Source organism: Pelodiscus sinensis, chromosome Z, assembly GCF_052426305.1.
Source record: "Pelodiscus sinensis isolate ZL-2025 chromosome Z, ASM5242630v1, whole genome shotgun sequence".
NCBI classification, from domain to species: Eukaryota; Metazoa; Chordata; order Testudines; family Trionychidae; genus Pelodiscus; species Pelodiscus sinensis.
This window is the reverse complement of record NC_143085.1, coordinates 26,141,790-27,295,222: the sequence shown is the minus strand read 5'-3', so window position 1 is coordinate 27,295,222 and position 1,153,433 is coordinate 26,141,790. Positions and strand designations below refer to the sequence as shown.

Genomic DNA, 1,153,433 nt, shown 5'->3' with positions numbered 1-1,153,433 from the left:
GAGCAGGGAGGAGGGTGGGACTTGGAGCACCCCCGGGGACACATCTTGAAGAAACATTATTAATGCACAAAGGTGAGTAACTTTTTCTTCTTCTTCAAGTGGTCCCCAGGGGTGCTCCACTGTGGGTGACTATACAGCAGTACTCAGAATGTGCTCCAGAGTTAAGGTTTATCCATAATCGAAAGTACTGCTGAGGCAACAATGGAATCAGCGGCCAACCATTGTACGATTGCATAATGGTCTCTGAATGTAGCGTTTGATGATCAGATAGCCACTCAACAAATATCACTCAATGGGACTCCTCGCATGAAGGCTGTAGAAGTAGCTACTGCTCTGGTAGAGTGGGCTTTTGGTTGTAATTGGAGAGGTTTATTGCGAATGGCATAGCAGGTGGTAATTCATGTCACTATAACCTTGCAATACGTTGGTTGGATAAGGCGTTTCCTTTGGATTGTTCTACAATTGATACTACCAGCCAATCTGTTCTACACCATTCTTGGGTTCTGTCAGTATAAAAGGAAAGTGCTCGACGTACGTCGAGTGTATGGAGCAGAGCTTCTTTTGGAGAAGAGTGAGGTTTCGGATAAAAAGAAGGTATCAGTATGGGTTCACTGATATGAAAATTAGAACAAACTTTGGGAATAAAAGCAGGGTGTAGACATACTATGACTGAATCTTTGGTAAATGATGTGAATGGTGGTATTGACTTTACAGCGGCCAACTCGCTGACTCTGCATGCAGATGTGATTGTCAACAGCAAAACCAACTTCATTGTAAGCATTTGGAGAAATGTCATGGCTAACGGTTCAAACGGAGGATACATTAGAGTATCCAATACTAAGTCTAGGTTCCAGGAGGGTGGTGGTGGTCTACATGGGGGGTTAAGGTACATCAGACCTTTTATGAATCTTTTAGTGATTGGGTGAGCAAATACCAATACCCCTTCTATGGGATGATGAAAAGCACTGATAGCTGCCAAATGTACTTTCAGGGATGAGCTAAAAAGCCCTGTTCATTGAAGGTGAAGGACGTAATTGAGGATCTGGTGGAGGAGCAACATATCGGGGTTGATCTGATTGTCGGAGCACCAGAGCGCAAATCTTTGCCATTTCACAAGGTAAGTTCGAATAGACTTCTTTCTGCTATGCATTAAGACAGCTTTTACTTGCTCTGAGCAGAGCTGCTCAGCTGCCTTGAACCAGTCAGGAGCCAGGCTATTAAATGCAGAGTCTGGCGTGGAATGGAGGAGAGAGCCACGATTCTGAGAAAGAAGGTCTGGCATGGGAGGAAGAGGGTAAGATTGCTGCACCGACATTAGGCAGAGGAACGAGTACCACAGTTGTCTCACCCATGCCGGAGCTATGAGTATTACTCGTGCCAAATCCATGTTGATTTTCTCTAGTATTCCTTTCCAGTGCCCACCCTGGAGCAAAAGTGCTGGCATTTTGTGTTGTTGGCAGTGGCAAATAAATCTATTCGAGGAGTTCCCCACAAGCAGAAAATGCATCAAAGGATGTCTGCACATATTTCCCATGCGTGATCGTGAGGAAAATGTCTGCTCAGAGAGTCTGCAATACCATTGTTGGTGCCAGGTAAGTAGGATGCTATTAAGGTGATGCATACAGGGACCGTGAACGTGCTCCTCCCTGCCGAGTGATGTAATACATCATGGCAATGTTGTCGGTCAATATTCTGATGATTGTTCCAGATATATGAACATTGAAATGTCTGCATGCATGAAAGACAGCTCTGAGCTCTAGAAAATTTATGTGAAGAGCCCCTTTGGAAGCTGACCACCTGTCCTGGACCTTCATGCCATTCATATGTTCACCCCAGCCAGTAAGGGAGGTGTCTGTAGTTAGCTGGTTGGTAGGTTGAGGGCGATGGAACGGGATACCTGCCATGAGGTTGTGCAGGTTCATCCACCATGACCGGGAGCTGTGGACGTAGGTTGGAGGAGCTACTGACTTTTGAATGCTGTGCTTTGTGGGAACATATACCAAAGCCAGCCAATGCTGAAGGCAACAGAAGTGTAGTCGCACATGATGTACTACAAATGTGGTAGTGTCCCATTTGCAGGAAAGTGAATACCAATATCGTAGGGGTGTGTACGAGGATGGTTACTAGATCTTCGAATCGGTCTACCAGTAAATACTCCCATGCCGAGAAAGAAGCGAGACTGGCGCCTATGAAGTTCATGGTCTGTGTCAGCTCCACCGTGGACTTCATTGATTATGAGGCCCAGGAAGTCGAAGGTCTGTCTGACTAACATGACCATGTGGGACGTCTCCTGTCGTGATCTGCCCTTTATGAGACAGTCCCCCAGGTAAGGGAATATAATGATGTCTCTGTGGTGCAGATATGCTGCCACCATGGAAAGCGTTTTCAAGAAAACCCTGAGAGCAGATGCCAGAGCAAATGATTGTATGTGATGTTGAAAATGATCGTCGCTGATTACAAAACGAAGGAATTGCCTGTGTGCTGGATGAATGGCAATGTGGAAATAAGCATCCTGGTCCGTTGTTCAGTGATGGTATTATGGTAGTAAGAGTCACCATTTTGAACCGTTGCTTCTGGAGGTGGCAATTCAACTTCTGCAGATCGAGAATGGGCCTCCATCCTCCCATTTTCTTCTGAGTAAGGAAATAATGACAGTATAAGCCTCTTCCTCTGAAGGGAGTTGGGATCTTCTCTTTAGTCCTGATGGAGAGAAGGCGATGAACCTCTTGTATTAAGAGATCCTAATGAGATGGGACAGGATTGGTAGGATGGTGGGAGGAATGGAGGTAACCAGGATTGTGAATCTGGATGCCACAAGTTCTAGATGTTATACTGGCCCAATGATGGTAAAATGGCCATAAGCAGTGGTGAAACAAGAGAGGGATCTGATGTTGATTCTCAACAACGTAAGCTGTCTGCACGCCCTTCCCCTCGACACAGGAGTCAAACCTGCTGCTTTGTGGCTGGCTGATTGGTCGCGTGGACTGCTTAAGTGCATCTGCACTGAGGACGCTGTTTCAGGCAAGACTGGTTGTATGGGCGATGTTGATGCCTTTGATACTGATAATTGTATTTCCTCTGGTACGGGTAATATCTTTTGCATCTAAAGGGAGAGGTATACATCCCTACAGTACACAAGGTTGTGCATGAATTCTTCCCCAAGTGAAGGACCTCATCAGTCTTATCTGCAAACAGTTTCTATTTATCAAACAGAAGATCTTCTTCTTTGCTCTGCAGTTCTTTGGGGACTCCAGCTGTGGCCAACCAGAATGATCTCTTCATAGATATGGTTGTAGCCATAGAACGTGCTGCTGTATCCCCCACATCCAGGGCAATTTGTAGCCCTGCCCTGGACGATGTGTAGCTCTCCTGTACAATGGATTTGAAGAATGGTTTCTTGGAATCCGGAAGGTATTGGGCGAGCTCCGTCAATTTTGAATAATTATTGAAATTATGATTAGAAAGTAGGGCGGCATAGTTTGCAATGCGCAGAAGTAGAGTGGCTGATGAATATACCTTCCTGCCAAAGATGTCTAATTTTTTTGTGTCTTTGTCTGCCCCGGTGTTTCTATACTGTGGCATTTTGGACCTGTGCTGGGCCGTATCCACCACCAGAGAATTCGGCTATAGGTGAGTGAATAAAAACTCCTTAGAGAGGACAAAATACTTTTTGTCAGCCCATTTGCTTGTTGGTGCTGTAAAGGCTGGAATCTTCCAAATTTCCTCTGAAGCCTCCATAATCTCTTTGTCGATCGAAAAAGCAATTTTCAAGCACTGTTGAGGGTGGAGATTTTTGAGCAGACGGTATTGTTTGGTGTGCACCTCTGCAAACTATACATCCTGAGACTTGGCAGCTTGCTTAAAAAGTTCCTGAAATTGTTTCAGGTCGAGAGGGGACATGTCCCCTGGAAAAACAGCCTCATCAGGGGAGGATGAAGACTGGTCAGTTGACGGAGTATCAAGTGATTGATCCTCACTCTCGGATAATTGACCTTCCTCTAGCTCGGACTGCTGAGGTTGTGTTGGAGGATTGAGTGACGGTGGGGCTGGAAGGTACTCCTTCTGCTGTGTACGTGTCACTCCTGGGACATGGTGATAGTCAGGAGAGTGACAGCAGCATGTAGATTGGCCATAGGAACGAGACCTGTAATAATGTTGTGGTCTATAGTAGAAGTCATAGTAGCGCTTGGAGCGGGTTGGTAATAATCGCCTGGATGATGTTACACTGCCATGTTTTCTGTAATAGATTGAGTACGGAGAGTGCGCCAGCGAGCGAGGTAAACGAGGCGAGCACCTGGCGGATGGTGGAGGAGAAAGTGGGCTGTGCCTATGAAAGTGTGTCACATGCTCTCATGGTGGCTCTCAATATGGTGATCTAGGGCTGTATTGAGGCGAGTAAGAGAGGCGGCTATCCTGGTACCAAGGATCACTCTGTATGGGGAATGACACATAGGAGGTGAGAGAGATGGTGCCAGTGAGAAGACTGAAGATGGGGAAATAGAGCTCCAACGAGTGCCTGTCTTATGAGTGGCTTTTCTTGGTGCCGATGCGGTGTCGCTGTCGGAAGCTATCCCTTCACCTCCATTGTCCACCAACATCGGTGCCAGTGCTTGCTGCGGTTCCTCCATTTGCAATGCTGGAAAGTATGGCAACAGTGCTGATGCTGAGTGCCCCGGTGCTAACAGCGCAGGAGATGCAGATGGCACGGAAAATGCCAACAGTGCCGATGGTCATGTCGACACCAGTGCTGAGGAAGGTTTCTGAGTGGTTCTCGGTGCCAGTATTGCCTTTGGTGCTGGCGGTGCGCTGCCACTTAGTGCCGGGGTTGACAGCTTTTTGGATTTGGCAGCCAAAGATGTCTTTGAGGCCCCAGGGGCAGTTCTGGATGTACCAGGTTTATCCCCTCTGCTGACTCTGATGCTCGATTCAGCAGGTAAAGAGTGTGTGAGGGACATTCTAACTTTCTTTTCTGCGTTCACCCCTGGGGATGAAGCTCTTCACTTCTGCTCCACACCCACCTCTGAAGTCAGCGGTGGGGTGTTGGCTGAAGGCTGTAGGACCTTATCAAACAAGATCATCTTCAGGCACATCTCTCTATCCCTGCACGCCCTGGCCATTAAGTTGGAGCACTACCCACACTTCTGTGGGATATGTGCCTCCCCCAGGCAACAGATACAGGCCAAATGGCCGTCTGACATTGGCATGGCTTCCCGGCAAAGGGAGCACTTTTTGAAACCTGATGAACCAGGCATTATGAGGTTCGACCAAGGTATTATGCTGAACCTAAAGCAAAAGTATTTTTCTTTTTTTTTTCTTTTTTTTTTCTTTTTTTTCTTTTTTTGAGGTAATGCCACTAACAGTTGAACAAAGGTTTTTTTTTTTGTAACTAACAACTACTCTAACAAGATACAACTATTAAACTAACTACTATATAATTAACTATTGACGGGAAACTCTGACTAGACAAAGAGAAGAGGGGAGCTCCATCTGCAACCGAGGATGGTTGAGAGGCACTGGCAGGAGCCGGATCACGCGCAACAATCAAAGAACACGAATGGCGCGAGACACTGACCATGCATGTGCGGTCCGGCTGACTACAGCTACTGAAAATCTCCGACTTGCAGCACCGGGACGAGCCTGACACCTACAGTGGAGTATCCACGGGAACTACTAGGAGAAGAGGCAAAGGTTTATGCCATTGGATGCTGTTACACTACACTCACTTTTCGCAACGTTTCAACCTTTGCCTGTTTAAGAGTTAAAGCCAAATCCTTAGTAAAAGAAACACAAAATATCTGGAGTGGAGGAGGGAAAAGAAATGGAGATGCCGGGGATTGAACCCGGGGCCTCATACATGCAAAGCATGCGCTCTACCACTGAGCTACATCCCCCTCTTGTTCCTTTCTTCTTCAATGAATTAAATATACTTTCTCCTGGCAGTGGCAAGAGCAATAAGAAGGGGCAGACAAAGGTGAAAAGTAATGCAGGAAGAAAGACACTGGGAAGTGCAATACTAAGCTGACTACGCCTAGCTGTGACACAGAGGGAAGCATAACCCCATGCAAAGGCATGTCCGATTGATGGATTTTGTAGCCATGTTTGCAGGGGAGTTTCTGACTTTGCACGGCTCTGTGCCATGCTGGTTTTGGTGGACACAGAATAAAGTTGCATACAGCTTGATAAGACCCCCCCCAATGGAGGGCACTCAACTCATGTGGGATCACTGTGGGGGGGATTGGGTTGCCTTTGCCTTTTTTTTCTGCCTAAACATTTCTCAAAGTACTAGCATGTGTTAAAAGTTAAGTAGCCTCCCCGTCGGGGAATCGAACCCCGGTCTCCCGCGTGACAGGCGGGGATACTTACCACTATACTAACGAGGATGAGCTATATGTTTTGTTCCTAGGAAGGCTTTTTGAAAGTTGCCAGACCTGCTAGCCTCAGCAGGGTGTAGTTGTTTCTGTGTGTACATTGGCAACAGCCTACATGGAGACCCTTATGGCTGCCCAGCTGCGCAATGCAAACGGGCACGCTCCAGGCTTCAGTGATGAGCTTTGGGGGGAATGCAAGGGAGCCAAAAGCCCTGATGTCTTGTGTGCACTGCCCGTGGCAGCCCATAAACAAACACCAGTTTTGTTAGGCAACATGATTACAAAGCTCCAGCAATGCCAGTGCAAGGAGCTCTCTTCCCTGGCCAACCCAGAAGCTAAACGTCACAAAATATAATAGCCCATAAAACTGAATCAGAGGTGGGCAGCTGCCCTTTTCTGCACAACCAGGGCATGCTATAAGGGGCACTCTCACCATGCCACTTAACAAACTAAACAGAAGACCTTCACCTGCTTCTGAAAAAGAGAACCTAATTTGCCGAAACCCGGGATTGAACCAGGGACCTTTAGATCTTCAGTCTAACGCTCTCCCAACTGAGCTATTTCGGCAGGTGTAGAAAAGGCTGGCTGCTTGTGAACAGCACCCTGCTGAATAATGTATTCACATGTTTTTGGTTCATTTTTCTGTCCTTTTTCTTCCACCTTACTCCAACTCTAACTACAATCTTCTTTGAACACACTTTGAAATGCTCTTTTCCCTTGTACAATAAAAGAGTTTGAAGGATGCCAGCTGTAAAGGATATGGATGATTTATTATTATGATGATTTATGAATTACTTCAGCATGATGATTTGTTATATTAAGCACATTATGTTCTGTTGCAGTCTTATTCTTTTGTTGTGGGTTGTTTCATTGTGTTCCCTCATGGCTACATCCCAGAAAAGAGAAGTTCCTTAGTTCTGTGGTCTCCGGTCCTAACAGGAGTAGAGGTAGAGAGCAGCTGCATCTAGGGCAGTGGTCACCAACCAGTAGATCTTGGAGCCTCTGACAGGTGATCCTGACTGGTTTGCCCAGAAGCTATCAAGTGCTGGCACTTCATCTGCCCCTCCACCCACTATCATGCTGCTTCTGCCTCTGCCTTAGAGCTGCCCCCCTGCTTGGTGTGGGAGGGAAGAGGGGGGCACTGATGTCAGGCTGTCTGCCCTGCCCCCACCTCCAAACAGAGAGAAGGGGATGGAGGAAGCTTGGCAGTGCAAATCTCCAGCACTCTCACACAATCTGTCTGTCTGGCATTCTCACAAACACACACTGTCCTTCCTTTTCATCTCCAGACCCAACATGTACATGGGTCAGAGAGACCTTTATCCTGCTTTCCTAATGCAGGAGCCAGATCCATCCCTGGGGAAACTGGTGTTGGTTGCCAGGCTGCTGCCTGAACAGGTGGAGTGGGAGCTGGCAGGGTCTCGAGTCACCACCCCATGCTCCAGACACTGATGTCCTATCTGCTAGGCCACTCCAGAACCCACACCACCACCATCTCTTCAGCAGGTCCCTTATCCTGCTTTCCTAATGTGGGAGCCACCTCCATCCCTCCCTGGGGCAGCCTATGTTGCCTGTCCAGCCACTCCCAAGGCTGGTGGAGTGTGGGGAGGGACTCAAGCCTCCAACCCGGTGCTCCCCAAGCAAATGCCCTAGGCCTCTCCAGAACTCACCCCAGCTCCCTACCTTCAAGGTGTCACCTCTCACACTCTGAACCCCTTGGCCAGTAGTAGAGGGTCACCCTTCTCCTCACTAGTGGCAACAGGAAGTCAAGAGACCTGGCCCCAGCCCACTGTATCACCCCAACTACCAGCCACGTTGCTGGGGGAAAGGTGTTTGGGGAAGAGATGGGGCTGCTTCCCACACTTACTGAAGCAATGTGTCTGGGTGCCAGGGGAGTCGAGTGGGCTGGGTTGCTCTGCTCTCCCACCCACCCCCAATCACTGGTGAGTTACATGGGGGATACCCTGATCCTTGCTGCCAGTGCCTGGTGCCCCCCAGCACTAATGACCGACCTTGCCAGCATTATTCAGGGGGAAGAGCCTTGGGGGAAGAGGTGAAGGCAGAGCAGGGCAGGAAGAGGCAGGGCCCTCTTCTAGGCTAGAGTGGTGCAAAGGAGGAGTCATGTATCAGGTGGCCAGTGGCCTCCTTGTGTCCCTCCCTCGCAGTCACCACTGCCCACCAATGTTACTGTCCAGAGATACTGACTTAACTCCACTTCCACAATGTCTACTGGTACTAGCCCACAATGTCCTATTGACAGTACAATTGATACAAGTGCACTGGGGGAGGATGTACACCACTGTCACAATGAGCAAAGTGTAGATATGCACAAGCAATGTAATTACTGCCATACCTATATGCCGACATACATTAGGTTGACTAATTCTGTAGTGTAGACAAGCCCCTTTGTTTTTGTAGAATTAGTGTTTAACATTGCAGACCTTATTTAACATTAATTTTTTTTTTCCTAGGGAACTTTGTTCAAAGAAGCTAGCACTTTATTTTCAAAAATATCAAACTGATCATATAACTTCAGAGTAATATTTAATAGTCAGCAGAGTTTGGCATTTCAGTGACTAACCCAGTGTTCCATGCTCTAGTTGTTCTAATAATTCCCACTAATGAGACAGTTACACAAGGCCTAGGTAATCAGATAACAAACAATACATTCACTGATGAAATATTGCAGCATGCCCTGTGCCAGTAATTATAAATGTATAGATGATGAGGGACTTTTATGACATACCCCTGCTTTGATATGTTCATACGTTTTCTAGATAACTTTGTAATGGTTGGAATTCTTGCTCTTTGTCCAAAGGAGCATTTTGTGTATGTGCAGAGCAATAATTGTTTAAAGTTATTATTATTATTATTATTATTATTATTATTATTATTATTATTATTATTATTAATAATAATAATAATAATAATAATAATAAAGCAGCTTGACATGATCAGGTACAGATCTACTGTGTTTAGCTATGCCATTCAAGAAACCCACCCTCATAAAGATTGCAGTCTAAAAACTTGATAATTTATGATACTTCTGCAATAGAAACCAAATAAAAGACCTGATACTGTAAATTCTCTATGCAAAGAGAGCCTATGATTTTAATGGATGCTCCTAATGCATATACCTTGCAGAATTGAATATTGATATAATATAGAATAGAACAGCGTTTCCCAAAAAATACCGGGCCTCAGCATGCCTGGTGGCTGCCAGCAGGGCCGATTCGGGCCCACACCCCTGAACCCGGAAGTGCCGGCAAGTTACAGAGCCGGGGGCCCTGCTCCACCAATACGTAGAGCTGGGTCTCTCCCCCAGCTCTGCCTGGAGCGGGCTGGCCCCACCATGTGTCCTCCCCGTGCGCGGCTCCTCCGCACCGCCTGCTGCTGCCCATGCGCGGCGTTGCACATGGGCAGGGAGGACGCCCGGGCGTGACGTGATGTCACAGCCCGGGATTTTAAAACTCTTCGGAGGCACGTGGCGGGGCCACGCTGGCTCTGGGTTCGGCCTCCGGGGCCTGAGCGCGGCCTCCGGCCCCGCAATGTGGAAGGCAGAAGGTAGGGAACAGGCTTGGGTGGCGAGGCGAAGGCGGGCTTGGGCTTGGGTGGAAGGAGAAGGGGCGCCGGAGGGGGAGGGGGAAGGCACCAAGGGACATGGTGCAGGAGGGAGAGACAAATTCTAGGGGGCCAAGTGCAGACAATGAGGGAAAGGGCAGGAGGGGAGGTGTCAGTGGGAGGGGGGACAGGGTGATGCTGGGAGAGGAGAGGAAAGGGGAAGGGCATTGGTGGCTGGAGGGGGAGGTGCTGGGAGAAGGCTTGAAAGAAGGGGTGGGCATGAAGAATGCCAGGATGGAGCAAGTCATGTGTGAGGGCACAGAGGGGCAGGAGGGGAATGGGGAAGAGAGTGGTGAGGGGGTGGGTATCAGGGAAAAAGAGGGCAAAGGGGCCAGAGGCAGTAAGGGAAGGGGGAGGCAGCAGGAGGGTGCAGGGCTAAGGGAAGGTGCAGGTGCCAGGGGATTCTGGGGTGAGGAGGAGGGGAGAGCTGGCCACCGGAAGCAGCACTGGATGGGGGAATCAGGGCAGGCTGGGGAGATTGGGGGGCCGGTGGAAGCAGGGCTGCCAGGGGATGTGAGGTTGGGGGCAGGGAGCTGGCCGGGGAAGATGTGGAGGGGGTGGGAGAAGCGGGCGCTGGAAGGAGGGCTGGACAAAGGAGATTGGGAGGAGAAGCGGGGGAGAACTGGCAGCCCGGGAGGGGGTTGGAAGTGGGGCTGGCTGGAGGCACAGCGGGGGGAGCAGGGGGAGGAATGAATCAGCCTGCGGGGAGTGGGACTGACCCGGCCATATGTAGATCTTGGGGCCTGCCCCCATTCCCTCCCTCCTCCCCACAAAGCACAAAGGATGAGTTAGTCCGGCCCGGGGATTCTATTGTTCCCCCCCACACACACACACACCCTCGAGTAGTTGTGAACTGTCTGGCTGGGAGACACACTCATGCAACCTGAGCACATTTACCAGCCAGACCGTTCGAAACTACAAACTGATACATCTAGTAATAATACAACTTATCTACTGAGAAAATACCAGACATGTTATATGTCTGGTATTTTCTCAGTTTGTTTTTTATGTGTTTATATTTTTGGGCTGCAAAAAGCTGTACTGAAAAAAAAGGGTTCCAATTAAAGTAAAACGTTTGGGAAACCCTGGTCTAACCAGCTTTCTGTCTTACAGCCCATTTATCCAATCCATATTCCTTAACTTGCTGGCAAGAATATTGTGGGTGACCATATCAGAAGCTTTGCTAAAGCTGGCACTGGGGGTTTTGGGAGGACCAGAAACAACGTATTTGAATATTCATCATTTGATTAATGAATATGCAAATATGCAAATGAACATTACAGGTCCTCCAAAAGTTTGTGAATGGATTTGCTGGTCCCCGTGTCAAAAAGTTTGGGAACCCCAGGAATAGAACATATCTCAGTGTACAGTAGCTGAAATATGGTAGTGTTCAGAAGTTTTTGAAGGGCAGGAGAAAGCTTATTGCCTTTTAAAGAGTTTGGTGATGTTCAACTTGTCGGAGCTTAACAACAGTGGGTTTTTTATGTGTGTGTTTAAGTAACTGAAAAAATGCTTTCAGTTTAACACTTTAAGCACTGCATAGCATATGCATAAACTTCAGTGAGGACTGCAACTCTGTTAAAGCAAACATGATTAAGAAATCAAGAAGCTGTGAACAAGAGGAAACGGAGCTTCTCACCATACAGTTTTTCTTAGGCTATATCTACACTGGGAAGGTTTGTCAAGGAAAGTACTGTTGACATGCAAAAGTTGTTAAAAGTGAACACTTGTTAAACCATTTTTTCTGCTCCCCATTGTTGACATTTCATGGCCACATTGCTAGCACCCTGTTAACAGAAAAAACAACGCAAGTGGGTAAGTGTCCCAGAGTGCCTGGTGTTACCTTCAGTCACTAAGCACTATTGCAGCGGTTCTCAAACTTTTTGGTCCATGGACCATCTGGCTCAATATAAACCTTTCTGTGGACCACCAGTTGCTAATAGAAACACACCATTAATTACATAATTATGCCTGAGCCATTTGCTAGTGCTGCAGCTAGGGAGACTGGTTTAATTTAAATTATTAACCAGATTAAGCACTTTACCTTTCTCATGTTAGTTTATCAAACTTAATTTTAAATAAAGTAAAATATTAATTTATGTCCAACATGAAAGGTTTCAATGTTTTCTTTATTGATAGCAGGGGTGGCTTTTTATGGCCCCCAACGGAGGCACCTCACTCCTCTGGCACACCAGGGGAAGGGAACGGACAGGGAGGACTGAGGTTCAGGGCTTCCCATAGACCAGATTTACTTTTCTGGGGTTCCGGAGTTTGTGAATTTTAGGCTCTGGGGTGGGGGCAAAAATGAGGAGTTCAGTGTGCAGGACAGGGCTGCCAGCGAATGGGATAGGGATGGGGTGCCGGATCTGGCAGGGAGGTGGGGTGCAGAAGGGGGTAAGGGTACAAGGTCCGGGTGGGGGTAAGGTGCAGAAGCAGGCTGGGAACAGGGTGTCTGGCCAGGAGAGAGGGTACAGGGTCTGGCCAGAAGGGAGGGTGCAGAAGCTGACTGGGCATAGGGTGTCTGGCCAGGGGCAGGATATGAGGGAGGGAGTCCCTGAGGCTAAAACTGGGGGGATCAGAGTGGCTGAGGGGGGTTTGGGAAGATGGGGGGCAGGGCGCTCCTGGGAATAGGGCTGGGGTCAAAGTGGTTTGGGAGTATTCAGGAAAATAGGGGCAGGGAGGCTGGAGGGCAGGGCGTGGAGCAGCAAGGTGGGGGTGGGCAGGTAAGTGACCTTGGGGTGTCCAGCCCTGCAGGGGGTGGAGACCCGCAGGGCTCCAGTCTATGGTGCCCTCTTCCCAGATTGAGTCCCTGTGGGTGCAAAGCCCCAAAGGGCCTCGAGTCCCCACCTGCCTCCTGCAAATGCAGGGACCTCAGCTGCAGCGTCACCTCCCCCCACCATCACCAGACCCTGAGCAGCCAAACTTGCCATTGGGGAGTGGGGCACTGGCTGCTTTCACACCATGAGAGCCCAGCTGAGCCCTGTGCAGCCTAACCTGCTGCCAGGAAAGGGGAGGTGCCAGCCACTTGCGCACCATGAGAGCCCACCGCACCAGGCTGAGCTCTACGCAGCTAATCTGCTGCCTGCACCATGGGACTAACCGAGGGATGTGCTGCTCTTCCCATGGCGGCAGCACTCCTCCATGTGTAGCTCCATGGCTTGCATAGGAGAGGGAAGGGGGAGTTTGCTTTCTTCACTTCCCTGCCTGCCAGCTAGAGCTGGTGCTGCAGCTTCCCAGCTGCGTGCCGACCACGAAGTTGCAGCAGCAGTGCGGGCAGGGGCGGCAGGTTTGTATAATTTTTGGTTGTGCCCCATTAGCCACACCCTCTGACCCCTGTTAACCCCGCCCTCTGATCCCCATTAACCACGTCCCCTGACTCCCATTAACCAGGCCTCTGGAGGTAACACACTTGCGGCAAGATGGACACATGACCAGAAGTAAAAGGTGTCATGTCACCCCTCTCAAAGGGCTTTTCCCACCATCCTCCTACCAACAGGGATTAGTTTGGCCCCCACCAAACCCCCTTCATGCAACTATCCTGCAATTGCATTAACCCAATGTGTGTGACATTAACTCTGGGGCAGAGAGGCTGGGGCAAGTGTTCCCTCTAACGCTATGTCTACACTCGTGGCTTCTTGCGCAAGTACAGCCGTTCTTCTGCAAGAACCCGCAGAGCATCCACACTGTCCTCCTGCTCTTGTGCAAGGAACTTTACAGTACGGCATGGTAAGAGAGGGTGTCTTGCACAAGAGCTATGCTCTTTTCTAACAGGTGTAAGCTCTCTTGCGCAAGAGGGCAGTTTTGATGCTCGGCAGGAATTTCTTGCACAAGAGACCCATATGCTAAAATGGCCATTGGAGCTTACTTGCGCAAGAGAGCGTCCACACTGCCATGGATGTTCTTGCGCAAAAGCACAGCTTGCACATGGCAGTGTGGACGTGTTCTTGAGCAAGACTTCTTGCACAAGAACCCTTGTGCAAGATGTTCTTGCACAAGAAGCCGCCAGTGTAGACATAGCCTAAGAGTTTCCTCCCATGCATGAGCAGAATGGATTTTGTGTTGTGCACCAGTACTGAGTTCATGTGGCTTGTTTGGATGTGCCACTGTGGCACCCAAGTTATTAATAAATATTTTATAAACCTTTACCTTTTCTCTCTGTTGCCCTGTCTCCTCCCCTTGCTCCATCAGCTCCCCTGGTGCCTGCTGCCCCCCAACTCCTCACTCTCCTCTGCTGTCCTGACTCCTGCCCTTCTCACTGCCGTCAGCCCTCCTGCGACCTGCCCCCTTCCACCAGCCCTTCTCTGCCCCATGCCTGCTCCTCCAGTAGCCCCACTCTGATCATGTGAGCTACCCCTCCTCATCCCCTCTTCTAACACCTCTCTCTACACACCTGCCCTGCCTCTCTCCTCTGGTGCTGGTCTCTCCCCTGCAGGTGTCTGCCCTTCTGTTTCACCCCCAGAGTCACCTGGCACCTGCACCTTTCCTTACCCTTGCATCCTCCTGGTGCCCCACATTTCCTTACTACTCCTGCCCCCTTTGCCCTCTTTTTCCCTGTTGCCCACCCCCTTCACCACTCTCTGCCCCCATTCTCCTCATGGCCCTCTCTGCCCTCACACATGACTTGCTCCATCCCCACCTTTCTCATGTCCACCCCTTCTTTCAAGCCTTCTCCCAGCACCTCCACCTTGTCCCTCTAGCCCCCAATGCCCTTCCCCTCTCCTCTCCTCTCCCAGCATCACCCTGTCCCCCCTCCCACTGACACCTCCCCTCCTGCCCTTTTCCTCATTATCTGCACTTGGCCCCCTGACATTTGTCTCTCCTCCACACTGTCCCTTGGTGCCTTCCCCTTTCTTCCCCTTCCCCCTCCCCCTCCACACAAGCCCCTTCCTCTCCTACTCCTTCCCCTATTTTCCCCCTCCTCCTCCGCACAAGCCCTTTCCTCCCCCTCTCCTTACCTTTCCCCTTACCTTACTTTACCTTCTGCCTTCCACTTTGCAGGGCTGGAGTCTGCACTCAGGCCCCAGAAGTCCCCGGACTCTGAATCCGGAGCTAGGCCACGTGGTGCAATGCCGCACCAAGCAGTTTTAAAGTCCCGGGCCTTGACGTCACATCACGCCCAGCCATTTCCCTGCTTACCTGTAAACGCTGCACATGGCAACAGCAGCCAGCAGCGTGTGCGGGCAAGGGTGAGCTGGACTGAAAGTTGCGCACAGCAGGGATGGTATGGGATGGGGGGGACACTCTGGGGCCAGGGTGAGAGGATGCACGGGGGGGCCAGCAGGTGGGGGCTGGGGCCTGCTCCAGGCAGGACCAGGGGAGAGACCCAGCTCCAAATATTGGTGGAGCAGGCTCTGAATATTGCTGGAGCATGGGCACCATGAACCCATATAACTCACCACCCATGAGTGCGGGCTCCCCACGCATAGGAGGCAGGGGGAAGGGGGAGCTCTCGCTGTGGACCACCTGGAAAGCAGCTGTGGATCGCACCTTGAGAACCACTGCACTATGGGAACGCACAATGTAGCACTATGCATTTTGGGAATGTGAGAAAATGTCCTATCAGCCATCTCATTGCTTTGCAGCCGTACTAAAGCTTTTGGCCTACTTTCACACCAATTGAACGACTGCGCTTGCTGCACATGCCAGTATCTGCTGTGAGAATCATGGATTCCACAATTCTCTCCTATGCTGTGGTCAGTGTGCTTAGGACATTACGCCATGAGTAGAACTACTTCTGGTTTTGAAAGCTGACAACAATTTGAATGAAGGCAACAATGCTAGGAGAGACACTGATGAATTGGTAGTGTATTGGACTGCCACAGATCACTTGTTTCTATTGATCACTGTTTTTGAGCAAGGGAAATCAGTACTGAGTGGTGGGATTGCATTGTTACGCAGGTGTGGCATGAAGACCAATGTCTACACACATGTTGGATGTATAAAGCAACCTTTCTGGAACTGTGTAATGAGCTGTTCCTTGAACTGAGTCGCAAGGACATCCCAATGAGAGCTGCTCACTCAGTAGAGAAGCATGTTGAAATTGCCTTGGGGAAGCTGGCGACTCAGGGTTGGTACCGTCCAATTGCAAATCAGTTTGGAGTGGGAAGTCTACCATCAGTGGGTCCAGCGGAGCTATAACAATGCTTATCTTACATCCCTAGTTATTAAGTTTCTAAATGGTACCTCACAAAGCACATTTTGTACAAAGATTATTACAACAGCCTAGGAGGTGTGACTCCACCCTGTCACATCCCCTCCAGTTTATTACTCCATTAATTTTAAAGCTGTTGCAGGCCTTATATAGTTTCTATTTCTCTAATGTGTCATCCAGGACTTATATAGATATTTCAGTTATCTCTACATCAAAGCAGAATTATGGTTTTAATGGAGTTGCATCTCTATCACTGCAGCAATGTGGCTTGCAATAAATGACACAAGGAATCCATTTCTGGCTTGATCCGACTAAGAGGATATAATTTTTAGCTATATTTCATTAAAACAACATAATTTCAGAGCAACACTTAAACATGTTATTGGCCCAAGATGTTTCTGTGCTGAGAGTGCCTGGCATGTTGCAATGCCAACATGTTTCAGGAAGAGTTTGATTTTAACTCCCCAGTATCAAAGCAAAATGCCCCCCTTGGAAAGATTAAATTAAGAAAAAAAATTATGTTATCTCCCCGTCGGGGAATCGAACCCCGGTCTCCCGCGTGACAGGCGGGGATACTTACCACTATACTAACGAGGAACTACCTGTGAAAAAGCTTTTCCACAATTGGTGCTATACCTGCGCTAGCAGTGATATGGGCTGTATTTTTGGCGCTTTTCCTGAACACACTGTGGAACCATCAGCGGGCTTGCGCCTGTTTCACTTCTTAGACTCTCGATCACTTCCTTCTATTGCATGCACCGAGCAGCCGCTCCCACTCTTGGGGCGCACAGTCCGGAAGCCCCCCCATAAACACCAGCTGCAAAGCCCAACGCGCCCCGGGGCCAGCCAGTGCTGGAGGGAAGGTTCGGACAGCCTGGGCAGCGCTGCTGGCGCTCAGGTGGCACCGGCGCTGGCCTCTTTGCAGCGCTGATCTGCGAAGGGCGGCTCAGGAAAGGTGAGGCGGGAGCCACGAGGCTGTGTAGGGAAAGCTACGGGCTGGTGGGGTGCTGAGCGTACTTGCTAGACCCTGCGCAATGCGGGGGCGCCGCTAAGTTGTGCATGTGCACAGGGAGCAGGAAGCACAGAGCCTTGGGCGAGAAAGCTGCTAGGTGCAGTCTGGCTAAGAGCGGAGGGAGCTAGCGCCCTGCTGCACAGAAAGCAGGGCAGAGCTGCTGCCTGGGGAAGGCGTTGAATGAAAACCAGCAGAGCAGCAGGAGCACCACCTTCCTAACAAGACTTAGTGCTTTGGAGAACAGGCGTCTCCTGCATCGCTGAATTTGCTGTGTGCGGAAACGCTCCTAAATGGGGGGCGGTAAGCTCAGTGGTAGAGCGCATGTTTTCCATGTATGAGGCCCCGGGTTCAATCCCCGGTATGTCCACTTTTAGGACCACCAAAAAACAAGTAAAATCTGACTCACTCTGTCGGGTTTGGCCGTAAGTAAGCCGCTCGGGGTAGGAGAGCTGATGCAACGCGATTGCAACAAGGTCTGACTCCTATTCCCCGCGAGGGAGCGGTGCCACTCTGGCCCCCACTGACTGGACTCAGTATAACAACCAGTGTAGAAAACCAATTAGGGGTTCCCTTAGGACACTTCTTTTTAGTTTCAGTCTCACCATGAAGTCATGTCAGTTAAATCCTACAAGCCAAGTGTGACCAGAGATGATGGCTTTTGTTTTTGGTGTCTCCCATCTCAGTCAACCTTAGTCACCTTCTTGCATAGCATATTGTGCAAATGTTAATTGCCCAGGGATCTGCAGGTGAGCCTACATCACACAGACATGAACACATTTTGGTCACTGACTGCTTTCTTTGCTCATGCTTCCCTTTGGCCTTGTTCTGAAACTTTAAGTGGCTTTAGAGCAGCAGCCATTCTGACCTGTGGCCATAGCATGCCATTACATGGTTTTCATTGACCTCCCACCATCTGCACTTCCATTTTGAACTGTACACATCCTATGGTTTGGGGAAATATTGTGGAGCTTCCAGGGACTGGGTGCTAATCATGCAGCAATGGTCAGGACTTCTAAGTTTTTACAGATGAGATAGCATGTGAAAATTATAGAATTGCTTCAAGTGCCCAATGGCAATATATCACAGGCAAACTAGGCAGTGATGATGTCAAGACTGTGCAGGCAGGGGTGCCAGCCTCAGGCCACTCCTGATCACAGGCATTAGGGAAAAGTGTGCATGACTGCACAGAAGACACCAATATTAGTGTGAAGTCAAATGTCTTAGGCAGAACTAGACTTAGAAATGCACATTGTGATTGTGGCATTATTCAAGTGCTGCTAAGCTAGCACTGTTTTTTAACTGCATTTATACCAGCTTTTGTAGATTCAGACTAAAACAGCTACCTCCTTTGATACTATTTATCAGTATGTCATCAATTGCAATTTCAGGGGCAGAATACCCTTTTTCATGGAGCAGGCTAGGAAACCACATTCATTTTCGTGAGGCTTAGGGTGTGTCTAGATTATAGGGATTTTTCAAAAAAAAGTAGTGATTTTTTGAAAAAACTTCACTGCATCTAGACTGCAGCCACATTCTTTCAAAAGTAACTCAAAGAACGCACAGTTTTTTCGATCGCGGTAAACCTCATTTTACGAAGAATAATACCTTTTTAGAAAGTATTCTTTCAAAAAAGGTGCTATTGAATGCAAACTGCTTTTTTGAAAAAGAGCGTCTAGACTTTTGAAAAAGCGGCTCGCTTTTTTGAAAAATCTGTTTGTAGTCTAGATGCTCTCTTTCGAAAGAGGCTTTTTTTGAAAGATTTTTTCGAAAAAGGCTTGTAATCTAGACGTGCCTAAGAGTCTAAATCACTTTGCCTGTCCAAAAAAGTAATTGATTAGATGTTGCATGCATTGGATGGTATATGCTAGGAATGAACAGCCGGGCTTTTAGCTGAAGTTGACCTATCTTATTTGTATATTTTGATATGACATTGAAAATTTGTGTTAACTTACAACATTTTAGCTTTTTAAATTTAAACATTTGCTGTCAATCACTGGCAACCATGATTTCTCACAATTGAGAATTTAAATTGATAAATAAAATGTTTAGAACCAATGATTTTGCAAAACTTCAAAAATTTAAATTCTGAGGGACCATTTAATTTGTCATTGGCAATAATAAAGAAGGGACTCTTTGGAATTAGCCAAATTTGTATCCTGCTTTGCCAGTGTGTGTAATAATGGCGTGCAAACCCTGTTACAAAGAATTTGAAAAATTAGCCAGCAAATATTAAAGACAACAGTTTAATTCATATAATCCCCTTCCAAAATATAAACATTTTTTATAATGTATAAACAATTTCTAATAGCTAATATAGTCATATTCAATAACTGAAGGTCCACAGTCTTTAAGGATAAAAGCATCTATTTTATATACAATAGCTAGCCACATTTCTAGAAATGCATACTAAACAGTCAGAGCCCAAACAAACATCAGCTTTTCCCACACTTAAATATAACTCTGGTTTAGTGTGGGATGCTGACTTGTCTATGCAAGGAAATCAAAATGCCCTTTTATGATGTTTTAATCAAGTTTACTTTCTATATTAAATATTAGATTATTTTACAGAAATAAGGCACCTCTTGCATATTCTTCCCTCCCTTGCCGTACTATTATTCAAAAGGAGTTTTGCACTATATAAATTGACAATGCAAATAATCCTACAACATTTGTCGACCAAATGAAATATGACCAGCAACTGGATTTTTGGCAAGACACGGTGTGTTGGTTAGCAGTAGACAGTCGTCTCGGAACTTCTTCTCCACTGGGGCTAAATGCGGGCGGGGTGCAGAGGCTCATTGCAGAAAAAAAAAACAAAAAACAAAAAAAAAACCCCACTGTTGAACAATGGGACAGGAAGGGAATTTCAAAAAAGAAAGAAGTGGCTTGAAGGTGTGCAGTTTATGGCTATCCTGGTTCTGTGGTGAACTGTCTTGTATTCAGGTGTGCATACAAATTGTCCATTCTGGATGGCAAGAACACTAGAGAGATTTTTTCTTTTTTTTAAGCTGCCACATATAGGCCCCTTATTTGCCCAAGACATGTACTCTATTTATCTGCTGTAGTCTGATTGACTAATATAGTCGAAAAAGAAACTAAAAACAAATTAAGTACAACAAATAAAGTTACCCAAAAGATAATAAATACTGCAAAACATTCTAACAAAACAGATGTAAAACAGTCTCTTCTCTCCAAAATATGTACTTTCCTTTTTATTCCGAGTCTTTCTAGAAAAAATGAAATTTTAAGCGATGTCTTCTACATATATATGTAAAACAGAAATCTTAATTCATGTTGTCACTGGTGGCCAACGTTTGGCTACGTCATCATGCATAACTTCAGGAAGCCACTGACAATATGCAGAGAGCAAGTCTGAAACAAAGATATGTATCATCAGAAGGCGACACAAGTCAAAAACAGCTAACAGTGGAAGAAGGTGTCCTAGTGCTTCCAGAGAATATGTATAAGAAGCAGACTGCTTACATCCAGTGAAATAAAAATACAGTTAATGGAAACCTAGATTTCAATTTTACTCTTGCACTGTGTCTTCCCATGGAAGACTAAAGAAGAAACTCCTTTGCAAATATTCATTCCAAAATAAACCTAAGTGTTCAGGGCCATAAATTTGAGAGAGAATTTTTCTCCTTGGGAAAGTTGGAGTTTTGGGGCATCTCTATTTTTTGTGTGCTAAAGAAAATTATCTTTTAATAATCAATGAGTCCAATGTAAGGCCCTGATCCAATAGAATTCTTATACGTGGGCGTAAGGGTGGGGTTTAAAAGTGAACATGAGTACAGTACATACAAGAGGTACAGGATTGGAAACCAAAAACTACTGCTCTCTCTAAGACCTTAGAGAGGCCCATTAACCTCTGCCTCAGCTTTCCCACCAGTAAAAATAGGAAAATATTTGTCTGACAATTAACACTTGTAAAGTGTTTTAATGATCTAAAAGTATGAAAAAGAATGAAAGAATTATTGCTCAAGTTAGTACTGGGAATCCTATAAAAAACGATGTGTTACTCCTTGCAGCATCTGGTATAAAGGTCAGATTATTTGATATGCTTACAACTGTCAAAATAAAATTTAATTGGTACAGGATTCTTTTTACAACACAGCCACCTTGTGACAGAGCTGCTGTAAATCTGCTTTTCATCCATCAATCCAGACAAATGTACTTTGGAGAGAATTACAAGAAAAAAATCTTTCAAATATTAATTTTTCTAAAATGACAATTTTAGAAATTCTCTCAATAATCTTGCTGAAAGACTGAAATCACAATACAAACTACCCCAATGGGAAGACGCTGAAAATGATTGTTGCTTTATCTGGTATAGTATTGTCTATTCCTTTATTAAAGTTTGAAAGACCAGGTCTGCTTGAAATCAGATAAGAACTCCATGCTGTAATGGTTAATAACCACCACCCAGCAAATGGAACACTTACACTTGGGATTTTTTTTCCACGCGGACAGCAAAGCATCATGACTATCCACACTTTCTGAAACAAGAGCCTTCAGCAGGATTTCCGTTCGGGGTTGAAGCCTGAGTGAATTCCAAAATGAAAGGGGATCAAATATATATGTGGGCTTAGTTCCTTTATCTAACTGTATCATGGATACATCTCTACTTTAGTGCTTACAGTCTAGCATTCTGCTTTTGTTTTATAACAATATTGATTAGATGTAGACATAAAACATCTAACCCCTGAATAAAGGACAGTTAACTTGAAAATCTACCACTGGTATATGCAGGACTGCTGTAGCCATGTTGCTCCTAGGACGGGGTGGGAAAAAGGGCCTCCTTGGCCCAGATCCAGACCACCAAGTGAGTTGATCCAGCCCACAGAGGCCCTGCCACTCCCCCCATCCCCCCGCCAATCAGGGCCTGGGGGTGGGAGGAAGCACACATGGTCTCCTCCCACCCTGCAAGGAGTGCATGGCACTTAGAAACACCATGTACTCCTGGAAGGGCGGGAGGAAACTTTGCATGCTCTACCTACCCACAAGACCTGACTGGCTTGGGAGTGGGGGTGAGCGCACACAGTCTCCTCCTGCCCTGCGAGAGATGTGGCGCTTCTAAGCACCGCACGCTCCTTGCAGGAGGGGGGCAGGGTGTTAAGAGATTTCAAGTGCTCCTTGTGCCCCCAGGCCAATCAGGACTTGGGGAGTGTGTGAAGTCTCCTCTTACCCTGCAAGGGGCAAGCACTAAAAATCAACTGCCAGCTGCTGCTCAGCTGGTGGTTGACTCTAAGCACAGAACTCCCTTGAAGGGCAGAGGTAGGGAGCAAGAGACTTCATGTGCTCCCCCTCCCCGAGCCCTGATTGACCTGGGGACAGCAGTGGGAATCATGCAAAGTCTCTTCCCACCACCAGAATCATGGGCACCTAGAGGGAACCACCAGCTGTTCAGAACATCTGGCAGTACTCTCTGGGGGGAAGACTTCGCATACTCCTCCACCCCCAGACCAATCAGGGTCTGTGGGTGGAGAAGCATGGAAGTATCCTGGCCCTGCCCCTTACACCTGAGGCCTTGCCCCTTCTGGGGCAGCCCAGGGCCACTTCAGACCCCGATCAAAAATTATTGCCCATCCGGGTCCTAAGATATTAGAGAAATAAGCTGGAGAGGGAATATCTTTTATTGGACCAATTTCTGATGGGGTGACAATTTTTTCAAGCTACAGAGCTCTTCTTTCAGTCTAGGAAAGGAACTCAGAGTATCACAGATAAATACAAGATTGAACAGGGAGTTTAGCATAAAGCAGTTAGCAAATATTCTTAAGGGATATAAGGTGAAATAGGCAGTTAACATCCCCGTTGTCATCACATAAAAGGGGACTTGTTCCAGATTCTTGTAATAAGCCATACATCTGGTGTTTTTATAGTTTTTAAATGTCTTGCAAAGTTATGAACTGAAATTGCCATACTTTCAACAGATGAACCTGGGAGTCTCCTTTGGAATGAGGTCTGATAGGTCAGTTACAGAGCGATTGCTCTGTGAAGTGTTTGTCCACAGGTACTAAGGTGTTTCTGTCTTTTATCAGTCTCCTGTGTGAGTTCATTCTTGAGTGCAGAAATAGTTACCCACATAGTGCACTGGAGGATATACACAATCTTGAAAAACTTAAACAACAAATAGTCTAGTACATGGGTTCCCAAACTGGGGTGTGTGAAGAAATTCCAGGGGGGCATGAGGCAACCCAGCCTCTCCCCCCCCCTCAAGTTTTGATGCCCTGTTCAGTTCCTTTTTTCTTGGTTCAACAAGTTTTGCTGCTATTTTGGGGGGGCCATGAGTATTTTTCAAAAATCAAAAAGGGGGGGGCGTGATGCCAAAAAGTTTGGGAGCCACTGGAAGTAGCATGTTAAAGACTAACAAAACATATATATGGTATCATGTGCTTTTGTGGGCACAACCCACTTCTTTAGATGACCGGAGTATTAAGAGCCCAGATTCAAGAATAAATAAGGGAGAAGGGGAAAAGAAAAGTAGAAAAAAGACAATGAAGAGTTTGTTCAAGTTACAAGAGACTGATAAGAACAATTAGCACCTCCGTTGTTTGGTTGGTTGGTAAAGTCATTATGACAATGGACACCAACCAGTAGATCTTGGAGCCTCTGACAGGTGATCCTGACCGGTTTGGCCAGGAAGCTATAAAGTGCTGGCACTTCAGTTGCCCCTCTACCCATTGTCATGCTTCTCCTGCCCTCTGCCTTGGAGCTGTCCCCCTGGAAGCCTCCTGCTTGCTGTACAGGGTATGTAAGGGAGAAGGGGAAGGGGCGCTAATGTCAGGGTGTCCCTCCTCCCCCCACTTCTGTACCCCATCTCCACACAAAGAGAAGGGGATGAACAGAGCTTCAGAAGAAGTTGTGAGTGAGGACAAAGTCGCAGAGCTCTGTAACCAGGCATGCAGTGCTGTCATCAGGGATGGTGTTCTTGACAGCCTGTAATCATTCTTCATATGGAATGTTGGTGTAAAGAGCTTCTATGTCCAGTTGTTTTCAAGAAGATTATTGATGTTTTGTAGTTTCCTCAGGAACTCGGTGGTGTCTCAAAGATAGCTAGGAATGCTGGTAGCATAGGGTTTGAGGAGAGAGTCAATATAGCTAGATAATCCTGTTGTAAGTGTGCCAATGCTTGAGATGATGGGTCGTCCAGGATTTCCAGGTTTGTGTATCTTGGGTACCAGATAGAAAATTCCTGGTCGGGGACTAACAGGGGTGTTGGTGTAAATTTGGTCCTGAGCAGCATCAGGGAGCTTCATGAGCAGTTGTTTTAGGGTTTTTCTGTAGTCTTTAGTGGGATCAGAGAGAAGCTTGTAGAATCTGGTGTTGGTGAACTGTCTGGTTGATTCCTGTTCATAATCTGTTCTGTTCATGATGACTACAGGCCCCCTTGCTGTTAGGTGGGGAAGTGATCATGGATCATTGTACTTCTACAATGTCATTGCCTCAACAGGCAAAACCAGGTGAAAGAAGGTACAAAGAAGTTTGTCTATTTCATTATATGACCAAAAATGGTTTAGTTGGCTAAGCTGTGAAGGCTATTAAATGGGAAAGTCTGATTCTGCAAAAAGTTATGCACAAGTAATTTTACTGATACAAATAATCCCAGGGAAACCAGTGTAACTACTCAGATAACCAAGTGTTTACAGGAGCCTTACAATTCAACAGCTTGATAAAGGCTATTGACCTTAGATTTGGTGAGATAATTTTTCTTCTCTTACCCCTTAACAATTGAGGGTAAATACTTGCATAATATTTCCAGTTAGGAAGTTCCTCTCTTTTCAGAAGGCTCAAGTGATTGGCACCACTGTTGGGCGGCATGGCATCTGTTTAATCAGTGTTTTAACAACTTACTTGGACCATGTCTTCAGCATTGTGAGTGGACTGGACAGCAAACATCGCTTGTAAAAGCCCAGCTGTTTGATGATCTAAAATAAATAATAGCCTTCATTAGATACTTGCCATAAAGTAAATGGATGCTCTAAAATGTATGTGGAAACCATGCAAGTTGTAATATGCTTACCTTTCCTTCCAGTAAAAATTTGGCAAAGTATTTGTAACGATCAATACCTTCAGGGTAATCTACCTCCACTGCAGGAAGCTGCCAGCCTACTCGATCTGAAAATACAGGTTATATTATGTCTTCTATTTAATCCTCAAAGTGGACTTTGTCAGTTTGCGTTCTGCAAACTTATACAGACATTGCTGGCATTTAGAGAAACACACAGCTTGTAACAGTAACATCAGAAATCCTCCAGCATAGGATAGGATGCAACAAACATCACAGCAATAGTGGGACCAAGAGGTTGGCAGCCCAGCAGCTCTATACTAACTCTAGAGAACCCAATGGAGCTATATAAGCCATGACAAGGTATGCACGATATTAAAAGTTATAGGGTTCAGTCCTTTTGGACATACAAAGTTTTTATTCCATGACCTTATAGATGATGAATCAATGCAAAGCAGTTTTCAGGTGAATGTGATATTCATCAGAGTTACACTACAACATACAATGCTTCAAGAAACTTACAGAAGACACTTGGTCTGTGGCATCTTATTCTGCCTGTTTCAGGGCAATAAAATGGAGGAGGAATTGCCAAAGGTTTCTCAAAGTGACAGTAGGGCGGCAGCAGGATTGGGATCCATTCAGATTCAACAGCTGAAACACCTTCAGAATGGAAACACATAATACAAAATGAAATATGTTTGATCTGAGAACAATTAGTTCAGTACTATTTATGTACATGTAATGTTCAGTAAAACTCACACCCCTTGGAAGTGAGCTCCTCAAATGGATCGCCTCAGGCTCCCCATAGATTCCAGAGTTTTGACTGACCTACAGCAGTGGTGGGTAACCTGGGGCCCATGGGCATTCTATGTGTGGCCTTCCAGACATTTTGTTTACCGTTGCTCATGCTCAGGGATGCCAGTTACCACTGATGTCTGCCCATGCTGTTTTTTCTTATCAGTATTACTAGCGTACATGTAAAGCAAGGACATGGATAGTGAGGTGCATGCTGATTGCATACATTAACTATGAGAGCCATGCATTCCCTCTGCACCCAATCAAAGTGCTGCAATGGCTCATTAGGCACACCCTGCAATTCTAGGTACACAAGCACAGTTAGTCTTAGTTATGACAGTTTTGTGCCCCACTGGAATGAAGGAGGGCTACACATGTGGCCCACTCACTAACCTAGGTTGCCCATCACTGCCCTAGAATCAAAAAGTCAACGCAGCAAGGAAAGCGAAGGGGAACTCTAAGCCCTTGTTTCAGAGTCCAAGCCTCACTCTCTTTCCCCATACCATTTTGCAAGATCTAAGGGCACAATTGGAGTTGGCCAGGGCCCATTTCTCATAGCCTGGTCCCTGGAAAGCAGCTGCTAGTGTTGGGGCTTCAAGCTCCTCTGTTGGTCACATGGCTTCTTTGAGAGTCTTTTTTTGACAGTCAATTGGGAATGGGAAGAGAATGACCCAAGCAGTAGGAGAGGACACAATGTATATCAGGATGTCATTTCCAAAGCCAATCCAGCTCTGCATTTAGGAAGGGAAAGACTACAAGGAGCCTGGGAGGATGGTCTGGAATATAGCTGCACAAGAAGGAAATCATCAGTAATTTCTATGGCTGCCTCAGGAGGCCCAAAGCCACTAAGGCAGTGGTCATCAACCAGTAGATCAGGATCTTCTGGTAGATTCTAGAGCCTCTGACAGGTGATCCTGACTGGTTTGGCCAGAAAGCTACCTAGTGCTGGTACCACAGCTGCGCCTCCCTCCACTGCTCTGCTTCTTCTGCCCTCTGCCTCGGACCTGCTTTCTGGGGCCTCCTGCTTGATGGGCAGGGTGGGGGAGACAGAGGAGGGGGATGCTGAGATGTTAGAGCAAGGGTGCGCAAAAGGGTCTGGGGGCTAAAGAGCACATGAAGGGTCCTCCTGCCCTACCAGGAGCACATGGAGCTTTGAAGCACCGTGAGCTGCTCATGGGGCGGGAGACTTCATGCGCTCCCCTGCCCCTAGGCCCTGATTGGCCTTATGCTCACGCAGGGCAGGGGCAGGGCGAAGCCTCCTTCCGCCCTGCAAGGTGAGCAGAAGTGCTACATGCTCCTGGCGGCAAGGAAATGGAGGGGAAGTACAGCGGGAGGAGGCTTCGTGCACTCCCCCGCCCACAAGCCATGATTGGACTGGGGGTGGAGGAGCATGTGAAGCCTCTTTCCATCCTGCCTGGGGTATGGGTGCCTAGTGGGAAGGGGGAGCAAAAGGGCTCCCCCATCCCCCAGACCAATCATGGTCTGGGGAAGCCCAGAATCATCCTGGCCCCGCCCCTTCCAGTTTAGGCCCCATCCCTTCCAGGACGGCTCAGGGCCACTTCAAAAATGTTTGAAGTAGCCCCTGGCCAAAAATTATTGCTCACTCCTATGTTAGAGTGTCCCCTTTCCCCCACCCCTGCACCCCACTGCCACAAAATGAGCAGAGTGGGACCTCAGAGAAGGGGTGTGACAGGGACAGGACCTCAGGGAAGGAGGTGGGGCAAGGCTGTTGGGGTTTGAAGTAGATCCTGGATTGACTTAAATTCAAAAAGTGATCTTGGGCTTAAAAGGGTTGGAGACCACTGCATTAAGGGCTGGCAGCTCCTGAGATTGTTTCCAAATGGGCACAGCTCAGTGCTAGGGATAAATGCCAAGTCAATGAGAAATGAGACGTTGCTCTCTATGGATCCCCATCCCTGGCCAGCACCAAAAGGACTTGTGCTGTGAGCAAGTGAAATACTCTTCTGATTCCATAGTGAACTGCTGAACAGATGTGAAGAGGGAGCAGAAGATGAGCAAGCTTACCTTTCATGTACATTTTAGTAGTTTCAATAATTTCTTGATACACCACAAACTCTGGGAATTGTTTGAACAGGGCAGAATTTGGGTGGATAAAGACTGGGTCATCCAGCAAAGGAGTCTTAAAAAAAGCACAAAGGGCTTGCAGTGAATAACAGCATGGAAGGAGACAGTGATTATTAGCAATTAGGTCTTTGCGAGTACCTAGTTTAAATTCTTCTACAATTTACCATCTATATTCTCTGGAGACTGAGATTCCCTTGTTTTCTGCATCCCCTTCCTTCTACGGACCTCACTGCACTCTGTTAATAGCCATTCATTCAGTTTCTCAACATCTTTATGAGATACGACAGAAAATAATCATCCTACACTGAGTGGGGGTTACTCTAGCATAGAAGAGTTAACTTCTTATAGTGATACTGATGCAGGCCTGAGAACAAAGCCTTAGTCCTGTATTTGGGCCATCAGACCAAGCTCCGCATACAGCTCTATTTCTAGGTCAGTGTTACAGAACGACAGTGATAATCAAATTGACCCATGTCACTAATCTTTACCTTGTAGGCATTTTTCCATTTCTCATCCAGAAGTTCCTCTGCTTGGATCCTTCGAGCAATATGATCACCTAGTCCTGCCAACACTATCTGTCTCAAATAGATCACCTGGGTCTCCGATGGGGGCTTCATTTTTGGATCAACGAAGAGGCCAGCATCAGGACAAATTGAATTCACTGAAGAAAAGAGTAGTTAAGATTCTCACCAAGTTGGAAAGAAATGGGCATGACTAGAGGATTCCTGTCAATTTACACAGTATGTGAAGATAGGTAAATATTAGCGCTCTCTTTCTCTAAAGCCATGGCCATTTGCCATGGAGACTTAATCTTTAGTTAAAATGACTTATCAAAAATACCACTTATGACACACAGAATACAGGCTACATTGATGGCAATCTAAAAGGCTGTATGTGCTGAGCAGAGAAAACTGAGTAATATCTACTGCTAAAATTTTACCTGCTGTTGTCAGCTGCCCTCGTAAGCGCCTGATTTCCAACATAGCTTTGTATCGCAACCCATTCACTTCACAGAATTTAGGAGTACACCCTGCATACTCACAAGCCCCAACGGCTCCTGGAAGAGAATATTTATTCAGCAGAGAAAGAACAGAGAGCCTTAAAAAAAGCCCATTATCTTCCCAGAGGTGAAATTCATTAGGCTGCAGAGCATTTTCCTCGAGGGGGTAGCGAATCTCAGTTTTATCTATTCAGGTTTGCTTATCGGCTGGAAGGATGCACTGGTAAATATATTAGAGAACATTTTCTTCTGGTGGACAAGAGTTAGACTATATGATCTGACTTCTATGAAAAGAAAGTAATCCTGGTTATATTGCACTGACAGAAATAAACCACCTCCCCACAATAAGCAGCATGTTCAAGTTTTTGGCAGTAAATACCTAACATCACCATGAGGTCTCCTAGCTTTTGAGAAGCTCCTTGTCCAGCCCAGATCCTTTGCATCTGTATAACTCTTGCTTTCTTTCCCTTGAGCTTTTCTGTCTCTTCTTCGCTTACAGCTGGTCTAAACCAAAAGCACAATCAATATAATTTATAGCTTTCTAATAACCACAATAAGCCATGTCATCAAAGTAGCTCTGTATATTCCCATCTAGTAATACTAAACAGCAAACTGATATCAAATTGGTACCAAAAGCCTGTATAAAATCGGAAGATAAAAAGAAAACCCAGGGATCGGTCAGTTCATCTTCTGAGGCTAATCCAAAATAGATAAAATTAGGTGACTAGGAGAAGAAAGTTCTGTCCCCACACTCCAGTGGCTGTCCTACGACATGGAGGAACGAAATGTGAATTCACGTCTGGTACTCCATCCCTAGTGGGTATTAAGAGGCTATAATACAGTGGTCCCCAACCTTTTGGGGTTGCCGGGCGCCAGGGGGCGTGGCCGTTCGCCCGCCGGGCGCCGGGGGGGGGGAGAAGGGGAGGTGGGGGCGGGCCCCCCCATAGCCAGGGGCGGGGCCCCCCCCATAGCCGCATTCCGGGGGCCGGCGCCCTCCCATCAAGCGCCGCGCACCCGGGGCCGGCGCTCTCTCACCCCCTCCCCCAAGCGCCGTGCGCCGGCGCTCTTTACCCCCTCCCTCCTCCCAAGCGCCGCGCACCCGGGCCAGCGCTCTTTCCCCCCTCCCTCCCCCAAGCTCCGCGCGCCCGGACCGGCGCTCTTTCCCCCCTCCCTCCCCCAAGCGCCGCGCGCCCGGAGCCGGTGCTAGCGTTTCCTCCCCCCGCAAGCGCCGCGCGCCCGGGGCCGGCGCTCTCTCCCCCCCATGCGCCGCGGGGGGTGAATCCGCGGCGCCCCCGGGGCCGGCGCTCACTGTGCGCCACGCGCCCGGGGCAGCGCCGGCACCGCACATGCGCCATGTGCCCGGGGCCAGGCCAGCCCTGAGCACTTGGCGGGCGCAGAGAAATGCCCCCGCGGGCTCCATGGCGCCCGCGGGTACCGTGTTGGGGACCACGGCTATAATATAAGAGCAGGGACACTGTGACTGGTGGAGCCAGTACTGCATCCTATCAGAGAGGTATATGTCTGAACAGAGTGTTGAAGAAATCCTGGCACTAGAGACTCAGGGTACGTCTACACTAGCCCCCTAGTTTGAACTAGGGAGGATAATGAGGGTGACCAAAATTGCAAATGAAGCACGGGATTTAAATATCCCGTGCTTCATTACCATGTTCCCGGGTGGTCGCCATTTTGGAAACTGACTAGCCCGGAATAAGGTGTAACAGCTAATTCAAGTTAGGGGTTTACTTAGAACTCCCGTTTCACTGCCACGTGTAGACGCGGGCAGTTATTCTGGGCTAGTTAGTTTCCAAAATGGCAATTGCTCAGGAACATGCTAATGATATTTAAATCCCGCGCTTCATTTGCAATTTCGGTCGCCCTCATTAGCCTCCCTAGTTCAAAGTAGGGGGCTAGTGTAGACATACCCTCAGAATTCACTAGATATGAACTTGATTCCTGGTCCAGCAAGTGGGACTGGACAACAAAACACAAACATGCTAATTATATTTAAATCCCGTGCTTCATTTGCAATTTCGGTCACCCTCATTATCCTCCCCAGTTCAAACTAGGGGACTAGTGTAGATGTACCCTGAGTCTCTAGTGCCTGAGAGACCCTGAGAGTTTTTATAAAGGTAAACTGTTGGTGGCAAACAGACAGACAGACGTGCATCATGCTGGTCATATTTAACAGTATCTTGCCTTGCACTCATTTCATGGGGTTACCATTAGAGATGTGGTACGTTTTGGCTGATATTTCAGAAAGCAATACCCAGGCCCTCTTTTAATAGTATCTGGTGCTAAGGGAACCTATTTTTGCTCCAGATTAAGCCACTCACCTCTCAAACTCTTCAAAGAGTTCTCGAACGGTCATTGCAGACACTATGGTAATGGCATATGGCAGGCAGCCGTGCTGTTTACTTAGAGCAAGCATCTTTGCGTAGCGTGGGGCCACAGGAAAGGATGCCATGGTTATTCCCAAGGAACTAATTGGACAGCTCAGCTTTGCTACCTGAAGCTCTTTCAGTCTGGAAGAAGGGAAATCCATCATGCAATAACAGCATTTTGCACCTTTATCACAAGATTGTTCTGTAAATTTTGACTAAGCCATCTCTTTGTTGCACATTTGTACTTTTCTCTAATTGCACATGTGACTTTCATAGTGATGAAAGACTCCAAATTCAGTACAAATTCCTCTCTTCCCGACATTGCATCCATTCATCCCTGAAGGAACCAATTCCAACTATCGGGAAGATTCATTCTGATTGATGAGGCTCTCAAGGTGTAAGCAAGGATACCTGCTGTGAGGGTGGTTTCTCTCCCACTGGCAGCAGGAGTCAGTCCGGCTGAAACACCAATTCATTTCACAGAACAAGAATCACATGGTGACAGTTTCTGATCCTTAGCAACCTGACCTGCATTTGAAATGGTCATTATGGGCTGATTTATCCAAATTCACAGCAAAGGAAACTGTATTGGCTTTAATTCATCCTTTTAGCTATTTCACTGCCAGTCTGCATGCAAACACTCATTTCAGAATAAAATTTTGATGTAGCTTAAAATATGTTGGGTGATTTAAGCGAATATGAAAAAGGGCACTAATTCCAGGATGGTCATGTAGAGACTTGTGACAAACAACAAAAGGGGTGAATTAAAACTGATCATGCAGCAAATTGGTGGGTTAGCTAAGGCTTCAGAAATTAAAAACGTCATATTCCATTATCATTACACTAAGGGCAAGTCTACACAACAGGACTAAAGCTGAAATAATCTGCACAATTTGAGCTATGTGAATTGTGTAGCTGAAGATGAAATAGCTTATATTGGCTTTTGGAGCTGTCTACACAGCAAGAAGTCCGAGTTAGAGCACTCTCCTTCCAGCTTCCCTTATTCCTCACAGAAAGAGGGTTACAGAAATCGGAGTAAGACGTTCTCCAGCATTATTTCAACATTATTTCAAAATAAATGCCTGCTGTGTACGAGGACTATGTTATTTCGGAACAAATGACATTATTCCAAAATAATGCATCTATGTAGACATACGCTAAGTTATTGGGCTCTCTGTTTCACCTTTATAGTTATCGGCACAAACATTACAAAGCTTGGAAAGGCCCTCTGAACATTAACAACCAATATTTCAGAGGCACATGAAATGTTCCTCACCTGTAGGGTTTATACAGTGCTTCAAAAACTGTCTGGATTCAAGGTGAAATGGAAATACAACGGAGTAGGAAGAAAAAATAAGCCAGTGAAGTCTCAGTCAGTCTCAACTTGGTTGATTTAAAACACCAGTTTGATGACAGACTATGAAGTGCAACGGATTCTGGGAAGCGGGCCAGCTGACAAATCTGATATAGCATCGATACCAAGGGAACGGTCAAAAAACCAGCATAGTAGGGAGACTGGCAAAACTCTGCCTCCCTATCATATAAGAGATGATATAGGGGAAAAAAACCACTTATTGCTGCCTATAGCCATTGCTCTAATTCTCAAGTCATCACTGTGTAGAAACTTGTGAGAGTCCTGAAATACTCTACCTTCCTGTCTTTGGTGGTTTCTGTAGGGCTCCGAGTGCTATGAGCAGCTCTTCAGCAGCTGCAAGTGCCTCTGTTGGAGGTGGGGTTGGAAAAGGGAAGTTGATTACCTAAGAACACATGAAGAAATGAACATATAACTGACACTGCAATTGCTGAACAGGAGAGTTTAGATGTAGTTCATCAATAACAAGTCCTTTTTGGTTCCAGAAGCCAACAGAACTCCCTAGCACAAAAAGAAACAGGCACATGGAAGGGAGTGGCTAGAGCACACAATTAGGAATTGGGAAATAGGGAATTTAATCCCATTACTGAATGAAAGCATTGCCTTTGACAAACTTCTTGAAAGCCTTTTCAGAAGTGCTAAGCACCCAGAACTCTCCATATAAGGCAATGGGAGTCTGCGAGTACTCAATGCCTCTAAAAAAAGTATTCTGTGTGGCTCAGAAGGCTCCTCTGTAAAATGGAGATATTGCCCCTCACCGGGGAGGCAAGAGACTTAGAGGACACTAGTAAAGCTAACATACACAAAAATGTAAATGTAGGCTTTACTGGTCCTTATTTATGGACATAACCTCAATTCTTTTAAGGAACAAAAGATTTCATTATTTTCCTCCCTCCATTTTTTAAATCTTAGGTCTGTGCTTTGCTAGCTGTATTAATGAAAATGATGATGAAAATATCACAGTTCATGCAGAAGTGGAGATGAGGCTTTAAAGCCCATTGAGGAGGCCTGATGCAATGCACTGCAAGACCAGAGCCGAATGTAAACCAAGCCCCGCTAGCAACATAGCATTCAGCTCCCTCTCTCAAATGTTTCCTCAAACAGGCAATGGTCGGGCAATTTATGCTTATTTCTGGCTACCATCAGACATTTAAAGAGTGCTATAATGCAAAGCTGGATTTTTGGTTCACCTTTTCAATGTTTAAAGCTTTCATCTGCAGAACCAAATCTTCTACAGGTCGCCTTGTAATTTCTGGTGGAGAAAATTTCTCAAAGTCACTGAAAACTGCAGATGAATAGAGCCTAAAGAAAGAAGTGCTATTTAGAGACTTACATGAATCCACAATATACACTTCAAAGATGAAAACGAAAGCAAATAATTTTTTTGTTATTGTTTTCTGCTTCAGATTTAAAAAAAGTGAATTTTTAAACTTTTAATATTCAGATTTTAAAGCATCTTAACCACATTTGTATCTAAAACACAGACACAAAGACGAATCTATTGTGGGCTGCATCAACCACCAACAAAGTTGGAGCTGCATGGGTGAACAAAAATTCAACCCCTTCAGTAGTAACATAATATTTTCTGTCAGCTCTTTTTGACACTGAAGAGATGGAAACTGGCATTAGCCACAAGATTTCTGCAGGGTCCAATATGGTCTCATTAACTGGCAGGGCTATTTTCTAGGAAGGTGAGGCATGCAGGATGTTAGTAAGTTTGTGCTGAATCTCAGGCAGCTTAACTAAAAAGATGTCCAAAGTATTGGCCACTCGCTTGCATAAGTCTTGAAAATACCTGAAGTCATCCCAGTCATTGGTGGGGTGTGTGTGAGGGCATTATCAACTCATCCAGAGAAGATGATAATATGTGCGAAGGAGGCACTGCATCTTCCTCCTGTGAGTCATCCAGATCTTATAGACACAGGTGGCCTGGGGACCATTGTCTGAGACAAAGGTGGGCAATAATTTTGATGGGGAGGGGGCACTTCACAGATTTTGGAAGTGGCCGTGGGCTGACCCAGAAGGGGTGGGGCCTCAGGCGGAAGGCATAGGGTTGAGAGCTACCTTGCTGGGAGCTTTGCTTGGTCCGGGGTCCCTACCTCCTGGCCAATGGAAGGGACCTGGAGCAGAGGGGAGCGTGCTGGGGACTAGACTCCTCCCAGAGTTGTCTGGAGTGAAGGCTTAGAATTCACATAACATGGCTGACAGCTCCTGGCCCTGCTGCTAACCTGTTGCCTGGCAGCCGCCCAGCAGGCACAAGCCTCACTCAGAGGCTTTTGCCCACCCCTGGTCTGGGGTCTAGGTGGTGCCAGTAACTGTGGTGTTGGTGCTTGATCTTTTGTTGAACTCCATGGATCCCATCCCTGCTAGAGTTGTAGGAGTGGAATGGGGGAAAGCCAAGGAAAAGGCTGCCACATCAGGGTTGAGTCATCTGTTGTTGTAGCTACGTGTCTGGTTTTGGAGAAGAGGGTTGTGGGGTGGGGAGAAGGTGATCTCCTTGTCCTCTTTACTGTCACTTGAGAAGGGAGGGGCTATGCATGATGGCGTTGCAAGCCTGCTTGGTCCCTCTAATGTTGGTGTGGCATTGGTACCAAACAACAGTGTGAGATCCTGATGAGTAGTCAGCGGCCTTGGTGGAGTGAAGATCAGTACCGCCAGTGTGGAGGGCTGTCTTCGCTGTGCTACCGTGTCCCTCCATACACTCGATGCAGTAGGTACAGGGGAAACTTTGGTACTTGGAGTCGGTACTGACTTTGTCAGTGACTGTACCATTGGCTTCAATCAGCTGTTGACAGCACTGTGATGCGGTCATTTGGGCACTAGTTTCATCGATGCTGATGAGGTTGGTACTGATGGCACAGTAGCAGTTTTCTTTGGTTTGGGTTCCGAGACCATAAGTCATGTGTCTTTAGCATACAAGGTCCCTCAGGTTTGTCTGTACCAGACTTCCCCGGTACCTGTGCATCCCCTGAAACTGGTACCTTGGGTGAGGAAGGCTTTCACTGAAGGGATATTCTCTTTGATAGTCTTTCCACCAAGGGTGAGGTATGCTTTTTCTTGGCCGTCATTCTGGCTGAAGCTTCCTTTGGTGGGGATGGCCCTTGGTTGGAAGCCATTGTTAGTGAGTTCTGGGTTGGAGAGGTGTGCAGTGCCAGTTCCTAAGCTGGCCTCTATCTTCTTTATAGTAAGGAGCTTTAACTGTAGCTCCCTTGTCTTCAAGGCTCTCAATGAGAGCTTCTTGCAATGGTGGCAAGTCTTCGGCACGTGGACCTGGCCCAGATAAGAAATACATTGGGCATGCCCACTGACGATGGGGACAGACATTCTGCATGTCAGGCACCATTTGAATCCGGGTGAGCCTGGCATGCCTACTCTATACTAACAGCTATGAACAGAGAGAAGGGTTTTTTTTTTTTTTTCAAACTAATAAACAAATAACCACGAGGAAACCTTGAACAGGAATAAGATATAAACTATGAATACTAAATACTACTATAAATATATTGTCTAAGATCTATTACAGAGTGCTGTTGTGTTCTGACCAAAACAGGAGCGGTAGAGAAGGAACTGAGGGACAGCTGACAGCGCACACGCGCTGGCACATTTGTCCTGGCATGGGCAGTGCTGCACGTGTGCACTGGCACCCACGGGGATACCGCAGCTAAAAAGTTCCAATTTCAAGCACAGGTGTGCCAAGACAGCTACAGAGGAGTGCCCGCAGGAACACTCCTCTAATAATACCTAGTTACAGCACTGCTTGAATACCTTGAGAGAGGAGCATTCTAAATAAGTTAGCTGCATGAAATGAGAACCAGGGGAACTGTCCAATACACAGCAACAAGTTTTGGTATTTTCCTTTCATTTGGCTGATCAACAAACAGAAAATGATTTTCAGACACTGAAGTCTCCTTAACACAACGTCAATAGAGAAGAAAATGGCTAACCTGTAACAATGCCCTGGCTCTGTGCGGCCAGCTCGTCCTGCCCGCTGGTTTGCAGATGCTTGAGATGTCCAGGTGACTCTGAAAGATGAAACCCCGGTAACTTTATCATAGAAGCGTTTCTTGACTTTCCCGCAGTCAACCACGTATTTAATGTTGGGGATAGTCAGAGACGTCTCAGCCACATTGGTTGCTACCACACACAGTCTTGTTCCAAGAGGAGGAGGTCGGAACACCTGCAGCAAACAGAGTTTGGAAGATAAAAATGTATTGCCTGCAAAATATATTAGTAAGGTCACTCAGATGAGCTAGAAAGACAGAAGCGATCACAATAAGTGTGGCTTCACATCATGTCTCCTGGGATGTGAACTGAACACACAAGAAGCAACACAGGTCAACAGAGGCCTGCTTTCTCTCCTACCTGAATCTCCCATTGGAGATTTACCCCTTCACACCTGCCCACTGCAGGTTATTTTGAGATGCTAATTAAGCACACACACAAAGAGCTGCTGCATATATTCTAAAGTCAGGTATTCAGAACAATCACTTATTCCTGTGCAAATAAACCTTTACCTTGGCTTGCTTTTCTGATGCTAGTAAAGAGTAGAGTGGGAGCACATAGAGTGGAAGGGAAGAGTCAGACTTCTCACCTGTCAACAAACAACATTTCTTAAAAATATGGCAAGCAAACACTAGGTGTTTCATTCCCAACAACATTCTTGCAAAATAAACCTTTATTCACATTTCAACATAAAAAAGTCAACATTTTGTAAATCTCTTCTTTTAAAATTGCCATCAGAAAACTGCTATAAGAAACCTGTCCTTTATAAATAACTGTTTACACTATACACTCCAAAATACTAACACACATTTAGAAACAAAGCAAACAGGACAGGTATCCAGTAACAATTTAATGTGTTGGTAAGTGAGATTGAAATGAAAATCACATATGTAAAACCAAAGTGTCAAACCTTCTTCTAGTCCATCATCCCCCAAATCTAGGTCAAGGTCAGAGCCCACAGCATCCTCCTCATCATCCATTTCAGCTTCTCTGTCCTCATCACCTTCATCCACTGGCAAAACGGAGTAATTGTTCAGATCGATTTTGGGTAGTGGCTAAGGCCAAGAAAAAGGGGAACTATTAAACCTTTCTAGATTTAATATTAACAACTGTGCAAATGGTCAGTAAAAGCAAGTAATAAATACCACTGTAGGGTTCCAATCCTGAACTTTTATTGGCCTCAAGATACATAGGTCTTGGGCCCTAAATGTTTTTATTTGTACTACATAGTAGGAGCATTAAATCAGTAATTGATAACCAATGGGATCAGGAAAGACACACCAACTAATTTTTTTAAGTACATTCTGTACAGAAATTAGAGATGACAACATGCAGTCAAGTACACGATTAACTGATAAGCCTGGGTTTATTGGCTACTCTTACTGACTACATGCATTACCACTTTGCTGTCTGTGTATCTATGGTAGCAAGAATGGGGGAGTGGGAGCTAGTGCTGTGGGGAAGGGTGAAGAAAGGGATGCAGGGTCTGGGAGAGAGATGTGGCCTGGAGGAAGAGGGGTGCAGAGAGTTTGGGTTGTGGCTTGGGGCAGCAGGAGGTAGTGGCTTGGGGCAGGGAGTTATAGAGAGGGAGGGGTTAGGGTGCAGAAGAGGCTCTGAATGGAAAACGCTTACCTAGGAGGCTCCTGCCTAGCAGCTCTGCAGGACCCCAAGGCAGGCTCCCTGCTTGCCACAGCCCCAAGCTGCTCAAAGTGGCTAGGAAATGGGAGCCGAGAGATTTTGCTAAGAGGCAGAGACAGCACGCAATGCCACCTCCTTTCCCCTGAGCACTGAGCCACAGGAAAAGTGGCTGGTTGCTCTGTGCCTGAGGTCCTGGCAGGGCGACCCAGATCTGGTAGTGTGGGCAGGCCATATCTTGCCTGCCCCTGATTTATACACTAAGCAGTGAAACACCAGCTTTCCTCACAAAGGAGTCCTGGAGCTACCAAGTCCAGTGCTCCTATTCTTAAAGTGCTAATTTATTAGTGGTTATTAGCAGATATTCATCTCCTTTCCTCTTAGTGCCCATGGATGCAATCAAGGCCCTCTCTCTTAAACACTCATTTAATGCAGCAGCTAACAAATACAGATCCAAGTGGGATGGAATTCGTCAGTAAAGGGACAGCCAGACAACTACAAGTTTCTTATAAATCAGACTAAAGTTTAAAAAAAAAAAATCTGAAATCTAGATCCCTGCTCTTTTGCAAAAATTATCCACTGACCCAAGAGCCAGTTCTATTCAAGTTTAAAAGATATTACCATAGTTTTCTTCTGTTTAGATTTCTTAAATTTCTTTGTTTCTTCAACAGACTCTTCATTCTCTTCGCCTCCTACGAAGAAGCATATGGGATTATCAGAGCTGAAAGCTGTCTCAGCTGAGCAGAGTATAACATTGCCCCTGTCCTAAAGGAAAAAACAGCAAGTGACCAAGTTGGTGAGGGGGCCTCAGGAGCATTTTTGTTTTGTTAAGGAATCACAGCATACCAGTGCCTGAGAACTGGCAGAATGCTGCAAAGTGGTGCATTTTAAGGAGGACTCTGAAGCAGAGGCTTAGCCAGCTGCACCTGGAAAGGATATGAAAGTGATCTTCCATTTTGGGAAAGTGCACCATTCCTTCCAAGAGCCAAATATCCTCTTGTGGCTTCTGTCACCCACTCCTATAACCAATGCAAGGCTGAAACAGTGGTGAAATGCAGTGGAGCTGACGGGAATTGGGGGGGGGGGAGAAATCACACGCAAAGATCTGTTTTCTCAAAAGTTATTTAGCTGAAGCTGAGTTCTCAGCATGTCTCAATAGGACTTTTCCCAAGTTTATTTCTGGAACACTCATTGCTTAAATCATTAAAGGTAAACTCATGTCTCCATATGATGGAACAGTTCAAAGCTAGCATTCCCTTGAGTCTTTCTGGAGTTACCTTCAGTTTTATTTTTATGGAATGGAAAGGCTTTTCTGAGTCTTCTACAGAGTGAGTGAACTTCTGCTTGACCTGTTAAGAACACCAAAATCCCTCCTGCAAAAGAACAGATCACTGTAAATCAGAAGATCGCTTGTTTCAAAAGGGGAATCACAGAACTAGTGCTCACTCTTCAAAAGGGATGTCAAATATACCACAACTGTGGAGCATGCAGTGTGACTCATTGCATAACTTCTTAGTAACACACGTGAAAAGGCATGCAGAATACCACAGCATATTTAGGTAAAGGCTAATTCCCCCAACAAAATCTCTTGCAGGAAATAAAGTACAAGAGACAGGACTGCTGGCTTGTATGGCTTTTTTTTTCCCTATTAAAATATTTTTTAGTTCCTGAAAGCAGTTAGATGCTTCTGGCAAACATTTTAAGTGTAAAGAATTTGAGATGCTGAAGAGTTCTCACCTGCTGGTAGCATTCGATGGATTTTACAGACCTTTCTGAAACACTCCCCACTGTAGTCATCTACTGGAGTTTTCTTATTAAAATGAACAGTCACAGGGAACTGCCTTGCATCTACCTAAAATAAAACAGGAAACAAGCCCCTTTTTATGATTACAGCAGAAGTGAGTTTTATGTATTGTAATTCAGGGAGAATCAGAAAGCTCATTAAAGCCTTGATAAGGTATCCTCTCACACAGCTAAACAAACATTTTATCACGCTTCACAAAGTAAGTATTCTATCTGAAGCCCCAGAGTCGAGTGTATATCTAGGTTGAGACCCTGAGGACTGGAAGCTCACTACAGTCAATTTGTGTGGCTTTTCTCTAAGGACATAATAGTATTTTTCATACTACAAAGACATTTCCAATTATTCTTTACTTTCAATTAACCAGAATTACCTCTTTGAATGGAGATCTCTCTTTCCGGTATAACTTTCTAAACACTCTGGGGTTTAAGATTTCTTATATCTAGCTTGCTGTCCACAAAAATGCAGCTGTACTATTTAGTGCAGCAAACAGACTCATCCCTAACAACTTGCTCTTCTACTAAAGGTTAAACCTTTAAACTGGGACTCTCTGGTCTGGCAACACACCACGGATGCTGCATGGCCAAAAAGTCCCAGTGGAGGGCTGCCTGATGGTGTTGGGAGTCCAGCATGGCGGCAGCAAGGCTGGTGGCAGGCTCCGGCTGGCAGCCAGGCCAGGACTGGGCGGTAGCAGAGGGGCCAGAGATGACTTTCCCTAATCTGGCAAAATGCCTCATCCGGGACGTGGGGTTGCCAGACCTGGGAGGCCCAACCTGTAAACACAAACAGCACTTCTGGCACTAAATAAACGTAAGTGACTTCAGACTTCAAAGTAAGAAGGAAGGCTGCTTATGTGCCTTCTCAATGCCTTTCACCTTCTGTGCATTGACAATGTCTTCACAGCTCTGAATACAGGCAGTCCCCAGGTTACGTACAAGATAGGGACTGTAGGTTTGTTCTTAAGTTGAATTTGTATGTAAGTCGGAACTGGCGTCCAGATTCAGCCGCTGTTGAAACTGACCAGCGGCTGACTACAGGAAGCCCGAGGCAGAGCTGCTCTGCCCCGGGCCTCCTGGAATCAGCCACTGATCAGTTTCAATAGCGGCTGAATCTGGACGCCTGAGACAAAGCAGCTGGGGTGCTGCCGGGTAGGTCCCCGCAGCGCCGCACCTTGGCGCTGCAGGGACCAACCCAGCAGCATCCCAGCTGCTCTACCCCAGGCGTTCCCAAGTCAGCTGCTGCTGAAACTGACCAGCGGCTGACTACAGGAAGCCTGAGCAGCTCTGCCTCTGGCTTCCTGTAGTCAGCCGCTGGTCAGTTTCAGCAGCGGCTGACTTGGGGATGCCTGGGGCATAGCAGCTGGCGTGCTGCCGGGTTGGTCCAGTAGCGCCGTCCCTGGTCGGATCCACGTAACTTGGGGACTGCCTGTACTATGTTAACTGCTATAGCAGAGCCAGAATGTTGTACATTACCAAAAAATAGCTGGCATTTCTCCAGCCCTTACCACACAAATTAATGACAAGTCAGTAAACTCAGAGCCCAAAGAGAGCTACTTAGAATCCAAAAGGATTTTTAAAAGTATTATTTAGTGTCAAAATGTGAGGGATTCCACTCTATGAAAAGTAAAACTCCACTTGAATCATTTTCTAAACAGTACAACCTTCAGTGTTTGACACCACTTTCTTCAGTAGGTGCTGGAATTCTTAAAATAGAAACCTTAATATACATAGCTCAAAACAAATTACAAGCAGGATAACTGTTTGCAGAACCATCACAGAGATTACTGCAATGCTGGCTAATAGGACATAACAGACAGCAAAAGGAAAACACCTCTACAGGCAGCCAGCTTTATAAAGGAAACCCAATCTGGACCCCATTCATTAAACCATTGGCAGCAGACCCCCACCAGCATGAACCATTACCTGTATAGCAGGAGGAACAGTAGGGAACAGTTTCTTGTTATCAGTGAAGTCTTCAACACGAAGGGTGGCAGACATAATGATTAGCTTCATAGGCTGCCCTTTCTGTGGAAGTGCAAATGTACAGTGTTACACTGCAGTCTGACCACTTGTAATCATTGATATAGCACTAGACATGTGCAAATGCATTGTTGTAATAGATACCAATGAACAAAACAGGTAATCATCAAGTGATCCCTCCACTGTCACCCATTCCCAGCTTCTGTCACCCATTCCCAGCTTCTGGCAAACAGAGGCTAGGGACACCATCCCTGTTCCAACCTGGCTAGTAGACATTGATGGATCTATCCTCCTTGAACTTACCAAACTCTTTTTTGAGTCCTGTTGCAGTATTTGCCTTCACAACATCTTTTGGCAAGGAATTCCACAGGTTATCTGTGTATTGTGTGAAAAAATACTGCCTTTTGTTTGTCTTAAACCTACTGCCTATTAATTTCATTTGGTGATCCCTAGTTCTTGTGTCATTTCCTAATTTACATTTGCCACCCCAGTTATGATTTTAGACCTCTATCATATTCCCCCTTAATCATCTCTTTTTCAAACTGAAAAATCTCAGTTTTATTAATCTCTCCTCATGGCAGCTGTTCCACACCCCTAATCAATCTGTATCATCTGCAAATTTTACCACCTCATTGTTTAATCTTTTTTCCATACTATTTATGAATATGTTAAGTAGGAGTGGTTCTTATGCAGACTACTGAGATCACTATTATTTATCTCTCTCCACTCTGAAAAATGACCATTTAGTCTTACTCTCTGTACTATATTTTAACTAGTTACCAGTCCCCGAGAGGACCTTCCCTCTTATTCCATGATAGTTAAAATTGCTTAAGAGCCTGAGGTAAGGGACTTTGTAAAAGACTTTCTGAAAAATCTAAGTCATAAGACAGATGTGCTCTAACAGGATGTGAGTGTTGGGAAGAAAGCCCACACCTCTGATTGTCCTTGTTAAGGATGTATTAGTCTAGGCGAGTAACCGATAAGCAAAAGTTTATAGGTTAATGCTATAGACTACACGGATTTCCCCACCAAAAAATTTTTTCCCAGCAGCCTGTCTCAGTCCCAGCTGGTGCCAGGTCCAGGAACTTGGATCTGTGGATAGGAGCTGCTGCCACTCCTTGTTACTGCCTCTGTATCAGAGGTAGCAGCATGGGGTGGCAAGCAGCCGGTCCACATTGGGAGCTGGTTTTTAAACTGACTCCCCTTGTTGACAAACTCCCGCCTGGTACCACGCACTTCTGCTTCTGATAGAGAGGCAGCAGCATGGAGTGGCAGGGGGCTCCCCAGGAGTGGGGCTGGAGCACATTGGTTGCCAGCCCCACCTCTGGGGACTATAGAATAGTCAACTAACCAATAAGAATTCAGGAGGTTAATCAACTATTCAATTAACTGATATTTAACATCCCTAGTTCTCACAGCAGCTATAAATGGTGGTCAAAGAGAACTCCTTATTGATAGAGAAGAGCAAGAACAATGCCCCAGGGGAGAGAGGCATGTGGGCGTCTGAGCTGCAATGCTGTACTCAGTGACAAGTTGTGGTAATCATGAGAACACACAGCAGAACAGTGGTGGCCAGAGGAAACTCCATGAGATCTTGAGGAGCTTAGTGTCAATGGAGGGGTCATCAATACTGGTGGATAGATTTGTGGTTGCAGGCTTGGTGAACAAGGAAATGGCTCAACAGATTTTGACTTCACTTTTGCTAGCACCACAGTCTTATCTGCCATTGGTATCTCTGGCGCTGCTGGTGTTGAGGACCTATTCAGTTCCTTGCCACTTGCCTTTTTTGGTGCGGGTGGTGGTGGTACAGTTTTCTGGATGGTGCACAGCTTCCGGTCCATTACCATCACAGCACGGGGTGTCCAGTACCGGAGATGCCCAGCTGATATCCCATACTCACTCTCAAAGGTAGGGAGCGGACTGGCGAAACCCTTTTCTTTGTGGACTTGGGTCTGAGAAGCAGGAGCGGCTCAAGGAGAGCTGCCGGCAACTGGCACCCTAGGCGGAATGTGCGATTGGTGCCCCTGCCGTCATAGCCCTCAATGGTGTGACGTCATCATTGGGTGCCGCGTTATACGAGGCACCCTAGGCAACTGCAGAGGTTGCCTACATCCATGGGCCGCCCCTGGTGAGGAGCCAAGTCTTTAGCCTGCCTACTAGTCCTGTCAGCCTGGCTGCATTTGTCTCCACTGGTTTGGGGCTCTAGAGCCTTATCGAAAAGCAGCATATGCAGCCTCAGCTCCTTGGGCTCTGGTGGTGAGGCTGCAGCAGTGAACACATTTCTGGGGAACATTGGCTTCAACCAGACAACGTATGCAAGACCCACGGCCATCTGAGGAAAACACTGGGTCATGGCATTTTTCACATTTTCTTGAAGCCTGGGGACCCGGATATGACATCTGCAAGCCTTTGTCTTCTGCCTTCTTTTCTTTTTCGTACTGCTCTGTGAGAGATGGGGTTTTTTTTAAATTCGGTATGAATCAAAGTTGGTTCAGAGGGTTTTAATTTTGACTTCTTATTTACTATTCTCTACTTATCCTTCTACTCTATTTTTATTTTATTTTTTTAAACAAAGGTCTGAGGGGGCCACTGGCCAGAGACTAATGGGCAGCCATCTGAGAAATGTTGAGGCAACAATTTACAGGAAATTTTTTTTTTTTTGGGGGGGGGGGGGGGGAAATAACTAAACTAAGTAGTAATAACAATTGGAAACCATTTTAAAAACTAGCTCTAACTAAACTCTTGTCTCTAGGAATCACAAGAGTGGAGAGGACTCAAGCTCAATCTGTGACTGAGGTTGGTAATGAAGAAACTGAAGACATGTGGATTGTGTGCATGAACTCCAAAGGCATAAACGGCATGCAACCTATGCCTAGCCACGCATGCACGGCCCAGCCAGACATGGCTAGAAAAGTCTCTGATCTGCAGTGCCAGGACGAGCTAGACACCAACAATGGAGCACCCACAGGGACATCACTCAAAGAACCACTAGTGGATCCCCCTTGTTTACATGCTTGTTGGTGCCTCAAAGAATTCTAGTAGATTGGTGAAGCATGGTTTCCCTTTACAAAAACCATGGTATGAAGTAGGTGCAAGATTCCCATAGGCCTAGGGGAAGTTTCTTCCTAATTGTTGGCTTCTACCTTGAAAGATGAGGCTTTAAATCCGAATGTAATAGTGAAAGTCCTCACTTTCTCTATAAATGTTGAATTTTAAATCCCACTCAGTTCTTGGACTTGATGTCTTGTGGTAGAGTTTACACAAGTTAAATGGGTATTGTGTAAAAATGTTGTATCATTTTTATCAGTGTTTAAGTATATTACCTGTCAGTTTCACAGCACATCCTCCAGTTCTTGCAATATAAGAAAAGACAAAAGGGCTCTTTACCTCACTTTATTTGCTATGAACTATTTAATCTAAATGAATTTCTCTCTCATTTCTGAGCAAAAGACTTAATTTTTCCACTCTCTCCTCACAAAGAAGCCTTTCTATGCATTTCCCCATTTCTGTCCCCCATTTTTTAACACATATGCGTTCCAGATAAAAAGCACAACCACCTCTGCTTTTCTTACCTTTCCACGAAGAGGGACGATGCGAGATAGGAGGCCAATCAGGATATCTGTGTACACACTTCTTTCATGGGCTTCATCAATAATGATCACTTTGTACTTCAAAAGCAAGAAGTCCTGGAAATAAAAGAGGGAAGCTGAGAAATCTCTTCACATCAAGCCAAGCCCTAAGCAGATCTGTCTCTATCTTAATGTTGGGTCAGTAATCTCAGTCTTCATTTAGTAGCTATGTAGCTTTATATGATTCTCCCCATTACTGTGGTATCTGAGAACATCACAGTCTTTAGTGTACTGCAGTGAATTGTCTTGAAACTGGTTGTGCCTCATGGGGGTAAGAGGCAAGGTTGGTGGCACAAATTAGGGATCATATGTCCTCCTAACAAGACTGTGAAGTAAGGAAGTGCTATTATCCCCATTTTACAGGTGAGAAGCAGATGTACATCCATAGCCTAGCCATAGTTCATAGTCTAAATGACTTGCCTAAGGTTATACAGGAAGCCAGTGACAACGGGTTTTCCAAGATGCAGGTCGGTGCCTTAATCCTTGGACCAGCCTGAGGGCTTGTCTAAACTAGTGGTTGCCAACTTTTTTTATACTGTGTCCTGGCAAGCCCATTCACATTTTTTTGGCAGACTGGTAACATTTTATTTTGCATATTTATTATACCAGTTGCGACCTCCAGAGCCGCCGCAAAAAGCTGGTTTCAGCTCTAGCTCCTGGTCACTATACAGCAGCTCAGAGGGCTCGGGTATACTCTGTCCCCAGCCCCCAGAGACGCCACAGCCAGCTGGCTTCAACTGCAGCAGTAGCTGTGGCCTGGCAGTCAGCGGTTTGTGGCCCAGCACCAGTCTGCTGATTGGCAGTTAGGAACTATTGGTCTAAACTATGGGCTGAATAGACAGTGCAGTGGATCAATCCAGCGGGGTTTGATTATCACATCTGGTATAAACACAATAAATCAACTACCCATCCATCTCCCATTGGGAGTACTCCACTTCAACGAGAAGTACAAGGGGAATTTATGGAAGAGTGTCTCCAATCAACACACCGCTGCAAAGACACTGGGTACATAGATCAGGTATGTTGACTTCAACTATGCTGTTCAGCTATGCTATTCACTTAGCTGAAGTTGCTTAACTTAAACTGGTCTCCCACCTATACTGTAGACGATGTGATAAAGAAATCCCCATACCTATCATGGTCAATGCAGCAGCTGAAACAGGAAGTATACCTCCAACAAGCATAAAAAGAATGATCATAATCATCTAGTCCTCAAAAATACAACTACTGAAAGGGGTTTTGTTTTAGAAAGAAATGCTTGTTCTCATGGCAAGTCCTACCAAGAATGTGTGGAATTTCTCTCTAAAGACATTAAATCCCTTCTGTTTTTTCATTGCAGAAAGCAATTTACCTTCTGAATTTCTTTGAGCAGCACACCATCCGTCATGAACTTAATTTTGGTTTCATCTGTAACATTTCCTTCATAACGTATTTGATATGAAACAGTCCTGTAGAGAAAAATGCATCTGTATTACACAAAGCAACACTCTAATTAAAAAAAAAAAAGCATTATAGACCAAAGGTTAAAAACTGGGAAAGGAAGGAAAGTCAGAGTTCAGGTTAGAACTAGGGATGCCAATGCTAAAAATCTTACTAGTTACATACACTGTGAGATCTGCAATATAAAGCTTAAAAAAGTTGTAAACTGCATAGTCCACAGCAAAGCCTCCCTGGGAGTGGGGCAGACAAGGGCTACCAGGCTCCACTCCTGGTAAGGAGGCTTTCCTGCTGCATCAAAGCTACCTCTCCAGGAGTGGGTCCAGCTGGCCCCCCTGCCCTACTCCCAGGAAGGCTTTGCTGCAGGCTCCATAGCTGGCTGCCTAGGAGCAAGGTCAGCTGTCCCTGTTGGCCCCACTCCTGGGAAGCTAGCGTGTAACCTACAGGGGAATCAGGTGGGCCCACTATGGACAGGGACTGGGCCAGAGCAGTCCCTGCCTGCCACAGGCCCCACGGGGCTGAAGAGTCCCCTTCATAAGAAGCTGCTCCAATCACCACCAGGCTTAGCCATTAATCATTTACTTCCCTCGTTAGAACGTTGTCTTCAACATAATTCAGCTATGTCTTGATACCACAGCATAAAGTACATGGCAGATCACAGACTGCCTGAGTCCCAACTCCCCAGGCTCTAGCACAGAGCTGGGCAAAATATTGCCCGGGAGCTGGATCTGGCCCACAATGCCACTGGATCTCATCCACGGACCACGCAGCTGCTTTAGTATAAAACACAGTCCATGTGGCTCTCTACTCTGTATGGAGTGGGAGGCTTTGTGCTATCTCCCCTCTCCCAGTCCAATCCTCAGCTCCGAATGGCCAGAAACAACTGGCCAATAAGAACAACCTCAGCCAATCTCTCAGCTCATATTGGCTGGAAACAGCCAACCAATCAGAGCGGAGATATTGGCCTGAGAAACTGGGTCAGCACAAGCCTCTTTCCGCACCCAGAGTTGAGAGCCAGGTGGAGAAAGCAGCCTGTATTTTCAGCGCTGTGGGGCTGCACCAGGCACAGAAAGTCTAACCTGCTTTGGGGATGCTGCAGTCTGCTGGCCAGGAAACACTTAGGTAAACTCCTCCCAGCCCGCACCTGCCTCTGGCTCCCCAAACCTGCTGCACCCCAATTCCCTCCCCCAGGTCACCATCCAAACCCTCTGCACCCCATATCCCAGGTGACAACTCCCTCCCAGATTCTGTAGCCCTTTCTCCACCTCTCCCCCATGCCAGTATCCTTTCCTGTACCCAAAACCTCCCTCCCTATACCCCAATTCCCTGACCCAGATCTCAACACCTTCTCCACCCAAACACCCTTTCAGACCCCACACCATCTCTTGCACCCCCAGTCCCTTACCTCCTTGTGCCTTTCTGCACCCAACCTCCAACCTAGACCCTCCACAGAAAAGTGTGGCCCTTGACGACTTACCAAAATCTTGGTGTGGCTCTCCCAACAAAAATTATTACACACCCCTGCTCTAGCACATGCAGGATGCTACTGTCCTATATAATATCTTTTCCCTTTAAGGAATCAGGATACAGAAAAGCTTCTTTTAAACTAGCCCAATGTTATGGCACACTTGCTTTCACCCATACACAGCATAGCTACATCTCCTTCCCCATCTCCTCAACAATTCACTGATGCCCCTATAAGGGCTCATGAACTTCAAAACCACTACAGGATTTTCTAGGCAGCAGCAGAGCTGAGTTCACAAAAACTACCTATGATTCCTCTGTGGAAAGGCTAGCAAAACAGGCTGCAGCTAATCTGACACCAAGATAACATCTCTCTAACTTCTCCCACTCAGCAGAAGATTTATACTAACAATAGGCTGCATTTTATTGGTTGTGACTTTCCTAGTTAGCTAATGATCTTTCAGCCCTTACCTGTGTGATAAATTCATTTCCTTAGCAACCCGATGAGACATAGATACTGCGGCCACACGCCGTGGTTCTGTGATTCCGATGATGCCATTGGAACTAAACCAGAAGAAAAAAAGCTTTTACAAACAAATGTAGGCAAGAGGATAGGAGGATTTCCTCTGGGTGGATTTTGAATAGGGATGTCAATGTAGTCAATACATAATTAACCAATTAGTCTGCGCTTATTGGTTAATCCTATCGACTACACTCACTCCCCCACACCCTCACCATGCTGTCTCTGATACAGAGGCAGCAAAGAGGAAGCAGGAGGCGGTGCCTGTGGGGAGTTAGCTTTTAAATCAGCTCCCCACGAGCACTGGACCCTATGGAGCTGCCTGCCTCCATCCACCCCTGTGCTACTGCCTCAAAGAGAGGCAGCAGCGCAGAGGGCAAGGAGGACAGACAGGAGCCAGTACACATGGAAAGTGGCTATCAAGCTGGCTACCCACACATTTTGGCTTGCCCTCACACAGTGGCAGTGGCGTGGGGGTGACACAGGGAAGACTGCTGCAGAGCAGCCTTTGTCTGTAGTGGACCCAGGCTTGCTGTGGACAGAAGCTGTTTCATGGGATGCTGGCACAGCCTCTGTCTGCGGGGAGCTTTAGCTTCCCCCTGGATATGGGCTGCTGCTACTCTGCGCTGCTGCCTCTGGGGGCATGGTTTATCAGGTTTTCCTTGGTGGTTGGGAGGACCAGGCGATCCCTATCAATCTGGCTTCTCTGGGGAAGATACTAGTGCTGGAGAGGCAATACTGCAGAAGTGGTATGTTTACTGGAACTAAATGGGACTGAGCTGCAGCATCTTGGCTGCACTATCTAAAACTGTAAAAGGGGCCAACGCACACGGCAAGCTTTTGATGGTTTTTCACTATGTATTATGGAGTTTATTTCAATTTTGCAGTAAACCTAGGTAGAGTGTCTTGGAGACAGCTTTCCCCCTTTCCTACTTTCATGCTTAATGGCAATTACGACAGCCTTACTGTGACAAATAAACCAGTCATGTTTAAAACAAGGCAATAGTTTAAAAGCTCAAAAATAAATTATCTGGAGAGATTTTTGTGCAAATTAAGGCCTGCCCATATGGTTGTTTCCTAGATTTTTCTCCTTCAAGTTCATTTCAGCACCATCTAATGTAGGTACTACTATTGCTCTTAGCAGATACGGCATGAACAAAGAAGTCTGAAGCAGAAACAAAATTCTAAAACCAGAAAGGGATGGAACTTAAGTAAAAACAACACATCAATTTTTAGTATAAAAGAGCAGAATCCTACCTGGCATAGCCTGCTTCATACAGAAACTGAGGTACTTGAGTGGTTTTACCACTCCCAGTTTCTCCGCATATGATCACAACAGGATTCTCATTAATGGCTTCCATGATAACTTGTTCTTCAGCAAGGATAGGAAGTTTTAATCTTGCTTCCTATTGAAAACAAAACAGAAACTTTATTTCAGTTTGTGTCTCTTGATCCCTCTTTCTGCTTGGCCTTTTTAATGGGTCAAGTTCAGTTTTAAAAAAAGCTTTATGAAAAGTCAAAGAGTAAACGATTTTCCACCCAAAGTCATGAATGATATTTACTCATACAGTCCAATAATGTAGAAACAGAAGCAGCTGTACACCACTTTGTGATAATTCTTTCCCAATGCTTTATGAAAACTGGCTTATGACTATCAATATGCGTAACTCAGATATGCTTTTCAGAAAATACTTCATGTAATATGTCAATTTTAATGTAACAATCGGCTGGATCTGTATATCCTATTTTAGTGCAGGTATCATGTATGAGAGGTTAGAAATATGAGCATGAGACTGTTTATAGTTTTAAATATGCTAGTGAGTGCCATTAATGGTGCTCCCTTTTCCCCCAAAAAGCTTTAATGTGGCCAACTTAACTTGTAAACAGCTTTGTTTGTCCTGTAAGACAAAAGGTGATTGGACTAGTAAAACATGTGACTATACCATATGGTACTGGGATTACACTTTGACCATATTATTTTTCTGTGGAAGGGGTATGTAAACGAAAAGATTTCCACCTTCGGGGAAAGTCCATTTAAGCAATGCAAAGCTACCAGGCCTTTGTCTTGGGCTGGCTTGACACACTTCAAGGGAATACAAAGAGGGCTGGAGACCCAAGATGGAGTAAAAGTTTGTCTCTGACTTGAAGACTATGCCTGAAATAAGAACTTCTCTTTAGAATAAGAAACTGCTTGCCATAAGTATCTTAATGAATTAGAACTATCTATGAGTTTTCTTTTCATTTTAATATAGTAACTTACTTGAGCTGACTGATTTTACTTGCAACCACTTAAATCTTACAGTTTGTACTCAATAAAAAACACTTTTGTTTACTATGAAGCCCAGTGTAAATAATTGTCTCTCTCTTTTATTGATAAAGAGGGTGAACATCCTCATGAACTTTCCCCGTGTAGAACTTTTACACAAAGAAATGTGGATTTATTTGGGAAATTTTGGTCCCATATGGGGGTTGGTTTCCTGGGCACTATGCCCTAGAATTGCATCCTCCCAGAGCTGAAGTGGTTCAGTGTCTGCACTGATCTGTAGGAGGATGGTAATCCCAACACTGTGCCTTATCTGGGGGAGATCAGAGGATCTGGCCCAGCACACCAGGATGGAGGGGAGCCTCAGTGACCAATGCGGCAGGTGTTAATGGCAAGATCAACATATTGGGGAACAATCCCATGGGGACTTTCATGTCCGCACCCCAACACACCCTTATATCTAGCATATTCTGGTAATATTCTATCCTCTTCAAAACCTGAAAGGTTTTACAATGAACGGTAAAACACTGCCAGACCAACCAAGAACTAGGGTCAGCAAAATATTCCATCCTGACTTCTCAAAAGGTAGCTTGCAAGCATGCAACTAAACCAATGCTCTTATTAATGCCATGTAGTTATCTAAGATTCAATTGAGTTTAACATTTCAGACATCCAGTATTTCACATGAAAACGTGTTCCATAAGCCACTGTTATATACCTGCTCAATGATAAGTGGACCCTTTCAAAGTTCTGCAGAATGAAATCTATCCAATACTACAGTTAGCATAATGGAGAATGAAACCCAGTTTAAGAAGGAAGATTTTCAATTCATTACATCAGAAGGTTTAAGATTCAGATCATTAACAGATTACATATTCAGAATTAGTAACAAATAGGTATGTTTTAAAACAAAATTTAAAGTCCTTTCCTTCTTTACTCGCTTGCCAAGTTCAAAGACCAATGTTACATACATGTCTAACCAGCAACAGCTAGTATCAATAACACTTAAAGCACTGCTAGAAATGCACTCTGCACTGTTGACTAATGCAGATGAATCCCAAAAGTCTGCTGTCAAGTATTTGCCTGCATTAGTCTGATGGCAAATACTCTGATTTTTCCTCCTTGAAGAATGTTTATTGTGATGAATCACTAACAAACACTGACCTGTATCTCAGGAGACCTGTCCACTGGGATGAAAACTGCAGGCTTGGAAGATGGCTTATGAGCAGCTTTTTGATGAGCTGGCATGTTAGGAAAAGCCTGATCACTATTCAATGGTTTCTTAATGCATTCTTCCACCTTTCCAAAGTTATAGCTGTGTGTGGCTATCTTTTCAATTGCTTCTTTAATCTCTTCCTCCTCATCAGAACTATCAGAAGATTCAGACTTTTTCTCAGCCACCAGTTCCAGATCTAGTCTGCGCCTTTTTTTATTTGCACCACTGACACTATTAATCTTCTCTGGACATGTGGCACTTGCTTCTTGTATTGTCCTAAAACAGAATGTTTACACAACATGGGTTTTTGCCAATATAGTCAGTGTTTTCACACTTCAGATCAGATACACCCTACTCCTCCAAAAGTACATTAGGTTGTAATAAGTCTAATTTTCCTTCTCTCACCACAACTGCCCAACTATTTTAACTTTAAATAACTTACAATCAAGCAAAAGGAAGGGAATGAGGGAGGAAGGAAAGAAGGAAGGACCTATGTGCAAAACCAGAGACTGAGAAAGCAGTAATATGCCTCAGTCACAACAGCAGCAACAGATCGAAGTTTACCGTTTGGTCTGGTATATGCGCTCTCCAATACCCAACTTGGAAGTGGTATATAGAAGTTTCATTTCAGCCTCAGAAGCCTGGACCTCATTTAACTTACTAAGCAATTCGGCACGCTACAGAAAAAAAAATATAATCACTGTTAGAACTGTTGTACTGACAAAAAAAGATTTAAGTTCTATCTTTTTCAGCTACCAAATCAACTGGAGTTTAGCTGAAGTAAACACAAGAGGGCCAGAACATACTATATTTGCAGGCTGGGAAAAACCACAATAAGTTAAAAAGGGTGCTATGGAGGTGTCAGCAGTGAAATCACGAGCAAGGTTGGTCAAGAATCACCATCCTACTTATTTCTCTACATTTTAATTAATGGAATTTTATCTCATATTTTGGTACAATAGGGGTATTGGAGCTTTTCACTCCACTACTCATCTTGAAAAGGCAATGTATGCCCAATTTTCTCTCTTTCTCTATTTAAAAAAAAATTTCTCTGTGGGATGACAGAGTGACATCACCACATTAGTCTATGTCCCACCTGCCTCCACCTTCCCCAGTGCTTGCCTGCTGCTTGGGGAGGTCCCAGAGCAGCCCCCTTGCATGGTGCTCCGGGGTGGACAGAGCCATGCAGTTCCTCTCCCATTCTCCCTGGTGCTCAGGGGGGCCCCAAGCCAGGAGCTGTATGGCCTTTCCTCTCCCCTCTCCTCCAATGCTCTGGGAGGGGGGGCTGAAGCCATGCAGCCCAGGAGCCACACGGCTTTTGCCCTCCCCGATGCTCCCAAGCTCATGCTCAAGGTGAAGTAAGCCACAAGTCATGAGGCCCTGGGAGCCACATGGCTTCTCTCCTCCTCCTGCCCCACTGTTGGATGGGCGGAAGCTGCAAGCTATGAAGCTTCACTCCACCCCCACCTCTGTACTCCTGGGCCTCCCCCTTCCCCACTCTGGTGATCTGGGGGGAGGGAGCCGCACACCTTTCCTGCTCACCAGCCCCCCCTAACACACACACCCAACGTTGGGGGGAGGCAGAAGAGAACCAGACCAACCTTGCCCCAAGGGCCCTCCCTGGCAGCTGAAGGGAGGAAAGAGCCAAGGCTTGAGGGTGGAGGGAAGCAGCTGGGCAGGGGCAGAGGATGTGTGGAGAGCAGAGGCAGCCTCAGATCTAGGGGGCAAAGAGCCAGGCCTGGGGTGGGCTTGGTCTCTCCCTGAGGGGAAGAGTCTTGGTCCGGCCCAACCCCCAATGGCCAGAGGGAGAAAGCCAGGACACCTTTGGCCTGGTCCAACCCACTAGCAGCCCGAGGGAGAGAGCCAGGCTTGGCCCAACCCTGCCAGTGGTCGGGAGTGGGGAGAGAGACGCAACTGGACTGGCCTGGCCTCAGGGGAGCCCACCAGCCAGGGAGGAAGAGCCGAGACAGGCTGCAGTGGCAATGTGGGCTCCCTACTGCATGGGGAGGAGGGTGAACTCCCACCACGAGGAGCCACCTGGGAAGCGGCTGTAGACAGCACTTGGAGAACCACTGGTCAAGAGACACTTCTCTGCTCACTCAAGCTGGTGATAGGCAATGCTATAAAGGAGAAAATACTTGCTTATATTCCCAGAGAAGCTACTCTGGAATCCTATTGACAACAATCCTACTCAAACACTTGTTTTCTTTATCACTTCCTCAACCATTACTGAGCAAAGCCAAAATGCAACATACCTGGGTTTTCTTTTCTTTCTGCTCTAAAACTTTTTGTAAGATTTTCCTCTGCCTTTTGCTCAAAGGCTTCTTCTCTTGTTTTGTATCACAAGCTACTTTTTTCGTCTTTGTCTTTTTAGATGGCAGGACCAGGGCATTACTTTCATCCACTCCTTTTAACTTCACATCATCTGAAAGTATCAGTTTTTGTCAGTCACAAGGCCTAAACAGCTTATTCTTAACAGAATTCTTGCAAAGCTTGCTGATTTTAAATAAAAGAGCAATAACAACAATTATATTACTGATTAAGCCATTATGATGGCTGCACAGGGAAACAATGCTCCTCCTTTCCTTATGCATGCTTTCATGATAAAATCTGTTTCATTTTTTAAAGGAATATCACCATGAAAAAGGCTGAGTTTTCATAATCAAAACATTGGACTAAATAATCCTTCCATGGGAAGTGAATACTACATTGATTTCCATAATTAAGAGATGGTACAAACTAGGGCTATTAGCATGTAGTTGTTAACATGATTGACCGATAAGCCCTGGCTTATCAGTTAATACTAACAACTACACACAGCTACTCCCTTGCTGCCTCTATATCGGAAGCAGCAAGGGCAGGGGAGGCAGGGGCACCCGTTCTTCACATGTGCCGGCTCCCACAGAGCAGCCTGCCCTTCCTACCACTTTCCACAGAGGCAGCAGGGGGGTAGGAGGTGGAAGTCAGTGCTTGGGGGAAGCCAGCTTAAAAGTATCAGCTCCGGTGCAGTTGTCTGTCCCCCCCCCCCCCCCCCACCCCCACCATCAGAGGCAGCAGCATTGGCAGGTGCAGGGGGAGAGTGCAGGTAGAAGCCAATACACCTTGGAAGTGGCTTTCAAGCGGGCTCCCTGAAAGTATCAACTCCTGTGGAGCTGCCTGCCCCCACATTGCTGCTTCTTTATCAAAGGTTTAAGCACCCTGCCTGCCCCTCCACCCACATGCAAACGTTTAACAGCTAAAATTTCCAGCAGTTACAAGTTTGCACAATACCTGTTAATTAACCTCACTAATACAAACTAGAGATGTTAAAAATAGTTTAATAGGGTAAAAGCTGACCATGGTTACCTAGGTTGTGGGCTCTGCAGTATAAACATTAGCTTTATACTGAAGAGCTCATGGTGAAGCCTTCCTGGGAGTAGGGCCAATAGTCCCTGCTGACCCAGCTTCCAGGGAGGAGGCTCTGCTGCCGCAAAACACATTTTGAATACAACCTCTAAAATAAAAGGGAGATAGGATAAACTGACATGGGACCACATAGCTGTTATCAGCCAAGATGTCAGTACAAGCTGCAATTATCCAATCACTGAGAGTTTTACTGTTTCACCCCGAAAACAAGGCAAGGGAGACCAGGTCTGTTCTCCTGATGGAACTTGTTGCTGCAATTCGGGGCCCCCAACAAGAGAGACAGGTGTGGGGGAAGAGAGAGGAAAGTAGAGATGTTAGATAGCATGTAATGGAATAACTGAATTCAATTAAAAATTTCAGCATCACATTTTAGCAGTCACATGACTATTTGATAGTCCCTGGGGGCGAATCCAACAGCCCCATTCCCAAGGAGCCTCGTGCAACCCCGCACTACTGCCTCTCTATCAGAGGTAGTGGCACAGAGTGGCAGGCAGGAGTCAGTGCGCAGACCAGCTCACCTGCTGCCCCCACATTGCTGCCTCTGTCCCAGGGTACCTGATCTTCCTTGCAGACAGAGGCTGCCTTGTGGCAGCAGCCCCAGCCTGTGGTAGGCCCAGGCCCAGAGGCAGCAGCATGAAGGGTGAGGGGAGGAGGCAGAAGCCAATACATGCAGGGAGCTGGCTTTTAAGCTGACTCTCCATGTGTGCTGGCTCTCTCGACCTGTCTGCCCACTCCCCTTACTGCCTCCTACAGAGGTAGGGGTGAAGGGCCACCTTCCCTCCCCTGCCTCCATGCTACTGCCTCTTTTAGAGGCATTGGGAAGGGGTGGGGGGTGGAGAAATGCAGGCTGCAGTGAAGCAGCATCTGTCAGCAGGGGCTCTGAGGTCCCACAGACAGGGGCTGCTTCCCAGCAGCAGCACGAAGATGGGTAAGCCAGCAGATGTGGTGCTCATGGGGAGTGTGCTTAAAGCACTGGCTCCCTCCTCTGCATGGGAATGCGAGCAGTCAACAGGATTAACTGATAAACCTAGGCTTATCGTTAATTGTATAGTTGTCTACATACTGGCATCCCTAGAGGAAAGAGGCAACAATTCATTCCCAACCCAATGGTAAAGGCAATTCAACCTCTCAACAAGGTCATTCTTTTCCAAAAAGGAGACATTAGGGTCCAGCTTGAGTGTCTTAGTGTACAAAGCGTTCACCCATTCGGGAAGGAGTGAACGTGCATGGGGCGCCTACTAAGGAGAGAGTGCCCGGAGATGAGGATACAAGCCTGCGCTCAATCTGGTGTGCACGGCGGGAAGTGGTGCGCATTCCAGCCCCTCTTTCCCGTCGCGGTCAACGGCGCCGGACTCACCTCCGAGCTCTAGCTGCACAGGCTCAGTAGTGGGCGGCGGCTGTAGCTGCCCACCGCTACCCGCCGGCAGCCGCGCTTTCCAGTTGTGCCTCTTGCGAGCTTTGACCATGGCGGAGGTGGACAAGCAGCGCCAACAGGAAGGTACCTGTCCGAAGCTGGGACAGGGCTGCCAGCCTGGCCGCTACCCACGTGCGCTACGAGGAGCAAACACTTCCGGGGTCGCAGAGCCAGATTACGTCACGCGACAGCGACAGGGTCAGATTATCAGGGGGCGGGGGGAAAGGAAAGAGTAGGGTGGCATGGTGCGTGGGAAGGGGGAGGAATGATCCAGAGGGGTATGAGAGGAGAATGGATGGACGGAGTGACAACGAGCAGGAGGAAGAGGGAAGGATTTAGGGAGAGTGTAGGAATGGAGGCAGGCGGGCAATGGGCAGAGGTAGGGCTGCAATAACTGTTCCTGGGTTTCCTTTCCTCTCGGTTGTATATACCTATTTCCCCTATATTCTTGAAAAAAAAACTGGCTTTTTCATCTCTTGGAGAAAATACAGCTACAGGGAAATACCCTCCACATAAATGTGTGTTTATTGCCAACAGAACTGTAGTGTTCCCTTTAATCTTTTCCTTCCGTGTGTGGAATAAATTTTGTCATGTGTACCAAGGCATGTGCAGTTGTGCACCACCAGTAGAAACACATATTTCTGGTTCTGGGCACAGTGGGCACTCTGCTAAACAGCTAGATGGCATTTAATCTTTCCTGGGGGCCAGCACAAGCACTCAGCTTACAGAGAACACTGGTTTTATTATGGCATCTTGGAGTAGGATGTGAATGAGTAGTTAACTAGAAGATTAACTGATATGCCTAGGCTTATTGGTTAATCTAGTCAACTACTCGCATTCCCCACCTTGCTGCTGCTGTATCGTAGGCAGCAAACGGGGAAGCAGGAGCCAGTGCTGGGGGGAGCGAGCTTAAAAGCCAGTTCCTCCCAACACCGACTACATGGTGCCACCTGCCCTCCCTCCCTGTGCTGCTGCCTCTGCCAGAGGCAGCAGCACAGTGGGTGGGGAGGGAAGGCTACTGTGAAGCAGCCCCTGTCTGCGCGGGCCCAAGCTCTCTGTGGACAGGGGCTGCTGCTGGAAAAGCCTCAGTCTGCAAGGAGCTCGGATCTCCCCTGCAGACAGAGGCTGCTGCTATCCCATGCTGTTGCCTCTGTATCAGAGGCAGCAGTGTGGGGTGGCAGGCAGCTGGTCTGCGTGGGGAGCTGGTTTTTAAACTGGCTCCCCTCATGGACCAGCTCCATATGGCTCCCTACACTGCTGCCTCTTATACAGAGGCAGCAGCTCAGCGCGGCAGGGGCCAGAGTGCCCTGGCTGCCATCCCATCCCTGGGGACTATGCAATAGTCAACTAACCACTAAGAATCCATGCGTTTAGTTGACTATTCTATTACCCACTAACATCCCTACCTTAGAGACTAACATATATATTAGAAGGATCGTGAGCTTTAGTGGATAAAGCACACTTCATGAGATGAATTGCAGTGGAAATTACAGAATTCAGGATATATATAACAGCAAAATCAGTTACTTATCAATTGTAGTACCAGTACTTATGAAGCTAATTAAGTCAGGCTGGATATGTCCCATAAATACCATTTGATGTGGAAATGCAAATATCAAATGCAGAGGAAATTTCCTTTTTAGTGATAAGCTGGAAGGGTTTCAGCCAGTGGCTGTAGGTGAAGACTGGCGGTGTTCTCTTATTTTCCTTGTTGGCCTGTCTTGAAGTAGGTGAAATAGGTGGCTACTTGTTTGGATCTGTTTCTTCACTTCCTCTGGTAGATATGTAAGTTTTAAGAATGTTTTGTAAAGATCTTGTAAGTGTGAGGAAACAGACTGAAAAGGCCACAAATCAGACATCAGGAATGGTAACACATAAACCTGTAGGGCAGTGGTCTTCAACCTTTTTACACCCAAGATCACTTTTAAATCCTTCCCCAAGAACCCACCCCTTCCTTGAGGCCCCACCCTCTCTGTTCCTCTCCATCATTTGCTGTCCCCAGCCCTTACTCACTCTCACTGGGTTGAGACAGGAGGTGCGGGCTCTGGAGTGGGAATGAGAGATTTGGGTGTGGAAAGGAGTGAGAGGTGCAAGCTCTGGGAGGGAATTTAGGTGCAGCAGAAGGTGGAGAAGGGGATGCTGGCTCAGGGAGGGGGCTCTAGAATGGAAAGTGTTGGGGTCAGGTGGAGGGTTGGGGTGCTGAGCCAGCTACAGGCTTGTGGATGTGAGGGTGCAGGAGTATGGGTTGGGATAGATGAGGGGCTCAGGGCACAGGTTTGCGGTGTGTGGATGGTACAGAAGTGTTGTGGCACAAGACTGGGGATGTGGGGGTGCAGGAGTTTGGGGATGTGAGAGGCTATGGACAGGAGGTTCCAGTATATGATAGGCTCAGATTTGGGGTTTATGGGGGGTGCAGGACTAATTGGGGACAAGCCCCATCTGGCTGCAGCATCATAACACTTGTGGAAGAATTATGATGCTGCAGCCAGATGGGGCTTGTCCCCAAATGGGGGCCTGTTGGCCAGGCTTCATTTTTAAATAAAATATTATGTCAAACACAAAATGTTTCAGCATTGTCTTTATTTATCAGAGGGGCGGGGAACCTGTTTTGAGTCACAGATTACTGACCCACAGAAAAGTCAGTTGGGGCCACACAAGTAAGATTCAACCCGTCCAAAAAAACCCAAGACTCACTAATGTAGCCCCAACTGAGACACTTCACTCCCGTGGCATTCCAGCCTCAGGCCAGATTAATTCTTCTGGGGTTCCAGGCTTAGTGGAATTTTTGAGCCTCTTTACACTCTGAAGTGGGGCCAAAAATGAGAGCTGTAGTGTGTAGGACAGGGCTGCCAGTGAGTGGGATAGTAATGGGGGTGCAGAATCTGGGTGGAAAATAGGGTACAGGAACAAGCTGGGGGTAGGTGTCTGGCCAGGAGGGAGGAGACAGGAGCAGGGTGCTGATGGGTGTCTGGCCAGGAGACAGGTGGTGGTGGAAGTCTGGCCAGAGGGCAGGGGCAAGATGCTGGTGGGTGTCTGGCCAGGAGGCTGGAGCAGGGTGTTGGTACAGGTCTGGCCAGGGTGCTGGTAGGGGCCTGGGCAGGGGGCAGGTGGGAGTTTGGCCAGTGAGCAGGGTGCTGGTGGAGGTTTGGTCAGGGGGCAGGGTGTTGGTGAGAGTTGGGGCAGGAGGCAAGATTCTGTTGCGGGCTGGGGCAGTGTTTCCGGGTTCTGGAGCTGGAGACAGGGTGCTGAGGCAGGAGGCAGGGTGCTGGTGGGTGCTGGGGCAGGATGCTGGGGGCATGGTGTTGGGGCAAGATGCTGGGGCTAGAGGCAGGGTGCTGGTGGGGGTTTGGCCTGAGGGAATGGACAAGGATAGCTTGGTCGGTACCTGGGGATCCCGCAGCTGCACACCAGGTCCGGTGTCTCAGGAAGAAATGCAGGCTGCTCTTCCTTCTCCCAAACAGCCAGGTCTGTTGTGCCACTGGGAACTTCCTTCCCCCTGCTGTGTTCCTGTGCGTGGGTGGGAGTAGGAGTCCCGGGACTTTGCACCAGCTCCAACTTCTCAGGAAGTTGGCTGTTGTGGGGAGCGGAGGAAGACAGCACGCTTCCTGAGAAGTTGGAGCTGACGTGCAGTCCCGGACTCCTACTACCTCCCCTCTTCCCTGCGCATGCAGGAAGGCAGCAGGGGGAAGGAAGTTCCTGGCTGCATGACAGACCAGGCATTTCAGGAAGCATACCATCTGTTTGGGGGAGGGGAAGAGCAGCCCACGTGCTTCCTGAGACCTGGACCTGGTGCGCAGTTGTGGGACTTCCCCCCCATGCCGCAGGAAGCCAGTGCTACTTCCATTTTTGCAGGAGGTAGAGTCAGCACGGGCTCCTTCTTGGGGTGGGAGGGAATGGGGGGCCAGAACGCCTCATGATCAACTGGTCATTCCACCACAATCGACCAGTTGATCATGATCGATGGTTTGGTGATCACGGTTCATGGGGAACATTTTAACCTCCTGGCATTTAATAATAATGGACTTAAAAGTAGCCATTCTTCTACTAAGTTATTTTATCACCCTATTATGGGAGACAATTGAACTGGAGTTCATTTACAACAGGGGTGGTGAGCCTTTCTTGGATGGACGCAGCTGACTCATGGAAAAATCAGTCAGGGGCCGCACACAAGTGAGAAAAAAACTTCACTGATGTGGCGACTAGTTGACTATCTTGTCGACTCTCTGATAAGCATTTGCTTATTGGATAGTTGGCTAGTCAACTAGTCCTTTACATCCCTACACCTCATATGGATTTTTTTTAACTAGCAGCATCTGTTGGGGTTTTTACCAACAGAAGTTGATCCAATAAAAGATATTACCATACCCACCTTATCTCTCTGATATCCTGGGAGCCATGCGGCCATAACCGCATAGCAAACTAAAAATTGTATGTGTGAACTCAAATGCAATCATGTCTAGCATGGAAACAAACTGGCATACTACTGTGCAAGAGGTAAAGACTGCCCTTACTTGAATGATCTAAGTATAACACAAGAAACCATGGATATAAATGGGGACAGTAAAAACCCAATAAGACAAAACAGTTCATTCTAGAAAGTAAGCAGAAAGTAAGTCTTTGTCCTCACATATCTATGTCTCACTGCCAACACCAAGTGTTAAAAAATCACAAGTCAGACACCTTCAATAAGCATGAGAATTTATTTAAAAATAAATTTGGGGTTCATTTTATTTGGCTTCTGTTTTTTTGAAGCTTTATAGTGCATGAAGGTCACATTTTTAAGCTTTTCTCCACAACCATGAGTACTAGAAACCTACTGAAGGTGTTAGCTAAGAACTGACAATCTCAGATCTGGGGACCAGGTTAGGGTCACATATACTGTATGTTTGTTTTGCTTAAAATAGGTATTTGTGTTATAAAAAAGCATATAGTGTTTTGACTCTGTGACATGCTTGTAAATTGCTACAAGCCTCAATCTCATTTGTGTATCTGTATTCTATGCAATAAGAACATATGTAAATGTTGCTTCATAGCTTTACAAATGTGTGCTCTAAACTTGTGAATTTAGGAACGGGAATCATCCCTCTTCAGAGGGCCAGGCCAGGGGATGCTATCAGAAAGTGTGGACCTGCAGGGCGCCCCTCAGCAGCCTGGCCTCCCTGGGCAACTCTTACTATTGTCTGGCTCAGGCTTCCAGCCTTAGAAGAAAAGGATAAAGAAGGAGCAGGGCCTCAGCAGAAGGGCAGAGTGGAGCTCCTGCATGTTTGCTTACTTTAATCTGTAAATAAACTCGTTTATTTTTCTTAGTTAATAAAACTTTAGATATTATTACCAGATTGGCTATGGATGTTGTCTTTAGTGGAAGATCTATAAACCAAAGGAACTCCAAAATACAGCTTTTATAGCCTAAGGGTATTGGTACCACTGGTTGAGAAACACTCATATAGGGTACCAAATGATCTGGAAGAAAGTGACTGGCTTCTTTGGGCCTGGGAACAACCTGATTATGATGTGATTTTTTTATGTCAGTGACCATTTGTCATTCAGTCCAGTTTGTTTGGTTGGCAGACAAAGGCAGTTGTGACTCCATGTAGGAGTGTTTGAATGACACAGGAGTTCACATTTTTATTGGCTTGATGAAAACTAGTGATATGACACCCCACCCGTTTGGCATGTTTGCTCTATTTTTGACTGTCCTGAGCCTGACAGTGTGATGGGGTGGGGGCTTTAATATAACCAACATTGAGAGATAGTAAAAGAATTAGCAACACTGCTGTTCCTAGGTGTTGCTTCATTGGGAAGGCTCTGTTGCAATGTTTCCTCTAATTTTTTCCAGCCATGTGCAGAATACTTTCTTCTTTGTGCCTTGAGGCATGTGGGAATGTGCGTTGCCCATAGAAACACAGAACCTAGCAGAAGGACTCTGTCAATGTGTTGCTAGCATTGTAATCTCTCCTGAGAGGGCTGCACAAGCCCCCAGCTTACAGGGATGGCTGCTTTGGATGGAGCAGCTTTCCCTCTTTCCTGGGGCACGCTGCTCTAAAACAGCAGAAGGCTTCCCTAAGCCCCATTTCAATCACTTCACCCCGCAGTCCTCCCGTCCACACAGCAAGCCCGAAGGATTCGCATTGGCTTCCCTCCCCGCTTCAGACGTTAATCCCCCGGGGGGCGGGGGGGAGGGAGGGGGCAGCTCGCGGGGAAACGGTTTGAAACTCGCGCTCGCAGCCGCGACAGTTGGAGGCTCGCGCGCCGCGCCTTCTACCTGCGCGGGAAGCGGCTGCTATCGGCCCGGACTTTGGCACCAGGTCGGCTCTGGAGCGGGCAGCAGCGGCGCTGGGTGCGGCGGAGTACTTGGGCCTGGCGGGGGATGGGAGGGAGCCGCAGCGAGTCTCCGGCCCTGGAGTCCCCGTTTGCGGCGCTGTTGACGGGGAGCCACGAGGCCGCGTCCCCTGTTCTTCCAACGCCCGGCAGCTGCTCTCCGCCCCGCGGCCGTTTAGCCGGGCAGCCCGCGTAACCCACCGACCGCGGGCCAATGCCACCCCTCCCCCCCACAGGGAGCCAAGTGTCAGCCAGGGCCCGTCTAGCCCAGCCCGCGCTCACTGCTGTAAGCCTGGCGGTGGCAGAGTGAACCAGAGGCGGCCAGCCCGACACTACTCGGGCGTGGGGAACATCGCTCTCTCCACAGAGACGCAACGTGCACGGGATTGGTGCTATTGCATGGACACGAGCAAGCACCTGGTGGCATGGAATCGTGCTTAGAAAGGAACAGGCGCTGAAGAAAGCGTTAGTACTGCAACATGGGTATAGGAGGCAGCGATCCAGTTTCAGTTTTATGTGGCCAGTCCACAGACTATGTACTAATCCTATGTACACAGTCTGGTCACTTAGTCTATGCACTGTAGGGGTGGGGAACCTAAGGTTTAGGTGCCAGTTGCATCACACAAAATCTGCTAGTCTGGGCTCCCTTAGATTCTGGTGTGGGAGGGAAATGTGGGGAGGGTCTTTCACCTTTTCAGTCAGGGGCTAGTGAGGATTTTTTGTTTGCCAGTTGCCCCTAATCCAAGAAAGGTTCCCTATGCTGTTTTACAGACCCTGTGGCTACATCTAGACTGGCATGATTTTCCGCAAATGCTTTTAACGCACTTTATGCGGAAAAGCGTCCGTGCCAATCTAGACGTGGTTTTGCACAAGAAAGCCCCGATTGCCATTTTCGCCATCATGGCTTTTTTTGTGCAAAAGTTTTTAGCTGTCTACACTGACCCTCTTGCACAAAAACATTTCCTGAAAAGGGCTTTTGCCCAAACAGGAATGTCAAAGCATTTGCACAAGAAGCACTGATTTCGGACAGTAGAACGTCAGTGCTTTTGCGCAAAATCAAGCGGCCAGTGTAGACAGCTGGCAAGTTTTTGCACAAAAGCGTCCACTTTTGCGGGAAAAACTTGCCAGTCTAGACGCAACCTGTGGGTATAGCTGATTGTCAACAAAGCTATATGCAATTACCAAAGGACAGAAGTTCCCAACAACTTTTATTGCTAAACAAGTGTCTGCTTCCTTTAAATGATTTTAAGGTGGAGGGTTATCATTACATGATGTGTGATGCATATTTTCTCTAATTTAGACAAAAAGGCAGGTGCATTATACCTTTCTCAAATACAGACTGGCCCTCCCTGATTCAGCAGAATGAGGGAATTTGCTGATCCAGAGGAAGTCCCCCTACCACCAGCCCCTCAGCCCACCAACCCTCCCCACTGCTGGCTCCACTTCTAGCTAGGGATGTTAAATATCGCTTAACTGAATAGTTGAATAACCTCATGAATTCTTATTGGTTAATTGACTATTCTATAGTCTGCAGGGCCAAGCCCAGCAGCTAGTGCACTCCAGCCTTATTCCTGAGGAGTCCCTTGCCACTCTGCACTGCTGTCTCTGTATCAGAGGCAGCAGGACAGGGTGGCAGGTGGGAGCTGGTCCACAAAGGGAGCTAGTTTAAAAACCACCTCCCCTCTTCAACAGGCCACCTGTCACCCTGTGCTGCTACCCCTGATAGACAGCAAGCCCTTGTCAGGCGTATGTGTGTTTGAGCTCCCGGACCCTGTGTGAGCTGCAACTGAGACAAATTCTTTGCCCACCAGGATCCTAATATACTTTAAATGCAGAGCTGCAGTGGGGGTAGGTCCTGGACCCAGTGTGAGTCAGGACTGAGCCAAGGTCCTGGCCAGCCTGCTAAAAAAATTACTGGCTGCGGAGGGAGGCAGGGATGTGTGTAGTGTATAGATTAACCTATAAGCTTTTGCTTATCATTTAATTGACTACACTATTACATCCCTACTTCTGGTCCAGCTGGCCTACGTGCCTCTGACCCAGTTTGGTGGCTAGCCTCAGTCCTGTAGCCCGCTGCCACTGAACTCCTGGTGTGTGTTTCTCTGCCACACCAGAGTCCCAGTTTAGGGAGGTATAAGTGGTAGTACAACCAGAGTTCCAGGCAGTTACTTTCCTCCAACAGATGATTTGCAACAAATTAGTCGTAAGTGTAGTTCAAGTCTCAGTGCAAAGTTTCAGTAAACATTTATTTTTACCATACTATAATTCATTTGTGAAATCACTACAAATATTTAACTATATAATATACTGATCAGGTGGTCACAAAAGTAATAAATAAAGACATGTAATAGCTCTGTAAAAATAAGTTTGATACTCATAACGACCTAAAATATCAGCAAATCTAGTATTTCCTTAAAGGTCACATGTAAAAAGAATACATACACCATTTTCTTCAGAACAAATCATTTTACATAACACAATTTGCACAAACTTATAATGTGATTTAAACTTTAAATCTCATATACAAAACAGGATGTGAAATTAAATGATTGACATCAGTGCTGATAACTAGTGCTATAATAGCAAATATAATTACTTCCTTGTTAAAAAGATCAATTTTTAATGTGCTAATTGTAATCACAGTTCAATGGAATTATTCAAAAGTTTAAAATACATGCAGATACAATAAAATCTTTAGTCTCAAAACAGACAATTAGAACTTATGATCAATAACATCATTAGCTGCCCAATATGGATTATCAGTATGTGAGGCAAATCACATTAAAAACATTTTACATAATCAAAAAGCTAAAGTTGGTACTGAGTCTATTATCCACACTAACTATGCAACAAGTCTTTAAAAGCAAATGTAGAACGCACTATTAAGTACCAAGCTACACTAGATTTTGTACATTATACTCTGACATTCAATACCACTTTTGAAAGCATTACATTCTGAATACAAAACAGTTAACTATAGGTGAGATGTGTACTTGTAGAGAAATTGCTACTAATGTAAAGCTATGCAGAATGCTAATGTATTGAAATACACACAGTAGTTTCAGACATTAGATCCTAAGCATGACAAACACTTAAGACCTTAGTGGAATGTCTTGTAAAGCTAGACAGCTTTAGGTCCATCATAAACTATAGTCAATTGATAAAGTAAGATGACATTTTTCTAAATAACTGCTGAAGACAGGACAATAAAAAGGCACAGTTCAATATTACTAGCCTCTAGAACCGATTACAGGGTTTGTTAAACTATGCCAAAGAATGCAAAGATACTACTGCCCATCTCAGAATGAACCATTTAGTGATTAGAACAAAGTACTGGAAGTCATGAGATCTCAAGTTTTATTCTGATCTCTGATAGGAGTTGCAGTTCAATCTTGGGCAAATCACTCAAACTCTGTGCTTCAGTTTGTCCATTTATAAAATGGGGCAATTATACATCTTTGTAAAGTTACCTGAAGCCCTCAGATAACTGGCAACATTAACACACTCACTGCCTATGGAATGAACTATGAAAAATGGAGTAGAAGAATTTAGTAGGAAAATGGCATATAATTTTGTATGGAAAAATATTTGTAAAATGTGTTTACAAAAGTAACTTGAGACAACTTAAATACATCATCAGATAAGCCTCCTGCCTACTACTGTGCACCTTAAATTCAGAGCATTTTCAAGTACAATCATTGAATTTTTGTTTGTGCTCTTTCAAAATAGCTTTTAAAGTTAGCAGACTATACACTGAGATATAACTGAGTACTGAGAAACAATACTGATTAAAATAGCCAATTTTAAATAAATGCCTAAGCATATATGTCTTGTTTGCTTATAATATTGTAAATTTTTCTACTGTGCTTAAAATAAAATATTGAATTGTACATGGGATGTAAGTAAATACAAAAATATATTTTCCTGGATACAGAAGGTTGGGCAAGTTTGGGAGAAGAGTGTTGATACAAAAGGGCTGGTTTTACCTGAAACTAAAAAAGTGACAAAGACATGGGAACAATATGAATATAATCCAAAATTAAATTTTATGGCGGTATTTTAATGTAAATTGATAATATGCAACTCTTTATTCTTATATTAATCTTTGTGTTTTTATCTTCAATAGTAAATATGATTTATATTTTGCATAATGTTTGTATTTTAGGTAATCTATAATAATAGGAAAGAAAACAGACATGAATGTACAGACATCGGGTGACAGTACATTCCTTATTTAGAACACGATTATATAGAACTGACCCATGAGGATCAACTCCTCTATGAATTGTCCCATTGAAAACAATGAAACTCTACGCTCTTGTAAGGTTTGCAGGCTTCAGTCCTTAGATCCCAAATTCACAAAGCATTTTGCTAAATTGGGGCTTTAATATCTAAGTTGAGTCTACTTTGTACTCAGATCTTAAGCACTACTGAGGGAAGTGAGTTTTACTATGAATAGCTCCACTGATGTTAACAGCACTACATCTATTAGAATTCACAGGGCTAACCTGTCCTTTAAGTCTTAAGAAAGAAGAAATGAGTTACACAAAATAGTATCTTACAGTTTAAATATGGCATTATTAAACTGGAAGCCTCGCACATACATTTATTTTTTATAGGCATGTGTATTTAATTTTGTTGTTAAATCAGATACTTGTGCAATTTTCAACAAATATTTCGTAAGGATTCAGGATGCTTGCATTTGCATAGGTGGCCACTCATAGCATGAAAGATGAAAATGGCTCACACAATATACTGTCTATTGCACGTTATACCAATTAACTAAGTTTTAAGTGATCACTTGACACGAAGTTAGTGCCAAAGGTCAAAACCCATACATTTTAAAATGTCCATAAACATGGATTTAAAAATAAATCATAGTGCGATAAGTTTAATATGGCAGACCAAAAGAGATTAGGCAAGTAACATGCATTTTTAAAATAATCTTGTATGCTTCAGCGTTAAAAATTAAAAGAAAATTTGCAAAAATATTTATTAAATGAAATTAAAATCCTATTTAAACCCAAACCCAGAAAGTTGAAGACAGAATGTCAAATTATGCTCAGGTGGATATATGCAACTCCTCTGAAGAAAACAGGGATACTCACGTGAAATAGATTTTGGCTCAGCACCAAATTTTACTTTAATACAGTTTTTTAAAAATATTAGGAATAGATTCTTCTGTAATGAGGGTGCTTTTATCTATTTTGGTATTTATATTGTGTCATCACTATGACATAAAGGCTTTCCAATCACACATCCCCATAACTTGCTTGAAAGCACTGCATTACAAAAGTTAAATGATTTCTCAGACTTTCTTCCCTGAGGTTACTTTGTCTCAACACACTTCAACAAATCTTACAGTCAGTGTCATCATTATCTATCTTGTTAGCATGATGAGGGTACAAATATATACACCCACCAAAATATAGTTGCTTCAAAGCACTCTAACATCACTTTTAAATAATCCCCTAGTTTATATACTCCTCATAATATGACTGACCTCCCCAAAGATCCACTGGGGACAAGAACTTCAAGCAAAAAGCACCTGTAAGACTATTAAAATTTTAGAAAAAATCCAGATCTTCCTCAAAATAGATTATTGCTGCTTATTGGTCCTGAGAAAGCTTTAAGCAGCAATATATTTGCAAGTATTTTATCTGCTGCATGTTTTGATCTGAGGAAGCATGTGGGTCCTGAGATTTTTTTAAAAAAAATCATATTTCTTCCTACGCACTCCCTTGTGGAAAGTATTTTACTACGAAGATCAAATATAAACTTCTCTGCCACTGAAAATTTGCCAGCACACTGCATTTCTTATCCTCAGGCCAATTTTTGTTTTTTAAAATGCACTTAAAGAAAAACAGTGAGGCAAAGTCCGTAATATGAAAAACTAAGAAAAAAACCCCACATACCTGTAGAGAGTTACGGGTTCTTCAATTTGGAATAGCTTTAAAGGGCTTCTGATTTATGAAGTAGCCCCTTTCTTGCCAATAAAAGAATGATATTTTTGGCCTGAATGTGAGAAAATTCTTCATTCTATATGTAAAGGCAATTTAAGGCAATGAACTAAGTCAACAGTAAATTAGGATGATCACAGCTTTGCAAAAAATAAAACTTGGACCCACAATCACTACTTCTCAAGAAAATCATTTGGTAAGTTTTTTTTATGTCAAATTTGCATAATGCTCACCTTAGCTTCAGTATTTTAAATAGATTACTCAATTTGCTTCTATAAAAACTACAAAAAGATGTGTTTAAATGCCTGTAAAAGTAAGCGCTTATTCACTGATAAAATTCTAGTCATGGACAAAATTCTCTAAATATATGGAAGTGGGTTGTGCCCACAAAAACTCATGATATCATCTACATTTTTTGTTAGTCTCTAAGGTGCTGCATGACTGTTCGCTATTTTTTAAGTTTTTTCAGTTACAGACTAACATGGATACCCCTCTAAAAAAACCTTGTATCTTATTTTACAAATGTAAAGATTCTGAGTATATAGTCTAGATAAATTACTCTTATTCTTAACACATGATCTAAAGTTTTAAAATTGCACATTTTTACCATTTGATGTTTTGTTGCTTATTAACTTTCAATAAGATAGTGCTTAGTAACCTTCTAGTGAGCTGGTATAAAGTGATCTATAGGTTTTATTTCATTGGTCATTGGCTCTGTCCATGTTTTCAATTACCCTAGTAAGACGTATGTTCAGAAGTCTAACTTGACTGTCAATATGGTCAATCTTCTCTTCCAAGCTGTTGCTGCTATTTCTCCTCCAGTAAAATCCAACTGGTCCTGTCATGAAGTAAACGGCTACAACAAAGCACAGCGGCAAGACTGCATGCTCTGGTTCTCCTTCATACTTCTGGAGAATGTACACACATGAGAGGGCAAAAAGAGCAACTCTTACAATCCAGAAGAAGCGACCAAACAGCATATGTAAAAGACAGAAGAAGAATCCAAGGAAGACAGACAAAAACCAATAGGCAAGTAAAACAGCACCAATAAGCAGAAGAACACGGGTAGGATTGTTGGCAACTGCTGCAGGGCTGAAATAATGAGTCAGGTTGGAAGCTGAAAAATAAAAACAAATTTATGAGAAATTAAAAGATAGTTGAATTCTGTAAGGCAAAGACAGTAAGTGATAAACTGTGAGCCTAGCTAGTGAAGGGCCATATATCTGCAGAAGTTTCAATGCTATGCTTATTAAAAAGGGAAGGGGGAATGACTAAGGATAGTGAACCAATGGCTCAGGGGCCAGATCCGGCCCTCAGGCTGCCTGGATCTGGCCCCTGAGGTTCAGCCTTCCTCCTCCCCTGTGGAGTTGCTCCAGTCCTGTGGTCCCCCTTCTGCCTAGACCCTGCCTAGACCCCTCAGTCTGATCCTACACTCTACCTCCTGTCCAGCCCTGCCACCCTCAACCCATTCCAGCACCTTTCCTCCCAGCGATTCCACATCCCAAACCAGCTTTCCTGCAACCCCCTCCCACATACTGAACTCCAGAGACCGTAGAGGGGCCCACAAAATCTACTAGTCTGGACAACCTTAGGCTCTGCTGTGCAAGGGGAATGTGGAGAGTGTCTTTCTGCTTCTCAGACAGTTTTTTTTTCTTTTTGCTTCTCACTTTTGAGAGACTGATTTTTCTGTGGATCAGTGGTCCCCAGAACCCAACCCAAAAAAGGTTTCCCACTATGGTTCCCCGTAAGGTGTGCACCTGTGCTGGCACACACCAAAAATTTCGGTCCCACCCAACCCCCTCAGCAGAGCCACAGTGCTCCTGTGGGTGAGGCTGCATGACCAGTGACTGCCCTGCTTGGAGCAGCTGGGCAGCCACTGCCAGAGCTGGAGCCTGGGCCACAGTACTAAAAATAGCACAGCAGCCCTGGCTCCAGGCTCAGTACACAGAGCAGCCACCTGCCATGCAGTCCCACCCTGGTGAGCAGCGGCTGCTGGGACCATAGTACTAACAATAGCACCACAGCCCTAGCTTGCATCCTGGCACACAGGATGTGCTGTTTCTGAAACTGCCCCATTTCTGAAGGTCTTCTCCCAGCTCTGCAGTGACCATCTGCGCCTGCTTTGCAGCAGGGCCAGCTGAGGGCTGAGCTGTTGTCAGGACAAGCTAGTTTCCCTTTGGATTACGACTGGTGGTATGTAAAGAGCTGCTCCACATCAGATGGTGCTTGACCCTACATCGCGTCTTCCCCAGCTAGTGCTTGTGCCAGGCTCCATGAGGATCAAACCGCTCGAGCAAGGAATGGGGAGCTGGCACTGATTGGTTAGCACTGTAGTGACAACATAACCATGTCGCCTCACAGGAGGGAGAAGCATGTGGTGTGAGCAGGTTGGACACACAGCAGTGCTTTGGACATGTTTCAGGCAGCCCATCAGTCAGCAATCTGGGGCCTGGCTGTCTCAGAAGCACTCTGAGAGATTTGCTTGGCTCTGCATTGCAAGGGAGCACTGAGCCTTTCCTCTCAAGGTTCCCTGTTCCAACCTGGCCAGAGATCCTGTCTAACAGCCATCTACAGACCTATCCTCTATGAATTTATCTAGTTCTTTTTTGAACCCCGTTTAAGTCCTGGTCTTCACAATGTCCTCTGGCAAAGATTCCCACAGGTTGACTGTACATTGCATAAATAGTTCCCTTATTTGATAAGAGCCCTTATAGACTAATCAAATAGTAGATGCAAACTGCACTGATTATTCAATTAGTGAAATAATAGAAATTTTACATCCCTGCTTCTTACTCTCCTTGATTGTTCCTTTAGCATATTGACCATTTGTGATACCACTGGTTGTTTAATAGGCTTCCTGCTTAATTTTTTTCATATAATTTTTTGAATATTTGTTGGTCAGCTTTCTTCAAATTCCTTTTTAGCCTTCCTGATTATATTTATACATCTTATTTGACAGAGTTTATGCTCTTTTTTATTTTCCTCACTAGGATTTAATTTCCACTTTTAAACAATGCCTTTTTATCTGTCACTGCTTCTTTTATTTGGTTGTTAAGCTATGGTGGCATTTTTTTGGTTCTCTTACTATATTTTTTATTTTGGAGTATATGTTTAAGGTGAGCCTCTATTATGGTGTATTTGAAAAGTTTCCATGCAACTTGCAAGGATTTTACTTTTGGCACTGTACTTTTTAATTTCTATTTAACTAACCTTCTCATTTTTGTATAGTTCCCCATTTTGAAATTAAGTGTTGGGCTGCTTTAATGTTTCTCTCACCACAAAGATGTTAAATTTAAATATATTATGGTCACTATTTCCAAGTGGCCCAGCTGTAGTAACCTCTTGGACCAAATCCTGCAGTCCATTTAGGACTAAATCAAGAATTGTCTCTTCTCTTATGGATTCCACAAGTGATTAAGCTACACAAACCCTTTGAAAGTTTTATTACCCAGACTCCTGTCCAGAGAATTTAAGCATTCAGTCCTGTTTACAGAAGAGATATAGCAGCAGTGCAAAGCTTTTCTCATACTGCTTTACCAATATACTTCACCCATTTGTTGTGAGGAGAATTAGGATAGATGGAATTTGGGAGATAATATTATAAGAAAAGGAGAAACAAACTAGAGGTAGGAAATAGTCCCCATCAATGTACTGGAAGGGTTAGCTGCCTAAACAAGTCTTCCCAGTTGCATACTAGGTACTCTGGAAACTGTCCTCTCCATTTTTTTTTAGTGGATGACATCAAATCACAAGTCTCAAAACACTTGCTGAAGAACAAAGATTAACCTCTCCAGATTTAGAAAGATGTGCATGACATCTCTGTGCCCAGATTTTCAACTCAGGGGATTTTTAAATCAGATCTCTTTCCATTCTCTGCTTTAAAGCTACAGAATGCATATTTGCAGGATTGTATTACTTCTTTTGTTTGGAAGTATTAATGGCAAAATGTAAACTGTAGGAAGTGCTCCCAGAAACTGCAGTAATGGATGATTTGTAATGAATATAATAAACAGGTATGAAAGGTAATACAAAAGCAAAGATAATACATAATTTATTAATATTCTCCACCCTCAACATACATGTAAACACATCCATATAGATTAACTACATAATTCTGGGTTTAATAAGATTCATGCTTACCATCAATTCCAAGAACATCCAGCACATCAGTCCATATTCTCCAGAATGTGTCTACTAATACATCTACACTGTAAACAAATCTTTCTGTCAGCCTAGAGAAAAACTGTAAAATAAAATAAAATGCTGCTGTAAAGAATGACCATTGGAAACCAAGTTTGAGGAGTTTATACAGTTTACTAAATTTTCAGTCTATCAGAAAATATTCCTCAGTGATCAATCAAGATACATATATATTTTCTATTACCATAGTATCTGGGGGCCTCCAAAGATTTAAAAATAAATGTAGCAACGCTCTCTTCCCTTTCAGATCACAGGAAAATCTGACTTACAGTTTTTTGTTCACCTGCTTGTTCATATTTGGATGTTATTTGCAAAAAGTTCTTAACTGGTTGTGAAAAACACTCTTTCAATGCAATTCTCAGATATTTACTGAAAACCTGACATGTCTAAAATCAGTATCTACACAAAACTTTACTGACAGTGCAAATTATACTCATTCAATTCAGTAAATTAACATACCATTATGTTACTATGATACAGAGGGAGTTAAGGTTGGGAATTGTGAATTTAGAAGACTGAATGAGAAAATGAATTCACATAAAGGCTGGTTTGGTTTCCTTTGGGAACAACCTAATCTAAATTTGTTTTCAAGATTACAATACTTGATAGTCTTATTTCAGTTCTTGCTTGTACCCCTACAGAATAGCAGTTCTTGAGGCATGAATCTCTGAGAAGGGTCACACAACACTGTGGAAAAAACACCTGCACCATCTCAATGCTATTGCCTTCACTGTACAAGGTATACTGTGGCTGTCTACACTATGAGTTTTCTTGACAAAAAATATGCTAATGAGGGACTCATTTGCATGAGTTGCAATCTCATTTGAATATTTTCTGTGGACCCGTTTTTGCACAAAAACAAGCAGCATGGACATTTTCTTTTTGTGCAAAAACCCCTTTTTCTGCATAATCCTTATGCCCCCAAAAAGGAGGTACACTGATCTTGCGGGAATAGGGGTTTTTGCTCATAAAGAAAATGTCCACACTGCTTGTGTTTGCACAAAAACCCTAGCACAAAAACAGATCAGAAAATATGCAAATGAGATTGATGCATGCAAATGAGTCCCTCATTAGCATATTTTTTGGCCCAGAAAACTAGTAGTATAGACCATAGGATTTCAAAGGTCCAAATTTTGCCAACATACTAACAACCTCCAGAAGACTGCCACTATAAACTTCCGAACAAAAAGCTATCAAGGTTATAGTTGAGAAATACAGATATTAGCCTGTTTTGTTCCTGTAATCTAGCAACTGTATATTCCATGCTGCTTCCTAACATAACTGTCAGCTATTATGCAAGAAACTTCTTCTGGCCTGCTAATAACATCCCACTCTCTCCTCCCTCCCTCACTATTTCAATAATCTTATCTGAACATATTTTATTCTCTTCCATCCTGATGTGTCTTGATTCTTTCCCTCTGATACAGAAATGCATTCAATACAATAAAGTAACTGTATTTGAAAAAGCACTGTGACAAAACTGAAATATATTCTCTATAAAAACTGTCTACTATTACTTCTAATTTACTCTTTCAGCACCAGTTTAATAATTCATCCACACTTCTATTTGGGATAGAAAGAACGAGGAAGCAAAAGAGTTTTCATTCATTTGTTGATTGAGATGGAAGTTTTCCTTTGCTTTAGAATACTAGAGGTCAGAGGGACCTCTGCATTACTACCATTAAAATAGCTGACTTCTGTGAAAACATTAAAAACACTTGCTCTAAACTAATCACATGCTCTAAAATGGCCACATTTAATCAAACTGCAGCTGGAAAGTAAACAAGACACAGATGCGGCCCACTGACTTTGACCACTGCTTCAATAAGCAGTACGATCCTGGTGGATGAGAGATGCAGTGTGGCCACCCTCAGCGGGAGCCAGGCAGCTCATCGCTCGCAATGCCCTGCCCGTCCAACCCCGCGGTGGTATTTCTGAAAGCTTTTTTCTTGTGTTTAATCCTTACGACCGGGTTCAGATTAAGGTTTTTATTCGGGGAAGGTGAGAAATGAGCGGACGGGAGGGGGAGCTTTCTTTGCTCATAAAGCACATGGAAAAGTGCACGCGCCAGACCTCCCTCTTTCCAGCCTTGACACATGCAACCAACCCAGAGACGCTTCGGGGTATGCAAGCCACGAAGTGGAAGCTGCCCCCGCTGCCCCCGGACAGCTTTAGGCGCGGCCGGTGGTCTACACACACCGGCTCCGAGCAGCGCAAGGACGGCGAGGAGCGCCCGAAGGCGGGAACAGGGCGGGCGCCGACCGGAAGGGTCATTGGGCGGGGCTGGGATGTCCCGCAAGGCCCGCGAGCTTTCTGCGGTCCGCTAGCGGGTGCTCCTACGGCAGGGGAGGGGGCTCGCTGGAGGGGGGGGGGTTCTTACCTTCTGCAGGGCCCGCACGTTCTCCTCTCCGAACAGGCTGCTCACCCCCTGGTAGACGCCGCTGGCCGCCCGGCGCAGGCTGTTCTGCTTGTCACCGCCGCGGCTCCGGGCCGCCCAGGTGCCGGGTCCCAGCAGCAGCAGCAGCAGCAGGAGCCGCCCCCTGCCTCCCAGCGCCATGTCGCTCAGCCCAGCCAGGAGCACCTAACGCCGCCCGCCGCCGCCGAACCGCGCGGAGTCTGGAATCGCCGTTCCCAGCATCCTCCTGCCAAGCGGCGGCTGCAGCGCCCCCTGCGGGAGGGAGGCGGCGTGCGTGAGACACCCTCCCTCCCAGGCGCAGTGGGGAGCCCGGCCCCCGGCAGTCCCCATCACGGGGCGCCTCGCCTGGCCGAGTGACGGGTCCTTCAGCGCAACACACACACTGAGCGCACCCCCTCACCTCACAACACACACACACGCACTGCGCACCTCAGCATATATACACTGTGCACCCCGCACTAGACTTACACGTTGTTCAACCCTCACCACACCAACATTGCACAGCCCACGCTATACACATGCTGTGCATCCCTCGCCTCACCACATACTGCACATGTCTCTACTGCAGTGTTTCTCAACTTTTTTTAATAAAGTACCCCTTTTAAATATATATATATATATATATATATATATATATATATATAATCTCCCCAGTACCTCTAGTTTTCAGACACATTTTTTTCTACCATTGCAACACATTTGTTTAAACAACTTAATCATAGCTGGGCTGGGGGGATGACATTTTGGATGTAAAAAGTACAAAAATAATAAAGCGCTGTAAAACCTAAAACAAAAATTCAGTTTTCTCTAAATTTCAGTGGTGTTTATGTGCACCCCCAACCCCAACTTCTCTCAAGTACCTCTATAGAGGTACTTGTACCACTAGTTGATAAACTCAGCTCTAGTATATGTTATGCTTATGTTTGTGCATCTGTCTGTGAGTATGTTTCTTCAGAAACTCCTCCTAAATGGTAAGAGCTACAACCACCAAATTTGGTATGCAGTTTCCTGTTATCCTAACTTAAAGCAAGGCCAGAGGTTAGTTGTGGTAGGAAAATGGGGTGTGTCTGGAATTCAATTGTTTTCCATAACATAAAAAGGGAGGAGGCTGAGCAGAGAAATGCTATACTCAGACTCCCTGCCCTTAGTGGTGATTAACAGTTATATTGCTGTGATCACTGGGACAGCTGCACCACCAAAGGAGTGGCCAACTGAGGATGGGGTTTGCCATCTTGTCTGTCACCAGCCCAGGTAAATGGCCACCCTGCTCCAAACCTCTGCTCCCCGGCCTTTGGCCAGAGTGCTGGACTGGGGGAGGGGAGAAGCCCCACCAATCCCATCGTGTAGTCCCCCCTGGGAGTACTACCAGGGCTAAGTAGTGCAGCCCTGGCCCCTGCCATAGCAGCTTCAGCCCGCTCTCCCCCAGCACTGCTAGGCCACTCAGGCCACTCAGCACAGTGTCTGGCCAGTCTGAGCAACCCCTTCTGTCTTGCCCTGGGCCAGGTCAATGGCGCATCAATGTGAGGCCTACATGGACCTCTTGCCTCCCTGTGTGCTGCCCTCCAACCCTGGGCCAGACCTCCGGAGTCAGGCCCACATTACCTACCTCTGAGCTGGGCTTGGGTAACGCCAATGGGAGGCCTTCATGGAATCACCCTCCTTCCCCGCTCCCAGACTAGACTCAGGCAACACTGGATAAGTCTTCTAGTTTATTCATATGAAAAAGATAATTTCCCCTTATTTATGGTATAAAAAATCCTTTCTTGTTTTCCTGTGACAACATAAAGCTTTCGTGTTTGTATATTCAATGTCCTTTACAAATAATAAACTTTTTTTATTTACTGTATGGAGCCTCTTATTCTACTCTAGACATAGTTTAGGGCCTTAGAATGTCATAATTCAGCATTGTTGCACATCCTCCCCTCACAGCACAACACTATACTCAACAACACTATACACAACAACAAGGGTGCTATGTTTTGAGAAGAATATAGTGGTTATACTCTTTTCAAAGCACACCACGCTTGTTGTTACCACTCTTTCCAGAGCAATACACACCCATGTCACCTCATCCCTCACAGCACAATTTACATCTATCCTTTTCAAGAACAAACACACCTCAGAGAGAGACAAGCATCTGGACAGTTGGAGCAGACTGATACATAACACACATTTCCACTCTTGTATGCTTCTCCTCTGACCCCAGCACTAAGCAGCCATGGCTAGGGGAGAAGTACGCTCCTCCACCACCAGGAGGGAGCTGCCATTGCTGAGCGAGAGGGGCCCTCTGGCAGCTCTGTGTACAGTAGCTCCGTGCCTCTGTGTGGGGCTTATTAAGCAGCTGCACAGACATGTGGCTGTACAGTTTAGAAGGAATCCTGCTGGGAAACTCACTTTTCTCTCTATATAAGTGACATAATAGAGGATACAGACAGTTTGAGACTAAGGCTACGTCTAGACTGGCATGATTTTCCACAAATGCTTTTAACGGAAAAGTTTTCCGTTAAAAGCATTTGCGGAAAAGAGCATCTAGTTTGGCACAGACGCTTTTCCACAAAAGCACTTTTTGCAGAAAAGTGTCCGTGCCAATCTAGACACGCTTTTCCACAAAAAAGCCCTGATCACCATTTTCGTGATCGGGGCGTTTTTGTGCAAAACAAATCTGAGCTGTCTACACTGGCCCTTTTGCGCAAAAACTTTGCACAAAAGAACTTTTGCCCAAACAGGAGCAGCATAATATTTCTACAAGAAGCACTGATTTCAGACAGTAGGAAGTCAGTGTTCTTGGGGAAATTCAAGCAGCCAGTATAGACAGCTGGCAAGTTTTTCCGCAAAAGCACTTGCTTTTGCGGAAAAACTTGCCAGTCTAGACACAGCCTAAGGGTATATCTAGACTAGGTTTTTTTCAAAAGGAGATATGAAAATTAATGCCAAATTTGCATATCTTCTTCTGATCACATTTTCAAAAATGGGTCTTTCGAAAGTGAAAGTAGTCTGGATGTGGTTTTTTTGGGGGAAAAAACCCTTTTTCGAATAAAACCCGCTCTTCCTAAAAAAAGGAGGTTTACACGGTTTTTCAAAAAAGGTTTTTTTCCCAAAAAACCATGTCCAGACTACTTTCACTTTCAAAAGACCTGCTTTTGAAAATGCAATCAGAAAAAGATATGCAAATTAGCACCAAATTTGCATAGCTCCTTTCAAAAAACAAAAACAAAATTAATCTAGATGTACCCTTACTGTAAAACAGCTTAAATACTGTGAAATAGGCAGACCATTTACTGTACTTCTCTGGCTCAGAAAAATTGATTATCTTTCCCACCTGCATATAATCTTAACTTGTAAATACCGATAATATTGTATGCAATGTTTTCATAGCCATGTTGGACTCAGGATACTAGAGAGACAAAGTCAGGTAATAATTTTTATTGAGCAACCTTCTGTTGGCAAGAGAGACAAGCTTTTGAGCTACACTGCTCTTTTTCATATCTTTGCCTCTCTCACCACCAGCAATGAGTTCAATAAAAGATATTACCTCCACCAACCTAATTAATAATCTTCACTTATGGATGATAATTCACTGACAAAAATACTCTACAGCTTTTTTTATAGAGAAACAAGCTGATTATATGTTTATGATGAAAACATTTAAGTGTTTGCCATATATCTGAACCACTGAAGAGCTTCTACTTAAGAGATACTGCTGCAGGCCTGCATGAAATCTCCAGGTATGCAGAGAGTAAATATTAGTTTTCAAAAATTAATATACAGGCCTGGAAAATTTCTGCTCAGTGTTCTTGGGGTATCACAGACTTTTGGTATTCCAATTATATGAATGTTGTTTGCACTCTGATTTACAAAATTATATTAAAAAAATAAAAAAAAAGCTAAGTTTACAAAGTCAAGCATTCAGATATTAAGAAATACCTGAATTAAGGTTGTTACGGAGATCAAATTAAGATTACCCGGTGCATATGTATTATGATGCAATCTTAATTACATGATCATAATTATTTTTCCATAGGACCCCTGCTTCATTCAGTGCCCTGAAGAAGAGTCAGAATAGTTATCATTAGGGATCTTTAGGTCCATCACACAGTCTTTTGTCACTTGAACTAAGAATAACTGGTAGTTGCAGATGATTATTATCGGGGGGGGGGGGGGGGTTTGGGACCTTCCATTAGAGATAGTGAAGATACACATTTTGCCATAGCTATTTTCTAGAGAGCAAAGGAATGTTGAGACTTCTGAATAAAAGTCAATTCCAGCAATGTTTCCAACAAAATTGTGCTGGTACAGTCATAAGCCTCCCACAGCCACAAGCAGGTACAGTATTTTTCAGTGCAAGTGGCTATGCTATCACTGGTGGAGTTCCAATAGGGAGTAAGGATATTAAAATGTGTTTATTTAGGTAAACATGTAACGGCTGAAAATTTCAGCCGTTACATGTTTACATGTGGAGTGAGGGGGTGAGGCAGCTCCAAGGGAGCTGGTATGCATGGGCATTGTGAACATGGCCTTCTGCCTGACACCTGTATCAGAAAAAACAATAAATGGTCTGGTAGCACTTTATAGACTAACAAAACATGTAGATGATATCATGGACTTTCATGGGCACAGCCCACTTCTTCAGATGACTGGAGTTTTGAGTTTAGGATGTGCAGACCCAAAATAAATAGGAGAGAAGGGGCGGGGGGAGGGGATAGGGATAGGTGAGAGACAGGAAGATAGAGGGAATCAGTAAGTATCTGAATAGTGATAGAAATGTAGCCGTGTTAGTCTGGTGTAGCTGAAACAAAATACAGGACTATGTAGCACTTTAAAGACTAACAAGATGGTTTATTAGATGATGAGCTTTCGTGGGCCAGACCCACTTCCTCAGATCAAATAGTGGAAGAAAATAGTCACAACCATATATACCAAAGGATACAGTTAAAAAATGAACACATATGAAAAGGACAAATCACATTTCAGAACAGAAGGGGGATGCAGGGCGGGGTGGGGAGGGGGAGGGAGGAAGGTAAATGCCTGTGAGTTAATGATATTAGAGGTGGGGAAGGGGAGATGTCTGTGAGTCAATGGTATTAGAGGTGATAATTGGGGAAGCTTGGGATACTTGGGGTAGAGGAAAGAAAAGATATAAGCAGGGCTGGAATTACTGTAAATGTTGAAAATATGTGTCAAGATTGCATTAGAACATATGATCAAATTCAAAAACTGCTCCCTTCTCTTTGATCATCGTGTGTAAACGGGATCACTTTCTTTTCAATTAAAATCCTCTGCAACTCAATAAAAATTACACTGTTTGTTCCTTAGTCATTTTGTACTGGTATTATTCAAGTATGGGCTGCTTTCCGGTGGAGAAAGGGAGATACAGTTTCTTTTTTGTTATTTGTAATGGTGTATAGATTTAATGATCCGCTGGTATGGCTAGACTACAGCGTAGGCTAGAAATTCTCTTTAGGTCACTGTCTTGCTGAACTCAGATAAAGATGCTGTCTGCACGAGCACCAAGCTAAGAGCTTTCCTCTCTGATTGGGCACACCTCCATCCCATTCTTCTGCTCATTGGTTCACAGAACATTAGTTTTTTTAAAAGCTATTAGGCAATTAGTCTGTCCTTGTGTCAGTTTCTTCATTGTCTGGCTAGCCTCACATGAGGTGGGTTCTGGGCTGATGCGAGACCAGCCAATCATAGTTAAATCTGATTGTGGTGCGCTGCCGCAGGGAATCAGTCCGCGGTACACAGCTCCGATACTTGGAACACATGGGACAGGTGCTATTTAAAGAAAAATCAGCTGTTTTAAAAGGGAATTACAGGATTTTAAAAAAAATATATATTTCCTCTTCTACGCACAAAGCATGTCTGGGGTACTTTTTTTCTTGCCGGATGAATAATAGAAAGTAAAGAGACTATTGATCATTCTGCAAAACACAATTATTCTAATTAATCAAACACATACAATGCAAGAAAGCTTCACTTGAAGAGAAAGAGAAAAGTACTTTCAAAATTGACTAAAAAATCTTTCAAAGTGAGAGTGATATATGGCAGCTCTGATTAGAAGCATGCTAAGATATATGCAGTAAACTATTTGCCAGACATTTACAACAGTTTAGTTATATGACAAGCAGCATGTCTTAGAAGTAGGAAATAGCATAAATAAATAAATTAAATAACAAAAAAAATGTTTGCAAAATACTTACAACCTGATCTGGACACTGGAGAGAAAAATAGTGTGACCTGTTGGAAAAAGGTAAAATTCTCATTTAATGAGAGATTAAAATTATGATTTCCTTAGAATACTGCTAAAACTGATTTGCTTTGTTGCTTAACTACTCCTGTACCAGCAGCAGCAGAGAGGGAAATTATCTATGAGCTTCCACTAACTGAAGCTGGAAGCTAAGGTTTTGTTGTTCTGCCTGATTTTATTTAGGAAGTACTGTATTGGGGTTTCATACACTTATTTATGGATTAAAGAAAATTAAAGAGGTAATAACGCCCCCATCTTAAACTTATATATATATTTTCATGTGCATTATGAAAGTCATAAAATAGATAGTGCAGACCCTGTTCAGAGATACTGTTTCTGTGCCAAATGTAGCTATCTTTACATTTGGTCAGATTTTTAAAATTATCTTCACACTAGAAGGCCAAGAGACTCAGAGCCAGATTATCTGCTTTCTACTTTGAAAAGCGGTGGGAAGAGATTTATAGGGAATCTCCAAAAAAAGACTACCCCTACTACAAGCCCTGGACCCCAAATCTAACAGAACCCACAGGCCTTATAGGAGGCCAAGAACATCCAAATGGACGCCATGTAACTGCACTACTTTGTCCCTGTCCCCTGGGATCCCAATATGGTTTATCTGGAACTGAGTCACCAGTAGCCCTCTTGGTCCGTAGTGTTCCCAGGACAGGAAGGGATCTGCAGAAAAGGTAATATAGCCTTTCATTGCACCCTTTCTTTGTCCCATTGTGCCCTCCCCTCCTAGTGTGATCCAGTCCATGGAAAGGATCTTTTTGGTTTGTATTTTAAAAGCAGGATTTCAAAAATATTGGTAGGGGCAAAAGGAGAATTACAACATTATTCCAAATGTTTTCTACCAACCTTCAAACTTTCTAAAAAATGGGTATATTCTAGTCTCAAAATATCTTCTAGAGTTGATATCAAAGTTATATTCTGTGATTTCTATTCTACTCTTCATTAGGAGACAAAGTGGGTGAGGTAATATAGTATCTTTTACTCTTTCTGTTTGTGAGAGAGACAAGCTTTCAAATTATACAAAGCTAGGAAATGTACTCAAAGGTATATCTATACTGCAGACACCCTGGCTGATCAGTGCCAGCTGACTCAGGCTCTTTGAGACTGGGGTTAAGAGGCTATTTAATTTTGGGGGAGGCATAGGGCAGTGGCAGCCCATCAGCGTGGCGGTGGCCCTCTAGACATTTTGTTTACCATTGCTCATGTGCAGGGTTGCCAATTACCACTGGTTTCTGTCCATGTTATTTTTTCCTACTGATATTAGTAAAGTGACATGCATGTAAAACAAAAACATGTGAAGTGAGGTGCATGCTTTTTGCTCACAACATTGACTGTGAAAGCCATGTGCTCCTTCTGCATCCAATCAAAGTCCTCCTATGATTCAGTCAGCACACCCCACAAATTCTAGGTACACAAGCAGTTAGTAAAACCATCTATCCTGGGAGACTGTCTTGGTTATGACAGTTCTGTGGCCCTCTGAGATGAAGGAGAGCTACTCATGAAGCCCCACTCACTAGGCTAGATTGCCCTTTGCTGGTATAGGGTCTGTTTAGGCTGCAGCCTGAGTTCTGGGATCCTCCTAATAGTGCAGGGTCCTAGAGTCTGGGCTGTAGCTGTAGCCAGACCAGCTACTCTGTAATCAAATGTCATATGTTTGAGGTCAGCTGGTGCCGGCTAGCATTAATTGCAGATACCCAGGTGTTTTCAGTAAAGCCAATTGCATAGCCCAGGGGTTTTCTACCCTTTTCACTTATTTGCAGATCCCTAAAAAATTGTTAATAGTAGTACTGATGCCTGTGGAAATTTTAGCCAGAGTCGGCAGATCCCCCAAGTTCCATGGACCACTGATTTAGCATAAGCGGTTAACACATACTTCAAAGAACCATTCATGGTTCAGTGCCCCAGGACACCTTTCTAGTCAGGGGTAGTGTTCCCTCTAAGCCCGTGGTCACCAACCGGTTGATTGCAAGGCATTCGGGTCCCCCACCCTCCGTTTTCCCCCACCCCCGAGAAGCCCCACTACCTACCTCCAGTATAGTGCCGACTTCCCAAGGGATGGACAGAAGTCCTGCCTGCAGCTTCACGCCACTTCCAGGGGTTCTGGAAGTGCACTGGCTGCTCCCCTCCCACAGCTCTGTGGTGTGCTGGGTGCACTGTGGGAGGGGGCGTTGGCCCCGGAGGAGGAACACGGCAGCTTCCCTGCACCACAGGAGGGGTGAGTTGAGCACAGGGGTTTCCCTGCACCGCGGGAGAAGGGGTTGGCCCCGGGGTTTGGCCCTGAGGCAGCGCGAGTGGGGGTTTGGCTGTGCCATGGGAGGGGGGTTTGGTCCCAGGGCAGGTGCGTGTGGGGGTTTGGCCCCAGGGCAGGCAAGCGCAGGGATTTGGCTGTGCTGTGGGAGGGGGGTTTGGCCCTGGGACAGGCAAGTGCGGGGGTTTGACCTCAGGGCAAGCGCGCATGGGGGTTTGGCTGTGCTGTAGGACAGGGGTTTGGCTTCAGGGCAGGCATGCACAGGGGTTTGGTCCTGGGGCAGGCACGTGCGGGAGTGTGGCTGCACCATGGGAGGTGAGTTGGGCCCTGGGGCAGAAAAAGACCTCCTCTCCAAATGCATCAAGTTACAATGCTGTAAAACACTGCTGTGAAGCAGGTCTCAGGACTGTTAGCTACTCCCATTGCAAAGGAGGTTTAAATAGAGCATGTGGAAAGCTCTCAGTGCTCATGCCATGACCACACTGTTCAGTTTAAGGCACTGCTGTGGCTGCGCTTTACATTTTTAAGTGTACCAGAGCATTTACGTCCACCCATCTACCTCCTCCTCTCCCTGTTCTGTGGCTGCTGTGCATGGTGAGTCTTCTTCTGGAGATGAGCTAATTAACTTAAAAGTGAAACACCCTTCTAACAGGTTGACTAGCAGAACATTGAAACTGAAAAAGTCATTCAAGTAGAGCCCTGTGCAGATACACAATTTTGTATCTGAATCCACATCCATGGATGCGGATACCCATGGATATAAAGCAGATTCCGCAAATTTGCAGGGTTTTAGATACAAAATTTGTATTCACATCTGCATCCATATCTGCATAAATGAGCTGTAGGTGTCCGCATTGACATTTATGGATGTGGATACCTATGTATATAAAGTAGATATTTGCGCATCTGCCAGACTCTACATGCAAGTAGTAACAAAGCCGATTAAAAGGTATGTATTTTCAGTTTCTGAATTTACTGTGTTAGAGGACCTTAGATTAAAATTTGCTTTAGAAATACTAAGGAGCAGTGCCCCCTGCTTATTATACTCACCAACCCTTCCCCCATCTTTGGGGATAGGCAAGGCCTGTTTTCCCCCTGGCAGCCAGGGGCTGTGCCAGATCTGACCCTACTGACAGCTGCGTGCATGCTTCTCTGCAAGCTGCCTCTGGCACAGAGCCTCTGGGTTTTTTCCTTCCCTCACTCCTCTGCAGGAAGCTGGCACTGGCAGGCTAATCTTGCGGGTGTAGGGGCAGGGTTCCAGGTGGAAGCAGTAGGTATGCAGCAGTTCCAAAGGACCTGAACTGAGCATCTGGAGGTGGCTGTACCCTGCTGGGTCCTGGAGGGTCAGGGCCCTCAGCGCAGTGAGGAGTGAGTTCAGATGCCCCCTGACCCTCCTTCAGGGGAGACAGGTGCCAGCGGGGAGCCCAATGTGCCCATCCAAAGGAGGGGTAAGAGAACTCTGAGCCATGACCACCTCTTCCCCTTCTGGGGACTCTGCTGTTGAGGCTGTGGGACAGGGTGATGTAGAGTGATGTGATGTTGTCATTCTGTTGCCCCTCAGGAAAAACTTTCTTTAATACATTCATAGAGATTAGTGTGTTGCTGAAGATTTAAAAATCATGACATCTCCTCGTAGACTGCCATTTGGCATACAGTTGCCAGTTAAATAGTATTGCATAGGGTCCCCATAAATACTTCAGATGGCCCTGTTTGGAGCAAAGGCTTAGGGTGGTATTGCTTCCTATTGTGACTACATCACTGATGATGATTATTGGTGGCAATAGTAGATGCCTGTTCTCCATTAAATTATCACTGATTGCTTCTCTCCATTAACTATGTTCAGTGCTTTCTTTGCCTATGTATAGAATATGCAGCTGCATAGGACACCTGAACATTTGGCTCACCATTAGGTCTTAATGTCCACATGCCCTCCTTTTCTTATCTCTGTTCTGTGGCCCTGCTTCCCCCTTTAAAACTGTGAAAACCCACCAGAGCTATTAGCAGAACACTGACCCTGTGCAAGAACTACTCAAGTGGCAAAGAAAGCCATTAACAGGCATTTGCCAACCCCAGGGACACGGGCAGTTTCTGAATTTACTGTGTGAGCTGATAGGATCTGAATTTAAATATTTTTAAAGCATATTTTAATTTTGTGTTGTTGAAGCTTAAACAATCACAGCTCTAAAAAAATCATCCCCCCCCCCCCCCCCGCAGTGGAGGCATATCTAGGTTTGCCAGATGGTTTCAACAAAAATACCAGACACACTTGGCATGACATCACAATAGACATTACATTTTATTTAGAAAACACCTGACATATATATGTTCTCAATTTATTTCCTGAACAGAAAGCTCAAATACTGGACTGTCCAGTTCGAAACCGGACACCTGGCAAGCCTAGGCATATCCGCTCCAATGGAATGGTACTGGTGTTAAATAGCACCCTACTGTACTGTTTCTCATTCGATGCTGAGCGCTCAGGCTGCTGCGGACCCTGCTCTGCATCTGCCCCAGCTTTCTGCTTGCTTGGTGGTGCTGCGGCTGCGCGAGAGCCGCTGGACGCAAACCTGCCGCGAACCCCGCAAGGCAGGCGGGTGGGGCGCGCTGCTCTCTCAGTCCCTGGCGGCTGGGGGCCGGGCCCGCCGCACTCCTTTTTCCTGCCTGCCCGGCGGAAGGTTACATCAGGGGAGCAGCGACTCTAAAGGCCGGGCCGCGAGGCGGGGCCTTGCAGTGCCGGCTGAGCCGCCGCCGAGCGTGGAGCGGGAGCCCTGCCGCCGCCACCGCCATGTCCCGCGAGCCGGAGATCCTGGAGTCCCGCGTGATGTGGGAGCCCGACTCCAAGCGCAACACGCAGATGGACCGGTTCCGGGCCGCGCTGGCCGGCGCCTGCGGGCTCCGCCTGGGTGAGCGGGGCGCGCCTCGAGGGCAAGGTGGTCCCGGTGGGAGGGGGCGCCGGGCGGGGGCGGGGCCCTGCTTGGGCCCACGCCCGTGGGGGGGCGGCGGGACGCGTCAGGGCTGCAGCACATCAGGAGGGGGCTGGGCTGGGGTTGCCCATCTGGGCACAGTCCGGTCAGTGGGGGTGGGCAACCTGTTGGGTACCACCCCATGAGTGGGGGTGGGGACGGGGCTGGGGTAACCCATCTGGGCACAGTCCGGTCAGTGGGGGTGGGCAACCTGTTGGGTACCACCCCATGAGTGGGGGTGGGGACGGGGCTGGGGTAACCCATCTGGGCACAGTCCGGTCAGTGGGGGTGGGCAACCTGTTGGGTACCACCCCATGAGTGGGGGTGGGGACGGGGCTGGGGTAACCCATCTGGGCACAGTCCGGTCAGTGGGGGTGGGCAACCTGTTGGGTACCACCCCATGAGTGGGGGTGGGGACAGGGCTGGGGTAACCCATCTGGGCACAGTCCTGACAGTGGGAGTGGGACAGGCGCTGGACTGGCCTGTTGGGGTATGGTCTAGGGATGTAAGGGACTAGTCCACTATCTGATAAGCTGACAGAAAAGTCTGCTAGTCACTTTCCACCTCTCCTTGCTGCCTCAGTCCGACAGAAGCAGCAAGGGGGAGTGAGAAGACCAGGGGTACTTAAAATCAGCAGTGCTGCACAGAGCCTGGGTTCCATGGCGCTGCCCCTTGGAAATGCCGCTGCGGTGTTTAAAAGGAGCAGCGCTGCTCTATCGAAGAGTTGATGCAAAAATGCATCAACTATTCGATTAAGTAGCATGTAATTGACAAATGGTCCTGTCAATGGTGAGTGGGAGCAATGGCTGGGTCGGGGCAACCCATTGTATGGCTTCGTGTGGGGGGCATGGCAGGGTGTGAGAAATCAGTTGGGGTATGTCCCTGTCATCGGGGTGGGAGTAGTGGCTGGGGGCCATCTGCTGGGCTGGGACAACTTGCTAGGGCTGCAGCATATCAGTGAAGGGTGGCAGTGGCTGGCGGGGGAGGGCTGTGGGAGGTGGTAAGAACCAGGAAGTGTCACTGAAGTGAGCATACTAAGGAGCTTCCAAGGAATAGCAGGCTGCCCTTCCCCGCCCCTGCTCTGCCCCACCCCTACACGTGTGCTGCTGCTCCGCTTGCCCCAGTTCCACCAGCATGAAGGGAAATTGGGGGAAGGAAGCAATGAGGTGGGGAAGTCCTACCCCGCACAGAGCTGTGGGACTGAGGTCCTGCCCCTGCATGTGTGCTGCTCCTGCTCTGCTTGCCCCAGCCCTGCTCCTGGGGCCTGGTTGGGACGGTCCCTGAGCAGCTGCCACCATGAAAGATAGGTAGGGGGATCAGGAGTGTTGAGGGTTGGGGTGTGATGAGGCAGTGGAGGTACTAGGGGAGAAGAAAGCATTGGGGTCTGCCCCCTTGTGCCCTCAATATCCAACTCTGCTCCCCGCCTGTGCCACCACGAGTGGAACAGGGAACCCGTGCAGAACTGTAACCCCCACCCCTGAGGGAGGGGTGAAGGGCTGGGGAAGCGGGGCCTGGATGAGCAGGCAATGGGGAAATTGGGGACTTGACTGTCATGAGGTTATGCCCAGAGACTATAGGACCTGGGGGCACATGGTAAAGTGTGACCCCCTCCTCACAGGCAAGGCTGTGCAAAGAGCAGACCCCAGGGACTGCTCACAGCTTGACCCAAGCCAGGGAGCAGGGTGCAGACAGAGCGATAGAGTACATCGATGCACGGGGAGAGCAGCCCTGGCCTGCTTTCAGGAAGGACAAGGATGCCCAGGTCAGTCCGTTGCTCTGAAATCAACCCCGACTCAACTGGGGACAGAACATCGATCCTTTTAGCATCACATCAGGGAACTGAGGCCAGCATCAACCAGCAACAGTACTTCCTGAAACCCTCTGAACAGCTATGCAGTGATGCTTTTACACAGCTTCCCCCCAGAGGTGTCTGCATTGCAGCACTGAGCATCCCTACTTGTTTAGGATCCCTGCCTAAACAATTCCCCTAACAACAACTCCTGTATCAGCCCTAGTGTCAATGGTGCATAGTCTCTGGCTGTCTTGTAGCCTGTGATGTGAGAGTCTGTTGCTATGGGGGGATACTGGGAGCCAACATCTCTGGCACGATAAATGAACTGGAAAGTCATGAGTGTATGGGAGCCCAGGAGCTACTCACTCTCCAGGAGGGAGCTGAGCTTTCTCCCTTTCCTCAACTTGCTGGGGAAAGGGCAGGGCAGCGATGTGCTGTCCAGAGGCTTTCCCCGCTGCAATGGAGCATAAAGCCAGGTAAGCATCTCCCTTCTTGCCCAGATCCCCATGCCCCCCTCTCCGCCCGCCTGCCAAAACCCCACACCACCAGCTTGCTCCTGCACCCTCCCTCCTGGCCATACACTGCACCCTCCCTTTCTCTTGTACCCTCCCACTTGGCCAGACACCCTATTCCCACCTGCTTCTGTACCCTGCTTTCCACCCAAACCTCGCACCCTCACCCCCTCCGGTATCCCACCTCCCACCCAGATCCTGCACCCCATCCCTATTCCACTCACTGATAGTCCTGTCATGCACACAGAACCCTTCATTTTTGTTCCCACCCGCAGAGCCGGAGGGGGGGAGGGTCCACAAAATCCTCTAACTCTGGTACCCCTGAAAAATAAATCTGGCCTATGGGAAACCCTGAACCACAGTCATTTCTGTCCCTTCCCCTTGCCTTGTGAGGCTGGAGCACCAGAGGAGTCTCAGCTGGGGGGGCTTATCAGTGAGGATGTGGGGTTTTTGGAGGAGTCTTTTTGTGGTTCGCAACTGATTTTTTTTTCCGGTGGGTCAATGGCCTTTGCCCCAAAAAAAGTTCCCCATCTCTGCCATAGAGAAAGAAAACATTGAAACCTTTTGTGTTGGACATAAATTAATATTTTACTTTATTTAAAATGAAGTTTGATAAGCATTTTAGTTTTCTCATGTTAGTTTAAATCTGTTTAATTTCGTAAATTAAACCAGTTTCCCTAGCTGCAACTCTAGCAAAATGACTCAGGTATAATTATGTAATTAATGGTGAGATTCCACTAGCAATTGGTGGCCTGTGGAAATGATTGAATTCAGCCAGGTGGTCTACAGACCAAAAAGTTTATGAACCACTGGTCTAGAGAGTCACCCAGCCTGAGAACAGTCTCTGGTGCCTTAACAGTGCCTAATACATGTGGAGGCTTCAAAATACAGCATTTTGTTCTCTTAGTGTGTGTCTAAATTACACCCCTCTGCCGACAGAGGGATGTAGATTAGGCACTTTGAAAGTGTAAATGAGCCTGGGATTTAACTATCCTGGGCTTCATTTGCATACTCACGTTTGGGCGCTGTGCCGATCACACACCTTTTCGAAAGTGCAAGTAAAGTCTAGCCGCGGCTCTGCCCACAGAGGGGAGCTTTTTTGGCAGAACCTGTACTCAAAAAATGAGTATTCATTGGATCAACTGGAGGAATAAAAGATGAGAAGAAAGGTATAGATCAGAGAGGTGTAGGCTGGAATGATGTAAGATGTCTTGAGTCAGCTCTTTTCAGTTCCAATGTTCAATTTTGTATAGAGCTCTTTAGAGCCCTACAAATTCATGGTTACCAGCTTTATATGTAGATGTGGATATCCACAGCTAAATTTTGTGGATATAAAATGTTGTATCCTCGCTAAGGATGTGAACATGTACCCATATACAGTTAACTGATGTGCCTGGGCTCATCAGTTAACCTTCACGGTGGAGATGTTAGATTCTATGTAATTGAATAATCAGTGCAACTGCATTGAATTTTAGTGGTTATGCAACTATTTGATAGTTCCCTGGGGCAGAGACTCAATGGGATCCAGTGCTTGTGGGGAGCCTGCTTAAAAGTTCCTCAAATGTTGGGTGCCAAGCTTGAAATAACTGGGACCTGACTTTCAGGGGTGCTAAGGATTCTGCTCCATTTGAAGCCATCAAGGGCTGAATGTTCTCTGTTGTGGAGGAAAGTAGAACTAGCTCATTAACAAGCAGAACATGTTGTTCTTTAAAGTCTGTTGATGCATCCTATTCAAGTGGCTTGACAAAGGAGGGGGCTTAAAATCTGTTCTGAATAAACAAATACATATTTTACAGTACATTAGTTAATAGCTTGTAGAGCACTCAGGTGAGCTGAAAACATCTGTTACTAATGTTCTTCCTTCACTAGAAGCACTACAGTGGCGCATGTTCAATGGTACGGATGTGGGACTGTAGCACTTCTTGTGCAGATACTCGACAGCTTATGGGAGAGAGCTCTCCTATCAACTTTAATTACTCCAGCTCCTGCAAGTGGTGGTAGCTGGTGTTGGTGGGAGATACTCTTCTAGTGAGTATCTCTAGTGAGAGAGTGCTGTCCCCCCTGGTGTTCAGGTTCGATGATTTATTAATACCAAGTTACATAAGTTATACTAAAGTAGACATTTAGTCTATTGTCCATATGGGTCAATCGTGTTGAAGTCATGTACTCAGGTGATACCATTATGCATCCAAAATAAACAGCCATTACTCTATTAGGGGTACAACTTACTATGCAGAAACTTGCCAGTGTAAGATACAGTAGTGCTTGGAGAGCACTGAAGGAAAACTGCTGTTGTGTATTCTATCAGCTGCTTGAGTAATAATGTGTTCACGCTTGCATCTGCATTTGACGTGGTGCACTTTGGACACCTATCTCGCAAAGAATCTCTTCCTCTTCTGCTGCTAAGTGTTGTGGGAAGATGATGGGAGGCCTGGGCGTCCTGGGTCCTGTCCCAGTGTCCCATGATGCTTAGGGTTTCCAACCCAGCAATTCCTGTGTTTGTCTGCATGTGATGGGGGTGTGTGCACTGTGCCTCAGATCAGTGAGCAGGAATGGGTCCTATATTGCTGGCCGATACAATGCTTGAACTCACTGGCATGTCAGGAGTGGCAGTGGAATTATTTCGTAAACTACAAAGGCAAGAGGTATCAGACATTGATCTTGCCATATGCAGTATGTAAGACGTGAGTGATTGTGGCACTCATGGAGGTGCTGACCACAGTGGAACACTGCTTTTGGAGATAAGTATGGAGTATTGGGATCACATCATTCTGCATGTGTGGATAATCAACCATAACTACAGAGCTTTCAGATGAGGAAAGCCGCTTTTATGGAACTGCGTGGTGAGCTCACCCCCAGCCCTGCTGCGCAAGGACACTAGAATGAGAGCTGCACATGATGATTGCACTGTGGAAGCTGGCTACTCCTGACTGCTGTCGGTCATTTGCGGAGTGGGAAAGTTGACTATTGGACTTCTGTTAACAGAGTGCATCCTGCTGCAAAAGACCATAACTCTAAGCGATGTGAATGAAGTTGTAAGTGGCTTGGCACAAATGCCCTTCCCTAACTACAAACAGGTGATAGTAGGGGTGTGAATGATAACCACTTTCTGGTTACAATGGAGTCTGCTCCTGCCAGGCAGGGGGGCAGCTCCAGCATGGTAGGAGCAATGTGTGGTGGCAGAGGCCACTCCAGTCTTCAGGGTGTCCTTTATTCCGTCTTTCCCCTTGCTGGAGCGGGCTCCAGTTCTGTCCGTCCAGAACGCACCATCCTGCGCACCCTAGGCCAATGCCATATCCGCTAAGCCCCCTTTTATCTGCTCCTGTTAAATGGTTAACAAGTTAAATGTAATGTTTAACCTGTTAACTGATTAAATGTGATTTTACATCTCTAGGTGATAGATGATGCATATATTCCAATTCTGGAACCAGACCATCTAGACACCCAGGACATGAATTGGAAGGGGTGCTTCTCCAATTTGTGGATCTCTGTAGGTCTTTCACAGACATTAACATAGGTTGGTCTGGAAAGGTGAATGATGCACACATCTTTAGGAACATTGGCCTGTCTAGGACGTTCCCAAACCAAAAGATCGCTGTAGGGGACGTTAAAATGCCCATTTTGATCCTGGGAGACCTCACCTACCCCTTAATGCAATGGTCCCTCAGTGACTGGATGCAGTCTGCCCCCTCTTCTGTCCCCCACCTGATCCACCCTGCGCCCTTTCTTCCCTCCCAGCCAAAACCGATCCCCCTCCCCACTGGCCCCAGTCTGCTCTCCTCTCCCTCACCCCCTCCTCCGCTGACCGAACTCCGTCTCCTTTCCCTCTCCCTGCCAAACCCTCGGGTCCCCTCCCTGCAGCACGCACGGAAATGTCGGAGCGCCCTGGGGGAGGGGTGAAAGTGGCACAGGTCCCCCTGGGGATGCGTGCAGACACAGCTGGGAAACATAAAGGGCAAGGCCAGGGACACCTCTCTCCCTTCTTCCCTCCCACCCCCCAAATCTCTGAGCTGGGGCAGGTGAGGCCTCCTCCAGCGGCTCCTTGCTGCCAGACCAACCAGATTGGGCTGCAAAGTACTTCTCCCCTCCCCCTAGTCTAGGCACCTCTGCTTGAATCATCCTGGCCCAGGCAGGGCCTTCCTTCTGCCCGGCACCGCCAAGGCTGCAGCTCTCTTCTCCCTCCGCGACCAGCACTGAGGCAGAGAAAAGGGGGAGAGAGTTGCTCCCCATTTGCCAATGTGCGCTAACCCCTCCTCCCTCACACACTCCTGCAAACTTCTTGGCCAAGGGTGCCCGCTCCAGCTGGAGGGGTCACTAGTAAGCGCAAGGCAGCCGGAGAGATGACCAAAGGCACCTGGCTTACAGCGTGGTTCCTGGCTGCAGTGACCCGGGCTGCCCCTTGCCCGTCCCTGGATTGCTCTGTGCAGCCTGCCCCGCACAGCCCAGGGAGAGCTGCTTGCCCACCAGGGCTGTAGCAGTCCGGCGCCGCTGCTGTTCTCAAAGCCCATGGTGCGCCTCCCTGCACGTTGGGCCACACTGGCTGGCAGACTATTCCCGGGCGCTGGAGTCTGCTTCATGGATAGGAGGCTCCCTCAGGCATTTCCCGCTCCGCGGCCGCTGGGTGCTGGGCAGCAGCAGCTGTGCCAGAAAGGCGACTAGAGTGGCGTGTGGCCAGTGCCCCTGCTGGAGCTGCCCCACCGCGATGCCCTCTCATGCTAACCAGAGGAAGCACTTTTCTCCCTGGTGCCGAGGGAAGGCAGCGAGGCAGCTCCAGAACCATGATGTCATGGCACCTCAGCCAGTCAGGGTGGGGCTGCTAGCGTGACTTGCCCCACGCACCCCTCCTGGCGAGGGTGGCTTGCTGCTGGCCCATCACACGCTCCGCTGCTCCTCTTATTGCTTTGGGCGGCCACACGGAGGCCTACATCGGGTGGTAGGATTAGGAGTTCAGGAGTTCTCTGGCCAGTGTCTCACTAGTGGCCGGAATGCCACCCCTGGCAATGTGCCACCTCAAGCACGTGCTTGGTTGGCTGGTGCCTAGAGCCGGCACTTGGCGGGCGCACATAAGTTCCCCGGCAGGTGCCATGGCACCCACGGGCACCGCGTTGGGGACCAATGCCTTAATGCATTTGGCTTATGAAGCCATATACGAGGCACCTAAACAGCAGCAAGGTGTGTTGTCTGCCTCTGTGTCCTCCTCCCTCTTCCTCCTCATTGAGTCAGGAGGAGGAAATCCTATACAGTCCACTCTTGACTGGCTCCTAGATCTCCAAAATATCCATGGTGGTCTTTGCAGTGAAGATGGGGTTGCCACTGAGTATTGCATCCAGTTCTTTGTAGAAACAGAAGTTCATGAGTGGTGGTTTACCTCCTGAGCTTTGTGGTAGGTGTTCTGCATCTTTCACTTGGACCCTGCACTGCATTGTGTCATGATCATGACTCCTTTCCACCATGAAGTGTGATACCTGTCCATAGATATCATAATTCCCATGGCTCGAGAGAAGCTGAGAGTGGACAGCTACCTTTTATCAAATATTGATGAGGTCCCACAATTTGGAATTTTTCCAAGAGAGCAGAATTACTTGATGCATGGAGCAGCCAAGTCACCTGGAAAGATGCATTGAGATCATTGCTGAGCAAACCAGAATGGCACTTCACATTCTTAGCCAATTTTGAAAGGGTGGCAAGTGGGGGTGGTGATCAGCTGAGGCTAGGGCAGTAGAATTCAAACAGATTAGAGAGATGAGAACAGGCATTGTGTGATACTTTGGAGGGACAGTTGCAATACTGTAATAGACCAGGGTGCCTACACTGGCACTGCAGCACTGTAACCATGGCACAGAAACCTGTATGCTCCCTCTTCCTCCTCATTGAGTCATTTCAAGAAAGATGTGGAGAAATTGGAAAGGGTACAGAGAAGAGCGACAAGAATGATTAAAGGTTTAGAGAGCATGACCTATGAAACCAGGCTTCATGAACTGGGCTTGTTTAGTTTGGAAAAAAGAAGATTAAGGGGGGACATGATAGCGGTTTTCAAATATCTAAAAGGGTGTCACAAGGAGGAAGGAGAAAATTTGTTCCTCTTGGTCTCTGAGGACAGGACAAGGAGTAATGGGCTTAAAGTGCAGCAGGGGAGGTTTAGATTGGACATTAGGAAAAAATTCCTAACTGTCAGGGTGGTCAAATATTGGAATAAATTGCCAAGGGAGGTGGTGGAATCTCCCTCTCTGGAGATATTTAAGAACAGGTTAGATAGACATCTGTCAGGGATGGTGCAGACGGAGCTTGGTCCTGCCTTGAGGGCGGAGGGCTGGACTCGATGACCTCTTGAGGTCCCTTCCAGTCCTATGATTTTATGATTCTCATCTGGGTGGCTTTTTTTACAGTGCTGCAGGTATGCAGTTGCTGCACTAAGTTCTTGGCAGCATGTAACCTCTGCAGTTGGAGCCCAAAAGCGTTGCTTTACTGTGCTGATACTTACCTGTGTAGACATACCCACTTCAGATTGTAACTTGTTAAACTTATTTATGTATATTCATAATCAATCTTCTCTTTCCATTTATTCCACTTAAAAAGTCAATGGATATTGGTTGATAATACTACTGAGGGTATGTTTTAAAAATATTTACTTTTTTGTAATTCTAGATAAGTTCACTAATATCAATTTTTACTTTTAGTTAACTACAACGAGTTGTATCAGTGGTCTGTGGAGTCCTACTCAGATTTCTGGGCAGAATTTTGGAAGTTCAGTGGAATTGTGTACTCTCGTCTATATGATGAGGTAAGTCAGTGCTTAGTTAATTTTTGATGGCATTTAACTTGGATTTAATAACCATTATAGGTTTTGTAAAAGTAGATAGATGTAAAGTAGATATTTATGAAGGTATTTTACTACCGAATTAGTTTAGGAAGTGATCCTTTCTTTAGATGAAAATTGTAAATTAACAGGAAAATAACTTGGTTCCATTAGTGACAAAATAATAGGGGACTGAATCCAAATTGAAATAACTCTGGTTAGTTCTTTTAGTATAAACAGAATATGAGCGTGTAGTCAGAGAACTGTTTAAAACCAGGAGTCCATCCTAGTGAATGGTCTACTCCTAGTGCCAGGTGATGAAATACTTACTACAACATCTCCTTTCTCCATGGGATAGGACCAGGGGGCATAAATTGAAGATATGATAGTTAATTAAGAAATGTATATCCAGCGGCTGGACCCCCCCCAGCAGACCAGGGGGACAGGAGCAAAGCCGCCCAGGCGGCGGGGGTCCCGCTGCCTGGGCGGCTTTGCTCCCGGGCAAACGAGTAAAGCCGCCCAGGCGGCGGCTTTGCTCAGGTGTCCCTGGTCTGCTGGGGGGGGTCCAGTGGCTTTGCTGGACCCCCCCCAGCAGACCAGGGAGACCGGGAGAAGCTTTTCTCACCCCGGAGGACATGGGCGGCGACCCGCCGCCTGTGAGCTCCAGGGCGAGAAAAGCCCCGTTCGTAAGTGCGGATCCGACATAAGTCGGATCCGTGTAAGTCGGGGACTGCCTGTAGCTTAGTATCATCTGCAAATTTTGCCACCTCACTGTTTACCACTTTCTCTAGATTTATAAAGAAGTTGAATAGGATAGATCCCATGACAGACCTTGGACACCTCTCTCCATTCTGAAAACTTGCCACTTATTAGACAATCTTTCTATTAAGTAATCGCCATTCTTGTCTGTCTTTCATGGGATTTTTAACTTGCCCTTCCTGCTCATGTATCGGCTGCATCCGTCAGCTCTTGCAGCAGCTCCTGCAGGCATGCACATGTGTGCTCCACCATCTGGCTCCCCTGACGAGGCAGGCCGCCCCTACAAGATTCGACTCCTGGCACCTCCTCCGCAGCAGGCCCTGCAGCTTCTGAAGGCAGCCCTATCTGCCTCCGTGCCAGCAGCTCAAGGTCCCAGCCCCCCCAGCAGGCCGCTGAGAAGGCAGGCAGCCCCTGCGAGCTCCAATCCTAAGCCGCATGTGTGTGTGATCACTGAGGCACACTACATTTAAGACCAAAAAGACAATGTAGGAGATGGCTAACAGATAGCAAGTACCTTAATTCATACTTAACCATCCAATCTTTCTCCTACGTTGCTAGCTGCAAACTTTATTTTTAGTCTTTTGCTGCGCTTTTAGAGTTTTTTTAACATTTTTTATGCATTTTTTTCTTACATTTGCTTCCTGTCTTTTAACCAGTTATCGATCCATGAAAGTGCCTTCATTCTTATCCTATGACAACTTACTTAAGAGCCTTTGGTGAGGAACCTTGTCAAAGACTTTCTGGAACTCTAAGTACATTATATTCGCTGGATCCCCCTTGTCCACATGTTTGTTGATCCTCTCCAAGAATTCTAGTAGACTAGTAAGGCATGACCTCACATTACATAAATCATGTTGACTTTCCCTATTTGATTAGTCACTAGGGTGCCTCTGTCTTTGAAGTGTAGCAACACTTCAGGCTGTTGCTACACTTCAATGGGAAAGTGCTGTGTGGAGCCAGGGGTCAGTTGGGAACTCCCCCGCTGATCCTGGTCTTGCAGTGCTGCCTCTTTGAAATGCTCCATGCAGCCTGACGCTCGGCTCGTCATGGCATTTTAAAGCGGCAGTACTGCATGGAGCCTGGGGTCAACTGGGGAGTCCCCAGCTGATCCTGGGCTTCACATGATGCTGCCACTTTGAAGTGCCGTGTGCAGCCTGGGGATACCCAGCTGACTCGGGTGCATTTGGCTTTTCAAAGTGTGGAGCCCGGGCTTTGGCCCCAGACTTCAAGGGGCACTGCTGCTTTGAAGTACCCTCTTTTTCCCCCCTCTCCCTTGCTGCCTCTGTCTGATATAGACGTGGGGTGGGGGTGGAGGTTGCGGAGAGAGCGACTAGTTGACTATCTGATAAGCAAATCCTTACTGGATAATTGAGTAGTGGATAATTGACATCCCTAGTGTAGGACTGGAAGCATTTCAGAAAATACTACCATAGAGGGTCTGGATTTCAGTCTCTTTCCTAGAAGCCTAAATTTGGCCTCCAGAACTTCTCTCCTACTCTTCCCTATGTCATTGGTACCTACATGTACAACAACCACTGGCTCCTCCCTAGCACTACTCAAGTTTATCTAGATATCTCAAGAGAGCTGCAACCTTGGCATCAAGCAAAGTCACCATACAGTTTTCCTGGTCATCCCAAACCCAGCTATTTTAAGTTTCTAATGATTGAATCCCTCATTACTAATGCCTGCCTTTTCCTAACTACTGGAGTGCCCTCCGCCGGAGAAGCGAGAGGATATGATAAAGTCATTGGAAGGAGGGTCCCAACTATGGGATGGTTTCTTTCTGCTCGTGTTGAATGTTTTACTTCCCTGAGCCTTTCATTCTCCTTAACAGCACAGGGGCTGTCTGACTAGAGGTGGGACAGACATACAGTGTTCCAGAAGACCTCATCTATGTACCTCTCTGCCTCCTTAAGCTACTCCTATTCGCCATCCTGGCCTCCAAAACCCGTATGTGTTCTGAGGGCCAGGAGCTCCTTGCATCGAGTGCACACCTGCGCAACCTGTCCATTGGGCAGGTAATTATGCATGCTATTTTGGGTGCAATGACAGGATAGCCCCCATTCTGCTGCTAGTCTTCTGCCTGCATTCTCCCTTTCAGACAATTTGATTATCAATAGGGTTTTTATTTAAATCAGGTAGTTTTGGTTTTTGTTTAGTTTAAAAGTTTTAAAGAATGCCAATTGTACCTAACTCCCTTCCAACACCCCCTCTAAATTCCCTCTCAAAACTTAGAGTTAGCTGCCCCTGTATGCAAAGCTACTGTTGGGGCTTTTGTTGCTTCAGGAGAGGAATTGTGCCTCTTGAAACACAGCTGGTCACCACCTCATTCTTAATTTATGTAGTACAATCCATTATATGCAAATGAAATACCTACTTTTTTTCCCTGCAAATTAGCTGGTCAGTTGTCTAAATGCTAGCATATTGCTTGCTGCTAATTACAAGCACAGAAACTTGGGCACAGGTGAGGCTTCTTTCAAACCTGTGGCCCCAAATACAGAGAAAAAATTGGATGCCAAGTTTGTAGCTGGCTTGTAACATACACATGCTTAGTAGTTACAACTATAGTCGTCTTTTGAAAAAAGCCCCATAGCTGAAATCTTATCTAGCCTTTCTTTTTCTTCTTACTGCAGTACCTGTACTGTCCATGTGATAGGACTTGGGGGCATAAATTGAAGCTCTTAAAAAGAGAACATTATAGAGTCATGAGAACATTTTAACTTGGAAAAATAACTAATATGTACCCTACATGCAGCTTGAATCAAAACGATGGAACCATTGAGAAACCTTGAAGTAAAACTAAGCATCTCTCTTCCTCTTCCTCTTCCTCTTCCTAGGAATTAGAGAGATTCCTAAAGTGTGTCCTTATTGTAAAATAGTCAGGGGAAAAATTGTGAGATGGGAGTTTGAATAATTCTTTGAACTGAGAATTAGTTCAGCATGTTGCATGGGATAAGTGTTTCTGTAGCACTTTTTTTTGAGGATGACTTCTTTCTATTGGAAAAGCACAATTTCATAGGGGGTCTTACATACGTTGGTGAATAGTCTTTGGTGTGGAGTTGCTTAATGAAAACTCCCTTTGCAGATGCATGAGCAAATGATAGATGATGCAAGTATTTACTTATATACATAGGGCCCTATTGTGCCTTAATAATTGAAGCCAAGAGAGAAAATTACCTTTGCAACCTCACCTTAACAGTGCCCCTACTTGAAAATTTTATTTGATGGCCAGTAAGACCTTCTCAAAATAATTATTTAGTTAAAACTGATGCAACTTAAACAATTTAAAATACCCTACTGTGTGTGTGTGTGTGTGTGTGTGTGGGGTGGGGGGGGGGGCAAGCCCTAAATTTAACATCTGTACTTGGATTTATCCCTGAAGTGCAGTTAATACCTACTTCTTGTCAAGCGGCTTGAGATCTACAAATATCTAGTGCTTCTTCTGGATTTCATAAGCAGAGCTAGGGGTGTTAGACATCACTTTGCTTCAGCCCTTTGCTTTGGTGGCACTTGAGCTTTGCCTTCTGGCGGGTAGGACAGCATCCCATCACTTGGGTAGTAGGCTAGATTACTCCTGTGAAAGAAACACTGCACTCAGTTCGGGTGCATCTACACTGCATCTTTACCTCAAAATAAGCTACACAATTTGCATAATGCAAGTTGCGTCGCTTATTTCAAGGTAATTTTGAAATAAGCTATCCAAAACTTCTCTTAACCCTTGTGGAATGAGGCTTACGGGGAAGTTGGAATAGCAGGCCCGTTATTTCAGAATAATGGGCACACTCAACTGATGTGGAATCACAATTTCGGGATACTTTTGGTATCCCAAAATAACTCCGCAGTATAGCTGTAGCCGTAAGGTTAGAGGTAAATCTTTGTTGAATTCAGTGGGGGAGGGGAAACCCAGGGCACAAAATGTAAATACAAGTTTGCTTTGCTATGTGTTTCCACCTTTTTTTAAAATTTGAAGAGTAAAAAGCATGCTTTTTAGAAAGACTTTAGTTGTATACGGTCCAAGAAGTCTCACAAACTAGTCATAACTCATACTAAACCAATTAGCCATATGAACCTCAATCAATCTAGAACTCCAGACTGGCAGACAAACATTTTGAGTTCTGACCTTGGCTTGAACCCTGATTCTAGACTATGGCAGTGGGCAGGTGACTAAACTTCTGTGGCTGATGTAGCCTGTTTGCTCCTCTGGAGATTAGAGATGTAAGGGACTTGTCGAAGTCGACTATCTGATAAGCAAGCCTAGGCTTGAGTAGAGTCACTACTGAACTAGATGCTTCCCCCGCCCCCTTTGCTGCCTCTGTATCAGGGGAGTAGGGGCCGGTGCTGGGTGGGGTGCTGGCTTAAAAGCCCACTCCCCCAGCGCTGTCTCCACGGCAGGGTGGAGAGGCAGAGGTGCAGTAGGGGACCCAGGGGTTGTGCCGGGTCCCAGAGCAGATCCACAGCAAACCCCATTATTAACTAATAGGTTAGCGTACTACCTGCTATTGAACATCCCCTATTGGAGACTGGGAGTAATGATGCTTGACTGTTGCAAAGAGGTATTAGAATGATTTCACTAGCTAATGCCTGTAAAGTCCTCTGAAGATGAGGAGCTGCATGTTTTCCTAGTTTCCAAAGATGTCTGCTATTATTACTGCAGGTAGTTGATCCATCTAAGGGAATTGCCGATGTTCCAGAGTGGTTTAAAGGCAGTCGACTCAACTATGCAGAGAACCTTCTGAAGCATAAGGAAAAAGAAAAAATTGCTCTCTATGCAGCAAGTAAGTATTTAATTGTGATTTTATCTATTCTTCATTTGTGATAAAGTGAATTTGGCCAACTAAAATGAGCTTGCTGCTTTTTTTTTTTTTTTTTTTTTAAACTTGTGCTCCGCTGTGTCTCGATTAAACCTTGGGGTAAAGTTGACTTTGATAAAGGGGCAGGCAGAGAGAAATTCAGCCAGCATCTGCCCATATTTCCTACCGTGGACGAAGGTGAGATGTCTCAGAGGGGTAGCCGTGTTCATCTGTAACTTTAAAAACAAGTAGTTCTGTGGCACCTTAGAAATTAACAAAAATAGATATCAGGCATTTCCTGGGTAAAACCCACTTCATCAGATGATGAATCAGCTGTTTGTGGCATTCCAGCTCAGGTACTTGTAGTGCATGGGGCACAGACAGGTGGTTAATAGGGCTGAAGGTGGAACCCCAGTGGGCCACGGGCTACTGCGGATCATTGAGGTGAAGGAGGGCTACTTATTTGGCCCATTCCTGATGGCTCCTCCCTGCCCTAGGGACTGCTCAAGCTTTGCTGAACCAGGAATATGGTGGTGTTTTACTGTTTTTGGTTAGCACCATCAACCCTTTCATTTAATTGTCTCCTTCCAGCATGGTTGGGATTGCTATTATAAGTACTAGGATCTTTCTGATACCCTGATCTACTACCTTAGATATGGTCAGATTTGGGGAGTTTAAAATAATTTTTTGGTATTACAGAAAGAAAGGATTGGGGGGGAGGAGAACTCCAAACTTCAATGTGCAGGAACATTAAAGCTCAGTACTGATAAATCTTCCCCATTGTAACAGGGTACATTTTCAAGAAAATCAAAGTTTCAGGATAATGGATGGAATCCTTTATTAAGGGATGTTTATTTCTCTATTCATAAAATTGAGGTTTAGTTGTGATTTTTACAAAAATGCTGAACCAATGCTTGCTGCTTTTTAAGTCTTTAAATCACTAATAAACATCAAAGTGAATTATATGAACTGAGCTAGGGCAGGGAGAGTCCACCAGGAATGGGCCACAAGTAGCCCTCTTTCACCTCAGTGGGCCGCAGCAGCCCATAGGCCAGTGGGGTTCCACCTGCAGCCCTATTAACCACCTGTCTGTGCCTCATGCACTGCACTTACCTGTTCCTCCCCCCACCTGCCCAGAGCTGGAATGCCAGAAACAGCTGGAATGCAGCAGCTCCTATACATTTGAATGGGAACCGGCACTAGTGGAGTGCAAAGCAGTCCCCACTAGCATGAGTTCCCCTCTGGGAACTCCAGCTGATCCTGGGCTCCTGTGGTGTTGCCCCTTTGAAACACACAATTAATCGCGATTAATTTTTTAATCGCTTGATAGCCTTAATATATACAAAACAAACTGAATAGTGCAGTTCACTTTTTTCCTTTAAAAAGATCTAACCCCTTCTAGTCCCTCATGTATATCAGGTTTGTATCTTATTTTATCTCCTTCCCTCGCAATTTTTCGTACACATAACTGATAAGGAGATAATCTAATTCAGTGGCTCTTAACCTGGGGTGCACACATGCCCTTTCTGGGGGTGCGAGACATGGCAGATTTTTATCTTAGGTTTAAAACTGACCTACTTCAATGATTTTTAATAAGGGGTGAGAACATATTTTGAAAACCAAAGGGGGGTGTAGGCTGCAGTAAGGTTAAGAACCACTGATCTAATTTTAGGTGTGTGGTAGCTCCTTACTGAATTGTATTCTCAACTCTCTGTGTAGCGTTAGTCAGACCTAATCCTTCTACTGAGGACTGGCTGAGACACATGCGCCTTTAATTGCTTAATAATAATCAAAGACCCTGAACGCTTCAGTTATACAAAATACAATTTAAATTGTAGACTTGTTATTGGAATTGTAGAGTCTGGGTGGCATTCTTCTATTTTTGAATATGAACAATTATTTTTTTCCCCTTTAGATATATTGCTGATTACAATAAGTTAAAGCACAGACGAACCATCTGCAGTATGTATGCTAATTCAAAAGGACTAGTATTAGCAGCTGCCTTTAGTTTCTTCATTTAATTAAAACAAATATCTATAAAATCTATGCTGAGCTGAGAGAGTGGCAACATCTATAACCTGGTTAAGCTGCAACAAGAAGCTGTCTGGTAAAGTGTGATTAAAAATGAGACTTTTGTGTAGTTGAATATTCAGAAATCAACTCATCACTTAGATTTTTGCTTAAGAGCTTTAGAAATATTTTCCATGTATTAAAAAAAATGCAGTTGTTTTCAAACTCTCTGCAATGGCTGCAAGGCAAACAGCAGTAGGTAAATCTGTGAAATCGACGTGACTCTCGTCTCAGTGAAAAAGTTAAGCAAAATGGTGTAATTAGTGAAAGGAAAATAACTTCTAAAATTCTTTCAGCTCTAACAATATAAGCAATTACTAGTTGGTTAACATATGATGTCACTTATGTAGTGATTAGCTTTGTTTGTTCTGTTAGGTGTATCACTTTGCTTAGCTTAACTCCATGAAACGTCAGCAGAGAAAATATTTCCTGGATGTCAGGATAGTTTTCTAAAACATCGTTATAAATCTACACTATTATTGATTTTCATCATGGACAAGTACTGTGTGAATGCCATGAGTATCAGTACTGGGAGTATTGAGTTGCATCTGCATCTCTATTCCAGACCATTTTCTGTGTATAATCCTTTTAAGTAGTCTTAAATCAGTATATTTGAACTTCTCACTGCTGTGTCAGAATGGAGCTTTGGGAATGTGGTGGTTTTTAGCAGTCACTGGTGGTAATCTTGTAGAATGACAGATTATTAAATGCAACTTTTATTAATGTCTGCCCTTCTACACAGACCTTTAATTTGGATTGTATCTTGGCTCTGGTAAGATTTCACACATTTGGCTGTGTGCTTTTCTTCCTCTTGCAAGGTTAGCTGCTGATGGACTCTACTTCAGTAGTCTATGGGCAGCTAAACTTGCCAAAAAAAAAAAAAAAAAAGCAAATATACTCTACTATAGCAGTTACACTGAGTAAAGCCAGTTTTCTAGTATACACACTATAAGACTCAACATCATTAGTGCAATTTAATTGCCCCAATCCTGGCCTTGTTTATATTTGTTAAGAATTCTAGGCCTTTGATACAGACGGGGGAGCCAAGAGAAGACAATTACAATTCATAACTCTTAGACATTTAGTTATATTATTTAGCCAATTTATTAAGGCCTTTTGTAACACCTGGCCTTGAATATAAAAAAATTAAAACTCCTGACAGTTTCTCTTGTGAGATTAAACCTGGTCCAGATTAACATAATTGCATTGGAGATGTGCCAAGAAGAAAATTCTGCTGTATTTTTGGGGATCCTAAAATGCTAGGTGTCCCAAAGTAGATCCTAACTGAAACATAAATAACAGTATCAGACATTTCTTTAATCACACAATGACAGGAAAATTTAAATAAAATTTAACTTTAACAAACACCTGATTTTTTTTTTGTTTTGTTTTTTGTTGTTTGTTAGCTTTAAGAAAATCGGACAGCAGACTTTTCTAGGTCAGAATGGCACGGGAAAGTTTATGCTAGAAATTTTAAACAAATGCTCTCTGACTCTTGCCTAGCTACAATCAACAATTTACAGTTATACAATCCTGCCCTGTAGGGAGTGAATCCTATCCATTAATACAGAGGCCTTATTACAACAGGCTTTGCCCAGGATAAGAATATTGTTCAAGGCTAGTGTTAACAATAGTCAGAGCTTTTTCCTCAAAATAGCATTTTAATCTCTGTTTCCCTCAGGATGAATACTTTGCAGTGTACCGCAGTGATTCTTAGATTGCAGTGTACCGTTTCTAATTGATTTCTGTTGTAAACCTTGTTTCTTCAGAGGAAGGCAAAGAAGAAATCTTGAAAGTCACTTTTGAAGAACTAAGACAGGACGTTGCTTTGTATGCTTCAGCCATGAGGAAAATGGGAGTGAAAATAGGAGACAGAGTTGTTGGTAAGTAAACTTTTGGACAGGGCTGGTGAGGAAATATCCCTGAAGTAAAAGAAGTGAGTTGTTGGACATACAAATATAGGAGAAGCACACCAAAGAAAAGACCCTTGTGCTGGTTCATTTATATTGCTATGAATTATGGTTCTGGAGGGATGGAAACTGGTTCAGCCTCATGTTTTTGGTCTCAAGAGGAAAAAGTAAATGATTTTATTCATAACTTTATACTGAGGGCTGTTTCACAACTTAATAAGCCCTCTGTTGAAGTCAAAAGTGAGCAAGATGTAAACAGCCAACTGGTGATTCTGTTAGCAATTGGAGCATGTTAATATTCTCATTGAACTCTCTGCTATTATGTCTTTATTTTGTACCTTTTTTTGTCTCATGAACAAAATTTTGGCAAGTGTTATGCAAGCTTCTCTTGTTCCACTGTCAGCATACCTCATTGGTGATTTTTTTTTTTTTTTTTTTTTTTTTTTTTTGCATTCAGTTTTCTGATCTGTATAGTATGTCTGAAATATGAGTTTGATCTTTGAATTGTGGAACCCTACCTCTGTTAACACATTGCATGTCATGCTAACTATACAGGCAGTCCCCGAGTTACATAAGTCGGATCCGCGGTTACGAACGGGGCCCTCCCTCTCCCTGGTCTCCAGCAGACCAGGGAGAGGAAGCAAAGCGGCGGAACACGCGGGCAGCGGACAGCCCAGACGCGTCTGTGCTGTCCGCGTGTTTCACCGCTTTGCTCCCTGTCCCCCTGGTCTGCAGACCAGGGGGACGGGGAGCAAAGCAGAGCAAAGCCGCGGAGCCTGGGGTTCTTAAGTTGAATCTGTATGTAAGTCAGAACTGGCGTCCAGATTCAGCCACTGTTGAAACTGATCAGTTTCAGCAGCGGCTGAATCTGGACGCCAGTTCCGACTTACATACAGATTCAACTTAAGAACAAACATACAGTCCCTATCTTGTACGTAACCCAGGGACTGCCTGTACTTGCAAAAATGATGCACAGTTCTTTCATCTTAGAAGATCTGGGTTCAAATTCTTGCATGTGCTCCACTGCCCATCACCAGGCACATCTTAACATTCAATGTACTGTTATGCCACCGCTGCCATCACTCCCAATTCTGAGATGTCTCTTGAGCAGTACTGGAGAACTATGATAAACTTGCATGTTGGTCTTGGGGAGAGGAGTCATAAGTGAGAGTGAGTTTAATTAGTTAAGTGAGCATCAAACCCAGATCTTCAGATAATATTTATCATTATTTACATTGCACTAATGGTAATTCCAAAATCTATAAATGGAAGTAGAGATGAGATCCATGCCTCAAACCTTTTAACTCTAAATGGAACATATACTGTAATATAGGTCAGATAACTGGACCTTCAACTGATGTATCAGCCTCTCCCGTAGTGAGAGGGAAGGGCCCTTATTTAATAATACAAGAAAAAATACTAAGGCCTTAGTTGTATGAAAAGCCTGTCAAATTCATTGGAACTTTTGCATGATTAAGATTTTACATTTACATTTTACATGATTTACATTTTATCCTGGTGGTGTCAGGTGCACTTGCATCTGTATGGTTACCATTCCACCATTTATTTGGGGCATAGAATATCTAACAAGCACAGGCCACGTATGAACTCAGTTCAGGCTTTCCTCTTGCTACTGATTATCACTCCTGCAACTAGTCAAGTCAGTAAAAGTAACAGGAACCTAAACTAATAAAACATGGTTAACTCCAAGCATTAGTGTCCCAATCCTGCAGTCCTAGCATGAGACTCTTCTCATTGGCTTCATCTGGAGGCTTGAATCTTAAGAACTATGACAGGAGGCATATATTGGAATTTCTTTTCTTGTGTTTCGAAAGTAGTAAAAATAGCAAATAAAATTGAAAATTTTAGGAAGAAATACTTGAGTAATCGTGGAAAGAGCAAAATGTTTAATTTCAAGACAGTTTTATTTTTGATACAGATGAATTAATAATTTATCTTCACCTTACTGGGGTCATTCTGTTTACATGTTTTATTCCTTTCTCTTCATAAACCCACTTTTTAATAGCCGTTCAAATTATCTCTCAAGCTATTTCTGCCAACTTAAATTGATCTTCAAAATCAGCGCAAAGGGAGTGTCTCTTCCATTATACTGGCTACATTTTTGATGTAAAGATCTTAGATGCACCAAAAAACCCAATTTTTTTCCTCAAGACTATGCAAAACACTAACAGAGGTTCCTATATGAAGAACAGGTATTTCAAGGGAAACTACATAGGAATCAGTGTCATACATGCTTCCTTATTGCAACCCTAAGAAAAATGGTCCTTTTAGTGATTTATGGCCTGACTTCAAATCCTGAGCATCTAGGAGTTCGTGTCTGACCTTTAATTTTGGGCATCTTATTACATGTGTTTTTTTCAAAATGCCTTTTCCAAATAATAAGGTCAGTTGGATTCAGATTCCAGAACAACAACAAAATAGGAATGGGCTGGGTCAGAACTCTTATGGGAGACCTTCAAAGAGAATCCTAATGTACTGAAGGAAGTGGTGGTGATGCAACTGAATGCAGTCTACTAAGTTAGTACAGAGCCAGTGACCTGTTGCAGTGTTAGGGTGCATTGGTGAAATGAGAGCCTGATATGTACTTTCCAAAGATGAGCTGAGTTTTCACAGAAATAGGGAAGTTAAATAACTACATGGCCTTGGTCAAATTCCAGTTGGTATCTAAGTCTTGGAAAGCATCTTCCTTTTTGATAGATGTGTGGAGGGGAGAATGAGATGTCAGTTAATATTTAAAACTACATGTACTCTACTACTACCTTTATAATCAGCTTGGACCTTTGATTGCCTAGCTTCATGTGTTACCCCAGCAATTTATAAAGTGTTACAATTCCTGTCGTAAAATGATATTAGATAGTGGTCTGTTAAACAGCAGTGCACTTCATTGGCATGGTGAGTGATGTGTATGTGTGAATTAGTTAGATGAAAGCTCATCCAGAAAGCTGAGCTCTTAAACCAGAGAACACGATCTATTATCCTATAAAGATGTGCTATGAAGCAAATAATTAATTGCTCTCCATGATGTACAAAAGCAACTTCAAAATAACTCAAAGTATTATATTTTTAATTTTTATATTAGAAAAGGAAGTCTGGTCTTGGCCCTTTCCCTCCCTCCCCTCAAGAATTTTGGCAATCTGTGGAGGGACTGAATTATGACATGAGTGCTGGAGGCTGAAATGAAGGTGGCAGCTGTCCAAATTCTCACTAGAAGATGAGGAGGTATTGAGTATGAATCTGGGAAAGCTGCAGCTCAGATGTTCACACCCACGTGCAATATCCTGTCCACGTCCTCCCAAAGATTGCCACAGTCCACCAAGACCTAACCTGTTTCAAATATTAAAAATAGCATGTAGAAAACCTTTAGTTTGGCCAACCAGCTTTCTATGTTTAAGAACAGCAGTAATGGGCATATTTTTTTCCCCTCTTAGCTATTGTTTCAGATGGGAAGAAGTGCTTTCTGAATGAATGTTAATTAATGCTTTCAATCACCCTCCTGTGATTTGGATGTCATTCTGTGATTTGGATGTCATTCTGGCTCCAGACTCCCTCTTGATCTGCAACCACAGTAGCACAGTTTTGGAGTGTTAGAATTGTAATTGCTTGGAAGCCTAATCTATGAGAGAGTAACCAGCCCATCCAGTTGACATGTTTTTGTAAATGTTTTATTTTTGCCTAGTTGTATCTTGGACTTCAAGCTCTTCAGCATAGGTAAAATGCTCTAAGTACAATGAACACTTGCATCACTACAATAATAAACATGAAGATGGGTGAAAAAAGGCAGCACTCTCAGGGCTTTCTCCTTCAGTTTCTGATCATTATTGATCAATAAGGATGTGAAGTCCTGTTCAGTTGGTTAACTGATTAAACAAGGGTGGGCAGGGTTGGAGTGGCCCCACCTCCCCGGCCGCAGGCTGCTCAGGGTCACCTGGAGTGGCCCCAACAGATTAGCTGTAACCAGTAAGAATGCTTATTGGTTAACTATATACATCTCTATTGCTGGATGTACTTAAAAGCTTAGTTGTGAGGAAAAGACACTTGCAAGCAAGCATTGCTTACCACTGGCTGTGGTAACATCTACCTTTTTTGTCTGGGGATGTTTTGCAGGCCTACTGGGATCTTAAAGGAGGTCATGGAAGCTACCATTAGTACATACAGCATGAAAATAAACTGAGGGTCCCACCTGACTAATTCTGATTATACTGATCTTGTGTTAACCCATGGTCCTTCTGCCACTTGAGTACCACTATTAATGTAGAGCAGGAAATAGCTCTAGCTGGCAAATAATTATGATATCAGGAATAAAATAATGTCCAATTTATTTTTATTTCTTAACTCTGAGTAAATTACTTTTACTGTGCTCCTGTAGAAGGTCTTATCAACCAACAAACTCTCAACTGTATTCAACAAAAGAGCGTTGCATTATATTGTTTAAAGCTAGTACAAGTTGCTAGGGCTAATACAATGTTTAATAGTCTTCACAACAGTAATTGGTGAAGTACTACATTTTGCAGCATTTGCACTGAATGAATTTTACAGGTCAACTTAAGTCCATTTCAAGGCAAAATGAATTTTACAAGCTAATTGTAAACTTCACTGTATCCTTGAAATTGACTAAGATTGCTTTTTGTATTTAAAGACTTTAGAGACTTTAAGTAAATTAAAATCCATTGTGTGGGGCATTTTCACTCTCTCCCCACAGTCATGGGTCCTCAGCTACAGATGGAGACTGAATGACAGGGACAGACTTTCCTCTTGCTTCTAGCAGCAAGGGTAGTTTCCTCCTTGCCTACTGACTTCAGCTGTGTGGTAGGAGAAGGCAGGAAATGTGGTAGGAGCATGCAAGCTGGCTCACTAAACATGCTGGACATTTCATGGTAGTAGAAGAGTGACCTGGTTAGTTTAACCAATATCTCTCTCATCTGGGTTCTACCATGTAAGAAGTGTTACCTTCCCAGGCATAGCAGAGTTTCAGTTCTCCTGCCAACTGAATCTCTGTGGCAAGACCCCCAAAGCTTGTAGCATGTGGGCCAGCTCCTACGTCCTCTCTACCCAGAGTACCTGGGGTAGCTTGCTTGGGATGAACTTATGGAAAGGATTAAGTAATACAGTTGCCTGAGATAGCAGGGGATTGGATTTGATCCAGGCTGTCCTTGACAGTTGTGTATTCTTTAGCTTCTTAGGTTTTTCCAACCTACATAGGTTATAAATATGGTATTAAACCATGAGACATGAGAAAATAATACTGTTGCTCATGCTGAGTTTTGTTTTCCATCACTATCAAGTGAGTTCACCAGAACCTGATTTCACATAGTTCTTTGTGTAGTGCAGTTACAGGAAAAAGGGACATTAGTCTGAAATTTCCTCTTGGCTGCTCAGGATTTGTTTAGATGGATCTGCACTCTTTTCCTAATGTCATCTTCAGTGCTTACTCTCCTCAAAATCAAATGGAGTGAAGTGACTACCTTTTTGTGAATCTGGCCCTACTTAGGTGATTGTAAAAATGCTACTTTCTCTCTCAACAGATTGGCCCTTTTTTTTAAACTTAGCCTTGCAGATCCAGTACAGCTGATTCTGTTCTTTTCTGGGTATCAGTAAAAACTGTCTGACCAGGTATCAGTCACTTACAACTGTGCAAACCTTCTAAAAAAGCATGAGGGAATTCAAAGGACATTAAGGAGCTCATGATTTGAAAGCAGTAAGTTGCACAGATGTGGCCCTGCAGGATCTTTTACTGATGGTGATTTGAAAGCCAGGGTGTTTCTACTAAAACCCCCGCAACTCAAGGTGAACCTGTTTATACAAGCCTTTTTCCAAGCACTTGATTTTGAAACTGCGACATAGCTAACATAAGGCTAGATGGTACTGTGTTTGGAGAGTGATGTATCAATGTGGAGCCGCACTTTAAATTCAGAGCCATTCTGCAATATAGGAGGGGTGGGGAAAGCCCAACAAGTTGATCAGACTTTACTCCTCTGATACAAGGAGGGGAGCCACACAGATTGGGCTGCATAATTTGTGTTAAACGTATTGGCAATTTAGTCTGGCATCCAATCAAAAGAACAGTCTAAGATGAAAGGTTTGATTGCAGCCTCCCTGCCAATTTACAGCTGCAAATAAAAAAAATTAAGTATTTAAGAAAAGCCTTATATGTAGGTCCTGTTGAGACACTTTCACTGAAAACAATGGGAGGAGAAAGTGTATGTTGTATAATAGACTTTCAAGCTATATTGTATGGTGGGCCCTTGAGTGTGTTGAGGTGTTCTCTGGAGCAGCATCTGGTGCTGCAGAAATATCTGTGTTTTCAGACATGTCTAGTTTGCTGTGATGGTATCTAATGTGCATTTGTGTAGCTGTGTAACTGCTGGATTTATTTTAGTGATTACATGTTGGGGAGGTCAGGTAGAAGTTGGTGCTTGTGGAGAGTCAGCTTCCCCCTGAGCATGAGGTCCCTTCTCTCGCCCCCACCCTTGGTCTGTGGGGAGAGAGGGGCAGGAAGCCAGCACATGCATAGCAGCTCCCTTTGCCCCCCCGCACTGCTCCCTCCTATGGGAAGCAGTAGTGCAGAGTAAAGGCAGGTGGTTCGATGGGGGCAGATACACGCAGAGTGCTGGCTTGAAAGCTGGCTTCCCACATGTACAGTCTCCCGCCTGCACCCCTCCGTGCGCTGTTGCCTCTCTATCATGCTGCAGCGCACAGGGGCAGGTGGCTCTATGGGGAGCTGGAGTTTAAGACCCCTTTCCTCCTTTCCACATGAGCACCGGTTCCCACCTGCTCCCCTCCCCCCTGCTTCTACTTTTGATACAGAGGCAGCAAGAGGTGGGATATGTGTAGTCATTAAAATTAACTGATAAGGCCAGGCTTATCAGTTAATTATGTAAATGCTAACATCCCTAGTGTCTTAAAACTCTTTGGGATTGTGGAGCACAATTTGTTACTGATAAACATAAAAATATACCATACAGAATGAGTGGGCAGGCATGAGAATCAATGTTTACTCTGTTTTCTATCCATTTGTAGAATAAAACTTGCTTTGTGCAGAGATGTGAGGATGTGTCTCACCAGTAGAAACACATCTTCCTGGCTGTTGGTGTTCTGGGTGCTCTGCTAATCAGCTAGGTGGCCTCTGAATCTCTCATCAGTGGCTGCCCAAGCTTATAGGGAACCCTGTGGGAAAGAGCAGACAGGTGTTAGCTCCTTATACTGAGAATTTTGGGCAGTCTTCTTAATTCTCTGGCATGTAACCAAATGGTGGCATTGCTGTAAGGATGATTTGGGCTTGGGAAGGAGAGAGCCAAGTAGATTTCTAACTTTTAAAAAGTAGTTCTGCTATATGAGCACCTTTTGAAAGTATGGTAAGACTCAGTGTTCCTTAGCCCTGATCCCAAGGGCAAGAGCATGAGTCTATTAAATGAGCCTTTATGCCTTTGAGCATGTGACTTGTAATATGAATAATCAAAGTCAAACATGGTAGAAACCAATGAAAACTTTATGTAGGCCAGTGTGAAGAGATTCAGTTTTGATGTATTCTCTGAGACTTGTAGCAACAGTCCAGAACTCCCTGTGTCAAGGCGCATAATCTCTGATCAAGCAGTAAACGTGATGTTCCTTAACTAATGGCAAAAAGCACAATTATCCATAAATTACTGGTCAAGTCTGTTTAACATGGCACACTGCTGTGATATGAAGGGTGATGCAGAAACATCTGTCTGCATCAGACACTTCATGCTTTCCCTTCCAAGCAAATTTAAATCACACAAGCTAGAAACAGACAATAAAACAAACAACTTCATCCTAGTGTATGCCTAAAATTACCAATACCAATAAGTATTAGTTAAAGTTTAAAAACACACACATTTTTGGGGCTGTGTTTTCAGAAATCCCACAGAGCAAGGATTGCTCTCCTCTCTTTTGTAAAGTGGTTCATTTCACTTGTTAAGAAATGGTAGTTTACTGCATTGTAAATTGAACCCATCAAAATGAATGGAAGCTGCAGGTACTTGGCATCTTTGAAAACCTGATCCTCTAAAGAGCATTTTTGTAATTATATGTAGAGTTGTACCAAATTCATGATCCATTTTTGTAAATTTCAGTTGTAGCATTTAAAAAAAAATGTCATGGAGTTGTACCAAAGCGTGAATATATTTTGCCATTATTCAATAAACATGGAAAGCCCTTAAATCAGCATTTATCAAACTGGGATTCCTGACCCAAATGGACTGGAAAACTATTGGGGTAGCAATACTGAGAACTGGGTAGCTGGGGCTGGGCAGCTGCTGGACTAATACTAAACCAGGGATGGGCAAAAGGACCTCTGTGGGCTGGATCCATGGAGGCCCTGTTGCTCCTCTGCCCCCAGGCCCTGATTGATCTGGGGGTGGAGAAGTGTGCCAAGCCTCTTCCAGGGCATGGATGCCTAGTGGGAAGGAGGGGCAAAGGGGCTCCCCCATCCTTTCACCAATCATGGTCTGGAGGTGGGGTAACCTTGCCCCTCCTGTTTAGGGATGACCCCTTCTGGGGTGGCCTGGGGCTATTTCAAAAATGTTTCAAGTGGCCCCCGGGCAAAAATTATTGCCCTCTCCGTACTAAACTCTGAAGGTAGCACTGCTACCAAGAGCAGTGCAGCCTTCACAGCTGGATTCCTGGACATCAGCTGCTGCTCTCCGACCACCCAGCTTTGTCAGAAGCACAGAAGTAAGGGGGGCAATACTCCAATCCCTTTACTAGAGGCTTGAAGGCCTCCTTTTGGGTCAGGACTTTCAGTTCGAGAAACGCTTTATACATACTTTAACCCTATAATATAAAAGTACACAAGACTATATTTCTATGAGTTTTTCATAGCTGTGCATTTGTTAGGGCCCTAGATGTATACATATGCTGTATTTTAAACTTTAGGGTACCTAATAACATGCCCATTCTGCATTTGAGCATTGTTGCTTACTTGAATGTCATTTAGCTCTTTAAAACAGACAAATGTACAAAGCCAGGTTTGGTACCCTAATTTAGATTTCAGGTAGAAATCTGTGCTTTTAGTCTCTGGGCTCAAAACTGATAATTCAAGAATAAAGCTCAACCTTCCAATTGACTTTGGTGGTGGCAGGGTCAGCCTTTTGAAAATCTACCTCTTCTGGCTCTTCGTCTTGTCAGAATATATGACAAAGGGTATCTGTGTTTTTAAATCTCAGTTGTGTTGCAAGCTGATGCTTGTATTTCAGGTTTTGAAAGCTAATGTATTTTGAATGACAAGTGGAAAAAATGCATACTTTTCAAGCAGGAATGCAGCATGTATGTACACAGAATATATCACCTTAGGATCTGTTGTATACTTTCTCATATAGGAGGGATTTGGCTTTAAGGTATTGCGATATGCTGTGCCTTTAAGGACACAGTCCTGGGAAATAGGAACAAAAATCCTGCAAAAAGATCTGCCCCAAACAGGGCTGGATTGACATCTTTGGGCCCAGTGCCAAACATTTTTATGAGTCCCCATGTAGTCATTATCAGTAGAGCCCTGTGCGGATACAAAATTTGTATCCACATCTGAATTTGCAAAAATGACCTGGAAATATCTGTATCCACATTTGTGGATGTAGATATCCACGGATTTGCAGAGCTCTACTTAACAGCCACTTCTGAGTGTGGGCCTGGTGTGGCAGTGCTGTAGTATACCCTGTACTAAGTCTCAAACATTTATTCATTTTGATCATACGCTGCTCCGATATTGTATGCACTGCTATGCACATTCCTCAACCCCTCTGTTTTTCTCAAATTGAGCCGTATACCCATGTGAACAGAAATATCCACAGTGAACAGAAATTTCCTAGTGATCAAAGGAAGCATCCCATAGATTTCTCTTCCTCAACCAAGTGTTCTGTGGCCACATCTCCAGGATCATTCTGTTTCCTCGGTGATTGTATGTAGTCCTGATCTCAGGTTAATAAAGTTCCAGAGCAATCAGTTGTGACAGATCCCTTCCCCAGCACCAAGTAAAGTGGAACAATTTTCAGTTTGTGTGTTGGAGCGTGTCTGGATCCCTAGTGTAAGACTCTCCCATGTAATGAGGAAAAGTTGAGGTGCCCATTTCTGCTTTCATGGCTGTAGAAATAGTAAATTCTTTATGTGTGTCTGATATTGTACCTAAAGTTGCATAGGCCCTCTAGTAGAACCTTCCTCCCGCCTTTTACTAACTTTAATCTCTGCTGGTGGAGTCCGCATACCTCCCTTATAGACCAAGCACTGTCTATATCATCCCTGATAGGTGTCTGTTTAACCTGCTCCTAAATATCTCCAGTGATGGAGATTCCACAACCTCCCTGGGCAATTTATTCCAGTGTTTAACCACCCTGACAGTTAGGAAGTTTTTCCTAATGTCCACCCTAAACCTCCCTTGCTGCAATTTAAGCCCATTGCTTCTTGTCCTATCACCAGAGGCGAAGGAGAACAATTTCCCCCTCCTCCCTGTGACACTCTTTTAGATACTTGAATACTGTTACCATGCTCCCTTCTCAGGTACGTCTACACTGTAGCTTGCAATAAGCTGTGTAATTTGAGCTACACAAGTTATTTTTGAAATAGCTTAGTTTGAAATTTGGCACTGTCTATATACAGCACTTATTTTGAAATAAATTACTATTCCGAAATGTCCCTTACTCCTCTGGAATGAGGTTTACAGGGACGTTGGAATAGTGAGCCTGTGGTATTTTGAAATAACTGGTGCGCTTTAAAGACATGGAATAGCTATTTTGGGATATCTCTGGTATCCCAAAATAATGTTGCAGTGTAGATGTAGCCTTAGTCGTCTCTTTTCTAAACTAAATAAGCTCAGTTCTTTCAGTCTTCCCTCATAGGTCATGTTTTTTAGATGTTTAACTATTTTTGTTTCTCTTCTCTGGACCCTCTCGAATTTCTCCACATCTTTCTTGAAATGTGGTGCCCAGAACTGGACACAATACTCCAACTAAGGCCTAATCAGTGCAGAGTAGAGCAGAAGAATGACTTCTCGTGTCTTGCTTACAACACTCTAGTTAATGCATCCCAGAATCACATTTGCGTGCTTTTTTTTTTTTTTTTTTTTTTTTTGCCAAGTGTCACACTGACTCATATTAGGCTTGCTAGGATTCAGACAGAGGTGCATTGTCCGTTCAGTTCACACCAATTCCTTCTTTGGGGGCAATGAACCAAGGCCACTGGCATCCCCTAATCCAGTCTAGGGAAGGCTTTGTAGGATGAGATTTAAGCCAAAGCTGCCTACTTCTCATGGGTGGTAGGTGAAGGTAGGGCTGAGGGAAGCAAGCCCCCAGCTCCACCCCTTCTGCCCAGGCCCTCCCCATGATGGGAGCCAAGCCCCACCCTCAGGACTATAGGGAGGATAGGTAGTGCATGGCCCTAGCCTCCCTGGCCCTGGAACATGGGGGGGCGGAGAAGCTCTCGGTGGGAGGGCGGGGGCGGCAACACTCTTCCCCCAGTGTGCCTGCAGTAGGCATTCTGGGGCGGAGGGGAGTATGGGTGGGCGCAGGCTGGAGGTTTGGGAAGGTATACTCACCAGTCTCTTCTAGTAACCAGCTCTCCATTCCCAACATGGGTCACTGCTTCCCCCACTTCTTCCTCCTCTCTTTCCTGTTGCTACTGGCCAAGGGAATGCTGGAAAATGTAGTCCCTTCCCTGTTCCAGGCTAGCTTTCAAGGCAGGGAGCTGGCCAATGAACTACAGCTCCCAGAGTACCTTGGCTTCCCATCGTTAAATGGTGGCCCTTCTGGGCTTTGGCCTGGGGCCAGGGAACAGTTTGCCCAATGGGAAATCCGCTGCTAGCTGCACACCTTACTTTTGCAAAAACTGCAGTAGGCTTAACGCCTCTGGGCTGACTCTTATCACTTCTGCCCCTCTCTAAGACATGGTGAGGGGGATCCAGGAATAAAGGGCCTGTATCCGATTCTTAACCTCATTTCCTATGCCCAGGTCCTAATTTTGCCTCTGGGTCCCTTTCCTTCACGTGCCTCTAGCTGTTGGACACTCCTGTGCATTCAATTTGATTTCTGCTCATCCTTCACTTCTCATTTGCCCCTTTTTGCCTCTAAAGGAATAGCTAGGAGCTCTTTGTCAATCCAAACAGGTGCCATGTGAAGGAAGGGGCGATATTGTCAGATCTTAATGAGCATCCTCTCTTCACACCAGCAAGGGCAGTGGATAGTAACATTATGCTGACTCCTATATATTACCACCCATATCATGTCACACTCTCTTTCTTCAGCACTTCCTGGTAACAACGGGAGCAGGTCGCCAGCATTCTTGGGCAGAGGGCAGGAAGTCACAGCTAGCTCAGCTGGGAGCAGCCTAGGGCAAATCCATCTTCCTGCAGCCAGGGTGTAACCAAGCGGCTCTGTGAGCTGTGGTATGGGAACATACATAAGTATGGAGGTGCTGACATCCCTCGCCCTACCCCAGCTGAGGCTGGGATCAAAGCTCTGACATGTGGGACAGTGGCTGGCAGTATAGCTCCTAGTGTGCAGGGCTGAAGTAGATCCTGTGTCATGCAGGACTGGCACCTGGCACACCAGGCCTAGAGCCCATGCAGCACAGAGTGGTAGCTGGGTCCCCCCAGATACAGGGCTAGCAGCAGATTCTGTGGCATATGGGAAGTCAGCTTGGACCGTAAGTGCTAGACTGGTAGCCCTGGGTTACTGTAGCACCATCCTGTACCTCTAGTTCTTGTATCTGTCTGTGAGGTGGGAATGGGAAGGTCTCTTAACTTCCCTCCAAGGAGTGCACTGCTTGGAGCAGAGGACTGGGTCCCAGGAAGGGGTGTCCTGGGCAGGGTGGGCTCTCTATACTGGGAGAGTATCCTGGGGAGTAACAGGACTGTTGCTCTTTAATATTAACCTCTTTTGGCTGCAGCAACACTCTGGGGACCCCAGCAGCAACCGTGAGGTTTGGGGATCTTGCAAGGGACAAGTGCAATTGATTTCCTGCTTCCACTGGGACTCTGCATGCTAGGTTCCTGGAGGGGCTTGGATGTAACTCTGGGAGTGATCACTGGGTCTCAGTTGCGTGATCTATAGCCAGCTTGTGCTACACTGTGCCTTTTGGGGGTTCCACATTCTCTGGATACAGGGATGATTTACAGCTGAAGCCCCTTATTGCAGGTGTTGGGGCTCAGACTCCCATGGTCTCACTTTCAGAGCTGGATGGGCGGGGGGGTGGGGGAGGAGGCTCCTGCTGTCAGCCTTAATGTTGACTGAAAGTGAGAGTCCTCCAGCGATTTGTAATTTAACTTAATGCAGACTCATGCCCTGACATGAGAGTTCTTTTGTGAGATCATGAGTCAGGCTTAATTTCACTTACAAATTATCACTCGAGTTACATTAGTGAGAGTTGGCATGTCTGACCCTGACTCACTTATTGATTAATATTAGGAGACTGGAGCCAGAAAGAAGTCTGCTAACTGATGGGAGATGAGTCTTGTCAGTTCTGCGTATGTATGTAGTGTAATATTGCTTCTGGCCTGGTAACTGGCTTTTGCGCAGAAGTTAAGTTAGCAAGGGTGGGTTGGGAGACGTGATCCGCATAGAGACCATTTCTTCTTTCTTCCACATGCCCTGACATGCATGTGTGGAGAGGGATGCTGGTAACTGAATTTGCCTTACAATGGAATACAGGGCATTTTGTAATCCCACCCTCTAGACAGGTTTGTTTTCCAGTACTACTTCTATGTGTTGGGTAGCCTTTGGTTCTGGCTAATCCTATGCTTTCAGTAGAACACATTTATGTTGGCTATTAAATTACTCTTCCTGTCCTCCTACAAATCAGAGCTCTCTCTCCCCCCTCGCTCTTCAGGTTTTGTTTAATAAAGATCTGGATCTTTGTGATTGCAGTGTAATTTGGAAGGCACTCTATGGATATCAACTTTGGAGTAATTTTTGTTAGTGCAGTTACAGCCAACTTTCCCCAATGTCTATGGTCACTGTGATCAATGTCTATGGAGGGGAGGCATTTGGAGGTGTAGTAACGTTTCTGAAAAGACATTTTGTTTGTTTTGCTTGCACATCTATATAAACTGACTACAGTTTTAAGATGTGCAGATTTTAGGTCTCTTCCATCTTTAAATATTTAAATCCTGTTTGTAGGTTATCTACCTAATAGTATTCATGCAGTGGAAGCAATGCTGGCTGCTGCGAGTATTGGTGCTATTTGGAGTTCAACTTCACCTGATTTTGGAATTAACGTAAGTAGTCTCTGTATTACCTATTGCAGGGAAGTTATGAGCCTGCCTAGTGTAGATGGTGATTAGGTCTGGGAGCTACATGTTTAACGTTGTTGACATATGTTTGTTTTACTTCTACTGCCATCTTGTGGCAAACCTCCTGAAAAGCTAGGTTTCCTTCCAAAATTTAGAGGAAACTGTTTAGTGGAGACTTTTGTACCTGCCTTAGGACCTGGAAGCCCAATTATCTTTAATTTAATAAAACTAGGTGTCCAAGTCCATGAGAAGGCTTTGAAAGTCTCAGCCTTAAATTGTTTATTTCCAAATAAAGCCTGGTTTAGTAGTCAATAGCTAGCAACAGCTATTACACACTTCTTCCTTCTTGTATTAAAAGAATCAGTGCATAATTCACTCTATAAAGGACAGCTCTCACACAAAATCGGTTAATACTGAAGGCACTCATGTTGACAGGCCAAGGATTGAATAGGTCATGGAAACTGACAGTCTTTGTGGTGTCAGGATGGCCTCTCCAGAATATGGCTCCAGCTTTTCAACACTGAAAGAATGGACTATAGATGGTATGAGACTCCTTCCTTTCCTCCTCTCACAATCCTTTCATGGCCCAAAACATTCAGATCAATAACCCTTATTCTAGCTAGGGTAACTTAGAACTAAGGATGTAAAATCCCATTTTAATCAGTTAATAGCTTAAACATTATCCACTTAACTAGGACAGACAGGGGGGCTGCTTCTGCCTGGCTGGGCCACCAGGTAATTGGTAAGCATCACCTGATAAGGGTGATATTTACTGATTAACCATTTGCATCCCTACTTACAACTGTGGAAGCTATTTCTAGTCATAGGTTTAATCCTCTTGAATTATACTGAGGTGTTTACCTGCAATATGCACTACCACAGGATGGTTTTGAAGGTGTTATACATATGACACAAGAAAAAAACCTTCTTCTTCTGATAGTTGGGATCAGTGCTGCAGAGACTGATGCATTGGAGGTTGATTTTTAGCAGATCTAGTGGAGACCTGCAAAATTGACTGTAGATTGCTGTGCAGTTGATTCCAGAAATATACCCCAAAATGAGAAAAGTAAGGTAAGTCTCGTTGATCCAGCACAGTGTAGACTTAAGCAAAGTTGACTTCAGTTACATTGTTCACTTTGTTGGAGTTGCGTACCTTAGATCGATTGAATGATTTAGTGTAGATGTAGCCCTGAATATAAATCACAATGGTAATTTTGAATTATCATTGAATACTGAATCCTTGTTCATTCTTACAAGATATTTAGTTTGTGTTTTGGGGTAAGGATTGTTATGTTTGTATTGTAGAAATCATAAATCAATATAAATATTTAGTAATAATGAGGCACTGCAGATTGTAAAAGTATCAAAGTGCTATGCACAAGGAGGATTAGAGAGCATCATAATTCCATTTCCTTGCACAAAAGTATTTTTTTCAACAGTACAGTGATTTTTTTGAAGGGCTCTGTGCTTTGTAATGACAGAGTTTCCTTTGCAGTATGATTTAATCCTTCATCGGGGAAGATTGATTATTTTATTTGTATTACAGCTTATTTCTCTCCATCCCAATGGGCTATATTCAGTGCCCAGTTTTAATTGTTTGAGCTTTTAAACCATGCTTAACTTTGGGGTCTCTTTAGACATCAGTATCACATATATGCCTTCTATTGGTTTAAAGGCTGGTTTGGCTTAAATTCAAATCAGTCTGAAGCCTTGTGATGTGTAGGGAAGTGGCAATATCCATTTCCATCCTAAGGGTCGATCTTGCCCCTTCCATGCATTCATATAACTCCCACCAACACAATTAAAGTTTGCATACCTGCATTTTGGGGTGCAAATATGCAAATATGCCTAAATGGATTAGGGACCTAATGATCATTGTTTGTAAAGGAAATAGGTGCATATCTAGCACGAGGCATCTAGCTTCTTTATAAGCAATGATTATTAGGTCCCTAATCCACTTAGGCATATTTGCACTTAGTTGCATTGTTGGCACCTGAATACCTTTTGTAAATCTGGTCCTATATCTAGTAGTGTTGCTATATTCTGGATAATTAGTCTAAGACACAGTAGTGCTTTTTGAGATATGCATTGGGATTATTGGCTCATGCATACTATGTGTTCCTTTAAAATGTTGGGGGTAGATGGAGAAAACTGAAGTAGCTTGGTCTCTTAACATTATACCTGTGTGCTGCCATAATTGTTCTCTTTCTTACATGGCTTGGACCAATCAACCAGTGGCTTTTTCATCTTTGCAGTGTTGATGGTTGTATTGCTTGTTCTTTTTCTTTTCTACCCAGGGTGTGCTGGACAGGTTTTCCCAAATTCAGCCCAAGCTGATCTTCTCTGTGGAAGCTGTCATATACAATGGCAAAGAGCATAATCACATGGAAAAACTGCATAATGTAGTAAAAGGTACTTAACATCATACCATATTACCTCACATGGAACACTTGGGACATGGAACATGTGGGACACTTCAAAACAGTTTATAAATGAGGAGGAAATCAAATCTTATTTAGGCAAAACTATTTATCCTACTTTTTAATTTTTTTAAATGGAAAATCAGCAACTAAGAATCCTTCTCTCTTGTTGAGAATATTTCTGTAGGGTTGGAGGGAAAGAGCATATTGCTGATCTGACTTCTTCCTCCCACTACTTGTTCCTTACTCAATCGCATGGGATTTGGGCGTTTCTTTACTCTAACAAGTAGACAGAGCATGGAACACTTAAATACTTGTGAGGAAAAACATATACTTGTGCTGAACAGATGAAGCAGTGTTTGCTAGTGAATAGAGCACTGGACTCAAACCTGTATTACTGCAGTCCCTGCTGGTTGACCTTGGGCAAATCACTTCACCTCTCTGTGCCTCAGGTTTCTATCTGTAAAATGGGTAGGGGGCGATGCTTTGAGGCGGAGGCACAAGGGAACTTGCCCCTTAAATGCCATGGGCAAGAGAGGCAAGGGTCCAGCCAGCAGCTACAGGTCCAGAGCTTCTGGTGTACTACAGAGCTAAAGGGGGCCTGTGGCAAGACTCCTGTTGCAGTGGTGGGGGAAGCAGTGCAATGCAGTCCCAGTTTGTTCTGCTCTGCTCTCCTGTGGTGTTGCTTGGAGTGGAGATAGGACCTCTCTCTCACTTTCTGGCAGGAAATGGAACAGTGTGTGTAAGGGGGCCATGTTGCTCCACTTACCCTGCTGCTGAGTGCAGGGTGGGGGGCTGGAGCCCCCATAGCTGGTGCTGGACTCCTGGCTCTTGTAGTTCCTCAGGCTTCGTTGCTTAGGGGAGAGGGGTGCAGGGGAAGAGGCTGGTTCTGGGTGTTATCCTGGCCTTTCCCTGAGGTGGGGGAGGGTCATGTGTCTCCCCTCCCCCATGCCGTCACCCAGCCATGCCTGAATGGATATAATGATACTGAATTTTTGTTAAAGTATTTTGAGCTCTCCTTATGACCAGCAGTCTATAACATCTGGGTATTGCTATATATTTTCATATGACCAAACTGGGCTCTCATGTAAGGTCATGAAACCTGTGACTCACTGGTGTTGTGTGGATTTTTCTAATGAAAAACTTGGTCTGGGGGACCAGTTCTGTTCTTCCCTGTGTTGATATTACACTGTATTTACATCCACGTTTCAAACTCTTATTGCTGGTACTGTTTCTGTGACCTAACAGAAAGATGGAAGTTGCAAAAAGATTGAATTGTTTCCATTACTCAGTATGTACACTACACAAACTAACCAAACCGAAGAGGCCTTTTATTTATGTAACTTCAAATAAATAGAAAAAAATTGTTCCTTTTTCCTCTCTTTTTCTTCTCCTCCTCCCCCCAGGACTTCCAGACTTAAGAAAAGTGGTGGTGATTCCATATGTGTCATCGAGAGAAACAATAGATATTTCTAAAATACCAAACAGGTAATGGGACAATTCATGATTTGGGCACATGTTGTTGTCTATCAACTAGAGATGGGACAGATCCAGAATTCCCCGTGGATTTTTTTTCCTCATCGGTGCATTCCTGAATGTTGGGAAATTTTAGTATTTGATTGTTAGCTTAGTTACAAGCTTTATATTCTCATCTGGGAATAACCTGTGAGGATCAGGTTCCTTTTATGTATATGGATCCTTAGGCATGCAGCAATACAAATCTCCTGGAGAAGAGAATGGACACCGGATATAACACACACAGCTCTTGTCTTAAATTTGTGGGATAATGTTGACAAGATACTGTAAAACCATATTTTTATAGGTTATTTTCTTAATCGATTAGATTTTAAATTTCTTTTCATTTTAGCTTGTTTCACTTGATTGTCTGTTAAGGATATTAAGAGGTGGGTAACTTGCTAATTGTGTAGTTGATAGAAGTTTTGACTGTATAATTAGTTGCTAAGGGAAGAAGCACTCAGTCCCATTTTGCATCAAGTCCAGGACCTACCTCTGCTGTGGCTCTGCAGTTTAAATTTAGTGAAAGACAGGCGGGCAGCCTGGCTCCTACTATATTTGAATTGCAGTGGGGGTAGGTCCCAAACCCGGTGTGAACCAGGACTAGGCTGGGCTGCCTGGCTGTGGGCAGAGGCTGCTTCATGGCAGCCTCTCCCCTCCCCGCTGCTGCCTCTGATTACCGGCAGCAGTGCAGAGGTGGGAGATGGGGAACTGGCTTTTAAGGCAGTGGGAAGAAGGGGGGAAATGCGAATAGTCGACTACTCAGTTACACCCCTATTTTCTATATTTAGCACATTTGCAAGCAGTTTTCTGAAACCAGAGTTTTTCTTTCTTACACTTTGGTACGTCAGAATGCAGGACAAATTGTATTTTGTTCCTAATGCATTTGTAAATCCAGAGAGTTTAGCCCATTGACTTTATTGGAATAATTCTTATTTCTGGGCTTTAGGCTCATGCTGTTAACTTGGAAGTTCAATTAGACAATTATGTTTTTAAACTTTTTTGTTAATTTCACTTTGTGTTGCATGCTGTAGTATAGTGATAGCATGTTTAGGTTTCAAGCCCTGCTTGAGAATGCTGTATGTAGTACTTTAAAAGAGAATGTTTTGTTTTTAAACCCTTATTTTATAAACTGTCCATTCAGCAGATTTTTTTCACAGACTTGTGATAGAAGAATGGATGGGAGCTGATGCAGAGAGGGCTTTTGTCAGACTTGTAAAACTACTACAGTACATTTTCTAGTGGGAGTTGGCTAATATAAGCAGTGCTGATAAGAATGAAGCTAAATGAGCAACTGATTTGCTTTCTTTCATTACAGCACTTTTTTCCCCCCAGTTAGTATTGACACAGCAAGAAATCGCTCCATAAAGAGATGGAATTAGTTTGCTTATAAAATGTATCTGTTTTCAGCTTGTCTGCTATATTTATAACTGCTGTATCCCTCTCATTCTTTCCTCACATACATTTGCAATATCTTCTTCTCAGTCATATTTCACGGTGTCTTAGTAATTGCTATAAATAGGAGCATCCAGTAAAATACTACCCACTTTATTTAGCTTTATACAAAGCAGCAAGCTATCCTTGTTAGACCTGAATTTTATTTTCATTGCTGTTGACTTCTTGACATCTTGATTGCTGGATACTACAGATCAACTTGAACATGAAAAGTGCCAAGAAACTTTAAGTCAAACTCAATAATTATCACTGTTTTGCTTTTATAAATCATCTAAAGAAAATGTTTGCTCTGTGTAATAGCTTATTAACACTTTTTATATAAATGAAAGCTGGTATAATGGGGAGAGGAAAGCATACTAAAGAATTGCCATTTAAATTGTTCTTGCTCACACAAAGGGGTCATTTGTTTATTTACTGTTCAGGGATAGGCTGCCCAGGTATCTTTTTGAAATTGCTAACATTACAAACTATGTGAAAAAGGCTAGATTCTTTGTCACTCCAGAACAATTTCATTGAAATTGATAGTAGAAGCCAAAGATATGTTCACAGCTGATTCAAGGGAGCTGGGTACAGCATAGCTCCCTTCTGATTTTCATAATAATGTACTAGTTGGTAGTGCAGCCATTCTGTCTTCACTCCACAGTGAACCCATATTACAAATTATGTTTAATATTTCCCTTGAGGGCTTCATCCTTGTTCCAAGCCATACACCAAAGATCTTTCTTAGGCCTGTGTATCTTAAGGCCCGTATACATGGTGAGTTCCTGCCTTGCTGCACAGTGTGTTATTTTACAATGCATCAGCTTGATGCCCAGTAATGTTTCACCTGGACTTAGCTACAATACAGAGAGTTCATAGTGCATGGCTTAGTATAGTTGGCTAACTTGTACTCTGGGACTTCCAGTATGCCTGTAGCAGAAGCTGCACAGAATGGTTAACTGTATTGCAAGTTTGTGCACTGTAGATTGCCACCTGGGCTTTCTGTATGATGATTTACTGCATAGATAGGGTCTGTACAAGCACTGATCTGCTACCTCTACTGCTATAGGGCTTTCAAGGCGATCTGCTGTTTATATGTATAGATTTGTAGGCATGTTAGGACATCGAGATAATATTTTATTCTTAAACAATTTGTTGACTCTTTTATTTGGGGGAAAAAAAACAAGCTAAGAAATTTAAACAAAGGTCTGAACAGCAAAAAAGAATAAAAATAGGGCTATAGACCTATTATAGTATTGTAAGAGTGCTGGTGGCTTTGAAAATGATCTCAGTTGTCTGTGGTTGAGTAGCATTTAATTTTTGTTTTTAAAGTTAAAAGTAGTTAAGTAGTTGCTCTTCCCTCTTTTCCTTGCACAGTGTTTTTCTAGAGGATTTCCTTGCTACTGGGAAAGGAGAGCAGGCCCCACAGCTGGAGTTGGAACAGCTTCCCTTTAGTCATCCTCTCTTCATCATGTATTCATCTGGCACAACAGGAGCACCAAAATGCATGGTTCATTCAGCAGGGGTAGGTTTTCCCTTTTGGGGCTGCAGTCTCACAATGTCTGTCTCTAAACCTCTGAGCTCCATTCCCCTTTTTTCAAGTGCATATGATAATTTAAGATACTGATAGCCAACCTTTGCAACTAAGTGGATTTTGATAACTGACTGTACACAATCTTTCAACTTTAGGTTAGTAGTCGAAAGTTGAAAAAGTCAATAGGGACCAGAAGTCTTACTTTCTAGGGCTTGTTTTGGTTGTTCACAAAAAGCCTTGATGCACTTCCTAGTGGACAAATATCCATCACACAATGGATACTCTTGTTAGTAGAGATGAAATACTGAATGAGCCTTAAAGACTGCAAGCAAACGGTCTGGTAGCACTTTATAGACTAACAAAACATGTAGGTGGTATCATGAGCTTTCATGGACACAGCCCATTTCTTCAGATCACTGGTCAGTCATGAGTCTCCTTTTCAGAGATGACATGGGGAAGTTTGTGGTTCCACTGCTGGGCTTTTGTTGTTAGAAGATTTCAGCCTCCTGTGCTGTCAATCCAAAGCTCAATTGCTATTAGTAAATTCACTTAGTGTTTTAAATGTAGACAAGCCCTATAGCTGAATGAGTCTGCTGATCTAGTTCTGTTTCGTATTGGGGTTAGGTTGGGGACTTGTCAGACTCCTCCTGAGTGATGTAGTTAAACCAGCCTATTTTAGTTTTTTGTTTTGTTTTTTGTTTTAAGATTTTTTTTTTTTTTTATAAAAGAGTCACAAGTTTCCTCCTTAGAGTATGTTTTGCTTTGGGAACTTTGCTTTGTGGAGTGTCTACTGAAGTGAAGATTGCAAGGGATTTTCAGCCAAAACCACCCATTCTTGCTAATATTTCATTAATGCTGAAATGTTCCTATGTTTAATCTCTATCAGTTAAGTTTGATTAGAGTTTGAGCAAGAGCCCACTAGCCATGTTCGAATTTGGTCAGTGAAAATATTCTTCCTACATAATATATATATATATAACAATCATTCCAACTAAACTTGCCTACATCCGGCTATCACAAAAAGTCAGATATTCAAGACTTGAAATCTGGCATGGTTCTAGTCCTTGCCAAGGTTAAATTTTCTGCCTTTTGCTGAGTGTTGATTTAGGAAAGTGAGAATTGTTTGAAAATCAGTTACTGAGCATGTCAAGTGACACATGATTATAGTCAAACACTACAATGTGAATGAGAGCACATCTGGTTAAGAGTAAACCACTCTTGTTTGCCCCATGTCCTTTTTTTTTTTACTTTTTGAAACTCTAGGAAGAAGGTGGCATGACTGTGTATGTAGTGCAGATGGCCTATATAGCCCAGGCAACCTTATGAAGGCTGTATCTTTTGACTTCAGAAAGCTTTGGATCTGTCCCTAAGTGTCCCTGTACACTTCCTCTCCCCCCCTCCCCCCATTTCCCCTTGATGGGAAGGACTGGAGGGTTTGTAGAGAGGTGAATCCGTTGGGCCTGCCTTTGCCCCAAATGTTCATTGTTTGCAAGTACCTGGGATAGGGATAGGCAATAATTTTTTGCTGGGGGCCAGTTCAAATATTTTTGAAGTGGCCCTGGGCTGGCCTGCAAGGGAAGGGTCCTAATTGGGAAAAGGTGGGGCCAGAATGCTTCTGGGCTTCCCCATCCCCAGACCATAATTGGTCTGGGGGCAGGGGCACACCTCCCCCACCCACCCACTAGGTACCCATGCCCCTGGCAGGGCGGGAAGAGGCTTTACGCACTCCCCTGCCCCCAGGCCCTGATTGGCCCGGGGGTACGGCAGCACATGAAGCCTTCTCCCACCCTACCCCTGCTCTGTGAGGAGTATGTAGCACTTCAAAGTGCCATGCGCTGCTTGCAGGGCGGGAGGAGACCTGATGTGATCCCCACCCCCATGCCCTAATTTGCCTGGGGCGGGGTAGTGGCAGGGCCTTGGCGGGCTGGATCAACCCACTTGATGGGCTGGATCTGGCCAGTGGAGGCCCTTTTGCTCACTCCTAAGCTGGGGGATCTGCAGAAACCTCATTGTGCACAGGACAAAGTAATTTTGGAGGCACATCGCATGTTTGTGAGAGAATGAAATAAATATTTTTGTGACAAGTTGAGCAACTGTTGGTAGCTGCTGAGAGTTCAGACTGTTACAATAAGCACGTGTGAAAACAGGTTAATGAGCAGAAGAAGTGCCAATGGGTCATGACAAATACAGTTGACCAGTAGGGTTGCCCGATGGTTTCAACAAAAAAACCAGACACACTTGACATTATATCATAATCGACATTACATCTTATTTAGAAAATACCGGACATTTATATTTTCTCATTTGTCCTTTCTCAATTTGTTTCCCCAAACAGAAACTCAAATACTGGATTGTCCGGTTCAAAACCGAACACCTGGTAACCCTATTGACCAGATGGATAGATTTGAAAGGAATTTTCCCTCTTTAAGGTTCTTTTAATCTCTATATTATTTACAGACGTGGTCACCAACCTGTTGATCGTGATTGACTGACTGGCCAATTGTTAGGGCTCGATCAGTTGATCGCGAGGGGTTCGGGGCCCTCCCATTTCCCACCGCCCCCAAAAAACCACACTACCTACCTCCAGCGATAATGGAGGTAGCGCCGGCTTCCTGTGGGGTGGATGGAAGTCCCACAGATGCGTGCCACTTCTGGGGTTTCAGGAAGTGCTCTGTCTGCTCCCCCTTCCCCAGACAGCTGGCGCGGTACCAGCACCCAGGTCTGTGCCGGGGACTTGCTGAGAAGGGTGAGGTAGGAGCCTCCCGAGGAGGTGCATGCTGGGACATCCTTCCCCTGTGGGGGGAGAGAGGCGTGAGGAGTGGAGGGGGATAGGAGTCCTGGGAGGAGGTGTGTGCCGAGCACTCCCTGTTACCTGCCCCAGCATCCACTGACAGCCTGTCCCCTGCCCCCACTGGCACCCTGTCCCCACTCCAGCACCCACTAGCACCCTGCCCCAGTCCCCTGTCCCCTGCTCCCACCAGCACAGTTGGGGGCCACATTAGTGAGGTGCGGGGGATTTTGTAGGAGGGTGGGGTTTTTGTTTTTTGTTTTTGTTTGTTTTAATTCCATCTTTCTTGTGTGGCTCCAACTAACTTTTTTCTGTGGATCAGTGACCCCTGACTCAAAACAGGTTCCCCTCCTCATAAATAAAGACAATGCTGAAACTTTTTGTGTTTGACATAATATTTTATTTCAAAATGAAGCCTGGCCAACAAACCCCAGTTGAGGCCAAGCCCCTATCTGGCCGCAGCATCATAACACTCCTGCACCCCTTCCCCCCGACTCAGATCTAGGGTCCTTCATACACTGGAACCCCCTGTCCTGAGCCCCTCTTATCCCCCAAACTCCTGCAGCTCCACATCCTCAGTCTTCTGCCATAACACTCCTGCACTATCACAAATCTGTGTCCTGAGACCATCATACTCACAAGCTCCCTGCCCTGAGTCCCCCTCACATCCCAACCCAAACTCCTACACCCTCACATCCGCAAGCCTGTGGCTTGTTCAGCACCCCAACCCTTCACCTGACTCCAAAACTCCCCAGCTTGGAGCCCCTTCTCCCAACCAGCGTCCCCTTCTCCACATCCTCCTGCATCCAAATTCCCGCCCAGAGCTTGCACCTCTCACCCTCATTCCCACCCCAGAGCCCATACATCCTGTCTCAACCCAGTGAGGGTACGAGTAGACTACAAGAGTTTTTCTGGGACATCAGGAGTATCCCAGAAAAACACTTCTGTGTCCAGGGATGCATTCGTTCTACCACCTTGCTTAGCAGAAGAGCAAACATGCTCTTTTTAACAACCCCTGTATTCCTCGTTCCACGAGAAATAAGGGGGCTTCTGAAAGAAGGGGTTTTTCTGACATTTGGCCCAGTCTAGACAGGCCAAATGTTGGAAAAACCTCTTCCTACAGAAGACTTGGGGAAAGAAGGGGGGAAGCAGTAGTGTAGCCATACCCTGAGAGTGTATAAGGGCTGGGGATGGCAAGTGATGGAGAGGAGGAGAACAGAGAGGGCAGGGCTTCAAGGAAGGGATGGTGTCTTGAGGGAAGGATGGGGCGGTAGATCTTGGCTTGTTCTGACATTTAAAAAGTGATCTTGGGCATAAAAAGATTGGAGACCACTAATTTACAGAGTTGCTTAGCTTGCCCCAATTCCTCCTCCTCCTTCATCTCCCTCATCCTCCCGGCTTGGCTGGAACCCCACAGTAGTGCTGATATAGCTGAAGTGTACAGTAGTCAAAAATACATGAGATGAAATGACAGCAAAAGTGTATGAAATAATGCTGATTGCCATGGACTTAATACAACTTGACTATATACCCAATCTTTATAGGAAATGATTTTCTTTAACTAAATTTACTCTATTGCAGGGGTTCCCAACCTTTTTTGGTCCCCATATCCTCTTGGCTTTTAGTAAATCTTCCCGTACCCCCTATTCAATATGAAAGGAAAGAAATTCTAGATTCTAGAATCCACAACTTTTTTCACTAACGCTACTACTTTTGGAATATTTCAATTAGGATAATCTAGTTATTTACCAAATATTCCCCATACCCCCTTGACAAGCTTCTCGTACCCCCTGAGGGTATGCGGACGCCAGGTTGGGACCCCCTGCTCTATTGTATGTGCTAAGCTCATGTGCTAAGCAATGTGCTGAGCTCATGTTTTTTTTCCTGTGTAGCTGTTGTGGGGTATATTTAAATTATAGCCATAATTAATATAATGGAAGCCAGACATTTGAAATGATTTAAAATTCATTTATATTGCTGGCAGAGGTAAGTATGTATGTAAATATAAAGTTTTTGTTTTGGAAGCAAAGATCTAGTGTGTTAACAGCTTTAAGAGAAATGTTTTAGGATTTTCGTTTTACTGGATAATTTATTAGATATTTAGTTTTTTAAAATAATTTCTAAATCCTAGAAACATAGTCCAGAATGCTAATTTCCCTTGCACTGGTTTCACACACAAGGAGAATTGGGCTCTTCAGCTAGAAGCCGAGACAGATATTTTTTTTAAGAGTTCCGCAGTCTTCTACCAATCTGCCTTGGTTTATGTTCCATTTTTTCTATAATAGTGGTTATAGTTTGTGGGTGGATTCATTTTTATTATTTCAGAGCCTGGGAATCACAATGAAAATTTTAAACTATAAATTGGCAATAATAAGGGCAACAAAACATTCAACTGAATTTTATCCAATGGGTGTATAGTCTCAATACTTCTACAGTACTGCAACGGTAAGGCTCCCATTAAAAATCCTGTTTCTTGTGAATACCTAAGCCTGCACTGTGCGCTGTCCCAATAAACTTAAACATAAATGTTTGTGCAAGATTGCATCTAAATTACTGGTTGTGATATGGTAAAGCTCTGAATTCAACTTTCAGAATGTAAGTAAATAGTCCATAGCTAGATGGCAGCATCATGACATGTCTGTGCACAGGAACATTAGCAGGTAAAATCCAGACATGGATGTCTGAGATGCTAAGGGAAAATTGGATTTTGAATATTTTCCTTTCCATCTGCAAAAGCATGTGCCATTGTACGTTTGTTTCTTTGTTTTACATTTTTATCTATAATGGATTTTCTTTCAACATACATATTTTGCTTGATTTATATGAAGTTCTTAATAGCACAACCACGAGCACTTGCAAAAATGCAAAGCATAGCTTCTGTATTTAAATCAACCACGTTAATGTGTCACTGTAGTAAAGTGACACAAGAAAGCAGTTTATAAATTCATTGATCCTGGAAAGTCACTCTTGAATGATGATCCAAAAAGTACTCTACCTACATTTCCAGCAAATGAAATAAGTGAGTAATAGCATAGTTCAGTGTATTGTCATTTGCCAGCACTAGTTAGAGCAGGGGAATTTTCCACCATGCCAGCTGTACAAATGCTTAGTTAGTCTATGCAGTTCTGTCTGTAATCTCCAAAGAGTTAAATTTTGGGACATTTTGAGCTGTTATGGCCTCGTATGAGATGAGAATGCTTTGTGCTTTGACACTTAAGTCAAGAACATCTTTGTGTCTGTCTCTTTCCAGTCATCTGGGAGTACTATGAGCATGAAACCTTGTCAAAGGACTTGTTCACTTGGGGAAATGGACCTGCAGCACTACAGTGGTATATAAACAGATATAGATGTAGAAATGTATTGCAGTACAGGTTGAACCTCTCCAGTCCAGCACCTTCGACACCTGACTGATTCCTGAGGAGAGAATTTTCTGGACCATGGAAGGACAATATTGTCCAGCAGCATTGCCAACATTTCCACTGCTTATTGGGCTGTTAGAGGTCATTTAGGAGTAAATTAGAGCTAAATAACAGGACAGAACACTTAGGACCGGTGGCTATACACAAACTTTTTGGGACCCTGGGGAACTTGGCCACACCCATGATAAGTGGACATCTGGCTAACTGAAATAATTCTGGATGACTGAGGTTTCTGGACCTGAGAGTTCTGGACTAGAAAGTGTCAACCTTCAGTTCTTTTGGTTCATTTCCCTGTGTAAACACATCCTTATGGGCTGCGCTATTCTGGTTGCTGGCTATAGAGGGATGCTGCAGTCCTGTTGGAAACTACCTGCTCCCTCTGTTGTAGTTTGAGTGTAGACACTGCTGAAATTCTGATGGAGGTTGGAAAGTTAATGAAGGGGGGAGGTGAAGAATGCTATCTGTGATGATATGGACAAGTGTGGGAGTTGTTGCCTGTTTGGTTTTTTGCTTTGAAAGGGATACAATTCAGTAACTGATTGTAACCCTAAAATATTTCCTGGTGAGGGCTGTACAGCATTAGAATACTGAAAAATATATTTTACCACCAGTTCTTTGCTTTATATTTACATAAATATAATTTCATATATTTTTCTCTTCACTTGTATTTTTCAGGGCACACTAATTCAGCATCTGAAGGAGCATATTCTTCATGGCAACATGACCAGCAACGACATTATTATGTACTATACAACGGCAAGTGGGGCTTAAGACATGTGTATAACACTGTTTATAAAGAGGGAGGTACTTTCCACAGTACTATCGATACAATCCTACCTATTTCTAGTGGTGCTCTCTGTAAGAATAGCAGTTCTCAACTTGAATAGTAATAGAGAGGTAGCAGTGTTAGTCTGATCTTCCTAAAACAAAAGGAAGAACTATGTAGCACTTTAAAGACTAACAAGATGGTGATGAAAGCTCATCACCTGTTAAACCATCTCGTTAGTCTTTAAAGTGCTACATAGTTCTTCCTTTTTTTTAAAACCCAATTTGAGAATCAGGTGTATTAATAAAATGCAATTGGACATGTATTAAATGTTCCTGCTAATTAGCAACCAAAATGGATTGTAGGATTTTTTTGGACTCTACAAAAAGTTTATTACAATAATGACATCCTCAGTTTGATCTTCAAAAAATGCTCTCCACTCCTGATCATGTGGGGATCCAGCACATGGAAGTGACAGTTAATTTTACCTGTTCATCTTGGTGGAGTGGCAAGAATCTGTGCATTTCTGGAGGGTGGGAGAGGGAATCTCTAGAAGGCTATGAACCTTCATGGTTTGAGGCATGAGCCAATCTCTGACTCTCAGCTTCATTTGGGAACTTCATAAGTGCACTGGGACACTTTTCCTGTTTGCATCTCCCTTTGGGGTCACTGTCAGAGATGTGAGAGTGGCCATCTGGCCCACTTTTCTTACCCATTGTTGAAATGCCTATGTTCTATATTAGTGATTCCTTTTATATTATTAGTATGAGAAGAAAATGGAGTGGCTGTTCTGTGACTTCTTGGAGTGTAACAGTCCTTGGTACTAGTGTAAACAACGTAGTGCAGTTTAGTAACTCCTTTTAAAGGGGGAGGGGGGAAGCCTAAAATGGGGATACATGTAAAATCCATTTTATATTAGTACAGGGGGGTAAAGAGGAGAGGAAGGCACATGATCTCCTCACATTACTCTCACATGACCCATGTGACTCCTCACTGCCCCCCCCACCCTCCCCTCCAGCCGAAGGCCTCCCCACATCCATCTCATATTACCAGGGTAGGAGAGGGAAGGCCCTTTGACTACTTCTGCCATGCTGAGACTTCAGTCTGGGCTTTCCTGGGAACTGCAGCAGGGATAGGAGCAGAAGCCTCAGCCCCTGTCATTCCACATAGCTGAGGTCTCTGTCCTCCCTTTGTCTATGGTAATAGCAGCCTTGCCAGAGGACAGGACTGTGAATGATGCAGATTTCTGCTCCTTTCCCTGCTGCTGCCCCCAGCAGGATGGCTGCCAGTATGCCATACTGGTTATAAATAGCTTGCTGGTACGGCATACTGGACTACTTGTACTTAATGTTGTACTAAACCATGATACTTTGTGTTTTCAACAGTCATGCATATGCTGTTGAAGGTTTAAATTGCTCTCTGCTGGTGTTTTTCCCACCATTTTGGGACCATAACAGAGAGAATATCTGCAGTACTGTGCAGGTATCAAAGGAATTTTTGGTTGGCTAGCCTGTCTGTGTTTTGAGAGCTCCTGTATTAACTTGTGGCAGTAACAGCTAACCTATGGTGCCTCCAGTGAGGAGTCTGGTTATTTTCCCCATCATTTGTTAGGCTTGCACCTTAATGACAAACAAGATGATGATTGATACAAGTAGAGGAGATCATCAAAGTTGTATATAAACTAAGATCTTCATTGTAAACTCTTAAGCTGTAGCAGTTTGAGGCAGGGAAAATGAGAGATGTGGAAAAATTACTCTGCTTATTTGGTAAGAGTCCTACTGAAGGGCCAGCATAAGAACTGCTGTGGCCCTTGAAATAAATTAAAGCAACCCCTGCCTTTTCCTGGCTACATTTAAAAAAAAACTTATCTCCAGTGCTCCTAGCAGGACTTGTGTGCTGGGGTTTGCAGTGGAGTTCGGCAGATAGGGTCATTTACACATGTCCTACTCAGTGCTTGGGCCATGGAGATTCTTTCCTAGACAGCAGAAGGCCCTGGATGCCAACAAAGTGGCATGCCTGGTTGGAGAGGGAAGAATCCTTTTCTCAGGTGTGTGTTTAGCATAGGCGCTGTGCAGGTGTTCTGCAAGGAGTTGTGTACATACTGTTAATCAGAAATGCTGACATTTCTAGCATTCAAAGTTTTTAAAAAGTCAGAACATATTGCATTGGCATATGAAGGGGTTCAGTGTAAAGCAGTTATGGAGTGTCAAAATACACACTAACTACTATAAACCATGTCCGATTTGTTTTTTTTATTGTCAAACACCTGATGTCACTTCTATTCTGTGAAGTATTTGGGTATTTGTGAAAATTACAATACAGTTTTATTTTGTGTAGCATTTTTGGTCTGTAATTAGCAGATAAGTTATATTCCAAATTAGTTATTATAGGGTAGAAGTTCATGGGATTCTGATGTTCAATGTGACATCATCTCTTAATGTCTTTGGAGCAAGACTGGATGCTGCTCTGGTTGATGTGCTTTGATTGCATGCAAGTTACTGGCATAAGTACAGGAATAACTGGATAAAACTCTGTATGGTGTATACAGGCATCAGGGCTGCATGATCTAATGGTCTCTTCTGGCCTTAAACCTATGAATATATTATTGGGGTAATTTAAAATGACACCCACGTTTCAGGCCCCACATTAGTTGTGTGTCTTTTCTCCCCTAATTATTGTGAAGACCCAAAATAAGGTTACTAAAGCAGAAGCCAGGTTCTAGTTTAGCTACAACCATTGTAAATCCTTAGTAGCATCATTGACATTACCCAGAACTTAGTGATGATAACAGTTGGAACTGTTCCGTGGATTCTGTTGAATTGACTCTCTCAGTAAACAAATTCATGTAGTGGTAATCTTAAGTAACATTGAGATACTGAATACACAAGTCAGCAATGGGGAGGGATGTCTCCCTCATAATGAGCTCACAAATATAGAAACTACAGGTTGCACCTCTATAATCTGGGATTCTCTGGTCTGAGCAGAGTCCTGGCACACTGCAGGGAGTTCGCATGCTTCATGGTGTTGGGGTCCTGGGAACTGGTGCACGGCACAGCTGGTGCACGGTCCAGCTGGGCTGTGGGGAGGAGCCAGAGTGTGGCTCATCTGGGCTGTGAGGGGAGGATGGGCCTGGGCTGCAGAAGCAGGAGCTGGTGTGCAGCTCAGATGTTGATGTGCAGCTAGGCTGTGGGAACTGGTATGTGGCTCAGTTGGGCTGCAGGGGGAGCAAGGAAGTTGAGGGAACTGGCATCGGGGCCTGAAATGATCTCTCCTGGTCCAGAAAAATCCCTCATCTGGGACCTACGGTGCTGGACCAATAACGTTAAGAGTCTTGTCTATTCTAGACTGGCTGGATGATGTGGAATTGGCTAGTGTCTGCACTTTCTACAGGAGCTTCAGTTGTCTTATATGATGGATCTCCTCTTGTTCCATCGCCGAATGTGCTCTGGGATTTGGTTGACCGACTAGGGTAAGTAAACAAGATGTTAAAGTGAACTATAGAACTCCTCATTTTAAGCCCTAGAAATAGCTGTCTTGACTCATTAGTCTGTTACTAATCCTGCATAAAACCAGCTTCATTAGAGACTATTTACTTGATCTGAAGCCAACCCATAGGATGGCACAGTTTAAACTTTGTCTTAATTTAGGATAAATTATTGAAATCTTAGACTGAAATGGTCCTTTTTTTGTTTGAGGGAGTGAAAGAGACACAGGGTTCAATGATGTGTTTTAAAATTCATTGTCATTTAGATTCCTAGTAAACAAAGAATGTCAGTTCAATAGTCAGTTTAAGAGCCCAGCCTTTTGAAAAGGCAGTAATTGGTAGCAGTCTGAAGAGTAATTTCTTAGTGCACTCAATTTGTGAAATAATAATCCTTTATTTCAGATAACTCAGGATAAACCTGAATATGGTGCTTTATAGAATTTGAGAGTGGAACTGCCTGTTTTCATATTTTGTTTTCTAATCTGTTTCATTCTTTGTCCAGCAATTTCTTAATTGTCCCATATCCCTGTGAGAACATAATGAGCTTTTGAGTGCCCTCTACTGTTACAGAAAGAAATAGAAAAATTCAAATGAATTGTTTTAAGACCCTTCATAATTTACCTTTTGTGTATGCTAGACAGAACATTGTTTTTAATTATTCCATCTTACAAACCAGAGTTAAACAGGAGGGGTGTGTGTGTGTGTGTGTGTGTGTGTGTGTGTGTGTGTGTGTGTGTGTGTGTGTGTGTGTGTGTGTGTGTGTGTGTTACTAGCTTTTAAGTTAGTGTTCTGTTTTAGTGCATTTGTGATTGAAGCGTGCTGCACTTCATTTCCCTTTTTATTGCCGCTTAATAATTAAAATGCAGCTTTGCCTTTTATGCTACATAATACTTAATGATTGACATCAGCATTGTCTACTATAATAAAAAGTTACATCCTAGTGAAATTCTGGTGGAAGGCTAATATCTGTTGAAACTTAGAGGGATTCAAGAGCAGAAGTAGTGGGGCAAAAAGTTAGTTTAAAAATAAAACAGATTATTTTTGAGCATCATCTGGATATATGGAAATCTATTGCTAAAAGTGTTAGCCAACTCTAATAACCTTCTAATGTAGTTTGTTCCAAAATTGCCTTTAATAGCTAACATGAGTTACTTCCTGTTACGAAGGTGCAGTATACTACATATAACTGATATGACATCTTTATTACAATATCTCCCAGAGAATAGTTTCCCCTGTTGGCACTGAAAAACAATAACAACTTGATTGGGATGGTTTTAATAAAGATTCTGCCCAGTATGGTTGGATTTAGCCAGTACCAAAAGGTTAAATAGAGATAAACGTTGAATGTAGATGCGGGGTAAGGGGGGAGGGAGTGCTGGGAAGGAAGGAAGGAAAGAGAGGGGAACTACTGCATAGGTTTCTAAAAGAGTATACCAAATAGTGTAAGAAACCAAGATAAGCACAGAGTATCCTTGCTATATAATAAATTACTCAGAGGATGGCAGTAAGTAAATATTGCATAAGGATAAAAATACTTCATATGATTGTAGTATACCACAGCTGAAGGACAAGATTTTACCGAAAGTCTGCTTGGCTACCTTGCCTCAGGAAACCATTCCTGTGAGTTCATAACATTTTATTGGAGTGCAGTATATGTGCAAATAAGGCTGTCACTATTTAACAATGGCAGTTCCTGAGGTTCCCTTGATCATCTGAAAGTAAATGGATAGGAAAAGCAAGGAACTCCCTCATAAAATAGTACCCTTTAGTTGTGGAAAAACTGACATTTGCCTCTAGCTTTTGATACTCTACCAGAGGGGAGGCCGAGCAGTTAGAGACGAAGAACCAAAATAGTGGTGGATAGAGTGAGAAGAGCCATGTATTTTTATTTATCTATAAAAAGATATAGTACATAAAATGTAGTGATTAAAAATGTTACAGGACATTTTTGATAAAAATCAATGAAGTCTCTAGTCACTTCAAAAATTCATGACCACTGATAGATCTTCAGAAAGCTTGACAAGGAACAAATATCAAATTAAAAAAAAAAAAACCTTTAAAATGCAGTAATATTTTCACACTAAACAGAAAGCATCTCCACCATGTATTTTAAATTTAACACTACTGCACTATTCTATCCCATGAGCTTTTTTTAAAAAATTAAATAGAACTGAGAAGTAAATTAGCATAATTTGAAGTGCCTGTCCCAGACTACAAATATGAAAGGTTAAAAAACAATAAGGGAAAGACTCACATCTCAAATAATTGCATCAGCCTGCCAAACAATAGTCTTTGAATTTTTTTTTAAAGAAACACAGTGTAAACCAGGTACATTCTGATTCTTTTTTTGCTCTAAAACTTAAATATGAAATTTGTGTTGGCTGCTTTATTCTGCATCCATGAAGACTTTTGAGTTTAATGTGCTTCCGCCCTCCCCTTCCTTCCCCCAGAACCAAGCATTCTCAGCCCCACCCACTCTAACCCAATGCCCTTTTTCTCCCCCAGAGCCAGACACTCCCCTGCTCTAACACAATGCCCCTCCTACCTTGAGCCAGGCACTCCCAGCGCCTCTCTCTTCCCGCCCCTCCCCCCCCAGCTCTAACCCAGAGCCAGACCTCTCTCTCACACACACGGCTCTACCTAATGCTCTAACCTAATGCCTGGGTTCCAGAGCTGCTGCCGCCACATGCTTCTCCCTCTAGGTGCTGGGATGCCATGCGCAGAGCGGCTGGCGGTGAGCAGTCCAGGCATGTGGCTCAGAAGCGGCAGGAGCCGCATTTTTTTTTTAATCAAAGAGCTGCATGTGGCTTGGCCACTTTGCTCTACTGTTTTAGGAACTATTCTCTCTTCTACCCTTGGGAATATCTTCATGCAGTGTTGCCTGTTGAGCCAATCACCATTTGTAATAGGGAAGAGAGTGTGATACGGTCTTTATGATAATGTCCCCATCCTATGCTCTGGGCATTTGAATGTCTAAACAAGCACCATGCATAAGTAATTTTCATACCCTTCAGCTTCTCAAGGGAGTTTATTGCTACCATGTAAAATGCTTCTATGATGAACTAACTGGCTCTGTGGACATGGGAAAGTCAGTGGATGTGATATACCTTGACTTTAGCAAAGCTTTTGATACGGTCTCCCACAATATTCTTGCCAGCAAGTTAAGGAAGTATGGCTTGGATAAATTAAACTGTAAGATGGATAGAAAGCTGGCTAGACTATCAGGCCCAATGGGTAGTGATTAACGGCTCGATGTCAGGTTGGCGGTTGGTTTCTAGTGGAGTGCCTGAAGAATCGGTTCTAGGGCAGGATTTATTCAACATCTTTATTAAGGACCTGGATGAGGGGATGGATTGCACCCTCAGAAAATTTGCAGATGACACTAAGCTAGGGGAAGGGGTAGATACGCTGGAGGGCAGGGATAGGATCCACAGTGACCTAGATTAGAGGAATGGTCCAAAAGAAATCTGATGAAGTTCAACAGTGACAAGTGTAGAGTCCTGCTCTTGGAATGGAAGAATCCTAGGTGTTGTTACAGGCTGGGGATTGAATGGTTGAGTAGCAGTTGGCAGGAAAGGACCTGGGGATTACAGTGGATGAGAAGCTGGATTTGTCTCAACAGTGTGCCCTTGTAGCTAAGAAAGCAAATGGAATATTAGATGGCATTAGGAGCAGCATTTCCTGCAGATCTGGAGAAGTGATTATTCCCCTTTATTCTGTTCTGGTGAGGCCACATCTGGAGTATTGTGTCACTTTCTGTAGTGGGGGTCCCAGAACTGATGTGGACGCATTGGAGAGGGTCCACTGGAGGGCAATCAAAATGATTAGGGGGCTGGAGCACATGACCTAAGAGGAGAGGCGGAGGAATTGGGGCTGGCTTAGTCTGCAGAAGAGAAGAGTGAGGCAGGATGTGAGTTTCCAGAGAGGATGGATAAAGGCTGTTCTCTGTAATGATGGATGGCAGAACGAGGAGTAATGGTCTCAAGTTGCAGTGGGGGAGGTGTAGGGTTGGATATTAGGAAAAACTATTTCACTGGAATGGGTTTCCTAGGGAGGTGGTGGAATCTCCATCCCTAGAGATTTTTAAGTCTTGGCTTGATAAAGCCCTGACTGGGTTGATTTAGTTGGGATTGGTCCTGCTTTGGGCAAGAGGCTGGACTCTATGACCTGAGGTCTCCTCCAGCCCTATGATTCCATGAAAATGAATAGTGCCAGCATTAATCACTTAAGCATTACTTTATATGGGAGCAGGGTTTCTTGGAGAAAGTTAATGTACTAACTAATATTTATACTAATACTTCCAACAATAGATGGACTTTGGGGGAGGCTTCACTTTAACTTTTTAATTGGTGTGTGGGAACACACCTTCTCAACTTCTTTGTGATAAGAGAACTGAAAATGAATTTTATGCAGTCATTTAAAAATCTGTTTCCTGGTTAGATTATTAGCACCATAGAATTCCTATATTAAAGCAGTAAGTAGGCAAATAAAGCTCTTGCGATTCTATATCAGTCCCAGTTATGTTTTAACTTATGTAGACAGATTATCACACCCCGTGTTCTGTCTCCAAAGTTTGAGGGAGATTTCCTTTTACTTGGTTTGCTGTTTGCTATGTTAAGCTTCTAAAGTCCATTGAATAGATCAGGGTGATGGAGCCAGGATTCCTGTGGTGTGTTTTTTTGTTTTTTGTTTTTTTCCCTTCTTCCTGGTGCAGGCCTTGAGTGTGTCACTTTTGCCTCTCAATATCTGATCAAATGGGCATTGCAAGAATTTTTAACTTGTAGGGATGTTGTGAAGCTTGATTGTGGAGTGAGGGAGAGGAGTAGCATGCAAGGAAAATGTTTATGCTTGTGGTTAAAATGTTTTGTTTGTTTCTTGCATTGGACAACATTCTCCAGCTATATATCTTACTTATTGCATAAATGGAAATATTTATTTCACACTGTGCCTTCAATTTTGGCATGAATGCCTTATGTATTGCGAATAGTTATGCTGCAGAGCTGATTCTGTTGTCCTAAAAAGCCATAATTTGCAACCGAGAGATTGAAGAGGCAGCTTAAACTTACATACTAAAAACAGTGACTCAGCCTTTTAACTCAAATGTAGGAAACCATTTCAGTTGTTCACAAAAGGCAAGCTGCTGAACCAGCGTTTTCTCCTTATGAGAGCTCTCTATTCTAGAATTCAGTATGTACCAATATATAGAATATACTGTGAAGTTAACTTTTCCAGAATGTAATGGCTCTTGAAGGTCATGTTCCATTCTCAGATATGCAACTCTCATTGACTTAAGTTGGAATTGAGTGTGTACCTGAGAGCACACCTTGGATTACTATCTTTTAGATGAGGTATTTTTCACTACATTGCACTGGAATAACATTAAAATATGAGAGACTGTAACAAGGCAATAGTTTTCTGTTAAACAGGGCAATGGCAATTATGGCAAATTAATGACTTAAATGTTAGGCAATGTTCTGTAGCTGTGGATTCTTGTAACCTGTAAGTGAATGCTTACAGGTTACAATATTAAAAGCTTAATATTTAAAGCCAGAATAAAAAATTTCAAAGCTATAGAAGTGACTCCAATGACTTGCCTACTTTTAATTGCTGGGAATCTTTAAAGCTTTAAGCAACCACAATAATTGATCCTGTAAGATACACAATGTGCAAAACCATTGAAAATGTTTCTCCTTTCTAGGATCACCATCCTTGGAACAGGTGCAAAGTGGCTGGCTGTGCTAGAAGAGAAAAATTTAAAACCATGTAAGCTTCAAACGCCTATCGATTTCTTTAGCCTTGTAGTCTAGCCACAGGGTTGTATTTGGCAACTTGCATTTATCTATTGGTGAATAGATAAGATGTTTAAATGTTTGTAATGCTTGGTTTTCTTCTTTTTGTAATGCTTGGTTTTCTTCTTTTTAAGGTGATACCCACAACCTTCATACACTTCACACTATACTGTCTACAGGGTCACCTCTTAAATCTCAAAGCTACGAGTATGTCTACAAACATATAAAGAGCAGCGTCCTCCTGGGGTCCATTTCAGGTAAATGTTTACTCCAAAAGCTTTTTACATTTGTATTCCTTCTGTAACCAGTTCATGTCTTTGTTGCCTCTTTGCAATTTTTGTATATGGGGGAAATGAAGCTGCGGATCAGTCAGCCTCAGTGATACTTATATGGCAACTAGCTTTGACATGTGCAGGGTTTTTCTGCATAATTCAGCATGCCCTTGCATTAGTATAATGAATTTGATGCACTCACTTTTAGATGGAATTATTTTGACAGAGTAGATCTAAGGAAGAAGGATTCTTTATTTTGATTGGTTATCCGGGGGAAGGGCAGGGGACAGGCAGAATGAGAGGGAGGATGAGTGTCTGTTCAACCTACAGCAATTACTGTTCTTTGCATAGCTAATTTAATCAGGAAACGCCTTCTGAGGAGGCTTTTGCCAGAATCCTACTTCAGTTTAATGGACACGGTAAACAGGTCAGATTGCAGATTATGTAATTAACACTGGAGATGTGTTAAGCCTCATCCAGCTTAGTGTGATATCAGGAAGGCTCAATTGGGCAGTTTGCACTCCTACAGGACCTCATGTTCAGGGCACCAAGGATCAGGACTTCAGAGGAATCTAGTATAGGCCCCAGATCCAGAGCCCAATCTTTCCTACATTAAAGTCAATGGAAGTTCTTTCTCTGACTTTATTGGGAGTAGGTCTAAACTTTAAGATAACAGTTGTTAATACAGGCAGTCCCTGGGTTACATACAAGATAGGGACTGTAGGTTTGAATTTGTATGTAAGTTGGAACTGACCAGCAGCGGCTGAATCGGACACGCCTGGGGCAGAGCAGCTGTGGGACCAACCCAGCAGCCCCCCAGCTGCTCTACCCCAGGCGTCGGCGAGAAAAGCCTGGTCTGCTGGGGGGGGGGGGGGGGCGCACTAGCTGCGCACCCCCTCCCCCCCAGCAGACCAGGGAGATGTGGAGCGGCTTTTCTCACCGCGGAGGACACGGGCAGCAGGACCGCTCCGCGTCTCGGTGGTCCTGCCGCCCGCGTCCTCCACAGCGAGAAAAGCCGCTCTGTGTCTCCCTGGTCTGCTGGGGGAGAAGCGCCCCTCGTGCCGCCGGAGGCGGTGACAGTGGGGGAGGCACCCCGCAGTAGCGGGGGGGCCCCCCCGGTTCGTAACTAGGGGTCCGACTTAAGTCGGACCCACGTAACCCGGGGACTGCCTGTAGTCTCTGATGCCAAAGAATAGTCATATGTGTGAAACTTGCAGGTTTGGGCCTTTTGTTGCAGCTGTGCCTTTTATTTAAATATGACTAGAAATATCCCAATCACTTGCATGAAAACTGACTTTTTGGTAAATTAAGGCTTAAATATTCTCCATTAGTGCAAAGATCTCAAACACAACTGCAGTTGTATTAATGCACAAGAACAAGCAATAGAAACTGACCCATAGCAACTATCTAGTCCAGCTATACTTGATTGCAAGAAGCCACAAGGAACCAGGTGGCATTGTGTCATTTCCTAATTTTCAACATCTCTAAATCTCTGACCTAGCTGTAGACTAGGAGTCTGAAAGGCCACTCCCAGTCTGTGTAATGTAGGAGTTACTCCCGTGAAGTTAATGAAGTTGTGTAACTTGAGTAGGAGACACAAATTCAGCCTATACAAAGGGCATGCATGTTGTAAGAAAAGCCTCTCTAACTTCATTTATTGTTAATTGCATAAAAATGTAAACAATCTTACAGCGGTATTATAAATTTCATTACTTAAATTGGGTAGTTTATTTCACTATTGTGTGAAAATAAAATCTTCATGTGGCCTTTTTACATTTTTTAAAGCATGTGACCTCTAAGTGTCTCTCCTTTGCTATATATAGGTGGAACAGATATAATTTCTTGTTTTATGGGTCAGAATGTTACAATTCCAGTTTACAAAGGAGAGATTCAGGCAAGGAACCTGGGTATGGCAGTTGAAGCATGGAATGATGAAGGTAACTATATTTTCCAGTCAATTCCATACGAACTTCTAACTAAAATGTATGACTATAGGAACTTTACGATTTATGGGACTGATCTATCCTCTCTTGATCAGCTGATATTCCAATCCAATGTCCAGAAATGGCTATCATCTTATGGAGATCTCAATACAGTTTCATGTTTACAGTTAGCCATCAACTCCATGCCCTTAGTGGGGGGTAGTCTATGTTGTGGAAGCTTTTCCCACTAAAAACTGGACTGAGCCAGTCTGATGGCTGTTCGGAACCCTGTATTATGAGACTATATCCCAACTTCTTGTATTTGAATTTACTAGTTACATTCCTGTCTAATTAAAGAGTGTCTCTACCAGACAATGGACTAAATTCTCTACTGATGTAAGTTCATTAAAGTTTAATGAAGGAAAAAAATTCTCTGCAACTTGGATAATGATTTGCCTACTGTGATAATTAGGTAATGTACACCCAGATTGGGTTTCTTGCCATTCTAGAGACCTTGGGCGCTTGGCAGCACTTTGGTCTTTCCTGTTCTGTCCCTGTGTCTCAATGCTTCATCTCCTGAGGGTTGAAATACATTGGTCTAACTGAAGTTTTTGGTTTAATATAGAGGTACCTGGGAGAGGCTTGTGATAAATGAGGCTAAATAAGAAGGGAACATTAGACCATATAATCTTACACTCGGAAGTTAAATCAAAATTGAGTTTAGTCCATTGCCATGAACTCTTTAGATCTGCCACTAATGCCTGGAATGACAGGGCCTCTGGGTGTTACCATTATGCAAATATTAATCCTGGGTGTTTTGCTTTGGTACGTAGCAGTAGGCCAAAGGGAAGTACAAAAAATCTGTGTTTTTTTTAATTTTTTTTATTTGTAAACAGGCAAACCAGTCTGGGGAGAAAGCGGTGAGCTGGTTTGTACCAAGCCTATGCCTTGTCAACCGACACACTTCTGGAATGATGAGAATGGAAACAAATACAGGAAAGCTTATTTTTCAAAATTCCCAGGTAGGTGGCGAAATGCTTAGCTCATTATTAGAACTGGCTAGGCATATAGAAAAGGTGATTGTTTTAATAAATAATAAGCCTGCTCTTGCCCATGGATGTATCTAGATTTACAAGGGTAACATGTTTGATAAATACCTTGCTATCTATTTCCTGAGGCCTTGTTCTGAATTTCAGTCTGGATTAGTTGAATTTGAATTCCTGGAAAACTTTTTCTGATACTGTTGTCATTAGATAAATAGGGCTGTTACTGCAGCGCGATCTGACGCAGGTCAGGTGTACACTATTGGGAGTATAAGTATGAGAAGGAAGTGAAAGGAGCAATCATCCATTGAGTTTCTACTGTACCGTTGCCAGACTGCTCCTGTCTAGTGTCAGAAATAAGTCTTAAGAGGCAAGCCATGGCCTACTACAGTGGTCACCAAGCAGTAGATTGGGATCTACTGGTAGATCTTGGAGCCTCTGACAGGTGATCCTGACTTGTTCGGCCGAGAGGCTATCAGGTGCCACCACTTCATCTGCCTCAGAGCTGTCCCCTCAGGAGCCTCTTGTTTACTGGGCAGGGGAGGGTGCTGATGTCAGGGTGTCCCCCCACACTCTGTATCCCATCTCAACAGAGCAGAGAGGAGACACAACAGGGCTTGGGATGGGAGGGAGTTTGCCGGCTGCTTTTGAGAATGGTGCGGGGCCAGGGCAGGGGTGAGCCTGCCTTAGCCCCACTGCATCATCACCTAGGAGCCACCAGACGTCAGCAAGGCCTAGCTGGAGCCCACATCCCAAAACTCTACCCCAGTCATGAACCCCTCCTACACCCTAAGCCCTAGCTCCAAGCACCTCTGCATCCCAACATCCTCCCAGAGCCTGCACCTAGCATCCCTCCTGCACCTCCACTGCCTGCCCCAAGCTCAGAGCCCCTCTCTCACTCAAGATTGCTTCATCCAAGACCACAGTCTGCACCCTAACCCTCAGCCCCAGCCTGGTGAAAGTGAGGGAGGATGGGGGAGGAAGGGAGGATGGAGTGAGCAGGAACAGGTCCTCAGAGAAGAGACACACAGAAGGTGGGGCAAGGGTATTAGGGTGTGAGGTAGATCGTTGATGGCATTTAAATTCAAAAAGTGATCTCATGCTTTAAAAGGTTGGAGACCAGTGGCTTAGTACTACTTTAATGTGAGGGGAGCCAGTATCTTGTTTGTCATGCTCTTTTTCCACTCGCACACCAGCCTTGTGCTAATAAGAATAAAGGAACAGATTTGAAGTGGGTTACATGCTTGCTTGTCCTTATCCTGGAGGATGGACTGGGTCTCCACATAGTCTTTTCTCAACTTCCACTGAAGCATAGCAACTTGCCCAGCATGGAGTGCAAGGCCTTGTGGGATCAAAGCCTTGAGTCCTTCTCCCTCCCCCTCCCCCCCCCAGAGCTAGAGGGAAGCCTTGCTAAGGTGTCAAATGAGTCTAAGGAAGAGTGCCTTTAATTGTGAGAAGTCATAGTAAGAGTGTCAGAAGGGTAGCCAAGTTAGTCTATAACTGGAAAAATTTAAAACAACAAATAGTCTAGCAGCACTTTAAACACTAACAAAACATGTAGATGGTATCATGAATTTTCGTGGGCACAATGTACTTCAGCTGAAGAAGTAAGTGGGTTGTGCCCACAAAAGCTCATGATACCATCTGCATACATGTTTTGTTAGTCTTAAAGGTGCTGCTAGACTATTTAAGTTTTTTTCCAGTTATAGACTAACTTGGCTACCCCTCTGACACTCTCTTACTATGACTTCTCACAATTAAAGGCACTCTTCCTTGTACTCACTTGATACCTTAATAAGGTTTTAAGTTTTTCCAGTAAGAGAGTGCTCATTTGTGAAGTGGTAACTTGCACTTAACCACCGGGATCAGTTGACTGTTCCAGTCCTTGTCCCTTTTCTTATTTTATAAGCTGTATTAAGCAGTTTTTGCTATGTTTATAATTTATAGCAATCTTTTCTGTCCCATTGTTTATATGGAGTGACAAGTTTCCTTCCTTGGGGGTAGAAAAGAGGGACAACTTGAAAATACAATGTTTGGTAAGACCCCACACATTAAAACTTCGAACACAGACACTTGTGATTCTACTATAAATCTTTCTTCCTGGGAAATAATCTGTTTCATTGTGTGTGAGCCTTGCTAACTCCAAGTACACTTAAAACAGGTCTCTGACAGTTTTCTACACACACTGTTCTACAGTCACAAATCAAAATAGTCTTTTTATTCTTCCGTTGCTGTCTCACTACAATTTAAAAGACTGCATAGAGAAACAGAGCACAAACTGTGCCTAACAGTGGCAGTAGTTACCAATACACAGACATAGCCTCTGTCCTTTGTTTGTAAGCTTTCTGCTGGAAAGAGGTGTGCATTTATTTTTAACAATAGATTATTTCTTTCTTGGGCTTTCCAGTACTATGTTCTCTGTCTTGATGCTTTGGCAGTTATAGTACATTTCACTTAACTAGCCAAGAACAAAAGAGACCACTGAATCCATGTAAAAGCACATGTGCATGCACCCATAGCAACCACAACTCTAAAAGGCTAGATCACTGTGAATGACAGCAGTCATCCCTGAGAAGCCAGTAGCAATAGTGATTTCAGTGAATTGCTGGAAACATCATTTGTGTTCTGTAGAAATGTTTTACTCTGAAGCTTTGTCTAAAACTTGTCAGTTGAGGAATGGAATGGTGCTTGCGCATGTGTGGTTGATGTTTTGTCCTTAGGCAAAATTTGGGGGAAAAAATGGGTCACATTTCTGTTACTAGCACTGGAGTTTCTCCATGTTCAGCCCCACTGTAGCTAAGAAACATCTGGCCCAATGTGTTTGGCCCTGCTTTTATAGTAGGGTGTCTCAAACTCCTGGCCTGCAGCTCATCCCCAGTGGAGGGCAGCTTCTCTCCATTACCACCCCCAAGCTTTGCCCCCTCTCAACACTGCCCTGCCTCCCATGGCACTCTCTTCCCAAAGACATGGCTTTAGGGATCACTGGGGGGTGGGGGTCTGGCACTGTGTTCGCAGCATTTTGCTCTCCCCACCCCTTCCTCCCCCCGCTTGGAATTCACCATGGTGGCAGGAATCATCAGAGAAGTGGAAAGAGAGGGTGGGATGATGACGGGAAGGGGCAAAGCTTGAGGGCTGGTAACAGAGCCCCCGGGCTACTAGGAGTTTCGGGCCAGATAGTGCAATGACTTTGGCTGGGATTAGCTTGCAGGCTGAGAGTTTGAGGCTCCTGTTCTGTGGGTCCAATTCTGTGTGTTTTTGCCCAGTGTAAATGCAGAGTATAACTCATCAAGCAAAATGGGAGTCCACTGTAAACTCTAAGGCCTGCCACAGAAAGCCCATGCCCCAGAATTACTCATAGGGCAGAGGAAGACCCCTTTAGGGGTGTTATCTAAACTGGAGGGGTCTCATACCTCACTATGGTTGGTATTCAAAACATTGACTCATTGAGGGTCCTGCATCACACTCTCAGTGAAGCTTTTAAAACAAGACTCCAGCACCTCTGTGTGTAGTGAGGAGTTGACTGAGCATGCTCATGCCAATCAATTCTTCTCCCCCACTCTCTGAAGGGGGAAGGGCAACATCCCAGCTCTGGGTCCCATACAAGTACATGTTGTGCAGCCTGCTAGAACAAGCCTCTGTTTCAGTTAGTGGAGTTAAATTACTGTATTGGAGGATCAGAATTGTGCCCAGAATCTTTAGGGTTAAATAGTGCTTCTTGGGGTAAGTAAGGGCTATACATGTTCACAATAGTCCTTTGATTCTTCTTGGCAAAGTGTCCATATGGGTGCTCCACTATAGGTGCCTTGGCACTCCTGTGCTTCAAATCAGAACTTTTTAGCTGCAGCACCCCCTTAGGAACCGTCCCTGAGTTCCTTCTCAACTGCTTCTGGCTTTGGTCGGAACCCTAAAGCACTTGGTGTTTGGTTTAGATGGTGTTAGTTGTTAGTAGTATATTCTTAGTGTTATGGGTTCAGCCCCTCTTCTTAATTATTTTTCTCAAAAAAAAAATCTTTTTTAGTAGTTTATTAGGAATAGAGTAGTGATCCCAGGCTCCCCAGGATTTAAGTGGTGCCTGACATTCAGCATTCATTGCCTGGGCCAGGATCATTCTCCCAAGGGTTGCTACCACTATAAGAAGCTCTCTTCTTGATCTTTGAAAGCGAGAGAGCTTCAGCTAAAACTCCTCACAATGGAGAAGACAGAGACCAGTCTTGGAAGCAGTATCTCAACCCTTTCCACCTCCTACCTCTTGGAGAATCTTCTTTCCTTAAATAAACAAAATCTTTCAAATTCTTCAGTAAAGGTCCACCTAGCAACTATTTCTAGTGAGCATAATATAGACGGTCACACCATTTTTTTTGCATCCGACCACTAGAAATTATTAAAGGCTCTTCTCAGTAATATGTTCCCCCAATAAAGGCCATAGTGCCATCTTGGGATCTTAATCTGCTCTCCATTTGAACTGATAGCAGCATGTGTCTTATCGCACCTTTCCACGAAAGTTGCATTCTTGCCATCACAACAGCCAAAAAGGTCAGTGAGTTGGCAGCGCTCGTGGCAGATCCGCCATTTATGACCTTTCACAAAGACAAAGTGGTGCTGAGACTATATCTGAAATTTCTTCTTAAGATAGTTTTACAGTTCCACCTCAATCAACCTATATATTTCCGTTTGCCACCAACAGCCTCATTCTGGCGCTAATGCATCTTGACTCCACTCTTTGGATGTTCAATGGGCGGTTGCTTTTTACCTAGATAGAGCAATTGAGATGCTCTTCTGGATTGCTCCAAAAGGCCAGGCAATTTTGAAATGGAGCTCTCAAAATGGATAATAAATTGTATTAAAACTTGCTCTGATATGAATACGGTGTCATTAATGATTCAGTTGCAGATGCACCACCAGGGCAATAACCACTTCCACAGCTTTCATCCATAATGTGCCCATTACAGATATTTTTAAAGCTGCAACATGGCCTTTACAAAACATTATGCAATAGATACTTACACTGAACAAATTGTTAGGTTTGGGAGGGCAGTCCTGTCTGCCATTGACAGGTCAGGTCTGAATCCCCTCCTTCCAGATGCTCAGGGCACAGCTTCATAGTCACCGACAGTGGAACGGCAACAGGGACACTCCTTGAAGAAGGAGAGGTTACTCCCTTTATGCAGTAACTGGTGTTCTTCAAAATGTGTCCCCCTGTGGGCGTTCCATGACCTTCCATCCTCCCCTCTGCTTTAGGGTTGTAACATCTCTCCACGGTAGAGAACGAACTGAGGGACAGTTGATGGCACTCATGCCTGTTGGCACACTTTTTGCAGCATGTGCGTTGATACCCAAGGGATACTTCTGCTAAAAAGTTCCAATTATAAGCACAGGAGCACCAAGGCACCAACAGTGGAGCATCCCCAGGGACCCCCATCTCGAAGAACATCAGATACTGCACAAGGTGAATAACCTCTGTTTTCTGTCAGCAGGACTACTCATCTGTCCTTTGCCTTACACCAGGGGTGGGGAACCTTTATAGGTCAAGGGGCTGCCAACTTACAGAAAAATTAGTCAGGGGAGCGGCACAAGTGGAAAGCACAAACACCTCCTGAATAAACAAACCATCCCACCAAAACCAAATCCTCACTGATGTGGCCCCCAGCTGAGAAGCAGAAAGACATGTCCCACATTCCCCTTGCATACTAGAGTCTAGGGGGCCCCAAATGAGCTCGTTAACACTTTTTCACCTTCTGACAGGTGTTTGGGCTCATGGTGACTACTGCAAAATAAATCCTGAGACTGGAGGAATAGTCATGCTTGGCCGCAGGTAAAGTATATTTTGGTAAAGCTGTTCTGCGGGAATATGCAAAAAGTTGGCTGGTTCTGTTTGGCTGCAGGAGAACATGTGACTATTTCAGATGACTTCCCACTCTGGCTCAGTTTCCTGATCTGATGAGGAAATCTACTAGGATCCTGTTACTTTCAGCAATGTAAATTTAATTGTTTACAATAATAGTCAGTAGGGATGTGAAAGTGTAACCATGAACATTGCTACATCCATAATAGCAATGTTATAATAGGCAGCAGGTTTAAAAAAAACAAAAGGAAGTATTTCTTTACAGAAGGCATAGTCAATCTGTGGAACTCCTTGTCAGAGGAAGTTGTAAAGGCAAAGAATATAACAGCATTAAAAAAATAACTGGATAAGGTTAGGTCCATCAATGGCTTTTGGCAGGATGGGCAGGGATGGTATCCCTAGCCTGTGTCAGGACCTGGGAATGAGTGATAGGGGATCACGTGTTGATTACTTGTTCTGTTCATTCCCTCTGGAACAACTGGCACTGATCCAGTATGATTGTTCTTGTGAGCAACTGAAAAGTTATATGGCAGTTCACAAGCTAATGTAAGGTATTTGTGCAGGATTGCAAGCCTCTAATCTCTTGAGCTTTGAGAGGGCATGCTGCTGAGAAACTGGGATTTCACAGGATGCAGGCTAGAGATTTGGACACTAGATAGTCAAAACTGGGCTGTATTCGGATCAGAATTGTTACATAATTTTGAGGAAGTCACTGGCTTGTAATTGTAAAAGTATTGTGGGGGGTTTTTGTGGTCAGGTGTCCAGCTTGAGGTGCCATGGGCCTGATTTTCAACAGTGCTGAGTAAAACTCCAGTGAGCCTCATGCCTCTGAAAATTAGGCCTTACAATGTCTCTAGTTGGACTCTCTGAAGTGGGTTGTGCCGACGAAAGCTCATGATACCATCTACATGTTTTGTTAGTCTATAAAGTGCTACCAGACCATTTGTTGTTTTTTTCTGACAGTGAAAGGACTGGCAATGTCTCCCTTAACTAGGAATGTAAAAGGTTAAATGGTTACCCAGTAAGCATTAGTCTTACTGGAATGCTTATCCAGTGACTGGCTAACTAGAGGATTGCCTGGCCAGAGCAGACCGGGCAATGGGGCCCCTGTCTGGAGCAGCCCCCACCATAGGACTCGAATTGTCCCTGGCTAATTGCTTAAATGATTAAAATTTTATTGTTTAACTTTTTAATTGGTATTTACGTCCCTAACTTCAATTTCTTTTTGCCACAGGTTCCTTTTGGTAGTGTGAGAATGGCACTTCCCCTCCCTCCTTTTTTTTTTTTTTTTTGGTTAAACCACTGTGAAAGCTAGGGATCGGAAGTGTGAGGGAGTGTTTTATTCTGAGTTGCTGTGCTCATTTTGAAGAGTTAATAGAACTTCAGGCTCTGGAGCATTGTTATCTTCTATGGCAGTATTTACAAATCTGCTGTCAGTTTTAATGGTGAGTTAGTGGTACAGGACTGGGCATGAAAAGCAGGGCAACAGGCCTGGTTCAACTTTTAGGACCAGCTCATGGAGTCCTTTATCCTCAGAGTGAGAGATGCTGGGGAAATGGAGCTAACCCACTCCAAGGAAAGATACCATCGCAGTGCGAAGGAGTGCTACAAGGCACCTGACTCTTACTTTGTGGCTGGATATTGGTGGCTACTTTGTGAAGGCCTGTTTTTTTTCCTAATCAGGAAAGAGATCTTGGAGTCGTCATGGATAGTTCTCTGAAGACATCCACACAGTGTGCAGTGGCGGTCAAAAAAGCAAATAGGATGTTAGGAATTGTCAAAAAAGGGATAGAGAATAAGATGGAGAATATCTTATTGCCCTTGTATAAGTCCATGGTACACCCACATCTTGAATACTGCATACAGATGTGGTCTCCTCATCTCGAAAAAGATATACTGGCATTAGAAAAAGTTCATAGAAGGGGTTTGGAACGGGTCCCATATGAGGAGAGATTAAAGAGACTAGGACTTTTCAGGTTGGAAAAGAGGTGACTAAGGGGGGATATGATAGAGGTCTATAAAATCATAAGTGGAGTGGAGAAAGTGAATAAGGAAAAGTTATTTGCTTGTTCCCATAATACAAGAACTAGGGGCCACCAAATGAAACTAATGGGCAGCAGGTTTAAAACAATAAAAGGAAGTCCTTCACACAGCGCACAGTCAACCTGTGGAACTCCTTGCCTGAGGAGTTTGTGAAGGCTATGACTATAACACGGTTTAAAAGAGAACTTGATACATTCATGGAGGTTAAGTCCATTAATGGCTATTAGCCAGTATGGGTAAGGAATGGTGTCCCTAGCCTCTGTTTGTCAGAGGTGGAGATGGATGGCAGGAGATCCCTTGAGCAGTACCTGTTCAGTTCTCTCCCTCTGGGACACTTGGCATTGGCCACTGTCAGCAGACAGGGTACTGGACTGGATGTACCTTTGGTTTGACTCAGTATGGCTATTCTTATGTTCGTAGCTCTAAATGAGAAAAAATCAGTATTGTCTTTTGGGGCACCGAGGAAACAAATGAGGAGAAGAATGTGGTTTGTTTAGGTCAGGGGCCTCATACTCCCGGCCTGCGGGCCATCTACAGCTGGAGCGACTGAGCAATCTGGCCTGGGACTCCCAGCAAACTGGGGGAAGGGGAGTTGTCCATTACCAGGCTTTAAGCCAGGGGTGGGCAATAATTTTTTTTTGGGGGGGGGGAGTGGGACTCCAAGATTTTGGAAAGTGGCCAAGGGCTGCACACTTCCAGGATGTTAATGGAGGGATTGCGGAGTCTGGGATGAAGGTTGAGTGCAGAAGGAAGCTTGGGGCAAGGGACTGAGGTGCATGAAGGAGACTGGAGTCTGGGAGGGAGTTGGGAAAAAGCAGGCGGTTGTGACCTTGGGCAGGGGACTGGAGTGCAGGGGTTTGGGATGTGACCTAGTGTAGGAGGGGATTGATGTGGGGCAGGAGATTGGGGTGCCAGATCTGGGAGGAGGTAAGGGTGCAAGACTGGGAACAGAGGGTTTGAGTATGTTGAGTGTGTGTGGGGAGCAGGGGGGAGCAGAGAGTTGGGGCAGGAAAAGGCTGGGATGTCAGAAGCAGGTTGTGGCCAAGAGACTTACTTGTCATTTGCCAAACTAACCTGCCTGCAGAACTTAGTGTTTCCCAGTCTGCCTGCTTGCCTGGCCATGTGCTTCATGAATAACTGAACTGAGGAGAGGGGGCGTGATTCTTCTTCGGTTACTCCAACAAGCAGCTCCCAGTGGGAATGTGCTAGGAGCTGAGTGGCTCCTAAAACTTCCCCCATCTCCTCCAGTTTTAAAACAAACTGAGCCCTGCATCAGTGTTTCTGCACAGTGCGTGAGGTTGAGGGGCAAGCAGCTGAGTCTGCCTGGGGCTCCCCGCTGCTTCCACAGGCTGGATCTGGTGGCTTTGTAGGCTGTATTAGGCCCGCAGGCCAAATTTTCCCAGGCCTGCCCTAAGCCCTGCATCTTCACACCATTACGTATCTATTCTCCCCCTTGGCAGCCTGTCCCCTGGGGATATGGTGATGGGGATCACCGGTGGAGAGGGGCGTGGCACAGCAGGGAAAGCTGAGTGCAGAGAATGCAGGGGAGTAACTGCTGCTGTTGCACCCCATCAGGCCCCCACTTCCTAGTTATCCCCTAAGCTGCATCCTTGGGACACGGGGTGCCATGTGGGAGAGAAAGCAGGGCAACGATGAGAAGGGGCAAGGCTGGATTGTGCCGTCATTCTGTTTGGGGATGGTCTATGGTATGGGAGTTGAGACCCCGGTTTAAGTTCTGTGCAAACATTACTTTTAATGAGGGCAGAGCTTCTTTTATACAAATCTTATCCCATTTCTGATACAACTTCCTGCATATTTCAGCACATCAGATATTGAGAAACTTTGTAAATTGCATAATGTTTTCACTTTATCAGACTCTAATTGCATTTTAATACTCCTCTGTTTGTGTTTACCTTTCAGTGATGGTACGCTAAATCCAAATGGAGTGAGATTTGGAAGTTCTGAAATCTATAACATAGGTAGGAAAAACTTTCATCTACTTTTTTGCAATTGTGACGTGTAGCATCAAATCTGAAATGTGAGCATTTAAAGAACAGAGTTTTATTAATTCTTTCAACATGTTATATTTCATTGGATAGGTTCTAAACAAGAGCATATTATCATTAACAGTGAAATACTGCTTTGCTGGCCATGAAATTACTTACCTTTCAAAAGAATTTACTACACTAAGGGAGGTTGCCATCTGAAATGGGCTGCATTTTTATTAAGATGTTACATGTTTGTATTAAAGCTTATAAGAATTGTGAACTCTTTTATGTTACTTTAGAAGAGAATCCCATATTTCTGAGGTTTGTTTTCTCCATACAAATTAAGACAGTGCTTGGTTGTTTTTATCAAGTCATTGTCAGTAGCTGGAATAAATTCTTGGGGCTTTTAAAAAAAAAAAATTCTTTTCTGCCATAAGTGAATCTGTGCACAAAGGCAGTATATGACCCTATGAAATCAGCAGAAAGTTAACTGTAACGAGAGAGGGCGGAGACCTGCAATGGTGTCACATTCCTCTGCAACAGAACAATACTTTGATTCACTGTTGCAGAAGACCACTGTTCTTGTACAGTGTGAAATCTGAATGGTCTGCTTCCCTTTGTGGCCGGTGTGGCAGATTTCCGAAGATTTATGGCTATTGCCTTAGGTTACATTTCGCTTAGTTACTCCCTTACGGTATGTAACTTTAATAGCGTCTATACATGCAAACCTCTATTTCGAAATAGCAGGGTGCTTAATTCGAATTTGGTAAACCTCATTCTACGAGGAGTAACGCCAAATTTGAAATAGCTATTTCGAATTAAGTGCTGTGTTGACACTTAATTCAAAATAGGGGGCCTCCAGCCCTTTCCAGGGAGGCCTGGTGGCCTCTCTGGGCACAATCAGGAAAACTTACTCTCCTCTCCCCTAGCCTCAGAGACATTAAAGGGGTAGACCCTGGCCACAGTGCCTGTGCCATCTCCAAGCCTGCCAGCCCAGAGCCAGCAGTGACCACCGGGGCTCCTGACCCAGTGGTCCCAAAACATGAGCCAGCAAGCCACTGGCAGCCAGCCCTCCACCACTCCCCAGGAGCAGTTTGCCAGCTCCCAGGAGCCTGACGGACTGGAGAAGTTGTGCTCCTTCCTGGTCCAGGGTGGAGATCACGGACCTCATTCAGGTTTGGGGGGGATGCCCCCAACATCCATGATCTCCGCACTAGACGGAGGAATGCAGCCATCTGTGGCAGGATAGCTGCCAGCCTGGCCACCAAAGGCTACATGCGAACCCAGGAGCAGGTTTGCATGAAAATCAAGTTGGTCCGGCAAGACCCCCAACCCTGGGCCCTGCTTTTTCCCCTTGCTTCCCCTTTTTCCCCTTGCTTACCCCTTTTTCCCCTTGCTTCCCCCTTCCAGCTCCCCCCTCCCTTTTCCCACCCTCTCTTCCCTCTCCCATCTCCTTTTCCCAGTCTCCCCAGAGGTTCATCCCTCCCCCAGTTTTGTTCAATAAACCCAGTTTCTATTTTTGAACATATGTGTCTTTTATTTGACATTAGGAAGGGGGCTAGGGAGGGATAAGTGGAAGGACATGAGGGAAGAATGGGGCACAAGCCCCTGGTGGGGAGGACCAGGGTGGCTCTCAGGGCTCCTCGGGGTGGACGTTCTCCTGCAGGGCCTCCTGGATCCTGACAGCCCCCCGATGGGCCTCCCAGATGGCAGCCTGCAGCAAATGCAGCCGGGCTGTTGGCAATGACCCCACGAGAAGCACCGGCATGCCCAGGCGCAGCTTTGGCTCTATGTAGCCGAGTGCTGTGGTGTCCTGAGTGTGGGCACTCAGGGCACTCCAAGACAGGACTGCTTTGCTGTCCCTCATCGAGGTAGACAAGCAAGTGGGGAACCCTGAGAACTGTTTGTCTGGGGTGGGGGTAGGGTCCCTTTAAGCACAGAGCTCAGTTAGCCTCAGGCAGCAGCCCCACACACTAAGTCCTAACCTGATGCCCTGCCGGCACTGGTTCCAGCCAGCCTTAACTTCGGTTCAGGGTCCACTCAGTGTGGAAGCGCTATTTTGAAATAGCAAAACGTTATTTTAAAATAGATTTTGTGTGTAGATGCATTAATTCAAATTAGCTTATTTCAAATTAAGATAATTTGAAATAGTGCTGTAATATAGACATATCCTTACTTAAACTCTGGAATATCCTCTCCCTTTTGTCAGTTCTGGAACATACAAGCCAGATTTTGATCCAAGTTAAATTGGTGGAAATTATTCTGGCTCCCTGGGTTCAAGGACTTTACTATATAACTATCAGTACATTCACCTCCCCCCTTCTGTTCTGAAATTTGATTTGTCCTTTTCACATGTGTTCATTTTTTTAAATTGTATCCTTTGGTATATATGGTTGTGACTATTTTCTACCACTACTTGATCTGAGGAAGTGGGTCTGGCCCACGAAAGCTCATCACCTAATAAACCATCTTGTTAGTCTTTAAAGTGCTACATAGTCCTGTATTTTGCTTCAGCTACACCAGACTAACACGGCTACATTTCTATTACTATAGTAAATACAGTTTGTTTCAGTTGGGGTTGTAGATGAACATTGGAGCAGTTAGTGATCCACTTGTATTTGATAATGCCCCATCGCTATTTTTTAAATCAAGGCAATACACTCTGTACTGGATTATCCAGATGGGGAGGTGCCAGAATTGCTGGGCCCCTCGGCAATATGTGGGGGGCAGCTCTGTGCTCTTGGAAGGGCCGAGAATAGGAGCCATCTTCTCCCAGTCAGCCCTTCTGCCCTACACAGAGCCCTCCGGCAGAGAGTTAGAGTCTGGGGCTCTGGTGGCTGCTGCTATAGTAGCAGCAGCAGTGGCTAGAAGCCTTGGGCCCGGGTGTTAGGGTGGTTGTCCCCTTTGCTCTCACATCTCAGCCCACCACGTCAACAGTGGACCTGCCTGATGCTTACAGAGACATGTGCTTCAGACATCATGCCTCGTGACTAGTTGAAAAGCAGTCATGTAAAGAGAGAGGAAGGCTGGTTAGGGCTAGGGCTTGAAAGCTTAGATTCTGTTCCCCTGCTCTAGCACAGGCTTCCCATGTGACCTTGAGACAGCCATTTACACTCTCTGGACCTCCATTCCCTATCTGTAAAACGGAGATAATAGCACTGTCCTACTTGACTTGCTCTTGAGGCTAAATACATTAACACCTGTGAAATGCTCACTCTGTAGTAATAGAAGATAGACTGATAAATCTTTTTTCTCAACACAGAGAAATCAGCAAACATGTAGCCTATCAACTATAGCAAAACTATAGCAAAGTCAGTATTTATTGGGCCTATACATTTTTATATTCACTTGAAATCAATCAATGACTGGGATTAAATAAAAAAAAACTTAAGGGAATTAGACATCAAGTGCACTGACTTTCAGTGTCAGTTACTTATCTGATTTCCTTAAACAATTTTGTAAGTCTTACTAGCTACGCCACTCCCACCAACAGTGTTGTTTTTTGGTTCCTGATTCCCTTAGGCATTCTCTTTAAGAATGCCAGTCAATATCTGCTTGTTTGCTTCCTCGGTGAAGGAACATATGATGGGAGATGTTTCTTACTGTAAAATTAAAAAATACATCTGATGGAAAAGACCAGTGCATGCCCTAAAGAAGCACTCTATTTCTCTTTCAGTGGAAGCCTTTGAAGAGGTTTCTGACAGTCTCTGTGTCCCTCAGTACAACAAAGAGGGGGAGGAAAGGGTGATCCTCTTCCTGAAGATGGCGTCGGACCAGGTGTTCACTCAACATCTGGTGAAAAGGATTAGGGATGCGATACGTATAGCACTTTCTGCCAGACATGTTCCGAGCATCATTCTGGAAACCAAAGGCATTCCGGTATGTCATGAAAACACTGCCTAACTTTTTTTTCTCTTTGTTACCTTGAGGAGTAATTAAGGAGCAGTTGTCATCACTCTTCAAACCCACGCTCCTGGAAATTTTTAGCATCTTAAAAAGCATTTTCAAGTTTTATAAATAGTTTGTCTATGTTGCTTAGTAACTACTTTTTTTTGCTTTTTTTTTTTTTTTCTTCCTCAGCTAAGATAGTTTAAAAACAATCTCTATCCATCCTTGGCTTATAAATACACATGTGCCCTGCTGAGCTTAAGGTTGGGTTCTATTTTCTTACAAAACACTTGGGGTGCTTTCTCAATAAGCATTATAAAGCTAATTTTAGCTTTTTAGGTGTGCCAAAAAGCTTTTGCTAACTTTTCAGGGCTTTTCCCACTTTAGCTAGTATAGTTTTTGAAAGCTGAGAGCTTTAAGCAAATATATTAAATGCTAACTGATGTAGAAGCAATTTCAGTGTTAGGTCCATACATATTTTAAACAGTAGCAATAACTACATAAGGGCCTTTTCTCTGCATGTGCCTAACAAATATCTAATTACAGTCACACTCTATCATTTTAGTGTCAGACACAATCTTTCTCTGCCTGTCATGGGCCCAGTGGAAATGAGTCGTCCCTCTTCAGCTATTATAAATCTGATCTTAATGTAGTGTATCTAACAGGGCCAGGGAGAAAGACAGAGTTCCTGGTGTCCCTATTGATGACCTCTAACCTGATTAGTATTCTATTTTGAGAGCACAGGTGTGACTGACTGGTACTTTAATGGGTGTATTTGCATGCTATTTAGAGATACAGCCATCTTGCCACTGTTCTCAAGTGTGAGGAAACATTTTCTTCTGATGAAGCAAAGCTGGACATCAGCCAATACTTTCCCTGGTTTAACTTTTATCTGAATTCAGAAAAATATAAGCCAGTAGGAAGATCTTTCAGTAAGTCAGTACCGACATAGAAGACTAGAGCAGGAGTCCCCTGAGAAGAGTACACTGATAATAAATGATTAGCAATAAATGACTGACTCTGTCATTGCTAAATCATAGGTTCTCTCTGCAAGGTAGAACAAGTTATTCCTTCACAAGGAAAACCTAGCTGCTTTCAGAGTGGTGAGTGCTTTTATATGTTTGTTGGCGAGAGATCTTCCATTTTCAAACCTGGTGAAAATGCAGGGGCTGATTCTACTTCACTGTGTAGTGCAGTACCTTATCTGTCTTCAGGGGAGTTACTGACTCACCTTGTTGTAAGTGAGCTTACACTTTGGCTCACAGAGACAGCTTGGTGCTCCTGTCCTTCTCCCAACTCTGCGACGGAGCCTCTCCATTTTAAAAGCCCTGCCTGAGCAGCTTGCTTGTTGGCAAGGTGGGAAGGTAGTTCCTGGCAGGCCATTTGCATATAGGCTTAAGTGTTCAAGCATTTCCTCTAAAGTAGTGTGGGCTTTGCAAACCATAATGCCTACTAAATCCAAATACAGGTTCTTAACTGAGTGGCTTGCCTTTCAGAGGTGCTGAGCACCTGCTGCTTCCATTGGGTTTGTACTTCAGACAAGGGCCTGATTCTGGTGACTCATGGCTTCAGTGGCATTCTGCCTGGTTTGCACTGCTATAAATAAGTAGAATTGGGCTCCATTTGACTTGTTTGCATGGGGGGGGAGGAGGAGAGTGGAAAAACTTTCATGACTTTACCTCCTGAGGTGGTGATATAGGCTTTTATAGATGCAATTTCAGCTTCTACATAAAATGTTGAATTTGTGAGTTATACAAATCACTTGAATGTAGAGAATGAAGTTGATGGCAATGAGGTGCTTGACAGTCAGCCCCTTAGGAATGCCTGCTTAGATCATTAATGAGTTCACACTGTGATTGAATTTACAATTGAATGAATTTTAATTGTATTTCAGGTAAAGTGTACCAGCAGTAATGTGATCACAGCTGACTCCTTGCTTTCTTTGAAGGTTTTACTTGAGGAAACAAAGTCTTTCTATATACTGCTGTTTCTAGATACAAATTTTCATTAAACTCCCCCCCCCCCCATCTGTCCCCATCCAAACTATAATTTTAGGAGCTTGATGTCATTCCCAGTTTGGACCAGTGCAAAATAATTCTGTCTTTTGTGGTGTAAAGGTGAAATCAGGATCAGGCCTATATTTTAGAAACTATAAAAAAATAGACATGCTAAAAACTCTGGAAATTATTTCATGCTTATAATTAAAAGTTTAAATAATGCTTTTGCCCATGCGCAGGTAATCTATGGTGATAAAGGGCTGAGTGCAAAAGCATAAATTTATTGTAAAATTTTGCATTTGATCTGATTGGAATCCCTGTTCCACTTGGAAATACTAATACAAAACTGTGTAGAAATCCCATATCAGGGGCAATGTGTGAGGTGAGTCTGAGGGCATGCATGACTCTACCTCCTCACTCCTCCCTGCCCCCCTCCCCCCCCCCCCCCCCCCCCCCCCCCGCAGACACTATGGATGGGAGGTATAAACTACCAGAGCCTTTCAGCAGCCTGGGGCACTAGTGGGGGGAGGGTGCATTGGGACCTGCAGCAGCAGTCCCTCCCTCACTTGCTGGCAGTGACAAGGCTGGGGAAAGCAGAGCAACACGGCTTCACTCCCCGGATTCCAGCTGTGTCACTGGAAGCAGAAGTGGGACTGCCTCATCCACACTCACTGGCGGGAAGCAGAGTGACATGGCTGGGAGCTGGGAAAGTAGAGCAAGCTAAGGCTGCATTGCACTATTCCACTTCCCGTGCCAACTGGTGTGTGGGGGTGTTGGGCTGGTGGGGGGGAGGGGCGGGGAGGCGGGAGTGCCCAATCCTTGCTGCTGGCAACAGGCCTGTACTAGTTCTCTGGGCTATATTTCTTGGGGGAAGAGATGAAGTGGGGACAGGCCTGGAGTGGGAGGGAGCATTGTCCCAGCCTATCCCCAGGCTGGTGTGGAGGGGAGTCACATAGCCAATGTCCTCCCTGTCCCCCAGTGTCCTTCCTCACCAGTTGCCCTGCCTATACCATTCTGCCTGATGGCTGTTTTGTGTGGATGATCTGTTCAGGGTTAATATTTAGGCAATTAGAACTGGAAAAGGTTTGTCAATATCTTGCCTGAATGAACACTGTGGCCCTGACTTGGCAAAACACCAAAGGATATGCTTAATTAAATCCTCGCTGCCAACTTTTTTGTAATGCGGTATGACTAGTTCCTCCCCCCAGAGAAGTGAACTTTCAGCAGCTACCACTGGCTTCACTGGGAGTTGTTTTTAGAATCTTGCTCATGTCCATGTCACAATGGGTGTGCATGCTCACCATGTGTGCTGTTGCCAGAAGTTTTTCTCCTAGCAGTACCCATAGGGAAATGCCTCTGGTAACTTTCCCATCTCCAGGTGCCACTCTGAAATATAAGGGGCACTGCATTCCCCTCCCCCCCACACCATCTGTTCCTTCTTGCTGCCAGTGAATGTGCATCAGAACAGCTCTGCTCTGGCCTTGGCTTTTGCTTCTCCCCATTGCTAATTTTCTGCGTAGTGTAGTTTAGTTTGTTTCCTTCGGGACTTTGCCCCGACATGGACGTGCCCCGTTCTTTGAGGTTTAAACCTTGCAAATCATGCTACTATTCCATGCCCATCAGTGACCTGCCTAGAAGCTGCCTGCGCTGTCTCAGTGAAGCTCTTATCAGTGACAGGTGGAAAATCTGTCCATTAAGCACAGGACTAAGGAGTGGAACATTCAACTTAGACCGACCCTTTTATGGAGTCAGCTCTAACTTCAGCACTGGCACACCGCTTGGAGTCTGCAGGGCACTGAACAATCAATGTGTGATGCTCAGTTGGTGCTGTTGACTAGTCGGCACCACTCCCCCTTCCAACCATTAGTCAAGAAGCCAGGGAGATGGCAAAGGGACGTTCCCCGAGTTCTGTAAAAAAGGAGACAAGACATCAGAGCACACACCTATGTTGAATGGCTGTTGGTCTCCATGAGTCTCATGGGGCCTCATTCAGGCAGAATACCCCAGCTCATTCTATTTCTCCTTTGCCAAACAGTGAAACTTTGAGTCACATTCAGACACTCTCCATGCTGGAGGCAGGAGCAACCACCTCGAGTGGGTCCCTTGGCAGCACTGCCACTGTACCCAGCAACATGGTCCCTGGTTAGCCCTGTAATACCAATAGCCCTCTTGGAGTCTGGCCTGCCCATGTCACATGATCCAATCGATTGCTGGGGTCTCAGGCATGCAGCTCCCTCTCCACAACCCTGTGTGGTGCCCTAAATGATGGGTTCACCATGAGCACTGGTGCCAAGCAGGGATGTAAGTGACTAATCAATTATCTGATAAGAAAGAGCTTATTGGATAGTTGACAAACTAGTTGACTAGTCCCTCCCCCGCCCTTGCTGCCTCTGATAGAGGCAGCAAAGGGTGGGGAAGAAGGGTGTGCTTGGGGGCAGCTGGCTTAAAGCCGGTTCTCCTCAGCTTCAGCTTTGTGGAGGGGGCAGGGGTGCAGCAGCGGTGTGCCACATTTGAAATGTACAAGAGTCCCCACTGGGCTCCACGCAGTATTTCAGTTTTTGAAATGCACAAGAAATCCTTCTGGGGCTCTTGTACATTTCAAAGGCAGAACGCTACTTAGCGTTTGCACCTTTGAAATGTAGCAGCAGCTGGGCAAGCTCTTGCTACATTTCAAAGCAGAAGCACCCTTATCAACTAATCAAATAGTTGATGGAAATTCCATTGACTAGTTGATTACAGGCAGTCCCCGGGTTACGTACAAGATAGGGACTGTAGGTTTGTTCTTAAGTTGAATCTGTATGTAAGTCGGAACTGGCATCCAGATTCAGCCACTGCTGAAACTGATCAGTTTCAACAGCGGCTGAATCTGGACGCCAGTTCTGACTTACATACAGATTCAACTTAAGAACCCCAGGCATCCCCAAGTCAGCTGCTGCTGAAACTGATCAGCGGCTGATTCCAGGAAGCCCGGGGCAGGGGCTTCCTGTAGTCAGCCACTGGTCAGTTTCAGCAGCGGCTGACTTGGGGACGCCTGGGGCAGAGCAGCTGGGGTGCTGCTGGGTTGGTCCAGTAGCGCCGCCGCTCCTCGGCGCTACTGGACCAACCCAGCAGCACCCCAGCTGCTCTGCCCCAGGCGTCTTGATTCAGCCGCTGCTGAAACTGACCAGCAGTGGCTGAATCAGGACGCCTGGGACAGAACAGCTGGGGTGCTGCCCGGTTGGTCCAGTAGCGCCCAGAGCGGCGCTACGGGACCAACTGGCAGCGCCCCAGCTGCTGTACCACAGGTGTCCGGAGCAAAGCCATGGAGCATGGGGGCAGCGGGACAGCCCAGACGCGCAGTGGCTGTCCTGCTGCCCTCGGGCTCCGTGGCTTTGCTCTGCTTTGTTCCCCGTCCCCCTGGTCTGCAGACCAGGGGGACGGGGAGCAAAGCGGCGGAACACGCTGGCAGCGGACAGCCCAGACGCGTCTGGGCTGTCCGCTTGTCAGCCGACGGTCAGGGCAGTGTGTGTGTGTGTATGCTTCCGAGAAAAGGTTTAACGTCCGTGTCTTTACTGCTAGGACCGGGGTCCCGTCGCAGAGGGTGGCCAGCAGGCCAACAGACGCCCCGTTATATAGAAAGAGCTTATTACACCTTAGATTTTAACTGCTAGAACACAGGGGTTCCTTCACAGCGGGCAGCCTGGGAAAGGCTGGAAAGGTGCCCCAACGGATCTTGTCACCTAGGAGTGACACAGATCCAAACGCCCAAGCTCTCCCTATGTCTGTCCCTTTATGACCGGCTGAAGTTCTTTTAAATTGTGCTTGATTCTGTTACAGCAACTGAAGGAGTCAGGTTAAAGCTTAAACAGTTACAGGTTTATTAAAAGACTTATAAAAGCATATGGTTACAATGGCTATTGCTCTATTTCTTAAATGCTAACAAATACAGATTTTAAAAATGGTTACAAAGAAAATAAAGATAGAAAATAAAAATAATGGTACCAAGTGACAGCTTAATCTTTAAAGAGCTCTAAGTCTATGTATATATATACTTAAACAAAGGACCACATCCAGGTACAATTTTTACCCCTTTCTGTGCCTCTCGACTCCAGCGTGTCAGGCCAGGGCCGGTCTCTCAATTCCTAGGAAAGACGAATACGAGGTGGGCGTCCCCTTGGAACCTCGGGAGATCAAACACCAAACCCGACCAGCAGATAGATGGTAGATTGACACTCAAAGAGAATGCGCTGTTGGACCTATTTTTATACCCCTGGGGGCCCGTATTCTCTTTCTTATCTAAGATGCCGAATTCTACTGGTCCGTTTTGTGGCGCCAGTTCTTACAAGCAAGTTTCAAGTTAATTTACACTTGCAAGAGAGATAACTAAATTGTGAGCACTAGACATTTTTTTTACTGGGCGAGAGATTCCTCCCCCCGCGGATGGATGTGTGTTCGTATCAATATGGGTTAAGTCAAGGGCACTCCTTGGCAGCCTCTTGGTCAGCAATTGGCATATCTCTGTTTATAGCCATTCATGGTCACACAGCCTGGGCCTTCTGCTCTGTGTGCCCTGTATGCTCCAGGCAAGCAAAAATGGATGTTACAAGGGGGTTCCTGTCTGGCTACACCGCTGCCCGCGTGCTCCGCGGGTTGGCTCTGCTTTGCCCCCCCCATTCCCCTGGTCTGCAGACCAGGGGGATGGGGGGGGGATGGACAAAGCAGAGCCAAGCCGCGGAGGACGCGGCCAGCTGACAGCTGTCAGCTGACCGCGCGCTCCGCTTTGCCCCCTCCCCCGTCCCCCTGGTCTGCAGACCAGGGGAACAGGGGGAGGGGGGGCAAAGCGGAGCCAAGCAGAGCCAAGCCGCGGAGCTCGCGATCAGCTGACAGCCCAGACGTGTCTGGGCTGTCAGCTGGCCGGGCGCTCCGCGGCTTGGCTCTGCTTTGCCCCTCCCCCCCCCCGGTCTGCAGACCAGGGGGACGGGGGGGGCAAAGCAGAGCCAAGCCTCGGAGCGCGTGGGCAGCGGACAGCCCTGTCCGCTGCCCACGTGTTCCGCCGCTTTGCTTCCTCTCCCTGGTCTGCTGGAGACCAGGGAGAGGAACGGCCCTGTTCGTAACTGCGGATCCGATATAAGTCGGATCCGCGTAACTCGGGGACTTCCTGTATATGATTAATCAAATTTTCACATTCATAGTATCAAGTTGGCACTGGAAGCAAAGACATCTTCCTCCTCCTCATCTGATGAAGAGATCATGGGAGCCCCCTCCATCTGCCCTTCCATATCCCAGGAAGACTCCAAAGCACACCAGGAACTGCTGAAAATGGTATCCTCCAATCTGGACTTGGGGGCAAGGGAACTGAAGGAACTTTCTGATACCCTGTTTAATATACTCTTGGCTGTGTCGCTGACCCCCCATGACTGAGTGGCCCACATATCTCAAGCCCCGTGGCAAACTCCATTCTCCCTAATCCCTATCGCCTAAGCAGGCAGAACACACATAGTTTGTCCCATCGAAAAGTCAGGAATATCTTTACCCCTACCAGCCCCCAACTCATTGGTAGTGGAGACAGTGAATTCCAAAGAGCGACAAGGGGAGGCTGCTGCCTCATCCAAGAATAAAGACTCCAGGAGACTGGATTTATTTGGGAGAGGTTTATTTGTCCTCTAGTTTTCAGCTGAGAGTTGCAAACCATCTGGTACTGGTGCAGTATGATTTTTAACTTGTGTCCAAAGCATGTCCAAGTTTGAATCCTCCTTCCTGGAGCTGGAGAGGAAGGACTTTATGGCAGTCCTGGAGGAGGGCACAGCCTTCCAAGCAGCCTCTGAAATGGTTGCCCAAACCACAGCCTCCATGATATCAAAGTGCAGAGCATAGAGGTCTATCATTTGAGACTCCACTTGCTGCAGGATCTACCCTTTGATAGCAAGGCCCTGTTTGGGGAGCAGATGGATATTAAGCTCCACAGCCTGAAGGCTTCTACATGCTGTTCCCCTTCTGCACCAAGTTCAATACTCCAGAATGCCGAGGGGTTATCAGGAAGGTGAAAGCGCAACTGGAATTGCGACTGGCAAAGGATGTGAAGGATAACGAGAGGTTTCTACAGGCATGTTAACAAGAAGGTGATCAGACGGTATGGGGCCCCTACTGGATGAAGGAGATAACCTAATGACAGATGATGTAGGGAAAGCTGACGTACTCAATGCTTTCTTTGCCTCTGTATTCACGGACGAGGTTGGCTCCTGGACTAATGTGCTAAGTGACACAAGATGGGATGAAGATGGACAGCTCTTGGTGGGTAAAGAACAAGTTAGGAACTATTTAGAAAAGCTAAACGTACTCAAATCCATGGGTCCGGACTTAATGCATCCAAGGGTACTGAGGGAGTTGGCAAATGTCATTGAGGAGCCTTTGGCCATTATCTTTGAAAAGTGGAGATCGGGAGAGATCCCGGATGATTGGAAAAAGGCAAATGTAGTGCCCATCTTCAAAAAAGGGAAGAAGGACAACCCAGGGAACTATAGGCCAGTCAGTCTTACCTTGGTTCCTGGAAAAATCATGGAAGGGATCCTTAAGGAATCGGTTTTGAGGCATTTGGAAGAGAGGAAAGTGATCAGGAATAGTCAACATGGCTTCACAAAGGGCAAGTCGTGCCTGACCAATCTGATTTGCTTCTATGATGAGGTAACTGGCTCTGTGGACATGGGAAAGTCAGTGGATGTGATATACCTTGACTTTAGCAATGCTTTTGATATGGTCTCCCACAATATTCTTGCCAGCAAGTTAAGGAAGTATGGATTGGATAAATTAAACTGTAAGATGGATAGAAAACTGGCTAGACTATCAGGCCCAATGGGTAGTGATTAATGGCTCGATGTTAGGTTGGCAGTTGGTTTCCTAGTGGAGTGCCCCAAGAATTGGTTATAAGGCAGGATTTGTTCACTATCTTTATTAATGACCTGGATGAGGGGATGGATTGCACCCTCAGCAAATTTGCAGATGACACTAAGCTAGGGGGAGAGGTAGATACTCTTGAGGGCAGAGATAGGGTCCAGAATGACTTAGACAAATTGGAGGACTGGGCCACAAGAAATCTAATGAGGTTCAACAAGGACAAGTGCAGAGTCCTGCACTTGGGACGGAAGAATCCCAAGCATTGTTACAGGCTGGGGACCAACCAGCTAAGTAATAGTTCTACAGAAAAGGACCTGGGATGAGAAGTGGATGAGAAGCTGGATGAGAGTCACCAGTGTGCCCATGTAGCCAAGAAGGCTAATGGCATATTAGGTTGCATTAGGAGGAGCATTGTCAGCAGATCCAGAGATGTGATTATTCCCCTTTATTCGGCTCTGAAGCCACATCTGGAGTATTGTGTCCAGTTCTGGGCCCCCTACTACAATGTGGATGCATTGGAGAGGGTCCAGCGGAGGGCAACCAAAATGATTAGGGGGCTGGAGCACATGACCTATGAGGAGAGGCTGAGGGAGTTAGGTCTGTTTAGTCTGCAGAAGCAAAGAGTGAGGGGGGATTTGATAGCAGCCTTCAACTTCCTGAAGGGAGGTTCCAAAGAGGATGGAGAGAGGCTGTTCTCAGTAGTGACAGATGGCAGAACAAGGAGCAATGGTCTCAAGTTGTGGTGGGAGAAGTGCTGTCTGGATATTAGGAAAAACTATTTCACTAGGAGAGTGGTGAAGTACTGGAATGGGTTTCCTAGGGAGGTGGTGGAATCTACATTCCTAGAGGTTTTTAAGTCTTGGCTTGATAAAGCCCTGACTGGGTTGACTTAGTTGGGATTGGTCCTGCTTTGGGTAAGGTGCTGGACTCTGTGACCTCCCGAGGTCTCTTCCAGCTTTTTGGTTCTATGATTCTCAGAAAACCTTGATCCTAGGAAGCCAATCCCACCAGAAGTCTTTGCAAAGATAGTTTAAGCTGTAAAAGAAACTTCTCCCAGCACACTCAATCTCTCCAGCACCCAGTCTCATCCAAGACCAAACTGGCCAGTAAGCATTCATTTTGATGGACCAGGCTGTTCACCAGATCCAGGCTCTCACCTTCTCCAACTGTCTTGTCTGTTTCTATCTGGCATGGACGTCTGTCATCTTGGACTACTGGGTCTTCCACTGTCATTGCCAAGGGGTTACACTCATCAACTGCTCTCTACCCCTTCTACTCATCCCTCCCTCCCATTTCGCTTCAGGAACCCTTGAACAAGAGGCGCGGCAGCTCTTTTGCTCAGCAATGGTGGAGGTGGCCCAAACAGAATTCAAGTATATGAGTTTCTACTCCGGGTACTTCCTGATTCCCAAGGCAAAAGTGGGGCTTAGGCCCATTCTTGACCTATGAGGCCTCGTCTGGCACCTAGCATGTCGTTTGCTTGTTCAGATGTGTGCCTCTGTGGCACCCACCAGTTACTCTGTGTGTGTGTGTGTGTGTGTGTGTGTGTGTGTGTGTGTGTGTGTGTGTGTGTGTGCGCGCGCGCGCGCGCCCTGTTACAAAGCTAGTACCTGTCTCCTCCTCCATCTCCCCCTACTATCCAAGGGCTCCAACTCCTTGTGGCAGTAGCCACATGCCAGCCCTATGGCCCCAATCCCAGGTGGCAGCAGCCACCTCCAAGCATGGCTTCGGCTCCAGCAGCAGCCAGAGCAGCTGCCTCTTGCCATGGTTGTGGCCAAGGCCTTGTCTCTTCAGCCATGAGAATAGCCATGCCACTCGCCTTCCATGTCTAGGTGGGCGGGCTCAGAATTTTTGTGCGCAGTCATGCAGTTATGGGCCTTGAAGGGAACATTGTTTGGCATTTTCTTTGCTTAAAGTGCATCTGGTAGCCATTTCATTATTCCATTCCCCAGTGCAAGAGCTCACGATTTTCTCCCATGACATGACGAGCAGGTTCCTCAAGGGGCTGGCATGTCTTTTCTTCTCAGGTCAGACCCCTGATTCCACCAAGGAATTTGAACTGTGTGTTATCTGGACTCTCAGGCCCCCCATTTGAACTGCTGGCCATGTGCTTCTGGTCACACGTGTGCTGGAAGATAGCCTTCCTTGTGGTGATAATATCAGCCAGATGCATTTCAGAGCTTCAAGCCCTGATCTCGGAGCTGCTATATACAGTCTTTCACAAGGACAAGGTCCAGCTCCACCCACATCCAGAACATTTTCCTTCCATTTCTCCGTCCCAAACGTCACTCCTCTCATGAGGAGAGGCATCTTCACTCATTGGATGTGCATTGGGCTCTGACTTTCTACCTGAACAGAACTAGACCATTCTGGAAATCTGCCCATGGCTGAAATCATAAGGGGCCATCTTGTCTCTACCCTGCAGATTTCTAACCAGATCACTTAGGTCATAGCAAGCACAGATACATGAACTGGCATTCCCCTGCTGAAAATTGTGTGGGCTCACTTGATGAAGGTAGAGGGCTCATCAGTGGTGTTCCTGTTCAGGACAATCTGTAGGGTGGCTATCTGGTCATTTGTGCAACATGTTCACTGCTCCCTCGTGTCTCCATCACTAGAGATGACATTTAGTTGGGTAAGGTGATCCTGCAGCCTTCTTGTTCTTGACGCCTACCTCCTACTGCTGGTCGTCACCAGTTTTGGAATGGTTGCTCATGTCCATTCCACCATTTCTGGAGAGAAGGAACTGAAGGTAGAGGGAGCACAGTGCACCTTATACCTCACCAGAGTTGGGCTAGGGTGGGTCTCTGGAGGCACCCCCCCCTACAGGTACTGCTGGGGGAAAATTTCCAGCACTGGTACACATGTGGCAAGCATGCACACATTGTGGAATGGACATTAAGCAACACCTCTCGAATACCAGTTAGGGAGCAGGTAACTGTTTTTTTTTTTTTTTTTTAGGGTCCTTATTGCTTCTCAAAATCAGGTTAGTGATCACTGAGGAAAAAGAGTGGCTTTTTAGGTTAGATAAGATGGGAAAAGAGTTATGTAGTATTTAAACAAGGAAAAATTAGACCAAATAAATGAATAACTTTCTAACTATAAAGTATTGTTAAAGACCATTTGGCCTGCTCAGAAAGACTTCTAATGAAAAGTTGTCCCAGGAATTAGTCTGAGAAGGGCTATCTCAGGGAGATTTGCTTACCTCTGGGCAATTAGCTGCTTTGCTAGATGTGCGGTTTTGTCTGCTCAGTTTGTTTGCTGTAGTCTTGACTTACCTTTAACCAAGATGAAATTCGATTAGAGAAGATGGTCATTGGCCTGATTTTCAGGATCAGTTGATAGTTATTTGTGAAGCTCTTGTTCTTTGGTGTCCTTAGTGGAGAGATGCACTTTGTTCCCTAAGATGAGCATTGGCCATCCCTGCCAACAGAGACAGGTCTTCCCTACTGGCCTTTACCAGCCATGAATTACGTTGTTCTGCAGCACAGATTGGGAATTATTCACCAGACAATAGCTGTAGTGCTTCTGAATAACATTGACTTAAACCCAAGCACAGAAAACCTACCTCCTCCCCCTTCTATTTCTTGTTTCAACAAAAGCAGAAAGTTCTGTCTGAATCTTGCAGAATTGAAACTGTCACACACGTGTGTGTGTGTGTGTGTGTGTGTGTGTGTGCGCGCGCACGTGCACACAAACGTTGTGAAAGGTTGAATCACAGAAAGCCCCTTGGGGTTGGCCTCCCAGTGTGCTAATCATGCCACTGATGCCAACCTTCCTGCACTCTGGAGTTCCCCACCACTCTGTATTGCTTAGCCAGATCCTTTGGTCTCTCCCAGCCAAGTCTCAGAGTTAGGATAGCCACCCTGTGCAGAGCAGCAGACACAGAACCAGATCAGCTTTGGGAGGGCTCAGCTATAAGGGCTCAGCACCCAGGAAACCAGCCCTAAACCCCAAACAAATCAGTGTTAACTCTATGTAAAAGTTTTATACAGAGAGCTTATAAGAGCCACCCACTTTATCAGAGAGATACACAGTGGTTACTCATCCTTGCCCCAGTTAACAATTGTTTACACTGGATTTGATAATAAAAGGTTTTTTTAAGTATAAAAACTAGGATTTAAGTAGTTGCAAGTGAAAACAGTTAGATCAAAGAAAGATAACTTAAAATGAACAAAAATGCTTAGCTACTTCTGATCCACTAACGAACTTGTTATATGCAAATTCTTATCCTCAACAGCTGTTCTTTTCTCAGGTAAAAAGCTATAAGTCAGAGTTATCTTTATTGTCTCCTGGGTCTATGGCTTCTTCAAAGTTCTTTGTCTTCAGCTGGCCTTTGAAACTGCCTGGTCCACTCAAAGGCTACGTCTACACTGCAGCCTTTTGTACAAAAAGGACCGTTTTTGCATAAAAACTTGTGGAGCATCCACAGTACAAGCATGTTCTTGCACAAGGAAAAGTACAGTTAATAGTAAGAACACAGGGCTTTTTGCGGTGTATGTATTCCTCTTTCTACGAGGAATAAGCCTTTTTGTGTAAGAGCTCTTTGTGTGGATAGGCAATGGCTTTCTTGTGCAAGAAACCCCTATGGCTAAAACGGCCATCAGAGCTTTCTTGCACAAGAGAGTGTCCACGCTGCCATGGACACTCTTGCGCAAAAGCACATGGTTGTGGGGATGCACTGTTGCTCAAGAACTTTTTGTGCAAGAACTGCGCAAGAAGCCTGCAGTGTACATGTGTAGCCCAAGAGGCTACAAAGGCTGATTGCTTCCCATGCTTAAATAGACTGTACACCCAGTGTGGGAACCTTTTGTTTGGCATACCAAGTTCAAGATGCATTCCAGTACCAAGTATTTTTTCACATGTCTTTCTAGGACCCACCACTGGTTGGCTTGTAGGATAAACACAACCAGTCACATGTTGTTGGTACAGGGTACCAGTAATGGCCCTCATTAGCATATTTTAAACTATACACAGATCTACACCTCATATTTCTGACTTCACCTACAAGAATGATACATGCATAAAAATAGGATATACACATTCAGCAGATTGTAACATTAAAATTGATGTGAGGTATTTTGTTTAAAATAATCGTCACCAACCAATAGATCCTGATCTTGGAGCCTCTGACAGGTGATCCTGAGTGATTTGGCTGGGAAGCTATCAAGCGCTGGCACTTCACTTGCCCCTCCACCCACTGTCATGCTACTCCTGCCCTCTGCCTTGGAGATACTCCCCTGGGAGCCTCATTCTTGCTGGGCAGGTTGTGGGAGGAAAAGGGGGAGGGAGGTGCTGATGTCAGGGTGTCCCTCCTTTCCCCACTTCTGTACCCCAACTCCACACAGAGAAGGGAATGGAGGGAGCTTCACAATGCAAATCTGTCACTCTCACACACTGTGTGTCTGTCATTCTCACAAACACACACAATCCTTCTCTCTCATCTCCTGACCCAGGTTGTTACTCCTTTCACTGCTTGCAAGGTGGGTTATTTTGGGGTTTTGATTGGTCTGTGCATTTTGTAATTTTCATTTCTCTCTTATTCTTAAATTTAATTCTTTGAATAGTGAGTTCTCAAATGCCTAACCTGTCATGACTGGAGTCCTTATCCCTGTGGTAATTGCTGCTCCTGGAAGTGGCTGGCATGTCCCTGCAGCCCCTGAGAAAGGCAGAGCAGGAAGTCTCCACTTGCTGTCCTTGTGTGCAGACACCACACCTGCAGCTTCCATTGATCATTATTGGGGAACCGTGGCCAGGAGAAGCTATAGGCTCCATGCCTGTAGATGAGGGGCAGCATATAATGCCATGGAGCCATTGCTATACATGCCAGCTGCTTTGAGGAGTGGTACAGGGCAGGAGTAAGCCTGCCTTAACCCCATTGCTCTACCACTTGGAAGCTTTCTCTGTTAAACAATGTCCAGCCAGAGCCTGTTTCCTGAACCCATGTCCTAGTGCTGAATCCCCTCCTGCACCCAACCTGGTGCCCAGGTGTGAGACCTTTTGCACCCAAACTCCTTGGAGCCTCTGACAGGTGATCCTGAGTGATTTGGCTGGGAAGCTATCAAGCACTGGCACTTCACTTGCCCCTCCACCCACTGTCTTGCACCTCAGTGCTTCTCCTGGACCTCAAACCTGCACCATGGACTAAGCTCAGAGCCCTTACCACACTCCAAACCCCTTGGCCCAAGACCAGAGCCTGCACCCGAACCTCCTAACTTAGGCTGGTGAAAGTGAGGGAGGATGGAGGAGAAAGGGATATGGAATGAGCAGGGTGAGGCCTCGGAGAAAGGATGGAGCAGGGGCAGGGCCTCAAGGATATGGGGCAAGTGTATTGGGTTTGAAATAGATCTTACTAAAGTTGGAAAAGTGACCTTAAAAAGGTTGGAGACAACTGGTATAAAGCATGTTTGAGTTATGCATATTCATAAGTCAGTTTTCATAAAGCATGTAGGGTACCCTGTGACATGTGTATCCAGACTTTCATGGATTTTGATTTGGCCCTTCATAGAAGTAAATGGGAGCTGAATGAATGGTATTGTCTACTAAAAACAAAACTAAAACCTATAATCAAATTCAGTTTGCTTTTCAAGCTATTTAAGAAACTGTTTGGTGTCAGGTGTAGCAGTGGAAGGAGGATTTCAGTAACCGGCTACTGATACTGTTCCTATCTTGGTGGCAGCTTTTACATTAGATCAGAGGTTCTCAAACTTTTTGGGCTCTGGAGCCCTTTACATGAGTAAAATTTATGTGGAGCCCCAGCGGTCCACTGAGTGTATGTGTTGTACCCATTGATGTTTCTAGTTTGTCAACCTCGCGGAGCCCCTGGAGATGTCTTGCGGAGCCCTGGGGCTCCGCGGAGCGCAGTTTGAGAGAGACTGCATTTGAGAAACCCTGCATTAGATTATCCATAAAGTCATCAGAATACAGCTTCATTGTTGCCTTTGTTTAATTTTGCAGTACACGATAAATGGGAAGAAAGTTGAAGTGGCTGTGAAGCAGATCATTGCAGGGAAGGAAGTTGATCAGCAGGGATCCTTCTCAAATCCAGAGACATTGGACCTGTACCAAAATATTCCTGAACTTCAGAACTTCTGAATCTTTTTTGCATCTCTGTATTCTGTGTGTGTTTGTTATTGTATATATGAATACTGTATGTAAAGAAGAAACTATTTAAATACTAATAGTTCTTTTAAAGGAAAAATATTTCGTTAAGTGCATTATGAATGGCTTGGGTAAAATTTAGCTACTTTTTACTAGTTGAATATGCCCTATATTTTGGATTCTGTCTTTAAGCTTGGAAGAAGAAGCTGCCTATTGGGTTTTTTATACATATAACACATGGATCTTTTCTGATTAGACTTGTATCTAGAACATGAGAAGCAAATTGTTTCCAGTTGATTGAATACTTGTGTTCATAAAGCTTTCACTTTCCATTTTTAAATGGATTTTAAGCTAGTTAGTTAAAAACTGTTAGAGCCATGTATAAAGATTGTGGCTTATTTAAACACTTGATGTTTGTGTTGTGAAGGAGGGTAAAGGCAGGTCAGCATGGCCACGAAATACAAAAGTATGGAATAGTTTTTAATATGTTCCAGTAAAGCCACATCTAAATTCATTGTATCTTACTTGACTGTGTGTGGTCTTGAAGAATAACATTACACTTGGAGGGAATTGCTGCTTCATGTTGTGATGTTACCTTTACATTGTTTTAAGCTTTTTAGCTGATATGTTTTTGTAGATGGGTGGGAGCAAATGCTGTCACTCTTCCATTGGATGTCTAATTTTCAGTAGAATTGTTCTGGGTTTGTCAGTGTAACTGAGGCTAGAATTTGACTTATTACTCCAAAGTCCATTATTGGGAATCTATAAGCAAAAATCCAGTTCTGTATTAACAGAACAGTTCCAGATTATTAATGTAATAAACACTAGTGGTTTTTGTAGCCTTTTTTACTAAATGTGATGAAAGTGGAAAAAACTAAAGCATCTTTTCAATTCTTTATCCTTCCACTTACTAAAGGGACCCCTCTTCCCCCATGTATGTTGTCACTACAAAATGGAAACAGTAATACAGTTGTTCACAGAAAGATACAATGGCAGTAGCTCTACCTAATCCATGACATTTAGTATCCTGTGCACTATTTGACTGTTGAGTGAAGTATTTACTACATTAAAATAATGAGCATCATTAATTGTGTTCAGTGTGTTCAACGCTTTATGTTAAACTTAATAAAAATAGAACCTTAAGTATTGATTTTAATTTTTACTCAATTGTCTTTGACCTACTTCTCCCCTCACCCTCCTCTTCTGGTGTAATCCGATTCTTACCTCAGTTTCCTTCACCCTTCCATTCTTTACTCTACTCACTTCCCTCAAAAATCCTACATTGGAAGTACTTCAAGGCAGGGGTTCTCATCTTTGTGTTATGTGCAGCACTAAGCATGTCTTACATTACTGATTTGCATGTTCATGCATGGGGTTTGGGGCATATGACTAGACAGAAAAGTAAACCTGCTAAAATGTCTGTCATTTACCTCCTCCATTACTGTAATAAAATAGTATGTCAAGCTGTAACTTCATAACAAAAAGTGTGTATTTTTGTACCGTGTTCACACATCTATACTAGTGCCATCATCACAGGACCTAACCTTATAAACCACCACATTAGAGGCTGATATAACTGCACATCCACCAATATGCTCTGTGCCATCAAGTACCAACAGTGCCCCCTTGCAATGGATATTGGTCAAACTGGACAGTCTCCACAACAAAGGACTAATGGACACTCATCAGATATTCAAAAAGGTAACACACAGAAACCTGTTGGAACATTTTAACTTGCCTGGGAACTTATAAATGCAGCTCAAAGTTACCATATTATTACAAGCCAATTTTCAAAAACCAGCTTGAAAGGGAAGCTGCAGAACTTAATTTCATTTACAAGTTTGATACCTGCAATACAGGTTTAAACAAACACTGTAACTGAATTACCTGCTAAATTCCACAACCTAATGACATAAAAAGCCAAGCACCAGGTACTTAAGAGTACTTACAACCCACTCTAATTGACCATTCTTTTCTCATTTTTTTCCCCTCCCCATCCCCTCTGTTTCTCTGCTATTTATTGCAACCTGGATGAACTCCATTCATCTGAAGCAGTGGGTCGTACCCACGAAAGCTCATGATACCATCTACATTTTTTGTTAGTCTCTAGGGGTATGTCTGCACTACAGCGCTAATTTGAACTAAGTTAGTTCGAATTAGTTAATTCGAACTAAGCTAATTTGAACTAACACGTCTAGAACTAAAAACTAGTTTGAATTAGCGTTTTGCTAATTCAAACTAACATGTCCACATTAAGTGGACCCTGAACCGGGCTTAAGGATGGCCGGAAGCAGTGCTGGCAGGGCATCAGAGGAGGACTTAGAGCGTGGAGCTGCTGTCTCAGGCTAGCCGAGGGCTGCGCTTAAAGGGTCCCGACCCCCACCCTGGACAGACAGTTCTCAGGGGTGCCCCGCTTGCAAACCAGTCCTGGCTTGGAGTGCCCGGAGTACCCACACTGGGCACATCACACCACTCGGCCATCAGCCTGGCTGCACTTGCCGCAGGCTGCCATCTGGGCAGAGGGGGCAATTGGGGGGCTGCAGGAGAGCTTCCACCCCCAGAAGCCCGCAGAGCCAGCCCAGTCCTCCCCATCGGGGGCTCGTGCCCCATTCCTCCCTCACCTCCTTCCACTTACCCTTCCCTAGCCCCTCTTCTTGATGTACAAAATAAAGGACAATTGTGTTCAAAAATGGAATCTCTCTTTATTGAACAAAACTGGGAGAGACTGGGAAAAGGAGGTGGGAGAGGGGAAGAGACAGGCTGGGAGAGGGGAGGGCAACTAAAATGATCAGGGGTTGGGAACAGATCCCATATGAAGAGAGGCTAAAGAAACTGGGACTTTTCAGCTTAGAGAAGAGGAGACGGAGGGGGGACAGGATAGAGGTCTCTAAAAGCAGGAGTTGGGTGGAGAGGGTGCATACAGAAAAGTTCTTCATTAGTTACCATAAAGAAGGACTAGAGGACACCAAAGGAATGGAATGGGTAGCAGGCTTCAAACTAGTAACAAAGTTCTTCTTCACAAAGCAAATAGTCAACCTGTGGAACTCCTTGCTGCAGGAGGCTGTGAAGGCTACAACTAGAACAGAGTTTAAAGGGAAGTGAGATCAAGTCATGGAGGTTGGGTCCATGGAGTGGTATTATCCAGGGGATAGGAGTGGTGTCCCTGCCCAAGGTTTGTGGAAGGCTGGAGAGGGATGGCACGAGACAAATGGCTTGGTCACTGTCTTTGGTCCATCCCCTCCAGGGTCCCTAGGGTTGGCCGCTGTTGGCAGACAGGCTACTGGGCTAGATGGACCTTTGGTCTGACCCAGGATGGCCATTGTAAGCTCAGGTCTCAGGGTCGGGGGTCTCAGTGGACCACCTTGATTTTCATGCACACCTGCTCCTGGGTGGCCAGGCTGGCAGCTCTCCTGCCCTAGCTGGCCACTTTCCTGTGCCTAGTGCGGAGATCGTGGACGAGGTCCACGATGTTTGCACTAGCCCAGGCAGGTGCCCGCCTCTTGCGGTCCCGGGCAAGCTCCCGGGAGCCACCAGCCTGGTCCCGGGAAGAGGGGGATGGCTGGGGGGCATCGGGTGGGTGGCTCGAGCCGTGCCAGGTGCAGGGTCTGCTGGCTGGGTGCTGGCAGGCTTGCACCTGGCACGGGCACCGTAGCCAGCCCGTGCCCCTTTAAGGGGTCCAGGGCCGGGAGGAGGGCAGTAGAGTTTCCCTGGTGTTGGCCAGAGTGGCCACCAGGGAAACCTGGGGAGGGCTAGCCTCCCACTAGTTCGAATTAAGGGTCTACACTGCCTTTAATTCGAACTAGTAAGTTCGAACTAGGCTTAATCCTCATGGAATGAGGTTTACCTAGTTCGAACTAAGCGCTCCATTAGTTCGAATTAAATTCGAACTAACGGAGCGCTAGTGTAGCGCCTATGAAAGTTAGTTCGAACTAACGGATGTTAGTTCGAACTAACTTTGTAGTGTAGAAATACCCTAAGATACTACAGGGCTATTAGTTGATTTTCAAACAGACTAACACAGCTGCTCCTCTGAAACTTTTAATGTTAGGGATATGAAAGGTTCACTGGTAATCATCACCTTAATGAGTGATGTGTTTTGGTTAACTGTGGGGCACTTGCTGTGGACATGGGGGTGGTCCAGTCCTGGTGTGGGCAACTGCGGACAGAGGCTGGTCTGGACATCCAGAGCAGCTCCTTCCTGCAGCACACCCAGGCCTGCTGTGGAGAGGGCCAGGCTGGAGCAGAACCTGCCTGTAGCGGGGGAGAGGGGACCACTCCAGGCTGGTCATGAGGGAGCGTTCTAGTCCAGTGGGGCTGGAGTACCCTTTGCCCCCACCCCTTTTAATCTGTTAACTGGTTAAACATCACATTTAACCTGTTAACCAATTAAATGGGATTTTACACGGCTAGTTAATGTGGTATCAAAGTTAGCCAAAGCTTTCTAAAAGGTTCTCCTTCACATGAGAAGGCTAAGGGGAAACTTGGAAAAGTGACTAGAGGAGGTCTCATAATGGGCAAACATCAAGAGTTTGTTTATTTCTTTAAATCTTTCAAGCCACGTGTATGTCCAAAACTGAGCTGTGAATTTTGGAAGAACAGGTGCTCTCTTGAGCACTGACCTTCTTGCACATGCACATGAACTCTTTGACTTGTGGATTTTGATCACTTGTGCTGGTGGAGCCACAAGGTGAAGAGATGGAGGAGGATATACTTTTTAAATTAAAAAGATTTTTTTTTCATGATAGCTTCTGTTTCACTTCAAATTTTTGACTTATACTCTCTGTTACACCTTGGTTCGGTGATGTGGTGGAAGCCTCAAGGGTTAAAGCTGATTACCCAGTGAAAACTACTGGATGATGATGTAAAACAAATGATTTTTATTAAGTGGAATGATTCTTTTATCAAGACTAACAATTAGAAAATGGTCTTTTTAACTAACAATTGCCTAATGCTTTTACAGGGTAGAAAACTTGAACACAACTATACCTAACTGATTACAATTCTTAGATTACAATTTACTTATATTAAATCACTGTCTCTAATTCGCTTAACAAAAATACAAAAACAAAGACAATATAATGATAATGAAAACTCCGTCTAAAGCCAGCCTCTCAATGGTTATTTCAGGGCAGCTGGTGGAGTTAGTCATAAATCTACTTTTACAACTTAACTCCTGGGCTTCTATTTCCAACACTTATACTTAACCTAAATACAACACTACTACACAACACAAAATTATACGATTTACACAGTGTGGTTAACAGAACTTAGATACACTTTACAGAAATACACAGTGAAATTAACACAATTTAACTATTAATTAAACCAATAACTAATACATTTAAGCAATACTTACAAATCCAGCAACGATAACAACACAAAGATACGTTAGAACTCGGAGCATGTTCAGGACTCGTGCACCCCTATATTTGACTCGAAGGGTGGGAAGGCAGCCTCAGGGTGATCAATCCTTTAGCCGGGCAAAAAAAAAGATACGTGCCCTCAATACACGGAACCTTCGTCGAACAAAGGGGTTGAGGGTCTTTTATAACATAACCTGATATCTGGTACCTTATTAGGGTTAGTTTCTTGGCCGGGCCTGATAGGCTGGTAATGAGGTAACGTGAAATACTGCCCTATAGGATTTTTCATGATGCCCGCCTGATGGCCCCGTGGACAGTGCTGGGTGTGGGCATGGTTAGTGTGCATGGCAGTTGCGTCTTATCTCCCTATGCCTACCTCCCTGCCTTCAAGGACTGGTCAAGAGAGTCTTATTTATCTCTTGCAGCTTGTGTTCTATTTTTTCATGCTCACCTCCCTGTTCTATGATGCCTACAAGGCCAAATCCCGTTTTACAGAAAGCTGCATTGTGCTTCCCATGCTTCTCTGAATATCTCACAGTCTGGGTTTTCTGTGAGGGGCCTTGTGTGGCAGGATGGGCTATACGCGAAGGCCATGGACAGAAAAAGCCTGCTTTCCAACACTCTGTGGGCTAATCATCCCTATTTAAGATTATAAATTAGGAAACATTGCCCGCATGGGGAGTTGCAACAAAGATGCAATTTGCCTCTCAGGCTGTGTTTGAGCCTAGTAATTTTCAGCAGCTGCGTTGCTGGGTTAGAATTGACAGCAGGGTTTCCTTTCTGTGTCAATGTCTACATTACGAAGAAAAGCCGGAAAAAGATACGCAAATTGCAAACCTCAATTTGTGTATCTTTTTCCACTTTTCTTCTCAAAGAGGCTTTTCTGACATTTGGCCAGTCTACATGGAAATAAATGTCAGGAGAAAACCCTCTTTTGGAACATCCCTTCTTCCTTGTAGAACAAGGCTTACAGGGATGCCGAAAAAATGCATCTACTTTTCTGAATTTTGTTTGGAAAAGCAGACGTGTTCCTTGGATGCAGCAGAGCTTTTCCGGGATACCTTTGGTATCCCGGAAAAGCTCTGAAATCTAGACCTACTCTGAGAAGTAGAGGGATAAGAGTGTGTACCTCCTTTAAAGAAATACATACCATCTTCACAAGGCCTCCTAAGTTGCTGTCATGATTGAGGTGGATGATGATGAACTGATTCCCTAGACTAGAGAATGTTTCATGGGACTAGTGTAACAGATAGATCAGTAGTCTGACAACCAAACTACCACAAGCCTTAACAGTGCAGAGGTATTTTTAACTAAAAGTGGATGAATGAAAGGCAGGTGTCTGGGGACTTTTATAACCAGATTGTTCCAGGCACATTGGATTTGCTACCATGGTAGGCAGCCCACCTAGGAGAAGAGACTCCCATTTTAAAACAAGAATGTCTTGGCCAGGTTGTTTGTAAAATGTTAGTGGCAGTCACACATGATCTACAGGTCTTAGTCTTTAGGGAGTCTATTAATACAACGTGAGAGCATCCTCACGAAGTGATAGTAGGGAGAAACAGCTATGGCTACAATGAGCCATTCACTGGGTGGGTAGGTCTATATGAAAGATTGGCCTTAAGCTGTCCTATTTGTGGTTGCAGTGGGCATCTTAGTGCAGGAGACTAGAGGACTGACTGTATGGAATATGCTTTTGAACAATATATTGTTATGAAGATAAATCTGAACTGGAAAGGGAACTACAGCTATGGAGTGCATCTACACTGCCCCCATAGGTTGAAATAAAATACACAATTTGAGCTATACAAATTGTGTATCTTATTTTGATCTAATTTTATTTTGAAATTTGGCACTGTCTATGCAGCACCAAATTTTGAAATAAACTGCTATTCTGAAACATCCCATTGAACCTCATGGAACGAGGATTACTGTGACATTGGAATAGTGATCCCATTATTTCAAAATAGATTTTGAAATAATGAGCTGGTTCAAAAGATACAGAATAGCTATTTTGGGACACCTGGTATCCTGAAATAGTGCTATGGGTTAGATGTACCCATGGAGTGTAACATTAGAAGAAACTGGCTATTGAATCAGCTGACAAAAGATAGAATACGTGTGATGCTTCATTAGGCGGGACAACAAGAATCCTATAAAACTAGATAGTATAGAATCAAAATTTGTTGAATAATTCGAATGGCTCAGCATTGAACCATGATGGAAATGTGGGTGGAAATGTTAGGTGGAAATGTTAGGAGCTGCATGAAAAAAATATAGGCTTAGTAAACTAAAAAGCAGCATGTATACGATCTAGTTGTGACGTGCAGGTGAAAATGCCAGGCACTGAACAAGTGAGAACAACTACTACTACATACTGCCAAAATGACACTGTTCAGGTGGTTGCTCAGTAAGCTGATAAACTATGCAATGAAACAGTAGCTGTCATAGAAAAGCTGAAAGTTTGTCAGCTGAGATGGCTGGGTTGTGTGAGAAGATAAAAGTTTGTAGTTGTGGGCAATGTTCCCCCTAATCTTTTCCATCCATGTGCAGATTTTTTCCAGCCAGATGCAGAATAATTTTGAGCACACTGAAGCATGTGCTAATGTGCACCACCAGTAGAAATGAAAACTTAGCTATGTGTTCTTTACTAATCAGCCAGGTGCCATTGGAATCTCTTGGGTGACTGCACAAGTGCATAGATTACAGGGAACACTGAATGTGGGACAAAGATTGTAAGAAAGACCTAGAAAAAAGTACTTGGAGAGGCTGAAGGGAAAATACTTTGGAAGATGTGCTTGAGAAGAATGTTTCAAGATGAAGAGCAAGGACAGCTGCTTCATGTGAATAGAATAGAACATTGGAACTAGAAGGGACCTTGAACGATCATCAAGTCCAGTTCCTTTCCCTCATGGCAGGACAAAGCACCGTCTAGAGATCATACCTGATAGAAGTCTGTCTAACCTGCTCTTAAATATTTTCAGTGATAGAAATTCCACAATCTCCTTGGGCAATTTATTCCAGTGGTTAACAACCCTGACAATTAGGAAGTTTTTCCTAATGTCCAACCTAAACCTCCCTTGCTGCAGTTTAAGCCCATTGCTTCTTGTCCTATTCTCAGAGGTCATGGAGAACAATTCCCCCCCCTCCTCCCTGTGATACCCTTTTAGATACCTAAAAACCACTATCATGTCCCCTCTCAGTCATCTCCTTTCCAAACTAAACAAACTCAGCTCCTTCAGCTTATGTTTTCTAGACCTGTAATCTTTTTTGTTGCTCTTCTCTGGACCTTCTCCAATTTCTCCATGTCTTTCTTGAAATGTGGCACCCAGAACTGTACACAATACTCCAATTGTAGCCTAATCAATGCAGAGTAGAGCAGAATAATGACTTCTTGTGTCTTGCTCACAACACTCCTGTTAATGCATCCCAGACTCATATTTGCTTTTTTTGCAACAGTCTCATACTGTTGACTCATATTTAGTTTGTGGTCCACTATGTGACCATGACTCCTAAATTCCTTTTTTCAGTGCTCCTTCCTAGACAGTCACTTCCCATTCTGTATATGTGAAACAGATTGTTCGTTCCTAAGTGGAGCACTTTGCATTTGTTCTTATTTAACATAATCTTATTTACCTCAGGCCATTTCTCCAGTTTGTCCAGATCATTTTGTAACTCCTACCACCTTGGTATCATCTGCAAACTTAATAACTGTAGTCTTTATGCCATCCTCTAAATCATTGATGAAGAAATTGAAAAGAACCGGTCCCAAAAAAGATCCTTGAAGAACCCTACTCGTTATGCCCTTCCAGCATGACTGTGAACTATTAATAACTACTCTCTGAGAATGGTTATCTAGCCAGTTATGCCCTCACCTTACAGGATGTGGCAAAAAAGAAGAAAACTCTTCCCAAAGGAGAGAATAAAATTAAGAGAAACATTGTAGATTATAGATACAGTCATTTTTTTTGGAAGAGAGCCTAGTAGTCTATAGGAATGTTTTAACACTGGGTTGGGTAGAAGGCTTGCTTCAGGGACTTGCTCAAAGTATCTACACCCCTAGAACATGTCTACACTAGGACATTTATTTTGAAATAAATAACTCCTGAAATAACTATTTTGAAATAAGTTTATTCCCTTAGGAAAGCAGGAGTTATTACTTTAAAATAACGAGCCCCTTATTTGAAAATAATGGTCTTGGTAGTGTGGACGCTCTGTTTATTATCTTGAAATAACTGCCTAGTGTAGACGAGGGTGTAGAATTCTAGAAGGTTTGTGGGCAGGAGCAGGGAGGGTGCAGGATCATGGCCATCTTGACTATATCCCAGTGTTCACCCTTTTACAAGTCTATAATATATTTTGCAAAAAAGTATGCCATATGAGATATCATTTGAAAACTCACAATGTGCTGATCATTATTGTCAACATTGTAGGTAAAATGTTAACATTAATGAGATTAGAAAAACAGGCACAAACTGTTTTCTCAAAGACAAAAGGCAAACTGATGCCTCTGCCAGGTGCCAACAAAATCAAATGGACTATCACCTGGTTTAAGTGGCCATTTTTTGTTAGGAAAAAGGGTGTGAGTGGGAAATGCATGTGTTGGAAAAGAAACAGTTGGACATTCCCATCCCGCAAACTTGTGGGAACAAAAAGATTTATAAAAAATGGGGAAGAGATGCTCCAAACGATTTCTCCCTTAATCTCTACCCATGGCATCAACAACATCTGAAGGACAATTAACACAGAACTTAATTGTGTTAATTAAGGATTAACACAATTAATCCTTAGTTGTGTTGGCTGAAAAGATTCCAGTCCACAAGATTGCTAAAGTATAGGGCAAGAGAAACCTTTGCTTTGAATTCACTTAGCTTGTTAAATTAGGTATTTGTGTTCTACCTTTTATTTCTTGGTAACCTATTCTGACATTTATGCTTCATTACTTGTTACCACTTAACATCTCTTTTTGCAGTTAATAAAACTGTTTTTACTGGTTTTTATCTAAACCACTGTGTGTTTGGGGTTTTCACTTGAGATAATGGAATTTTTGCACATTTTCTATTAATGTCAGATTTTATCTGAGCTTGTGTTGCCCATGACAGGTAGTGGGCAGTATAAGATGCACATTTCCAGGGGAAATTCTGAATAACTAATGGGTGTTGCTCTGTATATAACTAATGAGTTGGTGGGAGCCTGGCTTCCTAGATTTGAACAGTGGAAGTAGAGACTATTTAAATGCGGGAGGCTGTGTGGGCAGGTCAGGAGTGGTTGATTCACAGCAAAGTAGTGTAAAAGACACCCCAGTGAAAGGAGAATTGAGGACACAGCTGTCCATCAGTTCACATTGTAGCCTGGTGAGTAATGTCATACTGTCCCATCACACAACCCTTGTGGAACTCTTCCATCACTGCTAATCTAGCACTCTTCATCTGGGGAAGATGCAGGCTGGGAAACACATTCCTGGCTTTGGGATGGCCTGTGGAGCACAATCACTGAGACAAACCTCTTATTTCAGTGGAGTTTTTCTTGACTGGTTTTGAAACTTAAAAGTGTAGCAAAAGTAGAACCCTCAAAATCTTAGCCTTCTTCTTTAAGAGATGTCCCCAGGGGTGCTCCACATTAGGTCGGTACACTGCCGCCGAGCCATTGATTGGAGATTTCAGAGCAGCATCTCTGGGGTTGCACATGGGTGCATCTGCAAACTTCAGCCACTCTCTTAAGTGGCAGGTATCACGCCCCCAACTCCCTCTCCTCAGCTCTCTCTCTACTACCTTCAACCAGAGCTGGAAATCAATAGTGCTCTCTATCTTCTTTGTGTTTTTAGATACTAATCCCTTTTAAAATCAAGGTTTTTTTTCTCCCTATTAGATTAGTGGTTGATAGCTTACTTTAGTCTTTAAAAAAAAAAAAAAAAAAACCCCAAACCCTATAATACCATAGTTTTTATCCCAGTTTACCCCTCCCACTAGTTAGTTGTTTAGCACCATGCCTCGCTCACTGCTTTTCAACCACTGCTCTACTTGCAGAGATCCTATCCCCGTCTTGGACAGGCATGCACAATGCGTCCACTGCCTTGGAGAAGTGCATATTTCTCAAAAATGCCTTTGTACTGCAAAACTGAAGTCGCAGGGATGATAAGACAGAGATCTGTATCTCTGCTGCTCAAAAAATCCCTCAGACCTGCCTCAGACCCAGGTCAACACCCTGAGGAGCAGAGACAAGGAGGAGGCAAAAAGCCTGCCAAAAGGAGAGCCTCATCCCTTCCTGAGGAGATGCCAGCACCTCGGGGCAGTCTCCTGCTCAGATGGTGCTGAGAGTGGCGGCAGCACCACACCTTAGCACTTATGACGCTCTGGGCATCTCCGGAGCTGCTAGCAAAGCCAGACGTTCAAAATCCTGCTCTGAGGCGACAGGCTTTAAGTTGCCTGCCTCATCAGCTGTGACAACATCCAGCACTGAATCAACCTTGTTGATGCAGCATAGGAGCACAGCGCTGGCCATATTACCTGGCACCAATGAGAACACCACAAAACTATCAAGTGCATCTCTAGCCTGCTCAGCACTGAGGCATAATCCAAAGCTTCAAATAGCACCAGAGCTTCCTACTATGGCACCACCAACACCCAGTTCAACATTTTACGCAACAAAGAAACCTATTAGTCTCTTCTATGTTCAGTTCACCATTTATCAGTTCTGATCATTCTCCTACTATATCAACATCACAAACAACAGTATCTCAAGAAAGATTTTCATCTGAATCTGAAAATGACCTTTACGGTGGGTTCTCTCCAGAAAATTCCTCGCACACAGATCAGTCTATTTACAATTCCAGGTCATGCTCTAATTATGGGAATATGTCTCCATGGTATGGCAATGTGTGGGTACCTCCATTTATGCCACACCCACAGAGGCAATACTGGAACAATTGGCAACCTTGCCAGAAACAGCACCAGAGCCGGAAACAACATCTAGTGTAATATTGATCGTATTCCCCACCTATGAAGCAAACACAGCCAGAGGACCCACTCAACCAAATTGCAGACGTAATCTTTGAGTCAAATGAACCCACCCTGGTAGAGAGAACGGCTGTGCCTCCAACTTCAACAACCTCAAATAATCTTGCACATTTCCAAGATCTTTTAAAATGTGTGGCTGCTGAATTAAACATCCCCCTCCAGGAGGTCATCGAAACCCAACATGAACTAACAGATATACTGCAGAAAAAAACAACAAATGGTCTGGTAGCACTTTCTAGATTAACAAAACATATAGATGGTATCATGAGCTTTCATAGGCATAGCCCACTTCTTCAGATGACTGGAATTATGAGTTTAGGATGTGCACACCCAAAATAAATAGGAGAGGGGAAGGAGAAGGGAGAAGGGAAAAAAGGAAGGGCGATGGGAGACAGCTTAGAGGGAATCAGTAAGTATCTGAAGATTGATTCTTATCTGCTTCGTTTTAACTACCCAAAGTCAATAGATAGTATCCTTCCTGACATAAGAGTCTACACAAAGAGCTGTTTGCACTTTCAGTGGCTGTTAAGTTGGTAGTGTCCCAACCAACTTTCATCATGATTGAGTCCATTAGCATATGAATTGAATTTGCACTCAGTAACACCCTCTAAAATTACCAATTAATCTAGCAATAATGGAACCTGTAAAGATGGTGTGGCAAACCCTGGCATCAACCACTTTTATCTCCAAAAGAGCAGACAAGTACTACTTTCTGCCCAAGTGCTCTGAGTTTCTTTTCACCCCACACAGTATCCAATTCTCCCGTAGTGGAAGCTGCACAACAGAAATCCAGGCAGGAACAATTCCGGTCCAGCCCATCGGACCATGATAGCAAGAGACTTGATACATTCAGACGTGATAGCAAGAGACTTGATATATTGGATTATAGGGGACTGGGCTGGCTGCAGCAGGGGTCATCCCCACTCCTGCACTCACCACATGGGTGATGGGAGCTGGAGAGACCCAGCAGCCTGGTCTGCCCCACCGAGCTGCTGCCTTTGGGAAGTCTGTACCCTGCTTCTCTGCAGCAGCAGGAGAACTCCAGGGTGCTGGGCACTCCACTTTTCACTGCTACAGAGAAGCCAAGCACAGCAGGCTGGGAGAGGGTGGTGGGGTAGAGAGGAGCAGTCTGCTGGGCCGCTGCAGTCACCACAGTGAGTCCAGGGGTCACCTCTGCTGCTGCTGCACCAGGCCCCTCGCCCCATGTAATCTTGTGGGACCCATCCACAGAATGATTGGGGCAGCCGCTATGGAGCCCCCCAAAGTTCAGGCTCTGGGTTGGCTGCCCTGAACCATTCCATGGGTGGGATGGCTCTGATTAGAGATACTTGTGCTTAAGGTTACATACCTGCTTGCTTGTGCCTTACATGTCAGCTACCCTAGAGCAAGACATACTCCCTTTGTCCATTATGAACGAGCAAAAGGCTGTAGCAAAATTAGTGTGTTGAATTGGCAATTAAAATGCTGTTGCTATGAATGCACTAATTAGCAAGGCAGCCATGTCTTCATGATATGAACTGAACCCTTGCTCCAACTGAGAGGTAGCCCTTTTCTCAAATAGGCTGAGCTGGGTTATGAATAATACAGTCATTGTCCACAACAGCTTCAGATCCACTGAGGAATGCAGAGATGTCTCATTGCTAAAGGAGATTCTGAAGCAAACCAGCTTCCACGTGACTTTCTGAGCTGTGGCAGGGGAGATAGATCACTGTGCCAGTATAATGTATACTTCCATATAAAGGGCACGCACCCTCTAGAAATGTAGAAAAGTGAATTGCTTAGCTGCCAGTAGCCTCTGATTAAAAGTCCCTCCCAAGTATGCCTAATTCCCTGCTCCTCCAGCATGCTAAATATAAATTTTATATTAACTGTGTATGTAGTCATTAAAACTTCATTACACTGTTCTTTAATTCATGCAAAATGTCTGGAGTTTATAGAGCACACAGATCCTTATTAATAAGTAATTTTGGAATATTTCATTTATAAAAACCAGACGGTTTTGAAACACGGATCTGTTGATGACACATACAATGCCTAGAGGTTGAGTGTGTACATGTGTGTTTTCCACCATGTCTCATATCAAATGCACTGTAGAAAGTTTTTGACTGTTAACAAATGGAATCTGATTTCTTACAAATTTCAGATTTAAAAAAAAGTTTGGAAATGGCTTTAATAGTTCGAAAATGGCTTTTAAAACTTTTTGTTGGTTGGGGTTTTGCATTTGGGTAGTAATCCTGATCCAAGGAATGGAAAGAACTTTTAATCACGAAATTACACTCTGGCAGGTAGGCAAATATACCTGTTTTACAAATCATCTCTTTAAGTTGATTAAGGGTCTGATTTTCAAAAGCAGTGAGCATCCGCAACTCCACTAGAAGTCAATGAGATTTGTGAGTGCTTAACAGCCCTGAAAATCAGGTGTTAAAATGACCTATGGTCATTTCGGAGAGGCTGTGGCTGTGGCAACCACTTTTTATGAAAGTTGCCACCACTGAAGCTAAGCAAAGGCAAATGCAAGTAACTTGTTAATTTAGTTACATCTATACATCTGGGTGTACCAGTTATGTTCCACCCTATGGGGGAAAGTACAGTACCAGGATGTAGTTGGTATGTGGTGTAGGGACAGACTGACTGCCCCTTGCATGGGAATCCAGAGGGAGTAGAGGGCTCAAAGAGCTTCTTCCCTTCAGCTTTCCACTCCTCCCCTGTGCTCCCTTCTTAGGATCTGGGCAATTTGGGAGTTTCTGCCTTACAGAGTTCCTATTGGCAATAGCCACTTCCAGTAGCACTGTGGCCTAGAAGGAAGAATTGACTGGACCAAGGTGAGTGGATGCTGCAGTCTTCAGGAGTTCACAGAATTGTTCCTGTGGGATGCTGCAATTCTGAGTGGCTGTCTGGTAAAGGCAGTGTTTGAGCAGCATAACTGAGAATAATGATTTAACATTTCCATCTTTGCTCCATTATTAATAATTCTACTATTTTCATCTAGTAATGGTGCAATGCCGGTGTCACCTTGTTCCTAAAAATATATATGGAAATCTTCTGATTGTTCATAGTTGTTAGATATAATTTCTCTGAGGTCTTTAGCTTCCCTTATTAACTTTCTACAGTTCCTAGCTTCTGACTTACACTCATTAACTTCTCCTTTCATCTGTTAAATATGAGACTTCACTTCATTCTAAGCCAGGTTATTTATGTAGTCAGTATAGTCTACTTTCTCAGATGTGGGATTGTGGCTTTTTGGCACATTGTAAAATGTTCATCCACCATTCTCAATTACCATTCACATTTTTCTGTTTAAATTCTTTCTTCCAACAGATTTAGCTCATAATTAATGCAGAAGTCATCCAGTTGTGCACTTTGTTTTACTGTGCCCCAGCTTTTGAATCCTTCTGCTTTTTGTCATTTAGTTTAAAACATATACTTCCCATGATGCTTTCTTTTAAAAAATTAATTTCCTTTCAATGGTAGTTCTCTAAAAGGAAATAAAGAAGTAGGAACACAACAGCTCATACAGGCTACTACAGGTAATATTATATGTGCAAGTGAAATAGATTGCATGAGAATCCTAGTCAGTGATTTTAAAACACAGATAGGTGCCTGATGGATAAAGCCTTGCTCAGATACAAAAATGTAGATCCAGATCCACCAGTCTCAACTCTTCATTGATTTGCAATCCATGATCTGGATTTTACTTGTATCCTCACAACAATCTGGAGGGGAGAGGGAGCACAGATGAGTAAAAAGGGGGCAGAGTCCTTCAGAGAAGCGGCAGGCTGGAACCTCACAGGTCAGTGCTCCCTAGGTGGGAGTGGGTTGGGCAGAGCCTGCACTTGGTCCTGCCTGCAGGGAGATTTAGGACACAGTGTCCTTTCCCTGCTGACAGTTCAGAAGCCTGCCCTGGTGTCCCATCCCTCCTTCTGGCAGTGAAAAAGCCCTGCACATGTAACCCACACACCTAGGCTATGTCTACACTCATGGCTTCTTGCGCAAGTATGACCGTTCTTGTGCAAGAATCCACAGAACGTCTGCACTGCCCGCCCACTCTTGCTCAAGGAAATTTACAGTACGGCGTGGTAAGAATGGGCTTCTTGCACAAGAGCTACGCTCTTTTTTAACAGGTGTTAGCCCTCTTGCGCAGGAGCTCTTGCGGAAGAGGGCAGTGTGGACGCTCGGCAGGGATTTCTTGCGCAAGAAAGCCCTATGGCTAAAATGGCCATCGGAGCTTTCTTGCGCAAGAGAGCGTCCACATTGCCATTGGAGCTCTTGCGCAAAAGCACAGCATGCACATGGCAGTGTGGACGTTTTCTTGCACAAGACTTCTTGCACAAGAACCCTTGCGCAAGATATTTTTGTGCAAGAAGCCACGAGTGTAGACAAAACTCTAGTGTGGTTACTGAGTACTGCAAGTGGCACCTAGACCACAGCAACAGTTAAGATCAAGAGACCTCTACAGCGTGGGCTGGGAGCCAGCTGGCTTTTAGCTCAGAGGGTAGAGGCTCCTATAGTCAGCTGCTGAGGCCCCAGGTTCAAATCCGCTTTGGTGGTGGTTTCACAGGTATCCACTCCACAGTCCCTGAATATCTGCAGGAGTAAAGCAGATATACACAAATATGTAGGGTTCTACTGATGGAGAGGACTTTACCTGAAGCCATTATTGTCTTTCAGGTTAATACAAACAGTTTCTTAAGAACGTTATTTACAAGACTGCACTGTTAGGCCCCAATAGGTAAATTAGTGCTAAAATAAAATTGAGAATGCATTAGAGAATAATATCAACACTTTAGATATGGAGAGCTATCTCGCGTTATGGACAGAAAGAATTCCAAGGGACAGTCTGGACAGCATCTTTCTGTCAAGAGTAAGCTAAGCAATTTGCTTTACACAAAGGCTACGTCTAGACTGGCATGATTTTCCGTAAATGCTTTTAACGGAAAAGTTTTCCGTTAAAAGCATTTGCGGAAAAGAGTGTCTAGATTGGCACGGACGCTTTTCCGCAAAAGCACTTTTTGCGGAAAAGCGCCCGTGCCAATCTAGATGTGCTTTTGCACAAAAAAGCCCCGATCGCCATTTTCGAGATCGGGGCTTTTTGCGCAAAACAAATCTGAGCTGTCTACACTGGCCCTTTTGCGCAAAAACTTTTGCACAAAAGGACTTTTGCCCGAACGGGAGCAGCATAGTATTTCTGCAAGAAGCACTGATTTCTTACATTAATTCGTCAGTGTTCTTGCGGAAATTCAAGCGGCCAGTGTAGACAGCTGGCAAGTTTTTCCGCAAAAGCAACTGCTTTTGCGGAAAAACTTGCCAGTCTAGACACAGCCAAATTGCGTAGCTTATTCTGAGTCTAGGTCGAAAGATCTTATTTTGAAATTTGGCGCTATGTAGGCAATGCCAAATTTCAAAATAAGGCACTATTCCGACAAATCTCTTAACCCTTGTGGAACAAGGGTTACAGAGCTGCCCAAATAGCGTGCCTGCTATTTCAGGAAATAGCGGGTGTTTTTGAAGACACGGTGTTGCTATTTTTGGATACTTCCGATACCCTGAAATAGTATTACAATTTAGATGTACCTTAAGACACAAGTACAGTTTTAAGTTTCTTTAAGATTTATGGATGGCTCCAAGAGAGAAATGAGATCCAGCCAAGTCCTTGCTAAAAGTCTACAGATGTATCTTCATCACAGCCATCATTATCTGTCATACATGTTTCTCAGTCCTGGGCCTGATCTCTCTTGATAGCGTTGTCACCCTAACAAGCCAAGAAAGTGGCAGATTGGAGTGACGCTCAGATTCTTTAGTCTCATCAGATACTGAGGTTATGTTGCTAGATAGCTCCATTGTTCTGGACAGTTCAAGTGTGATGAATGCCAATCAGGAGTTGAAGTGGTGGTTCAGAACATAAGAACAGCCATACTGGGTCAGAGCAAAGGTCCATCTAGACCAGTATCCTGTTTTTGCTGACTGTGGCCAAGGCCAGATGAGTGAATGAGCACAGCAGAGTAATTGTTAATGAGTGGTCTTTCCCTTGTAGTCCAGTCTCAGCTTCTGGCAGTTGGAGGTTTAGGGACACCTAGAATATGTGGATGCATCTGTGACTCTCTTGGCTAATAGCCATTGATAGACCTATTCTCCATTATTTATCTAATTCATTTTTCAATCCAGTTTTACTTTCGGCCTTGAAAACATCTCCTGGTAATGAGTTCATAGCCTGTGTGTTGTGTAAAGAAATACTTCTCCATGTTTGTTTTAAAACTGCTGTCTATTTCATTGAATGACCCTTGGTTCTTCTGTTATGCAAATGTTAAATAATTTGGATAACTTTCTCCAAACTTACCATTCATAAGTAAGATGAGCAGCATAAGACACAGAAGCTTCCTCCCTGAAGACCATTGTGTCTTTCCTATTCATTTAGAAGACAAACTTGTCACACAGCACTAATGAACCCTAATAAATTTGTTGTAATCCAGCACTTGGCTTCAGTGATCTCCACTGCTAAGAAAGTGGCTTATCACAGAAAGGTGAGGAGAGACACTGACCCTGGCACTTACGTTGCACTAGGAATGATGATTTTATTTGAAAGTACTTTCTCCATCTGCTTTGACTTAGTTTAAATGTAGATTCATCATTGGGATTGTGAGGAATTTAAGTATTATTCAAAGTAGTATTCCTCTTGGCATCAACAACGTCTCTTCTCCCAATAAGGCCATATCTTCACTATGGCGAAGATCAACGCTGCCGCGATTGAACTTCTGGAGTTCAATTTAGCGGGTCTAGGAAAGAGCCACTAAATAGAACTCAGAGGGTGCCCCGTCAGTGACCCATACTCCTGCTCCAGGGAGGAGTAAAGGAAGCCAACAGGATCATTTGCTTCTGTCGGTCTCCTGCTATGGGGACAGTGGGGAAATTTGATTTAAGGTATGTTTACTCCAGCTGCATAATTAAGGAAGCTGGAGTTGTGTATTTTAATTTGACCTTCCCCTGTAGTGTAGACCTGGCCTAAGACTGCTCTTTATTGAGCTTTTAAACCACAGTGCCCTCTATGACTCCACACACAAAGTTTTTTGTCTGCCGGAAAAGATCTAGTCTGCAGTCTCTGTGCACCTGGACTTTGTCACTCTTTTCATTTTTTGGTCTGTGGCAAGCAGTTTGTTCAGTTAAACCTCTCATCCTCTCATGACTAACAAAAACAATTTTTCCTTGAATATCTAAGTCACCATCCACTTTTCAGCTTTGTCATTCTGAAAGCAGGGGTGGGGAACTGAAGGCTCTCTGGTTTACCTGGATCCGGCCCCTGAGGCTTGGGGATCCCCCCAGTATTTGGGAGCCTGTGCTGGTGCCCCAGTTTCCCCTGCTGTCCTCCCTTGGCACTGGAGCACACAAAATCCACTAGCATGGGCCCTCTTAGACTCTGGTGTACAAGGGGGATGTACGGAGCATCTTGCTCCTCCTCAGTTGGGGGAAGGGAGACATCAGCGAGAGTGTTTTATTTGTTTGTTTGTTTTGTTTTGTTTGGGTTTTTTTGCTTCTCAGTTGTGTGTGGCCTCTGGGTTATTTTTCTGTGGATCAGTGGCCCCCATCCCAAAAAAGATTCCTCATTCCCGCTTTGAAGGACCAGGGTATAAGACGTAAAGGTTTAATTTCCTTCCCTCCAGATTGTATGTTTTTCTTATTTTTTTAAGTGAAAACAATTTCCGGTTAATTGTAATTTACTGAGAAAATATCAGTGCCTGTCTGTAAATCCTCATGGTGCTACAATCTCATAGAGAACAATATGGCAGCCGTCAATATTTGGAGAGTGTACATATTTTTTCTTGCTAGAAATTAGTGGCCTTTTTAGATTCAGATCATATGATCATCAACATCAGTTCAAGCATTTTTCTCTACATGATCAGTGTACAAAGTGGAAGTGAAAATTGTTATGCAAAACAGAAGGCGACAGTCTCTGAAATGCCACAAGAGAGTCCAAGAGTGGCTTGAATAGGACAATTTTAGTCCCAAAGTGTTGCTGTAGCTGACAGCCATTGTCTGCACAAACTCTCATCATTACTTCCGAGGGTCATTGGGACTTTTCCAAGCAACCCAACTGAGATGCATTTCACAGCTGTACAGGTGTTGGTGTGGGGGTGAGGAATCCCTGGCTGCCATTTATAACGGGATTATGTGGCACCTTAGTGAATGTTTAATTGTATCTAGTACTCGCCAATGAGAAGATTTTACATAAGTTATGTCTCTCTTACTACTTTAGACTGGCGTTTTTCAAAGTTCAAGAGCATTATCATTGCTCAGCATGTGGTGAAGCTGAAATGATTAAGTCCCTTGGAAGAATCTTCATTTTTAGTATTGTTAGTTAATTACTGTGTGATAGCAAATGTAACAGAACATGTAGTCGATTCATGTCACTTCTAGGGAGCTTGCTTAAATTCTCTATCTTGCAGTTCTTTCTGCTGGTGCTATTTACTGAGGTGGGAGGAGTTTCACTTGTGAAAAGTGCATTCCAGCATGGTTTCTGTTTTACAAAGAGGTCATTTATAGCAGTACAAGGCTATGAAGATTCAGGCTACAAATTATACAGAGGTGTGAAAACATGCCTTTCTTTCAGCATAAATCCACATGTACAACAACAAGAATTATTTGATTATATTATTTGATGCTCTCCAAGTTGGTACTCAGTACCCTTTGGAGGCAGCAGTGTGGATGGAGTGAATCAGAAGGGATCGGTTCATAGCAGGCACATGCATTGTGGTAGTCATGAATGTATAGCAACCACTAGGCAGAAGAAGGTAAGGAGAGGTATCTGGGTCTGTGTAAACAGGAAACAAAGATCATGCTGGGTCTTTATAATCTCTGCTGCACAATGAAATCCATATGTAGCACATGGTGTTTGCAAATTCTCAGCTCAGCAGGAGAACCAGCTGAGGAAGGAACTCAGGTTGGTAATGCTGCTGAGATCCATGAATCTCATGATAATTATATTTTTTTACAGAAAGCCTGATCTCCTGGAGTCAAGTGGTCATGTGCTGATTTCAGCCTTCATTCTTAAAGAAAAAGTAAGTTTCTAACCCTTGTGGTTAGGGAAAAGCTGCAAAATGTGACCCACCGTGAACCCTAAAGGCTCAAAAAGCAGAAGGCAAATAAAAAGATAACCAAATCTATTCTTTTTACATGATTTCGTGGTTTTAAAGTCATTTTCTTGAGTTTTGGTGAGCCTGACCCATGAGTTTAGAACATTGGGAATTAGCAATACTCAGTGCTTAAATTATGGTGGGCCTCAATCTAACTGATGCAGCAAGCCTAGAGGTGCTGAGGCTATGAACTGCCAAGCCTACAGGGGCTGGAGCTCCATCTACTCCTGGCAAGCCCTAGCACAAATTCAGCACTGGCCTTACTACATGAGGGAGAATGAACCCCTTGGACTTGGTTTGTGACAGGCAGGAGATCAGACTGGGAAGATGTGAGTCTGCTGTTGTTCTTCTGTTCTTTGACTTTCATACAGTGTGGTTTAAATGACCTGCCCCTGTCATCTTCGCAGAGTAACTGGAGAATCTGGTTCACTTTGACTTTTGGGAAAGCTTCTAAAGTTTTATGAACTGTGGGACAAATCCTGGACTCACTGAGGGTATGTCTACACTACAAAGTTAATTCGAACTAACAGATGTTAGTTCGAATTAACTTTGATAGGCGCTACACTAGCGCTCCGCTAGTTCAAACTTAATTCGAACTAGTGGAGCGCTTAGTTCGAACTAGGTAAACCTCATTCTAAGAGGACTAAGCCTAGTTCGAACTTACTAGTTCGAATTAAGGGCTGTGTAGCCCCTTAATTCGAACTAGTGGGAGGCTCGCCCTCCCCAGGTTTCCCTGGTGGCCACTCTGGCCAACACTAGAGAAACTCTATTGCCCCCTCCCGGCCCCGGATCCCTTAAAGGGGCACGGGCTGGCTACGGTGCCCATGCCAGGTGCAAGCCTGCCAGCACCCAGCCAGCAGACCCTGCACCTGGCACGGCTCGAGCCAGCCACCCGATGCCCCCCAGCTCTCCCCCTCTTCCCGGGACCAGGCTGGTGGCTCCCGGGAGCTTGCCCGGGACCGCAAGAGGCAGGCACCCGCCTGGTCTAGTGCGGACATCGTGGACCTCGTCCACGACCTCCGCACTAGGCACAGGAAAGTAGCCGTCTAGGGCAAGAGAGCTGCCAGCCTGGCCACCCAGGAGCAGGTGTGCATGAAAATCAAGGTGGTCCACTGAGACCCCCGACCCTGAGCCCTGAGCTTAGAATGGCCGTACTGGGTCAGACCAAAGGTCAATCTAGCCCAGTATCCTGTCTGCCGACAGCGGCCAACCCTAGGGACCCTGGAGGGGATGGACCGAAGACAGTGACCAAGCCATTTGTCTCGTGCCATCCCTCTCCAGCCTTCCACAAACTTCGGGCAGGGACAGCACTCCTACCCGCTGGCTAATACCACTCCATGGACCCAACCTCCATGAATTGATCTCACTTCTCTTTAAACTCTGTTCTAGTTCTAGCCTTCACAGCCTCCTGCAGCAAGGAGTTCCACAGGTTGACTCTTTGCTTTGTGAAGAACAACTTTCTGTTACTAGTTTGAAGCCTGCTACCCATTCCTTTCCTTTGGTGTCCTCTAGTCCTTCTATTATGGGAACTAATGAAGAACTTTTCTTGATGCACCCTCTCCACCCCACTCATGCTTTTATAGACCTCTATCTGATCCCCCCTCAGTCTCCTCTTTTCTAAACTGAAAAGTCCCAGTCTCTTTAGCCTCTCTTCATATGGGACCTCTTCCAAACCTCTGATCATTTTAGTTGCCCTCCCCTCTCCCACCCTCTCTCTTCCCCTCTCCCACCTCCTTTTCCCAGTCTCCCCGAGTTTTGTTCAATAAAGAGAGATTCTATTTTTGACCACACGTTTTCTTTATTTTGTACATCAGGAAGGGGGGCTAGGGAAGGGTAAGTGGAAGGAGGTGAGGGAGGAATGGGATACGAGCCCCCGATGGGGAAGACTGGGCTGGCTCTGTGGGATTCTGGGGGTGGAAGCTCTCCTGCAGCCCCCCAATTGTCCCCTCTTCCCAGATGGCAGCCTGCGGCAAGTGCAGCCGGTCTGATGGCCGAGTGCTGTGATGTGCCCAGTGTGGGCACTCAGGGCACTCCAAGCCAGGACTGCTTTGCAAGTGGGGAACCCCTGAGAACTGTCTGTCCGGGGTGGGGGTCGGGACCCTTTAAGCACAGCCCTCGGCTAGCCTAAGGCAGCAGCTCCCCACTATAAGTCCTCATCTGATGCCCTACCGGCACTGGTTCCGGCCATCCTTAACCCCGGTTCAGGGTCCACTTAATGTGGACATGCTAGTTCGAATTAGCAAAACGCTAATTCGAACTAGTTTTTTAGTCTGGATCCGTTAGTTCGAATTAGCTTAGTTCAAATTAACTAATTCGAACTAAGTCAGTTCGAATTAGTGCTGTAGTATAGACATACCCTGACAGATTATATTTTGCTGGACTATAATGGGACTCAGGGTAACCCTGAGTGGGAACTAGGGGCATAGAGTACTCAGGCACCAACCTAACGTAGCTGGGTTTTCTGGTTACTTGCTTTGCTTTCTCTTCCTTCCCTACAGTTCGCTCTCTCCTCTCTGCTCTTTGTGCTATTCAGAACAGTTTACTGAAGAGTCCGTGACAGCACCCGGGAGCTCAGTACAATGGAAGGATGCAGGGCACTGTTACAGTGAGCATGAGACTCAGTGCTTGAATAGATGTTTGGAATTATACACACACCTAGAACATTGTGTGAGCACTTGCCAAAGCCAGAGGTCAGCTTGAGCTGCAGACTTTGTGGCCAGATTCCAACTTCCCTTCTCACATTCACTTCAAGGACATTTAGATGAAGGGACTTGGCTGGGCCTGTCTATATTGGCCAGCTGTAACCTTTGGATCCAGATCTCAGTGTAGAGTCTGATTTCCGCCCTCTAAAGAGCAGAAGCGTTTGGCTTTTCAATTCTGGCTGGGGCTGAGTACTCAGCTAGGGGTGGTGCTAGCAAGGCAACAAGTCTCTGTTGTTATGCTCCATCTGTTCATTACCTGAAAAGGAGTAAGTAGAATGGCATCCTCCCTGCTAGAAACGCTGTTGCCGAAGAAATCATGTACTCAAGAGTTGCACCACTCTGGTTTAAGAGTTTTTTAAAAAAATCAGTTATTTTAAACTGGTGCAACAGGCTGCAGGGCACTCTCATTTTAGTGTGAACTAGGCTTATTTAATTTAAATGGGTTAGGAGGAGGTTAAAGCTAAACTGAAATTAACTGCTGTTAAATCAAGCTAAGAATGTGTGCACAGGGGTTTGCACTAGTTTAAATGAGGAGGTTTAACAAGCGAATTTCAGTTTAAATGGGTACAACTGTTGTGTGCGTAGACAAGCTGTAAGGAACCAGTCCTGAGTGAATATAAGTGATATCCCTCCAAGAATTTTAATTCTCCTAGTTCTCATGTCTAATAAAATATGCTAGATACATGACACTTCATGAATTAATGCAAGAGCATAAGGCATGAAGTGAGATTCTTGTACAGGATTAGTTTTTATAATGCAAATTCAGAGTGAGGTTTGTAAATTGACCTGGTTATCTGGGATCAGGAAACCTGTTTCACGCTTTGTGTTAGGGGTTTTGTTCCTGTTTCAGGAACCATTTTATTGTCACTATTGTGTGTGCATGTGAGGTGTGTGGGGCTGGCAAGGAGGCACGTGCACACACGCACACACACACATGCATCTGGAGGCTCAGCAGGCTACTCTCAACCTGTGGAATTGTTGGAAAGTAGTCATGGCAAGATCAGTGTTTCAGATTACTATCCTCTATCTTCAGGAAATGTGTTAGAGAAAGGCATTATTAAACTCCGCTGGTGTGAATTGGATTGCAAGTGCTGCTGAGGCAGGGGAAAAGAAAAGGCTTGATAGGTATACTGAAAGTGTTTTTACCTCTCTGGGAGGGTGGACATGAGGAAGGATTTTTAAAATTTCACATAGGAACAAGCAGTTTGGGAGATAAGAATAATCCACATGCATTGCTTATGGGCAAGGGGACCTTTTCTTAGAGATTGCTCTGGGCAGACAAGTGCATTTCAGCTCAGTCCTGTTGGTTTTGTTCTGCAACAATCACCAGCTACAATTATTGCAAGTTGCTGGGTGCTAATAATGCCATAGAATCTGTCTTGAAACTCTTTAAAAGGTATGACTCCTGGAGACTTCTGTGTTTGGGCAGTGGGGAAGGCAAGCCTCCAGCCCTACCCCATCTGCCCAAAGCTCTGCCTCTGCTGTCCAGGGTCCTGGTGAGAATCAAGCTCCATCCCCCCCATTCTAAGGGCAGGCCACCCTCTCTCAGCTGGAAGCACACAGCCCTGGTCTTCCCCCCTCTCCAGCAAGGGGAGGGAAAGCAGGTGTCATGCGGCCTCAGTCTCTGGCCCTAGCGGCACAGTCCCAGCCTCTAGAGTTGAAGCCCATTCAGCCCCAGAAGACTGGGGCAGCTGCACTGAATGGGGAGGAGCTGGGAATGGAATGTGTGTGTGTGTGTATGTGTGTGTGTGTGTGTGTCAGGGGGCAGCAAGGCTAGCTGGGCAGTTTGGGAAGGCATTGCCTTCCCCTGCCTCTTATACCCATTGCCCAGTTTGGCCTGTCTGGAGAACCACAGGAGCAAATCCTGGGTGGTACAGGAACAGGATGGACAGAGGCAGAAACTTGAAAAGGTTCAGTGCACTAGGCTCCTTGAAGAGGAAGGACGGTCTTGTAGTGATGGGACTGGACTCTGACTCTAGAGAGCGGGGCTCCGTTCTGAGCTTTGTCCCAGAATCGCTGGGTGATCTTGGGAAGTTGTCTCAGTTTCTCAACTCTCCAGTGAGGGTACTGATGTGGTCTTTCTCCCACCCTTGCTCTGTCTTGCCTATTTAGACTGTAAGATCTTTGGAGCGGGGCAATGTGTTAGTACAAAACATATCGTGATGGGGAAAAATGATGAAATGAAGGGATTGCCACATCTCATTTCAAATCCATTTTGACACTAGCCCATTCTTGCTTGCATGGTGAAACCTGTAATGAGGTTGAAAAGACGACTGTCAATTCACATGTCATAAAAATATTGAGACGTCATCACAAGAATGGAATTTTTTATTACTGTAGCTCTCCTATAACATTGCATAAGGCAAGTGAAGGTATTTTCATAGCCCTTAAGGTAGCCAGGATTTCCCTCTTATCTTGCTTGATTTCAAAATCAAACTGTAAAATGCATGGAAGGATGAATTTGCTTAAGATACTAAGCTGGAATTAAATCACACAGTGGTGCTGCCCTGGATGTGCCATGTGATCATGGGCAAAGTCACTTAGCCCTGGTCTACACTAGGGAGTTATTTCAAAATAATTTCCCTTATTTCAAAATAAGTGGAACATCCACACTGTTTTTTTCAGTTGTTATTATAACAGGCTGGTTATTTCTAAATCTGTACTCCTGCTTTCCTGGCAGAATAACTTTATTTCAAAATAGTTATTTTGGGAGTTATTATTTCAAATTTAGTTATTTCAAAATAATTTCCTAGTGTAGACATGCCCTCAATCTCTCCTGGCCTCAAACCCCAACTCTGAAATAAGTCTTATATTTCCTTTCTCCCATGCTTTGTCTGGGCTATTGAGAATGCAAGCTCTTCTGGGCAAGGGTTGTCACAGTGCTTTGCACAATTGCTTTGCACTGATCTCAGTTACAACCTGCATTTGGTACCATAATACAAATAATGGAAATGTTTGGACTTTAGAAGGAAGGCTCAAATCCAAGGCTTTCCTCCTTGATTGGGGTGTTTGTCTTTTTTTTTTCCTGATGCAAAACCCAACTTTCCCGCTCCTCCAGTTGCATGTCAAGTAATTACAACCATCTGCAAACTCAAAGAAAGAACATATAAAAACTGAGTAGGTTCTGATGTGACAATTCTTATTAGATCTCTGTGGATACCTGATTGGTCCTGTAAATTAAAATGCTGAAAGGTCAGCAGTTCTGTCTTAATAACTCATTTAATTTTGCTTGTGTAGACTTGGGGGAGAGGGGAAGAAATTGGGAAAGGTTTATTTAAATCTGTGTAAGGATTGAGTGTGAGGGTAGTAATACCTACTTTTTCCTAAAAGACTTTAAACACACTGTTTGAGCTGATTTGCTTTATTGCCCCTATTTCTATTTACTTGGATCCTTAAGTGAAAATGTGGTTTTGAAGTGAAATAATAGTTCATCCTGTCAAGATTTTGTGAACTCTCCCATCAATAAGGCATTGATTATGAAGCTGGTTTAATATAGATCCTTCATTATATAATTATGAGTTGGTTAAAAATGCCATGTCTGAGTGGTGTTTCTGGCAGAGACTTCCCAGATTTAGGCAAGATGGTGCTATATGTGCATTAATAGCGGAGGGAAGAAACCTCCAATTTGACATCAGCTGGAACTAGACTATACAACAGTGATTTCAGGTCACAGAAGAAACCACTTCAAAAAATCGAATTGAATCACTTGCTAAAATCTTCACAGTCTCCCCACCCTCGGCTCGAAACCTCGGGTACCATTTTTTATAACTTAAATGTTCTTGCAGTGTGTTTTTCTAAGGGTCTAATTATAAACTTCATTATAATTGTTCATTAGTTTTATTTTGTTCAATTAGTTTAACAAGTTGCCAAATGAAATACAAGGCAGGCAATTAGCTTGATATAATTGTAATGAGCCACTCAAATTGGGTTACCAAATATGTTCTTTTATAGCACATTTTTTTTCAATGAATGAATGATACATAAATGCTCAGCGTGTCTCCTGATCTTTCTAAGTGGTGGAAATTTCCCTCTGCCGTTTATTAAAGTAGAGAATGAGACAAGAAGAAAAAGAGAAACTGAAATATCTGTTTTCTTCAGCAGGAAAGGTTTTGTGCCTGATTTCCAGGGAACTGTTATTGAAGAGATTATAAAAATTCAATACACAGAAGACTTTAAAAAATATTCAGTTTTGCACTACCTGGCAAACCTCACCATTCCTGTGATATGAACTTGGAGGGCCCTGGCTGTGATCATTTGAGGTAAGAAGGGAAAGTGAGAGAGTAAGAGTGTGTGGTATTCAGGGGTGGTATGGTGGTGGTGGTGGGGAGAGCACATAGGACGGACGGATGAAACCCTCCTGTATGCCTAAGTAGCACCTGTTGAGGGAGCTACATAATGTTTTCCCCATTTTACAGATGAGTAAAGTGAGATGCAGAACATTCAGGGCTCTGTGCTAGTGCAGGGATTTAGAGAAACGAATGAGATTTCACTTCATTATAATTATTATTTGCATTATGCTAGCATGTAGAGGTCACTTAGTCTCTCTATGCGTTGGCTCCCCCTCTGTAAAATGGGGATAAAACTATGCCCTATTATCCTGGCTTTCTCCGTCTTGTCTGCTTGGGATGTAAGTTCTCTTAGGCAGAACAGTGCTGTAGAGGGAGGCTCTGATTTTCATTTGGGCCTCTTGGAGCTAATGTCATATGAATGATTCTGATAACGATTTGACTGGATCCATTGTAGGCAGTGTTCCCTGGAAGCTGAGTGCTTGGACAGTGTCGGGGTCCTCCCCTCACGCTCGGGGTTGCCGCCCCCATCCGGGGCATAATCCAGCCTGCTCAGGCCTAGGCCCGAAGCGCGATGCACCTTTTTTAGGGGAAATACGGCCTCCCAGCCTAGTCCTCAATACGCAGGCCCTGAGGCCTAGTCCCAAAGTCCTTTATCCCAGGCCCCACTCGCGGGGTCAGGGCAGCAGGGGTAGAGGGGCCCAGGCCCTCCCTCTCCACCGGGCCCCGACCCAGGGCCCTATCAGTGGTGGGCGGCTCCCCCCACTGGCTTGGGACTGGCGGGGGTGGATCCAGCAGGCCTGGCGACTCCCTCTCTGTCCGTCCGGTCTGCGCCGCGGGCAGTGGGGCACTAGCTCCAGCTCTGGCTGCAGTCTCCCCGGCAGTCCTTTATACCCTGCTCGCCCTGGGAGCATGCTCAGTAGGGCTGTGTGGGTGGTTGCCCTGGGCTTGAGTGTGGGGCAGGGCCGCCCCGTCACACACGGCCACATAGGAGAGATTCAAATGCTGCCCAGCTGATTTGCAGAGCGCCCACAGCCAGCAGCATGTGTTTCTGCTGGTGGTGCATGTCTGCACATACCTTGGTGCACAAAACAAAATTTATTCTGCAGATGGGTGGAAACAATGAGGCCAGATATACACTGGACCTGAAGGCTGGATTAAGGTATATAACTCCAGCTATGTAAAATGTGTAGCTGGAGTCAGTTTACCTTAAGCTGAACTGTGGTGGCATCCACAGCCCAGGAGCTGATGGAAGGAAACGCTTCTGTCGGCTTCCCTTACTTCTCACAAAAGGAGACGTATCAGATGCCGGTGGGAGCTGCTCTCAGCATTTGATTTACAGGTCTATACTAGCGTTAAATTGAATGCTAGAGGATCGACCTCTCAGGCATTGATTTTCTGGTAAGTATAGACATGCCCTTAGAGGAAACATTGATTGTAGGTGTGTTAAATTTTCCTTTAAACCATTAGGAGTGGTCCATTGCTAGGGATAAGTTACTAGACTTCTTTGAGAAAGGGTCTGATCCAATGTGGGAAATCCAACTTTCCTGAGTTGTAATATAGCAAGTGGAGTTCACCAAGATGAATCCTTATGTTCTGAGTTACTAAATTCAGCCAGTCGGGAAATCAGGGTTAATGTACAGTCTTGGATCCCATTTGTTAAGATGTTGCAAAGTACATCACAGTCCTTCTCTTCCATTGCATTTGAAATTCCCTGGGGAGACACGGGAGGAAACGTCCTCCCACGACTGAGGTGTAATTCAGGAACATCTGGGGAGTTTTTAATTGGGGTATGCAAAAAAAGAAAGTGCCAGGCCAGACGAAATGGTTTTGCGTGTCTTGCTGGAATCACAATGGAGAGTATTCTATGTGCCTCTGAACAGAAAGTAAAAAGCCCATCTGTGAAGAGTGCAGCAGCCTTCAAATATTCACCTAGAACTGATGTATTCTTTGCCTTTCCTTTCCTTTTAGAACTTGTGTGTTAGATGAATATGTGATCTCAGTGGGAGAAGATCTGTCTAAACTCTGTGACATTAGATACTTAGAATCACCATCTATATTAAGCTTTGTGTCAGCTTACTCTGGGAGCAGGGAGAGTCACCGGCCGAGAAGAAAGAAGGGTCAAGACAACTGTATTTTCTCTCCTTGTCCAACAAGCCTGACATCGAGTGACACAGTAACTCCCTTCCCTCCGTCAAGGGAGGTGCATAGGCTTCTGACAGGAGCATTGGCTCTTTTCAATATTGCTGATGTTGGATGTGCAGGATGTTAGAAATTGGTTTTTTCAACCTCAAGAGGCCTTATCTCTTCCCATTTGTGTTCACCCTGTTCATCACAGTGGTGCACGTTCTCTCAGAATGGCTGTGGGATTCCTAAATGTCCCATACTCTTTCACATGCTTGTTGCTGTGTGAATTCCTCACGCGTTTGTGCATGTGCACCATGTGCCTGAGGCTGGAAGTATTTCTAAGCAGTGCGCATTGGTCTGCACATGTGCAGTATCTTCCCTCGTGCACCTGACTGAGTGTAAAAGGGACAGTGTGAGTCAATGCCACTCCAGTTCCCTCTTGTTCTCCCTTGCTCCCTTAATCTCGAAAGGAGTTGTAGATATTTCTTGTAAATAGTCATCCCGTAGTGCAAAAATCATAGTGTACATTGAATGGTCTAGTATAGTATAGAAACCTCTACTTTCCTGGCTGGGGAACCCCCTTTTTAATGCCAGGGCCCATGCCCAGTGTCTTGGTCTTCAAGAACAGCCTTTCCTGCCCTTGCTCAACCTTTTCTATCAGCAATGAGCCTGAAAGTAGCTGCCACTGTCTGGGTGAAGGGCCATGGAGTGGAGCCACCAGCATGGAAGCTCATGAGACAATACTGTACTGTGGTATAGTAATCGCTAGAGTGAAGGATGAGGTGATGTTATCAAGAGGAAGAGAAGTGGTGGTGTGGTGGTAGCTAGGGGCATCCGCTGAAATGAGGGCCCCACTGTAATAGGGGCTGTACAAATACATAGTAAGAGACAGGCTCTTCCGTGAAGATCAGACAGTCTAGAATGGACAAGACAGAATAAGGAAGGGCTCACATCCCCATTGGGCATGTGGGGAACAGAGGCCCAGAGAGATTCTTCGAGGTCACAGTGGGTGTATCCACACAGCAGTTGGAGGGGTGGTCATATCTTGGGCATATTATTCTAGCTTTAATCTAGCTAGCCCAGCTAATATCAGTAGTGACAACATGGCAGCATGAGCTTCAAAATGGGCCAGACATGCCTGCCAAGCACAGGGGCCAATGTAGTTGCCTTCGTGTTGCTATTCCTAGCCATGCTACAGCAACGCTAGTGTGGATCTGTCTACCCTACAGTCCCACCTGCGACTGGGGGGGTAGGCCTGACCCCCAGGGAGTTTGTTACAAAGCTGAGGATTGATCTTTAAACTCATAACTTCCCCGATATGTGCCTTCTCGGGCTGTCATCTTCTGTGCATCGTCTCTGCCCAAAGGCACCTCTGACTGTTGAACAAAACCACATCAGCAGTTTTTGAATTATGGCAGGGTGCTGGGGGCTAGAGTGACCTTATAAAATTAACTCCAACTTTTATTAGTCCAGGAAAGCATAATGCAAAAATAGGCAAATCTTTGCCACAAGAGAAAGCAGCATTACATTTTAAGGGGTGCTCTTCAAGTTGGCGGTATGCGTACTGCTTCTTTACTGCCCAGGGAAATGCCTTGTCTGCTCTAAACTGAAAATGACCTTTTAAAGTAGTTGGTGAAGAATCACCAGGGTTTATGAGTCCATAAGGCACACAGGGGAGTTTTTTCTAGGCCTTGTCTGCACAGTCTGCTAACTGGGAGATAGTCAACTTGCAGTAGCCTACCCTGTGATAGCACAACTACAGTAACATGCTGCTGTCATGCAGTAGGGCTGACAGGGGCCTGGTGAGTCTGGGCAAGGCAGGGGGCTGGCTCTGCACTCCCAGAAGAGGCATGGCCTCTGGCAGAAGAACCAGGACTGGGGTTAGCCTTCCTCAGGCAACCCTCAGTGCCACTCCAGAGCACACCATCTCCCCCACCTCAGGGCTTTCTGAAGCATGCTGCCCTGGACTGTGGCAGAGATTTAAAGGGCTTCAGGTGCCAGCTGCTTGACGCTGCAGTAGCAGTGGCCAAGAAGTCCTGGGCCCTATTGAATTGCTTGGCCTTGAAGCACTTACCCTTTTTGCTCCTCCTCCTCCTCAGGTCTGTTATCATGCCCACACCCATAATGGTTCTGTATCTGGACAAGTATCGTGAGTGCTGCAACTCTCTGCCTTGCTCTGGGCTCACATTTGCAGGGGCTACATGTCTGCCCAGCAGTGTTCCCTGTAAGCTGTGCACTTGTGCGGATACTCAGGAGAGATTCAGGTGCTGCCCAGCTGCTTAGCAGCATGCCCACAGCTAGGTTTTTTGTTTGTCTTGGTGCACATTAAATTATTCTGCACATGGATAGGAAAGCTTAGAAGAAACATTGCTGCCCATGCTTGGGATTATGAGGGGAAATGGCCCAGACTCTGTTTGGAGCCCAGGCAGGTATGATGCTGTGTGCTGACAGTATGGATCCCACTCTCCAATCATTGGTAGCTGCTGCTTCTCATGAAGGCAGTGCATCTTTTCCAGGCTTCTTCAGCAGTTGCTGCCAAGAGACATGGCAAGTCTTCCAGAGACAGCTTTTGGCCTGCAGAAGATGGAGATCGAGGCTTACATGCATAAGCACAATAAGAAAAGAAGGAGGCGATGGGATTGTGGACTGAATCACAGTCCCACACACCTATTGTAACCCACAAAGCTTCTGGGTATAGAACACTGTCCTACCTAGTGACACTGAGACCATAGAGAGAGAGAAAAATGAGTCTGTGCTATAGATTTAGTGAGTGCCAACTGGCTCACTAGGCTCCAAAGGGCCCAGGATCGATTCTGTCCATAGGTGACCCAGGTCTGTCGGTGTTACACTATTTCTTTTGGCAGATCTCTTGCAATATACACGGTTGCTTCAGGACTAGCATCACAAATACATAGTGGTGGGACTGCGCTGTGATGGGAACTTGGATGACCCAGAACTTTACCTAGGGGAAAGTCATATTACTGGCCTAGGCACTCCTGTGGCAGAACACCTGGCCCGGAGAGACAGACATGCTCAACAAGAGCGTTGCTATTGTGCTATGGAAGCTGGAAACCTCAGCTTGTGACAGAGCTGTTGGCAATGAATTCAGGGTTGGCAAATCCTCGGTTGGCTCAGTTGCCACGGAGGTTTGCAAGGCAATTAATGCTTCATTGTTCACCAGGGGCTGCAAAAATTGGAAATGTTCCTGAAAGAATGGCAGTTTGAGCAGATGAGGTTCCCAAGCAGTGCAGCTTTGATCAATGACATGCATCTACCATCCTATAGCAACCATTTCAAGCATGCGAGTAGAGAAACAGGCTCTCCTTGTGCAAGATCTTGGGGACCATGGTGGCAATCTGTGGATGCACTAGCAGCATGCAGGATGCTGGGAAGTTCAGGAGGTCTGGCCTGTATAAGCATGAGCAGGCTGGGACATCCTTCCCTCCTGACACCACAGTCATCAATGGGGTGTCTGTGCCAACTTTCATTTTAGCTGACTCAGCATAGCTTGTGTTACCCTGATATGTGCCAGCCAGACAAGAGGCAATTTAATGACATGCTGGGCAAGTGCAGATGGTGGTAGAACATGCCCTGATCCTCTGAAAGCAAACTGGCGCTGCTTACTGACTCTTTTGGCAACGTCCAGCCACCATTTGTCAAAGCATTCTAGGGAAGTTCTAGTTGCAGCCACGGTATCCATGCAGCCGTTCAGCGTGTGGTGTTCTGGAACTGTGTAGGTGTAAGGGTCTGGCTTGCTGCATGCGATGTAGACATGCCCTGACTGCCTCTCCCAGGCATTGTTGGACTTATGCACATGGATTGCAGATGCTGAGCAGAGTATATGAAGGTGAACCCTTTTGGTCAGGATCAGACATGCCATGTTCAAATTCTGGCTCTGCTGCAGAATTCTAGTGTGACCCTAGGGAAGGCAGCTTCCATTCCCTAGCTGTAAAATGGTAGCAGGGGGAATGTACTACATTTCTCTCATGACTTGTCTTTTAAGATTGTAAGCTCATCTGGGCAGTGCCTGTTTCTGCCTCAGTGTATATGTGTCTACTTTCAGCCTGCTATGTAGTATGGCACTGCCATAAAAATACTAATGAATAATAATAGAAGCTGCCAGTAAGAGTCTGTTGTTAGTGAAGCTTCTCTTTTTGTTTGTGCTATGATGACTCATTAGACTGTCAATGTTTTTGTGAGTCCAAGAAAATGTTCAGTTATTCAAAATCTCTCTTAATTCCTGTTACTTTTGCATTTTTGAGAGGATACCAATTAAAGCACAGTGTCCTTTATAAACATAGACTAAGAACTCATTCTCCTCCCCCCAGTTGCCTTCACAACACAGCTCCCTTGAAAAGGAGTAAGGATAATGATAAAACTAATTATTTTAACAGGTTTCAATTTGCTGACTTTAACCCTTCAAAGGGGACTGTCTCCCAAATGTGTCTTGCAATTATAGATCTCATTCAGACTTGACAGCCAAGGCAGCGGAGTACAAGCTCAGATGCTCCGTGCACTGTAAACTCTTTGAAAATGGACTGAGAAATTCTAGTTTGTACTGTGATTATAATGGAAAATCATGATAGTATCAACACAATCTGAATTTCACAGCAGTGGCATAAGGTGTTAGAAATGAGTTGATCATCCAGTCCCAATTCAGAAGGCTTGGTTTCTCCATTTTAACAGTAAAATAATGCTGGGTTTGGCCTCGTAAGTTAGAGGTTGGTTCGGTAAACTGTGTGAAAGATCAAGGGACACTGTTCTGCCTTGTGGGGGAGACTTAGCATGGGACAGTGAGAATCAGCCAAATCTATTAGGAAATTCTACCACCATGACACTTGGTAGCAATGAGGAAAACCTGATGGACCTTTCTCAGGCCAATTCCCACTGCAGGAAGTACCTGCTATTTGGACCAATGATAACATGTGGCTACGTCTACACTGACAGCTTCCTGCACAAGAACTCTTTTGTGGAAGAGTTCTTGTGCAAAAACTCTTCCACAAGAAAGTGTCTACACTGGCATGTGCTTTTGCGCAAGAGCATCCATGGCAGTGTGGACACTCTCTTCTGCAAGAAAGGTCTGATGGCCTTTTTAGCCATAGGAGTTTCTTGTGGAAGAAATTCATGTTGCTTGTCTACACTATCCTCTTGTGGAAGAGCTCTTGCGCAAGAGGGCTTATTCCTCATGGGGAGAGAATAACTCTCCTGGAAGAAGCCCTGTTTTACAACGCTGTACTGTAAATTTACTTCTGGAAGAGCGCTCATGCAGTATAGACAGCTGGCATGTTTTTGCGGAAGAACAACTGTTCTTCCTCAAGAAGCTGCCAGTGTAGACATAGCCACAGTGTTTGCAAAGTTCTTTTCTGCAATGAGCTCTGTGCAGGCAGAACCCATTGACTTAGGTGGAATTCAGCATGGGGCCAGGAGTCCACCAATGCAGAGCTGTTTGGGGCCTGAAAGAATCTGTGTTTGTAAGGCTTTAGAAACTAACTGCTCTTCTCTCAGCAGGTACTTCCTGAACCTTTTGCCTTACCCTGCCCTTAGAACAGTGGTGGGCAACCTGAGGCCCGTGGACTGCATGTTGCCCAACCGGTTTCTGTGTGTGGCTTCTGAGACATTTTGTTTACTGTTGCCCACCTGCAGGAATACCAGATTCTGCTGGTTTCCATTCATGTATTTTTTTCCTAGAAGTATTACATGCTCCTAAAGCACGGCATGTGAAGTCAGGTGCATGCTGATTGCACACAACATTGACTGAGAGGGCCATGTGCTCCCTCTGCATCCAAAGTGCTGCTATGGTACGATCGGCACATACCACAAATTCTAGGTTTGCAAGTTCAGTTAGCAAAACTACCCTATCCTGGGAGACCATCTTGGTTATGACAGTCTTAAAACACACTGAGGATAGGTCTACACTACACAATTTTTGTGCAAAAATGGCCATTTCTCTGCAAAAACTCACGGAGTGTCCACACCTCAAGCACATTTTTGTGCAAGTAAAATGAAAGAACAGAGGGTTTTTTCTGGTGTAGGTATTCCTCCTTCGATGAGGAATAACTCCTTTTTGCACAAGAGCTCTTGCTCCAAAAGGTGTGTCGGGATGGGGAACAGGGTTTTTTTGCACAAAAAGATGCACTTGAAAAAAGCCCAGGTGCTCTGGTGGCCATTCTGCAAATAGCAATTAGAGTTTCCTTTTGAGAGAGTGTCCATGTGGTGTTGACGCTCTCTTGTGAAAAAACACATTGATTTTTCGATGTGCTTTTGCAGTGTGGACATTCTCTTGAGCAAGAAATTCTTGCGCAAGAAGCCTGTAGTGTAGACATAGCCTGAGATGAAGGAGGCCACTCATGCAGCCCATTCACTAGCGTAGGTTGCCCATCACTGCCTAAGGCTATGTCTACATTACAGAGCTTTTCTGGGACTCCAGAGGTATCCCAGAAAAGCTCTGTTGCATTCAAGGAAAGTGTCTGCTTTTCTGAAAAAATTTCAGAAAAGCAGACGCGTTTTTCTGGCATCCCTGTAAACCTCGTTCTACAAGGAAGATGGGATGTTCTGAAAGAGGCTTTTTTTCTTACATTTGGCCCCTTCTGTAGACAGGCCGAATGTCGGAAAAGCTTCTTTCAGAAGAAAAGTGGAAAAAGATACGCAAAATGTGGTTTGTAATTTGCGTATCTTTTTCTAACTTTTCCCTGTGGTGCAGATATAGCCTTAAAGTATCAGTTTAAAAGGATGGGGGGGAAAGTGTGTGTGGGGGGAAGAGGGCATAACACTTTTGCAGTTAGGGAGACAGACTTGTTCCTGCAAGTGTGTGTGGGGTAAAGCTGCCTTTCTTCTATCTGAGCTCAGGCAGCAAAGGTGCATCCATTAAGGCCTAGAGGTGCCAGGTTCAATCCCTAAGACAAGGTGAAGAGTGTAATAAGTTGGTTGTCAACAGCTGAAATTGAAGCCGTGGAGCTAAGTATGGGAGTCTTTACTGCTTATTAGCCAAGCCTGTTAGCAGGCTGATAACCTAGACCATCAAGTTCCACACTGGGTGGGTTCAGCCAACCCCCCAAAAGTCAAAACTGCACCAGAGTGGGGAGGATTTCAGTCTGGGGGCAGCCCTGCTGCTAGTGGGATTTTGTCTGGGGAAAGGAGCTTTCAATTCCAGCTTGGGATTGTTCTGCAGCTGCATCTCCAGAGGGACCTGCACTGATGCGGGGCTGGAGTTTCCTACAATTCTTCCATGTTACTGAATTGGTGTATGCACTCTTGTCCTGGCCTCCATCTGGAAACATTGCCTGCTCTGGGGAGAAAAAGGGAAAATCACTGCTTGTAGGAACAGATGGGAATACTGGAACCTCTCCCTTGTTATAAATCATTTTAAGGAAGGTTATAGATGCATGCACCCTTAGCAAGCAGCTGTTTCTTCTGTGACTTTTGGATAACCAAAAACGGGTGCACAGATTCATTCTCCATCTGCAGAGCTGAGGCACTCTAGTTTATATAGCTGCTTAGCAAACACTCTCGCTTGCTTTGTCTGATGAAATTACTGGGCTCCCTCCCAGAACAGCATGACAAATTCCTGCTAGGCGGCTGCACATCGGATCTGAATCACAGAGACGACCAACACACATGGGTTTGTTTTTCTGGCCCTTCAGAGAGTGACATGTCTGTGGTTCTGTGCTGTACTTTGATCTCACTGCGATATTGTGCTGGGCTTTTACTTAGTGAAAAGTTGAAATATTAAACTGAGCTGAAGATTGAGAGTTGCCGGTAAGGAATTTGTAAAATTAGTATGTTGATGGCAAGCACAGAAAGATGGACTGCAGGGCACCCTTGGCAGGATGAGATCACATGGTGGCTCTGAGAAGAAAATGTGCTGTAAAGTGGTCAAGATTTTTCAAGAGTGGCTAGTGACTTGAAGTACCTTATAGGGGCTTGGTTTTCAGAAGGTGGATGCTTGGCATTTTCTGAAAATAAGGCCCCTTTATGGGTGCCTCAGATTGGTCAGACAAAATCTCTAGCTGCTTTTGAAAACCTTGCCTGTAGTTTTTAACAACTACACTTTTGCTACTTACTCCCACTGAGGATCCTGATTGTCTTGGTGTCTATTCACAGCTCCGCTGTTCTGCTCAATTACTCTGATTGATGAGATTTATACAGCGTACATGGTGCTGTAGAGAAATCCACAGTTCCTGCCTTGATGAATATACCATCTACATGCCTGTTTCTGCCAGTCCATTATGTGCACACAAGCAATGTTGGGAGGTGGGTACCAACAGGTGTTCTCCCCACCTTGAACAGCCCATGTTATGTTCAGGCAGATTTCCTGTTTCAATTCCCCTGAGGGCGTATGGGTGCCCTAAAAGAGGGAGGACCTGTCCTCTTTCCCATGGTCTCATCTCAGATTTTGGTGTGGGAGAGGGGGATTCCACATGCATGACATGATGGGGGAGGGGAAAGAGAGTGACAACAGGGGGGGAAGGCGAGAGCAGATAGAGGATAGCAGCTTCAGCAGTGTTACTGAGCATGCTTAGTACAACCCAGGCAGCAAACCGGGGGTAGGATGGATTCCTTTTGCCCACCTACCCTCACACATATCACCTTTTCCTAGGGCTACTACAGTACTGGAAAACTCTAGGTTTTTTTTTGGCAGATAACTTAGTGATTAGCTGACAGGAGCACTGTATCTAATACCTATACAAAAGAAAGGGTATGTCTACACTACCACCCTAGTTCGAACTAGGGTGGTAATGTAGGCAACTGGAGTTGCAAATGAAGCCTGGGATTTGAATTTCCCAGGCTTCATTTGCATAAAGTCGGGCGCCGCCATTTCCGCTAGTGCGGACTCCGTGCTGCGCGGCTACACGCGGCACGGACTAGGTAGTTCGGACTAGGCTTCCTAGTCCGAACTACCGTTACTCCTCATTTGGACTTAACTATTTTGAGTAATTTTGTATCCTCTGCAAATTCTCTCACCTCACTGTTTACCCCTTTTTCAAGAACATTTATGAGACGTTTAACAGAAATTGTTCAAATGCAAATTCCAGAAGCACAACACTCATTGCTACTCTTCCCCCACCCCATCTTTTAAGTACCTGGCAATGTTTTCATTATGATCTAAGGATCCTTCAATTACTGGAATGCCCAGGCTTTTGTTGAATAGTAATAGAGTTGTAGCCGTGTTAGTCTGGTCTAGCTGAACCAAAAGACAGGACTATGCAGCACTTTAAAGACTAACAAGATGGTTTATTAGGTTATGAGCTTTTGTGGGCCAGACCCACTTCCTCAGATCAAATAGTGTAAGAAAATTGGCATGACCATATATACCAAAGGGATACAAACAAAAAAAAGTGAACACACATAAAACAGACAAATCAGATTTTAGAACAGAGAGGGGATGAAGGGGGAGGGGAGGTTAATATATTAATATGAAGTCTATTTTATATTTTCACTTTTTTTTGTTTGTATCCCTTTGGTATTTATGGTCATGCCAATTTTCTTACACCTATTGATCGGAGGAAGTGGGTCTGGCCCATGAAAGCTCATCACCTAATAAATCATCTTGTTAGTCTTTAAAGTGCTGCATAGTCCTGCATTTTGGTTCAGGCTTTTGTTACTCTTAATCACCCATTTCCTTCTGTTTATAATGAACTCTCTGCCCCAAAAGGCAAAGCTACAAGCAGCTCAAACTCTGTTGCATTTAAGAGCTACCTCTGAAGCCCGGGCATGCAGCTTTAAGCAGACCTTTAGTATAAAATCCAGAGGTTCAAACCTTGCGGGGGAGGGAGTTAATGCCCCCTAGCTTCCCATAAATGGTGCCCTGGCTCTTTCCCCTCCCCATCCTGCATAGCAGGGAGAACAAGCAGCATCCTATGAAGAGGTGTAGCACATGCATTGCCCTTGCACCTCTGGAACGGTTCATTCCTCCCCATGCCTCCAGCTGCTCATCCTGGTGAGATGTGGCTCCATAAAACACCCTTACAGACACATGACCTCAAGGAAACAATGTCTGAGATTGAGAGAGGGGGAAGATGAAGATGTCAGATGGTAGAGTTCCTATCCTGCTCTGTACAAACGAGGACGATCCAACCTTAACTCTTTCCTGGGTTTAGCCCTGTTGGTAAGTCAGCTTCTAGAAGACCTAAAGCGCTGGATAACCGTTATTACCAAGTTTGGTTATAGCTAGGATTTCCCCTGCAAAATCTCTTCTGTCCTAGCTCCCTCATCCGGTAGGGGAAACTGGTATCATGCCAGTGACTTCAATGAGTTTACTTCTCATTTGCGCTGATGTGAGGTGAGATTGGCCAAAAGCCTATGAAACTGACACGAGCAGGTGATTAATCTGGGGAGTAAGGCAGTTGTAGGGAGTGCTAGAGCGAAAGTCAGTTGTGTTAGCTTAGAGAAACTGGCATTGAGGGTATCTAACCTAGCAGTTAAAGCAGGAAACTTGAAGTCAGGGCTCTGTGGTGCTATTCCAAATTTCATTGCTGGCTCATGGCATGCCTTAGGGATGTCCACTTCACTGCTTTGTGCCTCCTTTTACCTCCCTCCTCCACAAATTACCTGCCTCCTTAGGTGAAGCAAGACGAATGGATTATTGTAAGTCCTCCAAGGTTCTCTGGTGTATGGTAAGGATGTTAAAATGCATTTAATTATGTAATGACACTTCCGCCTGACACTCCACAATGTTGCCTCTGTATCAGAGGCAGCAGTGTGTGTGTGTGTGTGGGGGGAAGATGGGTGCGTGTAACCATTCAAATTAACTGAAGAGCCCAGCTCATCGGTTAACTGTGTAAACAGTTATACTTTCATATCCCTAGTGGATGGTGCTTTATCTGTGTAAAGGGTTATCAAAGGGAAATCTACATTCATGCCTCAGCGCTGGCACCTTTCTTCCACATCATTGCCTGACAAACCCATCGCTTTGACAAATGGATGAGTGTAATGCTCCATTAATGGGTTTCCTTTACAGCTCTTCTACTTTCACCTGGGGATCTTGTTCCCATGCAGAAAGGAAGAAATTATTTGTCTCATCTAAAAGACTAACACCTCCAGCCAAGATAGTTTATATGCTGTCTTTCTCTCTTTTTTTTTGTACGGCAAAACCCCTGTAAAGCGGCGTTATGTCTCAGTACCATCTCTAATTAGTCTCTGTTTTCCAGACAGAATGCGGGCTGGTGTCAGCAATCTGTTCACTTAGCAGGTTAAGATTAAAGACTCTGATAGCACAGAACTGGGGGGGGAGGAGGGGAAATTTCACACCTCTGCCTTTCACACTGAAAGCAGCTCTTACATCAGCCAGTCAAATATTATTTCAAGGCATTGCTTAGTTTTAATGAGCACACTTGACGTTTACTTTTATGTCTGGGCTTCTGCTTAAATGCATGTTTATTTCAGGTACAACCCGGCTCCCCTTTTTCTCCTGCATCATCTTCAGTAATGGAGGGAGACCGCATGTCCAGAGTGGAAGTCATTTTGCTCACTCGAGTTCAGAGAGGCGGGAAGCACTTCTGAAGGGGAAAGCATGAGGTCTTTGTTGACTCGTGTTGCGATGCTGTGGAATAAGAAGATGCTTGAATGGCTCTAGCATGATTCCCAGGGGAAAAGGCTCATTTGGCTGTAAGGATGATCATCTATGATAAGCAGGTCCCCGGGTTGTCTCGTTCCCATGCGGGATGGAATGTTGTGGAAACTGCTCCATGAAGCCGTTTGTGCAGCCTTGGAGCTGTGCCCAGCTAGCCTGGTGGAGTCTCCAGCCAAGGCTGCTTTTGTGCTTTGACAAAATGAATGTAGCTGCTATTTATCCCTTTTGTTCAACAGGGAGAGAAAGTCCCGTGAAGAGACCAAACAAGGCTGGGTCTGAAAAGGGGCAGGTCAGGTGGAGAACAGCCCAGGCAGGATTCGATGGGCTTGTAATTAGTTTCAAAGTTTCATTATTCTCTGTGCCCTTTCCCGCCTACATTTGACCCCAGAGGGGCTGTCTCACTTCATAGATCAGAGGATCTCAAAGCAGGGAGTCCCACTCGTTTTCTGCTTCCCCTGCAGTCCAGGCATAGCAGGATCAGGCGTGTACCAGCATGGCTTACAGTGCAGCATCAAGCACTGCAGCTTGGACACATGATCACATTGAGGCCTCTCTACTCTTAGTTCTGTTTATACTGGCCTTACTTCATCATCATCAACAACCATGGGATCATCAATGCCTCCCTCACTATTTTCTTCCATCTTTCCCTGTCCAGCGCGGAGTGGCTTAGTTTCTGTAGACTCGCTCCGCATTTGCATTTGGGACAGGTTTAATTTTAACTGCAGAAAGCCACTTGGACTAAAATAAGACTCTCCTCACCAGGCTGCACTGGTTTAATGAAATCAGTGCAAGTGTGTGTATTGATATAAGAACGGTCACCCTGTGTCAGAGCAATTGTCATAGAATCATAGAATCGTGGGACTGGAAGAGACCTCAGGAGGTCATCAATTCCAGCCCCTTGCCCAAAGCAGGGCCAATCCCAACTAAATCAACCCAGCCAGGGCTTTGTCAAGCCGAGACTTAAACACCTCTGGGGATGGAGATTCCTCCACCTCCCTAGGTAATCTACCCCCAGTGCTTCACCACCCTCCTAGGGAAATAGTTTCTCCTAATATCCTCCCCCACCAAAACTTGAGACCATTGCTCCTTGTTCGGCATCTGTCACTACTGAGAACAGCCTTTCTACATCTTCTTTGGAACCTCTTTTCAGGAAGTTGAAGGCTGCTATCAAATCCCCCCTCACTCTTCTTTTCAGCAGACTAAATAACCCACCACTGGACCCTCTCCAGTGCATCCACATCCTTTCTATAGTCGGGGACCCAGAACAGAACACAATACTCCAGGTGTGGCCTCACCAGAGCCAATTAAAGGAGAATAATCACTTCTGTAGATCTGCTGACAATGCTCCTCCTAATGAACCCTAATATGCCATTTGCCTTCGTGGCTACAAGGGCACACTGTTAACTCATACCCAGCTTCTCATCCACTGTAATCCCCAGGTCCTTTTCTGCTGAACTACTTCTTAGCCAGTCGGTCCCCAGCCTGTAACAATGTTTGGGATTCTTCCATCCCAAGTGCAGGACTCTGCACTTGTCCTTGTTGAGCTTCATTAGATTTCTTTTGCCCAATCCTCTAATTTGTCACTCTGGACCCTATCCCTGCCCTCCAACATATCTACCTCTCCCTCTAGCTTAGTGTCATCTGCAAACTTGCTGAGGGTGCAATCCATCCCCTAATCCAGGTCATTAATACAGATGTTTAACAAAACTGGCCCTAGAACCAGTCCTCAGGGCATGCTGCTTGAAACTGACTGCCAGCCAAACATTGAGCCATTGATCCCTATCCATTGGGTCTGACAATCTAGCCAGTTTTCTATCCACCTTACAGTCCATTTATCCAATCCATCCTTCCTTAACTTGCTGCCAAGAATATTGTGGGAGACCATATCAAAAGCTTTGCTAAAGGTACATCACATCCACCAACTTCCCCATGTCCACAGAGCCATTTACCTCACCATAGGAGAAGCTAATCAGGTTGGTCAGGCACAACTTGCCCTTGGTGAATTCAGGCTGACTATTCCTGATCACTTTCCTCTCTTCCAAATACTTCAAAATGGATTCCTTGAGGATCCCCACCATGATTTTTCCAGGGTCCATGTTGCCCAGTGATCCTCTCTTCTGATCTGCCAATGGGGAGGGTGCAAGAAGGCAATTGTCCTGGGCCCCCATCACTCCTGCAGAGAGGGGTTGGGGCTTGGGAAAAGGGGTGGAGTGGAAGTGAAGCAGAAGTGGAAAGAAGTTGGGGTAGTGCCTGGGGCGGCCATTGTCCCAGGCCTCACATTCCCCTAGGAATGGTCCTGGTGGCCAGTGCCAGATACTTTAGAGGAAATGGACAGAACAGGCAATCACTTCCGGCAGCTGGAAGTTTTGGGATAGCCAGGGGATGGGTTTGGCTAATAGCCACTGAGGAAGCTATTCTCCAGGAACTTAGCTTTTTTTTTAAACCTGCTAACAGAGGGAAAATACTGTGGGGATACACCCCCAATCCATAATTCCAGCCTTTTTCTTTGTCTGAACAGAATCCTGCTGAATCATATTGAATTGTGATTGTTCTGTGCTAGGAACAAATGTCTTCCCAGTTCAGGACCATCCAGCTTATTTGCTTTAATACTTGAAGCAGCTTCTAAGCCATATCTTTAAAGGCAGAGGACAGAATATCCTCCATGAAGTAATTTCCTGAACAGGATCCCTGAGGACTGGCAAAGGTCTCCTTACAGCGTTCTCACAGCATTTGTTCCCTGGGGAAGCAGGATTTGTCCCTAAAGTGTTAGTAGGTGGGTCCAGCTCAACCTCCACCTATCAGGTTTTTGACAGCTGCACAATCCCAGTGCATTTACCAGCACTCCAGATACCTCTTGTCCCCTCTGACCTTTTGACAACATGTATCCTTTAGAGCAGTGACTTACAACTTTTCCAGATGACTGTATCCCTTTTTGGAGTCTGATTTGTCTTCCATACCCCAAGTTTCACTTTACTTAACTACTTGCTTACAAAACCAGAGAGTGGAGGGGCGTGGCGTCAGAGCGACCCCATCCTGGGCCGCGCAGGGCCTCCGCCCCCCCCCCCCGTCTTCCCTCACCCAAGGTCTCTTCCCCTCGTACTTCCCGATCACCCCGATGCCATGCCCCGGGTCTGGCAGGGTTGGTCCGTCGCTAGTACGGTCTTAGTGGCATCCGCGTCGGCGGGGAGAGGTAGGGGAGCTCGGGCCCACCCTCACTCCGAGCCCCGACCCAGGGCCTTGAGGTCTGGGGAATTCTGTCCCCAGTCCTGGTTGGTGGGGGAGGGAGTCCCCTAAACACACCAACCCCCCGGGTTCCAGCACCCTGCCCTGGTTTGCTTCCTACCTCCCTCGCCGAATCGCCATGACAGCTTGGTCCGCAGGTCTGTCTGGCCACCCAGCATCCTGCTGCTCTCCCACTCCCCTGGCTGGCGGTGGCGCTCCTTTTAAGCATCCGGCTGTGATGACGTCTCCTGGGGCCGGGCGGGGCCGCCTCCTCCGCCTGGTGGTGCCGCCCCGCTGGGGCGCCTGCTCTGTTTGGCGCTGCAGAGGTTTGTCGGCTCCCCATCCTTCCTGCCCAGCCGGGGCCGGGGCTGCACGGCCGGGCGCGGCTAGCCTGCTCCCGTGCTTGGCCCCGCCTGCATCGGAGCAAGCCGCGCAGGGCAGGAACCGGTGCAGGGCCACCGCTTCTCCCCAGCATGCCGTGGACAGCGCCAGGTTCGTGTGGGGCGCGGGCGCTGCCCCGTCACACAGAGATAAAAATACAAAAATGTTACACCATGCTTTTCCTGAAAAATGGTTTACTTCCTCATTTTAAGTACAATATTTATAATCCAGTGTGCATAGAGCAGTATAAACAAGTCAGTGTGTATGAAATTTTAGTTTGCACTAGCTTTGCTAGTGGTTTTCATGTAGCGTGTTGTAAAACTAGGTGACTATCTAGCTGAGTTAAAGTACCCCTGGAAGACCGCTGCCTCCACATACCTCTGGTTGAGAACTACTGTTCTGGAGGCTGCTGTGTGGGGGTTTGAACCCATGGAAGGGGAACCTAGATAGTCAAGCCAAGACTGGCACTAATTTACTAACAAAATCTCTATGTTTAGAAGGGAGGAATGGAGTCGCAGAGAGCAGCTGTTCTTCTTGTGCCAACCTCTCCCATCCATACCAGCTCCCATCCAAATTGTGCTGCTTGTTTGGGTTCTGTGGAAGGGCTTCTGTAAAGTTGTTTGACAGGGGGATGAGACAGCACCCTATCCAACCTTATGCCCCGCAAATGGAGTTGCTAGCCCTTTTCCCCATGGAGAGGATGATGTGGCCCTAATTGGTTTGTCTGATACCAAGCCTCCACTCCCACCCCATTGTAGGGGGTCATTGACTCTGAGAGCTTTCCCCTTCTGTGTGAGAATACAGCAGGTGTAGAACAGCAGGAGAAATCATTAGTCTAGCTTTAAGGCTCCTATTTATTTACTTAAAGACCCATTTCCTGAAACACTCCTGCCAAGAATATCTACAAAGTGATATTGGGTGGGAAGGGAGAGGGGGGGATGGTTTAAAAATAGCATTTTCGGCAAGCATTTCTTAATATAAAGGTTGAAGCAAAGCAGAATTGCAGATAATTCTTCAAAGCCAAGGCATGAATGCCACTCAATAAGGGGGTGGGAATGTATGTGTTCTCCATGCTTTTGACTAGGAAGGCTTTTTATTTGCAGGCTTGTTCCATTTCTGCCTGCAAGGTACTTTGAAACAGTCTCTTTGAGGGCTGCAGACATTTCACAGGAGTTGTATTAGTGGAGAATGTGCAAATTTAGGAATATCAAGCTATAAGAATATCAGATAGGTAGGTGTGTGTGTGTGTGTCTGTGTGTATTTGGAAAGCAAATATTTATTTTAATAGGCAGGCAGCTTACCTAAGAATGGCCCTTTGGATGGAATTAGCTGATAATTTCTCAGCTGTCATGTCTGTCATGAAAACAAGAGTGTTTCTCTCACAATCCCAAGTAATTAGTGTGTGAGAGAAATAGTCCCAGCAAGAGTCTTTGGGACTGAACTAGCACTAATGCCTGCGCTGACCAATGAACTGCTGTTGGAGACACATGGGTGGAAAAGTAGATTCTGCAGAGCACCTCAAAGTCTTGGAACTACGTCTCCTGCTGGGCCCTGAAAACTAAAATGGCAAAGATGAGCACAACATACGTAATTAACAAGAAGATTATGTCATCTATCTGATGCAGCACAAATCTTTTTTTTTTTCATAGAAAAGCTACATTGAAAAGGGGAAAAAAGGCTCTTATTATTAGGAAAGTGCCTACATGCCTCTGCTGGACTCCATTGTGCAAGGAGTTGTATGAACAAGAAAGCAAGAGATAGTCCCTGCCTTGGAAATCTCGCAGTTTAACTAGCCAAAAGATAGGTGAGAGAAAATACTAAACCCATTTTAGGGATGGTAGTATAGGCATACTGGTGAACAAGGAGTTGAAAAGGCTGTGCCAGCAGTCAATAAGGGGAAGGCTTGAGGCAGCTAATCAGAACCTGGCGGGGCTGTATAAAAAGGCAGTTGGCTGGAAAGCACTCGCATAGTCTCTCTCTAGCTGTGGAGGGAGATTGACTGAGGTGCCTACTAGAGGAAGGTACCTTGGACAGAGTAGTTCTGGGGAAGGTCAGGGAGAGTCGGAGCACTGGTCTGACACAAGCTAAAGTCCTGATAAAGAGGCCTGAGCAGGCACTACAGGGGCAGCCAAGGCAGCAGGCCCACCCCCCTTGCCATGATGTGCGGCCAATTGAGTGGTCCACTGAGGCAAGTGGTAGGCTTAGAGGTAATGGGGTTTTCTGGAAGGGAAGGACCCCATAATGAGGACCCTGCCATTAAGCAGTATCCGGGGGAGGGAGTACTGCAGTCTGGGAGGGACATGTGTTCTGGTGTGGTGAAGAGTGGGTGAAGCAGGTAAGAAGCTGACAAACTAAACTAATTCTCTGGCCCTCTTCTACACCTCCCAAACATCCTGACTCAAGGGCTTCAGTGACAAGCAAATGCTGTGTCCCAGTGCCTCTCTTTGCCATATTTTCAGTAAGCGCACGGGCGTTGCACGGAGCCAGAGAAAACGAAAGCCATGCCACAAATAGCAACACCAAAAAAACCCATAAAATCATAATTACACACATCCCACCCAGCTCTGAACAGAGCGATGGTTAAAGCTTTTCAAGCCGTCTCCATCTGCGTTCTGTGTTGTGTGAGAGAAGCTATTCCAGATGGCATTCAGATGATAGCTGATGGGTTGGTGTGCTAATGTCTCAAAGCTAAGTCTTAATAACGATGAAGCTTCGTAAAAGAAACATCTGGATCGGCTCAAGGAGGCGTGTTAAAATGTGCCTACCTGCGTATAGAACTGGAATGACATTTTGACACTGGGACAGCTGCTGTCGTACTAGAATTAATTTTCATCCTGAGCTCTGCTACTCTCTCTGGGAAAACCTGCTTGAATTTAGGCAAGCTGCTTGGTTTCTTTCCCATTGTGGGGGTGGGGAAAAAACTTTGCGTGAGGTAGGCAAGTCTTATCTGTGCTGGCATGTTGAATGAAATCTCTACATGTTGCATTAGTACCAGCGCAGCTCTGCTAGCAGCAGTGGGAATGCAAATGTACGCAGAGCACAGATATAGCCGCTGAGAGAGACAAATCAGACAACATGGTGGTAAAAGTGCCCATGGCCTGTGTACACTACACAGCTTCTATTGGTGTTGTCTGGCCAGGTGTCCTTCTGATAGTGCAATGTTGGGAGTTTCCCTGAAGATGCCACTGTAAGTGTGATTTCAGAAATGATCTCTGAAGCCTGCCAAGGCTTTGATGGAGCCAGGCTCCTTGGAAAAGTGGATTTTTATCTTGACTCCTTTAGCTTAGGGGCCCAGTCCTGTGAGGTTCTGGATACTCTGTTCCTACCCCATCAATGGGAATGGAGGATACTCGGCACCTAGCATCAGGTGCTCTGGTCCTTGCAGGGTCAGGCCCACAAGTGCCTAGCTCTTAGCAGGAGCTAGGGGAGGTGATCTATCTAGTGCAGGTGAGATTTCCAGCGTAATTCCAGCATAATTCCATAATCAGCCAAAGTTGTATCACTAAGCCCCCAACATTTCACATGTTCCTCAGAACTGAAATGAAGATCCAAACCCTGAGCAGTTCATGCATTGCTAATTTAAATGGCTGGGTTGCTAATGGTAGATGATGGAAAGAAGAGGTCAAAAAAGGGGCTCTGTCTAGACTGCAGGCTTCTTTTGGAGGAAGTTTTTCCGGAAGAGATCTTTGGGGAAAACTTCTTCCAAAAGAGAGCATCCAAACTGCCAAAGCGCACTGAAAAAGCTATCTGCTTTTTCGAAAGATAGCATCCACACTGAATGGACCCTATCTCACATGTAAGCTGTGATTACTATGAACTGAGTAGCCACCAGGGCACCTGTGCTTTTTCCTCTTTCCTCTTCTTTCGAAAGAACTCCCTCTTCCCTGTCCACACATGCCTTTTCCTGAAAGAGCTCTTTCGGGAAAAGGCTTCTTCATTATAGAAAGAGGTTTACCAATGTCGGAAAACCCCCTCTGTTCTTTTGATTTTTTTTTGAAAGAACGTGATTGTAGTGTGGATGTAAGTGAAGTTTAACAGCCTTTTTTCCGAAAATCTCTCTAGTGTAGACAGAGCTGGGAGCTGCTTAGGTAAAGAACAGCACAGACATGCTTCAGTTCCAGGGGGCAGTGGTGTCAGCGGCCACTCACCCGCCACTCCACTGCAAAACCAGGAGACACACAAGCTGCACACATTGCATATTACGGTTACATCCTATATAAAGACTGTGGGTCCAATCTTGTTCCCACTGATATTGATGACCATTTACTTCCAGGGTCAGAGGGATTGGGCCCTATTAACTTGAGGCCAAGTGGCCGGAGTTTATATACGGCCCAACCTTTCCAAAAGCAACAAGCGATCTTGTGTGCCTCCCATTCTGAGTGCCTGGCTTGAGATGCTGCAAAGGGAACCAATTTTTAAAAAAAGATTTGAGCACCCATTCTTAGAACATCAGATTTTCTATGGAGCTACAAGCTGAAGCAGACCAATTCATTAGTCACATTGGCAAATCTTGAGCACAGCATTTTATTACACAGCACTGCTTGGTGGGAAGGATTCAAAGCCCTCTGGGAAAGGCGCCATAATATCAGGAAGCAGAGGTAGATGCACAACGAAAACAAAACAGAAACTCTTTGGAGGCAAAGGGCAATGGTGGCATTGGCAGCCCGAGGACTGCAGAACCATGCCCTTAATTTGCAACCTATCTGCAGTGCCATTCAGTCCAGCACACAGCAGTTGCGTAAACAAACGCTTTGGTTTGATGAGAACTGAGGAAGCTCACTGTTTTGATGAGCCAAAAGCCATCAGAAAATGATGCATCCAGAATATGATATGAAATTATTTCCCTTTATTTTTCACAAAGCTAGAAGATAAAATCAGGTTCCATGTAATTATGCAAATAATGGCATCTGTGTGGTATACAACTGATGTTTGTTTATAAGCCAAATTATCTCTCATTTTTAAAAAAATGGTTTTTATTTCTGACTATTAGCAAAAATAAATACAGACTACTCAAAGGAGGCTTTATCTTATCAGCTTTCACAAGTCCTTGGGCTCCTATTATTTTCCTGTAGACATTGTTTGCAAGTGTATAGAACAGGCTTAGGAAAGCACGCACTGCCTGCAGAAGAGTTTTGCAGATTTATGTCATCATATGCTGTGCAACTGCTGAGGCGCTCAAAATGAATGACTGAGCCATATTTACATGTACATTTCAAGCTTTGGTGATGCACATTTTTGCAGTAAAGATACTATTTGCCCAATAAAAATGTAATTGAAGCTGTTCCCTTTTAAAGCTTTCTTTACCTACCCATAAAAATCTCTTTTCCCCAGCAGTACGTAATACAGACTTTAGAGCCTAATTCTGCTCCTCTTGAAGGCAGTGGTAAAATTCCCATTGCTTTAAGGGGGAGCAAGATCAAGTCTTTTGCTTGGCTAACAATGTTGTCCCTTCTCACAGCAGTGGCTCACAGCCTATAGCCCAATTCCTATTTCTCAGGAAGCTGTTCTGTCTGAAGAATTGCCTCCAATGGTAGAGAATAAAGCACAAGAGCCCACTACAAACAACTAACAAATTGAGCATTTCTTCAAAGAGTAAAAACTTGCTCACACAGAGAGAGAGACCCTGTAAGACTATAAGTGATAGTACCAGCCAGTGACACTCCTTATAACAATAGCCTTTTGTCCATTTCATATTTTGACTTTTGTGTCTCAGAGCATGTCACTTCTTAGACTGTTCCACTCTGTCTCTGGAAGTTGCTTATTTTTCCCTTGTCTCTTATTCCACTGAAGACAATAAACTCTAATTCTATCTACTCCCACCAAGCATCTACATTTTAAAGTAGGGACATATATTCTAGAGCAGTGTTTCTCATTTTTTTAAATAAAGTACCTCTTTTTAAAAAATAGAATAAAATAAAAATTATAAATACCCCCAGTACCTACAGTTTTCAGACACACAACATTTTTTCTACCATTGCAACACATTTGTTTAAACAACGTAATCATAGCCAGGTGGACAATGACATTTTTGGGTGTAATAAGGACAAAAATAATAAAGTGCTGTAAAACTTAACACAAAAATTCAGTTTTCTCCAAATTTCAGTTGTGTTGACGTACTCCCCAGACTTCTCTCAAGTACCCCCAGGGTATTTGTACCGTTGGTTGAGAAACACTGTTCTAGAGTAGTTAGAGCAGCAGACTGTGATGTCCTGATTTTTCCCCCAGTTTGACCACAAACCTGCTGTACAGTTCTGAGCTCTCTTTGGCCTTAAAGCCAATGGCCAAAGAACACAGGGCCAGTTCCTTATGTAAGTCAATTTGAGCCAGAAGTTCAGAATTGTTTAGTTACTGTAGTAGGGACTGTCACAGGGAGATGCCCTTTAAGAAGGAAGGGCTCAGTGCCCTTGGGGCTAATTAGCTACCTCTACAATGAGATTAGAAGAAGGCACCTGGGCCATATAAATGGGGAGAGAGTGAAATAGAAGGGTCAATAAGGAAAAGGGCAGGGGAGAAATGTCAGAGACCAGGAGATGGTCTTCCTGGGGGAAGTTAGGAGAGCAACAGAGGGGTTTGCTGTTGACTTCCCCAAGCCACAGAGCCCAGGTGGGAGGGCTAACGGCAAGAGAGCAGAAAAGGGAATTACTGGCTGGTGCTGGGCTGGAGAAGACTGAAGACAGGGAAGCAGTGGAGGGACTCAGCCCCTGATGGCTCCACCCTGCAGAGTGGGAACAGAGGGCAGTGGGACGGTGGCAGGGAGGCCAGGCTTCCCTGGTGAGGCTGGGCTCACAGCAGAAAATCTAGGGAGGTTCTGCTGGGGGGTGGGGCTGCACCCCATCTGGAAGGGCTGCAGTGGTTGTCCTGGTGGAAGAATAGGAAAGAACTGGAGAAGAATTCATGGGTGGTGGGTTGGGGCTCATGGGATTTGAAGGGTTGTGTGTGTATGTGTGGGGAGGGGGAAAGGGTGAGAAATGGGCTGTGTTTGGGACTATTGGCACTATAATTTGGTAATAAACTAGCCACATGGAGGGGGACTGCTGAGGCAAGGAAGCTATTATGGTATTATTGGGGACTCAGAAGGAAGGACATGAAGGCAGGTACATTGGTTCTGCTGTGGTCTGTGGTATGTGCCTGGCCCCTTCAGCACAAAACAGGAGAAGAGTTTGATTAATTATCTGCCTCTCAGTAGGGACTAGATAGCTTACCTGGAGCCAACTCAATTAGCCCCAGCTGTGATGGCCTTGGAGCCTCTGGTAAAGAACAGGGCTTGGATTAGTGGGTGCACAGGGGAGCTCAGGCTGGGACAGCAGGGGAGAGCAGCCGATTTCCCCAGAGGAAGGAAGATGCAGGAGCAAGCTGCTAGGGTTCCCTAAGGAAGGCTGAGAGCTCCCAGGGAAGGGAAGTGGTGCTGAGAGCCTGAGGCAGGAAAAAGGAATAGGCCTGGAACCTGCTGAAGGACAGGATGTGGGGAGAGTCCTTGCTGGATTTAAGGAGAAACTCGCAAGAGCTGTGGAGACTACTTGTGTGGGATTGGCGTTAACCCTCGGATGGGGACACTTCTGCAATCCAGTGGGCTTCCCCATGGAAAGATGAGCTGCACAAGATGGGAGGAGCGTCCAGGTGGACAACAAATTACAGAGTCAATGAAAACCCATGGTGCCTACAGCCACCGTAGGCTGCAGGACAAGTTATGGGCGGGGCTCATCTCTGAGCCCTGGAAGGGGCAGGGCCTTGGGTAGAAGGGGCAGAGCCTCAGGTATTCAGCCTTTAGCACCACTTGGACCATGGTGTCTCCTTCCCCAAGACCTTCACGCGGAGTGGCGCTCCGGCAGTAATTCAAAGGAGCCTGCAGCTATAGCCATCACTGTAGTGGTGTCCAGGAGCTCTGGAGCCCTTTGGTTCTCTGGGTCCTGGGACAATGGCACCCTAACTCCCAGCTAGTGGGCCTGGTGAAAACTCCCAAGTTTTGACACTTGGGCTTTTCTTAAAGAGTCTGATTTGTAAGTAAAGGAGTCCTCAGGGAGAGTGGCTTTTGGTTGAAAGAAAGTGAAGAGCGGGGACGTGTAGGGGCAGTATCTGGCCACAAGAGGGTGTCATGAGGCCTTGGTATGTTCAGGGTGTCTTAAATGGAAAACAGGCTCTGCTGAAAACCTGGTTCCAGTTGTGTGTGTGGAGCACTTTAAAAAACTGGGTTCATAGATAATGGGAATTCTGCAGCACCCACTGATATGAAGTAGTTTTCATTGTAGACAAAGGTTTCAGTTTGGTTCAATGGCTCTCAGCATCCCATCTATAAAATCTCATCTAGCAACCCTGCCCAGTCCTATGTGCTTTGAAAAATCTGACCCCTAATATCTCTATCTCCATATCCTCTGCCAAATGCTTTTTGTCTGTTTAATGGGTGTGTGTGTGTGTTAACAAGGCATAAGTATTGTTTGCAAGTAGGTTTGCAGAATTTGCTTTTTTGTTTTTACAGTTTCAACAGATAGCATTGATAAATTTTAAGTATAATATACAGTTTCACAGTTCCAGGAGGTTTTTTTTTTTTTTTTTGGAGGGTAGGACAATAAGGGGTAAGACAATTATTTAATGACACCTAGAGCTCTGACTGACTGTTAAAACACATTGTAAACATTCTCTGTCAAAATATACAAACTAAAAATTCTGAAAGTACAAATATACAAATCAAATTCTAATAAATTCTTAAGCAGCATTTTTCTTTCTTTGCCTATCTGTACATTGTGATGGAAATACTTGTTCCTAGACTTTTATGTATGGTAAAAGTCAATTTCACCAGTTAAAATCAAATCCTTCCAACGTTGGTAGTAATGCACTTCCAATTTTGTGGATAAGAGGTATCCCAATAATTAACTCTATTATTTTTGTTTGTTATTTCAACTGAGAGATTTATATGTAAAGATATCAGAAGATAATAAATCAGCAAAAACCACAACAACAGAAGAAAATACCAACGATCCAAATGCTTGATCCACACACAAGTTAAGTGCTCCGGGCCAAATATCAAAGAAATACCAGTTCTGGGCACCACTTTTCAAGAAAGATGTGGAGAAATTGAAAAAGGTCCAGAGAAAAGCAACAAAAATTACTAAAGATCTAGATTAGGAAACATGAGCTATGAGGGAAGACTGAAAGAACTGGGCTTGTTTAGAAAAGAGAAGACTAAGAGGGGGCATGATAGCAGTTTTCAAGTACCTAAAAGAGTATTGCAAGGAGGAGGGAGAAAAATTGTTCTCTTTGACTTCTGATGAAAGGACAAGAAGCAATGGGCTTAAATTGCAACAAGGGAGGTTTAGTTTGGACATTAGGAAAAAGTTCCTAACTGTCAGGGTAGATAAACACTAGAATAAATTGCCCAGGGAGGCTGTGGAATCTCCATCTCTGGAGATATTTAAGAGTAGGTTCGATAGACATCTATCAGGGATGGTCTAGATGGTTCTTAGTCCTGCTATGAGGGCAGGGGACTGGACTTGATGACCTCTTGAGGTCCCTTCCAGTTCTAGTGTTCTATGATCCTATGAAATAAAAGACTAGGAAAGCTGAAGAAGTTTTGGCCTTCAGAGTTCATCAAGCATAGGGCTTGACAAACGGCGGCGAAATCTGCTCACCAGTCCCTCTTTAAACATGCGCAAGACTTGCATTGCACATGCGTGTGCTGCTGGTGAACGGGGCAACTGGCTAAAATCTACTTGCCACGGGTGAGGAGATCCAATGATTTGAGACCTGATCATGCAGATGCTCTTGCTTTCTAAGATGGTGATGGATGTGCTGCTGTGCCACAAATAAATCATGATAGTCTATACCCTCAAAGGATTTATGACCCAAACTCCTATTAAAATCCAGGGGAGTTAAGTATTTGAATACTTTTTTTGGAGATTTGGGCCAACCTGGATTGGGAATCATGTGGGAGAGAATCTATAATTCTGAGTCTTTGAAAAGTCTCTGTTTTGGAACTAGAGTGTGTGACTCAATAACGAATCGGATCCTTTAGTTCAGGGGTCTCTAACTCCTGGCCCGTGGGCCAGCCCTGGGTGAAACAATGGTGCCATCAGGCCCGGGAGTTCCAGCAAGTGGGGTGGGGAAGGAAGTCTGTCCATTCCCATCTCCCAACCCCTACTCCTTCCTGACATCACCCCATCGTTCCCCCCCAAAGCACCCCATCCCTTGAGGGATGTGGCCTCACTCAGGAGCAGCCCGAGGCTGCCTGCGGCAGCTGGCGCCCTACACGGAACGCGCAATCGGCACCCCTGCCTGCACGGCCGTCAATGGCCATGACGTCACCATCAGGCGCCCAGGCCTGTGGTGCCCTAGGCAACTGCCTAATTTGCCTAGGTCCATGGGCCGCCCCAGCCTCACTGCTTACTGTGGGGGTCTGACTTGGGGCTTGGAGGATAGTAATGGACAGCTCTCCCCCTGCCTTCCCCAGCTGTGGGATCCCAGTCTGGATTGCACAACTGCTTCAATTGGAAATGGCCTGTGGGCTGGGAATTTGAGACTCCTGCCCTAATCGTAGAAGGTGCTAGGAGGGAAGTTACAGGCCAGGATGCTTTAGGACTGAACTCATCAGCATCTAAGCAAAATAGTCAGAGGCAAATAAATTTATGGTGAGCGCAACCCCGCAGAAGGGCTGGGCCAAAGGAATTATTATGTTATTTCTGAGTCCTCCTACCAGTTTCCTTTGCTTTATACTCCAGCTGATTCTCTATCCCCTGTGAGAGCTGTTAACATGGACGCCACATAAAAGTGATCGCTTAGGAGAATGTGGCACGGCTGCCCTGTACCCTAGGCAGAAACACACATCGTGCATTGAGGTTTTTGTATAATTTTTCACTGAGAACAAAAGTTCAATTTGTGCTGACCTGCTTTTGAAGGATGGAATAATAACTCCATCTCACATTGGAAACTCTGAACTGCTGATTGTCAGAATGCTCGGCGTATTCCAGCTCTGTATTAATAGACCTTGCCTGTCCTATTTCGCATGTAATGTCGCTGGTACTTCCAATAGCAGGCACTCAGTTTTTTGACAGCTCATCCGGTAGCTTTGCCTTCAGCATACTGGGCTTTTGCATCTTCTTGGGGAATCAAGGTTCACAGTCCTCAAACTAATCCACTGAAAAGTTGGCCCTGAGGCCTGGAGACAGCTGGTGTCGCTTCCTTGGCTTTGTGTAGTGTGACCTTACTTCACTGGTTCACACAGTGGTGCAGGAACATTTTTAAGAGTGGGAGTGCTGACATAGCCCCTCTGCCCTTGTCTACCCCAACCCCAGCTGAGGCTATGAGCAAAGCCCTGGTGTGTGGGGCACCAGCTGTGACATGGAGCACAGGGCTGGCTGCAGAGTCCCTAGAGTGTGGGACCAAAGCAGAGTCCCCCAGTGCACAGGGCTGGCAGCTGGTACCCCAAGTGTGGAGACAGCAACAGAGCCCCCAGAGTGCGAGATAACAGCTGAGTCCCTGGGCATGGGTCTGGAAGCAGAGCCATGGTGTGTGGGAAGGCAGCCAGGACTCTGGGCACTAGGCTAGGAGTCTAGGGGTGCTGCAACATCCGTGGCACCCTCAGTCCCATGCCTACTGTTCACAGATAGGGCCATGGGACAATAAGCAGGTGGAGAAAGGATAGCCTGCTGCAAATACCTGCATAGTTCCAGATCCTTTGCTCAGGGCTTTATCTGAATTACCTGGAAGCAAAGATTCCACACAAAGCAACCTGAAGAGGTTCACTGCTTTTCAGGGCTTGTCTTAGTGCTTGACTCCAAGGTTACATAGGCTTCCAAAGCAGGCTTCAAGTACCTGCAGGCCTTCTCTCTTCACTGTCCTCGGCCTTCTGCCAGATAAAAAAAGCTGGATCTGAGTGGAGAATGAGAGTTTGTCTTGGGGTGGTTGCTGAGATTTCAGGTTTTTGTTCAATGCAACTGCTCTGGCCGGGGATGACCTGTGGACTGGGACTTTTGAGACCTCTGGGCTAGAGGAATAAAACCAAAACCTTTGGAATGGCTTCACAAAACAAAACTGTGTCCAGGAGACAAAGCCAGTGTGCACATGCCTGGTTATGCCTCTGGCCTGAGAAGTTGAAGACCCCGATTCAAGCCCTTTACCTGATTTAGAGCAGAGCTTTACATTCCCAATCATGCCACATCAGGCAGAGCAGAGGCTCCTATATCCCAGGCCAGGGTATTAGACAGCCAATTTGTGGATCTGCCAGTTGCTCTCCTTCCCAATTCAAATGTGGCCAACAAAAATTTCAGATACAGAACTTCATTTTGGCAAAAGTGTTTTTTCCTGCTGTAATGAAAACATCACACCTAATCCTCAAAAACAAACAAAAAACTAAATGGTCTGGTAGCACTTTATAGACTCACAAAACATGTAGATGGTATCATGAGCTTTCATGAGCACAGCCCACTTCTTCAGATGAATGGAGTTATGAGTTTAGGATGTGTAGGAGTTTAGGATACTATCAATTGACTTTGATTCTTATCTGCTTTGTTTTAACTACCCAGTCTTCAGATACTTATTGATTCCCTCTAGCTCCCTGTCTCTCACCCCCATTCCCTTCCCCCCCCCCTTTTCCTCTCCTATTTATTTTGGGTGTGCACATCCTAAACTCATAACTTCGGTCATCTGAAGAAGTGGGCTGTGCCCACAAAAGCTCATTATACCATCTACATGTTTTATTAGTCTATAAAGTGCTTCCTGACCATTTGTTGTTTTTTTCTGTAAGGGTACATCTACACTAGCCCCCTAGTTCAAACTAGGGAGGCTAATGAGGGCGACCGAAATTGCTAATGAAGCACGGGATTTAAATACCCCACGCTTGATTAGCATATTCCCGGCTGGTCGCCATTTTGGAAACTGACTAGCCCGAAGTAACTGCCCGCGTCTATACGCAGCAGAGAAGCGGGATTCTGAGATAAACCCCTTAGTTCAAATTAACTGTTAACCATTACTCCTTGTAGAATGAGGTTTAATTCGAACTAAGGGGTTTATCTTGGAATCCCGCTTCTCTGCCGCGTATAGACGCGGGCAGTTACTTTGGGCTAGTCAGTTTCCAAAAATGGCAACCAGCCGGGAATATGCTAATCAAGCGCGGGATATTTAAATCCCACGCTTCATTAGCAATTTTGGTCGCCCTCATTAGCCTCCCTAGTTTGAACTAGGGAGCTAGTGTAGACGTACCCTACCAGAGTAACTTGGCTACCCCGTGAAGCTATTTAATCCTCAGTCTCTCATTTCCTCTAATGTAGTGTTTCCCAATTGGTGCTCCGGGGAACTCTGGGGATCCGCAAAGTGAAAGGAAGGGCACTCCCCCACCCTGTTAAAACTTTTCCGTTAAAAGCATTTCCGGAAAATCATGCCAGTCTAGACGTAGCCATCTAGTTTAATCTTGAAGCCAGATAGATCTTTTGCCCCCACTACTTCCCTTGGAAGGTCGTTCCAGAACCTCACTCCTCTAATGGTTAGAAATCTTAACTACAGCCTCTGTCCTTAAAGTCTCAAGGGCCATAACAGGAATGTGTGCAATTCCCCCCAACAAAGCCCAGGGCCCTAGTTCAAAGGACTTACAAATACCAGCAAGAGTCTAAGTGGAGACAAAAGGCCAGGAATGCATTATACACTCCAGAGGCCATAGCAGAGGAGTGGGCAGCAGCTGGTCTAGACACACACTGGCTATGTCTAGACCGGCATGATTTTCCGCAAATGCTTTTAATGGAAAAGTTTTCCGTTAAAAGCATTTGCAGAAAAGAGCATCTAGATTGGCACGGACGCTTTTCCACAAAGGCTTTGCACAAAAGGGACTATTGCCTGAACGGGAGCAGCATAGTATTTCCGCAAGAAGCACTGATTTCAGACAGTAGGAAGTCAGTGTTCTTGCGGAAATTCAAGTGGCCAGTGTAGCTTTTGTGGAAAAACTTGCCAGTCTAGACACAGCCACTAAGTTTGGGGAAATTGGGGTTTAAATCCATCACCAAGTGTCTGTGGGAATTCTGCTGCATGGCAGTAACCGTTCCCTCACACACTTTGATCTAGTCCCAGCTCTGGACACCAGGCAGCAAGATGCTCCACAGCCTTTTAGAAAAATGGGCTAGTTCTACTTGGACTAGAGGTTGGATGCTGTACTCTAAAAGCACAGCCTGCATCTGCCTGACAAGGGGCAGAAAATCCAGGTGAAAATGTGATCTAACCTAATCCTGGCCTGACCTTCTTTCTCGTAAAGGTTTTATGCAGTGGTGGCATTGAGCAGTTCCCAGGCTCTTTTCTGTGATTGTGGGTGCCTAGAGAGCCTCTTTCCTGACTCCCATTCTCACTCTAATGCTCAAACCTGAGGCAAGATGAGCATGTGTCCTGCAGCCTGTTTGTTTTCAGCTCCTTTTGGTGCCTGAGGAATGGGCAATCAAGTTATGTGTTCCCTGCCAGCGCTTTCCTTGCCCACCTGCTGAGAGTTCTCCTGGTGCAAACAAAGCTCAGCTGAATTCCTTCCTCCACTTCTCTGACCCTTACGTCATGCTCTGCTTCCACTACACAGGGCCTCCGGAGCAAAGAATCTTCCCTACCAAAAAAGGAAATTAAATCCCATGAGCTGAATCTTGATTGTGCTTGCTCTGGTTTCTTCATAGCCATGAGGCTGTTTTCTATGGAGTCGCTCTGAATATACGCTGGCCCAACCTTCTGCGGAATCTGGCTAGGTATATATATGATGTGCCACAACAATGACTTCAATTCTTTTCCTGGCAGCTGGGAATTGCAGTTCCGTTCTGTCTCAGTTTGTACCTGCTTGTGTTTGCAGCAGGGAGAAGGCAGCAGTGAAACTGAGATGGAAATATAAAAAGTGGCTTTGCAATTGGCAGGGGTTAGGGATTGTTCATTAAGGAATCCCAAAATACCCACCTCTGTTTCTCTGAAGCCAATGATTTCTTCTTATTGAATGGAGGGAGACAATTCAACAAGATCAATACAGCAGCCTAAACTCTGCCTGCTTGTTAGACTGTGCCAGTAGATGGTGTGAGAACTGGGGAAACTGGAGAGATTAGTTTAGTTGACAATAAGGGGGCACTTTTTAAAACGTCTCTTTCCTATAACTATTAGTATATGGTAACTTTTGGTTTGGGTATGTATATTTTGAATAAATGTACAAGAGCATGGGGCTTTCAATTTAAAAGGAAACCTGACAATCTTATTCTTCTGTCTTCAAGCTCTTTTATGAAATAAGTGCAGGGAGAGTCTACCACCCTTTAATCTTTTCAGGCATGTCTAGCTAATAGAAACACACCATGTCATAGACTCCAGTTTATTTTCAGGGCATAAAAAGTGACCTTATGAACTCCTGACCTGCTAGCTTATAACACTATTCTAACCAAATACCAAACAGAGGCAGCTAGAAATCAGCTGGAGGGGGACTGAAGAGATCTGGGTTCAGTTCCTGGCTATACCACATACTTTGTGTGTGACCTTGGGCAGGTTATGGAGTCTCCTCTGGATTCTTCTTCCGGTGATTGCTCATGTCCATTCCATGTAAGTGTGTGCATGTGGTTGGAAAATTTTTCCCATAGCAGTACCCATTGAGCTAGCAGGGGAACCCCCTGGACTGGTGCCGCTCTATCGGCTAATATATACCCCTGCTGGCCTTTCACCCCCCCAGTTTCTTCTTACCATCTGTGTTGGAACATGTTCTGACCTTGTTTCTGCAACTGCCTCTTAGCAGTTCTAGTCTGTTATCTTGTAAATTAGTGTTTTACGGTTAATTCTCTAGTCAGGAAAAGGACCCTTGATGCCGGATATCTTTGAGACCATGTCACAGGGCAGACTCACCACCTCAGTGACTCCAGACAGTTGCCCTGGGGATTAGCATATCAACTCACTGGCGCTGCCCACTAACTGGCGTCTCCCGTGCTCTCGCTTCCCTCTCTCATCCAGACCCAGGTCATTCTGGGACCACCGTGTCCTCTTCAGGGTGCTACCCTCCAGCAGTGCCCACTCCAGTGTCTGAACCCCCTTCCAGGGGTTTATGCAGCTTTGCACTCCAGGGTCCTCCCCTCCCAAGGGGCACCCAGTTCTCCTCCCAGGGAACACCCAGCTTCCCTGCACCCACCTTGCCTCAGGGACCCACTGCCAGTCTTCATCTAGCCCCTGCCTCAGAGGCAAACTGCTGTCTGTAATGGCCACTCATCACTGGCAAAGGGGTGTGGAGCGGCTGCCTTTGCCTACCATGGGTGCCTCTCTGCAGCCTTAGTGGTTTCAGGCTTTGCTTCAGGCCCTGCAGCCTGGGAACTAGCTTGCCTTGCCTTGCCTTGCCTTGCCTTGCCTTGCCCTGCCCTGCCCTGCCCTGCCCTGCCCTGCCCTGCCCTGCTTCCTTAGCAGCCAGGCCCTTCCTGCTCTCTATTTAGAGCAGCAGTGAGTCCCCCTCTCCCTCTAGGAGCCCTTCTTTATATAGCCCCCAGCTGGGCCCTCATTAGCAACAGATGCCTCAGCTGGGGCTTGGCTCTCAGCCCTCACTCAGGGCTGGGTTTTTGCCCTTAAAGGGCCAGTGCAAGGCAAGTGCCTTGTGATAGACTGTCAGAGACATTATTGAACTGACTTTGTTTCCGGCCTTAGCCTCTGGCTCTGTGAGTAAGGTTGCCAAATGGTTTAACAAAAAATACCAAACCTCTCCCCTCCCCCCCCCCCCAAAAAAAAAACCACAGGGAAAATATTCCATTGAGAAAAAAAAAAAGGGGGAGACCAAAGTTGTTGAGTGAAAAAAAGGAGCCTGAGGCTCCTTTAAGAAACGCTTTGCTTTTGAGGCTTTATGGCCTTAACAGGCTGCTGGCGGCCGCCCGCCATCTTACCTTCCTGCGCCAACTGGACAGCTCTCCTGAGGAACCTGGTAAGCACCTGGGATTTTCGCCTCCCACTGGGAAAAAAATTAGAAAATACCAGACATTTTAGGTTTCTGGTATTTTCTGAATTTTTTACTTGACAGGAGGCAAAAATACCGGACTGTCCAGTTCAATACTGGACACCTGGCAATCCTATCTGTGAGGAACCATGACTCTAGGCAGCCACATACTACCACCCCGGTACTGGGTGCTTCAGCACTGGCCCCAAGGTTCCACTGGCATCAGCAATCTCAATAGCAGCACCAGTACTGATACTGGCACGGGCTCTAGCACCAACCTTGCCATTGGCCCCATCTGCACACCCTGCTATGGCACATGAAATCCTGGCATTGAATCCCCTAATGCCACTTCCTCTAACTCGGCACTATAGGAAGCCTGAGTCCATGGCCAAACATGCCCTGGGCCATCTCAATTGCCACTTTGGTTGGCCTCTGAGTATTCCACCAACTTGGAGGCTGAGTTGGTGTTTTCCTTGTTCCGTCTAGGTCTTGGCACTCTCCTACTCCCGGCACCAATCCTGGCACTGGAGTACATCCGTAGAACCAGTGCAGTAGTCTTGGCCGTCCTAGCCTGCCCCTGCTCAGCTGGTGCAGCAGTCCTGGTCACCTCAATAGCAGGCTCCTGTCCAGTGGCCATTCTGGATGCCCTGGGCTTACCACCAGGCCCAGGGTGCAGGGCTCTCCAGACTGGAGTCAATCTACTCAGGCCCCAGGGCTCCTCCATCAGCAACCCCAATGGCCTGCTCCTCCATGTCAGGGCAGTCTCAGCCTCCATGGCAAGTTTCACCGAGGGCCACTGGGGAAATCATGGTGTTCCTGGCTCAGCCATCAATAGTGGCCCCTTTGACAGCTTTGCAGGTCACCTCTCAAATTCAAGATCTGGAAAAAGTTGGCCTGAAAGGGTCATCCTCATCATCTCTGGATGAGGCCCTCATGGGAGGGGCACTACCATCGATGCCTTCTATGGGCTTGAGGTTGCACTAGAACCTCCTCAGGTGTCTGGCCCAGAGTTTGGGGGTGCAGGCAGAGCGGGAGTTGGAGGATTCAGATCTGACTGTTGATATCCTTAATGCCAAGGGGTTACCAGAGTGGCCTTGCCCTTGAACAAAACAGCGGTTAAGATCACGAAGACCCTCTGGCAGACCACAGCCTCCATTCTACCCACTGATAAAAAGGTGGAGAGGTGCTACTTTGTGCCACAGGAGGGCAATGAGCACCTCTTTTCTCATCTTCCTCTGGGGTCCTTGGTGGTATAGGTGGTTCATCACCAAGAGAGGCAGGGTCAGCTAGGCCTGATCCCCAAAAATAGGGACACAAAGAAGATGGACCTTCTGGGTAGAAAGGCCTATGCCTCTGGGGGTCTGCAGCTCCACATAGCAAACCAGCAGGTTCTTCTTAGCCACTATGCTTATAACACCTGGGTTGCTTTGGACAAGTTCACGGCGCTGGTCCCTTAGGATTCTCACTCTGAGTTCAAGTCCCTCTCAGACGAGGGTAGGGTGGTTTCTCAGGCAGACACTGTGGTCTGCACTATGGCCACAGGCTTGGTGCTCCATTGTAGTTCATGACTCCCGGTGTCTGGGGTGCCTCCCACTATCCAGGACCATCCCTTTGAAGGGTCTTGACCTTTTCTCTATCTGGGCTACTCAGAAGGGGATTTCTCCCAGGGATGTCAAGGTCCTGCTGGTCCTGGACTGTCTCCTTGATCTCAGAGTCCAGGGGCTGTCCTCCTCATTTGTTAGGGTCCACCTGCGGGCTATCTCAGCTTTTCACTTGGGCTCCCGGGGGAAGATGCTTTTTGCAGACCCCATAGTCCACTGGTTCTTGAGGGGAGCTGGACAGGCTTTACCTGCATGTTCGGCAACCTGTCCCTCTGTGGGACTTCACCCTGGTTTTGACCAAGCTTACTGGGCCCCCTGTTGAAACTCTGTGATGCATTCACTACTGTACCTGTCCTGGAAGGTGTGGTTCCTGGTAGCTACTACGCTGGCCTGATGGGTGTCAGAGCTCAGGGCACTTACCTCAGACCCTCCTTGCATGTTTATTTTCAAGGATAAGGTCAGGCTCTGCTCCCACCCAGACTAAGGTGGTGTCTCAGTTTTATGTGTCTCAGAACATTTTTCTCTCAGGATATGTCTACACTACCCCGCTAGTTCGAACTAGCGGAGTAATGTATGCATACCGAACGTGCAAATGAAGCCCGGGATTTGAATTTCCCGGGCTTCATTTGCATAAGCCGGCCGGTGCCATTTTTAAATGCTGGCTTGTTCGAACCCCGTGCCGCGCGGCTACACGCGGCACGGGCTAGATAGTTCGAACTAGCAAGCCATTCCGAACTATCTGTACGCCTCGTTCCTCGGAATGGCTTGCTAGTTCGAACTATCTAGCCCGTGCCGCGTGTAGCCGCGTGGCACGGGGTTCAAACAAGCCAGCATTTAAAAATGGCGCTGGCCGGCTTATGCAAATGAAGCCCGGGAAATTCAAATTCCGGGCTTCATTTGCACGTTCGGTATGCATACATTACCCTCCTAGTTCGAACTAGCGGGGTAGTGTAGACATACCCTCAGTGTTTTACCCCAAGGCCCATGCTTCTGGTAAAGAAAAGGCCTTGCCACACGCTGGATGTTAGGAGGGCCGTAGCTTTTTATTTAGATAGGACAACGCCTTTCCATAAGTCTCCACAGCTGTTTGTGGCAATTGTGGAGAGGCAGAAGGGACAACCTGTCTCTGCTCAGAGGATTTCACCATGGATCACTTCCTGTATCTGAGTGCATTATGATTTGGTAGGGGTGCTGTCCCCCCGCTGACAGCTCATTCCACTAGGGTCCATGCCTTCTCCAGAGCCTTTGTGGTCCACTGCCCGCCTTGGACATTTGCAGGGCAGCACATGCTCTTCAATTCATGCCTTTGCCAATTATTATGCGCTGGCTCACGGGGCTAGGGCGGATGCCACTCTTGTTAGGGCTGTTCTCCACTCCATGGAAGGTTAGGACTCCAACCCCGTCTCTTGGGTTTCTGCTTTGGAGTCACCTACATGGAATGGGCATGAGCAATCACTTGAAGAAGAAAGAACGGTTACTTACCTTGTAACTGTTGTTCTTCAAAATGCATTGCTCACGTCCATTCCAAATCCTGCCTCCTTCCCCTTTATCAGAGTAGGCTGGTTAAAAAGGACAGAGGGGGTGGAGGGCCAGCAAGGGCAAATATTAGCCAATATTGTGGCACCACTTCAGGGGGCTCCCCTGCTGGCCCAATTGGTACTACTAAGGGAAAATTTTTCCAAAAATGCATGCACATGGTGTGCGCATACATACATGGAATAGACACAAGCAACACATCTCAAAGAACAACAGTTGCGAAAGGTAAGTAACTGTTTTTTTCTGATAAGCTGTTAAATGGGGTCTGTTTATACAGTGAGACACTTCCTGTCCTGAAGAGTTTACTATGTGTATGAGCCATGCTTAGCACGCATGGGCCCTGCCACCAATGACCTTTTTTAGGTGCTACTGCTATTCAAACAGACAGTGACATACCAAGAAGAGCTTAAAAGAGGAGGATTAAATATCTCAAGTCTCTCTACCTTACAAAATGGATGCAACAATTTTGTATGATTTAGGCCATCGCTTGAATGCCTCTAGCAAGCAAGGTCACGACTTATGAGCTAACACCACAGACCTGGTCTGGGGGGAACCTCCTGATTTAATGAAGATCTAAAATGAACAGGGTTTCTAATGGGGCCATCTGGCACCCTGGCACGACTGCCAGCCATCATCTCTCTCCCACACAGCATTAAGGCTGCTTCTTCCAAGGAAACTGGCTGACAGATTTTCAACTTCCAGTTGGTGCCTATTAACAACCCAGGTGAAACAGGCTGGCAGCTCATGAGGCAGCATGAAATGTTTTAATTCTGCCAGTCCTCGGTTCCCAGAGATGACTAATAGGAATATGTAGCTAAACTGTTGCTGGATCCAAGAGGCTAGTCTTGTAGCCCCAGTGCTTTTTTTGTGATGGTACTGCCCTGTACGCAGTACCGGCACCTCCAGACGCAGTACTGGCACTGCCAGTCAGAGCTCAACAACTTTTCCCGTGGAGTACTGGCACCGGGTTTTTTTTAAAACAAAAAAAGCATTTTGTAGCCCTGATGCTGACATGGGTCTACCTTGCTGCACTAACTTCTCCATGAGTTTTGGCTCTGTTAAAGTGGATGTGAGTAATCTGATTCCAGGCAACAGAGAAGAAACGTGAATGGATGAACTTCAAACCACACCCAACTCTAGGATGAAGTCTCTGTCTTGGTGGATGTGGGTTCACACGTTTTGGCCTTCTGGTGTTTAAAGGAGTGAGGAACCTCTTTCCCGAGCCTGACAAATCTGCTGTTGACTCAAAGGTGAAGACTAATACAGAGGATGGGGAGCCGACAGCCTTTCTGAAATCCTGGGCAAGATTGGGGGTGGGCGGAAGGGGTCTAGCTCAATACTCCTGGAAGGGGTGGGGCATCAGGTAAAAGGGGCGGGACCATGGCAACCAGTCCTCAGTGTCTCCTGGACTGTAGTGGGCCCCCTGCCCCATAGTCCTCAGCACTGCTTGCGGCATATGGCACAGTGTTGTGGTAGTGATTTAAAGCAGTAGTGGGAACGCTGACCAGGAATCTTGGGTCCTTTTCAAGTGCTGGGTCCTGGGGCAGTTGTCCCCTTTGCCCCCTCCTGAGCCTAGATGAATATGCTCACAGAGTTCTTGTGTGGCTGCTTAGCTCCAGATCCTCGTAGATAGTTAGGCACCAACCTGACTTCCATTGAAGTCAGTGGAAGCTGGGAGCCTAAAGGTAGATTTAGAGGAAGCGGGCTTTCGCCCCACACAGAGACTGAGGAGATGCCCTGGGGAAGCTTGCACTTCCTCCAGACCCATCCCCCATCTCTTTCCAATGGGCCTCTTCATGTCCCCTCTGTGGAATAGCACATGAGGGACTGCCTTGGAGTGGTGGCATAGCAACGGGTGGGCCGGAGTGGGCTGCGGCCCACCTCCCCAGGTTTCAGCTTTCCCCTTGCCACCGACCCAGTGCTCCTGCTGAAGTCTGGGATCGGGTGCAGGGCTTTCCTGGCTTTTTCCTGCCAGTGCTCCAACTGTGAAGCCATGTCAGGGGCTTGTCCTGCTCCTGCCTGGTGCGCTTGCTGGAGAATGGCATTGGTGCATGGGACTTGTAAGCCTCCAACTTCACTCCCTGGCAGCAGTGCCAGGCCGGCACAGAGGGACAAGCCCCTGCGATCTGACCCTGCACTCCCAGGCCAGCACTGCAGGGTAAGTGGCCCAACCCTGCTCCAAGCACCCTCTCCCATCCTCTTTTGGGCTGGTTGGTGGGAGGTGGCCCTCTCTCTCCCACCCTCTATCATTGCCCACCCAACTGTCCCCGTCTGGCTACATCACTGCCCCGGAGCAAGGAGGGGCTATTCTCACCAATCTTACTGCCCCACCCACATTGAACAGCAGGACCGAACAGGCTCTATTGCCTCTGGAATCACTACAGAGCCAACAAATCTCCTATTGGCGTGTCTTTGCTGAAAGACTCAGCTGCTGGACTGGGGGTTATATGATAATCTTGGCTTTTGTTTAAAAACAAAGGGAAATTTACAAGAATTGCGGAAAAAAGCTTGAAAGTGCAATACTGAAAGGCTCAAAATCCAGAAGGCAAATAAAATCAACTCAAAGCGTGTGTGCATGTGCGAGACAGCTCATTTTTTGGTAAAATAATCTCATGACTTTTGAATTCTTGGGCTTGGGGAAATGGAGGTAGCAGGACTCATCCCTCTAAAGACAATGAAGATCCTGGGTCCTGGCTTTTTAAGCTTGAAATGCTGTGCAAAAACCCCACATAATGGCCATGCCGGTCACAACTGAATCTGACAACAAAAAGCTGTAGGGAGCTTTTGAATGGCATAATGTACCTTAATGGGAAATTAAATGTTATTCTTCCATTCGTTATGAATGAGAGGCAGAAAAAGCAGGAACGAGATAATATTCACTGGCTGGTCTCTTGACCGTGCATCAGCTAATGTGGTGGTGTTTCTGTTCTGCTCATAAGAACTGAAGCCTGCTTGCTTTGTCAAAAGGAAACTCTCCAGAATTCTCACAAGCAATTGAAATTTAAATACCAAAAATAATAGGAATAATTAGCAGTACTAAGGCTCTGCAATTCTACATCCCACTTCATCTAAGCACGTTGCAAACCCTAGTTCTTTTGGCATCACAGCTCCTGTGTAGGATTATCCTCATTTAAAAAAAGGAGGTACATTTGAGTGATTAAGTGACTTGCCTAAGCTAATGTAGTAAATCTGTGGCAGAACTGTGAACAGAACCCAGGAGTTCTGACACCTAATCCCCTTCTGTATCTACCAAGGCAACACTACTGTGATTTTAAAACTATGGGTCATTCTGAAAAAGTGCCATCCAGATCTTAACTCTAAGCAGACCACAAACGGAATATTCTTCTCCCCTTATTTCTTGTCCATGTCTCTAGGCTTGGAATGAAGGCATGTAATTAAATGAGAAGCTCAGTCCTGAGTATGCACTAAATATTTTGGTGTGAGCTCTGAGGGTATGTCTACTCTACAGTGTTATTTCAAAATATCTGACTTCGAAATGGTTATTTCGAAATAGCTTATTTCGAAATAAAGTGTTTACAGAAAAAATGCATTTCAAAGTAGCTTTTTGCTATTTCAAAATAGCGTATCCACACTGATTGGATGCTGAATCGCATTTAAGGCCGGCCAGAACCAGGTCCGGCAGGGCATCGGGTCAGGAGTTACTTTGTGTGGCTGCTGCCTGAGGCTATCTGAGGCCTGTTCTTAAAGGGCCCCCCCTCGAACAGCCGGTTCTCAGGTTTCCCTGTTTGCTTGCCTACCTCGATGAGGGATAGCAAAGCATTTTGTCTCTGCGTGCTCTGATTGCCCTCCCTTGGGACACCACAGTACTCTGCAACATGGAGCCAGAGCGGCCCATGGGAACTCTTGTGCTTCTCGTGGACGCATTGCTGCGAGCCTGGCTGTACTTTCTGCAGACTGCCATCCAGGAGGTTCACTGGGAGGCTGTCAGTATCCAGGAGGCCCTGTGGAAGATCTTCCACCCTCAGGAGCACTAAGAGCCTCCTTGGTCTGCCCCACTGGGGGCTTGTGCCTCATTCCTCCCTCACATCCTTCCACTTACCCCTCCCTAGCCCCCCTTCCTGATGTCAAATAAAAAACATGTATTTTCATTTTCATAAACTCTCTTTATTTAACAGAACGGGGGGGGGGCGGTGAGTGGGAATGAAACTCTGGTGAGACTGGGGAAAGGAGGCGGGAGAGGGGAGAAGAGAGGGTAGGAAAGCGAAGGGAGAAGCAAGGGGAAGAAGGGGGAGGGGAAGCTCAGGGCTCAGGGTTGGGGGTTCTCGCTGGACCAACTTGATTTTCATGCAAACCTGCTCCTGCATTCGCATGTGGCCTTCGGTGGCCAGGCTGGCAGCTATCCTGCCATTGATGGCCACATTCCTCCGTCTAGTGTGGAGATCATAAACATTGGGGTCATCCTCCCCAAACCTGAATAAGTTCCATGATCTCCACCCTGGACCAGGAAGGCGCCCTCCTTCTTCAGGCCCTGGCAGGCTTCTGGGAGCTGGCAGACTGCTCCTGGGGAGCGGTGGAGGGCTGGCTGCCAGTGGCTTGGTTGCTCATGTTTTGGGGCTACTGGGTCAGAGGCAGTGACTGCTGGCTCTGGGCTGGCAGGCTTGGAGCTGGCACAAGCACTGTGGCCAGAGTCAACCCCTTTTTGGGCTCTGGGGACGGGGGAAGGAGAGGAGTGTTCTTGGTTGAGGCTAGAACCCTGTAAAGGCTGGAGGCCCCCTATTTCGATATAAGTGTCTACACAGCACTTATTTAAAAATAGCTGTTTCAAATTTGGCATTATTCCTTGTGGAATGAGGTTTACCAAATTCGAAACAAGCGCTCCGCTATTTTGAATTTATTTTGAAATAGCAGTTTGGTTGTGTAGACACTAGTAAAGTTATTTTGAAATAATTTTGCTGTGTAGACATACCCTGATTGATTCGGAGCCTGGCCTGAGCCCAAAACTCAAACTGTGCTTTTCTGAAGTTTGGAAAAAACGATCCTTTCCCATTGTTTTCTACTGCCATGAGCATCCAGGGACTAGAAGACCAGATGAAACACTAGCAGAGAACCTTTGTATGGCATTAGTTAGCACTGCTCTGCTGACCAGAGGCATGAGGGAATATAGTAAGTACTTTATGTGAGAGCCTTTTCTCTTTAGATTTCTGTTTGGCAGAGCATAGAAGGGAGTGGATTTTTGGCTGACTGAATGAAATCTAATACAAACAGTGATATTTCTGAAGCTCTCCCATCATTAATGATATTCAAACTTTCAACCAAATTCTAATGTCTATTTATCAACCATCCAAAGAGCGCGTGATCGTACACTGAGATTTTCTAAGGTGCTTTGAGAATTGGTGGCTAACTCCCATAGACTTCTAATGGGAGTTGGGCACTTAACACCTTCAGCCTATTTCTCAGCCTGCTTGCCTTGGAGCATATTCAGAGATTCAAGTGAATAAAAAGCCCAAATTTAGTGATGTTCCACGTTCTTCTGTGTGTAAAAATCACTTGGGCACCAGGACTACTCCATCAACAGTGTACCAGCATTGTTTTAAAAACAAAACTGTCTTGGGAAAAGATTTATTTCAAGAACCAAGAATTATTTCCAGATAATGACAGCAACAGTTGTGTATGTCTTGGCGGCTTCCTAAGTGTCTCTTCAGTTAGTTTGTGTTACTCTCTCACCATAAGGATGTGCAAAGAGAAGACTCCTCTAAGCAAGCCAAAGGGCTTGAAAGCCACTGAGCTCCTGGTACAGAAGCTAGAAGCTTAGATAAATTGAGCAGGCTCAGTGAATAAGCATTCATTTATCTGATATTTTGATGAGAATGCCCATGTTTTAGCATCTATAGCTATTTATTGCATTTGATTCACTTGCAACTCTTCTTGGGGTTTTTATTTCCCAATAATCCCCTTCTGGTTTTGTTGCTGATGCCTCATACCTACTGCTTTAGACTTAATGAGGAAAATAAATCCAGGCTGCCCCTGTACGCAGTGTCTTGCTTTGTGCTCCGATGTTGAAAATGCCGGAAACAATCCCCAATAGCCCCTATTAGAGAAGCAACTTCCCTACCAGAGGATTGCCCTGCACAGTGCATTCTATGTTGAAAAGCCCTTTCATTCTGATACCCTTTATCTCTGATTATATCTGGGTTTCATCTGATGATTTGTACAGAATCCCCAGTGTTTTGTGACAAAAATCCTCCAAGGTCTGCCTTCCTATCATTCTTTTTTTTTCCTGTTTTAAGTTTTGTCTGTTGCAAGACAAACATATTTGCCCAGAAGAAAATAAGAGTCACATTAATGGGGAAAACCCATTTCACACTTTGTAAATACAAATGAGGCCATTTCCCCCGCTTATTAGCTTGCTGAGTGGTTTTATGTTGCAGTCAAAGATCACTGTAGAAGAATTTTAAAATATAAGCATTAAACTTACTATAAGAATGTTCATGACTTATTGAGAAACAGCCATAGAATGAAACAAAAGACAGGACTATGTAGCACTTTAAAGACTAACAAGATGGTTAATTAGGTGATGAGCTTTCGTGGGCCAGACCCATTTCCTCAGATCAATATGGAGGAAGTGGGTCTGGCCCTCGAAAGCTCATCACCTAATAAACCATCTTGTTAGTTTTTAAAGTGCTACATAGTCCTGTCTTTAGTTTCAGCTACACCAGACTAACACGTCTGCATCTCTATCACTATTCAGCCATAGAATGAGTCAGCCTTTGAGGTAGTGAATTATTTTTTGTCAAGGTCCAAATTTCTTGGTCAAAATATAACCAAGGTCAAGACAAGAGAAAATAATAAAAATATAAAAAGTGAATAAAAAGATGTTGGGATCCACTCAAAAACATCTAGTGATCAGGTTTAGCCTGTGGTCAACTGACTACTCCCTACATATTTAATATCAGAGGGGTTAGTATGGATCTGCAAAAGTGACAAGGAGTCCTGTGGCACCTTATAGACTAACAGATGTATTGGAGCATAAGCTTTCGAGGGCAAAGACCCACTTTGTCAGATGCATGTAGTGGAAATATCCAGAGGTAGGTATGAATATGCAGGCCAGGATAAGGCTAGAGATAATGAGGTTAATTCAGTCAGGGAGGATGAGGCCCACTTCTAGCAGCTGATCTGGAGGTGTGAACACCAAGAGAGGACAAACTGCTTTTGTAGTTGGGTAGCCATTCACAGTCTTTGTTTAATCCTAAACTGATGGTGTAAAATTTGAAGATGAACTGTAGCTCAGCAGTTTCTCTTTGAAGTTTGGTCTTGAAGTTTTTTTGCTGCAGGATGGCTACCTTTAAATCTGCTACTGTGTGTCCAGGGAGATTGAAGTGTTCTCCTACAGGTCTAGTGTAGACCCTCAAATTGAAATGTTCTCCTTCCTATACTGCTCATTCTGGGTGGAGGTAGGGAAGCTGACGGGAGTGTGTGCACCCGTTAACCTCTTGCAGTGTAGATGCTGCGGTGGCTTGGCTTAAGGTAAACCAAATTCAGCTATGCAATGGTGGATGGTGTCCCTTGAGCCGGCCTACCTGGTCTAGTGTAGACCAGGCCCTAGTGTCCTCTTTGGGGGAGTAGCATGCATGTTTTTTTCTTTTGTACAGCATCATGCGGATGGGGAAGTTAGCACATAATGGCTTATTATTTAAGGGGGAAAATGTTGAAAGCTTTGCATTTGTAGGTACTTCTAACAGATACCGAGGGCAGAAAGTTGATACTTAACTTAATTCCAGAGAAATAGGAATTGATTGTTTTCATCTCAGCTTTAACTGAAGGAAACCTTGATCATTGAGGCAATCCAGGTCATGGACAAGTTTACTACAAGTCAGACTTTCTTATCACCACTTGACAGGTTGCTAGTAGCTAGTCTTTTTTTCTGAGAAAGAAACAGGATGTTGAACAACGTGTATCCTATCTAATTACACTTATTTTGAGTCCATTCAAGCTGAGTTAGCAGCTAAATGTGCCATATAGTATTTTATTACAGTGAATAAAAGAGAAGATGGCAAGGTGATCTTAAAGAACTCACTGCAATTAACCTTATGTTTCCTTAAGAAAATTTAAAAGTCTGGGTTTCCTTTGACTTGACTTGGCCTAATTCTTCCTGAATGAATTAGATGTTGTTTATTTCACTGAGCCTCATAAATGCATAACATTTCATTTTCCCCTTATGAAAGATAAGAATTCATTCATGTTTTCATTTGCATGGAGCAGTAAAAGAGACTTAAAAATTTTATGACAATAATAGGAGCTGCTAAGGAGGCAAACAGGATTACAAGGAAGTGCTACATGCAAGCTGGCTCATGCAAAAAGAGGAAAAGAAAAAACCCAAAGACATGTTTACAAAAGCATGGAAGAAGCCAGGGGCTTAGGTTTAAACATCTCTTTCCTTTTTCTATCCCAGCAGTTTTATTGTAATCACATTAAACCCCAACCCTTAAAGGGTTCAGGTTTGCTTTTTAGTAGATATTGAAACTTTTGTTCCTGCTGCAGATTTTTGGATGCAGGGGAAGGCACTCTAGTGAAATTTTTCAAAGGGCAGCTCAGTAGTAGTAGTTTGTTTTTTTCTTTAAATTGAAACACAATTGGTGGACTTTATTATTAGTTTTAGGTTTTTTTTTCTTTGCTGCGTGCATATGGCAGTGAAATTGTGTGAAAGAGATTTTTTGTGCCACTGTCGTCTCAGCTTTTTGTCCTTCCAGCAATAATGCTAATGGCCACTAGAGGGGAATCTTGCTCTTTTATCAATAGGCAATAATTTGGCCAGTAGAGTAAGTCAGAAAGAGAGAAAAAAGCTCAGGACATGGATAGTGCCCACCCAGACGTTGCCTTTTAGTCTGCAAGGAAAATTCTTCATTCACTGGGGAGCCTCCAGATAATTAAAGTATTTTAAATCATAATCAAAGCACAATTCAGGAGAAGTTTTCCCAGAGCCCCTTGAGCACTGGAACTGAACCTAGGACATAGAGCAGAGATGGTCCTTCTGCCTTTTCTGCACTTCAGCAGCATGGATCCTTGAGACTCTTTTTCTGCCCAAAGCCTCCAACTGCACTATAGAAATCAGCCCTGCAGGATGGACCAGCGTCTCCTGCTGTATCTCCTGCTGTATCTCCTGCTGTATCCTGCTGTGCTAACTCATGGTAGCACTTGGAAGGGGGCACTGCCCCCTTTTACCTCCACCAACATTTTAATCACTAAATAGGGTTGGCCCCACATGCCCTCCCTGTTCCTCTGGGTGGCCCACACACCCCATAGGTGACTCATGGTAGGAATTGGGAAGTGCACCATGCTCCAGGCTTCTGCCAAAATTTTAATTGCTAAATGGGGTGGCACCGCATGTTTCCCTGCCCCTCTGGGTGACTCTCCCTGCACCCCAACCTCCCCACAAGCACCAGTTGCCACTGCTCAGTGTATGTCACCTCTTGTAAATAGTTACTACCACCTGCTGGTGGGGATGGGAGGGGGAACCTGTTGATCTGCATTTAGGTACTGAGGGGTCTGAGATCTTCTTCATCTCCCCAAAAGAATGCCTCATGTGCACATGGCACAAGGACCCAGGCCAAATGCAGAACAAGGCAGGTGATGCAGGAAGGCAGAGTGATACATACTCAGAGAAACCAGCTCAACTGCTCCCTCCGGTTTAGAAAGAAGATGCTGGCCTTTGAAAGGGCTGTTCATTGCCTGTCTTTCTTGCATGGGGCTGCTGTGCTCTGTAATAATCCTAAATCCCCAAAATGTGACCATGCAAGTGGCACACACATACATCATGGATCATTCCCACATCTGACAAATTCTGCTCAGGTACAGGGGGCTCCAAATAACGTTTTTGTTCTCTTGAACAGCAGCAGGAGTGATACTGTAGAGAACAGATAGTTGGAGCCTTTTTAAAAAAAATTGCAGCAAAGGATGATTGCAGTGAGGATCTGCATTAGTCAGAGCTGGAGGAGATTAGTTGCAGCTGTCATCTATTGTTCCTGCTAGCTGAGCTAATTTTAATTTTGCATTAGGGTAGGTGACTTGATGACCCAGTGGGCTAATGTACTAAAAACATTTTACTGCTACTGCCAACAGCCCAGCACTACTTGGGGCTCAGTGAAATCAGTTTGGTGGTCTCCACTGAGTCCTTAGGAGATGTTTGTTTCACAAAAGAAAGATTTTCTGCTGGCATGGACCCAGGTACTGATGGCACATCTGGGCTGTCTTTAGCTCTACTGGAATTTACAAAGCACCTGGCTGTCTAACCAGTGAAGTCATGGGCAATAGTTTTATCCTTTTTGATTACAGTGGATAATCCCAACTGTTAAATATTGTTTCTAAATAGAGCTCAGTGAAAGGGGATTTTGTTATACTTCCCCCCCTTTCCATGCAAAGCTCCCTAGGAAAAAAAATACTTTATTTTAACCTGCCAAAATTTAGCAACTCTCAGATAAACAATAAATATAAAATGTTTAACTGCAAAAAGGATTCTGATGCTTATGGACAAAACAGGTAAAATAAAAAATCCACACCAGTTTGCCAGCTGCTTCTTGGAAAACTATGCTGAATGTATTGAACTGAAAAACAGCCTGGCTGGGGTTTAAAGACCTATGTTAGGATTCAAAATGCAATGCAACTTATTGTATCTCTGCATCAGAACTAAGATTTTTATAAGTAAACTCTGTGCTTTTAAAATTCAAACTCAGTAGCGCTGTCTTTCCCTCAAGCGTGTTCCTAGGCTTGCACTTGGAAGTGTTGGCGCTTTTAAATACATGCTCAGGAAAGGTTGGCAAAAGGCAACGTGCATAAATACAGCACTTCCCAGTGACTGAAGAATCCCTGTTTGAAACTGCAGCAAAATGATGCTTAGGAGGAGCTGTTGAATGGTTTAACGGCTGTAGTTAAAAGATGTGTAAAAAATTCTTATAGCTGCATGCATAAAATGAGAATAAGTAGTAAGAATGGAATATACATGAGGTCAGGCTCTGATTTAGAATTTAATCTGTGCTGTGCCACATTGCCTTGAGTAGTTTGGCCATCCTGCCACTAGTAGATTATGGGTGTAAGGGTTTCCTGCACTGTTCTCTCTATGGAAGGAAGCCCTTGTGTTTCTCTGCTTTTTCTTGCCAAAGCAACATGCTTCAAAAACGAAAATCAATCAGGCAGGATTGACTGTGCTCAGTGTGCTGTTAACACACATGCTCCTCCAAGTGGAGTGGCAAATTCATTTGTCAGAAACTTAGTTGGGCTTATTAACAGTGGCTTTGAAGATGTTCATGGCCAAATGGAGTATTTTAAACTTTTTACTACAGGGTTTAGCATTTTATGTACTGAAAAAGAAGAAATTATGCTACCAAAGGCCCCAAATACTCTTAAAATGTCATCTGAACCTTTTTAATTTTGAAAAGCACATACATATTGAATTATGTAAAATCCAGTAGATGTTATTTCATCTGTTTGTGGGAAGGGAATGTCAATTAATTTTGGCTGTGAGAAAAACATAACAGCTCTTTATAACCAGCATTATGAGCTGGGTAACACCTTGTTATGGGATTGAGGTTGATAAATATGAACTCACTAATCAGTTACTGTAACTATTAGCATAAATCTCACCTAAGTCCAACGACAGATGGTCCTAACCAAAGTATGGGCTCATGCTACATTTTCCCTAAGGGGCAGGAGCCATTTGGATCCAGGCTGCAAGTGAGTATTGGGGATAGCAAATGAAAACAAAACAAAACAAAACAAACAAACAAACAAACAAAAAAAAACCACGGGCAGGGGAATGAGAGTTAAAAATCAGTTATCAGGTGGGAGACACTGCACAGAGAAACTGTGACAGTAGCCATTGCTCTTCAAATGTGCCTAAGGAGTCAGGGAATACTGCCCTAAAAACTCTGGAGGCATGATCAGATGAGAGATGAAATCAGGCTGCACCCCTTACACAGAAGTGTACAAACCCACAATGGAGCTTTTGCTGATCACTCTTTTGGGATGAATGTGGGAAATCAGAACATGAAAATACAAGAAAAATAGGAGAGAGAGAGAGAGAGAGAAACTGCTGAAAGGAGTAGCTGAACACCGAACAGATGAGCCTAGAAGAAAACTCGGGAGAGAACTTCTGTGCAGGGTACAAGCTGAAAAGTGCATTTGGCAGCCATTTCCTGCTATTTGATTCCTTTTGCTAAAGACACATAGGACTTCATAATTTCATTTAAACACCACATCAAAGAAAGGCCAGACTACTACCATTTTCTACTCCTAATTGGAAAGCTCCAGAATTTGAGAGGGTACTGGCTTCAAAAGCACTGACAGCACAAAAATATGGCAATACAAACAGGCACTTTTTAAACATAGTGGCTGCTGCTATGGCTCTATGCAGTTTTGCTTGTGGACTATTTTTCAGGGTAATGCGGATGGTAAAGAACAATAAGTAAAATCCTCTCTCTGTTCGCCTCTCCTCTCTAAGAAAACCCTTTGAAAATAGAAGCTTTGTGCTCAGGAAGGCTGCTGTCACTTGTTTTTCTTCCATTGTACTGCTTGATATTATTGCTATGACCATGTGCAGCATTCCAGAGGTACTGAAAAGTGCAGAGGATTGATCGGCCATGTTGTGCAGTTTTTCAGTGACTTGCATCCATTCTACAGCACACAAAAGGCTCCACGTGGCATTGCTTGAACTCCAGGTGAGTATTGGGCACCCAAGAAAGGCAGGTCATGTGCTTAACTTTGCTTTCCATCCACAAAAGTGCTGAGGTGGCTGCAGCACCATGTACTAGAACTACCTTTTGAGGCTGGTGAGTCCACTATGCCCTCAAATTCCAGGCCCTGTCTGGGGGCGACAGTAAAAAAGCTATACTGATTATGCATTTTCCTTCAGGCATTCTTGCTGTGCTCTGGCAGGGGTCATTTTGCACTCCCCCACCCTAGAAATGGTGCTACACGTTTTGCTAATCAAAGGTTTCTTCCAAAATTATTGCAGTAGGTCTGTGTCATTGAGAGTCACCAGGCCCTGCACCCCCCGCCGGAGTCAGATGTGACTCTCAGGCAGCAGGTAGCACAGAAGGTCTATTAGTAGAACACAGACACGCAGCTGAGTGGGGGCGCCTCTGCACAGTAATCGGTCAATACAATCTATCCTGGGAGGAAGGGGGGCTCAGACCTAGGGCCCTGTCACTCTTCCTGCACCCCAAGCTAGCAGAGAGTAACCCCGCGGCAGAGAGTAACCCTGCTGCCTCTGGCCTTTACTACTGCTTCCTGGGGGAAAGGTGCCATCTGGCCATGCCCCTTCCCTGCTCAGATTACAAGGGCATTGGCCATTTTGTAGTGAGGGAGGCTGGGGCCCTGTCTTTCAATGAGAGCCACGCCAGAAATTCCCATCAACATCTAAGTGTTGGTGCAGTGCTCTGGGAAATTGAGGCACACACCAGGACAGTAGAATTCACATGGAACAGTCTGTCCTTATCTCTGAGACTTCCCCTCACCTGGTGAAAAGAAGAGTGGAGACAGTCACCCAGAGAAAGGAGAGCTCTTGGTATTTTTCCACCACTTCTGCTGATTATTTTGCTCAGCTTGCATCTCTGTGGGGGTAGGGGCTGTGCTTGTCTGCATGTCTATGCAGCCACCAGCCTAGCCTGAGCAGGGCTCTCATGCTAATAAAGAACAGCTTCAGTGCTTCTGGAAGGAGTTTTGTTTTTCTGCGGCCAGACAGGTTTTCATGGGGTTGGGCCAAGGGCCTTTTGAAGGTTTGCTCATTATTCACAAAGCTGCAGTGTTTGTGACAAACATGGATACAATCCAGGTGGGTTCAGGGGAAACACTGGCTCTATCCCCGCCATTTGGTTTGAAACCAAGGCCCTGCCTTTTGCCCTCTGGCAAAGAAGCTGCTTTGAAAACAGCCCGGGGACAGGTGATCTGTGGCGCAGAGGAGTTTTATGACAATAGCGAAAAGCCTGCGCTCTCTTTGCGCCCTTCTTTTGCACCTGCTGAAACTCCAGTAACTGAAGTGCAATCTCTCTGGAGGGCCCTGCTGGGAAGGTATCGGCTTACCCGGGACCCGGCCTGGGCCCAGAGAGAGCGCCTGGGACGCATAAGAGGGGAGGGAGAAGGCCAACCTGGAGGGGAACCAGCTTCAGGCGGACCATGATGACAACCGCCTCCTCATTCCGTAGCGCGGGGGGAGAGGGGGCGCTCACAGTCTGGGGGGGCTACGGGAGCGCAGCAGGGGCGCGCCGAACTCAGAGTGGCGCTTTGGTGGAAGCTCTGAATTCTGCCCTTCTCCAGCGGAGAAGGGAGCCGGCGGGAGGCGGCCAGTGCCACTGCTGTGTGACCGCCCCTGTGTTCAATAACTGCCCGAGCAGCCGCTTCTCCCGGCTGCCCGTGTTTCCCTGGCTAGGGCCAGCCTGGCTGAGATTCACACCCCTGCCCCAGGGCAGCGCCGCTCATCCTCCGAGCCTCCCCGCTTTGTGCGCCCCGCTCCCCAGGTGATCGCCTCTCCCTGCCCCGGCTCCGTCCTTCGTAACTCAGGGTTCTGCCTGTGCCCGAGAGGCGAGCGGATCCCTGCTTGCTCCCCCACCCGTTACCTGCCGGGGCCTTTCCCGGGGCAGGGATCCGCGCGCTGCCCGGGCAGAGCAACTCGGCTCCCGCTGCCTCCCCCCTTCCCTTGGCGGTCCGGGCTCGCAGCAGGTTCAGCCGCTGGCTCCGCTCCGGGCTGCAGCCCCAGGCAGGTAAAGGCGCTTCTCGCCCCCTCCCAAGGTGCCCGCCCCTCCCCCGCCTGTCCCGTTTCCCAGCCCCCCCCCCCCCCTGCCATTGGCCCTGCCGGCTTGTCATTCCCGCCCCCCCTGCACCGGTCTGGGGGGGGGGGGGGAGGCTCCCGCCGCCTCTCGCAGATGCGCCCCGCTCGGAGGTGGGACGGGCACGGCAAGGGCCCGGCTGGAGCGCATCAGCCGCCCACTTCCCCGCCGGCCGGGGCGGTTCCGCCGAGCCGAGCGAGGCATTTCGGGCGGGGGCAGCAGAGCCAGGAAGGCGCCGCCGGGGGGATGCGGCTGCCGCCGCCCCAGGAGTATTTACGAGCGCTGGAGATCCCGGCAGTGGCGCCCGGGGCTTCCCGCGGCTCTGGGATGAGAGAAAACAGCGGCACCCGCGCCCCTGCGCAGAGGATTACGCACGGCTGCGCCCTGGCCGGGTCCGAGCGGGCTCCGCGGCGCCGCGCGTTCCGATGATCGCCAGGAGACGGGTCTAGAGGGCCCCGGTGTGAACACAGGAAAAGGGGCAAGGGCAGATCTGGTTACTCAGACCCCCCCATGGCTGCGGGGCGTGGAGCAGCGAGGATGGTGCCCAGGTGTTCCGTGCTGGCGCTGGCTCTGGCTGCTCTGCTGTGCGAAGGTAACCCCGCAAGTTTGCCTCCTTGTTACTGACGGGCTTTTCTCCCGCGGATCCGCTCCGCGGTTGCGGGCAGGGGCGTCGGGGTCTGGGAGAGAGCCCTCGCCACCTCGCCACGGGACACGCGGAGCGTGCGCGCTTCGAGGCGAGTGGCGGGAGTTTTTCTGTCTGGCCGGTCCCTTTCCACGCGTGTCCCAGCCACAGCCTTTCCCCTTCGCGGATCGCCTCAGTCCCCTCGCTCGCGGGGTTAGAGAGGGAAGATCAGCGTGGAGCGAAGATACCCACATAAACTCAGGGAGAAACCTCCGTCCTGGCTGCAAACCGTCCGCAGGGGCTGGGCGCTGGGTGCCTGGCCGGGGCTCCCTGATCTCTGCCGGGGGAGGGGGGGAGGGCAGGAAGAGAGGAGGGGGCAGCTCTTCCCACGCTGCCTACGGGTGTGCCAGTCTTCTCTTGGACTGGCCCGGGTTACTTCTCCTTGGTGGGGTGCCCGAAACAACAGCCCCAGTGTAGGTCCCTCTGGCTGTCAGCTCTGGGGCGACCCCACAGGTCCTGCCTGACCCCTCGCAAACCTCCTAGCAGCTGCTTCAGGGGAAGGGGGGGGAGGGAGAACCTACAGCTTTCCCACTCGGGAAAGAGGTGGAAGGGTTTTCAGGCAGCTGCCGTCTGCACCCACTTGCTGGACTCTCTTCTCTTCCGCCGCTGCCTCTTGCTCTGGGCTTGGGTCCTTGGCTGTGTAGTCTCTCCCCTACGGCCAGCGGGCCGATCCCAACTTGTGCCCCCCCCCAAGGGGGAGGCGAGTGGTCGGAGGTTTGGGGGGAGGGTGCTGCTGCTGCCAAATGGCATATCTCAATGCCCGAGCCAGCGCTTCCCGGAGAGATGTAAGAGGACAGCAGGAATTTTCTCCCCGGAGCTCTGCTTTTTGCTTAGCCCCCAACCCGCCTTCCAACTGAGTTACCGCCGGGCTGCCAGCCCGCAATGAAATTGACCGGGGGGGGGGGGGGGGGAGTGTTTGATTAGCGCAACAGGAAGCTTCTGTATTTCTTGTGCTGCGGTTTCCCAGCTCTAGGTTTGCGAATCGCGGTGCTAAGGGGGACTCACGAGGTGACATGTCAGCGCAAATCCATGCACCAGAGAACATTTCTTTCCGTGGCTCGGCCACGCAGGTTGGCATCGCTCCCTCTGGGACTGATCTATTATGCGAGACAGGTCGCAGACTTGCGCCTACTCCAAGGTACCCAGAACCTATCGGGGATCATCCCACTCATCGCTGGGGACAGTCCCGGATCCGAGCGGTTTGCAACTTTTGGCAGGAAAACTTTTTACCGTTGTTCGTTCAAGTGTGTTCACACACCATTAGCGCGTGAAAAAAAAGTTACTGTGGCCTGATTAGTTAACCGCCCTGGGGCAGTCATTGTTCAAACTCCCGGCGGAGGGGAGGAAAGAGAAGTGTAAAGATCCTGATCGCGAGGTGGGTTTGCTGTGAGCGCTGGAGGAGACTCGCGGGTGTGAAAGGTTCGCCGGACATTCCCCCTTTTCGCAGCTTCCTTTCAGTGTAAAGCAAACCCAGGGATTTAAAACGCGTGGGTAAGATGATGCCAGTGCCACCGTTCCTGGACTTTAAGAGATGGACCAGGACGCAGTGTGTTGCTTGGCTGGAGGAATAGCAACAGGGATTCAGAAAAAGCTTGAAAATAAAGGGCCCATTCCCACAGACTCTGGCTTAGTCCCCTTATAAAGTCTCTCCGCATTAATATATTTGCGGACCACGGGGGTTCTGCTTTAAACACCTGCTGTCATGGTTTGACCCAGGAAACTCAGCCTCTACTTCCAGCAGGCTCCCTAGCATATTCAGGAGCTGATCTTGCAAACTCAATTCAGCGGGGAGTCGGGGAATCTCTGAACCATGCAGAGGTTTCGAGGTCTTTAGGAGACGAGGCAATAATTAATGTTTTGCAAGCCTCCCGCTTTTATCGCATTGTGGTTATGGCTTTGCAACGTTTCATCGGAGCAGCATTTTATTTCGAGTCCACCCTCCAATAGGAGAAAATGGCCAGGTTTCCTCTATGATGTACCCTGAGAGGGAAGGGCACGTCTTGTGCAGAAGTCCCCAGGGACCTTCGTTTGAGTCTCACTCAGAGGTGTGGAGACGTTTAGCACTAAATAATGGTGGTTAAAAAAAAATTCATTAAGACGCGGAAATTGCGCGGTATTTCTTCGTTTTTTTTCCTTTTTATTTACCACTGAGCAGTACGGCTGTGTCACCTCTGGGTTAAACAAAAAAACAGGACTGTGTAGTGAAAGTCTAACTTGCGCTGAGTAGGGGAAAGCTCTCGCTGTCAGGAGGAATATTCATTTAGTTATTTTAAGGATTTCCAGTAGAAAACGAGTGAGTCTTGCGCTGAGAAGTTAGTAGCCCACTTAATACGATTTACCACCACGGGTCTATTGTGCGCAGATAGGACAGATTTCAGTGAAGATCCTTATAGGTGAAGGGAATGAAAAACAACGTTGGTATCACCTAGTTAGAAAGGAGTCATTGTTCAGTCCTTTTGGATGTATGTGTGTATTGGGGAGGAGAACAGGAGACGTCAGATAGCTTGAACTCAGCAGCCCTAGAGCACAGAAACACCGGGCAATAATTTCCATGGTATTATTTACCTTGTCGCAACTCAGCACTGAAATCTTCCCCCTCCATGGCACCGCGGAGTTGGGGAAACTTTTCTACTCCCAGAGCCCGCTGCCAATTCGCAGAGCTCGCGGCACCGATGACATTTCTCTCCCCAGCAGCGCGTGCGACGGTTTGATCAACTCGCTTTGGGGGAGGTGAGAAACCAGACCTGGCGCTCTCTGCTTGCCAAACCTGCGCCCCCCATCAATATCCAGCGCTGGGGAGCGGCGGGGGCGGAATGCCAAGCAGTGACACCTTGCCAGGGGCAGGGTGTGTGTGACATGGTGGAATGGGCACTTGCAAGCTTTGGACTTTTTGAAATACCAGTTGCCTGATGAGGACCGGGTCTTGGCTTTCATGTTGGCGTGAAAGCTGCAGACTCTTATCTGGGGGCGCTTAACACATTCCGAATGGAGGTGTGGATCGCTATGGAAATCTTAGTCTGCGGAGTCCCCAGGGGGCCAGCCCCCTCCAGGTTGAAACGGTAGAAAGAGGCAGCAGCCCTAGAGTGAGTTTATATCCCTATGCACTGTAAAGTGCATCTCCTCTCTCCGACTTTTTTCTCGCCCTCCCCCCCCCAGCCCTTGTGTGGGTAGCTACCATGGTGAGCGTAGCTTGTGGGTGTGATTCCTGCCGCATTCGGAGTGCTTATCCATATGGAAACCCGCGCTGACTGTAACTGCGTGTTGCTGGAAATGGACCATTTCAGCAGACACCTTGTTACTTCTACCTGCGCCCTTTCCAATGTGCACGTTGGAAAGCAGCGGTGGGCATAGTTGTAGTTCATGCTGATGTTTGGTGAACACCTCCCCAGTCCTGCTCTTCCCTTTGGTCTGTGCAATCTAGTGCTCCTGTCCATCATGTAGTGCTGCCCTGTGCTGTGCTGTGGACTATGGAATGTGTATGAGAGGAATGTCTAGGGTCTGCGAGTTGGAGGGTGGGGGGTGGGGGAGGGGGGAGAGAAGAAGGGAGTTAAAGTAAGTGTAATTTGTACATTTACTTTAAAAATTAGAGACTAATCTAAATTCTGCCGAGCAAATATCTTCATCCTGCATACTTGCTGTAGACTGCTACCAGTAACAAAGGGGTTTCCCCCTCATCTCTTGCATTTTGGAAGGAGACTTGCAAGAAAGGTGAGATTGAGTGCTGGTCCCCAGTTTCAAAAGTCACGTCCATGTCCGGTTTTCAGAGATTACAACATTCAGGACCACTGAGATCCATGTCTTGGGCATAGCCAATTGTGAAGACAGGAGCCTTTCCTGCATGCCATATTACTCTGTTCTAAAAGAGGCAGCAGTAAACTGAAAACTGGCACACAGCCTTTGGGGAGTCGCATGAGGAGGAGTCTCACCTGTGCCTCCTTTGTTTCTTGCTTGCTCCCAGTGAGGCAATTAAAACTACTGACATCTCACACCAGTTCAGGGAAATTTGAAAGCTCATTGGTGGCCTTTGTACTTTACTTCTCTGGGGACTTTTCCCTGTTCTCCAATTCTTGTCTTGCCAAGTATGCTAAATAGCATACTCTGAAAATCTTGCTTGGCTGAGACCTTCCAGAAGCAGCACTTTGTGGTAGCATCTCAAAATTTTACCCAAAGTTCAGTTTTTTGGGTGAGACTTGGAAATTATTATCACTTCCTCCCTTTCCATTATATTCAATGGTTTATCTTCACTTTTGTGGCTGCTGGCTCTGTGTGGAACCAGAAGGAAAAATGCCAAGGGGCTACAAAAAGTTGAGTTTGTGCACATATCTGTCCTGCTCATAAACATATTTCTGTTCTGTTCATGAGCTCCACATTTTCATGTTTACTACACAGCTGCATATTCTGCATATGGGCAAGGATGGCTTCGCTGCCGGCTTTGCTTCTACAGAGCCAAGAGATTCAGATCCTATGCTTCAGAGAAGCATGGGAAGATTTGGGTCCTTTTGCTAAATGAACTTTCAAACTCTTTGAAGTTTACCCATATTAAAATATTTTAAAGTGATTGTGCTCAAAACATCTGGCCACACTTCTTTATGGCTAGGTAATGAGAATATTACACATCTCCTCTCTAGTTATAATGAGGAGACAATACAATATGTCTGTTTGAGGGAAAACAGTTTGTCCATTCCGTCTTTTCTTTTTACCCTTGCCAGCTAGAAGATGGAGAGCCATGAACACATTTATTGAATTTCAGCAGAACATGGTTCCCTTTCCTGTTTTTTTCTATTCCTCTCCACACTTCTAAGACCCAGGATATTCATATCTCAGTGGTTCAGGAGCTAAATGAGCAATCAAGATTACCTTCACTGAGTCACAGTCATGTGAATTCATTGTTCCATTTACTGTAGTTGTATATACTAGTACTTAAATATTTAGTTTATATTCTACTAAATATTTTATAAATGTGCATCTGTCCATCTGTCTGTGAGTCCATTTATTTGAGAAGTCCTCCAAATGGTAAGAGCTAGAGCCACTTTGGTATGCAGCTTCCTCTTCTCCTAACTTAAAGCAAGGCTGGGACTTGGTTGTGCTAGGATAATGGGATGTGTGAGGAATTTGATTGTTTCTCATAAAATGGAAAGGGAGGGATCTGGGAGAAGAGACAGTTATATTGTATCATGCCCACAGGGGGCAATAAGGGGCCAGAGATGGGGACCAGGACAGCCATAATTCCAGGCACATCCCATTGTTCTGACACAACCAAACTCTGACCTTGCTTTAAGTTAGGAGAAGAGGAAGCTGCATACTAAATTTGGTGATCCTAGCTCTTACTGTTTAGGAGAAGTGCCATACGGTATGTTCTGGGCAGTACTAAGAGCTGACTGGAGGAAAGCGGGGGGAGGAAGGGGGCAGTGTGCCTCATCTGCCTGAGGCTCTGTCCCTTCCAGGAGCATGGAGCTGCCCCCCACCTTGCCCAGGGGCAAGACAGTCAGTGCTTTTCTTAGCAAAGTTGGAACCCTGCAGGGAAATAATGGTTCTTGCTTCCTGACTCCCTAGTTGCAAAAGCGTGCTAACTTTATGGGTGCTTGGGCCTTGGTGAAAGGGAATGTAGGACTGGCCATACTGGGTCCGACCAAAGGTCCATCTTGCCCAGTATCCTGTCTTCTGACAATGGCCAGCGTCAGATGCTCTGGAGGGAATGAAGAATATGGGGAATCTTCAAGGGATCCAGTGTCTTTCTGGGCTGAAGAGCTGAGGTCTAGGGTAGCATGGCTGTTGCAGGGAAGTTCTAGGAACAGCCCAGCTTGTGGGAGAAAAAGCCAGCTTGCCTATTTTGGTGGTGGTGCTCGTTACTGCTGCACCCGGGCTGTGGGAAAGGGGACAGTTTGGGTGAAGCACAGGGTGGGGAGTAAAGAAGGTGGAGTTTGCAGCCTGATCACAAACTCCCACAAAAAAATGTTAGCCCACAGCCCAAAAGGCTTTGTGTGCACTTGCAAATGTTGAGTTCAGACTTTTTTACTGGTGACCTTCAATCTGTCAATATGGAACTGGCAATTTCTATTGGTCAAGAGAGGCCTTGGTGGTAGGAGGCCCCTGCTCTGCCACAGCGCTGCTGTGTGACATTGGACAAGTCACTTGGCCATTCCATGTCTTGGTTTCTCCACCTATAATATGGTGATAATATGGTGGACCAGAGAGGTGAGGAATAGTGAAGGGAGGGTAGAAACCTTCCCAAGTTTTCCTTCTGCATGGCAGTCACATTTTAATAAGCATCTTTCAGGAATCTTCTGTGGTACATTATTGATCATTTCCACCATTTCATCTATTTAATGCCCCTAGTTCCATGGCAACCTGGCCTTCATTCAGACAGCTCTGTGGGTATCTCTGCTTCTTGGGCTAGTGGTTCTGCTTTGTGTTCTCATTGCCATGGTCTGGACATCTTTCTGAAGTGGGCTCAACTTTGTTCTTCGGTGCATTGCCCAAATTGCTTGGTGTGGTTTCAATGGAGACATGGTTTTCCTGTGACTGGTGGCACCATTTCTGTGACTGGTGTGTGGGTTTAATCAGGGTGCACATGCTTGGCTACTAGAGGGCCCAAATGCCATGTTCTGGAATGTATCTTCCTGGCGATGGTCCTTGGCCAGTTGCTGGGCCTTTGCCTGGCTGCAGTGAGGCTCTCTCTAAGTTTATGTGAACAGGTATCCTGTAGATCAGTGGTCCCCAACGCGGTGCCCTTGGGTGCCATGGTGCCCGCCGGGCCATTTCTGTGTGCCTGCCAAGTGATTGGGGCTGGCCCCGCCCCCAGGCACGTGGTGCATTGGCGGCGCCGGCCCCGGTCGTGCAGCACAGGGTCAGTGCTGGCCCTGGGCGCGTGGCGGTTAGGTGGCTCCACCCCCGGGTGTGCGGCGCGAGGTCTGTGCTGGCCCCGGCCTCGGACACATGGCGTATGGGTGGTGCCGGCCCAGGCGCGTGGCACAGGGGTGGTGCCGGCCCCGGGCGCGCAGCACATGGGTGGCCCCGCCACCAGGCACGCGGCACATGGGCGCTGCCAGCTCGTGGGCGTGTGGCACAGGTGCCGGTTCCAGGCACGCAGCGCATGGGTGGCGGCGGCCCTGCCCCTGGGCGCACGGTACATGGGCTGTTCCAGTCCTGGGCGTGCGGCATATAGGCAGCACCCAGCACAGTTGCAGCGCCAGCCCCAGGAGTGTGGCGCAAAGGCACGCAGCATATGGGTGGCCTCACCCCCAGGCTTGTGTGCGGCCCCGCCCCCGGGTGCCTGGCGTGTGAGCAGCCCCTCCCCCAGGTGCCCGGTAGCCCCAAAAGGTTGGGGACCACTGCTGTAGATGACCTGGATGAGTTACCTGACTCTTTACTTTCCTGCCTGTTTCTACCTGTAACCCTTCCCAACTTTAAAATTAGCCTCCTTGCAGGCAGGGAGCGCTGAATGGGACTCTCTTTAGAATCTCTCCAGGTATTTCTGAACTGTTTGTAGTGGTCATGTTTGATCAACACAAAGTACTGTCTCTTCCTGTGTGGGTGAGCATGTGTCAGTGCTGTTGTCTGCTTGCTGGGGAGACACTGAGAACTCGGGACTGGGCCCTGCCTGGCTAACTCACTTTTGGTTTAATGAATTTACTGTCTTCATGGCCAGGGTGCTGGAACAATTTATATGGTGGTCGTGGTGGGGTGGGGACTGACATCCATTGAACCAAACTGTAACCCCTGTATATAATGGAAATCACCTCATGCCAGAGGATGCTACTGCATCCACCCCCCAATATTTCTAGCTCCTATGTGTTAATGGCTGTAAATGTACCCAGGCCATTAATATTGCCTTGTGAACAATAGTAATTGAAATAGAAGAGATGGGGATGATTAAATATCTATGTATCTACCTATAGCTCTAGCTACAGAATATGGGCGCATTTTTGTGCAGAGCCATCTTTGAAACTAAAAACCCAGAGTATCTGTTGCATAATCAGGGTATGTCTACACTACAAAGCATCCACACCTCAAGTGTGTTTTTACACAAGAGAATCGAAAGAACAGAGGGGGTTTTGTGCAATTGGTATTCCTCTTTCTACAAGGAAGAGCACCTTTTTGCAAAAGAGTTATCTCGCAAAAAGGTGTGTGTGGATGGGGAAGAAGGGCTTTTTGGAGCAAAAAAGGAAAGAGGAAAAAGCACAGATGCTGTGGTGGCCATTTTGTGCGTACCAATCAGTGCTTACTTTTGAAATAATGTCCATGCAGTCTGGACGCTCTTTTTCACAAAAGCGCGTCACTTTTTCTTTGTGCTTTTCCAGTGTGGATGCCCTCTTGCTCAAGAAGTTTTTGAGGAATATCTCTTCCGACAAAAGTTTCTTGCGCAAAAAGCCTGACGTCTAGATGTAGCCTCAATTCCTAAAATGTGATCACACAATCAGTTTTTACAAATGAGGATTATTTTTACAAATGAGTACAACAACTGTTAGATTTAAATATACCATCTAAACAGCTTACTCTTCACACTGGACCTTTGTGTATGTGTGTCTGGAGTCCTACCCTGCCTCCTGCTGAAAGATCTACTGAAGGTATATATACTGAATTCACATCACTCCAGTGTAAATACTATATAGTTCCACTGAAGTAAATGGAGCTACTCTGGATTTATGGCATTGTTACTGAAATCAGAATGTAGTCCAGGGAGAGTATTGTCTTGCCCTTGTTCAATATTTTTCACTCCAGAATCTTCAGTCACGGATTCCGCAGTCTGGTTTTGTATATTTCAAACAGTAGAAAATCATTCTGTGAGTTTCAATTTTTGATCATTTTCTTCCATTTGTCAAGCTTGGTTTCAGAGCTGTGTTCACTGAAATCAGACTTCAGCTGATCGATAGACTCTTTTTAGGTTTCGATTCCAAAATAGTTACATACAAAAATCCATAGAGTCCAATTAGATTTGGTGTATTTTATTATTGGGCACAATCCAGGATTTGAGATGCTCACTCAAAACATTGCTCTTCCCTATGACTAAACTGACATTTAAGCAGCACCTACTGCATTCTCGTTTATAATGGAATCATTATAGCAGTGTTTCCCAATTTTATTTGGCTGAGGAACCCTTTTCAGCTTTTCAGAATTTCAAGGAATCCCTAGGTTTGTCAAGAAAAAAAAAAGAAACAAAAAGGAGGGGGGAGAGGGAGCCACCAATGCATGAAAATCACATTCCTTCCCGAAGACCCCCCACCCCCCTTCCTTGAGGCCTCATTCGCTCTGTTCCCCTCTTCTCCATCACTTGCTATCCCCAGCCCTTATACACTCTCACTAGGTTGAGTCAGGAGCTGTGGGGTGGGAGTGAGGGATTTGGGTGTGGGAAAGGGTGAGAAGTACAAGCTCTGGGAGGGAATTTGGATGCAGGAGAAGGGGATGTTGGTTCGGGGAGGGGGCTCTAGGCTGGGGAGTGTTGGGCTCAGGTGGAAGGTTGGGGTGCTGAGCAAGCCAGGGCTTGTGGATATGAGGGTGCAGGAGTTTGGGCTGGATATGTGAGGGACTCAGGGCAAGAAGGTTGTGAGTATGATGGGCTCAGGACACAGATTTGTGATGTGCGGATGGTGCAGAAGTGTTGTGGCAGAAGACAGAGGATGTGGGAATGCAGGAGTTTGGGGATGTCAGAGGCTCAGGACGGGGGGTTCCAGTGTATGATAGGCTCAGATTTGGGGTCAGGTGGTGCAGGAGTATTGTGATGCTGCAGTGAGATGGGGATTTGCCCCCAATTGCGGGCATGTTGGCCAGGCTTAATTTTTAAATAAAATATTATGTCAAACTCAAAAGGTTTTCACATTGTCTTTATTTATGAGAGGGGTGAGGAACCTGTTTTGAGTCAGGGGTCACCGACCCTCAGAAAAGTCAGTTGGGGCCACAAAAGTGAAATGCAAAAAAAATCCAACAACCCTCCAAAACCCCCCAAGCCTCACTAATGTGGTCCCAAATGTGCTGGTGGGAGTAGGGGACAGAGTGAAAGTGGGTGCTGGGGCTGCGGAGAGGGTGCTGCTGGGTGGAAGGATGCTGGCTCAGGTAGCGGGGTACTGGGGCAAGGTGCTGGAGCTGGCAGGGTGCAGGGGTCAGGGACATGGTCCTGCTGGGCACTAGGGTGACTGGCAGGGTGCTGGGACAAGAAAGAGGGTGCTGCTGGGTGCTAGCATGGATGGCAGGGTGCTGGGTCCAGGGCCAGGGTGGTGCTGAGTCCTGGGGTGTGAGGCAGGGTGCTGGGGCCAGGGTAATGCTAGGTGCTAGAATGGATGGCAGGGCTGCCAAGGAGCGGGATAGGGATGGCGTGCAGGATCTGGGAAGGAGGTGGGTGGGGTAGGGGGCAAGGTCTGGGTGGTAGGTAGGGTGGAGAAGCAGGCTGGATGTAGGGTGTCTGGCCAGCAGGAGGAAGTAGGACCAGATTGGGAGTAGGGTGACTGGCTACGAGGGAGGGTGCAAGGAGGGGACTTGGGTAGGAGTTGGACCTCCCTGATCTGGCACCCTCTGGACCGGACTGGTCCCAAATGAGGGATTTTTGGACCAGGGGAAGTCATTTCAGGGCTCCTGGTTCCCCCCCACTAGGTTTCTTTGCACCTCTATCCCCTGCAACCCAAATGAACTGCCCACCCTCGCTGGTTCCCTGCACTTCCCCCAAAACCATCCCCCACAATCCAAGGGAGTGCAGCACCAGTTCCCTGCAGCTCCTCACAGCCCAGCTGAGCTGCCCGTCTGTTCTGTATGCCCTCCCCCATCCACCTCAGCCCAGCTGAGCCCTGCACTGGTTCCCTGCATGCCTCCCCACAGCACAGCTGAGCCCCATTTCTCTGCACCTCCCCCAAGCCCCGCAAAACTGCTGAGCCAAGCGCCGATTCCCTCTCCCTTCCTCCCCTTGAGTCTAGCCCCAGTTCCCGGCACCTCCTTTCTCCTGCAGCCAAACTGAGCTCTGAGCTTCACACACACACACACCCAACCTACAGCCCAGCCCAGCCCAGCCCAGCTCCCCGGACCTCCCCACGCTGCAACCCCACTGAGCTCAATTTCCCTGCACCTTCCCCCAAACCATGCAGACATGCTGAGCCAGCGCTGATTCCCTGCCCTTGCCTCCGTCCCTCCCCTTGGCTGTGTCTACACTGGCGCGATCTGGCACCAAAGCGGCCACTATTGCGCAAAAACTATGATGCTCCTGCTCAGGAATAAGCCCTTTTGTGTAACTGTTCTTGCGCAAGAGGCCACTGTAGACAGGCAACATGAATTTCTTGCGCAAGAAAGCCCTATGGCAAAAATGGCCACTGGCACTTTCTTGGGCAAGAGAGTGTCCACACTGCCATAGATGCTCTTGTGCAAAAGCACAGCTCTCACATGGCAGTGTGGACGTGTTCTTGCACAAGATGTTCTTGCACAAGAAACTGCCAGTGTAGACACAGCCTAAGAGTTTCCTCACATGAGCAAAATGAATTTTGTGTTGTGCACCAGTACTGAGTTCATGTGGCTTGTTTGGATGTGCCACTGTGGCACCCAAGTTATTAATAAATATTTTTAAACCTTTACCTTTTCCCTCTGCTGCCATGTCTCCTCCCCTTGTTCCATCAGCTCCCCTGGTGCCTACTGCCTCCCAACTCCTCACCCTCCTCTGCTGTCCTAACTCCTGCCGTTCTCACTGCCCTCAGCCCTCCTGCAACCTGCCCCCGTCCACCAGCCCTTCTCTCCTCCTTGTGCCCACTCCTCCAGTAGCCCCACTCTGATCGTGTGAGCTACCCCTCCTCATCCCCTCTTCTAACAACTCCATCTAGAAACCTGCCCTGCCTCTCTCCTCTGGTGCTGGTCCCTCCCCAGCAGGTGTCTGCCCTTCTGCTTCACCCCCAGAATCCCCTGGCACTTGCACCTTCTCTTACTCCTGCACCCTCCTGTTGCCTCCCTCTTCCCTCACTGCCCCTACCTCCTTTGTCCTCTTTTTCCCTGATGCCCATCCCCTCACCACCCTCTGCCCCTGTTCCCCTCATGCCCCTGTGTCGTCACACATGACTTGCTTCATCCCGGCCTTCCTTATGCCCACCCCTTCTTTCAAGCCTTCTCCCAGCACCTCCCCTCCTGCCTTTTTCCTCATTGTCTGCACTTGGCCCCCTGGCATTTGTCTCTCCTCTACCCTGTCCTTTTTGGTGCCTTCCCCTCTCTTCCCCTTCTCCCCTCCCCCTCCGCACAAGCCCCTTCTTCTCCCAGTTCTTCCCCTTCCCCTTCCCCTTCTCCTTCCCCTACCCCTCCGCATAAGCCCCTTCCTGTCCCAGCCCTTCCCCTACCTTCTGCTTTCCACTTTGCGGGGCTGGAGTCTGCGCTCCATCCCTGGACTTTGAACCTACAATTCAGCTGCGCAGCACAATGCAGTGTCCAGGAGTTTTATGTCACGCCCGGGCATCTCCCACCCACCGGTTTGAGCATGCTGCGCAGGGCAGCAGCACCCAGCAAGGGGGAGCTCAGTGAAGGTTGTGCATGGTAGGGATGGGATGGGTCTAGAGATGGGGGAGAGACGCTCTGGGACCGGGGTGGGAGGATGTGCGGGGGGGGGGGGGGGCGGCTCCAGCTCCAAATATTGGTGGAGCATGGGCACCACGAGCCCATATAACTCGCTGCCCATGCACCAATTGGGAAACACTGCATTATAGGGTCAGACTAACCCTGCTGCAAGAATCACTGCGGGAAGAGGGCAGGGTGGAGAGAAAGCTCCCTGTGATGCCATTTACTGAATTTCCTCTCAATTAACAGGGGAACAGAGTTTGCTTTCCTATGAGAGAAGCAGGGAGTCCAGATCAGAGATCCCCAGTGTGTCATCTGCATGGATATGTTTGGTGGTGGCTCAGCTGAAGTCAATGACAGAGTTCTCCTATTACCTTCAGTGGGACCAGGATTTCACCCTTGTGCTCCTATCCCATGCTCCAGCTCCCTAGACATATGCCTGCAAAGAAGCTCTGCTGGCAAGAACTTACTTGCTGATTGCTGCCCCGATTGTTAAACAGGGTTGCTCACAAGGTTGAGTGATTTTGGATACAGACACAGATAGCTTCAGGCTGCATTAACTCATAAAGCTGCTTCTAGTGATGTAGATTGTAAAGCTCACCCTGGCCTACAGAAGCAGTACTGAGCACAGAATTTTTTTCTTGGTTACACTGGTTATGAATCTGGATGAACTCCACTCATAAGAATTGTTTATATGTGGTATAACCAGGAAGGCCGACAGCTTCCGTGGGTCCCCAAGCAGGGAGTGTGTAGGGGGCCAGCTCTGTGCCCTGAAAGGGGTGGGGACTTGGCAGAAAGGGTGGGGCTAGCACAGCCAGCCCTCAGCATCTCCTGGACTGTGGTGCTGGGCTCTTCTAGCCATCAAGGATGCACAGAGCGTGCGGCATGGTGCTCTGGCAACAATTTAAAGGGCCCGGGGCTCTGACCATTGCCACTGGAACAATGGCAGGGAGCTGTGGTCCACAAGGCAACTGCCTCCTTTACACCCCCTGTCAGCTTGCCTCTTCCTCACTTTCTAACTCACTGATGATAGTGGGCCTGATTTGGGTCCCTTGTATGCGTATAAGTGAGGATCAATTCTGTATAAGGGTGATTGAAATCAGGCCTGTGGAACTTCCATCAGGTGTTTGATGGCATTAATGACAGGCAGAGGCTGGTTCTCTCTCTCTCTCTCTCTCTCCCCTTCATCTATCTATCTATCTATCTATCTATCTATCTATCTATCTATCTATCTATCTATCTATCTATCTATCTATCTATCTATCTATCTATCTATCTGAAAGATAGCCCTAACCTTTGACAATTGCTCTGCCGGTGCATCAGAATGTGATTATTGCACATAAACACTCGCCAAGTACAACCTTCAAATATTCTCGCTTTAAGTGCCATGGAGGCTTTTCAGTTAAAATTACCACTTGTTTATGTCCCTCGATGCTTTTTAGGTAACAGAAGATGCTTCTGTTTCACATTGTCAGGAATTTTCCCAAATGGTCCCTCAGTGGAGGCTGTCAACATCTGAAAGCGAAGAGGCAAAACTGACATGCAAAGACGTCCTCTGAGGCGAGTTACAGCAGTCGGTAAAAAGCACACTGTATCTGATTCGCTCTCTAGGTCCTCATTTGGCTCATATTGCTCTACAATCTGAGCACCTCCAAATGAAGTGAGGCAAGTGCTGTCTTGTCTACCCCAGCGAATGACCACTATGCTCTATTCAGAGAAAGATCTTTGGGGCAGACATAAATATGCTTTCACAATATTGAGGATAATGGGATCCTGATTAGGCTGGCTTCCTGGCAAACCTGCAATAGTTCCAAAAATACTCTTACAACAGGCTTTCCATTGTTTTTTGTTTACATAAGTGGGTGTTAGACCTTGGGAGACTTTATTAATTTATGAGGTATTCCAGATTTGTGTGTATGTGTTTTAAACATGTTTTCTTCCAAATTTTGGTGATGAAACAATGGCAGGTATGCAAATTTCAGAGGTTGAGTTATTAAACAGCAACGTGGACACTATTTTTCACAGAAAACCTGTATGCTCAAATTCAAAAGCAGCGGAGACTTACCACTCAATCAATTCGCTTGTCGTTTAGGATCATCTTAAAAGTGTTGATTACACCCTCCCTGTCTCTCGCCTCTTCAGGCAAAGACAGACATGAAGTGTTGCGTCAGATTTTTCACTTCAAATAAAGAATATTTTGCGGAGCTTGGGGACAATGTTTCACTTGGTTCTGTTCTCATGAAAGGACACTGCTGAGGGAGGTACGTATGCCTGGAGCAGACACCAGTCCTCCACTAGGCCAGAGCCTACTGCATATGCTCTTTTATTTTTTAATGTTGTTTCCAATATCTTCTGTTTGTACAGCTGTGCTCCTTTCAGATGGCTTTTCAGAGTCTCTCTGTGTGATCACTTCTCCCACCATGGAAATGCAGCCAGCACTGAGATGGAAAACAGCACCCGGAGGGAGGCCTAGTAATTAGGACGCTCCTCTGTGAGTGTGGGAAACCTGAGCTCAGTTCCCTGATGCTGCCACAGATTCCTGGGGTGGCTGGGGGAAAGTCACTTAGGACTAAATCCCCAAAGGAATTTGCAATGCCTAACTTTTAAGTACTGTGTCGCCTAGGAGAATCTGCAGCCCTGAGTTAGGTCCCTCAATTCCCTGACTAGGGACTGATTTACTCAGATCCTGGGGGGGCACTGGACTCTTGTGTTGCCCCAAACCCTGCACCCACCCTCACTCTCACTGTGCCCTCCCCTGCCCTCTTCCCAACCCTGCTTCATCCTTCTCTCTAGTGCCTCCTGCACACTGTGGAAGGGCTGATCGCCATGGGTGGAAGGTCTGGGAGAGAGAGAGAGGAGATAATTGGTGGGGCCACTGGTAGACAGTAGGTGCTAGGTGGCAGAGCAGGCACTGCACCCTTTATATTTTTTATTTTTTTCTGTTGTTGCTCCAGTCCTGGGCCACCCATGGAGTCAGCACCTGTGGCTCCCTATATGAGGCAGAGGGACAGTGAGGTAATTACAAATGGGATTCTCAGAAGCCAGCAAACTGAGTGGGGAGTGGCCTAAGTCAGCCAATAGGAAATCATAGAATCATAGAACTGGAAGGGACCTCAAGAGGTCATCAAGACCCGTCCCCTGTGCTCAGGGCCGGACCAAGCACCATCTAGATCATCCCTGACAGATGTCTGTCTAACCTGCTCTTAAACATCTGCAATGGTGCGTATTCCACAACCTCCCTAGACAATTTATTCCAATGCCTAACCAGTGTGACGGTTAGGAAGTTTTCCTAATTTCCAATGTAAACTTCCGTTGGTGCAATTTAAGCCCATTGCTTCTTGTCCTATCCTTAAAGGACAAAGAGAACAATTTTTCTCCCTCCTTCTTGCAACATCCTTTTAGATGCATTTCAGCCTTCTCTTTTCCAAACTAAACAAGCCCAGTTCTTTCAGCCTGCCCTCATAGCTCATGTTTTTTAGACCTTTAAGCATTTTTGTTGCTCTTCTCTGGATCGTTTCCAATTTCTCCACATCTTTCCTGAAATGTGGTGCCCAGAACTGGACACAGTACTCCAGATGAGGCCTAATCAGTACAGACTGACTTCAGCGCAGGAAGAATGACTTTTCATGTCTTGCTCACAGTACTCCTGTTAATACATCTCGGAATCATGTTTGCTTTTTTTGCAACAGTGTCACACTGTTGACTCATATTTAGCTCGTGGTCCACTATGACCCCTTTCTGCAGTATTCCTCCCTAGATAGTCACTTCCCTTTCTGTATGTGTGAAACTGATTGTTCCTTCCTAAGTTAAAGCTTCTCTCTAAATGCTGAGGAGAACAGGGCTCAGGTCCCTCCCCTCTAAAGTAGTCAGGCACCTAACTCCATCTGGGATGCACAGTTTGGATGCCTCTCCTGGAGGCAGTCCTTTCTCGGGAGGAGAGAGTGATCCCCACCCCAATGGTAGCCAATAGATCACACAGTGTTTCAGGGACTGGAACTCCAGTGTCCCACATCCCAAGAAGTGCCCTAACCACTGGGCTATAGAGTCCATCTCTCTCTGGCCCTGAGATGATTTATTTTTATGAAGCAGAACAGCATCAGTTCAAAGATCCCTGCCCAGAATGCCCATTTGCATGTGAGCCAGGGCACACCTCTGGGATGCAGGTGTATTGGGTTCAAGTCCCTAATCCAAATCAGACAGAGGAGGGATTTGAAAACCAGTCTTTTGCACCCTGTGCCAGTGCCCTCATCTCCAGGCTACTGTGTATTCTAGGTCACTGTACGGCCCAGCCCAGGCATAAGCAAGTTCTTCAAGAACACTTGTGGGCTTGGGCCCCACTTCTAAGACAGGCAGGGCAGTGTCACATTTGAGAATCCCTGTCGGGACTTGGGCATCAGCCAAGAAGCTCGGTGTTGTCAGTACTTAGGCAGTTTTATACCTGCTCACTGATGGAAACTTTAGAGGCAAGGGGATTTTGGTCCTTGCAGGTAAGCAGTTTGAGGATCTGCAGCAATAAAAGTACCAATTCAGAGCCAAAACCTCTTGGTGGATCTAGCCCTTAGTCTCTCTGTGCCTCAGCGCCCTCTCTGAAAAATGGGGATCATAGCACTCATAGTCACCCTGACTCACATGGGTATTGAAAGATAAACCATAGGTGGATCTGGATGAAAATTAGGTGCTGCAAGATGATTTAATTATGCCTCCTGGCCTTAAATGCTATGAGACTATATATAATAAAGAATGCAAGACATTCAGACTTATAGTAATAAGTACAGAATTGAAAATGGTTTTTAACAATAACCAGCAATGCTACAAAGCTATTCAGTGGGGAGGGAAGAAGAATACCATTGAAATCCCCTGAGGAATTTAAACAGACAAATATAATTATTTAAAGTAGAATCTAGTTAAGAGTCTGGGTGTAAAATGCCTGCTCCTGTGAAAAAGGCCCTGGGATCATAAGGGATCTCCCCGAGCCAGTGAAACAAGGAGCATTTGATTATTTGGGTCGGCCTCTAATGAGGGACTTTATTCCTCATGGGGCTGACAGTCCCTAGCACTGAACCACCCTTGCAGCTTGGTGATGAGTTTGAGCTCTACAGCCAGGTCTACACTACAGCGAGAGGTTGAATTAAGATGCCCAACTCCATCTATGTTAATTATGTAGCTGGAGCCGACATACCTTAATTCGAGTTTCTGTGAAGTCTTCACAGTGGGAAGAGCAGGTGTACTGGTGCTGACAGGGGTGCCCTTTGAATTTGATTTAGATGGTCTTTAATAGACCCGATAAATTGAACTTCAGAAGATTGATCGTGACTGTGTTGATCTTCCCCATTGTGAAGACATGGCCTGATTGTTCTGAGTTGGGGAAATCTCACTACTTGTAGGGATACTCTGGGAGCTGTTTTGTCTGGGGAAGATAATGACTTTTATGCAGAAAGAAGAGTCCTTTTTCTTAATAAAGAAAGAAATCAAGACCCTTTAGAGGATTCCATTCAAGGTGCCTGCATCTTTGGTTTCTTTGGCTAGAATGGAAACATTTTGAAAACAGATGGCAAAGCAGAAACTGATTTATGTCCTGGTAAGTGCAGAAAGCAGGTACAAGGGACCCTTCCTGTGGATCGTGTAATAAGTAAGTATTTTAAATCTAGTTTCTCTGACAGGGAGAGCAGTGGAAGCAACAGTATTTATGCATTTTATGTGTAGTGTTAGATTTTAGGACACTAGGGATATGTCTACACTGCAACGCTATTTCAGGATATTGGAGTATCCTGAAATAGCTATCCCGCATCTTCACAGCAAGCCCATTATTTCAGGCTCACTATTCCAATGTTCTTGTAAGCCTCATTCTATGAGTAGTGAGGGATGTTTCAGATTAGCGCTTTATTTTGAAATTTGGCGCTAATGATGAAATAAGCTATTTCGAAATAGCATTGAAATAAGATATGCAATTTGCATGACTCAAATAGCATATTTTATTTTGAATTACAGTGCTGTGTAAACGCACCCTGGAAGGAACTAGGCATTGCCCAATCAGGAGGAGACTTGGACATCTCTCATATGAATTTCCCCTGAGTCAAGGAAAATAAGAGCTATTTTATGTCCTGTGGCAGACTGTTAGTTGGACTATAGAACTCAGCCATTCACATGAGTGATACACATGCTTTGTAAGTCTCAGAGGGGTAGCCATGTTAGTCTGTAACTTTAAAAAGAATGGGTAGTCCGGTGGCACCTTAGAGGCTAACAAAAATATGCATGATCATGAGCTTCCATGGATAAGACCTATTTCATCAGAAGTTAATTGTAGCTTTGTTTGGGAATGGCTATCAATTAGTTTGACAGCTGCATTTTGTGCCGTGGGGTGAGGGTGAGGAGTTATTACATTTAATTGAATGCACTGCTTTGAAAGAAATATATGAGGTACCTAGAATCCTACAGAAAGATACGGGACGAATCCGTAGACTCTCGGGCAGGGAAACCTCCAGCACACTGGAAATGTAGCAGGCACTGTAGCCAAACAGTAACCTATGAGTGACATTTTTCATTCAGAGAAGGACCACAGTTACTTTAAAGAGAGGAGGGATGGCTTGTGGCTTTAAGCACAGTGGCAGGATTTGGGAGATTGGGATTTTATTTTTGCTTCTGCCACAAACGTCTTTGGTAATATCTGTCAAATTATGGCTGCTCAGCAGTTCTGGAAATTGGGCAGTAAGGGTTCCTCAGTTTTCCAGCTGTAAAATGGGCAGCTGTAGCTGTCCCAGGTGATAAGTGTATGTCTACACAGCAACATTATTTAGAAATAACGAACATTATTTTGAAATAACTTAGTCCACATCTACACAGGAGACAGTTATTTTGAAATAATGTCCAAATACTGTCAAGCTTGAGAATTTCTTACTCTGACTCCTGTAACCCCATTGTACGAGGAGTAAGGGAAGTTGGTGGAAGAGTACTCTATTTTGAAATAAGTACTGTATAGAAACTCCCAATTTTGAAATAAGCTATTTCAAAATAAGCTACGCAATTGACCTGGCTCAATTTGTGTAGCTTATTTTGAGTTAAGCCCTGCTGTGTACATGCACCCAGGGTGTTGAGTGTAAATTTTACTGCTGCTTGTAAAGCCTTTGGGTGGGTGACTGTATTGAAGAACAAAGTATTATTAAAGCATTTCATTGCTTAATGGAAGAAATAAAGAAGAAAATGTGTGTGTACATTTAGCGAACTACATTTAATAATTATAAACATTGAAATCTATGTTCTAAAAAGTTTGATGTTATAGCAGCAGCTCTGTGGCCATGCAGACTGAGACAGAGAAATGAGATCCTCTGCCCTCTTGTTTTTGTTAGCATGGGACACACAGCTACCACCATGAATCAGTCACACACAGTCATAGGAATTAGAGATGGAAAAGACCTATTAAGTCATGTTTTCTGTCCCCTCCGACAATGCGGGATTGTTCAGTACAGTCTATTCTTAAGTGCTTTGTCTAGTCCACTTTTAAATGACTCGAGCAATGGGGCTTCTATTGTGTCCTGTAGCAGACTATTTCACAGTTTATTAGACCTCCCTGATATTCAGCCTAAATTTTTCCTTCACTTAGTTGCATTCCATGATTCCCAGCTTTGTCCCTTGAATGACCCCTAAACAATTCTCTGCCTCTTTCCTGCTTGCATACATTCTTCAGAGCCTTGCATTTGCTGATGGAAGAGTCAGTAACAACAGCAACTATTTCAATGGTGGCTGGACAGCGGCTGTAAAAACGAGTCCTGACTGGGAAGATACATATATTATAGTTGTAAGCCAATGGTAGAACAAAGTGCGCAGGAATTTAGTTGAACATGGTGAAAACAAGCTCTGTAACTTATCAAGAACCAAGAGAAGGAAGGTATCTTACAAGTTTTCTATTCTATCATCATCCCTGCCTAACTCTCCTCAAGGCACTGAACCACCACCTCCAGTTATGGATGGGGAGAAGAGCAGGAAATCCTACTGCCCCCTATCTTTCTCTGTGGGAAGTATCCCTCCCCATCCCTTCTTGTGCAACTCATTTCACTCATGGGGATCAGAGCTCCCCCTTGTGCAGATACCTGCCTTTTTGCATCCCAAACTCACACACACCCCCTTCAGCAGCAGCAGTCCCCTGACCTTCCCTACTCCACTTCCTCCCTCTCCAGATCTTATGCCCTCCCTCCGCACTGCACCAACCCCTGTATCTTGTGCTCTCCTCAATTCTCCCCAGCAATGCCAATATTGTCCCACTATCTATAAACCTCATCTTGCACTATGACATTCCCCTGCCTATTTTGCAGCACGGGAGAATATTAGTTACCTGCATTGTTATATGTTCATCTCTGACAGCTGGTGGAATTAATATAATACGATTTTCTCTCTTTTTTTTTAATATTTAACCAAAACTAAATGTACTTATACACTTACTGCATTTCATCTGAAAAAAAATCCATTGAAATTCATCAATGTCAGTAAATCTGAGCCAGAAAACTCATCTCCATTAAAAACAAATAATACGAGTTCCAGAGGGGTAGCTGTGTTAGTCTGTAACTGGAAAAATTTAAAAAACAACACTGGGTGCACTAATAAACCATGTAAATGGTATCATGAGCTTTTGTGGGCACAACCCACTTCAGATGAAACTCCTGTCATCTGAAGAAATAGGTTGTGCCCACAAAAGCTCATGATACCATCTACATGAGACTGTTAATGTTGTCTGAAATTCATGCATGCTTCCTCTACCCCTATACACTGGGCAGAACTGTAACAATATGCCACCCCCTAGCTCCGTGGTCACCAACCAGTAGATCGTGAGCTACCAGTAGATCTCAGGGGCTTTAAGAGTAGCTCTTGAGCCCTCTCTGAACCGCGTGCCTGCGCAGTACATTTACATTAGATTTCCTCATTTGAGGAGCAGCTACTCACCGAGCAACAACACAGGCGAGGAGCTGCAAGGAATGGTGGGAGCTGGGAGGCCGGGAGGGCTGAAACACCCCAGCCAGCTGACTGTGGCTTTCATAGCTGGAGCTAGGCACAGCCTCCCTGGGGATAGCAAGTGATGGAGAGGAGGAGAATAGAGAGGGCGAGACTTCAAGGAAGGGGCGGAGCAGTAGATCTTTGCTTGGTCTGCCATTTAAAAAGTGATCTTGGGTGTACAAAGGTTGGAGACCACTGCCCTAGCTGTTATTTACTGCTTCTCCCCTGTAGATCACACAGTGCACTAGAAGTACTGCCAAGCCCATTTTATTGTGATCCATAGTCCACAGATGTCCATTACTGTACGAGGGGCAAGGCAGTGGAGAATTGGGATCCTGGGCATCTTCCTACCAGGCATCCAAAAGTAGAGACTGCTTTTGCATCTTTGGTCTATGTCTTGCAACCTTTTTAAGCAATTGTACAAGGTAACGAGTGGGTGTCCTGATCCTGCAAAACGCAGGCAGTCTTTTGGGAGGTACACAGTAGTGCTCTTAACTTCTGACAAAGTCAGTGGGAGAGGAGGGCACCCAGTGCCTTTCAAAAGACAGACAGACCCCCACAGGGTCAGTACCTTAGAGCTGGGTGGTAACCAATGTGCTTCTAATTTTTTTCCATCCATGTGCAGAATAAATTTTGTTCTGAGCACCAAGCACTGGTGGGATGTGCGCCACCAGTAGAAACGTAGGCTGCCAGCTGTGCATGCTCTGCTAATTAGCTGGGAAGTCTTTGAATCTCTCTTGGGTGGCTGCCCAAGAGCACAGCTCATGGGGAACACTGGTGGTTATTTGTGTGCTCTAATCTACCGTATAGGTCCACAAGGGCATATAGCTGAATGAGAGAAGCATAGCAGCAATGTACAAGAGAACAGGCTCAGCAATGAGGGAGGAAGGGGGAACCTGAAGGACCCCTGGAAAGAGAGATATCTAATGGTACTATTCCATCTAATCTTTCCCATCCATCCATGTGTGGATTTTTTCTATCCACAAGCGGAATAATTTTTATGTGAACTGAGTTTTGTGTGAAAGTGCACCACCAATAGAAACAAAATCTAATCAGCTGGGTGGCATTTGAATGGCTGCACAATGCATAGCTTATATGTAACACTACTGTTCTAGGGAGCACATGGATGTCTGTGTCAAGTTGTGTCAAGCTTTGGTCCTTTGGTCCTATCATCTAAGATGCTATCGAAAATGTGTGATGTCAGCCCTCTATTGGAAAAGGATTATTTCGGCAGCACACACACATTTATTTACTGCACAGCTTCTGCCATTAGAATAATCATTACTTCTTGGCCTGGGTGTGAATTCAGAGCATCCCACTGTGGCACTTAAAAAATTAATTACAGCAATGAAAGAATTCCTCTCAAGAATTCCACGCATTGGTCTAGTTGAAACGTTTTAGCCGTGCATCAGTTGGTGCAGCTCTTGTCAAAGGATTGTGAGAACATGCATGGGTCAGTGATTTAGATTAGGCAAATTAAATTAGGAAAAATTGATTTGATTTAGAAAGTGAGCTCTCAGATCAAGGGGAATTACCTGCTTCTTACTCTGCTGGGCTTCCCCATCTCTTTGAATGAAGACTGGCATAGTCAGATGATTTAGGGTTAAAGCAAATGGCTGTTTTAGAAGGTATCTCAGCAAGCTGAAGAAAAATGAGTGGACATGTTTTATCAGATAAACAAGTATTGACCCATATATCAGAAAGTCAGCTAGAGATAGGATTGAGTCAGGATGCTTACAAACTAGGCTGCCAACCTATTCACAAGGCTGGCTAAGAAATGGGTAGCTGAACATTGTGTTTAGTGTTGTTCAGAAATTGCTTTCATGCCTTTTGAGTCTACTTGCTTTAATCTTGGCACTTGCTCCAGAGGTTGGTTGCGGCCAGCATGTGGGCTCTGGTTTGCACTGATATATGCATAGTCATTTTTATGGCTGGGGAATTTGCTGTTCATGATAGTTTATACCTTACGAGATCAAAATGAGTATTTGTTTTTTCTGTCCATTTTCATTATAAAAGCTGCTGTTGTCTGTAGTTCATTGAGTGGGACTGTGCCCCAGGGCTGGATTAAGACATGCTGAGGCCCTAAATTATGTCAAGTTTAAGAGGCCACATAGCATTACCAAAAAAAAAAAAAAAAAAAAAAAAGGTGTATTATTGTAACAGAAAGGACAATGAAAATGGAAATAATAGTTTTATATTTGCATTTTTATTGGCACATAGGTGAGGATGCAACTAAAAACTAGTACTTTTTTATATTTAGAGGACCCCTCATAACCTGAGGCTTTAAGACAACTTTGGGCCTGCGTCCCACCCTGCTCAATGCAGATCTTTCCGTGGATCACCAGCTAGTGACACATGATGACAAAATGGGTGCAGGAGGGGAAGAGGGTTCAGGTTCTGGCTGGGAGGTAGGGTTCAGGAGTGAGCTGGAAGAAGGGATCTGACTGGGAGGTTGGGTGCAGAAGTAGTCTGAAGGTGAGGGGGGCTTTGGGGAGAGGGTGCAGGAGTGGGGTGCTGCTGCTTTCCCCACCTCAGCAGGCTGTAAGTGCTCTGGAGCACTACGTGCACATGACACTCTGTTCTAGGGATGTCATAGTGTAGTCAATTAACTGATTAATCAATAAGCAAAAACGTATAGGCTAATGCTATAGACTACATGCATTTTCCCCCTCCTCCACCAGTCAATTTTTTGTCAGGCTGGCCAGCAGCCCAGCTCAGTTCTGTATTAGGAGCCAGGTGGGCAGGCAGCCCGGCTTAGTTCCGGCTCATGCTGGGTCCAGGAGCTCAACCCCCCCACCCTGGATAGGGGCTGGTTTTTAAACTGGTTCCCCTTGCAGACCAGCTCCCTCCTGGCACCCTGCACTGCTGCCTCTGATATGGAGGCAGTAGCACAGAGTGGCAGGGGGATCCTGAGGAATGGGGATGGAGTGCACTAACTGCTTGGCCTTGCCCCCAGTGACTATTGAATAGTCGAGTAACGGATAAGAATTCCTGAGGTTAATCAACTATTCAATTAACTGATATTTAACATCCTTGCCCTGCGCCTCCCTGGTCGCTGGGGTTAGAGCCAGTCCTGGTGCACACCGTGGCCAAGAAGGGTGAAGTTAAGGTTGGGTGGGAGAGAAAGGGCCTGGACTGGTGGGAGGGGGAGGAAGAAGGGATGTGTGCTGGTGGGGGGGAGAAGGGACCTGGGCTGGCAGGGCAGGGAGAGAAGGGGGAAGGGACCCTAACTGGTGGTGGGAGGGGACTTCGGCTGGCACTGGGGTGCGGGGAGGGAGAAGGGACCTGGATTGGCGTGGCTGCAGCCCAGCCCAGCCATCCCCGGTGGTGGTAGGGGGATATGGGGCCTGATGAGCACAGGAAGCAGGGGGCACAGCCCCCTAGTTTAAAAAAAAAAAGGATTCATGTTTTTAGCTTTAATGGATATTACTGGGCAAATCTGAAACATGCAAGTGTGCTTAGAACTTGTGAGGTTTTAGTAATTCTTTTGGCAAATCAAAGCGACTACATCATATTAAAAAATAATGTGAGCCAACCCCCGGCCCCACAAAAAACAAACAAAAACAAAAATCCAAATAAACCCAAACAGTTTGTCTTTGCTTGCTAGAGACGGTGTAACCACCTTAATATTTTAGGTATACTCTTCCCTCTTTGAAACTTTCCAGTTAATTACCATTAGAGTATTCAACAAGTGATTATCTTTCAGATCCCCAGTTAGTATCAAGCAGCAAACATTGTCACCTTCCCCTATCCCACAGTAATGCAGTTTCCAGGTGATGCATTATGCAGCTGCATTCCCATATGTTATAATCACTTAGTTATGCCAGCCTTGCTATCAAAACCCACAATATGCAAGGGTTTTTTAATCTGATTGTAAAATATTTGCTCCGGGCTCTAGCTCAGATGACAAAGTCTTAGGAGTGATTTTTTTTATATCCTCTTTTATTTTTGAATGCATTTCCCACTGTTTTGAGTTGTAAAGAGTGTCAAAGAAATTAACTCCAGTGGCACTGTAAAGCAAAATTGACAGGTAGGGAGCTGGGTTAAATGGAATTTCTTTTAAAATGTATGTATAAAAGATAAGAAACTAAATGCCACCTCCACTAATCATCCTTGGTTTTGTGTGGTTTAAATAATTACCGTTGGTTCTGTGTGCTCATTTCTGATGTGTTATTTTCAATCTTGTGGGGTGGTGTGATCACATGGGACTAATGTGGGCGTAAAGCTGATCAGAATTCAATCCTTTAGGGCTACATTCAGACCTAGTATGCAAACTTACATGGCTAAAATTTCAAAAGCCACCTATGGAATTTAGGCGCATAAGCTTTATCCAGTTATTTGGAAATTAGGTGCCCATATCCCTTACGTGTGTTTGACAATCTCAGTCTATATGCGTAAAAGCCATTGCACAACTTAAAATGGGGAGTCATTTCTAAGGGCTAATTCTGAGCTATCCAGGATTGTAGATGCAGAATGGTATGGGCATCCTTAGGCAGCATCAATTATACACCACAGGAGAAGAGACGTGTTGGGAGAAGGCAGTTTTAAAGATGGAGTTTCTTTTGGTGAAACAGTGAAGATGGCCTCTTGCAGCACTAAGAAAGTGTGAACATACGTGCTTCAGAGATGTGTTCATGGAGAGAACCCCCATGAGATTGGACCATGGGCATGATGGAACTTTCAGAATGTGATTTCTGTGTGTGTGTGTGTGTGTGTGTGTGTGTGTGAGGTGGGGAGGAAGGAGGTGGTTGATTTTTGGCATATGTAGGCTGAGCAGCATGTGCAGAAATGTCAGAATACCAGGTCTTCTGTGCGTCAGGACCATAGCCATGAAATCCTAACATATGCTTTGCCTGTGCACACCAATTTACAATTAAAACACAACTTGCCATCCTGATTAGATGAAGCCATTACTTACATTCATTTGCAATAGTTTTTCCCTCCGCATTGTGTAATTAGTAACATACGATGCTTACATTAGTTCAATTAAAAGTTATAATGATTAATTTGCTTTTCAAAGCCTAATCATGAATCAGCTGGTATATCACGTTAGAATAAGTTCAGTTATACTGTAACTGTGTGAACTGCCCACGTGAACACTTCCCTCTGCTCATGCCAAGGCATTACACACTGTTATGTATAACTCAATGGATTGATTTTAGAGGTGGGAAACTAACTGTTCAACACCTCTGCAAATTATATAGGTTCTTATTCTATATTCCTCACCATGGCTTTTGGGCACTTTCTAACAGTGCGCTTAGGAATGTTACTAATATCTACCACCTTAAGGCATGTCTACACTACACGCTTATTTCAAAATAAGCAATTTCAGAATAAAAATTCCCAAACAGATTATTTCGAAATAGCACGTCTACACTGCAAATGCCCATTGAAATAGCCCTGAGCTATTTGGAAATAGAGCGTCCACACAGATTGGAGCCTCAATCACATTTAAAGCCCCCCAGAAGCACTCTGGACAGGGCATCAGGACAGCAGTCACTTCTTGGAGCTGCTGCCTGAAGCTATCTGAGGTTCACTCTTAAAGGGTCCCCCTTGTACAGTCATCTCAGGCTCTTCTTTGTCTTCCTCCTTGAGGTACAGCAAAGCCTTTCCACTGTGTGTTCTGGTTGCCCTTGTGGACAGCACAACACTTCTGCCATGGAGCTGGACCTGCTGGAAAGCAGCTGCCAGCTCTTGGGCTCACTGCCGCATTTCCTGGTGTATTTACTGCAGGCTGCCCAGATAGTACTGCAGGAACAGGACCCACCTCTCCCTGCAGGGCACCTCCTCTGCTCTCTTCACATGCTGCTCATGCAGCATAGCCCCTCCCAAGCTTCCCTGCACACCGTGCACCGCCACTTCTGGAGATGGGACACCAGTTCCGACTGGTGGGACTGAATTGTCCTGGAGTGGTGGGGCAACCAGAAGTTTCGCATGCAGAAGGACACCTCCCTAGAGCTGTGCGAGTAGCTCATCCCTAGCCTCAGGCAACGGGACATCCACATGCGACCCGCAACCCCCTCCAGAAGTGGATCACCATCGCCTTGTGGAAGTTCACCACGTCCGACAGCTACCACTCCATCAGGAACCATTTCGGCATTGGGGCTGCACTCATGCAGGTATGGTGCTCTCGTGCTACTGTCCCATGAGGATGGTGAAGCACTGGAATGAGGTTCTCTAGAAAAGGCGTGGTGGTGGTGGTGGTGGTGGTGGTGGTGGTGGAAGCTCCCTCCCTGGTGGGTTTTTCAGTCCCAACTTCACAAAGGCCTACTGGAGGATGCGGTAAGTGGGGGTTGGTCTTGGTGTGGGGGAAAGAGGCTTGGGCTCAGGGAACTCACGAGGGCTCTGAACCCTGTGATTCTTTTTTTGTCTCCTCCTGCAGGTGGTGAGGGCCATCAACACCATTCTGCTGTGCCAGGTCATCATCCTGGGTGACATGGATCCCCATCGTCACTGGCTTTGCTGCCATGGGCTTCCCCAACTGTGGGAGGGGGGTCATCGACACCACCCACATCCCCATCCAGGCCCCTGACCGCTGGGCATAGGATTACACCAACCGGAAGGGGTACTTCTCTGTGATTCTGCAGGCCCTCATGGACCATTGAGACTGCTTTGTGGACATCAGTGTGGGGTGGTCAGGGAAGGGGCACAACGCCCACATATTCCACAACTCCTGCCTCTTCCAGAAGATGCACTCTGGCACATTTTTCTCCCATTGCATCACCAGGGTTGGGGAAGAGGACATGCCAGTGTGTAACATGGGGGACGCAGCCTCACCTCTGCCCCTCTGGCTGATGAAGCCCTACACGGGACCTTTACCAAAGCAAGGAATGTTTCAACGGCAGGCTCAGCAGGGTCTGCATGGTTGTGGAAGGCACCTTCAGCCATCTTAAAGGGAGGTTCCACTGTCTCCTCACCCTCCTGGACCTCAGCAAGTGGAACGTTCACCACGTGGTGGCGGCCTGTTGAGTCCCATACAACCTGTGTGAAAATAAGGGGGAGAAGATCCTGCCAGGGTGGGGAGCAGAGATCGTGCAGTTGGCTGGGGTCTTTGAACAGTCTCATGCTGCTGCCCTCTGGCGGGCTCATCAGGGGGCTCTACACACCTGGGAGGCCCTGAGGGAGAGCCTCAGACAAGGACACCCGTGACACTTTCCCCTGGGCCTCCCCACAAGGGGACTCTGCAGTGCCCCTCTGTGCCTTTCCTCCCCCACCTTTCCCTTCTTTCCTTCCTCCCCCACTCCCTCTCCTCTGAAAACACAATAAACAAGACGTTTTGTTTTTGAACAATACATTTTTTTAAATTCATGTAAATATAACTGGGGAGGAGCTGGGGAAAGAACCTGAGAGGGGAGGAGAGAGGTGGAAGGGGAGGAGAAGCTCAGGGATGGAGCTGGGACTGGCAGCTGCCTCAGGTGGTCCCACTGCCTCATCTCTGAGCTGACACCAGAAGGCATTGGGTCAGATGAAGGCAAAGTGCTTCGAGCAAGGCCATCTGTGGCCTAGGCAGTGGGCGCTTTCCTGCAGGGACATGGACATACTGGGGGGAGCCTTGCTGCTCCCACGTCCCGGAGACAAGCAGGCATGGGAAGGTGCCAAGCTGGGAGCCTACAGGTCGGGGCGGGGGAAGAGGCACAATAAGGCAGCTCAGCTTCCTCCATGCTGCACGTCCTCTGGGTCTGGCAGTGGTGAGGTCCCCCATGGAGAGGACATCTATCCCTGGCGACACTTGCCAGAGAGGGTTTTTCTGGGGTCCCCTCCACTTCTTCCCCCTCCTGGTAGGATTCCCCGGCCAGGGGCTTTCATGGTGACTGCTGGCTCCCTTGCAGCCATGGAGGGGCTTGGTGGGAGCGCGGGACTCTGCCATAGTAGCAGGGAAGGCACTAGCAGGACCTGCTTTGTGCCACAAACCCTTTCTCCTGTGGCTTTAAAGGCTGCAGGGAAAGGGGAACTCTAACATTCTGACCAGTGTGGACAGGGTGGCCACCAGGGCACTTGTGGAAATCCCTGGAGGCCAGTTTTTTTCAAAATAACCACAGCTGCCCTGTCTACACACACTCTATTTTGAAATAGGCACTGTTCCTTGGGAAATGAGGGTTACAGAATTTGGAATAAGAAGCCCATTATTTCGAAATAATGGGCTTGCTGCGTAGATGCTCACTTTGTAATTTTGAAATAATGCTGCTGTGCAGAGATGCCCTTAGGGTTCATTTCTTCATCTCAGAACTAGCTGTAACACTGACAAATCCTGTTTGTCTGTGGCCAGATTTGAACCTGCTATCTCTGAAGCTCAGTGCATGAGCTTCTATCACATGAGCTAAAATCCAGCTGGCTGTTAGCTAAGGCTGTGGAGCAGACTCATTATTCTCTCTGTAAGTGATCTCATTGCCACCAGATGGGACACTATGTCATACCTATAACGTGTGTGGGCTAGACTGGCTCTAGAGATTAATATTTTCAAAAGCACCCAAGTGACTTACGTATGTATCAAGGCCATGTCTCCATTACAGGTGCTACAGCAGCTTAGCTATGGTCAGGGGCAGCCCTAGACTAGCCGCCAGCAACTGGTGCCCTAGGTGAACCATGCAATCAGCATCCCCACCTCCAAACCCCTCAATGATATTGCGCCACCATTTGGTTCCCCATTTAACTTGGCACCCTAGGCGATCGCCTAGTTTGCCTATATGGATGGGCCACCCCTGGCTATGGTGCTAGAACAATGCTTGTGGTGACTTGGAGTGTAGACACAGACTTACAGCAAATGATGGGGCGTGGCCATTGCTGCAGGGTCTCTACCTTCCCAAGCGATGAGAGCAATGTTGCAGGAAGTGTGTATAGAAAGCTTAAATTGGCACAGCCAGGAGGCTGAGCAATGTGCATTTTTCATACCCCGGGAGTGCAGTAGCTATGTTGATCTGACCATGCCTTACACAATTAAGAGTTCAAATCTCATGGAAAATCAGTGGGACTTAAGCTCCTAAATCATAGGAGCTTTTGGAAATTTTGATCCCAGGTACTTATCCAAACCCCATGTACGTAAGGTGTAATTCTGAAATATTTGGGTTGAATTCAGAATGTTTTACTCCGGCAAAGCTCCCACTGGAGCTGTAACAGAAGATTTGTCTGGGAAAAGGCTTTGGGACAGCCTCAAAATTAGTAACATAACCTCCTTTTAAAAAAGAACATCTTGTAAGCTAACTGTAACAAATTATTTTTCTTTATTCTGCAGTCAAAATGTTTTGTCTTTTTCTCTACCTTCTGCCAAGCTCTTAAAAAAATACCCTACAAAACAAGATTTTGAGATGTAAGAAAAGTACAACCTCATCCACAATATTTCTATTTGTTTGCTGGAGACAGACTCCATAACAAAAAAGATCAGTGTCTAAAAAGTACGTCAGGCGCAGATGGTTCATACAAACTCTGCTCAAACAGCAGGGACATCTTATGAGTTATTGCTCCAAATGAAGATGAAACACAAAAGCAGTTTCCAATCTTTTGCAGAAATGGACGGGACAGGTTATAATAATGTATTGCCACTTTCACAATGGTTGGGTTTTAAATTAAAAATCTCAGCGGTGAAAGGTCTGGGGGAGTTAGAATATTCATTTATTGCTTAAGTTACTGCATGAGGGCAGAGATAAGATTTTTCTCTCCTTTCTGACAGCCCTAGGGGAAATATGGACACTAATATGGTTCCTCAGTGAACAGATTGCAGTGTTGTGGGAAATTGGTCCCCAGCTTTTGTGTGTGTGTGCTTATACTGATGTTACATTGACAGGATGTTAAATGTTTTACTTTTCCAGCCATCAATTTCAATTGAATTTCATACAGCCATTGAAGTTCTATGCTGCTTTCTTTGCTGTTCCATGTGAGCACCAGCCATTTACTTGCAATTCCTGTGGCATGATTGCTCCATAGAGCAGCAAAAGTAAATTGATTCCCAATGTTAATTTTTTAAAAAAAGTCTGTCTAACTGTCCGTGAGTGATATCATGGTCTGACTATACACATCTTGAGCTATTTTTCCCAAAAAGCTTTTCCTCTGGGCTTGTCTTTACTTACCTGAGATCGACGCTGCAGAGATCGATCTCCTAGGGTTTGATTTAGCTGGCCTAGTAAGGACCTGCTAAATCAACCATGATGGCACCCTATCAACTCTGGTACTCCATCGGATCGTGATGAGTAAGGGAAGTAGATGGGAGAGTTTCTCCCATCAACCTCCTGTGGCGGGGATGCTGCAAAAATTTGATATAAGATATGTTGACTCTAGCTATACTATTCTCACAGCTAGAGTTGCATACCTTAGGTTGACTTTCTCTGGGAGTGTAGTTCTGGCCTTTGACTCAACCAGTGATAGATGTAGTGTATTCAAGTCGCTGGGACCTATTGTTTAATGGCTGGTGCTCTTGTTTTTTCTCTGATTATGGTGGCAGATCTGTCCAGCTACTAGACTTACATTTTTTTCAGGTTTGCAATCTTGTTAAGAATTATTCTTATTTGGATAAATGAGGGATTTCTAACCTTCTCCTGCTGACTTCATTTCAGCACTAGCGATGTGGCAAATGGCTAAAAAGTAATAATTTTTCCTTTTCTGTTCAGAGTAAAATTAGTCATTAAGATCTTTGTGCTAAAAAATAAAAATTGCACATGGATCTTTAAAAAATTCTGTTTACACCTACTTTTTTAATAGCTGTGATTTTGATCCCGTCTCTCCTTTTTACATTCTGTCCTCATCTTTACTGCCTGGCTAAAAGCTAAACTCAGAATAACAAGGGATCTTGTAACTGAATTTATTTTATATTTCAGGAATTATCTACAATGCCATGATGTAGATTATGTTCCAAAAATAGCCAATTGCTATGCTAGTCTATGGAGTTTAAGCAGTTAGAATTATGATCTCCAGGCCACCAGTAGTTTGCCCAGTGGTTAGTAGAGTTAAATGTTTTTTTCCCCCAGAAACAAATATTTGGAACCTAAGGTACATCTAGACTACATGGCTCCGTTGACAGAGCCATGTAGATTAGTGTACTCGAAAAAGGGAAACGAAGCGGCGATTTAAATAATCGCTGCTTCATTTACATCAAAATGGCTGCTGAGTTATTCCATGAGGCATAACGGCGCAGTTGACAAGGGCTTCCCTTGTCGACCGCGGAGCGTCCAGACTACCGCTCTGTGCTGCCAAACAGCTGATCGGCACAGGGCAGCCGCCATTTTGATGTAAATGAAGCAGCGATTATTTAAATCGCCGCTTCATTTCCCTATGTCTAGAAACCTCATCTACATGGCTCTGTCAATGGAGCCATGTAGTCTAGACATACCTCTAGAGTGCTGGAAAGGGAGATGAATATATTACTTTGACCTGCAGTGGAGTGGCCCATAAAACAAGGAAACCCTAAAATCTGCTAGGGATCTGATTCAGTGGCTCATCCTTGTTCATCAAATCATCTTTTCAATGGAATTAAGATACATGTTAAAATTAAGTTTATCTGAAGGGAGTCAATATTATTTGTCACATGAGTTAAAATAGTTAGAATAAGCCTTTTTGAAAAGTTTGTTCAGCCAAACAAATATGGCAAACAGAAAAAACTTAAAAAATAATGAGTAGTCTTGTAGCATCTTAGGCTACGTCTACACTGCACATTCATTTTGAAATAAGCTATTCCAAAATAGCTTATTTTGAAATAGCATGTCTGCACTTCACAGAAGCCTCAAAATTAGTCTAGGGCAGGTTTCCCTAATGTAGATGTGCTATCTCGATTTAGAGCACCAGGAGGCACTGGGGAGGAATAACTTAGAATGGCCCTGGTGAGAGGCTATTTCGAAATGGTAGCAATGGTACATCTATACACACCTTATTTTGACTGACCTATTTAGGAATAGGTGTTATTCTTGAGGTTTATAGATTTCGGAATAAGTCATCCATTATTTTGAAATTTGAAATAATGGAACAGCTGTGTAGATGCTTGCATAGTTATTTTGGAATAATGGCCGTTATTCCAAAATAACTTTGCTGTGTAGACATACCCTTAGAGGCTAATGCAAAATGTAGATAGTATCATGCGCTTTTGTGGGCATAATCCACTTCTTCAGATGAATGAACTTTTGAACATAGAAGGGACAGAGCTATGCTAATTCCAGAGTATTGACTGTGGCTGCACATGGAGGTAGTGAGGCATAGTGGGCAGAGTATTGGCCTGTGAGGCAAGAAAATAGTGTTTTACTCCTGATTTTGCCTTGGCCTGCTGGATGACCATAGGCAAGTCTCTTCCCTGGGGTGTCTCAATTTCTCCATTGGTAAAGTGAGAATTAAGGTAGTGATCTCCTTTGTAGAGCACATGAAGAGTTGGAAAATTGCTGTATCGAAGGGCTTTTCTCCACTATACCAGGGATCGCTGCTGTAGTGATCAACCATCGATTTATCATATCTTCTTAGATGTGATAAATTGATCTCAGAGCATGCTCCCATCGATGCCGGTTCTCCACTAAGACAAGAAGAGTAGCCAGTGTCAACAGAGAGAGCAGACCTCACTGACCTTATTGCACACAAGACGCCGTGAGAAGTAAGTTGACTTCAGCTATGCTATTCGTATAACTGAAGTCATATAGACAAGATTGATGGTGGAGGTTAGCGTAGACTAGGCCTAAGAATGAGGTGGTATTATAAACCCCAGGAGGATCTTCACATGTATCTGGCAGAAATCTTCCATATTATTCCCTTTCCTCCCCTATGCTACTGTTTATGTTAGTATGGGTGCTATGCATCTACTTTTTTACCCAAAAGCTAAATTATACCCGTGAGATTATATGACATAACACTCAAAACTGTGTGTGTGTGTGTGTGTGTGTGTGTGTAGAGAAATACATTTATGACACAGACAGGACAGTTCAGGCAGTCAAAAGAACTGTAACTTTGCATTTCTAACATCAAGCTGTATGGGTAAGTGTTTAATTGAATTTTCTGGGGCTGTTTTGAGAAGAAGAGCTTAAAACAAAAATGACAAAAATGTTCCAATTAACTGCTACTTGTTCCTAATCTTAACTTCATCTTAATATGGGTTTCTTTCTGGGAATATTAGAATGCATTGTCCTGCTTTTTAAATACATAGAAGTCAACCATGATGAAGAGTCAGGACCCATTCCTTCATTTGAGTGACATTTCACTGTGTGTCTGGTTATCTAGGACAAGTTATTACAAAGAATTCAGATGTGGTTCCTGTGGGACCCTCTAGTAGATGTCTAGTAGATCAGCAAAGGGGGCAAGGGAAAATTTCCTATGTAATTACAGTTCAAGCCACCAGAGGGCCTGATTTGGTCACACTATGTAGTACCTTACCTGGACTACTCAGGGAGCAAAGTATCCTCTGAGAGCTTGACAGTGGTGTGGGCTGTTCCAGGATATGCCTTCTTCACTAAGGGCTTGTCTTCACATACCCCGAGATCAGTGCTCTGGAGATCGATTCCCTGGGGTTCACTTTTGCAGGTTTACTAAGGACCCACTAAATCAACTGCTGATGGTGCCTCTGTCAACTCCCGAACTCCACCAGATTATCAGAAGTAAGGGAAATTGATGGGAGAGTTTCTCTCAACCTCCCATGGTGGGGACGCAACAGAAATTCAACATAAGGTACATCAACTCTAGCTATGTAGCAGGAGTTGCATATCTTAGGTCAACTTTCTTTGATAATGCAGACCTATCAGGCATCAGGTAGCAAAGCATCCCATTCATTCTATCACTTTCACCCACTAGAGCCCTCAATGGGATGATGCCAATCCAAGAAGGTGGGTAGTAGTTAAGATCATGGTAAGTTTCCTATGCTGACACCGGCTTACCGAGCTGAAAAAGCATGGACCTGTGCCATCCCTGAGGCTACGTCTAGACTGCATCCCTCTGTTGTAAGAAGGATGCAAATCAAGCGCATTGAAATTGCTACTGAAGTAAGGATTTAAATATCCTGTGCCTCATTAGCATAAACATGGCCTCTGCTTTTTTTTCAAAATGGAGTTTTTTTTGAAAAAACAAGGCAGTCTAGATATGAATCTGTTGAAAATAAAGCCTTTTTTGACAGATCCTGTATTCCTCAAAAAATGAGGTTTACAGGATCTGTCGAAAAAGGCTTCATTTCTGACAGATCCGTGTCTAGACTGCCGTTTTTTTCCCCCAAAAAAGCTCTATTTAGAAAAAAAGCAGCAGCTATGTTTATGCTAATGAGGTGTGGGGTATTTAAATCCCTGCTTCATTATCAATTTTGATAATTTTGATTTTGATTATCAAATTTTCTGTCGACAGAGAGGTGTAGTCTAGACACATCCTGAGAGGGTGGTGTGGAGTAAGCCATCATGTTCTTATTACATGTTCTCTTCATACAAGTGATCCCATTGAGGTCAGTGAGCGAAGCCCAGTTAACAAGGCAGACGGGATTTATCACTTGCACTTCATGGCATCAGCCTCATGCTGAATGGAAGGAGGGTTGCTGCACAGCATGCCACTTTGCTGCAAAGTTTAACTGGGTTACAAGAGAACACAATTTACTTTGACTAAGTCATTTTCTTAAACAAGTACAGATTTAATCAACACATACTCTAAATTAATTTGAGCTGGGCATGGAGCCAGCGCTGATAGGACGTGAAGATGAATATTCAGCCTGTCACTTTGTCTTTTAAAAGTACATTGAAGGAGATCAAAAGTCACTATGGAGGCTGGAGGTGGATATTCTTCCAAGAGGTATATGGATGAATTCTGTTGGTTGTACATAGAGCTGGTGAAGTGGCACTTCTAGCAATATCTCCCCTAACACTAACATTTCCTAGCAGATTGTTTTTAAGTGTCATACGCTAAAAATTGGAGTTCTACCAAAGTTGTCATATTGTTCTTTAATTGTCTGCCAAATGCTTCTTCACAGCCACCTCTGTGTGTTAGGGACTAGCGTAGGCACATGAAACTCTTGACTTCCAGGTCATCAGTTTGTATCTAGTCTGGGTCAGTAAAGGCCAAAGATCATTCCCATCTAATCACCACTGAGAGGCGTACATGTAAGTTAGTTTTGATCTGTCACAAAAATCCTTTTTGCTAAGTGGGAGCTTTAATCAGAGAAGCCAGGAATTTAAGAACTGGATCATCTTGTCATGCTGAAGGAAATTTCTTCAGGCCAAAGATGAGTAGCACTTCCACCTCCAGGGATGTCATATTAAACTATCTTTGAAATCATGTTACAGATCCCTTTAGATCATAGTGGTATGATATTAGGCAGCTTTGGGCTTTGTATTTTTCTGCAACTTTGAGTGGCCCAGCTCTTGTCATCATGGAAGGAGCCATTCCACCATGAAGCCTTCAAATGAGCAGTTTCTAGTGAAAGGGATGAACCATTTCCTCCACAGCCAAAGGCTGCAAATCTGAGTGCTATTGGGAGGAGGAAATGATGGGTGGGTAGCCAACGTTCTTAAATGAAAATCTTCAGCATGCAATTTTTCAGGCAATTTGAGGGGCAGGGGACCACATCACATGCTCTGGGATATAGGAAATAATGCAACTAGAACGTTTGGACGCTCATACTACCACAAGAATAATTTAAAGTGTGTGATTATGTGAAAGGATAGATTCTAATTATAGGGGAAAAGAATAGTCTGTCTTAGTCCCCTGTCATAGGAGCAACTCGTGGTTAAAATGGATGGTCCATGGAGACAAGACAGATGCTACGAAAGTCAAAAGTAGCTGAGCCACAACAGTCAGAAACAGCTGTGCCATGGTATCCATGATCCAATGATAGTTTTAAAGCCTTGAGCATAATTGACTGAGGAGCATGTTTGGGTGGGTGGGCAATGATGGGGGAGGATTAGCTCCAGTGCTCTGGCCCCACTTCCCAGCTGCAGCGCCAGATGGAGTGAGATAAGTCCCAGCACCTTGACCCCACTTCCAGGCTGGAGTGCTGGGTGGGCTGAAGAAGCGCTAGGACATGAGGAAAACCCTGGAGGACTATGGGGATGGGCCTGGAAGCAACATGAGTGGGCCATGGCCTACTTAGGCACATCCATGGCTATGCCCTAGCTGAGGAGTATGCCATGGAGCCAGATGCTGTAAATGAGGGAATCATTTCCCCAGCTTGGCATCTGCTATGAATCCAAAGGGGAGACACAGCAGTGGGGACTGCATTTGGTAATGGGCAGCTCTCGCTCTGACAGTCCAATATGCATATGATTCTGACTCAGACTTCTGATCCGATCCGATTTAGAACAGTTGATTCCTCATAGACAGATTCGGGGGGAGGGGAGGAGGGGAGAGCTGTGAGAGTGGGTTCGTCTATCCGCTTGAATGGCAATGCCCAAATATGTTGTGCCTGTGTCAGGATCATCCAGTTGTTCCATTCCTGTGAAGATTTTTGGTGTTGGTCTGAAATAAAGAGGCTGGGAATGATGCCTCAGAGTCTAATATTTGGCTGCATTTTCTACTTTCCTGTGGCTCATATCAGCACAACATGAGCTAGAACTAAGAGTGCTGAAGGTACTGCCGCATCTCAGGCTTGAAGTGGTTTTCACCCTATATGTGGTTTTCAGTTTGGTTCCGTGATTCACGGCATCCCTGCACCTAGCATCTCACTCCACAAAATCATGTACTTTTCAACCACTTCTAAACTCAGGAACTGATTTTGTGAGTCAGGTAGCTATACCAGATGCAGCATTTATAGACAGAAGTGTCTTCATTTTGAAATTGGAAGAGGAAAGTTCCTTTTATCTTTTTGTCTGATTTATTTTTACAATTCCCTTTCTCTCAAACATAAAAAAAATGAGCACCTGAGATTGCTCCCATCCTTTTAATCAAAACCATGGTATCCCTTGTTTGGTATGAAGAGTCCACAAGCAAAGACACGGTCAAGGCGATTGCATTTTAAAGAAAGCAAATATCTTAAGGGGGAAGATACTTTATTGGGGAGGGAAGAGGGGAAATTTGTCAACCGCCATTCCATTTTTGCACTCTGAGACTTGGCACACATGATTATCAACATCTATGATTACAATGGAGACATGGATCCTTTCTGTCTTAGTTTGACCTGTCTGCCTCCAAAAGAAAGTATAAAGCAACACTGAACTTTGCTATGGTGTGTTGCATCTTCAAAGAACATCAAGAGACAGTGTTTTTATAACCTTCATTCTGCAGTAGTTAAAGTAGACTGAAACAGCAGAGAGAGTTCTTGCCATGCCTGGGTCATGGGGCTACTTTTAGCACCCCCTCACTCCTCTGTAATTTAATCTATGGAAGATAGGATAAGAGAGTTTCCAGGAGCCACATATGGGATACAGTATCAGGAATGAGGTTAGAACTCAGGAATTATTAGTACTTAGTTTAATCAATAAAGCAGTGGACCCCACTCAGGCTATGTCACAGTAGGACAGGTAGAAGTAGGCTTGGCAGAATTTGATTTTATTTTTTAAAAATAATTTCCGCGGACAATATCGATGTTTATTTTTAAGCATTTTTTAGATTGACTTAAATTTTCAGTTGTGCAAAATTATGGGTTTTATGCATTTTTAACTTTTGCTAAATGATCAGTTATGGGACGGTAAGAGCATATCATATAGTAATTAAAGGCAGAGGAGGAGAGTAAAAAAGTTGAAGCTTCATAACCATGAAAACACAAATTGTTAATATAACATCCCAATATAGACAAAACAAATAAACTTAAATCAAACTTAGATCAATTCCCAAACAGCATTTTTCTTACTCTACTTATCTGTAAGTTTCAGTTATTATTGACGGAAATAGTTCTTGTTGGTGTGTATGGTACAATCGATGTTTACTGATAAAAATCTAATCCTTCTAAGTTGAGGTAGAAGATATTTGCTGAGAGGCCAGAAGAAGGTTTGTTTAAATTAAAATGGTGGGTGGTCGCTGCTTTAACCCACGCTTTTTTACCCTGTTTTGTTGTTTTTCCTGCTGTACCGCTCCTGCTTCTCCCCTCCATGAGGATATTTATAAGTATATTGTCTATTTAACTAATGATCAAAAAGCATTTTATCAGGGGGGAGGGCAGTGGGTAGATTACCACCATTTAGAGTTAGAACTGAATTTAAGTCATCTCTCTCCACTATGTCTACTCTGTTCTGCTAGTTGAAATATAATAAAAAATTGCTCTCATGACAACTGCTTCAGCACGGGTACATAGGAATCCTCACTAACCAAACCTTTATTAATGCTTTCACCTTGGAAATCTGCCGATCACCTGCAAATTGCACCCCATGTGCATTAAGAATATTTAACAAGGGCTTTCATTGAGCTTTTATGCACAGTGTGGCTTGGAGAACTGCGTTCTCTAAGTTCATCTATTCTGCTCATAACCATGGTATCTGAGTTGCCTGGTTGTAGCCAGTATCAGTGTATTCAGACTTGCCTCCCTCCTCCATTTTCAAAGTGAAATTTTATCCTGAAAAGCATTTGCGTACAGTGTTTTTCCTTAGTTAGATATGTTGCATAAAAAGTCATTTGTCTCACTCTCAGCTCCAGAAGCACAAAGGTGTGTGTGTGTGTGTGTGTCTCTCTCTCTTTTCCCCACTGTAATGAAGAAATTCACCTTCCTCACCTGTTGTCTTCCACAAAAAAGAGCTCTCACCGCAGTGGAGAATTGAATTTACCCTTTGGTCACAGAATGAGTGACTGGGGTGCTAATCCAGCCAGAAGTTGAAGTGGTGGCTGCTGTCTATCTGCACCCATTACTTCATGATGTTGGACCAGTGGTGCTACATACACATAGTTGCAGTTTCCCAAATCCTGCTCTGTCTCCAAAGGATTTCTCTCATGGCTCTTTTCAGGGCTGCTGCAGAGCCTCTCTTGCCAATGCACCTAGGATGCCAATGTGCATAGGATCATAGAATCATAGAATCATAGGACTGGAAGGGACCTCGAGAGGTCATCGAGTCCAGCCCCCCACCCTCAAGGCAGGACCAAGCTCCATTTACATCATCCCTGACAGATGTCTATCTGACCTGCTCTTAAATATCTCCAGAGAGGGAGATTCCACCACCTCCCTTGGCAATTTATTCCAATATTTGACCACCCTGACAGTTAGGAATTTTTTCCTAATGTCCAATCTAAACCTCCCTTGCTGCACTTTAAGCCCATTACTCCTTGTCCTGTCCTCAGAAACCAAGAGGAACAAATTCTCTCCTTTCTCCTTGTGACACCCTTTTAGATATTTGAAAACCTCTATCATGTCCCACCTTAATCTTCTTTTTTCCAAACTAAACAAGCCCAGTTCATGAAGCCTGGCTTCCTAGGTCATGTTCTCTAGTCCTTTAATCATTCTTGTCGCTCTTCTCTGTATCCTTTCCAATTTCTCCACATCTTTCTTGAAATGTGGCGCCCAGAACTGGACACAGTACTCCAGCTGAGGCCTAACTAGTGCAGAGTAGAGCGGCAGAATGACTTCACGAGTTTTGCTTACAACACACCTGTTGATACAACCTAGAATCATATTTGCTTTTTTTGCAACAGCATCACACTGTTGACTCATATTCAACTTGTGGTCCACTATGACCCCTAGATCCCTTTCCGCCATGCTCCTTCCTAGACAGTCGCTTCCCATCTTGTATGTATGGAACTGATTGTTCCTTCCTAAGTGGAGCACTTTGCATTTCTCTTTATTAAACCTCATCCTGTTTACCTCTGACCATTTCTCTAACTTGCTAAGGTCATTTTGAATTATGTCCCTATCCTCCAAAGAAGGAGGTACCCCACCCAGTTTGGTATCATCTGCAAACTTAATAAGCGTACTCTCTATCCCAATATCTACATCATTGATGAAGATATTGAACAGTACGGGTCCCAAAACAGACCTTTGCAGAACTCCACTTGTTATCCCTTGTTGATGCCAGTGCTTATCTTCAGAAGAGTTACTGCACAAGTCGTAGGATGGTCAATGCTCCCTCAATATATCTCTACCCTGATGTGCAGAGGAACCACTCCAGGATTAAAGGGGATAGACAGATAATATCCATCTAGACTCCACTGCAGACATTGCCCCTATAGTGACAATTGGGATAGTACTTGTGAATGATACAAGAACTAGACTGAGAACACCCACCTTAGCTGTTGAATGCTGGTGTGGTTTAGTTGCTGCCAGCCAACATCATGCTTGAACTGGTGGGCTTTGAGGGGGCATTGGAGTGGGGCAGACAATATGTATGTTGATTGTGGGTCTGATTCTTCCTCTTTGTATGCAGCTCTAATTTAGGAGTAACTCATTCATAAGCAATGGAACCACCCTGGTGTAGATGTGGTCTGAGATCAGAATCAGTCCTATGTATATCTTTAAAACACTGTTCTTCATGAGTAGGAAATAAATTAGAAGAATGAATTATTGTACAAATTTTCTATTAAAACTGACTCTTATTTGGCCTTCCCTCCTTCCTAGACTGCAGTCTTATTTTCTTTTCTGAGCAGCTTTGAACCCCTCCTTTCATCCCTCATAGATGTTAGGCATCTGTGTTGGGTTTAATTCTCCTAACGCAGGTGGTGTTGATTTTGTATTAGTACTTCTATTGCTGCATTTTGAAATGACTCAGTTTCCAGTGGGCTGATTGGGTTAGTAGTCACTTTGCCTCTAAAAGGAAGAACATTCTAACTCAGTAAAGAAACAAAAAGCGAAGTGAAAACAATGTGAACAGAGTCCCTGCCCAGACTCTTCTTAAGTGTTGTTTTGCGTCAAACTAATGAAGTCTGAATATATTAGGTTGATTCATGCTGCCTCTATCCAAAGGTACTATAATGAATGAGCAGGAAGGATTTATTGTTTTTCTGCTCACATTTTTCTTGTGGTGGCTAAATATAGGACAAAAAATGCCAGTATTTCATAGATTTTGGCTTGACACATCTGCAGCCTTTTCCTCTAATCAGGGACAGGGTTCAATATGCAGGCTAAAATATTTTTTGACCCACAAGGAGGGTTCCTTTAGTTTATGACTGAGAGGCTCATTTAGCAGCAGCGTAGTGTTACCTGTCGAAAGCAAAGACATTGAAGCTATTTTCAGCACCAGCTACATCTGTGATAAATTAAATAGACTGAATAATAACTGGAACCTGATTGTTCTGGACGTTTTCCTTTTAGATATTTAAATAGGTTTTACTTTTTATTCCCTTCTCTCACTCTCTCCAGTTCCCTCCTAAACATTCCATCTTAGATGGATGATCCTTTAAAGTCACCTGACCTGCCACTGAAAGATCAATAGATGAGCGATTGTGAGTTCTTGGTTGCATTACAACAAGCAACTAAAATCCCCTTTAAATGACCCTGAAATGCAATTTACTTTTTTAGTTAGTGTTTGATGTTTCATTGATGGCTGCAAAAAATGAGACTTTATGGCTTCACCAAGTGTAATGTGAGAAACATCTTGAATGCCGACAAGAAATCTTTAAGGCCAAGAGATGAGGATTTCCAAAAGAGAAGTAGGTAGTTCCTAATTCCTGTCATTTGAACACAAAGCATCAAATACACTTGCTGGTTTTTATGAGCACTCTTTCAAAGCCATCTAATTTTAGAGAGTAAAATGGACCATAGAGTTTTTATTTGTTACTTCAGTTTTAAAGTCGCATCATCTTATTTCAGTAAAATACTCCAGATAGACCAATAGTATCCACTAAATCTATTGTGTAAGTTGTCCCTTATAGACAATTGGGATGGTACTTTTGAATGATACAGGAACTGGACTGAGAACACTCACCTCATTCCACAGATGCTAAATGGTTGCAATTATTAATAACTAGCCAATTAGCCCATCATAAGATGGGATTTTCAGGTCTCTCCTCCACGTCAGTCTTCTCCCCTGAGCCTCCGGTCTCTCACTCCGTGTCTCTTTCTCTCTCTCTCTCTCTCTTTCTCCTACTGCCTCCCTCCCCCCTCTCTCAGATCTCCTCCACCTTCTGCCTCTCTCTCCGTCTCTTTCTTTCTCTTCTCCCCTTCCTGTCTTTCACTCTCTCTCCGCTCTCCTCTGTCTCTGTTGGGGATGCACGCTTGTCCAGGCCCTGCCCCCTGGCTGTATATGTCACCGCCCCACCCCTCTTCATCTCCCGCCGTGACACTCGGCTGACTTCTGCGCTACTCAGCTGAGCCGCCACAGGGGAGCAAGTGGCTCAAGCGGTTGTTTGGGACCCGCGCTTCCCATGCAACACAGGGGTGCTGCATGGGGAACACGGTGCCCAAATGGCCGCTGAATGGCGCAGAAGTCAGCCAAGCACCACGGCGAAAGGCAAAGGACATGACTCAGGCAACAGCACCGCCCAGAGGGAACAGCCAGGGAGGCAAGAGTGCCGCCCAAAGGGAACAGCCAGCATTTCAGCGTTACAGAGTCACAGTCATTGGGCTACTATATATATAATGCTTGACCCATCTTTTTATTTGAAAAATCTCAGTGTTTTAGGAAAAGACAATAAATATAGTTATCCCAGTTTTACACATGGGGGGCTACGTCTACACTGGCCCCTTTTACTTCAAAGTAGGAATAAGAGCCTCCGGAAAAGGGCGCTTTTTCCGGAGGATCGGGGCCAGTGTAGACGCTCTTTTCCGGCTTTTCTAAAAGCCGGAAAAAAGCGGCGGACATTTTTATTTAAATGCCGCGGGGGATATTTAAATCCCCCGCGCATTTCCCTACTACGATAGTTGAAATTAACATGCCCCTTCCGGAAAAGGGGCCAGTGTAGACGAGCCCGGGGGGAACAGAGACACCAAAACTTGATAAGTGGCAGGGTGTGCTGTTTCAGGGATTTTCATCTCTGATGTCCCTTATAGGCTGTCTCTGTGTCCCACTCAGCCTGTGGGTTGAGAAGTAACTTGTCCAAACCTTTCTGGCATTCCAAAGAATTGACATCTACCCTGGGCACTTGTATAGCACTTTTCTGGAGTTCCCCAGCTGTCACATCAAACACTGTTTTGCCCAGCATAAGTCTTCTAGAGATCACCTGCTGCCAGTAATCTCTGGCACTTTAGTCACAGGTGAGACCCAGCCAGCCTTCCTGTCTGCTTCCTGTAGCATCTCCTTCCTGACTGGCTATAACTACTCAAAAGAGAGAGAGATTTTGGAGTCATTGTGGATAGTTCTCTGAAAACATTGACTCAGTGTACAGCAGCAGTCAAAAAAGCAAATAGAATGTTAGGAGTAATTAAAAAAGGGATAGAGAATAAGACAGAAAATATCTTATTGCCTCTATATATAATCATGGTACGCCTACATCTTGAATACTGCATACAGATGTGGTCGCCTCAACTTTAAAAAGATATATTGGCATTGGAAAAGGTTCAGAAAAGGGCAACACAATTGATTAGGGGTTTGGAAAGGGAGAGAGAGATTAAAGAGTCTAGGACTTTTCATCTTAGAAAAGAGGAGTCTAAGGGGGGGATATGATAGAGGTCTATAAAATCATGATTGATATGGAAAAAGTGAATAAGGAAAAGTTATTTACTTATTACCATCATATAAAAACTAGGGGTCACCAAATGACGTTAATAGGCCGTAGGTTTAAAACAAACAAAAGGAAGTTTTTCTTTACTCAGCACACAATTAACCTGTGGAATTCCTTTCCAGGGGATGTGGTGAAGGCTAGGACTTTAACAGGGTTAAAAAAAGAGCTAGATAGATTCATGGAGGTTAGGTCCATCAATGGCTATTAGCCAGGTTGGGTAGGAATGGTGTCCCTAGCCTCTGTTTCTAAGGAGGTGGGTGACAGGGGAAGGATCACATGAGGATTGCCTGTTATGATCCCTTCCTCTGGGGCATCTGGTATTGGCCACTTTCGGCAGACAGGATACTGGGCTAGATGGACCTTTGTTCTGACCCAGTATGACCGTTCTTTATGACTGATGTCTCAGCCTATGTACAAGGGCCAGGGGTGTAAGTGAGTTATCTCCTGATTGTTTTAGCCCGGCCCTTTGGCTGACTCTTAACTAACCACACAGGTGAAGTAAATGAGTCTAACTGGGCCTTAACCCTTTCTTGCTCATGATAGAAGTTTCACCCCATCATGTCAGTCTGTACCTATCATGCCAGCACCCTTGAAATATGACTGAGGCTGATGGCATTAAGTTAAAACTCATAAAAATGCATTAAAACTCAGTGTTGCCTACTTTCATTATTCTTTTTTTTTGTATGTGAGTCTCTCTTACGTTTTCTGGAAGCCTCTGGTGCTAGAAATCAAGAGGGTAGCTGAAATTCTTAAAAAAACTCTTACAAAAACTTTGGTTCCCAGGGTTACAGAGGAAAGCATGAAGTGAATATGCCCAAAGGGCACAGAAACGGGAAGGCAAATAATAGGACCCCCAAATGTATGATTTTTTAAAAGCCAATCTTATGAATTTTGGAAGGGAGGCTGACCAATATTCCCTCTAATCTTTTCCACCCATGGGAGGATATTTTCCATCCATGTGTGAAATAAATTTTTCTATGCACCAACACAGGTGTGAATGTGCACCACCAATAGAAATACAAAACCTAGCTGCCAGCACTCTGCTTATCAGCTGGGCAGCATCTGAATCTCTCCTGAGAGTCAGCTTATGTGCCCAGTTTATAGGGAACACTGGGCATGACTCATGATTTTTGAAATCTGATGCATAAATTTGCAAGCAGGAAAGTTTAAAAGAGATTGCAAACCTGGTTGACATTTACAGGTTTTTGTTGGGTTGAAAATAGATTACAAACTGGAAATAGTAGGTGTCCTAAGATCTCCTGTACTTTTCTCAGGGCCATCACTGAACACTGAAAATCAGACAAAAATAAAACAATTTATTCCAGGGTGGTCAATCTGATGTCTATTACCACCCACTAACAATGTGCTTAAAATTGTTTTTAAAAATATAAACACAGCACCCAAACTTCCATGATTTTAATTTTGGAAATGCAACCAAAGGGGGTGGGGGTACAATATCTACCATGTATGTCTTCAAAGAGGGCACAGCATCTACTGTGCCTATTCTCAGGCACTCATCTTGCAATCACTGTTAGATACATGCTTAACTTTAAGCACATGCCTAATATGCAAGATTGAGCCTGTAGAGCAGTGGTTCTCAACCCTTTCAGGAGTTGTATTTCTCTTGTATACCCACTAATTTCACCTCACTTAAAACTACTTGCTTGCAAAATCAAATCTAAAAAGTAAAAAATGTAACAGCACACTCTTCCTGAAAAATTGCTTACTGTCTGATTTTAACTATCTAATCAATTGGAATATAAATATTGTACTTACTTTTCAGAATACAGAGTATAGAGCAGAATAAACAAGTAAGTGTGCATGAAATTTTAGTTTGTACTGACTGCACTAGTGCTCTTCATGTAGCCAGTTGCAAAATAGGCAGATAGCTAGGTGAGTTGATGTATCCCCTGGGAGACCACTGTGTAGCCGCAAGGGTTTGTGTACCTCTGGTTGAAAACCATTGCTTTGGACTGTATGTTCTTGACTACAGGAATCATGTCTGCAATTCACCATGCATAAATAAGTAATAGTTTCTTCTGGATTTTTCAGCGCCCATCAGTATTGCACACTTTCATTTATATAAAACAAGGATTCTTATTTTGTCCCCTGTAGGATAAAATTTAAAAACATCTTAAAAAAATCCCTTTGGAGTATTGCAAGCAAATGTTGATTGACAGTTGGATATTTCTAATATAACTGGACTATCATTCTGTTTAACACAAAGAGATTTCCAATAGTAACCATGAGGCATCCCGTCACGCACTTGAGAAGAATGACAAAAGTGCCACAACACTATTGGTCACTTACTTTGTTCCCACTGGCCCACTTTAGTTTCTGGAGCAATTCTCCTGTGGGTTTGATGTACCCAGCATAGCAAAGGCCTGGAATGGGTAACAGTTCTGGAAGCTGTGAACTTGAAAAGCAGCAGTGTATCTTTAAGTACAATGTTCCCCATCGAGGGGGCTTCAGCAGCACACGTCACACAAAACGCACAGATAACCTGTGGAACTCCTTGCCAGAGGATGGTGTAAAGACAAACACTATAAGAGTATGTCTACACTAGCCCCCTAGTTCAAACCAAGGAGGCTAATGTAGGCATTCGAACTTGCAAATGAAGCCTGGGATTTAAATATCCCGGCCTTTATTTGCATGTTCCCGTCCGGTCGCCATTTTTAAATGCCACTAGTCTGGACTAACTGCTCGCGACTACACACGGCAGTTAAATGGTAATTGGAACTACGTCCTTAGTTCGAATTACCTGTTACACCTCATTCCAGGAGGAGTAACAGGTAATTCGAACTAAGGACTTAGTTCCAATTACCGTTTAACTGCCGTGTGTAGCCGCGGGCAGTTATTCCAGACTAGTGGCATTTAAAAATGGCAACTGGACGGGAACATGCAAATAAAGCCTGGGCTGTTTAAATCCCGGGTTTCTTTTACAAGTTCGAATGCCTACATTAGCCTCCTGGTTTGAACTAGGGGGCTAGTGTAGACATACCCTAAGAGGGCTCAAAAAAGAGATAGATAAATTCAGGGAGGATAGGTCCATCAATGGCTATTGGCCAGGATGGGCAGGGATGGTGTCCCTAACCTCTGTGTGTCAGAAGCTGGGAATGGATTCCTTAATGATTATATCTTCTGTTCATTCTCTCATGGGCATTGGCCACTGTTAGCAGACAGGATACTGGGCTAGATGGACCTTTGGTCTGATCCAGTATGGCCGTTCTTACGTTCTTACATCAAATTAAATCCTTATTTGAAAGGTTAAATTTGAAGCATGACTAAGGAAAAAAGCAGCATGTTCATATTTAATTGTGACAGTCACAACCTCTCTTACACTCACCAATATCCAACCCACTAGCAGTTATTGTAGCCATGTAATTCCTATTTTCCAATGATAAGCAATACCTATACTGACCTACAAATTTGGCTCCATCACCTCTGCATGTCATGTTCATCAATATACAACACGACTCTGAAGCACTGTCTGCCACGCTGAACAGGTATAATTCCAGCCTTTTAAAACATGGGTGGGGAACCTTTTTTGGGTTGGGGGGTGGCTGGCCCACAGTGCACAAGTGAGAAGAAAACAAAAAAACAAACAAAAAAGAAACAAAAAACCCCAAACAAACCTGCACTAACATGGGCTCTGACTGACACTCCCCACATTCCCTTTCATAGCAGAGCCTTTGGGGGTCCAAGCTAGTAGATTTGTGTGCTCCAGCCTCACAGGGACTGGAGCACCCTCATGGGCTCCCCAATCCTTGAACATTGGGGAGCTGGCTCCAAGCAAGCTGGGGGCTTCATTCAACCTCTGTGCCTCAGGTCACCCACTCCTGCTTTAAAATATGACGACTTTAATTTGTCATATCTATTGGTGCCCGAGTCAATCTCTGCTCCAGATATTTCAGCCTGATTGGAATTCAGAGAATGCCTCTGTCGGCAGCTGGTACCCCTGCTTCTGTGAGAAGTAAGGGAAGGCAACTGGAGTATTTGTTTCCATCAGCCTTTCACTGTGGGGATGGCTGGGAAACTAAGATCAAAGGTACATCTACTCCAGCTACATAATCAGGGCCAGCCCACAGCATTTTGGCACCTGAGGTGGGGAGCTCAAATGACGCCTCCATGTCCCCTTGCTGCATCAGCAGCAGACACAATTTTCTACACTCTGGGTCCTAGTGGCCCCCCCCCCCCCCGCACAGTTTGGCACCTGAGGAAGCCGCCTCAGTTCACCTCATGGTAAGGCCAGGCTTATACGTAATTAATGTAGCTGGAGTTGCATATCTTGATTTGACCTTCCCCTGTAGTGTAGACTTGGTCTCAGTGAAGTCACTGCGGAAAACCATAGAAATCTGTGAGGGCAGCTTTCCTCTGTAAAACTGCAATGAGCCATACTTACTTATATCTTGCAATGTTGTGTGATGAAAGCATCACTTTTAGTAAACTATACTGAAAATGCAAAGCATTGTACATATGCTATTATTTATGTCACATGCAATTATTCCTTTTTCTCCTCTACAGCTTTTTCATTGCAAAATCTCTTTTCTTCCATGGTGGGATAGGCAGCACTGTGTGTAGAGGATGCGTGGACTTCATTGCTAAGCAACACTGAAGCACTGTATACCTCAGGCTGTATTGCAAAATGGATGAGATGCATGTCTTAGGTGGTGCATGAATATTTCCTGGACAAAGCTTTTTCAATCACTCAGGTGTATCAATGTCATTGATATGGGGACATGGCATTGATGGTGAAGTTAGGCAGAAAGTGACATCACCAGTAGCTTATTGGATGCTAGCAACATTGGCATGCTGTTCTGTGTGAATTGATGCTTATGGCTATTGATTGCCAAACACTTCGGACTGAATTGAGTGTCAGTCTAGTTGGTTCATAAATATATGGATGTCAGTCTTCATCTGATACTAAACTTTGCTGTGTCGTTCCTAGAAAGTTGTGACTAAAATGGCAACTCACTCTGTTATCATGAACAAAATGGAAATGGGGGGATAACTATTTTGGTTGTATACCGTACTCATTTTATACATTGGAGAAAGCAGAGTTGATCACACTTAGGCTTTAAAAAATTCTTTTTTTCACATGTTTTTGCCATCCTGATGCAGATGACAGAAAGTGGAGCTCTGTGCTGATGTCATGGTGTTTGTATGATTGCATTTGTAAGCTGTGTTATTAAGTAATTTTCACTTCTTGTGCATGAATGCACAACGTTTATTTAATACTGTGGGGACAGTTGGAACATTTCAAATGTATGCTGGGTAATTGGAAACAAATGTTCACTGCTTTACGATCGCTTTTCACAGTAGCGACAGTGTGAAAGGCTGATTATGTTTTTTCCAGTTTTGTATTAGTTTGAGATAAATGAAATGTTTGGATTCCTAAATCAAAGCTGGCTTAGAAGATGTGGTCGCTGTCCTTTTTTTTCCAGAGATGGATGATACAGACTTTGCATGGTTTAAAGTAAACCGTTAGCACCCTCTGATTCTCTCAGATCAGGTTCTTTGTCAACCTTTCTCAAACTTTCCCAGTGGTAAAACAAAAGGAAAAAATATGTAGCACTGTAAGGACTAATAAGATGGTTTATTAGGTGATGAGCTTTCGTGGGCCAGACCCACTTCCTCAGATCATATTCTGAAAGAGAATTGGCATGACCATATATACCAAAGGATACAATGAAGAAAGTGAACACGTTAGAAACTAACAAATCAGATTTTAGAACAGAAGGTGGGGCGAGGGAGAGAGATCGGTTTACCCAGTGGGGATCGGGTAAACGCCTTAAATAACTGAGGCTCTGCTAGGACACTGACAGTGTGAGTCATGCTGATTGGGAGCTGGAGGGTCACCCAAGCAGCAGTGGATGGAGGTGTTATGTTGATCATGGTTAGTACTTGGGATATTAAAATGTGTTTAATTAAGTAAACGTCTAGCCACTGAAAAATTTCAATGGTTACATGGTTACAGTGGAAGGGTAGGGGTAGGTGGCTCCCCAGGAGCTGATGTGTGTGGGGAGCCAGCTTTTAAGCTGGCTTCCTGCACATATGGACTTCCACCTGTCCTCCTCAGACTGCTGCCTCCAATACAGTGGGAGGCAGGCATCTCCCCGGGAGTGGGGGTCAGGCAGCTTCCCGGAAGCCAGTGCACTCCCCACCCTTTTAAGCTGGCTCCCCGTGTGCCCCAGCTCCCGCCTGACCCCCACGCTCTTGCCTCTGATACAGAGGCAGCAGCAGTGAAGATTAACTGATGAGCTTGGGCCAAAGTTACACTTTCACATTCCTAGTTAGTAGTGTAGAACAGGTATAATATGCTGCTTCCTGTGCTTGCCACTGCTGTCTTTGTGATGGAAAGGCCCTCAAGCCGCACCACCACTCCATTTGCTGTGTCCCTTTGACAGCATAAACATCATCATCATCACCCCTATCTGGGCTCAATGCTCACAGGTGAAAGTAAACCTATGCGGCCCAGTACAGGCCAGCCAGGTCTGGTACATAGCACCCACTATTTATAGTTCCCAGCCCTTCCACAGAGCTGCCTCTCTTCTGGATCCCACGGTGCAGCACCAGCCCCACAGGAGAACAGGGCTGGTCGGGGAGGGCACTGAGAGCTGAGAGCAGTACAACAGTCAGATGAGCTGCCAGTGTTCTGCCTCTTTTCTTGTTTCCTGCCCCTCCCAGAGGGAAAAGGAGCAGAACCTTCTGCTCCATCCCCAGCCCTGTCCTTTTGTGGAGCTGCTGCTATATGTAGAGCCTTGCACTGATATAAAATTTGTATCTGAATCCACATCTGTATTGGCAGATCCCTGTGCGTATAAAGTGGGTATCCACACATTTGCAGGGCTCTAGCTATATGGAGCAGGAGGAGAGGCAGCTCTGTGGAGGGCAGGGGATGGGGATGGGGCTTCTGCTGCTGTGCGTACCATTGTCAGTTCCTAGAGCAGTGGTTTCCAGCCTTTTTTCATTTGCAGACCCTTAAAGGATTTCAAATGGAGGTGTGGACTCCTTTGGGAATCTTAGACATAGTCTGCAAACCCCACAGGTCTGCAAGCCACAGGTTGAAAGTCACTGTCCTAGAGCCATCCAGATCCCTTGTTTCTCTGTTTTCTTATTTTTAATAATACTCCCTTGTGTTTAAATAGGCTCAGTAAATTTACCTTTTTGTCTGTCACCCTGGGGGAGATGAATGTGCTTCACACTCCTAATTCAAGGCACCTCTTTTTCTTTGATTCCAGCTAAACAAACCACTCTTGAAGAATAAGCCTAGATTTCATGAAGGGAGTTTAGAGTTCGGTTATTCTTTGGAAAATAAGTCTAAAAATAACACCATGATGCTCAGTGTTTTAGTGTCTCAGTGACATTCAGATAAAATTTAGCCATTTAATTCTAAAAGGATGTTTTTTGCCCTATGAACTCTTCTGGGAATTTAAATTCCAGCTAAATTCTTTCTGATTTGTGTGTCATCACCAATAATAAAGACATTTGCAGACTTCTGGGAATAATTATATTGGTGATATGCAAAGCAGAATAAAGTCCACATCACTTTCTTCATGGTGTGCTGTCTTTTGGTGCTCCCTCAAAGAAATAATGAATGCATGAATGCATGAATGCATGAAGAAAGGAAGGAAGGAAGGAAGGAAGGAAGGAAGGAAGGAAGGAATAAATAAGAAAGAAAGAACTTGCTAAAGATAACCGATTTGATTCTGAAAATACATGGGAAGTAGATTGTATGAGGAAAAAGGTGACTCTTTTTTACATAGTGCCGCACTTACCCTAACATTAAGTTAAATCTTTATTGACCATGACAGTAGTATTTTCAGATACCTCAGGTCTCTAAATTGTCATCTTAGCATAGAAATGGAAATAAATCCTGTTGTCATTTGCCCCATATTGTCATTCTTCCTGAACTGGCTCTAGTCAGGAGAAAATCTCTAATTGGCAAAAATAAAGTTTTTGGAAAAACAACTTAACCTCTTCCTTAAAACACACATAGCTGATAATAAAAATAGCAGAGACAGCTGAAAATTCCAACCACTGGATAGCTGACATTATGATACATGCTGTTGACTCATACAAATATGTCTCCTTTGGGAGAACCCCTAGTGTAGAAAATGTCTGAGCACTCACCCTATGCAGTTATTAATGAGGGCTTTTTTATTTAACCTGCATAGTGTAGCTATTTAAAAACTGATCTTAATTCTCCTACGATTTAAAAGATGTCAAATTACACAAATCAAATATCTGACATGTTAATAGATGAGGAGGCTCAAAGAAGTGATAATGAAAATATAACCTGAGGAAATACATTGCCTGAAAAGTGGCTTTTTTTTCCTGGTTACTGCTCCATAGTACTGTGTGTCATTCCTTGGCAGCAGTTTACTGTTAACAATATAACCAGCATAAAGCGTGCATCCAGAAGGTGGATACATACAGTGTGTGGAAGCAAAATGTGGAATGAACAATTATTTTTCTTTTAAAAGGAGTGTAAATTCTTATTTTTCAGACCATATGCCTAATGCATGACCTCAGGTGTATTTAAAAATAAGTTCCCTTTGAAGTTAGCTGTTTCATACTTGTTCACTGTGGGGTTTCTCGGATCAGTGTTAGAATCTACTCGCCTCAGGGTTCTGATCCAGTGAGGGAACGATTATAACCCTGACTTTAGGGACATGAATTGCACATAGTGCTTTCTGTTAAAGGACTGTGCAGCACAGAGCTTTTGTAATTTGCTTTCTAACCGAATTATAAAATTATAACTATCCTTGTCAGAGCAAGCAGCTCTAATGTCTTATCCATGCCAAAAGTCTGACTCCTGAGAATCATTATTAAGGGAGAATGGATCATATTTTCAGATTATGTACCTGTCCTGGTAAACCTTTCTAAAGAAATACTGACTTCCAGCGAGGATGTGTTAGTACAGTATTTCAGCAAAAGTTGTCAAGTGTCTGCAGACAAGATCAATATGCTGTACTAGCATGGGTCTGCAGGGGATGGGACAGGATGGGGGTTCACTAAACTGGATTTGATCTTAGGAGGATTAATCTAAATGAAGATGAAGCATATCAAATCTGCAGCCAAATCCGTTTCTCTGCCCTCCTCTCCTCCCCATGCTCCCTTTCTGCCAGAGGGAATTCATCATTCCAGCAAGGCAATTTACAGCTCTTTTAGTCAGTTGTGGCAGAGGATTGTTCGATGGAGGGTTAGCTCAGTGTAGTGTTCATAATTGTGAAGGTTCCCGTCATATATTTAGTGCTGTACTACACAGAGGGAAAGTTGGTCAGAGCATGTGAGTTGTGAAGGACACAAATTCATTTTTGGTAGGTCTGCAATTCCAGTTACATATTTACCAGTGACTCATCAGAACACAGGAACCAGTGGTCCATCAAGTCCTATATCTTTTCTTTAGCAAAGCCCAGTATATTCAGCAGAATGCTGAAAGCTCTACCCTATTCTATTATGCAAAGAGGGTGCGTGTGAAGGCAGCGTGAACCAACAAAGTCTGCAATCACATACAGTGAGGTCATTCTACATTTTATATAGGACTGCAACTGGATTTCTTTAGTGCCTGAGCCTCCATTCCTTATGTTCCCTGGTGCATAATGCATATGAGCAGGGCTCGCCAAACCGTGGTGAGCCCCCTTGCCAGCTGCGCTGTCCAGCAATCTGCACATGCGCAGATCACCCGAACCTGGCTTTTCCAGGTTACAATCGACTCGCCACAGGCGAGTCGATTGTATTATTTGTCGAGCCCTTCATATGAATTTATTAGGAGTCTCAAATATGAAAGGAATAATAGAATAATACTAGAACTGGAAAATACCCTGAGAGGACCAAGCACCACCTAGATTATGTCTGACAGAAGTTTACCTAACCTACTCTTAAATATCTCCAAAGACTTCAAAACCTCCCTGGTCAATTTATTCAAGTGCTTAACCACCCTGATAGGAAGTTTTTCCTAATGTCCAAACTAAACCTCCCTTGCTTCCATTTAAGCCCATTGCTTCTTGTCCAATCATCAAAGGTTAAGGACAGGAGTGGGGTACCTTTTTTGGGTCAGGGACTGCTGACCCCAGAAAAATCAGTACAGGCCTGGGGTCTGCAGGGAGGTGGTAGGGGGTGGGATGATGGGGGGCTGGAGTGCCTGAATGGGCTCTCCAATGATGAGGGAAGTGCCAAGTCTCAGGGGTCAGACCCAGGCAACTCAGTGGCTGCATCCAGCCCCTGGGCCTTAGGTTCCCACCCCTGGTTAAGGAGGATGGAGGATCAGCTACACACTGCATAACAAATACTAGTGGGAAGGCAATATGGTTGGCCTGTGATTATGGCTATCCTGAGAGCCTTTATGTTTACTTCCTTAATTTTTAACATTATGATACCTTTCTGGTTAAGGTATTTACAGAGAAAGGGTGGAGCCTTCACTCAGACAGAATTCCCCCTGAAGGTAAGAACTGCAAGGTTTGACACATAGAATGTCATGGAAGCTTTAGGGAGGTTTACCTGAGTATAAAGACTTGTGTCTTCAATATGGGCTGGATCAATGGGCAGCGATCAATCCAGTGGGGGTTGATTTATCATGTCTAACACAGACGTGATAAATCAACGACTGAGCAGTCTCCAGTTGACTCCGGTACTGCACCAAAATGAGAAGAGTAAATGGAGCTGACAGGAGAGCATCAGCTGTCGACTTACTGCTGTAAAGATACCGCAGTAAGCAGACCTAAGTACATTGACATCAGCTATGTTATTTATGTAGCTGAATTTGCATAACTTAGGTGAATGACCTAAGTCAGGGGTTCTCAAACTTTGTGATACTGTGACCCCCTAAAATGCTAAATGAATTTGAGTGACCCCCCCACCCTCAACAAAGTTGTTAAGAAAAAAAAGGGGGGGGGGAGAGCCAAAGTTGCACTACTTTGTCCAGTTTGGGACTGCACAGTAACCACCAATGCATCCACCCCTCTCCCTGACACATGCCCCCCTAGCATCCCGCATCCCAGTGCACTCCCCCCTCCCCCGGAGGCAAGCCCTCCTAGGGCCTCCCATTCCAGTGCACTCCCCCCTTTCCCTGAGGCAGGCATCCTCATCGTCAGGAGCCCCGTTCCAATCAAATCTCCCCCCTTTCCGCCCACAGAGCCAGGCACAGAGGAACACTCTTATTTTTAAAGTAGCTGCTTCTGCCGCCCGGCCCGGCTGCCTCAGCTAGCAGCTTGTAGGGGAGGCATCACGTGGCCAGCTGTTGGTCTCTGCTGCTCACGTTGTACAGAGTAGCGCGCTTTCTGCTTCCATGTAGCCCGGCGCTCCCTTTAGCGTGGTGCCCGGCAACTATCCCCTCCTGCTCTCCCTTCACTAGACTCTGCGGTGCTCCTCACTCCCCCACCCCTGCCAGACGTGGCAGGAGAAAATTGTCCCTGCTGGGCTTCCGTCCGGTATTTCATGGTTTTTTTTACTGGATGGAACCTGTGGGGAGACACAAATTTTTTCAAGAAAAATAGTGGATCCAGCTGCGACCCTCCTGTAAGTTGGCTGTGACCCCCCCTGAAGGTCGTGACCCACAGTTTGAGAAACACTGACCTAAGTAGTATATACAAGGTCTACATTCGGTCTGATGCTGAGTCTCCTTCAGCTCCCTTTGAAACCACCTCATAGGTTGCTCCATAAGCCAGATTTCCAAGGTCTCAGCACTCACTGATGGAACCAGATTTTCAGAAGACTTCTCCTGCTCAGGCACCTAAATAAGGGCCACAATTTCAAAAGTGTCTCCTGCCCCAGTGGCTCCCACTGTGATATTCATAGCCAGATTTTCAGAGAGCACAGAGTCCATAGTGGGTACAGAGCTCTCTTGAAAATACTCCACTAGTCAGAAGATAGGCTTGTCTGTGTCCCAGCTCTGAGTTTCATGCTTTTTTTAGGTGTAGCTCTAACTTATTTCAGAGTATCTCCATGCTGCATACAAGGATGTGGTGGGTGGATCTGTGTAGAGGAAAAGGCCGGTGGTTATTCTGTTAGTTGGGCAAGAAGCCAGTATGTTTTTGTTTCAAGATCTGTGAATACATTGCTGTTCTGATGTTATGAAAAACTGTGCAACGCTCACAAATTGGTAACTTAGCAAACAATGGCCGAGAGAGAAAATTCAGGTTTTGAGAACAGTGATAGAGATGCAGATGTGTTAGTCTGGTCATGCTGAAACAAAAGACAGAACTATGTAGCACTTTAAAGACTAACAAGATGGTTTATTAGATGATGAGCTTCCGTGGGCCAGACCCACTTCCTGGGTATGTCTACACTACAAAGTTAATTCGAACTAACAGACGTTAGTTCAAATTAACTTTGATAGGTGCTACACATACAAACCGCTAGTTCGAACTTAATTCGAACTAGCGGAGCGCTTAATTCGAACTAGGTAAACCTCATTCCACGAGGACTAACGCCTAGTTCGAATTAAGTAGTTCGAATTAAGGGCTGTGTAGCCCCTTAATTCGAACTAGTGGGAGGCTAGCCCTCCCCAGCTTTCCCTGCTGGCCACTCTGGGCACCACCAGGGAAACTCTTCTGCCCTGCTACCAGCCCCGGAGCCTTTAAAGGGGCACGGAATGGCTACGGTGCCCGTGCCAGGTGCAAGCCTGCCAGCACCCAGCCAGCAGACCCTGCACCTGGCATAGCTCGAGCCAGCCACCCGCTGCCACCCAGACCTCCGCCTCTTCCCGGGACCAGGCTAGCGGCTCCTGGGAGCCTGCCCAGGTACACAAGAGGCAGGCGCCCTCCTGGTCTAGTGCAGACATCGTGGACCTCATCCACGACCTCCACACTAGGAACAGGAAAGTGGCCGTCTAGGGCATGATAGCTGCCAGCCTGGCCACCCAGGAGCTGGTGTGCATGAAAATTAAGGTGGTCCACTGAGACCCCCGACCCTGAGCCCTGAGCTTAGAATGGCCATATTGGGTCAGACCAAAGGTCCATCTAGCCCAGTAGCCTGTCTGCGGACAGCGGCCAACACTAGGTACCCTGGAGGGGATGGACCGAAGACAATGACAAAGCCATTTGTCTCGTGCCATCCATCTCCAGCCTTCCACAAACAGAGGCCAGGGACACCATTCCTACGCCCTGGATAATACCACTCCATGGACTCAACCTCCATGACTTTATCTAACTTCTCTTTAAACTCTGTTCTAGTTGTAGCCTTCACAGCCTCCTGCAGCAAGGAGTTCCACAGGTTGACAATTTGCTTTGTGAAGAAGAACTTTCGCTTATTAGTTTGAAGCCTGCTACCCATTCATTTCATTTGGTGTCCTCTAGTCCTTCTATTATGGGAACTAATGAAGAACTTTTCTGTATGCACCCTCTCCACACCACTCATGCTTTTATAGACCTCTATCATATCCCCCCTCAGTCTCCTCTTTTCTAAGCTGAGAAGTCCCAGTCTCTTTAGCCTCTCTTCACATGGGACCTGTTCCAAACCCCTGATCATTTTAGTTGCCCTCCCCTCTCCCACCCTCTCTCTTCCCCTCTCCCACCTCCTTTTTCCAGTCTCACCGAGTTTTGTTCAATAAAGAGAGTTTCTATTTTTGAACACACGTGTCCTTTATTTTGTACATCAGGAAGGGGGGTTAGGGAGAGGTAAGTGGAAGGAGGTGAGGGAGGAATGGGGTATGAGTCCCTGATGGGAAGGACTGGGGTGGTTCTGCGGGCTCCTTGGGGTGGAAGCTCTCCTGCAGCCCCCTGATTGACCCCCCTCACCGGATGGCAGCCTGCGGCGAGTGCAGCCAGGCTGATGGCCGAGTGCTGTGATGTGTCGAGTGTGAGCATTCAGGGCACTCCAAGCCGGGACTGCTTTGCTGTCCCTCATCGAGTTAGACAAGCAAGCAGGGAACCCCTGAGAACTGTCTGTCCAAGGTGGGGGTCGGGTCCCTATAAGCACAGCCGTGAGCTAGCCTGAGACAGCAGCTCCACGCTTTAAGTCCTCATCTGATGCCCTGCTGGCACTGCTTCTGGCCATCCTTAACCCCGGTTCAGGGTCCACTCAATGTGGACATGGTAGTTCGAATTAGGAAAACGCTAATTCGAACTAGTTTTTAAGTCTAGATGCGCTAATTCGAATTAGCTTAGTTCGAATTAACTAATTCGAACTAAATTAGTTCGAATTAGTGCTGTAGTGTAGACATACCCCCTCAGATCAATATGTGGAAGAAAATCGGCACAACCATATACACCAAAGTGATACAATCAAAAAAATGAACGCATGTAAAATTGACAAATCAAATTTTAGAACAGAGTCGGGATGAGGGGGGAAGATTAGTGTCTGTGAGGTAATGACATAGGGGTGATAATGAGGGAAGTTTCTGTGAGGTAATGACAATAGGGGTGATAATTGGGGAAACTATCTTTGTAATGGGTGAGATAATTAGAGTCTTTGTTTAAACCCATACATTAAATGTCAAATTTAAGCATGAATGACAATTCTGAAGCTTCTCATTGAAGTCTGGAGGTAAAGTCTCTTTGAAGCAATATGCATGTTTTAAGGTCATTGAGGGAATGACCAGTCTGGCTGAAGTGGCAAGCAACAGTTTTCTCTTTGTGAGAGAGTCTTATGTCTGTTTTGTGGGCATTGATTCTTTGGCGAAGTGTTTGCGACGTTTGTCCAATGTACATAGCAGACGGACACTTTCGGCACATGATGGCATAAATTATATTTCTGGATGAACAGGAATATGTGTTCTTGATCTTGTAACTGGCATGGTTAGATCCAATAATGGTGTCAGCAGAGTAAATATGCGGACAAAGCTGGCACCGGGGTTTGTTGCAAGGGAAAGTTCCAGGGTTGGTATTAGTGTGATATGTCCTGTGGTTGTTGGTAAGAATCATCCTGAGATTAGGTAGTTATCTAGAGGAGACTTGGGTCTGTCTCCCAGAGCCTCTCAGAGTGTAGTATCCTGTTCCAGTATAGGTTGTAGTTTATGGGACGGGTTTAAGTTGGGGGCTATAGGTGATGACAAGTGGTGTTCTATTGTTGGTTTTCTTGGGTCTGTCTTGAAGTAGATGGTTTCTGGACATTCATCTGGCTCTTTCAATTTGTTTTTTTATTTCTCTGGGTGAGTAATTTAAGGTTTAAAAATGCTTGGTAGAGATCCTGAAGTTTCTGGTCTCTGTCAGTGGGATTAGAGCAGATGCGGTTGTATCTAAGGGCTTGGCTATAGACGATGGATCGTATGGTGTGTCCTGGATGGGAGCTGGAGGCATGTAGGTAACTGTAGGAGTCAGTGGGTTTTCTGTAAAGAGTGGTGTCTAATTTACCATTGGTGATTTGTACTGTGGTGTCCAGGAAATGGATCTCTCATATAGTATGGTCCAGGCTGAGATTGATGGTGGGGTGAAGGTTGTTAAATTCTCTGTGGAATGTATCCAGTGTTTCTTTTTTTGAGAGTCCTATTAGGCAGATGAGGGGAGAGTTCCATGTGTTGCCATTGATTATGAAGCTTTGGGAATGGCAATTTTTGAGCTTTTCTCTGCAGTGTTTTATGATGCATCATATACCTTGGCAGAACAAACTGGGTCACTGCTTTTACTGTTTGCTTGTGGAATGTGTTCCTCTTGGGACGAAAGGGCAACATTTTAAAATTTGCACAGAAATTGGAGTTTAGCTGTCAGGATTTGAGATACTTATTTTTCTTGGATTATGCTTCTATTTATTGGCATCTGGAGGTGTTTGAGAGACCTAAAGCGGGAATAGAAAAATTGGTTTCTCGGTTTTGCAGGGTTTTTTTTTTTTAATCCTACTGAAATGATGGTTTCCTTTAAGAGTTGGATATTGAGTGATCTTACTCTCCTATATTAGGAAATATTTCAGGACAGAAGTGAACTACAATATATATTCTCAGAAGAGAAATAATATTCACAATTTAGCTAAAAAGGAATAAGCTGAACTATTCGGAATCAGCAATATTAGATCGCACTCTTAGGAAATGTTTGAAACATTTCAAGTTGGTCCAACTAATGAAAATCATACTCCTTTTAAAACCTCAAATCAAGAGTCAGTGGGAATTTGCCCGAATAAGGGATGTGCACAGTGAGAAAAGACTTAGGATTTGAACCTTGGATATTGTTGGTTTGTGTGATGGGAACTTTAAATATTATCTACTATGGCTATTCCTAATTCATATTGTTGCAAAGCACTGTATTTTCACTTTTTGTCCTTTAAGTTTTAATATTTGCTCTAGGGGAAGGCAAAGAAAATGAAGATTTTAAATTAGAAATAATACTTGTTTTTGATGGGACCATATTTTCAGGCTGGGTTTTTAATGTTGGTGGGAGGGTAAACTGGAATTTCCTCACCTTTTAAACTGTATTTGAGATAATCGGTAGATGTGTGGTGGATATTGTGACCTTTATGTAATGCTGCTGTGTTCCATCCTATATATGTGGCCATATTTCACAGAGGGTGAAATAATTTCTGTTTTACATAAGGGCTATGTATGTGCACCTCCAGTTGACATTAAAGTTGTGCTCTTGTGCAGAACAGAATTTGATATAAAGTTTGTAATGTATTTCAGGCTTTTAAGGAATGGAAGACCCTATCACACTTTTATGTCCTACTCTGTATAAACTTGGAACCTTAATTCCATCTCTGGTAATTTTAAAATCAAGATTGGATGTTTGTTTTTCTGAAACATGTGCTTTAGTTTGAAAAGGAATAGTTTTGGAAAAGTTCTATGACCTGTGTTAGCCAGAAGGTTAGCCTAGATGATAACAGTGGCCATTTTAAACCTTGAAATATATGAATTTGCATTCCATACTGCCATAAATGGCTGGATTTTTGAAGGCAGTCTTAGGAAATCCCATGCGGGATAAGAAGATTTTTATAAAGCTCAAGAACAGTTTCATTGGCTGGGAATTCCAGTGAGAATTCCCATGAGAGTTGAGCACTCTACTCTCTTAGGGTCTTTACAAATTCCTAGTCATGGTCCATGTCTACTCTGAAGCCATGTCTATACTAACCCAGAAGTTCAAATCAAGATACACAACTCCAGATATGTTAACTGGATAGCAGGAGTCAATGTACCTTGATTCAAATTGTGACACCATTCCCACAACAGGAGGTCGACAGGAGAAACACTCCCATTGACTTCCTTTACTCCATAGGAGTACGGGAATGGATGGGGGCACCCTCAGCATTTGATTTAGCAGGTCTTTATTAGACCCACTAAATCGAATGCCCGAAGATCAGTCTCTGGAGAGCCGATTTATGAGTAAGTATAGATGTGTCCTGAGTCATATGGATTGGAAGGTATTTCAGATAATTTAGTGTTTGCACTAAGAGGCTTCTTTGGTATAAGAAGGTTTATCTCTGTGAACACACACCATTCAAAAGAGAAATGTTGCTTAGTCAAATATTGTGTCTGCTCTACCAAAGCATGGTATGTTTTAAATGACCAAGGACTTTGCTATTTGAACTGCTACAATTAAAATCGGGACAGATATGGGCCTGTCAGTGATATATTGATAGATATTCTCCACAGAAAACTGATGACAGGGACAGAATGATTAGTCCATGTGACATAGCAGATCCTGCAATTTTATCCCAGAGTGTAATTGATTATTAGAGATTTGTATGGCTCCCAAGCCAGAAGGAGTCCTTATTAGATCTGGCCTTTAATGGTGAAACAATTACCTGAGGGCAGAACTACAACTTTATGATTCCTGAGTATTTATCCACTCCCTCCCTTCTTTTTGTTTAATGCTGCTCAAGGTGACTGCCAAACCCACAGAAGTCTTCCGTAATGAAATGTAAAAAGTGTGTCAATCTATCCTTCTGTGCACAGAAGTCACTTTCCTTTTATCTCCTAGTAATTGTTCCCCGTAGGATTGGCAGAGTGATATTAAAGAATCTTTTATTGCTGTAACAGTTTCTAAACAGCTTATTCTGCCTGTGTTTCTGTCTTGTTCTCCTGGAGACAGGTGGTTGCAGTCTGGAAAGACCTGGGCATTGATACTAGGGCTTGTTTGTTTTTTTAAAAACAATTCTTGCAGGGTCTGTTTTTTCTAATGTGTGTATTGCAGAGGTCAGATCAGGGCAGGAAAAGGAGCCGCTTGGAGGAGAAATCTGCATGAGAACAACTAGTAAAAAGGCTGTTTGTTGAGGGAAACACTCCAGTAAGAGTCACTAATGGACAATTCCTATTCTCAGAGATCAGCTCACAGTGTGGGAGATTGCTTCAGGGATAAGAGTGGTAGCTCTACTAACCTATAGTACATTGATCTATCTAGAATACTTACATGGCCACTGTTACCATAGCAGCCAAATGCCTCACAATATTCAAGGTGTTTAATTGTAAATAGGCAAGTGCTATTCTCCCTACTTTACAGATGGGTGCAGAGAGATTGAAGGACTTGCTTGGTGTCGCCCTGAAATCCTGTAGCTAAGCAAGATACTGAAACAAAGTCTTCCCAATTTTATGTGAGCACCCTAACCCCTAGGCCATCCTGTCTTCCTTTCTGCTGAGATTGTTTCAAATGGCAGAGTAGTCTCTATACTTCCCTCTTCAGTAGTTCTTTGGAACTGTAGAGCCGCTGGTCCCTCAATCAGTCCCTACGGAACCAGATGTAATGGTCTACTGGGGGCTGTGCGCCACCTGCACAGGCTTTCAAAATCCAGTACCCTCCACATGGGTAGTAGAACCATCATGTTTCTGGTGTAGGCATGGACATTCACAGAGAAAATCAGGTAGGGTTTTGGGCTCTCCTGTTTACCTGACAAGAGACTTTTCTGGCCCCATTCAAAACAAGCTGTAATGTATAAACCTTCCATCTTTTCTACAATATCCCATTATAGATAGACAAAGTAGATGGTCAGCCTAGGTGGACTAATCACGAACAAGTAGATTGAATCCTGATTGGTTTGTTCATATAAGTAAGGTTGCGATGGAGATTTTTGCCTCAGAAACACTGCACTATATCAAATTGTGCTACGAGACTGTATGTTTTGGGGCAGGGATTCTGTTGTTTGTGTTTTCCTGTATCGTACCTGCTGTAAAGCAATCTGGCAGTGTTTAAATAATAATAGCTCCATGTTACGTTAATACAGGAAAACCGTTATAGAACACTGTCAGCTTTCTGACTGTCAGCTACATGAATGAGCAACCTACTGGCAAGTGAATGTTATTGGTTATGTGCCTTTTGTATCCTATATTTGTGAAACTGTCAAGTTAACTGTCAAGATAAAAGGTCATGAAACCTTAAGAAAATACAAAACTAAACTTCCTCTCCTATATTAAACCCTAAACTTTAAAAACATAATTGACTTTTCACTGTTTCTTTTGTTTGCTTCCTTTCTGACTCTCTTAGCTTTAGTGCTGAAAATAAACGAATGATCTTTTACTTTAAAAAAAATCCTTTTGCCTGTTTAGGTTCTCCTGCCTTGCACAATATTGCAGTATTTGGGATGCAAAAACTGGAAAGAAATAGTTATTTAAATAAACATCACCCATGTAAAATCCCTCTGTCTAATGGACTTTTTATTGAACAGATAGAACTGAATAGGTACAAAATCAAAAGCGTTCTTTAGAAATTAATACATTTTAATAGGTATCACTCTTTAAACTTATAGAATTTAATTGAAAACTTTTCAGTCATCCTGTGGAACTCTATAACACAGACCTAAACCTTTCTTAAATTCTGTAGGTTGGCTTTGGGAGGAGAACCTATGGGAAAATAACTTTCTATTAAACTCTGTAGAGGCAGTTGAAAGAGGAGACTTCATTCAAACTGAGGGTTATAATCTTGTGGAACTCCTGAGTTACTGTGTGATCACAGAATCATAAAATCATAGACTCATAGGGCTGGAAGAGACCTCAGAAGATTATCGAGTCCAGCCCACTGCTCAAAACAGGGCCAACTCCAACTAAATATTCCAGCCAGGGCTTTGCCAAGCCAAGATTTAAAAACCTATAGGGATGGAGATTCCACCACCTCCCTACGTAACCTATTCCAGTGCTTTACCACCCTCCGAGTAAAATAGTTTTTCCTACTATCCAACCTAGAACTTCCCCACTGCAACTTGAGACCATTGCTCCTTGTTCTGCATCTGTCTCTACTGAGAACAGCCTCTCTCCATCCTCTTTGGAATGTCCCTTCAGGAAGTTGAAGGCTGTTATCAAATCCCCCCTCACTCTTGTCTTCTGCAGACTAAAGAAGCCCAAATCCCTCAATCTCTCCTCGTAGATCATGTGCTCCAGCCCCCTAATCATTTTGGTTGCCCTCTGCTGGACCCTCTCCAATATGTCCACATAATTTCTAGTGGGGGGCCCAAAACTGGACACAATACTCCACATGTGGCCTCAGTAAAGCTGAATAAAGGGGAATAATCACTTCTCTGGATCTGCTGGCAATACTCCTCCTTATGAACCCTAATATGCCATTAGCCTTCTTGGCTACAAGGGCACACTGTTGACTCATATCCAGTTTCCCATTCACTATAATTCCCAAGTCCTTTTCTGCTGAACTGCTGCTTAGCCAGTTGGTCCCCAGCATGTAACAGTGCTTGGGATTCTTCTATCCCAAATGCAGGACTCTAACTTGTCCTTGTTGAACCTCATGAGATTTCTTTTGGCCCAATCCTCCAATTTGTCCAGGTCATTATGCACCCTATCCATACCCTCCAATGTATCTACCTCTCCCTTTAGCTTAGTGTCATCTGCAAACTTGCTGAGGGTCCAATCCATCCCCTCAGGTCATTAATAAAGATGTTGAAAGAAACCAGCCCTAGAACTGATCCTTGGGCCACTCCACTTGAAACTGACTGCCAACCAGACATAGACCTGTTTATCACTACCCGTTGGGCCCAACAATCTGGCCTGCTTTCTATCCACCTTATAATCTATTTATCCAATCCATAGTTCCTTTACTTACTGGCAAGAATATTGTGGGAGACCATATCAAAAGCTTTGCTAAAGCCAAGGTATATCACACCCCCTGACTTCCCCATGTCCACAGAGCCAGTTACCTCATCATGGAAACTAATCAGGTCGGTCAGGCATGACTTGCCCTTGGTGAATCCATGTTGACTATTCCAGATCACTTTCTTCTCTTCCAAATGCTTCAAAATGGATTCCTTGAGGCTCCCCTTCATGATTTTTCCAGGGACTGAGGTAAGGTAAGATCTGTAGTTCCTTGGATTGTTCTTCTTCCCTTTTGTAAAGACAGGCACTGCATTTGCCTTTTTCCAATCGACTGGGAACTTTCCCGATCTCCATGAGTTTTCAAAGGTAATGGCCAAAGGCTCTGGAATTACATTTGCCAACTCTCTCAGTATCCTTGGACGCATTAAATCCGGATCCATGGATTTGTGTATGTTCAGCTTTTCTAAATAGTTCTTAATCCATTCTTTCTCCACTGATGGCTGCCCATCTCCTTCTCATACTGTGTTGCCTAGTGCAGTAGTCTGGGAGCTGACCGTATCTGTGAAGATGGGGGCAAAAAAAGCATTGAGTACTTGAGCTTTTCCCACATCATCTGTCACTACGTTACCTCCCTCATCCAGTAAGGGCCCCACACCCTCTCTGGTCATCCTCTTATTGCTAACATGCCTGTAGAAACCTTTCTTGTTACCCTTCATATTCCTTGCTAGCTGCAATTCCAATTGCACTTTTGCCTTCCTGATTGCTCCCCTGCATGCTCGAGCAATGTATTTGTACTCCTCCCTAGTCATCCGTCCAAGATTTCTCTTCTTATAAACTTTGTTTTTTTTGTGTAAGCTCAGCAAGGATTTCCCTGGTAAGCCAATCTGGTTGCCTACCATATTTGCTTTTCTTATTGCACATCGGGATGGTATGTTCCTGTGCCTTCAAAAAGGCTTCTTGAAAACACTGTTAGCTCTCCTAGACTCCTTTCCCTGTCATGTTACATCTCAGGGAATCCTGCCCATCAGTTCTCTGAAGGAGTCAAAGTCTGCTTTTCTGAAGTCCAGGGTGTGTATTTTGCTGCTCTTCTTTCTTCCTTTGGTCAGGATCCTGAAATCTACCATCTCATGATCACTGCTTCCCAGACTGCCACCCATATCTACTTCCCCTACTAGTTCCTCCCTGCTTGTGAGCAGTAGGCCAAGCTGTGAATGGCCCCTGGTTGGTTCCTTCAGCATTTGTACCAGGAAGTTATCCCCAACATTCTCTAAAAACTTCCAAGATTGTCTGTGTACCTCTGTATTGGTCTCCCAATAGATTTTAGGGTGGTTAAAATCCCCCATGAGAACCAGGGCCTGTGATCTGGAAGCTTCTCTTAGTTCTCTGAAGAAAGCCTCATCTACCTCATCCACCTGATCTAGTAGTCTATAGCAGACACTGACCACAACATCACCTCTGTTGCTCCTGCCTCCAAACTTAACCCAAAGACTCTCAACAGCCTTTTCTCTATAAATATATTAAAGCTCTGAGCAATCATACTGCTCTCTTACTGGATCTCCTTTTCTGTCTAGAAAAGTGAGCAAAGCAGGACTTTGTTAAAAACCATAGCCTGAATGTGAGTTGAACTTTGCTGGATGCTGAATATATATACACAAACGTACTTTGGCTTTCAGTACAAAAACAGATTTTCAGGATCTATGCTGAGGATGTCTAAGATTTCCCTTCTTCTTTGCTACCTGGCTCCTTCTGCCTGAAGAACAAGAATTCCGATGTTGCCTCTCTTCTGTTTGAGCACTTTTGACTAGCCCACTTTAATATTTTTAATTAGATTCAGGAATGAAGTATATAAGAGAGCCACCCCCTCTTGGTGTTCAGAAGAGTCCCAGGTAATCCAAGGAGATGAATCATGCCTTAGGGCAGTGGTCCCCAACCTTTGGAGGTTGCCGGGCGCCAGGGGGTGGGGCCCCCCATATCCGTGCGCCTGGGGCTGTGGCCACCTCCAAGGGCCGCGCGCCCGGGGCCGGTGTCCCCCCCCAAGCACCGTGCGCCCGGGGCCGGCTCCCCCCCTCCAAGTGCCGCGCGCCCCCCCCTCCAAGCGCCGCGCGCCCGGGGCCGGCACGCCCCCTCCCCCAAGTGCCGTGCGCCCAGGGCCGGCACCTCCTCCAAGCGCTGCGCGCCCAGAGCGCAGGCGGCCAATTCGCGGTGCTCCCGGGGCCAGTGCTCACCGTGCACCATGCGCCCGGGGCTGGCTCTGGCACTGTCCCTGCGTCACGTGCCCAGGGCCAGGCCAGCCCCGAGCACTTGGCGGGCGCACATGAATGCCCCTGCGGGCGCCATGGCGCCCGCGGGCACCGTGTTGGGGACCACTGCCTTAGGGGGATTTAATATTGAAACATCAACTGTTTAAAAGATTCAATTTCTGAGGGAGGGATTAATGTCAGACAGAGGGTGAAAAATGTCTGGTCCCTCCCAGCTGGTTTGACAGAAAGGCTCCATCTACATTGTAGCATTTTTTCGGAAGAGGAAATGCAAATGAATCGCTCATTAGCATTTCTTGCGCTCTCATTTGCATATTCTCTTCTGATCCGTTTTGTGGAAGAAGTTTTTGCTGAAAAAACTGCAGTGTAGATGGGGCCATTTTGTACAAAAAAACCCTTTGTGTGCAAGAACTCTTATTCCTCAAAAAATTAAACCCAATTTTTTTTTTGGAATAAGAATTCTTGCACAACATTTTTTTGTGTGTGTAGAATGGTCCCATCTACACTGTGTTTATTTCCACAAAAACCTCTTCTGCAAAATTGATCAGAAGAGAATATGCAAATGAGAGCATGAGAAATGCTAATGAGTGCTTCATTTGCATTTCCTCTTCCGAAAAAATGCTACAGTGTATATGGAGCTAGCGAGTTAAAAGTCTGGCCTACAGTAAGTGAGATGGACTCTGACTGTGAGCTTTTTTTCCTCTAGAGTTGTTGGTTGTGATCTGCAGGGCTTCTGTAATAGGTGTGTAATGAAGAAACACCATGAGAAAATCGTCAACCTTTTGGACCTTTGTAATTTCTCACCAGGCTGAATTTGAAACTTGTAATGATTGTGATCAGATGGGCCATTGGTTTTTTAAAAGAAATTTCATTCCATGCTTTGAAAAAATACTTGGTGTTTCCTGTAGTGTGAGAGAAACCAAGACCTCAGATCTTTTGGTAAATGCCTTCAGTAATTAATCCTAGGAGACTCCTCAGGGCTGGTGGTGTCTCCATTACTTAGACACAGAAATAAAGACAAATGGTCCTGGATAATTATCTTGGGAATGCATAAATCTTTCTCATTTATGATGAAAGATAACACAAAAGGATGATACATTACAGTTAAAGTTCTGTTCAATTTCTGGGGTGATGCCTATTTATGTTGCCGATTTCAGTAAGAAATGCTTGCCTGCATACAATATCCTGTATGCATCTTTGCTGTGTGCAGCTATGCCCTGAACACTTCACAAAGGGAGGGTTTACAGTGTAAAGGGAGAAATCTGTTTACAGTGTAAAGGGGAACAGGGAGGGGAAGCCTGAGGCTGTATTAATTCAGGCCAGCTTCCTCCTGTCTGGTGGTGGAGGGGGAAGGAAGATAAAATCTGGGGGAGCTTGACTTTTCTGTATTACGCCTTCCCATCTTTGGTCTGCCTATCAGGTCTAGAGTCTGAACTCACTAGGTAGGCCCTCCTAGGCCTATGGAGGAAGTTTGCTTGCAAGGCTGAGCTCCCGCCTCCCCTCTCTTTGTGAGTATAAGCTTCTCTTTGCTTATGGATTTAATGGGGGAACATGGGATTCTTTTGCTATCACTTTTCAGAGAAGCTTTATCTCCATTTGTATCACACCGAACCCTTTATTCTAAGAACGTGGCTATTGGGGACATGTCTGTATCTTCCTGAATTAATGTTATGAAGTGTCACAGGCTTATCATCTCTCACGGTGAGAAAGTTCAAGAATATTGTTCAGAAAAGCGATTGGGTTGCATGTGGCCCTTTTCTTCACTATTGCTGTCTCCTCCTGTGCTTTCTCCTTGGCACCCACAGTGCTCCACCCCCCAGTCGGTACCCAACTGCCTTCATTGCCCATTGCTCTGACCCTATCCTCTTTGGATGTCTCCACTGGCTCCCGCATTTTCGCCACCACCTCAAGCTTCTTCTGATCTCCTTCCAGGCAATTGTCTAGGTCTGCCACTCTTTGCAGAGTCATGTTTACTTCAGCTCCTCTTCCATGGGACCCTTGATGCCAGTCTTCACGGCCTATTTCTCCACTTCTTCCATCGCTGTCTTGGCACCTCCCATCATGCTGCTCCTCAGGTTGGAATGCCCTCTTCTGACCTGAGTTAAGGCCACTGTCCTTTTCTTCTCCTTCTCCAAATCCTTCCTTAAGAACCATTCTTCCTACAATGCCTAAAAGAAATTAGCTCATCAAGGGTATGTCTAGACTACATGGCTCCGTCAATGGAGCCATGTAAAATAGTTTACTTGGCATAGTCAATGAAGCAGGGATTTAAATAATCTCACTGCTCTGGTATGCCTCGTGATACGAGGTTTACCGGAGCAGTCAAAAAAAAGGCTTCCCTTGTTGACTGTGCTGCATCTAGACTGCCGCGCTGTGCCAGATCAGCTGACTGTCAGCACAGCATGGTGGCCATTTTTATTTTAATGAAGCAGGGATTATTTAAATCCCCGCTTCATTGAGTATACCAAGTAAACTATTTTACATGGCTCTGTCGACGGAGCCATGTAGTCTAGACGTACCCCAAGAGTATTGAGGGACAGTTAAATACAGAGGATGGGTTTTGCAAAAGAAATATCTAAAATCTTTATTTGCTACATATTTGAAAGAGTTTGTGTGTCTGTCTGTCTCTGCGCATCTGTCTGCGTGTCTGTTTCTTCAAGAACTCCTCCTCAAAAGTAGAAATCTAGGACCTCCAAATTTGCTTTACAGCTTCCTCTTATTATAACTTAAAGGAAGGTCAGGGTTTGTTTGTGCCAGGACATTGGGGTGTGCCTGGAATGTGATTGTTTCTCATCAAATGGAAAGAGAGGACTCTGCTAGCTGGGACAGTTATGCTGTATAATGACCACAAGGGGGCAACAAGGATCTAGAGATGGTACTGGGACAGCTATAACCTCATTGAGGCAGCTGGGGGTGGAGAGAGGACAGCTGTCTACTATATATTTGAGAGAGTTTATTGGTATGTCTCCCTGTTTTTCTGCCTGTGTGCCTGTCTGTCCCCCAGCCAGAGGACATGCATCTCTCCCCCAACTGTGCCTGCTGCAGCTGCAGTGACCATGTACAGGCGCTTCTCACCTGGCCCCAACCTGCTACAGAGAGGGAGGGCTGGGGTTGTCCTTTCTCCCTGGAGCAGCCTGCACACTGAACCCCTCATCCCTAGCTCCACTCCAGAGCAATGATTTAAATGAAGAAGGACCCAAGCAATGCTAGGTAAATCCTTTAGTAAATACATTTTGACTGTGTCCTGCTACCTTGCTGTTCCCTTGTCTCCTTTGATTCAAAACACTTTGGACATGGGCACCTAGATATCTTTCTGTATTTTTAGATGCTTAAATACCTTTACAAATCTGACTCTCAGGCTAAGGATTTCAAGGCTTGAACAATTTTTGGATACCTCTGTTTTTGGCTTCACAATCTGAGGTTTCTTAAAGAGACCTGATTCTCAGCACTTCCTAAAAATCAGGCTCTTGTTGCAGTGTCCCAAGTGAGTTCTCAAAATATTAGTCGTGTCAAAATTAGTCAAAATAAAATCATGACTAGTATGGAAAAAGTGAATAAGGAAAAGTTATTTACTTATTTCTACAATATAAGAACTAGGGGTCACCAAATGAAATTAATAGGCAGCAAGTTTAAAACAAACAAAAGGAAGTTTTTCTTCACTCAGCACACAGTCAACCTGTGGAACTCCTTGCCAGGGGATGCGGTGAAGGCTGGAACTTTAACAGGGTTAAAAAAAGAGCTAGATAGATTCATGGAGGTTAGGGCCATCAATGGCTATTAGCCAGGTTGGGCAGGGATGGTGTCCCTAGCCTCTGTTTGTCTGCAGGTGGGTGACAGGGGAGGGATCATGTGATGATTACCTGTTGTGTTCCCTCCCCATGGGGCATCTGGTATTGGCCACTTTTGGCAGACAGGATACTGGGCTAGATGGACCTTTGGTGTGACTCAGTATGGTCGTTCTTAAGTTTTTAGTCACTTTTGAAGAAACCTTCCCCCCCACCCTCGGTTTAGCTGTTTCCATGTGTGTGTCTGGAACATCAGTTCTCAGCCCATGATTGCATATGGCCCCATTAGCACACAGGTGAGGCCCAGCTATGTGCTAAAAGCCGCTGGGTCTGTGGGCTTCAGGATCCAGGACTTCTGGCCACCCCTGGGATCAGCCCCATGAGGTCTGGTGGTCATCAGATGCCAAATGCCTGGGTTTGGGGTCTGGGGCTCCCATCCAGCTCCACAGGATGGGGGTTCCAATGTTATTGCCTGTTTAGGGTGGTCTGGCGTCCAGGGGGTTTGAGGCTCCTGCCCGACTCCACCAGCTTTGAGGCAGCTGGCTGGCCGTGTATGATTGGGGCTCCAGGATTGGTGGGACAGTTGGCCAGCTGCCTCCTTGTGGTTGGGGTTCAGGCCAGCTGAGTAATGGGATCCAGGGCTGCTGTCTGGCCTCAGGTAGTTGGGGGTCTGGGGTTGCCACCTGGCCCTATGGGGTTGGAGGGCCAAGGATCAAGATCTGGGCAGCTGCTCTCTTGCCAGCTGGCCCCTGCAGCCCAATTTACAAATTGTGGGCCACATATGCAGCCCACAATGATAAATATGTTGAGAACCACTGGTCCAGACAGTGTTTAGCGCAGATAGTCAGTGCTACAGCTGTGTTACTAATAATATGCAGTGCTGCATTAATAATATAGCAAAGAGGGGATTTCAAGTGATAACTGTACTGTAGCTTTTCCAAAAAGTGCAGAAATAGCTGGGTATTTTCCTCTGGATCCTGAAGCAGTGAAACAAATGCTATTAACTCTGTAGTTTCTTTTAACAGTTGATGTAATTAATTCTGCTCTTTAGTTGGGGCTGCCATTTTTGTCAATTCTTAACTCATGTAATTCTGTAGTAGTGGCTCTGGGGCAGACCTCCTGTTCCTTAGAATCCCAAGAGAGAGATGCTGCTCTAATTATATTTACAGTTAATTCACAGTTCAGTGAGCAGAGCTCCGGGCCAGTTTCACAAGTGCTCCTCATCTTTATCAAACTGTTAATAAACACTGGGAAATACTTTGAGTGAACACAAGTAAAAAAAATTCTGAAGGGAGAGAAAGCTCCTGTTTCATTAACTGTGTATTATGGCATCTGATGGAAGACAACAACTAGCAAAAGGCATGTCTCAAACGTAACTTAGAAATCAGCAGTCACTGCAGTTGCATTGTATTGAAACAAAATTGAACTGGCATATAAGTGTGTTGTTTTTCTTTTAAACTCCCCTTTGAATCTTCAGTCATAAAAACATTTGTTTCTAGAAGGGAAAAGGGAGGACATAGTCTTATATTTAAGTCGCTAGCCTCTGAGATTCAAGACATCTGGGTTCAATTTTGTTTTTCTATATAATTCCAGAGTGACTCTGCCTCAGTCTTCCATCTGCAAAATAGGGATATTACTATTTCTAGAGTAATCATGTATTGTTTGCATGAATTGCAAACATTGTCATGGTTCCATTTTCCATTACTTCTGGTAACTTAATTAACATAACTCCAATATCAGAAATGCATCATCCTTAATATGTCCCTTTTATTGTACAAATGTTATAAAATATATTTAAGCATATATCCCTAAAGTAAATGTGTTCCCTTGGTTAGACCAAGATATTGAACATTACAGTTTGAACCTCTCTAATCTGGCACCCTTGGAACCTAACTGGTGCCAAGCCAAAGAATTTGCTGAATATTGTCTGGCAGCATTGCCAACACTTCCACTGCTTATTAGGCTGTTGGAGGACATTTAGGGGTAAATTAGAGCTAAATAATAGCCCAGAACACTGAGAACCAGGCCTGGTGGCTATAAAGCTTTATGAGACCATGGGAAACTAAACTGGATGTCCACTTATCATAGATATGGCCAACTAAAATCATGCTGAATTATAGATGTTGCTGGATTAGAGAGTGCCAGGCTAGGGAGGTTCAACATGTAGTCTGAATTACCAACAAGATTTCAGCATTATCTAACTCATAAAAAAATATGGAAGGGCTTATTGAAGGCCTACATGGGAAGGATTTTCCTGTGTTACCTAAAGTATGAATATTCCCTCTAAAAACACTCGCTAGACTAGTGGCGGGGAACTTGAAGCCCACAAATCAGCTCTGGGAAGCAGGGAAAGGTGTGGAGATGGAGTATGAATCAGCAGATTCATGGTGCTCTGAAAGTGCTGGGAAAGAGTAGGAAGTACGTGGGGGTTCATGGAGGAGGGGGACAAACAGGGGTATTGAACAGGCTACAGGTGGAATTCCAGTGTGCCACGGGCTGGAGGTTGCCCATCACTGGCCAATCACGTGGCCCACTGAGACGAAGAAGGACCATTCATGTGGCACTAGACTTGATTGCCCATCACTGCTCTAGACATTCTTGTTCTAGTGTTGGTTTAGCTTATGAAACTCAGAAGAGGAGTCACACTATACCAGTGCATCCTGGAGCCTCTGACAGGGGATCCTGACTGGTTTGGCCAAGAGGCTACCAAGTGCCCGCACTTCAGCTGCTCCTCTCCCCACTGCTGCTCATCTCATGCCCGTTGTCTTGGAGCTGCCCCTCCTGCTTTCTGTGCAGGGCAGGGGCAGGAGAGCTGGGGTGCTGATGTCAAGGTGCCCCCTCTCCCACCCTGTATTCTATCTCCACAGAGCAGCCAGGAGGCACAACAGGACTTGGGAAGGAGTTTGCTAACTACGGGTATGTCTGCACTACAAAGTTAGTTTGAACTAACGGACGTTAGTTCGAACTAACTTTCCTAGGCGCTACACTAGCGCTCCGTTAGTTCGAACTTAATTCGAACTAACGGAGCGCTTAGTTCGAACTAGGTAAACCTCATTTTATGAGGATTAAGCCTAGTTCAAACTAGCTAGTTCGAATTAAGGGCTGTGTAGACCCTTAATTCGAACTAGTGGGAGGCTAAGGCTTCCCAGGTTTCCCTGGTGGCCACTCTGGCCAACACCAGGGAAACTCTATTGCCCCCCTCCCGGCCCCGGAGCCCTTAAAGGTCCACGGGCTGGCTACACAGTTTGTGCCAGTTGCAAGGCTGCAAGCACCCGTGCCAGCAGACCCTGCACCTGCCACACCATGAGCCAGCCACCCGATGACACCCAGCCCTCCACTGCTCCCCAGGACCAGCCTGGCAGCTCCCAGGAGCCTGCCCAGGGGCGCAAAAGGTGGGCGCCCGCTTGGTCAAGTGCGGAGATCGTGGACCTCATCGAGGTTTGGGGGGAAGCCTCCAATGTCCACAATCTCCGCACTAGCCACAGGAACGTGGCCGTCTACAGCCACATGGCTGCCAGCCTGGCCGCCAGGGGCCACCAGCACAGCCGGGAGCAGGTCCGGTGCAAAATTAAGGACTTGTGGCAGTCCTACTCCCGGGCCTGCCAGCCAGGGGCCGACCCGGAGGCCTGCCCCCACTTCCACGCCCTGGACCGCCTCCTGGGGGCTCATGCCGTCCCTGCCCCCCGGGACGTGATTGACCCCGGGGCAGAGGGCCCACTCCTGGAGACGGAGGAGGAGGAGGAGGGCTCTGAGAGCCAGGAGCCTGCCGCCAGCCTGCCCAGGACCCGGGACCTCCGAGGCACCCCACAGAGCCGCTCGCCTGTGTCGTCTGAGGCCGGGGAGGCGTCCACCTGTGAGTACCATCGTGTTCCCCTTATGTGTAGGGGGGCTGGGGAGAGAGGGAGCCCCGGGACCGTGTGCCTGGGCCTTGCCCACCAAGGAGCAGCAGCTGGGGATCCTGCAGGGGCCCTGGCCTTGCAGAGGGGAGCTGGGTTTCACACACCTGGGCCCCTGGGGTCATTGACCGCTGGTCTTGTTGCACCACAGCTGCAGCACCTGGGCCTGCAGGACGCACCACACCACCTGCAGCAGCTGCCCGGGCCCGGGCAAGCAGGAGAGCCAGGAACCAGGAGGACTACCAGAGGCGGCACCTCCAGTTCATGGACCACCAGCTCCGCACCCAGGACCACTGGGTCCAGGAGGACCTGAGGCTGCGCCGGAGGAGTCTGGAGGCCCTGGAGGAGCAGGGCCGTGCCCTGCGAGGCCACCTCCAGAGCCTGCTCGACCGCTTCCCATTTCCTCCTCCCCCTACTCCCCCTGCTCTTCCTACTCCCCCTGCTCCTCCTCCTGCTCTCGCTCCTGCTTCCTCCACACCCCCTGTCCCTCCTGCCCCCCCCTCCACAACCATTTCCCACCGATGCCCCCAGACCCGCAGTGTGGCGAGACGGGAGAGGCAGCCGGACTCCCACCCCTGAGCTTTCCTTTCCATTCCTCCCTTCCCTCCCCTTCCAGCTCCCTCGTCCCAGGTTTCCCCCTCCCCTCTCCCACCCTCATTCCTCCCTTTCACCACCCAGTTCTGTGAAATAAACAGACATTTTTGTTTCAAAAACAGGTGTCTTTATTTTACAGTAGATAGGGAGGGGAAAGAGGAAAGGGGGTAGGGTGGAAGAAGGCCCCAGTAGGGCATGCAGCGAGAGGTCAGTCCTCCTCCTCCACCAGGAAGCTCTCCCGCAGGGCTTCCCGGATCCGGACGGCCCCCCGCTGGGCTTCCCGGATGGCGGTGGTGCGGGGCTGACCGTAGTGTCCAGCCATGCGGTCAGCCTCAGCCATCCAGGCTGGCAGGAAAGCCTCCCCCTTCCGCTCACACAAATTGTGGAGCACACAACATGCTGCCACCACGGGAGGGATGTTGTGCTCGGCCAGGTCCAGACGGGTGAGGAGGCATCGAAGCGGGCTTTCAGTCGCCCGAAGGCCCCCTCCACCACGATGCGGGCCCTGGTCAGCCTGGCATTGAAGGCCTGGCGGGAGGGATTGAGGTGCCCCGTGTAGGGCTTCATGAGCCACGGCTGCAGTGGGTAGGCGGCATCCCCCACCAGGCACATGGGCATGTCCACGTCCCCGACCCTGATGTGGTGGTCGGGGAAGAAGGTCCCGGCCTGCAGCCACTGGCACACGGAGGAGTTGCGGTACACCCGGGCGTCGTGTGCTTTGCCGGACCAGCCCACATTAATGTCCGTGAACTGTCCCCGGTGGTCACACACGGCCTGCAGGATCACGGAGAAGTACCCCTTGCGGTTCACGTAACAGGACGCCTGGTGTTCCGGGGCACGGATGGGGATGTGCGTCCCGTCGATGGCCCCACCGCAGTTGGGGAAGCCGAGGGCGCCGAAGCCCCAGATAACGGTGTCCGGGTCGGTGAGGCGGACCACCCTGCGGAGCAGTACCCGGTTGATGGCCTTGACCACCTGCGGAGAGAGACACAGCAAAGCACCAATCAGTGGGGCGCCCGGGTGGCTGGGTGCGTTCGTGCCTTGGCAGTGCCCCGCGCCCCACTCCCGGAAGCAACCCCCCTGGCGGCGTGTAGTACGGCCAGGACAGCCTGACCCCTCCGGTGCGGGGCGCTTTCACCTCCTCCCGCCCCCCCTTTGTCCCTGGGGTGGCTCATCCCCTCCTCGCAGCCCCCCTCCCCACCGGCTCGGTGGCCGACGAGTGCCGTACCTGCATGAGCACCGCTCCGACGGTGGATCTCCCCACGCCGAACTGGTTCCCGACGGATCGGTAGCTGTCCGGTGTGGAGAGCTTCCAGAGGGCGATGGCCACCCGCTTCTGGAGGGGGATGGTGGGCCTCATGCGAGTGTCCCTTCTGCGCAGGGCAGGGGCGAGCCACTCGCAGAGCTGCAGGAAGGTGTCCCTCCTCATCCTGAAGTTCTGGATCCACTGTCAGTCTTCCCAGCGCTCCAGGACGATGCGGTCCCACCAGTCGGTGCTGGTGTCCAGACACCAGACGCGGCGTGGCACGCCGGTGCCGGGACACCGCCGCGGCTCCTCTACGGCCTCCAGGGCGGCCAGGCGGAGAGGCAGGGGGCTGACGTGCACCAGGTGGTGCCAGGCTGCCTCCAGCCATTGCTGGCAGGCTTGCAGCAGCAAGTCCAGAAAGTGCACCAGAAGGTGCAGGGCAAGCTTTGGCTCCATGTTGCCACCTGCGGTGGCCCCCCCGAAGGGAAGCACTGACACAGACGGGCACAGAGACCAACGCTTTGCTGTCCCTCGGCGAGGTTGGCAAGCAAGCAGGAAAAGCTGAGAACCGGCTGTCCAGGGGGGGTCCCTTTAAGCTCGAGCCTCAGATAGCCTCAGACAGCAGCCACACAAAGCAACTACTGATCTGATGCCCTGCCAGAACCGGTTTCAGCTGCCCTTAAATGCCCCCCTGCGTCCAATCAGTGTGGACACGCTAGTTCAAATTAGCAAAACGCTAATTCGAACTAGTTTTTAGTTCTAGATGCGTTAGTTCGAATTAGCGCTGTAGTGTAGACATACCCTACTTTAGGGAATGATCCAGGGCCAGGGCAGGGGTAAGCCTGCCTTAGCCCCATTGTACCACCACCCAGGAGCTACCTGACGTAAGCAGTGCCCAAATGGAGCCCAAATCCCAAACTCCTACCCCAGTCACAAACCCCCTCCTGCATCCCAAGCCTCTACCCCAACCCGAGCACCCCGACATCCAAATGCTGTCCCAGAGCCTGTCCCTAGAACCTTCTGCATCCCAACTGCCTGCTCCAACTCAGAGCAACTCTCACTCTCCAAATCCCTTAATCCAACACCAGAGCTTGTACCCCAACCCTCTGCCCAGCCTGGTGAAAGTCAGTGAGGATGGGCAAGAGTGGGAGGACGGAGTGAGCAGGGACGGGGCCTCAGAGAAAGGGTGGGAGGGAGGTGGAACAAGGGTATTTATACTTGAGGTAGATCCTAGATTGCACTTAAATTCAAAAAGTGATGTTGTGCTTAAAAAGGTTGGAGACCCCTGCACTACACTGAAACACCCTCCCCCTACTCTTATATACAGGATTAAGTATCCATATAAGGAGGTTATACATCTGTATAATTATATGAGTACAGTTGGTAAAACTCCCATGTATCTGAGGCCTAAGTCATGGAGTATGCCTTCAATGTAGTTACAGGGTGTGACTGGAGCATGTGTAGACATACTGAGCTAGTTTTATTCTAGCTTGCTTGGGTACTGATGTCATAAAGCTGCTGAATGCCATTTTCAGCAAGGGCTAGCTGTTGGTCTGATTGCCCATGGTTCTGGGTTGGCTTGTTCAGCCTGTGCTGAAGGCTGTGTTACCGTGGCTTCATACTCTGGACCTGAGCTAGCTATCATAAAACTATCTCGGGTATGTGTGCTTGAGGTTCAGTCCCACCTTGTGATTACAGTGTAGACATAGTGTAGTTAGCATGGTTTGGGACTAGCTGCATCTTGGGACTAGCTGCATCTGTGTAGTCTCTTATGCACCCATACAGAGGAAAGGCCCTCTGTTTTCCCCTCTCTCAAGGTGGAACCCTGAGATTTTCCCATTTGGACTGCATCTCTGCGTGACAGCCCCATTTACCAACTTCGAGTATCCAGCAGACCTGACTGTACTCAGGTCCTGTGAGACTTCTCTGTAGGGGCCGCCGCTGGAGGAAGAAGGTATGGCAGAGGGGCTGCATTGTCAGAGATCACCCTGAGGAGATGCTCTGAGACACTGATTGACACTTAACCTATTGTCTTAGATAGGCCTGGCTTACTCCAGACACCATCACTTCAGAGACTGGGCTTCAATCTTCTCTACTATAATCTCTGACTCTCCTTCTCTCTCTCCCCGTTCTTCAGGGTGGAGCTTTTATCAGCCCCAAGGCTCTTTGTTTCTGTTTCAGGGTAACAACCGTCCCACACCATTACAATTCAAATAGTTGAACTCAGCATGTTCAGAGGGAAGCCAAATACCATGGGATGTGTGCGTACACTTTCCTGTGTACGTGCTGTCAGCTCCTGATGGAGTCAACCTCTTGTAATTATATAGCAAGCAATGCAATAACAGATGAAACATACTATTCATAAAATAATCTGGACAGCTCTCACATCCTTCCAGTTGTATATGAAGGAGTATGACCAATGTACTGAAGCCCAAAGAAGCATGTTGGGAGCAAAAACAAAAAGAGAGCTTGAAAATGGGGAAAAAACATTAGTCACTGATTTTTAGCCAAGTCTGTGGTACCAGATTTTAAACATTTTAAACATAACTATTTTGCATTATTTTCATTCCCAGGATTAGCTGTGTATCTCTTAGGGGCTCAGATTGTGTTGTTGATTGAGATAGCTGGTGTGTATCAGACTTTCTGCTGAGTACGACAATCTCTTAAAAAAGTTATTTCATGTAACTTCTCCTGGAAGTTTGTAGGAAGCTTTAGTTTTAATTTTATGTTTAAGTTATTGTACTAGTACAAAGAGAGAGAGGAAATGGGATGTAGCCAGCAATACATATGTGCACAATTCAGGCCAAATTCACCACTGGTGTAAATTAGAACTAAGTAGTTGACTTCTGTAGAGCTACCCCTCTTATGCCAATGGTAAATTTGGCACTTGTCTCTGGAATTTGGAGCTGTAATATCTTTGTCTAGTAGGCATGTACATTCCCCTGATTAGCTGCCCTGAGGGCGTGAGGCTGATGATGCAATTTGTCAAACAGGTCAGTACAGCTGGCAGTTTTCCTTCATCTTTTAGTTATTTGTGAGAAGGAAGCCTGCTAATAGACCTTATTTCTTTCCTTGTTAAAATATCACTTCATTTAGTCAGCAGAAGGAAAACAGTAAAAGTCAAAACCTGTTTCTGCAATAATCAGTGCTGCCCATTTATTTTTCCTTGCTGGTAACCAGAAATTGGGACCCCCTTTCAGCCTTTTTAAATTGATATTTGTTTTATTTATTACTACATATGTGTATGATGTCAGATCCTACAGGGTTTGGACCAGGAAGAGCTCTGTTATGCTATGTACTATGTAAAGTCAAAGAAAGACACAGGGTCAATTTTTTAAAAACACCTAAATCTCTAATTAAGCCTAATCCACTTCTAAAGTGAATTAAGCTAACTTGGAAAAAAGTACTCTTCCTGAACAAGAATGCTCACACATGGAGTTATTCTGGAATAGCTATTCTGTTTGGGTATGTCTACACAGCAAAGTTATTTCAAAATAACAGCTGTTATATTGAAATAACTTTACTAGCATCTACACAAGCCAACCGCTATTTTGAAATTAAATCAAAATAGTGGAGGGCTTCTTTAGAACTTGGTAAACCTCATTCCACGAGGAATAGCACCTATTTTGAAATTGCTATTTCGAAATAAGCACTGTGTAGATGCAGAATGGGGGCTATTTCAAAATGGGGGGCCTCCAGCCCTTCCTAGGGTGCCCTGGTGGCCACTCTGGCCCCAGCCAGGAACATTCCTCTCTTTCCCCCCTCCCCGGAGCCCTTAAAGGAGTAGAGTCTGGCCACAGTGCTTGTGCCAGCTCCAGGCCTGCCAGCCCAGAGCCAATACTCACTGCCCCTGATCCAGTGGCCCCAACATGAGCCAGCAAGCTACTGCCAAGCAGCCCTCCACCACTCCCCAGGACCAATCTGCCAGCTCCCAGGAGCCTGCCAGGGGCCGGAAAAGGCAGGTGCCTTTCTGGTTCAGTTCAGAGATCATGGACCTGATTGAGGTTTGGGGGGATGCCTCCAATTCATGATCTCCACACTGGATGGAGGAATGCGGCCATCTACAGGTGGATGGCTGCCAGCCTGGCCACCACAGGCCACATCTGAACCCAGGAGCAGGTTCGGATGAAAATCAAAGAGCTATGGCAGGCATATGCCAGGGCCACAGTGGGCAGCTCCCAAACAGGGGCAGACCCAGACACCTGCCCCTATTTTGATGCCCTGGACTACATCCTGGGGGGCGGGACAGGCTGTGCTCCCCAGGTGATCATCAACCCTGGTGCAGAGGGCCCAGTTCAGGGCACGGAGGAAGAGGAGGAGGAAGAGGAAGAGGAGGGCCAGGAGCCGCAGGAGCCTGGAGGGAATGTGCCATGCAGCCAGGATCCCCAAGCCATCCCAGTGAGCCTGTCACTGATGTCATCCGAGGCCAGGGAGGCAACATGTGAGTGCCATCGCTGTTTCCTTATGCGGGAGCGGGAGGGGAGGGAAACCAGGGACTGAACACATGGGCCTTACTGAACACAGATCACGCAACAACCTGTGCATGTGCCATGCCACCCCAGGGCTCGTAGCCCCAGATGGCTGCCACACAGGGGCCTTGGCCTGTTACTCACACGCGTGTGTGTATGAAGGCATATGACATGCTCCTGACCCCGGGGTGGGACACAGCAGGACGCCCTCCCTCCACAAGCCCCCTCTATACAGAGGCAGGGGACATCTCCCCCCCCTTCCCCATAGACCCACACCACATACAGCACAGGGGCATGGGTGCAGTCCCAGGCCAGCTCCCACTCCCGGGGATAGCATGACATCCCAAACATGGCCTCTGTGCTAGCACATTGGCTCTGATGGTGTGGAGACCTGTTGTCCTCGCCTTGCAGAGGAGGATTGGGCTTCACCCACTGTGTCCCCAGGGATAACTGACCACTTCTTTTGTTTGTCCTCAGCTGCACCAGCTGTGAGTGCAGGGCACACTACTCCACCTGGGACATCCTCCTACACCTGGGTATTCTGCAGGCTGACCCGTGCCCAAGAGGAATACCAGCACCAGCATCTGGGGATGCTGTGAGGCCTGCACCGCACCCTCGACCACTGGGTGCACGAAGACCTGCAGCTCCGGTGGGAGAGCTGGTGGGAGCTGCTTGCCCAGGGCTGCACCATCTGTGACCACTTGCAGACCCTGGCGCAGAGATTGCTGCCTCCTGCCGCTCCAGCCCCTGCTGCCTCTCCAGCTACCGCTCCTCCTTCCACTCCTGCTCCTCCTACTGCTTCTTTCTTCACAACCTCCATACCATCCCCCCACCCGGGGACGCTGAGGCCCCTGCACTCGCAGTACTGGGAGACATGTGGGCTGGCAAGACCCTGAGCCCTGAACTTCTCCTTCCCCTTCCTTCCCTTGTCTCCCCCTTCCAGCTCCCTTCTCCCAGGTTTACCCCTCCCTTCTCCCACCCTCTCTCCTCCCCTCTCCTGCTTTCTTTCCTCAGTCTCACCTGAGTTTCATTCCCCCACCCCACCCCAGTTTTGTTCAATAAAAAGAGTTTGTTTTCTTGAACACATGTGTTTTTATTGTACATCAGGAAGAGGGGCTAGAGAGGGGAAAGTGGAAGGACGTGAGGGTGGAATGAGGCACAAGCCCCCAGTAGGGCACACCAGGCAGACTGCTAGTCCTCCTCCTGGTGGAAGCTCTTCCGCAGGGCCTCCTGGATATAGACAGCCCCCCGATAGGCCTCCCAGCTGGCAGCTATGTGGGACTGTGTGTATAGGCTGGCCAAGTGGTTGGCCTCTGCCATCCAGCCTGGCAGGAAAGCCTCCCCCTTCCACTCACACAAATTGTGCAGCACACAGCACGCTGCCACCACATGCAGAATATTCTGCTCAGAGAGGTCCAGGCGGGTGAGGAGGCATCTAAAACAGGCCTTCAGCTGGCCAAAGGCACCCTTGACCACAATGTGGGCCCTGCTGAGCCTGGCATTAAATGCCTGTCAGGAGGGGTTGAGGTGACCCATGTAGGGCTTCATGAGCCAGGGCTGTAGTGGGTAAGCCGCATCCCCCACCAGGCACACAAGCATGTCAATGTCCCTGACCCCGATGTGGTGGTCGAGGAAGAAAGTCCCGGTGTGCAGCCTCTGGCACACGGAGGAGTGTCCACTGTTGGTCTTCCCAGTGCTCCAGGACAGTGTGGTCCCACCAGTCGGTGCTGGTGTCCAGACGCCAGATGCGGTGGGGCGTCCAGGAGCTGCAGCTCCTCCTCCACATACTTCAGGAGAGTCTGGATGACGGCCTGGGGGTTGGGCTGCAGCAGATGTTGTGAGCCAGCCTGCAGAAAGTGCAGCCAGGCTCGTAGCAACACGTCCACAAGAAGCACGAGAGTGCCCAGGGGCAGCTCCGGCTCCATGCTGCAGAGTGCTGTGGTGTCCCGAGTAAGGGCAATCAAGGCACGCAGAGAAAAAAAATGCTTTGCTGTCCCTCAGCGAGGTAGGCAAACAAGCAGAGAAACCTGAGAACCGGGAGTCCAGGGTGGGTCCTTTTAAGCACAAACCTCAGATAGCCTCAGGCAGCAGCCACACAAAGTAACTCCTGACTTGATGCCCTGCCAGAACCAGTTCCGGCCAGGCTTAAATGCGATTCAGCATCCAATCAGTGTGGGCACGCTATTTCGAAATAGCAACATTCTATTTAAAAATGCATTTTGTGTGTAGACGCGTTATTTTGAAATAAGATATTTGGAGATAACTATTTCGAAATTAGACAATTCAAAATAACACTGTAGTGTAGACATACCCTTTAAAATTCTCAGCCCATCTTATTCCAGAATAACTGTCATGGGTAGACAAACCTTTAGGCTCCTAAATCCTATTAGAAGTCTATGAAATTTAGGCTTCTAAACACCTAAGTCACTTTTGAAAATAAATTGTGGGTCCCTGTATCACTGGCTTGCACACTGCCCTCCGGATTCGTGACACCCACTCGCAGCCCACCATCCCCCTGGAGAAGCAGGTTGCAATCGCCATCTGGAAGCTCACCACCGCAGACAGCTACTGGTTGGTGGGCAACCAGTTTGGTGTGGGGAAGTCCACTGTTGGGGCCCTCCTCATGGAGGTAAGGCATTCAGGGGCTGCAGTCCCTACGGGGCGGGGGGGAGTCCTGGAAATGGGGGACCCTAGGGAAACGGGGGTTAGTGGCTGTGGGGGTGGAGTGGGGGTGAGGGGAAGCCCCATCCCTGGGGGGGTTGTGCCTTCCTACCCTCTCACAGCCCTGCTCTGGGTGGGGGGGCTCATAGACAGTGGCTCCTGGGGTGTTTGGGGGAGGAGAGGAGTTGAGGGGGGCGGGCAGCTCCCAAGGTTCAGGCCAGTATTTCTTCCACTGTATTCCATGCTGATTAGTCCTCAATGGGAGAACTGTGTCCAGTTCTGAGAAACACATTTCAGAAAAGATATGGACAAACTGGAGAAAGTCCAGAGAAGAGCAACAAAAATGAAGGTATAGAAAATAAGACTTTTGAGGCAAGTTTTACAAAAACTGGCTTTGTTTTGTCTGGAGGAGAGAAGATTGAGGGGGCATACAATCAGGGGTAGATGAGGATTTTGCGGGGTCCAGGGCAGCACAATTTCACGGCCCCCCCCCTTTGACACAGCGCATGCTCAGGGCTTCTTGAAGCGCGGGGCCCGGGGCGGCCACCCTGCTCACCCTGCCCTATACCCGCCACTGCATACAATAAGGCTACGTCTACACTGGCACCCTTTTCCGGAAATGCTTAAAACGGAACAGTTTTCCGCTATAAGTATTTCCGGAAAAAGCACGTCTACATTGGCAGGTTGCTTTTCCGGAAAAGCACTTTTTCTGGAAAAGCGTCCGTGGCCAATTTAGATGCGCTTTTCCACAAAAAAGCCCCGATTGTCATTTTCGTGATCGGGGCTTTTTTGCGGAAAACACTACTGTGCTGTCTACACTGGCCCTTTTCTGGAACAGTTTTCCGGAAAAGGACTTTTGTCCAAACGGGAGCAGCATAGTTTTTCCGGAAAAGCACTGATGATTTTACAGTAGATTGTCAATGCTTTTCCGGAAATTCAAGGGAGCAGTGTAGACAGCTGGCAAGTTATTCCGGAAAAGCGGCTGATTTTCTGGAATAAGTGGCCTGTGTAGACACAGCCTAACAGTTTTCAAGTACATAAAAGGTTTTTACAAGGACAAGGAGCAACATTGTTCTCCTTAACTTGTGAGGATATGACAAGAAGCAATGGACCTAAAGCAAGGACAGTTTAGGTTGGACATTAGGAAAAACTTCCTAACTGTCAGGGTGGTTAAGCACTAGAATAAATTGACTATGGAAGCTGTAGACTCTCAATCATTGAAAACATTTAAGAGCAAGTTAGACAAGCACCTGTCAGGGGTGGTCTCAATAACATTTAGTTCTACTACGAATACAGAAGACTGGACTAGATCAGTGTTTCTCAATTTTTTTTATAAAGTACCCCTTTTTCAAAAATAAATAAATAAAAGATTATAAGCACCCCCCAGAGCCAGCCTCCCCACTCTAACCCAATGCCCCTGCCCTCCCCCAGAGTCAGGTACTGGACATATGGTAACACTACCTTTGACGTGCCCACTCCTGCTGCCCGGTCCTGTCTCAGTGGCTTGTCTGCAGGGAGCAAGTGTCCCGTCAGCACTGGTCTCACTGCCTGAGACTGTGTGCTCCCACCCCAGCCTGGTGCCCCCCTAGCATGGCGCCTGGGGCCAACTGCCCTCCTCGCTATGCAACTGATGGGAGGGGAGGGAGGAGGGTCCTTTGCAGCAAAGCTTATTATGCTGCTTCACTGCCTTTTAGCTCCTCTCTGCAGTGCCATGGGGAAGGGCTGATGGGGATGCGCTGTGCTGAGCTGCTGGGGGTGGTGGTGGTAATGTGCATCTCTAGATTCAGCTGTCCTCCCTGCTGAAGCAACCCGGGGAGCAGGGCCAGCCCAAGCCATTCGTGGGCTGGGCACCTGGCGCATGTGCGACCCCTGCCCCCGGGGCACCAGCGCATGCACGGCCCCACCCGCACCCAGTCTGGCAGCCCCATGTGGTGCCCCCTACAATGGGGTGCCCCGGGAGGTAGCCCAGTCAGCCTGTAGCTTGGGCTGGCTCTTCTGGGGAGGATGACGGAGAGGAAACAAACTAGGAGAGGCGGCTGTGGAAGTGATTTTTTTTTCTCTCCACCCAAACCCACCCCCCAACTTGGAACTGCCCTGGGTCTCACCAGAGCTGCCACCACAGCCACATGCTTTTCCTGCCAGGCGCTGGGGTGCGTGCACATAGTGGCTGTTAGTGTCTGGCTGCGCGGCTCTGAATGTTCAATTTGACAGGCATGTACTGCTGCCCCCTCCCTGATCCCTTTTGCAGGGCCAAATCCCGGACAATTTTTGCCAAATTTCACTTGTGTTGACATACCCCCCAGACTTCTCTCGCATACCCCTCAGGTTACACGTACCACTGGTTGAGAGACACTGGGCTAGATGACCTCTTAAGGTCCCTTGCAGTCCTATGATTCTATGATTACAAAAGTCTGCTCAGGGCCTGAACATACCAGGAGTTGATATGTTGCTCTGGGCTGTTTTAAAGAAAATTTGATGTAACGCTTTGTAAAAATTCTGCAGTTGCAAAAAAGGGTGGGGCCTTGAGTGGAATGGCCAAAGCTCGGGGCTAGTCTCCTCCACCCCACCCCCAGCACCATTCAGAATACCCTGTGTGGGGCTCCAACGGAGATTGAAAGAGCCCAGGGCTCTGACCACTGCTGCTGCTGCAGTACCATCAGTGTCAGCCCAGAGCCCCGGGTTCTTTTAAATTGGCAGGCCCTGGGGCAATAGCACCTTTGTTCCCCCCATTGGCAGGCCTGAAGCTATCCCTTGACTTCAGTGAGACTTAAACAGATGCCTAAAGTTAAGCAAGTGCTTAAGTACTTTGCTGAATTGGGGCTCTTGATTGTATGCTGTTGTTGGTGCTGGGGCTATCTTAATTTTATGTCTTGGACTGTAACCTATAGGTTCTTAGAAGTTAAGACAGTGGTCACCAACCAGTAGATCAGGATCTACCGGTAGATCTTGGAGCCTCTGACAGGTGATCCTGACTGGTTTGGCCGGGAAGCTATCAAGCATTGGCACTTCACTTGCCCTCCCCCCAGTGTAATGCTGCTCCTGGCCTCTGCCTTGGAGCTGCCCCCCCTGCAGAGTGTGTGGGAGGGAAAAAGGAGACACTGACGTGAGGATGTCCCTCCTCCCCCCACTCCTGTACCTGATCTCCACACAGAGAGAAGGGGAGGGAGGGAGCTTGGCAATGCAAATCTCTGTCACTCACACACTGTGGGCTCGTCTACATTGGCCCCTTTTCCGGAAGGGGCATGTTAATTTCAGAGATCGCAATAGGGAAATCCGCGGGGGATTTAAATATCCCCCGCGGCATTTAAATAAAAATGTCCGCCGCTTTTTTCCGGCTTTTAGAAAAGCCGGAAAAGAGCGTCTACACTGGCCCCGATCCTCCGGAAAAAGCGCCCTTTTCCGGAGGATCGGGGCCAGTGTAGACGCTCTTTTCCGGCTTTTCTAAAAGCCGGAAAAAAGCGGCGGACATTTTTATTTAAATGCCGCGGGGGATATTTAAATCCCCCGCGGATTTCCCTATTGCGATCGCTGAAATTAACATGCCCCTTCCGGAAAAGGGGCCAGTGTAGACGTAGCCTCTGTGTGTCTCTGTCATTCTCACAAACACGCACTGTCCTTCCCTCTCATTTCCTGACCCAACACATACGTGGGGGGTTGTTGTTACTTCTTTTACTGCTTGCAAAGTGGGTTAGTTTTGGTTTTGACTGGTCTGTGCATTTCATTTCTCTTTTACACTTACATTTAATTCTGTGAGTAGTGAGTTGTCAAATGCCTACCCTGTCCTGGCTGGAGTCATTATCCCTGTGGTAATTGCTGCTCCTAGAAGTGGTTAGCATGTCCCACAACTCCTGGGAAAGGCAGAGCAGGGGGTCTCCACATGCAGTCCTCACCTGCAGACAACACTCCTGCAGCTCCCATTGATCAGTAACAGGAAACTGTGGCCAATAGACTCTGTGGGCTCAGTGCCTATAGATGAGGGGCAGCACATGGCACCATCGAGCCATTGCTGTACATGCCAGCTGCTTTTAGGAGTGGTGCAGGGCCAGGGCAGCAGTAAGCCTGCCTTAACCCCTCTGAACCACCACCTGTAAGCTGTCTCAGTTAATTGGTTCCTAGAGCCTGCATCCTGAACCCCTGTTTCAGCCCTGAACCTCCTCCCCCAAAAGTGAGTTCCCCTGTACCCAAACTCCTTCCCAGAGCTTGCACCCTGAAACCCCTCCTGGACCTCAAATCCCCACCCTGGGCTAAGCCCAGAGCCCCTCCCATACTCCCCAAGAGCAGAGCCTGCACCCAAACAGCCTACCCCAGCCTGGTGAAAGTGAATGAGGAAGGAAGATGGAGTGAGCAGGGTAAGGCCTTGGAGAAGGAGTGGAACAGGGGAAGGGCCTCAAGGAAGGGGTAGGAAGGAAGTGGGGCAAGAGTATTTGGGTTTGAGGTAGATTTTAGATTGCACTTAAATTGAAAAAGTGACCTTGTGATTAAAAAGGTTGGAGACCACTGAGTTAAGAGATGGATGATGATGATCATTAATTGTGATAAGCTTTTCTGTATGCTGTGATCAGATTAGACTTCATAGTCTACAGCAGTCATGAAATTTACCATCTTCTGGTCCAAAAATGTAGGACCCTTCCACTAGACTTTGTGGAAAATATGTGGGCTCAAATCACCACCAGACATTTCTGGGTTGTCTTGAAAGAGAATTTGATCAGGGCTTTAGATAGGTTAGTTATAGGAGGGTTTTCAATAGCCTCTAAAGGTGAGTAGCCACTAGAGGGTGTCAATATAACATGCACTCAATTAATGCTAAGGTTTCTAGTGTTTTATGTACTAAGCAAACTGATTTTTAAAAACTGGGATCCCTGATCCAGTTTTGACACTTCAACCAGCAGAGGCCAGCAGTAAACTTATACATGACATAAAAGAAATTTCCAGCTCAGAGACCTAAGCATTTCTGAAAGCTTCACTCACCTGAGAATCCCCATTGAAACAAATGGAACTACATGCATAGTGAGATATTACTCCCTGGGAGAAAGTATGGCTGAATCTGGCCTAGGATGATTGCATGAGAGACCTTTACAGATTCAGCTGCAAGACAGGTACTTGGAAAGGAATGCAAAATGGCCATATTTATGAGCAATCCTGAGCTAGTTCCTCTGTGAACAGGCTAAAAAGAAGTGATTTCATAGCAAAGGAATTGTTAATTACTGAGCTCTTGTGAATTCCTATAATTTTAAAATCATGCTGGCAACAAATCAAAAGAACATGTGGTGCCACAGTGTTAGGGTATTTTTATTTATATCTGATTCACAATTGTCTCCATGGCAATGTGAGAGATGAAGGCGGAGGAAAGAAATGAGTTATCACATTATTAAATGACCCAGTGGGGAAAAAAAAACTGAGGCATGTTAATGATTAATTTAACATTATAGGGCTGCCTGGCAAGTCATTATCATTATAGTTAAAGATTTGTTAGCATTTCTATTATAAATGTGGTTTTCAAGTGTTTATAACTAATCTGTTTTAATTTGCATCAGGCTGAATCTTTGCATATAGGTTCTCAGTAAAAAAGTAAAATAATCTGTTGTCATTTAAAACCTCCCTGAATTGGATTGCCTGTTTTTACTTTAGATCATGTCAGAGTTATGTATCTGGTTGGGGATTTTTTTTTGTTGTTGATCTACTCTAGTACCTAAATAATGGCCTACTTTTAAAAACTGATATTTGGCAGGACCTTCCTGCTGCATTTTTAAAGAGCTGGATAGGATCAGAGCAATGTGTTAAAACACACACAACAGTACATGAATACATGCAATACTTGGGAAGTGTACCTTTCAATTCCTACTGTGCTATTATCAAAAAATAAAAATAATAAATGAGCTATGCAAGTATGATAAATATCTGCAATGACTGAATCGTTGTCAAAATGCTGTTGTCCACTTCCTTTTTTGTTAGCAGTGTATTAGCAGCCACTCTCTTCATGAAAGCATAGAGAATATTCTGAATATGAGTGCCGTAAATGGAACTTTTTGCATCTGTAGGACCACCTTTTCAGACTTGCTTGTTACCTAAATAAAAATTCTTGCTTTCCAAAGATCATGAACCTCTGCAGCTTGGAGAAAACTCAGAGTTTTGTGTACCTAGAACATGTAATAATGAAGTTGCTTTTATTTAAGTGATTAATTTTAGGCATACAGGTTTGAAACTGTTGGCCTTGAGGACTTGTTTCAGAAGACTCTGCTCTTGGAAAAACTCCCATCAGGCCCTAGCTTTTAAAAGAGAAGAGTTCCTTTCAGACTGCAACCAGGGTCTTGTGTCAGCGTGAGAAGTAAAATCCTTATGTGGAATGGTGGCACATGCATGAATGGGTTAGCGTGCAGTGAATGTGACCTATGCTAGCATGTCTGCACTGCTGGAATTCTAGCACAGTAAGAATTCCATAGATTGAAGGGCAGGCAGATTTCACTTGCATAATGCTGCAGTTGCGTTGGAAACCATGGACGGTGGGTATCACAGACAGGTGAAGACTTGTGTGTCTAGCAAATCTAATAATCAGCCTTCCCAAACTGCCAGGCTGGCCCTGCCCACATCCTGGCCTCAATCGCCTTCCTCCTTCAACATGGCTCCTAAGTCCCCTCTTATCCAGTCTTCCAGAGCAGCCGGGAGTTGTGCCCAGACTGGGGCCACTCGCCCTCTCTGTGCTCTGGGGTGAGGGAAGCTGGGGCTGGGATGGGGTTGGATGGGCAGTATAGGGGCTTGGCTTTCATGGGGCCACTGAGTGGAAGTGGCAGGATCTCAGTTGTAAGGTCTTGTGCTCGCCTCTCACAGCCCTAGGTTCACTCACTGCCCGTGTTGGAGACCATTCTTCCATGCTCCTCTTTACTGTAGAATTTATATTGGAAAAATTACTATGAATAATTATGATTAATTATTATAATAATTATTATGAAATCAAATGCATAGCTAAATTGTTGTCATGGTTCTCATAAAAACAGTGATTGCCATATTCCTTGATAACACATTTCCTCCCATGGTGCTTTACATATCTCAGCTGATACCAAAATGGGAAATGCCTAACAGAATCAGGACTAACTTGTTCCATCATAAAAAGAATCACTTCTGGGGAGAGCATGGCAGCTGTTCAACAGTGTGCACAAGAATATTAAAACACTCTAGGAAGGGAAATCAGGACCCAGCTGAAACTGCTGGGAAATGTAGGTAGTTTGGATATAATTACACCGGGTTGAATTTGCCGAGGCACTGGGATTTAGCACTCCTACTTACACAAAAATGCTATAAAGTCTTTGACTGAAAAGTCTCAGGACCTTGTTTTACATTTCAGTTAAAAGACCTGGTGTCCAGCAGTGCAGTGCCCCTTACCCACCATGCAGGGGCACTGGTTCAAGGCTCACTCAGGGGAAAGACTCAGCAATGCTCTAATTTCCTGCAGCTTCTGCATAGTCTTTGGTGGTCTCCCATCTGACTACTGACCTTGTCTGACCCTGTTTAGCTTTCAACTTTTATCGTTTTAACTTGGTAACAGTGACTAAGCTGTGGGCAGCACAGAACTGTTTAGGCCTTATTATTGGTAGAGCTGAATTCAGTAGGTGAGACGCAACTTTACCTGTGTAAATCCAAAAATGACATCACTGCAATCCACTCAGTTGCACTTGGTAGGAGATAAAATAGCTAACTGGAGTAAAAACATCAGACTGTACACACCATTCTAATTAGTAGCTTTATGGGAATATTTGACTGAATGATCATGGAGCACATTTCTTGTTTTGCATTTTAAGGCTGTTTGGGATATTAGTCATGGCTGAATGCATGCCTGTGTCTTACTATCTGGGATTTAAAATATTTTACTTCCTGTTTTCTCTGCAGCCTGCTGAAAACTGGATTTGGCCTCAAACTGACCTTTTGTTTTTGCCTCTGTGTCAGTCAAATAAATACAAAGAACAAGGGTTCATTCAGCTGGTGCTGTAACGCCCATCAGAGTGGCTGAATAGTTTGCTCTTTTTTCAAGGAATCCTGACTTGATAGTTTAATTTGAAAATCTGGGGATGAGTCTCATATAAATGGAGGGAACAGTACAGGGTTTGTAATTTCTAATGGTCTGTTCATTAGGAACACCAGACATTTAGAGCAAGGTTGGCCTTTGCCTTATTCATGTGAGTTGTCCACTGAAGTCAATGGGACCACTGACATAAGTAAGTGGAAATAGTTTTCTTTTGCAGTCTTTTAGTGGACTGTATTGATGAGGTACTTCATGGGCAGATTTATAGGAAGAATAGGTTAATCTAATAGTTACAATGAGAAAGGGATGAAATGGGTTAGGGAAAAATAACTGGTTTTTCCACCAGAACCTCTGACTCTGGCTGCAACCTGCTTAAAGTCTCTGATTTGGTTCCCTTTTGTTTGGTCATTGTTCATTTCCCTGTGCCTGGGCTAATCCAGGTTGTAGCAGGGCATGAGAATTGAAACATGGTGGTAGCACAGAGGAAGACAGCTCTAGTGGTTAGCATGGTTAGGCTATGACCTGGCTTCAATTCTTTGCACAAGCTTCTTCTGTAGACTTTACAAGTCCCATCTTGTCTCTTTTCTTCCCGACTGATGGTAATAATGTCTCCCAAGAGTGTTGTGAAGATGATTGATGCTCAGATGCTGTTGTAATGGGGTCTATATAAGGACCGAAGATGGGTAGATAGAGTCACATTATTATTAGACAGGATTTTCTTATGGTATTTTTGTCCTGATCAACAATACAAAGAGGTGAAAGTCTCCTGAGGTTGCCTGTTATTTCTGTTTTCCAGGCAACTGTTGCAGGCTGGAGCAGTCTGAGTAGTTAGCTCAGTGAAGCATCAAACAAGAAGCCAAATTTTTGGGTTCCTATATCAAGAAAATCTGAATTCAGAACCATCTGTTATAGAGATGACATAGTGCTGTTTACATCTAAAGGCAGATTTGGATTAGAATGTGAGGCTCTGTGGGAAGATTTGGTGACAAAAATGCTGTGGACATGCAAAACTCACCAAAAGTGAAAACTGGTCAAACTAGTTTTTCTGCCTCCCATTGTTGAAATTTCATGGCCATACTGCTAGCACCTCTGTTGACAGATTGAGAAAAGCAATATGGGTAAGCATCCTATACTGTAGTGTTGTGGGAAGGAATTCTCTTTGCTTCTTGGGATTCTTTCCTAGCTCTGTGAGCTCTCCATGCTGAGGAATATCAAAGCAGCACAGCAGTCTCTCCAGTCCTCCCCCCGTGGCAGCAGTCTGCCTGCTGTGTTCCTAGGTAGGGCAGAACAGTAGCATTTCGATGATTTGTTCTTTGGAGCAGCTCATTTAGCTTTCAGACACTTCCTGGAGCTTTGAAAGGGGAAGGTGTCAGGGTAAGCGCTCCCCACCGTGCCTCAGTGCCCCCTGACTGTCCTCATCTAGCCCCTCTCAGAGCAAGTTACAGTCTGTACAGGTTACTCATCATTGGCACTGAGGTTATCCCTACGGCCCCGCTTACCTAGGCTGCCTTGTAATCTGCCTCCGAACCCTGGGCCTTGCCTCCAGCCCCTAGCCAGGGAGAGTCTTGGCTGGCCCTCTCCCAGCCCTAGCTGGCTATCCCCAGCTGTTCTCCCTCCTGGGAGCCCCCTGCTTCCTCTGCAGTCAGCCTTTCACTTGCCTTCCCCCTCTAAGCAAACTGTGCTGCACTAGATAGCTGTCAGCTGGGCTCTCACTAGCCCTAATGGCCTCAGCTGAACTCTCTGGGCTCAGCCCTGGCTCAGGGCTTGAGTCTTGGCCTTAAAGGCCCAGTGCAGGGCAGGTGCCCTGTCACAGAAGGGTGCATGTCAGCAGGGCAACAGATATCATAAAACACTGAGCCCAGGGCATGCACTGTGGGTTACTGGCAGAAGTCAATTTTCTTGACAAAACAAACAACAGAGTCCACACCAGTTCTTTGTTGACAATAAAGGGAGGGGAAAAGACAAAAGTCTCTCCCAGGGCTGGAAGTTTTTTGTCTCCAAAACTCTGTATTTTTCCTGACAAAATCTCATTGCAGTGTGAGTGCTCTCACTGTTTTGTCAACAAAAGGCAGTTTTTGGCAACAAAAGTTGGTAGTGTAGACAAGGCCTGAAGGTGGCTCTGGGTATGGGAAATACCTGTATCTTCATATATTATATCCTACCTTCTTATTATGAACACTCCTGTACTTTGGAATGGCAGGAGCATTGGCTATGGATCTTCATAGCTTTTTCCACCTCTGATTCTGAGGCTATATCGACACTGGAAAGGTTTGGTGACAAAAGTGCTGTTGACATGCAAAAGTTGCCAAATGTGAAAACCAGTCAAACTAGTTTTTCTGTCTCCCATTGTTGCCATTACTTGGCCACATTGCTAGCATCCTGATGACAGATAGGAGCAAAGCAATGTGGGTAAACATCCCACAGTGCAGTGTTGTGGGAAGGAAGAGCTGATCCTTGTGCTTCTTGGTATTTCCTCATAGCTCTGTGAACTCTCCATGCTGAGGAAAGTCAAAGCAACACAGCAATCTCTTCAGTCCTCCCACTGCAGCAGCAGTCTGCCTGCTGCTGTGTTCCTAGCAGGGCAGAACAAGAGCATCCAATGATTTGCTCTTTGTTCCCCAAAACAAACAGCAGAGTCGACACTGTCTCTTTGTCAACAATAAAGGGAGGGGAAAACACAAAAATCTCTCACAGAGATGGAAGGTTTTTTGTTACCAAAGATGGGTGTTTTTCTTCAACAAAAGTCCCATTGTAGTGTAAACACTCTCACTGTTTTTTCAACAAAAGGCAGGTTTTGGAAATGAAGACAAACCCTGAGTTTCACCCCATAGAGCTTTGTTCTTTGGTGTCAGTTAAAAAACTACCTGACATGGACCTGGTGAACGAGCCAAAACTTGAAAAGGAAATTTGCCAGTTCTACCTTACGGACTACACATTGACTTATCCTGTTCATGTGGAGCAGCTTCAGAGGGGTTGAAAAGTTAATCTGTAACTGGAAAAACTGAAAAAACAACTAATAGTCTTGCAGCACCTTAGGGTATGTCTACTCTACAAAGTTAATTCGAACTAAAATATGTTAGTTCGAATTAACTTTGATAGGCGCTACACATGCAAACCATTAGTTTGAACTTAATTCGAACTAGCGGAGTGCTTAATTCGAACTAGGTAAACCTCATTCTACGAGGACTAACGCCTAGTTCGAATTAACTAGTTCGAATTAAGGGCTGTGTAGCCACTTAATTCGAACTAGTGGGAGGCTAGCCCTCCCCAGCTTACCCTGGTGGCCACTCTGGGCACCACCAGAGAAACTCTTCTGCCCCCCTCCCAGCCCTGGAGCCCTTAAAGGGGCATGGGCTGGCTACGGAGCCCGTGCCAGGTGCAAGCCTGCCAGCACCCAGCCAGCAGATCCTGCACCTGGCATGGCTCGAGCCAGCCACCCAATGCCCCCCAGCCCTCCCTCTCTTCCCGGGACCAGGCTGGCGGCTCCCGGGAGCCTACCTGGGTCCGCAAGAGGCGGGTGCCCGCCTGGTCTAGTGCAGAAATCGTGGACCTCATCCACGACCTCCGCACTAGGCACAGGAAAGTGTCCGTCTAGGGCAGGAGAGCTGCCAGCCTGGCCACCGAGGAGCAGGTTTGCCTGAAAATCAGGGTGGTCCAGTGAGACCCCCCGACCCTGAGCCCTGAGCTTAGAATGGCCGTCCTGGGTCAGACCAAAGGTCCATCTAGCCCAGTAGCCTGTCTGCGGACAGCGGCCAACACTAGGTACCCTGGAGGGGATGGATCGAAGACAATGACCAAGCCATTTGTCTTGTGCCATCCATCTCCAGCCTTCCACAAACAGAGGGCAGGGACACCATTTCTACCCCCTGGCTAATAGCACTCCATGGACTCAACCTCCATGACTTTATCTCACTTCTCTTTAAACTCTGTTCTACTTGTAGCCTTCACAGCCTCCTGCAGCAAGGAGTTCCACAGGTTGACTATTTGCTTTGTGAAGAAGAACTTTCGCTTATTAGTTTGAAGCCTGCTACCCATTCATTTCATTTGATGTCCTCTAGTCCTACTATTATGGGAACTAATGAAGAACTTTTCTTTATGCACCCTCTCCACACCACTCATGATTTTATAGACCTCTATCATATCCCCCCTCAGTCTCCTCTTTTCTAAACTGAAAAGTCCCAGTCTCTTTAGCCTCTCTTCATATGGGATCTGTTCCAAACTCCTTATCATTTTAGTTGCCCTCCCCACTCCCACCCTCTCTCTTCCCCTCTCCCACCTCCTTTTCCTAGTCTCCCCCAGTTTTGTTCTATTTTTGAACACACATGTCCTTTATTTTGTACATCAAGAAGGGGGGCTAGGGAGGGGTAAGTGGAAGGAGGTGAGGGAGGAATGGGGTACGAGCCCCCGATGAGGAGAGCTGGGGTGGCTCTGAGGGCTCCTTGGGGTGGAAACTCTCCTGCACCCCCCCGATTGATCCCCCCTGGATGGCAGCCTGCGGCAAGTGAAGCCGGGCTGATGGCTGAGTGCTGTGATGTGCCGAGTGCGGGCACTCAGGGCACTCCAAGACAGGACTGCTTTGCAAGCAGGGAACCCTTGAGAACTGTCTGTCCTGGGTGGAGGTCAGGACCCTTTAAGCACAGCCCTCGGCTAGCCTGAGACAGCAGCTCCACGTTCTAAGTCCTAATCAGATGCCCTGCTGGCACTGCTTCCGGCTATCCTTATCCTTGGTTCAGGGTCCACTCAATGTGGACATTCTAGTTCGAATTAGCAAAATGCTAATTCGAACTAGTTTTTAGGTCTAGATGCACTAGTTTGAATTAGCTTAGTTCGAATTAACTAATTCGAACTAAGTTAGTTCGAATTAGTGCTGTAGTGTAGACATACCTGTAGAGACTAACAAAACATGTAGATGGTATAATGAGCTTTCGTGGGCACAACCCATCCAGATGACTGGAGTAAGGGGTTCACAGATACAAATAAATAGCAGAAAAACTGTACTTCTTCAGAAGTAGGTTGTGCCCACGAAAGTGTGTGATACCATCTGCATGTTTTGTTAGTCTTTAAGGTGCAGCTAGACTATTCGTGGTTTTATATGGAACAGGTCACAGTGAACCATACTCCATGTTTGGCGAATAGGAGCTCACAAGTGGCAAATGTTCCTTAGGATTTGTCAGAGATGAAAACTGGGGTATAGAAAATTTGGGAATCAGTATGTTAAGGAGGCAATGTCCAGAGACCCCATACCAAACCAGTGACCGTTTGTGCTGAGTGCTGTGGAGGTTACGTCCAATGGATTTCACATAGGCTCTATTCTGAAGTGCTAACAATCTAATGGCACTCTAAAGTTCTTGACCCAACAGAAATAGCTGGAGTATCTAAAAGACTGCTTCCATGTGCAGGGAGGAGAAGTGGCGGGGCTGATTGCTGTCAGTGGAAAAAGTGACAAAGCAGGGGGCTGGTGTTTAAAGCCTTTCAAGAAAGAGTGAGAGGGAGAATGATTTCCATGACAACTCAATTAGAGGGAGAAATGAAGCCTCTCAGAGGGAAACCTGAAAGAAGGTGTCAGTGAAAAGAACCCAGAATGTTGGGCGGGGAGAGAAAAGAAAGAAAATGACTAAGTGGAATCCGAAACTTTAAACACTAAAGTTTGATTGTTACTTGTGAATCAACCATTTCAAAAAAGAAAAAAACCCCCAAAAAACCATGATTCGAAAAGCATTCTGAAGCAAGCGCATGTCAAGGTAGAGAAATCACACACAGCGAGATTGATAGGCAGGTTGTTTGGAATGTGTTTCATAACACTTTGGTTTAAGGAGCTAGTAATGGGGTTTGTTCTGCATGTTCTTGTTTGAATTGCACCGTTCCATTAAACATGCTCTCAATCACGTAGCTCTTTATATTACAGTGATGCCTCATGCCTACATGCGTGTAGTGAAAAGATCATTTAATTGAAGGAGCTTGATCTCTTTCTCGGTTTACCTGACACAGCTGCATACTTATGTTGTCTCTGGTTTTTTTCAAGCCTTTTTCTTATGAAATTTCTCATTGTACTCATTCATTTCAAGGTGTTAGCAATATCTCCCCCATACCTCTTCATTCCTTTGTCAATCGCCTCCTCGTCCCTCTTTTCCAAATACCTCTTTCGCTGCTTGCATGCTTTCTTCACCCACTGGTATCAACCAGCTTTCCCTTTTCTTCTCCCTTTATCCCAATGCTTTTTTGAATTTGACTAGAAATGGCCAGCACTGTGGAAAATTGGAATTGGACCTAAGATCCAGTTTTAAATACCCTATTGTCTGACAGTGTTTGGATCTTTGAAGTCTTAGTTCCTGGGCCATGACAACTGACTGTTTTAGAAGCATAGATGGGATTTAGGGAACCCATTCTGGGATGCTGCTAGCAAGACAAATGTGGAGAAGCCACTTTGATGGAAGTGAAGAACTTCCAAATACTTTGCTGAATAAATTTGACTCACATGTTGCACAATAGGCCTAAAATGTACTTGTTTATATTCTCCTACTTCATACTGAGTGGATATCCTCTTCAAGGGCATTGGATTGTGACTAGTAAAAGTCAAGAAGGCACACAGTAGAGAATAAATAACGTGGTCTATAAACAATTAGTGCTAGCTGTATGTCTTTGTAATGTGGTGTTTACACAGACAAGTGCACTTAAATTTGTGCTTATCAGTTTAAGAAAAATAAATGCTGTTTTCGGACAGGCTGGGCAGGATGATGCAGTGTAATACCTTTAATTCTGCAGAAGCTTGATGGGAATGTGTTGTAGAAAGAAATCTGCAGCACCATCGTAATAGGTTAAAAAGACATTAAAATATATTTTAACAAGGTTGTGAAGTGCTTTGTCAGTTACTGATGAAAAGTACTATAGAAGAGCTAGTTACTGTTCTCTATAGTGCTGCACCAATTTATACAACCTGAGCATCTGAATTTGTGTGAGCTACACAAACCTGTAGTCAGCTATGTAGCAGAAAGACTGATTCTGCTCCTGCTTTGGAGAAGGGAGGATGGTTGGGCTAGGGAGAGGCAAGCATTTTACTTTGTGTATTATAGACACTTCCCCTTATATTACCCCTTTTTCAATTGCTAAGTTTTTGCCAAACTTGAACAATTTGGGTTGAAATTCTTCTTGTTTAGTGTCTGCCTTGTGCTGATTTTTTTAAAAGAATAGTTCAGTCATTTCCGAGCATGAGACTAGTGAACAGCATATGGTTTTGCCCGTGTTAAAATAATTTGATGACCTCTTGTTGGGAAGCTTTTGCCAGTGTTCCTTGTAAGTTGTGCACTCATGTGCCAACTTAGGAGAGATTTAAATGCTGTCTAGATAATTAGGAGATCACCCACATCTAGGTTTTGTTTCTACTGGTAGTGCACATTTGCACATGCCTTCGTGCATATCAAAAATTGATTCTGCATATGAATGGAAAAAATCTGCACATAGATAGAAAGATTAGAGAGAACATGGTCTAGCACCTTCATGCTTTTGGAACTAGGGATGTTAAGGACTAGTCAACTATCTGATAAGCAAATGCTTATCTATTAGAGGCAGCAAGGGGGAAAGAGGAAGGGGTACTTCAAAGCAACAGCGCTGCTTGAAGCCTGGGGCCAGATCCTGGGCTCCATGTGGTGCTGCCTCTCTGAAACGCCACCTGCAGCCCCAGGTCATTTGGGGTGTTTCAAAGTGGCAGCAATACTTGGAACCTGAGATCAGCTTGGGACTCCCTCACTGACCCCTGGCCTCTGTGCGGCTCCCTGTGGCATTTCAAAGCAGCAGCACTGCGTGGGGCCCGGGTTCAGCTGGGGATTCGCCTTTGAAGTGTAGCAACAGTCCTAAGCAGAGGCACCCTAATTGATTAGTCAATTTGTCGATATTTAACATCATTATTTGGAACAGTAGCTAGAAAGTTTTCATGGGGAATTGCTTTCTGTCTGAAACCAGAGAACTGTAGAATATTAGAACTGAATACATCCTTAAGAGGTCGTCAAGTCCAGTCCCCTGCCTCCACAAGAGCCATCTAGATCATCCCGGACAGGTGTCTGTCTAACCTGCTCTAAAATATCTCCAATGATGGAGATTCCACAACCTCCCTAGGCAATTTATTCCAGCGCTTAACCAGTCTGACAGGAAGTTTTTCTTAATGTCCCACATAAACTTCCCTCGCTGCAGTTTATGCCCATTGCTTCTTGTCCTATTCTCAGAGGTTAAAGAGAATAATTTGTCTTCCTCCTTCTTGTGATGCCTTTTTAGGCATTTGAAGTCCGCTATCATGTCCCTTCTTAGTCTTCTCTTTTCCAAACTAAACAAACCCAATTCTTTCAATATTCCCTCCTAGCTCATGTTTTCTAGACCTTTAATCATTTTTGTTGCTCTTCTCTGGACCCTTTCCAATTTCTCCACGTCTTTCCTGAAATGTGGGGCCCAGAACTGGACACAATTCTCCAACTGAGGCCTAATCATTGCAGAATAGAGCAGAAAAATGACTTCTTGGGTCTTGCTCACAACATTCCTGTTAATGCATCCCAGAATCATGTTTGCTTTTTTTTTGCAACAGTGTCACACAGTTGACTCTTAGGGTATGTCTACACTACAGCACTAATTCAAACTAACTTAATTTGAATTACTTAATTCAAAATAAGCTAATTCGAATTAGTGCATCTAGACCCAAAAACTAATTCGAATTAGCGTTTTGCTAATTTGATATATTGCATCCACACTGATTGGACGCTGGGTTGCATTTAAGGGCAGCTGAAACCAGTTCCGGCAGGGCATCAGGTCAGTAGTTGCTTTGTGTGGCTGCTGTCTGAGGCTATCTGAGGCTCGTACTTAAAGGGACCCCCCTAGACTGCCGGTTCTCAGCTTTTCCGCTTGCTTGCCTACCTCGCTGAGAGACAGCAAAGCATTTTCCTCTCTGCTTGCCTGTGTTGGTGGTTCCCATTGGGGATGCTGCTGCAGTTGGCATCATGGAGCCAGAGCTCACCCTGGGCATGCTGCTCCAGTTTTTGGACTTGCTGCTGAAAGCCTGCCAGGAATGGCTGGAGGCTGCCTGGCACCATCTGGTGCACGTCAGTCCCCTGCCTCTCCGCCTAGCCTCCCTGGGGGCCATGGAGGAGCCGCAGCAGTGCCCAGATGCCAGCGTGCCTCGCCACATCTGGCGTTTGGACACTAGCAGTGACTGGTGGGACCGCATCATCCTAGAGCGCTGGGGAGACCAACAGAACAGAACTTCAGGATGAAGAAGGACACTTTCCTGGAACTCTGCAAATGGCTCTCCCCTGCTCTGCGGCAACGGGACACTCGCATGAGGCCCACCATCCCCCTCCAGAAGTGCGTGGCCATCGCCCTCTGGAAGCTCTCCACATCGGACAGCTACCGAAACATCAGGAACCAATTTGGTGTGGGGAAATCCACCGTCAGAGCAGTGCTCATGCAGGTAAGGCACCTACCGGCCACTGGGCCAGGAGAGAGGGGGGCTGAAAGGAGGGGATGGGCTGCCCCAGGGAAAACGTGGGGGGAGGAGGTAAAAGTGCCCCGCACGGGAGGGTTCAGTCTGTCCCGGCCGTACTACACGCCGCCCGCGGGGATTGCTTCTAGGAGTGGGGCACGGGGCAGTGCCAGGGAACGAACACTCCCAGCCACCAAGGTGCCCCAGTGATTCACGGTTTGCTGTGTCTCTCTGCAGGTGGTCAAAGCCATCAACTGGGTGCTGCTCCACAGGATTGTCTGCCTCACCGACCCGGACATGGTCATCCAGAGGTTCGGCGCCCTCGGCTTCCCCAACTGCGGGGCGGGAGGGAGGGAAACGACCATCGACGGGACGCGCATCTCCATCTCTGCCCCGGAACACCAGGCCTCCCAGTACATCAACTGCAAGGGGTACTTCTCCGTCCTCCCGCAGGCCGTGTCTGACCACTGGGGCCAGTTCACAGACATTAATGTGGGCTGGTCCGGCAAGGCACACGACGCTCGGGAGTACCGCAACTCCTCCGTGTGCCAGAGGCTGCAATCCAGGACCTTCTTCCCCAACCGCCACATCAGGGTCGGGGACGTGGACATGCCCGTCTGCCTGGTGGGGGATGCGGCCTATCCCCTACAGCCCTGGCTGATGAAGCCCTACACAGGGCACCTCAACCCCTCCTGCCAGGCCTTCAATGCCACGCTCACCAGGGCCCACATTATGGTGGAGGGGGCCTTCGGGCGACTGAAAGCACGCTTTATGTGCCTGCTCACCCACCTCGACCTCACCGAGCACAATATCCCTCCCTTGGTGGCAGCATGGTTTGTGCTGCACAATTTATGCAAATGGAAGGGGGAGGCTTTCCTGCCAGCCTGGATGGCTGAGGCTGACCGCATAGCTGTCCAGCACACACAGCCCCGCACCGCCGCTGTCTGGGAGGCCCAGCGGGGGGCCGTCCGGATCTGGGAAGCCCTGCAGGAGAGCTTCCAGCTGGAGGAGGACTGAACTCTTCCTGCATGCCCCAGTGGGCCTTCTTCCACCCTCCCTTTCTTCTCCTTTCCCCTCCTTAACCCCCCTTCCTAATGTCAAATAAAGACACCTTTTTTGCCAACAAAAATCTCTTTTTATTTTACATAACTGGGGTGGGGGTAGGAAGGAGTGAGGGTCAGAGAAGGAAGGGGGAAACCTGGAAGGAGGGAGCTGGAAGGGGACGAAGGGGAGGAAGGGAAGGGAAAGCTCAAGGTTGGGGGTCCTGCTGGCTGTCCCGTCTCGTAGCACTGCGGGTGCGGGGGCGTTGGGGGGAGTGGGTGTGGAGGGTGGGGCAGGAGGGATGGGGGGTGCAGAGGAAGTGGGAGGGGGAGCAGGGGTGGGAGGAGGAGCAAGACCTGGGGTAGCTACAGAGGCTGGAGCAGGAGGAAGCAGGAACCTGTCCACCAAGGTCTGGAGGAGGCCTCTGAGAGCACGGCCCTGCTCCTCCAGTGCCTCCAAGCTCTGCTGCCGCAGCCGCAGGTCCTCCCAGACCCAGTGGTCTTGGCTGCGGAGCTGCTGCTTCAGTAGCTGCAGGTGCCGCTGCTGATAGTCCTCGAAGTTGCGGGTGCACCTGCTGGCCTGGGTGCGGGTGACTGTTGCAGGCGGGGTAGTGCACCCTGCAGTCCCATGTGCTGCAGCTGTGGTGAAACAAGAGCAGTGGTCATTTCTCCTTGGGGACACAGTGGGTGAAACCCAGCCCCCCTCTGCAAGGTGAGGTCGGCATGTGGGGAATGGGCCAGGGCCCCTGTATGACACCCAGCTGCTGCTCCATGGTGGGCAAGGCCCAGGTGCACGGTCCCTGGGCTCCCTCTCCCGCTACATCCCCCATACACATAAGGGGAGCATGATGGCACTCACACGTGGAGCCCTCCCCGGCCTCGGACGACACAGCCGACGTGCTCTGTGAGATGCCTCGGGCGTCCTGGGTCCTGGGCAGGTTCCCTGAAGGCTCCTAGCTCTCGGCATCCTCCTCCTCCTCCTCCGTGTCAGGGACAGGGCCCTCTGCCCCGGGGTTGATCACCAGCCGGGGGGCATGGACTGCGTGAGCCCCCAGGATGCGGTCCAGGGCCTCGTAATGAGGGCATGCCTCAGGGTCAGCCCCTGGCTGGGAGGCCCTGGAGTAGGTCTGCTGCAGGTCTTTAATCTTGCAGCGGACCTGTTCCTGGGTCCGTATGTGGCCTCTGGTGGCCAGGCTGGCAGCCATGCAGCTGTAGACAGCCGCGTTCCTGTGGCTAGTGTGGAGATTGTGGATGTTGGAGGCCTCCCCCCAAACCTTGATGAGGTCCACGATCTCTGCACTAGCCCAGGCGCGTTCCCTCCTCTTTTGGCACCGGGCAGGCTCCTGTGAGCTGCCAGCCTGGTGCTGGGAAGAGGCAGAGGGCTGGGTGGCAGCGGGTGGCTGGCTCATCTCGTGCCAGGTGCAGGGTCTGCTGGCTGGGTGCTGGCAGGCTTGCAGCTGTCACAAGCACTGTAGCCAGCCCGTGCCCCTTTAAGGGCTCCGGGGCCGGGAGGAGGGCAGAAGAGTTTCCCTAGTTTGGCCCAGACTGGCCACTAGGGCAACCTGGGAAGGGCTAGCCTCCCACTAGTTCGAATTAAGTGGCTACACAGCCCTTAATTTGAACTACTTAATTTGAACTGGGCATTACTCCTCATAGAATGAGGTTTACCTAGTTCGAATTAAGCGCTCCGCTAGTTCGATTTAAATTCGAACTAGCAGTTTGTATGTATAGCCGCTATTAAAGTTAATTTGAACAAATGGCAGTTAGTTTGAATTAACTTTGTAGTGTAGACATACCCTTATTTAGTTTGTGGTCCACTATGACCCCTAGATTCCATTCTGAAATACTCCTTCCTATACAGTCACTCCCATTCTGTATGTGTGAAATGGATTGTTCCCTCCTAACTGGAGTACTTTGCTTTTGTCCTTATTAAACTTCATCCTATTTACCTCAGACCATTTCTCCAGTCTGTCCAGATTATTTTGAATTATAAGTCTCTCCTTCAAAGCAGTTGCAACTCCCAGTTAGATATCATCTGCAAACTTAATAATCATGATCTCTATGCCATCATCTAAATTGATGAAGATATTGTACAGAACCAGCCCCAAAACTGACCCCTGAAGAACCCCTCTTGTTATGTCCTTCCAGCATGACTTTTACCATTGATAACTACTCTCTAAGAATTCTGATCCAACCAGTTATGCACCCTTCTTGTAGTAGCCCCATCTAGGTTGTATTTCCCTAGTTTATTTAAATGACCATCTCCTATGAAAATCCACCCAAATTTGGCCAGTTTATAAACCCTTGAAAAATAACACTTTGCTTATGTAAAACAGAGATTTCCTAGAGCATAGCTGAGTTCCTCAAAGATTCCCCTGGCACTGAACATGTTCCAGTCCAGAGCTGCAGTTGACTGAACTGGACTCCCTAACACCTGTTGTTTCAGGCTAGAGCCAGGCCCCAGAACTGGAAAACGGAGAGACTCTTTCCTGTGCATGTCCTATTGACATAGCTATGGCATCTCATGGAGTGGTTTTTTTATGTTGGCAGGAGTGCTCTCTCCTTTGGGTATGGAGCATCTTCATCAGACACACTTCAGTGGCCCCACTGTATCTTTTCTAGTGCAGACTAGCCCAAAGACTAATTTAGGTCAAGCCACTCCATTTGCAATGGAAAAGATCGCATGGATTTTTGTCAGCTTGTTGCCTTTTCAGTTCAGATGAGTTGTCCGCATATCCACTCACACTTTGGCATGATCCAGAAGCATCTGTAGTGAGCATTAGAGTGAGCATTTGTTACATGGTATCTTTTTATTTATTTTTAAAGGCCTTACAGTGTGGATTTCAGGGTTCCCCAGCATGACAACAAACATAAGATGTCATCTTGCTCTGATAACGCATTTTGTGCAGCTTGGGTGAGCTGCAGAGGGGCTGTGAAGTCAAATGCCCCTACAGAGGGGCTGTTGAAGAAGAAGTTTGCTCAGGCAGCCACATGCGAGCAATCAGGCAGGGTTTTTTGCATATTTACCAACTAAACTTTTCAGGGGGAATTGATTTACTCGTGTCTGAAATGTTCTCTGGCATCAATGGAGGAAAAAGCCAGACTGTGTCAATAAGCATGAGCCATTAAGAGCAGTGTCTAAAGCATCATGTGCCAAGGTACCACTTTGTTATTTTGATAGATAATCTTATTTGTACTTTCATTTGCTCTGTTTGACTTTCGTTAAACATTTGGTGCTCTGGTTACTTTCTGTGGCAGTTTTGTTTTGTGTTTTTAATCACCAGAATCCCACAAAAACTTATAATTAATTGAGAACAAAATATTGTGCCAATTGTCGAGTCTACTAATGTTCCATTTGTCCAGGTTATAGCTAGTGGGACCATTAGTTTTGATAAATAGCTTGTACTAATCAAAACACGCTTCCACAGCAGGCGAATTGCAAGACTTTTTCTACCATTTGCAAGGTACATTTATAAAATTTAAATAAATTGCTTTTGGAGTTGGAAAAGTCTTAAATTTCCTAAGTTAAAACAGAGAACTGAAAATGATAACAATAGGAATATAGTAAATACTCTGGGGCTGTGTCCAAACTTTTGACACAATCAGTAATAGATGAAATTAACACTATTTAAAATATTGTGTGTGTGTTAAACCAAAATATGCTTATATTTAGTTCCTACAGGTTAAAGAGAAATTAAAAAAAGGTTCGGCATAGACAGTTTGTCAGTATGTCTCAGTTTGAAAAGATAATATGCTATAATTTGATATTTAATTTTTTCTTTGCCAGTGGAATATATTAGATTTTTCTTTTAGTGTAAGGAAACACAGACAGGAATATCTTTAAAAAAAAAATTGGATTCAGGCACTCTTTAATTTTGGTCCAAAATTAAAACTTACTTGAAATTCCTGTAAAGAAGAGGTTTGTGAGGTTCTGAAGGAAGATGAGGGAAATGAGCATTACAGGCAGTCCCCGGGTTACGTACAAGATAGGGACTATAGGTTTGTTCTTAAGTTGAATTTGTATGTAAGTCGGAACTGGCTCCAGATTCAGCTGCTGCCACTGAAACCGACCAGGGGCTGACTACAGGAAGCCGGAGGCAGAGTTGCTCTGCCCCCAGCTTCCTGGAATCAGCCTGATCAGTTTCAACAGCTGCTGAATCTGGAGCCTGGGACAGAACTGCTGGGGCGCTGCCCGGTAGGTTCCCACAGGACCAACCCGGCAGCACCCCAGCTGTTCTAGCTGAGGCATCCCGCAACAAAAGCCTGGTCTGCTGGGGGGGGGGGGGGGCGCACTAGCTGCACACCCTCCCTCCCCAGCAGACCAGGGAGCGGCTTTGCTCGGGTGTCCCTGGTCTGCTGGGGGGGGTCCAGCGGCTTTTCTGGACCCCCCCCAGCAGACCAGGGGGACAGGAGCAAAGCTGCCCAGGCGGTGGGGGTCCCGCTGCCTGGGCGGCTTTGCTCCCGGGCAAACGAGCAAAGCTGCCCAGACGGCGGCTTTTCTCGGGTGTTCCTAGACTGGTGGGGGGTTCAGCGGCTTTGCTGGATCCCCCCAGCAGACCAGGGAGACTGGGAGAAGCTTTTCTCTCCCCGGAGGACACGGGTGGCGACCCGCCGCCCGTTAGCTCCGGGGTGAGAAAAGCCCCGTTCGTAAGTGCGGATCTGACGTAAGTCGGATCCGCATATGTCGGGGACTGCCTGTACAATCAACAATTACAAGTACAGACATCTCAAAGAAATTATACACTTCCTTCAACAAAGCCCTATGCATTACACATTGACAATACATTGCCTTCCTATTTTTTAGGTTTAATTTCTTTCCAAATCTATCATTTTACCTGCTCCATATGCCCCCGTTCCCATATTTAGCAGTTTTGAGAGATGCCCCATAGAAAGAGGTGAACATTTGTGCAGCTCTTTCAACAAAATACAAAAATGCTGGGGCACTTATATAATACTCTCAAAATACTTGTCACCTTACTGTAACTTGTTAATTAGCCTTCCCACCATCCATATGCAGGCAGTCCCCGACATAAGTCGGATCCGCACTTACGAACGAGGCTCTCGCCCCGGAGGTCGAGGTAGCGGATTGCTACCTGCGAGCTCCGGGGCGAGAAAGCCCCGTTTGTAAGCTGCTCCGGTGCCCCTGGTCTGCTGGAGACCGTCTCCAGCAGACCAGGGGCACCGGGCGGGTTCCCGCGCTTCTGAGGCTTTGCCAGAGCAAAGCCTCAGGAGCGAGGGAACTGCCGCTGCTGCCGCTTGAGACCGGGTGCCTGTGGTCTGCTGGGGACCGTCCCCAGCAGACCACAGGCTCCGGGACTCAAGCGGCAGCAGCGGGCGGGTTCCCGCGCTTCTGAGGCTTTGCCAGAGCAAAGCCTCAGAAGCGCGGGATCCGCTGCTGCTGCCGCTTGAGTCCGGGTGCCTGTGGTCTGCTGGGGACGGTCCCCAGCAGACCACAGGCACCGGGACTGAAGCCGCAGCCGCGGGGGGGGGGTCCCGCGCCTCTGAGACTTTGCCAGAGCAAAGCCTCAGAGGCGCGGCACCCCGCTGCCGCTGCTGCTCTGCTCCCTGTGTCCCTGGTCTGCTGGGGGGGGGGCGCGGATAGTGTGCCCCCCCCAGCAGACCAGGCTTTTGTTTTGGACCCTGGAGCAGAGCAGCTGGGGCGCTGCGGATTGGTCCTGCAGCACCCGCTCTGGGCACTACTGGACCAACCCAGCAGCACCCCAGCTGCTCTGCCCCAGGCGTCCTGATTCAGCCGCTGCTGGTCAGTTTCAGCAGTGGCTGAATCAGGACGCCTGGGGCAGAGCAGCTGGGGTGCTGCTGGGTTGGTCCAGTAGCGCCGAGGAGCGGTGCTACTGGAGCAACCCAGCAGCACCCCAGCTGCTCTGCCCCAGGCGTCCCCAAGTCAGCCGCTGCTGAAACTGACCAGCGCTGACTACAGGAAGCCCGAGGCAGAGTTGCTCTGCCCCAGGCTTCCTGGAATCAGCGCTGATCAGTTTCAGCAGCAGCTGACTTGGGGAAGCTTGGGGTTCTTAAGTTGACTCTGTATGTAAGTCAGAACTGGCGGTCAGTTTCAGCAGCGGCTGAATCTGGATGCCAGTTCCGACTTACATACAGATTCAACTTAAGAACAAACCTACAGTCCCTATCTTGTACGTAACCCGGGGACTGCCTGTATGATGTATACCCATGTAACAGATGCGTAAGTTGGGCTCTGTCCATACTACAAGCTAAGGGTTCTTCCACTTGTTTACATCTACTTGCCATAGCTCAGGGAAAACTAGTGTAACCCACACACCTAGTGGGTGTGGTGCACTAGCCCATGTAGTGATACTGAAACCACTTAGCCCTGGTCTTCACTGGGGAGTTATTTCAAAATAACCCCCTTATTTCAAAAGAATAAGTGAAGCATCCACATACCAAGCCCACTATTTTGAAATCTGTACTCCTGCTTTCCTGGGGGAATAAGCTTATTTGAAGTGGTTATTTCATGAGTTATTATTCTGAATGTAGTTATTTCAAAATAATTTCCTAGTGTAGACATGCTCTTACAGAGAGAGTGAACGAGTGTGCTCTGCAGCCTTAGCTGAGAGTCAGCTGGCTTTTAGTTCAAGCGGGAGAGGCCCATGCACTAAGTTCCAGCAGTCCCAGGTTCAGTTCTGTTACACTATCATGAATATAAACATAGTGTAGTCATGGTAGCATCGGCAGCAGTGGTGAACGCACAGCTCAGGACACCTGAAATCGGTGAGTATATACTCAACATGGTCACCGCTGCAGCTAGACTGCTCTTTATACTTGTGTTAGCTGTTACTGAACAACGCTGAAGAGACGCATGCGAGCTGGGGAAATCGCCCAAGTATAGACACATCATCAGAAGGAGAGAAGTCAACTCACTTGACCAGGAGTTCCTGCCTTTGGGGGCAAAAGCCTGACTCCATTGAAGTAAGTGGTAAAATGCTCAATGAGTTCAATGGAGCCAGGATTTTCACTCACTTCAGCCACTAGTCAAATCTGACATAGTCTTACTAGTGAACAGTGTGGTCACAGCTGTGTGGGCATCCTGCTGATGCCAGTGTCCAAGCTGTGCGCTCTGGAGAGAGAGACCAAGAGGGCTGAACTTCACAGGTATACAGCTCCTACCATTAGAGTCAGACTTTAAAAAGTGCTCAGATCATGGCCCTGTTGAAGCTAAACTCTGTTGAAAATCTATTCCCTTGGGCCTAATTTTTACAGTAGTATAAATTAGAATGTGTTACTTTGGTTAGTTTTATACTGTATGGCTCCAGTAAGATCAGAATCAGAGCCATCATGTATAATAGCTTTTTCTACATTAAAATAAGGACAAATGCCATTTCCCCCATATCCAGAGTGCAAAAATGGTCAAGGAAAGGTGTTTCAGAACAACTTTCACAAGAGATGATAGAAATACCATGAGTTTATGTCTGAAAAAAAAAGACATAAATGTGACAAAGTAGGTGTCTCTTTAAGAGCTGGAGTTGAACAGTTTTGTACCTCTCTCTTTCTAAAAGCATTAAATTATCATGGAAACTCTTCAGTTCTGAGCTTGTAAAGTGCTAAAAACCATAATAACAGCAGCCCAAACAAAGTGCAAAGCGGGGATCCTCTAAGTCTAATTCGCCTCACAGAGAAGAGAGATGTGGTTTCATATGGCAGATGCAGTTTGTGCCTGGCTTGCCAATAAGGAGTATGGACTGCTGTGCAGAAGAGCTAGAGGGATTTAACTCTGCAAGGGCTAACTATCAAATTCTTCTTGTAAATTGTTGAATCAAACTGAGAATTGACAGAAGGAGTTGCAGAGCTTTTATTCAGCTACCTGGCAAGCTTTTGTTTCCCCTATTGTGATGTACACAATCAGTATTTCTTTGGTAATTGTATGGGGCAGGGTTGCTATGTGATGAGTATTCCCTGCAATTTATATTTGGGTTTTTTTTAATATCACAGTGGAAGTGATACCACTGTAAATACGCATGGCTTGAAGTGGCTCCAAAACAATCAGTTTTGGTACAGAGGGTCAAAAGCTTTTAAAGCAAATGTAGAGAATCTTTTGGGGCATAGTCAGCTAGGACCCTGAGATAATAAATTCTACCTTTTGAATTAAAAAGAAGCATTAAAGAGCAAAATTCTGCACTGCAATGGTGAAAGTAACTGCAAATTTTTCAAAGGTTCCTGTCCTGTTGCAACCTGGGTCCTTTCCAGCTTTTTAAATAGGTGCATCTGCTTACTTTCACCTCTGCTGCATTGTCTTAAATCTTGTTAACCTTGCTGGAGTTGTATACAGTACATGCCAACACCGAAGATTGCTCAGCTTTTTGTTTCCCCATTGCAGCATGCTGTGCTCCATCAGCCTTTCACCCTAGCTAACTTAGCCTACGTCTAAACTACATCCCTCTGTTGGTGGAGAGATGTAAATTAGACATTTTGAAAGTGCAAATGAAGCGGGGGTTTAAATATCCCGTGCTTCATTTGCAGGGGCAGATGACGATTTTGCGGGGCCCAGAGCAGCACAATTTTGCAGGGCCCCCCTTTGACACGGTGCATGAGCGGGGCTTCTTGAAGCGTGGGGCCTGGGGTGGCTGCTCCGCTTGCCCTGCCCTATACTCGCCCCGTTCATCTGCATAATTGCGTTCTGGCACTGTTTCGAATAAGCGCCGTTTTGAAACTGAATCCAAGGTTTAGACAAGGTTTTTCTGACAACAGAGCGATTTTTTGAAAGATCCTGTACTTTCAATTTTGTTTAAAAAATGAGAAGTACAGGATCTTTCAAAAAATCACCCTGTTGCCGGAAAAACTACGTCTAAACCACCAATTCAGTTTCAAAATGGTGCTTGTTCGAAACAGTGCCAGAACACGTTTATGCAAATGTAGTGTGGGATATTTAAATCCCCGCTTCATTTGCACTTTTGAAACGTCTAATTTATATCCCTCTGCTGACAGAGAGGTGTAGTTTAGACACGGCCTTATATAATAGTATTGTCAATGTTATTACACTCTTTAATAGCATGTTAGGCATTTGGTATTTGATAACACGCTAGCAGCAAATTTAGACTCGTGGCTTAACACTAAAGATGCCAAGGAAACCAGCAATGCTGATTTAATGAGCCTGATTCTCAACAAACAAAAACAAAATAATTGCCCTAATAAAAAGTAACAATAAATAGTTAATTAGTTAATATTGTATATTACTTACGGAGGATTATATTAATAGTCAAAGAACCTAGCTAACAATTCTGGCTTCCTGGCTGTGGAATCCTCCTCTCTCAGGCCATGTCTACACCAGAAAACTATCTTGAAATTAGTAAATTTGACTTAATAACTCCCAATTTAACAAATTTGAACTAGCTTGTCCTCACTATGGAGAAGTCTCGAAATTAGTCCGTGGTAGGCTCTATTAAAAGGGATGCTTTACCTCGGACTTAGTGCTCCAGGAAGCACTGGGAAGTAATTAGTTTGAATTACTTTGGGGAGTAATTATTTCAAAATAGTGGCCCTGGAGCATCCACTCTACTGTTATTTCAAAATAACTATTTTGGAATTAGTGTTACTCCTGATGAAAAGAAGAAGTAGATTTCAAATTCTGTAGCCCATTATTTTGAGATTACAGGCTTGGTAGTGTGGACACTCTGCTTATAAATTCAACCTTGGGGAGGAGGGGTTATTTCAAAATAAAGTCCTAGTGTAGACCAGGTCTCAGTGGGTTAAAAAGCATGACCAAATCTCTAGATTCCTGACCTCTTTTTGGTGCTTTTCTTGTATATGTGTAATGTCAACTGGTGAAATCAAACCTAGGACCTCTGAAGCTTTGTGCTTGGGCTTATAATGCATGAGCTAAAAGCCAGCTGGCGCTCAACCAAGGCTATAGAGCAGGCTTGTTATTCTCTCTTTAAGTAGTCTCAATGCTACTAGATGGGATAGCGCACCACACACAGAAGGATGTGGGTTACATATATATGTGTTGTGAAAATGTTTCCATTACAAAGGCAATACATTATTTTACTCTCACATAAATTCCATAGGAGAACTCACATTTTTCCAGTATTATGCGATACAAAGTCTGGCTGCTATCAATAACAAAGAAATTAATGTGTCATTCTATTTAAAGTATAGCTCCTTTATAGGAGTTTTGAGAAAGCATGCCAGTGGATATGTAGGGGCGTATATACACAGCAGCATTATTTTGAAATAATGCCTATTATTCCTAAATAACTTTGGGAGTGTCTACAGATCAAGCCCATTATTTCAAAATAATTTCAAAATAATGGGCATCTTATTCCAAAATCTGCAACCCATTGTACGAGGAATAACACCTATCATATATATAGTAGCCCAATGTCTGTGACTCTGTAACGCTGAAATGCTGGCTCTTCCCTCTGGGCGGCGCTGTTGACTCCCTGGCTGTTCTCTCTGGGCAGCGCTGTTGCCTGAGTCACGTCCTTCGCCTCCCACCATGGCGCTTGGCTGACTTCTGTACTGCTCAGCTGGGCCACCGTGGGAGAGCAAGCGGTGCAAGCGGCTGTTTGGGCGCCACAGTCCCCATGCAGCACCCCCTGGCTCCAGAGGGGACACATGTGCACCAAGGAGCAGGTGCGCATGAAAAACAAGGAACTCAGGCAGGCCTCTTCTAAGGCCAGGGAATGCAGCTCCCACTCAAGCATGGCACCCCAGATTTTGCTGCCCTTACTTTGACCAGCTCCACTGTGTTGAGTGTGTATGTGTGGGGTCAATCACTTCCCTCCCCCCTGTTGTGGACTCTGGGCAGGAGATGCCCAGAGGGTAGGCTTATGGCTGAGGAGAAAGAGGAGTAGGCCAGTGAATCCACAGTGCTTGCCAGCCAGGAGCTCAGTCAGTCCCTGGAGCACCCACAACACCTCGCATGCCAGCCTCCCCACCCCATGGGGAATGCCACCGCAGATGAGCCCATGAGGACCTGGAGCAGGAGCACGTTACCTGCCTGCGTGGCCTCTGGCAGTCTCTGGAGTAGCAGGACCAGCAGTGGGAAGCAGACCAGGAGCTGTGCCACACCACTTGGTGGGAGCTGACAAAACATACCTGCAGCATGTGTGTAGCATACACAGCTATCATTGACCATCTGGTCACTGCCATTGAGTGGTTGGGCAGATGCCCTCCTGCTTCCACTCCTGTTCCTGCCCCTCCAGCTTCTTCCCCAAGCCCACACTGTAGCTGCTGAGGGCCCTGCACACAAGGAAGTGGGACCACCTGAGGCAGGTGCAACTCCCAGATCCATCCCTGAGCCTCTTCTCCCTCCTCCTCCACCTTCATTCCCCTCTCCCAAGTTCCTCCCCAGTTACAATTACCCCAATTAAACAAAAAATAGAGTTGTTCGGTTCAAAACTAAAATCTGGGTTATTTTATCAAGAGGGGAAAGAAAGGAGGAAAAAAGAGGGCAGGGGAAGGGAGGGCAGTGCAAGGAAAGGCACAGAGGGGCAATGCACAAGCTACTTGTGGGGAAGCCCAGGGAGAGTCTCACAGGTGTCCTAGTCTGAAACTCTCCCTTAGGGTCTCCCAGATGTGCTTAGCCCCCGATGGGCCTGCCAGATGGTAGCCATGCACGGCTGCTGAAAGGCTCTTGCAAGCTGGTTGGCCTCTGCCCCCCATCCTGGCAGGAATGTCTCCCTATAGTCTCACAAATATTGTGGAGGACACAGCAGGCCGCCACCACTTGGGGGATGTTCTGCTTATTGAGGTTCAGTTGGGTGAGGAGACAGCAGCACTACCCTATAAGGCAACCAAAGGTGTCTTCCATAACAATGCAGGCACTGCAGAACCTGCCATTGAAATGTTCCTTGCGTTGGTCAAGGTGTCCAGTGGAGGGCTTCATAAGCCAGGGGAGAAGAGGGTCAGCATCATCCACAATGATGCACTTGGGCTTGTCCACATCTCTGACCCTGATGCTGTGGATGGGGAAAAAAGCGGTGGTGTGCATCTTCTGGAAGAGGCTTGAGTTCCTGAAGACATGGAGGTTGTGCACCTTCCCTGACCAACTGATGTTGATGTCAATGAACTGGCCTTGGTGGTCCAGGATGGCCTGCAGGATCATCGAAAAGTACCCCTTCTGATTGATGTAGTCAGATGCCTGTTTGTTGGGGGCCTGGATGGGGATGTGAGTGCTGTCAATGGCTCCTTCACAGTTGGAGAAACACACGGTGGCAAAGCTGGCGATGATGGGGTCAACGTTGCCCGGGATGCTGATGTCACTGATGACCTTTACCACCTGTAGAAGGAGACAAACAGAATTGCAGGGTAGCTAGTTCCTCATTCCTCCACACACCAGACCCAACCCCAACTTCCCCCAATCCTCAGTAGTGCTTTGTGAAAGTGGGACAGAAAATTCTCCAGGGAAGGGAGCTTCCACTACCCACCACCCCTTCTCTAGGGAACCCCATTCCAGCAGTTCACCACCTTCCCAATAACATAGTAAGAGAGACATACCTGCATGCCCACAACCCTCACAATTGATCTCCCCACGCCAAACTGGTTCCTGACAGTGGCAGCTGTCCAGCATGGTGAGCTTCCACAGAGTGATGATGACCCAGTTCTGGAGGGGGATAGTGGGTTGCATGTGGGTGTCCTGTCACCTGAGAGCAGGGGTGAGCCACTCACACAGCTCCAGAAAGCTGTCCTTCCACATTCAAATTCTGGAGCCACTGCTGGTTCTCCCACTGCTCTATGAGGATCCAGCCCCAGGAGCAGCAGTGCACGGTGTGCAGGGTAGGGTGGGAGGGATTGTGCTACAAGGGCAGCATGTGGAGAGAGGTGCGGAGGTGTCCCAAGGGAGCTGTGGGTCCAGATTCTGCAGTGCCAGGAGAGCAGCCTGCAATAACTGCATCAGGAGGTGAATCGTGATGTCCAGGAGCTGAGGACTGCTTGGAGGCAAGTCTGGCTCCATGGCAGGAGTGCTGTGGTGTCTGCAAGGGCAACCACAGCAGGCAGTGAAAAGGCTTTGCTGTCCCTTGAGGAGGCAGGCAAAGGTGAAGAACCTGAGACTTGTCTGTACTAGGGGGGGCTCTTTAAGCATGAGCCTCAGACAGCCTCAGGCAGCAGCTCCAGGAAATGACTGCTGTCCTGATGCCCTGCCTGAGGTGCTTCCAGGGGGCCTTAAATGCAGTTGAGGCTATCAATCAGTGTAGAGGCTCTATTGAGAAATAAGCTGTTTCGGAGTTTTTATTCCAAAATAGCTTATTCCGAAATAACACTACAGTGTAGGCATACCCTAGGAATCCTGCATTTTTTTATAAGGCAAATCTCTTTGGTAACTTCCTCCCCAAATCATTTGCTTCCACCACATGTGCGAGTATGTTCCCCACAAGCCCACCAACAGAGTGCCTCCCTAACAGCAAAAATCTGGAGCCTCGAAACTGAAGTCAAATGACATCGATGTGATAATTTATATTATAAAAAATTCTTTGACATATGGAAACTGAAGGTATATATTATCTTCTTCCCATTGAGAGACCCTCTCATCCAGATAATTTGCTTTGTCCAAATTCCTTTCCATCTTTTTCATTTGGGTTCCTTTCTTATCAACATCTATTTTTAGTCAAAATTTTGTATCTTAGAAATTAAATCTTTGTTCCACCTTGCACTAGGTTAACTCCTCAATGCGGTTAAAAGTCTAATTAGAACCAACTCATATTCAGATGACACAATAAAGCCAGCTTATAATTAAAGTAGCTATGACATCCAATTTTCCATGCAGAAATAGGTGTGCAGTTGAACTACAGATGCTAACAAGCATTTTTTTTTGTAAATGAGTAACTGCTGAAATTTTCAATGGTTACACGTTTATAACTGGGGGTGGAGGGAAGCATCTCTAGTGCAGCTGCCTGCTCCCCACCCCTTCCTACCTCCAATACAGGGTGGGCAGGTGGGAGCAGCAGTGCTTCCCCCACGCCATGCTGCTAAGCCAGTTCCCTGTGTGCACTGGCTACTGCCTGCCCCCCTGTGCTGCTGCCTCTGATACAGGTATCATAACCGTACATACAAATCAATTTTTCGAACCAGGGCAAGTGTTCAACTGTACATTAAGTTTGAACATCTGTGCAATTTTGAAAAATTAGGGGCTCTAGGTGACCAGAAACTAGTGTTAAGAACTGATGTAAAGTCTTCAGCACAGAATTACTGACAGGCTTTGGGATATGCTTTCGGACAATGTTTCTCAACCAGTGGTACGAGTACCTTTAGGGGTACTCGAGAGAAGTCTGGGGGGTGGGTATGTCAACACAACTGAAATTTGGAGAAAACTGAATTTTTGTTTTAAATTTTACAGCACTTTATTATTTTTTGTACTTTTTACATCCCAAAATCTTATTGCCCAGCCAGCTACAATTAAATTATTTAAATAAATGTGTTGCAATAGTAGAAAAAAAATGTGTCTAAAAACTGTAGGTACTGAGGCAGGGGTGGGCACTAATTTTTGCCCGAGGGCAAAAAAATGTTTGAAGTAGCCCCAGGCCACCCTGGAAGAGACAGGACCTAAACAAGAAGAGGCAGGGCTACCCCATCCCCAGACCATGATTGGTCTGTGGGTGGGGGAGCCCCTTTGCTCCCCCTTTCCACTAGGCACCCATGCCCTGGAAGGGGCTTGGCATGCTCCCCCATCCCTAGGCCAATCAGGGCTTGGGGATGGGGGTGTGTGGGAAGCCTCCTCCCGCCCTGTGAGGAACCCATGGCACTTTGAAGCACCGCGCGCTGCTCACAGGGCCAGGGCAGGGTGAAGAAAGCTTCACGCAGCTCCCCTGTCTCCAGGCCCTGATTGGCCCGGGGGCAGGGGAGCGCACGAAGCCTCCTCCGCTCTCCCCCCTGCCCTGTGAGCAGTGCACGGTGCTTCAAAGTGCCACACGCTCCTGGCAGGGCAGGAGGAGGCTTCACATGCTCCCACGCCCACAAGCCTTAATGGGCCTGGGGGTGGGGGAGCAGCAGGGCTTCCACAGGCCAGATCTACCTGCTTGGTGGGCTGGATCTGGCCCGTGGAAGCCTTTTTGACCACCCCTGTACTGGGGGTTCTTATAATTTTTTTAAAAAAGGGGTACTTTATATATATAAAAAAAGGTTGAGAAACACTGCTTTAGGAGAACCAGATTTTAGGTGGATGCTGAGAGTGTGGTGGACAAACTCAGTGGTATCAAACCACAGATATCTCACTTCCTTCAATTTATAGTAATGTTCATTTCCTGTCTTTTTCTGCTTGGTTGAACTTGTTCTCTCCAGAGGTATTGAACTTCAACTAAGGCCATGTCGCCAATTACTGGAGGATTGATGCTCTGGCGATCGATCTTCCAGGATTTGATTTAACAGATCTAGTAAAGACCCACTAAACTGATTGCGAAGGGTGCCCCTGTCACCGCTGGTACTCCTTGCTATCGCGAGGAGTAAGGGAAGTCAATGGGAGACAATGCCAAGTTCGGCTTAAGGTATATCGACTGAGGTCAACCTTCCCCCCACAGTGTAGACCTGGCCTAAGTCTTTTCTGGACACAGAGGATTGCACAATGGAGCAGTTCTACTAAGTGGCTGGGTTTGAACAACCTCACAAGTGGGGGGTATAATTAATATGTGCACACCATGGCATGACCCAAACCCTCTTTTGAACATGCATGTAGACACTTAATGCCAGTGGCATAGTCACTTCAGAGGATCCTTGTATTGCACAGTATTGTATAAGAAAACCTTGGGAACCTTCTCAAAGGACAAATGAAAGTTTTGGAGCTGGAGGAGAATTCTTGATTGGTGTTGAGCAATAGCTAGGAGCTGAATCCTGAAGAGTGTAAGACATATGTGATAACATTTCAAAATCAATAACCAGCTGTACAGGGAGTAAATGTATGTGCAGCGACACTGAAGAAATATACTAGTGTGATTTTAATGCCTAGTCTAGAAGTCTTTACGCAGGCAAAATTCTCGTTTATTGCTGCTTTTCTGCATTAATGGGCTGCATTAGTCCATTAGTGGTAAATCCTTTCCTCCATATGATAATTGAAGGTGCCAAGTACAGTGGAACTACCAAGATTCAGTGAGGAACAAGGTATGTGGGAGGGTATTATTTTCTTTTTGGAGGGGAAAAGGCAGAAGTTTAAAGGGGGTGTTCACCTCCTGCATGGCTCTGAGCCTAGCTTCACATGCAGCTGGTATGGTGGTTTGGTCATGATTGGAGTGGAGTTAATGGCAGCTGGGCTGATCAATCTACTTACGATGCATAAGCACCAACCATCACCCACTACAATGAATGTTCTAGCACTGCAGTCTGGGTGTTACAGTAGTGGCTACAGCAGAGGTTGCACCTGACGGCTGCATGGAGCCCATCGGGACTTTATAGCTATGTCTAGACTATGGAGTTTTTCCATGATACTGGAGGTTTTTTCTGAATTTTTTTCGGAAGAGCAGATGTGCTCTTTCGGAAGCCCTGTATTCCTCATTTCATGAGGAAGAAGGGCTCTTTCAAAAGAGGAGGTTTTTCTGAAATTTGGCTCAATGTAGATGGGCCAAATTTCAGAAAAACATCTTCCAAAAAAACCATTGGAAACAGGTACACAAATGGCGGAGCTCAATTTGCGTATCTTTTCCCAATAAAACTCTGTAGTCTAGATGTAGCCTATGTACGGCCTGTGAGACATTTTGTTTACTGTTGTCCATGTGCAGGGTTGCCAGATTCCACTGGTTTCTGTCTGCTGGTATTACTAAAGTGACACACATGTAAAGCAAAGGCATGTGAAGTGAGGTGCATGCTGATTGACACAACACTGACTGAGAGAGCCGTGTGTTCCCTCTGCATTAAATCAAATTGTTGCTATCGTTCCATTGCCACCTCCATGAAAATGCTAGGTATGAAAGTGTATTTCACAAACTACCCTATACCAGGAGACTGACTTGGCTATGACAATCTTACAACCTATTGAGAGGAAGGAGGGCCATTCAGCCCCCCTCACTAGCCTTGGTTACCCATCCCTGGGTTACCGAGTAGCTTTGTGAACAGGAGGGGAAGGATCCCAATGGAACAGCATGCTGTTTGAAATGTGTGTTGATTCCCAGGACTTCATAATGTTACTGACAGTTTTGTCCCAGGAAGGACTGTGAGTCCACTGTGAGGAGCAAGGTTTTACACAACCTAGAGTAATCTTTCATACTATCCTCTGCTGCATCCAAGCTCTGCTTGATTCTTTTGTGGAGAGGGCTAGGTTCCTCAAAGCCACCATTTGTCATTCTCCGATGCTGTCTTTGGTTGGGGCTGGAAGAAACAATCTGGATTTAAATAAGAAAAGAAACCAAGTCCAAATTAACTGAAAATCCCCACTTTGCTCGTTGCATACTGGCAATTTTAGCAATTGTGTTGCAGCTGTAAGAAATCAAAGAAAAGAGGGTGGAGAGTGTTCTCTTTTAAGCTTGTAATGTATGATAGGTTAGTCACTGAGAGGTCAGCTAGAGCCATGTATAGACATAAAAATGAATAAGTCTTCCTAACTGGATTGTTGCTGTGGAATGTTGTTAATGAATGAGAGTCCATTCTTATTTTAGGTTAGCAGAGTGTAGTGGAAATGATTCTCTGGGTTCTCATTGATGAACGGACTACAAGAAATGAAGCGGGAGGGAAGTATCGACCTGACTCTGTGGGTGCCTGAGGCAATACTTCCCTAAGTAACCTGTTGTAAGTTGTCCCACCACCTGTTCTAACTGCAGAGTTACTGCATGTCATTTCACTGAGCATGTATTTGGCCTGGAGCGTCACTTCATTAATGCTGTGAATGATTATGCTGGAATGGATCAATGATCCAGTTAGTCCAATATCCTGCCTTTGACAGTAACCGATGCTGGATGTTTCACATGGCAGGTGTAAGATACCCATAAGTGTGTATGGCTTGGAAATAAACTGTAACTTTGTTCCTGCTAGGGATCAATGTATGTTCTGAAGTGTGAGGACAAGAGAAATTTGTGACTTTGTCTAAAGCAGCCACAGATTCTCCAAAATTTCATCTATCCATTTTAGGTACTTCATTGGAAACCTCTCACCCCTCCATTACTATAGTATCTGAGCACCTCACAAGCAATGTTCTCTATGTTTTTCCATCAATGTGCAGAATACATTTTGTTATGTGCATTGAGGCATGTGCAAATATGCTCCATCAGTAAAAACACACATGCTGCTGGCTGTTGGTTCTCTGATAATCAGTGTGGTAGCATTTGAATCTCTTCTGGGTGGAGAGCACTCAGTTTACAGGGAACACTGCTCACAACATCTCTGTGAGGTAACACATTGCAATGATCCTCATTTTACAGCTGGGGATCTGAGACACAGGGAGGCAAAGTGGCTTGACCAAAAGGATGGGACGCAAAGTCTGTGGCAGAGCAGGGAATTCAATTTGGGTCCTAGATTATTGCTCTTACCACTGGACCATTCCCAGAGTGCCAGCCATTCTGAGTCACAGTGCTGTCAAATATAAAGACTCCCGAACTCCCTACTGTGTATGAACAACAGTCTTGGGTTTAAAGAGTGAATTTTGACTTAAAGCACCACATCTTCTTCTCTTTCACCCATAGAGTCTGAGAATTCTGAACCTCTAATGTTCAAAGGACAATATTCCAAAGGGACCCATTGGAATTGGCAGCTCTACCCTCAGCTATATGGCTTAGAGGTATTAAAATAGTTGTAAAAGGAAGATTTAACTGCTGGTTACAGTAAAGACCAGGCTGACCCCCTCCAGCCCATGGGGATGAAATCCTGTGGACCCATCCTGTCGACAGAGGGATGGAAATCAAGCACATCAAAATTGCTAATGAAGTAGGGATTCATTTTGAAGTCCGCCATTTTGCGCAAAAACCCCCTCTTGAGCAAGAGCTGTTCTTCCTGAAAAAGAGCAGCAGAATGGCTCTTATGCAAAAGAGGGTTTTTGCACAAAAGGAGCTGTGTAGATGGCTCCTTTTTACGGAAAAGCCCCTTGTGCAAAAATGGTGGCTCATTAAGTATGCAAATGAGGTGCAGTGATATTCACTGCTTCACCTCATTTGCATATTTTCTTGCGAAAGAGAGGGCAGTGTAACTGTAGCCTTTGGGTATGTCTAGTAGAGTTTTGTCAGGAAATGGCAGTTTTTTCAACAAAACTTACAGAACATCCACATTGCAAGCGCATTCTTTCGATAGCAACTCGAAAGAACAGAGGAGATTTTGTGCAACTAGTATTCCTTTTTCCATGAGGAAGAAAACTTTTTGCAAAAGAGCTCTTTTGCAAAAAGGTGTGTGTGGACGGGGAAGAGGGTTTTTTTGCCCAAGAAGAGGCCTTCTGGAAAAAGCACAGGTGCCCTAGTGGCCACTCCATACCAGCTAATCACAACTCTATAGTTTCTGTGTCCTGGCCCCTCTTAAAGCTGCAGGCATCCTGGATACCCCTTGTAGCAGGAAGCTGTCCAGAGAGCAGCACTTCACTGCACAGTTCTCTCTGCCACAGCCATGTCTGACCCTGAAGCCCCCCATAACCTCTCTGGCCTTCTCAAGGGAGCAGACCCATGGGTCTGAGGACCCAACCAGAGGGAGCAAGAGGCACACCCTGTCTTGGACAGGCCCGGAGATACAGTCCCTCCTGGAGCTGTGAGGAAAGGAGTAGACGCTTTAGGATCCCCGGGCCAAGTGGTGCAATGTCGAAATTTAAGGCTGGATGGCCACCTCCCTGGCAGAGTGCCGACACCCACCCCGGACCACGGAACAGGTGGTAAGTGAAAGAATTCCACCAGGGATACATCCGGGCAAGAGAGCGCAGCTCCCACTCAGGGGCAGTACCTCACACTTGCCCCTACTACAGGGAACTGACTGTGATCCTGGGAGGTGGGGAAGCATCTTCTCCACCCATCCTGGTGGACACTGGGGTTGAGATCCCCATCATTGTCCAGCTGGAGGTCACCTCTGAGGTGGAGCAGGAGAGCCAGGGCCAGCCTACCGTGCTGGAGGAGGAGGAGCTGGAGAAGATATGGGCACCATGACCCTCTCCCTTGAGCCAGTGCAAAGGAGCCAAGACATCTCCCAGGCCTTCTCGGACTCTTGGGAGGGATCTTCAGGTGAGTGGTCTCACTTTGTCACACACACAGGGTGGGGGAGGGGGCACATAGGGAGTGGGGGGGAGTGTAGCACGGACTGGATGTTGTGCTGCGGTCTGTGTGCATGCAACCATGTGCTGCGTTACTGTGTGGCATTTGGACACAACAGGGAGCCTCTGAGCATAGGTGGGATCCTGATCCCAGGCTGAGGGGAGGCCACACATGTCCTGCCAGGATGGGGGGTGCCTCGGCTGGAGGCAGGCTAGCCACAAGTACATAGACACGAACCCACACAGACTGAGGAGTACTGCACACAGCATGTGGGCATGCCTGCATGTGCAAGGCAGCAGCCACTCCCACAGATAGCCCAGCAACTTGCACCTGTGTGTGCGGACCCCAAGGAGGCCTAGGCTGCTCCCAGTTCCTCTGCCGCCCATGAGGGCATGCTACTGTGTTAGGACACTTCCCTTGGCTGCTTGTCCGTGGGTTGGTGGGGGAGCGGGGCGGTGGGAAGCAGGGAGCATGGTCCTCTTGGCATATCAGGGCCCCTGTGAGACAGGGCCTCCTATGCATGCCCCACATGGCCTGGTACCCAGGATGTCCCCCTCCTCTTGGCCACGGACTGTTGGTCGCTGCTCACAGAGGAGGACACAGCCTTAGGGACAGTGTGTGCAGAGATGACTGACTGCCTCTCCCTCTTGTGTTCTCCACAGCCGGACCAGCCAAGACTGAGGGCTGAGCCACACCACCGGAGCCACCCGCCAGAGGCTGGGGGACCCGAAGGTGCAGGGTGCAGGAGGACCTGATGCGCCAGGGTGCAAAAGGACCAGGGTGACCTGAAGTGGCGGGAGCACTCCTTGGACCAACTCATGAAGTGCTGTGACACCATGTGTGGTGTCATGTCATGCATGGTGGTGCACCCGCCTGAGGCTGCTGCTCCTGGCTTTCACCCTCCTGCCCCCTTACTATGCCCATTCCTACTCCACCTGCCCCCTCTTCTATGTCTCTGCTCCCTCCCCAGGTGATGCCCAGGCCCCCTCCCCAACAGATGGCTATGGCTTCTCCCCCGACCTTCCTGCTCCCCCGACCCTGCTCCAGCTCCCCCTCCTGTCCACCCTTCTGTGGTCCCCAGACTTTCACAACCCTGACAAGGTCCCCTCACCCAAGGGGGCATCTCGACCTGCTGCCCTCCCCCTCCCAGTTCTGAGCCCCTCTCCCAGTTCTGATCTACCCTCCAAGTACAGAGCCCCCTCCCAGTTCAGAGCCCCCTCCCAATTCACAGTCCCCTCCCCCTCTCCACCTTTTCCCAATGTTTCATTAAAACACAGTTCATGTTTTGTAAAACCAAATAGGCATGTTTATTGGGAGGTCAGGGAAAAGGCAAAGGGAGGAGTTGTGGTGGGGAAGGGGTAGAACAGCAAGCCAGAGGCCCCTGTTGTGGAAGTCCTGGGGAGAGTTACTGGGGTGGCTGGGAAAACCTCTCCCTCAGGGTCTCCCAGATGTGCACCCCAGACTGATGGGCCTGACGGATGCCAGCTGTCCATGGCTGCTCAAATGCACGGCCTTCATGGCCATTGTCTACCCCCCACCCTAGGAGGAAGGCCTCCCCCTTCTGCTCCACAAAATTGTGGAGGATGCAACATGCTGCCACCACCTTGGTGATGTTGTGCTCCCCTGCATCCAGGTGGGTGAGGAGGCATCAGAAATGTGCCTTGAGGTGGCGAAGGTGCGCTCCATCTGGATCCTGGCTTGGGTCAGGTGGGCATTAAATAGGTCTCTGCCAGGATCCAGGTGCCTGGTGTATGGCTTCAAGAGCCATGGCATGAGGGGGTATGCTGCATCCCCCACTATGCACAGAGGCATGTGCACATCCCTGACTGCAGAGTGCAGGTGGGGTAAGAATGTGCCTGCCTCCAGCATCCTGTACAGGCTTGAGTTCCAAAAGACTTGGGCATCGTGTGCCCTGCCCGACCACCCAACAAAAATGTCTGGAAATTGTCCCTAGTGGTTAACCAGGGCCTGCACAACAAAAGAAAAGTAGCCCTTCCGATTGATGTACTGGGCCATTCGATGGCTCAGTGCTTGGATGGGGATGTGTGTCCCATCCATGTCTCACCCGTAGTTGGGGAACCCCAGGGTGGCAAATCTGGCCACTGTCACATCCAGGTCTCCTAGGCGGGTGACTGCGCAGCAGGAGGGAGTTGGTGGCCCTCACCACCTGCAGAAGGAAACAAAGAAACACACAAAGCAGAGAATGAGAGAGAGGGCACCTGAGCCCTTGGGAGATGGCTGTTCTACTCCCCTCCCCTGCCCTCCAAAACACCCCAGGAGCCACCCCTCTGAGGTGGGCCATCCCAGCAGCAGGGCTGAGTGAGGATGGGTCAGCATAAGCCCCTGGGGACGGGGCTTCCCTCCACCCCCACTCCAACCCCTCCGGCCTCCAACCTCCTTTTCCAGGACTCCTCCCCTGCAGGAACTGCAGCCCTAGAGTGTCTTACCTCCATGAGGAGGGCCCCAACGGTGGACTTCCCCACACTGAACTGGTTGCCCACTGACTGGTAGCTGTCTGGAGTGACGAGCTTCCAGATGCTGATTGCGACCTGCTTCTCCAGGGGGATGGAGGGTCGCAGGTGGGTGTCGCGTCTTTGGAGGGCAGGGGTGATCCAGGCACACAGCTCCATAAAGGTGGCCTTCCACATGTGGAAGTTTTAGAGCCACTGCAGGTCATCCCCTGGCTCCATCACCAGCTGGTGCTACGAGTCCGAACTGGTGTTGAGCCTCCAGAAATGCCTCTCCACTGTGGGGTGCGGTTTCCAGAGTGGGGCAGCCACAGCCACGAGACAGTTTCCAGAATGAGCTCAGGGTCCAGATCCTGCAGGACCAGGAAGGCAGCTGGCAGAAAGTGCTGCAAAAACTGCAGCATGGCTGTGTGGGGCCATCACATGCCCAGGGGCAGTTCCAGCTCCATGGCACAAAGGAAAAAGCTGTGGTGTCCAAAAAAGGAGAGGGAAACCACAGCAGGCATTGTGAGAGCTTTGCTGTCCCTTGAAGAAATAGCAAGCATGCAGCAGAAGCAGAGAAATGCTTGTCCAGGGGGGTCCCTTTAAGCGCGTCTCTGCAAGGCTCTGGCACCAGCACTTGGAAGCAACTGGTGTCCTAAAGCCCTGCCTGAAGTGGTTCTGGGTGGCCTTTCATGAAAGAGAGTATCCAATGAGTCTGGACGCTCTTTTTCACAAAAGCGCATCTCTTTTTCGATGTGTTTGTGTGTGTGGATGCTCTCTTGCGCAAGAAGTTTTTTCAGAAGATCTCTTCGGAAAAAAGGTTCTTGCGCAAAAAGCCTGCAGTCTAGATGTAGCCTTAGAGTCCTCGATGCACCTGTATTTGGTTACAGACTTGGGGAAAGTTTAGTTGATGAGCATTCTTTCCATATTGAGTGTCAGACCATCTATTTCCCAGTGCCCTTGGTTAGCAGAGCAGATTGCTGACAACCAATCAAGTGTGAGATTGTGGCTGGCAGTCACTGCTGAGGTTTAACCATGTTTTTTTCCCCTGTGGACTTGCATTAGCAGCATGGATTGACAAGTTCCTATTCCTCAATTAATCTGTCCTCCCATGTTTGAGTTTCTATCTTGCACATCTGTGACTGAAGGCTATGAATGGGATGAGAAAAAGGAAGATCATTTATACTCTGTCTGTAAATATTTGCTCCTGAGCTTTATCTAAAATTCCATGGAGATGGAGAGGCAGCAAGAATGCATTCTGACGAGACACTTTTCTTTTTTAACCAAATAGCTTTCTTATTTTACTTCTGCTTTTGTTTGCCTATTGGAAGTTTGAACAGAGCCTTAAGAGTTCTCAAAGGTTCTGAACTGAGGGCATGCCTACACTACAAAATTATGTCGACTGAAGTTACTTTGGAATAGAGCCAGAGCAATAATTAAATTGCTGTTGCGTGTCTGCATTCTGCTCCTTGTGTACTCTGTGCCTGTTCTCACCAGGAGTGCTTGTACAATTGTACTGTCAGTGTGGGTACTGTGGGATGGCTTTTGAAAGCCTGTAACTGTCAATGCAAGCAATGTGCTATCTAGCCTGCTACTATGTTAATGTAATTTCATTGGCATTGACTCTACACCTCTTGTAGGGGTGGAGTTATTAAGTCAGTATAGCGGGGCAGTTACATTGGGCGGGAGTGACATTTTAATGTATACACTTAGGGAATGTCTACACTGCTATGTTATTTCATAATAACTAACATTATTTCAAAATAACAAGGTGAGCATCTATACCATCTATAATGGGCTTCTTATTCTGAAATTTGTAACCCTCATTTCATGAGGAATAATGCCTATATCATTTTTATTTCTGGTATCCTGAAATAACTTTGATGTGAAGACATACCTTTGGGGAACAATGTACAAAATAAGCAAGGGGACAATCTTGAGACATAACCTTTGACAGGGCCTTATAAGCACCTGAGACAGAAAAGAGCAAGGGTGGAATTACATTATTATTCTTGGTCTACCACAAACGTCATGGTGTGATCTTGGTGAAACTCATCAGAATAAAAAAACATTATTTTTTATTTTAGAGGACAATCTCCATCAGAACAGAAGGATTTTTCAGTCAATCAAATGTTGAGGATTGCAGGCATTTCTACTATATGTTTGAGTCTCTGTGTGTGTGTATGTGATTGTTTGTTCAAGAACTCCTCCTAAAAGGTAAGAGTTAGGACCACCAAATTCCGTATACAGCTTCCTCTCCTCTTATCATAATTAAAAGCAACATAAGGGATTGATTGCACCAGGAAAACAGGATGTGCCTGAAATGGGGATTGCATCTTGTCAAACCAAACAGAAAAGAGACAGAATCACCAAATCCTCAAAACTGACGTAAGTGAGCAAATATTGATAGAGGTCTCAGTGGTCTCAGGAAGGGCAGGGAATAAGGGCAGGCACCATTCTGGGCTGGCGGAGTCTGTGCCTCCCCTGCTCAGCTGTGGTATCTCTTCCATAGCGCCATGGGGGGCCATGCCTCATCTCCCCAATATGGCAGCTCTGTGTTGCGGCCAGGGGAGGGGGCACTTCCCTCCCACCCCTAGTTGCATTTGTTCCATGCTAGGGTGAAAGGATGGAGTGCCTCCTTCCCAGGACATGACATTGAACCTGGAGCCGCCCCAGAGCTGCTACTGCTGGGGGATAAATGGTTCTTCTGTGGCCCCCACCCAGCTTAACCTGGACCTGTCCTAACTGTGGGACAAGCACCCTTCCCCCATCTGTGTCTTCTGGAGCTGCAGCAACGCTTCTCACCTGTCCCCAAACTGCTGTGGTGAGAGAGGGATGGGGTTGTCCTCCCTCCCCAAGGCAGTCTGCATGCTGAACCCCTCTCCAGCTCCACCCCAGAGCAATGATTTAAATTAAGCATGTACATTTTCATTTTATTTTCCAAAACCCCCCAACATTAACTGAGTTAAGGATCTGAGCAACACAAGGTAAATCTTCTAGTTATAAATAAATATAAACTACAAGAATTAAACAAATAGTAATTAAATCAGGGTTTGGATCAGTGGTCAGAGAGACTCAAAGGGGCAGCCATGTAAGCCTGTAACTGTAAAAACAATGAGCAGTCCTGTAGCACTATGGGTATATCTACACTGCCACCCTAGTTCGAACTAGGGTGGCTAATGTAGGCATTCGAAGTTGCAAATGAAACCCTGGATTTAAATATCCCAGGCTTCATTTGCATCTTGCTGGGCGCTGCCATTTTTAAATCCCCGTTATTGCGGACTCCGTGCCTGCGGCTACATGCGGCACAGAGTAGGTAGTTCGAATTAGGCTTTCTAATTCGAACTACCAGTACACCTCGTTCCATGAGGAGTAACGGTAATTCGAATTAGAGAGCCTAATTCGAACTACCTACTCCGTGCCACGTGTAGCCGCAGGCACGGAGTCTGCAATAACGGGGATTTAAAAATGGCAGCGCCCGGCAAGATGCAAATGAAGCCTGGGATATTTAAATCCTGGGCTTCATTTGCAACTTCGAATGCCTACATTAGCCACCCTATTTCGAACTAGGGTGGCAGTGTAGACATACCCTTAGAGACTAACAAATTTATAAGGTCATGAGCTTTCATGGGTAAAACTTCATCAGATGAGATGGAGTGGAAATTACAGAATCCAGGGTATAAAAGCAAAAGAAGTTACCTGTCAATTGTAGGACCAGTGTTCATGAAGCTATTTAAGTCAGGGTAGATGTGACTCGTTCACAGCATTTGATGCTGAGATGTTGTCATGACCATGAGGGTTAGTCAGAGCCTGGGGACTAAGGGGTTAACTATGTCCCTTACCTAAGCCAGGTAGTCAGCCAATAGGAATGCAGGTAGGAATTTCAAATGGGACAAATGAATTTCTGGGTTTTTCCCTCCTTTATCCCTGGGCAGTTTCTCTCCAGCTACTGAGGGGGCCAGACATCATGTCTGTCTCCAAGAAAAGACTCTTCACTATCTGTGAGTAGGGTAAAGTTTAGATAAATCAGATAGGTTTTATTGTTTTATAGTTTGGAAATGGGAATCTGATGTCTGTGCATTTAAAAATGGGGTTTTCTCTCTTTTGCAACTTTTGCAAGTTTTGGCCCATGGTGGAATCCCCAATGAGTATATTAATTGGTGACTATTCTATCTAGTCATTATGTGTGTAACAGGAGTGTTGTGGTGATAATAAAAGTTCTTTCTTTCTTTTTTATTAACCTGGTATTGGTTAACTTTTTGTGTCCTGGTTTTTACTTTAGGGCTGAGATTTCCCAAGTGGTGTCTCCCTGGTTTCATTAATATTACTTGGTGGTGGCAGCGGATTTTTTTATCCCCAAAATCTAGGGTTTTAAGATTTTGGGGAAAAGCTTTATATCAAAGCCTGGAAAAATGAGGTTTTCAGGTACTTTTGCGGATTTATTGTGGCAGAGTGGGGAAAAAGCCTTGACAGATGTGAATAATGAAAGTGGGGAAATTGCTGTAGTAGTGCTTTAACCTGTTAAGATCTTTATTCAAGCCTAAGTTGATAGTATTGAACTTGTAAATTAACTCCAGTTTAGCCGTCTCCTTTTGTAATTGGGAAATAAAATTATTTTGTAGAAGGATGGCTAGCTACATCCATTATTGAATGTCCAGGGAGGTTAAGAAGTTAACTGACAGGTTTATATGCGTTACCCTTCCTGATGTCTGATTCGTGTTCATTTGTCCTTTGTTGCAGAGACAGGCCAATTTACATGGCAGAGGGACATTGCTGGCACTTGATGGCATATATCACATTAATGGATGTACAGGTTTATGAGCCCCTGATGTTGTGGCTTATGTGGTAAGGTCCTGTGATGGTGTTGCTTGTATAGATGTGTGGATAGAGCTGGCAATGGGATTTGTTGCAGGGATAGGTTCCTGGTTGTGTGTTTCTGTATGTGGTTGCTGGTATTCAGGTTTGAGGGGGGTTGTCTGTAGGGGAGGACTGGCCTGTCTCCCAATGTCTGTGAAACAGAGGGATCATTTTTCAGGATAGGTTGTTGATTGTCTATGATGCGCTATTTCAGCTAGGGGCTATAAATAACGAGTGGTATTCTTTATTTTTCTTGTTTGGACTGTCTTGAAGTAGGTAATTCTGGGTACTCATCTGACTCTGTCAATCTCTTTCCTTACTTCATTTAAGATTTAAGAGTGACAAGGAGTCCTGTAGCACCTTATAGACTAACAGATGTATTGGAGCATAAGCTTTCATAGGCAAAGACCCACTTCGTTAGATGCATGTGAAGTGGGTCTTTGCCCACGAAAGTTTATGATCCAATACATCTGTCGCTTTTGCAGATCCAGACTAATACAGCTACCCCTCTGATACTTAAGATTTAAGAATAATTGATAAAGAACTTGTAGGTGTTTTTTCCTTTATGTGTGATTGCAGTAGTTCTGGTTGTGTCTTAGATCTTGGCTGTAGACAATGGATCCTGTGATATGTCCTGGATGGAAGCTATAGGCATGTAGGTAAGAATAGCAGTCAGTAGATTTCTGGTATAGAGTGGTGTGACCTTTATTTATTTAAAAGCTTCAGAGAGGTAGCCGAGTTAGTCTGTAATTAGAAAAACTTAAAAAACAACAAATAGTCTAGCAGCACCTTAAAGACTAACAAAACATGTAGGTGGTATCATGATGCCACCCACATGTTTTGTTAGTCTTTAAGGTGCTGCTAGGCAATTTGTTGCTTTTTAAGTTTTCCCGCCATTTGTTTGTACTGTAGTGTCCAGGAAGCTGATCTCTTGAGTGGACTGGTCCAGGTTGAGGTTGATGGTGCGGTGGAAACTGTTGAAATCCCTGTGGAATTCTTCAAGGGTCTTGTTTCCATGGGTCCATATGATGATGATATCATCACTGTCCAGAGAGAAACATCCTTTCTACGAAACCAAAAGGAAATGCAAAATTCATATTGAAAATTCACATTGAACATTTCTCTTCAAAGCTTTTTGCATCAGGTTGTCAGTGACCATTGCGTAGGTATTTAATTTTAGGTACCCATATTTGCAAACATTAGTCTTTGTTTTGTATTTGCCTGCAGGAATATATTCCTGAGGCTGAGAATTTCAAAGGGGCCATTCCACATTCAGTTTCAATGGCAGTTATGCACCTAACTCCCTCATATGCCTATGCCAATCCACCCCTAACAATTTGTTGGCTCCAGATTACTAAGAGCTTTTATTAATACACACTACAGGAAGTTTAACTGAATCCTAGATTAATATTTGACTGCATCTCTGTAAACCAAGGTTCAAAACTCAGAGTAGAGTTTATGGATTCCTAGCAGCTGCGTACGATACAAATTGGGACTGCTAATGTTACAAACAAACTTGGATCCAAATTGCCCATCATCCAGGTGTAAAAAGAGTCACATTTTTGGCTTGTAAATTTGTTAGCTACCCAAGAGCGAATTATCAATGTTTAGCTCCTCTTTTATGCACCTCAATGATTACTTCAGATTTATTATTACTATGCTTTATGCTCATTATATAGAATTTAAAAACATATGCTGTTTTGAAACTTGGCAGTAATAGGCTAAGCCCCTCTCTGATGAAAAATATAAGACCAGTTTTAATGACTTATCAATGCTAGGTATGATTGCACCAGTGTGTCCCAAAGCCTGGGGAAACCTGTCAGTTAAAAATTAATGAAGTAGGAAGTCCTAACATAAAGTAAAGCCTTGAGTGAAATTCCATGGCTTCATGGACTGTTAATTCTTTATTAGGTTTTCTTAAGACTGAGATAAAAGGCCTTTTATCTTTTTTAAGGTTTGCATTAACATGTCATTGAGTTTTATAGATACATTGATCTTCATTTGGCTAATCTAGAAAGGGTAATAGAAATGTGTATGTTCTATGCTATAGCAAAGAGAACTCCATAACACTTCAGGATTTTTGCTATTTTTATTTATTTCATATTATTCAGATTTTAAAATGTGGCCAATTCCTGGACATTGTGAAATTCAGCTAGATGACTGTTTCATATTGAATGTCCATTCAAGGTTGTTCTCTTCTCTTGTTCCCTGTCTTTTTAATTTGGCAGCAAGGTTGACATGTTTCCTCCAGAAGTTACACACGCACATACTGCAAAAGTTTCAATATGCCATTTTTCAGAAGGACATACTATACAATATCATGTGTATGATACTGGATTCTGTACAAACAGTATCTAGAAATAGACAGAACTCTGATACTCTTACTCCAAGGGCAAGCACGTGGCCTCACTGAAGTCAATAGAGCCATAATTCCTCCCATTCCCCCGGTATTTAACAGTAACAAATATTAAATTATTATTAATGATGGGTCATTATAAATTCTGTTTTATCTGTTACTGTATTTATAAGAGCACATAGAAAGGAAACTATGTAACAAAAATAAACCCTCAAAGTTCCATTGGGACTGGGGAATCAATAGTTTTTCAGGTCATGGTAGAGATAGAGGCTGGATAGAAGGTGGGGGCTGCAGAAAAAGAGGAGGATCTTGGATTTGCCCAGCTTTTCCAGGGGCATGTTTTCCATGCTGCCTTGCAGCTTCACCTTCCTCACAAGCCATGGCAGTGCAAGAGAATGAGTAGCCATTCTGCCATTGACTTTACTGTCCCAAGTGGCATTCTAAGCATGTATATTCTCACTCACTAAGGATATGTCTAGACTGCATCCCTCTGTTGGCAGAGGGATGCAGATTAGGCAGGTCGACATTGAAAATGAGGCAGGGATTTAAATATCCCATGCCTAATTTGCATAAACATGGCCACCGCATTCTGCTGACTCAGCACGTTGTCTGCAAAAAGCGGCCATCTAGAGGGCAATCTGTCAAGAAAGAAAGTCTTTTCCGACAGATTCCTTATGCCTCCTGCAAGGAAGTTTACAGGATCTGTCGAAAAAGTCTTTCTTTCTCAACAGATCCCCCGCTAGACTGCCGCTTTTTGCCGACAAAAGTGCTGAGTCGGCAGAACGCGGTGGCCATTTTTATGCAAAGTAGGCACGGGATATTTAAATCCCTGCCTCATTTGTAATGTCAACCTGCCTAATCTGCATCCCTCTGCTGACAGAGGGATGCAGTCTAGACATACCCTAAGTTGTAGGTAGAAGGTTCTGTCTTTTCCAGGGGAGCCTCATTTAATAGACTCAATCAATTTAATACATCTGATCCACGCTTACCAACGATGACCAGGCACCTTAGAACTCAGTTCACTTTTCATAATTGCACTCCCACCTCTGCAGCTTCCCGCAAATGTTCCATGTGTACACCAGCTAGTTGTGACCCTGTTTCATTTGTCAGATATACTAAATTATATACTGATTATATAATTGAATATGGTATCGCTCTCACCTTAAAAAAAATCAAATTTTAGATGTGCATGCATGAATACCATTTGTCAGAGGCTGGAGAAGGATGGCAGGAGACAAATCGCTTGATCATTGTCTTCAGTCAACCCTCTCTGGGGCACCTGGTGCTGGCCACTGTTGGCAGACAGGATACTGGGCTACATGGACCTTTGGTCTGACCCAGTACGGCCATTCTTATGTACTTATTCTTGGAGTTTTTACATACTCCTCCAGTCAGGAAAGAGAAACAATACCGTATGACGTACCTGACCAATCACAACTAACCAACAGAGCACAAACATTGAAAATTCACAGTTTGCAACCAATACTCAGTTTAAAAAAAATTGCCAAAAAAATTCAGTGAAACTTTTTTTTTTACAAATAGAAGTCATGGAATTGTTATTAGCTTTGGCTGTTTCAAGGGCAAAACAAGCAGCAAAATTCATTCATTGTAAATTATTCACTTGACTCTACTTCTAAATAGCAGATGTAGCATAGAGCTGAGGTAGCCAGTATTCTGAGTTTTCACAGGCTTATACTTAATGAACTATGGATGGGAGAACTGTACTGGATCTAATAATACTTGACTTAAATTTGAATTGACTCAAACCTGTACTGAGCTTATTGTGAGTCAAACTCATAATCAGACCAGGGCTGCTCACTCAGGTACATGACTCTTCCCTCTAACAGAGCTCAAGTTTTCTGCAGCAGCCAATCCTTGGGCATGTCCTGGGTCAGATGACCATCGGGTACAGGTATTTCAGTGATCCTACCAGAGCTATAAGTTAGCCTGTTCAACAAAATTACTTGACCAGGAATCCTCCTGCTGCAGACTCAAGGCTTCTGGCCTGTCCTTGATCTGGTTCCTATTTTTGTACCTGGTCTTGCTTGAGCCTTATTCCAGTCTGCTTCAGCCTTGTTCTTGTCCTATCCTGATCGCTGCAGCCCTGCCCTCTCACTGACCTTCAGATTGACTCCAACGCAGCTTTGACCTTCAGCCTTGCTACGATCCTGATTTGGCTTGTCCAGAGATTCTGATCCTGATCTGACCTGTGGCATGTCCTTTGACCCTGGTTTCAATGTTGCCCATACGATGGTTCTGATGCAACTTCTCACTTTGACTACCTAGAACCTAAAGTCTGAAACTCATGCTATTTTCAGCCTGGTGTCTAGACATGAGTTTAGGAAAGATTCAGATAAACACAGGGGAAGTAAGTTTTTCTTGCAGTTTGGCTCCATTGCCTGCTCAGGCAACATGTGTAGTGCAAACTATGAAGTTCAAGTATGGTCAACTAATGTCATCCTCATCCACAAAAGACATGTGATTTACATGTGCTTGCCAGCTTGATCTATACAATGGGCAAAACTCTGAGCTGAATTACACAGGAACAAAGAAAAAGTGATGTTGACATCAAAAGGAGCAAGACCAGGCTGTTTGGCTCACAATGAAGTTATACTGGATTTATGATGGTGTCATTTTTAGCTGTTTTTATGAAAGAAAGAATTTGCTGAAATTGGTATAAATTAACCAAATATCTGAGAACCCAAATCTACATTTTTGCATAAAATTTTCAGTCCAAAAACATCACCCAGCTTTATTAACAGATACTGGCTGGCTCTTGCAATTTCATCCTATATTGCTTAGGGCATATCTAGACATACCAGGAAATCAGCACTATGGTGATCGATTCCACAAGTATTGATTTAGCACATTTAGTGAAGACCCACTAAATTACTCATCAACTCTGGTACTCCACCAGAGCAAGAAGCATAAGGGGAGTTGAAAGGAGTGTTTCTCTGATAGATTCCCTACAGTGGAGTCCCTGTGACATGTCAGCCTAAGGATCGTTGACTCCAGTATTCATGTAGCTGGAGTTGTGTACTTTAGGTCAACATTGCCCTGTAGTGTAGTCCTGTCTTTAATTCTCTTGACTTTTGAAGAGTTTAGAAATGTTGTTAATTTCTCAGCTTCTGATGCTCATTATCTTTACTTGCATTATGTCAATATAACTGTACAGCATATATTATCCAATCTGTGAAGGCCTACGAGCTTTGCTTTGAACTTCAGATATCCCCCAATTAATCATTTGGTGTATTTGGTGTAAAAGCCATAATAAGGTTTCATTTTCTTTATACACCAATTTTGACAACATCTCTTGGAATTAGCTTGTCCAGAGGAACTGGGGATTTCTCTAGACCTTAGAAACTAGAATGTTAAACTGCTAATCATCAAGAAGGAGTGAAACAAACAATGAAGTTCTGGTAAAGCTGAAAATTCATTCTTCCCATCTGGAGAAGAACAGTGCTCCATATACAAATGACATCTTGCCACCTTTGATCACTGGAGTCGGAGACAAGTCATACAAAGGGAAGGTTGTTTTGAACTTTCTGACAGCATCTGCCATGAATTTGTAAAATATGTCACATGTATATTCCAAACATAAAATAATGCAGTCATGCATGAAAAATTATGCTTTGTTCTAATCTCAGGATTGTGTCAGCATCTCAAGAGATTGAGGGGAGATCAGGAGTTATCATAGGAATACAAAGAACTTTTACACAGAAGCAAATTAATGAAATTGCCGGAGGCTATTGCTTCAAAATTAAAATGTTGGGACGAAGTATTGGAATGTGAGATGAACCTGAAATGTTTCGGGGTTTCTGATACTCCAAAAAAAAAAAAGCAAAGAGAGCTGTCCTAAAGGAAATATCTGTGGTGGTATTTGCTGTTTCTGGAGTAATCTATGAACTGATAATGATATTTATACCGAATTCAGTAATGCTAGGGATGTACAACTGGCTCTTAAAAGGGCCAGAGATAATATACTGCTTTTGGATAGTACAGCGGTGTGAAGATAGCTACTACAGAGAGAGATGCAAAGTGCAGATTAGACACTGGTCACACAGAATTGTTAGGACTAAGATACCACTGATCAAATAGTGTGTGAACCTCTGATGTTTTGGTGCTTTCATTTATTTTGTTGTTTTAAGCAGTTAAAAGGTTGGGTGATATCAAAGGCCCTCATCTTGAAAATGCTTAAGTGTATGCTTAAACTTTAAGCACACAAGACAGTAGTGCTGGAATAATTTTTATAGTCGGAGTGCTGAGAGCCATTAAACCAAACTGTAAATCTGGTATAATCAGGGGTGGGTAACCATTTTTGAGTCGGGGCATATTAGAATGCATTAGGAGGAGCATTGCCAGCAGGCCTAGAGAAGAAATTATTATTCTTTATTCGGCACTGGTGAGGCCACATCTGGAGTCTTATGTCCAGTTCTGAGCCCTCCACTACAGAAAGAATGTGAGAGGGTCCAGTAGAGGGCAACAGAAATGATTAGGGTGCTGGAACACATGATCTATGAGGAAAGACTGAGGGATCTGGGCTTCTTTAGTCTGCAGGAGAGAAGAGTAAGGGGCAATTTGATAGCAGCTTTGACTACCTGAAGTGGGGTTCCATAGAGGATGGAGAAAGGCTGTTTTCAGTAGTGACAGATGGTAGAACAAGGAGCAATGGTTTCAAGTTGCAGTGGGGGAGGTCTAGGTTGGATATTAGGAAAAACTATTTCACTAGGGCTACGTCTACACTGGCCCCTTTTCCGGAAGGGGCATGTAAATTTCACGAGTCGTCGTAGGGAAATCCGCGGGGGATTTAAATATCCCCCGCGGCATTTAAATAAAAATGTCCGCCGCTTTTTTCCGGCTTTTAAAAAAGCCGGAAAAGAGCGTCTAGACTGGCCCCGATCCTCCGGAAAAAGTGCCCTTTTCCGGAGGCTCTTATTCTTACTTCAAAGTAAGAATAAGAGCCTCCGGAAAAGGGCACTTTTTCCGGAGGATCGGGGCCAGTCTAGACGCTCTTTTCCGGCTTTTTTAAAAGCCGGAAAAAAGCGGCGGACATTTTTATTTAAATGCCGCGGGGGATATTTAAATCCCCCGCGGATTTCCCTACGACGACTCGTGAAATTTACATGCCCCTTCCGGAAAAGGGGCCAGTGTAGACGTAGCCCAAGAGAGTGGTGAAGCACTAGAATGGGTTACCTAGGGAGGTGGTAGAATCTCCATCCCTAGAGGTTTTTACGTCCTGGCTTGACAAAACCTTGTTTGGGATGAATTAGTTGGGGTTGGTCCTGCTTTGGGCAGGGGGCTGGACTTGATGACCTCATGAGGTCTTTTCCAGCCCTAGGTTTGGATATAAATGTTTGCAGGACTGGGGCTCGAGTGTCATGGAGTGTGATCCAGCTCCCAGTGTGAAGTAAATGGAAATTCCTCAATGAGAATTGCCACCTTCCTAATCTTGCCAAGATTTAAACATAAGCTTAACTTTCTCACCGTAGTCAGTGGTCCCAACATTAAATCTTCTGAGGAACAGGGCCTTCGTCTGCACACTAAGCTAGGAATGTCACCATAACAGCACAATTTACTCTTCTTACTCCCAACGGTGGGGGGAAGTGTGAGCCTGGCAGGGGAAGCAAGAAATGTGCATATTATACCTTCCCAGCATGCAGAAAGTTTTTAGCACTGGTCACCCCCATAAGAGCCATGTGTGGAATGCAGAGTACATCTACACTGCAAAAAAGCATGCTACCCCATACCTCACATTAGCTAGCAGAGAAGCCACGGCTGCTGTGCTTTTGGCTCATGTTAGCAGAAGGCACTCAGCCCTTATGTATAGGCTTTTAACTCAGGTTAACAATCCAAATTAAAGCTTACAAGGGAATTTGGATAAACTTAAAAAACAACAAATGGTCTGGTAGCACTTTGTAGACTAACAAAACATGTAGATAGTATCATGAGCTTTGGTGGGCACATCCCACTTCTTCAGATGACCGGAGTTTTGAGTTTTTGAGTTTAGGATGTCCAGGCCCAAAATAAATAGGGGAGAAGGGAAATGGGGAAGGAAAAAAATGGAAGGGGGCAGGAAACAAGAAGCAGAGGGTATGTAAATATCAAAGGGAAAATCAACTAGGCAAGGGAGTCTGGGATAGAAGTCCACCTGCTAACGTGAGTCAGAAGCTGAGTGCCTGTGTCTTGATTGCTGTTTCAGCCAGCATTCGCTAATGTTGGTTAGGTAACCTGAGTTCAAAACACCACTTTTTTTGCAGTGTAGATAAACCTACAGGCTGCGTCTAGACTGGCATGATTTTGCACAAATACTTTTAATGGAAAAGTTTTTCCATTAAAAGTATTTGTGCAAGAGCGCATCTATACTGGCATATGCCTTTGCGCAAAAGATTTGCTTTTGCGCAAAAGCATCCATGCCAGTGTAGATGCTCTCTTGCGCAAGAAATTAATGTTGCTGTCTACATTGGCCCTCTTGCACAAGAATACTTGCACAAGAGGGCTTTTCCCTGAGTGGGAGCATCAGAGTATTTGCGCAAGAACCACTGATTTTGTACATTACAAAGTCAGTGTTCTTGCGCAAATACTGGTGGCCAGTGTAGAGAGGCGGCAAGCTTTTGCGCAAAAGCGGCCACCTTTGTGCAAAATCATGCCAGTCTAGATGCTGCCTCCATCTTCGTGGGACTACAGTGGAATAAACTGTAGGTGTTTTGCTTATTAGACGCACATGGGATCTTTTTTAGGGAAAAAGGCAATACACCACATTTATTGAGAATATATAGAAAAGCAGTTAGCATATGCTCACACACACATACACAACACACACACACAGGTCCTTCAGATGGTGCAGTTATCAGTCTATCATGGCTCAAGTCGGTCTTGCTGGCCAGGCAAGGTTGATGGAATGAGGAATCAGGGTTCCACTGAGACTCCTCTGAGGCTTGGCTTGCTGGACTGAAACCAGAGTTTTAATGGCTCCCCTTCTAAGTCTATAGGAATTATAGTGTCATGGTGCAATCATTTATCCTTAAAAGGTGTTACTCTCAAGTTTTTCAGTTATTCCTTGATGGTTCTTGTTAAGTCTCTTATCTTTTGTTTTGTGGTCTCACTTTTGGGAGTGTCTAGCTATCTCCAGGACTTGGCTATTCTTCTAATTTATTCAGCCTTCATCCAGCCTCAGGTACCATGGATGTACTCTCATCATCTCCAAGAGTCTCAAGCCTTCTTGACTACCTGGACCTTCCTGATGCCCCTCTCACACAATCTTCACTCACAACCGATTTACAGAGCACTCCAGACAAAGAACTACACAGTTACTAAGGGCATGGCTACACTACACGGTTAAAGCTAATAAGATACACAATGTCAGCTACGTCAATTGCGTAGCCTAAGTCAAAATAGTTTATTTTGGCTTTTGGTGCTGTTTACACAGCAGGAAGTCTGAGGCAGAGCACTCTTCTTCCAACTCCCCTTATTCCTCATAAAATGAGGATTACAGGAGCAGAGTAAGAAATCCTCCTGCTCGACGTTATTTCGACATTATATCAAAATAACTGCTTGAAGTGTAGACGTGGACTATGTTATTTTGGAGTAAGTGATATTATTCCAAAATAACACTGCTGTGTAGATGTACCCTAAGAGACACAACTTTGTTTGCAATGCATACATTGTCTAATCATGAGAAACAGGGTGAAACAGAAGCATACAGAACTTAAAAGCAAATTATACATCAAATCATTGTGCATCATACTTATATTTTTATAACCAATATTAAAATATAAATTTTGGCTATGTAGGTGAGAAGTAGCAAGTCCTTCGAAGAGTTTTGTGTACATTCAAGGCAGGAGTGTTTCTGCAACACTCCAATCTCTGTGCCCTTACTATGTATTTCTTTTTCTTTCCCTCATGCAGCTGATGAAAATTGGTATTTAAGGTGCCACTGGTCTCCTTGTTATTTTTGCTGAAATAGACTAGTACTGCTCCCCCTCTGAAACCATAGGTACAATGGCTTTATTCTGAGTTTGATAGTGAGCCTTAGTTTTTTTGGGCCAATCACTTTGTAGGACATTTGCTCTAAGAACTCCTAAATGACAGGATGGAGGGCCCAGTGTTCTAGAGGCTACTTTTGGAACTCACTTCATATCTTTTTGGCTAGTATAGCTAACAAACTTGCTGCCAGCAGTTTAATATCTATTGATCTTTTACTTCTGGTCCATCTTCTTCTCAGTTGGGGGCCACATTAGTGAAGGTTTTCTTTTCTTTTTGTTTATTTCTTTTTTTTCTTCTCTTTTGTGGCCTCTGATTGATTTTTCTGTGGGTTAGTGGTCCTCAACCAAAAAAAGGTTCCCCGCTTCTGTTTTAAGTTATGAAAAAGGCAGAAGAGGCCCCAGTGTATAATATGGACCAACTGTAATCTTCACCAAGATGGATCTAAATCTTGAGACATGGCTTTGTGGTTAATGTAACACAATGAAAAATCAGGCGGTAGATTGAGGTGGTTTACAGAAGAAGTTTTTACTTAATTGAACACCCAAATGAGTCATGCCATTAGTTGCAGTTTATCAATTTCTCTCTCTTGCATATAAGAACTTAATCTAGATGTTTTAAGTGCCAATGTTGCCCACGCAACCAGATTCCGGGGGCCAAAACAGCCTCAATGGAAATGTTTTGGGTATAGGTGACATAGGCATCGGTAATGCAGCCTGTCTAAACTAATGCTGCATCACAATAGCAATGACTAACCAAGAGATGGCAGTGTACTATGTGTTCAACCTGAGCTGGTTAGATCAATATCTGTATGAGGAGTGTGACTTTAATAAAAGGACTCTCTCCGCTTTCCTATCTCCATGACAGATAGACCCGAGCTAACATAAATCCTAGCCTTTCTGCTGTCAGTCTCCTAGCTTAGCGTGACATAGATATTTTGACACAGAATACAAATATTCCTCAGATGGCTAATAGTTTTGAGCATATATTTAAGAGATTTACTTCTACAGTTACTATCGGTGCCTTGAGTGAACGTGTTTCCCTGAAAAGCCCTTCTGTTGTCTGGCAAATATATATACAAATTCATTTTGTGATGTTTATGAAATATCACTAGGGGGGAAAATAGACTTCTTTGCTTTGGATAACAGCTGCATGGAGCCCCATCTTAAATAGCTCCTTAGCAACCAGCCTCTCCAGTAGCTGTGACAAATCATATTTATTGTGTCTCGAGAGAAAAACAGTACTCTGAAATAATGGCAGCTAGACGTGATAACTTGTGGGAATTCAGGAGAATTTGTTCATCGGCGTTTCACGGGAAAAGTTGGCTAAATGAGTAATACTGGTACAAAGTGTTTCTGAGTGGTTGGACCAATATTATGTATCAAGCCTCCATGGTGTGTGTGTGTGTGTGTGTGTGTGTGTGTGTGTGTGTGTGTGTGTGTGTGTGTGTGTGTGGTGTGTGCTCTGCTACTGACTTCCTCAGGGACCTTGGGCAAGTCACTAAGTGTGGGATTTTCACAAGTGCTTTAGGTCTAAATTCTCAAAGCTATTTAAATGCCTAACTCCCATTGAAATCAGATCCTTTTGAGGATCTGGGACTAAGGGCATGTCTACACTACAGAGAAGATTGAAGCTGCTGATCTTCCAGGGTTTGAATTAGCAGGTCTAGTGAAGACACACTAATTCGAACTAAGAGAGGCACTCTGGTGGATGCTGGTAACCCTGCTTTTACGAGGAGTAAGGGAAATCGAAGGAAGAGTGTTCTCCCTTCAACTTTCTGCAGTGTGGACAGCGCCAAAAGTTGAGTTAAGATACTTTGACTTCAGCTACAAAGTACACATACCTGAAGTAGTGTATCTTAATTTGACCATCATGTAGACATACCCTTAAGTGACTTAGGAGGACAAAATCCATTAGCTTTCCATGGGATTTGTGTACTATGACAGGGCAGACTCACTGCCACAGTGCCTCCTGATGGTAGCACTGGAATTAGCTCATCCACAGGGCATCTGCCTCTGCCTGGTGTCTCCCCATGTCCTCACTCCATGTTTCAATTCTGGACCCATGTCGCTCCCAGACTTCGACGTCCTCTTCAGGAAACTGCCCTCGGGCAATGCCCACGATTGTTGCATCAGTCTCTGCACTCTGGGGCCTTCCCCTCCCAGGGAATCCCCAGTTCCCCTGTATCCAGCTTGCCTCAGTGACCCACTGCTAGCCTTCATCTAGCCCCTGCCTCGGGCAAACTGCAGTCTGTGATGGCCACTCATCATTGGCAAAGGGGTGTGGACCTGCTGCCTTTTCCTACCCTGGTTGCCTCCCTGCAGCCCTAGTAGCCTCAGGCCTTGTTTCAGCCTGGGAGTAAGATCAGACCAGAGCCCCTCAGCACTGCTCAGTCTCAGGAAGCCTGCAAGCTTCTTTAGCAGCCCGGTCTTTCCTGCTTCCCAGCTAAAGCAAGAGTGTCTCTCTTCCTCCCTTCTGGGAGCCCTTGTTTATATTGCCCTCAGCAGGGCCCTAATTAGCACTAGCTGCCTCAGCTGTGGGCTTTGATCTCAGCCCTCTCCCAGGGCTGGGTTTTACCCTTAAAGGGCCAGTGCAGGACAGATACCTAATCACATGAACATACAGTGGTGAATTTAGGGCAGGGCGAGCGGGGCGGTTGCCCTGGGCCCCACGCTTCCCGAGGCCCCGCGCATGCGCCGTGGCGCCACGACACATGCGCTGTGTCAAAGGGGGGACCCCGCGAAATTTCGCTGCCCAGGGCCCCGCGGTGCTGCCCGGGCCCCGCGGCACTCTCATCCGCCCCTGTGTACATACGTCCCTACAGCCCAGATTTTTAAAGGTATTTAGGTATTGTGCAGTACGTAAGAGCCAAAATCCATCTGAACATTAGATTTAGGCTCCTAAATCAGTGGACATTATAACACCACAGTGCATGAATACTGTTAAAAATCTGGACGGCAGGGACTTTTGAAAATCTCACCCTTAAAACCTATTCCTCAGTTTACTTCTATGTAAAATGGACATAGCAGAGGAGAATTGTGAGCCACAACTAATTCTTGTTTGTAAAATGCTTTGAATTCCATGAGTAACAGCTGCAGCTACAATGTAAAACCTTATGCATTTTAAAACTGTGTCATGAAGCCTGTTTTGTGCAAATTCTTTCCTTTGCTCACTCTTGCTGCCAAAATGATATTGTCCTTACAGCTATTGTAAGATCTTGACAATAAGACTCTTCCTTCTGGCATCTTATGATCAGCTGTGAAACTTAAATTGTCATTAGATTCCAGAGTCAACATATAATGAGACACGTGTGAAGAGCTCACACATTTCTCCATTACTGTTTCAGATTCTGAAGCAGATTTCATTACAACATTTTATGCCTACTCTGCAGTGTTAATTATAAGTTCTAGTGTGTGTTTTTAATTCTTCTATTTTCAAATGAACTTAACATTCTGCAGTACAAGATGCAGTCATCGGCAAGCAGGGGGAGGAAGAATATTGACATGCAGAGAGTCTAGAAGCGACCACATTTCACCCCCTCTTGACCAATGTTCCTTGTAATCTTTTCCATCAATGTGCAGAATAAATTTTGTTATGTTCACTGAGGCATGTGCGAATGTACATCAATAGAAGAAGAAACACAAATCTAGCTGCGGGTGCTTTGCTAATCAGTTGGGAGGCATTAGAATCTCTCCTAAGTAAGTGCACAAGTGTACAAATTAGCGGGAACCCTGCTCCTGCCCTCAGTATGCTATTTTGCACCAAGAATGTATTTCTTTGCATGCCTTTAAACTGCTGTGCATGATGTAACTCAGTGGTTTCCATGCTTTTTAACCACAAGGTCACTTTTCCAATTTAAGTGCAATGTAAGATCTACCTCACACCCAAATACCCTTGTCCCACTTCCTTCCTGCCCCTTCTTTGAGGTCTTGCCCCTGCTCCACTCCTTCTGAGGTCTCACTCTGCTCACTCCAGCCCCTTTTCTACCCCAACCTCATTCACTTTCACCAGGCTGGGGTAGGAGGTTGAGGTGCAGGCTCTGGTCTTGGGTCAAAGGGTTCAGAGTATGGGTGGGCAGGGGCAGATGACCGTTTTGCGGGGCCCTGGGCAGCATAATTCCGCAGGGCCCCCCCTTTACCACAGCGCATGCACAGAGCTTTCTGAAGCGCGGGGCCCGGGGCGGCCGCCCCGTTTGCCCTGCCCTATATCCGCCCCTGTGGGTGGGGCTCTGGTCTTAGCTCTGGGCAGGAGATTGGGGCCCAGGAGGGGATTCAGGGTGCAAGCTCTAGGATGCAAGGGAACTCACATCTGGGGAAGGAGGCTGGGTGAAGGAGGGGATTCAGAGCTGGGACAGGGATTTAGGATGTAGGCTCCAGCTGGGCATTATTTAACTGAGATGGCTTCTGGGTGGTGGAGCAGTGGGGTTAAGGCAGGCTTACTCCTGCCCTGATCCTGCACCACTCCTGAAAGCAGCTGGCATGGACAACAGTGGCTCCTTGGCACCCTGTGCTGCCCCGTATCAGCAGGCACCAACCCCACAGCTTCTACTGGCCATGGTTGCCCTTTACTGATCAATGGGAGCTGCAGGAGTGGTGTCTGCAGGCAAGGACAGTATGTGGAGATCCCCTGCTCTTCCTTTCTCAGGGGCTACAGGGACATGACAGCCATGTCCAGGAGCAGCAGTTACCACAGGGATAATGACTCCAGACACGCCAGGTTAGGCATTTGAGAACTCACTGCTCAAAGAATTCAATTTAAGCGTAAGAGAGAAATGAAAATGATGAAATGTACAGGACAGTCAAAACCCAAAACTAACCCACTTTGTAAGCAGTAAAAGAAGTAACAACAGCAATTCACATATGTGTTGGGTCAGGAGATGAGAGTGAAGTACTGTGTGTTTGTGAGAATGATGGACACACATACTGTGTGAGAGTGACAGAGATTTGCATTGCCAAGCTCACTCCATCCCCGTCTCTCTGTGTGGAGACAGGATACAGAAGTGGGGGAGTAGGAACACCCTGACATCAGTGTTCTCCCTCTTCTTCCTCCCACAGTCTACACAAGAAGTAGGAGGCTCCCGGAGGGAGTGGCGGGGGGCAGGGGAAGGGAGGGGTGCAGCTCCAAGACAGGAGGCAGGAGCAGCATAACAGTGGGTGGAGGACAATTGAAGTACCAGTGCTTCATAGCTTCCCAGCCAAACCAGTCAGGATCCCCTGGCTGAGGCTCCAAGATCTACCAGTATATCCTGATGTACTGGTTGGTAATGACTGATGTAGCTAAATAATAATACTCAGCTCAAATAAGGGGCTGTCTCATTTGAAGTCTCAGTGTGCCATTTAGGCACAACTTGTGGAGCTATGCAGAAGTTCTCTCTGTGCTTTCTGAAGCTTAGTGTGTACAATTGTAATCCATCAAGGGGTAAAACACTCCACCATTTGCACACTCCAGGACCCATGCCAACTTTTGCATGGAGCAGAGTCAATGCTTTGCTTCTTCCCCAGCACTTTGGGGGTGCTTGCACATCATGGAAAGTGGAGAATGTGATTGTGTCTTGCTGCTGTGCAAGCGGCAAAAAGTGTGTGTTGTGGGTGTGTTTGAGATCCTATTTGTCCTCTACTCTCTCCAGATACCAAGGTAGAGTCTGGCCTTTAATCAGGATTACTTAAAATTCTATTTAACTATAATAATATCTCTGTAATTCTGTTGATTCAACTGATGAATTTGTGACCTTTAACCACTATGTTATCAGCTCTAATTGTAATTGACAGGGCAATTTCCTGGTTGCTTTCCTATGAGATAAGCAGAGTACACTAGCCAGAAGCAATTTGGTTTTTTAACCACCATCTTAACACCTCTAATTGTAACTGAATGGTAAGTAGGCAAATGATCATCCCACCAAACCAGTTTGAGGAATGGTAATAGTCCCATCAAAGCAACAAAACTCTCAGGGAAATAGTATTGTGCTGGGAAAGCTGCTTTTTCCAGTTATTTGCACTATACTGTACTGCATGTGACACTGAAGAAAACTATATTGCAGTAATACAGGGATCTACCATATGAGCTAGAAAACCTTAGCTCTCAAAATAGCTCCCTTGCGTTTGTCAGTGAAGGGAGATATTAAAGAGAGATAAAAAAATGTGAAAGGAATGTAATAATCTAAATTTGTCAGTGCATTTCTCTCTGGCTGTTCTGGGGAAAGAGAGAATAGTTCTAATTTTCAGCCACGCTTATAACCACCCTTTTATAAAAAGCTACCTACTGCGTGACTCAATCCCACGCCATTTTAATGGGATTTTGTTGGTTTTGACCTATTAAATTTGGAAAGAAATTCTGCAGACCTTGAGGGTTTATCAGCTAGCGGTTAGATTAAAAAAGTCGACTTTACTAGTAGTGGTTAGGAAGAATACCACTGTCAGTACTGCACCTAGTACAATGGGATCTTGGCATAAAAACTGGGACTATTATGTCCTACCTCTATACGGATAATAATAACAGTTGAACATAATTTACATTTGCTGATTCAACTTCTTTGAATAGGCCACTGTCCGCAGACAAGATACTGGGTTAGATGGACCTTTGATTCTGACCCAGTATGGATGTTTTTATGTTCTTTATGAAACGTGTTTTGAATCAATATTTATAACAAGAAAAACTTTTTGGATTAAAAAAGGCATACGATTCATAAGTGGAATATGTAATACTATACAAGTTTCATCTGCTTGAGTTTGGGACTGATGCACAACTCACAGATTGTGAAACCAGACCAACATGTTTCAGGAAAAGCTATTTTATTAATGTTTAAAAGAGCTTTAAACAATTTTTACTGGATCTATTTTTTCTATCACTTGGCTAATAAAACAGATGCCTTAGTTACCACATTCTACACTGTACAGGGTTCCTGAGGAACCATAAAAATCCCCACCATAACTTAGAATTGATTTCTTGCACTTACAAACGTCATTGATTTAATGGACAGTATTTCAGAATCTTCCAGAGCTCTCAGATCATATAGGAAAGGGGAAATCTCTTCTTCCTAATGGAATAAAGCTCCCACTTCTAGCCATCCAGGGTTGCTAAATAGATGGCCAAGTGTGAAATTGTGACAAACTTAGGTTTAGAAAATATGTTGCTGATTTAGGATTGAAGATGGGAGGGTGGGTCACCCCCTAGCATGGGGAAACAAGCCCCTTTCCAGCCCCACCCATCTGATCCCAGGATTTTCCATCCCAAAATCTGGGAGACTTCAGTGCAGCATTAGTGGGGCCAGGTGAGACAGTTTGGGAAGGCAATGCCTCCCCTTGCCTACAATACCTGCTATGTATGCTTGTCTTGGGCTTGGGTGAGGTTAATTTTGGGTAGAGTTAATTTTACAAGGGTATTCCATATTTGGGAGAGAATTCTACATTTCAGGGGCTGGTGGATTTTTAAAAAAGCCTTTCCCATATAGAAAAGCCCTAAATCTTTGGGCATGTGTGTGAATCAATAGAAGGTTCACAATTACTTTATTTTTTGCATAGCTCTGTAAATTGTCTCCTGACTATGGTGTGGGTGTGAGAATAAACAATACAAACTCCTTTTCCCAACTAAGAAAGCCATAGACTGGCATCTTTCTAGATGATGTGCACGTAAATGCAGAATAATGAAGCAGTGAGCAAGAGGACACAACAAGCAGTTTCCTTGGAGATTGTTTATCTTTCCCCGAGTCCAGTGTTCTCTGTCCTTCATAAACTGGGCTAAATATGAATCATGTGCCTTATTTCCTTCTGGTTCGCTAAACTTTTTTAACTGGTAAAGAACCTGAATTAATCCTCAGGCCTTTTGGGTATTGAATTACAGCAAGGCCTTGTTTCTCCAGATGCTCAATGTATTACTGCCAACAATGGTGGAATTGGCATAGGAAGTTTAATCCTGCCATACCTATGCAATCAGTCTTTGAAGGGAGCATATGAAAACAAATTGCTAGCCCAAGTTAAATTTAGATTTATTCAGTTGGAGTTAATTATAATCTTTATTTAGTCTCAAGCGATGCCTTCTTATCATACATTTATTATAGCAGAGAAAATTAATTTTTATTCTACTATAAAGGTGAATGTAATAATCTGGGTTCAGAGAGGGGATTATTTTAATAAGATTTATAGGCAGTTTTTCAAACAGTAGGATTTTATTATACTCTGTAGGCAGCCTTTCTCTATGCATGTGTCTATCAGTGCAGGCGATGGTGCCGAATGTAGGGGATGTCTACACTTGCAACTGATCAACAAACCTTTAGTCATTCACGGGTGCATAACCCTTTCCACACTAACAGAAAAAGTTTTGTCATACCAAGTGCAAGTGTGAACGCTGTTTTGTTGGCAGGAGTGTTCTCCTGCTAACAAAACAAAAGCAGCTCGTGGGGACTGGAAGAATTTTGTTGGCACAAGCGCTGACAAATGGTGTTCACATGCATTGACTTTTAGCGACACAGCTGTGCTGACACAGCCTTCTTGCTAAAAACTGCATAGTGTAGACATGCCCATAGTACCTGCATATTAACAGTGACCATCAGCTAGGAAACTTCCCTGTCCAATTTCAGCCTGTTTTGGCTGAGCTATGGGTACAATATGTAGCAGGGTGCTAAAATTGATAATAAAACGATCTTTACTAAACAAGTGGTTTGGGCTGTGGATTTGATTTGCTTGTGTAACTGTTGTATTTTGCACTGAAAAAAAAAAAGCTAATTTGAGAAATATGGCTAAGGACACAGATGTTGATTTAATGCATTTTTCATGCCATAGGTACCTTCAGCAAAGATGAGCATGCAACGTAAAAACAAAAACTAAGACTGAGAAAGAATGGTCGATAAAACAGAAACTGCCCAGCTTTTATGGGTTATAGTGACTGACTGACCTTGTAAAGATAAATATGATAGGTAGAGGCCAAAATCACAACCTGTCATTTAAAATTTACTGAAATTTTGGTTGTTTGGATAAAATAGATTTGTGTTTTTTTCCATGTCCCCTTTGTTGCAATGCAAACACCCGACTAGCCAATTAATATTTATTTTCTCCAATGCCCAGGTAATTTTAGCTTTGTAAAGCTGTTTCAAATGCACTACACTGTAAGATTTATTTTTGAGTGAGGCTAGGTCTACTCTTAAAATTTAGGTCACTATAGCTCTGACCTTCTTTCAGAGGTGTGAAAAATCCACACTCTTCCCTGCTGTATCTATGCCTACATAAACTCTGGTTTAGACACAGCTAGGTAGACGGAAGAATGCTTCTGTTGCCCTAGATACCATCATTTGGAGAGGTGGAATTCCTAGATAGATGAGTTATGCAGGTTGTACCTTTGAAAGAAAGATGCTAGCGGAAAGGAAAATGAGCTAAACGCAAAAGCCACAACAAAAGGGGCTCATACAACTGCACATCCTCTAATGTGATATATGCCATCAAGGGTCAGCAATGGCTCTCTGCCATATGTTTTGTGACAAAGGATAAATGGACACAAATCAGACATCAGGAATGGTAACACATATAAACCTGCAAGGGAACATTTTAACCTCTAAGGACATTCAATAATGGATTTAAAGTAGCCATTCTTCTACAAAGGAATGTTATCACCCAATTACAGAGAGAGGGTATGCCTACACTACCACCCTAGTTCGAACTAGGGTGGTTAATGTAGGCAACTGAAGTTGCAAATGAAGCCCGGGATTTAAATATCCCGGGCTTCATTTGCATCTTACCGGGCGCCGCCATTTTTAAAGCCCCGGTAGTTCGGACTCGGTGCCCGCGGCTACACGCAGCACGGAGTAGGTAGTTCGGATTAGGCTCTCTAATCCGAACTACTGGTGTAGCCGCGGGCACGGAGTCCGAACTACCGGGGCTTTAAAAATGGCGGCGCCCGGTAAGATGCAAATGAAGCCCGGGATATTTAAATCCCGGTCTTCATTTGCAACTTCGGTTGCCTACATTAACCACCCTAGTTCGAACTAGGGTGGTAGTGTAGGCATACCCAGAGAGACTGCTGAACTTCCATTCATTTACAAATTCGACACTATCAAGTTGAGCTTGAATAAAGATATTAAGTGGTTAATGCACTACAGCAGTGGTCACCAACCAATAGATCATGATCTACTGGTAGATCTTGGAACCTTTGACAGGGGATCCTGACTGTTTTGGTCAGGAAGCTATCAAGCGCTGGCACTTCAGTTGCCCCTCCACCCCCTGTCATGCTGCTCCTGCCCTCTGCCTTGGACCTGCCTCTTGGGAGCCTCCTACTTGCTGTGCAGGGCGTGGAAGGGGGAGGAGTCACTGATGTCAGGGTGTTCCTCTTCCCCCCATTTCTGTACCCAATCTCCACACAGAGAGGAGAAGGCGGGAGCGTGGCTATGCAAATCTCTGTCATTGTCACACACTGTGTGTTCTCACAAACACACACTGTCCTTCACTCTCATCTCCCGACCCAACACATACTTGTGGGTTGTTATTACTTCTTTTACTACTTGCAAAGTGGGTTAGTTTTGGATTTTGACTGGTCTGTGCATTTTGTAATTTTCATTTCTCTTTTATGCTAACATTTAATTATTAATTAAATGCCGAACCTGTTGTGGCTGCAGTAATTATGCCTCTGGTAATTGCTGCTCCTGCACATGGATGGCATGTATCTGCAACCCCTGAGAAAGGCAGAGTGGGGGGGTCTCCACCTGCTGTCCTTGCCTGCAGACACCACTCCTTAAGCTCCCGTTGATCAATAACAGGGAACCATGGCCAATAGAAACTGTGGGTTCAGTGCCTGTAGATGAAGGGCAGCACATGGTGCCATGGAGCCATTGCTGTACATGCCACCTGCTTTCAGGAGTGGTGCAAGGACAGAGTAGGAGTAAGCCTGCCATGACGCCACTGCTCCACCACCCAGACGCCATCTCAGTTAAATGGTGCCCAGCCAGAGCCTGCTTGCTGAACCCCTGTCCCAGTCTTGAACCTCCTCCTATACCCAAGCTCCTGCCCCAGACGTGAGTCCCCTGCACCCAAACTCCTTTCCACAGTTTGCATCCTGAAACCCCTCCTGGACCCCAATCTTCCACTGTGGGCTAAGCCCAGAGCTCTCCCACTCTCCAAACTCCTTGGCCCAAGACCAGAGCCTGCAGTCCAATCCCCCACCCCAGCCTGGTGAAAGTGAGTGAGGATGTGGGAGGAAGGAAGATGGAGTGAGCAGGGTGAGGTCTCAGAGAAGGGGGAGGATCAGGGCCTCAAAGAAGGGACAGGAAGGAAGTGGGGCAAGTGTAGTTGTGTTTACGTTACCTCTTAATTGCACTTAACCTGAAATAAATGATCTTGTGTTTAAAAAGGTTAGGGTATGTCTACACTACAAAGTTAATTTGAACTAATGGACGTTAGTTCGAATTAACTTTGATAGGCGCTACACTAGCGCTCCGCTAGTTCGAACTTAATTTGAACTAGCGGATCACTTAGTTCGAACTAGGTAATCCTCATTCCACGAGGACTAAGCCTAGTTCGAACTTACTAGTTCGAATTAAGGGGTGTGTAGCCCCTTAATTCGAACTAGTGGGAGGCTAGTCCTCCCAAGCTTTCCCTGGCGGCCACTTTGGCCAACTCCAGGGAAACTCGTATGCCCCCCTCCCGGCTCCGGACCCCTTAAAGGGGCACAGGCTGGCTACGGTGCCCGTGCCAAGTGCAAGCCTGCCAGCACCCAGCTAGCAGACCCTGCACCTGGCACGGCTCGAGCCAGCCACCCAATGCCCCCCAGCCCTCCCCCTCTTCCCAGGACCAGGCTGACGGCTCCCGGGAGCTTGCCTGGGACCGCAAAAGGCGGGCACCCGCCTGGTCTAGTGTGGACATCGTGGACCTTGTCCACGACCTCCGCACTAGGCACAGGAAAGTGGCCGTCTAGGGCAGGAGAGCTGCCAGCTAGGCCACCCAGGAGCAGGTGTGCATGAAAATCAAGGTGGTCCACTGAGACCCCCGACCCTGAGCCCTGAGCTTAGAATGGCCGTCCTGGGTCAGACCAAAGGTCCATCTAGCCCAGTAGCCTGTCTGCCGACAGCGGCCAACCCTAGGGACCCTGGAGAGGATGGACCAAAGACAGTGACCAAGCCATTTGTCTCATGCTGTCCCTCTCCAGCCTTCCACAAACTTTGGGCAGGGACACCACTCCTACCCCCTGGCTAATACCACTCCGTGGACGCAACCTCCATGACTTTAGCTCACTTCTCTTTAAACTCTGTTCTAGTTGTAGCCTTCACAGCCTCCTGCAGCAAGGAGTTCCACAGGTTGACTCTTTGCTTTGTGAAGAACAACTTTCTGTTACTAGTTTGAAGCCTGCTACCCATTCATTTCCTTTGGTGTCCTCTAGTCCTTCTATTATGGGAACTAATGAAGAACTTTTCTGTATGCACCCTCTCCACACCACTCATGCTTTTATAGACCTCTATCCTATCCCCCCTCAGTCTCCTCTTTTCTAAACTGAAAAGTCCCAGTCTCTTTAGCCTCTCTTCATATGGGACCTGTTCAAAACCTCTGATCATTTTAGTTGCCCTCCCCTCTCCCACCCTCTCTCTTCCCCTCTCCCACCTCCTTTTCCCAGTCTCCCCGAGTTTTGTTCAATAAAGAGAGATTCTATTTTTGACCACACGTTTTCTTTATTTCGTACATCAGGAAGGGGGGCTAGGGAAGGGTAAGTAGAAGAAGGTGAGGGAGGAATGGGGTACGAGCCCCTGATGGGGAGGACTGGACTGGCTCTGTGGGCTTCTGGGGGTGGAAGCTCTCCTGCAGCCCCCTGATTGCCCCCTCTCCCCAGATGGTAGCCTGCGGCAAGTGCAGCCGGTCTGATGGCCGAGTGCTGTGATGTGCCCAGTGTGGGCACTCAGGGCACTCCAAGCCAGGACTGCTTTGCAAGCGGGGAACCCCTGAGAACTGTCTGTCCGGGGTGGGAGTCGGGTCCCTTTAAGCACAGCCTTCGGCTAGCCTGAGGCAGCAGCTCCACGCTCTAAGTCCTCATCTGATGCCCTGCCGGCACTGTTTCTGGCCATCCTTAACCCCGGTTCAGGGTCCACTTAATGTGGACATGCTAGTTTGAATTAGCAAAACGCTAATTCGAACTAGTTTTTTAGTCTGGATCCATTAGTTCGAATTAGCTTAGGTCAAATTAACTAATTCGAACTAAGTTAGTTTGAATTAGCGCTGTAGTGTAGACATACCTTTGGAGACCACTGAACTACAAAGATAATTTCCCCTGCATTTGATATTTGCCTGTACACGTCAAAAGCCATGAATGGGACACATCCAGCCTGACTCAATTAGCATTAGAAAACATTAACAATAGTCCTGCAATTGACAATTAACAGCTTTTGCTGTTATACATATTCTGGATTCTGTAATTTCCACTGCAACTCATCTGATAAAGTGGGTTTTACTTACGAAAGCTCATGATGTATGTATGAGGGCATTGCCTACAAGTTCAGTACTCAATTTCTAGTATGGTTCCATTCGGCTACTAGAGGGTTTGGCTTAGAATCCACATCTGAAATGAAGCCATTTTTGTTTTGTTTAAACAGAAATGTATTTTGACAAACTCTTTTCAAAACATCTTAACCTAGATTCAGTGCTTGACAGTGGTAATATTCAGCTGTCAGGAGCTTACTTATGTTATGATGGTGGTTTTGTCTGTTAATTAGAATATAATATTAAGAAATGTTTTCTAAAATATTCTATGTGAATTTCATTGGCATCTTTGGTCTGTTTGGAAGTTTCCTTTTAATATCTTACCCTCAGCCTGCATGATATTCCTTTGATGGAACCTTGAATTAGATGAAAGACAGAGTCTCATTTCTTTCTGTGATGTGCAGCTATGGATTTGCTTGTGGTTTTTACTGTGAGATACTATGTTTCATTATGGCATTGGTCCAGGGTCAAGCTATACCTAGAATTTTTTTAAAAGTTGTCTGAATAATTTAAAAACTAGCAACATGCAAGAAAAGACAGCAAATCTTATTTTCTAAGGGTGCATCTGCACAGTACCCAAAACTCAAAATAAGATACGCAATTTGAACTACACAAATTACGTAGCTTATTTTGAGTCTATATTGAAATAGATTATTTTTTGTTTTGGCGCTGTCTACACAGCACCAAATTTCAAAATAAAGTGCTATTTTGAGCTATCTCTTACTTCTTGTAGAATGAAGTTTACAGGGATGCCGAAATAGCGCATTCGCTATATTTTGAAATAGCAGATGCATTCAAAAGACACAGAGTAGTTATTTCGGGATTCCACTGGTATCCCAAAATAACCTTGCTGTGTAGACATACCCTCAAAGTATAAGCTGATTGAGTATTAGTCTTTGTCACATTGTACCTTATCTCATGGTCTAGCTATCTGATGTGACAAGGCAAATCCTCCTTCCTTACCCGAAGAGCACAATAGTGTCACAAAAAGGAAGGGCCAAGATTTACCGACAGAGGGATGCAAATTAAGCACTTTGGAAGTGCAAATAAGCCCGGGATTTAAATATCCCAGGCTTCATTTGCATACTCACATTCGGGCACTGTGCTGATCACGCGACTTTTGAAAGTGAAAGTTAAGTGTAGCTGCAGCTCTGCCTACAGTGGGGAGCTTTTTCAGCAGATCCTGTACTCTTCATTTTTTTAGGAGTACAGGATTTGCTGAAAAATCTCCCCGCTGTCGGCAGAGCCACGGCTACACTTTACTTTCACTTTCAAAAGGGCATGTAATCGGCACAGCGCCCACACGTGAGTATGCAAATGAAGCCCAGGATATTTAAATCTTGGGTTCATTTGCACTTCCAAAGTGCTTGATTTGCATCCCTCTATCGGCAGATGGATGCAGTCTAGATACAGCCTAAGAGGGAATTTGGATGTAGGAGGATGTGGAGAAGGGGATGGTGGCTTGGGGAGGGGACTCCAGGTTGGGGAGTGTTGGGGTCAGGTGGAGGGTTGAGGTGCTGAGCAAGCCGCAGGCTTGTGGATGTGAAGGTGTAGGAGTTTGGGTTGGGGTGTGTCAGGGCAGGGAGGCTGGGAATATGATGGGCTCAGGACATAGATTTGCAGTGTGTGGATGGTGTAGGAGTGTTGTGGCAGAAGACTGAAGATGTGAGGGTGCAGGAGTTTGGGGATGTGAGAGGCTCAGGACAGGGGGTTCCAGTGTATGATAGGCTCAGATTTGGGGTTGGGGGGTACAGGAGTGTTATGATGTTGCAGCCAGATGGGGGCTTGGCCCCAATTGGGGGCTTGTCAGCCAGGTTTCATTTTAAAATAAAATATGTCAAAAACAAAAAGTTTCATCATTCTCTTTATTTATGAAAGGGGCGGGGAACCTGTTTTGAGTCAGGGATCACTGACCCACAGAAAAGTCAGTCAGGACCACACAAGTGAGATGCCAAAAAACAACCCCTCCAAAAAAACCCAAGCCTCACTAATGTGGCCCCAATTGTGCTGGTGGGGGCAGGAGACAGGGTGCTGGGGCAGTGTGCTGGTGGGTTCTGGGGTGGGTGGCAGGGTGCTGGGGCAGGTGGTAGGGTGCTGGTGGGTGCTGGGGCAGTGTGCTGGTGGGGGCAGGGGATAGGGTGCTGGTGGGTCCTGGGGCAGGAGACAGGATGCTGGGGAAGCTGGTAGGGTGCTGGGGCAGGGACAGGGTGCCTGTGGTTGCTGGGGCAAGAGACAGGGTGCTAGTGGGTGCTGGGACAGGGTGCTGGTGGGGAAGGTGACAGGGTGCTGGGGCAGGTGGTAGGTGCTGGCCATGGAATAGGGTAATGGTGGGTGCTGGAGTAGGGGACAGAGTGCTGGTGGGAGTAGGGACAGGGTGCTGGGGCTGGTGGCAGGGTGCTGGCCAGCCATTTCCCTCTTTACCCCATCAGGCTTATTTACACCCTACTTCTGGCCCAGACTCTGCATGCCCCTCCTCCCTCCTGCACCCATTTTGTCATGGTTGGTTGGCTGGTGGTCCATGGCTAGGTTTACATATAGTGGGGTGGGCCATGGACCAAAAAGTTTGAGAACCACTGACCTAATGTGATGTCAATGTTTTAAAAGGGCTCTTATAGGCTTGTAAACCTGTCTTCAGTACCAGGCAAAGTGGTTGAAACTGTAGTGAAGAACAATATTGTCAGACTTGTGAATGAACATAATTTGTTGGGGCAGCATCAATATAGTTTGTATAAAAGGAAATCATGCCTCACCAGTCTACTAGAATTCTCCAAGGGGGTCAACAAGCATGTTGACAAAGGCTATCCAATGGATAAAGTGTACTTAGATTTTCAGAAAGTCTTTAATAAAGTCCTTCACCAAAGGCTCGCAAGCAAAGTAAGGTGCCATGTTATAAGAGGGAAGATCATTTAATGGATTGATAACTGGTTAAAGATAGGAAACAAAAGGTAGGTATAAATGGTCATTTTTCAGAATGGAGTGAAGTAACTAGTGGTTTTCCCCAAGGAGTCTGATCTGAAATAAATGGTAAATAATGAGGTAGCAAAATTTGGAGATGATACAAAATTACTCAAGATAGTTAAGTTCCAGGCAGTCTGCAACGAGCTACAAAAGGATTTCTTAAGGGTGACTGATGAAAATGGACGATCAAATGTTTGATAAATGCAAAGTAATGCACATTGGAACTGTAGATATACAATCTACAACTGTAGATCTAAGTTAGGTTTTATCACTTCAGAGCGATCTTGGAGTTTCTCCAAAAATATCCACTCAGCATACAGCAGCAGTCAAAAAAGTTAACAGAATGTTGAGAATCATTAAAAAAGAATATAGGTAATAAGACAGATAAAGAAACAGAAATAAGACAAAAACTATCATAGTGCTTCTATATAAATCCATGGTACCCCAACATCTTGAATACTGTGTACTGGTGTGATTGCCCCAACCAAAAAAAAAAAAAAAAAAGATGTCGGAATAGGAAAAAGTTCCAAAAAGGGCAACAAAATGATTAGGGGTATGGGACAGATTCTGTATGAGGAGAGAATAATAAGATTAGGACTTTTCAGCTTGGAAAAGGGAAGACAAAGCAGGACTATGATTAAGGTTTATAAAATTATGACTGATGTAGCGAAAGTAGATAAGGAAGTACTATTTATTTCTCCTCATTAAACAAGGACTAGATCACCAGAAATTAATAGGTAGCAGGCTTAAAACAAATCAAAGGAAATATTTCTTCACACAACACACAATCAATCTGTGAAACTCTTTGCCAAAGGATGTTGTGAAAGCCACAAGTATAAAAACATTCAGAAAGAGCTAGATAAATTTATGGAGGATAGGTTCATCAATGTCTGATGGACAAGCATGATGTCTCTGTGCCAGAAGCTGGGAATGAACGTCAGGTAAGGAATCACCCTGCTGGGGCTGCTCTTGCACCCCATGGCTTGATTTCCCTCATATGTAGGGTTTTTCAATTTGGTTCAATGGCTCTCTGTACCTCTCTATAAAAATTGTTCCAGTGCCCCATCTTGACCTGTGCAAGAAAATCAATCCCTTTTAAGGAATCTCAGGTTGGGCACTGAAAATCACAGGTCACCTTTGATTTTAGCGGAATGGTTGTGTGGTCTTTGTATACGTTTCTTTTCTCCCTTGTCCCTTCCCTACTGCTAGTACCAGAAGAACGTTATTAGCCCTATCAACAGGGGGGCAAAAGGAACAATTGCCCTGTGGCCTGATGGTTCTAAAGGGCCCAAGACTCTAGGTCACCACTACTGTGGCAGCAGCAGCAGATGTGTGCCCCAGGCCCTTCAGAATCGCTGCTGGAACACCAGGCAGTGCACTCCAGAGCCCTGCGTGGTGCTCTCGGGCAGGCCTGAGGGCCAGCTGGGAGAGGGGTTGTCTGCGAGATGCTGAGAGCCAGCTACCCCAGCCAAGCCCCCTCTCCCCCCACCTGAGACCCTGTCACTTCTGAGAACATTCTCTTTTCCCCCTCCCCTAATCTCCTGCTCCTTCTATTGCCCAGAGTCCTGGTGATCCTATAGGCTCCTCTGGACATTACCATGGCTTTGAAATAACACACTGCTCTGGTGAAATTCACTTGGGTTCCCTGTTGCTCTTCTAGTTCTGTCCCATCATTGCTCTTCTTTGTTTCACTACTTTAAAATGGACCAAATAATGTTCTCCTTACCTGCGTTTACTGATGCTGTTGTTTAAAGAATAGATGATTTAATAGTTGTTTTGTCACAACTCCTGTAGCTGGAACAGAGTCCCATTTCTGAGTGTGGCTGTAAAATGATTGATGCTACCATGCTGACTCTTGAAATTAAAACAGAGGGGTGTTGTCCTGTTGTGGTCTGATGTATTTCTTTTTAGATGTCCAGACAGCCTTATAAAATGATGCTAAATTCACATATCATATCTTGTTTCAGGATGGTTTTGGGACAAAACCTAGCCTTTTCTATTGGAGTTTATGGCTTCCCGTATAAGCTTTCAGACAAAAATTGTCTCATTTTGTATGAATTATAGCAGGATAGCATCCTAGGCTTCACACCAATGTGTCAGAGGATACGTTAACTGCCACCACTATAATGAAATCAGAGAAGAGGAGAGACATACCTTTAAAGTTCCTGTAAATCAATATTTGAGAGAAATAAAACATCTGCATAAAAAGGTGATAAAACTCACTGTAATGTAAATGTCAGTATATTAAAGCCTCATATTCTTTCCCCATTTCTCTTTAGTCCCTGGAATTGTACCAGTGGCTAAGTCTCCCCACAAATCTGGTTTCTCTTGGGAGAAGGCAAAATTTAATACCTCTACTGGAAATCAGAGTATACCGTGTTGCTGTATGTCCTTGGCTTATTATCTGTACAGCTGAATAATTTTATGATGAATGAGCCTTCTTAAAAGTATTGCCTTCAGATGTAGCCAGATAGATCTGCAGTGAGTTCATCGAAGGCACGTGTCTGAAATTTGACTTGTCGTCAAAGAAACAAACAATACTCCCCCACTGCTTTCACAAGAACAAAGTTCACTGGCAGCTACTGAAATCTGCAATTTCAGTTTCTGCCATGGCATGTCTTGCTGTGTCAAGGTACTCTATAAATAGCAGGACCATAATGGAGCTGCTAAAACATTCCTTGGTAACTAGGCTAGGCTTTAGAACTACCGATCATTGGAAACTGTTTTTTTCTGAATTTCCTACTCTAAGTAAGACACGATGAACCCTGCAATATGATTATCAAAGAGATTTCTTGTTAGGCACAGGAATGACACTATTTATACTGTGGTAGTCAACCCAGAAAGCACCAATAGGCCCTGAAATGTTTTTTGCTTTCCAATTCCGTAGCAATCATAAGGGTCTACTGTCACTCCTGCTTGATCTCCTCTTGTTTTCACTGAGCTGTCTCATTAGTTGACTCTGCAGATTCCCTGTATTCTCCAGGCTGCCTTTGGCATTCCTCCCCCACCTTCTGAAGGTCGCCTGGCTATCCCATCTGGCATGACTGACAGACAGCTGCAAATCCTCTGATAGGCTACCTTGCATATTGGCATCTGTTGCCCATGACCCCATATTGCTTCTCCTTGGGTTGGTGCCTTTTCCTTTGTTGCCTGCCTCTCTTGCTCTTTCCCACACTACTTTAGAACCCCTCCAAATCCTATCATCTCCCACATCTGCTTTTGCACCCAGCCTAGCCTGTGAGTTCTCATTGAAGACTATTTTCTTCATGCGCTGCATGCCTCAGGGAACAGCTTGACTACCCCTTGGTTCACCCCCTAAGAAAGAGAAATGCAGAAGTGAAATGGTTAATATTCCTTTTCTTGTCCCCAAGATGACTGACAACAGAAGAGCTAGATTGTGACTCTGGCTGTGCTCCCCACAGGAGCTGCTAGGATTTCCCCCAACTTCTCTGGCACAGGCTTCCCCTCTTGCGCATCATGTATGTAGCTGGGAAGGGATGGGCTGGTTTACCACGGGAAATAATCCATTCTCTGTGTACTTTTGGGTGGCTGGCCTATGCTGTTTCCTGTGCCATTGTGGCCACAATGCTATTTTTAGAAACTAGTTGAATCAAAGCTGGCTTGGGTGTGTTATGAGTGCTATTGTCATATCTCCCAACTGCAGTGTAGAAGTGTCCTCTGAGTCCCAATACGGCTTCAGAGCAGCACAACTCCCCTGTCCCTTACTTGGAATTTGTAGCAAAGCCACAGTTAAACCCATAGTGTTGCTATATAGATATATATATATTGCACTCCTGGTAGTATTTCAGTTAAATAGTGTGCATGAAAGTGGAGGAGAGGATGCTCTTCTTAAATGTCGTGTTTTGCTAATGAATGTTGTTATGTTTTCATACTTTCTTGTACCTTCAGAGGAAAAGTGATTTGGTGACAACAGTAAAAAAAAATTAAAATACAAAAAAAAAATGAAGAAATGTTATAATAAATTAGGAGAGGGATTTAAATAAGCAACAGGGAAACATCAAGCAAACAAAAATAACTGAGTGGAATTTTAAAAGAGAACAAGAATGCAGCAAAGTCAAGGGCAAATAGATGTTGAAATTTGCCTTATAACATATCTTCAAGAAATGTAGCCTTGTTAAAGACATAGCTTGAAAGGGCAGCTTAAATATTACAGCTCTTATTGATGCTAAATTTTGGCTGACAGTATCTGAGTCATCTCTCATGTATCAGGTGTAATTGTTGCTGTCACTGTAACATTGTGCACTTTCTGTAAACTAAAAATGACAAACATTAAATTTGCACCTTGAGATTTAGATATGGACTTCAAGAGGTCTGACCTTAGAAACTGTTATTGTTCCTGCTATTTCTTCACATTATAGAGCTGCTTAATAAGTATTTAATAAGTTGGAATTCTGTTTGTTTTTGGTATGATTCCCAGAGAAGCAACTTTTACTGCACTTTTGCCATGAAACAAAAAATGTTAATATAGAACACATTATTATCCCCCTTTTAGTATTAGAGTCCATTTGGATTATACTTCACTATTCATTAAAGATGAACCCAAATCAAGACCTTGTAGTCTATGTCTCTTCCTGTCTCCCTCCTCCCCCTTCACTCCTGGAATGTTTTGTGGTAGGAAAAAAAATGGGATTAGAGCTGGGCAGAGGCAATTTATGACAACTTGCAGGGATTTAAAATTTTGTTTTCCTTCCTCACTGGAACAAAACCAAACCCTTTGGAAAAATATTTTGAAATTGAATTATGTCAGAGTATCTGTTTTTTTATTGAAAAGGTCAGGCTTTTTCTCCCTAGATCTGAGAGACCATTCCACTGAAGCCTCCCTGAGAATTCACAAATGTGAATATTTCAATTGTAAAAAGTGTTTCATCAAAATACTTCAAACCAGTTCTAAATGGAACCCATATCTGAACAGCTCCTAGTCATAATCTGTAAAACCAAATCAGCACTGATGCAGATTTGCAATCCCTAAATATTCTGATTTTTCCTGTTTAGAGAGATTAGTCAAAACATAAATCTTTTATTAACTGCTCATTCCCCAAACTGTGGTAATTTCCCCAAACTGCAGTAGTTGTACATTGATCATAGATCTGCAGAACTCATGAGTTTGATATGGTAGTGCAAACTTAAAATCCAACTAATAGGATTTTGCAGAACCCAGACTCTCTTCTACTAGTGCCTGATCCAGAACTGACTTGGCTACAGTTGGCTTTGGATCAAGGCCTTAGGACAAACTTTATATGGGGCACTATAGGAATAATGGAATGATAAATATCGGCATGGTAGGCTAGTAGAGAGCAATGCTACCTGCACGGTGACAATATTTAAATGCTTTGTAATGGTGACAAACAATAATGAGTAACTTGAAATAATAGCTTCTGAGGAGAACTGAAGAAAAATTGCTAAGTAAATATTATAATTTTTTTTTCTTTTTTCATTTGGCTTGCAGTGGTGGAAAACCGAGGAGGAGTCATGGACAGCACACAGAGATTTTCAAACCTGCCGGTATATCTTCCCATGAACTATCACATCTCCAGTGCTGATGTTTCTTTTTTCCTCAAAGAAGCCAATCAAGATATCATGAGGAACTCCAGTTTGCAGGCTAGGGTAGAGTCATTCTTTATATACAAAGCCAATCAGCAACCTGTAGTAAATGCCACTTATGGACCTTTTTCAGTAGAACAAGCTATTCCTGAGGATCTCATGCTGACTTCTTCTCCTTTTGGCTTTGCTAATGAATTCACATTTAATTGGAAATTAAAATCACACATAATTGACAGCTCAGTATATTCCAACAGGCCTAAAGTGCAAGCCTTGTTCTATATTGCAGGAAAGGACTGGGAGGACTACGATTCTGCAGAGAGATTACCCTGTGTGAAGATGTTTGCTTTCTTGGAGACTAGAGAAGCTGTGGCCAGCTGTAGGTTGGGAGGTCATCTAGGGTTATGTGTTGCAGAACTGGAATTAGCTCCAAGTTGGTTCAGCTCACCTCCACCATTGGTTTTGGAGCATGAGCAAACTGCAGCCTTGTTGGAAGGCATTACAGTGGAGCTCTTCTATAAGATGTATGCAACAGATGGGGAGTGTTCTCCCAAGGAAGTCAAATGGGAAAACAACATACAGGCAGGTCAAGATACTGCACACAAGGCTTTGCCGTCTGTGGAGAGGATTGGTAGCATCATTGTTTATCCAACTCAAGACAAACTAAAACAGTCTTCCCTGAGGCTGGATGAGAATATCATAATCCACTTACCGCTCAACCCTGTCAAGGAAGGTGACATTGTAACCTTTTATGTCTCCCTTACCGGTGACTCCCTAGAAGATCAGTTTACATTAAGGTAAGTGTTCTTTAAAATAATAATCCAGTAAATAGCAGGTGCTGAGTGTATCACAGGTATAGATCCACTGATTTTCAATGGCTGAGAAAGGATGTCAAGATTTTGCCTACAGCTTGGAGAGGAGGGGGTGGGATTATAAATGCTCTTTAAGCATCAGTGATTATAATAGGATTTGATATCAGGAAGCTGACTTTGAAGTCTGTGTCATTAATATTTGTATGACTTTCTTATAAAATGTGTCATTGATTATGACTAGTTTAAGTGACTTTGCTTCTTCTCATTATACCTCCTGTAGGCCAGACAGAATGATTGACTATGGCTCTCCATTTTGCTAGAGAAATATTTATATTTTTCCTGGCTTTGATGTAGCTTTAATCCATCTACTCTTATGGAAGCTGTTATCATAGTACATGAACACCTCCAAAGTTTTTATTCGTTACTTCTCACAACACTCTAACAGGGTAGGGTAATGTTATACCCATGCTCAGCCACTGCTTAGTACCTTTACGGACCCTGGGAAATTGTCCCCATTAACACCCCCACCCTTTTACCTCTGTTGGTGGGCCTGCCCATGTTTTTACAGATAGGGAATTGAGACACAGAGATTAAGAGTCTGACCACACTATCCTGACATTCATATTATAGGGAATGCAAATAGTAAAGCATACCAAAATGCTGAACTGTAAATCCCTGCAGTTACTGTGGGAATGAACTAAACTGAAAGCATTATCCTAGTTTGCATTATTATAGTCTGCAAGGTAGAGACCTTTTAGTTTGTGCCTGCAGCATCCGCTTGGGGGAGTGACAGTGCAGCACTTTGGTCTGCTGTGCTATTTATATGCCCTGTAGTCTGAACTGCATGGCATGGAAATCTGTGGCAGAACAAGGATTTGGAACCAAATTTTATGAGTCCCAATTCAGTGTTTTTAAGAAGAAGACCAACCATCCCTCCTCCAGTGGTAGTATTTTATTTATTTTCAAGATTAGATAGGTATATGCGTGTAGTATGGCACTTTCCTATTTAATAGCAAAGGAGAAAACTGGGGAACCCCCCCCCCACACACACACCTAAAGTGTGTTTTCTTCATATACCTCTCAAAATTGGAATCAATTTATTTTCTTGTGAATAGAAATTATTAGAAAATGCAAAATCTTTTTTGTAAACATTTTAGTGCTAACTCCCCCCTCCTTTTTTTTTGGCTGAAATGCTGTAATTTTTGAAAATTTCCACTCAGTTTTATCAGAGAACTGTTGAGTTGCATAGTATCTTGATTTCTGGCATTCTTAACCAACATGTGGGTTAGTGCTGTATATTTATTCCTATGCCTTTAACTGCTTGTGTTGGTTAACAGCTACACAGAGATATAAACTCAGAGAAATAGGAGCCAGACTCGGGAAACAGAAAAGGCCAAGAGGTAATTGGAAAGTGTCAGACTCAGAGAGTGTTAAACACACGGGAGGGGAGGAGATGCAATACACACTGGCAGCTTAGATACATTTTTACTCCTCACGTTTAAGTCTAAAAAGATGGGGGCACTAAATGACAGAAGCATTCTATCCGTGACAAAGATGCAAAGTGAATGAATAGAAAACCTTATGCCAACAGCTTTCTTCTTCCAAACCTTTTGTCACACTGTCTGGATTGGCTCATGCCTGTGAGTGCCTACCTCAGGGAAGACTGTCAAAAAAAGGGCAGACGTCCAAATTGGTGGAGTGTTCTATCATATATATTTTACCAAGCCAGTAATACACATCAGCTCCTGGGACACTATAACACTGGTCCTATGGAGTCACAGACATTTCCCTTGAACTCTCCCGTCTAGTGTGTCACCCAGACACTAGTGACAAATGGTTATTTGCACCAAAAATCACACCCTATTCATGTTGCTTCCAGTCCAACGATACTTACCCCAGACTAGTTGGTACCTGGATCTTACACCAAATATGTCTGTATACAATCCTGTGATAAACTACCTAAAGGCTTGTTTAACTAGGAAAAAGAAATGAATTATTTACAAATGAAAGTATGTGAACATATTGTCATCGAATGTATTTTCTAAACCTTGACCGACAGAAGAGTAGTGATCTGTTGATTCAAAGTATCTTATAGGTGTTACCCAGGTGGTAACTCATCTTTGGTTTTAGCTTGGGATTTCTAGTTCTGTCAAGAGTTCCAACAGCAAAGAGCTGGAAAAAAATTTCCTGTTGCTTTTTTTATTTCCTTTTTTCCACTTCCTTGCACATATCATTTACCAAGGTGCGGTCATTTAGCAACCCTTTGTATTGCAATGTTCCTTATGGGGGAAGAGGGGAGGATGATTCCCCTGTTTGAGTTCACAAGGTCAGTCCAAATGTTTTTAAAGTTATAAAACAAAATGTCCATATTTTCTCATAGCCTGGTGTAGCCATGTTGCAAATGAGATTAATGCATGCATCAATCTACAAGCAGTCCAGAGTCCAAACACAAAATACATTCTTAAAAACCTAATACCTGCTTTGAGCAAAACTAACCAGAAGGTCAACTAGCCTGGTCTCCAGTGATGGGTTTGTTATTTCTTAGCTAGTGCCTATAGTCTTGGCAAGAGCTGACACCTGGTTTGCCAGCACCACACACTTTACAAACATTACACATTAAACATAATGTAATATGCTTATTATGAAACATGGATACTGCAGTCAGAATTTGTCAGTGTCTATTGTAATATATACAGAGTGAATGATCATCTCCATCTCGCTGGGTTAAAAATGTGTAACAGATATACATTCTCATTTTTCAGCACCTACAATGATCACTAAATGCTTACGGTCAGGAAGAAACTTCCCATGCAAGCAAGTCAGTCTATAATTGTTCAGTTTTAGGTTTCTTGAATCTTCCTCTAATGCATACAGTACTGGTTAATGGTCAGTTGTGGAGAAAGGAGAAAGTAGACTAGAGAGACCAATATCATGGTGTCAGATAGTGTCCTGTGTTCCTATGAATCCACCCAAACAATGGGAGATATAGAGGAACTAAGGGTGCGTCTAGAAGCAGGCTTTTTGTGTGGGAAAACCACCATTTTCCCGAAAAAACGTCACTTACATCCATAGTGCTATTGTGTTCTTTCGAAAGAAACTCAAAAGTTTTTTCTGACATTAGTAAACCGCATTCTATGAGGAGAGGAAGAATGCCTTTTCCGAAAGAGCTCTTTCAGAAAAAGGTGCAAGTGGACATGGAAGAGAGAGATTTTTCGAAAGAAGAGGCCTCTAGGAAAAAGCATGGGTGCCCTGGTAGCCACTCCATCCATAGTAATCACAACTTAAATGCAAGATAGCATCCATTCAGTGTGGGCTCTGTCTTTCGAAAAAGCAGATAGCTTTTTTGATGTGCTTTGGCAATGTGGACGCACTCTTTTGGAAGAAGTTTTTTCAGAAGATCTCTTCCGAAAAACCTTCTTTCGGAAGAAGCCTGCAGTCTAGATGTACCCAAAACGAAAGAGATCTAAGTAATTTGCCCAAGACTTCAGTGGGTGTCCATGTTACCACTGAAAATCTTGCATCCCAGTTTTGTATTCAGCCTGTAAAACCAAAGTGGAAACACCCCCAAAAATTAGACACTACTCAAAATCTTGTCTGGGTAGTCATTTCTTTCCTTGTGTTGTCATTTCCTCTGCAGCTAAAGAAACAATCTGTGTTTTGTTTCAGGAAGCTAAATGTTAAAGGTAAGAGGCAGAATTAAGATCAGTTACCAGTTCACTGATACTCCTAGATACAAAGAGCAGAGGCAGTTGTTGGTATGAGTGTTTCAGATGACAGTCACTCTTCGCCTATGGAGAATTTATTCAACTAAAGTTTAGATAGTTAGCAGGGAATTATGCTGAGGGAAATAAAATCACTATTGCTACTACATCTAATTTTTTACAATTTTCCTCTGTAGGCTGTCCCTGTTTTTCAGACCATTAGTAATGACCATAAAAACCCAGAAGGTTGTTATACCTATAATTTCTGTGTCTTTTCACCAGTGAAAAATATATCTAAGTGAACATGCTTACCTTGGGGAAATATGTTTTTGCCCAGTATAACCAATTGTTTTAAATTGTGTCTGTAATATGCAATGGAATGTATTCCATTCTAGCTCATATGAAACTATAGATCAAAAATCAAATCATTCTTAAGGTTTTCACTGTGATGCAAACTTCATTGCTATGACTGTATGCAAAAAGAATAGATGTGTGCAGTTTTATGTGCCTTTTTAGTATTTCATGCACTATGTTGTGCACTGTTTGATTTTGTGCTGAATTTTGTACAAGTAAATACTGGATTTCAGGCCATAGAAAGAGTCTGTTTCTGCTTTTTGGATCTTAATCTATCTCTGGAATTACAAGCTTAACAGCTTCTTGGCAAATGGTGAGGGAAACAAATCATAGTTTGATGATGGAGGTTGTTGTTTTTTGCAACAGTATCAAGAAAGTCGTTCAGGGAATGTATCTGTTTTAGAAAGCATTCAAAATTTATCCGTCATACAGAATCAAATGTTAACCAGCTTCAGCCTGGAAAACTAAAACCTGTTACCTTGCAATTGGCACCTAAATCTCTCTTAGCAGTGATGCCTCTACGGGTCCCTGGGCAAGATGAGGTGGGAACTCTGCTCCACACTCCGAGAAGGGGCGGGGCCTTAGGCAGAAGGAGAGGGGATGGGGGCAGCAGCCCTTCACACTGCCTGGAGTGCAATGCCTCTCCCCCTAAAGCCACCTGGAGCACATGGTATGGTGTGGTGCTCCAGCAGCAAATTCAAGGGCCCTGTGCTCTGGCCATTGCTGCTGCCAGAGTTGCAGAGCAACTTTCCCTTCTGGCCCCTGTCGGTGGGTCTGTCTATTAGCATTGTAGACTCAATTTGCCAACCCCAGGTCCTTTATCAGCATGTACACATTTTACATTTTCCACTGAATGTGTCCTGTTAAGAAGTCCGTGTTTCAAAGCTGGTCTCTGTGCATCCAACAACAATTTCTTTTCCACACAACCCTGGAAGAACTATTCACTTTTGGAACCTGTTCCTGTGTATTAATGATTGCCGCTCAGCCTGAGTGGGACACAATATGCTCCTTTCAGTCGTTCACCAGTAATATATTTTTGTCCTTTTTTTATGTCATGGATGCTAGATCTGAGTAATAGGAATAACCTACGGCTTTATAATAGTCTCTTAAGATTGATTAAAAGCTTCAGCTTGGCTTTGACCATCAATCAGTCTCTGTAGACATTTATTGCTTTATATACTGCAAAGTAGACTTTTGAGGCTATCTCTGACTTGAAAGACAGAGAGACACACATCCATACAAACTGACACAGTCATGTTGAATCTCAGAAAACATAGAACTTTGGAAGTTGGGCTCAAAGGCCATCCTTTTAGCCATTGACTTGGGTTCCATAAGAAGCTGTCTATGCAATATGTTGCTGGTGTTGTGCACGTTCCATAATGGTGACACCAACTAGTTCCATAATGTTGGTTAAAGCCTATGTGTAACCCACACACCTACTGGGTATGGCTCACTGTCCCGTGTAGTGGCACTGAGACCACTTACAGAGAGAGAAAGAGAGAGAGAGAGAATGAGTGTGCTCAACAACCTTTGCTATCAGCCAGCTGGCTTTTAGCTCAAGTTGTGGAGGCTCATCCACAGAGGTCCAGTTCAGTTCTGCCTGCTGGTGTTACATATGCATTCAGTTAAGCTGCTTTAAAACCTCTGTGTAGGAATAATTTCTAAATCAGAATTAAATTTGCTTTAAAAGGTAGGCTGTACTTCACACAGGAATTATGTTGGGTAAATTCTGTGGCCTGTGTTATGCAGGAAGTCAGTCTACATCTGGGGAGACAAAAGCCTCGCCGGGACCCTGGGCAAAGTAGGGGGCCCAGCTCTGGGCTTCCAGAAAGGGTGGGGCCTTGGGCAGAAGGGCAGGGCCGGGGCAGGCAACCCACAGCACCATATGGAGCACGGTGAGCTCTCCCCCTCCCGAAGTCCTCAGAGCCTCCCAGAGTGCACCACTGGTGCGCTGGCAGTGACTTAAAGGGCCTGAAGATCTGGCTGCCACCACTGTGACAGTAGCAGCAGCAGCAGTAGCTGGGAACCTCATGCCCATTTGAACTGCCACATCCCAGGACAGTTGTGCCTTTTGGCCCTCCGTCCGTTTGGCAGGCCTGGACTAGATGATCAGAATGCTCCCATCTGGTGCCTATTAACTTTAAACAGTTAGAAGAACCCTGCAGAGGTGGTAAGAACATTGGTACAAAAATGATAGGCCATATTTTCTCTTCTGATGCACGTGACTCCAATGGATATTTACTTTATGTTTACAGTAAGTAATATGTATGGATTAGTGTATAATAAATATATGAACAGTGAGGAAAAATGGAACCTATGACAGAGGAAAATATCTTTATTTTAATAAAAAGAGTCTCCTGATATAAATGGAGGTATTATATAAAAATGAGAAAGGATAGAATTATTCTTAACTGAAAAGACAGACACAGCTGGAGATGGTTTTAACATTTTTTTCCTGGAGTATATAGTTATTTTCCCACTATCTTGGTACAGCAAAGACATTTGAAAGAAAAATGCAAACATTTTTGTGTCAAGGAGTATTTAATGGAGATAATGGATAATCACTTCTTGGTTACAAGAAAATAAGCTATGACTTTGTTTATAATAACTTGAGTAGACTCAGTGCTATGTTCCAAATCTGTTTTAATTGTAAGAATAGAGAAATAAAGCACGGCTGAGTACTAACAGCAATTCGCTGAGTTCACGGATAAAATATAGGGTAGTTAGCATACACTATATGTGTGTAATATGAAAGACCCATCATTCTTTAATCTTTTGTCAAAATGGAACAGAGACTGGAGATATTCCAATAATAATAGGAGGGGACAGACATGTAATGAATCCTATACTAGACAGATGAAAGATGCTGTAGGTGAGGGAATATACAGAAGCAGTCATCACTATCAGGAATATACAGAAGCTACAAACATAAGCAGATATTTGGTGCCTCAGCGGTATAAAGGAGAGGGATTATGTAGTTTTTTTCTCTGTGCTACACTCTGCATATCACAACAGTGTAAATTACTTTTTGATTTTGGATGCATTAGTCCAAGGTGAAACACAGAAGTGTTAGCATTTACTAATCACTCTTGCTACCAGAAATGATAGAAAGAATTTTATATTAATAAACATAAATCCATACAGATAGAGTTAAATGTCTGCCTACTAAGGGGGGGAAATCACACAAGACATTAAAATAGACTTTGCAAGAATTCTTTGTTAATAATGAAAGATCTGTAGAGAAAAAAATGGCATTCTAGAAGGCCAGAAAAGAATCAGTAAGAAGCAGTCTCCTGCCAATAGCTGTTGAGAGCAAAAAAGGGAAACAAAACAGAAGGTTTTAGACCTTGAAACATACACAGGAAACAAGAGACTACAGAAAATTGTGAACATAGCACAGTGAGTAGTGGGAACTAGCCGAAGATGGCCTTCGTAACTTAAAATGAAATAATTATGAATCAAGTAGCAGAGCTGCACAACTAAAATGCCTAGTAATTAAAGCCCAAGAGATAAGTTAGTATAAAAATCCAGCATCGGGGGTGGGGAGGAGGGGGAGGGAGATGGAGTTCGGGAAGGGAAAGGACCCTTCTCAAATTTATCGGAAAGGTTCTCTCTGTTAATAAATAATCCCAAAATTTAAATTATTACTGGAGACCATTATGGGAGACTTGGGAACACTTGAAAAAAATTCTAAAAAAGTAAGATATACTAAGTCAATATCAACACAAATCGTATTATGATGAACTGCGTGAGTGTACCTGCACAACTACACTAAAAGAACATTATGATGGTTGCAAAGTCAAGCATTCAAAAGGTAGTAAATGCCAAGCTCTGAAGACAATTATTTCAGTGTGTCAGATATGGGTGTCATTGTATTGGAGTGACTCACAGATTTTTCCTGTTTTCGAGATGGGGAACTTACATATGGAGATACCAGGATGAAAAGGTTCCACTAATTTTGGCTGTCCAATTTGAAATATCTAGGACTTGATTTAACAGGAAAGGTAGCATTATACAACACTTTCTGTGTTCAAAACCCAGCTCCTATTGCAGCTGGTTGCAGCTGTGAGTGATCAGCACTCTTGCAGATCAGACCCCACATAATTAGAGACAGCTTGTGAAAAATGTAGGGTATGTGACGTACTTCAGTATCACATAGGATCTTTGAGACAGAGGATGAGATCAAATTTAGTGCTCCAGGACAGCAATGAACTGCCTAGCATGCTGCCCCAACTTCCTTCAGTCCCCTGCTTCTTGCTGTTTTCCAAGAAATGTAAGATAATTTATCCATTAAACACTTTATCACAAACTTTAGAGAGACATATAGTCAATGAAATTATTTCACTCAAGATTCATTTAAATTTTAATATCCCCTTTAATCTACTAATCAAAAACTATAATACCAAACAGTAATTGTCCGTTTACATGGCTAACATCTAATCTAACAAGCTATAAATAAAGTCTCAGGAGAGTAGCTATGTTAGTCTGTAAGGATACATCTACTCTGCAGTGCTATTTCGGGAGACCTATATATGTGGTATAGCTATTCTTTTGAGCATGCCCATTATTTCAAAATATAATGGGCTCCCTATTCTGACATCCTTGTAAACCTCATTCCATTGGGAGTAAGGGATGTTTCAGAATAGCGATTTATTTCAAAATAAGTCCTATGTAGACAGTGCCAAATTTAGAAATAAGCTGCTTCAAAATAACATCGAAATAAGATACGCATATTGCTCAAATTGCGTAACTTATTTCAACCTACGGTGCAGTGTAGATGAACCCTAATTGTAAAAACAAAAAGGAGTTTTGTGGGACCTTAGAGACTAACAGGTTTATTAGAACATAAATTTTCGTGGGTAAAATCTACTTTATCAGAAGTTGGAGTAGAAATTACAGAGGCAGCTACTTGTCAACAAAAGAAGTTACTTGTGAAATGTAGGAGCAGAACCAGGACCTCGAGGCTTATCAAGTCAGAGTGGATGTGTGTTATTTGCAGCATTTGATGCAGAGCTGTGAATAGCAAGAGAGGAGAAATTGCCTTTGTAGTGCATTAACCTAAGATGCATATTCAATCCTAAATTGATTGTACTGAATTTGCAAATGAACTCCAGTTCAGCTGTATCCCATACTAATCTACAAGAGATGTGAGGTTTAGGATTTGGAACACCTGCCATATGAGAAGAGATTAATAAAATTGGGACTTTTTGATGTTTCAGCTTAGAAAAGAGCTGAAAGAGGGGATACGACAGAGATCTGTAAAGTCATGACTGGTGTGAAGAAAGTGAATAAGGAACAGTTATTTACTTGTTTCCATAACACAAAAATGAATGCTCATCAAATGAAATTAATAGGTAGCAGGTTTCTTCACCAGTGCACACTCTGTGGAACTTCGACAGAGGATGTTATGAAGTCCAAGACTAGAACAGAGTTAAAAAAAGAGCTAGATAAATTCATGGAGGCTAGCTCCATCAATGGCTGTTAGCCAGGATGAGTAAGAATGATGTCCCATGTCTCTGTTTGTCAGAAGGTTGGTGACAGGGAAGAAGTCACTCGATCATTATGTGTTCTGTTCTTTCACTGGACACTCTCAGAAGACAGAATACTGGGCAAGATGGACCTTTGGTCTGACCCAGCATTTTTCTTATGTTCTTAAGATGATTGTGGGTCACTTAGCCCGCAGAATGCTTAACTCTTTCTGGCTATTTGTTATACAGGCAGTCCCCGGGTTACGTACAAGATAGGGACTGTAGGTTTGTTCTTAAGTTGAATCTGTATGTAAGTCAGAACTGGCTTCCAGATTCAGCCGCTGTTGAAACTGACCGCCAGTTCTGACTTACATACAGAATCAACTTAAGAACCCCAAGCGTCCCCAAGTCAGCAGCTGATTCCAGGAAGCCCGGGGCAGAGCAACTCTTTGCAACCCTTTGCAAAGCCTTGGGGAAGCTGGCAGCGGAGCAGCCCAGGTGCGCCTGGGGTGCCCCGCTGCCCGAGCCCCCCCCCTCGGCTTTGCAAAGCCTCGGGGAAGCCGGAAGCAGAGCAGCCCAGGCGCGCCTGGGCTGCCTCGCTGCCCGAGCCCCCCCCTCCGCAGCTTTGCAAAGCCGCGGGGAAGCCGGCAGCGGAGCAGTCCAGGCGCGCCTGGGCTGCCTCACTGCCCGAGCCCCCCCGCAGCTTTGCAAAGCTGTGGGGGGGGGGGCGGGGGGCGGGGCTCGGGCAGCCCAGGCGCGCCTCGGCTGCCCGAGCCCCTCCGCGGCTTTGCTCTGCGTCTTCCTGGTCTGCAGACCAGGGTGACGCAGAGAAAGCCCCAGAGTACACGGGCGGCAGGACCGCGAGGTCCCGCAGTCCATGTACTCTGGGGCAGCCCCGTTCATAACTGCCTGTCAGGGACTGCCTGTACTTGGCATAAGATTTATTGCAGTTATATAACTATTGTATCAATCATGGTTTTTATGGTCCTTTATAATCAAATAATTTCACAGAGAGGCTCAAGCATTCTTAGAGAGGATGGAATCTTAAGATTTACACAGTTGCCTAATTAAACAACTTTTAACATCCCTACCAAAATCTACGCTCTGCTGAGAATATGCAAAGTGTGATTTTTTTAAATGGTTATAACTTGGATAATTTTGGGGAGATTTTAATGAGGAGAGCAAAAAACCATCTTTGACACAAAAGCCAACTACTACCCACTTTCAAATCCTCCTGCAAGAGCTGTTCAAAGAGTTTGCTATATTTTTTAAAATATGGGCAAAAATTTGTTCCCCATCCTTGCTTTGTTCTCTGAAATGTCTGAAGCTATTGACTGAAATTTTCCAAAAAAGTTCAGCCTGAGGCAGGCACTCAAGATGGAAAATTTAAGCCTGAATAACTAAAGGATGGCAAAATGTAAGCATCTGAAAACAGGGTTTCATAATGGGAAGTAACTGTTGGAACCCTTTGCATGTTGAAGAAGAGTTAGAGAGCATTGTACGGTAGTGTGTTTTTATCCATGCTGATGATATGATGTACATACTAGTCCCTCCCATAATATATCTTATATACAACTAGAAGATTTATCTGGCATTGCTCAGTTTATTAATACACTTAATTTTTGTTTTTAGAAAATTAAATGAAAATGTCCATGCTTCATTTGAATCATTGATCTGGGGCTGGGAATGAGGGATTTAGTATGCAGGCTGCACCAGGAGAGAGAACAACCCCAGCAGCTTAGGGCCAGGTGAGAAGCACTTCTCCATGGCCACTGCAGCTTCAGTGGGTACAGCCAAGGAAGGGGTGCATGACCTCTGGCCGGGGCAGGCCCAGGTTTGTCTGCCACCTGCATCCCCCAACCAGAGCGAGGAATGCTGCAAACTGTGCATGTCCCTCTCTTCTTGATGAAGGGGAACAGCCAGTGATGTCCTTGTATGAATGGGGGGAGAGGGCTTGAGCCCCCCTACTCTTCTTAAAAGGGGCCTATGTGGTAGGAAGCTCAGGCTAGGGCAGTACTGGAGGGGAGCGGGCACTCCCAGCCAGTCTCTTTCACCAGTTTGGTGATTCTGTCACTTTTTCGACATGGTTTTTATGAGGAGCAATCCCAATCTAGCTACATCCCATCCTGACACAACCAAACCCTGACCCTGCTTGCAGATATGGTCAGAGGAAGCTGTGTACCAAACTTGGTGGTCTTAACTTTTAGGAGGAGTTCTTGAACAGACAGACATACAGACAAACTCTTTCAAATATATAGTAGACAGTGCTGTGGCATTGGAAACGTGATCGTGTGGGCATTAAAAACTGGAGTCTGATCTTGTGGCAACTGAATTTAATGATGATGCTCTTGTTATTTTCAGTGATAAGAATTAAAACACTTTATGATCATGGCTTGGGGAAGGTTCTTTTACAACAAAATGTTTTCTCAAACTTGCCGTGTCATCTTTTATTGCCACCTTATGTACTAGACCTGTGGTCTCCCACCTTTTTATACCCAAGAACACTATTTAAAAGTCTAGACAAGACAAGGTCTACCCCATTCCTTCCCCAAGACTCCATCTGTTCCTTGACACCCCACCCTCTTTCATTCCCCCCCTCTCCATTATTTGCTGTCCCTAGCCCTTATACACTCTCATTGGGTTGAGACAGGAGGGGCGGACTCTGGAGTGGTAATGAGGGATATGGGTGTGGGAAGGAGTGCAAGCTCTGGGAGGGAATTTGGGTGCAGGAGGAGATAGAGAAGGGGATGCTGGCTCAGGGAGGGGGCTTCAGGATGGAAAGTGTTGGGATCAGGTGGAGGTTTGGGGTGCTAAGCCAGCCACAGGCTTGTGGATGTGATGAAGGGCTCAGGGCTGCGGTGTGTGGGGAGTACAGGAGTGTTATGATGCTGTAGCCAGATGGGGGCTTGTGGGCCAGGCTTCATTTTTAAGTAAAATAGTATGTCCAACACAACGTATTCCTTCATTCCATCATTGTCTTTATTTTGGGAAGGGTGGGGAATCTCACACGTGAGTTGCAAAAAGCAACCCCTCCAGAACTCCCCAAGCTTCACTGATGTGATACCTGGCACTCAAGCCACATTGTTATAGAGAGTTTCCTAAATATTTTTAGTACATCGTTGCTTTTGTTGTTATTATTGCTATCCTCTTTTGTAAAGTCAGTCTCCTTTACCACCATTGATGGTAGAGGAAAGAAAATTCCAAAAACATTTGAAAATGCCTGGAAATCACCTTTTCTAAACATTAGACAACATTAAAAGCTTAAATAATGATAAATGTACAAATGAGGATAAATGACATGGTTAATTCTATAAAATCTCAAAGAACTCACAATGCCACAGTTAGCAAAGCCATTTAATGGAATTTTAGATAAAGGTCAACTACCTTCTACAAGGAGGAGGGCAGCAATTACTCCTCCTATGAAAAACAGGCAGTATAGCTGTGAGAGGCTGATTTTACTATTGAATTATGGATATGAAATAGTATAAAAAATAACCACAGTGAGATCACAATGAAGTAATAGTTACTGAAATAACTCTCTCTTGCTGTCATGCAAAAAGGCAAAAGCACCAGGATCTCACTGGCTTATACAGATATAGAACGTGCCTTCTTGTTAAGAAGTCTCAGAGGGGCAGATGTGTCAGTCTGTAACTTTAAAAACGAGTGGTCCTGTGGCACCTTAGAGACTAACCTTATAGTAACCTGAGCTTTCATGGGCAAAACCCATTTCCTCAGATAGATTGGAGTTGAAATAACACAAAGCAAAAGATAGATAGCTAGATAGAGAGACAGATATCTGAAGTACCTGTCAGTTGTAGGACCTGTGATAATGAGGCTAATTAAACAGGCTTTTGATGTGAAAATGTGGATGTTAAAGGCAGGAAAACTGGGTTTGTTGTTAAGATTATTCTATGGAGGGAAGCCTATCCGTGCCTCAATTCTGCATTTATAAAACTAGTGTGTTGTGAGGGTAAACACACAAAAAGACTAAGGCCATCTGTGTATCTAAGGGAAAATAGATATTTTATATGCTTCTACATACCTAACTATAGAATTGAATGAAAAAAAATTTATGGAAATTTAAAGGCAATCCATGTATAAGCTGGCACCTCATATACCAAACTGCATTAGCAATATATAAATGGGCCCATGCATAATTAGTTGCTGTGCATCTTATACAATGTATCAGGCATTGTCCTCTGAAGCACATCTGAGTAGCAAACTACTGGAAAAGCAAGATTTATAACAGGAGCACTAACAACCTGTTGTTGACAGTAGTGTTAGCAGGAGCAGTTATAATCAACAAACAAGAGGGAAATGTGAAAAATATTTCCAGTGTATTTGGAAGGTGCCAATGTACCCTATGACTTGACACAAATTTATCCTTGTTGACAGTAATGGAATGAGATTTTACATTTTTAAGTAGTTGGGATTTTACAAACCCATTCTCAGGACTATCCTTCTCTTCCAAAGTTTCAGCATGACAGCTCCAGCTAATTATCTTCAGCCAGCCTCGGCTTAACTTCATAATTTTGTTTCAAAACGTGTAAAGATGTGGAGAGTGATGTCAGGCAGATGTGGCATAGTGCACATTACAGCGTGCATACAAAATGGTAGAAATTTAGCCGTGTTAGTCTGGTGTAGTTGAAGCAAAATACAGGACTATGTAGCACTTTAAAGACTAACAAGATGGTTTATTAGATGATGAGCTTTCCAAAGGATACAATTTAAAAAAATGAACACATATGAAAAGGACAAATCAAATTTCAGAACCGAAGGGGGATGCGGGGAGGGGGGGGAAGTAGATGTCTGTGAGCTAATGATATTAGAAGTGATAATTGGGGAAGCTGTCTTTGTAATGGGTAAGATAACTAGATTGTTTGTTGAGACCGAGGCGTAAAGTGTTGAATTTTAGCATGAATGACAGTTCAGAGGATTCCCTTTCAAGTGCAGATTTGAAAGGTCTTTGAAGCAGGATGCAGGTGAGTAAGTCGTTGAGACAATGTCCTTTCTGGTTGAAATGGCAAGAAACTGTTTTTTCTTTGTGATCCTGTCTAATATCTGATTTATGGGCATTGATCCTTTGGCGAAGTGTCTGAGACGTTTGTCCAATGTACATAGCAGATGGACACTTTCGGCACATGATAGCATAGATTATATTTCTGGATGTGCAGGAATTTCTTGCCATTTCAACCAGAAAGGACATTGTCTCAATGACTTACTCACCTGCATCCTGCTTCAAAGACCTTTATGGACATTTTTGTGGAGTGGTCAGGCAGGGCACACAATGCTTGCATCTTCAGAAACTCCAACCTATACCACAGGCATCTGCACTGTGTGGATGCTCTGTCTTGTGGAAAAGCATTTGCAGAGTGGATGCGGTCTTGTGCTCTCTTGCGCAAGAACTTTTGTGGAAAATCTCTTCCACAAAAAGTTCTTGTGCAAGAAACCTGCAGTGTAGATGTAGCCTCACTGTTGAAGGAAAAAGGCAGTATGTTTTGCATGAATTCCTGGCCACTTCAAAATCCATAGATGTGAGAAGTAGGGATGTGGTGGGTGCTGTGGTACCATTGGTCCCATACATCTGCTGCCCAGGGTAAAGTCAACAGAAGTTCTGTTGATGACTCCATCTGCTAGATTTCACCCTTTAACTTGGACTATATCCTTGGCCCACTCATGTGGGGCTCATCTAAAACCTGTCTTCTTATCTAACATCTCAAAGGTCTAGCCTTTTCTGTCTGGACTGATTATTGCCTCTCTTCTCCAAACCCTTGTTGTCTTGCATCTATGGCTGGGGCTCTTATGGTTTTACTCCAGAGGGCTGCACAATGGGGCAGCTAATTGTGGCCTGAAAACATGATGGTAATTTAAATACTAAATAATGGGAAGTAAACGCAGCAAAGGATGGAATTAATTGAGTGAGATTTACACATATGCAGCCGGCTCTGAGCTGAACAACAACTAGTAATGAATTTAAAGCTATTTTCAGTCAACAAAATTCATTATCTATTCAGTAGTGCAGTGAGTGATTTAAAAGTAGCCAGTTCTGAAGTAAAATTTTTATGTACCCAATTACCAATACTTTTTTTTAAAACTCCTCATGAAGACTGTGATATATAAGGGTAAATTGAAAAGGTTCCTAGCTTGGGGAAAACATTCTAAATGGTGGAGCATCTGCTGATTTCATGCAAATTGTGTGCCCTAATCACTCTCAACCAACCTGGGGATTGGGAGGGGGATTCTTCATTTTGGATCCTGTGCTGAATATTTCTTTTGCTGTGTGCTGCTACCCGAGGACTACGTGCTCAAATCCCAATTCAGGTCTTTGTTAGCTGAAAAGGCAGTAACTTTTGTCTTGTTTAAACAAATTGGATTGCTGTAATTAGTGGTCCTCTGTGTAATGAACAGTACTAAAACAGAATGTAGAATGTATGCGCCTTTAGAGTTGCTTTCTTTCAGAGACACTTTGGGGTCAGATTTTGATGTCAGTCACACAGGTGTAAATATGGCATAAAACCACTTGAAATCCTGAAGTATTACTATGAGTGATTGGATTGACTTAAGTTTCAAATGCTTCATATTCATGCTTGTTCATCTGTGCAGACTTTGTCCATTGGTTTCCCACTGTGTTTTTTCACAGCTGAGTGTAGGAAGGATGGTCCAAGAGCAAAGAGGCTATCCTCCGGTTTGGGAGACTCAGGTTCAGTTTCCTATTCTGACACAGATTTCCTGTGTTGCCTTGGACAAAGCACTTAGCCTTGAAAGTCTGTGCCTCAGTTTTGTGTCTGTAAAGTTGGGGTCAAAGCATTCACCTCCCTCCCAGGGATGCTGTGAGAATCAACAAACACCATTCAATATTGTGAGGTGCTCGCACAGTATAGCAGTGGGAGCTTGATAGGCGCCTAAGATATAGTTTAAGCAAGGCCATCTGTGGGAGGAGGAGGTCTTCAGGCAGCCTCCCTCCCAGTGCACCATGTGCAGGACCCAGGGCAGCTCTCCTGCTACAGACCTGGCTCCGCCCCTTCCTTCAAGCCCCGCCTCCTTGCCAAAGTCCCCTCTCCTGAGCAACGCCTGAGCAATGCGAGCCACGAAGATACCCAGGAACTTTGTGCAGGATGGCAGTAAGGGTCGGCCTTGCTCTCTCACACTCGTGGAGTGACCTGGCTGCCTGCTTTGCTTCACCCTGGCCAGTTGCCCTTTCCCAGTTTGCTGCGCTCTGCTTTATCTGAGTGTGGGGTGGCTTGACCCTTGCCAGGCCTCCTCCATAGTTAGTCTTCTGGGCCTCCCTGGGGACCTGTATATAGGATGCTTGAGGTGGCTGCTGCAGGCCCCGCCCCCAAAGCGTGGGATCTGGGGCAGCTGCCTCGAACCATCTTCCGGCTTGGATGGCTCTGAGTCTAAGAAAAATATTTAGATAGTACACAGGTTCATTTACACGCTTAAGGTAAGTAAAGACATGGAGGCCGGACCATGGTCTTATGTCCCCATCCCTTCCTTCATTTTTTGTGTGCCATTTGTGTGTGCAAAAAATAGAGAAGGGATTTAATACTTGATACTGAACCTCTAATGCCTCATATGAATGGTAGAGAACTACAGTGGCAGGCACACACGTTTCAGACAAGGAATGGGGACAGTCTGGGAAAGAAATAGCATTAGCAAGGTGATAGGCTTCGTGGTGAACCAAGAGCAAAAGAAACAATGACAAATGACTGTGATAACAGGAGGTGCCATCATTGAACTTGTAGTTAAAGCTATTCTGCTTCTTGTAGTGTTGTGTTTAAAATCTTTCAACAGTTTGAGCAATAGAAGGGCAAAAACCAGAGGGCCAGACTGCATGTGGAGCACAAAAAGGATGAGTCCTTCCCCTTGGACAGGAAGGCCTTGTAGAGTTGCGGTCCCTGCAGTGCCGGAAAGTACCACACCAGGGAGTATTCTGCTGCTTCTTGATACATGGAGCAGATTTGCTCAGCTAAGTTTCTATGCGTGTTAGGAGTCACTCTGGAAAAGAGCGTGCATCTCCTTGGGGAGGAGGGTGCAGCTCTGCCCTCTCACCCCTTATGCATAGCAAAAGTGTAGCCTATGCCAGGCATTTGGTATTTTTCTTCCTGCTGCCCTGAATTGTGCCATTGTGCGATACCATTCTCCGACTGAAAAGTACAAAAACCGTAGAATGAAAAACCACTGTACTATTTGCATGTTGAACTACCCAGCTCGGGCCAAATGCTGGGTATTCCCAGCAAGTCAGGCAATGACCAAGAAAGGCAAATCTGTCTTTAAAGAGTTGATAAAGCAACACCAATTGCTACAATCTACATTGGTAGAACAGGTTGAAAAAATAAAGATCCTTTTTAAATTGGCTCCGTTAGGGCCAACAGGGTGGGAGGGAGGGTGGGAAGCCTGCTAAATCCCCATCTGGTAGCTCTATATTATGATGTGTGAATGAAGAGAGGCCAAGTCAACCCCCAATTATGTCATGTTTTAACTTTCTCATTCTGAAAAAGCTACCGTCTCTTGCAATCACTTTCTTCTCTTCGGGTGGTCCAAGCTTTTATGTTGGCTTAATGAGAGTAGTTAGAAGGCAGTTACATTGAAAAGCCATCTCTAATTGCACTGGTACTAGAAGCTAGTGAGTGGAGGAAGCAAGAAGCAAAGAAGCAAAACCAGGGTTAAATACAGTGCATTCTTTATATGTTGACAACAGCTCAAAAACTGAAGTTATTAAATGTTATGGATAAGGAATGTCAGAGCTAAGGCCTCAGGCAGGACATGTACAAATTCTTTGTAGAAAATCTTTAATATAAAAAATAAGCAAATGCACCAATTAACATTTGAAAAAACGTAAAAAACAACGAATGATCCTGCAGCAGGATCTAACAAAATGTGGATGGTTTCATGAGCTTTCATGGGCACAACCAACCCACTTCTTCAGATGAATGTAAGGGATCCAGAGGTACAAATAAATAGCAGAAAAAGAGGGGATCGGGAGGGAAAGAGGAGGAAAAAAAATCTTGTCAATGACAATGCCCATGCTAAATAAAGCAAAATGCAGGACAATGTAGCACTTTAAAGACTAACAAGATGGTTTATTAGATGATGAGCTTTTGTGGGCCAGACCCACTTCCTCAGATCAAATAGTGGAAGAAAGTAGTCACAACCATATATACCCAAGGATACAATTAAAAAAATGAACAAATATGTCCTTTTCATATTTGTTCATTTTTTTAATTGTATCCTTTGGTATATATGGTTGTGACTACTTTCTTCCACTATTTGATCTGAGGAAGTGGGTCTGGCCCACGAAAGCTCATCATCTAATAAACCATCTTGTTAGTCTTTAAAGTGCTACATTGTCCTGCATTTTGCTTCAGCTACCCCAGACTAACACGGCTACATTTCTATCACCATGCTAAATAAGGCTAATAGAGTGGGCTGGAAGTGCTTGGTTCTTAGCTTTTGATGTCATCAGATATTTGAAATGGCAACACACAGAAACTTCTTGGGGAAAATGTTTAACTTGCCCAGACACTAACTAATGGATCTAAAAGTGACTAAAGCAATTTCAGAAACCTGCTGGAGAGGGAAGCTGTGGAACTTGCCTTCATTTGCAAATTTGACACCTTTAATCAAGGCTTTTTTTGTTACTCTCTAAGGTGCTGCAGGACCATTTGTTGGTTTTTAAAAGTTTTTCTCAGTTGCAGACTAACATGGCTATCCCTGAGACAATATTTGTAGGTTTGGTGGTTCAGAGTTTTGGAGTTTGTTCCATTACAGAGGGGGACTAGCAGTGAAGCTTGGATCTAGACCCAAACAAATTTTAACCTTTGAGTTGTTTTAGATCCAGAGTTTTGGCCTATACTGGATAATTTCACTGAACTTCAGTAAAGCAACTTCAGGTAATGCAAGTGAAAGCAACAGAAACTGAGGCCCAAGAAGGAGAGTGTATGTGCACATGTGTGTGAGGGAGAATATTGTAAATTTACATGCCTGATAACAGCTGCCTTAGGGAATGTCTACACTAGCCCCCTAGTTTGAACTAGGGAGGCAAATGAAGCATACCAAAGTTGCTAATGAAGCACAAGATTTAAAAGCCCTCTTTTACCTGGACTGGGTGGAGTAGCACTTACCTTGTATCCCATGGGAGTGGTGAAATTTCAGGTTTGGTCAGGAGCTGCTGTAGACATAGGCACTAATCACTCCATTAGATTGGGAATGCATTTTCCCCTCACTGTCAGATTGGCCAAGGCATAATAGCTTTTCTGCTCTCTCCCAAAAGTCAGCTTGGGGGACGGCAAACATGGCATGGGAGTTAGTCTGTGATGTTGGAACTCATTGTGCAAAGCTAAGATAGATACCTCATGCAGGTACTCCTGAGAGAGGGATACAGTGGTCAGATAGAATGGGCTGGAAAAGGATTGAAAGTAGGGATGTAAAATCCCGTTGTATTGGTTAACTGACTAAACGTTAACCAGTTAATCAGTTAAAGGGGAGCAGGCACTGGGCCGCTCCAGCCTGGCTGAGGTGGAATATTCCCGCTGCCCACTGCAACCGGGCTGGGGTGGCCACCCACAGAGGACAAGGGTTGCTCCAGAGTAGTCGCTGGCTACGGTAGGCCCTGTGGGGTCGCAGCAACCCCTGCCCATGATGAACAAGGAGCTGCTCCAGTCCCTACGTGTTCAGTGGTTAACCATTCACATCCCTAATTGAAAAGAGATATATTTTAAAGGAGCAGAAACAGTGGCATCCTACAGGGCTCCTTTGACAGTAGCTGCAAGGAGCCAACCCTCCCTTCCTTTATAGTCTCCCTTAACCCTAAGTCAGGGTGGTTGGATGGTGGGGTCCCAGCAACAGATTGTCTGGGCACAAAGGATTAGAAGGGGGAGTGCTGACAGAAGCCTTCTGAGGTACTCTTTTGAAATTATTTTGGAATTACTTGCACTGTATTCTTTCATCTCCTGGATACTAACAGATGTTTAAGAAAAAAGTGTCCCCTGGCCTTTTTTCAGCATAACTACACAAGAGGCCACTTCATCATCAGGCTGTCACCTAGGCTATGTCTAGACCGCAGGCTTCTTTCGAAAGAGAAATCCACTTTTTCGAAAGAGAGCACCCAGCGAGTCTGGATGCTCTCTTTCGAAGACGGCCTCTTTACATTGAAGAACGCCTTCTTTCGAAAGAGGAACTTTCGAAAGAAGGCGTTCTTCCTCGTGAAATGAGGTTTACCGCCATCGAAAGAAAAGCAGCGTTCTTTCGAAATAATTTCGAAAGAACGCGGCTTGAGTCTGGACGCAGGGGAAGTTTTTTCGGGAAAAGGCTACTTTTCCCGAAAAACCCCCTGAGTCTGGACACGGCCCTAGTGGACAGAGACTGAGAGCTTTCACAAGGTAGCATGCTGATTCCCTAGATGTCATGTTCAAAGCAGGCTGCTGCATGCTTACCTCCCACCTGTTTCTTTAACATCTTCTTGTGGGTGACTCACTGTTGTTTCTCTACCAGAATAGCCAAAACTTGGATCATCATCTAACCAAAACCTTGTCTTTTCTGTGGTCCCTCCATCATCAGTGCACAAACTGAATATTCTCTCAGATTCTGCCCTCTTTCAAGATTCCCCTCTGCCCAGCTTTTACTAAGTCCTGTCCCTTTCCATCCCTCCTTTCCATCCATAAACATAGAACCACTGCCTATCTCCTCTCTTTCTCAGCTTGCACCCTAGCAGCTGTTCCTGTCCTTCTTACTCTTATTTTTCTAGTTCATGCAAAATACCTCTGCTAAAAAATTTCCTCTGACTATATTATCCTGCTCCCACACCACTGAAATCCCTTCACTGGCTTGGTGCCCACTCTCCCTGCATTATGTTTAAGCTCCTCCTCCTTTAAACCATCCATAGTGCCTATCCTATCTCAGACCGCTTTCCTCACACTGTATACCACTCCCTTTGCTCCTCCGTATCCTACATCTAAACCAGGGGTGAGAAACCTCAGGCCCAGGGCTGGATGCGGACCCTGGCTTGCCTGGATCTGGCCCCGAGGCTCAGGCGTTTCTTCAAGCATTGGGGAGACCATGTTGACACTCCAGCCTGCCCCAACCCCTCTGCCGCCCACCACAGGTTCGGAGCACCCAAAATGTAGTAGCCTGGACCCTCTAGGCTCTGGTGTGTGAGATTAATATCTCCTTCTGTGTCAGGGGCCACTGTCAGTGAGGGCTTTAACATTTTTTGCTTCTCCCTTGTGTGCAGCCCTCAAGTGATTTTTCTGTGGGTCAGCAGTCCCCAAATGAAAAAAGGTTCCCCTCCCTGCTCTAAACAATGTCACTAGCTGTCTAGGATCCTCATATCTCACTGAAGTTAAGAATCAGAGGGGTAGCCGTGTTAGTCTGGATCTGCAAAAGTGACAAGGAGTCTTGTAGCACCTTATAGACTAACAGATGTATTGGAGCATAAGCTTTTGTGGGCAAAGATCCACTTCATCAGATGTATGTAGTGGAAATTTCCAGAGGCAGGTATAAATATGCAGGCAAGAATCAGGCTAGAGGTCTTCTCTTAGCTTCCCAGCTTGACATTTCCTTTCATGACACTTTCTAGTCTTGGAACAGTCTCTCATTTCATTTGTGCCAAGAATTCTCCCTCACCAGCTTCAAATTCCTTCCCTTTTGTGGTTCTCTTCTAAGCTGATCTGTTTCCTGACAATATCCCATGTCTTTTGCCACCTTACTGCTCCTCGTCTTTGTGCCTGGTGTCTGGAAGTGCACTGTATTATGTGTTCCACATGGTATCAATGCAAGTAAATTCACAAGGCTACATACATGATAAAGCAAAATGCAGGACAATGTAGCACTTTAAAGACTAACAAGATGGTTTATTAGATGATGAGCTTTCGTGGGCCAGACCCACTTCCTCAGATCAAATAGTGGAAGAAAGTAGTCACAACCATATATACCAAAGGATACAATTAAAAAAAATGAACAAATATGAAAAGGACAAATCACATTGCAGAACAGAAGGGGGATGCGGGGGGGTGGGAAGGGGGAGGAAGGAAGGTAAGTGTCTGTGAATTGCTGATATTAAAGGTAGGGAGAGTGGGATGTTTGTGAGTTAATGGTATTACAGGTGATAATTGGGGAAACTGTCTTGGTAATGGGTGAGAAAGTTCAAAGTCTTGTTAAGTCCTTGGTGATAAGTGTCGAATTTTAACATGAATGACAGTTCAGAGGATTCCCTTTCAAGTGCAGATGTAAAAGGTCTTTGTAGCAGAATGCAGGTGGCTAAGTCATTTAGAGAGTGTCCTTTCTGGTTAAAGTGGCAAGAAACTGTTTTCTCTTTGTGATCTTGTCTGATATCTGTTTTGTGGGCATTAATCCTTTGGCGAAGTGTCTGAGATGTTTGTCCAATGTACATAGCAGACGGACACTTTCGGCACATGATAGCATAGATTATATTTCTGGATGTGCAGGAATATGTGTTCTTGATCTTATAACTTACTTGGTTAGGTCCAATAATGGTATCAGCAGAATGAATATGTGGACAAAGCTGGCAACGGGGTTTGTTGCAAGGGAAGGTACCAGGGTTGGTGTTAGTGTGGTATGTCCTGTGGTGGTTGGTAAGAATCATCTTGAGGTTAGGTGGTTGTCTATATGAGACTATGGGTCTGTCTCCCAGAGCCTCTTTGAGTATGGTATCCTGTTCCAATATAGGCTGTAGTTTATTGATAATGTGTTGGACAGGTTTTAGTTGGGGGTTGTAGGTGATGACAAGTGGTGTTCTATTGTTGGTTTTCTTGGGTCTGTCTTGAAGTAGATGGTTTCTAGGTATTCGTCTGGCTCTTTCAATTTGCTTTTTTATTTCTCTGGGTGGGTAGTTGAGATTTATAAATGCTTGGTAGAGATCCTGAAGCTTCTGGTCTCTGTCAGTGGGGTTAGAGCAGATGCGGTTGTATCGAAGGGCTTGGCTATAGACGATGGATCGTGTGGTGTGTTCTGGATGGGAGCTGGATGCATGTAGGTAACTGTATGAGTCGGTGGGTTTTCTGTAGAGAGTGGTGTCTAATTTTCCATTGTTGATTTGTACGGTGGTGTCCAGGAAGTGGATCTCTCGTGTAGAATGGTCCAGGCTGAGGTTGATGGTGGGGTGTAGGTTGTTGAAATCTCTGTGGAATATCTCCAGTGTTTCTTGGCCATGTGTCCAGATCATAAAGATGTCATCGATGTACCGTAGGTAGAGGAGGGGTGAAAGGGGACGGGAGTTGAGGAAACGTTCTAGGTCAGCCATAAAGATGTTAGCATACTGTGGGGCCATGCGTGTATTAGTACAATATGTATTTGTTTCAAATATAGGTTTCAAATCACAGATACAAATCTAGTCTAAGGTCTGCTAAAGCTACTTTTTTTAAAGCACTGCTATCCACTGTTTTTATTTAAACTTTTTGAAAATATGGCTTTATTGACCCAAGCTAATAGCTGGGTTTTCCTCAATCCTTAATGTTACTTCGTCAGATGATGAAAAGAAAAAAAGAAGAAAAAAAAAGAGGAAGGAATACAGAGATGGGAGTGTGACATCAATGCTAGTTAAATCAGAGTGGATGTTTCTCATCTCCAACAATGATGTTCAGGTGGGAGTACCTTAATGGGAAATTACCTTTTGTAATATAAGAACCATTCCATGAGTCTATTTAAACCTTGTTTTAGGGTATCAAATTTGCATATTCCAGTTCAGAAGTTTTTCATTGCAGTCTGTTTCTTTTCTCTTCAAGCATCTGAGGAAGTGAGTGGTAGCTCATAAAAGTGTATGCCCTAATACCCTAATCCAGTGGTCCCCAACCTTTTTAGGTTGTCGGGCGCCAGGGGGCGTGGCCGTTTGCCCGCCGGGCGCCAGGGGGCGGGGACCGGGGGCGGCCCCCCCATCCACGCGCCCGGGGGCAGGGCCCCACCTAGCTGCGCGCCCGGGGGTGGGGCCCCCCCATAGCTGCGTGCCCGGGGGCAGGGCCCCCTCCAAGGGCTGCGCGCCCGGGGCCGGCGCTCCCCGCCCCCCCCTCCCTCCCGCCGAGTGCCGAGCGCCCGGAGCCGGCGCTCCCCTCCTCCCGCCGAGTGCCGCGCGCCCGGGGCCGGCGCTCCCCCCGCCGAGCGCCGCATGCCCGGGGCCGGCGCTTCCCCCCGCCGCCTCCCGCCGAGTGCCGCGCGCCCGGCGCTCCCCCCGCCAAGCGCGCTCCCCCCGCAAGTGCCCTTGCGCCATGTGCCCGGGGCCAGGCCAGCCCTGAGCTCCTGGCGGGCGCATTGAAATGCCCCCGCGGGTGCCATGGCGCCCGCGGGCACGGTGTTGGGGACCACGGCCCTAATCAGTTTGTTAGTCTTCAAATTGCCATCAGACTGTTTTTGGTGAAACAGACTAACATGGCTGCCCCTCTGAAACTTGTCACAAAATGAATCTCATTTCATCCTCATAACAAATTTCTGCTTGAGCTGTTTGTTGTTGTTTGCAAATGTTCATACAAAGAAGATTTAGCTTGCATGGATGTCATGAACACAGCAAGCTGAAATCCAAAATGATGTGTTCATACTGCACTAGCATGTATGGGTATGTCTACACTACCACCCTAATTCAAACTAGGGTGGTTAATGTAGTCAACCGGAGTTGCAAATGAAGCCCGGGATTTGAATTTCCCGGGCTTCATTTGCATATTGCCGGGTGCCGCCATTTTTAAATGTCCGCTAATTCGGACTCTGTGCCCGTGGCTACACGCGGCACGAACTAGGTAGTTTGGATTAGGCTTCCTATTCCGAACTACCGGTACACCTCGTTCCACGAGGAGTAATGGTAGTTCGGAATAGGAAGCCTAATCCGAACTACCTAGTTCGTGCCGTGAGTAGCTGCGGGCATGGAGTCCGCACTAGCGGACATTTAAAAATGGCGGCGCCAGGCAATATGCAAATGAAGCCCGGGAAATTCAAATCCCGGTCTTCATTTGCAGCTCTGGTTGCCTACATTGACCACCCTAGTTTGAACTAGGGTGGTAGTGTAGACATACCCTATGAGACCTAGTCATGGACCAGGATTCCACTGTGTTAGGCCCAGTAAAAACACAGAACCAAAGGACAATCCTTGTCCCAAAGAATTTGCAAACATTGAATTTGCAAACATTGAATTCTGGAATTTGCATTGCTTCTCCCTCCCCCCCAGTTCTGTAATGTGAGTGTCTGAGTTATAATGTGCTGTGAATTGGACACTGAAAGTATTTCTATACTGCGGTGCTATTTCGGGATACTTCTGGTGTCCTGAAATAGCTATTCCGTGTCTTTTGAATAAGCTTGTTATTTTGAAATATAACAGGCTCACTAATTCTGACGTCCCTGTAAACCTTGTTCCACAAAGACTAAGGGATGTTTTGGAATAGTGGTTTATTTCAAAAGCAGGTGCTGTGTGGACAGCACAAATAACAAAATAAGCTATTTAGAAATTGACTTGAAATAAGCTACACAATTTGTGTAGCTCAGATTGTGTAGCTTATTTTGAGGTCAGGATGCAGTGTAGATGCACCCTTAGGGCATATCTACATTAGAGCTTAACGTAAAATAAGCTACACAAATGGAGCTACATTGATTGCATATCTTATTTCAAAATAGCTTATTTCAAAATTGGGAGCGTCTAAATAGCACTTATTTCAAGATAGAGAACTCTTCCTCTGACTTCCCTTACTCCCCATACAATGATGGTGTGACGGCGCGTTGGGGGTTCCCCGTCTCCTGCACCCCGAAATGGCACAAACAGACTGCACCAGCCAGTGGAATTGAGGGTGGTTTATTGCTCCTCCAGCACAGCGCAGCACAGATGTAATCTGGTTACAGGAACTGGGGCTAAGAGGCCTCAGTGCCCCCCTTGGGATAGGGGAGTCCCGGCCCCCTCCCCAGCTCCTTATACCCTGTCTTCCAGCGAGGAACTAACTAAATTCCCTTCCAGCCCTGCCCCCCAGTCAGGGCAGCATTCCACCTTCCTTTGTTCCTCTCCATGGGGGGTGTCTGGCCACTGGTTCAACAAGTTTGGCACTACCTTTGCATAGTGAGGTTTTCCCTGCTGGGTCTTGCTCCAGACAGCAGGGGTCACCACAGCCCAGCAAGTACCCCCACTACGTCACAGATGGTTACAGGAGTCAGAATAAGAAGTCCTCCAGCTTGACAGTTTTTCAACATTATTTCGTAAAAACTGCCTGCTGTTTAGACGCGGACAAAGTTATTTCGAAATAACACTAGTTATTTTGATATAATGTTGCTGTGCAGACTTTTTAGGAGTTATTTCAAAATAACTCTCCTTATTTCAAAATAACAAGGTGGGCATCAATACTATCAAGCCTGTTATTTTGAAATAACAGGCTGGCTATTTCAAAATAATAACTCCTGCTTATGCGAGGAATAAAGCTTATTTCAAAATAGATATTTTGGGAGTTATTTCAAAACTTATTTTAAAACTTAAAACTTATTTTGAAATAAGCTTGTGGTGTAAACATAGCCTTTGCCAGAAGGATCTGCTCACAAACTCATTTTACTTAAGCTACAGGCAGTCCCCGGGTTACGTGGATCCGACTTACATCGGATCCCTACTTACGAACGGGGCTTTTCTCGCCGCGGAGGACGCGGGTGGCAGGACCGCCCAGACGCGCCGCAGTCCCGCCGCCCACGTCCTCTGCGGTGAGAAAAGCTGCTCCGCGTCTCCCTGGTCTGTTGGGGAGGCCCCCCTCAGCAGACCAGGGAGACACGGAGCAAAGGCACGGAAGATGCGGGCGGCGGGACCACCTTTAAGGTCTTGCAGTTAAAGAATGATGAAAGAAACCTGTAGCCATACTACCTCAAGAGGAGAAGTGATTAGCTCTCATAAACTAACCAGGTCTGGACCAGTCTATGTTTGAATGGAAACCTCTGAAATCATAGGAGCTGCTGGTGGTGGGTTTGAGGCTAGCTGGCTTAGTTTCCCAATGTTTCAGTATGACACCAGGGGTGCTATGTTGATGGATATATATCCCCCTTGGCTGATAGGTAAAACCTAGGTCCTAATTATTTAAAGATCCCATGTTACTTTTCACAAGAATTAAATAATTCAACCCAGCATCCTGGCTAAATTCCAAGTTCAGTAATTACAACATGCCAACTCCAGTTCTGCCTGCCATTTCAATCCTATGTACTGTTCTTCACCCCCTTTCTTTTCCTGAAGTGTTGTTCCATATGCTATTATTGTTGATGATGATAATTCTTGGCATTTTTCTATAGCACTTTTCATCCATAAGATCTCAAAAGAGTTTTACGAAATCTAGGTATCATTCCCTAGTTTTACACATTATTATTTTAATGATCTGTGTTTGGGCCGGCCCATAATACATTATGCTGGTTAAATTCAGCAATGTGAGATCCCTGTTTCTCAAGTGGGACAAGTAAGGTACAGAGAGAAGTAAGTGTCCCATAGTAATTGTCACAGTTAGGAACTGAACATGGATTTGCTGCCTCACAGTGTGGTGCCTTGGCCACAGAAGCTTAGTCAAAACCTTTTGAGCAGCTGCTACATTTCATGCTGGAAATGGCCAGCCTTCAGGGGTGGGTGAAATGAACTAACTGGTTCATGGCTTTGGACAATTGCTCGGGAACACAATCAGAATTTTCCTATGGAGGAAGCTGATTTGGGGGCTGTCTTTCTGGGACTGAGCATGTGATGCACAGAGGGAGGGAGGCTTTTCCCTTCTTGGGACTATCATTTCCTCTAGTCCCTATCAGCACTAGGCTCCTCCCACCTTTCCCAGCCTGGGGGTGACTCTGCTTTGTCAGTAGTCTACTGCTCTAGCGTCTCTCTGTTGTAGACTCAGCTGCCTTGGCAGATGAGGAGCAACCTCAGCAACATGAGCAGCAAGTAATGAAGGCAAGAGAAGCCTTTGCCTACCCAAACAGACATGGGTGGCCCCTCTTACATTGCACCCCAGATCAGGCCCCCTTCTACTTGCATGTAGCAAGCTGGTTTTGGCCAGGTGCTGGGACTGCTGGCTAGAGGGGGAGGGACAGCTGTGGGGGGAAGGTTGGGGCTGCCTGGATGCCCGGTACTCAGGGGTTGGGAAGGCTGGGAGTGGGGTTGCTGGACAAGAGCCAGTGGCTACAATGCCTGGCAACCTGGCACTCTGGGGTGGGAAGTATTCTAGCCTGGGACAGGGGCCAGCCACAATAGTTTGCAGGGGGTATGGTCAGAGGCCAATGGCTACAATGGGGGCTGGGTGGGCTTTGGTGGACTTGGAAGGGGCAGGGCCTTGGGTGGAAGGGGTGGGGCTGGGAGGGCTTGCTTCTGCAAGATCCCCGCACACAATGCCTGTGCCACAGAGCTCCAGCTAGAGAGGGACTGGGGACCACTGTGGTGTATGGGTGTGTGTGTATGTGCTTCTTGACAGAGGCTTGTGGGATACCAAAGAGGTAGGGTTTGTCCCTCTGAGCACCCTTTTTTTGGCCCCCCACTTTAGAAGGCAGCTTGCAGTCTGACTGGATGGAAGGCACAGCAAAAATATCCATATCTTCTAGATCTGGGATGTTGGCAGTCATTTCACAGTATCCTTAAGGAGAAATGTATTGCATTTTCATGTGGCTTTACAGTGTATCCAGCAGGTAGTTGGCTTAGATGTGCCTTAAACTGTGTTGGGCATTAAAAAAAGTAATTAGGTGCAGAATGTACTTCCTGGAACAGGCTTATACAGAGTTTGTCAAATTTGCCTCTTATAATGTGTCAGCATTATGACACGGTTGTATAATAAACAATTCTGACTGGTTTGCAAGGGACAAAGCTGATTACAAATTCAAGGTGCATGTTGTGATGATTCTGTCCAGAGAGGAAGGAGTATTATTTCATCAGTCTATTGTCTTTGAGGAAAGGTACCTGTTTGTTTGGTGGTTTAAACTTAGTCCCTTCTTAATTCTGCATTGTATATGTAACCCACACACCTACTGAGTGTGATGTACTGTCCCATGTTATGATACTTAGATCACTTACGGAGAGAAAGAATGAGTTTGCTCTAGGACCTTAGCTGAGAACCAGCTGGCTTTCTCATGCAGTAAAGGCTCCTGCACTAAAGTCTAGTGGTCCTAGGTTTGGTTCTGCCTGTCAATGTTGCACATATAACATTTAGTCCTGTAGTGCTACTGCTTGAACTCCTCATTGATGTGTTCACATGTAAAATAGAAATAGAGATTTCCTTACAAAAGCACGAAAATATTTAAAATGGCAGCCAGTGGGATAGTGGGGGGGTTTGTTACTAATTCTTTGCAGGGCCTGATTCTTCTGTCACATTTAATAACTTTGAACCTGTACAGGCAGTATTGATAGTGGTGTGTTGTCCTGTGGAGCTGACTGAAATCTTTACAATGTCGCTGAAATATGAGTCCTCAAAGAATATCTCTGTTGGGGATGTTCTCTGTGCTCTCCCTTAAGTAATGCTTTTGATGCTCATGTTATATGACACATCTTTCATGGCTGAGAAACCTTATATGTTCTCGTTAAAGAGAATCTCATTGACCGTAATTGAAATCCTGGCAGCGCTTCAATTTCATTAAAGGATAACTAAAAGTGATGCGTTTTTCTTCCTATGAATCAACTGTACTATAGACATTGTGTGCTCTAGACATTGTACGTATTATTACTAAAACTAACTTTTGGACCTGGTCCAGAGATTCAGATACCTAAAGCTCACTAGCCGTTTGCCTCTGCTCAGTAATACTTTCTTTTTGAATTAATAGAAACAAAAGAAGGCAGTTAAGGTACGGTATCGAGTGAAATAAAATGGGCCTCATTCAGTAAAAAAACATGCACTGCTTTCGTAGGGCAGAAACAAAATAAAGCTAAGGATTTGTTTTTTTTCAAATGAATAAAGTCTTAAAAAATTCTCCTGCAAGTAATGTTTATTCTTAGTTTTATATTTTCAGAGACAGCATATTTGAGTGTGGAGCAGGGCCCCTTTGCAAGGAGTGCAAGGACAAAGTGTGGGGGAATGTGGCATAAAAGATACATTTAATAAAATAGGAAGGGCTTCAGCAACATGTGGAAAGTTTGTACAAACTGGGGAGCAGGGATTCCTAGATACCGTTCCCTCTTTTTCAATTGAGGTACTGCAGTTTGCTTACTGCCTTTGTGTCAGAATGCACCTGTAGAAAAGGCATTGCCTACTTTGCAGGGTTGTTATTGTTATGAAGCCTTATAAAACATTGAGATCTTTAAGGTGTTATGCAAAGGATTGGTACTGTTATTTCATGGGCAAAATTTGCCTCTGCTGCTGAAGAGGACAAAATATCTTCATAGAACACAACACCATCACAGGTGCTGTAGAACACAGAGAGGAGTAACCTTTGTTACATCTTCTAAAAGGAGTAGGCTGCATTCTCTTCACTGCATAGAAATGGCCTTTACCTCATGACAACATTTTTGGCGCTGCCCTTTAGCTTAACAATCATTCCTAGAGCTGAGAAGAGATCAGAATTTTGCTCCAAAAGGAAAGTCTCTATTATAAACTTTTTTTTTTCATGGACAAAAAGTGGAAACATTTGAAATTGTTCCACAGACAGAAATCCTGAAAAAAAAATTGATTTGGAAATGGTAAAACGTTGAGATTAGTGTCAGTCCTACAATGAACTGCCATCAAGGGAGCCAACAGCCTATGCAGGACCCTGGGCAAAGTGAGTGGGGGCGGCTTTGCGCTCCTGCAATGGGTGGGCCATGGGAAGAAGGGGCAGGCCCTGGGTGGTCAGCCCTCTATACTGCACACCCCTTAGCCCTCAGAGCCTCATAGAGCGGGCAGTGTGGCACTCCAGTGACAATTGAAAAGGCCGTTGACTCTGGCTGCCACTGCAGTAGCAGCAGCAATGGCCAAGAACCCTGGATCTCTTTGAATTGCTGGGCCCCTTTACCTCCCTCTCCTCCCATCGGTGAGACTGAGTGCAATTCTGTATAATGTGGCATTCTGAGTGCGATTCTGTATAATGTTGTGGTTTGGAAACCTGATACCCTCTTTCTCCCCCTGTACATCAGACTACAGTGCCTAAATCCAACCAAGGAATCAAGCCTGTTGGGAAGAATAAGGACATAAACTACAACTCTTATGTCGCAAAGTGACACATTAGGGAACTTTTGTTAAATGTTAAACTGACCTGAAAAGAATGGTTTCATTTTCATTTTCCTAATAGAAAAGATGATTCCTCCTCCCTCATCCACCCCACCCTTTCAAAACTGTATTTTATGCTGAGAAAACCATTTTGACAGATAATTCCCCACTGGCTGTAATGATTATCCAATTTATGAGAGTAGTGGAAGGGATAGCTGCTATGCACACTTTCACATGACCCACACTAGAAAGGCGGTCATTTGGCTCCAAGAGTATAGAAAAGTTTACACTGCGATTTTTGTGCATGTGAATTGTGTGTAAATAAAATCAGTGGTGCAGAGCTGAGAAAGTACTTAATAACAAATAATATATTAGAAAAATGTTGATCCTTTCCCAAGTTCATGAATTATTTGGGAACACCTCCTGATTTTTTTTTTTTTACAGATTTCTTAGGTATTTTTTCGGAATAACCTGTGCTTGCATAATCTTGTAGTATAGTGGTGGGCAACCTGTGGCCTATAGGCCACATGCAGCCCATTGGAGTTCTATATGTGGTCCATGAGACATTTTGCTTACTGTTGCCCATGTGCAGGATTGTCAGATTCTGCTGGTTTTTGTCCATGTAATTTTTCTCTACCAGTATTACTAAAGTAACATACACATAAAGCCAGGGCATGTGAAGTGAGGGGTATGCTGATTGCACACAACATTGACTGTAAGAGCCATGCGCTCCTCCTGCATCAAATCTGAGCACCTCTATGGTTCAATCAGCCCACCCCACAAATTCTAGGTGCACAGGTGCAGTTAGCAAAACTACCCTGTCCTGGAAGACTATCTTGGATACGACAGTCTTGCAGCCCACTGAGATGAAGGAGGGCTGCTCATGCAGCACACCCACTAGCCTAGGTTGATCCTCACTGTTGTAGTCTGTTTGCTCTAACAAACTAGAAAATAGTGGACTAGAAGAGTTATGGATAACTGGGCTACTGAAGTTAGAAACAGTGCTACAGGTTGTACCCCCCAAAACCAGCATTCTCTGGTCTCGCAACATCTGTTGTCTGGCATGGATGACTCTGGACTAGTGAGTTGGGTGCCTAAGGGCAGAGGGCCAACCGGGAGCCAGGGCAATATGGTCAGCAGCCCAGCTGAGGGCTGCATGAGTCTGAGGCCGGAGCTCTGCAGCAGTCTCTAGCAGCCCGAGGTAGAGCCTCATGGCAGTCCTCAGGAGCTCAGGGCTGTGACTGGAGCCTTGTGACATCACAGGACCAGAGTCCTCTGGTAACTTCCTGGAGCATGAGGCTGAGGCTGGAGCCCCACAGTAATCCTGGGGCTTGGGCTCCACAGCAGCTCCCTGGCATGCGGGGCTGAGGTGGAGCTCTGTGGCTGTCTACAGCTGCACAGGGCTGGAGCTCCATGGCAGGAGCCAGACCCTCTGCTCCCCAAAAAGCTGGCAGCAGCTGGGCAAGCAGCCCAGGTGGTTTGGGGTGAAGGAGGGAGAGGCAGGATGACTCCTAGGGGAGCCTGCCAGCAGCAGGCATAGGCTTGGGAGCTGATGGCAGGAAACCTCCCCTGGTCTGGCAAATTCTCTAGTTTGGGACCAGTCAGGTCCTGATGGTACTGAACCAGGGAGGTCCAACCTGTAGTAGCCCCAGACGGTTTATGCCCGGACATTCAATACCTGAACTGTTTTGACTGGGGTCACATGATATGTTTCCTTATCCTGAGTGGATGGGTCCAAACAGAATCAGAGTTCTATCAGGAAACTCAATATTACAATTTTTAAAATTCACTTTCTAGAAAAGTTCAGCAGCATTTGCACAAAATTAGCTGTTTCCATGAATGCTCCTGCTAGCTTTCTTGCTTGAAAGAATAATTGCAGAAACTGACCACAAAAGGAGTGTGAACCCAGCGAAAGTAAAGTTGCTGTTTACCAATTTAAAAGAATATTCTTTCAGGTTGAAAGGGACCGTCTCTTATTTCTGTATTATGTTTCCCTGGCCTCATTGGCCTCCAGGTGCTATTGCAATATATATCTGAAATACTAATATTTATAGAAGACTGTGCTTACTCTGCTCTATATAACAGCAGATACATAAAACAGCACAGACAGGTACATTTTATCCTCTCAGGTCCATGGTCAGTCATGCTTAATAACAGTGTGAAAATTGGATTTGTCAACTGGTAATCCCTGAGTGATCAATAATTAGTTGTAATTATGTGCAGTTTAAATGCAATGGAGAAGGAAGTTTGCAGCTGAAATGGGAAATTAAGAATGGCAGATGTATCAGCCCATTTGACAGAGGAGAAACTAATTTAAAGAATTGAAGTTACACAAAGAAAATAGAGCTAAATTGCTTTTCAAAGCTGCACTATGTCACGCAGCTAGAGTCCCGAAGATCAGAGGCAGCATTTTAATCAAGAAGTAGGTTAATATAAGAATTAATTGAGTTTGTTGACCATAAGCACCATAATGTAATGATGGAGGAGTCTGCTTTATTTATCAGTACCCTGTTATATGTTTCCTAATATGGGAATTGTGTAGGACAACTCTGTGTGTGTGTGTGTGTGCAATGAGTTGGTGTGGAATATCCAAACCCTAATTATACCAATTATATATCTGAGTAAGTTTGTCCTTTTGTTTTTGTCTCTTTGTTCAAGAACGTCTCCTACACGGTAAGAGTTATGACCACCACATTCGGTACACAGCTTCCTCTTATCACAACTGAAAGCCATATAAGGGTTCAGTTGTGCCAGGAAAATGGGATGTTCCTGGAATGGAGTTGTGTCTCATAAACCATACAGAATAGAGGTAGAAGCACCAGGCAGGTTAAAGGGGCTAACTGGGTGTGCCTCCCCCAGACTGCTTCACCCTTGAGCTTCAATACCTCCCAAGTTCCCCATGAAGCTCCAACAGAACCCAGCAGATGTGAAATTCCTCGATTTGTGTTGGTATGTTGCTAGCTATTCCCCTTTGTCAGAGAGTGAGGGGAAAATACACAGTTTTCTTCATTCCTCACTCAGGCGGGGCACAGGGAGAAGATGAATCTGGACCTGCCTCACCTGGGGAACGTGCACCCCTCCTCCCAGTTGTGCCCATTGGAGCTGCAGCAACCATGGAGAGGCACTTCTCACCTGGCCCTAACCTGCTTTGGTGAGAAAAAGCTGGGGTAGTTGTCTGTCCCTCAGGCAGTCTGCATACTGAGCCCCTCGTCTCTAGCCTTACCTCAAATCAGTGATTTCAATGAAGCATGGACATTTTCATTTTATTTTCCCAAAACCAAAAATTAAGTGAATTAAGGACCTGAGCAACCCCCGGTAAATATTCTAGTATATTATAAAGTATGTGTGCATATATAGAAATAGCCTAGTTCATTGAACACTCCATGATAAATTAAAACTCTATTTATATATGTAATCTTTTATGTAAGTAAATGTATTAATTAGGTATGCAAGAGTCACCCAAAGAAAACATGCATAAGTATTGTACTCTAACAAAGATATATATGTGACTGGGTTGGATTTAGATTTTATCTCTTTATTTTCTGCTAATGATCCTTAAAAAAGTGAACAATATGGGGTAGATTTGCAGAGGAGCTGAGATTCATTTCAATGAAAACTGTGGAGCAACAGCATCTCTGGAAACATAAATCCTTGATTTGAATAAAGGATGCACTATTCATCTACCACAAGCATTTCTTCCCAAACAACGAGCTAAAGAGAATCTCTGACATATGATTGGGATAAGTTATTTCTGCTCTCCAGCCATGTCTGATTGTTGTTCTCTTTGTGGTCATTAAAATGACATGAACCATTTAACCTCAGGAAGTGGGAGTGAAAGTAGACCTATTACACAACTATATGTGAGAATGAGGTGATATAATTTATGGTATTTGAGGGGCCAGTGTGTTTTTAAGCTTTTGTATCCCTGTGGAACAAGGCTAAGATGAACAGATTGTTGTTCATATATCCATGATGTATCCCCTAGTAACCTGACTGGCATTCAGTGGAATTGGCAGACTTTTGTATTGAATGACCCAGGGACACAGAGAATTAGAGGCATTTTTTTTGTTAGAAATCCATAGGATATTTTGGGGCTTTGCCACAGAGCTGGAAACTACAAGATCTGGGCTCTATACCTTGCTTCGCCATAGATTTTGTGTAAGAACTTCAGTGAGTTGTTTGACTTCTCTCTGCCTCAGTTTCACCATCCATAAGCCTTACTTATGGCTGTTATTGTTTATTTCTCTGAAGGGCCTAACATATATTCCAACACTCAACTTCAGTAGGTGTTGAGATACTCATCACTTTCTAGAAAGGAGCCTTGCATTTGCAGTTGGCATGAATCATTTTCATGGGTTCTTGTGATAGCTGGATTTAACCATTTTGAAGTGAAAACAGCACGTTTACCTTGAGGAATCTCTCCTCAGACCATATACTCCACCAGGCAGAAAAGACACTTTGGATCAAATTCTGCTCTCAGTGACATTGCTAAAAATACAGAAAATGCAATTGCTGTATTCACAGATTTTATAGATACTAAATAAAGTATCATTACTTCATAACGCAGTATGTTATATCAAAAGAAAAGAAAGACAAATTATAGCTTTATTTTAGTATCCCTAATCTCTGTAATATCTAGCATTGAACATATTCCACAGACTAAACTGAAATCTTCCTGGGCCCAAGTTTTTCTAAGGGCCTGCTTTTGATCTTCCGTATATTGGTATAATTAAGATTCAGCTTAGCTAAAGTGGATTTATATGAGTATAAGGGAGATTAGAATCTTGCCCCTTATTTCTGATCGCTCCAGAATAATTGAAAGTAGTGGTCAGTATAGAATTACATTTTAACAGATTAAAAGTGAACAAAATCAATTAACAAAGTCACAGAAATAAAAAGGAACTTATCTATTTGGCATTTGCAGTGACACTCTTTATCCCACCCCAGAGTGAGCACTCCTCTTGATTCAGAGTCCCAGACACTTGTTTGCATAGGTGCGCTTGAAGGTCTGCAGCTGGAATTGAGACAGCACTGTTCAGGTCTTGTGTGTGTTAGTCAAAGCTGAGCAACACAGCTGCAAAATCCCTCTGCCACTGGTGCAGGCTCCACCAAATGCCAGCAGCTTAGGTTCACTGAGCTGGTCACTCTGCCTCTCTTTAGACCCAGAGATAGTCTGTATCTCTGAGGTCTATCCCAGGCAGCACTTTCCCAAAGAGCCCAGTTACTTATAGTTTCCTCCTGTGTGCAGGTTTATGTAGCTCTTCTCAGCCACAGGCATAACCAGAGTCTCTCCCCTTTAGGGCAATCAGCAGCCACTGAAGCAGCTGATTAAATCCAAGCCCAGCAGGCTCTCAGTCCCAGGCTGTAGCTGCAACACAACAATTCTTGAACTGAATAAAGACTTCTCCATAGAATCATACAATCATAGAATACTAGGATTGGAAGGGACCTCGAGAGGTCATCGAGTCCAGTCCCATGCCCTCATGGCAGGACCAAATACTGTCTAGACCATTCCTGATAGACATTTATCTAACCTACTCTTAAATATCTCCAGAGATGGGGATTCCATAACCTCCCTGGGCAATTTATTGCAGTGTTTGACCACCCTGACAGTTAGGAACTTTTTCCTAATGTCCAAACTAAACCTCCCTTGCTGCAGTTTAAGCCCATTGCTTCTTGTTCTATCCCCAGAGGCCAACATGAACAAGTTTTCTCCCTCCTCCTTATGACACCCTTTTAGATATCTGAAAACTACTATCATGTCCCCCCTCAATCTTCTCTTTTCTAAACTAAACAAACCCAATTCCTTCAGCCTTCCCTCATAGGTCATGTTCTCTAAACCTTTAATCATTCTCGTTGCTCTTCACTGGAGACTCTCCAATTTTTCCACATCTTTCTTGAAATGCGGTGCCCAAAACTGGACACAATACTCCAATTGAGGCCTAACCAGCACAGAGTAAAGCAGAAGAATGACTTCTCGTGTCTTGCTCACAAAACACCTGTTAATGCATCCCAGAATCATGTTTGATTTCTTTGCAACAGCATCACACTGCTGACTCATATTTAACTTGTGGTCCATTATAACACCTAGAACCCTTTCTGCCATACTCCTTCCCAGACCGTCGCTTCCCATTCTGTATGTGTGAAACTGATTGTTCCTTCCTAAGTGGAGCACTTTGCATTTGTTTTTATTAAACTTCATCCTATTTATCTCAGACCATTTCTCCAATTTGTCCAGGTCATTTTGAATTATGACCCTATCCTCCAGATTAGTCGCAATCCCTCCAAGCTTAGTATCATCTGGAAACTTAATAAGCATACTTTCTATACCAATATCTAAATCGTTGATGAAGATATTGAAGAGAGCCGGTCCCAAAACAGATCCCTGTGGAACCCCACTTGTTATACCTTTCCAGCAGGATTGTGAACCATTAATAACTACTCTTTGAGTACAGTTATCTAGCCAGTTATGCACCCACCTTATAGTAGCCCCATCTAAGTTGTATTTCCCTAGTTTATTGATAAGAATATCATGCGAGACTATGAAACGCCTTACTAAAGTCTTGGTATACCACATCTACCGCTTCTCCCTTATCCACAAGACTCGTTATCCAATTAAAGAAAGCTATCAGATCGGTTTGACATGATTTGTTCTTTACAAATCCATGCTGGCTGTTCCTTATCACATTGCCACTTTCTAAGTGTTTACAGATGATTTCCTTAATTAGTTGCTCCATTATCTTTCCTGGCACAGAAGTTAAACTAACTGGTCTGTAGTTTCCTGGGTTGTTCTTATTTCCCTTTTTATAGATGGGCACTATGTTTGCCCTTTTGTAGTCCTTTGGAATCTCTCCTGTCTCCCATGATTTTCCAAAGATGATAGTTAGAGGCCCATATACCTCCTCTATCAGCTCCTTGAGTATTCTAGGATGCATTTCATCAGGTCCTGGTGACTTGCAGGCATCTAACTTTTCTAGGTGATTTTTAACTTTTTTTTTTATTTTACCTTCTAAAATTACCCCCTTTCCACTAGCATTCACTATGTTAGGCATTCCTACAGACTTCTCAGTAAAGACCAAAACAAAGAAGTCATTGAGCATCTCTGCCATTTCTAAGTTTCCTGTTACTGTTTCTCCCTATTTATTGACCACTGGGCCTACCCTCTCCTTGGTCTTCCTCTTGCTTCTAATGTATTTATAAAACGTCTTCTTGTTTCCCGTAACTAATTTGAGCTCATTCTGTCCCTTTGCCTTTCTAATTTTGCCCCTGCATTCCTGTGCTGTTTGTCTATATTCATCCTTTGTAATTTGTCTTACTTTCCATTTTTTATATGACTCCTTTTTATTTTTAGATCATTCAAGATCTCGTGGTTAAGCCAAGGTGGTCTTTTGCCATATTTTCTATCTTTCCGACACAGCGGAATAGCTTGCTTTTGGGCCCTTAACAATATCCCTTTGAAACACTGCCAACTCTCCTCAGTTGTTTTTCCCCTCAGTCTTTATTCCCATGGGACCTTACCTATCAGCTCTCTGAGCTTACCAAAATCTGCTTTCCCGAAATCCATTGTCTCTATTTTGCTGTTCTCCCTTCTACCCTTTCTTAGAATTGTGAAGTCTATGATTTCATGATCACTTTCACCCAGCCTGCCTCCCACTTTCAAATTCTTAACCAATTCCTCCCTATTTGTTAGGATCAAATCTAGAACAGCTTTCTCCCTGGTAGCTTTTTCAACCTTCTGAAATAAAAAGTTGCCTCGAATGCAGTCCAAGAACTTATTGGATAGTCTGCGCCCCGCAGTGTTATTTTCCCAACATATATCTGGATAGTTGCGGTCTCCCATCACCACCAAATCTTGGGCTTTGGATGATTTTGTTAGTTGTTTAAAAAAAGCCTCAGCCACTTCTTCCACCTGGGTAGGTGTCCTGTAGTAGACTCCTAGCATAACATTGCCTTTGTTTTTAATCCCTTTTAGCCTAACCCAGAGACTCTACTGGGTTTGATCCATAGCAGCCTGGCTTTTCTCCCCCAAAATGGAGAGTCTCTCACTCTCCCAAAATGCCTGGATGAGCTTCGCTTCCTCCTTTTCGTTCAAGGGCTCATGGGAGTTGTAGTCTCTAGGACTAGATTGCAGCACAAAGGATCCTCCCGGAAAAAATCATAGTCTCCTTTAGTAAGGGGAATACATACCAATTAATGTTTTGCTCTTTCAGCCCTGTTCGTGCCAAGTTCTGTGAGCAGGGGCCTGCCTCTTGCTTACAGCTTGGAGTTGCTTTATGTTAGCCATGTTTTGTCCATTGTTAGCAAGACCTCAGACCTCAAAACAGGCCTGTGCTACATGTTTTAGGCCTTCATCTTACTACAGGGCCTAGTATAGCTTCAAGGGTATGTCTACACTAGCCACCCTAGTTCGAACTAGGGTGGCTAATGTAGTCATTCGAACTTGTAAATGAAGCCTTGGATTTAAATATCATGGGCTTCATTTGCATGTTCCCGGGCGCTGCCATTTTTAAATGCCCGGAAGTTGGAACCACCTGCAATGAGGAGTAAGGGTAGTTTGAATTAGGAGCTTTAATTCAAACTACCTAGCCCATGCCGTGTGTAGCTGTGGGCAGGTAGTTTGAACTACCGGGCATTTAAAAATGGCGGCACCCGGGAACATGCAAATGAAGCCCGGGATATTTAAATCCCGGGTTTCATTTGCAAGTTCGAATGACTGCATTAGCCATCCTAGTTCAAACTAGGGTGGCAGTGTAGACATACCCCAAGAGCAAAAGGCTTGATTTGCTTAGAGTAGTACTGATCAATGTTCCTTACAGGGATGTTAAAATGAGGATAATTGACTAATCGAGTAGTTGATGGAATTTCCATTGACTACTCAAGCAGTTGATAGGCACTTCCGTATTCCTCCTTTGAAATGTACAAGAGTCCCGGCAGGATATGGGACACCCTGAAAGTAGGGGCTCTTGTACATTTCAAAGGAGAAATATGGAACTTCGCGTACAGCCCATGGCCAGTGAGAAGTCCTGCTGACTCCAGGCTTCATGCAGGTGCCTGCTTTGAAATGTACAAGAGTCCCCAGAGGGGGCTTTTGTGCATTTTAAGGCCATCGAGCCTGGGGTCAGTGGGGAACTCTGAGTCTCCCACTGACCCTGGGTTCCATGCTGTGTTGCATGCCTTGTGGAGCCTGGGATCAAATGGGGAGTCCCCAGATGACCCCAGGCTCCATGGCTGCCCCTTTGAAACACGGCGGCAGCTGTACAGCATTGCCCCTTTGAAATGCCAAGGAGCTGAAATGCCTCAGAGAGTCCAGGATCAGCTGGGGAGTCCCCTGGGGTCACTCTGGGGAAATGTTGCACAGAACCTGGGGTTAACTGGGGAGTCTCCAGCTGATCCTGGGTTCTGGGGAAATGCCGTTCAGAACCCGGGCTTAGGTGGGGAGTTTCTCACTGACCCCAGGTTCTACGGCACTTAGGCATTTTAAAGGGATAGAGCCACACAGCTGAGCTGTGGATCATCTATGTGGCAGCTGCCCCTTTGAAATGCTGCCTTGGGGTTTCAAAGCAGCAGCACCGCACAGCTGATCCCTGGCTCAGCTGTGTGGCACTGCCACTTTGAACTACCCCTTCCTCCACATTTGCAGCAAGCAGAAGGGTGTGGAATCGACTAATAGACTAGTCGACAGACTATCAGATAAGCAAATGCTTATCAGATAGTCGACTAGTTCTTAACATCCCTAGTTCCTTATAAGCTGTATGCTTGGGCAACCATCCAGGAGAGATTCAGGTGAGGCCCAGCTGATTAGCTGAGTGTCTACAGCCAGCAGTATGTGTTTCTGCTGATGATGCACATCCACACATCTTAGTGCTCATAATAAAATGTATTCCGTATATGGGTGGAAAAAATTAGATGGTGCATCGATACTGGTAATCTGTCATTGTAGAGAGACAAGTAAATAATGATGCAAAATAAAAGCAGTAGAAGAGGCCAATGCATAGAAAACCAAAAGGAGTCAAAATGTTACTGAAAGGCTAGGATGACATAATTTGGTGCTACAAGTTCTTCCTTTCTTGTCATGAAGGTTTTTTAATTACAAATTTGAATTCTATGAATTCCTAGAACAATCATGAGCATTTTAATTTGTTTACCAAGGCCTCTAAGGAGTAGGCACCTACATGTATTTGTCTCTACATCATGAAGAAATAAACATAAACATTAGATCTGTTTGTTGGTAAAATTTTTACCTGTGTCCTCTAAAGATCTAAGAAATGTATAGCGGAGTGGCACAGAAGAATTTGTTTGAAATGATTCTCCATGTTATAGCCAACATGAGAAATTTGGGAGCTATGCCATCCTTTCGACAAATGGTAAAGAGAAAGTCTCTTTAGACTTTACATAGCACATGCATTGCAAATGGACACTTGTTTAATCTTATTGGTTTGAGCTGTCTGATTTCCATTGTTGGCATGTCATTGGGAGCTTGGCACAGAAACATTAATTACAGTGGAAAAATGGTGCTCTAAAAGGTAGTCTATACAATAGATATACACGCTGACTCTCATGGATCAGACTTTAACAGTAGATTTGGCTAGAAAAGCTAAGGGATAGCCAGTTTGGAAAAGGAACTGCACTCCATATGTGACTGTCCAATAGCTGAACATCTGTCTTTAAGTTGCCAAGTCTGGAGCAGGAGAAATCTGAAAGAATAGGAAAGAGAAAGAAGAAGCATATTGCACATTGTCTGTTAGTTCTGACACTATTTTGGAAAGCTGTCTAGATTTTCTGGATCTTTCTGTCTTCGGGGAAGCTATGTACGAATACAATAGAGCAGATAAAGGAATTTCTGTGCATGTAATTCAGGATCAGATCTGCTTCACATTCCTGTTTCCATAAGAAAAGGGGAAGTAAGTGGATCAAATGGCTTTAGAGAATGGATGTGAAACCAAAGGAACAAAATGTTATATGGCCAATATTAACTGATGGCTAGTGATTAGGGAATACATAGTGTATGCTGTGAAGTAATTGAAATGCCTATAGCCATCCATGCATTCTGCTTAGAAATATGCAACTTAGATGCTTTAAAAAGTCTCACCTCATGCAATTGCCTTTCTGCACTGAAAGCATTAGAGAAATAAGGCATGTTTGTGTCAAAGTCTAATAGACCTAATGGATAAAGCCCTGTACAGATACACAATTTGTATCCACATCTTCAAAAATGAGCCATGGGAACAAAAAGAAACATTTTTAAACATTTCCACAAAGGTGAAATTGTTTCAGAAAGTCCATCTTTGGACTGAAAACTAAGTGTATCGATTTGTATATAAGTAGTGTGGTGCTTAGAGCAATGAGCCTGAAATGTGGTAAAGCCAAATTCAAATACAAGCTCTGGGATGAAAAATTGTGCTCTAAATCAGGCTGCCAAGCTAGGTAGTGCAATCGAGTTTCTTTTAAATACTAACCCCCCATATTAGGGGCTGTGAAGTTTTATTCATAAACGGCTGTAAAGCTTTGGTCGCAAGGTGCTACAGGAGTGCAATGAACCATTCACCACCACTCTCTTTCTCGCTTTCCTTGTGAGACCAAAGTAGCAATTTTTATGTTGCTTAGTGCTGCTTTCTCACATCCTGCTAAGTTTGGTGGCAGAGTTTGAATGAACAAATTAATTCTGTGTCTTAGTCCTCTTGGCTACGTCTACACTGGCCCCAAATTCCGGAAAAGGGATGCATAGCAGGTAAGTCAGCATAGGGAAATCCGCGGGGGATTTAAATATCCCCCGCGGGATTTAAATAAACATGGCCGCCACTTTTTTTCCGGCTTGGGGAAAAGCCGGAAAAAAGCGTCTAGACTGGCGCGATCCTCCGGAATAAAGCCCTTTTCCGGAGGATCTCTTATTCCTACCTGAAGGATCGCGCCAGTCTAGACGCTTTTTTCCGGCTTTTCCCCAAGCCGGAAAAAAAGCGGTGGACATGTTTATTTAAATCCCGCGGGGGATATTTAAATCCCCCGTGGATTTCCCTATGCTGACTTACCTGCTTTGCATCCCTTTTCTGGAATTTGGGGCCAGTGTAGACGTAGCCCTTGTGTTTTTCTAGCTTACATCTTTCACTAAAAATAAGAGTAAAGTCTCTAAAGACATGCATGATACAAATCACAGTGCTTACTAAACAAACTGCAGAATACCTTTGACTTTACCAAATCAACTCTATCTCTGACTTCTTAGTCCCATTAGCAGAGCTCTGTAAATCCATGGATATCCACTTTATATACATATGGATGTGGATATAGTGAAAACAAAATTTAAAACGTTGATGGTTGCAGCAAACCAGACGTTGGTCAGTTCTAGAATCATCTCCATTTTATAGATAGGGAAACTGAGCACACTGAAGTAACATGCTTGTGGTTGCATCAAATCTGTATTCTGTTACTTGACTCCACCACAGATCTCCTGGTTCCTGTGTTTTAATGGATCTCCTGGTTCCTATGTTTGTGCTTCTTCTACTAAAGTACGGTACAGTGCACTGACCTAGAAATATCTCTGAAACTTTCAGACAGATTATACATCTAAAATGGAAGTTTCACCTTTTGTGCTACACGCCGTCATGGAAAGTAGTGTCCTCGGGGTCTATAGCATATGTGCAGCACATGGACACTTATATAATCCTATTAGTTTATGTTATTTGATTTCCATGGTTGGCTTGCCATGGAGGTTTGGAACAGAAGAGTTAAGTAATATAAATAGAAAATTGAAGCGCATCAAGCACATGTTACCAGCTGGCCCCATGGTTCAGTGCCAATAAATAAATATGGGTCTATTGCAGTGCTTACAGTAGCACCAGCATACCAGATGAATTGACAATATCTACAAAGGTAAACTCTGTTGATCTGATTCTCTCATCCATTGCCAATGACTTCAGCTAGTGGGAGTTGTTTCTTGGATCCGTGGTAGAAACCTAGGACAGAATTTAATCTTTGATTATATTTTGGGCTTATACATCACATTTCCCCTGTAGACCTGAGGGCGCCTGACAACAGAGATAATACCTATTCATTGCGATCAATGGAGTTATTGTGAAGATGAATTGATCCCAGTGAGTGCATTGTCCAGAAAGGTTCCTTCTTTTTCTGCCTAAAGTCTATTTCAAATGTTCTTTTCTCTGCTTTCAACAGGTAACATGAAGAATAACCACAGAGACATTTTGTATTCTTTAATACCTTACAGGGTTTGTATAACACAGTTCTTCATGTCATTTTTCCATTGGCTATAAAATGGCATCCAAGCAAGCATCTGAAATTATTGCAGTAATGATCAAGGCCAAATCCTGAGGTCCTTACTCAGATGTCAATCAGGACCAAATTCCAAGCAACCATGCAAAACTTGCATTAAGTATTGATTGATTCAGGATTCTGGAATTTGTGGTTATTCCTCTTTATTCAGCTCTGGTGAGGCCACATCTGGAGTTTTATGTCCAGTTCTGGGCCCCCAATTACAGGAAGGATGTGGATGCATCAGAGAGGGTCCAGCGGAGAGAGACCAAAATGATTAGGGGGCTGAAGCATATGATCTACGAGGAGAGGCTTAGGGAGTTGGGTCTGTTTAGTCTGCAGAAGAGAAGAGTGAGGGGGGATTTGATAGCAGCCTTCAACTTCCTGAAGGGAGGTTCCAAAGAGGATGGAGAAAGGCTGTTCACAATAGTGACGGATGGAAGAACAAGGAACAATGGTCCCAAGTTGCAGTGGGAAAGGTCCAGGTTGGATATTAGGAAAAACTATTTCACTAGGAGGGTAGTGAAGCACTGGAATGGGTTACCTAGGGAAGTAGTGGAGTCTCCATCCCTAGAGGTGTTTAAGGCTCGGCTTGACAAAGCCCTGGCTGGGTTGATTTAGTTGGGATTGATCCTGCCTTGGTTAGGGGGCTGGACTTGATGATCTTCTGAGGTCTCTTCCAGCACTGTGGTTCTATGATTCTATGATTCTATGATAATTTGACTTTACTGGAAATTGTCAAAATCAGAACTGAGTAAAAGCTATAGGATTTGGCCCATAATGAAATGCTGTCTTTTAATGACTTCCAGGTAGTATGTTAGGTGAAGACAAACTTGGCCAGTTGAAGGGCTGCAGCAAAACAGGGGTTAATGATATTATTCTTTGTAGCAGTTTCAGGAACCAATCAATGCATATTCAATATTAAAAAAAGAAAGTACACTGAAGTGCACTTTTAAGCCGATTCATCCCACTGTTCTTTTCTTTTCTTTTCCTATTGTGAATATTCTGTGGAACTGACTGTTTAAATGCTTCTCTCAGTTTAAGAGTAGCCCCACAGTTGTGTAATAGGGACACAGGAAGTAAGGCACAGTGCATATTTAAAAAGGAGTGTTTATAGAAACCTAGGAAATTGTGCTTTGACCCAGGCTTTAAAAAAAGCTACATGTGTTTTACCCGTTGCAGCACTCTTAGGGTACGTCTAAACTACATGGCTCCGTCGACGGAGCCATGTAGATTTGTTGTTTTGGCAAAGGCAAATGAAGCCGCGATTTAAATGATCGTGGCTTCATTTAAATTTACATGGCTGCCGCGCTGAGCCGACAAACAGCTGATTAGCTGTTTGTCCGCTCAGCGCGCTAGTCTGGAGGCTCCCCTGCCGACATCAAAGCCCTTTGTCGGTAGCCCCGGTAAACCTCATCCCACGAGGAATAACGGGGCTGCCGACAAAGGGCTTTGATGTCGGCAGGGGAGCGTCCAGACTAGCGCGCTGAGCGGACAAACAGCTGATCAGCTGTTTGTCGGCTCAGCGTGGCAGCCATGTAAATTTAAATGAAGCCGCGATCATTTAAATCGCGGCTTCATTTGCCTTTGCCTATGTGTCTAATCTACATGCCTCTGACGACAGAGGCATGTAGTCTAGACACAGCCTTAGAGTTCACATGTAGAGAAGCACTTTTCACCATGAACAAACTTCCAAATGTATTTAAAATGAATGTTTCTGATTAAAATGGGCATGTTGGAGACTCCAGGTGTGGGCAGCCATTTTGTGCAACAATTGTAGCTGTATAGGCATTTTCACATCAAAATCTATGAATGAGACATATCCCGCCCACTTAATTAGCCTCATTAACACTGGGTCCTACAATTAACAGGTACTTCTTCTGCTGTCATACACAGACACACAGACACAGACATAGACACACATATACACACCTTGGTTTCTCTTATTTCCACTCCAATTCATCTGATGAAGTGGGTTTTAGCCACAAAAGCTCATGATTCCATATATTTTTGTTAGTCTCAAAGGTGCCATAGGACTACTCATTAATTACAGTTGTTGTGATCCCTGCCCAGAAGTTGTTGCTTTAATGATCTGGAGAACTTTGTGTACCTAACCATAATGTTTAATCGTTTAAATATTCAGGAATATTGTTTTTCTTCTGGTTGGTGCAGTCTTGAAACTTGGCTAAAACCAGATTGCCCAGGTCATACCTACAGATAGATAACCAAATGCTTTCTTGCTTAGGTTGATCTACACAGAGAGAGGGTGCATTGATTTAAACCAAAGTTATTTAAATAATTGATTTAAATGACAATTTAAATCACCAAAATCATTGATTTAAATTAAGTTTTCTATTGATACTACTTCACGTATTTCTTCAAACAATCTGATAACTAAAACATGTTAATTTACAGCCCAGTACAGCATTTTACATTATGTAAGAAAGTATTCTTTGTGTAATGCTTTTAGATAACTTGTTTTATGGGGTTGCTATGTCAGTCTGTAATTTTAAAAACCACCAGTACTTCTGTGACACCTTATAGTGTGTCTAGACTACATCCCTCTTTTGACAGAGGGATGTAAATTAGGCACTTCAAAATTGCAAATGAAGCCGGGATTTGAATTTCCCGTGCTTCATTTGCATAATCGAGTCATGGCACTCTTTCAAAAAAGCGCTATTTTGAAATTGAAACCGCAGTTTAGATGCAGTTCTTTTAAAATTGAAGTCTTTTTCAAAAGATTCTGTAAACAACCTCTTGTAAAAAGCCTCTTTTGAAAAAGAGCGTCTAGACTACAACCAGTACTTTTGAAAGAGCAAGCCACTTTTTCGAAAGAGAGCACCCAGGCAGTCTGGATGCTCACTTTCGAAAAAGCACAGTTTGCATTACATAGCGCCTTTTTTCGAAAGAGCACTTTCAAAAAAAGGCATTCTTCTTCATAAAATGAGGTTTTCCGCGGTCAAAAAAACTTTCGAAAGAACGTGGCAGCAGTCTAGATGCAGGTGAAGTTTTTTTGAAAAAAAGCCACTTTTTTCGAAAATGCCATGTAGTCTAGACACACCCCAGGTGACACAGAACTACTCATTGTTCTTAGAGGATTTGATTTTTATTAATTTAGGAAATAGTTAATAATACTCCTTACCTGTATTAAGTTGCAGATGCGACAGCAAAACATTAAGAATAGTAAGAACTAAATCACACACACGATAACACTTATATTTTATTAAACTGAATCTTAGATATTACATAAATGATTCACATATGCAATTGAAGCAGTCCCCTGAGTTGCTGGCTGATGGCTGTCCTTTAACTCTTTTTTTTTTTATTTTCAAATTTTATTAATATTAGCTGATGTACAGTGTCCTTAGCACTTTTGCAGCTAGCTCTCATCTTGCCTTCTCCCACTGTTCTTTTGGTACAAATCTGATTCTAAGTTACCAAAAATGCTTAGACTGACTGTGCTGAGAGTGCACTTAATTTTGGAACAAGCCTCATTGAAAACAAGTATAGGATAAGGTATCTTTAGGGAAACTGATGTATGCTGAAGTTAAATAGAGAATAGATTTATGCCATCACCATTATGATTTTTGTGACCATGTGAAAGGCGTGTGTTATGTAATATAAAATATGAATATGATAGTGGCAACTGACAACTCTAAATTTCTCTTAACTGCAGCTTTCTGTACTGCATACTTTGATGATAAATTCTAAGCCTAGTTAACTAATTAAAGAAGCCACAAATATTAGCTAAACTAAACTTTTTTCCCTAGCATCATCCAACATAGCAAACAACTCGAGAATTTACTTGTTAAATCACATTTACATTAAAAGGCATAGAGAGTCTTGAAGACTGGTGCATTGCAAAGTTGATCCACATTGTTCTTCAGATGTGCCCACATCATTTTCTCCCAATAAGCAGTTATCCTTAAGATGTTTCATTCTTGCAGCTAGGTTCCGCATCATCTTCTTGTACTCCTTACACTTGTCACGTTTTTCCTTTTTATCCAGGGAATGAATTTCTTCAAAATAGTCCCAGATGAGGACTGTTTTGCACCCAGTAGTCACAATAGTTTTTCTGTGGCAAAAGTGTAGGGGAATATAAGATAATAAAAATAAAAAAATATGGAGATATACCTATCTCATAGAACTGGAAGGGGCCTTCAGAGGTCATTGAGTTCAGTCCCCTGCCCTCACGGCAGAACCAAGTACCATCCCACAGCAGTTTTGTTTCAGACCAATTCCACAAGCCAAATACACAGAGAAGGACTGGAACTTAACTTCATAATGTCTTCCCTTTTATTTCCAGTCCATTCCTTTCTATGCAGCCTCTGTCCTTTCCTATATATTGTCTCTCTGTCTTTAGACAATGTCTTAACTAACTCTTCAGAGGGGTAGCTGAGTTAGTCTGTACCAGGAAAAACTTAAAAAACAACAAATAGTCTAGTAGTACCTTAAAGATTAACAAAACATGTAGATGGTATTATGAGCTTTCGTGAGAAAAACCCACTTCTTCAGATGACTGGAACATAATAAGTCCAGATCCAAGAATAAATAAGGGGAGGGGGGAGGGAAGGAGGGGAAGAAGAGGAAGAAAAAGAGAAACAGTGAGTAGATAGTGCAAATAAGTTACCAGAGGCTGTTAAGATCCATTAGCACCTCCATTGGTTGGTTAAGTCATTAAAAGGTGGAAGATAGTGTGCGAGCCCATGAAAGCTCATAATACCATCTACATGTGTTGTTTGTCTTTAAGGTGCTACTAGACTATTTGTTGTTTTTTTAAGACTGACCTTTTGCTAAGCTGTCCTCCAAAACAGTTCTAGTTCTGCAAATGAACCTTGAGGAGTGCTAAAAATTTGCAATCTGCTTAGATACAGAGGCTGTTAGGTCTTCTTCCCAGATCATGAAACTCCTGTTACCCAGTTTACTAGAAAGTACGTCAGCATTCAACAAGCTACATCAGAATTACCTAAATATATATTATTGCTGTGCACAGGTATTTCCCATTGTGTCATGGTGAGTGGTTGTGCACAGCTGAAATTGGTGGAAGACTATTTTGGTGAAGGAGCAGCTGAAGTACTCCCCATGCTAATTCCTCTGTGAGCCTTCTCTTACCTAAGAGATGACAAATCCATTATCCACTCCGAGGCTATGTCTACACTCGTGGCTTCTTCCACGAGTAATATGCAAATGAGGATAAGCATGGAATATTACCGAGCCTCATTTGCATACCTAATGAGCCACCATTTTTTTTCAGAAGAGGTTCTTGCGCAAGAAGGAGTGTCTACACTGCCCCTCCTTGACAGGAAGAACGGCATTGCACAAGAGGCTTTTTCTTGCGCAAGAAGGGGCAGTGTAGACGCTCCTTCTTATGCAAGAGCCTCTTCTGAACAAAATTGTGTCTCATTAGGTATGCAAATGAGGCTCGGCGGTATTCCACGCTTAGCCTCATTTGAATATTACTCGCTCAAGAAGCCGCGAGTGTAGACATAGCCCATGTGTGGAGGGATCCTGGCTGCTGGATCATCAGTAAAGCACAGCCACTTCTCAAGGGAAGATTTCCATTTCTTTCTCACATCGCTTTTTAAGGCAGGCTTGGTATTGTCACTGACACTTCTGCTCACTGCTATCTTGCTATCAAAGCCTTTCTTGTAAGATTCCTATTCCAGAGCTCAGTAGAGCATCTACTTATGTTGGAGCCAGAAGGTGCACCTGTCTGTGTCATAGTCTTCAGTGAGGAAAGCCATCAGGAGTCATGTCTGCATTCTTTCTTATGTGTCATACCTGATAACAGAGAGACATGGTGGGTAAGATAATAGCTTTTATGGCACTAACTTTTGTTGCTGAGGGAAAACTCCCAGACTTACATAGACCTCTTCTTCAAGTGTGTCCCTAAGTTAGCCCTATACAAGATATTAACTTGCCCACCTTGTCTTCTTAATATCCTGGCACCAACATAGTTGCCACGACTCTGCATACCAGATAATGGCAGGGCCCCATGGGTATGGCTTTGTGTTATTACTGTATGATAGACTGTGTGACTTAGGGCATGCAGGCTTGTTATTTCAAAATAATAACCCCTGCTGCTGCTGAGGAAGAATGCCTATTTCAAAATTGTTATTTCAAAATAGTGTTAGTGTGGACACTTAGATGCTGTTATTTTGAAATAATTGTCCTCCAGAGGCCTCTCACAGCTGCCCTTGTGGCTACTCTGGCTACACCCCTGACAACTCTAATGCTCCCCTTCTCCTGCATCCTCTGGAAGAGGCTGTTTTTAAAGCTGCAGACAGAAGGGAAAGGGTTTGTGGCACCACAGTGGTCCTGCACAGCCTGTGCCACACAGCAATCTCCTTTTGTGGAGCCATGTCTGTCCCCAGCATGCCCTCTGAACCTCCCACGGCGGCAACCCAGCCACCTCCAAAGCCCCTGGACAAGGACAAAAGAGGGCACCAGCCTGGACTGGTGCAGAGATCCTGGATCACATCGAAGTCTGGGGTGAGGAGACAAACCTCCAGGATTTCCATACCAGATGCTTAAATGCCAACATCTACAGATAGATGGCTGCCAGCAGTATGGCGAAAGCCATAAGTGAAGGCAGCCCCACAAGGACCTAGTGTGGGAATACTGAGTGCCTCCAGATGCTGAACAGGAACTTCAAGGACGAGTGCCTAGAGCATCAGGCTGATCGGGAGCTGAAGCAGATGATCTGGGAGCAGGTTTCATGCCAGCACAAGGTCATGTGCTCCTCAGTCAGCGCCTCTATGGAGCACCTGGTGCAGCTATTGAGCAGTGCACCAGCATCTGTCCCCTGCAACTCCCAGCACCTGCACCCATGCCTGCCCCACCACTCCCTACCCAAGTCCTCACTCCCACTCCCTCCAAATTCCAGTATCCACACCTGCCCCTCTGGCTTCTCCTCTTAGCCCCCATCCAGGGACCACCAGGGCCCATGAATACATGGCAGTGGGAGCTCCCAGGTACCCGAAGCATCCCAAGGTACCCCAGGCAGGCATCAGTCCCAGTGCCATCCTTGACCCCTTCTCCCATCTTCGTCCCCCTCTCCACTCCAGTGTGTTTTCCTCAGTCCCGTGTTTTATATTCCCCAAATAAAGATAACGGAGTTTTGTTTTCAAACAAACAAGGCTTCTTTATCTGGTTTGCAGTAGAGGGGGAAAGGCGGGAAGGGAAGGGTGGGGGAGGAAAGGCACACAAAGGCAATGCAGAAACCCCTTGTGTGCCGCTAGCTAAGGGTATGTCTACACTACAAAGTTAGTTTGAACTAACGGACGTTAGTTCGAACTAACTTTCATAGGCGCTACACTAGCGGAGCACTTAGTTCGAACTAGGAAAACCTCATTTTACGAGGATTAAGCCTAGTTCAAACTAGCTAGTTCGAATTAAGGGATGTGTAGCCCCTTAATTCGAACTAGTGGGAGGCTAGCCCTCCCCAGATTTCCCTGGTGGCCACTCTGGCCAACACCAGGGAAACTCTTCTGCCCCACTCCCGGCCCCGGACCCCTTAAAGGGGCACGGGCTGGCTACGGTGCCCGTGCCAGGTGCAAGCCTGCCAGCACCCAGCCAGCAGACCCTGCACCTGGCACGGCACAGAGCCACCCACCCGATGTCCCCCAGCCCACCCCCTCTTCCCGGGACCAGGCTGGCTGCTCCCGGGAGCTTGCCCGGGAACGCAAGAGGCGGGCACCTCCCTGGGCTAGTGCAGACATCATGGACCTCGTCCACGATCTCTGCACTAGGCACAGGAAAGTGGCCGTCTAGGGCAGGAGATCTGCCAGCCTGGCCACCCAGGAGCAGGTGCGCAAGAGAATCAAGGGGGTCCACTGAGACCCCCGACCCTGAGCCCTGAGCTTACAATGGCCGTCCTGGGTCAGACCAAAGATCCATCTAGCCCAGTAGCCTGTCTGCCGACAGCGGCCAACTCTAGGGACCGAAGACAGTGACCAAGCCATTTGTCTCGTGCCATCCCTTTCCAGCCTTCCACAAACCTTGGGCAGGGACACCACTCCTACTCCCTGGCTAATACCACTCCATGGACCCAACCTCCATGACTTGATCTAACTTCCTTTAAACTCTGTTCTATTTGTAGCCTTCACAGCCTCCTGCAGCAAGGAGTTCCACAGGTTGACTCTTTGCTTTGTGAAGAGGAACTTTCTCTTACTAGTTTGAAGCCTGCTACCCATTCCTTTCCTTTGGTGTCCTCTAGTCCTTCTTTATGGGAACTAATGAAGAACTTTTCTGTATGCACCCTCTCCACACCACTCATGCTTTTAGAGACCTCTATCCTGTCCCCCCTCCGTCTCCTCTTTTCTAAGCTGAAAAGTCCCAGTCTCTTTAGCCTCTCTTCATATGGGACCTGTTCTCAACCCCTGATCATTTTAGTTGCCCTCCCCTCTCCCAGCCTCTCTCTTCCCCTCTCCCACCTCCTTTTCCCAGTCTCCCCTAGTTTTGTTCAATAAATACAGATTCCATTTTGGAAGACACATTATCTTTATTTTGTACATCAAGAAGAGGGGCTTGGGAAGGGTAAGTGGAAGGAGGTGAGGGAGGAATGGGGTATGCGCCCCCGATGGGGAAGACTAGGCTGGCTCTGCGGGCTTCTGGGGGTGGAATCTTTCCTGTAGCCCCCCAATTGCCCCTTCTCCCCAGATGTGGCAAGTGTAGCTGGGCTGATGGCCGAGTGCTGTGATGTGCCCAGTGTGGGTAGTCCGGGCACTCCAAGCCAGGATTGCTTTGCAAGCGGGGCACCCCTGAGAACTGTCTGTCCGGGGTGGGGGTTGGGACCTTTTAAGCACAGCCCTTGGCTAGCCTGAGACAGCATCTCCACGCTCTAAGTCCTCATCTGATGCCCTGCTGGCACTGCTTCCGGCCATCCTTAACCCCGGTTCAGGGTCCACTTAATGTGGACATGCTAGTTTGAATTAGCAAAACGCTAATTCGAACTAGTTTTTTAGTCTGGATCCGTTAGTTCGAATTAGCTTAGGTCGAATTAACTAATTCAAACTAAGTTAGTTCAAATTAACGTTGTAGTGTAGACGCACCCTAAGAGATGTTTTGGTTGCAGAGGTCCATTGGGTGAGGAGATGCCGGAACGTCCCTTTAAGGCAGCTGAAGGTACCCACCTCAACTATGTGGTACCTTCTGAGCCTGTTGTTTAAAGCCTCCTTTGTGGGGTCCAAGCTTTTTGTGTAGGGCTGCAGAAGCCAGGGGAGGAAGGGATAGACTGCAACACCCACCATGTGTACTCCCCGACAGTGCTGTCAGGGGAAAATGTGTTGGTGTACACCCTCTGGAAGGAGCTGCAGTTTCTGGAGATGTGGGCGTCATGTGCCTTCCATGACCATCCAATGTAAATCTCAGTGAGCCGGCCCCTGTGGTCCATGAGGGACTGCAGCATGATTGAAAAGTACTCCTTCCTATTGATATGGTCAGAGGCCCAGTGGTGTGGTTCCAGGATGGGGCTGTGGGTACTGTTAATGGCTCTTCCACAGTTGGGGGAAGCCCATGGATGATGGGGTCACTGTTGCCCAGGGTGATGTCCCTCTGCAGCAGGATAGCCCTGATTGCCTTCACCACCTATAGAGTCATAGAAACATAGAATCACAGGATTGCAAGAACCCTCGGGAGGTCCCTGAGTTCAGGCCCCTGCCCAAAGCAGGACCAACACCAACCAAACCATTTCACCCAGCGCTTTGACAAGCTGGGACTGAAAAACCTCTAGATTCCACCTATCCCTAGGAAAATGCTTCACCACCCTCCTAGTAAAATAGTAAAAGAGAGTCAAAACTGCATGAGCATGGCCTCAACCATTGATCTCCCCATGCTGAGCTGGTTCCTGATGGAGCAGTAGCTGTCCGGCGTGGCGAGCCTCCAAAGTGCAAAGGCAGTGTCTCATGTGGATGTCCCATCACCTGAGGGCAGGGGTGAGCCACTCACAGAGCTCTAGGAAGGTGGCCTTCCTTATGTGGAAGTTCTGGAGCCACTGCTGGTTGTCCCACTGCTGCAGGACAATGAGTTCCCACCAGTCAGAACTGGTCACCTGCCACCAGAAGAAGCAGTGCATGCTGTGCAGGGGAGCATGGAGGGGAATGTGGTGCCTGGGCCTTGGTGAGGGGGTCCCCCAGTTCAGGCTGGTCATTGTGCTCTCGCAGCACCATGTGGGCAGTCTGCATAAACTGCGCCAGGAGGTGCAGCAGGAGAGCAAAGAGCCTGGCACCTCTTTGCAGCAGCTCTGACTCCATGTTGGAAGTGCACAAGGGCAACTAGAGCACGTGACATGAGTTTGCTTCCCTTCAGGGGCTAGGCAATAGAAAAGAGAGGTCTGAGACATGGCTATAGCCCCTTTAAGCACTAGTCTCAGCTAGCCTCAGGAAGCAGCTACAGGAAGTGACAGTTTTCCTGAGGTTTTCCCTGGGGTGCCTCCAGGGGGCTTTCAATGCGATTCATGCTCAAATCAGTGGGTGTGTCTAAACTACATGGCTCCATTGATGGAGCCATGTAGATTAGGCTGATCGGCAAAGGGAAATGAAGCCACGATTTAAATAATCGCAGCTTCATTTAAATTTACATGGCTGCTGCGCTGAGCCGACAAACAGCTGATCAGCTGTTTGTTGGCTCAGCGCGCTAGTCTGGATGCTCCCACGCCGACTTGAAAGCCCTTTATCGACCTCCCCGTTAAGCCTTGTAGGATGAGGTGTACCGGGGAGGTCGATAAAGGGCTTTCATGTCAACAGGGGAGCATCCAGACTAGCGCGCTGAGCCGACAAACAGCTGATCAGCTGTTTGTTGGCTCAGCGCGGCAGCCATTTAAATTTAAACGAAGCCACGATTATTTAAATCGTGGCTTAATTTCCCTTTGCCGAACAAACAAATCTACATGGCTCCGTCGATGGAGCCATGTAGTTTAGATGTACCTAGTGTGGGCATGCTATTTCAATATAAATCTGTGCTATTTTGATGGTGGCTTGTAGTGTGGATGTGCTATTTTGAAATAGATATTTTGGAAGTTATTATTTGAATAACTTATTTCAAAATAATCTTGTAGTGGAGACATAGCCCTAGTGGCTAGAGCAGTGAACTTGTATTCTAGTGACCTAAGTCCCATTCCCTGCTTTGCCACTAGGTAGCTGGGTGATCTTCACCAAATCAAATTACCTCTCTGGGTTTTAATTTTCCTCTCTGTAAACACACTTAATTCACAGTTATGTTGTAGCATTTTTTAAAAAAATCCCATGCAGTGGTATTGTCTTTTAAAATCTGATCTATTTTTCATTAACTTTCAAAATCTGTTTTCTAGACGAAGGTAGTTGAATGTGAGCCATCATTCAGCTTTTCATTCTGCAGGAGAGAGAGGTGTACTACAGGCAGTGAATAGTATCTTTGTTGAGTTTAATCCCCCTTTTTCTGCCTTTTTCTTGCAGATCATCTGCAAGCAGACTTAGATTCCCCCTGCCCCCAGTTTGGTCACTAGGGCTGTGTCCAGACTCAGGGGGTTTTTCGGGAAAAGTAGCCTTTTCCCGAAAAAACTTCCCCTGCGTCCAGACTCAAGCCGCGTTCTTTCGAAATTAATTCGAAAGAACGCGGCTTTTCTTTCGATGGCGGTAAACCTCAATTTACGAGGAAGAACGCCTTCTTTCGAAAGTTCCTCTTTCGAAAGAAGGCGTTCTTCAATGTAAATAGGGCGTCTTCGAAAGAGAGCATCCAGACTCACTGGATACTTTCTTTCGAAAAAGCAAGCTGCTTTTTCGAAATTTCTCCGTGCAATCTAGATGCTCTCTTTCGAAAGAGGCTCTTTCGAAAGATGCTTTCGAAAGAGCCTCTTTCGAAAGAAGCCTGCAGTCTAGACATAGCCTATGTGAAATGATTTCAACAGACATATGTGAATATTTCTATTTTTCTTTCTGTGGGTGTTCGTGAGTGACTCCATCTGACTGTTGATTCAGGTACTTGCCAGATGTCGTTTGCTATGCATCCAGTGCTTTTGGTTACCTATGTTTCATGGTATTTTTTTCTACACCAGGACTGGATAACTACACTCTCAAAGGGCTTGCAATGGCAATATGTTTGCTTAAATAATTATGATGCTTTTCTCTTTCTGGATACATGGTAGCAAGCTAACATATGCTGTCATGAATGATAATAGACATTGTCTAAAAGAGAGTAGGAGATTTTTTGACTCAATTTCATGATTTTTATTCATACTAACTTCTGCTAATATGTTTTGACAGTACCTGCCCTGACCTTTTTTGTAGCTGAAATTTCTATCCTGTATCTATTTAGTTAGCATTCAAAAACATGCCTAATACAGCATTTAGGGACATGCACAATGTTTAACACAGGACCTTTAAAAAATCAAAATTGCAAAAGAAAACTCTTTTGTCTAAAATAAAATTCTTACCAACTCTATCTGCTCTCTAGAGAGCAGAGTTGATCCCATCCTATTTCAAAGCTCAGCAAACTTCCTTGCCACATCGATAAGGGAAGTGAATTCTACATAGAAAGATTACTCACTGAGAATCCTCTTTCTAGAAATTTAAATTGAGCATCCCCTACTGTTTTATGCTATCATGGGTGGTAATTTGTGGTAAGTATCATTCCTTTAATTTCCAATGATCATTGCAATGACTGAGGACTTGTCTATACATACAGCTTTACAATGGCATTATTGCACCTGTGCTGCTGCTGCATATCTGGTTTAGATGCTCTGGGCAAATGGGAGAGCTCTATATCAGCATAATAAAGCCACCTCCAAGAGAGGCTGTAGCTATGTTGACAGGAGCTCTCCTGCTAACATAGCACTATGCACACTAGCACTTATGTTGCTGTAATTTAAATCACGCAACTCAGAGGGGTGGTTTATTCATTATTATGCCAACATAAGCTGTAGTATAGACATAGCTTTAATGTCTTCCCCTCCCTCCTTTTTCCAAACATGCTGACTAACTCTGCATCTGGCTACATCAAATTCATTTCCCCTGGATTGTCATGTTCAATGCAGAACAAGAATGTGAAGGAAGCTGACTTTCCAACCAGTGGCAGGAAATCACATTATATTCAATGTAATTACATTGTTCTACAAGTGTGATTTGTGTTTCAGCTACCAACCTCCCATTAAATTACTTCTGAACACTCTCAATCTGCAGCACAAAATCTTCCTGATTTAGCTGTAAAAGTGTAATAAGTATGAAGAAGTGCATTTTGCATATACTCCCCAGGTTCACCCAGCTCCCAGAGTGTCTATATTATATATTTACATTGGCTTCCCTTTTTTTCAGGGTTTACCCTTTGCTATATCAAGTGCAATGGGGCTTGCAGCCATTGCAGACCCTGGGGCGTGTCTCCATGCTCCCAGAAGGGGCAGGGCTTTGGGCAGAAGGGAAAGGCCCCCTTAGATCTTAGAACCCCACAGAACGCCCACTACGGTGCTCCGTCCATGATTCAAAGGGGACTGGGGTGCCAGGGGTTGTCACTGCTACAGTGGCAGTGGCAGTAGCTGGGAGCTGCAGCTCCCTTACAATTGTCAGGCCCTGGAGCAACTGCCCCCTTTTTACTCCACTGTTGATGGGATTGACCAAATGTGACCCATGAGTAGTGAAACTGGATGCAAAAGATACCTTTAATATATGAATGCACTTTAAGGAAACATCATTTGATGAGTGAAGTGAAATTTTTCCCCTGGCAAGTCAAAGTTCAACCTTTATCTTTATTATAGATTAAACCTCTGAAATCCAGCACTCTCTGGTCCAGTACATTCGTGGTCTGGGAGGACCACAGATATTGCTGGACTAGAAAGCTCAGCTGGGAGTGAGGGAAGCAAAGCCCTGGACAGGGGCAGCAGGTCCAACAGCCAGGAGCACCTGCCAGGCCAGTGGCTGGGAGCACAGCCTGGGATGGTGTAGTGAAGAGTGCTGGCATTGGAGCCAGTGAAGTGGGACATGAAGATTGGCTGGAGCTGGTGGCTCTGGGGTGTCGTGGCAAGAAGCACATCCCCAGCCAGGAGTGGATCCCAATGGCCAGGCCTGGGAGTGGAGCAGAGGGGCTAGCAACAGTGGGGAGCCTTTACCTTCCCTGGTCCTACAAACTCCCTGATTCAGGACCACTCATGTCCTGAGGGTGCAAGACCAGTGAAGTCCAACCTGTATACATCCCAGATTGTATTTACCTCACTTTTAAAGAAATGTGCATGAACACTGATCAGAAAGGCTTTAGACAGTGGTTTAAAGGTCTGATTTTCAGACAAGCACTGGTTTTTCAGGAGAAGTTCTGTATCTACCTGTCATTAATTGCAGGCAGATAAATCAGCAATAAAAACTCAGTTAATGAAAGCATTTGAGCATGTGCTTAATTTCAGATAAAGTCAATGGAAAGTGCTCTGTTGAACTGTAGGCCTTGAATGTATATCTTTTCAGAAAATTAGGTAGTGGGAAATGAAATGCTAGGTTAAAAAAATGACCTACCCTTTAGTACCCAGAGACTACAGGTAAAAATAACTGATGGTACAATTTTGCACCAGTGATTATGTACACAAGAAGATGCTCTTGGATTCTTAAGCACTTGACTTATGGAACAGTCAAAGTGTCAGTAATTGCTAGTGGAAATAATTGCAACCACAGTTATGTGAAGGAAAAACAAATTTTAGGCATTCTCGCCTGAAAATTAAGCACTAAGTGCTGACATTTGTGCTGGTTCTGTGATGCTACGGAGTGTCCCAAAAGACATAGGAAAGCTCATGTATTGTGTCCAGAAATGCTGGGATGCAAGGTCAGAGCTGGGATACCTGTGCCACTGTTACCAAGATCAGATGGGAAAGCTGTCCTCTCCCCAGCTGAGAAGACACTCCGCTGTTGGGAGAAATGTCCTCAGAACCTTGGGAGAGGAAGAATCCAAAGAAAAAATCCCTTGCAGGTGTAGGTCAGAGGAACACCCGAAGGACTTGTCCCTCTCTCTGTCACCTTGAGATGGAGCATGGCTGTTTTCTACTTATGTATAGCCAGTTATAATTACTTTAGCCTTTAGTTAGTTTCACTGACTCATAAGTGCACAAAGAGATTTTGTTAGAAAATCACTCACGTGCCTTTTCTTTCCTGTAATACTTTTTTTTGCTGTCTCCACATTTACTAGCAGATGTTAAGCATCCCTAATACATGGAGATTATTGTGTCCCCAGATGCCAAGCTGTGAGCCCATCACTTGGCACCTCTGAATCTAGAGCGCTGCATGATGCCCCTTGTTAAAATGACTTAACAGCTGAGTTCCTTTACTGGAGATTGGGCATAGCCGCTAAGCACCACAGAATCCCTTGTTGAATTAGCTTGTGATTTCTGTGGTTATACGCCCCGTAGATCAGAACAATTTCAGTATTCAGGTCTTCTAAACAAGGCTCATTAATTGCAAAGTCATGGCTAGCAGAGTTAGGGACTAGTTAGAATTTAAAAAGCAGCCTGCAGAACAGGAATAGAAAATGCTTAATGCTCAGTGGGATACTGTATCTTACTGTGAACAGTTCTCACTAAAAATCTTTGAATATATTATAAAGGGTCATAGCCTCCTTATAGTAGGTTGGCTTACCCCCACCATCTCCACCCTTCCAAACTGAAAAATTTTCAAATGTTTATAACATTAAGTATAACATACCCTGCTTTTTGGGACTTTTTCAGTTTGTACCGCTTGGCTGTCAGTGTCTGAAAATGGGTAGCCCCAATTAAATCTGTATTTGTTTTCCTACCCTTTTTGTTTGTGACATTTCATAAGGCTGATTTTTAATCTGTCTTCTGAAGAGGTGCAGTGGATGAAACATAAAGGCAAGTCAAGAAAATTCAAGTCTTTTATATCATAGCAGAAGAGATGAAAAGATGAAACCATGATGGGTGAAACAATGTGTTCTTATTCCTAAAATAATTGTGTGCTATTATTTGTTTTACTGTTGCTCCCAGAGGCCCTAATTAGCATCAGAGACCCATTGTGCAAGGTACTAGATCAACAATACTTTTGTTAATGCTTTAAAAAAAAAAACCCTGACTGTTAATCAATAAATGTCCTCTGCTCTCAAATTATGGGAGTAATTTATATTCACAAATTTACCATAATTCCTTCCCTAACAGCCCCCAAGATTCTGTCATCCACACTCTGGGATACTATAGTAATTCAGATAAAACTATAGTGACACAGTGATAGTAAATGGACATCATACAATGGAGAAGTAAAAGGAGGAGGAGTTGTAGGATAATTTAGAGTTAATGACAGGACGGAGAATTGAAGATGGAAAGCAACAGATAACAGGACCTAATTCGCAGTTCGGAAGCAGAGCAACAGAATGACCCCTGCAAAACATAGCTAAGGTTGCCTCAAAGACCTACAGCTATTTTTCTTTATGAGATTCTCAAGATACTCTGAAAACATAAGTGAGCCAGTTCTGAACCCCTTATTCATACTGACTAACTTTTACTTGTATGAGTACATGCTGAACATCTCTGGACCATACCAGTAATATTCCCTTAAGTTTTGCATTGTTTGACTTCAGCGGGCCTGTTTTCTATTGCTTCTTGTTCTGTTCCTCCTCTAGTGATGCAGGAATTTGGGGCAGATGTGGAGAGAAGTCTATCTGGATGTTAGTTCTTGGGCCATAATGTAGGTGGTCCATACAAATGGCTTCACTTACTCAGGGCTCAGCATTTCTCAGATCTGGCCCTGAATCATCAACAAGCCACCCTATTTATCTTTGCTTTACACTGGCAGTTCCCATCAGAGCCCAGCAAGAAAAGGAGTGGATAATAAATGGGAGGCAGTTCAACAGACTTAGCTCCTGGAGGGCCATTGGCACTTTATTTGCCTGTACAACTGCAGGTACGGTTGCTTGTAGCTCCTGTTGGCTGCAGATCACTATTCCTGGCCATTAGGAGCTGCAGAAAGCAGTGTCCCGCTCTGCACCACTTCCTGCAGTTCCCATTGGCTGGCAACAGTGATCTGTGGCCAATAGGAGCCGTAAGCAGGTAAATAAAGCTCCAACAGCCTGCCAAGGTCTAATCCTGATGGACCACAACTGGCCAGCAGTCTGCTTATTGCCAGCTTGAACAAGAGTAATGGCGGCAAATGACCCTGCTAATTTTAAGATGGAACTTGACAAATTTCTGAACAGATTATATGACAGAGTTTCTTACAAAATCCAGGAGGTCTCTTCCAAGCCTGTGTTCCTAGGGACCAGAATCCAGGTCTTCAATTCAGATTAGACATCTTGGATTGGACTTGGGCCTCAGAAAATGCTGTACTTTGTCCTCGAGTAAAAAGGACAGTATGCTTGCTAGCTGCTTTTAATCTCTGTCATAGCTTTGCCTGCTACCTGCCTGTGTCTTTCCAGACACAAGCTGCTGCCCATCTGTCTTTACCTTGGAAGCACAACAGAAAACATGAGTAAGGGCTGTAAGCATTAAAGTAGCCTTGCAAAATGTTTATTTGTTTAGAGTGAGTAATTTTTCTTGTCAGGTAAGTATAATTTCATTGGTGTCCTTCATTTTTGATGGCCCTCATAGCTACTGGCAAATAATTTTGGCTCATTGCTGGTAAATTTTCTTGATAGCTTTGTTAGTCTGGATTAAACACTCTGAACTGATATAGCATTATGAGTAGGCAGTTTCAAATGGCTGGATCATTTTCACTTGCTGCTCATGTAATACTCCTTGGGGAATTCTGTACCACTGTGTATATGCAGAATTCATGTCCTGTACAGATTTCTTTGCTTCCTTGCAGAAAAAAATGATTTTTCTAATGAGGAAGCAAATTGATGCCACAAGAATGGTCATGCACCCATCCTCCACAACATGGGTACATTGTTTAGGCATTCAGAGAAGCTGGCAGGGAGGTAAGTGGCCATGGGGATGGGACGGGGATACCTCAGCTGGTGGCTTCTACCTTGCACTGGGCCCAGCTATTAGTCGTAGCAGTGCTGGAGGCAGACTGGATTTCCTCTTTCTTTGCAATTGCCAGATCACATCCATCCCTAGAAATATGCCCTTGCTGTAGGAAGCACTGTCCCTTCACTCCTCAGCTGCAGGGGGAGGGGTCACTGTATAGAGAGTTGCTCCCTTTACCCACCAACTGTTCATCTGGAGTTGTCCATGACCAGACCCCGCCCTCTTCAGCCTTAACTTCTGCACCGAGAACCTGTCACTAAACAGTGCTAGGCTCTCAGATCTCGTTCTGTGCCTCATGGCGCAGTACTTCCAAACTGCTTGCTTACTGCTTCAGCAGGATTAGGATGAGAGAGTGAACCCCTGCATGACCTGTAGGACCTGCTCACCCAGGTCCTGTTGCTCCTGCTGCTGAGCATGGCCCTCCGTCCCCTGGACTCTGTTGAACACCATGTCAGGCAGAGGGAGATGAACTTGGACTGGTGAGACCACATTGTCGTGCAGTGTTGAGATGATCAGCAGTGGCTCCAGAACTTCCACACGCAGAAGGCCACCTTCCTGGAGGTCTCCAAGTGGCTCTCCCCTGCCCTCTGGTGACAGGACACCCAACTGAAACCCACCATCCCTCTGCAGAAGTGTGTGGCCATCGCCTGTGAAACATCGCCATGCTGTACAGCTACCGCTTCATCAGGAACCAGTCGAACATGAGGAAATCCACAGTCAGGGATGTGCTTGTGCAAGTAGCCAAGGCCATCAACCACATCCTGCTACAGAAGGTTGTCACTCTGGGCAACATGGACACCATTGTCAATGGCTTTGCTGCTATGAGCTTCCCCAGCCTGAGGGGGCCATAGACAGCACTCATATCCCCATCTTGGCCCCTGACCATCATGCCTTGGACTTTATCATCTGAAAGGGGTACTACTCTATTGTGCTGCAGGCCCACGTGGATCACAAGAGACACTTTCTGACATCAATGTCGAGTGGCTAGTTTTTACTCCCCTGGCTCATGAAACCCTACATGGGCAGCCTGGACCCCAGCAAGAAGGAGTTCAATGCCAGGCTGGGCAAGTGCCAGATGGTCATGGAATATGCATTCAGATGATCAGGAGTCTCATCACCCATCTGGACCTCAGTGAGTGCAACATCCCCTTCATGGTGGTGGCCTGTTGTGCGCTCCACAACCAGTGTGAAAGCAAAGAGGGAGACTTTTCTGCCAGAGTGGGGGGCTGAGGCTGAAAGTTTGGCCAAGGAGTTTGAGCAGCCAGTTACCAGTGCCATCAGGAGAACACAGCAAAGGGCAGTGCTCATCAAAGAGGCCTTGAAGGAAATTATGAGATTCTCCCCTGAGCCTCTCAACGAAAGGTCCCTGCAATCCCTGTGTGTGCCTTTTTTATCCCCCACTCCTCCTTTCCCCTGCCCTCTCTTCCTACCTCCTCCCTCACCCCGCAGACATTGTTTTTCTGAAAAAAACAGGACTCTTTACTGGGGGGACATACAACAAGGGAGTGACTGGGAAAATAACCTGGAATAGGGGAGAAGGGCTCAGGGATGGGGCTGAGAGTTATACTTGTCTCCGGATGGTCTAATGGGTTCAGCTGCCCTAGAGGTTCCACCACCCCATGTTCTGGGGCTCTGGCAGCCCCTGGAGAAGCCATTGGGTGGGTGGGGAGGTAGCTGGACTCCACTCTATACATGACGCTATGTGCTCCATCACCAAGGTGAGGGCAGAGAACATGGTGTCATGCTGGTGTGTCAGCTTGCTCCTGTTGTTCTTTCTTTGCTTCCAGTCAACCTGATGCTTGTCTTGGTCAGCTCAATGCTACTCCTGGTTGCTGGCCCACTCCTGGCACTCATCCTCGAGTCCCTGGATGAGAGACTGCAGGCAGGCCATCTGCTCCCACATGAGCTCTTCCTGGGTGTGTTTCTGCCTGAGGATTCCACTCAGTTGGCTAGATGGAGGGACATGCCAAGCTCGCAGTTCTTCCAGATTGAAGAAAAGTTACAAGGTCAGTCATCCCAGGATACACTGTGTATGAAGCCTACTCCTAAGCCAACACAGAAGGCCTTGGTTCAGATAATGGCAATGAGCTTTGAGCAAGGCCACATGTTGCCTAGACAGCAGGCACTTTCCAGCAGGAGTATAGATATCCCAGGGGAGCATCGCCCCACGACCTGGGGACAAACAGTCATGAGAAGGTGCCTGCCAAGCCAGGAACCTTGTGAGAAGGATTGAGGGATTCCTGTGTGAAAGCATCACAGAGCTGAGTGCTCCAGACTGGTGCTCCTTGTGCACCCACATATACAGGCTGTTATTTGGCACCCAGGCCAAGAGAGGAATATGCAGCCCCTCGCAGTCTTTTGCCTGCCCCAGGGTGTAGATAGGGAAAGTTGGAGACCTCACCTGAAGTGCCGTCTCCAGGTTCCTCAGAAGCCTTGGACACATGCTGGAAGTGACGACCAGCTCTCTAGTGAGGATTAGTTCCTGGCTGTTGGGCACTGTCACTTGCCTGGCCTTCTCCTAGGTTGATAGAATTGTTGTGAAGTACTTATTCTGTGAGCAACTCTTTAAAAAGCATTATCTGCAACTGTAGAAAGCCTCAGCATAAAGAAAACAGATAGTAAAAAAGGCTGTGATAGGCTATTCTACCCAGAGAGCTAAATTACCTTGGAAATCATACATTACCAGCTCACTTGGTGCTTATTGATGCATCTACCTTGTACCTGAAGCATAAACCCCATACTCAAACTGGTCATTAAGGCTGTCACTAGAAGCCAAAAATACAAGTTTAATTTGTATTTTTATAAGGGGTAGGTGCTGTTGACTTAGAAAAAGTCTAAGTCTGAGCTACATTGATTTCATCTTGTTGGGGTTAGGCGGAGATTCACTGTCTTAGCACATATACCTGAAGGTAAAGCTACAGACCAAAATGATTGATAGGCAAACACAATAGGACTGCTGTGACGTGTTGACAAGCACATAAGGAATGGTATTTTTATTTTTTGAGAATGAAGGGGAAACAGCCTTACTGCTAATATTGAACCATGGGCTGCACTACCCCCGCCTGCATTGTATAGACTATGGTTGCCCATTTCCTTTTTTAGTCAAACAAAGGACATGTCCACAAAATAATCCAATTAAAAACAACAACTGATTCAGACAAACTGCTTAGGTCCCTTTGGAATAGGAAAAGGCTTTCACTATGGCGACCCCTGTTCAGCAATGGTTTTTCATTTTCTCCTCCAGCTGTCTGTTTTTCCTGAAGTTCCTTTGCATTTCATTGGTTCTTTTCTGTTCCTACTTTAGATATTGTAGTTACTATTTAACAGCCCTTCCTTTTCTTGCCCCCTAGTCTAGTCTGCTGAACAGTTATGTATAAATACATGAAACAAGCAAAAAGGACTAACGTGCAACCAATTGTCTTATGCACTTACCTTTATTGCATAAGAACATAAGAACATAAGAATGGCCGTACTGGGTCAGACCAAAGGTCCATCTAGCCCAGTATCCTGTCTGCCGACAGTGGCCAGCACCAGGTGCCCCAGAGAGGGTGGACTGAAGACAATGATCAAGCGATTTGTCTCCTGCCATCCCTCTCCAGCCTCTGACAAACAAAGGCCAAGGACACCATTTTATCCCCTGGCTAATAGCCTTTTATGGACCTAACCTCCATGAACTTATCTAGCTTCTCTTTAAACTCTATGGGTATGTCTACACTACAATGTTAGTTCGAACTAACGGACATTAGTTCGAACTAACATTCATAGCCGCTACACTAGCGCTCCGCTTGTTCGAATTTGAATCGAACTAGCGGAGCGCTTAGTTCGAACTAGGAAAACCTCATTTTACAAGGATTAAGCCTTGTTTGAACTAGCTAGTTCGAATTAAGGGGTATGTAGCCCCTTAATTCGAACTAGTGGGAGGCTAGCCCTCCCCAGGTTTCCCTGGTGGCCACTCTGGCCAACACCAGGGAAACTCTATGCCCCCCTCCCGGCCCCGGAGCCCTTAAAGGGGCACGGGCTGGCTACGGTGCCCGTGCCAGGTGCAAGCCTGCCAGCACCCAGCCAGCAGACCCTGCACCTGGCACGGCACAGAGCCACCCACCCGATGTCCCCCAGTCCACCCTCTCTTCCCAGGACCAGGCTGGCGGCTCCCGGGAGCTTGCCCTGGACCGCAAGAAGCGGGCACCTTCCTGGGCTAGTGCGGACATCGTGCACCTCGTCCACGACCTCCGCACTAGGCACAGGAAAGTGGCCGGCTAGGGCAGAAGAGCTGCCAGCCTGGCCACCCAGGAGCAGGTGTGCATGAAAATCAAGGGGGTCCACTGAGACCCCCGACCCTGAGCCCTAAGCTTATAATGGCCGTCCTGGGTCAGACCAAAGGTCCATCTAGCCCAGTAGCCTGTCTGCCGACAGCGGCCAACCCTAGGGACCCTGGAGGGGATGGACCGAAGACAGTGACCATGCCATTTGTCTCGTGCCATCCCTCTCCAGCCTTCCACAAACTTTGGGCAGGGACACCACTCCTACCCCCTGGCTACTCCATGGACCCAACCTCCATGACTTGATCTCACTTCCCTTTCAACTCTGTTCCAGTTGTAGCCTTCACAGCCTCCTGCAGCAAGGCGTTCCACAGGTTAACTATTTGCTTTCTGAAGAACAACTTTCTCTTACTAGTTTGAAGCCTGCTACCCATTCCTTTCCTTTGGTGTCCTCTAGTCCTTCTTTATGGGAACTCATGAAGAACTTTTCTGTGTGCACCCTCTCCACGCAACCCCTGCTTTTAGAGACCTCTATCCTGTCCCCGCTCCATCTCCTCTTTTCTAAGCTGAACAGTCCCAGTCTCTGTAGCCTCTCTTCATCTGGAACCTGTTCCCAACCCCTGATCATGTTAGTTGCCCTCCCCTCTCCCAGCCTTTCTCTTCCCCTCTCCCACCTCCTTTTCCCAGTCTCCACCAGTTTTGTTCAATAAAGACAGAGTCAATGTTGGAAGAAACGTTATCTTTATTTTGTACATCAATAAGAACGTGGGCTAGGGAAGGGTAAGTGGAAGGAGGTGAGGGAGGAATGGGGTACGAGCCCCCGATGGGGAGGACTGGGCTGGCTCTGTGGGCTTCTGGGGGTGGAAGCTCTCCTGCAGCCCCCCAATTGCCCCCTCTCCCCAGATGGCAGCCTGCGGCAAGTGCAGCCGGTCTGATGGCCGAGTGGTGTGATGTGCCCAGTGTGGGTACTCCGGGCAATCCAAGCCAGCACTGGTTTTCAAGCGGGGCACCCCTGAGAACTGTCAGTCCGGGGTGGGGGTCGGGACCCTTTAAGCGCAGCCCTCGGCTAGCCTGAGACAGCATCTCCACGCTCTAAGTCCTCCTCTGATGCCCTGCCGGCACTGCTTCCGGCCATCCTTAATCCCTGTTCAGGGTCCACTCAATGTGGACTTGCTAGTTCAAATAAGCAAAATGCTAATTCGAGCTAGTTTTTAGTTCTAGACGCGTTAGTTCGAATTAGCTTAGTTCGAATTAACTAATTGGAACTAAGTTAGTTCGAACTAGCGCTGTAGTGTAGACATACCCTATTATAGTCCTAGCCTTCACAGCCTCCTCTGGCAAGGAGTTCCACAGGTTGACAACACGCTGTGTGAAGAAGAACTTCCTTTTATTAGTTTTAAACCTGCTACCCATTAATTTCATTTGGTGTCCTCTAGTTCTTCTATTATGGGAACTAATAAATAACTTTTCTTTATCAGCCCTCTCCACACCACTCATGATTTTATAGACCTCTATCATATCCCCCCTCAGTCTCCTCTTTTCTAAACTGAAAAGTCCCAGTCTCTTTAGTCTCTCCTCATATGGGACCCATTCCAAACCCCTAATCATTTTAGTTGCCCTTTTCTGAACCCTTTCCAAGGGTTTTTCATATTTTTTAAAAAAAAGTCTTTTAAAGATCACCTCTGCAAAATGACCTTTTATTTCTCTTATGCCTTGAGAGGTTGCTTAAAATAGGTTACACTGTAATTTCATTGGATTGTACACTAATTGAGAGAGCATGCTTCAAACAGTCAGAAAAATACAGCAAACGTAAAGGCATGAGCTAATATCCATTATCTACCTCCTTGGTAATTCTAATCATACTGTTCTAGTGTCACAGATTTGAAATTTTATGGCTGATGCTTTGATAATAGCAGAAAAGGTAAACTGAATTCGTCTTTCCAAATATTCCATCTAATATAAGTGGTATTTTATACACGTAATGGAAAGCCTCCACCATTGGAGTTTTAACTAGAACTGGTTAGAAATTATCAGAGGGGTAGCTGTGTTAGTCTGAATCTGCAAAAGCGGCGAGGAGTCCTGTGGCACCTTATAGACTAACTGAAGTGTAGGAGCATAAGCTTTCGTGGGCAAAGACCCACTTGCATCTGACGAAGTGCGTCTTTGCCCACGAAAGCTTATGCTCCTATAAGGTGCCACACTACTCCTCGCCGCTTTTGGTTAGAAATTGAATTTTTCATTCTGGTAGGCATGGAAAGGCTGGAGGAGTGTTTGTTAATCTGAATTTGGGGCAAAAAGCCAACATATCAAAATTTTTCATCAAATGAAATTCTGAAAAAAAATTCAGTTCAATGAAAATGTTTCCATTTGAAGTCTTTCTTTCTTTCTTTCTTTCTTTCTTTCTTTCTTTCTTTCTTTCTTTCTTTCTTTCTTTCTTTCTTTCTTTCTTTCTTTCTTTCTTTCTTTCTTTCTTTCTTTTCCTGAGGGACGACAAAGTGATGTCACTCTGCATCTTGCAGCATCTTCCCCCTCAGCCACCCGGCCTCTCTGGTCTCCCCAGAGCTATGAGGAATGGGGGTAGGCAGCTGTGTGATCTCCCAGATGCTATGGGGGGTGGGTCGGGAGCTGCACCCTTTCCCCCCTCAGGGGGGCAGGCGGGAGTCACAAGGCCTTCCCCCTCATGGCTGGAGAGAGACAGCCATGTCTACCTCAGCCCAGCCCAAATATCTGGCCACCAGAGGGGTGCAAGAGCTGGTCCCAGTGTGGCCAGGCCTCAGCCACCCTCCCTGGTGGCCAGATGGGGGAGGGGGGCAAAGAAGATGGGGTGGCTTCGGCTACTGGATGGGAAGGAAGAACTGAGGCGGTCTTGAACCCTCGCTGGTGACCAAGGGTGGGGAGGAAGAGCTGGGCCCAGTATGGCTTCGGCCCTGGACCCTCCCCAGTGGCCAGGGGAGAGCCAGGCCCATCACTTCTTCAGCCCAGCCTTTCCCAGTGGCTAGGGAGAGAGCCAGAGTGACATGACCTCTTCCTTGCCCTCCTCCCTGGCGGCTGGGAAGGGGGAAGAAGTGAGGGTTGGGAGGCCCAAGAGCTGGGGCCAGCTGGGGAGAATGGCTTGGGAGAGGCAGGAGGGGGAGGAAGGAGGAAGATCCTGGGGTCTGCAAGGCTCTGGAGAGGCCTCTTTCATCCCCTGGTGGCCAGAGGGAGGGAGCGAGCTGGGCCAGCTGCAGCCTCGACTTGGCCCAACCTCCTGGTGGCTAGGGAGGGAGGAGAGCTGGGGCTGGGCTGGCCTGCCATGTCTTGGCCTGGCCCTCCCTGGCAGCCAGTGGCAGAGAGTGTAGCGAGCAGGGGGCACCACCCCCAGTATTTATTTATTTATTTAACATCAAATAAAGTAAATTTCTAATTGAAAAACCTAAATGTTTCATTAAGAATTTCACATTATTTTGAAAAGTCTCAGAGGGGTTAAAATTTTTTCTTTCAAATTCAGTTCTACTTTATATTTTAAAAAACACAAAAAAATCCCAAAACAAAATATGGGTTAGTTAAAACCAACTGTTTTCTATGGAAAATTGTTCTGATTCCAATTTTTCAAGTAGCTGTTCTTTTAACATCATATCTGCATACATATAATTGTACTGCTGTACTAATGAAGGGTCTTAATTATTCCAAAATATTTAATTCCCTTGGTGAAAAAAATAAATGGAAAGATTTCTTACAGACACATGGGACTCCCTTTGTAAGGTGCTAGACAGAACACATACAGTGTTGCCTAGAGCATACGGCACTGGGGCGCAGTCTCAGAAAATTCTTCCACTGATTTGCTGTGTGACCTAGGACAAATCACTTTCCTCCCTGGACCATAGCTCAGACATCTTTAAAATGGGGATAAAGATACCAGCCTCCTTTGTGAAGTACCTTAAGATCTACTGCTGCTATCTGATTTATAAATAATACTATAAAATAGGGTATAAACATGCATATAACAGTTATTAACTCTTTCATGTCAATTATAATTAATATACCTTTTCTTTCCTAACATGGACATGTAATAAGCAAACATTGTTTCTTAAGGGCAAGAAAATTTAAAGAAAAATTTGTGAACTATTCTGAGCTCCAACAAACAAACAAACAAAAATTTGAGTGAGGAAAACTCTAGTACAAAGTGTAATCAATGTACAAAAATCCAGAGTTTCTAATTTTTCTTAAATTCTGTGATCTTTTTACTATCAGAAGCAGGGCTAATCAACTTTGGAAGCTCCAGGAGCCACAATGATACTCACAGCACATGCCGAGGGCTGCAACTTAAATGTGGTTGCATATACCTCCAAATATACATGCAAATAGCATTAAAGCAAGACTACACAACACACAGGCCCCATTTAAGATAGTTCTGATGATATTAATAAAATGCAATATTTACCCAATTTCCACCCATCTGACAGCACTTTTAATGAGCAATGACAGTCCAGGAATTTTACTACTAAAACACATATCAACAGAAGACCATTATATTGACTACTTTTTTGTTTTAGCTCCCACCTGCAGGCTGCATGTTGAGCCCCGTGTAAATCCAAACTACACCACAGGCTGCAAACAAATGGGCCATGGGCCACATGCGACCCATGGGCCACATGTTGAGTAGCTCTGATGGAAAGTTTGACAGAGAAAGATGAACAATTTTGCTTTTTTAAAAAGAAATACCTAAGCAACAATGACCTTCACAGTTTTTTTATTTATAAAATTGGAAAGATAACACCTTTAATAAGACTCTTTTGGTCTCCTACTAGGCCTGACATGTATTCAGGCTGCAAAAATCTTTTCAAGGTTGATTTCTGAAGGGAACACCTTCAGTAGAAAAGGAACCAGAAGGCATCTTTGTCTTTGCACAAGGAAACCTATGACTTTCTTTGATGTATGGCTTTCATAGATGTTTCTACCTGATAACAGGAACCTAAGGTTCAAATACTTTAGACACCTCCAGACTTGATAATGCATTCTGCTATTATACTTCAGCACTTTAAGGAACAGTTTCATCTACTGCAGCATAACAATGGTTTCAAGGCGAAGGACATAGATTATTTCTGAGAAAGGTTGGAGAAACTGCAGGCTTTGATTTTTGTGGGTCTACAAACAGTTTTGTTAGTTCATTAGTAGGCTGTGCCCCCTGCTCACTACACTCACTAACCCCCTTCTTGCTAGCCACTTTCATGGCAGAGAGCCTGTTAGTCTTGCACTGAGCCCAACTGCACTCTCCATGGCCCCAAGTCACTTGCACCCTTCCCCACTCCCGTCCCACCACACCACAGGATGGGCCCCTCTATCTGAATCTTCTTGGCACATCCTTCCTACTTTCAATTGCCAGCCAGTGCCCTCACCCACAACCTTCTCCACTCCCACTCCACCACACCTCTGGATGGGCTCCTCTATCCAAATCCTCTTGATCCATCCTGACCAATCATTCCCTTCAATTACCAGCCCCTCCCCGCACCTTTTCCTGCTCCACCTGCCAATAAAGTAGTACATTCACATGCAGAGTTTGGAGCCTGTGGGCTTGTGGCCCTCACATGTAAGTAAAAACCAAACACAATCAGTGAAATGGAACTCAACTCCAAATGAACCCCTCCATTCTGGGTACTCCTGGGCATCTAGGTAACTAGCGAGGGGCAGGAGCTGAGTTACATGCGAGTGGCAAAGTAGGGAGAGAATTCCCCGCTCTCCACACCTGGTTACTGCCCATCTTTGTAGAGTGGCAGTGCTCCAGATGTGCCCTTCCAGCTGGAACACAAGCTCCTGCCATGGGGCTGGGACATGCTCTGTGTGGACAAGATGCAATGGAGAGACAGGGAATCATGGGATAGCCCCCACCTTTATGTACCCGCCTTAGAACCAGATTTGGGATACACAGGAAGAGAGCCTGGTGGGGTAATCTGGGCCTCTCGTCCTTATCCTGCAGATCCGTGTTCCACAGCCCACCCCCTCTCCTTCCATCCGTACTCCCACCTCCATCCTCCATTCCTACCCTCAAGATCCTCCCTTTGCCTCCTCCCAACACTGCCCATCCCCCTTCTTCCATCCCTATCCCCGCCTCCATTCCTGCATGCCCATCCCCCTGCCTCCATTCCTACCCCCACCATTCCCCCAAATCTGCCACCCTCTCTGCCTATACACCTCCTTCCATCCCTACCCCATCTCCATTCCTACACCCACCCTTAAACCTTAAATCCTTAAACCCTTCCTCTCCCCACTTCCTATCCCTACCCCCCAACTCCTTCCTCCATTCCTACACTCCCATCCTTCCCTAACCCCTCCTCCTCTGCATCCCTACACTGACCATTGCCTTGCCTCCATTCCTATAACCCCTGTAGCCAGACAGGAACCTTCTTTGTAACATCCATTTTTGCTTGCCTGGAGCAGGCAGTGCACACAGAGCAGAAGGCCCAGGCTGTGTGACCGTGAATGGCTGTAAACATAGATATGCCAATTGCTGACCAAGAGGCTGCCAAGGAGTGCCCTTGACTTAACCCATAATGATACGAACACACAGCCGTCCACTGGGGGAGAAAAAAATGTCTAGTACTCACAATTTAGTTATCTCTCTTGCAAGTGTAAATTAATTTGAAACTTGCTTGTAAGAACTGGCGCCACAAAACAGACCAGTACAATTTAGCATCTTAGATAAGAAAGAGGATATGGGCCCCCAGGGGTATAAAGATAGGTCCAGCAGCACATTTACTCTGAGTGTCAATCTACCATCTATCTGCTGGTCGGGTTTGGTGTTTGATCTCCCGAGGTTCCAGAGGGGACGCCCACCTCGTATTTGTCTTTCCTAGGAATTGACAGACCGGCCCTGGCCTGACACGCTGGAGTCGAGAGGCACAGAAAGGGGTAAAAATTGTACCTGGATGTGATCCTTTGTCTTAAGTGTACACATAGACTTAGAGCTCTTTAAAGATTAAGCTGTCACTTGGTACCATTATTTCTATTTTCTATCTTTATTTTCTTTGTAACCATTTTTAAAATCTGTATTTGCTAACAGTTAAGAAGGAGAGCAATAGCCATTGTAACCATATGCTTTTATAAGTCTTTTAATAAACCTGTAACTGTTTAAGTTTTAACCTGACTCCTTCAGTTGCTGTAACAGAACCAAGCACAATTTAAAAGAACTTCAGCCAGTCAAAAGGGACAGGCATAGGAAGAGCTTGGGCATTTGGATCTGTGTCACTCCCAGGTGACAGGTCCGTTGGGGCACCTTTCAGCCTTTCCTAGGCTGCCCGCTGCGAAGGAACCCTGTGTTCTAGCAGTTAAAATCTAAGGTGTAATAAGCTCTTCCTATAAACAGGGGCGTCTGTTGGCCTGCTGGCTACCCTCTGCGATGGGACCCCAGTCCTAGCAGTAAAGACACGGACGTTAAACCTTTTCTCGGAAACACACACACACACACTGCCCTGACCATCGGCTGACAACCCCTCACCTCCGTGATGCCCAAATATACCCTATCCCCCTTCCTTCCTGCCTACACACACCCTTCCTCCTTCCACGAATTCATCAAGCTGTGTGCTCATGCTCAGCCCAGCCTTTCCTATTGGGCCTGTTGGGGTTTCTGTAATGCCTTGTGAATGGCCATTGGGGCAGCTTTGCTCTGTGGCAAATTCAGGGAGCCCAGAGCAGCCACTCTGGAGAGCTGGGAAAGTGGCCAGGGTGCAGCGTAACCTTGCTGTCCCCATAGGGCCAGGTGTGCGGTGTGGCCAAGACCTGCCCAGCTTGTGGTGGGCCTGGGAGAGCCTGCCTGAGCCAGGGGTGTGCCCCTTCCCTGCAAGGCTCGGGTGCAGCGCCGCGAGCAGGGCCCCACTGGGAGCCGGAGAGGAGTAGCGGGGAGCAGGGACCTGAGCAGGAAGGGGGCAGTGCTTTGGGTACAGAGGGATGGACAAAGTGCCCCCAGTGGGCAAGGCCTTCCTGAGGGGGCCAACCCCCAAGGGGCAGGGTCTCCACAGAATTCGCTGGAGCTGGATGTCTTGGGGAGGAGCTGTCAGTGCAGGGGACCTGCCTAGGCCCTGGGTGTTGCAGGCAGGAGGCCTTGTTCTGTCTGCAGACCCCAAGCCCTCACTGTAGGATCTGCTCATGCTCAGGGAGGCTCTCTGCCATCTTGTGTGAAGAGAACCAGGCAGTGGTGCTGTTGCGGGACGTACTGGAGAGGCAGTGCTGCAGCTGCTGCCAGGGTCCGGTCCCCATGCTCCTTGCTCCCACCCACCCCGAAAGTAGCAGCACAGCAGCTAGAAGATGCCACTAGCACCAAGCCCACCTGCTCTGCAGTGGGCAGCTGGGAGAAGTGCACACTCTGAGCAGAAAGGATACGGGGCTGTTGAGAAGGCAGGAACTGGAGGGAAGAGCAGGGATTCCGGGGGAATGAACTGGGGCTGCAGGAGCACTGGGAAAGAAAAGAGGGGACCAAGAAAGGAGCAGGGATGAAGAGGAAGGTCGCATGGCTGAGGGCAGAGGTGGGCAGCAGGATGCAGAGTGATGTCGTCATCACTCTGTCGTCCTGCAGGAAATTTATATATATATATATATACAAAGAGAGAGAGAGAGATGATTCATTGACCTCTTTTCATCTATTAGCCATGATGTTTACTGCGCAATTTTGTTTCTGTCCTGTATTGTACTGTTTGCTGTACCTCTCTTGTCTTTCCTTTCCTACACAAAGCTCTGACATTAGCTATTTATTTATGCAGCTTATGTTCTTTGTGTAGTGCGGTGTCTTTCAACCAGGCCTACATAAATCCCTCGAGCATGCAGAGGTCTCCCAGGGGATAGGTCAGTTCATCTAGCTATTCGCCTAGTTTTACAATGGGTTACATAAAAAGCACTAGTGAAGTCAGTACAAACTTCATACAATGACTTGTTTGTAAAGCTCTGTATACTCTACACTGAAATATAAGTAAAATGTTTATATTCCAATAATTGTTTATAATGATATGGTAAATATGAGTAAGTAAGCAATTTTTCAGTAATAGTGTGGTGTGACACTTTTATATTTTTTATATCTAATTTTATAAGCAAGTATTTTTTAAGTGAAACTTGTGAGTACACAAGACATTTCAGACTACTGAATGGAGTGCAGTGGTCTGGAAAGGTTGGGACCCACAGATATAGAGATACCACCCAAGAATAGCTGCCTTCATACTACCTATATCCCCTAATGCTTGTCAGGACTGCTACAAAAGATGACATAAACATGGCAGATGCAGAGAGACATTAAGAACTATACAACAGGGAGGAAAGATCTTTCTGATGCAGTTTGAAAGATGATAGAGAGATGAGATGAAATACAGGTCTATGAGTCAGGAGTTCCAATGAGAATGCATTTGCGTCAGCACGGATGAGAATACTTGGCCAGGGACAGGGTCAGAAGAGTGCAGAGAGATACAAAACAGGCCTGAAATGAATGGGAAGTTAGTGGAATTGTTTCTAGTGTGGTTGGGACTTGATGGCAGAACTTTATGGAAAACTCCTGTTTACAACACAAGCAGCGAGGAGTCCTGTGGCACCTTATAGACTAACTGAAATGTTGGAGCATAAGCTTTCGTGGGCAAAGACCCACTTCTATAGACCCACAGTCTATAAGGTGCCACAGGATTCCTTGCCGCTTTTGCAGATTCAGACTAACATGGCTACCCCTCTAATACTGTTTACAACATACTGTCTCTGTCTATACTTGCTGATCTCCCCTTCATTATTCCTAAGGGCAAATCTGCTTTGGTCCCTTTGTCTGTTGTCAGTTACTTTGCTTATAACGTCTGTTTCTACAGAGGATATCTCAAGATCATGTTGGGGGTTTCTTCCGGTTGTCCTTGCTCAGATCCTGTTACTTGGGATTTTGTTCAATGTATTGGAATAACCTCCTGTTCCCATTGCCATCTGCTTACATCTATCTTTATCTTTTCATGTGGCTTTGTGGGCTGGTTGTTCTACTTACATGATTTAAAAAAAAAAAACACTATTTGTGCTTTGGCCATTATATTCTTTCTTTGGGCAGGACTCAAGTGAGCCCAAAGGCTTTATATAATTTTTTACATGTATTTCAAATGATGTTAACTTTAATGTTTTAAAGCTTCAGAAGGATAGCCAAGTTAGTCTTTAACAGGAAAAACTTAAAAAACAACACATAGACTAGTAGCTCTTTAAAGACTAACAAAACATGTAGATGGTATCATGAGCTTTCGTGGGCAAAACCCACTAGTATTTTTTTAAAGGTTTTAACAATTCAATATTAATTTCAACAGACACATATATAGCTTCTATTGTATTGATATTTTTAGGAGGATTTGGTAGAGAACCAATTTCAGTGAAAGTCTGTGACAAGCACATTACAATGTAAACATGAAATAATCACTAAAATGATGAGAAATTAGGGCCTGATCCTAAGATTTGCTGAGCATCCCATGGGTTGAATTCATGCAGTACCTTGCAGAAAGGGGCTCAGCAGTTTATAGGCTTGCATCCTTAATTTTTTTACACAGCTGAGTAATATCATCATCTCCTTTTTGCAATGCCACAGTTAGGAAGGGCTGATTTATTTTGGTTTCTTGGCATAGGTAAATATCTGGACTACTAGCCACTGCAAGTGTAACCCCATTTTGTAAACTTTTTTTTGCTCCCACAGTGGAACATTCTCTGGGAGCTTATTATGATAGCTGTTATTATTATGTAAGAGAGGATGAATTCAATTCAGACCGTGTTGTACTTTTCCATAATAGCAGGGGGAAAATAAATTACCGTTTCAGAGCTATTTTAGAAATCTTCCTTTCTAATCAGTTTAAGTGAGTTCCATCTGCTCTAAGCATATTCTTGGTATAGCTTTCTAAATATCTTTTCATTCTGTTTCTATTTTAAATTTCTTTTTGCTGAAGTTGTACATCACAATTATAGCTGCTTGAAAGCCACTGCCTGCATATAGCAAGCAGACATTTCCCTTTCACATTTTCCAATGAAGTGTATGGGAAGCAGCAGAAGTCACTAAAACACTTCCTTTCAGTGGTCAGCAGTTCAATTCCTTATGTTCTTTCCCCCAACACCAGTGATTCCTTGCTGTTTCTCTCCTTTTGGTCTCATAATAGCTAAGAGAAAAAGTTTCCAGGCATTGAATTTACAATGCCAGGTGCTTTTAGGATGTGATTGCATTTTAAAGTGGTGTCTTATCGCTATGAGCTGAGGGACTGTGGAATACTTCTGCCTTACCATTCCCTTTAGTAGGTAGTATCCACAGCTTTACCTCATGGTAAGCACTAAGGGTATGTCTACACTACCCTGCTAGTTTGAACTAGCGGGGGTAATGTAGTCATCCGCAGTTGCAAATGAAGCCCGGGATTTGAATTTCCCGGGCTTCATTTGCATGAAGCCGGCCAGCGCCATTTTTAAATGCCGGCTAGTTCGGACCCCGTGCCACGGGGCTACACGCGGCACAGACTAGCTAGTTCCGATTAGGCCTCGTGGAATTTTCTGTCCACAGTACATTTCAAGAAATTTGCCTTCTGTCCTAATTTGAGATGAAAGGAAATTTCAAAAAGCCCAGAATTTCCTCTAGGACAGAAATTCTATTTTCTGACCACCTCTGGCATTCATCCTCACAACACTCCTGTGGTGTAGGCAGCAGGCACTATTTATCTCTGTTTTACACATAGGAAACCGAGGCCCAGGGAGACTAAGTCACTTGACCAAGGTCACACAGACATCTCTACTATAGCTAGGAATTGAGCCTAAGGTCTCCTGAGTCCACTGTTAGAAGTTTAACCACTGACCTGTTGTTTAAGGCAGTAGTGTCAGCTCTGGAAGGAATTGCCCATTCTTTTTCATATTCACTCTCCCAATTTTCACAATGGGTTTTCCCATGGAGCTATGAGGGATGAGAGGATCAAAACATCCATCTGCAGGTTTGTTTACTCTGAACATCTTGCTTTTCCAAATGAGAAGCTGAATTTTGCTTCCTTCCTGTCCCATCCTTCTTGGCTCTCATGACTTCCAAAAAGGCCAAGCAACATCTTGCAGGATTTTGAAATGTTTTGGAAAGAGTCAGAGGGAGAAAGAAAGTATGAGATGTTCCCCGATGCTAACCCAATGAGACAGCGGAAACACAGCAAATGAAATCTTTAGGCACAGTCAACAAGGCAGCCCTGCCAAAAACCAGAAGGCCTCCTGTTAAGGGACAGTACCCAAAGGGAGAGAAGCAAATGGTGAGCCAACAGGACAGAATCATCCGGGAGTCTCATCTGCCATCCAGATGGTCAAAAATAGCTCAGAGCTGTACTCAGACACAAGAGAAGTAAAAGGCAATGCCTCCTGACTGAAAGGACCCTGTGTACCCATAGTTGGTTCAGGTGGAAGAAATTGTCAGTGTTCTTCGGTGTGCACTAGAGTTAGAAAAGAAAGAACAGGATGTGGGGTAACACTATTTGCCAGCAGTATTTATAGAAAATGAATCTAAACTCTATCCACCCAGACTTTGGTTAAGTTTGGAGTTGGATACTCAGAGGCTATGTCTATACTGTAGGCTTCTTGTGAAAGAAGCTTTTTGCGGAAGAGATCTTCCGCAAAAACTTCTTGCGCAAGAGCGTGTCCACACTGCAAAAACACATTGAAAAAGCGATGCTCTTTTGCACAAGAGAGCGTCCAGACTGCATGGACGCTCTCTTGAAAGGATACTCTGATTGCCATTTACAGAATAGCCACCAGGGCACCTGTGCTTTTTTTGATTGCCCCTTTTTGTGCAAAACACCCCTGTTCCAAGTCCACAAACACCTTTTTGTGCAAGAGCTCTTGCACAAAAAGGAGTTATTCCTTGTAGGAGGAATAGTTACACCAGAAAAAACCCTCAGTTTTTTCATTTTACTTGCATAAAAATGCGCATTAGTTGTGGACGCTCCACGAGTTTGTGCGGAAAAACAGCTGGTTTTGTGCAAAAACTCTGTAGTGTAGACCTAGCCTTATTGTGTAGTTTTCTCTTTCCCCATCAAAAAATCTGCTCCCCCTTTAGGAGATTCTTCCCTTTCCCTCTTATTCCTCTATAGAATCATCTCCTCCCTCATCTTACAGAATCTGTCCCTTTCTGTCTTGATTCCTTCTGGCATCTTACTTCCCTTGCTCCTGCACATCTTTCCCCCTCAGCATTCTCCCTCTAGGTCTCTGACCCACATGACTAACCTTGTTATTCCAAGGTTTTGCCTGCCTCCATGACTCCCTGCTTCCACGACTCTCTTTCTTCTGCTTCCGAGCATCTTTTGCTCCCTTTCCTTACAGGGCAACTCTTGGCATCTTGGCCCCATTCCCCTCTTGGGCCTGTCTGCCTTCTTAGCCGTCAAAGAGTTGCCCACATTGATGACTACTCCTTCAACAGAGGATTGTCTTGAGGCTGATGGAGAGGTGGAGGGGCATTTGAGGCTGCTGCATACATACCAGTGTCCTTAGATCTCCTCAGCATGGAGCAGTGGGATATCTAGTGTGGGAGATGCAGAGAAGTGGGCATTACAAGGTGTATGAGGAGGGGGCAGCTGCAACATGGACAAAAGCTAACGCCCCACCCAACATTCCTGGGAAGCAGTGATGACTCATGTGGAGATGCCATCTCCTGCATCACTGGGGTATAGGATACATTGATCAAAATAGGTTCAGCTTTTAGTGCAAGAAAGTGAACATTTAGGAGTTAAGAAATCTAGGGAAATGGTTATATAGGAGAAAGCATTAAAATCAGACACGTGGAGGAAGTCTGGTGAGTCCAATAAAGATACAGGCCCAAATCCTGCTTTCCTCCTTTTTGCATCTTTGTCCTCCCCAGTAATCAGACAAGGATCTGATTCTTTTCTAGTTTCTACTGGTGCAAGTCAGGAGGTCAATGGAGTCATGATGCTAACAGTGAGAGGAGGATTTTGCTCAGTATAATGCATGCCTAGTAAATTCTGAAAAAGGGGTAGAAGAAAATGCCATTTTGGCACTGTGAGAGACTGCTCAGAGATCTGACTACAAGTGGAGAAGCACAAGGGAAGCACATCTGGTCGAATGAGTCCCCTGTTGGAATTCTTTTACCTTTAGAGGTGGTGTGCTAGGCATGAATTTGGCCTGCCTTGTTTTTTAAGGCTTGTAAGGGAAAAGAGAATGTGTATCATAAAAGCAGAATGAATTAAAACAATCTAAATGGAAGCTCCCTCCACTGGATCTTGAAGATTCTTTGATCCAAAATCACAAACTCTGCTAGTGCTTATTTGTAAATAGCTTTCAGTGTAGTGCTAGTACTGATAGGCCACTTGGCATGCAGAGGGACACAATTCACAGTTAAGTAACATTTCAAGCCTCAGCAGTGCTGTTTCATCCCACTATAAAACTTACAGGTCCCTTTTGGCATTACTTATAATTCATTAAGTCCCAGTTGCGGTGATGCAGCATGGTTGTAGTGCTTTCAGCTGAAGTGTAGTCTGAGCATATTTTCAGTGCTCCCATGGAAATCCCAGAATTGTTTTACAGAACTTGAACAGTACAAACAAAATCCCTGCTGCTACAATCAAGTTTATTTTCCATTTTTTTTAAATCTCTTTATAGAATGGAACTGCAGAACAAATTCTTTATTTTTTTTTTGGAAGTTGTGCAAAAAGAAAAAAAAAAGCTGTGTCAACCCTTGGAGTGTGTGTGAGAAAAACAAAGTTTAGTCAGGTTTGCTAATTTCGGTAGCAAACAGAACGTGACAAATTTTTTTGTAACCATTTAATCCATGCTCGATCCAAATGCAATTCTGTAATTCTTTTCATTTTATAATCCACTCTGTGTGACAAGGCAATAAAAGATGTGTCTCTGCCTCTCCCCTTTGTTGTGCTCTTTCACTTGAGCATGTTCCTTACTCCAACAGCTTGATAAACATGAGGATCTAGGTATTCCACACTGCTATGGTTCTCATGGTTAAATTAAAGGACAAATACAACAAATTAAATCAACGTATGCTTAGTCACATCTGTTTCATTTATGTCAAACTGGTGCCACTGAAGCAGAAAGTGCTTTTATTCTTGTTATATTGGAAACTAACTGGCTTTGCACATAATGAAACACATACTTAATCGTGTGTAAAATAAATGGATCACTTCTATTTTTAAGACAGAGTGACTGACAGCTCCATGACTCAGTTTACTAGGGATGCAAGGAGGAACATTTCCTATTATGTTTTTCCTGTTTATCTCACTGGGTTTATTTTCATGGTGTTTATATCTAAAACCATCTCTGTTGCTCCCCAACAGAATTAAAGCAGCACCAGGTGTGAAGATAATGGCCATCAGAGTCAGTGATGCAGACCAATGGGGAATTCAACAAGAAATAGACAACGAAAGGGAACAGACCACTGCCTCTGTTGTTTGTGTGCGTAATGATCCAAACATAGAAAGCAGGTAAGCTATTTGATGTGCCACCGTAGATGTGATGTCTAGTAAGAAAAATAATAGTCCCTTTTATAAATGATGCTGCTTTTGAAAGTACTTCTGTCCTTTCACTACTCTCCTCAGTTCTAAAGCCTCATGAAAGCTCTAACATGATTCTATGTTATCTTACAAGACCTTTAGTTTTTTTCAGTGCTTCATAAGTGAATAACCTAATTTTACTTGATGCTGCAGAAATTACCTCTCTTGTATTACCTATTGGGGGATGGTGGGAATAAGTGCCTCCGGCAAAAGAGCCAACAGCAATAAGTGGATTAAAATGGGAGAAATACTAAGAATAACTTAATGGCATGTAGGACAGTGCTCTCACTTTTCTCTGAAAAGCTATAAAAGTAATAGCTATCAAGTATCATTCATTACCACCACAGAATATCTGTGGATGTCTCAGATTTCTCGTGAATTCCATATATATTTATGATGATGATGTTCTAAGAAACTATACCCAAAGATATCAAAAGTAATGAGAATTTAAATTGTTAGTCAAAAGTATGCATTTTATAATACAATCAATTACTCTTGCTGCTACACTATATTTAGAATACACAAAGCATATGTAACCTAAAACTGTATTATATGTAGTTAGTCACAAAACGGTGTCAGACTTTCAATTTGAGAATCTTCCTTCTGCATCTGTCCTTCTCTGAAGATCCTTTTAAGGAAGAAAAGCTGGTGATAGTGTCTGTTCAAACTCAGGGAAATTATTATTGAATGTTTGGATTTCAGATTCAATTTCTTGCAAGTTTCACATTCTATTTCTCGTGCTGTATTTGAGGAACAAACACTGCAGATAGATATTTAAATAAAAAGTTGTCAATGAGTTTTCTCTTGCAAAATTTCAATTACAATTTTCTATCCGTACCTGGTTCCTTGAACTTCCTCTCCCTTACCTTCTCAATTCATCCTTTCCCTCCAACCCCCCAAAAGTGGTAAACTCAAATTTTAGGACCTGATTAATCTAGTTCTCCCTTTGGAGGCCAAAGGAAAATTCTAGCTTTTTTTTTCAATTTGCTGTTGTTCATTTTTCATCGTAACAATTATCATTGCCATTCTTATACTTCACCTATTTCTAACGCATGGGCTGGATGCTGTATAATTAGTTTTTGATTCAGTTCTTTTTCAGTAAGTCTCCCTGTGACTTCTGTGCTAAAGCTACACATTGGCCTTTTTTAAGAAGGCTGTCTGACAGTGCAAGGTATTTGACTGGGATAAGAACCACTACTGTTACACTGGAATTACAATTGCCATATGGAGATTTGATCTATGAAAACTTCAATGATTAAATTCAATCAAGGTTTCTCTGAATGAACTCTGATTACCAATCAAGAGGGTTGTTCAATATTGACCTCAAATAAATATTAGTTGAGACTTTCTAGTACAGTAGCTGTGGCCTAAGTTCCATTTAGAGCAATACTCACCCCACATATTAGAGAAAATGTTGAGGTTAAAGAAAAAACTTAATATAATTCTCTACTGCAAAGAATCTGTTTAAAAGGAACTGAACTGAAATTATTAATTTTTGTTTTAGTAAAGCAAAAACTGAGAACACTGAAAATTTTTATGTTATACATTTCACTAATCCATGAAATTATACCTGTCACAGTAACTTAGTTTTTATTAACACTGTTTTTTGCTTTGTGTTGAACTGTTACATTATACAAAAGCAACAAATCTCAAGTTAATTAATACTTTGACCCTTTCCTTTGTGAGATTAGTTTTAATATTTTTGGATTAATTAAAGTATGCAAATAGAAACTGCTAAAAGATTGGTTCCAGATTTGCAAATATTGTAGCAATGTTGCTTAGAGTACATATTTAACTTTGATCTTTATTTTAATTTGCTTTTTGGAGGGCTAACATTGTGGCACTCTATTGCTTTTGAAGAATATGTACAGTTGATATAAGGCTTCTTGTTTGTTTGTTCATTTGAATCAACAGGAGCCCAGGTCCTGCTCCTATTTCAGTCAAAATTGTTCTCAAGACAGATTCTGCATCCCTTGCTTCTGTTAGGGTACGTCTACACTTGCACCCTAGTTCGAACTAAGGTTACAAATATAGGCGACCGAAATTGCTAATGAAGCGGAGATTTAAATATCCCACACTTCATTAGCATGATCTTGCTGGCACGTTACTCCGCTCAACAGTTGTTTCAAAAGTGAAAGTGCGCACCGGGACGCGTTAGTTCGAACCAAACCTTTGGTTCTAATTAATGTTACTCCTCAAAAAATGAGGACTATTTAAATCCCCGCTTCATTAGCAATTTCAGTCACCTACATTTGCATCCCTAGTTCAAACTAAGGTGCAAGTGTAGACGTACCCTTAGTGTACGTCTACATTGCAAGCTTATTTCAAAATAGAATGTCCACACTACAGGGAAGCCACAAAATCAGTCCAAGGCAGGCTCCCCTAATGTGAATGCACTATCTCGATTTAGAGGCCCAGGAGGCATTGGGGAGGAATAACTTTAGAATGGTCCTGGTGAAGAGCTATTTCGACATAGCAGCAGTAGAACATCCACACAAACCCTCTTCCAAAAATCTTTTTCAGAAGAGGCGTTATTGCTCATGGAATGAGGTTTACCAACATTGGAAAAAGCCCTCTGTTATTTTGATTTTCTTTCAAAATAATGCAATTACTCTGTGGACGTATTGTTTTTCTGGAATAACAGCAATTATTCTGGAAAAACACTGCAGTGTAGATGCACCCTCAGGGTATATCTACACTAGTCCCCTCGTTAGAACTAGGGAGGCTAATGTAGGCATTTGAAGTTGCAAATGAAGCCCGGGATTTAAATATCCTGGGCTTTATTTGCATCTTCTCGTCCGGGCGCCGTTTTTAAATCCCCTTAGTCCGAACTAACTGCCCGTGGTTACACGCAGCAATCAAACATTAACTCGAAGTAAGTCCTTAGTTCGAGTTAACTGTTACACCTCATGGAGTTACCATGAGGTGTAACAGTTAACTCGAACTAAGGACTTAGTTTGAGTTAAAGTTTCACTGCTGTGTGTAGCTGCGGGCAGTTAGTTCGGACTAAGGGGATTTAAAAATGGCACCCGGATGGGAAGATGCAAATAAAGCCCAGGATATTTAAATCCCGGGCTTCATTTGCAACTTCGAATGCCTACATTAGCCTCCCTAGTTTGAACTAGGAGGCTAGTGTAGACATACCCTCAGTAACCTCAAGTAACTTTGTTGAAGTTAACTGGAGGTTTGCCTGAGTAAGATGTCACAAAATCATGCTCCTTAATTGTATAACAAAATTAAGACTGTAAATATTTATTAATAATTTCTTCATTGAGGGCTCAGCCAGTTTCCACAGAAGACAATGAACTCAATTTGCTGCCTCTGACATTACTGGTGTGATGATGGAGTAGCCCAGTGAATTGAGCTAACTGACATTAGTGCAAGCATGTCATCTCAGGGGGAAAACTTGTTCTGTTTGCTAATATTTGCAGTATATCTGCTTCACAATGAAAGTGAATGGCCCTGCAACCCCCATTCTGGTGAATGTCAGTGGAACTATTTGTATGAGTAAAAGCTACATACGTAAGTGAGAGTTCTACAACTGGGCATTCTGTTGAAGTATTCCTGAATATTTTTGGATGTCCTTTCCTTACTGATAATTATTTTCCACTACTTAGGCTTCAGCTGCCATTGTTTTCTTCAGTCCTTGTCTCTAATAAGCGTCATGAAGGACCATGGAATCAGATTTTGACTGTAAGAAGAACAGTGGCTTTAGACTGTAATGCATTCATAATCCAGTTTCCATTCCTTTTAGCTGGCATTATCTGTCAGAGGCCTTTCATATTTGCTTACTTTTAAAATCTTTCTCCTCCTTCTCTCAGAGCATTATCCTTTATCATGAAGTTTTCATCTCAATTTTTCACATTTGTGCATGCAAATTTAGTGTTTGTTAAAATATTTTAAATTAAGACCTTTCCTCCTTTCATGCCAAATGCATCATGCTTTTTCTCTACAACATTAAAAAAAAATTCTTATCACAATGGCTCAGGAGGTTTATATTTTATTCTATTAAAAATCCATTTTGTCTTGAGTTGTCACAATTCATAGATTAAAGCTTTGCGGAGTATGTTTTGTTAGGAATACATTCGTAAATGCACCTCTTTAGAAGTCCAACACATCCCACAAGCTTTTAAACCTCTTTTGATAGCACACTTTAACAAAGAGTATAAAAGGGAGTGTGTGTATATGTGTATGTATATATCTATTCAAAGACACAGTATGCACCTATAGGTTCTTATATTAACCTCATCACCTGAATAGTGCATTAAGAAACATGACTAGCATCTATCATTTGTTCTCTTGTTCATCCTCTTACCAGGGGCAGAACTCTGGTAGTATTTTATTGTGATGATGTTGTGAGTTTTTAATTGCCCTTGCCACTCTGTGTTAATGTTAGTGAAGGTAAGGTTTCAGAAATGTGCTGGTCACCTGAAGCAGAAGGAGATGAGTCCTGGGTGATCCTTAATTCCTGTGGAGTCTGGCACCAGCTCCTGAAAAAATGGTTTCCTGCACAGATGAGCTTTGCCATTATTGTGAATGCATGTGTGCATACGTGCTATTAAGGCGTTACTTAATAAGCATTCCTTGTCATTTCCAAGTGGCCACTGTTTATACTTCTGCCAGCTACTGAGAGTCCAAAGCAAAAGAAACCAGAAAAGGAGAAACTAGGAAGGAAAACACGAACAAGCTATATATTAAACAGAGCTTTAAAACACTGTAGTTACTTTAGAAATCAAGCTCTGGGGATGAATGTAGTAAACTTTGTTCTATTTTTTTTAATTGCTAGGCAAATGAAACTCCTGCCATTATTCATGAATATGCAATTTTTTCTCCAAGCACAAAGTAGATGATACTTAAATGTGGAGCTAGAGAAAATGATCATTGTGTGTGTACCCAATCCTGTGAGGGGCTGAGTACTGCTTGAGAGGTTCTGTACATTTTCACTTCCTTTTGATTTCAGTGGGAGTTGAGAATCCTCAGCATCCCATTTACAGGCCTAACCATTTTTTGCAAGTTTCGGTTCTTTAGCATCTAGGATTGTGTGTTTGTAAAGCAGTAGCAAGAATGTCCTCTTGAAAACAGGTTGAATGCCAGTAATAAGGAGGCTGCCAATTACACAAGCACTCAATGATGTCAGAGCCCAAGGAAGCCAGTGGGTTTTTTCCTTGGAAATCAGTGGGAAAAGGACTGGGCCTTACAGCTCCATTGTTCCTTTCTTTTCAAGGAATATAAAAGCACCACTGGAATGCAACTACCTAGAAGGGGGTAGTTTTAGGAGGTAAAATAAAAAAAGAACAAGTTAAAAATCACCTAGAAAAGTTAGATGCCTGCAAGTCACCAGGGCCTGAGGAAATGCATCCTAGAATACTCAAGGAGCTGATAGAGGAGGTATCTGAGCCTCTAGCTATGATCTTTGGAAAATCACGGAGAGATGTCAGAGAACTGGAAAAGGGCAAATATAGTGCCCATCTATAAAAAGGGAAATAAGAACAACCCAGGAAACTACAGACCAGTTAGTTTAACTTCTGTGCCAGGAAAGATAATGGAGCAAGTGTTACCCACTCTCCTGAGGTCACCCCGAGTTCGGGTGAGCCATCATCCCAAAAGGGGAGTATTTGCCTTGTGACTGACTGCCTGGCCGCGGTCTGAGGCCTATAACTCCGGCACGCTCCGGACCCACTTGGATCCGAGGGGCCGGGAAGGGGGCTCGGGCCCTCCCACTCTCCGAGCCCCGACCCAGGGGACGCTTGTCCCTTGTCAGTGGAGGGGGCCGAGTTCCCCAAACCCTCCACTCACGGGGTTCGCGGCCCCGCCCTGGGTCTCTTCTTCCCGGCTCAATCCCAGTAGGTTCCCCAGCAAGGGGGTAGACTCACCCTGAGTCCCTTCCTCTGGCGGGGGTCTGTGCGCAGGGGTTCTCCCGTGCTACGCTCTCCTGGCAGGGGGCTGGCCTTCTCCCACCTCCAGGAGCTTCCCTCTTGTTTGTGGCACTCGCCCTTTTGAATCCCCTGCCCCTCCACCTCCTGGGCTGGCGTCCTTCCGGCGTTCGGGGTCCCGCCCTTCTTGGCATCCCGCTCGTCGCCTCCCCTGACGTCATCCGGCAGCGCCGGGTAGTCCTCCCGATTGCCGGCCACCTCTGCCCTTGCTACGGCTTCCGGGTTCCCCGCGGTCGGCCCCCCCTCATCCGCCCGCCTTCCCAGGTGCCTGCTCTCTGCCCTGGTGTCCGTTTCAGTGCGGGGGAGCGCGGGCAAAGCGCCTGCCCCGTCACAGCAAGTAATTAAGGAAATCATCTGCAAACACTTGAAGGTTGTAAGGTGATAGGGAACAGCCAGCATGGATTTGTAAAGAACAAATCATGTCAAACCAATGTGATAGCTTTCTTTGATAGGATAATGAGTCTTGTGGATAAGGGAGAAGCGGTGGATGTGGTATACCTAGACTTTAGTAAGGCGTTTGATACGGTCTCACATGATATTCTTATCAATAAACTAGGCAAATACAACTTAGATCCAGAAGTGCATAACTGTCTGGATAACCGTACTGGTTCACAATCCTGCTGGAAAGGCATAACAAGTGGAGTTCCGCAGGGGTCTGTTTTGGGACTGGCTCTGTTCAATATCTTCATCAACGATTTAGATACTGGTATAGAAAGTACGCTTATTAATTTTGCAGATGATATCAAGCTGGGAGGAGTTGTAACTAATCTGGAGGATAGGGTCATCATTCAAAATGACCTGGACAAATTGGAGAAATGGTCTGAGGTAAATAGCATGACGTTTAATAAAGACAAATGCAAAGTGCTCCACTTAGGAAGGAACAATCAGTTTCACACAGACAGAATGCGAAGCGACTGTCTGGGAAGGAGTATGGCAGAAAGAGATCTAGAGGTTATACTGGACCACAAGTTGAATATGAGTCAGCAGTGTGATGCTGTTGCAAAAAAGCAAATATGATTCTGGGATGCATTAACAGGTGTGTTGTGAACTGAGTTTGTTTAATTTAGGAAAGAGAAGATTGAGGGGGGACATGATAGCAGTTTTCAGGTATCTAAAAGGGTGTCATAAGGAGGAGGGAGAAAACTTGTTCATCTTGGCCTCTGAGGATAGAACAAGAAGCAATGGGTTTAAACTGCAGCAAGGGAGGTTTAGGTTGGACATTTGGAAAAAGTTCCTAACTGTCAGGGTAGTCAAACACTGGAATAAATTACCCAGGGAGGTTGTGGAATCTCCATCTGTGGAGATATTTAAGAGTAGGTTAGATAAGTGTCTACCAGGGATGGTCTAGACAGTATTTGGTCCTGCCATGAGGGGACTGAACTCGATGACCTCTCGAGGTCCCTTCCAGTCCTAGTATTCTAGGATTCTATGATTCTATACCTCGGTCTGGCAGGTAATCATGGCATAGCGCAGCAGCTCTCGAACATCAAGGACCCCCATTCTGATTTAAAATCTTTTGCCCCCCACTAGCCAACTTCTAATTTTCCCCACGGATGCTCAACCCCTGCTCAGCCAGGCCCTGTACCTTACCTCTTCCCCAAGGCACCCTTAAACTACCTCCCTCCATCCCTACTTCCCCTCTACTCCTCTCCTTCCCCATCTCTTTCTGCTTTCTCCCCTGAGCACACCCCAGTCCTGTCCTGCATCTTGCAGGAGTTACCAGGAGGGAGTCAAGGAATTAATCAGCAGGGTCAGTAAGTCATGTTGTCCCTGGAGTATCCACATGGACCCCAGTTTGAGAATCACTGGACTAGCAGCCTGCACTGCAGTAGGGGTGGAGAACAAATCTGGACAAATGCTTACTTTTGGGAAAGTGCTGTGGAAACTTGGAATCTAATTCTGCAAGGTGCTGAGCAGAGTTGTATAAAACTACTGTAGAACAGGACGTGAGTTTTTGGAGGACTCATCTGAACCACCCCCCAACACAAGACATTTTAATTTTCACATGCTCAATTTTTCTCTCTCAGAAAGTGGAGGGGATCGGTTAACCCTCTCAGGATTGGAACCTATGGTTCAGTGGTAACTAAGCACCCCTAATGAGATGCTTAGTCAAGCAAGTGGGCGCTCTGCTTTTTGACAGTTTCTGTTTAGTATGGGCCATCTTATTTACTCAGAAAAACTTCTGTGGCAGATTTTGCCTGCAAGAAAAGAATGTGAACTGACCTTAAGTCTCCAATGAACCAGCACTTTAATGAGAATGATTATATTTGTGGTAACTAGCAACATTAATTACATTGATCCTTCCCTGCACTGCTGCGTATAGTATTAATGAAACTAAACAAATTATTTTCATTTAGGGGATTATTTCCTCTGTAGTTCTATAACACTTCTTTCATCTATTAGGTTTTCTACCGCTGTATAAATCAAACTTGCATTAAGGTAAGTCAAACTACAAAAATAGAAAGCAGAAGAATAGCAGTGAAGATACAGGGAGAAATCAAAAGTGATATCTTTTAATTTTCATTAATAAATATTTAATCTATCACCAGAAAGTTTTTTTTATCTGTTAGAGGCTAGCCCAACTGCACATAATTTGAAGAAATCAGTTTTTATACTGGGATAAAAGTTATAATTAATAGTTGTCTTTCTATTTTTTTTGAATGGAAAAATATACTTTGCCCCTTTTGAAAAGGTTTTCCATTTGACTCAGCTATCTAAATGGTCACACAGAAAATTAATTAGAATGATATATGTCTTTAAACCAAAGAATATGTTAGAAATGGTATTTGTGTGTATGTAAATACTGTAGATTCTTTTGTTTTAAAGAGGTTTTTTGTACTTAGGAGTATAACTGGAACTAGAAATATCACTCAAAAGGAAGGATGAATTGAAGTGTGACTGTCGCTGTTATGTATACATCTGCACATTAGTACAATGTGTGCACATATATATTATGTATATATTAAATACATATACTTATTATCTGAGCTGGCACAAACTACTGAACAAAAGCATTGTTTTTTTCTTTTCTGTTTTTTTGCAGTTCCAGCCTCAAAAAATCAGAGTCTGGATTCTCTTTTGAAACTCCAGTTTTTGAAAAAAGGGATGCGATGATCCCTATCCACTTTGTTTTGGGAAGCATTATTTTTCCTTCTAGATATTGATGATCCCACTCAATATCAGATGGTAATGTAGAAACTCTCACCCTGCTGCTGGAATGGTAGGGAATGGTTCTGCTTTGAGGCCAGTGCCCTTTCTGTTCTATGTATTGACCAATCTGTTCATCTCTCTCAGGGTATTCTAGACTGTTGGGTTTTTTTGGGATACCAGAAAACTTCACCACATCCAGGGAACACATTTGCTCTTCTGCTTTTTTTTGTGGAAGAGCAGACAGAATCTTTCAGAAGCCCAGTCTTCCATGTTCCCCAAGGAAAAAGGGCTCTTTCGAAAGAGGAGGTTTTCCCAAAATTTGGCCCAGTGTAGACGGGCCAAATTTCAGAAATGTACTGGAAAAAGGGATGCAAATTGCATACCTTTTTCTGAAAAACCATGGTAGTATAAACATAGCCTCAGTGAAAAGACTATGACTGCATTCTTTAGTCACACGACAGTGTTCAGGAATCTCATCAAGGCAAACATGTCCTTCTGTTGTAGCACTATTACCCACCCAGCCAGCTGGGTTCAATTCTGCTCTCACACTGGAGTAAGTCTATTAGAAACCTGGCCTATATGAAAACAGATCCCAGCGTTGGTTTTTTACATAATTTGTTCATCAGTTCAAAATGGAACCCTATGCAGTCATCTGACCTGTCATTGAATATCAGGGATAAAACAGGTGTCTGTGTTGTTGGTGCTCGCTAAAGTTGCTTGTGTGTGAGAGTGAGTGCAAGAGAGATTGAAAGTAAAAGGCAATTAATGTCAGTGGGAAAATTCACGTGTTAGTGGTGCTGTTGTTTCATTTTATCTTTTTGCTGACTCCAGTGTTTGGCACTGTGTTGACACTCAAGAAATAGCAGGCAAGGTAAGTGTTGTGTTGCTACCTATTAGACCTACAAATAATTTAAAATACACAAGCTTTCTGATTCCCTTGACTGCTTCTAGGTCAGACAGAGATCAAGTGGTAGAGACCCAAAAATTTCCCTTGCAGTTGTTAGAGAAGAAACAGGTGACCCAGGAACAGATGTGGTAAATGACTTGCTTTATTGCTGATGCATGTTTACCTTGGAAACAGTGTTCCAAGTGGCAAAAATTTGGCATCAGTTACACCCTTATATTCATTTTTGTATGTTAATTTACACATATATTACTACTTTCCCTAAAACCTTATTTAGTAAGGTTAACTTTCATGCCATGAATATTAATAAGCAAGTGATGAATACAATTATACCTGCTTCTGTTTGTTGCTTACTGGTTTTAAGTTACATCAGCATTACATACTGTCTTAATCAGCAGCTTATAGTGAGCAGGAAAGAACTCTGACCCTGTAACTGTTTTTACAGAAGAAGTGCAAAGACAAAACAAGACAATGTTTAGCGCAACTATTTCCAAGGCTGCCAGGACAAAAGCGGAAAAACATGTTTAAAGAGCAATGCCTGTTCTTTCTGGACCCTTCTTTTACTGATATATAGTCATCCCAGACCTCTATTAATTTTTACATATCCCAACAGCAGTGATCTTAGGACAGACACTGGAGTGAATGTGAATGAAAATGAAACACAAACTCAACTTTGTCTTGAGGAAAGTGAACTGAGGCCAATGCTTACATGCTTTCCTGAATCAGCTCCTAATATTGTAAGTTTGAGCCTGGCCTATCTCTTACCATATATTTGTACTGCTCAACACTGATTTTCAATGTTGCTTGGTTTCAGTAGCCATGTAAATGGTTCTCTAAGGGTGCGTCTACACTGCACCAGAACTCGAAATAAGATATGCAATTTGAGCTGTGCAAATTGTGTATTTTATTTTGATGCTATTTTGAAATGGCCTATTTCATCATTAGTGCCAAATTTTGAAATAAAGCGCTATTCTGAAACGACCCTTACTCCTCGTAGAATGAGGTTTACAGGGATGTTGGAGTAGCGAGCCCAAAATAATGGGCCTGCTAAGAAGATGAGGGCTAGTTATTTTGGGATATTTCCAGTATCCCAAAATAGTGTTGCAGTGTGGATATACCCTAAATGAGGAGCAGAGTCTTGCTATGGCACAGACAGGAGTGTGCTGTTAACTAAACCCTTGACGGCTCTCGGATGTGCACCACAGTGCTCTTGAGACATGGTTTATTACAAAAGAAGCTCAAGCACAGAAGAGCTAAGCCTGGCTGAGGGAAGCTCAGGCTGTTGCTTCTACACAAAGCAGCAGTAACTCCTAGACAAGCCCTTGCACCTGCTGTGGGCTGGAGTCTGTCTTGAAGCCAGTAGGCTGAACTATTACTAAGGACAGAATGTGAAAAAATGAGCAGATGGGACAAAGAGGAAAAATGTCTATATGGAAATACAGGGTGAAGAATTGAGAAGAATGAAAACTAAACAGAAAGGGAGTGTGAAGGAAAGGACTGGAGACACCAATTCTAGTGGGAATATAAAGAGGGTTAACTTCTGTAGAGCGGGTCAACTTAGCTTGCGTCAATGACAAATGACCCTCTGAATTTGGCCCAATGTATGTAACTCAACCACCTGTGCTCACCAGCCTTGTGCACAGGCTTTTCTGTCCCTGCCAGAGAAGCTCTGGCTTTTCTTCAGGTGGAAAAACATGTTTGTTTTGCATAGAAAGATGGATCAATTTAAAGAGAGGGCCTCCAGCTAGAGAAAAATTGATGTCAGCTCAAACAGTCTTGAGAAGGCAAGTCTTGAGAAGGCAAGTCTTGAGAAGGCAAACAATAGCTTTGGATCACACTATGGCGATGTGTGAGCTGAAATAGCATGTTTGTACAGTGGGCTTATATGGGCCTTATGAATCAGATGGCATTGAGAACTGAGGTGGAGAAAGGCTGGGAGTGGATTGACAGATTTGCTCAGGTCCTGTGGTTCCACCCTCCAATTGGCAAATGACTATAGTCACTACTTCACTCCATGGGGGGAGGGTTCATTACCATTGTTTTGGCTTTGAGATTTGTTGGGAGGGGATTATATGGGTTCTAGTACAGGCTATACAGGTCCTTATACTGCACTTATCACTGGATACCTTCCAGAGGGGTGTTAAACAATGGGCCTAAACTCTGTCATCTGTTTATGTATGTGCATGCACGCGTGCGCACACACACACACACATACACACACACACACACACACACACATTACTGTATGTTTGTTAGAGAAGGCTAGATGAAAGAATTGCATCTCACTCTTAGAGTGGAAGGAGATGAGATTTTTGATAGTCCTTAATTCCCAGGGGAATTCATTGTACAGTGTTGGGTTGGCCCCTGAGAAATCTGTCTCCTGATTCACTAGTGAAGTGGATTTTCCTCTTAATACACCAGGCTTTAGGGCAATCTCTACTATTGTAAGTAATGGAATTTATTCCAGTGATAACATTGTATAAGGAGTGCTCTATGAAAGCACATATTTTCAGTCTTAAATGATGTTTTTCACAAAGAATACATGCATTTTAAGGACATTATCTAAGCTTTTCTTTTTACATACATGGATTCATCTTGCTGTTTTTATGTATTAAAGAGTCTCAAAACTTCATAGAGTGGTGTTCTTGTAAAATAACTGCAGTTCCTTAGAGCATATGGGGGAAAATAGACAAGTGAATAGCAATTTGGTGTGAAATCTATGGTATTGGGTCTAAATGACTGCTGGGACTATATAGTCTTTCCAATGGTTTTCATTCAAAGCCGGGAACAAGGAAATTATCTGTTCATCTCCTGTTGGGAATCTAATAGCCCAGTAGCCACATGAATTCTCCATTAGCCCGCCGGTCATTTTAGATTGTCTTTTCTTCCTCTGCTGCTTCAGTAGAATATCTAGTATCTATGGGTCAATGAGATTATTGACTGATAATTTGGATAATTATTTTTTGGCCCTGGATCACTAATTTAAGAATTTATCATCTTAGGGTACGTCTAGACTACAGGCTTTTGTTGACAGAAGTTTTGTTGACAGATAGTGTCGACAAAGCTTCTGTCAACAAAGAATGTCTAGACTACATCCAGTTCTGTCGACAAAGCAAGCCGCTTTGTCGACATGACAGTGTAGATGCAAAGGACAGTGTAGATGCAATAATGCCTTCTGTCAACAGAACTCTGTCGACAAAAGGCGTTATTCCTTGTAGAATGAGGTTTATAGTCGTCGACAAAACTGCTGAGTTCTGTCGACATTATATTGACAGAACTCAGCTGCAGTGTAGACGCAGGTATAGTTTTGTTGACAAAAGTCCACTTTTGTCGAAAAAACCCTGTAGTCTAGACACACCCTTTGAGACACCTTTCACTCTGTGCTGTGCTGACTGAGGAAAGTTTCTTATTAACTCATAAAGCATTCCTGGTTGGAAAGACAGAGAGAGACCTCCTGAACAGTGCAGCTGGGAACCAGCTCAAGGCAAATGTCCTTTTGTCTTGTTAATCTTTGAAAAGTGTGCACCCTTCCACTGGAAAACTAGACTGGCTTCCCATCTTCAGGAAGCAGTGTTTGCTGCTGAAGCTGTAGAGTAGGGAGATGCAAAACAAACAGACATTGCAAACTTCTCATGTAGAGTGGTTAAAAACATGGGATTCATGAAGTGCATGCTCCTATGAGAGGGGTTGAAGAGCCCTTAGTAATTCCAAGTGAGTCTGAGGGGTAGAGAAGATGAATGAGTCAATCAAGGCTAGAGGTGGCTGGTCTCATCTCACTGTCCCAATGTAGGTGGGAAGGGTCTTCACACAGGCAGGAGAGGAAGATGCACAGATCATCTGAGAATGAGTGTTCAAGAACTGCTGGATTGCTTGGCTCACTGATAATGACCGAAGTGAAAAATTAGATGGTAAGTATTAAATTATTAAAATTATTATATTTGACTAATAAATTGCTCTGTGGGCCTTATTCATTTTTTATTTTTGTGGGGGCTGGATCAGACTCTGAATGAAATTCCATTGATATAAAGTGAAACCTGTCCTCAGAGGTAGAAAGTACTTTCAGAAATTTGTATTTATAAAATTTATCAGGATCCAAAGTTTGCAAACTAGTTTTTACATTCTCTTTATCTTGTCCTTCCTTTCTGCATTGGCAGCTTTAATGAGCACAAATCATCATAGCTGCAACCAAGCTTGTTTAGATAGCTAATTGTCTGTGTGATTAGGTATATAAATGACCTTTATTACACCAGAAAATAATTGCGGGTGCAAAAGCTGAAAAATGCAGTTATTAGCACCTGCAATTTAATGAGTAAAAATGAGAGGTTGGGTTTCTAAAATTTGGCCTCTACAGTATATCTGACTTGTTTATTCTGAATATAATTTAGGTTGGTAAGCAGAACATAGCAGCAAAGTTGCCATTCACAACTGTGGCACAAAAGACCTGTCCCTAGTCCTTTGAATTCAAAGAAAGGACTCACATTGACCTTAGTGAGCTTTAGATCAGGCTAAACCAAGCTATTTTGAACATGATTTGTTTTGGAGAATTAGGCTAGTCATCAGTCAATGAGTCTTGTTTTCATTTTGATCCAATTAGTGTCACTTTTGGTAACTCAGTCCATCATGTGATTATTCATATTGATGTAACAATCGGCAAAAATTAATTTAAAGTTGGGGAATAAGCTGGAGAAGGATGAGTGGGTATTTCAAATGCACACTGATGAGTGAATGACAGTTCAAATGGTTGTTAATCCATTGGAGATTGCGTGTTCTTCTCTGCCAGATGCCAAATGGTATGATGATGAGTTCAAGAGGCACTAGCAGCCTCTGAGCTTATAGCAGTCCACTGCCTTTCTTTTTTAATAGCAGTGTGAACAATCACACATGTGATTCACTGCAGGAGGTTACATACATAGCTGACTGGCTGTGATGTATGCTTCAGTTGCATTTAAGTGATGTCTTGCAATGGAATAATATATTCCAAGTAAAAATGGGTACCGAAATTACTGTCTTTCTAAGTGGTGTTAGTTGCTAAAGGAGCAAGAATGAAAATAGATGGGAGGTGTGTGTGCATGTCCACTCCTTCAAGAAATTAAGAAGGAAACAAAATGAAGTAAACCTGATGGAGTTTCTAGAAAGGCTTTTTTAAAATTCTGGATGATCAAACCCTTAATTCAACAAAGGAACAAAGACACATCTCAGAATATCCTTCATACTAATGTAGTCACAGTTTAAATGCTGTATCCCTTCCCATCCTCTTTTGGCCATCTTTTCCATTCCTCTTAGGGTACATCTACACTGCAACACTATTTTGAAATAATTTCAAAATAACTTAGTCCGCATCTACACAGTAGGAGTTATTTCAAAATAGTGTCAAAATACTGTCAAGCTGGAGGACTTCTTACTCCAACTCCTGTAACCCTCATTGTAAGAGGCGTAAGGGAAGTCGGAGAAAGAGTGGTGTATTTTGAAATAAGTGCTGTGTAGATGCTCCCTATTTCAAAATAAGCTACAGGCAGTCCCCGGGTTACGTACAAGATAGGGACTGTAGGTTTGTTCTTAAGTTGAATCTGTATGTAAGTCGGAACTGGCGTCCAGATTCAGACACTGCTGAAACTGACCGCCAGTTCTGACTTACATACAGAATCAACTTAAGAACCCCAGGCGTCCCCAAGTCAGCTGCTGCTGAAACTGATCAGCAGCTGATTCCAGGAAGCCCGGGGCAGAGCAACTCTGCCTGGGGCTTCCTGTAGTCAGCGCTGGTCAGTTTCAGCAGAAGCTGACTTGGGGATGCCTGGGGCAGAGCAGCTGGGGTGCTACTGGACCAACCCAGCAGCACCCCATCTGCTCTGCCCCAGACATCCTGATTCAGCCGCTGCTGAAACTGACCAGCAGCGGCTGAATCAGGACCTGGGGCAGAGCAGCTGGGGTGCTGCCGGGTTGGTCCAGTAGTGCCCACGGGCGCTGCAGGACCAATCGGCAGCGCCCCAGCTGCTCTGCCCCAGAGTCCAAAACAAAAGCCTGGTCTGCTGGGGGGAGGGGGAGAGCACACTAGCTGTGCCCCCCCCCCCCCAGCAGACCAGGGACACGGGGAGCAGAGCCGCAGCGGCAGCGGGGTGCCCAGCAGACGGTCCCCAGCAGACCACAGGCACCCTGACTGAAGCCGCAGCCGCGGGGGGTCCCGCGCCTCTGAGGCTTTGCCAGAGCAAAGCCTCAGAGGCGCGGGGAACCGCCGCTGCTGCCGCTCCAGTCTGGGTGCCTGTGGTCTTCTGGGGACGGTCAAAGCGGCAGCAGCGGCGGTTCCCCGCGCCTCTGAGGCTTTGCTCTGGCAAAGCCTCAGAAGCGCGGGAACCCGCCCGGTGCCCCTGGTCTGCTGGAGACGGTCTCCAGCAGACCAGGGGCACCGGAGCAGCTTACGAACGGGGCTTTCTTGCCCCGACTTCCAGGGTGAGAAAGCTCCATTCGTAAGTGCGGATCCGACATAAGTCGGATCCGCGTAAGTCGGGGACTGCCTGTATTTTGAAATAAGATACGCAATTGACGTAGTTCAATTTGCGTAGCTTATTTCGCATTAAACCCTGTAGTGTAGATGCACCCTTGGACCTTGATTCAGAATAGCTTCTTTTCTAAGGGCATGACCTACACACATTTGGTTGTAAGCACCCATTTACATCAGTTGTAATGATAAGGAAGATATGCAGACTTAGCTATGTGAATCCTAGTAAAGGCAGCACCGTGCTGAAAATATAAATCTTGACAGTAACCCATGTGGGAATAACCAGATGGATTTAGTTGAGTTGCTTATTTAACAATCAGCGCATTAAAGTACAAAAGCTAACACACAGTTTTTTAGGCCTTTAGCCAAAATTTAAGCCCATTTTGCTGTCAGGACATGTGATAGTTAGAGTGGCAAGCATTGTGTTTTTTATGTTTTCATTTATATCATTCTTCTGTGCCAAATACAACATAAATCAACTCAGAATTAACTTTATACAAATTTATTTTCATTTGTGTTAGAATCCTTCCCCCTCCCCATTTTAAAAGGTTTGATAAAATAAATCAAACTGCTTGTGAAAATTAGCTGCTAGGAGTTATTGTGTGCATGGAGGTTTAACATTGTTATATTGTTTTGAGAAGATACTTTGTTGGAATAAGACTCAATGCTAATTTTGTAATCTCTGTGGAGCAGTGTCTGTCTTTATGTTCTGTTTGTACAGAACCCAACACTATGGGGCCCAGAACCAATGATTAGGGCTCAGAGGTGCCACCGGAAGACAAATAATAAATCCAAACAAAAATGGAAGTCAGTATCACAACTCTCACTTACTTTGTCAGAGCAGGAGCAGGGAACAAGAAGTTGGCTTCCTTTTCGCTGTGAGGGGGAGAGAGGCCCATGCAAATATGACTGGCAACAGCAGTTCATTACAGAGAGAACCCCACAATCCGTCAAAACTAATTCATGAGAGTGGTTCAATATGCTTCCCTAGGGCTATTTGCATAAGAACTGCTTGTTTGAAGAGTTGCAGGATTTGACCCTTCAGGAGTGAAAACACTGCCTGCAGAAGAACTTTGATATGACTAGCTAAAAATGTAGGCTACTACATATATATCCTGAAATGTACCTGTGGGAACTTGCACACAGGGACTTAAAGGCTAAAAAACCCCTAACAATCAAAAAAGAGCTAGATAAATTCATGGAGGTTAGGTCCATCAATGGCTAGGATGAGTAAGAATGATGGCATGTCTCTGTGTAGCAAAAGCTAGGAATGGGTGACAGGGAAGGGATCACTTGATGATTGCCTGTTCTGTTCATTCCCTCTGGGGCACTTGGCATTGGCCACAGTCAGAAGGCAGGACACTGGGCTAGATGGACCTTTGGTCTGACCCAGTGTGGCCGTTCTTATGTTCTAACATTCAGTTTGTTATTTTTGTAGAGGTTGGTCTGGGTGGCTTTTTCCATTACAATTATCATGGAGCTTGCTCTGAAATATTGCAGTCATTAAGAAAAATCTGCAAACCCTTAGCAAGCAAGCTTACCTTAAGAGCAACTGCAAAGGGCTTGGCACTTAGTACAACTTTGTTGTGTTTTTAAATAAGTAAGTCTCAGTTCACTTGAATGTTTGGGGCTTGTGGGCCCAGATATATTTGTTACAAATGTAGTTTGAAATACAGAGTGTGGGGGCGCTTCTATGAGCCAGTACCATGAGGAAAGGTGCATGTGGGCAGGGAGGAACACGGGGACAGACAAGAGGTAGAAGAAGACAGGTAACTGAGGTTGAGACACTGGTCAACAGGGGGGCGCTCCAGGGCTGGAAGAACTAATTTCCACATAGACCAGAAGGGGGCACCACAGCACTGAGTCACAACCTGCTACATACCCCAGTTCAATGCCATCTGATACCCAACATATGGGGAGATTAGCACCTCCCACCTTTTATGCTGTTGTGACAACCCTTCTAACAGCTTGCGAGCTTGGTCAGAGTTTATGTGAGTATGTCTGTCTGAGCAGGGAAATGATATCTCCAGCTCCAGTGGACACATAACCAGGTAGCAAGTGGGCTGCACTTTGCAAAGTTTAACATCACTCAGTTGAATATCTTCAATGTAAAAAAATCCCAAACCACTCAACAAACGGCAGCAACATCACCAACCTAACATGAGTGAGTCTGATATCAATTGCTGAGTTACTTGAGTTCAATGCATGCTAGCTATTTTGTTTATGATTGTGCCCAGTGCTGTACAAGTCATAAAGAAAGATAAAGTCCATGCCCAGAGAAGCTTTCAGTCTGCACATTACGTTAAAAAAAACCCTCCAACTAAATAGTGAATGGAAAGTAAAGATGTTTGTTCTCAAGGTACCTAATTTTCAACTTTTTTGGTATTTTTTTAGGCTGATATCATGGATATATAACCAGTGTTTCATTTAGACAGATAAGCACTCATCTTAATGGTGTACCATTTAATTTCTTTAGTGTCAAGAGGAGGAAATAAGTTATTCCTCTCTTTAAAAGAGTGATTTAAGTAGGGAATAATGAATGCAAAATGCTGTAGTTAAAAATCAGGAGATAAACTGATGGATCATCTGTCACTCTCAAGCCTTGCTAAAACGGGAAGGAAAAGAATCATTAAAAAAATAAAAATGATAATGATAAATTTAGTGTATGTTGGCTGAGAATCACTTAAGGAAAATTGTTATTTCTCAATTTATCAAGCAATCAATGTATATACTGTTCACTGACCAAACATATTGTTGGAGCAAGAAGTTATTTTGAAGGGTCTTTTAAAGGACTGAATAAGATTAGATAGTTTGCAGCTTTTAGGCCTGATCATTCCATTGGATTACACACATTTTCTATTAGTAGAGCTCCATTAAATTCAATGGAATGGCAGAGTTATTGCAATCATGCAAAAGTTATCATTCTTGATTCACCTTGCAAAAGAAATTATGCTATTATGTCCTTCTTATTAATTAACTAAAGAAATACAGCGTAGATGGAGCTACTGTGAGGTGAGTGCTTAACTGGCTGGATAACCATTCTCAGAGAAAAACAACAAATGGTCTGGTAGCACTTTATAGACTAACAAAACATGTAGATGGTATCATGAGCTTTCTTGGGCACAGCCCACTTCTTCAGATGACCTGAGTATTCTCAGAGAGTAGTTCACAATCATGCTGTAAGGGCATAATAAGTGGGGTTCCATAGTGGTCAGTTTGGAGACCAGTTCTGTTCAATAATTTCATCAGTAATTTAAATAATGGCATAGAAAGTACACTTACAGAGTCTGCAGATGATACCAAGCTGGGAGGCATTGCAAGTGCTTTGGAGGAGAGGATCATAATTCAAAACAATCTGGAAAAACTGGAGAAATGGTTTCAAGTAAATAGGATGAAGTTCAATAAGGACAAATACAAAGTACTCCACTGAGGAAAGAACAATCAGTTTCACATATACAAAACGGGAAGTGACTATTTACGTAGGAGTACTGAATAAAATGATCTAGGGATCATGGTAGACCACAACAGTGTCACACTGTTGCAAAAAAAGCAAACATGGTTCTGGGATGTATTAACAGGAATGTTGTGAGCAAGGCACAAGAAATAATTCTTCCAGTCTACTCTGTGCTGATTAGGCTTCAGTTGTAGTATTATGTCCAGTTCTGGGTGCCTCATTTCAGGAAAGATGTGGAGAAACTGGAGAGGGTCTAGAGAAGAACAACAAAAATGATTAAAGATCTAGAAAACATGAGCTATGGGAGAAGACTAAAAGGGCTCATCTAGACTATGGGGAACAGTCAAAAAAAGATACACAAATTATGCAGCTTTCTGGTAAAACACTCCCTTTGTCGAAAAGCCGCATAAACCTTCTTTTTTGGGAAGAGCTGATTTTCAACAATGGGGGGAGGGTTGCTGAAAAACCCTTATCTTAACTACTCTGCTTTCGAAAGTACGATCCCAAGGAATTTGCATATCTTCTTTCGACCGTTCCCCATAGTCTAGATGAGCCCATAGATCTGGCTTTGTTTAGTTTGGAAAAGTGAAGACTGAGAGGAGACATGGTAGCAGCTTTCAAGTACCTAAAAGAAGGTTACAAGGAGGAAGGAGAAAAATTATTCTCCTTCATATCTCTTGATAGGACAAGAAGCAATGGGCTTAAATTGCTGCAAGGGAGGTTTAGGTTGGACATTACAAAAAACTTCCTAACTGTCAGGGTGGTTAAGCACTGGAATATATTTCCTAAGGAGGTGGTGGATTCTCCATTACTGGAGATATTTAAGAGAAGGTTAGATAACCATCTATCAGGGATGATCTAGATGGTGCTTAGCCCTGTTGAGAGGGCAGGGGACTGGACTTGATGACCTTTTGAGGTCCCTTCCAGTTACACTATTCTATGATTCTTTGTGAGAGTCTTGCATAGGGTTTGTCTACACCGTGGCACTATTTCATGAAACTTCTGGTATCCCAAAATAGCTATTCTGCATCTTGACAACACTCCCATTGTTTCAAAATATCTTTTGAAATAATAGGTGTGCTGTTCCGATGGCTCTGTAAACCTCATTCCACGAGGATGAAGGGACGTTTCAGAATAGCGGTTTATTTTGAAATATGACACCATGTAGACAGCACCAAATTATGAAATAAGCTATTTCAAAATACGTTCAAATTAAGCTACGCAATTTGTGTAGCTCAAACTGCATGGCTTATTTTGAGCTAAGGGTATAGTGTATATGCACCCATAGGCTACGTCTAGACTGGCCCCTATTCCGAAATAGCCATGCTAATTTCCAACTTTGGAATAGGGAAATCCATGGGGGATTTAAATATCCCCCGCGGGATTTAAATAAACATGTCCGCCGCTTTTTTTCCGGCTTGGGGAAAAGCCGGAAAAAAGCATCTAGACTGGCGGGATCTTCCGGAATAAAGCCCTTTTCCGGAGGATCTCTTATTCCTACCTGAAAGTAGGAATAAGAGATCCTCCGGAAAAGGGCTTTATTCCGGAGGATTGCGCCAGTCTAGACGCTTTTTTCCAGCTTTTCCCCAAGCCGGAAAAAAAGCGGCAGACATGTTTATTTAAATCCCACGGGGAATATTTAAATCCCCCGCAGATTTCCCTATTCCAAAGTTGGAAATTAGCATGGCTATTTCGGAATAGGGGCCAGTCTAGACGTAGCCCTCGAGACTAATATAAAACTGGACTGAACACAGCAGAGAATCAGACTTTTTTCTGTTTTTGCAAATAACTGCTGCCTGCTTTTATACAATAAAAAAAGTCATCATTTGCAGGGAGTTATCAGCAGAGTTATAACAACTTTTCTCTATACTTAGAACAGGAATGAGCTGTATGGGAACTGCTGACAAATGTTGATTAATGGTAACCATTGCCTTTATTAACTTACAAATAGTTGCTGGTAACACATTATTTTTCCTTCTGTAGACACATATGGTAACTATAACAAAAAGTAAATGAAGAATTTTAAAAATTGTTATCGAAAGTTTAACGCATCTCATTTTTAAAATTGCATAAACTTTTTCTAGGGGTTCCAGAAATGCTCCCTGGGAAAGGGTATCCTTTGTTAAAATAAAACACACTGGAAAAATCTTTTAATATTTGCCATATAGCAAACATACTGTTCACATTTATTATTAATAATTTTCTTAAAATGAATTGTTCATCTTTTATATTGCGGTAGCATCAAGAGGTCTCTACCCATTCTAGGACTGTACTAGGTATTGCCCAAAATGTACAGAAAAATTCTTCAGAAGGCCTCAGATACTACAATTGGGGTCAGATTTTCAAAAGAGCTCATTCCAGGTCAGATCCAAAGTGCGCTGTAGTCAGTGGGTGGCTTTTGCACTGACTTTAGAGCAGGGCCTAAGTGAGGTTGTGAGTTCTTTTGAAAAATCATGGTAAGTGAAGTCTTGTAAGACTCTAATCTATTGAGGTTCTTATACCATGGCCATGGCTATGCTAACTTGAACACCTAACCTCACTATTAAAAACATTGTAGTAGGGTAAGTTTTACATCCCTACTATGGTATGTTTTCCAGCTTATCAGAGTATATAGCTTAGCGATGGACAACCGAGGCTAGTGAGTGGGCTGCATGAGTGGTACTCCTTCCTCTCAGCGGGATGCAAGATGGTCTCCTGGGATATAACAGTTTTGCTAACTGTGCTTGCATGCATATAATTTGCAAAGCATACCAATTGAACCATAGCAGAATTTGAATTGTGTGCTGAGGGAATGCATGGCTCCTACAGTTAATGTTGTATCTGACGCCACATGCACTTGCTTTTAAGTGACACGTATATCATAAAGCCAGGAGGAAAAAAACTATGTGGATGGAAGTCAGCAGAATCTGGCAACCCTGCACATGGGCACCAATAAGTGAAATGTCTCACAGGCCACTCATAGAACCCCAATTGGCTGCACGTGTCCTGCGGGGGTATGTTGACTACTCTCATAGGGTACGTCTACACTTTCACCCTAGTTCAAATCAGGGCATTCGAAATGTAGGCATTCAAAATAGTCAATGAAACGGGGATTTAAATATCCCGTGCTTCATTAGCATGATCTCGTCGGCGCATTACTCTGATCAACAGCTTCTTCGAAAGTGAAAGTGTGTGCCGGGACGCGTTAGTTCGAACCAAACCCCTTGGTTCGAACTAATGTTACTCCTCAAAAAATTTGTCTGTAGCAGTTCCATCCAGCAGCACTTCCTCTCTGGGATGCTGCTATTCACTGCTGATAGCCAAAGATGGATGAAAGCCTTTTACATTGTGGCATAATTTATTTTTGCAATGTGAAACAAAGGTGGTAACTCTTGCATGATTGCAATAACACGGCCTTTTCATTTTACCTTTTTACAATCCAACTGCTGAACAAAACTGGTTCAGTCTTTGACTGTAACTCCCCATACCTGTTATATCAGTGCAGTTAGCTAAACTTTTCCTTTCTAATTACTTGTGTTCATAGGTTTCTATGTATTACCATTTTGAATGGTAACACGCAGAAACCGATGAACACAAAGAAGCCATTCTTTTACAAAGTAATTTCAGCAATCAATAAGGGAGAGAGACTGTGAAACTGGCCTTCACATGCAAATTTGACACTATCTCCAAGGGACTGAACAAAGACATTAAGTGTACGTCTATACAGCACTGTTATTTTGGAATAACTAAGGTTATTCCTAAATAACATATCTCTCATCTACACACATATTGTCAAAATAATGTTGAGCCGGGAGAACTTCTACTCCAACTCCTGTAACCCTCATTTTACAAGGAGTAAGGGAAGTCAGAGGAAGAGTGCCCTTTCTCATACTTCATGCAGAGTAGATAGCGTCAAAAGCCAAAATAAGCTATTTCGACTTAAGCTACGCAATTGACTTAGCTAAAGTTGCATAGCTTATTTTGGATTTAGCCCTGCAGTGTAGATGTGCCATAACTGGATAGGCCATTATATTCAACACCCAAATGACATCAAAAGTTAAGTATGGACTCTTACAGCCAGCTCTATTAGCCTCATTTAGCATGTGAACTATAATTGACGTGATTTTTTTCTCCCCTCTCCCTTCTTTTTATGCTTTAAATTTGGGGTCTGTTCCTTTTGCTCCACTCATCTGAAGAAGTGGTTTATTATGATCATGAAAGCTGATGATGCCATCTATATATTTTTATTAGTCTCTAAGGTGTTACAGGACCACTAATTTTTATTTTATTTTATTTTATTTGTGTTTATTGGTGCCAGCTTTGTAGGTGCTCCAGAGTGTGAGCACCCACAGGGAAAACTGGTGGGTGCAAAGCATCTAACAGCAGCCAACTCCCCTCTGCCACTTTCTCCCCATATAACCTTTTGTCTACTAGTGGTTCCACTGGCCAACACCTTCTGCATCCTCCCAGTGCTTCTGGAATGCTGTGAACAGCTGACATGCAATGTTCAGGAAGTTTTGGGAGTAATGGGGAGGAGTGCGGATAGGGCGTGCTCAGGGGAGGAGGCAGGGAAGAGACAGGACAGGGATGGGGATTTGAAGGAAAAGGTAGAATATGGGCAGGGTAGGGTCAGAGGGGGCCATCTAGTACTTCCCCCTACCTCAGCTGGTGCCTATGCTTGTTTTTCACATTATTCTGTTGCCCCAAGCCAAATGAACAAAAGCACTTCACTGAAAAACTATGATGAAGCACAAGACACAAATATGTTATCAGAAGTCAAAATCATAGACTTTGTTCTCAGTTGACTTGGATCAGAGTTTTTATTCCTTACGGGACTGTTCAAAAATGCTGCAACATGCACCATTCCTGGTATTTTATAGAACAAATCTTCCTTTGATCCTTTTTAATTAACAATAAATATCATAAATAGCAGGAGAGCCGGGTGGACAGGAATGAGATTTGTTTAAACCATTTGAGTGGAAAACGTGATTGATCACCTATGGCAGAGTTTGAAGGAACAATTATGCTTTTACCTCTACAAATTCACTGAATTACAAAGGTTTTTAGTTGGCAGTAGGTTAGTCTCTTGCATTTCATTTATTTGACAAAGGGAATGGCTGCTGGACTATTTCCTCCCCATCTCCTATGAACTCCAGCAGAGAGCCACAGAACTTATGTGGTGATGTGAACTGTAATTCTGTTTAAGCCATGATTATATGTCAGTCTGCAGTACACCGTAAGTGGCACTTTTGGATTCCTACTGTGAATGGTTGATTACATTCTGGTAGCTTTTAGTCCTGTACATAAGATTTTTTTTTAATTTAACTTTTTTTTTACAAAGCGCATGAGCTATGAGGGTTTGGAAGAGCTCCAAATAATTGCTTAAATACAGAAATGAAATTTATTAAGAGAGACTGAATTTCCCACCTGTCTCCAACCAACATGTAAATAAATATAAAGATTCATATTAGCCTCACAACTGGTATTGTAGGTCTGAGGCCAAGATAGAATTTTCCTACAAAATATGATTCATAAATTGCATTTGGAACTCTCTATAATAAAATGAACTGTAACTGCCAGTATATCTACAGCCAGATTTGTTACATTTTTCATTGTCAGCACAAGCTTTCGCCTCCAAATATCCTATTGAACCAAAGAAACTCTTCTTTCAGTGAATGTCAATGTCTATAATTCATAACCGTCATTTTCTGTACTGTTATTTTCCTATTGCGCTTCTAAAACCTATATGGTGCAGCAGAATGTAATTGCTCAGGTCTGGTGAACTTTTTTCTTTTCTATTCTTGGCAGCAGTGTAGGCTGTTTGAACCATTCTGTGGGAGAGGCCTTCTGGAACATACAGCGTGCTGTGCCTTTGGGATATGGCAGGGTTGGGGCTTAATTCAGGAAGATCCTTTTAATTAGTTTTGGACACTTTCTTTGAAGCTACCAGTTAGGCTGCCAACTTGGAGTGGTTTTCAACAGCAGAGAATATTTATCTCTGAGGGCCTGATTGGATTTTGTGGGATTTCTTGGGTCACAATGTTCCTTGTAAACTTTGCACTTGTATGGCTGCTCAGGAGACATTCATATGGTGCCCAGCTAATTAGCAGAGGTCCCACAGATAGGTTTTGTGTTTCTACTGGTGATGCATATTTGCACATGTCTCTATGCACATGGAAAAATTTATTCTGCACACTGATGGAAAAAATCTGAACATGGGTGGAAGAGAAACAGCCTTTAAGGAACAATCTGGGGTTTGTAGCCAAGACAGGCTGGGTGCAATCAAGAAGCATCCTTTGTCCTCAAGACTGGATTATGTAAACAGGGAAAGAAAGCTGAGCAAGGCAGAAGGGATCAGAATATGCTACAGGTTGCAAGCCCCTGGTTGCCAGTCTGACCTGGGCCTTAAACACTTTTTTTTTTAAAACTATACTTCAGGTTGCTATAACTCAAAGCGGTGAGGTAAGGGCCTTATGAACTGGATTAGGTGGTAACACCCTTGATTTAACATGTAAGGAAAGAGAGAAAATCTGCTTGTCCTCCAGACCAATAAGAGAACTAAGAACTCTGGTGGCTGTAATGGATTTTGGGCCTTCTTAAAAGAGTTGGAGGGGAGGAGAAGCTTATTAGTTTGGTTTTGGCCTTCCCCATTTTAGATCCTGTACACAGCCAGGGTGCATCTAGACTGACAAGATTTTGCACAAAACAGCTGCTTTTGCGCAAAAACTTGCCAGCTATCTATACTGGCTGCTTGAATTTGTGCAAGAACACTGACTTTGTAATGTACAAAATCAGTGCTTCTTGCGCAAATACTTTCACACTCCCGCTCAGGAAAAAGCCCTCTTGTGCACAAGAGGGCCAGTGTAGACAGGGAAGAACTGTTTTGCTCAAAAAAACCCCAATGGCTAAAATGGCGATCGGGGCTTTCTTGTGTAAAATCGCGTCTAGACTGGCCACGGATGCTTTTGCGCAAAAGCATACATGCCAATCTAGATGCTCTTTTGCAGAAATACTTTTAACTGAAAAACTTTTCCGTTAAAAGTATTTCTGCAAAATCATGCCAGTCTAGATGCAGCCTCACAGAATTTCACTCAGTTACTCCTGTACTGAGTCTAAGGACTTGTGCTTGTCTAAAGTTTATCTTGCAGAAAGGCATCTAACTTTCTGCAGAATCCATCACTTCGGTGGGTATTTGTTCCAATGGTTAATCAACCTTGCTGTTATGAAATTGCACTTTCTTTCTCATTTGAATTTGTTTGGCTTTAGTTTCCATTCATTGGAATATTTTTAAATTTCTTTATTTGTAAGTCATTAGCAATGTGCTTGATGCTGTATAAGGCACAATCATCAAGAAAGTCCATGCCCCAAATTGTTGGAAGTTCCTCTCTCACTAATTTACATATGATGGGCCTGATTCTTTAAATAAATCCTTAAAGCTCTGGGTGAATTGGGGTGCAGTTACTTGCAGGTTCAGAATTTCACCTGTCAAAATTGGGGATGTAAATGGTTAACTGTTAGGGGCTGGAGCAGCTCCCCACCTGCCTTGGGCAGCAGCTCTAGCTCCACGAGGCCCACTGCATCCATGGGCTGTCCAGCCCCTCTGCTGCAGGTTACTTGCTGGCTCCCAGCGAACATGCTGTAGAGTCCTGGGGATCTAGCTTCAGAGTCTGCAACAAAGCTGCCTCCCTAGGAGCCAATGGCCCTTGCTGGCCCTGCTCCCAGGAGGCTTTGCTGCGTGGTCTGCAGTATAAAGCTTGCAGCAAGTGTAACTGCTAGAATTTTTAGTGGTCACATGGTTACATTTTTAAATGACATTTTACATCTCTAGTCAAAACGGAGGCTGTTCTCAAGCCCATGCCCAATATATGGTAGTTTAGTGCAACGCCAGAAGAAAACAAAATGTAAAAATGTGGCACTGCAGGTCAAGACATCATATCTTTTCTGCTGGGCAAAATTCACCCCTGTGCAGAGGTCTAGCACAAAGGCTATACACCACTTAAGACCATACAATAGGGTCCAGGTGGGATTTATAGCACACTGACTATATGGTGTTCCCCTGGTCAGGGGTAAATGTCACTGCTGTTCTCTCAGCTTATTATATAAGGAATAAAAAACCATGTAGTTGTAGATGATATCATGAGTTTTCATGGGCATGACCCAGTTCTTCAGTCATCTAAAAAAGTGGGTTGTGCCCACGAAAGCTCATGATACCATCTACATGTTTTGTTAGTCTTTAAAGTGCTACTAAACTATTCTGGCTTTTTTAAGTTTTTCCAGTAACAGACTAACTCAACTACCCCTCTGGAGCATATAAGGAATACTGCAAGTACAGTGATAATGTTACTTGTGCATAAGTGGGAACTGAAAAGATTTCGATGATGACTTAAATAAACTGGGGTTGCCGAGTCTTACCATGTTATCACGAGCATTGTGATATTCAGTGCTTTTCTTACAGACCTAGCTCTGGAAATCAAATGATCATATATTTAATTTTAAAAGAAACATAATATTCTACCACTATGCTTTCAGAAAAAAATCTTGAGAATGTATCTCGACTATATAAAGACTCAAAAACACAATGACAAGGAAAGAAAGTTTTGACATTTAAAATATCTTTAGATTTCTAAGCATATCTCATGAGGTGGGGGGGCCTGATTCATGATTATTGAAAGCTTGGAGTTAACAATACTGGTGAAGATTTCTGTTGATTCGCATGTTTGGAACTGTCAGTCTGTTTGCTGCAGCCAAAATTTGTCTCTGAAAAGTGGCATTTCCCCTTGTGGCAAGTAACCATGGAGGGAATATTCCTCCTGCCATGAGAATGAAGCTCTAGTTAACACACCATTAACACATGCACTATCAGTTCTATGGATCCCTACACTGCTAATTAGTATTTCTGTGGTTTATACTAATCACTTGAACTGGGAATTAAGCCAAAACTAACAGAAGAGACTTTTAGTACAATAAATTGTTTTAATGTTGTGGTCTGCTCTTATGCATGGGCTCAATGTATTTGAAGGTAAGGTTGGAACAGAATCTCATTTTTCATGATTAAATATTTAAATCAGACTTTTTCTGTCCCAGATGAAGCTACTTTTCTATGGACATGATGCTAATAATATGCTATTAAGAATAAAGAGCCACTAAAACTCTATTTCACTCTTGATAATTTTTTTTGTAATTTATTTTAAACATGGAGCAAATTCTATCCCCATGGTAAGAATACATAATCCCCATATGCTTGTCTCATTTATGATTTATGGGAAGTGGTGGGTGTTCTGGTTACTTTGCAGGCATATAAAAGCCTTACCCCAAAGAGACTGAAAGTGCTGCAAGCTTAGGAGCAGTCAGAATTTGTTCCTATGTGTATTTTGCTTTTAAGCCTACTGCATAAAGTCCCCATTTTGCAGCTATCAAAAGAAATGGCATTTTATTCTTAGTTGCAAATGTATAGTCATTTTTATGCTTAGCAGAATGAGAGACTGGAATCCTGTCTCCACTGAACATGGAATAGGACAATGGCAATGTGAAATATCCCATGAGGCCCTGAGAAAGTGCCTAAACCCAACCTGAAAAGACCCTTTCTAGCCGTGAGTCACTATGAAGAGACTGTCAACAAAGGAGCCATATAGGGCTCAGTGTGGACATATTCTCTCCAAGATGGAGAAGATTAAGAACTCACTTCACATGGGACACTGAATGGTGTTCAGATGGTAATGACTCTTGGCCATCTTAGACCTGAGCAAGATTTGCACAAGTGACCCTGATTAATGAAAAGCATCTTATTCCATTATCCATTCCCCAGAACCTTTAAGTAGATATTTAGAAGTATCTTTTTAGCATTGCTCTCTATAGATCTTAATATAGGTCAGCCACTTAATTCTTCATGTAATCCATAGAAAATAACTCCCTTAAAATGTAGGGGGCTAGCTATGTAATGATGTGAGAAACACCCCGTATTTACTTCTGCCTCTTTTATTCAGAATACGTACATCTGTCAACTTCTGTCTTTTTATCAAAAAGTACCTTTTCCCCAAATTTGATGTGGAAGTAATTGGCTTATTATAAATATTTGGATTGTAGTTTTGCTATCTTTGGTACATTTTTGCATGTAATGTTAGACCAGGGATGGGCAATAATTTTTTACAAGGGCCACTTCAGAAATTTTGAAGTGGCCCTGAGCCACCCCAGAAGTTTCTTCCACCCTGCCCTGGAGGAAACTTGGTCTGGCTGTGGGAGAGTACATGAAGACTTTGCCCCACCCCCCCGCCCCCAAGTTCCCTCTATGTGCCCATGCCCCTGGTGGTGGGAGGAAATTTTGTATGCTCCCCCCAACCCCAGGCCCTGATTGGCCTGGGGGTGGGGGAGCACGCAAAGTCTCCTCTCACCCTGCCAGAAGCATGTGGTGCTTCTAAGTGCTGCGCGCTCCTTGCAGGGGCAGGGCAGGGCAGGGCAGGGCAGGGCAGGGTGGAGGAAACTTTGTGCACTTTTCCCTACCCCTAGGCTCTGATTGGCCTGAGGGTTGGGGAGCAGTAGGACCTCTGCAGACCAGATCAACCTGCCTGGCAGTCTGGATCTGGCCCACAGAGGCCCTTTTTCCCACCCTTGTGTTAGACCCACAAAGTTTTATTTAGATTAAAATGTGGGTAAATTTCCACTTGCACATAGGCAAATTAAGAATTTCAAACCAGTTGTATGAGACAAAAATACATCAATAACCAGCCCAAATAATTTAGCAGAATTATATATATATATATATATATATATACACACACATAAAATTGAAAGCAATTTTCTGAGCCTCATGATTACATTGATTTTTGTTTGCTGCACACCTGCTTGTACTGACTTACCATATTTCATCATTTATGTAGTAAACTATGTCCCACGGCATAATGTGACATATGCAAATGAATATGATGGATCACAAATATTTGGAAAGATGCTGCTTTTCATATCACTATATGTTTTGAAAGTGTATTTTATTAAACATGATCAAGAGAAATTGCTTAGTGTTGGGATTTTTAAAGGAATTTATGAGAGGCATCATGTCTCAATGGCATTCAATGGGAGTTTGTTACTTCACTTCTTTAGGTTGCTTTGAAAATCACAGCCTAAATTTTTTGGGGCAGTAAGCAAGTAGTATTACTCTGAAAGGCCAAGTCTTGTTTCTACTGAAGAAAATGGCAAAACTCCCCTTAGTTTCAATGATTTGAGGCATCCCTAGGTTTTATAGGGGTCCCAGAGACTTGCCTCAGCCCCAGGGCTCCACTGCTTGGCTTGCAGCTCCGCCATGGCTATATGCCCCAGCTACTGGCCCTGTGTCTGGGGCTCTGCATCTGGGACTATGCCCCCAGTCCCACGCTCAGCCCCATGCAGCCGGGCCCTTATGCATAGGATTCTATTCCCTGGCCTTGCACCCAGGACTCAGGTCCCGGCTACTGGCCCCAAACCTGGGCTCTGCTCTTGGGGTGGTTTTGCACCCTGCTTTCCAGCCACTGGCTCTGCTCCTAGGTCCCTGCAACCAGAACACTGTTCCCACTGTTTCAGTCACTGTCTTGTGGCTTGCCCCCAGCTTTGGCCCCCTTACTTCTGTTCAGGTCCCCCTTCTGGAGAAACAGCACTCTCCTGACCTCAGCTAGAGGAGAAGGGCATGGATAGGAGTAAGGGGACTGGCATTCAGCACCCCCATTATTGAAAGTGTTGCAGTACCACTGGATCCATGAGATGATTTTCTCTCTTATCAGCTTCGTTCACATAAGAGACATTAGTAAAGGATCTTGTCAAAGGCGTTCTGAAAATCCACGTGCATGTTATCAACAGGATTACCCTTGTCCTCATGCTTGTTGATAATGTTAGAGAATTCTAATAGACTGATGAAGTATGACTGACCTTTATAAAAGGTATGTTGAGTCTCCCCTTCCATCTTACGTTTATGTGTCTGATAAATTGTCTGCTATGGGATTACACTTTTGTAATTGCCAGGATCACCTCTGGATCCTTTTAAAAAAAAGTGAAAATAATGTACATTTTGGGAAGCACAAGTCAGGCAAACAAAACCAACCCTACTCCATAAATAAGAATTGTATGGGAGTAGTATTTTCTCCTCTCAGAATCAGGAAGCAATGGTGCTGTCTTGGTGTATGAATAACAGGGGCAGCATGTTATTCTCCTCCTCTCCTACCGAAGAATCTCATTCTTGATCTGCATCAGCTCAATGAATCTAGTCCTAGGTCTCTCTCTTTCTCTCATTCAGAGGCTGCCCGTCATACTGAATCAGATCATGTGATGGATTTGTGATATGCACAAATGTTTTACGAGTTACTCTTTAAACTCTGGGGATCACAGGAACTGAGTCACAGAACACTGCCGGAGGGAACTAATATCATGACTGAGTGCATTACTCAAGGGACCATTTTATATATAACAGTCTAGCAGAGAGAGTCGTACCATGTGGCTGAGAGGCACAGAACAAAAAAGACTAATGTGCATGATGTTAAATGGTATCTAGGGTATTGTTGGGTCCTTATTCCTAAAACTCAGCAAAGTGGAGACAAGTATAAACCTTGTCAGCTGGAAGAGCTGCTGGGAATAACCAAGAGTATGTAGTGACTAAAACAAATCAAACTTTGAAACTCTTCCTTCTCAAGGAAATTGCAGAGGAATATAACTGGCTTTGACAAGTGTATTTGCAAAAAAAATGGCAGCATTTATTGAGGAGAGGGAAAAGAGGAAAGAGATATTCCCTCCCAGCTGAGACCATTGCTCTAGCCCAGGCCTGGGCAAAATACGGCCCATGGGCCAGATTCGGCTTGCTAAGCCACCAGATCTGGCCCACAGAGGCAGTGGGGAATCCCAGGCAGGCTCCCCAGCTTGCCCTGAAGTGCTGTGCAGAAACCCGGCTGCAGGGATCTGTTTCTGTTTTAAAACAGGAGGGAAGAGGGGAAGTTTTAGGAGCCACCCTGCCTCCAGCACATTCCCATTGGCTGGTTTCTGACAGAAACCAGCCAATGGGAGTTGCTTGTTAGAATAACCAGCAACTAAGAAGAATCACCCCCCTCTCCTGGGCTCAGTTATTCCTGAAGCACATGGCCAGGCAGGCAGGCTGGCTGGCTAAGAAATATTTGAAACTCTGCAGGCAGGCAGGCTAGTTTGGCAGCTGGCAAGTTAGTCTCTTGGCCATAGCCTGCTTCTGGCACCCAAGCCCTTCCCTGCCCCAACTCTCTACCCCCTTTCCACTCAACATACCCAAATCCTCTGTCCCCTTCTTACACCCACACCCCTCCCAGATCTGGCACCCCAATCTCCTGCCCCAGATCACAATCTCCTCCTACGCTAGGTCACATCCCAAACCCCTGCACTCCAGTCCCCTGCCCTAGGTCACAACCGCCTGCTTCATCCCAACTCCCTCCCAGACTCCAGTCTCCTTCCTGTATCCCATTCCCTTACCCCAAGCTCCCTTCTGCATGCAACCTCCATTCCAGCCCCCCATCTCCTCCATTAATATCTTGGAAGAGTGTGGCCCTCGACCACTTTCCAAAATCTTGGAGTAGCCCCCCATCAAAAATTATTTCCCACTCCTGATCTAGCCAGTTTGGTGTGCTTCCGCCTGCAGGAACTAAACAAATTGAGAAAAAAAACCCTGCGACCAACCAACCAACCAACCAACCGACAACCAACCACACAAAACCCTTCTTCACAGTGTCCATCTTATGCCCTGAAACTCAAAGCTTGGCTAACCCTATTTTCTTGGGTTGCATAGCTATGAAATGTTAGCAGAGCTGATTAAATGATGCAGTTCTCTCAAATAATCAGCTGTGCTGTCTGACTTAGTGATCTCCTGAGACAAGTGAACTACATGTGTTTTCCTCTGATGGTATTTGTTCTACTCAGGCTGACTTTGAATTGTATTTAGGTTCCCTTAAACTTAGGGTGCTCTTGGAATGCTTCCACATAAGCCAGAAGTCATGACTATACAGATAGCTCTGCTGCTGGGTAAAGATGCTCTATGCCAACATGAGAGAGCTCTCCTGTCGGCATAATAAATCACTTCTGCAAATGACAGAAGCTATATCATTGGGAGCCTTCTTCTGCTTAGATAACATAATGCACATCAGGTCTTGTGACAGACAAGGATACATCTATACTCCAAGCTTCTTTTGGAATAAGCTATTTCAGAAGATATCTTTTGGAAAAGCTTATTTGGAAATAGAGCATTCACACTACAGGGAAGCCTCAAAATTAGTCTGAGGCACGCTCCCCTAATGTGAATGCACTACCTTGATTTAGAGCCCCAGGAGGCACTGGGAAGGAATAACCCTAACATACGCTGTATACAGGAGTGGTTTTTTTCACACCTTGGAGTGATACAAGTTACTCTGACATAAGCTGTCGTGTAGACAGAGCCTTAGTTAGTGAGAAATAATGGTCCAGTGCTAGCTGCTAGCTGGCAACTCAGGAAACCAGGGTTCAGTTCATGCTTTTCCACAGACTACCTTTGTGACCCTGGGTCAATCACTTAGCTCAGTGGTTTTCAAACTTTTTTTCTCATCACCCGGTTGAAGAAAATTGTTGATGCCCACGTCCCAATGTAATTTGACTAGAGCGTGGGCTCTGGGATGGGGATGAAGATGAAAGCTTTGGGCGTAGGAGGGGGCACCAGTTTTGGGGGTGTCAGGGCTGGGGCAGGAGGGGCTTACCTTGAACAACTCCCAGTCAGCAGGGCAGTGGGAATGCTAAAGCAGCAGATTTCCAGCCAATGGGAGTATGGAACTAGTGTTTGGGGCAGGGGCAGTGCGTGGAGCTCTGTGCACTCTCCGTTCCTCCTGCCCCTCAATCTAGGGGTACGTCTAAACTACATGGCTCCATCGACGGAGCCATGTAGATTTGTTGTTTTGGCAAAGTCAAATGAAGCCGCGATTTAAATGATCGCGGCTTCATTTAAATTTACATGGCTGCCGCGCTGAGCCAACAAACAGCTGATCAGCTGTTTGTCCGCTCAGCGCGCTAGTCTGGACGTTCCCCTGCCACCATCAAAGCCCTTTGTTGGCAGCCCCGGTAAACCTTATCCCACGAGGAATAATGGGGCTGCCGACAAAGGGCTTTGATGTTGGCAGGGAAGTGTCCAGACTAGTGCGCTGAGCAGACAAACAGCTGATCAGATGTTTGTTGGCTCAGCGCGGCAGCCATGTAAATTTAAATGAAGCTGCAATCATTTAAATCGCGGCTTCATTTGCCTTTGCCTATGTGTCTAATCTACATGCCTCTGACGACAGAGGCATGTAGTCTAGACACAGCCTAGGAGCTGGGCCTGTTGCCAGCTGCTTCTGAGGTACAGCACAGTCTACAGTGCCAGGACAGGCAAGTAGCAGCCTTTGCTCCCCGCTGGTCACCTGATCCCTGTGCAGCGATGAGATCCAGTGTCTGACATTGGACAACCCAGTTCCAGGTAACCACTTCCTTATCCTCTCTGTGCCTCCATTCCCCATCTGCCCAATGGTATAATAGCATTTGTCTATCTCATTGGGTGTTGTGACGATAGCAATGCTAAACATTTCTAGGTACTCAGACACTAACATAACAGAAACTATATGAATGTCAGAGCTCCTGTTGTCAACACCGATTGACTGCATTGTGAGTTGGAGTAGGTACTACTGGCTAACCAGTTCACATGCAATACACATTGATCTGAATTTCCTATCACAGCTCAGACTGAGTCTAAAGTGAATTGTATTGAGGCTCCTTAGTGTAGATAAGCATGAGATGATTTTGCCCCTGACCTAGTGTCTTGCCTCCTGAGTGGCACATCCGCTCATTAATTGGAGGCACCTATAAACATACTCCCCATAAAAATACCTCTCAGTTCTCTGTTGTGGCTGTCAGTCTGTTGAGTGCATGACCATTCTCCTGGCTTTTGCTCTGGAGCTCCTTCCTGGATAATAGCTACCTTGTCTGGGGCTCTGGAGCTGCTGTACAGAATACCTCCTTCATCTGGAGTATGCCAGTGTCCCATTGCTAAATTGACAGCAGTGAATGGCACAGAAAACTGGAATGAAGGTGAACTTCATCTTTCTTTGATTTACCTTTTCATTGTTGTGTGCAGGGCTGTACTGCAGGTATCCCTCAATGGTTGGGCCACAGTTCTTCTATGATTAAACTTTATGAAAAGCTTTTGGAAAATTATTCTAGCTCTCCGCTTTATCTGTGATTTTATTAACCTTTGGAGAGAACTCCAGCAGCGAAGTGAGGCAGTGTTTCCTTGAAGGCGCTCAGCTGCCTAGACCCTATCATGTTACACAGTACTTATCTGAAAACACTACTAGGTTGTCCTTAATTAGATTCCAAGCCTGGTTCCCCAGAACAGAGGGAAAGCTCTTGAGTGTGGAATTCTCAGGATCTCCTTATAGCAGTGTTTCCCAATTTTATTTGGGCACGGAACCCTTTTAAACTTGAAAGAATTTTGTGGAACCCCTAATAAGAGTCTTGTATATGGAGCAGGGTGTCAGAACAAACTGGGAATATGGGGTTTTGGCGAGGACAGGGGAGTAAGTGAGTGGGATTTGGGTCTAGACATGAGGGGGGACACTTACCTGGATTGGCAGCTTGCTGCATCAGGGAAAGCCTCCAAGCAGCACACTTTTCTTCCCCCAGCAGGGGAGCGGGAGAGGGAGCTCAATCCCGCCGCCCTCCTTCAGTGGGGATCTCAGCGCAGCTGCAGCATCAGGTCAGGCTTCCCACTGGCGTGGGGGGGAAGGGGGGGAAGAAGGGGGAGGTGTAGAAACCCTGACCTTCCCTGCCAGACCAGACTCTGCTGCCTCCCCAGCACTGAGGGGAGGGGTGTGGGGGAGAGAGAGCGGCAGCACATGGGGGAGCAGCAAGTCCGAGTGTGCCCTGGGGAGGGGAGTGGTAGAGCCTGAGTGCACCCTGAGGGGGGAGGGGACAGAGCCCCAGCCGAGTTCTGCATGGCCCTTGCCGGGACACAGGTGGCAGTTTAAAACACTGAGGTCTGGAAGTGGCTTCTCAGTGCTTCGGATCTAGCCACTCCTCCTCTCCTGCCAATAGTGGCTGCTGTAACAAGCTGCCGCCTGCCCAAAAGGAGGAGGAGGCTCTGTGTCACCACCACAGAGGGTGGTGGAGAGGCCAGAGAGGCACACCGCCAGGAGCCCTCCCCCACCGGCACAGCTCCAATGGGAGCTGCCTACAGGCTCTGTAGGGGCTGGGGGAGTAGAATTTTCTTGCGGAACCCTTCGTTTCATTTTGTGGAACCCCGGGATTCCGTGGAACACCATTTGGGAAACACTGTCTTATAGACTGGAATGGCAGCCCTATACCCACCACACCCATTGCATGTGGCTGCTACCTACTGTCCTCCTTCCTCTTCTCCCACCTCCAACAGTTTGAAGAGGTGCCTGCTGCCCTATAAGTACATTTCATCCAATGCACATTTCTTGTCTTTAGAACGATACTCAGTTACTAGAATGCACCTGAGCATTCCTCTCATTCCCCAAGCCTTTTTACATCTCTCCCCACGTACAAACAATTTGTACTGCTCTTGCAATGTTCTTAAGAAGCTAACTGACAAGGTCTCTTTTTCACTTTGCTCATCAGTCTGATTTTTAACTATTTTCCTTCTCTCCAAATCAATGCTCTTCACAGTGCTATGCCATGGTTGGGCCACCAGGACAGCAACCTCTTTTATGAAAATAAACTTAATTATGCCATGGCCGTTGGTACTCAGTGGAACAAACATAATCCCCTCCTGTATTAACACTCGTGTATTCTAGAAGACCAAGTGCCCACTCATCTTTCAGATTATAAATGCTAACAAAATCTACTTTAAACCCCCAGTATTTTAAAGTATTAATACACTGTAGACCTGATTCTCTCCCGCCTTGCATTGTGGGTAGGCATTTACATCTGTTCTACAGAGTGTGGTCGGAGTACGAGAAACGAGGCAGTGAAAATTTTAACCCTTGCCTTGTTGTGATTTTCTTCTGTTTATCATGGACTTTGAAAATCCTTCATTACTGCTGGGATAGCCCCAGATTTTGCCTGCCTTTCAGTAGCTGTCTCCTTTAACATCTGAATAGGTTCCCAAAATTGAATTGCTTGGTGCCTCCCAGAGACAATCATACAGTCCCCAACCAGGGTCCGCAATCAGAGAATTCTTAATATATTACTGGTATGCCTTATCTTGGTAGCCAAACCTCTGTTAATAGCAATCCCCTCTGCTCTGGAACTATCATTTGTTAATATCTCTAATTTTTAATTACAGGCAGTCCCCGGGTTACATGGATCCGACTTACATCGGATCCCTACTTACAAACGGGCTGAGAGAACCCCGCACTAGCTGCTTCCCCCCAGCAGACCAGGGAGACTTGAAACTAGTGCCCCCCCCTCAGCAGACCAGGGAGACGTGGAGAGATGGTCCCCAGCAGACCAGAGGCACCGGGAGCAAAGCCGCAGCAGCTTTGAAAGCCTCGGGGGAAGCCGGCGGGGGGGCATCCCAGGCGCGCCTGGGCTGCTCCCCCGCCGGAGCCCCTCCGCGGCTTTGAAAGCCTGGGGGAAAGCCGGCGGCCGGGCATCCCAGGCGCGCCTGGGATGCCCCCCCGCCGGCTTCCCCCGAGGCTTTCAAAGCTGCTGCGGCTTTGCTCCCGGTGCCTCTGGTCTGCTGGGGACCATCTCCAGCAGACCAGGGACACCGGGAGCAAAGGAGGCGGAGGGGCGCTGGGGTATAAGATGAAACCCTATCTTTTAATTAAAAAGATAGGGGGTCGTCTTATACGCCCAGTCGCCCTATACGCAGGAAAATACGGTACAAATTCAACTTAAGAACAAACCTACAGTCCCTATCTTGTACGTAACCCGGGGACTGCCTGTATATAGAACTTGATGCACAACTCTGTACATTATCCTTTCTTCCCTCTCCTGGCTTTCTTAAGCTCACAGGACTGATGCAACTAAGTCAATGGGAATCCTTGGAGTAGAATGCCTGCAGACTCAGGTTAATTTATAACACAACAGAACAAGGTGCCTTCAAGAAATCCAAAATAAAATTCAGATGCCAAGATGAGCCCCTGACTTTTTCTGCATGGGGATCGTTTGGAAGTGTGGAAAGGAAACTTTACATGATGGTTTTTGTTTTCTTGGTCTCTGAGTACAAGAGAAGACCATAAAAGAAGCCACTGGTTTTGGAATGTGAGTATGTTTGGCAAAAGATTTAAAACAGATGCTATTCTTAAGTTATAGCACCTAACTGGAAGTCCAGGCCAATCAATGAAGGCTGTTTTCATTATGGCTACAGAAATTATGAAACTGACTCATGCTATTACTGTGATACACAGTGCTGTCAGTGTACTGGACTTTGGCACTTAGCGTATACAATAGGCATGTGAAAAGGCCAGGGAGCAGTCTGCAGGCTTCTAGGGATGCATTTTGGCCTAGGGAATTTTTTAAAAAAATGGCTAAGATAAAGACTACTCAGTTTTGTTGGTAAGGAGAGAGCTTTTCATCCTGCTCTATTATGCCTGTCATGCCATATATGGTAGTATATATGGGTATGTCTACACTACAATGTTAGTTCAAACTAACGGACGTTAGTTCGAACTAACATTCATAGGCGCTACACTAGCGCTCCGCTAGTTCGAATTTGAATCAAACTAGCAGAGCGCTTAGTTCGAACTAGGAAAACCTCATTTTACGAGGATTAAGCCTAGTTCGAACTTACTAGTTCGAATTAAGGGCTGTGTAGCCCCTTAATTCGAACTAGTGGGAGGCTAGCCCTCCCCAGGTTTCCCTGGTGGCCACTCTGGCCAACACCAGGGAAACTCTACTGCCCCCCTCCCGGCCCCGGAGCCCTTAAAGGGGCACGGGCTGGCTACGGTGCCCGTGCCAGGTGCAAGCCTGCCAGCACCCAGCCAGCAGACCCTGCACCTGGCACGGCACAGAGCCACCCACCCGATGTCCCCCAGCCCACCCCCTCTTCCCGGGACAAGGCTGGCGGCTCCCGGGAGCTTGCCCTGGACCGCAAGAGGCAGGCACCTTCCTGGGCTAGTGCGGACATCGTGGACCTTGTCCACGATCTCCGCACTAGGCACAGGAAAGTGGCCGTCTAGGGCAGGAGAGCTGCCAGCCTGGCCACCCAGGAGCAGGTGTGCATGAAAATCAAGGGGGTCCACTGAGACCCCCGACCCTGAGCCCTAAGCTTACAATGGCCGTCTTGGGTCAGACCAAAGGTCCATTTAGCCCAGTAGCCTATCTGCCGACAGCGGCCAACCCTAGGGACCCTGGAGGGGATGGACCGAAGACAGTGACCAAGCCATTTGTCTCGTGCCATCCCTCTCCAGCCTTCCACAAACTTTGGGCAGGGACACCACTCCTACCCCCTGGCTAAGACTACTCCATGGACCCAACCTTCATGACTTGATCTCACTTCCCTTTCAACTCTGTTCTAGTTGTAGCCTTCACAGCCTCCTGCAGCAAGGAGTTCCACAGGTTAACTATTTGCTTTCTGAAGAAGAACAACAACTTTCTCATACTAGTTTGAAGCCTGCTACCCATTCCTTTCCTTTGGTGTCCTCTAGTCCTTCTTTATGGGAACTCAGGAAGAACTTTTCTGAATGCACCCTCTCCACCCAACCCCTGCTTTTAGAGACCTCTATCCTGTCCCCCCTCCGTCTCCTCTTTTCTAAGCTGAACAGTCCCAGTCTCTGTAGCCTCTCTTCATCTGGGACCTGTTCCCAACCCCTGATCATGTTAGTTGCCCTCCCCTCTCCCAGCCTTTCTCTTCCCCTCTCCCACCTCCTTTTCCCAGTCTCCCCCAGTTTTGTTCAATAAAGACAGAGTCAATGTTGGAAGAAACGTTATCTTTATTTTGTACATCAATAAGAAGGGGGGCTAGGGAGAGGTAAGTGGAAGGAGGTGAGGGAGGAATGGGGTATGAGCCCCCGATGGCGAGGACTGGGCTGGCTCTGCGGGCTTCTGGGGGTGGAAGCTCTCCTGCAGCCCCCCGATTGCCCCCTCTCCCCAGATTGCAGCCTGCGGCTAGTGCAGCCGGTCTGATGGCCGAGTGGTGTGATGTGCCCAGTGTGGGTACTCCGGGCAATCCAAGCCAGGACTGCTTTGCAAGCGAGGCACCCCTTAAAACTGTGTGTCCGGGGTGGGGGTCGGGACCCTTTAAGCGCAGTCCTCGGCTAGCCTGAGACAGCATCTCCACGCTCTAAGTCCTCCTCTGATGCCCTGCCGGCACTTCTTCCGGCCATCCTTAAGCCCTGTTCAGGGTCCACTCAATGTGGACTTGCTAGTTCGAATTAGCAAAACGCTAATTCGAACTAGTTTTTAGTTCTAGACGCGTTAGTTCGAATTAGCTTAGTTCGAATTAAATAATTCAAACTAAGTTAGTTCGAATTAACGTTGTAGTGTAGACGTACCCTATGATAGTATGTATGATAGTATATATCCCCCCCAGGGATATGATGTATTTCCCCTCCCCGCCACCAGGGAAGGCTCATCTTGTGTTTACACTACCATGTTGCTTGTGTGCTTTCTGCTGCCTTGCAGGTTTCCTCTTGCTAATACACAAGCAGGTTCCCACTGGAGGAAGCAAATGGAAATTAAAAAAGGGGCATGGATTCGACATCATCAGATAATGACTCCCAATTCAGTTCCTTAGGAAAGGAGCTTAACTAAAAAGCATTATTGGAAAAAGCTGTTAAAGTGATTGAGTCCAGGAAGTCAGATATAGACAAGGCTCCAAGGGCTACATTTATAATCCAGCATAGGCTATTTTTTTTATTGTTAGTAACATATTGAAACATCATATAAAGACAAGCCAGAAGGGATTGTGATTGGTTAATGAAGTCTAAGGAGTCATCTCTTTTGGTATTTACTTAAGAGCCAGGAACAGTGTGTTTTCACTTTAATCCAGCTAACTCACTTAATCCTATTTTTACAAGAAGGGAAAATGCAGCTACCTGTTTAAAAAGATCAAGATATGGGATTGATGCCTATAAAGCTTTACAACACAAATTCTCTTACAAATCAGTGTGTCTTTTACTAACTCTAATGAAATCAGAAATGGCCAGTAAAAAAAGAAATATGCTTTAATGAGGTAATCTGATTTATAAGGCTCTATACTGTTAAATATTATAATAATAATAATAATAGACAAGACTTGTCTGGAGGGGGGGAATACTTTGTGAAAACATAATGCTAGAATAGAGTCAATTGACTTGGAAGAGCTGCAAGCAATGGAACATGTGCAAAAGCAAGGTACAGCCAAGAGAGGATGTGACAGTATCTGGAAGTGCATATCTAGGACACATGGAAGTTTGTTCTGCTTTCAGAGTGGAGGATGGATGAGTGAGCCATTAAATCCTGAGGAGTAGAAGATGCTTCCCACCCTAAATGTTTCTGAGCTAGGAATATATTATTAGGGTTAAAGACACAACTAGCTCCACATTATAAATCAGAGAAGATTTGCTGCATTTTAGGGGAGCGGACAGGATCAACAGAAGGGGCAGGGCCTTGGGGAAAGGAGAAGAGCTTGGCGTAGCCAGCCCCCAGGGCCATTGCATGTCATGATGCCCTCACTGCTGGTCCCCAGAGCCAACCAGAGTGTGCGGCATGAAACTCTGGAGCATGCTGTCCAATGTTCTGGTGGTGATTCTAAAGCGCCTGGGGCTCCACCTGCCACCACTGTTGCAGTAGCAGCAGCCTCAGCCAGAAGCTCTTTAGAATCAGCCTCAGCCAGAGGTTCTTTAGAATCACCGAGCCCTGGGCCAGCTGCCCCATTTGCCTCCCCTCCATTTGTATTTATGCAATATGGACTCATGTTCATTTCATCAGTGGTCTGACCCAAATTCCAGTGAAGCCACTGGAAAAATTCCCATTGACTTAATTGGGTTTTTGGATTAGGCACTAGATGAGAGAAGTCTGAGATCTCCCATATGACATGGGCCCTAATTCAGGAAAGCATTTAAGTATGTGTTTAATTTTAAGCACGTGCTTAAATCCCATTGACATCATTGTGCCTATGCATTGCTGCACCCTGAAGCAGAGCCACTCTGGTATTACTTTTGCTATGATACCAGGAAAACATGGTGTAAAACTCATTTATCAGCAGGTGCTTTTGCCTGAGGTGGGAGAGATCTTGAATGGCATTTCTGAGTGATGTATCTTGTGATGGGTACATTCTGTAAAGCTCAAGATACACAAATTAAAAAACCTTTTGAAATCAATGATACTGAAGCAGTGCTAAGGGAACAATCTTCCATGAACAAGGTTAGAGTTCAGAGGACTTTTTTTATATTGTAAAGTTTTGTGTCAATTTTTATTATTTTTTAAATTTATTTTGTAGTACTAAGCCTGCAGCCATTCTATTCCAAGCCATTGTATCTATTATATGTATATGTGAGAAGTGCTAAAACAATTTAAAGAATCATGAATAGGCAAAGGATTTTGACACAAATTAAGAATACAGTAACTATGACAATATTTACTTTAAATCAAAACACATAATGAACTTGGCTTATACATGTAGTGATTCATTTGAAGCTAAATAAAGTGCCACATATATAACAATGGAGCACATTCAATAATCACAGTATAAGATCTGAACAATAAATCTATGTGTTTCAGTAATTTTTTTTACCCAAAAGTGCAATAAAACCAATTATAGCCTACATATGGTCTTATGTTCCCTGCTATAAAGCATTTCTTTTTGGTTAAGGAATGAAAATAATTTTAAAGTAGGGGAGGAAGAGGTTTGAATTGTTACATTTTGGACCAGATTTTCAGTAACAAGAAAAAAAACCCCTAACATTGGAAAGAGTTAGTTGTGATAGAAGGGTTTATTTATAATGAGCGTAGCTATATAGAATTCAGTCGTGCTAAGTGTAGTAAAATATAACTTTCATCTGGTGCTCTTTGACTTGGAAATGCTATTACTTAGGGAGTAAACAGTTTAAGCTATTGAATGTTAAGGTACAGTTACTTTCTGAAGGTAAAAAACAACAAACAAACAAACAAAAAACCCCTGAATGTCTGCTTTGGGCTTCTATTGGAACATCAATAAAACAGAATATTGGCTACTGCATCTGCGACAGAATCAGGCTACTTTTATTTAGCTTCTATTCCAAGGGTGTGCCTGGGGGCAAGGGCAGCATGCGAAGTGTCCTCCTGCTGAGGTGCCTAGAGGGAACCACCAGTTGTTTTAAAACAGTTGGCGATTCTCTCTGGTTACCAGGGGGAAAAACTTCACATGCTCTCCATCCACACGCCAGTCAGGATCTGTGGGCAGGGAAGCACAAGAAGTCTCCTAGCCCCACCCCTTCTGCCTGAAGCCCTGCTACTTCAGGGTGGGTCAGAGCCACTTAAATAATTTATGAAGTGGCCCCCTTTTAAAAATTATTACCCATCCCTGTTCTATATAGTAGATCAATGTCTATGTAAGCTGTATACTTAGGCTGTGTCTTGCGCAAAAACTTGCTGCCTGTCTACACTGGCCGTGTGTTCTTGCGCAAATAAACTGATGTTCTACTGTATAAAATCAGGGCTTCTTGCGCAAGAAATATGATGCTCCCGCTCAGGAATAAGCCCTCTTGTGCAACTGTTCTTGCGCAGGAGGCCTGTGTAGACAGGCAACATGAATTTCATGGGCAAGAAAGCCCTATGGTTATAATGGGCATCAGAGCTTTTTTGCGTAAGAAAGCATCTACACTGGTATGGATGATCTTGCACAAAAGCACATCTCTTGCGCAAAAGCACATGCTAGTGTAGACTCTCTCTTCTGGAAGAGTGTTTGCAAAAGAACTCTTCCGCAAAAGAGTTCTTGCGCAAGAAGCTGCCAGTGTAGACGTAGCCTGATCAGGGTACATCTAGACTACAGGCTTTTGTCTACATAAGTTTTCTGTCAAAGATTCTATTGACAAAGAGCATCTTGACTACAGCCAGTTCTGTCGACAAAGCAAGCGGCTTTGTCGACATGACAGTGTAGATGCAAAGGACGGTGTAGATGCAATAACGCCTTCTGTCAAGAGAACTCTATTGACAAAAGGCATTATTCCTCATAGAATGAGGTTTACAGCCGTCGACAAAACTGCTGAGTTCTGTCGACATTATGACAACAGAACTCGGCAGCAGTGTAGATGCAGGTATAGTTTTGTAGACAAAAGTCTACTTTTGTCGACAAAACCCTGTAGTCTAGACACACCCTTAGGTAGTCACCCAGGAGAGATTCAAAGTCTATCCAGCTGATTAGCAAAGCACCCACAGCCACCCACAGCTTGCAGCATGTGTTTCTATTGGTGGTACACATCTGCACATGCCTTTTTGTATGGAACAAAATTTATTCCACACATAGATGCCAAAAAAAAAAAATTAGAGGGAATATTGCTATAGATCCTCAAATTTGAAAATCTTGGAGTAAATAAATATATAGGAAGCAAGAATCATGGGTGGGATAAATGTGGATTTTGTGCAGCTTTTTTGTGGGGTGCTAAATATATTTTTGCCTGTTTTATATTGTTTCCTTCTAATCTGAATTTGAAATTATTCTGACATTGTGCTCCCTACCCTCTCTCATGTATGATTATGATTTTTTATATATATATATACCACATTGAAATACCACCGTATATTTTTAAGAAAACAGCAATGAAACAAGTCACACTGTTGAATACCAGATCTGTTAAAATTTACACTTTGGAAATGAGAAGGCTTATTTTTTTTAGCCATTGAAATATTTCTCTATCTGTCATGTAAGCTTTTGCAGTGTTTCTCCCTCCCACGCTCCGCATTAGCTAAACTAATCAAGTGGTTTGGGGCAGGATACCTAACAACTGACTTTTTCCAAACATCTTTCGGTCAGTAAGTGTAATTCACATACTCAGAAAATAACCCTTGCTGCCTCGGAACCCTAAGGCATGGACTTCTCTGCACATGAATAGGACACTAGTAGAACATTGTTCATCAAGGCAGCAGCTCTGCTGGAAATGGCTGCAGCCTTACTGTGCTGGCAATTCTATGTCTAGGCAAAAATGTCAAAGAGCTGGTAGAAAGTGAACTCCAGCCACCAAAGCTGTTTCCCTTTCAAATTACCTGCTAGTTTTCCCACTGTGCCCATATATGGCTTAGCTGTATGGTCAAAAATATGGATGTCTAATTTAAAAAAAATATTTTAATAATCTGTGTTTATGATCTGCAATGTGCAATGTGTTAATGCAATTGTTGTGATGTTTATTCCTGGACAGTAGCAAGCAGACACCGCAAATATGAGCCAGTATAAATGTGGCACATAAGATGGAGTTTTAGAAATGAAACAGTATCTGCCTGATGCTACAAATTAACAAAAAACCTCAAGGGTATGGTGTAATTATTTACTTTGCTAAATAACATAGAAGAGCTATGGTTTAATTATAGTAGTTTAGCTATGAAATAGAATTGCACCGATTTTAGCTTCAATGCATTGCATTAATGAGTCTTGCTAACATTTACTTGTAATATTGGATAATGTTTCTTTTGTTTTAAATCATCTTTTTTAAATGAGTTGCGTGCAGATGAGAAGGAACCTTTCCAAAATATCTTGATGAAATACTTTTGTTTCCAAAAGACAAACTAACAAGGAACTTTATAGTACAATTATACTCTATAAAGCCAGATGTGTTTGGCTTTCAGCTTTCCTGTCACTGACGTTCCTCGTCTGTTGGCTCTGGACATGATTTAACGAGGAAAGGCACATAACTGAGAATCTATATTCAGATTATGAAAAAGCTGTGTATATTTCTACCTGATCATGTGCAGACTTAAGCTCCATTCCAGTTAAATTAGGGAGAGAGGGAGAAGATAAACAATGCACACAATCCCCCCCCCCCCCCGAAAATATAGCTACCCATGATTTGTATGATGATAGGGTTAGGTATATGGCCCTGGGCAGTTTGAGTATGTGCGTTTGTTGGGGGGAGGGGCTCAGACTTCAATGGAAGGGGTGGGGCTCGGGAAAGCCAGCCCTCAACTCCACCCGCATCATTCCAAACCTCTCCCTCTCCAGCTTCAGCATCTGGACTATTGTGTGGGGCTCCAGCAGGGATTTAAAGATCCAAGAGCTTGGGTTGCTGCTGCTGCTGCATCAGCTGGGCCCTGGGGCAACTGCTGCCTTTCCCCCCTCTTATCGGTGTCACTGGATAAAGTACAATACAACTTTAATTTAATATCTTCAATGAAGTCAATGAAAAAACTCCCATTGACTTAGTGGAAGCAAAGTGAGCCATAGTTTTGTAAGGTAGCTCATGCAAAATGCATCCTTTCTTCTCATTGTTATCTGTTGCTTAAGCTGAAATAGCTTATTTCAGATTTTGGTGCTGTCTACTCAGCAGGAAGTCTGAGTTAGAGCACTCTTCTTCTGACTTCCCTTACTCCTTGTAAAACAAGGGTTACAGGAGTTGGAGTGAAGTCCTTCAGCTAGACATTATTTCGATATTATGTTGAAATAATTGCTTGCTGTGTAGATGCAGACTATGTTATTTCAGAATAATGTCAGTAATTATCTGATTTGATCTGATCACTATATCTAATCTATCAGTCTTCATCCTCAACGGAAACAAGCACAATACTTACAAAAGATGATCCTGGGGGTTTTAATACATTACTTTGTTTTGGACACTAAATATCATGTGCTTAATAAAGACATTGGATATACAGAGCATTATAACAATCTGTAATCCATTATCACACTTTATGTACTATGACCAAAGGGGTGTTAATGGGCTGCTTCACCTTAAATGGTCCTTTACAATATGTATTAAATATTTATATTAAATTATCTTGCATTTAGCTGTGACATACTGAGTATCTTTCTGTGTAGCTGAAAAGTTAGTTTCTCTCACCAGTAGAAGTTCATCCAATAAAATATATTAGCTTTCCTACCTTGTCTCTAATAAAATGTTTAGACTTTTTGGATTGCCCCCCCCCCCCCCCCCCGTTCTGGCAAAACTGTTTATCAAATTTGACCAAACAGTTAAGCAAAACCGTTTATCAAATTTGACCAAACTTGTGAACAGTTTTTGTTGAGCTGAAAATGCATTTTTTTAGTGAATGAGAAATATTGTGATCGTCTCTAGTGCTCAAACACATGTAGCTTATTTGTCTGTTTACTGGCTCTCAGTCTATTTTGGGATGAATTGCCTTACCTAGATGGCTCTTCATGTCAACAAGAAAATAGCAATCAAGAAAGAAAAAGGCCCATGGGTTGCATATAAAAGACCTTTGGTCAGGCAGGCAGGACACTAGAACACAGCATAGTTCAATACCAATACATAGAACAACAGCAGGCTTGAAAATACAGGCAGCAGTTAAATGAGAAAGTACATGTAAAATTATAGACATAGAACAGCTTCTTTGGCATAGAAGCAGATATACCAGACTGTTTCCCACCAGTGCCCCACAGTGTATTCAGAACATGACCCATTCTTGTGATGGTACACTGCACACTGAGAGACACAGAAGTGGTGATCCATAAAATAGACAAGTATAATAAACTCAGACAGCAGCAGCAGAGTTAGAGAAGCCTCTTACCATGCCCACCTCCCTTCCAACTGTTATAAATCTGTTGCCAGAGCATTGTTGATCTGACCAGTACAGTCAGATGTTCATATGTTGGATTGAACATATGTTGTGAGTATACACCACAGAGGTTGGCTCTATGCTTCCTCTATACCAGTGGTTGTCAAATGAGGGATCGTGACCAAATACTGGGTTGTGGAATGTCAGGCACTGGGTCTCCCTGCAGCAGGGGGATCAAGTGACCAGTGAGGATGCTAAGGCAGGTTACCTGCCTGTCATGGCACTGCAGACTGTGCTGTGTCCCAGATATGGCTGGCAACAGGCCCCGCACTTAGATTTGTGGGGGGGAGGAGAGGAGTAATGGAGAGCACAAAGGGCTCTACACACTGGTCTTACCCTGAGCACTAGCTCTGCACTTCCACAGTCTGGGAACCTGTTGCCTTAGAATAGCGTTTCTCAACCTTTTTTTTATAAAGTACCCCTTTAAAAAAATTATAAGTACCCCCAGCACCTATAGTTTTCAGACACACAATTTTTTTTCTACTGTTGTAACACATTTGTTTAAATAACTTAATTGTAGCTGGGCAGGCGATGAAATTTTTGGGTGTAAAAAATACAAAAATAATAAAACCCTGTAAAACTTAAAACAAAAATTCAGTTTTCTCCAAATTTCAGTTGTGTTGACGTACCCTCCTGACTTTTCTCGAGTACTCCTAAGGGTACTCGAACCACTGGTTGAGAAACACTGCCTTAGAACTCCCACTTCACCGTTGACTGAGTGCTGTTGAAGGTAAGCCCCTCCTGCCCCAACCCTGACCCCTCCAAAGCTGGAAGCCTCTCCTACACCCCAAAGGTCTCATCCTTTGCCTCACTCCAGAGCCCACACTTTAGTCAAATTTCGTTGGGTTGCGGGCATAAAAAATTTTCTTCAACTGGGTCCTGAGAAAAAAGTTTTTAAAACCACTGCTCTATAGAACCATCTGTATTGTCCCTGACTACGATGGTCTCTTGCTCAAATGTGAACTACAAATTCAGTTATTTGAAGATTTTGTGCTGCCATCTTAGAAGATTAGCTCATGAGATTTCAGTGGTGTTGAACGTGAATTCAAATCCTAGCCATGATTTGGCTTTGAATCCTAACCCTTGTCTAAAATGCATCCCAGTGGACATACCACCATTTTAGCTCATCCAAAGCCATAAACACGTGTATATCCATTCGTTATGTGTGGGGACTACTGTTGGGGAATATCTAGAATGAAAAGTGCTACACTATTTAGGTTATGTCTTCGCTACTGGAAAGCTCGACGCTGCTGTGATGGATCTTTTAGAGTTTAGTTTAGCAGATCTGACCTGGGTATGTGTGGTTTTTTTTTGCTTTCTGTGACATAGGCTCCATGTTGGGCTTAGGTTCTACCTTGCACTGGAAGGTGAGCATTACTGTTGGAAACCGTATAGACTGCCTCACTCAGAGGACTGGAGTCTCTGTGATTGTATCAATCCTGCATTGGACATGACTACTTTCCTTGAATGTCCAGAGGACTGTGATAATATGCTAGATTGAACAGAGTTGGTGGGGTGATCCGTTTCTGCTGAAATTGCAAGAAATCTGACTCTGGAACTTTCATCTCCAACCTGAAAATGACCCCAAAATTTGTGTAGGTTCAGAGATTTTGGTGCTGCTTTTAAAATAAATTGCTATCTGCATTTTCAGGTTCCAGTCGGATGCTTCAAATAGAAAGAAGTCAAAATGATACTGAGACTCTTTTCAGTCTGGTTGGAAGGAGGAATCAAATCTTATAGCAAAGCCTATTCAGAGACTTCAAAATGTGTTTTTGTAGCCCACTGGTAAAGCTCATATATTGAGGTTACAGTCACTTCCTAAACAACTACTACTTGCATGCAAAATTATCTTTCCTGTGGCAATCACAACATTCCTATATTCATCATGTACTTGGACCATGGAGTAAGTAAGCTGGCAGTTGTAAATTGGCTCTCGGATACAATGTTGATAAGCATCATAGAAATGCCTACAAGAAAATAAATGGGCATACAAGTTCAGACCCTGTCAAATGCAGCTTCCAAACCACTTGAGTTTTGGCCATCACTAGACAGAACAATGCCCCATGCAAGTTCATACTGAAATATTCTGTTGACTTTTAAACAAAAGCAATATTTTCAGATGATGGCTCCTGCGTAAGGAAAGCACCATTAACTCTACTGTTATACATGTTAATGAATCAAAAAGGGTTAGGGACAGGGAGGGACAACACAGCTGTATGATTTTAATGACAATTTTTTTGGCATTTTGTTCTATTGAGAGAAATGTCCCATTAAGCTTAAACAAGTGATAACTCTGATAAATTGCTTTATCAATCACACCGTAATAAAAAAAGATCTAATTTAATTTGTGGTAACTAAACAAAACACATCATTTTCTTTTGTTAGAAATGAAACGGACTAAGATCTAATAACACTGCACTTATTGGCATTTCTATTATATAAATTAAAAGCATTAAGTGACTAGCAAGATGATCCATAATTTCTATAGACAGAGTAAAAAATGTGAACCAGTTTTTAATATAGAAAACTGGTATAATTAGAATGCTGTTAAACATTTTTTTTCAGCTGCGAGAAATGAACAAGCCACAGGAGACCAGTCCATAATAATTAAAGTTCAGGAATAGCTTTATAATACAAGTTTCAGATTAGATAGTTATCTTTTTTAATTTACAGTAAACATCTGCTTATTAAAAAAAAATAGATCTCTGGTAATGATTCTGCTTCAGATTCTCCGAAGTCAATTATTTGCCCGGGACATACATTTAGGCATCTTACTAATGAATGGGAACATATGGGTTGCCACTTCAAATGGGGAAGATCAAACAAATGCAACAGTTTCTCTCCAGTCCTAAGTGTGCACTGAACATAGCATATCAGTGTATTACATAATATGTTAAAACTCAGAATCAATGTTTCCTGTAAATCTTGTGCTTCAGTGACCACCTATGAGAGATTCAGGTGTCACCCAATTGATTAGCAGAGCACTCACAGTTAGACCTTTTGAAATTTCATCAAAATATGCCCATTATTTACATTATGTTCTTTGGATAGCATATGCTTTCCTTATTCTCAGGAAAGTGCTGGGATCATGTAATCTGAAACCCATAGGATGAGTGTGCAAGGTTCCTAACTCCCATTAACTTAGGGTTTAGCTGGGTGCATGGCTGCTATTTGTGCTGTGAAAATACCACCTAATCTTAGCACCTTCACCTGCAATCTGTGCAGATTTGAACACCACCTTGCCTGCAATGTAACCTGATCTTCCCATTTTGAAAATGAAATACTTCTCTGCATAGTGTGTTTAGGAACATAGTCAGCAAGATTATGCTTCTATTGTGAGATAAAGTTGCTTTTTCCATGGCTCTCACTATGAAATCTATCTTTGCTCTCATTCTGTTGGCTCACTGAGTCATTTCTTTCCATGTTCAGTCCCAAAGCCTCATTTGATACTTTACAGGTTTTCCTAAATCGTTGTCACATGGATTATTTAGGATAGACAAATAACTTTGTCTCAGGGCCTATGAGTGTCTTTTACAATAAATAAAAACCACATCACAGATTCATGGGCACCATGGGATCCATGTAGCAATTCCACTGTTGCTTTATTCCGATGGCCTGGAAACACACTACAGTGGTGTCACATACTGCACATTCCTGACATTTCAATTTCCAGACTGATTTCCCACTTAACTTATAATGAAGAATGGGACATTCATTGAATTAGTTTAAAAAAATCCAATGTAATCTCCTTTAACTAGTGCGTTGCAGTCTAGCCATGTACATAGCAGATTTTGAGTAACACTTGTTATGTCATGCAAACATTGCAGGAAGCCAGACATGCTGTACAAAGGCTTCCTCCACAGTTCTGCATAGCAGAACTGTGACCAGAGTCTTTCTCCCTAAACATTGGCACTCAATTTATTTTGGCTTTCAATCACCATTTTCAACATGCACATCCAGGTCAAGAATCCTATTTTCTTGATGATGCCCATGGACATACATGGCAGATCCAGAAGCATGTGTTACAGATTATATAAATGAAATCGAAGGGCAATTTTTCTTTGTCACTGGCAACACTTTCTAGGCATGAGTTACTGCATAGAGATTCTTTATGAGCTATATCTCAATATAGCCTTCTTTTTTGCCTTCTTGTAGATTGCAGAGGAAACAACATAGTTAGGTCATAAATAAGAAATGTAAGTTAGTGCCACCTAGAAAATGAGCCTGTGGAAGTGTAAATTGAGGAGCCCAGGGTCATATGACTGGTAAATAGGGCCCTTATATGGTTTATTTGTGGATTAAAATTAAAATGACAATTTGGATCCCTTCAGGTTAGTCAAGCTTTATTTTTCTGTCTTGATGATGATGATTATTTACTATTATTATTTTTAGTTTCACTAGGAGCACTAGGCTAGCATTCAAGAGATCTGGATTTAATTCCTGGCTCCAGCACAGATTTCAGGGTGACTTTGGATAAGTCATTTAGAGGTGCTGTTTCGCAAATTCCCATCTACAGAAAGGGGAATAATTGCCCTTCTTTACACAGTGTGGGGCATTCTGTCTATACAACAAGTGGCTTTTGTGAGGAGGGAAGGAAATTGTTCTTGTTAACCTCTGAGGATAAAACAAGAAGCATTGGTCTTAAATTGTAGCAAATGTAGCTTAGGTTAGAAATTAAAAAAAACGTCCTGACTCTCTATGTGGTTGAGTCCTGGAATAAATTGGGGAGGGAGGTTGTGAAATCTCCATCACTGAAGATATTTAAGAGCAGGTTAGAACAACATCTCTCAGAGATGGTCTAGATAATACTTAGTCCTGCAGGGGACTGGACTAGATGACCTCTTGAGGTCCTTCAAGTCCTACGATCTGAAGTGCTCATCCTCAGTAATGTCAAAGCAAGGAAACAAGATGAGCCTAATTTACAGCAATGTTACAGGATAAGAGCTTTCTCCCCTCATCTAGAATAACTGGCACAGGAGAGGGCTAATACGTGCAAGTTTCACATCCTTATTCTTCTACAAAGGCAGAGAGCTGGGGCTACTTCTATTGTGGATGAAGCCAGGGGCTCTGTTGTAAGGTGACGCCTGCACTACAAGTTAAGGGTGTGATTCCCAGCTCATGTATCTGTACATACCTGTCCTCACTTTTACTAAGCAATGTAGCCATGGTAGCCTAGACCATGCAGAGTCATGGCCAGTGTCACAAACTAGCAGTCTTCTAGGATGCCAGGCTTTATGGAGCATCAGATAAGATGGAAGTGATTTTTTCTCTATTTAAAAATGAACTACAGGTTGAACCTCTTTAGTCTGGCATTCTCTGGTCTGGCAACATCTGTGTTCCGGCACTATTTTAATTAGCTGGATGTCTATTTATCATGGATGTGGCCAAGTTTCCCACAATCCCATAAAGTTTGTTTATAGCCACCAGTCCTGGTTCTCAGTGTTCTAAGCTGTTATTTAGCTCTAATTTACCCCTAAATGTCTCTTAAGAGCCCAGCAAGCAGTGGAAGGGTTGGTAATGCTGCTAGACAATATTGACCTCAGGTGGTCTGGAAAATTCTCTGGTTCAGCACCGGTCAGATCTTGAGGGTGCTGGACTAGAGAGGATCAACCTGTCATATGTTAGCTCATAAATGAAAGTATCAAAAAATGTACTTGTAAAACAGTGCATCGTTGCCGTGTCACAAGTGACATCGTTTATTTCACATTGTGGTTGTGTATGTAAATACAGTTAAAATGTATCATGACAGAGCTTCAGAAGCTATCTGGGTTTCCTCTCTGGGGGAAGGGTCTGGCAGTTTAGTCATTCTCAATAGCCCAGTCTTGGTCAGTCATATAGTTAGTTGACTCAGTGATGCTTTCCACTTAGTGAAGGTCAGTCAGTGAACCACAACAGCTGTTTTGCTGGGTTATTTAGCCATGATCCCAAAGACCTTATGCCCATGGAAGAATTTGTATTGAGTAGGATTTGAAAAATTTGATAAGGGGTTTTAAAAAGATTGTAAAGGAGAATCACAAATAACTTGTTAGGTTACGATTGTGCATTTATTGTGGACTATTGCTGCTGAAGTAATAGTAAAGCCCTGATTTTCAAACTCAAAAACAGACTTAATGCACTATCAAGAAATTAATATTTACAAAGGCAAAGTCATAGATCACCTAGGGCATCAAAAACCCTTGGGCCAGCCTTGTGTAGGATACAAACCTGCCTGAAACTGGTGGGTGTGCGCTCAGCACCATCAAGCTGTACCACTACTGCTGTTGCTCATAGTGTGTGAGCAGCCTAAGAAACCAGGGATTTCAGGTGACTATAATGATAAATACACAATTAGCTTGTCATGTCCCTAATCTCTATTCTGGTCCCTTTGCAATTCCATGTAGGGATCATTCCCTTCATGAGAATGATCTCTGGTAGGACAAGGGAAGGTGAGATGGTATCACAAAAATTTCTGATTCCTCCTTCCATTTCAGTATTGTCTGGAGTGGTTTTCATATTTGAACACAGAAGGAATAATCAGCTCTTGACTTTCCTCAGTGGGTGTTTTGCTGGAGTGAGTGGTAAATACAGATTTTAGGATAAGACTTCGTGTTGTTAAAAGGAAAAGCTGATTATGCTGCAGTGTGAGCAAAAGTTTAGGGTTCAAGTCTCCTAGAATTACAGTGGTAACATTTGTGTTAGTAATTAAGGTCCTGTCAATGTTGCCACATAAATCCTTATTATAAAATTTCACTCCAGATTAAATTTCAACTTAGAAAGGTCTCTCCTGGGAGGCATTATCCTGAAATCTGTTACCAATTGTATCAAGAGTTGAGTCATTGACTTTGAGAGACTTCTCAAAGCAGTGTCTCTTGTTTTTTGACCTCCTCCACTCAGAAACCTGAAATTATAGTTAGTTATTTAAGATCGTTTTTTGCATTTACTACATACATACCAAACTGGCATTAAAACAAAAGCACTCAGAAACCTGAAATTATAGTTAGTTATTTAAGATCGTTTTTTGCATTTACTACATACATACCAAACTGGCATTAAAACAAAAGCACATGACAATACAAAGCTACAGCAGGTGTCACAATAACGTATCTCTGAGGGGACTAATGATAATGAGTAAAATGCCCCATAAGTCCACAGTGGTGCTCAGCATCCATAGTCAAGGCCAGGTGTTAAAATTGTTCAGTACCCAAGAGCGCCTATTTGTGAGCTGTGAGGCCAGATTTTTCAAGAAGGGCCATACCCAGCATATGGAGCCATTTTGAAAATCTGGCTTAGGGTGGGTATTGAACACTTTTGAGAATTTGTCCCTAGATGACTGTAATCTCCATTGGCCTCAGTGGAAGATCCAAGCATTTAGTGAAAACTCAATGTGGCTCTGAGAGGAGATAGGGACTGTGTGCCAAATCTGAGGAAATGGGTGTGATGCAGTGTGACCATGCGTCGCACCCACCTAGCCATCGGTACCCCTTTCCATGCGCACCTCCACCACACCCCAAGTCTCAGTGTCTCATCAGCGGTCTTCCTATCCACTGCAGTTTAAGTCCAGCGTATCCGCCCGATTACCACGTCGGAGGCGTCTCCCCAACACCAAGTTGCGAGTTGCTCCTCCAGCGAGGGCAGCGGGGGAAAGGGGGTCCAGGGCTACCCCCACTCACGGACCCCAGCCCAGGGCCCTAAGGACGTGGACTTCGTTCGTAGTCTGGTCCGACTGGCGGGGCCATCCGCCGTAACGCGCCAGTCCCCGGGCTCTTCTGCCTGCCATGGGCTGCTCCCTCTCCGCTTGCTTGGTCCTGGGCCCCAGGCTCTGTGCTGTTTCTGAGGCCTCTTCTCCTGGCACCGACTCTACTCTCCCCCATCCCTCTGTGCACTGTCCGCCTTTTAAAGTTCCCGGCCGGGTGCCTTACTCACACATCAGGGCTCCGCTTCCCTTCCAGAGTCCCGGTGGCTGTGATATCACCATGCCACCGCCCGCTCGCGGCGCCCTACCAGTGCAGCCGCATTTCTCCCATGGTGGCTGCCCGCTCCCATCTCCGGCAGCTGCCGAACAGCTGCTGCTCCTCCGTGCCACTGCCCGCCTGGCCATGAGGCAGTCAGCGCTTGGCAGTTCTCGATGCGGGGCAATCCTGCCCTGTCACATGCAGGAAAAACTCTACAGAAATAAGGGGGAGGAGGTCTCCTCTTGTAGTCTATGGAGCTTGTCCATGGCTGAAGTAGTCCATGCAGCTATTCTAATGGTGACCCCTTTAATACAGAAGTTGAGACTAGAGGTCTGTTTGTGTCTCTCAGGATAATCTCTGTGCCTGAGATTATCTATCAATTGTGTTCTATCTAGCTATTTTAGGTGCTTATGGGTTTTTAAAAGCCTTCAATAAAGGTACGTCTAGACTGTGGTGCTATTTTGGGATACTGGAAGTATCCCAAAATAGCAATTCTGTATCTTTAAAGACTCCCGCTATTTCCCAAAATAGTGAGTGCACTATTCTGGCATCCCTGTAACCATCATTCTATGAGGGTTAAGGGATTTGTCGGAATAGTGCCTTATTTTGAAATTTGGCACTGTCTACACAGCACCAAATTTCAAAATAAGCTCTTTGCACAAACTGAGTAGCTTAATTTGACAGAAGGGTGCCGTCTAGACGCACCCTCAGAGACTAAAATTTTAATTCTTGCAACACCATGCGTTGTTCACTACTCACCTTTCAGCTTCTCCGGGGGTCCTGCAGATAGTGCCCTCTATATCAGTACTTATATGACCCCAATTACTGTAGTCCAACAGCACCTCACAAACTTTAACAGAATTACCCTCACAGTGCCCTGTGGGATCTAGGAAAATGCCATGAACCAGTGTTCCCTCTAAAGTGGGCGCTTGTGTGGTTGCTTAGGAGAGATTCCAATGCTACACAATTGATTAGCAGAGCATCCATAACTAGGTTTTGTGTTTCCATTGGTGGTGCACATTCATAAATGTCTTGATGCACATAAAATAATTATTCCTCACATGGATGGAAAAAAATTGTACCTGGATGGAAAAGATTAGAGGAAACATTGCCATGAACCCCATCATACACATGGGACATTAAGAATTGGAGTGATTTGCCCAGTGAATATCGAGAGCTTTTGGTAAAGCAGGGCATTGATACATTCAAGTATGAAACTAAAACCCTACTAATTCCTGGGGCCAACCTTTTTCTCATTGTCATAGTATCTGAGCATCTCATTTGAGGATAAAACTTTATATTATACTCTCCAGCAGTGTTGTGAGGCCAAGACCTTGTCTACACTACATACCTTGTCTACACTTGCAGCAGAATGTAGGGTATACGCAGCTAAATGCCACAGTGAAAGCTCTAGCAAGGAGGAAGGAGACAGTGGGAAAAGTCTCTGGCAGTGGGGAGGCTACACTGCTAAAAATAACAGTGCAGATGGGGGAGGCATTGGTATGGTTTGTAGAGAACATGTATGGTGTATAGGGGGTGGCCAACCCATTTAACAAAGAAAGCTGAAACAGCAGTGGAAAAAATGCAAAGAGCCTCACCAGAATTGTCAAACAAACAAATAAAAAAAAGGAGGCTGCCCCTCTAAGAAAGCTTAGGCTTTTTGGCCACATCAGGCTCCTGTCGATGGCCGCCATCTTGTGTGCCATTTTGAATCACCTCCCCGATGAGCACCGGGGAGCCGGGGGTAAGCTGGGGTGGAGAGGGCCTTGGGAGGGAAAGGGGGCACAGGACCAGCTTTGTGAGCCACACTTTTGTGGGAGAAGAGCTGCGTGCAGCTTGCTAGCCATGGGTTGGCCACCCCTGGTGTAGACTCTATGGCTCAGACATGCAGACCACTCCAGTCTACTTGCCTCAGCAAAACCTCACTCTTTGCATGACTGTTTATGCCCATGCTTGCAAAACTATAACTGGAAAAGTAAAAAGCTTGTGTGGGCTAAGGCTGCCTTGCACAAAAGCATATGCATCATTAACTTTTTTTGATCATCTTTGAATACTTTAACTGCAAGTATATTTTAAAAGGAGATGACTAGTTTCATATACCGGGATTGGAAAAAGAATTATCATAATTCTCATGTAGTGCCCCCTCCCTACTAGAACCAGACTCTCGTCAGCTACACTTAGAGGATAATTTATGTTTTAACAGGAAGAGTACTACACTGCCTCCGGAGTTCTAAACTGAGCTGAAAAGTATGTCCCTGTTTTTTGAAATCATGTATATTTCACTTTCACTTGGAAATGGAAGAGCTGAATCAGTGAAGAGTGACAATTTGTCCCTGTGGGTTACTGGACTTTTTTAAAGTTAGTTGTTCAGTAGAAACTGAGGTCCAATGGATACAGATTTAACAGAGATCAGCATTGTGCTGCCATTTACTTTTCTATGAGGGAGGAGGAGGAATTGACAGAGCAGTAGAAGAAAGCTGTCTCCGGGCTACTATCATATTGTTTCATCTCAAATTTCTTATACATTTTTTCTTTCCTTGACACACAATTTTTAGTTTCCTTGACACTGGTTAAATTGTAGTTTGAAGCTGCTATGCATTGGAAGGCACTCCTAGAGGCATTGTGCTTATGGCACACTCTGCGACCCAGGGAGTCACTGTGATGCTGTCTGAAAGGGGACAGCATGTGTTCCTGACACTCTTGCGTGTAGGGCCTGTGGAGTGAGTGCTGGGAGGTGGGAGCAAGGGATTTTCATAAAGGTGCATTGATAAGCGGCAGGGGAGCCTACAGAAATATAAATAAACCTAAAGACACAAACCAGATTCAAACAGAGACAGCAAGAGGGGGGAACTGCTGCTAGTATTAACCAAGTCCTTTCCATGCTACCTGTAAAACTAGTCACAAATCTTCTAACAAAACCCTTTTCTTTTCTTTTCTTTTCTTTTCTTTTCTTTTCTTTTCTTTTCTTTTCTTTTCTTTTCTTTTCTTTTCTTTTCTTTTCTTTTCTTTTCTTTTCTTTTAAAATGCTGTTTGTTAAAACTTGAACTTTTCAGATAAATTGATAAATTTTTATTACATTTTGTTGGAAGCTTTCTTGGGTACATAATGGAATTCTTGGCTAGAGAGAGGGAGACCCCCCCCCCGTAATAGCCAATAGCCTAGTGGATAGGGCACTCCCCTGGAATGTGGGAGAGTCACATTCAATTGCTTGTTCTGTTGGTTGGCTAAATAGAGCAGGGGCATGACCCAAGAGTCTCTTTTTTCTTGTGGAAGAGCAACACCATTTTTTGGAAATCTGAGTTTTGCAGAATGGGGAAACATTTTTTTTCACCCAGCTCTGGCTTTCTGCAGGGCCATACCCTACTCATTCTATCTTGCCACTAAAGTAGTTTCCACTGCTCCAAGATTGGGAAAGCTGATTGTGTCTGATTCCTGTGCCAGGGTAGGATTTGTACCCTTGTTCTAACCCTTGTACTCTTTTTCTCACCTCAATCTTCCACTCCTTGCTGCCACAGAGTCTTGTTGGTAGATCATGTGTTCCACTGACATTCATAGAGTTTTAGTGGTTCTCAGACTTTTGTCTTGGTGACTCCTTTTATACAGCAAGCCTCTGAGTGTGAATCCCACTTATAAATTAAAATCACTTTAAAATATATTTAACACGTAAATACTGGAGACGAGGCTGAGTTTGGGGGCAGAATCTGTGAGGTGGTGACTCAATCAAATTGGTCATTCTCTTAAAGACCTGACAATATGCATCTTACAACAACAACAAAAACCAGGACTGTGTAGCACTTTAAAGACTAACAAGATGGTTTAATAGGTGATGAGCTTTCGTGGGCCAGACCCACTTCCTCAGATCAAATAGTGGAAGAAAATGGCTGACAACATGAATCTAGGAGGTTCCAGGAAAATATAGTCCTTGTAAAGTCTGGAAGGTTCCATGAGATTTTGCAAATGTTTAGAACATTCTAGGTGGTTAGTGAAAAAATGAATCCACATATGGAATACCTCAAACATTTTCTTCAAGCATTCTCTTTTCCCTTTTGTCTCTAACAACAAAAACAGGATCCCACGCTGTGTATATCAAGCCTGGCACTCCAGGTGGTTGGCTGGGTCACTTGCCCCTAAATACAGCTGTTTGTGGTTGGGAAGTACAATAAGAGGTGTTCTTATGCTTGGAGTTGGTTATAGCTTGAAGTGTAATACAGATGGAATCTGAGATCTAACGTAATCAGAAAGGACAGTTTGAGGATGACTGTAGTGGTAAAGGTCCGTGACAATTTTCTGACATGTGCCAGTCATGGATCAGAGAACCTTGCATGGAGTAATTCCTAAACTCCCTACAATCCTCCATTTTCAGAAATCTCTAATTCTAATAGGTATCAATTATGGATCCCAACTCTGCTTCCCTGACCATCAGCCACTTTCAAATAAACCTTCCACTAGCTTCCAACTACCAGGTTCCACTTGACATTTAATTTAAATATGCAGCAGACATATTTGAGATGCTTGGATGCAGGAGGAGTTATTTTTGTGATTATAAAAATACAAACTACAAAACTACACCTGGCAGCAAGGGTCTGTTCCATTTTATTAGAGTCAGAATCGTCACACTGGTCTGGAAGGTTCAGCTGGTAGGTGACAAGAAGCTGTTTGTGTGTTTGTGAGAGAGATATTTGGATATAATTTTGTCAGGCTAAGACAGGGCTACTCAACATGTGGCCCATGGGCTGCATGAGTCCTGGGGCCCGTTTGTTTGTGGCCCGTGGTGTAGTTTGGGTTTACACTAGGCTCAACATGCAGCCTGCAGGTGGGAGCCAAAACAAAAAGTAGTCAATATAATGATCTTCTGTTGATATGCATTTAGTAGTTAAATTTAGTAGTTAAATTTCTGGACTGCCATTGCTCATTAAAAGTGCTGTCATATGGGAGGAAATCGAGTAAATATTCCATTTTATTAATATCAGCAGAACTGACTTAAATGCGGCCTATGTGTTGTGTAGTCTTGCCTTAATCTTTGTATTCATGCCCATCAGTGTGAAAGAAGCTATTTGCATATATTTGCATATATATTTGCTGTATATGCAACCACATTTAAGTTGCGGCCCTCAGCATGTGCTGTGAGTATCATTGTGGCCCTGGGGCTTCCAAAGTTGAGTAGCCCTGGGATAAGAGGTTATACAATATTTTGCTTAAAAATGCACAACAGCTAAGAAATAGATGAGACTAACAGTTTTGGGATGAAGAATAAAAAAGCTCATGTTAGTATTGTGGTGATGGTGGAGGAAATAATGTGGGGGGAGGTGAGAAATTGGAGTATTGGGTTTAGTATTCTTGCCCATGTTGCACAGCGCCTATGAAGCCTCTTAGGGTATGTCTACACTGCCACCCTAGTTCAAACTAGGGTGGCTAATGTAGGCATTCGAAGTTGCAAATGAAGCCCGGGATTTAAATATCCCGGGCTTCATTTGCATCTTGCTGGGTGCCGCTATTTCTAAATCTCCCTTACTGCGGACTCCATGCCCGCGGCTACATGCGGCACGGAGTAGGTAGTTCGAATTAGGCTCTCTAATTTGAACTACCATTACTCCTCATGGAACTTTAATTGATAGGTTTTTTCTCCTTCCCCTCTTTTTCTTCTTTATAATTCAACCTATTTGCCTCTTGTTCCAATTTGTCATATATATATTTTTGGTTAGTCTCTAATGGTATGTCTACACTGCAGAGTTTTTTTTGGAAAAACAGTCATTTTTCTGAAAAAACTTCACTTATGTCCACACTGCAATTGCATTCTTTCAGAAAAAAAAAATCGCAAGAACAGAGGGGTTATTCCGACATTGGTATACCTCTTTCTATGAGAAAAAAGTCTTTTTCTGAAAGAGCTCTTTCAGAAAAAGGCATGTGTGGACAAGGAAGAGGGAGTTCTTTTGAAAGAAAGGAAAAAGCACAAGTGGCCTGGTGGCCACTCCATTCATAGTAATCACAGCTTAAATGTGAGATAGCATCCATTCAGTGTGGACGCTATCTTTTGAAAAAGCAGATCGATTTTTCGGTGTGCTTTTGCTCTGTAGATGCTCTCTTTTGGAAGAAGTTTTTTCGGAAGATCTCTTCCAGAAAAGCTTCTTCCAAAAGAAGCCTGCAGTCTAGATGTAGCCCAAGATGCTACATGACCACTGTTTACTACACTACAAATATTTCAGCCACACTCTCAGATTTGAATTATTTTAGCAACCTATGGGTAGATGTATTTGAAATGCAGCAGTTTCATTTTTGAGAGAGTGTGCAAATAGTTTTGCTGGCTTTGACCCACCTACATTCGCACTCCCAATGCTAGCTTTGAGTTGTACCTTCAAGTGAAGCCATTTTTCAGATTTAAATAATGTACAACTACTTAGCAGGTAACATTTGATTGAATAGTTGGCAAACATTAAGTGAATCTTTTGACAAACCTGCTCTGATTGTTGACTCCTTAAATGAAATCTTAGACAACCTGAGATTTAGGCAGTGTTATGTTTCTTTGTGAATGTTTTTTCACAGCTCTTTGTCAGTGTTGAAAATCAAAGGGCTGCTCTGTTTTCCTGGCTGAAAGGCATGGGTCAGTTGCAAATGACTTTGTGTGCAAACCTTGTCACATTTTGTACTGATGTGTCAAAGGAGGAGATGAATCAGTTTAAACCCAGTGACTAATTTACTGTAGGTTTTTTGTTGTTGAGAGAAGATTCTGTAGATATATTTGTGATTATGTAACTGTTAAAGCAATAATTTACACTGAGACATGGGGTGGAAAAGGTGGAGTTTGATTCATTCTTACAGCCAGGGAGGCAGCTGTGCCCTGTTGGAGATTCTCTGCGAGCGGACAGAGTCTTTATGCTGTTTCCATCTGCCAATGGCAAAGATAAAAAAAAATCCATGAGTCCCACCAGCACAGGAAATTTGTCCTTTCTTAGAAGTATCCCATCCACATCTCCTTTTCTTGGCAAGCCCCATCCATCTTGTGTCTTTTGTTGACTGACTACATTCCCTGACCTTAGCGGTACAAGGGTTGTAGGCAATGTTCCCACTAATCTTTCATCCATATGAGAATGTTTTCTATCCACGGGTGGAATAAATTTTTTGCGTGTACCAATGCATGTGCACCAGCAGTAGAAACACAAAGCCTAGCAGTGGGCACGCTGCTAATCAGCTGGGTGGCATTTGACTCTCTTCTGAACTGCACATGTACACAACTTATAGGCAATACTGCAGGAGGTCTTTCTTTGAAAGTGAAATTGAAAGAAACCCATGCCTATGTTTTGTGGCACATGATCATGGCCTTTTATATAAAGGCATCTCACATTTACTTAATTACAGTTGCCCAGAGGAATTTCTCCAGATCATTTAATATGCAATATTGTTGAGAAGCTGCTGAGGGGGTTTAATTCATTTTCGTTATAACACAAGAGAACTTCCACTTCACTGTAAAATTACACTGTGCTGAGCACTGGAATTCCTTTATTGTAAATGGTTTGTTGAAGGGTCCCTTGGTCATGGTACAGCTTGCATTACAGGTTTTCTAATATTTAGCACTTGTTGTGACTCCAGGTTATTAGAGTTGCAGTGTGAGGCTGGAGAGATTCGCCTTTATTTAAGAATATTAGTTTAATTTAGAAACTAGAAAGCACTGAAGTATCCGTGTGGGGAAATGTGTTTACAAATATTTCCAAGGTAGTTACTCCTGGTAGATTTCCAAGTCTATTCAATGTCTAACATAATACAAGCTGGCCCTTTCAATAAGATTGAATGTGTACATTATACTGCCTCACTGCGGCTCTTCCAAGACGTTACCCGGGCTACAGTGCATACTAGGATATTCTGTCTGCACTCTCCATCAGGCACCCCTGCATTGTGGTCTGCCAGAAGAATATCTTCACTGTTACAAGGGCTAGAAACTTTAACTTTTCAAAAGACAAAACCGTAATTTCTGCAGAAGCTAAGGAAGCTACTAGAGAAGTTTTGGTTCAGCACTTCAGGGCCTGAGTATCTATTCAGGACCTGACCTAGCAGTGACTATTGGGGTTCAAGTTTAAGTTTGTGCTTAAGTACTTTGCTGGATCAGGATCTTAGTAACCATTGTCTGAAAAGCTGCCACAATTCCCTAAGCGTCAAAGCCATCTCTTGCTCCTCATTTTATGCGAGGCCCAGGTAATGCTATAGAATTTAGCTGGATCTTCTGAAATGGACAAATGGTGGAATGACTGCTTGAAAGGCATGTGCATTGTAAGGTAATATGGACCATGATTGTAATAGGGACACACTCAACTTTTGCAAGATCCCTCTGGCTGAGAGCATGTGCTTGCACTCTCTGCTAATGATAAACTTAAAAAACAACAAATGGTCTGGCAGCACTTTAAAGACTAACCAAACATGTAGATGGGATCATGAGCTTTCGCAGGCACAGCCCATTTCTTCAAATGACCGGACTTTCTGTTTATGGTGGGTCTTCTGTGACCCAGCGCTCTGGCTGAGTCACACATAGCCTATATGGCAACGTAAACAAACTCCTTCTGGGGTACCCATCTAAAAGGGCTCTCTTAGTGCCCTCTGTAGTGTCTCTGAGTTTGTTCCCACTTCTTCCCTGCATATGGTGTTTCTGTCCTTACCTCAGGACCTTGTCTCAAAGTCCCAGCAGAGTCTAGTCCGCAATAAGCTTTTCATAGTCAGCTGACCACAGCACTGCCACTCTCTCAGCCAGTTACCCAGGCTGCACATCTTGAGCTCCAAAGAGGAACCAACTGCTGCTGTGTTCTGCAGCTCCTTTTATATGGCCTTCCTGCCTGCTGACTGGCTGCTTTCCCTGCAGTCGTAGGACCTAGTACATCCCATCACAATGATATGATGATAGGATACAAAGAGGGTGAGAGCCTGTGGTGTAGGATATATTTGAAGGAAATTATCATTTTCTAGCTGCTTAGCTAAGGAATATCATAGTGTGAATTTATTAATTTAGAAAACTACGCATTTGTTCTGCAGTTTTCTGTTGGCTGCATTTATGTTAAGTACATACTAATCATTTAGTTCTGAAGCAAATGATATAAGAGTAATTTAAATTAACATAGAAAAGATTTAAATTAGCAACCAGAGAGAAGGCTATTGTGCTTTTGTACTAATGAGAATTTCTTTATGTGTCATTTTATTACAAACAAATATAACACAAAGATTATTGTAAAAATTAGAAGCAAGAACGTGGATAATTGTGTCTGACAAATATATTTACATTTTAAAAATATAAGAGTGAAATGAAAATCATTCTTCAGATTTGTTAGGCTCCTTAACCAGCTGAGAATTTTGAAAGTGATTGTGAAAAAATGCAGAAAAGAAAGTACCATGCATCATAAAATTACATTATGGCGGCTTGATCTTGGCTCTCACAACTCTCTGCTTTCAGTCCTAGAGTTTTCAAAAGTTTTGTATGGGGATGAATACAGAATTAGAAAAGGGCTTGCCTAAATAAACACTAATGCTATGGTTAAAGTGGTGCAAGCCCCTAGTGTGAACTTAGTTATACCAGTATAAAAATGCTTTGTAAGTTTATTCCTATATGCTAAGAGGAACAACTGTGCACCTATAAGGCATCCTTCAAATCTACGAATCTTTATACTTGGAGAGCTTCATTCACACTACGGCTACAGTTACACTATGAGCTTTGCCGGAAGAAGCAATGCAAATGAGGTGCAGATTAGCATTTTCTCTTGCTGCATTTGCATACTCTCTTTTGTTTAGTTTTTGCACTAGGGGTTTTTGCACAAAAACAAGCAGTATGGACATTTCCTTTTTGCACAAAACCCCCTTTTTCCACAAGATTCTTAAGCCTGTCCCGGAGAGGCAAAAGGATCTTGTGGGAAAAGGTTTTTTTGCGCAAAACGGCCACAGCCACATTGCCTGTTTTTGTGCAAAAACCTTTAGCACAAAAATGGATTAAAAGAGAGCATGAGAAAATGCTAATCTGCACTTCAATTGCGTTGCTTCTTCTGGCAAAGCGCATAGTGTAGCCATAGCCCAGGAGTTGTAGTGATATACTGGTGTAAAATCACACCCTTACACAGAATAGTTATACACATTCTCTAGATGTAAGATAAACAGGGAATCTGTGTTACTTCTATGCATGAAACTGCTGATTTCTTAGTTATGATCTAGACAATGGAATAAATGTTTTAGGGGAGAGTGGGACAGTTCCCTCAGAAACACCTGACCTACATCAGGCCAGAGCCATCAGCATGGGAAGAGAATGCCAGCTCTGAACTCCTGGAGAATGTGGGCTTGAGCACAGCAGTGTACTCATCATTCCCCTACAGTTGATGGTTGTCCTTGAAACTGTCCTTTAAGAGTTTATATGTAAAAGTTAATCTCCTTTCTGAGATTGCATTAATTTAGTTGCCTAGTCACCCAGTTTGAGAGATCCTTTTAATAGAATCCTAGAACTGGAAGGAAGCTTGAGAGATCATCAAGTCCAATCCCCTGACCTCATGGCAGGACCAAGCACCACATGAACCATCCCTGACAGGTGTTTATCTAACCTGCTCTTAAAAATATCCAATGATGGAGATTCCACAACCTCCCTAGGCAATTTATTCCAGTACTTAACAACGCTTTGTAGCTCTTCACCGTCTGCTTTGAACTTAATTATCCTAAATAATTTTGTATCATCTGTAACATTTGCTACCTCACCGTTATAGGGGAGGGGTGGAAGAGTTCCCACCTTTTTCTAGATGTGGCTCACTCCTCCTTTAAGGGATGGGGGGAGGGTGGTTATACCTATTTCCCCCTTACTGCTACACCTTTCAGACCCATAGTGTGTCCTTTGTGGGGTCTGTCCCAAAAGGAAGAGCAGTTTGGCAGGGAGAAGGTCCCCATTATGTGGAATGAACCTAAGCCCAGAAGTTAAAAGGCACAGTGCCAAAAGTGAAATCCCTGCAAGCTGCATGGAAACTTTTCAAAGACACCATAACAGAGGCTCAATTTAATGTATGCCCCAAATTAAAAAAAATATAGGGAGAGAACCAAAAAGTGCCACCATGGCTAAAAAAAAGTAAACGAAGCAATAAGAGACGAAAAAACATTAGTTAAAAAGTGGAAGTCATCAACATCTTCTTTCATATGGAGAAAAACCAATCTTCATGTGGTACTTCTGTTAGGGTTGGTGTTTATGTGCGCTGTGGTTTGTGTACATTCACAAACTCACTAATACTGAGTATGTCAACACTACAAAGTTAATTCGAACTAACAGACGTTAGTTCGAATTAACTTTAATAGGCGCTACACTAGCGCTCCGCTAGTTCAAATTTAAATCGAACTAGCGGAGCACTTAGTTCGAACTAGGAAAACCTCATTTTATGAGGATTAAGCCTAGTTCGAACTAGCTAGTTCGAATTAAGGGGTGTGTAGCCCCTTAATTAGAACTAGTGGGAGGCTAGCCCTCCCCAGGTTTCCCTGGTGGCCACTCTAGCCAACACCAGGGAAACTCTACTGCCCCCCTCCCGGCCCCGGACCCCTTAAAAGGGCACGGGCTGGCTACGGTGCCCGTGCCAGGTGCAAGCCTGCCAGCACCCAGCCCGCAGACCCTGCACCTGGCACGGATCGAGCCACCCAACCGATGCCCCCCAGCCCTCCACCTCTTCCCAGGACGAGGCTGGCAGCTCCCGGGAGCTTGCCCGGGACCGCAAGAGGTGGGCACCCGCCTGGGCTAGTGCAGACATCGTGGACTTCGTCCACGATCTCTGCATTAGGCACAGGAAAGTGGCCGTCTAGGGCAGGAGAGTTGCCAGCCTGGCCACCCAGGAGCAGGTGTGCAAGAGAATCAAGGGGGTCCACTGAGACCCCCGACTCTGAGCCCTGAGCTTACAATGGCCGTCCTGGGTCAGACCAAAGCTCCATCTAGCCCAGTAGCCTGTCTGCCGACAGCGGCCAACCCTAGGGACCCTGGAGGGGATGGACCGAAGACAGTGACCAAGCCATTTGTCTCATGCCATCCCTCTCCAGCCTTCCACACACCTTGGGCAGGGACACCACTCCTACCCCCTGGCTAATAGCACTCCATGGACCCAACCTCCATGACTTGATCTCACTTCCCTATAAACTCTGTTCTAGTTGTAGCCTTCACAGCCTCCTGCAGCAAGGAATTCCACAGGTTGACTCTTTGCTTTGTGAAGAACAACTTTCTGTTACCAGTTTGAAGCCTGCTACCCGTTCCTTTCCTTTGGTGTCCTCTAGTCCTTCTTTATGGGAACTAATGAAGAACTTTTCTGTATGCACCCTCTCCACCCATCTCCTGCTTTTAGAGACCTCTATCCTGTCCCCCCTCCGTCTCCTCTTTTCTAAGCTGAAAAGTCCCAGTCTCTTTAGCCTCTCTTCATATGGGACCTGTTCCCAACCCCTGATCATTTTAGTTGCCCTCCCCTCTCCCAGCCTCTCTCATCCCCTCTCCCACCTCCTTTTCCCAGTCTCCCCCAGTTTTGTTCAATAAAGACAGATTCCATTTTGGAAGACACGTTATCTTTATTTTGTACATAAAGAAGAGGGGCTAGGGAAGGGTAAGTGGAAGGAGGTGAGGGAGGAATGGGGCACGAGCCCCCGATGGGGAGGACTGGGCTGGCTCTGCGGGCTTCTGGGGGTGGAAGCTCTCCTGCAGCCCCCCAATTGCCCCCTCTCCCCAGATGGCAGCCTGCGGCAAGTGCAGCCGGGCTGATGGCTGAGTGGTGTGATGTGCCCAGTGTGGGTAGTCTGGGCAATCCAAGCCAGGACTGGTTTTCAAGCGGGGCACCCCTGAGAACTGTCTGTCCAGGGTGGGGGTCGGGTCCCTTTAAGCACAGTCCTCGGCTAGCCTGAGACAGCATCTCCACGCTCTAAGTCCTCCTCTGATGCCCTGCCGGCACTGCTTCCGGCCATCCTTAACCCCGGTTCAGGGTCCACTTAATGTGGACATGCTAGTTCGAATGAGCAAAACGCTAATTCGAACTAGTTTTTTAGTCTGGATCCGTTAGTTCGAATTAGCTTAGTTCGAATTAACTAATTCGAACTAAGTTAGTTCGAAGTAACGTTGTAGTGTAGACGTACCCACTCTCAGTAATTGGGTGGGGGTGGGGCGAGGGATGGGCTGCATGTGAAATCACCCCTTCCACTGGGTCACGTGATGCCTAAGGAGAGCTGCCAGCTGTTTTGAGCAGCATTAGACTCCATGTGGCAGAAAACCTGCCTCGGGATCTCAGCAGGGTGGGCCATAGGCTGGATCAAAAGGCTTGCTGGGCTGAATGTGGCCTGCCAGCTGTATCTTTCCCACCCCTGAACCAGATAAATGAATGGAGGATAAGTCCATCAGAGGCTGTTAACCAGGAATTGGAGGGATGGTGTTCATAGCCTCTGTCTGTCAGAAGCTGGGAATGGATGACAGGGGTGGGTTTGCCTGACAGCCCTGTTTTGTTCTGGGGCATCTGTCATTGGCCACTGTTGGAAGACAGGACACTGGGCTAGATGGATCTTTGGACTGACTGAATATGGTCAGTCTCATGTTCTATAACTCCTCAACCCTGGTTCTACAGCCCTTACTCAATCCATGTAACATTCAAGCAATTAGCCCCTGGGTTCTGTTTGCCCTTTATAAATAGTTTGGTGTGTATGAGCTCACCAGGTGCAGGGGTTGCAGAATTAGAATTTTTGTTAATATTTAACACCAAATTATCTGATAAGCCATCGGTATGTGTTCTGGTCTTTCCCAAAGCACAACAACCATTTACAGTATATATCAAAACATGGAGGGAGGGGTTGGGGGAGGGACCTGCCAGGTCTAACTTAAAGCTATGGAAAGAAGGGGAATGTTTTGCTATTTTTTCGCCTTTATGGTAGAGGATCCTGGAAGGGGTCATCATGCATGCAATTTTACTTAAGCATCAAAATCTTGGTTTGCTGTAAAGAGTTAAGCTTGCAATAAGCAGAAGACCCTACACCTGCATAGAGAAAGTAATCTCTGCTCCCAACCCATATGCCCCAGAACACATGTAAGAAAGGTTCAGCTGGCCTTTATTTTTGGTTACATTCTTTATCATTCAAACTGTTCCTGCTTCTTACACACTTTGGCTGTGTCTACACTGGGCCACTTATTCCGGAAAATCAGCCGCTTTTCTGGAATAAGCTGCGAGCTGTCTACACTGGCCCCTTGAATTTCCAGAAAAGCAGTGACGATCTACTGTAAGAAATCAGCTGCTTTTCTGGAAAAACTATGCTGCTCCCGCTCGGGCAAAAGTCCTTTTTCCAGAAAACTGTTCCAGAAAAGGGCCAGTGTAGACAGCACAGTAGTCTTTTCTGGAAAAAAGCCCCGATCGCGAAAATGACGATCAGGGCTTTTTTTCCAGAAAAGCACGTCTACATTGGCCACAGATGCTTTTCCGGAAAAAGGGCTTTTCCGGAAAAGCAGCCTGCCAATGTAGACGCTCTTTTCCCGGAAATACTTATAACGGAAAACTATTCCGTTTTAAGCATTTCCGGAAATTCATGCCAGTGTAGACACAGCCTTTGGCTACGTCTAGACTGCAGGCTTCTTTTGAAAGAAGCTCTTTTTGGAAGAGACCTTCCGAAAAAACTTCTTGTAAAAGAGAGCATCCACACACAAAAGTGCATTGAAAAAGGTATGTGCTTTTCGAAAAAGAGCATCCAGACTGAGTGGACGTTCTCTTGAATAAAAGGCCACCTGGAAACACTTCAGCTAGGACTTTAAGTCACGAATTGCTTCCAAGGGCATGTTTAAAGGGACCCCTCTGGACAACTGTTTCTCTGTTCTGCTGCGTACTTGCTACCTCTTCAAGGGAAAGCAAAGCTCTTGCAGTGCCTGCTGTGGTTGCCCTTTTGTTTTTGGGGCCACAGCTTTTTTCTTTGTGCCATGGAGCTGCCCCTGGGCATGTGATGGCCCCACATGGCCATGCTGCAGTTTTGCAGCACTTTCTGCCAGCTGCCTTCCTGGTCCTGCATGAACTGGATCTCGAGCTCATTTTGGGGACGCTCTTCGTGGCTGTGACTGCTTCACTCTGGCAACCACACCCTACAGTGGAGAGGCATTTTTGGAGGCTGGACACCAGTTTGGACTGGTGGGACTGGCTGGTCCTGAAGCGGTGGGACAACCAGCAGTGGATCCAAAACTTCTGCATGCAGAAGGCCACCTTTTTGGAGCTAAGTGCCTGGCTTGCCCCCACTCTCTGGAGATGCAACACCCATCTGCAGTCCGACCCCCTGGAGAAGTGGGTCACAATTGCTGTATGAAAGCTTACCACCCCCGACAGCTACTGGTCAGTGGACAACCTGTTTGGCATGAGGAAGTCCACCATCAGGGTCTTCCTCATGGAGGTAAGGCACTCTCAGGCTGCAGTCCCTGTGAGGGGGTGGGGATGGGGAGGGAGAGTGTTGGATAAGGTGGACCCTCAGGAAAGGGGGGTTAGGAGTTGTGGAGGGTGGAGTGGAGGTGGGAGGGGGGAGCCCCATCCCTGGGGGCTTGTGCTGTCTCGCCCTCACACAGCCCTGCTGCTGGGGGGAAGGAGGCGACATCATAGGAGGTGGCTCCTGGGATGTTTGGGGGGGAAGGGAGCAGAGGGGGGTGAGCACCGCCCAAGGGCTCAGGAAACCTCTCTCTAATTCTCTGTTTTGTGTGTTTCTTTGCCTCCTTCTGCAGGTAGTGAGGGCCACCAACTCCATTAACAGGGGCCTCTGGCTTGCGGCCCTATCCCTTCCCCACAACAATCCCTCCCTTTGCCCTTTCCCTGACCTCTCAATAAACACACCTGTTTGGTTTTCAAAAAAATGCAATCTGTATTAATGAAACATTCTGAAAATGTGGGCAAGTGGAGGGGGGCTGATAACTGGGAGGAGGAGAAGGGCTCATAACTGGGAGGAGGTGGGGATGGCTCAATGTTCTGCCTTGGATGTGGGGACCTTGTCGAGTTACTGTCGGGTGGGTCCAGGGAGCATAGGTGGGTGGACAGGTATGGGGGCTGGAGCAGGGCCAGGGAAATGGACATAGGCATCATTTGGGGAGGGGGCATGAGCACTGGTAGGGGAGAGGGCATGGGCATCACCTGGGAAGGGAGCAACATTGCTATGCAGGCCTGTGGCAGGGAGAGCCACGTGGTCAGAGTGCTGCTCCCAGACCGACTTCCTGCCACAAGGCTTGTGGTGGCTGCAGTTTTAAGAGGGGCCAGGAGACAGGAACTATAGAGTTATGATTATTTTATATGGAGTGGCCATCAGGGCACCCGTGCTATTTCCTAGAGGCTTCTTCTTTAAAAAAAAAACCCCTCCCCCTTGTCCACACATATCATTTTCTGAAAGAGCTGGTAGAAAGAGGATGACCAACATCGGAAAACCCTCTCTGTTCTTTCGATTTTCTTTTGGAAGAACACAATTGCAGTGTAGATGTTCCTCAAGGTTTGTCAGAATAATGGCCATTTTTCTGACAAAACTCTGTAGTGTAGACATACCCTTTTTGTGTTCCTGGTTCATTCCAACAGCTATCCAGTAAACAGTCTGTTAAACCACACAACAGTAGTGGTTTTAACTTCCAGCCAGTGTTCTTTCTCCATTAACCTTCTTCTTTACACCTTTCCTGTAAGCTCCTGTCAGAATTTATGTCCTCAATAAGTGGGGGTGACTTTCCATCTTGCACCCCTGCCACCCAGGAATTAAACTGGCAGTTGCTGAACCATCCCCTCAAATTTTATTCCATGTTTTATTCCTGAATATTTTGATCTTACAAGAGTTTGTTAGGTAAAAGCAAAGGAGGAAAGAACAGATGGTCATTGTTATTGTTGAACAGTATCACTGCTGGTACCTATTCATACTGGCAGCCACCATTTTAGTGGGTGCCAGACTGCAGATGTACTGACATGGGTTTTAGACTCATCGTTTACTATAGAGCTAAACTTGAAACATAGGACATTTACTGCTAATTCTCTGAGACCATATGCATCACCTATAAGGTAAGAAGTAGTGGGAATCTTTTTGGCTTGGCACAAAACCAAATGTTTTAGTATGTAGGAAAGTTTCAGAAGGGCAGCTGAATTACTAAACTGGAAAAACTAAAAAACAACAAATTGTCTAGAAGCACCTTAAAGACTAACAAAACATGTAGATGGTATCATGAGCTTTCATGGGCAAAGCCCACTTCTTCAGATGATGGGAAAACTGAAAAAACAGATTGACAGAGCCAAAAGAGTATCCAGACATGAACCACCTCAAGACAGGTCAAAAAGAGAAAACCGGAGGTATCCTGAAATAGCTATTTGGTGTCTTTTGAGCGCATTCGTTAATTTGAAATAAAATGGGCTCGCTATTCTAATGTCCCTGTAAACTGCATTCCATGAGGAGTTAGGGTATGTCTACACTACAAAGTTAGTTCGAACTAACGGACGTTAGTTCGAACTAACTTTAATAGGTGCTACACTAGCGCTCCGCTAGTTCGAATTTGAATCGAACTAGCGGAGCGCTTAGTTCGAACTAGGTAGACCTCATTTTACGAGGACTAACGCCTACTTCGAACTAGCTAGTTCGAACTAAGGGCTGTGTAGCCCTTTAGTTCGAACTAGTGGGGGGCTAGCCCTCCCCAGGTTTCCCTGGTGGCCACTCTGGCCAACACCAGGGAAACTCTACGCCCCCCTCCCGGCCCCGGAGCCCTTAAAGGGGCACGGGCTGGCTACGGTGCCCGTGCCAGGTGCAAGCCTGCCAGCACCCAGCTAGCAGACCCTGCACCTGGCACGGCACAGAGCCACCCACCCGATGCCCCCCAGCCCACCCCCTCTTCCCGGGACCAGGCTGGCGGCTCCCGGGAGCTTGCCCTGGACCGCAAGAGGCGGGCACCTTCCTGGGCTAGTGCGGACATCGTGGACCTCGTCCACGATCTCCGCACTAGACACAGGAAAGTGGCCGTCTAGGGCAGGAGAGCTGCCAGCCTGGCCACCCAGGAGCAGGTGTGCATGAAAATCAAGGGGGTCCACTGAGACCCCCGACACTGAGCCCTGAGCTTACAATGGCCGTCCTGGGTCAGACCAAAGGTCCATCTAGCCCAGTAGCCTGTCTGCCGACAGCGGCCAACCCTAGGGACCCTGGAGGGGATGGACCGAAGTCAGGGTATGTCTACACTACCCCGCTAGTTCGAACTAGCGGGGTAATGTATGCATACCGCACTTGCTAATGAAGCCCGGGATTTGAATTTCCCGGGCTTCATTAGCATAAGCGGGGAGCCGCCATTTTTAAATCCCCGCTGCTTCGAACCCCGTGTAGCGCGGCTACACGGGGCTCGAACTAGGTAGTTCGGACTAGGGTCCTATTCCGAACTACCGGTACTCCTCGTGAAACGAGGTGTACCGGTAGTTCGGAATAGGCACCCTAGTCCGAACTACCTAGTTCGAGCCCCGTGTAGCCGCGCTACACGGGGTTCGAAGCAGCGGGGATTTAAAAATGGCGGCTCCCCGCTTATGCTAATGAAGCCCGGGAAATTCAAATCCCGGGCTTCATTAGCAAGTGCGGTATGCATACATTACCCCGCTAGTTCGAACTAGCGGGGTAGTGTAGACATACCCACAGTGACCAAGCCATTTGTCTCGTGCCATCCCTCTCCAGCCTTCCACTAATTTTGGGCAGGGACACCACTCCTACCCCCTGGCTAATAGCACTCCATGGACCCAACCTCCATGACTTGATCTCACTTCCCTTTCAACTCTGTTCTAGTTGTAGCCTTCACAGACTCCTGCAGCAAGGAGTTCCGCAGGTTAACTATTTGCTTTCTGAAGAAGAAGAACAACTTTCTCTTACTAGTTTGAAGCCTGCTACCCATTCCTTTCCTTTGGTGTCCTCTAGTCCTTCTTTATGGGAACTCAGGAAGAACTTTTCTGAATGCACCCTCTCCACCCAACCCCTGCTTTTAGAGACCTCTATCCTGTCCCCCCTCCGTCTCCTCTTTTCTAAGCTGAACAGTCCCAGTCTCTGTAGCCTCTCTTCATATGGGACCTGTTCCCAACCCCTGATCATGTTAGTTGCCCTCCCCTCTCCCAGCCTTTCTCTTCCCCTCTCCCACCTCCTTTTCCCAGTCTCCCCCAGTTTTGTTCAATAAAGACAGAGTCAATGTTGGAAGAAACGTTATCTTTATTTTGTACATCAATAAGAAGGGGGGCTAGGGAAGGGTAAGTGGAAGGAGGTGAGGGAGGCATGGGGTACGAGCCCCCGATGGGGACGACTGGGCTGGCTCTGTGGGCTTCTGGGGGTGGAAGCTCTCCTGCAGCCCCCCAATTGCCCCCTCTCCCCAGATGGCAGCCTGCGGCAAGTGCAGCCGGGCTGATGGCCGAGTGGTGTGATGTGCCCAGTGTGGGTACTCCGGGCACTCCAAGCCAGAACTTCTTTGCAAGCGGGGCACCCCTTAGAACTGTCTGTCCGGGGTGGGGGTCGGGACCCTTTAAGCGCAGCCCTCGGCTAGCCTGAGACAGCATCTCCACGCTCTAAGTCCTCCTCTGATGCCCTGCCGGCACTGCTTCCGGCCATCCTTAAGCCCTGTTCAGAGTCCACTCAATGTGGACTTGCTAGTTCGAATTAGCAAAACGCTAATTTGAACTAGTTTTTAGTTCTAGACGCGTTAGTTTGAATTAGCTTAGTTCGAATTAACTAATTCGAACTAAGTTAGTTCGAACTAGCGCTGTAGTGTAGACGTACCCTCAGTGACATTTTGGAATAGTGATTTATTTCAAAATAAGTGCTGTATAGGCAGCGCCCAATTTTGAAATAAACCATATTGAAATTGACTCAAAATAAGCTATGCAATTTGTATAGCTCAAGTTGCATAGCTTATTTTGAGCTACAGGTGCAGTGCAGATGCACCCTAAGTGAAATCATTTTTATTTTTCTTCAGCTAAATCATTATTGTGGTTGGAGCAGGAATGAGGGGTTCGGGATGCAGGCTGCCTTGGGGAGAGAGGACAACCCCAGCCCTCTGTCAATGCAGCAGCTTGGGGCCAGGTGAGAAACACCTGTCCATGGCTGCTGCAACTGCAGCAAGCACAGCCGAGGGAGGGGTGCATGTCCCGTGGCTGGGGGACAGACAGACATTTAAAAGACAAACGCTCTAAAATGCATAGTAGATAGCTGTCACTTTCTCCAACCTGCCTGCTGCTGCCCCAATGAGGTTATAATTGTCTTGATCCCCATCTCTGGCCCCTTGCTGCCCCCCTCTGCTAGCAGACCCTTCTCTTTCCATTTTATGAGAAACAATCTCGTTCCAGGCACATCCCATTATCTTGGCATAATCGAACTCTGACCTTGCTTTAAATTATGATAAGAGGAAGCTGCCCTAGCTTTTACTGTTTAGGAAGAATTAAGGAACAAATGGATGGACAGACAAAAATACACATAAACTCTCTCAAATATATAATAGGAGATGAAAGAGAATAATAAGAGAAGACTTATTATTAAGGTTCAAGACTGGGAGCTAGGTGATACAGGTCTTATTCTTGTTCTGCCACAGTTTCTATGTGACTTTGATTAAGTTATTTGGGTTCAAGTTCTGCAGTCCTTGCTCCTGTTGAGAAGCATATGGACAGGACCATGGAGTGGATGTGGCAGAGCGCATGCCACAAAGTGATGTTGTGTCACTCCATGAGCATCTAGCTAATGATGGATGAGATTGCACCCGCTTCTCTTCAGTGTGTCTGCTGGGCCCCTTTCACAGAGCATTGAGAAAATTGTGCAGTCTTTCTCAATAATTCCTCTTGCTCCTTATTGTTTACATTCTCCAAATATTGATTGAGTCTTAGCTCCACCTCCTCAGTTCCATAATTCAACTACACCACAGTTACTTTTGTTGTTCTGCTCCAAGTACCTTCATTTTTTTCTGGACACATTACCAAAAGACTACAGAGCTGAACCCCAAATTCCCCTAGGGGCCACATCAGAACTGTCTAGAAAAGAGGGGTTGTTAGCATCTTAATCTATGAAATATTGCCTTTAAAATGTAGCTCAAAGCTACTCTAGGCTTTTTGCCTTTGTGCTGCATACCAAGCACATGTTCAATTTGCTGTCTGCTCTGACCTTTGTTGTAAGTCTGTTTTAACCACTAATGTTACATGTATTAGATTATTTTCCTCCAGAAGCATTAGTGTGCATCCTCTTTGGTTACTTTTGTGCTTTTTCTGTCTCATTGGGCACTAATATTCCTCCCAATTTAGTATTGTGTGCACTCTCTATTCATATACCATTTACTGCCTCATGCATAAATATTACCAGTCTAACACCAGTCCTGGTCTTCAAAGCAGAATGTGATCAACATGTTAAAGATTCTCTATGTAAAGACATTTCTCCTAAATTCCTTTTAATGCTCAGTTGTTTCAATCTGGACCTATTCTGTTCCACTGGAACAACTTTGTTACAGCTGAGAAATGAATATAGGTTGATCATTATTATTCTTACCTTTAATATGTGTAATGGGATCATTTCCCAAACTGTACATTTTTACAAGACTCTTTACAGAGGTCTACGTTGCAAGCAGCAAGAATCATGGTTTATCTCTCACTTTCACCTGGAAACCATATAAAATATTGCTGAATAAAACTCTAATGAGTTTTTTATGCTTCTGCAATGATTTTGTTCTGTTTTCTATACTAAGAGGTGACAGAACAAAGCATAAGTGAGTTATTTAACATAATTTCTAGCTCTGGATGAATAGTTTGTAGTAGATGATTTATTTTACCTCCTCTTCTCTTTGTGAATTGTCCACACACAGCAGTTTGCAATGTGACCATATTTATTTGATGTTTGAACTTATTTCCCAAATATCTTCCCCAAATGATTTTTGGCACACAGATTTCAGACAAGTGATTTACTGAGAATGTTCCATTCGCTGCACCTTTCTGTCTTTCATTTCACCTTGTTCTGTAAAATCACGATAATTAGGCCTATCTAGCTCCATAGAGAACTTTGAAATTTAAGGATCTGTATATCTGATCCAACAGCCACTGATGTAAAAAAAATGAGTAAATTATTCTTAATGAATAGCTTATTCGCTGTGTCTGATTCACTTGCTCTTGAGGAATCTCCATCATTGGAGATATTTCAGAGCCGATTAGACAGACTTCTATCAGGGATGATCTATAGACAGTGCTTGGTCCTGCCGTGATGTTAAAGGACTGGACTTGATCTCTCAAGGTGCCTTCCAGTTCTAGTGTTCTATGATTCTATGATTATGCTGTCTATGGATATTTACAAGTTGAACCCACACCCGCTTAGTGCAATGCTCTGTCACTCATTAACGATAGCTGGACTGCAGTTAGTGATTAATGAACCTGCTGCACCCTTGGTTAACAGAGGGGCATCTTTTAGCTGAAGCAGAGGTGGGTCATACATTTCCATCCATAGGCCTCAGGTTCACTCTCTGCTATCTGGGGCCAAGGGACACAGTATATTATAGACTAGAAGTGGGCAATAATTTTTGAAGGGAGGCCACTTTGGGAATTTCTGAAATGTTCATGTGCCTCTCCAGAAGGGGTGTGATGGTGGGCAGAGGTAGTGGGGCCAGGAGACTTCACTATCCACCAATCCTGATTGGCCTGGAGGTGGGAAAGCATGTAAAGTCTTATCCCCTACCCTGCCCTCGCCCAGCCAGGGGCATAGAGAGCCTAGAGAGAAACGGCTGTTTTGAACAGCCCGGTGTCTGTCAGGTACCATGTGCTCTGCACTCTCCTGTCCACAGGTCTTGAATGGCTCTGGGGGGTGGGGAGTGGCAGGACGGCCATAGGCCAGGAGCCCTTTCAATTGCTGCTATTTAAAGGGCTTTGGCTCCAGCAACTGCAAGCCCTTTAAATAATAGCAATTTAAAGAGCTTGTCCCTGCCAGGTGTCTGCTACCATGTGACCTGGCAGCTGCCCGAAAGGCACGAGCCCTTAAAATTGCTTCTATTTAAAGGGCTTGCACGTTCAGGTTGCTGCCAGGCAAAGCAGTAGCAGCCGCCCGGCAGACGCGAGCCCTTTAGATAGGAAGCAGTTGAAAAGTCTTGTGCCTCCCCAGCTTTGCCACTAATGTGTTGCCATGGGAGATTGGGGGGGGGAGGCACGATCCCTTTCAGTTGCTGCTATTTAAAGGGTTCACACTTTCTGGGTGGCTGCCAGGCAACATGGTAGCAGCTGCCTAAAAGGGGCAGGCCCTTTAAATAGCAGCAATTGAAAGGCAAGGGCAGAATTTCAGCAGAGTGGAGGGGTCGGGGCAGCAGCCATGCGCTCCTAGGACATAGCTTGCTTTTGATTCTGTTCCTCAGATGCTAAGGGAGTGAGGGGAAAGTGCTTGCATTCAATGCTTGCCTCTCACTCCTGGCTGGTGAAGCACTTTCCCCTCAATCCCTTAGAATCAGGGGAACAGGATCAAAAGCGAGCCATGTCCCAGCATTCATGGCTGATGCCCCCTCAACCCTGATGAAATTCCAGCCTTGTTCAAAGGGCTCATGCCTCCCCATTGGCTTCAAGGCAACACATTTGCAGCAGAGCTGGGAGCTGCCACAGGCCGGATCAAAGTGCTTGATGGGCTGGATCCGGCTCACTGAAAGCCGTTTGCCCAGCCCTGTTATAGACTCTAGTCCTGAGAATATTTACATATCTGCTGAACTTGTTCACAAGAGTAAAATATGTGCAGAGGTGAAAGTAAACAGGTGCAGCCTGGTGCACAGCTCTGGCAAGAGCTGGCTGGAGCAAAGGCTAGCAGGGAGCTATTTAAAGAGCTGGCAGGAAACCAGGTTGCAATAGGATGGTACCTGTAAGATATTTTAAATTACTTGCACACCTGAACATGTGTAAGTGCTTACAGAATTGGGCCCTGATGCTGAGACCTATTATAATATGTTTCACATTATTCTCTGGAGGGTATTGCCATTTAAAGACAAAATGCCAGGGGAATAGATATTTTTGTAATTTATGCAAATAAATTTACACTCAATAAATCTGCCCTAAATTTTTAATTCAAGAGTTTATTAGTAACCCTGGTGAAGGGTAATTAACATTTTAATTACAATTAAAACAGCTTCCAGATCACTATGGTTATAATTAAATATATTTTCCATAAATTTATTATGGAGATTATAAGTAGCATTATCTTCAAATCTTTTTTAATTGCACAGTTTATTATTTTTCCAAGGTTTGAGGGAATAAAGAAAAGGCAGGAAAGGAGGGGGGAAGCACACATAAATGCGCACGCGTGCACACACACACACACACACACACACACACAGTTTAGTGCCCTGGTAGCTCACAATTCCTCATCTGAACTATATCTGACTCAATGGCTCAAGATGACAGATGAGAAAACTTTATTGTGCAGTAGAAAATGAAGTTCATGTCCCCATATGGTTTTTGAAGACCCAATAATTTTATCACAGGAGTAGGGCAGTCAATTCTAATATCCTAGACAAATTTGAATTTCGTTAACTACATTTTGCTCTCCATATTCTCCTTGTAATTTCAAGCATTGCCGTCATGTCCTAACCTAATGTGAAATATTGAGTTAACTCACTGTCCTCTTCAACCTATGACATGTTGTCTTTTTGGGGAGGATGAAGTGATTCCTTGTTGGTGGGTAGCCTTCAGATGATTCCATGACTGCATAATCTAGGTCAGGGTTTAGGGCAGTGGTCTCCAACTTTTTTAACCACAAGGTCACTTTTTCAATTTAAGTGCAATGTAAGATCTACCGCAAACCCAAATATCCTTGCCCGGCTTCCTTTCCCTCCTTCTGAGGCCTCACCCCTGCTCCACCCTTCTCTGAGGCCTTGCCCTGCTCACTCTATCTCCCTTCCTCCCCAAATCTCATTCACTTTCACCAGGCTGGAGTAGGTAGTAGGGGTGCAGGCTCTGGACTTGGGCCGAGGGGTTTGGAGTGTGGGAATTAGGACACCCTGAAGGCAGAGAGGTGGAGTGGGTTCTGAAGTGGCCTAGAGGATAGAGCATTTGCCTGGGGCGTCCAGGGTTGTGGGCTCAAGTCCTTCCCTCCTACACATACCCTGGGAGCAGCTGGACAGACAGGATAGTATGAAAAAGGCAGGATAAGGGACCTTCTGAAGGCAGGGAGATGAGGTGGGCTCTGGAGTGGCTATGGGGATAAGGCATTCACCTTGGGATCACAGGGGGGTGGATTCAAGTCTTGCCCTCCCTCCTCCACCCATCCCAAGTGAACAGCCAACACAGGCTGCCCCAGGCTGCCCCAGGGATGTATCTGGCCATTGTATTAGGAAGGCAGGATAAGGGACCTGCTGGAGGTGGGGTGGGTTCTGTAGTGGTATAGGGCATTTGCCTGAGGAGCGCAGGATTGTAGGCTCAAATCCTTCCTCCTTCCACCCATCCCAGCAGTGGCCAGACAGCTGCCCCAGAGATGGAGCAACAGAGTCAGGGCAAGCTTAATCCTGCCTTGGCCCTGCACCACTCCTGAAAGCAGCTGTCATGTACAATGGTTCCATGTGCTGCCCCTCATCTACAGGTACACAGTTCCCCATCAATGGGTGCTGCAGGAGTGGTGACCACAGGCAAGGATACACATGAAGACTCATGCTCTCACCTTCTCAGAGGCTGCAGGGACATGCCAGCCACTTCCAGGAGCAGCAATCCCCACAGGGATAATTACTCTGGACATGACAGGTTAGGCATTTTAGAACTCACTACTCAAAGAATTAAATGTAAGCATAAGAGAGAAATGAAAGTTATGAAATGCACAGACCAGTCAAAAACCACTTTGCAAACACTAAAAGTATCAACAACCCCCACGTATGTGTTGGGTTGGGAGATGAGAGAGAAGGTCAGTGTGTGGACAGTGTGTGTTTATGAGAATGAAAGACACTCAGTGTGTGAGTGAGAGATTTGCATTGCCAAGCTCTCTCCATCCCCTTCTCTCTGTGTGGAGAAAGGGTACAGGAGTTGGGGAAGGAGGAAGACCCTGACATCAGTACCCTCCCCCTTCTCCCTTCCGGACACTGTGCAGCAAGCAGGAGGCTCCCAAGAGGCAGCTCCAAGGCACAGGGCAGGAACAGAATGACAGTAGGTGGAGGGGCAACTGAAGTGCCAGCATTTGAAAGCTCCCTGGCTAAACCAGTCAGGATCCCCTGTCAGAGGTTCCAAGATCTACTGGTAGATCCCGATCTACTGGTTGGTGACCACTGATTTAGGGCATGGTTCCACGAGGTGTACCGGTAGTTCGAATTAGCCTAATTCGAACTACCTACTCCGTGCCGCGTGTAGCCGCGGGCACGAAGTCGGCACTAACGGGAATTTAAAAATGGCAGCGTCCGGCAAGATGCAAATGAAGCCCAGGATATTTAAATCCCGGGCTTCATTTACAACTTCGGTTGCCTACATTAACCACCCTAGTTCGAACTAGGGTGGTAGTATAGACATACCCTATGTTTTTTCCATCAAGAACTGGGCACACAGCACATATTATAGGATTGTGAGGTGTGTGTGGAGAAAACATGCTGTCTGCAGGGGCCTTGAGTGCCAGGTAGTCATAGTCCAGGGGAAAGCCAAAGGGAGGGCAGGGCATTTTCTGCTTAGGGACATTTCAGCTGTTAGATCCTCTTTATGGAGCAGCAGTTACTACTCACTCTAGACAGTGATGTGAGGGGATAAGACCCGCCCCTCCTCCTTGACCTTCCTCAGGCCTTAAGGGTTAGGAAGGATTGTTTGACTCGATACTCCCTCAAACACAGAAAATGAAATTGTGCTTACATAAGCTGCACCAGTGGGGAAGAAATTTCTTGTGCCATTCCTCACACAGTTTCCACTTCCCTGAGCCAAGCAAATTCTGGCCCAGACAATAGGGTTGCCATGTGTCCGGTTTTGAACCAGACAGTCCAGTATTTGAGCTTTCTGTTCGGGAAACAAATTGAGAAAATATAAATGAGAAAATAGAACTGTCCGGTATTTCCTAAATAAGATGGAATGTCGATTGTGATGTCATATCAAGTGTGTCGGGTATTTTTGTTGAAACCATCTGGCAACTCTACCTGAGAAATAGAGGTGATCAGAAGGGCCACAGGGAGCATGTTCCCCCAGTAAAAAGAAACAGGCAGGATCTGTGTCCTCTTTGTTGGAGCCTACAGGAAATAGGCATTTGAGCTGCTTACACAACGTGACTGGGCAGTCTGTGGAGAGTGGATAAAAGAGAACTATTCTATTTTCTGCTCTTTATACTACGTACATAGTATGTACGTAATACAGGCACATATGGGAGACAGGAGAGATTCCAGAAGACTGGAAAAGGGCAAATATAGTGCCCATTTATAAAAAGGGAAATAAGAACAACCCAGGAAACTACAGACCAGTTAAACTTCTGTTCCAGGGAAGATAATGGACCAAGTAATTAAGGAAATCATCTGTAAACACTTGGAGGTGGCAAGGTGATAGAGAACTGCCAACATGGATTTGTAAAGAACAAATCATGTCAAACCAATCTGATAGTTTTCTTTGATAGGATAACGAGTCTTGTGGATAAGGGAGAAGTGGTGGATTTGGTATACCTAGACTTTAGTAAGGCTTTTGATACAGTCTTGCATGATATTCTTATCAATAAACTAGGCAAATACAACTAATGTAAGGTGGGTGCATAACTGGCTGGATAACCATACTGAGGGTATGTCTACACTACAAAGTTAATTCGAACTAACGGATGTTAGTTCGAATTAACTTTGATAGGCGCTACACTAGTGCTCCACTAGTTCGAACTTAATTCGAACTAGCGGAGCACTTAGTTCGAACTAGGAAAAACCTCATTCCACGAGGACTAAGCCTAGTTCGAACTTACTAGTTCGAATTAAGGGCTGTGTAGCTCCTTAATTCGAACAAGTGGGAGGTTAGCCCTCCCAAGCTTTCCCTGGTGGCCACCAGGCTGGCAAAACGCTAATTCGAACCAGTTTTTAAGTGTAGCTGCGCTAATTCCAATTAGCTTAGTTCGAATTAACTAATTCGTACTAAATTAGTTTGAATTAGCGCTGTAGTGTAGACATACCCTCAGAGAGTAGTTATTAATGGTTCACAATCCTGCTGGAAAGGTATAACAAGTGGGGTTCCTCAGGGGTCTGTTTTGGGACCGGCTATGTTCAATATCTTCATCAACGATTTAGATATTGGCATAGAAAGTAAGTTTATTAAGTTTGCAGATGATACCAAGCTGGGAGGGGTTGCAACTGCTCTGGAGGATAGGGTCATAATTCAAAATGATCTGGACAAATTGGAGAAATGGTGTGAGGTAAACATGATGAAGTTTAATAAAGACAAATGTAAAGTGCTCTACTTAGGAAGAAACAATCAGTTTCATACATAGAGAATGGAAAGCGACTGTTTAGGAAGGAGTATGGCAGGTATCTAAAAGGGTGTCATAAGAAGGAGGGAGAAAACTTGTTAATCTTGGCCTCTGAGAATAGAACAAGAAGCAATAGGCTTAAACTATAGCAAGGGAGGTTTAGGTTGGACATTAGGAAAAGTTCCTAACTGTCAGGGTGGTCATACACTGGAATAAATTGCCCAGGGAGGTTGTGGAATCCCCATCTCTGGAGATATTTAAGAGTCGGTTAGATAAATGTCTATCAGGTATGGTCTAGACAGTATTTGGTCCTGCCATGAGGGCAGAGGACTGGACTCGATGACCTCTCGAGGTTCCTTCCAGTCCTGGCATTCTGTGATTCTATGATTGGGGGTAGAAGTTATCTAGTTCTGTTATGATACATAATATGCTCTGGCTTGGCCTAACTACACTGCTGCTCTGGGAGGGTTCTGGAAGCTTCTGGATCACAGATGATGATGAGGGCCAATACAGGGCTCACAACTGCTTTAAAAGGATACTTTAAAATTCATACAGATTCCAGAGCTAGCAGTATATTCTGTCAGTAATAAAAATTAAAGAGTGTTTAAAAGAGAAGGAAGAAAAACCTCTACAAGCCAAAGAAAAATCTCATTTTCTTCCCAAAAAATATTGCCTTGAATTTTTTCAGTTTGGTTCCATGAAGGATATCCTTCTGTTCTTCACTGGAGATGCCAGCTGCAGACAGTTTGTTAAAGGAAGTTTAGAATTGATGTGATTTAGAGTATGGTAACAATGAATGACAATGGCTTTGTTATCTTTTTTTAATTCGTATATTTCCCTGAAACATTTCACATTAAGTGCTATTTAAAATGAACAGCCACTCCAATCACTCCAAGTTACAGGTGGTGAGTAAAAGATGCCCTTAAGACATTTTGTTCCAAGCCGTGATGTTTTAGTGAAGTATTGCATAGACTTCTCAGATTGAAATCAGATTGCTGGTTTGAGATGTGTTTGCTGGCTTGGATGTTAAATTTGCCAACAGAAGATTTTTAGAAGAAATATGAAAACCTGAATCCATGTACTTACCATTACTGTAGTGTAATTCTAAAGCCCTCCCTCCCCTCACTTTCCTTTTCACAGCAGTAAAGTAGACAGTGCAGTAGCTGGAGCATAAAGACTACACAGAAGACGGGGGTATGAGTCCTGTGCTTAGACTGCAAGCTGTTTTCTCAGATTGCAGCTCTTTGGAAGCTGAAACCCTCTTTTTCTGCTATTTGTGCAGCATCTAGTGCAATGAGAATCCTCGTCTGTGACTGAGGCTCTGAAGCACAAATTCAATGCAAATAATAAATTATTACGATAATAGGATGTTGCCGGGACTCTGATTCTACAGTCTGTTCTGCCTGCAGAGAACTTCTTTTCTTTCAGAGGAGCTCCATGGGGATAAAATGATCTGCCCTAAGGGTTGCCTTGCAGGAACAGGGCTCTAGAGACTGAAACTATGAATGATAAAAGATTCTGGAAATCTCCAGGAAATTTTGTTAAATCCTCTGAATATTTTACTCTCTGGGTATGTCTACACTTGCTCCCTATCTCGAGATAGCGATGCAAATGTAGTGTACCAAAATTGCTAATGAAGCGTGGGAGTTAAACATCCCATGCTTAATTAGCATAATCGCGTCCGGCTGTCATTTTGAAATCACATTATTGTGAAAACGCCCCATGTAGCAGCGTTATTTCGAGAGAAAACCCTTCTCTCGAAATAACTGTTAAACCTCATTGTATGAGTAACAGTTATTTCGAGAGAAGGGTTTTCTCTCAAAATAACGCTGCTACACGGGGCGTTTTATTTCACAATAACGAGATTTCAAAATGGCAGCCGGACGTTATTATGCTAATTAAGCGTGGGATATTTAAAAACTGAGCTTCATTAGCAATTTTGGAACACTACATTTGCATCCCTATCTTGAGATAGGGAGCAAGTGTAGACGCACCCTCTGATTCTGAAGAAAGTGTTGGAGAATCTGCAGAATTTATTCTAAAGCCATTTCACTTAAAGCACACGTGGGAACACTAGTAAGTTTTATAGTAAATTATTTCTGTTTTTACTCAATAACATGAGACATTTTGCACTCAGCTTTGCTTTTAAAAATAAATCTCCCTACAGTTTTCTGAGATTTTCCTCATTCCTTTAAGAGATCCTTCCCCAGGAAAGCTTCCATACCCATGATCTTCTATTTCATTATCTGCCAGAGCTCTATGGTGAAGACTCCATTGCTTCTTCCTAATATAAATATTTGGTGTAATTATATGTAACCCCCTTTTCTCTCCCTGGGTTACTGGGGAACAGGTCACACTCACAGGTGTGCCTGGGCGCCTGATGTTTTAACCTAAAAAAGATCCTGAGCACCCCAGTGGTGATGGTGTTTAATTGGGGAAAGCCCTATCCACCCCCTTGCTGCAGTCCCTTGCTTGTAATGAATGTAAAATGGCGTTGCCTCCACCTGGCTGGCCTTATACACACTCACTGGTGTGCCTTGAGAGCATCCAGGAACATACTCATTCCAACATAAATCTGGATCTAATTCCAGAACAACTACAAATCATATACATCTAATAGAATACTTTAAAATAAACAATCTTTACTTAACTTAAATAAACAGGGATTAACAGAATTAGAAATGAATAGCATTAACAAAACACATAACAATAATTGAAGTTTATATAGCTAACATTTGTACTAACAGTGACTCCGCCCCAGAGTGTGCATACCCCTAGACTCAGTCCCAGACACTTGCTTGCGTTGGCGCGCTGATGTTGCATCTGTAGTGGAGATTGGGTCCAGGCTAGACAGCAGCTCTGTCCCAGGCAGCACTTTTTCAACAAGGCCCCAAACTTACTGCCTCATGCTGGGCCTATCGGAAGCAGCCTGCTAACTCCCAGTTTCAACAGGCATCTAGTCCCGGTCTGTAGCTGCATCCAATGACCTTGGCAGGAGCCTGGCTCCCCCTTCGGTTCCAAACTCCAAGGCAGGGTCCCAGACTTCTACGCCTCTTTCCTTCACACACATGGAGAGCGAGCCCTCTCCCACACCAGAGTCCTTCCGTCCTGTTTTTTTTCCCAAGGACTCATGGTAATTGTAGTCTGGATTGTAGCACACAGGGTCTTCTCAGAATAAAACAGAGGCCCCTTTAGTAAGGGGACTACATATAAATTACATTTCTCTTTAAAATGTGCAGATTTATATTCACCGAACATCTTTCAGGTGACTCCAGCCACAGTAGGTAAGGAACATTAATTTGATGCTATTTACAAAAATAATCTGCAGTACTAGAGCTAAAATGTTATCATTAAGTTTTAGAGTCAATGCCACAATAACATGTATGGTGGAACTTAACTCTATCTTGGAGCTACTATTTCAATATTCTGTTTACAAACCAAGGAAGAAATCTGGTACGTTTCCTTCCCATTCAAAAGTAAATTAAAAACAAAGACTTTTCACCAAAATCACAGTTAATACCAATTCCGTTGACAGATGCTAAATCTGCTCCATGTTGTTGCATTTCTGGGCTAAGAATTTCCTAACAAAGCAGGAGAACACTTTGAATTCTGAATTATTTTAGCACTGGTATTAATTACAGCATCACTAATAATAATTATGTCTTCATTCTCATGTCATGCTGGCACATACAGTCTTTTTATAGCTTGTGCCTCAGAAATTTCTCTCAGAAAATGAACCCCGTAAGTATCACTCTACATCAGAGGTTCTCAAACTTTGTGATACCGCGACCCACAGTGGCGGATATAGGGCAGGGTGAGCGGGGCGGCTGCCCCGGGCCCCGTGCTTCAATAAGCCCCGTGCACACGCTACTTCCTGTTGGCTGTGGCTGTGGCACATGTGCAAAATTGTGCTACCCTGGGCCCCGTGCTTCAATAGGCCCCGTGCCCTAAGCTCCACAAAACTCTCATCCACCCTGGCAACCCCCCTCTAAGTTGCTTGTGACCCCCCGAGGGGTCGGGACCCACAGTTTGAGAAATTCGGTTCTACATTCTGAAATAACAGGATTACAGTTTGGACCTCCCTGGTCTGGCAACATTGGGACTTGATCCAAGATGAGATAATTTTCTGGATCGAGGAAGATGTCCCCTGCCACTGGTCTGGAGCCAGCCTGCCACACCTATCTTTGCCCTCCCCAGCCCAGCTGGGCTGTCCATCCTGCTGCCACTAGCCCCTCCCCTTCTTGGCCCTAGGCTGCCATGGGTGTCCTGGGTTCAACCCCTGGCCTTGCGCTGCTGTGAGCAGTCTGCTTTCCTTGGCCCTACGCTGCTGCGGGCTCCCAGAGTTCTCTGGCCCGGCGCCATGCTGCTGTGGGCTGCCAGGGTTCTCTGGCTCCTCTCTCTGCACTTCCATGGGCAGCTGGGATTCTTCGGCCCCCGACTCTGTGCTGCGGTGGGCAACCAAGGTTCCCTGTCCCTGAACTTCGGTGGGCTTTTTGGGGTCTCCGGCTGGGCCACATCACCTTTATGGGGCTCCACCCCCACTGCCCCTGCCAGGCTGCTGGCCCTCCTGCCATTAGGTTCCTGGGCTCTCTGGTCCAGGAGCATCCATGATCCTGCTGGACTACGGATGTTGCCGAACCAGAGAATACTGGATTTTTGAAGTTCATCCTGTGCCATTAACTCCTTAATCACATGTAGATTATGATGTTGGGTGTGTGGTTGTTCTTACTTCTTTGTATAGTTTCCTTCAACCAATGGGATTCTCCATACTCTGAAGGGACAGAATTTCAGTTGGTAACAATCAGCCCATATATTTTGCAGATCAGAAAATGTCAAAGAGCTCTCTGTCTGTGGGTATGAGTGGAATCAAGACCAACTAGCAGATCTGAGAAAGCAAGGAGGGTGCGCACACATTTTCACAAAAATTGTTATTTTATATGTATTGCCGTAGCACCGGGAAACTCCAGTCACAGATCCAGGATTCCATTGTAATAGGTACTATATAGAAACAGAACAAAAACATGATCTTTGCCCCAATCTAAGTATAAGATGGAGGAGTGTAAGTAAACAACAAGGGTATGTCTACACAGTGCTAATTCAAACTAACTTAATTCGAATTAGTTAATTTGAAATAAGCTAATTCAAATTAGTGCATCTAGACCTAAAAACTAATTCTAATTAGTGTTTTACTAATTCAAATTAGCACGTCGACACTGATTGGTGCTGGGTCGCATTTATGGGCAGCTCAAACCGGTTCCAGTAGGGCATCAGGTCAGTAGTTGCTTTGTGTGGCTGCTGTCTGAGGCTATCTAAGGCTTGTGCTTAAAAGACCCCCCTGGACAGCCAGTTCTCAGCTTTCCTGCTTTCTTGCCTACCTCGCCAAGGGACAGCAAAGCGATTTCCTCTCCACCTATTTGTGTCGGTGGTTCTCACTGGGGATGCCACCACAGTTGGCACCATCGAGCCAGAGCTCGCCCTGGGCATTCTGGTCCAGTTTTTGGACTTGCTGCTGCAAGCCTGCCAGCAATGGGAGGAGGTTGCCTGGCACCATCTGGTGCACGTCGGCCCCCTGCCCCTCCCCCTGGCCTCCCTAGGGGCCACATAGGAGCCACAGCAGAGCCCGGATGCCAGTGTGCGCCCCCCACATCTGGCGTCTAGACACCAGCAGTGACTGGTGGGGCCGCATTATCCTGGAGCGCTGGGGAGACCAACAGTGGACCCAGAACTTCAGGATGAAGAAGGACACTTTCCTGGAGCTCTGCTAATGGCTTGCCCCTGCTCTGTGGCAATGGGACACTTGCATGAGGCCCACCATCTCTGCGGAGAAGGGACCCTCTCATGAGGCCCGCCATCCCCCTCCAGAAGCATGTGGCCATTGCCCTGTGGAAGCTCTCCACACTGGACAACTAACGATCTGTCAGGAACCAGTTCGGCGTGGGGAAATCCACCGTCAGAGAAGTGCTCATGCAGGTACAGCACCCACCGGCCACTGGGCCGGGGTGGGAGGGCTGCAAGGAGGGGATGGGCTGCCCCAGGGAAAAAGGGGGGGGAGGAGATGAAAGTGCCCTGCATGGGAGGGTTTGGTCTGTCCCGGCTGTACTACACACTGCCCGCGCTGGCCAGGATCGCAGTGGGGGTTGCTTCTGGGAGTGGAGTGCGGGGCAGGGAATGAACACTCCCAGCCACCCGGGCACCCCAGTGATTCATGGTTTGGTGTGTCTTTCTGCAGGTGGTCAAGGCCATCAACAGGGTGCTGTTCTGCAGGGTGGTCCACCTCACTGACCCGGACGTGGTCATACAGGGGTTTGGTGCCCTCGGCTTCCCCAACTGCAGCGGGGGGGGGGAGCATCGATGGGATGCACATCCCCATCCATGCCCCGGAACACCAGGCCTCCCTCTACATTAACCACAAAGGTTACTTCTCTGTGCTCCTGCAGGCTGTGTCTGGCCACCGGGGCCAGTTCATGGACATTAATGTGGGCTGGTCTGGCAAGGCACATGATGCCAGGGTGTTCTGCAACTCCTCTGTGTGCCAGAGGCTGCACGCCGGGATCTTCTTCCCTGACCGCCACATCAGGGTCAGGGAGATGGACATGTCCGTCTGCCTGATGGAAGATGTAGCCTACCCCCTACAGCCCTTGCTGATGAAGCCCTACACAGGACACCTCAACCCCTCCCGGTGGGCCTTCAATGCCAGGTTCACCAGGGCCCACATTCTGGTTGAGGGGGCCTTCGGCCAACTGAAAGCCTGATTCTGGTGCCTCCTCACGCGCCTCAACCTCAGGGTACGTCTACACTACAGCGCTAGTTCGAACTAACTTAGTTCGAATTAGTTAATTCGAACTAAGCTAGTTCGAACTAACGCATCTAGAACTAAAAACTAGTTCGAACTAGCGTTTTGCTAGTTCGAACTAGTAAGTCCACATTGAGTGGACTCTGAACAGGGCTTAAGGATGGCCGGAAGCAGTGCCGGCAGGGCATAAAAGGAGGACTTAGAGCATGGAGATGCTGTCTCAGGCTAGCCGAGGGCTGCGCTTAAAGGGTCCCGACCCCCACCCCGGACACACAGTTCTAAGGGGTGCCCCGCTTGCAAAGAAGTTCTGGCTTGGAGTGCCCTGAGTGCCCACACTGGGCACATCATACCACTCGGCCATCAGCCCGGCTGCACTTGCCGCAGGCTGCCATCTGGGGAGAGGGAGTAATTGGGGGGCTGCAGGAGAGCTTCCACCCCCAGAAGCCCGCAGAGCCAGCCCAGTCCTCCCCATCGGGGGCTCGTACCCCATTCCTCCCTCACCTCCTTCCACTTACCCTTCCCTAGCCCCCCTTCTTATTGATGTACAAAATAAAGATAACGTTTCTTCCAACATTGACTCTGTCTTTATTGAAAAAAACTGGGGGAGACTGGGAAAAGGAGGTGGGAGAGGGGAAGAGAAAGGCTGGGAGAGGGGAGGGCAACTAACATGATCAGGGGTTGGGAACAGGTCCCAGATGAAGAAAGGCTACAGAGACTGGGACTGTTCAGCTTAGAAAAGAGGAGACGGAGGGGGGACAGGATAGAGGTCTCTAAAAGCAGGGGTTGGGTGGAGAGGGTGCATTCAGAAAAGTTCTTCCTGAGTTCCCATAAAGAAGGACTAGAGGACACCAAAGGAAAGGAATGGGTAGCAGGCTTCAAACTAGTAAGAGAAAGTTGTTCTTCTTCTTCAGAAAGCAAATAGTTAACCTGTGGAACTCCTTGCTGCAGGAGGCTGTGAAGGCTACAACTAGAACAGAGTTTAAAGGGAAGTGAGATCAAGTCATGGAGGTTGGGTCCATGGAGTCCTATTAGCCAGAGGGTAGGAGTGGTGTCCCTGCCCAAAGTTTGTGGAAGGCTGGAGAGGGATGGCACGAGACAAATGGCTTGGTCACTGTCTTCGGTCCATCCCCTCCAGGGTCCCTAGGGTTGGCCGCTGTTGGCAGACAGGCTACTGGGCTAGATGGACCTTTGGTCTGACCCAGTACGGCCATTGTAAGCTCAGGGCTCAGTGTCGGGGGTCTCAGTGGACCCCCTTGATTTTCATGCACACCTGGTCCTGGGTGGCCAGGCTGGCAGCTCTCCTGCCCTAGACGGCCACTTTCCTGTGCCTAGTGCGGAGATCGTGGACGAGGTCCACGATGTCCGCACTAGCCCAGGAAGGTGCCCGCCTCTTGCGGTCCAGGGCAAGCTCCCGGGAGCCGCCAGCCAGGTCCCGGCAAGAGGGGGTGGGCTGGGGGGCATCGGGTGGGTGGCTCTGTGCCGTGCCAGGTGCAGGGTCTGCTAGCTGGGTGCTGGCAGGCTTGCACCTGGCACGGGCACTGTGGCCAGCCCGTGCCCCTTTAAGGGGTCCGGGGCCGGGAGGGGGGCATAGAGTTTCCCTGGTGTTGGCCAGAGTGGCCACCAGGGAAACCTGGGGAGGGCTAGCCTTCCACTAGTTCGAACTAAAGGGCTACACAGCCCTTAGTTCGAACTAGCTAGTTCGAACTAGGCGTTAGTCCTCGTAAAATGTGGTTTACCTAGTTCGAACTAAGCGCTCCGCTAGTTCGATTCAAATTCGAACTAGCGGAGCGCTAGTGTAGCACCTTTTAAAGTTAGTTCGAACTAACGTCCGTTAGTTCGAACTAACTTTGTAGTGTAGACATACCCTCACTGAGCACAATATCTCTCCCACGGTGGCAGCATGTTGTGTGCTGCACAATGTATGTGAGCAGAAGGGGGAGGCTTTCCTGCCTGCCTGGATGGCTGAGGTGGAACACTTGGCTGGCCAGTACATGCAGCCCAGAACTGCTGCTGTCCGGGAGGCCAAGAGGGGGGCCGTCAAGATCCGGGAAGCCCTGTGGGAGAGCTTCTTTGTGGAGGAGAACTGAACTTTCCCTGCATGCCCCACTGGGGCCTTCTTGCATCCTCACTTCCTTCCCCATTCCTCTCCCTAACCCCCCTTCCTAATGTCAAATAAAGACACCTGTTGTGCCAACAAAAATCTCTTTTTATTTTATATAACTGGGGTGGGGGGAGGGAGGAATGAGGGTGGGAGAGAGGAGGGGGGAATCTGGGAGGAGGGAGCTGAAAGGGAGAGGAAGGGGAGGAAGGGAAGGGAAAGCTCAGGGCTCTGGGTCCTGTTGGCTCTCCCATCTTGCAGCACTGCAGGTGCGGGGGCGTCGGGGGGGGGAGTGGGTGTGGATGGTGGGGCAGGAGGGATGGGGGGTACGGAGGAAGTGGGAGGGAGAGCAGGGGTGGGAGGAGGAGCGAGAGCTGGGGTAGCTGCAGGGGCTGGAGCAGGAGGAGGCAGGAACCTGTCCACCAAGGTCTGGAGGTGACCTCTGAGGGCACGGCTCTGCTCCTCCAGTGCCTCCAAGCTCTGCTGCCGCAGCCGCAGGTCCTCCCAGACCCAGTGCTCCTGGGTGTGGAGCTGCTGCTTCAGTAGCCACAGGTGCCACTGCTGGTACTCCTCCTGGTTCCGGGTGCGCTTGCTGGCCTGGGTGCGGGTGACTGTTGCAGGCGGGGTGGTGCACCCTGCAGTCCCAGGTGCTGCGGCTGTGGTGAAACGAGCTGTGGTCAGTTCTCCCTGGGGACACAGTGGGTGAAACCCAGCCCACCTCTGAAAGGCGAGGTCGGCATGTGGGGAATGGGCCAGGGCCCCTGCATGACACCCACCTGCTGCTCCATGGTGGACAAGGCCCAGGCGCATGGTCCCTGGGCTACCTCTCTCCCCACACTCTCCACACACATAAGGGGAGCATGATGGCACTCACATGTGGAGCCCTCCCCAGCCTCAGATGACACAGCAGATGTGCTCTGTGGGATGACTCGGGGGTCCTGGGTCCTGGGTCCTGGGTCCTGGGCAGGCTCCCTGCAGGCTTCTAGCTCTTGGCATCCTTCTCCTCCTCCGTGTCAAGGACGGGGTCCTCTGCCCCAGGGTCGATCATCAGCCGGGGGAGCATGGACTGCGTGAGCCCTCAGGATGCGGTCCAGGGCCTCATAATGAGGGCATGCCTCTGGGTTGGCCCCTGGCTGGGAGGCCCTGGAGTAGGCCTGCCGCAGGTTCTTTATTTTGCAGCGGACCTGCTCCTGGGTCCGCATGTGGCCTCTGGTGGCCAGTCTGGCAGCCATGTGGCTGTAGACGGCCGCGTTCCTGTGCCTAGTGAGGAGATCATGGACATTGGAGGCCTCCCCCTAAACCTCAATGAGGTCCACGATCTCTGCACTAGACCAGGAAGGCGCCCACCTCTTGCGGCCCTGGGCAGGCTCCTGTGAGCTGCCAGCCTGGTCCTCGGAAGAGGTGGAGGGCTGGGTGGCAGCGGGTGGCTAGTTCATGGCGTGCTAGGTGCAGGGTCTGCTGGCTGGGTGCTGGCAGGCTTGCAACTGGCACAAGCACTGTAGCCAGACCATGACCCTGTAAGGGCTCGGGGCTGGGAGGGGAGCAGAAGAGTTTCCCTAGTTTGGCCCAGAGTGGCCACCAGGGCAGCCTGGGAAGGGCTGGCCTCCAGCTAGTTCGAATTAAGTGGCTACACAGCCCTTAATTCAAACTACTTATTCAAACTAGGCATTAGTCCTCCTTGAATGAGGTTTACCAAGTTTGAATTAAGCGCTCTGCTAGTTCGAATTAAACGTGAAATAGTGATTTGCATGTATAGCCGCTATTAAAGTTAATTTGAACTAACGGTTGTTAGTTCGAATTAACTTTGTAGTGTAGACATACCCTACGAGAATACTGGTCAGTGGGATAGGCTATGGTCTCAGCCAGGCTTGGGCAATAAGAAAACGTTGGTCTGCCAAGGTTATCCCAGGTGGGCCACCGCTGCTATATTTACCTGCACCTCCACAAGTATTGGGTGATCGCATCTCTCATAGGCCAAGGATCACCTTTTGCAGCCAATTGGAGCAACAAGAAGTGGCATTTACTGGGACAACATTTCCTGTAGTTCCATTTGGCTGCCAATGGCAATCTGTGATCAATAAGAACTGTGATAATCAATACTTGCAGAGGCATAGGTAAATATAGAGTGGAGGTCTGCCAGGGGCTAACCCTGTGGACTGGATCCAGCCTGTGGGGCAGAAATTTGCCCACCCAGGGTCTAAGCACAGTGTTCAAGTGTTTGTAGACAATATAATGATAGAACCTCAGTTCGATGAACACCTGAGCTGTGAACTGACCAGTCAGCTACACACCTCATTTACTGGAAATATATACTCATACAACAGCAGAGACAAAAAACAAACAAGCAAACATTGGGCAAATACAGTACTGTGTTAAACATAAACTATTAAAAATAAAGTGAAAGTTTTAAGAAAAGATTTGACAAGGTAAGGAAACTGTTTCTGTGCTTCTTTCAATTAAATTAAGAAGGTTAAAAGCAGCATTTTTCTTCTGCAAATGGAAGTTTCAGAGCTGTATTAAGTCAACATCCAGCTGCAAACTTTTGAAAGACCAGGCATAATGTTTTGTTCAGCGTTACGAACATGTCAGAGTTATAAACAGCCTCCGTTCCCGAGGTGCTCATAACTCTCAGGTTCTACTGTCATGCGTTGGTTTTATGGATGTTGCTGGGAAGTGCCTCCCAAGCATCAGGGACAGCATGGGAGAGAGCATGAAGCTTGTTTGAAAACATTACACGTGCCTAATAGAAGTTGGCAGACTGGAGATGGGAACTGGCCTTTCGATACTGAAAGAGAGATGCTAGGTAGGGTGGCAGTAGATTTCAAAGAGCCTTCAATATAAAGGCAAGCCATTTGTTAGGTGTGCTAGAGAAGGGAGAGCCAGTAGAGGATGCAAACAGATAGCTGAGGATGTTGAAGTGACTTGCTAGGGGAATAGCCTTTGCAGGATCATTTTGGATGGGGCATGATAACATGATGGCATTTGTCAAGAGCAAAAATAGGATGTTGCAGATGTGAAAGGTGAGGTGATGAGAGGCTGAAAAAAGAGTTTTAGTTGTATGGAATGACAAGAGAAGACACTGTGTCTTGGCGATGTTATGAAGAAAGAAACTGCAAAATTTTGACATCGGGTGGACATGAGAACTTTGAGAAAGGTCTGAGTTGAAGATGCCATTCAGGTTATGGTTATGGGCTTAAGGGTACATCTACTATGTAGCGTGCTTCCCAGTGCAGCTACATAGATTCACTATCTCTTCTCATGTTAGTGCACTAAAGATTGCAGTGTAGCTGGGGGTAGCACAGGCGGCAATCCAGGCTACATGCCTTAGTACAAGGGATGGGCAATGCAAGCTATTGAGTTGGCTGCATAAGTGGCCTTCCTTCATCTTGGTGGGCTGCAAGATTGTCATAATCAGGATTGTCTCCCAGGATAGGGTAGTTTTGCTAAACTATTCTTACGTACCTAGAATGTGTGAAATGTGAGGATTGAACCATAGCAGCACTTCGATTGGCTGCAGAGGGAGCGCATGACTCTCACAGTCAATGTTGTCTGCAATCAGCACGCACTTCACTTCATGTGCCCGTGCTTTATGTGAACATCACAGGTTAAAATTACAGAAGTTCCCTTGGGGTTCTCCCCGGTGTGCTGATCATACCACTGAAACCCACCTTTCTGCTCTGTGGGCTCCCTACCACTCTGTTCTGCTAGCTCACATCCTCTGGTTTCCCCATCCAAGGCACAATGTTGAAGTAACAACATTACTACATTAATACTATGTGGCATGGTCACATGCCTTTCTAGGACCAACCACTGTTAGGGCTTACAGGACAAACAAGACTATCCAGAGGTCATTGATTTGGTCACTGAACCATTATGTTTCGGGGGAGAGGGTGGGGGGTATCAGTAATGACCCTCATTAGCACATTTAGAATTATAAACAGATTCACACTTTATATTTCTAACTTCACATAAGAATGATACGTTCCCAAAAATAGGCTAGAAAGATCCAGCAGATTGTAAATATAAAATTGACATGTTGCATGACATGTTTTGCATAAAGCACCTTTGAGTTATGCATATTCATATTCATAAGCCAATTTTCATAAAGCATGGGGGGCATGACAGTCACTTCAGTAATAACGGCAGAAAAAAAACCTATGCAGATGGTAACCAGCGGAATCTGGCAAGAGTAAACAAAACATCTTATGTGCTACACATAGAACCCAGATGGGCCGCAGATTGTCCACCACTGTTTAGTACATACCAAGAGATCCTGGTCAGTGTGTACTTAAGCAGCTAGCCTTAGCTGCCATCCATGTGATCCTGGCTACACATCTGTTTCTAATGAGCTAGCATGTGTCTGTACCCATGCTGGGAAGCATGTTTCCAGCTGCAGCATAGACATAGCTGGAGTGACAGGCAGGAATATACTGTTGAAAGACAGTAGCTGGCAGGATTTGGGAGGGGGAGATTAAGAACTGGTTTAGCTATGGTGAGCTTGATTTGACAGCTACATGTCCACAAGGAGATATCAGAGAGAGGCCGAGATTTTAGCTCACTGCTTATCAAAAATATATCTAATGAGATCTTATAATATTTTGTAGGGCCTTTTTGAATGAAAAATAAAAAAAAGTGAAACTTGGATTTTCCCAAGTCACAGCTCGCTGTTTATTGTGATTTCTCTTTTATGGACCTCAAACAGGTTAGATTTATTTTCAGCAAATATGGCTTGATTCTGCCCTTACTGAAGCTATTGGTAAAGTGCCCATGAGCATAATTGGGGCAGTATCAGGCATATGTCCATTAACTGAACTTCTCGTATGGTCAGTGTGGCAAAATAAAATAAAAAAGGCTCTGGGATCCTGGAGCATTGAACTGGACAATGTGTGATGCTAGTTATTGGTGATTGTGCAGGTCAATGCACCTGATGTATGTGTCCAACAAAAACATCTTGGCTGTTAGAATTAGAAGGAGGCAATTGGGATTCAAAAGAAATGGGTCAGGATTGTGAATCAGGATTGGTGGATTCTCTTCCCAGCTCTGTTGCCGACTTGTTTTCTGATCTTGGACAAATCACTTAATAGCTTTTTGGCTTTGTGTCTCAGTTTGCCCATCAGTTGAGCTGGGATGCTGCCGCTGCTTATCTAACTTTGTGGAATGCTTTGAGATATATGGATTAAAAATGATCCAGTATCTCTCTCTCTCTCTCCCTTTGTCTCTTTTCTATTTTTTTTGTTTGTTTGTAGATGGAAAATTGGCCACAGCATCAGTTTTCTCTTCCTAAGAGTGACATGATTGCTGTGGTTTTCTTGCCAAGACCTCTGAAGTGCCTTTCCTCCATTGGGTAAATGCTCTGAGAGATTTGGATTTCCCCATTTTATGTCCTTCTTTTTCAAAGGCTTTTTGCCATCATAATTTTCCTTGCAGCAAGACATCTGGACGTGGCTCCTGTAAGAGCCTTTAAGAGCCTCTTGATAAAGGGGTCTCTAGCAAAAGGAATACCGAATTCTCTCTCTGCAGCTAGTAAGGGAAGATGTGGAAAGCAGAAAAGCTCAGAGACAGATGAATTTCATCTGTCAGGTATCAAACACAGTATTGTCTTTGCAGGATTATCATTTGCATTCTATGCTGCCAAACCCTTTTGGGTTAGCTGGGATAGAGTCACCTACTCTTGTGAGACTGTTGAATGGCAGGGATTCATCTCTGGAACATTCTCTCTGAGGGGGAAGTTTGTTCCTACTGCGTTTGCACAGCACCTGGCCCAGTGGGATGCAGGTCCATGGTGGGGCTTTTAGATGCCCCACAGTGCACATGATAATTAACATATAAGAGACATCTGCATATAAGAGACATTCAGTGAAAACATGTACAAGGATTTTGAGTGTGATTTTCAGGAGAACCTAAGGGGTTAGACACCCAGATCCCAGACTTTATTATAATAAAGTAGAGTGGGCTACATGAAAGCTCACTACAGTGAAGGAATAAATGGCCTTTGTTACATCAGGCCGGAACTTGGGAGCTGGAATGACTGAAATGAGTTCAGGAGGCAGCCTCTTCTTTTATTTCTGATCCAAGATGCCTTCAGAGTGGAAAGCCTGGTTTTCCATCCTATTTTCTCACCACTCTGAGGATTAATGGAGGTGCTGCAAAAATCATGAGGTAGGAACTCACAATGGTGTGGAGAGGGATTTACAGTCAGATTCTAGGAAGAATACAGTAAATCCTTTCATAGTTGACCACTCAAAGGACCAACAAAAATTGGTTGCTTAATAGAGGTAGGCCCTCTAGGTGGATTAGAATTATACCCAGGGATACTTTTTGGCAGTTGCTGAACAAGGGGGGAGAGGTGTAGTGTACAGATTCCTCTGTAATTAAAAGGAAAATGTGAAACAATTTAATTGAGATTGGAATATTAGAAGCTGAAAGCACAGTATTCCTCTCTTACTGATCATCAGTTAGGACCTGTAACAAACCATTGCATTTTAAAAATGGAACAATAAAAAAGCTGCTGTAATTTAAAAGCAGCCAATTTGCTATGAGTACAGTTTGCAGCTCCGTCACTTACTAATCAGTCTGTTAAACATAATAGCCATTCTTGTCTTGAGGCAGTTAATCATGTTGTGAATGCACTTATCAGCACATATTAGAAATACAATACAAGACTTTCCGACAGAGGAAGGGATGCAATTACTGCAATCAGTATACATTTAGCTACTGTCTTATCATGCTGTTTTTTTTTTAAACTAGCCCAAAAGAGTTGGAATTTTCTTAGTAAATACAAGTGATGTACTTGAAAGTACCAGTAGTAATACCAAAAGGTTGATCATGCTGATACAAATGAAGTCAGCAAAGGTGTTTGAGATAACCCTCTGGGTATAAATGAGAAAGGGCTGCTAGCAGAGTATTCTTTATCAGACTCTCAGCTTTGAAATCTGATAATCTTCAGGGTTTGATGCTGTGCTCAGCTTTCCCTATGCCCCTCACACTCCGAGTCATTTGAACATTTCAGTTCCAGAGATGGTGAATTGTTTGAGTAAGAGGTATGTTAGTTGTTGGTGGAAATCTGAGGCAAAAGATGATTAAAGTGGATGCGTGCTTTATTTTTAGCACGTCCGTAAAACTATCTAAGGGTGTGTCTACACTGCACCATTATTTTGAGATAACTAGCGTTAATTTCAAAACAACAATGCGAGTGTTTACACAGCCATTCCATGATTTTGAAATAATTTTGAAATAACGGACGGCTTATTCCCGAATCTGTAAACCTCATTCTATGAGACATAATGCCTATTCTGAAATAGCTATTTTGAAATAAGGCCTGAGTAGACGCTCCATTACTGCTATTTTGAAATAGCCCCTCACCAGGGCCATTCCAAGTTATTCCTCCCCAGTGCCTACTGGGGCTCTAAATAGAGATAGCACATTAGGGAAGACTACCTCAGACTAATTTTGAGACTTCTTTACAGAGTAAATGTGCTATTTTGAAATAAGCTATTTCTGGAATAAAAGCTTCAGCGAGGTAGCCGAGTTAGTCGGTAACAGGAAAGACTTAAAAAACAACAAATACTCTAGTAGCACCTTAAAGACTAACAAAATATGTAGGTGATATCATGACCTTTTGTGGGCCCAAACCAATTCTTCAGATAACAGGAGTATTAGAAGTCCAGATCCAAGAATAAATAAAGGAAGGTTTGAACCATCTACTCATTGTCTCTTTTTTTCCTCCTCTCCTTTTTTCTCTCCCCTGCTGCTTCCCTTATTTATTCTTGGATCTGGACTTCTAATACTCCTGTCATCTGAAGAAGTGGGTTGTGCCCACGAAAGCTCATGATACTATCTACATGTTTTGTTAGTCTTCAGGGTGCTACTAGACTATTCCAGAATAGCTTATTTCAAAGTAGCCATACAGTGTAGACATACCATAAACAAATATGTCAGAAACGGAATAGTCCTATGGCAGCTTAGCCCTGTCTACACTAGGGAGTTATTTACAAACTAGCCAATTAGCCTGTCATAAGACGGGATTTTCAGGTCTTCTCTCCTAAGTGCGCTCTCTCTCTCTCTCTCTCTCTCTCTGGGTATGTCTACACTACAAAGTTAGTTCGAACTAACTTAGTTCGAATTAGTTAATTTGAACTAAGCTAATTCGAACTAACGCAGCTAGACCTAAAAACTAGTTCGAATTAGCGTTTTGCTAATTCGAACTAGCGCGTCCACACTGATTGGACGCAGGGGCGCATTTAAGGGCAGCTGAAACCGGTTCTGGCAGGGCATCAGGTCAGTAGTTGCTTTGTGTGGCTGCTGTCTGAGGCTATCTGAGGCTCGTGCTTAAAGGGACCCCCCCTGGACAGCCAGTTCTCAGCTTTTCCTGCTTGCTTGCCAACCTCGCTGAGGGACAGCAAAGTGTTGGTCTCTGTGCCCGTGTGTGTTAGTGCTTCCCTTCGGGGACACCGCCGCAGGTGGCAACATGGAGCCAGAGCTCGCCAGGCACCTTCTGGTGCACTTTCTGGACTTGCTGCTGCAAGCCTGCCAGCAATGGCTTGAGGCTGCCTGGCACCACCTGGTGCATATCAGCCCCCCCCGCCTCTCCACCTGGCCACCCTGGGGGCCGTGGCTCCGGCGTGCCCCGCCGCATCTGGCGTCTGGACACCAGCAGCGACTGGTGGGACCGCATCGTCCTGGAGCGCTGGGAAGACCGACAGTGGACCCAGAACTTCAGGATGAGGAGGGACACCTTCCTGGAGCTCTGCGAGTGGCTCGCCCCTGCCCTGCGCAGAAGGGACACTCGCATGAGGCCCGCCATCCCCCTCCAGAAGCGGGTGGCCATCACCCTCTGGAAGCTCTCCACGCCGGACAGCTACTGATCCGTCAGGAACCAGTTCGGTGTGGGGAGATCCACCATCGGAGCGGTGCTCATGCAGGTATGGCACTCGTCAGCCACTGCGCCGGGGAAGAAGGGGAGCTGCAAGGAGGGGATGGGCCGCCCCAGGGACAAAGGGGGGGCGGTAAGAGGCGAAAGTGCCCCGCACCGGCAGTACTACATGCCACCAGGGGGGTTGCTTCCGGGAGTGGGGCGTGGGGCACTGCCAGGGCACGAATGCTCCCAGCCACCCGGGTGCCCCACTGATTGGCGCTTTGCTGTGTCTCTCCGCAGATGGTCAAGGCCATCAACCAGGTGCTGCTCTGCAGGGTGGTCCGCCTCGCCGACCCGGACGCCGTCATCCGGGGATTCGGCGCCCTCGGCTTCCCCAACTGCGGGGGGGGGGGGGGCATTGATGGGACGCACATCCCCATCCATGCCCTGGAACACCAGGTGTCCCGTTACGTGAACCACAAGGGGTACTTCTCCATCCTCCTGCAGGCCGTGTGTGACCACCGGGGACAGTTCACGGACATTAATGTGGGCTGGTCCCTCAAAGCACACGACGCCCGGGTGTACCGCAACTCCTCCGTGTGCCAGCGGCTGCAGGCCGGGACCTTCTTCCCCGACCGCCACATCAGGGTCGGGGACGTTGACATGCCCGTGTGCCTGGTGGGGGATGCCGCCTACCCACTGCAGCCGTGGCTGATGAAGCCCTACATGGGGCACCTCAATCCCTCCCGCCAGGCCTTCAATGCCAGGCTGACCAGGGCCCGCATCGTGGTGGAGGGGACCTTCAGGCGACTGAAAGCCCGCTTTCGATGCCTCCTCACCCGTCTGGACCTGGCCGAGCACAACATCCCTCCTGTGGTGGCAGCATGTTGTGTGCTCCACAATTTATGTGAGAGAAAGGGGGAGGCTTTCCTGCCAGCCTGGATGGCTGAGGCTGACCACATGGATGGCCACTACGGTCAGCCCCGCACCGCCGCCATCCGGGAAGCCCAGCGGGGGAGCCGTCCGGATCCGGGAAGCCCTGCGGGAGAGCTTCTTGGTGGAGGAGGAGGACTGACCTCTCCCTTGCATGCCCCACTGGGGCCTTCTTCCACCCTACCCCCCTTCCCCTTACCCCTCCCTACCTACTGTCAAATAAAGATACCTGTTTTTCAAACAAAAACGTCTTTTTATTTAACATAACTGGGGTGGGGGGAGGGAGGAATGAGGGTGGGAGAGGAGAGGGCGAAACCTGGGATGAGGGAGCTGGAAGGGGAGGGAAGGGAGGAAGGGAAAGGAAAGCTCAGGGGTGGGAGTCCGGCTGCCTCTCCCGTCTCGCCACACTGCGGGTCCGGGGGCGTTGGTGGGGAATGGTTGTGGAGTGTGGGGCAGGAGGGATGGGGGGTGTGGAGGAAGGAGGAGTGGGAGCAGGGGGAGTAGGAGGGGGAGCAGGGGGAGCAAGAGGGGGAGCAGGGGGAGCAGGAGAGGGAGCAGGAGGAGCAGGAGGAGCAGGGGTAGCAGGGGGAGCAGAAGCAGGAGGAAATGGGAAGCGGTTGAGCAGGCTCTGGAGGTGGCCTTGCAGGGCACGGCCCTGCTCCTCCAGTGCCTCCAAGCTCCTCCGGCGCAGCCTCAGGTCCTCCTGGACCCAGTGGTCCTGGATGCGGAGCTGGTGCTCCAGGAACTGGAGGTGCCGCCTCTGGTAGTCCTCTTGGTTCCTGGCTCTCCTGCTGGCTTGGGCGCGGGCGGCTGCTGCAGGTGGGGTGGTGCGCCCTGCAGTCCCAGGTGCTGCGGCTGTGGTGAAACAAGAACAGTGGTCAATTACCCCAGGGACCCAGGTGTGTGAAACCCAGCCCCCCTCTGCAAGGCCAGGACCCCTGCAGCATCCCCAGCTGCTGCTCCATGGTGGGAAAGGCCCAGGCGCACGGTCCCTGGGCTCCCTCTCGCCCCAGCCCCCTGTACACATAAGGGGAGCATGATGGTACTCACATGTGGATGCCTCCCCGGCCTCAGACGACACAGGCGAGCGGCTCTGTGGGGTGCCTCGGGTGTCCTGGGTCCTGGGCAGGCTGCCAGCAGGCTCCTGGCTCTCGGAGCCCTCCTTCTCCTCCTCCTCCTCGGTATCTGGGAGCGGTCCCTCTGCCCTGGGGTTTATCACCTCCCGGGGGGCAGGGATGGCATGAGCCCCCAGGATGCGGTCCAGAGCCTGGAAGTGGGGACAGGCCTCCGGGTCGGCCCGTGGCAGGCAGGCCCGGGAGTAGGACTGCCGCAGGTCCTTTATTTTCCAGCACACCTGCTCCCGGCTGCGCTGGTGGCCCCTTGCAGCCAGGCTGGCAACTATGCAGCCGTAGACTGCCGCATTCCTGTGGCTAGTGTGGAGATCGTGGACATTGGAGGCTTCCCCCCAAACCTCGATGAGGTTCACAATCTCCGCGCTAGACCACGTGGGCGCCCGCCTCTTGTGGCCCCGGGCAGGGTCCTGGGAGCCGCCAGGCTGGTCCCAGGAAGAGGCGGAGGGCTGGGGGGCATCCGGTCGCTGGCTCATGCGGTGTCAGCTGCTGGGTGTGCTGGCAGCCTTGCAACTGGCACAAACCCCGTAGCCAGCCCGTGCCCCTTTAAGGGGTCCGGGGCCGGGCTGGGGGCAGTAGAGTTTCCCTGGTGTTGGCCAGAGTGGCCACCAGGGAAAGCTGGGAAGGGTTAGCCTCTCACTAGTTCGAATTAAGGGGCTACACACCCCTTAATTCGAACTAGTAAGTTCGAACTAGGCTTAGTCCTCGTGGAATGAGGTTTACCTAGTTCGAACTAAGCGCTCCGTTAGTTTGAATTTAATTTGAACTGACGGAGCGCTAGTGTAGCGCCTATGAAAGTTAGTTCGAACTAACATCCGTTAGTTCGAACTAACTTTGTATTGTAGACATACCCTCTCTCTCTCTCCTACTGCTTACCCCCCTCTCTCTCAGCTCTCCTCCACCTCCTGCCTCTCACTCTCCCTTTCTCTTCTCCTCCTCCTCCTCCTGCCTCTCTCTCCCCTTTCGCTCAGCTGGGCCCCAGCGGGGGAGCAAGCAGCATCAAGCAGCTGTTTGGGGTCCGCGCTCCCCATGCGTGGGGAGTGTGGATCCCAAAGGGCTGCTTGCTGCCACTTGCTTCCCTACCGGGGCCTAGCAGGAGCGCCGCTCAGCTGGGAGCAGTGCAGTGCGCCACAACGCACCATGCAGGGAGCGGAAGGGGGGTGGAAAGCAGAGCTGAGGGGGGTATTGGGGCCTGTGGGGCTGGAGGGAAGGATGGGGGGCGGAGGAAGTGGGGAGGGAAGCAGCGCTGGCAGGGGGGTGTTTGGGGAGCCCTGTGGCCCGAACCGCCACGGAGCAAGGGGAAGGGGGGTGGGATGATGACGTACACAGCCGGGGGCGTGTACGTCAGTGTTACAGATGCGCAGACACTGGGCTACTATATATATAACTCTCCTTATTTTGAAATATATAGTAGCCCAATGTCTGTGATTCTCTAACACTGACATGCTTGCTGTTCCATCTGGGCAGTGCTGTTCCTCCTGCCGTGGCGCTCGGCTGACTTCTGCACTGCTCAGATGGGCCACCGCACAGGAGCAAGCGGTACAAGTGGCTGTTTGGGGTCTGCGCTCCCCATGCAGCATGGCGGATGCGAAGGGGGGCAGGGCAGTGACGTATACGCCCAGGGGGCAGGACTTGGATGAGCATGCATCCCCGACGGAGACAGAGGAGAGTGGAGAGAGAGTGAGAGGCAGGAGGAGGAGGAGAAGAGAAAGAGAGAGACGGAGAGAGAGGCAGAAGGCAGAGGAGAGCTGAGAGAGAGAGGGGGAGGCAGTAAGAGGAGGAGGAGGAGAGAGAGAGACACAGAGCAAGAGATCGGAGGCTCAGGAGAGAAAACTGATGTAGAGGAGAGACCTGAAAATCCCGCCAATTATGGCTAGTTTTGAAATAACAAGCATTACCAAGCTTGTTATTTTGAAACAATAGGCTGGTTATTTGAAAATAATAACTCCTGCTTTCCATAAGAAATAACGCTAATTTCAAAATAGCAGTAGTGTGAATGCTCCGGTGTTACAACTTCAAAATAACTAGTTCCAGAGTAATTCAAATTAATTATTCCCCAGTGTTTCCTGGGGCTCTAAGTTGAGATAGTGAATCCATATGAATGAAGCCTGCCTCGGACTAATTTCAAGGCTTCCCCATAGTGTGGACATGCTATTTTGAATCTATTATTGGAATAAGTTATTTCAGAATAATTTCCTAGTGTAGGCATTTCCTTAGAGACTAACAAATGGATTAGGTCATAAACTTTCATGAGTAAAACCCACTTCATCAGATGAGTTGGAGTGGATATTACAAAATCTGGATATATTTAACAGCAAAGTTACATGTCAATTGTAGGACACGTGTCAATGAAGCTATTTACCATATATACTTGTTCATAAAACAACTCTTTGGGGAAAAAAAATCCTGCTGTGAAGTGCAGGTCTTGGCTTATGAATGGGTTCATCCCATGGCTTGGTAAACAACGCAGGGTGAAGGACTTGCTAGATGCCAGCACGGAGCCTTTCAGTTCAGTTCAGCTCAGCTCAGCTCAGCTCTGCTGAGAGGCTCCATGCCGGCAGCCAGTAAGTCCTTCAGCCCAGGTTGCTTCCTGCAGCTTGGGATGCAAACTTAGCAGCAGCTCCTTTTGCAACTCAGTTTCTAAATTTTTCCTTCAACTCTAAAAATCAGAGGAAGGGGAGATGCTCCCTTCATAGAATCATAGAATACTAGGACTGGAAGCAGGGCCGGCTCGAGTTATTCGGGTGCCATGGGCATGGGCATGTGGCGCCACCCCCAGGCACATGGCACATCCGCAGGCCCACCCCCTAGGGTGCGCAATCCCACCCCCAGGGCACATGGCTCATGCGTGGCCCGGCTACAGCCACTAGCGTGTAGCCCGGGGCCCGACCCCGGGGCACACAGCACATGCATGGCTCAGCTACGGCTGCTGGCGCACAGCCCTGGGCCCGCCCTAGGGCACATGGCGCAAGCATAGCCCAGTCCAGCCCAGCTGATGCTGCTGCTGCGCGCGCCGGGCTGTGTAGGGTCCCATGGTCGTGGGGGAAAGACGTTGCTGGCTGTCGCTGCGGGGATGCGGGTGAGCCGGCGCTATGGGAGCCGGGCGTGCAGTGCCTGATGGTAGCTGTAAGGGATGCCGCGTGCCCCTTACAGCTGCCATCAGGCGCCCCCCATCGGTTGGCACCTGGGCAGCTGCCTGGCTCGCCCATGCCTCCATCCTGCCCTGACTGGAAGGGACCTTGAGAGGTCATCGAGTCCAGTCCCCTGCCCTCATGACAGGACCAAATACTGTCTAGACCATCCCTGATAGACATTTATTTAACCTACTCCTAAATATCTCCAGAGATGGGGATTCCACAACCTGCCTGGGCAATTTATTCCAGTGTTTGACCACCCTGACAGTTAGGAACTTTTTCCTAATGTCCAACCTAAACCTCCCCTGCTGCAGTTTAAGCCCATTGCTTCTTGTTCTATCCTCAGAGGCCAAGATGAACAAGTTTTCTCCCTCCTCCCTATGATACCCTTTTAGATATCTGAAAACGGCTAGCATGTCCCCCCTCAAAATTTCTCTTTTCCAAACTAAACAAACCCAATTCTTTCAGCCTTCCTTCATAGGTCATGTTCTTTAGACCTTTAATCATTCTTGTTGCTCTTCTCTGGACCCTCTCCAATTTTTCCACATCTTCCTTGAAATGCGGTGCCCAGAACTGGACACAATACTCCAACTGAGGCCTAACCAGCGCAGAGTAGAGCGGAAGAATGACTTTTTGTGTCTTGCTCACAACACGCCTGTTAATGCATCCCAGAATCATGTTTGCTTTTTTTGCAACAGCATCACACCGCTATCTCATATTCAGCTTGTGGTCCACTATAACCCCTAGATTCCTTTCTGCCGTATTCCTTCCCAGACCGTCGCTTCCCTTTCTGTATGTGTGAAACTGATGTTTCCTTCCTAAGTGGAGCACTTTGCATTTGTCTTTATTAAACTTCATCCTGTTTACCTCAGACCATTTCTCCAATTCGTCCAGATCATTTTGAATTATGACCCTATCCTCCAGAGCAGTCGCAACCCCTCCCAGCTTGGTACCATCTGCAAACTTAATAAGCTTACTTTCTGTGCTAATATCTAAGTCGTTGATAAAGATATTGAACAGAGCCAGTCCCAAAACAGATCCCTGTGGAACCCTACTTGTTATACCTTTCCAGCAGGATTGTGAACCATTAATATCTACTCTCTGAGTACGGTTATCCAGCCAGTTACGCACCTATCGTATAGTAGCCCCATCTAAGTTGTATTTGCCTAATTTATTGTTAAGAATATCATGTGAGACCGTATCAACTGCCTTGCTAAAGTCTAGGTATACCACATCCACTGCTTTTCCCTTATCCAGAAGACTCGTTATAAACCAAAGAAAGCTATCAGATTGGTTTGACATGATTTGTTCTTTACAAATCCATGCTGGCTGTTCCCTATCACCTTGCCACCTTCCAAGTGTTTGCAGATGATTTCCTTAATTACTTGCTCCATTATCTTCCCTGGCACAGAAGTTAAACTAACTGGTCTGTAGTTTCCTGGGTTGTTCTTATTTTCCTTTTTATAAATGGAAACTTTCCTTGGTAACCTACATTTCAGACTAAGAAGGAATTTTGCTACCAAATTTGAATTGAAGTAGATAAGGAGTTTGCGAGTCATGACACAATACATAGAGATATTTTGTAGCTGACCCTTCAAACTTACAGAGAAAAAATGGTAAAAGGAGCTTCTCATCTCCCTTTGGTTGCTGTTTGCTGTTCCCAGCCAATGTTGTTCAGACTGGACTGGGACTGGAAGTCTGTACTCTGGAGTCACCATATAGATGGGTCAGTGACTTTTTATTGTTTTCTTTCTGTAAGTTCGGGGGGCAGGGGTAGTTCAGCTTATAAACAACTGGGCTTACATTCAAGTATATACTGTAATTCAGGGTGGATATGTCGGATTCACAGCATTTGATGTGGAAATGTGAATATCAAAGGTGGGAACATTCCCTTTGTAGTACGTTAACCAGTTAAGATCTTCAAATTCCCTGAAAGAGGATAGACTAAAATTATGGAAGCAAATGGCTTCCAGCATAACCATCTGCTATGAGAGATGTAAGCATAATGCTCCTGAAAGAAAAACTGGCACTAGTGCACAACAAACTAAAACTTTCAGCTAATATGTTTCCCAGAGCTGAGCAATTCTTTTATGGGGGAAAAAATAAATAAAAGACAATATTCTGAAAAGAGATGCATGTAAAAAAGATAATTTTGTGACAGCTGACAACATTTTTCATAAAGCTTGCTCTGTACTTACCTTAAATGCTAGGACTCTTGATATTTTACATAATTCTTATGGGCAGAGATGAATTTACTTCCAGTGTTGAGAAGAACTTGCTGTTACACTTGAGACTTCTTTCACATGACTTGCTCCATTTTTCTTGACAGCTAGAAATGTATTTTTTAATGGTAGTCTGATGATTTTTAATTGTATCAAGGAAAACAAAAACTAGTAACAATTACAAGGAATAATTGTAAAGGTAAGTTCACTATGATGTCATATCTGTCTTTATATTAATATTTGTATTAGCTCGCTGCTTTTATGTATTGCAATAAAGCTTTGGAGTGGTGGGGGAGGGAGTGCTGCTCATCCAGAAGCGGCTATTTCAGGTAAGCCACTGCCTTAGTGTTCTGTCCTCGGAGATATTGCTCTTGGATCAGTATTGTAATGTTAGAGGCTTTGATGCTCATCAGCAAGTTAGCTACAATATAATCAACTCTGGCTTCCCCAAAGGAAGTGAATGGTATTTAACTGAGCCTCTTTTCAAACACTTTCAAGTATAGTCCTTTTTATGCATGTGAGTAATTTAACTCTAGAGCTGTCCTATTCATAGGACAAATTGAGGTGGCAGCCCCAGGCCCTGTGTTTTTGGGGACCCAGTGGTAGCTCCATCAACCATTCTATGGATGGGAGGGACCCAGTGGTTTCTTGGGGGCCTGGCACAGGGATGACAGTAGAGGCTGACCCCCATCTGCATTCATCACGCAGGTGGTGGGAGTCAGAGTGGCCCACCAGCCTGCCCCACCCCACCCTGCCATCCTCTCTCAATCCACTGCACTCAGCTTCTCAGCAGTGGCAGGAGGCAGAATGTTCCGGGAAGTGTGTGTGTGTGTGTGTGTGTGTGTGTGTGCGCGCGCAACACCTGCTTTTGCCCTGCATCAGCCCCCTGTAATCATCTGGGCTGCATTGTTTTGGGAAGGGGGGAAGGAGGCGCAGTGGAGGTAGGGCTTGTGGAAGAAGTGGAGCAGGGGGAGGAGTGGGGCTTGCAGTAGGAGGTTACCCTGGGCCTGATGCCCCCCTCAAGATGAATCCTGCAAAGTATCAGAGCAACTTCAATGTCCAGTAAAGTCACTGAGAGTTAAAGGTGTCCAGCATCTCAGCAGAAGGGGAGGAGGGATGTGTTATCACCTGAAAGGATAAATCCCAGAAGAGATATGGATGAAGGAATGAGTGGGAAGATGGAACTCCACTTTGCGTCCCCTTTCTGTTTCTAATTGTGCCTTCTTAATTCCCATTGTAATTAACCTTACTTATTACTTCTTTATGACAATGCCCCATCTAGTCACAGTTATGACCCTGTCTCCCAGCAATATCCCAGCAATGCCCCACTGCATCCCAACAACAGCCAGGGCATTTGAATTCATGTTGCATGTTGGGCATATTATTATATTGTTGAGTATTACTAAGGAATGATTACTCTCTGAGAAGGTGACCTAGAGACAATATTGCATGAGTGACCATTCTCTTGACCTCATTTTCATGCCATTATGAAATAATTGTGGAATAATTTTTGAGAAGGGAAACATTAAATTCCCTCTTCTCCTGCTTACTTGATGAGATACAGTGTTTATCATTACAGTTCTACCAGAGTTCAGATTCATTAGTCTGTCAAAAATCCACAGTCCATTTTCATTGAGTAGCTTACATTGCAAATCTTGGTTATTCTGGTACTTTTGGTGGTGCAGTAAACAATCAGGAACATAAGCTGGTAGTAGTTAAAAAGACACTGCAGTAGATAGCTTTATTCTGTCAGTCTATTGAATGTGGACCTTAATCCACTCCCCTATTTGCTCAGCTGGGTTGTGTTAATCTCCTTTATTAATTAAAATACTGTAAAGCTCAGACACACATACATTGCCACTTTCAAGGCTTATTAAATGTTTTGATATCCAAAGTGGGGAAAATATCCAAACTAAAACTGCTTCATAAAAATTGACCTGTAAAGCCAATTTTGTGCGTACCCTACTTAAATCAGGATATGGGGTAGAGCAAGGGACGATCTAATTTGTGCTGAAGTTGATGGGTTAAACTGATCCCTGAAGTATCTCTATTGACTCCGTTATTATCATTGCTTGTTTTGTTAGCAGATGTGAACTATCTCGAAGGCAGACATTAACATTTGCTTTGAGACATGATAGTAGGTGCAAAGGGTTCAAATGCAGTGATGCCCAGTTTGTTAACATTTTTCTCGTCAGAACATAGGATGACAAAAATAATTCTTGACCATAATTTTTATTTTAATTTGTTCTTTGATTATTTCATCTTTAGACTATTGCAGTTATTTTCACATTGGACTCCTTGTGATTTCTGTTTCCCTTCAGTAAGCGGTTGCAAATCAGTCTGCTTGTTAATTTTCTAGAGTCCTTGTTCACTGTTATTTTTTGACACTGGGTACCCATTAAATTGAGGATTAAGTCCAAGGTGCAGTGAATGGCTTTTAAAGTCTTCCAGACCAAAGCACCCTTCTCCCTTTGTTCTTGTGTATCTGCTACAGCACATTGGGCCCATTAGTGTCACAGTCTGCAGCTTGTCACCACTTCCTTTTCATTCACAAATTCAACACATATAGAACTTGCATCTTTAGATTCCCTGTGGTTGAATTGTCTCCCCAAGGAGATCCAGCTGTCAGGCTAGATTGTCTCTCTCAAATCTAAATGACAACTTGGTGGTGAATAACTTTTTACTGTGTCTGAGAATGGTGGTTTTATTAAAAAAACAAAAAACAAAAAACCCAAACTTGTATTTGAAATACCTTCATATTTCAGATACCTCTCAATATTACCAACTCTAAGCATTCAAGAATCATGAGTCTTAATGAACAAATAAATGGAGAGTTATTTTTATTTGCCTTCTGAGTTTTGAATCTTTAGGGCATATTCAGGACATATTTGGCCTGCAACTAGAAGGGCTGAAAATTTGTTTAAAAAATCAAAGCCAAAGTTCTGTGTAATCATTAGTCCTGGAGCAAGGGCTTAAAGAAAAATGCTAAATATTGCAAGACCTTGCAGCACTGTATCTTGCAAATTAAATTACTGTAACTTAACTTGCAGAGGAGTAGCCATGTTAGCCTGTTTAATCAGAAACAAAGAGTCTGGTGGCACTTTAAAGACTAACAAATTTATTCGGGTCTTAGGGCATCATCTTTTGTGAGCTACAATTCCCTCAGGGGATGTCTACACTACAGGGCTACGTCTACATTGGCATGATTTTCCGGAAATGCTTTTAACGGAAAAGCTTTCCGTTAAAAGCATTTTTGGAAAAGCGCGTCTAGATTGGCAGAACGCTTTTCCACAAAAGCACTTTTTGCAGAAAAGCGTCTGTGGCCAATCTAGACGTGCTTTTCTGCCAAAAAAGCCCCGATGGCCATTTTTGCCATCGGGGCTTTTTTGCGGAAAACAAATCTCTGCTGTCTACACTGGCCCTTTTGCGCAAAAGTTTTTTGGAAAAAGACTTTTGCCCGAATGGGAGCAGCATAGTATTTCCGCAAAAGCAGTGACAATCTTACATGAGATTGTCAGTGCTTTTGCGGAAATTCAAGTGGCCAGTGTAGACAGCTGGCAAGTTTTTCCACAAAAGCAGATGATTTTGCAGAAAAACTTGCCAGCCCAGAGGGTTTTTTTTTTCGGAAAAATTGTCATTTTTCTGAAAAAACTTCAATTACATCCACATTACAATTGCATTCTTTTGAAAGAAGGTTGAAAGAACAGAGGGGTTTTTCTGGTGTTGGTAAACCTCTTTCTATGAGGAAGAAGCCTTTTTCCAAAAGAGCTCTTTCACAAAAAGGCTTGTGTGGACGGGGAAGAGAGAGTTCTTTCTGAAGAAGAGGAAAGAGGAAAAAGAACAGGTGCCATGGTGACCACTCCATCCATAGTAATCACAGTTGAAATGCGAGATAACATCCATTCAGTGTGGATGCTATTTTTCAAAAAAGCAGATCACTTTTTCGATGCACTTTGGCAGTATGGACTCTCTCTTTTGGAAGAATTTTTTTCGGAAGTTCTCTTCCAGAAAATCTTCTTCCAAAAGAAACCTGCAGTCTAGTCATAGCCTCAGATGCTGAAGAGAAAAGAAAATATAAAAGAAATAGAGAGAGAGATGGGAGTGTGACATCAGTGCTAATTAAATCAGAATGGAAGTGGCTCATCTTCAACAGTGATGAGAAGGTGAGAGAATGTATAATGGGAAATTATCTTTTGTGATGTGAGAACCACTCTATGGCTGTGTCTAGATTGGTATGATTTTCCGGAAATGCTTTTAACGGAAAAGTTTTCCATTAAAAGCATTTTCAGAACAGAGCGTCTAGATTGGCCATTTTCGCGATCGGGGCTTTTTTGCGGAAAACAAATCTGAGCTGTCTACACTGGCCCTTTTGCGCAAAAGGGATTTTTGCCTGAACGGGAGCAGAATAGTATTTTCGCAAGAAGCACTGATTTCTTACAGTAGGAAGTCAGTGCTGTTGAGGAAATTCAAGCGGCCAGTGTAGACAGCTGGCAAGTTTTTCCAGAAAAGCGGCTGATTTTCCGGAAAAACTGGCCAGTCTAGACACAGCCCATGTATCTGTTTAAACATTGTTTCAGGATGTTAAATTTGTACATGAATTCTAGCTCAGCAGTTTCTCATTGCAGTCTGTTACTGAAGATTTTTTTCCTGAAAAAGCACAAATCAGGAACTGTGTATCCAGGAAGGTTCAAGTGCTTCCCCACTGGTTTTTGTATGTTGCTATTCTTAATGTCTGATTTATGTCCATTTATTCTTTTGTGTAGAGAAAATCTGATTTTTTCAATGTACATGGCAAAGGGGAATTGTTGGCACATGATGGCATATATTACATTAATAGATGTGAATGCAAATGAGCCTTGTTATAAATATAGTAGTGGTGGGGAACCAGTGGCTTCATGCAGCCACTCGGGGTTCTGCATGCAGCTTGCACTCACTTACTGTGACTCTTCTCATGTGCCTCTCTCATGCTGGGGCGCTGCACTTAACTATTCTTTTCTTCCCTCCCAGTACTTCTAGGTTATGTCTACACTGGATGATTTTCCGAAAATGCTTTTAATGGAAAAGTTTTCCGTTAAAAGCATTTTCAGAAAAGCCCGTCTAGATTGGCAGGATGCTTTTCCACAAAAGCTTTTTGTGGAAAAGCATCCGTGGCCAATCTAGACGCGCTTTTCCACAAAAAAGCCCCGATCTCCATTTTCACAATCGGGGCTTTTTTTGCGGAAAACAGTACTGTGCTTTTACACTGGCCCTCTTGCTCAAATGATTTGCGCAAGAGGGTTTTTGCCCGAATGGGAGCAGCATAGTATTTCCACAAGAACACTGACGATCTTACATGAGATCGTCAGTGTTCTTGCGGAAATTCAAACGGCCAGTGTAGACAGCTGGCAAGTTTTTCCACAAAAGCAGATGATTTTGCGGAAGACCTTGCCAGTCTAGACACAGCCCTAGAGTATTGTGAATAAGCTGATTTGTGGCATTCATGCTCTGGGAGGGAGAAAGGGAAGAAGAGAGGGAATGAGGGAGGGGAAGGAATGAGGATGGGGTACAAATTAGCTAATTCTCAGCGCTCTGGAAATGCAGGGAGAGAAGGGGAGGAGAAGGGATGGAGTGCACACAGAGGAGGAGGCAAGGAAGAAGCCGGATGGGAGTTTGGGGAAAGAGGTGGCGTGGTGGTGAGACCTGCAGTGAAGGGAGGGTCAAGACAGCCTCTAGCAAAATAAGAAGTGATACACAGTTAAAGCAAGGTGCATGCTGATTGCACACACCATTCTGAGAACTATGCACACCCTCCATTTCTTTATATTACTTTTCCCAGCAATTTAATTTTTCCTTAAAAATGGATAACTTTGTGTTAGAAAGGCATGATAAAGAAGGAGAATCAAGTGCAATGTATTTAATCTTATTCTTGAAGTCATGGTAAGTGCACATGCCCAGTTTCAACCCATTCAGGTTAGGGAGGGCTACTCATGCAGCTCATTCTCTAGCCTAAGTTGTGCATTGTTGACATATACTACAAATAGCATACAATTCCTTGAGCTAGCATCTGACACTATCTGACTTTACAGTTGTAAATGGTTCTGCATAAGATTTTTTTTCCCCACCACCAGGTCTGTACCAGAAGTTTGTACCAGATGGCAGGTGGGGCAGGTGGAGGGGGTATAGGTGCTCAGAGGGTGAAATATACCAAGCAGTGTATGGGCCATGGAAGGATCTTCATGCAATGGTCTGGCAGATCTGGGCTATACAAAGGCTCCATGTCAGCCAGCACAGTTTGGTTTTTGAGGGGTATGCACTGGGAGAGGACTGAGGGGAGAGTGGGAAGTGTACGTCTTCTTCTGCAGATCTAGTGGCCACTAATTCCCGCACGTGGATTGTTGAGGAGCTATTAGGGGAATGGGAATGAATCCTGTCTTGCAAGGACCAGCATAGATTCTTCACACAAAGTCCATTTCCTTGAACATTGTTTGGGTAGGTGGATCATGCACAATAGGATTCCTTTTTTTAATGTATAGAGCAAATTGTGCTATCACTGCCATCACAGCATAGACAGACCCACAGACTGTCACATTGCTTAGCAGCGTGCCTCTAGAATCTGGAGTAGTAACTAGTGGCTTTTATTTTCTGGGTTTGGCAGTTATTTGCTAGTTGACTGTAAGGACCCGATCTTGTTTTCTCTGAAGCCAATTAGACTGTTTGGTGTTATCGATTTCATTGGCAAAATGGCTGAGACATCAAATCCCCCTGGATATCAGTTTACCCATCTGCACCATTGATATGGCAATTTAGTGCTTCCTAGGGTATGAGGAAACATTATTTGTTTCTTTGTTTGTTTATAAAATGCTTTAGATCCTTAGAAGAGAGATGCTCCTTACAGACATGCTCTTGTATCATCTACTACGTCTGAAATATTTTTGAACTGTAAATCATCCATAGAATAAAACTCAGCCTCTGCAGATATACATGCAGCTGCAATGAATGATTTATGGCATATTTTGCAGACCCTGGATAACAATTTGAAAATATACTATGATATGATAATCTGAAAATGTTAAAGGATTTCTGAACAGATAAAGCAAAATTACACATAAATTGATAATTCCAGAGCTAACTATGTAAAGTTCAGATAAATTTCTCCTCGTAAGCACTTTTTTATTTCTTTTAAACAAAAATAATTTTTATTCACACCCTGACTTTTGCTTATGTCTAAATGAGTGTGTTTGTTAAAATACCAATATGAAGCTTTCTTATGATGATATCTTAAGAAATATACAATATTACAATATTCTGGTTTGACTGAAATCATTTCTTAAACTCAAAGGGTATGTTTACACTACCCCGCTAGTTCGAGCTAGCGGAGGTAATGTAGTCATCCGCAGTTGCAAATGACTACAACTAACTATCTAGCCCGTGCTGCGTGTAGTCACTCGGCACGGGGTTCGCACTAGCCAGCTTTTAAAAATGGCGGCGCCGGCTTTATGCTAATGAAGCCCGGGAAATTCAAATCCCGGGCTTCATTAGCAAGTTCGGTATGCATACATTACCCCCCTAGTTCGAACTAGCGGGGTAGTGTAGACATACCCTCTGAGTGTCTGGCTGCTGAGTCTTGCCCACATGCTCAGGGTTTAGCTGATTGCCATATTTGGGGTCGGGAAGGAATTTTCCTCCAGGGTAGATTGGCAGAGGGCCTGGAGGTTTTTCGACTTCCTCTGTAGCATGGGGTACAGATCACAGCTGGGGGATTCTCTGCATCTTGGGGTCTTCGAACTATCTGAAGGCTTCAGTATCTGAGATATAGGTGAGAGGATTATTCTAGGAGGGGGTGGGTGAGATTCTGTGGCCTGCATTGTGCAGGGGGTCAGACTGGATGATCATAATGGTCCCTTCTGACCTTGGGGTCTGTGGGTCGGTGGGTCTTCGCTTCTGCAGACTAAACAGACCCAACTCCCTCAGCCTCTCCTCATAGGTCATATGCTCCAGCCCCCTAATCATTTTGGTTACCCTCCGCTGGACCCTCTCCAATGCGTCCACATCCTTTTTGTAGTGGGGGGCCCAGAACTGGACACAATATTCCAAATGTGCCTCACCAGAGCTGAATAAAGGGGAATAATCATATCTCTGGATCTGCTGGCAATGCTCCTCCTAATGCAACCTAATATGCCATTATCCTTCTTGGCTACAAGGGCACACTGTTGACTCATATCCAGCTTCTCATCCACCGTAACCCCAGGTCCTTTTCTGCAGAACTACTACTTAACCGGTTGGTCCGCAGCCTGTAACAATGCTTGGGATTCTTCCGTCCCAAGTGCAGGACTCTGCACTTGTCCTTGTTGAACCTCATCAGATTTCTTGTGGCCCAATCCTCCACTTTGTCTAAGTCACTCTGGACCCTATCTCTGCCCTCAAGCGTATTTACCTCTCCCCCTAGCTTAGTGTCACCTGCAAACTTGCTGAGGGTGCAATCCATCCCCTCATCCAGCTCATTAATAAAGATAGTGAACAAAACCGGTCCTAGAACTGAACCTTGGGGCACTCCGCTAGAAACTGACCACCATTCTGACATTGAGCCGTTGATCATTACCTGCTGGGCCCGGCCTTTTAGCCATCTTTCTAGCCATCTTACTGTCCATTTATCCAATCCACATTCCCTTAACTTGCCAGCAAGACTATTGTGGGAGACGGTATCAAAAGCCTTGCTAAAGTCAAGGTATATCACATCCACTGACTTTCCTATGTCCACAAAGCCAGTTACCTCATCATAGAACCTAATCAGATTGGTCAGGCTTGCCCTTTGTAAATCCATGCTGATTATTCCTAATCACTTTCCTCTCTTCCAAGTGCCTCAAAATGGATTCCTTAAGGATCCCTTCCATGATTTTTCCAGGAAGCGAGGTGAGACTGACTGGCCTATAGTTTCCTGGATTGTCCCTTTTTTGAAGATGGGCACTACATTTTCCTTTTTCCAATCATCCAAAATTTCTCCCGACCACTACAACTTTTCAAAGATAATGGCCAAAAGCTCCTCAATGACATTTGCCAACTCCCTCAGTACCCTCGGATGCATTAAGTCCAGACCCATGGATTTGTGTACCTTTAGCTTTTCTAAATAGTTCCTAACCTGTTCTTTACCCACCAAGGGCTGTCCATCTTCATCCCAACTTGCGTCACTTACCGCATTAGTCCAGGAGTCCACCTTGTCTGTGAATACAGAGGCAAAGAAAGTATTGAGTACTTCAGCTTTTCTCACATTATCTGTCACTAGATTACCTCCTTCATCCAGTAGGGGCCCCACACCCTCTCTGATTACCTTCTTTTTGCTAACATGCCTGTAGAACCCTTTCTTGGTATCCTTCACATCCTTTGCCAGTCGCAATTCCAACTGTGTTTTCGCCTTTCTGATAACCTCCCGGCATTCTCGATCTATACATTTATACCCCTCCCCTGTCATTTGTCCAACTTTCCACTTTTTGTAAGCTTCCTTTTTGTGCTTAAGTTCACCAAGGATTTCCCCTGTAAGCCAATCCTGTCTCCTACCATATTTGCCTCTCTTGCAATGCATCGGGATGGTTTCTTTCTGTGCCCTCAATAAGACTTCTTTAAAATATTGCCAGCTGTCCTGGACTCCTTTCCCCTTCATGTTAGCATTCCAGGGGATTCTGCCCATCAGGTCTCTGATGGTATGTCTGCACTTGCCCCCTACTTCGAAATAGGGAGGCAAATGAAGCATAGCAAATTTGCAGATCAAGCCCGGGATTTAAATATCCCGTGCTTGATTTGCATGTTCCCGGCCTGTCACCATTTTAGAAATTCGCTAGCTCGGAGTAACTGCCCGCGTCTATACGCAGCAGTGAAGTGGGAGTCCGATTTAAAACCCTAACTCGAATTAGCTGGTATTCCTCCTGCAATGAGGTTTACCAGCTAATTCAAACTAGGGGCTTTAAATCAGACTCCCGTTTCACTGCTGCATGTAGATGTGGGCAGTTACTCCGGGCTAGTGAATTTCTAAAATGGCGACCGGCAGGGAATATGCAAATCAAGCACAGGATATTTAAATCCCAGGCTTGATTTGCAACTTTGATATGCTTCATTTGCCTTCTTACTTTGAAGTATGGGGCAAGTGTAGACATACCTTGAGGGAGTAAAATCTGCTTTTCTGAAGTCCAAGGTGTGTATTTTACTACTCTCTTTTCTTCCTTTGGTCAGGATCCTGAAATCTACCATCTCATGATCACTGCTTGTGAGGTTGTCACCAACCTCTAATTCCCCTATTTGTTCCTCTCTGTTTGTGAGCAGACGGTCAAGCTGCGCACAGACCCTGGTCAGATCCTTCGACACTTGTACCAAGAAGTTATCCCAAACATTCTCCAAAAACTTCCTGGATTGCCTGTGTACTGCCGTATTGGTCTCCCAACAGATGTTAGGGTGATTAAAGTCCCCCATGACAACCAGGGCCTGCAATCTGGAAGCTTCTCTCAGTTGTCCAAAGAAAGCCTCATCTACCTAATCCATCTGATTTGGTGGCCTGTAGTAGACACCAACTACAACATCACTACTGTTGTTTGCACCTCTAAACTTAACCTATAGACTCTTAACAAGTTTTTCTCCCTCTATATACTGGAGTTCTGAGCAATCATAGTGCTCTCTTACATATAGTGCAACTCCTCCTCCTTTTCTACCCTTCCTGTTCTTCCTGAACAGTCTATACCCTTCCATGACAGCGCTCCAGTCATGCGAGTCATCCCACCAAGTCTCTGTTATCCCAATTAAATCATATTTCTTGGACTGGGCCAGAGCCTTCAGTTCTTCCTGTTTGTTGCCCAGGCTTCTCGCATTAGTGTTCAAACACCTCAGATAACCAGTTGATCACCCTATCTTCTCCATTCGAATCAAGGGTCCTCCTTTCTTGCTTGGTCCTCTTTACATTTCTTCCCGGTGTCTAACTTTCCCACTCCCCTCAGGGTTTCGGTCACCATCCCCCAACGAACCTAGTTTAAAGTCTCCTCACTAGGTTTGCAAGCCTGCCTGCGAAGATGCTCCTTCCTCTCTTGGTTCGGTGGATCCCATCTCTTCCTAACAATCCTTGTGCACGGGACAGTGTCCCATGGTCGAAGAAACTAAATCCCTCTCTGCGACACCACCTGTGCAACCACACATTTACTTCCTTAATTCAACGATCCCTGCGCAGTCCTTTCCCTTCAACAGGGAGGATGGACGAGAATACCACTTGCACTCCAAATTCTTTGATCCTTCTTCCCAGTGCTACATAATCTGCAGTAACCCGCTCAAGGTCATTCTTGGCCGTATCATTAGTCCCCACGTGGAGAAGCAGGAAGGCGTAGAAATCTGAAGGGCTGATCAGTTTTATAAGCCTCTCATTCATATCCTGAATTTGAGCTCCCAGTAAGCAGCACACTGCTTGAGATTCCAGGTCCAGACAGCAGATGGCTGGCTCAGTCCCTCTTAGGAGGGAGTTCCCGATCACCACCACCCATTGTCTTCTTTTGAGGTTGGTGGTCGTGGAACCCCCATCCCTAGGACTGCGCATCTCATGCCTTCCAGTAGATGGTGTTCCCTTCCGGTTTCTTCCTTGTGAGGTCCCTTCCAAAGTTTTCACCACTGCAGAGCCTGTGGAGAGAGGCTGAAAGAGATTATTTACCTCTATAGCATTGGGAGATTCCTGTGCTGGCCTTTTTCCTCTTGCAGAAGTTACATGCTTCCAGTTCTCTTCCTGGTCCCATACTGCCCTCTCTGGCTCCTCCGCCTGCTGTGCTTGCAGGATTAAATACTGCTTTCTATCGAGGAAGTCTTCATCCTCTCTGATCGAGTGTAGGATCTACCCTTGGGCCTCTAATCCTCTAATTTTTTTCTTCCAAAATGGTGACCATTGTTGACTAACTCATATGTATACAAGAAGTTCCACTGAGATCAAAGGAGTAGAGCTTGGACTACTGTTACATTCCGAACCATTGAACCTTGTCTGTCTCATGTCCTCTTCCTGTTCACATTGAATTCAAGGGGAACTTGACATTGACTGGAGGAGGGGTGGAGCAGTATGTCTTTATTGAAAAACTATGGTTCTTAAAAACCAAAACCACTAACACAATTTTCTGTTCTTTATGAAAACTGCATTGTTGATGGAATTTGACAACAAACTCCCAATAATCTAGAAATGCACCTTAACCTAGCTGCATTTCAGAATTTGCCCTCCTGTCATCTTCCACTGTGATATTGTGAATATTTAATTCTTTACAAACAACAGACACCAGCCTCTTCAGGTAGCTTAGTAATATATATATTTGTTAAAAGAATCTGAGTCTGATAGCTCTGCCTTCTTTCGTTTATAAAAGTTAATTACTAACTAGTCAGATTTCACTATCTTTATGATGATTAATCATAGTATGATACTGATCCAGTGTTTAGATTTCCAGTGCTATAATTCCTCTGTTCCATGTGCAAAAGTGTTCAATATAAACTGAATGTAATCATATTTCAATGATAATAAAAAGTGATTTTCTAGTACTTATTAATATCTTTGAATTTTTGTTGCAGTATATGCACATAGTTTGCTAAATGAGCCCATGTAATTCAGATATTAATAATATTGATCTAATATTATAGTGAATATACAGAGATAAAAACATGCCATATTTTTTAAGATAGTTTAAAAATCTTTACTTCCAGTTGCATGTATTAAAGTAAAAGAATTTGTGTGTGTGTTTGAAAAAAAGTACCATGATAGTCTAGTCTCTTTCGTAAAGACCAATAGAGATTATAATTAGTCTAAATATAAACCTTGCTTTCAAAAGTACCTAAGTGACTTGATAGCACAAATACCATGGACTTTCAGTGGAATGTATGCTTTTAAGGCACTTGGGGGGATTTTCAAAAGCACTGATCGTGATTTGTCCAACTACAGCAGTGATTTTCAAACTTTGTTGCTTGTGGCCCACCCAGCTCAATGCAAATCTTTCACAAGGTGATAATGGAAACTCACCATTATTTGTATAATTAAACCTGAGCCATTTTGCTAGTGATGTAGCTAGAAAGAGTGGTTTTAATTTAATCAGTAAGAAAAGAAATATTAATTGAAATGATTGAACAGATTAAGCTCTTTAACCTTCTCGCATTAGTTTACCAAATTTCATTTTAAATAAAGTAAAATATCAATTTATGTCCAATACAAAAGGTTTCAACATTCTCTTTATTAATGACATGGATGGGGAACCTTTTTTGGGTCAGGGGGTAGGCTGCAGGAGTAGAGTGTCTGGCCAGAGGCTAGGGGCGGGAGCAGGCTGTGGGTAAGGTCTCTGGCCACAGGGGAGGGTGCAGGAGCAGAATGGGGCTAGAGTGTCTGGCTCAGGGGGAGGGTGCAGGAGCAAGGTGGATATAGGGTATCTGGCCCAGGAGGAGAGTGCAGGAGCAGGTTGGGAGTAGGGTGCCTGGCCAGCAGGAGGGGGCAGGAGCTGGATGGTGGTAGGGTGTCTGGCCAGGAGAGAGAGGGCAGGAGTGAGCTCGTGGTAGGTGTCTGGCTCAGGGAAGGGTGCAAGAGTGGGCTGGAGATGGGTGAGTCTAAGTGTGTGTGTGAGGGGGTGGGGTGCAGGATCTGGGCATCAGAGAAAGGGGCGCACATACCTGACTTTGGACCACATGCCTCTTCCAGGCATCATGCAACACAACCTCCCACTATTCCCATTGGCCAGAATCTGGCAGTGGGAGCAGCAGGGAAAGCCTCCAGGCACCCCATCCATGCACTGCTGTTCCCCTAGCCATGGGAGGGGAAGGGAAGCAGCAGCATGTGGAACAGCTTCTTCCACAAGCTGGGGCTTTCTTCCTCCTCCCTCTTATCAGAAAGCCAGCACTGATGCTCCAACCTCACAGGGGTGGGGGAACACAAGGCTGGAGCATCAGCACGGGCTCCCTGCTGCAGGGGAATTAAGAGGGGAAGTGGGAGTTGAGCTCAAGCCGTGGTCCACTTGCAAGGCACCTGCAGACCACCAGTGGCCTGTAGACCCTACTTTGAGAATCTCTGCACTAGAAGACCCTTCTTGATTGGAGACATCCATTTTCTCAAGGTGGGCAAATGCTCTTTACTCAATGGTGTTACTAGACTTTTTTGGAATAAGTATTTAAAGCTTCATCCCTAGAAGAGCTATCACATAGGAAGACTGCTGCCTCTGCACTGATGTGTCTCCATGGAGTTCCATTAAAGTCAGCAGGGCTATGCTTTGCAACACTGATCTCCTGTGTAATGGAAGGTACAGGATTGGGATCCAAAACGTTATTCTGAAATTTAATAAGATTGTGTAGTCCAAATTAATTCCCATTAAATATATTTTTGGGTCCAATGAAAATTGAATTTGAAATGTATTTGGCATGGGTTTCTCAATCACATCCCAGAAACCATATGTTCCACATTCTTACACAAACCTCCCCATGATTTTGTAGTGCATGGAACAATAACAAATTGGAAAATGGCCCTCAGCCACTTTCTGTTAGAGACCTAGCTGCATACATTACATGCACTGGAGGTGAGACATTTTGGGAAGTTGAATAAATTCATCCAAATTTTGAAGGGTTCTTCATCTATCCAGGAAAAGATAATGTGACTACAATTACAATAGGGTTATAAGACGGTGTTTTGATGAACAAGGCCTGCTTACTTAAAGCCATGTGAAGAAATAAAACTGAGCTATGCTTCCTTTTTCTGCTCTCCAGAAAGAAAACTGTCTAATGAATGTCTCATGTCTGAAACACTGGGCTGGATTCATCAAAGGGAGTTAGTAATTACCAAATTGAGAGAATCATGAAGCGCTTTTCTAAATTTGAAAGGCTCATCAAGAATAGATCAGGAGCAGGCAAAATTAATAGTTATGAACTCATTTCCATAGAAATGGACTTATTAGCAAGCATGCCAGCTGCCTAAAATTATAAGGTCTTTTCCTTCTGCTTGCAGGAAATAATCTTTTTTTTTTATAAAAGAAAGTTAGACTTTATTTTTTATTGCTATTCTAAACTGAGGTTTGGCAAAGTTCTCGCAAGATGGCAGAAGCTTTGACTAGACAGTAAAAACAGAGGAGAGAGAAGATGCAGGAATGGGAGAAGACAAGCAAGTTACAATCCTCGGGTTCCATGAATACATCTCTGTCCTGCAAACCTGTTCAGAGAAAGATGGAATAGGGTGCCAGAAAGAGATGCCAGGTCTCTTTTGAACAGAGTTTGATTTAATAGGTTTTTTTTTTCAAATGTCTGTTAACAGTATGAGCTATGTTTTTCTTTGCTGGTAGAATTTTTACTTCCATGATGTTTTATCTTTGCTGGGCACCTAAAGAACATCAGTGACCCAGAGGATGTGGGAGCCAACTTCCCTTTGCCATGACAGGACAGAATTTGTTTAAAAAGAAAAGAAGGAACATGTAGATAATTCCCAGTACGAAAGGAGGGACCGTTTAAAGACAGTATTATGCTTGATAAATTGATGTAGTTTTAAGAAACCAAATACTAAATTCTTGGGGTTTGATTCTGATTTCATTTATTGGAGATTTTACTCCAATCTGCCTCCAGTTGCTTCAATAGAATTTACTTCCAATTTGCTCCAGTGTAAAAGATGTACAAGGTCTTCAGTCCCTGTATTTAAGAATTCCAAAGCTCCTGAATTAAACACTGGGTGGCCCATCTAGAGCACACTGTTACTGAAGACAATTGCTATATCACATTAAGTATCAATGCACATTGAGTGTCAGGCTTCCTGTTATTGGAAACACAAGGATCTATAGATGAGGAATAGAACAAGGACTCTAGGGACAGTAGGGAGGCTGTGGACAGAGGAAGAAAGAAACTGACTTTTAAAGCTTTATCATTTGTTCTCAATAGCTGCAATCTGGGAGGAGATATGGAATAAAGTCTGTGGACTGATCATATGCCTCTCCTTGAGGTCTCTATGTTCCTGATACTATAGCACTTGGTACTGCTCCAAGGGCTAGATCTTTGTTCTGAAGAGTGAAAAAGAAAGACCATCCTTCTGGAGAAAATTAATCAACCTGCTGTTCAGAAAGTAATCTGTGGGACAGCTGATGATACAGAGTATTGAATACCATTTTGTGAAAACCGTGTGGTTGGTGGAGCAACTCTCTAAATGAAACCTAATTAGAACACAATGAATCCTGATACAAAAGTACATCTCTTTTAGCTGTCTTTTTTATTGTTTGTTTGAAGAGGAAAAAAAGCTGGTGCCCTGTTTTGAAATGTTGACGTCTTACAGTACATTTAAATTGCTTCAGAGACAAAGAAGGAAGCATTTGACTAGCAATCTTTTCATTTAAGTCATAGCAGAGAATTTTCCTGGTGTGTATGTGTGTGTGAGGGAGAGAAAGAGAGAAAGAGAAAGAGAGAGAGGGCAGCAGTCTGGCTCTGAATCTACTTTTCCCCTATCCTACATGATTGCACTGACCACTAAGTGAGTGGCTATTCTGAGGTCAGGGCTTTCACTGAAATTTTTCATGAAATGAAATTCTTGTTTTCCTGCCAATCCTAGTGAATATATCCCATGGACTCTTGTATTCAATTTCAGCATTTAAATCTGATTTCAAGCAATGGAAATATACTGAGTAGCCTATATTTAAATGAAAGTTAAGGTATATGCAGAAGAATTTTGTCTATTCATAGGAGCAGTAGACATTTTCCTCCCTGACAGTCACTGCAGTCTGTTATATATATGCTTGGAAAGGTTAGATTTTTATCAGTAAATGTTAGTAAATCCTGATTTCACAGTCCACACACAAATGGAAAAAAAAAAGTTTCAATTGATGATGATAGAAAACAACTGATAGGTAAAATAAGAAAAGTGTTGCGTGAGAACTTATTGGAGTTGAGTTAAAAATAATTGTTTAAAATATTTAGATTTGAGGTATGCAATTTGTATTTAACATTGTGAATGTCAACTGTTGTTAAATAATTGTTTTAACCTGCTCAGGATTTCCTGTCAAGGGCTACGTCTAGACTGCAAGCATCTTTCGAAAAAGAGCATCTAGGCTACAACCAGTACTTTTAAAAAATCAAGCCGCTTTTTCAAAAGAGAGCATGCAGGCAGTCTGGATGCTCTCTTTCGAAAAAACACAGTTTGCATTACATAGCACCTTTTTTAGACAGAGCACTTTCAAAAAAGGCGTTCTTCCTCATAAAACGAGGTTTTCTGCAGTCGAAAAAACTGCTGCGTTCTTTCGATTTACTTTCGAAAGAACACGGCAGCAGTCTAGATGCAGGGGAAGATTTTTTGAAAAAAGGCCACTTTTTTCATAAAGACCTTGTAGTCTAGACACACCCAAGGTGAAAATGTAAACAGAGACAAATAAACCCACCTTTTAAAATAAACAGCTATCATCTGTCAAAATTTCAAAAAGTGAAAATCTAATTCTGCGAAGTCTAGCTGTATAGAGGACACACGTTCTCTGTTCTCATCTAGAATCACATATATGTAGGACTGCAAGGGATATCAAGTGATCATCAAGTCCAGTCCTATGAGCTGAGGCAAGACCAGGCTAGACCTGGATAGACCTTTCTGCAGGATGTACTTTGTTGGAGCAAAGTCATCTTAAAAAGTAGTCTAAAACCTCTAAAATCCAGGACTCTCTGTCCTTGCAACATCAGTGTTCCAGCAGGACCATGGATATTGCTGGAACAAAGAGCCCTGGCTGGCAAGGTTTGGTGCTAGGCAGTGCAGTGGTGGAGAATGCAGTCCGGGCATCAGCAAGGCCAGTGAGGGTGGGAGCACAGCCCTGGCTGGGGCTGGAAGGTGGGGAGTGCAGACCAGGCTGACAACCAAATGTGTAGCCTGGAGCAGTATCAGCACTGTGTGGGATGCAGCTCCATGTGGGGCTGAGAGCAGAGCCCAGTGTTTGGGGCTGGCACCCAGGAGCAGGGCCATCATCCAGGAAGGGATTCTTGACCTGCCTTGGTCCAGCAAACTCTATGATTTGGGACTTCTTAAGTTCAAAGAGTGCCAGAGTGTGGAGATCCCACTTTTAATATGGTTATGGGTGTGACAGCCAGCATCGGCAAGGAAAGTGGTGTTTCTCAATGTATACATCATTCAACGTGACTTTAGAAGACCTAGCTTTTATTTCTGTCTTTGTTACTGATGTGTTATGTGGCTGTACACAAGTCAATATGCCTATCTGGTCATTAATAAAACAAGGAGAATCAATTCACTAGCAGAGGTCTGAATTCTGTGCATCTATATACACCTTTAAACTTCCCAGATGACCAAAATAAAACAATCATCATGTAAGTTTGCATCAGCATACCAAGCAGTATTTTTTCATGAACTGAAAATTAGGATAATTGAATCCCATGTTTTTATCATGTATAATTAGCACAAATCCATTTTCTTTTCATGGCAATAAAGTCAAGTTCATGTTCAAATGAGAAATAAATAATAGAAAAAAAAGCTGAGAGCTCATTTCTGGTGAAACACAAGGAATGACCAAACATTCTACTGTTTCAGAACATCAGGATTTACAACAACAAAATAGTATTGGTACTTGAATAAATAATTTAGCAACATCTGTGCTGTGTGGAGTCCAGGGTTTTTTATTACAGGTTTGTAGAGAGTACTTAGAATTAATTTCTGAGTTTAATGGGAAACATACTTCCTTTTTGGAAAGCTAAAAAATAGATGGTGAGCTCATCTATAAAATATAGCCATTGCCCACTGGACCAGAATGCACTTTTGATTTAGTCTTACCAACTTCTATAGTCTGTTGGTTATCTTAGGGGTTTAATGTTACCTTTAAGTATAAGAATAAGATATAGGTTTCAGACAGCAATACAAGAAGTCCACAAGCCCAAACTAAAATGACATTAGCTTAATCAAAAGCTTCAGAGGGGTAGCCAAGTTAGTCTGTACTGGAAAAATTTAAAAAACAACGAATAACCTAGCAGCACCTTAAAGACATGTAGATGGAATCATGAGCTTTCGTGAATGGGCTGTGCCTATGAAAGCTCATGATACCATCTACATGTTCTGTTAGCCTTTAAGGTGCTGCTAGACTATTCATTGTTTTTTATTAGCTTAATCAGTTAGCATAAGTTAAACCTATTACATTTTAACATAAACAAATTAATCAACAGTGACCCTAAATCATAAAATGGCTTATGGTATAATTTTATAATAAATTCTGCTGAAATTCTGCAAAATGCTGATGGGAAACTGCAAAAAGTCAGTTGATTCTAGTTTGGCTGTTTTGAGATAGAAACATGAGCGAGGGTTTCCAGCCTTTTAGGATTGTCCTGGAGTCTCCAGGAATTTAAAGATTAATCTTTAATTAAAATTATGTCATGTGATAAAACCTCCAGGACTATATCCAACCAAAACTGGCAACCCTAACATGAGCAGATGCTTACCCACAGTATTGCTATAGTAACTAATTGACATATATGCTAATACATTTTGTTAATGAATATATTAATATACATAATAAGAATACCCCAACATTATTAGAATGAGGAAATGAGTTATGGTCAAAGAAGGCTGGACACACTAATGAATATTCATAGCAGACATTTCTGGCTAACAGCCTAAAGTTTAGACCAGTGAGGTTTCAACTATTAGAATCACTTGGTATGGAAAGGGGATAGTACGCATTTCTAAGGTGCAGCATATTAGGATCTTCATTGGGACTTCAGCTAAACCCTGGCTCTGCTATTGCAAGCCCCTTTGAAGCACTGGAGCAGCACTTCAAAGGGGCTTTGCAACGCGGAGCTGGGGATCAGCTGGGGACTCCAGCTGATCCCTGGCTCCTCTTGTGCTGCCCCTTTGAAGCGCTGGAGTGTCACTTCAAAGGGGCAGTGCAGCATTAATATCTGCAATTAACACATTAAAAAATTAACATGTTCATCCTGTCCTGCATTAATTACAGATGTTAACGCAGGTCAATTGACAGCCCTACAATCAATAGAGCAGACAACACTTCTTTAAGTCGTTTGTTAAATTTGATAGTTCTCCTATTGGAAAGAAAAAAAATGTTGCAATTTATTTTGTTCCTGACATTTTGTTGCTTCATCATTTTAAATTACACTTTAATGTGCATTTTATTTTCCAGTGCAAACATCTCCTTCTATGAGATCCTGCAGATGGACTTTGAAATTGACAATAGTAGTAGCCTGGCAGGAGCTCAGCAAATTACCTGGCAGGTGGAATACCCCAGAGAAGATTCAGTGAGTGAACTGGTGGTCTCAGAGATCTTTGTCAGCCAAACAACATTTGCAGGAATTGTTCCTCTTGCAATGGTAAGAAACTGCTTCCTTGTTTTTCAAATGCCTCTTCTGATTCCTTTTAGTATTCAAGGAAACATGAACCATTTTATAATTTGTTACTTCCTATGCATCTTCTGAAAATGGTTTAAATGCAAAAGCTACATTTCAATAATATTTTATTTACCTGATATACCATAATGGCTCCTTAGAAACCATTACAGTCTATTGTGTAAATTCTTTTCTGTTTGTGGATTATTGGCCTGGTACATCATAATAGCTCCTTTGGAGCTGTTGTCTTCTATTGTGTTAATATGACTGTCATGCATGCTCACTAAGGCTAAATACTACAATTAGTTATGACATTTTCATTTAAATAAATTAGCCCACATGTGTAGAAAACTTTATTTCTAAACCAGACAACTGGGCCATATTTTGCTTTGCTTTTCCACAAAGCACTCAACTACGCAAGACTAAATCACTGACTAGCGAGCTGCAAAATGTCAATTTAATAAAAAACTCATTTTGAGTTATACAGTAGGGACACAAAATCATTTCTAAAGACTTAGATTTTTGGAGTTAGAGAGAGGCCCTGTTTTTAAAAGAGGGTGTAATATATGTGTGGTAAAAAACTCCTAATCCCCACTTTCTTTATGTGAGTGGCTGCAGTGTACTCAAATACAGCTTGTCAGAGAGACCTAGGAGTATGGCTGTGGGACCTCTGATACTAGAGGAATTTTGTGCAAATTCTGTGCAGAATTTTGTGCAAATCAACTGCATTTCAATCCAGTTACACTAGTATAAAACAGGCGTAATGGAATGCTGAATCAGGCTTTGTCTGCAGAACTTCCTTTGAAAAACTGGTCTCAAGAACCATGAAGAACTAATATTTTTTCTGCTTAGTTTATTTTTTAAATTTATTTTTAGACTAAGTACTTTGCTGCTAAATTTCAACTCCTAATATATTTTAAAGCTCCTTCTCTACCCTGGAAAAAAGAACCTTTTATTGTCTAGCTCTTTGTTAAGAAGTCACCCTGGGGTAGGCGCCGGTCATGGCCGCGTAGACCCTTTCCCCGACAGTCTCTCATGAGATCCCTGATGACTGCGCGCAGGGAGGGTAGGGAGATCTGGGCCCACCCTCTCTCCAGGTCTCAGCCCAGGACCGTAAGGACAGAAACACCAATTTCCTGTCTGGCCGGTGGGATCAAGCCGCAACTCACCGGCCCACAGGCTCCTTCTCTGCCCTGTCCTGGGCTGCTTCCTTCCCTCCTGTGGAGCTCAAAAGAGCCACTCCCCATTCACAGCTTCTCCTTCATTGTCCCCTTTGGCGGCGCCTTTCCCGCTGGCAGGTCCCCCAGCAGCTTTTGTTTTGGGCATCCCTGCTCTCTCCACCTCTCCATCTCCTGCTCCATGGGGCTCTCTCCTTTTCAAAGCCGGCGCCCTGGTTAAAGGATGCTGGCATATGTGTCCTCCAGGCGGCCATCTGAGAGGCCCCCATAGCCACCACACAGGTGCTAGCAGCAGCCGCCGAACACCCCCGGTACGGCCGTGCACTCACTGCGGTGCCAACTCAGAGTGAAGCAAAAGTTTGGGATGCGGGGCTCTCCGCATGGGTCCCCGCTTACCCATCACACTCTTCTACCAACTAATTAACAAAAATCTAAACATTCCTCTCCACAGATATTACCCTGTCCTGCTGGGAGAGAAGCAAAGGCAGAGACCAGCAAACAGACAGGGTCTAGTCAGGACTCTTTTATTCCTATTGACAGTGTCTAAACATCAATAGAAAAAATGACAAGATTATTTTATAGAGTACTTTTTGGGAGGCTTTCCTGGAACATATAAATAAATGTTCAGTTCAAGTAGAGGAGACTAATCAAAAACTCAGATAAATTGGATGTGACAATGTCAACTATTAGTGATGATTCAGATTGTAATGTATAGTGAAAGGATAAACAATACTACTGTTATTTCAGATACAAAACAAGTTGCTTGAAATGGCACAAAGGTATTTACTGTCCTAAGAGTGCTACCAGTATATAATAGAGCTGGGTTCAAAACAACAGCTTGCTGCTGAACTTTCGAAAGTACATAGTTTATGTTTGGATCAGAATTTTGCAGTTGGCTCTGCTTTCTCTATAATGGCCTCCCACTCCAGCTGCTGAATCAGCTTATTTTTAACTCTGTGTACCTGAACATTGGGCAGAGACTTGTAGTCCTGATCATGTGCATCTTAAATTTGCTCCTCATTTATTCTCATCTGTAATTTTACAGCATAGTGGGAACAAACTGAAATGTAAAATATACATTTTATGTATTTTTGTCTCATGTTTCATCACAAGGCTATAATCTTTCATGATGTTTTTCATCAGTAATTCAGCTGTCTTCCTCCTGATTACAAGCTTCCTTTCATGGCTGGCCCTAAGCTAACAGAAGAGTCTAAAGTAAGATAAAAATAGAACAACAGGTTGTATTTGTATTTCTTCCCCTTATGCTTGATAATTAGGGATGCTGCTTTACTTCACTTCAGGACAGGCTCTTACCTTGTGTTGTTGAATTGGTGACAAAAGCCAATGTACCATGCACTTTTGATTCAGGGAAACGAGGTCTTAAGGAAAGTTCTTGATGTAAGAAAATATGTTTGAACGTTCTTTTGAAGGGCTCCTCGACTCCTTACATAATTAATAAGTCAATTTTATTGTAGTATTTTTCTCACCATTTCCTAAACTACAGAGAATCTGTAAATAAATATAAATATCATGTGTTTTTGTCCCTTGAAAGAACACTATAAAAGGGTATCAAAATGCAACATGTTTTAACTCTTCATTTCTATACTGAATGTAATCCTTATAGGTTCCTTTAGTTCCTCAATACAAACTCAGTGCAAGTGTCAAAGCAAACTCATTGGCTTAAAAGAAATTGCATGAATGTGAAAAGAGAATCTGGTCCTTAGTTTGTGGGATCAAGTGTTTTGATGACCTCAAAATCCCATTGCCAGTGAAAGATAATTAAGTCTTTGTAGTTTCCTGTACAAATTCGTTTTGTGTATAAATCATACTGTTGGAACTGTGTAAAGCTAAATTCTATACTGAAAAATGTTTTTTCAGAAAGAGTAGCAGGTTCCTACAATTATAATTCACCAAGAACTGGGAACTCCAACCCTGGTTTACATTGTTTGAGACCTCAGTGTATTTGTTGAGGGAAAACCAAACAAGATAAAAACATACTATGAAATTGTGAAGATCATTAGAGGCCCTTCTTAATAATGACATATACTGAAGTTAAATTCTTATGTCTTTCTGTTGATCCGGATAAATACACTTCATGCTCATGGCAGGACAAAACTTTTCTAACATGAATATCTCACTCTACAGGTTGAACCTCTCTAGTTCAGCTCTCTGTGCTCCAGAAACATCCATGGTAGGGCACAATTTTAGTGAGCTGGATATCCATTTATCATAGTTATGGCCAAGTTTCCCGTGGTTCCCTTAAGTTTGTTTACAGCTACCAGCCTGGCTTTCAGTGTTCTATGCTGTTGTTTAGCTCTAATTTACTCCTAAATGTCTCTAAGAGCTCAGCAAACAATGCTGCTAGACGATATTGACCTCCTCTGGTTCAGCAGATTCTCTGGTTTGGCACAGGTCAGGTCCTGAGGATGCAGGACTAGAAAGATTCAACCTGAACTCTGATAAAAATAGTTGATTTCTTGCTATAGGGGGTTTATGAATCAAAATGGCTCCATATAGCAGACAATCCTGCTGTAGTGCACAGAGTTGCTGCATGTCCATTGGATTAAAATCAGAGGTGCATTAATGAGCAATGCTTAGGGATTGCTAATAGACAAGGGCCTGAAATTTAACTCACTCTTATATAGTTAATCACTTTGAGTCCTAGTTAGAAAAAGTACCAGCTTATAATGCAAAATACACATTTTGATTCATTAATTGGGCTGAGGGGGAAGACTTACGGCACATGTAATTTCCCTATTGGGTGAGGGCGGCATTAAGATTTCAACATATAGTATATTTATGTGAAAAGGAGAGGCGGATATGGAGAACACTAATTATTGCACAAATGCTAATCTAGAAATTAGTTTGGAAATGTGGTAAGGAATTTGCTGTGAACTTACAAACAAATAAAAATGCTTCTGATTTCTCACAAATAATGGAAAATCCCAACCAGCCACAAGCATGGTATAGTCAGCTGCCAGTTCCAAAACGAACAACCCAATTGCATCTGGAATTCCACAGAAATGCCCCAAAAAGATAAATCTACTGACGTCTAAGTATTTGTTATTAAGTCTGAAACTTCTTCAAGTTTGTAAGAAACTAATGAACTAAAATATATTTTTATTTATTTATTATGGACAACTGGATAGCTTTAAAGCCGGTAAAAATAACTTCAGCACTAGGCAACCTGGGTGAAATTATAGTAAAGAGCAGAATTGACAGATACATAGATGAACATAATTTGTTGGGGAAGAGTCAACATGGTTTCTGTAAAGGGAAATCATGCCTCGCTAATCGACTAGAATTCTCGGAAGGGTTTCAGAAGCATGTGGATAAGAGGATAATAGTGTACTTAGATTTCCAGAAAGTCTTTGACAAGATCCCTCACCAAAAGCTCTTATGTTAAGTAAGCTTCTATGGAGATAGGAGGGAAGGTCCTCTCATGGGCTGGTAACTGATTAAAAGTTAGGAAATGAACAGTAGAGAGGTAAAGTGGTGTCCCCCAGGGTCTGTCCTGGGACTAGTCCTATTTAACATACTCATAAATGATCTGAAAAAATGGATAAGTAGTGAGGTGTTAAAATTTGCAGGTGATACACAATTGCTGAAGATAGTTAAATCCAAAGCAGACTGCAAAGAGCTTCAAAAGGATCTCATAATACTGGGCTGTGGAAATGGCAGATGAAATTCAGTTTTGATAAATGCAGAGTAATTAATTTTGGAAACAATCCCAAATACATGTACATCAATGATGGGGACTATATTAGCTATTACCACTTAAGGGTATGTCTACACTGCATTCCTCTTTTGAGAGCGGAATGGAAATGCAGCTGAGAGAAATTGCAAATGAAGCGTGGATTTGAATTTCCCAGGTTTCATTTGCATAATCATGTCCGGCCGCTTTTTTGAAATACCTGATTTCAAAAAAAGAAATGCTGTGTAGACGTGGTTATTTCAAAAGAAAACCCTTCCTCTGAAATTACCCTTAAACCTCATTTTATAAGCAGTAAGGGTAATTTTGAAAGAAGGGTTTTCTTTCAAAATAACCATGTCTAGACAGCATTTCTTTTTTCAAAATAAGGTATTTCAAAAAGCATCCGTACGCGATTATACAAATGAAGTGCATTTCACTCAGCTGTATTTGCAGTCCTCTCTTGAAAGAGGAATGTAGTGTAGTCATACCCTAAGAGAGAGATCTTGGAGTCATTGTGGATAGTTCTCTGGAATATCCACTCAAGTATGTGCAGCAGCAGTCAAACAAGCAAACAGTATGTTTGGAATCATTAAAAAAGGGATAGAGAATAATGGACAGAATATCTTATTGCCTCTGTATAAATCCATGTATAAATCTTGAATACCACATACAAATGATGTCGTCTTATCTCAAAAAAGGTATCTTAGCACTGGAAAAAGTTCAGAAAAGGGCAACAAAAATGATTAGGCATTTGGAACAACTAATATATGAAGAGTGATTAAAAAGACTGGGGCTTTGTCTACATTATGAGCTTTGCCGGAAGAGGCAATGCAAACGAAGCGAGGATTAGCATTTTTTCATGCTTCATTTGCATAATCTCTTCTGATCCATTTTTTGCAAGAGGATTTAGTGCAAAAACAAGCAGTGTGGGACATTTCCTTTTTGCTCAAAACCCCTTTTTGTGTAAGGTCCTTATGTCTCCCGGGAAGGGGCATAAGGATCTTGTGCAAAAAGGGGTTTTTGCACAAAAAGAAAATGTGCACACTGCTTGTTTTTGCACTAAAACCTCTTGCAAAAAATGGACTGGAAGAGATTATGCAAATGAAGCATGAAAAAATGCTAATCCATGCTTCATTTGCATTATCTCTTCTGGCAAAGCTCATAGTGTAGACATAGCCTGGGACTTTTCAGCATTGGAAAGAGATGACTATTTGGGGATATTATAGAGGGCTATAAAATTATGACTGTTGTGGAGAAAGTGATATATGAAGAGAGATTAAAGTTATTTACTTTAAGGAGTTATTTACTCCTTCCCATAAGACAAGAACTACAGTGTCACTGAATGAAATTAATAGGTAGCAGATTTAAAACAAAAAAGGAAGTTTTTCTTCATACAATGCACAGTTGACTTATGGAACTCATTGCCAAAGGATGTTGTGAAGGTCAAGACATTAACATGATTCAAAAAGAACTAGATAAATTAATGAAGGCTAGGTCCATCAATGGTTATTAGCCAGCATCGATAGGAATGATGTCCCTAGGCTCTGTTTGCTAGGGATGGCATTGTGTGAAAGTTATGGGTCACTTGATGATTAACCATTCTACTCATTCTCTCTGGGTCACCTGGAATTGATCACTGTTGGAAGACAGAATACTAGGCTAGTTGGATCTTTGTTCTGACCCAATATGGCCATTACGTTATTAAACATTTCCTCATCGAATAATGCTCAGCATGTCCACTGGAACTATTTTTTGTGACATACACTTTCTTGGTTTAAATCCAAATAGATGTTGGGTCCCTCTTGCACAATCTGATGGGAAGTTATTTTGTTTTGCATCTTTGAAGTTGCACAGCCAACAATTCTTGCTTTTATTCTGTTTTGCCAGTAACTATGAAATAATCTGATGGTTTTTGAGTTTGGAAAAACAAGGCTAAAATATCATTTTAGGATTCTGAGAATGTCCAAAAAACTTGAGCATATCTCCAGTTGGAAGATCATCCATATAATTTTAAGTCTAAAGCATTGTTTTTCATCTTTTTGAATATTTTGTTTATTTCATGCTTTTGAATATTTGGACTATTTCATATGTTTATGAATTTTAATATTGCAATAAATACACTAAATATGTCCTGAACTAAAGAAAATCTAAACACTTTCTTGATAGAAAATAGGGAGTTTTCTGTACAATTGGAAGCAATAGTTTCTTGCTTCCCCAATAAAACTCTAATCTGAGTGACTGGAAGAAAATAAAGTAAATTTTCCTATGGAAGTGATCAGAACATTTTACTGTATTAGGATTGGGCAAGTTTAATTTTAGTTAGCAGTATTTACTTTCTGATAGTCACATTTCTAATTCCAGATGGAAACTATGCATTGTTGGGAGGAACAGAAAAGATGAGCTAGAATGGCAGGCCATCTCCAACTGATTTGGTAATGAAACTACTTCTCATGAAATGAAAAAATAGCAAGGTGGTTGATCACAGTTGTTTATAGCTTGCACTTGACTCAATAACTGATTTGGATGACAGCTATGACAGACCTACTGCTGTTGCAAAAGGATATCAGTCTACCTTAAGATGAGCTGTCCTTATAAATCAGTCACCTATGGAGAGGTTTCTCTCCTATTGTTCTTTTTATAGTGGCACATGGTGGGAATGCTCTAGTTAGGCTGCATCATCATTTCCATCATACACCTGCTAGAGAAAATATGGAAAAGGAGATAACTTGCTGTGGATGCTCCAGCTGTGCTATAAAGCCAAAGTTATGGAAAGAGGTGTTCAGTTTTGCTACGGGGATATGTTGTGAGGTTAAAGGGTGCCAGGTGAATGTAGATAGACAATTGTAATTAATCCAAGACTAACATTTCTGATCTTACAAAAAATGCCATTAGCACTTCAGTTTTCTGTCTGACGCAAAAGGAGGTGTGTTGCCTCCAGTGTTTGTACTAATTTTTTCCATCCATGGACAGAATACATTTTGTTATGTGCACCGAGGCATGTGTGAATGTGCACCACCAGTAGAAACACATTCTGCCAGTACTCTGTGGGCACTCTGCTAATCAGCTGAGCAGCATTTGAATCTCTCCTGAGTGGCTGCCTAAGCTCTCAGCTTACAGAGAACAATGGCTTCTTAATATCCTACTGGAACATAAGTTCAGAACTGACTTAAAGAGGAGAGCACCACTTACTGAATCATCAGCACTGCTTCCAGCAGCACCTGCACTAAATTAGGCTGTGAACATGAGATGATGTTGATACATGAATTTTCTGCCTTTTTAGAAACAGACCACAGCTGTTTTGTGTGGGTCTATGTGTGGCTTCCAAGTCTTTTGGCCAACATTCCCAATACAATTTGCATTCTTTTTTCTTGTACGTTGAGCTTGCCAGCTTGGAGGTTTTTTTAAAATGTATTTGAAGGTAGGGAAGGATTAGTTTCACATGATTCTGAGCTATATGTACACAGTTGTAGGAGGGCAGCAAGTAGCTTGGTGAATCTGCCATGTCATCAAGATGCTCCTACTCCAGAGAGGCAATGTTCTGTGTGCATATCTAAGGGCTTGTCTTCACTGCCACAGAGATGTGTGCTGCAGTGGTCGATCTTCCGGCATTTGATTTAGCAGGTTTAGTAAAACCCCACTAAATAGAACACTGACAGCACCCCTGTCGACTATGACACACCTCACAGTTTCAAGGAGTAAGGGAAATTAATGAGGGCATGTCTCCCATCAACATCCTGTTGTGCCACTCTCCGCAGAATATCCATGTAAGGTACCTTGACTCCAGCTACACAATTGGCATACCTAGAATTGCATCTCTTACATCGATTTTCTCCACCAGTGTAGATTTGACCTAAGTTGGAAAGTTAACTGTGAGTGACTGAGTGTGACCAGTTTGATAAGAGATCTTAACAGGGTATATGCAAACAAACATCTACGATGGACAGATACAATTAAATAACTTATGCCATAAATGGTGATGAAATCTGTAAAACAAGTTGCATTTATCATTTATTTGCCTATTTCCTCTTAAAGCCATTTATTCATTCATATTTGAGTAAGTTTCCAGCACAACAAGTCTCTGAGTAGCTTGAGGCGGCCATTTCATTAACATCAATTTGTCAATTTTTTGGGACACAATTATAGTAAATTTACACCCCAATTACATTGCTCTGAGTAGTACTTTGATCAGTCCTGGCTCCATATTTAGCAAATTATACTTCCTTTTCACTTGCATGTTATTTTAATTTCCAGCTTTGTAGATTTTGAGATATTAAATTGTAAAATCCCATTTTGAAATGTAAGAAAGGTATTCTAAATAGTTTGGAGCTTTCTGAATTTTATGAAGTGTACATTTTCATAGTCTCAGATAAAATATTTTCTTATTCTGGATACTGTAGTTGGATTGTCACCACTAATGGAAACCTGTTTGACAGTTCAGGGTTAATGGGGAAAAATTTTAAATGTTTTTGAATATATTTAAAACTTTGCTTATCAATCTGCATGCTTACCAATCTGCTTTCTAGAGATGGTGTTATCATAGACTCATAGAACACTAGAACTGGAAGGGACCTGGAGAAGATCATCAAATCCAGTCTTCTGTCCTCACAGCAGGATTAAGCACCATTAAATCATCCTTGATAGATGTCTATCCAACCTGCTCTTAAATATCTCCAATGATGGAGATTCCACAACCTCCCTAGGCAATTTATTCCAATGTATAACTACCCTGATAGTTAGGAAGATTTTCCTAATGTCCAACCTAAACCTCCCTTGTTGCAATTTAATCCCATGGCTTCTTATCCTATCCTCAGAGGCTAAGGAGAACAATTTTTCTCCCTCCTCCTTGTAAAACACCTTTAGATACTTGAAAACTGTTATCATGTCCCCTCTTAGTCTTCTCTTTCTAAACCAGGGGTGGCAAACCCATTGAAGGCAAAGAGCCACAATAGTTGGGGATATAGTGCAAAGAGCCAGAAGAAAAAAAGCTGTAGAGCAACAACAACAACAACAAAAAAGCAAGCCCCGGCTGCATTTGGTCAAGCAAAAAACCTAAAAAACCCTTGCCCCTTTAAACACAACTCTAGATGGCTTTTTGGTCACATCAGGCTCCCATGGGCCAGTGCCATCTTGCTAGTGCCATTTTGCTTTGCCTCACCCAATGGTGAGCACAGGGAAACGAGGACAGGGGGCCATTTTTAGGGGCACAGGGTGGCTGCGTGAGCCATGGGGGAGGCTTCGTGAGTCACACTTGAAGGGAGGAAGAGCTGCATGTGGCTCATGAGCTGCAGGTTGGCCAGCCCTGTTCTAAACTAAACAAGCCCAATTCTTTCAGTCTTCCCTTAGCGGTCATGTTCTCTAGACATTTAATCATTTTTGTTGCTCTTGTCTGGACCATCTCCAATTTCTCCACATCTTTCTTGAAATGTGGTGCCCAGAACTGGACACAATACTCCAACTGAGGCCTAATCAGTGCAGAGTAGAGCAGAAAAATTACTACTGTCTTGCTCATAACACTACTGTGCTTCTAAAAAGCACATGGAATCTTTCTCAGTGGACAAGGCAATATGGCACATTTGTTTAAAGTACAAAGCAGATAAGAAATAAGCATATGCATACATTCACAGCACACCCACACCCCAATGGGAGCCTTTCATGGGGCTGGGTGGGCAAAATTACTGAGTCCCCTACAACTTGATATGGAATGTGACTTGAGATAGAATTTCTGCCCCTAGTGCATTTTTGGGGTTAGTGGGCACAGAGGAGTGGCTCAGTGGTTAGTCTCAAATATGGTTATGCTGGGGTGGCTGACCTAGCAGGAGTTCACTTTTTAGTTATTAGTGAAGATAATACGTTGACAGATGACTATGCGGATATATTGCCCCTGTTGCACAAGGAGGTGCTAACAAAAAGTAAGCCAGGGCAAACAAGGCAAGGAAATCCTCATGAGACCAAAGGTGGCTAGAACATGGAAAAACTGGGAAACCTCTTTCCTAATTCATGTGGGCATTATTGAGGAGGCTTGCTCAGGCCAGCACTGTGTAACTAGAGGGTTATAATCACGCTGGCATGTTTGGGGGCATGGCTTGGTTTAGCTATGATAAAGTCTTTAGACTGAGAGGAGGAACACAAACCCGTATCTGGTGGGACATACTGCATCATACACTGTGGTTAGAGGGGATGTGAGGCCATAGGGGAATGCTATCCACACCAACAGTAGCCTGTTTATTCTGTAGTAACTCCACCAGTGGTCTGGGTCTTGTAATGACATTTGCTGGTGTAATCCACACAGCTACTGGGTGTGGTTCACTAGCACATGTATGAAATTGCTCTGCAGCCATGTTTTTCAAAGTGGTACATGAAACCACTTTGAGAAACCTGTTAACTGGCCACTCCAGTATGTTTATTTCCCAGTGCTGTGGCCACAGAGCCTCACAGCTCCTACTGGTTCCGTTTCACCATTTGTAGCCAAATGGAGCCACGGGAAGCAGTGTGGGCCAAGCCACCACTTCCTGTGTCTCCCCTTGGCTGCAAACAGAGAAAGGGAGCCAATTGGAGCTGTAAGGTTCCATGGCTGCAGTGCTGGGAAATAAACACACCAGTATGGCCAGTTCGCAGGTTTCTCAAAGTGGTTTCATGGACCACTGTGAGAAACACTGCTGTAAGGCCTGAGCTGGAAGCCAGCTGTACAAGCTCATGCACTAAGCTCCAGAGGTCCCAAGTTCAGGTCTGCCTGTCAGTATTATGCTGGTATTTAATGAAAGTTGGTGGTTTTGTAGCATTTGCACATGAAATGTGCTTTGGGGCCCCGATAGCCCACAAGTGCCAAAGTGGTCAGGGAAGGCCACTCTAGGGAAATAGAATGGAGGGGGATGATCAGATGCCACTGGCAGACCTATGTGTGCAGGGATGATGTGGGGGGGGGGGGGGGGGGGGCTGAAGGGATGGAGAAGTGAGCTGAAAATGGGAGAGAGGGCTGGACAAAAGTACCACCTCCAGTTGAGCTTGACATGTTAAGGGTGCTCCTTATCATTCCTAGCAAGATAGATGGGGCATTTTTATTGGCAGTGCTTACCTTAGGTTTGAGGAACCCCTTTACAAGGGAAGGAAGGCATGTACTTTCCACAAATTTGAAGGAGTTGTTGGGAATGGGCCATACTGTAAAGAAAAAGATTAAACAAGAATTAAAGGGACATAGGAAAGCAGAGTGATTTATTCATCTTCTGTTTTAGGACTTGCAGATTTCTTGCCTAAGATGGGTCCCTAGGAAGACCCAAATGAGTATCACATAATTCATTGCTTGTCACACCCACAGGATAGCTCCATTATCTATGGATAAATCTTGCCTTGTGTTCCGTGCCCTCTTCCTTCATTGATGGGGCTGTGCATCTGGTTATGTCTTGTGGCCCTGGGGCACTAAAGGCCAAGTGTGTATATCCAGTCTGCTTTTTGCACATTGGGAAGCGTGATCCATGATATTAACCTCAAAGAGGTCAAAGCTGGATCTTCCCTGTTCAGGCTGTGAGGGCAATAAGACCAGAAGGGGCAGGTCCATCTTTATGCATGATGATGGGAAATTCCTTGCAAATTACCAGTTTATTATAGTTTTAAGACAGGTGTAATGCACTACAAAAGAAATGAATGATCCTTCTTAAAACTGAAATTGACTTTTTCCCCTCAAGTACTGCTATAAACTTAACATTTATCTATCTTTTATATGTTCAAAAAATGGTACTGGCTTTAATTAACTAATCAGTTCTGAATAAATGCAGGTTTGTAAAAATGAAAAATTATGTGGAAATGAAGCCACTCTTACCCAGTTTTACCTGTTCCTGAATGATTTATGACTCACTTCTCAGATTCCTTAAAGTGCTTTTTGAACCAGACTCAAAAATTCCATAATAATATGGTTTAATAGCTCTAAACCTGATTTACTTAGAAAAAGTTGGGATTTTCAGTTTGAAGAATAAATTTCTCCCCAATAACTAAAGCCTTTATAAATGACTTTGGCAGTGATTTATCAACTAAGATTGTCCATAACTACTTAAGGGCTCCTTAATGCAGGCAAATTGGCATTGTAGTCAATGGGGAATTTACCCGAGCCAAGGACTAATTGTTCTCTTTAAGTTAGAGTCTAATTCATATGCAAAATTTCTAATTTATTATATGAGTTTTCTTGTTTTATTTTTTCATTTGAATTTTCAGTGCCAGGTGAAAGACATAACAACTTTTGGGAAATTAAATATGAAGTGTCCTGAATCTGACTCCCTACATTGTCTATTCTGAATATTAGCAGAAGACGTGCAGACAATGAGCAGATTATAAGGCCACTTGTTTAGTACAACAGAGCATGATACATTCAGTATCAGCTGGTGTGCTCTTGTGAAACTTATTTTGTTTTCCTTTTGGCAATAAATAATTCTAATAATTGAGTCTTTCAACATCTGGTGTTCCAATTAACATATGCTGCTAGTGTCTCAGAAAGTAGAAAGGTGATTCATTTTCATCATGGTTAATACAATAAGAGAGTGAGGTGTAGAAGTGGAATGTTAAAAACACTTAAATTCTTCTTGCTCGTATATTCTGGTGCATTATTGAACATTCACAAATGAACTTGCTTTTCAGTATGACAATAATTAAATGTAAACATTGAACCTGATTTTTAAACATAAGACATCTAGAGTTGAATGATTACTCAAATTGCAGTTTGTGCACCCAGAATGCCTTGCATATTATCATAGAGTTGTTTTGTTGGAATTTTATAGACACCATGACCGCGGTCTTGATTCTATTCTCATACAGATGTATAGGAAATCAAGAGTAACTTTCCTGAGATCAATGGAGATATAAAGGTATGAAATTGATTTAACTGAAGAAGAATTGCATCCTTCTGTGTATCTCTGATCTGTTTCAAAAGGCAGCAGATGATTAGGGTTTTCAGAGAAGACTTTTGCAGATAAGTTCTTACCATACCATGGCAGTATTCTCCACCTATATTTTGTTCTAATTTAGTGCCATTTTGGGAACCTTTTTTTCCCATTGTTCTTGTTTGGTTCTTGCTCATTTCTTCAGCACCAGAAGCAGCTTGAACGAGCCATATTGACTGAAGGAGTAGGTGAGCAAGTAACTGACATATCATGTGACACAGATGAAATGCAAACTTTAGCCAATGGCCTTCATTGTAACAGGAAGATTTCAATTAAAATAAGTGATCTATAGATGGCTGAGTACCTGATTCTAGTTTGTACTGAAAACACCTGTCCATAACTTGGGGAAGAGGCTACAAAACCTTAGCTGATATATGGGTTTTACCCATGAAAGCTCACGATCCTATGCCTTTGTTAGTCTGTAATGTGCCACACGAGTACTTGTTGTTTTTAAAATTACAGACTAACATGGCTACTCCTTCGAGGCTTCATATATTGACTCAATTGAAGTCAATGGTACTACAACAAGTTGTTCAAAGTGAGAATGTGTATATGGCACTTGCACTTATACCCATTTTAAATCCCCTTTACACTGACAGTGGTATTAAAGTATCTTACTGTAAATGGAATTCATGCCTTAAAATTTTTGAAGAACAATTGTGCCTGGATAAGTGATTTTGCAAAAATGGCTCTTCTTACTCAACAGATTTGACTCGTATATAGTCAGGGCCCTATTTGTTTACTTAAGTAACAAAAATACTGTACATCTGTGCTCTTTTTACTCATGTTAGTCCTTCAGAGGCAACACAGCTAAGACTATGACTTAGATTCTATTCCTTCTCATGCACGATCATCCAATGTCTAATGCAAGCAAATTTCTGTTAATTACTTTTGAGCAGCTTTCCTGAAGACAGTGTAGAAACGCAGATGCCAAGGAGCATGACTGACAGGTGGGTGGCATGGGAGTTACTGTGATATTGAGATATGTAAATTCTTTACTCCTGGGATGATGCATGAAAAAGAGAAGGATCTTTACATGACTCACAGATCCCAAGTGAAGTTTCAGGGCTAGCAGTAAGAAAAATCCATCTGTCTACTTATAAACTGAGCACATTTGATATGTTAATTCATTGAGAAACAATAAATGTGGAATCCCACAATATTTAGAGTAACTTTGCAAAGTAGAAATACAGTTGAAATGAAATCTGGAAACTGATAGCATCAAGATGGATTTAGTTGCCTAATGATAGTGCAGTTTTCCACACCTTCTCTTCTAGGCCATGTCTACAGTAGGAAATTATTTCAAATTTACTAAATTTGACTTATGGACTCCTGGTTTAACAAATTCGAACTTCCACGTCTTCACTACAGGGAAGGATCAAAATTAGTCTGAGGCAGACTCCAGTAATGTGGACACACTGCCTTGGACTCAGAGACCCAGGAAGCACTCTGGGGCACTGCGGGAGGCCTCCCAGAGGCCAATTAGTTTGAATTAGTGGCACCAGAGTGTCCACACTGATATTATTTCAGACTTGCAAATTCAGAATTAGCATTATTCCTCATGAAAAGCAGGATTACAGTGTTCCAATTTCATGATCCCTTGTTCCTGAATAATGATCTTGGTAGTGTGGACACACCACTTACAAATTTGAACTTGGGGGGTTATTTTGGACTAAGGCCCTAATGTAGATGAGGCCTCAAACAGATAGTCATCTTGTGCCAGGGCTGCTGCTGGTGGGACCGAAGGGGGCAGCTGCCTGGGGCCCCAGCCATTTAAAAAGGCCTATGGCTCCTGGCTGCCACCGACATTCCTGAGGCAGCAATTAGAGCCTCGGGCCCTTTATATCACCTCCAGAGCCCCTACAGTGTGCTCTGGGAGCCCATGAAAGGCTGAGTTGGGGAGGCTAGCCTTAGCCCCACCCCTTCTGCCAGAGGTCCCACCCTTTCCAGGAGCATAGAACTGAGCTTCCTCCCACCAAGAGTTTCCAGGCAAGCAGGAACATTGCCAACATGAAATGATAGAGACAAACTCTTTTTGCAAGAAAGCTTTGGCTTATAATAATTGTAATAATAAAAGAATATTTAGTGTTACCTTATTGTCTAAAGAATGTTTTTGTGTGAATGGTATCATTGATGTTTTATGTATACAGACCACAAATCTTTTGCTGTACAATAATGAGACTGTAATTCCCAGGATGTCATCCTCTTTAAAGTGTTTTTCAGATATAATAATCAATATTTCACCAGTACAGCAAGCCCCTGGCTCTGAAACATTTTTTGTGTATGTCGCAAGTATTTAATCTATGTCTTTTGAAATCTTATTTCCCCTCTAAAAATGTAAGCTAGTGGTTGACTAATGTTGTGAATCACTTAGAACCACAGATGGCCATATATACTCTAATAAGGTTTCTTTTAAATGAGAGATTGAATGATAGCATCTCCAGTTGCTGCTAGCAAACATGCTGACAGGAAGACCTAGGAAAAGTGGTTCTTAAAGATGCCCATTTCTATAGCTCACACTGAAAGAAAATCGCTGAGTACAACACTCTGTTTGTTTTAGGATGTGCAAGAATGCAAAGGTTTTTACGTTACAAGCTTGCTTTGGCTGCAGTATCACTACTGGGTGATAAGATTAGAGAAGAGATCACTGAGGTGCCTACACTACAAGATAAGATCGAATATATTCAGATCATTTTTTAGCACCCAATTTTATAATGACAAAGATGCATGTCTACACTGTGTGCAAGAGTTCGCTGCAGTGCATCCCCAGTAGGATGGCTATCATTGACTTTGACAGCAGTACATGGTGAGAAGCTATCCTATAGCTTTTGCTTCCCCTTTCCATTCTGGGTTAGGCTCGTAGTGCCAATGAGACCAAAACAGTTCAGAGGGTGGTGCTGGGTACATGTTGTGAGGATCCCATAATGTACTTATCATCTCCCCTTCCCTGCTTGAAAGCAACAGTAAACAATCTTTTCATATCCTTTTTTCCCTGGTTATCTGTGTAGATGCCATAGCAAGGCAAGCAGGAATCCCATTCAGCAACAAAGTGCTGTGATAATCACGGCAAACATTTCGCATTTTATGAGGCAGAATGTCCAGAGTCTAGCCATGGCCCACTGGAGGGAGGAAGAATATGAGGAGGCCATGAACAGACACTGATGTAAAGCACTTGAGTGCAGCAATTGGCAGATGCTGGTAGCATTCAATCCTCTTGACACAGTAGAACTCTGGTTTTGGTGCCCTGAGACAAACACAGGCTGGTGGGACAGCATAGTTATGCAGCTATGGGATGATCAGTAGTGGATGCAAAACATTCATATACTTAAGGCCACTTTATCTTCTAGTACATTGGCTTGCATTCCTTTATTTTCACATGGCAGTGATGGGCATCCTTGGGGTATCTTTTTTCCTTCAGGCCCAGTGTCATTGTGGAATAGATTTCAGTGTTTCTTTTGCTGCTTCGTAGTTCTGCATGAACAGATTCCTCTCCCCACACAGCAATCAGGCCAGGGATCTTCTGCATGCTCCATGCTGGAGCTCATTTATGAGCCTGGGCATTCATGATCAAGTGTACTGCTGAGGTGTGCTGCTTGCTCTGAGGTCTGCTCACTGCACTGGGTCAACAAGACATTAAATTCAAACTTTCCTGGAGCTTTTCCTGTGCATCTGAAGAACAGCAGAATTGAAAATGCTAGCCAGAGCATGACACTGGGACACTGGGATACCTCTCAGAGGCCAAGAATGTTGAGTTTCACAGTGTTGGGCCTGCACTACCCTCAAGTTGACCATGCAAGTCAAATTAACCGTTAACCTCTTGTGAAAAGCAGGAGTAGCAATATCTACTTTTAGACCCTTAAAACTGATGGAATGGGTTTGCTGGTTTGACTTTCATTGTTTAGAAACTCATTTGACTGCAGCAAAGTTCTACCTAAACTCCTACTGTAGACCAGGTCTAAGGTGGATCAAATAGAAGTCAATGAAATCATGAATGCTGTGGAGAAAGTGAACAGGGAAGTGTTATCTGAAGGCATAAATAATACAAGAACCAAGGGTCATGCAATGACATTAATAAGTAGCATGTTTAAAATAAAGAGAAGAAGTACTGCTTTATAAATACACAATCATCCTATAGAGCTCATTGCTGCGGATGTTGTCAAGGCCAAGAAGTATAACTTGGCTCAAAAGAAGAATTAGATAAGTTCATGGAGGACAGCTCTATCAATGACTATTAGACAAGATGGGTAGGTATGCAAATCCATGCTGTGGGTGTCCTCAGAGCCCTCAGAGCTGCCTGGAGCACACAGTGCAGCACTTCAATGACAGCAGCAGCCAGGAGCCCTGAGCCCTTTTGAATCGCCAGGTCCCAATGCAACTGTTTCCCCTTTGCATCCCCCAGCATCAAAAACTGCATTAGCACTAATTGGTGCTCAGAGCTCTGTAAGACCTCAGATTTCCTCACTATAGAATTGCCCTAGCTGTTTGTTGTTGTGCCTGCTTCTTGCTGTTTGTAGCTAAGAGATAGGATTTAACCTCTTTAGTTTTGCTGTGATTTCCAGTGCTGATCTGAGAGCAATGGGTTTCCTGTGCAAATCCATAAAAATGCTAGAGCCAAATTCGTATCTCAAAACAGATTCTTATCCAGAAAAATCTGGTTAGAGTCTACAATTGCTTCCAGGGCTGAGTGATTCCTTTATGATCATCTAATTGAGTGAGCAAAGTTTGGACATTGTTGTAAAATTTAGATAAGTGGCTGTAACTTGTTCCTGCACTCCTCTTACTCTCCCTTTGAAGCTTTTTTCTCCTGTAATATGACCAAATCACTGTGTGTTCCAGAACTCAGATTCTGCCTTGGCTTTAATTTGTTACTTCACACTTCTTCAAGGAAAAGGCTTCCCATGTAAGCCTGTTTTTAGTTCAGTTCAAGTCTGTTTAAGTCTTCTGAAGTGATGCGAATATCAATGTTCACTTTCCTGCCCAGATCACTATTGAAACTAGCTATAAAAAGATTCTCAAGATGATTCTTACCAACAACCACAGGACATACCATAGTAATACCAACCCTGGAACTTTCTCTTGCAACAAACCCTGTTGCCAGCTTTGTCCACATATTTACTCTGCTGACACCATTATTGGACCTAACCAATTCAGTTATAAGATCAAGAACACATATTCCTGCTCATCCAGAAATATAATATATGCCATCATGTACCGACTGTGTCTGTCTGCTATGTACATTGGACAAATGTCTCAGACACTTTGCCAAAGAATCAATGCCCACAAAACTGATATCAGACAGGATCACAAAGAAAAAACAGTTTCTTGCCATTTCAACCAGAAAGGGCATTGTCTCAACGACTTGATTACATGCATCCTGCTTCAAAGACATTTTAACACCAGACTCGAAAGAGAAACCTCTGAACTGTCATTCATGCTTAAATTTGACACTTTACGCGTGGGTCTCAACAAAGATGCTAATTATCTAACCCATTACAAAGATAGCTTCCCCAATTATCACCTCTAATATCATTAGCTCACAGACATTAACCTCCCCCCTCATCCTCCTCCTGTTCTGAAATTTGATTTGTCCTTTTTATATGTGTTCACTTTTTGATTGTATCCCTTTGGTATATATGGTCATGCCAATTTTCTTCCACAATTTTATCTGAGGAAGTGGGTCTGCCCCACAAAAGCTCATCACCTAATAAACCATCTTGTTAGTCTTTAAAGTGCTACATAGTTCTGTTTTTTGTTTCTTATAAAAAGATGTGAGTTTAAAAATAAAAAGTATGTGCATTTTTATTTTTCATATAGAATTTACTTTGCTAAAGTGATAGTAACTTATAGTCAGTCACCTTTAAGCTAAAGAAGAACAGCTCAAGCCAAAATGGAAAATGACCAAGCCTAGAAACAAAGTTAACATCACTTAAGAAACCCAGATTCTTACCAGCTCCCAATGGATTCCTACTGGCTAACCTGGAGAGAAACCCCAGATCACATCATTCTGGAATGGGAAAGACACTTGAAGACTCAGTCATTACTTCTAGTGACCCCAGAAGTACCTATGGAGCTTAATATATATTTAAAAGATTAGTTAAAATTTAATTTAAGTACAGAATGACCTCCTACTCTCCACTTATTGGATAAATATAGCATATGTTTCTAATTTGAAATCAGTATGGCTTTTAGCTTTCCAATTGCCTTTAAAATTCATCTCTTCTCTTGGTGCATGTCTATTATTCTGAAAAGTGTCCCATTAAATACAATACTTTACATCTGAGATGTGATAATAATAGCCTGTCCTCTACTATGGAGAAGAATAAAAAAAGTATAAGACAGAGTAGCTTCCCACTCCTGAGAATATAAGTTCCCATTCCAAAAAATATAAGTAAAAGTAAGTAAAATATTATCCACAAATGAAAACTTAAGTCCTGATGCTGATCCAAAATGAGCTTGATTCAATTTGGTTAAAACTTCATATTCTGGAATAATATGATTCCCCTGAAATGTCTTTGGCCAGCTCTAATGTATAACATGCCTAATTGTTGCTGGAAGTGTCTAGTATCACTCTGTATCATGGTGCTAAGGTCTTCCATGGTGTTCAGGTAGAAATTTCTTGCATCTAAATGCCTGAAATAAAAAAGTAATAAATAAAAGGAATACATAACCCTGGAAAACAGAGCTGGCACTCAGTGGGACAGAAGTAATTGTGTTTTGAGTGTTTCTTGGAAGCAACGTGACATGACAAATTTTGAAAGGCTCTGTCAATACCATTAATATTTATAATACACTCTAGAAAACAGCTAATATGTGCCACATCCGTCAAATATTAGTTCAGCAGAATTGCATTCAACTGTTAAAATTTGTTGGATGATGAATGCTGAATTGCAATAGTCAGGGATTATATGAAGGATTTTGTGCTCCAGTTTTATACCTACTTCAGTAAAGTCATCATATTATTCCATTGTGAGACAACCACCTTCTTTCATAAAATCAGGCATCCTTATTGTTGTTTGGTCCACTCAGGCTAGCCATTGTAACAGCAAAACATTCCTGACTATACAGATATTATCTACAGTATGCCAAGTACATCAGAGATCTAATTGCAAGATATCCAGGATCATGTAATAAAGCCAAGATTTTCAGCTAATCCCATCTTGGAAATCATTCTGAAACATGTCAAATTGCAATGATTTGGCTCCAGACTGCCAACGGCTTTCAGTTTTCATGCTGGCTGATGTCTAACTATCATTATTCCATGCCACAAAGGCTATCTCTGCAAATCACCGTTTTCTCTTATTCCAAATCTCTATTTGGAACTCACCCTTCCACAAGGCACTTTGGAACTGAGTTTAAATTGTCCCTAATCCTGGATTTCCCATTGCAATAATTCTAGGAATTATTTAAACTATATGTTATTATGGACAGGAGCTATCTTTATTTTCCTGTATTGTGGTGCACTGAGCACAGTGTTAGGGCTAATAAATAATAAAGTTATGTATGAAGATTACATACATTAATATTTCCACATTTGTTGTAATATACTTTTATGTCTGCAATACTAATATCCTAACATTAAAAACTTCCAGATAATGGCAGTTACTCACTCCAAAGCTGGCTAATCATTTTTGCTTGTCATAGTGCTTCCCTCCCCACTTTCAGAAAAATTAGAAATCAAATCAGTTCATCACCTACTGAAAAGTATCTAGGGATCTTAAGCTAAGAATGTCCAAATAAAGCTAGCTTTATATTACTGTGTTCTCCCATACAGAACATGTGGGGTATCCTATGTTCTTTGCCGGAATGAGAGTTACCTACTACTATATTTACAGATTAAAAGGAGTATAGGAGCTGTTCCACTGGCTGAATGTTTCTGCAAAAGGCATTTAATGCAAATATACCCAGAGATCCCCTAAGAGAGTAACCAATAGTAATGAGATCAACTAGGGAGGGAAACTAAGCAGACTCCTGAGAGAGAGGAGGGAAGCAGGAAGAGTCATGTCAAATCCCAGGAAATCAGGCCCAGAAACACAAAGATACTTAGGCATCTAAGTGATGGTGTTTACTCACCTGAACCCTAGTTTTGTCTCCACTCTGATCCAGAAAACTCCTGGCAAACCCCACAGGCAACGACAGTGGGGTTGACAGCCTTGCTGGGCCTCGGATGAAGTGTGTGCGCGGGCTGTCTCTGTGTCCCTGGAAAGGGGGAAGCCTTGTGTTGAAGAGGTGGGCCTGGGTCTAGCTTTCCCCAGGCAGTCCACAGAGCCACCCAGAGCATGCCACATAGGACTGCAGTGACAATTTAAAGGGCCCAGGACAATTACCCCTTTTGCCCCTCCTCACTGTCAGAGGATTTGGCAGGTATGCTCCGAGGTATGCCCATTCAAAAACCAGTGGCTGGAAGAGAAGGCAGTGCTGGTGGGCTGCTGCTTACTTTACAACATTTAGCTCAGCAGTTAGAGCATTTACCTGGGATGTGGGACACCTGGGTTCAGTTCCTTCTCCGTCAGGGTATGTCTACACTACCACCCTAGTTCAAACTAGGGTGGTAATGTAGTCAACCGGAGTTGCAAACGAAGCCCGGGATTTGAATTTCCCGGGCTTCATTTGCATGTTGCCGGGCCCCGCCATTTTTAAATGTCCGCTAGTTCGGACTCCGTGCCCCGCGGCTACACGAGGCACGAATTAGGTAGTTCGGACTAGGCTTCCTATTCCGAACTACCATTACTTCTTGTTCCACTAGGAAGCCTAGTCCGAACTACCCAGTTCATGCCGCATGTAGCCGCGGGGCATGGAGTCCGAACTAGCAGACATTTAAAAATGGCGGCGCCCGGCAACATGCAAATGAAGCCCGGGAAATTCAAATCCTGGGCTTCATTTGCAACTCCGGTTGACTACATTAACCACCCTAGTTCGAACTAGGGTGGTAGTGTAGACATACCCTCAGAGTGGAGAAAGGATTTGTACAGGGAAAGGTGTTTGCCACCTCTCAGGAGAATGCATTAACCACTGAATTCTGGGATGTTCTGATCAGGAGCTCCACCTCTCCTGTTAAAGTTATGCTTCTCTGGTCAAATAATGAAAGTGTAACTGGAGCAGGGGGACTGTATGCTGGGTCTTTCACCTCTCTGGCAGGTGCTCTAATCACTGCACTACAAAGTGATGCTCATCCTTTCTCTGGCCCAATGGCAGTTCACTGTGGATAAATATGTATAGTTATTGGAGTGGGATCTCCAGTGAACTTGGGGATAGGGCCAAGCACTTGAATCAGTAAAATATAGAGTCATAGAATACTAGACCTGGAAGGGACATCAAAAGATCATCTAGTCCAGTTCCCTGTTCTCATGGCAGGACCAAACACTATCTAGATCACCCTTAGCTGATGTTTGTCTAACTTGCTCTTAAATATTTCCAAGAATGGAGATGCCACAACTTCCCAAGGAAACTTATTGCAGTGTTTGACCACCCTGACAGGAAGTTTTTCCTAATGTCCAACCTAAATCTCCCTTGCTGCAATTTAAGCCCATTGCTCTTATACTATCCTTATTAGACTGGAAGTTATGGGGAGGGGAGGGAGATATAGAGGGCAGTGGCAGCCCCAGTGGCAACCTCCACATCTGGCTGCTTTGTCTGGAACAAATCAGATGTCTAAATCATTCCATCAAAAACAAAACAAAACACTCCTTCCAAAAAGAAAACAAACAAACAAAACAAAACCTTAGGTGGCTATCCTGCCTGACTCCATAAAAGGGATACCCATTTCCAGCTTGCTAAGCAGAAATAGGCATCTCCTTGGCACCAAGGTTTCAGCAGCTGCCTTGAAGAGAGGAGCAGAGTTTAGGATACATGCCTCTGAGAGGCATGTCCTGTTAGGGAGCTCCCAACCTAGCAGGCTGGCTTTTGTGACTCTGGTTCTAAGATGCCTATCTCTCCTCATTCATTGCATAGGGAGGCCAGGCACCTAACTTGCAGTGTTGTTCCTAGGATTATAGAGGCCCAAATGTTAGGCATTGTGATGTACAGTGTCGCAGCACCTAAGTCTCTGCATAGATTTCACCCTGGTTGACCAACATAGATGGGTAATGACCCGTGGCACTGGGCAACGTAGTGCATTGGATGCAACAGTGCTGTGAACTTGCTTACCTAGAACGAGGACTCTTCTTATTCCTTAACAGTTAGCAAATAATTTGGGTTCTGCTCATTTATAATTTTGCCAGAATGCTCATTTCAGTTTTTATTGCCAATTAACTTAGTATTCTCGTCTCAAACTACAGTTGATTAGCCAGTAATTTGAACTGAAGCCCTCATCAAAAGGGCATCATTTGTAAAACAGAGAAGAAATCTCAGAGAAAGTGAAATTACTGTTAATTAAATCTGCACATGCATATATTGGGCACACGTGAACAAAATGATATTTGGTTTTGCACAGGGCTGCTAGCCGGAGAGTAGCTTATTTAGGCGATTTAATTGTCATCCTGAGTTCATAAAAATGTACAGCAAGCAGAGTCCCTTCTACATGAATTAATTCTAATGGCATGTGCATATGACTGATGCATATAGCACTTAGATTATGCAAACAAAATCGTAGTCTTGCCTTGCAGATGTGATTCCATATTTCTTACATGCATATCGTTGCAGTGAAATGTTTTTTTAAAACAGACATTTGTATTTAACGAACATCATGCTCCACATGGGTGTAACTTCATTGATCTGAGCATAACTACCTTCTGCTTTGTGCAGCTGTGAGATCAGAATTAGGCCCGGTAATTGTTAATTTTTCCTGTAATTGTTTTTAATTCAATTAAAATGGCATCGTAAAGATAGAGCTGAACAATAATCTGGCAGGTTTAGAAATTGTAACCTAGACTCTAAGCTGCTGTTGAGTATAAAACAATTGCTGCCAAAGGTGTCTCTGTTCTATGGAAATGTTAGGCTACAGCATTATTAAGATAATCAAGATACTGTGTAATGTGGTGCTTTGGGAGAATCCTCTACAGCTTGGGTTTTATTCAATTGTGTGGTACTTGAATTATCAAAGGCTCACTTCTGCCACCCTCTCTCTCTCACTGAGTGATAATACAGTTGTATTCTGTACTCACTAGAGCTTCTGCGTAGTTTTCAAGAGTAGCTTGAAGCAAAACAATGCAGCAGCCCAGCCTAGAGAGGACAAAGGCTTGGATAATTGAGATGAGGGCTATGCTGAAGGATAAGAGTCACAAGTTTGAGGTCACTTGAAGATGATAAAAACATTTTGTACTCCCCTCCCCAACCCTAGCATGTCCTTCAGTCCTCAAAATGAGGTTGCCAGAATATTTAAAAAGGTCAGGAAAAGCTTCTGTAGTTCTTGTCCCATTGGTCTAGTGGGGCTCACCTCACTTCTATGGGAACTGCGACCTCAGGGGTCCCAGTGCCGCTCAGGGTTGGGATACTTGAATCTCTTAGTAAACCAACCATTGGTTAACTGGTCTGTCGTATTTCACGTTGTTAGATATTTAAGTGCCTTATTTCATTAGCATGATATTCTCGCCTATGAGAAGAAATTTTGAAATGTTTTTGATCTCATGCATGTTTAACAACTCTTCCTGTGTCAGCCTAATTCTCAAGATTACCTACTTAAATTTAACTTAAAAGTGGGGACATATGCTATTAACTCATGTCTTAAAAGATTGGATGGCTGCAGGTAACTAATGAATTTATAGGGCCTTTTACCCCCAGGTTGCCAGTTCAAATCCATCACAGGTCAATAGCAACTGAAAGTTGTTGGGTCCAAATCTCTGTATTTGCTAACTTTGCAGTTAACCTCTATAGAACTAATAATACCTTGTTTTTCATTAGTAGACCTCAATGCACTCTACAAAAGAAGTCATGGTATCATTATCCCCATTGTACAGATCAGGCAGCAGCTCGCTCAAAGTCCCACAACTGGGAAATGGAATCCAGATCTTCCAAGTCCCTGTCCAGCAGCCTAGCCCAGACTAGGGATGCGAACAACTAGTCGACTATCTGATAAGCAAATGCTTGTCAGGTAGTCAACAGGCTAATTGACTAGTTTCGTCCTCCCCTCCTTTGCTGCCTCTATCAGAAAGAGGCAGCACGGGGGGGAAGAGAAAGGGGTGCTTCAAAGCAGCAACTCCGTGTGGAGCCTGGGACCAGACCTCAGGCTTCTTGTGGTGTTGCCACTTTGAAATGCTGTGTAGCTGGGGGCTAGCCGGGGTGTCTCCAGGCTACATGTGGTGTTTCAAAGTGGCAGAGCCACATGGAGCCCAGGGTCAGCTGGGTAGTCACCAGCTGATTCCAGACTTCAAGCAGTGCTGCTGCTTTGAAATGCAATGGGGAGTACTGGACCAAATGGGGACTTCCTGGCTGGCCCCATGCTCTCCGCAGAGCTTTTGCCTTTGAAGTGTAGCAACAGCCATTAGGCTGTCACTATACTTCAAAGGTGGAGATGACCTATCAGCTAATTAAAATTTAACATCCCTAACTTGGACCATTGTGTATACCTTCCCTGTTATGAAATTTGAGACTGGGGTTTCCAAAAGAACCTAAGCACCAGAATTTAAAAGGTATTTGGGCACCTAGTAGGATTTTCAAAATTACTAGGTGCCCAACTTTCATTAGGCATTACTTGAATCTGTAAAAATGCAGCCCTCTGTGATTTAGAGGAATAAATTCCATTGATTTCAATGCAACTTGTCAAGTAGCTGCTGTTAAAAATCCTATATTGGATCTAAAGATAAACTTTTTTGAATGTAAAGGTTGTGGATCAATGGCTCTGTCTACACTTGCACCTTCTTGAGCAAAAACATCTTGTGCAAGGGTTCTTGTGCAAAAAGTTTTGTGCAAGAAAACGTCCACACTGCCATGTGCGCACTGTGCTTTTGCGCAAGCACTCCCATGGTAGTGTGGGCACTCTCTTGTGCAAGAAAGCTCTAATGGCCATTTTAGCCATCGGGCTTTCTTGCACAAGAGATCCAAGCAAAGTGTCCACACTGCCCTCTTGTGCAAGAGCTCTTGTGCAAGAGCTCTTGTGCAAGAGGGCTTACACCTGTTAAAATAGAGCGTAGCTCTTGCACAAGAAGCCCTCTCTTACCACGCCGTATTGTAAATTTCCTTGTGCAAGAGCGGGTGGGCAGTGTAGATGCTCTGCAGATTCTTGCCCAAGAATGGCCATACTTGCACAAGAAGCCGCAACTGTAGACATAGCCAATGTGTTTTGGAGCTAGTGATCTCTTATCTTCATTACTTTGTTAAGCAAAATCAGCACATAGTTGACCCTATCCTCTCCAAATAGTAATTTCAAATCAAAAGCAAATTTTGTTTAAACTGTACTCATAATCTTTTTCTGATAAATTCTCATAAACATTTTGAATGACGAAGCTTTACTAGTGCAAATACTAGCACAAAATGAAAATTTGCATTCACTTGTGAAAATTTGCCACCTGACACCTGGGACATGTTATTGTTCATAGATTGCACAATTTTGTTTGTGTTTCTTGATTGGCTGATTGCCTGAATTTCAAATTGTAGACTACTTTTTAAAATGTGCTTTTGCATTGTGGTTAGTTACATAGAGAACTAATCCCTTAGGTTTTACATAAGTATATACAAATTTCAGATTGCAATCAGCAAATACCTTTTAATTGGTGAATATTCTTCAGATCAAGAATTATTTACTGAGGAACAGAATGAATAATTCAGAATTATAAACATTTTTTATGTGTTCATGAACAATTCCCAAAGAGGAAAGCAAGAAAAATCCAGCAAATTAATTATTCACTCAGCTGTATTTAACAGACATTAATTTTAACATATGTACTTTCACATACTGGTATTGTCTGGATAGCTTCAGTATACAGTGTCTTGATATTAGCAAGGAATATGAATCACCTGGAAGGAGATTATAATGGGGAAATATACTGAGTTTCTCCAGTGAACTTCCATAAAATGTGTAAATATTGAATCTTTTTAATTTTCTGCCTGGTGGAGAATATAGACACATATTGTTCTGCAATAATTTTGATCAGTGCATGACCAAACATTTCTTATTCTTAAATTCTAATTTAAAATTCTCAAAAACGTTAAGTTCATAATGAGGTAAGAAATTGTAATGCAGCAGATGAAATAATAACAATGTTTTCTATTTCTATAATGCTTTTTTCATTACTCATGTGCATGACATTTTTAGAAGAGCTCACATTCTGGCTAGTCCTATTTCATGTTGCAGTATTCAGAATTGAGGATGGAGTGGAAAACTTAGAATTTTGGTGTGAGGGGCTTTGCCCTCACTACCAACTTTTATAGTACTCTGTACCCTTTTTGCTTGATGAAAAGCAAAGCATAATTAGCTATCTAAGGATTCCATCAGTCAATGGCATTGCCTGTGTCATGCAGAACCAATGTATGACTGTTCTAATCTCTCTCTCTCGCTGTGTCTAGACTGGCAAGTTTTTCCGCAAAATTATCTGCTTTTGCGGAAAAACTTGCCAGCTGTCTACACTGGCCGCTTGAATTTTCGGAAAAGCACTGACGATCTCATGTAAGATTGTCAGTACTTTTCCGGAAATACTATGCTGCTCCAGTTTGGGCAAAAATCTTTTTCCGAAAGACTTTTGTGCAAAAGGGCCAGTGTAGACATCACAGTACTATTTTCCGCAAAAAAGCCCCGATCGCGAAAATGGTGATCGGGGCTCTTTTACGGAAAAGCACGTCTAGATTGGCCACGGATGCTTTTCCGCAAAAAGTGCTTTTGCGGAAAAGCATCCTGCCAATCTAGACGCGCTTTTCCGAAAATGCTTTTAACGTTAAAAGCATTTTCGGAAAATCATGCCAGTGTAGACGTAGCCTTAGGGTATGCCTACCATACACCTGCAGCTGGTCTGTGCCAGTGGACTTGCGCTCATGTGGTCAGGCTATGGGGATGTTAATTGCAGCATAGAAGTTCTGGCTGCAACTTGAGCTCCAGGACCCTCTGCCCTGGTCTACACTAGGGAGTTATTCCAGAATAACTTCCCTTATTTTGAAATAACAAGTGGAGCATTTCAAAATAATGGGCTGGTTATTACAAAATCTGTATTCCTGCTCTCCTCTGGGAATAATGCTTAATTTAAAATTGTTATTTTGATCCGGTGCTAATTCAAAATTATTGAACTCCAGAGGCCTCTCTCAGCGGCATTTATGGCCATTCTGGCAACACTTGCCAGATCCACTGCTCCCCTTCTCCTGCGGAGCTTAAAGCAGCAGGCTGCTAGAGAAGGGCTTGTGACAGGTGGAGCTGATGTGCTGTACAATAGGAGCTGATGGAGCCATGGCAGACCCCAGCCTTCTCCCTGAGACTTCCGCAGCTGCCAGCACTCCTATATCAACTTTGGCTGCCACTGGGTAGGCACACAGGAGAGCACTGGCCTGCCCAGAGATCCTGGACCTCATTGAGATCTGGGGCAAGGAGAACAACCTCCAGGATCCCTGCACCAGAAAGCACTATATCTGGATGGCCACCAGCCTGGCCAACAAAGGCCACACCTACACCCTCAACTAGGTCCAGATGAAAATTGAGGAGGTCTGGCAGGCCTACAATAAGGCCAGGGAGCAGAGCCAACACTCTGGGGTGATGCCTCACATGTGCTGTTACTCTGAGCAGCTCGATACCTTCCTGTGAGAAAGGCCAATCACCTCCTACACCCCTGTTGTCATAGAGTCCATAGAGTCCAGACGGGACATGCCTGGGGCCAGCCTCCATGAGGGCAAGGTTGTGGAGGAGGAGGAGGAGGAGAAGGAAGAGAAGAAGGCCAATCAGGTGACCCTACCCACAAGTCAGGAGCTGCTCCTTACCCTGGAGTCAGTCTCCCCCCTCTGCCCCTGGATGTCTCCGAGGTGTAGGATGATCCTGGGGAAAGCATTTCAGGTGAGTTCTATCATTTTCCCTATGCACAAGTGGGGGGCAGAGACTGTGAGGGGCTATGTGCTCCTTACGCAGGCTGCTTGGCCTGAGGGTTGCACAACAGCTCGTGCATGTGGGTACAAACAGAGTGCCAGTCTGGAGCACTCAGCCCCATGATACTCTCACATAGGAACCCCTAGGTCCTTCTGACAAGGTTCCTGGAGAGGCCTGCCTTATTCTGACCGCTGTGACAAGCCACTACTAAGGAGTCTGGGGTGAGGGAACAAAAGAGCAGTGCTGTACTTGGCACAGGGTCATGCCCATACTCAGGCAGCATCCACTCCTGGTCAAGCATGGCAAGGCGGAGGAGACCTTCATGGGATCCTGCCAGAGGCCAGGAGCCTGGGCGGTGAGTTATATGGGCTCGTGGTACCCATGCTCCAGCAATATTCAGAGCTGGGGGCACTGCTCCATCAATATTTGGAGCTGGGTCTCTCCCCCGGCCCTGCTTGGAGTGGACCCCGGCCCCAGAGTGTCTCTCCTCTGGCCCCGACCCCGTCCCCATCCCGTCCCTGTTGTGTGCAATCTTTAATCAGCTCCCCCGTGCCGGCTGCTGCTGCCATGCACTAAGTGCTTAAACAGGTGGGTGGGGAGACGCCTGGGCATGACGTGACGTTACGGCCAGGCCCAGGACTTTAAAACTGCTGGCGTCGAGCAGCTGAATTGCGGGTTTGGAGTTCGGGGACTTCTGGGGCGGAGTGCAGACTCCAGCCCTGCAAAGTGGAAGGAAGAAGGTAGGGGAGGGCTGGGAGAGGAAGGGGCTTGTGCGGAGGCAGAGGAGGAGGGGGAGGAGGAAGAAAGAAGAAGGGGTGGAAAAGGAAGGGGCTTGTGCAGAAGGGAAGGGAGAAGGGGCTTGTACTTAGGGAGAAGGGGAAAGGGGGAAGAAAGCGGAAGGCACCAAAGGCACAGGGTAGAGTAGAGACAAATGCCAGGGGACCAAGTGCAGACAATGAGGAAAAGGGCAGGAGAGGAGGTGTCAGTGGGAGGGGGGACAGGATGATGCTGGAAGAAGAGAGGAGAGGAGTGGAGAGGAGAAGGGAAGGGCTTTGGGGGCTAGAGGGGGGAGAGGGAGGTGCTGGGAGAAGGCTTGAAAGAAGGGGTGGGCATGAAAAAGGTGGGGATGGAGCAAGTCATGTGTGGGGGCACAGAGGGGCAGGAGGGGAACAGGGGCAGAGAGTGGTGAGGGGGTGGGCATCAGGGAAAAAGAAGGCAAAGGGGGCAGGGGCAGTGAGGGAAGGGGGTTCAGGAGTAAGGGAAGGTGCAGGTGCCAGGGGATTCTGGGGGTGAAGCAGAAGGGCAGATACCTGCAGGGGAGGCACCAGAATCAGAGTAGAGAGACAGGGCAGGTGTGTAGAGGGAGGTGTTAGAAGAGGGGATGAGGAGGGGTAGCTCACATGATCAGAGTGGGGCTACTGGAGGAGTGGGCACAAGGGGGAAAGAAGGGTGGAGGGGGCAGGTTGCAGGAAGGCTGAGGGCAGTGAGAAGGGCAGGAGTCAGGACAGCAGAGGAGGTTGAAGAGTGGGGGTGGGCAGCAGGGGTGCTGATGGAACAAGGGGAGGAGACATGGCAGCAGAGAGAAAAGGTAAAGATTTAAAAATATTCCACGAGGAGTAACGGTAGTTCGGAATAGGAAGCCTAATCCGAACTACCTAGTTTGTGCCGCGTGTAGCTGTGGGCACAGAGTCCAAACTAGCGGACATTTAAAAATGGCGGCGCCCAGGAATATGCAAATGAAGCCCGGGAAATTCAAATCCCGGGCTTCTTTTGCAACTCTGGTTGCCTACATTAACCACCCTAGGTCGAACTAGGGTGGTAGTGTAGACATACCCTCAGAAATGAGCATAGCTCTTGTGCAAGCCGTCCTCTCTTACCACGCCGTACTGTAAATTTCCTTGTGCAAGAGCTGGCGGGCAGTGTGGATGCTCTGCGGGTTCTTGCAGAAGAACGGCTGTACTTGTGCAAGAATCCACGAGTGTAGACATAGCCTTAGAGGGAACACTTCCCCCAGCCTGTCTGCCTCCTAGTTAATGTCACACACATTGGGTTAATGCAACTGAAGGATGGTTGCATGAGGGGGGTTTGGTGGGGGCCAAACTAATCCTCATTGGTAGTAGGGTGGTGGGAAAAGCCCTTCGAGAGGGGTGACATGACACCTTTTACTTCTGGTCATGTGTCCATCTTGCCCTGAGCGTGTTACTTCCAGAGGTGTGACCTATGGGGGGAGGGGGAGCAAGGGGCATGGATAACGGCGGGGAGGGGGCAGAAGGCACCAACAAAAAATATACAAACCTGCCACCCATGGCCAGGAGGTGAGGAAGAGGAGTGTACCTCAGTAGCACTGTCTCTGCAGCATCTGCCACTCATACACACCTTCCCTGACAATCTCACCCCTCCCTGCCCCACACCGCAGCAGGCATGGATAGAAATTTTCTTTCTGAGGGATGCCAGGGTGTATGGGACACAAAAGGAAGGTGAGCTGCACCATTCCCTCTCCCACCTGCAGGCTCTTGGCCTAGCCAGCACCTTCTCATGCCTGCTTATCTCTGGGATGTGGGTGTGGAGATGTTCCCCTGGGATATCCCTGCCCCTGCAGGAAAGTGCTTTCTGTCTACATAACATATGGCTTTACTTGATGCCCATCTCCATCGTCTGAACTGAGACCTTCGGTGTCAGCTTAGAGGTTAGGGCTAGGCTTCATACACAGTGTCTCCTGGGATGACTGCCCTTGTCACTTTTCTGCACAGCTGGGGCAGCTGCAAGTATGGAGCATTCCCCACGTCCCATGCCATCTACCCGACTCTGCCAGAGGAAACACACCTGGAAAGACCTGATGAGTGAGCATATGATCTGCCTCCAGGCCCTTGTGTGGGGCCTGGATGCGGAGTGCTGAGAGTGGGCTGCTGACTGGGAGGAGCATTGAGCTGACGAGGAGTAGCAGAAGGCCATTTGGGGCCAGCTTGCATGCTAGCATGAGTCCATGTCTTCCTCCCTCACCTGGAGCAGCCACCAGCCACCTCCTCACCCCTGCCCCCTGTGGCTTACCCACCTAGCCCCTCAGGAGCTGCCAGGACCCCAGAACACAGGATGGTGGGGTCTCGAGTACAGCTAACATCTCCCAAGCTGACCAAGGCAGCACTAATCCCAGCCCCAACCCTGAGCCCCATACTCACCTCTTGCCCCCTCCTGCATTCCAGGTTCTTTCTCCATTCCCTTCCCTGTTGTATATCCCCCAAATACACACACATGTTTTAGCAAACAAAAAAAAAAGTTTTTTATTTGCTCTGCAGTGGGGGATGGGGAGTGGGGAAGGTGGGAAGAGAGGGCAGTACAAGGGAGGTCTGGGGGAGGAAAAGCACGCGAGGGGAATGAAGGGGCCCCTTGTGGAGTGGGACAGGGGAGAGTTTCACAGCTGGCCTTGGTTGAAACTGTTCTTCAAGGCCTCCTGGCTGAGCACAGCCCCTTGATGTGCTTGTTCAATGGTGCTGGTGTCCAGCTGCTCGTAAGCCCTAGGCAGCCATTCAGCCTCTGCCCTCAGCCCTGGTAGGAAAGTCTCCCACTTGCTCTCACAGAGGCTGTGGAGCACACAGCAGGCTGCCACCAGGAAGGGGATGTTGTGCTTGCTGAGGTCAAGGCAAAGTCTATGGTGGCAAAGCCATTGACAATGGTGTCCACAGTACCCCAGAGTGACAACCTTCCATAGCAGCATGTGGTGGATGGCTTTGGCTATTTCAGGAGCACATCCCCGTCCAGCATGGCGGGCTTCCACAGGACGACAGTGATGCACTTCTGAAGGGGAGTGGCAGGTCGCAGTTGGGTGTCCTGTCATCTGAGGGCCGGGGCGAGCCACTCGCAAAACTCTAGGCAGGTGGCCTTCTGCATGTGGAAGTTCTGGAGCCACTGCTGGTCATTCCATCCCTGCAGCACAATGTGGTTCCACCAATTTAAACTGGTCTCCCTCTGCCAGAAGAGGAATCTCATGGTGTCCAGGGGAATGAGGTGCATTTGCAGTAGCAAGAGCACTAGGACCTGGGCGAAGAGATCTTTCGGTTAGGACTGGTTGGCGTCCTGCTGGAGCAACATACAGGCTGTCTAGATGAACGCTGCCATTAGCAACAGCATGAAGCCCATGAGCCTGGCACAGCTTTGCTTCCACGCACACTGTGTCCTCCTGTGAGGAGGAAGGGAGTGAAGGAGTGGCATGTGAGACACAGCCATAGAGAGGAGCCCCTGAAAGCATGTGTCACAGCTGCCTGACCAAGTGGCCACAGGAAGTGTCCACCCTCCTGATGCCCTTCCCAAAGGCTACGTCTACACTATGAGTTTTCTCGGCAAAATATGCTAATGAGGGACTCATTTGCATGAGTCATGATCTGATTTGCATATTTTCTGTTGATCTGTTTTTGCGTAGGGGGTTTTTTACGCAAAAACAAGCAGTGTGGACGTTTTCTTTTTGTGCAAAAACCCCTTTTCCCACCAGATCAGTAAACCTCCTGTTTTGGGGCATAGGGATGTGGCAGGAAAAGGGGTTTTTGTGTAAAAAGAAAATGTCCACACTACTTTTTTTCCCGCAAAAACCCTTTCCAAAAAAACATATGCATGCATAAATTATGCAAATGAGGTACCACAATATGCTAATCCACACCTCATTTGCATACTCACTGCTGGCAAAACTGGCAGTGTAGATGTAGCCAAAGTGATCCTGGGGGCTCTAAATCTGAGGCAAGCTCCAATCTGTGTGGACGTACATTTCTGAAATAATTCTGAGCATTTTCAATGCTCCCTCATAGTGTGTATGCGCTAATTCATTTTTGCTATTTCAGGAGTTACTATTTCGATTTTACTTATTTCAAAATTATTTCCTAGTGTAAACATGGTCTCTTACAGGCCAAGCCTGGACATCTACATTGCAATTAAACAGCTCTCAGCCCATGTCAGCTGGTATGGGCCAGCTGTGAGTTTTTATTGTCATGTAGCCATACCCTTACCTACAAGCTTAAGAAGCAAGCTGGATATGTGGTTTTTGCAGATTTAGATCAATGTGTAGGCTGGATTTGAAAGAGAATTGTGGGGTTGTTCACCAAATAGACTAGTGGGTATGGTTACTAGCAAATTGAAGTTCATGTAAGATCCCTCTTTAATAAACTAGCAACACCTCAAGTTTGCCTCAGTTTTTCTGACAGCAAGATAGCAGTGACAATGAAGAGAACTTTTTTTTTTTTTTAAAAGAAAGTGGAAGGCATTCATAATGCCTTATGGCAGGTGGTGCAGAAACTTGTATGATTATTAAAATAAATGCAATATACCAGAAGACAGGTTGAATTGAATGTTAAGCACAAAATAATAGGCTTTAATAAAATTGTCACTGGCTAAGTGAACAATTACTAACTAGAAAGTTTAGGGTGAATAATCAACTACTCTTTGGTGATTCTTGATTATATTTGACTTGACCCCATTATTACACACAGTCTCACATGGATACTCTCATAAAATAAATGGCAAGCAACCCCCCCAAAAAATAATACACAAAAACAAAGTCAACATAAATTATAATTTATATAAAGTTTGTGTGTGTACCACTATAAGTTACAGCCTTCAAAGTATGCTTTTGATGTGGTGCATTTGAAATTTAACCACGTAGCTCCCAATAATACTAGTAGCATCTATGTTTCTGGAGTTCTCATGTATCCTTAATGTCATCTTAATGCAATTTTATTTGGCATTTAATTGTAGTAGCTTAATAAATTTTTAAAAAAGGGCTAACCTCTGTCTATGGATACACATGCAAACAAGCAACTCCACTGATTCCTATGGGAGTTGAACTCATGTTTCACAACAGAATTTGGCTAATGAAGTATGATAAAATACTCACAGCTCCCATTGACACTGTAATGTATTTGCATTGGAAATGTTTTCAGTATCAGGACAAACACAGGGAAGAAAAGTTAATTTAAAAATCAAACCAAGGATCATAGAATCATAGAATATTAGACCTGGAAGGGACCTCGAGAGATTATCAAGTCCAGTCTCCTGCTCTCACAGCGGGACCAAGCACTGTCTAGATCATCGCTGGCAGGTGTCTGTCCAACCTGCTCAAAAATAGCTCCAGCGATAGGGATTCTACTTCCTTCCTACTCAATTTATTCCAGTGTTGAATGTGCAGTCTAAACCTCCCTTGCTGCAATTTAAGCCCATTACTTCTTGTCCTGTAAACAGAGGCCAAGGAGAACAATTTTTCTCCCTCCTCCTTGTTACACCCATTTAGATACTTGAAAGCTGCTATCATGTTCTCTCTTAGGGTGTGTCTAGACTACATGCCTCCTTCGACGGAGGCATGTAGATTAGCCAGATTGGCAGAGGGAAATGAAGCCGCGATTAAAATAATCGCGGCTTCATTTAAATTTAAATGGCTGCCCCGCTCTGCCGATCAGCTGTTTGTCGGCAGATCGGGGCAGTCTGGACGCGACGCGCCGACAAAGAAGCCTTTCTTCATCGGCACAGGTATGCCACAGGTAGGCTTCTTTGTCGGCACGTCGCGTCCAGACTGCCCCGATCTGCCGACAAACAGCTGATCGGCAGAGCGGGGCAGCCATTTAAATTTAAATGAAGCCGCGATTATTTTAATCGCGGCTTCATTTCCCTCTGCTGATCTGGCTAATCTACATGCCTCCGTCGAAGGAGGCATGTAGTCTAGACACACCCTTAGTCTCCTCTCGTCTAAACTAAACAAGCCCTATTCTTTCAGTCTTTCTTCATAGGTCATGTTCTCTAGACCTTTAATCATTCTTGTTGTTCTTCTCTGGACCTTCTCTAATTTCTCCACATCTTTCTTGAAATGTGGTGCCCAGAACTGATGATAGCTAAAGGCTCAGATACCTCCTCTATTAGCTTCTTGAGTATTCTAGAATGCATTTCATCAGGCCCTGGTGGTTTAAAGACATATATCTTTTCTTAGTAATTTTTAAATTTGATCTTTTTTTATTTTAACTTCTAAACTTACCCCATTCCCACTAGCATTCATTATGTTAGGCATCTCATCATTATCAGTCTTCCTGATGAAAACTGAAACAAAGATATCATTAAGCACCTCTTCCATTTCCAAGTTTCCTGTTACTGTTTCTCCCTCTTCACTGAGCAATGGGCTTACCCTGTCCTTGGTCTTCCACTTGCTTCTAATATATTTATAGAATGTTTTATTGTTACCCTCTGGTTATGTCTACACTGCAAGATTTTTGCACAAAAGCAGCTGTTTTTGCTCAAAAACCTGCAGAGCATCCATACCTCAAAGGTGCTTTTGCACAAGTAAATCAACAGTAAAATGGCAGAAGAAAGGGCTTTTCCTGGTGTAGGTAAACCTCCTTTTATGAGGCATAACTTCTTTTTGTGCAAGAGTTCTTGTGCAAAAAGGCAAGTGTGGACGCTCCAGAGGCTTTTTCCTTTGTGAAAAAACACAGGTGCTCTGATGGCCATTCTGTGAGTGGCCATCAGAGCTTTCTTTCACAAGAGCATCCATGCAGTGTGAATGCTCTTTTGTGCAAAAGCACATTGCTTTTGCAATGCGCTCTGAGGTGTGGATGTGCTCTTGCGCAAGAAGTTTTTGCACAAGGCTTATTGCACAAGAAGCATGTAGTCTAGATGTAGCCTTTGTGTCTAGCCTAGATTGAGCTCTAATGTCATTCTGGGGTAAATCAGCATTAATCCCATGGATGTGAACAAAGTTACAACATGAATGAGATTGCCCCTGAGTTCAGTTCTTAGTCCACATTGCAAAGTTTTGTCAGCATAGCTCTGTTGACTAGGAGTATGAAGGAATACACCCCTTTGCCAGCGTAGTTATGCTGACAAAATCCCTGGTGTAGATGCAGCTGCGCTGACAGATGGTATTTCTATTGGCTTAGCTAACACTTGTTTAGGGAAGTGATTTTGCTATGCCAGGAGAACACCTTGGCTACGTCTAGACTGGCATGATTTTCCGCAAATGCTTTTAACGGAAAAGTTTTCCGTTAAAAGCATTTGCGGAAAAGAGCATCTAGATTGGCAAAAGCACTTTTTGCGGAAAAGTGTCTGTGCCAATCTAGACGCATTTTTGCGCAAAAAAGCCCCGATCACCATTTTTGTGATTGGTGCTTTTTTGCTCAAAACAAATCTGAGCTGTCTACAAAGCTTTTGCGCAAAAGGACTTTTGCACGAATGGAAGAAGCATAGTATTTCCGTAAGACGCACTGATTTCTTACATGAGATCATCAGTGTTCTTACAGAAATTCAAGTGGCCAGTGTAGACAGCTTGCCAGTCTAGACACAGCCCTTCTGTTTGCTGTCTCTTCATTGCCACTAGGGGCCACAGTATAACAACACTAGCATTCTGTGTGCGTGAATGACAAGCTGCCAACAACTCCAGGTAGCATTGACACTCCATTAGCCCCTTAGCAATGCAAAGTCTTTAAAAAAAATAGATGTAAGCAAGTAGCAATAAAAATAGAATGACATGAAGATCTTTTCTTTCAAAATACTCTGTGCAATTTACAGTTGCCACCTCTCCTTTCATATGTTCATACTTTTCATCTGTTCAGTACAACTGTTCAAACTCAGACTTACCCTTTGCTGATTTCATATACACCCAGTTGCTGTACCTGACACTCCTAAAAACTGAACCCTAATAATTAAGCAAATTCCAAAGAGAATTGCAGTTGGAAATTGGGAGACAAAAGTGTAATTTGGTATTGTAATCTAAGAATAGCAAATTATTTTTGAAGCTAGGTCTAACTTGTTCTGAACTGGGTTTAATATACAGGATATTTTGTAGCATCAGAAGAATGTGCTTGGGAAATGTGAGTATGATTTCATCTGTGTTCCGGTGCCAGATGTCAGATGGCATGTGGGCAGACATACCCTGTAGACTTGGGGCTCCTAAGGACACTGAAACCATATGCAGCCTCCAACTTTCCATTTTTGTCAACTGTTTATTACTGGAAGATATTACAGAAAGACACTAATCTGTGTAGGCACATGACCTCACAGGCCATTTCTCTCTTTTTGAAACAACTAATGCAAAAGCCCTGCAATCCCCAGAGAAGAATGAAAGCCCTGCAATCCCCATGTGTAATCCAGAGTGGGTTCTAGCCTACCATCTTAGAACAGTCCAACATTTACAGCTGCCTCTTCTATCTTTTTGACAGATGCCACAAGGCAAGAAACTTCATCAGCTGTAACATAATAGTGCAACAGTCAGTGGGCCAGATTCTCCTCTCAGTTACTGTAGTGACTCCATTGATTGGTGGAATGGAGCAGAACCAGATGGAAAACTGTATGGATTGGAAAGGAAAAGTCTGCAGGGATTCTTGAGGTTTTTCATATTGTGAGGTACATCTCTGTTAGAAAAATTGTCTCATAGACACCTCTTCTTCTTTGTGTGATCTTGCAAACCAACTTTTTCCCTACAGATATATAAATAGCATCCTGGTGGGTCATGCAGCATCTGTTCACATGGGAAATTAATATTAGGGAAGAGTTTAAGAGTTTCATAGACTGGAAGAAAAGTCATTAAATCATCTAGCCCAGTCTCCTGCACTGAGGAAGGACTAAGTATTAGATAGATCATCCCTGAGAGGTCTTTGTCTAACCTACTCTTAAAAACTTCCAGTGATGGGAAGTCCACCATTTTTTTTATACTGCTTAATTACTCTCACATTTAGGAAATTTTTTCGAATGTCTAACCTAAATCATCCTGTCTGCAGTTTAAACTCATTGCTTCTAGCCATATCCTCTGCAGTAGTTAAAGAGAACAATATATCACCTGCCTCCTCTTTATAACACCCATTGGGTTGTTTGCTTTATTGTGCTGTGGCAGCCAGAAACAAGGAGAAATATTATTTGTCATACATGCAATAAAGCATCATCCATCCATGTCTTAGACATCTTACTACATTCAAGACCGTGTGTATCTGCCACAATGTGAAATGAGGCAAAGTAGGCCTGGTGATATAGCCAGTCAATTCATTATTTAAATCAATTAGCATGGCAGAACAAGTCATGTATAAACACATGCATAAAATCTCAGGCACGTGAATCAGAAGAGTTCCATCTGGTGTCACTCCTGATTTACACCAGATTAAATATATAGCTGCAGTACACATGAAGGTTTGCAGTTCAGATAGCTGTTATACTCTCTCTTGCTTTAACCTACCTAGCACAGGTGAAAATAGCAGTGATGGTCTGGCAGCAATAGCTTTGCCCTGAGTTAACAAAGGCAGAGCATATTCAGGGCAGGGTTCCAGGTGGGCTCGTGCAGTCCATGTTGAAGCCTGTGCCTCTGTGTCTTCACTGATAGTTGTCATAGCTACATTAAAGCTAGTTTGAGAGAGCCTGCACAGTCATGGATACAACTGCAGTGCAGATGTGCACTTGGTGAGAAGAGCAACAGGTCTAGAATATTCCCACTACAAAATGTTGGCATGTAGGACAAACTTATCTTATGTATAAGAACAGCTGTTTCAACATATTGGCAATGAAGACCATATCAAGCTACAGCATGTTGAAACAGCTGTCTGACTGTTTTAGAGGTTTAATCTACTAAGTCATTGCTCATTTATTACTTTTTTTCCCAGTGTATAGCTGTGTGACTCATATGAGCCACACTAGGCACATGGACAGAACAATAATTACAAAGTCAATCGCATCCTCTGAGCACATGTACCTTAATGATGATAAAAGCTCCCCAACAGCCATGCCTATTACCTTCCTCAAAGCATCTCTTCTGAAAAACAAGTACACCATCCAATGCTTTGAAACCTTCTTTCACCAGCTCTTGGATCTAGGGGCTGATGGTAGGCAAGCTGCTCTCAGCTGCCAAATTAGAATTCAGATGGGTGATGGTCTCTACCAAACCAATGATTACATTGCCGCTGGGAGCAAGACTTGAACTAGTGTGTTAAAATAGAAGTATTGATGTTGTGGTGGGGGTGGCAGCTTGTGTTCTCAAGAGCACCTTAATTCTTGAGTCTGAGCTTATGTGAGTCTCTGCTGGAGCTGCAATGTCACACTGCGATTTTTAAAAACAACGAGTAATCCTTTGGCACCTTTTGGGTATGTCTACATAGCAGTGTTATTTCAGAATAACTGATGTTATTCCAAAATAATAAAGAGCGCATCTGTATCACAAGCCTTTCTTTTGAAATAATGTTGTGCTGGAGGACTTCTTATTCTGACTCATGGTAACCCTCATTTCACGAGGAGTAAGGGAAGTCAAAGGAAGAGTGTTCTTCGTTTGAATTCCTGCTATATAGACAGCACCAAGAGCCGAGTTAAGCTATTTCAACTTAAACTACACAATTGATGTAGCTGAAGTTGTGTAGCTTAATTTGATTTTTGCCCTGCTGTGTAGACATTTCCTTAGAGACAAATAAAAATATATAGATCCATGAGCTTTTGTGGGCAAACCCACTTCTTTAGATGAGTTGGAGTGGAAATAACAGATGCCAAGATATATATAACAGCAAAAGAAAGATGTGTCCACTGTGGGACCCATGTTAATGAGGCTAATTAAGTGGGCAGGATGTGTTCCATTCATAGCTTTTGATGTGAAAATGCAGATGTTAAAGGCAGAAGAAATTGGCTTTGTATTGTGTTAACCAGTTAATGTCTTTACTCAAGCTCAGGGTAATAGTGTCAAATTTGTAGATGAATTCCAGTTCTGCAGACTCTCTCTGTAATTGGATGCTGAAATTCTTGCAGAAGAATGGCTACTTTAATCCATAAGTGAGTGACTAGGCAGGTTAAAATGTTCCCCTACTGGTTTATTTCTGATGTCTTATTTGTGTCCATTGTTGTCAGAGAAGTTTGGCCAATATATATGGCAGAGGGACATTTCTGGCACTTGATGTTATGTATCACATTAGAGGATATGCAGTTGTATGAGTAGAGCTGGTGTGAGTCTGTCTACTTGGGCTGGGGAGCTTGTACCAAGCTTTCTTTTAAATATGTTTAAGGAGGGATTTATGGCAAGGACTGTACAAAATAAGCATCCAGCATTCTCTGTGAACCAGTCCAGTCTATGGAACACAGAAGTAATTTTTTCCATGCATGAAGTACTGTGAAGGAAGCAAGCAGCTTCATCCTGTCCTAAGTAAATTTTCCAAGTGGTCTGCATACAGAGCATCCTGCACTGATGCAGTCAGAAGGGTACAGATTTGGGCTTTGTTTACACTGAAAAGTTTAAGATGCAGCTGCAGCAGTGCTTTAAATTGAAAGTATAGCCATGGCACCAGCACTGGGAGAGAGCTCTCCCAGCGCTCTGTGTAAACCTGTGATTCTAGGTTGTATCAACAGGTGTGTTGTAAGCAAAACTCGTGAAGTCATTCTGCCGCTCTACTCTGCACTAGTTAGGCCTGAGCTGGAGTACTGTGTCCAGTTCTGGGCGCCACATTTCAAGAAAGATGTGGAGAAATTGGAAAGGGTACAGAGAAGAGCGACAAGAATGATTAAAGGTTTAGAGAACATGACCTATGAAGCCAGGCTTCATGAACTGGGCTTGTTTAGTTTGGAAAAAAGAAGATTAAGGGGGGACATGATAGCGGTTTTCAAATATCTAAAAGGGTGTCACAAGGAGGAAGGAGATAATTTGTTCTTCTTGGTTTCTGAGGACAGGACAAGGAGTAATGGGCTTAAAGTGCAGCAGGGGAGGTTTAGATTGGACATTAGGAAAAAATTCCTAACTGTCAGGGTGGTCAAATATTGGAATAAATTGCCAAGGGAGGTGGTGGAATCTCCCTCTCTGGAGATATTTAAGAACAGGTTAGATAGACATCTGTCAGGGATGGTGTAGGTGGAGCTTGGTCCTGCCTTGAGGGCGGGGGGCTAGACTCGATGACCTCTCGAGGTCCCTTCCAGTCCTATGATTCTATGAAACCACTTCTGAGAGGACAGTAGCCAACAGTGCTGGGATCATGACTCTCAGTGCTGTAGCCTGCTTCACACTGGTGCTGTAACTTGTTGCGCTGGGATGTGTGACTGTTTTTCATACCGCTGAGCAGAAATTACAGTGTTGTAAAGTGCCAATGTAGACTTAGCCCTGGATAACTGTAGTGAGGTCTGTACTTGAGAGCAAAAGGATGAAACCTAATTTTTACACACAATGAGGAGAAAAAGCACATTTGACCACTGTAGCTTTCTAGACATCAGGAAGTAGCTAAGGAGCTAACAAAACTCTGAGCTTGCAAACCTGAATAACAAAAGATGGGCATAATTGAAGAGGAAGATATTTCTGCTATCTCCAGTGGTGGTTTCCCTTACAGCCAACCAAGATAATTTTTGTCTTGTCCAGTTGGAGGTTCAGCCAGGTAGTTCTCATTTAGCCTCCAGTCTCAGCTGGGCCCTAGGAATATTGAACAACTAAGCCATCTAGGTCAGATGCAAGAAGGGTGAAGAGCTGCTTGCTGTCAGTTTATGGATTACATTGCAACCAAAACTGTCTCACTGACTTCTCATGAGGCACAGGGAATAGGTATAGACAGGGAAGGATGTGCAATAGAAGAGAATTTTGCACTGCTCCCTACATGAGAGCCTTCAGAATGGCTGGATAATTGTACTGCACCACCCTCCTTATGGTGTCAGAGAGAAAAGAACAAAGAGATCCATGCATGATACCAGGTTTGGAGGTTTTAATCATTAATAATCATCTATAATGTGTGTCTGTCCCACAGAGTTGTGCATCCTCTGAAGTTCTGTGCTGAGGAAATCTCAAACGGAAAAATGAATGTCTCTGATCTGAATAAAGTGAATAACATTTTATGAACGAAGTCCTGTAGATTAACTTGTTTTCTAGCATTCACAGACACTGAATTGCAAACTAATTCACAGCAATAGCCATCAGAAAAATCTTTGTGGCAGTCCATTCAGAAAAAAAGCAAAAAAGCTAAATGACAACTACCTTTTCCTATGCTTTCGATTATAAATGACTGACTTCCAGGCAATATATCAGCAAAATCTTTATATCAAATACAAGTTCCACCTTTTATATCAACTTTAAAGTTACTGGGTGTTTTCACAAGTGAGCAGCCCATGCAAAAGAACTGAAAAGATTTTGGCTAAGAGTCAGTGACTATAGAATATTCCAAAATATGTTATACTATAAGCTCGACCCTTCAAATTCTAATGCCCAAATTTTAACTTTATTCCCATGTACTGCACTTTTCAACCTTTATTTTCTCTGATCCAGTTGAAGAAAATTGTTCATGCTCATGGCCCAACATGATTTGACTAGAGTGCTGGCTCCGGGGTGGGGCACAGGAGGAGAGCTTTGGGCTATAGAAGGGGGCTCTGGCTTTGCGGGAGGAACAGGGCTGGGACAAGAGGGACTTACTTTGAGAGGCTGCCAGTCAGTGGTGTAATGGGGGTGCTAAGGTAGCTTTCTGCCTTTCCTGGCACAACAGGCCATGCTGCACCGAAGCAGCCAGCAGCAGGTTCCCAGTCAATGGGAATGCAGAGCTAGTACTCAGGCCAAGCCTGCTGCTGGCTGCTTCTGGGGTGCAGCACAGTCTGCAGTGCCAGGACAGGCAGGAATCCTGCCTTAGCATCCAACCTGTCACCTGATTCCCCTGCAGCAACAAGATCCGGTGCCTGACATTCCCATCACCACTTATGGTTCTGCAGACGACGCATAGTGGCTAGCACAGTGGGTTCAGGACCATGACTGGTGGTGTAGGATAATATAAAGGATAACAATTAGCAGGAGTAAGGATTGCAGATATTGGTTCTGTGTGCAAGACTTTCAGACAACATCAAGAAAAGTCCTGGTATAGAAATGCTGCTGCAAAGGGGAAAGCTGTGGTATGCGGTTGCTGCCAGATAAAATTGTCAAAAGAAAACATTGTGAAATGCTCATACTCAGTGAATCTTAGGTCAGTTGTGTTTCAGACAGGTGTTGTTACCCTGTGGCTTCAGACATCATCAACTGTTTCAGTCCGTCTCTGGCCTGAGAAGAGACTCATGTCTTGAATTCTATTACATCTGTGTCTCTGCCTGCTAGAAGAAAGAAATAACATCACTGTTTTATTCCTGTTTTTTCTTTGTAATAGTTGGTCAAATTGCACTATATATAAATGTCAGCGTTCACTTAAAACAGCACCTGAAAAAAAAACCACACTGTACAGTTATCCTCCTGGATAGAATAAAGAAAAAAACAAACAATCTTTCCAATTTTAGATAAAAGGTCTTATAACAGACTAAAACCTCTTGGCAACAAGTTGAATGGCAGCATCACATTTAAAAAAATCAAACCCAGATCCACAGGTTCACTGTGATTGTCATAGATTTCTGAAGCTACTTTCATATGACTTAAAGAGTTGGCATTAGTCTTTTTAGCTTGTGTTGTAATATCCATGAGAAGAGCAAAAACCACTTCAGGTATGACTTCCAAAATTTACCCATCGTCAAGCAGGATAAAGTGGTGTGAAATCTATAATCAGATTTTTCAGCATCACAATGAACAGCAGATGTAAGACTGTAAAGCAGCATTCTGGACCTCTGATGACTCATGATGCCACATCATTGCAAAGGGGTAAACAACATTCAAATAAATGTATTTTGCTTGCTGAACCACTATGAGGTATATCAGCAGAAGCACTTTTTTGCCAGTATAAGCTGTGTTTGTTCCAGGTGTGTTTTGCAAATATAGCCATACCATCAGAGTAATACTGGGAAAACTTTTCAAGTGTAGATCTGTCCATAGTATGTTCAGATAAATTATCATCAGAAAAACAGATAGCTCAAAATTGTCATTACTTGAGGAAATGATTTCCATTGAAGATCTAGTTAAAATGAATGTTTTTTTTCCCTGCTGCTTTACGCCTTGTATATTCATTTACAGCTGGGTGTTGTAATGGCACCAGTGGTATCAGTGCAGAACTGAAATTTGATAGGATTTTGTGCCCACTTTGCACAGGAGTAAATGACTGCACAAGCTAGAGGGTATTAGAGGATCAGGCCCAGTACATTTAGATTTCCATTTTTAATGCATCCACTCACTACTATGTATGGGTATGTCTACACTACCCCCCTAGTTCGAACTAGGGGGGTAATGTATGCATACCGAACTTGCTAATGAAGCCCGGGATTTGAATTTCCCGGGCTTCATTAGCATAAAGCCGGCGCCACCATTTTTAAAAGCCGGCTAGTGCGAACCCCGTGCCGCGCGGCTACACGCGGCACGGACTAGATAGTTCGGATTAGGCTTCTAATCCGAACTATCTGTACGCCTCGTGGAATGAGGTGTACAGATAGTTTGGATTAGGAAGCCTAATCCGAACTATCTAGTCCGTGCCGCGTGTAGCTGCGCGGCACGGGGTTCGCACTAGCCGGCTTTTAAAAATGGCGGCGCCGGCTTTATGCTAATGAAGCCCGGGAAATTCAAATCCCGGGCTTCATTAGCAAGTTCGATATGCATACATTACCCCCCTAGTTCGAACTAGGGGGGTAGTGTAGACATACCCTATGTTCCTCCATATAGTGTTATAAGCAAAGTATGCTTGACTTGTCAGCTGACAGAAATATGACAAGAGGATGTCTCCTTTATTGGATATACCTGCTAAGATGCATTATATATTCTGAGAGCCAGAAATTAGTGCAGTCTCATCTTGGTTCTTACACCTCTCCTCTTTCATGCCAAGGAGTCCATCACTTTGATTTGCTCTAAAACAATTTACTTTTCTAGGTCAACAATATGTATTTTTTCCAGCTTGTTCCCATCACTCTTATTGGAACAAAAAGACTGTTTTGTTTAGTTTGAATGGAAAAGATAGCTTTTGTGGCTGGTACAGGGCAATCAGGAAATTGATATTTTGAAAGACAAGATAAGAAGGCTTTTTTCTTCTTTTGCTTCTCTCCATAAATACCTGTTTTCAAGTTGGAAAACTAACTAAACTCTCCCTCCAGGTAACATGTAAATAGGATAAAAGCAAGATTAGAATATTTTAAGGTCCCTTCTTAGAAGAAGGCTTTGGGTCTGGTGATAAGAGAAAGAATATTGTTAGCAATCTTAGTCACAGAAACATGCTGTGATTTTTTAAGTAGACATGTGCTTTTATAGAATAACATATTTGGCTCTTTGCAATATGAGGATTCTATCAAAAATCCTGGGTATAGTCAATTTTTATTTTCATTCCTTAGACACAAATGTATGCTATCAACCTCCCTACAGTTGTCCTCTTGCTCTATTGTATTACATACTTCATTTTGAGATAACATCAGAAGCAGTCTCAAAATGTACCATCTTACAAGAATTTAATTTTATGAGGTCTTCACTGATTTCCCTTCTGAGTATATTTGGCCATCTGTGGCATGGGAGTAAATGTTATCATCGTTTTTCACTTAAGAAAGGTAACAGATGATACCCAAGGAATGAAAGACTCAACAGCCTTTTGTTTGCAGTCTACTGTGTTTTCTTAATTATGACTGGTGTGGGAAAAGTGAATAGATAAGAGGTATTTACTCCTACCCATGACACAAGAACTAGGAGGTCACCAAATGAAATTCGTAAGCAGCAGGTTTAAAACAAACAAAAGGAAGTACTTCTTCACACAACATATTGCCAACCTGTGGGACTTCTTGCCAGAGGACCTTGTGAAACCAAGACTATTACAGAGCTTGTTAAATCCAGGAAGGATAGGTCTGTCAATGGGTATTAGCCAGAATGGACAGGAATGGGCAGCCTGTTTGTCGGAAACTGGGAATGGGCAACAGAGAGGGGATGGGTCACTTAATGATTATCTCTACTGTTCACTCCATCTGGGGGCATCTGGCTTTGGTCACTGTCATCAGACCGGATACTCGTCTAGATGGACCTTTGGTCTGATCCAGTATGGCTCATTGTATGTTCTTATATTCTGAATAAATGGTTTCTATACAACTGAATTTCAGATAATCAACCAATGAATTAACCATTTGAGAGAGATGATAGGTACTCACTGGCTTGCAAAGAAGCCTGTTTAAGAAGAAAGGAATAGGAATCTATATTTGAATATTATGGAATCAATGACTAGAGGAAAATGAGATTTGTTTAAATAGAAGATTCACCATGTAGTAGTTGGAGTAGACCAAGGGCCTACAACCTTTTTAAGCACAAGATCACTTTTTAAATTTAAATGCCATCCGCAATCTACCTCAAATCCAAGTACCCTTGCCCCACCTCTTGCTTGCCCCTTCTGCGAGGCCCTGCCTCTGTTCACTCTGTCCTCCCTCCCTCCCCATTATTCCTCTCTTTCACCAGGTAAGGGTAGAGGTTTGGGGCATGGGATCTGGTCTCGGGCTAAGAGATTTGGAGTGTAAGAGGGGCTCTGAGCTGATCCTGGGGCAGGGAGTTGAGATGCAGGAGGGGGTCAGGGTACAAGTTCTGTAAGGGAGTTTGGGTCCAGGGGGCTCAGGGTTGGGGCAGTGGCTTAGGGTACTAGAGCGGGTTCATGACTAGGGCAGGGTTTCAGAACTGGCTCCAGCTGGGCATTGCTTACTGCAGGTGGCTTCTGGGTGGTGGTGCAGTGGGGGCAAAGGCAGGTTCATCCCTGCCCTGCCCCTGTCCCACTCTCAAAAGCAGCCAGAAAACTCCCTCCATTCCAAGCCCTGTTGTGACCTCTGCCTCCATTCTGTGGAGATAAAATACAGGGTGGGACAGGGGCACCCTAACATCAGTGCCCCTCTTCTCCATCCACTGCCCTGCATAGCAAGCAGGAGGCTGGCAGAGGGGGCAAAGAGGAGGCAACTCCAAGGCAAAGGGCAGGAGATGTGCTGCAGTGAGGGGAAAGGCAGCTGAAGTGCTGTGCTTGGTAGCCTCTTGGCCAAACCAGTCAGGATCACCTGTCAGAGGTTCCAAGATCTACCTGTATATCCCGATTTACAACACTGCTTCTAACTTGGCATAACTTCATGTTCTTCAGTGAAATTACATCTGATTTATACCCACATGACTGAAAACAAAATCAGGCCAAAAGTCTGCTAAAGGATCTTGTAAAAGTTTCTAAAAAAGATGCAGAATATCTCCCAGATGGTGGAGACACATGGAAAAATACTCATATTCTAAAAAGAAGTGAATGAACAGCTCTGAACCACACAGAAGATACTGTCTTTTACCCATGGGAAACATGTGTAGAATATAGAAGTTGCCTGATAAATTCAATCATGAAAATCAGGAAAGTGGGACTTCACCATGAACTTGAACAAAATTGAGGTCATTCCTCATAAAAATGGAGAAGAAAAAAGAAATAATCAGATATAGGGACATGATTGAACAAGCAAATATTTGAGCATGTGCACGGTGAGAGAGACTGCAAAAACACAAAGAAAAAATCAGCCTAAGAAAAAATATTGGGAAGTGAAAGAAAACTTCATTAAATGGAATTTGAAAATTATATTTGAGTTATAACCAATGCACTCTATGAAAAATCACATTAGAGGAGTGGAAATAATTAGCATCAGAGTGAAAAGCATAGAGAGCCTTAGTGAAGCTTACGGCAGACACATTGCAAGGAGGAAATTTTAACATGCATTTCAAAGACTAGAAGATAAAATGGACATAGTGAGAACATTTCATGGGGGGTAGAGTGTTAAAACATGTGACAGCAGCATACGTTTGAAGAATGCCCCCTCCCCACAAAATCAATGGGTGAGATATAAGAAAGCCATTGAGTTTGCCATGAATGATGAAGGTTGCCTGCTGGTGCTGCCTGACCTGGCTACAAATATACACTACTGTTTTTAACAAGGCCAAGTACAGTAATAGGCAATTCTTTGACGTGAAGCAGATGAGTGAGTGCCATTGTATTACACTGGTGTACTTCTCTGAAGTCAGAGTTATTGTTAGCAAAGTACCACTGCTGCAAAAATTCAATTTTTTTAAAATCAGCACAGAAAAACAGTAATTAATGGCAATGTGTAAAATATTGTCTACTCATGAGAGCAAGAACTGGATTGTAACAGAGGTAGACTATATTTATTTGGCTTTATTATTATTTTATGTATTTATATTAAAGTTTCATTTAGAGGTTCTCACTGAGATCAAGGCCCCATCGTGTGAAGTGCTATACATACACAGTAAGAGATGAGAGTAGTCCTGTGGCACCTTAGGACATGTGTGCACAGCAAGGCTAAAGCCAAAATAAGCTACAAAACTTGAGCTATACCAATTGCATAGCCTAAGTCAAAACAGCTTATTTTGGCTTTTGGCTTTGTCTACACAGCAGGAAGTCCGAGTCAGAGCATTCTTCGTCCAACTTCCCTTACTCCTCGTAAACTGAGGGCTACAGGAGTCACAGTAACAAGTCCTCCAGCTCAACATTATTTTGATATTATATCACAATTAAGGCATGTAGACAGTATAGATGTAGCCTGTAAGTATACCTAGGCTATGTCTACACTACATGCTTCTTGCTCAAGAAGCCTTTTGCCAAGAGTTTTTGTGCAAAAAACTTTTTGCACAAAAGCATGTCCACACGTCAGAATGAATCGCAAAAGTGATGTGCTTTTGCTCAAGAGAGCGTCCATACTGCATGGATGCTCTTGAGCAAGAAAGCTCTGATGGCCATTCACAGAATGGCCATAAGAGCACCTGTGCTTTTTCCCATAGGGGTTTCTTGCACAAGAAACCCCTCTGGAGCATCCACACTTGCCTTTTTGTGCAAGAACTCTTGCAAAAAAAGGAGTTATGCTTCGTAAAAGTAGGTTTACTTATGGCGGAAAAAGCCCTTTGTTCTGCCATTTTACTCTTGATTTCCTTGCACAAAAGCACATTTGAGGTGTGGATGCTCCATGGGTTTTTGCACAAAAACCTTGCAGTGTAGACGTAAACTAGTGAGAGACAGTCTCTCTCTCTGAAGAGCTTATAACCTAACATCCTGTTCCTGCAAGAATTTAAAGTTACTTTTAAAAAATAAACTCCATAATCTTATTTCCACTTAATGTTAATAAGAACTATTTTTTTCTTTATAATGTATATGCTAAGAAAATTATTGCTTCTTTTCCCAACGTAAAAGAAACATATCCTCTATTTAATACAGCTTAATCATAAACACTGTATTAACTATACACACACACACACACACACACACACACATTATGAAAGAGTGGTTATGATTGTGGTACATTTGGGAGATCTATGTATATAATTCCATATTTAAAGAGAATATGGCTCAGTTCTAAAATTCTTGGTTGTATTATGAGCATCAGATTAATTCTCTGATATTCTGAGGTATACTGACAAGCAAGATGCAGTTCGTGAACTCCCCTTCTCAGCATTTTAGAACTGCAGAAGATTTCTTGTCTAGTTTCCTTTGTTCTCTTCAGGGGCCTGATTCTCCCTGTGTGCTTTGGCATTTACTCCACTGCAAAAGTAGGTGTAAAATAATACTTTTCTAATCTGTTCCTATTTTAGACTCCCCTCTGCTGAGGTGTCATTGAATCCATTGGTGATTACAGTCAAGTTGACCATGACCTCCTGGGGTGGGAAGTCCCTGAACAGTCTGAAATCTGAGTTGTGAGAGAGAGAGCAGATGTGTCAATAGCTATCTGCTTCTAACACTTCACAGTTTATTCTGTGAAGAACTGGAAAGAACTAAAAAAAAAGCCTTCCTGAGTATGAAGTGAAATCACAAAATTCTTTTAAAAAATATATCTGTATATGATACCTGAAGAAACATGGATAAAACCTTCCTGGTATAACTTATGCAAGAGAACAGAGGTTAGCTGAGTTTCTGTGCCAGTAAGTGGTGAAAGTGACAGTGAACTGCTGTCCTGCTGTCATGGAACTATAAATAGTTCTACTTCTCTTAGCTGAGAGGCTTTCAGAAATGTTCAAAACAAAGATATAGCAAAGGAACTGAGAAACAATGAGAAGTCTGAAAAATTCTGTCCCTTTAAGTTTCAAGTCCTAACCTGCAGATTCTTTTGAAACCAGATCTGCTGATGACTATTCAAAGGAAGAGAACTACTGGTTATGTTCTTTTTAAAGATTTTGGGCTGGGGTTGGGATTTGGTACAGACTGCTCAAGTAGGAGATATTATGTCTTTCAAAGAGAATCTTGCTAAACTGAATTAAGGCCACTTTAATTCTGAATGAGCACATCTATACAGGAGCTTAATTTCTTCAATTAATACACTTTCAATTTTTATTCACTTTCCAAGTGTCCTCAAGTAGGCAAGACAGAGGGCTTCCTAGAACCCTATGGAACATGATGGGGGGGGGGGGGAGAGAATGTTACACTTATAAGAAACACAGAGAATCTTTTTAGAGGAAAAGACAATGCTCCATGTTTATTGAGAACATAGGAATCAGTATATGCACACACACACACATTGTCCCACTGTAACTGCTGTTATAGTTACCAATCAGAGACTCGTACCAATCTAGTGGCAGGTGAGATTGGACATGAGGAAGGAGCCAGGTTCTGTTGGATGTGATGCCAATGCTCTGAAACTATTGGCAGGACAAATCCAAAGCACCATGCAGACACCCCATATTTTACAGGAATCCATTCTTATGCACAGGACTCGACAAATAATACAATCTACTCGCCTATTGTAACCCAGGAGAGCCGGGTTCGGGCGATCTGTGCATGCGCAGAACAATCTGCGCGTGTGCAGATCGTCGGACAGCGCGGCTGGTGAGCAAGGCTCGCCACGGTTCAGTAAGCCCTGCTTATGCAAGTCTATGGATTTTGCTCCATCATGTTGTAATCACTTACTTTCCAAGATCTGTTTATCTGGAGGTTGTTTTCATTGTTTTTAACATCAATCTTCTGGTGATTTCTCTGGGGCTATGTCTACACTATAGGGATCTATTGGAAAAAGGTAAGCAAATTGCACTGCGCAATTTGCATACCTTTTTCCAATAGATTTTTTGGAAGAGGCTTTTCTGAAATTTGGCCCATCTACACTGGGTCAAATTTTGGAAAAGCCTCCTCTTTCAAAAGAGCCCTTCTTCTTTGTGGGAGAAGGAAGACAGAGCTTCCAAAAGAGTAGAGGTATGTCTACACTACCCCGCTAGTTAGAACTAGCGGGGTAATGTATGCATACCGAACGTGCAAATGAAGCCCGGGATTTGAATTTCCTGGGCTTTATTTGCATAAGCCATGAGGTGTACAGATAGTTCCACGAGGTGTACAGATAGTTCGGAATGGCTTGCTAGTTCGAACTATCTAGCCCGTGCCGCATGTAGCCGCGCGGCACGGGGTTCGAACAAGCCGGCATTTAAAAATGGCGCCGGCCGACTTATGCAAATAAAGCCCGGGAAATTCAAATCCCGGGCTTCATTTGCACGTTCGGTATGCATACATTACCCCGCTAGTTCGAACTAGCGGGGTAGTGTAGACATACCCTGGAAGAGCAGACGTATTCCCTGTACACGGCGGAGTTTTCCTGGGATATCTGAGGTATCCCGGAAAAACCCCATAGGGTAGACATAGTCTGGGTGTTGCCCCACTCTGTTTTCAGTGGGATTTGTTATCTTCACACATTACGGGTGCTTGCTTCTAACTTCAGGGTCATCATTTTGCTCTAATCATGACAGGAGTGTTTACATGACCTTTCAGTGCATTTGAGATCCTGGTTCTCCTCTATAGTGGCTACTGCTTCAGAACTGGTTGGACACCATAGCCCTATACCAGATAGTGAATATAATCAGTCATTAGGACTGTTCTGATTGGTTCCTGCCATCACTGACAGACATAGTGGCTACGTCTAGACTGGCATGATTTTCCACAAATGCTTTTAACAGAAAAGTTTTTCCGTTAAAAGCATTTGTGGAAAAGAGCGTCTAGATTGGCACGGACACTTTTGTGCAAAAGCACTTTTTGTGGAAAAGCGTCCGTGCCAATCTAGACGCGGTTTTGCGCAAGAAAGCCCCAATCCTCATTTTCGCCATCGGGGCTTTTTTGCGCAAAATGGTTCTCATCTGTCTACTCTGGGCCTCTTGAGCAAAAGCATTTGTGCAAGAGGGCTTTTTCCCGAACGGGAGAGTCATAGTATTTGCGGAAGAACACTGACAATATTACTTTAGATCGTCAGTGTTCTTGCGCAAATTCAAAGCGGCCAGTATAGACAGTTGGCAAGTTTTTCTGCAAAACTAGCTGCTTTTGCCGAAAAACTTGCCAGTCTAGATGCAGCCAGTCAGTCCCTCTGATGCATCTTTACCAGTGGCACTAGGCCATTTCTTTCTGCTAGCCAGAAAGACTTTCTGGAAGGGAGCACTGAAGCACATTACATGGCATAAGGCTTATTATTATATTCTTATTTAAACACTGGAATTCTACATTTTAGCTACATAGTAGGTTCAGAAGTTAAAATAAGAAAAGAACAAGTTTAAATTACTTAGAAAAATTAGATGTTTTCAAGTCACCAAGCCCTAATGAAATGCATCTTAGTATATTCAAGGAGCTGATAGAGGAGGTATCTGAGCCATCTTTGAAAAGTCATGGAAGTCGGGAGAGATTCCTGAAGACTGGAAAATAGCAAATATAGTACCTATCTATAAAAAGGGAAATAAGGACAACCCCAGATACTACAGACCAGTCAGCTTAACTTCTACGCCAGAAAAGATAATGGAGCAAATAATTAAAGAATCCATCTGCAAACATCTGGAAGATTATAAGGTGACTGGTGTGGAATGATTTGCTCTTGACATCTCCATGCTGACTGTTATCTACTGGATAGCTTTCTTTATAGAATAAGAAGCCTTGTGGATAAGGGGGAAGTGGTAGACGTGATATACCTAGACGTTAGTAAAGCATTTGATACAGTCTTGCATGGCCTTCTTATCAATAATCAAGGGAAATACAACATAGATGAGGCAACTATAAGTTGGGTGCATAACTGGCTGGATAACCGTTCTCAGATAGAAGTTATAAATGGTTCACACTCATGCTGGAAGGGCATAATAAGTGGGGTTCCACAGGGGTCTGTTTTGGGACTGGTTCTGTTCAATATCTTAATCAACAATTTAAATAAAGGCATAGAGAGTACACTTATAAAGTCTGCAGATGATACCAAGTTGGGAGAGGTTGCATGTGCTTTGAAGGACAGTCTTAATTCAAAATGATCTGGACAAACTGGGGTAATGGTTTGAGGTAAACAGGATGAAGTTCAGCAAGGACAAATGCAAAGTACTCCACTTAGGAAGAAACAACCAGTTTCACACATACAAAATGGGAAGTAACTGTCTAGGAAGGAGTACTGCAGAAAGAGATTTAGGTGTCAGAGTGGACCACAAGCTAAATATAAGTCAACAGTGTGACACTGTTCCAACAAAAGTGAACATGATTCAGGGATGAAAGGAATATTAAGAGCAGGACATATGAAGTCATTTTTCTGTTCTATTGCGTGCTGCTTAGGCCTCCATTGGAGTACTGTGTCCAGTTCTGGGAACCACATTTCAAGAAATATGTGGAAAAATTCGGGAGGATCCAGAGAAGAGCAACAAAAGTGATTAAAGATCTAGAAAACATAAGCTATGAGGGAAGCCTGAAAGACCCGGGTTTGTTTTATTTGGACAAGAGAAGCCTGAGAGGGGACATGATGCTTTTAAATACTTAAAAGGATGTCACAAGGAGGAAGGAGAAAAAATATTTTTCTTAACCTCAGATGATAGTACAGGTAGCAATGAACTTAAATTGCAGCAAGAGAGGTTTAAGTTGAACATTAGGAAAACTTCCTTACTGTCAGGCTGGTTAAACACTGGAATAAATTTGTCTCGGGAGGTTGTGGAATCTCCGTATTTGGAGATATTTAAAGTAAGGTTAAACAAACATCTATCAGGGATGGTCTAGATGGTGCTTGGTCCTGCCATGAGGGCAGGGGACTGGATTTGATGACCTCTCAGACTACGACTACACCACTTTTTTTTTCCAGAAGACAAGAAAATTGTGCTTGCATTTGCATATCTTCTTCCAATTCTTTTTGCAGAAGAGGTTTTGCTGCTATTTGACCCCGTGTAGATGGGGTGAAATGTCAGAAAACCCTCCTCTTTTGCAAGACCCCTTATTCATCATAAATCGAGGTTTACAGGGTCTTGTGAAAGAGCGTTTTTTCCGACATTTGGCCCCATCTACATGGGATCAAATAGTGGCAAAACCTCTTCCACAAAAGGAATCAGAAGAAGATATGCAAATGTGAGCGTGATTTGCATATCTTCTTCCACAAAAAAACAGCGGTGTAGCCGTAGCCTCAACAGCCTTTCCAGTTCTATTGTTCTATGATTCTATGGCTATCCCCCTTTTGACCCTTCAAGAACAATTCTTGAGTGGGTCACATACTATTTCAGAGCAATATGTGTTACCATGCAAGATTGTGGTTTGAATATATTATCTATTCCTTTCATTCAACAACATATACATTGCTGAATAGAAAACAACATTTCAGTTAAAATAAAAATTATTATGGGATGAATCATGGCATTCACGACTGATGTCCATGAGGGGGACCAATCTTAAAATTACTAATTTAATTGCTGTTACCTTTATGTAAGTATCATTTAGTGATCCCCACTCCTAATTAAGTGTTACCCATAGAAATTCAATACAATTTTTGGGAGCCTTCTTTTTTGGTTGCTCATGCTTCCTGGACACTAAACAAACCCAATAACTTTTGCTAGTTCATGTTGAAATACTGATGAGACCCACTCAAGAACTGCTCTTGGATGGGGATGATTCTACAAAAGGGGGATTAACTAAATTACCTACATGGCCACAAGGATAGACATTGAATCATTCCCTGTGAGGTTTCAGCTTCCATGCTTTCCTATGCCCATCCAGCTTCAAGAGAGAAGGAGACACTAGGGAAATGACTCTTCGGGTGTGTCTAGACTACATGCCTCCTTCGACGGAGGCATGTAGATTAGCCAGATCGGAAGAGGGAAATGAAGCCGCGATTAAAATAATCGCGGCTTCATTTAAATTTAAATGGCTGCCCCGATCTGCCGATCAGCTGTTTGTCGGCAGATCGGGGGAGTCTGGACGCGATGCCCCGACAAAGAAGCCTTTCTTCATCGACACAGGTAAACCTGGTTTCACGAGGCTTACCTGTGTCGATGAAGAAAGGCTTCTTTGTCGGGGCATCGCGTCCAGACTCCCCCGATCTGCCGACAAACAGCTGATCGGCAGATCGGGGCAGCCATTTAAATTTAAATGAAGCCGCGATTATTTTAATCGCGGCTTCATTTCCCTCTTCCGATCTGGCTAATCTACATGCCTCCGTCGAAGGAGGCATGTAGTCTAGACACACCCTTCTGGATGACCCTGCTCTTGCTAGATGCCAGCCTTTTCCCTGTTGTCTGCTCCTTATGGCCCTCTGCATCAGACTCCTACTGGACAAAGAATGAAGACTCCTGCTTGTGCATTGTATTGAAATGATGACAGAGATGCATTTGCTGGACTATGGCTGTGCTATTCATTCACATTTTGAAGGGCAGCATTCGTATTTGCATGTATCCTCATCTGGCTTCACTGGATCAAGTTGCTACCTTGTGTGGAGCATCTACCAAGAGTGAAATCTATAGTAACACTTATACTTGGTGTGTATAGCAAGCATCTCTCATCTGAGGACTTCAGAGCACTTTGCAGAACTTCATAATACTCCTCACAAATCGCTCCCCAAGTAGACTTTTTATACCAATTATGTGGGTAGCTTGTCAAAATCAGCGAGTGAGACGCAGAACAGGGAGTAGATGAAGCTATCTTGCAGGAGTCTTGATTGCAGATGCTTGCTCCAGCCATGAGAGAATATTTCTCAGGGATGTGGCCAATGTATATCTTGCAATGTATTAAACTGTGTATTTTCCTAGAACATTAAAGCAGCTGCCCTTGCAGAACAATATGGATTTCTGCCCAGGTAGCAGTCATGATAGATGATGATTACACAGATGAGCAGTAAAATCACGTGATAATGCAACCCTGTATTTTGAGGTCTATAGATTAGTGCTGGCTTTACTTTTCAAGCCAGTAAATTTCCAACACTCACATTATAGCACTGCTACAGTATTTTCTCCATCCTGGGCAGTGAGAGACTCCAGGCTGAGAAACATTTACAGGAACTGCTTTGAAATGGTCATTCCATTTTTTTAAACTAGTAGCAATAAAGGTCCACAGGCAAAATTTCAAATGGTAGCCAGATATTCAGACCCATAACTCCTATTATAAAGTCAGATGGAATCATTGATCAGTGTGGGCAGGTCTACACTACAAGGACAGGTCAATCTAAGTTATGCATTTTGAATTAAGATAGTAGCATAACTCAAATTGATGTAGCTTAGATTTACGTACAGTGGGGGGGGAGGGGGCTGCACTGAGAAAACTCTCCCATCAATTCCCCTGACTCATCTCATTCTGTGGAGTACTAGAGTCAACAGGAGAGTGAGCTGGCAGTTGATTTAGTGGGTCTTCACTAGGCCCACTAAATTAACTCTCAGTAGATCAATTGCCACAGTGTCAATCCATCCTATAGTGGAGGTAAGCTCCTATATAACACAGGCCATAGAATTTCCCTGAATTAATTCACATTTGAACTGGGGAACATCTTCTCATAAACAACTCTGAAAAGTTATTTCTGCATCATTTAAAAGTGTTTGTGAAAGATATAAACCTTTCTGCTTCTGGTTTTAAGACCATCTCTAACTATTAAGAATTAGGAGAAGACTCCCTTGGAGAGATATTATCTCCTGTCAGTTTAATGTGAGACTTTTTGCAGTTCCTGCAGAGGCATGATGGCCACCAATGGAGACAGGGTACTGGACTAGATGGATAATGGAACTGAACTAGTGTGACCCTCTCTATGTTTCTTAACAGAAAAGACCAAGACATGTTTGCTTTGCCTTCTTGGGTTTTCTAAAATTGTTATTTAATTGACATTTTAAAAATAATTTATTGTGTATAAGTATGAATTAGGGTCCCAGGGCCTAATTTTTATTGTCAGATTTGTTGGAATATCCCTTTTTGATTATTAAGTCAAAATACCTACTCTAAGTGAGGGAAGATATTGAGAAAAGATAAAGAACAACAAGATCATTTTTGAGAGAGACCATTTGTGCATAAATAGAAGAGATTCTAGCTCCTGCACCCTTTTGATCTCTTATATACAGCTCTTGTCATAAAACAAGAACCATCTTTTCATATGTGTGGAACACAGAATGGCATTGAAGCAGAAACCAGAGAACATGGTGGGTTTTTCTTCCACATGGTTTGCCCAAAGCAGACAGATGACAAGCTCTCTCCTACTTTGAGAGTTTCCCATCCTTTTATTGTCACAACCTTGACTTTACATTTTGGAACATGAGTGTCAAGATGTTTAACAGAGCTGGCTTTGTGAATAAAGACTTTTGGGACATTCTGGGCTGCAGCAAAATAGCATGAGTCCGTTCTCAGGAAAGGTCTCAGCTAGCAATAGAGGATACTATGTTTAGCTAAAACACAGGAGAGCCTTTGACAGGTTGCAATTACTCCTGCCATGTGCCTCAGGCTGCTTTCTGAACCTTCACTTAATGGGGTGCAGATCAGCTATTATGATTTTTTTCAAATGACATCTTGCTCAGGTCACATGTGACTTTGTTTATGCTGCTAATCAGGGTTCATCTTTGGTTGGCTGGATTTGCTTATCATTCCTGGATAAACTTCAAAAAATCTTTGAATTTATTTTTGTTGGTTTATTTTAATTAATGCTATAGGAACAAGTTTATAAAAAATAATAATAAACATCAGAAATCATAGCATTGACATCCATGAATTTCCAGATACAATTGTCTCTCTGGTTGATACCTCTGAGATCCTACCATGTAATGTGAATAGTGTACAAGTTAAAGAATCAGTTTTTCCTTTAATATATGTTTTGTCAGGAGATAAGTAATTAAATAAAAATTTCATTTTGGAATCTATAAACAAACATGTTTGCTGAAACAAACATATTTGTGTGAAATCAAATATTGTTGAAGTGCACACTTTAATATACATCTAGAATAATTTTCAATTGGGCAGATTTGTGATACACGCCACCTTGAGAACCAGCAATTAAGAACTTCTCTCTCTCTTTTAAATTGTAATCTACATTTAGTTTTGTCTGCAGGATATGTCTTCCTGCCTCTTCTTTCTTAGGGATTCCAGTATGAATTAAATCTATTATGCAGGCAGACAAACGTGATAAAGGATAACCTTTTACTTTGGCATAATAGCCTGCAGAATTGATGATTTACCATCTGTCATAGTTGATCATTCTTAATAATGATGCAATTTATAAAATACTGACCTGAGAAAACAGCTGAAGCCTGAGAAAGGGTATAGGGTCAGGGATATGACCTTTTACTAACATGTCTGATTGTTGGGAGAGGGGACAGAACATATAAATCCTTCTGGGCTTGTATGACACATGAGGGATGGCCAGCAGCCTGGGGACTAAAGGGTTAACTGTACCTAGCCAGGTAGCAGTCAGCCAATAGAAATGCAGATAGGGACTTCAAACTGAGACAAAGGAATTTTGGGGTTTTCCCTCCTTTGTTTCTGAGCTAGTTGACTGTCCAGATACTGAGGGGGATAGACAACATGTCTCTCTCTAAGAAAAGACTCTTCACTATCTGTGAGCAGGGTAAAGTTTAAGTAAATCCATTAAGTTTTATTGTTTTATGGTTTGGGAATGGGAATCTTATGTCTGTGTATTTAGAAATGGGGTTTCCTCTCTTGTAACTAAGTTTAGTTCCCACAGGAAAATTCTCCATGAGTTTATTAATTGGTGGCTCTTACCATCTAGCCAATCCAACTATGCTTTTAACAGTATTGTTTTGATAATAAAAGTTATTTCTTTTTTGTTAGCCTGGTATTGGTTCAGTTCTCCGTCCTGGAAAATCTGTCTGTGGGATCTGCATGCCTCTGACTGGGGGATAGCAGCCACAGACTGCAGTTTGTATTTTCTCTTTTCTTTTTTAAGCTCTTTGGAGAAAAGAGCTTGGGGTACCCTGGGATTGGTTTCAAGTGTCCACCCCTGTTTGTGGGTTCAAAAGCACTTGATGGTGGCACTGGATTTTTATCCCCAAAATATAGGTTTTTAGAATTTGGTGGTGGGGGGGGGGGGGAGTTTTATACCAAAGCCTGGAAAGATAAGGTTTTGGGGTACTTTTGCAGGCCCCCACTTCTGCATTCAATGTGCCAGAGTGGGGAAATCAGCCTTGACAGCCTGATTCTGTCACCCATGAACATAGAGTATTATCTGACTGCATAAATAGCCCCCAATGGAATTATGCATGAGTTAAAGCACTGCTCAATGTGAATAATGATGGCTGAATCAGACCCTTTGTAATTGAAGATCTTGCAGTCCCTTCACATTCAAAACTTCTTTCAGTCACAAGCATGTAAAGACTGCAGGATCAGGCTAGTAAGTATGGTCAGTGAATAATCTGATATTGACCAAGCTAGCTTCTCTTCCACTGGCATTAATATATGATACTGACCTCTTACCACAAGGCAGAGTCAATGGAGCATACATGTATTAATTTAAGAAAGAAAAAAAGATCAAAGAACAATGAACACTTATGGAAGATTGTAAATATTTCCTAATGTTTAACAAACACATAATATCAGTTATACATTCTCACCCTTGGGTGAGAAAGTGGCAGACTTTACCTGTGAGTCACAACAGATATGTAGTAATGGAAAATATAAATAGCTTTCCACCAAGTGAGGTTCATTAATAAGTATTTGAATCCTAAAACACTATTCAGCGATCAGGGAAAAGCACACCAGAATTGTTTTGGATTATAATAATTTTAGCAAACCATCTAATTTATATATTAAGCTTGCTTAATAGTCTTACATTGCCTTGCTCTTTGATCTGAAGCAGAAGGTGGTGAATAGTTTATCTAATGAGGTTAAAAAAACCCACGTCACGAGTCTGCCCTGTAATTTACATTTCTTAGAGGTGCCATTATGGGACTGGTGAATGGGTTCCAAAAGATTAGTTCCAATGTTACACATTTCTTTTCATGAGATACACACAGTGGAGGAAATAATAATAATAATAATGCAATTCTGCCGACAAATGTTTCAGCTCCATGCCTTCCTCACTAAAGATAATCATTTCCACTAAATGCCAAAAGGCATTTAGTTATAACAGGCCCAGTAACAGGGGGGTTGCAAAGAGGACAGTTGTCTTGGGGCCTGGCAATTCTAAAGGGTGCAAAGTTCCTGGCTGCCACCACTACAGTGGAAGTGCAGCAGGAAGGCCACACAGTGCATTGCAGAGCCCCACGCTGTGCACTTCAGATGGCTTTCAGGGCTGGCACAGGGGACGCTGTTCTATCCAGGTGGTGCTGGGAGTTGGCTACCCCAACCCTGTCTCTTCTGGCCACATGGAGCTGGCCCCTGTACTCCCATATTGCCCAGAGGCCTGGCAATCCAGGGCTGTTGGCTGCCCTCAGCTGTAACATTTCTCAGCTGAGCAGGCTTGGCTTTAAGTGCCCCTGATCTACAACTGAGTGTTTTTATTAGATACTGGATTGCAACATGTACTGTTGAACTCTAAAAATTAGCTAGCCTGCACATTAATCATTGGGGTTGATATTCATTCTCAGGTACATGGCTAAAACAGGGTTCTCTGAATTACTTCAACAGTGCAGTGCCAGGAGGGTTAGAATGTTTGTGGAATGGCTGCTTCTGCTCTTGTGGTTAAGGCATGGGAGTAGGCCCCAGGAGACCTGGATTCAATTTCTGGCTCTGTAGTAGGTCTCCTCTACACTGGAGGGTGAAATGTGGGTGTGGGGTGTGTGTAGCCAGATACCATAGTACAAAAGCAGGCTGCATCTGTGCTGCAGTGTGTAGCTGTAGGTGACAATGAAATGCTCTTTCATGGAGGGAAGATAGCAGAAGATTCTGGTAGAGAAGAGCTGTCGCAGCCTGTCCCCTTGGTGAGAAAAGGACCTGGCAGTGAGGAAATAGTGGAACACCACATAGCTAAAAACAGTAGCGTAGACAGGGGAGGCACGGCTTGGGCATGGAGAGAGCTGTATAGCATACATCTACTATATATTTGAGAGAGCTTGTCTGCCTGTTTGTTCAATAATTCCTCTTAAATGGTAAGAGCTAGGACCACGACATTTAGGAATACAGCTTCCTCTTATTGCCGCTTAAAGCAAGGTTAGGGCATGGTTGTGCCAGAACAATGGGAAGTGCCTGGAATAGGATTGCTTCTCAGAAAATACAGAAAAGAGACAGAATCACCAGACAGATGAGAGGGTCTGGCTGGGGGCCTGCACCCCCTATATGGAACTGCCCCAGCTCCGAGCCTTCCACCCTCTAGGTGCCCTTTAGGTAGAATGTGTGTATGGGTGGGGGAGGGCAGAGGCTGAAGTTGTCTCCTTGCCCTGATTCATATGGGGACTTTTCTGGCTGTTCCCCTTCATCAGGGAGCGAGGGGAAAGCGCACAGTTTGCCGCATTCCTCACTGTGACTGGGGAGCCCAGGCGGCAGACAAACCTAGACCTACCCCAGCCAGGGGACATGAACCCCTCCTCTAGCTGTGCCCGCTTGAGCTGCAGCAGCCATGGAGAGGCACTTCTCACCTGAGCCCAAGCTGCTGCAGTGAGAGAGGGCTGGGGTTGTCCTCTCTCCCCAAAGCAGCCTGCAAACTGAACGCCTCCTCCCCAGCCCCACTCCAGAGCAATGATTTAAATGAAGCATGGACATTTTCATTTTATTTTCTAAAAACCAAAAATTAATCAAGTTCAGGACCTGAGCAAAACTGGGTAAATTTTCTAGTGTAACCCTAAAGTTCTGGTATGGCTGTAGTTGCCTGAGCATTGCCTGCATTGCTATTTGTACTACACTGGGACATAGGGTATGTCTACACTACCATCCTCGTTCGAACTAGGGTGGTTAATGTAGGCAACCGAAGTTGCAAATGAAGCCCGGGATTTAAATATTCCACGAGGTGTAACGGTAGTTCGAATTAGAAAGCCTAATTCGAACTACCTACTCCATGCTGCGTGTAGCCACGGGCACGGAGTCTGAACTACCGGGGATTTAAAAATGGTGGCGCCCAGTGAGATGCAAATGAAGCCCGGGATATTTAAATCCTGGGCTTCATTTGCAACTTCGATTGACTACATTAATCACCCTAGTTCGAACTAGGGTGGTAGTGTAGACATACCCATACAGAGTTGGTAGAAATGGCCATAGAGTTCTGGTGAGGACTTGAGCAGCTTCTGTACTCTCTCTGTGCCTCAGTTTTTCAATGGTAAAATGGACTTAATAGCCCTAAGCCACCTCGCAGGCATGCTGTGTGGATAAAGCCATAAATATTCAGAAGATGGTAGACAATCAGATTGATAGGGCCGAGGAGATAGCCAGACGTCCCCCTTAAAGCTGGAGATAAATCATTACATGAACTTCTGCCACAGGTGAGGAATGCAGCTCCCAGACTAGCGGACCCGTCAGCCAGACTATGTGCATGTTTTAGGGGAAGACTCCATGCTCTGTACCACAGCTGTTTAAAGCCTAATTATCTGGTCATTTTATACCAATCTTGCGGATGTCATACAGTGGGTTCATTAATATCCACTACAGTCATTAATCAATAACCTCTATTCTCGGTAGCATATACTGTATAACCACCATGATAATAGGGTATTCTAGTAATCACAGCTTTATCACAAGTCTTGACAAGTCTCCCGTTTATATATCCTCCCTCCTCCTCCTTCCCCATCTTCCCCTCCCAAGTTTTCCAAAGCAATGAGTTGTCAAACATTTAGGCTGTCTCCACACTGGTATCCCTTCCAGAAAAGGGATGCTAATGTAGCACTTTGGAATAGGCAAATTCCCTTGAAAGTAGGAATAAGAGATCCTCTGGAAAAGGCTTTATTTTCCGGAGAATCACGTCTAGACTGGCGCTTTTCTCCGGCTTATCTCCAAGGCGGAAATAAGCGGCAGCCATGTTAATGCAAATACCGTGGGGGATATTTAAATCCCCCGCGGATTTGCCTATTCCAGAGTGCTACATTAGCATCCCTTTTCCGGAAGGGATGCCAGTGTAGACACAGCCTTACAGTAGATGTACATAGGGCTTATTCATATTCAAATAAAGCCATTTTTCTGGCCTAGAGTTTTGGTGGTTTCCTACTCTTTCTCTAGAGTATTTCTCTCAGTAGTGCCATCTAATCAGCTTTAGGTTTTAATTAAACAGCTGTCATTTGCTTCCTAGTTCTGTTGCGACCTGATGTTGTATTAAATTTTAATTTGGCCTAGTCTGGATAAGAAGTAGATTCCTTCAGACAACAAAGAAACACTATTAGCAGGTTACAGTTGTAATTAAGAAAAGCTCTGCTGAAGTGCTAATGCATGCAGGTACAGAGAAGGAATTAGAGATAAACACTTATGTAATTATTATTCAGGGACAAAGCAGGCAATATGAATATGCAGCTCCTATCTGAGTTAATAGAATTCCATTTTTTGTACGATATCTATACTTTAAAAAAAAATCTCAGAGCACTGAGGCCAGAATAAGGTATTTACTGTTTTACATCTAAGATGTTTTAGACTATCTGCTAAGAACCTCAGCTGGTTAAACTTGGCATAGTTTCATTAACTTCTGTGGAGTTCTGCCAGTTTATGCCAGCTGATGATCTAGTAAATCAGTGTTTTTTTACTCTTCCATAGATTTCAGCACTGTCAGTGATACCCACCATAGACATGTTAAATACAGGAAATGGTTTTGTCTCTAACAAGCCCTACTATAGAGGTACAAAAAACACCTCATTGAGTCTAACTGAAATGTTACTTGTCAAAGATAGCTCTCTCTTTCTAACTCTATATATCTTAGGGACGGGCAATTAGTTCAATTCAGACTTCACACTCTCACATAGGAAATACTTTTTCGGCGTCTGAAAATAGCTAGTGTGTAAAAAGGTCTTAACACAGGCAGCTGTGGTTGCATAAGACTGGATCCAAGCATCTGAAATATTGATTTTATATCAGATTTTTCTCCCACTGAAATTTATTTTGGTGATGCAGCAGCAACTAATCAGCATGGTAGGTTTTTCAGCATGCTGAGAGGAGCACGGGGCAACACTTATGCCAAGATCAAGATAAAAGTGTTTTAGAATACCCATAAATAAATGGGCTGGTGATATGTCAATTGTTAGATCTTTTCTCTTCTCCTTCACTTCCCAGTTCATACGATGAGTACAAAAGGATTACAAATATATTTGGAATCTGCATTAACCATCGGCAGTGCTAAAGATGGATGTCAATATAACTGCTAATCACCAATAGGTTTTCTAAGGGAAGCTCATTGTGTCCAATTTTCTTCTCACTTAAATTGGTGAAAAGCAGGAACAATTCCTGGTTACTGGTATAATAACTGGTGCAAAACGAATGTAGGCGATATCAGCCAGGCCTATTAAGGCCTATGAAGTCAATGGAAAATCTTTCCATTAACATCAATGGGCTTTGAATCAAGCACTAAGTGGTGAGTCATGTGGTTCATATTTCCTTCCCTTTCTCTCCCTGAAAAGAATTCTCAAAAATAAGGATTATTCAGGATAGTCTTGTTAATTATGTCCCTTGTGGGAAGTATTTTTCTATCTGATTCTTTGAAGAAAAAAGTCCTTTATGAAAGAATGGCTTGGAAAACAGCATTGCAACACAGTGGTCCAGGTAAAAATGTCTGACTGTATGTGATTGGCAGGGTGCTCACCAGTCGTTTTGACATGGATGAAGCAGTCTGAATTTGATCTTATATGTTTTCTATAATCTACATTTTATTTTTGCTCAAGGTGATACATTTTGATTCTTACTCTTGCTCAATCTTTAGTCTTTGAATGGACTTCCAGGTTTTGTTTTGTTTTGTTAAACTTCTGCTTCTGTCATCTATTTCTTTCACCCATGCTGTGCCTCCTTAGTGAATGACAGCTGGTTATAAATGAGACTGACCAACATAAATGAACATAAAACTGATATTTACTGCACAGTGCCTCTGGTTTATGCCTTATATATTGTAGAACAAAGAATATATATTTCTTTCTTGAGGCTTTATACTAGGGATGTTAAAATTAGATTAATCAACTAATCGAATAATTGATAGAATTTCGATCAACTATTTGATTAGTTGATAAAGGCACTTCTGCTTTGAAATCAAGAAAGAGCCTGCCAGGATGTTGCTACATTTCAAAGGTAGAAGTGCCATGGCATTCTGCCTTTAAAATGTACAAGAACCCAGGTAGGGACTTTTGTGCATTTCAAAGATAAAAACACCACGTGGAGTCTAAGACCAACAGGGGACTTAGAGTACCCTTCCCCCACCCCCAGTCCTGAGCAATATGGGGCTCTTGTGCATTTCAAAGATTGAAACACCACATGGAGCTTGGGGCTAGTGGGGAGTCCCCCGCTGACTTTAGGCTCCATGCGGGGCTTCCGCTTTGAAATGTACACGCCCCTGCAGGGGCTATTGTACATTTCAAATATTGAAACTCCCCACTGGCTCCAGGTTCCACACGGTGTTTCAGTCTTTGAAATGCATAATAGCCCTTGCTAGGGTTCTTGTACATTTCAAAGGTGCACCCGCACCTCTTCTCCCCCTCCCCCCTTCCACTGCTGCCTCTTTCTGATAGAGGCAGCAAGGGAGGTAGTGCAACTAGTCAACTAGTGTGTTGATTATCTGATACACTTTTGTTTATCGGGTGGTCGACCAGTCGCTTAGTCACTTACATCCTTACTTTATACAGAACAGCAGATGCTTAAATCCCTTTGAAGTGAAAGCTTTGAGTAAAGCACATGTCTTTGTACTGTTCCAAATAGAAATGGACTCAAGGCTTAAGTGCTTTCTTAGAACATGATTGATGGCAAAGCCCTTGTCTGCTTTGTTAATTAGCGCTGATGTTTAGTATTTCATTGAACTCAAGCTCCCTTCTGGGAAAAAGTTGCCCAATATTAATAATATACTAGTTCAATCTCTCTAGTATGGCACCCTCAGAACTTGACTGGTGCTGAACCAGAGTATGTGCCAAACCATGGGATGTCAATATTGTCTAGCAGCATTGCCAACACTTCCACTGCTTAGTGGGCTCTTAGAAGACATTTTGGGTAAATTAGAACTAAAAAAACCAGCACAGAACACTGAGAGCTAGGATGAATGGCTGTAAATAAACTTTTTGGTACCATAGGAAACTTGGCCACACCCAAGCTAAGTGGACATCTGGCTAACTGAAATCATGCTGAATCATGAATGTTGTCAAACCAGAGAGTGCTAGTTGAGAGAGGTTCACCTTGTACCTTAATTGCATGTACTTATTGGCCATCTGCTGATGTCTGCAGCTTGTGGTGTACTCCCATTGTTTCCTATTAATTGAGCTAGCAGTCAAAAAAAAAAATGATAGTGACTATACCTCATTGCCTGTGCAAGCCATTGTCACATCTCTCACTTAAATTTGGTTCTTTTCCCATCCATGTGAATTATAGACTTTAAAGTCAGATTAGTTGGGTTTCTACATTCTACCTCCCCCCCCTCCCCCCACCCATTGCTGATAAACAAGAAATGATTTTATGGAAGTGATCAATAGAAAGCTGATTGATTTTATTGAAAAACCAGCCAGCTGCGAGGTGCTTCTAGAAATCAGAGACTGAACTGAAACAAGCATTGCTCATACTGTGCAGCATGATGGGTTGGCTCTGCACGCATGTCTGCTTTGTGAAGCATGAGGAGCCTATTGGGTAGTGTACCTTTGGACATTCTACTTCAATCTTCAGTTACCTAGACAAGCGGGGGACCATAACACTAGCTCATTTGGGCAATTAATCATACTGCCTCCACACCAATGTATAAATGAAGGCTGTGTTAATGGAGTCATTAGCTTGCTGGTTCTATGAATCCATCAGAAGAGAAGATAAATATGGCTTGGTGGTCAGTAAAAAGTCTCCAGGTGGGATGTTAATGGGGAAAGAATTTAAAATTTGCATTTGGCATTCTGTTGTTTTGGCGCCATATCCCTTTCTAGCATTACATGAAAATGAAAGCTCCCAAAGAAAGAAAACGCTTAACAGGCACATCTTTTAAGGAGAGTTTGGGAAACAATGGAAGAGGGGAAATCCTTTTATTGTAAAACTTGGGATCTCCATCTACAATCATTGACATAAGTTGGCAGTTGGGGATGGAAAGATTTGTGTAACACTATGAAGAATGTGATATAAGACCTGTTTTCTTCAAAGTATTAAGAAAAATGCAGAACCAACCAGATTTATTGCCTCATGCTAGCACTATCTATCAGTGTATTTATAATTTGCTACTTTGTGTAAACAAATTACGTTAGCAGTGCATGTAATTTTTAACATTGCTAGTCAAGGATGAAGATCAATAAGCATTGGGACTAATTTCTAACAACACTGGAAATTTCTACATGATGCCTTGTGGTCATGCTGATTTAACATGAACCCTCTTTTTTGTGCATGTGTGTGTATGTGCAGGATACAGAAGTCCTTAACACAGCCATCCTGACAGGGAAGACGGTATCTGTTCCAGTGAAAGTGGTTGCTGTACAGGAGGATGGTTCTGTGATTGATGTTTCAGAGTCCATTGAATGTAAATCAGCTGATGAAGATGTCATAAAGGTAAGGAGGCTTGGCTAACCTGAGGTGTGCAAGGTGGGGAGATGAAGTGGCCCCTTTCTTTCCCCCTTGTTGTGCCCCTTAACAAAAGTTGGACACAATTGCTGTCCTTGTGCCTGGCAATGGCCTCCACCTTTGCAATCATGGAGCTTCCCCTACCCTCTGAAATGATCCAGTGTGACTGGCAATAGTGGGGCTTCTAGGCTCTTTTCTGGCTGCCTACAGCTGTGCTTCTCTGCTGTTGGGGACACTGAAATACATGTGCAGGCCCCTCAGTGGTGCTAAATAACCCAAAGGGGATATGGGAGAATGGACTCATACCCCTGCCTTTCTTTGTGCCGGCTAGCAGATCAGTACCGCTGAGAGAGGGAAACACATGCTGTCTGATGTGTTACACTTGGAAGGAATCAAACCATCATTCAGGGACCCTTGTTACCTTGCACCACTACTGCAACCCTTATTACATAAATAGCAAGTGTAATAAATCTGGCTGGAGTTGGTATATTGCAAGTTTGCTAAGGCTATGTATACACCACAGGGATCTACAGGAAAAAGGTACGCAAATTGTGCTCCACTTACACTGGGCCAAATTTTAGAAAAGCCTCCTCTTTTGGAAGAGCCATTCTTCCTCTGCTCTTTTGCAAAAGAAAAAAGTGGAAGAGCAGACATGTTCCCTGGATGTGGCAGAGTTTTTCCAGGATACCCCTGGTATCCCGAAAAACCCCTGTAGTATAGACATAGCCTAATACACTCCTGATCTTCTGTTTTTCCAGTCCAGAGCTTCTCCAAGCAGTTTCACTGTATCAAGTTCAGAGGTGGCTTTGTATAAGAGCGATAATTAGATCAAGAGAGAAATTCTTCCACTATTGAAGTCAAAGGCAAAATTCCAGTTGATTTCAATGGGGCAAAGATTTCGCTGCAAAGGACTCAAACTTAGTTCTACTGAGATGAAAGACTACTTGCACTTTTACATAATACCACTTGGTATACAAGAAAGCATATTAAAAAACACCAAAACTTTTTTATAGTAAGATTTATGGCTTTTTAAACCATCTTGTTCCTTCCACCTACTGTAGAAAAGCAGATTTTCCTTTCAAATGTAATAGATTAAATTGGTTCCCTCTACATAAGACTGATCACTGGAGAGATAAAGGCATTATACGTATGACCTTTTTGAGTCTTTGACTGTATAACTTTGCTGTTGTTGTTACCATATAAAACAAAGTCATACAAATTATTATATGGTCATAAAGGTAGAGAAATAGTTTTAAATATCTTAACTAGAGTTGTGTGTCTGTTATGTCTGCTTTTTTGTTAGTGGTACAGAAGGTATCAGATCAAAGTAGGGTTATCTTGCCTTTATCCTTAACTCTGTGGAGTTTTCAAAGAGTGCTCTTGGAATGGTCATTGTTTTTCTTTCCCTTTTTTTGTCTGAGTGACATAGACACAGCTGTTATGGAAGATAAAGCTCTACATTTACCTCTTCTGCAAACAGAGATCCTGTGACCCAAATACTAACTGCTTTTGTAGCCTGACAAAGAAAGGTCCTTTTGGTCTTCTAGATAGTAACTGTGTCTTCTTTACATATCTTTCAAGCTGTGACAGACCGTATTTATATGTTCTCTGTAGATTATTATTTTGAAGCACCAAAACCCATATCTTAAAATTTTAACTCATCAGTGTAACCTTTTTTGCAGAGAAGACCATAGAGGTATTAGTAGATGGCACATACATTGTTAGAGAATTTTTCATGCTGTCTTAGAAGAAGGTATAGCATCAACCTATTATTCATTTAGAAGTATCTATACATAGATTTTCACCAGATCCAAACCCACCTTCTCTCTTCCTATTTAAAAAAAATGTGAAATGAGTTAATTATCAGTCATTGCATCTGGTATTTGGAAACAAAACACATACCAATTTATCTCCAAAGACAATAAAGGGGCTTAGGAGTTAAATAACTTTTTTGGTACCTTTACTGGTGACATATTGGAAGTGTTCCTAGTAAAAGAGGTGTTTTCATCGGTATCTTGTAAGTATTGAAAAAAATCTTAACAGAAGCATACTTTGGTATACTGCATTTTATGAAGTGAGCAAATGTTCTTACGCCACATGTGGACAAAAATGAAATGTGCTGAAATTTGTACCATATCAGTTTAAATACATAAATATTTGACTAAAGAAACACAACCACATTATATTGTCAAGTCTGGAAGGATCTAAACCAAATCATATATCACCCTCATCAAATTCAACACAATATTTTAGGAGCAAACAATTTTTTTACTGCAGCTTCCTTAATTATGCCATCAGTTGAGTTTTTCAGGTTCCCAGATTTATGCTAGCAGGTTTTGCGCACATTTGTTCAGGTTTGCTTGTGGTTTTTTTGTTCCATCCAACAGCCAGGGGCCGACTGGCCCGGCAGGATACTGGGAATTTCCCGATGGGCTGTCGTCCGGTGGGCTGTCGTGTCCTCACGCCATTGCCTCTCACTCCAAGTGGCTCCGTGTCTGCGCTTTATGCGGCATACAGAGCCCGACCTGCTGCCTGCGCTGCATGCTGGACATAATGCAGGGGCTTGAGGGCACGCCGGGGTGATGTCATGGAGAAGGCCGTTCTCAGCCCATTTCCCGGGCCTATTTTGATTGCCAATATGCTCCTGCCAACAGCTGAGCAACTTTTGCTTGCTTTTGGGAGTTATTTTGGGATGAACAAGAAAAGGATATACCCCTAATAGAATTAACATCTACAGCCTATGGGGAGATGTTACATTTCAAACTTGCCTGTTTAAAATCCAGTTAGTTCCAGGGGCTGTCCTGGGTATGGGTAGGGTGTCAAAACTGGGCAGAAAGTTTTTCTGGTTCCTGAACTGAAAAGGTCCACTGCAGCTGGCAACTAAATAAAGCTTGACATGACCTCTAAGAAAAGAGACGCGCTTTCCAGTTGCAGCAGTGAATTTATACACTTAGGCTACGTCTAGACTGGCAAGTTTTTCCACAAAAGTGGCCGCTTTTGCAGATAAACTTGCCAGCTGTCTATACTGACCACTTGAATTTGTGCAAGAACACTGACGATCTGATGTAAGACTGTCAGTGTTCTTCTGCAAATACTATGATGCTCCTATTCTGGAAAAAGCCCTCTTGCGCAGTGTGGACAGCTCAGGACTGTTTTGTGCAAAAAAGCTCCAATGGCAAAAATGGCGACCGGGGATTTCTTGGGCAAAACCGCGTCTAGATTGGCATGGACGCTTTTCCGCAAAAAGTGCTTTTGCGCAAAAGCATCCATGCCAATCTAGACGCTCTTTTCTGCAAGTGCTTTTAACGGAAAAATTTTTCCATTAAAAGCATTTGCAGAAAATCATGCCAGTCTAGACGTAGCCTACGTGAAAGCAAGGCTCCTGCCATTTCACTGCTTTTATTTCCTTTTTTCAAAATAGGTTTTATTCATGGGCAGAATAAGACTGAAGGGCCTGATCCAAGGCTTATCTCAGGGGAAAGTTTTCTATTGACTTTACTGGGCTGTGGGGAAGGCCCTAGAACAGCAGACTAAATCCATCACCCATTTACACCTATTTATATTATCTGATTTGTTTCAAAGAGGGTGCAAACCAGTGCTTAACTGAGCCTGCTGTGTAAAAGTTTCTGGGCCCCTTACCTGGGATCACACCCTGTTGTTAGTAGAACAGGTGGACCATTATATGAATAATTATTGTAATTATCCAAAGCCAAAAGGTCTGATTTTTTTTTATGCTAAGGCCACTTTACCCTAGTCATGTAGGAATCTAAAGGGGTGTCATTTCATTGTTGTTATTACAATAACTGCATAACATATTTTATCCAAAATTATTGATATGTTGTCGCAAACTTAACTCCACTCTAAAATGTTTTTTTTAGCAGGGAATTTAGCAGGCTAAAACCTATAATTTTTAATTAGCTGAGTTGGAATTTATTGTAGATACAGGGGTTATCTATCTATTTCAGAAAAGATATTTAGCTGCCCCCTCTATATAAGTACACTTTGCAAAATCCACATTGATTTCACTACCAGATATATTCTTTTTGTCCATGTTCTGTCTAGAGTTAAACGCTCTCATAAAAGTCAGTTAGGTTGGATGTAATTCACTAATTTTGTGCTTCATTACACCATCAATTTCATCCTATGTTGTTCCTTCCTAATTGGAGAGATGTCATATTCAGCTGGCCAGAACTGAAAGCATTGCTTTCTTAACCATTTCATTTCTCTTTAGTAGATTATGATTAATAGATTGTTAATGAAACAATGATCCTGTTTGCTCATTTCTGTCCTTACTCTTAATTATAGCGAAGTAATACCACTGAATTCAGTTAAACTACTATGGGTTTACACTGATGTACATGAACAAAATTGGTCCACTTACTATTTATGTGTTACCCAGTATGTGTACATTTACACCATGTTGAGTGCAGCATAAATATGTAGGGCCCAGATCCACAAAGCTACTCTGGCGTGTAAATTTTGAGTTTAGGTATCTAAATCCCATTTGGGGCTCCATTGTAATCCACAAAACTTCTAGTGAATCCAGTAACCACCTAAACACACTAAGTTTCTTCCCCTGGAAATTAATGTTCCCTGTAAGCTGGGCACCAACAAAGTCACTGATTGGTGCCACTAGACCAGTACTGCCAAAACCATACAATGGAAAATGCTTAAGTCACTGGGCCAGAGCAAGTGAATGATTGTGTAGCCCGGTGTTTAAGGCACTCACCTGCAAATTGGTGACCCAAATGCCAGTCTCTATACAGATAAATGTTTAAGTATTTTATACCAAGTGGATCAGTTTCAACAAAAGAAAATGGGGGAACCCACCTATCACTCTGTGGTTCGGCCACTCTCCTGAGAGGAAGAGCCCTGAATTCAAATCCCTATTCTACATCAGCCAGAGTGGGGATTTGATCCTGGGTCCATGTAGATGTGTGTGCTCAAACCACTGGGTTAAAAGTTGGGAGTTGAAAGCAAGAGCAGCCACTATTATGGATAGGGCAAAATCTGCTAGTTAGCTCCTGAAAATGCCACCAGAATGGATTCAACAGATGAAAGTGGTGGTGGAATGACTACCAGGAGGTTTTAAATTTTGGACATAGGTGCCTAAAAGGCAGTTAGGCACCCAGTTCCTTTTTACAGCGAGCTATTAGACTCACTGTGGCTTAGCTGCCTCTCTGTAAAATGGGGGTGACACTACTTCCCTAACTCAGAAGGGTGTTGTGAAGTTGTGAAATAAATACATTAAAGCTGTCAGGCAAATCCAACACTCTCACAGTCATAGATGGCAAACATTGATTAGCCTAGCACTTTTTAAGGCATCTTATGGCATAACCTGTGTGTCTTCTGGAAGCTATTTTTAAAAGCACAGGTCTTCAAAAGCAGTTTTGTCTGAGGGAGGGGCCATTAAGAGGACATATCACAATGACATGCAATTACTCAGCTTTCCACAGAGATGCTGCTGAGAGGAATTAAAAAACCCAGTAGCTTTGGTATTTGACTGCCATTATCTCAAACAATGTAAAAGGGCATTGATCCCGATCGTGGAAAACAATTGCTTCTATATTTCATGTAAGTCTGAAGTGTAATATTGCAGGATAAACACTGAATATTTCACATTAAGAGATGAACTGAGTGAACACTGCCCAAATTAACCTTAACAAGATTAGCAATAGCAAACAGTTGTGTACAGAAAATGGTAAACTGTTAAAAGCTTTCACCTCAGATTCTGCAGCAAATTAATTTTGTCTTATAACCTTTAATGTATGGGCCACTTAAATATTTTAATTAGGGATGTGTGAACCTTCTAGAGTTTGAGGCTTGATACCTCTTCAACTATTGTTCATGTTAGGAAAATGAATTCACATTTCCGAATGTTATTTTCCTACAATTAAAACAACCCTCCTGATCCCTAAGTACGTACTTGGGCAGTTAGGCTGAGCCATCACCTGTGCAGCCACTGTCACACAGATGGTTTTCAGTGCATTTAGCTTGAGCAGAGCTAATGCATCAATCTACCTGTGTTGGAAAACCCTGTCCCAGCTGCAGGGTAGACATTTCTGTAGGGGGTCTCAGTTACTGTATGGAAGACAGTGGAGTTCTAGAGGTATAACTGAGGACAAAATTAATTCCATGATATGTTAATAGAGCCTGCTGTGGTGGAACCTGATGGGAAGAAATGACACATGCTCAGTTAGCTACTGCCCATTTGGGATGGCTGTAGGGCAGGGAGGTGGGAATAATGCAATATATATGACAGTGTGCCCCCTGGTGGATAAGTAAAGATAATTTGTACACTTCATTTTTCTAATTGGATACATAGAACAGGATGGAAGAGAAGCCTTCCTCCTTAATGGCCCAATCCTGCAAAGTACCTGTCAAGGAGAGCTGAAATTCTTCTGTGCTATATTCCATGGGGATTGTAGACTCTCTCAACGGGTGCTTAGCACCTTGTAGGATTAGGCCCTTACTTCATGCTCCTTTGGTTCAGTGGGCCTTAATCAAATTTTGAAACCTGTATGTTTTTTGTAGTTTAATTGATCCACACCTGCATTTTGGTAATGTGTTCCAAGATGCACTCCCTGGAGATGTATAATTGGACCTGAAGACAGAGATGATGAGGCTGACACGCCACCATCATTTTGAAGTACCTGTAGTAAATTTACTTGACATAAAAGGCACCTGCCATTGACAGATACCAGCAACCTTTCAGTTTTAAGGGGAGAGGCCTTTTTTTTTTTTTTTTTTTTTGCATTCCCATCACGTGGAAATGGAAACTTGAATAAAAACAATCTTGTTTTCCTCACACGTAGAGTGTAGGAGGTGGAATGTACATGCAAGTCGAAAGCTGTGCATCCTTGTTGTTGAGCACAAGTCTTCCCTAAAAAACTGACACCTCACTGTGTTTTTTTTGGCTTTTCTTAAAATAAACAAACAAACAAACAAACAAATAAGCAATCAGAAAGGGCATTTGTGATTTATTGGGTTGACACTAGTTGTGCAATTTAAATTAATCATGAAAAAATACAAAGAACTCTATGATATAAGAGATGATATAAGAGACATGGATGATACCCTCTCTGAGTTGCCCTTTCCCTTCTTTCTTTGGCTTCTTGGGGCTAAATCCAGGTATCCCTATTCAGCAGATCCTTTACTGGTGCAGTAGGAACAGCACCTAAGGCAATGGTGGACAATAAGCAGCCTACAAACTGGATGCAGCTCACCATGGTTAGCCCCTGGCAGCAGGGGCAGATGACCGTTTTGCGGGGCCCCGGGCACCATAATTTCGCGTCCCCCCTTTGCCACGGCGCATGCGCAGTGACGCCATGCGCATGCACGGTGGCGCCACGGCACATGCGAGGGGCATTTTGAAGCACGGGGCCCGGGGCAGCCGCCCCGTTCGCACTGCCTTATGTCCACCCCTGCCTGGCAGGCTGTCAGATCCTCTATTTACCTATACAGATGCTTGCATTTCTTGTTGGCTGCAGATCACTGTTTCCAGCCAATGGGAGTAGGGACACCCTTATCCATATGCAGAATATGCAGCTGCGTAGGGCACCCAAAAATTTGGAGCATCAGTGGTTCTCGATGTCCACCCACCTTCCTCTTCCTATCTAGTTAACTCAGGGGTGGGCAATAATTTTTGATGTGGGCCACTCCAAGATTTTGGAAATTGATCAAGGGCTGCACTTTTCTGTGGAGGAGATGTGGGGACGAGGGTGGAGCTTGGGTGCAAAAGGCACATGGGGTAAGGGACTGGGGTGACTTCTGAGAGGGAATTTGGGTGAAAGAGGTGTTGTGACCTGGGTCAGGCGATTGGGCTATAGTGTCAGGGAAGGCGTATAGGTCCAGGAGAGGATTCTAGCCTGAGGGAGGGGCAATAGGAGGGACTACCGGAGTAGAGGGGTGCAGAGCGTTTGGATGGTGACCTGGGGGAGGGGCAGGGGTGCTAGAGGCAGGCTCTTACTGGGAGCTGTGACCGGGAGGCGCTTACCCAAGCCAGCAGCCCTATAGCACCACCAATCAGCCCCAGATCATTTAAAACTGCAGACTTGTTACCTCCATGTGGCTCTCAGCTTGGGGAAGGGGAAGAGGCTTGTGCTGCCTCCATTCCCCAGGCCAATCTCTCAGCTTCTATTGGGTGGTTGTTTCCAGCCAATAGAAGCTTAGAGATTGGCTGGGGTCAATTCCTATTGGCTCCATTGTTTCCAGGCTATAGGAATTGAGGATTAGGTTTGGAGCAGGGAGATCACAAGAAGCCTCCCCATTCCTGTAGAGCAGAGAATATCACAGACTATGCTTTAAACCCCAGCAGCTGTGTGTCTGAGGGTCCCAGCAGGTTGGTCCGTTGGCCGGATCCAGTGGCTTGGTGGGATGGATCCGGCCCCTGGGCTGTATTTTGCTCAGCCCTGAGTTAACTTAAAAGTGAAAAAGCCTGACAGACTTATTAGCAGAACAGTAAACCTTGTGAAGTGCTTTTCAAGTGATAATGAAGTCATTTAATGGACACTTGCCAACCCCAGGTACAGACTGTCAGTTTGTGAATTTACTGGGTGAGTCAATAGGACCTTAGTTTAAAATCTGTTTTCAAAATATTTCATTCATGTGTTGCTGAAGTATATAAGATCACATCTCTAAAAATCATCCCCTCTCCTTTCCCTTTGCTGCCATTGTGCAAAGGGGCATTTGTTTAACAGTACTGCATAGAATCCCATATCCTAATGGCAACCGTGAATGGGACTGGTGACCTGCAGCCAATGGAAGCTGTGAGCTCCTGTACCTGCGGACGTGCAGATAAATAAACTGTCTGGTGGCCCTCCAGAGATAACCCTGGTGAACTGTGTCTGATTGTGGTCTACTTACTGCCCATCTAAGGCTTACAAAATGATGGCAGGATTTAGCATGTTGCTTTCCACCATGAATTCTTAAAGTCTGATTCTCATTTATGCTTGGATCACTTAAAAGCCTCTTGATATAATTAGAGAAAGACTCAATTTCATTGCCAGAGCAATATATCCTTAATATACATAAGAATCAGGCCCTTCATGAAGGGTCCATCTATTTCTTTGAAAGTTATAAGTGCAATGTAGTTGGTTTAAAGACCCCATTAAAACATTTATGGTCAAGGTACTTACATTCAGCAACAAGTAGCACCTGAGTTTTGCAACAAAGTCTCTGGATTTTGTAGCGCTCCAATGTGACTGTCTGGAAATTCTTTTGACAGTTCCTAGGGAATTAAAATGTTACGTTTTGCACTGAATCAAATAGCCCCTCTGTTATTTATTTTCATATTGGATTCAGTTTATTGAACTCTGCCCTTAAATTTTCAATGTAGTACAAAATTTTGTAGGGGCAATATGATGTGATGTTGTAGAAGTTGCCAATGTGAAAGATACCATTTTTGCATCTGGATAGGTGCATGTTGTGGCTTCCATTTAGAGGGAAGATGTGTTTAGAAGTTTGTAATTGTTAGATAAGCCAGCATGGGTGCTTCTATCAAAATGATAGGAAGTGACACAGTTAATAGTGTTGACATTTTAAAACGAATCACTAGGTTCCAGAATTAACATCATTCAGGACAAATGGGCTATATATTTTAAGTTTCTGTTCTAGACTGTGGCACTTAACACTATGGCTGTGTCTAGACTACATGCCTCTGTCGTCAGAGGCATGTAGATTAGACACATAGGCAAAGGCAAATGAAGCCGCAATTTAAATGATCGCGGCTTCATTTACATTTACATGGCTGCCGCGCAGAGCCAACAAACAGCTAATCGGCTGTTTGTCAGCTCAGCGCGCTAGTCTGGACGCTCCCCTGCTGACATCAAAGCCCTTTGTCAGCAGCCCCGTTATTCCTTGTGGGACGAAGTTTACCTATCAGCTCTCTGAGCTTACCAAAATCTGCCTTCCTGAAATCCATTGTCTCTATTTTGCTGTTCTCTCTTCTACTCTTTCTTAGAATTGTGAACTCTATGATTTCATGATCACTTTCACTCAAGCTGCCTTCCACTTTCAAATTCTCAACCAGTTCCTCCCTATTTGTTAGGATCAAATCTAGAACAGCTTCCCCCCTGGTAGCTTCTTCAACCTTCTGAAATAAAAAGTTCTCTCCAATGCAGTCCAAGACTATTAGATAGTCTGTGCCCCGCTGTTTTATTTTCCCAAGATATATCTGGATAGTTAAAGTCCCTGGTCAGCACCAAATCTTGGGCTTTGGATGATATTGTTAGTTGTTTAAAAAAAGCCTCATATACTTCTTCCACCTGGATAGGTGGCCTGTAGTATACTCCTAGCACGACATCACCCTTGTTTTTAACCCCTTTTAGCCTAACCCAGAGACTCTCAACACTTCCATCTCCTATGTCCATCTCCACCTCATTCCAAGTGTGTTCATTTTTAATATATAAGGCAACACCTCCTCCCTTTTTTCCCTGTCTAGCCTTCCAGAGCAAGCTGTACCCTTCTATACAAACATTCCAATAATGTGTATTATCCCACCAAGTTTCATAATTGTACTTATTTATTAGCACTTCCAGTGCTTCCTGCTTATTACCCATACTTTTCACATTTGTATATAGGCATCTAAGATACTGCTTTGACCTTGCTTCCCACTTTTGCCCTGACCCTTCTCTCTCCCTGCCATTATAGCCGATGCTCCCTCCCATTTCCAAACCATCTCCCAGGTCTCCATGTTCTCCACTTACCCATGGGCTTTGCTCACCTGTCCCTTTCAAACCTAGTTTAAAGCTCTCCCCACTAGGTTAGCCAGTCTGTGTCTAAATAGGGTCTTCCTCCTCCTCGGAAGGTGAACGCCATCTCTGCCTAGCAGTTCTTCCTGGAATAGCATCCCATGGTCAAGGAAGCCAAAGCCCTCCTGGTGACACCATCTTCACAGCCAAACCCTCCTCCCACCAAACCCCCCTCTCGCGGCACAGCCAAATCCCTGCGCACGCCTGCCCCAGACCCAAACCCCTCTTCTGTAGCGTAGCCAAACCCCCATGTGCTCCTGCCCTGGTGCCAAACCCCTGCGCGCACCAGCCCTGGGGCCTAACCCCCTTCTGCGGCACAGCCAAACCCCTACACACACCTGCCCCGGGGCCAAACCCCGGGGCCAACCCTCCCTCCCGCGGCGCAGGGAAATCCTTGTGCTCAACTACCTGTCCTGTGGCACAGGGATGCCGCCGCACTCCTCCTCCGGGGCCAACACCCCTTCCCACAGCACACCCGGCATGCCACAGAACTGTGGGAGGGGAGCAACTAGTGCACTTCTGGAACCCCTGGAAGTGACGTGAAGCTGCAAGCAGGACTTCCGTCCACCCTGCGGGAAGCCGGCACTATGCTGGAGGTAGGTAGTGGGGATTCTCAGTGGTGGGGGAAAAATGGGGGGTGGGGAGGCCCGAACACTTCACGATCGACTGGTCGAGGCCTTGTGATCGACCAGTTGATCATGATCGACTGGTTGGTGACCACGGCTTTAGGGTGTGAGGCCCCTTTAGGCACGGTGCTTGATTCAGGGGAATCGGTGGAATCGGCCTTAAGCTGGCCCTGCAGCTATCATTCTAGCCCCAGTCTCAGCTTGTGCCTTTCCCCCACTATTTAAAACATGACCTTCACTGCAATATTTTAAAAATATAATAGAACATATTTGATCCCTTCATATGGCAGCAAAACTAATCCACAGACCAAACAGAACAATTCAGTTTAAGGCTACATCTAGACTGCAGGCTTCTTTTGGAAGAAGCTTTTCTGGAAGAGATCTTCTGGAAAACTACTTCTGAAAGAGAACGTCTACACAGCAAAAGTGCATTGAGAAAGCAATCTGCTTTTTTGAAAGATAGTGTCCACAGTGAATGGATGCTATCTCACATTAAGCTGTGATTACTATGGATGGAGTGGCCACCAGGGCATCTGTGCTTTTTCCTTTTTCTCTTCTTTCGAAAGAATTCCCTTTTCCCCATCCACAATGCCTTTTTCCAAAAGAGCTCTTTTGGAAAAAGGCTTCTTCCTCACAGAAAGAGGTTTACCAATGTTGGAAATACTCCTCTGTTCTTTCATTCCTCCCTCCCCCCCCCCCCCCGAAAGAATGTGATTGCAGTGTGGATGTAAGTGAAGTTTTTTTGGAATAATGGCTGTTTTTCCAAAAAAAAAAAAAACCTCTGCAGTGCAGACATACCCTCAGATTATCATTCTTCCCCCCCTCTCGCCCACTAGGCTGGATAGATTAACAATGATGTGCCTATGTTGGGTAAATTAACAATGTGTAAGCAAAAGAAATGGAAAAGATGCAGCAGAGCTGGACACATAATGTGGCTGGAAAAACTATTCACGAATAATTCTCCATGTCAGTGGGAGTGCGTCATGCAGATGGAGGGCATTCAGCGATGCAACAGTCAGTAATTAGACTGGAGAAGCCTGTTATTTGGAATAAGTACTTGATAGGTAGGTGGGTTGGTAGGATGGGTTCTGAAGGCAGGCTTGTTACAACAGAAAATACTCAAAGAGTTAACAGTGATATGCTCTGCTGTGGCCAGCAAATCACAATTTGGGAGAAATGATTCAGTTCTTTTTGATAAGCGCCAATCCTTTTACGTTCTCTTTCTAACTTTTCCCAACTTAACCCTCTCTTGATACCCACATTTGCACATAAGCTGCTGTCAGTGAGCCACTTCCACCCTGACTTTAGTCTCATGTACACAAGTACCCTCTTTCTTTTGTTGTCCTTATACAGTGTTTTTTTATACTGCGGGCCAGGAAACCCATTCACAAACTTTTGGTGGATCAGCATAATTTTATTTGAATATTTGCATATTCATTATACAAAGAATGAATATGCAAATATGCACATAAAATGTTGCCAGTCTGCCATATGTACCCCAGCCCCAGCTCCCAGAGCCACCACAAACAGCCTACTTCAGTTCTGGCAGCTGCCAATCATGTGACAGCTGCCAAAGCTATAGCTGGCTGCTGTGCAATGACTTAGGGGGCAGGGGTGTGCTCTGGCCCCCAGAGCCGCCAGGAACAGCTGGCTTCAGCTCCGGCAGCCACCATAGCCCAGCAGCCAGTGGTTCATGGCCTGGCATTGATCCGCGGACTGGCATTTGGAAACTGGTATCCTTATATATATCCCTGCCTCTGTAAACATGCTAATTTGTCTAATTAAGTGGATTTTACCCATACAAGCGTATGCCCTAGTTTCTAAGGTGCCACATGACTCCTTGCTATTTTTTCAGATATAGACTAATACAACTACCTCTCTGTAACTTTTCCAAGTCATTTCATAGTGGATCTCAAAGGTGAGCAGAGATGTTCTACCAATGAACAATAATTTAAAAGATGACGACTATTGATAGAACTATTGTAGAAAACTTTGCAGGATGAGAGGATCAAACTATATACATCTTATTGTTAAGTAGGAAAGAGCTAATCACTAAATTTTACTCTGCTGGTGTGTGCAGTGTTGTAGCTGCGTTAGCCCCAAGTTATTAGAAAGACGAGGTGGATGAGGTAAGATCTTTTATTGAACCAACTTCTGTTGGTGAAGAGGCAAGTTTTCAGACTTACTTGTGCTCTGCTGTTTTGATTTTCTGTAGAACTACAGCTCTGTTCCTGCTAGAGGGTGATGTATTACTCAAGCAGGGGCAAAGGATGACAGTTCTGTCCTTGCATTGTAAACTGAATGACACAAACCTGCTATATATTAGAACACTGTAAAGAATCCACAACCATCATGAAAGTCCAAATCGGAAATCTGCTGGGAGCCAAAGAAAAGGGTATTTAGTGTACTAAATGGAGAAGTCATGAGCAGTGATACAAAGGCACTTGCAAATATCAAACAAGGGTTGTGAAATGAATACACATGTTAATGAAAAGGATCTAGGCATTTATTTGCATTTTACTGCTGTTTTATTGGCAGTAATCTTAGGCACACCCTGTAAAGAACATACTTAGATAGCTTTGCCCTGATGGGATTATATTTGATGAAGACAACTACATTGTGGACACTTTGAAAGATAATCCTTTATTTAGTTACTAGTACAAATATCCAGCACAGCTCAGCAGTGAAGAAAAGAATGACATTAGTCAGGGCGTGGAGAATGCAGATTACCCAGCAGGACTGACAGTAAGTGCGGAGTTCTCTGCTTTAGCCCTGTTGTCAAGTGGGATAAGCTGCTAGCAGGAAATTCTAGCTCCTATTCATGTGAATTATTTATTTCCTCTTTTCCAGTTGGCCCTTCTGAAAATACTGTTTGGATTTAATTTGTACCCTCCTCCCCAATGATTCTATCTCCTCTATTTTCAATTGAAAGACAAACATAAAATCTAAAGACACAGTTCTTATTTTGATCTCTTACATTCCTCTTTACTCACTTCAAGGTAAAGTTAATGTATGTTCTTCCTTATTGTTTTCCTTAATTCATTCTTATCCATTGAGGCCCAGCAAGTAATAATTTTTCAAAACAGTTTTTAACAGCATGAGCCCACAGTGCTTGCTGTCTGTCATTCTACATGACATTTTATCCCCCTCCATCTTTTGGAATATGATGGCATTTTTTTCAGACCCAAATACTCTATGCCAACTGATCACACTGACTACTGCAAAGGAATATAATATATCCATAGAGAAAGGTAGCATTTGATTCTGTGAAGTTCCCCAACCTGTGCCCCAAAGTGATCTCTAAAAATGTTTTCCTTCTGGAAACTGCAAAAAGGGATATCAGAAAATATATTCAGCTTTTGGTTACTAAGTGTATATGGAGTGGACCATAGTTCCTTGTTGGTGGAATGTTTATTTTAGACGAGCCTTTCAAAAGTTCACATTGCTACTGCAGAATGCCTTTGTGCACTTTTTATACCCCCAGCCCTAGTCCCGTCTTGTAAATCAAATGTTTTAATAAGCAGGAAAGGTACATTACAGCCATATCGCTGATGAGTTAGAGTCCTTTGTATACCTTCCACAGTCTTGTAAGATTTGTCAAGCTACAACGGGACTAGCCTCAGAGGCTCTCACAACAGAATGAGAAAATCCTTCCTGGCGATAAAGAATTCATTCCTATGTTTGTAATAATGCTTCATTTTACACATTACAGATAGCAGGCACACTGTTTGCTAAGAGACTAAGGAAGAATTACAGGAGCAGAGCCTCTTAGCTGTGCAGCTCTGAGTCATCCCTGCCCTGGTGTTTGAAGCAAGCACAGGGAGCTAGTGGCTTGTACCTACTGTATCCAGGGGATTCTGGGCTGGGTTCACCCTGGACATGCTTATAGAATGTTCAAATTTGCTGTTAGACTGTAATGGTTTCTCCTACCTCTGGCACATCCTATACTCCACCCTGTATAAGGGCCTCCTTCTAGAGCACCAGGGATGGCCAGATGTGATCTCTTTTACTCTTTATATAATAAACCATCGCTGTGCAAAAACACCTAGTAGGATCCTAAATAACGATGTTTCCCTGAGCATACACAAGCACATATGGCCTAGACATAAGCACTGCTACTGTGACTGGTTACTGGTGGTTTCTAAAACATAGAATGCAGCATCAGCTCAACTAGGCGTCTCACTGCTCTGTTCTTAGACACAATACTCTGCCGCCTCTACAGAAGCCACTAGTGTGAATACTTCCTGTGGCCTGTCTGAAGCTGTGGTAGAACATTTTTGTGTCAGCATCATGAGCAAAAAGGGGTCACGTTACTCTGACTTGCTGTTTCCAGGAGTATTGGGGATTAAGAACATGAGCACCAGTGACTGTTTAACAGGGTGGTGTATTCTGTGCCCACACCATGCATCCCATGTGAGGCTAATTCTGCTGGTGAATGCTGGTGTGAGACCATGGCCCTGTTCTCTCTGGGAATAGAGGACAGGAAACCCTGTGACCTGCCCAGCCTGCTAGCTTGTTTTTCATAGACACACGAGGTGGGAACAATGTAGCCTTAAGATTTGAAAGAAAACAGAGATGAGAATGGCCCAGCAAGTCACCGAAACATTATTTTTTACATTTTTTCAATAAATCAAAAGCTGATGCTGTCTAAATGTTTCCCAGCATCCTTATTGGATACCCTATAAAGATAAATATTTCGGTTACAGCCTGCTTTTAATTGTTGTTGAGTACCGTTGTGTAAAGTCTAATAGACAGCCATTTGCTAAGTCCTTCTGTTCTTCTGAAAACTGAACAGTGGGGCTTGTTTAATCGCCTTATGTTATTATTGATATTCTTGTGTAGTGTAAATAATTTTACTGAGGAAAAATGTATTATTGCCAGCTTTAAGCTCCTGACTCCTTGCAACAGACACCCTGCCATCTAAGACTGTTTGCATGGTGCACAGAGCATCTTGCAAAGGAACACGAATCTTTTCTGACACTTTTACTGAAGCTCTCTGTGTATGTGTTTGGGGATGGGCTAGGAGGAGATCTAATAATTCTTATCAGGAAAGTTCACGAAAGATGAATTCAAACTGGAACAGGTGCAGAAAAGAGCTCCTGGGGTGATCAGAGGAATGGATAGGCTATCTTTAAACTGAAAGAGCATGATTTGTTTGCCCGAGACTGACAGAGGATAATCGCTCTGTATAAGCCAGTGATGGGCAGCCTATGGCCCATCACGATTCTATGTGTGACACACGAGACATTTTATTTACATTTGCCCGTGAGCAGGGTTGCCAGATTCTGTTAAGTTTCCTTCACCTACTTTTTTTTCCTACCGGTATTACTACAGTGACATGCCCCTAAAGCAAAGGCACGTGAAATGAGGTATTTGTTGATTGCATACAACATTGAGTATGAGAGCCCTCTGTATCCAACCAAAGCGCTGCTACGGTTCCATTGGCACACCCCACAATTCTAAGTATGGAAGTGCAGTTAGCAAAACTACATCCCAGGATACCATTTTGGTTACAACAATCTTGCACCCCACTGAGATGGAGGAGGGCCACTCATGCAGCGCACTTATTAGCCTAGGCTGCCTATTGCTGGTATAAACACAGCTGGGGGGGCAAACAGTCTAACACAGTGGTTTCCAACCTTTTAACCAAAAGATCACTTTTTCAATTTAAGTGCAATGTAAGATCTACCTCAAACCCAACTACTCTTGTCCCGTTTTCTTCGGACCCCTTCTTTGAGGCCCTGCTCCATCCCTTCTCTGAGGCCTCACCCTGCTCACTCCATTCCCCTTGCTCCCCCCATCCTCACTCACTTTCACCAGACTGAGGTTGGTGGTTGGGGTGCAGGCTCTGGTCCTGGGCCAACGGGTTTGGAGTGTAGGAGGACCTCCGGGCTTAGCCCAGAGTTGGATGTTGGGGTCCAGTAGGAGGCAAATTCTGAGAAGGGGTTTGGGTTCTGGGGATGGGGGACTTATGTCTGGGACACAAGGCTAAGTGCAGGAGGAGGTTCAGAGCTGGGACAGGGATTCAGGAAACAGGCACTGGTTGAGAACTAATTAACTGAGACGGCCTGCAGGTGGTGGAGCAGTGTGGTTAAGGCAGGCTTATTCCTGCCCTGGCCCTGCACCACTCCTGAAAGCAGCTGGCATGTACAGCAATGGCTGCATGGCACCATGTGCTACCCCCTCATCTACAGGCACTGAGCCCACAGCTTCTACTGGCCACAATTCCCTCTTATTGATCAATGGGAGCTACAGGAGTGGTGTCTGCAGGCAAGGACAGTATGTGGAGTTCCCCTGCTCTGCCTCTCACAGGGGCTGCAGGGACATGCCAGCTATGTCCAGGAGCAGCAATGACCACAGGAATAATGATTCCAGCCATGACAGGTTATGCATTTGAGAACTCACTACTCACAGAATTAAATCGAAGCATAAGAGTGAAATGAAAATTAAGAACTACACAGACCAGTCAAAACCCAAAAATAATACACTTTGCAAGCAGTAAAACCTATGTGTTGGGTCGGAAGATGAGGGTGAAGGACAGTGTGTGTTTGTGAGAATGACAGACACAGTATGTGAGAGTGACAGAGATTTGCATTGCCAAACTCCCTCCTTATCCTTCTCTCTGTGTGGAGATGGGATACAGTAGTGGCGGGAGATGGAACACCCTGATGTGAGCGCCCCCCTCTTCTTCCTCCCACATCCTGCACATCAAGAAAGAGGCTCCCAAGGGGGCAGCTCCAAGGCACAGGGCAGGAAAATAATGACAGTGGGGGGAAGGGCAACTGAAGTGCCAGTGCTTGATAGCTTCCTGGCCAAACCAGTCAGGATCCCCTGTCAGAGGCTCCAAGATCTACTGGTAGATCCCAATCTACTGGTTGGTGACCAATGGTCTAACAAGTTCTAAGATGGAACTTGCTAAGTTTATGAGTGGGATTATATGAAAGAGCAGACTACAATAGCAGGAGCCTGGACTTGATGATCTGGGAGGTCTCTTCTGCTATGCCCCACAATGATCCTGAAGAATTTTGTGAAGAGCTTTTAAGGTCCTCTTCTCCGACTGCCTCAAGAATGATGTCCTGCCCATAGTGCTGAATTCAGAAAGAGCTTTGATGATCCCAGGGAACAACTTGAGACACCTAAAAATGGATTCGGAATGTATTGTCTCAGAATGGGAGGAGTAGATTCAATGAAAAATGCTAAGGAAATATGTATGAGGAAGAAATGTCACCAGTATATGCATTACAAGCACCCACCAGCACCCTGCCCTTTTCCCCAGCACACTGCCCACACCAGCACAGTTGGGGCCACATTTAGTGAGGCTTGGAGTTTTTTGGAGGGGTTGTTTTTTTGCATCTCACTTGTGTGGCCCTGACTGACTTTTCTGTGGATCAGTGACCCCTGACTCAAAACAGGTTCCCCACCTCTGTCAAAAACTGAAATATTTTGTGTTTGACATAATATTTTATTTTAAAATGAAGCCTGGCCAAGAAGCCCCCAATTGAGGCCAAGCCCTCATTCTGGCCACAGCATCATAACACTCCTGCACCGCCCCCCCCAACACCAAATCTGAGCCTTTCATGCACTGGAACCCCCTGTCCTGAGCCTCTCACATCCCCAAACTCCTGCACTCCCACATCCCCACTCTTCTGCCACAACACTCCTGCACCATCCACACACTACAACTCTGTGTCCTGAGCCCATCATACTCCCAGCCTCCCTGCCCTGAGCCCCTCACACACCCCAGCCCAAACTCCTGCACCCTCACAGCCATAAGCTTGTGGCTTGCTCAACACCCCAACCCTCTACCTGACCCCAACACTCCCCAGCCTGGAGCCCCCTCCCCAAGCCAGCATCCCCTTCTCTACCTCCTCCTGCATCCAAATTCCCTCCTAGAACTTGTACCTTTCACCCCTTCCCACACCCAATCCCTTATTTCCACCCTAGAGACCGTACCTCCTGTCTCAACCCAGTGAGAATGTATAAGGGCTGGAGATAGCAAGTGATAGAGAGGAGGGGAACAGACAAAGTGGGGTCTCAAGGAAGAGGTGGGGCCTTGGAGAAGGGATGGGGCAGATCTTGGCTTGTCTTTACACTTAAAAAGTGATCTTGGGTGTAAAAAGGCTGGAGACGACTGACCTACATGTTTTGTTAGTCTCTAAGGTGCTGCAGGACCATTTGTTGTTTTGTAAATTTTACCAGGCTTCTGCAACTCATGAGCTCCTGAACTGCTTCATTTACTGCTTCTGCAGATCCTGGTTTTATCCCTGTCAGGCTCTATCTGTGCCACAGAGGGTAGGATGTAAGGGTATGTCTACATTAAGAAATTATTTCAAAATAATTAAATTCAACTTAATAATTCCAGATTTTACAAAACTGAAATAATGTGTCCCCACTATGGGGGAGCCTAATAATTAGTCCAAGGCAGGCTCCATTAACACAGATGTGCCACCTTGACTGAGAGCCCCAGGAAGCACTGGGGAATAATTAGTTCAAATTACTGTGGGGAGTCGTTATTTTGAAATAGCAGCACCAAAGCATACAAATGAACATTATTTTGAAATAACTATTTCAGAATTAGTGTTAGTCCCCGAGGAAAGCAGGATTACAGATTTCAAAATAAGCAGCCCATTATTTTGCAATAATAGGCTTGTCAGTGTGGACGTTCCTCTTATAAATTTGACCATTTCAAATTTACAAATGGTTTGTAATTTGAAAATAACACCATACTGTAGACCAAGGTTAAGCCTCAACATGTAACAAAAGAGTGGAAACATTTCCAAGAACTGAAGTGTCCTAAATGCTGTAGTGGAACCAAAAGTTTTAACAGGAAAAACGGATATGGTGTATTGGTTTAATTCTATTTTGAAAAAAATCTTAGCAGGGTAATTTCCCTCACACTCTGGTGCATGGCTACCAGTAAAATGTGTCACCTTACTTAGATTTTCCAGTTACAGCTTTTAGGATATGCCTACACTACAGCGTTATTTTGAAATATCTTATTCCAAAATAGTTATTTCAAAATAGCTTATTTTGAAATAACACATCTAGACACAAAATGCATTTAAAAATAGCATTTTGCTATTTGAAAATAGTGCGTCCATACTGATAGGATGCTGATTTGCATTTAAGGCCGGCCGGAACTGATTCTGGCAGGGCATCAGGTCAGGAGTTACCTTGTGTAGCTGCTGCCTGTGGCTATCTGAGATCTGTGCTTAAAGGGACCCCCCCCTCCCCCAGACAGCCGGTTCTAAGGTTTCCCTGCTTGCTTGCCTACCTTGCTGAGGGACAGCAAAGCATTTTTTTCTCCGCATGATCTGGTTGCCCTCACTGAGGACACCACAGCACTCTGCAGCATGGAGCCGGAGCCACCTCTGGGCATGCTGGTGTTTCTCCTGGACAAGTTGCTGTGAGCCTGGCAGCATATTCTGCAGGCAGTAACAGTCTCCCTGGTGTGTCCTACTGGGAGCTTGTGCCTCATTCCTCCCTCACATCCTTCCACTTACCCCTCCCTAACCCCCTTTCCTGCTGTAGAATAAAAGAAAGATGTTCATTACAACAAAGCCTCTTTATTGAACAAAACTGGAGTGGGGGGGAGGGATGAAACTGAGGTGATACTGGGGAAAGAAGGTGGGAGAGGGGAGGAGGGAGGATGGGAGAGGGGAGGGGGAAACCTGGGAGGAGGGAGCTGGCAGGGGGAGGCAAGGGGAGGAAGGGGGACGAGAAGCTCATAGCTCAGGGTTGGGAGTCTTGCTGGCCCAACTGTCTCCCAGCACCATGGGTGTGGGGGCCTCGGCATCCCTGGGGTTTTGGGGATGGTGGGGAGGAAGAAGCAGGATGGGGAGAAGGAGTGGGAGGAGGAGCGGTAGCTGGGGAGGCAGCAGGGGCTGGAGCAGCAGGAGGCAGCAAACTCTGCCCCAGGGTTGATGACCACCTGGGGGGCATGGACCGTCCTGCCCCCCAGGATGCGGCCAATGGCATCAAAATAGGGCCACGGTTCTGGGTCTGCCCCTGATTGGGAGTTGCCCCCTGTGGCCCTGGCGTACACCTGCCACGGAATCTTTATTTTCATGCACGCTTGCTCCTGGGACCACATGTGGCCTTTGGTGGCAGCCATCCACCTGTAGATGGCTGCATTCCTCTGTTTACTGCGGAGATCGTGGATGTTGGAGGCATCCCCCCAAACCTAAATTAGGTCCCTGACCTCCGCACTGGACCAGGCAGGCGCCTGCCTTTTCCGGCCCCTGGCAGGCTCCTGCGATCTGGCAGACTGATCCTGGGGAGCGGTGGAGGGCTGGCTGGAACTGGCTGCCTGGCTCATGCTGGAGCCACTGGGTCAGGTACAGCGACTACTGGCTCTGGGCTGGCAGGCTTGGAGCTGGCACAGGCACTATGGTCAGAGTCTACCCCTTTAAGGGCTCCAGGGAGGGAGGAAGGGAGAGAAGTTTTCTTGGTTGTGCCACCAGGGCCACCAGGGCACCCTGGGAAAGGCTGGAGGCCCCCTATTTCGAAATAAGCATCTACACAGCGCTTATTTCGAAATAGCAATTTCAAAATTGGTGCTATTCCTCGTGGAATGATGTTTACAAATTTTGAAATAAGCCCTCCGCTATTTCAATTTAATTTTAGAACAGCGGTTTGGCTGTGTAGATGCTGGTAAAGTTATTTTGAAATAACTTTTCTGTGTAGACATACCCTTAGAGTTGACAGGTCCTTTGTCCCAGAATCAGGCACAATATTTAGTCTACGGTTGGGAACTCTGATGTGCACAGTTGCAATATTCACACTGTAAGAACTCATATATTTACAAATATATTTTATTAATACAGACATCCAACTTCACAAGATAGATAGGTAATGTATATCTGTATTTCCTTATACTCACACCATTCCTTCTAGAAGAACCTACACTGTCATGATTTTCCGAAAACTTTTCCGTTAAAAGCATTTTCAGAAAAGCACGTCTAGATTGGCAGGATGCTTTTCCGCAAAAGCACTTTTTGCAGAAAAGCGTCTGTGGCCAATCTAGACGCGGTTTTCCACAAAAAAGCCCCGCTCACCATTTTTGCGATCAGGGCTTTTTTGCAGAAAACAGTACTGTGCTGTCTACACTGGCCCTTTTGTGCAAAAGTCTTTCAGAAAAAGACTTTTGCCCGAACGGGAGCAGCATAGTATTTCCGGAAAAGCAGTGACGATCTTACATGAGATCATCAGTGCTTTTCCGGAAATTCAAGCGGCCAGTGTAGACAGCTGGCAAGTTTTTCCGGAAAAGCGGCTGATTTTCCAGAAAAAAATGGCCAGTCTAGACACAGCCAAAGTGTTAGCCTTCATATTCCTCATCACTATCACCTTCTTCCTCCTCACTAGTGGCCATAATTCTGGTACCTCCCAACGACTACATCTTCTTCTCCTGCTGCTCCTGGGCTGGGGTGCTGTTTTTATAATATGTTACCATGATGTTGTTATGTTTGATACATATTCAGTAAGGGAAATTTCCTTTTCTTCTTGTTTTTATTTCCTCACCTTACTAATGGTAAGTGTCTTTTTTCTATAGGCCAGTATATCACTGATCTCAACTTATTATTACATACATCAATTAATTACCATGGTCTTTTTGTGGTTATGTATCACATTTATTATTTCTGTCCTATCCAGTTATTCAGTCCAGCTGTAACCAGTTATTTTAGTTTTTTTTCCCTCAAGTAATGATGTTTTCTTGGTAAGTTTGAGGGTATTCTTGAAAGACCCAATGTCATTGATGGTTTATCTAGGTGACAGGTCCCAGATACATGCACGTTGACTGTGCTATGGGGGTGAAAGATCCCAGGGATGTGTATGCTAGCTTTGCCTTAACTCTTCATACATGATGTGGCCTGTCAGTTCCTTGGGTTACAGCCAAACTGCCAAACTAATATAAATTTACTGCACTTTATTATAATGAACATATAAACAAAACCATAAGGAAATAATGAATCTATATATATCCCAGGATGTATATATATCTATAGGCAAGCCCTACAGGCTACATGTGTATTAAAGAGAGACATAGCAGAGTATTTCTACATGAGAAAGCATCCAACTGTGAAAGGAGGAGTTCCTTCATGTTGAATCAATAAGTCTACACTCGTGCCTTGCACTGAAGATGAGTTTATTGAAAAATTGGTGACCTATAGCAATCTATAGTACTACAGAGGCTAAGTCATGTTAGACAACAAAAAGGAGCAAAATGTAGAAAAGCAAACATCTTACAACCATAAAAAAGGTGCTGTTCAAGTTAAATCAATAGGACTACATTTCTGGCCTGCATAAAACATGAGTCTTTAATAGAGATATTTCAGTAAACAGCATCTAATGGCTGGGGTAGCCACAAGCTGACTTCAGTGATACCTACTATATGAACATGGCATGTCATTAAAAGGTGAGAATTGAGTGAATTTACACAATACACAAACAAAAATCAATGCCTTTAAAAACACAAACTCTCCCTCTTTGTGGAGGTTTGATGTATTTGCATTTAAGGTCCATATTAGAGTAGCAATAGAAGCCACTCACTCTTTGTCACATTTATTAACACTGTAGCACATAGGAAATAAAATTCATGATGATTGTAAAGACTCGGGTGAATACATTATTTGGATGTAGGTATAGTGGCAAAAAAATGTGTGTTTTTTTAATGATGGCAACATTTTCCAAGGGCATGCTAGAACTACAGGAGATTCTTCATCTGGGTACAAACAGATGTGAAAGGTTCACAGCAACCCATATTGCTTAATGGGGAAGGCATTCCTCAGCAAGGTAGAAGGAGGTTTGGTGAGGAGGTGCCAGTGTAGAAAAGATTGACAGCTAGTGTCCAAAATAAAAATGGATGGCTGTTCCCACAGAAAGAAATAAAGCCCCAACGTTGCGAGCAGCTGTGCAACAATGTGTCCTTGCTTCCATGTCATCTCTAGCAGGACTGTTGCCTCCAAGAAATTATGGAGTGTTCCCACCAGAGCTGCTGGAAAATTTAAAAATGTTTATGAAAAACGGGGAAGGGATTGTGAAAGTTTTCATTTTTTTACTACCTCCTCATTCCAAATATATAGTAGCCCAGTGTCTGTGAGTCTGTACTGCTGAAATGCTGGCTGTTCCCTCTGGGGGGCACTATTGCCTGAAATGCTGGCAACAAAAAGTTTTGCGCAAAAGAGACTTTTGCCCGAACGGGAGCAGCATAGTATTTCTGCAAGAAGCACTGATTTCTTACAGTAGGAAGTCAGTGCTTTTGTGGAAATTCAAGGGGCCAGTGTAGACAGCTGGCAAGTTTTTCCAGAAAAGCGGCTGATTTTCTGGAAAAACTGGCCAGTCTAGACACAGCCATAGGGTGTAATATGGGAATTGTGATGGAAAAGGGAATCTTCTTGCCCATATTCTCTGGGGTTGTGCAGATCCTCCATTGCCTCGGTGTTCCTATAGCCAACTGCAAGTGCTGTCTTGCAGGTACCTTGCAGAGAGATTTGACTGTTAGACAGCCTTCTTAGACAGCAAATGGAGATGGACCTATGGTACCAAAGATTCAGTTCAAATGTTCCCTAAGCTCGGTTGTATACTGACCAGACATTCCAGTTTAGACCCACCTCTTGCAGAAGTCAAATCACTTTTTAAAATTACCTTAGGACATACAAAGGAAGCTTAGACATTTGAAATATTTGAAAACAAGACCCAAGGAATTTATGTGGAAGAAGAGAGGACTTCACTGGACCAGTTTAGACCCTTGCAGTGTTGATCTTCCTCCAAGTGGAGCTGTGGCGTGTAACATAGTTTTTGCAATGCTGAGTTGAGCAATACTTAAACACCTTTAAAAATCTGAACTTTAGACATGGAACTCCAAGTGGCATTTGGTCACCTAAATCCCTTTACTTTTTTGGAGGTGGGGCAAAGGAATAAGCATACCTGTGGTTCATAAGAACACAGGAAAAGGGAGGGAAGAATATTAAATTTATCAGACAGAAAGATGACCAGCAGAAATGCAGCAGGAGATTCTGGACTAGACATCATCAAAAATGCTAAACAAAATGTCACTGTGTTCTCCATTGCCACGATAGCAGGAGATTAATAAAATATGATGTTTGAACATTTCTGGACGAAGTGGGAAATGAAGCCACAGAGGAATATACAACAATTGCTATATCACAGGCTCAAAAGTGTGTCTACAGCCCATAACATTTAAAAAAGGGCTATGGGATAGCAGCTGAGAAGCAATAAACAACTTAAGGATCAGTGAAGCAGAGAGCAAACAAGCTTCTTAAAGGAGAAAATGGTAAAATCATCAGAGAGGCTGCATCTCTGTTAACTACGGTTCCAAACAAACCTTGAAAGCATAACAGAGAGACTGCACTGTGACAGCTGCTGTTGGGCATAGCATTGTTAGTAAGTGCTGGAAATCTATTTAGCAATCCCAATATTATATTATTTCAGCTCTACATATTCTGTATATGTGAGGTAAGAAATGTCTTAGAGAGCAATAGTAGCTGCAAAAGGCATGATATAAGTGAACGGGAAAAGTGAACCCACAATATATATTAAATACAGGCCACTGCCCTTCAGGTTACAGTAAGATATAGTAATTCCTCCCCCTGGTGTGAATAAAAGGAACACCTGTGATTTTGTGTGGAAGTAATTCTGGATTTGTGATTGGAATAATTGGCATCTGGATATGAGACACCTTGGCTTACCCATTCCACATACTCTGTTTTAGCAGCAACCACTGGGCTGGTTTGTTTAGTTCATGTTCTGCTTCCTTTCTCTTTCTTTTTTCCTAGGCTTCTTTAGCATAGGACCAGCTTTAATAGTTTCCTTTGTTTCATTTCCTGATAATCTCATCCTACCTCTGGGTCTAGAGTGTCTCACTATTTATGCATTTTAAATCTTACTATATATTTTAGAAATGTGGCTATGTCTAGACTGCAGAACTTCCGGAAAAACTTCTTCCAAAAGAGATTGTCTACACAGCAAAATTGCATCGAGAAAGCGATCTGGTTTTTCGAAAGATAGTGTCCATACTGAATGGATGCTATCTCGCATTTAAGTTGTGATTACAGAGTGGCCACCAAGGCACCTGTGCTGTTTCCTCTTTCCTCTTTTGAAAGAGCTCCCTTGCTACGTCTACACTGACATGATCTTGCGCAAAAACTCTTTTGCAGAAGAGTTCTTGTGCAAAAACTCTTCCAGAAGAGAGCGTCTACAGTGGCATGTGCATTTGCGCAAGAGCATCCATGCCAGTGTAGATGCTCTCTTGTGCAAGAAAGCTCTTATGATCATTTTAACCATAGGGCTTTCTTCTTCGAGTGGTTGCTCATGTCCATTCGAACTAGGTGTGCGCACCGGAGCATTTTGATCCTGCCTTGAGGGCAGGGGGCTGGACTCGATGACCTCTCGAGGTCCCTTCCAGTCCTATTATTCTATGATTCTATGATTTTCCCTAGCGGTACCCATAGCGCCAGCAGGGTGTCCCCTGGAATGGCACCGCCATGGCGGTCCATAAATACCTCTGCCGGCGTTGCCCCACCTCAGTTCCTTCTTACCACCCATGATGGTCGTTGGAGCGTGTCTCTCTCTTAGATCAATTAATGGTTCCTGTTTCTCTTAGCATTGTAAATAGTTCAATTAGTTAGGTAGTTATTGTCTCTTTGTTTTGTTCCTTCTTCTCCGTTGGGGGTGAGGAATGTCAGAGCTGCAAGGCTTTAAGGTGTGTGCTGTCTGCGCAAAGTTCATGCCCAAAGGAGACCCTCACGACAGTTGTCTGAAGTGTCTGGGTGAGGGCCATCTTACAGATGCCTGTAAGATCTGCAAGTCTTTTAAGCTGCGCACAGAGGGTATGTCTACACTACAACGTTAATTGGAACTAACTTAGTTCGAATTAGTTAATTCGAACTAATGGATCCAGACTAAAATCTAGTTAGAATTAGCGTTTTGCTAAGTCGAACTAGCATGTCCACATTAAGTGGACCCTGAACCGGGGTTAAGGATGGCTGGAAGCAGTGCCGGCAGGGCATCAGAGGAGGACTTAGAGCGTGGAGATGCTGTCTCAGGCTAGCCAAGGGCTGTGCTTAAAGGGTCTCAACCCCCACCCCGGACAGACAGTTCTCAGGGGTGCCCCGCTTGCAAAGCAGTCCTGGCTTGGATTGCCCGGACTACCCACACTGGGCACATCACAGCACTCGGCCATCAGCCCGGCTGCACTTGCCGCAGGCTGCCATCTGGAGAGTGGAGGCAATTGGGGGGCTGCAGGAGAGCTTCCACCCCCAGAAGCCCACAGAGCCAGCCCAGCCCTCCCCATCGGGGGCTCGTGCATCATTCCTCCCTCACCTCCTTCCACTTACCCTTCCCTAGCCCCTCTTCTTGATGTACAAAATAAAGATAACGTGTCTTCCAAAATGGAATCTGTCTTTATTGAACAAAACTGGGGGAGACTGGGAAAAGGAGGTGGGAGAGGGGAAGAGAGAGGCTGGGAGAGGGGAGGGCAACTAAAATGATCAGGGGTTGGGAACAGGTCCCATATGAAGAGAGGCTAAAGAGATTGGGACTTTTCAGCTTAGAAAAGGGGAGACGGAGGGGGGACAGGATAGAGGTCTCTAAAAGCAGGAGTTGGGTGGAGAGGGTGCATACAGAAAAGTTCTTCATTAGTTCCCATAAAGAAGTACTAGAGGACATCAAAGGAAAGGAATGGGTAGCAGGTTTCAAACTAGTAAGAGAAAGTTGTTCTTCACAAAGCAAATACTTAACCTGTGGAACTCCTTGCTGCAGGAGGCTGTGAAGGCTAGAACTAGAACAGAGTTTAAAGGGAAGTGAGATCAAGTCATGGAGGTTGGGTCCATGGAGTGGTATTAGCCAGGGGGTAGGAGTGGTGTCCCTGCCCAAGGTGTGTGGAAGGCTGGAGAGGGATGGCACGAGACAAATGGCTTGGTCACTGTCTTCGGTCCCAGTGCCTAGTGTGGAGATCGCAGACGAGGTCCACGATGTCTGCACTAGCCCAGGCGGGTGCCCGCCTCTTGCAGTCCCGGGCAAGCTCCCGGGAGCCGCCAGCCTGGTCCCGGGAAGAGGGGGAGGGCTGGGGGGCATCGGGTGGCTGGCTCAATCCGTGCCAGGTGCAGGGTCTGCTGGCTGGGTGCTGGCAGGCCTGCACCTGGCACGGGCACCGTAGCCAGCCCATGTCCCTTTAAGGGGTCCGGGGCCGGGAGGGGGACAATAGAGTTTCCCTGGTGTCGGCCAGAGTGGCCACCAGGGAAACCTGGAGAGGGCTAGCCTCCCAGTAGTTCCAATTAAGGTGCTACACACCCCTTAATTTGAACTAGCTAGTTCGAACTAGGCTTAATCCTCGTAAAATGAGGTTTTCCTAGTTCGAACTAAGCGCTCCGCTAGTTCGAATTAAGTTCCAACTAGCGGAGCGCTAGTGTATCACCTATCAAATTTAATTCGAACTAACGTCTCTTAGTTTTAATTAACTTTGTAGTGTAGACATACCCTAAGAAGGAGAGAGTCCCTCGTCTAAAACTCCTCCTCATGGAGGCAGCTTTACAGCCGGCACTGGCTGGGCACTCTGCAGTACACGGAGTATTTGTGTCCACACAAGATGCTCCATCCCGAGGCCGGACCTTGGCGTTGAGGGCCCGGCACCGGTCTCACTCTCCGGCACCGAAGAGGTTGAGAAAGTCTCATGGGAGGTCTCCGAGCCGGAAACTCAGATCGGGCCTGCACCATATTGCCGACTCACCGGTGAACACATCCTCACCCTCTACGGTGCGGCATAAGCGAGCGGGATGTCCGTCCAGTCCAGTGCAATTACCCTCACACTGCCCTTCCATGCCGGACACCTTTGAGGTGGCGCAGGACCTCATTAGCCTCATTACCTCTGCGCCGGCATGATCGGCCAGCTCAGGCCACTTATGCAGTGGGACCATCCCTGGTGGGACCAGTACCGCTTTCCTCCTCACCAGTGGCGGTATTGACGCAGGCCTCCAAGCCTCACCCGGCACCCGACTGGGCTTGGCCTTCCTCAGTCCTGGGACCTCTTCCTGTCCCCCTCTTGGCCACCCCGGTGCTGTTCTACTCTAGCCTTGTGACAACGTCTACGGCACCATCGTTGACACCGGCGGTGAGCAGCTTCCTAGGAGTGCTGTTTCAGTCATTGGCGTCGGGCCCTTCAGCATCAGCCTCTTCAGCACTGATGCATGTTTTGGCACCGTCGCAGGCACCGGCATCGACCATGTGGACCTTGCCAGTACCTCAATCAATGGTGATGTCGGCTTCTTCGGGGTTCGTCTCGCAACCAATACCGGCTTCAGCAGCGCCTTCCTGCTCTACGTTGGCACCGCAGCCGGCACTGCGACTTGGCCTCCCTATGCCGTGACCGGCTCAATCCCGGGCACCACGACTCGACCTTTCGGCACCAACACCACTTTCAGTACCGGGACCGATTCCCCAGGTGCTGCAATACCCATCTGTTCCCCCGGTGCCACAATAACCGCCAGCTCCCCCAGTGCTGCAACAGCCATCTGTTCCCCCAGTGCCGCAACAGGCACCGCTAACAGCACTGGTACCGGGACTGGTCTTCCCGGTTCCGGCATGCCCCCACTGAGCACACGCGGGCAAACCTGAGTCCATGGCCAGGTTTGCCCCCCCATTGGTTACGGGGCATTCCTCATCTGCGCCTCCCTGGCTGGAGTCTGATTACTCTTCAGATTCTGATGTGACATGATTCAGGTCGGAGTCCTCGGGAGCCTCTTTGGTTCATAGATCCCATTCCTGGCACCGACGTGATTGTTCACAGGTGCAGCAGATTTGGCCACCTCAACTGCAGTGGCCCTTCTGGACTCCATGGGCTTACCACCAGTGGCAGGGGCCTGTGCCCTCCTCTGTTGTGTCAGGAGTCTCGGGTCACTGAACGCAACCATCAGCATCGCTGTCGCGACTGCCTCCTTCCCCCCAGAGGCCTCTTGCATCGGATCCTGCAGCTGAGACACAGGCTTCGGTGCCGGAGCCGCTTCCGCAAGCGATACCGCATGTCCAACCATGCCTCACCCAGTTCCTACGCTGGACCCGGCACCGATCCAGGAGTCGTCATCATCATCGTCTCCTGATGAAGCCCTGGCGGATCCTGCACCGGCGCTGCCTACTATAGGTGCCTGAGCACATCAGGAGCTGCTCAGGCGTCTGGCCTCCAATCTGGGTGTCCCTGTGGAGCCAGTAGTGCCTCTGGCAAACACCGGTGACCCTGACCCCTACCTTAAAAGGAGTCGAGAGGCGCTACTGCGTTCCCCAGTCGGGGCACGAACACCTGTACTCCCAGCCTGTCCCGGGGTCCTTGGTCGTTCAGGCTGCGGCCCAAAGAGAGAAGCTTCCCCAGCCGGGGCTGTGTCTGAAAGCTAGGGAGCCCAAGCGTCTTGACTTGATGGACTGTAAGGTGTATGCCACCGGTGGGGTGCAACTCCGCATTGCATCAGCAAGCGATGCTGAATCATTATGCTTTTAATACCTAGCAGGCTGTGAATAAGTTTAAGGACAAGCTGCCTGCCGAGACCCATCAGGAGTTTGCGACCATGACCTCTGAGGGTAAAGCCATTGCCCGTACAGACCTCCAGGCTTCCCCGGATGCTGTCGACTCTGCAGCCCGCACCATGGTGTCAGGTGTGGTTATGCGCCGTGGTGCCTGGCTACAGGTGTCTGGAATACCTCCTGATGTCCAGTCTACTATCCAGGATCTGCCTTTTGACGGCAAGGCATTATTCTCGGAGCACATGGACTCAAGGCTCCATACGCTCAAGGACACGAGGTCTACCCTTTGGTCCTTGGGGATCCACACACCGGCTCCTCAGCGTCGTCAGCTGCCCTACAGACAGCAGGGGAGACCACAGTCCCAGGTCCCCCATGGGGATTACTGGAGACACCATCCTCGTGATCCTGGTGGAGGTGCGGGGGTGGCTGCGGGCCCCTCGTCCACAAGGGGTCGTAGACGTCGTCCGAGAGGGGACAACCCCCGTGGGATTGATCAAGGTCCCTCCCAGCAGCATAAGCACCAATTTTGACGGGCTCCCAGAGAGTCGTGCACCAGCCTCCCACCCTGGCCCCCCGTTTGGGGCCAGGTTATCCTGGTTTGCTCAGGCCTGGGCAGAAATCATGACCGATGCCCAGGTCCTAAACATAGTCAGGAGTGGCTGTACTATCCCTTTTTTGGGCTCTCCCCCTTCCAACCTGCCCGCCCCATCCCTTTTCAGGGACACCTCTCACGAAGGCAAGCTCCTCCAGGAGGTGCTGGCGCTCCTCCAAAAGGGAGCTGTGGAGAGGGTCCCTTTCTGTCTGGAGGGCAAAGGGTTTTACTCCCGATATTTCATTGTCCCGAAACTCAAGGGCGGGGTCCGTCCCATCTTAGATCTCAGGGACCTTAACAAGGCGGTCATGAAATCCAAATTCAGAATAGTAACCCTGGCTTCTGTCATTCTGGTCCTACAGTTAGGAGACTGGTACGCAACTCTCGATCTCAGGGATGCTTACTTCCATGTGGCGATAAGACCCAGCCACAGGAGATTTCTCCGTTTCATTGTTTTCCAATGCCACTTCCAATTTACAGTGCTCCCATTTGGCCTTTCAATGGCACCAAGGGTCTTTACAAAATGCATGGCAGTCGTAGCAGCATTCCTTCGCAAAAGAGGGGTAACACGTGTTTCCGTTCCTGGATGACTGGCTAATTCGTGGTCATTCCTATGAACAAGTGGAGACCGCACCTCACAAGGGCCCTCCTCGTAAGGCAGGAACTTATGCTAAACAAGGAAAAGTCATCGTTGACTCCCTCTCAGCACCTCGAATTCGTAGGTGCCCTCTTGGACGCCAGAGTGGCGAGGGCACTTCTCCCCAGAATAAGGTTCCTGTCCATAGTGGAGCTGGTCTCCGAATTAACTCAGTTCCCTATCACGACTGCTCGGGTCTGCTCAAGGTTGCTGAGGCACATGGTGGCGTGTACGTACGTGGTACGCCATGCTCGAATGAAGCTCAGGCCTCTGCAGACCTGGTTGACAAAGGCATTCAACCAATCCAGGAGTCTCTGGGACTTGGTTCTCACAGTGCCTCTGGAAGTAATAGCCTCCTTACAATGGTGGACTCAGGAGGCTGTGGTGTTCAGTGGGATCCCCTTCACCGTACCTTCCCTCTTGCTCACTCTGGTCACAGATGCCTTGGACCTGGGTTGGGGAGTGCACCTGGGGTGCCACAGGACCCAGGGTCTTTGGTCCCCTGCACAGTGGGCTCTGCACATAAATGTCCGGGAGCTCAGGGCAGTCGGGAGAGTGTGTGAGACCTTTCTGTCGAAGCTCTCTTGCCACTCTGTCTTCCTCCGCCTGGACAACATGGCAGCTGTATTTTACATCAGCAGGCAGGGGGGAGCCCGGTCACCTCCCCTCTGCCGTGAGGCTCTGTACCTCTGGGACCTGTGCATACAGCACAACATAGTTTTGCAGGCAGAGTACCTGCCGGGGTGCAAAAACCTGCTGGCCGATGCTCTGAGCAGGTCCTTCGGAGCCCACGAGTGGTCTCTCAAGGACTCGGCCCTTCGTCAGATCTTCCACAGGTGGGGCTATCCCCTACTAGACCTGTTTGCCTCGGCACGCAATACCAAGTGTCAGAGTTACTGCTCCCTGTTGAGGTTGGGGAAACAGTCCTGGGGGGATGCCATGACTATGCTGTAGCCAGTGGGCATCCTTTATCCTTTCCCTCCATTTCCCCTAATTCCCAGGGTTCTGACCAGGGTGAAGACCATCAGGTCTATGGTCATCCTGATAGGCCCCACGTGGCCCAGACAATTCTGGTTCCCTATACTGGTGGACATTCTCAGCAAGGAGCCTATAACACTCCCGCCAGCTCCTGACCCAACCTTGGGACTGGGGGACCATGGTTCACCCAAATCTCAGGTCTCTCCACCTAACGGCCTGGTTTATTTGTGGTTGACCCAACCGGAAAGGGAATGTTCCCAGGAGGTACAGATGGTGCTCCTAAGTAGGAAACCGTCTACAGGCAGTCTTATGCAGCCAAGTGGCGGCGCTTCTCATCTTGGGCGTCCAGAAGGGGAGTGCACCCGTCCTATGCACCTGTCCCGTCCATTCTGGACTACCTTTTTGAACTTAGGTCCGGTGGCCTCTCTACGTCCTCTATCGAAGTCCATGTGGCATCTCTCTCCACCTTCTATGTTGGTTCGGCAGGAGTTTCTCTGTTTTCTGATCCTGTGGTAAAAAGGTTCCTTAAGGGTTTGGATAAGTTGTATCCCTCGGTTAGACCCCCTCTCTCCACTTGGGACCTTAACCTTGTTTTGTTTAGACTTGTGTTGCCCCCCACCTCCATTTGAGCCGCTGGCCACGTGCTCTTTGAAGCACCTCTCTATGAAGGTTGCATTCATTGTGGCCATTACATCGGTTCGCAGGCTCTCCGAACTGAGGGTGTTAACTATAAATCCGTCCTACCTGGTGTTTTCTGACAATAACCTGAGGCTCCGCCCTCACCCGGCTTTTCTCCCCAAACAAAAGGAGAAAAGGTGGTGGCACCGTTCCATTTATCCCAAGAAATTTACCTCCCGGTTTTCTTTCCAAAGCCCCACGCCTGCCCTAAGGAGCAAGTGTTCCATTCCCTGGATGCTAGACGTGCGCTAGCTTTTTATATTGATCAGACCAAACCTTTTCGCAAATCCACACAATTGTTTATTGCTGTTGTTGACAGAATGAAAGGGCTTCCCATTTCGACCCAGAGGTTGTCCAATACAGGGTGTATCAGGGAATGTTATGCCCTGGCCGGGAAGGTCCCACCCCAGGTTACAGCACACTCCACCAGTGCGCAGGCGTCCTCTGTGGCTTTTGGGGCGCAGGTTCCAATCACTGAAATCTGCAGGGCGGCCACGTGGTCATCGCTCCACACCTTTACGGCGCACTACGCACTTGCACAGCAGGCCAGCGAGGATGCAGGAATGGGCTCTGCAGTACTCAACTCTGTATTGTAAATATGTTTGTTATCAGTGTCACATTGCACTTTTACAGTTTTTCTGTGTTTGCTTGGTTGAATAAATGTGTTGCATTGTTCAACTTTCGTGGACTTCTCTTTCTGAGTGCTCCGACCCCTCCTCTTTGAAGTGGGGTTGGCTTGGAAGTCACCTAATTCAAATGGACATGAGCAACCACTCGAAGAAGAAAAGAACGGGGAGCAAGTGTTGCAGGCAGCCATTTGGGCCCCAGGCCCTCCATGCAACATCCCCATGCTGCATGGGGACCGTGGTGCCCAAACAGCCACTTATGCCATTTGCTCCCCCGTGGCAACCCAGCTGAGCGGCGCAGAAGTCAGCCGAGTGCCACAGTGGGAGGGGAAGGATGTGACTCAGGAAACAGTGTCGCCCAGAGGGAACAGCCAGGGAGGCAACAGCGCTGCCCAGAGGGAAGAGCCAGCATTTCAGCGCTACAGAGTCAGGGTACATCTACACTACAGAGTTAGTTCGAACTAACTTAGTACGAATTAGTTAATTCGAACTAAGCTAATTCGAACTAGTGCATCTAGAACTAAAAACTAGTTTGAATTAGCGTTTTGCTAATTCGAACTAGCAAGTCCACATTAAGTGGACCCTGAACAGGGCTTAAGGATGGCCGGAAGCAGTGCCGTCAGGGCATCAGAGGAGGACTTAGAGCGTGGAGATGCTGTCTCAGGTTAGCCGAGGGCTGCGCTTAAAGGGTCCCGACCCCTACCCCGGACAGACAGTTCTCAGGGGTTCCCCGCTTGAAAACCAGTCCTGGCTTAGAGTGCCCAGAGTGCCCACACTGGGCACATCACAGCACTCGGCCATCAGACCGGCTGCACTTGCCGCAGGCTGCCATCTGGGGAGAGGAGGTAATTGGGGGGCTGCAGGAGAGCTTCCACCCCCAGAAGCCCGCAGAGCCAGCCCAGTCCTCCCCATCGGGGGCTCGTGCCCCATTCCTTCCTCACCTCCTTCCACTTACCCTTCCCTAGCCCCCCTTCCTGATGTACACAATAAAGATAACGTTTCTTCCAACATTGACTCTGTCTTTATTGAACAAAACTGGGGGAGACTGGGAAAAGGAGGTGGGAGAGGGGAAGAGAAAGGCTGGGAGAGGGGAGGGCAACTAACATGATCAGGGGTTGGGAACAGGTCCCAGATGAAGAGAGGCTACAGAGAATGGGTCTGTTCAGCTTAGAAAAGAGGAGATGGAGCGGGGACAGGATAGAGGTCTCTAAAAGCAGGGGTTGGGTGGAGAGGGTGCATTCAGAAAAGTTCTTCATGAGTTCCCATAAAGAAGGACTAGAGGACACCAAAGGAAAGGAATGGGTAGCAGGTTTCAAACTAGTAAGAGAAAGTTGTTCTTCACAAAGCAAATACTTAACCTGTGGAATTGCTTGCTGCAGGAGGCTGTGAAGGTTACAACTAGAACAGAGTTTAAAGGGAAGTGAGATCAAGTCATGGAGGTTGGGTCCATGGAGTAGTCTTAGCCTGGGGGAAGGAGTGGTGTCCCTGCCCAAGGTTTGTGGAAGGCTGGAGAGGGATGGCACGAGACAAATGGCTTGGTCACTGTCTTTGGTCCATCCCCTCCAGGGTCCCTAGTGTTGGCCGCTGTCGGCAGACAGGCTACTGGGCTAGATGGACCTTTGGTCTGACCCAATACGGCCATTCTAAGCTCAGGGCTCAGGGTCGGGGGTCTCAGTGGAACCCCTTGATTTTCATGCACACCTGCTCCTGGGTGGCCAGGCTGGCAGCTCTCCTGCCCTAGCCAGCCACTTTCCTGTGCCTAGTGCGGAGATCGTGGACGAGGTCCACGATGTCTGCACTAGCCCAGGAAGGTGCCCGCCTCTTGCGGTCCCGGGCAAGCTCCCGGGAGCCGCCAGCCTGGTCCCGGGAAGAGGGGGTGGGCTGGGGGACATCGGGTGGGTGGCTCTGTGCCATGTCAGGTGCAGGGTCTGCTGGCTGGGTGCTGGCAGGCTTGCACCTGGCACGGGCACCGTAGCCAGCCCGTGCCCCTTTAAGGGTTCCGGGGCCGGGAGGGGGGCATAGAGTTTCCCTGGTGTTGGCCAGAGTGGCCACCAGGGAAATCTGGGGAGGGCTAGCCTCCCACTAGTTCGAATTAAGGGGCTACACACCCCTTAATTCGAACTAGTAAGTTCAAACTAGGCTTAATCCTTGTAAAATGAGGTTTTCCTAGATTGAACTAAGCGCTCCGCTAGTTCGATTTAAATTCGAACTAGCGGAGCGCTAGTGTAGCGGCTATCAAAGTTAATTCGAACTAACGTCCGTTAGTTCGAACTAACATTGTAGTGTAGACATACCCTCATAGACACTGGGCTACTATATATATAATGAAAGTCTAACAAGACCAGAAACCTTTTCAGCCTTCTGTCTGGATACTTATATTACTCTCATTTCTATAGCATGGGAATGCCTCCCAATTTGGAATTAATTTTATCCTCCCAATCCTGCTGTAGTGTCATTTTACAAATGGGAAACTGAGGCACAGAATGACTGGATGACTTGCCCATGTCACGCATGAAATTAATTGCACACCCAGACATTGAGCCTATATCTTGGGTGCCAGTCCAATGTTTTAGCCATCAGAGCATCCCTGCTGCCTAGAAAAAAGTCCTTCAGAATTCCTCTTAGCCTGCAAAGGAGGCAGTTTCTTTGCTTTTTTAGCAGGAACACAATAGTATTCAGGAGATCCCCTTCAATCCATGAAAAAATTTAAAGGGCCAAATCTGTAGAATGGGATCTATGAAATATATTTGTATTATATACGTGGCATCATGAAAAATGATACCTTTGAAACAGAAATTAAAAAGGAAATGGAACACAGCCGGAAAAGTGACCTTCCCTATTTTCGCCCATTCATTCTTCATATTGGTTTAAATCAGAGGTTAAATATACTTTTTGCAAAGTGTCAATGTCTTGGCATAGGTTGCTTTAGACTATTTCCCTAGAAGACTTCCTTGATTACAACCCTACTTCCCTCTACACCAGAGACACAATCCACTCTTATATTCTGGTTGGAATTAATAAAATGCAGCTGCCACTCTGACTCAGAAGCAATTACCTTGTGTTTTTATGGAGAGATTAAGGCTCTAACATGATTATGACTCAAAAATTGAGCCCTGCATCCCTTACCAGGGTTTTAGAATTATTAATGTACTGCAACAGGCAAATAATTGTTTCTCAGACTAATGTCACGTTGACATAACAGGCGAGATAAATTGTTTCGTAGGAAAGATATGATACCTTAATTCAGTTGCTTTCTAATATGTTTAAGCATCTAGAGAACACTCACTTGGATGGCATGCTGGCTGGATTTATGAGACTGAAGATTCATTTTGCTTTCTAGTGCTTCTGTACGTTCATTTTATAGGACTTCACTTTGTTTCTTGAGCAATCCTCCAAGCATATTTCCTGAGTGCAGCTGTCTGCTGGAATGAAGTTCAGCAGCACCAGCACCAAAGAAACCCTGTTTTGTTTTGTGTTTTTGTTTTTTATGTTGTTGGCATGCCGAATACGATTAATATAGCAAGGAAGGGGATTGTGAATTATGGAAAATTCTGGGGCCTCTTCTTTGATTAACCATCTATATTGTTGCGCTTGCGCCAGCGCTGTTAAAGTCAGATGAGATCTTTACATTAACTATAGTATGCTTGAATAAGCCTCCAAATATTGCCGTAACATTGCTGTCACTTGGCAAGCTCTGTGTGGCACATACTTTAATTGTAGAGCCAATACTGACAACCCCTACTATTCAAAAATCATCCGCAAAATCCCTGGAATTGGCTAAATAATCAAGAGACATTTTTAAATGAAAACTGTTGAGATCCTTTGTATAAGTCTTCCAAGTTTTGAGCCTTGAGGGGTTTTTCAAGCTTTTCTCTGCACCAATGAAGGCCATAAGCTGGTTTTAATTTTATAAATGAATTGTGGGACTTTCACATAATCACATGATTCCAAGAGCTGGGGGCTGAAAGACAAATATTAAATATTGGGAGACTTGTAATAAAATATCAAGACTTAGTCGCACTGTGATAGAATGGCTCAGCCAGGACTACGCAGAAATAGCCATGGCTATCTCATGTGGGATCAGAAAAAGGGCATTTCTCAGGGCTTTCATGTAATTCCCAGTTATTGAACTGAAGAACTTGCCTGTTTGGAATGTTATTTTAATGTAGGTTTTGTTGTCTGCATTCCCTTTCTAATTGTTTCATTTTACTTTTTAACTAATCCATTAATTATTTGTATTTCTCGAGCTAAAAGCTAGAAGGGCAAATGTACATACAGTGTGTGCCCTGTAATGTACACAGAGGACCAGCATTTTGTTTTCTGAATAAAAGTGTACCTCTCGGTATTTTGAAGCTATTTGTGGCTATGTGATAGTTTTCCCAGCCATGATCTTCATTAGATTATCCAAATCAGGCAAATCCCTGTTGTGATGAAGACTATAATTTTTTTGTCCCCGTTGAATGTGCTCTCATGCCAGAAGTATAATTCTGAAACAACATTAGATGCTTAATTCTAAATATAAAGACAAAGCAAAAGTTTCCTCTGATGAATGTCCTAAACTGTAAAGAAGTATATCTAGTGGTTAGTACAAGTGTAGTCAGATTTGGCATTGCTGGATTCTGTTACTAGCCCTGTTGCTAATTCACTGTGGAACCTGTGTAAACCATATACTTTAGACAGACAAAATGCTGCCTTCCATGGGTGATGGTAATCATAGGCCAGTGGAAGCTAATCCAATCCATGCTCTCACTCTTGCTCTCCTCTTCCCTGAAGCCAGTGGGAGCTCTTCCAGCCATGAGTGGGGGGGCCTGTAATGGGAGGGTGCCTCAGGCAGAAGGAGTTGGGCTGGGGGATAACCTCCCCAGAGGGGGGGGAGCAGTTCACCTCCTTCCCATATTGCCCTCAGGCCCATACAGCCACAATGTAGATGAACGGCAGTGGGGTTCCAGAAACAATGCTGTCTGCAAGAGACATCCTTCTGTAGCAGGGAAGGATGCCTCCTAGGGAGCTGGCACAGTGCATAAAAAGTATGATGTTACTGTTCCTCTTGGAAGCAGATCCACCAACATGGGAGAGTAGTTGCCCCAGAGCCTTGCAATTCAAAGGGACATGGGGCTACCTGCTCCAGGGATATGGTGGGCATTGAAATACATTCTACCTCCTACAGACCTGCAGAGAGGGCATGCACACCCTAAAACTTACCTGGTGGGTGCAACACTCTGCCTGCCTGTTGAACAGAAGATAGGAGGCAGAGACATGATCCACTGGCTCTGCATTCTTCTGGGACAACATATACCCCTGTGAAGCAAGGCAGAGATGACACTGTCATCTTGGTCTCACATGCTCTCCTGTGTTCCACAGATACAGAAGGGCTGAGTAGATTCTATCTCTCAGCACTTAATTACAAAGCTAATGACTGAGCAAACAAAGTCATTCTCAGAATTGCCATGTTACAGATAAGGTTAAGACCATGCCCATGTTTTTAAGGTTTGCTAGAAGCACATATAGCACCATAATTCAATGAGGAGGAATTGGACAGATAGTGCTTATTCAAGGCCACCAGACCTTAGCTATTCCTGAGATTTTTCAGCACAGTGTGGGGGAGCATTTATAAAATCTTTGTTCAAGGATGGAAAATGTGTAGATAGCCTGCACTCTACAGTAACCTGAAGAGGCCTACAGTTCCCCAAGAGTTAGTTAGCTACAGCAGTCATAATTCATGGGTGATGGGATTTTTAATTACATACTCCTCATAAAACTCTTTTTCTCCCTCCCCTCCCCACTTAACATTACATCGGAGAAACCACATAATGCACAACACATGAAATTGAATGAGTACACACATGTCTTTATTTTTTATTTCACGAAGTCTTAGATTTTAAATTTGCATCATACTAAATTTCTCCAGTGCATAGACTTAAAAAAAATCTGTTGACATAAGATTTCAATAAAACTGAAGTATTTTACATCTGCTTGAATACTTTCCCCTCTTACTTTTCAGAACTGTGTGATAATTATTGTGTCAACCGGTAACCCCATTTACTTGAGTAATTCAAGTGCAAAAGAGAAGGGGGAAAAGAACAAAAAGGAAATCAATCTCCCTAACCTTGTAGTCCCAACATATGTGTTATTTTCACCTAATTAACACGGTTTCTCCTGAACAGGTTCAGTGTTTGCAATTAGAATTGATGCAAGAAAGAGCTGGCACCAGATGCTGTGGTTTTACCAGATAAACAACTTTTAATCCCTCCTGGGATACCAGCTAATGAATATGCAACATATGGATGTTCACCAAAGCTAACAAGTGTTGGTAATGTTTAGCAGTAAAAGTTCAGGGATCAAATTCTTCAGTGAAAGTAGCCCTGAATAAGAATGTGCTAAAACTTTGTGCCTGTGAAAGATCTTTTAGTTCAATTGTGAAACAATAAAGATGTCTGTCGGTAAACAAGCATATTGTCTAGGAAGGATGTCATCTTAGGAGAGGTACTCCATCATAGTGACTGACAAGACACATAGGAGGTGTGCTGACTGACTTACCTGTATGGCTGAAAAGAAGCAGAGACTCACTGTGAGAGTGTGGATCAAGATTTCCATTTCAAATGAGCAAACAAGCAGAGGTTCTGCCTCTAAGATGTGGTCCTTGAGTTTCCTTTACCTACCAATGGACAAATTGTCTGAGATAATCTAAGAATCAGCCCAAGGCTTGTATGGCACTCATTTGAGATTTGGAAGAGCTTGGACAACTTGACAAAGAGTCACAGAGGAGTAGCTGTGTTAGAGACTGACAAACATATTAGATCACGAGGCTTCACAGATAAAACCCAGTTCTCCAACAACTCCTCTGATGAAGTGGGTTTTACCCATGAAAGGTCATGATCTAATGTATTTGCTAGTCTCTGAGAGCTTGTATACATTACAGAGAAGATCAAAGCTGAGCCAGTCAATCTTCTAGAGTTCAAATTAATGAGTCTAGTGAAGACACACAAATTTGAACTGAGAGGGAGCTACTATCAGCACGAAGTAGGTCTTTGCCCAGGAAAGCTTATGCTCCTACACTTCAGTTAGTCTATAAGGTGCCACAGGACTCCTCGTCGCTTTTGCAGATTCAGACTAACACGGCTACCCCTCTGATACTTATCAGCACCAGTAATCCTGCCTTCATGAGGAATAAGGAAAGTCAATGGGAGTATTTGGTCCTGATGATCTCCCATTGTGTGAGCAGCACCAAAACACAATTTAAAATACTTCAACTCCAGCTACGTAATTAACATAGTTGGAGTTGCTTATCTCAAGTCAACTTTCCCCTTTAGAGTAGACCAGGCATAAGGAGCCACAGGACGGCTTATTGTTTTTAAACTTGATAAAGATTTCACAAGCATCTGCCCTTCTCAGACTGGAAGTTCCAATATACCAGGAGGCAGGCTATGCTTGCAATAGCATGGCTCAAAGTGTGATGCACTGGACATTTCTGGGGAAAGCCTGTTCAGCAGCAGGGCCACTAGAACGACAGTAAAATGGCTGACCAAGCTGCATCTTTATTATATAGCATGCTTACATCTAAATCCCAGGCAGGGAGGTCTTGGCACCTACAAATGCAGATGCTCATTAAGTCAGTGGAAGAACTCTTTGACTTCAGTGGGTGTTGGATTGTATCCAGAAATAAGATGGCTCTGCTTGCCCTTGCTAGCTAATACCCATTTCCTCCAGGACAGAGACCTATTTGGTCTGTCCACTAATTTCAAAGGCCTTGTGTATCTAATGCCAATAACATAGCTTCACCAAATGATTCTGGCTACTGGCACCAGTCACATTCCTGCTCTTCTGCTGATAGACTGGAAACCTCAGCAGTCCAACCTCTTTCTGACTGATATAATGTCAATGCCTATTTTCTTAGAGCAAACATATTCTTTTTTCTCTCAACCACACCAACTTAGTACAGCCATTAAGCAGAACTGGACTCCTTCTGTTTCCTAACTAGAAAGTTGTAAATCTGAAACAAATGGGAAAAGGAGAAAGTTGGGGAAACAGGTGTTCTCACAAAAATCTTCAGTACAATTTTGCAGCTTTAAGAGATTGAGAAGAGCAACTAAATTCAGCTGATTAACAAAGCAGTCTTCAAACAGAGAGGTTTTCCCATCACTAGCCACTCTCTGCTGCTCAAAAGAAAACTGAAAATATTTTTACAGAAACCAAATATTGTCCTAAGCCAAAAAACATCCCCAAGCACTTTCAAAATTCACTGTAGATAATATGCAAGGATGGAATGTTAGAATATTGGTCCTTGCTAGCAGCTGCACAACAAGCCTGCCCATTGAGCAATTATCACTCCATCTGAATGATGTTCAGCCAAGCGGCAGACTGAAGGGAGGCTCTCAGCACATCCACCTTCTATGTTCCTCCCCCTTTCACCCACACATCCACCCAAGTTGTGTCAGCTCCAGCAATCTCACCGCTGCATGGTGTGCCTAGAAATGGAAAGAGAGCAGATGCTTTGCACCTGGGACTGAAATCCTGGCAGATCTGGTATGTGGTTTAATAATTTTCCATAGATCAACAAGTTTTGAATAGTGTACACACTTCATTCAGTGCAGCAGGTTTTTAAATTCTCATTGTACATTCATGGATCATTGCGCCTTTTCTCAGCCTCTGCAATTGTTCCCATTGTTAAACCAAAATGTTAACGTCTTCCATGCTGTTCTTCCCTCTAGTTCACTGCATTTCAATGGGGGTTGAAAGGCAAAAATGCTCTGAAAATTCAAATGCCAATCCCTATCAGTGATTCTCCCCACAACCCTTTACCAATAGTGATACAGGCTGACATCGATGGGAGATAATAGAATTACAACAGCAGTTTCTGCAGTAAATCAATAGGGTATCACTAATTCTGCTGTACAAATTGTTGCTGAGGCATTATTAAAGTGATGTCCTGTTATCAATACAGAGATTTATACACGTGTAATAAACAACTGATTGTTTTCTACTGCTCTTTGGACCTTCATGTTTTCCTTTAGCCTTTGAACACACATTTAGCTTTGGCATATTGCCAAGCCAGTGTCTTACTGGGGCAAATCCTTAGAAGGCCTTTACTTTGTATCCTTTCCCCCCTCTAATTTATTGCAGGCCTCAATATAAATTCTAGTTCATTCTTTGTAACAATGAAAGCAATATTCTCAATGAGCAGTATTATCAATGCAGGACCCAATCCTGCAAATTAGAGACAGCAACTTGGGAAGAGGCTATTATAGGTGTGACCAGTACAGAGGAACTGGTTGACAATTGGTTGGGAAGTTGGAAGGCTGCTCATGACTGTAAGGAATGGGAGGAAGGAAAATAACAGAATAAAGACAATAGACTTCAAGGCAGACTTTAGCAAACTCAGGGTATATCTACACTGCATGCTTATTTCAAAATAAGCTATTTCAGAATAGTTATTCCGAAATAGGTTATTTCAAAATAGCTTGTCTACACTGCAGGGAAGCCTCAAAATTAGTCAGAGGCAGGCTTCCCAAATGTAGACATGCTATCTTGATTTAAAGGCACTGGGGAGGAATAACTTAGAATGGCTTTGGTGAGGGGCTATTTTGAAATAGCAGCAGTGGAGTGTCTACACTTGTCATATTTCGAAATAGCTATTTTGGAATCTGCGTTATTCTTTGTAGAATGAGGTTTACAGATTTAGGAATAAGCTATCCGTTATTTTGAAATTATTTTGAAATAGAGGAATGGCTGTGTAGACACTCGCATTGTTATTTCAGAATAATACTAGTTATCTCAAAATAACATTGCAGTGTAGATGCACCCTCAGAGAAATTGTAAGTAGGATCCTGTGGGAAGTAAATTTAACAGAAAAAAAATCAGTGATAATTTGCAGTTTTTAAAGACACATTATTAAGGTGCAAGAACTATGTGTAGGAAAGGTTGGAAATATGGTAAGAGATCATTCTGGCTGGAAACTTGGAGATCTTCAAATGACCAGAAACTTAAAAAAAAAAAATCACACACACACACTCAAAACCAACAACAAGCAGGTAAGGACAAAGAATATCAAAAAATCTCAACAGATTAACTACCAAGAAACATAACGGGCAGCAAGAAAACATTTCACAAGTACATTAGAAGAATCATAGACAGAGTAGGCCCATTACTCAATGAGGAGGGAAAGACAACAGAAAGTGCAGCAAAATATTAAATGGCTTTCTTGTTTCAATTTTCACTCAAAAGTTTAGCAGCGGTTGGATGAGTAACAGAGTGACCATCAGTCTTAGTGGGTAGAATCTGAGACTGAACTATGGAAAGAAAAAGTTATAAATTACTAAGATATGTTAGATGTTTTCAGTTCAGCAAGGCCTGTGGAAATGTATCCTAGAACAATGGTTCTCAAACTATTTTTTTTTATGAACCACTTGAAAATTGCAGAGGGTCTTGGCAGCCAACCTAATGATCTTTCCAAATATTGTTTGTATTGTTAACTAACTATTGTAAAGCACTTTGGATAAAAGCACTGTATAAAAAAAAGCCTTAATAATTAAAGTGTTCTTGTTCTACAAATAAAAGCACACAACTTATATTTTAATACGGGTAGTTTTACCTTTCTAATGTGATGAGTGTGCCTGTTTTTGTGAGCAAAGTTCAGAGAAGTCAGATGTAATGTTTTCCAGGTTTAGCCTTAGATCAGGTTCAGTATTCATCTTGCTTCTGTATTTGGACTTGAGGGTGGTAAATGATGAAAATCTTGTCTCACACAGGTGTGTAGTAGCATTTGGCATCAGAAAACACAGTGCCAGTTCTGTGTTCTCTCCAGTCCTTTGAATCCAAAACTCATTTAGGGAATGTCTTTTACATTCTAAACATGATGTTTAATCACGAGAAAGCTTAAAAAACCACTCTAATGCCTAAGTGGACAAACCAAAGGGCAGCTCACTGATTTCAGTTCCAAAAGGATTACAAATCTAGTTGTTTGGTTCGGCTTCTTCTGGAAAGTAATCCTCAAACTTTTCCTTAAGAGCAACAAGATGTTCTTCAATCTCATTTTTATTTTTATTTTTTGTCAAGTACCTGTTCATTTTCAGACAGAAAACCTTTCAATGTTGGAACCTTAGAGCAGTGGTCTCCAACCTTTTTAACCACAAGATCACTTTTTCAATTTAAGTGCAATGTAAGATGGCCAAGATACACTTGCCAGTCTTTATAGTTTAGTTTAAAGATTTTAAATCAGGAAGTTTTGATTAACTAGAAACCCTCTCAATAACCTAGGTAACTGTAGGAGACAATGCAGGCAGAAGCCCAGCAGCAGAGTGGAGGCTATCCTGTTTATTGCACTCAGTGTAGCATGTATGATTACCTGACCTGTGAGTGGGTGGCATATGTGTGCTTTTGGTGCAAGGAGCTCCTGGCCCTCAGAGGCCAAGTACAGGCTTTGGAGGCCAAGGAGGCTGAACTGGAGGAGCTGAGGGAGGCAGAGAGGCACATAGATGAGGCTTTCTGGGACACTGTAGAATTGTCCTACCTCTGGTCAGACAGCCCCTGTGCTGTTAATGAGGATGAAAGGCTCAGGGAAGGAGAGCAGTCAATGGGAGCAGAGGGAAACCTTCCCATAGTCAGGACCCTCCTTCCAGATGTTGGAGTATCCTCTCACACTGAGGTTACCTCTCCGGGGGAGGGAACTCCAGTCACTAGGAAAAGGCAGTTGTTAGTAATGGGAGATTCGATCATTAGAAATGTAGATAGCAGGGTTTGTGATGACCGGGAGACTCGTATGGTGACTTGCTTGCCTAGTGCGAAGGTTGCAGATCTCTCAAGGCATCTAGATAGACTTATGTGTAGTGCTGGGGAGAAGCTGGTGGTCGTGGTTCATGTTGGTACTAATGACACAGAGAAGGATAGCAGAGATGTCCTGGAGGCCAAATTTCCGCTGCTAGGAAAGAGACTGAAATCCAGGACCTCTATGGTGGCATTCTCAGAAATGCTTCCAGTTCCACGTGCAGGGCCAGGTAGGCAGGCAGTGCTTCAGAGTCTCAATGCGTGGATGAGACGATGGTGTAGGGAGGAGGGGTTTAGCTTTATAAAGAACCGGGGAAACTTTTGGGATGGGGGAGCCTATACAGAAAGGATGGTCTCCACCTAAACTATAGTGGATCCAGACTGCTGGCACTTAACATTAAAAAGGTCACAGAGCAGTTTTTAAACTAAGAGACTGGAGAAAGCCGATTGGTGCAGAGGAGCACGTGGATTGGACAGAGACATCTCTTAGAGGATGGTCTATTGATAGAGATTCTCTAGGTTTTAGACAGAAAGAGAGGATGGAAGAGGATAAAGTATGGGCCAGATCTCAGGGGTTCCCTGCTCACTTGTCTAACTCGATGAGGGACAGCAAAGCAATTCTGGCTTGGAGTGCCCTGAATGTCCACACTCGGCACATCACAGCACTCGGCCATCAGCCCGGCTGCACTTGCCGCAGGCTGCCATCCGGGGAGGGGATCAATTGGGGGGGCTGCAGGAGAGCTTCCACCCCGAGAAGCCCACAGAGCCACCCCAGTCCTCCCCATCGGGGGCTCGTACCCCATTCCTCCCTCACCTCCTTCCACTTATCCCTCCCTAGCCTCCCTTCCTGATGTACAAAATAAAGGACACGTGTGTTCAAAAATAGAAACTCTCTTTATTGAACACAACTGGGGGAGACTGGGAAAAGGAGGTGGGAGAGGGGAAGAGAGAGGGTGGGAGAGGGGAGGGCAACTAAAATGATCAGGGGTTTGGAACAGGTCCCATATGAAGAGAGGCTAAAGAGACTGGGACTTCTCAGCTTAGAAAAGAGGAGACTGAGGGGGGATATGATAGAGGCCTATAAAAGCACGAGTGGTATGGAGAGGATGCATAAAGAGAAGTTCTTCATTAGTTCCCATAATAGAAGGACTAGAGGACACCCAATGAAATGAATGGGTAGCAGGCTTCAAACTAGTAAGAGAAAGTTGTTCTTGACAAAGCAAATAGTTAACCTGTGGAACTCCTTGCTGCAGGAGGCTGTGAAGGCTACAACTATATTAGCGTTTAAAGAGAAGTTAGATAAATTCATGGAGGCTGGGTCCATGGAGTGGTATTAGCCAGGGGATAGAAATGGTGTGCTTGGCCTCTGTTTTGGAAGGCTGGAGATGGATGGCACGAGACAAATGGCTTGGTCATTGTCTTCGGTCCATCTCCTCCGGGGTAGCTGGTGTTGGCTGCTGTCGGCAGACAGGCTACTGGGCTAGATGGACCTTTGGTCTGACCCAGTACAGCCGTTCTAAGCTCAGGTCTCAGGGTTGGGGGTCTCACTGGACCACCTTGATTTTCATGCACACCTGCTCCTGGGTGGCCAGGCTGGCAGCTATCCTGCCCTAGACGGCCACTTTCCTGTGCCTAGTGCGGAGGTCGTGGATGAGGTCCACGATCTCCACACTAGACCAGGCAGGCGCCCACCTCTTGCGGCCCTGAGCAGGCTCCTGGGAGCCACCAGCCTGGTCCCAGGAAGAGGCAGAGGGCTGGGTGGCAGCGGGTGGCTGGTTCGTGCCGTGCCTGGTGCAGGGTCTGCTGGCTGGGTGCTGGCAGGCTTCCACCTGGCACGGGCACCGTAGCCAGACCGTGCCCCTTTAAGGGCTCTGGGTCCGGGAGGGGGGCAGAAGAGTTTCCCTGGTTGTGGCCACCAGGGCAAGCTGGGGAGGGCTAGCCTCCTACTAGTTCGAATTAAGGGGCTACACAGCCCTTAATTCGAACTACTTAATTCTAACTAGGCCTTAGTCCTCGTAGAATGAGGTTTACCTAGTTCGAATTTAGCGCTCCGGTAGTTCGAATTAAGTTCGAACTAGCGGTTTGTATGTGTAGCGCCTATCAAAGTTAGTTCAAACTAACGGCTGTTAGTTCGAATTAACTTTGTAGTATAGACATACCATTAGAGTTCTTTGAAGGGGTCAACAAACATGTGGAGAAGGTGGATCCAGTAGATATTGTGTACTTAGATTTCCAGAAAGCCTTTGACAAGGTCCCTCACCAAAGGCTCTTATGTAAATTAAGTTGTCATGGAATAAGAAGGAAAATCCTTTCATGGACTGAGAACTGGTTAAAAGACAGGAAACAAAGGGTAGGAATAAATGGTAAATTTTCATAATGGAGAGGGGTAACTAGTGGTGTTCCTCAAGGGTCAGTCCTAGGACCAATCCTATTCAACATATTCAGAAATGATCTGGAAAAAGGGGTAAACAGTGAGGTGGCAAAGTTTGCAGACGATACTAAACTGCTCAAGGTAGTTAAGACCAAAGCAGACTGTGAAGAACTTCAAAAAGATCTCACCAAACTAAGTGACTGGGCAACAAAATGGCAAATGAAATTTAATGTGGATAAATGTAAAGTAATGCACATTGGGAAAAATTACCCAAACTATACATATAATATGATGGGGACTAATTTAGCTACAACTAATCAAGAAAGAGATCTTGGAGTCATCGTGGATAGTTCTCTGAAGATGTCCACACAGTGTGCAGCGGCAGTCAAAAAAGTAAACAGGATGTTAGGAATCATTAAAAACGGGATAGAAAATAAGATGGAGAATATCTTATTGCCCTTATAGAAATCCATGGTATGCCCACAACTTGAATACTACATACAGATGTGGTTTCCTCATCTCAAAAAAGATATACTGATATTAGGAAAGATTCAGAGAAGGGCAACTAAAATGATTACGGGTTTGGAACGAGATTAAAGAGACTGGGACTTTTCAGCTTGGAAAAGAGGAGACTGGGGGGGATATGATAGAGGTCTATAAAATCCTGAGTGGTGTGGAGAAAGTGAATAAGGAAAAGTTATTTACTTGTTCCCATAATATAAGAACTAGGGGCCACCAAATGAAATTAATGGGCAGCAGGTTTAAAACAAATAAAAGGAAGTTCTTTTTCACACAGAAAATAGTCAATCTATGGAACTCCTTGCCTGAGGAGACAGTGAAGGCTAAGACTACAACAGGGTTTAAAAGAGAACTAGATAAATTCATGGAGGTTAAGTCCATCATTGCCTATTAGCCAGTATGGGTACCCAGCCTCTGTTTGTCAGAGGGTGGAGATGGATGGCAGGAGAGAGATCACTTGATCATTACTTGTTCAATTCACTCCCTCTAGGGCACCTGGGATTGGCCGCTGTCGGCAGACAGGGTACTGGGCTGGATGGACCTTTGGTCTGACCCAGTATGGCCGTTCTTATGTTATGTTCTTAAGATCTACCTCAAACCCAAATACTCTTGCCCCACTTCCTTCCTGCCCTTTCTTTGAGGCCCTGCCCCTGCTCCACTCTTTCTCACCCTGTTCACTCCATCTCCCTTCCTCATTCACTTTCACCAGGCTGGGGTAGGCAGTTGGGGTGGAGGCTCTAGTCTTTGGCCAAGGGGTTTGGACTGTGGGAGGGGCTCCGGGCTTAGCCCAGGGTGGGGGATTGGGGTCCAGGAGGGTTTCAGGGTGCAAACTCTAGGAAGGAGTTTGGGTGCAGGGGAGCTCACCTCTGGGGCAGGAGGTTGGGTGCAGGAGGAAGTTCGGGGCTGAGACAGGATGCAGGTTCTGGGCAGTGGAGCAGTGGAGTTAAGGCAGGCTTACTGCTGCCCTGGCCCTGCACCACTCCTGAAAGCAACTGGCATGTACAGCAATGGCTCCATGGCACCATGTTCTGCCCCTCATCTACAGGCACTGAGCCCACAGCTTCTACTGGCCATGATTCCCCATTATTGATCAATGGGACCTGCAGGAATGGTGTCTGCAGGCAAGGTGAATATGCGGAGACCCCCTTCTCTGCCTTTTTCACAGGGGTGCAGAGACATGCCAAGCACTTTCAGGAGCAGCAATTGCCATAGGGACAATGACTCCAGCCATGACAGATTTGTCATTTTAGAACTCACTACTCAAAGAATTCAATTTAAGTGTGAGAGATAAATGAAAATTATGAAATGCACAGACCAGTCAAAAACAAAACTAACCCACTTTGCAAGCAGTAAACGAAGTAACAACTATCCCCCACATTGTTGGGTTGGGAGATGAGATTGAAGGACTGTGTGTGTTTGTGAGAATGTGTGGAGATCAGGTGTAGGAGTGGGGAGAGGAGGGACACCGTGACATCAGTGCTCTTCTTTTCCCTCCCCCACAATCTGCACAGCAAGCAGAAGGGTGTCAGGGGGGGCAGCTCCAAAGCAGACCATTGTCCCTGTGGTAATTGCTGCTCCAAATCAGAGGGCAGAAGGAGAATGACAGGGCAGGGATAGGGTTCAGAGTGACCTACACAGATAAGAGGATTGGGCCAAAAGAAATCTGATGAGGTTCAACAAGGAGAAGTGTAGAATCCTGCACTTGGGACGGAAGAATCCCAAGCATTGTTACAGGCTGGGGACCAAATGGCTAAGTAGCAGTTCTGCAGAAAAGGACCTGGGTGTTACAGTAGATGAGAAGCTGGATATGAGTCAACAGTGTGCCCTTTTAACCAAGAAGACTAATGGCATATTAGGGTGCATTAGGAGGAGCATTGCCAGCATAGACTCACAGACTTTAAGGTCAGAAGGGACCATTATGATCATCTAGTCTGACCCCCCTGCACAATGCAGGCCACAGAATCTCACCCCCCCCCCCACTCCTAGAATAATCCTCTCACCTGTACCTTAGATATTGAAGTCCTCAAATGGTTTAAAGACCCCAGGATGCAGAGAATCCTCCAGCAGTGATCTGTGCCCCATGCTACAGAGAAAAGTGAAAAACCTCCAGGGCCTCTGCCAATCTACCCTGGAGGAAAATTCCTTCCTGGCCCCATTGCCAGCAGATCTAGAGAAGTGAGTATTGTGTCCAGTTCTGGGCCCCCCACTATAGAAAGTATGTGGACACATTGGAGAGGGTCCAGCGGAGGGCAATCAAAATGATTAAGGGGCTGGAGTGCATGACCTATGAGGAGAGACTGAGGGATTTGGGTTTGTTTAGTCTGCAGAAGAGAAGAGTGAGGGATGATTTGATAGCAGCCTTCCTGAAGGGAGGTTTCAAAGAGGATGGAGAGAGGCTGTTCATAGTAGTGACAGATGGCAGAACAAGGAGCAATGGTCTCAGTTTACAGTGGGAGAGGTCTAAGTTGGATATTAGGAAAAACTATTTCACTAAGATGGTGGTGAAGTACTGGAATGGGTTACCTAGGGAGGAGGTGGAATCTCCATCCCTAAAGGTTTTTAAGTCTCGTCTTGACAAAGCTCTGGCTGGGTTGATTTAGTTGGGATTGGTCCTGCCTTGGGCAGTGGTCTGGACTTGATGACCTTCTGAGGTCTCTTCCAGCTCTATGATTTTATGATTCTATAAGTGGGTAAATATCACCCATTGTCCTTACATTACAGCATTGGATTTGTTTAGTTTGGAAAGGAGAAACTGAGAGGGGACATGATAGCAGTTTACAAGTACCTAAAAGGGTGTCACAAGGAGGAGGGAGAAAAAATTGTTCTCCTTGGCCTCCGAGGACAGGGCAAGAAACAATGGGCTTAAATAGCAGCAAGGGAGGTTTGGGGTGGACATTGGGGGGGGGGGAGGGGAACTTCCTTGCTGTCGGGGTAGGTGGACACTGGAATGGGTTCCCTGGGGAGGTTGTGGAGTCTCCATCTCTGGAGATGTTTGAGAGTGGGCTGGACCTGTCAGGGATGATCTAGATTCTAGGTGGTGCTTGGTCCTGCAAGGGCACGGGACTGGACTCAATGACCTCGCAGGGTCCCTTCCGGTTCTAGTGTTCTATGATTCTATGACAGTAGGTGGAGGGGTAGCTGAAGTGCCAGCGCTTGATAGCTTCCTGGCCAAACCAGTCAGGATCTCCTGTTGAGGCTCCAAGATCTACTGGTAGATCCCAATCTACTCGTTGGTGACCATGGCTTTAGAGGGAACTGTCTGTGGACCAGCTAAATGGAACCCATGGATCATAGTTGGTCTGCGGACCACAGTTTGAGAACCTCTGTCCTGGAATATTTAACTGGCTCAAAAGATTTCTGAACCATTCATAATTATCTTTGAGAACTTACGACTAAAAAAAGACAAATGTAATACCTGTCTATAAACAGGGAAATAAGAACAACACAGGAAATATAGACTTGCCAACTCAACTTTGGTATTTGGAATGATAATGAAGCAAATAAATGAACATTGTAAACACTTAGAAGATGAGATGATACGTAACAGTCAACGTGGATTTGTCAAGGACAAATCATGTCAAATCAACCTAAGCTACTTTTTGACGTAACAAACCACAGAGGATGGGGGCAGAGGGAAGGAGGGGGATGCAGTAGAAGTGATATATTTCAGATTTAGTAAGGCTTTTTATATTGTCTCACATGACCTTCTTTTAAGCAAACCAGGGAAATATAACCTAGGCTGTGTCTAGACTGCATCCCTCTGTCAACAGAGGGCTGCAAATCAAGCACGTCGAAATTACTAATGAAGAGGCATTTAAATATCCTGCACTTCAATAGCATAAACATAGCTGCTGCTTTTTTTTTAAATGGAACTTTTTCGAAAAAAATGGCAGTCTAGACGTGGATCTGTTGAAAAAGGGTTTATTTTTGATAGAGCCACATCTAGACTGCCATTTTTTTTCAAAAGAGCTCCATTTTTTTGAAAAAAGCGGTGACCATGTTTATGCTAATGAAGCATGGGATATTTAAATCCCTGCTTCATTAGCAATTTCAACGTGTTTGATTTGCATCCCTCTGTCGACGGAGGGATGCAGTCTAGACTTAGCCCCATACATATAAGGTAGGTGCGCAATGGGTTGGAAAATCATAATCAGAATTTAAATTATGAATGGTTCACAGTTAAGCTGGAAGGGCTTATCGAGTGGGGACATACAGGTATCTATCCTAGATCTGATTCTATTTATATTTTCATAAATGATTTGGTTAATATTCTCATTGAGAATATTACTTTCATTTTTACAAAACATGAACTAGAATTTACATTGAGGTCTGCAACAAATGGGGGCGGATGCGTGGATATATAGAAAATACACTTATAAACTTTGAGTATGAGACCAAGCTGAGAGGGGTTGTAGGCATTTTGGAGGGCAGGATTACAATTTAAAATGATCTTGGCAAATAGGAGAAATGATCTGAAATAGGATGAAATTCAATAAGGAGAAAAGCAAAGTTTTACACTAGAAAAACAATAATCAATTCACAAATACAAAATGGGAAACAACGCCTAGGAAGGAGCACTGCAGAAAAGGACCTGGGATTTACAGTGGATCACAAATTAAATATGAGTCAACAATGTAACACCGTTGCCAAAAAAAAAAAAAAAAAAAAAAAAAAAAGCAAACATGTACTAGCAGGACTGTTTTAAGCAAGATATGAGAAGCGATTTTTCCTCTGTACTCAGCACTGATTAGACTTCAGCAGGAGTATTGTGTCCAGTTTTGGCATCATCCAGTGGTAAAATTGGGGACAGTTCAGAGAAGAGTAACAAAAATGATTAAAGGTCTAGAAAACTTGATCTCTAAGGAAAAATTGAAAAAACTGGATTTGTTTATTCTAGAGGGGTATGTCTAGACTACATGCTTCTGCCATCAGAGGCGTGTAAATTAGACATACCGACATAGTCAATGAAGCGGGGATTTAAATATCCCCCACCTCATTAGAATAAAAATGTCCACTGCGTTGTGCCGGCTCAGCTATTTGTCGGCACAAAGCAGCAGCCAAGTTAGGGATTGGTAGGCAAGGAAAGCCTTTGTCGACCGATCCCTTATACCTCATGCAACGAGGTTTACAGGATCGGTTGGCAAAGGCTTTCCTTGCTGACTGATCCCTGTCTTGACTGCTGCTTTGTGCCGACAAACAGCTGAGTCAGCACAATGCGATGGCCATTTTTATTCTAATGAAGCAGGGGATATTTAAATCCCCACTTCACTGACTATGTCGTTATGTCTAATTTACACGCCTCTGTTGGCAGAGGCAGGTAGTCTAGACATACCCCAGGAGACCAAGACTAGGTCTACACTGCCACTTTTTTTTTTTTTTGGAACTACATTCCTATAGCTTTTTTTCCGATTCTTTTGTCAGAAGAGGCTTTTCCGACATTTGGGCCATCTAGACTGGGCCAAATGTCGGGAAAAAGACCCTCTTTTGGAAGCCCCCTTATTCTTAGTCTTGTCTCAGTGCAGGGGAGTGGGTTAGATGACCTTTTGAGGTCCCTTCCAATCCTACCATTCTGAGATTCTAAGAAACACTTGTGAATTTTAGGGAGTATATCTTGGATTCTATACTAGCCACTCCAACTCACCTGATGAAGTGACTTTTACCTACAAAAGCTGATGAGTTAATAAATTTGTTAGTCTCTAAGGTGCCACAAGGCTACTCATTGTTTTTAGAGTTATAGACTAACATGGCTACCCCTCAGAGACTTTTGGTGAGTGTTTTGGTAGCATCTAGGAGCCCTCATTGTGCCAGATGCTGTTGTGCTTTCCATTGATTACTCAGTGTAATAAGCAGTATTTTCACTTGGTACATTTTTGCAGAATTGAGTTCTTATTTCCAGAAACAGAAAATTCTGATGAAGTTCAGTCTGGAAGTTTGGATCTGTCCCCTTATTCCTTCAGAAGATAAGGGTCTGCAGGCACCTGGGCATTTTGAAATTCCCAGTCGACACTTAACTCTTATTGGGAATCTAGGAGACTTTGAAAATTTGGGCCCTAGTGTCTGATCCTGCCCCATTTAAATCACTGGAAATGTTTTTAATGGCACAGGGTCAATCCCTTAATATATATTTTTAAAATATGACAGTATTCTACAATAATTGCTCCAAACAGAGCAGGATCCTTGCCCTAATGTATAGTTAGTGTTTTGGATAGTTAATGTAGTATTTTGGGGGTGGAGGGTAAACAAGTTTCCCCTCCCCAATTCAATTCTGAATTCTGAACATCACGTATGGCTCCTTTCTCTACAATGAGCCAAACCCTGGCACAGAGTACCCCTGTTAACTTTGGGGAAACATAGAACTAGTTCTGAACTTTGCCCATTTGGGATCATAGAATTAGAGAATCATAGAACCATAGAGCTGGAAGAGACCTCAGAGGTCCAACAAGTCCAGCCTCCTGCTCTAGGCAGGACCAATCCCAACTAAATTAACCCAGCCAGGGCTTTGTCGAGCCGAGACTTGACACCCCAAGGTGATACATTTCTCTCTTTTACTCCATTCTAATCTGGAAATAGTGAGTTATTATTATATTCCCATTCCTGATTATAGTTATTAGATCTGTAGAAACCCCGAGTTATTCTTAGGATGAACTGGTGAAGGTAGTGTATGGGAGGGGCTGTGGAGAAAAAAAAGAAAAAGAAAAAAGCTGAAGGTACTGAGTGTTTCATGTTCCCTTAAACTATAGCATGTTATTTAGAGACTCATCTGAGGTTTTAAATATACATTTAATACATGGACTCTGACTACTTTCTTGGATTCTAGCTGTGTTGAAGACTCTACTTTAGGTTGAGGAATGGGACCATTCACATATCATATAGCAATATGCCATTGTTTAATGAAATATTAATAATAATAATAATAATAACAGAATAAGTATAATGAACTTTGAATCACATAGCACCTATAGTGTTTTTACATGTAATTAGTTCTGGAATAGGATTTAACCTCATGTTACCAATGTTTGCTTTTGATATGATTGCTTTAAGTTGAACTATAAAATGGGGTATTTTCTAAAAAACAAATAATTATTTTCACCTAAATTTGCACAATCAGTTCCCTCCACTGAAAAATAAACAGACTCAGCAAGAAAGAGACCAGTTTTGATTTTACTTATTCCTCTCTGTGCCCCATAAAGCAAATATGATGTCCTTGAAGAAAGTAAGGACATATTTGGTTAAAGTCGCAGGATCTAAGGAATTTAATATTTTGAGGTCCCAGTTCTGCACAGTATGTGTGTAAAGTCAATGGTATTTAAACATGTACCTAAGTGCTTTGTGAAGTAGGAATGATTCACTGAATAGGGGCTCCAGTGGGGTCTGGAACACCTTCCATTCCCACTGATGCTCAGCATATTATATAAAGGAGTGCTTACAGACATTGCTTAGACATCTTTAAGGGATGGTACAGTTTTGAGTCCTGCCATGAGGGCAGGAGACTGGACTCGATGACCTCTCCCTTTCAGTCCTAGTATTCTATGATTCTACGATTGCTGCATGTTTAGGGCTTGGTTTTTCTGTGACCAAACAACTAGGGCTCTGAGGGAGGATCATATTCTTATTTGTAATAACTGCTTGTAGCCTAAAAGCTGAAATCTGGTTCATTGTTATTTTTACTCTTGTATGCCTAGACACATATTGGTTATGGTGGGGGTGCATGTGAGTGCTAAACTCTAGACACAAGTTACATAAGAAATAGCACAGAAGCTTTCTTGCATTTTTAATTCCCTGGAAAGTCTTGCATAGCTTTTGCAAATGGAAGGGAGAAAGTAGGAAACTTGACTCCCTCCTGTGCATTCTGTGTGTTCTTTGCTTGTATGTACAGTATGCATATAGATCAGAGCACAGGCTGGAGTGAATTCTGAATCCATTTCAACATTGGGGCATGAATGTATTCAAAGTGTCTGCGAGAGTTGATGTCCTTTGAATGAGTCTGATGATCTATAGTGGCTCAGTTAGTTATGTCCTGGAGATGAAATTCTGTTTAGATAGCATTCAGTATTTGATGGATTTTTCTATTCTCCAGTGGGATTGTTCCTATGCCTACAGAACATGTAAGTCCTTCCTCTACATAACTGAACAATCTGTTCTTACAGCACTCTCAACACTGTGGTATCAGAGAGTCACCAGTTTATTAATGGAAACCATTCTGTTACTTATTTGACTCAGATGTTTTCTGTATTTGCTTTTATTAACTGTAGAATTAGCGTACATATTTCTTGGGTGAGACATTATAATGGCTGTGAAGCAACATGGGTATGTCTAGACTACAGGGTTTTATCAACAAAAGTCCACTTTTTTTGTGGACTTTTGTCGACAAAACTATACCTGCGTCTACACTACCGCTGAGTTCTGTCGACATAACGTTGACAGAACTCGGCAGTTTTGTCAAAGATGGTAAACCTCATTCTACGAGGAATAACGCCTTTTGTCGACAGAAAATTCTGTTGACAGAAGGTATTATTGCATGTACACTGTCCTTTGCGTCTATATTCTCATGTCGACAAAGCGGCTTGCTTTGTCTACAGAACTGGATGCAATCTAGATGCTTTTTGTCAACAGAAGTTTTGTTGATAGTATCTGTCAACAAAGCCTCTGTCGACAAAAGCCTGTAGTCTAGACATACCCCATGAGTCCAGAAGGGTGAAGGGTCGATGAACAGTTATGTGTATGAAGAATGCATGAATGTCCAGAACAATTATGTAAACTTAGAAATATTTTTGGCTACAGGTATTTGTGACAGGGCAGTGAGAAATCAAGGATGCACTTTACTATAAAAGGGAGACAATAAATATAAAAAAAGACCTGCCCCTTAAAGACCAAACAATAGCCTATGAACTTCACTCTACCAAAGTTGAAAGCTAAGGTCAAAAGGATAGCTCAGACAAAGCCAGAGAAGGGAAGGGAGATTAGCCACAGCTCTTTGCTAAGAAATCCTTTCTCCCCGAAACTGGAGGCATGTCTATACTACGAAGTTTTATCAACAAAACTAATGTTGACAAGAAAAAAATCCACAAAAGCAAAGTCACCAAAGTGTGTTTGCACTTGCTCCTTCTGTTGACAGATCGTGTCTACACTGAGGGGCACCATCATCAATAAGTTATATGTATGTATCCCACAGGTGTGGCAACACCATCTGTTGCTAGGTGTTGTGGGAACGCAGAATGGAACATGGTGCTTCGTGTGACTGTGTAAAACATTAGGTTCAGGCACTTCTTTGTGTCCTAGCCCTCCAGTGGCTTCTGGTTTCCTTTTGTGTTATTTTTCCAATTGCCATTCTTTGCTGTGCACTCTGGCATTGCTCATGGTAGCGGAGATCCTCTTGAAAATACTGACAGAGGAAGAAGACTCAGAGGAGCCTGACCATGTATGATATGGACAATGATAACCTGTCATTGAATTTGGCAGTGATAGAACATCTGTACATGGTAGATCGGTTCTTTTGGAGTATGAAATCAGCACTGATTGGTGGAATCACATTGTCATGCAGATGTGGGATGAAGAGCAACAGCTACAGAACTTTAGGATGCATAAAGCAACCTTTCTGGAGCTGTGTGCTGAACTGGCCCCTGACCTGCAGGACAAGGATGCCAGAATGAGAGATGCCATCTTGGTAGAAAAGCATGTGGCAATTGCTGTCTGGAAGCTGGCAATTTCAGACAATTGCACATTGAACTTGAGTGGGAAGTTTACTGATGGGGCTGTATCACTGCAAATGTGTGGGGCAATACATTATATTCTACTACAGAGAACTGTAATTCTGGGAATGTGCATGAAAAAATGAATGACTTTTCAGATGGAGGCTTCCCTAACTGTGTATGTGTGTGCATAGGGGAAAACAGAAGGCACACATATTCCAATATTAGCTCTAGACCACCTTGCAACAGAAAACATCAGTAGGAAGGGGGAATTCTCTGTGGTGTTGCAGGTACTTGTGTATGACCATGAGCATTTTGTGGACATCAATGTGGGATGGTCTGAAAAGGTGTGTGCTTCAGCTCTTTTATCTTTGCTCTGCACTATAGCATATTCTGATCAAAGCCCTTTTCACACAAGCCTCAAGAAATGCGCCAATACATGTCCCTCAATTCCTATATGTCACACACAGCTGGAACTGAACAAACTCATCTTCCCTTACACTGATCATATCCAACAGTTTCACAGTGGTCCAAGCGGGAGAATATTTGGTGAGATTGACAATCATGGTCATCTGGGAAGATGCCATGAGACCTCTCCATTGCTGAGTCAGGAAGCAGAAAATGGAATTTAAAATGCCCAGGGGAAGGGGAGAGGCGGATTGTTGATTACCTGGTTGCAGAGAGGCGGAGTTCAAATTGATGATCAGAGTGGTAGCTTGGGCATTGTGAGGTCAATAAAAAGAAAGTCTCTCATAAGGAGTGGAAGTTTTTGTCACCAAAACTGGGCATTTTTAAAAGTCACTTTGCAGTGTGCATTCTCTTACTCTTTTGTCACCAAAAGACAGTTTTTGACATCAAAACTTGGATATGTAGACATGGCCTAAGTCTCAGATTCTGCCAGGTATTTCCCCAACTCTCCCCACTTTCTGACTCCCTCTTATATTGTGTCGGGTCAGAGACTGAATTAATTTCCTATAAATCTGGTCCAGCTGCACATTCAGGCAAATAACTTTAGTCCTTCCTGTCTAGAGCATTAACTCCCTCTCTTCTAACCTCTGAATAAAGGATGCACATCTGTCTTTACCACCAAACAATGTGGTAATCAGTATCCAAGAATGCATGAAGCAGAGGAACTTTGGAGCAAGGACAGAATCTTTTTAATCCAATTGCTGTGACAACTTAAAAGTAGCCTCCAGTGATTCATTTGAAGGGCAAGCTCTGATGTAATGAGATCATTGGAGTTGGAAACCTAAAAATTCACCTATCATATTTGAATGTTTTTCTGTTTAATTAAGGAAACAACATATATTTAGAAACAAAAAAAGTAATTGAAACTCAGTGACCATGAAGAGATAATTGCAGTGTATATGTATGCGTCTCAATGAAAGGATTTGTTTACCCTGGAGAGATTAGCAGGGGAGAACCTGTTGAAATCACATGTTTTAATACTGCTAATAAGAATGAAATCAGTTCTTAAAGTTGATTCTTCCCTGTGTGTTCTGTTTTAGGAACTAGCTGGAACATATTTCTAAATGCCATCGATACTTTGGACATTGTTTTCTAAATGGTAACAAAATTACCACCACCAACATTTTAATGCATGAATGTGCATTGTCTTCTGTAAAAGCAGGATAGTTTGAAAAATAAACGGGGTGCATGATTAGTACATGAATTCAATTCTTATTAGAATTTTTAAACAGGAAACAAGGTTTAGGAGATATCTACTAGATTCCCTCTAGGTAATACATACTTGTATCCTAGAGTGCCTCAGAATGGTATCATTACTGGAGAGGGAAGTACTGGAAAGATAATATGCTAGTTTAAAAATATTAACTTGGAAAAAAGACATTTAAAAATGACACATTGGGGTTATTTTGCACACATCTAAACTTAAAAGCGTATAAACCTTCTGTTTCAGCATCAAGTTGACTGGCCTCCTTTCATCTTGTGGATCACATCATTTGCCTAAAATGGTATTTAAAATATAATTTGCAGATTCCAGGCCACACATTTAACCAAGGGGAGGAAATAACTGTGCTTGGGAACATTCCTGATCATTAATGAAATTGCACTTATAAAAGTGTATTATAAGAATAATAGACCAAATTCCTGCCCTCAAATACACAGGACCTCCTTGCAACTTAGAATGGGGCAACAGAGTGTAGGCCAATCTCTTCTATTCATGGAGTAACTTTTTAAGCTCATTGGACCCTGCTTCTCAATGCAAACATTACCAATTAGTTGCTCCACTGCAGTCTAGCATGAATCTTTGGAGTTGCACATCAGTACAGAGAAACTACACAATAATTCGATCAAGGAGCAAAGCATGATATCACATCCAGTTAAAACTTCATGAGGGCTGTGTCCAGACTCAGGGGTTTTTTCGGGAAAAGTAGCCTTTTTCCGAAAAAACTTCCCCTGCGTCCAGACTCAAGCCGCGTTCTTTCAAAATTAAATTGAAAGAACGCGGCTTTTCTTTCGATGGCGGTAAACCTCATTTCACGAGGAAGAACGCCTTCTTTCGAAAGTTCCTCTTTCGAAAGAAGGCGTTCTTCAATGTAAATAGGGCTTCTTCGAAAGAGAGCATCCAGACTCACTGGATGCTTTCTTTCGAAAAAGCAAGCCGCTTTTTCGAAAGTTCAACGTGCAGTCTAGACGCTCTCTTTCGAAAGAGGCTCTTTCGAAAGTATCTTTTGAAAGAGCCTCTTTCGAAAGAGGCTTGCAGTCTAGACATAGCCGAGGAGATTAATATGGTACACATCTCCAGGCTGCTACAGGACAGGCTGCTCCTATGGAAAGCCTAGCATAGTTGCATATTTAGGCCAGGCCTACACTGCGGGGGGAAGGTTGGCTTAAGGTATTCATCTCCAGCTATGTAAAAAAATGTAGCTGGAGTTCATGTATCTTAAGCTGAGCTTGGTGCTGTCCAGCAAGAAGTCAACGGGAGAAACATTCTCATCAACTTTCCTTACTTCTTGCAACAGTAGGGAGTACTGGTGCCAATGGGGGCAAATCCTCACAGCATCGATACTTCAGTAGGTGGAGATGTGGCCTTAGAAATACCAAAATTATTTAGTGTTGTTGAGGAGAACCTTTATTTGTCCAGATCCAATTCAGGAAAGTATCTTTGTTCAGTACAGCGTACAACGTAGCTATGTCTAGACTGGCATGATTTTCCGCAAATGCTTTTAACAGAAAAGTTTTTCTGTTAAAAGCATTTGTGGAAAAGAGCGTCTAGATTGGCACGGACGCTTTTCTGCAAAAGCACTTTTTGCGTAAAAGCATCCATGCCAATCTAGATGCGGTTTTGCACAAGAAAGCCCCAACCGCCATTTTCGCCATCGGGGCTTCTTTGCGCAAAACAATACTGCATTGTCTATACTGGCCCTCTTGCTCAAAAGCATTTGCACAAGAGGGCTTTTGCCTGAACGAGAGCACCATAGTATTTCCGCAAAAACACTGACAATCTTACATGAGATCGTCGGTGTTCTTGCGGAAATTCAAGCGGCCACAATAGACAGCTGGCAAGTTTTTCCACAAAAGCAGCTGGTAAGCAACAGGACCTAAGTATGTGCTAGAAGTCAAACTTATGTCAAAGCGATTTCTTGTATAGAGAGCTTATTCTGGATTATTTTTAACTATCAATGTCCATAGCACTTCTGTGTATGACCACAAATGCAAAGTACTGTTCTTTTTGAATTCCACTGTTCTCTTTGAATTCCTTCCTTCCTTCCTTTCTATCAATCAATACATCTGTCAAAGAAACCATCCTTTACAGCAATGTTCCCTCTAATATTTTTCCATCCATGAGTGAAATAAATGTGGTTACATGCACCAAGGCATGTGCAAATGTGCATCATCACATGCTGCTGGCTGTGAACATTCTGCTAATCAGCTGGGTGGCATTTGAATTTCTCCTGGGTGATCGAGTGCTCTGTTTGCAGAGGTTTTACTAAGGAGAAAAAGATGAGGTAGTCTGATTGTGTAATGACACCTTTAGTTTTCTCCTCTATCACATTCTTTGGTTAAAGCATTGTTAAAGGAATTTATTTTTATCCCTTTTCTGCTGTTGGAATCATGCTTTTGGAAATGTTCAATAATGTTTACTTGTTTCTAGACATATCACAAAGAGTTTGGGGTTCCTCTTAGAACAGCTCTACATCTTCTTCTTGCTGAAACTTTCCATCACTCATGTCCAGTGGTGGGCAGGCAGCCCATTGGGGTTTTATGTATGGCCCATAAGATGTTTTGTTTACCATTGCCCACACACAGAGTTGCCAGATCTGCTGGTTTTTGAATTAATATTTTTTACCCTGTCAGTATTACTGAAGTGACACACATGGAAACTAGAGCATATGAAGTGAAGCGCATGCTGGTTGCACACAACACTGAGTGGGAGAGCCATGCACTCCTTCTGCATCCAATCAAAGCACAGCTGTGTTTCAATCTACATAATCCGCAAATTCTAGGTATGCAAGCACAGTTAGCAAACTGTCCTATGCTGAGTGACTGTCTTGGTTGTGACTCCCTCCCTTCCCCCCAGCACCCTTCTGTTCTGAAATGTGATTTGTCCTTTTCATATGTGTTCATTTTTTTAAATTGTATCCTTTGGTATATATGGTTGTGACAATTTTCTTCCACTATTTGATCTGAGGAAGTGGGTCTTGGCCATGAAAACTCATCACCTAATAAACCATCTGGTTAGTCTTTAAAGTGCTACATAGTCCTGTATTTTGTCTTGGTTATGACACTCTTGCACCCCACTGAGATGATGGAGGCCCATTCATGCAGCCCACTCACTAGTCTAGGTTGCCCCTCACTGCTCTAGTCTGCTCTAGTTGGTAGGACTCTATAGGGAGGCTGAGAAACTAACTACAAAGCTGCAAGAAAAGACTGAATGTCCAATTCAGTCCAGGTATTAAGATTGGCAGACAGGGAAAGTCCCTAAGTTAACCAGCATGATGGAGAATTTTGAGTCCACCTTGCTAAATTCTTATTATTGGTACATTGTGTTAACTTGCTTCAGTTTCTAACCTCAGTGAAACTCCTGATTTAAAAGCCTGAATCTATAGCCCTTGTTCATACTGAATGCTGCTTTCTTAGAGCAGAAGTTTCATTGTGCTCAATTGGACTCCTCCCATAAGCAAGTAGTACTCACTGTAAGTGAGATTTGCAGAATCAAACCCTATGCAAATTCTGGCCATATGTTTTGTTAGTTTTTTATGGGCTCAAAAACTTGTCATCTGAAAGCATGTGTCATTTAATATGGGTACAACAGAATCCATGTAAATGCCTATCTACCTGATGCAGATGCAGTATATAGACATCTATGGAATCAAGGTTAAAATAGTAGGCATAATAATTTTCTACCCTCAGTGCTGAAGTCCAGTTCAGAAAATCTGACCCTCTGAGTTTCTGGGAGGCCTCACAATTATAAATGCCTGTGATTCCCCCAAATTGGAGGGAATCCGATGTTGTGGGATGGGACTGAGGATGCACGTCACAGCTAGACAACAAATAGGTTCAGGAGAGAATGAGTAGGGAGGGGTTTAATGTATTGTTTGTGAGGCAGATCCCACCCTGTGAGTGAAGAGGCCACTCCAGAAGTGGAATAATTAAGGTGCCCAAGGGCAGGAATCAGGGAAACCACACTGAGGGTACCTCTACACTACAGAGAAGAATGAAGCTACCACTGTCGATCTTCTAGAATTCAAATTAGCGGGTCTAGTGAAGACAGCTAATTCAAACTGAGAGGGGCACTCTGGTCAATGCTAGTAGTCCTGCTTCCATGTAAGGGTATGTCTACACTACCACCCTAGTTTGAACTAGGGTGGTAATGTAGGCAACCGGAGTTGCAAATGAAGCCCGGGATTTGAATTTCCCGGGCTTCATTTGCATATTGCCGGGTGCCGCCATTTTTAAATGTCTGCTAGTTCGGACTCCGTGCCGCGCGGCTACACGCGGCACAGGCTAGGTAGTTCGGACTAGGCTTCCTAGTCCGAACTACTGTTACTCCTCGTTTAATGGTAGTTCGGAGTAGGAAGTCTAGTCCGAACTACCTAGTCCGTGCCGCGTGTAGCCGCACGGCATGGTCCGCACTAGCGGACATTTTAAAATGGTGGTGCCCGGCAATATGCAAATGAAGCCCGGGAAATTCAAATCCCGGGCTTCATTTGCAACTCCGGTTGCCTACATTACCACCCTAGTTCAAACTAGGGTGGTAGTGTAGACATACCCTTAGATGGAAGCAGTTCGAACTAGGGTGGTAGTGTAGACATACTCTAAGAGGGGTAAGAGAAATCAAGGGGAGAATATGCTTCTTTCAGCTTCCTACAGTGCGGACAGTACCAAAATTTGACTTAAGATACTTCAACTTCAGCTACACAATTAATGTAGCTTAATTCTACCTTATCCCACAGTGTAGACGTATCTGGTGAGTGCAGATTCTCTTTGTGGCATGGAAACCAGCTCTTGTGCTCCCCACAACTTGGTTACAAGACAAAATAATAAAATGCTTTCTGCCTTGCCTCCCCCCTGCTCCCAAGCACCTAAACTAATTCCTCTAACTGAGGAGATCATTTCAGATCATGCTTGCTAATGCAAACACTTAACAATAATAATGATGAAGCACAATCATCCAAAATGGAACCAGTTTCATAGAACTGTGTCAATGCCCCCCAGAAGAAAGCATTGACCAGAAAAACCACACAGCATAGGGTGTTTGAAGTTCTTGCAAGAATGCTACAGATGTCTTGTAAGAATATTGCAGAAAAGAGGGTTAAGATTGGCATTCAAGAAAGCTCACAAGGTTGCAGTTTTAAGTTTATTTCAAGAATGAGACATTTATTCTATTTGCCTTTCACATTAAAAAATTCCCATCACTGTTATTTTTTTACATAGTCCAGAGATTTCACAGTCCTATCACATTTCTTTTGGAAAGCAGCAGAATAAAATGTGCCTCTGACCTTTACTGAGATCCATAATGTGCTTGATTGGTCATTTTTATCCTTCTCTTTTATAATATCTCCAGCCTGGGTGCATGTGGCTGAGGTGAACTATTTTGCAGAATATTTAAAAGGTTGCAGCTGCATTGTATTCTACTCTTCCATATGAAGAATTAAAGAGAAATTGGTGGCTCACTCAGGGTACGTCTACACAGTAGTGTTATTTCAGAATAACTGATGTTATTCTGAAATAACAGTGAATGTCTACACTATAAGCATTTATTCTGAAATAATGTTAAGGTGGAGGACTTCTAATTCTGACTCATGATGACCCTCATTTCACAAAGAGTAAGGAAAGTTGAAGGAAGTGTTTTCCTTTAACTTCCTGCTGAGTAGACAGTGCCAAAACATAGCAATTGATGTAGCTAAAGCTGCATGGCTTAATTTGACTTTAGCCCTGCAGTGTAGATGTACCCTCAGTGATTTTACTTGGTTTGGGTTTTGCTGTGCAATAACACATGGCTGGTGTGGAGAAAGTAAATAAGAAAAACTTATTTATTTGTTCCCAGAACACAAGAACTAGGGGGTCTCCAAACAAAGTTAGTAGGTAGCAGGTTTTAAACAAAAGGAAGGTTTTTTTTTCACTCATTGCACGGTCAACCTGTGGAACACCTTGCCAGAGGATGTTGTGAAGATCAAGACTTTAACAGGGTTCAAAAAAGAGCTAACTCAATGTGTGGAGAATAGGTCCATCAGTGGCTGTTGGCCAAAATGGGAAGAATGATGTCCCCAGTCTCTATCGGAGATGGGGGACCAGAGATGGATCACTTGGCCCTGGTCTACACTAGGGAATTGTTTCGGAATCCCCCTCCCTTTATTTCAGAATAACAATTGGAGTATCCACGCTACCCAGACCATTGTTTTGAAATAATGGGGTGGTTGTTTCAAAATCTGTACTTCTGCTTTCCTTGGGGAATAATGCTTAATTTGAAATTGTTATTTTGAAATAGTGTTAGTGTGGATGATTCAGTGCTGCTAATTTGAAATAATTGGTCTCCAGAGGCATCTCACAGCTGCACTTGTGGCTGCTCTGCCCCCCCTCCCCTGCCAGAGGATTGAAGGACACTTGCAGCAACAGTTGGGCCAGGACCTGGGTGAGCAGTGTCTCCGGTTCAGACTGGTCATCATCCTGCTGGAGTAGCATGTGGGCAGTCTGGAGGCAAGAGGCACAGCACGAGACCCGTGAGCCTGGCATTGCTTTGCAGCAGCTCTGGCTCCATGGTGTGAGTGCTGTGGTGTCCACAAAGACAACTAGATCACACTGCATCTGTTTGGTGTCCTGAGAGAGGGGAGGCAGCGAATGAGTGGCATGTGAGATGCAGCCATAGACAGGAGCCCCCCTGAAAGTGTGTATCATAGCTGCCTGACCAAGCAGCCACAGGAAGTGTCCGCCCTCCTGATGCCCTTTCCAGAGTGCTTCTGGGGGCTCTACATCTAAGGCAGGCTCCAATCAGTGTGGACACACCATTTCAAAATAATTCAGAGCAATTTTAATGCTTCTCGGTAGAGGGGACAAGCTATTTTTATTTTGTTATTTTGGGAGTTATTAGTTAGATTTTACTTATTTTGAAATTATTTCCTAGTGTAGACGATGGCCTCGAGGATTACCTGCTCGGTTCATTCCCTCTGCGGCACCTGGCATTGGCCGCTGTCGGCAGACAGGATACTGGGCTAGATGAACCTTTGGTCTGACCCTGTATGGCTGTTCTTATGTTTGTAGGGTTGTATAAATACATACATTTTCCCATTCATCTCATTCATGTTAATCTAGTGGTGCTTCACCCAGGGTGAAAGGCATTTTTGTCCACATGGTCACCACAACACCTATGTCCCAGTTAAACCCTATTTTGAGAGCCAGCTTAATTTGTTCTTAAGCAGCCCTCTGTACAGGAGTAAATTTCACTGCAGGATTACAGCCAATTAAACATCTCATTCTGCTAACATGCAAGTTTTACTGAGGTTTACCTCTAATGGGAAGCAGCATGGCTTAGAGGCCAGTGCTAGACAGGAACTTAGGAGACAAGGATTCTATTCCCACCCCCACCATTAGGTGCACCTGGGCACGTCATTTTATATCTCTGTACCTCAATTTCCTCTTCTATAAAAATGGGGGTAATGATGTGCACTTTCTTTGCAAAGCACTTTGAGATCTATGAATGACTAGCACTAGATAAGAAGTATGGTTTCTAAATTTTATTTCTATTTTACTCTCACCAGCAGAATTATTCAACTTTAAGTGAAAGGAGAATCAAATCATTCTCCCTCCTACCTCCCTCAACTGCATGCTGAATAACCTAACTGCAAATCTGGGTTCTTGGGAAAACAATTTTCACATTTTCATGTCTGTTTTTTTCATGTTTTGCCCAGATAGGTTTTGATTTGTTTTAAATATATTTAAGTCAAGCTCTTTTCTAAATCACCTGCATGCTGTTAAAGAGCGTTGTGAGTAAGATTATGGCTTTTCAATAAAACACCAACTGCAGATGGAAAAATTCATCTTGAAAGAGAAGGGTTTAGGTGGGTGTCTGAAACTGCATTGTGGAGGAGGGTGTGGCAGATCCCATAGAAGTAATTGTTCCTTGTAGAATGACTTGTGGGGATTGGAGTCAACTACCTGCTTCCAAGCCAGGAAGAGTACGTCTAGACTACAGGGTTTTGTCGACGGAAGTTTTGTCGACAGATACTGTCGACAAAACTTCTGTCGGCATAGAGCGTCTAGACACATTCAGTTCTGTCAACAAAGCAAGCTGCTTTGTCGACAAAACCCTGTAGTCTAGACACAACCCTACAGGCAATAACACCTTCTGTCGACAGAACTCTGTCGACAGAAGGTGTTATGCCTCGTAAAATGAGGTTTACCAGCGTCGACAAAACTACTGAGTTCTGTCGACGTTATGTTGACAGAACTCATTGGTAGTGTAGACGCAGGTATAGTTTTGTCGACAAAAGTCCACTTTTGTCGACAAAACTCAGTAGTCTAGACGCACCCGAAGGCTTAATTACACGTCGTTTTCATTAGGTCTAAATCCCAGGGTGGATCCTTATACCTCCTGCTCACCTGGTTGTAATATTTCGTAGAGGAAACATTCTCTTAACTTTGCCAGGCAGGTAATAATAGCTAGTGAAGAGATGTATTAAAATATACTGGCTTTGTGCATCTTAGAATGGGGTATGGTGGCCATTTTAAGTATCAGATCAAAACCACTCCCGTGTCTTCCCACCATGAAGCATCCATTGGGGTGAGATTAGTTCTTTAATGTCTTTTACTCTTCCTGTTCACTCAGATATTCATCAGCAGTTCAAAAGAAACTTGTGCCTAGAATGCCATGTAAGAAAAAAACCCCAACAACAAATCCTTCAAAATCACACAGCAGCACTTGGCAGCACCCATGTGCAGGGAGAGCACAGTGGCATCTATTAAGCCTTTTACCAGGTGCAACATGTTTCCCCTACATCTTGCTCCCCGCTTCCTTACCTGTGGGGTTTCTGGCAATACTATCAGGACTAGAGCCCACACTTAGTGTCAGTGAGGATGCACAATTCACTCCTGTGCAGACAGCTAGCTCAAGGCTAGGGGCGGCAGGTTTGCAGAAGTTTTAGATACATGAGAGTGTGAGGGGTTGGGCTCCGGGAAATTATGTGGGTATGGAATTGAGTTTGGATGCTGAGTGCAGGCTCTGGGATGGGATGCAGGAGAAGATGAGAGGTACAGGCTCTAGGTGGGAGTTTGGGAGCTGGAGGAGGTACAGGAAGAGGAGGCATATGAGAGGGAGTTTGGGGGAGAGGAGGTGCAAGCTCTGAGAGGAAGTGGGGTGCAGGAGGGAGTGTGAGAGGAGGGGATGGGTGGGGGCACTTACTTGGAGGATCCCTCTCTGGCAGCAGTTCCTAAGTGTGGGAAGTGGGGTGGTCTCTGCAAGCTGCTGCCCACAGGAGCTATCTCTATAGCTCCTGTTGGCTCCTGAGAGAGGAGCAGTTCATGGAGATGCTCCCCTGCCGAGGGCTGCAGAGATGCACATACTGGAAGATGCGGAAAGTGAGTAGCCAGAAGCTGCTCTAGGATCTCTGCACTGTCAGGGGCCTGCAGACCATTTTAAGTCACCCAAGGGCAACAGGCAGTCCAGGAGCTACTTGGCGGGGGGAGGGGAGGGGCAGAGGACACAGGGGCTGCTGGCAGAGCCAGGGGAAGACCTGGCCCCAAACTTTGGTGGAACTGGGCCAGGAATATCCCTTGTGCCCAGGCACTATGCGCCCATAGAACTCACAGCCCATGCTCAAGACCTAATCTCTGAAATCTGCAAACCAAACCTACTGCTTTTCTTACAGGGACGATGAAAGTCCCTTCTTCCTTTGTTTTGCACCTTTCCTGCTGATTGAAGGAGATGCAAGAACATTTTAGGCATCTAAAAAAAGACAAACTAAAATATTCATTTCTGTCTTATCACATATTAGTGAATCCCAATGGGGTCTTGATGTTTATCCTTCCCTCTTCAGGTTTTCTTAATTATATCTGTCTTGTATTAATTTGAACAAAGCTCCCTAGACATCGCCTTTATGATTTAGAATCTCAACTGCTCTTCCCATTAATGGTCTTGATTAATGTGCTTAAAAATTCCTCAAGACATTTGTGACACTTTGTATGAGGGGAACGACAAGGGTTTTGAATACGTTCAATTTAATTTGTGATACCCTTTGTGATTGTGATCTTGGAGTCCATTTTGTGTTCCTTATCAAGAGCTCAGATGATTTTTAATTTTTTTTATTACTTTTGAGGCATTGATGTGGAAGTAACATGATTGACACACAAGTGTCTTCTTTTTGTTAGCCAAACCCTGGAATTTCAGAAACCGCTTTGGAAAAACACTGTAATTTCAGGTCCCTTGGTTAGGAATGATCAGGACACACAATTGAATGGGGATAGACATAAGGAAGGTTTTTAAGTGGCAGGAGGCAACTTAATCAAAATGAAACATTGGAGAGGGACCCTGTTTGCATACCACCCCATACCAGGCATTTAACTGTGTGGTTTACAGGGCATCTGTTGCATAGCCCATTAGTCAGGGCAGATACTCCATTGCCCACCCAAAGGATTCTGCTTCCTCTGCTGAAACTTCCCACCTTCCCCCCTGCAAAGGGAACAGAAGAGGGGACCAAGGAGCATCCTCAATCTGCAAGGACTTCGGATCTCCGTTTTTCGCATAGACCTGGAGTCCACCAGCAAAATCCCATGCCTCTTATTCTCTAGTTGCTGGCCTGCTAACCATACTGGGAACAAATTGCAATGAACAGTCAGCCAGCTGGTAACAGAAAATTCCTAAATCCTAAACCTATTTAATTTCCTTTCGGTGCTGCAACACAATATGCGGTGTGACACAAAGAAGTGCTGATGCAAGGGTGATATGTATTTAGCAGTCTCAGTTGAATAATGTGAGTCACAACTACTGAAGATCAACACCCAAGCTCACCAATGGTGGAAAGAGCCAACTGTCCCAGGGCCCAATGATACAAAAAGGCCTGGGGCTCCCGTCTGCTGCCCCAGGCTCTTTAAATTGCTGACAGAGTGCCACATGGCACATTCTAGGAAGCACTCACGGGTGTCTGGGGGAGACCTCACTTCTGTCTGAGGTCCCAGCCTCTCCTGAGGCTTGGAACAGGGCCCCACATACCTTGCCTAGGGGCCGAGCAAAGCTATCACCCCATTGATGAGGCAAAGTTGATGTAGGCTGATTTCCCTTGTAGCTGTCATATCTTTCCTTTATTTTAAAAACCAAATGCAAATCATTATTTATCTTGCAGCAGGGACCAAGTTTCAACTTGACGTACATGTAGTAAAGCAACGGGCCCTGCCTCAAAGAGTTTCCAGTCTAGGTGAAGGAGATTACAGGATAGAGTGTATAATCTAGGAGCTCAAACCTGCATCTGGATCTGTGTCAGTGGAAGCCTGAACCAATAGGTCTCTGTGAGGTGGCATGAATCTATCCATATGACACCAGTGGAAGGATCGGGCTTAGATTCTTAGTTGTTTCCAAATAGCACTTGTCCTGCAAGTATTTTAGTGTATCAGACATTAGAATTGTACATCAGCTATCTTGGTGAAGCTCTACTTAGAAGTTTAAAATTAAAGTTTACATTGAATTTCTGAATATATATTATGGATTACAAGAAGCTCTTTGGACCTGAACCTTACAAGACTGAGATGAAAAGAGAAGGATTCTGTTTTATGGGCCAGAGACTCTTTCTTTCTTCTTATTAACATACTCCGCCTTTTCTGGATTTGATGCACGCAAAGTTTGATTCATGGAGAATTTAATTTGTCCACTATAAAAGACTAATGTAGTTCATATAACATTGCTGAATTATTTTTGTAATTTAAGTAGTAGCCATTGAGGAATGTAGAATCGTTTCTCGGGGGTCCATTTATCACTGTTTGCTACTAATTAGAAAGCTCAAAATACAGTATGCATTACTCACTTTATTAGCAATGTCTTTGTGTTGATATATCATTCCCTCTGCGTGTTCATGAACTTTCATCCATTTTGTAATTAATCTTGGGATTTGTTTTTAAGGTTTCCGATAGCTGCGACTCCATCTTTGTTAATGGCAAGGAAATGAAAAGCAAAGTGGACACCATTGTGAACTTTACTTACCAGCATTTTACCACTCAGCTAGAAGTGACAGTCTGGGCTCCACGCCTTCCTCTGCAGATAGAGATCTCGGATACAGAACTTAGCCAGATCAAGGGCTGGAGGATACCTGTCACCTCCAATAAGAGGTATGATTACTATGTTTGCCAGAGCTGCATGCAATACCCATCAGTTTCATTTGGAAGCTCTTTTTTTTTCCAGAGGATAGAACAGCCCATTTACAAACAGAGATTATAATCTGCCTTGGCCTTAACTTGTCACAACTGTGAAAACTGGAGGACAAATGCTCTCCTCAATTATATCTTGTGAAAATCCAGGGAAGTCAAAGCCAGCTGCACGGACGTCGATCTGAGGAAAGAATGTGATCTAGCACCTTCAGCACGCAGCGCTAAGAACTTAAGGACTCAGGGCATACATATACTGCATCACAGGGTACAACAGCAACTTCTGTAGACCTACTGGAGCTAGGTGGAATCTGTCTTGCTTGGCAATGGGAGGAGCAAAGATGTGCAGCACAGGTTTCAGCGTAGGCTTTCACAAGCTTGCTAGAACTCTGAGTAATGACTTGGGCCCACGCTGAAGGCTGCACAGATGCAGTTTCACTGCTCCCATACTGGAGCTGGATAGATTGAAGCTACCTTAAGTATGTCTGTAAAATTGGGTAGTACTTGCCTATCTGATAGTGGTGTTATCAGAATTTTAAACCAGAATAATGACTGCATTTTAATTGTGGAGTTTGATTTAAGGGTTTGCATCAGGTGTATATATGGGTCATTAAGTGCACAGAAACTCAGTGCTTGGTAACTCTCCTCCACCTATGCAAATATATCCATAGTTACAGCCTAATTCTACCATCCTTGGGCTTGTCTTCACTTACCCGGAGAGTGAATTGATCTCCCAGGGTTTGATTTAACAGGTCTCATAAGGACTAAATGAACTACTGCTGATGCCTTCATCAACCCCTGTACTTCACTGGATTGTGAGGAGTAAGGGAAGTCATTGGAAGAGTTTCTCTGTCAATCTCCTGCGGTGGGGATGTCACAATAAGTGGAGCTAAGATATGTCGATTCCAACTATGCTATTCACGTAGCTGGAGTTGCATATCTTAGTTTGACTTTCTCCCATAGTGTAGACCTGGCCTTGTTCACACTGAGCAGCCCCTCACTCTGAGCTGTTCTGTTTAAACCATTTTGCCTGAAAAATGTGGAATTGGATCTTCAAATGCTAATATTTGCACACACCATTCATTGCAGGTGCAAAACTGTAGGCACAAGTACTTGTGAGTACAATATTATTACCCACTGAAATAGATCATATTAAGGACTTGCTGTAAATCAGGCTTTTTGAGTTTAAGTCCTTACCCCTTCTCCCTTATGCTTGACAATAATGTAGCTCAATAAGCTTCGATACATCTATTCCACAAAATTCTGAAGTGAATACGTTGTTTTCCCAAAGAAAGCAAGTCCAGTTTCTTTGACCTTTCTGAATATAGATGAGTTTCTCATTTCTGTGGATTATCCCATTGGACCTCTGCTACACTTTCTCCATTACAGTTATGCAGCACAAGGCTCCACCCGAAAAATCACTTTCCATCTCCTTATTTTTCCTCTGTCTGCTATTTTTAAATTTAGAGCAAGCAGCAGAAATGCACTTTGGATAGTATTGTTTCAGTCATTTTGTGTCTTTAGTCTAAATTATTTGCTAGATTTGATTTTACAATTAAGACCAGCCAACTCAGAATATAAAAATGCATTCAGAAAAGCAGCTTTCAGTGACTTACAGTTTTCCCCCTGGTTTGATACTTCCACTGACTTATTGCTAACAATGTCATTATGCCCTGCAACATCAGGCTTTAAGGAACATGCAGGGCCTCAGTTATGCAGCATGGTGACAACTGATTAAATACGAAAAAGAAGGAGACAAAAATTTCCCCAAATCATCAGCCATATTAAGAAGAGCATGCTGGAACTCTCTGAGCAAACATACAAGCATGTCAGTGAAAAAAAAGATAAGGTGAGTGAGCATTAAAGCAACAGATCCTTCAGAAACAACAAGGAGCCCTGTGGCACTTGGCATACGTTATGTGAACTTCAGCTCACTTCCTCAGAGGCATGAAGTGAATGTTCAGTTGTCAGGGATTTGTAAAGGATGGGAGTTTTCAGTGCTAATGAGGCTAATTCAGTCAGGGTGGATGTGGCCCACTTCTACTAACTTGGCCTCTTCTTGGAAACACATCTTTCAAAGGAGGATGGAGCTTTGCTAACAATGCAAGCAAGTTCTACAGAGGAGATCAAAGGAATCCTATCTAGCAGATCTGATTTAGGCAAGAAAGCACTGTGGTTTCACAGAAGATTGTATTTTTATAAGAAGAAGCTATTGGTACAAGAGTGGAGGCAAAGGCTTCTTGAGTTCTTTTCTCCTGTCCCTCCTATCCCCAAAGGACCCGTAATGGTACAGCCAACATTTTGACAAGCAGCTCGATGAAGCGTTTCCAGGAATACTATTGTATTGATGAATTTCAGGGTAGCTTGAAAAATACTATCGGTGAGCAAGGCATGACATCAAATTGAATTTGTAATGCAAATGCAAAAGGGTTTCTGGCAGGAGTGACATATCACTGAAAATTCAAGTAGTTCCAGCTCTGAGCTTGCTGCCTGCCAGTTGTACTTAGTGACTAGGACACATCTTAGCTGTTGAAGAGCCCAACCAGAAAGCAATGAGTAGAATTATTTAGCACTTTACAAGGGCCTATAACTAACAGATATGGGATAAATTAACCTGTTACTCTGGCAGTGAGCTCACTGGGCAGATAATCAAACATCTTTTGTCTGTCTAGAAGCTGCTCTTGATCAATAAAGTGGCTGTGGCAAAAAGACAAGTAATGAAGAATTGGCACAATAAAAACTTTTCTAACTTTCACTGGTGAAGACAAAGCAGTTCTTTGACTGAATTGGTGCCAGCTGCTTCTGTAGTTCCAGAATCACTTACTATCTTTCATTTTCTTTAGCCACACAAAGATATACACCTTCTGTTGCTTTAAGGCCTCATGCTGCAGTTCTTACTTAGACGCAAATTCAACAGAAGTCAATGGTGTTTTTGCTTGAGTAAATGACTGCTGGAGGGGTTGTTGATATTTAATATAGGAATTGGCGTTTGAACACCATGCATGGTGAGTGAGCCATTCAATGGTGGTTAACATCATAGACATTTTGACTTTAAACCCATTATGCACAGCAGTGGACATTTCCCACCTAGTGTCTACTTCTGATGGATTGGGCCAACTGAAATAAAGATAATGGTCTGGGAGCCTGAACTGTTTGCAAGCTGGCAAGCAATTTTAGTTCACTGCTGCTCAAATTACATCTGAACCATTGGTACATCTTTAGCAACCATTTTTTTTTCTGTGAAGGGTGGAAGAAAAAATGTAGCTGCTCTGTTACTATGAAAATGTAGCTGGTTGTTTCTCACAGTGTGTCAGCTGTCCAAGCATGTTGGTCTGGAAAAGTTTCCAGGTTTCAAGTAGAAATAAATTACCCCAGGTTTATGAAACACTAAATTTTTTTATTTAGTTTTTTCTTTTATTTCAAATCAATAGGTAATCACGCACTAACATTAGCTATGTTAGCCTTGACATTTGTGCTGTATAGGAGTTTCAGAGTTTCCTTTCCTTTTTTCGTGCTTTGTGCATTTACTCAATCTTTCAGTTTTCCTATGTTTAGATTTTTTTTCCCTCTCTGTCTAGGTGTTTATGTTACGTCAGCACCATGGTGTCTGAGTACCTTCCACATATTTATGGGTTTATACTCAACAACCCCGCAAACTTAAGGAAGTATTATCCCCATTTGACAAACAGAAGAATAGAAGCATGGAGAAGTTAAAAGATTTGCCCAAGGTTGTGCAGAAAGGGAGTGGCAGCTTCAGGAGTTGACTTAGGTCTCCTGATTCTCAGTTTAGGGTCTTAGCTTATATCAGGCCAGGTTTACACTTACCGGGAGATCAGCATTGTTGTAATCGATCCCACAGAGGTCTAATAAAGACCTACTAAATTGATTGTCGATTGCTCTCTCATCAACTCAGGTACTCCACAGGAATGAGAAGCATAAGGGAAGTTGATGGGAGAGTTTCTCATGTCTATCTTCCCCCCCTTCCATCCCACTGTGAAACCCTTTGGCAACTTCACCTAAGGTATGTCAATTCCAGCTACACTATATATATAGCTGGATTTGTGTACCTTAAGTTGACATTGTCCCATAGTGCAGACCTGCCCCAAGTCACTGTAAAACTGACCTGAAACAGTGTGCTTTTTACGTTAAAGGAGATGCTGAGTACTCCAGTGGTGATGTTGGGTAGTTGGGATGCCCTATCCACCCCATTGCTGCAGACCCTTGCTCCTAAAGGAATATTCAGTGGTGGTGTCCCTTGGGAGACCTCCAGGAATAAAATTATTTCAGTAAAAATCTGGATCTAACCCCAAAACATTTATAAATAATATACATCTAACCGATTAAACCACAACTAACACACCTTTATTTAACAACTGAAAGTACAGGGTTTAACAGACTAAAAGTAAATATAATCAATTAACAAAGTACACAGAAATAAAGGAAACTTTTCTAACTGGTATTTATACTGCCACCATTTATCCCACTGTCAGCCGATGGTCAGGGCAGTGTGTGTGTGTGTGTGTTTGTGTGTTACAGAGAAAAGGTTTAACTTCTGTGACTTTACTGCTAGGACCGGGGTCCCATCGCGGAGGGCAGCCACCAGGCTGACAGACGCCCCAGAGTTTATAGGAAGAGCTTATTACATCTCAGATTTCAGCTGCTAGGATACAGGATCCCTTCGCAGCAGGCAGTCTAGGGAAGACTGAGAGATGCCCCAACGGATCTGTCCGCTGGGAGGGACACGATCCAAAATGCCCAAGATCTTCCTATAACTGTCCCTTATGACCGGCTGCAGTTCTTTTAAATTGTGCTTGGTTCTGTTACAGCAACTGAAGGAGTCAGGTTAAAACTTAAACAGTTACAGGTTTATTAAAAAGACTAATAAAGCATATGGTTACAATGGCTATTGCTCTATTTCTTAACTGTTAGCAAATACAGATCTTATGGTTGCAAAGAAAATAAAGATAGAAAATAGAAATAATGGTACCAAGTGACAGCTTAATCTTTAAAGAGCTCTAAGTCTATGTGTACACTTAAGACAAAGGACCACATCCAGGTACAATTTTTACTCCCTTCTGTGCCTCTCGGTCCCAGCGTGTCAGGCCAGGGTCGGTCCCTCAATTCCTAGAAAAGACGAATACGAGGTGGGCGTCCCCCTGGAACCTCAGGAGGTCAAACACCTAACCCGACCAGCAGATAGATGGTAGATTGATGCTCAAAGTAAATGTGCTGCTGGACCCATCTTTATACCCATAAGTGCCCGTAACCTCTTTCTTATCTAATATGCCAAATTGTATTGGTCCATTTCTGTGGTGCCAGTTCTTACAAGCAAGTTTCAAGTTAATTTACACTTGCAAGAGAGATAACTAAACTCTAAGTACTAGACATTTTTTTTACTGGGCGAGAGATTCCTCCCCCCCACGGACGGCTGTGTGTTCGTATCAATATGGGTTTCAGTCAAAGGCACTCCTTGGCAGCCTCTTGGTCAGCAATTGGTGTATCTCTGTTTACAGCCATTCACGGTCACAGCAGCCTGAGCCTTCTGTTCAGGGCTTTCTGCTTTGTGTGCCCTGCATGCTCCAGGCAAGCAAAGATGGATGTTACAGGGGGGTTCTTGTCTGGCTACACCCACCCCAGAGTGTGCACTCTTTTGGATCTCAGAGTCCCAGACACTTGCTCGCATTGGCACACTTGAAGGTCTGCAGCTGGCGTGGAGACAGCCCTGCGCAGGTTCTGTGAGTGTCAGTCCAAGCTAAGCAGCCAGTCCAGTGAAAGCAGTCCAGCCACTCTGGTTCACTGGGCAGATCCCTTTTTGGATCCAGAGTCAGTATGTTTTCTGTGATCTGTTAGGCAGCACTTTCCCAAACAACCACAAGTACTCACAGTACCTCCTATGCAGGCCCTTCCCAGCCACAGGCACTGCCAGATCCTCTCTCATCCAGAGACAATCACACCAACTTTCCCTGAAGCAGCCTGTTGGATCCATGCCCAAGAAGGATCTCAGCAGCAGGCTCTAGTTTCCAACAGCAGCTCCTGGCTTGGGAAAGGCTGCATGCCAGCAATCTGGCTCCTCTCTCCAAAAATGGAGATCCACAACTCTCTCTCTCTGCCCTCTCTGCCCTCCTTTTTCCAAGGGCTTCTGGGAATTGTAGTCTCTAGGGGTAGATTGCAGCACAAAGGATCCTCCCAGTAAAAGTCAGAGGCTCCTGTAGTAAGGTGACTACAAACATAAGAGTCAATATCATCAGTCTGAAAAATTTGATGAGTTAGTCAAGAACTAAGGATGAAAAATTGCGGTTATCTAACTAATCATGTAGTCAATACAACTTGTATTGACTACACAACTAGTCAATAAGGGCTCCTCTGCAGAGCCACATTGGGGCAGAGGCGTAGCGAAGGGAACAGGGGCGGATATAGGGCAGGGTGAACAGGGTGGCTGCCCCGGGCCCCGCGCTTCAGAAAGCCCCGCGCATGCGCCATGGTGCCACTGCGCATGTGCATGGCGTCATTGCGCATGCGCCGTGGCAAAGGGGGGACCCCGCGGAATTATGCTGCCCGGGGCCCCACAAAATGGTCATCTGCCCCTGGAAGGGAATGTGTGTGGGGGGGAAATTGCCCCCGGCCACCACGCTAGGGGGGTCACTGGACTGGGGTGAGAGTGAGTGCATGCTGCGCAGGCTCATCTGGCATGGGCGGTGAGTTATGTGGCCATCCCCCCCCGGACCCAGACCGTCTCTGCTGTGTTCAGCGTTCAGTCAGCTCCCCCTTGCCTGCGCATGCTGCGCAGCATTTGCAGGTGACGGGGGAGATGCCCGGGTGTGATGTGATGTCACGTCCTGGGACTTTAAAAGTTTTCGGTGCCACGTGGAGCCGGCCTAGCTTCTGGTTCAGAGTCAGGGGACTTTTGGGGCCTGAGCGCAGACTCTGGCCCCGCAAGTGGAAGGCAGAAGGTACGGCAGGGCAGGGCAGGGCAGGGCAGTGCAGGGCAGGGCAGGGGGAAAATTAGTGGGACAGGCTAGGAAAGTAAGGGGCTTGTATGGAGGGGAAAGGGGAGAGGAGGAGCTTGTGCAGAGGTGGAAGGGAGAGGGAAGATATAAATGCCAGGGGGCCAAGTGCAGACAGTGAAGAAAAGGGTAGGAGGGGAGGTGTCAGTGGGAGGGGGGACAGGGAGAGGAGAGAAGAGGGGAAGGGCGAAATGAGGAGTAACGGTAGTTCGGAATAGGAAGCCTAGTCTGAACTACCTAGTCCGTGCCGCGTGTAGCTGCGGGGCACGGAGTCCGCACTAGCGGACATTTAAAAATGGTGGCGCCCGGCGAGATGCAAATGAAGCCCAGGAAATTCAAATCCCGGGCTTCATTTGCAACTCCGGTTGCCTACATTACCACCCTAGTTCAAACTAGGGTGGTAGTGTAGACATACCCTTAGATACTTGAAAGCTGCTCTCATGTCCCTTTTTGGGCTTCTCTTTTCCAAGATAAACAAGGCCAATTCCTTCAGCCTTGCCTCATATCTCATGTTCTCTAGACCTTTCATCATTTGTGTTGATCTTCTCTGGACTTTCTCCAGTTTCTCCATGTTTCCTGAAATGTGGCCCCCAGAACTGAACATGATATTCCAGCTGGGGCCTAATGTAGATGGCCCATTCCCTGCCTAGGGCACATGAGACTGGGCAGGTTAATTTCCAGTCCTCCTGTTTATTCTTTTCCTAAGCCAGGAGGGCACGGTAGTTCTGATGGGGGCTCTGCAGGAAGGCAGCCCGCACTGCCCCCTGCCTGAAACCTTGTGCAGGTGTTAAACAGCTGTCCAGCCCACCCTAGAGGTGACTGCATTTCAGCGTGCCTGTAGCAACACAGCACCAGCAATGGACAGGAGAATGTCTCCTGGGCATGGCTTGCTCATGATTGCTTCAGTCCCCTTGGATGGGTCTCAGCCTCTTTTCTTCCCCTCCCCCGCTTTGCAATGGGGCTGTAGACTCTGGGGAAGAGGCGTGGAGGCAGGCAGAGGTGTCTCCCTGCAGCAGATGTAGACACGTCTCTGTATTAATCATTCTCTCATTGAAGTTTTTAGCTTTGTATTGAGTCCTTTTACATGGAAACTTTGTATTACGTCTTGGTAGAATAGTCCCTAGGACAAGTGAGGCAGAGACTGTCCCTGTGGGGTGAATGAGGTGGGAATGGATGAGGTGGATGGTGAGCACCTCTGGGCAGTTGCAAAGGTTGGAGAGGAGATGCCACATCCAAGATCAATGAGCCCTGGAAAGTGGGCCCATTGAAAGGAGACTGGACCTGTGGATGCCTTGGGGGTCTGCAGCAAGGGCCTGCTTTGGGAAGCCCCCTCTTTGGAGGTGAACATGGCAGCATTGAGACACCACCCAGAAGCCGGCAGATGCTAACTGCAGATTCATGGGAGGGTTCTCACAGATCTTGCACATGCATAAGATGATGGATCTGCGGGGGGGGGGGGGGGGGAGGCAGTGGGGTAGCGAGGGGGCCAGAGGGGTCAGTTGCCCCTTGGCACCATGCTAGGGAGGCTCCAATTTAATCCCATTCTGCTCCCCCCGTCGTCCCTCAGCTCACATGATCCTACTCTGCCTGCCACCAGCAGCTGGAGTGTCCTCCCTGCCTCTCTGCTCCAAGTCCAACCCTCCTCCATCTCCACTGGAGGGTTAATGCATGCAGGAGCCCAGCCCCAAACTGTAGGGGGTGGGGGAAGATGCAGTACAAGTTCCCCTCAACTGTGCATCAGGTTCGGGACAGTGCCACATGGCGGCGGGGGTAGGGGGCGCAAATTTTTCCTTTGCCCCCGGGTGCATAACACCCTTGCTATGCCTCTGCATTGGGGGTAGCTCCAGGAGCCAGCTCAAGCCAGGACTGAGCTGTTGCAGCTCGTGCCAGCTCCAGGAACCATCCGCGTTGCAGTTCTGCATTTTACATGAAGTAAGAGCTGCCAGACTTCTACATTTAAAATGCAGAGGTGCAGAGTCCTGGACCAGCATGAGCTGGGACTGCCCAGTCCCAGCTTGCGCTGACTTCAGCAGCCCCCGTTCATGGCAGCCAACCCTGTTGGCCGTAAACAGAGACAGCGTGGGGGGCACTGTGAAGGAGGTGTTGGGGGGAACCAGCTCCCCACAGCACCAGCTACTTGTTCTCCACCCCCTCCCTGCTGCCTCTTATAGATGCAGCAAGGTGTGTGTGGGGGGGGGAGAAGTGAGTTGTTGATATTCCAGTCGACTACTCACTTACATCCCTATCAAGAACTAGGATTGGTATTTTTTACAGGCTAAAAGTTAGGCATATAACTCCTATTGAAATTCAAATTAATATAAGTGCCTATCTCCCTTAGATTCCTTCAAAAATCATAATCTATATCATTAGGAAGTCTTTAATGCTATAACGAAACAGTCTATAGACACCATGTTAATCTACCATGTTAATTCACATGTTATTCACATACCAGAGCAACAGAGGGCATACTAGTATGTTTAATAGTAAGGTGAATATAATAATTGATCCTTTCTTTCTTAAATATTTTCTTACTTGGAACTTTTGTAAGGGGAAAGAAGGAAGATAGGGTAAAATATAAATGTACTGACAAAAATTCCAAATTCCTTGCTCCCTTTGGAATGTTATGACAAGTTTACCCACTCCTTACTGAATTAAAATGGCTTTTGCTTCAGTAGAGACTGCATGAGAAGTGAGTGAGAAAATTAAGATTTGGGCTATTTTAAAGAATGAAAGTATGCAAAGCAATCTCCATTGTGTATAAGCAGAAATATGGCTTACTATGCCAATCCATAAATATAGGATGAGCTTTTATACTTATCTATATGAGACAAAGAATCATAATTTCATCTATGGTGCATGCCATTATCAATAGGAGCAGACAATTTTCCAGATGAAAATCTATTCTCTGGCTAGGTATATACTAATGACTAATGTACTGTATGGAGTCCTTGAGCAGCAGAATGCTAATAAGAAGCCTGTTTATGGAGTGAACAGTAGAAAAATCTACATTCTCAGCAAACGTAAGTAATACATTTAACTTAAAGTCAAATAACAGAGCAGGGAAAAGACCCTGATAGGGTCCAACAGTCCAACAAGAGCATTTATTTTGTTTCATTACGCACCTGGAAAATCATTATCATCTCCTGGAAGTTCTCAGATTTTCATGTGAGATTAATTGCTTCAGTGTGCATTAATGGAGAATACACAGTATGAGCCTCATGCAACAAGCTGGAAATGTAGCTCTGCCATTGAAATAGATGTTTGTCTCTTATGATAGCATTGTGTTCTCACGAGGCTCTCAGGAACGCAGCCTTCACACAGCCTCTGTCCAGTTTTAGCTTCAGCATGAACTAAATAATATAATTCAGAACATCCTATTTCAACCAGCAGCAGTTACCACGGAACAGTAACCAAGACTAAAGCCTAGGGAGAGTAAGTTGGAAGCAGTGTAATGTCAAATGTAGTGAAAGTTTCACATAAAGAAGGTGAGAGATGTAAATTACAGCCTGTGGTGGCTGAGAGTTATTTACTCTGTGGAATCTGATTAGGGCATATTTTCAAGGGGACATCAGAAAAATTAAGTTGAATTAATAAAAAATGTTAATTTTAAATGAATGGGTTAAAGAGCACATGGAAGGAGATGTGAGTGCACCTGATGTGGCAGCGCGTCGGGGTTCCCCCGCCTCCTGCACCCCCATAGTGGCACAAACAGACTCCACCAGCCAGTAGAACAGAGGGAGTTTATTGCTTCTCCCGGGTACAGCACAGCACAGATGTAATCTGGTTACAGGACAGGCCTAGGGTGCCTCAGCCCCCCTTGAGATGGGGGGAGACTGGGCCCCTAAATCCCAGCCCATTGCTTAGTCTGCTTCCTCCATGATACCAGACAGAAACTAAAACTTCTCTTCCAGCCCTGCCCCCCAGCCAGGTGCTGGTCTCCGCCTTCCTTCCTTTGTCTCCCTCCCTGGGAGGCTGAGCCTGGGTGTCTGTGTTAATACACATTTGGGAGAGTCAGTGAGAATCTCCCATCACAGCGCAGGGGCACCACGGGTCACAGAGCAGACAGCACCCCCACTACGCCACACCTGACCAAGGGGGGAAGAACATCTTCATGCGCTTCATTCATTCAAGAAGGGATTTAAACTAGGTTCAAAGGAGGCAGGTGACAAAAGGTTGACCTTAACAATGGGCACGTTAGCACGGAGGAGGCATGGGACATTAAAAATTACAGTTGGGTCACAGGAGCAACAAGAGGGAAACCAGTGGAGAATTTGCTCAACATCTGACTATTTATTTTAAATAGTTTGTTTGACCAATTTGGTACACTTCTCCCTCTGATCATAACTGAAAACAACATAAGGGTTCAGTTGTATCAGGAAAATGGGATGTGCCTACAATGGGATAGCTTCCCATAAGCCAAACAGAAAAGAGACAGAATCACCAAATCAAGTACAGTTCTCAACATTGACATAAGTGAGCAAATGTTGAAAGAGACTGAACCAAGATGAGCTAGAAAAAAAAAGGATGAACCTGAAAGGGGATTGCTTCTCAATAAACCTTACAGAAAAGCGATAAAACAGAGAACTTTGCAGCAGTGCTCTATTTTGGTACAGCTAAATCAATGCTAGACGCAATTTTATTGGAAACCAAATTAACAATAGCCTTTTTTTCTGTTAAAAAATAGCGAATGAGTTTATAGGGATAAACTAAAACAAATACTTGATGGCATTTCCATTTAAAAATTACTAAAAAAATTAAACAGACAAATTGCAACAGTCTCTTTCTTATGAAATCTAAAATAAAAATTAACTTCTTAAAAAACATAAGACAGGTACTTGCCAGGAGGTACTTGTCTTGAAGTGATGAGGCCTCAGTTAAAGTAGTTTGGCCATTTCTGGTGCCATAGTTTAGGAAAGATCTGGAAAAACTGAAGAGAGTCTAAAGGAGAACAACAAAAATGACAAAAGGTTTAGAAACCTGATCTGTGAGGAAAGATTTTTAAAAATGGGCATGTTGAATCTCAAGAAAAAAGACTGAGGGGAAAGTCTTCAACTATGTTAAGGGCTGCTATAAAGAGGACTGTGATTAATTGTTCTTCCTAGCTACTCAGGGTAGGACAAGATGTAATGGGCTTAATCAGCATCAAGGGAGATTTAGATTAGTTATTAGGAAAACTTGCTAATTATAAGGGTAGTTAAGCACTGGAATAAATTTCCAAGGGAGGATGTAGAGTCCCCATCTTTGGAGGATTAAGAACAGGTTGAGCAAACATCTGTCAGATATAGTCTATGTTTACTTGGTCCTGCCTCAGCAGAGGAGACTGGCCTTTGGGAAATCTAGAGGCCCCTTCAAGCCCTACATTGCTATGACTCTCTCTACACACTTTCGTTCCGAATAAAGTAGCTTTTAAAAGTGAAATAGCCTACCAATGTGAATTAAACTGAAGTGAACAATGGCCACATTAATCCCGCATAACATGTTTTAAGTAATTCCCCTAAAATGAATACCTTTTAGTGAATTCAGATTAAGTTCCTATGTAGAGAATTTGAATGGTAGATTTTATTTTCAGCATCTATGAAGGTATCACATCATATGTCTTGCTGAAAAAAGGGGTTGAATGTCTGCAGCAGACTTGTGTGGCTTCCAGGAATCAAGATCTAATGGCATAAAGCTTTCTATTTGAAAGAGTCAGCTTTTTCTGCATTTAGAGGTGCTGCAAAAATGCCTTAAAAAGTAAATTCTCTCTTTTATGGACATCTCAAGTTCAAAAACCTGCTAAACTGATTTCACGGTTTCTTTTTTTTCCTGTTAAAAAACCTTAGCAACTGGCTAGAGAACCTGCATGCCTAGTTGCAAATTAAAATTAAAATAGACACTTGTAGAACAGCTCTATAATAGAAAGGCAGACAGATCACTGATTATATCATTGCCAGCAGGCACCATTATAACAGGGTTGTTTTAACTCTACCCTCGAGCAAAGATTTTATCTGTCTGAAATGTAAATGAAATGGAATTCTGGTGACCTTGGTACAGTCCAGACAAGCAAAAATCTTTTGAATACATTTGAAAAGGAGCAAGAATTTTGGATAAGCAGAATTTTGAGAAATATTCAAAGCACAAGGCTCACTAACTTTAGAGGTAACAAAAAAAACCCACATATATGAAGCAGTAGCTTGTATTTAAGATGACATATCTTAAAATGTGTTCAAGGAAGTTCAAAGAAGAATTTTAGGCCTACTAAAATCACTAACTAGATATTAAGGCATTAGTGGGACAATGTAATTTAATGGATTTCGGATAGTTTACTGGGTCCCAAAAGTCAAAGTATTGAAAAGCTCTCTCATAGAACACTAGAACTGGGAGGGATCTTGAGAGGTCATTGAGTCCAGTCCCCTGCCCTCACGACAGGACCCAGGACCGTCTAGACCATCCCTAATAGATGTCTATTGAACCTGCTCTTAAACATTTCCAAAAGATGGAGATTCCACAACCTTCTTAGGCAATTTCCTTTATGGCTGACAAAGAGCCAGTTCTGTTTTGTTAAGAGAACTGGCTTGTGCCAATATCCTATGATGCCTGCCTTGATGGCTCTGCTCAACATGTTGTGATCTCTGCTGCCCTGCAGGCAAGCACCTCTCCCCTGTCAAAGCTCCAGGAAGTATCTGATAGCTCAATGGGACCAAAGAATAAATCACTGGAATCCCCTGTTGTGTCCAGCACTAGAAAGGCAGCAGCAGGCAGACTGCTGCCACATGAGGAGGGCTGGAGAGGCCACTTTGCTGCTTTGACATTCCTCAGCATGGAGAGCTTAAAGACCTAAGAGGGAATGCCAAGAAGCACAGGGATCAGCTCTGTCTTCCCACAACACCACACTATGGGACGCTGACCGACATTGCTTTGCTCTGTCAACAGGATGCTAGCAAAGTGGCCATGAAATGTCAACAATGGGAGGAAGAAAAACTGGATTGATCAGTTTTTACTTTGGTGACTTTTTGCATGATGTCAGCACTTTTGGTGCCAAACCATCCAAGTGCAGACATAGCTTTGGAGTAGCATTTTCTGCCATGTGGATAGCTGTGAGTTCTAGAGAGCAGTATGTTGTAAGAACTTCTATACCTCCTGTGGTCAAGGACATAAACTCTTTTGACCCATTGGAGTTCTGACCTCAGAAAGCTGGAGTGGGTTCACAGACTGAAAATAACAGAGGAGCACAGCAGGTGATTTCACTTCTTCCTTGCCACCTCCAGGAAACCAAGCAGTCTCCTCCAGCTGTGGAGCAGAATGGGTCTGACTAATTTCCCCCATCCTCACCCTACTCATTTTGAATGACAATTAAATAGACATTCCCTGTGAACAATTCTAGTAATCTGCAGGTTCAGTCAGCAGAGGAAACTTTAAGAACAGCAACATGCAGGTGGGTCAGACTAAGTCAGGGATTTTGAATGTGAAAATAATAAGGAAAATACAGATATGTAGCCCCACCCTTTAAAAATGAATCACAGGGGACATCTTTGCTGTAATCAGAGATGTGACAACAGCACATGTAGCTTTGCTTTTGCTCACTGTAATGATAAGAACAGTGCTCCTGCTGCAGTCCTGGCTAACTGCTCAGGAACGTACCTAGATCCAGGGGTGGGGTATTCTGTGCTGCCTATTAGAGGTAGCCAAAGCCAAGCTATGTATACTGCTGTCACACCTGGTCTGGGTTAAAATTTCCCCAAAGTTTGGGGTTATCAGATTTTGGGTTTTGGTTCAGGTATTGCTTAGTATTGACAGAACAAATCTGAATATGGCAATGAAGAAACAGAGTGGGATATTGAGTCCTGGAAAGATTCCACTTGTCTTATTTAGAAAGGATTGGTTTAAGAATTTTTGAAAGTTCCTCTCTTTTTTAGCTGTATCTGCCTATGGGGAAGGGTACAATTTTTTTACCGGACTACTGAGTTCTTTTATAGTGTTTTACCACCTCCAGAGCCTTAAACAATTTAGGGGTAGTTCAGCTCTTCTCTCATCCCATTTGTTTACCTTGACTGGAGCCCATCAATTGATGGAAGCCAGATTTCATTTTGAGATGGTTATGGAACAGAAAAGACATGAAATAAAATAAGAGTTTTAGATAGAAATTTAGATAAAAGATATTAATTGCATTGGAGTAGTAGAAGGCTGATTGTGTCTCTTTTCTCTCGATGAGAAACCACCCAGATTTGGAATTTGCAAAACCTCACTCAGATTTTGATCTTGTAAAATCCTATTATGACTGATTCAGATCTGGATTATAGTGTGTCTCATTTTATGGAGTCAGATTATTTAAAAAAAAAGCTTCTACTCATAATCCATCTCTAGACTAAACTCAAAAGTGTGGTGGGGAGGGAGAAATTTTCATAATTGCTCACCAATCAACAGCTCCCATTTAGGAATCAAAATAATTAGACAGATTTTCCAGAGCAATTTAAGGACTGGGTGCTGAGAATTCTGAAAATATGCCCCTTCATTCTGGTGCTTAAGTGGGAACAGCTGGCCTCAGTTATGAACTTAGACCAGTTCTGAAATCTGCCTTGGATATTTATTTATTTCTACTGGCATGAAATAAATTTCTGTGCATAGGATTTGCACTGCTTTTTACATGGTAAGTCAGCCTTCAATCTTCCTTTGTTCAAATATAATGTGCCGCATTCTTGCTGGGTGTAAATCCCTTTGGTATCAGTGAAGTTACTATTCAGTGATACTAGAGAAATGTATTCAATGATATGAGGCAGACCTGGCAGGAGAGGTAATATCTTTTATTGGGGGAACTTGTGCTGGTGAATGACAAAGGCTTATAAAAAGGAGAGTGATACATTAATCTACTTAACCACTGAGGATGGGGCAAAAAGCAATGGGTTTAAATTGCAATCTGGGATATTCAGATTAAATATGAGGAGAAAACTTCCTAACTGTAAAGATATTTAAGCACTAGAACAAATCACCTAGGGAGCTTTTAAAATCTCTGTCATTGGAAGTTTTAAAGAACATGTTAAACAAACACCTGACAGGGATGATCTAGATAATATTTAGTCCTGCCTCAGTGCAGAGAGCTGGACTAGACAATCTATTGAGGTCCCTTCCAGTCCTATATTTCTATGATTCTATTAAACTCTTTCCTAACATTACTTTTCTCGTGTGAAGTTGCTGCATGACCCACATGGATGTTATTTACCAATAGGAATGGAGTTAGTTTGCAGCCTCACACAGGAAGGGGAGGTGTGTCTGAGACAATTTTTCTAGTGCAGATATAGCTCACAATTCAAGAATGCAACATTTCCCCATTCTGTGAAGATTCTACATGGTGCTTTTCTTCCATTCTGGTTTGGGCCAGATATTACCAAGATATTAGCTGACCTGCCTTGTCTCTCTGGGTACGTCTAGACAGAGGGGCTATTTTGGGATACCAGAGATATCCCAAAATAGTTACCCTGCGTCTTTTAAACACACCTATTATTACAAAATAATGGGCGTGCTATTCTGGCATCCCTGTAACTTTTGTTCCATGATATACATGTAACTTTCATTCCATGAAATACCATGTTATTTCAAAATTTGGTGCTATATAGATGTGCTAAATTTCAAAATAAGCTATTTTGAAATAAATTCGACATAAGATACGCAATTTGTGTAGCTCAAATTGTGTATCTTATTTCAAGTTCAGGGTGCTGTGTAGATGCACCCTCTAATAACCTGGGTTCAAACTGGCTACATCAGTGCTGCCAACACTATTTCAGCTACTAAATGGTGTCCTCTATAGCCATGTTGCAGTATACATCACTACACTAACTTATAGAGAACATCAAGATTTTCGTGGTTCTAGCCTGCTGAAGAATGTACATATTTAGAGCCTTTTTTTTAACCTTATTGGCTGCTAATTTTGTTGTAAGACAAAATTACAACAACTGTGTTTTATAATAGTTTTTTTCATAGTTTTTTCAAAGAGGTAAAAGAACACAGCAAACACTAAAATGCTTCCTCAAGCGCCATGAAAAATAGGAGGGCTTATCCACCAACCTTTAGAAATGGTTACAAGAAAAAGGAGCGAAATCAAATGTTTCTAGGCAATGTATTCCACAGTAAGGGGGCATAATGAGAGAAAGTATGACCGCCTACTGCTTAATAGCAGACTTTCAAGACATCAAAAATGGTTCAAATTAGGGAATCTGTGTACTTGTCCTAGGGTATCAAGCGAATCAATGAAAAAACAGTGTTTAAACCATGGAAAATGTTGCTTTGTGTATGAACAGCAGTATTTCTGTACAAGCCTATAGGAAAGTTTAAGTGCATAGCTGCAATTATTACAGTATGTGGGAAGATAATTAGAAAATGATAAGGCAGGTGTCCATAATGGTACTATTGAGCATAGCTGTGAGTGATGGCACAGCCAGCCATGAGCCTCATACTGCTATTTGCACATCATATGTATTAATTGATATGCAGATTACTTACAAAAGAGTTAGGTTCTGTTTAATCTGAACTCCTGCATGGTTGTTACATTGAATTATACCTGTCCAGTTACTCACATGAACAGACTTGTATTTAGGATTAAATAGTAAAGTCCTATGTCTCAAATGCATAGGGCTCTTGTGAGCTGGAGAGGGGGCTAAAGGAGGAATGTGACCTAAGTGAGGGGTGAGAAAATAGATGTTAGGGGTCCTTGAATGTATTGTACCTTTGCAGGACATGAGCAAAGATACTTCCATGAGGGTACTGCAGAATGGATCATGCTTAACAATGACATATGCCACCCCTGTTATGCAGCTGTAGCCTCCCCTTCTTCCAGTGCTGATTTTCAGCCTGCAGCATGCATGTGGCAGGGTGGTGGCCTAGTCATGCTGTCAAACTTTTCAAGATGTTTTTCTTAGGCCACATGTACACGAGGGGGGCAAAGTCGAACTAAGGCACACAACGGTAGGTACATGAATATCATCACTGGGGACGATGTATATTACTGCAGTGCCTCAACCGGGGGGAGAGAGGGGTGTCGATGGGAGAGTTGCTTCCTTCAATTACCCTAACTCTTAGTGACCTGGTGGAGTATCGGAATTGACATGAGTGTGATCAGTGGTTGATGTAGCATGTCCTTTCTAGATCCGCTAAATCAACCCCAGGAGTTTGATCTCTGCAGCATTGACCTCCCGGTAAGTGAAAATGGGGCCTTTGTCACGAAGGCTATGTCTAGACAGTGGCGCTGTTTTGGGATAGTGGACGTATCCCAAAAGAGCAAATCCACATTTTTAAACAAACTCATTATTTTGATGTGTAGACAGCACCAAATTTCAAAATAAGCTATTTAGAAATTACCTAGAAATAAACTATGCAATGTGCATAGCCCAAATTGTGTAGCTTATTTTGAGGTAAGGGTGCAGTGTAGATGCACCTCCTAGAGAATTTGAGCTTCTGATAAACAAAAGAACAGGTTACAGGCCCATTGAATCTTCAGCAATGATGTAAATGCCTCAGAGTATATCTACACTACCACCCTAGTTCGAACTAGGGTGGTTAATGTAGGCAACCGAAGTTGCAAATGAAGCCCGGGATTTAAATATCCAGGGCTTCATTTGTGTACCAGTAATTCGTATTAGAGAGCCTAATCCGAACTACCTACTCCTTGCCGTGTGTAGCCGCGGGCATGGAGTCAGAACGACCGGGGTTTTAAAAATGGCGGCGCCCGGCAAGATGCAAATTTAGCCCGGGATATTTAAATCCCGGGCTTCATTTGCAACTTCAGTTGCCTACATTAACCACCCTAGTTCGAACTAGGGTGGTAGTGTAGACATACCCTCAGAGAGTAGGGATATTCCATTGAGAAAAGCATTCAAACATCTCAGGGTGATTCTCTGCTGTCCCTAACTGAGCAAGGCTTCTAAATGGTACATTATGAAACAGCTATGGAAAACTGTGATTAAAGTTTGTCAGCGGAGACATCTAAATCAAGTTTATCATTCCTCACCAGGCTGGGAGATAATAATGAAAGGACTAGTATATTGACTTGTTACTCAGATGGAGGTTTTGAAGATTATAATGTGATCCTGAGAATTAAGAATAATAAATACAGATCCATTTACAGGCCTACCCGAGACAGTGATGATGAAGAGGATGAAGAGAGGAAAGGAAGAGGCTGCAGTCTTCAGTACCAGCATGCCATGGTTCGAGTTCTCACACAGTTTGTAGCAGAGTCTTCTGATTTTGGAGGCCAGCTGACCTACATGTTGGGATCTGAGTGGCAGTTTGATATTACGGATCTCGTGTCCGATTTCATGAAGGTGGAAGAACCTAAGATTGCTAAATTACAGGATGGACGGGTACTAGTTGGCCGTGAACATGGGATAACTACAGTTCAGGTAGCAGCTTAAAATATATCTATATAGTCAGTGGGGAGAATTTGGGGAGAGTGCAGTTGATTACTGACTGTAATATAAAATGCTGTTATGTCTACAGTAAGCATTAATTTAACACAGAAGTCTGATTAGGTTTCACTTTTGTTTCCAGTCATTTTCATTGCTTGATTCTTAATTACAGTAACACAATCCAATTTGGGACAGTTTTTCTGTATTTGCTTATATAACCTCCCATTATATTCTTGTATACAAAGTCTATATTTTGGACCAAAAATAAAAGGACAGTGACGTTTTAGGCATGAAATAATACTCAGTGAATAGGAAGATTCCCACTGACTTCATAGGCATTGGAATCAACATCCTTTAGGATAGATTTTCAAAGGTATTTAGGAACCTACAGGTGAAGATAAGCATCAACTGGGATATAGAAGAGCACCTGAGCAGGTTAGGTAACTAACTCTCATTGAAAGTCAATAGATGTTAAGTGCCCAATTTACCTGGGGACTTTTGGCAACCCCACTAGCATATTTAAGCATCTAAATCCCTTTGGAAATCTGGACCTCTGGCTCTTTCAAGAGATCAGCTCACCTGAGTTCTTACAAGTATTATATTCTGAGGCCAGTGGATTCTGTATTTCGCTCAATTATAGTATTAGCATTATTCAATAGCCAGCAGTGTAATTATATCAATAGGAGATTCTGCAGAAATTGTAAATGTAGCTATCTATTTTTAAAAAATTAAATCAATTACGTTTAGTTCATTAATCTCAATTCTCTACCCATGCTGCACAGGGATGAGTCTGTAATTTAAAAACAATGGCATATATAGTAATTAAATAGCAAATGGGTGTAATGTTTTGGGAAACATCAATTATAGCTTATAAAGGAATACAGCAAACACAGAACTCAATTGAAAATGTACCAGTCAGTGAGTCGAGTTACTATTTTATACCATTGCACCACTTGCTGTTTAATACAAGAAAACATCTTTGCTCTTTGAAGGTGCTGTCACCTCTCTCTGACTCCATCTTGGCAGAGAAGACAGTAACAGTGCTGGATGACCGCGTCACAATCACAGACTTAGGGGTACAACTTGTTACGGGCTTGTCCCTGTCTTTACAAATAAGCAAAGGAAATAAGAGAACTATTGTCTCCACAGCATCTGCTTGTGATATTCTTCATACTCCAAAACAGGTATGGTCCAAAAGCATATTGAGCATTATAATTAATAGATTTGCTTACTGTGTTTTGCAGGATGCAAGGGAGAAGCTTATGGTAGAGCTATGCAGCATGTATAAAGTATGCCTGTTTGAAAAACAGTACGTCTCATGCAGCTTAAGACAGAGTTCCTCATTGGAGAAGTGTATTTGTCACTAAGGTGGAAATATGTAACTCCCAAGGCACATTAGTGTGCTACAAGATTTACCTGGTATTGCTTTGGTCTTTGAGCATCTCTGGCAGGTGTGAGGGGAAGGACAGGACTGAACTGTCTAGTGACTCTCATGCAGGGCTGGGTTGGCCAGGACTGAGCTGGGTGATGATCAGGATTGCTGGACAGCAGGGCTCTCCCCCATATCTGGCGCTGCAGCCAAGAACCAGGGAGGGCTTTGTGGACAGGGAGACCGCTTCCCTGGGCTGAAAGCCAGCAATGTGGAGAAGATCTGGCCCCATCTGGTCACTCTCTTCCTGGTGGGGCCATCCCTATTCAATCCCTGTAGCCCTGGCAGATTGAAGTAGCATGGCTTTTGCATGATTAGGCCTATATATTCATTTGGATGAGATGGTTCAGATTTGGCCACCCTTCTTGATGCTGACCTTATTCTGTAAGTAGTTCCAGAGTAAAAGTGAAATTATGAAAGGAGTAGGGCATATAACACAATGTGAGAGTGGCAGATTCTACTCCTATGAAAGCAGGTAAGATTTTTACCTATTAACCAAACCAGTTAGGTTTTGATAGTTCCGTATGCCATCTGCAGCTATGTTTGTCTCATGCTTATTGCTACTGCGAAAAATATTGAGTTTGAGCAAATGACTCTCCAGATGTAAGCAGGAGCACATTTTTGTAAGAGTCTTTGTGGTGTCCAGAAGAAATTATAATGGAGATTGCCTATTGCCTAGAACTGGAACTTGAGTCCAGTCTCCTGCCTTTACAGCAGGACCAAGTACCATCCCTAATGATTTTTTTGCCCCAAAGGGCCTCTGCAAGGATTGAACCCACAACCCTGGGTTTAGTAGGCCAATGCTCAAACCACTGAGCTATCCCTCCCCCCTACTGCAACAGTGTTCCCTTTAAGCTATGTAACAGCACAGCTTCACAGGATATTAATCAGACCCACCCAGTCAGAGGCTCCGCCCAGTCATAGGTTCAGGCGGGGCACATTAATCACCTGTGAAGCTGTGCTGCTGTGCAGCTTAGAGGGAACACTGTACTGCAGTGTTAGAAATAACTGTGATTGAAAATGATAAATATTTCATTCAAATCTGTTTCATAATGCATTGTTTAAGTAAGCCGAGCGTGAACGCCACACCAAATGCATTATATTACACATTAGGTTAAAGCCAAGGAGCATTTTCAAAATGTCCCCTGTTACTCTCTATTTTTCTAAATTTACTAAAAATCATGATATTGGAAATCCAATTAATTTCATCAGTGGGCTTCGATGTTGAAAAATGCCTGCTTGCTTTGTACCCAAAAGGAATTGTGAGCATCATTTTGCAGGCACATTTTATTAGGTGGCATCTGCACATAAGATAAATATCTAAATAGAGCAGAGCACACAAAGCTGTAGATGCAAAACCTGAACTTGAATGGAAGCATTTTTGCAAAAACACAGGAACAAAGCTATGTCATATATTTATATCACTAGGGTCAAATAAGCATAAGCTCTGAAAACCCTAATACGTGGTGTCTTATCATTCTCTCCTTTCCCTCTTTTAGGAAGCCGTAGTCAGCACTTGGATTTTGTTCAGTGATGGCACTGTGACACCTTTAGATATTTATGACTCCAAGGATTTTTCTGTTACGGTAACTTCCCTGGATGAGATGGTGATATCTGCCCAGCAAAACTTTCAATCCAAGCTGCCTCTGGTAGTTGCAGAGGGTGATGGGCAAGGACCCTTGATTAAAATTGAAATGGTGATCAGTGAACCTTGCCAGAAGACAAAGCGAAAGAGCATTCTGGCTGTTGGGAAAGGAAATGTCAAAGTGAAATTTGGTCAGAGAGGTTCTGACCACAAAGGAAGCACCAATGACATTGATGATGTAGATAGAGAGTTTAACCACCATGTGAACAATGCTATAGAGAAGACGGCAGAAGAAGAGAGGACATTGCAAGAATGGGCCAAACAAGGGACCTTTATTAATCATGAAGACAATGCCAACAAAAGCACAACTTCCAGATCTCCTATTGATCAGGAAAAGGCTCACGAGAATAGCCTCCAAAGTAAACCAACTGCATTCACAAGTTTTCCTGCCCAAGTAGAGTTACCAGGGCAGAATAACCCCAATGATCTTGCGTTGACTTCTAGAGGGTTAACTGATTTGGAGATTGGCATGTATGCGCTGCTGTGTGTTTTCTGCCTAGCAATTTTGGTCTTCTTAATTAACTGCGTGGCATTTGCTTGGAAGTACAGACACAAAAGGTTTGCTGTGAGCGAACAAGGCAACATCCCACATTCTCATGACTGGGTCTGGCTTGGAAACGAGATAGAACTCTTAGATAACCCAGTTGACATTTCGCTCCCATCTGAGGACTGCACTACCATGAGTGACAGAGGGATGCAGTTTGAAGAAAGCAACTTTCTCCTTAATGGGAGCTCTCAGAAGACTCTTCATAATCAGATCCTCAGATCTTGTGAGTATGCTTGTGAGAAGGAAGTTAAAAGTGAACCTATAAATCCATCTGGGCCAAAACGGAAGAGAGTCAAGTTCACTTCATATACCACGATACTGCCAGAGGATGGAGGTCCTTACACCAACTCAATTCTGTTTGACAATGATGATAACATTAAATGGGTCTGTCAAGATATGAATCTTGGTGATTCCAAGGAACTTAGAGATTATATGGAAAGACTGCAAGACAATATGTAAAATACTTTCTAACGTTTGTATTCACCTTTATGCCTTCTGTTTCATGGATAGTGGATCAGTCAGTCCAGTCAGCAATAGGAGGTTACCACGGAATCTAACATTTGGAGCTCCCAAGATGATAACTGCATGTCGTCGAGTGGGTACAAGAGGCTGGCTGAGTTAATCCTGTTTCACTATAAACCAGGACGTGCCCCTGAAACAACTCCATGTAGATGTTGAAGGTGTCGCACATGATGGCTGTTTTCGCATACTGCCTGGTACTAGCTAAATGCTAATACAATTATGCTCAGACTCAGAGAAGACTACGTTTGTTTGTCAACTCATGATAAACAGTGAATCAGAAAAAATGGGATTTGGGGGTTGATTTTTCTAATCATCATCCTTTGTAAAGCACAGTGGATATTTCTTGCATATAGCCTGAGAGTAGGCTTACTATAAAAGAGATCTGAATCAATCTGTCCAATTTTATTGGCCTATGAGCAATGCAGCCAAGTAGTCTCATTATTTTTTACAGAGGCATACACCTACAAGTGGTTAATTTCTTATCTGTATTGTTTATGAAGATTATCTGATTTAGGGGACATTAATATTTTCTTTGGAGACTTTTTTTGGTTGTACCAAAGTGTACCGCAGTATATTTACAGGTAATTCAGGTTTTCTATTCATGTGCATTAGCTCTCTAGAATACCTCTTCGTCGCTGACTATCTTTCTCCTTCCCATGCAAATCTTTAATATTTTAAATGTAGAAACGTATTAGTAATCTTACACTGGAAAGGGGTTGTATCTTCTTACAGGGAACTGTATATACAACAATAAACCCTGGAAAATAAAAATCAAGGTGCAGTCCTGGGTTTATTTTTATCATTTGATTATATGAAAAATAATTTGAAACAAAGTAAATACATGATACAGAAAAATGCTTCTAATGAAACAACAACAGTTATGGAAATTCTTTGTGGGCAACACATGTTGTTTTTAAAACATTGAATGCAAACATGATATTGGAATGCACTGAACAGGAAGCAAAATTCTTGGGAAATAAGCACAATTTTTAAACTGCCATTAGAATGTGCTAAAAATATATTATTGCTGCAGTTTAGCAGTATGTACACATCCATCTGCAATGGCTGGTGCATGTGGGCCCTATCTAAAAGCCATCTCTAATCATATGTCTGGTACAGAGAAAACTTTTACAACAGGTTCCATCACAAGAGAAAATACCAGGCACAGTTATATATAATGATTATCTCCAGACTTGACAGGAGTACTGGAGATTCAAAGCTTCCATTTCACGAACTTTATATGCATTTTTACATTGAAGTACAATTAAAATGTGTTAAAAATTATAGCCAAGAAACCTTTCTGCATGAACTGTCTAAGAGAAGCAGAAAAGTATATTGGGCCCATCATGAGAAATGACACCTGATCCAAATGCAACTCACATCCCTCCGCTCTCTCAAAATAATAAAAATAATGAACATAATGGCACTTATAGATGAGATGGCTCTGTTAATGGTAGACAAGAGTCTTAAGCCACATTGTTTATACTGAAAGTTTCCCCTCTATGAACAAGCCTTGAAAAAGGGTGAAATGGTAATTTTTGCGGTAATTACATCACAGGTTATGTAGCTGTGAGACCAGGATCACTAAAAGTAGAGTGCACACTTTCCATGATGGTGTTCCACTGTGTGCACATATAAAATAAACTATGAAGAATAAAAAAACAGAGAATACAAAAGGAATTTATAATTTAGCACAAAGGTTAGCTGAGCTGATGAAGAATTTTACATAAGCCAGCCTACTGTCTAGTACAGGATTTGCTTGGTTTTGGAGCCTTGACTTTCGTACTATATAGGAGTCACACACAGCAAGTCCACCTAGACATTGTCATAAAATACAAACTATTAAAAATATAAGTAGTTTACAAAAACTCAATTAAAAACAAAAAGGGAACCAGAATTTAGCCTCCCATACAAATCTTGCAAAGACACAAAATAGTCTGGAACTATAAAAATATATTTGAGTTTAAACTTTAATAGGTCTAACATGCTACATAAAAGTTCAGAAATAGAAAATGATAATAAATAAGCATGCAGAGGGCCAAAAATAAAACAAAAAGCAGAGACAACAATAAAAGCTGACAATGAGACTGCCCAAAGTAACTCCCTTAGTTGCAGTGGTGTAAATGCAGAAACTATTAAAATCAGTGGAGTAACTCTGGATGTATGCCAGTGTAAAAGCACCACTAGAGTGAAATGAACATTATTTGCAGATCAAGTGAAACAACATCACCGATTAACCAAAAACATCACAGCTGATTAACAAAAGGAAGGAATGACATTAGGAGGCAGATAATACATCATCAAGAAACTTCAAATGACTAATAAAAATCTATCCCCTCAATTCCCTCCTCCCCCTGCTCCAATAATGACTGGATTAATGTGCCCATAACTATTAAGTTTATGTAGCTGTAGAGATGGGAAACTCCTTTGGCTCCATACAGAATTAGCCAGTGCTTTGTGTGATGTCTACTGTTCTACACAAAGAAAAGGAAACATGTTGCATGGTGGGTGTTTTTTGTCACCTGCCCCATTCCCTGAAAACTACGAATAAAAGGGAAGTTTAATTTAATATGTTGATTCTTTGCAACTTCAGAACTCTGCAATGCCCAACCCTCAGCTGCTGTAAATTATGAAGTGGTTAACTACAACAGCTGAAGATATAGCCCATGGAGAATATTGAAGAAAGAGTTCATTTTCCACCATGTAGAACTATTATATTTCATTTGGACATTTTAGACTAGCTCCATATGGCTTGCCTATACACACTTCCTGATTTAAATACCAGTTTGGGAAAATAGCCCCCTTTCCCCTGTACTCCTCTTAATGTAGGTACCAGCTGTTGTTTCTTAGTTCTCATTGGGAAATGTATACAAGAAAATCTTCCAGCCATATGATTCAGTAGAAAACAGTATATTATATAATGGGAGACAATTTTTATTTCAAGATGGAGTACATCACAAATGGGATACCAAATATTCATAGAAGATGTGTTCTTTTCTGAAATACATCTTGTATATGCTACATTGAAATACACTGTGTAGCAGTGATGGGCAACCTAGGCTAATGAGTGGACCACATAAATGGCCCTCCATCCCAGTGAGCCCCAAGATTGTCCAAATCAAGAAGGTCTCTTGAGATAGGATAGTTTTGCTCATTGTGCTTGGGTATCTAGCATTTGCAGGGTATGTCAATTAAACCATAGCCTCACTTTGGATACAGAGGGAATGCACAGCTCTCACAGTCCGTGTTGTGTGCAATCAGCACGCACTTCACTTCACATGCCCTTGCTTTATGTGTGTGTCACTTTAATAATACTGGTAGGCAAAAAAATTATGTGAATGGAAACCAGCAGAATCTGGCCACCCCATGCATGTGCAATAGTAACAAAAAATGTCTTGTGGGCCACACATAGTATCCTGAGGGGTAGCATGTAGCCTATGGGCCACAGGTTGCCCACATCTGCTGTATAGTATATAGTGAAATACATACGCTAACTACTAAATCTATAACAATGACTATGTATACTCATCATACCCCAAATATTTATTCAGTATGGTAAGTGTTAGCTGTATAACATAAGAAATGTGTACAAAATAAACTGTAAGTTCAGACAATAGCAGCTGATTTTCATACCTGTGTAATTTGTATAACAATTAAGTTATCCAAGCTTCCGTTTACATCATTAAATGCACCATTTTTAAAAGTTAATTTTCTATTTGTTAGAGTTCAGAAATAAGACTTCACTCTCCAGCAAAGAAACACTTGAATGATATTGTGAAACTTGTGAACTCTAACCCAGGGATAAACAGATTCCTCATGTGATTCTTCAATTTAACTCTACTATTTTAATCACACAAAAAGAAAGGTGATGGGCCATCACTGTGGTGTGATGAGGGGTGAGGTTATAACAACATGCACTCTTTTGGCAAACCAAGAACATGTGGGATTTGACTCCCCGGATGCCCATTGCCCACATCTGGGTGGACTTTCAGGTTTTGATAGAGTGTTTCATAAAATCTTATGCATACAATCTTATCCAGTCCACTGCTTTCATACTGGGGGAAAAGGTGTGATAATCTGAAGGGTTAAAATGCAAAATTTCTGTGAATGATGCATATCATCCAAGGTTTCACAGTCTCAGTAAGTACAATCCTCTGGTTGTATGAAATATGCTTGTAGATTTGGGAAATGGGTTTATAGTTACCCTCAGGCCTGTGCATTTCCCAATGCAAATAATGGGCAAGCTTCTTAGTTCTACTATCCTGGTGTGAATCTAGAATAATATATTTATACGGTTTTTGGAGTGCACACAAGGATAGCATCTGAGCATCTCCTGCCTATTAATTTTCCTCATAATACATTAGTAAGGTAGATTGTGGGAACCTGAGACAGATGGCTGATGCGACTTGTCCAAGGTCCATGGCAAATCCAAAAATATTATGGAGCTATTCTATGGGATTGTGTGCTACTCTTAAGTATAAGACCACACTCCCTCCTACCGCAAATACAGGCAGTCCCCGACTTACGTGGATCCGACTTACGTCGGATCCCTAGATACGAACGGGGTGAGGCAACTCCCGCACATGCGCGGCAGCATTCCCGGGGCTCGCTCACCTGGTTCCTAGGATCCTCCTCCTCCTCGGGCCGGCTCCGACTGGGGTCCCAGAGAGCTGCTGGGCAGAGGAAAAGTGCCTCCCCATGCCAGCAACAGGCTGCCCCCTCCCCTGAGCAACAGGCTGCCGAACAGACAAAAGCAGCCTCTCTGCCCCTCCTCCCCTCTATACATGCCGGGCTCCCGGAGCGCAGCAGCGTCCCCGGGGCTCGCTCACCTGGGTCTTAGAATCCACCTCCTCCTCTTCGGCCGCCTCCAACAGGCCTCTGCCTGCAGCAGCTGGCCACAGGGACAGGGATCCCGCAGAGCTGCCGGGCAGAGGAAAAGTGCCCCCCCACGCCCGCTGCCCCCCCCCCCCCCCCGTGGCCTCGCATCCTGCACGCCTCCCCCCTCTCCTCTGCCAGCAACAGGCTGCCCCCTCCCCTGAGCAACAGGCTGCCGAACAGCAGACAAAAGCAGCCTCTCCGCCCCTCCTCCCCCTATACATGCTGGGCTCCCTGGGCAAACAAAGACTCCACCAAAACAAACAAAGTGCTGGCCTCATTGTGTTAGCAAAAAAAGGACCCTCCTCCTAGAACCCTGGGTGGTGTGTGGAAATAAAGCTATTAGCTCAAAGCATGGTGCAGAGCTGTTTGGTATTTGATGAGTTACTCCTTTAGTCCTGAGTTTGTCACAGGGACAGAAATAGATGTGAAATCTTCTGAACAGGGGAACAGACAGCAAAACAAACATTAGAGGGGAGTTAACCTTTCCCTATGCTATCCAAAACTAAAAAAAATGTTTAGCTAGAGTTTCCCCTACAATATGTACCAGTTCCGACTTACATACAAATTCAACTTAAGAACAAACCTACAGTCCCTATCTTGTACGTAACCCGGGGACTGCCTGTATAGTAAATGGAATCAGAGTTCCATATGTAGCCCTATACTACTCTCTTTGAGCTCAAGAGGAATAAATTTGGGTCACTAATGCATACACTGGCACCTGCCAGTGCCAACAGATTAACTGAGTTTTCCCTAATAGGATCCATTAATGGTGCTTAATTCATTAAAAAAAGCCTTTATTTTTAATTTAGTGAAAGTTATCTGGTGGTGAACATCAGTCAGGATCTTCAAAGATGCCAGAGGATGAATTTTAATAGATTTTGGGCATGTGATTCCCATCAGGCATATTGAAAATTGCAGTAGTAGAAAAGGAGACATTTTTAGAAGTGACCTCTTGTCCTGCATGGTATTTGTAAGGAATTACTTTGGGTCTTACATTGAGTAGCCTCTTCCTAAACAAAGCATTTCCAAAAAGGCAACTCGTGTTGTTAGGGTCTTCTCAATGCACGTGAAGCTATCAGAACATGGACCTTTATACCTAGAAAAAAGTCTTGTGTCTCACTTCAAAATCTATAGTTATATTGTCGATATTGTCAAATGAAAATGATCAACTTACATCACTGCTGTGCTACCACAGATAAGCTTTTTGGGATGCTTTAACAACATGATGGAGTTGCTGGTGATAGCAGGGGAAAGACTTGATGACTCAGGAGGTCTCTGTCAGTCCTATGTCCTACATTCAAACGAAAAATATTACATGGATCAGTAAACAACTGGATGGCAAATATGATACAGTTAGAGCCTGGTTTTCAGTTGAAGTTGTATCTGAAATAAACAAGCCATTAGCATTTGACAGCAGAAGGAGCTGCAGGGTGATATTTATCAAAAGTTAAATAGGACAAATTGTGAAATCCTGATGCAGCTGAAATTCCTACTTGTTTCACTAGGAATTGTGACTGAATCAGGACAGAACAAGATTGCATGACTCTATTGCATACACAAAAGGCTAGATCATTACTGACCAGATTTGAGGCCTGGATAACATGATGGGTTACACAAAACCACAAAACCAAACTGTGCTATTTTCAATCAGTGAAATAGCCTGCAACAAATAAAGCACAAAATGGTGCTATGAGTTTAGGAAAGTGGTGCCATATTGCATTGTCTAGTAGTTATGAAACGTTGAGGTTTTGATTTGTGAAAATGAAGTGCCATTTTGCAAAACTAAATATTTTTGTAAATTTCTGGATTTACTGAAGTTACTACAGAAAAACCATTACATTTTTAATCAAAAGGTACATTTTTATCCATTGAGTCCACTTGACATCATAATAAATATTTTTAAATTATTCTGGGGAAAATAATTGAGCTGTCTTGTTGATACAGATCGAACCTGGCAACATCCATCATCTGGCATGATTTTAGTTAGCAAGAAGTACACTTATCCTGAGTGCAGCCAAGTTTCCCACAGTCACATAAAGTTTGTTTACAGCCACCAGTCCTGACTCTGTGCTATTATTTAGCTCTGTTTTACCCCTACACGTCTTCTAAGGGCTGAGTAATCAGTGGAAGTGTTAGCAATGCTGAGAGACAGTATTGACCTACCATGATTCGGCAAATTCTCAGGTTCAGCACCAGTCAAGTTCTGAGGGTACTGGACTAGAGACGTTCAGCCTGCAGTAGGATGAAATTTAGTTAAAACGTAAAGGGAGGACAATGATTTTCGAGGAGAGCCATCTATTTGTCTGACTTTAGATGAAAATTAGTATTATTCATTCTTATGCTATATCTTCAGAGCCCGCGTGCTGCTTGTAGGGCTGGGGCAGAACGGAGAAGGCTTCACGCTCTCTCCCTTTCCCCGGGCTTTAATTGGCTTGGGAGCGGGGGACCACGCAAAGCCTCCTCCCACCTTGCCAGGAGCACGTGGTGCTTTGAAGCGCTGCGCGCTGCTCGCAGGGGGGGGGGGAGAGTGGAGGAGGCTTCACACACTCCCCCGCCCCCAGGCCAAGCTTCCTTCACCCTGTCCCAGCCCTGCAAGGAGCCCACAGCACTTCAAAGTGCCACGTGCTCCTTGCGGAGAGGGAGGAGGCTTTCTGCACTTCCCTGCCCACAGGCCCTAATTGGCCTGGGGGTGAGGGAGCATGCCAAGCCTCTTGCAGGGCATGGGTGCCTAGTGGGAACTGAGGGGCAAAGGGGATCCCCACCCCCAGACCAATCATGATTTAGGGATGGAGCAGCCCCACCCCTTCCTGTTTAGGCCCTGCCCCTTCTGAGGTGGCCTGGGGCTACTTCAAAAATTATTGGGCTAACTGCATTTCAGTATATTGGACACTACACTTATGTTATGTGTTTGTATTTTGTAGAATGAAAATGCTGACAAAAAGAATGAAAACAAATCCATTAAAATACACATTGTAAACTGTGCTCAAGAGGTGATCCCACACAGTTTGCAAAAGTTATTAACTCAAAGGGTGTGTACAGGTCTAGCCCAAAGCCTCCCACTTAACCATCACTTATTCACACCTCATTGTAGTACTTAAGTGGAACTCAACAGTGCCAAGACCTTGCACTGACTTCATGAAGGTGGATTTCACCCCTTAATGAATCAATTATCTGACAGGGTGATGGGGGTTAGGCATGAATTTGTTAATTTTTTAAAAAGCATGTTGAGATTCCAAAATGAACAACACTTGTGATAAGTGCAAGGTGGCATTATTATCCATTTTGCAGCAACACCTTTTTAAAATATTCAAAAATGGATAACAGATACTGCATAAACAGATGCCATTTAATGCAGCAGAGCCTATAAACTATCCTTTAATTTCAGAGATAAAATATTCCACCTTCAACGGCAAATTAATTTTGACAACATGCTTTATTTTATTTCCCATTGATGGTTTAACAGTGTGTTTTATTTCCACCATTTATATTCAATTTTAGAATACAGGGACCAGACAAAGCCAAAATTAGGTGATGGTGGTGGTTTTGCGGGGGGGGAGGAGAAGAGTGGAAGGAAGACGAGAACTCATGGCTGGCTGATCCTAGTAATGATCTTGTTAGCTATTCCTCTTAGATTTTTGTGACTTGGGTAAAGGTGTCTATATTAATATCAGTTATTGTAAACAAGTCTCGTTTCTATGCCTCTGTGTGATGTACAAGTTCTAGGCAGTTTAAGGACATGATATGCAGTGGATTCCACAGCATGATTAACATCTCTGTAATAGCATCAATGCTGATTGCAACAGCGTGAGATGAAATGTGTTATCCTCTGATACTGAAAGGTGATATCCTCTGATACTGAAAATCCTCCAGTAACTCATATTTTTACTGGGCTTCTTTTCTGGAGATGCTTACCAAGGGCAGGAGTATTTATATGCTGCAAGTGGAGTTCGGCATTAAAACCAAGGCTGCAGAGATGATCCAAAACCCACAGAAGTTAATGAGAATCTTTCCAGATCTAGGATGCTGCAACACAATAAATGCAGGGCTGGCTTCTGCTACCTTTATTCACCTTGAATAATGCCTTATGCCAGGGGTTCTCAAACTTTGTGATACTGCGACCCCCCCTCTCAGTTTCTTGCAACTCCCCTCTAAGTTACTCGTTACTCCCCACTAAGTTGCTTGCCACACCCCGGGGGGTCAGGACCCACAGTTTGAGAAACACAGCTTTATGCCATGAATAGGCCAACTGGTTTTTTATACTGATTGAGATATTACTCAAGGGTGACAGACTTTGCCCCATAGGAAAGAGGAAGCAGAGGGGAAATGTTCTCTCACCCGCCACTTCTTTAACTCCTCTCCCCTGCCGTGTGACAAATAGGACATGTTCAGAAAAGAGTCCAGCAATAGCAACTCTGCAGCTTATCCAGTGTCTGCACAGATCCAGTCTGAGAGGAGCAGCATTAAATAGCTTCTGGGGTTAGTGTTTCACTCTGGAGATGTCGCGTATCATAGGGATATATTGGTCTCCCTTTCCTCACAGCAGGACCTGAGAGGAGAGGGGAGCAAGTCTGTAGCATGGACAGTATGCACAGGGAGCCAGCAAGTATTCTCTGGGGCTGCTCATCCTATGGGTCACTCTGGCCTCCATCCTTTCCCTTTCCCCATGTTTGTTGCATGTGACCATGACGCAGCAGCTCCAGGTTGATGGAATTTTGGAGCACAGTGTTATTTTTATGATTTATCTACTGAGTGGCAGTGGCATGCTCCATGCGGCTTTGGGACTGCTGGGGGCCTTCTTTCCCAAGCCTTGGCACATCAGGAGAAAACATAGACAGTAGAGACATAGACAGTAGTCACCTCAAAAGTTTACGTGCTGTTTTGGTCTCATTTTCACATGCAAGTAGATTTGGACTTGAGTCTTGTTATATGAGAACTTATTCAGTGTGGGGACATTCACAAAGTACTTTACACTCAAAGCTTACTACAAAATCAATGAGGAGTTCTGTGGCATCTTAATGACAAACAGATTTATTTGGGCATAAGCTTCCATGGGAAAAACCCACTTTGTCAGATGCATGGAGTATAGATAAATATTTTTTCATCTCTATACATCTGAGGAAGTGGTTTTTACCCATTAAAGCTTAGTCACAAATAAATCAGTTATCCCTTACGCTGCTACATGACTCCTCATTGCTTTTGCAGAAAAAAACTAATATAGCTACCCCTCTGGTACAAAATCAAGGATTTGAACTCATATCTGGCTGGGAGATGTAGGACTAATGGCCCATATGGTCTGGTATCTTTTCACTGGCAGTAGCTGATAGCAGAGAATTTACAGAATGATGACATGCCCCAGAATAGACAATATTACACTAAAAGTGTGTCTAGACTACAGGTTTTTTTAGGAAAAAGTGGCCTTTTTTCAAAAAAACTTCCCCTGTGTCTAGACTGCCACCATGTTCTTTCGAAAGTAAATTGAAAGAACGCAGCGGTTTTTTCGACCGCAGTAAACCTCATTTTACAAGGAAGAACGCCTTTCTTTGAAAGTGCTCTTTCGAAAAAAGGCATTCTTGAATGCAAACAGAGCTTTTTTGAAAGAGAGCATCCAGACTGCCTGAGTGTTCTCTTTTGAAAAAGTGACTTGCTTTTTCAAAAGAAGTGGTTGCTGTCTAGACGCTCTCTTTTGAAAGAGGCTTTTTTGAAAGAATCTTTCAAAAAAGCCTCTTTCAAAAGAGGCTTATAGTCTAGACATAGCCGTAGGGTACATCTAGATTATATTCTTCTTTTGAAAGGAGATATACAAATTCAGCGCTAATTTGCATATCTTCTTCTGATCGCTTTTTCGAAAGCTTTTTTTTTCCTAAAAAGAAAGCAGTTTAGACACGGTTCTTTCAGAAAAAACCCTTTTCGAAAGAACCCTGCACACCTCATTTTTTGAGGAAGCAGGGTTCTTTTGAAAAAGGGTGTCTAGACTGCTATTTTTTCCAAAAAAACTCGTCCTAAAATGGGATCGAAAGAAGATATGCAAATTAGCATTGAATTTGCATATCTTCTTTCGAAAGACGTGCCCTAATATACATACCCTGGTCCATCCATTTGACAAAAGGCCAGTTCGCCAGAAATATGAGCTATGAATCAGTTATTTTTCTAAATCATTTTAAGATGGAAAACAAAATAAGCCTCAATGAGATGAAAGTACCCATGTCATTTACATTCATGACTTCTGGAGATTTCAGGACACCAGAGCACACACAATGAGAGTATCTATTCAATGCATCATCTTCATGGGACAAATGGTGTATACAAAGTATATCTTTGAATCTGCATGTTTGAGCTGGGTTTTGATTTGACTTGTTACATATGGAATGGGTGAATGGCTTAAGGGCTGCAGTGTGGATTTGACCTTTGAGGGTTTTGCCCTTTGTTTAATATACTATTCCAATTTAACAAACACTTTATCACCAGTAAATCAAGCCAGTATTAATGTTGATTCCAGGCATTTTAGTGCTTGTGCCAGTAGATCCTGGAAGCAAAATTAAGAGGATTTCAGTCACTATTCAGCAGATGATAGATAAAGTTGACTAGCTGTCCTGATTTTTAAGGGCAAATCATGATTTAGAAAGAGTTCAGCTCATTCTCACCATATTTCTATTCTCAGTAGCAGTGGGAAATTATGTGGAAAAAAGGTTGTTAGACCACCTGCTAACACACAGGGATGTAATGAGACATGTTAGGACCACTGTCTGTGCTTTCTGCCATGCTGAAAACCGTGCGATTGCTCCACCTGCTGGATCACATTTGTAGTGCAACATTAGTCAAGGGCTCTTACCTGTAAGGCAGGCATGTCCAAAGTCCGGCCCGCGGGCCAATTGCGGTCCGTGTTCCGGTTTAATACGGCCCCCCAGGTAATTTGGCAATATCTATCTTTTATGGCCCCCAACGAATCCATATGTATTGAGATGAATACATTGTAAAATCTCAGTTAATGTCAGTTGGTCTAAATCAGTTATAAATATATTTGGACACAACATATATACTTGGTGTTATGTTCCTGTTCATATTTTTTGAACTTAAAAGTTGACAGACAACCTTTATTACCAATAATATGTAATGTACTTTACAATGTTCCTGACATATATTTCAGCTTCCTGGATTTTTTTTTTCATCTGGCCTTCAGATATGAAAGGCAGAGTGATTTAACACCTGTTTAGATTTGTCATCCATGTGACGAAATGAAAAGTATGCCATTTGCAATAAACTTTGCATAAAATAGTTAATTTGCATTTAATTTTAATGGTTCAAAGAATGTCAGGCAAAATGGTGGGCCCTCACGCATGTTCACTTCATCAAATCTGGCCCTCTTTGAAAAAAGTTTGGACACCCCTGCTGTAAAGTCACCGGCCATTCAAGCAAGAGATGGGAACGCATGTATATAAAATCCTGGGAGAGCAATGGTGCCAGTACATAACAAAAATCCTCTAGTAACAGGGAAGTGCTATGTGCCTGAGATAGATTTAGACTTAAATAACAGAAGGTGTTTCATTCAGACTTTTCTCAACAATTTTAAAATTAACCTAACTCTAATCCTACTGTCCCACATGTAGGAGAACTGAACCCATTTTAAACTTATGCTGAGTTCTTTAAAAGGAAAATTAAAATAGTATTTGCCAAAGCAAACAAAGATCCCCCTGAATATTATGTGATAAATTCTGACTGTGCCATCTTTTGCTACAGTATCTTATAATTTTTGGTTCCCTGTTTACTTATTTCATGAGCAATGTTCCCTCTATTCTTTTACATCCACATATGAAAACAATTTTGTATGTGCAATGGGGCATGTGCAAATGTACACCATGAATAGAAACAAAAATCTTAGGTGTGGGCTCTCAGCTAATCAGCTGGGTGGCATCTGAATCTCTCCTGGGTGGATGCACAAACACTCAGCTTTCAGGGAACACTGCATTAATGAGGTTTTTTTTTTTTAAATGAGATCTACCTAGCTTAAGACTCGGGTGTTTTGGGCATAGTATGTATTGAACAATGTATGAAAGAAATGTTTACCTGTAAATATTTATTTGTATATGTACAGCTGTACTGTAAACCAACCACACTTATGGGCTTGACTAAAACTAACAATCCATCATTAAGTGCATGGACACTGCTTTCTGACTAAATCTTCTGTCATTTTTAAAACATCAGAATTTCAGGATTACGTCACGTAACCTTTCAACACTCAACTTGGAAACACTTTTAAAATGAAGCAGCATTTACCTGTTATAGTAAGCTGGCTTCATCTGAAGTTGGTTGTTTTGCCTTTTGAGTCTTGAAGTTGCAGACCGAGGGGAAGAAAGGGAGAAAATACCATCCACCTTTCGACACCCTCCCCTATAGTAGCAGAAACTAATTAAGCTCCTTAGCTGATATAAATTGGCATTGCTTCTCTGGCATTAATGGAGCAATGCCAAGTTACAGTATAGAAGATCTGGCTCTTTATGATCCATAAACATCTACCCCCACCACTCAGTCCTTTAGGTGACCTCATGCATGGTTCAGGAGCATGAGTCTCTTCTGAGGTGAGTCAGCACACTTTAATGAAGAAGTATTTAGCACAATAGTTTGCCTGATATATCGTAGCTCAGCTGAGCTGAGACCCATGCTTGGAATTGTGATGACATGCAATGGACAGACAGGGAAAAAGTCATTCCAGTGACCTATTTTTAAATGGCTTTGTGCTTACCAGGACCATGCCATAAGATACATAGAGCTTCCTCATCGCTACTCAGAATTGAAGCATGGGCAGAAATACGGTCACATACTTCCAGAGGCTGAGTCCTTGAGCTGAAAGCAAATAATTTTTTCACTCCGGGCCAGATCTGCTCTAAAGCACTCCTATGAAACTCCACTGAATTCTTCTAGAAAAACAATGATAGTAAGTTCTTTAAGCAAAAAGAAGCCATAAAAAGGACATTTGCAAGATATACTGTAATGCAAAACCCTCAGGCACCGAATACCAAGGAAATGTTCATGACTAGTACTACACAGAGAATCCAAGGTTTTGTTCAGTTTACCCATACCTGCATATTTTACAAGTTTCAAAGAAACAGCAAATGTGGTTATCCAGGCTCTGCAATTCTGCCATCAAAATAAATTAACCCTACAGCATGCTATCCCCGTATACCATTGCACTTTAGATTATGGGGAGAGCACTGCAAATCTGTGGATATCTGCTCTTTATCCATGCGGATACACATCCACGGATATGGATGCAGATTTCTGTGGCTCATTTTTGCAGATATGGTTGCAGATGCAGATACAAATATTGTATCTGTGCAGATTTCTAATTAGGGACTCAAGTTGGATCTTAGACCAACCTGGCTACAACTCGGATTGAGAATTAATTAAATCTAAATTCAACCCAAATGCAGGTGACATCCTCACATAAGATCTTGGAAGTTGATGACTGGCCCCTTGAATTATTGATAGGAAAAGGGTTTTCTAAAAGCCATCTTCATATTACCTAGCACAGAGGAATAGCCTCCATGCAGGAATAGCAGTGAGGATCATAGAATCATAGAATCATAGAGCTGGAAGAGACCTCAGGAGGTCATCAAGTCCAGCCCCCTAATCATTTTGGTTGCCCTCCTCTGAACCCTCTCCAATGCATCCACATCCTTTCAATAGTGGGGAGGCCCAGATCTGGACACAATACTCCAGATGTGGCCTCATCAGCACCGAATAAAGGGAAATAATCACTTCTCTGGATCTGCTGGCAATGCTCCTCCTAATACAACCTAATATGCCATTAGCCTTCTTGGCTACAAGGGCACACTGCTGATTCATATCCAGCTTCTTGTCTACTGTAATCCCCAGGTCCTTTTCTGCAGAACTGCTAATTAGCAATTTGGTCCCCAGCCTGTAACAAAGCTTGGGATTCTTCCGTCCCAAGTGCAGGATTCTTCACTTGTCCTTGTTGAACCTCATCAGATTTCTTGTGGCCCAATCCTATAATCTGTATAGATCACTCTGGACCCTCTTCCTGCCCTCCAGTGTATCTACGTCTCTCCCTAGCTTCGTGTCATCCGCAAACTTGCTGAGGGTGCAATCCATCCCCTCATCCAGGTCATTAATAAAGATATTGAACAAAACCAGTCCTAGAACAGATCCTTGGGGCACTCTGCTAGAAACTGATTGCCAATCTGACATCGAGCCATTGAGCACTACCCATTGGGCCCGACAGACCAGCCAGCTTTCTATCCATCTTACAGTCCATTTATCCAATCCACACTCCCTTAACTTGCTGGCAAGAACATTGTGGGAGACGGTATCAAAAGCTTTGCTAAAGTCAAGGTGTATCACATCCACTGACTTTCCCATGTCTACAGAGCCAGTTACCTCATCATAGAAGCTAATCAGATTGGTCAGACAAGACTTGCCCTTCATGAATCCATGTTGACTATTCCTGATCCCTTTCCCCTCTTCCAAATGCCTGAAAATGGATTCCTTGAGGATCCCCTCCATGATTTTTCCAGGGACTGAGGTAAGGCTGACTGGTCTGCAGCTCCCTGGATTGTCCTTCTTCCCTTTTTTAAAGATGGGCACTACATTTGCCTTTTGCCAATCATTTGGGATCTCTCCCGATCACGAGTTTTCAAAAATAATGGCCAAAGGCTCCACAATGACATTTGCCAAGTCGCTCTGTACCCTCAGATGCATTAAATCCGGACCCATGGATTTGTGTATTTTCTAAATAGTTTTAGCTTTTCTAAATAGTTCCTAACTTGTTCTTTCCCCATCAAGGACTGTTCACCTCCTTCCCCTACTGCGTTGTCTGGGAGCTGACCTTGTCCATGAAGACAGAGGCAAAGGAAACATTGAGTATTTCAGCTTTTCCCACATCATAGAATCATAGAATACTAGGACTGGAAGGGACCTTGAGAGGTCATCGAGTCCAGTCCCCTGCCCTCATGGCAGGACCAAATACTGTCTAGACCATCCCTGATAGACATTTATCTAACCTACTCTTAAATATCTCCACAGATGGAGTTTCCACAACCTCCCCAGGCAATTTATTCCAGTGTTTAACCACCCTGACTGGCAGGAACTTTTTCCTAATGTCCAACCTAAACCTCCCTTGCTGCAGTTTAAGCCCACTGATTTTTGTTCTATCTTCAGAGGCCAAGATGAACAAGTTTTCTCCCTCCTCCTTATGACACCCTTTTAGATACCTGAAAATTGCTATCATGTCCCCCCCTCAGTCTTCTCTTTTCTAAACTAAACAAACCCAATTCCTTCAGCCTTCCCTCATAGGTTATATTCTCTAGACCTTTAATCATTCTCGTTGCTCTTCTCTGGGCCCTTTCCAATTTCTCCACATCTTTCTTGAAATGAGGTGCCCAGAACTGGACACAATACTCCAACTGAGGCCTAACCAGTGCAGAGTAGAGCAGAAGAATGACTTCTTGTGTCTTGCTCACAACATACCTGTTAATGCATCCCAGAATCATGTTTGCTTTTTTTGCAACAGCATCACACCGCTGACTCATATTCAGCTTATGGTCCACTATAACCCCTAGATCCCTTTCTGCCGTATTCCTTCCCAGACCGTCGCTTCCCATTCTGTATGTGTGAAACTGATTGTTCCTTCCTAAGTGGATCACTTTGCATTTGTCTTTATTAAACCAAAGCCCTCTGTCCAACACCTCCTGCACAACCACACATTTACTTCCTCAATTTGACTATCCCTATCTGGACCTTTCCTTCAATCAGAAGGATGGACGGGAACACCACTTGCACTTCAAATGCTTTGATACTTCTTCCCAGCACTATATAATCTTCAGTGACCTGGTCAAGGTCATTCTTGGCCTTATCATTAGTTCCTACATGAAGAAGCAAGAAGGGGTAGTGATCTGAAGGTTTGATCAGTTTTGGAAGACTCTTGGTCACATCCTGAATGCAAGCTCCTGTATGCAGCACATTTTTCAAGACTGCAGGCCTGGATGGCAGATGGATGACTCAGTCCCTCTTAGGAGGGAGTCCCCAATCACCACTATCTGTCTTCTTCATTTGGGGATGGTGATTATGGAATTCCTATTCCTAGGACTACACATCCCATACCTTCCAGTAGATGGTGTTCCCTTCTGATTTCTTCCCTGAGAGGTCCCTTCCAAAGCATTGCCCACTGCAGTGCCTGTGAAGAGAGCCTGAAAGCGGTTACGTATCTCAACAGGAATGGGGGATACCTGAGTTGGCCTTCTTCTTCTAGAGGTTACATGCTGCCAGTTCTCTTCCTGGTCCTGTACTGCCCTCACTGGCTCTTCAGCCGGCTGTGTCTGCAGGATTAAACACTGCCTTCTATCGAGGAAGTCTTCATCCTCTCTCATGGAACTTAGGGTCAATACTTGAGCCTCAAGTCTTCTAATTTTTTCTTCTGAAATGGTGACCAGCTTGCACTTAGTGCAGATGAAATCCCTTCTTTCTTCCAGGAGGAAGACAAACATGACACATGCTGTGCAGGTAACAACAGCAGACCTATCACCGTCCATACCTGCCTTGCTTCTGGGAGATACCTCAGATGTTTTTAAATGCCTCCATGAAAGGCAGGAGAGAAAAAAGAAAAAAAATTCTTCACGGAAAAGAGCACCAAACACTCTGGGGATCTCCCAGGGTGAATTCCCCGGCAAATACCCATGTTGGTTGCCACTCTGTTCGCTGCTCTCTGCGTTTGTTCTGGCTGCCTTTTTTAGAAGGCTGAGGCTAGGCCCAGCTCAAAGCTTTGACTCTGATGCAATCAAACCCTGAAGGCCCACCAGAGCTCAGGAAGTTTTGATAATAATTTAGTGAAAAGATGTTAAAGAATGGCGAGTATATCACGCACCCTTCTCACTCCCCTTCCAAAGTCCCTCTCAAAATTCCCTGTTATCAGCCCCCATTTGCAAGCTCTCTGGTCGCTGACTCACTGCTATATAAAACCTATGACAAGTTCCGCAAGCCAAATCCACAGGGGAAGCTTGGAATTACAATACATATGCATATTCAATTCAATTAATTATGGACTTAATCAAGAGATGGGGTGATGGAACTTTTATCAGTGAAGATGTTAACTACTTTCTCAATGGTATCCTTCATGCCTTATCCATCCACTGACTTTGATCTTTATCTACTCAGGTTTAACACCCTTTCTCCTGATACTTTATGCATAGAGGTAGGGGGTGGGCAACAGAACATCTTTATTCCTCCCCCCCCTTCCCTTCTCCTATTTATTTCGAGTTTTCTTATCCTCTAATCATAACTCCAGTCATCTGAAGAAGTGGGCTGTGCCCACGAAAGCTCATGATACTATCTATTGGTATGTCTACACTAGCCCCCTAGTTTGAACTAGGGAGGCTAACGTAGGCATTCAAAGTTGCAAATGAAGCCCGGGATTTAAATATTCTGTGCTTGATTTGTATTTTCCCAGCTGGTCGCCATGTTTGAAATTTACAAGTCCGGACTAACTGCCCACGTCTACATGTGGCAGGGACCTGGTAGTTCGAATTAAAGCCCTAGTTCAAACTACCTGTTATTCCTTCTGCAAGGAGGTTTAACAGGTAGTTCGAACTACCAGGTCCCAGTTGCGTGTAAATGTGGCAGTCCGGACTTGTAAATTTCAAAAATGGCGACCAGCCAGGAAGATGCAAATCAAGTGCGGGATATTTAAATCCAGGGCTTCATTTGCAACTTCGAATGTCTACATTAGCCTCCCTAGTTCAAACTAGGGGACTAGTGTAGACATACTCTACGTCTGCGTCTAGACTGGCATGATTTTCCTCAAATGTTTTTAACAGAAAAGTTTTTCTGTTAAAAGCATTTGTGGAAAAGAGCATCTAGATTGGCATGGACGCTTTTGCACAAAAGCACTTTTTGTGGAAAAGCGTCCGTACCAATCTAGAGGCGGTTTTGCGCAAGAAAGCCCCGCCATTTTCGCCATTGGGGCTTTTTTGCGCAAAACAGTTTTTAGCTGTCTACACTCGCCCTCTTGCATAAATACATTTGTGCAAGAGGGCTTTTTCCCGAATGGAAGCATCATAATATTTGCGCAAGAACACTGACAATCTTACATTAGATCGTCAGTGTTCTTGCGCAAATTCAAGCGGCCAGTGTAGACAGCTGGCAAGTTTTTCCTCAAAAGCAGCTGCTTTTGTGGAAAAACTTGCCAGTCTATACGCAGCCTACACGTTTTGTTAGTCTATAAAGTGCTACCAGACCATTTGTTTGCTGTTTTTTTTCTGTAAGGGTATGTCTACACTACCACCCTAGTTCGAACTAGTGGGGGTAATGTAGGCAACCGGAGTTGCAAATGAAGCCCAGGATTTGAATTTCCTGGGCTTCATTTGCATATTGCCGGGCACCGCCATTTTTAAATGTTCGCTAGTTCGGACTCCGTGCCCGCAGCTAAACGTGGCACGAACTAGGTAGTTCGGATTAGGCTTCCTATTCCGAACTACCATTACTCCTCGTGGAATGAGGTGTACCGGTAGTTCGGAAAAAGAAGTCTAATCCGAACTACCTAGTTCATGCTGCGTGTAGCTGAGGGCACAGAATCTGAACTAGCGGACATTTAAAAATGGCGGCGCCCGGCAATATGCAAATGAAGCCCGGGAAATTCAAATCCCAGGCTTCATTTGCAATTCCGGTTGCCTACATTAACCACTCTAGTTCGAACTAGGGTGGTAGTGTAGACATACCCTAACAGACTATCTCAGCTACCCCCTGAAGCTCCTAATACTTCCTTAGTTATAGCAGTCTGGTTCCCAGAAGCATTACCCCAAACTACTGCCTGCATAATGCAAAAAAAGAGGCAGTCGGAAGACAAATTAAAAATGGTTTTTGGTCTTTCTGTAACAAGGCTCATTTGTATGATATTCTGTAAATGTTTCATTCCCCTTAAAATTGCATGCTTTTTTACTGATGTTATTGCTGCCTCAGACAAGTATACCAGATTGCCATCCCTGAAGTGCTCTAAGTGCCCTCAGAGGAATGATAGTCTAAACAGAACCTGCCATTTATGGGATGTTTATGAAATAAGTGAAGCACAAAGGTGCAAATACTGTGCAGAACCATTAATGCATCTATATTCACCAATGTCAACAGAGCAATGTCAGTTTCCAATAGTCGAGGCAGCGGCTCCATAAATCCTGCCTGACCTCTGACCTGTACTGAATCTACACCCTTATTTGTGATGTGACAACATGGGGGGCCTTTACCTTCCAGGCTTGGTGGTGTGCCACACAAGTGGGGATTGGAAACACACTAACGTGGCAGCTTGTTCTCCAGCTGCTTGCATTACACTTGCTCTTTGAATAAGAAGTCAGCTAGGAGGCCCAGATCAATGGGAATTAGACACCTAAACCTCTGAAATGGTTTGGGCCTAAACCCAGGCTCTTGAATTTTGCTCCGAACTAGCCTAACCATGGAGCTTGCTGGCCTCTGAGAATCCCTCTTCAAGGCTCCTAACTCTGAGGGCTGTGAACACCACTGAGAATTAGGCCTTGCAATTCCTAAGGCCCTCAGTGAATCTAGCCCTTTGAAGCTCTTGAAGAATCCCACCAATCTACTATTTTTAGACATCTAAATAGTCTTAAAAAACATAGCCCTTAGGCATATGGGAGCCTACATCTTATTGGAAATCAACAGAGTTTTGGGGATGTGGGTTCCAAAGGATAACATTTTCCAAACCATCCCAACTTTTAAAACATTGGTGCACTTAGTGGTGCAACTGATTTAACTGATTTGGGGGCCTTAATCTCATTTTTAAAGTCATTTAGACACCTAGATGCCTAAATCTCATCATCAATAAAATGTAGGCTTCTAAGTACCTAAATCCAATATGAAAATAATAGTCAGGCTCATAAGCCAGTTAGGTGCTGCAACACAGACCAGCAATGTTGACATTTTTAAAAATCTGAGCCTAAATGATTTAGGAGCCTAATACTATCCTGGAGTCAATGCAATCTGGGTTCCTAAATTGAGCACGCACTTTTGACAATTGTACCCAACCATTGTAACACTAGAAGTAACACTGGGAACACAAAGTAATGTGCCTGTCACTCAGACACACTTTATCCTTCTTGCTAGAGGGGGAAAAAGGAACGTTTTATTTCGGCGTTCGAGTGCTCTTTTCCACATAGGTAAATTAGAAAAACACATGCTCTTGTCATTTCTATTGTAGTCGCAATTTAGTGACCCAAGAAATCTGAACAAGTTCATTGAACAGAAGAGCTCAAGTGAAAAACAAAACCAAAATTAGCAAAAAAACATGCCAGGGGCAACAGCTTTTTATTTTCCACTCCCCTCTCATCTGAGGTCTTCGATTAGTTACAAGACAGTGCATCAGCAGGAATGTCTGCCTCCTTTTCCTTTACTTTGTTCTTTGGATCAGAGGCAGCCTTTCAAGGTTTAGGGGGGAAAAGGCCGCTTTCCTTTTGGTGAATATCAGTTTTTCAATATTCATGGCAGAAATAAAACGTCCTTTGTTTACTTACCATAGACCTAGTTTGACAAAGTCATGGTGTGCTGCTCATATATATGCACCAATGCTTTACACGAGGAGAAAACCCAGAACCATCTTCCCCACAGAAATAGACCATGACTAAATAAATTAAGGTAGCTATTAATTATGGACTGTACCCTCCATCAGTCAGCCAGTAGAGGGCAGTGACAAACAGATACTCCTGAACACACCTTGCCAGCCAAAGTTATGCATGCTCAGAGGGAAAGTTTATAATAAGCCAATACAATTACAAAACAACATTAAATGAGTCAATAAAGGAACCTCCCCATTAGTCACATACGCGCAGTGTAATGCACATTTCCTTGTCTGGAAACGGAATTGATACCAAAAAAAGGGATTGCGAATACCTAAAACTAGGGGTGCAGCAGGAGGGCCAAGTTGTGTAACACCATCTACAGAGCAACAGACTCACACTTGGAGGCAGGCTTTTTGAGAGGCAGTAGGTAGGTTGACAGAACATTCCACTGACATAGTGCTGCCTACAGTAGAGATCAGGTCGGTTTAACTATGCAAGTCAGGGGTTTAGATTTGTTACACCCTTCTTGACTTAATTTTCTGGTATAGACCAAGCCTATATATCATAGAATCATAGAATCATAGGACTGGAAGGGATCTCAAGAGGTCATCGAGTCCAGCCCCCTGCCCTCAAGGCAGGACCAAGCTCCATCTACACCATCCCTGACAGATGTCTATCTGACCTGTTCTTAAATATCTCCAGAGAGGGAGATTCCACCACCTCCCTTGGCAATTTATTGCAATATTTGACCACCCTGACAGTTAGGAATTTTTTCCTAATGTCCAATCTAAACCTCCCCTGCTGCACTTTAAGCCCATTACTCCTTGTCCTGTCCTCAGAAACCAAGAGGAACAAATTTTCTCCTTCCTCCTTGTGACACCCTTTTAGATATTTGAAAACCGCTATCATGTCCCCCCTTAATCTTCTTTTTTCCAAACTAAACAAGCCCAGTTCATGAAGCCTTGCTTCATAGGTCATGTTCTCTAAACCTTTAATCATTCTTGTCACTCTTCTCTGTACCCTTTCCAATTTCTCCACCTCTTTCTTGAAATGTGGCGCCCAGAACTGGACACAGTACTCCAGCTGAGGCCTAACTAGTGCAGAGTAGAGCGGCAGAATGACTTCACGAGTTTTGCTTACAACACACCTGTTGATACAACCTAGAATCATATTTGCTTTTTTTGCAACAGCATCACACTGTTGACTCATATTCAACTTGTGGTCCACTATGACCCTTAGATCCCTTTCCGCCATTTCCAAGTTTCCTGTTACTGCTTCTCCCTCCTCACTGAGCAGTGGGCCTACCCTGTCCTTGGTCTTCCTCTTGCTTTTAATGTATTTATAAAAGGTCTTCTTGTTTCCCTTTATGCCTGTAGCTAGTTTGATCTCATTTTGTGCCTTTGCCTTTCTGTGAACTGCCCTCTGTCTTTTGGCAGTGCAATTTTAGGGTAAGACAAAAGGGCAGCTATATAGCAAGCTATTTTAGATGAGGGCACAAGGAAAAAAACCACACCCTGGTCAAATTGCTACTGCCGAGCCCTGGGCGGCAGCATATCACAGGGAAACCACTTTTCTACAGCTGCCCTAGCCATAGAGCCAAAGTGTTTCTTTTTTTATCATTGTGTCTTTAAATCTTTTTACACATTCCAGTTGGGATAAGGAGTCTTTTATCTCCCCCTCCACTTGTCTTCTTCACATATTGTAAAAGGGGTAGCAACTTTACTAATTTATTTGCAGAAGCCATTGAAGATTAAATCTAGTGTGATCAAATCCCCTTAAGTAAAATATAAACCTCTACTTCACTGAATTTAAAGCCTAAATCAATAATGGACATGAAATCATCAAGTTTAATCTCAGATGCTGTGAACCCAAGTAATCACTCTTCTTGATATAAAACTAATTCTGTTTGACAATAAAATACTACTAGCTGGTGCCATAAACCAATGGAACAAATAACTTTCTGAACCCTGACAGCTGCTGTCCAAAATCATTACAACAATCTTTCCTGAACTATCAAGCATTTTGTGGTGGTACTGTCCTTAGCAGGACTTTAGGAAAAAAACACACACAAACAGCATAACATGCAATAGCTGCAAGAGTTTACAAAGAATTTATGTTAAAAGTAAAGAGCTACGATATTTTCCCCTCTTCCTATTACCCCAAAGCAGTGCTATTTGTGCACAGCAGCTACAAAACTATTGACATAAATGAAAGCTATTAGTGCCGGCATAAGGAAAAACAAGGTCCTTCTTTCGGAGTTTTTTGCAAGATATAACGTTAACAGCCCAGAGCAATTATGGCCTATCATGTCATGCATACTGTATTTGGGACTCCTTAATTCTCATGCATCATTGACACAATACTGTGGAATGGCTCCTTTGGAAACTTTTTGGACTGTCTTGACAATAGGTATCTAGGTAGTTCTTAATAAATTATTATAGCCTACAGTATCATATTCATCGTACATCCTGTAGCCCAGAGGGCCAGTTTACTTATTTTATATTCACTATTTTTGCAACATATTCTGCTTCATTATATTCAGCAGTAATGTAGGAAACCTACAGGCTATGTCTAGACTGCAAGCTTTCTAAAGAAGTTTTTCCGGAAGAGATCTTCTGAAAAAACGTATTTCGAAAGAGAGCATCTACACAACAAAAGCTCATTGAAAAAGCAGATCTGCACCCAAACTCCTTCCCCTAGCCTCCTGCATACCTTATGTCTGCACTTTGCTGCTCCTCCAGACTCCAGTGCACTCCAGCTCTGCATTACAACAAATCTCCCTCCCAGCTAGCATAGTAGACTATGGCTAGCACAAGCAGGAACACAGACAACTGGAGAAAACATAGCTTTGGGTGCTACAAGAATTCACCCTTAAGGGAACAAGTTCTGCAGTTTCATGCCCTTCAGTTTCTCAAATCACTTAACAGTGCCTTCCCAAACTTGGCTATAGCAGACTGGATTTTGCTGATAATTTCAGTCACCATGGCTTCTGGACAGCAAAGTTTTTCCAGATTAAAAATTAGTAATCACAACCTACATCTAACTGTGTCTGAAGAGAGGCTGGATGACTTGCTATTCTGTCCATTGAAAAGGAAGTAGCATCAAACTTGGATTACCATGGTCCTATAGCAGACTTTGCTACAAAAAAGTGCAGCGAGTTGGATTTCAGAATGTATGTGGTATGACACTGATCATGATCAGTAAAGTTTTTTAAATTATATGAATTTCAATATAATTATACAAAAGAGCTACAATGTAACAACATTATAATTACACAGCTGGTTTTATCAGTTTTGACCTGTGACTGCCCTTGAAGCTCACTGTAACCAGATTTTGCCTATATAAACTGGGGGGAAAGCCTCTGACTTGCCCTCAGCCCTGCACCTACTTAGGGATGGTCCTGCTCACAAGCACAGATTATTGATACCTGGCCACTCTCTTGTTAGGTTTTTAGAATATAGACCTCATTGTGTAATCTTGGCATCAAATCCTTATGTTCCTAATTCCTAATGTCACAAATAAATAATACACCAAGCATCTGAGATGTGACATCTATCCTGAATGCCCAGATGCTCGGAGTTCTACTTGTAATTACAAAAGACCATGTCCTGTTGATCCCTTGAGAGATAGCCAACTAAATATAAGAATGCTATTACTCCAGGATACAATAGTGTTATCTCAGTAATAACTTGTCCTTGTAATAAAGTGTGAGTCAGGCAAACAGAATAGGAACAATGAATGAATGAACATAAACATCCAGCGAGGGCTAAAACACAGACAAAACCTCCTGACTGCTTCCATGAGATGAGAACAGTTTGTAATAAATTACACATTGCTGTTTGTGATGGGAAGGATAATCCTTAGGGTAGAATGCATGACACTGGCAATGTGAGAAAGTCCCCAGAACCTCAATTAGTTTGTTAGACAAAAGTTTCTCACATAAAACTGATTGAGATAGCAGATTATCAATTAACGTAGTGTTATTTATAGCACTGTTGGAACAAAGGGCCAGATTTTCAAATATATTTGGGCACTTATCTGCTTCTGAAAATACTTAACTCCCATCAATAGGATTAAGGGTATGTCTACACTACTGCATTATTTCGAAATATCTTATTTCAAAATAGTTATAAGATATTTTGAAATAACGTGTCCACACATAAAATGTATTTTGAAATAGTGTTTTGCTATTTCAAAATAGCACGTCTACACTGATTGGATGCTGAATCGCATTTAAGGCCAGCTGAAACCGGTTCCCGCAGGGCATCAGGTCAGGAGTTACTTTGTGTGGCTGCTGCCTGAGGCTATCTGAGGCTTGTGCTTAAAGGGATCCCCCTGGACTGCCGGTTTTCAGGTTTCCCTGCTTGCTTGCCTACCTCGCTGTGAGACACCAAAGCATTTTTTTCGCTGCCTGCTTTGGTTGCCCTCACTTGGGACACAGCATTCTGCAGCATGGAGCCGGAGCTGCTCCTAGGCACTTTGGTGCTTCTTTTGGATGTATTGCTGCAAGCCTTGCTTCGCTTTCTGCTGGCTTCCTCACAGCATCTCCTGCAGCCCAACCCCCATACCATCACCTGGACCTCCTGGGGTACGTGGAGGAGCAGCTGCAACTCCTGGATGCCAGCATGCCCAGCCGCATCTGGCATCTGGACACAAGCAATGACTGGTGGGACCACATCTTCCTGGAGTGCTGGGGAGAACAACAATGGACCCAGAACTTTAGGATGAAGAAGGACACCTTCATGGAGCTCTGTGAGTGGCTCGCTCCTGCTCTGCAGTGATGGGACATGCACATGAGGCCCACCATTCCCCTCAAGAAGCATGTGTCCATCACCCTTTGGAAGCTTTCCATGCCGGATAGCTACTGATCCTTAGGGAACCAGTTCGGCATGGGGAGATCCACTGTCCCCGGCCACTGTGCCACTGTGCTGGGGAAGTGGGGTACAAGGAGGGAATGGGCTGCCCTAGGGAAAAGGGGGGAAAGTGGTACAAGTCCCTCTCCCTGGAAAGTTTGTTCTGTCCCACCTGCACTACAGACTGCACGGGCTGGCCAGGATTGCAGGGGAGGTTGCTTCTCAGGAGTGAGGGTGTGGGGCAGTGGTGTGGACGGAACACTCTCAGCCACCCTGGCACCCCAGTGACTCTCAATTTTGTGTGTCCCTCTGCAGGTGGTCAAGGCCATCACCGGAGTGCTACTCCGCAGAGTCATCCACCTCACTGATGTAGATGCGGTGATCGAGGGCTTTGGCACCCTGGGTTTCCCCAACTGCGGGGGGGGGGGACAATCAGTGGGACACACATCCCTATCCATGCCACAGAACACAAGGCCTCCCTATACATAAACCGGAAGGGATATTTCTCCATCATCCTGCAGGCCGTGTCTGACCACTGGGGCCACTTTGTGGACATTAATGTGGGCTGGTCCGGCAAAGCACAGGACGTGCGGGCGTACCGTAACTCCTCCGTGTGCCAAAGGCTGCACACTGGGACTTTCTTCACCGATCGCCACATCAGGATCGGGGACGTAGACATACCTGTGTGCCTGGTGGGGGATGCAGCCTATCTCCTACAATCCTGGCTGATGAAGCCCTACGTGGGACACCTCAACCCCTCCTAACAGGCCTTTAATGCCAAGCTCAGCAGGGCCTGCATCATGGTGAAGGGGACATTATCCGGTTGAAGGCCCATTTTAGATGCCTCCTCACGTGCCTGGACCTCTCCGAGCAGAATGTTCTGCATGTGGTGGCCACATGCTGTGTGCTGCATAATTTGTGCGAGAGGAAGGGGGAGGCTTTCGTGCCAAGTTGGATGGCAGAGACTGACAACTTGGCTGGCCTGTATACGCAGTCCTGCACGGCTGCCAGCCAGAAGGCCCATTGGGGGGGCTGTCCATATCCGGGAGGCCCTGCGGTAAAGCTTCCACCCAGAGGAGGACTAAAGTCTCTCTGGTGTGCCCCACTTGGGGCTTGTGCCTCATTTCACCCTGACATTCATTCCCTGACCCCTCCCTAAACCCCCTTCCTCATGTAAACAAAGACACTTGTGTTGACAAAAATATACTCTCTTTATTGAACAAAACTGGGGTGGGGATGGGAATGAGGGCAGGAGAGGGGAGGCGAGAGGGTGGGAGAGGGAAGGGGGAAACCTGGTAAGAGGGAGCTGGATGTGGAAGGCAAAGGGAGGAAGGGGGAAGATAAGCTCAGGGTTGGGGTTGCTGGCCCACCTGTCTCCCAGCACTGCGAGTGTGGGGGCCTCTGTATCCCCGGCAGGGAGTGGGTATGGAGGGGGGGGGCAGGTAGAGAGAGGGGGAGGAAGAAGTGGGAGGGGGAGCAGGAGTGGAAGGAGGAGTGGTATCTGGGTGGCAGCAGGGGCTGAATCAGCAGGAGGCTGCATTCTCTGCACCGGGGTCTGCAGGTGGTCAGAGATGGCACGGCCCTGGTCAAGCAACTCCCGCCAGCTCTCCCACCACTATGGCAGGTCTTCATGGACCCAGTAATCCAGGGTGCAGTGTTGGCCTCTCAGGATCCCCAAGTGCTGCCACTGGTTCTCCTCCTGGTTATGGGTCAGGCTGCTGGCCCTGGTGCGGGAGGATGTCTTGGGCGGGGTGGTGCGCCCTGCACTTGCAGCTGCTGCAGCTGTGGAAAAACAAGAGAAGTGGTCAGTTATCCCTGCGGACACAGTGAGTGAAGCCCAGCCTCGCTCTGCAAGGTGAGGACGGCAGGTCTCTGCACCATTGGAGCCGATGTGCTTACACAAAGGTCATGTTTGGCATGTCCTGTTATCCCCGGGAGTGGGAGCTGGCCTTGGACTACATATAGTGCAGGGGCCAGGGGAGATGTCCCCTGCCTCTGTGTAGAGGGGGTTTGTGGAGGGAGGGCATCGTGCAGTGTCCCACCCCGGGGTCAGGAGCACAGTAAGTGCCTTCATACATACCCTCGTGTGGGTAACAGGCCAAGGCCCCTGTGTGGCAGCCAGCTGGGGCCACATGCCCAGAGGTCACATGGCACATGCACAGGTTGCTGCATGATCCATGGTCTCCCTCTCCTCCACTCTCCACCCCTCCCTTCCCCCGCTGCATAAGGGGACAGTGATGGCACTCACATGTCGTTGCCTCCCTGGCCTTGGATGACACTGGTGACAGGCTCGCTGGGATGGCTCGGGCATCCTGGGTGCACAGCATGCTCCTTCCAGGCTCCTGTGACTCCTGGCTGTCCTCTTCCTCCTTCTCCTCCTTCTCCTCAGTCTCATGGCCAGGACCCTCTGCCCCAGGGTCGATGACCACCTGTGGGGCATGGACCAGCTGGCAGCCCAGGATGTGGTCCAGTGCATCAAAATAGGGGGAGAGGTATGGATCCTGGCATAAGCCTACTGCAGCTCCTTTATTTTCATGTGCACCTGCTCCTGGCTTCGCATGTAGCCTTTGGTGGCCAGTCTGGCAGCCATCCACCTGTAGATGGCTGCATTCCTCTATCTAAGTGGAAATCATGGATGTTGGAGGATTCCCCCCAAACCTTAATCAGGTCCATGATCTCTGCACTGAACCAGGAAGGTGCCTGCCTTTTCCGGCCCCTGGCAGGCTCCTGGGAGCTTGCAGACTGCTCCTGGGGAGCAATGGAGGGCTGGCTGGCACTGGCTGCCTCACTCATGTTGAGAAAACTGGGTCAGTGGCAGCGACTGCTGGCTTTCAGCTGGCAGACCTGGAGATAGCACAGGCACTGTGGCCAAACAGACTCTACCCCTTTAAGGGCTCAAGGGAGGATGATGAGGAGAGGAGTTTTCCTGGTTGTGGCGAGAGTGGCCACCACACTGGGAAGGGCTGGAAGCTCCCTGTTTCGAAATAAGTGTCTATACAGCACTCATTTTGAAATAGCAGTTTTGAAATTGGTGTTATTCCTTGTGGAATTAGGTTTACCAATGTTAAAATAAGCCCTTTGCTATTTCGATTTAATTTCAAAATAGTAGTTGGCTTGTGTAGACTCTAGTGAAGTTGTTTTGAAATAACGGCTGTTACTTTGAAATAACTTTGCTGTGTAGACATACCCTGTGATACTAAGCACAACTGATAATCCTATTAGCCATCTAGCCACACCATTAAGCCTTTAAATAACTTTGAAAATCCAGCTTTAAATGACTTCTCAATTTCTAGATAGGTTTTCCTGCCTTCATAGCAATATCCAAACAGCTATGGAATACTCTTATGAGAAAGGCAATTCAAGAACCCTAATCAATAATCTGTAGTAACAGTTCATGCCTTCTAAATGACCACAGAGTGCTAAAACTTACAACTTTGCAAATAAGCCACAATACATCTGATTAAAGTAAGCACTATGCCAAATGTCCAAGAATCTGAGTGATAAAAGGGTTAATGCTAAAGTGAGTAACTCAGTTTCCAAGAACCTGAGGTACAGAAAGCTTAACACTAAAGTCAGTAGCAGAATTTCCCCCTGCTTGATTAGTACATCAAGTAGCTCTATTGAAATCAATGGGCTGGATTTCCAAAATGGCTCAGCTCCCATTTAGGCACCACAGGTACTCAGCTTTTGGAAATCTGGCATTGGGCTCTTTCAACAATCTCACTCAATAAGACTAAATTGAAGTACTAACTCAATATCTTAATATCAGGGTGAAAGCACTCTGTGCACATTCAGGTCTAATTATTCTCCCATCAAAGACAAGGGAAGCTATCTTATCTATCAGATCCTTGGACAGAAAAAAAGAAACTAGAGCAAATGTATATTGTTATTTTGCAGATGAAGGACCCATTTTTCCCTTCAATATTTCTAAATCTTAATATCTTGTCAAACTTCCTGATTGTACTGCAGCATCTCTGGAACCACTAAAACATTTAAAATGGTCTTATCCAGGCTCTTTAAAAAACAAACAAAAATGCCTCCATTTGATATAGTCATTGCATCAATAGCTAAGAAATAGGTATGAAGTGAAATTTTATAACTTTTTATATAAAAATTTTATAACTTTTGGGGGTAGCTGCTCCTTAAATGACAATTAATGGTTTCAAAATACAATGTAGTCTGTATGTAGAGAAGATATGATTTTTTTGCTTGATCCCTGTCATTCATATTTAATTAAAACTAGAAAAACAATATTCTAACCTACCATGGTGAAGAAAAAAAAACAATAAAGATTTCCTTACACATGCAAATATATTCAAAGAGTTATTTTAGATTTATAATTATAAGATTCCTGAAGATAATGAATTTAATGTTGTAAATAACATGCCAGATTTTAAATGACAATTACGGCTTTCTGTGGTTCAAGAATCAACATGCTGTTTTTGTTCTGTTGGATAAATACTCATCAGCGTTGCAATAACATTCTGGCTGTAATTATTTAGAGCTTAGTCAGAAATAGATTTCCATTATTACCTGCCAGTGAAGGTACAGGAATCTGTGCCATTGTGAAGTACAGAGCCTGATCCAACTTCTCAGCTAAAAAATCTTGAGTCATACTCCTCCCTCACCCTGCTACCTATTACACACTGCATGGTAGTGGAAGGATTGGCATCTCTCTCAGGGACTTCCATGTCACCCATAAATTGCCTCCCTTTAATGTAGGAGGGCGGCTCACACATTCCCACAATGATGCCAGACATTTTGATACTTCCAGGAATGGCACGGGCTGAAATGCCAGCACGTATGAAGTCATGCCACACAAAGAATACCAATTTGAAGATTATGCAACTTCAACTCCACTAGCATAGCTTCACTCAGTTACATGGAGATAGGGGGACAGAACTACCCACCCTTCAAAAATGGTGTCTCCCTTCTGTTACCTTTCCAGATAAATCTATGTTTGGTTTTGTCTCAGTACCAAAGACAGGGAAAGCCACCCAAAGGAATACAATCTGTTTTAATACTGATTTACTGGCGAACATACTTGAACTTAGATGTGTTTCACTTAGGGGTTTCTATAGGGCTAAGGTGACAAGAGTGCTCTGTAAATACATGGCCAGATTCACAGAAAATAATTTGAAAAAGAACCTTGAAGATGTGTGAACTGTTTCTTTAAAATCGTTGCAGGATGCCACTCCAGGAGGGTCCAGGAGAAGGTTCTAGAGAAGCAGAGAGAGAGAGAGAGAGAGAGAGGCTCTAGGGATAAGATTGTTTTCCTTAGTCTAATCAAGCTGCTTGTTCAATATTAGAAGAAAGTAGCTCAGGCCATGACCCTTCATTATTGACCTGACAAGCACCATGGCTAGAAATCTGCAAAATGCAGCATCAGCAACTTTTATAGGGCTTGGAAACTAATTTTTTCCTGATTCCAGCTAATCTCCTTCCGCTCCAAAATACAAGCACCATCAATGTTTTCCCTCCTCTAGTGTATTTGTTGCAAACCGATGTTCTTCCTTATGCTAAACCTGTGGTCTCCAACTTTTTTAATCACAAGATCACTTTTTCAATATAAGTGCAATGTTATATCTACTTCAAACCCAAATACCTTTGCCCCACTTCCTTCCCACACCTTCTTTGAGACCCTGCTCCTCTTCCACCCCTTCTCTGAAGCCTTACCCTGCTCACTACATCCCCCTTCCTCATTCACTTTCATCAGACTGGGGTAAAGGTTGGGGTGCAGGCTCTGATCTTGGGCCAAGGAGTTTGGAGTGTGGGAGGGGCTCCGGGCTTAGCCCAAGGCAGAGAATTGGGGTCCAGGAGGGGTTTCAGGGTGTAAGCTCTGAGAAGGAGTTTGGGTTCAGGGGGACTGATGATGGGAGCAGGAGGTAGGGGACAGGAAGAGGTTCAGCGCTGGGACAGGGATTCAGGAAACAGGCTGTGGCTGGACACTGGGCAACTGAAATGGCTTCCAGATAGTGGAGCAGTGGAGTTAAGGCAGGCTTACTCCTGCCCTGGCCCTGCACCACTCCTGAAAGCAGCTGGCACGTACAGCAATGGCTCCATGGCACCATGTGCTGTCCCCATCTACAGGCACTGAGCCCACAACTTCTAATGTCCACAGTTTCCTGTTACTGATTACTGGGAGTTGCAGGAGTGGTATCTGCAGGCAAGGACAGCATGTGAAGACCCCCTATTCTGCCTTTCCCAGGAGCTGCAGGGACATGCCAGACACTTCCAGAAGTAGCAATTACCACAGGGATAATTACTTTAGTCACCACAGATGTGGCATCTTAGAACTCACTACTCAAAGAATTCAATATAAGTGTAAGAGAGAAATGAAAGTTATGAAATGCACAGACCAGTCAAAACCAAAAATAACCCTCTTTGCAAGCTGTAAAGAAAGTAACAACACTCTCCTCCCTCCCCTGTATGTGTAGGGTCAGGTGATGAGAGTGAAGGTCAATGTGTGTTTGTGAGAATGACAGACACACACAGGATACGTCTAGACTACATGCCTCTGGCGACAGAGGAATGTAGATTAGACTACCCGGCAATGGAAAATGAAGTGGCAATTTAAATAATTGCCGCTTCATTTAAATTTAAATGGCTGCCGCGCTGAGCCAATCAGCTGTTTGTTGGCTCAGTGCAGTAGTCTGAATGCTCCGTGGTCAACATCAAAGGCATTTGTTAACCTCCCAGGTATGCCTCATCCCAGGTATGCCTCATCCTCATACCTAGGAGGTCAACAAATGCCTTTGATGTTGACCGCGGAGCGTCCAGACTAAGCCAACAAACAGCTGATTTGTTTAAATCACTGCTTCATTTTCCTATGCCGTGTAGTCTAATCTAAATGCCTCTGGCAACAGAGCCATGTAGTCTAGATGTACCCACAGTGTGTGAGAGTGACAGAGATTTGTATTGACAAGCTCCATTCAACCCCTTCCCTCAGCCTATGTCTAGACTGCAAGCCTCTTTCGAAAGAGGCTTTTTCGAAATATACTTTCAAAAAAGCCTCTTTTGAAAAAGAGCATTTAGACTACAACTAGTACTTTCAAAAAGGCAAGCCACTTTTTTGAAAGAGAGCACCCGGGCAGTCCGGATGCTCTCTTTTGAAAAAGCACAGTTTGTATTCAAGAACGCCTTTTTTCAAAAGATCACTTTCAAAAAAGGCATTTTTCCTCGTAAAATGAGGTTTACTGAGGTCATAAAAAACTTTGTATTTTTTCAATTTAATTTCGAAAGAACTCGGCAGCAGTCTAGATTCAGGGGAAGTTTTTTCAAAAAAAGGCCATTTTTTTCAAAAAAAACCTATAGTCTAGACACATCCTCAGTGTGGAGATGGGGTACAGAAGTGGGGGGAGGAAGAACACCCGGACATCAGCGCCCTTCCTCATCTCCCTCCAACACCATGCACAGCAAACAGGAGACTCCCATAGGGCAGCTCCATTGTAGAGGGCAGGAGCAGCATGACAGTAGGTGGAGAGGCAACTGAAGTGCCAGCACTTGATAGTTTTCTGGCCAAACCAGTGAGGATCACATGTCAAAGGCTCCAAGATCTACCAGTAGATCCAGATCTACTGGTTGGTGACCACTGTGCTAAATTTTCATACAATACTTGATCTAGAAATCTGAACATTAGCACCTCTAGTTTCCCAATGTGGCCCAACAATTAGTGCTTGTGTGCGGAAATTACACGTGCATATTGTGTGGTCAAAAGCTGCCTGTGCAGACACAAGGCCAAAGCTTAGTCCTTTTAAGACATATCCCTCAATGCACATGGTAGCAAACAATTTAGGCAAGGATAGTATATGTAAGGTACCTGATTGACAAATCTTGAATGGAGAAAAAATAATGACTGTACCTTGTGCATAGTAAGAACATAGATTTGCTCATTCCTACAGATGAACAAACCAGATGGGATAGAGCTACAACTAGTTCTAGTAAAAAATGTTCCTACACAACCCTTACAATAGAAAATGCCAGTTTATCAAAATCAAAATGGTTTGATGCAATGTGCTATTTTTGACACACATTTGTTTTGGAAAATAATATCATCATCAAAACAAAGCATTTTCATATCAGATAGGAGCAAAATGAAAGATTCTGATTTTTCATCTTGAAACCATTTTTCATTTTCAAGGTTTTTTACATAGTTAAAATTGAAAGCAAACACTTGAACTATATTGAAATGAAATGCTCAGATTTGACCCATAATGACATTTTAGAGGGAAAAAATAATTCTGCATGAAGTTTCAAAATGGCTTGCTTTCCTTCCAATTCAGAATGAAAACAAATTTTGAAATTTCTGAATTTTCTGTGAAATGGGAATTTTGACTTTTACCACCTTCATGTCCTTCCTACCAATGAAAATCTGATTAGCTATCGAATTACAATTTTGAGTTCCTTAAATGGCGGCAAATAATGCAGGAGCCACAAAAAGAGGTGCCGAGACCTTCCAATGAAGACTGATATCATGTTATTTTCAGACCACTTTTGCAAGCTCACGAGGTGAGGTGATATAGCTAGAGGCGCAGTGCCAATTTTGGAGTTTAAGCTCATTTTGAAGCATCCCAATACTTTCAGGTAGCTGTCCATATCTAAATATACAACATTATTCCTAAGGATTCTGTTGCCACATTCAGCATGCCACTTCTGTCCAACAATTGTGCCAATGCTGCAGGAAATTGAGTTCATCTTGCATCAAGTGGGATTCAGTTGCCAGCTGCCAACAATATTATTTATCCACTAGCACTAAGAGAAATGAAACCAGTCCTGGCAAAAAAACTGTCGATGATATAACTGAAGCTGTTGTTTGCAAACATGCTCCCTTGTAGTGAAGTCAGCACTCTTTTCATTATTGGGCCAAATTAGTAGTGTGGAGTAATCCCCTCATGCTCAACTGAATTACTTTGTCAGAGGATTTGACTCATGTTTTCTTGATAGATGAGAGGAACAGGCAGAGAAATTGTCTGTTTTATTTTCCAAAGTTAAATTTTATGCAACTTGGTGCCTGAGAGCAATGCTGGTTGAGCACTTGGAAATTAATGTACATATTGAGCAAAAAGATCATTGGCTTGAATATGTGGGACAAGATTCCCAGCAGAAGCCTAGGGAAAGGTCAACCAGCCCTGATTAAGTGGGTTTGAGCACCTGGCAAAGGCCATGCTGAAAACAGGATTAATTTTTAATTTCCCAAATTTGGCTTTGGCAGCTGTAGGAAGTTGTGCTGTCTTCTAAAACATTGATGAGTCAGGAGCAATGTTCTGCAGGGGAAAAGATCAGCATTATAATGAAATCTCTTCCTCCTAAGCAGCTAGTGTATCCATGAGAGTTATTTATGGCTTTCCTCCAAAAGGGGTCCAGAAGCTGGCCAATTTTTCTGCCAAATATTTTGGCTTACTATGGAGAGGACATCTGCATCCTTCTATATGCTGCCAGGCTAAGAGAACTTATGCAAAACATTTAGAGAAGAGGAAGTAACTTATGGCACCAAATTTTCCTCTCAGGCATTAAATCCAGAGTGATTTCAATGTTTTTCTTCAAGAACATTGGTTCAGATTCTGCTCTGATTTATATTTTCAATCCCATTGATTGCATTGGATATAAACCAGGGCAGAATTTTGCTCATTGAGAGACTCAAAATTTACATCAACTTAGAATTTAGCTCAGATCTCCTGCTATATCCCTGAGTATGTCTTCACTGCATAGTTTTTCTCGGAAAATGGCCATTTTCCTGGAAAAACTATACTTACATCCACACAGCAATTGCGTTCTTTCAATGGAAAGTCGAAAGAATTCAGGAGTTTATCCAATAGTGGCAAACCACTTTCTATGAGGAAGAAGCCTTTTTCCAAAAGAGCTCTTTGGGAAAAAGGTGTGTGTGGATGGGGAAGAGGGATTTTTTTTTTTCGAAAGAAGAGGCTTCCAGGAAAAAGCACAGTCCACAGGCTTAAATGTGAGATAGCATCCGATCAATGTGGATGCTATCTTTTGAAAAAGCAGATAGCTTTTTTGATGCACTTTTGCTGTGTGGACACTCTCTTTCGAAAGAAGTCTTTTTTGGAAGATCTCTTCTGGAAAAGCTTCTTCTGAAAGATGCCTTCAGTCTAGACATAGCCCCAGAATGGCAGGCAAATTGTACCCCAAGATATTTTTTCAGTCAAAGCCCAGTAGTGCCCAGGGCATCGACCAAGATAGGGACTGTGTAATGGTTGGGTGTGGAACATACATAGCGTAAAGAATCAGTCCCCACCCTGAAACAATTTCATTCTAATAAGACAAGACATAAAAGAGTGGAAGAAAGGAAGTGGTACTATCCCCATTGTACAGATGGGGAACAGAGACCAAGGGAAATAGTCTTGCCTAAGACCAGATCTACACTATACCTGGAAAGCTGGGTTAAGGTAGACAACTGCAACTACGTAAAATACGTAGCTATAGTTAGCCTACTGAACTGGTTTGGAAAAAATGAGAAATGATTCAACTGATAGCCCAAATGTGAATTGACTCTTCTACTCCTTTTTTTTCCTGATGTCAAATACAAATACAGATAAGCTATTTTCCCCAAGTATCTGATTAAAGTTTATTTTTTAATTAAAAAATTGGGACTTTTTTTGAGCAACTATATAATTCCTTGAAATTTTGAAGTTTCAAATAAATTTTCTAAAAATGTTTGCAAAATCTTCCTTACCTATCAGCTTTATTCTCAAAACTATTTTTTATTTTTATATTATTATTATTATCATTATCTTCACAAGTAACATTTTATACTCATTTTTTCAGCTGCTGGTACTTTAATCCATGAATCCAATGTTTGTGAGATGTGTAACCTAAGGTTCAAGGAAGTTAAAAGTAGTACTGATAGAAAATTTTCTGAGAGATAGTTGTATCAGTCAATATCTGCAAAAACAATGAGGAGTCCTGAGGCATCGTAAAGATTAACAGATTTATTTGGGTATAAGCTTTCATCAGTAAATGTTTTTAGTCATGCCTAATAAATCTATTAGTCTTTAAAGTTCAACAGGACTCTGCTGTTTTTGCAGAAAATGATCCCTTAAAACTGATTTTGAGTGGAAAATTGGGTCTCCAACAAAATGAATTTTTCAGCAGAAGGTATGAAAACAAAACTATTTTGATTCTGAACTATTGCTTCTGTGCCTTGAGGATCTGGAAACATTGCATCCAAATGACATCGTTTTCTGGACTTTGTCCCCCATGATGCAGTCACGAAGAGGGGAGACTGTGATGCATCATGGAAGATGCAGTCCAAGCAGGAATGATGACCTATAGAGGAGAATGGATGCATAAGACATCTGAACTACCACTCTTGTAAGATACCGTAGCAATATGTTAGTTATTGAGTGAAATATTTTAGATTTCATTTTTCATCCAAAATGCAAACATTTTAATCAGTCCTTTTAAAGAATCTCAATTAAGATAATGAAATACTTCCAGAACAGAGTTAAGACTAAAATTCAGGGATGACATTCTGTCTCTATTGAGGCCAATAAGCATTTTTCTGTGGACTTCGATGTGGGCTGGATTTCACTCCATACTTTCCACCTCTCTCCCCTTTATTGTAACTACTAACACATGCTGCCACCTCTTAGGGGAAAAAAAGGTAGCAACTGAATTTTACTCAGCAGTAGCTTAATGGGAAATGTCAGATATACAAGCAATTGCTGCCCACTAAAAGTAACATTTTCCCACTATGCTATTCAGTTTATTTTATTTACCAGCATGCTCCGATAATCTGCTTTGAAGGTAAAGTGGCCACCTGGGCTCCAGTGACAAGGAAGAACTAGTACTTCATTCTTTTCTGACATCTGATTCATTGGTGTTAACATCTCTGAAACGCTTACTCTTCTGTGTAGGCCAAGGGAGAACATTTTCAGTATATGTAGGTCTTTGAAAACTGCTGCTCAGTCATCTCTCTCAGTTGAGCCTAGTTCCAAATTTGGTGTCGGAGGATATTTTAACATTCATTCAGTTAACATTCTTTAATTATCAATATGTTAATTGTTCAAAGACTAAATGATATCCACAGTTATTAAAATCAGAGTCTGAATTTCAGCTCCTGATCAGGAAAAAATACATTTTGTGCTGTTAAAGGATTAAAACAGACAGAGCCAAATTATGCCACCTTCATTATCTCCTGTTAACAGAAACCTAAGCAACTATTTCAAATAATCAGACATGTTTCCTTCATTACTGGAGCTTTTCCCAACATTTAGACGAACAAAAGCAACATGAGAATGGTACCCAACAGTTGTTCCTTTCTATTGGGATACTCTGGAACCCTGATCTAGGAAAGGATGTAAGCACCTGCTTCATTTTAGCACATTAGTAATCCCACTGACCTAATCTGGTACCTTGACTTTAATGGGACTATTCACATGCCCTTACACACTTTGCTGCATTGCTGCATTTAATGTATTCCCCAAGGATACATGTTAGGAGGGTGAGAAAGGTGGGAAGGGAGGTATGACTTGGGTCCCATTTTATCCCTCCATCACTCAGCGCAGCAAGTCCTGCTTTTACTACTCCTTCAGGCATTCCTACCTATTGGGCTCTGTGAGGTTTGCTACACTAAATCAAAATTTTTGCAGAGTAAATGGGAAACATGTGAAGGCTCTCACTGAACAGAGGTTCACACTACCTTAAAAATCATGGTAAACAGGTTCCTGTCTCACAAACGACAAGCTAACTTCTTGCCCAACTGATGTGACGAGTCACACACAGTGTAAAGGGATAAATAATGTTTTCTTTGGTTTGGAAGATGGTCAAGAGGTTTTCTCAGTACTTACTGAGCCAACCCTGTCAGTGGAAAGAGTCTCTAGGTATGTCTACACTACCACCCTAGTTCGAACTAAGGTGGTTAATATAGTCATACGGAGTTGCAGATGAAGCCTGGGATTTGAATTTCCCAGGCTTCATTTGCATAAAGCCAGGCGGCGCCATTTTAAAATGTCCGCTAGTGCAGACTCCATGCTGCGCGGCTACACGCGGCACGAACTAGGTAGTTCGGACTAGGCTTCCTAGTTTCACGAGGAGTAATGGTAGTTCGGACTAGGAAGCCTAGTCCGAACTACCTAGTTCGTGCCGCGTGTAGCCGCGGGGCACAGAGTCCGCACTAGCGGACATTTAAAAATGGCGCCGCCCGGCTTTATGCAAATGAAGCCTGGGAAATTCAAATCCCGGGCTTCATTTGCAACTCCGTATGACTACATTAACCACCCTAGTTCGAACTAGGGTGGTAGTGTAGACATACCCTCATTGATTACACTGGGGTTTGGATTGAGGATCAAGTGCTTGAGTATCAGAGGGGTAGCTGAGTAAGTCTGTAACTGCTTGAGCATGTGAGGTACCTAGTATTCTGGTTACTGTAAGTTTATAGCACACTGAGAGCACTCATCACTTCCCCCAATTTTTAAATTACAGAGACATTTAGAGGGCCCTGCTATGCCAGGTACTGTGCATAATGAGATACCACTCCTAGCCCATACATCTTACAAAGCCACAGAAAAGTGAAGACATAGGGTACGTCTAGACTACATGCCTCTGTCGCCAGAGGCATGTAGATTAGGCTACCAGGAATAGGAAAATGAAGCAGCGACTTAAATAATCGCCGCTTCATTCAAATTTACATGGCTGCCATGCTGAGCCGACAAACAGCTGATCAGCTGTTTGTCGGCTCAACGCTGTAGTCTGGACGCGCGGGTGTCGACATCAAAGACATTTGTCAACCACCCAGGTATGCCTCCTGGGATGAGGTATACCTGGGTGATCGACAAATGCCTTTGATGTCGACACTCGTGCATCCAGACTACAGCGCTGAGCCGACAAACAGCTAATCAGCTGTTTGTTGGCTCAGCCCGGCAGCCATGTAAATTTAAATGAAGCGGCAATTATTTAAATCACCGCTTCATTTTCCTATGCCTGGTAGCCTAATCTATATGCCTCTGGCGACAGAGGCATGTAGTCTAGACGCACCCTTAGGCTATGTCTAGACAGCAGAGCTTTTCCGGGATACCGGAGGTATCCGGGAAAAGCTCTGCCACATCCAAGGAATGCCTCCATTTTTTCTGATAATTTCTGAAAAATCATATGTGGTCTTTTGGCATTCCCTGTATTCCTCTCGGTGAGAGGAATAAGGGATGTTCTGAAAAAGGAGTTTTTTCTGAAATTTGGCCCTATGTAGATGGTCCAAATTTTGGAAAAGCCTGGTTTGGAAAAAAGCAGAAAAATATATGCAAATTTCAGGGGGGGAGAGGGGTTTCTGACTTTTCTTGGAAGTCTAGACATAGGGTCATTCAGAAAATCAGTGGCAGCAGAGAACAGACTCCTGAATCTCAGTGTAATGTGTCCATTGGACCAAATACATCCCAAAGAGCAACATTTGCAATCAAATTCTGCATCTGAAAGCAGCTGATAGATGTGTATTCCTTTTTCTACTCACAGAGGTTACTCTCCAGGTTTCCTTCTTGCTCTCCACAAGTTCTCTACCAATGGCAGGGGTCCCATTTAAAGCTGGCTGGAAAAGGGAATTTCCATTCAGCAGAAAGTGCCAATGTTTTGCACTTGGTTTATGTTCCCAATTCATACAAACAAAGAAATAAAAACAAAATAGAATTTCTCAAGCAATGGAAATTGTGAAATAAATTAATTTGGGAACAATTGAAACCTATCCTTCTTAGGAGGAAATTTCTTTCAGTTGCATAATGTCAGATAATATTAGGATATAAAATATATTGAAATAGTAACCGAGCTATTTAAATGTAATATTAACATCAAAATGAAATTAATCTAAATGCTTCAACATTATTGAAACAATGAGAAAGTTGAAATAATTCATTTTTACTTTTTCATGTAAAAATGTGTATAGAAAATGAAACTTGCCATGAAATATGTAAATTTTGATAAAACTGTGTTTCCTGATGAAAAACTGTCCCATCCATTTTTTAAATTTTTTTTTGTCCAGCTCTGAGCCTGTTGCTGTTTTGAATTCTTATTGCAGCAACAGTGCCACCCACTGGTCACAGAAGTGTCATCCATCCATAAGTCCTTTATACAAAAGCACTAATCAGCTCCTTTGATTGTCCCAACTTATGGGAAAGAGTATATTGATTTTTTTCATCCTGAAATCAGCACCAACCACAGACTGTGGCTGAACAGTCTCACCTGTTTTCCAGACCTTAGTAACCAATAAAAGGGCACTGTAGTTACAATGATATGAATACAGCAACATATAGACCCATACCATCTACCATCACCACCCTGACAGAAGTCTGCTTCATCTGATATGTATACTCCATGATTCAGAATTACAAGAAATACAGACGAAGTGCTCTATGTCAACTGTGTAATAATTGTTAGAATATTTTCTCCTGACCACCAATGAGGGTCAGCTGAATTTTGAGGATGGATAAGTCATGTGATTTAGTAATGTTATTTAGCATCCTATTTTCAGCATACAGCTAGTTGTTTTAGCGAGTGCTGTACAGTCACATTGTTGAAGAAAAAATTGGAGATTATGCTAATTTAATTTACAGCCATTACTTGCAAAACCTTTTGGAGTCATCTTCCATATCCTGGTAAAATAAGTTTCACTAGTATTTATAGCAAACTGTTTAGACATAGTCCACTGGAATTTAATAAATCAGTTATTGCAAGCAAATAGTAGTAGCACAGGTGAGTCATTGATGGCCAAAGCAAAGTATTAGTGCAATTTCATTGGTATATTTGATAAAGGTTTGTTATTGTCACAAACTTGCAGAACTATAGCTGTTAGAAAATTTTAAGACAGAGACATTTTCTGTTGGAAAATGCTAATTCAAGTAAATGAAAATGTTTTTCATCAACAGAAGAGTTTGTTGAAATTTTTTATGAAAAAATTATCAGAGTGTTCCATTTTGATAAGGCTGAAGTGGTTCATTTGGCCATAACTGTTTTAAATGCATCATATAGCATAAATAAAATAAAATAAATTAATGGAGTTTTCCTATCTCCTAGAACTGGAAGGACCAAAGGTCATCAAGTCCAGTTCCCTGCCTTCACAGCAAGACCAAGTACCGTCCCTAACAAATTTTTGCCCCAAATCCTCACTGCAAGTATTGAACTCACAACCCTAGGTTTAGCTGGCCAATGCACAAACCAATGAGCTATCCCTCCACCCACATTAGGCTAGCTAACATGAAGCACTGGGATCTTATTAAGATGAAATGGCTTGCTCAAGCTATTTGATATTCATGAAACAAACTTGTTTTGAAATTTCATTGGGCAGGAAATTTTGAAATTTTCATTTTTCATTCTGGTTTGGCATAAAAAGAAGTATAGAAGAATGGAAAATTAGAAATGTGACCGGATCTCTACAGAACTTTAAGAGCTACTCCAGTGGCGGAAATTAGAAAAGCTTTAGCACTATTCTAAATGTTGCTGTTCTGACTGCCAGAGTGGTGTGCGTTGGAGAGCGTCGTACATTGGAGATGTTACAGAAGTAGTTGTCACTGGGGTCCCAGGAGACCCAGCTAAGGTAACTCATTTAGAGCCAAATAGCAAAAGAATGAGGGAGCCACTCCCTAATGCTGGTGGCTATTCCAACATTAAGGTACCAAGCCACGTAAAACAGCCTTTATGACACCTTACTGGTTACCCAGATGCCTATAACGCAGACCCCTGAAAGCAACCCAGCACACACATTCCACCAGCACCCAAATCAAAATGAGTACAGGATCACTGACGAACTTATTGATCTCATTCAGAAAATGTCAATGGGGTGGGAGGCAATTGCCCCAATGCCTGCATATTCAAAGGGTCCCAGAGCCCATGCTACTATGGCGGTAGTGGTAGCTGGAGCCCTGAGCCCTTTAAATCACTGCTGGAGTGCTATATGTTCCAGGCAGTGCTAAAGGTTGGTGGGCAGAGGGAAGAGGCACTGTGTTCTGAGTGGCTCTAGGGCTGGGGGGAGGGTGAAGTGTACCCCCCACTTTGTTGTGTGGCTCACTCAGGCTGTCAGCTCCCCTAACGTGGACTATTCATGCAGTTTGGTAGAACATGTTTATAGAAGCAGGCCGTTCTGTCTGTAAGGTACCATGATGCAGACTTCTGCAAATCCATACCTTTGGTTACAACTTTGGTGTGACTATATCAGGCCCCACTGCTTTGGGACTCATGTTATAAGCCTGCACTGTATCAGGCCCAGCATTTACAGCCACGGTGATGATTGTTTTACTAAAGCAATCCATTACAAGAGGAGGAGTGCGCACATTGATTTTTTTAATTCTCTCATTGTCTTGAAGCATGCTTTGTTTGTTAACAATTTATTAATTGACCATGAAGCAGCAATTTTGTACAATGGCATTTCTAATAAAGACAGACAAAGGATGTCAGAGGAAAAAGAAGTGACTTGGCCAAAAAAAACACAGCAGACCAGTGTCTGAGCCAGAAGTAGAACTTGGGTTTCTTGCACCCAGTCTGCTTCTCTAGAACATGCTGCCTCCCCTCTGATTACTGCTATGCAACCCATCCCTTGCACCCACTGAAGTCACTTGCAGGTTTGCCAATGATTTTAATAGAACTAGGTTCAGACCCTTTAAGATTTGAACTTAGGAAGTGCCTCGCTTTCTGAGAAGGGTACTAAGCACTTTGCACCTCTCCAGATCCAGTGGGGTTAATACATTCCACAAAGGATGTAGGAGATGGTTTTAATGTCTGTGCTGAAGACTGGCAATAGGTGACACTTCTTTGTAACACAAACAAAAGGCATCCCTGTTCTCCCAGTGCAGATTTGTTTGGCTCAACAGTCCTCACATGTACGTATTTTCTCCCATTAATGAGATTCTACTGTCAGGTTGAGAAAGCTCTTTAGATTCATTGCACAGAGGAGAGGGGACATTTTTGCTGACAGCCTAGATTCTACCCGTCTCTTCAAAACTGAAGGTATTAATATTAGATATATACAGATAACTCTAATGCTCCATCTGTCATGGGAGCCAACTCCAGTGATATCCTGAGGAGACCCATTGCTGGAAGATTCTTGCAATGCTTACTATGTCATCCTTTAAAACATAGGGAAACTACACAGTTGAAGCCTACGTGCAGAAAGAGTTTCTGAAGACAATCATTGGGCCATCAGCTTAATATCTCTTATGTTCCATAAATCAGAGGCTAGTAGCTGTTCCATTCAATGCAGCACTGAGGAAGCATATTTCGCTCCAAAACATAAATCATTCAGGAAGTGGTAAGTGCATAAGGATTTGTTGTTATCAACAGGTAATATCAAATAATGCCTTTGTGTATGCTGCCAAAAAACCACCCTGTGGCAGCAGGGCTGTTCCTAGTAATATGCAAAACACACACAGCTGCTTGGGGTACCACAACATTTCAGGCACCAAAACCCGAATTTCATTTCTAGGCAGCTGGATGCTGAATATGGGATTCAACAGCCTCTACCCACATCCCCTGCCTGGGTCCTTCCCCCTCCCCCACAGGTGGCACCCAGCTCCCAGTCACAAGGCAATGGAGGTAGCAGGAGGAGCAGAGGGTGGCTGCACAGCAGGTGGCTGGAAAGAAGTGGCCATTTCCTGCTTTTCATGGGCTGGCTGTGAGGCTGCTCCCTACTCCTCCCAAGTCTTATGAAGTACTGGCAAGAGACTTTGGCAGGCCCTGGGCAGGGTGGGGTGGGCTCAGCTTCAGGCCCCCTGAAAGGGGCAGAGCCTCAGGCATAAAGGGCAGAGCATCCCCCATCCAGCCCTAAGTGCTGCCTGGACCAGGCCAGGCAGATTTAAGGGATCTGGGGAAATTTAAAGGGCCTGCTGCTGTTGCTGTGGTACCTATGATGGTAGCCCAGAACCCTGGGGCTATTTAAATCACTGGTCCCTGGGGTAGCTGCCCTCTTTGTCCCCCCTTGTCCTGGCAGTAACCCTGGGTCTAGGGCCATGGGCGGCGAGTTATATAGGCCTGGTTAACGGGGATCAGAGGGTGTAGCTAATGGGGATCAGGGAGTGGTTAACAAGGGTTGGGGGTGTGGCTAACTGGGTACCACCCCTGCCTAAGGACCACCCACACACTGCTCGCCACTGCCCCCACCTCCCACTTGTTCTCTGGGGCTCTAAGCTGAGACTCCCACCTTGCTCCTGCCTAGGGTTGCCAGGTCTCCCAATCAGACACCATTTGCAGCGATGGCAGCTGATTCATCCCATCTGGAAGAGCTGGCAGCCCTGCTCCTGCTTCCCACCCAAGCTTCCATCCTCCCAGTCCCAGGAGTGACCGCTTTTCCTGTAGGCGGGTTTGTGTGCTGCTGCTGGGCTATGTAGGGCATCAGCATTGCTAGGGATGGCCCAGTGCAGTAGAACATTGCAGAGCCGGGCTCAGCCAACCTAGACTTGGGCTCTGAAATCCATCCATGGTGGATGGCCTTACCATTTGGGCTCCAGCTGTAGGAGGAGTATCTGGAGTGCTAGCTTTAGCCCCATCAAGTGAGCTGAACCAGATGCCCTGGGCTTGGAGATTGGCTGACACGGGCTATTGTTTTGTTTTGGGGTTTTTTGCAGTATAGATTTACTTTGGCCTAATTTTGTCATCCACATACTGTCTCCCTGGCTACTTCCCACTGCCCTTCCACCAGTATCTAGGATTGCAGGGAAAGGGTAACATGTGCTGGGCCCATGTGCAGCACATTGTATATCCCTCAGCCTGGCTCTGGGGGCGCTCCCTCACCAGCAGGGCCCATTGGAAACTTGAGGTGGTGTAAAAAGGGGATCTGAGCTGCAGGCTCCATCACTGTTATGGGCTTTGGACTGTTCTTAGCCCTTTCCCCCCCAAGGAGTGTGGGGCTCCTACACCAGCCCCAAAGAATGCACAAGAAGCAGTGGGACCAAAAGCCACTGTGGGCCCCGGGACAAGGTGTGTGTGCGGGGGTGGAGGGAGGGAGGCTTCATGCCCCAGATGGGGCAGGGCCTCAGGAGGTAGGGGTGGGGCTGAGCCAGTCCTCTGCACCTCCTGGACTGTACTACTGGGGCTTCTCCCCAGCCCTCAGAGCTCTGCAGAGTGCCTGGAATGGGGCATCAACATTCCAGTGGTGATGAAAAGGTACCAGGGGCTCCAGCCACTGTCACAGTAGGAGTGGTGGCAGCTGGGAACCCCAGGCTCCTAGGAATCACTGAGGGTATGTCTACACTACAAAGTTAATTCGAACTAACAGGTGTTAGTTCAAATTAACTTTGATAGGCGCTACACACGTGAACCGCTAGTTCGAAGTTAATTCGAACTAGCGGAGTGCTTAGTTCGAACTAGGTAAACCTCATTCCATGAGAACTAAGCCTAGTTCGAACTTACTAGTTCGAATTAAGGGCTGTGTAGCTCCTTAATTCGAACTAGTGGGAGGCTAACCTTTCCCTGGTGGCCACTCTGGGCACCACCAGGAAACTCGTATGCCCCCCTCCCAGCCCCGGAGCCCTTAAAGGGGCACGGGCTGGTTACGGTGCCCGTGCCAGGTGCAAGCCTGCCAGCACCCAGCCAGCAGACCCCGCCCCCTCACGGCTCGAGCCAGCCACCCGCTGCCACCCAGCCCTCCGCCTCTTCCTGGGACCAGGCTGGCGGCTCTTGGGAGCCTGCCCAGGTCTGCAAGAGGCGAGCGCCCGCCTGGTCTACTACAGACATCGTGGACCTCATCCACGAACTGTGCACTAGGCACAGGAAAGTGGCCGTCTAGGGCAGAAAAGCTGCCAGCCTAGCCACCCAGGAGCAGGTTTGCATGAAAATCAAGGTGGTCCACTGAGACCCCCGACCCTGAGCCCTGAGCGTAGAATGGCCGTACTGGGTCAGACCAAAGGTTCATCTAGCCCAGTAGCCTGTCTGTCAACAGCGGCCAACACTAGGGACCCTGGAGGGGATGGACCAAAGACAATGACCAAGCCATTTGCCTCGTGCCATCCATCTCCAGCTTTCCACAAACAGAGGCCAGGGACATCATTTCTACCCCCTGGCTAAAACCACTCCATGGACCCAACCTCCATGACTTTATCTCACTTCTCTTTAAACTCTGTTCTAGTTGTAGCCTTCACAGCCTCCTGCAGCAAGGAGTTCCACAGGTTGACTATTTGCTTTGTGAAGAAGAACTTTCTGTTGTTAGTTTGAAGCCTGCTACCCATTCATTTCATTTGGTGTCCTTTAGTCCTTATATTATGGGAACTAATGAAGAACTTTTCTTTATGAACCCTCTCCACACCACTCATGCTTTTAGAGACCTCTATCATATCCCCCCTCAGTCTCCTCTTTTCTAAGCTGAAAAGTCCCAGTCTCTTTAGCCTCTCTTCATATGGGACCTGTTCCAAACCCCTGATCATTTTAGTTGCCCTCCCCTCTCCCACCCTCTCTCTTCCCTTCTCCCACCTCCTTTTCCCAGTCTCCCCGAGTTTTCTTCAACAAAGAGAATTTCTATTTTTGAACACACGTGTCCTTTATTTTGTACATCAGGAAGGGGGGCTAGGGAGGGGTAAGGGGAAGGAAGTGAGGGAGGAATGGGGTACGAGCCCCCGATGGGGAGGTCTGGGCTGGCTCTGCGGGCTCCTCGGGGTGGAAGCTCTCCTGAAACCCCTTGATTGAGCCCCCCCTCCGGATGGCAGCCTGCGGCAAATGCAGCCAGGCTGATGGCCGAGTGCTGTGATGTGCCGAGTGTGGGCACTCAGGGCACTCCAACTGCTTTGCAAGCGGGGAACCACTGAGAAATGTCTGTCCGGGGTGGGGGTCGGGTTCCTTTAAGCACAGCCCTCGGTTAGCCTGAGACAGCAGCTCCACACTCTAAGTCCTAATCTGATGCCCTGCCGGCACTGCTTCCGGCCAGCCTTAACCACAGTTCAGAGTCCACTCAGTGTGGACATGCTAGTTCGAATTAGCAAAACGCTAATTCGAACTAGTTTTTAAGTCTAGATGCACTAATTCGAATTATCTTAGTTCGAATTAACTAATTCGAACTATGTTAGTTCGAATTAGTGCTGTAGTGTAGACATACCCTGAGTCCTGGGGCAACTACCTCCTTTACCCCCTGTCAGGGTCCTGAAAAGAAAGTACAAGATGGAGCCTTGTGGAGAGAAGTAACTTCATGGAGCACACACACACACACACCCCACTAGCCAAGGTCCTAGGCTAGATGGTAGGAGCTGGAGTCACTGTAAATAACTACTGAGAGATCATTATTTTACTGCAGAGATGGATGGAATATAAAGGACCAGATATACAAACCTGCCTGTCTCCTATTTAGGCATGAACATAAGTGAGTAGATATTCATAAGAGCACACTGAGGTCTTACCTCAGGTGACAATTGACCCCAACTTAGGCCATTGAGCACTGGAAAAAAATCTGATCCAAACCTTTGGGGAAGGAGAAGTTTCAAGAGTCCTTGCAACTTGAGAGCTGCAAAAATGTACCAGGCATATCAATGGGCTTCCACATAGTGAGAGTCCAAAGGCAGAAGCAGGATATCAAAAACACAGGAATTTTGCAGGAAATCATTACTGAAAAAAATTGTGGTGGAAAGGAAGGTGCTCCATGAAAAAAAAAAAAGAAGTTTCCATTTTATGTGAGATGGGGAAAATTGCTAGCATAAAAAGCAAATGCTATGCTGCCTTACAGAAGCTAGGGACACTTGTCTCCACTAAGTTTAGCACAAGTGCCTTCAACTAGAGTACTTTCTGTTTCCAAGACACAAAGAATCAAAATTTAATTGGAAGGATTATATTTCTGGCACTGTCATGGAGAAGTTTGACATAAATTTTCAAAACACTGCAGAGGGGATAAATGGGGGTGCTGACTCCTGGTCCTTTGTTAAGTTTTATTCCCCTCTTTAAAATTAATGATATATCCCCCATCATGACCTGAGAAGAATGGTGTTAACAGAAGGTAACCAAGGGATATATAGCCATTTCTTATCACTTGCATGTTGTCACCCTCGATCTCTCCATTAATGGCCACACAGCTCATAGATCCTTAAAAATGAAATAACTGTTTTCCATGCTGTAAGTTCAAACTGGTATATTTACTAAACAGTTTTAGAATAATAATTGCATTAGAGTTACTAGGCTCTATATTGCTTCTGTTAAGAAGAATGGAAAAATACCCATTGTTTTCAATGGAAGCAAGAATGGGCCTTGTGATGGATAGAGAAGGGCTGGCCAGCACCCGGTGACTAAAGGGTTAAACTCAGGTAGCTAGAAGAGGTGTTGATAGAAAGCCGGGAAAGCCAATGAGAAAAACTGTTGAAATTTGAATTGTATATAGAAACTTTATCTGCACTTTTTGTTTTTGAGTTCTAAGCTAAGGGGTAGAGGGATTAAGATGAATTTATCAGAATTACCATGCCTACAAGGAATATTGGGAAGGGAGTGAACTAGGCTTTAAAGTACAGATCCACATTGATTGTTAGTAGAGAGAGGAATGTATGTTTAGTTGCAATCACGGTATTTTTCTTTGTTTTGGTTGTTTGCTTAAGCTTCTCTGAGTAAAATCCATGTGGTTCCATTCTCCTTCACTATCTAACCTGTACCCAGAGGTACTATGTTTTCTGTGTTTTAATTTGTTTCTCTCGGTTGCTCTAGAGTTGTAACACCTACCAAACAAGTATGCTTTATTAAGGATATCTGTTTGTTAGGGTTGCCAGATGGTTTCACAAAAATACTGGACACACTTGACATGACATCACAATCTACATTCCATCTTATTTAGAAAATACCGGACATTTATATTTTCTCTTTTATATTTTCTCAATTTGTTTCCCGAACAGAAAGCTCAAATACTGGACTATCGGGTTCAAAACAGAACACCTGGCAACCCTACTGTTTGTTTTTTAATGAAATAATCTTTTTTTAGGAGATGATTTGATTCTTGTGTCCTGGAAGGTAACAGGTCTCTGTGTGCTTGCCTGGCCTGAGAGATCAGCTATCAGAGACACAGTTTGTTTTCTGTGTTTCTTTCTGTTTGTTTGGTTTTTTTTGGTTTTTTGTTTGTTTGTTTCAAGCTCTCTTGTGGCAGAAGGGTTTCAGGTATCTCTGGGGAAGGAATTCAAGTGTTCCTTGTTTTTTCAAGGTTCTTTAAAATCACTTGATGATGGCAGCCTAGTGCATCTGTGACCCTGGGCAGTTTTTTTGTAAGCAGAGCCTATTGAAGTAAGGTATTTAGGGTCTTTTATGGGCTCCCACCTTCTCTACTTGGAATGCCAGAGTGGGGAACAGCCCTGACAGGCCAATTGAATGCTAATAGTGGGTCTGCAAGAGGCATCACACTCTCAAATGTTCTATCATGAGAAACGCTATGTCTGCATCTAATATGGAGGCCAAATACTGCATGTGCAGTCTGAAAATGCAACCTTGAAAAATAATCACCCTAGACATTTTGTTAGCCCAGTCTCAAAAACTGCTCAGTCCCTCTCGTCATAGTGATGACAGGGGGAAAACACACACGCATAAACACCTAAAAATTAATGCTATTTTAATATGAAGTAAAAAGATGAAAACTTGCCCCAACCAGTCAAGCAAGTAGAATTTAGCAAGGCAGTGATAACAGACAATATTACTGAAAATGAGAAAATGTTCATGTAGGAAAACAAATGTATCCTTTTATGATAACAACAAAAATTAACTCAGCCATAGGAAATTATAGGCTGACATTCATTTTACCATTAACAGAGTAATATACTGTAGACTGTAAAGCACACAATATAATTACTCTAACACAGTGATTAGCCAGCAATTAGTATCTGCCCATCTTACATTAGAATCCTCGCTTTTTGTAATGGGCTTTTTATCTCTACCTATATTCATGACTACAAAAGCTTAGACATGTTCACAGCATTACAAATAATTAGCACATGATCTCAGCTCAGATGTTTCAACAATGCACCATAGTCCACTAACTGAATGGAAGTTGGTGTGTAATGTAAGGACCAATTCATATTATCTGTATGCTAATTATTGATTTGTTTGCACATTGCTAATTACAATGTTAACTGTAAGATATCGCTGTCAGTAGACAAACTGTGGGCCTTCCCTTATTCTGTGAAACAATGCGTCTGGTTATCTGCCAGATGCCCCTCGACACATTGGAATAGGGGTCATTTTTAGGGAGAAAAATGAAGAAAAAATTTAAGTGGATTTGCAAGAACCAACTACAGACACATTGGAAGAGGGAAACTGATTGCATAGTGGCAATTTTGTCTTTGACATTGAGGCATCGCCATGGGCAACAGTGCTGAGAAAAAGCAAACATGCTGGGACTCTTGAGAGCTTAGAATTGGAAACCTGGGACTAGATGAGTAATGAAAGCCCAAGACTCACGCAATGAGAGGAGTCTGATAGGGCCGTGATTTATCACAAACTCCCTGCAATTTATGATTAAAAAAAAGATGGAGACAAACTTTCAAATTTAATCAATGAGTTTCCAAATTTTTGTTGGAACTTTTGGAAGTTGCTCAACAAGACTTAGGAGTTCTGACTTTTTCACTGCTTGATCTGTTCAGATTTTAAAGTGATATGAAATAGGTTGTCTAGACAAGAGAAGACTGAATGAAAACATGACAACAGTCTTGAAATATATAATGGTTGTTATAAAGAGAGCAATGATCAGTTTTTCTCTGTATCCACTGAGAGTAGGACAAGAAGTAACTGGCTTAATCTGCAACAGGAGAGATTTAGGTTAGATTTAGAAAAAAACTTTCTAAGTAGAAGGATAGTTAAGTACTAGAACAGATTACATAGGCTCCAGGGAGGTTGTCAAATCCCTGTCATTTGAGGATTTTTAAGAATAGGTTGGAAAAATCCCTGTCTAAGATGTTCTAGGTATACTTGGTCTTGGCTTGGTACAGGGGCCTGGATTAGATGACCTCTTGAGGTCCCTTCCAGTCCTACATTTTTATGCTTTTATGACAATGATGGGGATCCTCTTTTGGGCTGGGAGTCACTGATCCACATTAACTCAGTTGGGAGCCACATACAAATGAGAAGAAAAAAAAAAGTCTCACTGACCTTGCCCCATAGTAAGTGGAAGAATACAAAACCCTCACACGTAGCCCTCAACTGAGATGCAGAAGGAGAAGAAAAAAAGAGAAACAGTCCCCTCATGCTCAAGCCCCATGGGGAGGGGGGAGTACCAAGGCTCAGAGCTAACCCCCATGACGTTCTTCTGGGATCCCAGGGCTAGAAGATTTTGAGGGGCCCTATAGACTCTGGGGTGGCACCAAAAATGAAGGATTCAGTGTGGTGGGGGTGTGTGCTGGGGAGCAGGTAAAGGGGCAGGGGATCGGAGCACCTCTCTGGCTCAGCTACTGGAGGAGGGGTGGCTCTATGCTGCCTTGCATTTGCAGGCACTGACCTCCTTCCACTGGCCACAATTCCCAGAGCTTTCCTGCGCTGCTGTTCCATTAGCTGCTTCCTCCTGCTGCCAGGCAGAGCCTATGGGTTGGATGCAACCAGCAATTTGCCTTGATCCAGCCCATAAGATTCAGGGCTCCCCTCTCCCCCTAAATGCAGCAAGCTGGCACTGGGCCTCCAGCCACATAGAGGGGTTCACAATGATTGGCTGTGAATGCATGAAGTATACCTGTCCTCAGTCCTTCTGTCTAAGGAGAATTAGTCAATCCTGCTGCAAGTGCAGGCTTGAATATGTTATCCTTTTAGTATGCTGAGTCCTGGCTTACTCAGAAAATGAGAAACCATGACTGAGAAATTATCACTGGCCTCGGAGATAATAACTATCTAGGGGTACGTCTACACTACAGCGCTAATTCGAACTAACGTGTCTAGAACAAAAAACTAGTTCAAATTAGCCTCCCCCTTTCTCTCACATAAATTGTGGAGCACACAACATGCTGCCACCATGGGAGGGATGTTGTGCTCAGCCAGGTCCAGACGGGTGAGGAGGCATCGAAAGCGGGCTTTCAGTCGCCCGAAGGCCCCCTCCACCATGATGCGGGCCCTGGTCAGCCTTGCATTGAAGGCCTGGCGGGAGGGATTGAGGTGCCCCGTGTAGGACTTCATCAGCCACGGCTGCAGTGGGTAGGCGGCATCCCCCACCAGGAACATGGGCATGTCCACATCCCCGACCCTGATGTGGCGGTCGGGGAAGAAATGGTTGTGGGGGGGGGCAGGAGGGACGGGGTGTGTGGAGGAAGCAGGAGGGGGAGCAGGGGGAGCAGGGGGAGCAGCAGGAGGAGGAAATGGGAAGCGGTCGAGCAGGCTCTGGAGGTGGCCTCGCAGGGCACGGCCCTGCTCCTCTAGTGCCTCCAAACTCCTCCGGCGCAGCCTCAGGTCCTCCTGGACCCAGTGGTCCTGGAGACGGAGCTGTTGCTCCAGGAACCGGAGGTGCCGCCTCTGGTACGCCTCTTGGTTCCTGGCTCTCCTGCTGGCCCGGGCGCGGGCGGCTGCTGCAGGCGGGGTGGTGCGTCCTGCAGTCCCAGGTCCTGCGGCTGTGGTGCAACAAGACCAGCGGTCAATTACCCCAGGGGCCCAGATGTGTGAAACCCAGCTCCCCTCTGCAAGGCGAGGGCCCCTACAGGATCCCCAGCTGCTGCTCCGTGGTGGGCAAGGCCCAGGCGCACGGTCCGGGGGCTCCCTCTCGCCCCAGCCTCCCGTACTCATAAGGGGAGCATGATAGTACTCACAGGTGGACGCCTCCCCGGCCTCGGACGACACAGGCGTGCGGCTCTGTGGGGTGCCTTGGGGGTCCCGGATCCTGGGCAGGCTGCCAGCAGGCTCCTGGCTCTCGGAGCCCTCGTCCTCCTCATCCTCCTTGGTCTCTTGCAGTGGTCTCTCTGCCCCGGGGTCTATCACGTCCCGGGGGACAGGGACGGCATGAGCCCCCAGGAGGCGGTCCAGGGCGTGAAAGTGGGGGCAGGCCTCCAGGTCGGCCCCTGGCTGGCAGGCCCAGGAGTAGGACTGCTGCAGGTCCTTGATTTTGCAGCGCACCTGCTCCCGGCTGCGCTAGTGGCCCCTGGCAGCCAGGCTGGCAGCCATGCGGCCGTAGACTGCCGCGTTCCTGTGGCTAGTGCGGAGATCGTGGACATTGGAGGCTTCCCCCCAAACCTCGATGAGGTCCACGATCTCCGCACTAGACCACACGGGTGCCCGCCTCTTGCGGCCCTGGGCAGGCTCCTGGGAGCCGCCAGGCTGGTCCCGGGAAGAGGAGAAGGGCTGGGTGTCCTTGGGTGGCTGGCTCATGGGTGTCAGGTGCAGGGTGTGCTGGCACGGGTGCTGGCAGCCTTGCAACTGGCACAAACTGTGTAGCCAGCCCGTGGCCCTTTAAGGGCTCCGGGGCTGGGAGAGGGGCAGACAAGTTTGCCTGGTGTTGGCCAGAGTGGCCACCAGGGCAAGCTGGGAAGGGCTAGCCTCCCACTAGTTCAAATTAAGGGTCTACACAGCCCTTAATTCAAACTAGCTAGTTTGAACTAGGCTTAATCCTTGTAAAATGAGATTTTCCTAGTTCGAACTAAGCGCTCCGTTAGTTCGAATTAAGTTCGAACTAACGGAGCGCTAGTGTAGCACCTATGAAAGTTAGTTCGAACTAACTTTGTAGTGTAGACATACCCTAGAAGATTTACCCAGCACTGCTCAGGTCCTTAACTCACGCAAGATTTGTTTTTCTTCATTGAAATCATTACTCTGGGATGCGGCTGAGAATGAGGGGTTCAGTATGCAATCCCAGCCATTTCTCACTGCAGTAGCTTGGGGCTAGATGAGACATGTCTGTCCATGTCTGTTGCAGCTGCAGCCAGCACAGCGGGTGGAGGGGGGTCATGTCTCCTGGCTGGGGGACAGACAGACACAAAGACAGACAAACTCTCTGAAATATGTAGTAGATAGATGTCCCTTTCTCTAGCCATGCTCTCTACTGGACCAATGGGGTTATAGCTGTCCTGGTCTCCATCTCTGGCCCCTTGCTGCTCCCCTGTGGTCATTCTACAGTATAACTGTCCCTCCTTCCAGACCCCTGTCTTTCCATTTTATGAGAAACAATTGAATTCAGGCATGTCCCATTGTTCTGGCATAACCAAACCCTGACCTCGCTTTAAGTTAGGGTGAGAGGAAGCAACATACCAAATTTGGTGGTCCTAGTTCTTACCATTTAGGAAGAGTTCTTGAACAAACAGACTCACAGAACAATAGACAGACAAACAGAAACGGGTTTTAAAATATATAGTAGATAAAGGACACTGTGTTCTATTCAAATGCATTGTGCTCAGCAGCACTTGATATGCTAGCTATTTGCTAAATGCTTGGAAGGATTTTCTTTTAGTTCAAGTGGTAAAGGTCTACACTTGCTTTTAGAGTAGGAGGCTCTCAGCTTCCTCCCCATCATTAGAATACAGCTCTGAGTGGCTGTGGTATGCAGCAGCATGAAAAACCAGAAGCGCCAGATTTGCTGCCTCTCTTAGTAGTGCCATAGCTCTTTGCATTTGTACTTCAAAGTGTACCATGCATACTACTACTTGACCAACAGAGCACTGTATTATACCTGGCTGTAGCCGTCCCACCTCTCTCTTTTGTGATATGTAGGTCTCAGTTGCTTTGCTCTCTCTTTTGTGATATGTAGGTCTCAGTTGCTTTGCTCTCTCTTTTCTGATATGTAGGTCTCAGTTGCTTTTACCCATCTGTCTGCAGTAAACAATGAGTTTATGGCTATGTCTAGACTGCAAGTGTCTTTCAGAAGAAGCTTTTTTTGGAAGAGATCTTCCAAAAAAACTTCTTCTGAAAGAGAGTGTCCACATATAAAAGCTCATTGAAAAAGCGATCTGCTTTTTTGAAAGATAATGTCCAGACTCATTGGACGTCTCTCTCATGAAAGGCCACCCAGAACCACTTCAGCCAGGGCTTTAGGTCACCAGTTGCTTCCAAGCGCTGGTATTGGATCCTTGCAGAGACACGCGCTTAACGGGACCCCCAGACAGCCATTTCCCTGCTTCTGCTGCATGCTTGCTCCCTCTTCGAGGGACAGCAAAGCTCCCTCTGTGGTTGCCCTGTTCTTTTTTGGGGGTCACAGCTTTGTTCTTTGTGCCCTGGAGCCAGAGCTGCTCCAGGCATGCAATGGCCCCACACAACCAGGCTGCAATTTTTGCAGCACTTTGTGCCAGCTGCCTTCCTCATCCTGCACAAGCTGGATGCCGAGCTCATTCTGGGGACCCTCTCCCTGAATGTGGGAGCTACGCTCTGGGAACCACACCCCACTGTGGAGAGGCATTTTTTCAGGCTCTACACTAGTTTGGACTGGTGGGACCGGCTGCTCATGGAGGCAAGTCACTCTCGGGCAGCAATCCCTGCTATTGCTGGGGGGGGGGGGGGAGGGTGTTCTGGAAAGAGGAGCGGTAGGGAAAGTGGGAGGTGCAGGGGTGGGCTGAGAGTGGTGTGGAAGCCCCGTCCCCTTGTGTTTGTGCCGTCCCACCTTCATACAGCCTTGCTGCTGGGGGGTCAGCCTCATGAGGGGGGTGTCCTGGGGTTTTTGGAGGGGGAGAGAAGAGGGCGGCCACTTCCCAAGACACAAGCATGCCCTCTCTCATTCTCTGTTTTGTGTGTTTGTTTGTCTCTTTCTGCATCAACTCTATCCTGTTGTGTAGGGTCACCCACCTGGGAAACTTGGCCCTGATCATCACAGGATTTGCTGCCCTGGGGTTCCACAACTTTGGGGGAGCCATAGATGGAACCCACATCCCAATCCGCACTCCAAGTCATCGAGTGGCCCAATATATTAACAGGAAGGCCTACTTCTCAATGGTGCTGTAGTCTCTGGTCAACCACCATGGACAGTTGAGTTGCAAAATATATGGGAATCTTGTGCCCTGCCCAACCACCATTTTTATTGTATGGTTGGGCAGGGCGCAAGATGCCCATGTATTTTGCAACTGCAGTCTCACAGGAAGCTGGAGGTGGGCACATTCTTCCCCCAGTGAGACTTTGTGGTTGAGGAAGTACAGACGTCACTGTGCATCGTGGGGGATGCGGCCTACCCCGCTCACGCTGTGGCTGATGAAGCCATACACGCGCCCACGTGGACCCCAGAAGGGATCAATTTAATTCCCACCCCAGCCAGGCCCACATGCAGGTAGCATGTGCCTTCAGCCACCTCAAGGTGCCTCATGACCCGCCTGGACATGGGAGAGCACAACATCCTCGAGGTGGTGTCGGTGTGCTATGTTCTCCACAACATTGGGGAGAGCAAGGGGGAGGCCTTCCTGCTCGGGTGGGGGGCAGAGGCTGGCTGTGAAGAGAGGGCTTTAGAGCAACTGCGGACAGCTGCCATCCTCCAGACCCATCAGTTGGGGGGTGCGCATCTGGGAGGACCCCAGTAACTCTCCCTGCACCTCCCCACTAGGGGCCTGTGCCTTGCCCCACTATCCCTTTTCCACCACAAACCTACCTTCCCTGTACAGTCAATAAATACACCTGTTTTGATTTGAACAAAACAAACTTTGTATTTTTCTTTAAATAAAATAAACTGGGGTGGAAGGGGGTTGTGAATTTGGAAAGGGGAAGGAGAAGGGGGCTGTAAACCTGGAGGGAGGAGGAAGGAGGAGGGCTCAGGGCTGGGAGTGGTGTGGGAGTGGCAGCTGGAAGTGTCACCTCAGATTCTGGACTTCGGCAAACTTGGTGTTGGGTGGGTCCTGGGACCACGGGAGGGTGGCGGGGTGGACAGGCGAGGAGACTGGAGCAGGATTAAGGGTGGCAGGGGAACAGGGGAAGGGGCATAAATATAGCTGGGGGAGGGCCATAGGCATCACTTGGGGAGGGGGCAGAGACATTGCTTGGGGGGCAGGCAGAGGGGGAATGGGTGTAATGGGGTGGCAGGAGAGTGGGAGTCAGGAGCAGAGACAGCAGCTGGCTGTGCCATCATTTGACGCATAATGGCAGACATGCTGTCACCCTGCTGCACAAGCTGATCCCACATGCGGGTCCGCCATTCAGCGTCCTCCTGGACCTTTTGCACCAGAGTCTGCTGCATGTTGTGCAGGATGCCCACATGCTGCCTCATCAGGTCCTTGTGGATCCTGGAGTACTTTCGGATCCCCTGGGGTCAGGTGGCTGGCTCGGCTGGCATGGATTACCCCTCAGCGATAGCTGGTCCAGCTGTGCAGAATGAAGAGGGAGAGGCGGTCAGTCATCCATGCAGACACTGTCCCTGAGGCCGTGCCCTCCTCTGTGAGCTGTGAGCAACAGGCCTCAGCCCAGAGGAGGGGTATGTCCCAGGACAAGGCCATGTGTGACCTGCACAGAAAGCCCTGCCTCACAGGGGCCCAGAGGTGCCCTGGGGACCATGATGCCCACTTCCCCCTCCCCACAGGGACAAGCAGCCAAGGGAAGTGTACAGCCACAGTGATAACTCATGGTCAGCAGAGGATCCTGGAGCAACCTGAACCTTTATGGGGCCTGCACACACACCTGCACCTTGCAGCGCTGTCCATGGGAGTGGGTGGTGCCTCACACGGGCAGGCATGCCCATGTGCTGTGTGTGGCACTCCTCGGTATATATAGGGTTGTGCGTGTGCCCTTGTGCCCAGGCTGTTTCCAGCAGTGACTGCTGGTGGGAGAGCGTTCCCCCTCTGGCCAGACGTGTGTGGCCTCTCCTGAGCCAGTGAGCAGGATCTCGGCATGCTCCTGGGCTGCTGCCTGAGGCTGCATGGCACAGACTGGCACTGCACGTGCTTCTAAGGCCACCAACTGCAGCACGACATCCAGGTCGAGAAGGCCGAGCGACAATCGCACCCCATCCCCTCTGCGCCGCCTCCCCCACTCTGTGTGTGTGTAAAACTGAGAGCCCTCACCTGATGATCCCTCCCCACCTTTAAAGGAAGCCTGAGACACATTCAGGCCCAGGGGTACTGGTTTCAGGGTCAGCATCACCTTGCTGGCCGTGTCCTCCTCGTCCTGCCCCTGCTGTCCCTCCTCCTCCTCCTCTTCCTTCACGAGTTCCAGACAGGTGATGACGGGCGTGCTGAGCCCCAAGTCCTCCACCATGGGTGGGGAAAGGGCTTCCCCATCCCCCAGGATCTGGTAGAGCTCCTGGTAATAGGGGCAAGAGTGGGGTCCTGTCTTGGAGTGCGAGCTGTGCTCCCTGACCCCGGCATAGCCCTGACAGAGCTCCTTTACTTTACTTTGTTCTAAGGTCTGGGGGAGGGGGTTGTCCCCCCTCTGCCAGAGTCTCTCCCATTCACCCATAGATTTTGCTCTGGACCAGAAGTGTGCACCCTTGGCTGGGTCCTGGGAGCCCTGGTGTTGCCCCCTGGGAGGGCCATGGGGGCATTGGAGGGCTTGAGTCTTGGCCATGGCTGGGCAGGGAGAGCCGCTCGGTGAGGTGCTGCTCTGAAGCTGGCTTCCTGCCACAAGGCTTGTCCAGGGTGCCTGCAGCTTTAAGAGGTGCCAGGAGACAGGAACTATAGAGTCCTGATTACTTTGTATGGAGTGGTCACCAGGGCACCTGTGTTATTTTCTGGAGGCCTCTTCTTTCGAAAAAAAACCCCTCCTCCCCAACCACACACGCCTTTTTCCGAAAGCACTCTTTCAGAAAAAGGCTTCTTCCTCATAGAGTGAGGATTATCAACATTGGAAAAAATCCTCTGTTCTTTCAATTTACTTTCGAAAGAACGTGATTGCAGTGTGGATGTTATGTAAGTTTCATCAGAAAAACGGCCATTTTTACGACAAAACTCTGTAGTCTAGACATACCCTCATTGGTGAAATTCTGATTAATTCTATTGATTTACACAAACAACAAAAATGAGCAATACTCAGAATTCACTCTTAGAGACCAATAAATCCTTCCAAACTACTCAGTCTCCTAATTCGGGACCCTCAAGAATACAGCATTATTAAAACCAAATTCTGCCAATTTTCCTTCCCAACATTGCCAGCTTAGGTTTGGAATCCAGAAGCATTTGCACTCATGGATTTGTTTCAATTGTACCATCAAAATAAATGTATCTAGGGGAATGTTAGAAAAGGTGTTTGCGAGAAGACCTAATGAGTATGAGCATCAGGATATAAAGAAGCTGATTATGAGGATAACAGGCTCGACTAATGATGAATATTTCCTATTCACATGTCAGCAGCAATCAAATTACTCTTAACTGCTGTAATATGATTGGAATTTTTTTTGAGGCCGCGTTTGAATATCTGACATTAGGACTTTCCATTATGTTGCTAAAGAAAAACATTCTTGCTGTGATAAAAATGACACTTTTGATGACAGTCCTTAATTTCCATTCTGCCTTGGCGGTGTTTATCTTCACAAACACCATGTGCATCGTTCACTTGTTCCGCTTTACATTTTTGAAACTTTTTTCTTTAACAATAAAATGGCTGATAAGAAGGTGAAAGAAGAAATGTATGTTGTCATGAAAGCATTTTATTTCCACTGAAGAAAAGGAATAAAAAATCCAACATTGCCAAGCAGGATCGTTTGCTCAGAAATGTCAAATTTTTGATTGCTTCCCTGGTATCAGTGAAAAATCACGTTGACATCTCTTAATGGCAACTAGGAGACATCATAAATGTTTGAAGCAACTGGAAAATTAGAATCAGGATAACATGTGATTTCAAGCATTCCACTGGGACAAAAAGCAGTGCCTGGCCAAACATTTCTACATGCTGCAAAGCTGGGAATCTCCTTTCCAAGTGGTTTCTGGGATAGCACTTAGCCTTGTGAGAACACAGCCCCCCTCACTATAAAAGAACAGCTGATTAAATGAGTGCTCAGTGTGACAAGCAAACAAGGACTCCCTGCTGTCTCCTAGGCAATGTGCTAATCACTAGGCTAAAATTAAAGTCTGATCTTGAGTGTTGCTGAGCACCTGAGACTCTCATTGGCTTTGGTGGATGCTCTGTATCTCTCAGAATCAGACTCCTGAGCTCTGAACACTTTCAGCAGGTTCTTTGTTTTAGGCTGAGATAATTGCCTCTTTGCCTGTCTCACCCCCCAATCTTGGTTCATATCTTGGAAATTCAGCCTAAAGTCTTCATTCTACATTTTCACCCCTGGAAAACTTTCAAAGCTGTTCCTCCCTCTTAGCATCTGAATAAATATTCAGACAAAGAGGTGGTGAAAAATTTTGGCTGCTTCCAGAATCACATTAGCAAATTCTAATATGTCTGTAATATATTTCAGGCATGGCAACATTGTTTTGTTGCAGCCCATTTAGCACACAAACTGTAGGAAAACAGACCTAGGGAGTCGACAATCATTAGGATCCAGCTTGAAAATATTTGGAAGAAGTTCTGAAATAATTACAGTTGAATGGGAAGAATAATACTAGTAGCGCAATGCATTTGGGTATTTTTTACTAGCTTTTTAAAGAGTAGATAACAGCTCTTTCTCTTAATTATCTTGAGCATTCAGACCTGTCAGTCAATATGATGTAACATAAAAAGCATTATTCTCATTTGCCCATTATTAAATATATACATCTAGAACATTACGTAGGAGTCATCACTCACAATAGAATCACTTCTCTGATGTACCATATTTCATCTATTTTGACATTGCTTATTGCTTTAAATATTAGAAGCATCTAAAACTCAGCCCAGTTTGTCTCACTAAATTATATCCTATCCATTTATCGTGCAGCCATTGTTTAATGAAATCTGCACTTTTTAAGTCTTAAAGGATTGTGAAACTTTGACTAGCGAATTCTTATTGGATCCAAGCCAAGGACAACTGAAAGCTTAGCGGTGGATTGGAATCCAATTTACCTAACGATCCCACCTTTGCCCTTATACAAATTTTTGAAAATAATAAGGGCATGCAAGTGGTTTTATTTGTACCTAGGATAGTCCATGAAGGCCAGCCAGACTGTGCTAAATGGAGTTCAGGGACTGATCCCTTCTGTGTCCCCAAATCCAGTTCTAGGCATAAGAGGACTAAGCAATTGTTCACAGCCCTGAGCTGCTCAAGGAGGTTTCTTGCTTGTTATCTAGGACTGTATGCAGGGATTTCTGTGTGTGTGTATGTGCTTTTTTTGGTCAATGTGGACCGCAAGGGTGTGAATGCACCCCCCACAGTCCTCCAAGTAAGTGGGGAAATCGGCTCCAGCCTTTCCCTGGCCAGCCAGAGCATAGAGGAGGGAGGCTTGGGCAGTGTGCTGCTCCTGCCTTCTCGTGGCCAGCTGGAGCATGCTTACTTGGGCAAACCTGGGGGTACTTTCTCACTCTTTACACACACACCCTCCCCATGCATGAGCCTGTTATCTCTATGTGCATGAGGGAGAGGGTGCATAAAGAAAGGATTGGCTATGTAGGAGCTCCTCTCATTTGCCAAGATGCATTTAGAATGGCTCCAATTAGAAATGTTTAACCTTTCTTTAGTGCTTAAAGGTATGAGTGTCAGTGAAAGGTATCTGGGTATGTCTACACTACAGCACTAATTCGAACTAACTTAATTCAAATTAGTTAATTCAAACTAAGCTAATTCGAACTAGTGCATCTAGACCTAAAAACTAGTTCGAATTAGCATTTTGCTAATTCGAACTAGCATGTCCACACTGAGTGGACCCTGAACCGGGGTTAAGGATGGCCGGAAGCAGTGCCGGCAGGGCATCAGATAAGGACTTAGAGCGTGGAGCTGCTGTCTCAGGCTAGCCCAGGGCTGTGCTTAAAGGGACCCGACCCCCACCCTGGACAGACAGTTCTCAGGGGTCCCCTGCTCGCTTGTCTAACTCGATGAGGGACAGCAAAGCAGTCCTGGCTTGGAGTGCACTGAAAGCCCACACTCGGCACCTCACAGCACTCGGCCATCAGCCCGGCTGCACTCGCCGCAGGCTGCCTTCCGGAGGGGGGGGGGTCAATCAAGGGGCTTCAGGAGAGCTTCCACCCCGAGGAGCCCGCAGAGCCAGCCCAGACCTCCCCATCGGGGGCTCGTACCCCATTCCTCCCTCACCTCCTTCCACTTACCCCTCCCTAACCCCCCCTTCCTGATGTACAAAATAAAGGACACGTGTGTTCAAAAATAGAAACTCTCTTTATTAAACAAAATTTGGGGAGACTGGGAAAAGGAGGTGGGAGAGGGGAAGAGAGAGGGTGGGAGACGGGAGGGCAACTAAAATGATCAGGGGTTTGGAACAGGTCCCATATGAAGAGAGGCTAAAGAGACTGGGGGTATGTCTACACTACCCTCCTAGTTCGAACTAGGAGGGTAATGTATGCATACCGCACTTGCTAATGAAGCCCGGGATTTGAATTTCCCGGGCTTCATTAGCATAAGCGGGGAGCCGCCATTTTTAAATCCCCGCTGCTTCGAACCCCGTGTAGCGCGGCTACACGGGGCTCGAACTAGGTAGTTCGGACTAGGGTGCCTATTCCGAACTACCGGTACACCTCGTTTCACGAGGAGTAACGGTAGTTCGGAATAGGACCCTAGTCCGAACTACCTGGTTCGAGCCCCGTGTAGCTGCGCTACACGGGGTGCGAAGCAGCGGGGATTTAAAAATGGCGGCTCCCCGCTTATGCTAATGAAGCCCGGGAAATTCAAATCCCGGGCTTCATTAGCAAGTGCGGTATGCATACATTACCCCGCTAGTTCGAACTAGCGGGGTAGTGTAGACATACCCTGGGACTTCTCAGCTTAGAAAAGAGGAGACTGAGGGGGGATATGATAGAGGTCTATAAAAGCATGAGTGGTGTGGAGAGGATGCATAAAGAAAAATTCTTCATTAGTTCCCATAATAGAAGGACTAGAAGACACCAAATGAAATGAATGGGTAGCAGGCTTCAAAGTAATAACAGAAAGTTCTTCTTCACAAAGCAAATAGTCAGCCTGTGGAACTCCTTGCTGCAGGAGGCTGTCAAGGCTAGAACTAGAACAGAGTTTAAAGAGAAGTTAGATAAATTCACAGAGGCTGAGTCCATGGAGTGCTATTAGCCATGGGATAGAAATGGTGTCCCTGGCCTCTGTTTGCGGAAGGCTGGAGATGGATGGCATGAGACAAATGGCTTGGTCATTGTCTTTGGTCCATCCCCTCCGGGGTAGCTGGTGTTGGCCGCTGTCAGCAGACAGGCTACTGGGCTATATGGACCTTTCGTCTGACCCAATATGGCCGTTTTAAGCTCAGGGCTCAGGGTCGGGGGTCTCACTGGACCACCTTGATTTTCATGCAAACCTGTTCCTGGGTGGTCAGGCTGGCAGCTATCCTGCCCTAGACGGACACTTTCCTGTGCCTAGTGCGGAGGTCGTGGACGAGGTCCACTATCTCCGCACTAGACCAGGCGGGTGCCCGCCTCTTGCAGCCCCGGGCAGGCTCCTGGGAGCCGCCAGCCTGGTCTGGGGAAGAGGCGGAGGGCTGGGTGGCAGCGGGTGGCTGGTTCGTGCCGTGCCAGGTGCAGGGTTTGCTGGCTGGGTGCTGGCAGGCTTGCACCTGGCACGGGCACCATAGCCAGACCGTGCCCCTTTAAGGGCTCCAGGGCCGGGAGGGGGGCAGAAGAGTTTCCCTGGTGGTGCCCAGAGTAGGCACTAGGGAAAGCTGGGGAGGGCTAGCTGCCCACTGGTTCGAATTAAGTGGCTACACAGCCCTTAATTCGAACTAGTTAATTCGAACTAGGCGTTAGTCCTCGTGGAATGAGGTTTACCTAGTTCGAATTAAGCATTCCGCTAGTTCGAATTAAGTTCGAACTAGCGGCTTGTATGTGTAGCGCCTATCAAAGTTAATTCGAACTAACATCTGTTAGTTCAAATGAACTTTGTAGTGTAGACATACCCCCAGAGAGGTAGGCTCGTTCTTGTGTTTCAGCAAAACCAACAAGGAGTCCTGTAGCACATCAAAGACTAACACATTTTATAGGGCATAAGCTTTCAAGGGCTCAGCTCAATTCCAGGCCCTGAAAGCTTATGTCCTAGTAAATATTTTGGTCTTTAAGGACGTGACTACATGAGGAAATAATTTCAAAATAACTACATTTGAAATAATAACTCCTAAAATAACAAAATTGAAATAGCATGTCCCCACTATGGGGAGGCCTAGAAATTAGTCTGAGGCTGGCTCCTTTATTGTGGACACGCCACCTCAACTTAGAGCCCCAGAAAGCACTGGGGAGTAATTACTTGGAGTGACTCTGGGGAGTAGTTATTTCGAAATAGCAGCAGCACTCTGCACTACTGCTATTTCAAAATAATTATTTCAAAATAAGTGGAAAGCAGGAGTACAGAATTTGAAATAAAGGGCTTGGCAGTGCGGATGCTCTGTTTGTTATTTTGAAATAAAGGGGGTTATTTTGAAATAACTCCCTGTGTAGACCAGGGCTAAGGTGCCAGAGGACTCCCAGTGAAGTGTGTTTTACTGTGGATTCAAAGAAAAGAATGGAGATTTTTGACTTAGGAAGCAATTATCTGCGTTTACGGTCCACTTCTTTAGATGCTGCAGTTCTTCATAATGCCATTGACAATGCTGACAAATTAATGGTTATTTTTGCAGCTGTCACATGAGATCTGGCAATGATGGGGGTAATGGTGGCAGCTGTCTCTAGATCACAGGACAGCTAGTGAGTATCTCACTAATGCAACAGCAGCAGCAAACAGTTTAATGCATGTGATCATCTTTATAAACCTCAACTACCCACCCGGAGAAATAAAAAAGCAAATTGAAAGAGCCAAACGAATACCTAGAAACCATCTACTACAAGACAGACCCAAGAAAACCAACAATAGAATACCACTTGTCATCACCTACAGCTCCCAACTTAAACCTGTCCAACACATTATCAATAAATTACAGCCTATACTGGAACAGGACACTATACTCCAAGAAGCTCTGGGAGACAGACCCATAGTCTCCTATAGACAACCACCTAACCTCAAGATGATTCTTACCAACAACCACAGGACATACCACACTAATACCAACCCTGGTACTTTCCCTTGCAACAAACCCCGTTGCCAGCTTTGTCCACATATTCACTCTGCTGACACCATTAATAGGCCTAACCAAGTGAGTTATAAGATCAAGAATACATATTCCTGCGCCTCCAGAAATATAATCTATGCTATCATGTGCCGAAAGTGTCCGTCTGCTATGTACATTGGACAAATGTCTCAGACACTTCGCCAAAGAATCAATGCCCACAAAACAGACATTAGACAGGATCACAAAGAAAAAACAGTTGCTTGCCATTTCAACCAAAAAGGACACTATCTCAATGACCTACTCACCTGCATCCTACTTCAGAAGACATTCAAATCTGCACTTGAAAGAGAATCCTCTGAACCGGCATTCATGCTAAAATTCGACACTCTCCGCAGGGGCATGAACAAAGACTCCAGCTATCTTACCCATTACAAAGATAGCTTCCCTAATTATCACCTCTAACACTATTAACTCACAGACATCTACCCTTCCCCACCTCTAATATCATTAACTCACAGGCATTCACCTTCCTTTTCCTCCCCTCCCCCCGCATTCCCCTTCTGTTCTGAAATGTGATTTGTCCTTTTCATATGTGTTCACTTTTTTTCAATTGTATCCTTTGGCATATATGCCTGTGACTATTTTCTTCCACTATTTGATCTGAGGAAGTGGGTCTGGCCCACGAAAGCTCATCATCTAATAAACCAGCTTGTTAGACAAATAATAATGGAGCAGTGGCCACTGGCGTTAATGCACGCCAACCCCTGTCTGCAGACAGAATCACTAATTCTAATCACTGTGCTCCAATCATGTGACAACAGGCGGACACAGAGTGTAGTTGCTTATTAGCACTTCAGAGCATCAGAGCCTTGTTATACTCCTATCATTATTTATATTATTATAGCTCAGAAAGGCCCCATGGAGGAGTGGGCTTCTATGTTGCTGTGCAGAGCACATAAGATGACACATCCTCACCTATCTTACCATCGCTGATCACTTTCATTGAGTTAACTAGTAACAAGAAGATTGATTTAAGAACTGTGACTGCAAAAAAGCTACATAATTATATACAAACATTTCTAGGAAGTAAAGCATTTACTGTTGTGTTACTGGATTGCCTAAATCCAATTATCCATTAATAGCACCATCATACAAACTGCGAAGTACAACACACTTACATTCAGGGTACAGTAATTCTGGTAGTCAAAATCAACTCTTCCTCTCAACTACTTGATATTTGGATACTGTTCCAAATGTAGAAACAGGCAGCCAAGAAGCAGGTGAAAGAGAAAATGAAGAGTACATCTGGGCAAACAATAGAGCCAATCGTTTAATTGATTTTGCCTCATTTTCAGTTTCTTGATCGCAATGTAAAAACATGCATCTATCTTCAAAGCAATTCAATAAATACTTGCTGTGTAACTAACTCCTGATCATTAGTGCCTTAGCAAGAAGTCAGTCACTTTTGACATTCAAAATTTAAGTTGGATTTGATTGGCCACAAAGCTCATATGATGTGCTTTCATTCTCATGATTGGAATGCATATTGCCAAAAAGTCCAATTCTGAACTAATTTTTGTGATTATGAATGCAACATTTTTAATCACATATTCTCCAATATTTACTTGAAGCTTTCCTATGCCATTAATTTTTCCTCCCAGCATATTCAGTTGGTAGAATAATTATGGAAAGTTAACACAGAAGTGGCACATCTAAACTACATTCCTCTTCCGAAAAAGGAATGTAAATGAGCCCGATTGAAAATGTAAATGAAGTGTGGATTTACAAATCTCATGCTTCATTTGCATAATCACGAGAGAGCTTTTTCTAAAAAGAAACCAGTCTAGACAGGGTTCTTTGGGAAAAAACACAAACCCTTTTTCGAAATAACCCATTTTCCTGAAAAAATGAGGTGTACGGGTTCTTTCAAAAAAGAGTTTTTTTTTTTTCCAAAAGAACCCTGTCTAGATTGCAATTTCTTTTTCGAAAAACCCTTTTTCGAAAAAGCACTTTCATGCTATTATACAAATGAAGCGCAAGATTTGTAAATCCATGATTCATTTGCATTTTCAATCAGGCTCATTTACATTCCTTTTTTGGAAGAGGAATGTAGTTTAGACATAGCCAAGGGGTGGAAACAAAGTTGCTTTGCTCCCATTCAGCCTCTCATACCCAGCTTTAATGCTGGTGTGAAGGGAATTAGGTGCCATAATTTGCAACTGATGTGGTAACACTGAAGCATGACTTGGGTAGTGCTTAAATTGCTGTTTGACTTTCAAGAAGTCTTGCAGAGCTCCCAAGCTGGGCTGAGAAAGGATGGAGCAACATGCTATTACCCTTTTCATATCCAGCTAATTCTGCAGCACCAAGAAGAGCTCATAGATTACACATGTGTTGGCAGAAAAGATGGAATTGGTGCTTTAGGACAAATCCTCAGATGGTGTAAATTAGAGTAACTCCACTACAATCAATGGAGTAGTGCTGATTTACACCAGTAAAATATCTGGCTCATCATGTTCATCATCATTTCAATGATCAGCAAAGATCTGTCAAAGCAGATACAAGAGTCCAAGAGGGAGGATTTTTTAAGATTCAGTCTTTCATTTAAAGGAAGCTGTAATGAATCCTAATGAATCTTGCTGGATGAATGGTGGGAATTACTAGCCAGAGCCCAGCTACTGCATGGGTTGTGATGTGTTCACTGTTTAGTATATATTAACGAGTAAGATACAACATGCAGTTTTATTTTATTTTTTTTAATTTTCAGCTTGCACCACATTCCATCATTTAAGTCCTAAATCCCCAGCCAAGAAATCAACACAGCAAGAGCAGTGACCTTGCATATATCAACAAGTTTTAAGAAACAAAAGTAATTGTGACAATATCTGATAAAAAAATATGCATATGTTTTGCCACTCTTCTCACTAAAGCAAGGAGCCCCTGCACTGAATAGTAAACAATTATGCTGGGTTTGACTAAAGACATTAGCTGGTTGTCACATTACAAAGCCAATTTCTCCTACTTTTAACATGTGAATTTCACATCAAAAGCTATGAATGGGACACATCCAGCCCACCTCGTTGGCCTTATTAACACGGGTTTTACAAATGACAGGTACTTTTTCTGCTGTTATATATTTATCTTTTTTTTCTGATATTTCTACTCCAATTTATTGGATGAACTAGGTTTTACCTATGAAAGCTCATAATTCTATATATGTTTTTGAGTCTCTAAGGTAACACAGGACTACTCTCTATCCAACAGTTACACAATTTTCTGCTTCTTTTATGTACAAACACCACAGGAATCAGAACTTCCCATTTACTGAAGGTTCCAGCTCTCTGCTCTGCTGAGCATTTACAGAGCTCTGCAATCCAAGATGGTCTGTGACTTTTGGCCCTCTGCAGCCACTTAACATAGGAACATAAGAATGGCCATACTGGATCATACCAAAGGTCCATCTATCCCAGTATCATGTCTGCCAACAGTGGACAGATGCCACAGAGGGAGGGAGAACAACTGGTAATTCTCACATGATCCCTCTCCTGTCACTCTTTTCCAGACAGAGATTAGGGACACCATTCCTACCCATCCTGGCTAATAGCCATTGATGGACCTAACTTCCATTAATTTATCTAGCTCTTTTTTGAACACTGTTAAAGTCCTTAGTCTTCACCACATCCTCTGGCGAGGAGTTCCACAGGTTGACTATAAGCTGAGGGAAGAAAAACTTCTTTTTGTTTGTTTTAAACCTGCTTACCAGTCTATAATTGTCAGGATAACCTCTAGACCCCTTTTTAAATATTGGTGTCATGTTCCACAATAGTTGCTCAGAACAGATGTGCTATGAAGACTTAAGATATGTTTCCCCTTAGTCTAGGCACCTAAACTCTAGCTTTCCCCAGTTCATGCACAGTTGGAAAGAATCATTGCTTTGACTTGCAGAATATCTCCTAGAGATGGAGAGTTCAAAGGAGGTGCGTGATGGCTATTGCTTTGGAATGCTAAATTTTATTACATCCTTTAGCCACTAGGTGGCACTATGCATAAAATACTTAATGGAAAATTAACCCCTGCCATATTTGGCACACCATGAAAAGATCCCATGATGAATATATGTGGTCTATAAGCAAGCACAGGAATGTGATAGGGCATCAAAAGTAAACTAAGAACTAAAGTAAAATAGCAGCAAAGATTGCAAACAGAAGGAGCAAAGCAAGAAAAGTTGTAGCATCTCATTAACATGCCACTTTCAATTCCACAGAGAACTTCATCTTTGACAACAGTTCAGAATGAAGAATCCCAAAACAATATGTTGAAAGATTTTGCATTGCTGCCAAAGTCCGCAAATAAATTGGAGATAGGCAGGTATCTTCTTCAATTTATACTCTGGGGAAGCCAGCACAGCATATCTTTGAATTCTCTGACTTCAATGAAGACAGTTACACAGATGACAATAAAATGGTTGTGACTAAGTTTGATTCATACTTTATACCTCAAAGAAATTTTACCAGACAATTGAAGATCAGGAGAAATGCTGAATGTTTTATAAAAACTCTGCATACATTGACTAAAAGCTATGATTTGGGCAATGCAAAACATGAAAAGACCACAGACGGGCTGCGTATTGAGTTAACAGATACAAACCTTTCACAGCAGCTATAACTGAAGAGAAATTGAACCCTAGCCACAACTAGCCAAAGAGTAAAAGTGTCTCAACTGGTGAAATAACAGAACATGGAGAATCTTAAAAACTTGAAAATCCTGAAAGTAGCTTAGAAGCTGTAAAGCAGACACTTGAGTACAGAAAATCATCATCACACCAACCCCTGAGGCAAAGAGAGAGAACTCCTTGGCTAAGAGGCACAAATGCCAGCTTACATGCACACGAGGTGGAGAAATTCATATCCCAAGAGATTATGCACACCCAGCCAAAGGCTCATAGTGCAACACATGGACAAAATATGGACATTTTGCAGCTGTTTGCGCCACCATAGCAGTTAGGGAGTTAACTAATATTACAGACAATCAAGAGCCATTGTTTCTGGGAATCTGTCACTTGTGGTGACACAGAGCATGCTCGGAAAAGGAAACTGAATATTCACGGGTAGACTATTGACTTTAAAATGGATTTAGAAGTAGCCATCATGGTCCTCTCAGAAGGCATTTATAGCCACCCAAAGATGACCTCACCTGACATAGCTCTGACTGGCCCTGGAGCTAATCTGAACTGCAGGGGCCAGTTCACTGCAGCTTGCAAAGACAATAGCTGTGCATTCAGTGTGTGCAATCAAAGACCAACAATCTTCTCAGCTGAGAGTGGCAACCATGATGGGCCTAGTAAGAAAGGTGAGAGAACTCAGAGTAGTTGATGCTATTTGACTTTTGAAAGGAGATCCAGGACAAATCAACCCAAGAGACAACGATGAACCATACATCATAACAGATGTTCAGCCATTAGGTGGCACCCCGTAAAAAACCTATTTACGCTAAACTCAGCCATACCTGGCACAACAGTAAAAGATCTTATGAAAGAAACATCTGGCATGTAGGAGCAAGTTCTGTAGTGGAACAGGAACATGACAGCTGTAGTTCTTGGCAATGCTGCCTGGCCTAAGATGAAATATGTTTCTGGGAGGGACATGAGCAAGGTTACAGCTCTGCTCCCTGGATGCCAAAGTATTTTTTATACATGTGCTTCGTTCATCATCCAAGAGATACTCTTCTTTTCATTTTTATTTATTCCCAACTCATACTGTTAGCTGAGGCATTAAGGCAGTAAGGCAGTAAGAGAAATAACTCTGACTCAGAATAGTTCAGACAGCAGTAAATGAATACACAGTCCTCCCTGACTTAAAATTTTGCATTTTATGGTCTGCACTTTCAAACAGGCATGCAATAAAATGTGCATGTAGTGGTATACATGTGAAAATGGGGGCTCAGATGTGTCAAATATGTCCCCTATGTATACGTTGCCATGGTACCTAGGGAGGGATGCTACCTCTGCTGGCATCCCTGGAGTCCACAGTAGACAAGCTAAAACCTCACAAAAAAGACAGGTCTCAGAACTTTCCAGCACACAGATGACCACACTGAGAAGACATGGATGGTTTAAATGCTTCTATAAAACTAAACCTCTAATATCCTTTATAAAACAGTGTGCCCTTGTAGCCAAGAAGGCTAATGGCATATTAGGGTGCATTAGGAGGAACATTGCCAGAAGATCTGGAGAAGTGATTATTCTACTTTATTCAACACTGGTGAGGCCACATCTGGAATATTCAGTCCAGTTCTGGGCCCCTCCACTATAGGAAGGATGTGGATGCACTGGAGAGGGTCCAGCGAAGGGCAACCAAAATAATTAGGGGGCTGGAGCACATGACCTATGAGGAGAGTCTGAGGGAGTTGGGTCTGTTTAGTCTGCAGAAGAGAAGAGTGAGGGGGGATTTGATAGCAGCCTTCAGCTTATGAAGGGAGGTTCCAAAGAGGATGGGCAGAGGCTGTTCTCAGTAGTGACAGATGGCGGAACAAGGAGCAATGGTCTCAAGTTACAGTGGAGGAGGTCTAGGTTGGATATTAGGAAAAACTATTTCATGAGGAGGGTGGTGAAGCACTGGAATGGGTTACCTAGGGAGGAGGTGGAATCTCCATCCCAAGAGGTTTTAAAGTCCTGGCTTGACAAAGCCCTGGTTGGGTTGATTTAGTTGGGGTTGGCCCTTCTTAGGGCAGGAGGCTGGACTCAATGACCTCCTGAGGTCTCTTCCAGCCCTAAGATTCTATGATTCTATGACATATGAAAAGACCCTGAGTGTTGTTTTTATATACAAGGTCACATGTCCAAAGCATGCAGAAGCATGGAATAGTCATGCTCTCATAACTCATGGAGATATGCAGCCTTCTGAGCCACACGAGACTGTGGATTTCACCTTTGGGGCCTGGGAAAAAATTACCTGACTACAGATATCTAGATTACTCCTTCTGTGTGGACAGATCTGCCCACAGAGAGGCACTAAGGAGGAAAAGCCAGCTGCTTAGCACAGATGTAGGGGCACAAAGCAACCCAACTTGCCCCTTAAGAATTTTCCCTGCATGGGGGGGGGGGGGTGTTAGTGCATAGAGCAGGCATCTGGGGGGTTAGTGGTGAGGAAGGGCATGAAGCACTATTCGGTCTGGGTGATGCTTAGATGCCTCAATAGCCTCTTATGAGCTATTGGCAGCCTGGGGAAGTTAAGGGGCTCAGTGAGTTTGCTGACCTGTGCCAGGGATCCAGACCAGTGCAGAACAAGCAGGTTCCAGCTGTCTTCTCTCTTCCGCTACCCCCCTTCCCCTCCATCCCTTTTCCAATTTTGCCTCAAGTGCAGGCTGTTGAGTTAGAGGATCTGGCTAAGGTAAGTTATAGTCCCCATCCTGCTGTATTGAACCCCATGTGGTGACCCTCCTTTACCCACAAGGAATTTTATTCCTAATTCATGTTGCACAAAACTTGGACATCCATGGGCACCTATACAGATTCCAAATGCTTAAATGGCAAAGGAGGCCCTGCAAGGGCAGCCAAGTGCCACTATCCAGCTGGCTGAACTCCTTTTATTTTAAATAAATTAACTGGCTCCCCTCCTGTAGAGGCTAAGGGGAGGAGAAGGAGCATTCATTCAAGTGCCCTCTGCCCTCAGTCCTTTTGTGTGTGTTCAGATTTGTATGACTGTTCTATGAGCCCTTAGAGAGGCCTTCTGGCTTGTTGACAGCAATACAATAACACAGCTAGAAAGATGCATGCATGGATGTGAGATGCCATAGAATTAGCTTTGAATTTCAGAAGCGGAACTTTTCTTGAGGCCAATATTTGTACACTAATGTTTATAAAAATTATTTGAGAAGCCTAAGGGCTTATTCCACTAACACTGGAAGGCTACGTCTAGACTGGCATGATTTTCCAGAAATGCTTTTAACAGAAAAGTTTTCTGTTAAAAGCATTTTCGGAAAAGAGCGTCTAGATTGGTATGGCCGCTTTTCCGCAAAAGCACTTTTTGCAGAAAAGCCTCTGTGGCCAATCTAGATGTGCTTGTGCACAAAAAAGCCCCGATTGCCATTTTCGCGATCGGGGCTTTTTTGCGCAAAACAAATCTCAGCTGTCTACACTGGCCCTTTTGCGCAAAAGTTTTGCACAAAAGGGACTTTTGCCCGAATGGGAGCAGCATAGTATTTCCACAAGAAGCACTGATTTCTTACAGTAGGAAGTCAGTGCTTTTGCAGAAATTCAAGTGACCAGTCTAGACAGCTGGCAAGTTTTTTCGGAAAAGTGGCTGATTTTCTGGAAAAACTGGCCAGTCTAGACACAGCCGAAGAGAAAACTGTAAAACTTTGTTCAAAGAAAGAGGTGGAGGCCAAGAGTTAGGCCTCTGTGGTACTATCCCTGGCAACTGGTTACCTTTGCAGGCTTGAGTAAGTCACTCAACTTTTCTGTATCTCAGTTATTCCATTTACTTCAGTGTGGGACAACCTGTGGCCCAAGAGCCACATACGGCCCTCTGGAGTTCTATGTGTGGCCCCTGAGACATTTTGTGCACTGTTGCCAACATACAGCATTGTCAGATTTCGCTGTTTTCTGTTCACATAGGTTTCTTTCCTACCATTGTTACTAAAGTGACACACATATAAAACAAGGGTATATGAAGTGAGGTGTGCACTGATTGCACACAACAGTGACAGTCAGAGTTGTGTATTCCCTCTGCTTCCAGTCAATGTGCTCCTTTGGTTCAGTCAGCACACCCTGTAAATTCTAGGTATGCACGCGCAGTTAGCACAACTACCCTGTCCTGGGAGACCATGACAATTTTGCAGCCCAGTGATGAGGCCAACTCATGAGGCCAACTCACTAGCCTACGTTGCCCATTGCTGATATATGTGATGGTATTTGACCAGTCTCAATGCTTTCAGAGAGCTCTGTGATCCCCCAATGATGGCCTCTCCATTAGTGCAAAGTGACAGCATCAATTTTAATGTCTTTATTTTTCTTCTCTCCCACTTTTTGGCTGCATGTAGTATTAATTACTCAAGTAACATGAGTAGCTGTTAAAAGAACCGCACTCCTCTGCTGTTCTTGTGACAATCAGAGATGGATGATAAACACGCAGAAAGTATTTTATAAATGTGACAGTGGAATGTAGTTTTCCACAGTACAGCTGAAATAAAAGGCAATGATGACTATAATGCATTTCTCTAAGTTTTAAGGTATGTGCAAAGTAAATATAAATCAGCGTGGCTGTTTCTGTGTTTGGTTTGACTGTTTTACGGTTTCAGTTTACTGACTTCTGCAGCAAAGATCTGTATTTATGTTTGGATTAAATTGACATAGGAGGCACCACTAGAGAGAGCTACTTCTTTCTTATAAATGTTATGTGCATCATAATGAATGTTTGAGTTCCCGTAAGTTTTTACTTTGGCTGCTATATGGCACAAAGATATTGGGTGTGGGGGATACAATGAAGGGAAAAATGTAATATCCCAAATGATCATGGGGAAGTGTCTATCCTTTACTGGATCAGGTTTGAACTCAAATCCTGCAGTATTTGTTTTATTGGTGCCAAAATACTATGCTAAGGGAGGCCATCATAGATATTCAACTTCATTTGTCTTACCTTACAGTGCTGGAAGGGCAGAAATTAATATCACACACATATAATAACAGAAACAAGATCTAGGATATGAACTGGAGACATTTTGGCCTCCAAACAATAACTTTGCTGCTTGAGTTCAACGCATTTGATTCAGTCAATGGAACATTTCTATCTACTGTGGATAATCACACCCTACAGCACAAAATGATTACCAATGCCATGTCTGAGCTGGGACTCGAACCTCTGTGAAAGTGGAACTACCAAATTATGTTGCTTTACTACATCAGTTTGCCACTGATAGGTTGAAATTGACCAAAAAACAAAACAAACAAAAACCAAAAAAACAACCATCCCTATGTATGCTGAGAATGCATAGAGTATATAGCATAATTATTTTTTTAAAAAGATGGGATTTCCTTATAGATTTTCCAGGTGCAAAACAAATATTTTCTTCCCATTGGCTTCAGTCACCCCTATTCCAGGATATTTACTGAATATTACCACATATACCAGGCCTGCACAACATACAGCCTGAGGGCCGCATGTGGCCTGCAGTGGCTCACTGTGCAGCCCGTGACAACTACGGGCGGCGCGGCTCCATCCGATCCGCCGGCCGGGTGGAGGAGTGGAGTGCCGCTGGGGAGGGGGAAGTGTGGCGATTCTCGCTGCCGGGCTGCCTGTGTGCAGCTCCATCGCGAAGGGGGTGGGGTGTGAGCCAGAGGTTGGAACGCCAGCAGACACCAGGATGCTGGCGTGACGTTGTGACATCATTACTTCATGGCCAGCAACCGCCAGATTAAAAAAGGCAGAAGCCACGTAGGGGAGAGGAAGGGGCTTGTTCTGAGTTTAGGAGGGCAGGTCAGGAGAAAGGGGAAGACACTAAGGGGCAGGGTGAAGGAGAGACAAATGCCGGGGGAGGGGGGGAACGAGTGGAGATACGCGGTATTTTTTTTTTCTCAACAAAAATTTTTAGATGCATGTTTGGTATTTTTTGGGAGAGCATCCCTACTTGTGGCCCGCAGCTGTTTTCTTTGGAGTAATATGGCCCTCGTCACCTTCCGAGTTGTGCAGGCCTGAGATATACTCTACTAGAACCTATTGCTTGTCTAATGACATCCACACTTAGATCTGCCATTTAAGGATGAGCCGAGCAATTCACTTCTTGGTTTTAAAGAAGGATCTAACTAGCCAAGGCCAGAAGATGCATCAAGCTGGACTGCAGCCCATAGCGACAGCCCTGCACTGAGGTTGCTGCTGCAGGAGCTTTGGGAGGCCCTGTGCCCAGTGGCTGCTCCAGAGAGCTCAGAAGCATTGAGCTCCATCTGCATCTGCCCAGCTTGTCTGGCTGCTGCTCAGAGGAAGACAGGGCTATGTGACTACCAACTGCACACTAACTTACCAGAGACACCACTGTGGTCATGCTGCAAGAGAAAGGAGATTTTTTCAGCACCTGCCTCCCCCAGTGCTCCAGAGCATGCTCCTTTTCAGAGATCTTAGGAGATTTTGTCAATGTTTCCTCCTCTGATTTTCTACCTGATCTCTGATACCCTGGTCAAGGAGGGATGGACATAGTCCCTGCAGGAACCCAGCAACTCTGCTATTTCTATCCACCATAGGGTTGAGGCAAGGTTCCCATCATAGGAATTGACAAAGCAGCTCTGTTAGATCTCTTAGTGGAGAGTTACTCCCCACAGGTGGAATCTTGGTAGGCTAGCTTTGGCTACTTTAAGCCAGGGACCCAAAGACTGGATAGTCTAGCACAATATATTGATTCTGATCTATCAGAGAGTTCTGTGTTGTTTGGACCAGGCACTACATACTTACCCTCTACTTTGGATGAATAAATTCAAATACTGCTCTGTCTGTGGGAAAGATTGGGAGATGAAGCAAGAACAACAGAACTGCATGTATTTGATACAAATAATTTTATGGTTTGATTGACTGAAATAGTCTTTGGATCAGGCCCTGAGGCAGAAAAAAATGGTCTTGTGATTAATGCATGGGGCTAAAAGTATATCTACACTTAAAATGCTACAATGACACAGCTCCATGGTGTTTTACCGTGTGCTGAAAAAGTTCCATAAAGTGATCTGATGCAGCATTAGGACTGAGAAAAGATTCAGGTTGAACCTCTCTAGTCCAACATCCCCAGGACCTGACCAGTGCTGAATCAGAGGAATTTGCCAAACCACTGGAGGTCAATATTGTCTAGCAGCATTACCACTTCCACTGCTTACTGGGCTCTTAGAAGACCTTGGAGCTAAACAACAGCACAGAACACTGAGAGCCAGGAGTGGTGGCTGCAAACAAACTTTATGGGACCACATGAAACTTGGCCCCACACTCAATAAGTAGACATCCAGCTATCTAAAATTATGCCAGACCATGGATGTTCCCAGTCTACAGAGGTTCAACCTGTATTTTAAACTAATAAGACTCTGCCTTTGCTTTACATTAGCTTTTCATTCAATCACTTTGCAACCACATGTTAGGTTTATGAAGTAAGTACACCTTTTCCCTTTGGAGTTGGGGAAACAGACACAGATTCAAAGAAAAGTCAGTGGTATTACTGGAAACAGAACCCTGGCATACTAATTTCTAACCCCTTTGATTTTCCACTCCCTCACAATGAAAGCAGTATTTTTTTGTTAAAAAAAAAAAGCCAAAATGAGGTTGTGGCCCCTTTAATTGCCACATGTCCTGAGTGCGCTTCCATCTGGTGCAGCGTGAATGCTCCCAGGGCTGGCTGGGGACTGAGTCAGGTGAAAGCGGTGAGTGCTTTCAAAAAAAGGTGACAGTACACCATATCAGTGCTTACCATCACAAAAAAACACTGAAAGTATATTAAATACTTTGCTCTGCAAAAGTACATGACAAGCTGCTAAGGAGCATCTCTGACAGCAGTACATGCATGACAGAAATAGTGAGGAATGGCAGGCAACATTACAAGAATGTAAACAAAGTACTTTGAACATGAATGCTAACTTATAAAAGAGTGAGTTAATAGTCAACAATGTACAAGGAAAAGAATAACAGAAGGACAGGGTACATCATAATAGTAAAGATAAGCATGATTCATACAAGAACCTACCACAGCAATTGGAGCATACAGATGGACTTTTACATTGACAGAAGCAGTTTGGCACCAAAGGGAGAAGATAAAGTTGAAAAAATGTAACAGCAAATATAAAGAGATTATCTGATTTCTCAGGGTACATCTCCACTGCAATCAGAGGATGTGACTGTAGCTCATGTAGACACATCCAAGTCAGTTTTGAATAGTTAGTTCAAGTACAGGAGCAGTGGAAGTCACACAGAATCCTCTAATTATCTATGCAGCTAGCCCACATTAAGGTTGGACTGCACTGTTCCTTCTATTCACTTGGGTATGTGCACACTTTGTGACTGCAATGCAATTATACTCTGAGATGGACTGAATTTAGCAGAACATAGGTGTGACTGTATTGGGAGCAGAGTGAGAAGTGGCTTGCAGACAACCATACATGGCAGGAGCCTGTTAAGACACAAGTTGTGATGGATGAGTTGAAGATAACATGGCAAGGTGAAAGCAAAGAAAATAAGGAACCAGAAGGAAGAAAACAAATACATATAAAAAGTCAACAAGCTATAGAGAATCTCTTGGAGAGAGAAAGACAGCAGGAGACTAGTACAGGTAATTAGTTTCAAGAAGAGAAAAGTGCTGGAAGTGTGCTTTAATTTAGATCCCCAACCAAATTTTTGGACCCAAAGTTTACTATCAGAGAAGATATGCATTTCAACTTTCAAAGAGGGTTAATCCAAACCACAAGGAGAGATGGGGGGGGGGGGGAGGAGGTGCGTATGTTTGAGGTTTAAGAAGGCTTTCCTTAATTTCTGTATGCAGAAGTAAAATAAAAGCCACATAAATAACTAAGAACTTGGTTAAGATGTCCAGAAGAATACAAGAATCGTTCTAGCCCTGTAGAGAAGAGACTTCTGCCAGGTGAAATATTCCACTACAGCAGTGTTGGTCTGCAGATTGCTAATGATCCATAACCATCTTGCAGGTGGACTTGGGGTTCATCCCCACCCTCCCTGCAGTGGGGAGCCTGCACAAGCACTTCAACCCCCACAAAGTTGGAGCACCAGAACCAGCTTCTTGCTGGGGGAGGAGACAAGCCTCATGGGCCAGATCCAAATTGTGGAGGAAGGCCGAGGTTCCACATGCTGCCACTTCCCCTGTCCCCAACTGAAGTTATGGCAGCACAGCAAACTGCTCACCTGGAGGCTTTCCCCACTGCCCCCATTGGCTGGAATCACAGCCAATGGAATCACAACCAATGGGAGCAGTGAGGGTGGGGGTAGTGCTTGGGAGTAGTGGGGTGCACAGAGCTAGATAAGTGCCTCCCATCCCTTTCATGCCCAGACCCCCACACTTCCCCTCATGTACCCCCTCCCACCAAGGCTCCTCACCCCCACCTTGCTCCAGCACCCTCCCTTCCAGACTCCCCACTCTCAGCCCACTCCTGAACCCAGCCTCCCTAGGCTGGAAGGCTTGTTTCTCATGGTAGTGCTGGATTGACACAGAGGGAGCACCATGTCAGATCAGATCAGTGGGCTTTCTAGTTCAGCAACAGGCACTGGACTGCTTCAGAGAAAGATGTAAAACACCCATAAACAACAATTAGGCAATGAATTTGATACACATGGAGGAAGTTTCTTCTTAACTACAAATGGCTAGAATTTGGCCAATGGACATATGGGTTTATAACCTTGTAGATTTGAAGGCTCTTTAATGTATTTGCAAATATTCTTATTTATAATAATGTCAGTTTTTTATTCCTAAGGAGGCTCAGTAATAACTTTGTAGCAGTGAGATACATGCAAATATTTTTTAAAATGTCCTTATTGGTATTTCTGTTATTACTAATTCCTTTCCTCTCTAATCCAAAGAAAACTAATAATTTATCATTTCTATGTGGAAGTCTTTCCACACCTCATCATTGACCTTTTGAGGTTCCTTCTAATCCCACATTTATTTGCATCTAGGATTTGCACTGATCTTCTATAAGACTTTTAAATTTTTGCTATATCTGTTTAAAAGGAGTGACCAGGACTGAACACAACATCGAAACAGTGAGACTATAATGAGATTTTGAATATTATTTTGTATTTTCTGAATAGAATCCAACCCATCCCTGGCTATTTTTACCCTGTGCTGCATAGGTCTTCACTGAGATATTCACCTAATGATGTGTTGATCTTTTCCTGAGTGGTTACAATTAATTTAGATGTCATCTGTATGTACGATTAATGTGGAAGAACACTTGTCTGCAATTAATTACATTTGCCACGGTGTTTCCCAGTCAATCACCTGGCTTTGTTAAATCAGTGTGGAATTCTTCCCAATTCTCTGCAGGCTTGACTGGCCTAAATAATTGGCATCCACACCTTTGCCACTAATTTTTCACCCCCTTTCACTATTTAGAATATTGATAATAACATCTAGATTAGATTCCTGGGCACTCATCTTCTGAGTCGAAGACAGAACTGAATAACATTTGGAAAATTCCTTGGCAATGTCCATAATTTATGGATAAATTTTGCGCTCTGATGAGTGACTTAGCTCCCATTTGGATCTTCGGTTTATGTTCCTTTCAAAGATTCTCCATAAACCTCTATGAATAGCATGATTGGTACTCACAGATTTTTGTTGGGAGGCCTTCATAGAAGTCATCTCACTTAAGGGGTTTAGATTAGATGTTATTGTCCCTGTCACCTTCTCTTGAACTCCCCAGCTTCCACTCTTCTGCCAGAAAAGAATATACTTTCCTTCTCGTTTGCCACCTGTGATAATTTGACAAATAGTAAAAGGACATTAAAATATCCTCAATCTTTCACATAAAATGAAAAGTCAATACTTTTAATTGGAATTTTTATTTTTAAAGTTCTTCATTTATCTCTTCCCTCTTTTTCTATTTGCTTTTCAGGATCTGAGCCCTTGGCATAGTCTACAGGCGGTGTTGAAATTGTAATGCTATGGCAAGTTTATTTCAGTGGAGTTCTTCTAATGTTTGCTCTTGATAAAACAGCATGCAGTTCTCATAATTGCCTTTCTCTATTTTCTCCCCAGCTCCAGGGGATTTCTACTCTCAGGAGTGCCTTTTTATCTGCCATGCTGAAATCTGATAACATGCAGCTGGAATTTGGTTATGTAGTTTTCAACTCCACTAGGCATTGCTTAGACAAAAAGAACGGGAACCTGATTCTGGTGTAACTTACATTGCTATAGATGAGGAGTAACATAAATAAAAGTCAGTGGAATTATATGAAATGCAAAACTGATGTGAGATCAAGATGACAAACTATGCAGTATTATTTCTTAGATCATCAAATAAGTAATCTTTGAGAATTAATAAACATGCTTATTCAAAAATCAAATTGTAGTTCAACATACTGAGTATGCCATGGGTACTAGGTTTGTATAATTATTGGTGGTGCCAAGAACAGGTCCAAGCACAGGTGTCCCATCCATAGGATAGACTGGAGGAACTACCCCACGTCCTGTACTTTGGGGGGGCCCTCTACCTCATGGGATGTCATAACCAGGAAAGCTGATCAGCACCTGGGGACTAAGAGGTTAACTAATGCCTCCCTGTACCTAGCCTGGTATCAGGTGGCCAGACAATAACAATTCAGGTAGGAATTTCAAACTGGGACAGAGGAGTTTTTAATCTTTCCCTCTTTTGTCTGAAAAGCAGACCAGTTTCTTCCAGGTATTAAGGGAGATGGGAGACACTTCTATCTCCAAGATCAGACTTCTTACAGGCTACGTCTACACTGGCATGATTTTCCAGAAATGCTTTTAACGGAAAAGTTTTCTGTTAAAAGCATTTTCGGAAAAGCGCGTCTAGATTGGCAGGACGCTTTTCCGCAAAAGCACTTTTTGCGGAAAAGCGTCCGTGGCCAATCTAGACGCTCTTTTCTGCAAAAAAGCCCCGATCACCATTTTCTCAATCAGGGCTTTTTTGCAGAAAACAAATCTCTGCTGTCTACACTGGCCCTTTTGCGCAAAAGTTTTTCGGATAAAGACTTTTGCTCGAACGGGAGCAGCATAGTATTTCCGGAAAAGCAGTGACACTTTTACATGAGATCTCTTGCGGGCCCCACTTCTGCATTTGTCATGCCAGAGTGAGGAACAGCCTTGACATGGGGACAGGATTTGCAGGGTGGCCTTGGAGTTTAGCAGGCAGCCTGGTGCCAGCAGCAGTGAACAACCTGGCTCTAGCCCATCCCACCCTTGCATTGCTTGGGGAGAGAGCAGAAGCTGGAAGAAGGTGGTAGCTTAGTGGAAGGGGTGGACTGTGGGCAGAGCTCTCTGGACCTGGTTGCTAGCTGCTGCTACGACCAGGCCTATCACTCACCTCCCAAACTGCCCTGGATCCTGTGTCCCCTGGAAACGCAAGACCCAGGGCGGCCAGTTGTCCTGATCTGTACTATGGATGGGAAAACTCTGAAAATATTGGTAGAGCACAGGCACCAAGGACCCATATAACTTGCTGCCTATGGACTATGCTTCACTGGACAAGCTAAATTTTCTTATTTTTGTGTAGGAAAATCTCCATCCCAAGTGGTGTAAACTGACATAATTTCAATACAGCCATGTTGATTTCCACCAGATGAAGATCTGGCCGTTAGCATATAAATCACTAGAACAGCCAAAGATTAGAATATCTTCAAAAGAATTCTCAGGTGGGGTTAGTTTTCTGCAAAACCATTTTTCACATACTGCTACCAAAATGGAGTAGCAGAATTTTACACCCACTTTGAGCTCATGGAAATGACAACACTAGGGACAAAGCAGTTGAAAGAACCAAGACTTATTATGATGACAGCTAGGATTGTTTGGTTCAGAGACCAAAACTAAAACAAAAAAAAAAAAAAAAAAAAAAAAAAAAAACAACCTACACTACTGCAATTCAAACAGAAATAATATTTTTGACAAATTAAAAATGAAAAAAAAATGACTTTGAATGAACTGAAATATTTCATCCCAAATTAAGCAAATAGTTTTGGACCTCCAGAAAAGTCTTTTTGGGAAAAAAGTCAGAAAAAATTAACACAGCTTTACTTCTAATGACTACAGCAGTAGAAAAATGATAACCTCTTGTCTTTGAATGATCAGACAATTAATCATGGCTACTTTTATCTTTCCTTCATATATCTTAGATAACATGGAGTTGCAGTTTACTTTGATTAAAGTTCCAGTCCACCCTCTCATTCTAAACTTTCCATCTCTGCTGTGAATGTTCTGGCAACTATTAATGAGATGCAGCACTGAGCAAGCAATATGAATGCAATGGTGCAGAGCTCAATTATTATAAGGTGGCATGCGGAAATATGGCCTTCTACATTTATATTCAAATGCATCAGTTATGAAGAAGCAGACAGTATTTGTTATTTTAAATTCATGGGTATATGGCTCATATTCAGTTAGAGATACTCAGATTATTTGGCATACAGTGTGGCTGCTTTATATGGGAAATTATTACTTTTCATACAAGAATGCTGGCACATAATTAACTTGTCACTGCAATAATTCTGCTTGATTTCTACAAGAAATATCTCAGCTGGAAAATAAAAGACAGTTTCCTAACATGCTCATGAGTAAGGGCCCCATTTTTCAAATTTCACTCAGGCAAGTACTCCATATTCACATACGGGGTCCCATTGAACTTGATGAGAAATTGTATGAATACAAAATAGAGGATCAGCCTTAAAGTGTTGTCAGGACGTGGTCCAAATTAATTCCATAAAGATGTTTTAAAAGGTCAGATGTGAATTATTACAAATATAAATTTTATAATTATTTATATTTTTGAGAAAAGTAACGTGGAACTAGCTCCCTTTAGCCTGCATTGGAAACCAGTGACAGCAGAATTAGAGGAAAGTTCCCTTCTCCCAAACCTGTCATTGGGAGGGTGGGAAGAGGGCAGTTGCCATGGCGATTCAAAAGTGCCCAGGGTTCCTGGCTGAATACCTGGGCCTTTTAAATTGCTACTACAGTAGCATGTGGTGTACTCTGGGTGGCTCTGAAGGCTGCCTGGGTATACAGGGGGAATACATGGAGCACTCAAGCTGGCTGCCCCCAGCTCTATCTCTTCTGTCTGAGGTCCCATCCCTTCTGGGTGTGTGGATCTCCCCACCTTGCCCAGAGACCTAGCAAGTCTGTCAGTACTCCTGCCTCTCCCAATAGGTCTGAAGAGAGCACTGCTTAGCTGGCCCACAGAATTTAGCTTAAACTGTTTTATACAGAGCTGTACGGGAATTTATCAAAATGGTTTGTAGGTGAAAAATGGGATTTTTTGGGTCAAAAATCAAAATGTTTTGAAGAACACATTGAGATTTGACAATGTTTTATTTTAAAAAGCAAAATGAAAGTATTTCAGACTGAAATGTTTTGATTTTTCATTTTGAAATAACCTTTCAAAACAAAAATGATTTCCCTATTAAAAATAATTAAAGGTTGAAATCTTAATGGAATTATCTGTTTTTATTGAAATAAAACTTGTTGATTGACTTCCAATTATTTGGCAATGGGAGGAGAGATTTCGTTTGGGAGAATATCTTTCCATAGTCTTTCATTTTTCTTTCATTTTGGAACAGAAATGAATGTCAAAAGGTTCCCGCAAAATGGAAAATCCATCTCTATTGTTAAACAGACTAAAGCAGTGGTCACCAACCAGTAGATCGGGATCTACCAGAAGATCCTGGAGCCTCTGACAGGTGATCCTGACTGGTTTGACCAGGAAGCTATCAAATGCTGGCACTTCAGTTGCCCCTCCACCTACTGTCATGCTGCCCCACCCACCCTGGGAGCAACCAGAGAGCCAACAGAGGATAAGGGACCCTCTGGAGATAGGGAGATGGGCTGGGTCCTAGAGTGGATAGGGCATTTGCCTGGAGAGGGCGGGGCTTGGGGTTGGGGTTCAAGCCCCACCTACCCTGGGAGCAGCCAGACAGCTACCTGGGGATGGAGCAGTGGAGTTAAGGCAGACTCACTCCTACCCTGGCCCTGCACTACTCCCAAAAGCAGCTGGCACGTACAACAGTGGTTTCATGTGCTGCCTCTCATATATAACAAAACAATTCCTTCAGAAAACCTTTTAAATATTTTTTACAACACAAAGAAGCAGTAAATATTAGAAACATCATATTTCCCTTCGCCTGAAAAACTGTCCTTCCAGCAAACTGAGTGGCATCACTTGCATGTGTGTATCACATGTTCATCTAGTCCTCAGACACATCTCCCTAGGACCATGGTTTATATTCGGGCAAGAAGTGCAACCCATTTCACCATTGCTAGGGTAGAAATGCACTTTCAGTGTCTTAGAGCTGTGGCGTACAACCAGTTCTGAAGCAGTCACAACTATAGTGGCTGCTAGCAAACTAGCCACGCTCAGGTACCAAATAACCACACTGTACAAGCCAACAAGCTACACTGAACCATGCAAATACCCAAATAAACGTTGGACACCACAATCTTAGAGGGATCATTGTCTTATCAAGTCAGGTTTACATTTTTTTTGGCCCCCATACTATGCATGGGCTGAACCCTAAGACTTCTGAGCATAAGCTAATACGTAGAGAGCTAAAGAGCCCAGGTACTGTAGCTGAGAACTGTAACAACTCATATCCTTAGCAAATTGGCACAAAGGGAAACACTCCTTTATTACTGGGTTACTGTATGATTTACCCACATGAATGCTCAAGTCCAACTTTAGATCTCACATAACATCTTTGCCCCCAGACTCCTATAGCATAAATACAGTGGGGCAAATTTTCTATTGTATAAAATGACACACTTCTATTGACATGGATGAAGCTGCTCCAGTTGGAAAATTTGATCCTTAATAGCTTGCATACACACCTTAAAATGAAGTGGTTTTTCTTCCAGTTTCAAATGAACATTTCTTGGATGAATAGAAGAAGCTTCGGGATTTCAAAGGAGTTTGCTGAGTAAGATGTCAAAAACCTATCTCGATGCATTCCAGCATTCTTAACTGGGATTCTCTGGTGTGGCAACATCCATGGTCTGACATGGATGTTGCAGGACCAGAGAGTCCTGGTGAAGGGCCCCCAGATCCCTGAGGAGCATGGAGGGCAGTGGGCTGCCTGCAGCGAGCCCACTGTCAGAGTGTGGCTGCAGATCTGCCCAGCGGGGTCGGGAGACATGTGCATTGCTGCCTTGTGAGACTGGAAGCTGTGGTAGCTCTGTGGCGCGGGGCTGTCTGTTGGGTGCTGGAGCCCTAATGTGTCATGCACAACTGCCCTACGGGACCAGGAGCCCCAGCATAGCACATATGGCTGCCCTGTGGAACCTGGAGCCAGTGGTGTTGACAGGACAGCAGGGCCAGCAGGAGGTTAGGAGCTGGCTGGGAGGCCAGAAGGCTGGGAGGGAAGCTAGTAGCAAGGGGTCCAGAAAATACCTCACTTAGTCTGGCAAAATCCCTCATCTGGGACCAGTCAGATCCCAACGGTGCTGGACCAGAAATGTCCAACCTGTACTTCGAATGTATTTGCTGGTCATCATAGATAATTGTAAAGAAAGGATTACATCAATTGTTGCAATTTGGATGGAGTCCACCTCCCCTTTCATGGATTGAAATGTGTGAAACTCAATTGTTCTGGTGATTTTATACCAATTTACTTACTAACCAATTTTATACCAATTTACTTACTAACATCGAAAGGAAAATAAAATTTAAAACGTGCAAAAGATTAAAGCACTCTTGTGCTAATGAGTGCCATCTGTTTGTTTCTTTTCTTTTAAAAGCATTTTCAATTGGTGGAAATGAAAGATTTCAGACACATTTTTACATCTTGAGCCTCAGGAAAAAACATAACCCCACACAGACTCATCATCTTCAGTTAGCAAACTCACTCTAAGGAAAGCAAAAAAGTCAACCCCACAGTGCCAGTCACTCCAAGGTCCACTAACTCAAAAGTGGCAGGGGTATCAAAAAAGCAGGCTTCTTGTCCACATAACTCATCTGTAGATTTTAGCCATGCAATCTCTCTTTTCATTGTCCTGTCTGGACACAAATTAATACCTTTGAACAGCTGGGTATGTGGTAGATGGGCATCCCACACTTTGCCCCATCAACCTGTAGATTTTGATCTCCCATAACGCTTGCAAGTGTACATCCCCTCAAGCACTTTCTCCACACATCGCCTGTATTGCTGTGTGCCCAACTTCCTGACGGTCTAGCTCCCTCTGTAATCATGTATCCCAGAGGCTGACTTGGCCACTCTACCTGGAAGCCAAGGACATAAAGGGCCCATTGCTTGTTAGGCTGGGCATATAAATAATAATGTGTGGAGAGACATTTTGATCAGGGAGTCATGGCCAGTTAGTCAAGCATCTCTCAGAAGCCAATGCCCCGGAGCAATCTTGGGGCCATTCTATGGGGAATGGAAAGACAAATAGGTCAAGGTGAGTTCAGTCTCATGGAATCAAAGTGCATGTCAGTAGCTCAGATTTTAGCCTCCTAACTTAGAGGTGGGCTCCCAAGGCAACATTTCCAGCTCCTTGGCTCTCATCTGGGTCAGGTCTACTCTCTACCAAAGGCCTCTGGGAGGTCCCAGTTCTAAGTCACTTCCCAGCTCCTTGCCTCATCTCAGAGTAGCCTGTATACTTCCTCCTAAGCCAGCATTAAGCTGCTGGGCTTTCCTCCTTTTAAGCACCAGACCCTATGCAGCTGGAGTACGGTGGGTCTAATAGGCTTAAGACCTCACTTCCCTTAAAGGGGAAGGCTACACTAGTCCAGATAGTATAAAGACATGGTCATACTGAATTGCTGAATAACAGATGGAAGGATTCAGTACCCAGCATCCTTGAGTAGACCTTTGTGTATGTAACAGATTGTTTGGTTCACAAAAAACTAGGAAGAGGGGAGAGGAAAATATGCTTTGTTTGACCAAAACCAAATTTTTTCAGTTGAACAAAACCATTTTATTAGTTTTAGACAAATCAAAAAGGCAAAAAAAAAAAAGTGTTTTCAGGTGAAGCTACGCCTTCTCCTGTGATTTTGAACTTTAAAAAATATTTTGGAATTTTATTTTTAAAATAAAATTGTAAAAAATTTTGAAACACTCTTTTTGATCTACCTTCCTCCCTTTCCCAGTTGGAACATTTTATTTAAAAAACACTGAAAGGAAAGATTTTAACATTTTCCATTTTTTTTCCTTTTTGTTTTTGTGCCAAAACTATTGGGAAACTGACATAAATTTGCAAAATGTTGTGGTATTTCCAAATCTTTTTTAAAAAAAAGTTTCAGAGAAAATGTTTTACCTGGCTTCACTGTAGATGCTGTCTGCTGAATCTTACTTGGTTTAGAAAACAATAGTTAATAGCTTCTGCCATATCAGTTAGCACATGTAAAGAGAGGATGAACATTAGTATTTGAGATGTGCCAAAGAGAAAGCTTGACTATTTGTAATAGTATTTTATTATTAACTTGGCATCTAGATGCCCCTACTAAAGCCTTCTTTACACTTACTGGGAGATCAGCACTGCATGGAATGATCTCCGAGGGACTCGGTTTAGCAAGTCTAGTAAAGCCCTGCTAAATCAACCACTGATCCAGGTAGGGATCATCAAATTGAGGAAGTAAATGCGTGGTTGCGCAGGTGGTGTTGGAGAGAGGGATTTGGTTTCTTTGGCCATGGGACTCTGTTCCAGGCACAAGGATTGGTAGGAAGAGATGGATCCACCTAACCAAGAGAGGAAACACCATCTTCGTAGGCAGGCTTGCAAACCTAGTGAGGTGGGATTTAAACTAGGTTTATTGGGGGATGGTGACCAAAGCCCTGAGGTAAGTGAGGAAGTCAGATACTGGGAAGAAACACAAGAAAGAATGAGCAACAAAGAAGGACCCTTGACTTGAATGGAGAAGGTAGGGCAATCAACTGGCTATCTAAGGTGTTTATACACAAATGCAAGAAGCCTGGGAAACAAACAGGAAGAATTAGAAACCCTGGCCCAGTCAAAGAACTATGATTTGATGGGAATAACGGTGACTTGGTGGGATGACTCGCATGACTGGAGCACTGTCATGGAAGGGTATAAACTGTTGAGGAAGAACAGGAAGGGGAGAAAAGGAGGAGGAGTTGCATTGTATGTAAGATAGCAATATGATTGCTTGGAGCTCCAGTATTTAGAGAGAGAAAAGACTGCTCAGAGTCTATGGGTTAAGTTTAGAGGTGGAAGCAACAGGGGTGATGTTGTGGTTGGTGTCTGCTATAGACCACCAGATCAGATGGATGAGGTAGAGTAGTCTTTCTTTGGACAACTGAGAGAAGCTTCCAGATCACAGGCCCTAGTTCTCATGGGAGACTTTAATCACCCTGACATCTGTTGGGAGACCAATACAGCAGTACACAGACAATCAAGGAAGTTTTTGGAGAACGCTGGGGATAACTTCTTGGTACAAGTACTGAAGGATCCGACCAGGGGCCATGAGCAGCTTGACCTTCTGCTCACAAACAGGGAGGAACGAATAGGGGAAGTATAGGTGGGTGACAACCTGGGAAGCAGTGATCAGGAGATGGTAGATTTCAGGATCCTGACCAAAGGAAAAAAGGAGAGTAGCAAATTACACATCCTGGACTTCAGAAAAGAAGACTTTGACTCCCTCCAAGAACTGATGGGCAGGATTCCCTGGAATGCTTATATGAAAGGGAAAGGAGTCCAGAGAGCTTAAAGAAGCCTTATTGAAGGCACAGGAAGAAATCATCCCGATGCACAGCAAGAAAAGCAAATGTGGTAGGCAACAAGATTTACTTACTGGGGAAATCCTTGGTGAGCTTAAACACAAAAAGGAAGGTTACACGAAGTGGAAAATTGGACAGATGACTAGGGAGGGGTATAAATATATTGCTCGAGAATGAAGGGGACTTATCAGGAAGGTGAAAGCACAACTGGAATTGCAGCTAGCAAGAGATGTGAAGGGTAACAAGAAAGGTTTTTTCAAGCATTTTGGCAATAAGAGGGTGATCAGAGAGGGTGTGGGGCCCCTACTGAATGAGGGAGGTAACCTAGTGACAGATCATGTGGGAAAAGCTGAAGTATTCCATGCTCCCAGACAACATAGGTGGGGAAGGAGGTGAACAGTCCTTGGAGGGAAAGAACAAGTTAGAAACTATTTAGAAAAGTTAAACGTACACAAATCTATGGGCCTGGATTTAATGCATCCGAGGATACTGAGGGAGTTGGCAAGTGTCATTGTGGAGCCTTTGGCCGTTATCTTTGAAAAATCATGGGCTGTGTCTAGACTGCATCCCTTTTATGCAAAAGGAATGCAAATTAGACATATCACAATTGCAAATGAGGGAGGGATAAGGGATCTTTCGGAAAAGGCTTTATTTTCCGAAATATCTGCGTCTAGACTGGCGCTTTTTTCTGGCAAATCTCTGAGCTGGAAAAAAGCGGCAGCCATTTTTATGTTAATGAAGCAGGGGGAATTTAAATCCCTGCTTCATTTGCAATTGCGATATGTCTAATTTGCATCCCTTTTACGGAAAAGGGATGCAGTCTAGACACAGCCATGGAGATTGGGAGAGATCCCGGATGATTGGAAAAAGGCAAATGGAGAGGCCATCTTCAAAAAAGGGAAGAAGGACAATCCAGGGAACTGTAGACCAGTTAGGCTTACCTCAGTTCCCAGAAAAATCATGGAGGGGATCCTCAAGGAATCCATTTTGAAGCACTTGGAAGAGGGGAAAGTGATCGGTAATAGTCAACATGGCTTCACGAAGGGCAAGTCATGCCTGACCAATTTGATTAGCTTCTATGATGAGGTAACTATCTCTGTGGATATGGGAAAGTCAGTGGATGTGATATACTTTGACTTTAGCAAAGCTTTTGATACAGTCTCCCACAATATTATTGCCAGCAAGTTAAAGGAATACGGATTGGATAAATGGACTGTAAGATGGATAGAAAGCTGGCTAGACTGTTGGGCCCAATGGGTAGTGATCAGTGTCTTGATGTCAGGTTGGCGATGGGTTTCTAGTGGTGTGCCCCAAGGATCTGTTCTAGGACTGGTTTTGTTCAATATCTTTATTAATGACCTGGATGAGGGGATGGATTGCACCCTCAGCAACATGACACTAAGCTAGGGGGAAAGGTAGATATGCTGGAGGGCAAGGATACGGTTCAGAGTAACCTTGACAGATTAGAGGATTGGGCCAAAAGAAATCTGATGAGGTTCAACAAGGACAAGTGAAGAGTCCTGCACTTGGGACGGAAGAATCGCAAGGATAGTTACTATCCGGGGACCGACTGGCTAAGTAGCAGTTCTGCAGAAAGGGACCTGGGGATTACAGTGGATAAGAATCTGGATATGAGTCAACAGTGTGCCCTTGTAGTCAAAAAGACTAATGGCATATTAGGGTGCATTAGGAGGAACATTGCCAGAAGATTTAGAGAAGTGATTATTCTCCTTTATTCTGCTCTGGTGAGGCCACATCTGGACTATTGTGTCCAGTTCTGGGCTCCCCACTATAGAAAGGATGTGGATGCATTGGAGAGGGCCCAGAGTAGGGCAACCAAAATGATTAGGGGGCTGGAGCGCATGACCTATGAGGAGAGATTAAGAGATCTGGGTTTGTTTAGTCTGCAGAAGAGAAGAGTGAGGGGGGATTTGATAGCAGCCTTCAACTTCCTGAAGGGAGGTTCCAAAGAGGATGGAGAAAGATTGTTCTCAGTAGTGACAGATGGCAGAATGAGGAGCAATGGTCTCGAGTTACAGTGGGAGAGGTCTACCTTGGATATTAGGAAAAACTATTTCACTAGAAGGGTGGGGAAGCACTGGAATGGGTTACTTAGGGAGGTGTTGGAATCTCCATCCCTAGAGGTTTTTAGGTCTCATTTTGACAAAGCCCTGTTTGGGTTGATTTAGTTGGGATTGGTCCCAGCTTGGGCAGGGGCTGGACTTGATGACCTCCTGAGGTCTCTTCCAACACTATGATTCTATGATTATGTTCCTGTCAACTCCGGTACTCCACTGGAGTGGGAAGTGTAAGGGGAGTCAATGGGAGAGTTTATCCCATCAACTCCCTACAGTGGAGATACCAAGGTAGGTCAAATTAAGGTACCTTCACCCCAGCAACACTACTCGTGTAGCTGGAGTTGTGTACTTTAGTTTGACATTGCCCCGTAGTGTAGACTAGGCCTAACATTGGGATCACATTTGCTAGATGCTGGATAGTGGAGGGAAGCTCCTATCCTAAGGATCCAATCTAGATTGGCAAGACAAAGTGTATGAGGGGATGAAGCAAGCACACAGGTAAACTGTTTCATCCAAAGTCACACATCAGACCAGTGAACGGTTCCATGGCATTCCAGAGGGAAGTCCTACTCACCAGAACACACGACTTTTCGAAAGGAGTTCACAGAGAGATTCAGAAGAGTTCCAGGGTTTACTTTGAAACATGTTTTTTCTTCTAAACAGCAGCCAGAGACGTTCTGCTACACACCTGTAGCTTGTTGACAAACAGTTGAACACATACTGACAAAAATCCTGATGGTCTCACTCAGTTGTCACCAATGAGAGTTTATTAAAACAATAACCATGTAAGGACTTTAGGCTGTAGAGGAGTGTGATTGGCAGATAAACAAGTGTCTAGCACATATATCGGGGTCAGCAATGTTTCTTTGTTCCTGAAAGCACATGAATAATGTCCAGTGATCTACCACTAGAAAAGATATTTTTCACCTTTTATCCTCCTCTCTCCTCATTTTAACTTGTCACGACGAGTTGTCTAATAAATTAATACAACCTTGATTTGACAAGCTTTTCTCCAGTCACATTACAATGTCAAATATGAGGGCCACTGCCTTCAGCACAACCTTGACCATTTGTCGGTTCCTTATAATTAATTACAGCTCTTTCAGCTATGGCTCCTTCAGAAAATGATAAGCACATTATACTGCTTTTGCCACTCACTTTGTAATGGGTATTTTCATTTTCCCATTGTAGTCCAAAGATGCAATGCCTAGGGCTCAGGATGCAAAATGCCTGCTATTGTTATCAGGAGTCGTAAGCCTCTTCCCTTGTGCAGACTTTTGTGCCTCTGTATTCATTTTCTTGCACAACAACTAATGGTAAGATATTGTCCCTAACATGCATGGAACAGGGCCGGTTAGTTGGGTCACTGTCAATATTTTCTCAGGTCCTGTTCACGTAGGGCTGGCCCTTAGTGAAAATGGTGCCCTGTGTGAACTAGTATTTTGGGGTCTCCCATGGCCCGTTGTGAGTTAAGTGTCCTTTGATGAGCCACTTAATTTGATGAGTTCCTTCAATATGGGTTGGTCAACTGCTTTGTTACTGTTGCCCCCAGAGGAAACATTTGAAATACAGGTATGGAGACAATGTACATAACTCCAGATAAATATGATAAGTGCATGCAAACAGCATAACCATATTCAGCAAACCATAACATTTTCATAGCCATCTTGCATGCCACATTTTGTACAAAGTTTGTCACAAATGTAAAAAAGTGGTTGCAGCAATGATTGATATGGTCATGTTTTAGTGAGATAGCATCTCAATGAGTAACTACGACAGCCAGCAAATTCCTAAGCTTTGTCAGGAGAAGTGCAGAAGTAAGGGTGGTCTGATATATGGTGTATTGCCACACTTCTGTGCTGCTGTGATTGCGTGTGGTGCATGGCACATGGCCTGTGGCTTAAGGCAGGCTTCACATAGTCACATGGGGGCTGCATCTCGCCAGGACCCATTGACCTTTTGCAGCTTTTGCCACTTCTGGTTCACCACAAGCCTTTTAACAGGAAATAACAAGCAGTAATAATAACAATAATATAAATGTGTGTGTGCACACGCATGGATGCACAACAGTGAGTATGTATGTGTGTGTGAGAGAGAGAGAGAAGGAGAGAGTGTGAGAGACAGAGACTACGTCTACATTGGCAAGATTTCATGCAAATACTTTTAACGCAAGAGTTTTTGTATTAAAGTATTCATGCAAGAGAGCGTCTACACTGGCATGTGCTTTTGCGCAAGAGATGTGCTTTTGCGCAAAAGCATCCATGCCAGTGTAGATTCTCTCTTGTGCAAGAAAGCTCCAAAGGCCATTTTAGCCATTGGGCTTTCTTGAGCAAGAAATTTATGTTGCCTGTCTACACTGGCCTCTTGCGCAAGAATACTTGCGAAAGAGGACTTATCCCTGAGCGGGAGCATCATAGTTCTTGCGCAAGAAGTACTGATTTCTTACATTAGAACGTTAGTGTTCTTGCGCGAGAACTCACGGCCAGTGTAGGCAGGCGGCAAGTTTTTGTGCAAAAGCAAATGCTTTTGCACAAAATCTTACCAACGTAGACACAGCCAGAGAGTATATGTGTGACTGGGATAATGGGGGGGATTATGTGATAGGCAGTGTGAGACTGGGTGTGGGGCTGTTTTAGAGAAGAGTGTGACATAATGAGTGCACTGTCATTTTATGTTACTCCCCTCCCTTTCCCCTAGTTGGCCCTGCTCCCCCTCCTTGCACTCACAAGGAAGTTTTGCTCCTCCTGGCCCCAGCCCAGTCCCCACTGGAGGCCAAGCAGTGCTAGAAGAGAGGGACTGCACTCTGGGCGGCAAGGGAGCCAGGCTGCTATGCCACCAACAACTGGCTCTAGCTACACTGCTTCATTCTCCCCAAGGCTGGGGCAGAGCTGGAGCCCTTGGCTGGCCAGATGAGGATCCAATGAAGGAGGGGCTGGGGTTGAGGTCTGGGAGAAGCCCACCAGCCTAGTACTAGGGAGAGGTCAGAGAAGAGAGGAGTCTGGCCACAGCCAGCAAAGCAAAGTCTAAGCCTCTTGCGACATGCTCTGCCTAGTGTACCCTGGGCTGAGCCCCAGTTTGCCCAGCCCTAAGGCCTGTAGCCAATTTCACAAGCCAACTTCGCAGGGAAGCCTTAGAACTTAACTTCATTTGCAAGTTTGATTCCTATAACTGGGGTATGAATAAAGACATTATGTTACAAAAAAACCTAAACAATGGGGACTTAAGCACAATTAGCACCTTCTCTATCAGCTTCATGTAGTATGGGCACTCTAATTTACTATTTCTTTCCTCTTTTTTCTCCCTCCATCCCCTATTTATCTAGAAACTGGACCTTTAAGAATTCCATTCATCTGAAGAAGTGGGTTGTGCCCACAAGAGCTCATGATACCATCTACATGTTTTGTTAGTGTCTAAGGTGCTGCAAGACTACTTGTTGTTTTTTAATTTTTTTAAAGTTCAGGTTAGTTTGGGTATGTGATACCTACAGTTGAATCAAGAACCTCCATGGTCAAATGCACGAGTCTCTGCAGCTTGAGCTAAAAAATCTCAGGTTCCCAAGTTGGAGGCTGTAACAGATGCTACATCTTCTGCAGAAAAAGCACAGAGGAAAACATGTCTCACACAAAGTGCCTGATGTCATACAAGAAACTGACTGTGGACCATATTCATCACTGGTATATTCCCTCTGAAGTTAGTAATTGCACCAGGGAAGCTAGTGTCTTACATGAAGGCTGACAGTTTTGTAATCTATTAATTTTAATCTCTTCAGTTGCTTGCAAAACCCATGGTTAGCCTCTTACAAATTCTGGTGATATTCTGACAATACTTTAACAAAGCTCCCACCCCCAGTAAAAGATTAGCCTATCTATGATGCACCCTCTATCATAGGGTCAAGGGAAGAATTTAAATATCTAGTGGTTTGTTTGCTTATTTATACAATAATGCTTTACATTTGGGCATGGATTTCTCAATGTATGCTTAGGTACAAGCAGTAAATGAAAAACAGATATTTCTGTCTCTTTGTTATCTGTGATTTTTATTACAAGCTACTGTTTATATTACAACAGCAACCAAGAATAGGGCCACGTTGCTTTGCATAAACCCAGGTAAGAGTTGGTGATGGAGAGAGTGGGTATGTCTACACTACAGTGTTATTTTGAAATACCTTATTTTGAAATAACGCATCTATGCACAAAATGCATTTCGAAATAGCGTGTTCAAACTGACTGTGACTCTGAATCACATTTAAGGCTGGCTGGAACCAATTCCAGCACGGCTTCAGGTCAGGAATTCCCCCACTCTCTCCCCCGGACAGCCAGTTCTCAGGTTTCCCTGCTTGCTTGTCTACCTCTCTGAGGGACAGTAAAGCATTTTGTCTCTGCGTGGTCTGGTTGCCCTCACTCAGGACACCACAGCACTCTGCAACATGGAGCTAGAGCTGCCCCTGGGCACTCTGGTGCTTCTCATGGACGCGTTGCTGTGAGCCTGGCTGCACTTTCTGCAGGCTGCCATCTGGGAGGTCCATTGGGGGGCTGTCAGTATCCAGGAGGCCCTGCAGGAGAGCTTCTACCCTGAGGAGCACTAAGAGCCTTCCTGGTCTGCCACCTGGGGGCTTGTGCCTTATTCCTCCCTCAGGGTATGTCTACACTACAAAGTTAATTTGAACTAACAGCCGTTAGTTCAAATTAACTTTCATAGGTGCTACACATACAAACCACTAGTTTGAACTTAATTCGAACTAGCGAAGCACTTAATTCGAACTAGGTAAACCTCGTTCTATGAGGACTAATGCTTAGTTCGATTAAGTAGTTCAGATTAAGGGCTGTGTAGCCACTTAATTCGAGCTAGTGGGAGGCTAGCCCTTCCCAGCTTGCCCTGGTGGCCACTCTGGGCCAAACCAGGGAAACTCTTTAGCATCCCTCCTGGCCCCAAAGCCCTTAAAGGGGCACGGTCTGGCTACGGTGCTTGTGCCAGGTGCAAGCCTGCCAGCATCTAGCTAGAGGACCCTACACCTGGCATAGCATGAGCCAGCCACCCGCTGCCACCCAGCCCTCCGCCTCTCCCTGGGACCAGGCTGGTAGCTCCCAGGAGCCTGCCCGGGGCCACAAGAGGTGGACGCCCTCCTGGTCTAGTGCAGAGATCGTAGACCTCATCCAGGTTTGGGGGGAGGCAACCACCATCCACGACCTCTGCACTAGACACAGGAAAGTGGTCATCTAGGGCAGGATAGCTGCCAGCCTGGCCACCAAAGGCCACATGTGAACCCAGGAGCAGGTTTGCATGAAAATCAAGGTGGTCCAGTGAGACCCCCGACCCTGAGCCCTGAGTTTAGAACATAAGAACAGAAGAACAGTCGTACTGGGTTAGACCAAAGGTCCATCTAGCCCAGTAGCCTGTCTGCCGACAGCGGCCAACACCAGCTACCCCAGAGAGGATGGACCGAAGACAATGACCAAGCCATTTGTCTTGTGCCATCCACCTCCAGCCTTCCACAAACAGAGGCCAGAGACACCGTTCCTACCCCCTGGCTAATAGCACTCCATGGACCCAACCTCCATGACTTTATCTAACTTCTCTTTAAACTCGGTTATAGTTCTAGCCTTCACAGCCTCCTGTGGCAAGGAGTTCCACAGGTTGACTATTTGCTTTCTGAAGAAGAACTTTCTTTTATTAGTTTGAAGCCTGCTACCCAGTCATTTCATTTGGTGTCCTGTAGTCCTTCTATTATGGAAACTAATGAAGAACATTTCTTTATGCACCCTCTCCACACCACTCATGTTTTTATAGACCTCTTTCATATCCTCTGTTAGTCTCCTCTTTTCTAAGCTAAAAAGTCCCAGTCTCTTTAGGCTCTCTTCATATGGGACCTGTTCCAAACCCCTAATCATTTTAGTTGCCCTTTTCTGAACCCTTTCCAAGGCCAAAACATCTCTTTTGAGGTGAGGAGACCACATCTGTACACAGTACTGAAGATATGGAGTACCATAGTTTTATACTTCCTCTCCTCCTTCTTCCCCTGGCTTCCCCCTTCCAGCTCCCTCCTCCCAGGTTTCCCCCTCCCCTCTCTCACCCCCTCTCCCACCTTCTTTTCCCAGTCTCTCCAGAGGTTAATCCCCCCCCCCCCCCAGTTTTGTTAAATACAGAGAGTTTCTATTTTTGAACACATGTCCTTATTTTGTACATCAGGAAGGGGGGCTAGGGAGGGGTAAGTGGAAGGAGGTGAGGGAGGAATGGGGCATGAGCCCCCGATGGGGAGGACTGGGGTGGCTCTGCAGGCTCCTCGGGGTGGAAGCTCTCCTGCAGGGTCTCCTGGATCCTGACGGTCCCCCCATTGACCTCCTCCAGATGGCAGCCTGCGGCAAGTGCAGCCGGGCTGATAGCCGAGTGCTGTGATGTGTCGAGTGCGGGCACTCAGGGCACTCCAAGACAGTACTGATTTGCTGTCCCTCATCGAGGTAGACAAGCAAGCAGGGAACCCTGAGAACTGTCTGTCTGGGGTGGGAGTCAGGTCCCTTTCATAGATTCATAGACTTTAAGGTCAGAAGGGACCATTATGATCATCTAGTCTGACCCCCTGCACAGTGCAGGCCACAGAATCTCACCCACCCCTCTTAGAATAATCCTCTCACCTATATCTCCGATATTGAAGCCTTCAAATACTTTGAAGGTCCCAAGATGCAGAGAGTCCTCCAGCTGTGATCTGTGCCCCATGCTACAGAGGAAGGCGAAAAACCTCCAGGGTCTCTGCCAATCTACCCTGGAGGAAAATTCCTTCCCGACCCCAAATATGGCAATCAGCTAAACCCTGAGCATGTGGGCAAGACTCACCAGCCAGACACCCTTTAAGCACAGCCCTTGGCTAGCCTGAGGCAGCAGCTCCACACTCTAAGTCCTAACCTGATGCCCTGTCAGCACCTGTTCCGGCCAGCCTTAACTTTGGTTCAGGGTCCACTCAATGTGGACATGCTAGTTCGAATTAGCAAAATGCTAATTCAAATTAGTTTTTAGGTCTAGATGCACTAATTCGAATTAGCTTAGTTTGAATTAACTAATTCGAATTATGTTAGTTCGAATTAGTGCTGTAGTGTAGACATACCCCCACATCCTTCCTCTTACCCCTCCCTAACCCCCCTTCTGATGTTAAATAAAATACACATATTTTCATGAACACGAACTCTCTTTATTTAACAAAACAGGGGGCGGGAGGAATGAAACTCTGGTGAGACTGGGGAAAGAAGGCGGGAGGGTGGAAGAAAGGAGGGGAATCCTGGAAGGAGGGAGCTGGAAGAGGGAAGCAAGGGGAAGAAGGGGAGGGGGAAGCTCAGGGCTTAGGGTTGAGGGTCTCGCTGGACCAACTTGATTGTCATGCAGACCTGCTCCTGGGTTTGCATATGGCCTTTGAGGGCCAGGCTGGCAGCTATCCTGACATAGATGGCCACTTTCCTCTGTCTAGTGCGGAGATCATGGATGTTGGGGGCATCCCCCCCAAACCTGAATAAGGTCCATGATCTCCACCTTGAACCAGGAAGGCACCCGCCTTCTCTGGGCCCTGTCAGGCTCCTGGGAGCTGGCAGACTGCTCCTGGGGAGCGGTGGAGGGCTGGCTGCCAGTGGCTTGCTGGCTCATGTTTTGGGGCCACTGGGTCAGGGGCAGTGACTGCTGGCTCTGGGCTGGCAGGCTTGGAACTGGCACAGGCACTGTAGCCAGAGTCAACCCCTTTAAGGGCTCCGGGGAGGCTGGGAGGGAGGGGGAAGGAAGGGAGCAAGAGGAGTGTTCTTGGTTGAGGCTGGAGTGGCCACCAGGGCACCCTGGAAAGGCTGGAGGCCCCCTATTTTGAAATAAGTGTTTACACAGCACTTATTAGCATTATTCTTCATAGAATGAGGTTTACCATATACGAAATAAGTGCTCCGCTATTTCGAATTTATTTCAAAATAGTGGTTTCACTGTGTAGATGTTAGGAAAGTTATTTTGAAGTAAGGGCTGTTATTTCAAAATAACTTTGCTGTGTAGACATACCCTACGAGAGGATGGAGAGGGAAAGACAGATAAAAGGTACACAAGAAAGATAAAAAGGTCAGAGGGGAAGCAGCAGCAAAGTGAGGTGAAGTCACTTTCCCACAGTCACACAACAGGTCAATAGAAGACTAGAGAATAGAATTTGATTTTTCTGACTCCTAGCCAAATGTTGTACCTATTAGACAACACTGCCAGACATGACCTTGAATCAGAGAGGATCTGGCAGCTAGTTTTCAAAGGACATGGTGGTTTCAGCATTTCCCCCTCTGTCAAGTAGACCAATGCTTTGAATATTTTGCGCACGAACTTCTAGTGCCACTACTTTAAGATATAAAATTTCTTTTATTTTTATTGCACAATTAGGTAAATTGGACATGTAGCCCAAGGTCCAGTGTGTTTCAGCAGCAGCCCTGGGAACTAGAAGTTGTGGACTACAAACTGCGGCATGTTGGGAGAACTTCCTGGTTCCTGCCAGGATGTGCCCTCTGCCCCCAGAAGCAGCACACAGGCTGCATGCTGAGAGAAGGGGCTGCTGAACTGTTTTCCTCTTCTATGTTTTTTACAGAATAAAGCCTGTTCCTGGTGATTTGTCGGAGTGGGTCTGGTCTGAGGTGCACTCACACATACACAACGCAGAGCACACCAAGCAGCCTCAGGCCTAGCCCTCCCCCCACAGTGGTGTAAGAAGTCACAAGCTTCCCCTATGCTGAATAACCTCACACTGGGCTAGCCAACAGGAGGGGTTACAGACAGATGTTTACTTTATTTTTATATTCTTTAGTGCTGACATCTATCTGTGTCATTCCTTTCGTATCTTCCTCCATTGAACTCCCCATGTTACTCACTTGGGCTTCTAATGTTCTATTTTTGCTTCAATGGCCATTGTTGTTGATTGTGTATGGTAAGAATCTTTGATGGAGCTTTGCAGCCATGCAAACATCAAATCCTTCTAGGAAGAAATCTCTGTTTTAGGACTATATTCTGACCAGAGTAATTGGGGGCATATGAGTTCAATATGTTGCTTATTTATACTATGCCTGAATTTGAGGCCATGAATATTTGCCATGAACATGATAAAATCCTATATTTTTAGAACAAAGTATGTATGCTTCTTGCAGTGCTTGTCTAGGATCACTAAGAAAAAAATTAAATTCAGGAGGATCAGCTGTACACAGCACTGTATAAATTGCCAGAAGCAAATGTAAAAACAGATGTCTACTAAGCTAGATGTTATTGGTTATATTTTAAACTCTATTTTAGGCAGAGATGGTCCTAAGGCAGTGGGGGCAACTGAGGATACAGAGTGGGCCACATGAGTGACTCTCCTTCATCTCAGTGGGCTGCAAGACTGCCATAACCAAGACAGTGCCCTGATATAGGGTAGTTTTGCTAACAGCACTTGTGCACCAAGAATTTGTGTGGTGTGCCAATTGAACAGTGACAAGCTGTGATTGGATGCAGAGGGAGCACACAGCTCTCACAGTCTGGTGTGCAGCCAGCATGTACCTCACTTCATGTACTCTTGCTTTACATGCATGTCACTTTAGTCATAATGGTAGGAAAAAACCTATATAGGTGAAAACCAGCAAAATCTGGTAATCCTGCGCCTGGGCAATAGTCAACAAAATGTCTGGGGTTCTGTATGTGGCCCACAAATCAGCTCTCCATTGTAATAAGGTCTTAAGGCATTTGTAGGGTGTTCACTAAGCAGCACTGGGCCTGATACAATAAAAGCTGTAAAAGTGGGATTTGAAACCTAAATACGTTTACACAGAATACCAGTGAAATATTATAATCAAATGTGAACACTGACTCTGACTGTGAAAATATCACCGTTTCTAATCCCATGCCTGGAAAAATACATCCCTCCGGTTGTGTCTACACTGCAGCAGTATTTCAGGATACCAGAGGTATCCACAAATAGCTATCCCATGTCTTAACAGCAGATCCGTTAATTTGAAATATAACGGGCTCGTTATTCCAACGTCCCTGTAAACCTCATTCCACAAGGAGTAAGGGATGTTTTGGAATAGTGGGTTATTTTGAAATTTGGCACTGAGTAGACAGCGCTAATGTACAAAACAAGCTACTTTGAAATAAGATCAAAATAAGATACACAATTTGCATACCTTAAATTGTGTATCTTTTTTTGACCTATGGTGCAGTGTAGACTCACCCTTACTATTAATTCAGATGGTCAAACTTCCCAAGGAAATTTCTAAACCATCCCTCATGAATGTATTTTGTGGGGTCTACTTGCTGTCAACAAATATGATTAGTTCACAGTGCAGACTCAGCAAATATAAAAGAGTGGGGACAGATTTCAAGGATTCTTTCAGTCAAACTATAAGATTATGTCTATCTACACTACAGATTTTTTTCAGAAAAACAGCTGTTTTTCCAAAAAAAACTTCACTTATGTCCACGCCGCAATCACATTCTTTCAAAAAATAATCGAAAGAAAAGAGGGGTTTTTCATTGGTAAACCTCTTTCTATGAGGAAAAAGCCTTTCCCCAAAACAGTTCTTTTGGAAAAAGGGGTGTGTGGACAGGGAAAAGGAAGTTCTTTTGGAAGAAGAGGAAAGAGGAAAAAGCACAGGTGCCCTGGTGGCCACTCCGTGCATAGTAATCACAGCTTAAATGCAAGATAGCATCCATTCAGTGTGGATGCTATCACTTGGCTTTTCCTTGAAGAGGCACTGGAATACTATGGGAAAGATGCCTGTTGGAGATTTCCAACATGATCAGGGAAGCTCATTCCAATGAGATTCCCATCCCAGTTCTGCAGACACAAGACATTCAGTTCTGCACTCAGACTTCTTGATTCTTTAATCCAACCAAGCCTCACAACCTTTTGATGTTCAGTCTTTGGCACCAATTATATTGGAAGCATTTGTGTACTGGTTACTGCAAAAGAGTGAGAGCCATGATTCTATTCTATTGCCTATACTGACATGAACAAGGGCCCCAATCCTGCAATCTCTAGGGCCGTGGACACCAACCGGTCTATCGCGATCGACTGGTTGATAGCGAGGCCTCAACCAGTCGATCATGAGGCGTTCAGGCCCTCCCATTTTCCCTCCACCCCCAAGAAGCCCCACTATCTACCTCCAGCGACAATGGTGGTAGTGCTGGCTTCCCACAGGGTGGATGGAAGTCCTGCAGATTCACGCCACTTGCGGGGGTTCCAGAAGTGTGCTGGCTGCTCCCCTCCCTCAGGTCTGTGGCGTGCCAGGCGCGTGGTGGGAGGGGGCATTGGACCTGATATAGGGTAGTTTTGCTAACAGCACTTGTGCACCAAGAGGAGGAGCGTGGCAGCTTCCTGGTGCCGCAGGAGGGGGAGGTCGGCTCCAGAGGAGGCGCGCGATGAGGGTTACCTGTTCCGCGGGACGGGGGTGTCGGGCCTGGAGGAGGCACGCGCCAGCTTCCCTGGGGGGGGGGGGGAATCCTGGGAGGAGGTGGGTGCAGGGGATCTCTGCCCCCACTGGCACCCTGTTCCCTGCCCTCCAGACACACTGTTCCCTCTCCCCACTCTCCAGCCGCAGAACTCTGTCCCCACTGGCACCCTGTCCCCTGCCCTCCTGGAACCTTGCTCCCTCTCCCCTGCCCCCAGCTGCAGAACCTTGTCCCCGCTGGCATCCTGTCCCCTGCCAAAGCACCCACTAGCACCCTTCCCCAGTACTATGCCCCCTGCTCCCACCAGCACAGTTGGGGCCACATTAGTGAAGCTTCGGGGGAGGGGGGGAGAGGAGGGTTTTTTTGCATCTCACTTGTGTGGCCCCAACTGACTTTTCTGTGGGTCAGTGACCCCTACTCAAAACAGGTTCCCTGCCCTTCTCAGAAATAAAGACAATGCAGAAACTTTTTGTGTTTAACATAGTATTTTATTTAAAAATGACCTGGATGAGGGGATGGATTGCACCCTCAGCCTTACCAAAAGAATTACAACTATGATGGCTGCCAGAATCCCTTGACCGTACTTCACAGCACACTTCGAGTCAGGAAGGGGGACTGAAGGAACTATAAATCCCTGCTGAGCCCAATAGGATTCACATGTTTGTGACAGTGGTAAGCACCAAAAAGAGAAAAGAGCTTATGGCACATCCAGGGTGATTGTTACGCATGGATGCGTGCACGCTCACACACAAACACACACACACACAGACACAGAAGGCTAAAGTGAGTGCCACAGTTTCAAAAATACAAAATCTAAATCAAAGATCAGAACAGACCTGTCTCAGAGGGGTAGCCATGTTAGTCCGTATCTGTAAAAACAATGAGGAGTCTTGTGGCACCTTAGGGTTTTTCTACACTACGGCTACATCTAGACTGGCATGATTTTCCACAAATGCTTTTAACGGAAAAGTTTTTCCATTAAAAGCATTTGCAGAAAAGAGCGTCTAGATTGGCACAGATGCTTTTGTGCAAAAGCACTTTTTGCGGAAAAGTGTCCGTGCCAATCTAGATGAGGTTTTGCGCAAGAAAGCCCTGATCGCCATTTTTGCCATCTGGGCTTTTTTGCGCAAAATGGTTCTCAGTTGTCTACACTGTCTCTCTTGCGTAAAAGCGTTTGCGCAAGAGGGCTTTTTCCCAAGCGGGAGAGTCATTGTATTTGAGCAAGAACACTGACGATCATACATTAGATCATCAGTGTTCTTGCGCAAATTCAAGTAGCCAGTGTAGACAGCTAGTCTAGACACAGCCTACACGTTTATTTCAGAATAAGCTATTTTGGAATAACTACTCCCTCCCAGGATGCAGTGCAGCTTCTTAGAAAAGCGACATGACTTGGGTGCTGCTCCTGAATGGGAACTCCACTCCCTGGCCTTTGTGTAGGTCTGGCTTTGTGGTGCTCGCTCTCTCTCTCTCTCTCTCTCTGACTTATGGTAATTCAGAGACATCTATTAATTATGGTATGACCTGATTCACCAGTTGGAGGTTATTCCACAGTTACAAAGATCTTACTGTAAGAATGATTTTCCTGATGTGAAAGCCTAATGTTTCATCCCATTACCTTTAATTTTACTCATTTTAAGTATGCAAAATTCCCCTCCCTCCTTGGTTTCTAGGCCTTTCAAATATTTGCATGTTGTTCTGTCCCCCTATAGCTATCACTCAGCCAAACTATATTTCACTCTTTTAATCTTTTCTTTTGTATGAAGGCCCTCCAATCCCCCTCATTTCTCTGAACTATCTCCAATTTTCAGTGTCTTACTGGTTCCAAAACTTTGACAACATTTGAATTGGAGCCTTTCTTCTACAGCCAGTAACATTCTGTATTCAAGTTACCCTTGTCATCTAAACTAGCTCCATTAATATATATATATTTAAAGCTCATTTAATGTAAGACTTTTTGGTACCAATCTAAAGTTTGGAGATGAGGGAATTGAGCAGTGACTCCCTTAAAATTACCCATTCCTGCTGTCTCAAATAGGGGAAGGAATACTGTGTTAATTCTGAGGGTGGTTCTGTGACATACTTCAGATATGTTCATCTGCCAAAATAAAATATGCAGGTAGCATCTGTGAATTGCCCTGCTAGTATTACACTGTAGCATAGACTATCAATTTCAACATCAGTTTCACCCAGTCTAGGGTGGCTCATTCTGGTTACAGAGAGAAATGATGGGGCTAGTCAATATATAGGAGCTAGAGAGAACCACAAGCACTGAGTCTGGATCCTGTAGCTTCAGTGAATAATCCATTTCATGTTCATGACAACCACACTGTGTTTCCAGAAGGCATGATTGGCTAGCTCTGATTAAAATTTATACCATCTTTTTGGCATCAGTTTATATTTAGATTCTCCTACTCCTACTGGGTTATATGCACTCAGCACTCCTCAGGATCAGGCAATAAAAAGTGTGTGTGTGTGTGTGTGTGTAAAAAATACATACATATGATATATAATAATCTGTCTTCCACAATAGTGTCTGAAGGCTGGCAAATCATAATAAAACACATCAAATATATTGATCATGGTTAGAACTAGCTGAATCCACTCTCTGCCTTGTTTGAGTGTTATAACAGAATCAGATGGGTAAATAGCAGCTCTTAAGATTGGCTTACTGCCACATTTGGCTGAACTATCTCTTGTTACACTCACTTCTACTAACCCTGATTAAAAGTATAATGACAGACATGAATATTGTTCTCTGTGATTGCCATTCTATTGATACTCCCACTCACCCAAGCTGTCAATACATTGGCTGATAGACTGAAGCATTTTGACTCCACACTGATACACAATAGTAGTAATTTTAGTAGAGCTGAAAATCAGAATTGCTTAATGACAGATACAATCACAAACAGTAGCTTGTGAGGTTTCCTTAGAAACTACATTAAGAAGCTCAGAAAATGCATAGAACAATATGTTTGAATACAATGAAATACCAATAATGCAATCAAATACTTTCTGATATAATCAGAAACAAAGCTGGAGCAAGAGGGAAAATACATATTTTTCTCTAGCTCAGTAAGATGCTTATTTGAGGGCCATACAATAAGGTCTAAAGGTATTGTATATGTCTGTTTCCTTCAGCGATGGACCTAAACCAAAGCCTGTGTTTTTAATTTCTTTCCCCCAACTCCGGTGGAGTGCCATGATATGATTTGAGTTCTCCTGAAAACCTGGCCCCTAAACTGTACTCAGCTCCAGTGTTCCTTGTAAGCTGAGCACTTGGACAGCTGCCAAGAGAGATTCAAACACTGCCTAACTGATTAGCAGAGCTTCACTGTGTCCACAGCCAGCAGCATGTGTTTCCACTGGCAGTGCACATCTGCACATACCTCAATGCACATAAGAAGATAAGAACAGCTTTAGTGTGTCAGACCAAAGGTCTGTCTAGCACAGTATATTGCTTGCCGACAGTGGGCAATGCCCCGTGCCTCAGAAAGAATGAACAGAACAGGTAATCATCGAGTGATCCCACCCCTGTTGCTAATTGCCTGCTTCTGACATTCCTACCCATCCTCCATGAATGTATCTAGTTCTTTTTTGAATCCTGTTAAAGTCCTGGCCTTCACAGCATCCTCTGGCAAGGAGTTCCACAGATTGACTGTGTGGCATGAAGGAGTACTTCCTTTATTTTTTCTGCACATGGATGGAAAAAAATTAGAGGGAACACTGTTCAGCTCCTTAGGATATCAAATCTCTTTCTAAGTTCTGCCTAAAGGCATTATTTGCCCAATCATGAAAATCAGACATCTCTGACATGGAATGTTATTCAAAACAATGTCAGACAAAAATCAAGGAGAGAAAATGCCAATGACAATTGCATTCAATTGAAACTAGAGCAACAGTCAGTATCTACTCATTGTGGAATGTTGACAGAACACTGGGCCTAAAAGAGACACCCCCATTCTTGTAAAAAAAAATCATGAAATGTAATTGCCACAACTAGTCAGAACCTCAATTTTGCATCTCAGATGAAAGGTAGAAGAAACAAGGCAACAAACAGAGCAAAAAGTCACAGTCTTGGAAAGCAAGGAGCAACTGTAAGGAGCCCTGCATGTGACAAACTAATAGCAAAGGGATATGGTTTGGCAGAACTCAGTGTGGAATCTATTCTATGTATGTTACTTAAGAATAATTTATGTTATATGGGCAAATGCTTCATACTAAAAACAAAAGATCTGTGATAATGCAGAAGCAAAACAGTGAGACAACAGACATATTGTGAGCCAATACCACTTTACATTACAGGACAGTGACCTATCTTAAAGTTATATTCTTTGGCTGTGTCTAGACTGCATCCCTTTTCTGCACATGGATGGATGCAAATTAAACACATCACAATTGCAAATGAAGCAGGGATTTAAATCCCCCCCGCTTAATTTGCATAAAAATGGCTGCTGCTTTTTTTCTGGCTTGGAGCTTTGCCGGAAAAAAGCGCCAGTCTAGATGCGGATCTTTTGGAAAATAAAGCCTTTTCCAAAAGATCTTTTATTCCTTATTTTAAGAGGAATAAGGGATCTTTCGGAAAAGGCTTTATTTTCCAAAAGATCCACGTCTAGACTGGCGCTTTTTTCCGGCAAAGCTCCGAGCCGGAAAAAAGCGGCAGCCATTTTTATGCAAATGAAGCGGGGGAGATTTAAATCCCCACTTCATTTGCAATTGCGATGTGTCTAATTTGCATCCCTTTTATGGAAAAGGGATGCAGTCTAGACACAGCCTTTGACTATAGCATGGATGGTATTTATCAAGAGAAAGGTTTATTGGGTTAAACAATTCAATGACACAAAAGGAATGTTAAGGATTTTGCATGAAAAATCAAACTGCGAGTAGCTGGTATAAATTGGTTTGATTTCAATGGAGTTTAAAACAGCTGAGAATTTCAATGGAGTTTAAATCATCCCTATAATATGAACTTAATACCCAAAAAACCAAGAAGGTTGCAATTTGGTAATTGCGTACTGGTGAATTAAGTAAGTTTTTCAATGCATGTTTTTCAAGTTTCATTCACATAGTTTAGTTCAGAGGAATGAGTATAACCAAGCCAGGAGACAGATCTTGCTTGTTAAAGTGGAAAGATGACACATATTTTAAGCGATCACAGGTTTGCTCATCTCTGTTATATGAATATGTGTAGGTATACAGAAATAGTCAACAAAAATATATCCAAGATCAATGCAAATAAACGAAGACAGCCTGACCCTCAGAAATCTGATTATCTTGATGATTTAGTGTACAAAATCCCAAGATCTCAGAACCCTTAGAAGATAGGCAAAAATTATGTATGAAATTAACCAAAAGAAACTAATTCTGCAGAAATACTAATGCCTCAGCTTCAACAGGCTAATATGTTTTAATACTTGTTGGAAGTTATTAAGCTCTTGCTTCAGTTAAAGGATTGTGCAGAGTTATAAAACAATCCAATAAATATCCACTTCAGTGGTTTCAAATGTAGTACCACTGACCCAAGAAAATTAATGTCTACCTGTGTGTAGTACATATATATATATATACTCTTGTGTCCAGTTTTCACTGCTGGATTTATTCAGACCAATTATTGATTAAAGCAATAAAAACAGAAACAGATATACAAATTGCAGTTTCAATACAAAGAGATTTCTACATCAGTTTTTCATGAATGATTTAAAATCCAAATCATCATGAATGATCAGCAAAAAAGACAGAAGGGTAGAAATGGGGGATATGGCTAGACTGCGGGCAGGATGTTGGGATAAAAACTCCGCCACATCCAGGGAACACGTTTGCTCTTCCACTTTGTTTTTTGTCTTTCGGAAACCCCTATATTTCTCATTCCACGAGGAAGAAGGGGGCTTTCAAAATAGGGTTCTTTCCCAAAATTTGACCCAGTCTAGATGGGCCAAATTTTGGAAAAGCCTCTTCCGACAAAAATATCAGAAAAAGATAAGCAAAATGCTGAGCACATTTTGCGTATCTTTTTCCGATAGATCCTCGATGTCTAGCCGTAGCTCAGGAATGCAAGTTCTCTTTCGTTATAATCAGTCAGCATCGCCAGAAATCATCTGTGTTATGGCAACTCCATGCAGAGGTGTATGATCCAATAGCTGTGTTGGGTGATTGTGCAGCACTTAGGGTATATCTACACTACATGGCTCCATCGATGGAGGCATGTAGATGAGCTTTGTAGACATAGCAAAATGAAGCAGCGATTTAAATAATTGCTGCTTCATTTACATCAAAATGGCTGCTGCGCTGTGCCGATCATCTGTATGTCAGCTCAGCGCGGTAGTCTGGACGCTCGGTGGTCGACATCAAAAGCCTTTGTCGACCACCCCGTTATGCCTTGTGGGATGGGGTTTACCGGGGTGGTTGACAAAGGCTTTTGATGTCGACCACTGAGCGTCCAGACTACCGCACTGAGCTGACAAAACAGCTGATCGGCACAGTGCTGCAGCCATTTTTATGTAAATGAAGCAGCGATTATTTAAATCGCCACTTCATTATGCTATGTCTACAAAGCTCATCTACATGGCTCCATTGATGGAGCCATGTAGTGTAGACAAACCCTTATTTTCCAATTCATTGAAACAAGCAGTCTCAGGGAGTGGTAGAGATGGAAGCTCTGTGCTTAGATCAGAAGATGATCGCTGTAGATTTCATCATGATCTGCCCTCCTCTTCACAGGTTGCTGTGCTACAAAGTTTGGGAAAAGCAAGCCCCTTGTGACAACAGTAGACACAAGACTGCTCAGGCAGGGAAGAGGGCAGCTTCAGATTAGCCCAGTTTTGGATGTTTCAGTACTTCACTCCAAGAGCAGTAACAGAGATGTAGCCGTGTTAGTCTGGTGTAGCTGAAACAAAATACAGTGCTATGCAGCACTTTAAAGACTAACAAGATGGTTTATTATGTGATGAGCTTTCGTGGGCCAGACCCACTTCCTCAGATCAAATTGTGAAAGAAAATTGGTATGACCAAAGGGATACGATCAAAAAATGTGAACACATATAAAATTGACAAATCAGATTTTAGAACAGAGGGAGTGTGTGTGTGGGGGGGAGGTAGTATCTATGAGATAAAGATATTAGGAGTGATAATTGGGGAAGCTGGAGAGCTAAAGAATGACCACCTAGGATCTTCCTCTGCAGTCAAGAAACAAGCATGTGGTTCAACACGACAAACATTGCTTAAATTACACTTAAAACTTTCCCACTTTTTTTCCCCAATTCTTCAGTTATTTTGGGATTGTCAATAACTCGGGGTGGCCATCTATTCTTCCATTTAGTCCCACTTGTCTCTGAGTCCTTTGACTACAATGAATTTGGGGTCAGGTTACCAGGTAAGGGACCTGCGGGTTGTTACACCCAAATGCTGATTCCTCAGCAGGGTTGCAGCTGCATTTTTCAGTTCTAGGTCTTTGCCCCAGAACATCTTTTGAGGAGCTGCTGGTCCTGTACATGTGCAGATACAAACAAGTGATGGCCTTAGCAGCCAGCCATATTACACTGATCTACAATTTTTTAGAAGTTGTCTGCTTCAGAGATAAAATGTACTATTTATTATGTATTTTGATGTGCTGAATTCAAGTATGACAATTAAAACAACTGATTGGCTACTGTTTCCAAGATATTTAAGTTTTTACATTTTACGTCTATGTATATTGTGTAGATAGTAGAGTTTTAATCATAAATTGTAAACCTAGGTCTTTTCATGTGTTTATGGTTGCTTTACATGATAATATTTCACCTGCCCTGTTTATGTAACACTTTAAAAATAAGCAAAAGGGTTATATAAATAATAATTTATTAAGAAACGAAAGTAAAAAAACTATTATGTACTTAGTTTAGTCCTATCCAGTGTCTATTCAGTGCTTCTTGGCTTGTCTCTTGTATTCATTAAATGGAGCATGTCTTGTCACTGTCCAGCAATAGTCTGCAAGCATTGATGGGCTCCATTTGCCCTGATAGCATTTCTCCATTGTTGCAATGTCCTGGTGAAATCGCTCGCCGTGCTCGTCGCTCACTGCTCCGCAGTTCGGTGGAAAAAAATCTAGATGAGAGTGCAAAAAATGTATCTTTAGTGACATGTTGCAACCAAGGCTTTTGTATGCCTTGAGGAGGTTTTCCACCAACAACTGTAGTTGTCTGCCTTGTTGTTTCCGAAAAAATTTATTGCCACTAACTGGAAGGCTTTCCATGCCGTCTTTTCCTTGCCACACAGTGCATGGTCAAATGCATCATCTTGAAGAAGTTCACGAACCTGAGGACCAACAAAGACACCATCCTTTATCTTAGCTTCATTTAATCTTGGAAATTTTCCACGGAGATACTTGAAAGCTGCTTGTGTTTTGTCCATGGCCTTGACAAAGTTCTTCATCAAACCCAGCTTGATGTGTAAGGGTGGTAACAAAATCTTCCTTGATTCAACAAGTGGTGGATGCTGAACACTTTTCCTCCCAGGCTCCAATGATTGTCGGAGTGTCCAGTCTATCTTGATGTAGTGGGAATCTCGTGCACGACTATCCCATTCACAGAGAAAACAGCAGTTCTTTTTGTATCCAGTCTGCAGACCATGCAAGAAAGCAACAACCTTCAAATCACCACAAAGCTGCCACTGATGTTGGTCATAGCTTATGCACCTCAAAAGTTGTTTTGTGTTGTCATAGGTTTCCTTCATATGGACTGCATGACCAACTGGAATTGATGGCAAAACATTGCCATTATGCAGCAAAACATCCATGACTTCTAGGAATAACATGATGCAATTAATAAAATGTATGACGCAATACCAGCTTCAGATTGCATCATTCATTGTTTTGCCTAAAAAGCAAGTACTGTCCAAACCCAGTCATAGATTTATTCATAGATCCAGTCAAAGATGTATTTTAGTCATATCTGGTTTAAATTGAGATCCCTTCCCTTTATATCTCACTTGTCCTCTGCCATTCGCAAGTCAAGGGTTCTATATACAGACCCAATAGCATATCTTGAAAACTAGAGCCAATCAACAATTTTAAGCATCATTTTCGTTCTCAGTGACCCAGAATTAGTAAAGTTTGACTACATTTATTTCAGAAGCATTTTGGCTGTAGAGCAGTGTTACAGCTGTGTATCTGCTGTGCTGTATGTCCTTCTCTTCCCACTGGCAAATAATCTTAGCTCCTATGTGCTTACTTTTTAATATTTCTGAGGGTGGCAGAGTCTTGCAAACGTGAGTACCTTCAGTGTATGTCATGTAGGTGATGTTTACTCTTGCAAATCCTTACAGCAACACTCTGGGAACCTTTCCAATGTTTTCATAACTATTTGCATAAACCATTCAGTGCACATAAATCCAAGTTAATACTTGCCTGACAAAATTTGTTATGGACCTATGCTGATAACATCCATCATTTAATTATATTCTATATAGTAGTTCTTTTAAATGTATAGACCAAAGTTAGAATAAAAATTGTTTAAATAATTAGATTGTGATAGTTTCAGGACACTTATTTTTTGTTTAAGTGACAGTGGACTATTGATTCAGTAGAAATCTGGCAACTCTTTTACTGTGTGTTTTTTGCTTTTCAGTGTTTTATTTACTTTTAAACTTTTTTGGAAGAAATAAATTATCTCAGTCTGCTCTTCACAATTTGGACCATAAAAAAAACTCAACAATAATTGCAGGGATAAGCAGATTTTAAGCAGATTTTATTTATCTTTATTAAAGATAGTGTACACAGTGTCAAACTTGTGTTTCTGACATCTGTGTTTAGGCTCCAGAACTGACAGCTCAAAATCTGGGGTTGGAAATATCTTACTGTTGATTGTTCTAAATTTACAAATAAACTTCAAATGTGGCTTTAATTGGAGTTTGTTATATTTTTTTTCTTTCTTTCTATAGGATTTAGGGACAGTATTCCTTTCAGCTAATTTCTAAGTTATTATCTGAAAAAAAAAAACCCTCCCAGGAATTTGCAGGCACCTAAGCAGCCCCTGAAATAGAATTATAGTTAAAGTTGACCCCTTTCCCCCCAAATCTGAAATGGTATCCCTGAAGGTAGAGGCAGAGACCCTCTTCTTCCAGCCATGCTGCCTGGGCTGTGCTTGATGCAGTTCACCGGCTGATAGAAAGAGCCAGGCATTCTTCCCAGCAGCTGCTGTGCCTACGCTGGGTAGCACCTGGGAGTGGATCCAGGGTCTGGCTAAAACAGCAGCCAAACATTCCAGGTGGAACACAGCATGACAGACCCGTCCTACCCAGGAATGTGGGATATAGGAGAGGTTGGGGAAGAGCGTGATGACAGGGTGGGGAGGAGTCATGTGGGAGATCATGTACCACCCCCTGCTTAGCTGGTGCCCTCCTTTGTGTTACCCTCATTAGTCACTATTTGATGGTGCTGGCTCCACCCCTGACTCCTCTATAGTTTCCATTCTTTGCTTTAAGGATATATGGGGGTTGACATCTGCCTCTAGGTAGCACAATCCAAACCATTAAAGAGCTTAGAGGGTTAAAAGCAGGTGTGGCAGAACTGGATTTTAAACAAATAAACAATAACATTATCCATCAAAATTATTGTGATATTATTATTAATTATTAATTTCCTATTTATATCATTTTTTGAACATTACAGGGGAAGTCAGACAAAAATTATAGAATGACAGTAGGTGTTAATTTCAAAATGTTAAGGCTTTATAACCATTAAACAAGGGGTGGACAACTCATTACAGAAAAAGAGCCAAAATAGTGGTAGAGAAAAAAAGTTGTTGAGAAAAAAAAACAAAAAAAACCCTAGGCCGCCACATTTGGTTGAGCCAAAAAAAAGGGCCCAGACACTGCCTTTTAAGAGCAGAGCAGCCATTGTCCTTTTAACAGTGGCCATTTTGAAGGATGCTTGGGTTGTCTCTGCTCTGTCTCTTTCATACAGCTGCCCCTTGAAGAGCCACAAGTGCAGGTGCAGGAGCCACAATTTTTTCTTTGAAGAGACTCAGGGTAGGCTATCCCCGCATTAAACACTCAAATTGGCAACATCACATGTCAAAATATATATCAATTTTCCAAATCCTAGTAAGTTCCCAAGCAGAATTTTTCTTCATTTGCCCATCTGAAAATTTTGATTTTCATCTATAAAAATAGTTTCTCAGTTTGTGTGAGCATGGTGAAATCAACATTTACTTACAAAAATTTTCCAAGCCTCATGAAAACCAACAACTTATGTTTTATATGGAAATTAGCAACCAATACAGATCATAGAACTAAGGCATGAAATGCTCTTCATGGGAAAAGTCTCTGAAGAAGTGGTCAGAAACATTGTGTACTAGCTGTATTACCAGAAATACCAAAGTTAATGGGCCAGGTCCTTTTGATCACTCCATTCTTGAGATAACAAAGCACAGCAAATTCTACATCTGAAATGAAAAGCCCATTCGTGACCTTGCAGTCAAATTCAAATGATGGAAATAATGGGAAACAATTCTTGGAATTTGCCTATATTGGAACAAACTCTTCAATCAGAGCTCCAAAAAGAACCTTATTTTATAGCCCATATAACATAGAGCAGACATCCGCTTTGATCAGAACCACCCTTCCCGCTCCCTGAAATCCTGAAATCTCCCTGGCTGCATCTAGACTGGATGATTTTCCGCAAATGCTTTTAACAGAAAAGTTTTCTGTTAAAAGCATTTGCGGAAAAGAGCATCTAGATTGGCACGGACGCTTTTCCGCAAAAGCACTTTTTGCGGAAAAGCATCTGTACCAATCTACACGTGCTTTTCCGCAAAAAAGCCCCGATCACCATTTTCGCGATCGTGGGTTTTTTGCGTAAAACAAATCTGAGCTGTCTACACTGGTCCTTTTGCGCAAAAGCTTAGTATTTCAGCATAGTATTTCTGCAAGAAGCGCTGATTTCAGACAGTAGGAAGTCAGTGTTCTTGCGGAAATTCAAGTGGCCAGTGTAGACAGCTGGCAAGTTTTTCCGCAAAAGCACCTGCTTTTGTGGAAAATCTTGCCAGTCTAGACAAAGCCCCTGTGTTCGAGTTTGACACGTTTGATACTTGGAGAATGAAAACACATAACAAAATGATACAGGTTGGACCACCTGGTCCACTACTCTCGGGATCTGACCAGTCCCATATAAGGGATTTTGCTTGACCAGGGAGGTCATACCTGCCACCCCCTCTTCATCCACACTATTTGTCCCCCCTAGTGGTGGACTGGCCACTGGCCTCCCGACTGGCTCTCCCACAGCCACAGGCCTGTCTGTCCTACTTGGCCCCCATTTCCCTGCCCCACTGGGGAGCCCCACTGCAGTGTGCCAGGCTGCAGCCCCTCTTTGGTGCACGAGGTTCCCAGTCACACTCAGTGGCCCCACTGGGCAGCCCTTTTGCGCATGCCAGGCTCCCAGTCCCACTAGGCAGCTCATCTAGGTCACATCCAGATACAGAGAGCTGTGCTGCCAAGTTACCAGGAACCAGGATACTGGACCCACTAGCAGCTGTCTGCCAGCATTCTACTGCCTTACCAGCCCGCAGGACCCCCAATACCAGTCCTTGACAGAAACTCTCTGATCCTGGAACATCTGTGAGCCTGCGAGCCCACGTATGCTGCTGGACTAGAGAGCCCTGGTTTACAGAGATTCAACTTGTGCTTATGACTTTGGTATTAAGCCACATCTATTTAAAGAACAATCTTATTTTACACTTAGACATACAGTAACTGTGGCGGGGTGAGACAACCCCGCCACTATCTCCAACAGGGGGATCGGAACGCGGTCGGGGGAGACACGGACCCGCCGCAAGTGGCGGTGGGTCGAACATTGCTGGATGCTCTCGGGACAGGGGCGGGCCTATGCGGTACTGTAGCATGGCAGCCGGGGAGCGGGGAGGCGTGTGTGCAGCTGCCCAGACCATTGACTTTGCCTGACATCATCAGCGCAACAGGAGGGGACGGGGCACGGGAACTGGCGGGGCATCCAGAACGGGGAACGTCACACGCAGAAGAGGGGAAGACGGTGCATATAAAAGCGGGAGGGGGAGCGCAGACAGGGGGACGAGTAGAGGCGGCAGGTAATGGGAAGTGGCATGGGAAGGGGTTTCCCTAGGGGAAGGCTGGAAGGAACTCCGGTGACAGAGTTGAATGTGGCCCAGGGTAGGGTCGTGGAGCCCGTGAACAGGCACATTTGCGGTAAGCCCCCACCTGTTACGACCGGAAGCTTTGTTCCTGGTGTTAGGGCCCTGGGCTGGGGTCTGGGAGCGTGGGTGGGCTCGAACCCCCCTCTCTGCCACCGGCCAGCAGTGGTAGTACCGCAAGCAGAAGTGGAGGTTTTGTTTCGCGGGGGTCTCTTTATGGATAGGTAAGGGTGGGGAGGGTAGCCTGGAGTAACCGGGGCGTGATGGACGCATAAACAATCTGGGGTAATACCCGAATAAAACAATGGACTCATCACAGTAACTATTATGAGCAGCATAGCAGATAAAATATCAGACCTTTTCCTCTTCTTGCTAGCCTAACACTCTCGAAAATTAATGACTCATAAAAATGAGACTGAATATTTTCTTTCACAAAAATGTTTATAATAATATGTAAATACATTAACACCTAATAGTGCACATAGTGTTGTGCAACTCCTTGATAGCCAGTTTCAATGGACTTTGTCAGGATTTTTGTCAATGCATGGTGCCTAGCACCATCCTCTGCTGCAGACATAAGCTGTTTTTCTGATTACATTCAGTTCAGTATATTTGGCATTTCCATGAGAGTATTAAAAAAACCCAACTACAACAAATAGTCCTGCAGTACCTTAGAGACTAACAAAAAAGATGAATGGTATCAGGAGCTTTCAGGGGCATAACTCACTTCTTCAGATGAATGGATCTGAAAAAGTGGGTTGTACCCATGAAAACTCATGATATCATCTACATTTTTTGTTAGTCTCTGAGGTGCTCAGGACTATCTGTTGTTTTTTAAAGTTTTCTATTACAGACTAACTTGGCTACCCCTCTGAAAATATTTTTAACAGTAATCTTAAAAGTTGGCTGACTGGCTGGCTCCATTATTTTTGCTGCAGTGTGTCTTGCTGGGCAGCTATCTCTATCTTTTCCAGAATACAAACGCTATCCTAGGCTATGCCTACACTTGCGGCTTCTTGCGCAAGTATGGCCATTCTTGCGCAAGAATCCGCAGAGCGTCTACACTGCCCGCCTGCTCTTGCGCAAGTAAATTTACAGTACGGCGTGGTAAGAGGGGGTTCCTTGCGCAAGAGCTACGCTCTTTTTTGACAGATGTAAGCCCTCTTGCGCAGGAGCTCTTGCACAAGAGGGCAGTGTGGACGCTCAGCAGGGATTTCTTGCGCAAGAAAGCCCTATGGCTAAAATAGCCATCAGAGCTTTCTTGCGCAAGAGAGCGTCCACACTGCCATGGGAGCTCTTGTGCAAAAGCACAGCATGCACATGGCAGTGTGGACGTGTTCTTGCACAAGACTTCTTGCACAAAGACCCTTGCACAAGATGTTCTTGCGCAAGAAGCCACGAGTGTAGACATAGCCCTATTGTACTAAATATATGTAAGCAGGGGCTGAACTGCTGCTTGCTATCAGCCAGCTAAAAGGAGGGGTGGGTGTGCCCGCTACAATTGTTTAGCTTTGCAAGCTAATTAACTGTTAACTGTTGATATGTAAATACAGTTCAGGAGAGAATATGAGGTGGGGCTATGTAAATCCCATTCAGCCAGGGCTGATGGAGGGTCAGTGTTGGAATAGAATGTGGAGAATTGTAAATAATTTGGGACTGTTGTGGGGGGTCACTAATCATGCTACCCCTAAATGTGGGAACTGTAAAACATGCCACCAGTGCTTGCAGGAGAGACACCACCATCATGGTAAGAGGTTTTGAAGAAACAAGCCTCCCCCCTTCCAGAGTTGAGTGAACAGAGCTGGGGGGAAGGGTTAAAGGACTTGAGTCAGCCTGCTTCATACCTGCCAGGTGTGAGCTATAAGACTGGCCCAGCCTGCCCCTTCCCCCTTTTTTTAAGGACAGACATAAAGCAGACTTCCTGAGGAGTCTTTTCTTTTGCTAGTCCAGTGGAAGCTGGATTCCTTTGCCAGTCCAGTTGGTGGCTAAAGAGTTGAAATCACGGAGAGCTGAAATCACTGGTTTGGCTGAGAGCCAGACCCATTGCAACCAGTGGAGTGGCGGTGATCAGCAGAGTGGCTGATGGGAATCATTGGCTGGTGGCATAACGTGGCGCGGAGCGGTGGCAGGCGAGGAGCGGTGACCAGCGGCGTGGAGCGGCGACCAGCGGTGTGGCGTGGAGCAGTGACAGGCGAGGAGTGGTGACCAGCGGCATGGTGCAGAGCAGCCGCAGATGAGTAGCGGCGACCGGCGGCGTCAGCAGGTGAGGAGCGGTGGCAGGCGACCAGCGGAGCATCCAGCAGTGTGGAACGAGACTGCTGGTGGAGCATGGCGGAGTGTTGTAAGTTACCCCCTATCTATCCCACCACCCACATTTCTACCCAGATTAGGAGGTGAAACCCTGTGGGACAGGGACAGAGACTCTTGTGGTATCGGACTCTTTGGACTTCAGGTGATTCTTGGTTGGGAGTGGGGGGCTTAGCTCATGTTTGGGTTATGAACTCTGTTTGTGGTTCTTCCCCCAAGTTAATGCCGTATGACTTCTCTCTGTGTTTCATTAAATGTTTCTTTCCTACACTCAGATTCAGTGCTTGCGAGTGGGGAAGCATTGCCTCTCAGAGGTGCCCAGAAGTATGTGAATTTCCCAGATTACTGGGTGGGGGCTCGAGCCGGTTCTGTGTGAGATGGACCCCAAGATATTGAATCCGGCCCTGGTTACTGCCAGGCCTACCTGGCAGAAGGGTTACATATAGGCTACGTCTACAATGGCATGATTTTCTGAAAATGCTTTTAACGGAAAAGTTTTCCGTTAAAAGCATTTTCAGAAAAGCACGTCTAGATTGGCAGGATGCTTTTCCGCAAAAGCACTTTTTGCGGAAAAGCGTCCATGGCCAATCTAGACGCGCTTTTCCGCAAAAAAGCCCCGATCACCATTTTTGCGATTGGGGCTTTTTTGCGGAAAACAGTACTGTGCTGTCTACACTGGCCCTTTTGCGCAAATGATTTGTGCAAGAGGGCTTTTGCCCAAACGGGAGCAGCACAGTATTTCCGCAAAAACACTGACGATCTTACATGAGATCGTCAGCGTTCTTGAGGAAATTCAAAAAGCCAGTGTAGACAGCTGGAAGGTTTTTCCACAAAATCGTATGATTTTGCAGAAAAACTTGCCAGTCAAGACACAGCCATACATTTATGAAAGTCTATTCTGAGATACTTAAGTTTGTTTCCATCTCTATGTGCCTATGAATGAGGAGATATGCATTCCATCTATCCATGTTTCTTCTAGATTCTGTGCTGTGGGACTCAGGTGGATTTTAATCTTAAATTCAGTAGCATTTGAATGTCCCCTTTAATAAGCAGAACTTAACATTCTAAAGACCAGCCCTTCTAGATCCCAAACATGGAGAGCTTGCTCATATTTGCAGATAAGTGGCTAGTTTCACAATGTTAGGTTTTCCTTGTTTTCTGCTGCTATACAGTATTCAGTCAAGAAAAAAAATGCAGCAAAAACTTTTTAAAAGCAGTTTGTCCAGATAAACAATTGTAGCAGTTGCAACAATATTCCATCTCTAGCGGGGAAGAAGAAGGAAGTAGTTTGTACAAAGGTAAATGAGAGAGATTATGATCCAGGAAGCCCACACACTTCTATGATGCAGTCCACTCTCTGAAAAGTTTGGGGAATTCTGTTCCCAATCAGAATGCACAGTAGAAATGGAATGAAAAAATTTGAGAGAAGATTAAAAAATGGATGCCCAAATGTAGGGGACTAAAATACTGGCCTGATTTTCAAAATTGTTTTCAGACCTTCTCTTTGAAGGACAGATCTGGGTTGAGGCTTCCTTAAAGTTCTGTGAGCTTCTGCACTTACAGTTTTAAGCATTTTGTGGGAGGTTTTGTATCAGTGAGACTCGCTCCTAGAATTTCATGATGAATATGTTTTTGATCTCACTTTCTCTCTCACATACACAGGACAAATCTACATAGCAGGGCAAAACTCTAAATAAGCTACCAACTTGAGCTATGTCAATTGTCTAGCATGTCTATACAGCAGTTATTTCAAAATAGAGCACTCTTCCCCCGACTTCCCTTACTCCTCATACAATAAGGTTTACAGAAGTAGGAGTAAGAAGCCTATTTCAAAATTATTTCATAATAATGGGCTTGCTGTGTAGACATGTACTGCATTATTTCGGAATAGCAATAACTGATGTTAATTCAAAATAACGCTGCTGTGTAGACACGCCTATAGAGAGCAAAACTTGTCTAAAACTCCCTTGTTCCACATGTGTGCTCCCACATCCAGCACCAGGACTGCTTAATACATCATCTTGTTTTTTTTTTTTTTTTTTTTTTTAAGTTTGCTTAAATTTCAGTGAACATGAATTTCTGGTTGGTAACAAACACCCAGGCAGGCAACTGCCATCAAGTTTTGTATTTTGCTAAGCACATTTTTCAGAGAGCTAGTAACTAGTATGGAGAAATTACTGAGAGCTAAAGTTTCTACTTAGACATATGGAGCATTTATGAATGAACTTGGATTCTCCAGCCGAACAAAATGAACTCCACTTTATTTTATATAATAGTCAATAATAACTAAGCATCCATTTCTCTTTTAACTTGAGAAAATTGATCTCATTATGTCTGGTTATGATCTCTAGTGATTCATGTTGGGACTTGGTAAACTGGAAGGCTTCCAAGTCAGAGACTATTGTTGATAAATCTGATCTCTTTTTACATAATCCCATAAAATATATCCTTTCTGATATTTGGCTGGTAAGCACTGCTAAATATACAGTGCTTCATTTTTAGCCAGCCTAAACAAACAGTCATTGGATTAATATTATAGTGTCTTAAAATTCTGCTCAGGAGTAAGTAATTTAAGGCCTAATGTGGTGGTCACATTTAAGAAAACCCACATGTTCTATAGCCCAAAGGATCTCAATGGGTTCCCCACCCCCTCTTGCTCCATTGATTTTTATAGGCATTTTACTTGATGTTGCCTGACCCTTTGCAAAGCTAATAATGTTAGATTAATGGCCAATTGATCTGACCGTGATAAGGTTCTTCCCCCGGAATCAGGCTACAAAATTCACACTATGAAGTTCAATATTTTGTGCGGAGTCTCAGGATGGATAACAAGGATGTCCACAGATAAGGGCTCTACTTTCATTTCACCTTGCCAACTCCAAATAATATTTACCTCTGAATTCATAGGTGCCAGCTTTGTGGGTGCTCTGGTGGCAGTGGCATCTATGAAGGGGAAAAAAAGAATGGATGCTCTGCACACACTAGCCAGAGCTGCTAGGTTGTATGGCTGATCAGCTAATTGGGGGCACCACCACATAGTTCTTTGGAGGCTTGCAGAAGGGCAGAAATCAGTAAACGGTTAGCAGGGGCCTCGGAAAAAGGGCAGACAGAGGTGAATTGAGGGGAGAGGCTTTGGGGTTGAGCAAAGGTGAGGTCTTGGAGACAGGGCAGAGTGGGGGGAGGGCCTTGGGGAAGAGCAAAGGTGGAATCTCGGGGAAGGGGCAGAGTGGGAGTGAGGCCTCAGGGCAGAGAACTTCCAGGGAAAAATAAAAATTGGCTGCATTGATACCTAAGATGTTTACAAGATGTGGGAAAGGGTCTATTGAAGCATTAGCTAATGGGTTAGCATGTTGTTCTAAAATAACTCTGTAGACTGGGTTGATTATAACAGTTCAATTAATTTCTTAATGAAGTGCCTTTCATCTTAGGTATTCCAGTTATGCCATTGTGTGTCATGACCTTGGATGACCTTTTGTATCATTTGCAATACATCAGTTCCACTTCTTGATTTTGGCTTAGTACTACCCTGAAAGCAATGATAAACTAGAAATAGCACTGCCCGTTTCATGGTTGCGAGTCATCAGATTCCAGCCGTGATGATTCCACAGAGCATGGTTCACCTGGTTCCTGGGGAGGAAGTTGGTCCTGGGATTTAGCTGATTGCTACAGTTTAAACTGATTAGCATAGTAGAGCCAGTCTTTGTTATGCTTGCCTCCTTCTACCCTGATTTTATAATCTGGCAAACTGAGTTTGTAGTTGATTCAGAAAGGTCCAATCCATTGATTGAAGAATTTATGCACTGGCTCTTTGAGATAACAGTGTAACACCATCAGGCAGAATTGAACTTGGGGCCCCTGGAGCTTAGTGCACGAGCCTTTACTGCATGGGCTAAAAGCCAGCTGGGTATTAGCTCAGGCTGTGGGGCAAACTCATTATTCTCTCTGGGTATGTCTACACTACCCCACTAGTTCGAACTAGCGGGGGTAATGTAGTCAGCCGCACTTGCAAATGAAGCCCGGGATTTGAATTTCCCGGGCTTCATTTGCATGAAGCTGGCCGGCGCCATTTTTAAATGCCGGCTAGTTCGAATCCCGTGCCGCGCGGCTACACGCAACACGGAGTAGCTAGTTCGGATTAGGCTTCCTAACCTGAACTACCTGTACACCTTGGAAGCCTAATCCGAACTAGCTACTCCGTGTCGCGTGTAGCTGCGCGGCACGGGGTTCGAACTAGCTGGCATTTAAAAATGGCGCCGGACGGCTTCATGCAAATGAAGCCCGGGAAATTCAAATCCCTGGCTTCATTTGCAAGTGCGGCTGACTACATTACCTCCGCTAGTTCGAACTAGTGGGGTAGTGTAGACATACCCTCTGTGAGTGGTGTCAGTGCCCCTACATAGGACAGTGCACCACACTCAGCAGGTAGTTGGGTTACAACAGCATTACCTGGTTACCAACCTTCCAAGTATTCTCTTTTTTGTCTTTATCAAATAGGCTTTTACCTTTTGCCTGGATTTTCCCAATTTAGCCCATAGCAACAGAAGAGACCTAGGGAAGACCTGCCCTGGACCACATAGTGAGTTCCCTGTTATAGGGCTTGACAACCATCTGCCCACGCTTACTCGGTCTTCCATGCCCATAGTTAGCATTTTCACCAGTATAATATCATGGTGTACTTGTTCCCTGGGTTAACACACTGACATGGGTAATTAGTACTTCAGCACAAGATCATACCATCATCTCTTGCTTCAGCAGATTTGCATGCATTACTTTCCTGTTCCTTGCAGTAGTACTTCCTAGAACATTCTAACTCCTACAACTGAGCAAGCTCTTCTTAGTTCCCAAAATGTAAAGGTAACCATTGATCTGTGCCAATGGTTGTGGCCTACTTAACCACACTTACACATGCTCCAGCTAATATCTCACAGGATACAGACCTACCGGTGTCTTGCCTTACAGCTGAATACAAGGCAAGCCAATGAATATAATGGGGTGAACACAGGCTTGCTGAGAAGGGAGGGTGAAGATGGCAGTTGCCGCAAGGTCCAGTGACTCAAAAGGACCTCACCCCTTCCATTTAAGGACCCACCCCTTCCAGGAGCACAGCACAGTCCTCCATCCCCATCTTGTCCAGCAAGTCTGTTGGCCTCCTGGGCCAACAGGGCAGGGGTGAGCCTGCCTTAGCCCCACTGCATCACCATCCAGGAGCCACCTGAGGTCAGCAGGGCCCACCTGGAACCCACATCCCAAAACTCTACCCCAGTCATGAACCCCTCCTGCACCCCAAGTCTATGCACTAGCCCCGAATATCCCTGCATCCAAACACCCTCCCAGAGCCTGCACCTGGAACCCCCTCCAGTATCCCAACTGCTTTCCCCAAGCTAAGCTCAGAGTTCCTCTCACACTCCAAATCCCTTAAACCAGAGCCTGCACCCCAACCCTCTGTCCCAGCCTGGTGAAAGTGAAGGAGGATGGGGGAGAGAGGGAGGATGGAGTAAGCAGGCGCGGGGCCTCAGAGAAGGGCACAAAGGAGGGGGGATAAAGGTATTTGAGTTTGAGGAAGACCTTGGATTGCATTTAAAATAAAAAAATGACCTTGTGCTTAAAAAGGTTGGAGACTAGTGGGCTACACTGCCTAAAAGCTTCATCATTGGGCCTTTAGGGGGTGGTTTTCAAAGACAAAAATGAGAGTTAGGCACCCAACCCTCTTTGAAAGTCAATGGGACCTGGGCACTTGACTCATTTGTACTTTTGAATATCTTCCCTTTACTGTTTACTAGAAATCTTTTTGGTTCAAGAGAGCTTTGTAGCATACATATCCTACCAGTAAGTAAAAAAGCACTATCTCCTTTGATAGAACCTGACAAAAACCTCTTCTTTCTTTTGCCAGTTTAAGCCAAACATTCCATGCACTGAAGTTGTATGAACTTTCTTTACTACATTCTAGATCAGTGGTGAGAAATCTGCATCGTAGGGTGCCGAATGTGGCCCACTGGGGTTCTATTTGTGGTCTGCGAGACTTGCTTACCATTGCTCAGGTGCAAGGTTTCCAAATACTGCTGGTTTTCTTCCCTACCGGTATTACTAAAGTGACACACACATAAAACAAGGGCACATGAGGTGAAGTGCATGCTGATCGCAGACAACATTGACTGTAAGAGCCATGCGCTCCCTTTGCATCTAATCAAAGTGCTACTACAGTTCAGCCTGCAGATTCTAGGTACGTAGATAAAGTTAGCAAAACTACTCTGTCCTGGGACACGGTCTTGGTTACAATTTTGCAGTCCACTGAGATGAAGAAGGGCCTTGCATATGGCCCATTCACTGGCCTTAGTTGCCCATTACTATGCTAGATGGATTTGTCTGATTTCAAGTAGACCAGAAGAGAACTTGCTATCTATGTCATAAGTCGCTGGTGTACTTTCAGACAATTAAATAAACATTAGAGAGGCAAAATGGATGAGATCATATTTTTTATTGAACCAACTTCTCCCAGGCCTGAAGAAAAGCTCTGTGTCACTCAAAATCTTTGTAGACCATTTATGAATAAGCTGAACAGCAGTGGTGCAAATTCAGATCCCTGGAGCACAGCACTATTTATTCCTACTCTTTTTTCCTCTGTCTTTTAAGTGGAGTACTGGGCAATGGTTTCATGATCATCTAATGATCCTTCAACTACTTGAAGGACAAGCCCTTTGTTATCTTAATCACCCTGCCTCCCTCTGCTTATAAACAACCTCCCTGCCCCAAAAGCAAAGCTGAGAGCAGCACAAACTCTACTGCAGTTAAGAGCTACTTCTGGAGCTATAGCATGTGCTTCAAGCAGACCTCTTGTATGAAATCCAGGGGCAGGGCCGGACGGAGGCATGGGCGAGCCAGGCAGCTGCCCAGGGTGCCAACTGATGGGGGGCACCTGACGGCAGCTGTAAGGGGTAGAGAGACATCCCACGGTGCCGGCCAGCAACTCCCTTCCCCCCACGGCCACAGAGCCCTACACGGCCCGGCATGCGCGCCAGCAGTGATGGCTGGGCCGCGCTTGTGCCATGGGCCCTGAGGGTGGGCCCCGGGCTGCGCACCAGCAGCTGTAGCCGGGCCGCGCATGCGCCGTGCGCCCTGGGGGTGGGGCTGTGCACTCTAGGGGGGCAGGCCTGCTCCCCATGGGCAGGCCCATGCATGTGCCATGTGCCCGGGGGCGGTGCCACACGCCCGTGCCCGGGGCGCCAGAATGCCTCGGGCTGGCCCTGTCCCGGAGTTCAAACTTTAGGGGGAGGTATTGACCCCCCAGCTTACAGGCAACACCCTTGCTGCCAGCACAAAGCAGCTGCAGGTGGCTAGTTGAATGAGGCTTTTGCTGCATCTTTCAGATAAAAATGAACCAGCAAATCAAGGAAGTGACATAAAGCAAAGTTTGCTTCTCCAGGCACAGCCTGAAACATAACCCAGTTCCTTCCAAACTGAAACTAACCTGCCTGGGTCAGATCAGGCTGCATTGCTGGTCCCCTCTCTTCAGTGTCCCAGAGTACTATCATGTGAAGAGAAGCTCTGGGATCCTTGGATTTTTTAACTCCTCTGTGGAGGGCACCTCCAACAGCTTGCTGCCCTACTGTTGCTTTGCCTGAACACATTATCTCAGAGATGCCATAAGAATCATCAGCACCTCTGTTTTCCCTCCAGGCACAAGCCCTGCACAGCTTGTGGGCAATAACCAGATCACCAGCCCCAGGCCTTAAAGCTGTGGCACAGCGCAGTGCTGTCTCGGCCTTGTAGGTAACTTTTCCTCCTGTCAGAACAGAACAGGGCATTGCTGTGGGCACAAACAAGTTTTCCTGCAAAGCTGAGTGAAAGGAAAATCCCTGAAAGAGATCAACTGATCATATAGTTCCATTGCTCCAGGATCTCTCTCCAACTGTCTTGAATATCAGTGCTCAAATTGTCCTTGACTTTTTCAAACAGGTCTTAGCTCTGGCACTGACAGATGGCCAGTGGACTGTGGCTCACAGGAGCTCACAAAGAAGTGAGGTGACCAGCGGGTTCCCCCAAGAATCTGTACTGGGCATAGCCATCCCTAGGGAGATGGGGCCTGCCCAGGAAAATATCTCTGTGGCAAGGAGCACATACCCCGCACTATAGAAGGTGGGATTAAAACACTGTGGGCGGAGGAAGTCCTGCCCCATCTTCCAGACTGTGACTGCTCCAAATGCAGGGGCTGTGTAAAATATGACCGAGCAGCTCAGTCTGGGCAGGCCAGCAGTGAAGAAGCTCCAGCCAGAGCTACTGAAGCCAGTAACCCTGGCGGTGGGAAGCAGAGACCAGGGAGACGGCTGCCATGAAGCTCTCATGGAGTTCCAGAGAGAAGTGGCTGCCGGAGACGAGGAAGACCCAGCAACCACAATGGGATGTGGATCTGACCACAGCGATAGGAAGTAACCCGGGGAGGGTGCAGGAGCAGCCTTTCCCACCCAGGTACACTTCGTGTGTTTCAGCCAGATTCCCAGCTGAGGGAGTGGCAGGCGGTGCTGCTGCTCACAGGGCCCTGGGTTGGGACCCAGTGGAGCAAGGTGGGCTCATATCCCCCTATCAGAGGTGTAGTGAGGGTGTTATGCGCCTGGGGGCAAAGGAAAAATGTGCATGCCCTCCCCTGCCCCCGCCGTCATGTGGCATGCACCGAACCTGGTGCACAGCTGAGGGGAACTTGTACCGTATCTTCCCCCACCCACTACAGTTTGGGGCCAGGTTCCTGCATGCATTAACCTGCCAGTGGAGATGGAGCAGGGTCGGGCTCAGAGCAGAGAGGCAGGGAGGAGGCTCCAGCTGCTGGTGGCAGGCAGAGTAGGAGCACATGAGCTGAGAGATGATGGGGGGAGCAGAATGGGATTAAATTGGTGCCTCCCTAGCATGGTGCCCAGGGGCAACTGACCCCTCCGGCCCCCTCGCTACGCCACTGACTCCCCTCCTCCTGCAGATCCATCATCTTATGCATGTGCAAGATCTGTGAGAACCCTCCCATGAATCTGCAGTTAGTGCCTATGGTGCCTGCTTCTGGGTGGTGTCTCAATGCTGCCACATTCGCCTCCAAAGAGGGGGCTTCCCAAAGCAGGCCCTTGGTCCAGTCTCCTTTCAATGGTCCAGTCTCCTTTCAATGGGCCCACTTCCCAGGGCTCATTGATCTTGGATCTGGCATCTCCTCTCCAACCTTTGCAACTGCTCAGAGATGCTCACCTTCCACCTCATCCATTCCCACCTCATTCACCCCACAGGGACAGTCTCTGCCTCACTTGTCCTAGGGACTATTCTGCCAAGACGTAATACAAAGTTTCCATGCAAAAGGACTCAATACAAAGCTAAAAACTTCAATGAGAGAATGATTAATACAGAGACGTGTCTACATCTGCTGCAGGGAGACACCTCTGCCTGCCTCCACCCCTCTCCCCCAGAGTCTACAGCCCCATTGCAAAGTCGGGGAGGGGAAGGAAAGAGACTGAGGCCCATCCAACGGGCCATGCCCAGGAGCCATTCTCCTGTCCATTGCTGGTGCTGTGTTGCTTCAGGGACGCTAAAATGCAGTCACCTCTAGGGTGGGCTGGACAGCTGTTTAACACCTGCAAAAGGTTTCAGGCAGGGGCAGTGCAGGCTGCCTTCCTGAAGAGCCCCCATCAGCACTCACCTCTTTGTTACCTGTGTAGAAAGCCCCTGAACCACTGGAAACTGAGCTTCTAGTCCAGCCTGGTGTATGACCTCAGGCATGTCACAGCCCCCACTGTGCCTCAGTTTCCTTCCCGTACTCCTTCCCAGACCGTCGCTTCCCATTCTGTATGTGTGAAACTGATTGTTCCTTCCTAAGTGGAGCACTTTGCATTTGTCTTTATTAAACTTCATCCTATTTATCTCAGACTGTTTCTCCAATTTGTCCAGGTCATTTTGAATTATGACCCTATCCTCCAGATTAGTCGCAATCCCTCCCAGCTTGGTATCATCTGCAAACCTAATAAGCGTACTTTCTATATCAATATCTAAATTATTGATGAAGATATTGAACAGAGCCGGTCCCAAAACAGACCCCTGCGGAACCCCACTTGTTATGACCTTCCAGCAGGATTGTGAACCATTAATAACTACTCTCTGAGTATGGTTATCCAGCCAGTTATGCACCCACCTTATAATAACCCCATCTAAGTTGTATTTACCTAGTTTATTGATAAGAATATCATGCGAGACTGTATCAGACGCCTTACTAAAGTCTAGGTATACCACATCCACCGCTTCTCCCTTATCCACAAGACTCATTATCCTATTAAAGAAAGCTATCAGATTGGTTTGACATGATTTGTTCTTTACCAATCCTTGCTGGCTGTTCCCTATCACCTTGCCACTTTCCAAGTGTTTACAGATAATTTCCTTAATTACTTGCTCCATTATCTTCCCTGGCACAGAAGTTAAATTAACTGGTCTGTAGTTTCCTGGGTTGTTCTTATTTCCCTTTTTATAGATGGGCACTATATTTGCCGTTTTCCAGTCCTCTGGAATCTCTCCTGTCTCCCATGATTTTCCAAAGATGATAGCTAGAGGCTCAGATACCTCCTCTATCAGCTCCTTGAGTATTTAGTACTTACTGACTTGCGCTATTAGGTCACACAATCCGGGTAACAAGGTCATTTGTGGACTCGGGGTTCCCTAGAGACTAGGGTTATTTCATTAACTGTAGAGATGACCAGCTACCTTGTGGTCAATCAGGCGGTGTCCCACTCAGGAAGAGGCTCTCGCCTGTGACAAGGAGTGCATACCCTACCACACTCTCCCACCCCCAGCACATCCTTTCCCCAGTGACATGATCCAAAGAATTACCAGGGGGCCTGGTGCAGGATGGAAGCGGAAATCAGGCCTCTGCACTCACTTTGGTGGCAGGAGCCGGAGTGACCCAGGAGCCAGCACTTGAGCCTGCATCACCCGGGGGAGCGGAGCCAGCTGGGGCTGGGTCCCTCAGCTTCATACCATCACAGTGAAGCACAGAGAAGCAGAGTGACTCAGCTGGGAGAGAGCAGAGGAGTGGAGCAGGTTGCTGCATGCATTGCTCTGGTTCCCATGACTTCTGCTGCTGTGGTGAGTACACGGACGCCTGACCCTTGTTGCTAGCTCCAGGCCCTCCACCAAGCAATCCCGCAGCTCACCCTGGCCTTTGCAAGCTATCTTCAATATGGGGTCCATAGATCTATTGGGGCAGCTGCTTTGGGGAACCCCCCAAAGCATGGGGCCCAAAGTGGCTGCCCCAAGCCATCCTATGCATGGGACAGCTCTGGTACTGAGACTTGCACTCTTCAATGTATTCAGTAATAATCGAGAAAAAGAGATGAACAGGGAAGTGGCACAGTTTGCAGGTGATACAAAGATACTCAAGCATGTTAAGTCAAAAGCAGACTGTGAAGAACGACAAAGGTATCTCACAAACCTGGGTGGCTGGCCAACAGATGAAATTCAAGATTGAGAAGTGCAAAGTAACACTCTTTGGAAAAGATAGTTCAAGCTGTACATATACAACAATGGGTTCTAAATTAGCTGTTACCACACCAGAAAGAGATCTGGGATACACCTTGTGTAATTTTCTGAAAGCTTCTACTCCTTCTGCAGCACAAATCACAAAGGCTATTAGTATGTCAGGGATTACTGGAAAAGTGATAGAAAATCCCATCATGACACTAAATAAATCTATGGACAACCTTCAACCAGAAAGCTCTGTTCAATTTTGGGTGACATCTCAAAAAGTAGATAGTGGAACTGGAAAAGATTCAGAGAAGGACAGGTACTTGGTACTATGTGTCTTCCTGATGTGTGCTTGGATCAAAACTTAGCTATGGTATATAGGAGGGCTGGGATATTTAGAGTTCAGATTTGATTCTCTAATGGTCTCTTCTGTCCTCACAGTCTACTAATTAATTAAAAAAAAAACTTGAATGTGGCATAGGAAACAGCCTCTGGTCTTAACAGTGCAGCCAGCGTGATCCCAAGACTCAGCTGTCATTACATGAGATGATCCAGGGGAAGACACTCAAACATCCAGAGTCTGGCAAGGGTCATGACACCAGCCTTTCAAGAGAGAAGGTGGGTGTGCAAGTGACATCACAAAGGTCTTTTGCAGGACCTCAGTCTGTTGGGGGACAGTGGTGGGAAGGTGAGGACCTCATAAAAAGACCCTAACAGAGATGCGAGGCCGGGACAACCTCAAAGACTCCCATGGCTTTGCAACAGCAAGGCTCCTTCTCAAGGTTTCTCCTTAGGGACAGAGATTGAGGATAAAAGTACATGAGCATAAGAAGGAGCCTTGCTGTAGTTTTCCTTTTACCTGCTACTGATTTTGTAGTCCCTGTCAAAGAGGTTTGGAACCTGTTCAGTCTGGTCCACCTGGTACCAGCTGAATTTTGGCATAGAAATCACTACGGGTATGTCTACACTACAAAGTTAATTCAAACTAACAAACGTTAGTTTGAATTAACTTTGATAGGGGCTACACAGGCAAACCACTAGTTCCAACTTAATTCGAACTAGCGGAGCACTTAATTCGAACTAGGTAAACCTCATTCTACGAGGACTAACGCCTAGTTCGAATTAACTAGTTAGAATTAAGGGCTGTGTAGCCACTTAATTTGAACTAGTGGGAGGCTAGCCCTCCCCAGCTTACCCTGGTGGCCACTCTGGGCACCACCAGAGAAACTCTTCTGCCCCTCTCCTGGCCCTGGAGCCCTTAAAGGGGCACTGTCTGGCTACGGTGCCCGTTCCAGGTGCAAGCCTGCCAGCACCCAGCCAGCAGACCCTGCACCTGGCACAGCATGAACCAGCCACCCGCTGCCACCCAGCCCTCCGCCTCTTCCCGGGACCAGGCTGGCGGCTCCCAGGAGCCTGCCCGGGGCGCAAGAGGAAGGCGCCCGCCTGGTCTAGTGCGGATATCGTTGACCTCATCCACGACTTCCACACTAGGCACAGGAAAGTGTCCGTCTAGGGCAGGATAGCTGTCAGCCTGGCCTCCCAGGAGTAGGTGTGCATGAAAATCAAGGTGGTCCAGTGAGACCCCCGACCTTGAGCCCTGAGCTTAGAATGGCCGTACTGGGTCAGACCAAAGGTCCATCCAGCCCAGTAGCCTGTCTGCCGACAGCGGCCAACACCAGCTACCCCGGAGGGGATGGACCGAAGACAATGACCAAGCCATTTGTCTCGTGCCATCCCTCTCCAGCCTTCCACAAACTTTGGGCAGGACACCACTCCTACCCCCTGGCTAATACCACTCCATGGACCCAGCCTCCATGAATTTATCTAACTTCTCTTTAAACTCTGTTCTAGTTCTAGCCTTCACAGCCTCCTGCAGCAAGGAGCTCCACAGGTTGACTATTTGCTTTGTGAAGAAGAACTTTCTGTTACTAGTTTGAAGCCTGCTACCCATTCATTTCAGTTGGTGTCCTCTAGTCCTTCTATTATGTGAACTAATGAAGAACTTTTCTTTATGAACCCTCTCCACACCACTCGTACTTTTATAGGTCTCTATCCTATCCCCCCTCAGTCTCCTCTTTTCTAAGCTGAAAAGTCCCAGTCTTTTTAGCTTCTCTTCATATAGGACCTGTTCCAAACCCCTGATCATTTTAGTTGCCCTCCCCTCTGCCACCCACTCTCTTCCCCTCTCCCAGCTCCTTTTCCCAGTCTCCCCAAGTTTTGTTAAATAAAGAGAGTTTCTATTTTTGAACACACGTGTCCTTTATTTTGTACATCAGGAAGGGGGCTAGGAAGGGGTAAGTGGAAGGAGGTGAGGGAGGAATGGGGTATGAGCCCCTGATGGGGAGGACTGGGGTGGCTCTGCGGGCTCCTCTCCTACAGCCCCCTGATTGACCCTCCACCCCCGGATGGCAGCCTGTGGCAAGTGCGGCCGGGCTGATGGCCGAGTGCTGTGATGTGCCGAGTGTGGGCATTCAGGGCACTCCAAGACAGGACTGCTTTGCTGTCCCTCATCGAGTTAGACAAGCAAGCAGGGAACCCCTGAGAACTGTCTGTCCAGGGTGGAGGTCAGGACCCTTTATGCACAGCCCTCGGCTAGCCTGAGACAGCAGCTCCACACTCTAAGTCCTAATCTGATGCCCTGCCGGTACTGCTTCCGGCCAGCCTTAACCTCGGTTCAGGGTTCACTCAATGTGGACATGCTAGTTCGAATTAGCAAAACGCTAATTCGAACTAGTTTTTAGGTCTAGATGCGTTAGTTCGAATTAGCTTAGTTCGAATTAACTAATTTGAATTAAGTTAGTTCGAATTAGTGCTGTAGTGTAGACATACCCTCGGTTAAGAGGATTTGATTTTCAAGGACTTTGTGCAGTAGAATCACTGGGGGCATTTTAGGTTTGTCCTTTTCAGTTTTATTTTCCTGCTTCCTTCTTTCTCTTCTTCTCTTTCTTCTTTCCCCCAGCCTCCTTTTCCATTCCTCCGTGCCAAAGAGGGGTATATATATGTTAGAGGAGTCTGCTGTCCCTGTTGGAGGCTCTCACAAAGAGGGGCTGCAGAAAAAGTGCTCAGAGACTGATCTCCTCCAGTGGTGAGCTGGGCTATGCTTTTGGACTTCTGCTGAAACACTTCTACCTCCCAGCTCTGAGTCTCAGTGTTGAGGAGTTGGCTGAGGAGGTAGCTATTAACAGGGAACACTCAGGTCCTTTTGTGCTCTCTTAAGGCCAAACAAGTCACAAGCAATCATGTACTTGATCAATTGTGGTGCTTTTCTCCAGTTACTGTCTCTGAACAGTTCCTGATTCTTTCTAATGTGCCAATTCTTCTCAAATACTTGCTGAATAATGACTATGAGCAATTTCATAGAATCATAGAATCATAGGACTGGAAGGGACCACGAGAGGTCATCGAGTCCAGCCCCCTGCCCTCAAGGCAGGACCAAGCTCCGTCTACACCATCCCTGAGAGATGTCTATCTAACCTGTTCTTAAATATCTCTAGAGAGGGAGATTCCACCACCTCCCTTGGCAATTTATTTCAATATTTGACCACCCTGACAGTTAGGAATTTTTTCCTAATGTCCAATCTAAACCTCCCTTGCTGCACTTTACTCCTTGTCCTGTCCTCAGAAACCAAGAGGAACACATTTTCTCCTTCCTCCTTGTGACACCCTTTTAGATATTTGAAAACCGCTATCATGTCCCCCCTTAATCTTCTTTTTTCCAAACTAAACAAGCCCAGTTCATGAAGCCTGGCTTCATAGGTCATGTTCTCTAGACCTTTAATCATTCTTGTCGCTCTTCTCTGTACCCTTTCCAAATTCTCCACAGCTTTCTTGAAATGTGGTGCCCAGAACTGGACACAGTACTCCAGCTGAGGCCTAACTAGTGCAGAGTAGAGCGGCAGAATGACTTCACGAGTTTTGCTTACAACACACCTGTTGATACAACCTAGAATCTTATTTGCTTTTTTTGCAACAGCATCACACTGTTGACTCATATTCAACTTGTGGTCCACTATGACCCCTAGATCCCTTTCCGCCATGCTCCTTCCTAGACAGTCGCTTCCCATCTTGTATGTATGGAACTGACTGTTCCTTCCTAAGTGGAGCACTTTGCATTTCTCTTTATTAAACTTCATCCTCTTTACCTCTGACCATTTCTCTAACTTGCTAAGGTCATTTTGAATTATGACCCTGTCCTCCAAAGAAGTTGCAACCCCACCCAGTTTCATCTTCATTGATGAAGATATTGAACAGTACGGGTCCCAAAACAGACCCTGGCGGAACTCCACTTGTTATCCTTTTCCAGCAGGATTTAGCACCGTTAACAACAACTCTCTGACTAAAGTTATCCAGCCAATTATGCACCCACCTTATCGTGGCCCTATCTAAGTTATATTTGCTAGTTTATCAATAAGAATATCATGCGAGACCATATCAAATGCCTTACTAAAGTCTAGGTATATGACATCCACCGCTTCTCCCTTATCCACAAGGCTCATTATCCTATCAAAGAAAGCTATCAGATTAGTTTGCCATGACTTGTTCTTCACAAACCCATGCTGGCTATTCCCTATCACTTTATTACCTTCCAAGTGTTTGCATATGATTTCCTTAATTACCTGCTCCATTATCTTCCCTGGGACAGACGTTAAACTAACTGGTCTGTAGTTTCCTGGGTTGTTCTTATTCCCCTTTTTATAGATGAGCACAATTTGTTGGTCTTTAGTTCAGTAGAGAGTACTATATTTCTGATCAGTAAATGTGTCCCAAGCGGTTGGCCAGGGACAAGACAAAAGCCTTGCAGTGATATTACAAAGGCCTGTTGTAAGACCTCAAAGGCCTGTTGAGGAAAGGTAATGGGGAGGTGGTGACCTCACAGAGAGGTCCTATCATTAACCAGGCAGGACAGGGGTGCAAGGTAGGTGCAACCTCAGCGAGACCCCTCCAATGGCTTTGTGGGAGGCCATCCCAAAGAGGTGGGGCTGGAACTGCTATGAGACTGGTCGCCTCTGGTGGCGAGCTGGGCCAGCCTTTGGGATATCTGCTGAGACCTCGCAGTCTCCCACTTCTCAGAGTCTCTTGATGCTGATTGGTTGAGAGGGGGACTATTGCTAGGGAGGAAAAGTTTCCCCAATTTTCCAACTTGTGACCCCAGACTATCCATTTCTTTGCAGACTCTGCACAAGGCCTTGCCTGGCTTCAGGCACACCATGCTGAGGAATCTGCTGACATAGTCCCCAAGCACAGAAAGGCTATGATACATCTTGAAGGTGAACATGTTGGCCAGGAGGGGCAGGAGGTAGTTTTACCTTAGCTTTGGGGAAAACTGGAAAGGAGAAACTGGAAAACTATTTTCCAGTCTATCTTCCTTGTCTGCACTCCACTGGGCCATCCGTGGTCAGGGCAGTGCTATGTTGGACCCCTCCTCCTTCAGGCACAAGGGAAGGAGATGGAACTTCAAGTCAGGGGTCTGGCCAGCTTTGGCAGTGAAAGCTTGAAATCCCTTCCTTCTTGCCCAACTTCTTGTACGATGTCTCAGCCCTGGAGATGCAGTTGGGCTCGTTGCACAGCATACACACTGGTCTATTTATCCTGTCCCGTCTTTCTTTCCCTACAGAAGTGTGTCAACTTCTGTATCTGGTCTAGAGTGTCCCAGTAGAAGAGCCAAGGCCATAAGGAGCAGTAGAGACCCGTTCTGATTCACCATCCCGCTCCCTGAATTTGACAGAAATGACCTCTGAGCCTGGCTCCCTCATGCCAGCCACAAACAGGCTGGCTCCAATAGGCTGCAGGACCTAGAACTGCAGGGGCTGTGGGTTGGGAGTATTCCCTTTTGGAATCATAGAATACTAGGACTGGAAGGGACCTCGAGAGGTCATTGAGTCCAGTCCCCTGCCCTCATGGCAGGACCCAGTACTGTCTAGGCCATCCCTGATAGACATTTATCTAACCTACTCTTAAATATCTCCAGAGATGGGGATTCCACAACCTCCCTGGGCAATTTATTCCAGTGTTTAACCACCCTGACAGGAGGGAAGGCAGAGTCAGAACAGGGAATGAGACAGACTTGAGTCAAGTTCATCTTCTTCTGGTTCAGAGGAGATCCTGGGACTTTAAGGGGGCCATGTTCCAACTCCTGGTCCAGTCAAGTTCATGCCTGGCCTTGGGTCCTCCTGGAGCAGGTGAGATTGCAAATCCTCACGGAGGACTCTTTCCACATCTCTTTGCTCCAGGATTCCTTGGAGGCAGAAGGAGCTTGAGGGTCTAGCTCTAGCTCTACTCCCCCGATGTCTCCAGCAAAGGGACTCAAGAGAAAACTCCTGGCCCAGGGGAGATAGGGAGCTGACAGGAGAATGCTGATGGAGTCCCTCTCCTTCCCTTCCATTAGAACTCAGCACAGTTCCCCAGACTAGGAAACTTGGTGGCTTAGCTGCAACTGTCCTTCAGTGGCTGGCCAGGGAGGGGATTTATCACCTATCCAAACTGCTGCCAAGCCAGAGATAAGGAAACCCTGAAAAAAAGATCCACCTCCCGTCTGAGACTGTCCCCCATTGCATAATGGGAACCTTGCTGAAACTTGTTGTTCTACAGATAAAAACTCCTGGATGCATGGAACAGTTAATTAACAATACATGCTGGTCTTATAATCCACAGAGATGGCATAATAGAAGTTAGGCCTTTTATTCTTCTGCAGTAGATGCCATTGCTTAGTGGTCACATTCAATTGTGATAATGTCCATGTCAGATAAAATAATAGCATTTTAGGAGGTACAACAAGGGCTCAAGTCAATAAGAAAAGGATTCTTTGGATACAGCATATGAAGTTAAGGAGATCTTTATGCAGTATCTCTCACCCATGAAGTTTTATCTAGATTCTCTTCAGATCCATATTTCAGCAACTACAGAGCACCTAACTAGCTGACATTCAGTGCCATTCTGGCCCCAGCTGGAGGATGAATCTGTCTCTCTCCTTCTCCCCCTACTTCAATGAAAATCAACCTTTCTCCCCATACACCAAGGATACTCCACTCACAGTAGGGAGTGTGCTATTCTGTGGGGCCAGAGATGCAGCCCAAAGGGAATGGAAGAATATAACCTCAAAACCAAACAGAAATCTAGGAGCTCTGTCTTCTAATCTGAGCAGCTAGAAAGGCAGTGCCACCACTAGCAGAGGTGGAGAAGGAAGGGTGACATGGTATGGTATTGCCTCCTTTCCTTGTGTGCCACTAATGGCAGTAGCCCTGCCTTCTATGGGGTGGTGGGCCAGAAAGTGATGACAATTGGTCAGGTGCCCAATATAGATGGCAATGCAAGCACTAGCAGCAGCGCAGGAAGAAGGTTGTCACTGAATTTTATTGCTACTCTTCCATTGTGTCATTGCTAGCAGTGGCCCTACCTTTCAAGATAGGCAGACAGAAATGCTGCACCACCACCAACAGCAGTGCAGCAGAAAGTAGCATGTTACAGTATTGCCACCCTTCCTTCTGTGTTGCTGCTGGCAGTGGCTGTAATCTCTAAGATGGGCAGCAAGAGAGTTCAGGCACCAAGCACACAAAACAGTCTGCCACCAGCAGCAGTGCAGGTCTGCTACTGCCGTCCTTTTTTGTGTGCCACTGCTGGTGGCAGCAATGCTTTCCACACTGAGCAGCTTGAGAGTGGCGGGTGCTGGCAGAACACCCAGCTCAGAAGTCAATGCCACTACCAGAAGCAGAAGGAAAGAGGGCAATGTATGTTATAGCCACCTTTCCTTCTGCACTATTGCTGCTGCTGTGCCTGCATTCTGAGCTGGTTTGCCGCTGAGCAAAGGACTCTGTTGTGGTGCTTAGCTCAGATGGTGGCACTGCTGCCAGCAGCAGCAGAGAAGGAAGGATGGTGAAGCATGGTATTGCCACCCTTCCATCTGTGCTGCTGCTGGTGGTATCTATCCTTCCAACCTGGGTGGCCAGAGAGAATGGGAGCCCAGCTTTGAAATCAGTGCTACCCAGGGGCAGCCTATGAGCCTAGGTGAACTAGGCAGTTGTCTAGGATAGGTCTACACTACCACCCTAGTTCGAACTAGGGTGGCTAATGTAGGTATTCAAAGTTGCAAATGAAGCCAGTGATTTAAATATCCCGGGCTTCATTTCCATCTTGCCGGGCGCCGCCATTTTTAAATCCCCCTTAGTGCGGACTTCGTGCCCGCGGCTACACGTGGCACGGAGTAGGTAGTTAGAATTAGGCTTTCTAATTCGAACTACTGGTACACCTCGTTCCACGAATTAGAGAACCTAATTCGAACTACCTACTCCGTGCTGCATGTAGCAGCGGGCACAGCATCTGCACTAAGGGGGATTTAAAAATGGCGACGCCCGGCAAGATGCAAATGAAGCCTGGGATATTTAAATCCCGGGCTTCATTTGCAACTTCGAATGCCTACATTAGCCACCCTAGTTCGAACTAGGGTGGCAGTGTAAACATAGCCCTGGAGTGCTGTTGGCCCGGGTGCCCGATGATGACACTGGGGCACCCCATGATGATGTCATGGCCATTGACAGCCATGCAGGCGGGGCACTGATCTCGCCGCCCGCCTGGGGCACCAGCTGCTGCAGCCGGCCTCGGGTCACTGCTGGTGCTACTAACAGCAGCATAGAAGGAAGTGTAGCAAGCTATGGTATTACCTCCCTTCCTTCTGAGCTGCTGCTGGTAGTGGCAATGTTTTCCAGGCTGGGCAGCTGACAGCAAGGAAAAATCATGGACATTTTTTCATATTTCCGAAGTCTCTGGACAAAGATGAGAGGATTAAAGAAGAGGTCATACATAGCTGAAAAATCCAAATGTACGGTGACCCTACTAGTGACCCATCTGCACTTGCTTTGCTACCCTCTTTTGAGGTGGGACCCGCAGTCTTAGAAATGCTGCAGGAGGAGATTCCTCTACAACCTTAAGGTCCAACATGGCCAGTTCTTGGCAGACCCTTTCCCTCCATGGAAGTGATTGTAGATTCATAGGTAAGATTTTCATATTTCAAATACTTGTCTGGATGAAGACTGGAGGACACACACACAAAAAAGGAAGAAAAAAAAAGTCATGTCCAGGAAAACCCTAGATGCATAGTATGCCTGTCAAACATCATTAAGTGACCATATACTTCTTGTACAAAGAAACCTGTTACTTACCCAGGAACAGAAATACTGTCTACTTGCCACTTGTATCAGTGAGGATGGAGCGTAGAGATAACCTGGCCTATGTTTCAAGAGGTCATTTCTTTCCCTCCCCCACACATCCCACTCCCCTGTGGCTGGAAGCATCTTTTACCTTCCTGCCTGCACTGTGTAGAAAGGCAGCCAGCATCTCCAGGCTGCTGCTGCCCACCGACATAACCCAGCCACCTCCCCAGTTATGCATTGGCAGGAAAAGGTTAAGCCCTAAGGATGCCTCATGCTCTAGAGCTCAGAGAATCTGTCTGCAGGCAATTCTGGGAATCTGGCCAGACAGGTGGCTCAGCAGAGGGGTGTATCTAGGAGTCAGAGAAGCTCAGCACTTCCTGGGTGCACGACTTAGGGAAGGGCCAGTGTTTGAAGAGGGTGCTATGCCTTTGTCTGGGGGGCTGTGGCAGAGCTTTAAAGGTTGGGACTCAAATAGGCTGGAAACAGCTTCCTCCATGCCACTGCAGAGCTCAGCAAATAGCCAGTGCTGACTGGAAATGGGACAGGGGTTGAAGGAGGCCTGCTGGCCAAGAGGAGGCAAACAGCAAGGACTGCATTGATGGACCAGCAGGGGGAACAGCTGGCTCAGCATGTTGCCGCTTTGCATACCCACCAGCCTAGCACTTCCAACCCATTATCAGCCACAGGACACCCACCCACACCCACACTCATCATTACTAGGTGGGCAATTGGCGGGCAAGGATGCAGGCAGCTGCAAGTATTGATGGGAAGGGAGAGACAGATAATACAGGACAATTTGCTATTTTTTTAAAAAGTAGAGACACCTGCAGGAGGGCTTAAATATGGGACTCTCCCTTTAGAAACGGTCACCCTAAACATCCAGAAAATGGAGGCACCCAAAATTAGAATCCACATGTGAAGACTTTGTCCCAAGATCATACAGAAAGTCTGTAATGAGCTGGAAGAGGGACCCAGAGCTTAATCTCATGCTCTTAAGATAATGAGTATTTTAGCAAAACTCACCAGCTGAACTCCTGGGAAAGAATTTTATGTAGTGACTCAGGGTATATCTATACTACAGAGTTTTGTCAGAAAAACGGCCGGGTGGACAGGGAAGATGGAGTTCTTTTGGAAAAAGAGGAAAGAGGAAAAAGCACAGGTGCCCTGATGGCCATTCTATCCATTGCAATCGCAGCTTACATGTGAGAGAGCATACATTCAGTCTGGATACTCTTTTGAAAAAGTAGATAGCATTGTGGATGCTCTCAGAAGAAGATTTTTCGGAAGATCTCTTTCCAAAAAAAGCTTCTTCTGAAAGAAGCCCTCAGTCTAGACGTAGCCTCAGAGCTAGGGTGACCGAATTTCCCTATGCTGAATATGGGTCACCTGGTAAAATTGCTTGTACTCAAGTGCAGGGGGATGAGGGAGGCTTCCTGGTCAAGAGGGGGTGCACAACAGAGGCTGCACTGATCAATCAGTAGGAGGAGCAGAAGGTAGAAAGGGTTTGAGCCCAAAAGATGCCTTTTGATCCAGGGCTTAGAGAATCTGTCTGCAGGGGCTTCAGTGAACCTGACCAAAGAGGTGACTCAGCAGGGGAGGGTGCCTGACTAGCCTTGCTTGTGTGTACAGGCAGAATGGCTTTCTTAACATAATCACAATGTTGAGCCTAGTTTGACAATGGCACAAGAAGTCTCAGGAGCTTATTGCTTCTATTTTTGAGTGCTCTAAACTGTAGATGCCTTTTGAGACACCTCTAACTGCTCGTTTGCAGTTCATATTATTTCCTTACTTACAAAGTTATTATTGAATTTTTAATACTTTTCTATTTAAGCCTTAGACCTCTCAAGGGGAATGACTATATTACTTCTTCCCTCATCATGAAGTAATCTTCATTTTCTTCAGTCCAGTTTGCAAAGGACCAAATAACAGACATAGCACCAAGTGTCTTTAACTGGCAGCAACTCTAGATTTTATTTAATGCATGTGTGACGGATTTGTGCAGGTGTGAGCACCTCGCGCCCCCCCCCCCGTCCGCTCACGGCCGAGCCCGGGAAGGGGGCGGGGCCCTGCGAACCCACCGTCTGGTTTTGTCTCTTTGGCCCCCCACCTGGGGTCCTATGCGTGGTGTCCGGGTGCGGGGGCGATCACCCCTCAGCCCTTAAAGACTGAGGGGGCTCAGCGGCCCCTTCGTCAGCCTCCTCCCCTCCTCGGGCATGAGGGGATGGGGGGGGGGGGGCGCAGCGTCGGCGTGTGGCCTGATCTTGGACCAATGTCCTCCTGCGGTTTTGGCCACACGGGTTTAAGGATTCCACAGAATTGCTTGCGGAGGGAGGGGGTGATGAGAGGAGGGAGGAGTGAGGGACCCGGGCCCTCCCTCACCTCCGGGTCCCAGCCCGAGGCCCTAAGTGGAGGTCAGCGACCAGCCGTCGCCTTCCACGGCGGACGGGGCTGCGGCCCTCAACTCGTCCGCCCACGGGCGCCAAAAGGGCCCCGTCTCGGGCTCCTTCCACTCCCCGCTGACTTGCCCCGGTGGCGGAGCAAGGTTGGGGTCACTCACCACGCTGGAGTCGTCGGGCGCGTCCCAAGGCGAGCCACCAGTTGCCGAGCCCGTCTCTCCTCGTCGCCCGGGGGGCCGGGGTTTTCGTGCTCCTGGATGCCAGGGCGCCCGCTGTTGCACTTCCCCCCCTCCTGCCGGGATGTCCCCGGCCTTTATGGTCGCTGGGGGATGATGTCAGGGCGGTGCGCTCCGCCCCCTCTGCGTCTTCACCCCCGTGGCTGCCCCGGCGTGCTCCCGTGCCCTCCGCTGGAGCGTCAGCCGGGGGGGCAGAGCCGGCCGCTTCCCCGCCGCTTGCGTTCGGCCTCGCCTCCCCTTCCCGGCCCCTGTTGGTGCTGCGGGGCGTCCGGACCCCAGCACCGCCACGCCGGTGTATTTGCCTGCCGCGGCAGCCGCCTTTCCCGCCGCAGGGGGGAGGGGCTCCCGCGGGCGCAAGTGCGGACCCCGCCGGGTCCGTCACAGCATGGTTTAACATACTTTGGATGGCTCACAGTAGCTTTCTTGTCTATGCCACTGAAATACACACTGAAACAGCTCGGGACTAGGTTCTTTAGATCAGACATTCTTTTCCACTTTTTTTTTTTTTTTTGCTATCACGTAGTTTATCAAAATGCTCAGTATTCACACAATCCTTCTATGTTAGCTATGACATAAGAGAGAGCCCTTGCCTTGGCCAGTTTGCAATCTAAATAGACAAAGGGTGGTAGAAAGTCTTGCTACCTCCATTTTGCATGTGGCAAGCTGAAATACTGAGACACTAAAGCCTATTAAAAACAAAGCCTTTATAAAATCTATTCAAAACAATGGCAAATGGAAGTGAGGAAACAGATTGACAGAGCTAGATGAGTACACAGAAGTTACCTACTTCAAGACAGGCCCAACAAGGAAAACAACAGAATATCACTAGTCATCACCTACAGCCCAAGCTGAACCCCCTACCCCTCAGCACATCTTTGACAATCTACAGCCTATGCTCACTCCTCTCACAGGCCTTGGGAGACAGGCCAGTCCTCACCTACTGAAGCAAATACTTACCAGCAGCCGTACACCACATTATAGAAACACTCAATCAGGAGCCTATCCTGGCAATTAACCCCATTGCCAACTCTGTCCACACATCTATAAAAGTGACACCATCACAGGACCATCAGGGGCTCATATATCTGCTCATCTACTAATCTGATATATGCTATCAAGTAACAGCAATGCCCCTCTGCCATGTCTACTGGCTAATCTGGACAGTCTCTGCAACAAAGAATAAATGGACACAAATCAGACATCACAAATGGTAACACACATAAACCCTTTAGGGGAACATTTTAACCTTCCTGGACATTCAATAATGGATTTTAAAGTAGCTATTCTTCTACAAAGGAATTTTATCATCTAATTACAGAGAAAGACTGCTGAACTGGAATTCATTTAAAAATTCAATATTATCAATTTAGGCTTGAATAAAGATCTTAACTATTTAACGTACTACAAAGGCAATTTCCCCACTTTTGATATTCACATATCCACATCAAATGCTGTGAATGAAACACATCCACCCTGACTTAATCAACTAATACTTGTCCTACAATTCAGAGGTAACTTCTTTTGCTGTTAATAAAGTCCACTTTAAAACATCGGATGAAGTGGGTTTAAATCACAAAAACTCATGACCTAATAAATGTGTTAGTCTCCAGCTGACACAGGAGTGCTCATTGTTTTTATAGTTACAAACTAACATTGCTATTACTCTGAGACAAGAAGTCCCAGTATCTTATTGTGTCTTTTTTAGAACACTAAATCATATGTGCCTTTTGGTGTCTAAGCCTAGCAGATTCAACTTTCTGTGATTCCTTTTAGAATTCCCTACTGGGTCATTTTACAGAGTGATTGCCTGAAATAAGATTTTGATAAAAGATATATTATACTTATTTCTTGTTCTCCTTGTCTTTCTGTTTTCTGGCTTAATAGTGATTTGGTGGTGTCCGAAGAGCTCAAAGGAGTAGAGTCTCCAAGGAGCTGGAACAAATAAGACTTGCAACTGCTGCAATGGCACAACAAATACTGACCTCAATTTTGGACCAATTTGGAATCCTAAAGTGTTTTTTTTTTTTTTTTAAAGAATGAATTGCTTGGAAGCTGAGACAAAGATTTCTAAGGCTTTGGTATTGTATAATTTTGGGCAACTTTGAATTTCAGTGCCATGCACATATGGCGCTTTAGAGAAGCTGGTAATACAGCTACTTGTTTCCAAACACTACCTTGCATTTAATAAAATCAGAAATCTTTACTTGGCTTTAGAGAACTTTGTATCTCCTCTTTTCCCACATTGCAGCTTTAAATATTCTTTGTACGTGCTCATGTATAGTGCGTGGTTAGATGACCTCCTCTAATACCAAATGTACTCCATCACTAATAATGTTTAGAAATTGGTTTTTCATTTTATCAGTTTAAGACAAGCTTGTTTGCTGATGTTCACTCATCCATATAATTCACACGTTGCAACTAAATTCACTTTGCTTTAGTAACTGTGAGATGTTAGAAAGCCCTTTGCATGTATCCTATATGTTCAGACAATACCACAATAGTACAATGACATGTTAACAAACATTATATCCTTTTCACACTTAACATTAGGCTTATAGATATAAGATGTTCTTCACTAAAAATGTAATCCAACATTTGGGTTTGGCTTTTGAAGAGAATCTTGTTCTCAGTTTCAGATCTCTGAAATTTATATACAGTCATTTTTAGATTTTTGTTATCTTTGTTCAGTTTAAAAAAATATTATTTTAATAATTTCTTTAACATTGTAAGAACTTAGGAACTGTTATATCAAATGACCAAATCAGGTCTGTATCTTGCCTCTGATGGTGACCTTAACAGAGGTAAGGAAGGTGTGAGAAACCCCAGTAATAAAGAATTGTATGGTATCCTGCCCAAAGGAGTAGTTTCTTCCTAAATATAGGCAGTTATGCCAGATAGACCTTGCAGTGTTACTCTTAATGCCACTGATGCTAAAAGAAAACATGTGCACATTCAAGTTTATTCAGTGCCAATGACTTTAGTGTTCAAAGTTAAACATGTGGGCTTGAGAGAATCTCTTTCAGCTCTCTCATATAGGGCACCCAAACCTCTAGCTGGTTTAAACATGAATGACCTTGTATTATGCAGTGGTTGAAGCTACAGATAATTTATCATATATATCATATATAAACATATTTCTGAAAATTCTACATTACCTCTATGCTTTTTTGTTTTTAAAGAAATCTAGCATGGACTTAATGAGGCCAGGATTCCATCCACAGAAAACTTCCCCTTATCTATGGTTTCCAGATTCTCCTATCACCATGCTATATGGGCATCAATGAATTTTTGTAAGATCTGTACCCATGTACAAAAAACACACACAAGAAATATAGCTCCAATTAATGCTAATCATGTCACTTCTGGGGATAAAGCTGTAGGCTCTCATTCTGATTTCTTGTATTATTTGAACTTTGCGATCACATTCATCAAATTGGTTTAATTTGATCTACCCGGGCCTTTGTCCTAGAGCGATCATTTTTGTCTTTTTTTCCCTCTTTGAAAACAAAGGTATCTCAATGGGGGAAAAGAGATAAATGTTAAATCTGAATTAATCTTTGCTTGCCACATTTTCCCTTCAGAAGAGAGAATCTTCAGGACCGAAAATGGTATCTAGGTCATTAGATGTGGAACACCGATGAAGGACTTTAAAATCAGTCACTGGCAAGAAGTTGCCTCCCAAACCACTCCATACTTTTAAGAATATTCTGAAATTTAGAACTTCCCTCTTGTCTTTCCTGACAAAACACATCTGAAATTGATGGTTTTTAAGCAGCCTTCAACTGAAAAATGTGCAATTCAATATTTTTAAACTGGTTCCAAGGCCCAGATGGCTATTTAGAGCAATAGATGCTTTAGCTACTGGGACTGTAAGTGCCTCTTTAGCCTCTGGCTAAGTGACATCTGTTCTTCTTGGGCAGATGTTTCACTGCTATTCCAGAAACCATCTCTTATGCACATGACCTATTTACCAAATGTACCTTGTCTTGCCCAGTGTTTGGAGAAGATAATAGAGAGAGGAAATTTTTGCTTGGAGATTTCACTTCACCACTAGTTGCTCCAGCATACTGACCTCAGTGATGCTTTTCAATGACCTCAGTTTGGCTACAGACAATAGGCTTGGCTCTCTTCCCATTTGCAGTAGCTCTACAGAAATGCCACTCTATAGAAACCAATGGAACTGCTTCTGGTTTACACGGGTGAGAACAGTAATTAGACCCAGTGGTTGAGATCTGTCTCCATTGCTCTGATTTGATCTCTACTTTTGATCAAGCTTTGTTTAAATGCTTGAAATTGCATTCTGGCTCAGCTGAAGTTGTTTAGCTGAGTTTCTAATCTGTCTAAATCAATAGGGCCAGTTTGTTGCACGAAGTGATAATTAACTGTGGCAAGATTTCCAAAGACTCTTAACACTGGCTATGGATATGCTGTTCTTTAAGACTCAGATTTTCTAAGGCAGCAACCTGCTTCCTGAGGGACACATGAAGTCTACCGGGGTTCAATGTATAGACTACAAGACATTTTGTTTACCATTGCTCACACACAGGGTTACCAGATTCCACTGGTTTCCACTGTCCTGGGGCCCAGTGACTACTGCAAATGGCCCAAACTCCTGGCTGCCACCACCATCACTAATACAGCTACAGCAGTGGCCAGAGGCTGAGCCCTTTAAATCGCCACTGATGCCCAGGTGGTGCTAAGGGCTGGTTGCGGGGACAGGAGTATGATGTGATCAGGGCAGGGCTGAGGGTTGACTGCACCAATCCTGCCCCTTCTGCCCAAAGTTCTTGCCCTTCAGGAAGCACAAAGCTGCTCCTCTTTTCAATGGGCCCAGCAATTCTGTCAGCCACCTGGTAATATGTTTGTCCTCTTCCAGGTCTGCCACTGAATGAACTTTCCCCTGCCTTTTAATCCCTCCACCAGATGGGGTATATATTGCAAGTGTGACTACATGGCAGAGCTGGATGGGCTGAGAATAATCCTCAGGGGTGCCATTTATGCAGAGCTGGGGGACAACAGTCCCCACTCCCAAGTCTGAACCCTTGGATTTCATACTTGAGGTCTTAGAGCTGCATGACCTGACTCCAGAGGCAGGTCTAAAATGCAAAAATTTGGGCTGCTTGCAGCTTTGGGCCAGGGAGTTTGTTATAAAAAGAGAGAAGGTGATTAAGAATAACAAAAGGCTGGTTATTCAGGCAATTGAAAGATCCTTAGATCATCATGAAAACATTGCCACATTACAGGGTGCTCCAGAGGGAGCGGGAGGGGGAAATATAGGAATGACTGTCATGCTTCAGGGCTGAGGGATTTGGGTTTGTTTAGTCTGCAGAGGAGAAGAGTGAGGGGGGATTTGATAGCAGCCTTCAACTTCCTGAACGGAGGTTCCAAAGAGGATGGAGAGAGGCTGTTCACAGTAGTGATGGATGGTAGAACAAGGAGCAAGTTACAGTGAGAGAGCTCTAGGTAGTTGCGCAGATGGTGTCGCAGAGAGGGCTTTGGTTTCTTCAACCATGGGACTCTGTTCCGGGCGCAAGGATTGTTAGGAAGAGATGGGATCCACCTAACGAAGAGAGGAAGGAGCATCTTCATGGGCAGGCTAGCAAACCTAGTGAGGAGGGCTTTAAACTAGGTTTGTCAGGGGACGGTGACCAAAACCCTGAGGGGAGTGGGGAAGTCGGATACCGAGAAGAAATGCAGAGAGGGAGGGGCAATAAAGGAGGACGCATGTTTCAAATGGAGAAGATAGGACTATCAACTGGTTACCTGAAGTGTTTGTACACTAATGCGAGAAGCCTGGGCAACAACAGGAAGAACTGGAGGCCCTGGCCCAGACCAAGAAATATGATTTAATTGGGATAACAGAGACTTGGTGGGATGACTCGTATGACTGGAGCGCTGTCATGGAAGGGTATAGACTGTTCAGGAACAAGAGGCAGGGGAGAAAAGGAGGAGGAGTTGCACTATATGTAAGAGAGCACTACGATTGCTCTGAACTCCAGTATAAAAGAGGGAGAAAAACCTGTTGAGAGTCTATGGGTTAAGTTTAAAGGAGCAAACAACAGCATTGATGTTGTGGTTGGTGTTTGCTACAGGCCACCGAATCAGGTGGATGAGGTAGATGAGGCTTTCTTCGGACAACTGAGCGAAGCTTCCAGATCGCAGGCCCTGGTTCTCCTGGAGGACTTTAATCACCCTGCTGGGAAACCTATACGGCAGTACACAGGCAATCAGGAAGTTTTTGGAGAATGTTGGGGATAACTTCTTGACACAGGTGCTGAAGGATCCGACCAGGGGCCATGCACAGCTTGACCTTCTGCTCACAAACAGGGAGGAACTAATAGGGGAAGTGGAGGTGGGTGACAACCTGGGAAGCAGTGATCAGGAGATGGTAGATTTCAGGATCCTGATGAAAGGAAGAAAAGAGAGTAGTAAAATACACACCTTGGACTTCAAAAAAGCAGATTTTGACTCCCTCCGAGATCTGATGGGCAGAATCCCCTGAGATGTTAACATGAAGGGGAAAGGAGTCCAGGACAGCTGGCAGTATTTTAAAGAAGCCTTATTGAAGGCACAGAAAGAAACCATCCCAACGCATAGCAAGAGAGGCAAACATGGTAGGAGACCAGCTTGGCTTACAGGGGAAATCTTTGGTGAACTTAAGCACGAAAAGGAAGCTTACAAAGAGTGGAAACTTGGTCAAATGACCAGGGAGGAGTTTAAAGGTATAGCTTGAGAATGCCGGGGGGTTATCAGGAAGGCGAAAGCGCAAATGGAATTGTGACTGGCTAAGGATGTGAAGGATAACAAGAAAGGTTTCTACAGGCATGTTAACAAGAAGAAGGTGATCAGAGAGGGTGTGCGGCCCTTAATGGATGAAGGAGGTATCCTAGTGACAGATGATGTGGGGAAAGCTGAAGTACTCAATGCTTTTTTTGCCTCTGTATTCACGGACAAGGTTGGCTCCTGGACTTCTGCGCCAAGTGACGCAAGATGGGATGAAGATGGACAGCCCGTGGTGGGTAAAGAACAGGTTAGGAACTATTTAGAAAAGCTAAACGTACATAAATCCATGGGTCTGGACTTAGTGCATCCGAGGGTACTGAGGGAGTTGGCAAATTTCATTGTGGAGCCTTTGGCTATTATCTTTGAAAAGTCTTGGAGATCGGGAGAAATCCCAGATGACTGGAAAAAGGCAAATGTAGTGCCCATCTTCAAAAAAGGGAAGAAGGATGATCCAGGGAACTATAGGCCAGTCAGTCTTACCTCGGTTCCTGGAAAAATCATGGAAGGGATCCTTAAGGAATCCATATTGAGGCACTTGGATGAGAGGAAAGTAATTAAGAATAGTCAGCATGGATTCACAAAGGGCAAGCCTGACCAATCTGATTAGCTTCTCTGATGAGGTAACTGGCTCGGTGGACATGGGGAAGTCAGTGCATGTTATATACCTTGACTTTAGCAAGGCTTTTGATACGGTCTCCCACAATATTCTTACCAGCAAGTTAAGGGATTGTGGATTAGATAAATGGACGGTAAGATGGATAGAAAGATGGCTAGGAGGCCGGGCCCAGCGGGTAGTGATCAATGGCTCGATGTCAGGATGGCGGTCGGTTTCTAGCGGAGTGCCCCAAGCTTCGGTTCTAGGACCGATTTTGTTCAATATCTTTATTAATGATCTGGATGAGGGGATGGATTGCACCCTCAGCAAGTCTGTGGATGACATTAAGCTGGGGGGAGAGGTAGATACGCTTAAGAGCAGAGATAGGGTACAGAGTGACTTAGACAAATTGGAGGATTGGGCCACAAGAAATCTGATGAGGCTCAACAAGGACAAGTGTAGAGTCCTGCACTTGGGACGGAAGAATCCCAAGCATAGTTACAAGCTGGGGACCAACTGGTTAAGTAGTAGTTCTGCAAAAAAGGACCTGGGGATTACAGTGGATGAGAAGCTAGATATAAGTCAACAGTGTGCCCTTGTAGCGAAGAAGGCTAATGGCATATTAGGTTGCATTAGGAGGAGCATTGCCAGCAGATCCAGAGATGTCATCATTCCCCTTTATTCGGCTTTGGTGAGGCCGCATCTGGAGTATTGTGTCCAGTTCTGGGCCCCCCACTACAAAAAGGATGTGGACGCATTGGAGAGGGTCCAGCGGAGGGCAACCAAAATGATTAGGGGGCTGGAGCATATGACTTATGAGGAGAGGCTGAGGGACTTGGGTCTGTTTAGTCTGCAGAAAGCGAAGAGTGAGGGGGGATTTGATAGCAGCCTTCAACTTCCTGAAGGGAGGTTCCAAAGAGGATGGAGAGAGGCTGTTCTCAGTAGTGACAGATGGCAGAACAAGGAGCAATGGTCTCAAGTTGTGGTGGGAGAGGTCCAGGTTGGATTTTAGGAAAAACTATTTCACTAGGAGGGTGGTGAAGCACTGGAATGGGTTACCTAGGGAAGTAGTGGAGTCTCCATCCCTAGAGGTGTTTAAGTCTCGGCTTGACAAAGCCCTGGCTGGGTTGATTTAGTTGGAATTGGTCCTGCCTAGAGCAGGGGGCTGGACTTGATGACCTTCTGAGGTCTCTTCCAGTTCTATGATTCTATGATTCTATGACATTAGGAAAAACTATTTCACTAGGAGGGAGGTGAAGCGCTGGAATGGGTTATCTAGGGAGATGGTGGAATCTCCATCCCTAGAGGTTTTTAAGTCTCATCTTGACAAAGCCCTGGCTGGGTTGATTTAGTTGGGATTGGTCCTGCCTTGGGCAGGGGGCTGCACTTGATGACTTCCTGAGGTCTCTTCCAGCCCTAGGATTCTATGATCTAACACAGTATGGCCATTCTGATGTTCTTATATAAGGCTGAAATGTATCTGCCCTCTTTGCTGTAACCCATTAAACCCTACTCCCTTTCCAGAGCTGAGAGAGAGCCCAGGGGTCCTGACAAGGTCTCTGTCTTCCCAGAGTTAGAAAACAAATAAGAATATACATTCAAATTTTAAGGCTAAGTAGTGTCCCTTAAGTGATTTTCCACATGATGTCAGAATATAGTTCGAACTAGGGTGGTAATGTAGTCAATAAGAGTTGCAAATGAAGCCCAGAATTTGAATACCAAGGCACTCAAAAACTCTGCTTTTTTGGCAGACAACTTAGCAGTTAGCTGACAGGAGTACTGTCTCTATTCCTATATAAAAGAAAGAAAATTAAATACATATTAGACTCACTCACCTTTAACCCTAGGAGTATGTCTACACTACCACCCTCGTTCGAACTAGGGTGGTAATGTAGTCAACTGGAGTTGTAAATGAAGCACAGGATTTGAATTTCGCGGGCTTCATTTGCATGTTGCCGGGCGCCGCCGTTTTTAAATGTCCGCTAGTTCGGACTCCGTGCCCCGCGGCTACACGCGGCACGAACTAGGTAGTTCGTACTAGGCTTCCTATTCCGAACTACCATTACTCCCTGAGGAGTAATGGTAGTTCGGAATAGGAAACCTAGTCCGATCTACCTAATTCCGCGGGGCACGGAGTCCGAACTAGCGGACATTTAAAAACGGCGGCGCCCGGCAACATACAAATGAAGCCCGCGAAATTCAAATCCTGTGCTTCATTTACAACTCCAGTTGACTACATTACCACCCTAGTTCGAACGAGGGTGGTAGTGTAGACATACTCCTAGGGTTAAAGGTGAGTGAGTCTAATATGTATTTAATTTTCTTTCTTTTATATAGGAATAGAGACAGTACTCCTGTCAGCTAACTGCTAAGTTGTCTGCCAAAAAAGCAGAGTTTTTGAGTGCCTTGGTAGCCCCTGGATAGAGATGAAGTGTGTGGGAGGGAAGGCAGATGTGGTTGGTTCCCCCTACCCCTTTTGGTGCTTGGTTTGTACTGAGCATACTCAGTAACATGGCTGAAGCTGCTATTCCCAGTCTGCCTCCCATGATCTCACTCTCTCCCCCCAATACAGCATGTACAGGTTGCCTCCCGCCCCAAATCTGAAATGGCACCCCTGATAATCCTTTAACCCCTTTTTGCCCAGTTTGGGGCTTGTACACTCCATCACAAGGAGTTATGCTCCTAATGCTTTAGGTCCTATGATGCTGCATGAAAAATCAAAGAGAATGTAAGAATTATGCAAATTACATTTATAGCTGTTGTCTTTCTCCATTTCTGCATGTGTTACAAGTAATGTGACATCTCCTATCAGCCTGTAAACCCACCAAATTACACTGCAGTGGCATTCAGATACCTTGGTGAAGGCACTGAAATACCACTTTGATGAGAATGGTATCAGTGCTTAGATAATGTAGCAAAATAGGATTTCAACTGATACAAGGACTTCTTCACTGAAGTATGAATATAAATAGAACTATCAGGTAACAAAATGTATTCCAAGTGTAGTGAATTTAACATGCTTTCTTGAAGATGAAAATCCAGAGCCATTCCAGGTTCACAAGTGATCTCAGATTACCTGAAAATGACCATGATACTAACAGATTATATGAAATCAATATGCTTATTAATATTCCTGGTATATAGCGACACATTTTCCACCTTGATACCAAGCACAATGATTTTAGGTGATGGATGTAAGTGTTTTAAAGGACTAGCCCAGGAATGCTTTCCATGTATTAACAAAATATTGTCAAGGAATTCTCATGACTATATGAATTCACCTATGCATAATGCAGGCATGTGCTGTCTAAGTGTTTCAGTTTGGCTCCAGATATAATTCCATCCCCTCCCACCACCTTCCAGATATTACAGATTTAAGCCCCCTTGAGAAGAAATTTGCGGTCAAGTAAGTTTGCTACAGACTTGGTAATCAAGGTATGATGCAGCATTTAACTATTTGTATCACAACAGGCACCAAATGAGACTAGGAGCTTCTTGTCCTAGGCAATGTACAAACTCCTAATCCCTGCCTTGAAGACCTCACAACTAAACAAGCCAAATTCCATGTGCGAAACAAAGCCACAGAGGGATGAAATCACTTGTCCAAAGACACACATCAGGTTGGTTTCAGAGCAAAAGTACAACCAAGTTCTTTCTGACTCCCAGTCTAGTATCACTAGACCACACTGTCTCTTATGTAATGCATGACACAAACAGGAATGCTGGTGGGGGGAAGGGGGCAAAGGGGTAATGCTCTGGGGTCTGGTGATTCTAAAGGGGTTGAGGCTTTTGGCCACCATCACTGCTACTGCAGCAGCTGGAGCTCCAGACTCACCTCTGAAGTACCACACAGCATGCTCTGGAAGTCTCTAAGGATTGGGGGGACAAGCATGTTGCTATCTGGGCAGGGGTGAGGACTGACTGCCTCCGGCTACTCCCCTTCCATCTGAGGACCCCTTCTGGGACTGTGGAGCCAACCCCCTGCCCCTAAGCTTGTGCAGGGGACTAATGTAGCTGTTAGGTACCCTGGATAATGACAATTCCCCCCAGAACTAGGATTAGACCACCAAACTAACTTTTAATTATGGAAATTAACCAGACAAGTTGCTCCACCAACGAAGAACGGCCATGCACCACCATCTACAGAATTGAGAAAGAGCTATCAACCTGTCAGTCTTTTCCAGATTAACAGATTGATAGTTGTCAATCTGAAAAAGATTGACAGATTGATAGCTCTTTCTCGATTCTGTGGGTGGTGGTACATGACTGTTCTTAGTTGGTGGAGCGACTTGTCTGGTTAATTCCCATAATGAACAAGACTCTGGCATGCTAACTAGTTACGTGACCCTCGAGCAGTCGGTGTCCAGCTTCTTAGAGGGACAAGTGGCGTTCAGCCACCCGAGATTGAGCAATAACAGGTCTTTTAATTATGGGTTGAAGGAAAGTGGAACTTCTAAGTCCAGGGACAAAGAATGTTGAATTAGGGATCTAGTATCACCATGGGGGTTAGGAACTGGCAATGAATGCCTTCCTCTCCAAATCCACAGAGTTGAGTTAGATGAGCAGGATGTATCCAAAATCATATGATATATTGTTCCATTTGATCTATAGGCCTCGTCAGTATCCTTAATCGTCTCCTCATTTCATAACTGAACATGGGCCAGAACTATGATTAATTGGGGGATTTAAAATGTGTCAGCTTATCTGCCATTTGCTATGTTTGGCATATAGCAAACAAGAACATAGAGTTTCCCATTTTTCCTTCTCCTTCACTAATGTCAGATGTGGCAGCCTACTGAGATATATAATCAGAGTGAAAATAACTGAAATGTCCCTTCTTGAATCAATCATCTCTCTGCTGACATGGCAAGGCATCTCAAAACCCCAATGATGAAAAAATGTTTACTATACACTGAAGCAAGTTAACCACACCACAAAGAGTATGGCCAAATCCTGAAGGCCTTATTCAGAAATAGCATCTGTTGACTCCATTTGGAATGGTGTCTGTCCTGGGAGTACTACAGGCCTTGCTCTGCAAGCACTCATCCAGCTGTATACATCCATTAGGTATTTGCACACTAGTAGCAGGAGAAACCCAGCCCTGTGCACAGGAGTTGCATGCAACCCCTCAATATAGGGCTTTACACAAAGCGTAGCTTGTGGGTGGGATTTTCAGAAGTGCTCAGTGCTGGCCTAACTCTGCTTCCTTTGAGATGAATGAGAAAATTCCCCTTCACTCCCAGCAAACCTGGGCCAAAGCGGAGCACTTCGCAAAACTCCACTCCTCGTGTAAGCTATTTGCAAAGGGGTGAGGTTCACCCATTAGCTTCTGTGGTGCAGGCTTATTATTCCTATTTGCCACAATCATAACCTACAGGCCACAAGCAACATCAAGAAGAGAATAAGAGGGAAACCCTGCCTTGAAGTGCCTATCGTCCTAGACAAAGGCTGGAAGCAAAGTCATGCTGTGATTTTACAGAGAGGAGAATGAGGCACAGAGAAGTTAAAGGACTTGCTCAAGGTCACACAGAAAGCCAGCAGCAGAGCTGCATTCCAGTTTTCCATCTAGCCTTAGCCCACTGCACCACGACCCAGGAGCCACCTGTGATAAACAGTGTACAGCTGAATCCCTGCTCCAGTCATGTACCCCCCTCTACACCCCAAGCCCCTGCCCTAGCCCTTAGCCCCCCCAGATCCAAACTCCCTTACAGAGCCTGCACCCCGAACCCCCTCTTGCACCCCAACTCTCTGTCCCAGGCTCAGCTCAGAGCTCTTCACAGTCCAAATCCCTTAGCCCAAGACCAGAGCCTGCACCTAACCCTTTGCCCCTGCCTGGTGAAAGGGAGGGAGAATGGGAGGATGGAGTGAGCAGGGGCAGGGCCTCAGAGAAGGGGCAAGGGTATTTGGGTTTGAGTATCAGAGAAGTAGCCATGTTAGTCTGGATCTGCAAAAGCAACAAGGAGTCCTGTGGCATGTTATAGACTATCAGATTTACTGGAGCATAAGCTTTCGTGGGCAAAGACCCACTTCGTCAGATGCATGGGTTTGAGGTAGATCCTGGATTGCACTTAAATTCAAAAAGTGATCTCATGCTTAAAAAGGTTGGAGATCCCTCACGTACTCTGCTCTGAGTCACTGAAATGGTATTCAATTCAATTGATTGGTTTAACTGCCTGAAGGTTGTTAAACCAAGTAAGTTGAATACCACTTCAGGTGACAAGTATCAGAGGGGTCATCTCCAGCCTGATCCTGGCCTGCATATTTATTCCTGCGTCTGGAAATTTCCACTACATGCATCTGACGAAGTAGGTCTTTGCCCACGAAAGCTTATGCTCCTACACTTCAGTTAGTCTATAAGGTGCCACAGGACTCCTCGTCACTTCAGGTGAATAGCTCCTTAAGACTAAGGTCAGCTGTGGCGCTGACCAGCTGGGACCTTTTCAAATGTGTGAATGGCTTCTTAAGAGCACTACCTGGGGAGACACTTGGCGACCCTTTTGAAACATAATGGTGACCCATATTTGGATGGTGACCCATAGGTTGGGAAACCCTGATCTAGTCCCATAACATGCTGATCCTTCCTCTCCAAGGTCATTCTCAGGACAATAGGGCTACTGATGAGTAGAGATTGAATAACTGGAACTTCGTAGCCCATTACTGCTTCTATCAGAGTCAACAAGAGTGTGGCTGCTGAATTCACTGACAGCAAGCTCTAACCCTAAACTGAGTAGTACAGACAAAGGAGAAGAGAAGGGGAGGAATATGCAAGAAAAAATGGTTTTGGCATGTCTTGTTAGTTCCAGTATTCTTCATCCCCCACATCCAACTTTCATTATAAAATTAGTTATGTGCATTTCATAAATAACAAACTCCTAATATTGTGAGGCCCAGCTTATAGAAAAGCTGCTTTCAATCATTTTTCTGAGATCTTAATACATTTTATGTTTTCTTGCTCGATAACGCAACCAGGTTTTATGAGGCCCAAAGGCACAAACAAATGGGAGCCTAAATAAAAAGTACTGTAAGTTTTCTGTCAAATGTGACAAAAATGCCTGGCGGTGAGAAATCATATCTAGGGTTTTTCTGGGATTTTAAAAAAGAAGAAGAAGCTGATACCAGTTTGCCATAGCTGCACTGGTGCCAAAGAGGTAGAAAGGCAATAAAGTAAAGCTTCACCACCAAACTATCATCACTGGAGAAAGAAAAAACCTTCAGCCTAAGCTTGGTATAAGGCCTGAGACCTGAACAAAATAAGCAACAGTTATACTATTAGTAATAGGCAGGCCTCATCAAAAGCAGATGTTTTCCTACAAATCAGTGTCTGGGGCATGAACTAAGCATAAGTACTGCTAGCACTCTTACAAACACATATATGGGTGTGTCTAGATTGGCAAGATTTTGCGCAAAAGTGGCCGCTTTTGCGCAAAATCTTGCCGCCTGTCTACACTGGCTGCGAGTATTTGCGCAAGAACACTGACTTTGTACTGTATAAAATCAGTGGTTCTTGCACAAATACTCTGACACTTCCGCTCAGGGATAAGCCCTCTTGCGCAAGTATTCTTGCGCAAGAGGCCAGTGTAGACAGTCAAGTTAATTTCTTGCGCAAGAAAGCCCGATGGCTAAAATGGCCATCGGAGCTTTCTTGCGCAAGAGAGCGTCAGCACTGTGGTAGCCGTTTTGTTGCCCTGAGAAAATATTTGACTTTTTAATATGCTGGCAATTTGAAAAATATGGAAAAAAATGTTTTGGGTTGAACAAAATGTTTCATTTTAATTATTTTAAACTTTTTTTATGTTTTCAATAAAATTAAAGAAAATTTTGAAAAAAAAGCCCATCCTTTTGAACCCAGTGGCGAAAGGAACTTACCATTTCTAATAGGTACTGTTCATTGGCAACCTGGGCCCCTGCTAGCGCTTTACATATCTCCCTGCTGGCTTTTGCCACAGCTCAGCCAGCCCTTTCTGGAGATGCACACACCCAGGCACACCCACTTACTTTCACCTCTGTTGAACCTTTGTTTCAAAAACGTCAGCGCCAAATATTGTGATATTCAGGGCTTTAAAAGATGTTCCCCTTGCTCAACAAAAAACAATTTTGCAAAAATCACAAACTCCTAATGTCACTGAATCTGCATGTTTTACTGAAAACATTTTCCTGTGAACAATGTCAACCAGCTCTCCTTACGATCTAAGTAAATGGTGGATTTGGCCCAGAAAATAAATTAACTTGAGAGTTAGCGCTCAACTAGACCTTCAAATAGTCTGTGAGGTTTGTTCTTTAGGTAGTGCAGCATAAGTCAGATGGTCCACTGCTTTTGTTGCTTGCTCTTCTGTACAAATTGGAACCAAGTACATAACACACTTTTTGAAATATGCATTTTTGCATAATCATATTTATTCAATTGGCAGAAGGAGTTTAATTGACCTCTCCATTGGACTTTAACATACGCAACAAAACAAGTAGACACTCAAAGGATTAAATGATTTGCTCGAGGAGGTTGAGCCATCCCTCATCCCATAAAAAATGTGCTAAACTGAAAACTCATAAAAAAGCTGAATACCTCACCAAAACCTTTATTTTGTCTCTCTTTCAGTGTTTCCATTTTTGTCAACAGAACAATGCTGTGTTGCAAATAAGGCCCAGGAGACAGAGACTTATGCCTAGAAACTAGCAATCAGTTTAACTACTGGTTCTCTGCACATTCAGCTGAAAACACAGGCTGGAAGACTGCAAACTCATTCCATAGATTTTGCTTTTATAATAAGAGAGGAACAGTCTAAACTCCCACTATATTAGAGTCATCTTAGCATAAGGTCATCATGCTTGGAAACTTAACAGGCATAATTTTCCTATAAATTTCCTTTTTACATTCCTTCGAAGTGGTTAACTTGCAAAGTTATTCTGAGATGCTTATCACACCTGTCAATAAATAGTATGAAGCATTTCACAGCTGCAGAGAAACTGGCAAAATTAGTTGTTTTGCTGTCTTTATGTTACCAGGCAGAACACTTTCACTTTTCCATGTCTGAAAGTTTTCCCAAACTTTCTCAATAAGCAAAAACACATCTCTGTCACTCAAACACATTGAGGCCTGGCCAGGTAGCCACTTTGTATACAGGCCTTCTACTCCAATCACTGGGAGTTCTGCATGAAGAGTGGCAGCAGGAGTGAATCCATGTGGAGTTGCAGATTGAAGATGACATTCATTCAATGTAGGATCAGCAATTAAACATGGACAGACCAGAATTCTGATATTTTGTTCAAGAACCTGAACTTTTACTAAGTTCAGCTGTTCAGGTCTGAAGCACAGCTCTGTCTTCCAGAAGCAAATCTACCTCACAACTTCTCTGTAGGGAAGACTAATTAGCTAGATGAAATTTTGCACACTAAACCATTTTTGGGTGAAAAAAAAGAAAATTTCGATCCACCAAAGCAATTTGTAACTTTAGGTTGATTTTGGAGCATAGTTTTAATTGAAAAAAGAATGGAAATGCCAACCCTGTTTATGTTGGCTTTTCTGAAATAAAATATTGCCTTTTTTTGTTTTGGAAAGATGTTTCATGTTAAATATTTGTTGACATTTCCATTCACCAACATTTCCAAGTACATTTCTGTTTTGAATTGGCTCAAAATTACTTTTGTTCCCAGACCTGAACCTGAACAGGATATTCAATTATTCATCCAGCCCATGCTCCAGCATTCCTGATTCTGAATGTGACCTGGAAATATGACAGTGTGGGAAGATTCAGGGATCTGTTCTACCCATTATTTGAACTAGTTGATTCCTCCCTATGCAAAATTCTCGAAAAGAAAACATGGCTTAAGGATGATACTTACCCCTGTGCAGAGGGCCCCTACAAGGCTCAAACACCACTGACATGCTATTTAAGTCCTCAGTTGCAGTAACCAGTTGTAGTGAGGTCTTGGTGTTCTATCAGTCACCATACATTTACACAACATTGCAAAAATAAGACCAGATGGTGTCCGGGCAAAGGAAGGATTTTAAATCCTAAGGTTATATAAGATGATCTGGCTCCAAATCCAGGCTCCCAGTTCTTTGCTAAATCATCAGCCATCTTGCAATGGAGCATTGAGTACTCATCTACAACAGCTCAACTTTGCCTTACACAGTTCACACAGGATGTACCAACTAGCATTTCGGAGACAATTCCTATAGTGTCCTGTATGTATTGGACAATCTTATGGAGAGCCTTAATATTGTCCTGTAGAAAGTCTCACTAGCAGCATTGACTTTAATCATAGCTAAATCATCACTCATTTACCTTCTGGTGAAAAATGTGCCCATAGAACTGGGACAGGACAGATAATGATGTTTCTGTGGTGCATTTGTCAGGCAGGGTGGTAACCTTAACAGAACAGAATCTCTTGCATAAAGCACATTAAGGAATCAAAGCACTGCATCCTCACTACGTTTTCAGATCACTGATGAAAAGACACAGTGGATGATTTCCTATCATGGGATGAGGCTGACCTTGAACACAAAAAAAGGGGGGGGGGTGGAATCACCAACAATATGTCAGAGATGATTAATGAGAAAGGAACAAAGACTCTTTCCAAATGGCGTTAGTGATCAGGTAGGGGAAAAGTGCAAGACAAAAAAAAAGCTGAAACACAGCAGGGCACAAGGAGAGCTCACAGTGTTTCCAGAGCCTCTAGAGCATCCTGCTTCACTTTTTAATTTCATCTGCCCCACATTCCTCTCCACCACCAGAAGAGTTCCTCAAAGGTCATCTGCCATAGGATGTGGCCCGAGAAGTAAAGCATAAAAGTCTACAGGGCAAGGAAAACCCACCATTTTGCACCTCAGGAAAATGCAAACAAAAAGTTATTAAATTAAATAGGTGTAGTTCTGTACTTCTAGCATGAGGAGGTATGACCAGAAATGTAAATATTTGGCATGGTAAAGCACTGTGGTGCTAATGGCTGCCCTCAGGCCTTTGATCTAAAGACAGTCACAAGCCTTATTAAAGCCAGCAGCTGTTCCAAACACATTTTCAGGCTCAGAGGGACATTCAAGCCCCAAACACTGCTGCAGACCATGGTGGCATGTGGCAGGTCAGTGCTAACCCAGCAGAGTAACAGGGGTTTCCCAGGCTATAAACACCAGGGCTACGATATCAGTTGCAGGTGATATTAGCTGGAGGCAGAGAATGCCTGGAGAAGAAGATGTGGCACTGACCCTGACAGGAAGAAAAGAAACAAGCCTTTAGAAAACATAACTTGCTGGAGTGGCAGTCTGGGGGTTTTGAGTGTGGAAATTGCCTGCTTTTGGTTTCTACTGTGTTTGGGAAACCAGGACTTTCTGGATATTTTTTGTAAAGAAATATCGTTCAGGAAGCAATCTGGCGGGTTTCACTGGCTTCTTATTCTCCAATGCAGTTGTCTCTAACCTTTTTGAGCATAACATCACGTTCTGAATTTGAGTCAATTCAGGATCTACCTCAAGCCCAAATACCCTTGCCCTGTCCCCCTCCTTCTCTGAGGATTCATCTTGTTCTCTCTGTGCAGATGGAGTGCAGAGGAGAGGGACACCCTGACATCAGAGCCTCCTTGTCTACTTTCCCCACCTTACACAGCAAGCAGGAAGCTCTCAGGCAGAGAGCAGGAGCATCATGGCCATGGGAGAAAGAGTATCTGAAGTGCCAGCACTTGATAGCCTCCTGGCCAAACCAGTCAGGATCACCTGTCAGGGGCTCTATGATCTACCAATAGATCCTGATCTACTGTTTGGGGACCACTGAGCCAATGGAATCAGCCTTCAAGGCCTTGAATTTTGGCTAGTCACTCTTGTCAAAAGGACAAGGCTATATTAGCTCACAACTCTGGCAATTTCATTTGGGGAGTGAGTTCTGAGTGGCAATGATTGAAGGTTTTAATAATCTACTGAAACCAAGAAAGTAAACAAAATCAAAGTCTGAACAATGGGCAATGAACTCCAATTAGGGTATAGAGAAGAATTTGGGGAAGTAACTGGGTACCAGGAACACATAGTAGAAATAAAAAAAAGAATCTGGATGAACGTCTACAACCACAGACTTATTTTCAGTATTTTGAATTTGAGTGTATGTTTATCCACCATTCTGTGTGACAAGATTAACCCTGGCCATTTTTTTTGAATGGCCTATTCCAATATGTGTTAACTCCTTACACTAAACAAGCTCCTGCACCCTTGTATTTAGCTGTGATTCTGAATACCTTTCCAAGACCTGAAGAAGAGATCTGTGAAAATTGGAAAGCTTGTTTCCTTCACCAATGAAAGTTGGCCCAAGAAAGGATATTACTTCACCCCACTTGACTAATATCATGGGACCAACAGGCACAACACTGCAAACAAGAATGGACATTAAGTTTTTTTGTGAGTTTATAACATTTGCTCCCCTATTGCAGCTATTGCTTTTCCATGTTTGTTTTTGGTCTTGTTTAAACTAACCCTCACCCTCAAAATATGTGACATTAGCTACAAAAATACTGCAGTGTCTTCTATGTGGCAAGGTCAGTGGCAGCTGCTCTCCCATCAACTCTGGCTACTCTTCCCATCCTGGTAGAGTACCAGAGTCGATTGGAGAGCTATACCAGAGTTGATGGGAGAGCACTCAGAGATTGATTTATTACATATAAGCAGAGGAGATAAATCAACTGCCAATGGATTGATTGCTACAGCGTCAATCCACTGCACAGTGGAGACAAACTTCGTTAATTTAATACTCTCTGAGACACTAATTTTCTGTGGGTCATACTCATCCTGTGCCTAACACACTTAAAATAACCAATTAGGAGAAAGCCTGCCTCCAAAACCTAGTAGCCCAGCCATAGTTTCACAGGTGTGAGTTGTCATACTAATTTATAAGTGGAGATTAACCAAGTAAGCAAAGTTTAGATTTGGATTAGATTTGAGCTAGAATTCCAATTTAGGGTTTGGGGTTTGAGGATGAATTCAGGTTGGATTTGGTTTTGGATCCAATAGCACAACTCCCATGGATGCAACTCACATTATAGGGAACCATACACAGTTGGTAAGATTCAGTACCCTCCTTTGAGTTTTGTAAAGGGCTAACTCAGCAAGAGAAAACATCATAAGAATCAGCACCTATATAAACCATATTTCTGAGACCAAAATTGGTCTGTGGGTGTTTTTTTACATATTGCATCCATGGACCTTTCTCTTCCCTTCATCACAAGAAGAGATTATATTTCTTTGACTTTGCTGACTTGTGCACTCATTGCACTACCACAGACTTTCAGCCAAGTTTCTGATTTTCACCTCTGATTGCACTACCGAAATCCTGTAATTTTCACAAACAAAAGTTGGCCAAAGTGATCACATTCACTCCCTTGGAAGGATGATTTCTTCACAAAAACCAGGCACTAACCAGAAAAAAACTAGCTGTGATCCTTACAAATCAGCAAGTGGACTAATACCAGTTGTACCACTATCAGAGCTGTCCTGTCCATAAGATGATTTGGGGTAGCCACCCCAGGTCCCATGTTCTGGGGGGGTCTTGTGTCAGCCGCGTCACACATCTCATGGATGGGACTCATGGGGCCTAGGGCAGCCTGGGGAGTTACTTGAGGGGCTTGGTGCAGGCAGAAATAAGGATCAGCCCCCACCTTCCACTCACTTCAGCGGTGGGAGCTCCCCTCCACCTTGCTGCCCATCTTCTAGCCTGCTGTGTTTGGCTTCACCGCAATGGCAGGAAGTCACTTGCCACTGTCACCATGGTGAAGTGGAGCAGAGCACTCTAGGCCCATGCCTGAGTTACAGGAGGGGGATTCCTCCAGGCCCTGTATTGTCCTAGGGGTGAGTCCTAAGTACTACCCTGCTCCAGTGGTGTAAAATGGTGTGACTTGCAAAACAAAAATACCCCATTTCCATTACACACAATGATGATACCCTTAGATGATGTATGGTTATGGAATTTTTTCAGTCAAGGGCATTTGGACCATCTTCTTGTCTGGGTGGTTTAAGCACTGAGATAAATTGCCTAAGGAGGTTGTGGAATCTCAACCTCACTCAAGATTTTTAATAGCAGGTTAGAAAAAATACCTGTCATAGGGCATCTAGATCAGGGGTTCTTGAACTTCATTGCACTGAGACTCCTCCCCCTTCTGACAATAAAGTTACTGAATGACCCCTGGAGGGGCATTGGAGCCCAAACCTCAACACCCTGGGGAAAGGGAGGGGAAGAAGGCCACAGCCCAAGCCCCATTGCCCCATGTGGAGGTGGAATTTGGGCTTCAGCTTCAGCCTTGGGTCCCAGTAAGTCTAGTGCTGGCCCTGGCATCCTTAATAAAATGGGGTTGTGATCCACTTTTGGGGTCCCATCCTGAATGGGGCTGACAGATTTGGCAGGCCCCTGAGAAAGGCAGAGGGGGAGGGGTCCTGGCTCCATGCCACTCAAAGGGAAAGGGTCTCAGGCAGAAGGGGCAAGGTTGGGATTAGTCTCCCCAGGTAGCCCTCAGTGCTACTCAGAGTGATCCATGTGGGGCTCCAGCATTGATTGACAGGGCTTGGGACTCTGGGACCACCACTGTTACAGTAGCAGCAGGTGGGACCTCTCTGGGCCTTTTTGAACTACCATGCCCTGGGGCAATTATCCCCTTTTCACACATATCTGTCCTGTGTAGATAGTGCTTTGCCCTACCCTGAATACAGGGGTCCGAACTAGAAGACCTCTCAAGGTGCCTTCCAATCCCATGATTTTACACATAACAAATCCTCTCTCAGCCTGAAACTTATCTTCTTTCTCATTGTTATGTGGAAATGTTGAAGTTTGCTGTAAATAGCTGCTGTTCAAGAGCCAATAGCACTGTTAATAAGAGAACTGAAACTAATATCTTTTGGCTGAATTAAGAAACATGAATTCTCCCGGCAGCTCTCTGAGCAGCTGACAGCCATTAGACTTATTCCTCCATGTATTGTTTCCGCCAGTGTATATTTTTTGTAATCTCTTTCTTCTTATTGCCAGGCTCATTTCAAGCTACATCATGCAATGTGGAGCAGTAAATTGAAATTAACATTATATAAACCTGTAATTAAGGGGGAATTAATTTTTCTTCATTGAAAATTAAAGGGGAAGAAAACTCACACATTGGCACTTCACAAAGAAAATTCATTGTCACATTTTTAAGTTAATTATGAATTATGGATAATTTGCAAGAAAGCAATACAAAAGAACCCACTGGGCCTGGATCCAAAGATGAAATGAATTTATGATAAAGTTGATATTGACCCATTATTTATAAAATCAGTTAAATTCATCTTAGGGGGAAGGCTGCTAGTGAAAAATGATTTATTATCCAAAGTAATATAAAAAGTAATGAAATAGATAGTCCCTTTTTAAAATAAATTTACCAAATCTAATGGATAACAATAAGTCTATTTCAACATGAAATAACACTTTTAGCTCCTAACTAAAGTTAGGGTTGGCTAATGCATCTGAGCTCTTGGTTGAAATGTTTTGCAGGGGGAATACATGGATTTTATTTCTGGCCTTTAAATTACCTGGAGTTTGCCCAGGGCCTGGCCAAGTCTATCATCCATCTGATAGACGTCTGTCCATCTCTGCTCAAAGCTTGAAGAGTTTTGTTTGGGGGAGGGGAAGGGACAGGAGAGTCTGCCCCTCCCAATCCAACCTACTCATGGATTGCCTGAAAACCAGAGAAAAACCAACAAGCTGACAAAGCAGATCCTGTTTCAATGGACGTCAATGGCAAAACTACCTATTACAGCAGTTATCAGGCTCCAAAGAGTTTGGTCAGGTGCTATTACTGAAACATCTCTCTCTGCCAATAAGTCGGGTAGCCATCGATGTAATAGGCAATTAATCTTGCACACCTTTGTGGTTGGGGTTGACCTACAACTTCTTTGCACGGGCAGAGTGCTTCTCACTGGCAATTCCCACACTTTTATCAAGAGTCCCCACCCAACTTGGGTGAAGTTAGTTAGCATTGTGTCCCATTTTACAGATGGTTAAACTACATTACAGGGTGATTTGGAGCCAGATGTGACTCTCTATGTGTTGTGTAATATCTTACTCTCTCTGGATATGTCTACACTACAGCACTAATTCGAACTAACTTAATTCGAATTAGTTAATTCGAACTAAGCTAATTTGAATTAGCGCATCTAGACCTAAAAACTAGTTCAAATTAGCATTTTGCTAATTCGAACTAGCATGTCCACACTGAGTGGACCCTGAACCGAGGTTAAGGCTGGCCCAAAGCAGTGCAGGCAGGGCTTCAGATTAGGACTTAGAGCGTGGAGCTGCTGTCTCAGGCTAGCCGAGGGCTGTGCTTAAAGGGACCTGACCCCCACCCCGGACAGACAGTTCTCAGGGGTTCCCCACTCGCTTGTCTAACTCGATGAGGGACAGCAAAGCAGTTCTGGCTTGGAGTGCCCTGAATGCCCACACTTAGCACATCACAGCACCCGGTCATCATCCCGGCTGCACTTGCCGCAGGCTGCCATCGGGGGGGGGGGGGTCAACCGGGGGACTGCAGGAGAGCTTCCACCCCGAGGAGCCTGCAGAGCCACCCCAGTCCTCCCCATCGGGGACTCGTACCCCATTCCACCCTCACCTCCTTCCACTTACCCCTTCCTAGCCCCCCTTCCTGATGTACAAAATAAAGGACACGTGTTTTCAAAAATAGAAACTCTCTTTATTGAACAAAACTCGGGGAGACTGGAAAAAGGAGGTGGGAGAGGGGAAGAGAGAGGGTGGGAGAGGGGAGGGCAACTAAAATGATCAGGGGTTTGGAAGAGGTCCCATATGAAGAGAGGCTAAAGAGACTGGGACTTTTCAGCTTAGAAAAGAGGAGACCGAGGGGGGATATGATAGAGGTCTATAAAAGCAGGAATGGTGTGGAAAGGGTGCATAAAGAAAAGTTCTTCATTAGTTCCCATAATAGAAGGATTAGAGGACACCAAATAAAACGAAAGGGTAGCAGGCTTCAAACTAATAAGCGAAAGTTCTTCTTCACAAAGCAAATAGTCAACCTGTGGAACTCCTTGCTGCAGGAGGCTGTGAAGGCTAGAACTAGAACAGAGTTTAAAGAGAAGTTAGATAAATTCATGGAGGCTGGGTCCATGGAGTGGTATTAGCCAGGGGATAGAAATGGTGTCCCTGGCCTCTGTTTTGGAAGGCTGGAGATGGATGGCATGAGACAAATGGCTTGGTCATTGTCTTTGGTCCATCCCCTCCGGGGTAGCTGGTGTTGGCCGCTGTCAGCAGACAGGCTAATGGGCTAGATGGACCTTTGGTCTGACCCAGTACGGCCATTCTAAGCTCAGGGCTCAGGGTCGGGGGTCTCAGTGGACCACCTTGATTTTCATGCATACCTGCTCCTGGGTGGCCAGGCTGGCAGCTATCCTGCCCTAGACGGCCACTTTCCTGTGCATAGTGCGGAGGTCATGGATGAGGTCCACAATCTCCGCACTAGACCAGGCGGGCGCCTGCCTCTTGCGGCCCCAGGCAGGCTCCTGGGAGCCACCAGCCTGGTCCTGGGAAGAGGCGGAGGGCTGGGTGGCAGCGGGTGGCTGGTTCGTGACGTGCCAGGTGCAGGGTCTGCTGGCTGGGTGCTGGCAGGCTTGCACCTGGCACGGGCACCGTAGCCAGACCGTGCCCCTTTAAGGGCTCCGGGGCCGGGAGGGGGGCAGAAGAGTTTCCCTGGTGGTGCCCAGAGTGGCCACCAGGGCAAGCTGGGGAGGGCTAGCCTCCCACTAGTTCGAATTAAGTGGCTACACAGCCCTTAATTTGAACTAGTTAATTCGAATTAGGCGTTAGTCCTCGTAGAATGAGGTTTACCTAGTTCGAATTAAGGGCTCCCCTAGTTGGAATTAAGTTTGAACTAGTGGTTTGCCTGTGTAGTGCCTATCAAAGTTAATTCGAACTAACGTCTGTTAGTTCGAATTAACTTTGTAGTGTAGACATACCCTCAGAGTTCTCCAGGAAATCAGTAGGATGGTCTGTGGAGCAGAGTACTAGCCAGTCTATGTATGGGTGACAGGATCTATTGTTGAGTGTTTTGTTCAAGGGCACACAGAGATGGAGTAGCAGTGCCAGGAAGAGAACAGTGTTTCCTGCGCCCGAAGTCAGGAAGACATTTAAACATGGTTTCATATTTAAATATGTGAGTAGTCCCAGTGACATCAACAAAATCTTGGTAGAGTAATGGGGCCATAAAGTAGTTGCAGGTTACACTGACATCAAATTTAAGGCTCCTTTACATTGTCAGAGTGTCAGACCTAAGGTCTTGTCTGTTCTATCATGGGCCGTTGCCCTAAGTTATGCAACTTCAGCTACGTAAATAACATAGTTGAAGTTAATGTACTAAGGTCTTTTTACCACTGTATCTTCACTGTGGTAAGTCGACCACTGATGTTCTCCTGTTGACTCTGCTTATTCTTCCCATTTTGGTGGAGTACTGGAGTTAACAGGAGAGCACTCAGTGATCGATTTATCACATCTAATAGGCTATGTCTACACTACCACCCTAGTTCGAACGAGGGTGGCTAATGTAGTCATTCAAAGTTGCAAATGAAGCCCAGGATTTAAATATCCCGGGCTTCATTTGCATCTTGCCGGGCGCCGCCATTTTTAAATCCCCGTTAGTGCGGACTCTGTGCCCGCGGCTACACGCAGCACAGAGTAGGTAGTTTGAATTAGGCTTTCTAATTCGAACTACCGTTACTCCTTGGGCTTCATCTGTAACTTCGAATGACTACATTAACCACCCTAGTTCGAACTAGGGTGGTAGTATAGACATACCCATATAGAGATAATAAATCAACCCTGCCTCAATCAATCATCACCCATTAATCCAGTGGGTAGTGAAGACATGCCTTTAGTGTCAATCAGAATCAACCCCAAATGGTATTTTAAGTGTGTGCTTTTCTGGATCAGGGCTCTATGAATTTGCTGCGCTAACCATTAGACAGGCAATACTTTTTGCAGTCCCTCTCAAAGTGCTGGTTTGAATGTTGTACAACCTTATCTGGAGTGGCCTACTCCTTGCCGAAGGAACAAGCCAACACTTTTCACAACATTAATTCTATTGTAATGACTGTTGTAAAGACATCATTTGAATTGTAATTTTTTATCAGTTTTACTTTTCTCCGTTTCAATTTCCAGAATAATCCATTCTTTTATCTTACTTTTACTTTTTAGCCTTTGAACATATCTAAGCGTTATTTGTGCATAATGCAACCTCACAGCCATAGGAAAAGCCATTTCTCTCTCTTCTTAGTTTTAATTTATTCATAATTAAAACTCTTGCGTTAGTGACAGTTTTCAAATCTGACATGACATTTTTATAATCTTGTTAATATCGCAAAAGGTTTTACTGCATGGCAATCTGGGAAATATGCAAAATAAGACAAGAAGAAAAAATATTGCCTCAGTAGTGTTTAATCATAAAGCTACGGCTGAAGAATGGGTGTTTTATAATATAGGAAAACTACATAACAAGGTTTGTTTTTGCCAAAAGCAAGTGATAGCTCAATACATTTTCCTCTGCAAGAATTCTCTCATCATCACAGCTTCTCTGTACAGTCAGAAAGATATGGTAATTTTCACTAACCTTGCAAACATACACAGGTCTCAATCCAAAATGCATACTGAAACCTATAGAAGCCTACTTCAGAGTCCATTGATGTCAATGGGCTTGGGAGGAGGCCAATGTTGCCTCTAATTTTTTCCATCCCTGTGCAGAATAAATGTTGTTATGTGCCCCAAGGCATGTACAGATGTGCACCACCAGTAGAAACACACTCTGGTGGCTGTGGGCATTGTGGGCGCTCTGTTAATCAGCTGGGCGCACCTGAATCTCTCCTCAGTGGCTGCCCAAGTGCTCAACTTATGGGGAACAATGGATGAGATCCTATATGACTGTCCCCCTCTTCTCCTGCCTTCCATATGACACTTCCCATCTTGTATTATAAACTCCAAGGCACAAAGAATGTTTTTAGATGTGTCTGCATGGCATGCAGCAGGCTGTGGACTCAGTGCTGTTTGGTGCCCAATGCTAGTGTAATACCAATATTAGAGAAAATATATGTTTACATTAACTATATATTTTTATTATTGTATCTGTACAGTTATTTCTGAATTCTCATGCAGGTTCCCAGTCTGAGTTACAGCCAAGCTGGGTGTTGAGTGACAGTGGGTGAAGGAATCCTCTCTCAGTGGAAACAGAAGCTGGGAAGCCCCTCTGGGAAAGAAATACATCTTTCTCATTTGCTTCCTGCCACAGGAGTGGAATCTATGTAGTGGTGGGTCCCCTGAGTGCTCTTGGCAGAATCCTATGTGATTGCAAAGGCAGGGAGCAAGATTTTCCCGGGCACATGTCTGAGTGCCTAGACAGGTCAGCCTGAGTTTGTGATAAAACTGTAGGGCAGCTTCATCAACGGGAGACAGAAAAGATAAGGCTGTGAAGCAAGCTGCCTCAGGGTACATCTAGACTGCAGGCTTCTTTTGAAAGAAGATTTTTCGGAAGAGATCTTCTGAAAAAACTTCTTTTGAAAGAGTGTCCACGCTTCACAAGCACATCGAAAAGGCGATCTGCTTTTTCGAAAGACAGCGCCCACACTTATTGGATGTTCTCTCTCATAAAAGGCCACCCGGCCACATCAGCTAGAGCATTAGGTCAGCATTTACTTCCTGGTGCAGTTGCCTAAGGCTGTCTGAAACGTGTGCTTAAAGGGACCCCGCAGGACATCCCTTTCTCAGGTTCTGCTGAGGGCTTGCCTACCTCTCTGAGGAACAGCAAAACTTTAGCAGTGCGTGCTCTGGTTGCTCTGCTTCATTGGATACCACAATATTATTTTGTTTTTTGCTACGGAGCAGGAGCTGCCTCTGGGCATACAATGGCCCTACACAGCCATGCAGCAGGTTATGCAGCAGTTTGAGCAGACCATCTTGATGGTCCTGCCTCAGCTTGACTTCAAGCTCATCTGTGAGTCCCTCTGCCTAGATGCAGGGGCAAGGCCCTTGCACTTTCACCCCATGGTTGAGAGACGATTCTGGAGACTGGACACTAGTTTGGCCTGGTGGGACTGGCTGGTGATGAAGCGGTGGGACAACCAGCAGTGGCTCAACAATTTCCGCATGTGGAATGCCACCTTCTTGGAGCTGTGTGCCTGGCTCACCCCTGCCCTCCAGAGGTGTGACACCCACCTGCGGCCCGCCATGCCCCTGGAGAAGCGGATCACTATTGCTGTGTGGAAGCTCACCACCCCCGACAGCTATCGTTCAGTGGAGCACCAGTTCAGCATGGCGAAGTCCACCATCAGGGCCCTTCTCATGAAGGTAAGGCACTCTGGAGCTACAGTCCTTGCGTGGTGGGGTGGGGCAGTCCTGGAAAAGGCGAACCCTTGGGAAAGGACTGTGAGGAGGTGTGGGGGGTGGAGTGGGGCTGGGGGAAAGGCCCATCCCCGGTGGGTTGTGCCATCCTGCCCTGACACAGCCTTGCTGCTGGGTGGGCAGCCTCATAGGGGTGGCTCTTGGGGTGTTTGGGGGGGAGGAGAGGGACAGGCACTTCCCAAGGGCTCAGGCACTCCCTCTCATTCTCTGTTTTGTGTGTTTCTTTGTCTCCTTCTGCAGGTGGTAAGGGCCACCAACTCCATCCTGCTGCGCAGGGTCATCTGCCTTGGAGACCTGGACCCCATCGTGGCCGGATTTGCTGCCCTGGGCTTTCCACACTGAGGAATGATCGGTGGGACCCACATTCCAATCCGCTCCCTACAGCATCAAGCCACTAAACAGAAAGGGCTATTTCTCCATGGTGCTGCAGGCACTAGTCAACCTCTGAGGACAGTTTCTGGACATTTTTGCTGGGTGGTCAGGCCAGGCACATGATGCCCGCATATTCAGGAACTCTAGCCTCAACCAGAAGCTGGGGGCTGGCACATTCTTCTCCCAATGGGACTTTCACATAGGGGACATACTGATGCCACTGTGTATCTTTGGAATCACGGCCTACCCACTAATGCCATGGCTAATGAAGCTATACACTTGCGACCTGGACTCCACCAGGGAAAAATTCAATGCCCACCTCAATCAGGCCCACATGCAGGTGGAATGCACCTTCAGCTGCTTCAAGGTGAGGTTCAGGTGCTTTCTGACCCACCTTGACACAGGGGAGTGCAACATCCCTGAGTTGGTTGCGGCATGTTATATTCTCTACAACATAGTGGAGAGCAAAGGGGAGGCCTTCCTCCCAGGGTGGGGGACAGAGGCCAGCTATGAGGGAAGGGAGTTGGACCAGCCACTCACAGCTGTCATCCACCAGACCCATCAGGCCGGGGTGCACATCGGGGAGGCCCTGAGGTAGAGGTTCTCTGAAGGACCCTAGCAACTGTCCCCAGGGCTTCCCCATAGGGGGCTTGTGCCTTGCCCCTATGCCTTTCCCACCACAACTCCTCTCTTCCCCCTTTCCCTGTTCAATTAATAAAGATACCAGGTGTAAGTTGAACACAAACTTTGTATATTGTTTTTTTATAATAAAAGTAACTGGGGTGGAGGGGGGTCTGAGAACTTGGATGGGAGAGGCAGGAGGGGGGCTCAGGTCTGTGAGTGGCATGTGGTGCATCTGGAAGTGCCTCCTCAGATCTGGGGACCTCAACGAACTTAGGGTTGGATGGGGCCTGGGACAACAGGAGGGTGGGCAGGAGAGGGGGCTGGAGCAAGGTCAGGTCTCGCAAGGGGAGCAGGTGTCCAGTCACAGTGGGATCCCATGTGTGGTAGAGGGACTTGGAACAGCCAGGATCTCCCTGGGGCCTGCACACACACCTGCACCTGGCAGCGCTGCCCTCAGGAGCGGGTGGTGCCTCATGTGTGCAGGCATGGCTGTGTGCCATGTGTGGCACTCCTCGGTCTGTGTGTGGTCGTGCATGTGCCCTTGTGCCCAGCCTGTTTTTGGCGGTGGCTGGTGGGAGGAGGGGGTCAGATCTGTCTGGGGGCCCCAGGGGTCAGATCTGTCTGGGGCCTCCCCCCAGTATGTGAGCAGCAACCCGTGTGTGCTCCATGGCTGGCTCCTGAGACTACATGGTGCACGCTGCTGCTGCACAGGCTTGCACAAGCAGACAGCTGCATGCTGTCCAGGCTGAGCAGGCCGAACGACGATTGCACTCTGTCCCCTCTGAGCCCCTCCACCCCCCGCCCTGTGTGTGTGACAAACTGAGAGCACTCACCTGAGGATCTCTCCCTGGCATCAGATGATGCCTGGGAGATCTCCAGGGCCTGGGATACCAGCTACAGGCTGCGAGTGACCATGCCACCAGTGTCCTCCTCCTCCTGCAGCTGCTGTTGGTCATCGTCGTCCTCTTCCAGGAGCTCCAGCTGGGCAACCATGGGTGTTTCCAAGCCCATATCCACCAGTACAGGTGGAGAAAGGGCTTCACCAACCCCCAAGATCTGGTGCAGCTCTTTGTAGTAGGGGCAGGAGTGGGGTCCTGCCCCAGTGTGAGAGCTGTGCTCCCTGGCCCTTGTGTAGCCTTGCTGTAGCTCCTTCACCTTGCTCCATACTTGGCCCAAGGTGCAGGGGTGGTATCCCCTCTGGGCTAGTGCCTCGGCCATCCTGCCGTAGAAGTCAGCATTTCACCTCTGGGAGCAGAGATCCTGCATTGTTTCCTCCTCCCCCCATAGCTCCAGGAGGAACTGGATCTCTACCCTGGTCCAGGAAGGCACCTGGCATTTGATGCCCCTGGGTGGGTCTTCAGAACCCTGGTGATGCTCCCTGTGTGGACCAGGTGGATCTCAGAGTCCTTGTGCCATGGGTCAGCAGGCCTTTAGCAGTCAGAACTGCATTGTCAGGGTGCTGCTCTCAGGCCGACTTCTTCACAGGGCTAGTCCAGGGTGCCTGCAGCTTTTAGAGCTGGCAGGAGACAGGAACTATAGAGCTGTGATTAGTGTGAATGGACTGTCCACCAGGGCACCTGTGCTTTTTCCTGGAATCCTCGTCTTTTGAAAAAACTCACTCTTCCACATCCACACACACCTTTTCCTGAAAGAGCTCTTTTGGAAAAGGCTTTCTTTCGCATAGAATGAGGTTTACCAATGTTGGAAAAAACCCTGCATTCTTTCCATTTTTTTCCCCATGTAAGATCTTTGGGGCAAGATAGGTTTTGAGGAGGAGGTTGGGGTTAAGGGGAAGAGGAGAAATGAGTGTATATATACCCAGGTGCTGATTCCCAACTCTGTCTTTTGCATGCCACTGAAATAAATAAATGAACAAACAAATAAAATTGTATCAATGGCAAAAAACAATTTAGTATCTATATATTGCATTATTTCTGTTTACAGAGTAAGTTTGCATTTATGGTAGAGTACTTTATATACAATCTTTAATTGTGCAGTCTTAGGCCCATAGTATTCCAATAGTTAAAGACAGTGCCTCATTTAAGTATAATTGTATACTTAAAAGTATAATTTTCTTATACAACACACAAATGCCTCTAGCATAATTAAAGAAGGTTGACTAGCTGATATTTGCAGCTGCTACAATACATGCATGATACAGCTTCAAACAATTCACAATCTTTTCCCTAAGATGTAACCTAATACTGCCAGCACGAGTAAGCTTTAAACTAATAACACAACATTGTCATAATCTTTACTTAATACAACCTAGTGCTGATGTTCTAACGTCAGATATTTAGGCACAACTCTCTATATTTCATTATCAACAGAAGCCTGGCTAGAAAGTGAGTGAGTCTGTGGGCCTTAAGCATGTTTTTCCCTCTCCCAATTTCCCCCAACTTCTCACAGTGGAAATCCTATGACTAGTTGTGAGGGTCCTACACGCTTAAAGAGGCAGGAAAAATAAAGAGATGCAGAAATATTAGTAAAATAAATACTGGTAACTTCCTTTCTAATGTCAAACACCATCAAATGTAAAAGTAAAATAACTTTTGGGTTAAATGTATGATAAGTTCCTCCACTGGAGAACTTTAGAGTCAATAATTGCATGATTCTCTTATATTTATTCTTGCTTCTCAAAGCTGGTCTTGATCTTTCTTGTTTCTTTTCCTGAATCCTTCCTCCATATCTCTGTTTTTATATATTAGTTGTATTATAGTAATGCCTACAGAGACCAAACAAGATTCAGCCTCATTGTGCAGGGCATCATACATGTGTCCTGCAATCACCAATGTACAACTATTATGTATTTGAGGTTATGTCTACACTGCCGCTTTCTATCAGAAAAAGGTACTCAGCAATTTGTGTACCTTTTCCCGATAGCTTTGTCAGAAGAGGCTTTTCCAAAATTTGGAACCTCCTATTTTGGAAGAGCCCTTCATCCTCATGGCACGAGGAAGACAGGGTTTCCGAAAGAGCACATCTGCTCTTTCAAAAAAAATGTCAGAAGAGCAGACATGTTCCCTGGACGTGGCCGAGTTGTTCCAGGATACCTTTGGTATCCTGGAAAAACCCCATAGTCTAGACAAAGCCTGAGAGAGTTTGTTTGACTGTATGTCTGTTTGTGCAAGAATCCTCCTAAATGGTGAGAGCTTGGGCCACCAAAATTGGTATACAGCTTCCTCTCATCTTAACTTAAAGCAAAGTAAGGGTTGGTTGTGCCAGGAAAATGGGAGGTGCCTGGAATGGGATTGCTTCTCAGAAAACCATACAGAAAAGAGACAGAATCACCAAGCAAGAGAAAGAGGCTGGCTTGGAGGGGATTGCCTCAGCCCCGAGCCTTCCATTTCCTCAGGCACTCTTTAGGAAGGTCAGGGAGGTGAGGTTGAAGCACTCCCCCCTTGATTTGTATGGGAACATTAATGACTGTTCCCCTTTGTCATGGAGCGAGGAGAACGTGCACAATTTTTTGCATTCCACATTCTGGCGGGGGGGGGGGGGGGGGAGGTGTGCAGGGGGAAAATACACTTGGATGTGCCCCAGCCAGAGGACTTGCACCCCTTTCCCAGCTATGCCCACTGGAGAAGGCACTTCTCACCTGGCCCCAACCTCCTGTAGTGAGAGAAGACTGGGGTTGCCCTCTATCCCTGGTACAGCCTGCATCCTGAACCCCATAACCCCAGCCCCACTGCAGAGAATGATTTAAATGGAGAAAAATAAAAATGAATTGTGTTAAGGACCTGAGCTATGCTGGGTAAATCTTCTAGTTTTAAATAATAACCAAGGGCACATCTAAACTACATCCCTCTTTCGAAAGAGGAATGTAAATTAGACATATCAAAATTGAGAATGAATCCAGGATTTGAATTTCCCATGCTTCATTTGCATAATCGCATTACAGCGTTGTTTTGAAAATGCTATTTTGAAAGTGAAACCGTGGTCTAGACATAGTTCTTTTGAAAAGGAAATCCTTTCCCGAAAGATCCTTTACTCCTCCAAAAATGAGGTTTACAGGATCTTTCAAAAAAAAGGCTTTTCTTTTCGAAAGAACCATTTCTAGATGCCAGTTTCACTTTTAAAATAGAATTTTTGAAATAACGCTGTGACGCAATCATGCAAAGGAAGCACAGGAAATTCAAATCCCAGCTTCATTTGCAATTTCAATATGTCTAATTTACATCCCTCTTTCGAAAGAGGAATGTAGTTTAGACATACACTAGGCAGGCAAAGGATGGGAAGGGAGAACAGAAGCACATATGGACAAAGTGATTTGGCTAAAGTCACACAGCAACTCAGTGGAAGATCCAAGAATAGAATCCAGGTCTCTTAGGCTGTGTCTAGACTACATGCCTCTGTCGTCAGAGGCATGTAGATTAGACACATAGGCAAAGTCAAATGAAGCCGCGATTTAAATGATCACGGCTTCATTTAAATTTACATGGCTGCCGCTCTGAGCCGACAAACAGCTGATCAGCTGTTTGTCTGCTCAGCGCGCTAGTCTGGACGCTCCCCTGCCAACATCAAAGCCCTTTGTTGGCAGCCCCGTTATTCCTCGTGGGATGAGGTTTACCGGGGCTGCCGACAAAGGGCTTTGATGTCGACAGGGGAGCGTCCAGACTAGCGCGCTGAGCGGACAAACAGCTGATCAGCTGTTTGTTGGCTCAGCGTGGTAGCCATGTAAATGTAAATGAAGCCGCGATCATTTAAATCGCGGCTTCATTTGACTTTGCCAAAACAACAAATCTACATGGCTCCGTCGACAGAGCCATGTAGTTTAGACGTACTCTTAAATTTCAGTACTCTATCCACTAGACCAGTGTTTCCCAACCTTTTTTTGCTCATGCCCCTCTTCTGAGCTTCATTCATCACACACCTGGCAGTTAGCTTGGGTGGCCCCCTCAGAAACTTACTGTGGCCCCCTAATGTTCCGTTTTCTTCCATGTGGCCCCCTAGAAGTAAGGTGTTGCCCCCTGGGGAGCCACATGACCCACATTGAGAACCACTGCACTAGACCATCCTGTCACCAGAAACATGCCCATTGGGTACTGGTGACATGCTGAAATAGAGGGTGTTCAACATGTGCTTAAAAAGGGCAAACCTGGCCCAAGAAGACTCCTGCCCCTGTGTAAATACAGGAATAATGTTAAGGGTTAAGTTATAGCTTATCTTTATCAGCAGCATTATTTTGGAGATGGGGGTGAAGGAGAGAGAAAAGGGGGTGCTTTCCCTTACATTACTCCCCCCACACTTAAAACCATTTTTGTAAGCATGGAAGGGGCCAAAACCTCTCGACTTACATATTCGGTCTGCATTTACTATGGCACACGGTGCCTATCATAAATGCAGGTTTGAGTTACAATGCCCCCGACTTGCGATGCTTCTCCAGGAACTGATCGCAACGCAAGTCGGGGGCCGCCTGTAATAGGAAAGGGAGAAAACAGGAGAATGGGTTTCTTTAGTTTGTAAATTTTTAGATAAAAAATGTTTAATAAAAATGAATTTTCTGCTATCTTTCCAGAACAATAATTACCATTTTTCAAACAGTTCCAGCATCAGTATAAGAGAGGGCACTGGAGCCCTGAATTGCTCTAGCATAATTCTGTTCAATTGGACAGCATCCACTAAGTAGGTTAGTGAAGACACTGAAGGAGGAGAGATTATAGCAATACAACATGTGCTTCAGAACTCAGCATCAGATGATTTTACAGAAGAAAAACAGCCTGTGGAGCTGGGATCTATAACCCTGGTTGATGTCATTTATTTTCGCCTTCATGATTTTTCCTTCTCTGTTCTTCAATATTACCGATAATGCTAAGATACGTGCTGCACAGATTTACAGTCTTAAATTTCCATCTGCCTTTAACATGGATTTCCTGCCCTGCAGGCTGAATTCTGATAGTCCCTGAAAAGACTAGTGCCTTTTTTTCAGGAAAGAGAATGCTAAAGCTGGATTCTACACAGGTGCACAGCGAGAGACAGCCAGAGAAGCTCAGTCTTCAGCAACAACAACTTTCAACATGGCTGCTACCTTTTAATAAGCTGCGTGCCTTCTTTTCAAATGGTTCACTTTTGATTGCTCACCTGGAATTTGTTTACTGCTGCAAATAAGTTTCATCAACGTATTGCCCCATTTGTTTTTATTTGTCTCCATTCCAGCATGCAGCATACCTAGATGCCACGGGCTGTCACCACATGCTTCCATTGTTATTACATCGAACATGTGAAATTCTCTCTTGGGATTTTATTCACTATTCTGTCCTGTACATTCAGTTCTGAATCCAAAACCCCTACCAACAGACAGACATTGGGACTCATTCTAGGAAACTTCCCCCTGCCCCTTTCCCAGTTTGAGCTGAAAGCCAGAACCAGTCAAATCAGCAGCACCTACATTGCAAACACTATGACGAAACAAATGCAGGCTGCTAAATTTGTCAGTGAAAAGGAACTCTCCTGTTATACTCTGAGCAAACACTCCATACTCATTCACCCAAAACTCGTCAGAGCAAACTTCAAAGGCATTCTAAGCACACACACAAGTCAGGAAAACAAACATGAGCTGCCAACCCTGAACAAAAACAAAGGGGAACAGTAAATATTTTGCTGCCTGATGGTGGATTTCATCTTTCAACCCACAATGAGCAAGTTACTCAGTTACTGGCATCTGCTTTGCCAGTTGCAAAAAAGATAATGTTAGTTCCAACCATACAGGAACACACCCAAACAATAACATGGGGCCTGATGGGCAGAAGAGGGCATCTGAAGGGATGATGATGATGCTAGGAAAGAGACCATGTATTATTGCATGGTCCTTCTCCCATCTCCCCCAGAACTCCTCTGTACAGCCCCACTTGGCACCAGCATTCTGCAGGCTGGGAAGGGATTTTATATGGAATCACATCATGCTTCCCTTTAAAACCTTCTGATTGGAGATAGCTGGGTAGGCACGGAGGGAGAAGCAATGGCTGCACAGCTACAGGGTTTGAAGGGATCTGAGAAGTAGCATGAGACAGGGCCAGGTTAAGACCTTTAGAGGCCCTACGCATTGAAAAGATTATGGTGCCCCTCCCCTATGTAGTTCAAAATAAAAACAATACTATATTATAAAATCTCATTTTTTTTTGGTGCCCCTAAGGCAGTGTTTCCCAATTTTATTTGGCCGAGGAACCCTTTTCAGCTTTTCAAAATTTCAAGGAACCCCTAGGTTTGTCAAGCAAAAAAAAAAGGGGGGGTGGGGTGGGGTGGGGGAGGAGAGAGGGACCCACCAATTCATGAAATTCACATTCCTTCCCCAAGACACCTCCCCCCATCTCCTTTCTGTGAGGCCTCATCAGCTCTGTTCCCCTCCTCTCCATCACTTGCTATCCCCAGCCCTTATACACTCTCACTAGGTTGAGTCAGGAGCTGTGGGGTGGGAGTGAGGGATTTGGGTGTGGGAAAGGGTGAGAAGTACAAGCTCTGGGAGGGAATTTGGATGCAGGAGAAGGGGATGTTGGTTCGGGGAGGGGGCTCTAGGCTGGGGAGTGTTGGGCTCAGGTGGAAGGTTGAGGTGCTGAGCAAGCCAGGGCTTGTGGATATGAGGGTGCAGGAGTTTGGGCTGGATATGTGAGGGACTCAGGGCAAGAAGGTTGTGAGTATGATGGGCTCAGGACACAGATTTGTGATGTGTGGATGGTGGAGGAACGTTGTGGCAGAAGACAGAGGATGTGGGAATGCAGGAGTGTGGGGATGTCAGAGGCTCAGGACGGGGGTTCCAGTGTATGCTAGGCTCAGATTTGGGGTCAGGTGGTGCAGGAGTGTTATGATGTTGCAGTGATGAAGCCCACTAGGCTTCTTTGCACTTCTATCCCCTGCAACTGAACTAAGCTGCCCACCCCTGCTGGTTTCCTGAACTTCCCCCAAAACCATCCCTCACAATCCAAGGGAGTGCAGCACCAGTTCCCTGCAGCCCCTCACAGCCCAGCTGAGCTGCCCATCTGTTCTGTATGCCCTCCCCCATCCACCTCAGCCCAGCTGAGCCCTGCACTGGTTCCCTGCACGCCTCCTCCACAGCACAGCTGATCCCCGTTTCCCTGCACCTCCTCCAAGCCCCACAAAATTGCTGAGCCAAGAGCCAATTCCCTGTCCCTTCCTCCCCTTGAGTCTAGCCCCGGTTCCCGGCACCTCCCTCCTCCTGCAGTCAAACCGAGCTCTGAGCTCCACACACACACACCCCACCCCACCCCACCCCACAGCCCAGCCCAGCTCCCCAGACCTCCCCACTCTGCAACCCAGATGAGCTCAATTTCCCTGCACCTTCCCCCAAACCATGCAGACATGCTGAGCCAGTGCTGATTCCCTGCCCTTGCCTCCCTCCCTCCCCTTGGCTGTGTCTACACTGGCGCGATCTTGCACCAAAGCGGCCACTCTTGCGCAAAAATTTGCTGCCTGTCTACACTGGCCGTGTGTTCTTGTGCAAGTACACTAACGTTCTCATGTATGAAATCAGGGCTTCTTGCGCAAGAACTACGATGCTCCCACTCAGGAATAAGCCCTTTTGAGCAACTATTCTTGCGGAAGAGGCCAGTGTAGACAGGCAACATGAATTTCTTGAGCAAGAAAGCCCTGTGGCTAAAATGGCCATCGGCACTTTCTTGGACAAGAGAGTGTCCACACTGCCATAGATGCTCTTGTGCAAAAGCACAGTTCGCACATGGCAGTGTGGACGTGTTCTTGCACAAGATGTTCTTGCACAAGAAACAACCAGTGTAGACACAGCCTAAGAGTTTCCTTACATGAGCAAAATGAATTTTGTGTTGTGCACCAGTACTGAGTTCATGTGGCTTGTTTGGATGTGCCACCCAAGTTATTAATAAATATTTTTAAACCTCTATCTTTTCCCTCTGCTGCCATGTCAGCTCCCCTGGTGCCTGCTACCCCCCGACTCCTCACCCTCCTCTGCTGTCCTGACTCCTGCTCTTCTCACTGTCCTCAGCCCTCCTGCAACCTGCCCCCCTCCACCAGCCCTTCTCTCCTCCCTGTGCCCACTCCTCCAGTAGCCCCACTCTGAGCATGTGAGCTACCCCTCCTCATCCCCTTTTCTAACACCTCCCTCTACAAACCTGCCCTGCGTCTCTCCTCTGATGGTGGTCCCTCCAGAATCCCCTGGCACCTGCACCTTCTCTTACCCCTGCACCCTTCTGGTGCCTCCCCCTTCCCTCACTTCACCTGCCGCCTTTGCTCCATTTATCCCTGATGCCCACCCCTCACCACTCTCTTCCCCCATTCCCCTCATGCCCCTGTGTCGTCACACATTACTTGCTCCATCCCAGCCTTCCTCATGCCCACCCCTTCTTTCAAGCCTTCTCCCAGCACCTCCCCTCACTCCTCTAGCCCCCAATGCCCTGCCCCTCTCCCCTTCCCGCATCACCCTGTCCCCCTCCCACTAATACCTCTCCTCCTGCCCTTTTCCTCATTGTCTGAGCTTGGCCCCCTGCCATTTGTCTCTCCTCCACCCCTGTCCCTTTCGCCCGCTGGGCGCCAGAGGGCGGGGACACTTGCACGCCTGGGGGCAGGGCCCCCCCATCTCTACGTGCCCGGGGGCAGGGCCCCCCCAAGCTCCGCGCCCCCGGGGCCGGTGCCCCCTTCAAGCATCGCACGCTTGGGGCTGGCACCCCCCCTAAGCGCCACGTGCCCAGGGCCGGTGCCCCCCCAAGCGCCGTGTGCCCGGGTCCGGCGCCCCCCAAGCGCTGCGTGCCCGGGGCCGGTGCCCCCCCAAGCGCCGCGTGCCCAGGGCCGGCACCCCCCAATTGCTGCGTGCCCAAGGCCAGAGCCCCTCCCCCAAGTGCCACGTGCCTGGGGTCGGCGCCCCCCCATGTGCCGCGAGCCCACGGCCGGCCCCCCCCCCCGCAAGTGCCGTGAGCCCGGGGCCGCCCCCCCCCCCCAAGTGCCGCATGCCCGGAGTGTGGGCGGCCAATCTGCGGTGCTCCTGGGGTGCCTTCCCCTTTCCCTCTGCACAAGCCCCTTCCCTTCCCTCCCTATCCCTTTCCCTCTCCCATACCTTCTGCCTTCCACTTTGTGGGGCCGGAGTCTGTGCTCTGTCCCCGGACTCCGAATCCGCAGCTCAGCCATGCGCTCATCACAGCACCCAGCACATTTAAAATCCCGGGCTGTGACATTATGTCACGTCCGGGCGTCTCTCCACCTGCTGGTTTGAGCGCGCTGTTCAGGGCAGCAGCAGCCAGCCAGGGGCAGCTCAGGGAAGGTCGCGCACGGCAGGGACGGGCTCTCTCTCTCTCTTTTTCAGAGGGGGCGGGGGAGCGCCGGCTCCTCGTGGAACCCCTCGTTGTGCTCCGCAGAACCCCAGGGTTCCGCAGAGCACCAATTGGGAAACACTGCCCTAAGGACATGCTTAGTCTGCCTATTGGATAATCCTGCCATGGCATGAGAGTTCCAGGAGTCATAGGGATGGCACCCAGTCTCCTCCAGGAGTCCCATACATGGTCCTCAGGAATCCCACATTTTCACACCCCCACTCCCACCCAACTCACACAGCTACACTGTTAAGATTTTATCACCAGTGAAGCATCAGTTGCCATTCAATATTGTATATAGTACTTGGATATCATGTTTTTGTTTCCCTTCCCACTCAAACCTTATGTAAGAATGGGTACATCTACACAGCAGGGCAAAAATCAAATTAAGCTGTGAAACTTCAGCTACATCAATTGCATAGCTGAAGTCAAAATAGCTTAATTCAGCTTTAAGCAATGTCTCCACAGCAGGAAGTCAAACGAAGAACACTTTTCTTCAACTTCCCTTACTTCTTGTTAAATGAGGGTTACCATGAGTCGGAGTACCAAGAAGTTCTCCAGCTCGACATTATTTCAAAATAAAGGCATGTAGTGTAGACACACTCTTTGTTATTTCAGAATAACTCCAGAAATCCTTTATAATCTCCACCACTCTTCTCCTGTTCACTTTTTCTTCTGAACTGGGATACTTCTTTTCTTTCCTTGTCCAGATCCAGCAGCTCCTGAAAGTCGCACCTCTTTCTTCTGTATTTATATCTGCATAAGTACAATTAATTGGGCGACTGTTTTCAGAAAGTTGTTGAAGGCCCAGGCTGCCTGGACTAAGAAAGAGGGCAACTGCTTAATCAACACACATTATTTTCCTTCTCCTTTCATCTCCACTCCTTGTAAGGATTCTGGTTTATAATCTTCCATCATGGAACTCATAGTGAAAGTTGATGAGTCAATCTTTGCTCCAGAGCTAGGCATAATGGAAAGATAATTATTTGAAATGGAGCTATAGTGACAAACTCCACCCATGCTTTTGAGATACCTGACAGGTTAGCTTACCAGTTACACCTTTCAGATACATGGCATTACACCTACACTTTATGTAAGAGCTTAGAACAAAGACCTGATTCCCCACGTTATGGGGTGTACTAGCTACACACTGGCAAAGCAAAGTCTGATCATGATCACCTGGTTGAAGAAGCCCTGCCCTGCAGCCCTGCTGGGCATGCTTACACTGCAGCCCAGATATAAAAGCTGGGAGGGAGGCTCAGTCTGGGCTGGCTGCAAAGGAGGAAACTGGTACTGCCCAAGCTCCTGCAGATGAATTGCCTGAGAGGCCAGACCTGGAAACCAGCCAGTGAGATACCTATGCTACTGAAGGAGATTGGAAGGAAGGAGGTCAGACCAGAGCTCCTGCAAGAGAACTACTAGAGAGACTTGGATCAGGAGGGCAGGCAATGACACATCTGCACTATGAAGAAAGGACTCTGTAATGGGATCTACCTGCTTGTGAGTACCCTTCTATGGCCACGGGGTGTCTGGTAAGCTCCCTGCCTGGCCATCTGTGGCAGAGAAAATGTCAGTATGTGACCTGGGACCAGGCTTCTACTTGCCCCCTTGCTGTGGCTGCTGGGAAGTTGAGGAGGAGGGGAGACCTAGGCCCTCCCACTCCTCTAGGTCCTGGACCAGGGACCCTGTAAGTACCAGGTGCCTGCTATGAGTCTTTGCTATCTGCTACTTCCTTGTTCCCTGGGCCACTTCCACAGGATGCTGCTCTGTCTGGTCATCTCAAGGTTCTGAGGCTAGATTCTCAATAGACCCTGTCCAGGGTGCTATCAACTCTTCTAGTCAGCTTGTAGCTAGTCTTCAGCCACTGGACCTGGGCCTCATCCAGGCTCTAAAGTTCATCTTCCACTTGGAACTGTCTGCAGTGCTGCTGTTTCCACAGTCAGTACCTAAATCTGTCTGGGTCAAGTTCCTGTGAGGAACTGTCAGGCCCCAGCCCAGCAGTTTCTTTTATACTGGTCTGCTGGGTCCTGATTGGCCACCATGGAGGCAGCCGCTCTATCCTGCCTGGAGGACCTCTCTTCTGCTCCTCTTGCTGGGGTGGGGTGCAGAAAAGCCTCTAGCACATGTTACTACAGCCACATGCGGATTGCACTCTCAGTAAAAGATTGGGTGGGGAAGAGGTGAAGTGAATGGCCCAAGCTATACAGTAGGTTCATGGATGGGACAAGAATAGAACCAGAACACCCAGATCAATGCTTCACCCATGGGACCACAGTGCATTTACTCTTCAGTGACTCTTTGTATAAGGAGAAAACAATTCTTCAAGATCCAGCCCATGCATGTCCTGTCTAATCTAGGGCATCAGCAGTAAAGAGCTGAATGCTTCCTGTGTGGTCAAATTTTAGAACAGAAGTGAGGCTGTGCCATCTCTTCCTATCTTGGGCTGCTTATGTTGGTGAATGCAAAGCCTGTCTTCCCAATTTCCTTCTGGACCTCCCTACTGGATTACAAGACACTGCCAAGCGATATGCATTGATTCACCTATCGTATTCCTTCTGCCTGCTGACATAATGCCTGGGTTGGGAGATGCCAGGATTCCTGTTAGATGTGCCTTTTTTTCATGACTCATTACCCACACCTTGCTTTGTAGTGCTGAACAGCCTTTCAGTCTTTGCTTGCATATTGATTAAGATGTCATTCGCAAGAGCTGTGTGAACAGCAAAATCTAAGTCTTCTAACCTAGTGTTATTGAGCCACATTGAGCCTGCATTGCAGCCATCAACTCTTCCTCCTAGTAAAGTCAATAACAATGCCAAACTGGAGAGGTGAGAAAATGCTTCCTTGTTTGACACCAATGTCTCTGTTGAATCATCTTCTCAAGTCTGTACTTAAAGTGTGCAAACAGCAACATGATAATGATGGTGTCTGTTGGAATAACACTCTGAGATAGCCAGAGTGAATCAGGATGGAGGCTGTCAGATGCTTTCCTGAAATTCATGAAGTTTAGAATAAGTAGCTTTTGCCTTTTTATGCTTTCGTTGACTGTTCTTAGGGTGAAAATCTGATTGACACATGAACTTATGAGTCAGAATTCTGTCTGCCCTTTCCTTAGCTTTGCCTCACTCACTTCCTTTATTCTGCTTAAGGTGATATTGCAGAAGATGTTGCTCCTCATTAAAAGAAGTTTAATTCCTTGCCAGCAATTGCAGTTACTTAAGACACCTTTCTTTGGGACCATGACCAACTCGATGGCTTACCAAAAACCAAAAATAGTGCCTCACATACATGCATTTCACACCTTTATTGTGAGTTATGTGAACTAGTACATCACTGCATTTGAGTATACAAAATTTTCTCAATAGAAGTGAAAAAAACTAAAAATAGGGAAATGGGTAGAATTCTCCAAAGAGATAAAGTATGATTTATGTTTTAAAAAATAGCATTGACACAAATCAAGTTATTAACTAAACAAGTGTCTAGAGTGACCAAATTCTAATATCAGTGACATGGGTGTAAATAAACATCACTGGGGTTACTCCTGACACATGGTGGTGTAAATGACTTCAGATTCAAGTCCTGTTGTACAAGGCCACTGACCTGGGGGGGTAGGGTGCTTGGATTTTTGTTTGTTCTTAGAAATGTTCTCTGCCTTCTCAATTCAGCTTCCTAGGTATTATTAAGACGTCCCATTGCAGGAACATAACGTACCACCAATTTCACGCTCTTTGACCAACACATATAAGGAAACTTGCTGTTCCAAAAGATACTCTGGAATGTAAACTATACAGGTTAAATAAGGACAACATTCTAAGCAGTACTACTGGAGTGGAGCTTTTTTGTTTCTTTATCAATAGGGAACTGTTGCATCAGATTGATTGCTAATTTGCACTGTGAAAAAACATACCTGAATGCACTCACTTGTAAACAAACAGGTACATGTGGCAATTGCCGTATAAATCTGCAGTGATGTAAGTGGACAATAATATCTGGTCCCCACTGCCCACAACAAATGCTCTGTCAACCAAGTAGCCCTATTAACTTCAGTGCCTTCAGAAATGATCGCATACAAGTGTTAAATGTTTTGGGAGTACTGATAATGAGGAAATTAGGTATGGAGTCTTGATAATCTGGTGTGTAGTGATCTTCAAAGCATCACTTATACACATATCAAGAAACATAAGTGAGGCCCTATCACATACACTAACTTTGCCAATAAAAATCACATCATTTTTTGAAATGGTTTTCATATCTTCAATCAAGCAAGTGGTCTTCCCAGTAAACTAACATTACAGCAGCTTTTAGGAAGGATTTAATAGATTTCAAATGTTCTTTATCCCATTGCTTTGCTCAGCCACTCGGGAATTATATCTCTTCTTCTGAAGGCTACACACAAATTTTGGATTCAAGGGTATCCCACCCTCATTAGCAGACATTGTATAACAACAGTCAATTTGATATCAAATTGCTTTATATTTGTCCATGCTACATTAAGTCTCATCATAATCACCCTTATGATTAAACCACACCTTTTTATACCACTTAAAATGCTTGGCTTGTGGAGATAGTACTTTTAAAAGGGTGAACTGTAATAAGCTGCAAGGTATATTATGGCACATGGAATGGCTTAGGTAAGTAATTTGCATCTGACTTTAAAATCAAGACATGGGATAAATCAAAGGCAACTCCTGCTATGGCAACAGAGTTAACCTAATATCATTCCCCATGTCTATGGGGGGAAAAAGATTACCACACATCCTGTTCTATTTTTATCTTGTATTTAATTTTACTGCCCTAGCCTTGTAAAAAAAGAAAGTAACTTTTCAGCTGAATGGAATTTTTGATGGAATGTAATGGATTGTAACAACTTTATCAGTCTAGCCACTATCTTCTTTCACTGAAAAAATAAAAAAGGCTACATGAGCAAGAGCTATCATTTCAGCTGCCTGAGTCATTACATTTTCATCTGTAGGGAGCGGAGCATGTATACGCTGTCTGGACTCAAATCACTGAGTAATGGTTGATTGCCCCCCATTCCTTAGGTAGGCTGGTGCTCTGCTGAAAATATTATTGGTTAAGTAATTGGGAAACTATTGTGTGTAGAAATTTTTAACAAAACACTTAGCAGGACTATTGAAATAATTAATCAAATATACATAAGATAAATGTCTGGTCTATAGAAAAGACTCCGCTCCACCCCCAAGGTAGAGTGAAGAGAGCACTGAACACTAATCTTGCTATGATTTAAATACTCATAAGATATTTTTATTATTTCAGGTGATGGCTGAAACAAGTGCTCACCAGAATGTATATAGCTGAAAGGCAAGAGAATGCAATGAAGGACTGCCCTTGAGTTACAGAGTTACTCTGGAATATGTATTCTGCCAACCTTGATGGAAGAAGTTATGGAATATTTCAAAGTGTCTTCTCAGCCACTAATGGTCTGTTTTGTGCAAAACCTCCTTTTGCACAATATCCTTGTGCCTCTGAAATAAAATAGAGGCATAAGGATCTTGCGCAAAAAGGGATTTTTGCGCAAAATGTCCACATCTACACTGCTTGTTTTTACGCAAAAACATCTTGCACAAAAAGGATAAGAAAAGACTATGTAAATGAAACATGAGAAAATGCTAATGAGTGCTTCATTTGCATTGGCTCTTCTGCAAAAAATTCGTAGTGTAGACATAGCCTCAGATGTGTGCCAGTTTACTCAGGAGACTTCAGCATTCCTCAATTTGTTTAATTTTTTTTTAAAAGACACATACAAAAGGTCTGAGGTCCCAGATTGTGTGTGAGATATGCTTCTTTCCAGATGGCCCACTGAAAATATGGGGAACTCACTATTATAAACCTTAATAGTAGGATAACAACATCAGAATGGACATACTGGGTCAGATCAAAGGTCCATCTAGCCTGGTATCCTGACTGCCCAACAGTGGCCAATACCAGATGCCCCAGAGGGTGGGAACACTTCAGGTAATCATCACGTGATCCCTCTCCTGTCATCAATTTCCAGACAAACAGAAGCTAGGGACACCATTCCTACCCAACCTGGCTATTAGCCATTGATAGACCTAACCTCCATGAATCTATCTAGCTCTTTTTAAAACCCTGTTAAAGTCCTAGCCTTCACCACATCTTCTGGCAAGAAGTTCCACAGGTTGACTGCGCGTTGAGTGAAGAAAAACTTCCTTTTGTTTGGTTTAAACCTGCTACCTATTAATTTTATTTGGTGACCCCTAGTTCTTATGTTATGGGAATAAGTAAATAAATTTTCCTTATTCACTTTTCTCATACCTGTCATGATTTCTATCATATTCCCCCCTTAGTCTCTTCTTTTATAAGATGAAAAATCCAAGTCTTTTTAGTCTCTCTTCATATGGGACCTATTCCAAACCCCTAATCATGTTTGTTGCCCTTCTCTGAACCTTTTCCAATGCCAATAAATCTTTTTTGAAAAGAGGCAAACACATCTGTATGCAGTATTCAAGATGTGAGCATACCATGATTTTATATAAAGGCAATTAGTTATTCTCTGTCTTATTCTCTATCCCTTTTTAAATGATTCCTAACATTCTGTTTGTTTTTTTGATTGCCAAGATCTGTCTTGAGTAGTTATAGCTAAATTAGTCCCCATTGTATTGCATGTATAGTTGGGATTATTTTTTTCCAATGTACATTACTTTACATTTATCAACGTTAAATTTCATTTGCCAAACAGCTATTTGGTAAGATCTTTTTGAAGTCTGCTTTGGTCTTAACTATCTTGAGCAGTCTAGCATCATCTGCAAATTTTGCCACCTCTCTGTTTGCCCCTTTCTCCAGTTCATTTATAAATAAGTTGAATAGGATTTTTAGTTCAGTGGCAGAGCCCTTTGTTTGAGGTACTGAATGAGCAAAGTGGTAGTCTGGATTTCCTGTGCATGCAACATGTCTGTGTGGATGCTCTTTGCAAGACTCGGATTTGCTGCACAGCATCACAAGGACATATCTCATATGCACAATCCTTCAAGCATTACTCTGACAAAGGTCCCATAGTCTATGATGGACATTTTCCCTGATTGGGGTCTATAGGATTGGATTCATTAAAAGAGAAAACTTTTGGAGGCCTCTTTAACTATCCTCTTTAACTGCAATAAACAATAAAAAGAAGAAAACTTTAAAAAAAAGACAAAACTTATTAACCTTGACGTTTTTGAAGAAAAAATGCTCAATGTACAAATGATAATTATTCAAGAGGGATCCCTCAACTAACACTGTATTAAACACTTTACATAATCCACTCTCTGCCTCAAAGTAGCTCTATTTTAAGGTTTTAAAACTTTGTGCAGCAATTTTCGGAATAAAGAGTTTTGATTGTAATGATGGCTCTGCATCTATGGGAGGAAAATGACACAAGACACGAATACAAAGCCATTAATTTCTTCCTTGTCCACAGATTCCTGTCCTGGATGGTGGACCACAAAATAGAAAGATAAAGCAATGAATAAGCATGCTGATAATTTCATATTTGGTTCCAACAGGTTCAGTGATTAAAAACAAATGTTAAACATAGATGCCAGGGCTAGGGCAGCCATGGGGAAAATTAGCAGGGGCTCAGCACCCACTGATGGGCACACTCCTCAGCTCCTCTCACCCAGTGGCAAACCTGCTGTTCAACTCCTCCCTCGCCATCTCAGCATCTCCCACCCACTGCGAACAGCTGTTTTGCAACTTTGGGCCATTTGAGAAAGGAGGGGGAGGACCGGGGATGCATCGAACTAAAATGAGGGGGCGTAGAAGAGGCAGTGGTTCAGAGAAAGGGGTGGAATGCAGCAAGGGTGGGAAAAGAGGGAGTGGGGATTTGGGGAAGAGATAGAGTGGGGGTAGGTCTGGTGATTGAGGGGAGCATCAAGCACTCCCCAGATAGAAAGTTGCCACTTGAGATGTCAAAGCCAACATTTAAGAGTAAAAAAAAAAAATCGATATTTTTAATACGCCACATTTTTTAAAGATCTCTCAGTAGTGAACTGTGAAAAGCTCTAGTCATGACAACAAGCTCAAAATTTAATTTTATATACACTGCAGCTACCTACTTCCTCAGTTTTCAAAAGAATGCCTTTTGTGGGCTAGAAATCAATTTCTCTAGGTAACAGGACCTCTGGAAGCTTTGGTTCATCTTCTCTTTAAGATAGCCAATTTTTTGCCTCCAACTATATACATTATTCAAAGATTAGTAAACAGTTACCTTAACTAACCAACACAACACAACACAACACAACACAACCACAGTACTTACCTTAGAAATGACAATACTCGTAAAAAAATTGAGAGGGAGGGAATTCCACTACACTACTGAAATATCGATTGCTAAAGTAGAGAGTGCTCAGGCACACTTGGCTGGGCAGCATGAACCTGAAATACCATCTACATGCAGCATTTCACAAAGATCTTTGCTGGTTTTAAATGCTTTCAGTAGGTACAGATTTTTATTTATTTTTTGTTACTAGTGAAGCAGCTGGTTGCTTTAATGTGTGTAGGAAGGAAAGGAAGGTAAAAAGCATAAAAAACAAATTTATGGCCCCAGTTCAGGAAAGCAACCGAAGCCCATGTGAAATGTCATCCCTGGATATCCCTAAGAGGCAATACTTCTCCACCCACAAGCACTGAATCTGTGTGTGACAAAAATAAAACTTACGAAAAGAATGGGGAAAAGGAGACCCAATATTAATTTGAGAAAATACCACAACCTCAGTTCAAAAGCACAACACCCACCCTATAGTGTGCTGGGCACTGTCCTTGCCTCAGTATCTTATGTTGCGGTGTGTTGCAGGGTGGTGTGCCTGCCCCACCCTCGGAGGAGCTGTTGAGTCCCTGGGGCTCTTGAAATCATGCCCCAACCCCACTCGTACAGTAATTCAGCTACTATCTCTAACACACACCCCTCTTGCAGGGGCAGTACAGATTAGCAGTCAGAGTCAATAACAAATGCCCCTCTAATTGGGGCAGTGTGGCCTAGCAGAGGAGTCTGTAGCAGCAAGTGCAGGCCCCATAGGTTGGAGATTGAGGACAGGGTAGGTGGACTCCCTACTCCACTGGGTCCCAGCCCAGGGCCCTATCAGCAGTGATGTGATCCACCACTAGACTGGTGGGGAATCTTTCCACAATATGCCAGGCTCCCCATAAACCAATCTCCTGCCCTGAGCTACTTCCTACCTGCCTCTGCTGGTATCCTTCCAGGATCCTTCCTCTAGGTCACCATCAGTATCTCTGATGTCTCGCTGATTGATCTCAAGGTCCAGTCCCACAAGCGGTTCACCTCCAGGAACTCTGGAAGTATCAGACTGAGGGTATGTCTATACTAGCTCGTTAGTTCGAGCTACGTAGGTTAATTAGGGCAGCCAGAGTTGCAAATGAAGCCCAGGATTTAAATATCCCGGGCTTCATTTACATGTTCCCGGGTGCCGCCAATTTTAAATCCCCCTTAGTCCGAACTCCATGCCCACAGCTACAAGCGGCACGGAGTAGGTAGTTCGAATTAGAGATCCTAATTAGGAGGAACATGCAAATGAAGCTTGGGATATTTAAATCCTGGGCTTCATTTGCAACTCCAGTTGCCCTAATTACCCTACCTAGCTCGAACTAATGAGCTAGTGTAGACATCCCCTGAGACTCTCTCCAGGCCTTTATACCCAGATTGCAGACTGAGCGTGACCAGCCGGACTACAGAGGCGTGACTTCTTTAGCCAGGTGAGACTGGTTAAGCCTTGCTTCCCCAGTGCAGGGCTTGTACACCCTGCCACAAGGTGAGAAAACCCTTCAAAGAAACCTCTCTTAACAGAACACTTAGTAGGGAAACTGGTTGCCTGTGCAGTTTCTGTGTTCTTTTGCTGTCCCCACCGAAGGTCTAACCCTGCTCCACAACTGGAAACACGGAGTCTCAATTGAGATTCTAATCAGCTTTGTCTTTAAATCTTGGCAAGAAACAGGTCAAATGGTGTGTAGAACTCCTTAGGGGGAGTTGACACCGTCAGTTAGAAACACCCATCTCCACCCACTCTCATTGGGAGTCCCATTTCAGAGGACCCGCCCCCCATGTTAAGCATAGTTCTGCTGCCCTTTATCCATACTGTGATGGGGGGACTCACCCCCGCACCAGTGGACGCAGGATCCGCAGCCCCATGCCCCGCACGGAGTGTCAGATGGAACCGGGCGCTGCGCGGCGGGGCAGTCAGCAGGGTCGGGGGAAGCCAGCACGGCTGGCGTGCATGTGCCCTGCAGCCTGGAGGGTAGCGGGCGGGTGTTAGGACCCGGGAAGCCGGCAGCGGCCCCAGGAAGGGCGGGGGCCAGAGGAACGCCGAGCAGGGAGTTTAAAAGGGAGGAGAGAGAGGCAGGAAAGGGGGAGGTAAGCAGGGAGCAGGGGAGATTCTGCTCTCAGCCTCCTCTGCAGGACCGGCCGAGGGACCAGCTGGGGACACCGCCAGGAAAGGACATGGAGGGAAGGCATGGAATCTCCATCCCTAGAGGTATTTAAGTCTCGGCTTGACAAAGCCCTGGCCGGGTTGATTTAGATGGGATTGGTCCTGCCTAGAGCGGGGGGCTGGACTTGACGACCTTCTGGGGTCTCTTCAAGTTCTATGATTCTATGATAAGGGGATGGTTGGATGAAATAACAGGATCTTGGTAACTAATTGACCATTCATTATCAGTTGGAAATAGGTCAATGGAGGGATGATAGGAGTTGCTATAGGGAACTTTCTGGGTGTCTGGCTGGTGAGTCTTGCCCACATGCTCAGGGTTTAGCTGATCGCCATATTTGGGGTCGGGAAGGAATTTTCCTCCAGGGTAGATTGGCAGAGGCCCTGGAGGTTTTTCGCCTTCCTCTGTAGCATTGGGCACAGATCACAGCTGAAGGACTCTCTGCATGTTGGGTCCTTCAAAGTATTTGAATGCTTCAATATCTTTGATATAGGTGAGAGGATTATTCTAAGAGGGGTGGTTGAGATTCTGTGGCCTGCACTGTGCAGGGGGTCAGACTAGATGATCATAATGGTCCCTTCTGACCTTATGAGTCTATGAGTCTAAGGCGACCATTGCGGGCGGCCGGTGCAGCCAGGAGGGAGCCGACGGGGAGCCCCGCGCTAGTGGCGTCGGCAGACCAGCCAGCGATCCGGAGCAGTGGCGCAACGGACTGGGCACAAAAGGAAGCCTCCGGTGGGATCGGCGGGGACGCGAGGGAAGGACTGTCGTGAGTGGACCGTGGGAACGGTGAAATAGAAGCCGGGGGCAGAGAAGGGTCGGGGTAGGGACCCACGAACTGGAGGGTACCCCAGGACCCCTAGCCGGCCACCCGGTTACACATACAATAAGGATAACATTTAATTAGCCCTATGTTCAAAGTGATTTGAAATCCCAAACCAGCCAGAATAGATCATTTTGGCAAAGCAATTCCATCCGCTGTACACCTAGGCAAACACTGTCTGCTCCAGATGTCTTTTACCACTGTTCACTACTAGATATCAGGAGAGAGCTCATTCAGAGCCTGCTTACGCTAGGGATGTTAAATATTGGTTAATTCAATAGTCCAGTAAACTCATGAATCCTTATGGATTACTCAACTATTCTATAGTCCCTGGGGGCAAGGCCAAGCAGCCAGTGTGTCCAGTTCCACTTCCAAGAAACCCCCTGCCACTCTGTGCTGCTGCCTCTGTATCAGAGGCAGCAGTGCAGGGTGCCAGGTGGGAGCTGGTCCACAAGGGAAGCCAGTTTAAAAGCCAGCCCCTGTCTGAGGCAGGGGTGTGGGTTGAGCTCCTGGACCCAGAACGAGTTGGAACTCAGCCGGGCTGCCTGCCCACCTGGCTCCTAATACACTTTAAATGCAAAGCTGCAATGGGGGTAAGTCTTGGACCCAGCAAAAGCCAGAACTCAGCTGGGCTGCTGGCCTGCCTGATTAAGAATGTACTGGGGGTGGAAGGGAATGGGTGAGGAAAGCATGTAGTCTATAGCATTAATCTATAAGCTTTGGTTTATCGATTAATTGGTTAATTGACTACATTATTACATCCCTAGCTTACACATGCCTAAAGGGCTTCGCTGATGAAGTATGCTTTCATGAATTGAAATCTAAATTCCCCAAATACAACAAGAGGTTTATTTTGCAGCTCTCATGTTGCAAAAATAAATGTATGCAATCTGGGGCCCAACATTAGACTATCTGCAGGTCCAAAGTCACCCCAGGTCTAACTCCACATGTGTAGAGGGAAAATATAAATAAAGCTAGCAGATTTGAAGTGTGATGCTATCTAGAAAGGAGCACTTGAATCAGAATTTTATTTAGGAATCCAGAGGGACTAGGCTACCACTGACAGGAATAGACATCTTTCTTTCATTGCTCATCTTAATTCACTATGAAGGGGGAAAACATGATTGTATTCATGGGCTACTGTTATTTTGTGCCAATTGATATTCACTGTGGCTGCAGTTCATAACTCTGACTGCTTCACAATTCACATTCTTTATTCCTTAAGTGTACTAAATAGATGAATCATTGCCAAGAGCTTTTGCAATTTAAAACATGTTTGTGGCAGAAATGCCAGAATAAATACAACTGTTATTTCCCTTTGAACCCTAATGGGTGTCATCTGTACGGGAGCAGCTAAATAATTGATAAAGGCAAAAATAGACATTCTTCTATGTTTATATTTGATCCATTGTAGTATATTGCCTCTAAATACTAAATATATGTATGACTGTATAACATTAGGAAAATGATGGACCAGATGCATACAAATCTTTATAGCCATTTAATGGGTTGTGGCTTCTATAAAAGAGCAGTTGGTTTCAGTCCAGCTCTGAATGGACAAGCATTGTATCATAAAAACCATGGTCCCAATTCACATCTTTATCAGTAGCATCAGCAGAGGATTTGAGATCTTGTTCTTTCATCCTTAGAGGTGGCATCCTGAGGTCAGCTGTTGAGGCCCAGCTAGCAGACAGAACTGCTGTATGTGATGAGAGAAGGAGGTCAGCCACTGGAAATGCCAAGCTAGAATTTCTCATGCGCCCTAATGTGCAGTCACTTCCCATGCAGATCTCCAGTTCAAGTGAGTGGGAGTCCCAGAAGTTTTGACTTTGTCTATACTTTTCCAGGCTGTCGACCTAAGTTAAATTAATAACAAAATGAAAAAGTGAATAATGTAGCTGTATCACAGTATCTCCATCATAGGAAGTCAACAGCTGATGCTCTTCTGTCAATTTTGCTTACTTTTCTCATTTTGGTGAAGTACTGGATTCAACAGGAGAGCACTCCATGATTGATTTATCATGTCCTTTTATGATGTCCATTTATCATGCCCTTACTTCCACCTATATTACTGGTCAAACTAATTAATGTAGGGTCAGCTGATCTCATTTACTGGCATGTTTTCTGATGTCCATGATCACAAAGGATGTCACTCTCAAGCCATACATTAAATTCATAGCTATTCAGTCAAACCTCTGATTTATCTGGGAGTCAGAAGAGAGAAGGAATTGTACATTTGAGAAAATATTTTGTCTAGCAGGAAACTCTCCATACTGGTGATTAATCCCAGTACCCTATTGAAATTCAGGTGATCTAAGAAATATTGGTATGGGCTTTTGGCAAGAATAAAACTATTGATTTTTCTGTTGTGCAGAAAATATAAACATAACACTGGCTTAACTCAAGGCATTTTTCCCTTTGTTTCAGAAAACTCTGGGTTTTTTCCACTACCTATCATTAAGGCAGAATTTCAAAATTGGCTGGCATATGATCAATTAAAACTAGTAATTGTTTTTTTTAGAAAAAGAGTATCAACAGTTTCTTGAAAAGACCAGCTCTTAATTTACTGTAATATTGTAATACTTTACACAGTCCTCTAAAATTAAATTGCTATTGTCTAAAATAACTATCATAAAGAGCAGGAAAAGGGCAGAATTAAATATACCAGACTCTACATCTTGGATTAGCAGCAAATGGCAGGATTGATTATACCTAAAGTCTCAATCCTACAATCTGTCATGCCTATGAATAGCCTTAGCAAATTTAATATGATCCTACCTGTGCAAAATGAATTTCACTACCAGAATCTAAATGCTGGTTTTGAGGAAAAATTCGAGTTTTTTACCAAAGTGTCACCTGATGTTTCAACCAGTTTTCCCCCATTGGTGATAAGGCATAGAGTTCTCTTAGCTCTAAGTGAAACAGCTAGTATCTCGTAGAATAAGGCCATAATCTCAGTCCAATCCCCTCTATCTTGTATATTTGCATTCCACTCCTATTGAGCTCACATTTGAGGCTCATTCCACATCTTCAGATTAGTTTTAAGAGCAAAAAAAAAAAAAAAAAAAAAAATCACAAATTATTAGTAATGCTATGTAAATTGCTACCAAAATCAATGCAGCAGAACGAAGAAGGAATCTTAAAGGAGCGTGCATGTCTCTCCATTTTAGCTGGGATTTAGCAGAAAAATCAGTGCCAAATAATATATAGCCTGTTACTTCTCAGTGATCTAATGTAAAAAATGAAAGGGTTACTTTTTCAATTATCATTGCTGAAAAGGTAAAATAACATGAGTAAAAAAAAAAAAAAGCCTCACATCAGTGCAGATTTATAGAACCTCTTTCTGTATGAGAGAACAAAATACACATATACATTTTCATTTCACAAAATCTAGGAGCTGCTCAGTCATAGACCAGGCCTGCATTCTGCTAGGTGCAAAGAAGTGGTCTTTGTCTCAAAGGCTTACCATCTAAGAAAGTTCAAGGAAATCAAGGGAGCCGTCAGCCTGCCTGGATCCCTGAGCAAGGTGGGCACTGAAAGATGAGGGTATAACTTTATGGGGTAGCTGCTCTGTTGAATGAGGGGAAGCATAGGAGAAAGCACACAAGTGCTTCTTTGAAAATGTTATGAGTGGGCAATAGAAGCTGGCAACAAGTGGAGCTGGCATCAATGCTGAATGAGAGATGGCAGGTAAGACAGGTGGGGTTAGGTCATGAAGGACCTTGGAAACGAAGACTGGCAACTTATGTTTGACACAATAGAGGCAGTGTTGGGATGCCAAAATTGGGGTAACATGGTGAAAAGTGATTAGTAAAGTAGATGGTCTGTGCAGCAAGATATTGAATTGCTATGGTCAGGACAAAACTGCATTTGTCAAGGCCAGAGAAAAGCAGGTTGCAGGAATTGAAACAAGATGGTCCAAGTCCAGGTGAGAACGTTAGCAGTGTGGATGGAGAGGAAAGGCTGTACTGGAGGTTCTGTACAGAAAAAATCTGCAAGATTTGGACAAAGTCTAGATGTGAGGACATGAAATCTTTAATTTTTTCCATCTCAGACAACATTTCAAAATATAGATTTTTAATGATGCAGTCTTAAACTTGACGCACCTTAAAGGACCCTGATTTTCAAAACACAATAAGGCATTTGACCTTTGAAAATAAGGTCTCTTAACAGTGCTTAAAGTTGGTCACCCAAAATCACTAGTCACTTTTGAAAGCATTGCTCAAAACCTCATTTAATTAAAATCTATTAATATTACGTGCCCAATGAAAAAAAGACCAGACAGTCTAATAATTGTACTGGCTGCTTTCCCACTCTTAAAATTACATAAATCCTGACTAGCATAGCAGCAGCAGATATTAAACGCCTTTCAGAATTTGGTCCATATTCTTATTACATATATTTGATATAAGCATCTTAGAAATTACTGAACATACCCAAACACATTCCTCATCCATATTCCTCCTTTCCCCATGGTGTGTTGGTAGAGAAGAACCCGGAACATCTAGCCTAACAGGGTGAGTCTCAACCACTGAGGCTAAAGGAGTAACTCCATTTCCTGTCAGCTATAGTAGAGGGCTGTGTCTACACTGGGCCACTTATTCCGGAAAAGCAGCCGCTTTTCCGGAATAAGCTGCGAGCTGTCTACACTGGCTGCTTGAATTTCCGGAAAAGCAACGACGCTCTACTGTACAAAATCAGCCGCTTTTCCGGAAAAGCTATGCTGCTCCCGCTCGGGCAAAAGTCCTTTTTCCGGAAAAGCTTTTCCGGAAAAGGGGCAGTGTAGACAGCTTTTCCGGAAAAGCAGAAGAAACGGAAAAAAGTGGTTTGGACGCCGCGAGTCCCTGTAGGAGCCCTGGACTTCCTGGTAACCCGAGCTGTTAAAGAGCTCAGAGGCAGCTGGGTACACGTGGCAGGAGCGTGCCTCAGACCTGTGGCCTGAGCTCTGCCACGTGCCTCTGTGCTGCCCAGCATTCACCTCACAGCCCAGCATGGCAGCTCCGGGTGGTGAGCCACCTGCACCCCCAGCTCAGGAGGCCCCCAGGGGCCGCAAACGCCGGGCCCAATCCTGGACCCCCAGGGAGCTGGAGTCCCTCCTGGACCTCTGGCAGGAGGAAGAGGGTCTCCACGACCTGCATTCACGCCGACGCAATGTTGACATTTACACCTGGATGGCCAATAACCTTGCACAGCAGGGACACCCCGCCCACAATTGTGAGCAGATCCACTCCAAGGTGAAGGAGCTGCGGCTGGGGTACGTGCAGGCCAGCAAGGGGAGTGGGGCAGGACCAGATGCCTGCCCCTACTACGAGAGGATGAATGCGTTTCTGGGCCAACCAGTCCCACAAGGTCCGCCAGTGCCAGTGTACACCTGCCAGCGCCCCCCATCATCCGATCCACCGAGCCGGAGGAGGGAGAGGACAGCGGCGGTGCGGCGGCTGGAGAGGAGGCCAGCATTGCCACCCAGCAGGCCCCTTCCAGCAGCTCCTCCGAGGCCGAGGCCGGGGAGGAACCCACTGGTGAGTGTTTGCAGTTTGCACCCCCGGAGAGTGCGGGGGGAAGAGCCAGGCGCCCAGAGGGGAGAGGGGAAAAGCATGTCACTCAGGCCACATGAGCTGCACGCTGCGTAGCATGAGGCAGCAAGCAGCACGTGCAACCACATGCAGCCTGGTGACCGAGCGGCACCTGGCCGTGGCAGGCAGCTGCAGGGCACGCCTGGGACCGTGCGGCTCACACACATTTGGTGGGACCAGGGGGAAGGGTGGATTCCGGCTGGAACCAACCAGGGACTCAGCCCAGAGCTCGCACCTCCGCAAGGGTGCAGCACGGAGAACGGCAACACTGTCCCATGCCTGACTGTGAGGTACAGCCAGCTGCTCCTGGGAAAACCGCAGCATCACAGTCCCTTGCCTGCTCCCTGTGCCTCGGCTGGTTCCCCGAGGGAAGTCCCCACTGTGGCCACACATATCCCTGGGCTACACATGTCCCAAGTGGGCCTTACGGGAGGGATAGTGGGAGGGAGAAGGGCCCCTGAGTTTTGCTGCAAGGATGGAATACCCTCCCTACCCAGTCACTCCTCTGGTTCCGTTCAGGAGATATCCCACGTGAGGGGATCTGAGAGCCCAGAGCGCCTCTGCCAGATGTGCTCCCAGGCACTGTGTGGGGATGCATCTCGCTCCCTGTCAAACACCACTGATTAGCCCAAAGCTTTTCACAGTCTCCACCGGCAGGGAGTTCCACAGGTGAACACAGCACAAGCACCCTCCCACCCTCCACGGGGCCAGGATACAGACAGGTGCTAACAATACTGGAGGGAGGACCCTACTCCAGGGGCGGTCCTCCTTGCCAACATACAACACAGGGGCAGGAGGGGAAGAGCATGGGCCCAAGCCACACAACTGTGGGGTCACCTGGGCTCAGGGGTGAAGGGCATGAGGTATGGGGACAGTGGACGGCCTGCCTGACTGACCCATCCTTTCTTCTCTTCCCTGCAGTGGGACCCAGCACCACACCCTCCACTGCGGCAGCAGCGGCACCCCCAGCTGGCCAACCCCGGAGGCGCAGGCTGCGTCAGAGGGACCAGCTTCTGCGCCGCCACGTGACCGCCATGGAGGGAATCCAGGGCTCCATTGAAGAGCGGATGCAGGGGGACCTGCAGTGGTGGTAGGAGGGCTGGGCTGCCTTCCTCACTGAGTGCCAAGGGATGCGCAGCTCGATGCAGATGCTCACAGCACATTTAGTGCACGCCATCCACTATGGCATGGCCAGACCGCATGCCCCCGCCATCCCTCCCGGAGCACAGCCCATGCCCCCTCCTATCCCTGCTCCTATCTCAGCTCCTGCCCCTGCCCCTGCCCCTGCCCCTGCTCCTGCCCCTGCCCCTGCTCCTGGCCACCTCCCCATGCAGGCTGCCCCAATGCAGTCTGCCCAGCGTGTGCAGGTCCCCCCCCGGAGGAGCACTCGCAGGGGCCACCCGTCGCAGTAACTGCCCCCCTCCCTGTCCCAGTTGAAGGCCCCCCTCTTTGTTCCCCCCCCGTCCCAGTTGAAGGTCTCTCCCCCTCCCTGTCCCAGGTGAAGGTCTTCCCCCCTCCCCCTCTGCCTAGTAAATAAAAAGTCTATTTTTCAGTTCATTCTTGTGTTGGTTCTTGTGTTACTCTAGTAACTGTAAGAAATGATTTGAGATGCCAATTAGCCACTTAAATTTAAGAGGGTTACAAACTGTGGACAACAACTTCTTTACTCTATCACCGGGGGAGGAGGGGGGGGGGGGCCTTTGTAAGTGGTCATTGGTTTGTGGCACATAAAGAAATACTGAGACTTTTCAGTAAAATGTAAACCACAAACTATATTTACATAGCTAACAAACAAGCAAGAACGGTTAAAAGATGCACACTACAGATTATTAAACATAGTCTAGGAGCAGGGAGGACAATTGGGTGGTGTTGCTGGCCACCTCAATCCTTTGGTCCTTCCGGGCCTCAGGAGAGGAACAGCCAGGAGATCCCTCGACGGAAGACGACTGGAATCAGGTACGCTGACTTGAGCCTTCCGCACGAACCCCGAATCCTCTTGGCTGTTCTTCAGGACAGGCAATGGTGGCCTAAACCCTAGCCTAAACTAAAAAGAAAAACCCTACCTAAGCCCGACACACCCGACAAACAGTCACAATGACGGCCGATGTGCTTTGACCCAACGCTTTACAATTGGGGGGGAGGTAAGGGGAGGGGGTGGGGAAGGGTACGGGATGGGAGGGAGTAGTCTGGGGAGACCCAGGCGACCCTACTACGGGGCTTGGGCAAACATGTCCACCAGGGCCTCTCTGATGCGCACCGCATCCTGGCGCGCCTGGCGGATGGCAGCTGTGTGGGGCTGTTCCAACATCTGTGCCTCGGCTGCCATCCATGCAGGGAGGAAGGCCTCCCCACTGCGCTCCACAATGTTGTGGAGCATGCAGTACGTGGCCAGTACCTCCGTTGCATTCTGCTCACCCATCTCGAGATGGGTGAGCAGACAACGGAAGCGGGCTTTTAAACGTCCAAAGGCCAGCTCCACTGGGTTTCGGGCCCGGTTGAAGCGGTCGTTGAACTGGGCTCGGTTCTGGTCCGGCTGCCCCGTGTAGGGCCGCATGAGCCAGGGCATCAGGGGGTAGGCCGCGTCCCCGACGATGCAGATGGGCATCGGCACATCCCCGACAGTCAAGTCCCGCCGGGGGAAGTAGGTGCCCGCCTCCAACCTGCGAAACAGTCCAGAGTTCCGGAGGATGCGGGTGTCGTGTGCCTGGCCGGACCAGCCCCCGTAAATGTCCACGAAGCGGCCCCGGTGGTCCATGAGGGCCTGCAGAACGATGGAGCAGTACCCCTTGCGGTTCACGAAATGGCCCGCTCGATGCTCCGGGGCCCGGATAGGGATGTGGGCGGCGTCCAGGGCTCCCCCGCAGTTGGGGAACCCGAGGGCAGCGAAGCCGGCCATGGTATCATCCACGTCGCGCAGGCAGATGATTCGCAGGAGCAGGACATCGTTGATGGCATGGACGACCTGCAGAAGGGTGCAGAGAAACACAAGAGAACACATCACATACGGCAGGGATGAGTGTGCGCTCCCTTGGGCCCCCGCTTGATTCCCTCTGTCCACACACACACACACACACACACACACCAGGGCCCCCCTCGCCCCACGGCCACCCCCACCACCAGCGGGCCTGTGCAAGGGAGGGACGGCCCAAACCCCTGGGCGACCCAGCCTGGAGTCTTCCTGTCCCTGGGCCTGGAGTGCAGCACCCTCCCCCCACCCCACTCCCCCTGGGACTTACCTCCACGACGATCACTCCGACGGTTGATCTTCCCACCCGAACTGCTGGGCCACCGAGTGGTAGCTGTCCAGTGTGGCCAGCTTCCACAGCGCGATGGTGACCCTCTTGTGCATGGGGATGGGTGCCCGCAGCCGGGTGGTGGCTCTCTGCAGCGCGGGGGTGAGCCAGGTGCACAGCTGCAGGAAGGTCCGCTTTCTCATCCGGAAATTCCTGATCCATTGCTGGTCGGACCAGTCGGTGCTGCTCTCCAAACTCCAGATGGGCCTCTCTACGGTGGGGTGCTGATGCAACATGGTTGCCAGGGCCTCCCTGGTGAGGGAGTCCAAGGCGATCTCTGCCTCCTGGTACATGTACACCATGGCACCGGCCTCCAGCATGAGCAGCAGGCACTTGTACAGCTGAAACAGGGGCCCGAGCAGGTACGTGGCCACCCACGGCTCCATAGTAGACAGAGCAGGGCAGAAAAAACAAAACTCAGGGAAAAGCAGTTGGGGGCCAAAGGGTAGAGTCCCCAAAACTCAGAGGGCAACCACAGACCCTGCGAAGGGTGTCAGTCCCTGGCAGAGGCCCCAAGGCACGGGAGCAGGAGACCAATGGCTGTCCGGTGAGACCCCTTTAACCACGTGTCTGAACGGTGCTCTGGCCCCGCCCCCAGAAAGGTCTGGTGGCCTTTGCCCTCTTCAAAATGTCTCCAGGCTTCTGCTTTTCCGGAAAAGCATCCCGCCAATGTAGACGCGCTTTTCCGGAAAAGCGCATCGTTATAACAGTAACTCCGGGGCCAATGTAGACGCTCCTTTTCCGGAAAAACTTAAAACGGAAAACTGTTCCGTTTTAAGCATTTCCGGAAAAAGGTGCCAGTGTAGACACAGCCGAGGTGTATCTACCAACCAGACCAACCAACAAAGAGACACTCAGTTCCACTCTCATAGAACACTGGCCCTTGGGCAGGGATGACTTCTGAATGCATACTGGGAGAAGACATTGATAAAGCAAGCCAAAAGCATGAGACTTCATGCAGCAACACCATCTACACATAGCTAGGCAACTACATACGTACTATACCAAACTTGGAGTTTGACCCCAGAGGCAGCTGCCGCTCAGTGATGTGGTTGGGCTTAGTTAGCTACTTTTTGGAAAGTGCTCAGGAACTTTGGACTCAAGGCACTTTTCAAGAAAAATATATTAATTCTTAAGTCACACTGACTTGAATTATTGCACAAATGCTGCGCCAGAACAAGAAGTATAGTGAGACTTCGGTACTGCAAACAGCATGAGCTAAAAAAGAAGATGAGCTTTATTTGGAATTCTTTAGTTCTTGTTCAAATGTGTCTCACCTCCTTGGTTTTACCTCAGCTCACTGAGTCCAATTCAGATTGCCTGGACGCCATTTTAAAACCAGTCTATGGCATTACATCAGCATAAAACCAGTTTAAGTCTCAAAAAACTGTTTTCTTTAGTGAGAGGAAAGCCAGGTCAGTGCTTACCGACTAACAGCAGTCTTATTCTTTCAAGGTCGGTGCTTCCTAAAAAGTTAGCTATGAAAATATGGCAAATGACCATTGTGCCTAAGGTAATTTCAGTTACTACCACAGCAGCAGAGAAGGTGCCACTTTTCATAGCAGGCTGACAATATTTAGCCTTGAGGGGGAACCAATCATATTCCGAGCCCGTGTTTCCTACTTAAAGATTATATGGATGAAAAGCTTATACTTATATCCTGCATCACTTAATGGCACTACACTGAAGGTACAAGACTGAGAAACCCCCTAGGAAAATCTTCCCACTGAGAGAGAGAGAGAGATGTACAAATCAATGTCAGGACCCCCAATTCTCCCAGCAGATGTTTTCCACTTCAGAAAGATGCTTCTCTACTACCCCAGTTTTTATGAGACAAAAGGTTGATTCCGGATGTCTCAAAAGAGAAACTACTGTAGGATAAAGTGCACATGACCTTAATGCAGATTGGCAATGTAAGGCTACCCTTATTTTCACAAGTGAAAAAGATTAATGGAATACAAGCACATGAGTGAAGTTTAGCAAACTGTTCTCTGTGTTGGAAGATACAATCTGTGATATGTATTTTCTCTTCTTCTCTTTCCCATCTACAAAAAGAGCCAAAAAAACTCTGATCTGGCTTTAAAACAAAACCAACCACACAAAAACCTCAATGGTTCTCCTCTAACAGTCTGTCTGTATGGGCTTCTCATCCTTTCTATGGACAATGTATTGGTATCTCTAATGGTGATTAGTGACAGCATCCAGCAGAAATGTAAATGTTAAATTCTCTCTACATGTGATCCATAGGCTAGTCCACAGTTTGGAGTGAAAACCTGTCCTGAGTTCTAGTCTCCTCTCTCGGAGCACACTGTAGTGGTATGAAGAGGGCTGGGGGAACCCAGGCCTGCCCACTACTCCAGATTCCAGCCCAGAAACCATAAGGCAGAGACAACAAACAGGGTTTCTTCCATTCTCCATCTGGTAGCTTCTTCCTTAGGCCACTTCTCCAGATGATCCTGCCCAGTACCTTTCCTCTGATCTATGAGCAAGTTTGTCCTGCTCCTCCTCAGCTCTCACTCAGAACATCGCTCACACTCAAATCATGGGCTACTACTGCCCTCCCTGCAGATTTTATAAACAAGCCTCAGCAGGCCATAATGGGCTGCAGGTGCTCTGATTAGCCTGCTGCTTCCAGCAAGCTCTTAATTGGCCTTAGGTATCTGCTTTATTATGCTGCACTAGTCTCAGCCCTGGTTACTCAGGAAAGAGGAAGCTGCTCACTCAGGGTATGTCTACACTACAAAGTTAGTTCGAACTAACGGATGTTAGTTCGAACTAACTTTCATAGGCGCTACACTAGCGCTTGCTTAGTTCGAACTAGGAAAACCTCATTTTACGAGGATTAAGCCTAGTTCGAACTTACTAGTTCGAATTAAGGGGTGTGTAGCCCCTTAATTCGAACTAGTGGGAGGCTAGCCCTCCCCAGCTTTCCCTGGTGGCCACTCTGGCCAACACCAGGGAAACTCTTCTGCCCCCCTCCCAGCCCCGGACCCCTTAAAGGGGCACAGGCTGGCTACGGTGCCCGTGCCAGGTGCAAGCCTGCCAGCACCCAGCCAGCAGACCCTGCACCTGGCACGGATCGAGCCACCCACCCAGCCCTCCCCCTCTTCCCGGGACCAGGCTGGCGGCTCCCGGAGCTTGCCCGGGACCGCAAGAGGCGGGCACCCGCCTGGGCTAGTGCGGACATTGTGGACCTTGTCCACGACCTCTGCACTAGGCACAGGAAAGTGGCCATCTATGGCAGGAGAGCTGCCAGGAGCCACCCAGGAGCAGGTGTGCAAGAGAATCAAGGTCCAGTGAGAATCAAGGTCGAATTAACTGTCCAGTGAGACCCCCAACCCTGAGCCCTGAGCTTACAATGGCCATCCTGGGTCAGACCAAAGGTCCATCTAGCCCAGTAGCCTGTCTGCCGACAGTGGCCAACCCTAGGGACCCTGGAGGGGATGGACCGAAGACAGTGACCAAGCCATTTGTCTCGTGCTATCCCTCTCCAGCCCTCCACAAACCTTGGGCAGGGACACCACTCCTACCCCCTGGATAATACCACTCCATGGACCCAGTCTCCATGACTTGATCTCACTTCCCTTTAAACTCTGTTCTAGTTCTAGCCTTCACAGCCTCCTGCAGCAAGGAGTTCCACAGGTTGACTCTTTGCTTTGTGAAGAACAACATTCTGTTACTAGTTTGAAGCCTGCTACCCATTCCTTTCCTTTGGTGTCCTCTAGTCCTTCTTTATGGGAACTAATGAAGAACTTTTCTGTATGCACCCTCTCCACCCCACTCCTGCTTTTAGAGACCTCTATCCTGACCCCCCTCTGTTTCCTCTTTTCTAAGCTGAAAAGTCCCAGTCTCTTTAGCCTCTCTTCATATGGGACCTGTTCCCAACCCCTGATCATTTTAGTTGCCCTCCCCTCTCCCACCTCCTTTTCCCAGTCTCCCCCAGTTTTGTTCAATAAAGACAGATTCCATTTTGGAAGACACGTTATCTTTATTTTGTACATGAAGAAGAGGGGCTAGGGAAGGGTAAGTGGAAGGAGGTGAGGGAGGAATGGGGCACGAGTCCCCGATGGGGAGGACTGGGCTGGCTCTGCAGGCTTCTGGGGGTGGAAGCTCTCCTGCAGCCCCCCAATTGCCCCCTCTCCCCAGATGGCAGCCTGCGGCAAGTGCAGCCGGGCTGATGGCTGAGTGCTGTGATGTGCCCAGTGTGGGTACTCTGGGCACTCCAAGCAAGGACTGCTTTGCAAGCGGGGCACCCTTGAGAACTGTGTGTCCGGGGTGGGGGTCGGGACCCTTTAAGCACAGCCCTCGGCTAGCCTGAGAAAGCATCTCCACGCTCTAAGTCCTCCTCTGATGCCCTGCCGGCACTGCTTCCGGCCATCCTTAATCCCGGTTCAGGGTCCACTTAATGTGGACATGCTAGTTCGAATTAGCAAAACGCTAATTCAAACTAGTTTTTTAGTCTGGATCTGTTAGTTCGAATTAGCTTAGTTCGAATTAACTAATTAGAACTAAGTTAGTTCGAATTAACGTTGTAGTGTAGACATACCCCCAGAGCCCACCTTACCTTCCCTCCCTTACTCTATGTCTACACTTGTGGCTTCTTGCGCAAGAACCCGCAGAGCGTCTACACTGCCCATCCGCTCTTGCGCAAGTAAATGTACAGTACGGCATGATAAGAGACAGATCTTTGCACAAGAGCTACGCTGTTTTCTATCAGGCTTAAGCTCTCTTGCACAAGAGGGCAGTGTGGATGTTCGGCAAGCGCGTACTTGCACAAGAATTGGCCTCCAAGAAAAACACAGGTGGCCTCTCCGACACTCCGTACAGACAATCACCACTCATTGGTTCCCCCTAATTGGCCGCCCCTTAAAGGCACATGCATTTGCCATGTGCAGCCTGGGTAGCAGCCAGAGGGAGGAATGGCAGCTGCCCAGCCTCAGCCAGGTCCCTCAGACCCCACGAAGGAGCCATCCCAGAGCACCCAGCAGGCCCGAAGGGGCACCAAGTGGTGGGCTCCATGCTGGAGTACCACTGAGGAGACTGCCCTCCTGGACATCTGGGGAAAGGAGGAGGCCCTCCGGGACCCCAAGTCCTGGAAGAGGATTGCCCACATTTTCGCCCAGATGGCCCAGGCGCTGGCCGCAAAGGGACTCCCAGCACGGACCCTCGAACAGGTCCGGGCCAAGGTGAAGGACCTGCGCCTCATGTACATGCCGGCCAGTGAGCCTGGGGGCATCGGAGCTACTGCTTGTCCCCAGTATCACCACCTGCACCAGATCTTGGGGGAACAAAAGGGCCAGTCCCCTGCTGGCCCAGGTGGACATGGCAGTGGCCACCCCAGTGGTCTGACCCAGGCCATAGAAGGAGAAGGAGGAGGGAGACTGGTCCTCAGACGAGGAGGAGGAGGTGGCAGAGGACAGCAGCCAGACCTCACCATCCCAGCCCAGCAGCAGTCAGGATGTGTCCTGGACATCCTCAGAAGCTGGCGAGGGATTATCTGGTGAGTGCAGTGGCTACCATTCACAAGTATGCTGGAGAAGGTGGGAGGAGGGCTACAGGGTGGGGAAGAGGTAGCGGCACATGGCACAGCCCTTCCGGTTTATGAACCGGGCTGCTTGGTGCTTTGGCGCCCGGATGGGGAGGTGGGTCCCGTCTACAGCTCCCCCACAGTTCGGAAACCCAAGGCTGGTGAAGCCAGCAATGGTTGTGTCCACGTTCCAGGGGTGGATCACCCTCTGGAGCAGCACGGCATTGCTGGTGTTGGCGACCTGCAGAGGGGCACATGGGAGCACAGGGGATACATGGAATGAGACACAGTGTGTACATGGGTCCCTGAGGTGTGCTCGCCCTCCCTTTGATGGCCTCCCCCCACGCAGACCAGGGCCCTCTGCCCCCCGGGATCTCCGCCTCCCCACCAGCGGGGCTGTGTGCAGGAGGGTCAGCATGACCCCCTGTGTGCGGGGCTTCCCCTTGCCCCTACAGCCTCCCCCCGTCTGGTCTGGCACCTTCCCTCCCCCAGGACGAGCCCGTGGTCCACGGAGGGCCTTACCTGCCGGACGATAGCACCGACAGTGGACCTGCACACCCCAAACTGGTTCTCCACGGAGCGGTAGCTGTCCGGAGTGGCCAGTTTCCAGAGGACAATCACAACCCTCTTCTCCACAGGGATGATGAGGTGCAGGCGATTGTCCTGCTTCCAGAGCGCAGACGTGGCCAGGTGCAGAGCTCATGGAATGTCTCCCAGCGCATCCGAAAGTTCTGCACCCATTGCTGGTCACCCCATTGTCCCAGCACCAGGCGCTCCCACCAGTCCCCACTGGTGTCGTAGCTCCAGAGGCATCTGTCAGTGCGGGTGCCTGAGCCCAGCTGCAGCCGTGGCGAGGTCCTGCACCTGCTGCCCAGTCTCCAGCTCCTGGTGGAGCAATGTGGCTCCCTGGTGGAGGAGCTCCACAGCCTCTATAATGGCCATGAGGAATGGATGTTGCTGGCTGGGGTCCTCTTCCGGCTCCATGGCTGTGATGGTGGCAACGAGGGTGCCCAGGGGCACTTGCCAGGAACAGAGGTGACAGGTGCTGTTCTGGCTTTCACTCTCTCAAAAGGGTGCATGAGCATGCAGCCACAGGGAAATGGCCGACCAGGAGTCCCTTTAAGTACGTTTCCCATTGGGGGTCTGGCGCATGCCCACAGACGCTGCTGGTGACCCCTTCACATGGCCAATTTGCTTCCGGAGACACGTTCTTGCGCAAGGGCTTCCTGCCAGTGTGGACGCTTTCTTGCGCAAGAGATCTTGCACAAGATATTCCTGCACAAGAACCCACCAGTGTAGACATAGCCTTAGTGTGCAGCAGCCAGGTGGTCTGGGTCCTGTATAGTATGTGTAGTAGGGTTCTGGTCCTTCAGTGGAGTCCAGAGGCACTACTGTGTCACAAATAACCACACAGTCCCTAGATCTGCACTGTCCCCAGAAAGGCTTCCTTGCTCTCTTCTTGCTTTTCTGTGAAGCAGTTTAATTACCTTATGCACCCAGCTACTTTGGCTAATGGGAGGAAAGAAATCAGGGCTCTTTCTACACCATACCCCTCTCTGATGCCTCCTTGCCTACAGCAGGGGGCACAGATGAGAAGTCGCTGCTCTTAAAACCATATCTCAAGCTTTAACCTGAGCCTCACTTCTCAGCATGGCAGCCTAAGGGACTCCACAGTGTTTCCGCTCATAACAGAAATCTGTGTGTCTGCACATTTCTCTCCTAGACATTTCTGCACAACTCTTAGGGTATGTCTACACTAGCCCCCTAGTTTGAACTGGGGAGGCTAATGTAGGCATTCGAACTTGCAAATGAAGCCCGGGATTCGGAAAAAGGCATGTGTGGACAGAGAGGAGGTTTTTTTCTGGAAGAAGAGGCCTCCAGGAAATAACACAGGTGCCCTGGTGGCCACTCTGTCCAAAGTAATCAGGACTCTATAGTTCCTGTCTCCTGGCCCCTCTTAAAGATGCAGGCACCCTGGACAAACTTTGTAGCAGAAAGCCAGCTGAGAGCAACACCTCACTGCGTGGCTTTCCCTGCCACAGGCGTGAACAGCCATGGCAGAGCCTCAAGCTCCCCGCAAGCCTCCTGGCCCTCACAGGGAGCAGCCCTAAGGTTTACAGGGCCCACCCAGGGGGATCAAGAGGCGCACACTCTCCTGGTCTGGAGCGGAGATCCTATCCCTCCTTGAGTTGTGAGGCGAGGAGGAGACATTGCAGGATCTTTGCTCCAAGCGCCGAAACGCTGACATATTCAAGCACATGGCTGAGTCCCTGGTGAAGTGCAGACACCCACTCTGGACCTTGGAACAGGTTCGGAGTAAGGTAAAAGAGTTCCATCGGGGATATGTCTGGGACAGAGAGCGCTCGGGGCAGGACCCCACACCTGCCCCTATTACCATGAGCTTCACCAAATCCTGTGGGGTGGGGAAACATCTTCCCCACCAATTGTCATGGACTCTGGCTTAGAGACCTCCATGGTCACCTGGCCGGAGGTCATGGCAGAGGAGGAGCAGGAGGACCTGGGCCAGTCGGACGACGAGGAGGAGACCTTCACTCTGTCCCTGGAGCTGGTGCCAGTCAGGCAGGATGCCAGGGAGGATCTTCAGGTGAGTGGTTTATCACACACACAGGGTGGGGGACGTGGGTGCACAGAGGGTGCAGGCATGACTCCAGATACCCTGAGGAGTGCCACACATAGCACGCAGGCATGTCTGCCATGCCAGGCACCACCCAATCCCGCAGGTAGCGCTGCATGCTGCAGGTGTGTGTGCAGACACCAGAGAGGGCCCGGCTCCTCTGCCACCCAGGGGATCCCACTGTGGCTGGACACTTCCCTTGCCTGCTTGTCCGTGGTCCGGGGAGGGCAGGAGGAGAGGTGTTGGGAAGCAGGCAGCACAGTCCCTGGGCACCTTGGGGCCACTGTGAGGCATGGCCCGCTGTGCAGGCCACACATGGCCTTGCTCTGGGGACATCCCCCTACTATGGCCCTAGGACTATTGGCCACTGCCCACAGAGGAGGGCACATCCTCAGGGACAGTGTCTGCATGGATGACTGACCGCTTCTCCCTCTCGTGTTCTCCATAGCCAGACCAGTTGGGACTGAGGGGTAAGACACTCCACCACAGCCAGCATGCCAGGTGTCAGGAAGACCTCATGCACCAATATTTTAGCATCCTGTGTGACATGTATCAGACCCTGGCCCCCAAGATACCTGACAACACTGAGTGGCGGAACCACGCATAGGACTAGCTCATGTCACAGTGTGATAACATGTGTGCTGTCATATCATGCACGATGTGACACCCACCTGCTGCTCTTGGCTTACACCCTCCTGCTCCCCCTGCTATGCCAATCCCTCCTTCTCCTGCCCGTCATGTTCTCTCCTCAGGTGATGCCCATGCCACTTCCCCAAGAAATGACCATGCACCCTCCTCCTAGATCCTCTGCCATCCCTGACCCTCCACCCTCAGCCTTCCCTCTTAACCATCCGTCTGTGTTCCCTGGACCCACCTGACCCCAACTCCGATGAGGTCCCCGCACCTGAGATGGCACATCTAGGTGCCCCCATTCCTTTCCCCTTCCAGGTTATCTGCCCCCTTCCCCTGCATACCTTTTTTTTTTAACATAATATAAATACAGAGTTCACTTTATTCAAAATCAAACAGGTGTTTTTAATTGAGAGGTCAGTGAAGGGGCAAACGGAGGGGTTGTAGTGGGGAAGGGATAGGGCAGCAAGCCAGAGACCTCTGTTGGGGAGGCCCAGGGGAGAGTTACTGGGGTGTTTGAGAGAACCTCTCCCTCAAGGCCTTCCAGATGCACTCCCCAGTCTGATGGGCCTGGCTTTTGGCAGCTGTCCACAGCTGCTGAAAGGCTTGCCCCTCACTACCAGTGTCTGCCTCCCACCCCAGGTAAAAGGCCTCCCCCTTCCTTTCCACAATATTGTGGAGGACACTACATGCCGCGACCACCTCGGGGATGTTGTGCTCCTGCACGTCGAGGCGGGTCAGCAGGCACCTGAACCCTGCCTTGAGGCCCCCAAAGGCACACGCAGCTTGGATTCAGGCCTGGATGAGGTGAGCATTAATTTGGTCCTTCCTGGGGTGTATGGCTTGATTAGACACAGCATCAGGGAGTAAGCCACATCCCCTATTATGCACAATGTCATCTGCACGTCCCCAACTGCAAAGTCATGGTAAGGGAAGAATGTGTCCGCCGCCAGCTTCCCGTACAGGCTAGAATTCCTGAAGATGCGGGCATCGTGTGTCCTGCCTGACCACCTGTCAAAAATGTCTGTCAGGTGTCCACAGTGGTCAATCAGGGCCAGCAGCACCATCGAGAAGTAGCCCTTGCAATTTATGTATTGAGCTGCTCAATGTTCCCATGCACACATTGGCATGTGGGTCCCATCAATCACTCCACCACAGTTTGGGAACACTAGGGCAGCAAATCCAGCCACAATGGGGTCCAGGTCACCCAGGTGGATGATCCTGCACAGCAGGATGGAGTCGATGGCCCTCACAACCAGCAGAGAGAGAGACAAAGAAAAACACAAAACAGAGAATGAGAAAGGGAGTATCTGAGCCCTTGGGAGATGCCCATCCTCCTCCAACACCTTCAAACACCCCAGGAATCACCCCCTATGAGGCTACCTCCCCAGTAGCAGAGCAGTGTGAAGATGGGGCAGCACAAACCCCTAGGGACAGGGCTTCCCCACACCCCCACTTCACCTTCACCCACAACAGCTCCTAACCTCCCCTTTCCCGAGGGCCCCCCTTTTTCAGTACTCCTCCCCCCCCCCCCGCCCCACAAGGACTGCAACCCCAGAGTGCCTTATCTCCATGAGGTGGGCCCTGATGGTGGACTTCCTCATGCCGAACTGGTGGCCCACCAGTAGCTGTCAGAGATGGCAAGCTTCCAGAGGGCAATTGCTACCCACTTCTCCAGGGGGTGGCAGGTCACAGGTGGGTGTCATGTCTCCGGAGGGCGGGGGCGAGCCAGGCACACAGTTCCAAAAAGGTGGCCTTCTGCATGTAAAATTTTTTGAGACACTTCTGGTTGTCCTACCTCTCCATGACCAGCCAGTCCACCAGTGCAAACTGGTGTCGAGCCTTGAAAAATACCTCTCCACAATGGGGTGCATTTGCCAGAGTGTAGCTCCCGCACCCAGAAAGAAGATCCCCAGAATGAGATCGGGGTCCAATTCATGCAGGACCAGGAAAGCAGCTGACACAAAGCTCCAGGGCACAAAGGAAAAAGCTGTGACATCCACAAAAGCACGGCAACCACAAAAGCAGGGAAACCACAGCAGGCACTGTGAGAGCTTTGCCGTCCTTCGAAGAGGTAGCAAGCACGCAGCAGAAGCAGAGAAACGGCTGTCCAGGGGGATCCCTTTAAGTGCGTGTCTCTGGAAGGCTCTGGTACCAGCACTCAGAAGTAACTGGTGACCTAAAGCTCTGGCTGAAGTGCTTGCAGGTGGCCTTTCATGCAAGAGAGCGTCCAATGAGTCTGGATGCTCTCTTTCACAAAAGCAGATCACTTTTTCAATGTGCTTTTGTGTGTGAATGCTCTTTCAGAAGAAGTGTTTTTCAGAAGATCTCTTCTGAAAGAAGCTTCTTCTGAAAAAAACCTGCAATCTAGACATAGCCTAAGTGCCCAGTAAATAGTGGAAGTGTTGGTAATACTGCTAGAAAATATTGACCTTCTGTAGTCTGGCAAATTCTCTGGTTTGACACCAGTCCCAAGGGTGCCAGACTACAGGTGTACAACCTATACAGGCAGTCCCCGAGTTACGCGGCTCCGACTTATGTTGGATCCGCAGTTATGAACGGGGCTTTTCTCGCCCCGGAGGACGGGAGTGGCGGGACGCCCAGATGCACCGCGGTCCACCGCCCCTGTCCTCCGGGGCGAGAAAAGCTGCTCCCCATCTCCTTGTTCTGCAGGGAGATGGTGAGCAAAGCCTTGGAGCACGCCCGCAGCAGGACAGCCCAGGCATGCTTGGGCTGTCCCGCTGTGGGCGTGCTCCAAGGCTTTGCTCCCCGTCTCCCTGGTCTGACCAGCAGACCAGGGAGATGGGGAGCAAAGCCTCGGAGCACGCCAGCAGTGGGACAGCCGCGGCGTGCCTGGACTGTCCCGCTGCCCGCGTGCTCTGCGGCTTTGCTCCGTGTCTCCCAGGTCAGCAGACCAGGGAGACGGAGCAAAGCCGTGGAGGACTTGGGTGGTTCCGCCACCCCCATTTCCCTGGTCTGCTGGGGGGGGGGTGCAGCTAGTGCCCCCCCCCCAGCAGACCAGGCTTTTCTTGCCTACCCCTGGGGTAGAGCAGCTGGGGGCTGCCGGGTTGGTCCTGCAGCGCCGCTCCGGACCAACCCGGCAGACCCCAGCTGCTCTGCCCCAGGCGTCCTGATTCAGCCGCTGCTGGTCAGTTTCAGCAGCGGCTGAATCAGGACGCCTGGGGCAGAGCAGCTGGGGTGCTGCTGGGTTGCTCCAGTAGCGCCGAGGAGCCGCGCTACTGGAGCAACCCAGCAGTACCCCAGCTGCTCTGCCCCAGGTGTCCCCAACTCAGCTGCTGCTGAAACTGACCAGCGGCTGACTACAGGAAGCCCGAGGTAGAGTTGCTCTGCCCCAGGCTTCCTGGAATCAGCCGCTGATCAGTTTCAGCAGCAGCTGACTTGGGGACGCCTGGGGTTCTTAAGTTGAATCTGTATGTAAGTCAGAACTGGCGTCCAGATTCAGCCGCGGTTGAAACTGATCAGTTTCAGCAGCGGCTGACGCCAGTTCCGACTTACATACAGATTCAACTTAAGAACAAACCTACAGTCCCTATCTTGTACGTAACCCGGGGACTGCCTGTATTTATTTAAGATAAATTGTCATTAAACTAGCATACCAACTCTGAGGAGACTTTTGGACCCGATGCAGCATTTGGATCCATAGATGCACAGAATTCCACTGATGTTCAGTTGCAGGATCTGGGCCAATATTTGTAAAAAAATATACATGTGAATAAGTGCTTCTCTGTTTTGACTTAAAGGCAAAAGAACAACTCCTTTAAACAGCCTTAATAGGCTGGAGCTCTTAATTCATAAAGTGGAAAGAAAAATTACTTTGTAAGGCCTTATACACAAAAGAGAGATCCTCTCATGCAAATTAAACATTATCATATTTAATCCACTGAAGATTGATTGTGAGCATGGCCTTTTCATCAGCAGATTGTAAACTGGTGAAAAATGGTCCTTTGGTTTTACGTTGAAGATAAAAATCAAACATGCCAAGCATTTGGGAAGATGTAAAACTATCAATCATCCTCCATGCTTCCAAATCTGGTTAATTGCTTTCAGAACCATTTTACCATTATGGAACAAGTCAGACCTAAATAGTATCTATTGGCAGTGCATCTAAAATACAACAATGTACTTCAGAAACCCTTGGAGTACTGGGAATACTGAGTTTTACTTAATTGTAAATAAAGTAAATTGCATTTAACTGTAGGATGCAGCAATTCCAAGCATTACCTAAGGAAGATGACACAACAGCTGAAAAGTAATCAGTTTGGTTTCCAGTAAGAATATTTTTCTTCTTTCAGTGACCATGGATCTAGAGATGGCCCTCTTGTCTTCTTCCTAAAAGATTAGAGGTAGATCCATGAGCATTTTACCTAGGAAAAAGTAAAATTCTGTTTCAATCACTCTTGCTTTCCCTTTATTAATATTTTTTACTTATTTGCATTACCATAGTGTCTAGGAGCTCAACCCATAGACCAGGATTCTATTGTGACCAGTGCTTTAAAATCTCATGAATTTGAATAACCGCACTGGAGTATCTCAAGTGCTTGAATATTCACTGAATGCATTCTACTCCATTTCCCCTCTCTCTCTTCAAAGAGACATCATACAACTGTGGTTACTTAAGACGCTATGTGGCAGACCAAGACCAGGTGAAATTCCATGGCCTAGTAGAATAAAATTCACAGCCTCCTCCAAAATCACAGTAACCAAATAAACAAATCTTCATTAGTTCTTGTCAATTCTTGGCCTCTGCCACACATCTGGGCAATTTTGATTCCATTCATAGTGGGACTAATATGCATACACACAATCCAATTCAAGACATTTTTATAGTCAACAGTGTCATTTAGCATAGAGAGATACACACTTTACAAGGAAACAGAGACAAGAGTATTTAGCCAGGAGTTTTCATTGTACATGGCAGCTTGATGGGCATTTTATTTTTACGTGTGCCTGGTTGCTATAAGTAAGTGTTTATCTTTCAGGAGTTCATAGACTCATATACTCATAGACTTTAAGGTCAGAAGGGACCATTATGATCATCTAGTCTGACCCCCTGCACTATGCAGGCCACAGAATCTCACCCACCCACTGTTAGAATAATCCTCTCATCTATATCTCAGATATTGAAGTCCTCAAACAATGGTTTAAAGAACCCAAGATGCAGAGAATCCTCCTGCAAGTGACCCATGACCCATGCTACAGAGGAAGGCAAAAAACCTCCAGATCTCATTAATCAGGTGGCTGCAGCTGTGTTTAAAATGATTTCATTTTAAAACAAGAGCTGTTTATTCTCACTTCATTTTTTTAAATGTGAAAGTGAATTCTGTGCTGAATATATATCAACCGATGACCATTATATAAAGCAATGGCTGCAAGATAACAGTTTTATTACATTCCACTAACTTTTCTTCTAAACCTGCAGTTATCTTAACACCATATCTTATGACTCTCAAGATTGTAGGAGATACTACATTGGTGGCCTTTTGAATAAAAATGACTGAATTATTCAAACTCAGTAGGTTCAATTCCTGGCCAATGGAATTCTTAGTGTCCACATATCAGATGTTAGTCATTTCTCCGGATATACAACTAGAAAGCAATAAAACACTATAATGACCAAGCCCATATAAACCCTGTAATAGTACAGCATACATCCTGTGTGTGTTCAGTTGTAGTGGAAGCTCAATCTATCAAGTAATATTTGTCACCTCTTTGTAATATACACAAGGTCAGAGGGATGCCAAAATTAAGTGAAATTAAATGTACTCTTAAAAATATCACCCCCAGTCTTTTGATTAAAATCAAAATATAATTGAAATCCATGGAATTAAGAGACCATTTTTTAATATAAAAAATGATAAAAAGAGAGGGGGATAGTTTCAAGTTTTGGTGTCATTGGCAAGGACCAAAGGTGAATCCTTGCAGGACAAGTCCTTGGAAAGGTGCACATAAAACATTGGTGGTCAATAACTGTCCATGGGCTAGTTGCAGTTCAACAAGATTAGCTGTTGGAGAGCTGCTGCTGCTGTATTTACCTGTGGGCATGAGCGCTTGCAGTACCCACTGTCCACGGATTACCATTCCCTGCCAATGGAAGCTGCAGGAAGTGATGAGCTGGTCTACAACCAACAGGAGCTGTCTGCAGAGGTGCAGGTAAATATAGCAGTGGTGGCCAACTGGGGGCTAACCCTGGGGAATTACTGCTGTCTTATTGCCCACCCATGATATAAAACCAACCTGCTGATAGAAGCCAGGTACCAGTTTAATGGAATGAGCCATTTAATCTCCTTTTCTAGTAGCTGCTTAAATCTAACCTCTTACATAACCTCACTTCTCTACCCCCATACTCTCCATCTTTTGAACTCTGATGCTGTCTTGTTCACTGTTAAGTCCTCCATACTTTGCAATCTACACAGATGCACTGTTGCATCACTGCATAACCCCATTAACTTCAAAGGGAATCCAGGTGGACTCAGCTACAGCTGATGTGGATCACAACATATAAGTGGGGCTTTTTTGATTACAAGTGCTGTAGCATAGGGAACATGCGACACTCCATGGCTACGTCTACACTGGCATCCCTTCCAGAAAAGGGATGCTAATGTAGCACATCGGAATAGCAAAATCCACGGGGGATTTAAATATCCCCCGTGGAATTTGCATTAACATGGCTGCCGCTTTTTTCCGGCTTGGGGATAAGCCGGAGAAAAGCGCCAGTCTAGACGTGATTCTCTGGAAAATAAGCCCTTTTCCGGAGGATCTCTTATTCCTACTTTGAAGTAGGAATAAGAGATCCTCCAGAAAAGGGCTTATTTTCCGGAGAATCACGTCTAGACTGGCGCTTTTCTCCGGCTTATCCCCAAGCCGGAAAAAAGCGGCAGCCATGTTAATGCAAATTCCACGGGGGATATTTAAATCCCCTGCGGATTTTGCTATTCCGAAGTGTCTAATCTGCATCCCTTTTCCAGAAAAGGGGTGCAGTGTAGACACAGCCCATGTGTTTGTAAAACCCAATATAAATTTAAGGTGTTTTATTAATGCCAAGAATTAGCAGTGCAGAAGCAAAATGTCCATTATTATTTTATCAAGATATAGCAAAACTGCTAGGGCCAAATTGTCTGATAGCATGACAGATTGTCAGGACTCAGTGGAGCTATTCCTATCCCGATGACTCACTGCATGACCTTGGACAAGTCACCCGAATCCAGCATTTTCAATGGTGTTTTGGTTTTACTACATTCTACTCTATGAACTGTCCCTCTCCCATGCAATCTCATCTAATTTAATGACAAGACAGCAGGATTTTGCCCCTATTTAAAAACATCCGAATGCAGAGTGACTTAAAAAGCAAAGAGTTCTATCTTTGCCTAAAATATCTGAAAAGATCCTGCTGCCATTAAGTTAGTGGAATGAAATCTGGAAGCATAAAGATCAGGTTTCAACTGAAATGTGAAAGGTTCAGTTCATTTACTAATAAAAGTTCTCTCTGAGGCCTGGAAAATATTCATTTTAACTCCATCTTTACACTCACATGCTTAAAGGAGACACACACTAATTATAAGGATTCTTTTCCCTTCACTTTGTTGTATAGTTTTTCAATATTAATGGACTCAGAAGCCAGTAGAACCATTCATCATCAGTGCACCTGATAAATATTTAAATGGAATATTCAGAAGGTTCAATAGTTCCTCTATTCTAAATACAAGGATCATTCAGATGCTGAAACTGCTGGTATAATTGGGACTGCCAGCCTGCTGGACGGTATTTCAGCAGAGCATAAAGTGATAGAAAACCTCACTTAATAAATAGCGTAAAGGCTCTTGTGAGAAGCTGTGAAAGTTCTATACAACTCCGATTGGCTGGCTTGCTGCAGTAGGTAATGATACTGCTTTGTACCTAAAGTGCCTTCCCAACATAATTAAACATGATGATACCTTATGAGATAGTTAAGTATTATTGGACTCCATTAAAAGATGGCTTCTCAGATGCTCACAGAGTTTAAGGGTCAGTTTTTCAAAGGTCCCTGAGATATCAGGCTTCTAAGCTCCTAAATCACTTACAGTAACATTTTCAGAATTGCCCAAGGCCCAGATTTGAAAAGGTATTTAGGCACTGCTGAACTTCCTCTTTGTATTTTCACTCCCCCTCCCCTTTTCTCCATTTGAGATGCTCAATGCCTGCTACAAAGAGGGTCATATTATTCCACTTAACTGAGCTTCTCATTAATTCACAGGCAGGGGGTGGGGAGTTGTCAAGTCAGGTATCTGTTACTATATTTCTGTCCCTGCCTCCTCCTATTCCCTTATTTATTATTTGGTACCCATAACATTTGGCAGAAGTGCAATCACTCAGTTGTCTTTATAATGTGGAAAATGAAAAGTGCATCAGAGATGAAACAAACACCTTCAAGCTGTTTAGAATTTGAGAAATATTTATGTTGGAGGAAGAGATCACCTGCATTTGTATCCAAAGATAAGCTAATGGGAGGGTCGGCCAAATATTTCAGGATCATTTTTAAGTGCCAATTGTTTTATGCTTCCATTTTGCTAGTGTGAAAAATAATTGACTGAGGCCCTAGATCCATAAAACAACAATCAGAAGCATTTCCTACACAGAGAATAAGATTATAGAAGTAGAATTAAAATGGGTTTTATCTTTACTTCATTGGTAACTTTTCGATCCATGAACTCTCTTAACACTCTCCAGACTGTTGAGGAATTGATGGTTTTAAACGATTAGCAACAGATGAGATCTTCACTGAATAAGATAATGTACATATATTCTGACATTGTGCAATCCAGATCAGTGAGATTAAGTGTCGCTCTTACCTGGAACCATGGGTGCTTCAAAATGCAAGTCTCAGAAGCAGTCATTCAGCATGCAGGTCACATCCTTAGTGTTGGTGCATAACCACAGCCCTGGTCCAGCAACTCACCAGCCACACTCTGTCTTCCAGCAACCATGGTAACTATTTACAGGGTACCACAGTCTTAGTCTCAATTTCCCATCCAAACCATGTATTCTGGACAGTCCAGATATATTAGGTTCATTGCCTCTCTAAGGAGATTAATATACAAAGCCTGCTACTCTAAGATTTAGTCTACACTAGACCAGGCAGGTTGACTTAAGGTATACCACCCAGCTATGCAAAATACCTTAAGCTGAGCCACTGCAGCATCTACACTGCAGAAGCTGATGGGAGCACATGCTCCCACTGGCTTCTTTTACTCCTCACAGAATGAGCAGTACGGGATGCTGGTGGGGTCTGCCCTCAGAATTCAATTTGGGTGTCTACACTAGACCCACTAAATCAAATGCTAAAAGATTAACCTCCAGAGGGTCAATCTTCTCCATAATGTAGAAAAGCTCTAAATGGAGCTACCCACTGAGTTCACAACATTGGATAGATTTTGATTAAAGATCCAAACTCGTTTTATGTAACTACAAAGAGACAGATTTTAAGTGAGTTCAAATAGAAGTCATTAAAGTGAGAAAAGGTCATGAGAAAAATAAAGATAAAACTCTTCCTAGAACTGACATTAACTTGCTTAAGTTTAAGCTGAAATTCTTACCGCGGGGTCCCAGTAACATTGCTGGCCATCTCACAGGCCAGGATCTGCTCCCAAAGTACAACAGTTGCTTCATTTGTTTTCTTTGGTGAAAGAGCATAATAGGGAATGAGTGATAACTTGTCGTAACTTTGTCCTCCATTTTTATAGTTATTCTTGAAATGCATTTTCCTGAGACAGAGGTGAGCTCGAGGCAGACTGACCTTCCCCACTGCTTCCTCAAACCAGCAGGGGCACAGAACTCCTCCAGGGCTAGGAGAGTGAGTTCTTCTAGCTCCGGTTTGGGGTGGGTACACAGCTTCTCTAACCCTGGGCTTCAGGGGTCTCCAACTCCTCCAGCTACCAAGGGAGCATAAGCATCACCATCCCCAGGGGTGGAACCAGGTCCTCTAGGGCCATGGTGGGAAGAGCAGCTCCTCCAGCCACAGGAAATGCAGAAAGTGCCCCTCCAAAAAGAGCCAAATTTTTATTCTTCTCACTGCTCCTCGATAAAGTTCATTCCTGCTGTGGGGACAAAGGAGTCTGGTGATGGTAGAGGCTCCATGCTGTTGGTTGCCAAGAGGCAGATCTTTTTTTTGCTGCCCCCTTGCTTGCCAAGAATGGATACGTGAAAAGATAGGTGACGGCCCATCTGCTTTGATGACACCTGACGAGAGGCATCAGCTTGTCCTTAATCTTTGAGAAACAGTTTTATCCATTTCCAAGACTGGTAAACATACCCGTCATGATTTATGCTTATTCATAGCTTTACATATAAGTTTGCTACATTTATTTCATCAGCATAGTGTTGACCTTCTATTTTTTAGTTTTAAAGCGATACTTTACCAGGCATACTTTGTACAAACACTCCTAGAAGGGTATACGGGGGTGTGAATTCAAGGGTGCATTTGGTCACATGTAAATTACAACAATTTGAGGGGTAACAACCATCTTTTTGTTCTGTGTTTGTACAGCACCCAACACAGTGGTGTCCTGATCTATGATTGGGGCTCTGTGGCAGCACCACAATCAAAATAATTCACAATCACACATATGCTCAGTTACTCTAGCGGTCTCATTCAGTGTTTCCTCTAATTTTCCATTTGTGTGCAGAATAAATTTTGTTTTGTGCACCTAGGCATGTGTGGCTGTGCACCACCAGTAGAAACAGATATTGCCAACTGTGGGCACTCTGCTAATTAACTGCGTGGCATTTGAATCTCTCCTGGGTGACTGCCCAAGTGCTCAGCTTACAGGGAATGCTGGTCTGCTTCAAAGTGTACTAAGACAATGGAAAAGCTATCATCTGTCTCAGTGAACTGGGAATCAGGCCCCTAACAGATGAGGTTTTTCCACCAAAGGAAACTAACAGAGTTTGATGCTCAAATCCCACTGAAATTCCTTTTACCTTCTTTTGAAAATCTCAGCGTATGTGTGCCCTCCAGTTCATCCTAATTTCAGTGAGTCCCTCACTGCATTTCCACATTATTGCCCATCTCTATCAGATCTCTGGACATTTTAAAATGTATTTTTTTACTGTAATAAATTAGATTTCTTTTATTCCTCCATACGGTTACTGGCTCAAGATGGAGCTGAATTGGAAAGAAAAAAATGATAATACATTAGAAGAGGAAAAGGAAGTATTCTAATGATTACTTCTCTGTCCACTGTTTTACGGTGCTTTCATTGCCCTTAATGGGCCATTTTATCAAGAAATGTAAGGCACTCGTATTAAATTGTTGACCTAATTTTTGATACTTTGCTACGAAGTCTCTCTGCCCTTAAGATAACAAGCTCTCCGTTGATATGGGTTGAAAGAATAATACACTGAACATCAGCCAAGCTCAACTCTTTGTCTGGCAGACACGCTATCAGCTATATGGGAGACTGAGTGTGCTCACACAAACAGAGGGAAGGCAAGCATAATTAAACATGTAGCACCTATTTTTGCACACATTGAAAAAGGAGACAATTGAGGGGAAAAGCTGAGCGAGAGATTAAATTATGTGAGGGATGGACCAGTGAAGCATAAAGTTTGGACTTGGTCTGGCTGAATCCCCATATGCCAGGGAAATTCTTGTCCAGGGTTTTGGTTGCCTCATTATTGAGAAAGGAGTTAGCAGCAAAATCTGGATCATGCCAGGATTGGAAATTGCCTGGGGTTCAGAGAGCTGGAGGAGAGGGAAGAGTGGTCCTACCCGTAGGCATCAGCTGTTGAGAAAATAAAAAATGGGGAGAAAGGTCACAAAATAAATAAAGATAGGAAACCACCTCCTTTTAGCCACGTCAAAACATTTTTAAACTGAGTCACTTCCTCGCTAGTAGGAAATACAGGGACTATCTGTCTTATCTAAAGAATGTAGGGGTTGTTTGATAATTTCTACAACTATATTTCTATGTTATTGATCATTGCAGTGTTAAGTGGCCATTGTTCATAATAAATTCCAACAGCCTGAGAGTTAAGTGATGGACCATGTTGGTGCACTGGCTTTTAACATCCATGGATGTATCTCTGGCTTAAACATGCAATGAGCTTGCTGGACTGAGTACCAGGAACATCACTCCAATGAATACCTTCAAAACTAAAATAGTCCTTTCCCCAGATGTCAGGTTTTGTTTTGTGTCTGCAGCTCAGAGAGATCCAATGTGTTGGTAAAGACATGTATTGAAGCTTTTATTATTTCTCGCTTTTCCATTGGTGAGCTTTCCCTCTTTCAAAGCACTACAGAGCAATGCATGTAACCATAAAACTATTTGAACTCTGGGAACTCTATGGAATGCATCCATGGTCCCTTATAAAGGAATCACTTTAGGTCGGTTTTTCAAATGTTTCCATGTAGACATACTGTCCCAGAGGTTCAGAGAGAGATACAGAGCCGATTGAATTGAGTGTCCCTCGGAGAGGCCAGGAGACTTTCTGGGACTCCAAGTTCCAGGGATCAATGAGCAAGCAGTCTGCTCAGCCCCCACAGTTAACACTGGATTTTCTAGGAAAAAAACTCAGATCCCATTTTAGCATCTATACAAGGTGCTGAGCTGCTGGGAAGTTTGGTCACACTATGCCCTGATCCTGGACAGTCTTGCCCATGTGCTTAACTTCATGAACTGAGTGTAGTGCCACAGCAGGCAATGGGCAAAGCATGTCAAGCTAAACATGTTCATGTGCCTTTCTTCTATCTGGACCTTACTTTGGTGCCTAAACGAGCTCTTGAAAATCCGGCCCCATGTATTCTAGCTGATCACTCATTTCCCCCAATTAATTATTTGATTCATTCTTGGTAGGCTGTAAGTGTCCCTTGAAGACTTGTGAGAAGTAAGTAAACACTGAATAATAGATTATTTGAATTAAGTTTCACAGTGTTTTCAGTTTGGAATCTTTTAAGCCAAAGTGCTAAATGTAAACAAGCTGCTGAACAAGAAAATGCTAAGGCAAAATATTTGTTAAGTCTCTCACAGGCATAGCCATGGGGAGTAGGAGTGCTAGGGGTGCTGCAGCATCTCCAGGTTTTGGCCCGCCAAGCCCCATGCTCCTGTTGCCTGGAGACCCAGCTGTAGGAGGTGCTGCAGTATAGGGCTCTGCCAATATCCCTTTAACCTGCTGTCTCCATGCTCATCTGGCCCCAAGGTCTCAGCCAGGTGGGACTCTGATGCTGTGCCTCACATATGGGGTCCCAGCTGCTGCCCCCAGCTCTAGAGGATGGTGAAGGGCACAGACAGCGGTAAGAAGGGAGCAGCTCAGCACCCCTAATCCAAAAATTTTCAGCACCACTGCTCCCAGGAATTCTGAGCAACTCTGGAGAGACTTGAGTTCAGTCTGTATCTCAGGAAATTGGGAAAAGGAGAGAGGGATGCAGTCAGTGATTCTTGCTGGGCAAATGAAGTAAAACCAGGAAGCATTTGCATTCCATTTTTATACCTTATTTAGTTTCACTTATTTATGTTCGTTCAATTCAGCTACTGTAACATTCTTTAATAACTTATACAGCATATTTTGTGCCATCCAGGAGGTTGAGTGTCTGCAGAATGGAAGAAAAATCTGCCTTGATGTGAGCCCTTTGAGAGTCATGGAGTGGGGTGAGGGGAAAGAGGGAGGGAAAGCAAAAGATCCTGAGGGAGAAGAAACATTGTAACCAAATATGTTATCATGGTAATAAATACTTAATACCTGCTTTTACCTCTATGTACTCTGGCTCACTAGCTACTGAATGTGACCTGCATCTATCCACCAAAGAGATGCCACAACATATCACATCTGATCAAAGAAGTAGCTGTGAATAAGCTAGACAAAAGTTTTCCTTATTAATTACCTGTTTTAGGTTAGTGCTTAGAGATGGAGATGGGAAATCCACTGTATGAACACATGACAAGAGATGAGCAAAACCTGTGCAAATAGATAAGAGGAAACGGGCGAGAGAGAAGCGGGGAGAGACAAAAAGTAACAGCACACGAGTGGCAGTCAGGAATGGCACTCAGGCCTCCCGAGTCCCAGCCGGCAGCGCTAGGCAATGGACCATCCAGCTGTTTCTTACAGAGGTTCTAATAAAAGTCATTGGTTCCCCTGGGGCTTTGCTTTCCATTCTGACCTTATTAAGCAAATAGCAGCGAGTTCGTAAGCTTTCCCAAGGCAGCCCATGGGGACTTACGGGCCAGAGACAGAATCGTGGGTAAATAGCTTTGACCCGAACTTAACTCATTAACACCAACATGACATGTACTAAGGCTTAACACGAAGCCTCCAACAGACCTATCAACTCAATGGATAACCCACATCTACTCCAAATTATCACTGAGCTTTGCAGTGATATGGTAGGAAGTGTTGTTCCTTCTCCCGTGGAAGAGAGGGAGGGAATAATAAATCTCTCATGCTTTCCTGATTATAGTCATATACTATTTTATTTAATAGCTAAATATTTTTGCAGCATGACTTAATACAAGGAGACAAGAAACATGTATATATTTAGAAAACAGATTAGTAGCTGACAAGCTCCATCATATCATGGCTTCATTTCTTTTCGCTGCAATGCTATTCCCATTTTAATGTCCCAAAAGGTGATTATTGTACACTGACAGACGAGGGATGGGGTTCCCAAGTTAAAGCACTTCGAACGTCTGTCATCCTGCAGCAGTTCAAAGCTTTTATCCAGTCTACAAGGCAAGAATGTTAAAAATGATCCCCCCCAGTCACAGCCTAATTCTCCAGCGCTGCGGCATACTAAGGGCTGTCATGTTAGAGGAGGTTTGTTTTGAAGCTTATACAATGGCTGAGAGCATGCCTGAAGGAAGGCAAATCTCTCTGAACTCCCTCAGCTTCCTCTGAATTCCTTCCACTTCAAGAGTGAATTGAATCCTTTTACTTTCCTCTACCCTCTCCATTGTGGTTTATGTTACCTGAATAGCCAAGGCTTGATGGTATCGTGCTGTGAGTTTATAGTGGCTGATGCCTTCAGAGAGATTAACTAGGGGGAGGACAAGCCCCAAAATGCAAACATCCAACTACAATCAATGTGTCAGGTGGTTCAAGTTCATCACTGTAATACAGGGGAGCGGAGAGCTAAACTACGCCTCTGGGCAAAGTTGGGGAAGGGAGCACTGTGTTCCAGGAAAGGGTAGGGCCTTAGGTGGAAGAGGTGGGGCCAGGGCAGCCAGTCCCTCAGTTCCACCCAGACTGTGGCATGCCCTCCCCCCCCAAACCCACAGCACTACCCAATGTTCCAACAGCAACTTAAAGGGCCCAGAACTCTGGGCCCTTTTAAATTGCTGGACCATAGGGCAGTTGTTCCCTTTGTCCCCCATGTCAGAAGGCCTGCCGTAATAAGAGAGAGGGAAGCAGTGTGAACAAATGGACATTGAACTGGATTGGGACACAGGATACCTGGTTTTGTTCTTGTTTCTGCCACTGGCCTGTTGGAGGTTCTGGGGCAAGCTGTGTCCTTACCCCATGCCTCAGTTTTTCCATTTCTAACATGGGAATAATGGCACTGCTCTGTTTCATAAGGTGCTTGGAAATGTCCTCAAATCTCAAACATAAAGGTCTTCTTTGCTATTATACTACTTACAATATTTAGTGTTACTTGCCTGAAAGGCCAAGGAATGTGTGTTCTGAAGCTGCCTACTCCTCTCACGGTGTGAGGAGCGAAATTCAGGCCAGGTCTATGCTAGACCTGGAAGGTCATCTTAAGGTATACAACTTCAGCTACATGGAATACATAGCTGGAGTCAGTTTACCTTAAGCTGAGCTTGGCGGCATGTGGATGTCCCCAAGCAAATGCTTCTGTTGGCTTCCCTTACTCCTCACAATTGTGAGGGTTACAGGCGCCAGCTGGAGCTACCCTCGAATTTGATTTTTGGGTTTATACTACACCCACTAAACAGAACACCAGAACGTTGATTTCTGGAGTGGCGAGTATAGATTGGTTGTTTCATACTTACTGTGATTGCATTCTCTATCCATGTGTCCTGAGCAGCCTCTGTTTGAAAGCAAGATCCAAGTCTAAAGCAATGAAATATGGCAGCCTGCCAGGGTTAGTCCCTGACTAGCCACCGCTGCTATATTTACCTGCATCTCTGCAGACAACAGGCAATCATAGCTCTCGTTGGTCACTGATCACTGTTTGTGGCCAATTGAAGTGGTGGGAAGTGGCACGGACAAGGGCACGACTTCCTATCACTTGCACTGACTGCAAATGGCAATCCGTGGCCACCAAGAGCTGTGATCACCAGGTACCTATGGAAGCACAGATAAACATACAGGTGAGGGCCCACCAGTGACTATCCCTGTGGACTATCCGGTCTAAACCCATAGGCTCTAAATTAGGAACAGATTTTGTAGCCATTCCAGTTCCCCTTTCCTAGGAAGGGGACAGAGTAGGTCTGGAGGAGAGTGTAGAAGTGTTTCCATAAGCTGGGTGATTGGGTGGCCATACAGGAGAGATTCCAAGGCTACCCAGCTGATTAGCAGAGCACCCAGAGTTAGATGTTTTGTTTCTACTCATGATGCACATTTGTACATGCTTTGGTACACAGAGAAAAATGTATTCCACATATGGATGGAAATAATCTTCACATAGATGGAAAACATCAGAGGGAACTTTGGTGTAGAGCCTCACTGCTTCCATAGGACAGCTTCCTACCGGAGAACTGTCCCACCCCTTCCTCAGTCCTTTCCAACTTTGATATACCCACTGCTGCCCTCATTAACGACACATGCAAGAGCTACTTCTAGCTTTGCATCAGCTGAGTTCCGTCCCCCCTGCCTGCAGACTTTTCAGCTAGCCACATAGGGCCAGATCCCAGATTCCCTGGCCACTTATATGATGTGCTGTAGGGAAGCCAATGTTAAGAGGAGAACCTGGCTCTCAGACAGCAATGAAGCTGTGTGACACTTTTGAACACAGTTCGGTGTGCTCTTGGGCAGCCTAGGGACTTTAGGGTTTGATGATGCAGCCCTGTGAATTTTGCATTATGTGCATTCATCTCGAGTTTAGCTTAGAGTTCTAGCTGGACTTGAATATCAGCCTTTCACACAGCAGTAATGTAAATACCAAAACTGATACATTTGTTACTATTCACACATAGCGTTCAGAGGTGAACACAAGGGACCAACTCCACAGCATTATCAATGCCATACAGGAAAAGCAGCTTTATACAATAAAATGACCCGAATCCTAAATTCTCAGTTTGTGAAACTGCTATTTCAGGCACCAAAGCCATAAGCCATGTTCAAGGCTGGAGTATGACATTTAACCTCTGTAGACTGAAACCAAATGAAGAATTTGCAGGAAACTCACTGCAGCAAAATCCTGAGAGTGGACATAGCTCAAAGTTTGAGCAGTAAGCCAGCAGAACACATGTAATCATGTTTTTTTTCTGCAGCCATAATGGAAGGCCTAAAGTCTTCCTTTGAAGCCAGACTGAAAAATAGCAGCCATTGGCGGCAAAGCTTGGAGTCACATACTCACATTCCATCAAAATTGCATTACAATAGTGTCACACCTAGTTGTTAAGAAGGATACCCTGTCCTAAAGGCATCCCCTCCAGGGCTGAGGAGACTGTGGCGAGCACACGCCTGGTCCCCTTCCCTCCCCATGGTTGGAAGTGGGGAGCACATGTATAGTGTGCTGCCACACATTCTGGGGAATGGGGAAGGGGTGAAGACAAGCAAAAGGGGTGGGATGGGAGATGGGGCTGGGGACTTGACTCCTCCAGCCCTGTTTTCACCTACTGCCTATGCCTGATCAGGATTGGTGAGCATCGCACTGAATGCTTAGCATGTGTATTCTGCTAGGTTGGTAACTGTCAATAAACAGAGAGTAAGGATATTAGGGTATGTCTACACTACAAAGTTAGTTCGAACTAACAGATGTTAGTTCGAATTAACTTTGATAGGCGCTACACTAGCGCTCCGTTAGTTCGAACTTAATTCGAACTAACGGAGAGCTTAGTTCGAACTAGGTAAACCTCATTTTACGAGGATTAAGCCTAGTTCGAACTAGCTAGTTCGAATTAAGGGCTGTGTAGACCCTTAATCCGAACTAGTGGGAGGCTAAGGCTTCCCAGGTTTCCCTGGTGGCCACTCTGGCCAACACCAGGGAAACTCTATTGCCCCCCTCCCGGCCCCGGATCCCTTAAAGGGCCACGGGCTGGCTACACAGTGTGTGCCAGTTGCAAGGCTGCCAGCACCCGTGCTAGCAGACCCTGCACCTGCCACACCATGAGCCAGCCACCTGATGACACCCAGCCCTCCACTGCTCCCCAGGACCAGCCTGGCGGCTCCCAGGAGCCTTCCCGGGGGCGCAAAAGGCGGGCGCCCGCTTGGTCAAGTGCGGAGATCGTGGACCTCATCGAGGTTTGGGGGGAAGCCTCCAATGTCCACGATCTCCTCACTAGCCACAGGAACGTGGCCGTCTACGGCCGCATGGCTGCCAGCCTGGTCGCCAGGGGCCACCAGCGCAGCCGGGAGCAGGTCCGCTGCAAGGTCAAAGACCTGTGGCAGTCCTACTCCCGGGCCTGCCAGCCAGGGGCCGACCCAGAGGCCTGCCCCCACTTCCACGCCCTGGACCGCCTCCTGGGGGCTCATGCCATCCCTGTCCCCTGGGACGTGATAGACCCCGGGGCAGAGGGCCCACTCCTGGAGACGGAGGAGGAGGAGGAGGGCTCTGAGAGCCAGGAGCCTGCCGCCAGCCTGCCCAGGACCTGGGACACCCGAGGCACCCCACAGAGCCGCATGCCTGTGTCGTCTGAGGCCGGGGAGGCGTCCACATGTGAGTACCATCGTGTTCCCCTTATGTGTACGGAGGACTGGGGCGAGAGGGATCCCTGGGACCGTGCGCCTGGGCCTTGCCCACCAAGGAGCAGCAGCTGGGGATCCTGCAGGGGCCCTGGCCTTGCAGAGGGGAGCTGGGTTTCACACACCTAGGCCCCTGGGGTAATTGACCGCTGGTCTTGTTGCACCACAGCTGCAGCACCTGGGCCTGCAAGGCGCACCACACCACCTGCAGCAGCTGCCCGTGCCCAGGCAAGCAGGAGAGCCAGGAACCAGGAGGAGTACCGAGGCGGCACCTCCGGTTCATGGACCACCAGCTCCTCACCCAGGACCACTGGGTCCAGGAGGACCTGAGGCTGCGCCGGAGGAGTCTGGAGGCCCTGGAGGAGCAGGGCCGTGCCCTGCGAGGCCACCTCCAGAGCCTGCTCGACTGCTTCCCATTTCCTCCTCCCCCTGCTCCCCCTTCTTCTCCTGCTCCCCCTGCTCGCCCTGCTCCTCCTGCTCCCCCTGATTCCCCTCCTGCTTCCTCCACACCCCCTGTCTCTCTTGCCCCCCCCCCCCACAACCATTTCCTACCAACGCCCCCGGACCCGCAGTGTGGCGAGACGGGAGAGGCAGCCGGACTCCCACCACTAAGCTTTCCTTTCCCTTCCTCCCTTCCCTCCCCTTCCAGCTCCCTCGTCCCAGGTTTCCCCCTCCCCTCTCCCACGCTTTGCTGTCCCTCGGCGAGGTTGGCAAGCAAGCAGGAAAAGCTGAGAACCGGCTGTCCAGGGGGGTCCCTTTAAGCTCGAGCCTCAGATAGCCTCAGACAGCAGCCACACAAAGCAACTACTGACCTGATGACCTGCCAGAACCTGGTGGAACGAGGTGTACAGATAGTTCGGATTAGGAAGCCTAATCCGAACTATCTAGTCCATGCCGCGTGTAGCCGCGCGGCACGGGGTTCACACTAGCCGGCTTTTAAAAATGGCGGCGCCGGCTTTATGCTAATGAAGCCCGGGAAATTCAAATCCCGGGCTTCATTAGCAAGTTCGGTATGCATACATTACCCCCCTAGTTCGAACTAGGGGGGTAGTGTAGACATACCCTAAGTTAGTTCGAATTAGCGCTGTAGTGTAGACGTACCCATATATACAACTGATTTAAATCTGAAGCTGCTTACATCAAGCTTCTCCTCCAGTCTGAGGCATCAGTGAAATAACAAAAGGGAAGGTAACCCAGAGTCTCCGCCAAAGACAACATCTCATTTCTCCATTTGGAGGGGCCCCCTGATTCTTTGCATTTATTTGCAGCTGATTAATATGTTTGCCAACTGGCACTTCAATTAAAAACCTACTGGAATTAATGGAATGAGAATACACTTGCATCGCAGCAAACAGCAAATGAAAACCAAAGTCTGCTTAGTCTTTTCGTGTGTGTTTGCTGTCACCAGAATAATTAAGGCAGTTAGGGTACGTCTACACTACAGTGCTAGTTCGAACTAACTTAGTTCGAATTAGTTAATTCGAACTAAGCTAGTTCGAACTAACGCATCTAGAACTAAAAACTAGTTCGAACTAGCGTTTTGCTAGTTCGAACTAGTAAGTCCACATTGAGTGGACTCTGAACAGGGCTTAATGATGGCCGGAAGCAGTGCCGGCAGGGCATAAAAGGAGGACTTAGAGCATGGAGATGCTGTCTCAGGCTAGCCGAGGGCTGCGCTTAAAGGGTCCCGACCCCCACCCCGGACACACAGTTCTAAGGGGTGCCCCGCTTGCAAAGAAGTTCTGGCTTGGAGTGCCCTGAGTGCCCACACTGGGCACATCACACCACTCGGCCATCAGCCCGGCTGCACTTGCCGCAGGCTGCCATCTGGGGAGAGGGAGTAATTGGGGGGCTGCAGGAGAGCTTCCACCCCCAGAAGCCCGCAGAGCCAGCCCAGTCCTCCCCATCGGGGGCTCGTACCCCATTCCTCCCTCACCTCCTTCCACTTGCCCTTCCCTAGCCCCCCTTCTTATTGATGTACAAAATAAAGATAACGTTTCTTCCAACATTGACTCTGTCTTTATTGAACAAAACTGGGGGAGACTGGGAAAAGGAGGTGGGAGAGGGGAAGAGAAAGGCTGGGAGAGGGGAGGGCAACTAACATGATCAGGGGTTGGGAACAGGTCCCAGATGAAGAGAGGCTACAGAGACTGGGACTGTTCAGCTTAGAAAAGAGGAGACGGAGGGGGGACAGGATAGAGGTCTCTAAAAGCAGGGGTTGGGTGGAGAGGGTGCATTCAGAAAAGTTCTTCCTGAGTTCCCATAAAGAAGGACTAGAGGACACCAAAGGAAAGGAATGGGTAGCAGGCTTCAAACTAGTAAGAGAAAGTTGTTCTTGACAAAGCAAATAGTTAACCTGTGGAACTCCTTGCTGCAGGAGGCTGTGAAGGCTAGAACTAGAACAGAGTTTAAAGGGAAGTGAGATAAAGTGATGGAGGTTGGGTCCATGGAGTCCTATTAGCCAGAGGGTAGGAGTGGTGTCCCTGCCCAAAGTTTGTGGAAGGCTGGAGAGGGATGGCACGAGACAAATGGCTTGGTCATTGTCTTCGGTCCATCCCCTCCAGGGTCCCTAGGGTTGGCCGCTGTTGGCAGACAGGCTACTGGGCTAGATGGACCTTTGGTCTGACCCAGTACGGCCATTGTAAGCTCAGGGCTCAGTGTCGGGGGTCTCAGTGGACCCCCTTGATTTTCATGCACACCTGCTCCTGGGTGGCCAGGCTGGCAGCTCTCCTGCCCTAGACGGCCACTTTCCTGTGCCTAGTGCGGAGATCGTGGACGAGGTCCACGATGTCCGCACTAGCCCAGGAAGGTGCCCGCCTCTTGCGGTCCAGGGCAAGCTCCCGGGAGCCGCCAGCCTGGTCCCGGCAAGAGGGGGTGGGCTGGGGGGCATCGGGTGGGTGGCTCTGTGCCGTGCCAGGTGCAGGGTCTGCTAGCTGGGTGCTGGCAGGCTTGCACCTGGCACGGGCACCGTAGCCAGCCCGTGCCCCTTTAAGGGGTCCGGGGCCGGGAGGGGGGCATAGAGTTTCCCTGGTGTTGGCCAGAGTGGCCACCAGGGAAACCTGGGGAGGGCTAGCCTCCCACTAGTTCGAACTAAAGGGCTACACAGCCCTTAGTTCGAACTAGCTAGTTCGAACTAGGCGTTAGTCCTCGTAAAATGAGGTTTACCTAGTTCGAACTAAGCGCTCCGCTAGTTCGATTCAAATTCGAACTAGCGGAGCGCTAGTGTAGCGCATAGGAAAGTTAGTTCGAACTAACGTCCGTTAGTTCGAACTAACTTTCTAGTGTAGACATACCCTTACAGATTTAGTGCAAGGACCTACCCCCTAAAGTGCTTCCAAACTAATAATCTTTTGAAACAGATTTGTGGCCTTGAAAAGGTTGCAAATATTCCCTTATTCAAGGGAATAAGATTTGATTTAAGATGAATGCTGGCTCATACACTCATTAAGGCAGCCTGCTCTACAACAAAAAGCCACAGGGTCACCATCCCAGCTGTATACTCAGAACTATCTGTGGTTTGATTAGCCTACCCCCAAGTCCAAGGGCTGCATAAGTAGACCAGGTACCTTGACCCTGAAACATTAGATTATTAGGCATGTGGGGGCAGAAAGCAACTTTAACCATGTTGCCAGCTATCTTGCAGTGACAGAGCTATATGGAAGGGTTTAAGGCTTTAAAACTCAGTTTTGTGGATTTTGCCATCCATCTTTTTTAAGAAGATCACAGCCAGATTTAAGCTAACAATTTTTCTCCATATTGCAAAGGCTGATTCATGTGCATGTGAAGAGGAAACAAAAATCAAGCATAATCTGAATGGAAGAAGAATTAAAGCCCTGGCCAAATCATTTATATTTCATTTAATATTATGTAGATCTTGACTAGACGTCAGTGGGTTTTTCCTTGAGATCACGTATTTATGCACAAGTCTCAAAGAGAGATGGGAAAAGAAAGTTAAAATCAGTCAAGAGATCTGAGCCTTCACTCTTCCTTAAACTCCACTTTAGCAGGAGAAGTTGTTCAGGAAAGTTGCCCATCACTTTGCCGCACTGAGAAATCCTGGCCCCATTCATATCAACACATTTGTCATTGGCTTAACTCAGAAGAGGATTTCATCTGTGGAGTCTTGCATAATTAGAAAAGAGAGAGGGAGAGACAGAGAGATCTTCCACAATTTCTGCTATAGTATTAGCCCAGATGCTGCTCATGTTGTGATCCAAAAGGCCTTGACAGACCAGTCTCTACTAACTATTAGTATCTCCCCCTGCTCCCCTTGACAATCAGAAAAATGCAAAATGATTCACAACTAAATTCAAACATAATCACGTTATTAGGCTTCACATTTTGATACAACCTTGAAGCTCAGATCAGGTTCACCAAAAATGTCCCAAAACCTGGGTCCAGTTTTGTGCAAATCTGAGATGATTTAGAAATTTATCTCAGCCAAATTCACTCAGACCTGCTGGTCTTGTCTAGATTTGGGTGTGAGCCAGAACTCCAAATGAGCCTAGAATAGGACCAAGAATTTGAACAGTCTTGAATACTGGTCACTGAAACAGACACTAGTGCTATACCAGGTGGTTCAGCTGTGGAGTCTCAGAGGTTCATCTAGACTGCAGGAATTTGTTGGCAGAGGCAATGCAAATGAAACACTCATTAGAATTTCTCATGTTATCATTTGCATGGTCTCTTCTGATCCTTTCTCCGTAAGTGGTTTTTGCGCAAAAAAAAGCAGTGTAGACGGGGCCATTTTGTGCAAAAAAGCCCTGTTTTGCACAAGATCCCTTATGCCTCAAAAAAGGAGGTATACAAGATATTGCGCAAAAGGGCCCCATCTACACTGCTTTTTTTTGAGCAAAAAGCACTTCCACAAAAAGGATCAGAAGAGACTATGCAAATGACAGTGCAAGAAATGCTAATGAGCACTTCATTTGCATTGCCTCTGCCGAAAATTCCTGCTGTCTAAACGTAGCCATTGTGTGTTTACTCTTGTGCATAGTAAGGGCTGTGGCAGAACAAAGGATTCACTGGGACTGTGAAGAGCACCTAGACAAGCCTCCAAGATCTGCCCTCCTCCATGGCTGTTTCATAGGCATGAGAAGTAGGGGTGCATTTACATCACCAGATTTTGCACACAGCTTCCCTGCACCCAGGGGCTATCTCTGCTATTGACTCCGACAACACTGGGTGCCATTGCCCTGCCATCCCCTGGGGTCTTGCTACCTGCTGGCCCCAGCAAGGGCACCATTTTAAGTGGGTAGAGGGGGCTGCAACCAGCCTTGTGGTTCCCCTGTTGCTCGGGGTCCCACTATCAGACCAAGGCTCTGGAGCTGCCTCCAGTGCAGCTGCATGCAGCCACCTTGGCATTTGGTCTAGGAAAGTTGTCAACCCCATGTATGATCATGCAAGATGTAGGGAGATTGGATTTGCCTCAGTCATTCTGCTTTGCTTTGTCTAAGTGTAACTGATAGAGAAGCACTGACACATACTCACTGTTATGTTTATACAGCCTCATTTTTTCAAATATAAGTTAAATGTAAAGACAGAAATTGCTTGTTGTGGATCTTAATGTCACTACTACATTTAGACAACGGCTTATCAAAGGGATTTTATGTGCAAGAGAGTCTGGAGAATTTCCTCCTGCAGCGAAGCGACCCGCTTACCCAGGGGACTAGGAAGAAATAAAAACATCTCAATGCACTCATACACAGGAAAATAAAAATGCAATTAAAAGATTGCAGTTAAAGAGGACTACCAGCCCATTTCATTTCTTTGCAATTTTTCACTGACATCCCCATCAATGCATTGCTTGATTAAACTGAAGTTGGGATATAAAATTTAATTGACTTCTACCCTGGGGCATACACCGCTCTGATACAAACCCAACTGGCCTGGGGTTTTCACCAAAGGGCCCTGATTTGGCACTGGGAATCCACTAGTGTCAAAAACGAAGATACAGATATACAGAGTCAGACTGATATCAAGTTAAATACATCCACTGCATCTAAAATTCAAGAATAAATAGAGATACTGTCTTACTGCATAGAATGTACTGCATGTTGAATTATATACTACTACTACCACTAATGCTTTAGTGGCCCAAATCCCCAGTCAGAATCAGGGGCTGATTAGGGTAGGTACTGGAGCACACACAGAGTAACTGAGATGGTCTGAGCACTAGAGAATTTACGCTATAATGGAATATTGACAAATAAACAAGGATGGGGAAGCATAAAGTTGAGATAGAGTCAACCCCAGCTCTGAATACAACATGTAAGGGAATATTTTGTATTTCTGTCTATTCAATATTAGTTCTCATACTGTACTCATTACCACAGTAGCAACCACCTTCTAGAACATGAATGATATCTGTCTTCAGAGGCCTGGTCTGTGAATTGTACCGCAGACTCCCAAGTCCTAGAATAAAGCCCTAACCACTCACATTATTATAAACTCAAATTCTTATATTCAAAGGCCAGAAGGGACCACCATGACTATATATTCTGACCTTCTGTATTAAACAGGCCATAGATTTTCCCCCAGATAATTTCTAGAGCACAGATTTTAAGGGGGCGGGGATTTAATCATTATTTTAAAATTGGTGGTGACACTTGGTAAATTGTTTCAATGATTAATTAATCTCACCACTAAAAATGGTGCCCCTTATTTCCAGGCTGAAATGTGTATTGCTTCAACTTCCAGCTCATGTTATACCTTTCTCTGCAAGATTGAAGAGCTCATTGTTAAATATTTGTCCTCTTTCTAGATTTATGGACTAATCAAGTCGACCCTTAATTTGTTCTTGTTAAGCTAAATGAAGCAATAGATTCAAAGAACTCAATCTAAGGCATTCCCCCTCCCCCCCCCCCCCCACACACCTTTAATCATTCCCATGGCTCTTCTCTGGGCCCTCTCTAATTTATCAACGTCCTTCTTGAGTTGTTGACACCAGCATCAGCTGTATCAGTGCCAAACACAGCAGCTACTCCAATCCCAGATGCCCCTGTTTATGCCTCCCAAGATCACATTAACTCTTTTGGACCCTGTATCACATTGAGATCTCATGTTCAGCTTACCATCTTCCATAATCTACAAATCTTTTTCAGAATTACAGCTTCCCAGGACAGAATTCACCCTCTGATAAGAATGGCCTTTGCTTTTTGTTCCTAGATGTGCCTGCAATAAAAATATATCTTGTTTGTGCCCCATTTATGAAGCAACCCAGATTTCTCTCAATCAGTAATCTTCATGATTTATAATTATCTCAAGTAGAGTGCCACCTGCAAATTTTATTAGGATTGACTATGTTTCTAACAGGTCATTGGTAAAAATATTAAATGGCACAGGGACAAGAAGTGGTTCCTGCAGGAAGCGAGTGGAAATGCACCACCCACATGGTTACAATTCTCTGTTGCCAATTACATTTTGAGACCTAGCAATTAACCAATTTTATGTCCTGGGTCCAAGTTAATTTTATACTGTTCTAATTTTTTTAAAACAAAATATTACATGGAACCAGGGTGTCTTTCCACATATGTGACTCAATGGACATCAGAGAACTTATTCATGACCTGTGTTTGTGTGAGAAGAAAAGAGTCCTCAGGCTTCTAAACTGTTCACATCCAAAATCAAATTTGGAATGAGAATGTTAAAATATCTATAACAGGGCTTCTGTTTCACTTAATTCTTAACTGTTACAGAGTGGATGACAGTGGCTAGAGAATGACAAAATAAATGCCAATTCTGTCTACCTTCATCAACCTGTAGCATTCCCTATCAAAGGCAGCCTCTAAATCCCACTCACAAATATTGCACCTTGTATAAATGAATGAGTTGATACAACATAAACAGAAAGTTTACAGATGTTCTGTGGAAAAGCCTGCTGAGTGCTGCTGTCCTTTTAAAATGACTATCATGCAATTGATCAGAATAATTTTTTATCAAATGGAAAAATATTTTTAGGTGGAAAAATGTTTCCTGTGAAATTATTTAGTGAAGGGTTAATACTTTTACTGCAGGGTTTAATCCTCTAACCCTAAGCAATTTTACTGCAATGCCTATAGCAGTGGTGTTACAGCTCTCTCTCTAGACACAACTTAGAATGCCAGACTTCTCTAAGGCCTGGTCTGCACTAGGGCATAAGGTGGACTTAAGATATGCAACTTCAGATTAGTGGCATAACTGGAGTTGATGTACCATGATGAGAACTTCAGCACCATTCCCAGAGTGGGAGGTCAATGGGAGAAATGTTTCCAATGACTTCACTTTCTCCTCACAAGGAGCTGGAGTACTGGTGCCAACAAGGTCCCCTCAGTGTTCCATTTAGCAGATCCCTACTAGACCTGCTAAATTGAATGCCAGAAGATAAACCTGAAGAGCATTGATCTTCCAGTAAGCATAGATGTGGCCTAAGAAGTAATGGGCAACTGTCTAGGTGCTAGCCATGTACTTTTTCAAGAGCTTGGTACATTTTAAATTATTACTTCTATGCTATTATTGGCCAGAGTTCCTGCTCAGAATCTGGCTTTTCACATTTGGAAGGGACTATTTGTAAATTACTGCAGTGCCCTTTAGTTCATTTACTGCCAAGATCTTGGGTACCCACAGCTCTGAGGGACAAGGAGGATCTGCTGGTAATGTGCTTTCAAGCAGCTTACCAATTCCCTTACGTTCCTGGCATCTATTGAGGGAAATGGCTCGTCATGCAGTGTGTGGGGGCTTTGGCCACCTCTCCATTTAACACAAGGTATGTAGGATGTTTTTGGCTATGTTTGTTAAAAAAAACCCTGTAAGATGTCTTTAGGGGTAGGCTGCTCCATCTGAATGAATAGCTTGCCTTCAACACCTGCCTGTCTTGTTAAGAGTGATGTTTGGTTGGAATAGGTGTGACTACAAGGACTATGCCATTCCTTTAGGGGTTCTGTATTTAAACTTAGTCCTGCTATAAATTGGTGCAACTCCAATGGTGTCAATAAAAATCACGCTTCAAGCATGACTTCAGTGGAATTGCACCTGATGACACACGGCCTGGGCCTTTGACTCCCATCTCCTACCGCCAACCTTCTCATTTCTTGTTGCTCCTTTTCAGCGCCAAGCTCTGTTGCATGATGCACAGATGTTCCTCCCATGTCATTGCATGTGTTTTTCCCAACTGCCTTGCAGGAACAGATTTTCTTGTGTGCATCACTTCCACCTCCCCCTCCACTGATACTTTCTGCTTAAGCAGCAGATGTCATTGCTACTACTGGGGGAAGAGAGGTTAGACGTAGTTTTAAATCCCACACAAAATCATGCTGTTTTTTTCTTCAGGCTGTTTGGCAACTGGACAGAGCTAGGATTGAGCTTTTCTAGCAGCACTTGCACATGGTAAGTCCTTCCTCTTTCTCCTCCTTTGCACCCTGTGGGAATGAATAAACTTTGCTTCCCTCTGATCCTCTAACCAACTTTACTTCATTGCAGTTGCTGGCAGACTTGCTTTATGATACCTTTCCAGCACAGCCCATGTAAAAATGAGATATTTAGCAAATTCTCCTCTCTCTGGTTCCTGCAGGGATGGGTAAAATCCAGCCCACCAAGCCACTAGATCCAGCCCAAGGTCCAGCGGGAACCTCAGGAAGGCTCCTTACCTACCCCAACCCTGCTAGCCACTCAAAGCAGCTTGCTGTGAACATCATGTACTTCTCCGAGTGCTGTGAGCTGCGTGTGGGGGGAGAGGTAGGGAGGACCAGGCTTCATGAACTGCCCCACTCTGCAGCACAATCTCACAGCTCCTATTGGCTGGAAACCCGGCAATGGGAGTTATCTGGGCCTTGTTTGTGGTGCTGCAGCACACAAAGTACTCCCCTACCAGGGCTCATGGTGCTCAGAGAAAAGCACAGGGCTGTCACAGCAGGCCACTTTGAGCAGTGTTTAGTGGCATGGAAGGCAGCTGCTGGGCTGCTGGCCAGCAGCCACCTAGGTAAGCACCTAGGTAAGCCTGCCTTGAGGGCGGGGGGCTGGACTCGATGACCTCTTGAGGTCCCTTCCAGTCCTATTATTCTATTCTATGATTCTAAGCCAAAGCCAGCCCCTCGGTGCCTCTAATAATTTGTCCCCTCCTACACTCAAGCCTCAGGTCATAACCTCTGCTTCCCTGTTCTTGCACTCATATCCCTTCCCAGACCTTGTACCCCAAACCTTTGCCCCAGGGCACAACCCAGCCCCCTGCACCTCCTCTTGCACCCGTGCCTTTGCTCACAAACCCCTCCGAGATCCTGCATCCTCTCTTACACTTCTTGAAGGAACAGAAGTTTGACTCTGTATAGATCCAAGCACAAGGGTTTATTACACACAATGCTGGCAGAGTGTCACTTCTCTGTTAGGCTCAGTGAGACACTGCTAAACAATTGATTACTATAGATTATATAGAGTACCAATGGGTGGAGAGAAGTGATGGGGTGGAAATTCCCAAGCCCCTGGATAGGTTCTAGCATCAAGACATAATGAGCGCAATAAGCCAATAATCTAAAAGATTACATAATTGCTCTGCCCATAGCTCAGGTTAACAAGCTTGCTAATACAAGCGTGTTATCCCTCCAACTTTTCCTCTTGCACGGTGTAAGTCAAATCTTGATTTCAGGTCCACAGAAATGATGGTGGCACTTCCCAGACACGTTGGCACATTCCTAGAGGGTCATAAAGCAAAAAGAACAGTAAACAGAATACAACAATGACAACTGTGTAGTTTATCAATGCTTCCTCTTGAGCTCTGATTGGCATCTGTGAGGGACGGATGCCATAACTTATGCTGACATGCTAGCCCAGGGGTGGCCAACCTGTTCCAGATGAAGAGCCACAATAGCAGTGGAGACAGCATGCAGAGCTAGGGCACGCTGAGCAAGTTGTTGAGCAAAAAAACAAAGCACCATGCTGGGGGAAAATAGGTGCTGGTCTATCTATCCCAAGGCACAGCTTTTTTTGTTCTGTTTTTTAGTTCATAATTTTTCCCTGGGTCTTTGTGGTCCTGCCTCCCCCCCCCTTTTTTTTTTTGGCTCAACAACTTTGCCATGGTTCTTCACGCTGTCTCCACTGCTGTTGTGGCTCACAAGAAAGCACTGGGAAGGGGTGAGAGGTTCAAGCTCTGGGAGGGAATTTGGATGCAGAAAGAGGTGGAAAATGGGATGCTAGCTCGGGGAGGGGGCTTCAGGCTGGGGAGTGTTGGGGTCAGGTGGAGGGCTAGGGTGCTAAGCAAGCCACAGGCTTGTGGCTGTGAGGGTGCAGGAGTTTGGGCTGGGGTGCATGAAGGGTGCAGGGCAGGAAGGCTAGGAATATGATGGGCTCAGGACACAGATTTGTGATGTGTGGATGCTGCAGGAGTGTTGTGGCAGAAGACTGGGGATGTGAGGGTGCAGGAGTTTGGGGATGTGAGAGGCTCAGGACAGGGGGTTCCAGTGTATGACAGGCTCAGGTTTGGGGTCGGGGGGTGGTGCAGGAGTATTATGATGTTGCGGCCAGATGGAGGCTCGGCCCCAAATGGGGGCCTGTTGGCCAGGCTTCATTTTTAAATAAAATATTATGTCAAACACAAAATGTTTCTGCATTGTCTTATTTATGAGAGGGGTGGGGAACCTGTTTTGTGTCAGGGGTCACTGACCCTCAGAAAAGTCAGTTGTGGCCACACAAGTGAGATGCAAAAAACCAACTGCTCCAAAACCCCCCAAGCCTCACTAAGGGTATGTCTACACTACAGCGCTAGTTCGAACTAACTTAGTTCGAATTAGTTAATTCGAACTAAGCTAATTCGAACTAACGCGTCTAGAACTAAAAACTAGTTCGAATTAGCGTTTTGCTAGTTCGAACTAGCGCGTCCACACTGATTGGACGCAGGGGGGCATTTAAGGGCAGCTGAAACCGGTTCTGGCAGGGCATCAGGTCAGTAGTTGCTTTCTGTGGCTGCTGTCTGAGGCTATCTGAGGCTCGTGCTTAAAGGGACCCCCCCGGACAGCCGGTTCTCAGCTTTTCCTGCTTGCTTGCCAACCTCGCCGAGGGACAGCAAAGCGTTGGTCTCTGTGCCCGTCTGTGTCGGTGCTTCCCTTCGGGGGGGGGGGCCGCCGCAGGTGGCAACATGGAGCCACAGCTCGCCCTGCACCTTCTGGTGCACTTTCTGGACTTGCTGCTGCAAGCCTGCCAGCAATGGCTCGAGGCTGCCTGGCACCACCTGGGGAACGTCAGCCCCCTGCCTCTCCACCTGGCCGCCCTGGGAGCCGTGGAGGAGCCGCGGCGGCGCCCCAGCACCGGCGTGCTCCGCCGCGTCTGGCGTCTGGACACCAGCAGCGACTGGTGGGACCGCATCGTCCTGGAGCGCTGGGAAGACCGACAGTGGACCCAGAACTTCAGGATGAGGAGGGACACCTTCTTGGAGCTCTGCGAGTGGCTCGCCCCTGCCCTGCAAAGAAGGGACACTCGCATGAGACCCGCCATCCCCCTCCAGAAGCAGGTGGCCATCGCCCTCTGGAAGCTCTCCACGCCGGACAGCTACCGATCCGTCGGGAACCAGTTCGGCGTGGGGAGATCCACCGTCGGAGCGGTGCTCATGCAGGTAAGGCACTCGTCGGCCACCGAGCCGGGGGGGAGGGAGGCTGCGAGGAGGGGATGGGCCGCCCCAGGGACAAAGGGGGGGGCGGGAGGAGGCGAAAGCGCCCCGCACCGGAGGGGTCGGGCTGTCCCGGCCGTACTACACGCCGCCAGGGGGGTTGCTTCCGGGAGTGGGGCGCGGGGCACTGCCAGGACACGCACGCTCCCAGCCACCCGGGCGCCCCACTGATTGGCGCTTTGCTGTGTCTCTCTCCGCAGGTGGTCAAGGCCATCAACCGGGTGCTGCTCCGCAGGGTGGTCCGCCTCGCCGACCCGGACACCGTCATCCGGGGATTCGGCGCCCTCGGCTTCCCCAACTGCGGTGGGGCCATCGACGGGACGCACATCCCCATCCGTGCCCCGGAACACCAGGCGTCCCGGTACTTGAACCGCAAGGGGTACTTCTCCATGATCCTGCAGGCCGTGTGTGACCACCGGGGACAGTTCACGGACATAAATGTGGGCTGGTCCGGCAAAGCACACGAGGCCCGGGTGTACCGCAACTCCTCTGTGTGCCGGCGGCTGCAGGACGGGACCTTCTTCCCCGACCGCCACATCAGGGTCGGGGACGTGGACATGCCCGTGTGCCTGGTGGGGGATGCCGCCTACCCACTGCAGCCTTGGCTCATGAAGCCCTACACGGGGCACCTCAATCCCTCCCACCAGGCCTTCAATGCCAGGCTGACCAGGGCCCGCATCGTGGTGGAGGGGGCCTTCGGGCGACTGAAAGCCCGCTTTCGATGCCTCCTCACCCGTCTGGACCTGGCCGAGCACAACATCCCTCCCGTGGTGGCGGCATGTTGTGTGCTCCACAATTTGTGTGAGCGGAAGGGGGAGGCTTTCCTGCCAGCCTGGATGGCTGAGGCTGACCGCATGGCTGGGAAGCCCAGCGGGGGGCCATCCGGATCTGGGAAGCCCTGCGGGAGAGCTTCCAGGTGGAGGAGGAGGAGGACTGACCTCTCCCTGCATGCCCCACTGGGGCATTCTTCCACCCTATCCCCCCCTTCCCCTTTCCCCTCCCTACCTACTGTCAAATAAAGACACCTGTTTTTCAAACAAAAACGTCTGTTTATTTCACAGAACTGGGGTGGGGGGAGGGAGGAATGAAGGTGGGAGAAGGGAGGGGGAAACCTGGGACGAGGGAGCTGGAAGGGGAGGAGAGGGAAGGGAGGAAGGGAAAGGAAAGCTCAGGGGTGGGAGTCCGGCTGCCTCTCCCGTCTCGCCACACTGCGGGTCCAGGGGCGTCGGTGGGGAATGGTTGTGGAGGGGGGGGCAGAGGGGAGAGGGGGTGTGGAGGAAGCAGGAGCGGAAGCAGGAGGAACAGGGGGAGCAGGGGGAGCAAGAGGGGGAGCAAGAGGGGGAGCAGGGGGAGCAAGAGGGGGAGCAAGAGGGGGAGCAGGGGGAGGAGGAAATGGAAAGCGGTCCAGCAGGCTCTGGAGGTGGCCTCGCAGGGCATGGCCCTGCTCCTCCAGGGCCTCCAGACTCCTCTGGCGCAGCCTGAGGTCCTCCTGGACCCAGTGGTCCTGGAGACGGAGCTGTCGGTCCAGGAACCGGAGGTGCCGCCTCTGGTAGTCCTCCTGGTTCCTGGCTGTCCTGCTTGCCCGGGCGCGGGCGGCTGCTGCAGGTGGGGTGGTGTGTCCTGCATGCCCAGGTGCTGCAGCTGTGGTGCAAGAAGACCAGCGGTCAATGACCCCAGGGGCCCAGGTGTGTGAAACCCAGCTCCCCTCTGCAAGGCCAGGGCCCCTGCAGGATCCCCAGCTGCTGCTCCGTGGTGGGCAAGGCCCAGGCGCACGGTCCCGGGGATCCCTCTCGCCCCAGCCCCCCGTACACATAAGGGGAAAACGAGGGTACTCACAGGTGGACGCCTCCCCGGCCTCTGACGATGCAGGGGAGCGGCTCTGTGGCGTGCCTCGGGGGTCCCGGGTCCTGGGCAGGCTGGCGGCAGGCTCCTGGCTCTCAGAGCCCTCTTCCTCCTCCTCTGTCTCCAGGAGCGGTCCCTCTGCCCCGGGGTCAATCACGTCCCGGGGGGCAGGGACGGCATGAGGCCCCAGGATGCGGTCCAGGGCATGGAAGTGGGGGCAGGCCTCCGGGTCAGCCCCTGGCTGGCAGGCCCGGGAGTAGGACTGCCACAAGTCCTTAATTTTGCAGCGCACCTGCTCCCGGCTGCGCTGGTGGCCCCTGGCGGCCAGACTGGCAGCCATGCGTCCATAGACGGCCGCGTTCCGGTGGCTAGTGCGGAGATCGTGGACATTGGAGGCTTCCCCCCAAACCTCGATGAGGTCCACGATCTCCGCACTTGACCAGGCGGGCGCCCGCCTTTTGCGCCCCCGGGCAGGCTCCCGGGAGCCGCCAGGCTGGTCCTGGGGAGCAGTGGAGGGCTGGGAGCCCTCGGATGGCTGGCTCATTCTGTGGCAGGTGCAGGCTGTGCAGGCACGGGTGCTGGCAGGCTTGCAACTGGCACAAAGTGAGTAGCCAGCCCGTGGCCCTTTAAGGGCTCTGGGGCCGGGAGGGGGGCAATAGAGTTTCCCTGGTGTTGGCCAGAGTGGCCACCAGGGAAACCTGGGAAGCCTTAGCCTCCCACTAGTTCGAACTAAAGGGCTACACAGCCCTTAGTTCGAACTAGCTAGTTCGAACTAGGCGTTAGTCCTCGTAAAATGAGGTTTACCTAGTTCGAACTAAGCGCTCCGTTAGTTCGAATTAAGTTCGAACTAACGGAACGCTAGTGTAGCGCCTAGGAAAGTTAGTTCGAACTAATGTCCGTTAGTTCGAACTAACTTTGTAGTGTAGACATACCCTAATGTGTCCCCAACTGTGCTAGTGGGGGCAGAAGACACGGTTCTGGGGCAGGGTTCTGGTTCTGGTGGTGATGGGGCAGGGTACTCATGGAGGGTGTGGCCAGGAGGAGGGGACAGAGACAGCTGGGGCCAGTACCTGGGGATCCCAGGTCTCAGGAAGTGTGCTGGCTGCTCTTCTCCTCCCCTCCCCCAGGACCCCCTCTCCCGCTCTAACCCAATCCCCCTCTCCTTCCCCAGAGCCAGGTACACCCCCCCCGCCCAATCCCCTTCCCCAGAGCCAAGCACCCCCCAACCCAATATCCCTCCCCCTCCAGACCCAGGCACCAGACCCCTGTATACCAATCCCCCTCCCCAACTCTAACCTAATTCTCAGGTCCTGTAGGCAGAGCTGCCACTACAGCTACACGTGTCTCCTTCCAGGTGCTGGGTGCATGTGCTGAGCAGCTGGTCTTGAGACGTGCTGGCTGGGATGCCGTGTGCACCACCCTTCCCTCCGAACCCAATATTCCTTCCTCTCCTTTCCTTTCCCTCCCCTCCCCTCCCATCCCTCAGACTACAGCCAGGCACCCACCCACCCCCCTCTGCTTTAACCTAATTCTCGGGTCCCGGAGCCACTGCCGCTACCATAGCCACATGTCTCCTTCCAGGTGCCAGGGCGTGTGCACTGAGCAGCCAGCCCGCTGAGCAGCCAGCACACCATGCACACACACCCCCACTCCCCTCCTTTCCTGTCCCCTTCCCTAGAGCCAGACACCTCTCCTCACCGCTCTAACCCAATCTCCCTCCTCCACTAACCTTATGCCCAGGTCATGGAGGCATTGCTGGAGCCACTGGAGCTGCTGTTAGCACGTGCAGGCTGGGATACTGTGTGCGACCTGACCTGCATGTGCAGGATATGACGTAGTGCGCGGGGGCCATGAGCGCACATGCGGTTGACAGCTGCCCAGCCGTGAGAGTGGCTGACCTGATGGAATTCCGGGTTCCATCCCAATTCCAACAGGAGCTGCAATTTTTTTCTTTGTGAGCCGCATGTGCCGCAGGTTGGCTACCCCTGTGCTAGCCCTCTCCTTGAACTCTGGTTGGCATTCAGGGAGTATGTACTTGTTATCTTGTCTTGAACCACAGAGGAGACGCCGAGGCCCCTCTCTGTGAATTATGTGACAGTAAGTCATGATAAGTCCCTGATTACTGCTCCTCACGTGGAGCTGTACTGTCTTAGCTTGTTTATGGCTGGTTAAACAAACATGTCTGTTTCTTGCTTATCTCAACCTTTCTTTAGCCATATATTGTCCATTGTTAACTAGGCCTCATGCCTCAGACCAAGCCTGTGGAGCTTGGGCATACGTGAAAGATTCTTAACAGAGACTGTGGTCAAAATCTTATATACATATTATTGGGATTTTGGCCCTTCACTTCTCCAGGCCAGAATCCTCTTCTGCATCCATACCTTTTCCCAGAACTGTACCCCAATCACCTGCCCCAGACCATATCCCCCTTCTTCACTCAAACTCCCTCCCAGACCCCACACCTTCTCCTGCACCCATACCCCTTCCTTTACCCTGCACCACTTCCTGCACCTCAATTTCCTGCCCCAGATCACATTCCCCTTTATCCAAATGCTCTGCACCCAAATGCCTTCCTCTGAGCTCTCTTTTGCACCCAATCACCAAACCAGACCCCAAACCTCCTTCGTGACTATAATGGAAGAGTACAGCCATTGGCCACTTACCAAATTCCTGATGTGGCTCTGCATAAAAAATGATTGCCTATCCTTAGTCTCCTGGCTACTACTATGCTCAAAGGAGGAACACCTACACAAAAAAACGATAGCTTCAGAAGCCCCTCCCTCTGCCTGCTCTGGTATATGCTGACTGCTTACTGTTAGTCACAGCAATTCATTGTTACTTCTTCCCGCTACCCCAAATTCTCACACTTTTTAAAGCATTTTTGCTTGAGGATAGCAGCTTTGAAGGAAACTGGTAATTGTGTGTCCAGAGAGGTTAAAATGTTCTCCTGCTGTTTTTTGTACGTTACTGTTCTTGATATCTGATTTGCATCCATTTATCTTTTGCTGTAGATACTATCTCGTTTGTTCAATGCACATAGCAGGGGGGTTTTGCGGGAGCATGATGGCATATAAGACATTAGTTGACGTGCACGTGAATGAGCCTGTGATGGTGTAGCTGGTGTGGTTAGGTCCTATAAGGGTGTCACAAGGGTAGAGGTGAGGACAGAGATGGCAAAGGGTCTTGTTGCAGGGATTGGTAATTGGGTTACTGTTTCTGTGGTGGGGTGTGTGGTTGGTGGTGAGTATGTGTTTCAGGTGATAGGACTGTCTGTAAGCAAGGACTGGCTAGTCTCCCAAGCATGGGTGATTGGTGAAAGCATGGCTGGGGGAAGCAAGCCCCCAGCCCACCTCCAGTCCCACCCCTTCTTCAGAAGCCTTGCTCCTTCCCTGCCCCATCAGAGGCAGTGCAGCCTGCTGTGCATGTGTTCCTTCTCCCAGCCATGGAGAGAGGAGGGGAGCAGATGGTTGAACGCTTGCCCCAGCCTTCTCAGTGCCAGGGAGGGCAGAGGGCACGTGGCCTGGCCCCAGGCGTCCCAGTCCTGGAAGTGGGTGTGCCGTGCAACCTGGTGAAGCCCAGCCTCTACAGCCCTGGAGCACTGGGGAGGAAAGAGGGTGTCACCCACAACGTGGTCTCTCCAGCCCTGGGAAGGGAGGAGGGCAAAGAGTGTGTGGCATGGCCCCATCTTCCCCTTCCCCAGAGGAAGGTGCACCAGGCCATCCTCTCCTGCAAGTATTCTGGGGTGGAGAGTGGGTGGGCAATACCTGCCTTATACACCAGACATTCTTGCTCCCACGGGATTGTCATCTAGCATTGAGATCCTTCATGATGCGCTGGAGAGGTTTTAGCTGGTGGCTGTAGATAATGGCCAGTGGTATGCAGTTGCTTTCTTTGTTGGGTCTGTCTGGTAGTAGATGTCTTCTGAGTACCTGTCTCGCTGTGTCGATCTGTTCTTTAACTTCCTAGGAAGAGTATCTTAACCTCCCTGAACACACAGCTGTAGACTTGAAAGTTGCCATCTTCAAGCAAAACCAGGCTGTTTTGTGAAACTGCTGAGCTGTAATTCATATGCAAATTTGACACCATTAGGCTGGTTCAGAATAGGAACTGGGAATGACTCTCTCATTGCAATAAGTAATTTTCCATTTTAGGTATGCTCACCATCTTATCCACATCTATCCTGATTTACATCAGAGATTATTCATGTTCCCATTGCTGTATCCATACTATCTGGGCTTTTATCTTTTATTTTCTTTCACTTCATGCACAGAGGTGAAAATAAGCCAGTGCATCTCAGCAGCAGGCAGCCAGGCAGGTTAGAGGGGCTGACTGGGGAAGCCTCCCTCGCTGGGACTGATCCAGTCCTGCACCTCCCATTGCCAGACTTTTACAATCTTTTGCACTTTAATTAAGCCATTTAAGACTCCGTGTTACAGAATCACAGACATTGTGCTAATATATATGTTTCTAGGAAGAAACTAATTGATGTTCTGTTTTGCAGGTCTTTTTATGTAACTCTTCTAGTTACTGATTGGCTGCTCCTTGCAATCTCTCTAACCTGCTTGGAGGACCTCTCTTCTGTTCCTCTGTGGGTTGCATTGTGGGAGGACACTGAGGGCTCCAACAGGGATCCTCTAAGCCTCGTCCACCCTGTCACACTCTCCAACATTCAGAAGAGTTGGTGTAGGCATAAAGGTAGTCAAAGTGAAATGTTAGGACTTCAAGGCCACCTTTTTTATAATTGGCCTCTCTTTTGGGGTCTCTCCATTTCAGGGTGTGCAGCTGAAAGACACGAAAATGTGGATGCATTCAACATAAAAAGCCATGTCTGGAACTAAGGTTGTTGATGCTTTTATCTGTTACCTTATGTCTAGCTTAAAAATGCAGCCATTCAAGAGTTGTGGGTTTATCATCTGGAATTTTAGTGAACAAAACCCAGAAAACAAATTATTCATTAAAGTGGCGCTGCATATGTGAAAATGGTCTGCATGAGTACATCAGAGGAAGCAGCCTCTTTTGATTTAGGGTGTTAATGGACTAAACTTGTCCTTATCAAAGACTTTCTATCTAGCTTTCAAAATTTTGTTTCCATCACAATACTGCTTCATTGAAAGACATCAATAACAAATAACACCCTTCAAAAAACAGAAGCCTGAAGCCTGATGTTAATGGCTGGAAAATACTGTTTCTCCAGCTTTAACCCTCCCCCCATCCCTTGCTTTTGGATTTGCATAGAATTATGCAACAAGACATGACAAGAGAGCAGTAATGGGCCATTAGCCACCTGAGAAGTGCATTAACAGGTCATTAATGCATGCCCTGCAATGTCCCATTGTTAGGATTTGATAGATCTTTTTATATTTAAAGAGGTGGAAATTATAAATGTAAGTTTAACTCCAATTTTGGTACTAGTCCACTGAAAAGATTTTTATTCTTTGGGGAAAAAAATAAACTACTGAAAAACAGGGAAAAAGAGACAGGATAGAGTAATAAGAACAGATTTCTATTGTTTTCAACATTCATCCATGGGTATAATTCTCCCAGATGACACAGACACACACCCCTAACAAGAGAAATGGGTCAATTAAGTCATTGTCTCAGTTATCAGAGGCTCAGAGAATAGAATATCAGAGCCTCAGGGGAGTTGTTTTGATACACCTTACTGGATGTCCTCCCGTCTCAGTGAAAAAGGCTGTCCAGATCCTGTGAAGTGCTGAGCACTTTTGACTCTTACAGACATACTGATAGTTAAAAGGCACTGAGCATCTCATGTCACTGGGCATCAGTGGAAGAAGCCAGTAGAAAAAAACAAAACTTCACATAACATCAACTACATCGCACAGATGAAATTTGCAAGAAGACACAGGGGGCAGGGAAGTGGAGGAGCCAAGGCATAGCCACAAGTGGGCCTGAGTGTGCTGTGGCCCACACACTTTATATCTAGGTTCACCCCCTTAACTCCCTCGCAGTTCTTCTCATGCCCCAACGTTTGCCCCACTCTACTACCCAGTGATCTAGATGACTGCTCTCTCCCAGCTGGGAGAGACTCACTGCTCTGTCCTCAGCAGGGAGTTGCTGCTGTCCTGGAGGGAGAAGTGCCCCTCCCCCAGTCAGGTAGCTCTGGGTATGTCTACACTACGGGACAAGGTCGAAGTAAGATATACTATTTCAGCTACGTTTATTGCATAGCTGAAGTCAAAGAAGCTTAACTCAGCTTCTGGCACTGTCTACACTGCAGGAAGTTGAATGGAGAACATTCTTCCTTCAACTTCCCTTACTCATTGTGGAAGCAGGACTACTGGCAGCAACCTAAGTGCCCCTCTCAGTTCAAAATAGCATGTCTTCACTAGACCCACTACTTCGAACCCTGGAAGATCAACAGCAGCAGCTTCCATCTTCTCTGTAGGGTAGACATGCCCTTTGTGCGTAGAGCCTTGAGCCCCTGGCTGGGTGGGGCTCATTATGCAGCCACAAGGCTGTGCCTCCATGCAGCTTAGAGGGAAGCTTGTCTGCACCCCCATCTGCAGTCAGATGTGACTCTCAACCACCCAATAGAACAGAAGGTTTATTAGTTGACAGGGATACAGCGGAGAGGAGACTTGTCAGAACAGAAACCAGAAGCAGTCAGTACAATCTGTCTTGGGGAGAGGAGACTCAGGACCAAGGACTCTGATCCCCATCTCCACACCCTAAGCCAGCAAGACCCCACTTACATATCCAGAAGCCTGCCCCAGCCTTTCTCCAGCTTTGTGGACACAAGGTGTCACCTGGTTACTAACCCCTTCCAGGCTCAGGGTACAGAAAGCATCAGCCATTGTGTACATTTGATAGACTATCACGCAGAAATTCCCATCCCCATCTAGGTATTGGTGCAGTGCCCAGGGAAACTGAGGCACTCTGGGGTTATTATCAGACAGTAGAAATCACATGCAACATAGCAAAGTGAACAGAATGAGTACAATTCCGATTTCATCACACAGGGTTAGGCCTCAGCCTTAACCTTACCCCGCCAGGCTCTGCAGCAGGAGGAGAGGGATTGGAGTGCTGGGGCTTACCCTGCTCCACCTGGCTTTGCAGCTGGGGAGCAGGGTTGGAGCTGGGGGCTTACCCCACTCCTCCAGGCTCTCCAGCAGGAAAGTAGGGGGCAAGGGCTCTCCCCACTTCCTTCTCCCGACACTCCAACTGGGGAGTGGGATCAGGGCATGGGAGCTTACTGAGCTCCAGCTCAGGAGCTTACTCTGCTCTTCTTGGTGCTTCAGCCAGGGAATGGGAGGAGCAGGGCTAGAACATGCACTGGGATCCCACACCCATGCTGGGGTGCCAGGCAGACAGGCAGAACAGGGCAAACCCCTGAGAGCAGATTCCACTTTCTAGGTGCATTACAGGGGGGCCCTGGTTAGTGTCCACTCCCTTTCCAACTGTATGGCTGGGGGAGGCAGCCCCATCCTTCCTGTCCCCCTCATCATTGCCTACCCACTCAAAGTCGGGGCTCCCTTTCTGGGTACATCACTGGGAGGAGGACAACCCTAACTCCTGAGATGTCACTCTGACTAGAGGGACCGTGTGGAAGAGCAGATACACCACGGCTGTGTCTAGACTGGCAAGTTTGTCCGCAAAATCAAGTGATTTTGCGGAAAAACTTGCCAGCTGTCTACACTGGCCGCTTGAATTTCCGCAAAAGCACTGACGATCTCATGTAAGAGTGTCAGTGCTTTTGCGGAAATACTATGCTGCTCCCGTTCGGGCAAAAGTCTTTTTCCAAAAATGTTTTGCGCAAAAGGGCCAGTGTAGACAGCAGAGATTTGTTTTCTGCAAAAAAGCCCCGATTGCGAAAATGGCGATCAGGGCTTTTTTGCGGAAAAGCGCGTCTAGATTGGCCATGGACGCTTTTCCGCAAAAAGTGCTTTTCCGGAAAAGCGTCCGTGCCAATCTAGATGCGCTTTTCCGAAAATGCTTTTAACTGAAAACTTTTCCATTAAAAGCATTTCCGGAAAATCATGCCAGTGTAGACATAGCCCACTAGTATGTTCTGTCATGTCTGGGGTGTATCCCTTCCCCAGACAATAAAATCTGAAATGGTTCCTGGTGAAGGGGAAATCTGGGCTCTATAGTCTATTCTAAGTGTAATTTGCTTTAGTTATACATGCAGATCCCAGTCCCAGCAAAGAAGTGACACGAGCAACCTGTGAACAATGTCCTGCTCCAGGAATCTCAGTCCGCACCCTCACTAGACTAACTTTGTAGTTAGAAAACTAGTTCATCCCATTCCTCAAATTCAGAGACTAAAGTTCTTGGCACCATGAATTTTCAACGAGGAGACTCTGTTATTCCTGCATACAATTTGGTTCCATTCCAAGGATTTCATATGAGTAAAGCAGAAGAAGAAGAGTATCTTTTCATTAGGATATGGTCAAGTGAAGAAAAGAAAGGGATGCAAGGTCAAGCCCAAGAGAGTCAGAAGTGGATTTGTTGTTTTAGTTTGGGATTTGTTGGGGAGACCTTCAGGGAGCAGCTCTGTGAGTCCTGGCCCTGAAAGAAGAGTGAACTTTGAGAGGGTGTGAGAGGCCTACTTACAGTCATGCTAGACGAAGAGCAAAGTGGCATAAGGAATCTGCCAAAGTGAACCCTGACTGCCTGTCCTACAGTCCCTGGCTTAACACCCAGTGTAGTGGAAGGCCCTGGGTTCCCTGTGCAGCCACTACTACACTACAGCTCCTGTTTCATGAAGAGAGTGGGGAGGAGAGTGAGCAAGGGGAGTGAAGGATCACTCCCAGCCAGTGGTACAAAAGTTGTGGGGAGGGTGGAGAGGGGATTCCCTCCATCCCTTCATGGCACCCTTGCTCAAGAAGCAAATTTTCAAGGTCCTGGATATGAGCTCCATTGATGTGGGAATAAGAGGCAATAATATTATATTGAGCTCTTTCTCTGATGCCATTTGGAACATCACTTCTCACAAAGTCTTGAGGTGTCCTGGGGTAAAACATTTATGAAAGCTAGAACTATTTTGGTGGCAGTAAAATCCCAAGCTTTTACCCCAACATACATATATAATTGAAATTAGAGATTAAGAAAACCATCTAGATCATCAAATCTCTCTATGAAGGGGAGATATGGTCCATGAAGAGAAGACTCTGATAGTAGTCGTAGGCATTCTTCAGTCTCAAGAGACTATGGGTTTGTGCTCCTAAGAGATAAAGAATTTACTTACTCAGTGTTATAGCAAGTGTGAACATGGCTGAAGAGACACATTCAATCTCTGCCACCTCTGTCACATTTAAATGTGATGTTTCAACGCTTTGGGTTTTGCTCTCTGCAAGCTCTTTTCTCCTCTGCTAAACTGTTCTGCTTCCTCTCATGCCTCCAGAGACCTTTGTTAAGCTTGTTTCAAAGTCTGTAGTCTTGAGTGTGATCTTCCCATTTGTCCGTATCCATTTCTCCGAGGTCTGGCTTGCATGCATCTTTGAAAGATAGTTTTGGGCATCCTATTGGTCTGTTTCCTGGTGCCAGTTTGCTGTAGAGGAATTCCTTTGGGTTGTATCCATTATTCATTTGGCTGAGCCAGCTGAAGGGTCTCTGTCTGAGGAGGTGTTCATAGTTCCCTGTAGGCTGCCTGCTTGCTGCGGCCGCGCAGGAATAATTTAAGACCCTTCCACCATGCAGCAGCATGCCTGCAGCCCTGCACTAGCGAGGTACTTCTTCCAGAGTGATCCTGACACTGTAGCTGGAAGTGGGAAAAGGTAAGCTGGGTGTGTGTGGGGGGAGGGGGGAGAGAGTAAAGATGTGGGAAAGCTGCTTTAAAAAGAACCTTGGCATCTGGCCAAGCAGCTCTGTGTCTCCTGCCCTCCTCCCCTTCCCTCTCTCCAGCGGCAGCCACATATTTTGCTGGGCTGCTTTAAAAAAAAAGCGTCTGCAGCTGGTGGCTCTGTGTCTCCAGCCCCTTCCCTCTCTCTGGGGGCAGCCCTGTTTTGTTGGTCTGCTTTAAAAAGAAGACTCGGCAGCTGGCAGTTCTGTGTCCCTCTGACCCCCCCTTCTCCCCCCCCCCCCCCACAGGTAACTTCAGCTGCTTGGCTCCTGTTCAGAGTACAAGGCAGGAAGCACCCATAAGAGAGAGCAATCCAGATTTAAGAATGATGCTGTGCTAACTTGGTGCTACAATGCAGAAGCTTGCTGTACTCCCATGTTATTCAGACACTGCTTCGGTGCAGGAATAAAAATAAATGAATAAAATATGCAGAAGGATTTCATTCCTCAGTCTTTCCACAGAGCTAAATTACACCAGCTTTGAAGAATGAAAGATTTGTGATATGTAAACAACTGAAATATTAAAAAACACTGTTTCCTAGTTAATAGGGAGCAATATGTGCAGAAAAATTTCTTAGAAATGAGTCCATTAAATAACATGCACCTTATGTTTGAAATTAAAGAATAACAACTATTTCATTTCACGTATTGATACTAAGAATAAAATATTGTGTTTGTTATATCAAGAAGATGGACAATGTTGTTTTATGCCTCAAAGGAAAAGATACATGTAAGATACCAAGGATACGTCTAGACTACAAGCCTCTTTCGAAAGAGATCATCTAGACAGCCACAAGACTTTCAAAAAAGCAATCCGCTTTTTCGAAAGAGAGCACTCAGGCAATCTGGATGCTCTCTTTCAAAAAAGCCCTGTTTGCATTCAAGAACGCCTTTTTTCGAAAGAGCTCTTTCGAAAAAAGGCATTCTTCCTCATAAAAGCAGGTTTACTGCTGTCGAAAAAAATGCCGCATTCTTTAGATTTAATTTCGAAAGAATAAAACGTCACTCTAGACGCAGGTGAAGTTTTTTTTTTAAAAAAGGCCACTTTTTTCAAAAAAACCAAACAAACTCTGTAGTCTACACATAGCCCAAATGCCTACTGAATGTTAGAGCAGGAGTAGGCCAGTGATGTGACTTGCAAATTTGTAATAGGGAGTGGTGACTGAATTAACCACCCTGGGGATTTTCCTTTGTGTGAACTGAAGAAAACAGGCATGGGAATAATTCCACATCATCACCAGAATGTTCATTCCATAGCAACTCCTCTGCTGAGTGTTTTGAAAGGACAATATTTTAATTCTAATTTCCATAGGTGCCACATATGCTTCCACCAGTTATCTTTTATATAGTTGCTAGAGTGAGCATTCTGCAGATGACAACATGTATGATAACAAGGTCATAAAGATAAATGATAAACAATCCAAGATCTGCAGCTGTAATTACATGTAACTCCCTTCCCTGAAGAGGTTATTTTGCTACAGTGATGTTTAAAACCAGAATGCAGCTTTTTTTAAAATATACCTTCATTAAAATAATGGCACATTAGTGTGCGTGTGCACGCAGCTACAAAAACCTTTTTATATATTTAGTTAAATTTTGTAATTTTATTTTGGCCATGCTTCTAATTAAGTGTACCTGGAAATGAAGCTAAAATCTCATTTGTTTACATTAACTGCACTCTGACCAGTGAATTAAAAATCAATTATACTTGTTCAAAAAGGCATGTTTAATTTTGATTTAAATGATGAAAGTGGTTATAAAAGAAAAGAAGAATTAATATTAAAAAGATTAATGGGGTGTTATGCACAAAGCAGTGGGTAAAGATCAAAGCCAATCACAAATGTATTCCTTTCCTGGCAACTCAAAATAGCAACAAAACAAATCTTATCTAAGCTTTCTCTCTGAATGGCCTTGACTATTTGTACTTTCCCCTAATGGATGTTTTCTGACCCAGACTCTAGTTCTCACTGTCTTGAGTGACTCTGGTTCTTCTTCTCTCTTGGTTGAAGTGGGTAAGATTCACCTCCCCACAAGAAAAGGCATAGTTACTCTGCCTAGAGATTTCTACTGTTATTACAGCAATATCCAGAGCCTGAATCACGGTCCTAAGCCCCATTCTGCTGAGTGCTGGACAAGCATATAGGAAGATCTGGAGCATGGTTAAAAGTTCTAGTAGCTAAGGGTTGCTCAAACGAGTCCTAAACTGCCATGGAGAGTCCTCTCATCTCTAAGTGCCAATTTGCATATGGGCATGATACAACAGCTCTGTGTGTACTAGTGCCCCCTGCTAACCATGCTGTAGCTCCACAGTGAGAACTCAGAATGGGTATGTCTACACTACCCTCCTAGTTCGAACTAGGAGGGCAATGTAGGCATACCGCACTTGCAAATGAAGCCTGGGATTTGAATTTCCCGGGCTTCATTTGCATAAGACGGGCGCTGCCATTTTTAAATCCCGTCTCGTTCGAACCCCGTGCTGCGCGGCTACACGCGGCACGGACTAGGTAGTTCGGACTAGGCTTTCTAGTCCAAACTACCGTTACTCCTCATTCCACGGCATGAAATTCAAATCCCGGGCTTCATTAGCAAGTGCGGTATGCCTACATTACCCCGCTAGTTCGAACTAGCGGGGTAGTGTAGACATACTCAATGCTATTTGTGAGTTAATGCTGGTGCAAAGAACTTTTGTGGATAAACCTCTTTGACTCCAACTATAGCATCCAACTATAGCATGACTTCTGAGGAAGGGATACTGTGTAGAATCCACAAATTTGTATGAATATCCACTTGTCTCCTAGGTAAAGAGACCAAAGCTCCTGTCTCTTCCATAAAGGATGGGGAAGCTGCATCACTTGTAGATGGTTTTATTAAGAACTTTCAGGTTTGTTTGTTTGTTTGTTTGTTTGTTTGTTTGTTTGTTAAATGAAGTTCCTTTTGTAGATTGGTATCCTGAAAATTGTTCCCTAGGCATTCAGAGAGAAAGATGGCCTTTTCTATCTTATTAATTTAGGCTCTGATTCAGCACTGCCCTTCATCACTTGCTTAAAGCTTTAAATGGATGCTTAAAAGCTTTGCTGAATTGAAGCCTAATGCTCCCTCCAATCCATCATTCCTTTCAAAACCAACCATTTCATGACTGGAAAGGGTTGGTTATATGTAGAACTAGGAAACAGTACATCAAGAGGAAATGTAGCATACCATGGTGTAAGGATGTAAAGGATAACAAGAAAGGTTTCTACAGGCATGTCAACAAGAAGAAGGTGATCAGAGAGGGTGTGCAGTCCCTAATGGATGAAGGAGGTAACCTAGTGACAGAGGATGTGGGGAAAGCTGAAGTACTCAATGCTTTCTTTGCCTCTGTATTCACGGACAAGGTCGGCTCCTGGACTTCTGTGCTAAGCGACGCAAGATGGGAAGAAGATGGACAGCCCTTGGTGGGTAAAGAACAGGTTAGGAAATATTTAGAAAAACTAAACTTACACAAATCCATGGGTCCAGACTTAATGCACCCAAGGGTACTGAAGGAGTTGGCAAATGTCATTGAGGAGCCTTTGGCCATTATCTTTGAAAAGTCGTGGAGATCGGGCGAAATCCCGGATGATTGGAAAAAGGCAAATGTAGTGCCCATCTTCAAAAAAGGGAAGAAGGACGATCCAGGGAACTATAGGCCGGTCAGTCTTACCTCGGTTCCTGGAAAAATCATGGAAGGGATCCTAAAGGAATCCATTTTGAGACACTTGAATGAGAGGAAAGTGATCAGGAATAGTCAGCATGGATTCACAAAGGGCAAGTCGTGCTTGACCAATCTGATTAGCTTCTATGATGAGGTAACTGGCTCAGTGGACATGGGAAAGTCAGTGGATGTTATATACCTTGACTTTAGCAAGGCTTTTGATACGGTCTCCCACAATATTCTTGCCAGCAAGTTAAGGGAATGCGGATTGGATAAATGGACGGTAAGATGGATAGAAAGATGGCTAGAAGGCCGGGCCCAGCGGGTAGTGATCAATGGCTCGATGTCAGGATGGCGGTCGGTTTCTAGTGGAGTGCCCCAAGGTTCGGTTCTAGGACCAGTTTTGTTCAATATCTTTATTAATGACCTGGATGAGGGGATAGATTGCACCCTCAGCAAGTTTGCAGATGACACTAAGCTAGGGGGAGAGGTAGATACGCTTAAGGGCAGAGATAGGGTCCAGAGTGACTTAGACAAATTGGAGGATTGGGCCACTAGAAATCTCATGAGATTCAACAAAGACAAGTGTAGAGTCCTGCACTTGGGACGGAAGAATCCTAAGCATAGTTACAGGCTGGGGACCAACCAGTTAAGTAGTAGTTCTGCAGAAAAGGACCTGGGGGTTACAGTGGATGAGAAGCTAGATATGAGTCAACAGTGTGCCCTTGTAGCCAAGAAGGCTAATGGCATATTAGGATGCATTAAGAGGAGCATTGCCAGCAGATCCAGAGATGTCATTATTCCCCTTTATTCGGCTTTGGTGAGGCCACATCTGGAGTACTGTGTCCAGTTCTGGGCCCCCCACTACAAAAAGGATGCGGACGCATTGGAGAGGGTCCAGCGGAGGGCAACCAAAATGATTAGGGGTCTGGAGCATATGACCTACGAGGAGAGGCTGAGGGACTTGGGTCTGTTTAGTCTGCAGAAGCGAAGAGTGAGGGGGGACTTGATAGCAGCCTTCAACTTCCTGAAGGGAGGTTCCAAAGAGGATGGAGAGAGGCTGTTCTCAGTAGTGACAGATGGCAGAACAAGGAGCAATGGTCTCAAGTTGTGGTGGGAGAGGTCCAGATTGGATATTAGGAAAAACTATTTTACTAGGAGGGTAGTGAAGCATTGGAATGGGTTACCTAGGGAAGTAGTGGAGTCTCCATCCCTAGAGGTGTTTAAGTCTCGGCTTGACAAAGCCCTGGCCGGGTTGATTTAGATGGGATTGGTCCTGCCTAGAGCGGAGGGCTGGACTTGACTACCTTCTGAGTTCTCTTCCAGTTCTATGATTCTATGATAAGGGGATGGTTGGATGAAATAACATGATCTTGGTAACTAATTGACCATTCATTATAGGGAACTTTCTGGGTGTCTGGCTGGTGAGTCTTACCCACATGCTCAGGGTTTAGCTGATTGCCATATTTGGGGTCAGGAAGGAATTTTCCTCCAGGGTAGATTGGCAGAGGCCCTGGAAGTTTTTCGCCTTCCTCTGTAGCATTGGGCACAGATCACAGCTGAAGGACTCTCTGCATGTTGGGGCCTTCAAAGTATTTGAAGGCTTCAATATCTGAGACATAGGTGAGAGGATTATTCTAAGAGAGGTGGGCGAGATTCTGTGGCCTGCACTGTGCAGGGGGTCAGACTAGATGATCATAATGGTCCCTTCTGACCTTAAAGTCTATGAGTCTATGAGTCTATGGTGAAAAAAATCCCCCTTCCAGGTATCACAATCCTAACAACAGCAAATATGGAAGGAATAACATGAGATAAACAACATGAGAAAAAACCTGGAGAGTTAGTCCCCTGCTGCATATGGTGCTCCAGTGCTCCCTTCTGTACCTGCAACATTTGTTGAATTCAGTGACAGTTGAAGGAATTCAGTACCTCTCAGAATAGGCCCTACTGCTTTTTCTCAGCTTTTCATGTGAATTTAGTATTGGCACAGTCTGCTCACTTGGCATGGGTGTGTCTGATCTGCATGCACTGTAACTGACAGTGATTACAAGTCACACCAAACTTCGAGAAGTGAAGAGAAGCACTGAATATGCATCAGAATGTTGGAACTGGTATGATTTTGCTTTTGGATGTTGTTGACTAGGGGAATGTGCAATGTGTTCTCATTGTTTGCAGATGTCGGAAGATGGCTGTGGGGGAATTTTCTCTCTATCCATGGGATAAAAAAGGCTTTCCTCTATGATGGGGCCTAAAAATGTCCATGCCTAGCTTCTGAACAAAGAATTGAGAACCAAATAAGGATGTCAGGATTTAACTCTTTGGAAATAATGGGTCAGGATATGCCAGTACTTTGGAAGCAGGGAGCTGGATTCACCATACAGAGCAATTGCCTAGTCAGACCATGTATGTAGATGCTTTGTGTTACTACAATAGTCAAAGCAGCCAGAGCCTATTAGTAAATAGTAAATCTGGTCTCTGCTTACCACTGCATTCTTTCAGGTGCCCAGCCCTGAAACTAAAGGCCCACTCTCTCAACTCTCCCAACTGACTGGAAAGAACCCCAAAGTCAGAGTTTGGAGGGACAAAAATGGGAAACAGAAATGGGAGTAAAGGTCAAAAGCAGGAATTGACAAGGAAAAACTGAGCAAAGAACCTGAGTCCCTACTTTTCCTCACTGGAGTCAAGGGCAGAGTTTTGGGAGAATGTGGGGGCAGGGTGGCAGCCATGTGCTCTGGGATGCAGCTTGCTTTTCATCCCATTCCCCAGACTATCCCCAAGGTAGTAGTCCCAAAGTTGGATCCTGCAGTGACACAAATCTGATAGCTTTCTTTGATGGGATGTCAAGCCTTATGGATAAAGGAGAAGTGGTGGATGTGGTATACCTAGACTTTAGTAAAGCATTTGACACCATCTCACATGACTTTTTTATTAATAAACTAAGGAAATACAACCTAGATTGGGCTACTATAAGGTGGGTGCATAACTGGCTGGGGAACTATTGTCATAGGGTATGTCTACACTACAAAGTTAATTCGAACTAACAGATGTTAGTTGGAATTAACTTTGATAGGCGCTACACTAGCGCTCCGTTAGTTCGAACTTAATTCGAACTAGTGGAGCGCTTAATTCGAACTAGGTAAACCTCATTCTACGAGGACTAACGCCTAGTTCAAACTTACTAGTTCAAACTAAGGGCTGGGTAGCCGTTTAGTTCGAACTAGTGGGTGGCTAGCCCTTCCCAGGTTCCCCCTGGTGGCCTCTCTGGGCACAACCAGGAAAACTCCTCTCCTCTCCCCTAGCCCCGGGCCCTTAAAGGGGTAGACTCTAGCCAGACGGCACTTTGCAGAAACAGCCCTGCCAGCAGTCTGTGCCCCTGACCCAGTGGCCGCAGGATGAGCCAGGCAGCCAGTGGCAGTGACGTGTCCCCTGCCCAGTCCCCCAGCACCCAGGAGCCATCCAGGGGCCGTAGATGGCGCGCACCCTCCTGGTCTAGTGTGGAGGTCATGGACCTCATTGAGGTTTGGGGGCAGGCCCCCAGCGTCCATGATCTCTGTACTAGGAGGAGGAACGTGGCCGTCTACGGGCGCATAGCGGCCGCCATGGCCCAAAAGGGACACAGGCCACCCAGGAGCAGGTGCACCTGAAAGTCAAGCAGCTGCCTCAGGCGTACACCAGGGCCACAAGGGGCGGCACCGCAGCAGGGGCTGCCACCTGCCCCTACTTCCCTGCCCTTGACCAACTCTTGGGGGGTGGGGCGGTCCGTGCCAGCCCGGGAGGCAGCGGGCCGGGACCAGAGGGCCCTGACCCGGGCACAACGGAGGGGCCACCACAGGATGTTCCAGCACCGGAGTCATCAGGGTTGTCCTGGGAGACCGTACCGGGTAAGTAGTTCGAATTAAGTAGTTCGGGGGCGGGGAGGCGGGACGGAGACCAGAGACCACGCGTGTGGGCCATGCCTCCCACGGATCACACAGACACCTGTGCACATGTGAGCACATTCCATGCCACCCTTGGGCAGGTGGCTCCAGCTGCGTGACACCCAGGGGCCATGGCCCAATAGGCACACGCGTGTGTGAAGAGACCTGACATGCTCCTGACCCTGGGTTGGGACCCAGCAGGATGCTTTCCCTTCACATGTCCCCTCTACACAGAGACAGGGGACATCTCCCCTCCCTCCCCCGCCTCCCAGGCCACACTATACATGGCACAGGGACATGGGTGCGGTCTTGGGGCAGCTCCCAGTCCCGGGGAGAGCCAGACATCCTGACCATGGCCTCTGTATAAGCACAGCGGCTCTAATGGTGCAGGACATGGTCACCCTCACGTTGCGGGGTGGGGGAGAGGGCTGGGCATCATCCTCTGCGTCCCCAGGGAGAACTGACCACTTCTCTTCTTTCTCTACAGCTGCACCAGCTGCTTGTGCAGGGCGCACCACCCCACCCGGGACATGCTCCCGCACCCGCGGCCTGCTCCGGTCCACCACCACAGGCCGGTGCAGGAGTACTGGGACCAGCACCTGGGGTCCTTGAGAGCCGTGCACCGCACAGTGGAGGCCTGGATGTGGGCAGACCTCCAGCTCCGCCAGGAGCAGCTGGCTGAGGTCCGAGGGCTGAGCACAAACCTGCAGGCCCTGCTGCAGAGCATGGTGCCCCGTGCTGGTCCTGTGCCTGCTGCCCCCCCAACTACTGTCCTCCTCCCACTCCTCCCCCCCTCCCACCTCCTCCTCCTCAACCCCCACACCCTCCTCCTCAATGTCCACACCACCCACCTCAACCTCCGCACCCTCCACTCCATCCCCCCGGGGACGCCGAGACCCCCTCCCTCGCTGTGCTGGGAGGTGGTTGGCCTAACAAGACCCCCACCCCTGATCCCTGAGTTTTCCCACCCCCTCCTTTCCCTTGCTTCCCCCTTCCAGCTCCCTCCTCCCAGTTTTCCCCCTCCCCTCTCCCACCCTCTCTCTTCCCCTCTCCCACCTCCTTTTCCCAGTCTCCCCGAGTTTTGTGGAATAAAGAGAGTTTCTATTTTTGAACACATGTGTCCTTTATTTTGTACATCAGGAAAGGGGGCTAGGGAGGGGTAAGTGGAAGGAGGTGAGGGAGGAATGGGGTACAAGCCCCCGATGGGGAGGACTGGGGTGGCTCTGCGGGCGCCTCGGGGTGGAAGCTCTCCTGCAGCCTCCCAACTGACCCTCCCGGATGGCAGCCTGCGGCAAGTGCAGCTGGGGTGATGGCCGAGTGCTGTGATGTGCCAAGTGTGGGCACTCAGGGCACTCCAAGCCAGGACTGCTTTGCAAGTGGGGAACCCCTGAGAACTGTCTGTCCAGGGTGGGGGTCGGGTCCCTTTAAGCACAGCCCTCGACTAGCCTTAGCCAGCAGCTCCACGCTATAAGTCGTCATCTGATGCCCTGCTGGCACTGCTTCCGGCCATCCTTAATCTCTGTTCAGGGTCCACTCAGTGTGGACATGCTAGTTCGAATTAGCAAAATGCTAATTTGAACTAGTTTTTAAGTCTAGCTGCGCTAATTCGAATTAGCTTAGTTAACTAATTCGAACTAAGTTAGTTCGAATTAGCGCTGTAGTGTAGACATACCCATAGAGTAGTTATTAATAGTTCACAATCATGCTGGAAGGTGGGGTTCTTCAGGGGTCTGTTTTTGGGAGTGGTTCTGTTCAATATCTTCATCAACAATTTAGATGACGGCATAGAGAATACAGTTATTAAGTCTGCAGATGATATGAAGCTGGGAGGAGATGAAAATGCTTTGGAGGATAGAGTCAAAATTAAAAGTGATTTTGATTCTGAAGTAATGGTCTGAGATAAATAGGATGAAGTTTAATAAGGACAAATGCAAAGTACTCCACTTTGGAAGGAACAATCTGCTTCACACATACAGAATGGGAAGTGACTGTCTAGGGGTACTTCTAGAGTACATTCTTTTTTCAAAAGGAGATATGCAAATTAGGTGCTAATTTGCATATCTTCTTCCAATCACTTTTTCAAAAGCATTTTTTTTTCGACAAAGAAACCAGTTAAGAAGCAGTTCTTTTTTGGGGAAAAAAACTTTTTCAAAAGAATCCTGCACACCTCATTTTTTGAGGAAGAAGGGTTATTTCGAAAAGGAGAAGGGGGGGGGGTCAAAAGAACCAAATCTAAACTGCTTTCTTTTTTGAAAAAAATGCTTTTGAAAAAGCAATCGGAAGGAGAGATGCAAATTAGCACTGAATTTGCATATCTCCTTTCGAATAAAGAATGTTGTCTAGATGTACCCTAGGAAGGAGTACCGCAGAAAGGGATCTAAGGGTCATAGTGGACGACAAATATGAGTCAACAGTATGACACTGTTGCAAAAAATCAAACATGATTCTGGGATGCATTAACAGGGGTGTAGTGAGCAAAACACAAAAAGTCATTCTTCTGATCTACTCTACACTGATTATGCCTCAGTTGGAGTATTGTGTCCAGTTCTGGGCACCACATTTCAACAAAGATGTGGAGAAACTGGAGAAGGTCCAGAGAAGAGCAACAAAAATGATTAAAGGTCTAGAAAACATGAGCTATGAGGCAAGGCCGAAAGAATTGGCCTTGTTTAGTTTGCAAAAGAGAAGACTGAGAGGGGACATGACAGTGGTTTTCAGGTATCTAAAAGGGTATCACAGGGAGAAGGGGAAAAATTGTTCTCCTTGGCCTCTGATGATAGAACAAGAAGCAATAGGTTTAAAATGTAGCAAGGGCAGTTTAGATTGGACATTAGGAAAAACTTTCTAACTGTCAGGGTGGTTAAACGCTGGAATAAATTGCCTAGGGAGGTTGCGGAATCTCTATCACTGGAGATATTAAAGAGCAGGTTATCAGGGGTGATCTAGACAGTGCTTGTTCCTGGTATGAGGACAAGGGATTGGACTTGGTAACCTCCTAAATTCTAGTATTCTATGATTCTACATTAGGTTGTTTAATTAGTAGATATAAAAGAAAAGCGCTTGTTTTTAAACTATTTTTAAATCAATTATAAAATAAACTAGGGAAGACCATTAGCAATTATTTTTTCTAGCATCTTAAGTGCATGAAGAGTCTTCTCTTCTTGTCTCATTGCTGCTTCATAAAGTATGTTTATGCTGCAGAAAAAAACCCCATGCAGATTAGATATTGTGGATTATTTAGAATAGCAGCAAAGACATAGAACATCTGCTTTTAACCCAAATTACATTGAGGATGAAGGAGTTTCTAATACAGATTAAGACAAGTACACATATCTTTATTGTTATTTGAAAGTGGGATAGCTAAAATAAACTAAGAACTCTTTTTGCAATGTAGACATGCCCATAGGTTTTGAAAGTAGCAGGGACAAGCTGCTGTGAAGTAAGTCTGAACTTGTCTGACTTCTGACATCAACATTTGCGGCCCGTGTTCCGGTTTAATACGGCCCCCCAGGTAATTTGGCAATATCTATCTTTTATGGCCCCCAACGAATCCATATGTATTGAGATGAATACATTGTAAAATCTCAGTTAATGTCAGTTGGTCTAAATCAGTTATAAATATATTTGGACACAACATGTATACTTGGTGTTATGTTCCTGTTCATATTTTTTGAACTTAAAAGTTGACAGACAACCTTTATTACCAATAATATGTAATGTACTTCACAATGTTCCTGACATATATTTCAGCTTCCTGGATTTTTTTTTCATCTGGCCTTCAGATATGAAAGGCAGAGTGATTTAACACCTGTTTAGATTTGTCATCCATGTGATGAAATGAAAAGTATGCCGTTTGCAATAAACTTTGCATAAAATAGTTAATTTGCATTTAATTTTAATGGTTCAAAGAATGTCAGGCAAAATGGTCGGCCCTCACGCATGTTCACTTCATCAAATCTGGCCCTCTTTGAAAAAAGTTTGGACACCCCTGTCCTAGAGAATCTGTTCCTATCATGTGATCTCCACAGGCAACCTGTCACAGCCCTATAATGAAGTAAGGACATCCCTGCCCCTGATCCTTTTCACTGCTCATCTAATGCTCCTTCCTGTGCAAGTGAGTGAGCAGAGTGATAGGAACTGAGAGGATCCCTCCCTCCAACATTGAACAACTAGAAAATCTACCACTCCCTGATTTAAAGAAAGCAGGAAAATGGGTGTCACAATTTGGTCTTTGATCTACTCCTGGGACTGGCCTGTAGATTCCAAATATGCCCTGAGAACTTGGAGGCAATGAATGGCTACACAGGGCTCACATCTTCATCTAGATTGAATGTTATAATCCCATGCACGTTTCATTTACCGTAAGCGACCTCTCTTGTTTTCTTGACTAAAATGAATTCAGATAATATGTAATAAAAATGGATGTATGCCTGATACATACAGCAGCTGTTCAAATAGGAGCAAAGGTGAAAAAAGTGAAGCACTTTCACTGCATTAGTAATGCACCATCAGCTTTATTTTTACTTTATTAACGTAACTGACAGTCAATTGGTGAATATATATACTGTCTGCAAAATTATTAAGTCATAATATGCTGGTGTGTAGACAGCAACAAAGAATATACCAAGTACAGGAAGAAGGGTCAAACAGATCAGAAAATGCCAAGATCTAAGTTAGTCAGTTGTCTTAATGATAGGAAATAACTAGAGTTGAATGCATAAATGAATTTTTCAGTTCAGGGACCTAACGAAAAAATCTGAAAGAAAAAAAAAGAGTTGGTTCAGGTCAAAACAAAATGGAACTTTTTGGTTCTTTTGAATAAAAACCTCTTCCTTCCCCTCCTCTAGTCAAGTGAAAATTTTGTTCTTCCCAAGATTATTTTTTGGAAGTTTTAGTTATTTTGTTTCAGGAGCAACATACCTTTCTTTAAAAAAAATGATGAAATACTGTTTTGTTTCAAAATGTCAAAATATTTCATTTGTAAAATACCAGATCAAAATATTTAAACATTTCCAGTAAAAAATACAGATTTTTTTTTTATTCAGCCAAACCTGTTTGCCAAACTTGACCCAAGTGTTGGTGGCCTGAAAAAAATCATTTTTGGTATATTTACTCTTCTAGAAAAATTCACACAGATCTAGAAATAACCATTGTGTATTATATTTGGTCCAAGTGTAACAAATTATTTTAAGTCTTTATAAAAATCAATATAATTTTATGGAAAAAGAGAGAAAGTGACCATATTTACAAAATAAAGAACTGGGATTCTTTCATGGTGACTTTTGTTAGGGTTGGCAAATGAAAAATGGAGGTGACAATTATTTAAGCCATATGTGCTGCTGTTACCACTCCCTACAAACAGTTACAGTCACTTTTATTGGGAAAAAATGTTCTAGTCATTTGATGTTCTGAATGTAGCATGAAATGCTGAACAAGCATCATTAACAAACAAGCACTTAGACACTCTCACGGGAAAGAGTTGGTTTCAAAATTTTTCGACTCTAAGAGGTTTTGAAGAGAATGTCATAATTGTCAGCTTGGGATATTCTGAAAATTTGGAGGGGAATGTTTCAGTTTTCTGCACTGAAGCTACTTTTTGTTTCAAAATTTAAACAAAGCACAGTAGAAATATATTTTCCCTGCACTTGAAAGGGAATCCTCTGAACTGTCATTCATGTTAAAATTCGACACTTGCCAACAAGGACTTAACAAACATTTGAACTATCTCACCCATTACCAAGACAGTTTCCCCAATTATCACCTCTAATACCATTAACTCACAAACATCCCACTCTCCCTACCTCTAATATCATCAATTCACAGACACTTACCTTCCTTCCTCCCCCCCCCCCCCACATCCCCCTCCTCTTCTGCAATGTGATTTGTCCTTTTCATATTTGTTCATTTTTTTAATTGTATCCTTGGGTATATATGGTTGTGACTACTTTCTTCCACTATTTGATCTGAGGAAGTGGGTCTGGCCCACGAAAGCTCATCATCTAATAAACCATCTTGTTAGTCTTTAAAGTGCTACATTGTCCTGCATTTTGCCAGAACTGATCTGGTTTTGCTTAGTAAGAAAGACCTAACAAGTCAACAAACAAAGCTAGTTCCATTGTTTTCATAAAGTTTAAGTATATAAATAATGAGCATGCTCAATTACCTACAACTGTGGGAATTTGATGGTGGTTTTATTTAAGGTTCACCACCAGCTATAGTGCTTGAAAATTTAAGAACACAACCCTGGCATGTATTGTAATGCAAAAGGAAAGACTCATAGACTAGAAACACAAGAAAAACAAAAGCCATTCTAACAAGTTTCAGTATATTAGATTTCATTATAATGGAGATTCAGTGTAATAAGGCAGGTCATAAACAAGGCTGTGTGATTTGACTATTAGGAGAGGAAAGGCACAGTCTGCTCCAGATCTCAATTGCATGTAGTACAGCATTGACCAAGAAATCCAGCCGCAGACTAGCTGTTTGTAACCTAGTACGTCCTGGAATGGTCTGTAAGCATCAAGGCAGCAAAGAATTATTGGAAAATTACAACCAACATAGACACTTTGTTTTCTTAATCCTGACATTCTAACTTTGTGTTCTCCAAGTCACTTGGCCCTTCAAAGCAGAAGAGGTAATTGAATTTCAATCATGTCATGGCCTGATTCAAAATAACCCATAATGGCACTCATTTCAATATTGCACAGTACTGATTTTTATTCTTGGCATCATGTCTGTTCCTTGCAGTAGCAATTTCCATATGCTCCTTGCCCTGAATTTCAAAGAATAGGTTTTATCTAATGGAGTTGAATACTGAGGGTTTTTTTTTCTCTCCCATGACTTGTGGGTACAATTTAAGATAAGGTAGCATGCAAATCCCAAGCACATATTATACTGTGAGACGATAAATAGAACTTGCAATTTATTTAGTTATAAGATGTTCTCTGTCTTCAGAGATACTCCATGTCTTTTGTTAGGACATGAAGGCTTAGTTTTATCCCAAAGATCATGTGAGTTTATTAAAAATTAATCAAAATTGTTAGCCAGAGCTCCCCTCACCAGCCCTTCCCACCCCCAGCAAAAAATACAGAAATTCAGCAACACCACAAGTTTTCATAAATTATGATAGTTTTGAATTGTTACTGTCAAGAAAATAAAGAACCAAAACAAAAGCCAAACAGCCTCTTTATGTGTAATGTTCAGAAACAGAACATTTTGGCTCAAGATGACTTTGTTTTGAAACTTTGTTCAAGTGTATTTAAAACATTAAAGTTAAAAAAAGGCCTCAAAATCTAAACTAACTTTTTTATTTCTGGGATCATTTCTGTTCAATATCTTCATCAATAATTTACACAATGGCATAGAGAGTACACTTATAGAGGTTGCAACAAGAATGGTCAAAGGCCTAGAAAACATGACCCATGAGGCTATGTCTAGACTGCAAGCGTCTTTTGGAAGCTTTCCTGGAAGAGATTTTTGAGAAAAACTTCTTCTGAAAGAGAGTGTCCAAACTGCCAAAGCACATCAAAAAAACTATCTGCTTTTTCAAAAGATAGCATCCACACTGAATGGACCCTATCTCACATGTAAGTTGTGATTACTATGGAAGGAGTGGCCATGGATGCCTTACAAAACAAAAAAACAGATTTCAGCTGCCTTTATACCTCACTGTGACTTTGTGTAACTTGAATATAATGATCCTATATTCCCAGATTTCTCCAGATATCTATTCTCTTCCTTCCTATAGTCAAACCAGTCTAAATAGCTTTGAAGGGTAGGCTGCTATTTTCCCGATCAAGATTGTTCTTGACATACAACAACTGTTGGGTCCAGCAGTCACCATAACTATCCTGAGAGTGGGGGGAACTGCCCCATGAACAATTGAACAGCAGATAGAATTGTCTGGGTTGTTAACAAAACAACCATGAGTGACATTCTTCATTGGGTATCAAGGCCAAACCTAGGTAGGTCTCTGCTCTTCACCCAATGCCGTTACTTTATAACACTGGCACAAGATAGCAAAGGGAAGTGTTCTGGCACCTATGCTTACTGGTATCATTTTGCTTAAGGTACAAGACTGCTTGAACAATACCTTCGACCCATCTATCACTTCGCTACAGTAAAGACTGTTACACCAACTGAACTGTACTCTTTTTATGACAGCTGTGTCAACTTAAGCAAAACCAAGTGAGGGTTCAACTTTACTGTGTATTTCCATTTCATGTGGAATGACACTTGTAGCTGTAGGATGAATGACATAACTTATGCAAATGAAACAACTGTGCAGGGAAGAGGCAGGGCTCTTAGTGGAGTTGAGCAATCACTGATAGAAGGCAAACAACAAAAGGCTGTCATATCAGAGAGAAATTTACTCCAGGCAGGGTGACTTCTGCAGGAGATATGGATTGACAGAGAGTACCTGTAGTGATAAAATGAATGGGTATGTCTACACTCTGTCTGGACTGGAATCCAAATGTCTACACTAGGATCACAAACCTGAATCAGCTGATATGGGCCAGTTATGAGTGTTTAATAGTAGTGTAGACATACCCAATGTAAGTTTGCTATTTAAGGTCTTTATCCTATGAGTATATCCACACACCTGGATCTGTACACTTCTTCAAATCAGTGGGGTGACAGGTAAGGGCAGGGTCTGTCCACTTGAATGCAGTAGCAGAAGCAGCAGTCTTCCCTCAAGCTATGTCTTCACTACAGAGTTTTTTTTTTTTTTGAAAAATGGCTGTTTTTTTTTAAAAATAAACTTCACTTACATCCACACTGCAATCACATTCTTTTGAAAAAATATTGAAAGAACAGAGGGGTTTTTCCAACATTAGTAAAACTGTTTCTACGAGGAAGAAGCCTTTTCCCAAAAGAGCGCTTTCGGAAAAAGGCATGTGTGGACAGGGAAGAGGGAGTTCTTTTGAAAGAAGAGGAAAGAGAAAAAAGCACAGGTGCCTTGAGGGAACAATAGTGGAGATGGCCAAAGCCACACAGATAAAAAATGGAACAGAAGCCAATCCCAGCATTCCAGTTTCAGCTTTCTGAGGGCCCCAAACCAGAAGAAGTTTGGATTTATCACCAAACTCCTCCCAAACTGAGCAGCGGGATTTGGTGATACAAGGTTCTGTGCTGAGAATTCTCTAATTTTTTGGAGAAAAAAATGCATAATCCTAGACTCGGGTTTAAACAAGACAAAGAAAGGCCAGATGAAAAACCAGAGCTGCGTCTACACTGGCATGATTTTGTGCAAATATTTTTAATGGAAAAGTTTTTCTGTTAAAAGTATTTGCGCAAGAGAGCGTCTATACTGGTCCGGGACTCATCGTAAGAACAATGCGCTTTTGCGCAAAAGTGCGTCTACATTGGCGGGATGCTTTTGTGCAAAAGCAAAAGTCTGGAACCATTTTGAAGAGAGCAAAAGGGCAACAGCCCTTTCCAGGGGCGGGGGCTGGAGCTTCTTTGAGATACGTGCTTAAAGGGATCTCCCCGGACAACCGTTTCTCTCCTGCTGCGTGCTTTGGGACCTCTTGCAGAGACTGACAGCCATATCAGTTCTATTTGTGGTTGCCCTCTGCCTTTTTGGACACTACTGCTTTGTGCCTTTTAGTGCCTTTGGCTGATTTTTCTATCTCAGCTTGTTTCTTGTGCCATGGAGCCAGGGGTGACCTTGTGCCTGCTCTGGCCCCTTCTGGCCATTTTGGAGTGCCTGCAGCTGCTGCTCCAGACTGCTGCACTCCTCGTCCAAGACCTTGAGGCACAGGTCACTCTGAACTCCCTCACCAGGGAGGCCTTGGCATCCCTATGCCATTCTAGCCCCACCGTGGAGAGGCTATTGTTGAGACTGGACGCCAGTACTGACTGGTGGGACTGGCTGGTCCTGGGGCAATGGGACGACCAGCAGTGGCTCTGGAACTTTCACATGCAAAAGCGATGTTCCTGGAGCTGTGTGCCTGGCTCGCTCCTGTGCTCCAGTGAGCCACCACCCGGCTGCGGGCACCCATCCTGGTGGACAAGAGGGTCGCCATCGCACTATGGAAGCTGGCCACCTCAGACAGCTACCGATTGGTGGCACAGCAGTTTGGGATGGGCAGATCGACCATCGATGCTGTCGTCATGCAGGTAAGTCCCAGGCAGAGTGGGGGAGAGGGGGAAGGTGCTGCACTCCATGCCCAGAGGCAGGCAAGACTCCAGGCTGGGTCACTCAGGGGTTTTGGCCGTCCCTCTCTTGCACAGGCCTGCTGGTGGGGGGGGGCATGGAGTGAGGGGGCTCTGGTTCATGTGTGTGTGTGTGAGGACAGAGAGCATCAAAGGGGGGGGGCCCCAAGGGAGCATGCACTCACCCTGCCATATGTGATGTGTTCCCCTGTGTTTCGCTGCACCCTTCTGCAGGTCGTTCATGCCATCAATGATGTCCTGCTCCTGAGAGTGATCAGTCAGCACGACGTGGACACTATGGTGACTGGCTTTGCTGCCCTTGGGTTCCCCAACTGCAGGGGAGCCCTGGATGCAACCCCCATCCCCGCCTATGCCCCAGAGCATCGAGCGGCCCATTTTATAAACAGAAAGGGGTATTTCTCAATTGTACTCCAGGCCCTTATGGACCACCGTGGCCGCTTCCTGGACATTTATGCGGGCTGGTCCAGCAGGGCACATGACGCCCGCATCCTATGCAACTCCGGCCTGTTTGGCAGGCTGGAGGCGGGCACTTACTTCTCCCAGTGGGAATTTACTGTCGGGGACATGCCCATGCCCACATGTCTTGTGAGGGACGTGGCCTACTCCCTGCTGCCCTGGCTAATGCAGCCCCACATGAGGCAGCCGGACCACAACCAGATCCGGTTCAACACCTGCCTCAACCGGGCCCACAACCAAGTAGAGTGCGCCTTCGGGCGGCTGAAACCCGGTTCCGTTGTTTGCTCACCCATCTGGAGATGGGTGAGCGGAATGTCCCGGAGGTAGTGGCTGCGTGCTGCATGCTCTACAATCATGTGGAGCAGAGTGGGGAGGCCTTCCTCCTGGCATGGATGGCAGGCGAGGGCCAGGCCTTCGAACAGACCCGCACAGCTGCTATCCGCCAGGCGCACCACGATGGGGTGCGCATCTGGGAGGCTCTGACCAGGTCCTGATGAAATGCATCCCAGGATACTCAAGGAGCTGATAGAGGAGGTATCTGAGCCTTTAGCTATGATCTTTGAAAAATCATGGCAGACAGGGGAGATTCCAGAAGACTGGAAAAGGGCAAATATTGTGCCCATCTATAAAAAGGGGAATAAGAACAACCCAGGAAATTATAGACCGGTCAGTTTAACGTCTGTCCCAGGGAAGATAATGGAGCAGGTAATTAAGGAAATTGTATGCAAACACTTGGAAGGTAATAAAGTGATAGGGAATAGCCAGCATGGGTTTGTGAAGAACAAGTCATGTCAAACTAATCTGATAGCTTTCTTTGATAAGATAACGAGCCTTGTGGATAAGGGAGAAGCGGTGGATGTCATATACCTAGACTTTAGTAAGGCATTTGATACGGTCTCGCATGATATTCTTATTGATAAACTAGGCAAATATAACTTAGATAGGGCCACGATAAGGTGGGTGCATAATTGGCTGGATAACCGTAGTCAGAGAGTTGTTGTTAACGGTTCTAAATCCTGCTGGAAAGGGATAACAAGTGGAGTTCCTCAAGGGTCTGTTTTGGGACCCGTACTGTTCAATATCTTCATCAATGATGTAGATATTGGGATAGAGAGTACTCTTATTAAGTTTGCAGATGATACCAAACTGGGTGGGGTTGCAACTTCTTTGGAGGAGAGGGACATAATTCAAAATGACCTTAGCAAGTTAGAGAAATGGTCAGAGGTAAACAGGATGAGGATTAATAAAGAGAAATGCAAAGTGCTCCACTTAGGAAGGAACAATCAGTTCCATACATACAAGATGGGAAGCGACTGTCTAGGAAGGAGCATGGCAGAAAGGGATCTAGGGGTCATAGTGGACCACAAGTTGAATATGAGTCAACAGTGTGATGCTGTTGCAAAAAAAGCAAATATGATTCTAGGTTGTATCAACAGGTGTGTTGTAAGCAAAACTCGTGAAGTCATTCTGCCGCTCTACTCTGCACTAGTTAGGCCTCAGCTGGAGTACTGTGTCCAGTTCTGGGCGCCACATTTCAAGAAAGATGTGGAGAAATTGGAAAGGGTACAGAGAAGAGCGACAAGAATGATTAAAGGTCTAGAGAACATGACCTATGAAGCCAGGCTTCATGAACTGGGCTTGTTTAGTTTGGAAAAAAGAAGATTAAGGGGGGACATGATAGCGGTTTTCAAATATCTAAAAGGGTGTCACAAGGAGGAAGGAGAAAATTTGTTCCTCTTGGTTTCTGAGGACAGGACAAGGAGTAATGGGCTTAAAGTGCAGCAGGGGAGGTTTAGATTGGACATTAGGAAAAAATTCCTAACTGTCAGGGTGGTCAAATATTGGAATAAATTGCCAAGGGAGGTGGTGGAATCTCCCTCTCTGGAGATATTTAAGAACAGGTTAGATAGACATCTGTCAGGGATGGTGTAGACGGAGCTTGATCCTGCCTTGAGGGCGGGGGGCTGGACTCGATGACCTCTCGAGGTCCCTTCCAGTCCTATTATTCTATGATTCTATGATTCTATGACGGAGATGTTCTCCCAGGCCTCATAGTAGGGTCGCCTCTGTCTCCCTTGACATCTCCCTCCCGTCCCCAACCCTTCCCTCCTCCCCTGCCCTTGCCTCCCAATAAAAAACAACAGGTTTTTTTGAAACACAACATTTGAACTTTTTATTTACAATGGGGAGGGGGGAGATGTAGGATGAGGGGGGGAGGCTCTCAACTGGGACAGGGGGAGCTACTGCTGGGAGGGGTGGCGCCTGCAACTGCTTCTGCGGGGGCGGACCTGCACATGGGGGTGAGGCCACGTCAGGGCAGGCAGCACGGGGAGGTAGGCAGGAGGGGCAGGAGCAGGAGGGGGTATTGCGGAAGGAAGAGGGGCAGGAGCAGGAGGGGGCACGGGCATTGCTATGGGAGGGATGGCAGATCCACCTCCACCCGGCGCGTGATGGCTGCCTTCCCCCATTCGACGGCCCTGTTCGACATGGCACTGAAGGAGCTGATCCCACTGCCAGACCCGCCACCTTGGTGGTTGGGCAGCTGGGGGTGCTACCACTGCCACTGCCACTGCCACTGCCACAGGGTTGGAGGTTCCCCCATTTCTGCTTGGTCCTGCTGCAGGGAAGAGAAGAAAGGATGGGTCAGGCAGGCAGCCCGGCCACTGTCCCTACATCCCATGCCTTCCACCTCTGAGCTCTGGTGACACCACAGTAATGTGGCTTGGGCCCACTCGGTTCCCGCTCTGCCCCCCATGTTGTATGTTTGCAAAGAGGACCACCCCTGGATTAGGGTCCTCCTCCATGTATTGTAACCACCGGTCTGTGCCATGGCCCCTTGGGAGGTGGAAGGGCACTTGTGTTTTGTTAACCTGTGGAACTCCCTGCCGGTGGAGGCTGTGAGGCTTTGGGCTAATCAGTGGTGTTTGACAGGGAGCAAGATGAATCCCCACACAGTGCCTGGGAGCACATCTGGCTGACGTGGTCTGGGCTCTCAGATCCCCATTATGTGGGATGTCTCCTGGACGGAACCAGGAGAGTGACTGGGGAGTGTACCATCCTTGCAGCAAAACTCAGGCGGCCCTAGGGGGCCGGCCCGAGCGCTTCTCCCCTCCCCCTCCCACTAGCCCTCACACACGTAGCCCAGGGACATGTGTGGCTGCAGTGGGGCCTTCCCTCGGGGGGCCAGCCAAGGCACCGGGAGCAGGCGAGGGGCTCAGTGGGGGCCATGCTCACAGGGCTGTGATGCTGCTATTTTCCCAGGAGCAGCTGGCTGTGCCTCACAGCCAGGCATGGGACAGTGTTGCTGTTCTGTGTGCTGCACCCTGGTGGAGGTGCTGGCTCTGGGCTGAGTCCCTGGGGCCCTGGCTGGTTCCAGCCGGCATCCACCCTTCCCCCCTGGTCCAGATGTGTGTGAGCAGCACAGTACCAGGCGTGCCCTGGAGCTGCCTGCCGCAGCCACATGCTGCTCGGTCACCAGCAGGAGCAGCTCTTGACTAGCTGCCAGCAACTGTTGCCCTAGGCGAAACATGCAATCGGCACCCTCACTTCCAAACCCCTCAACAATATTGCACCACCATTTAGCGCCCCATTGCACCCCATTTAACTTGGCACCCTAGGCGACCGCCTAGTTCGCCTATATGGACGGGCCGCCTCTGGTCACCAGGCTATACATGGTTGCACATGCTGCAAACTGCTAATTCTACACTCGGTGCAGCTCACGCGGCCTGAGTGATGCACTCTTCCCCTTCCCCCTCAAGGCGCCTGGCTCCCTCCAGCCCTTGTAAGTGCAAAGTGAAACACTCACCGGTGGATCCTTCCCCAGCCTTCAAGGACGCACGGGAGACATCAGGACTGCCAGAGGGGGCCTCTGCTTGGAGGGGCGCGGTGCTGCCCTCGTCCTCCAACCCGCTGGTTGGCTCATCTTCCTCCCCCGCTTCGCTGGTCCTGGTGATGGGGGGGGGGGGGCGCCTGCAGGTGTCCACAGGGACGGACGGTCCAGGATGAGGTGGAGCCACTGGTAGTGGTGGCAGCAGTCAGCTTCTGCCCCCTGTCCCTCGGTGGCCCGGACATAGCCCAGGTGCAGCTCTTTCTTGCTCGAGGGTCCGGGCTGGATGTCCCTGGTATGAGAGCGCCTGGGCCATGTGGTCGAAGATATCCGCATTGCGGCAATGGTAGCGCATGTCGTGGAGGGCCTCCTCCTCCCACAGGTCCACTAGGGCCTCCAGCTCCCCCAGGGATCAGGATGGGGCCCTTCGTTTTCGGCCCTTTGGGGCTGCCAACAATGGGGGGTGCGAGTGGCTGTTCCTCCCCTGGAGCTGCCATTGTGCTCTGGTGGCTTTTGGGGACAGCAGGAGCGGCGTGGCACAGCTCTGGGCAGAGGCAGAAAAAAAGGCTTCTGCCTCGTGGCCTCTGCATGCTGTGTCTGACTTTAAGGGGTCTCAGGATACCAGGAAGTCCGGAGCTGCCTGCAGGTATGTAAGTGTCCAAGCAGCCACTAGGGCTTTTTTCTGTTTAGACTGCTTTTGCACAAAATGTCTTGGCTGCCTGTCTACACTGGCCTCTTGCGCAAGAACATTTGCTCAAGAGGGCTTATTCCTGAGCAGGAGCATCATAGTTCTTGTGGAAGAAGTACTGATTTCACACATTAGAACGTCAGTGTTCTTGTGCAAAAACTTGCGGCCAGTGTAGACAGGTGGCAAGATTTTGCCAATGTAGACACAGCCCAGATGTATAGTCTATCAGGGAAACTGAATATGGAATAAGGCAGGCTAAGAATTTCTGGTCACCCAAGCAGAAACAATGGACAACTAGAAGTGGAACATTTTTCAGATAGGGATATGAGTTAGTGAAAGTCTTATTATCCTACAGAGGGAAAAGGATGAAAGCTTTTCAGGCAGAAAAAGGAGATATGAATATGCATGGACTGAAGCCTTGCAAGTCTAACCCTTTGGAGGAATGATCCATCTGCTTCATGGAGAAACAGACACCAAAGGAAGGAGAATGCTGTGCTATGAAGTTGGTACCCAGGAATATTTGAGAGCAGGGACTAGGAGGTAGGAGCACACAAGTAGGCACACATGGTTCTGTTCTGAAGGAGATAGGCTGGAATCAATAGGAAAAATAAAACCCTCTCTCTGAGCTGGTGTGATGGTAATTCAAATGCCTCTTGCAATTAGCAGCAGGGTACCAACATGGCAAGAAGTCAAGGGAAAAGCTGTTGCAGCCTGGAAACCTGACAGACTCAAGCAGTCCTTTCATCTGGTCTTCATTATTCTGTCAGATTGAGATGGCGTTAGAAGTGGCAGGGGTTTTAAATATGTAGCTGTGCTAGTGACTGAGTCATCAGTTGTCAGACTGCAGAGAGGAACCAGGGAGTCAGAAGGCCTGGGTTAAGACAATCTGGGGCCACAGGGCAAGACACAGTCACCGCTTCTTTCACTCTTTTCAGCTCCGACCACCAGCTCGCACGGTGAAGCAGGGAAGTTCTCTCCCCCCTCTCAGAAAAGCAGAGGCAGAGAATCCCCTCCATCCCAAACAGTGCCAGAGACACATTTCCCTGGACAATGGAACATATCCCATTCTTTCTCCCCCTTCTCCTTTCAGGAGGCAGCAACTGGAGGGTTTCTGTTTCAGGAAGGACTGTGGCATGGTCCTCCCACCATGCACAGAGACTGAGGTGATTGGAGTTAATGGCCTGTCAAAATGGATGAGACAGTTCACCCCTTCAGCCCTAGTATTTCAGATTGTCTGCAAACTCAGGCAAGTCTCTGCGTTGATTACAGTCTAGTCACATTTCCAAGCTTTCCTTTGCAATTCCAAGGATAAGGAAACTTTCTTTAAAAATAACCAAGATCCAGTCCTGATCAGATTTTCTACTGCCTCATTCCTTATGAGGTATCTATCTGTCTGTCTGTCTGTCTGTCTTCAGGTGACTAGCTATGCAAGATACAGCAGATGAGAATCAGGCTAGAGTCTTTACATAACATCTGTAAGGCAAGACGTGGCTATGCAATGCGAACAATAGCTTTAGGTGTCATAAAGATCATGTTTTCCTCTGCAGAGGATTAGCCTGTATCACGTCTCCTAGCAGCATTGTTTCATCCACTAATTTCTTTTATGTCTTTATAATATACAGCAGTACTCTCCTTAATGATTCCAAAATAAAGAGTGGTTTGTTTTTTTAAAAGGAATTGGGGAGTCACACTGCCACTATTCCTTTATTTTACTAAGTACCTTTTATGTGAGTAGTTTTATCCTCATTATCCATAGTTTATGCTTGGCAATGTCACAATAAAGATTTTCTCACGCCTACTTAGAAAAATCAAGATTGCACCATGGTACTAATTTGAAAAGGGTAGAAGAATAGCACCTAAAGGATTACAAAATTAAGCTCAATTAATAATTTGCAGTTCTGAAGGGTTTTTAATTTTATTTTAAAGGAATATTCATGTTACTTCCTCCCACTCAAAGATCCCTTTGAAATACATAGGAGACAAGAGGTTTGTTGCCAGGCCTGTTTGTTCAGAATTTGAGAGGTAAGGACAGTCTTTGGATGACCTACATCTCAATCTTGTGAGGGCTGATCGTGGTTAGGGTACAGAGAGGTGTTTGCAGTTCAGGTAGTCTAGCCTGCTAAGATAAGTTGCTTGCCTGCCTGCTAATATGTCTTTGGGTTGACTTATACTAATTTATTGTTAGATTTATTATTATATTTAGTATAAATATGGTAGATATTATGTTGCAGGTATTTATAGTATTAAGCCATAATGCAAAAGACCTACAGGCCTGTATCCTGCATGAACAGCTAAAGCATATTATATGGAATTTGCATAAGCAATCTCTGTCCCAAATACAATGCTTGAACATTTGTAACATAAGACACCATCAAAAGAGGTGGAACAAACTATCATTGTCAACCCCAGAAATTAACTCATTTTACAGTTTTATGCCAATTCACCAAAGAATGGTTGGGTGGACTTATTTCCATATCTTCTAAAGAGCGTAAGTCTTGATACAGGGTTTGGGGTTGGATAGGAGATTGCAGTGGACTGTAGCAGTGAAGACATAGCAGTACAAACTCCTGTGCAGGCTTACAGAGCGATATTTACACAATTTGTATCTCCCTTGAAACCTGTGATGCATCATCTTCACTGCCACTTTTAGTGATGATAAAGTGAGTGAAGCTAACACCACTAGCTTTGCCCAATGTCTCACAGAGGAGTGGCTCACATGGGCCAGGCTGGGCCCTGTCCCTGCCTTCTGAGTGGGAGGAGCTCCCTATGCGAGCAAGCTCTCTTTCTGGGAGTTGTGTGCGTACAGTACTCTGCAGAAGCAGGCTCTATCAATCTAGGTGACCTTGAACAGTTTAGTCAGTTCCAAAATCTCTGATGCCAATGGCACCATAAAGTAAGACATAGAAGGAGAAATGTCTTATGATGTAATAGAAATTTTGTAGGATCCAGGCTTTCATTCATGTTAATAGGCAACATTCTGTAATATGGAACTATTCCAGTAGTTTACAATAAATGCAGAATGGATGTTGTAACTCAGAGGGCATGCAGTAACTGCCCTTCTACACAGTGTCTGTGCAGCACCTAGACTCCTGGGGCGCTGATCCTGATTGAGGTCCTACTAGTATGTCTACACTGTACATTAAGCCCAGGCTCCCTTTCTGTCTGCACACAGATCAGTCTGACATGGGTCAGAGAGCACTCAGAACCCAACTCCTAGCATCCTACCAGTGGGGTGGATCAGAGTCCAAGGGTATGTCTACACTATCCCGCTAGTTCGAACTAGCGGGGTAATGTATGCATACCGCACTTGCTAATGAAGCCCGGGATTTGAATTTCCCGGGCTTCATTAGCATAAGCGGGGAGCCGCCATTTTTAAATCCCCGCTGCTTCGAACCCCGTGCAGCGCGGCTACACGGGGCTCGAACTAGGTAGTTCGGACTAGGTTCCTATTCCGAACTACCGTTACTCCTCGTGAAACGAGGTGTACCAGTAGTTCGGAATAGGCACCCTAGTCCGAACTACGTAGTTCGAGCCCCATGTAGCCGCGCTGCACGGGGTTCGAAGCAGTGGGGATTTAAAAATGGCGGCTCCCCGCTTATGCTAATGAAGCCCGGGAAATTCAAATCCCGGGCTTCATTAGCAAGTGTGGTATGCATACATTACCCTCCTAGTTCGAACTAGGAGGGTAGTGTAGACATACCCCAAGCCTTGCTGTGACTTGGGCACAAGTCCTAAAATTTTGCAGTGTGGGTGCAGGTCAAGCATTGAGGCATGTGGGGTAGAGGAGGCTGTAAGCTGTAGCTCAGGGGTTTGGAAGTGTGAGCGGGGGCTCAGGGTTAGAGTGTGGGATGTGGGGCCTGGGAGGGCGGGAGGTACTTAGGTGCAGGAGGGCTAAGGTACAGAGGCTGGGAGGGAGTTAGGGTGGTGCAGGAGGTAGGGCTGAGGTAGCGGTTTGGAGTGAGGTACTGCTTTGGGGTGAGGGCCTTTATCTGGGGCAGCTCCCATTTGATGGGGGGGGGGAATAGGTGGCTCTTCATTGCCTTATGCTCACTGGTAGGAACCCCTTCCAGTTCCCATTGGCTGGCAATCACAATCATAAAGGGGCAGTGCACTGCTGGAACAAAGCTTCCAGGTACAGTCCCCATTGTGGCAATGCACCTCTAAGGAATAGCGGGGGAGGAGGAGTGGCTGTGCACAGAGCTGTTGTTCCACCCCAGCCAGGCAGAGCAGTTCAGAACACAGCATGCTGGGACTTTAGTGGCTGCAGCCCAAAGGGCTAAGGGGTCCCCAGGTTTCAATACCTAACACCCCTTTATTAATCCAGGCTGGCTGTTACCCACCTGCAACATGGGAATAGGAGACCTGCTTTACTTTGTTTAGTGGCATTATAAACTCTTCTTACTATATAACTGCTCAGTGCCTTGCACAATGAGACCTAATTTCAGTTAAGGCAAAATGGTGTTACCATCAGACAAACAGGAAGAGCTGGGTAACACTTTCTTTTAACTCCTGGTTGTGGAAAGTCTGCGGATCTACACTCCTAGATAGTGTACATACTGTACATTAGACATTGTCTCCAAACAGAGGTCTTGTGCAAAACATAACAAACAGAAACGCACTGACTGTTGATGTAGAGACCATTAAGAGGACAGACACAAAAAGCTGGAACAGGTACAAGGGCAGCATTTCACTCTCATGCATAAACAGCAGGAATTAAGGACGCACCCATTAGGAGCTATTTTATATGGGGCTAGGTCAGTTTGGCAAATTTAACCTGACCCACAACATGGAGAAATGATTTTATGCACAGTTTTGTCCAGAGAGATGTCATTCTTTTAGAGAAACTAGCTGTGAACTTGTGTTTGGAATCATTTCTGCTTCTCCTTCGCTTCTCAGCATGCTTTGCTCATCCCACCTCTACTGGGAGAGAGTTAGAAGTTTGCTGCAAGCACAGCCAAGATATAGAAAATGTAAATTGCACACAAACAGATACAGATGGAATTGATTAGTAAAATAAAAATCAGAGTGGGGGAGAGTCAGTTTTGCAGCATTTTGAGCTGTTGGAATTTTCATAAGAAACTTTCTTCCTGACTCTTTTGCTGGAAAAGGCAATTAAAAGAAACTGTCCAGCAATGAAATAAAAAAGGGGCATTAAACTCGCCACGAGTTATCCACTAGGGTGTTTTTAAAGTCTAGCATTAAAAAAAACAAACCTAAAAGACACAATTCTGAGAGTGCTCATGAATAAAGATTAGTGCTGTGAACACAAACAAAACTGAAGAAAGAGTTAAGGGACTTCTCAAAGGCCAGTGCCAGAGAATGTATCTGTGCCTCAGCCCCTGCTGTAGCCAACAGAGAATATTACCTCTGGGAGAAGAGAAACCGATGGCCAGCTACAAAATTCACCTATTAACAGGGAGCTTGTATACAGGTTTTGCAAGTGTTCCTTCTCATTTTCAGTGGTCTGCCACAAAATCTGAAACTGATTTGCCCATTCATTGGGGAGAGAAGAGCAATTCAAGTGAAGAGATCCTTCACAGTGCAGGAAGATTTATATGTCCTATATTTAGTGCTCTTGGATTTCCCTTTCTCTTTTTTTACATTTTCATTGATTCTAACTATTTCCTATCAGCTTGGAACATTTCTCTTCATTATAAATACAGATGGATTTTAGTTTTCTGGGCAGGAGTAAGGCTTCCCTCCCAAAAGCACCCGACTAGTTGGACTCCAGGAACTGACTTAGCTCATTCTGGGCTATATAAGATCTAACATGAGCTCCAAGAGTTCTCCCAACATTTGAAAGTGCTCAAACTTAAGGGGGTATGCTTGGTTTTATGTAGCTCTACTAACCAGCTAATTTGGCAGGCAGCTTCCCTGAAGTTAGTAGGCTACTTATGCAGCAGTTATCCTGGTACCCTTCAAAGACAGCAGAGGGTGCAGAGTTGAGCCTGAAATATCCTGAGAAGGCTACTAAGAATAATATTGATGTACAGGGACACAAATGGAAGGCCTTTGAGGAAGGTAAGAAGATGCCATTACAAAAGGGTACTTTGGCCGAAGATATAAGGAGCTCTCCATCTAATCAACATTGCAAAACCACCATAAGCCAAGTGGAGAGGGGGAGTCTCAAGTTGATGCAGCTAGCAATTTCCATTTCCTTTGGGTATACTCACCAACATGGCTTCCTCTCCTCTCCCCACAAACATGGTCACTCTGAATTTGACCCTTTGAGTCTGCGCACAGAGGAGTCTTTGTTGGTACCTCCTGAGCTAATTGTACTTGCACCTGCGGCTATTTCCTCAGCACTGTAAGCAGCATTAATGCTGTTACTCAGGAGGTGGGGTTGGGCAATGTTGCATGCAATCATGTAGCTAAGCCACTGAGGATATGCTGCCAATTAAAATATGGTAGCTTATCGTAATCCATTGCATCTGTGTGAGAAGTGCTGGTGACAGATTTTGCCAGATTTAAAGGTTTAACTCCAGGCCTTTGAAAGGAGATGAAAACTCAGGAAAAAGGGGTGGGGCTTAGGGCAGACAACCTGTCTCACCATCTGGACCAGGCCACACCTCCCCCAGCCAGCCCTCAATGCCACCCGGACTGACTGGGCTACATGACTGGATTGCATTAGTGTGGCTTCTTTACCCCTCCCATAACTTCCTACTCTAGACAAGTCGTGTTTCATTACACCTCATTGACTTGGTCTAAGTTAGTTTAATTTAGACATGTCACCTCTGAATTTGGCTTGCAGTCGTTCTGATTTTATTTACATCAGCTCCACTGCCACCATGGCAACATGGTTGTTACTTGTGTGCAATGTTGAGCCAATCAGAATTGTGCCTGAATTGGGAGCAATGTTTTAGAGTATGATTACATCTCGAGCAGATAGTATGTTGGCATCTTAGCACTTAAACAATACATATTTTACTCACACACACATGAGCAGAAGTGTGTAAAATTATATGTAAGTACACAAGCATTCTTGTATTTAGAAAAAGAAGACATCTACACAGCAGGACTAAAGCTGAAATAAGCTATGCAACTTGAGCTATATCCATTGTGTAGCTTAATTTGAAATAGCTTAATTTGAAATAGCTTAATTTCAGCTTTTGGCACTTTCTACACAGCAGGAAGTCCGAGGTAGAGCACTCTTCCTCTGTCATCCCTTGCTCCTCATGAAATGAGGGTTACTGAAGTCCAAGTAAGAAGTGCTCCAGTTTGACATTATTTTGACATTATGTCAAAATAATTGCGTGTGGTGTAGACAGGACTATGTTATTTTGGAATAACTGATGTTATTATGAAATTATAGTGTTGTGTAGACATAGTGTTGGGTTGGAATAACTGACATTATTGCGAAACAATAGTGTTGTGTAGACAGTGTTGTGTAGATGTTATTCCAAAATAATAGCGTTGTGTAGACAGTGTTGTATAGATGTTATTCCAAAATAATAGTGTTGTGTAGATGTAGATATAAAATATCCCTAAAAACTTTGATGACAAATTCATCTATTTATGTAAACCTACGACAAAATTAAAGTAGTACAGGATTTCTAAGCATGAAACAATGTGAAATAACAGCTGGAAAGAGCCACACAGCAGCTGCTAATATTAAAACAAATCATGCCTTGTTTCCATGGGCACTCCTGAAACTGTTACACCAAGAAGTGTTGTAACAGGATGACAAAGTAAAAAAGGAGTGAGTGGTAAAAGGATGCAATTCTGCACTGTGTTCCCAGTGCTTACTAAGTATACACTAGGGAGTTATTTCAGAATAACCCCCCTTATTTAGAAATAATAAGCAGATAGTCCACACTACCCAGCCCGTTATTTCAAAATAAAGGGCTGGTTATTACAAAATACGTATTCCTGATTTCCTTGGGAATAATGCTTATTTTAAAATGGTTATTTTGAAATAGCGTTAGTGTGGATGATCTGGTGCTGCTAATTCAAAATTATTGGCCTCCAAAGGCCTCTCACAGCTGCACTTGTGGCCACTCTGACCATACCTTCCAGGTCCACTGCTCCCCCGCTCCTGTGGAGCTTAAAGCATCAGGCTTCAGGAAAAAGACTTATGGCACATGGAGAACTTTGCTAGCCCTGTGCCATACAATCTCAGCAGATGGAGACATGGCAGACCTCACCACTCTCTCTGAACACCCCACAGCTGCCAGCACTGTCACAGCACCCTTGGCTGCCACTGGGCAGGGATGCAGAAGAGCACCGGTTTGGGCTGGTGCAGAGATCCTGGACCTCATCAAGATCTGGGGCGAGAAGACCAACCTCCAGGATCTCTGCACCAGAAAGCGCTATGCCATTGTCTGTGTCTGGATAGCTGCCAGCCTGGCCAACAAAGGCCACACTGACACCCTTGACTAGGTCCAGATGAAAATCAAAGAGCTCTGGCAGGCCTACACCAAGGCCAGGGAGCAGAGTGGATGCTGTGGGGTGGTATCTCACCTGTGCTGCTACTATGAGCATGGGTCACCTCCCCCGCATCATCATTGATTCTGGCCAGAACACATCCAGTGACAGCCTCCATGAAGGCAGAGTGATGGAAGATGAGGAGAATGAATAGAAGGAGACCATCCAGGTGGCCATGCCCACAAGCCAGGAGCTGCTTCTCACCCTGGAGCCAGTGCCCCCCTCCCAGGATGTCTCCCAGGCATCGGACAAACCAGGGGAAGGCTCTCAGGTGAGTTCTACATATGGAGATAGGTGACAGGTGGCAAGGCCCTCTGCACATGTGCTTAGCCTACTCAGTATGTGGGCTACACAACAGCCTGTGCACATGGGTGCACGTGGAGTGTCAGTCTGGAGCAATTATCTACACGCTCACATAGGAACCCCTGGACGCTCCTCACAAGTTTCCTGGACCGGCCTGCTTTACTCCAGCCTCCGTGATAGGATATGCACCCACCACAAGCCATCACTAAGGAGGCTGGGGTCACAGAAACACACAGCAGTGCTGAATATGGCACAGGCTCATGCCCACACTCAGGCAGCATCCACTTCTGGACAAGCATGGTGATGTGGAAGAGATCGATCCCCTGCATGGGAACCTGCCGGGAGAGGAAGAGGAGGGCACGCTCTATGGCTAGTGGCCTCTGCTGCTCACATACACATCCCTCAACACTCCACCCCTCCAGCAGGCAGGGATAAAAGTCCTCTCTCTGTAGGATGCCACCTGTGTTGGATCCAGTGTGTGCAGGACCCAGAAGGAAGCCAAGCTGCCCAATTCCCTCTCCCTCCTGCAGGCTTCTGGCCAGGACCTTCTTATGTTGGCTTGTCCCCAGGCTATGGACATCACAATGCTCCCTTGGGACATCTGCGCCCCTACAGGATGGTGCCCACTAGCAAGGGAACTTATCACCTTCCTCAAAACACATCACCATGGTCTGAACAGAGACATTTGGCTCAGAGATTAGGGCCAGGCTTCATACACAGTATATCCTGGGATGACTGCCCTTGTCACTTTTCTTCACAGCTGAGTCAGTTGTGAGCATGATGTGTCCACCACCTCCCATGCCATTTTCCTGACTCTGTGGGATCCACCCACAGAAATGCACCTGGAAAGACCTGAGGTTTGAGCAGTTGGCCTGCCTCCAGTCCCTCATTCATGGGCTTGATGAGGAACACCGGGAGTGGGCTGCTGACTGGGAGGAGCACTGAGCTGACCAGAAGCAGAGGAAGGACATCTGGGACCAGCTGGCATGCCAGCATGAGGCCACATGCTCTTCCCTCTCCTCAGTGATTAATCACATGTCCTCATGCATGGAGTGGGCCACCAGCCATCTCCCAGGCCCACCCATTATGGCTTTAGCTCCTAGCCCCTCACCCTTCAGGGGCCCCTGGGGCCCCAGAACATGGGTCAGTGGGACCTCTCTGGAAACTGAAGTCTTCTGAACTGACTGAGGCAGGCACAACTCCCCACCTCATCCCTGATCCCCCCTCTTATTTCCTCCCGATTTCCAGGTTCTTTCCCCAGTCCCTCCCGTGTTGTAGATCCCCAAAATAAATAGACTTTTTTTTTTCAAGCAAAACATGCTTTTTATTTGCTCTGCAAGAGTGTTGGGGAGGTGGGAAAGAGGGCAGGGGAAGGGAGCGGTGGGAGAAGAAAAGCACATGGGAAGAATGCAGGAGCCCCTTGTGGAGAGGCACAGGAGAGAGTCTCATAATTGGCCTTAGCTGAAACTTGCACTCAAGACCTCCCTGAGGGTACGTCTACACTAACCCCCTAGTTCAAACTAGGGAGGCTAATGAGGGCAACCAAAATTGCCAATGAAGTGCGGGATTTAAATATCCCACGCTTGATTAGCATATCGCGGCCATTTGCCATTTTGGAAACTGACTAGCCCGAAGTAACTGTCCGTGTCTACACACGGCAGAGAAGCACGATTCTGAGATAAACCCCTTAGCTCAATTTAACTGTTAAACCTCATGCAATGCGAAAGGTGCCTGCTAGTGGAATCTCTTGGGCAGCAGATGGCAGAGCTACAGGAGGAGGTGGCTAGGTTAAGGAGCACCCGCATCCGTACGAAATTCCTGGAACATGTCCATGAGGAGACAGCTGAGGTAGCTGTCCTGGCACACAGGACTGTGGACACACCACTGGTGGAGGAGGAGGCGGCTCAGGGTGGACAGTGGCAGCTGGTTACTTCTGGCAGCAGGCACTGCTCCACCCCTGCTTCGAACCCTCCCACCGTGGTACTAGGAAACCGTTATATTCTTCTGTATACAGGAGATAAGCAATCACCCCCTACATCAGAGGAGGAGAAGCCCCAAACCCCCAAGGCTAGGATGTCTGCTACCACCACTGCAAATAGGAAACATTGGGTAGTGGTGGTCGGAGACTCTCTTCTGAGGGGGATGGAGGTTCCCATATGTCGCCCTCACATTTCATCTCGGGAGGTATGCTGTCTGCCGGGGGCCCGTATCCGAGATGTTATGGAGGCACTGTCGAGGATTATCCGGCCCTCTGACTACTACCCATGCTACTCATCCATGTGGACACTAATGATACTGTGAGGTGTGACACTGAGCAGATCAAGAGTGACTACAGGGCTCTGAGAGTACGGGTGAAGGAGTTTGGAGCGTGAGTGGTATTCTCTTCGATCCTTCCTGTTGAATGTAGGAGCCCAGGCAGAGACAGGTACATCCTGGAGGTGAATGCATGAGTGTGAAGATGGTGTTACCAGGAGGGCTTTGGCTTCCTCGACCATGGGATGCTATTCCAGGAAGGACTGCTAAGCAGGGATGGTGTCCACCTCATGAGGAGGGGTAGACCCTATTTGGACACAGAATGGCTAAGTTAGTGAGGCGGGCTTTAAACTAGGTTTGACAGGGACAGGTGAGCAAAGCCCACAGATAAGTGGAGAACATGGAGACCTGGGAGATGGGTCAGAAATGGGAGGGAGCGTGGGCTATAATGGCAGAGAGAAAGGAGGGTCAGGGCAAAACTGGGAGACAAGGTCAAATCAGGATCTTAGATGCCTATATACAAATGCAAGAAGTATGGGAAATAAGCAGGAAGAACTGGAAGTGCTAATAAATAAGTACAATTATGACATTGTTGGCATCATAGAAACTTGGTGGGATAATACACATGATTGGAATGTTTGTATAGAAGGGTACAGCTTGCTCAGGAAGGATAGACAGGGAAAAAAGAGAGGAGGTGTTGTCTTAGGACCGTGGTCCCCAACCTGGTGCCCGCGGGTGCCATGGCTGCCGCCGGGCCCCTTACGTGCGCCCGCGGAGCAATCTGGGCTGGACCCGCCCCTGGGCATGCAGCAGGTGCCAGCCCCGGGTGCTTGGCCGGCCCCGGCCCCGGGTGCGCCGCGCGTGCCGACCCTGACCCGCGCCCCTGGGTGCGCCGCGTGTGCCCTTACCAGCCCCGGCGCCTGGCTTGGCCCCGCCCCCGGGGGCACCGTGCATGCCCTTGCCTGCCCTGGCGCTGGCCCTGGCCCTGGCCCCGGGGGCGCCGCGCGTGCCCGCTCCAGCCCCGGCCACGCGGAACCTGGGCAGCCCCTTCCCGGGATCGCGGCATATGCCGGTGCTGATCTCGGGCGTGTGGCGCATGCTTGGCCCCACCCCCAGTCACGTGGCCTGTGAGCGGCCCTACCCCTGTACGCGCAGCGAGTGAGCGGCACCGCCCCCAGGCGCCCGGCAGCCCCAAAACGTTGGGGAGCACTGCCTTAGGGTATGTCTACACTACCACCCTAGTTCGAATTAGGGTGGTAATGTAGGCAACCGAAGTTGCAAATGAAGCCCGGGATTTGAATTTCCCAGGCTTCATTTGCATCTTGCCAGGCGCCGCCATTTTTAAATGTCCGCTAGTGCGGACTCCGTGCCGCATGTAGCCGCGTGGCGCAGAGTCCGCACTAGCGGACATTAAAAAATGGCAGCGCCCGGCTTTATGCAAATGAAGCCTGGGAAATTCAAATCCTGGGCTTCATTTGCAACTCCAGTTGCCTACATTACCACCCTAGTTCGAACTAGGGTGGTAGTGTAGACATTAAAAATGAACACACTTAGGGTATGTCTACACTATCCCCCTAGTTCGAACTAGGGGGGTAATGTAGTCATACGGAGTTGCAAATGAAGCCCGGGATTTGAATTTCCCGGGCTTCATTTGCATAAAGCCGGCCGGCACCGTTTTTAAATGCCGGCTAATTCGGACCCTGTGCCGCGCGGCTACACGCGGCACGGACTAGCTAGTTCAGATTAGGCTTCCTAATCTGAACTAGCTGTACGTCTCGTGGAACACAATAGGGACAATGGATTTCAGGAAGGCAGATTATGGTAAGATCAAAGAGCTGATAGGTAAGGTCCCATGGGAATCGAGACTGAGGGGAAAAACAACTCAGGAGAGTTGGCAGTTTTTCAAAGGGACATTGTTAAGGGCCCAAAAGCAAGCTATTCTGATGAGTCGGAAAGATAGAAAATATGGCAAAAGACCGCCTTGGCTTAACCACGAGATCTTGCATGATCTAAAAATAAAAAAAGAGTCATATACAAAATAGAAAGTAGGACAAATTATAGAGGATGGATATAGGCAAACAGCATAGGAATTCAGGGGCAAGATTAGAAAGGCAAAGGCACAGACTGAGCTCAAACTAGCTACAGGAATAAAGGGAAACAAGAAGACGTTTTATAAATACATTAAAAGCAAGAGGAAGACCAAGGAGAGGGTAGGCCCACTGGTCAGTGAGGAGGGAGAAACAGGAAACTTGGAAATGGCAGAGATGCTCAATGACTTCATTGTTTCGGTCTTCACCGAGAATTCTGTAGTAATGCCTAACATAGTGAATGCTAGTGGGAAGGGGGTAGTTTTAGAAGATAAAATAAAAAAGAACAAGTCAAAAATCACCTAGAAAAGTTAGATGCCTGCAAGTCACCAGGGCCTGATGAAATGCATCCTAGAATACTCAAAGAGCTGATAGAGGAGGTATCTGAGCCTCTAGCTATCATCTTTGGAAAATCATGGGAGATGGGAGAGATTCCAGAAGACTGGAAAAGGGCAAGTATAGTGTCCGTTTATAAAAAGGGAAATAAGAACAACCCAGGAAACTACAGACCAGTTAGTTTAACTTCTGTGCCAGGGAAGATAATGGAGAAAGTAATTAAGGAAATCATCTGTAAACACTTGGAAAGTGGCAAGGTGATAGGGAACAGCCAGCATGGATTGGTAAAGAACAAATCATGTCAAACCAATGTGATAGCTTTCTTTAATAGGATAATGAGTCTTGTGGATAAGGGAGAAGCGGTGGATGTGGTATACCTAGACTTTAGTAAGGCATTTGATATGGTCTCACATGATATTCTTATCAATAAACTAGGTAAATACAACTTAGATGGGGCTACTACAAGGTGGGTGCATAACTGGCTGGATAACCATACTCAGAGAGTAGTTATTAATGGTTCACAATCCTGCTGGAAAGGCATAACAAGTGGGGTTCCACAGGAGTCTGTTTGGGGACCGGTTCTGTTCAATATCTTCATCAACGATTTAGATATTGGTATAGAATGTACGCTTATTAAGTTTGCAGATGATACCATGCTGGGAGGGGTCCTAATCTGGAGGATAGGGTAATAATTCAAAATGACCTGGACAAATTGGAGAAATGGTCTGAGGTAAATAGGATGAAGTTTAATAAAGATAAATGCAAAGTGCTCCACTTAGGAAGGAACAATAAATTTCATACATAGAGAATGGGAAGCAACTGTCCGGGAAGGAGTATGGCAGTAAGGGATCCAGGGGTTATAGTGGACCACAAGTTGAATATGAGTCAGCAGTGTGATGCTGTTGCAAAGAAAGCAAACATGATTCTGGGATCAGAGGGGTAGCCGTGTTAGTCTGAATCTGCAAAAGTGACGAGAAGTCCTGTGGCACCTTATAGGAAGTGAGGAGACAGATTGACAGAGCCAGACGTGTACTCAGAAGCCTCCTGATACGGGACAAGCCCAAGAAAGAAACCAACAGAACACCACTGGCCATCACCTACAGTCCCCAGCTAAAACCTCTCCAACGCGTCATTAGTGATCTACAACCCATCCTGGACAATGATCCCTCACTTTCACAGGCTTTGGGAGGTAGGCCGGTCCTTGCCCACAGACAACCCACCAACCTGAAGCATATTCTCACCAGCAACTACACACCGCACCATAATAACTCGAACTCAGAAACCAATCCCTGCAACAAACCTCGGTGCCAACTCTGCCCACATATATACACCAGCAACACCATCACAGGACCTAACCAGATCAGCCATACTGTCACTGGTACATTCTCCTGCACATCTACCAACGTAATATATGCCATCATGTGCCAACAATGCCCCACTGCTATATACATCGGCCAAACTGGACAGTCCCTACGTAAAAGAATCAATGGACACAAATCGGATATTAGGAATGGCAACATACAAAAACCTGTAGGGGAACACTTCAATCTTCCTGGACACACAATTGCAGATCTAAAAGTAGCCATCCTGCAGCAAAAAAACTTCAGGACCAGACTTCAAATAGAAACTGCTGAGCTACAGTTCATCTTTAAGTTTGACACAATCAACTCTGGATTAAACAAAGACTGTGAATGGCTTGCTAACTACAAAAGCAGCTTCTCCTCTCTTAGAATTCACACCTCCAGATCAGCTGCTAGAAGTGGGCCTCATCCTCCTTGATTGGATCCACCTCGTCATCTCCAGCCTGATTCTGGCCTGCATATTTATACCTGCCTCTGGAAATTTCCACTACATGCCTCTGACGAAGTGGGTCTTTGCCCATGAAAGCTTATGCTCCGATACTTCAGTTAGTCTATAAGGTGCCACATGATTCTGGGATGCATTAACAGGTGTGTTGTGAGCAAGACACAAGAAGTCATTCTTCCCCTCTACTCTGCGCTGGTTAGGCCTCAGTTGGAGTAATGTGTCCAGTTCTGGGCACCGCATTTCAAGAAAGATGTGGAGAAATTGGAGAGGGTCCAGAGAAGAGCAACGAAAATGATTAAAGGTCTAGAGAACATGACCTATGAGAGAAGGCTGAAGGAATTGGGTTTGTTTAGTTTAGAAAAGAGAAGATTGAGGGGGGACATGATAGTAGTTTTCAGGTATCTAAAAGGGTATCATAAGGAGGAGGGAGAAAACTTGTTCATCTTGGCCTCTGAGGATAGAACAAGAAGCAATGGGCTTAAACTGCAGCAAGGGAGGTTTAGGTTGGACATTAGGAAAAAGTTCCTAACTGTCAGGGTGGTCAGACACTGGAATAAATTGCCCGGGGAGGTTGTGGAATCCCCATCTCTGGAGATATTTAAGAGCAGGTTTGATAAATGTCTATCAGGGATGGTCTAGACAGTATTTGGTCCTGCCATGAGGGCAGGGGACTGGACTGAATGACCTCTCGAGGTCCCTTCCAGTCCTAGTATTCTATGATTCTATGAACATGTGGCACCTGCTCAGCTTGGCATTGCAATGCTCCTTGGTGGTGTTCAGGCTGCCCACGTAGGGCTTCATAAGATAGGGGAGCAAGAGCTAGGCTGCATCACCCAGTGTGTAGGTGGATATGGCAACCTCTTCAGCCCTGATGGTGCATTCAGAGAAAAAATGCCAGAGTGTATCTTTGCATCTCTAAGAAGAAGCAGGAGTTCTGGAAGATGCAGCCATATTGCACCTTCTTCCTCCCTTCCCTCCCCTCCCCCCCCCCCCCCCCCCCGCCTAGTGTTTGGTGGCTTTTTACAAAAAAAAAAAATTCTCTCCTGCCTTTCAAGGGGGCATTTTAAAACATCTGAGGAATCTCTCTGAAAGGCTAGTATGGATAATGATAGATCTTCTGTTGTTAGCTGTACAGCATGTGCCATGTTTGTCTTCCTCCCAGAAGAGAGAAGAGATTTCATCTGCACTAAGTCTAAGCTGGTCACCATTTTGGAAGAAAAAATTAGAGGACTTGAGATCCAAGTATCAACCCTACATTCCATCAGAGAAGATGAAGACTTCCTCAATAGAAGGCAGCATTTAATACCACAGGCACAGCAGGCTGAAGAGCCAGTGAGGGCAGGGCAGTACAGAACAAGGAAGAAAACTGGCAGCATGTAAGCTCTAGGAAGAAAGCCAACTCAAATATCCCCAACTCCACTAAAGGTAAGTAACCACTTTCAGGCTCTCTGCATAGGCACTACTGCTTTGGCAGGGACCTCTCAGGGAAGAGATCAGAAGGAGACACCATCTATTGGAAGGCATGGGATGTGTAGTCCTAGTGATGGGGGTTCCACAACCACCCTTCCATCCCCGCAAGAGAGGATGTGTGGTGGTGGTCAAGGACTCCCTCCTAAGAGGGACAGAGCAATCCATCTGCTGTCCAGACTTGGAATCTTGAGAAGTGTGCCGCTTACCATGAGCTAGAATTCAGGATGTGATTGAGAGTCTTCCAAAACTGATCAAACCTTTGGATCGCTACCGCATCCTGCTTCTCCACATAGGAACTAATGATACGGCCAAGAATGACCTCGAGCAGGTTACTGCAGATTATGTAGTGTTGGGAAAAAGGATCAAGTAATTTGAAGCGCAAGTGCTGTTCTCGTCCATCCTCCCTGTTGAAGGAAAAGGTCCAAGTATGGATCGTCAAATCATGGAAGTAAAGGCCAGGTTGTGCAGTTGGTGTTGGAGAGAGGGCTTTGGTTTCTTTGACCATGGGACTGTTCCGGGCACAAGGATTGCTAGGAAAAGATGGGATGCACCTAACCAAGAGAGGAATGAGCATCTTCATGGGCAGACTTGCAAACCTAGCGAGCAGGGCTTTAAACTAGGTTCGTTGGGGGACTGTGACCTAAGCCCTGAGTTAAGTGGGGAAGTGGGATATTGGGAAGAAACACAAGGAAGAAGGAGCAACAAAGTAGGACCCCAGATTCAAATGCAGAAGGTAGGGCAATCAACTAGTTATCTAAGGTGTTTGAATATGAATGTAAGAGGCCTGGGAAACAACAGGAAGAATTAGAAGCCCTGGCCCAGTCAAAGAACTATGATAACTGAGACTTGGTGGGATGACTCACATGACTGGTGCACTGTCATGGAAGGGTATAAACTGTTCAGGAAGAACAGACAGGGGAGAAAAGGAGGAGGAGTTGCACTGTATGTGAGGGTATGTCTACACTTGTTCCCTAGTCTGAACTAGGGATGCAAATGTAGCATACCGAAGTTGCTACTGAAGCGTGGGATTTAAATATCCTGCGTTTGATTAGCATATTTGCGTCCGGTTGCCATTTTAAAAATCCACTAGTCCAAATTAACTTGCCGCACATAGACACGATATTCCAAAAGAAACCCCTTCCCTCGGATTAACTGTTACTCCTCGTACAATGACATTTGTTTTTCTCCCAAATTGGGATGAAAGGTTGAAGTTCAAACAATTTCCATTATGGTGGAAAAAAATGAAAGTTTTGCACAGACAGTTTCCATGTGTTTAGTCTGTTGAACTGACCCAAGTGTTTTGAGTCCCTTCAATACTGCAACTGCATTTACATCTGGTGGTATATTCACTTATGGGAGTTGTAGTGTAGTGGGAGTGTATCCTGATTCCATATTCTTCTAAGGGAAGCCTCCCTTGTCTGAGTATATCCTCCATGATGCAACACATAATGCTTGGTCTGAAGAAAAATCTGTGTTGTTTTATGATTATATAGTCCTACAGGGAGTGAAAGCTATAGTAGAGAATGAAGGCATGAAAAGACAAACTGTTGATAGGGAAATGCAGTTTACTGTTTTATTGAAACAATTAAAACAAGTTGAAATACTGAAATATTGAACCAACCTAAAAATAATATTCTATTTAGATCTTCCTGACTGAAAAACAACTTTTTAGAGGGGTCAAAATAGAGATTTTCCTGGGAAATAATTCAGTTTTGTATAAGTTCCTTCCTCCCTCCCCCCCCATCCCCCCCACCCCCCCGCAATTGGAAAATCACTTCAGCAGAAAATTCCATAACAGCTCTATTGGGGTACATCTTTCAGAATACTTCTGGTATCTTTTCAAAATAACAGGTGCACTATTCCAATATCCTTCTTAACTTTGTTCCATAAGGATTAAGGGATGTTTTGGAATAGCACTTTATTTTGAAATTTAGTGCTGTAGCGACAGCACCAAATTACGAACTAAGCTATTTTGAAATTGACTCAAAATAAGCTACACAATTTGCATAGCTCAAATTGTGTGGCTTATTTTGCGCTAACGGTGTAGTGTAGACACACCCTTCATGACTAAAACCAGCAGAAGTGAGCATGAAAATTGACCACCTATACATGATCTTTTAAGCCCAGAGTCAGTGGGCCCATCCTTATACAGCAAAGCACTTTCGTATGTTCTTAATTACAATCAGATGTTTAAATACTTCATTGCATGAGGATCTTAAATGAGTCAGGGAGAACTACAAAGTATATCTAGTTCTATAAGACTCAATAAAAAATCCTTTTATATGTTACAACAAAGCTATCTTTTGTCTTCTGCAAGGAGAATACAATAAAAACATGCATTTACTCTTGGTCCTTCAGTGAAAGAACAGAAACCACAATACCTGAAACCTCAAACAATGAAGAGATTGTGAATGATCCATAAACTGAAAATGGATGGCACAAATGATTGCTTCCAAAATGATGAAACCAGGATCAGTCTAAATTCATGGACTGAGAGGCATAAGCCAACACTGAAAAAATTGACTAGCCCGAGCCAAACGCTGTATGAAGTCCGGAACACACTTGTGATTTGAATTCAAAGTCCGTAAAGGTTTAAGTTCATGCTATATTCTTAATCCTGACATGGATCATAGAACCATATATGCCTAACTGTTTCGGTCTGCTAAAGCTTCCGCAATGGTTTGGTGGCATCTGGATATCCTCAAATCCTCTGGCGCTCCTGATTGTGTATAGAATGTCTGAGCCACATTCATAGGTCATAAGGGCAAACTGCAAAGATTCCAGGGATCAAGGCCAAATCCTAGAAGCAAAACATTTTTTTTTAAAGTTAACTATTCAGGCACAGTGCCCGCATGACTTTTCTTCACTCAGGGTATGTCTACACTACAAAGTTAGTTCGAACTAACGGACTAATGAAGAACTAATGAAGAACTTTTCTTGATGCAGCCTCTCCACCCCACTCATGCTTTTATAGACCTCTATCCTATCCCCCCTCAGTCTCCTCTTTTCTAAACTGAAAAGTCCCAGTCTCTTTAGCCTCTCTTCATATGGGACCTGTTCCCAACCACTGATCATTTTAGTTGCCCTCACCTCTCCCACCCTCTCTCTTCCCCTCTCCCACCTCATTTTCCCAGTCTCCCCCAGTTTTGTTCAATGAATGGGGCACGAGGAATGGGGCACGAGCCCCGGATGGGGAGGACTGGGCTGGCTTCACGGGCTTCTGGGGGTGGAAGCTCTCCTGCAGCCCCCCAATTGCTCCCTCTCCCCAGATGGCAGCCTGTGGCAAGTGCAGCCGGTCTGATGGCCGAGTGCTGTGATGTGCCCAGTGTGGGCACTCAGGGCACTCCAAGCCAGGACTGCTTTGCAAGCGGGGAACCCCTGAGAACTGTCTGTCCGGGGTGGGGGTCGGGTCCCTTTAAGCACAGCCCTCGGCTAGCCTGAGGCAGCAGCTCCACGCTCTAAGTCCTCATCTGATGCCCTGCCGGCACTGCTTCCGGCCATCCTTAACCCCAGTTCAGGGTCCACTTAGTGTGGACATGCTAGTTCGAATTAGCAAAACGCTAATTCGAACTAGTTTTTTAGTCTGGATCCGTTAGTTCAAATTAGCTTAGTTCGAATTAACTAATTCGAACTAACTTAGTTCGAATTAACGTTGTAGTGTATACGTACCCTCATATACTAACCTCCAAGTTTTAGTCAAAGCACTCAAATAGCAGTTTTTAAAATATTTCCACCCAGACCTTCTCATTACTAGTGTGCATTGTAAAGTACAAAATAAGCAAACTAAATATGCAAATGTCCAGATCCCTATCTTTCTTGAAGACAATTTTTAAAAAGCAATTACAGGTTGAACCTTTCTTAACCAGGACTTTCTGGTCCAGCAACATCCCTGGTCCGGCAGGACCATGGATGTCCCAGGACCAGAGAGTCCTGGTGGAGGGCTGGTGGCTGAGAGTCCTGCAACGAGGCTAGAGCCCAGTAGCAGGGCTGCCCAGTGGCAGGGTACAGGAGACCAGCAGTAGGGCTGCCGCCCAATACTGACACTGCAAGGGGTGGGGGCGGGAGGCAGTGGGGCTGGAGCGCAGCAGAGAAACTGCCTGGTGAGACCAGGAGGCAGCACAACCAGGAGCCTGGCAGCCCCACTGCCACCCTGCCCAGCCGGACTGGGAGGCAACATGGCTGCCCTGCGGGCCCAGGAGCCTGATCATGGGGCTGCCTGTCAGTGGGGCCAGGAACCTGGAAGGAGGGCTACCTGAGCTGCCTGGTGAGGCCTGGAGGCAATGGGGCTACCCAGAGAGGCTGAAGCCCAAGTGGAATTTGTCACTTGGAGGCGCAGCTGGATGCCAGCAGGAAGGCCACCCCAAAGGGACAGAGCCTGGCAGTGTGGCTGTGCTTGTGTAACCCACATACCAAGTATAGTTCATTGTCCCATGCAGTGGTACTTAGACCACAGAAACAGATAAGAACAAGAGTCCTCTATGTGGTACAGGCTCCACACTAAGCTCCCAAAAGGCCCAGGTTCAAATCTGCCTGGTGATGGTTACACTTGCAGCAGTGGGGCTGCCATGATGGGGCCAGGAGCCCTGCATTCAGAGGGGCTGGCAGTAGGGAAGCCAGTTGGGAGGCTGGTAGTGAGGCCATGGCTTGGGGGCTTGTAACTGGGTTAGGCTCAGAAATGACCTTTCCTGATCTGGCAATATCCCTCATCTGGCGCCAGTGAGGTACTGGTCCGACCTTTGCTATTTCGAATGTATAAATATTAAAAAGAAATAAATGGAGCCCTATGTGGATATAAAATTGGCATCTGCAAAAATGATTGGTGGATGCAGATACAGGGGGATATAAAGTGGAAAGCCACAAATTTGCAGGGTTCTAGATACAAAATTTGTATCTGCATACACCAAAATAAGCCACGGATATCTGCATCCACATCCACAGATGAGGATACCCATGGGTATACAGCAGCTATCCACATATTTACAGGGCTCTACAAATAAATCAACACCAGCATTTATGTCCATTATTTGCCCAGATCACCACTAATCATATGCCAACCTTATTTTTTTTTAAAAAGGAGTTTTTTGAAGGTGACCTGCATTGCTATTCCATTAATAAAAATGCATCTCATGTAGCATGTTACTTTATCTCTAACTATAGCTGGTTTTTCAAAGGTGTAAATTATCTCAAGGGAAGCAGCACGACAGTGACAGAAAACTCGTTAGAACTGAAGAGGCCAAATTTCTCCCAAAGTACTAATAAGCTCCCTGAGGCACTGGTCATTTTAAACTGTGCATAATATTTTGTTCTTGGATTAATGCAATGCAATGCATAAGATTTTACTGTCTATATTATCCATATTTAACACAGTAAAATTGCATTACATCCACTTCATACTTTCACATTTGTGTCCAATTTCCTTATCATGTAAGTTTAGATGTATTTGGAGATTTTGCTGGCCAGAGTTCAGAGGAAAATCTTATTCAAGGAACATTAGTTGAGAATATGCTGAATGGCTGAAAAATAATTTAGTTTGCTAGTGAACTTGCCCAGTCACCTATAATCCTTTGCCTTTCCATAAGACCCTTATTATACATCAGCAGTAGGTCAATCTCAAAAGTTTTTATGTATCACACTTGCCCCTAAAACTACTGTCACAAAAATCAGGTTAAAGCACTGAGAGAAAACTCTCTCTCCCTTTCCTTTGCTCCCCAGATCCAGTTCTGTAATATACTCTATGAAACTGCAAATTCAGAGCTGATGAGAGTCTTCACCAGGTCCTGCGGGTAACTGGCTATGAGCCCCTTGAAAAGCGTGGGGCTGAGAGCAGAAGGTTCCGGGCTAAGGGCTAACTTCCCCTGGCCGGCTCTTCAGTGCCTTGGGGCTTCAGTCACTGTTGCTGCCAAGGTTACAGATTCTGGGAGCCCCAGGCCTTTTTACATCATTGGACCCGGGGCAGCTCCCCATTAGGAGATCTGAGTAAAGTTTCTGGCTCAGCCACTCATTCTGAGTAGTCTTTGGCATTTACTATCTGTGCCTTTGATCCTCATCTGTAGAAGGGGACCTCAATTCCTCTCTCCCATCCTCACAGAGTGTGAGGGGAAAGCCATTAAAATTAACAAGATAATATTGTTCTATCATGCTGCTACACACAACAGACAACTGTGACTCAAGTCTCACTAATCGTCTGTTCCTCCAATAACCTGTTACGGTGGCTGCAATGTGCTAGGGCACTATTTGTTCCTCTGATTAAACACCCTTGAATGAGCAACAAGCAACTGTCAAGAGATTTAGGCCAAGGTAACTAGCTCTCAAGGTCAAGGTTCTGTAATACCCAAGCACAGGTATCACAGTGGGATATTTGGGATAGATTCTTAACTGCCTTCCATGTGCATACTCCAGTAGGAGATAGGGAAGGTGAAGAATAACGTTACCTATTTTTAAAAAGAGTATTGTAGTCCTGGGTAGGATGTAGGCAGTTCCAGTTCTAAGTTATTTATGTGCACTGCAAAACTGTAACTTTAACAAAACTCCACTGCAAATGAAAACTACTTAAAAAAGCATCTGGCCAACTGTCTTTAATAAGGTAAAACAGACTATAAAACACTTTTGTCCCCAGCCTGCAGGTTTCCCTCTGATCTCTGGCATAGCTTTTAATACCTGCAGCACATGATTTTCCTCAAAAAAGGGAAGCATTTTTAAAGTCATGGTAGTGTTTCAGAACTTCATACCCTCCAATACAGCACCTGACTGGAAACACGTTTCTTTTAAAGATTAGGGCATGACAGTAGAGAAGGTGGGTTGGTTCTAAGGTGAGATTCTCTTACTGATTCAAAGGTTCTGAAACAGATTTTGAGCAGAGGAAGCTCCAGGCATGGCTATAGCATATGGCAAGTTGTTTAAGTGATCCCTTGTTGTGGGTGCAACCCATCTTCACAGCTCATTTCAGTTTAGAAAACTGCTTTTTTAAATAGTGATAGAAATGTAGCCGTGTTAGTCTGGGGTAGCTGAAGCAAAATGCAGGACAATGTAGCACTTTAAAGACTAACAAGATGGTTTACTAGGTGATGAGCTTTCGTGGGTCAGACCCACTTCCTCAGATCAAATAGTGGAAGAAAATAGTCACAACCATATATACCAAAGGATACAATTAAAAAAATGAACACATGAAAAGGACACATCACATTTCAGAACAGGAGGGGGATGCGAGGGGAGGGGGGAGGAAGGAAGGTAAGTGTCTGTGAATTGATGATATCTTACCTTCCTTCCTTCCCCCTCTCCCCCCCTGCATCCCCCTCCTGTTCTGCAATGTGATGTGTCCTTTTCATATGTGTTCATTTTTTTAATTGTATCCTTTGGTATATATGGTTGTGACTATTTTTTTCCACTATTTGATCTGAGGAAGTGGGTCTGGCCCACGAAAGCTCATCACCTAATAAACCATCTTGTTAGTCTTTAAAGTGCTACATTGTCCTGCATTTTGCTTTTTTAAAGAAACAGACCCAAATCCTGAGTTGCAGCTCAGATGATGTTAGCTTTTAAGCCAACCTAAGAACATCTAGATGCCATTCATGTTCCTAGCACAAATTAAAGCAATCTGAATTGATTCTGGTAGCCAATGGGCCTCAGTGGTCTGGGAGAGATTTCCCCAGAGATGCCTCGTAGACTGGAAGGAAAATTGGTTTAGGAGTTACTACAGTCAAGGATTTCACTATGATGAAGAAAATTTATGGCCAGAGTGGCTTCATTGAGGGTGGGTTTGCACTATGGCAGTAGACTGGACATTTACATTGATAAGGATCCCAATGGAACTTGAAGTAGATGGATTTATCTCTAGCTTCACAGAGGCATACTAGTAATTAAGAAAAACAATCATGATTGTTTACATACCATCCTGGTGCTAATGACACTTTAGAAGAATATGTTAGAAAGATCTTGCCCACAATACACAATATGAAAACTGAAGTCCTGAACAAATCCCCTTGCGTAAGACTTAATGTGATAGGCCTAATTCTAAGTTTGTATGAATTGACCTTGTTTTAGCCAAACCAGTTAACATCAGGTGAGGATTTGCTGCATATTTTTAAACCCGATTTTATTTCTTTGCCTAAGCTAAAGAAAAATTATGCGTACCTTTTATCCCTCAGGGGAATCACTGAATTGCTATGCATCACTTTTGGTTCCACCAGTCAGATTCCGTTAGCTGCAACAAAACAAAAGATATGCATCAGCTAGGACATTTGAGAACAACCTGCTCTCTCATAAATAAGATTTTTTTTAAAAAAAAAAAGAAAAGCCAAACTTCTAAACAGCTGTTGCTAAGGGTATGTGTACACTTAACACACTGCTTTAGCACATAGAACATCACTACAGAAACAGGAAGGGTTCTCTAATCACTGTGTTTAATCCATCTTACCCAAGAGGTAAATGTGTGGAAGACTTCTTCCATCAAACTAGCACTGGAGGTTAGGTAGGCATATGTCTCTCAGGGTTATGCAATTTGTCATATGCTTGACAGACGAGGCTATACATAAGTTTTTAGTGTAGACCAGCCTTAAGAATTAAAGGCTCAGATTCTCAGGTCCCAGAGATTGATAAAGCAACTCACATGAGATCATTTTGCTCTCAAAACATGAGCCAGGGTTAAGCAATTGGGGCGTTTGTGCTCTGGAAAAGATCAAACACTATAAATCCAGATCCTGCAAATACTTAGACCAGATTCACAGCTTTTTTAAAGTGACAGAATGTCATTTGCTTGGTCTTTATACCAGACCAAGATCTGGCTGTTTCTGCTGATCAGCAGCCTTCCAGCTATTAGAACAAATCTAGTGGATAGATTTAATAACCTATGGTCCATTCTCAACTCTGCCACTTCATCCTCTGCCTCACCTTCTCCATCAGTAAAAGGGAGGATAATTATGAGTAAAGTGATTTGAGATCTACTGATGAGTAGTGTTTATATATATATTCCTGTGGGACAACAGAGTGACATAATTACATCCCTCTGCGTTCCGTCACCCACTTACACCCTCAGCTGCATGCAGCCTACCTCCTTCCCTCTTCTCATTGTTTTGAGGGACAGAGCAGGCAGCTAAGGCACATCTGGGCTGTGACATGGAGGCAGCCAGGATAGACCCGGTACCAGTTGTCCTGAACACCTGGGTCCCAGTGCCCAGCCCCGTCTCCTCCCCAAATGCATTGGAGTCACAGCTGTCAGGGTGTCTGGCCAGAGGGGGAAAGGCAGGAGTCGGATGGGGGCCGGTGTTTGGCCAGGAGGGAGGGTGCAAGAGCAGGGGAGGGCAAGTGTCCTGGAGGAGGGGGCAGGTGGCATGAGCCCCCCACCCTGGGCTGCGACAGGGGAAATAGTCCAAGATCTGGTGGATGGGGCTGGAGCACATGTCAATGGCCATGTGCTCATGGATCAGCACCGGGGCCCTGGCCCACTCCCTCCCCCAGCTGGACATGTATGCGCCTGTGGGGGACATGAGTAACTGGGATGCAACAGTGCAACAGCAACAGCATTTTCCTAGAGCCCTGCCCCTCCTCTGCCCCTCAATGCCCTGCCTTTCTTTGTCCCCATTCACCATTCTCCAATGTCCTGCCCCTCCTCTGTCCCAACCTCCCAGAGTCCTTCCCTTCCTCTGCCACAGGCCTTCAGCACTCTGCCCCTCCTGTGCCCCAGCGCCCACCATGCCCTACTCCGACCCCAGTCTACGCCCCTCCCAGTGCCCTGCCCCTCCTCTGCCCCAGCCCTTCAGCACACTGGGCCTCCTGTGCCCTCAGCCTCCACCCTTCGGGCCCTGCCCATCTTCTGCCCCAGCCCCCCCAGTGCCCTGCTTTGATGCTCTGGGAAGGCGGATGCAGGAACCACATGGCCTCCCCTCTCCCTGGTGCTCCAGGGAGGTGGGAGATATATGTCAGGCAACCTCCCCCCTTCCTTCTCCCTAGTGCTCCGGGAGGCAGGACCCATGAGCTGTGTGGCCTCCCCCATCCCCAGAGTCCAGCCCCTTCAAGCACCCACTCGGCTGAGACTCCACATCTCCAGCCTTCTCACTCAGCACTTGCTGACACCTCACACCCTCAGCACTTCATACATCTCCTCCACCAAGACCTGTACCCTCATAAACCTCCTCCACTGAGACTCTGCTGCACCCCTCAGCCCTTTCACCCCTGCTACCAAGACCCCACACTCCCAGCATGTTCCTGTACCTTCCCCTGCTCTTGCACCCTCCCTCCTGGCCAAACACCGGCCCCCATCCTACTTCTGCCTTTCCCCCTCTGGCCAGACACCCTGCCTCCAGATTGCTCCTGCACCTTCCCCCTGGCCAGACATCTACCTCCACATAGAGGTGATTTGGGGAGCATAGTGAGGTGGGGAAGCAGCCCCCTATTGCATATATATTGACAGATTGATAGATCGATAGATAAATAGAGATACATATACATATATATATGACTGATTTACACCTTGAAAAAATGCCTCTATAATCCAGAGGCACTGAGAACAATTGACAATAGAGAGTCTTCTTGAAGCCTTAGCTAAAAGCCAGCTGGCTTCTATCTCATACAGCAGAAGCACATGGTTTAGCCCCTAAAGTCCCAAATTCAATCCCACCTGCCAATGACCCTAGTCTGTTGGCTTTACACTAACATCAACATGTATTTGCAGGATTTGGCCTATAGTCATAATTATTCCTTTGGTGGAGAAGAAGGGATAAGATTAGGAAAAAGGATAGTTTGTTAGCTTAAAACAACATCATCTTGCATATCAAATTTAATTTTGTAACAGGGTGGAAACATTTGGAAACAAAACGGCTAATGAAAGATATCACTGTTTCCAGGCTAATATTCATCCAGAAAAGTAAACAGATTGAAAACAGTCATAAATGCTCTCTTCCTGTCCCCAGTGCTCCATAACATTTGAGTGGGAATGTGAGAAAATTACAGTAAACTACATTTGGTTTTGTGTAGGTTATACTGAGCCCATTAAACCAAGTACACATGAATCAGATGTTAAGTTCTTACTTCTAATGCAAAGCTAAGGGGAAAAGAGACAGTGTAACGGATTTGTGCATTCAGGACTTTATAGGCCAAGTAATTTAGTTAAAACACTGTATGAACATTGATACAGTAGGTAGTATCAATGGGAAAGTAAGCAGCCTCATTTTGTTTTGAAATTGTAGGCCAGGTCTGTACTACTCCAGAAATTTGACTTACAATACAAAACTCCAGCTATGAGAATTGCATAGATGGAATCAACATACCTTAAATTAAACTTCTAGGGTGATCCCACTGTGGAAGGTTGACAAGAGAGTTCCCTTACTCCTCACAACCCCATGGAGTGCCAGGGTTTATAGCGGTGATATCAGCTTTCGATTTAGCTAAACTGAATCCTAGAAGTGGAATGAGGAGTAACGGTAGTTCAGACCAGTAAGCCTCGTCCGAACTACCTAGTTCGTGCCGCGTGTATCCGCGCGGCACGGGGTTCGAACAAGCAGGGATTTAAAAATGGCGGCGCCCAGTTTATGCAAATGAAGTCCGGGAAATTCAAATCCCGGGCTTCATTTGCAAGTGCGGTATGCCTACATTACCCTGCTAGTTTGAACTAGTGGGGTAGTGTAGACATACCCTAAGAGGGGAGTCTGTGGCACCAGTGCAGTTTGTTACAATATCCCCTGAAGCTCAAAAAAGTAATCTTAACTGCTATCTCCAAAACTCATATTTTAGGGCATGTCTACCCAGCCGTACCATTTGGATTATGGAGGTATGAATAGCAGTGTACACTTAAGAGCTGCACTTGTGACTTCTTCCTGTGGATACCATGAGGATGAATTAAAAGTTCTCAGAAGGGGCGAGGCTGTGGGCAGAAGGGATAGGGCTGAAGGCAGCCAGCCCTCAGTACCAGACCATAGTACACCCCACCCACAGTGCTGTCTGCAGTGCACCGCACGGCACCCACATCTGCCCAAAGAGCCCTATGAGCTGCTCAAAGCATGGTGCACACCACTCCAGTGGTGATTTAAAGGGCCCAGGGCTCCATGTGCTGCTGCAGCTCCATGTGCTGCTGGGCCCCTTTGAATCACTGGTCCCTGGGACAATTGTCCTCTTTGCTCCTCCACCATTGGAAGACCTTCATGATGGTGGGTGGGGGTGGAGGAAGATATGGAATCTGCCGACTGGGTCTTCTCTCTGTTTAGCAGCTCCTGGAGTGGGAAAGCTGCAAGTTGCAGCCATGGGTTGAAGCAGCAGCAAACAGCTGGAAGCTGTAGGGAGGGGCTGCTGAGGACTCAAGCTGTTGCTTGGGGCAAACCATTATATTTTGTCCTCCCTACTGTCAGTAGGCAATCATCTCTTGCAATCCCAGGTTTCTCTTTTTTAAGCCACACAGAATCCTGTCCTAATACCTGCCCTTTGGAAATAATAAGTGATTTGAGGTAGCTCCATCTAAAGTACCTTGAAAAGCCCTGATCATTAAAGAGCAACTGCGTAGCACTCTCTGAACATCATGCCCTTTTAAGGTGCCTAGGTGAACAACCAAGAAATGGGGCATTCTGTGTCACCAGTCACTTGAAACTTTAGGCTGAAAGTGTTGCTCGGTATGCCATGTCTGTCATTGCTTCAGGAATACTAGGGGACCGCACACTCCACTCATTACACTTACCTGCCCTCCTTCTGATCACTTTTGCTTGGCAGAGAGAGCCTGTTGATATTGATGATGATGATGATGATGATGATGATGATGATGATGATGATGATGATGATGACATCATTCTGTCGCCTGACAGTGATATTATGTCATCCATCAGGAAAACCTTTTGCATATCTATAGAGAGAGTATGAAAATGTGTTCAGGATGGGAGGTGGTCTGTCCATTCACAAATGGGAGAGAGGGGTCAATGAAAATGTCTGAGAGGAGGTCCACACTGAAGAAGTATCTGATTCCAAACTCCTAATGGTTTCTAGAGCAGAGGAAGTCACAGTCAGATAGCTGCTCAACTTGTAAGCCTTGGTTTGGCATTTCAAAGCCTTAGGTTTGCTGTTTATGTCAAACTCTACGTGCTTTACAGGGTGCAGCTAATTAAACTAAGAACAAAAAAGATCCTGGTGACAGACACTTATTCTGAAATGTAGTAATGGACCCTTTTGAAAAGATCCAACACGCTTCTCTATTTGAAAGAGGAAGTTACTGAAATATTCTTTCATCGTGCAGTATTTTGGAAAGAATGACAATAAGAAGTTTGCAAAGCACTAGATAGATTCAGACTTCTGTTTGCTGACAACTGCTATCATAGGCCGTGGGCAGAATTTCACCTTTTATTAGACAGGAAAGGACTGTGTCGAAATGACCATCATCTCAATACATGCAATCATTCAAATCTGGCACTTATTGAATGATTGCACGCACACCTTAACTGAAAGGAGTAGTATCCATTTCCCTGGTAAATATCCAGCTAAGAAACTTTGGCCAACTGAGTCATTTTGTATCATCTGCAAATTTTGCCACCTCACTATTTATACCATTTTCCAGGTTTTTTATGGATATTCCTCATTATTGCTATTTTTTATTTTGATAGCTTCTCTAATTTCCCTGGACATTTCACAGTTACTATTCACTATCCTGGTCAGGTGGTTGGTAATGTATCTCTACTGCTATATTCTTGTATCAGAGCATGGCATTCCTATCCATAGAAATTCTATGGTACAGTTTGGTTAATTTAAGATTTTTATTTTATTTGATTCTACGCTTTCTGTCACATATTGTGTCATTCTCCCCACCAGCATGACCCGATATGTATTTATGTGTACACTGGCAGGGCTCCACAAACTGCTGATTCTACTCACCCGTGGCGAGTAGATTTCAGCCGGTTGCTCTGTGTGCCCCATTCACCGGCGCTGTGCGCATGCGCAATGCCAGTCTGGCGCATGTGCGGTGCGGGGCTGGCAAGTATCTCTCACCATGGTTTGTCAAGCCCTGTACACTGGTATTACTGTGACCCATTGATCATTCTCATTCTACCAAGTTTTGATGATGTCTATTATAGCAGCATCTTCATTTAATATGAAGCACTCTAATGCACTCACTTTATTATTCAGACTTCTAGCAGTGGTATATAATCAGGGCTCGACAAATAATGCGATCTACTCGCCATGGGCAAGTAGACTGCAACTCAGAAGAGCCGGGTTCAGGTGATCTGCACATGCACAGAACGATCTGCGCATGCACAGATTGCTGGACAGCACGGCTGGTGAGCAGGGCTCGCCACGGTTCGGCGAGCCCTGTATATAAGCACGTCAGAAAACTTGGTACATGATTTGATTGAATGGGATTCTTTTTTGTTTGACAGCTTCTAATCAGATTCTGCCTGTATTTAATCATTTTCACCTTCTCCTCCTTACTAGAACATACAATAATATATTCATACACCCCATAAGAGATGTCTCTCTATCCAAATCACATAAACCTCTGTACTTACTGGCTTTACCCTAGCCCTTAGCTTAAAAACTGCTCTATGACCATTTTAAATGCCAGCAATCTGGTTCTGTTTTAGATGGAGCCTATCCTTCCTGTATAGGCTCTCCTGCCCCTAGAATTTTCCTGAAATACTTAAGAAATCTAAACGTTCCTTCCCCACTCTATTGTTTCATCCATACATCAAGACCCTGCAGTTCTGCCTGTCAAATTGGCCCTGCATGTGGAATAAGACGCATTTCAGAGAATGCTATCATGAAGGTCCTGGATTTCAGTCTCGTACCTAGCAGCCTATATTTGGCCTCCAGGGCCTCTTTCCCATCCTTTCCTATGTCATTGTACTGGCTCCGCCAAAGCACTACACATAAGACTAGTTAGCTGTTTCTAGGGATCCACAATCTTCTAACTGAGCAAGAAAGTCACCATCCAGTTCTCCCAGCCACCACAAACCTAGCTATTTTTCTCAAGACCAAATCCCCCATAACTACAATCTATTTCTTCCTAATAACTTGGGTTCCCTGCTCCAGAGAGATACCCTCAGTGTGAGAGGATATCACAACATCATCTGGAAGGAAGGTCCCAACTATGGGATTGTTTCCTTTTGGTACAGGCGGATGTTCTTCTTCCCTGAGACTTTCATCCTCCTCAACCACATAGAGGGGTGAGACCAATGTTCCCTCTAAGGGCACATCTAGACTGCATGGCTCTGTCGACGGAGCCATGTAGATTTGTTTACTCAGCAAAGGGAAATGAAGAGGTGATTTAAATAATTGCCACTTCATTTAAATTAAAATGGCTGCTGCGCTGAGCTGATCAGCTGTTTGTCGGCACAGAGCTGTAGTCTGGACGCTCCGAGGTCGACATCAAAGGCATTTGTCAACCTCCCCGGTAAACCTCAGACATAACGGGGAGGTGGATAAATGCCTTTGATGTTGACCACAGAGCATCCAGACTACAGCGCTGTGCCGCCAAAAAGCTGATCGGCACAGCGCGGCAGCCATTTTAATTTAAATAAAGCGGTGATTATTTAAATCACTGTGGTATCCATCAGTTAAAAGAAAATTAATACTGTACAATTTTCAGTAGCCATTTCGTATCTTATTAAAAAAGTGTTTGTTCTTGTCTTTGCCAGGAAAGTAGAGTTGAAGGCACTGGGACCTAAGCTGCCATGGATTGGGTCTGATTGGGATACATGTTTTAAATTGTTTTTAACCACTAGCTAAATTTAGTGGGCTCACTTTTGAACATTTTTTGCCCACATATTACTCCCTATTACCCAAGAAACAGGATTTTTAAAATAAATATTTCTGTTATATATACATATCTCAAATCTATCCAACAATTTGCTTTGCCATTCATCAAAGCTGGTATGATTCATCTCCTGCATATTGTATGCATTCATTTTCATGTCTGAATACCATGGGTGGACAGCAAGCTTCAGCATTGTAGCACCGAGTGCAATCTCATTCTCAGATCTGATTTGCTCTCTCTGGTTTATGGGTACTTCCTGCCTTGTTCTCTGAACAGCAGCTAAGCAGCTGGAGTTATCTAGGTGGAGGGGAAGAGGCGGTGGGGGAGGGAGGTCTCACTTTTACTCAAAGCAGCTCAGCACTCCTTGGAGGGCTATCTGAAAGGGAGGCTGGAGGGGACAGGGAGCTGCCCCTGCTTGAATTCAAAGCAGCCCAACACATGGGCCTGCCAGGGATGGGGAGGGGAAGAGAGGTGCTGCTTCTATTTGCAGACATACTCACTGATGGCAGCCCAACTGCTGCAGCTGGCTGAGAAGGAGGAGGTGCTGCTTCTACAGGCAAAGTGACAGCAGCTGGAGCTGTCTGAGAAAACTGAACTCTTAGGGTACGTCTAGACTACATGCCTCTGGCGACAGAGGCATATCGATTAGGCTACCCGACATAGGAAAATGAAGCCTTGCGGGACGAGGTTTACTGGGGCGGTCGACAAATGCCTTTGATGTCGACCACGGAGCATCCAGACTAGCACGCTGAGCTGACAAACAGCTGATCAGCTCAGCACAGCAGCCATTTAAATGAAATGAATCGGCGATTATTTAAATTGCCGCTTCATTTTCCTATGCCGGGTAGCCTAATCTACATGCCTCTGTTGCCAGAAGCATGTAGTCTAGACATACCCCTAGAGTTCTCCACTGTCTACACTGCAGTATTTTTTCCAGAAAACCAATACTTGCGTCCACACAGACATGGAGTTATTTTGACTTTCTGTCAAAAGAATGAAGGGGTTTTCCTGACAGCGGTAAACCTCATTCTACGAGGAAGAAGCCTTTTTCTCAAAAAAGCTTTTTTGGAAAAAGGCATGTGTGGATGTAGAAGAGGGTTTTCTTTTGAAAGAAGAGGACTCTTGGAAATAACACAGGTGCCCTGGTGGCCACTCCATCCATACTAATCACAACTTAAATGCGAGATAGCATCCGGTCAACGTGGACGCTATCTTTCAAAAAAGCACATCAATTTTTCATTGCGCTTTTGCTGTGTGGACACTTTCTTTCTAAATAAATTTTTTCAGGAGATCTCTTCTGGAAAAGTTTCTTCTGAAAGAAACTTGCAGTCTAGACATAGCCTCAGAGTCAATTCTTCCTCTACCCTCAATCCCCCCCTGACTTCTCCACTCCTATTCCCTCTACAAAACCTACCAGCTTATCTTTTCCACTAACTCCATCTGCAGAGTCCAGGATCATCCATGCTGTTCCACAAAGGAGGTAAGTGAGTCTTAATTTCTTCCTGCGCAACAGCTCAACCATGCACTTTACTAGGAATTATGGGTGGGACCATTCTACTGTGTCTTGGAAAGGTCTCGTCTATGTACATCTTTGTCTCCCTTAGCTCTTCCACTTCCGCCACTCTGTTCTCCAAAGCTATATACAGTCTCTGGGGGACAGAAGATCCTTGCTTCAAATGCACACATATGCCATCTTTGTCTTTCCCCTATTCTTTACAAAGTTGTTGGATGGGGGAGGGGTTTATTTCCCATCAGAACAGGCAGCAGTTTTACCATATGTAGCTGTGAATCCCAGACAGTCTGCTACAGTCATCTTACTCTGCGATTCAATTCCTCATCTGAGTTCCAATCCAGTGCCTTCATAGAAGTCTTGGGCTGAAAGTTTCCTAGCTACGTGATAGAATGTCAGCTGCGTTTTAAGTACAGCATTCAACCGGTCTTCTTTGTAGTTCTGCCAATAAACAGACTTTGACCATTCCTGTTTTCCTTCAAACTCTTCAGCACTGTCTTTACTCCAATATGACAGCTATTTTGCTTCAGCTCTTCAAAGAATTTTCTCCTGGATTGACCTCCATGTTTATGACGAGTGCTCGCTTCTTCTGTCACTGCCAACTATTCAGCTGATGTAGTTTATACCTTCTAGATGCTTATTATCTATCATTAAAATCACTCAAGTTTACTGTAACGGAAGAATAAAGTGCTATGCTAGGTCAGTTAATTCTCTGTAAATGTTTCTGTTGATAAGATCTACTCCCAGCATTCTTTTTACCTCTGTTTCCATAATCAAATGTCACTTTTGAGGGTCTCTTGAGTTGGGTGCAATTTTGCCACCTTTGCTGAAAAAGTAGCATGAGGCTTATTTGTATCTCTGGTTCTTTATTTTCTTTCCAACTCCAAATAAAGCAAAAAATTCCCCTGCAAATTCACTTATTAGTGTGTTAGAAGACACATTCTAACCCAAATAAAAATAGTCAATTCTCTCCCCCAATAGATTTGAGTGGACTAAAATAATTGTATACATAATAAGCATTTGCTTTCAACTAAATAACTTTTTTTTAAACCTAGTTTTTACTTAGCATGTGAAAAATCCTTTTTGTGTTAACGCTGAGCTATGAAAAATGTAACAGATTAGATTGTGCTCCAGCAGAGGTTACACGAGTGGAAAAAAATCCAGATTAGTTATATAAACTTCAGAAGAAGTTATTCCACATTTACACTATCACATTTGAGATCATTGTAGTGCCTAACCAAGATCAGGGCTGCATTGTATTGGGCACTGTACATAGATAGCAAGAATCTCTGCCCTAAACAATGTCTATTTTGACTGTAAAACAGAAGAAGGATTGGGTGGTAAAAGACAAAGGTGATTAAGTGCCTACAAGTGCTTTGTAAATCCCAACAGGCATCTCATACATAAATCCCATGGCAGAGTATGGTCAACTGATTAATTGTTATAAATTAGGTCAGAGCCAAGGGGTTTGGAGTTTGGGGATGGGCTCAGGGATGGGGGTTGGTTCATGGGCTTCACAGAGGGTGTGGGCTCTGGGACAGGACTGGGGATGAAGGGTTTGGAGTGCAGAAGGGGTTCCGGGCTAGGGCAGGGGGCTGGGATGCAGGAAGGCTCCAGGATGGAGTTTGGCTGCAGGAGAGGATACAGAGTGGGTTTGTGTTGCTGTGACTTCATAGTTATTTTTACTGTAACTAGCTAGATCAAAGCAGCTTGGAATGCCTACATGTGCTTCAGTCACACCTCTGATTGCAGGGTAGACATGCCCTACGTTTGATAAGTTTGCCCTTTCTCCATTGGCTACCTCTATTTAACATGAAATCTGCCCAGATGCTTCAAGGCAGACTTCTGAGTACTACCTCTATTAGCTACCACCGTATAGTCCTTTTGTACAAAGCCTTTGAAATGGGGAAATGGATTTCTTTCACATTCTGTGATTAATCACTCCCTGGCTGACACCTTTCATGCCATCTTTCAACAAGCAGCACATGTTTACAGCCAAAATATAGAGACCAGAAAATAGATTATAATGAAAAACCTGACACATGCTGCTCTGCTACAGAGGAGGTTACATGCTCCATTTTAAATAGGAGTTGAAATAGTTGCCATGTGAACCTATGAGGTAATTGACCCATTGTAGCATAATTTAGATAGTTTACTAATTATTCATGCTTTTCAGGCCTGGTCTACATGGGGAAGTTGAAAGGCATAGTACAAAGCTGAGCGATTATTCCAAAATAAAAGTCACGTATACCAGAACAGTGTATGTCTACATGGGGAAGCTATTGCAGAATAGCTAAAGTATGACCAACATTGGTATGCTGGTCGGCATTCCCCTGTGTAGACAAGGCCCAAGTAACAAAATTACCCAGACATTCAGTTTTTGCTGTTTTATGTATGTTGGATTCTGTATGTCCACTACAACTCTTCTGATGAAGTGGGTTTTACCCACAAAAGCTCATGATCCTATACCTGTTAGTGTCTAAGGGTAGACAACACTATGCACCTATTTCGAAATAAGCTATTTCTGAATAATAACTCCCAGAATAGCTATTTTGAAATAGTGTATCCACACTATAAATGCCCATCAAAATAGTGCAGATCTCTAGTGAAATAGAGCATCCACACTGATTAGAGGCTGAATCGCATTTCACCTTCTTTTCTCCCAGGACAGCACTCACTTCCTTTAGCTGCTTCTGAGGCTATCTGAGGCGTGTGCTTAAAGGGGTCCTCCTACAGTTGTGTCTCAGGCTCTTCATCATTGCCTACTTCCTCAAGGGACAGCACACCCTTCTTACTGCCTGCTCTGGTTGCCCTTGCAGACACCACAGCACTACAGCCACAGAGCCAGACCTGCTGAAAAGCGGTCACCAGCTTGTAGAGCTCATGCTGCACTACTCAGTGAAGTTACTGCAGGTGGACCATGTGGCACTGCAGGAACAGGACCCAGAGCTCACTGTAGAGCCCCTTCTCTCCTCTCTCCATGTGCTGCTCATACAACACAGCCCCTCCTGCTCTCCCCTGCAAACCGTGCACCACCACTTTTGGCAACGGGAAACCAGTTCCAACTGGGACCGCATTGTCATGACCAGCAGTGGTGCCAGAACTTTTGCATATGGAAGGACACCTTCCTGGAGTTCTATGAGTGGCTCACCCCTTAGGCACTGGGACAACCACATGTGACCCACAATTTCTCCCCAGTAACATGTTGCTATCGCCATTTAGAATCTCGCCATACTGGAGAGCTACTGCTCTGGGGGGAACCAGTTCAATGTGGGGAGATTGACCTCAGAGCCATGCTCACACAGGTGTGACTCTCTTACTTTTGTTGTAAGAAGGTGGTGAACTGCTGGAATGGGGTTCCTAAGGAAGGGGGAATGGTGGAGGACTCTCCCTCCCTGGGAAGTTGTCCAGTACACAAAGCTCTGCCTTGATGGGGCAAGTTGGGGTTGGTCCTGGTGTGGGGGGAAAGGGTTAGGCTGGGGGAATTCTCAAGGGCTCTGGCAATTCTGTGATTCTCTGTTTGTATCCTTCTACAGGTGGTGAGGGACAGCAACACCATCCTGCTGCGCAAGGTCATCACCCTGGATGATGTTGACCCCATCATTGCTGGCTTTGCCATCATGGTCTTCCCCAACGGCCACAGGGGGAGGCACTGGCAGCATCCACATCCACATCTGGGCCCCCAACCACTGGACATTGGATTATATGAACCGGAAGGGGCACTTTTCCATGATTCTTCAGGCCATCATGTACCATTGAGACCACTTCACAGACATCAATGTCCGATAGTTGGGGAAGGTGCATGACACCCACATCTTCAGGAACTCCAGTATATTCCAGAAGATGCACACTAGTACTTTTTCCCTGACCACACCATCAAGGTCAGGGAAGTGGACATGCCTATGTGCTTCATGGGGACACAGCCTACCCTCTCGTCCTCTGGTTTATAAAGCCCTACACTGGACAACAGGACCACAGCAAGGAATGTTTCAAAGGCAGGCTCAGGAGGTCCCACATTGTTGTGGAGGGTGCCTTTGGTTGCCTCTAACAGAGGTTCCGCTGTCACCTCACCTGACTGGACCTCAGTGAGCAGAATATACCCCAAGCGGTGGTGGCCTGCAAAATATATGTGAGAACAAGAAGGAAACGTTACTGCCAGGGTGGGAGGCAGAGACTGAGCAGTTCACAAGGGCCTTTCAGCAGCTGCACATGGCTGACATCTGGCAGGCCCATCATGGAGCTGTGCGCATCTGGGAGGCCCTGAAGGAGGCCCTCTGGGCCTCTCCACTAGGGGCGTCTGTGGTGCCCCTCTGAGCCTTTCCTCCCGCTGCACCTTACCCTAACCCTAATCCTGCCCTTCCTTCCCCCTTCCTTTCCTTTCCCCTGCCCCTGCAGATACAATAAAACAGACTTTATATTTTGAACAAAGAAACAGTTTCTTTTTAATTTGGGGTAAAAACAACTGGGGAGAGACTGGGGAAAGAAGCTGGGAGGGGAAATAGGGAAGTGGAAGAAGGAGAAGGGGAGGAGGGGCTCAGAGATGAGTCTGGAACTGGTGCCTACCTAGGGTGGTCCCCACCACCCTGAGTGGCCATGGGGGGCAATAAAGGGAGAAGCTTGAGGGGCAGGAGCAGGGCTGGGGGTTGGAGCAGGAACTGGAGTGGAAGCAGAGGTGGCAGCATGGGTGGGAGCAGGAGCGGTAGCAGGGGTTGGAGGGTGGCTGCTGGACTGCTCAATGCCAGGCACCAAGCTGTCAATGCCGGTGGCATATGCCACACACATTCTCCACGTCTGCTGTAACAACTCCTGCCAGGTGGTTCAGCGCAGCTCCAGGTGGGCATCCAACCTCTGGTTCTTCTGCTCCAGAGACCACTGCAGGGCATGTAGGCAGGCAATGTGTCCCTGCTCGAGGTTGTCCCTGGGTCACAGCATCTACAGGTCTCGCAGGGTTGTGAGGCTGGTGTGGGAGGTCTGGCTTGTGCCCCACTCACAGCAGGTCCAGCTGTGACGAAAAGTGAGAAGGACAGTCATCCCAGGAAACAGGGTGCCTGAAGCCCATCCCTAATGCATGAGCCAACACTGAAAGGTCTCAGTTCAGATGAAGACAAGGTGCTTCAAGCAAGGCCATCTGTGGCCTAGACATTGGGCACTTTCCTGCAAGGGCCCAGATGTCCCAGGGGAAGCTCGTGACCCCCATGCCCTGGTGACAAGCAGGCATGGGAAAATGCCAGCCAGGCTGGGAGCCTGCAGGTGGGAGCGGGGTGATGGGGCAGCTCCGCTTCCCTCTCTGTCATGCACACACTGGGTCTAGCAATGGTGGTATCCTACAGGGAGAGGACTTCTATCCCTGCCCTCTGGAGATCCTGGAAAAATTTTTGAAGGAGAAAGTAGTTAGAGACATTGAGGCTAATGGCAATTGGGACAAATTACAACATGGTTTTACAAAAGGTAGATCGTGCCAAACCAACCTGATCTCCTTTTTTGAGAAAGTAACAGCTTTTTTAGATAAAGGAAATGCAGTGGATCTAATCTACCTCTACTTTAGTAAGGCATTTGATACAGTACCACATGGGGAATTATTGGTTAAATTGGAAATGATAGGGATTAATATGAAAGTTGAGAGGTGGATAAGCAACTGATTAAAGGGGAGATTACAGCGGGTCATATTGAAAGGTGAACTGTCAGGTTGGAGGAAGGTTACTAGCGGAGTTCCTCAGGGATCAGTTTTGGGGCCAATTTTATTTAATCTTTTTATTGCTGATCTTGGCACCAAAAGTGGAAGTGTCCTAATAAAATTTGAGGATGACACAAAGTTGGGAGCTATTGCCAATTCAGAAAAGAATCGGGATATCATACAGGAAGATCTGGATGATGTTGTAAATTGGAGTGCTAGCAATAGGATGAAATTTAATAGTGAGAAGTGTAAGGTTATGCATTTAGGGATTAATAACAAGAATTTTAGTTATAAGCTGGGGACACATCAGTTGGAAGTAACGGAGGAGGAGAAGGACCTCGGAGTCCTGGTTGATTATAGAATGACTATGAGCCGCCATTGTGACATGGCCGTGAAAAAGGCTAATACGATGTTGGGATGTATTCGGCGAGGTATTTCCAGTAGGGATAAGGAGGTGTTAGTGCCATTATACAAGGCATTGGTGAGACCCCATTTGGAATACTGTGTGCAGTTCTGGTCTCCCATGTTTAAGAAGGATGAATTCAAACTGGAACAGGTACAAAGAAGGTCCACTAGGATGATCCGAGGAATGGAAAACCTGTCTTATGAAAGGAGACTCAAGGAGCTTGGCTTGTTTACCTTAACCAAAAGAAGGCTGAGGGGGGACATGATTGCACTTTTTAAATATATTAGAGGGCTAAATACCAGGGAGGGAGAGGAATTATTTAAGCTTAATACCAATGTGGACACAAGAACAAATGGATATAAGCTGGCTAGTAGGAAGTTTAGACTTGAGATTAGACGAAGGTTTCTAACCATTAGAGGAGTGAGGTTCTGGAACGGCCTTCCAAGGGAAGTAGTGGGGGAAAAAGATCTATCTGGCTTCAAGATTAAACTAGATGGGTTTAGGAAGGGGATGGTTTGATGAGATAACATGGTCTTGGTAACTAATTGACCATTATCAGTGAGAAATAGGTCAATGGAGGGATGATAGGAATTACTAGAGAACTTTCTGGGTGTCTGGCTGATGAGTCTTGCCCACATGCTCAGGGTTTAGCTGATCGCCATATTTGGGGTCGGAAAGGAATTTTCCTCCAGAGTAGATTGGCAGAGGCCCTGGAGGTTTTTCGCCTTCCTCTGTAACATGGAGTACAGATCACAGCTAGAGGATTCTCTGCATCTTGGGGTCTTCAAAGTATTTGAAGGCTTCAATATCTGAGATATAGGTGAGAGGATTATTCTGGGAGGGGTGGGTGAGAGTCTGTGGCCTGCACTGTGCAGTGGGTCAGACTAGATGATCATAATGGTCCCTTCTGACCTTAAAGTCTATGGCTGTGTCTACATTGGCACCCCTTTCCGGAAAAGGGATGCTAATGAGACACTTTGGAATTGCAAATCCGCGGGGGATTTAAATATCCCCTGCAGCATTTGCATTTACATGGCTGCTGCTTTTTTCCGGCTCGGGGTTTTTGCTGGAGAAAAGCGCCAGTCTAGACGTGATTTTCCGGAAAATAAGCCCTTTTCTGGAGGATCCCTTATTCCTACTTGAAAGTGAGAATTAGAGATCCTTCGGAAAAGGGCTTATTTTCCGGAAAATCGCGTCTAGACTGGCGCTTTTCTCCGGCAAAAACCCCGAGCCGGAAAAAAGCGGCAGCCATGTAAATGCAAATGCTGCAGGGGATATTTAAATCCCCCGCGGATTTGCAATTCCAAAGTGTGTCATAAGCATCCCTTTTCCGGAAAGGGGTGCCAATGTAGACACAGCCTATGAGTCTATGAGTCTATGGAGGGGGGGAATTAGGGGAGGTGTGTGTGAGTAGCAGATGCTGCTTGCTGTGGAGGGTGCTACTTTGGAGGGTGCTTGCTCCCTTCCTGCAGGCTCCCCTGGCAGGGGCTTGGTGTCCTCTACCTGGCTGCACTTGCCCGGGAGCAGATGCTGCCCTAAGAGAGCAGACATGAGGCTGTGCCATGTGCAGCACTGCCATGTATGTCCATTACCCCATCCTCTTTAGTGGTGGCTTGTGGTGGGAAGGTGTCCCATCATGGGGTCGGGAGTAAGGCAGGCCTCCCCAGGATCCCTTTGAGCAGGAGTGAACGGTTCCTTTGTGGCAGCCTCATTACAGCTGTGTGTTCCAGACCGATGCCCCATGTGCACACACATGCACATACTGCTGTGTGAGCCCCAGGCCAAGAAGGCCAAGTGAGGACCATGCAGCTCCTCACTACCTGCTCCTCCCCGCACGTGTATCTAGGGAAAGAAAAGGATCTTATCTCATGGGCCTTCTCTGGCCTCATCTGATCCTTGGGTAACATCCTGGGAGGGGGCTACTGGCTCCAGGAACAAAGTGAACTCCTGGCTGGTGGGCAACAGGTCCATGCTAGTTTTGTCCTCCTCCTGCACCTCCTCTTCCACCTCCTACTCCTTCCATAGCCCTGCCCTCTGGGAGGCTGGTGACAGTCATCTCCAGCCCAGAGTCAACAACAAGGTAGGGGAGAAGGGATTGACCCCCCACCCAGGATGCGGTGGAGCTGCTCAAAACAGGGGCAGGAGTGGGGTACCACCCCTGAGCGTGGAGCTGCTCAAAACAGGGGCAGGAGTGGGGTACCACCCCTGAGCGGGAGCTCCACTCCCTGGCCTTGGTATAAGCCTGCCTCAGCTCCTTTACTTTCATGTGCACCTGTTCCTACCTACATGTGTGGCTCTTTTTGGCCAGGCGGTCGGCCATCCATCCATAAATGTCAGCATTCCTGCATCTAGTGTGGAGATCATGAAGGTTTGCTGCCTCTCCCCAGACCTCAATAAGAGTCAGGATCCCTGCACCAGACTATGATGGGGCCCTTCTCTTTCGCCCCTGGGCAGGTATTTGAAGTTGGTTGCCACTGTGCTGGCAGCCCTAAGGGCTCAGATGGAGCACTGAGCTCTGCGATGGCAGCAGGGAAGGCAAAGCAGGGAGCTATAGAATTCTACCATAAACTGTTTCCCCTGAGGGCTGCAGGGGATGGGGAGCTATAGAATTCTGATGAATGTGGGAAAAAGTGGCCACTGGGGCAGCTGTGAGAATTCCCTGGAGGCCTCTTATTTTGAAATAACCATAGCTGCAGTGTCAACACACTCCCTAGTCTGAATTATCTGTTTCAAAATAGGCATTCTTCCTAGCGAAATGAGGACTGCTGATTTCAGAATAAGAAGCCCGTTATTTTGAAATTATTTTGAAATAACGAGTTTGCTGTGTAGACGCTCACCTTGTTATCTCAAAATAACCTGAGTTATTTTGATTTCAAAATAATGTGCCTTATTTTGAAATAATGCTGTAGTGTGCACATGCCCTAAGGGCTATAGGACTACTGATTGCTTTTAAAATTACAGATTAACTCGGCTACCCATCTGAGACTTCTTACCAGACATCTCAGTGAATGTATTGTCTGGGAAAGAAACAGAGGAGGAGATTTGCCAAGTAAAAGCGTATTGGAACCTGACAGTCTCTTGTGCTTTCAAAAGTCATTCTCTTAGAAGGAAGTGTAGATTCTTATTTATGGATAGGAAGCCATTTTCCCCTCACCTTCCATTTAACACCTTTTATCGTTTTCTCATCCTCAAGATCTGCAACATTCTTGGGAGTAAAATGCAAACACTTCTTTACTTCAAATGTATGGCTTTCCCACAGTATCACCTGGGCAATCTCCACATGATGCATCAAGATGGGGTTAGACAGGCACAAGTAGTATAACACAGATCAGAGCCTTGCCATGGAATTATTCCAGAAATCACTGACTGCACCCCAGAAAATGCCATTGAGTTGGCACATATTTTATAGAATTCTATATCCCCGTAGACATTATGGATACATCTAGACTACATCTAGACAGATACTATCAACAAAGCTTCTATAGACAAAAAGCATCCAGACTACGTCCAGTTCCGTTGACAAAACAAGCTGCTTTGTCGACATGAGAGTGTAGACATAAAGAACAGTGTACATGCAATAACGCCTTCTGTCGACAGAACTCTGTAGACCAAAGGCATTATTCCTTGTAGAATGAGGTTTACCACCGTTGACAAAACTGCCAAGTTCAGTTGACGTTATGTTACTCGGCGGTAGTGTAGACGCAGGTATAGTTTTGTCGACAAAAGTCCACTTTTGTCAACAAAACCCTGTAGTCTAGACACACCCTTATTGCTGTACAAAGAGATTAGGGGAAAAACAAGGCATATTGATTGGTTTCCTTGCACAAGAGTGACATGAGGGCCCCATCCCCTTTTTTACGTTTTTTATTGGAGCACAAAAAGCTGAAGGCAACTGGGGTAGTTTTCTTGATACCCTTCCACCAATATTGCAGATGTGCTGACAGAGTCCTATGAGTAGCAAGGAATAGTTGGGATAGGCATAACCCTGGGATTTATGACAGATGTCCAATATGCCAATGTGTATCTTCCTTCATGGCCAGGTGTTAAGGACAATCTGAACTCCAGTTTAATGCTAATTCTTTGTCAAACTGTTCTATGAACCAGAATCTCCCCAAGTGTCTTATCCCCTGCAATGAGGCCAAGAGCTATTCTTCTAACCTTCATTCAACCACTTGCTCTATGACTGAAGCAGAATGACATTACAATATTTGGGGCCAGATTCTGAGTTGGCATTAGACAATGTAGCCCCGTGGTCCTCAACACGGTGCCCGCGGGAGCCATGGCGCCCACGGGGGGCATTTGTCTGCGCCCGCCAAGTGCTCAGGGCCGGCCTAGCCCCAGGAACGTGGTGCATGTGCAGTGCCAGAGCCGGCCCCGGGTGCATGGCGCACGGTGAGCGCCGGCCCCGGGGGTGCCGCGGATTGACCCCACGCGGCGCATGGGGGAGGGGAGGGAGAGAGCGCCAGCACCGGCCCTGGGCGCGCGGCACTTGGGGAAGGGGGCAGGAGGGGGAGAGAGCGCCAGCGCCGGCCCCGGGCGCGAGGCGCTTGGGAGAGAGCGCCAGCGCCAGCCTTGGGCGCGCGGTGCTTGGGGAAGGGGAAGAGGAAGGAAGCGGGAGAGAGCGCCAGCGCCGGCCCCGGGAATGAGGCTATGGGGGGGGGGGGCCCACTCGGGGGGAGCCTGCCCCCTGGGCGCCCGGCAACCCCAAATGGTTGGGGACCACTGATGTAGCCATTTGCTTCACTGGAACTAGGCTGATATTTTACCAGCAGACAACCTGTCACCTTGAATATAAGATATAGTGAACAAATCACTTTCAACCCTTCTTCAATAATAAAAAACCTCATTATGTATGCATAAAAATAAAGCTATGGGGGAGCAGACAGATGATATTTACTTATTAAGACTATGACAGGGCACCTCGGCCCCACACTGTAGAACAGACTGTGGGCTGGGCCCAGCTGACTGAAAGCTCCCCTCCCCCATGGCCTTGCTGGGCATGCTCACAGGCGAGCCTGAGTATAAAAGGCCTGGCGGAGGCACACTCTGGGATGACTGCTGAAGGAGAAGGACCTGCTGACTGAGTTCCAGGAGCTGACACAGCTCGACCTGATGCAGTAGCTGCTACAGCCCCAGGAACAACCTGGTGGTTTGGTGATGGGGAGTCGTGCGGGGCAGTAGGAAGTGGCCCAGGGTGGGGGACTGAAACCCCGAGTGCTCAGCATGGTGCGGTGGGATTCCCCACTGAGCAAGCAGTGGACTGAGCCACTGCCAATTGGGCCCTGGGCCGGGACCCTGTGGAGTGGGAGGGCCCAAGGCTCCCTACCTTCCCCTCCCCCCACCCCCGCAGCACTCCTGGGCAGAGGTAGTTCCTGAAGCCTGTGGACTAGGCCTCAGGGCTGTATTTACCCCAATAGAGGGGAGCATTGCAAAGACTATGCTCCAATGCTGTATTTACCCTGATAGAGAGGAATATATCATAAGACTAGGCACCAAGGTTGTTTTTACCCCAATAGAGGGGAGTGCTACTCAGACTGGGCCTCGGGACCATAATGACCATGATGAGAGGAGAGTGGGGGAAGGAGTACTATAGGAACTTAGGCTGATGAGCTGCACTGACCCCATAGAGGGGGATCTGGGACTCAGATTCCGGACATTGGGCAGTACAGACCCGGATAAGTGGACCCATGGGGGAATCCGCACAAGGGGAGCTGCCTGCCCCTCAACAAAGACCCAAATAAAAGACAAGCAATAGGGGAGCCTGATACCATAGAGCATGAGGTTTACTTCTAGCTGTCTGTACTGAAGTAGAGACATTGCTGATAAAAAGCTCCTTGACCTTATCAGCTGAATGCCAGACTCATGCGCCCAATAGCCCTTCAGCACCTATCTTCCAGACTGAAGACCTGACACATTAAGGATCTTATGTGTACGTCTAGACTACATGGCTCCATTGACAGAGCCATGTAAAATAGTTTACTCGGCATAGTCAAAGAAGTGGGGATTTAAATAATCCCTGCTTCATTAAAATAAAAATGGCTGCTGTGCTGTGCCAATGATCAGCGGTCGACAAGGGAAGCCTTTGTCGACCGCTCCGGTAAACCTCGTTTCATGCGGCATTTCGGAGCAGTCAACAAAGGCTTCCCTTGTTGACCGTGCTGCGTCTAGACTGCCGCGCTGTGCTGGATCAGCTGATTGTCAGCACAGCACGGTGACCATTTTTATTTTAATGAAGAGGGGATTATTTAAATCCCCACTTCTTTGACTATGCAGAGTAAACTATTTTACACGGCTCGGTCGACAGAGCCATGTAGTCTAGACGTACCCTACCAGTTGATATATTTACTGTAGACCATGCTACTCATTTCATCCATCATGAAGCTAGAGGCATTTGTGACTCAGCAGCATATCTTGGTGTCTGTTCAGTCTAGATTTATATATATTTTGGGAGAGGCAGACAAGTAAAAACACAAAACAGAACCCCCACAGCTCAACATTCCACACACACACGCCATCATTTCCAAAATGTGAAAATTAAGCCAGCAATATAGTCTGTTAAACAAGGAGACTGTTGAGAAAAAATGAAAAGTTCAAACTATAGAATATTTCAAACTTGTAAACAATGGGACTTGTAGACAAGCTCTGGCTACTGTACATCTATTGTCTCCTCAGCTCTCCATCAAAGCTTTTTCACCCTGATCTCCTAATTGGAACTTTATTCCATTACTTTTTCATATTTACTTGATGCCCAGCTGAGAGCAATAAAACTGCAGCCCACAAAGATTCCACATTTTCTGCTGCAGAATAGTGATCATATTTCTTACAAAATTTAGTAGCAGCTATTTCCTGAATAGCTACATGCAGTTTAGGAATTCCACTATGTTGCTGGAAGTTAAATTGTTTAAAGCATTCCATTTAAGAAGCCATATTAAGGGGGTTTTAACATCACTTGTTAGATATAGGTGTAAAGACAGATTCTGCAAGTTTTCTCTACAGTGTTCTTTGCTGCTAAATCCTGGTTTTCTTGATTTTATTTATGATTGAGACAAAACAAACATAACAAAAATATGCTGTAACTAATAATGTCACTAAATCAAACTGTGAAATATATTCCTGTTGTACTTTTTAACCAGCCAACAAACTCCAAGCAAAAACTTCATATTCTACTGATTGCTTTAATGTCCTTGTCTGCTAGAGAAACAAACTGTTCATTTAAAAAAGGTGGCCATTTGAATAGTATATTTCAGCATTCAAATATCCCAGTTGGTGTAATGCAATATCAAAATGTTTTAAAAGACTTTGCAAAGCAGGATATAGAGAATGCATTAGTAAATGTCATGGGAAAACAAGGGAACCATTGCAAATTAGACTTACTAGAGTTGGGGGGGCATTACTGCTGAAGATAGGGCTAGCCAGAGACTATATGATCCATTAAGGCAATGCCTTTATATATCTTGGCATATAATGTCAATCAGTTGATATTGCAATCAGTGAGAAACAATACAAACAGCTAGACAATTTGACCCAAATCCAGTCCTTCTTGTTTATGCAAGTAGCACCAATGACTTCAAATGCAATCAGTTCCACTCAAGTCAAGAGGACAACTCATGCAAACAGGGTTTGGCCTCTGTAGGATATGCTTAGATGATAAAAGAGCTTGTATTACATAACACACACAAATTATCCTCAAAATTCAAGTCATGCCACAGAGCAGGGGCTGCAGTTCCATCTTATGCTGACACAGAGAAAGCCAAGTGAGCAGGGACACAGAGGAACCTTATTTCCCTCCCTGTCCAGGATGCAGTGGAAGGGTATGTGAAGAATCTGGTTTTTAAATGGGTTGCATGGAGATTCATCTGCAACTCACACTACAAGTGTGTTAACATAGTAAAACAACTCTTGTGTCCATTAGAGAAAAGTTTGGGAAAGTGGAGGCACAGCAGCCCCCAATTTGCTCTGAGTCATTGGAAAGGGTCAGTCACAGAACTGGGATTAGAGTGCAAATTTTTCTAGATTCAGCTGCTGTGTTGATGCTTCTAGCCCTAAACCTTCCCACGCTATAGATGATTATTAGGTTTGTACCAAGTTCCATGATGATCCATGACTGAAGCTCCCAGGCACTACTACGATACAAATTATTATTACATTACCCATTGGAATCATGTTATTGGTTCGCCTCTATCCCTCTATACACAGTATACATATTGTAAGACTTTCCTTCCCGGAAAATCTGAATGGACATGGGAGAATAGGGTTCTGGCTGTTTGACAAACTGAGATTCAGAGAAATTAAGTGGTTTACCTGCGGTAGACAGGAAGTCTGTAGCACACGTGGGAATTGAGCTCAGAGTCCTACTCCAATGCTTTAATCACAAGACCGTTCTTTCTGAGAACAGACAACTGGATTGCTCTTAAGTATTCAAAAATCAAGTACCAATAAATGCTGATGTATTTTAGGATACAATGCAGAATCACACACTATGCTTCTCGAATTGCATTGCAACTCAACATCTGATGATAATATTTTCATACACAAGAGGTTTGAATAGGCATTGGATTTATGATTTTTGTTGCTATGGTAATTTGTATTGTCACCGTTTTAATAACCTCATCAAAAGTAGGTACTCAAGAGCCATGTGGCACCGCTACATAATTTAACACCAAGCCATTCAGAGCTTGTGGTGCCATTTGAAACACTGCACAAGGAAATTAAAAACAAATAGACATAAATCACCATAATACTGAAAGTAATAAATATTTGAGCTGGGAAGGTGAATAGTCAGTGGAAAGAAAAGTTATTCCTAATAAAATGGTGAAAACCACAGGCATGATCATGCTCCCATTGAAATCAACAACAGAATTTCCACCATCAGCAGCAGATTGGTGAGAGACCATGGTGACTGCAAAGAACATGCTTATGCATTTGTCGAATGTATTAGGCCCAGAAAGATAATGTGTACACATTATAGAATGTAATTAATGTACGCTGAAATTACACTAAATTTAAAAAGCACATGTGATAAATTACTCATGAATGTAACTCCACTTTTGCCGAAGAAGTACAGAAGGTAGAAGTCAGGTAGGAGTGTGGCTTAAGACACCTCTCCTAACAGAGGATCAGTCATTTGATCAGTTATTTGACAGTAATATCTTTTATTCGGACAACTTCTGACAAATATTTGATATACCCAGAGTTCTTCCTGAGGTCTGGGCATATTTGCATTCTTGAGTATTATTTATAGAAATAAATTATGTTTTTAGCTTTTTATTTATGCTGGAAGGGCATAACAAGTGGGGTTCTGCGGGAGTCTGTTTTGGGACAGGTTCTGTTCAATATCTTCAACAATTTAGATGATGGCATAGAGACGCTGAGCAAAGCCACCGAGGACCCGGGCTGGACCCGCGGCGCTTCCAGCTGATCTGGAAGCGGCCACGGGTCCGGCCTCGGGTCCTCCGCCGCTTTGCTCCCCGTCTCCCTGGTCTGCTGGCTCCCCCAGCAGACCAGGGAGACGGGGAGCAGCTTTTCTTGCCCCGGAGGAGGTGGGCGGCGGGACCAGGCGTCCCGCCGCTCCAGTCCTCCAGGGCGAGAAAATCCCCATTCGTAACTGCGGATCTGACGTAAGTCGGATCTGCGTAACTCGGGGACTGCCTGTACTAGGTTTAATGTGTTGATGGAGGTATCAAGAGAGCTTTGCCCTATGGGGCTAGATCCTCAGCTGTTGTAGACAGCAATTATTCCATTGAGAGCTAAGGAACACCAATTCACACATGCAAAGGATCCAGCCCAATGTTTAATTTATGGCAACCATGTGTCACTTGAATTCAGTATGGTTTGGAAGAGACCCCGGGTCTTTTTGCACTGTACATAAAAACTATGGAACACTTTTAAATGCACTATAAGATTGCCTGCAGGTCAACTGTGAAAGAGTATACAATACATCTTGAGTATACATCTTGAGTATACATAATCCCTCTGAGGTCAACAGATTAGAGGTAGTACTCAACATCTTTCAGGTTTGATTTACAATAGATTACATTTGGAGACTGTCATAAGTAACACTGAGCATCTTTGCCTACTAAAAGCAAAATAGGAAGTGACATCTCTCTGTTAATTACAGTAAATATGTCAAACTGTAATAATCTGGAACAAATTCTCTATTTAAAAATAAAGGAAATTTCTGCAGCAAGGATTCCATTAAAACAGCATTAGGAGTCTGCACACAAAAGCAAGAAATTCAGTTATAGATAAGCCAATAACAAAGCATGGTGAGACGTCACTTCAACTGTTGTTTGGGGATTGTTATTGGGTATTAAAGATTTAATCCTGAATTTACTTGTCTGTAGTCAAGGCAGATTATTTTTATTTTAATAAAGTAGTTTTACTTATGAGAGAAATGGGGCCAACTCAGACCTCTTGCCATAGACTACATGGAGCTAGGAAGTATAATTTCATGGCCTTCAAAGGGAGCAGGATTGGAATCGTAATTATAAAGCCCTCCAGTGTGGGTTTGCCACAAGCCCTCAGTATGGCAATACATTGCCACACCCAACCCTGTGTAAGTACTAACCTGACCTTCAGTACAGTCACTTTATGCATCTTTTATGGGGTCTCTGCTGCTGCTCTCAGTCTGTATTGTAATAGTGGCCTGCCTGACCTTCCCAAAATGATGGCATCAGTCATTTTACCTATGGCATGGCTTCAGATACACTGCAAAGAGCAGCGGTGGCAGGCATCATTATTAGGGGCAGCAGCCATCTTGCTGGCTTTAGTCCCATTGTAAGGGGAGAAATAATTTTGTATAAGCAATTGTGTGAGAGTTATGTTTCATCAGAAAAATTAAAAAATACAGCCCCCAAATAACTAGACTAAGCATCAAATTGCAACAGTTGGCAACCCTGGGCCTAAACAGAGAAACAGACAAAGTACATTAGGGTATGTCTACACTACAGCACTAAGTCGAACTAACTTAATTCGAATTAGTTAATTCAAACTAAGCTAATTCGAACTAGTGCATCTAGACCTAAAAACTAGTTCAAATTATCATTTTGCTAATTCGAACTAACATGTCCTCATTGAGTGGACCCTGAACCGAGGTTAAGGCTGGCCGGAAGCAGTGCTGGCAGGGCATCAGATTAGGACATAGAGTGTGGAGCTGCTGTCTCAGGCTAGCCGAGGGCTGTGCTTAAAAGGACTCGACCCCCACCCCAGACAGACAGTTCTCAGGGTTCCCCGCTCGCTTGTCTAACTCGATGAGGGACAGCAAAGCAGTCCTGGCTTGGAGTGCCCTGAATGCCCACACTCGGCACATCACAGCACACAGCCATCAGCCCGACTGCACTTGCCACACGCTACCATCTGGGGAGGAAGGGGTAAATTGAGGGGCTGCAGGAGAGCTTCCACCCCGAGGAGCCCACAGAGCCACACCAGTCCTCCCCATTGGGGGCTCATACCCCATTCCTCCCTCACCTCCTTCCACTTACCCCCCCTTCCTGATGTAAAAAATAAAGGACACGTGTTTTCAAAAATAGAAACTCTCTTTATTGAACAAAACTCGGGGAGACTGGGAAAAGGAGGTGGGAGAGGGGAGGAGAAAACCTGGGAAGAGGGAGCTGGAAGGGGGAAGCCAGGGGAAGAAGGTGGAGGGGAAGTATCAAACTATGGTACTCCATATCTTCAGTACTGTGTACAGATGTGATCTCCTCACCCCGGAAAAGATATTTTGGCTTTGGAAACGGTTCAGAAAAGGGCAACTAAAATGATCATGGGTTTGGAACAGGTCCCATATGTAGAGAGGCTACAGAGACTCTGACTTTTCAGCTTAGAAAAGAGGAGACTGAGGGGGGATATGATAGAGGTCTATAAAAGCATGAGTGGTGTGGAGAGGGTGCATAAAGAAAAGTTCTTCATTAGTTCCCATAATAGAAGGACTAGAGGACACCAAAGGAAATGAATGGGTAGCAGGCTTCAAACTAATAACAGAAAGTTCTTCTTCACAAAGCAAATAGTCAACCTGTGGCTATGAAGGCTAGAACTAGAACAGAGTTTAAAGAGAAGTTAGATAAACTCAAGGAGGTTGGGTCCATGGAGCGGTATTAGCCAGAGGGTAGAAATGGTGTCCCTGGCCTCTGTTTGTGGAAGGCTGGAGATGGATGGCACGAGACAAATGGCTTGGTCATTGTCTTCAGTCCATCCCTTCCAGGGTACCTAGTGTTGACCTTTGGTCTGACCCAGTACAGCCATTCTTATGTTTTTATGTTCTAAGTGCAGGGCTCAGGGTCGGGGGTCTCACTGGACCACCTTGATTTTCATACAAACCTGCTCCTGGGTGGCCAGGCTGGCAGTTATCCTGCCCTAGAAGGCCACTTTCCTTTGCCTAGTGCAGAGGTCATGGATTAGGTTCACGATGTCCGCACTAGACCAGGCGGACGCCTGCCTCTTGCAGCCCCGGGCAGGCTCCTGGGAGCCGCCAGCCTGGTCCTGGGAAGAGGCGGAAGGCTGGGTGGCAGCAGGTGGCTGGATCATGCCGTGCCAGGTACAGGGTCTGCTGGCTGGGTGCTGGCAGGCTTGCACCTGGCACAGGCACCGTAACCAGACTGTGCCCCTTTAAGGGCTCCGGGGCTGGGAGGGGGGCAGAAGAGTTTCCCTGGTGGTGCCCAGAGTGGCCACCAGGGCAAGCTGGCGAGGGCTAGCCTCCCACTAGTTCGAATTAAGGGGCTACACGTCCCTTAATTTGAACTACTTAATTCGAACTAGGCGTTAGTCCTCGTAGAATGAGGTTTACCTCGTTCGAATTAAGCGCTCCGCTAGTTCGAATTAAGTTCGAACTAGCGGTTTGTATGTGTAGCGCCTATTAAAGTTAATTCGAACTAACGTCTGTTAGTTCAAATTAACTTTGTTGTGTAGACATACCCTTATTGACATGATCACACAGTGTGTTTCCTGGTAGGTGAGAATAGCTAGATTGAATGCCTAGAATAGTGGTGGAGCTGAGAGTACAGTAGACAACAGAATCATATCTACGGTTATGTCTAGACTACAGGGTTTTGTCGACAGAAGTTTTGTCAACAGATACAGTCGACAAAGCTTCCGTCGACAAAGAGCGTCTAGACTGCAGCCAGTTCTGTCGACAAAGCAAGCCGCTTTGTCAACATAACAGTGTGGATGCAAAGGACAGTGTAGATGCAATAATGCCTTCTATCGACAAAACTCTGTCTACAAATGGCGTTATTCCTCGTAGAATGAGGTTTACATATGTCGACAAAACTGCTGAGTTCTGTCGACGTTATGTCGACATAACTCAAAGGCAGTGTGGACGCAGGTATAGTTTTGTCAACAAAAGTCCACTTTTTTCGACAAAACCCTGTAGTTTAGACACACCCTTCCTCTTCCAAAGGCTCAAGATGTAGCTTAGCTCCTGATCTGTACATAATCAATTTGCTATCTCCCTGGGCAGCAAGTGAAATCCATCTCACAATGCTGAAAACCCCCTCAGAACTTGTGAGATGGGGATCTTGTCCTCCATCTGAGAGGAACCCCAAACTTTTATTATTTTGCATGGAATATAGGCGTCAAATATAGTAATATAATCTAGTTACTATTCAACATTAATGAGTTGGTAGTTGGAAACAAGATCCATTGTTTAAAATACAGATACATCAGTTTGCTTAGTACCAGGGCAACCATCATTAAACACACTTTTTACCTTTTACTAAAGATAACGAAAAAAGGGAAAAATAGTTAAAACATTTGAAATGTAAGTTATTAAATAAATGTCTCCCTTTAGTGACACCCCTTGCTACCTTTTCTTTAGCTGACAAGAGCTTTTAGAGTGTGTCTACATAGCAAAGTTATTTCAGAATAACGGCTGCTATTTGTCTACACAGCAAAACCACTATTTCAAAATAACTTTGAAATAATGGCCACCTTATTTTGAATTCTGTAAACTTCATTTTGTGAGGAATAGTGCCTATTCTGAAATAGATATTTCAAAATAGAGGCTGTGTAGACAGGAAATAAGGACTATTTCAAAATAGGGGACCTCTAGCCCTTCCCAGGGTGCCCTGCTGGCCGCTTTACCTACATGCAATAGCTTTGGGGACCTCATTGTATTAAATGTATAAGTAGTTTATATATCACTCTGCAGACTGAAGAAGACTCTGAGACTATAGACAACTCCCAGAGGAGGACAAAGGCACAAAAACTAGGGATGCAGAAGATACTGTAGTACCTCCACTCCTGTGCCTAGGTATCCTGGCTGTCAGCCCCATACCTGATATCTGAGTCACCAACATTCCAGGTGCTGGCCCCCTACTGCTGTTCATGACCCATATCTGCAAAAATGAGCCAAGGATATCTGCATCCATATTTATGGCTGTGGGTATCCACGGATATAAAGTGGATATCCATGAAATTTGCAAGGCTGTAGATATACCTATCAGATGCAAGCATAACTCAAATATAGCTAGTAGCCCAGGTACAATGCTACAGCACAGAATCATAGAACTCTAGAACTGGAAGAAACCTGAAGAGATTGAGTCCAGTCCCTTGTATTCATGAAAGGACCAAGCACCTTCTAGATCATCCCTGATAGATGGAGATTCCACAATCTCTGTAGGCAATTTATTCCAGTGTTTAACCACCCTGACAGTTAGGAACATTTTCCTAATGTCCAACCTAAACTTCTCTTGCTGCATTTTTTGTCCTATCAGAGACCAAGGAGAACAAAATTTCCCCCTCCTCCCTGTGATACCCTTTTAGATATCTGAAAACTGCTCTCATCTCCCCTATTAGTCTTCTCTTTTCTAAACTAAACAAGCTGAATTCCTTCAGCCTTGCCTCATAGCTCATGTTTTCTAGACTTTTAATAATTTTTGTTGCTCTTTTCTGGACCTTCTCCAATTTCTCCACATCTTCCTTGAAATGTGGTACCCAGAACTGGACACAATATTCCAACTGAGGCATAATGAGTGCACAATAGAGTGGAAGAATGACTTCTTGTATCTTGATCACTACACTCCTGTTAATGCATCCCAGAATCTTTTGCTTTTTTTATTTTTTTGCAACATCTCACATTATTAATTTATATTTAGCTTGTGGCCCACTGTGACCCCTGAATCCCTTTCTGCAGCACTCCTTCCTAGACTGTCACTTCCCTTTCTGTATGTGTGAAACAGATTGTTCTTTCTTAAGCGGAGTACTTTGCATTTGTCTTTATTAAATGTCATCCTATTTTATTCAGACCATTTCTCCAGCTTGTCCAGATCATTTTGAATTATGACCCTATCCTCCAAAGCACTTGTAACCCTTCCCAGCTTGATATCATCTGGAAACTTAATAATTGTATTCTCTATGCCATCATCTAAATTGTTGATGAAGATATTGAACACAACCAGTCCCAAAATAGTCCCCTGAGGAAACCCCACTTGTTATGTCCTTCCAGAATGACTGTGAACTGTTAATACCAACTATCTAAGAATGATTATCCAGTTAGCTATGCACCCACCTTACAGTAGCCCCATCTAAGTCATCTAAGTTTTATTTGCTTCATTTATTGATGTGAGACAATATCAAATGCCTACTAAAGTCTAAGTATACTATGTCCACCACTTCTATCTTATCCACAAGACTTGTAATCCTAACAAAGAAAGCAATTGGATTGGTTTGACAAGATTTGTTCTTTACAAATCCATGCTGCCTATTACCTATCACCTTATTATCTTCCAGGTGTTTTCAGAAGAATTCCTCCATTATCTTTCCTGGCACAGAAGTTAAACTGACTGGTCTGTAGTTTCTTGGGTTATTTTTATTTCCCTTTTTATAGGTGGGCCCTATATTTGCCCTTTTCCAGTCTTCTGGAATCTCTCCAGACTTCCATTATTTTTCAGAGATGATAGCTAAAGGCTCAGATACCTCCTCTATCAGCTCCTTGAGTTTTCTAGGATGCATTTCATCAGGCCCTCGTGACTTGCAGGCATCTAACTTTTCTAAGTAATTTTTTAATTTGTTCTTTTTTAAATCTTATCTTCTAAACTTACTCCATTTCTGCTATCATTCATTATGTTAGGCATCCCTTCATCATCGAACTTCTTGGTAAAGACCAAAACAAATAAGCCATTAAGCACCTCTGCCACTTCCAAGTTTCCTGTTATTGTTTCTCCCTCTTCACTGAGCAGTGGGCCTTCCCTGTCCTTGGTCTTCCTCTTGCTCCTAATATATTTGGAGAATGTCTTCTTGCTACCCTTTATGTCTCTAGCTAGACTGAGCTTATTTTGTGCCTTTGCCTTTCTGATCTTGCTCGTGCATACCTATGTTGAAGAAGTGTACGTGCCTGTGGGCAAAGGGAAAATTTGCTCCTCTCCCCCTGACTGCTGTGCTGTGGGCCCTCAACCTGGTGCATGGCTGAGCCTGACCCTGGGGGACGGGGAGCTTGTACTGCATCTTCCTCTGCCCCCTCCAGTTTGGGGCCAGGCCCCCGCATGAACTGAACCACTGGCAGAGATGGAGGTGGGTTGGGCTGGGGGTGGAGAAGTGGTGGTTGTGGAGGAGGAGAAGGTGAGGTGAGGGATGACAAGGAGACTAAATTGATGCCCCCCTAGTGTGGCACCCCGGGGCAACTGACCCCACTGCCCTCCTTGCTACGCCACTCCTGTGTTTGCTTATATTAATCCTTTGAAATTTGACCTATTTTCCACTTTTTAAATGACTCCTTTTTTATTGTTAGATCATGCAGGATCTCCTGGGTAAGTGAAGATGGTCTTCTGCCATACTTTCTATCTTTCCTACATAATGAAATAGCTTGCTTTTGGGCCCTTAATAATATCTCTTTGAAAAACTGCCAACTCTCTTCAGTTGTTTTTCCTCTTAGTTTTGCCTCCCATGATGGGACCTTGCCTACCAGGGTAAGCAGGGTACAGCAGGGTTTATTGGCTTTATGTAGTTTATTGGCTTTATGCAATGTTTTTGGATAAAGATAAGAAGTACTATGTACTGGGGGTGCCAAGCAGTATTATTTTGGGTGCTTAAATACTATGTCAAAAATATTATATTAATGCCTATAGTTATGGCAATTGACTGGTGGGTGAAGGATACTGTTCACAGAGAAAAGAGGAAGAAAAGGCTCAAAATCAGGTGGAACTTGCAGCAATTACTACATTTCATTTGTGTGTACAGTATTGTCCATGAAAAGAGAAGTAGGACCTCAGGCTGAATGTGAACTGTACAAGACATTTGTTAGACTCAAGAGGAACTTAAAAGAACATTAAAAGGCGATATTGGGTCATACCAAAGGTCTATCTAACCCAGTATCCTGTCTTCTGACAGTAGTCAATGGGTCATTGGGTCATCTAGTCCATTCCTGTGCACTTGCACAATACCATCTTTGAGACTGATCTGTTAAGAGCTTTATCAGTTCTTGAGCACGGTTGGTGTGATGCACAACGATCCCCCTTGCAGGCTATTAAATTGTGTAGCTGATCTTACAATTTGAAAAGGTTTCCTGCTAAATAACATATCTTCCTAGTTGTGATCATACTATAGTTGTGCAACAGTAACCACGTAAATATGTTTCCTTTCTCTATCTTCCTAGTTTCAAGGTATGAGAGTCACCAGTTTCCATTATCAATATGCTGTTGAGATGTGTGTATTCAATTTCCCTTAATCTCTTCTCAGTGTTAGGAATCATCAAGTGAGACAAAAACCCTGTCTAATCTTCTCTGAAGTGAATATGCTTAGTGAAGTGTGCAGTTGCTCAGGTATGATACAGCAGGGTTGACTCCATCTTAATCAAGGCATCTATGAGCTTTAGTTGCTATAATGTGGAACATTATGGTTAGAAAGCAAGTTTTAGACTTCATTAGAATAATCAGTTTAATTCTTCTTTAAACACTGTATTTCTTTGCTCCATTTAACTATTAAAGTGTGTCAAAGCCTGAACAAGGACGCTTCTCAAATAGCTGTCTGGAGCTGAGATGGTAGGTCAGTGAAAGCTATTTGTGGATTCAGACAGCTGCCTACTTAAGTACAAAACTTGGGACCAAATTCTAGTAGGGATGGCTAGAAATTTCCTTTCAAAAACATTTGACAGAAAACTGATTTTAAACAACATGGAGAAAAAGGCTTTGTAAAACGCACGTACGCACGCACACACACCATTTATTTTGAAAATACTGCCATAGTGCTTCATATCGAACTAACTTTGATAGTCGCTACACTAGCACTCCGTTAGTTCGAACTTAATTCGAACTAACGGAGCGCTTAGTTCGAACTAGGTAATCCTCATTCCACGAGGATTAAGCCTAGTTCGAACTAGCTAGTTCGAATTAAGGAGTGTGTAGCCCCTTAATTCGAACAAGTGGGAGGCTAGCCCTCCCCAGGTTTCCCTGGTGGCCACTCTGGCCAACACCAGGGAAACTCTATTGCCCCCCTCCCGGCCCCGGACTCCTTAAAGGGGCATGGGCTGGCTACGGTGCTTGAGCCAGGTGCAAGCCTGCCAGCACCCAGCCAGCAGACCCTGCACCTGGTACGGATCGAGCCACCCACCCGATGCCCTCCAGCCCTCCCCCTCTTCCCGGGACCAGGCTGGCGGCTCCCGGGAGCTTGCCCGGGAACGCAAGAGACGGGCACCTGCCTGGGCTAGTGCGGACATCGTGGACCTCGTCCACGATCTCCGCACTAGGCACAGGAAAGTGGCCGGCTTGGGCAGGAGAGCTGCCAGCCTGGCCACCCAGGAGCAGGTGTGCAAGAGAATCAAGGGGGTCCACTGAGACCCCCGACCCTGAGCCCTGAGCTTACAATGGCCGTCCTGGGTCAGAACAAAGATCCATCTAGCCCAGTAGCCTGTCTGCCGACAGCGGCCAACCCTAGGGACCCTGGAGGGGATGGACCGAAGACAGTGACCAAGCCATTTGCCTCGTGCCATCCATCTCCAGCCTTCCACAAACCTTGGGCAGGGACACCACTCCTACCCCTTGGCTAATACCACTCCATGGACCCAATCTCTATGACTTGATCTCACTTCCCTTTAAACTCTCTTCCAGTTCTAGCCTTCACAGCTTCCTGCAGCAAGGAGTTCCACAGGTTGTCTCTTTGCTTTGTGAAGAACAACTTTCTGTTACTAGTTTGAAGCCTGCTACCCATTCCTTTCCTTTGGTGTCCTCTAGTCCTTCTTTATGGGAACTAATGAAGAACTTTTCTGTATGCACCCTCTCCACCCAACTCCTGCTTTTAGAGATCTCTATCCTGTCCCCCCTCCGTCTCCTCTTTTCTAAGCTGAAAAGTCCCAGTCTCTTTAGCCTCTCTTCATATGGGACCTGTTCCCAACCCCTGATCATTTTAGTTGCCCTCCCCTCTCCCACCTCCTTTTCCCAGTCTCTCCCAGTTTTGTTCAATAAAGACAGATTCCATTTTGGAAGACACGTTATCTTTATTTTGTACATCAAGAAGAGGGGCTAGGGAAGGGTAAGTGGAAGGAGGTGAGGGAGGAATGGGGCACGAGCCCCCGATGGGGAGGACTGGGCTGGCTTTGCGGGCTTCTGGGGGTGGAAGCTCTCCTGCAGCCTCCCAATTGCCCCCTCTCCCCAGATGGCAGCCTGCGGCAAGTGCAGCCAGGCTGATGGCCGAAAGCTGTGATGTGCCCAGTGTGGGTATTCCGGGCACTCCAAGCCAGGACAGCTTTGCAAGCGGGGCACCCTGAGAACTGTCTGTCCGGGGTGGGGGTCGGGACCCTTTAAGCACAGCCCTCGGCTAGCCTGAGACAGCATCTCCACGCTCTAAGTCCTCCTCTGATGCCCTGCCGGCACTGCTTCCGGCCATCCTTAATCCTGGTTCAGGGTCCACTTAATGTGGACATGCTAGTTCGAATTAGCAAAACGCTAATTCGAACTAGTTTTTTAGTCTGGGTCCGTTAGTTCGAATTAGCTTAGTTCGAATTAACGTTGTAGTGTAGACGTACCCTAGTTGCTGTGGTGATTCTGTGTCTTTTCTGAGTGGTTCTCTGAAAAGCAATCCCATTCCATGCACATCCTACTCTCCTGGCACAATCAAACCCTGACCTTACTTTAAGTTAGGATAAGAGGAAGCTGTGTATCCAATTTGGTGGTCCTAGTTCTTACCATTAGAGGCATTCTTGCTCAAACAGACAGAAAAACTAACAATATTTCTAATATATAAAGTGGCTGTATCTTGCCATTACCATGATTTTAGAGAGTTTGCTTTTTGGTTCATGCATTTCCCCATCCCCCTCCCCACGCATCCTGTGTAGCTGGGGGTGGAGAAAGAAGGGAGGCACAGCAAAGTGCAAGGCAAAGCACAGATCTTCAACCAGTTTCATTTTTGAAAAGTCATTTATATAACATATATATCATCCCTTTTTGTTTGGTGCCATATGATTCTGCTCTAATCCGCTTCACTTTCTGCTTCACATGAAAGTGATGAGCTTGCAGTGTATGTGAGAGACATCTGCTTGCTTGTTATAATCTGTGTGAATCTGACACCAAATATGTGGAAGCCTCCTCTTGTATGCAGAGGCAAAAAAAAGACACAGAATCATCAGTTCTACCAAACTGATCTATGCCAGGGCTAGCTTTATTCTCCTTTTAAAACCTGAACCCTGGAAACAAATCACTTTATAATAATACCATGGTACTGCATAACTCATACAGCACCTGTCTTCCAAGGATACCTTGCACTCCTGCAGTAATGCACTAAATACCTTGCACAAACACATTAATTTTGAGCCAAACAGACTCAAAATGCTAACCCAATGGCATTAGACATCCCCTCACTCCTCTATCATTGAAGAACTGGAAAAGGAGGGCAAACAGTTTTTGTTTGTTTGTTTTTTGGCCACTGCTTGCATGTGCCTTCACTCAACTATGCTGGCCGCCGTACAGGGGGGAAGTCAGATGTGTCAGATAAAGATTGGATACAGATTACTTCCTCTTGCAGTCAAAGAGAGTCAGGGAATGACTTATGACAGAGTCAGCACTTTTTCTTCAGCTAAGTGCTACCCTATCCATTAATCAGGGCAGACTGTAGGGTTCAAATATGATCTTAAACCAAGTAAGCCACACCTGTAATTGCAACCCATTTGTTGTTTGCGTTTCTAAAAATAATCCAGTCACATACACAAAGTCAGACATGTCTTCATCAAATGAAGTCCTACACCTATCTGTCCAATTATTTAAAAAGCTATTCTTTGAAAGTTTTGCTCCCAGACATGAAAGGGAAATTTGGCTTTCAGAACCTTCACTATCAGGGGAACAATGAACTCTTTTTTTCAAAGCAAACTGTCACTTTGCCACAGAGGCTATCACAGCAAGTACAGTATATTATTCAATATTCTAAAAATGACCATTCAGGCAGAATCACTGAGAACACGAGCAAGTTTGGTGTTCCATTTTATCCATTCATTTTATTTGTTAATTAAATCTTAATGACAACTGCAGCAGAGCATTCTTTCTTTGCCTATCATACATGTGCCAACAACTAACTTGAGAGGCCTGTTTGCCCTTTTCCCTCATCTCTGTTGGTTGATTAGGAAGAAGATTCTCCTGCATCATGTCACTAGAGGTAGTTCAGCGCAGGCTACTTATATACTATAAGCCTCTTGAGGAAGAGCAAATGCAAACAGAGCGCTCATTTGCATAGGTTGCAGTCTCATTTGAATTTTCTTTTCAGATTCCTTTTGCGCAAGAGGTTTTTGTGGGAAAAAAAGCACGGTGTAAATGGCACCTTTTTGCACAAAACCCCCATTTTGTACAACAGCCTTTCTTCCTCAAAAAATGAGGAAGAATGGCTCTTGCACAAAAAGGGGTTTGTGCGCAAAAAGGAGCCGTCTACACAGCGCTTTTTTATGAAAAAACCTCTTGCCCAAAAGGGATCCGAAAAGAAAATTCAAATGAAAGCGTGACATATGCAAATGAGTGCTCCATTTGCATTTCCTCTTGTGCAAGAAGCTTGTAGTATAGGTGCAGTCATAGTTAACAGGAAGCACATCCTGCAGCTCTGCCATTCTTCTCAGGGTCTGCAGCTTTCTCTAGAGCTGCAGCTTATGAGAAAGTGACAGTCATCAAAATCCACTGGATATTTTCAATGCCAAATCAGCACCACCCGCATATATGCAGAGACCCTGCCAGGGATAATAATTGCTGATGAACATAAAGGAGAATGTACGATGTATCAAACAAAAATTAATTTGTCAATTTACAGTGCTGCCACTTTTCATTAAAGAATCTCAACTTCAGCATCTTAACATCTCTGCAAGACAGGTCAATATACACTGAGGGAGAAAACATAAACTGAAGCCCAGTGAATTGACTTGCCCAGTGTCACTAAATGATTCAGAGGTAGAGAAAGGAACAACGGCAAGACAACAGATTCTCAGTGGCTGAATATCATTCCATTGAAGACAATGACGTTTATATCAGTTGAGGATCTTGTCCCAGGAATTCAGGCTCTGGCAACAATCACTGCAAAGTGCTCTAAAGCCTCAACACTGCCAATGTTTATGCACATGCCTGTACCCATGTGAACAATCCCAGTGTGGGGCAGAGGCAGAGGCAGGGGTAAGGGTAGGGGTGGGGCTTAGTTTTGAAACTTACGTTTGCAGATGTTAATCTTGTAAGAAGAAGTGTAACTTCAGATAATGGAGACAGAAAGAAAGTAAACTTCTTGAGGTCTGAACAAGTGTGTTGTGTAAGGTTTCATGATTTTTACTTTCATGCCACATATCTCCTTTTTCTCCTTCCCTCCATCTAATTGTTTCAGTACTTTTGAGTTGTCCATCACTACAGTTATAGCATCTCCCCACTAGTTGAAATACCAGTCTCTTGGTAGATGTGTCTATGCAAGTGGGATGAGCACACTGTGGGAGAGCCAAGTGGAAGTGCAGAGTTTGATTTGTTTAGATACAATGGTGTCTCTTTTCATTGTTATTTCTTGTAAGAGTGAGCTGCATAATATAGGTCTGTCTACTATCTATTTATAGGGTCTTCAGGGCACTGTCATACACAGTAATACTTTGCTATTTCATTGCAGCAGCAATAAAAGAAGAAGCAAAACAAAGCCCATCTCCTGCTAACATCTTCTTACTTCTATTGACCTCCTATTAGCATAGGATCTGAAAGCATTCCCTGTAAAATAAGTAGCAATATCAGAATTCCTGGTGGGCCAATACTTGGTCAATAATAAAAGACTACAGAGCTACTTACTGAAATAAGTGCAGCCTGGAGTTATAAATAGAGGTGGGTAGAAATCATTTCCCCAACCTCATGAGGCTTTTTAAGATGTGAAAAAAAAATCTTGTCCAAAGAGGGATGTAGCAGGTTAGCTGCCATGCTAGCACCCCTTAATGGCCAGAACTTGCTCTATGTCCCCCTTCCTCTCTTTTTCCTCCACTACATGGTTACTTTGCCCTTTAAGCTATTTTGAGTGTAAGTCAAAAAAATCAAAAGCGACAAAATGGAAGTCAAAAAGTAAAAAGTCAGTCTTAAAATGTTCACAAATAAAAAATTTAGAGATTTCTGTTTGACCCAGTGTGACAGTGTTTCCCATGTTCACCCGTTTTACAAGGCTATGATACATTTTGTACAAAGTATGTCTTATGAGGTATTATTTCAAAGCTCAATCTGATTAACATCATTGTCCTGATGAAATATGTGTATAAACATTGTATGCAAATTTTTACATTTCTGCTGAATAATATTGCTGTAACACATTGGAGAGATAGAAAGATAGGCGCAAACTAATTCTTCAGAGACAAAGACACACCAGGTTATCAAAGACTCAAGTGGGCTATCACTTAGTTAAGCAACCATTCTCTGACAGGGGGGAAGGTATGAATAAGCCATGTACATTTCGTCATGTTGGGATTTTGTGGTTCCCAAAGAGTCAGGTGCTGGGCAGAATCAATGGTCTTCGATACTTCAATTCGATTCAACAAGACTTTATTCAATGTGCACAAAGGGAGAGCCCCTGGTACTAAAATCAGCTATAGTCCCTCGAGCAAGGAGCCCCTCCCCTTGCTGTTTTATAGCACATGGCAGTTACATAACAGGTTACATAACACAAACTTCTAAACCAATCAGAGTCAACCTTTCTATATATGGCTTTGTTTGTCACATGCTTGTACTTCTCCACTCCATATGCTGAGTTCACCTCCCCCCCCCCCCCCCTTGTTCTTTTCTAGGCTATTGCTAGGGTGGCGAGCCACAGCAAGCTTCTTTATGCATATCTACTTTCCAAACCACATTTTGTTTAAAATGAACACATGCATACCCTTCAGTCACAAGGACAAATCTCATAACCCCATAGAGTTACTGACATTCTAGTCCCACAAAACCAAATATCCTTGTCTTGTCTCTAAGACCCCACCCCTGCTCCATTCCTTCTCTGAGGCCCTGTGCCTTACTCACTCCATCCTCCCTTCCTCTGTTGCTCTCTTTTCCTCACCCCGCTTTCTGGAGTGGGGCAGGGATTGGGATTGCAAGAGGGGTAAAGGGTGTGGATGGGGGTGCAGGTTCTCTGGTAGAGTGGGGGATAAGAGGTTTGAGGTGCAGGAGCATGCTCTGGGTTACCACAGAGGGTTGGGTGGCGAGGGTATGTGGAATGCAAGCTCTAGGACAGGGCTTAGGACAGGAGCTGGGGGTTGGGATGCAGGCTCTGTTTGAGGATATGAGCTCTGGAGAAGGGTCAGGCATGAGGAGTTAAGGTGTAGGAGGGAGTTTGGGGGGCAGGTTCCATCAGGGTGGTTCTTACCTCAGGTGGTTCCCTATTGATGGTGCAGAAGGGCTAAGGCAGACTCTCTGTCTGCCCTAACTCTGCATGGCTCATGGAAACAGCCAGCATGTCTGGCTCATAGGTGGAGGGGGCATGGGGCTCTCTATATTGTCTGTACCAGCTGGCACTCCTTCCTGCAACTCCCACTGACTGTGTTTCCGAGACAATAGGTGTTGCAGAGCCAATGTTCTGAGCAGGGTCAGTGTGCAGAGCCACCCTGGCCACTCCCGTGCTTAGGAGCTAGACATGCTGGATGCTTTGGGGAGCAGAGTGGAGCCAGGGCAAGTAGGAAGCTGAGTGGAGCCTTTTAGAACCTGTTCAGCAGCTGCCAGGGTCTCTTTTTGACCATGTGTTCTGGTTGAAAGCTGGACACCTGACAAGGCAACCCTACATCGACAAGAGGCTGTTTGCCACCCAGACTCCGTAATGATGCCTCCATCTCCCTTCAGGAAATCAACAACAACTCTCAAAGAACTGAAGAGGTGAAAGGCGGATGTTTTGGCTGAGTGGCTTAACAGACAGTACAGACTGCTGTAGCTTATGTTAAGATAAATGTTTTTTTTTTCTTTTAAGTTCGCTTGGCTTGTTAAATTAGGCACTTCAAATACAAGCTATTCTTTAACCAATTCTAACTTTTATGCCTCATTACTTACAGTTGCTTAAATTCTCTCTTTTTTCTGCAGTTAATAAATCTCTTACTATTTTTTCCTCAACCAGTGTGTTTGGACTGAAGTATTTGGGAGCTTCTCCTTAAGGAGAACTGAATGGTCACTTGCCTGCCTGGTGCGAAGGTTGCGGATCTCTAGAGGCATCTAGATAGACTTATGTGTAGTGCTGGGGAGGAGCTGGTGGTCGTGGTACATGTAGGTACCAATGACGTAGGGAAGGGTAGGAGAGATGTCCTGGAGGCCAAATTTAGGCTGCTAGGAAAGAGACTGAAATCCAGGACCTCTATGGTGGCGTTCCCGGAAATGCTTCCAGTTCCACGCACAGGGCCAGGTAAGCAGGCAGAGCTTCAGAGTCTCAATGCGTGGATGAGACGATGGTGTAGGGAAGAGGGGTTTGGATTTATTAGGAACTGGGGACACTTTTGGGAGAGGGGGAGCCTATACAGGAAGGATGGGCTCCACCTAAACCAGGGTGGAACCAGACTGCTGACACTAAACATTAAAAAGGCCGTAGAGCAGTTTTAAAACTAAGAGACAGGGGAAAGCCGATTGGTGCGGAGATGCACGTAAATCGGCGGGAGACTTCTCTTAGAGGAGAATCCATTGATACAGATTCTCTAAGCTGTAGTCAGAAAGAGAGGAGGGGAGAGGGCAAACCATGGGCCAGAGCAGACAAACAACCACATACAAAGGAATCCAATGCATCAGGGAAGGGCAGACAAATAACCAGTAGCAAATTTCTAAAGTGCTTGTACACAAATGCTAGGAGTCTGAGGGTATGTCTACACTACAAAGTTAATTCGAACTAACGGATGTTAGTTCGAATTAACTTTCATAGGCGCTACACTAGCGCTCCGCTAATTCAAACTTAATTCGAACTAGCGGAGCGCTTAGTTCAAACTAGGTAAACCTAATTGCACGAGGACTAAGCCTAGTTCGAACTTACTAGCCCCTTAATTCGAACTAGTGGGAGGCTAGCCCTCCCCAGCTTTCCCTGGTGGCCACTTTGGGCACCACCAGGGAAACTCGTATGCCCCCCGCCCCGGCCCCTGACCCCTTAAAGGGGCACGGGCTGGCTACGGTGCCCGTGCCAGGTGCAAGCCTGCCAGCACCCAGCCAGCAGACCCTGCACCTGGCACGCCATGAGCCAGCCACCCGATGCCTCCCAGCCCTCCGCCTCTTCCCGGGACCAGGCTTACGGTTCTCGGGAGCCTGGCCAGGACTGCAAGAGGCGGGCACCCGCCTGGTCTAGTGCAGACATCGTGGACCTCGTCCATGAACTCCACACTAGGCACAGGAAAGTGGCTGTCTAGGGCAGGAGAGCTGCCAGCCTGGCCACCCAGGACCAGGTTTGCATGAAAATCAAGGTGGTCCACTAAGACCCCCGACCCTGAGCCCTGAGCTTACAATGGCCGAACTGGGTCAGACCAAAGGTCCATCTAGTCCAGTAGCCTGTCTGCTGACAGCAGCCAACCCTAGGTACCCTAGAGGGGATGGACCAAAGACAGTGACCAAGCCATTTGTCTCGTGCCATCCATCTCCAGCCTTCCACAAACTTTCGGCAGGGTCACCATTTCTACCCCCTGGCTAATACCACTCCATGGACCCAACCTCCATGATTTGATCTAACTTCTCTTTAAACTCTGTTCTAGTTCTAGTCTTCACAGCCTCCTGCAGCAAGGAGTTCCACAGGTTGACTCTTTGCTTTGTGAAGAACAACTTTCAGTTACTAGTTTGAAGCCTGCTACCCATTCCTTTCCTTTGGTGTCCTCTAGTCCTTCTTTATGGGAACTAATGGAGAACTTTTCTTTATGCACCCTCTCCACACCACTCTTATTTTTATACACCTCTATCATATCCCCCCTCCGTCTACTCTTCTCTAAACTGAAAAGTCCCAGTCTCTTTAGCCTCTCTTCATATGGGACCTGTTCCAAATCTCTGATCATTTTAGTTGCCCTCTCCTCTTCCAGCCTCTCTGTTCCCCTCTCCAACCTCTTTTTCCCAGTCTCCCTCAGTTTTGTTCAATAAAGAGAGTTTCTATTTTTGAACACACGCTTTCTTTATTTTGTACATCAGGAAGGGGGGCTAGGGAGGGGTAAGTGGAAGGAGGTGAGGGAGGAATGGGGTACGAGCCCCCGATGGGGAGGACTGGGCTGGCTCTGCGGGCTTCTTGGGGTGGAAGTTCTCCTGCAGCCCCCCCGATTGCCTCCTCGCCCTGGATGGCAGCCTGTGGCAAGTGCAGCCGGTCTGATGGCCGAGTGCTGTGATGTGCCGAGTGTGGGCACTCCGGGCACTCCAAGCCAGGACTGCTTTGCAAGCGGGGAACCCTGAGAACTGTCTGTCTGGGGTGGGGGTTGGGTCCCTTTAAGCACAGCCCTCGGCTAGCTTGAGACAGCAGCTCCACGCTCTAAGTCCTCATCTGATGCTCTGCTTCCGGCCATCCTTAACCTCTGTTCAGGGTCCACTCTGTGTGGACATGCTAGTTCGAATTAGCAAAACGCTAATTCGAACTAGATTTTAAGTCTAGCTGCGCTAATTCGAATTAGCTTAGTTCGAATTAACTAATTCGAATTAAGTTAGTTCGAATTAGTGCTGTAGTGTAGATATACCCTAACTAATAAGATGGGTGACCTAGAGTACCTCGTATTAAATGAGGAGATTGACATAATAGGCATCACTGAAACCTGGTGGAATGAGGAAAATCTGTGGGACACAATCATACCGGGATATAAAATATATAGAAAGGATAGAGCAGGCCGGGTGGGTGGCGGAGTGGCACTGTATGTGAAAGATAATGTAGAATCAAATGAAATAAAAATATTAAGTGACTCAACATGTTCAATAGAATCGCTATGGATAGCAATTCCATGCTCCAATAATAAGAAATTAGCAGTAGGGATATATTACCGACCACCTGACCAGGACAGCGATACTGACATTGAAATGCTGAGGGAGATTAGAGACGCTACCAAAATAAAGAACTCTATAATAATGGAGGATTTTAATTACCCCCATATTGACTGGATACATGTCACCTCAGGAAGAGAAGCGGAGATAAAATTTCTCAATGGCTTAAATGACTGCTTCTTGGAGCAGCTAGTGCAGGAACCCACAAAGGGAGAGGCAATTCTCGATTTAGTCCTGAGTGGAGTGCAGGATCAGGTCCAGGATATAACCATTACCGGACCGCTTGGGAATAGTGACCATAATATAATAACATTCAACATTCCTGTTGGGAAGAACACCTCAGCAGTCCAGCACCCTGGCATTTAATTTCAAAAAGGGGAATTACACAAAAATGAGGAAGTTAGTTAAACAGAAATTAAAAGGCACAGTGACTAGAGCCAAATCCCTGAAAGCTGCATGGAAACTTTTTAAAGATACCATAATAGAGGCCCAACTTAAATGTATACCCCAAATTAAAAAACATAGCAAGAGACCTGAAACAGTGTCACCGTAGCTTAACCACCATGTAAAAGAAGCAGTGAGGGACAAAAAGGTATCTTTTAAGAAGTAGAAGTCCAATCCTAGTGAGATAAATAGAAATGAACATAAACACTGTCAAATCAAGTGTAAAAATGTAATAAGAAAAGCAAAAAAGATTTTGAGGAACAGCTAGCCAAAAACTCAAAAAGAAATAACAAAATGTTTTTTAGTACATTAGAAGCAGGAAGCCTGCTAAAAAACCTGTGGGTCCCCTTGATGATCGAGCTATAAAAGGAGCAATCAAGGACGATAAAGCCATTGTGGAGAAACTAAATGAGTTCTTTGCTTCAGTCTTCATGGCTCTTGTGTAAATTACATGGCCATGGGATAAGAGGGAAGGTCCTTTCTTGGATTGAGAACTGGTTAAAAGACAGGAAACAAAGGGTAGGAATAAATGGTAAATTTTCAGATTGGAGAGAGGTAACTAGTAGTGTACTCCAAGGGTCAGTCCTGGGACCAATCCTTTTCAACTTATTCATAAATGATCTGGAGAAAGGGGTAAGCAGTGAGGTAGTAAAGTTTGCAGATGATACAAAACTGTTTAGGATAGTCAAGACAGAAGCAGACTGTGAGGGACTCCAAGAAGATCTCACCAAACTGACTGATTGGGCAACAAAATGGCAAATGAAATTTAATGTGGATAAGTGTAAAGGAATGCACATCAGGAAAAATAACCCCAACTATACGTCCAGTATGATGGGGGCTAATTTAGCTACGACAAATCAGGAAAGAGATCTTGGAGTTATTGTGGACAGTTCTCTGAAAACTTCTAAACAGTGTGCAGCGGCAGTCAAAAAGGCAAATAGGATGCTAGGAATTATTAAGAAAGGGATAGAAAATAAGACCCAGAATATCTTACTGCCCCTGTATAAAACTATGGTACGCCCACATCTTGAATACAGTGTACAGATGTGGTCTCCTCACCTCAAAAAAGATATTTTGGCCTTGGAAAGGGTTCAGAAAAGGGCAACTAAAATGATTAGGGGTTTGGAACGGGTCCCATATGAGGAGAGGTTAAAGTGACTGGGACTTTTCAGTTTAGAAAAGAGGAGACGGAGGGGGGATATGATAGAGGTCTATAAAATCATGAGTGGTGTGGAGAGGGCCGATAAAGAAAAGTTATTTATTAGTTCCCTAAATAGAAGAACTAGAGGACACCAAATGAAATTAATGGGTAGCAGGTTTAAAACTAATAAAAGAAAGTTCTTCTTCACACAGCGTGTAGTCAACCTGTGGAACTCCTTGCCAGAGGAGGCTGTGAAGGCTAGGACTATAATAGAGTTTAAAGAGAAGCTAGATAATTTCATGGAGGTTAGGTCCATAAAAGGCTATTAACCAGGGGATAAAATGGTGTCCTTGGCCTCTGTTTGTCAGAGGCTGGAGAGGGATGGCAGGAGACAAATCGATTGATCATTGTCTTCGGTCCACCCTCTCTGGTGCACCTGGTGCTAGCCACTGTCAGTAGGCAGGATACTGGGTTAGATGGACCTTTGGTCTGACCCAGTACGGCTGTTCTTATGTTCTCATGTTCTTATGTTAAGATAACAGGATTGGTACATATCATTTGCCTTTGATGAAATGACAGACTTTCTAGGAGCTTACATTATTCACCAGATGGGCAGTACAAGATGCACATTTCTGGTGGAAGTGACAGGGCTTAAAGTATCTGCTGATTTCTTCTGCAGTAGCTGCAGTAAGCAACATGCTGGAGGCTGGCTTTTAACTGACCAGGAATGGCTGTTCACAAGAAACAACAGTGTAAAAGGCATCCCAGTTTGGACAAATGAGGAAACACAGCTATTAATCTGTCCATACTGTACACTGGGTAATGTCACACCCATTTAAATGTTTTGTTGGTGTTAACATTTTTCAATGTTAACCTTTTACATTAGGAAACTTTCAAAAATGCAGCATTTCACATCAAGAAGTAAACTTTTCATTTAAAAAATGCCAAGGCATCCTGCTTTAACAATTGCAAGATAAAAGACAGGCGATTCACCTGGGTGCAGTTTTGGTTTCAACAGACTGATGTTTTCCAATAAGACATTCCACCAGAAAAATGAGCAGTCCTCCTTATCGGGCAACTGAAATCCCTTTTATTTAAGGGTCATAGGAATATGGGTTCTGATCAGATAGTCATTCTTTCCTGTAAAGAACTTGGTCAGGTACTGTCTAGCTGTACTAATTTGTTTCACTTAAATGATATTTTTCTGTTTAATGCATGAGGAAGCTTTATACACTACAGTAAGTCCTCACTTAATGTTTTAATTATGTTCCTGAAAAATGCTACTGTAAGTGAAACAATGTTAAGCAAATTCAATTTCCCCATAAACATTAATATAAATAGGGAGGGATAGGACACAGGGAATTATTTTTCAGCAGACAAAAGGCAGCATATATAGATTCAGATATATAGGATAGAAGTTTTAAACAACGTAAAACAATTTAAGACTGTACACAGCAATGATGATTGTGAATATATTTCAGGGAATGTCTTGCTACTAAATAATAAATTGGCACTTGATTGAGACATCAAGAGTTAACATGTTGCTAACTTAAATGTTGCTTTGCAATCTAGAGGCAGCATGAAGTTAGGAGGGAGGAAACATAGTAGATGCACAGCAGGGGCTGCAAACACTTCCCTGAAGAAATAGGGTATGGAGTGGGGGACTTGATAAGGGGTGGGAGGGAGGACATCCTGACATTAACACAAACATACCGTGCACAGACTCCTGAGAACAGCTCCATGTCAGAGGGCAAGAGCAGCAGCAACAGCAACAAGGCAGTGGGGGAAAACAGGTGAAGCTGAACTACAGCCGGTCATCTGCATACCTTCCAGGGAACTTAGGGGAGCTGATGGAGGATGCCAGCCCATGCTGGTTCTAAACCCCACCAAGGGCAGTCTGTGTTTCCAGAAAATCCTGCATGTAGCAGACACTCCAGGCAGCCAAATGACATTATAAGGAAGCATTACACAACTTTAAATGAACATATGCTCTATTAGATAAGCAAAGTAATCATGAAACATTGTTAACCAAGACAATTTTAAATGAGGAGTGACTGTATTATATTACTTTGTATGATCATATTATCAAAACTGTGGTGAAAGCTAAGCAGGCACAGACAGATAATTGTGCATAAGATGGAAGAACCTTCAGAAATTCATGTTTGCAAACCGCATATACTGTTTTAGACTTTGCAGCTACTTTAAACCTAAAACAAACAAACAAACAAAACAAACCTTGATGCCTGTCATTTAAACCATGCATCTCTGGAAGAAGGTTTCATTTTAAAATAAGAGATTTCTTAGCTGAGAGGAAATCTGTGCTAGACATAAGGGATATGAATACCCTCAACAAATTTTTCATTGGAATAAATAGATTGTACTATGATATAATAGGCCAAATCTTCAAATGGCATAAAACAGCATGGCAACATTGAATTCTCTGGAGCTACAGTTTGTGCCAGGTGAGAATCTAATAAACCATGTATATATTTGTTAGAGGTATTTCCCTGTCCCCACTCAGTTTTGTGTAGTCAAGACCTCCTCTCCTGTTTTTGATTAGATCTTTTCCATAGATCCCTGATCTCTTTCATGACAGCCTCTCCCAGACAGCAATCACAGTAATGTAATTTAAACAAAATGGGTTCAAAATAAGGCAAAGGAAATTATCTTCAGAATCTACTGTATACACTGCAGGAGTTCAAGGAAAAGCGGTCCTACAAAAACAATCCAAAGGCAGTAATAGCTTCTCATGACAATGAGCTCTTATAGGCAATTTGATAAGAACAGCAAATATTTTCTAAAACAAAAACACATTCATGAATGAAATTCATACAGCTAAAATTATTCCCTTTTATCTTCATCTGACACCTAGCCAATTAGCAGCAAAAAGATTTCCACGGTTGATAAGTTATGTTCCATAACCTGTCTAAAATTAAAAAGGAATAAAAAGGAGTTCTGATTTTGTCTGTGGCACCTTGGGAATGCACTACCACCATCATGCACTATAATAACTATGTGTTTCCTCCAGAGCTGGTCAAAAAATCCTGCAGAAGCTGTTTTGATAGAAAACTGACGCGGCACTGAAACAAATCAAAACCTGAAAACTTCAATTAGAGAAATCTCAAAACATTTTGTTTCAGCATGTTTGATCACAACTGAAGGGTTTGATGTTCCCTGATCAAAGCATTTTGTTTTGGCTTGGTTCAGCATTAATTTCAAGTCCAGTGTACTGCCTTGTGCCCCCATCCTCATCTTTGTGCTCCTTGCGTCGTCTTCTTCCAGACCCAGAGGGTGCACAACCTCCTGCTCTGCCCCAGACCCTGCTCTTACTCTTCCTCCACCCCTTCTCCCAAGCTTCCACTCCCACTCCACTTGAGACCCTGCCCCCACCTGAGCCTTTCTCCTAAAATCCAACCCTTTCCAACTTCTTCCCCGTCTCCTCCTTCTACCTCCCTAAATGCAATTTGATTCCACTCTTCCCTCACCCTCCCAGAGTTTCCTGCTTTCTGCAGAAGACTGCACCACGTGGTAGGCACTGGGATGAAGGGAAGGAGCTGGCTGCCAGAGGGTGCTAAGTATGCACTAGTTTTTTCGGTGAGTGTGCCAGCCTCACATCTCCCACAGAGTTGGCATCTATGTTCTCCCATGATGCACCACAATGGAAGAGCAAGAGGGCAGACGCTGATGCTCCATGAGGGAGACCAGGACTCTGTTATCCCACAGCACTATGAACAATTACACACTGGCTGTGTCTACACTGGGCCACTTATTCCGGAAAATCAGCCGCTTTTCCGGAATAAGCTGCAAGCTGTCTACACTGACCTTTGAATTTCCGGAAAAGCAACGATGCTCTACTGTACAAAATCAGCTGCTATTCCAGAAAAACTATTCTGCTCCCGCTTGGGCATAAGTCCTTATTCCAGAACACTGTTCCGGAAAAGGGCCAGTGTAGACAGCCCAGTAGTCTTTTCCAGAAAAAAGGCCCCGATCGCGAAAATGGTGATCGGGGCTCTTTTCCGGAAAAGCGCGTCTACATTGGTCACAGATGCTTTTCCAGAAAAAGGGCTTTTCCGGAAAAGCAGCCTGCCAATGTAGATGCTCCTTTTCAGGAAAAACTGAAAACGGAATAGTATTAAGCATTTATTCCGTTTTAAGCATTTCCGGAAATTCATGCCAGTGTAGACACAGCCAATATGTAAACAAGCTTCTTACAGATGTCACAGAAATTACATTGTCTGTGCCCAGGGGAGCTGACAGGATTGCTAGACCCCTGGGCAATGTGTATGTATATGGGGGGTGGGGACAGCTCACCACTTCCAGAAGGGGCGGGGCCTCAGGAGGAAGAGTTGGGGCAGCCAGCTCCCAGCACTGCCCAGATGTTCTGGGCTCACCATACCTCCTACCCCCAGCCAGCTCTGAAAGCCAGCCAGAGCATGTGGCATGGGGCTCTGGAGCATTCCACACAGTGCTCTGGCAGAGAATCTAAAGGGCCCAGGGCTCTGTCTGACATTTCCACCACATCAGTAGCCAGATGCCTCCCTGCCCAGGCCTGTAAGTGCCTTGTGGATATAAGAGGAGAGGAGAATTTCCTCCCCTTACATGGCATCTTGGAAATTGGGAAGGTCAGCAGGAAGGATAAGGTTAGTATGCTAAAGCAGTGGTGCAGAAGGGTAGTGATGGGTAATGCTATTTACAAAGAAAGTCTCTTCTGGTTCCATACAGTCACATACACTTAGAAAAGCTTTTGTAAGACATTTGTTACAACAAACACCAGGAAAACCAAAGTCTGCAGACTTGGTGGAAGGAGATAGAAAGTATCAAATAAACAGAACTGAGAGATTCACGTGACAGATAGGACAGAGTGATACCTGGTCTGAGACCCTAGTTATAAATTGTACCTTATATTTAAAGGATTACATTAAGGGTAGTTGTTGTGGTTTGGGTCTATTTTCCAAAGTGCTGCAACTGCAGACCTGTGAAGTTGACAGAGTTCAAAATGGAAATAAGATGCAAATTTCCAGCAGTGATGGTAACTAGCCACTGGAACAGATTACCAAGGAATGTGGTAAATTATCACTTGGAGTATTTAAAATCAAGGCCAAGTGCCTTTCTAAAAGACATGCTCTGATTCAACAATGAGTAACTGCAGGAATCACGGGCCGAGTTCTAAGACCCATGTAAGTTGGGTGGTCAGAACTGCCCCTTCTGGGCAAATCTTTCAATGCCCTGGACTGTATAAAAATACATTTTGCAGTTTTACCACCAAAACCTCCTGTATTCACATCAAATTGAGTTATCCAAGAAATCACTGCAGTAAGACTGGCCCTGTTAAGTGTCAGTCTTGTAAAAGAAATGAATCATGTAGGCATTGTAATTAGGCCACTGAAGTGGTTTCATACCAATGTGAGCTAAAATATGAGCTGTGTTGCAGTAACGTTAATCTTTGCACTGACACCTGACTTGCTGGAATGTCTGTAGAACAAAAATTAAAAAAGACTGAATGCAGTAATGCAATCCTAATTGTTGGGATAAGCCTTAATACAAGAAGGGGTCAGGGAGGCATGGTGCTTAATTGATTTTTCTTGCAGAAAATAAAGGCAGCATGCAAAGAACGAAGTCCTATAATATCAGTGGGAACAGTCATTAAAAGCTTATTAGTGGGATAGGTCCAGGAAGTAAGACATAAAAACAGAACATTAAAGGAAATAAATTTTGCCCACCATGAATACAGTCTGTTTTTATTTTCCTCACTGAAGTTTCCTCTTCACTTTAATATGATTAGGATAATTACCATACTGTAAGAGGGAAACTT

At 45.1% G+C, this 1,153,433-nt stretch overlaps 4 protein-coding genes and 2 non-coding genes across 9 annotated transcripts; 2 read left to right on the top strand and 4 right to left on the bottom strand.

Annotated features, from left to right (window-relative positions):
* Positions 1 to 5,819: 5,819 nt before the first annotated feature.
* TRNAA-UGC (transfer RNA alanine (anticodon UGC)) lies at positions 5,820 to 5,891 on the bottom strand. Its single transcript has one exon. It is a non-coding gene; the product is annotated as a tRNA-Ala (tRNA).
* A 971-nt stretch (positions 5,892 to 6,862) lies between these two features.
* TRNAF-GAA (transfer RNA phenylalanine (anticodon GAA)) lies at positions 6,863 to 6,935 on the bottom strand. The gene has a single exon. It is a non-coding gene; the product is annotated as a tRNA-Phe (tRNA).
* Positions 6,936 to 19,379: 12,444 nt separating this feature from the next.
* DHX37 (DEAH-box helicase 37) lies at positions 19,380 to 59,368 on the bottom strand. Of its 2 annotated transcripts, none has more exons than XM_075898475.2 (27): positions 59,102 to 59,368; positions 54,995 to 55,164; positions 53,304 to 53,416; positions 52,688 to 53,015; positions 50,518 to 50,666; positions 49,212 to 49,304; positions 47,191 to 47,287; positions 45,783 to 45,896; positions 42,154 to 42,255; positions 40,168 to 40,282; positions 39,708 to 39,803; positions 39,052 to 39,122; positions 37,706 to 37,850; positions 37,308 to 37,384; positions 36,738 to 36,970; positions 33,984 to 34,095; positions 33,072 to 33,178; positions 31,374 to 31,562; positions 29,420 to 29,544; positions 28,981 to 29,097; positions 28,529 to 28,701; positions 27,981 to 28,095; positions 25,683 to 25,820; positions 25,176 to 25,270; positions 25,007 to 25,080; positions 21,598 to 21,695; positions 19,380 to 20,524 (listed from the first exon to the last, which is right to left on the bottom strand). In XM_075898475.2, the coding sequence occupies exons 1-27, from the start codon at positions 59,151 to 59,153 to the stop codon at positions 20,442 to 20,444; spliced, it is 3,381 nt and encodes a 1,126-aa protein (XP_075754590.2). In that variant the 5' UTR covers positions 59,154 to 59,368; the 3' UTR covers positions 19,380 to 20,441. The 2 variants fall into 2 exon arrangements, with proteins under 2 accessions (XP_075754590.2, XP_075754589.2); XM_075898474.2 differs by lacking the exon at positions 59,102 to 59,368 and adding an exon at positions 57,502 to 57,727.
* Positions 59,369 to 66,103: 6,735 nt separating this feature from the next.
* Positions 66,104 to 76,798, bottom strand: BRI3BP (BRI3 binding protein). Its single transcript, XM_075898477.2, has 3 exons — positions 76,417 to 76,798; positions 73,977 to 74,079; positions 66,104 to 70,953 (listed from the first exon to the last, which is right to left on the bottom strand). The coding sequence occupies exons 1-3, from the start codon at positions 76,591 to 76,593 to the stop codon at positions 70,535 to 70,537; spliced, it is 699 nt and encodes a 232-aa protein (XP_075754592.1). The 5' UTR covers positions 76,594 to 76,798; the 3' UTR covers positions 66,104 to 70,534.
* Positions 76,799 to 87,389: 10,591 nt separating this feature from the next.
* On the top strand, positions 87,390 to 178,387 carry AACS (acetoacetyl-CoA synthetase). Of its 2 annotated transcripts, none has more exons than XM_075898473.2 (18): positions 87,390 to 87,862; positions 96,904 to 97,007; positions 102,436 to 102,556; positions 106,411 to 106,524; positions 120,690 to 120,787; positions 123,100 to 123,214; positions 124,629 to 124,710; positions 127,549 to 127,696; positions 134,588 to 134,668; positions 138,023 to 138,147; positions 143,861 to 143,925; positions 144,086 to 144,208; positions 146,047 to 146,160; positions 147,042 to 147,167; positions 152,931 to 153,000; positions 156,994 to 157,052; positions 160,738 to 160,940; positions 161,990 to 162,022. In XM_075898473.2, the coding sequence occupies exons 1-18, from the start codon at positions 87,745 to 87,747 to the stop codon at positions 162,005 to 162,007; spliced, it is 1,884 nt and encodes a 627-aa protein (XP_075754588.1). In that variant the 5' UTR covers positions 87,390 to 87,744; the 3' UTR covers positions 162,008 to 162,022. The 2 variants fall into 2 exon arrangements, with proteins under 2 accessions (XP_075754588.1, XP_075754587.1); XM_075898472.2 differs by lacking the exon at positions 161,990 to 162,022 and adding an exon at positions 176,774 to 178,387 and having other exon boundaries at positions 87,399 to 87,862.
* A 79,216-nt stretch (positions 178,388 to 257,603) lies between these two features.
* Positions 257,604 to 800,924, top strand: TMEM132B (transmembrane protein 132B). Of its 2 annotated transcripts, XM_075898470.2 has the most exons (9): positions 257,604 to 258,090; positions 421,043 to 421,931; positions 504,269 to 504,415; positions 634,526 to 634,712; positions 703,910 to 704,053; positions 776,387 to 776,592; positions 795,727 to 796,000; positions 796,999 to 797,190; positions 798,935 to 800,924. In XM_075898470.2, exons 1-9 carry the CDS (start codon positions 258,009 to 258,011, stop codon positions 800,084 to 800,086), a joined length of 3,273 nt encoding a protein of 1,090 aa, XP_075754585.2. In that variant the 5' UTR covers positions 257,604 to 258,008; the 3' UTR covers positions 800,087 to 800,924. The 2 variants fall into 2 exon arrangements, with proteins under 2 accessions (XP_075754585.2, XP_025045333.2); XM_025189548.3 differs by lacking the exons at positions 257,604 to 258,090; positions 421,043 to 421,931; positions 504,269 to 504,415 and adding an exon at positions 604,165 to 604,318.
* Positions 800,925 to 1,153,433: the final 352,509 nt, after the last annotated feature.

What these genes read in the sequence shown, in the direction of transcription:
- AACS (XM_075898472.2), top strand. Translation starts at nt 87,745, where the DNA reads ATGTCCCGCGAGCCGGAGATCCTGGAGTCCCGCGTGATGTGGGAGCCC. An exon ending in CGCCTGCGGGCTCCGCCTGG is followed by an intron (nt 87,863 to 96,903) that starts GTGAGCGGGGCG and finishes TTTTACTTTTAG; the next exon opens with TTAACTACAACGAGTTGTAT. An exon ending in TTCTGAAATCTATAACATAG is followed by an intron (nt 157,053 to 160,737) that starts GTAGGAAAAACT and finishes TTTCTCTTTCAG; the next exon opens with TGGAAGCCTTTGAAGAGGTT.
- TMEM132B (XM_075898470.2), top strand. Translation starts at nt 258,009, where the DNA reads ATGGCTGCGGGGCGTGGAGCAGCGAGGATGGTGCCCAGGTGTTCCGTG. An exon ending in CTGATGAAGATGTCATAAAG is followed by an intron (nt 704,054 to 776,386) that starts GTAAGGAGGCTT and finishes TTTGTTTTTAAG; the next exon opens with GTTTCCGATAGCTGCGACTC. An exon ending in ATGGGATAACTACAGTTCAG is followed by an intron (nt 796,001 to 796,998) that starts GTAGCAGCTTAA and finishes TGCTCTTTGAAG; the next exon opens with GTGCTGTCACCTCTCTCTGA.
- DHX37 (XM_075898474.2), bottom strand. Translation starts at nt 57,610, where the DNA reads ATGGTCAAAGCTCGCAAGAGGCACAACTGGAAAGCGCGGCTGCCGGCG. An exon ending in CTCTTTGAAGAGTTTGAGAG is followed by an intron (nt 29,545 to 31,373) that starts GTGAGTGGCTTA and finishes CTTTTGGTTTAG; the next exon opens with ACCAGCTGTAAGCGAAGAAG. An exon ending in AATTTTTACTGGAAGGAAAG is followed by an intron (nt 25,081 to 25,175) that starts GTAAGCATATTA and finishes TATTTATTTTAG; the next exon opens with ATCATCAAACAGCTGGGCTT.
- BRI3BP (XM_075898477.2), bottom strand. Translation starts at nt 76,593, where the DNA reads ATGGCGCTGGGAGGCAGGGGGCGGCTCCTGCTGCTGCTGCTGCTGCTG. An exon ending in ACGTGCGGGCCCTGCAGAAG is followed by an intron (nt 74,080 to 76,416) that starts GTAAGAACCCCC and finishes TTTATTTTACAG; the next exon opens with TTTTTCTCTAGGCTGACAGA. An exon ending in GGATGTTCTTGGAATTGATG is followed by an intron (nt 70,954 to 73,976) that starts GTAAGCATGAAT and finishes TTTATTTTTCAG; the next exon opens with CTTCCAACCTGACTCATTAT.